Source organism: Topomyia yanbarensis, chromosome 3 (assembly GCF_030247195.1).
Source record: "Topomyia yanbarensis strain Yona2022 chromosome 3, ASM3024719v1, whole genome shotgun sequence".
Lineage (NCBI taxonomy): Eukaryota > Metazoa > Arthropoda > Insecta > Diptera > Culicidae > Topomyia > Topomyia yanbarensis.
In genome coordinates, this window is record NC_080672.1 from 55,576,909 (window position 1) to 56,730,341 (window position 1,153,433).

Sequence of the window (1,153,433 nt, forward strand, 5' to 3'; positions counted from 1 at the left end):
GTGAATGCGCGTTCAACTTAACCTGACGAAACGGGGGCAGGCCGTAGATGTTCTGTCCTGTTGACGGAAGTTGATGTATCGTCTAAATCGGGTAAAATATCTTTATTAACCATAAGTGTTATCTTTGAAAGTGACCTCAGAATGTGGAAGTGGTCTATTGAGGAGGTCGGGAGGGCCTATTTGACCTTTTTAATGCTTTATGTTCTTCATAACTGTCAGTCTGCAAATAAATACAAAATTTGATTATTCGTAATATTTCTTATTTGGACAAACGGTGTAGGTTTCGAGGTACTAATAAATATTTGCCGTGTGCTGTATTATATTATATAATTATAATTTTGCAGAAGGTAGGCACCGTTAGCCAACCTTGATATATATCAAGCACTATTTTTTTTTTGTATAAATCAGCGGTTGCCCCGAGCATTGATACAATTTGCTAACAAGCAATTGTATGGCAGTGAACTTATGTATCTCCGAAAGCGCAGTTTTGTTGTCCAGTTTCGACAGTTGAACGGACGAAAAAATACACTGGTTGAAATTGGTGTTATACCAAATTATAAGCTTCAATCACAACAGTTACACAAGATGTGTCTTCGCAGGAAGTAGCCCTTGGTTTAGATTCGCAAACACCTATCATCATATTTCCGAAGGAACGTTGGCATACCCCAAGGTTAGGTTCTCTGGTGCAAATACGCCCGCTATGATGACGATGAGGACGATAACCCTTGAAGCGAAAGTTGTGCAATGGGTGCCGGACGATGATTCGTGCTTTATGCTTTAATTCGGGCAGAACTCTAATATGTGTAGCAGTGACTAGCAGTAGAAGATAATTATTTAGGGGAACTGCCTGGCACTTGAAGAGTCGAATTACGTCCAGACCTTTTATGTGTGAGTGACTACAGTCTTCTAAAATTTGTGATGTTCCAGCCTGCATACTGATGAGTCCTTCATTGATGATGGTGGCAGGTCTTCTTCATCCTGATCTTCGACAATACTGAATACTGGAGTAACGTTGTGGTAGTATTTGCTGTTGCGCCCAATTAATGAGACGTGTTTTTCATTAGCACTACCGGCGGATTTGGGTTCGACTTGCTGAGAATTTCCTTTCCCGATCGCAGTAAGTGCACTTGTATGGTCTAAGGGTGGAAGAAGGAAGGAAATATTACTTGTAACACATCTTGTGATGAATCAGTTCTCACATGTCTCCGGTATGAGTCCTCATGTGTACAATGAGCTTGTGTGACCTCGTGAACCCTACGATAGAAAAAAAGGTAAATTTAAATTTCCCCGCCCTTTGCGACAATCTGATAAGACATGTGATTCGTGTACTAACCTGCTCCACAAACCTTACAAATATACGGCTTTTTACCAGTATGTGTCCTGTGATAATACTGCAAATCCAAGGAACGAGGAAAACTCTACAACAATAACTTTTAATAAAACATTGAACGAAAATGTATTCCGCGCCTCGAATGATTTCTTACTTTATCGCAAAAATCGCACTTGTGCAGCCGCTCTCCGGTGTGCCTTCGCATGTGCACCGTCAGATTCGAAGACTTGGAGAAAGCTCGCCCGCACAGGGTCCTGCTTCGGTATCGCATCCGCAGGATCGCGGTAGTGTATTTTCATGTGTGTCCGCAGATTGTCCTTTCGGTTGAACGCCTTACTGCACTCTGTGCACTTGAATTTCTTCTCATCCGGAATGTGAATGCTCATGTGGCGATCCAGGTGCTGCCGACGGAAAAAACTCTTGTTGCAAATTTGACAGATGACTTTTTTCTTCCGATTCGTCATCTGATCGCTGCAGCAAAGGCTTCTTGGGTTTTGCTGAGCGTGCTCATTCATGCTAGTTTGCCACATGAATCTTTCATTACAGAACGGGCAGATTTTCTTGTCTTGATTCTCGCATTGGTGCTTCAGGTGACGCATCAGCAGTTCCCTATTCGGGAAACCACTTGAACAGTGCGAATGATTTTAATGCTGGTAAAACTTTTCCGGCACACCTCACACGAATGTTCTCTTCGAATAATTCCTTCTATCGCCGGTTCTCCTTCCTCCTGTTCCGAATCTGAATCGCTCCACCGTCCGGTCCACTATCCTACTGCGATGTGATGACTATAGAGTGACAGCTGCTGCTAATCCAAGACCAAGATGGTTACAGGTGTGCACATTTTTTTCTGTGTGTGAGTGCGGTTGTCATTTTTCTTTGATTAAGCCGAAAAAACAAGAGGATATGAAGAAGAAAAGCACAAACAAATGACGTAGTGGGCCTTTCTGTTGCCATAAGTTTTCTTTCGGTTCGGTCATAGTTAATTTAATCGGTTTGTTCGAAGTAAAAAGTGTCCCTAAGTGTTCTAATAGGTAGATCCGAGGTGAAGCTCGGCTTTTTCTCACTTTTCATCGTGCGCCAAACAATCAGGATGTTCGTTCGTTCACTTCAAGGGCCCCGGCCGCCATGCTTAATTTTGCAAGTATTAAACTAATACACTCAAAAGTGTCAAATGTTCCCACCTTTCTCCCATCTTGATCCAAGACTATTCAGTTTGAGCACTGATGTTTTTGACAGTGTTGAATGAATTATTGTATCGCGGTTGCCAGATCGATTTATGCAATAGCATGCGTATGAAGCTGAAAAGTCTGCAAACTACTGCAAGATATTTGAGGGTGGGAAGTAGTGCAATGATTTTTTAAATAATACAAAATGTTAAATACTTGTTGAAATTTAATGATATAGGCTTTGTATTACGAAACATCTGAAGTCTACAAACAATCTGCAGCATAGTTGAAAAATCTGCAGATTTGCTGATAAATTTGGAAATCTGGCATCTTATTTTCATTCCCCACCTGAAATTCATCCAAATGGTGAAAAAATATGGGGAAATGAGGCAAGATAGATCATATGGGGTGAAATGAGCAGTTCGCAGATTTTTTGATTTTTTCAATAGTTAGAGGCTCTTAAACATCGCGGCAATATGAAATTTCGACTCAGGGATAAAAGAGGAAGCATTTCAGCAAATAAAATTTTTTGACAAGAAACCTCTATTTGCTCTGTTCGTACTCTTCAACCCGTAACTCCACAACCGGAAGTCCGATCAATAACAGAAATCAATACTATCTTCCTAGTCCCTTCGAAGCAGGGTAATGAGAAGTAGATTGGAGTGAAGAACACGCCAGTTTCCGTGACTCCAAAGAGAACAAGATCCTCGCCATGAGACGGACGGGCCCAAAAGGCAGACGCTCGAGGATGCTGTTGCTGTTGCCGAAGAAAAAGACGACACCCAACAGGGAGAAAACTGGAGTACCGTTGTAGGTCGAAAGGTGAAACAGAGAACAGACGTCCATCTTTAGCATTCAACTTGTGTCAAATCTCTGTTTCGAAGGTAGTTGGGATATCCAAACCAGGTGCGCTACTGTCGTCGTGTTTTTTGTGGCTGAGTTCGACAGAATTGACAGCGGTTATTCCTCTACCCAGTCAAACTAGTCCGGAACAGGTTCGGACTTCCAGCATGAATTCCAACTCAAATGCATCAACCGATAGAGTCGGAATCGGTTGTTTTCTTTGAGCAAGATTCCATACTGAATCCATTCAGGGTTGCGAACCGGTTCCGGAATGGATTTGACGGATAGTTGGGATAGGTTGGTGTGGCGGCGCTAGTGTTTGTCGTATTTTAATTCAAATGTTTACACACGTTTTGCCTTTCTCATATAAAGAAAGGCTATGCAATCACTGTAAAAATCGACTTTTTAACCGAGGCCCGGAGGGCCGAGTGTCATACACCATTCGATTCAGTTCTTCGAGATCGGCAAATGTCTGTGTGTGTATGTGTGTGTGTCATTTAAGCTCACAATTTTCTCAGAGATGGCTTAACCGATTTTCGCAAACTTAGTTTCATCTGAAAGGTATAACGCTCCCATAAGCTGCTATGGAATTTTTAGTTGATCCGGAGTTACGGGTTAAAGAGTGCGGTCACATAGCAAATTCCCATATAAACTGGTACCACCATGATGTTCAAATAATGTAAAACATATTAAAATTGATGTAACATTACTCTAGTTTGCGGGTCTGGATCACTAATGATCAATCAAAGCAGCTTTGACCACATTGGCCACCTATGACGGTTCATGACGCCCCCGGGGAACCCGCCAAGTTCCTAAGCTAATATCACACCTATTCCACAACGAATTCTCTACCGATTTTTACAAACTTAATTTCAAATGAAAGATACTGTAATGCCATTGACTGCTGCTTTATTTCATTCGGTTCTGACTCTTGCTTCCGGAGTTACAGGGGTGTTAGTAAGGATACACTGCAATTTCCCATATAAATCAGTACAATCGTAATACCTCAGAGGCTAAAAACTATTGAAATGGTCATCAAATTACTTCTAATCGCAGATCTAGATCACTGATTGCCAATCAAACATTCTTTGAATATATTGTCCACTATCGACGATTCCGGAAGTCCGGAATTCCGGGCATATTCCACAATTAAAGTCACATCGGTTCATCGGTGATGACTGAACCGATTTTCTCAAACCAAGTCTCAAATGGAAGACAAAATATGCAGTTGAGTATTGCGTCGCCCCCCCCCACCGCCTTGCCCTTACACCTCCCTCCTTCATCACTCCCCTTCTCATGGACCACCCTCACGCCCGCATTTCCTTCATCCACCCCGTATACCGAAATAAGATGAAGGATTTCTGACGCATCCTCCACTACCACTCTACTAACCCCCCATTCCCTCCACTTTTAAACCTATTCCACCAACATTTCAAAATATAATCACATAAGATAACATTGAACTCATGCTGATTAAGCTAATTAAATATTACTCTTTTGCCTTTCTCATATAGAAAGGTTATGCAATTGCTCCAAAAACCGACTTTCCAACCGAGGCCCGGAGGGCCGAGTCTCATATAACATTCGACTCAGTTCGCCGAGATCGCAAAATATCTGTGTGTATGTATGTGTGTGTATGTGCGGATTTGTTAACAAAATGTTCACATCGGTTTCTCGGAGATGGCTGAACCGATTTTTACAAACTAAGATTCAAATGAAAGGTATAATATTCCCATAGGTTGTAATTGAATTTCATTTTCAACCGACATCTTGTTCCGGATTACGAGTTGAAGAGTATGGTTACAAAACAAAATTTGTTGATTTGTCCACATCGGTTTCTCGGAATTTTCTGAACCGATTTTGACAAACTTGATTTTAAATGAAAGGTTCATCAGCTGCTGTTGAATTTTGTGTGGATCCGAGTTCCGGTTCCTGAATTATAGGGTGATACGTACGATCACGCAGCAAATCCCGATTCTAACGAATTCTGCGATGAATGTAAAAAGGTGATTTTTTTTCCAAAATGTAAACACAACTGTTGAATTTGTAGATCTAGGTCACCAACAGTCATTCAAAGTCTGTTTGGCCACACTGACCACCATCGACGGATCCGGAAGCATCCAAATTCAGAATAACGCTTATATTGGTTTCTCGAAAATGGCTAGACCGATTTGATCAACTTAGTCTCAAATGAAAGGTGTTGCGTCCCTGGAAACTGATATTAAATTCCATCTCCATCCGACTTCCAGCTCCGGAGTTACGGGTTGTGGAGTGCGATCACATAGAAAACTCCGATTCAAACCGATACCGCGATGAATGCAAAAAGGTGCTCTTATATATACTTACCAAGTGTAATAAGAATGAAAGACATTTCCATAATGTTATATTGTACGAACCAGCTATTAAATCATAGTTTGGAGAAATGAGAAAGGCACAATTGCACCTCTAGGTGGATTAAAACAGGTTTTTAAATATTTTTGTTCGATCATGGATGTCTGTTCTCTGTGACCCAAGTTTGAATGAGTGTAGCACCGACTACACCGTTGTAGTGAACTGTCAAAAACGAAAATGCCATAATATTTTAGTCAATGCGTTTTACAAATGGAACTTTATAAAACAAGGATGCAATAACAAAACAAATATAAAATATTCTTGATAGTATAAGCACAGCGTCAGCGTGGCAAGCAGAAAGCTAGCAAAAGTTGAGCAAAGCGAAATTGATGCTGGCAGAGTTTCTGCGAGCATTTTGCGCGATTTGTGCGATAATTCTGGCAACGAATTCGCTCAAATGCAACAACCGTTTCTGGCAGAAGCGGTTAAACCAACCGATGCTGCTCACTTTTATCCCGAATCCAGCCAGACATGTACGGCCAAGATCTCTGCACGCTTTCTGCCACATCTTTGTCAAATGTTTTGCTCGATTCGTGCTAAATTCTACCAGGTAGGAATTGCCAGGATCTTTGCACAGTTTATGTCCGAGTTATGCCAGGGTTTTGGTCGGTTCCTGTCTAAATTTGCCAGAAAACGCGAGCGAAACCGAGTTCGCCCTAGCTTAACTAACCCGACAGGATACGCGCAGAAATCTGACAGGGCTGCCAAGCCAAGACTTACAGAAATCTAGCAGAGCGGTCTCTGCCAGAAAATTTGCTCACTGGGTCTTGCACTCAAATGAATTCATTTAGAGCACAGCAACCCAGTAAACGAAATGGCGATTAGGCAAGTTTAAATGAACGCTGGCAAGCGGCGGGTTATTAAAACTTTGTTCTGGGCTACTTGCCGTAACTGACAGGAATTTTTTTTTATTCCCCACGAAAAATTCATCCAAATGGTGTAATAGTATGGGGAAACAAGGCAAGATAAGGCATGAGAATGCTGGGTGAAATGGACACTTCGACGATTTTTTGATTTTTTCAATAGTTAGAGGTATCAAATTATCACGAGAATACGCAGAATCGATTTAACGATGAAAAATGAAGCATTTCAGCTTATAAATTTTTTTGACGAGTAAGGTCCATTAGAATAGGTTGTGTTACTGGAGCCGGAATTCCAGCTCATTTTCCGGCTGAGCTTACTGTGCGTCAGTAGCGAATCTAGATAAGCATATCAAAAGGTCACAAGTGCAAGGGAGAGCTTCTGTTTATATTCTGCTAATAATATAGCTGTTTTTACGTTTGCTCTAAAACTCCTTTGCATAATATGGCAATCGAAATCAGACTCTATAGATATACACTGAAACAACATTGAAAAGTTTTATGATCGCGCCGTTCTATGTACTGAGTACAAATGCGAACCTCTCTTATTACTTATTACATTGTACTCGAAAGAGAAAGTAATAAGAGAGGTTCGCATTTGCGCTTTAGGACCACTTGACAATATTGCCTACGTGCAAAAGTAAAAAAAACCGACAGAATAAGTTCTTTTAACTTAAATTTAGGTAGTTTTGAGTTGTGCTTCGCTTTCGTAGTTATTAGTGTTGTCTAAAACAAAACGAGAGATTCGACTCAGTCGAGGTCTTCCGTGCAGTAAGTCACTTATGAGTTGTTTGGGGTATACTCAAAATTAGGTAAATTTAACTTAAATTTAAGTAAATTAAACTCTTGGTTGAGTTTTTGTCGCAGTTACATGGAAACTACACGCAACCATAAAATAACCTACAGAATAAGTTCTTTTAACTTAAATTTAGGTACTTTTGAGCTGTGCGTAGCTTTCGCACTTATAAGTGTTGTCAAAAACAAAACGAGAGATTCGACTCAGTCGAGGTCTTCCGTGCAGTAAGGTACTTTTGAGTTGTTTGGGGTATACTCAAAATTAGGTAAATTTAACTTAAATTTAAGTAAATTAAACTCATGGTTGAGTTATAATTTTTGCCGCAGTTAAATGGAAACTACCTTCAACACGGTTTATTTACCTAATTTTACCTTCCTGCACGATACCACGAGATTGAGTCAAAAGTACTCAATTTTAGGTAGTTTTTCGGTAGTTTGTAGACATGTCAAAATTTTCTCACAGACGCATATTAAATTTTCTCCTGAACGTTTCTCCAATGTCTATAGCTAATTTTTGTAAAGATAAACAACGTTACACAAATATAGTTTTATTCTGAACGTAGAGCACACCTGCATTGCCGGCTTTAGATAGCAAATTGTGAGGGTTCAATAAAGTCACCGTTTGAAGATTACAATAGATCTTAAATATTATATTCGAACACGTCTGGTGTAAAGGAAGATAGCTTACTAAATTCTGTTCAATATTTTAGGTGTCCAGATACAGCACGACCATGGAGCAACAAAATCCAAAAACTGAAGAGGAGATCAAACGAGAAGAGCCCATAGAATTCAAACCCTCTATCCCGTTAAAGGTAGAAGAAATCGAAATAATCAATACGCTGACTGAAAAAGAGTCCGGACAACCGATATCAGATGTCACTTGCCACTTCTGCGAGAGTTGTGGCAAAGAATTCCCATCTATCTTCCTGTTTAACCATCACCAATTGAATCATCCGTACATATGTGATATTTGTGTAAAAGAATTTCGCAAGCTGAGCCAGATCAGAGTCCATATGAAACTTCATCAAGAAAAATGTCATAAATGTGACGTGTGTGGGAAGGCATTTCCTACGGCCAGTTATCTCAATAAACATAAGAAATTTCACTCGAACGATAGACCACATATATGTAATTTGTGTGGAAAGGCATTTTATACACGAAGTGGGCTAATAAGACACACGGATGCACACTCGAGTGAGAAACAAATGAAATGTAAAGTTTGTGACAAACTATTTGCTGCGTCCTGGAATTTAGCGATCCACAATGGTATAGCCATCAATACGAATGAACTCTCTGAGTGTAGCAAACATGAACCCTTTCGCCTGATCAGTACAGTATGTGATATATGTGGAAAAGAATATCGTACGCTCAAAGATCTAAACGTACATAAGAAAACTCACAACGTAAGAGCTCACAAATGTGACGTGTGTGAGAAAGCATTCACAAGTATCGGGCAACTCAATGAACATAAGAAAACTCACTCGAATAAAAAACCATATGTATGTGAAGTGTGTGGAAAGGGATTTGGCATGCAAAGGCACCTCAAAGTTCACACGCTTATTCACACTAATGAGAAACCATACAAGTGTGAAGTTTGTGAAAAATCCTTTCATTTGGGCTACCAACTCAAATCACATGAGGTTGTGCACAAGGATCAACTGAAGTACACATGTGAAGTGTGTGGTAAGAAATATGTGTCTGCACGTGGCTTAAAAAACCATTGGACTATTCACACAGACGAAAAGCCGTACGCATGTGAATTGTGTGAACAAAAATTTCGCCTCAAATCTACCCTAAAAAATCATATGTATAGTCGTCACTCGAACGAAAAACCGCACAAATGTGAAGTGTGTGGAAAAGACTTCAGCTTCAGAAATGTCCTCAAAATTCATATGTATGTTCACACAAATCATAAACCACACAAATGTAAAGTTTGTGGCGCAGAATTTCGCCTGAAACTTGCCCTAAAGAGACATATGAATGTACACGCCTTTCCTAACCCGCACAAATGCGAAGTGTGTGGAAAAGAATTTCGTGAAAATAATGTTCTGCAAACCCATATGTATGTTCACATGAACGAAAAACCACACGAATGCGATATGTGTGGGAAACAATTTTGCGAAAAAAGTGCCCTGAAAAGGCATACAGTTGTTCACACCAACGAAAAACCGTACAAATGTGACGTTTGTGGAAAAAAGTTTCGTGACAAGTACCACCTCAAGATTCATATGTATGTTCACACAAATGAAGAACCGCACCAATGCGAGGTATGCGGAAAAAAGTTTTGTCACAAGTATCTCCTCAAATCCCATATGTATATTCACACAAACGAGAAACCGTTCAACTGTGATGTGTGTGGAAAAGGATATCGCGAAAAAAAGGGATTCAAGAAACACAATTGTTCTAACAATCGAAAAAATGAAGCAATGTGCAGTTAGTGATATAGATTTTCTACAAATGTACTACCTCAAAACCCATTTGGATGTTCACAAGGATGGCGAACCGAACAAATGTGAAGTGCAAGGATAAAAATCGTGAAAATTGTGTAGAATAAAGCCTAGCTATATGAGTGTAAAATGTTTGAATTATTTTATTATATTGTGGGTGAATGGAGAACAGTGAGTCTGGTTATGTAAGGTATACAAACTAGGGTGGATGGAACTATCCAAGTCAGTCTTGGATATCACATACATTTGGAGCAGCATCAGATGTTGCTTTAAGCTGTTCTCAACTCCTATTCGGCAGTTTTCACGCCGCTACCCGCGTTACGGCTTGGTAAGGCCAAACTGGTGTCGAAGGGGGTCAATTGAGGTTGTCTGACGTATTCTTGATGGTCACATCATTAGCGTTTTTGCGTTAGAATCGACAGACAGCCTTAGTTGAATATAAGCTTAGGGAATTATATTTAATGTGGTAAACAATGTCTTTTTCGCTTCAGATAGTTGATAGTCGAGCCAGTAGAACTCCTTGAGCGTCTGACATACGAGTTCCGACGGAAATTGAGGATCCACTAGAGATCCTTTCCATGAGACGGTCGACCGACGGCGTCAATATGCCGGAAGAGATGGGCAGTGGCAAGCGAGTTTAACACGAGAGAATGAAACTACCATTGAAATGAAATCTGTAAGTAGAACTAACAAAATTCTTAATTTCAGGAGCTGTACGAGATGGCGCTGGGCCTGTGGCCTTCGACTGGCATGGTCCATTCTCATTGATTCGGAAGTCTTCTTGGCTGGTTGGTAGATACATAGAAAACAGACGTCCATCTTCAGCATTCGACTTGTGTAAAATCTCTAACGGTTTCGAAGGTAGTTGTGATATCCAAACCAGATGCGCTACTGTCGTCATGTTTTTTTGTGGCTGAGTTCGACAGAATTTAAAGCGGTTATCCCTCTACCCAGTCAAACTAGTCCGGAACCGGTTCGGACTTCCAGCATGAGCTCCAGCTCAAATGCATCAACCGATTTTCTTTGAGAAAGTTTCCATACTGAATCCATTCAGGATTTTGAACCGGTTCCGGAATGGATTTGACGGATAGTTGGGATAGGTTGATGTGGCGGCGCTAGTGTTTATCGTATATTAATTCAAATGTTTACACGCGTTTTTTAAATATTTTTGTTCGATCATGGATGTCTGTTCTCTGTGCTTTAAGTACCACTAAGTACATTAAGTACCGCAAAGATTCCAAAAAGTACGTGTCAAATTCATTGCACTTGAATTACTGAAACGATTTTAAGTACAACACCTTCCTCACTTATTATTCTCAAAATATTTTAATTACCATCAACATTTATTTTAAATACTTTAAGTACGTACACATCTATATTAATTATATTAAGTACCGTATTAAGTACAACAGTAGAACTTTTAAATACTTTCATTATTTACTTTAATTATAATCAAAATACGCTGGTATTATCAATACGACTCAAACCAGCTAGTGCTTGCCCCTCGACTTCCAACGTCTTCTCAGTTGACTTGCTGTTACCTACTACACAGTCATGAATCTTTTGAAAAAAAATCACTACAACTATTCAAATACAGTTTGGTAAACGAAAGCAGTGATGGTCAATTTTCAAACAAAAATAAACAACACAAGAAGAAGAAAAATATCGAAAATATTAGGTTTGTTCCAGTACTAGGAGAAACTGTAAGTACTCCGGAGCAAACAGGGAGAAAATCGTTACTGTACTATCATCTTCTCTTTTTTCTTCTTCTGGTGGCAAACCGGAGCGAAAAGGAGTAAGAATTTTTTGCTCCGTAGCAACAGGGAGTAACTTCCATGTACTGGAACAAACCTATTTTCACCCACAGCTACTGTAAAAGTTTAAACTGATAACGTCATCGTGGATTGAGCTATATTGAGCTATCTGGTGTTTAAAATACGCACACTGAGATCTCGTATTTTTATACTACCGCCCTCCCCTGAAGCCCAGAAGCGGTTTGTTTTCCTCCCAAATCGCCGTGTAAACGATTTGTTTTCCTCGAATTTCAAACGTCGAAACGGCACAATACCAACGCATCTGGATAAGTCTATTCCCAGTAAAGTGCAGCCGGAAATGAACTGGAATTCTGGCTGGTTCCAGTTCGTATTCCGGCTCCAGTGACACAACCGATTCAACCGATTCTAACTAAACGAATTTCCGGCTAGGCTTAACTGGGTTCTGTCTGGCCCGGTCAAACTATTCGGAATTCGATTCGTAGTCCTGAATGGAGTCAGTATGGATTTCAAATAAATGCAACAACCGATTCTAAAACCGATTAAGTCGGAATCGGTTGTTGTATTTGATTCGGAATCCATAATGACTCCCCTCTAAGAACGGTTGGTTTCAAAATCGTCCAATGAAGGACGTTCGTTGGACCAATTTGGACAACGTCCAAATAACCGTTCAACGAACGTCCATCGTTGGACCCGTGTTGAACGATTTTGAAACAATTTTTTGGACGTCTCAGTGGGAATTCATTCAGAAATCCGAACCGGTTCCAGAATGAGTTTAACTGGGGGTTTGTTGTAGAATTCACAGTTTTCACTACTCGCCACCAGTGGTGCTGCAAACATTCAAGTTTTTCAAGTTAACTCGCTGATAGCCGAATTCACGCATCAATATCAAAACGAGGAAAATCTCCGAATCTTTCACGAACGATAAATTAATATTGTAAACAAAATATAGAGACGTCGAATCTTTACTGAGATATTCTCTTAGGAGATATTCAGCGTCGTTAGTCCATAAGAAGTTTGAAGTTTTTGTCAATCAGTAAACATTGAAATCAAAGGCTTAAATCGTTAGTATAAACTGCGATCGTAATCAGTAGACCTGTGCTGTACCTGGAAGTGCTGTTTTAAGAATCTGCCATAAGCGACGAAGTGTAGGATATCTAAATTTAAAGGTAAAATATTTTGTATGCTATGTGTATGTTATTTTTTGTTAATGAACTGCTTCAATTTAATATTAATTGTCAATTTATGTCAAACTATTGTACACGGTAACCCGGTCAAACCATTCGGAATTTGATTCGGAATCCTGAATGGAGTCAGTATGGATTCCAAATCAAATGCAACAACCGATTCTGAGTCGGAATCGGTTATTGCATTTGATTTGGAATCCATTGAGATATCTGACGTTCAAAATACGGCTAGCTCGTTAGAGTGTAAACATTTGACGAGAGCGCGTCATAGAAATCGTCGGCGAAAACAATTACATGAAATTCATATATTATTTGCTGCTAACGAATGATCGGCACCTGGTAAATCACAAGGAAGCTATGCGGATGTCCAAAACCTTTGCTATGATCAGAAAATTACGGTGGGATGTTTTCTACGGCATGCATCCAAATTCCCGATTTACGCTAATAATCACATAGATGCACTGATTATCCACTGTATCTAGTGTAATTATGGCGTAATTTATGTTAAAAATCCATTGCACACTATTTTTTCCACCGTAAGAGCTCAAATATTGTCAATTAACAACTTTCGAGAAATCCGTTTGTTTATCTCAACGATTTCTCTGACGTCACCGAAAACTGTCAATTCGCGGAATAGCAAGCCTCCTTTCTGTGAGCCGTGTAAAATACGCACACTGAGATTTCGCATTTTTATTAGGCTGTGCACGCTGACGAAGTCGACATAACTTGGACTTTTACTGTGAGCCGTGTTTACCAACACTGCCATTTAGCTGTGAAGCAATATTGGTAAACACGGCTCACAGTAAAATTCAAATTTATGTCAACTTTGTCAGCGTGCACAGCCTAATACTACCGCCCTCCCCTTAAGCCCACAAGCGGTTTGTTTTCCTCCCAATTCGCAGTGCAAATGATTTGTTTTCCTCCCAATTTAAACGTCAAAACGGCACAATACTAACGCAGCTGGATAAGTCTATAATGACTACATTCCAGGAGGGTGTCACTCCTGTCATCCGCTATGGAGATATACGGACTTTGACAGTAGTCAACATATGACGGGCCTAGCTGCATCTAGGCCCACGTCGCCCGTGCAATAGCATTGGGTTGTTTTGATTTTAACAAAGGCAGATGTTGGCTAGGACAAAATGGCTGCCTAGCAGGGGGCTGCTACATTCAGAAATCCGAACCGGTTCCGGAATGAGTTTAACTGGGAACCTGTTGTTATATTAACATTGATTCAGGTCAAGGAAAAATAAAGGATAATATGACAGTAATTCTTCAAAAGGGATAGACTTGTTCAAAATCCAGCTCATTATTCTACTACAGATAGGAATTTTATGATGCATAGTAATCCCATTTTTTGACGCGGCTGTCATCTACATAATTGTAATTGTAAATTTATTAGCTTACGATACCCTGTTGGTTACATTTGTATACCTTATGTCAGGTCAAGGAAGAAATATACATTTGTATTGAAGCCAAAAAATTTGGTTCCATTGGCTGCCAGAAAATGCATAGCTATGTTCATATCTAATTTTGTATTTACCACGGCTTACATATACAAGGTAGGTCCACGCAGAAAAAATAGCAAAGACAAGCAAATTTTGGTTTTAAATAATTTTCCCGTTTGATATAGTGACAAACAAGATTCAGGTTTGCTTCAATCAATACTGTTGGTTGAAATTACCAACTAATTCATTTGTTGGCTTTTCAGTAGTTTCAACAAATATTTCGTTTGAAATAACAAAATCATGATAGGTTTAACCGAATAAACAAGTTTGAAGAAGCAAAAACAAATCGTTTGTATTAACCAAAGGAGAGAACAACTTAAATTTAGTTGAAATTAGACAAAGATTCTGTTGGTTTTTAACAAAGCGATCAGTTAGATCTAACAAATTTTATTTTGAGTCAACAATGTTTCTATTTAAAATGTAAACAGAAGTATTTGTTGAACTAAACCAAATACATGCTTTCGAAAAAAGCCCATTTCAGTTTGAAACAGTCATTCGCCACGTTTTTGATTCAACTAAACGTTTTGTTGATTCAAAAAGGCCTGATTCTTCTGCGTGTTAAAGTGTAAACATTTGACGAGCGAGCGTCATAGAAATCGTCGGCGAAAACAATTAGATGAAATTCATATACTCTTTGCTGCTAATGGATAATCGGCACCTGGTAGATCACAAGGAAGCTATCCCGATGTCCAAAACCTTTGCTGGGAACAGAAAATTACGGTTAGATATATTTTTCTATGGCTGCAGCCAAATTCCCACTTTTCGCTAATAATCACACAGATGCGCTGAATACCTACTGTGTTCAGTGTAATTATGGCGTAATTTACATCAACAATCCATTACACACTATTTTTTCCACCGTAAGAGCTTAAATATTGTTAATTATCGACTTTCGAGAGATCCGTTTGTTTATCTCAACGATTTCTCTGACGTCACCAAAAGCTGTCAATTCGCGGAGTAGCAAGCCTCGTTTCTGTGAGCCGTGGGCAATACGACGTCGTCTCTGTGCGCAATAAATTCGGCAATCCATGAGACGTTTCTGATCAGCTGATTATTTCTTGTTTACCTCCTTTGACGTTACTCCGAGGGGTGCGACGTCCGACAATACCGTTGATTCGATCCAACATCAAACGAATCGGACTAACGAAAGATGTTTGTCGGACGAGTTTTTCTGTTCGCAGGAGTAGATTTCTGAATGGAGTCATTATAGATTCCAAATTAAATGCAACAACCGATTCCGACTCAGAATCGGTTGTTGCATTTGATTTGGAATCTATACTGACTCCATTCAGGATTTCGAATAAAACTCCGAATGGTTTGACCGGGACGAACCGCTGAATAGGGATCTTTAATTTGGAAAAATTGTGCCAGTTTTTCGTATTTATTGATAGCAGGTGTCCTTACGAGTGCACTCATATCATTCTTAAATCTTAATTATTCTATTCTAATTTTTAAATATAAAAAAAACAAATTAAATTAAACCAACAAACTGACAGTTGACCGACTAAATGACGTATCTGCAAATATTTCGTTCGCCTCATTGTTAACCGGGACAGCACCCCACACAGCATGATCTGGTACTTTGTCAATCCGCTAACAGCCTGCCATCCCATGTTTCATCTGCAAACTATGGTAGATCTGATAAGGCAACCTATACAGTCGTGAAAGTCGCACGGGTTTGAATGTGTTATTGTCCTAAAAGGAAACAAACTAAAAAATGTTTTTTTTTTCAATAGTTTCGGGCCTAAAAATTGGAAAAGGACTGAGATATTAACTCACGGTACTAATCTGCATCATACTATGCCTTAACCCGCACAACCCTAAAGATCCCTATTGTCAAACAAACGTCCAATGGATTGCCTAATATTTACTAAGGGACCATCCATAAATGACAGCATTATATGGGGGAGGGGTAGTTTTGTATTTTGTGATGATGTGTGACGACAGGGGGGTAGGGGGTCAAGTCATGCTACGTCCCAGTGAGTAAATTTTCTGGTAGAGACCGCTCTGCTAGATTTCTGTATGTCTTGGTTTGGCATCCCTGTCAGATTTCTGCGCGTATCCTGTCGGGTTAATTGAGCTAGGGCAAACTCGGTTTCGCTCGCGTTTTCTGGCAAATTTTGCTAGGAACCGAGCAAAGCCCTGGCATAACTCGGACATAAACTGTGCAAAGATCCTATCAATTCCTACCTGGTAGAATTTAGCACGAATCGAGCAAAACATCTGACAAAGATGTAGCAGGAAGCGTGCAGAGATCTTGGCCGTACATGTCTGGCTGGATTCGGGATAAAAGTGAGCAGCATCGGTTGGTTTAACCGCTTCTGCCAGAAACGGTTGTTGCATTTGAGCGAATTCGTTGCCAGAATTCTCGCACAAATCGCGCAAAATGCTCGCAGAAACTCTGCCAGCATCAATTTCGCTTTGCTCAACTTTTGCTAACTTTCTGCTTGCCACGATGACCGGGGTAGCTTTTGTAAAGGGGAATAGGGGATGACCTGATGTCACGACACCCGTTTTATATAACTAACATCGTTTTTTATTTTTTTTTATGGGAACAACGAGGGGGTGAGGATTACCGTCAAGCTATGTAATTACCAGGAGGTATATAGAAGTTTGCGACGAAATGCTACGATGAGGGAGGGGTGATAAAAATCGCTCAAAAAAATTTATGTCATTTATGGATCATCCCTAAACAATTATTTTATCCGTCATGCTAACTGAATATTGTTATTCATATAAACGTATAAAATTATTGCAGTTGGTAATAAAATCACGGAGCAACGACATTTGAAGAGTTAGTGAATTATTTTATTGTTCAGTTTCGTGTTTAAAATTTATTGGCTTTCCACGTAGCTTAACAACTTGTTGAAAAACAACCACTGCAAGCAAATCACCCGTTTCTTATATCATCTAAATTTTTAACTCAGTCTGTGTCGAAACAAATGCAATTTATTCAAATAACATTGCAAACCTTTTAATAGATTTTCATATCTCAGTTTGCATGTGCGCCATACGTAGGAACAGTATGAATGTAGCTTAATGATTTGTTGACAACAACGCCACCACAACAACAAACGGAGGTTTTAGGAAACTATCACCGTGCCACCGGCCCGGTCAGCGTGGCAAGCAGAAAGTTAGCAAAAGTTGAGCAAAGCGAAATTGATGCTGGCAGAGTTTCTGCGAGCATTTTGCGCGATTTGTGCTAAAATTCTGGCAACGAATTCGTTCAAATGCAACAACCGTTTCTGACAGAAGCGGTTAAACCAACCGATGCTGCTCACTTTTATCCAGAATCCAGTCAGAAATGTACGGCCAAGATCTCTGCACGCTTCCTGCCACATCTTTGTCAGATGTTTTGCTCGATTCGTGCTAAATTCTACCAGGTAGGAATTGCCAGGATCTTTGCACAGTTTACGTCCGAGTTATGTCAGGGTTTTGCTCGCTTCTTGTAAAAATTTGCCAGAAAACGGGAGCGAAACCGAGTTCGCCCTAGCTCAACAAACCCGACAGGATATGCGCAGAAATCTGACAGGGCTGCCAAACCAAGACTTACAGTAATCTAGCAGAGCGGTCTCTGCCAGAAAATTTTCTCACTGGGGGGGGGGGGGGGGGTGAGTAATCCACATTACACTTACTAGCAGCAATTGCAAATGTATTTGTGGTAATTGTTTACTTTAGGTACTTTTTGTAAACGGAAAGTATGTTTTTAGAAATATGCTAGTTTAATGTTTTAGATTCATAAAAAAGGGGCGGAAAGCGAACATTTTAATGACAATAATAAGCGTAAGAATAAGTTGTACCTACTACCCAGTTAAGTCCGGAAAATGAGCGGGAATGTTGGCTGGTTTTAGTTCGTATTCCGGCTCCAATGAGATAAACGATTCCGTTTGAATCGGTTGTGTCACGGGTCGGAATACTAAACCATTTAGTGTTCCGGTTCATTTCCGGTTGACCTTTACTGCACAGAGAACAGACATCCATGATCGAACAAATCTGTTAATAAAATTTGTTAAAATGCTAGCGCCGCCATACCAACTTATCCCAACTATCCGTCAAATCCATTCCGGAACCGGTTCGAAATCCTGAATGGATTCAGTATGGAATCTGGCTCAAAGGAAACAACCAATTCCGACTCAATCGGTTGATGAATTTGAGCTGGAATCAATATTGAATCAACTTAGAAGCACAGATTAACAGACAATCCACAAAAACAAATGTTCTGGGAAAATAGCCGGAACGGTATTTTTTGAGGGAAGACTGTTGTTAGTCTGTGTCAGAAGTCCGAACCGGTTCTGGAATTGTTTGTTTGGGCAGAGGTATGACCGCTGTCAATTCAGCCGAACTCAGCCACTAAAAACACGACAACAGTTGTGCACCTGGTGGAGATATCCCAACTACCTTCGAAAACGTTAGGGATTTTTACACAAGTTAAATGCTGAGGATGGACGTCTGTTCTCTGTGTTTACTGTGTAACCTTGCTCATAGGGTTATTGTGTTCCTTAAAGTAAGGTTTTGGGTGAAGTAACCCACTGAGACGTCCAAAAAATGTTTCAAAATCGTTCAACGCGGGTCCAACGGTGGACGTTTGTTGAACGGTTATTTGGACGTTGTCCAAATTGGTCCAACGAACGTCCTTCATTGGACGATTTTGAACCAACCGTTCTTAGAGGGAAGCTTAATGCGGGTATGCCGCATAGCCGAATAAAATGGATCAAACTTGGTTTTGAGTTGTATTTGAACACAGCTACAGCCACAGACAAACGGACATTACACTAAAATTAATCTTCGCTCATAGTTACTTTAATAAGATATTGGTGTGCAGGATTGCCACATTCAGTATGGGGGCGTTACTGTTCTTTAGAAGATTACGCGCAGCAGTCTGGTAAATAACTTTGGAAATTTGGCAAGAAATTTAGTCACCGGTGCGAGTTTGTGTTGTGTAAAAACAGAAGAGCAGCAACAATTGGAAAGTCCACGAGATCATCAAACATAATATTTATATACATAGTTTTAAGGATACTCAATAATATAAGAAGATTGTTTTCAACTGTACGCTTTGGGTACAATTTTGTACGTAAGAACCGCTGCTTAATCCTCCTCGCGTTAGTGGTTCCAAATGAGAAATCGCTGATGCTGGAAGAAAATTGCGCTTGCGTTTCTGAAATTCGGAAATTAATACAATGTCACAGGTACTGTAAGGTTAGAGGAAACAATTGGCCTTTCGGAAGCAATAGCTTTTCGTTTACAAATTCAAGCCACTGGATTCAAGAGCAAATGTGCCACTGGATTCAAAAGCAAAATGTGAACATGTTCAATGCTGCTGCTGCGAAGATTCAACATAAAAATTTCCGTAAACACTTTTCAATTGAACCCGCTGTGGTTGATAGGATTAGCGCGCTATATCTTTTATGTGGGACAAAAAGTGTAACCATGCTTTCGAGCACTCTATTGTAGAATCAAGTATTCATAATGCATAATCAAGGCTTGAAGATGTTTCTATATCAATAGTGACATAGCGTTAAAATGCGGTTAAAATAATATCTTAGTTACGATCAGTTTGATAAGTATGATCAGTGTATCGGTTTTGTTGGCTATTTTCGACAAATTTAAAACTAAGAGAAACGAAAGTAATGAAATTGAAAGACGGATATGTATTCTAGAGCGAATAAGTTACAAACTTAAAACGGACAACTAGGACTAGGCAGGCTCAATTGGACATGAAAATCATATCAGCAAAATGTTTTCTAATACACTCGTGATTCGCTGGTTGGACATTTTTAACTGGACCGCTTTTTAGTTGGACCTCCGCTAGTTGGACCATTGTCCAACTAAAAAGCATCTGAACGTTAAAATCTCGTGTCAAATTAACCTTGACAATCAATCTGACAATATTTAGAGATGTGAATAGATGCATTGACACTGCCAACATTTCCTTTGAAGAGTTTTTGACATTTGTCAGTCGGTCCAACTAGCGAATCACGACTGTAATGAGATTTTTCGGCTCTGTATGAAGAATAAACCATTATTTTTGTCCAAATGTTTAGACCAGCCATGGGTAGCAAATAACTACCAAAAAGAAGAAGAACTTTAATGGATTCAAAACAAAATTCTGAAGACAATTTTAGATAAAGTAAGTCAATGTTTAACGCTCAGGCTAGAATAGATCATAAATATTCATTATATTCAAAAACAACTAGCGTAGAGGAGAGAACTTATTGAACTTTGTTGAACATTTTAGGTGCCCAGCTACAGTCAAGTCATGGAGCAGCGAAAACTAGAAACAATAAAGCTGGAAGAAATCGAAATAATAGATAAACTGTTTGAAACAGAATCAGGACAACCGTTATCAGACGCCATTAGCCTCCGATGTGAGATTTGTGACGAGGAATTTCCTTCTATCGCTCTGCTTAACCATCATCGAGCGAATCATCCTTACATATGTGATTTGTGTGGAAGAGAATATCGTACGTTCGCTAATATCCGATATCATATGAAATATCACAGGCAAAAATCTCACAAATGTGACGTGTGTGAGGTGACGTTTCCCACAACTAGCCAGCTCAACGCACACAAGAAAATTCACGTTGGCAAACCTTACAATAGCCGCTCAGAACCATACATATGTGATTTGTGTGGAAACAAATATCGTAGACTCAGTCAGATCAGACTACATATGAGTTTTCACATGGAAAAATCTCACAAATGTGACGAGTGTAAGAAAGCATTTTTCACTGTCAGCAATCTCAATCAACATAAGAAATTTCACTCGAACGATAAACCATATATTTGTAATTTGTGTGGAAAGGCATTCCATCTGAGCAGTCTGCTAAAAAGGCACACGATTATTCACTCGAAAGGGAAACGGTTGAATTGTAAAGTGTGTGGAAAAGTATTTGCTGCGTCCTGGAACACGAACAAACTTACTGCGTGTAGCGAACATGAATCCCTTCGCCTAATGAGTATAGTGTGTGATGTATGTGGAAAAGAATTTTGTACTCTCAGGGAGCTCAAAGTACATAAATATGCTCACGATGTAAGATCTCACAAATGTGATATGTGTGAGAAAGCATTTAGAACAATTCGCCGACTAAATGAACATGAGAAAACTCACTCAAACGAAAGATCATATGTGTGTGGATCGTGTGGAAAGAGATTTCGTACGCAAAATCAGCTTAAAACACACACGCCTATTCACTCCAATGAGAAACCTTTCAGGTGTGAAGTGTGTGGAAAATGCTTTCATAAACGCTCTCTTCTCAAATCACACGAGCTTACGCACACAGAACATACAAAGTACAAATGTGATGTGTGTGGTATGGAATTTAAATACTCGAACTCCTGTAAACGCCACTGGACTATTCACACAAATGAAAAATCGTACACATGTGAAGTTTGCGGTAAAGCATTTCACTTCAGCAGTGACCTTAAAAAACATATGTATATTCACACAAATATAAAACCACACAAATGTGAAGTCTGTGGAAAAGCATTTGGCCCCAAAAATACCCTCAATAGACATATGCGTGTTCACGCAAATAAAAAATCGTACAAATGTGAAGTGTGTGGAATAGAATTTAGTGAAAACAACCTCTTCCAAAGCCACATGTATATTCACACAAACGAAAAACCTCACGAATGTGAAATATGCGGGAAAGAATTTCATCTAAAGTCTGTCCTCAAAAATCATATGTACTTGCACACTAAGGAAAAACCGTACTGCTGTGAAGTGTGCGGAAAAGAATTTCACCTCAAAAGTAACCTCAATAATCATATGAATGTTCACACAAACGAAAAACCGTACCAATGTGAAGTGTGTGGAAAAAGATTTCGTGAAAAAAGGGTCCTCGTGAAACATGCTGGTGTTCACACAAACACAAAACCGCATAAATGTGAAATATGTGGGAAAGAGTTTCGTGAAAAGTACTTCCTCAAAACTCATATGTTTGTTCACACGAACGATGAAACTCACAAGTGTGAGATATGCGGAAAAACGTTTCGTGAAAATTATTTCCTCAAAAACCATATGTATATCCACACCAACGAAAAGCCGTACAAATGTGAAGAGTGTGGAAAAGAATTTCGACATCAAAATTCCGCCAAACGTCACAAATCACTTCACTCGAAGTAAACTGGCATAAAATTGCACAATATCGAGTTCTACTAGATGACGACACGAATGAACTCATGATGAATAAAGATCCTGTTTGACAATTCTCGGTGGTTTGTTTACTTCGTCAGTTGTTTGAGTTCGAGTGCAACGGACGTTCATTTGTTCCATTGAATACTTTACGCTGACGTCACAAATGAACTGAGTGTTCATTTTTGACAGTTCGCTTGTACTGTTTACATGGACTTAGAAAAATTCTTTACGATTTTCTTCGAGCGAATCTAGCTGTCCACAAATTTTTCTAAGTCCATGTAAACAGTACAAGCGAACTGTCAAGAAAAGTGAGGTTAACTGTGCAAGTAAAGAACCTAATTCAAACTCAAGTAATTCCCATGCTAACAAACCACCGAGAATTATCAAACAAAGTTCATCCGGCTTATTTTGTGAAGTTATGTAGGTTGGTGTAAAACCTAATAGCTGTATTGAAGCGAGCCAGTTTTCTATGGCCAAACTAATCCAATCTCATTGCCAGTTAGCAGTCCGATTGTGACACACGCATCCCATACTTGCTAGGGCTTGTTTGCCGCGCTTTCCGAAATGATTTGTACTGGTGGTGTTCCATTCGACACTTGCAACTCAAACCTGTCGGAGAGTAGCAAACACCAACTCATACGACGAACCACCCTGTGGAACAGGCGACTATGCGAATCACTATGCCTCATCTGGCATCACTTTTTTGCTTGTTCGCATTAGGTTTTGTTACCGATCTAAGTTTTAGCTGTTTCGTAACAATATAATTCCATCCACCATTAATTCAATTACAGTATCTAAGTTATGATTTTGTTCTTTTTTGTTACTTTTTTTGTTATTGGCTCTCTATTATTATTGTTGTTAGTTTGTTAATTGAATTGAAAAAAATATATTTGTTGTTATTTTTGTTTAACATAGGATAAGTTTTGTACTAACCACTAACCCCGTTAAAATTCAAACCAATAATTACGCGTCGATAATTTGCGAAAAAAAAAAAACATTGTAAATGATAGCGGTTGGGGGAAATTTGGGAATTCTGCCTGTATTGTTCGAGGGCTGAAAAGAGGTCTTTCGTACCCACCCCGGAACGTCCAGACCAGGCGTTGGGGCCTAAGACGTGTTCCCCTCTGGACCAGTCATAACTCCTCAAGGCACCTATAATCCCGCAACCGTTACCAATCTGAAGCTATTGACTGTACCGGAAAAACCGCAACGGCAAAAGACGGCAAAATAGTCCGCACTAATCATAGGCAAACTGTATAATGCAAAATTTACTAACGCCGAATCTGTTGCTGCATGACTGATTGGCACCGCAGTGGAGTTGAGTCAGGTGCCAGTAATTTAGCCGCAGAACCACTGTTTCCGGAAAAGCTAAGGGAGAGAGAGATAAGAAGGACGAGAGAGAGAGAATAAGAGGAATTGGATATCGTAGGGTTCATGGGAAATGATAATGAGTGAGGTAGGTCAGTTTGGATGCAGGCCTAAGGCGAGTAAGTTCAGTGAAATTATAAAACGGTATAGTTCGCAAAGTATAAAATCCTGCGAGAAGTTTCCAACCTAGATGAGTACGGACCTGATATCACGAGTCCGCTCGAAGTGATTTTCCGGTCAAAATTCGGCTTGTGTCCCACCGTTGGCCGCTACGATTTTTCGGAAGTCCGTTTCCATTAAGACGGCAACCCGCCACTACATCGTGAAATTATCACGGTACGTCCGCCGAAGTCCGCCGCCGCACCCTAGCACGGCCGACGAGAATCGCTCCTGGGTTAGACAACGGTACGCCACTCCATTGTGGAGCAACGAAAGCACCAAGTGACGGTAACATCTCGGACGCGTGCGCAGTTTGCTAAAAGGCCACGCGCATCAGTTCTCCCCACGCTGGAAGCACCGGCGCGACGCTAGTATTGACGCCAAAACCACTGCCTCGTTCGCCAAGCAGCATCGACAGCAACGACGGCCCGCCAAACGGGCTCAGGTACGTTCAATTCCTCCTCTCTCCCACCCACGTGTCGGATCAGCGAAGGGCTCCAACGTTAATAATTAGGCGCCTAAAACTCCGTTCAAAAATAAATTGTAAAATTGTAAACCTTTTCTTTTTGTTCCTACGAGAGCCTTTTTCTTTGTTGGATGGTTTCTATATTGATTCGCCTGAGTTGAAAAATTGTTTAAAAGCGGTAAGTACAGTGAGTCCTCCCGAGAACGGTAGCCGACCCTGAGATCAAAAATAAAGGTGAGCTAGCCGCGTGGTGTTCTTCAAGAATACTTTCAATTGGCGATCCTCGTTAAACAAAAATATCCCAATCACCATTGGAATATTTTTGGCCGTATCTCGGGGAGACTCGTGTACAATTCGTCACGTGCTTGATATCGTGGCTGTTAACTTGCTCTCCTAAATGATTTGGCGCGCAGTAGAGTGTTAGAATCATTCCGGCATACACACAATAGGGATCAAATTGTCTTTTGGAAACCGTGTGATGCTTGTTAGTTTTTCAGAGTTTTTTGCATTTTTTATAGATTCAATTGTTTAGCTAAGGAAGCAATATACATTTCGTGTTTTCTTTCCATTCCTTTTACGCCACTAGTGATTGCAAATCCCCATCGCTTGAGGTTTAGGCAGTTGATAGCTGCTGTATAGAGACGAATACAAATGATTCACCAGAGAAAATATAAGAGGAAGATATTTAGATTTGAGAGTTGATTTTTTAGAGAGCTGGCTTTGCGCAAAGTGATAATTACGAGTGATAAGACAATGTGCCGACGCATGGTAGGAATTAGACTAAGTAGTTATATTCCAGTTATCGGTCATTACACGCGCTAACATCGCGTCGAAAGAATAAAGTTCACTGATTCACGTGGCCAATCGATTGACGCTGGTGATATATGTGAAGATAATTTTAGTACATTCTCAAGCCGAGGAAGTATTGGCGAGGGTGATAGAGTAGCATTTGGAATCTAAGGGATAAAGATAACAGGATACCGGCGACAGATAACTTAGAGAGTGCTGCCGAAACTCACTCCCCCCCAGGAAAGCAAACTGAGGAACCTTCTTGTTTTATAAAAGATAAAATGATCACCTCTTCCATCCTAATGAGCGCTGATTTTGCGAAGAATTTTCAATTTAGACAGACGCTAGTGACGGGGCTGTAGCTGGGGTACACTCACGAGACCCGGATAAACAGTAGAGTTATGGTCTTCTGCTCACATAAGCTAACAACCCAACGAAACTAATTCACTTAGCAGAAAGAAACTTTAGCTGCCCGGTGTTCCATCGAGGCCAGTTGGAGGTACATTCAGGGATCACACTTAACCTAAATTATCGATTTAGCCCAGATACACATAGTACAATACCAGAGTTGACGTCTTCACGGTGTAGTTGTTGGACTATGACACTACAGCATGACGATATAGCAACGGGGATGTAAGAAACCGTGATTCAGGAGGCGTCGCTTTGGGTTGGAGTTTTTTTGTTCATCTAGATCGATTTTGGTATATTGACTCTAAACAAATGGTTATCAAACAAATCAATGAGCACGTTCATTTTCAAATAATTGATGGCGCCCTAAACAAATTTGTTTCCACACTAAATCATCTTAATGATTACAGGTTTGGGTGGAAACAGGTAGTCCTACCAGAGAACAGAGGGACTAGCGTAAGCACAAACCATGATCTGTCTATACATGTAGGCATACGTTGGTGAGAATTCGACAAAAACATCATTGGACAGTTATAGCATGGGAGATATGAACAGCAAAAACAGCCAAAGTAGCAACAGTACCTTCTATAGACAATCCCTCAAAAACCCCTGATGAATCATTGTGAAAATTTCAGAAATTGTTTGAAGCCATTTACTTACTTTTGGTTTAAAGATTTTAATCTATTTAATCAGATTATACCCCATGGATCATTCCATGACTGATTTTACTCCTTTCTTTGGAGCAGCTTTCCTAAGACACGGATTATAAAAAGCTCCCTAGAGCGGATGGACAAACCCCCTGACGATTAAAAACCGGATATAACATACAACATAAATAATATGTAAAGTCGTTTAATGTTGGCCAACACCGACTGAAGCAAAATGAAACAATCCAGCGTCACAAAATGGTACGACGCAAAACACGGCCCTATGTACCCTCCTGCGAAAATCAAAACAAAACTAAGAAACTCTTTCTATGGCTTGGAGGAGATGAAAGATAAGAACCTGGGTAAGTGGCCTGCTGTCCACATCAAACCAGGGCAATATATTTACTCTATTTTTATTTTTTTGTTCCAAATTCACTTTAATATGTCATACAGCATTCCTTGTTGTTCTCTTCATTGACAGAGCACTAAGAATTCACTATTAATTTTGTTTTTGCACCGAGCGAAATCTCAAAAACGAACCTAGTTTACATTTATCTTCCCGTGAGGTAAATACTGCTGGCGGGAGGAATACCACCTGATGCGCAGAACTACCGTGCCCGATCCCCCTAGCGATGAACAAAAAGGACCGCTACAGCCCGTCTTGTCGCAGGTGTCCTGAAAAATCGTCGAAAATTTTATTTTCTTACTGCTACTTTTATCTTAAGAAAAATTACATGATAACATAAAAAACCATCTCACAGTGACAGTGACAAGACATGTCATCTGTTGACGTTATTAGTAATGCAATTTCCACCTAGCTAGTGAGCGGCTTACATCTCTATTGGTTAGGAGGTTTTTGCTATAAAAGTCGATACAGTAGGTCGACTATGCACTCATGATTCGAATTCGCGGTTCGAATTACATCGAGGTGATAGTTAACCCTAGTTTAATAAAGAGGCGTTATAAGTCTGAATGAACCTACTAGGACATTCACACCAGCACCTTTTTCAAATGAAAAAAGGCAGTTATCATTCTGTGCCTTTTTGATATACCGTGATGGACTTTGAGAGACAGTTATCCGTTTTTGTCTCTAAAAGTAATATTTATTAGGAGAATCAAGAATAGGAGCGAATGTAGAAGAATGAATGACAGTACGAATGAGAATGGAAGACGCGTCGGTTGATTGGAAGGGATGTATGTTTTAGAATGATTGAGGTAAAACGTTCTCGAAGTAGGTTTCATATAGTAAACTTACAGATAGGAATATAAATTCGGTGAGGAAGAAACACTCGTGTTCCCACTAAGAATAAGAAATGAAGAGGGAAAGTTAGAGATATGGTGTGGAAGTAGTTTGTGTTCCCACTAGTAAAAAGGAATGGAAAGGAGTAGTATAAAAAAAAATCTGAAATTATACGAAAGATGAAAAAATGAAAAGAATGCAACAATTCGAATTAGTAGCGGTCTGATCGGGGCGGCCAAAAGACAATTAAATTTATCTCTATTGAAGCAACTCTGCTGCGCACACAGGTCTGACACGGAGGACAATTTATACGCGATGGTTTCAGAATAGACGAAAAATTATTACATAATTTTTCTACCCTACCACGGGGAGAATTGTTACCGATCTAAGTTTTAGCTGTTTCGTAACAATATAATTCCATCCACCATTAATTCAATTACAGTATCTAAGTTATGATTTTGTTCTTTTTTGTTAGTTTTTTTGTTATTGGCTCTCTATTATTATTGTTGTTAGTTTGTTAATTGAATTGAAAAAAATATATTTGTTGTTATTTTTGTTTAACATAGGATAAGTTTTGTACTAACCACTAACCCCGTTAAAATTCAAACCAATAATTACGCGTCGATAATTTGCGAAAAAAAAAACATTGTAAATGATAGCGGTTGGGGGAAATTTGGGAATTCTGCCTGTATTGTTCGAGGGCTGAAAAGAGGTCTTTCGTACCCACCCCGGAACGTCCAGACCAGGCGTTGGGGCCTAAGACGTGTTCCCCTCTGGACCAGTCATAACTCCTCAAGGCACCTATAATCCCGCAACCGTTACCAATCTGAAGCTATTGACTGTACCGGAAAAACCGCAACGGCAAAAGACGGCAAAATAGTCCGCACTAATCATAGGCAAACTGTATAATGCAAAATTTACTAACGCCGAATCTGTTGCTGCATGACTGATTGGCACCGCAGTGGAGTTGAGTCAGGTGCCAGTAATTTAGCCGCAGAACCACTGTTTCCGGAAAAGCTAAGGGAGAGAGAGATAAGAAGGACGAGAGAGAGAGAATAAGAGGAATTGGATATCGTAGGGTTCATGGGAAATGATAATGAGTGAGGTAGGTCAGTTTGGATGCAGGCCTAAGGCGAGTAAGTTCAGTGAAATTATAAAACGGTATAGTTCGCAAAGTATAAAATCCTGCGAGAAGTTTCCAACCTAGATGAGTACGGACCTGATATCACGAGTCCGCTCGAAGTGATTTTCCGGTCAAAATTCGGCTTGTGTCCCACCGTTGGCCGCTACGATTTTTCGGAAGTCCGTTTCCATTAAGACGGCAACCCGCCACTACATCGTGAAATTATCACGGTACGTCCGCCGAAGTCCGCCGCCGCACCCTAGCACGGCCGACGAGAATCGCTCCTGGGTTAGACAACGGTACGCCACTCCATTGTGGAGCAACGAAAGCACCAAGTGACGGTAACATCTCGGACGCGTGCGCAGTTTGCTAAAAGGCCACGCGCATCAGTTCTCCCCACGCTGGAAGCACCGGCGCGACGCTAGTATTGACGCCAAAACCACTGCCTCGTTCGCCAAGCAGCATCGACAGCAACGACGGCCCGCCAAACGGGCTCAGGTACGTTCAATTCCTCCTCTCTCCCACCCACGTGTCGGATCAGCGAAGGGCTCCAACGTTAATAATTAGGCGCCTAAAACTCCGTTCAAAAATAAATTGTAAAATTGTAAACCTTTTCTTTTTGTTCCTACGAGAGCCTTTTTCTTTGTTGGATGGTTTCTATATTGATTCGCCTGAGTTGAAAAATTGTTTAAAAGCGGTAAGTACAGTGAGTCCTCCCGAGAACGGTAGCCGACCCTGAGATCAAAAATAAAGGTGAGCTAGCCGCGTGGTGTTCTTCAAGAATACTTTCAGTTTTAAGCGGCCCTTACACGTTCAATATTTTTGTCAATACCAGTATTGACGGTATTGTTACAATATTTCAGTCCCGTTTGAAATCCACATCGTCAATAAAAAATTTTCCATTACACGTACAATACTTTTGTCAATACTCTCTAGTATTGACAAAAATATTGAACGTGTAAGGGCCGCTTTACACCAACCGACGTAACCCCACAAAATGAGCCGGGTGAACTTCGTTTGACAATTCTCGGTGGTTTGTTTACATGGAAGTTACGTGAGTTCGAATGTAATTGATGAGCACTCGTTGCACTCGCACTCACACAACTGACAAGGTAAACAAACCACCGAGAATTGTCAAACATGAACTTTATTCACCATGAGTTCATTCGTGTCGTCATCTTGTAGAACTCAATACACATACAAGCACTGCCGACGATGCTAGAGAAACGTTACTCATTGAATACTTTACGATGACGTCACAAATGAACTGAGTGTTCATTTTTGACAGTTCGCTTGTACTGTTTACATGGACTTAGAAAAATTCTCTACGATTTGCTTCGAGCGAATCTAGTCGTCCACAAATTTTTCTAAGTCCATGTAAACAGTACAAGCGAACTGTCAAGAAAAGTGAGGTTAACTGTGTCAGTAAAGAACCTAATTCCTAATTCAACCGCATAACAATACAGTAAATAAAACTGATCCTTTGTGTTTCGCTGACAGTCAAAACCGCGTGTGTTATTCCCGAAAGAAAAAACTGTTGTCCCCCCTGTCGAAGCTCTCGTTTGCGCGGCTGAATAATGATAATTTCCAGTCGTGGAGTTTACGAATGCGTATGTTGCTAATTCGTGAAGAACTGTGGCGTCTGGTTAGTGGGGAGCAGCCGGATGACGTGGACGATTATCACTGGAATCGTGATGACCAGCGCGCTATCGCGACGATCGGATTATGTTTGGACGAATCGCTGTACAGCATCATCAAACAGAAGGAAAGTGCAAAAGAAGCGTGGGAATCATTGAAGACATACCACGAAAAACCGAATATGACGTCGCGAGTGTCACTATTGAAAAGATTGTGTTCGATTAATTTAACCGATAGTGGTGACATGGAAAAACATCTTGTTGAGCTAGATGAGCTGTTTGAGCGCCTTGAGAATGTAGGCCAGAAGATCGATGATACGCTCAAAGTGGCAATGATTTTGCGAAGCTTGCCAGATAGTTTCGATAGTCTTGTGATGGCTTTGGAAAGCCGGGCTGACGTGGATATTACGCTTGAACTAGTGAAATCAAAATTGCTTGATGCATACCAGCGTCGTGTTGATCGATCGGTCGGTGGTACGAAAGAAGAAAAAGCGATGAAATCGAATACAAAGCGTGACAAAGAGAAATTGTGTTTCTTCTGTAAGAAACCGGGGCATGTGAAGAAATTCTGTCGAAAGTTTTTGGCAACACGGAGTGTTTCGAAAACGATTGATAAGCAGCAGCCACAGAAAGCTAAACAAGTGCAAAAGTCGAGTGAACCGTTGTGGTTTATCGCGGGGCATGCTGTGAAAAATGCCTGGATTCTGGACAGTGGGGCGTCATGTCACATGACAAGTGATAAAGGTTTTTTCACCTCACTGGTTGAACGTACCGGAGAGGATGTTGTGTTGGCAGACGGCAATAAAACGAAAACAGCCGGCTGCGATGAAGGACTCATCCGCGGTATCGATAGTGATGGGAAGCCGATAAAAATTCGGACACTGATGTACTGTTTGTTCCGGAGCTGGACGGAAATCTGTTGTCTGTTGGTAACATGGCAACGAAAGCTTTTGTAGTGCGTTTTTCGGATGTCGGTTGCGATATTGTGAACAGTTCGGGTAGCCTCGTCGCAATGGGTGATCGTTGTGGTGCGCTGTATAAACTAAAAACTTTGGAACGAGCGATGCAGTCGGTCGGAGACTGTCACACGCAGATGTGCCGTCATCTGTGGCACCGAAGATTTGCAGGGATGTGGACGCAGTGAGTAAATTGATCAGAGAAAAACTGGGACGTGGTGTGATTGTGACGGCTTGTGAAAGATAAGAGGTGTGCGAAACCTGTATCGAAGGGAAATTGGCCCCGAAGCCGTTTCCTAGTGTAGTGAACAGAAAAGGAAAGCAGATTCTGGATCTTGTTCACACTGACCTTTGTGAGTCTCGCCAACGTAACACCAAGCGGTAATCGCTATCTGCTCAGCCTGATCGACGACAATAGCCGATTTGTCGTCATCCATTTGCTGAAAGGGAAATCGGAGGCAAAAGAGAAAGTGAAAGATTTTGTTTACTTTTGCCAACCGAAGGTTATCAGAGCCAACGGAGGCGGTGAGTATGTAAATAAAGACTTACATGAATGGTAGAATGGAAAAAAGGTACTGGGGCGAAGCCATTTGCACAGCAGCATTCTTGCAGAACAGACTGCCTTCTCGTGTGATCGAGGGGACACCGTATGAAAGGTGGTACGACACAAAGCCAGAGTTGGATCGTCTCCGTGTATTCGGTAGTGATGCATATGTCCACATACCAGACGCGAAACGGCGTAAGCTGGATCCCGGGTCCAGAAAGTTGACTTTTGTTGGATATGCAGAAGATCGGAAAGGATATCTGTTCCTGGATCGTGAAACGGATATGATCACAATTAGGAGAGATGCTACATTCATCGAATGGAACAACGGCTCGTCGCAGATAGAAATCATTACCGTCCAGAAGAAAAATGTTTCAATTCAGGATTGTGAGAAGAAGCGAGAAAAACCGGAAGAGGTTGGTACTTCAGATGATGAGTTTTAGGATGCCAATGAAAGCGGAAATTTTAATGGATTCGACGATGCTGCTGTTCAGGAGGAGCAACCTAGCGAGAATTTTAAGAAGCAGTTGCCATATCGGAAGACGAGAGATACGCAGCCTACCAGACTTTCAGACTACGTTATCGGAGTTGCTGTGTATTCCGTGGAAGAACCAATGACGTATAAAGAGGTCGTAAAGTCGCCAGAGCAACGTTTTTGGGTACCTGCCATGGAAGATGGAATTCAACCTCATTCTAAGAACGGAACGTGGAAACTTGTGGAGGCACCACCGAACCGGAAGGTAGTAGGGAGTCGTTGGGTCTACAAAATAAAACAGAACGGGCGTGGTGAAATCGTAAAGTACAAAGCGCGCGTTGTTGCGCAGGGCTCATCGTAGTCTAAGCCTAGCATAGACTACGATGAGGTCTACGCCCCAGTCGTAAGTTACACTACAATGCGAACTTTACTTGCCGTGGCTGGTAAGAACAACCTCATTCTCAGACATTCCCAAGTAACCATAAGCATTAAGCCATTGCACTATATTGGCTATACATTTGCACTAATGTTGCATTGAAACTCCATTACAGCATTAACAACGCAATAAAGCTCTTTATTAGCATCAATAATGCATAACTGCACAGCCGACATATAGCATTATAGCTTGCTCTATATGCGTATATAAAGCTGATATAACGCGTACATGCTTCAGGGATCTTTAAAGCATGTAAGCTTTACAAGTGCATTTAATGCCATTATAGAGCATATAAAAAGCTGATATAATGCTATTAGGATGCTGTGGGTTTATTTGTTATGCAACTCTTCTTGAAGATTATATTCGGCATATTTCATTTCAATCGAACATATGCAATATAGTCCAGGAAGCAAACGCAGCGCACTTACCGTGAAGGACGAGGCAAGGTACCTTAGTTCGAGACTTACTAAAGGTAATTTTCGTAAACATTTATATCATGTGAGAACGAAAACCCATTAAGGATATTCATTACAATGCATTAGAACAGAATCAATTACGGTTTTAAACAGAATATTTTATTTTAAAAGTTTTTCCTTTTTGCTCATCATACCGAAAGGAAACATAAGAAATGGTTTTAAAACCATGGCGGACAATGACAACCATCTGAAGCTTTTCAATAGCATTAGTAGTGCCAATATAAGGCTTTCAAATTTGACATTTGTACGCTTTTGCTATATAATAGCATTAGTACTGCAGAAACGAGCTGTCAATCTCCGCACAGTAATAGCACTACATTTCGCCTTTTCTGGCATATCAGCATTAAATAAGTATTTAGGGCTTCACGGCTTTTTAGGACAGCTTTATATGTGGATCTAAAGCAGATATTAGGCTACGTTATAATGCTTATTGGTTACTTGGGTTTTGACATCAAAACCGCATATTTGTACGCCAACCGCCAGGTTTCGAAGTACCAGGTAAAGAGAAACTCGTATGTAGACTCCGACGAAACATCTACGGATTGAAGCGCCCGTTGCTGGAGCGAGAAGCTTTCGGAGGTCTCGAAGAAACTAGGGTTCCAGCAAAGTTACACCGACCATTGTCTATTTTTCAAGTCAATGCCGAATGGTACAAAGATCTACATTCTTGTTTATGTGGACGACATGCTAGTTACGGCATTAAACTAGACAATTATCGATGAAGCCTACCGTGGTTTGAGCTTGAGGTTATGCGACCACCCCTGGCTGCTACTCCGTTATCGATCGGGACTAGCTGAAGTTGTTGCACAGGGAATCAGTAGATAATTATGCTTGGGAGTAGCGAAACATCTTTCAATGTGCAACTCCTGGTAATCCTAGTGTTTTTGATCAATACCGCGCCGGCCAGGCCCGAACGTAGATCGCGGAAGGAAAGGGAAGGAATGGTTAGTCCGATACTTGCTTTTGCTAGAGGCCGTATATACTACTGCGCACTCCACAAGTATCACAGGAGGAGATATTTTTGTTAGTAAGCGCACAGACTAACAGACATAACACTATGAGGGAATTCCCTCAAAAAACATCGATCCGAAAATTTTCCCAGAACACTAGCTCCACCTTTTATTCACAATCCCAAACACTCATTTACTGGTGGGTTACCCCTCAGGTTTGGGAACAATTTTTCACTAGTGGTCTATCCCCATATGCTTGTTCATATTTCAAATGTGGCCACAGTCCCAACTACAAATATATTTAAAATGACCGTTGAAGCGGGCGAAGCTTTGTTTTTGAGTGTTATGTCTGTTAGTCTGTGGTAAGAGTATAGAAGTTGGATATACTTCTTCTTTACCGACTTCAGAGAGGTGATTCCACTATCTGGACTAGATATCGATCTACCAATTTCATGGACCGGGGACCAACGGCTTTACTTCCGAAGACGTGACCAGATTTTGTTACCTCAGAAAAATCTCAACGACCTCGGCTGGAATTGAACCCAGGCCAACTGGAATGAGTGGCGGTCACGCTTACCACTCAACCACCGGCGCCGTCTGATCGATGAAGCCTACCGTGGTTTGCAGCAATTCTTTGAAATTGCCGATCTTGGAAGCGCCCGTTATTCCCTAGGTATGGAGATCAATTTGAACCGTGGAACCTACTCAATCAGCCTACGCAACTACATCAAGAAAACAGTGCAAAAGTGCGGGATGATTGATGCAAAGCCAAGTCGCACGCCAATGGGAGTTGGATACCCCCAAAATACGGAGACCAGCGACCTACTGCAGGACTAAGAAAGATACCGAAGCTTGGTAAGCGCACTTTTGTACATCGCTGTCACAGCTCGTCCTGATATAGCCAATACCGTTGGAATCCTCGGTAGGAAAGTGAGTTGCCATGTAGAGAGCGATTGGAAACTTGCTTTGGGACCGGTACAGTCAAGAGCATTCGACATTGATCTAATAGCATACTCTGATGCTGACTGGGCTGGGGACGTTCAATTGGATCAGCAGAAAGCAGAACTCCGTGACCTTATCCTCGATGGAAGCGGAATACTGCGCTCTGAGCGAAACCTGCCAAGAATTGGTTTGGACACGTAGGTTACTGAGTGATTTTCATGAGAAGCAAGATCGACCAACAACCGTGTATGAGGATAACCAGAGCTGTTTAAGCTTTGTAAACTCTGATCGGTTGAGTAAGCGCTCCAACCACGTGGAAACGAGTCAACACTTCGTGCGGGATTTATGCGATCGTCGAGAGGTAAGCTTGAACTATTGCCCAACAGAATCTATGATGGCTGATATTTTGACCAAGCCTCTTGCCGCAGCCAAGCATAATCGTTTTACCGAATTGCTGGAGCTTATGGAATAGTGAGTTGGAGCTTGAGGAGGAGCGTCGGAGAGTAGCAAACACCAACTCATACGAAGAACCACCCTGTGCAACAGGCGACTATGCGAATCACTATGCCTCTTCAGGCATCACTTTTTCGCTTGTTCGCATACACATACAAGCACCGCCGACGATGCTAGAGAAACGTTACTCATTCCTAATTCAACCGCGTAACAATACAGTAAATAAAACCGATCCTTTGTGTTTCGCTGACAGTTAAAACCGCTTGTGTTATTCCCGAAAGAAAAAATGTTATCCCACTGTCTTCCCTGTCCGCCCACAAAAACAATGTAAGAAAGACAGCAAAAGGGAAGTCTCGCTCATCAGTATTCCCTTAACATTTATTTAAGTGGCTCAGAAGCCTGATGCAATATAATACAGCACTGGAAAAATTAAGCGCATTATATTGGAATATGTTCGAAATTGTTATATTTCAGACAAGCTGCCTTATACGGGATGATTTTCATTTCTTGCGAGGTATCGCCCTTGACTAGGGGTTTGCTCAGGATCACAATTAGTTTCTCCGTTTTTGGATTTAGCGACAATCCGGCGCTAGCTTAGTCCTGTCACTAAGTTAGTGTCGGATTCTGATGAGACGAAGTCGAAACGCAAATTCCATAGCTAATTTAGTTATAGGTTTTATTGTTGTTATCGTTTATTAACGACATTCGAGGTGCATTCATGTCGGAAGGATTTTTGTTTTTTCGTATTTAACAAAGCGGTATAAATTAAGTTCAACTCACAATAGAATCAAAAAATTCTACAACATTTTATACAAATTTGTTTCCTTAAGAAAACTTACCATGTTCTTTTCGTTCTCTCCGTCGTTGCCTAGAACCACTCGCAAACACGTAACGATATTGTGCATCCTTCTATCTTCGTCGTACCTTCTGCAGTGGTGGATCATATGACGAACTTCAACGATTACCCTGAAGCAGTCGCAAACTGGTGGGGTTTCTTTCTTCAACAGAAAGTCATGTGTTAGCCGGGTATGCCCTATGCGTAGCCGGGTAAACACTCGTTGCTCTGTCAAACTCTCGCAGTCAGTTCACTTCACCGTGTCAAATTTTACTTCGCAAAGCTTTACTTCAGTGGACGCTGACCACCGCTGGTACCGTTGATTTCGGATGACTGTTTTGATATGGTTGACGGCGTCTGCACCCGGAACAGATATATCCAATGGAGCAATGCCCCTGGCTTCTCCAGCGAGTCGATCTACCTCTTCATTACCGCGGATGCCAGAGTGAGCCGGAATCCAGCACAGTTTGATTGGACGGTTTATAAGCATGTTCTCAAGCTCCTGGATCCACGGGTGCTGGGATGTGTCAGCCTCGATTGCTGATAGACAGCTAGCCGAATCTGACATTATTAGCGGGTCTCTGGACGTGGGGTACGTACACTGAAAAAAATCCAAACGTTAATTCCATTAGCTCCAAACCGCTTAAAATTCATATGAAGAAGAAATGCTATTGTTATCACGCGCACACATGCCTTCTATGTGTCAACTGTATAAACTATGTATGCACACACATAAGTTGTATGTGCATATTGTTATAGAACGGGGTTTTATGTGCCTAATAGTTATGAAATGTGAATGTAAGATTAATATTTCTTGTAAATACACACATAAGGTTTATGTGCCAGCAAATAGTGTCTATATGCCTCCGTTAATTGCAAAAATCTATGTGTCAAATCAATAGGCATAACGTTTACTTTTTTTTGAGTGTAGTTAACGCTGTTCTTATTGCGAAAGCCTCGGCGGAGATGACACTGCTTTGCAGCGGAAGGTCAACCGATTGTTGATAGTGTTCTCCAAATACTGCCGCGCCTACTGTGTTATCGTCTTTGGAACCATCGGTTTAGACGACAATTGAGCGATTGCAACGATCTGTCAGGATTTTCTGGACAACTGGACGAGCAATTTCCGAAGGGTCTCCAGCTTTCACGTGCTTCTTTACGTTCCACACGATCTGGAGTTTGGGTTCGTTCGTCATGTGGACACAAGTAGGTCGAGCAAAGTACCTGCTTCAGCCATAATGGCTAGGATTAGGCTCGTGACATATGCTCCGGAGGCGAATCTTTATGCAGGTGCGAGTTTGGATGACGAGCCCCATGTCGTAGAGCTAGACGTTCATGGTAGGCTTGATTATTTGTTTAACATTAACATATAAGTTAAAATCGGCTTTCAGTAATTTCAAGAACATAGCTTTATTCAGATTATTTTTATATTCAAAAATAGCAAATTGTTCTACGCCAAGACCAACGCAGGTAGGTTGTCCATTCCGCTTTTCAAAGTTGAGAAAATACCACCCGAAGAAGGTATAATTAGAATAAGCTGCGTATGAAACGGGTGATAAATAACATATGACAGACGGTAACAAAGCAGTTATCACAGGTTTCCTATCTAATTCAAAGGCCCCAAATCACCATGAAGACAGAACAACACACAGTCAATAGTAGTCAGAGAAGGCAAACATAAAAAGGAATTAGGCAATCCATTAGATGTTTGTTTGACAATTCAGCGGTGGGTTCTGTCAACAAGCCTACTCCTGCGAACAGAAAAACTCGTCCGACAAACGACTTTGTTAGTCCGATTCGTTTGATGTTGGATCGAATTAACGATATTGTAGGACGTCGCACCCCTCGGAGTGATGTCAGAATAAGTAAACGAGAAATAATCAGCTGATCAGAAACGTCTCATGGATTGCCTAATAGTCTACTCGACCAAAACACTAGACAGTAACGAACTCAGAAAATCAAAATACATGGTTATTAATGAAATGCAATTGTAAAACAACAGACAGTAGAAAACAGTAATCGATCGTCTCGGTTGTTTAGTTATGCTTCTAATCAAAAAAAAATGTTAGGAAATACTGCGATGAAATAAAAAACCGCGTGAAAAAGTCTTATTGTCCCTTACGTTTAATGCCTTTCGATATTGTATCTTTTCGACGTTTTCTCCCTTTCGACGTTTCATCCCTTTCGACGTTCTGTTCCTTTCGACCTTTTGTCCTTCGACCTTTTGTCTCTTTCGACCTATTGTCCTTTTCGCCCATTTGGCCTTTCGACCTTTTGTCTTTCGACCGTTTATCTTTTGACTTTTTGTCCAATCGACCTTGTGTCTTTCGACATTTTATCCCTAAACCAATCCGCACACCTCTAAAATCCCTAATGGTCGCCAACAGGGTGGGAATACTCCACTGCGCCATATTCTGTTGAAGAGCTCTAACATGGCAGTTTTCACCGACAATGGCAGTCGCTGAAGCATTGGATAACCGATGCAGTCCGGTCCTGAAGAACCACTTCGTCCTCTGTCGAGCGCCCGCACCAGCTCATTCAGAGTGAAGTCAGAATTGTTAATATCATCGGTATCTGGTGAAAAGTTTATGCGGTTAAGTTCGGCTTTTTACTTTTCCCTCTGGAAGAATGACGAATAGCTGCAGGTTGCGGATCTTTCGTTGTAGTGTTGTGCCAGTTCTTCAGCTATTTCTTCTGGCTTATCCGTGTAGGCACTGGACCGTTTAATGCCACATCTCCGACGTAGTTGAACTTCTTTGCGACGAAGTCTTCCCATGATCTTTCTTTGGCGTCATGGATAGACTTTCTCGCTGCTGCTCGTGATTCTTGAAACCGCTTCTCGTGGATCCTCTGCTGATATATGCTTCAGTGCTTTTCTACGTTTTGTATAGCTGCTTTCGCCTCCGGACACCACTTTTGGACCGATTCTGCGCGTATAGTTAGGGTATCGCGGTGTTTGCTGATTTGATTAAAGCAGTCAACGAAACAGTCGATTAAAATTTTGACGCCCGGGTCGAATAGTGTTGGAGGTCAATCGCTCGTAGGTTGTCCAATCCGCTGAGCGAAAATCCATTTGTCTTTTCATTGTAATAGTGGACAATTCGGGAGTGGAAACGAGAATGGGAAAGTGATAACTGCTGTGGGTGTCCGGAAGTGTTTGACAAACAAATTTCGAAGCCACCGATTCGGAGCAGATCAAGAGGTCAATAGCCGAAGTGATACCGGTAGCTGGATCAATCCGAGTGTGCGATCCGTCGTCTAAGATGAGTAATCTTTCCGATAGCGTGTTTTCGGCGATGAAGTGGCCTAGTGCGGTAGATTTTGTGGAACCCCAGCAGATATGGTGCGCTGTTCTTCACATTTTTGAGTATTGGAAGGGACGTACATCGACACCACCGTCAATGGTTGTGGAAGTTGGATCCGAACTGCGATTGCTTGTATACTGACATCGACATCGGTTTGCTCAAGTGGTCCACCATCCCGAATGGCAAGACCTACGCCGTGTTGCCAGTATCAACAGCTACCAGTTTTCAGCAGCAGAGTGTAGTTGTTGTCGATGAAATCTGCTGAAACTACCCGGATGTCCACTTTTGTTTCCTGTAGCGCTAGCAGGCTTGGTCCGCACTCACAGATCAGCTCTTTAAGCTCGCTGATGTTGGTACACGGGCCCCGGATGTTCCGTTGAAGTGCGAGGTATCTGCTGTCTCGATTGGTGAAAGTCGCTGACGAAGATGTTAATGGCGAAGGTCGGGATATCAGTGCTCTGATGCTTCTGCTTTTGTCTTCGCCGGCTGAAAGCCAGGATAAGAATTACGAGGACTCTATATCCGATTAAGGAACTTCATATCGTTCGATATGTAAGTGCCCTGCAGTAATACAATTACGAATCCGGATTTTTAGTCTTCCAGACACAGTCGAACCTATGAACAGGGAGCTACACCTCAAGAACACGTTATTGTTTATAACCCAACGTCATGAAAGAGCTGTAGGCTTTGTCAATATGGTTCATTATTCCTTCGGGAGCAAAGAATCCAGGCTGTTTACATTTTTATTTATTTCAGGTCATCGGCACCTTTGAGGCTGTTTCTATCTAATTGTTTCATTGGAATAATTTATGTTATTGATACTGATTTGAACTTCAATTTAAACTCATTGGGTGTAAGTTGAGAAATCAATTAAATAGTGTGGCAACTCTACGGTATAGAATGGAAGCTATTACCACAGAGAACAGACATCCATGATCGAACAAAAATATTTAAAAGACGTGTGTGAACATTTGAATTAATATACGATAAACACTAGCGCCGCCACACCAAGTGTGGCCAAGAGGCCATGACGTATCCAATCGAACATGAAATTTGACGTATACACAATAGAAATACGTCAGATTTTTGCTCGTTTGGATACGTCAAACGCGTCTTGGCCGCACTCTAACTAGAGTGCTCTAGTTTGACTGGGTAGAGGAATAACCGCTGTCAGTCGAACTCAGCCACAAAAAAACATGACAGTAGCGCACCTGGTTTGGATATCCCAACTACCTTCGAAACCGTTAGAGATTTTACACAAGTTGAATGCTGAAGATGGACGTCTGTTCTCTGTGCTATTACCCTATTCAGTTTTGGCTACTTTCCACGAGCACTCGTCACTGGGAGGCATAAAACAGAAAATTATTAGGACACTGATAAGACGCTGTTGGACGATCAGATTAGAATAGATCTTAAACAGCTTATAACAGCCAATGTCAAGGCCGAGAACTCACTGAACTTTGTTCAAAATTTTAGGTATCCAGCTACAGCATGGATCTGGAAGAGGATAATCCAAAACCTAATGAGGAGAGCAATCTAGAACAACCCATCGAACTCAAAACCTCTTTCCAGGTAAAGGTAGAAGAGATAGAAATAATAGATACACTACCTGAAAAAGAGTCCGGTCAACCTATATCAGAGGCCGCTAGCCACGGATGTGAGATTTGCGATTACGAATTCCCATCTATCTCCCTGCTTAACCATCATAGATTAAATCATCCCTATATATGTGACTTGTGTCGAAAAGAATATCTTAATCTCAGGCAGATTAGTAGACATATGAGGTATCACAGGCAAAAATCTCACCAATGTAACGTTTGCGAGATGGCATATCCCACAGTCGGTCAGCTCAATTTACATAAGAAAATTCACAATGATAAATCAAACAAACGTAAATTTCGTGTAAAGGGTTCTGAAATGCCCAACTCGCTGAGCCAGCACACGAATATTCACTCGGAAAAGAAACAATTCAGTTGTGATGTGTGTGGGAAAGGATTCTGTACGTCCTGGAACCTTGCAGTTCACAAGGGAAAACATGAATCTCTCGGCCTATGTAATACAGTGCAATGCGATATATGTGGGAAAGAATATAGTAGGCGCAGTTCTCTAAAAAAACATATGAGATCTCATATGTTATCTTACAAATGTGACGTCTGCGAGAAAGTATATAATGGACTTGACCAGCTCAGTGAACATAAGAAAACTCACTCGAATGAAAAGCCATATGAATGTGATTTGTGTGGAAAGAGGTTTTGTACGCGGAAACAGCTTATAAGTCACAGGTATATGCACACAAATGAGAAACGTTTCAAGTGTGGTGTGTGTGAAAAAAGCTTTCAGACCCCCTCTCAGCTCACGCTGCATGCATTTGCGCACACTGATCATAGAAATTTTGATTGCAAAGTTTGTGGTAAAGGATTTAAATTCCCGTATGGTTTGGAAACTCACATGACCATTCACACAAACAAAAAACCGCACAAATGTGAAGTGTGCGAAAAAGAATTTCGCCAAAAAAGTGTCCTCCAACAACATATGTTTGTACACAAAAATCTCAAACCGCACAAATGTGAAGTATGTGGGAAAGAGTTCCGTGTCCGCTTTTCCCTGAAATATCACATGCTGGGTCATTCGAAGTGAAAAAAATGTAAAAATGTGACGTGTGAACCGATGCACTAACCATAAAAGTATAATATGCCCATGTGTATTGTTAAAAATGAGTTATCCAGTAGATTATATTGAGAATCACCGTAAATTTACAATGTAGTTTTAATCAGCCTGTTTAGAACCTATCATGAATAATATCAAACTAGTTTGTTCCATCCCTAAGCCTTAATCACAGAGAACAAACGCCCATCTTCAGCATGCAACTTGTGTAAAATCAACGTTCTAACGATCGAAAATGCATTCAATTACCTTTAATTCAACATTATAATATTTCATATCGATGCATGGCAATTGGCATTTTGCTGTACAGCTCAATTACCTGCTGCGACATCTACAGATTAATAGCATAAACAAGATAAGGTGGATATTTGTGCGTTTTTCATATCTACGATAAGTAATTTGATGTAATTTTTTAATGTTTTTCCGTAACTACGCATCAATTAAAGTAAATAATGTACTCAGAGGGGGAAGAAAAACAATTTGGAAGTCAATGATAAAAGTTTTTAGTAGATACACTCAAGTTAAACACAAGAAATCTTCGAAAATGTGTATTTTGCGCTTCTAGGTTGGGGTTCACAACCGCCCGAGTTAAGAATATTTAAACAACCAATCAAAGCATAAACAGTATAAATTTACTTTTGGCGAGAATTAGCTCTCATTTTGAACCTTCACAACTTTGTACAAAGTGGTTTCATACCGGTTCAGAAAGAAAAAATTAGAAATATGCTGTATTATCCCTGTTTTGGATAATAAATCTATTACCATCTTGAAGTAAATTAGTTTTCTTCCACTTCACTTTCATTTTTTTTATACAACTAAGGCCAATAGGGATCTTTAGGGATGTGCGGGTAAGGGCATATTCAGATGCAGATTAGTACCGTGAGTTTATATCTCAGTCCTTTTCCAATTTTTTGGCCCGAAACTATTGAAAAAAAAACATTTTTTAGTTTGTTTCCTTTCAGGACAATAACACATCCAAACCCATGCGACTTGCACGACTCTATAGGTTGCCTTATCAGATCTACCATAGTTTGCAGATGAAACTTGGGATGGCAGGCAGTTAGCGGATTGACAAAGTACCAGATCATGCTGTGTGGGGTGCTGTCCCGGTTAACAATGAGGCGAACGAGATATTTGCAGATACGTCATTTAGTCGGACAACTGTCAGTTTGTTGGTTGAATTTAATTTGGTTTTTTTAATTTAAAAATCAGAAAAGAATAATTAAGGTTTAAGAATGATATGAGTGCACTCGTAAGGACACCTGCTATCAATAAATATGAAAAACTGGTACAATTTTTCCAAATTGGGTCATTAAGCTATATATAGTTTTCCGTTCCATTCGATAAATTTTAGGTCCAATATACATAATATAACATGATTTCAAAAAAAAATTCGTTGTAATACGTAAAAACGATTTTTTTGTTTTTTAAAATAAATCTAATGTAAACTTGGCAACCATACATAGGAAAACAGCGGTTGTTTACATCTGGCCTATCAGGACAACACCCAAAATGAAAAAAAACTATATGCAATGTATGGTGTTTATGTCAAATAAAAATAACCCTGTGGAAAAACCGAGAAAACTTGACTTATTTTTTTCTGACAGGGCATCATTTGTCGTGAAATTCGATATGTCAAACCCTTCCTATAGTGTCAAATCCAGACTGTCAACATATTTCTTTATTTTAAATTTTAATATTATTTTCACGTTTCCTGAGTTGGAAAAAAATATTGTTGCAATCACGAAAATCAGCTTTATCGATGTAAGTAATAAAAAACGACTTTTTTTTTCTCATTTAATGACCCAATTAAAGATCCCTATTTTTTAAAAATGCAAAAATTACGTAAACTTTCAAAGATTTGCTACTGATCTGACAGTTTATTCGCAAAACATCCACTCCAAGCATGTAGTGCCCCCTACATATGTTTGCTGCGTAAAGATGCCAATCGTTTGAGCTGTTTCCCCAATGATGAGCATTTCGAATCAAACAGTTGAAATAGTTCTACAGCTTGCTTTTAATAATCCATATCACCTAGAATGCACCTTTCAACCACGATTTGACTAAATTCTGACGAAAATTTAAGTTTCTTTTTTCATAGATGTACAATACTTAACTCACAGAGAACAGACGTCCACCTTCAGCATTCAACTTGTGTAAAATCTCTAACGGTTTCAATGGTAGTTGGGATTTCCAAACCAGGTGCGCTACTGTCATGTTTTTTTGTGGCTGAGTTCGACAGAATTGACAGCGGTTATTCCTCTACCCAGTCAAACTAGTCCGGAACCGGTTCGGACTTCCAGCATGAATTCCAGCTCAAATGCATGAACCGATAGAGTCGGAATCGGTTGTTTTCTTTAAGCAAGATTCCATACTGAATCCATTCAGGATTTCGAACCGGTTCCAGAATGGATTTGACGGATAGGTTGGTGTGGCAGCGCTAGTGTTTATCGTATATTAATTCAAATGTTTACACACGTTTTTTAAATATTTTTGTTCGATCATGGATGTCTGTTCTCTGTACTTAACTCCACCAACTCAGGATTTGGGGAAACCGAGGAGATTTGAAACAGAGGAGAGTTGAAATAGGCCTATTTAGTTTTTTAAATATTAAATCGGGCGGTTATGAACCTCAACCTAGACGTACAGTATTCACATTTTTGAAGATTTCTTATGTTTAATTTGAGTGTATCTGCCCAAAACTTATCATTAACTTCCAAAACGTCTTTCTTCCCCTCTGAGCCTATTATTCACCATAATTGATGCGTGTTTATGAAAAAATATAAAAAATGTATCAAATTACTTAGAGTAGATATAAAAAACACACAAACATCCACTATATCTTGTTTACGCTATTAATTTGTAATTTTATTGAGCACCATAATTTGTCGATGTAGCAGCAGGTAATTAAGCTTTACAGCATGAGAGATAATAAGGCCCATTAGTTTGACACATATTGCCCTGGGACACACATGTCAAAATAATGGGATACAATATGCTAGAGCGAGACCCCATGTTTCAGTCCGTGAATACATGGAGACAGTATCGCTTTGCTCCCTCAAGTAGTTATTTATCTCTTTTAGCAAAATGCCAAAACTTCCCGGTCAAACGTCTTAGGTCAAACCATTCGGAATCCTGAATCCCGGTCAAACCATTCGGAATTTGATTCGGAATCCTGAATGAAGTCAGTATGGATTCCAAATCAAATGCAACAACCGATTCTGAGTCGGAATCGGTTGTTGCATTTGATTTGGAATCCATAATGACTCCATTCAGAAATCCGAACCGGTTCCGGAATGAGTTTAACTGGGATGGAGTCAGTATGGATTCCAACCCTCTAAGAACGGTTGGTTTCAAAATCGTCCAATGACGGACGTTCGTTGGACCAATTTGGACAACGTCCAAATAACCGTTCAACGAACGTCCATCGTTGGACCCGTGTTGAACGATTTTGAAACAAATTTTTGGACGTCTCAGTGGGAACCCACTGAGACGTCCAAAAAATTGTTTCAATATCCCAGTAAAGTTCAGCCGGAAATGAACTGGAATTCTGGCTGGTTCCAGTTCGTCCACGGGCTCCAGTGACACAACCGATTCTAACTAGAATCGGTTGTGTCACTGGAGCCGGAATACGAACTGGAACCAGCCATAATTCCGGTTCATTTCCGGCTGAGCTTAACTGGGATCGTTCAACACGGGTCCAATGATGGACGTTCGTTGAACGGTTTTTTGGACGTTGTCCAAATTGGTCCAACGAACGTCCTTCATTGGACGATTTTGAAACCAACCGTTCTTAGAGGGAACCCACTGAGACGTCCAAAAAATTGTTTCAAAATCGTTCAACACGGGTCCATCGATGGACGTTCGTTGAACGGTTATTTGGACGTTGTCCAAATTGGTCCAACGAACGTCCTTCATTGGACGATTTTGAAACCAACCGTTCTTAGAGGGAAATCAAATGCAACAACCGATTCTGAAACCGATTGAGTCGGAATCGGTTGTTTCATTTGATTTGGAATCCATACTGACTCCATTCAGAGTTTAACTGCAGTTAAACTCTGAATGGAGTCAGTATGGATTCCAAATCAAATGAAACAACCGATTCCGACTCAATCGGTTTCAGAATCGGTTGTTGCATTTGATTTCCCTCTAAGAACGGTTGGTTTCAAAATCGTCCAATGAAGGACATTCGTTGGACCAATTTTGACATCGTCCAAATAACCGTTCAACGAACGTCCATCGTTGGACCCGTGTTGAACGATTTTGAAACAATTTTTTGGACGTCTCAGTGGGTGGGTTATTCATTCGACTGGTACCGATAATGAAATGTAGTTGGCGCGTCTAGCGGATGAGTTTCACGTATGAGAGCCAACCCAGTAAAGCTCAGCTGGAAACGAATCGGAATTCCGGCTGGTTCCAGTTACTATTCCGGCCCCATTGACTAACTAACTAGATTCGGTTGTGTCACTGGAGCCGGAATACTAACTGGAACCAGCCGGAACTCCGGCAAAACTTAACTGGGAATGGATAGTAATAATATCACGGTTATCACTACTCGCCACCACGGGCGCTGCAAGCAGACAGTTCTGAGATCATCGTTCGCGCAAGTACACGGAGAACAAAAAATATACTAAATAGCATAAATTTTATGCTAAATTCATATTCTGTCTATTCCCCCATTCACGCAGAAAAATTTAGCATATTTAAACCAAATTCAATTTATTGTTTATTGCTTCAATCGACTAACTTATTGGTCTGAAAATACCTTTTCATTACAATAACAATAAATTTAAAATTTCAATAATTTTTTTTATTCCAATAATATGGTTTTAATTTCAATAAAATAATTATTAAAAAAAGGATCGATGGAACTTTTTAATGAAACAATAAATAAATTTTATTGAATTCAATAAATAAATTACTTAATAAAAAGGTTACAACTTCTTGTTTTGAGACAAAACTGACGTTTTTCTTAAGCACAGATTTTTACATAAGCTGTGCACCTTGCGCACTGATTTCAAGAAATATGAACTGGCATCCCTGATCAATCCTACCGCAGTCGGTAAACATTGGAGTCAGTCAGAGAAGACGGTAAAGACGTGTGCCTGGATGTGCTGTACATAAAATAAATCTACTGAAAGCAACGAAGTGTTTGGTGCATTACGTAGTGTATACACTGATCTATCTGAATCTGATGGTAAATATTGCTTTGAATAATACGTGTGTGTGATTTGCTAAGGTCAATTTATTTAAGGCTTTATTTAGCGTGAAACGGAGTCCGATTCTCCCCGAGAAATGATATTGTAAAATCGCCGAAGAAGGTTCTTCGTTCGACCAACGAATCGTTCAACAGAGGCCCCTTTTAGGACCGGTAGTGGAAGATTTTGCACCATTTTTTGTGGGTTCTTGCATTAACGTGGCCCGGAGGTAGTCTTCTTCCATTTTTTGAATGACTCCAAAAGTGATTAATGCCATATTTCTCCATAAGGAGTCAAAATTGGGTAAACACCAAAATTTCTCCCCAGAGCGAAAATCCACTCTTTGTACGTTAAGGGCACACATCCTAACTTGATAAATTTATACTTTTTGACTTCGTCTCGTCAAAAACGGAATAATTCAACGCCGGCTTGACGCTAAATCCCCCAAAACGGAAACACAATTTGTGTTTCAAATCACAAGACTGGTCAAACTACTCCCGTTAAAAAGAAAGGGTGGCGAATTATTTCGTGAGGAAAACAAAAAAAATGCACTGCAAAAACCGGTTGAGGTTAGGTATTTAGTGAGGCAAACAAAGCAAACTCCTTTGGTTTGACTTTGCATCTGTGGTTGTAAATGAGCTGTCAGAAATCTTAATGCGAAAGCACACGCAGAAAAACATCAGTAAAAATAAACAAATTTTGGCTTAAATAATTTTCCCGTTTGATATAGTGACAAACAAGTTTCATGTTTGGTTCAATCAATGCTATTGCATGAAATTACCAATAAATTCATTTGTTGACTTTTCAATAGTTCCAACAAATATTTCGTTTGAAACAATAAAATCATGGTAAGTTTAACCGAACAAACAAGTTCGAAGAAACAAAAACAAAGATTTGGTATAAACCAAAGGAGAGAACATCTCAAATTTAGTTGAAATCAAACAAAGATTCTGTTGGTTTTAAACAAAGGGATCAGTTAACTCTAACAAATTTTATTTTGAATCAACAATGTTTCTATTCAAAATGCAAACAGACGTATTTGTTGAACTAAACCAAATACATGCTTTTGAGAAACGCCCATTTCAGTTTGAAACAGTCATTCGTCACATTTTAGATTCTACTAAACGTTTTGTTTATTCAAAAAGGCCTGATTCTTCTGCGTGCAGTATAGTGCTTTCGCATTGGCCTGCTGAGCCAAAACAAGTTTACCTCTAAGGAGAATAAATTGGGTAAACACCAAAATGTCTCCCTAGGGCGAAAATGTTTGGTGAAGCCAAACCAATATGGCCAATTTCTTCACTTAAATGAAAACCGGTTTTCGTTGAAAACAAGTTTTCGGCTAATTGGTCACCAGCAACCCGAAAACTGGTTTTCAGCGAAAACCGGTTTTCATTTAAGTGAAGAAATTACGGTGTAAAATAAAATATGTTTTCTGTGCCTGAAATCTCATGTAATCAAGTGTGCCGAGACACTTCTTGAAACCCAGGAACACTTTTTAAAACTAGCGGTATGAAATAAAAGTATATGAAAATCCAGCTTTATTAACAGGAATGCTAGGCTCCACCTAACAAATGAACTATTAATGAATAGGCAAATACCTAGACCGGCCATGCTATATGCAGTGTTAATTTGGGCTAATTGAGATCTACCATGAAAAAACACTTCAAAGAATTCAGAACCAAATTTTGAACATGATTTAGGCTAAATTCACTTACTGTTCAACGTTCAGATTAGATATTCGCAAACAACTAACGTACAAACAGAGAATGTATGAATGTTTGTTGCATATTTTAGGTGCCCAGCTACAGCATGATCATGGAGCAGCAAAATCCAAAATCTAACGATGAGAGCGAACTCGAAGATCCGGTCGAAAACAACACTTCTATTCCGTTAAAACGAGAAGAGATTGAAATAATAGATACCCTGCCTGAAATCGAGTTCGGACAGCCGTTATCAGATGCCGTCAGCTACCGATGTGAACTCTGTGGCAAAGAATTCCCATCTACCTCTCTGCTTAGTCGTCATCAATGGAATCATCCTTACATATGTGATTTCTGTGGAGGAGAGTATTTTAATTTCATTGAGCTTAAGGGACACATAAAATATCACATGAAAAAATCGCACAAATGTGACTTATGTGAAAAGGCATTTTTCACAATGACTCAACTCAGTAGCCATAAGAAATCTCACATTGATAAACCCTACGAGAACTGCATAGAGGCTTACATATGTGATTTTTGTGGTAAAAATTATAGTACGCGCAGACTGATCCGAGAGCATATGAAATATCACAAGGAAAAATCTCACAAATGTGACGTGTGTGAGAAGGCATTTTTCACAACCAGTGATCTCAAAAATCATAGAAAACTCCACGATAAACAATACATATGTAAATTATGTGGAAAGAAATGTAGTTTGGGTGATCAACTAAAAAGGCACATGAAAATTCACTCGAGTGAAAAACATTTCAATTGTATAGTGTGTGGGAAAGTATTTGCTATGTCCTGGGAATTCGCGGTCGACAATGGAATAGATATGAACACAAACGAACTTTCAGCGTGTAGCAAACATGAATCTCTTCGCCTTATTAGTATAGCATGTGGTGTATGTGGGGAAGAATATCATACAATCGAAGAGCTTAAAATACATAAAAAAGCTAACCATTCAAAAATGCACAAATGTGATGAATGTGAGAAAGCATATAGTAGAAAATGCCGGCTCGTTGAACATAAGAAAACTCACTCGAATGAAAAACCATATGTGTGTGAATTATGTGAAGAGGGATTCCACACACGTGAGCAGCTCAATACTCATATGTTTATTCACTGCGATTACAAACCTTTCAAGTGTGAAGAGTGTAAAAAATGCTTTCAGCAGCATCGCCAACTCATATTACATGAGCTTGAGCATACGAAGCTCGTAAAATACAAATGTGAAGTGTGTGGTAAGGGATTCGCATTTTCGCATGCTCTAGAACTCCACTGGACGGTTCACACAAACGAAAAACAGCATATATGTGACGTTTGTGGAAAAGAATTTCGTCACAAACACCACTTGAAAAAGCATATGTTTATTCACACTAATTATAAACCTCACAAATGTGAAGTGTGTGGCAAAGGATTTTGTGTAATATATTCCCTTCGAAAACATGAGCGTGTACACGCAAATCATAAAACGCACAAATGTGAAGTGTGTGGTAGAGAATTTAGAAAGGACAGCCTCCTTCGAAACCATATGAATGTTCACACAACCGAAAAACCGTACAAATGTGAAGTATGCGGAATAGAATTTCGCCTAAAGCGTGTCCTCGAAAATCATATGTACTTGCATACAAAAGAAAAACCGCAAACGTGTCAACTATGTGGGATAGAATTTCATCTTAAAAGTAGCATCGACAAGCATATGTGCGATCAGCCAAACGAAAAACCTCACAAATGTGAAGTGTGTGGAAAACAATTTCGCGAAACAAGGGTCCTAAAAAGGCATGAGCTTCTCCACACAACAAACGAAAAACCATACAAATGTGAAGTGTGTGGAAAAGCGTTCCATGAAAAGTACCGCCTCAAAAACCATATGTTTGTTCACACGAACGATAGACCCCACAAGTGCGAAGTGTGTGGAAAAAAATTTCGTATTAATTATCTCCTCCAAAATCATTTGTTTGTTCACACAAAAGGAAAACCGTACCAATGTGATGTCTGTGGAAAAGAATTTCAACATCAACATAACGTTAAGCGTCACAAGTCATCAGTTCACTCGAAGTAAACTGACAAAAAATGTCACAGTTGCTTTATCGAAGCAAGCCAAATCATCCATAAATTAGTTTTCTCTGCCGAAAGTGATGCTATCCTGCTAAAAGCCCGCGTTGTTATAATTCTGTTTGACGCAACTTCAGAAGCGATTTGTGCTGGCAGTGCTTCGGTCGAGGTATACATCTCAAACTCACTTCTCGCAGTGGTTCCTCATTCAATCAGTTTAGGAGCCATCAATGATTATGAGCCGGGATATCAGATACAATACCTAAATACAGTACTGGTTTAAATAAAGTGCATCATACGTGAACATGTTTGATACTTGTTATATTTTAGCTAAGCTGTCACAAGTGGCCCTAACACGTTCAAAGCTATTGTAATGACGATACTGCTTCTGTATGCCAATCCTATTTAATATGCATTGGTTCAATACTTTTGTCAAGTCAAGTGTCTCTAGTAGTGACAAAAATATTCAACTATATACACTACCAGTCAAAAGTTTAAGCTCACCCTACAATGTTAATGTTATATTCAAAAAGCTATGGTTTTCTTCATTTATTGTTATTAATTATTATTTTTCGATCCATTGTAGCATGTTCACCTTTTTCGTAATTTTTGTCATTATTCGTTCACTACGCTCACTATGCCAAAACGCATCACATCAAGAAATATTCAGACGCTTGTGTACAAATATTCCCTTGCATGCAATTTTAGCCTATTTCGGATGAACTTTCAAAAAATATTCCGTCTCACCGAAACCCAAATGCGCATTAGAATGAAATGGATAGATACGAATGTGTTAAGAGGAAAGAGTATTCTTAAAATTCAAGCGAGAGAAATGGTTGTCGAAAGAGTAGTATTTGTAAAAATACGTACTTCCGACTACGAATACTCGAATCACTTGACGCATATCTGAGGATCTACAGAACTGCAACTCGTCCATTTCGATCCTGATCGTGGAAGAGGCAGCAGTGTGAAGTTCTTTTTTAGTATCGCGGTGTGTTTTAAAAGGTAGTTTGTCAAAAATGTGAGAAGTTCTTTTAGGATTAAATTTATTAAAAAAGTTCCTTTCCGATAGGCATAGCTAGTGCGGTCAGTGAATTGTGCGGTCAGAAATACAAATTTGAATTCGCTACATTTCGTGCGAACTTGTGTGTGAAAAGAAGGTAAGATTAAATAATTGAGTTGTGTGATAAAAAGCTTCAAAGCGTCGAATAGCCGATCGACGGCTTCTTTTCTTTTATTGCAAAAGTTTGGAGATTTTCCGCCATCCGCGTTCTAGCGACGCATACGCTCGGCACGCCGCCCGTCTCGTTTACCACCCTGCTGACCCCACGTTCCGGCTTCGAAAGTTCCCGACGCTTTTGGCAAAAGGTCGGAAGGAAGCAGCAAAACCATCAACGCGCTTCGTTAGAGCGACGGCCATCTTCACCATTGAAAAGTCGGCCGAATTCAATACCCGGTAGGCAAAGGCCTAGATAGCGTCATCATTGCGACGCCATTGTAGACGCCGTTCGTCGCCATCGCTGAATAGGTTTGCGATAGGAAGTCGGTGCCGAAGCCGCAATACCAGTCGGCACCCAGCTGAGATGCAGCTCTACTAGATCGACGCTGTTCCTGAAATAACACATGTGAGTAAAAATAGATCATTGATCCGTGCACGTAGATCCATACACACACAACACTCAAACCTTCGAAAGCTTTCTTTGCCGCTCGAAAGCTAAAGCCGAGCGCGCATTTGTACTGCTCAGCGCTGCTTTATCCGCTAGCAGGAAATTTTGACCGCACATAGGTAGACAGGAAAGGGGAAAGCTAGAAAGGGAAGGAACACGAAAAATGTAAAGCTAAATGAATATATGAAACCTAGGTTAAGAATAAAATGCCGTATTTTAATCCGTCCAATAAAATGTTTTCCTGTTAGTTAGTGTTACCTGAAATGTTTGTATTTTTTATGTTGATTAGCTTTCCCATGTAGTGAATTTGGTTCGAGAAGATTTCTCACGTTTCGCGTCGTTTCCGTAGATTTGAATTTTCTTTGTGTTTGTTTTACTCCGATGGGCTATCGGGAATTAGTCCCCACTACTACTTACAAAGCGAGAGGGAAAGAGTGTTCGACTGAGTTCTGCCTGTGATGATAACTGATCGTTTTTTTAGTGCATGAGCTTTCGAGTTGGTATAACGATCATTTCTCTTGCGTCTTTGCTAAACATAGTAGTGGCTCCATCTATACGCGAAACGGAGTGCATCTTTTCACATTTTGTGTTTACCTACCGTTCCTTTGCGCCATTTCGGGATCAATTTCTATAACCTGCCCTGAGGTTAGGTTTCATGCTGGGCAATTCTAACCTGACGAGTGGTCCTCTTCGGGGGTGGCGCTAAAGCTACTCGTTTAAAACGTCCTGAGGAGCGTTTTGGTAGACGGAAACCGTAAACGGCCATTTGGCCCGCTACACCATTTCTCTACGATAGACACATACAATTTGTAGTTTTTTTTCACTTTTCAATAATGAGATAATCTTCGAATTAGGTCAATTTGAATAGATATTTTTTCGACAGCTTCAATTTTCAATAAGAAAATTTTTCTACTTACCTTTTAATAAAAATAAATATTAAAAAAATCAATTTTGAATACAATTGGAATATATTTGAAGTGAGCTCTCGTACACCCAAAAAAAATGTAAGCGTTATGCCTATTGATTTCACACATAGATTTTTACAATTGGCGGAGGCAAATAAACACTATTTGCTGGGGCACATAAACCTAATGTGTGTATTTTCAAGACATATTAATCTTACATTCACAATTCATAACTATAAGGCACATAAAACCCGATTCTATAACAATGCGGACATATAACTTATGTGTGCGCATTAGAGTGGCCCAAAGTTGTATTAAAAGAGTGCAATGTGCGAAATTTCAAACCTTGCCCCTGAAAATGATAGTTTGGGTGGCCAATAAGCTTCCCCAAAAATTTCAGCTTATTTGGTGCACTGGAAATGGCTCCGCAAACGGCTCAAAGTTTGTATGGGAAAAATTGACTAAATGTATGGAGAAAAGCATTAGTTTCACATTTTCAGCTCTAGGTGGCACTGCCATCGATGAATGTCTCTCGTGAGAAAAATTAAGAATCCTCTTGTAAAAACAAATCGACTCGTGAAGACTAGAAATTAATCGGATAAAAGTTATAGGCGCGCAAGGTTGAGAGTGTCATGTGCTGTAGTTGGGGTGGCTCTGTCGAATATGAAAAAAATTAAAGGGTTGTGTACAAGGCACGACCACGATGACATTAAAAATGCGACCATTTTTGTAAGCCAGCCATATTATTCGTGGATACATCCAGTAATGCCGACTTATTTAGGACTACACACAAAAGGTAACAAAACGTATCCTCTACGGAATCTACTACACAATTGTTTTGATTATTTCCCAACAAATCGCGCAAAAATCTGTTCTGTACAGCACCGCGCAAATAATTGACGTTGGAAAACAAATCGGCAACTTCAGTTGTCAAACAATTAGAAACGATCGAAGCATTTTTCCGTCAATGTCACTTTTCTGACTCAAATTTTTGTAGGTATTTTCTTGCTTCCGTCCAATTGGTCAGTTTATTTGTTTTTCCGTACATTTATCGGATATTATTATAGAAAATAACTAACCCGATAAGAGGGAAGTTATTTTCCAAAGCACGAAATGGAAATTTCAATTGTAATTTTCCTGAGAACGATTTTGTGGTCCTAATAAGAACCGTTTGTTGTGAATATTATTTCGACGTTTCCTTGCCAATAACAATGCGACTTCTGTACACGTCTAGTGATGGAGGCAATTTTGAGAGCGCCTTTGTTGCTGCTAACGGGGAGCGTTCCTTCCAGAAACTAACGAAGCGGGCGCAGGCGATAAACGAACTGATTTCAACGATGATCAAATGCAAACTGAAAACATTTTCCCTCAGACAATTCGTTTTACGTATCTCAGATGTGGTTCATCGCCAAAAAGGCGGTGCTAACAAGTAAACCACCAATCAACGCACGGCTAATTAATGCTTTTACAAAATCATTTCTATCAAAATTTACGGTAATCGTATCCTCTACGGAATCTGCTACACAATTGTTATGATTATTTCCCAAATCACGCAAGAATCTGTTTGTTTCGTACAGTACAGCGGCAATTATTGGCCGTTTGTTTATGAGAATCGTTTAGGTACGTACGTCCGTACACTACTCGTCGACTATCAAGTATCGAATGATAATGCAAAAAGGAAATTCAGCACATATATTTATAACTTTTCCTTCTTTGATTCACCTCTTAAATGTTCTGTATTGACGGCTCAGCTCGGAATAGCCGACTCCCCAGTTAAGCTTAGCCGGAAACGAACCGGAATTCTGGCTGGTTTCAGTTCGTATTGTGGCTCCAGTAACACAACCGATCCTAGTTAGAATCGGTTGTATCACTGGAGCCCGTGTATGAACTGGAACCAGCCAAAATTCCAGTTCATTTCCGGCTGAACTTTACTGGGTCGTGTATGCACATTTCCCCTTTTTTCGTGAAATTTTTCAATTTTAATTCAACCGATTTTCAACAGAATACTTATATAGTACATCAATCTAATGGCATATTCGTTTTTGACAGTGAACTACACCGGTGTAGTCGGTGCTACACTCATTCACACTTGGGTGTAATCAGTCTATCTCTTTCTTTGCACTACACCGGTGTAGCACCAAGAAAAAACGAAAACGCCATAATTAGCAATTATTTTCAAGTCAGGTATTTCTGAATCGATTGGTGTATAAATGATGGAAATCCATAAACTAATTGCGAAGTTATACTCGTACAAACCTTACATAGTTTCTTTACATAGGAGATTTTCAAAATTTAGAATGACACCCAGCCCCAGATAGTGGAGTAAGACATTTTGAATGTCAAAAAGCCGCTATTGATGAGTGCACGATTTGCATGAGGTAGGTAAACTCGACTACAGGAATTTCAACTTATAATAACACGAAATGCTGACCATTTGGAAGGATGATATCTTCGGCAAACATTTGACATACTGTTTTCCGCCATGTGGGGTATTGTTTTCAGCCGGATAACAATCTGGGGAATATGGCGTTAGGTTATGTTACAATACAAAAATGACGATTTTTTTCGAACATTTTTTTTCATGGTTATACATAGGGTTGCCACCTCTGGGTGGCCGCGGGGGGGGGGGGGGTGGATTTTTGAGTAAAACAAGACAGAAATTGAAATCAAAGCGATTGCTCGACATTTTAGACCACTTTAACTTTTCCCCGACTAAGTGCCAGGAATATAAAAGCACCAGCTACTCTCGCTGTGGAGGATAAGTCGAACGAGCATTGCTCTCCTTCATAACTACCTTTAGCAGGGCTGCGTCATTACATGGAAAGCACTATGTGGCGAAGGTTATTCATCACCAGAGGTCGCAACTAAGGGACAAAACTCACCTACCTAACCAACATTTAAGGGTCGCCGAAGGAGTGGCAACAACACCGGAAGAACTCGATTGATGTTGACCTAGTCAGTTGGATTAGAACAAATAAATGTCATAGCGTGGTGCAGCTGGTTATAAGCACCACCAACAGTGAATTGATTTGGTAAAATTGCTGCAAAATAACTTTTTCAGATTATTTTGAACGACTTAGTGGGATGCAACATTTCAATTGTAGCATATAGCGAAATATTACTTTCCTTGATTTGTATTTATTTTTCATTTTCATTGCTTTGTGGAAGAAATCAGCAATATTTGGTGAACTCATCTTCGCCACCTTGAAATGAAGGATTCCTCGGGAAAAATAAATCTGAACCAGAGTAATAGTTAACGTAGACTTTTTAAATATTTTCCAAAAAAAGTGTAAAGTGCAATTCAAAAAAAAAATAAAATTATGCTTCTTCCCAGCAAACCCGGAGAAATTGATGTAAAACCCGGAGCCCCGGAGATCGCTTCCGAAAACCGGAGTCTCCGGGCCAAACCCGGAGGGGTGGCAACCCTAGTTATACATGTACAATACCACAAATAGTCGCCTAGTTCCGACTATCTCCTATTTCTCGTATAGTTCAAATATAATTTTCTAACGAAATACTATACAAATAAAAACGTATAAATCAATGGTAGGATTTTGACGAACAATATTGGAAATAGCTATAGTATGTTTTTTGTTATTATACTGGCCATGTCCACCATAGGTTACTTTAATGCAACAATAGGACTAATTGTGAAAACAAATTTCGGTTAAAATGATCAATTTAGCAGAAGAGTGCAGAGACTACTTTATCGACGCTGTCAAAAGGATAGGCAAAAGTAAAGAACCTTACAATGTTGGTATTTTCCGCATAGTTTATCACATTTGTAACGCTCGCATAGTTTTAACTCTATCGATATTTAATAATCGAGATTTGACTACCTGCCATCTGGCAAGTGTTGACACCAGTGGTACTGCCGCTTTATCCAATTGAGCTATTTCCGCTATCGAGCAAAGAACACAATTTTCTTCATATTGTTGTGAGCTCATCCCACCATCTTGAACTGGGCAAATCGGAATTAGGTAGTACCGATAATTATGAGTGGCATAATGAATAACCATGACCATAGGAGAATATAAACATACCATATCGCATATGGTTGAAAATACCATACAGGATGTGATCTTGTTCAAATATATTTGAGAAATTGGAGTTGTTAATTTCTATGTCCAACAGAGACAACTTATCATCAGGTAGTACAGTAGTACCTTAGATTATACCCTTATTTTGCCTTATTAATTCATCAATTTTTTGTGCTTTTGCCATAACAAAAATTATGTGCTTAACATTATGATCATTTATTTTAGCAACCCCGCATAGCTAAAAACCATTTGACATAGTCCGAACAATAAACCTGTGTTGTGGGATATAGTAACCATTAGAGGTGTTGCTTCTATAATGTTCCTACAATATAAACTTAGATTTTATTCAATGAGTAAATAGACATAATGTGGGATTGTTGAAATATATTATAATGTACAATGACATCCTATCGTGTAAACATTTAGAACATAAAGCTTATTATTTCTATTGCTATCATTAGCATAAGGTTGGCCGAAATATTTTTGCAAATTGAGTGAATTCCGTATTACATGGGATTGAACTATTATCTGATATTGTAAATATTTAGAGTACTTATGCAAAAGGTTGCAATAGAAATAAATTTATGTCCTAAATATTTACAAGAGAAGAGTTCCTAACACATTACAATATATTGCAAGAATTTCACATAAGGTCTATTTACTGTATTGTTAATAAGCGAAACCAGATATTGTTTGTTTAACATTCGAACCATTAACATGACCATCAACATGTACAATATCACATATGGTTACAGTACTGGATATTGTTCTTTTATAATTTAATCACAGAGAACAGACATCCATGATCGAACAAAAGTATTTAAAAAACGTGTGTAAACATTTGAATTAATATACGATGAACACTAGCGCAGCCAAACCAACTTATCCCAACTATCCGTCAAATCCATTCCGGAACCGGTTCGAAATCCTGAATGGATTCAGTATAGAATCTTGCTCAAAGAAAACAACCGATTCCGACTCTATCGGTTGATGCTTTTGAGCTGGAATTCATGCTGGAAGTCCGAACCGGTTCCGGACTAGTTTGACTGGGTAGAGGAATAACCGCTGTCAATTCAGTCGAACTCAGCCTGTGATTTAACCATTCAATTCGTCGTTACTACAGACACTTTATACACAGACTAGCGAAGTGTCAAAAATTGCAGCCAAACGGGCTGTCAAAAAGTGCAGCCAAACGAGCATGAGGGTTTTGAGAGGGGAAGTACAAGAGGAAGCCATTGTAAAGCTTATGGGAGCTTCCGTGATGCCAGTTTACATTCATGGTTGATAGTTTTACTGTTTTTTCTCTCCGCTAGTCTGTTATATAAAGTGTCTGTAGTCGTTACTATTGGGGAGATTGTACAACTATTGTTATATTCATTGAATAAAATCAAAGTTCAAATTGTAGGAACAATACAAAAGTATCAGGTCTAATGGTTACTATATCACATAATATAGGTTTTTTGTTAGGACTATGTGACAAATGGTTTTTAACCCATTCATGCCCATGTTGTTTGTGGAGAATTTTATATGGATCGTGAAAAGAAGTTCACAGACCCACGCTCGCTAAAGTTTTGCTGCTAATGATTCTAAAAGACATATGTTCATCTAACTTACTCAAAATTTTTATGGTTGAATCAAAAGAGAAAATTAAGTTTGGCTACCAAACTAACTCTACTAATTAAGTGGATAAATATTCCTCTTTCTTAAAACAGCATGCAAAATAATTATGCTTACGATTCAGGGAATAGAAAAGCTTACCATATGACGAACCGCCTGAAAATAACTTGTGTGAATTAAATTTATATCTCTTGGGAATGGGGAAATAAAAATATTTTCTCGAATAAATTAATTTTGATATCAGTCAAAAAAAAATTAAACTTGATAGACTGTCTAACGCAAAACTATAAAGAGCCATGCGTCGCATGTCTCTCATGGCATGAACCAAGAAAATGATTTTTATTTTGACATGCACCGTACAACTCGCGAACAAAATCAATAGATACGCAGTAAAAACGTAATATTTCTTAACGAAATCTGAAGGCACGGGGAAGAAAGTTGATTTTCTTTAAATGCCAGTCTTATTTTTTGTAAATAAATAACATTTTTCAAATATCTTTAAATTACGATTAAAATTTTTCATTCGGTACAAAAACACTTTTCTAACCCTTTAACGATTGAATTTGGTTCGCAAATGATACTTTTAAAGAGAAATTAACGATTTTTATGACAAAAATTTTATTTTGCTTGTATTTTGACAGCTTCATTAGCAAACATGATCATTTTGGCTGCAGCGCAGCTCTATGTGTCGTTTTGTCGTTAGATAACGAATGTTACGTCGTACAATTACTGGTACAACGTAGACAAAAGAATGTAGACACCTGTACATCTCGCGACACGTCTATCGTTTGTTTACTATTTATCTATCAGTGTCATTCCAATCGGGCACGAGACCTGTCGATGGCCCTCGTTCCAGAAAGATTCGAAGCGATTTTCTTCGGATTGAGTGCTTTTGACAAGTCTCCTGCCCGATTGGAATGATACTGATAAAAATAATAAGAAAGAATAAGATGGACATTGAGTTCTCGTCGGTCGATCTCACGAACGCTAATGCAGGTTCTTGGTTGAAAACAATCCCATTTGCTTTTGCCGGCTTTGTGATTTTCCACCAGCTAGTGATGTTAGCATTTGTGTCATGTCACGTGTACGTATACACTTATCCAGCTGCGTTGGTATTGTGCCGTTTTGACGTTTAAATTGGGAGGAAAACAAATCATTTGCACTGCGAATTGGTAGGAAAACAAACCGCTTGTGGGCTTCAGGGGAGGGCGGTAGTATAAAATTCCGAGATCTCATGCTGTTTTCGGTTTTAGAATCGAGTTGCCCTAGGTTCGCTCTAATGTTTACAGTTTCCATACAAAAGTGACAGCTCCGAGCGAACCTGGAGCAACTCTGATTTAAAAACGAAATCAGCATCAGTGTGCGTATTTTAAACGTCATATATCTCAATGCATGAACCGTAGCAAAGCCTATGGTGAGTTTATCCAGAGGGATTCGGCGTCTTTAGCCAAAAGCAACCGTATTTTGGTGCATTACGTAGTGTATACACCGATCTATCTGAATCTCATGGTAAATATTGCGTTGAGCACTACGTGTGTGTAATTTGCTAAGGTAAGTTTCTTTAAAGCTTTATTCAACGTAAAACGGAGTCCGATTCCTTCCGGAAATGATGGCTCAAAATCGTCCCAAGAAGGTTCTTCGTTCGACCAGCGGTGTTCAAGACCCTTATTGAACCGGTGATGGTAGATTTTGCACCTATTTTCTGGGTTCTAGCACTAACGACCCCGAAGTGGCCCGGAGTCTTCTTCCGTTTTTTGTTTCGACTTCAAAAGTGATTATGCCATATTTTCCCCTAAGGTAAACACCAAAATTTCTCCCTAGGGCGAAAATTTTTGGTGAAACCATTCTTTGTACGTGAATGGCACAAACCCCAACCTAATAAAGTCATGGGTGCATTTCGACTTCCTCTTCCAAAATTGATAGACTTTTCGAGATAAAGCAGTATGCATGACATAAAGTGCAAAATAAAATATGTTTTTTTCTGTGCATATTGGGGTGAGCCAGTACCGTGTAATCTGATATAATCAAGCGTTCCGAGACACATCATTAAACTCAGCAGCACTTTTTAAAATTCTGGAGGCATGACAAAAGTTTATGAAAATTTAGCCGCATTAGAAATTATAGGCTCCGCCTAAAGAAGGTACTAAGTATTAATGTATAGGCAAATACCTTGGCCGGTCATGCTATATGCAGTGCCAATTTGGGCAAATTGTGCTACCACGAAGAAAAAATTTCAAAGCATTCAAAGCCTAATTCTGAAACTGATTTTGGCTAAATTAAGTCACTGTTCAACGACCAGATTAGATTGATCTTAAATATTAATTTTTTTTTTATTTTTTTTTTTCTTTTTTTTTAACTAGTTTTTTTTCCTTTTTTTTGTAACTTTATTTGTATCTTATGTATTTACCGCTATCCAAGTAACTTCCTTGACCTGATTCAAAGTCTGTACTAACAGGTTATCGTGCTCAATAAAATTACAAATTACAAATTAAAAATATTCGTAAACTAAGGTAATGACAGAGAACTTAATTAACTTTGTTGAATATTTTAGGGGCCCAGCTACAGCATGATCATGGAGCATCAAAATCCAAAATCTAACGAAGAGAACAAACTTGAAGAATCCGACGAAAACAATATTTCTATCCCGTTAAAGGTAGAAGAGATTGAAATAATAGACACACTGCCTGAAATTGAGTTCGGACAGCCGATATCAGATGCCGTCAGCCACCGATGTGAACTCTGTGGCAAAGAATTCCCATCTACCTCTCTGCTTAGTCGTCATCAATGGAATCATCCTTACGTATGTGATTTCTGTGGAGGAGAATATTTTAATTTCATTGAGCTTAAAGGACACCTATTATATCACATGAAAAAATCGCACAAATGCGACTTATGCGAGAAGGCATTTTTCACAATGACTCAGCTCAGTAGACATAGGAAATCTCACATCGATAAACCCTACGAGAACTGCACAGGTGCTTACATATGTGATTTTTGTGGTAAAAATTATAGTACTCGCAAACAGATTCGAGAGCATATGAGATTTCACAAGGAAAAATCTCACAAATGTGACGTGTGTGAGAAGGCATTTTTCACAGCCAGTGATCTCAAATATCATAGAAAACGTCACGATAAACAATATATATGTAAATTATGTGGAAAGAAATTTATTATGCGCGATCAACTTAAAAGGCACATGAAAATTCACTCGAGTGAGAAACATTTCAATTGTATAGTGTGTGGGAAAATATTTGCTATGTCCTGGAATTTCGCGGTCGATAATGGAATAGATATGAACACAAACGAACTTTCAGCGTGTAGCAAACATGAATCTCTTCGCCTTATTAGTATAGCATGTGGTATATGTGGGGAAGAATATCATACAATCGAAGAGCTAAAAGTACATAAAAAAGCTAACCATTCAAAAATGTACAAATGTGACGTATGTGAGAAAGCATACAGTCGAAAATATCGGCTCGATGGACATAAGAAAACTCACTCGAATGAAAAACCATATGTGTGTGAATTATGTGAAAAGGGATTCTACACACGTGACCATCTCAATACTCATATGTTTATTCACTGCGATTACAAACCTTTCAAGTGTGAAGAGTGTAAAAAATGCTTTCAGCAGCACCGTCAACTCATATTACATGAGCTTGAGCACACGAAGCTCGTAAAATACAAATGTGAAGTGTGTGGTAAGGGATTCGCATTTTTGTATGCTTTAGAACTCCACTGGACGGTTCACACAAACGAAAAACCGCATAAATGTGACGTTTGTGGAAAAGGTTTTCGTCGCAAAGACCATTTGAAAAAGCATATGTTTATTCACACTAATTATAAACCTCACAAATGTGAAGTGTGTGGCAAAGGATTTTGTGTAAAAGATGCCCTTCAAAGTCATAAACGTGTACACGCAAATCATAAAACGCACAAATGTGAAGTGTGTGGAAAAGAATTTAGAAATGACAGCCTCCTTCGAAACCATATGAATGTTCACACAAACGAAAAACCGTACAAATGCGAAGTATGCGGAATAGAATTTCGCCTAAAGCGTGTCCTCGAAAATCATATGTACTTGCACACAAAAGAAAAACCGCAAACATGTCAACTATGTGGGATAGAATTTCATCTTAAAAGTAGCATCGACAAGCATGTGTGCGATCACCCAAACGAAAAACCTCACAAATGTGAAGTGTGTGGAAAACAATTTCGCGAAAAAAAAGTCCTAAGAAGGCATGAGCTTATCCACACAACAAATGAAAAACCACACAAATGTGAAGTATGTGGAAAAACGTTCCGTGAAAAGTACCTCCTCAAAACCCATATGTTTGTTCACACGAATGAAAGACCCCACAAGTGCGAAGTGTGTGGAAAAAAATTTCGTCTTAATCATCTCCTCGAAAATCATTTGTTTGTTCACACAAAAGGAAAACCGTACCAATGTGACGTCTGTGGAAAAGAATTTCAACATCAACATCACGTTAACCGTCACAAGTCACAAGTTCACTCGAAGTAAACTGACAAAAAATTTCACTGGTTTTATCGAAGCAAGCCAAATCACTCATAAATAATTTTTTTCTGAAATAAAGTGCCTCACACGTGAATATGTTTGATATTTGTTTTAGCACAGAGAACAGACATCCATGATCGAACAAAAGTATTTAAAAAACGTGTGTAAACATTTGAATTAATATACGATGAACACTAGCGCAGCCAAACCAACTTATCCCAACTATCCGTCAAATCCATTCCGGAACCGGTTCGAAATCCTGAATGGATTCAGTATAGAATCTTGCTCAAAGAAAATAACCGATTCCGACTCTATCGGTTGATGCTTTTGAGCTGAAATTCATGCTGGAAGTCCGAACCGGTTCCGGACTAGTTTGACTGGGTAGAGGAATAACCGCTGTCAATTCAGTCGAACTCAGCCACAAAAAACATGACAACAGTAGCGCACCTGGTTTGGATATCCTAACTACCTTCGGAACCATTAGAGATTTTTACACAAGTTGATTGCTGAAGATGGACGTCTGTTCTCTGTGATAAAAGTGAGCAGCATCGGTTAATTTAACCGCTTCTGTCAGAAACGGTTGTTGCATTTGAGCGAATTCTTTGCCAGAATTCTTGCACAAATCGCGCAAAATTCTGGAGCCAGAAAGCGAGTTAGAACCAGCCAGAATTCCCGCTCATATCCGATTGAACTTTACTGGGAAATTATAATACATAGAAGTTTACTACTCGCCACCACTGGCGCTGCGAGTAGATAATTCTGATGCTTGAATTCAGTGGTAGTCGAATTCAAACTTTGTCCCCGGCGCCCAGCGATGCCAGATTTACAGACATGTCTGTATTTTACAGACTTTTTATGGTCTCCTACAGGGTGGCCAGACCTACCAATTTGTCGGTAGTCCTACCGATTTTGGTCTTCCCTACCGATTCCCAGACGAACAAGGCAAAACTATCGATATTTTGTTATTCCTACCGGAAACTACCGATTTTTATTGATTTTGGACACATCCTACTCAACATTCATTTTTTGAGTTGGATTTGGTCAGAGATCTGTTTTGTCAGTATTTTACAATTCTATGTCAATACTACGTTTTTGGGACAACAACCCGGCCTACCGATAAACTTTTAGTGACCCTACCGATATTAAGGAATTCTATCTGGCCACCCTGTCTCCTACAGACGTAATCAGAAATCTACAGACTTAGAAAAGAGTACCAGCGTTTAACAAAATTGCACTAGAATAATTTGATCCGAATACGAGTCATTCGGTCACAATAGTTTACTAATTTCAAACTACTTTTAAAGTAATAACCTAGTGTAAATAGGATTTACACAACCATCTACAGACTTTTACAGACATTTTAGTTATTCTTCTACAGATATTTCACAAAACATGCGGCATCGCTGCCGGTGCCTCAAGCGGAAATATTGATAATAAACCAATGATCGATCAATATGGTGATCGTGTAATTAAGAAAATTAGGCAATCCACCACGACGTTTGTTTGACAATTGAGCGGTGGGTTCTGTCAACAAGTCTACTCCTGCGAACAGAAAAACTCGTCCGACAAACATCTTTCGTTAGTCCGATTCGTTTGATGTTGGATCGAATCAACGATATTGTTGGACGTGGCACCCCTCGGAGTAACGACAGAAGAAGTAAACAAGAAATAATCAGCTCATGGATTGCCTAATATTGATTCTGTAGAATTCAAATGGCATTGACGTATTGAAGCAGTCTTGTCTTTATTTTTAGTGACAATATTCTCGTCTCGTGTAGGTTCCACTTTACGTTTCCTTCGGGTTTTTGTTGTTTGTTTTTATTTACGTGACTTCTTGCGGTAAACATTGCGGTCAGTGAAGGTGCCGGTGAAGACGCGTGGTTTACCTGTATATGCTGTGAATTAAATCTATCTACCAAAAACAACGAAGGACGGTGCAATACGTAGCGTATCTGAATTTAAAAGTAAATATCGTGCTGAATGATACGTGTATGTGATTTTTGTTAAGCTGGGTCGTTTTTGTTTGAGGCTTTGTCAGTTTTTCATCAATGTGAAACGGTGTATGGTTGCTCCCCTAGACTTATCTAGCAAGGTTGTGTATTGTGCCGCTTTAACATTTAAATTGGGATGCAAACAAAACTTAACGGCGAATTGGGTGGTAAACGAACTGCTTCTCTGCCTGAGGGGAGGGCGGTAGCAGGGATACCAGGTATCTTTTTCAAACGTCAATTTGTAGAAAATGTCTTCATTTGTCTTCAACGGCCAGGATTCTGAATCGGTTATTGATTTTGAGCCAGAAGTCAGTCAGACATCCGAATAAATTTGTCTTCAAAATAAAAAACGTCTTCACATTTGAAATTCATTCAAAATGAAGATAAATCTTTAAATCTGGTATCTCTGGCGGTAGTATAAAAAGCGAGATCTTACCCAGTTACTCACTCCGGAACCGGTTCGGATTTCTGAATGGAGTCAGTACGGTTTCCAACTCAAATGCAACAACCGATTCTGAAATCGATCCCAGTTAAACTCATTTAGGAACCGGTTCGGATTTCTTAATGGAGCAATGAATTCCAAATTTGGATGATTTTTGTTACCTCCCACTGAGACGTCCAAAAAATTGTTGCACAATCGTTCAACACGGGTCCAACGATGGCCTTTCGTTGAACGGTTATTTGGACGTTGTCCAAATTGGTCCAACGAACGTCCTTCATTGGACGATTTTGAAACTAACCGTTCTGAAACCGATTGAGTCGGAATCGGTTGTTGCATTTGATTTGGAATCCATACTGACTCCATTCAGAAATCCGAACCGGTTCCGGAATGAGTTTAACTGGGGAGTACTCGTTGGTTTTAGGCTGAGTCATCAGTAAAATAGTGTGACATCTATATTATTATAATAAGTTAGATGAATGAGATAATTGATTATGTCCGGTCGCAGCTTCTTAACCCTTTCATGCCCAACTTTTTTCTAGTGCATGTAGGGTTTCAAAACTATTTTTCCTTGAAAACGATTGGGTCAAGAAACACGAAAAGGTTATTTTCATAAAGTTAGGTGCTTCCATGGCAGTGCTACAAGCTGCTCAATTTTTACCTTCAAATGCTCAATACAATTCTCCTAGAATAATTACAATAGTCCAATTACGTGGAAAACGTAGCCAACGACAGTCTAATTTGATAGGTTTTATCAGTTTTTAACAATATTGCACCCTAACGAAGATATATGAAAAAAATCATTTTCCGTCGTCAACGTAAACTGTCCCTGGCAGCACTGCTCCATCGGAATCCAATCAGACTATTTGCAATAACTTCAGTTGTAGAGCCGATCCATGTAACTGTTAATACTCATATTAAAGGCAATAATCACATTAATGAGCCTTACTTGTTTTTGTGAGCAAATCTCACCTCAATCAAAAGTTATAGCTGTTTAAAAACGTTGTCCACAAACAACATGGGCATGAATGGGTTAATACATACATAAAATAGGAATGATGATGAGTCACTGTTTGACGACCAGATCACAATAGATCTTAAATACTACAAAAACGTCCAGCGGAGGACTCACTGAGCTTTGTTCAACATTTTAGGTGTTCAGCTACGGCTTGGTGATGGAGCAGCAAAATACAAATTCTAATGAGGAGAACAAGCTAGAAGAAGCCCTCGAATTCAACGCCTTTTTACAGATAAAGGAAGAAGAAATCGAAATAATAGATTCACTTCCTGGGGTAGAATCCGGATATCCGCTACCAGATGCCGTTAGCCATGGATGTGAGAAATGTGACAAAGAATTCCCATCGATCTGCCTGCTTGACCATCATCGATTGAATCATCCTTACATATGTGATTTGTGTGGAGGAGAATATCGTAAGCTTCGTAATATCAAAGATCATATGAAAAATCACAGGCAAAAAACGCATAGATGTGAGGTGTGCGAGAAGCTATTTTCCACCGTCGGTCAGCGCAATGCCCATCGAAAAATTCACATTGGTAAACCATACCCTAGGTGGTCAGGTCCTTACACATGTGATTTGTGTAGCAGAGAATATCCCACGCTCAGTCGAATCAGAATCCATATGAAATATCACAAGCAAAAATGTCACAAATGTGACTTGTGTGAGAAAGCATTTCCTACAGCCGGTCAACGCAATGAACATAGAAAATTTCACAATAATAAACCATACAAATGTGAATTCTGTGGAAAGGGATTTAATTTGCGTTATGATTTGAAAAGGCACGCGGCTATACATTTGAATGTGAAACCGTTCATCTGTGAAGTGTGTGGGAAAGAGTTTCACATAAAAATTACGCTTACAAAACATATGTATATTCACACAAACTATAAACCATTCAAATGTGAAGTGTGTCAAAAAGATTTTCGTGCTCGCCATACTCTCAATCGTCACATGTTAGTTCATTCCAAGTAATTAAAAAAAAAACAATCTGATGCGTGCATTTGTGTGTGATTTTAGATCACGTGGACGCCTGAAAAGATAATAGTCGGAGGAGGACGTGTATTACATATGATCGGGATGACATGAAATTGACAGCAGCTCACTTGAGAACAAAAATAAGCGCTGGTTATTGAGCTTGAAGACAACTAAAGTGATCAAAACTGGAGGCGCTTATTAGCGGTACATACACGTAAAAAAATGTTCCCCAATTTGTGAATAAAGTACGATGAATTCTGGAACAGTCACGTTTTGTCGTGACTAACGACTTACCTTTCAATATAGGGGCCCCTTTTCAAAATTTCGGAAGAAAAATGATGTAAGGGTTTGAACGCTTATATCTTTTGTTGTACTGAACGGATTTAATCAGTTTCTTCGGCATTTTGTCGAAAATATTTGTACCAATGTTGTATTAAATTTTGGAATACGTAGGACATTCATTATCAATGGAAAAAGTGTTTTGAAAAATCTTTCGAAAAAGACTTGGAAAAGTGAAAATTTTCAGCCCATCCCGCACAGAGCCGTCAATATGGCGCCTCAACCGAACAATAAAATCATGAAAAGTTTTAAATATAGATCCACTACATTTGATCCTATGATTATTCGTATTGGGTTGCTTGACGAGAGTAGTTGGTGGGGGAAAGCCGCCATATTCGTTTTGGTTATGCCATTAGAAGCCGGACGGAAAGGAAAGGCTCATGCACGGCACGAGAACGAGCGAGAAAGCGATAGTAGTGCATATTAACGAAAGCGTTACGTACGTTTTGAACCTTAATAACTTTCCTTCTACTAAGCGGATTGCTCGTCTTGTTTCATAAATCGGAAGGAAAACGTTCAACGCTTGCTACCGATACGTTGTTTGCTATATAAAATTCGTTTAAGTAGTTTGAAAACTACTTTAAATGAGAATCAACATTAATGATAAATGGAGCTGAAAAAGTGGGAGATCACAGCTATAAACAACAATTGGAGTACCATAACTGGACTGCGACAATCAAAGAAATTTATTTTACTTAACGATAAAAAAAGCCTGGAGTTGCTTAGATTAAATAAAAAAGAACTATGCATCATCACAGGACTACTTACAGGACACTTTCCGAGTAAATATCATCTTATGAAGATTGGTAAACTTACAAACGATATATGCCGCATCTGCGGATCAGAAAGTGAAACATCACAGCATTTGCTCTGCGAATGCAGTGCACTGATGCAACGCAGACTTAGAGTCCTCGGTAAAGGAACACTGGAGCCATTTGATATTTGGACTGCAAATCCCAAACAGGTAATAAACTTCATCCGAAATGTAGTGCCTAGTTGGGAAGAGTGTGTATTTCAATAAAGACAATCATTCATCAATAGTGATATCACAGAGAACAGACATCCATGATCGAACAAAAATATTTAAAAAACGTGTGTAAACATTTGAATTAATATACGAAAAACACTAGCGCCACCACACCAACCTATCCCAACTATCCGTCAAATCGATTCCGGAACCGGTTCGAAATCCTGGATGGATTCAGCATGGAATCTAGCTCAAAGAAAACAACCGATACCGACTCTATCGGTTGACGCATTTGAGCTGGAATTCATGCTGGAAGTCCGAATCGGTTCCGGACTAGTTTGACTGGGTATAGGAATAACCGCTGTCTATTCTGTCGCACTCAGCCACAAAAAAACATGACGACAGTAGCGCACCTGGTTTAGATATCCAAACTACCTTCGAAACCGTTAGAGATTTTACACAAGTTGAATGCTGAAGTTGGACGTCTGTTCTCTGTGGTGATATGTCATAGTTGATAGTACACTTAGATTAAGGAAGGGGCATACCACAACAGATCTAAATATTGGTTGCAGTGGTCCGTCTCCAACAAAAAAAAAAAATGATAAAACCTATAAATAGGGGTGTCGCCGCTTTTCTCAAAGCCAGATGTGTGTAAGACGCAGTGAATAACGGACGTGCGTGCTAGGTGTTAGGTCGTCCATTGAGAAGCTGCATCGGACGACCAATAAAGTCGGCTACCATCGGAGAGAAGAAGAAAAACGTTGGTGGAGGTGGTGGCGGTGAGAAGGCCAAAAAGCCAAAGGCTGCTGCTAAGAAACGGAGTCAATGGAAAGGCGGTAGCAACTGCGGTTTGAATCGTTTCAAAAGGTTCTCGTCTTGTATCACCATAGTTATCTACAAACCGTCCTTATTAGGACGAATGCATAACGGAAAAGATGGGTTGTGTTGAGGACAACCCTATCGCGGTGTATTAATTAGTACCCCGTTCAGCGCTAGGCTCTAACTCGGCAGCATAGCTGTCAATGTGTGATGCCTGATAAGCGCATCAATGAAATGTTTTTGTGGTTGTCAGTTTCAGTTTGTTTACGTCCTGTATAAAGTTGTACCGTGCTTTTAATGTGTTCGATAAAATATAGTTTGTTTTAATTGTTATCGTTCGCGTTTTATTCCCCTGATATAGAGACGATCCGTAAGCAAGTGTCGGGGACTTACACGGTACAAAAGTGGCGACGAGAATTCGCGAGTGTGGGTAGTTTTTATTCGCCGATAAACAAAACTAACCCAACATTCCGTCACCCGCGCGGAAGAAAAGAAAGTGGAGTGCGATGGCTGATGCCGGTAGTGAGTTGAACGGACAAAATGGTGTTGACCCCCCAGGACTGTTAAATCAACGGCAGCAGTTGAATCAGCAGATTAATCCCGCACCAGCTACCCACCAGCAGCAGCAATTTTTCGCTCCCGTTGTGACTACACACCAGCAACAGCAGCTGTTCATTCCCGTTTCTGCAGCTCAGCAGCAGCTGTTTACAAACATTCCGCCCCACCAATCGCAACCCCAGGTCAGTAATGATATGCTCATGCAAATAATGCAGATGATGCAACAGACGATTGCTCAAAGCCAACAGCAGTTTGCTCAAAGCCAGCTCCAACACCAACAGCTTATGGCTCAGCTGGTACAGCGGCAGCAACAGTCCGACGAGCAGCAACAACAGTTTTTTCGTACTATTGCATCGTCAATAAACGTGCAAGTACCACCGAACCCGGAACAGATCCTTGACTCCTTGGCAAGCAATATCAAGGAATTCCGGTATGAGATCGAGAGTAATACCACTTTCGCAGTGTGGTACTCTAGATACGACGATCTTTTCGAGAAGGATGCTGCTAGGCTGGATGACGAGGCAAAAGTTCGTCTCCTAATGCGAAAGTTGGGTTTAGCAGAGCATGAGAGGTACGTAAGCTTTACGTAACATTTTACCAAAGTTTCCCAAGCATTTTAGTTTCGCACAGACAGTTGACAAGCTCAAGAGCCTGTTTGGAGCGAAAGAGTCGGTTATCAGTCGTCGATACCGATGTCTGCAAATCGCGAAGAATCCTACTGAGGATCATGTGGCGTTCGCGTGTAGGGTAAACAAGGCTTGCGTAGAATTTGAACTGGGAAAGCTCACGGAAGAACAGTTCAAATGCTTAGTATACGTGTGTGGTCTGAAATCGGAGAATGACGTCGAGATTCGTACCCGTCTCCTTACAAAAATTGAGGACAATAACGACGTTACATTGGAGCAGCTCTCCGAGGAGTGTCAGCGTCTGTACAACCTCAAACACGACAGTGCGATGATTGAGTCTGCAGCACCATACAACCAAGTGCAAGCGATACAGAAGTTTGGTGGGAAGCGATTAGGCGAGCGTGACCGAGAGTCACCACAACTGTCTTCGAGTGCTACCGGAAGGAAGCCCAGTTATCCTTGTTGGCTTTGCGGTGCATTACATTTCGTCCGAGACTGTAGTTACGACAACCATAAGTGCTCCGATTGCGGCCAAGTCGGACATCGTGAAGGGTACTGCGACAGTGCAAAGTTTCGGAAACCTGGAAGCAGACGTAAGAAGCGAGACGTCTCAGCCAAAGTGGTGGTGGTCGACGTATGCAGCGTGGAGCAGCGACGCAGATTTGTATCTGTTGGCCTATCTGGAACGGATATTCGACTGCAACTTGACACTGCATCTGACATCACTGTCATCAGCAGGGAGAGTTGGCAGAAACTCGGTAGCCCTGCGCTTTTGCCAGCAACAGTCAAAGCGAAGACAGCATCTGGTAACATTTTGCCACTCGATGGGGAATTCGAGTGTGACGTTACAATCGGAGAAAGTACACGACGTGATCTGATCCGTGTTACCGAGAAACAACTACATCTACTCGGTTCCGATTTAGTCGAGAGTTTCAACCTTTGGTCCGTGCCCATGGACACCTTCTGCTGTCACGTGTCAGGCTCTCCTGCGGCACCCGCTGCACTGCAATCGATTTTTCCAAACGTGTTCACCGATCAGCTCGGTTTGTGCAGCAAAACTAAAGTGAAGTTGGAGCTGAAAAAAAGTGTTCGACCCGTCTTCTGCCCTAAGCGCCCGGTTGCGTACGCGATGTATGATGCCGTTGACCAGGAACTCGACCGACTGGAAAATTTGAATATCATCACCCCAGTCGAATATTCGGAGTGGGCTGCTCCGATCGTTGTCGTCCGTAAAGCCAATGGTTCCATTCGAATTTGTGGAGACTATTCCACGGGGCTTAACGCTGCGCTCCAACCAAATCAGTATCCACTTCCCCTACCGGACGATATCTTCGCCAAGCTGACTAACTGTAAGGTGTTCAGCCAGATCGATTTGTCCGACGCTTTCTTGCAGGTGGAAGTCGACGAACAGTACCGTAAGTTGCTAACCATCAATACGCATCGTGGCCTCTACTCCTACAACCGCCTCCCGCCAGGTGTGAAGATCGCACCTGGTGCCTTCCAGCAGCTCATCGATACAATGCTAGCCGGTCTGCAGTGCACGTGTGGCTACCTCGATGACGTCATCGTCGGCGGAAAAACTGAAGAAGACCACGATCGCAATTTGCGGGCTGTTCTAAAACGAATTCAGGATTTCGGGTTCACCATTCGAGTCGATAAATGCACCTTCCGCAAGCAGCAAGTGCAGTATGTGGGTCATATTGTCGACAGTCGCGGATTACGTCCAGATCCCGCCAAAATCGAAGTGATATCCAAGCTGCCGCCTCCAACCGATGTATCTGGTGTGCGATCATTTTTGGGGGCTATCAACTACTACGGCAAGTTTGTTCCCAATATGCGCAAGTTACGATATCCGCTGGACAACCTTCTCAAGGACGATGCGAAGTTCCAGTGGACTGATGAGTGCCAGAGAGCGTTCGAGCACTTCAAACAAAAACTCTCCTCGGATCTACTTCTCACACATTATGATCCGAAGCGGGAGATCATTGTCTCTGCCGACGCTTCTTCCGTTGGGCTCGGGGCAACGATTAGCCACAAGTTCCCCGACGGCACAATCAAAGTCGTCCAACATGCTTCCAGAGCACTCACAAAAGCTGAACAAGGCTACAGCCAACCGGATCGTGAAGGTTTAGCTATCGTCTTCGCCGTCACGAAGTTTCACAAAATGCTCTTCGGACGGCACTTTCGTTTGAAAACCGACCACCAGCCTTTGCTCCGTATCTTTGGTTCTAAAAAGGGAATACCGGTCTACACAGCCAACCGCCTCCAACGATTTGACCTCAATCTACTGCTCTACGATTTTGACATCGAGTACGTGCCCACCCACAAGTTCGGCGACGCAGACTTACTCTCGAGGTTGATCAACCAGCACGTCAAACCCGATAAAGACTATATCATCGCCAGCATCAACCTGGAAGAGGACCTCAGGTCGGTAGTATCTCATACAGTTAAAGCTTTGCCTCTCAATTTCAGAGCCGTCGCACAAAGCACCCAAGCAGATCCACTGCTCCGAAAAGTCTACCATCACATTCAGCACGGTTGGCCGCAATCTGAACATTCAGAATCCGACATCCAGCGATTCCATGCCAGACAGGAATCACTCTCCGTGGTAGATGGGTGCATCATGTTTGCCGAACGGCTCGTCATCCCGTCGCTCCATCGCAAGCGATGCCTCGAACAGCTCCATTGTGGCCATCCTGGTATGCAGCGTATGAAGGCCCTCGCTCGAAGCTACGTGTATTGGCCCAGTTTGGATGCTGACATCGTCAACTTCGTCAAGGCATGCCAACACTGTGCGGCCGTAGCCAGGTCACCTCCTCACTCTTCACCGGTGCCGTGGCCTAAGCAGACCGCTCCGTGGCAGCGCGTCCACGTGGATTACGCCGGTCCAATCGAAGGCGAATATTACCTGATCGCCGTCGACTCCTTCTCCAAGTGGCCAGAAATCATTCAAACGTCCCGTATAACCTCGGCGGCAACCATCAGCATTCTCGGTGGGTTGTTTGCTCGGTTGGGTATGCCTGTTACACTAGTCAGCGACAACGGAACCCAATTCACGAGCGCTGAATTCGCAGATTTCTGCGCCTCAAACGGCATCGAACACCTCACAACTGCTCCGTTTCATCCACAATCAAATGGCCAAGCTGAACGATTTGTTGACACGTTCAAAAGGGCTGTTACAAAAATTCGAGAGGGGAGAGGATCGATACAGCAAGCGTTAGACATATTCCTGTTAACGTACCGAAGTACACCCAACCGGGCACTGCCAGACCAAAAGTCGCCGTCCGAGGTCATGTTTGGTCGCAAAATACGCACCTGTCTCGAGCTACTACGTCCCCCAACGGTACGAACTCCAGTGGCACCGTCGGACGATCACACAAAACCGAGGTTCTTCAGCCGGAACGATCCGGTTTACGCTAAGCTTTATGGCCGTAACGGTTGGAAGTGGGCTCCTGGAACAATCATCGAAAAAATAGGAGACGTGATGTATAACGTATGGGTCGATGATCGCCGAATGCTGCGTTCCCATATCAACCAACTCCGGAGTCGCCTAGCTGTCGACTTGATACCAAAGCAACCTGCCATTCAAGCCACCTCTCGTCAGTATTCGTTACCGCTCGACATCCTGTTGGGTGCCTGGAATCTACCAAATCAATCTTCTGGCACGCCAGCACCGTCCCTTGTTGCGAGCGGATCTGAATTATCACCTGTCTCCAGTCCCGAACATACCTTGCTAGGTTCAGTGCCGGCGCTTGCGTCGTCTACACCACAGCAGGAAGTCTCGGCTTTCCCATCAACGTCATCGACATCAACAACATCAACATCAACTGAATTCGAATCCGCCATCGAAGTCGAATCCGTGGTAAATCTACCTAGACGTTCTTCACGAACCCGAAGACCGCCGAACAGGTTTGATCCGTACCACCTTTATTAAGAGGGGAGATGTTGAGGACAACCCTATCGCGGTGTATTAATTAGTACCCCGTTCAGCGCTAGGCTCTAACTCGGCAGCATAGCTGTCAATGTGTGATGCCTGATAAGCGCATCAATGAAATGTTTTTGTGGTTGTCAGTTTCAGTTTGTTTACGTCCTGTATAAAGTTGTACCGTGCTTTTAATGTGTTCGATAAAATATAGTTTGTTTTAATTGTTATCGTTCGCGTTTTATTCCCCTGATATAGAGACGATCCGTAAGCAAGTGTCGGGGACTTACACGGTACAAAAGGTTGGTAATGTATATGACATAACAGGGGTGTCATAGCATAAATTGACATAATTTCAACGATTGTTCCTATATGAATGAAATGACAAATTTTCAGGTTAACACGGCAATAACTTTGCAATTTATAGAACAATTTAATATTTTTAGTTATCATATAATAACTGTCATCTCTTCCAAACAACCCTCTGCTGTCAACCACGTGGTTTTGCTGCGTTAAGGAGAATCATTGTAAAATGTCCAATACACGATTTTATGTTGTTACCTCCACTAAAACCACTTTAAAACACTCCCACCTATCATACAAGTACATTGTCTGCTTGTTGAAATCGTATGAAATTATTGACCTGTATTCAATGCGGAGAACTCGGTAATAAAATTGTTTTACTGAATTGGCGAATCAAAGCGTGATTGACCCACATATGGCACGTATGTAAAAATGATGATGGGAAATTTGGCATCCGTCAAAATACAGGGAATTTTTTTAGTTTTTAAGAAAATTTCTCTAATATCTTCAAAACGGAACACAAAATGGCAAAACCACATTAGGTAAGTTACAGAAATCTATCAAAGATATAACTGCAAAAATCTTAGGTCACTTGAATAGTTTTAATCGCCGTGTGTTGTTCCCGCGTGTCTGAACTATTTTGGAGCATCCGGAAGTTCTACCACCTTTTTCAAAGTTCCCTCGTCTGGCTATCCAGTGTTTCATAAATGGAAGCAGTTCATGCATTTATCCGGCAAGCGCACCGAAATTATATGTGCGGCTCATTTTACTTCGACGAATATTATTGCAAGTAAGATAAGCTGCGAAAACCGCATTGACGGATGGACGGATTCTCCGACGTAATCTAGGACGTCCACAATAGAAATTTGCACATCATAGTCGGAATCCGGAAAAATTACATAACCTTTCAATTCCTTCATAAAAATTAAAGCACAGAGAACAGACATCCATGATCGAACAAAAATATTTAAAAAACGTGTGTAAACATTTGAATTAATATACGAAAAATACTAGCGCCGCCACACCAACTATCCGTCAAATCGATTCCGGAACCGGTTCGAAATCCTGTATGGATTCAGCATGGAATCTAGCTCAAAGAAAACAACCGATTCCGACTCTATCGGTTGACACATTTGAGCTGGAATTCATGCCGAAAGTCCGAATCGGTTCCGGACAAGTTTGACTGGGTAGAGGAATAACCGCTGTCAATTCTGTCGCACTCAGCTACAAAAAAACATGACGACAGTAGCGCACCTGGTTTAGATATCCAAACTACCTTCGAAACCGTTAGAGATTTTACACAAGTTGAATGCTGAAGATGGACGTCTGTTCTCTGTGATTAAAGTGTCATCCTTTTTTGTAATTGCAGGCCTGACAGACAGATGGCTCACAACACGTTTTAGTTTTGCTTTGATTCTTCAATAGATTAACGAACGGGATCTCCAGGAAAATTTCGCTGAGCCCGGTGAATCGAACTTAATGCGTAAAATTTAGTCATTTGAAAGAGATACAAGCAGAATTTTAAAAATATGATCATCGCGGTGATCCATTTCTGTACGCTTGGTAAAAGATTCCGATGGTTGTTTTGAAAGATTTTAACATTGATATTTCAAAGCAAGAAAATATGAAATTTGTTCATTTCATGAATGAATGTCTCAACGAGCTTAGAATCCAGCGCATCCCCTATCAACGCAGACGCCAACAACAAAGGTTCCTTTCAGAACCACCATAATTATTATAAAGAATAACTTGAAACATTCCCACAGTTTTCATTGAGTATCATTCGATTTGAATTACAAGTCAAACGAATACTCACGACACTTCGGTTATGTCCTAGACATTACCCACCCATCTTTTTTTAATCATTCAGTTACCGATGAATTGCTATTATAATGGATGTTTGCCATATGGTTAAACTAGTGCGCAACACGCTCGGTATGAAACGAGTATGGAAGCTAAATGATTTACAAAACACATGTGGGTACAGCTTTAGTAGACGTTCATTGAACCGTCATATACATTCTCAGAATGAAAAAAAACGTGTATATTTTGCTACCGAACTATTTAGTAATGAAGTTGGTGGCGCCATGATTGATCTCCGAAAGACAAATCCATACCTCGAAAAAGCTGAATGCACTGTTAACTTCACCAGAATCATGAATAATATATTCGACGTTTTTAACAGCAAAAATTTGCACCGAATAGGTTTTAAAGAACCAATGAGGTAAACAAACATGGAACGGAACGAAAAACTATTCAAAGCAACGAAAGAACTATTTACCACAATGAAGATCTTACAGAGAAGACAAGATCAGATGATGTGGAATTAAATATTGACATCGGTAAATAAAACAGGGTTTCCGTTGCCAACTGTAGTTTTAGAGACAGGCTTCACTTAGAAACATTCTTCTCCGCACTACGATCACGTGGAGATATTAACACAGACTAACAGACATAACACTATTAGTGAACACCCTCAAAAAACATCGATCTGGCAATTTGCACTGAACACTAGCTCCACCTTTTATTCACAGTCCCAAACACTCATTTGTTGGTGGGTTACCCCTCAGGTTTAAGAACAATTTTTCACTAGTGGTCTATTCCCCGTACGCTTGCTCATATGTCAATGGCGCCTTAATTGCAAATGTGGCCACAGTCTCAGCTACAAATATATTTAAAATGAGCATTAAAGCGGGCGAAGTATTGTTTTCGAGTGTTATGTCTGTTGGTCTGTGATACAAATCCATTCCAAACTATCCAATGCCAATCTTAACTAATCCCTTAAAAATTAAGAAATAATATGTTCATTTCATGAAGTGTCATTCCCCTCTGTTATTCCACTGTTATGGAAAATGGGCACTTTTCTACGCACTAATGGTTAGTTTCAATTATCAGTGTATAGGTAGTGACGTTGACAGTTCTATATGAAATGCTAACACTGGCCAATAAAAAGTAAACAAAACTTTGCGAGTCTTAAATTGTGATGATTGTTATATAGTAGTTTTAGCTTTCTAGTATAACTGTAAATCAGAGCAACGATTTTTTTGGAATAGTGGTAAATAGCTACATAAGGTAACTTCAAAAACTCAATGTCCCTAATTGATTGATATATGGACATGACCTGTTAAAAGGTATACAAATGTAACAACAACAGGATACTGTGAGCTAATAAATTATAATTACGTGCTCGGTGGGTTCCATAGTTGCATCTGATTAATATATATGTGAACAAAACTAAAAGTCGCAGGAATAAAACATGCTTCGTAAAACCCGCTTTAAATATAGGGGAATGGTACTGATACTATATGATTTTTAGAAGATTTCAAATTATTCTGCTCTTATCTAATACGCGAATTATCAGATATTTAAGCAAAACAATTTTTTTTTCTCAAGAGCACGCTAGCGGATTTAATTTTTTGACATCAGAAAATAACGATTTAAACCTGAAAGCTGTTGATCTCGGAAAATATTTTTAGGTTGACATGATGTACTAGCTACTTAGCACTTAAAAAACAGAACTTTTAATGAGGCGTTCATGATTCAGGAACATTTTTAAAATGGCATGGTGGGAAAAGATGGACACTAGGATGGACATATTCATTACGTGAATACAAACCAGAATGCCGTCAAATTGTATACCCTTGGACTATTTTCTTATTATCGCTAGATAGTGATGTACCGACAGAAAACAAAATTTATTGATCGATAAGCGTCTCATTCTTCCCTTGTCCTATGTTCATCGTTACCAATGCCGTATGTCCATATTACTCATGCCAGGTGTTCGTCTTTCCCATCCCAGTTTTGAAATACCTATTTAGTGCATCTTTTTCACAACCATTTTCTGTTTTAAATTTTATTAGTATAGGTTACTATATTGATAGAATATGATCTCAAATTGCGGTTTGCGTGCAAAGCATCAATCGATGAGTCGAATTCGCTATTTAACCTTAAGGTGTTCGTCTTGGGCACAGTTATCCTATTAGAACGTAAAAATCGGATGTACACTTAAAGTTCAAAAATTCTTCTATGTAAGAGTCGTTTAAAAAATCTCCAGTATAAAAAATGGAAAAATATATTCGGTGCATTTAATGTTTTCTTCAGTCAACTTTTATTTCAAATGTAACGGTATACGGATTTCCCTGTGAAATGATTTAATTTTTTATTTAATTTTGTGTTTTGTGTCTAATTACATATTATACATGATAAGTGATCAGCATCTTAGCTATCCATTTTTCTTCCCTTTTAATTTGTTACAATAGTTGCTATTTGGTAGTTTTTGTGACTTGTTCCTTGTTTTGCCTTTTAAGCATGATGGTAATTCAATTATTTAAAAAAATACTACCCAGCGATTCTTATGTTGTAGGATCCTAGTCTGAAATTTTTATCCCATTTTTGCATGCGAATATATATTTATTGTTGATTTTAGGAAGTACATACGCTTCTTGCGACTTATTCTCGATCGCAATATGCTAACTAAAATCCGCTGAGATGCTTCAAAAATGAAATAATGCATTGTCCGGCATCAAAATTGTTCAATGCCTAAATTTTAATTACCACCGCACTAATAGAACATCTAGCGTACAGGTATTCAACTCATTGAAATTTTCAGGCATCCAGCTACATCATCGCCATGGATCAACAAAAACAAAAATATGATGAGAGCGAAACAGGAGAACCTGCTAAATTCAATCCCTCTGTTCAGATAAAGATGGAAGAAATCGAAATAATAAATGTAAAGGTTAAAATAGAACCTGAACAGCAGACAGACATAAGGCTATTAAAAGGGAATTTTTGCAGCAAGTTGAATGAAAGTCCTTATAAATGTGAAACGTGTGGAAAACACTTTCCTAGGCGCAATCGGCTCAACGAACATATGAAAAGTCACAATGCTAGAACTCACAAATGTGACGTGTGTGAGAAAGCATTTCATAGACTCAGCCAGCTTAATGTACACAAAAAAACTCACTCGGATGAAAAACCATACAAATGTGAATTCTGTGGAAAGAGACTTCGTACGCGCAGCAAGCTGAAAATACACACGGATACTCACTCAGACAAGAAATACTACTGTGAAGTGTGTGGGAAAGCTTATTCTACACCCAGCAATCTCGTGACTCACAAGGAAATCCACATGAAGGAAATTTCCTACCACTGTGATGTATGTGGAAAAGAAGTTTCCTCACGCAGCAAACTTGTATACCATAGGCAAATTCACACAACCGGAAAACCCTACAAATGTGACATCTGTAGGAAAGACTTTCGTCTGCCCGGTCAGCTTAGAGCACATTCACTTTCTCACACAGATAATAAAAATCACAGCTGTGAAGTGTGTGGAAAGGAATTCAAATTTCGCGGTGGCTTAGAACGTCATTTGCGAATTCACACAAATGAAAAACCGTACAAATGTGAACTTTGTGGTAGACAATTTCGTCAAAGCAGCATCCTCAACATCCATATGTATATTCACACCGGTGAGAAGCCCTACGGCTGTGATGTGTGCGGAAAAGAATTTCGGTATCGCAATTTACTCGCTCTTCATAGGTCAGATCACACCACATCCCCGAATAGGTATGAATTGAAGGGTGATGAACTAGACGAGCACTAGACGAATAAATATATTTTTGTAAATCTAGGACTTGCGTTTAGACTTCGTCTTATTCGAGAGGAACGTCACATATTTGTTATATTCTCTTCAGTTTTGCCTGGAGTCTCGTTTTTCAGATGATTATAGGACATTTTTACAATTTTGTTTCAAATCGAGTTATTCCTTAGAGCTTTCGAAGCTGTTGGTAATGTTGGTTTTAATTTCATCGAGAACTGAAACTGCCGAAAGGTGCACAGAGAACGTGCATTACTTAGCAGTAAGTAATTTGAAATCTGTGCATTTTACTTCCTCCAACGCAAAACGAGAAAGAGAGAGAGAGAGAGAAGCCGATTTGATCCAAAAATAATGAAATATTCCCCAAAATCGATCAAACTTTTTTCCAATTAATTGAGTAAAAAATCATTCCCTCTATCTTGTCTTCCGGCAGCAAAATAAGAACAGCAGATTAAAATTACCTACTGATCGGTAATGAAATTTAAGTGTGTGACAGTTGGGAATGTAAACACAGACTAACAGACATAACACTATGAGGGAATTCCTCCAAAAAATATCGATCCGCCAATTTTCCCAGAACATTAGCTCAACTTTTTATACCGAAAATTCATTTGCTGGTTGGTTATCCCCCAGGTCTGGGAACAATTTTTCACTAGTGGTCTATCCCCCCGTATGCTTGTTCATATGTCAGTGGCGCCAACATTGCAAATGTGGTCACAATCCCAAATATATTTAAAATGACCGTTAAAGCAGGCAAAGCTTTGTTTTCGAGTGTTATGTATGTTAGGCTGTGATGCAAATTCATTCCAAACTATGCCAATCTTAACCAATCCATTCACAATTAAGAAATAACAATTCCGTTCTATCACAAAATCATTAAGTGTATATGTAAGCCATGCTCAAACGCCTCTTGGCGAAAAATACAGCCAACTCTATAAGTAGCGGTTTACCCTGACCCTGCACGGCAGGGCGGCGAAGGTGCTTCTATAAATAATTTCGGATTTTCGTTAACACAACAAAACAGAGAAAACGAAAAATTTTAAATTGACCAACATTTAGTCTCCTCTCTCGTCGTTGTGTTCTTCTACCTTTGCTGGATGCTGCTAATGGAGAAAATGTATCGTGATGTCTTGCCCTTTCCGACCGGACGTATTCCTCAACGGCTGTTACGGCAGTGATCCTTTGCGTTTAGCTAGGGAGCAAGGCTCTTTTGTTGTAGCCTTCCTAGTTTTTACCCGAGCTAATACTCAGTATAACAAGCTATGTATTCTTCAAGTCTTCACTCCATCCAGCCAGACAGCCATTCCACAGAGAAGTATTCCTATCAGAAAGCTGGCCAAAAGCATTAATATAATTTGTTCCATGAAAAAGATACGGCAATTAATGGAAACCAGTGTAATAAGATGTGCCAAGTAATTTTCATATGGAATTATATTGTAATTATGTTTGTATGCATCTTAAAGGGCGGTTTTAACTTCCTGTAACATTGCCCGAATGATTCGAGAGCGTCGTTCCAACAAAACGAGACCGTTTTGCTGCGCGTGATTCGTGTCCCGTCTGTTTCGTTCAAAACGCTGTACCGCTTACAATATTTGGAATAAAATGCTCAAATTTTGCACAAATATTCCCTAAAAGTAGATTAAATAAATTGAAAAAACAGTCAATTCTAAAATTGTGTGAATAAATGGTATGAAACTGAATAATACATCGTTTTGTAAAATTCCCATTAAACACAAAATGGCAGAAATTGGCAGCAGTTTTACTTTTGATTTGCTTACTGGGACACTGATTTATCAAATTATATTGACATTTAAGGTGAGAAATGGTGAGAACATAAATAAATATCACTTTTTAATACCAAAATATTTGAAAAATATCGTACAATATATTCAGCTGGATTATAACTGTCATATTCATTGAAATATGTGGTTAATTTCGATTTTCGAATATGCATACTAGACTGCCCAGAAAAATGATGAATTTTTGAAAACTCAATCGGCCCACCCCTGAGTCGATTCCTAGTCCCACCAGGAGTACTTGTACCAAATTTGAAGCAAATCGGACAAGTCTACCGGACCAACGGGCCTGAAGTTTATATGGGATTTTTCAACAATTTACATGGAGAAAACTCACTAGTTCGTATTCTCGCCGCTAGGTGGCACTGTATATATCGTATTATCACTGTAAGTTAAAATAAGAAAGATATTTTAATTGTCTACAACTTTGTCGAAGACTGCTAGTAAATTCGGCTATGTTAAAAGAAGTTATTAAGCTTTTAACGAAGTGATGTCTGCATCAGTTTTGCATGGGGCCTAGCAGTGCATGGTTGTGTATCAGTACTCGAGTCCCGCGAACTATATATTTTTGTGAAATAATGATTAGATTTAGCTGAATAGTATGTTTACAAGAATAGTGATCTTTAATTTGGAAAAATTGTGCCAGTTTTTCATATGTATTGGTAGCGGATGTCCTTACGAGTACACTCATATCATTCTTAAACCTTAATTATTCTTTTATGATTTTTAAATTTAAAAAAACCAAATGAAATTCAACCAGCAAACTGACAGTTGTCCTACTAAATGACGTATCTGCAAATATCTCGTGCGCCTCATTGTTAACCGGGACAGCACCCCACACAGCATGATCTGGTACTTTGTCAATCCGCTAGCAGCCTGCCATCCCAAGTTTCATCTGCAAACTACGGTAGATCTGATAAGACAACCTATAGAGTCGTGCAAGTTGCATGGGTTTGGATGTGTTATTGTCCCAAAAGGAAACAAACTAAAAAATGTTTTTTTCAATAGTGTCGGGCAAAAATATTGAAAAAGGACTGAGATATTAACTCACGGTACTAATCTGCATCAGAATATGCCTTAACCCGCACACCCCTAAAGATCCCTATTATAGTAAATAATACGAGTTATGTTTTGGTTAGAAAATTTTAGTTCCACCTTTTCATTTACAACAAGCTCTCTTATTTCTGAAATCGATATGAGTTTTGAGTCAAAAATAACCCGAACGTACTTAATTTGATCTGCGATAATAATTTCAGAGTATATGGTATAACAGATACTTGTAGTGCTGCGATCGAGAATACCCAACAAACAATTTGGCTGGATAATGGCTTAAACAGTTCTTGTTCAGCTTATTCTCGCTGGTTAAAGGCTTGTTCAGCTTTCGTTGTCTGTTGGGTGGTTAGAGTAGCACATATCAATCCTCAACATATTTGTGTTTGGTCTTAGGTAGCCCTTTTCCAGACACCTCAAAAACCCGTAGCAGGCCCATCTACCTAAAATGTACACAAGCAGGCCAAAGGCCACCAGAGCAATACATATGAGCTCTGGCACAAAAGTACAATGTATACTAATCTCCAACACAGGCTACACGGAATATATTGGAAATTGTAACTAAAATGGGTATGGTAGTAAAATAGTTGAATTTTGAAGCTGGAACATGTTAGTAGTATTATTATCCCAATATGGTATTATATGAATAGTTTGGAAATGGTTCCAAAGATTTGTGGAATGGTATTTATTCATACGTATACACGAATAGAAATATGCCGTAACAAAACCATGATTTTCACTGTGACAACACAGTAATTATACAATAATTTATGGTAAATTTTAGTGTTATGCTACAATACAAAAACAATAAACTTTAACGTTTCTACAGTAAATTTCAATGTAAAATCGACTTTTACAGTAAAAAAGAGGGGTGATTATGATTCTCGAAAACAGTAAAATTTAATATGAATTTACAGTATCAGTTTTTTTTCTAAACAGTAACATTGATTGTTGCATGAAATTTTGTTGTAAATCTACTGCAATAACTCAGCGTCGAACAATGTAAAAACAGTAATAACTATAATATTTATCGTTTTATGATTGTTTGTAGTGTAAATGCTATTGTAAGATTCTATTCGGGTAAGTAACCTCTAAAATCCAGTTTTCGAGTAAATTGGGTCATTAAATGAGAAAAAAATAAATCTTTACATACATCGATAAAGCTGATTTTCGTGATTACAACAATGTTTTTTTCCAACTCAGAAAACGTGAAAATAAAATTTAAATTTAAAATAAAGAAATATGTTCACGGTCTTGATTTGACACTATCAGAACCATTTGACATATCGAATTTCACGACAAATGATGCCCTTTCAGAAAAAATGAATACATGTTTTCCCGATTTTCCCGCAGGGTTATTTTTATTTAACATAAACTCCATTCAATGTATATAGTTTTTTTTATTTTGGCTGTTGTCTTGATAGACGACCGCAGTTTTCCTATCAATGGTTGTCTATATTTACATAAGATTTATTGAAACAAAAAAATAAAAAAAAATCGTTTTTACGTATTACGATTTTTTTTTAAAGTAATGTTATATTATGTATATTGGACCTAAAATTTATCGAATGGAACGGAAAACTATATATATTCTGGTTGCAGTTGAAAATCGAAATAGTGAACTTGCGCCTTTCTATTTTTCTCCTATTTTCAGCGTGCGGAATTAAAGCGCAACTGGTGTAGATAATGCGCAAGTTGATTCTCTAACATGTACACAAGATGCGCTTTAGTTGCCCACTCTGCAAATAGGGAAAAAACGAAAGGGGCGAGTCAATTCTTCGATTTTCAACTGCAACCAGAATAGCTTAATGACCCAATTAACAACCCTAATAAACGTCTTATGATCCAAGAGCCTAACGACCTGTTCAGGGTGTAATCCAAACAATATGTGGTCGGTGTTAAGTCAGACCGGACTAAGTCGCAAAACATCAAAAAATGAGATAATGATAGCACTGGATGAATAACTTCTTCATCTACATTAAACTTTTGCCAGATTTGAAATATGTGACAGTAAGCAGGAGTTATGGCGAAAATTAATTTCCGATTATAATGTAAAGGATGCTGCGATTCAAACTTTAAACTCGTTTTTCTCGAAATCAATAAATTGTTACTTAGTCCGGTCTGACTTAACACCGACCATGTGAAATCGTTGGATTATATGTGTTAAAGTTCGTGTATAATTTTTTTATTGGGGAATACAGATTGTCTTACGCCTGGTTAAAATGGTATTCTAGAAATGTTCCTACACACTTAAAATTCATTACCTACCAGTAGGTAATTTTAATTTGCTGTCCTTATTTCACTGCCGGAAAACAAGGGAGAGGGAATGATTTTTTTTACTCAAAATTAATGGGATGAAGTTTAGTCGGCTTTGGGGAATATCCAAGGGAATATCTCATTATTTTTGGGTAAATTTGGACTCCCTCTCTTTCGTTTTTCGTTGGAGGAAGTAGGATGCACAGATTTAAAATTACCTACTGCTAGGTAATGCAAGTTTTCTGTGTACCTTCCTATTGCCATCTTGTAATCAGACGTTTTGACATTTCAGGAAAACATCGCAATGCAAGGTAAACAATGCAGTTTGTTGTTTTTTTGTGTTGTCCTTAGACGGCTAAGACCGATCACGGTCCATCTCGCCAATTTGTTGTTTCATTCGTTTACGATATTCTGCATCGTTATCGTTTGTAATTGTAATTTATTAATTAATCGCACGGTAACCTGTTGGTTTTACCATTACTCAGGTCAAGGATAGTCTCGATATATTATTTTATGTTATAAATAGCCTACTAAATAACGACGTGAGTGTCGCAGTGTAATTTAAAAATTGCTTATGCGAAAATTTCAGGTGAATAAAAAAGTGCAAATTCAGGTTCTTAACACCTATAGTTGTAAAAATAAATCAGCAAGAATAAAGGCCTGGAACATACTAAAGTTTGGATGTTTTAGGTGTCCAACAGAAGCGTAAACATGGAGCTGCAAAATCCAAAATCTAATGAGGACAATGACGAAGGATGCATTGAATTCAACGCCTCTTTGCAGATAAAGGCTGAAGAAATTGAAATAATAGATGCACCGCTTGAAATGGAATCTGGACCTCCGACTGAAAATGATGTCAGCTGTTTATCATTTCACTGTGACATTTGTGGCAACACTTTCGGTTTGAAATCCACGCTAAAAGAGCACCGCTTGATTCACATGAAAGGGAATTCTCTCAAATGCGAATCTTCTGAGACAAAATTTTCTACGTTCGCATCGCACTGGAATGAACAACCTTCCAACAGTGATCTGTGTGAAAAAGAAAATTCTTCAAATAGCGAACTTGAATCTCAGGAGCTAATTAGCAACGTTGAAAAACCTTATAAATGTAACATATGCGGAAAAGGCTATACTACGTTCGGTCGCCTTAATGCACACCTTAAAACTCACAATGAAAAATCTCACAAATGTGCAATGTGTGAGAAAGTATTTTCCACAATGACCCAACTCAAAGCACATATGAGGATTCACACGGATGAAAAACAATACCAATGTGAATTGTGTGCAAAAAGATTTCGTTTGCCCGCCCAGCTCAAGGTACACACGTATATTCACTCCGATGCTCAACGATTCAGCTGTGATGTGTGTGGGAAAGGATTTTCTATGCCCAGCAAACTTGAAACTCATAAGCTAAACCACACCAACGAAAGGCCCTTTAAATGCGATATTTGTTCGAAAGGCTTTCGCCTGCGTTGTCAGCTCACAATACATGCATTTGTTCACACAGATATTCAAAAATGCAACTCGGTTGGGAAACTTTACAAATGTGATGTGTGTGAGAAAGCATTTCGTAGAATCGGTTATCTCAATGTACATAAGAAAATCCACTCGGATGAAAAACCACACATGTGTGAAGTGTGTGGAAAAGGATTTCGTACGCGCTGTGGGATGCAAACACACATGTATTCTCACTCAGCCACGAAATTGTACGGCTGTGATGTGTGCGGGAAACGATATACTACGCCCAGCAACCTCAAATGGCACAAGAAAAAACATAAAAGCAAGAACGCACGAACTCTCAACAGTGATTTAAGTGGAAAGGACGATTCTTCGTGCAACAAACTTGAATCGCGCAAGCTAAATCGCAATGTAAAACCTCACAAATGTGACATCTGTTCAAAACACTTCCGCCTACACAATCAGCTCAGAGCACACGCATTGGTTCATACAGAGCAGAAAAATTACAGCTGTGAAATATGTGCGAAAGAATTCAAATTTCCCGGTAGCCTGAACCGCCATTTTAGAATTCACACAAAGGAAACGCCGTTCAAATGTGAAATATGTGGTAACGAATTTCGAGAAAACGACATGCTACAAAAGCATATGTTTGTGCACACCGATGCGAAACCATACAGTTGTGAGGTGTGTGGGAAAAGATTCCGTTTTCGCTATATCCTCGCCAATCACATGTTGTCAATTCACTCAAACGAAAAAATAAAAAAATGTGACACGTGTGATCAACGATTTATGTATCAAAAACCCTTCAATAGACACAAATTAAAGTGTGGAGTACAAGATAGAACTGAAGTGATGTAGAATACGTAATACTAATAAATTAACTAATTTGTGTAAATCAGATGTATTCAAAACTTCCTTTTACCAAATACAAAGATTAGATCGCGAAAAATTTATAATTTGGCAAGATAACTGTTCCTGTAGCAAGAAAACCAGCGTTTTTCGTGACAGATAACACTACTGTTGGGGCGACTTACGTGGGGTTCCGTATTCAGAGGATTTTCTTCCGTCTATCTCTTGGGACGGCCCAGGGTGATCATCGGTGAGCACCGAATTCTTCCGCAATCACTACACTACCAAGGTCCCCTTTTTAACTGTTCATCGATTGGGTATGCCGACTTGCAACCCTTTCTTTGCTTCACTGGGGCTTGCCTTATTTTACTTGACTTGCTACTGCTCGAGATTTATCGTTTACATACGGCTCACAAAACGTATAAACTGTACTACACTTCAAGTTTCCCGGGAATCGGTAGGTTTGTTCCAGTATACGGAAGTCACTCCGGAGTAAACAGGAGCAAAAAATCTTTGCTCCTTTTTACTCCGGTTTGCTACCAGAAGAAGAAAGAGAAGAAGAGAGTGCAGGAACGATATTCTCCGGAGTACTTCCAGTTTCTCCTGGTACTGGAACAGACCTGGTGTAATAAATATACCATACATAACTAGACTCACTGTTCTCCATTCACCCACAGGACCAGCTAAGTAGCAGCTCATGTAAACAAAAATATAATCCTGTTAAAAATAAGTGTAGCTTAGAAATGAGACGATGTTTGATGGTCATATTCGAAGCAAAAACAAATTTTTATTTGAAAAACTTTTCAAAACGGCAAACCCGCTTCAAGTTACAATTGCACCTTACTGTACACTCCAAAGGAACCGGTTCCACTTTTACAAAGCTGCCCCAACATCAATCGCGATGAGGGTGAATCCAAATGATCATCGTTACTTTTGAGTGCGGCCGCCCGTAAGAACTGTATCGATGATTCGAACGAAATCTGCTGCAACGGGGATACACTGTTCTCCATTCCCTTTCGGCTCATCGATTTAAACGTACCGTCGGCGGTCATGTAGTCGGCCACCAGCAGCAAGTGACGCGGATTAATTGTGATTCCGTACACTTTGAACACATTTTGGACCTCTTTGACGATAACGCGGGAAGCCGCCTCAATGCCGTACGTTTGCGCGATAGCGTAAATGTCGTTCGAGTAGAGACGATTTAGATCCAGGATTTTGTTGTACTTTGTCATCGCAAAAATGTTAATTCCATCCGTTTTGAGGTACATTTGGTCATTCTGGACGTACGTGATGGCACGACGAATGTTGGGAACCTGCGCATATAATAAAGTTAGTCTCATTACAAATCATTTGAAGTTGTAAATTTACCTCCCAAACAACAGTCCTTTCAGCGATTTCCCGTAGGATTTTGGTGAAGTCGGTATCCTTATACTTCATTCGCATATGGAAAGTCACGATACACCACCTATGGTCTTTCTTATCGTACACATAATCACTGATCAGTTCGCTCTGTCTCGTTACCAGCATCTTTTCCGTTTCCTCCACCAGCTTAGTATCGGACACATTCAGCGCTTCCCCGTCAATCATCTCTTCGCCGTTGTCGTCGAGCTTCTTCTCCACTGCACTATCATTTTCCGGTTTGTCCTCGGCCGTATTTAGCAATTCATCATCGTCATCGCCGTCCTCCTCCCCTACCTCATCGTCAGTATCGTAACCCACATCGTCACTTTTCTTTCCCTTCAATCGTGATTCCGTGGCATCGGCATCCCCTTCGTTTACACCAGCTTCTTCGTCTGAGCTGACTCCACCGTCGTCCTCCAATCGAGACATATCCGGTACCCGACTGTCCGCCAGCTCGTCGTTTTCGTTGGGTGAAACGCTCTTTTTAGCTGATGAATCTTGTTCGATGTCGATTCTAAAGAGAAAAGGTAATGCAGCAGAAACAACATTAATTGTGGCAGCCGAATTTTGAGTAGTTGTTGATATACTAAGTTCTATTTTAGATGAGATTACGTCTTTTCTATAGCGGAGTAGATAGGGTAGACGTGCCCTTATTCATCTCATTAGTCACGATGTCACACTATTTCGCTGATAACTCAGCCCTCATTGGTTGGATTGCTCTTAAATAGGCATCAACATCTTTGCTTCGTTCTTAAGAAGCAGATCAGTAAAAAATCTGGCTTGGAAAATGTAAAATACTCGCGTTACAGCGAAGCGAAAAGTCGAGTACAACGCACCTTTTTTCATCCTACCATTTGAGCTAATGCGTTGAATAGAGATAGCAGACACTGCTCTAACTAATGTGTTCAAATGGGTGGGATGAATAGAGGTGCTAAGATGAATTGGGGCACAGTAACCCTATTTAACAGGTCGAGTTACGAATTCGATCCACAAGTACGCCGATACCCAGTGATCTGTACGAGACTTTGTATTCACGAACCTCATACGTGATTGATACGATACACTACGCCACCCCCATTCCCATCGCGCTCACCAACCGAGCTGAATAGTAGGTATTCTGCCGAACAGTTCCTTTACCCCTTAACGAACGACCTTCGCAAACCAATCCGTTCAACAAATGTAATGCTTCGACCCCAAGCTGGAGCAACCCACAGGCGGCCAAAAGAGAGGTCATCCTTCACCCAATACTCAGTAGGATACATAGGATCATCTGCAGTTCTGAAGAAACAAAACTATTAGAAGAGTTAGACACGTGCTCATTTTACCACTAATTTCCTTATACAGCTGGACCGTGTGGGGCTTACATGTTTTGGATTTTCAATGTTTTTTGGATTCATTCTGATTACGATGTACTCAGATAGTCCCCGGCGGCGAACTCACCCTACTCCGACTGAGAGCTCCATGACGGAGGAATTTCTCCCGATATCGAGACCCGCTTTCTTGAGCTATTAAGCTTTATCGAGATCTACTCGGATACTATCCGGCGGTGAAACTACCCTACTCCGACTGAGAGTTCTCAGACGAAGGAATTTCACTCGACACCGGTGTCTATGTCGTGAGCCAATTAGCTCCCAGCCAATTAGAATCTACCCTACTGTGAATCCCTCGGTGGTAGATTTCTCCTGATACCGATGTTCGTTTCCGTGAGCCATTTAGCTCCCACTTCGACCCGATCTACTGGATCTAGTCCCCGGCGGTGGACCTAGCCTACTGAACGGGCCAGCCAGTAGGTGCTGAGGTCTGTCCAGCGATTCCGGATGGAGCGTAGCTTCCGGTTCACTGGTGCCCCAAGACCCATTGTTAGCTATTCGACGCGTTTTACTCGCTCTAATCCTCGGCCGTGGATCTAGGTCACTCACGAGCTACCCAGTAGGATGCCGAGTTCGGTCTGACGATACCGGCGAAGCCTGACGTCCAGTTCACTGGCGCCCCGATGACCCGAACCCGGTGCTATCTCACGCACTACTTAATTGGTCCCCGACGGTGGACCGTATCTAGGGCCCTATTCTCACAGTCACCTCGCCTAGTGACTAGAGAAAAATTTCCTTCTAGTCACCAAGTGACGTGAGGATAGCGCCCCTATACTAACGGTGCAATTTCTCCCGAGACCAGATTTGTAGTTTAACGGTGGATTTCTAGCCGGTAGTGCTACTTTGTTGGTCCCTTCGCCACTTACTCTGCAGGTCAGAGAGTACACTCGTAACTACTCTGTTGACGTCATCTCAAATATGCTCGTGGTGTCATATCTCTTCGATGATAGTTTCAACTATCACACCAGAACTTCATTGAACTTAGGCCATTCGAAGACGACATTCCCCGGTGTCTCTTGCACGTCCATGTCCGGGCAAAGGGGCGACGAAGCTTCTCCAAACCGATGCAGGTACTTCTGGGACGATCCATGACAGGAAAAAACTGCATCAAATGGAAGTTCACCTCTCCATGCTTCCTATGCACCCCAGAAGACACATTTGTCTCACTCTTGGTGCTACTTAGCCAACGAATCAGCTCGCACCAGTCTCCTTGTAATACGTGCATTTCTCCGCTGGTAGCATTCCACGTCCTCAGCCAGGGTAATGCAGATGGGAATCATCTCAGCATTGTGATTAGGCGAAATGTGCTTGTCTGGTTCCACTTTGAGTTCAGTGCAGCAGCCCAAACCAGTACTCCATACCTCAGTCTTGGGGATGACACACGCCTGGAGACGTTTCGTGCTTCTCCGTTATTCAGCATGATCCTTGCCAGTCCGTTAGACGTCCTCGCAGCCTTCTAACATACATAGTCGGCATGGCTGTTGTAATTTAACCGATCGTTGAACATCACACTCAGTTGCTTCAGCACACGCAGCGATGAGTTGGATTGTCCCCTGACGCTGACCACGACACGCTGAATTCTGTTACGGTTGCTGACCAGCACTATCTCCGTTTTGCGGTGAGCTAGCTGTAACTTGACGTCATCCATCCAGGTTTCAACTCTGCCTATTGTCTCTGCCGTCAACAACTCCATTTACTCGAGGGTCTCGCCGGTTATCGCCAGGAAAACATTATCTGCAAAGCCGACGATCCCAACTGCCCCTGTCCAGTTCCAGTATTAACGCTCCGTCGTACAATACATTCCAGAGCGTTGGGCTCAGTATGGAGATCTGAGATATTCCCGCCGTGATCCTAAACTACCTCTCCCCCTGTTCGTTTCGTAGACCAGTACTCGGTTCTGAAAGTAACTTTTCAGAACTTTGCAAAGATACTCCGGAACCTGCATTCTGTGCAGCGCAATGGCGATCACCACCCAGCTAGCACTGTTGAACGCGTTCTTCACGTCGATCGTTACCACGGTGCAGTAGCGATTACCCCTTCTCTTTCGCTTTGATGCTTTCTCCGCGCTCGCGATGACTGTGCGGATGGCGTCCACCGTCGAGATCACTTTCCGGAATCCGAGCTGCTGGTGCAATAGCCCGTTCTCACTTTTAGCGTGGGTCGTCAGCCTATTGAGCATGGTCCTTTCCAGGAGCTTACTAAGAGTATCCAGAAGGCATATAGGCCGATACGATGCTGGATCTCCTGGTGGTTTCCCTGATTTTGGAAGTAATACGAGCTTCTGGATCTTCCGGGAAGTAGCATTCATCCAGGCATTTCTGTAGAACTGTCTCGAACATGCCCGGAAACGTCAGGATCACGGTCTTCAGTGCCACGTCCACTTCTCTGCACAGCTCCTTGTACCATGTGGACTTACTAAGCACTATCTCGTGTTTAAAAGCGGTTCTAGCCGGCCGGAATGTCACCTTACACTCTCCTCCGACTGCTTCAGATCTTGCCCCCCGAACGCGTCTTCCGGCTTTCAGGCAGGCAGTACGGAGGATGCCGAGCCTTTCGTTCCACCAATACGCCAGACGCCGGCAGTTCCTCGGCTCCATTTCCTTCGGCATTGATACGTCACACACCCTCTCTAATGTTTCCGACAGCTCATCGGCATTCGAAATTGGAGAGAGGCTGTCAGCAAGTAGTGCTTCCACGAAAAAGTCCTGGTAGAACCCCTTGATTTTCCTCTTCCGCTCGCGAGTCCTAACTCTCCGCCTAACAATGTAATTCCACCGACCAATGGTATAGTGGATCGCCTGGTAATCGTCATGTACTGCTCACTAACTCTACTGGATTCCCAGTCATCTTTACGGGATGTGGTAGCGGAACCTTCATTGCACAGCTTTATATTCAGCTTCGCCAGGGTTTTTAACAGGCTGTAACCTCTTGTGTTGGTCAGCTTGCTACCCCACTCCACGGCTCAATCGTTAAAGTGTCCTATAACAACTGGCCTTCATCCGACTAACAAGTCGGTTAGTGCGTCCAGTTTTCACGCCTTCGTGTGTGCTATCCACCACTTCTTAGACAGGGAAACTGCCCATCACTTGGATTACCGCCATCCCTGCACTATCCACCACCTAGTTACCGTTATCGGGAGGAATACGATACGGTTTTGCAATAATTGCAACGTCGCGTTTCTGTTGTTGACTGCCGCAACAGTTGCTGTGCAATGTCGCAATGATTGAGATTATGCTGGCTTATCTCCATCATCATTGGTCTGCCTTCGCCTTTTTGTATTTTGGGTATAAGATGCCTCCCGACATGTGGTCTTTTCCGCCCTAATTTGTGCAGAGCAAGCACTTCGGTTGCTTTGTGCAGTCTCTCGTAACATTTTCTGCACAGATCGGAGCTGTCCGGGCCTCTATAGTTTCTTGCCTGACGGCCGAACCCCAGGACCATGAAACACCTCTCCGTTTGTTTAGTGATTTTGATCTTATCGGTCGACATAAGCTGGTTGACTGTGTGCTACTGTACGCCTATACCTCTTCGGCCGCACAGTGGCTGGAGGCTGGCCAAAACCTCAAAAATTTATTTCTGAAATATTGTTATTTTATATTTTTCCTGAATTTCTCATGTATTGAATGACGTATATTCAAAATTTTATGATCATTTGGATAAGAACACAATTTTTAACATGAGTGTTAACGTAGCAAAGTCCAGACTTTTTAATGATTTTCATTTCCGAAACCACCATTGCTCTGCTCACTTTGGTCCGATTTTAGCACAACTAGTTTCATTGTGTAGAGGAACGAAAGAACTTGATTAGTTGATAAATTAAGTTTGGTAAATTTGCTTGGAACTATGACTTTTTAGTTCAAACAAATACAAATTAAATACGCCAAGGTCTCATACAAACGGGTCATCATTTTTTGGCACACCGAAAAAACAAATTATAGTACCCAATTGCTCGGTTTCGTAGTGACAGGTTAGAAATGTCGAAATAAATTGAAACTGGCAACGCTACATGATCGAAGTATGCTGTTTTTTCATCATAACAAACTCTGACAAGATGAAACCAAAAAGTTTCACCATTTACTGCAGTTCTCGCCATTTTCTTGCAACCGTGCCGAATTATAAAAGGATAGCATTACGTGAACTGGAAAACTTTTTATATATCAAGTAGGTGTTTAGTTGCCAAAATGTACCTAAATGCTTTTAATTCATAAATTCTAAGTCGACAGTGTAGCAAAAATACAGATGCCGGAATTATAACAATCACTAAAGATAAACAAAAAATGATCACATCTCGTTGAGAACTATGGTTCACAAGGCTGGTAAGTCGTCTCATGGAAGTGTGTGGAGATGCAATAGATTTGTTCCCAGGTTTGTCCTAGTATACACTTCTTGATCCTAGTTTCTTCGGAGTAAACAAGAGCGAAACGAATACTCCTTTTCATTCCAGTTTGCTGCCGTTTACCCAAAGAACTCGTACCATGTTCAGCCAACGGACCAACAACATGCTCAATGAAAATATACGCCTCAAGTTACCTTAGTTGTGAATGACCCATTACTCTATGCGTATGAATTTAACAGGAATTCGTGTTGAGCACACAAAAAAATACAAAAAACACCTTGAATTCTGTGTGAAGATAAGCACAGAGCGTAAGGAAAATCCAGAGTGAAAGTTGATTCCTGGAATATCAACGTGTTTCCGATCGATGATTACGCACAGTGAAACTTAAGTATATGCCGAATTTATCTGTTTGTATTATTTCAAAGAGGTAGGTGCGTTGGCTCAATGTTTCATCAACTAACAAGTTTTTTTTGTAGCTTTAAATTCAAAACAGATGTAAACTGCGTTGACACCAGATGGCATGCGAAGGTGTAGAAGAACTGCTTAGGCATGGCTCTTGGTCACTAGCAGCAACATTTTAGACTAACATCAATTAGAAATGAATTGAAGACAAATGGCCAATTGAGGTATTAAGGCTTCGGATCTGATCAGCAAACGGGTGACGTTTCCGTGATTCGCCTGATCCCGGAGATTGTGTGTGTACATACTGTGTTGCTACATACGACTATTGATTCTGTACCTTGCTGGAAGAAGCTCAACCTCGTGTTGAAGTAAAAGGCATTAGGTTTGTTCTAGTACACGGATGTTGTCCCGGGAAGAAAAAATGAACCCCATCGGCATAAAATACGGTATACGGGCAATCTGGAATCATTATCAAAATTTTCGTCGTTTTAATATTATACAAAGCAATGTTCTTGCTAAATATTACAAAAATGGTACACCAGTCTAGCTGACACCCTTGACAGTCCCATCCGATGTACACATAAACTCAGTAATCGTGATGAGAAGCGTTTTAACCCGTACAAACGAATAGTCATACACTCAACAGCAGAACTTGTGCTGCGTTGACGTTTAGTGTGAAGAAACATCCACGACTTTTATAGAGTTCCAGCACAATTACACCAACGAGAAGCCCGAACGAACGATTCCGAGTAGCATCCACAGCTAGTACTGTAACCTTCCTCCAGTGGGCAAATCACAAACAGTACAATGCACAGTGGTCCAGATCGCTAATTTAGGAGGAATTTTTACTTTCTGACAAACCTGTATAATTTAGCCGTATCATGTCTTAGGATGAATTTGTGTACTTTAGAAGATGCTTCTTTTTATTGGAATAGTTATTAGGGTGGTTCTAATTTATCTAAAATACGAAAATAAACTTTTTACTGATGAAAGATAGAGCTCCACAGTCTTCCACAAAGTTGTAAAGTAACTTATTTTGAATAAATTTGTTGAACATATTAAAGCTCTATCTCTTTTAGTTTTTGTTATACAAGAAATTTAAAAAAAAAGATTAGGGTGTTCCTGAAAAAAACGTTTTTTTAGTATAACTTTCGTATCTTTTACTTTTTGTTAACACAACCTTTGAACAGCTTATTGAAAACTTCAAGCCGAGTATTTTTCTCCAAGACACCGAAGGTCTAACTTTTTTCTTTAAAAAGTTATGGACACTTTTCGTTAAAAAAATAGCCTATTTCAAGGCTCAATATCGCTGATGCGGGCACCTAAAATTGAATTCTGTTTCCACCACATGAAAGACCATACTTATTAGTATATTTGAGCAAAAATTGGCGAATACGATATTTTTTTAAAATTTGCAATTTAGATTTAAAGTTTGTAGTTTTGCAGGTTCAACGCATTAAAGCATTTACACACATATCGTTGTATTATGAAAAAAGCCACTTTCAAATATCATTCTCTCATCGCAGCAAACTTTGCATAAGTGAAACGACTGTCAAAAAAGGTTTCTGATTTTATTCGTTTTAAATAAAACTAGTAAATATGGATATTAGTCGAAGAGAGTTGGCGAATTTGCTTATTGCTGGTAAAAAGACAGATGAACTGCTTAAGTTCATTACAAGTAGTAATCCAAATGTAAAATTGAGACTTGTTAATGTTCGAAAGAAATTTTATATTTTGTTAAAACAACCTTTGAACAGCTTTTAGAAAACTTCAATCCACGTTTTTTCATAACTCTGAAAGTCTAACTTTATACTTTCAAAAGTTATGGAAACTTTTCGCTCATAAATAGCCCTTTTTCAAATGTCATTATCTCTGATTGGGGCAAATAAAAGTAAGTTCGGATTGAACCATAGAAAAGAACATACTTTTAAGTATATTTGAGCAAAAATTGGAAAATATTATTTTTTTAAGCATGTAATTTTAAATTTACTAACCAAAGTTTTAAATTTTATCGCATAGCGACATAAAAGAAATTGCCTAAAGCCTTTGTATTTCCTTTTCTGTTTTGCTTACATATCAACAATACAGAATGTGTTCATTAAAAATAATTTGGCTATGACAACAATTTATGATTTATATAAGGAGAATTTATTCAATGCCAATTAATTCAAAAGTAGATGCATTGCATTTTCAGGTATATCCAGCGGTGCTCGTTGAATTCGACGTTTACATTTAAGAGAAATTATAGGATCTGATGAAACAAGAAGTCTCTTGAAAACGTTATCAAGATTGACGAGTCGATCGAATTTGCGTGCGTGGAATTCTCGGAATCTGCGAATACTTTTATTCCTGGTTTCTTGAACTTCTTCACTGCACATACCTACTGGCAGCATATTATGTTGAATAATGCTTGTAATTGTTGTCATAGCCAAATTATTTTTAATGAACACATTCAGTATTGTTGATATGTAAGCAAAACAGAAAAGGAAATACAAAGGCTTTAGGCAATTTCTTTTATGTCGCTATGCGATAAAATTTAAAACTTTGGTTAGTAAATTTAAAATTACATGCTTAAAAAAAATAATATTTTCCAATTTTTGCTCAAATATACTTAAAAGTATGTTCTTTTCTATGGTTCAATCCGAACTTACTTTTATTTGCCCCAATCAGAGATAATGACATTTGAAAAAGGGCTATTTATGAGCGAAAAGTTTCCATAACTTTTGAAAGTATAAAGTTAGACTTTCAGAGTTATGAAAAAACGTGGATTGAAGTTTTCTAAAAGCTGTTCAAAGGTTGTTTTAACAAAATATAAAATTTCTTTCGAACATTAACAAGTCTCAATTTTACATTTGGATTACTACTTGTAATGAACTTAAGCAGTTCATCTGTCTTTTTACCAGCAATAAGCAAATTCGCCAACTCTCTTCGACTAATATCCATATTTACTAGTTTTATTTAAAACGAATAAAATCAGAAACCTTTTTTGACAGTCGTTTCACTTATGCAAAGTTTGCTGCGATGAGAGAATGATATTTGAAAGTGGCTTTTTTCATAATACAACGATATGTGTGTAAATGCTTTAATGCGTTGAACCTGCAAAACTACAAACTTTAAATCTAAATTGCAAATTTTAAAAAAATATCGCATTCGCCAATTTTTGCTCAAATATACTAATAAGTATGGTCTTTCATGTGGTGGAAACAGAATTCAATTTTAGGTGCCCGCATCAGCGATATTGAGCCTTGAAATAGGCTATTTTTTTAACGAAAAGTGTCCATAACTTTTTAAAGAAAAAAGTTAGACCTTCGGTGTCTTGGAGAAAAATACTCGGCTTGAAGTTTTCAATAAGCTGTTCAAAGGTTGTGTTAACAAAAAGTAAAAGATACGAAAGTTATACTAAAAAAACGTTTTTTTCAGGAACACCCTAATCTTTTTTTTTAAATTTCTTGTATAACAAAAACTAAAAGAGATAGAGCTTTAATATGTTCAACAAATTTATTCAAAATAAGTTACTTTACAACTTTGTGGAAGACTGTGGAGCTCTATCTTTCATCAGTAAAAAGTTTATTTTCGTATTTTAGATAAATTAGAACCACCCTAATAACTATTCCAATAAAAAGAAGCATCTTCTAAAGTACACAAATTCATCCTAAGACATGATACGGCTAAATTATACAGGTTTGTCAGAAAGTAAAAATTCCTCCTAAATTAGCGATCTGGACCACTGTGCAATGTGATACCATCGTCGACGAACTAGCACTAGAATAGTGAACTCGCCAGAATCTTGTCGTTTTTCATTGAAATACACTGGGGCGGTGAATTGCACTGGTTTTGCACATTCTAGCAGAAGTGGGAATGAAACACGTCTATTGGCCTGCTCTTCAGCTAGAAAAAGCAACATCAGTGCAATCCACTGCTCCGGGGTTTTTCATTGAAAAATCCCATTAGCATCATTAACCCTCCGGCACTCGCGCGAATGGCTCCCCGAATGAGCAGCCGCTGGTGCTGAAAGAAGATTTCGCTAGTTTTGGAAGGTATTGCACAAAATACAACGGCGCGAGTGCCGGAGGGTTAAGGCTAGTATTGTAGCGAATAATTCGAAAGCAGCAGCACTGCTAACAGAACACAAGAAAAACCATTTAATTGATTAGAATCAGAAAATTTTGTTTATTACGATCATTTCTCACTTTCTAGCAAAACCCCCATTCAACAAAAAGAAAAAATATCAATAAAGCAGCTATATTTTCTAATAGCATTTTCGATTGATGTCTACCGGTGTAGTGGAGTGCACTGATTTTGCACTTTCTAGCGGAACGCCAATAGAACATACCCAATTTTCTAAACTTCTGCTAGAAAGTGAAAAAATTGTGCAAAACCAGTGCACTCCACTACATTAGTGTCAATCAACCCATAAATGATTTCTGGCGCTATAGGTTCTAGGACGAAATTCTGCCGGCATCGGTTGTTGCACTTGAGCCGGTATGCTGGCTGGAACTAGCCGGAATTCTAATTCGAATTCTGGCAGATTTTTTTTTCATTTAGTCGGAATCCGATTCCATTCTAGCCGGATTGATTTGATTGAGGAATTAGTTGCGTAAACTATTATTTGGCATGATTTTCTTATCCCCACACATATTGCTTTCGTTATACATAACTACGCTGAATCCCTCTGAATATTCAGTAATTCAGCGTCTTTAGTTATACATACTGAGATTAATCCTAGTTTCAATGATGTGTAATTTAAGCAGGTCTGATTGACAGTTAAAACTGAAGCGGAGGAGTTATTTTGCTAAATAAACCGTTTTGAATATACCCAGGTAACCAATAAGCATGCTGAATGCATCTTAACGGCTGCTTGATAAGCGCTTAAGTCATATTAAATGCTATTTAAAAGTCGTTTTTGGTAAAATATACGGCCAAGTTACTGCTGTGCCATCAAAATGCTTTTTTACTACTGTTGTGCATTCAGAATGCTGCTTACTGGCAGTTGGGTAATTTTCATTATTTACTAACACTTTATACTGTTATTACAATCAATGAGTATCTTTTTGGAAGTTCTAGTAATGATTGGTAAGATGCACAATCCTTTTCGATATCTTTCAAATTGGATTTTGTAGTCCTTGTTTCGGTACTAGGCAGAATGTTTTCGCCCGTTATTACCTGGGGATACTACCCACATTGATTAACCCTCCGGAAGTCGCGCATATGGCCCACTGAACGAACAGCAGCTGATGCCCTAAGACGATTTCGTTAGTTGTACAGAGCAGCGTGCACTCAGTGTACTAGCGCGACTGCCGGAAGATTAAATAATTATGCGTAGCTTTTAATCAAGACTTGCTGACAGTGCTCGCGAGCAATACCAATGCATCGTTGTCGTCAGCCCTATATGACCGCGACGTATAGCAAGCCTTCTATTAGACCGACCGGAGTTTGGTCTATAATTGATTTGAAAATTTTATACCCTCACCAAGCCGGTTGAACACCCGACCTAATGGTGAAATGTTTTCGCATTCTTAGGGCAAAATTGATACAGTATAGGCCTCCAAATTATCCGTGCGAAGGCCATGATATCCAGACCCGTGGGGGCAGCAATGTTTTGGATACAATTTCCTCTCAAAAACAAATTGAATATCCTTCTTCTGTCGATGATTGTATATGGAAGCGGATCCGTCCTTTGCTGCATTGTCTAATTATTTTTCACAAAAAGTACCTAAGCAAAGCGAAGTTAGACATTTCCGCAACGCAGTCCAGGCCTTATTACTTGGAGCAAATGTAAGTTATTAGTTATTGTCACATTTTCGCTCGGATTCGGTTTATTTAGGATAAAATACACCGTTTTGGCAAAAAACCGTATTAAAATTGTACTTCTATCACTAAAGTCTCTAAACTAGACAATTACCGACCGTACAACTGGTATCCAAAATATTAATTCCTGGTCCGACGATTTAGACGAAATCAAAAACGCAATCGAAATTAAATGTCATTAATTTTCAAACATAACAACAAAGCAAAAGCTGTGTTGCTAGTTTGGCACTATTTCATCAAAGTATGCTGTCAATTTGACAGTGTACCTTTATCGATGTACCTGGGTTATAAAATGTGTCCATGAAAAATCATCAGAGCATTCCGTATTAACATATTTGTATTTGGTTCAAATATGTTTGAGGTGGTCAGATCACAAATACTTTTTTCACTAATGTATTCTGTACAAATTTCGGAATCATTTCAGAACGGTCACATAGAATACATTCTATGGGAAATAACCTCTACTTTTCGAATATCATGGTCTCGTTCTGCGCCTAGGTGCGTAAAAAGGTTTAAGGAGATTTTGAAACTTTGTTGCTGATATGGAGGTGCATGGTGTTTTGTGTAAAATAGTTAAACAATCTACAGTAAACCAACATGTTATACAATGGGTTTAAATTAGTGTTCTTCATTTTTTATGATATTGTTGTCACTGGTGAACAGTAACGGAAAATCTATCATGAAAACGGGATCATAGTTATAAGAAAGGTTCAATGACACTGTATGGAAAAATACATTTAATATTTTTCGACTTTTGGCATCAAAAATGAGCTCAGCACCTCAAAATTAGCTTAAATTGTGATTTTCAGCCAAATTAGGTAACATTTGAGGTTTTGTCCGACTTTTGTTTGAAGACCCGCCACTGTGGGCCGCGGCAGAAGGTCCACTTCTTTACGTCCTTTTGTTTCTGTTTTTCCTCCTCTTTTCTACGGTTCGCCATCTCCATTGGCCGGCTGTTTCGTTGTCTTCTTCGACCTTCTTGGGCTTGTTCGGTTCCTCCTCCTCTCCTTGTGTTTCTCTTACTAGAGATGGTCGGTTTCAATTTTTTCGAACCCGACCCGAACCCGAGAGCATGAAAATTTAACAACCCGAACCCGACTCGAGCCCGAAATTATAAAATTTGAAAAGCCCGAACCCGACCCGAGCCCGAAAATTTTAAAACTTAAAAACCCGAACCCAACCCGTACCCGAAAATGAAAATTTTGTAAATCCCGAACCCGACCCGAACCCGAAAATTTAAAATTTGAGAAGCCCGATCCGAATCCAACTTGCTAATATGGAAAATCAACCAAAGATCTCGAAGATTTTTAATTCCAGGCACCCGAGCTGGACCCTAGGCTCATCTAAGAATAGTAGAATCATTCGAATCTGAAGTAGCACCATACATATTGAGTTATATCTGCATATGACAAAACAAATCACTGCCGAGTAGAATCCGGTTTTATATTTACTATTATTGAACGTCGAATTTGTAATGTTCTGAGAAACTTATAAATTGTCGATATCTTGACCGGAAATAAAGTTAAATCGGCGGCTAACTCATGGAGAAACAGAAGGCTTAATGGTCACAGTTTCCAACAACCTTGCCCGTCGTAATTAACCGAAATTTCTATCAGAAACCATTCCTGCAAGGCAGTTTCATATAATTTGTTACATGTATTAAATTAAGCTATGGCAATTGGCAATTCGTATCCGACAGTTTACATGACGACACCCACGTTACTGGTTGGAACGATCAAACCTGTATCGAAGGGTATCAATCAAGATTTTCTGAAGTGTTCTTGATGTCCCATCATCATCGTTGGGACGATCTATGATTGGGTATCTAAGTTATTTTATTACACGGTAAGCGCGCCAATAGAGATGCTTCGACATCTTTAATGGAGCTCTCGGAACGACTTCAAACTTTTAAAAATTCGTTAATGGCTTCAACAGAACACACAAAATTTTTGCAATCAATTCCTTAAGTTTGTGGAAATTCATGTATTTTCATGAAGGAATCCGGATCATGCAACATCTCAGCTCGGGAAAAATCTGACTGAAAGTGCTTGTTTCATATATGTACCACTGATTTGATAACGGTGCTATTATACCATCACCATATGAGTGTCATGAACAACGAAACCTGGCGGAAATGAAGCTAGGTTTAGGTCTGATGGAACAAAAACAATCTATAGAGAATAAATTTGTCCTAAACTACCTGTTTAAAAAAAAAAAATAATGTGCCCTTTTTAAATTTGAGCCGCCATAATGACACCAAAGTACCACCAAATTTGTGAGTTCAAATCCTTGTTTTCCGTTACAGTTTATTTTAATTGCAAGCAATCTTTATCATAAACCAATTTGATTATTAAACTTCCGTTAAAGAAGGTACAACCTATTTGTTTCATTTGACCAACTTAACAGTGCTCACTTAAAGTTTGTTTGGGGTATAAATGTACCCCAAAAAACCGTTTGCGTTAGTCTTTTGTCATGTGTACATAATTTAAAAAATTTTTTTTTCTTTTTTTAAAGCAAAATATCGATACATAGTAAGCGAGAAACTTGTGTAAAATTGTATTAGTACAATGCACCGGCTCTACCTGTTCCTTCGACGCCTTCCTGTTTCATCTCCGTTACTGCATATTGCTGTATTTTTGACGTTTGTATTGGCGTTTGGTTTTCAAAAAAGCATTGGAATAAATATACTTTTTGACCGGTTTTTGGAAAAAAAATGTTCAAAAGGTAATTTAATAAGCTTTACAACGACGTATAAATGGTCAAAATCGATTTGAAACTACCGGAGTTATAACAATATGAAGAAAAAAAAATATTGACGTATTTTAAAGGCTTGTTGTATAAAAAATGAAATATTACATAATTAAATAGTAAAAATACGAATATTTTTAAACAGGTTACTTTTCGAATGATTTTAGAATAAAACTATCTAATTTACTTATAAATTTAATAAAAATTAGACATATTAGAGCGATTTTAGTTCTGGGGTACGAATGTACCCCATAAATCCGTTTACGTAGAGAAAAAGTCGCCGCGGCCTAAGTATCGGTTTTAAAGTACCTGTCGAAATTTATATTCCATTATAGAAAGTTGAACCGATATTTTCCGATAAATTCCTCTTGACTTGGTTTATTACTAATTATCATGAAAAATAAATCGCAAAGAGATTTTAGATGTGAAACACGTGTTGTTGAATGCTCTCTCATGAATGTTCCTTTAATAAATTAAATAATTCAGGCAGCTTGCGAATCTGAAGAAACGAAATTTTATGCAAGAATGAAAAAATACAATATTTGAGCACCAGAAAATACGACGAATTCTAGCAATTCAGAGGTGCTAACATTTTGTACGGTTATATGTGTCATCCATTCGTATCATGAAGTATAATTCACTACTACAAAAATGTTTTGTGTATAGACGCAAACAGTGTCGTGAAATGGCTGGGTTTTGTTCAAAACCCGACACTGACCCGACCCCAATAATTTGAAATTTAAAAAACCCGAACCCGACCCGAGCCCGAAAGTTCAAAATTTCAAAAACCCGGACCCGACCCGAACCCGAGAATTTCAAATTTGAAAACCCGGAACCCAAACCGAACCCGAGAAACTTAAATTTACAGAACCCGAACCCGACCCGAAACCCGTCGGGTTCGAGTCGGGTCCGGGTTTCGGGCCCAAAAACCCGAACCCCGGGAATTCCAGTGTCTTTTCGACGTTTGCAGCTCTCGCCACTAACACCAGCTATTCTATTTTTTGCCTCAGCTTCGTCACTTTAGAGCAGCTCAGACTGCTAGGCTTCTTTGGTAATGTTTGGTTGGGCGTGCCCACTGAAACCCTAGGTTTTCCATTGTTTTGTCGCCATTCGTGCTCACAATGGCTTCCTTCGGTTGCTTTCACTGCTGCTGCTGTTGTGGTTGCATTTGCTGTTGCTTTTGGTTGTTTTGCTGATCGGGGACTTCGCTGTCCCACCTTTGGCGATCGGGTTCACCACACTTGCTCCGTTAGAATTTTTGTTTATTGTTGTCTTTTTCCGTACTTTTAGGATCCTAACTTCAAGCTAACGTAATAAGTAGTCGCCTCTATATGATCCCATGGTAACCTTTGCAACCATTGAGGTAGCATGCGAGGGTTGACGAGGGCCTCTATGGGGTACCGTGCTCCGAGCCGTATCGGCGCTAGTCTGCCTCTTGTTGTAGTATGGTCATGACAGCTCGCAACCATATTTTCTTCCACTCAAATCAATAAGATCACTCAATGGATTGCTTCGTTTAGTTGCTTACTCTCGATCTTTAGAGAAATTCGACCAAATTCCATCCTTTCCAACTGACTTGCAGTTGTTCAGCCTTTCGTACTTCGTCTAGCGCCGGTGGTCTACAGCTTGTTTATCAAAGTCCATGTCGCTAGCCCTAAACAAGAAACACTACTTGTGAACACACTAAACGACTCCCAACTTACGATGTCTCATAAGGGAAGAAGTTCAGTTTGCTGATGAGACATCGATCGAAATTCGTTTTAAATTACATTAAAATTACGTAAGTCCAGGAGTTTGATCAATCAATTTCACTATTTATACTATGATTTTAACGGAAAAAAGTAATACTTACAGCACGTTCATGCTCTTAGCCGATCGGAAGATATATTGAAACATCTTTTTGAAAAATTGTCTCGACATGCAGTGCAGAATTTCCTTCGGACTAACCCGATAATCGTGCGAGTAGGCGTCCTGGGATAGAAAGTTGAACCGCACCACGTGTTGCATTCCACGAGAAGGTTTCAACACCAGACGGGATTTAACTTTGATATCTGCGGAAAAAGCAATTTCAGTTAGACTTTATTTTAGGTAGACTCGCAAACAGAAAGTAGTTACCTTCCAGCACGTCCGCCACCGTTACCCGATTCAGCGTCTGCCGCATCCTCTCGGCGATAGCTTCCAGCTTCCGGGCACTTCGATGCGGCCGGAACGGGATCTCCATCGAAGGGGTCTTGATGCGTTGTGATGCAAGCATAAGAATCTCGCGAAGACGAGGAATACCAAGTGTGACGTTCATTTCACCTCGACCGGCAAAATGAAACGTGTTCAGTGTCATCTGCGTCGAAGGTTCACCGATGGATTGTGCCGCCAGGATACCGACCGGTTCACCGGGGGCAGCGAGAGCGTTACTGTTTTTTATTTTAACCAGTTCGCTCATGTCGTGAATGGGTTTCTGGGATGTGGCGTACGCTTTGACTAGATCTTCCAGGTGTTCGGTAAGGGCCCCGAAACAACTGTCCGGTCGGAAGACAGAGTATGTTGGATCTGGACAGGGAGCATAGCTGCGGTGGTATTTTGATTTCTCTTCCGGATCGGTTTTTGTCCATTTTTTGATGATTTTTTCGGTGAGTCGAAGACGACCAGTTTTGGGCTTCAGTTGGTCAGGGTTGGACGTTTTAGCATATACCGCTTCCTTGACATCCGAAGAAAATTTGCTGAATGCGGACACTCGTCGTTTCTGAAGCTTGGGTCCATTCCTTTTGCACCAAGTTTTCATCCTTTTGACGTGAGCTTTGATCCGGTCGTTCAACTCGTCATCATTTGCCAACATTTCCACCAGTTCCGGTTGGACGATGACATCCCGATTGAGGTCCAAGAAATTAAGTTGCTTGGAATTTTCAATAAACTGAGCCTTGGAAATGTCCATCCCGTCCTCACCGTACATGAACTGCACCACACTGTTGTCACTGTCCCGAACGGTCATGTCGTAATTCACATTGAGTCCCTCCAAATGTTTCACCAGGCAGCGCTGAAGATAACCGGAGCGACTGGTTTTGACAGCCGTATCGATGAGACCTTCACGTCCGGCCATACAGTGGAAGAAAAAATCCTGTGGCTGAATTCCCGTCATGAACCGTCCATCGATGAAGCCGCCTGATTTGGGAGAAGTTTCAAAACTAGCAAAACTTGGCAATGACTTCCCGGAGATCATCAATGGAGGTCGCTTTCCTTCCAGTTCGATCTGTCCAAGCAAGCAGGAAATCTGCATGGTGTTGACCGTGGAACCTTTCGCTCCCGACTGAACCATCAATTGTAGGTTATTATCGGGGAATTTGGTGATCAATCCTCCGGGCACACAAGCCTCATTGATCTGGTTGGTGTAGGTGTCCAGTGCAGATTTGTACTTGCGATCGAGAATCGCACGAAACTTGGGATTTCTGGCGTATGCTTCGGTCATTTTGGCATTTAGTTCTTCTTCGGATACATCCGGTGGAAGATCTAGAGCGGAAGCAGCGGTAGCGTGCCCAACAGTTCGACAGTTTTTAATGATTTTGGCTCTCTTCTTGTCCGCCTGTTTCTGAACTAGAATATCTTGAACGCCTAGGGTGAAACCTTCCCACTGAAGATAGTATGTGAATAATCGGGACAGCGAGGAGAGAAGCAAGGTAGAGCAGTTCCCTCCATACAGTTCATACATGCAGTGAATTAAACCGTATGGCGTTGCACCGAAGTGGTTCTTATCCAGGATTCCAACCAGTAGTTCCCCGTTACGGATAAAAACCTCCGTCTCAGACATCTCGTTCCCAACGATAGGACTTCCACCGGCAAGCCATTCCCGTGCTGGTTGTGTCTGCCAATGTTTGCAACCGAGTTTGGCCGTTCCTATCATATTGATATGGGGCATATTTTTCGGTATGATGTTCTTAACGATAGTGGAAATAATCTGCTTTCCAGACCAGAGAATCGCTGGCTTCAGGATTGTTGGCGGAAGTAAATCAATATCGCCCCGGTGACTACTCAATGCCTGGAACACCAACTGTTGGTAATCGTATCGGTTGAAAAACTTTCCTCTAATGAACAATTTCACGGCAGAAACAATATGATCCTGGATCAACCCTCCAAGTGGAGTACCATCCTTTGGAACCAGATATTGGTGCGGTACGGCTACAATGTTGTATGCCTCGCTGCGCGATAATTCATCCTGTGGAAAATGGGCGTTCATTTCATCACCATCGAAATCAGCGTTGTAGGATTTACAGTTCGAATAATGCAGTCGAAAGATCTTCTCGCCACTCAAGATTTTAGCTTTATGTGCCATGATACTCGGACGATGCAGTGTTGGTTGCCGGTTCAGCAACAAAACATCTCCATTCAGCAAGTGACGATGGACTATCTTAACACCCTGCTGGTTTGAGCTGTGCGGTGTCAGCAAAGTCTTCGCCATCGACTGTCTCTGAGTGACGTTGATCGAGGAGATTTTACTAATTTGACCGTTTGAATCTTCGATCATGTTTGCCCCCGGATATACATCCGGCCCATTCAGTACCATCTTCCGCAGTTCGGTTACGTTCCACGATGTCACCGGCACCGGATAGGTTAGCTTCTGCGCAAAAGTTACCGGGATTCCAAGCTCATCAACACCAATATTCGGATCTGGTGTAATGACCGTTCGTGCTGCATAATTTACTCGTTTACCCATCATATGCATCCGCACGAGACCTTCCTTCTTTTCGATAATTTGCTTCAAACCACAACCACGAGCTTTTCCCTTTTCCTGTGCCATGTTGATATCCAAAGATTGGTCTACAAATCCTTGGAGTTCAATCCAAGCATGGTACAACTTATCGAACGCACTATCGCCTTTAGCCGCATCGTAAACCTTCTTCATCTCAACTTCGATCGCGGTTTTGCCTACCTCATCACTATCTTCCTGTTTGGTTAGAACCAGAATCGCCCTAAGCGCAGAGTTTGCCATCAGAATATTCCTTAGGATCGAGGTCTGCGGGTGTTCCAGGATTTCCATACCTTCGACCCGTCTTACCGGTCTTACCAAGGGCGGCTGCACCGGAATCACATCCATAAAGAACAAATCGACCGGATGTTTCATCGAGTGGGAACCATTAGCGAGAATCGGAAACAGAAGCTTCAGTAGCGGGCCGTCGTTTTGGTACAGCTGGTAGAAGTACTTCTGGCACTCTTCAGCGAAGATGATTCGATTGGTGGCACGCAGTTTTGCGTCACTGATGTCGCGGATGCCCTGTTTTTCGCTGAAAAAGACATGAATGTTAGAACGATGATTGTCCATTTTTTCGGTTATATTCCGTACTAGAATGCTTTCATTTCGACCCTGTTCATACTGAACACCAGTCGCTTGTTCGACACACGAACTTTCCGAACAGCTTGCTTGCAGTGAATACAAATTTGTTTTACTGATTCCTTCAAGGTCGAGTTAACGATGGCATTTCGAATGGCTTCCGAGTTTTTTGTATTTCCCAACTTACTGTAAGGTTCTAAAAAATAAAAAAAGGCGTCAATAAATTAATGACACTTAGCATCACCCTACTACTGATACGTACGATTCATCAGCAACTCCATGTAGTAGCCTACCCCTTCCGGGAGCCCTCTGGATGGATCCGCAGCAACTTTTTGCTTGAACATCTCTATCTCCTCTGCCTCGACAATGTAGCCAGCATCCGCGAGCTGCAGTTGCAGTTCCAGTAAACTTTTCATTGAATCGTGTAACTGCAACCGGAAGCAGCTAGTGCAGCAAAGTCTCAGCAAATTGTAAACCGTTTTAACGAAGAATGGATTGAACACCGGTAGACAGATTTCAATATGTCCGAAATGTCCCTCGCACTGAGCAATATCCTTGACACAGGTGGCACATACTTCACCCCTTCCGGTGGGACCTTAAATCAAATGAGTTGTAAAAAATCCGTCATATCACAGTACGGCACAAACTCACCCATCGCCGCATCGTACAGCCCACCGGGGATTGCATGACCTAATTCATCGAACGACCTCGGCGTAACGATTTTCGTCACACTAATTCGTTTAATGTCCTCCGAACTGAAGACGGAAAACTGCAGGTTGGTTGGATCCAAGTTGACATCCAAGTTCTGGTCGATAGTCATCTTATCGGTTTGGTTTCACGCGTATGCCGGTGCGGTAAAGGTTAAGCTGCAGCAATAAACGGACTGAATCGAAAACTTGAAAATGCGGACACAAATTGTTCACTTATTATACTAACAAATTGAAGAAAAAATCGGGCTTCACAATTCAAAAACGTCTAACCTAATTTTTACTGTAATTTAAACGAAAACTTGAACCAGAAAGCTGAACAAAATTTAATAACACCAGTAAATCAGCACATGTTCCAATCACAACTGCTGTCAAAAAAAAGTTCATCGCCAGAATGAATACATCGAATGCATCTACTTGACCGCGTGATGTATGTGCGATGTTGTGCACCGTGTACTGGTGTGCATGTTTTGTTTTGACGGCGGCTGCTTTGCACGCTTTGCATATGGCAAATGGTCATGGAGTGTGTAAGAAAATGCATCGAAGAGTATTCATTAACTGCATTCGCACTATGTTCATCTAGATTCATCTGATTGCTACACGCAGAGAAAATTCCACAACTTAGTTATGTACGTTTTATTTGAAACGCGTTCTCCAAGCTTTTTCCCAAAATGCACAACAGTATTACAGCATTTTTTATTGTTACATTTCAACGAAAAACAATGTCATTCTGGAAAATTTACAATGGAAATATTTGTTGTTTCTACATCCAATTTCATTGTAAACCCGATTTTTACATGGAAAAGAGGGGTTGTTAAGGGATGTAACAATGAAAAAATGGATTTTTTCCCATACATTCTGAAATCAAAAACATCGATTTACATTGTTTTTGCGTTGTAGATTTTGGAAGCATGAAGGATTGCAGCATAAGTGCATTGATGTTACAAGAAAAGTGGTTGTTAACAAATAAAACTGTTGTAAATTCAACATTTCTACGATCAATTTCGATATTACTTTCTGTTCGGGTTGGTACAATGCAGGGATGCCATGTGCGCAGTTTAGGGCCGATTTCTTTACCCTCGCTTAGCGCTTAAGGGCATGTTCAGGAGCGTTTTATTTTATATAGGAGTTTCAAAATAGAACTGGAACTGAAACATTCACATCCCCAGCAGAGCGTTTTGTTTTATAATTTCGAACAGTTTTGTTTTAAAATTTAAAGCTGTTAGGGCATGTTCAGGAGTGTTTCAGTTCTAGGTTCATAATTTTGACAGTTCTATAATATGAAACTGAAAATTTTAAAACTAGAACTTGCCGTCTCCAGCAGCAGTTTTAGCGGGTGTTCTATTTAGTTTAAAATTCATGTCTCGCCATGCCTTCAGCGTTAATGCATTCAAATTTATTTTTCCCCTATCTATCGGATCTAAATGTCTGTGCTGAAAACTTTGCATGTATTTAAAACACAGTTCAAAACATGTTTTGAATTTTTAAATTTTGAAACAAAACTGTTCGAAATTATAAAACAAAACGCTCTGCTGGGGATGTGAATGTTTTAGTTCCAGTTCTGCTTTGAAACTCCTATACAAAATAAAACGCTCCTGAACATGCCCTTAGAGCATGTTCAGGAGAGTTTCAGTTTTAGATTTATAATTTTGACAGTTCTATAATATAAAACTGAAAATTTTAAAACTGGAACTTTCTGTCCCCAGCAGCAGTGTTGGCGGGTGCTCTATTTAGTTTAAAATTCATTTCTCGCCATGCCTTCAGCGTTACTGCATTCAAATTTATTTTTCCCAAGTCTTTCTGTTCTAAGCGTGACTGCTGAAAACTGCATGTATTTAAAACACAGTTCTAAACGTGTTTTAAAATCAGCAACAAATAGAACGGCGTCGTATAACAGTTTTAAATTTTGAAACAAAACTGTACGAAATAATAAAACAAAACGCTCTGCTGGGGATGTGAATGTTTCAGTTCCACTTCTACTTTGAAACTCCTATATGAAATAAAACGCTCCTGAACATGCCCTTATACGACGGCGTTCTATTTGTTGCTGATTTTAAAACACATTTAGAACTGCGTTTTAAATACATGGAGAGTACTCAGCACAGACGTTTAGACCCAATAGACCGGGGAAAAATAAATTTGAATGCAGCAACGCTAAAGGCATCGCGAGACATAAATTTTAAAATGAATAGAACACCCGCAAAAACTGCTTCTGAGGACAGCAAGTTCTAGTTTTAAAATTTTTAGTATTATATTATAGAACTGTCAAAATTATGAATCTAGAAATGGAACACTCCTGAACTTTCGTCTGCTGTAAATTTTATGCATTGGACATATTTGGTCATTGAAGGCTTACTAGAATGCTAGAAAATGCATAAAAATCACAGCAGAATAAAAGAGACGGGAAAAGAAAGCATGCTAACTATGCATATTTTTGTTTCTCAGTGTGGGTAACGTTAGAGACATGACCGCTAGGTTGACTCGTTGGAGCACTAAACCGTTGGCTTCGTTCATATGGGGCACAACACATAATTTGTGACGGTTAGTGTTTCTTACACTACAATCGCAACTGACTAGTCGAATTTAGTGCATATCTATTCTTGGGCAGGTGAAGGTATTTATGAAAATTGATTAACAATCGTCATTTCCAGTAGCAATCAGGAATCTTCGAATTTTGCCAAAGATGTGTTGAAAACATGTTAATAATAACAAGCACACAATCTTAATGTAGAATACATTTAAGCTTTCAATATAGGGATCTGTGGAAACTCAATTCATATTTTACAGGGTCCCATTTCAAAACATGGACTGTGGTAGCCGCTCCAGTTTTTGAACGTAAATAACTTCCATCATACTTAACAGAATGATTTCAGCAATGTTGTATTAAAATTTGGAGTATGTATAACATGCACTAATAACGAAAAAACTGTGTTTTGAAAAATCTTTCGAAAACTACTCGGAAATGGTGGCCATTTTCAGCACATCTCGGCCAGAGCCTTCAATATGGTGCACCAACCGAACACTTAAATGACAAAAAGTTTTAAGTATAGGTCCGCTACAGATTTATTTCTAGTATCATTTGTGTTTGGTTGCTTGTGAGCTGTATACGGCTGGTGGATGAATCAGTTTGTGTCGTTACGTGCCATTAGCAGAGACTATAATTTTCATTTCCGATTGGTGCAAGGTAGCATACACACACGTTCAAAAAAACCGATTTTAAATCATCTGACCGAAGCTTGTTCATGATTGGTTCCCAGTTATTTCTTTTACAGAACGAATTGAAAGTGATTTTGGTCGGTTTCTATTAGTTAGCCTTGTTGAATGGCCGGAAACAAGATCGGGAGAGAAGGTGATTCAGCCGACTCCGTGGACTGACTGTAATAATCAGTTTGTACAGCTCCGTGCTAGTAACGAGGGCTATCTTTTCCTTTGTTAACTATTATTTTTAGTTTCGACGGGTCGAAATTAGCATACACCTATGAACAAAAACACTGATTTTAAATCATCTGACTGAAGCTCATTCCAGCTTGATCCCAGCTAATTACATACACCGAGTTGCAAATGTTGAACAGTATTTGTTCGAAGCTCATTCTCTTTGACGATGGAAGTAAACTGATTTCAATCGATGACCAGACCATTTGGCTTTGAACGCAAACTGAACCAAGTACAGAACCAGGGGTCGTATGCGAGAGCTGCAACACTGGCTGTACCACACATACGCTCGCTATGTCTGGGTGCGGTAAAGGAGAAAAGCCGAAGGAAAATCCAAAATCCTGCTCGTTTCGTGCCGGTCTCCAGTTTCCTGTCGATCGAATCTACTGTCTGCTGAGAAAGGGCTGCATCCGTCTAGTTTGCGGCCGTAATGGAAATGGAGCATTGGTTTGTTTGATGTCTTTCGGCATGATGGTTAGAGTAGAGTGGGGTCAAGTTGGGCCAGTTTTTGAAGTTGGGTGGATTTTGGCATACATTTTAAGCTGTTAATACGAATGCTGTAATTTTACTAATTTCTGAAAGGTTTTTTTTTAAAAATAAGTTATTTTGGTGTTTCTAATGGAAATAGCGCCAAATGAACTGTTTCACTCTCATTAAATGCTCTTTTCAGGGTTACCATATGAGGATAAATATGTTCAAATATTTTTGGTTTCTATGTACGTGTACCGATATTTCGGTATTTCCATTAGAAATAACGAAATAGCTGGTTTTAATACAACCTATCAGACGATAGTCAAATTTATAGTATTCGTATTAGCAGCCTAAAGTGTATCCTACTTCACTCCGGTTATGTCTCTGACATTACCCACCCATCTTTTTTTAATTTGATAACCTAATAAATTGAAAACCTAAGCAAAAAGTTCACGTATGAGCTGGTATTCGGACGAGTTTGCTGACTGTCGAAAATGGTTAGTGATTTCGAGGATTCTATCTGAAACTTTGGTATTATTTGCCTGGTGGTGAACGTCTGTGGTGTTTGTCCGCATGGAAAGTTTCAGGATCATTTTAAGATACTTATTTTGGAGTACCTGTACCTTCCGCAGATGCGTCACAGCACAATCCTTCCATATTGTGGCCGTGTTGTGTTGTGTTAAAATTGGGAAGCACTCTGAAGGGCAACCCTTTGCAAACTGCTATAGCCACACCTCCCCTCCAGAAGAAGTGCGGTCCAGACGAATGATGACGTGATCGGGAAGACAAAAACAAATGTTTGGTTTGAGATATGTCTCTGTGATTGTTACTATATCGATGTTAGCGGATTCTACGAACTCAGCGAATTCCAGTTTCTTGGATGCCACTGAGTGGGCTTTTCAACTAAGGGGGGGGGGGGGGGGCAGTAACGGTTTCAGCGTGAAAAAACACACTTTTGACGTAGGACTACGTCTTTGTTTTCGATATAGGGGTGTACGTTGCAAATTCTTCAAAAATGATATGTAACGAAAAGTGGGCCAATTTTAAACGCATATAATTCAGCCATCTCACGATAAACTTTAAATTTTTTTTGCACATATTGCCCCGAAATACTTCTAAGAATAGATTCCAATAGATAAACCTAAAGATTTTTGATATCATGGTATTGAAAATTAAAATAATGTATAACCTAGTCAAAATATCGCGCATTTACACACAGAATATAGCGCTTCCCAAGTCCAGTACGACAGATTTGTGTATCTAGCGTGCTACGCTTTTATGAATGACGTCATCATCGACTATTTAAAGAACGGATTTGGCCGGACAAGCTCAGTTGCCTGTTGAACGGAAGGCGGGGCAGATCACTGCGCTGTGTGTTTTCACAGCCAGTGTAGCTGAGTTAGAAGTTCGTTACACTGGCTGTGGAGGTACGCTACCCTGTGCCGTCCATTCAAACACAATGCTTTCTTTTGTGTTGTGCTCGTTTCCAGCATACTTTTGTGTTACAATATCGAACACAATTGTTCGTACACAAAATCGCTTGTACGCTCGAGCCCTAGGGGCAGATCACTTGTGATGCATTTTCAAAAATCAGCGAAATTAAATGGATTTATTTCCATCAAAATAGAAATTCATAATGTATTTTGCGTTGCGTGCAATGTTTTTGCGTTGAATGCAATGTTGTTTGCGTTGCGTGTAAGACGTCAAAATCCTACAGAAAAACTAGCCCTACATTTAACAAAACGTCGAACAAAGTGGATCAGCGTAGGACGTTTGTTAAACTTTTCTGCGAGGGAGTGCAAAGCTGATGCAAAAATGGAAATTAAATGCATTTTTTCTAATTTGATGCAAATTTGTTATACATTCTTAGAGTGATCTGCCCCTAGTTCGAGCCCCATTTGCAAACACGGTTAACATAGTGTCGTGGTACTAGTTGTCTCTTTCGCTCTACCCATTATCATCAACTTTGACTCATTTTGCTTTGAACGCTTGGGTTCAATGTTTGAGGCGAATGTGTAGGTAGGTAAAGCTAATTTGTTACTAAATTGCACAACGAAAGTTTATTATTTACGTTCGATCAATTCATTGATTCATTTCCCCTTCACGTGATTCATTTCCACTCAGCCTATAGTATTTTGATTCTACTAATAGGTACATACTACAAAGCCTATTTATGAATGAATACACTGCCACTTTGTTACACCGTTGCAAAAACACATGTCCATATATAAAATTGTTTTCGATTCTTTTATATTTATATTTATTTTTACATTTATATTTATATTTATATTTATATTTATATTTATATTTATATTTATATTTATATTTATATTTATATTTATATTTATATTTATATTTATATTTATATTTATATTTATATTTATATTTATATTTATATTTATATTTATATTTATATTTATATTTATATTTATATTTATATTTATATTTATATTTATATTTATATTTATATTTATATTTATATTTATATTTATATTTATATTTATATTTATATTTATATTTATATTTATATTTATAGTTCGGTCACAGTTTTCTGTCTTCTTTCTCCAGTTCTTCTCAAATAAGTTTAATCAGGCGTGTGTTTGCTTGTCCAATTCGATTAATAGGAAGGAGAGCTGATCCATCGTGTACAATTCCCCGGATGGGGGGCCGTTTGTTACTTGTGCGTACGTGCGAAAGCCTGGAGGGGAAAGCTTGAAGGACGTCGATGTGCTCGGGCGCTGGTTTGCTGACGAGAAAGCGAAAAAGAACTCTTGTCTTATTGCTAAGGTGCCAAACGCCCGGCATTATGCAATCTTAATTCCCAAACACAAAAAATCAACATTTAATTTAAGTTTGGTTTTGTGCCCTTAATGCGCAAATTAGTTTAATCCAATTTTCCCTTTTGGGAATTAAGATTGCATAATGCCGGGCGTTTGGTACCTTAGCCATAAGACAAGAGTTCGTTTTCGCTTTCTCGTCAGCAAACCAGAGGTTCTGTTTTGCTTCCCGGGACATCACCCAGGATAAGTCAGTTGCTTAGACGTTCACATATGTAGTGTGAACTGTTTGTTTGTGTCTAACTAGTGCTAATTTGGGTACGAGTTTAGACAGGGGCGGCGAAAAACTACCCGAGTGGGTAGAAAGCATAGGGTGAGGGGTCCATTAGTAACGATTTTTCCCTTTTCGCAATGCACACGCTTACATTAGATTCACATTAAATCACGTTCGTTTATGCAAATGGAATTGTGGTACATCGATGTTTTCAAACGTGTGTAGTGCGAGATACATGCGTTGCGCATCTAAATTTTTTGAAATGGTTCAAAATTTCGAGTGGGTAATTACCCACTCGGTTATTTTCGGTATGGGTAGTACTACCCATACTACCCACGCTTTCCGCCGGCCCTGAGTTTAGATACATCGTCTAACTAGACACCCATATGGTGCTAGTTACTGACGAGATGAATTCGAAACACAAAAAAAATTATTCATCATTTTACAACAAAAAAGTAAGCCCCGGGCTATCGAACGAGTTTCATCGTCGATCGATATCATCGATTTTCGTCAGTTTTATGGTTTCATCGTCGAATATACAGACCACACCTGACCAGATTTGCATATAATAAGAAAATCAGCCCAACCTCCCCTATCGAACTCGATCGCACACATTTGCCCAAGAGATATGTAGTTTTGGCGACATGGCCACCACCATCACCCGCGGATCACATTATGAATGTAGGCGCTTCGTATGTAGATATCGCGTGTTTTGCTTTGTAGCTTCCTCCGAGCACCCGCTCGGGGAGTAGCCGTTTAGTAGCCAACCAAAGCTGAAGCCACCGAAGCCAGAGCCGATCGAGTTAACGCACAAGTACACTAGTTGAAGCCAATAAAAACAGGTTGAAACAAGTAAGAAAAAAAAATAATAACAATGTTGGTTGCTTGTTTTTGTTTGTACCGTTTATATGTGGGAGCACTGATCATTGGGTCATTTGTCCTCTCAATAATGATACGGCTGTTTCAGCATGATTTACCCTTTTTGCACAGGGTTAGGGTTATGCAGAATCTGCTGTTGGTTCGTAACAAGGAAAGCAGTCTCGCAGCATGTGAGATGAGCAAACCGATCGTTTACGGAAGCCATTATTGAACAGATCTCCACAGCAGCGAATGTCCATACATACATATTTAATGCGTTCCAACCAACTCAGACCCAACAGGTTCTTTGTTATCAATTTTAATAGCTCATGAGTATCATGAAACGCGCACTTGTTCAATTTTTTGCAATATCTTTGATATGCATATTAACGAAGTTCCTCTTTCCTCGCCCGTCCTGCAGTTCTGGCTGAGTTTGTCCTCAAAACAGAATACTTCTTCAAATGGATGATTGAGTAAAAAAGTCAAGCAAAACACTTGTCTCTCAGTTTGAATTTGATGCTACATGGCCTATCGCTGCCTGACGGCGTATTACGTCCCCTATGCTATTATCACAAATTATTATATAGATTTACCCACATAGATTGCATTACAATGAGCCACGTGACATAAAACTATTCTTGGCAGTGCTCACGTGTATCACCACGTAGGAGGACATTTTCAAATTTCAATTAGTGGAATGGTTTCATACGGAACACTTGATTCCGATTATCGTTTTGCTTAGTTGGAGCGAATCTTCGAAGGCTAATCAACTGGAACTCGGCTGGGTTCAAAAACCTACACTTGCGCAATTTTCCTCTACAGTTGTGTTATTTTTATTAGGCCGAGAACTTGTATTGATACCTACGTTCATCTCTCGCTCTTTCTCTCACCTCGTCAATGGTTCTGCAGAAAAAAAACTCGTCATCCGCGTTGGTTATCGGGTAACGGTGCCATTCGAGGACTGGGCAAAATTGTATAAAACTAAGATTTATTAAATTGCAATAAATAATACAAAATAATAAAAAATATAAGCACTATGCTATTAACCACCCTAAGGAGGAAAATTGGGTAAACACCAAAATTTCTCACCAGGGCGAAAATGTTTGGTAAAACCAGTCTTTGCACTTGAAGGGCACAAATCCTTATTTGTTACACGGGTGCGTCTCGGCTTCGCCTCATCAGAAACCGACACTAACTTTTTTGTTGGAATAGATTAGCGCCGGCTTGACGCAAATTCCTTAAAACTAAAATACACTTTGTGTTTCAATCGCACGACTGATCAAACGTGATGTCCCGTCCGAGCAGAAGTTCTGTTTATGCCGATGAGACACAGTGAAGCCGAAACTTGTCATGGCTTAGAAGGCCTATGCGAAAGCATAGGCCTTTTAGGTAAATAGATGTGAACAAATTTACTGGTCAAAGGTCCTAATTGTTAGTTTGAAACCTCAGCTACATTTTTGGTGCCATAAAAGGTTCATTTGCACCACTCCATGGCAGCGCTATGCGACGATTTGCAAACCTCTACGTTTTTATATCCTTTACATTGTAGGGGTAATTCGGACCTCCCTACGGGGAATTTCAGACCGCTATTTTTCTTTATTTTTTACAATGGAATTAAATTTACCTATGAAATATTTAAAAGAGAAACTTACGAAGCAACAAAAAAATTGCGTTACAAAAACTTCATCTGGTTAGTCACAAATCTCGATTGGTGCATCATGTATTTTCTTTGCTGTGGCGTGTACAAGGGTGTGCGCAGCTGCAAGCCGCTAAACGGTGGTTGATGGAATAGGGTATCCGAATAGCCCCGTACACTCATTTCGCACAAAAGTGATGAGCGTCTTGAAAATATCTGTGTTTTCACCCAAACAAAAATCATTCCATTAAATAGAAGCCTCAATCTTTCCAAAACACTTACCTTTTATTTTTTTCACTTTTATTTGTTGCTTTATTCACGGTTTTACCATTATAATGATTTTTGTTTAGAGGATGGCACAAAAAACACGTGGTATCTTCTTTCTACAAAAAACAACGAATTAAATTCAGCTCTCAAAATTAATGTTTTAGAATAGCGGTTCCACGAATATTTACGACAATAAAAAAGTCTATACAAAATAAAGTTTTCAAAATAAAAAAGTGGAATCTTCTTAAACTTGCGCAAAGATTTAGCATGATTTTGACCGTTTATATGACAAAACAGAGCTAGACAACCGCAATTAAAATAACATGTGATTGACGTTGTTTTCCATGGTTGTGAAAAAGGTGGGGTTCGAATTGCCCAATATCCTTTTAGTCTTTGGGGATGGTCGCCATCTGGAATTTTAAAATAGTTACATTCAACCACGATTCAATGTATTAATCAACTAAGAAAGCGGCCCAGAATTTAATGAAGAAAATTGTCCACAAATCAAAAGAAAACTAATTAACACTGATTACTACTATCTACTAATTTACGGAAAAATTGTTAAATGTATCATTGATGATACCATCAAAATAACTAGCAACTATAAAATATATGAATAAGCTCAATAATTTCAGCATCTCTTGCTTCCGACACATGGAAGGGAATGTTGCGCCCTTTCCAGATGTTACGCTAGGCCTTTGTGCGCGCCCGGCCAAAAAGTGCGGACGAACATGGTCAGGCGATTTAAACAGTTTGACGTTTGACTCAACTCGCCTGTGCTAATTGCCCCTAGGAACAAATGCAATTTGCGAATGCGATTTAAAGACAATTTATATACTTTGACAATTTTTCTGGCGGCTGAAATGGACTTGGTTGTTTTTCTCGTTTTTCCAACATGTTTGGCTTTAGCTTAAAATTGTTTTTTTTAACAATTGGCATGTTCTCGCTTGAATTTTGTTTGTTTTGTGTACTTCATGAAGCCAACGAATGTGGGAAATTGTGGAATCGCGTGTAAGTATAGTAGAACAAGATCTCTGACCCAAAATCTTAATGAACGTCAGATTGTGGTAAGTTTTGGTGTGCAATATCAATTTCACCATTGATTCTTCTAGTTTGGTGGTGTTTATGTGAGTAGATAATGAATCCGAAAATAAGTATTATTTGTAATTTTCATATTAGGCAACTGAGGGCGATTAAATGGCGCGTTCCGTGGGCGTTTTGGGGGCGATTTAAAGGCGGGTAGGCCAGCAAAAAATGATCCCTAATTGCCAGCAATTTGCTGGCAAACTGAAGGACAATTAGCGCATCTGAGTTGGCGAATTGTCCCCCGTTAGCCAGCAACTTGCCCTTTTTGACTGGGCGAATACACCCAGTAAAAAAAGCATGTTGCTGGCTACCTAATACAAGCGAGAACATGCGAATTGTTTAAAAAAAAAACAATTTTAAGCTGAAGCCAAACATGAATCGCCATGTTTGAAAAACGCAAATACTACCAAGTCCATTTCAGCCGCCAGAAAATTTGTCTAGGTGTTGAAATTGCCTTTAAATCGTTTTCGCAAATTGCATTTGTTCCTAGGGGCAATTAGCACAGGCGAGTTGAGTCAAACGTCAAACTGTTTAAATCGCCTGACCATGTTCGTCCGCATTTTTTTGACCGGGCACCCCGCCTGCAGAGAAAACATAAATATGTTGTTCTTGTTGAAGCAAAGAAAGACGAAGCAACACGATTTAGTATGTCATGATTACAATATATATAGAGAAATACACATTCATAGTTTATACGTTGACTAGGTTGGTCGTAAAATCCTTTTTATTCCAAGTGGTTATGGGCCCAGGAATACACCAAATAGCCTAGCAACGACGAAAATAAAATTTTCTCAAGCTCAATTGCGATGGAGAAAATTCAAGTCCAGAAGCTAAATGGTGCCAACTATAGTACCTGGAAATTCAGCACGGAACTTCTTTTGATTCGAGAAGATCTCTGGAAGTTTGTGACGAAGGAGATGCCAGCCGAGCGTGCGGCATCGGAACAAGGTCCAGGCAATGCAGCGGCAATTGAAATTTGGGAGTCTGGCGACCAGCGGGCACGAGCCACAATCGGGCTTTTGATGGAAGTAAATCAGCACGGACTCATCAAGCACACGAAAACAGCTCGTGAAGCGTGGGACACGCTAAAGGACCATTTTGAGAAGCCAACCTTGACATCCAAAGTGTCCTACGAAACCTGATAGCGAAGAGGTACAGTGAAGGCGAGGACATGGAGAGACACCTACACGACATGGAGGAAGTCTTCGAGCGTCTCTCTGTCGCAGGGCTTAAATTGGACGAGAAACTGCAGGTAGCACTGGTATTAAGCAGCTTACCGAAATCGTTCAATACACTCACCACGGCACTGGAAAGCAGGGCCGACGACGAGCTAACACTGGGACTTGTAAAAACCAAGTTAATCGACGAAGTGATGAAGCAAGGCAACTTCAATCCGGAATCTGTTCTGAAAGCTGGCTCTAGTAAGAAAATAATTGTTTGTCATTACTGCCAGAAGCCAGGTCACAAACAAAGGGAATGCCGGAAACTAGTAAACGACCGAGATTGTGAAAATAGACATGAACAAAAAAGCCGGAAAACCGTATCTAAGGCGAAGACGATTCGTGAAAATTTGAATAACGAATACGTTTTCATAGCAACGGAGGCGAAAAAAGTGGCAAAATGGATTGTTGATTCCGGGGCGACATCACACATGTGCGCAGACAAGAATTTCTTTGTGGAACTGGATGAAGCCTTCGCCGAAAACGTTACCCTCGCTGATGGGAAAATGACAACCGCGATGGGGAAAGGAACCTGCCGCGTAGACTGTTGCGATTTGGAAGGTAAAAAACGCACTATTATACTTTCAAATGCGCTTTACGTACCGGATCTCGAGACAAACCTAATTTCGGTGCGAAAGCTAGTGTCGAAAACAGGAATGGTCATCTTCGATTCGGCGGGCTGCAGAATCATGAAGGGTCAACAGGTTGCAGCAGTTGCAGTCGTTTCCGGAGGATTATATGTGGTGAAGAATGCTCATAATGCTTTGAATATCGCAGAAGCTACACAGCACACAGAGAACTGTCAACACCAGTGGCATAGAAGGATGGGACATCGTGACAATGATGCCATGCAAAAGCTGCTGAAAGAAGATCTTGTTATCGGGATGAACATTGAAGACTGCGGTATACGAGTAGTGTGTGAATGCTGCCAAGAAGGGAAATTCGCAAGACTTCCATTCCCGAAACAGGCAAAGAAGAAAAGTGCGCAACCCCTTGACTTGGTCCACGCTGACGTTTGTGGCCCAATGAAGCATGTTACACCAGGTGGCTGTCGATATTACCTCACTGTAATTGACGATTTTTCGCGGTACACAACTGTTTATTTCCTGCGAGAGAAATCGGAAGTAGAGCAGAAACTGAAGGACTACGTGGCTGAGATGAAGACAACGTTTGGCAGACCGCCGAAAATCATTCGATCGGATAACGGCGGCGAGTTCAAAAATAAAACACTCACAGATTTTTGCAGAAAAGAAGGCATCCGTCAGCAATTCACAACCCCATATACACCGCAACAGAACGGCGTCGCAGAACGAAAAAATCGCTCCTTGAACGAAATGGCGAGATGCACCCAAGTAACCAATAAGCATTATACCCAAGTAACCAATAAGCATTATAACGTAGCCTAATATCTGCTTTAGATCCACATATAAAGCTGTGCTATAAAGCCGTGAAGCCCTAAATACTTATATAATGCTGATATTATGCCAGAAAAGGCGAAATATAGTGCTATTACTGTGCAGAGATTGACAGCTCGTTTCTGCAGTACTAATGCTATTATATAGCAAAAGCGTACAAATGTCAAATTTGAAAGCCTTATATTGGCACTATTAATGCTATTAAAAAGCTTCAGTTGGTTGTCATTGTCCGCCATGGTTTTGAAACCATTTCTTATGTTTCCTTTCGGTATAATGAGCAAAAAGGAAAAATTTTAAAATAAAATATTCTGTTTAAAACCGTAATTGACTCTGTTCTAATGCACTGTAATGAATATCCTTAATGGGTTTTCGTTCTCACATGATATGAATGTTTACGAAAATTACCTTTAGTAAGTCTCGAACTGAAGTACCTTGCCTCGTCCTTCACGGTAAGTGTGCTGCGTTTGCTTCCTGGACTATATTGCATATGTTTGATTGAAATGAAATATGCCGAATATAATCTTCAAGAAGAGTTGCATAACAAATAAACCCACAGCATTACAATGGCATTATATCAGCTTCTTATTTGCTCTATAATGGCATTAAATGCACTTGTAAAGCTTACAAGCTTTAAAGATCCTTGAAGCATGTACGCGTTATATCAGCTTTATATACGCATATAGAGCAAGCTATGATGCTATATGTCGGCTGTGCAGTTATGCATTATTGATGCTAATATAGAGCTTTGTTGCGTTGTTAATGCTGTAATAGAGTTTCAATGCAACATTAGTGCAAATGTATAGCCAATATAGTGCAATGGCTTAATGCTTATGGTTACTTGGGCATGCTGTTAGATGCAGGATTGCCAAAAAGGTATTGGGCCGAAGCAATTAGTACAGCAAATTACCTTCAAAACAGAGCACCTACCAGAGCGCTTATGGTCACACCGTACGAAGCTTGGTGGAATGAAAAACCTGATGTAAGTCATCTACAGATTTTTGGAACTGAAGCGTACGTATGGATCCCAAAGCAAAAACCATCTAAGCTTGATTCAACGGCAGAAAAAATGATTTTCGTGGGGTATTCAGTAATTCAGAAGGCATACCGTTTCCTGGATAGAACGACTGATCGCATTGTAAACAGTAGAGATGCACGGTTTATAACAAAAAACAATCAGGCTAACCAAGATGTCAATGGAAGTATCGAAGATGATTCTTATGATTTGGATAAACCACAAAATAGTATTTTGCCTTTCGATGCAAGGGACGTTCTAGATGAGCCAGCACAGTTTGAGGAAGAAGTTAAATCCGACACTGAAACGAATGAGGATCCTAATGACGAGACTCTCACTGAAGAGAACAACAATGAATGTCCCCGCAACGCAACGATTGAACCATATGTGACCCCGATGCGAGTTTCAAAACGAACAACTAAAGGTGTACCACCGCTTAAATATTCAGAAACTATCAAGATGGTTAATCAGGAAACCTACGAACCACGGACTGCTGAAGAGGCGCTGGCTGGTTCGGAACGTGTCCATTGGAAGCGCGCAATGGACGAGGAATTCGCCTCACTTCAAGAACACCACACCTGGGATATCGTAAATCTACCACTAAATTGTAAACCTGTGGGCTGTCGGTGGATTTTCAAGAAGAAACTCAATGAGCAAGGAAACATCTCAAGGTATAAAGCGCGTCTGGTGGCTCAGGGCTTCAGTCAGAAGTATGGTACTAACTATGACGAAGTATACGCACCAGTGGCTAAACATACCACGTTTCGAGCACTTCTGGCAGTAGCGGGTCGACGGAACTTACAGGTAAAGCATGTTGATATTAAAACAGCTTACCTGTATGGCGAAATCAGTGAAACTATTTTTATGCGACAACCCCCTGGCTACGAAAGCGGAAACTCTAATGAAGTATGCAGTTTGAAGAGGAGTCTGTATGGTCTCAAGCAAGCTGGTATGATCTGGAACAAGACAATCACCGATGTCTTATTCAAGCTCGGCTACAAGCCTGCTGAAGCTGATAGTTGTCTTTTTATAAGGAACAATGATGGCAAACCATCATTTATATTATTATACGTAGACGACATGCTGATAGTCACCGATGGCGATGGTGAATACAAACGGTGCTGCGATTTTCTTGAACAGAAGTTCAAAATTTCTTGTCTTGGAGATGTTAAAAACTATCTAGGCATCCAAGTTGAACGGTCGACGGAGGGATTATTTTTCCTGTCTCAAGAAAATTATATACAAAAGATCGTAGCTCGGTTCGGGTTGCAGCAAGCAAAGTCATCCCCAATGCCGATGGACCCCGGTTATCCCAGCACACCGCAAAAAGAGGAGGATATCATGCCAGAAAGTGAAAAGTACCAAAGTCTTGTCGGTGCTTTGCTGTATGCAGCGGTATGTACGAGACCAGACATAGCGATCACCGCATCCATACTCGGACGAAAGGTCAGCAAGCCAACGGAGACTGACTGGACTGAAGCGAAACGAGCACTACGATATCTGAAGGGCACCGCGCAGCTTAGGCTGTGTCTCGGAGGACCAGGTCCTCTAGAAGGATATGCTGACGCCGACTGGGCGGGTGATTGTTCGGATAGAAAATCGAATTCGGGATTTTTATTCAAGCTAGGTATTGGACCGATTTGCTGGACTTCGAGAAAACAATCGTGTGTGACTCTCTCATCGACTGAAGCAGAGTTCGTTGCACTAGCAGAAGCAACAAAGGAGTACCTATGGCTATCCAAGCTGATGCGTGACTTTGGCGAAGATGTTCGACAGCCTGTAGTGATCCACGAGGACAACCAGAGTTGCATCAGCATGCTGCATAACAAAAGCGATACTCGGCGCACGAAACACATCGACACACGGTATAATCTAGTTCGAGATTTAATCAGCTCAGGTGTTCTAAATGTACAATACTGTCCCACTCAATTCATGTTGGCTGATGCATTAACCAAACCTTTAACAAGGATTAAGTTGGATCTTCTGAGAAAAGAAATTGGTTTGCAATAGATCGTGCTTGAAGAGGAGTGTTGAAGCAAAGAAAGACGAAGCAACACGATTTAGTATGTCATGATTACAATATATATAGAGAAATACACATTCATAGTTTATACGTTGACTAGGTTGGTCGTAAAATCCTTTTTATTCCAAGTGTTCTATTTTGACGTTTGTGAGTTGCGCTAGGCAGGGTGGCCAGACCTACCGATTTATCGGTAGTCCTACCGATTTTGGTCTTCCCTACCGATTCACAGACGACCAAGGCAAAACTACCGATATTTTGTTATCCCTACCGAAAACTGGATTTGGTCTGAGATCTGTGTTTTCAGTATTGTACAATTCTATGTCAACACTACGTTTTGGGGACAACATCCCGGCCTACCGATAAACTTTTAGTGACCCTACCGATATTAAGGAATTCTATCTGGCCACCCTGGCGCTAGGTTCATAGTAAAAAACACGTTGTTCAAAGTGCGCGATCGTGTATATCTTTATTTCGTCCGGATTATTCGTGTTTTCGTAGGTCTGGTTCCGTCGATCGATTTTCTGTCCAAAAGGTTATGGGCCCAGACTAGTTTGTGATAGTAGAAATCGGGTTCGCGCGAGAAAAGTCACTGAAAGGTTCGTTTGATCGCTCCTTTGCTTGCGGCGTCGAGCTCCGGCCGAATTCCTGCAAGCGGCAAAATGGCTGATTCGCAGAGGTTTGCATTCGTGGAAGTTTGAGATGGAGATGTTGCTGATCCGGGAGAATATATGGTACATCATCTTCGAACCCCAAGTGAACCCAGTAACAGATGTGTGGACGAAGGCGGATGCAAAAGCTCGGTCGACAATCTGGCTCTGCATTGAAGACGACCAGGCAAGTTTGGTGTGCAATTGTGCGAATGCGAAGGACGCATGGGATGCGTTGCAGAGCTACGACGACAAGGGGTCGGAGGTCTACCTCCTGAAGAAGCCGAAGCATCTGGAGCTTAAGGAGGGCGCGATATGGAGCAACATTTGCAGACTTTTTCCGATCTGCTGCAACGGATCGCCGATGTTGGTGACAAAATTCCGAAAAAGCTGCAAGTCGCAATGTTGTGTTCGCTGCCAGACTCCTTTGACTATCTTGCGACGGCGTTGGAGCAACGGCTACGGGACGAATTGACGACACAACTGGTGAAGTCTAATAGCGTTTTTGTTATTACCTGGTGCTACACCGGTGTAATGCAAAAAAAGAGACAGACTGATTACACCCAAGTTTGAATGAGTGTAGCACCGACAACACCGGGGTAGTGTACTGTCAAAAACGCAAAGGACATAAGGTGCTGGAGGAAGCAGAAAAACGCCGGGAGCGCAGCGAGGGTCTAGGGACTAGTGGACACGCGTTGTGAGTGGATCAACGCCGCCGATGTGGAAGAAGGTAGTAGCAAGCTAAGTAAACAAGCGGAGACGCGACCCTGTTTCCAGTGTAAACAACCGGGACATATGAAGAAAGATTGCCTAAATGTTGCAACTCACGAATCAGCGCCGAAGCCGATGAAGAAGAAGTCAGATGAACCGAAAGCCAAGCAGGCGCAAGCCGTTTCCGAGAGACCGCTTGCGTGGCTGGCGGGACAAGCTGAACCGTCGAGCTGGTTTATCGGCAGTTGTGCTTCACGGCACATGATGGGGAATCGGAAGTTCTTCACCGCGTTGGACCAAACCGGTAGTAAGAGCGTGATGTTGGCCGAAGTAGCTGGCACGGGCCATGGAATCATCGTTGGCGTGACCGCCACCGGAAAACCAATAGACATCGAGTTGAGCGAGGTGTTGTATGTGCCGAAACCTACCAGTGGACCTGTGTGGTGTTCACTGAGAATCGGTTGTAAATTTGAAGCCGCACCGGACAAGTGTGCGCGGTATACGAGCGACACCGAAGCATGTACCGTTTATGTGTTCCGGGGCAGACTATGATTAGCGTTCAGATGCCGTATACGGCGCCCTGCTTTACGTGGCACGGACGCCTGAGACACCGGGATCCTGAAGCAGTCCAGTCAATTCACGTAAACAGGCAAGCTGATGGTATAAAGCTCATGGACTGCGGAGTGCGTACTGTGTTCCAATGTTGCCTAGAGGGCAAGATGGCACGGGCACCGTTTCCGAAAAGTGGATAGGTTCCAAGGAAAAGCTGGACAAGCTGATCTCAGTGATCCGATGAAGAGCTTGCCGAGTGGAAACCAATACTTCGTTTGGTCGATGACCATACACGAATGGCGTTCGTGTACCTTCTGAGGAAGAACTAGGACGTTGTAGAGAAAATCAAGGACTTCATTTGCTTCTGCTGGGCGCAGATGGTCAAGGTTCCCAGAATGCTACAAACAGACGGTAAAGGAGAGTTTACTAGCAAGGATTGCCAGAACTTTCTCCGAGCGGAAAGTATTGTGAGCCAGTTCAGCGCGTCCTACTCACCGCAGCAAAACGGTGTGGTAGTAAGGCGAAACCGATACCTGAAAGAGATGGCGCTTTGTATGCCTACATTCAGAATCGAGTACCTTTCAAATCCATCGGAATGAGTCTTTACGAGAAGTGGTATGGAAGACTTCCGTCGAACGAGCACTTCCGGATTTTCGGCTGAGAAGCTTGGGTACACGTTCGAGCCGAGATGCGCAGGAAAATGGAGCCTAAAGCGCGTAAGCTGGTATTTGTAAGCTACTCCAACGAGCAAAATGCCTAAAGGCTGCTGGATACGATTTCGGGACGAATCACCATCAGCCGTGATGTAATGTTCCTATAAGCTTGAATAAATATAATTGAATCGACGGTTGAGTTGGAGCCACTATCGTTTCCGGTAATCATTCGAGAGCCGGCACCCGTGCCTGCATTCGAAGAAGATCCTGAGGATGAAGACGACTTGATTGAATATAAATCGGCTGAAGAAGTGTATCACGGTTAAGATGCGCCTGTTTCGGAGAATGAAAACCAGCGGGAGAATCCTCGTCGTTCCACCCGGGGAGTGTTGCCGGCGCGATTTGGAAACTATTTTGTTGGTATGGCAACGGTGGACCAGGATGAGCCGACTACGTACGAGCAAGCAATCAGCGGATCTGACAAGGAGTTGGTGCCGAACGATATATGGGAGCTTGTGGACCTGCCGCTTGTTTGCAGCATTGTCGGTAGCAAGTGGGTGTACAAGAGGAAGTTGGATGCGGACAGCAAGGTCGAGAGAATGAAGGCCATACTCGTGGCGCATGGATACAGCCAGTGCACTGTGGAAGAAATCCGACCAAAAAGGCAATTAATTAGAAGCCGCTGAAAAAGTATGACAATATATACACCAAAAGTTGCGGAATTTTTTAGGAAATTGAACGCAATCAAATTTGTTCACCGCACGCACTTGTGACCGGAGATATGGGGCTTTGAAGATCCGGAACATTACCGGTTTTCATCAAATCAGAGGCCTAATTCAAAATCCGCTGAAAAAGTACAAAGAATTATACCTTTAAAGTTGCGAAAAACTTTAGCTATTAAGATGCAATCAAATTTGTTCACCGCACGTACTTGTGACCGGAGATATGGGGCTTTGAAGATCCGGAACATTACCGGTTTTCATCAAATCAGAGGCCTAATTCAGAATCCGCTGAAAAAGTACAAAGGATTATACCCCTAAAGTTGCGAAAACTTTAGCGATCAAGATGCAATCAAATTTGTTCACCGCACGTACTTGTGACCGGAGATATGGGGCTTTGAAGATCCGGAACATTACCGGTTTTCATCAAATCAGAGGCCTAATTCAAAATCCGCTGAAAAAGTACAAAGAATTATACCTTTAAAGTTGCGAAAAACTTTAGCAATTAAGATGCAATCAAATTTGTTCACCGCACGTACTTGTGACCGGAGATATGGGGCTTTGAAGATCCGGAACATTACCGGTTTTCATCAAATCAGAGGCCTAATTCAGAATCCGCTGAAAAAGTACAAAGAATTATACCTTTAAAGTTGCGAAAAACTTTAGCGATCAAGATGCAATCAAATTTGTTCACCGCACGTACTTGTGACCGGAGATATGGGGCTTTGAAGATCCGGAACATTACCGGTTTTCATCAAATTAGAGGCCTAATTCAGAATCCGCTGAAAAAGTACAAAGAATTATACCCTTAAAGTTGCGAAAAACTTAAGCGATCAAGATGCAATCAAATTTGTTCACCGCACGCACTTGTGACCGGAGATATGGGGCTTTGAAGATCCGGAACATTACCGGTTTTCATCAAATCAGAGGCCCTATTCAGAATCCGCTGAAAAAGTACAAAGGATTATACCCTTAAAGTTGCGAAAAACTTTAGCGATCAAGATGCAATCAAATTTGTTCACCGCACGTACTTGTAACCGAAGATATGGGGCTTTGAATACCATGGCAACTGCTCAATGACGTGAATAATCAAATTGAAATGCAAGTTGTGTAGTATACAAAATGATTACGAACAAAGTTTTGTGCGAAAAATTTATAAATTTCAACCAAAATGAAAGCAAGCTTGAAGAGTGGATTCGAATCGAAAACGTATACATAAATATGAGAACCTGGACAAAACAGTTCAAGAGAAGGTGGGATCGACAGCAATCAACGTCAAGGTTTTACGAACGAAATCGTTGCTGGCTTGAATCTGAGGTGGAGGTACTATAATATATTATAATCTATATCAATTAAAGAATTTAAATTCATGCTCGTTTTCAAATTAATTATTGAACAGACTCAATGGTTAATTAGAAATAATATTTTAAATAGCTTGATTCCAGATGCGATTCAACCACAAAAAAAGTTAGTGAAAATGAATCAACTCCAAATAAAAAAAGGACGACTAAGGTGGGTCGAAAGCGAAAACCATTTTCCGCATTGAGGCATCGTGTAAAACGTCTGCATGCTCGTAAGCTTCTCGCAAACGAAGAAGGAAACTTGGAAAAACTTTTAATGGCCGCCGAAAAACAAGCGATATTGGAGAGTTCCGAAAACATATCCCACATTTTAAAGAAATTGAGAATGGGCGGAGAGCAATATGCGAAACAGCTACTCATAAACAAAATAGAACCGGCTTCAGTGGAGAGTAGTTTGATGCTGAAGAGCGAGCTGGCGTTAAGTAGGAGAAAATACAATACGATCGCGATGTTTTTCAAAAAAGAACTTGGGATGGTTGTTTTAAGATCGTGGGACTCGGTAAGTTAACTGCATGAGAATATTTTTTTAGGATTAAGTGATTTCTTTTCTAATAGATTATTGAATTTCGGAACAAAATAATTCCCCGTTTTGAAAAACCGAACTGGGATTGGGGTTTTCTTTCAGTGGAGGTCCCACTTCGATATTTATTCGAGGCACACCTGAACCGGCTTTTTGAATGCTACCCTAGCATAATTGAATCGATAAAGGGACGCAATTCCGGTGAAGTAAGTTGTGTGTTGCGCATTGCTGGAGGATTTGACTCTGCCACAGCCTTCAACCATTATAATCAAGAAGGAATAACGGGCCAAGACGGCTCGCTTGTGGTGGCCAATGCGATGTTGCTGTCAGTTGAAATTGAAGGTGGTCAAATGTTGTGGAAAAATCCCGCCCCACAATCGAACGTAATGGTGCGACCTACCTTCATGGGATGGGCTAAAGAGTCGACCGAACTAACGTTGAAAATTTTTCAAAAATTTTTCGACGATATAGACGATTTGAACAAATACGTAATAATAAAACACATCGAAGACCTACGAATAAAATTTAAAATCGAAGCCGTTTATACATTAATCGACGGTAAAGTAGCGAACGCCATTATTGGTAATGGCAACACCCACAAGTGCCCCTTGTGCTTATCAAAAAACAGCGTGATCGGTCCATCATACATGCACTCGATGATCAATAGTGTAGAGTGGCTGATAAAACACGCCGCCAAGGAAGTTTGTGGAGAGTTTCCTTTGACGCATCCTATTGTGAAGGACAAAATTAAAACTATATCAGGAGAATTGGAGAGAGAGTTCTCTGTCAGAGTGAACAGAGCACAACCAGGAGGATCAGGAAACTCGAATACTGGTAATTTGCTTTTTATCCCTCTACTACTCTACATTGTTCGTCGAGAAATATTGCAACATGTTGAGTTTCCTTTCAGTTTCAATCCGATATCCAATTTTAGTGCAGTAGAGCATTAATTATATTTTAAAAATTTAACATTGTCGTTAACTTCATTGCTCTATCAGGTAATATGTCAAGACGATTATTAGCCGAACCATCTAAATTCGCAAAATGTTTAAAAATTAAGAATGGCGAAGAAATTATAAAGGGGATACGATTGCTTAGCTTCCTTAGTAGCTCGTCCCAGATTCTGGATGGCGAAAAAGTAGAAGTATTATACAATCATACCATAAAAATACTTCGGGAATCACTTTCACATTTACGCGATATACCCCCTTGTATTGAAAAATACAGCCATCTTAGGTATATATCAGAATCCATGGTAAGTTTCTAAAGAACAAATATATATATATATATATATATATATATATATATATATATATATATATATATATATATATATATATATATATATATATATATATATATATATATATATATATATATATATATATATATATATAACATCTTTTCAGCCCTTACCTTTAGCATATTATTCTGAAGAGGCGGGAGAATCGGCGCATCGTAGGCACAAGATGAACCGGCTATATGGATCACGAAAAGTTAGTTTACAGTGACAAGACAATTGCTTTGTTGATCTAATAATATCTAATCGTGATAGGTATCTCCTGAAGCAAACATTCAGGATATGTTGGTGGCTGCACTTTCTTGGAGCGATCCATTTATAGCGGCAAATATAATTAAAAAATCTAAGAAACCAAAACGAGATTCCGAGTTCGAAGAGGTGATTCGGGGTTACATGAAATCCGCCAATGTAACTCAATGTAGCATGAACGAGTGTTCAGACATGTCTGACGAAGAATGGGATGCTGAATCAGAGTTTGATTCAGAGTAAAATTTATTTTTATTTATTTATTTTTTTAATATTTTTACGACCATATTACAATTCCTTTGTTTTATGTCCAATTGATTAGAAATAAGTTCATATGAATTAATATTGATATATAATAGTTTTTGTTTTTGTTTATATGTCCAATTAGTTAGAAATAAGTTCATATGAATTAATATTGTTATATAATTTTTGCGATTAGTTCCTTTATTTTAAGCTCCTGTGAAACATTGTAAACTGATTTGAAAAAAATGCTCGCATATTTTCCAAAATCTCATTTTGTTCTCATTTCGAAATCTTTCTCTTTTGATACTGGTTAGGTTCGTTTTTTACCATATACAAGAATTACTCGAACGTGCCGTAGTGTTACCAGTTTAACAGACGCATTTTTATTAGATACCAGTAGCACTTTCTTTCAACACTATGCAATAAGAGTTTGCCATGCGTTAAAAACTGCGTTTTGATCGTGACAATTCCCAAAGTAAATTAACAGTAAAATACACTTCAAACGCTTACAGTAAAATGTGCTCCAGCTTCGAATGCTTATTGCGCTTTGATTGCTGGAGTTTTTCGCAACTTTCGATATTTAGATTTAGGTCTTTTTGCTGCGGCTTCTGATTGGGAGCCTGATTTGATGAAAACCGGTAATGTTCCGGATCTTCAAAGCCCCATATCTTCGGTTACAAGTACGTGCGGTGAACAAATTTGATTGCATCTTGATTGCTAAAGTTTTTCGCAACTTTAAGGGTATAATCCTTTGTACTTTTTCAGCGGATTCTGAATAGGGCCTCTGATTTGATGAAAACCGGTAATGTTCCGGATCTTCAAAGCCCCATATCTCCGGTCACAAGTACGTGCGGTGAACAAATTTGATTGCATCTTGATCGCTAAAGTTTTTCGCAACTTTAGAGGTATAATCCTTTGTACTTTTTCAGCGGATTCTGAATTAGGCCTCTGATTTGATGAAAACCGGTAATGTTCCGGATCTTCAAAGCCCCATATCTCCGGTCACAAGTGCGTGCGGTGAACAAATTTGATTGCATCTTGATCGCTTAAGTTTTTCGCAACTTTAAGGGTATAATTCTTTGTACTTTTTCAGCGGATTCTGAATTAGGCCTCTAATTTGATGAAAACCGGTAATGTTCCGGATCTTCAAAGCCCCATATCTCCGGTCACAAGTACGTGCGGTGAACAAATTTGATTGCATCTTGATCGCTAAAGTTTTTCGCAACTTTAAAGGTATAATTCTTTGTACTTTTTCAGCGGATTCTGAATTAGGCCTCTGATTTGATGAAAACCGGTAATGTTCCGGATCTTCAAAGCCCCATATCTCCGGTCACAAGTACGTGCGGTGAACAAATTTGATTGCATCTTAATTGCTAAAGTTTTTCGCAACTTTAAAGGTATAATAATAGAGGTACGGAGATTTAATGTTTCACGTACATTTACCGATGGCCCGCAACAATCACACACGGAAGGTAGAGCACATCGCCACTGGGACAAATATTTCCTCGAAATCAGATCCAAAACACTGCAGTGTTTTGGATCTGATTTCGAGGAAATATTTGTCCCAGTGGCGATGTGCTCTACCTTCCGTGTGTGATTGTTGCGGGCCATCGGTAAATGTACGTGAAACATTAAATCTCCGTACCTCTACGGAAAGCTGGATAAGGTGGTGTATAAGCGCTAGCCTCCGGGGTACGTAACGATTGGAAGTGAGAAGAAAGTGTACAGACTAAAATGAAGCATTTATTGCTCGAAACAAGTGGCAAGAGTTTGGCACAAGACACTAACGGATATACTGAAGCAGCTTGGATTCGAACAGTGTAGTTCCGCTTCGTGTTTATATCGAAAACAGATTGGGAAGAATGGGTGGATGTATCTGCTCATATATGTGGATGATTTGCTGTTGGTCTGTGCACAGGAGGAGGACATCGACCAGGTACTGAAGAGCACAAGGCTAGGTGACAACCGAAGTTTCTTAGGCATTTGTGCACGGAGAATTTCGGACAAATTCTTCATGATTTGTCCCAGCGCTTTCATCAAAAGAGTGGTGGCATGATTTGGATTGGGCAACGCTAAAGAATCGAAGTACCCAATGGATACTACAAGGTGACCGAGCATAGCCCGAAGATAGAGAGTGGCGAGGAATACCACAAGTTGATCAGTTGCCTGCTGTACTTGTCCGTCAACAGCCGGCCAGATGTCGTAGCGGCGGTCGGAATCTTGAGTCGGAAAGTTGTCCGTCGGTGACCGACTGGACCGAGGCGAAGCGCATAGTGTGTTAGTTAGACACTATATCAAAACAGTCACACGACGTACATAACACCAGGCGTTTGGCTTCATAGCCAAAAGAAAAGCGTTCGTTTTCGTTTTCTCGTCAGCAAACCAGAGCTTTTGCTTCCCGGGATATCACTCGGGACTTACCAGTTGCTTTAGGCGTCGTGTATATCGTGGGACTGTTTGAATATAGTGTCCAAGTGGTGCTAATTTAGGTACTAGTCTAGAAACATCGTCAAGCTTGGCCTCAAGTTGGTGCTAGTTAATGACGCGATGAATTCCAAACACAAAAATCCAACTTAATTTTACGTTAGGTCTTGTGCCCTTAACACACAAAATGGTCTACTCCAATTTTCCCTTTTGGGAATAAACAGTTCATTGTGCACGGAAGTTTCAATCGAATTGTAAGGTAGATTCTATCTATTTTTGTACATGTACCAATAGACTCAAGTATTTTAAGTAATTGTTTATTTAAACATACCACTCAATTTCATGAGATCCAAAATCAGGCAGTTCATGCAAATAAAGCGTAATGATAGCTGGGCTAAATTCTACGTCAAATGAGTATATTATTGACAGTACAATGTGCCGGTGGCGGCCCTTCCTAAGGACTGCCGGCCTTACGGCGTGCCGCGTGCACCAAACGATGTGCAAAGGTCCATTACTGGGAAACCGCTCAATCACCGTCCGTCGGCCCCATAACCGTCTGCAGTAATGGCAGTAAATTAAAGAGACGACTGTTTACGTGAGATTGTCTCCGCAGTATGCATGTTACCTGACGATATAATGATGATGGCACGGCAAGAAAGAGAGCCCATCTCGAACAGGTATTTTAATTCGATCGCGAACGATCGTGGGAGATACCGACCAATGTTTCTCTATTTCTCTGTATGAATAAGATCGACGCAGAAAGGTAGAGAGAAAAAACAATCCCAGAGCACACGAGAGAGAAAGAGAATGTTTTGGCCTGGAGACCTCAGCACAGGTCTCTGGCCAAGCAGCGGCGCTAGTATTGAATGGACAGGTAACCGGTGAACTCGCAATATTGGATTAGTCTCGATCGTGTCCGTCGATCCGTGTGAATCATTGGGATTTCAGAAGAAGAAAAATAACGACAAACGAGAAAGCAGAGAAATCTAGTGAGACCTCTAAAGTTCTCCAAAGTGCGTTCTTGCTGTGGTGCTTTGAACCTGTGCATTAGTGTCCCTGTGTTAGTGATCACGTCGTTGAAGAAAAGTGATCTTCGGACCCCTGTTTGTGTATAGGTAATAAAATTGTGACTGCCCTTGGCTTTGATTTGATTTGTTTGATCGGAGAGAAAAGTGTGTGTCAATATTATTACCAAATAAGTTGGTAGATCTAGGACCTCTCAAGGTTGATTGGAGTTTGTTTACCGACGTCAAGGTGAGTTAATAGAACCGGATATGTACCCCTATAATTTTCAAACCAGCCGAATGGAAATAACCCAAACATGCTTAGTTCTGATGATGTTCCTAGTCGCTTGTGATAAGCTTTGTAGTTGATTGAAATGATGCATTTTACGACTTGATTGATACAATCTGATTTGTCAATTGTGTTATCAGTGGCGGCGGTGGGTGGGTCGATAATTGTGCCTTCGTTCGCTTGTAATGATAGCATATGGATGCGGAATTTGGTGGTATCTTATCGTTGGTGAATCGCCGTTGAAAATAATAGCATTTTTAGGTGTTTTGCAATGATCACTTTACCGCCGACCGACAACAGACGGACTGTACCTGATGGTTTCCTCAGGCTGCTCGATTCACATGTTTTGAAGCTCAAGTGTACATACATGTTGCAGTGCAGAGGATAGCGGTCGGGTCGAACGCAGTAGGCGGGGAAGTTGAAATACGCGTCTTGTTTGATTACGCAGCGTATGTGTGGAACCTTAAATTTAAAAGTTATATCATTCGGAAAGTGGAAAAAAAACAAAATCTACAGTACCCATCACAAACAATGTATTGTTTTCAGGAGTTTATGTTTGGTCGTGAATGGGAACATAATCCCATGAAAGCGTGGTTTTTGCGTCAATTATAATAGTTTTGAAATAAAATTATTGCCGTGTCAGTGTCGATAAAAACCACTATTTTCCTAGAAAATAGTTCCGTTTCCGGCATCTTATTATAAATTAAATAAAAATTACGATTTGCTACGAGGGAATTACAAGCAGATTCCAAAGATGAATACAACAATGCACTCGACCCCTAAGAGACCTTAGCAACTCAGCAGCTAAATTTGGGTAAAGTTAATGTAGGAGGACTGCTTCGTGAAGAATTAGTCGCTTCACAAAACCAGAGGGGGAAGGTTGGCGCTCTCAAGTTTTTTTTTTTGAGTGTCGAAACAAACAAAAATTCCGCGGAAACAGGTAACTGGTTGATCTGAAATATTTTGACTACGTCATTTCGTTGCCTAATCGACCAAGAAGATTTAAGCAACATGTATCAGGTATATAAAAAGCGTGACGATGATGATGTATTGGAAGTTATAGCAAATTTTTTGTACACCGCAAGTCTGTCGAAGTTTGCATCTGGTTATTTTTTAATATAAAAAATAACAAAATTTTATCGGATTGAAAAAAAAATGGTTTGGTTTATAGAGGAGGGTAAGGCCACTTGGTCCTTTGGGATATATTGCAGGCCAAATAAAAAAATCTAAACTAAACATTAAAGAAAAAAACACTCTTGAACGTTTAAGACTCAAAACCAAATATATTACACTATCCTTTAAATATTTGTTCTTGAGGAGCAAATTGAACAAAAAAATTTTGTATTTCATTTCATATATAAATACTGTTTGTAATTGTTGGGTTTACGTTTCGACTCCATCTCATCAGTATTTGGTAGACCAACTTGGCCACACAGATAGTCGCTAAATCAAAAACGGGGCACTACTTGTGTACAAAACTATAATTAGTCCCGGATGATGTTCCGCATGCACAAATATTCTGATTACTGATGAAATGACAGCGAAACACGATCTGGCTAGCAAGTCAATGTATTGCACTTTACTAAGCAAAAACACAATAGAATTAAAACCATTTTGTGCATGACAATACCCATAACTTTAGTCAGTCTTGGGTTTGTGTTTCGACCTCATTACATCAGTATCTGGCTAATGAACATTTTACCACTGAATAAACCATCTTTTCGTAAAGAAATACTACCATTTTTGCTATATGCGCTGCAACATTTTAAAGGAAGCGGCAAAATTCCAGATGATCCAGATTTACAACCGAGGGTTACCTATGTCGCTGTTCAGCTCACATTTATTCAATAATGTTTGTTTTCGAGTTTAGAATCATTTTTGAACAGAAATCGTCTATGTCGTGCTCATAACAAATACCTTGTTGGGGTAAACTGAGTAATTATGCTTTGTTACTTGTATGAAAAATCTCTACAAAGTGTCATTTTAATAATTGGAAATTGTGAGTTCAAATTACTGTATCTTTAGATCGGCTCAATTTAAATTGAAGATTTATGTTCTTATGTGTACAAATGTCTGAGGAAGACAATGCCATAAACAATTTTAAGCTTAAAATAGTGTATTTTTAGAAAAATAAGATTTAGTTTTAAATTCAAATATTGCATATTTGGCAACACTGTAACGAAAAATTACTATTTGTTTTAGATTTAGGCTGGGGCCAGATGTGAAACTAAAATTTGAAATTCAACTAGCGCCATGAAAATCTGGCTTAACTTTAAACGACTGTAGCGATACTAATTGTTGATGGAATTGAGTCTTTTAATTAATCGATCAATCGATTTTGAAAAGTTCAACTTCCAAATTGATCGCAACTTTATTTTGGTATTTCAAATGGACACCATTGAAAAATCCGTAATATTGTAAAATTATTGTGAAAATGTTAGAAAACACACAAACTTTTGGCTTACGTTTTGTTAATTATTAATGCAACCACTAATCAATTCAGTCAATTTCCAGTACAAAATGGTTATCAACTTTGTTTGTGTGCTTTAATAGTACACTATTGAAAAATCCGCAAATCTCAATTTTCACAAACTTCCGCAAGACTTTCCCTAAAGCAGACTTCATCTCCACACTCACAAGCGTCCTACACATTGCATAACTTGATATAAAAGGAATATTTCTGACCGAAATCCTTTGTTGCAATGCTGCTCTTTTGGCAGAACGAGTCGGATTATCGCTGCTGTTGCAGCTGACAGGATAGCGCAGTGGTCGGAAACGCCAAAAACGTGAACTTAATTCACTAGAGGCCACCCCATCGAAAATATTCACAAGGTGTCTATGGAGGAATTGTTCGTATGAATATTCCCCACAATCTGATAGTAATTGAAATTAGGCATGGCTTACTATGATCGAACTAAAAAAATAACTTTTTATACTGACGAGATAGAAAGTTGGTGTCTTCGACAAAGTTTTAGAAATGGTCATAGTGAAGAAGTTCCTTGAAGAACTTGAGCTTATAGGGCTAAAGGTTATCGATTTGTAAGGCGTTTTCTATGGCACTCCCCTTAAATCTAGTTTTTTTTAATATAACTTTTTTCATTGTCACTTTTCACTGTCTAAACTATGCACAATAAAGGTAAGAAGGTTTGGTTCATGGCAATCTAGAATCCTATGAATAGGGTAAGCTTACTCTATCATGTTTTTTGATCTTTTCCATACCAGAGTCCATCTAGCGGAGGTCCAACTAAAAAGCGGTCCAGTTAAAAAGTGCCCAACCAGCGAATCACGACTGTAGACAGAAGATGACCAGATCGTCGACTATGATGAAGGCATGTTGGCAGTTTGCGGTGACAATGGCTGTGTAGGACGGCAGTTATGGCTGGGACTTTAGTCTAACGGTTAGCGATCGGAGCGTGCTGGGGGATTCTCAAAGCTGTGTGTGGCGTGCGTCCCTCGACCGAGCGATGGCATTTTCTGCTATCGTGTGTACTTTCGACCTACGGATTGTGGTGTTTTTTTTATTTTTACAATGGAGAAGACGTTTACGTACTATCCCAGTACACGTGCTATTAGTAGGTGTCCAAGCTACCACACAGGGTGTACTGGGGGCGAGTCGGGCTCGAATGGTGACGCTGCCATTAATACCGACTAAACTCCATTGGGCTCCGCCATTGTTCCCCCCAGGGACTACCTCTCGGTATTGCTTCTGGGGGGATGGCTGTACTTGATGTACTCATTCACTCTCGCTCACGCATTCATACGTCCTGTATGATGCTTACTTGGGTGCTCTCTCTATCGCACCTTGATTCACTCTCTAACACTCCACATGAGGCTGACTTTTGTGCTCACCTTTTTCATTCCTTGCTAGGCTTACTTTTGTGCTCGCCTCTACCATACCATGTGAGGCTGACTTGCTGCTCACCCTAACACCTGGTTCACTCTCGATCGTGCCACTCTATTATACCCCTGTAACTCCCCCTGGCATCCCATGTGGGACATTTTTCTTACGCCCCACTTCTGACATACCATGCGAGGCTGACTTGTGTGCTCACCTTTCTCATTCCTTGCTAGGCTTAATTTTGTGCTAGCCTTTACCATACCATGTGAGGCTGACTTTTGTGCTCACCCTTAACATACCGTGTGAGACTGACTTGGATGCTCACCCTTTCACTCCTCTGCCACGCCACGAGGCATCGATAGCTAAGTCCCAACATACTACGCTACGACCCTCCCATCTTGGCATGAGGCAGTCCACATATACGCCTATACACTCACTCTTCTGTCTTGCTTCGGGGTGGCTGGGTTTACCCCTTACGTGGTTGCCAGTTGCTGCGCCAAACCTGCCTCAGCATGGACAGACCATTCACTCACTTTTTTGCGCTCGGCCTTTTCCGCTCCAACTAACCAAGTCGTAGTTAGTCGTGCCCGTCGTCTGTTGCTCGGTTCGCCAAATTACCTGTAGCCTACAGGCAATCTGGGTGGTAGCAGCCGAGACTGCGTTCCACTTCTCCATCGATTGACACATCCGCTGAAGAAGGGTATTAGGGGTTGTGTCCCAGCCACAGACGTCAGGCATTGCTCTTCTTTCGACGTCGAACCGAGGACATACGAACAGTATGTGTTCGGCAGTTTCGTCTACACCTGGGCAGTCCGGGCAGACTGGGACCTCCGCGTGCCCGAACCTGTGGAGGTACTGTCGGAAACAGCCATGGCCTGACAGGAATTGTGTCAGATGGAAGTGAACTTCCCCATGGGGTCTACCCACCCTGCTCGATAAGTTAGGTATCAGCCGGTGGGTCCACCTACCTTTCGAGGAGTTATCCCACTCACGCTGCCATCTGGCGACCGAGGTCACCCTGGTGCGCTCGCGGGCTCCTCTATTTCCACGTAGCTCGAAGCACTCCTCATCTTCCCGAATGACCGGCCCGACTGGCATCATGCTCGCTATCACGCAGGATGCATCGTGTGATACCGTGCGGTAGGCAGATATCACTCTGAGGCACATCACGCGGTAGGTGCTCTACAGTTTCTGTAGGTAACTGGTTACCCTCAGTGCTCTTGACCATGACGGGCCGCCGTACCTGAGAATAGATACGGCAACGCCTGCCAGTAACCTACGTCTACTGGCGCACACCTTTGAGCGGTTTGACATCGTCCTCGATAGAGCCGTAACAGCAGTCGACGCTCTCTTGCATGTATAGTCGACGTGGCTGCCGAAGGTCAGCTTGTCGTCTATAATGACTCCGAGAGACTTCAGACTCCGCTGTGAGGTGATCACGACTTCTCCCACATAGATAACTGCATTTTGTGCCGAATTGCGGTTGTTGACGATAACTACCTCCTTTTTATGATGAGCGAGCTCCAGGCCTCTCGCGCTCATCCATTCCTCCACCGTGTTGATCGCGTGTTCTGCGGTTAGTTCTACCTCAGGGATTGACTCCTCGTAGACTTCCAAGGTTACGTCGTCGCCAAAGCCGACGATCTTGACCCCCGGAGGAAACTTCAGTCTCAGAACCCCGTCATACGCGAGGTTCCATAGCACCGGGCCTAGGATCGAGCCCTGCGGGACTCCGGCGGTAATCGGAACCCTTTTCTGACCGGCATCGGTCTCGTATAGCAGTACGCGGTTCTGGAAGTAACTTTCCAAGATCCGGTACAGACCCACCGGTAGGCTAAGCCGGTGTAACGAGAGCGCGATGGCATCCCAGCTTGCACTGTTGAATGCGTTTTTCACGTCAAGTTTCACTAACGCACAGTATCGAATGCCTCGCCTTTTCCGTTTGATCGCTATCTCGGCAGTATTTATCACTGAGTTGAGAGCGTCCACTGTGGACTTACCCTTCCGAAAGCCAAATTGGTTGCTTGACAGGCCGTCCGTACCTTCCGCGTACGGGGTTAGCCTGTTGAGGATGATCCTCTCAAGCAGTTTGCCAGTCGTGTCGATCAGACAGATTGGTCTGTACGCCCATGGGTCGCCTGGCGGCTTCCCGGGCTTCGGCAACAGCACCAATTTTTGGCTTTTTTCATCTATCGGGGAAACGGCACTCGTCAAGGCATCTCTGCATAACTAGCCTGAATATGTTCGGGTTCGCTATGATCGCTGCCTTGAGAGCGTTGTTTGGAACTCCATCCGGCCCTGGAGCTTTGTTCATTGCTAGGGATTTAGCCACTGCGAGTAGTTCTTCATTCGTCACTGGAGCCACCATTTCGGCCGTGCCCGCACTGTCTCGTAGTGCAGGTGGCTAGGGGCTTGTGGCTCGAGACGGGAAGAGTACTTCGATAATCGTTGCCAACCGGTCCGGAGACCGTTCTGGGGGTGAAGAGCCCCCTTTGGTCTTGGCCATCACTATCCTGTAGGCGTCACCCCACGAATTCGCGTTGGCACTCTCACACAGGTTGTCGAAACACGCTCTCTTGCTGCTTTTAATGGCCTTGTTAAGGGCCAATTTCGCAGCTCGAAACACTTCACGGCGGTTCTCTCTTGCATCCTCGGTGCGAGCTCTTTGCATCCTACGTCTAGCTCTGAGGCAGGCTGATCGTAGAGCTGCAATCTCGGCACTCCACCAGTATACCGGGCATCTGCCGTTTCTTGGCAGGGTTTTTCTCGGCATAGTGGCGTCGCACGCGCGTGATAGAACAGCTACCAGCGCATCCCCGCTTAGACTGTCGGTGTTGGCCTCCAGTCCCAGGGCCGCGGTGAAAGCTTCGCTGTCGAAGTGATTGGACTTCCACCCGCGTACCTGACAGGGATCTCCCGCCCTCGGATGCTGCACACCATAGTTGATCCTAAAACGGATTGCTAAATGATCGCTATGGGTGTAGCCTTCGTCTACCCTCCATTCCATGCCTGGAGCCAGACTCGGGCTGGCAAATATTAGGTCAATCCACGCCTCCACTCCGTTTCTACGGAATGTACTAGCGGAGCCATTATTAGCTAGCACAGTATCGAGTTTCGCAAGCGCCTCCATTAGCGCTAGACCCCTGCTATTTGTACAGCGGCTGCCCCACTCCACTGCCCAAGCGTTAAAGTCTCCCGCTATGACTACCGGTTTTCGGCCCACTAGGTCCGACGAGAGCCTGTCGATCATCTGGTTGAACTGTTCTATTGGCCACCTTGGTGGAGCGTAGCAGCTGCAATAGAACACACCATTGATCTTGGCAATCGCAACACCCTCGGCGGAGGAGTGTATTACCTCTTGAACCGGGAACCGTCCCGTTGTACAGATTGCCACCATTCCAGGCCCGTCCGACACCCAATTGCCATTTCCGGCAGGGATGCGGTACGGGTCTGATAAGAGGGCGACATCTGTCCTCGACTACGAGACCGACTGCCACAGCAGCTGTTGGGCTGCTGCACAATGGTTAAGATTTAGCTGTGTGACGTTCACGGCTTTTTCTTATGTGCCTCACCGAAGGGACACGAAGGTCCGCCCATAGCATGTTTATGGGCTTGCTTCTTAGCGGTGCAGATAAGGCACTTGTACGCCTTAGTGCAGCCCCGCTCCTTATGCCCCTCCTCGCCGCAGCGACGACATAGTTTCCTCCTGTTCTTGCACTCGTAGGCTTTGTGGCCGGACTCAAGGCACCGATAGCACCTATCCACTGAAGGCGGCTGGGGTATGCTAATAGGGCATACCGACCAGCCGATCTCCAGCTTCCCTTTCTCGGTTACCTTTTTGGCATCCGCCTTCAGTAGCCTGAGTTAGGCTACTTGGGTGCCAGAGGGTCTGTCTCTAAATCGCACAGAGGCCCGCTCGATTATAACGTCGCATTGTTCCTTAACGGCTGCGACGACATCTGCGGTCGTGAACTCGTCCAGATGCTTGCACTGGAGAGTCATTTCCGCCCCTAGCGACCTGACTTGGGCGCCTTCACCAAGGACCTCTTGGGCCAAGGCCTTGTATACGGCACTAGATTGTGCGCCTCGCTTCAGCACCAGAAGCATTTCTCCCGTGTTGGTGCGTCTCACGCTACGCACATCTTGCCCAAGGGCCGAAAGGCTTTCGGCCGCCTTCATCTCTCTTGACTTTAGGACGTCGACGTATTTGTCCTTGTCGGTTTTTAACCACAAGGCCTCGCCTCTGTCCTTGGCCTTCTTCGCGGGTCGCGGTACCTCCGGTGTCGGTGCCGGCTTCTTCCTGGTGACCAGCGTCCAGGGGTTAACGCCCCCCTGCCCCGCTCGCGCCGGGTTGCTGGTACCAACGCTCTGCTCAGCGAGGTCACTCTCGCCCTCACTTACCTCGGCCAGACGGCGTTTGGCCTTCCTCGTCTGGCGACTTCCTAGGGCGCTTCGCGTTCGACGCCGTCTTACGATTGCCCTTGCCCTTGCCTTTTCCCTTCGAGGGGAACTCGGCCGCCGCTTCGAGCGACGTGGCTGCTCCATAGAAGGTGAAGACCACTGTCTGAGTGCCTGTATCGACTTTCTCTCTTCCCTCCCTCTTGGAGGCCACTGTCTGGGTTTCTCTGTCGGACTTCTCCCGACATTCCACCCTCTTGGCATAAGCCTGCTGTTTCTGTCTTGCGACACGAACAGTTTTCCGGAGCTCCAGGAGACTCTGCTTTAACTCCTTGCTTATGTTTTGCATTGCGCTAGTGAACTCGATTATTGAATCGAGCTGCTCCACCACTTTGCGCATCGCGGATAGTTGCCCGTCCAGTGCGTTGGTAGGGCTATTTCCTACCACTACTGGGGGGTCACTGGTGCTATCAGATGCAGTACTCGTCGCTCCACTACTCTCCCCACGGGGGGGGGGAGACCTCGCCAAACCTCCTCTAGCAAAGAGGTTTGGCACCTCCGTTTGTTTGTTTTTGTTCTTAGTTGACTCCATGTTTGATCCCACGAGTAGCGCGAGAATAAATGTCCGCCACGCCAGAGCTCCGCATTAACGTGATAAGGGACGCTTACTGTGGGGGTTGCCCAGGTACCCCACAGGCTCCGTTAACGATCGAGCATCTTTTTCACCCCCTTCCATCACTCTTCCCTCGGCACGGGTCGCTTCACGCCTTGAAATTGGGGTTATCCAATTTCGGACTCAGCCAAGTGCCGTGGTTCTGAAGAGACGAAGTCGAAACGCAAACACCTGGACTAATAAAAGTTAGGCTTTGTGCCCTTCATGCATAAAAACGGTTTTAAATCAATTTTCTCCTTGTGTTGGGGCGGAATGGAAATAAAACACCGGTTAATAGCAGCACTTTTCGTCTGTGTAGAGCAGTGCAGCTTTATACTGCAAATATATTATATTTAGTTAGGTTATACAATTTCTCTTATGTATTAGCTTACTCTTTCTTTTCACCGGTTATGGTTCCTCTAGTGTAATCCAACACCCCACACGATCAGTTTAATTTTAGGCTAGGTTAATCAATTTCAGTTTTTAGGTTATACCGCAGCATATATCGAATCTTCTAGTTCCGAAACTCTAGTAAATATTTGATTTTAATTTGGATAACAAATTCAGTTGATTACTCACGATTTTAATTAGGATAACTAATCCAGCTAACTACTCACGATTTTGTTCTTCCTCGAAATATTGCTCACTCACGTTTGACATTTCTCCTCCGGCCTACACGCCAAACGAGGATCGCCCAGGTTGTAGGCAGTGCACCCAGCAGCAACATTCTAACAATTATCAAGCATGTAAAATGTGGCAAAACAATCAATGCAATCATTTGGGGAAATTTAATATCCTTTGGGGTTTTCAGCATAATCATTAAAAAGCCGCAGCTTCTTCTGTACTCCAGGACAACATTTGCATAGTGGTACGAAGCTAGATCCGGCCAAAAGATCGTAGGGCACCCTCGCTGCTTCAACAGAGGAAGCAGACGCTTTTGTAGACACTTCTTAAGGTAGATCTTCCCTTTAGAGTCCCGGTAGTAACTTATTGAGGTAGATCTTCCCGTTTAGAGTCCCGGTAGTACCAAACGGCGCACTCCGTTTGCCTCGTGAGTAGATCGCTTGCCAAATCATGTATTTAATGGCAAAGTTTCTACTTCCTTTCGTCCTCTGGAACATCAAACTTGTGTTGGGTTGTGAAGAACAGTAACCCCGGACACTGCCGGAAGTCCGCTCGACGTAAATCTCATCATCCACGATGAGACAATGAGGATTCGTCAGTGTCTGGGTGTACGGTGTCTTTCCCATCGTATTTTGCCGTTCGACACAATTTGGAGCCTTCTGCACTTTGTACGATTGCAGTCCCTCCCTCTCCTTAGATCCCTGAACGAAGCGGACGAGTTGGGCAGATTCATCTTTTTCGCCACATCCCTAATCGAACATTGGGATCCCGCTTAAACGCTTTCACTACATGCTTATGATCCTGATCACTAATCGAACATCCATTCTGACCGCATTTTCCTTCCGTTGATGCTCAGGGTTTTGTAGTAACGTTTAATCACATGACTCATCGTAGACCGCACGATTCCGAGTTGCTTTCGGATGCCATGATGAGAGAGTTCAGGTTTTTCCAGGTGCTTGCGCAAAATAAATTCACAACGTTGCTTTTCGGGTGACGCCATTTTTCCCAATTTTCAAAAAACTGACAGCGATAAAAATGCAGTGTAAACAATACACTCTAAGCTACTTCTACCCCACTTTCAAGAGAAAATACATAATAGGGTCACAGTCTATAGAGAACAGTTGCGCAAAGAGTGAAGTCAAAAAAGGCTACCTATCGAGCACAATTGGAATCCATCTCTGATACCTCTGCAGCAAAGCTGGGTTCTAATTTTGCTCGATAGGTAGACTTTTTTCGACTTCACTTTTTGCACACTCTTTGCGTACCTTTATACTAAGGCCTTTGAATAGGGTGTTTTTTACAGCGATTTTTCCGTGATTGCAATTTGATGTGGGACATCCTTTAACAATACATCCATCCAGATCAAAACGTTGCGATTATTTTCTGGAACTAGTGACGCAACAGTAATTAAAACGAATGGGTCGTATTCTGAATAGATTAAATGTCACTGGCTTCAAAATTTAATGTACGAGTAGTGCAATATTTTCCACCAAATAGTACAGAAATTATATACGTCCAATTTAATTGCAGTCATTACGTTGAACTTCTCACGCAACCATGCTGCCGAAATTTTGAATCGATGCCTCTATATTGTTTGACGAGGCGCCAATAATCTTCCACCTTATCGTGAATCACTCTACCGTCTTCCTGCTTAACCTATTATGGGCAAATCCAGCAAGCAAGTGCATCGTGAAAAAACTCCCCTATTCCCAATAAGACGCATCGCAAATTTGTCATAATTAAGAGCGTCTCTAAAACCCCATGACCAACCGAGGCTAATACTCATCTTAGTAGTCGATTCGGTCATGCCAAGGTACTCACTAACAGGATAAGTGCTGAGTGTATCTAATCTAACAGTGCCCTCGCAAGTTCCCGTTGAATTAGTATTGGTGCTTTGCGTCACATTCAACATTCTTCACCGATTAGCGCACTGGTGACGAAGTTCATCCATCCGTCGACGGCCGAACGCACGCGCCCCGATAGTCGATAGAACAGAAATCGAAACGTTTGAAACATTCCACTATAACCATCGAAATGACGGTCTACGGCCGTAAACATGTTTGTCGGGCTCGGGGTGATGAAACGTGTATGGAATTTTTGCTCAGAACACGTGATGATTGCACCGAGGTGCCCTTTACCATCACGGCAAACCGATACTGATGATGGTCATCCCAAACGACAGAAAAACGATAATTTGTCTGCTTTACTCTCTTCCTCCTCCACCGAACAGTTGGCATCAGGAATTTCGACGTCGCGTCGAACTAAAACCCGCTCACCTTCGCTGTCGTTCTGCACTGTTCCCTGCTGTCAGTTTGAGGGTTATAACGCGACCGGAATGCCATCGCATATACTGTTCGTGCTAGCAATTATTAGATATTTTCGTGAATGATAGGACCATCTCATGAAGAATAAATATGTTATTTTATTTTATACTTCGTTAGAGATTAGACCTTTCTTGACAACGGTTTTTACCACCTGGGTTACCTACTTTGACAGTTCAATCGGTAAATTGATGGGAATCAAACAATTTAATTATTCGTATTTTTAACATCAACTGCACCGCAGAAGCCCAAAAACAACGCCTAGCCTAATGACCATTATTGTCGTCGAATACCGTGGTGAGTTCAACTGAAAGCACGACAACAAACAATTGTGTCCAAATATTTGCCGAAAAATGCAATTCGGGTGAGGGAAAAAAGATTTGCATGAATAACAATGACGCTACAGTGTTAGGTGCAAAATGCGCAATAATAATTGTTTTGGAATTTTTCGTGTGTCTCCTTCGCACCGCGACGACCTTGACTTATAATGGACTAAGCCATTCGAAATTATGGCAGGATTATCATTCGATTGCTGTGAGTTGTAATATTCCAATCACGCCAAATTTTCACATCGGTTTTGTATGGGCTTAACCACGATGCAACCGATTCGTTTTAACCGAGTAGGGTAGGGCAAACGGCCGTCATCGGACGTAACGAGCAGCAGGCAGATATGTCCAACAGTGGCCGTTCAAAAATTCAATCTGCGCGCACTGATTGCGTATCGGGAAAAGTAATTCCTGCAAATAATGTATGCACAATGTAAGTGCCTAAGAGTTGGTAAAGTAGGACTAAAATTGAAACATTTGCATCGAAATCTTCGCGACGTGTCCGAGGCGCAAGTATGTCTGTCTATCGCCTAGTTAGTTTATAGTGGCCATTTAACCGGCTCCGTCTACCGAGGGGTCTATTAGCTAATTTGTTTCAAATTACGGTGCGGCGTACACCTTGAATACGCACCCAGGTGATGGTGTCTGGGCAAGTTATTGCTTATTATATGTGGGCCCAATTTCACTTTCTTCATTTCTTCACCGGCATAATAACATTGGATTCCAGTTGAGGTGCACACGGCCGTGGATAATTCTAGGATTATCGAGAGTCTGAACGAACGCGAAACGCATATCGCGTTACTATCTTGTGCTTATCTGCGTAAAGGTCATTTTCTTGTGGATACGGTTTATAGCCTTCACAAGGCCAACCCGGTGGACTTTACTGATAAGCCACGGATGTAAACAACATAATTTCGCCAGTGTCGTCTTTCTTTCACGTAAACAAATAAACTCACCACAGAAGTTTTAATGCGACAGATCCTCGAGCGCTTGGTGAATTTTTAAATTTACCATGATAAAATTTGTTTATTGGGGCTTTAACCTCGATAGGTCATTCGCCCTCTCTAATCATATGTCGGAATCTAACTCAAGTCGTCTGTATATCAACCGAGTGTCTTACCCATTACATTACGCTTGCCCCCTCTCTTTTTTTTTCGAAATTCCGGACATAAACTTTCCGTGCTTGACCCAAACTGACACAGTTAGCATAATTACCATAATTCTTTGGTTCCCCCAACGGAAAACTAGTTCTGCTGCGCGATTAGATTACGCGCTCTCCAAAGTTGGTAATCAATTAATTTCAGCACCCTTCCCTTCTCGTCGGCAATCATTCTTATAGAGCAGAACCGGAGACCACGGAGATTACATAAAACCCGTTTCGATCAGCTAGAGGCCCCCTCATATGAGTGAAACAAGTGGCATGTTGTCGTTTGTGTGGTTTCTAGTTTGTTCAAGGGGTGATTTGCGTATTCTATGTTCAATTACTAAAATATCAAAAAATTGCAAAAAACCCAATCTTCCCGCGAAAAAACCGTTTTAACCGGGAAAAAACCTTGGGTTTTTTCCCCAAAATTATAAAAACCCGATTTGGTACATCACTGGTTGTAGCTGCTTCAGCAGGTATCTTCATCGGTTCGGTCACGCACCTTCACCCTACTGCCTGGAATGCGAAGATGTGGAGGACACATCGGAGCATATGATTTTCGACTGCTCCAATTTCAAAGAAGTGCGAAGCGATTTGCCCGCTCTGAAAGCGCAGAGAATGTTGTACAAGATATGTGTGAAGAAGAAAGATCCTGGAATACTATCAGTACACCGTAATCAGTGCTCGTAAGTAGGCTAGATCCACCATCGGGGACTAGAGCGAGTAGGAATAGCTAGCGGCGCGTCGTTGAAATGCCAGTAAGCCTCCACCGGAATAGCCAAATAGACCTCGGTACGTTCTAGTTGGCCCTTTGAGAAGGCTAGATGCACCGCTGGAGTAGGGTGACCATATCAGACGAGTAAAAAACCAGGACAGTCGAAAGGGTACTGATTCCCCCGTTACCTCTCAATCGACATTGCCTTTTCCGCATGTTTTCGGCAGTTAAAAAGTTCTGGGGTCTGGCAGGCAGAGCTTGAACAGTAAAAAAGTTATGGGAGTCTGGGAGGAAGAGCTCTGCCAGAAAGTCTTTCATCGGAATTTCACAGTGGCAGTTCTTGCTACACCACCATAAGCAAACGTTTAATGCTGACATGGTCTATGCAGTACCGGCGAGCAGTTTTCAGTACTAAAAACACGACATGGACGTAAATCAGAAACATCAGTGATCCCAAGTAGCTTCCCTGCGCTATGCCTGGCAATCTCCATTGACAACCATTGTCTCTCGACTTGAGAGCTGCAAAACCTACCGTTGTTACCAAAAATTTCTCCGTTTAATCGATTGTTATATGAAAACTGGCGGATAGCTTGGTGTAAATAATATCAGTTTGAGCCCGAGCTTGAAAAAATTGACATCCCTGCGTGAATTTGAAAGAAAATAAAATTCAATTCATGCACGTCGCGATGAAAGAAATGTTTGGTTCGTTTCCCTCGTTTTCGTTCATGCTATTCTCGCTGTTAATGTTGTATGGGCTTTCACAATTACCTGGTTTGAGTTGCTTGTGGGGCCTACGGGTCACGATGGCGTATCCGTGTTCTTTGTTATTTACTTTAATATCGGTGGTGCTGGCAGTTGTTTGGGAAGTAGTAGGCACATCACAATGATCGTTCACGCTGTGCGTACGATCTGTTGTTCCAGTAATCGTTGGTGCCTGAGCTGCAAATCCGATGGTTTGTGATTTAGTTGATGTTGATGAAGGGCTGTGTGAAGGGTATGCTTGCAGTTGATATTGCTTCGTTAGAGGTTTGTGTACATGGTTTCTCGTAGTGTGTCTTCTTGTATAACAACGTAGGACACGCAGGAGTCTGTCCTTCATACGTGCACAGCGTGATTTGAGATTTGGTCACGCGTTTTGCTTTGAATTGAAAGTTCAGATATGAAGGAATAGGTCACTCGCATTCTCACGAAATAAAAACCGTTGGAAATACCTAAATTTTCTCCGGGTTTCAAACTTAAAGGATTCCACCATTACGTATTCCGACATGATGATTGTAATAAATTTATTAATAGTACCCAGGTGTTGATCGTGCAGACGCATATCAATCTTATCATTGTCGATATAAATGGGTATCTTGGTCCTATCATGCTCAACGACGTATTGCATGTTGTCTTCCATTGCGTAGCTTTCCGTTGTAGCCAAAGTTTTAAATGTTATCAGTAATGAGTGTAGTGAGCTTGTATAACGACGACTTCCGATAGTCTAAACTGCATTTGCAAATTTGCTGTTGAATTTTGCTGTTGAGTTTCAAACATCTTGAAATGAATGATCGATATCGTATCGATGAAATAAACGGTGCTTTATTGTTCACAATGGCTTTGGAAGATATTTATTATTCGATTGTTTTGCTTGTTTATAGTACTGGCACGGTACATATAGACAGCAGACTTTAGGTAGAAAAGTTCGTTTGATTCACTGCACTGTTGACAAGAAGAGCGACTGATTAGGTGCTATTTTTCTTTTTATGGAATGGATTTCCAGTAAGACGAAAAAAACCACTAGCAAGAGAACTCAAGTAGAAGCAGAAGCACCAAAATGCCGATGTGTCTTTTCAGAGGTACCAAAGGGAATTCTTCGAGTCCCGGATTGAATGACGATTTAAGCCAAGGAGAAGCGCTGGTAACCATTGTTTCATCGATATTGACGAGGTACTCTTGGGAGATTTAAAGAACCATCGAAAGGTACAATTGCGAGATTCGACTATATTAAGTTTTGTTTGACACATTCCGATTGAGGATGAGTATACGTTGCAGTTATGGTTGCGGTCCGTCGTTACTGCGATCTAGAGCATAGTGAAAATCGAAGACTGAATAGATAGAAATATACACGAGAAAAACCAGGACAAATCAAGCATTTTCCTCGACTTCCCAGGACACCAGGACAGACAATGCAAAACCAGGACATGTCCTGGGAAACCAGGACGTATGGTCACCCTACGCTGGAGACGACGACGCGACGAAGCGGGTAGATAGTTGGCTCACGGAAACAGGAGCTGGGTAATTCGCAGTTAAAGTAGGGTAGATCCACTGCCGACGTTACGCTCTGTTGAATTGGGTAATTTCACCACCGGGAGCTATCCGAGGAGATCGTGATAAAGCTGGAAACTAAATGGTTTATGCAAACCGGATGGTTTATGGAATCAGGAGCTAAATGGTTTGCGGTTTTTTACCGTCGGGGGATATCGGTTTGGAGTTCGGGGCTAAATGGCTCAAGTACGCAGAGGATCTATACGGCGTAATAGATGGAGAGAATGCGGAGAGCAAGAGGAAAATTGGGAGCTAAATGGATCAAAGGTCGAGCTACTTCATGGTTCATGCGAGGTTCCGAGTTAACTGCTGAAAACTCATGAGCAAATGGAAGAGGTGTGATGAAAACATAACAAGTCTCCCAAGAAGTAATATTTTGATGTAGTTTCGTGGGAGAAACAACAGAAGAAGATTAAGGAGTGTTGTAGTGGTAATGCATGAAAGTGAGTTCCACACAATACCAACATACTACAGGTCAGACTTTTGAAGCCTTTTAAACCTTACATTAAATATACTGCAAAGAGAGTAGTAGTTGTAGTAGTTTAGTAGAATAAACTGCACTCTTTCCAAAATATATTCAGTCACATTCAGTGCGTCCAATATATGCTTGGAACACTGTCCAAAGTAGGGTCCGAAATGTGAAAAATTCATGCTGTAAAGATATGTCATTTTCGAGTTTATGTCAAGGACCCATATTATTGGCTCGAATCAAAACTCGTCGAAATGTCAATTGACGATAGGTTCATCCGAAGTGTTCAATTCAATTTTGTTTCCACCACCCAATGTGGTTACGCAACATCGCTTTAGAGCGTGCTGTCCGACTTCGCTACCGCTCAGTCGGACGTAAACTAGGGATAGCCTCTATGTTTGAGTAAGCCGGGCAACCAAGTGGATCACAGGTTCGCTTGCTTTCGACGGCGGGTCGGCGACCACCTCACCCGCCGGATCCTCAGTGGCTTTGCGCCTAAACCGCATCGAAATGGTACCCCTTCAACAGAGGTTCCTGAAGGGTATCGGATAGTTACCGGAACCAAGTAAAGTTCAACCAGAAATGAGCCGAAATTCTGGTTGGTTCTAATTAGTATTCCGGCTCCAGTGATACAACCGCTTTTAACTAGAATCGGTTTTGTCACTGGAGCCGGAATACGAATTAGAACCAGCCAGCATTCCGGGAAGTTTCCTAAAATTTAATCTGGAAATAAAAATTTTCTGGCAACGCTCCATCACGCACCACATACTTGTAGTTAGAATTGACAGAAGTGAAAAGCACGTTCCAAGAGGGCCAGCTCTGGCGATTTGTTATTTTTATAGCCTAATTTATACTCTCTGTGGAAAGTGAACGTGAACATGTGTTGAATTCCTTCCGATGTTCATGGTGGACGATGTCGTGCACAACTGCTGCAGCACCAAACAACTATTTCTCGGGGAACATTCAATCTGCACTTTTGTCAGAATGCTATCTGGTATTCAGAGGCGCTCATTCATTGTGAACGGTGTTGACATTTATATTCACTTCACATAGATCGTATCTAGCGTCGCGTTTAGATTCATTTAACCGCGAAATATATTAAAACAAAGGAGATTTTCAATATTTTCACAGTTTAAAGATTGGTTCGATTTTTTAAATGGAATTTATAGGTTCACTAATATGCTTAAATTTTATTTCAGTGGTATCAAATGATTTGCTATGGCAAGAAAGATTTTTAATTAAACATGTTTATGCAAGTGGGGGTCTAAATAGATCTGATGAACGGTATAGAATGTTAATAATTTAAATCAATAAGTTTGAATATAAGGGCTCGTAGACCCCTAGGGGGACGTGAAGTAGTTTCTGGAGGCATGAGTATCTTTTCCGAATATTGGAATTTCAACTATTTTTCGTCACATAATAAAAATAATATCTTGATTATATTGCTTGTGGCACTAAAAACTGGATGCTAGCCACACTGCGCACTTACTATTCTTCTATTAAATTCTTCTCATAGACTGGATAGTTCGACTGGTCTGTCTATGAAAGTACCATCTCTATAATTTGAAATACATGTGTTTTGACAGCTCGCAATTTTCAGTAGCAGTTTGATCACTCGCACTTTGAAAGTGCGAGGTCCAGGTTGGTGGGAAGTGCGCAATATTCATCTGGACATTAAACCATTGGAAACCGTATACGAAAACGCGTTGAGAGCAGCTGATCTAGAGAGAGAGTGAAATTTGCACTGATCTTTCGAGAGCCAGAACAGTTCGACCGCCGAACAGTTTGACTCACCACGATCACTTCTAAAATGGTGAAACTGCGCCAATCAATTGCTCTGAACAGTCAATGTTTACCAATGTTTGCACTTCTTCAAGTGTGTCAAAGCAATTAACGCATCAAAAAAAAGTTCCACGAACAGCAAACAACGCATCTCTCGCCAGCGACACAGCAATCTTTGTAAACATATAGTACGGACCGTCACCACCTCTGCGCGGGTACCGAAATTGCCCGCGCTTCTACCGAGTGGTGATGGAGAGGAGTGGGTAGTTACCTAGTACAATCAGTTAATTAGCTGCTTAGCTTCCAATCTCCATTGTTTTCCCAGAACAAACTTCCAAGTGCAAACGATGCCGTGGACTGGCACAGGCATAGACGCGGCAAAATGTGGGCAACGAGGTCTGTGGAACACCTGCTCCACCTTAGCTATCTTGGAGTATATTGCGTTTGTTCTGGAACAGACCGAGGCTGCTTGTACTGCAGGTATATGCTATCTGGCCGGCAATCTCGTTCGGTGCAATATTGTTTCACATTTTTGTTTCGTTTTAGATGCAATAACAAACTGCCGCAGAGAGTCTTGAGTTGACACGACAGCTCATTTGGTACGCGTGTCGCCACCACGCCGCCTACCACATCGGGGGTCGGGAAACTAAGTTGTTATTCCGTCGCAGTATGTCGCGGGTACTTTAGGTTCAGTTAACCACGGTGAAATGAGATTCAAAGATTGATATCTTTTGCACCTGATCCACTCGGCAAGTTAACAACACGTTAGTCATCAACGCTTGCTGCGCTCCTTGATTGTTCACCTCCGGTTGTGGTTAAAATCGCTAATAAGATCCATAAATGCCACTCGCAGCTTGTTGAAGCCTTCATCGCGAGCGAAAATCTCTCTCGCGAGAGCCGTAGTTCAGTGGCCCGGCTCAAGTTTATCGATTCAACTCGTTTGTTTATAAACTTCGATTCTGGTGTCTATTTGCTGGTGTGGGGATGATTAATTCACCAAACATGACTTCTACAGAGTTGCACAAACGCACACGACCTCAAAGTATTGCTGATGGTTTTACCAGAAAACGCGTTACTTCAATCGCGAAGCATGAAAAATTCGACATAAACAAGCTATCGTTAAACTAAGGGAAAACAAAGGGGATTTTGTTAATTCTCCCGTGTCTGAGTTGTTTATAATTATTACCATTTTTAGTCAATTCATTTAGTCGACACAGATACGGTGCTTCATGAAAACATCACTAGTATCACGGAATTTCCCGTATCGTTAAGATAATTCTTTAGGTTTTTTATCTGAATTTCAATGCAATTGACCAATCCATGGGCAGTTGTGTTAGTGGGAGATTGAGGTTAAATCGGGTGGAATTTTTGCCAAATTAGGCTGTCTGATGGAGAATCGTTAAAATCGCGTATACATATATGTCTATTAGAGTGACAGTAAAAAAATTACCCCTATCGGTCCATGCCTGAGTCGATTCCTAGTCCCACCAGGAGTACTTGCTCCAAATTTGAAGCAAATCGGACAAGTCTAGTCTAGATGTTCGGAAGAATTTAAAAATGCTTGTTCTACAACTTTGTGGAAGAGACCTAATCTCTATCTCTTTCCGTTGAAAAGTTAGTATTGGTGCCATCTATGCGGTAAAATGTGGAATTAAAATTTTCTAACCAAAACATGACTCGTATTACTTACTATAAATCTTCTGAACATACTATTGACCTAAACCTAACCATTATCTCACAGAAATGTATAGTTGGTGGGAATCGAGTACCGATACACAACCATGCACTGCTAGGCCCCATGCAAAACTGACTCAGATATCTTTTTGTTAAAAGTTTAATAACTTCTTTTAACAAAGCCGAATTCACTGGCAGTCTTCGACAAAGTTGTAGGTAATTAAATGATCTTTCTTATTTTCACTTACAGTGATAATACGATGCATACAGTGCCACCTAGCGGCAAAAAATGTTAGTGGGTTTTCTCCATGTAAATTGTCGAAAAATCCCGTACAAACTGTAGGCACGTTGGTCCGGGTGCTAGACTAGTCCGATTTGCTTCAAATTTGGAACAAGTACTCCTGGTGAGACTAGGAATCGACTCAGGGGTGGGCTGATTGAGTTTTCAAAAATTCATCATTTTTCTGGTCACTCTAATGTCTATACATATTGCAACTGTGTTGGTTTTCTAGAAGTCAAATAAGTCACTATGCATTGTTGTTAATGTAATACGCTGACATCTACATGGCAGTGTTCTTTTTTTTTATATTTGTAGTTTTTAAGCGTTAATCAAAGTGTATGTAAGAAGAATTACCATCACTGTCGTAAATAATTATCTGCTATCTAATTGCAAGCGAACAAACGAAATTTTAAATCCATGGATTTGAAAGGTCGTTTGTTCGTTTGGAAGACACTAACAAATAATCATTGTACATTTTTGACAGTTATAGTCACTGTCTTAAATCACATTTTTTTTCATCTAGAGTGTATTCAAACAAAGATTCAAACGTGAACGCGTTTGTTTTAACTTTGCATTCGTTTTAGACTCGTGGTGATCATTGACGCAACAGGGGAGTCGTGGTAAACGGCACAAAGTTGTGTTTCGGGCGATAAAATCTTTCTGCTATACTGTATTGCAAAACGATCAACATGAGTCCAATTCAACGCTCTAGGAAGAATCAACATAATACTACATTGGAGTATTAGCCACAAATGTTTCGAATTCAATTTTGTCGTCACCAGTAAAAATCAGATTTTTTGTACCAACCGGGGACATGAGTTCCGATCAGTTGTTCCAGCCATACATGCAAGTTGTGTGCGTATGTCAATGTACGGTTCAGTGGTCCCGGAACGAACTGTGGCAAATAATGCTTGAACATGGCTTCCTGACAAGACTGATTAGCTAGAGAGACATCCGATTTTTTGTGTCGGATTGAAGCAGAGCGATACGCTTTCAAGGAAACAAAGGAACGGAACTGTCATCACGAGAACTCATTTGTTTCTTGGCGTTGATCGCAGAGTAGTAGAAGAGGCGTTTGAGTCTTTTAAAAGGGAAGCTAACTTAGACCTGCCACTCCTTAGTGACCCAATCTTACACACAGAAAAAAAATGTTGGTAAAAATAAGAGTTTTTCCCTCTTAGCAAAAAACAACCAACGCATACTCTTTGTTTAAAAATAAAACTTTTGTTTTGAGTACTATTCTTCATTTGCTTAAAAGGAAAACTTTTACTTTGATTATTATTCTTGATTAATTGAAAAGTTTTACTTTCAACCTAATATTTGGCGTTGGTTGTTTTTTGCTAAGAGCGGAACACTCTTACTTTTACCGATATTTTTTTCTGTGTGTAGTTCTTACCCAATTCTATCTCCACTATATTGCATAGTGCATCTTCCATTGGCTTGCTAAGCCAAAGCAATTGTTTCGATTTCACTAGTTCCCGTCAGCTTAAAAATGAACTCCTTTTCTTGTGGGACATCGCGATTGACTAGGGGCTCAGGAACACAATTAGTAAAACAAGGGTAATATTTATACCAAAAGCGGGAAGCGCGATAAATCACTTCCAAAATCTGTTAGACCAATCAGCTTGACCTCCATATTCCTAAAAATAATGGAGAAAATGATGGACCTACATATTAAATCAGAGTATTTGAAACAATCTCCACTGAGCAAGTTTCAATTCGCATAAAAATAAATCAACAGTAGATTCGTTACACATGCTGGTCGGAAAACTGGAGAATTGTATCGTAACAAAAGAAATTTTACTGGCTGCCTTTCTAGATATAGAGGGAACTTTCGACAATGCATCTCATAGCTCAATGCGGAATGCTATGACGAAACATGGGTTCGATATCTACACAATAAATTGGATCAACTCGATGCTTATAGAGCGTGAAGTAACTAGCACGCTTGGAAACACGACACTGACTATGAAAACAAATAAGGGATGCCCTCAAGGCGGACTTTTATCGCCCTTATTGTGGTCATTGGGTGTAGACGCACTATTGAAATTGGATTTGCGGATGATGTTGTAATCCTCGTGAGGGGAAAATTTGACACTGTTATCTCCAATAGTATGCAATCTGCATTGAACTTCTTTTTGAAGTGGTGTAAAAAGGAGGGCTGAATATAAATCTCTCCAAAACAATCATAATCCCATTTACTCGCAAAAAGGAAATATTCTTTATCAACACTATTGCTCAACGGAACAGTAATTGAATTGTCCTCTGAGGTAAAATATCTAGGATTGTTACTACATAAAAAACTAAACTGGAATGCACACATTGAGCTGGTTATAAGCAAGGCAACAAGTGCTCTTTGGGTGTGCAGTGGAACGTTCGGTAAAAAATGGGGTCTCAGACCTAGTATGGTTTACTGGTTATACTCCACAATTGTCAAACCAACAATAACATATGTCATACTATGTTGCGTGCCCTCCTGTACAAAGACTGGTTTTTACCAACAAATTTTGACCCTAGTGAGAAATTTTGGTTTTTACCAAATTTTCCTCCTTAGGGTGAAATATAGCATAATAACATATGCCTTGCTAGTTTGGTTGCCTAAAACAAAAGAGACATCAACTCAAAAAAGCTCGGTAAACTTCAAAGGCTTGCTTGTGGAGCGATAACCGGTGCCATGCGAAGTACTCCATCGAAAGCATTAGATGCAATGCTGCACCTCCTTCCGCTCCATCAGACGATAAAATTAGAAGCAGTAAGAAGCGCATTGAAAATAACTCGTCATAAACAATTATTATCTGGGGACTTAACAGGACACCTTGCGGTTCTGAAGGATTTTCCTATAAATAACCTCGTCATTGCAAACGAAGATTGGCTAAAGCTAATGCCGAACTTTGAAACTCCCTATAAAATTAATGAGTCTGAACGGTCAACCTGGGAACAAGGTGGCCCTATTCTCCGTCCAGGCTCGGTAATTTTCTACACAGATGAGTCCAAAATGAACCATTTGACGGGATATGGTATTACAGAACCAGAAATAAACGCTAGTATTCCCATGGGATACTGGCCGGCAGTTTTTCAAGCAGGAATATATGCCATTCTAGATTGCACCTATGTATGCCTGAAGAGAAGATACCGGTATGCAAAATATCTGCATTTTCTCAGACAGTCAAGCAGCACTAAATGCCCTAAGGGCTCCTACATGTAGCTCAAACTAGCATGGGAGTGCATCCTTGCACTCCGACAATTGGCGGAGAAAAATCAGGTCAATTTGTACTGGGTCCCAGGACATTGTGGAGTTGCAGGGAATGAAAAAGCCGATGAGTTAGCAAGAAGAGGGTCTTCCACTAATTTCATCGGACCAGAACCATTCTGTGGAGTCTCATCGTGTGTCCTCAAAATGGAACTGAAAAAGTGGGAGATTACAGCTATAAACAACAATTGGAGTACCATAACTGGACTGCGACAATCAAAGAAATTTATTTCACCTAACGATAAAAAAAGCCTGGAGTTGCTTAGATTAAATAAAAAAGAACTATGCATCATGACAGGATTACTTACCGGACACTGTCCGAGTAGATATCATCTTATGAAGATTAGTAAACTTACAAACGATACATGCCGCATCTGCGGATCGGAAAGTGAAACATCACAGCATTTGCTCTGCGAATGCAGCGCACTGATTCAACGCAGACTTAGAGTCCTCGGTAAAACAACTCTGGAGCCTTTTGATATTTGGACTGCAAATCCCAAACAGGTAATAAACTTCATCCGAAGTGTAGTGCCTGGCTGGGAAGAGTGTGTATCTCAATAAAGACAATCACTCATCAATAGCGATATGTCATAGTTGATAGTGCACTTAGATTAAGGAAGGGGCATACCACAATAGATCTAAATGTTGGTCGCAGCGATCCGTCTCAAAAAAAAAAAACGCAATTGGTACTTCGTGTTTGGAGCTAGCGTCAATCCGGTGCTAGCTTAGTCCTGTCACTAAGTTAATGTTAGATTCTAATGAGACGGAGTCGAAAACATAATACCATAACTATTGCACAGTTCACACCAAATCGAACTGCACAGTTTGAAAGTGTGATGAATCAATACAGTGATCAAAAATTGCAACTCCTTTGACTTGACAGATTTTTGAGATTGGAAAGTGTCAGAAACAGACTTCTTCTTACTTTTGCTATCTGGAAGGTTAGCATGGTTGCCAGTCTCCCTTTTTTTTATAATATACTAGCTAATAAACATCGCACGTTGCTGCGACTTTCAACGAAGTATGAGGAAAACAAAATTTGTTCCGAAGCGCCATCTGGTGAGTAGATAATCCCCAACCAATAGCACACAAACACGCTTCATAACAAATGCATACTATGTAAATTTTTTTACGGCAATCGGTTCAGCGGTTTGGGAATCCATAAATCATTTGCATACAAACATTGACTTTTATATATAGAAAGATTTGATGGAAAAAGTTATTTTTTTTGTAGATTTCCCATCATTTCATTTGGCAACAGTGATAAAAGTGTGATAGCGAAGTGCTTTTTATAAAATGATTGATAACAATGCTATTATTCGAATTTACTTATATTAATTTGTTTACTGTCTTCATTTCATTGCAGGTAAGAGAACAATCAAAATAAACTTATGGGTAACGCTGACTTTACCGCGCTTTAAGGTTTGTAGAAGTTATTAACATATTTCGATGAGATACAATGTTTTACGTTTAGGTACTAAATTTACGATTACCGATTAGTAAGTTCATTTGACACGGCTTATTGCGTTTGCCCAACTGAGCCGTGGAGCTTTCGGTTTTTACAATAGGTAAAAATAAAATAAAGCACTAAAAATCTCGATAACGCAGCTTGCTGCTGTGTGTTGGGATCCTCTCCTTTGCGATGAAGTATTAGTTGCCTTATCCGCCGCAGAATTGGTGGTCATTCGATTTCGTCGCTGTTGTGCTATCTTATGACAAACGCCATTTTGGGGTAAACTGAGTTAAATATGCCATATTGTTGGTCTAAAAAATCTCTACAAAATGGCGTTTTCGGAATTTTGACATATTACTTGGTTACTGAGATATAGCGAGAAACGTGCTGAGAAATTCTGTGATATTTGCTTAAAATGGCTGTGTCTGGGCATTGGCACAAGTTATCTTGATGGATTAGATGTTTTTCTATGTAAAAATGTCTGAGAAACACAATGGAAAAATCATTTTCAAAATAAAAATACACGAAATGTGAGAAAAAAGTAATTTTAGTTTTAAACTGGAAATATAGCATACTTGGCAACACTGTATCCAAAAATCATTATTTTTTCTAGTTTCCCTGACTTATTTCCTTTAAAATGCATCTCACCGATTGTTTATATACCAAATAAAGCCAAAGATATAATTAAAAGTTAATAATTGATGATTTTTTTCTATGGAAAATTTTCCAAGCACGATTATGACACGCCATACAAATTTTGTCATCAATACACACCTATGACACGTATGAGTGCGTCTTTTGTTTACATGTTTAGCAAAAACTCGCAATGTAGTTTACCGATCTTCATAATATTTGGAAGATTATTACAGAATTGATAGAAGCATCAATTGTACTCTCTGAATTGTTCCTACTATTTACCAATTGCAAGATATTCAATCACAAACTTTAAAAATCGTTTTTCTCGAAATGTGCAAAATGGCGCTTGTTATAAGATAGCACAACAGCGACGATTTGCCTTCTCTCGCGTTATCGTTAACGTCCATGTTATCATCTGCTTTTTTACTGTTCGCGGACAGATGTTCTTATTGGTTTTCTGTTCTTACGGATCACTGTTGTAAAACCGTCTTCATCAGCATTTGGTGACAATTCGGAAGCGCTTGTCTTAGACGTTGTCCCGTCGCTATTGGTTGATTAGGTGGCTGATTGTGGTCTACTTGCAGGTGTTGGTGACTGATTGTTGCATTTGTCTGTAGTAGCAGGGATGTAATGCACTTCAGAGCAAATAAAGAGAAGAATAAAAAACGCTCTTTGCACTTTTCAACCTCTTCACTCCGATATGTGTTGCTCCCATACGTGCATTCTCCTCCATGGCTGCACACAACAAAGAGTAGAAATAAAGAGGCACTTTAGTGTGCATCTTGGTCCCCCGCACACGGAACCAGAGAAGGCAACAAAAAACATTTTAAAAACGTTCTTCCGATCAAACTTTATCTGAATTGTAGTTTGATTCGCCTTCCTAGCTGCTTTCGAGTGAGGGGAGGCACAAAAAAGTGGCTCTTCAAGGTGACTCTTTGAATGAAATTGTGCAGCTCTTGGTGCACAGATCTTACTCTTTTTCGTTTTCAAGCTTCTCTTTGTGCGGTCGTTCTGCACATCGCAGTGTTTTTGTGCTGCTCTATTTCTAATCGGTGTATTTCGCTCTTTGTGGCACATTGTGTGAGCAAATAACAAGCCTGTGTAGTAGATGAGTTGAGACCAGTTACTTCGGCGTATATTCTTCCGCAGTGCCATGTAGGGGTCTGCCCGGAGTATGTGATCAGTGTTGTTTGTTCACAGGTTACGCCATCCATCGGTAATTTTCATACGAGAAAGAATAGGTTCAGTCATCCGCATTCTTACAACATGAACACCGTTCAGGTATACTGGTGAAAAATTTTCTCCAAGTGTCATTCGTAACTGATTTCGCTATCTGGTTTAGTGCGCGGTGCTAGATCGCGTATGCGAACATCCGTCTTATCATCCTTCATGTACACTGGGGTCTTGGTTCTAATGTCATTGTATCCAACCCCCAACGTCATGTTGCATATTGTTCTTTGCTATGAAGTTTTCTACACCCAAAAAAAAATCGCAATGCAAAAAAGGCATTACTTCTTTTCGTGCATATTCCGAATTAGAATCATGCCTTCTTTGCATTGGAAACCAAACAGAGCTACGGCAGTATACCAACACAACTTGATTCATGATTATATAAATTGATTGAGAATACACGCTACCATATGATCTGCCCGCATGTAAAAGTATTAGTTGGTTTTGCTTGCTGAGTCTGCCAAAAAGGTGATGTATTCTACACATGAATACCTCTGTGCTGTTTGTAAGAACTTCTGTCTTTATACACAGTTACGCTTTTTTGTCTGCGAACAGCTCAATTCCAACCACACTAAACGCGTGAACAGTTTACGTACACGAGAGTGTGTGATATACGCGTTATTTTCCCATAGCGAATGGTTTTTGCAGTAAAATCATCGCTCTCTCATTCCATGCTTCAGAGAAGAGTGAGAAGATTTGTGCTCAGGTTGATTTGCGATGATCGTTGACCAGGGGGGGGGGGTGGATAATACAAACTAACAATTTCATTTAATGAGTAACTGCCACTGCTACTCAAAAGCGCAAAACCATGTGATCACTGCCCTTATAGTCTACGATACTTTAAATTTAGATACTATTACTGCGAAATACTGATATGATATCACCTGAAAGTACTGTTGATATGAGGAATGCCAGAAATGATACGCGGGCGGCTTCTATCAGACAAATATTGAATTACTTGTTAGCCCAATGTTCACATATAGGTAACTTTCTTCTGCGTATAGTGCGCTTGAATAATCATTTAACATTTATGTGCATATCCAGTGGCTAGAACTCGCATATCGCTGGTATTGAGTGGGTTGAAAGAATGCCGAAAGCTCAACATATCCCAAGTAACCAATAAGCATTATAACGTAGCCTAATATCTGCTTTAGATCCACATATAAAGCTGTCCCAAAAAGCCGTGAAGCCCTAAATACTTATTTAATGCCGATATTATGCCAGAAAAGGCGAAATATAGTGCTATTACTGTGCGGAGATTGACATCTCGTTTCTGCAGTACTAACGCTATTATATAGCAAAAGCGTACAAATGTCAAATTTGAAAGCCTTATATTGGCACTACTAATGCTATTAAAAAGCTTCAGTTGGTTGTCATTGTCCGCCATGGTTTTAAAACCATTTCTTATGTTTCCTTTCGGTATGATGAGCAGAAAGGAAAAATTTTAAAATAAAATATTCTGTTTAAAACCGTAATTGACTCTGTTCTAATGCATTGTAATGAATATCCTTAATGGGTTTTCGTTCTCACATGATATGAATGTTTACGAAAATTACCTTTAATAAGTCTCGAACTGAAGTACGTAGCCTCGTCCTTCACGATAAGTGCGCTGCGAATATAATATTCAAAAAGAGTTGCATAACAGATAAACCCACAGCATTACAATAGCATTATATCAGCTTTTTATATGCTTTATAATGGCATTAAATGCACTTGTATAGCTTACATGCTTTAAAGATCCTTGAAGCATGTACGCGTTATATCAGCTTTACATACACATATAGAGCAAGCGATAATGCTATATGTCGGCTGTGCAGTTATGCATTATTGATGCTAATATAGAGCTGTATTGCGTTGTTAATGCTGTAATGGAGTTTCAATGCAACATTAGTGCAAATGTATAGCCAATATAGTGCAATGGCTTAATGCTTACGGTTACTTGGGTAATATCAACGCATAATTATCACCCACACCCCACCAATTTGATGATACTATAAACTGTTCTCTCAAATATGCAGCATGTAATCAGTAGAAAGGCGAAGTGGAAACGCAAGGCGACGATTTGCAAAACTCTATGTATTTCCATCCTTTTACAATGTAGGGATAATTCGGACCTCCGGGGCAATTCTGATCGTCAATATTTTTCAGTTCTTTTTACAATGGATTTGCGTTTACCTATGAAATCTTTATCTCCTGAAGATGCAAAAAAAATTGGGTTAAAAAAATTAATCTGAGTAGTCACAATTATCGATTGGCGCATCATGTATTTTCTTTCCTGTGCTGTGTGCAATCGTAAGCACAGCCGCAAGCCGCAGAACGGTGGTTGATAGAATAGAAAATCCGAATAGCCCCGTACGCTCATTACGCACAAAAGTGGTGAGCGTCTTAAAAATATTATTATCACCCAAACAAAAATCATTCCATAAAATAGGGGCCTCAAGCTTTCCAAAACACTTACCTGTTATTTTTTCACTTTTATTTGTTGCTTTAATCACGGTTTTACTATTATAATGGTATTTGTGTTGAGGATTGCGAAAAAATGAAACACGTTGTATCTCCTTTCTAAAGAAACTGCAGAATGAGATTCATCTGTCAAAATTAATGTTTTAGAACAGCGGTCCACGAATATGTACGACAGTCTGATTGCGTCTTACGATTTTCAGAGAAATCAAGGGGTGTCCGAATAACTCCCGCAGTCTTAATAGCCCTGGGTTCCCCTATACATTACAATACATTAGAGGAGAGTCAATTACGGTTTTAAACAGAACATTTAATTTTAATTTTTTTTTCCTTTTTGTTCATCACAACGAAAGAAATGGTTTCAAAACGTAGTGCCAATATAAGGTTTTCAAATCTGACATTAATACGCTTACCTCATCCAAGTCACTAGGAGATTCAATCTTTGAAAGATACCCAAGAAACCTAGTCGCAAAGACCTGTTCGTAGGGATCCCAGTTTGTAGATTTGGAATTACGATATGTGACGATATCCAGCGAGACGTTTAAATGATCAACGACAATGTACTTACGATCAGATAACGACAGTTCGAGTTCGTTGGGTAACTCATGCGTAATACCGTTGGAGCAAAAAGTTACATCAAACACCTTTTCTCTACTAGATCGTGCAAATGTTGGGCGATTTTCTACATTAAGTCGAGCCCAGTAGTACACGTTTCATCATCAGCACTTATTTTGCAGCAAACACGTTGGCTTATAATCGCTTATAGCGAGCCCCGAAATAGGTATTAGGAACGTAACCATCATTTGAATCAGAGATTCTCTCAACACAGTAAGAGTACAACCCTCGACACTCTGTGCGCTTCTGGCATATTTTAGACCTTAAAACATCTTGACTTGAAAGGGTCATACATCTGAATGTCATTAGACCGAATGGGTCATTTGAACGAACGCCATTCGGCCGCACGGGACATTAGACCGTAGATTAGATTAAAAGCATCGTTACAGACATCATCATAGTGGAATTAAAACGGAAGACAACGCTAAAAGTGTTTAAACCGTTACAGAGACTAATTGCGACGACGGACTCACGAGTTTTCCATGACTCAAGAGATACTAACTCATGTTGTACTAGAGGGTCCCTAGAAATGTCAGACACGTTGATAATCGAAGGTGCTTTGCTTTTCTTTGAAGAGTGCTGTATACTCCTTAACATCGGTTGTGAAGGGTTTATTTATATGTATTTTATTCAGAAACAATTTTTAAAAAAAAATGCTGATTGCGGATGCCATTACGTATTCATTAGCATTGCATGCAACATCCGGAGCATTAAGATGCACAAGCTGTGTGTCACAAGATCAAAAATTGGGTGTGTGTCATAAGATCCGAAAAAATTAAAGTATCAACCCAAATTTGTTTTCGATTTTTAAAACGTACCCCTAGTCCATCATAAGTGATTAAGCGTGTCGCTGTTATTTGTTTATTTCATTACAGCGGCAAATTTGCACACTCAAAAAAAAGTAAACGTTATGCCTATTGATTTTACACATAGATTTTTGCAATTAACGGAGGCATATAGACACTATTTGCTGGCACATAAACCTAATGTGTGTATTTACAAAAAATATTAATCTTACATTCACATTTCATAACTATTAGGCACATAAAACCCCATTCTATAACAATATACACATATAACTTATGTGTGTGCACACATAGTTTATACAGTTGACACATAGAAGGTATGTGTGCGCGTGATAACAATAGTATTTCTTCTTCATATGAATTTTAAGCGGTTTGAAGCAAATAGAATTAACGTTTGGATTTTTTTCAGTGCAGGTATTGTGAATATTCCAAACATTATTATTGTAAGTTATATGAAATCATAAAAAATAAAAGTTCGGCCTAATGACCCATTCGGCCTAACGACCCGTTCGCCCCAAATGACCCATTCGGCCTAATGACCCCTTCGGCTTAATGGCAGTCGGCCTAACGGCATTCGGCCGAACGTCATTCGGCCTACCGGCTTTCGGCCTAATGAACCAGCACCAAGAATAACAACCTAACACTGAAAAAACTACACACTTTGCTTCCAAGTGTTTCACACTTCTATTTGCACTTAGTGGGAATCATATCATATTCGAATGGAAAAACACATCGTTTTTGCCAATGCAATACACCATATTTCCAAAACATAGTAGTGCAAACTCATGTGATATACACATTCATTTCAAATTTCAAAGTTATCAAAATCAAAAGTGAAAAGAATTAAAATTAAATTGTTTCGACTTTAAAATAAAATGTATGACACATAGTGGTCAAATGTTTTACTTATTTGAATCGAAGAAAGCAAATTCAAAATGTCATTTGTATTATACTGACAATTTATTTTAGCATGCATAAATAAAAATAATTTAATATTTCAAATAACCTTCAAAGTACGATTTAGATGTCGCATTGTAGGTCGCTCGTACATTCCCAAAAAGATGCAAACAAGACTTTGTGGATCTTGGTCTCAACTTTCTCGTGTCCGCTCATTTACGGTCAATTGCGGACATGCTTAACATCTGTTTGATCCAATGATACCGGAATGACGAAAGTTTCGGTTATCGTGACGGCCAAGATGCTACCGGGAGCATTGCATGCTAATTTTTCCAACAACTGAACCATTGCATTGGTACGTGGTATGTAAATGGTTAAAAGTTTGGCGGAATGGTTTATGAATGCTGCAAATCGAACCGCACTTGACATAGGTACCGTATGCTATTTGATAGCCACCAATCTGTTACTCGGTCACCGTTAAGTAACAAGGTTATTAGGAAGGATCAATGCCTGCCACTTAATGCCAATGGAATCGGCGTTAGAATCCGTGTCATTGGATCCGAGTAGTTTTCCTCTTCTACCGAGTTGCTGTTTTGTCAAGGGTCTCTGCAGGGTTGATTGCTTCAATTTGTACCGTATGATATTGTTGGTTTAGTAATACTCTGCCTCAATGTTTTAGAGCATCGTTCTAAATCAACTGTCTATTCCTAGCTGTTGCAGTTCACAATCCAAGCCTGAAAACAGTTGAAACACATTAAATCCCACAGAAAAATCCTCTCTTCCAACATCGACTAGTACTTTTACTTCTTCAGTTTGGTTGAGTGGAGCTCTGCCTTCCTTCCACACCGTCGGCATTAGTAATAGTTTTATATCTCCGCATGATACGCCGACCGAAGCCCAATCTGGATTATCTGCGTCGTTTTATCATTCTGTCGCGTAGTCTTCGTCTAGATTATTTGGATTCGATCAAATCTCCTTGGTGTACTCTACAACAAGTAATAGGTCCTTGATAACTTTGGCTGGAAATGATCCGTTAGTGCGATAAATGCTACTGAGTGTTTTTGCTTCAAGTTGCTTTTTGCAGTAATTTCGGCTCTGACTTCGCGTACTACTAAAATAAACAAAAGACTGTAATTACCGTAATAAGAAACGAAACGTATTAATTCTAATACCCGCTTATTCTTGGCTGCGTTCCTCGGATGGTTTGATTTTCATATTCTCAAAACTTGTTTCCGCTTGATCCGGGAAAATCTTTGACCAGCAGTATTCTTTTGGTGTCCAGATTCACCTTTTTTTTTCCTATACAGTTGAATAATGGTCAGTTCCTGTTTGAATCAGTTGTATCCACGTTGTCTTTAAAAAATCGACAGACATTTTTTACAGCAACTTTTGATCGAAACGTTTGTAAGGTAACTTTCGAGTGTCAATCATTTGAAATACACTGTTAGAAAACAGTGGTGCGAAATGGAAAGCAAATCACAAGAATTTCAACTTAAATGATAATGGAATCATAAGAAAAACACTTGAAATCTTTATGCGCTACAGTTTACTACGTTAAAATTATAAAACATTTGAATGTAAAGTGTAGAATTTTTGGAAGTTGAAACGATACGCAATGAAATAATGGGGTAGATTGTTGCTAAAATATCATGTGTGGGAACACTTGAATGAAGCGGTTCGTTTTTTATCAGTGAATGAATTAATTCTTGACTGAGATGCCGCTCGATGCCACACGGCCTCTAGACTGATTTTTTTCAAAGAAAGACAATAGACTGTTCCAACGTACTAGTGCAGCACAACCAGATCTGTTGTTAGTGGCCTATTATGACAAGGGAACAGAAACCCAGTGGGTCAGAGATCACCCCGCCTAATACCAAACGGCTCAGCCAAAAATCGATCCTCTGAAAAAGAGTTATATTAATAAAAACAGAATGGAAACCGATTACTTGAACTTGAGGATTGATTGCACTCGTTCTCGGTACATAAATATAAAAGCAGTACTTTGAGTCGCTGAGTGCCTATCACTTTTCAAAAATATGGTGATCGAGATGATAAACATTGAAGGACACTTCAGTGGTCTGCACATCTAATTATGCTGCTCATTAGAATTCAGGTACAAAGAAAAATTGCAATCATAACTTCTCTGCGCAATTATCGTCCATTTTTCCACTCGTCTGCATTGTGGTTCTGTTTTCAACTGAGCGTGGCCATATTCAGCTGAAGCGCCTCTAATGTCTTGAAGACTATGACATACCTACTGATCCGTGCGAGTTAAACAAACATTTTTGATTCGGTATAGGCAAACCCATCCGCAGGCATGAATATGATGCTTTCAAGGGAAGATGAAATTGGACCCGTCAACATTTCATCCCATTCCCATATCTTTCAACTTTCGCCAGGTACCCACTGTGATCTGTGGAAATCACTCATGAAGCTCCTCATTGACAGACGGAGAAGAAGTTGCTGCTCTGTCCGGTGTACCCGTGATGGCCAATGTCAGACACATGCAAACGTCAAACTCAAAGCACAAGTCAGCAGCCAAATGTACCGAACCGCAACCCGGCTGCGGTCATACTCCGAGTTTCCACGCCAAGTTGGAGAGTGTTTGGCATTGGTGTAATTTTCTTCAGGTTCTCGTTTCATATTCTGCCATACTTAACTATGTAGGTATACATATCTAACTTGCTGCAGGCGGGCAGGCAGGTTGGCAGATGGAAAAAACCGGTTCACACGCGATGTACATGTGGTTGGTACCTATACCTACTGTTTGACCCATTCCGTGCATTCACATCCGAGGCAATGCATGCAGTTGCACGCGCGCGCTTGATCAGAACCGCAGTTCTGGTCAATTTGGATGATCATAACAAATCTTTCAAAATCGGGAGGGCGTATTTTCTAGTTCACAACAAAAATTATCACGGTTAGTGGGTGTTTTACTGTCAAGAGCCACAAGGTGATAAAATCGTTTGACACCTGTTCAACACACTTAATAGCACTACATGTGCAAATTGCCTTCGAATAAGTTGATATAAAAGTGTGGTGCCAGGTATGCGGCAACTGTCGCTGGGGGAGAGATTTTTTTTTGCTTCGTTATCTGTGCAACAACTGCCTTGCTAGTCGAAAGAAAGAACTATCTACCAGGCCAAGGTGGTAGAACTGTGCTACAGGTCGGAATCTAACCTGTAAGGCTGAACTGATGGTGGAAGCAGCATTAAAGTTGCAGATCGCTGAGTATTGATAGTAATGCAAATCGCATTTGGAACGTTAATTATACGAAACAACGAAGGATGAGCTGTGGAGGAAAAAATGTACAGGTTATCACGTCAACAAGGGATCGGTCAAACGTTGTTGGATCGTCAGAGAAGTTCCTTTAATATGTATGTCATTTGACATAGTTTGGAAATGTAATGCTCATTTCAGACCCATTAATAGGCAATCTTTAATATCTATATGTAAATGTTATAGGCTTCAGTCAGTAGGTCTAGCGCCGTGCCACAAATCACCTTTATGGCTTTATTGACACATGACTAAATGACGATTTAGTCATGTGTCAATAAAGCCATAAATCAACAAACCAACGAACGCCATGCGTCACACCTAACATCTTATTCGTAACTTTCTGTGGAAGTTATATTGCTAAAGGGGTGTTTTGTACAAATCTAGCTCTGCTCTCGTCGTCTAGTTTCGGCCGGAGTCAGCTACCGATGTTGATGGGGCATTACATCACTCGAACTCAACACTTGCAATAGCACTACACGATTTATTCGCACAACAGCTAGGTACTGCTATTCGGAAGAGAAAAGACGTGGAGAGAAAAACAACTAAATCCAAAAGCCACCATTTTTCCTCCTTCCATAATAATCTGCATACAGTATGCATATTGTCGGTAGGGGATAGCGGGGTAGGGCAGGTCGGGCTGTCTTGGAACCACTCGAAACCCCTGGGCACCATTGAACTGAGGCGTCTTTAAAATTGAGCGGGTGTAAACAGATGTCTATAGTGTACACATTCGATGAAAGTGGTAAGGAATCAACAAAGATGAATTATTCCAGTACACCTTGTTTAACCAATACCCGATCAGAACGACATAACAGAAATCTATCAAAATTATCTCATGTTGATGTTTATTACTCGCTGTGTTATCTTTATGATATCCCAAACAGCAAGGCAAGCAATCAAGACTGTATCTTCTGGTGACATCATTGGACTTTTAATATGATATTAATGAACGCATATAACGATGATTTTATAGTTAATAATATATTATTTGACAATTATCTTTGAACGCAAACGGTAAACTTTGAATGATCGTTACATTACTCAAAGGATTTGCTTATTTGCTAATACACTGAAGCCTTTTATAGTTTTTTTTCTGATTTCGGACGAACTCGGACTTAAGTCCATAAAAAATTCTAAAATAAATTCAGCTTACCATAATTACTATTGAAAAAATCATAAAAGACAAAATACTTACTTTTTAGCCACCTTAATAAGTAATAAAGTTAATTTCTATTTTTATAACCAAAATAGGAATTCGGCGGGTAAAAATTTCTTGAAATTTTGTTTAACCTTCGCAACAATTTTTTTTACTAAAATTATCACAAAAAGATTTGGCACACGAAAGTTAATGTACAAAAATTTAAAAAAAATCGAAGGGATATATATTTTTGAGACACCCTAATGAATAGTAAATGTTTATTTTAATGTTTTAATATCACAACGAATTCAGAGTATCGAAATTACATAAAACCGTCCTATTTGAACCGATACGGCAATGTTTTGACTTTAGTCCACCCTTAATCTAAGTCGTGGCACCGTGCATGGGTATTAAAAGTTCCACGGCTTTGAGTATAGATAAGTTTTAGATGCAAGTGGTCGGAAACATTGTCAGTAAGGTGTTTGTTTGAATTCCGTGCTAAATTCCTCTCGAAATTCCGCGCGAAATTTCGTGCGATATTCCGCGCGAATTTCCTTGCGAAATTCCATGCGAAATTCCGTGCGAAATTTCGTATGAAATTCCGAGCGAAACTCCGCCCGAAATTTCGCGCGATATTTAATTCGAAATACCGTGCGAAATTCCATGCAAAATTCCGCGCGTAATTTGGTGCGAAATGCCGCTCGAAACTCCGTGTGAAATTCCGCCCGAAATTCCGTGTGTAATACCGTGCGAAATTCCGCGCGAAGTTCCGTGCGAAATTTCACGCGAAATGCCGCGCGATATTCTGTTCGAAATTGCGTGCGATATTTCGTGCGAAATTCTGCTCGAATTTTCCTTCGAAATTCGGTGCGAAATTTTGGGCGGAATTCCTTACGAAATTTCTTGTAAAACTCCGTGAGAAATTTCGTGCGAAATTTCCTTTGAAATTCCGTGCGGAATTTCCTTCGAATCCCGTGCCAAATTCCGTGCGAAATTTCCTTCGAAACTCCGTGCAGAATTCCGTATGAAATTGCGTGCAGAATTCCGTGAGAAAATTAGTTCGAAATTTCGTCTGAAATTTCGTGCGAAACTCCGAGCGAAATTCCGCGCGGAATTACGTGCGACATTCCGTGCGAAATTTCGGGCGAAATTCCGTGCGAAATTTCGTGTCTAATTTCATGTGAAATTCCATGCGAAATTTCGAGAGAAATTCCGTGCGAAATGCCGATTGAAATTCCGTGGGCAATCCGAGCGAAAAGTCGCGCTAAATTCCGGAATTTCGCATGAAATTTCGCAATGAACTTCGCAGAGAATTCCGTGCGGAATTTCGCGCGAGATTTCAAACGGAATTCGCCCAAAATTTCGCACGGAATTTCGCAACGAATTTCGCACGGAATTTCGTACGGAATCTTGCGCGGAATTTCAAACGGAATTCCACACGGGATTTCGAACGGAATTTCACACAAAATTTCGGACGGATTTCCACGCGGAATTTCGCGCAGAATTTTACACGAAATTTCGCACTTTATTTTGCACGGATTTTCCCACGGAATTTCGCACGAAATTTCTCGTCGAATTTCGAACGGAATTTTGCACGAAATTTCGCTCGAAATTTCGGAGTTTCCGAATTTTGTACTGAATTTTGCGCGGAATTTCTCACGGAATTTCACACGAAATTTCAGACGGGGTTTCGGACGGAATTTCACGCGGAATTTCAAACGGAATTCCACGCGGGATTTCGAACTAAATTTCACACGAAATTTTGCACGGTATTTCGCGCAGAATTTTACAGGAAATTTCGAACGGATTTTCCCACAGAATTTCGCACGAAATTTCTCAACGAATTTCGAACAGAATTTCAGACGAAGTTTCGGACGGAATTTCGCTCGGGATTTCGCACGCAATTTCGTGCGGAATTTCGCACGGAATTTCGCGCAGAATTTCACACGAAATTTCGCACTTTATTTCGCACGGATTTTTCCGCGGAATTTCGCATGAAATTTCTCATCGAATTTCAAACGGATTTTTGCGCGGAATTTCATACGAAATTTCAGATAGAGTTTCGGACGGAATTTCGCTCGGGATTTCGCACGGAATTTCGTGCGTAATTTCGCACGGAATTTCGCGCAGAGTTTTACACGAAATTTCGCACTTTATTTCGCACGGATTTTCCCACGGAATTTCGCACGAAATTTCTCACCGAACTTTGAACGGAATTTTGCACGAAATTTCCCAAGGAATTTCGCTCAAAATTTCGCACGGAATTTCGCGCGGAATTTCGCACGGAATTTTGCACTGAATTTTGCGCGGAATTTTTCACGGAATTTCACACGAAATTTCGATGGAATTTCGCGCGGAATCGCGCTCGGGATTTCGCATGGAATTTCGTGCGAGATTTCGCACGGAATTTTGCACAGAATTTTGCGCGGAATTTCGAACGGAATTTTGCACGAAATTTCAGACAGTGTTTCGGACGAAATTTCGCGTGGAATTTAGCTCGGGATTTCGCACGGAATTTCGTGCGGAATTTCGCTCGGAATTTCGCGCAGAATTTTACACGAAATTTCGCACTTTATTTCGCACGGATTTTCCCACAGAATTTCGCACGAAATTTCTCACCGAATTTGGAACGGAATTTTGCGCGAAATTTCGCACGAAATTTCGCACGGAGTTTCGCACTGAATTTTGCGCGGAATTTGCTTACGAAATTTTGCACAGAATTTTGCACAGAATTTCGAACGAAATTTCACAAAAAATTCTTTCAGTTGCCAAAAATGGAACCTTATTTTAAAAGTTTGAATTTTCAATTTACGACTTCAAAAATGCATTAAGGATTTTTAAACATACGTGAAGTGGAATGAGAGGGAAGAAAAAATAAGCAAATTTAATTTTAATCATGTTTTTATCAAATTCAGTCGTCGTCCAGTAGAATTCTCACAATCTTCGCGCACTTCTCGAGTGCAATGCCTCTCATTAAAGAGGTGTAACATATCATTTGATTCGAATCTTTTTTCTTTGGCCCACTGGACGTCTAAACTCAAACAATTCACTGCATGGTAGTTTTGATTTCGCCTTTGGGGCTGTTATCTCTTCTTTCTGAAAATTTACGGACAATTTTGTTTAAAAAAAAGCTCTTGTAAACAATAAATAAATTTATTAATTCTCCATAATTATCCAATCGTTGATCTTTCAACTGTCCAAACAAAAAGGATTGAAACATCAGTGCTACGGTAAAAATGTGCTCCAATTAAAGTTCCAAAAATCTCTGAACATTTGCAAGAAATTAACACATCAAAAGATAATACACCCGGAGCGTACCCGGTAAGAGTCGCTTACACTAATGCAATAAATACGAGCGAAAATTATGAGCGTTCTGGTAATGAGCAAAAATTCTTTCATGTAATGCAAGAAACAAAAAAAAACGAAGTTTGCCACATATTAGCTATGTATGTGTATTGGTGATCAATATGCGTTAGATAAAAAAGATTGCTGATATTGAAAAATGATTGCTAATCAATACTCTATCCATCTAACCATGCTATTAGATAGTTATGAGTGGATAAAAGTCATATATAAACACATGGACGATTTCACGATTAATGAAAAAAGTACATGACACACCCAGATTTTAACTCATACCGTTGCGTATCGTAGCACAGACCATAAGCACTGTTCCATTCTTGCACATAAGAACAGAGCGTTAAAACTCGTACAATCAGCACGTCCGAAAATCGACGCTGTCTCGTGTGCAATGAATAAGTCACATTGGTGAGGAATGAATAGAAAGCAGACGGTAAATAAAAACTCGGCGTACGTTGCTATAACACCCAGTGTAGGTACGTGGTAGTAATCCTTTGACAGTGTGCTGAAGAAACGTATGTACGTATAGCAAGAGATGAAGTGATTTTATATGTTTGCAAAAATTGCAAGCGGCTTTGATTGCAAAATTGCAAGCGATGCTAACATTATTTGCAAGTGATTGTGGCTTGCAATTATTGCAATAGATTTATGTTTTAGGTGCATAAGCAACCCGATTTTTCAAGGGCCACCCTACCTCAAATCTTAAAAAAAATATGACAAATCAACCATTAGAGATAAGCTTGTTTATTCAGCAAACTTGCTTCAATTTATTTGTATTATTATATTGTATGGCATTGTGCAGGAAAACTTCACACATCTAATCAGTCGATACTTTGAACACCCTAATCACAAGGACCACCCTAATTCCATTCATTTTAAAAAAAATCGCCAAATCAACTAACAAATTTGCCAAAGACATCATAAAGCTAAAACAAACTATTTGGGAGCCATCAGTTTTGTATTCCTAAATACGGATTTGGGACGCACTATGATCAGCTTTCGATATGTACTGAAAATCTGGTGCCAAGTTTTGTAGTGACGTCGTAATAATCGAAAGAGATCGCAATGTTACTAAGCATCTATTGAAAATTTTCTCCAGGACTAGTCTTATTATCCAGTGTAGTCCATTCCTCTGCACTTGACTCTGCACAGACTCTTGGCCTTACTATACAAATTGATTCCGTCAGACACTAGTTACACTGTTACCAGCTATATATACAGGGTGTTTGGTTCATGGTTAAGAATCTCTCGGGCTGTGATAGACAGCCATATTTGGAGAAAAAAATTGCTCTACACATACTATCAAATCTCAACCGTTACAGAGTTATTGAACTTTTTGTGTAAAAAACTTATTTGTCTTAAAATACCTCTAACTTTAAAAGTATACTTTGTATTTTAAATGTTTTAGTTCCATTCGAAAGGTGAGAAAATTTCGCATTGAGTGTTGCCCTCGCAAGTTTCAGCTAATGAGTTTAAGTAGACTTTTCAAAGTAATTAATTGAAAATTAAACAATTTTGAACGATTTTTCGTTCATTTCTTAAAAATCCTAATAGTTAACCTCATCCTTTTAATAATTCAGATTGTTAGTCTTGGTGTGCTGCTTAATTCGTTTTTTGACATGATACACTTACCTTTTCTTATTTTAATGATTTTGGGTTATTCAACATGGATATTTTTATCTCATTTCCACTAGTACCAGCTCTAATTGAAAAATTATGGCACTTGTTGTACTTTTTTTCATTTTTATTCGAAAGCCAGGAATATTTTACAGTGGAAAAAGTATTAATACCTTTCAGTTAAGTGAATTTAGTATTCTTTTAAAAGTAAATTAGTTTAAAACTAGTGCTATTATTAGCATTTTCGTTAATTTTCTTAAAATAGTAAATAATAAATATCACCATTATTATCATGGAAATAATGCATCTCAGCAAGTTCTACAGTTCTTTCTTTGACTCCATTCAATTATCTCTTTTGGTTTCGACGCAAAATCGTTTTTATCACATCGTTTCATATGCAAAAATAACGATTTCGAACCCACTACATTTGTGGCGGGGTTATGCTGTGTTAACTATTAAATAGCAGCAAAATTAAAAGAGATATAGACAAAGTGTCAAATAAAAAGTTATAGAGAACATTAAGGGGCATCAAATGAACAATTGTAACAACAAAATTTGGTTGAATAATAATTAGAATAATTAAAAAACTCTCCAAAAACACAAATTTTGAGTTATTTCGTTAGTAAAAAATCATTTAGTACACTTAACTAAAAGATACTTGTACATACACTGATAGGAAATTTTCTCAGCTTTCCAATGAAATCTTGTAAATAACGATATAAAGCATATTTTTTAGATTAGAGTCTTTTAAGCACTTGCAAGTCGGTTACAGGAAAAATATAGTAATGAAATTACAAAGAAATGAAAAGAGATAGAAATATGACGTCCAAGAACAAATTATGAATCGTCTAAAAATCCAACTTTTGGATAATAGATATTGCTATAATCATACTTCATTATTTCGAGAAAATTAGCAAAAACCTCCTCAAAAACACTAACTTTTAACTACTTTACAGCTAAAAGGTAATTAAAACTAATTACTTAAAAGATATGAGAACACCATTCAATAGGAAATTTTCTCACCTTTCGAATGAAACTGAAACATTTAAAATACAAAGTATACTTTTAAAGGTAGAGATATTTTAAGACAAATAAGTTTTTTACACAAAAAGTTCAATAACTTTGTAACGGTTGAGATTTGATGGTATGTGTAGAACAATTTTTTTCTCCAAATATGGCTGTCTATCACCCCCCGAGAGATTCTTAACCATGAACCAAACACCCTGTATATATATATATATATATATATATATATATATATATATATATATATATATATATATATATATATATATATATATATATATATATATATATATATATATATATATATATATATATATATATATATATATATATATATATATATATATATATATATATATATATATATATATATATATATATATATATATATATATATATATATATATATATATATATATATATATATATATATATATATATATATATATATATATATATATATATATATATATATATATATATATATATATATATATATATATATATATATATATATATATATATTTATTATATATTATATTTATATCTATCTATCTATATATATAAAAGGCAATGTTTGTATGTATATGATTTATAGACTCCAAAACGGCTTAACCAATTGCCGTAAAAATTTGTACATAGTAGGCATTTGTTATGGAGCGTGTTTGTGTGCTATTAGTTGGGGATTATCTGTCCGCCAGGTGGCGCTTCGGAACAAATGGTGTTTTCCTCCTATTTCGTTGAAAGTCGCAGCAACGCGCGATGGGTATTAGCTAGTTCTACATAAATAATACATTTCTATACTTATTGTAATCATTAAATACAACACGTATAGTGTAAGCTATAGTTAACGCTTAAGTGCATAACGCTGTTTAAAACAACATTGCGAAAAATATCACAAAATTATCACAGTAATGTATTGAAACTATGAGACAATTTTCACAAAATTAAAAAAAATAAAAGATTTGTGCCTTTGAGGGTGATTAACTCCCATGGTTGGAAATAAAGTCCAATTTGATATCAATTTATAGAAAAAATATTTATTGCGCATTTTTAAAAGACTTATTATGTACAACAAGAATCTTGCCAAAATTGGAACCTATTTGTTGCCAAAATCGGGATGTACCAAAAACGGAATCTTACTGTACCCGTTACCTCTCCCAAACGAGCAAAACTACCAACTATGTTCAATTTTAGACGAAGTTGTTGTTGCAGCACTCTATCAGAGCCCGTGTCACCAACATTTGGTCGATGAGGCGCATACCACTACGCCATTAGGGCAGCAACATAAACGTCAATCGTAGAGAGGGAGGAATCAGATTACTCTTTTTCATATAAAAGTGATTTATTAGAAAGTATTATTTATTTATTACGGTGCAGTGCAGGTAAAAAGTAAAACAAAGCAAAACACGAATTGAAATATTATATGAAGGAAACATGAATTTAAAAATTAGATATCTTGCGATTTAGATCCGACATTTTCTAAACGTCGTTACAAAGGTTTCATGTTATTGATCTAAAGTGAGTAAAATACATAAAATTACAATTAAAATCAATTAAAACTAAATGGCACAAAAATAGGTCTTTAATGGGGGTTACGGTAACACGGTACTAATTGAATTAGGCACAAAATCATGAAAGCTAAATGTAAGATTTGGATTGCTAAAACGTAAGATTATTTGTAACACTTCAATAAATATATTTCCAGTTTGATCTATTACACCAAAAGGCAGAATTCCAAAGAGTAAAACGGTGATTCCGAACAGTTGCATTTCAAAAATTCACTGTTTATTGATTTTTCGATTTAAAGCTATGAAAAAAAATATAATCCATGGAAACGAATTAGCCCATGACAAGCCTTTGCGTCTCCGAAGAGATAAAGCATCGTTTGGTGAACTAAAAAGTGTTGCACTAACTAAAATAAATTTTCAATAGAAATCGATCCAGTTCCGTTTACCAAACATCCGCTTTAGCTCAATTAAAATCAACTAATGTCCAGTACTGCATTTTTCACCCACTACAGGTGAACCAACAAATACTCTGACCCAACATCAATTAAAAAAACGCAGGATGCAATTATCGAATTTCGCAAAAATGTCCTAAAACCTAATAATCGTGAAGAATGAGTTTGAGATTGCTACTTATAGTTGCAGTTAAAGCCCCTACCCTGTTCAACCGGCCCAGCAGAGCGCCTTGTTAACCCCTAACTAATAAAATGAAAAAAAGAAAGACGCAGCTGAACATGGTGTACCGCGTGGTGCGCAGGCCACCAACTGCGGCTTACTAAGATACTATATTAGCGTATAATTTCGCAGGGCTTATCGCTGCCACTTTCCGGTTAATTTGTTTTTGTATGCCACCATCAATCCGCGCACCAAGTATTATGGGCAAGTGTCATGCTCCGGTCTGTCAGTAGTTGCTGCTATATGTCGGTACAAATGGATGCCGGTTGGAATGGGCCGGTCGGTCGGTGTGTGTGTCACGAGTTGCAATATTTTTTTTTTGTTTTCGATTGCACGCATGATTAATTTTTATTACAGCAGCTGTGAGCGCGCACGGCGAAGTGATCTATACCTTTGTTAAGTATAGAACACTTGCATCAAGTGGAAGGTTTGATGGATTGACGGCACGTGATTGGGGTGATCCGATTTTGTCACGCGGAGTTGTTTACATTCAGCTAAACCGTATTAGTGCAATTAATAATTTCAATACCATTTTAAACTAAGTGTTATTGTCAAATGAATAGAATTCCAACTTATTTCTGTGCTGGAAAATGCCATTGCAATGGATGAATCACAGGCTAATTGGTTGATCTGTTATTCTTGAGAAGCTTTGAGTGAACAGAAATTTTTGATTTCCATTACGCGATAGAAAATTCTTGTGATGGCAAGGGTGTTCGTCTAAAAATTGGCCAACTTGAAGCATGTTTTTCATCTTGCATTAAAAACTTGCATACCGCTCATTTTAAAGATGAATGTGTGTAGCATCATGTCTACTGTTTGATTGTGACATTTACTCTTCAGCTGTAAAAATGTCTTCGAAGCAAGCTGAGCAACGGAGCAAAATTTTGCTCGTGCATCGCGAAAATCCGAACTACTCTCTCGTTAAGTTGGGCAATTGTTGAATGTGGCCAAATCAAGTGTGACCAATGTGGAAGTGTCGTCTACAATCGTGTATCGAGCTAAAAAGCGAGCCGGGCTGTCGACTTACAAGAAGGTGGTGACAATTTGGCCACAGAATGTTCGCGATGAAGACGCTGACGAAGTTCGATTACGCGGTACAGTATGACGAAACCTACAACAAAGTACACGCCACCGAAAAACTACCTAAAATTGAGTACTTTTGACTCAATCTCGTGGTATCTTGCAGGAAGGTAAAATTAGGTAAACCGTGTTGAAGGTAGTTTTCATTTAACTACGGCAAAAATCATAACTCAACCTTGAGTTTAATTTATTTAAATTTAAATTGAATTTACCTAATTCTGAGTATATCCCAAACAACTCAAAAGTACCTTACTGCACGGAAGACCTCGACTGAGTCGAATCACTCGTTTTGTTTTTGACAACACTAATAAGTGCGAAAGCGACGAACTCAAAAGTACCTAAATTTAAGTTAAAAGAACTTATTCTGTGGGTTGTTTTATTTTTGCGTGTAGATTTTAAACACCTTCCTGGACAAAAATATTATACATTGACTGGAAGAAACTGGCAGAGATTTTCAAACGAGCTAAATTGTCCTAGTTCACAAAGAAGTAGCTCGTATGGCAGGCCAACTCTTCCCGTGGCTTGAATAGTGATTTTTTTTCTTTTTTCTTGCAAATAAACAGGATTTGATTTTTTAGTGAAAGTAAGACCGGTTTACACACATTCTTGTTAGTCCAATTTTTAACCGTAGCACACTTTACTTACAATACATTTCAAATGTAAAGTGGATAAAAGAACAAATAACGAACGTGTATGAGTAGCACGACCAACAAATTTCAACTGCAAAGACTTCAAATTATAAATAGCGTATATTATAGCGACCTGTATGGCTCTCTGGTTTTCTCAGTTTCGTAGAAACACTAGTGGGTAACTTGTGTGATCATGGGCAATAAAGCAGGCAAACATCGTGGAGTAAACTAGATCAATTATCATCGAGAGGACAACCCAATGCCGTACCTTGATAATTGAAGTTTCCTCTATGCCGGGAGCTGGTCCGCCATATCACAAAGATGCCGGGACCCAACCACCCGCGTACCCTTTCTAAATTTATAGCACACTAAAAGTTCATTATAAGTTTTAAGAAGGGCTTCAAAAGAGCCATAAAACCTCAATTGTTACTAGGGCAAGGCCCAACCAGTCCTGCACAAAATTGAATCACTGGTTGAAATATCGCATGAGAGTTTTGGAGTTTTTTTATCACAAATTTTTAAGACTTAAAACTGTTTACTTCGGCTGTTTGTCAGATCTTCCTCGAGCTGTTATATTTGGTTACCTCTCTAGAGAAAAACTTGAATATTTATATGGAATCTTATCTGTCTATAGTTTTAGGAGTAGTAAAAGATGTCATCACATGACGATCATGAGAACCCCACACTTCCGGAGCCTTAAGTGAGCACAATGGCTTGTCATGGTGATTGACGAAGCTCAGTTTAATTTTTCTGCAAAACAGTGCTTGAAGCGTCTTCTAAGGGAATGCCTCAGATTCCTCGGGTGCGATTTTCACGCGGAGCATGGTAGTAGATTGTATGTACTCTACCCAAAATAGACACATGTTTTAGTATTTAAAAAGCAAGAATCACCCTCATGAATCTCTGCGCAATTGTCACACCAAGGGTTATTGCTAAAATAGCTCATTTGTTTGCATTTAGTGTAATCCTGGAATGCATGGCGCGCGCTACAAACAACCAAACATACAGACGATCCTTGTCGAAGAAGACACAATAAAACGCAAAGTGATGCCGCTAAAGATCACCCGACACGAGATTGAAGGAACCCACCATCTCTTCCAGTGCGATTACCGTTCGAAATGTTCGCTCACTGGAGCAAGGGGTCCTGACACAGCCAATCCTGTGCTTCAGTAGATCCACAGAGAACAAAATCAAATCGGTGACCACACCGTCGATCTCAACTTTGCGGGTGGACACGTAGACGGGGTAGTCTTACAGAAAATACTTTTCGTCACTAATTTGTTTTTTACAGGATAACTCCATTGAATGGCTGTATAGTTCTGTGTCGGTTCTTTTGAAATCATTAGACTACTTAGCGCACCATGTTTGATCCAAATATATGATCAGATATGGTCCGACCGAGATGGTGATGATGATGATCCCACCTGATATCCCTACAAAAAGTGTGAACTAGCCGATTTATCTAGAAGATAATTAATATTTTAACTCATAACAAAACCTGTTAACAAAAAAACGGACTAGTTCAATTTGCATACATAGCCTTTCCTTCGAAAGAATGTAGCCAGATACATTTCTAATATTCAGCTAACAACCAAGATCCATCAAGCAAATTTCCATTCCAGGAAGATACTTGATAGAATTAGTAATTGAGCCCAATATCTTCCATTTCCGAGAATTCTCTGTAAGACTCCTCCCGTCTGATTAAGACGTCGGTACTACCACCTGCTAAGGTGAGAAGTGACGAGCCTAGTAGCAGTGAAGAGTCCGGTCGAGTTATATCATCCACATCAGACCCCGTTTCCTACCACTGACCACGGACTGGCAATCAAGGGATATTCCTATCCGAGAACATTCTAGATTGAATAGGAATTTAATTCGATATCTTGTTATATGAGAAGGAGTCATCAAGCTTCATATTCAACGAACTAACTACGTTATTGCCACTATCGCAGCAATAACTGAGATTAATTGTTTTGTCGAGCCGACATAACCCCATCATCAAATCAGACCCTGATCACAAACAAAGTCTAAAAGCTTAGATTCAGTCCGATAAGCTCTTAGTATTGGTCACCATGCTTGATTTCAAGTTAGTCTCTATCTGCTTAGCGCGTGAATTGAAAAAACTTATTCCTTTGTACAACAAGGAGTTCTGTGATCTACTGAATAAAAAAAATCGGTGTTCTTGCATCAGACGCGTTCCTAGTACTGTACATATGCACATCACTTCCTTTTTCAACTCGATCACACAAATATCGAGGCCATTCATAATTTTAAAAATGAACACAGTTCTCAAATAATACATCCTTTGCTTCACAGAGACCCATTGTAATGTGTCCAACATAAAATAAGAGGAAGTGTATCTGTTACATTTTAAAATTAATCGCATGATTCTATTTTACAATCGCTGTAACCTCAATATTTGTGTTTGGTTGGCAAGAAACAAAATGGAAGAGCAGAAGTCAATAAGTGGTGAAACGATAGATTTATATAATAACATTTTACTACTAATTGTTAATTCATTTTTCAGACGACGCAATTAGGGTTGTGGTACCGGTAATACCGGTACCGAAAACCCCGGGAATACCAACTCATTATTGGTACCATAATACCGGTACTGAACAAAAGTCAGTACCAGTATTTTCGGTACCATACAATTTTTTTATGAAAAATATTTAAACTCTATAGCGGGACCTGTTTCCAAATATCCGTCCGCAAGGTGGCTTTTAATTGTATTAATTTTCTTTTAGATGAATCGTTTAGCTTACGGAAATGAGGTGGGCCATCATCATAATAATTCATATCAGTTGAATATTACTAACTCCCGTTATACTGAACGATATGTTTGGATATGTTTGGTTATACTGAACGATACTATTTGGTCGAAAAAAAATTTCAACTATCTTCTAATAAATTTCAAAGTAGCATAACAGTAAAAATTTGTTTTGATTTTTTTATTAGCGACATTATGATTGGTTCAAATTATTCACTGTATGGCGCGTAATAAGTCTGTGGCCTAAGTCATGTCTATATTTGGTTTGCGGTTAAATCTGTATCTCTAAAAGAACGAACATCGATTTAGTAGCTTACAATTTTAGAGTTGCTGAACTGCTTCGAATGAAGCGTTTTGTAATTTTTGGTGATCGGAAAAGTCAGCAAAACTCCTTAGTTTACAGGAAATTAGGAGCCTTGGTATGCATAAAAGTCGAAACCAAAGTGCAAAGTGATAATGCGGAGAGAAAATGCGACTAACGTACACATATTTACATTATCGCTTCGATTTACTGTTGATAATAGGGTATCTTACATTTACCATCTGTTGAAGTCGACGAAAGTCGCACCGCTTAGCAGTTATTGAATTCAAAGTGGCCTAGAAGAAGAAATAAAACAAGATGCCGCATTCGAAAAATACCTTATGCTGCAATGAGACATTAGTTTGAGCATTCAGTTTCACTTTGAAGCGTTTCTCGAATCTTTTGAAAAAAATATTCGAGTACCGGTACTACCGGCTTCAGTACCGCAGTACCGGTTCTCGCCAAAATGGGTCGGTACTGCGAACCCTAGACGCAATACACATGTATGTTATCAGGAATCAGAAATCAGAATATGTTGGCTCAAACGGCGCGTTACCCGTATGTAGTCGGAGAATTGTGCCTTGCCGTGTCTTTTCATCATTTCCTGAACGAAAGGAAAGGATAAGTAGGAGGGATGAAGTAGAATTGGAAGGATGGGAAAAAATAAAAACAAACAGCAGGTAAGTTACACTCACAAGTAGCTCAACTCGACGTAGCTCGTTACCACATTGGATAAGGAACTTTAGTATGCTTCGGAGTTTCAGTCGTCCAAACATGGCGTCATCTATGTAAGGACGGCCGAAAAACTCAAAATCGCAATTGCACTACTGCTGGGCAGTTACATATTAGATGATATGAGGTTCCGTAGTCGGATTCCCAAAGATCACATGAAAAAGCGCGTTGCGGATAGTTGCCATGTGATAATTGAGTTTACAGCGGCCGGTTAAAGCCCTGGTCAGCATGCCGCAGTGGAGCTTCGAAAAATGTAGGAGATTTTTCGAAATCACTGGGCACGGTTGTTCTAGAAACGCTTTTGTTTGTAAATTTCTTCAATAATTGCGGTGGTCGGACGAGGTCCACGACTGTATTTTTTCTCTTATCCAACTTGCCGAAATTGGCAGGGCGGGCTCAGGACCAACGAAGTCAATCGCTGAACCTGTTCGTCAGTCCATTCATTTCCAGTAATACCGGAATGCCCGGGCACCCAGACAAGGTAAATAGTGTTGACAATGCTTAGTTCTTCGATTTGGTTTCGGCACGCGATCGCTAGCTTGGACCGCGATTTGTCTGAGCTAAGGGCCTTGATTGCAGCCTGACTATCTCAGCAGAAGTTTATAACTTTGCCGGCAAACTCAGTTTAAGGGCCGATGCGAGGTGCAGCACATAATCGCAAAGATTTCTGCTTGGAATACAGTACAGTATCGACCTAGTGAGTGAGATCGTTCCAATCTCATTTCACGACAGTAGACAGTCGCGAATTTCGTGATGTTTATTTTTGTTCTTGACTTCAGGATCTTAGCCACGATTTCCGTAATTTCTGTTCACGTTATCGTGATATTTAATTCAAGAGCTTACTTTCGAATTTGACACGTGGTGTAATGTAACTTACGTTCAAAATATCAGCAGTTTTATTATGTGAACAATATCACGAACACGATTTGAGGTGTTAAACGCAGCTTTCGCTTTCTGTCAAGACATCACACTGAACCTTATCAAATGAATAGCGATGTTCATGGGTCCTAATATCTACTGCTCGTACCTATTACTGGTCGCTAGCAGCTTAATATTTCAAATTTTGTGAAAGAGTTCACCTGAAAATCTCATTACCATGTTGCATTAAAATGAAAATAGGACTATATTCTAAATATCATAAACACAAAAAAGATCGTAAATCATGTACTAGGAATCATGAACTAGTTCACGAATCTATGAATATTTCATGATTTTGTGAACTATTCAACAAGCACGACTGGCCAGACGTGACTATTGAACCAGTTCACGAATACATGAACAATATTTTATGATTTCATGAACTATTTCACGATCACCAATGATAAGTCGTGACAATTATACTAAGTGTCATGAACCAGTTCGCGGACACATGACAAATATTTCATGATTTTGTGAATTATTTCACGAGCACTGATATTATATCGTGAATATATTAGGAATCATGAACCTGTTCACAAATACACGAATAATAGCTGATAATTTTGTGAACTGTTCCACGAGCATGAATGGTAAGTCGTGACTAATATACTAGGATTCATGAAGCAGTTCCCGTATACATGAATAATATTTTATAATTTTGTGATTTATTTCACGAGCACGCATGGTCGTGCCTATATTAGGAATCATGAACCAGTTCATGAATACATGAATAATATGTCATGATTTTGTGAACTATTTCACAAGCACGAATATTGGATCGTAACTAATATATTAGGAATCATGAATTAGTTCACGAGGATTGAATGGATTCATGAGTAAAATTCCGAGTTTCGTGAAATAGTTCACGAGAAAATATGCAAAATGTTTTAATTTTGTGAACTAATGTTTCTAAATATATGGATAACATCATGAGTCAGCCATTGGTTTTATGAATTATGTTCATAAAGTTGTGAACTAATGCGCGTATAGAAAATCGTTGTGGTAATGGCATGGCAGAAACCGTGACTGTAGTTCACATAACAAAAGCTAATATTTACATTAATACAAGCGTTATGCGGGCGTTACTGAAGGGAATTTAAACAAAACACATGATTTTTGTTCATGGTCTGATTTCGTATCGTAGAAACATGATTGTTCGAGAATTCATGGCACTTTATTTACGATTTCGGGAACAATTTTTTTTCGTGTACTTTTGAAATTCAAATATCTCAAGAACTACACGGCCGATAGGATTAATTTTGGGTTCATTGGAAATAAGAACAATTTTGGAAGGTAAGCTATAAATTTCAGCCTTTTGTGTAGAATCCATTAACCTTTGTTTTGCATCAAGAAGAAGCAGTTGAGAAATTAAATATAATATCAGTGATTTATATTTAGACGTCTTATCACTTTTGAGATGGTCTCTCCTACGATCACTTGCTATGAAGCTGACTCAGAAGTTAGTGTAGTTTCAAGATATATAGACCTCACCTTGAACATTTTTGCCCCAAAGAATTTATGTCCTTGAAAATATCAATAAGGAGACGCCGTGTACCTCATAAATTTTCTTACAAATTAGTTACTTAAACAACTTTAAATTGTTGATAATATAGTTATTTCTATTTGTTCTTAGTTATGCTATTTCTTAGGGTCTACTTAGAAATAAAAAACGAATTATGGGATTTTTAAACTGTGAGCTGGAGTGGATATAGTGATCCAAAATCAATTTATAATTTTGTCATAACTTTGTGTGTGTGTCGATCTGTGCGGTCTAGATCCTAATATTCGAAACCAAATTAACCCGAAATTGCGAAAACCATCTTAAAATTATCAGAGTAGCGTATTAATGTTGAGAGACAATTTTCAGAAAATTTGAAAAAAATTGCTTTGCGCCTTTAATGGTTAAGTGACCAACACGCAGTATGAACGATGATTTTTCTATCATTTAAAATCGTCTAGTATTTAACTCGGCGAATTACTGGGTTCTCGCGTGATTCATCGGCGCTCAGCATAAAAGGAAGCATGTCATTGTGATATCCAAATAAATTTTCCTTTCACTGTAAATAATTATAATAACACAACTTGCGATACCAGTTCTCTAACCGCTCTTTCTCTCTTTCCTTGCATTCCAGATATCTGCAGCACTCTCGCAGCTGGGCACCGTACACGCCTCACAGGCACAGCACCCATTCTGGAATCCAGTAGTACCGCCTGGCAGCAGCTGCTGATAAGACGTTAGAGTGTGAGTCTGCGCGCATCGATCAAGCGCCACAACTGTGAGTGGAAAAAAAGCAGAAACATAAAGAATGTCTAGCACAAACAGTACAGCCTCCAATGGTGGCACTGTCAAGTACGAGGCCCGCCTGTGTCACGTAGTCAAACGGCCCGACTTCGATGGCTATGGGTTTAATCTGCATGCGGAGAAGGGACGTCCCGGCCAGTACATCGGTAAAGTGGACGATGGATCTCCAGCGGAAGCTGCGGGTTTGCGTCAAGGTGATCGCATCATCGAGGTCAACGGGACAAACATCACCAACGAAACGCACAAGAAGGTCGTGGAGCTGATCAAGAGCATCTCGAATGAAACTAAACTGCTTGTGATCGATCCTCGGGCCGATGCGAGCGAGTTGAAGGCCGCAGCTGCTGCTGCCAAGAGCAAGAACGGCGGTGTTGATGTAAATGATAACAGCAAACAGATGTCAACCAATCGGAAGGATAGCTTGAACGAAAAATCTAGCCCGCAATCGAATCGGAATAAACATGACGTCAACGGTAGCAGTGCTAATGAAGATGCCAACAACAAGAAGAACACAAGCGCAAACAACAACCACGACACGAGTGCTAATAAAATGATGTTGACAAATGGAGACACGAAGAAGCAGCCTGTCGAACAGATTATCGAGGACACCAAGACCTTGTCGGTGGCAGCGAAGGTAGAATCGAGCGGCAAACCGATGGCAACCGCAAACGGAAGCAATGGTACCTCAGAAAACGTCACCAAGGATGGCCCCAAACTGAACCTCAATATGACCGCCGCCGAGCTACGTGCCCAGCTCGCTGCCCGGAAGAAGTACGACCCAAAGAACGATGTGTGTGATTTGCGCAAAAAGTACGAAATTATTCAGAAAATGTGATAAGTTACTTATGTGGTATGAATGGCGCGAGTGCGGGCGTGATAGAGACTCGATTGATACACAAGACACGCTTCACCTTGTTCGGTTAGTTACTTAAAGACGATACTTCCTTCCTCAGAGGATGAGTGAGGATTAGTACTCAAGAACTTCGAGAACCACCCTACTGTGCATATGCGTTGCAGTGGGACCTGCACTGCTTAATTGTACAGAATAAAAAATATGCACCCAATAACATTCCTCCCCTCGTTGATGCAGCAGTAGGACATATCACGACGATTGTAGAAATATCAGAAAATCTTAGTTTTTAACCAGTTTACGGTTGCGACACCATTGCATTACACCATGCATTGATTCCCGAAAGCAGGTCGCGCTAATCTCTTACGCACACACACACAAGTATAAATATCGGAATCCGTTATCATCGTAGGCCCCCACATCTGATAAAGCCCTCCGCGAAAGATAGTGACATGTTGGAATTTAAAGTTCGGCGGAAACAAAGGCAAGCAGAAAACATGTACACACAGTAAAGTAATTAGCAATTGGGACACGATCTGGCCGACCGACCGAATCTTACTCTGAAGATTTATATTGGGCAAACAACAGAACGTGCCCGTATGGAAACGAAAACATTTTCTGGTCGTCGGGAAAGAAGTTTTATATGACACTGTGGTGCCGCCTTGCGAAAGTTATATTTTATTTTATATTTTCCGATATCTGATTATTCGAACGAACGAAGGCGAAGATGGCTTTCAATTAGAGAAGTGTTGATAATGATGTTTGAAATGAAAAAAAAGACGACAGCAGAAGAAGGATGAATCACGAATGAAACTGTATGTGCGGTGACGAAAGTGTGGTGAAGACAGAACACACATAAGAAGAAGAAAATGTGCCAAAATTTAAAAAAAGACATTACCACATCTGAAAGCTTTGTTCTACTGACGAAATTTGAGTGAAATTTATCAAAAGTTGCATGAAATGAAGAAAAATGTGAACACTGATATGTATTACACATGATTAATAAAATATATTTATAGCCTATGAACTATCCGCGCTAATTCATTCATATTATCCAGTGAACATCATCAACGTTTTTTTCTCGATACTTCCCTCACTCAGTTACCTACAGCACTAGTTGCAACCTTGTTATTTTTAATCTTATTGAGTTGTGGTTTTGTAATAATGAGTCGAGTCGAGACTATAATTTGATCATCATGTTAAGATGATGTAATAGTTTAAATTAAAAACAAAAGATCACAAAAAATATTTATAATCACTGCAATCAGATGTGCGAGTAAGTCTGAATATTACGCATCAAAGAAATAACGGACGTGGTAACAGCAAGCCAATGACAATCTTCGAATTTGCACGCTTTTCTTGGTAGTTTCATTACACGTAGGGGAAGATGGGGTAAAACGCACCCCCTAAGGAGATATGACCATAACTCAGCTATTGCACATCAATTGGGAGAATTTAATTAATGATATCGTATAGCCAACATTTTCCTCTGTGATCACAATCATAAAACTTTGCAAAATATTAAAAAACTTGAAAAATATTAAATTTTTCAAAATCATTAAAAATCACTCTTTGAAAAATAAGCGGGGCAAAATGGACCTGTGCGGGGGTAAAATGCACCACAACACAGGGGCATAATGCACTCCAACAACGGGGCAGAATGCACCGCAACAACGGGGCATAAAGCTCGACGAACAAGCAAGTAGTTTTGTTTTCTGACGGGATTTCACAAAAGTGTGCCATTAAATAGCCTTAGGTTATGCAATTAGTAGGTTTTCAGAACGATTTTTCTGCTTTCGATTAAGGTTGCACAGAGAATGCCCAAAATTCGCAAACGAAAAAAGCAGTTTTTTCCACACCGTATGTCAGATCTTCATAAAAATCAATCAGCGTATGTAGAATGTTGTTACAGTACTGCTGATTGATTTTTATGAAGATCTGACATACGGTGTGGAAAAAACTGCTTTTTTCGTTTGCGAATTTTGCGCATTCTCTGTGCAACCTTAAAAAACTGTAACTTAAGGTTTACCCGACAAGCTTCAGCAGCACGTGACTCGGACCTAGTCGCAGGGTCGGCGCGCTACTGGGCAAACTGGAGGGATTTCGCGGATCTTTTGCTATGAAAACACTCAACCTTCTTAACGCCTGTCTTTTATTGTGGGATGTTCGTGTAGTGTTATGGGTTTCACTGGTGTGTTCACTGGTACATACCGTACTCTATGGTTCGTCGGCAGCTAGATGAACCGGCGAGCGCTCGCTGATCGTCTTCGGATCCAGAATTGTTGCGAGGATGACCTCGTGCAAGATGGCGACGGCTGGTTCTTAGAGTGTATGGTTCGATGCTGGGGTGGTGGGTAAAATGGCGGTCTCAAAAGGCGTTCTAGGCGAGGTGTTCAACAGGCGCTCCCTTCGTTGGCGGGATCGGTTAGCAACGGACGAGACCGACTTTTGTCCGACCGAGAAGGGTTGCTCTCCTTGGTGTTTAGGGCCTTTGCCCGTGAGTCTTTGTCGTTGGCGACCAGAGGACTGAAGAATGGTCTTTTACGGTTAGACGTAGGTGACCGTCAAGTCACCTAGGCCGACGCGTGACACCCCGTCTCTGGAAGTTCGCGACTTCCATGAATGCCAAATTATGGTAAGTACCAAAAGGTCCTGTGGTGAAGTGAAGAATAATTCCTTGATTGGAGCGAAGTAGCTTGATGGTTTAATTAGGCACCAAGATGGCCTCTCAATGTAGTTACCTGAATGGCTGGTGCACTTTCACTTCACCTTTATATTTTATAAAACTGTCTTAAAACTTCAGACACATCCTACGCACTCGCTCGCCTGTATTGAAGTGACCAACGGCGACTAATTGATGGCGGTTCTTGCCCTGTTTCCGAGTGTTCGACCTTGATAGGCCTACTGACGATCCCCTTTCCAATCGGGCCTTTCAGCAGCAAGTCCCACCGGTGTTTTTTTTTATGTATTCGATATGTACGGTGTGCTTGTTTTGTATATTTTTTGGATATAAATTAAGCACCTTGATTCTTTATAAATAACAATAAAAATGTCGTTTGATTCCTGTAACGTTCGGTTACAAACCAACAAAATCAAAGAAGAGGGCATTTTGCCTCCGATGGAGCAGAGATATTAATTTAGCAAAAAGTGAATTATTTAGTAGATTTTTCATATGTAGATCACAGAATAACGAACAACGGTACCTATAAATAGAACTGGACTGCTCTGATATAATAGTAAAACAGCATTTATAAGAGCTGAAAATTTTTGTTCCATGAGCCACAATAATTACATGAGAAGAGCACGTTATTGTTTTTTGTTTATTTCTCGAACTGCCATTGATGTACGGTTATCAAACTTTGGCAGTGTATGTTTACCATGGTGGACTTCCGGCTGGTGTTACCCTTTTTTAGAAATTTTCAGCTATTTTCGATATAAGCAAGGGGTGCATTTTGCCCCGGGGGTGCGTTTTACCTCACCTTTCTCTACGTTTATTTTTCCGATATTAAAGGCAGGGACGACGGAACAATGTTTTTCCGTGTGGATAGTATGATTCGGAATAATTACTACCCGTACTGACGAAGGATCTGACATGGCGTGTGTAGGGGAATTGTGGGTAAAACCGAAGATGTTCAGAGTGATTGCATAACCTTTCTATAGGAGAAAGGCATGTGAATTTGCTGTGTGTCCGTACTCTTAAACCCGTAACTCCGGAACCGGAACTCGGAATTTAATAAAATTCAATAGCAGCCTATTGGAACGTTGTACCTTTCATTTGAGACTAAGTTTGATGAAATTGGTTCAGCCATTCCTGAGTAACCGATGTGCATACACACGCACACACATATGCACATTTCCCGAAGCACGACATAACCGTATGGCCGCCTACACCGTACGTCAATGCAGACGGTGGAAATGCTGCTGACAATCAAGTTTCCAACGACGAGCTCCTTATTGCGGCAAAAGGGCTGAAAGCGAAGAAAGCTCCCGGGCCGGATGGTATCCCCAACGTGGCACTGAAGACTGCGATCCTGACGTTTCCGGACATGTTCAGGGTAGTCGTACAGAAATGCCTGGACGAAGGTTTTACTTTCCGGATAGATGGAAGATCCAGAAGCTGGTGTTGCTGCCAAAACCAGGGAAACCACCAGGAGATCCAGCATCGTATCGGCCTATATGCCTGCTGGATACTCTTGGTAAACTTCTGGAAAGGGTCATCCTCAACAGGCTGACGACCTACGCTAAAAATGAGTGAGAACGGACTATCGCAAAGGGCAGTTCGGGTTCCGGAAAGGGATATCAAAACCGCTACTGCGTGGTCACGATCGACGTGAAGAACGCGTTCAACAGTGCTAGCTGGGGGGCCGTCGCCGCAGCGCTGCACAGAATGCGGGTTCCGGACTATCTGTGCAAGATTCTGGAAAGTTACTTAAGTTACTTAAGTTAAGTACTAGTCTACGAAACGAACATCGGAAAGAGGTCGATTAGGGTCACGGCGGCAGTACCTCAGGGGTCCACACTCGGCCGAACGCTCTAGAATATAATGTACAACGGAGTGTTAACACTGGAACTGCCCAGAGGAGTTGAGATCGTCGGTTTTGCAGATGATGTTGTCCTGACGATAACCGGAGAGACCCTTGAGGAGGTGGAGATGTTGACGGAAGAGACAATAGATATCGTGGAAACCTGGATGGCTGAAGTCAAGTTGCAGCTGGCTCATCACAAGACTGTGGTAGTGCTGGTCAGCAACTGTAAAAAAATCCAACGCGGCAAGATCAGCGTCGGGGGACAGTCCATCCCATCGATGCGTGCGCTGAAGCAGCTGGGTGTGTTGGTCGACGATCGGTTAAATTACAACAGCCATGTCGACTATGTATGTGAGAAGGCTGCGAGGACAACTAACGCATTGGCAAGGATCATGCCGAATCACGGAGGAGCAAGAGGCAGCACGAGACGTCTCCTGGCGGGTGTCTCATCCTCAATAATGAGGTATGGAGTACCGGCCTGTACTGCTGCGCTGAACTCAAAGCGGAACCGGACGAAGTTGACAAGCACGTTCCGCCTAATGGCTGTTCGTGTCGCGAGTGCGTATAGAACGATATTGTCGGAGGCGGTATGTGTAATTGCCGGGATGATTCCTATCTGCATCACTCTGGCTGAGGACGTGGAATGCTACCAGCGGAGAAATGAACGTAATGCAAGGAGATTGGTCCGAGTGGACTCGTTGGCTAAGTGGCAGCAAGAGTGGGACAACGCGGAAAAGGAGGGTGGACCCACCGACTCATCCCAAATGTGTCTACTTGGGTACATAGGAAGCATGGAGAGGTGAACTTCCATTTGACGCAGTTTTTGTCAGGGCACGGATGCTTCCGGAAGTACCTGCATCGGTTTGGACACGCTTCGTCACCCCTTTGCCCGGGGTGTGTGAACGTGCAAGAGACTCCGGAACATGTAGTCTTCGAATGCCCTAGATTCGAGAAGTCCGAAGGAGTATGCCTGGTGTGACAGTGGACAATATCGTCGAAGAGATGTGCCGCGACGAGCGTATCTGGCACGCTGTCAATAGAGTGGTTACGAGTATACTCTCCGAGCTGCAGAGGAAGTGGCGAAGGGACCAGCAAAGTAACACCACTAGCTAGAACGCCGCCGGGAAACCACAAATCGGGTTTCGGGAGAAATTCCACCGCCGAGGAACTCTCCGACGGTGTAGACTAGGTCCATCGCCGGGGACCAGTTGAGTAGTACACGATATAGCACTAGGTTAGGGTCGTCGTGGCGCCAGTGAACCAGACGTCAGGCTTCACCGGAATCGCCGGACCGACCTCGACACCTTACCGGGTAGCTCGTGAGTAGGCTAGATCCACCGTCGGGGATTAGACCGAGTAGACCGTGTCGAATAGCTAGCAACGGGTCGTTGGGGCGCCAGTGAACCAGAAGCTACGCTCCACCCGGAATCGCTGGATGGACCTCAGTACCTACTGGCTGGCCCGTTGAGTAGGCTAACTCCACCGCCGGGGACTAGACCGAGTCGACGAAGCGGGAAGCTAAATGGCTCACAGAAAGGTACATCGGGTCGGGCGCAATCTACCGCCGGGGAATTCACGGTAGGGGGCCGTGGATTACCCGACAGAATCGTGACGAAAAGGGGAGCTAATTGGCTCACGAGACAAACACCGGTACAGAGAGAAATTCCGTTGCCGGAGAACTCTCAGTCGGAGTAAGATAATATCCGAGCTCATCTCGATAAAGCTGGGAGCTAAATGGCTCAAGGAAGCTGGTATCGGTGTCGGGGGAAATTCCTCCGTCGGGGAACTATCGGTCGGAGGAGTGTGACTTCATCGTTGGGGACTATCCAAGTAGATCGTGATAAGGTCGGAACTGAATGATTCACGGAAACACGAGCTAAATGGCTCAATGAATCAGCACCTAAACCGCTCACGGGGACGAGAGCTAAACGGCGACGTAGATAGATGGAGACAACAAGCAAGAGAAGAGTCGAGAGTTAAAGCAAAGCTTATAGGTCGAGCCACTCCATGAACCAAGCGAGGCTCTGAGATAGAGCAGAAGAAAGAGGTGCGGCGGAAGCACAACGAACCCCCCCCCCCCCCACGAAGTAATACGATGATGTAGTTCCGTGGGGAAGAAGGGCGTAAAAAGTAAGGAATGTTTTTAGTGGTTAGGCACCAACGTGAGTCGTGAGTTCCACAGTGCAAATACACTACAGGCCAGGCTTTAGAAGCTTTTTTAACTTTACTAAAAAAAACATACGCACAGACATTTGGCGAATTCGACGAACTGAGTCGAACGGTATATGACAGACGGCCCTCCGGGCCGGGATTGAGTTGATGATTTTCAGAGTGATTGCATAACCTATAGGAGAAAGACAAAAAACTATATTTAAGGGGGTTGCCATTGAAAACGCCTTATAAATCAATAGCCTTTAGTCCTACAATCTCAGGTTCTACAAAATTCTTCACTACGAACATTTCTAAAACTGTCGAAGACACCATCTTTCGATTCGACCTCGTCAGCACAATAAGTTAATTTTTTGAGTTCGATCATAGTAAGCCATGCCTTATTTTAATTTTGTATCAGATTGTGGGGAATATTCATACGAGCAATTCCTCCACCATGTGAATAAATTCGATGGTTTGGTCTCTAGTGAATTAAGTTCCCGTTTTTTTGCGTTTCTGACCACTTTGTAATGAACTATAGCTTTTTCAAATAAAATTTGCATAAAACAGTTTTAAAAAATCACAAACTTAGCTCACTTTTTGGCCACAACTTTGTATATAACCCCTTAAGACGGGATATACAATTTGTAATTTTTAACAAGAACTTTTATTTGATTAAAAATTGAAACAAGGGGATACATTAGTACACTTTTTATAAGAACCATATCAGGGAATGTGAGTAGGGGGAGGACAACAATGACATTTAACCAAGGTTTTGGATTCCTAAATTTCATTTTCCCACGAAATTTTCGATCGTCCTCTGACAAGAAACATTGAAAACTCGCTGAAGCTACGCGATTTTTCATAAATATCACCTTCTAATGCCTAAGTGTGCGCCCTCTCATTACCATTCTAATCCTAGTGTCCCTTTATTATTACTCGGAATGGAGCAATGCGAAAGAACTCAAACTAATAGTTGTATCTGGTAATCTGAGGTGATTTTTCAGATAAAGCGCTCAGGAACTCCCATATTTTCCCTAGGAAAAACAAGGAATGCTTTCCATTCTCCATCAAACGGAGAGACTCCTTGGAACTGTAATGATGTGGGCATGGTCGTTGATAAATAAATATAAAACCATACGTTTTGTGGGGAGAATGTTTGCAGCACAGCAACCTTTATTTTTATGATCGCCCTCACATTTACTGTCACAATAATTAGCATCGAAGCTATGCATAGCTCTCATCATCTGACGAATGTTACGATGATATGCGCACTACAATGCTTAGCGCGAACATCTTTGCTGTCAAATAAATGACCTTAAGTGTGATCAATTCTCAAAATTATGCCATATGACCATTATGCCAAATGACCGTTATGTCAAATGTCTGTTATGCCAAATGACCTTAAGTGTGATCAATTCTCAAAATTATGCCAAATGACCATTATGCCAAATGACCGTTATGGCAAATGTCTGTTAGGCCAAATAACCTTCAGTGTGATCAATTCTCCAAATTATGCCAAAATACCCTTATGCCAAATAACCGTTATGCCAAATGTTCATTATGCCAAATGACCTTATGCCAAATGACTATGCCAAATGGCCCGCTCCCTTTAAAGTAATAAACAATAAATGATAGGATTCAATAACACATATTTTTGGTTTAGACATGCTTAATTTTTTGCGTGTATTGATGGTGCGAGGCCATGCGATGGTGTTGCGAAAATATTGATTCTAGAGCGCTGAAATGGCATACACGGATACGAAAAACTACCAAAAGTTGAGCTCCTTTGATTCAATCTCGGGGTATCGTGGAATAAGGTAAAATTAGGTAAACCGTGTTGAAGGTAGTTTTCCTTTAACCATGGCAAAAACCACAACTTATTGACAGGTTTTTTATACTCAGCCTTGACTTTAATATGCCTAAATTTAAGTTGAATCTACCTAATTTTGAGTATACCTCAAACACAAAAGTACCTTATTCCATGGAAGGCCTCGACTGAGTTGAATCTCTCTGGTCAAGGCTTCTGTCTGTCACGTTAGAATTTTACGCATATTTCATAAGAAAAGTCAGCAAAAACGAAAAAAAACCAGATTCTATCACAACTGCACATTATTAAGGTCACTAAACCGCACGTTTTTTTCTACAGAAAGTTTTTTTCTATCATGAACCGTTTTCACTTTATTGTCATTTTGATACGTCTGTCACGTTACACAATTTTCGCAGTTAGTTTGGAGGTTGCCCGACTAAATTGTCTGTTCCGTTGGTCCCCAAATTTGAATGAACACAGTTTTAAGTTGAAACTTGGACAATAAGAAAGAGTTTGAAATATAGTTTTCCGGAAGAAAAACTTTGTTTTCGATTTTATGGAGTATCTGTCACGTTACTACCAGAATCTGGATATCAAGACAGTCGTACACAAATCATCCTTGATCTAAGAACTAAGTATTAACGGGAAATTTCATATTTATTTTGAAAAACATATTGGTTTTGATGAACAAACGTAAATAACTTTTGAAAAGGTCGTAATTTCACGAAATGACACATTGTCGAAAGAAAATCCAAAATTTGAAGGACAATTTTTCACGACCATTTTGAATTGAAAAACTATTTTGAAATACATTCTAAACTAAATTATATAAAGAAAAAGAAAATAAACAAAATTAAAAATTAAAAGAATTTTTGAAATATGTTAAAACTTTTTATTGTTATTTTCTTTACGATGCAATTATATTTTAAACTTTGCAATTAAATTTTAAACGTGTGATGTTTTTTTGCGTTTGGTATGTGTGATTAATTTATTAAAAGGGCGTATTTTCACTACTAGATATTTTTGTTGAAAAAAAAAATCAAAATATTTCGGTAAATTTTTCTTAAGAACATTTTGCTTCGAAATGATATTTAGTATTAATATTGTATAAGAAAATTATATTTATGACTGGCAAATACTAAGAAATTTTGAAGAATACTTGAAGTTAATAATGCTTTCTTACTAATAGCATCCTAATAGTGTAATTACATTTTCTTCAGTTTTTAGGCTTTCGTTAACAAAAAAAATATTGTTTTTCTGTAATTGTATTTTTATTTTTCTGGTTTTTTAACAATGTATTTATTTTTTTTTTAAACATTTTTGTAGTAGCTTTGAACAGTTTTTTTTAAATTTCAACAAAAAATATTAACACAGAAGAATTAATTCCCTAGAACTCGCTTCCATATAGTGACGATTTTCGAACAATATATTTTGAAAGTAGTGCATTCAAGATATCACCCGCCCTTTTTAAATATTACTCTTGAATAAAAATTGTTTGTTCAATATTGCAAAATACTTAGTCTCTCTTATAGATGAAACGTAAAAGGTTTCATCGGAATCAAAGATGGTCGCCACTCTTGACGTAATTGAATCAGAATTATTGCAATTGCTTTACAGCAGAAAACATCTGTCACGTTACAAAAGATCAACTGTGTTTTTTAAAAAATGAATAAAATTTTAAGGTTTTCGCAATTAGGCAATCCATGAGACGTTTCTGATCAGCTGATTATTTCTTGTTTACGTATTCTGACGTTACTCCGAGGAGTGCGACGTCCGACAATATCGTTGATTCGATCAAACATCAAACGAATCGGACGAACAAAGTTGTTTGTCGGACGAGTTTTTCTGTTCGCAGGAATAGACTTGTTGACAGAACCCACCGCTGAATTGTCAAACAAACGTCTAATGGATTGCCTAATACAGTTTTAAAAAGTAGACTCAAAATAGTAAGAAAAAATGCAGGTTAGACATTGTATGCATGCTGTTGGTGTGGTCCACAAAACTTTTTCGAATTTTTGATCTGTCATTTTACAAGTTATTTGGTTTCCAATACTTCACAACTGAAAATAAGTAATAATCCATATTCATCTCAATTTTTCAAGCAATATCATCAAATTTAAATTAGACTATCTTGGAAAAATGTGGTTCCAGGCAAAAAGTTGAAAATATGGATTTTGTTAACCTTTTTATCTCATTGCGGTCTTTTAGTCATTTTCAGGTCATGCAAGTAGCATCAATAAACTTTTATAAATGACAGACATGAATTTTTTTTTCTGGGATCACCATTCATGTTTTTTTAATATTAGAGGTTATATACATACGGAAAACAAACAGTTTGACGCAAAATTTGATAAACATAAATTTCACCTGTGGCTGCCATTTTCGGAGCCTTGACCCTCTATTTCTTTTTGACAACACTAATAAGTGCGAAAGCAACGCAAGACTCAAAACTACCTAAATTTAAGTTAAAAGAACTTATTCCGCGGGTTGTTTTATATTTCCGTGTAGAGAAACAGAATAATAAATCTGGCGTGAAATGTAGTTGAGCATCGCTGTTCCTCGAAATAAACCAACCCGTTACTTTGCTAACATAGAATAATTCTCCTGTGTCGCTTTTGGCAAAAAATTACTACACATTTAGAGCTTAACGGGTGTTCAATAAAAAAGAATGATTTCAATACCTTACTGTAATTAAAGTAAAGAGCGTAATTTGTTTCTCTCTCTCCAAGAGAATTGCTCCCTAAACTCCCTAGAAATGGGTGAAGAGTTTTTTTAACCTTTGCGTGAATTTCCGATGGGAAATTGAAACTATTTTTCGTTCAATTTTAGTGGTATTTCCAGTCAAAGCTTATTTAACGCGTCATTGATCTTAAAATACTTCGAAATGAATACCTTGTCCCAGTGACTCCAATTACCTTTGGCGTTGCTCATTCGCCACATCTTCAATCATTCCACATGCAATGGTCAGCAAACATCGCTCTGTCAATGTCACGCTTGGCTGAAGTTTGTCTCCCTGTCGACCTTGATCGCGAACTTCACTCGGTAGCTCCGATGATAGACCAGAAGGTACAAACAATAACAACAATAGCAGCTGTAAACATTTCGAACATTCCACAAAACAGGTTTACGATCAACTCAACTCAACAGACATATGTAAAAATGCACAAACGATAAGAGCACATTTTATCGCCGCCCTTCGCCGGACCGCTTCTGATCTCTGGAAAGCGCGTGTGTACGAGAGATGAAGTGTTGAATTCCCAGCGCTTGACCCAATGACAAAATCGAGAAGCTGGCTTAGCGCAGCGCTTAGTCAATGCAAACGATGTTCCACAATGTAAAACGTTTCCTCACGTTTATGCTTCCTCATCCGCGGTTATCGAGGCAATCCTATTATAATCCCATTTCCATTGTGTTCAAGTTACCCATCTCCGGACCGGGCAGCCCGGCCATTCATCTGGTTCGCATGGAAGGTCGGGTGTAGGAGCGGTGCGACGTAATGTGACAATTGAAGAGTGGCTGGACAACACGAGGGGATTTTAATCAACCGGAGACCACCACCGCCGCACCCTCAATCCCTCAACCTCCTCAAATGTCCGAATAGTATAGTGATCGTGTAGCCATTAGTAATCTGTAGTGCACCAAGCAAAATTATATGTCACACGCTAGACCATCCCCATTAGTGGGTTCAGAGTAGCCAGTTCGTTACGAATATGTGCGTTTTAACTAAGTAGATATACAAAACGAAATGTTTAAGTCTGTTGGTGGCATTACTTAGATTAGAAATCTCGTTTCAGTTCCCTTCCTGTATTTCGCACTATAATTCTGAAGTTTAAAAATGTGGTCAAGTCATGCCAGTCACCTCTGGCACCACTTCTCACTCAATTCATTCATAAAACGTGCGACTCTTAGGACTTTTTATTGCCATCACGAGCACTCATGGATTTTTTTCGAATACCTACTCTAACTATACTACTCAGTATTTTTCATACAAACGATTATCTAGCATTACTGTTATTTTTAAACTTCCCGTTCTTCACTATAGTTTGGGCCGTTTTGTGCACGGTCGGCTAAACGTTCGCATCCCATTTCAATTGTTGTTTCGCTTTGAGTGTTTTTTGTTTGATCGGTCAACGATGTCAAATCGAAATCATGATACAAAGTTTAAAAGTCGTTGTCTTGCGTTACGTGCGCGGATGGCCCCTCAAAGCAATCTGATGAAGCGAAATAATAACATTTTATATCCTACCTATGTATATACCAGACACCTATCTACTATCGAGAAGAGATGCGATCGGTAATTAATTGTTTTCAGTTAACCGTGTGAAGGTGACGAAGCTAGAGGGTCTCAGGGGTAACCGAAATAGTAATAGAGCACTTCACCGTCGCAACCCAGTATGGTGGTGGGTAAAAACTTTTGGAGAAAAATTCGGTCACCACTTTAGGTCTTCACGAGGTCAACGATCAACCTGTAGCGATGAAACATTGCATTGGTAGCTCTAACTGAGCAGAGACTGATTGAAAAAGTAAATCAAAAACGTATACTAAGCGCGGGAAAGGAGATTGCATTCATTGTCGTTTGTTTCATCAAAGTGGTGTGATGCCGCAATGCACTTGATTTTTATTTTGATAAATGCTCGCCATGGGCAATCAAACCAAAAATCTAAGCCGTATCAAAACCAAAACAAAGTAATGTTATTACGATCCCATTGCGAACTTGATGTTAAGTTTTGATAAATTTCGCAACCGATCCTTAGCGCACACTAAAAAATAAAACAACACACAGATAGGTTACTCAAAACATAAATTAGGGTTCGTTTGGGCTATGCCTTTCACTAGCACAGATATCTCTAGGACACGGAAGATACAAAGGTGTTTAGTAAACAAGCTTTTATCTACAACAATCCGTATTCTTAAGGTGTTTATTTAGTACAATGCAACCGTTATTGAACCAATGACACAAATGCTACATCACAAGCTGGTGGAAAATAATAAACAAAGACGGCAAAAGCAAATGGGATTGCCACAATAGATCAAAACACTGGTCGCAGTGGAATATGTACCCAACAAAAAAATGGGATTGTTTTCAACCAGGAAATTGCATTAGTGTTCGTGAGACCGGTCGTCAAGAACCCAATACCATTCATTAATATTACAGCAAAAAAAATCATGTAACTTTATGTCTTGCCAGATGCACATAAAAGGAGCGTCCCAATTCACATAAATTTACATTTTATTACATGTAAAAATGTAAGATGTTCGGCTTTTTCTAGGTCACTCAGTCTGAGTTTTACATCAAAAGAGTCACAATAATAATATCATAGCATGTAAAATTCTATTTTCGGACAGAAAAATACGGCGCTGCTTTGATTACGTCAAATGCAATTTTCATTTTTTCTAAGAGTGTACAAATACCAGCGACACTCGGTGGCTTTCATGAGAAACTGAACCAGTTTTGACGTAGGACTACGTCTTTGTTTTCGGGGTATGGAGGTGCACTTTGCAAATTCTACAAAAATGATATGTCGACATAGATCTTTCATTAGGGCTTAAATCACAAATGTAAACAAACAGCGTTTTCGCTATTATGACATTATGCGACAAAAATACTACAAGATTGAGGTGAAAATTAGTTAAAATGGTTTTTAGTTCGTTTTATAATTAAAGAAAACAAAACGGCGAAACATGCATTTTCTTCGAGTTTTCGACTTAGGCCCTTATTCTCGTATGGAATATAAAGGCTAAACTTAGATTTTTGACAGAACCGGGCATACGGCTATTATTCACAAAATTATTCTTTAAACGGCGGTTCTATTATATAAATGATAAGCAATATCTACTATGATCATGTCTACTCGCTAGTTGTTGCACATAAACATTCGAATATTTCGATATTTTCATGTAATTCGAAGAAAAGATGCACGCGCCCTTTCAATTACATTCGGTTTCTATGCGCCCATTTGCTGAGCCCTATTAAAAAGTATACTGTCAAGCTCGCCCATTTACCCAGCCCTGCCCAGCAAGACAGAGTCAGTTTAGCCCATTTACCGCGCCCTTCTGAAAATTATGTACACAGTTTAGCCCTTCCGCAAATGGTGGTTGCTGAAGGGCGAAATCACGACTGGGATGCAAATTGGGCGTAAGCATTTTTTAGTTTCTACCCACTAAAAGCACATAGGAATTAAATTCTTTGTTATATTGTCATAAGGTTTAACCAAAGATGCTTCCGGAAAAACATAGTCATAAAGTAATTTATACCTACAATAAAAACTACATTTAGAAAAGCATCGCCGAATATTGAAACTGATTTTTCTCCATTTGAGTACAATTTTTAACGCATATAATTCAGCCATTTAACGATAAATTTTCAAATTTTGTGCACATATCGCCCCGAAATACTTCTAAGAATAGATTCCAATAGATAAACCCAAAGATTTTTGATATCATGGCATTGAAAATTTAAATAATATACAACCTAGTCAAAATATCGTGCATTTACACACAGAAGATAGCGTTTCCCAAGTCCGGCACGACACATTTGTGTACCTAGCGCGTTACACTTCTATGAATGACGTCATCGTCGAAAGAACGGATTTGGCCGAACAAGCTCAGTTGCCTGCTGACCGGCAGACGGAGCAGATCACTGCGCTGTGTGTTTTCACAGCCAGTGTAGCTGAGTTAGAAGTCCGTTACACTGCACAGTGGTCCAGATCGCTAATTTAGGAGGAATTTTTACTTTCTGACAAACCTGTATAATTTAGCCGTATCATGTCTTAGGATGAATTTGTGTACTTTAGAAGATGCTTCTTTTTATTGGAATAGTTATTAGGGTGGTTCTAATTTATCTAAAATACGATAATAAACTTTTTACTGATGAAAGATAGAGCTCCACAGTCTTCCACAAAGTTGTAAAGTAACTTATTTTGAATAAATTTGTTGAATATATTAAAGCTCTATCTCTTTTAGTTTTTGTTATACAAGAAATTAAAAAAAAAGATTAGGGTGTTCCTGAAAAAACGTTTTTTTAGTATAACTTTCGTATCTTTTACTTTTTGTTAACACAACCTTTGAACAGCTTATTGAAAACTTCAAGCCGAGTATTTTTCTCCAAGACACCGAAGGTCTAACTTTTTTCTTTAAAAAGTTATGGACACTTTTCGTTAAAAAATAGCCTATTTCAAGGCTCAATATCGCTGATGCGGGCACCTAAAATTAAATTCTGTTTCCACCACATGAAAGACCATACTTATTAGTATATTTGAGCAAAAATTGGCGAATACGATATTTTTTTAAAATTTGCAATTTAGATTTAAAGTTTGTAGTTTTGCAGGTTCAACGCATTAAAGCATTTACACACATATCGTTGTATTATGAAAAAAGCCACTTTCAAATATCATTCTCTCATCGCAGCAAGCTTTGCATAAGTGAAACGACTGTCAAAAAAGGTTTCTGATTTTATTCGTTTTAAATAAAACTAGTAAATATGGATATTAGTCGAAGAGAGTTGGCGAATTTGCTTATTCCTGGTAAAAAGACAGATGAACTGCTTAAGTTCATTACAAGTAGTAATCCAAATGTAAAATTGAGACTTGTTAGTGCTCGGAAGAAAATAAAAATCTTCATGTTGGAATTTAGAAGGTTGTGGATTCGGAGTAAGCGCACGCAAATTCGGTTTGAGCTGGAAAATTTTGTGTGGCTTGAAGGAAAGCTAAGATTCGAAGTCGAAGGTAAAGGTAAAGGCCGAAAGAGGAAACCATTTTCCGAAATATGTCGCAGAGCCAAAATAAAAAGATTAGGAAAGTTGCGCGATAAGTATTCCACGGAAGAACTTGGTTTAGCGTCAGCCGTCAACGCTAATTCTACTGGTTTCCGTTTAGTTGGCAGACAAATCGAACGATTGTCGAAAAGTCCCGTCAGATCTACCGTAGAGAATTTAGGATCTATGGCTGTCCCGATTGCAGAAGCGTTTACTGCGGAGGAGGCACTTAGATTTATTTGTGAAAATGATTTTTCTAAGGCGCAGTACCAAAACATACGCAGCTCAGTTATGCAGAAGGGTTTGGACATTTATCCCGCGTATAATAAAATAGTAGAAGAAAAGAAACTATGCTATCCGATCGGTATGTACTATTCTCAAAGATTCGTCCCTGAATCAACAATTTTTTTCAGGAATTTCTGTTCAGCCTTCTTGTGCGTATGTTCCCCTTCAAGCTCTTGTGAACCATACCGTGGAACGACTCATCTCGTTTCTGAATATTGGAGTTCTACCACTGCATCCTGAGGATAATACGTTTGTTATCTTTAAGTGGGGCTGCGATGGAAGCAGCAACCATTCCCGGTAGGCAACATTATTTTTCTTCTAAACTTTGACTGACAGTCTCTTTTCCACTTGAACATAGATACAAGCAAATGTGCGTTGACGAAGATGAAAATGGAGAACTATTCGAGTATAACGATTCGCATATATTTGCTCTATCTATAGTACCTTTACGTGTAGTTAGTCGCCGGAAAGATGAGTCAAGAGATTGCATTCTTTGGAATAATGATTTTCCATCTTCAGTATCCCTGTGCCGACCAGTAAAATTAATTTTCAAGAAGGAAAATCCTGAACTAACAAAGGATGAAGTTGCCGCGATGAATAAGCAAATCGATGAATTAGTCCCGACTATAGTAAATGTTAATATGCGCAAGATTCCGATTAGTTCAAGCTTCATATTTTCCATGGTTGATACGAAGGTAGTGAATGACGTAACAGGCACACCGTCTCAAGCGTGTTATATATGCAAACGCTCCGGAAAGCGATTGAATGATCCTTTACTGGAAGCCAGCGATCCACCGGATAGTTTATATGTTTTTTCACCTTTACATGCATTAATACGAGCAATGGAGTTACTATTGAATATTGCTTACCGTTTAGCTCTAGCAAAACCGCGTTGGCGCGTAGGCAAAAATACCAGCGAGCTTAAGGAACGACAAATAAAAATTCGACAAGCGTTACGTGACCGTTTAGGTCTTCGTATTAGCGAACCTTTGCCAGGTGGCGGAAATTCTAACGATGGTAACACAGCTCGAAAATTTTTCAGAAACCGAGATGTCGTTGCAGAAGAAACCGGGTTGGACGAAATGTTGCTAGAACGTATGTATGTGCTATTAACAATCATCAACAGCAAATTGGGAATTAACGCGGATGCTTACCGGAGTTACGCCGAAGATACACGATTGCTTTATGTACGCCTGTATGGTTGGTACGCTCTCTCACCAACCGTGCATAAACTCCTGGTCCATGGAGGAAGCATTATTCAACATAACATGCTGCCAGTAGGTATGTGCAGTGAAGAAGTTCAAGAAACCAGGAATAAAAGTATTCGCAGATTCCGAGAATTCCACGCACGCAAATTCGATCGACTCGTCAATCTTGATGACGTTTTCAAGAGACTTCTTGTTTCATCAGATCTTATAATTTCTCTTAAATGTAAACGTCGAATTCAACGAGCACCGCTGGATATACCTGAAAATGCAATGCATCTACTTTTGAATTAATTGGCATTGAATAAATTCTCCTTATATAAATCATAAATTGTTGTCATAGCCAAATTATTTTTAATGAACACATTCTGTATTGTTGATATGTAAGCAAAACAGAAAAGGAAATACAAAGGCTTTAGGCAATTTCTTTTATGTCGCTATGCGATAAAATTTAAAACTTTGGTTAGTAAATTTAAAATTACATGCTTAAAAAAAATAATATTTTCCAATTTTTGCTCAAATATACTTAAAAGTATGTTCTTTTCTATGGTTCAATCCGAACTTACTTTTATTTGCCCCAATCAGAGATAATGACATTTGAAAAAGGGCTATTTATGAGCGAAAAGTTTCCATAACTTTTGAAAGTATAAAGTTAGACTTTCAGAGTTATGAAAAAACGTGGATTGAAGTTTTCTAAAAGCTGTTCAAAGGTTGTTTTAACAAAATATAAAATTTCTTTCGAACATTAACAAGTCTCAATTTTACATTTGGATTACTACTTGTAATGAACTTAAGCAGTTCATCTGTCTTTTTACCAGGAATAAGCAAATTCGCCAACTCTCTTCGACTAATATCCATATTTACTAGTTTTATTTAAAACGAATAAAATCAGAAACCTTTTTTGACAGTCGTTTCACTTATGCAAAGCTTGCTGCGATGAGAGAATGATATTTGAAAGTGGCTTTTTTCATAATACAACGATATGTGTGTAAATGCTTTAATGCGTTGAACCTGCAAAACTACAAACTTTAAATCTAAATTGCAAATTTTAAAAAAATATCGTATTCGCCAATTTTTGCTCAAATATACTAATAAGTATGGTCTTTCATGTGGTGGAAACAGAATTTAATTTTAGGTGCCCGCATCAGCGATATTGAGCCTTGAAATAGGCTATTTTTTTTAACGAAAAGTGTCCATAACTTTTTAAAGAAAAAAGTTAGACCTTCGGTGTCTTGGAGAAAAATACTCGGCTTGAAGTTTTCAATAAGCTGTTCAAAGGTTGTGTGAACAAAAAGTAAAAGATACGAAAGTTATACTAAAAAAACGTTTTTTTCAGGAACACCCTAATCTTTTTTTTAAATTTCTTGTATAACAAAAACTAAAAGAGATAGAGCTTTAATATGTTCAACAAATTTATTCAAAATAAGTTACTTTACAACTTTGTGGAAGACTGTGGAGCTCTATCTTTCATCAGTAAAAAGTTTATTTTCGTATTTTAGATAAATTAGAACCACCCTAATAACTATTCCAATAAAAAGAAGCATCTTCTAAAGTACACAAATTCATCCTAAGACATGATACGGCTAAATTATACAGGTTTGTCAGAAAGTAAAAATTCCTCCTAAATTAGCGATCTGGACCACTGTGCACTGGCTGTGGAGGTACGCTTCCCAATGTCGTCTAACACGCGACTGAGCTTGTCCGTTCAAACACTGTTTTCTTTTGTGTTGTACTCATTTCTAGCACACTTTTATGTACAATCTCGAGCGCAATTCCATATCAACTTTTGAATAGGGCTAATAAGATAATTATGTTTTGCTGATTTCTCATAATTTGCTATAATTTCAACACAGAAAACATTTGAAATTGATTCTACCAAGGGTAAAGATGTTGATTCGTGGGTATCTTTTATGAAATTTAACTCGGTCGCGGAATAATAAGCGAAATAAGTTTGTTTACAAACATCTCATTAGCCGTTTTGAAGAATTAATATTGAATTATTCGTACACAAAATCGCTTGTACATTCAAGCTCTATTTGCAAACACGGTTAACATAGTGTCGTGGTACTAGTTGTCACTTTCGCTCTACCCATCATCATCAGCGTTGATTCATTTTACTTTGTGTGCTTGGGTTCAATATTTGAGGCGAACGTGTAAGTAGGTATACTTATTTGTCAGCAGGATTAACATATTTATAGATTTTTCTGTAATGTCACAGATTTTTTCACATTTTTTTTACAGATGGCAGATTTTTGCCATTTTGATGAAAATTTCACAGATTTTCATAGATTTTTGGAAATATAGCGAATTTTCACATATTTTTCGGAAATTCATCGCAGATTTTTACAGATTTTTTATCTGGTTCAGTTATTACAGATGGTAAAAATGTGGCATCCCTGTTTGTTAGCGGTCGCATGCGTAACCTCCATGATAGCAATCTGTGCTTTCGTTGCGCAAAGACGAAAACATTCTTATCAACAAATTTACGCGGATCGATGGAAAGCACAGCGAAAGTTTATTACAAAAGTTCGATCAATTCATTTCCCCTTCACGCGATTCATTTCCACTCAGCCTATCCTATTTTGATTCTGCTAATAGGTCCATAGTACAAAGCCTATTTATGAATGAATACACTGCCAACCCGAAAAACCGTTGCAAAAACGCATCGAAGTCCATATATAATTTTTTTTTGATTCTTGTATATTTACAGTTTCGATATATCATTAAGACCACTGCATTCGCTATATTTGTATGCGTTCTTTAGGAAAGTTACAATAATGGCAAACTATAACTAGAAATCTTGGTCTATATATGAAATGTGATTATATATTGTACAAAATTTGATTTTTCTTCGCCGGTCCGGGTTTTTTACCACACACAGTCGAAAAGTTTTTACAATTTTTAAATGCTGATATTGAGCTATAAAGATTTAAAACAGTTCTAGATATTAGTTCGGTCACGGTTTTCTGTCTTTCTTCAGATCTTCTCAAATAAGTTTAATCGGATTCGATCACCTACTACAAATGAAATAACCTGAAAACCAAGAAGGTTTGGTTCAATATGTAACATTCGATGTTAATTGATTGTGCCTAAACTATACGTAAGCAATATATTTGATTTATTACTACTCTAAATGTACTAAGAAAATAAATATTTTACATTAAGTAGTATCCCAGTCAAAAAGGGCAAGTTGCTGGTTAACGGGGGCTATTTGCAAACTCGGATGCGCTAATTGCCTTTCAATTTGCCAGTAAATGGCTGGCAATTAGGGGGCTATCTCAAATGCAACATTTGAGCGATTTTCCGCCGTCATTTTTTGCCGCCCTACCTGCCATAAAATCGCCCACGGAACGCGCCATTTAATCGCCATTAATTGCCTAATATGAAAATTACAAATAATACTTATTTTCGGATTCATTATCTAATCACATAAACTTATCAATATACTAGGTAATCACCAGCAAACTATAAGAAGAATCAATTGTGAAATTAGTATTGCACAACAAAACTTACCACAATTTGCCGTTCATTAAGACTTTAAGTCAGAGGTGTTGTTCTCTATACTTACACACAGTTTCCCACATTTGTTGCCTAAATGAAGTGCACTAGACAAACAAAGTACAAGCGAGAACACGCCAATTGTTTCAAAAAACAATTTTAAGCTTAAGCCAAACATGAACCGCTATGTTAAAAAAACGCGAAAGACAACAAGTCCATTTCAGCTGCCAGAACATTTTTCTAAGTATTGAAATTGCCTTTAAATCATATTCGCAAATTGCATTTGTTCCTAGGGGCAATTAGCACAGGCGAGTTGAGTCAAACTGTTTTAATCGCCTGACCATGTTCGTCCGCATCTTTTTTATTGGGATAGTCCTACGTCTACAGTTCATACAACCCCATAGGGCTGCCCCTTGTAGTTTTTCATAATTTTTTACCACTCGGTCTTATTGATGTACTCCGATTTTGATGAAAATTTCAGCGTTTTTGTGCATATGTGGAATGGAGCCTAGGGGCAGATCACTTGTGACGCATTTTGAAAAATCAGCGAAATAGAAATTCAAAATGTATTTTGCGTTACGTGTAAGACGTCAAACGTGATGCAAATTTGTTATACATTCCTAGAGTGATCTGCCCCTAGGATGGACCTCGGTCAAATGGTCAAATCTAGGGCAGGATCCGCCAGTTCTGTCCCCTGTTTCTGTACCAATCCTCTAAAAAAACTCAAAAAATTAAAAATACTTCTACTTGGCACATTGACGACTCCTTATACATTGAAAATATCCAACAGTATTCATTATCAAACACCATAACCAAATACCTGTCAATAAAAAAAATCTTTTCTGATTTTTTTGGACTGAGAAAATGAGAAGCAAAGGTGAGTTTAGTATCTTTTAGAGGTGGAAAGCCGGAAACCGACAGAGGTTGCCCACTTGAAGATGGCGTTGACTGTGGTTTGTGTTGAACTGTATTGATTGAGTAGTGTACACTGTATACACTTTGTTGTTAGTTTAACTTTAGTATGTACGAGCCGGAGCGTAAACTACTTGTCAGTGTGAATTAAATAATACGCAATAATAAACGTGTTCTCAATTCGTCTGCGTGTTCTAATTTTCTTTCGACATCACGCGATTTCCGACAATCCCGGTGTTACCCCATTAGTCGGGATATCCGCTGCATAACCTGTTTGCCGTTTCCAACAGTTTGTAGCTTGATACGGGTTCGGTCCTTGGTCCTTCCCGCCACAACCACTACTATGTAGACGAAGATGGATATACCCTTGGGGAGGGTGGGAAATATGGAGTTCCTGCTGATGAGGAAAAGGGTAACCGCCAGGACAGATTCCTGGGGTACTCCGTTTTCCTTAGTGTAAGTTCTGGATTCGCCGCCGACTCCGACCCGCGATTTGCGATTTTATATTGGGTTTTACAGCTTATCCCAACTATCCGTGAAATCCATTCCGGAACCGGTTCGAAATCCTGAATGGATTCAGTATGGAATCTTGCTCAAAGAAAACCGTTTCCGACTCTATCGGTTCATGCATTTGAGCTGGAATTCATACTGGAAGTCTGAACCGGTTCCGGACTAGTTTGACTGGGTAGAGGAATAACCGCTGTCAATTCTGTCGAACTCAGCCACAAAACAACATGACGACAGTAGCGTACCTGGTTTGGATATCCCAACTACCTTCGAAACCGTTAGAAATTTTACACAAGTTGAATGCTGAAGATGGACGTCTGTTCTCTGTGCCCCTTATTTCTAGTATGAGTAAAGCACATTCAAAAGCAGTAAGAGCGTTATTTCGTCCGTGGAATTCCCCAAACCATCGGAAAATAAATTCTCGGGAACGAGGATAAACATCAAATCCGCCACCGGTAATGTCTTCTCTACCCGTGAACCGTTTTCCAATGGTTTAAATTGGAACGCCTCGTTCCGAGAACCGTGGCTTAGAGCGAGTGATTCGGTCCGGTGCGAAACAGCGGTTGACAGAGATAGGCCGAAGCAAATAGGTGCGCACTCTTAGGTATAGTCGAAGGTAAGTCGCATGCCTGTTCTCGCCCAGTAACGGTCGTTGTTACAACTTCTACATGACCTAAAACATCTTACGGAGTTCAGAATAAATCACACCGAATTTTGATTAGCAGCACTTCTATGTATTTGGAAAATCCAACTTCACACATACCCTCTCTTTATCCTCAAGAACAGAAGATACTTAGTTAAAATTTCATCATTTGCATTGGATAGCGAACCAGTAAACCTCCAATATCCAACTGCTAACACATCCGGTATCCAGTCCCCGTTGGGAGCAAGGTTGCGTACCCAGTAACGTCCCTTCGGCAAGGGACATACCCGCTCTTCTCCAACACGTGGAAAATTAGTAGTTTCCATTAAATACGACTGGTAATCCTTGTACGGTCCGTTAAGAAAATTGCACATCGTGTCCTTGGAGATCTTTAGGGGATACTCGTTCCACTGGTTGTTACCGAGAGAGCTGTGTGCCATGGTAAGCGAATATTGGTATTCATCAGTGAGATCTACAAAGAGTTCCCCTTCTCCATCCAGTATCCAGGTGGTTCGATTGAATTTGCGTACCCGAAGTCCGGAAAAGTTTGATACATGAAAGCCTAACTGCTGCTCGAACCGTTCAAACTGGACCTCCGTGAGAGAGCAGTCGGCAAAGTTGTTCGGTTCCAGTACCAGTAGGGTCAAAATTATTAACACAAGGTAGAACATTGTAAGTAAACTGAGGCTGCAGTTCAAAATCGATTGGGTTTTATGTGTTATGTCGGGCCCATACAATAATAATAGTCATGTTTGCGCTTGTAAACTATTATCCAGATATTGATCACATAACTATGATAGAATATAATGTGGAAACAGGCTAAACAAACATCCATGAAGCGCCAAATGGTCGCTAAACTGTTAAACTGGATACATAGAATACACCTGGGCTTAAAAACGTCCGTCACGAAATCGACATGTAATGATTATAGGGTTACCGATAGCTTGATGCATGCTAATGTTTGTGGCACAGTGAACAGACATTCATGATCGAGCAAAAATATTTAAAAACGTGTGTAAACATTTGAATTAATATACGATAAACACTAGCGCCACCAAACCAACTTATCCCAACTATCCGTCAAATCCATTTCGGAACCAGTTCGAAATCCTGAATGGATTCAGTATGGAATCTTGCTCAAAGAAAACAACCGATTCCGACTCTATCGGTTCATGCATTTGAGCTGGAATTCATACTGGAAGTCCGAACCGGTTCCGAACTAGTTTGACTACCCTCTAAGAACGGTTGGTTTCAAAATTGTCCAATGAAGGACGTTCGTTGGACCAATTTGGACAACGTCCAAATAACCGTTCAACAAACGTCCATAGTTGGACCCGTGTTGAACGATTTTGAACAATTTTTTGGACGTCTTAGTGGGTAGGTAGAGGAATAACCGCTGTCAATTCTGTCGAACTCAGCCACAAAAAAAACATGACAGTAGTGCACCTGGTTTGGATATCCCAACTACCTTCGAAATCATTAGAGATTTTACACAAGTTGAATGCTGAAGATGGACGTCTGTTCTCTGTGTTTGTGGTATTGCTTGTAGTTCGTCTTTTAGACAATAAGTCGCAGGATGATGCGTTTTTTCCTAAAAACTAAATACACATAATCAAAGCTTACTGCTTTCTGTACATATATTCATTGCAACATAAAGCACGTTTACTCGAAAATGAGTAAAATCTGTTTGATACATAGTTTAATACGATGTCTGATCGAAGTGGGCTATCTTCATCCGATATCGGTTATCACTCTCTACTCATGACTATCTTAAGACTATCCGAGGCCCCTGGGCTCTATTGAACGAAGGGGCCCCGTATTTTACTTCAAGGGTTGCAAATGAAACAGTTTGTGATGGCAAATAAAATGATAGGGAAACAATTGGGTCATTAAATGAGAAAAAATCTTTTTGCCTTTCTCATATAGAAAGGTTATGCAATCACTCTGAAAAACGTCAACCTAATCCGGGCCCGAAGGGCCGAGTGTCATATCCCATTCGACTCAGTTCGTCGAGATCGGAAAAAGTCTGTATGTGTGTGTGTATGTGTGTATGTATGTGTGTGTGTGTATGTATGTGCGTATGTGTCAAATAATGTCACTCATTTTTCTCAGAGATGGCTGGACCGATTTGCCCAAACTTAGTCTCAAATGAAAGGTGCAACCTTCCCATCGGCTGCTATTGAATTTTGGATCGATCGGAATTCTGGTTCCGGAATTACGGGTTTCAGAGTGCGGCCACACAGAAATTTCTCATAAAAACTATAGGAAAAATTAAAAATAGAATTTTTATTTTTGATGCTAAATGTATTCAAGGTGCATAAAACGTCGAGATTTGATGCAAACACGAAAAAAATTTGACGAAGGTTCACTTTTTTGGATTTTGCACATTTTTGCCTTTCTCATATAGAAAGGTTATGCAATCACTCTGAAAAACGTCAACCTAATCCCGGCCCGAAGGGCCGAGTGTCAGATCCCATTCGACTCAGTTCGTCGAGATCGGAAAAAGTCTGTATGTGTGTGTATGTGTGTATGTCTGTGTGTGTATGTATGCGTGTGTGTATGTGTGTGTGTGTATGTGTGTGTGTGTGTCATTTAAACTCACACAATTTTCTCAGAGATGGCTGAACCGATTTTCGCAAACTTAGTTTCATCTGAAAGGTATAACGCTCCCATAAGCTGCTATTGAATTTTTAGTTGATCCGACTTCCGGTTCCGGAGTTACGGGTTGAAGAGTGCGGTCACACAGCAAATTCCCATATAAACTGGTACCACCATGATGTTCAAATGATGTAAAACATATTAATATTGATGTAACATTACTCTAGTTTGCGGGTCTGGATCACTAATGATCAATCAAAGCAGCTTTGACCACATTGGCCACCTATGACAGGTCATGACGCCCCCGGGGAACTCGCCAAGTTCCTAAGCTAATGTCACACCCATTCCCCAACGAATTCTCTACCGATTTTTACAAACTTGATTTCAAATGAAAGATACAGTAATGCCATTGACTGCTGCTGAATTTCATTCGGTTCTGACTCTTGCTTCCGGAGTTACAGGGGTGTTAGTAAGGATACACTGGAATTTCCCATATAAATCGGTACAATCGTAATACCTCAGAGGCTAAAAACTATTGAAATTGTCACCAAATTACTTCTAATCGCAGATCTAGATCACTGAATGCCAATCAAACATTCTTTGAATATATTGCCTACTATCGACGATTCCGGAAGTCCGGAATTCCGGGCATATTCCACAATTAAAGTCAAATCGGTTCTTCGGTGATGACTGAACCGATTTTCTCAAAGTCAAGTCTCAAATGGAAGACAAAATATGCAGTTGAGTATTGCGTCGCCGCCCCCCTCCCTCCCTCCGTCTTGCCCATACACCTCCATCCTTCATCACTCCCCTCCCCTTGGACCACCCTCACGCCCGCATTTCCTGCATCCATCCCGTATACCGAAATAAGATGAAGGATTTCTGACACATCCTCCACTCCCACTCTACTAACCCCCCATTCCCTCCACTTTCAAACCCATTCCACCATCATTTCAAAATATAATCACATGAAAATACTATTGAACTCATGCTGATTAAGCTAAATATTATTCTTTTGCCTTTCTCATATAGAAAGGTTATGCAATTGCTCCAAAAACCGACTTTCTAACCGACTCATAACATTCGACTCAGTTCGCCGAGATCGCAAAATATCTGTGTGTATGTATGTGTGTATGTATGTGTGTATGTATGTATGTATGTATGTATGTATGTATGTATGTATGTATGTATGTGTGTATGTGCGGATTTGTTAACAAAATGTCCACATCGGTTTCTCGGAGATGACTGAACCGATTTTTACAAACTAAGATTCAAATGAAAGGTATAATATTCCCATAGGTTGCTATTGAATTTCATTTTCAACCGACATCTTGTTCCGGATTACGAGTTGAAGAGTATGGTTACAAAACAAAATTTGTTGATTTGTCCACATCGGTTTCTCGGAATTTTCTGAACCGATTTTGACAAACTTGATTTTAAATGAAAGGTCCATCAGCTGCTGTTGAATTTTGTGTGGATACGAGTTCTGGTTCCTGAATTACAGGGTGATACGTACGATCACGCAGCAAATCCCGATTCTAACGAATTCTGCGATGAATGTAAAAAGGTGAATTTTTTTCCAAAATGTAAACACATTTGTTGAATTTGTAGATCTAGGTCACCAACAGTCATTCAAAGTCTCTTTGGCCACACTGGCCACCATCGACGGATCCGGAAGCATCCAAATTCAGAATAACGGTTATATTGGTTTCTCGAAAATGGCTAGACCGATTTGATCAACTTAGTCTCAAATGAAAGGTGTTGCGTCCCCGGAAACCGATATTAAATTCCATCTCCATCCGACTTCCGGTTCCGGAGTTACGGGTTGTGGAGTGCGATCACATAGAAAACTCCGATTCAAACCGATACCGCGATGAATGCAAAAAGGTGCTCTTATATATACTTACCAAGTGTAATAAGAATGAAAAACATTACCATAATGTTATATTGTACGAACCAGCTACTAAATCATAGTTTGGAGAAATGAGAAAGGCACAATTGCACCTCTAGGTGGATTAAAACAGGTTTTTTATTTCATACATCGGTAAAGCTGCTTTTCGTGATTGCAACAATGTTTTTTCCCAAATCAGGAAACGTGAAAATAATATTAAAATTTAAAATAAAGAAATATGTTGACAGTCTGGATTTGACACTATCAGAAGCATTTGACATTATCGAATTTCACGACAAATGATGCCCTGTCAGAAAAAAATAGTACATGTTTTCCTGGTTTTCCAGCAGGGTTATTTTTATTTGACATAAACACCATCCAATGCATATAGTTTTTTTTCATTTTGGGTGTTGTCTTGATAGGCCAGATGTAAACAACCGCTGTTTTCCTATGTATGGTTGCCAAGTTTACATAAGATTTATTTTAAAAAACAAAAAAAATCTTTTTTACGTATTACAACGAAATGTTTTTTTAAACAATGTTATATTATATTGGACCTAAAATTTATCGAATGGAACGGAAAACTATATATAGCTTAATTACCCAATTGAAGGCTAGGAGTATGCGTTGCGTTTCTCTTAATAACAGCCGAATAATTCAATGCGCAGTCAGCAGTATACTGATAGAATTCAAAATAGTAATTTGACCTCCTTAGTTACATTGCGTTGTTTGAGGTTGAAGAGTTTCTTGACCAAGAAGGAGGAATAATGGAGTAGGACAGACATATCGTAAATTCACCGTTCGAACTCCCTTGTCCAGGCCTAGGACAGGAACCGTCAGCTCTGTCCCCAGTTTTTGAACCAATTCTGAACCAGCTCATGATTGGACGAAAGTGACATCAACAGACGTTCGGCTTGGAAACTAAATGTTCTGAAGGGATACTTGGAAGCAGTCTTCCCATGAACATCGATAAGTTTGCACCCGTGTACAAAATTTCGTGCACGCATTCAACCTCAAACTTACTTTGCCATTGTGTACAGGTTCGCCTCGAACACCGAACCCAAGTGAACGATGTGCAAACTTAGGTTTAAACACTGTGTACGTACACCGTGTGCGTACACAAGTATGGCACATACAAAACAGAATGAGTCAACACTAGTGATGATGAGTGATAGAAAGAGAAAACTAGTGTCAAGAACCTGTGTGTACGAACACCGCGTACGTACATGGGGTTCGGTTGTGCAGACGAACATGTGTACGTGTTTTGGTACGCATTAGCGCGCTCGAGTTTGCACACGAAATGTGGGTTTAAGATGAGCACAGAACTAGAGCGAACATGGCGTTCGATGTTCATTTGGGAAGTCTGGTTGTGAGAACTGTTTGGATTTTTTGGTGTCTAACTAGTGCTAATTTGGGTTCTAGTTTAGATACATCGAAACACATGAATTCGAAACACAAAAATCAAACTTAATTCAAAAAAAATTAGCCAATTGAGTACAACAGCAAAACTGGATTCTAATTTTGCCCGATGGGTAGACTTTTTTTAACTTCACTCTATGGATCACTCTTTGCATACCTTTATTATAACGCCTTTAATGGGAAGCATACGCGTCTATAAGAAAAGATAGTTTTTATAGTTTTCATTTCAGTTTGCAAAAATAATTGAACACCGATTTAATTTTTGATGTGAGATCAAATTCTTTCAGCAGTTTTTCCAAATCAAGTTAAAATCCCTGAAAATCGTGATTTCGTGATTGGGTCAATCAAGGAGTAGTAACTACGAAACCTATGCTCATCATGCTAATGTTAAAAATAGATTTATTTTAGGGACCGAGCCTGGAATAATGCGCAAAGCAATTCCAACGGTAAACTACTTTTTAATGATGGCTCTGCTGATTATTATTCAATTTTGATCCCGAATGGTCCTACGCGCTATTCGTCTGTAAGGAATCCATCAACAATTGATTTGGTTTTGACAGATCAAATTTGTAGCGAATTGATTACACATGCTGACTTTGATTCTGATCATCTTCCAGTAACTTTTTCACTTTCTCAAGAAGCTGTTTCCAATCCCATTAGCTCAGTGTTCAATTATCACAAAGCGAATTGGGAACGGTACAAAACTTATATTGAGAATAATTTTAATCGTAACCTTGATTTACAATATAAAGCTGACATTGACACGGCATTACAAAATTTAAGTAATTCTATAGTTAATGCTAGAAATTTATTAGTACCAACAACACAGCAAAAAATTTAATACTCCTATTATTGACGACGATCTTCAACTTCTGATTTGCTTGAAGAATGTTCGAAGACGTCAATATCAACGTTCTCGTGATCCTGCTATGAAATGTATCTATTAGGATCTACAAAAAGAAATTAAGCATAGATTCACACTCTTAAGAAATGAAAATTTCGCGAAAGAGGTTGAACAAATCAAGCCAAATTCTAAACCTTTCTGGAAACTTTCTAAGGTTCTTAAGAAACCTCAGAAACCAATTCCAGCTTTGAAGGTAGGTGACCACATACTTCTTACAAACGAAGAAAAAGCTCAAAAACTTGCTCAGCAGTTTGAGAACGTCCATAATTTTAACCTTAACGTTGTGAGTCCTATTGAAACCGAAGTCTTACAAAAATATTAAAACGTTTCAAATCAAGTATTGTATCTAGACGATACTATGATGAGATCAAATCCACCATGAAAAAGTTAAAAAAATATGAAGGCTCCAGGTTATGGTGGAATTTTCAACATTCTTCTTAAAAACCTTCCCGAAATCACCATGAGATACTTGGTCAAAATATTCAACAAATGTTTTGAATTAGCATACTTCCCTGAAAGATGGAAAAATGCCAAGGTTATTCCTATTTTGAAGCCAGATAAAAACCCAGCAGAAGCAGACCAATTAGTTTACTCTCTTCTATTAGTAAATTATTTGAAAAAAACCATCCCAACTAGAATGATGTCATAAATCAATGAGAATTCTATTTTTCTTCCTGAGCAGTTTGGTATTGGACATTCAACTACTCATCAACTTGTGAGACTAACTAACATGATAAAGGCAAATATTTCAGAGGGCTATTCCACTGGAGTTGCTCTTTTAGACATCGAAAAATCTTTCGACAGTGCTTGGCAAAAAGGTTTAATTGCCAAAATGTGGGATTTCAATTTTCCAATTTACATAATAAAGATAATTAAAAATTATCTTACTAACCGTACCCTACAGGTTTCTTATCACAATTGTAAATCTAATAAGCTACCCGTTAAAGCAGGCGTCCCTCAAGGATCAAGCGTCGCACCAATCCTATACAATATTTTTACCTCTGATCTTCCAAATCTACCTACAGGCTTCAAAAAGTCACTTTTCTGTGATGATACTAGCATCTCAGCCACTGGTAGGAGTCTTCGTATTATCCGCAGTCGACTGCAACGAAGCTTGAATATTTTCAATGATTACCTGAAAAAATGGAAAATTTCCACCAATGCGGAAAAACACAATTGATTGTGTTTCCGCATAAGCCAAGAGCTTCTTTTCTTAAACCAAATAATAACCATATTATTAAATTTACTGGTTTGAATTTAACGTGGTCGGATCAAGTTAAATACTTGGGTTTGATTTACGATAAAAAACTCACTTTTAAGGATCACATTGACAGAATCCAAACAAAATGCAACAATTATATAAAATGTTTATACCCTCTTATAAATAGAAATTCTAGGCTCTGCCTAAAGAACAAACTATTAATTTATAAACAAATATTTAGACCGGCAATGCTATATGCAGTGCCAATCTGGGCAAGCTGTTGTGCTACTAGGAAGAAAACGCTTCAAAGGATTCAGAATAAAATTCTGAAAATGATTGTCAAGCGTCCTAACTGGTTTAGCACAAATAAATTGCACAGACTCGCAAACATAGAAACATCAGAAATTATGACGAACAGTATTATAAGTAACTTCCGACAAAAATCGTTGCAATCTTCATAGTTTATAAGTTAGTTTATAAGATTTGTTTAGCTCCTTATTCACAAGACAAGTAGGTTTAAAATATCCTACCGAAAAAAAAAAATACTTATCTTAATAATAATTAACTGAATCATGTAAACAATAGGGATGAAAAGTCACCAATTGTGGCTGAACCCCCAATATACTAAAACTTCTATTTTAGTATATTAGCCACAATGCAAACAAAACAATATAATCAAATAGAAAATAATATATCAAAAAAAAAGATTTATCTTAGATTTTATTGTAATATGGCTAATGCTCCAACACATTATGTACTCAAATCATTGTACGAACAACGGTTCAAAATGTTGATAATACCGTAAGAAAACACGAAGTATTTCTGTAGGTAGGTTTGAGATAACTTTATTTGATTCTTGTTCGTCAAGTTATATAATGCTAACATAGTTCGATATCGATTGATATTTCATGCACTGTTTATCACAGTCCCTTATTGACTGCCATACCCTGTCATACCCTCTGCCTATAGTAAACAACACATCCATGCGCGGCGTCCATATGCAAAAGCTCAAGTTACCCACTTGAAGCTTTTGTCACATGACGTTCTGTCAGATGACATCTCAGAGCTTTTTATAGCACGTTCCGTATGACAGTTCTTACTGTCAACTGCCGTCCCGTGAATGGCAAATTGTTTATATACAAAGAATATTTCGTACGTATATCACTGCGAAATATTCTTTTTCAACACTTCCCCACAATTTGCACATTCAATACACCGAATAACTTTCTGTGTATATTTTTAGGTAACCCCTTAGTGAAGGCATCTGCAGGTTGATCGACGCTTGGGATGAACTGTAGTTTTACTCTACCATTTTTGATGAGATCCCGGATGAAAAGGTATTTGATATCCAAGTGTTTCATCCGTTGATGTGATCTTGGCTCCTGTGCTATGTTGATACATGGGATGCTATCTTCCATTGTGATGAATGGTGTTATGTTTACATCCAATTCATTGAGAAGTTGTGTTAACCACACTCCTTCTTTCGTAGCAGCGCAAAGTGCTATCAGTTCTGCTTCACTTGTTGATAAGCTTACAGTCGGTTGTCGTTTCGTTGACCACGAAATAAGATTACCGTATAGTAGAAATGCGTATCCTGAAACTGATTTCCTATCATCAGGATCATTTGCAAAATCTGCATCGGCAAATCCTACCAAAGCTGGATATTCGCTATTTGATGAATAAATTATTTTTGTGTTGCTCGTTCCCCTCAAATATCGCAATATTCGTTTTAATCCTGACCAGTGCCAATCGGTGGCGCAGTTAGCATATTTGCTTAGGGTGTTTACCGCAGAGCAAATATCAGGTCTAGAAGTTAGTGAAAGATATTGTAGGCATCCCAGCAGTTCTCTGTATGGCTCTTCAGTGATTTTTGTCTCAGATTTTGACCATTTCGTGTTGATATCCAATGGTGTCCCCACTGGTTTACAATCAGCCATCCCAAATCTACTAAGAAGTTTCTCCACGTATATTGTTTGAGAAATTTCAATAGTCTGGCTTTCCAAATCACGATTTATCTCCATTCCCAGGAAGTGCTTAATCTCTAACATGTCTTTCATTTGGAATAACCTTCCAAGTTTCTTTTTAATCCACGTAATTGCTTCGATGTTTTTGGCAAGTAGTAAAATGTCGTCTACATATAGTATTACTATGATGCCTCTAGATTTTGACTTATAGATGCAGTTGTCATTTTTGAGAGGGACAAAACCTAGTGTTTCCATTGCATCATCAAAATGTTTATTCCAAGATCTGCTTGCCTGTTTCAATCCATACAAACATTTGTGTAGACGAACAGTTTGTCTTTGCCCATTTACGTTTGGTGGAAGTTTCATGTATATTTCTTCTTCTAACTTCCCATGTAGAAATGCAGTTTTGACATCCATTTGATGTACTAACAATTTACGCTCGTTAGCAAGGGCTAGTGCTAACCGAACACTCTCTAGTTTGGCGACTGGTGCAAATGTTTCACAGTAATCGAATCCAGGACGCTGTGAACACCCTTTTGCCACTAATCGTGCTTTATATCTTCCATCTTCTTTCATTGAGAAAACCCATTTTGAGTTAATTGGTTTAACTCCTTTTGGCAAACAGTTAACCACTGTCCAAGTGCCATTTTGATGTAATGCATCAAACTCTTCTTGAATAGCATGCTTCCATTCTTGCCAATCAGAAACTTTCCTCAATTCCTCAATAGTTTGCGGAATCTCTTCGTTGAAAATCATTGCTGTTTTTGCTGTATAATCGGAATACCAACCCGGTATCTTTCTCTCCCTCTTGCTTCGACGCAATGATTGACCATCATCGACGTCCTCTCTTTCGTCTGTTGGATTTTCATTTGTACTTTCATAGTCAGTTTCGCCAACTGATTCTTCAAGTGAATCTAGATTATCTTGCTCTGTTTCGATGAGTGTGCATTCTTCATGCTGTTCTTCATCAGAAGGAAGGATAGCATCATCCTCGTCTTCGTTCTGTTCTCCTTGGTTTAAGCGTGTACATCTAATTAAATCTTGACCAGATGATTCTACGAAATCCATGTTTGTGTGGTCAATATCTTGATTGGCTCTGGTAGATTCATTGAATACTACATTTCTGCCAATTTCTATTGAACGCGTATCCTTGTTCCATAATCTAAAACCATTATTTGCGTACCCCACAAATATCAAAGGTTTTGTTTTGAAATCTAATTTCTGACGCCTCTCTTTAGGTATTTGTTTAAATGCTTTACACCCAAAAACTCTTAAATGATTCAAGTTTGGTCGCTTTTTGAACCATTTTTCATACGGAGTTTTGTCCTCTTCTATCCCACTTGTTGGAGATCTATTGATTAGATATGTTGCTGCATATAATGCTTCTCCCCACATATCTTTCGCTAATCCACTTTCGTAAAGCAAAGCTCTGACCTTTTCCATTAAAGATCTGTTCATACGTTCACTTACACCATTTTGCTGCGGTGTGTATGGAACAGTGAACGTCATTCTAACACCATTTCTTTTGCAATGAGCTTGAAATTCGTTACTTGTATATTCCCCTCCATTATCACACCTTAGCATCGAAATACGTCTTTCGAAGAATGCTGTCGCCATTGCTTCGAATTCTTTAAATTTCTCGAAAACCTCCGATTTCTGTTTCATGAGGTAAACCACGAGAAAGTGCGTATAATCATCTATAAAGGTTACAAAGTAACGATAGCCATCATAGGTTTCCTGCTCCATGCTTCCACAAACATCCGAATGTATGAGTTCCAGTGGTCGTTTTGATCTTGGCAGCTGCAAGTGTTTAAATTTGGATGCAGCCTGCTTCCCCGCCATACAACCATCACATACATTTGTTTCACTAATATTTCCAGAAGTTAGATTGATACCCTCAACCATTCCCTTCTTAATTAGTTTCTCCAAACTCGTATCACTGATATGGCCAAGTCTTTTATGCCACGTTTCCAAACTCACCTTCTTTCCGAACAATGCTAAGTTTGTTCCATCTTCCGCCGACTTTTCTTCCCGAAATAGATCAAGGTGGAATAAACCATCAACGAAGATTCCTGAAGCAATTACTTCATCTTCAAATTCAAAGATAACCTCTTCATCCGTAAAAGTAACCCTTTTACCATTTTTGCTAACCCTTCTAACCGAAAGGAGATTTTCTTCAAGACCCGGAGTAAAAAGAACGTTGTACAATTTCAATTCTTTTATTGTATTGTTACCCACAACACTCTTTAATCGCATTTTTCCAACTTTTGTTGCCCGTAAATTCTGGCCCGCTTTCGCCGTCGAAATGGTGATTGGCTTCTCTAATTCTTGGACATCTTCCAGCAGCTTCTCGTCATTAACCATATGGTCGCTTGCTCCTGAGTCAATTACGAATCTGACTCTCCTACCACGATCCGCTTTGGTCATCATTGCAAAGCTCTTTTTAGGCTCCATCTTTTGCTGCTTCTTGAACTTATCTTTCTCCTTCGCGTTAAACTTTTTCATTAGTGGGCATTTATTTTTAAAATGCCCAGTTTCGTTGCAACCGAAGCATCGGGTTACCTCTCTCCTTGGCTTGTACTTTGAAGACAGCGCAACGTTTTTCGTTTCTGTCTGCTTCTCTTCCCCAGCTTCAGCATCAATAAACATTCGTTTGATCTCCATGATCGGCTTGGCACACAGTTCTTCTTTCGTCAGTACCATCAGAGCGCCTTTGACGTGTCGGTACTTGTCTGGCATGGAGATCAGTAGAGCATGAACTTTTTCCGATGCTGTCATTTTTGAACCCATACGATCTAGCTCGCGAATAATCAGATCGTACTCATCAAAAATCATGGACAATTTGTCGTGATGTCTTTGTTTGATGGTATACAACCGGTCCCGCATATTAACCATAGCGGCTGTACCGCCCTTTTGGTACGTTCTGACCAGAGTATCCATGGCTTCTTTCGCATAGTTGAGCCCAATTAGTTTATTCAAAACATCATTGTTGACCATCATGACAATCTCGTCCAATGCTTCGACGTCGTCATCAAGCCGTTTTCTGAGCTTAGCCTTCCTGGCTGTTTCTAGCTCTTCCGAGGCACCTACTACTGGTTCGTAGAAGTCCTCTTCTTCGGGCGTTCGTAGCAACGTGTGCTGGAGTTTCATCTTTATAAGATGATGTTCCATTCGCCATTTCCAGGCTGGGAACCGCAACTCCGAACCGTCGAATATCGATTCGCGGTTGACGCTACCGAAGTATGCCGTCGTCGGCACGGTGCGCTCGAGAGTTCCCCTCTCGTAGCCACCACCTCTTCTGTCCTCGAGAGTAACCCTCTCGGCAGATCCTCCAGCTTGCTGCTGGGTTGCCATCCTCTCGGCAGATCCTCCAGCTTGCTGCTGGGTCGCCATCCTCTGCTTGCTCCCGAAACGCTGGTGCTCGCTGGATGCCGTTTCTTCCCGAAACGCTGGTCCTCGCCGGATGTCGCTTCTGTCCGAAACGATGGTTCTCGCTGGCCGTTTCTACCCGAAACGCTGGTCCTCGCCGGATGCCGTTTCTGCCCGAAACGCTGGTCGTCGCTGGATGCCGCTGCTACCGGAACGTTGGTTCTCGCCGGCCGTTTCTACCCGAAACGTGTATCTTCCAAAACAACTATTTTACAATAGTCCAGGTGGCTAGTTCCAGTTAACTACTGGGCCCATAACCTGTTGATAATACCGTAAGAAAACACGAAGTATTTCTGTAGCAAGGTTTGAGATAACTTTATTTGATTCTTGTTCGTCAAGTTATATAATGCTAACATAGTTCGATATCGATTGATATTTCATGCACTGTTTATCACAGTCCCTTATTGACTGCCATACCCTGTCATACCCTCTGCCTATAGTAAACAACACATCCATGCGCGGCGTCCATATGCAAAAGCTCAAGTTACCCACTTGAAGCTTTTGTCACATGACGTTCTGTCAGATGACATCTCAGAGCTTTTTATAGCACGTTCCGTATGACAGTTCTTACTGTCAACTGCCGTCCCGTGAATGGCAAATTGTTTATATACAAAGAATATTTCGTACGTATATCACTGCGAAATATTCTTTTTCAACACAAAAAACTAGCTACCGCCACACATTCCTTGCTTCCATTGGGGGTTGGACAGGACTGAAAATAAATTTGGCATCAATGTTTACATTATTATAGGACAAATCTCCAAACATACCAGAAAAAAATGTTTACTCATACAATCAGCAACTGTCAGTAGATCCACTTCGCAAATATCAGTTGATGTCCCTTCAGTAACTACTGCCATGGAGAAATAATGCTCCCAATAATCTTCGGTGAAAGTACACACATTCAATGACTTGATGTACAGCAACAACCATTCCACCCAAACTCCAATCGATCCGAGGACTATGTCGGTGAAAAATTTCGATGCGTCCTTCGTTTGAGCACTGCGCATCATGATATTGGATAGTGGTTCATTACTGAAGAATTCGTACCTATGCATCTAATATACCAACCATATTCGGGAGGCTTCTGTTAGAGACCCATTTCGAATGTGCGGCACGGCATTTCGCAAGAACATCCGCTCCGAAAGGAATCGGAGCCTTACAACAGGTAGTCACATTCACTGTTTGCGGTGGGTTCCGACAGGTCTCAACGAATGTTGGGTAGGAGCTGTTTGATACGGATGCTACGTCCCTGGCCGTAACGAGACAAAACATAGCCATCAGCCAACTATAGTTGAACATTGTTAGGAGTTCGAGAATTACTAACTGCTTACTTTTCGATTTGCTAACTATTTATTATCTATTCAGAATGGGAATGTAATTTAAATTACATTATCGTTAATTTGGGTTCCTCAACGACACAACGAGCGATAACGTCACCTAGCATGCGGTTAGTGTTACGAATTATAGCCGGTCAGCTTAGATGTTATACCGATGTGGATTCAAAGGTGATTAAAACTTGAAAATGAGTGTTGGTTGCCTCTGCCGAAGAAAATTCTTCTGAAAATTAATCGATGGCACTAGCGTGGAAGAGATGGCGAACCCTTCTTTTTCTGTTTCGATTATAGAGCTTTTAGCCTTAGAATCATTCGCCTCTTTTTCACGTTAGAGAAATTTCTTTACAAATATCTCTAACCCTATGAGCGGGACTGGGAATTGAATCCAGGTGAGTTGCGCACAAGGCCATCGATTTGCCTGCCCCGCGAATTTTACTGGCGACAAATTGGGCCATTAAACCATTTGCTGTTTTTGATGTTTAGAGATAGAGCTAGTGTTAGAGATACGTAATCGAATTTTTTTTTCACTACGCAAAATAACAAAAAAAAAATTATTTTTTAAAGTTGAATTATCACGACCACACCTTCCATTGAACTACCTTGATCTCTATCCTTTTACTGGGATAACTGTCAAAAATGCTAACCCACGTGGCTAAATTCACTGTCAAAAACGAACGCTAGTGTCAAACGAGTACGTGCTTGCATTTTTTTTAGAAAATCGATTACAAATTATTCTGAAGCTTCAAGGGATGAACATATTTATTGCTATATTTAGAAAAATGAGCTCTATCAGTTTATATATAATAAAAGACGCAGTTTACTCTTCGTGGAATAATAAAATATTCCATTCCACATATTATTTTCTTTCGTATAAAAACGTTCAGGACTATAACAAACAATAAAGAAAAAAATTAAATATTTCTTATCCATGACAGCAATAACCTAATCTCGCAGTTCCTATTGATATCTTGCTGCTCAAACGTATAGTGACTAGCTGAAATTTATAAAAATCTGTGATTTTTTTGAATAATATGTTGATGTTGATAATCTTTCGGAGAAATAATCCTTAAATCATTAATATTATAGAAAATTTGAAAATGTGGCAACCCTGTCAAGTAGCGAAAGCTGCACCAAAAAGGATGAGCAAATATATTTTCTTTATTCTGCGTGAAGGTTGTCCTAGGGGCAGATCACTTGTGATGCATTTTTTATAATCAACAAAATTAAATGCATTTTATTTTTTCAAATAAAATTGAAATTTGCAATATATTTTGCGTTGCATGTAAGGCGTCAAAGCCCTGCAAGAAACTAGCCTACATCCAAACACAAACCTACCAGACATGAAACTCGAGGTCACCAATGTGTTGCAAAAATTTAACAGTCATTTGAAAAGTTTATTTATCATGCCCGTTACTTTCCGTGCTAACCGCAACTGTTTGACATATTCGACAAGAGTGTCCAAGCACACTTAATTCTCCTTGTTTAATTGTACCTTACCGTTCTATTAGATCTATCTAGATATTTTGTTAACTTTATGCGCAAAAAGCCACTAAAAATATGCTATAGCAACCGGCGAGAGCAGACGAAAAATAAACGAAAAACCGGTTGATTTGTCGGGAAATGACAACCATTTGGAAACGTCACCCTGGCAGCCGTCTCCCAGTGAGCAAATTTTCTGGCAGAGACCGCTCTGCTAGATTTCTGTAAGTCTTGGTTTGGCAGCCCTGTCAGATCTCTGCGCGTATCCTGTCGGGTTAGTTGAGCAAGGGCGAACTTGGTTTCGCTCGCGTTTAATGGCAAATTTTGACAGGAACCGAGTCAAACCCTGGCATAACTCGGACATAAACTGTGCAAAGATCCTATCAATTCCTACCGGGTAGAATTTAGCACGAATCGAGCAAAACATCTGACAAAGATGTGGCAGGAAGCGTACAGAGATCTTGGCCGTACATTTCTGGCTGGATTGTGGATAAAAGTGAGCAGCATCGGTTGGTTTAACCGCTTCTGTCAGAAACGGTTGTTGCATTTGAGCGAATTCGTTGCCAGAATTCTCGCACAAATCGCGCAAAATGCTTGCAGAAACTCTGCCAGCATCAATTTCGCTTTGCTCAACTTTGCTAACTTTCTGCTTGCCACGCTTGCCTGGGTAAACTGGAGCGATGGCAACTCTGCCCTGCCATCCGTCACTTTGTACTAGGCTCTCTAGTGAAAGTCTTGTTGTCACTCCGAGATGCAGCCATCAGAGGAAACCACTTTTTAGTCAGTCATCAATCAGTCCGTTGACCACATGCTCTTTATTTTAACTATCGTTATTAAAATTAAAAGTATGTTATGTAGTCTGTATGCGAGTGTCCCTTTTAATTTGTTCAAGAAGACTCCCGGCCTGCCCGCGCACAGGGCTACAACATATAATAAGCTAGAATCGTGACAAAAATTAATTTCGAATTATAACGCAAAGGATGCTGCGATCCGAATTTCAAACTCGTTTTTCTCGAAATCAATACTGTGTCACTCATTTTGGTCTGACTTAACATCGACCAAATATGATAAATGCTATCATTCGTAAGATTCGCGGTATCATTGGTTTATGACAGGTTTCTACGATAGCGGTAATAGGGTAACCAACGTAATTAGGGCCTCTACATATTTTGGACCCTGTTAATGCATTTGCATGCATGCACTGCTAAGTTTCTCTGCATTTGTTTGGTTTGCTGCAGAAATTACATTCCTTGGGTTGTCTATTAAGTTTCAATATCATTAGTTCATCTCTAATTGTTTAAAATTAAACAGGATCCACAGTTTTCAAAAATATCACCGAAAACGTTTCATGTTTTAACGATAGCCAAGAGGAACCGGTTGAAATGGTACATTTTCAATTTGAATTTAAATGTACAATTATAATATTTTTTTTATCGATTTAATTAGTTTGTCTGATTTGGTATTATGCATGTTACGTGTTTGAAAAGGTTTCTTCGTAATGTTTTATCTAAAAAATCTTAAATAAATGGTGTCCACAATATGTCTTACAAAATTGATATCGACTTATTTTCGACACCCTTCGATTTTCTTTCTTGACAGCTATTTGTTTATCGAGTTAGAATAATCAAAAAGTGAAAAATTTCGTAACGGTAGGTCGCCTGATCTTTTTGGTCAAATTATTTAAAAATGTTCAAATCAATGGATGTCGAAAATCAAACGATTGAGGAACATTTCATTGAAGATCATAATATGACCAAAGAGGAGACTTCTGAAATCCATGTTGAAGAACATTTGTAGTTCGAATTTGTTGAATTCGACGAGCTATATGTTGACAAATCTGAGAGACATATCACAGCTAAATAATGATAATAAGAGTGTGCTTGCTGAATTCCTAGAATCGCCTGAAACACTCACACGAACAGGAATATCACGATTCAAGCGACGTGGTCCTGCTGTTTTAACATAGCGCCGAACAGTTGAATACCACAAGGCGAAAACTGAAGAAAAAAGGAAAGTGAAGGAAGAGAAACAAAGAAAAACTGAGCTTAGAAAGAATAACAAGAAACCACCTCGTAAACAAAAGAATTAAAAATTAATATTTAGTACAAGAAGATTCCTGACGAACTTTGAACTTTGATTTATCATCCGCTTGAGGATGTTTCCCCATAATACTGCTATAAGCGGACCCTACACGGGACAAGAATATTGTCAATAAAAATATTGTCAAGACTGCTTCAATACGTCAATCCCATTTTAATTGTACAGAATCAATATTTTCAAAATGTCCTTACACGATCAATATATTGATCAATAAATGACTTATTGTCAATATTTGTGCTCGTGTAGGGTCCGCTATAGACGAATTGTTATACGAAATATATTATCGTTAACTCTATTGCATAACATTTAATGCTGCTTTGTTAAGTCTGCAGTAACCTAATTGTACCAAAAGTTTTTCTATTTCTCAAAATGATAGATCTAAAAAAATACTTCATGCAGTCAGCCTTCCATATAAAGATTAATGTACCATTTTTGATTGGCAGTCACTTATTTGCTTATGTTCTTCTTTCATGCATTAAATATACTGCAAAGAGAACGTAGGTCAGTTTAGTAGAAAAATCTTCACTGATTCCAAAATATATTCAGTCACATTCAGTGCGTCCGAAATATGCTTGGAACACTGTCCAAATTAGTGTGGAAGGGTCCGAAATGTTAAAAATTCATGCTGTGAAGAAATGTCATTTTCGAGTTTATGTCAATGTATAAAACATTCATTGACAGTTTTCTTTAAAGAACAGTAATTATGGAGCAGACTCATGCATGTATTGCATTAAAAAACATAGGCAAGCAAATATTTTTTGACGTTCACGTAATTTCACTTCCTCTAGGGTCCAAAATTGGTTGGTTACCCTAATCAATGAAAAGATCTTAATAATAACAAAAATGGTAACTTTATTGTATGATACCATTCTTTTCGTGAAGTGTGTAATGTCTAAGTTTCTTCAGTTACCACCCTTTCTATAGCAATATCTTGGCTTTTGTCAATGATGCTTTTGCTGCAAAGGCGTCGCGTCTGCCACCATTAACATTAAGATTTTTTTCAGTGTAACTAACTGTCAAAAAGCATACGTTCTGTTCAAAGAGAATAGGAAAAGAGACGAATAGTGTGAAGCCAAAAATACCTTATTGAGCAGACCAATCGTGCAATGTAAATAAACATTACTCATGCCTGAGTTGGAGGAGATAAGTATTGTAAATCTATCAAAAAAAAAATTTGAATTTTCGTCAGAATTTAGTGCAATCGTGATTGTAAGGTGCATTCTAGAGTCTATGTATGAGTAAAAACAAGTTTTAGAATTATTTCATCTCTTTGTTTCGAAATGCACATCGTTTGATATACAAATTCAACGATCGACAAAAGGTTTGTTTTCAAAATATAATAGGAGTCATTTAAAGTGCTGCCTTTGGAAACGGTTGCCAAATTCTAGTGTTGAAATCATCGTAAAGGGAGTGTTGCCGTTTTGACTGATTTTCACTCTGCGTCTCTCACTATTCTCTTTGGTTCTGTTTACAAACGAAGAATTTTAGTATTGTGAATCAAAATATCTGTCAGAAAGACAAATCCAATGAATCAAAATATCTTTTTTAGGTTTTAAATGCAATATTTGTCAATATAAAAAAGAATGAGTAACGCTCAAGAATATATAGTGTACGGATACTCACTTGGAAATCCAGTTTTCGAAATAAAGCCTGACATAGGTCAGCCAAATTCCACTTTTGTCCCTAACATAATTCAAGTAATACCGGGTAAGACAACCAGTAAAATGTTGATAACCCTGATTAAATAATCGCAATATTAAACAAAAATTACAGCTAGAACAACACCAGCTATTCGTATTATCGAAAATATTCAGATCTGCAATCCCGCTCAGCAGCTTCAAGTTGCGTGCGATGTTTCCCCGTCCTGCTTCGTAACACAGTCAGACTCAATCCCATCAGTTAGCGAACAAGTAACGCCAAACGCAGATTCTATCAGTACCACAAGTGATGCACCCGTCGCCATTGAAATAATCTCATCACTGGTTGAAACCAAATCTGATTCAACCGATCATGACCCGAAAACAATTTCTCATGATAAATTAAATGTTGATAAGAAAACACGCCCAAAATCCAAATTGAAAAAACCAGTGGCAAAATCTCAACAAATTACTAAACTAAAACCTCCAACGCCTCCACCTGCCACCGTCACCACAGGCAAAACCATATTATTCAAACCGAGGAAAGACTTCCTTTACGAATGCGACATCTGTGACAGTCAGTTTCTATCGCCTGTCTCGCTGAGGCTTCACAAAACTGGCCATCGCTATGGTGCTCCCGAAGAGAAGAAAACCTACAGCTGTCGTTTCTGTGGCCGTCAGTTTTCCCACCTACAGACGCTGGGGGACCACGAGAAAGTACACATCGACGATCCATACGATTGTGGCACCTGCGGTGCACGGTACAGTTCGAAAAGTGGCCTCCGGAACCACTTGTCCAAGAATAGCAAGTGTAATGTTGCCTTCCAGAGCGCGAAACTGCAGAAGAAAAAGCAGGATGAAGAACAGAAGGACCATGGTTGTGATATCTGCGGGAAAACGTACCGACATCGGAAGTCGATGCTCGAGCATCGCAGTTTGCATTTCAGAAACAAACAACACCGATGTGACCGGTGTGGGGTGATGTTCGAGACTACTGGCGGTTGGCGGAAACATAGGGCAAATCAAAGGTGTGAGTTTTCGAAGCGGAAATTCAAGGATCCAGGCGGAGGCGATGAATTGTTCATCCCCGAAGAAAGAAAGAAATTTTTGGAACAGGTAAAGCAACTGGAGGGAGAAAGTGGTGCTGGGGTAAGTTGATTAGATGATAATGTAACAATTCAAAATATTAGAGAATGCCTTGTTTAGTTTTCAGCTGGTCGAAAGACGGAACAAAAACGAAAATCGAGAGAACGTAGCAGAAGTAATAGCAGTGAAAATAGCCAATTCAGTAATATCAGTAACGGTCACAGCGAAAACACATCATTTGAAATAGAAGACGAATCGAAAGCATCACAAGATAGAAAATTAGAAATTTCCCCACAGCCATTAATTGAATTGGTGACCATACCGGATACCTCGACAGGCTCGAAAGATATCAATGCTATTGACGAACCAGAAATTTCCCTTGAGTCAATTAAGCAACCGGAAGAAATTAAGTACGAAATTACTAGCGACCAAGAAACGGAGAAAATTGACACCAAAGAAAGTCTCAAAGATGATGAGGGAAACAATGATAATAAAATTAGGCAGGAAGTGGATGTTGATCAATCAGAAGATGATCTCGTTATACCTTTACCTGCCAAAAAAGCAGTCGGGAGAAACGATCCCAAAGAACCTGTCCCTAGAAAACCTCGGAAACCCAAAGAACACAAATGTCCAACCTGTGACAAAACATTCGCTCGGGGATTCATCCTTAAGAATCACCTGCGGAAACACACCGGAGAGCGACCCTTTTTATGTGACAGCTGTCCGAAGTCGTTCGGGGATGCGGCTTCGCTGAAAATGCACTCCGTCATACACACGGGCGAAAAGCCATTCCCCTGTTCCGAGTGTCCTGCGAGATTTGCTCGCAAAAGTGGTCTGCGCAACCACATCACCATACATTTTAATCTTCCCTGTGATGAATGCGACCAGAAGTTTCCTTCTCGGAAAACTCTAGTGCGGCACAAAATCAAACATCAAGGTGTGCGACCTTTCCTGTGCGAAATATGTTCCAAAGATTTTCGAACGAAAGCGGACATGACAGCGCACATGCGAATTCATTCGAACGAAAAGCGATACGTTTGCAAAATATGCTCTGCTCGGTTCAACTGCCCATCGACACTGCGTAGGCATCGCAACGTTCATGCTCCACCGGAAACCCGACCGGTTTGCGAGAGCTGTGGAAAATCATTTTCATCGCGGCAAGCTCTTCAGAAGCACGAGAACATTCACAAGAATCTGAAACCCTTCCAGTGCGAAATATGTTCCAAGTGTTTCCGAGTGAACGATCATCTGAAGGTTCATCTGCGGTCACACTATGGCGAAAAACCTTTCTCGTGTGATTTGTGCCAAAAAAGGTACCTGCAACCATCATCGGTAGGCTGGAGAAAATTGCTTATTTCTATCTATCAATCGTTTCAGATTTGTGACGAACGGGGATCTGCGAGTTCATTACCGGCGGCATACCGGTGAAAAGCCTTATACTTGTGATGAGTGTGGTCAAGGATTCGTAGTGACGGCCGGACTCTACCGGCATCAGAATGAAACGGGTCACGAAAATAGCAAACCTACGGCCATTATTGTGCCGGAATACACGAGAGCTACGTAGGGTTGGCTGTCAGGCCTCCACACGAAACAACTACGAATTATAGGAATTGTCTCATATAAAGTTTTGATAGCGGAAGTATCCAACGGCTGGATGTATAAACCATACCGAATGCCACCGCATGATCCACGTGAAATTCCGTGCGAAATTTATTGTGAAATTCCTCACGAAACTCCGTGTGAAACTCCGCGCGAAATAACGTTCGAAATTTCGTGACAAAATCCGTGCGAAATTCAGTGCAAAATTGCACGCGAAATTTTGTGCAAAATTTCATGCGAAATTTCGTGTGAAACACCGCGCGAAATTCGGTACGAAATTTCTTGTAAAATTCGAAGCGAATTTCCATGCTAAATTCCAAGCGAAATACCGTGCAAAATTCCGAGCGAAATTCCGCACGAGGTTCCGTGCGAAATCCCTTGCCAAATTCCGTGCGAAGTTTCGAGCGAAATTCGCGAAATCCCGTGTAAAATTCCGTGCGAAATTCCCAGTGAAGTTCCACGCAAGATTTCATGTTAAACTCTGTGCGAAATTCCACGCAAAATTCCGCTCGAAATTTCGTGTAAAATTCCAAGCGAACTTTCAAGCGAAATTCGGTGTGGATTTCCGCGCCAAATTTCATGCGAAATTCCGCACGCAATTCCGTGCGAAATTTCATGAGAAATACTTGGTGAAATCCCGTGTAAAATTCCGTGCGAAATCGTATGCGATATTCCAACCGAAATTCTGTGCGAAATTCCTTTCAAAATTCCGAGCGAAAGTCCGTGCGAGATTCCGTGCGAAATCACTTGCAAAATTTTGCGCGAGATTTAATGCCAAACCCAGCGTGAAATACAGTGCGAAATTCCGCGCGAAATTCCGTGTGAAATTCCAAGTGAAATTTCGCACATAATGCCGCGCGAAACTCCGCTCAAAATTTCGTGCGAAATTCTCGCGAAATTTCGTGCAAAATTCCGAGCGAAATTCGGTGTAAAATTCAGCTCTAAATTCCGTGTGAAATTCCTGGAAATTTCGCGCGAAAATCCGCGCGAGGTTCCGTGTGAAATTCCGAGCAAAATTACGCACTACATTCGGTGCGGAATTCCGTGCGAAATTTCGAGTGAAAATTCACGCAAGTATTCATATTAAACACTGTGCGAAATTTCATGTGGAATTCCGTGTGAAATTCTAAGAGAAATTCCGCACATAATGCCTCGCAATATTCCGCTCGAAATTTCGTGTAAAATTCCGAGCGAAGTTCGGTGTGGAATTCCGCGCCGAATTTCGCGTGAAATTCCGCGCAAAATTTCGTGCGAAATTCCGCGCGTAATTCCATGCGAAATTTTGTGTGCGAAATCCTGTGTAAAATTCCGTGCGAAGTTCCGCGTGAAATTCCGTGCGAAATTTTGCACGAAATTCCGAGTGAAATTCCAAGCGAAATACTGTGCGAAATTCCGAGCGAAATTTCGTGCGAAATCCCTTGCAACATTACAAGCGAGATTTCATGCCAAACTCCGCGTGATATTCTGTGCGAAATTTTATGCGAAAATTCGTGTGAAATTCCAAGCGAAATTCCGCACATAACGCCGCGCGAAATTTCGCTCAAAACTCCTTGCGAAATTCTCACGAAATTTCGTGCAAAATTCCGTGCGAAACTCTGTGTGGAATAAAATAAAAAAAATTTCGTGCGAAATTTGTCTTCGGCGGTATATCGAGTCTACTTCAGCGAAGAGTTTCCCGGTGGTGATTGCTCTTCCGAAACCGTTGTTCGCTGAAATTGGATGTAGCTGAGAGCTTAGAATTTTTTAAATAACCCCCTTCGTCTTTACTCAATCGAGATCAAGGTACCGGATATACATGGCTTTTCCAAACATTACCCGTACGCAAATGATCATCTTCACACACCTAAGTTACCTAATTCTACCTGTCCTTTTGGTACGTAAAGCGGTACAGAGGGTATTTTCTTCATTCTGATACAATACACTGATGAAGGCTGCAAGTCGTAGCCGAAATACGTTTCTGTAACAGTAAAGTGCATTTTTGCATTTTGTTCATCATAGTGGAATTAAAACGGAAGACAACGGTAAAAGTGTCTAATCATAATCATCTACACACCGAACCAGAGAAGACGTGTTTCCGTATCCCTACATTTGGCGACGAGGATAAAATGGAGCTGTGAAGAGATGGCTTGGCCGACGGTTTGTATTATTGAATATAAAGTCACAAATCCAAAGGTTTACCGTGAAAAGAAAGATATTGTGGGACCTGACGAATTAAACTTTGCAGCCTTTGCTGTGGAACTCCGCTAGCGAATGACGGATCTCAATAGTAGCATGTCTGTAATAACCTACGTAGTTGGAACTATTGAGAACCAGAGCTACAGGTCCAAAGCCCTGGTAAAGGAGGATGGTTGTGATGATCTGGGCCGCGGTCACCACGTAAAGCAAAATAGGTCATAACCCCAAGTCCAAGGCGCGAAGCGACCCGTGCCGAGGGATGAGTGATCGAGGGGGTGAAAAAGATGCTCGATCGTTAACGGAGCCTGTGGGGTACCTGGGCAACCACCACAGTAAGCGTCCCTTACCACGTTACTGCGGAGCTCTGGCGTGGCAGGCCTTTCTTTCTCGCGCAACTCGTGGGAACAAATATGAGTGAAGTGAACAAAAACCAAAAAACGGAGGTGCCGAACCCCTGTGCCAAAGGTGGTTTGACGAGGACTCCCCCCAGTGGGGGGGGGTTAGTGGAGCGACGGGGGCTGCATCCGACAGCACCAGTGACCCCCCAGCGGTGATTGGAAATAGCCCTACCAACGCGCTGGAAGGGCTACTACCCGCGATGTTTAAAATTGTGGAACAACTCGATAGCATCATCGAGTTCGCAAATGCGAAACAAAACATCAGTAAGGATCTGAAGCAGAACCTGCTGGTGCTCCGCAAAGCTGTTCGAGCCGCAAGACAGTAACAGCAGGCATACATCAAGATGGTGGAGGGAAGAGAAGGCCGACAGAGGAACCCAGACAGGGGCCTTCCCCTTCTATGGAGCAGACAAGTCGCTCCAAGCAGTGGCTGAGCTCCCGTCGAAGGTCAGGGTCAAGCGCAAGACGGCGCCGAATTTGAAGCGACCTAGGAAGTCACAAGGCGAGGGTGCAAAAAGCAACGCCAAACGGCGTGTAACCGTGACGGCCAAACGCCGTTTGGGCGATGTAAACCGGGGTGCAACTGACCCCGCCGGGCAGAAAATAGGTACCAGCAACCCGGCGCAACCGGGACAGGGGGCGAAAACCCCTGGAAGTTGGTCAGTACGAGGAAGCCAACGCAGAACGCACCTCGACCCGCAAAGAAGGCCAAGGACAGAGGCGAGGCCTTGTGGGTAAAGACAGACAAGGACAAATATGCTGACGTCCTAAAGTCAATGCGGGCGGCCGAAAGCGTGAGACGCACCAATGCAGGCGAAATGCTCTTGGTGCTGAAGCGAGACGCACAATCTAGTGCGGTGTACAAAGCCATTGCCCAAGAGGTCCTGGGTAAAGGCGCCCAGGAGAGATCTGTAAGGGCGGAAATGACTCTCCAGTGTAAGCAACTATAGTCGTCGGGTAAAAGCTGCAGAGTACCAGAATTTACAGAAAAACGGAATAATAGTTTTCTCCTAGTGGAGCGGCGAGGCGGCTGCTGTTTGGAAACAGAGTTGCCACTTTGAAAGCATCGACCAGATTGAGTTGAAAACCAAAAGAGTCGATTTTAAACGTTTTAAAAGTGCGCAAAGCAGTTGAGTCTTTCAGAAGATTATAAACAAGGGGGGAAAAATATGGATAACAGTAACATTAAAGCATTCGACATCAGTGAAATTTCGTCAATCGGTACTCGTTGGACCAAATGGAAGAGATCTTTGGAGCTATTCATGGAAGTAAGCAACGTCGTTCTTTCAACTCGGAAGAAGGTTTATCTGCTTCATTTCGCTTGTCCTGATGTACAAGATATGTATTATAGCCTCCCTGGGACATGATGCTGTACTTGCACCAGGAACGAATGCCTACAATCATGCTGCTAGATGCACATTTTACCCCTTTAACATCTATTCCATACCAGCGTTATTCGTTCCGTCAAATTCGGCAGCATGAAACCGAAACGTTCGATAAATTTCTTTCTCGTCTGTGGGAGCAAGGCAGAATGTGCGATTACGGAGAGTGCACAGATCTACGTATAACGGAACAAAAAATTGATAATTGTGCACTCGAAAGCCTTCGCAAGTCAATGCTCAAAAAGAAACTGCTAACATTAAATGAAATTATTGACGAAGCACGACTACTAGAAACATTAAGCAAAAACCGCGAGAGCATTCGACGCAATCAGTCGGATGTTAACCGTGTTAAAGAAAGTACAAGCAGTAACGGTGTTTGTTGTAGATGCGGCAAAGAGGGACAAAGCAACCCGAAATGTCCAGTGAAAAATAAACTATGTGAGAGGTGCAACATCGTTGGACATTTCCGAAAGATGTGCCGAACAAAGAAGGTGCAGCGTAACAAAAACAATAAACCTGAAAAGATTAGACACCTAAACGATACAGTCCTCGGATAACAGTGATTCCACGGCACGAGCGGACCAATTAACAATGATTCCAAAGCACATTTTTGCCATAAACTCAGGCAAAAGTGTGAAAATCAAATGTGCCATAGGTGGAATAAAACTTTCAATGATAATCGACTCTGGCTATTCTGCTAGAAAAGTAACAATAGTAAAAGTGCATGGAAAACGTGGTTGAAGACAGTCTAAGTTGATAAGTTTTATCAGTTGTCAATAATATAAAATAATAAAGGTGTGACTAACGTACATTAACTTAGATTAGCTCTTACATACAGAAATGGTGCAAAACCAATGAAAAAAATTTGTGCCTTGAAGAACAGCTCATGAAAGAAAGAATGATTCATTTTATTATTCAATAAACCAATATACGAATATTACAACTTCTATATTGATTATCTCCCATATTGTTCAGATCTTAAGTTCTTGAAGCCATCAAAGAACACAAAATAGATTTCTTCGTCACGGACCGTTTTCGGATAATCACTAAACCACCACGTACGTGAGTCAGAGTACGCAAAAAATAGCTGAATGTGACTATTGCACCAATATACGAAGGTGTGCTTGACGATAACACGGTAACTAGCTTAATTCCTTGAAAAAGGCGCAATATATGCCCCCGAAACGTTTGTTAAATACTTCAAAGACTGGAAGCCGAACCACAGACTAACAGACATAACACTATGAGGGAATTCCCTCAAAAAACATCGATACGACAATTTTCCCTCCACCTTTTCTTCACGGTCCCAAACACTCATTTACTGGTAGGTTATCCCTCAGGTTTGGGAGCAATTTTTCACTAGTGGTCTATCCCCCGTATGCTTGTTCATATGACAGTGGGGCCATAATTTCAAATGTGGCCACAGTCCGAACTACAAATATATTTAAAATGACCGTTAAAGCGGGCGAAGCTTTGTTTTTAAGTGTTATGGCTGTTAGTCTGTGGCCGAACCAACAGTCGTTAGTTTTTCTTACAATTTCATTATTGGGATACAATTGTATATCCTTTTTTATTTCGACTAATATGTAGTCACATTTTCATTTTTAATTTTTAACGACCTTCAATTAGCTAGAGATTACTGAGTAGGGAGAGTTATGAAAATTTGGAGCCATAGTACTCAAGTGAGGGCAAGGATGTGAAATATACAGATCGGAAAACTAGAAGTGGCTTACAATCTTACGGACTAATCTTTTGTCTTCTGCTGGCAGGAGTCGAGCTTAGGCAGCATTATTACGAATCGCTCAAGTCTACCAACATGTCTCAAAGCAAATTCAGACCTGTCCCTCTTTAGCATGAGAACCGACGGTATTTTGCTGTCTCTCAATACAGATATGGCATAGCAAGAGTACAGTCGTGATTCGCTGGTTGGGCCACAGACTCCGTCCAACTAACGAATTTGATTCGCTATAGTTGGACCGACTGACAAATATCAAAAACTCTTCAAAGAGTTAGTAGTGTAAAAGATTGTTAAATAGATTGTCAAAGTAAATTTGACATGACATTTTGGCATTCAGATGCTTTTTAGTTTGACAATGGTCCAACTAGCGGAGGTCCAACTAAAAAGCGGCCCAGTTAAAGAGCGTCCAACCAGCGAATCACTACAGTAGTGTTTTCTAAGCCGAAAAAACGAGTTTAAAGTTGATATCTCTACAATAATAAGAGGTTTGCGATTACTCTTATATTTTTGTGAATTATGCCTTTCTTCCATTATGCCTAACGTATATTATGCCAATCGTCCATTATGCCTAACCTATTTATGCCTAACGCGCACCCGTCGAGCTGTTAATCGTAGGATTCTCCTTCCACTCGAAGAGAATCTCTCCGGGTTCTCCGTGGCCTTCTTAAGCAGCGCAGCATACGTCGTCGCGTTGTTCGCTTTGACGAGCACGGCTTCTCCTTTTAGCGTTCTTAGGCGAGCCCGAGGTTTTTCGTCCCTTTTTCGGTCCATTTTTTCTATCCTCCCTCTGCTTTTACTGTTTCCTTTCCAATCTCCTTCCAAGCTACAACGGTGTACCAAATTTCGTGCGAAACACCGCTCGAAGTTCCGTGAAAAATTCCGCGTGGAATTCCGTGCGAAATTCCGCACGAAATTCCACGAAAACTTCCGTGCTGTGCCAAATTTCGCAAAAATTCCCAGCGAAATTCCGTGAAAAATTCCGTGCGAAATTCTGCGTGAAATTCCGTGCGAAGTTTCGTCGAAATTCCAAGCGAAATCCCGCCTGAAATTCCATGCAAAACTCCGTCCGAAATAAATCACGAAATTCCGCGCTAAATTCCGTGCGAAAAAAACGCGAACATCCGTGGGAAATTCCGTGCGAAATGCTGTGCCAAATTCCGCACGAAATTTCATGCAAAATTCCGCGCAAAATTTCGTTCGAAATTCCGTGTGATGATCCGTGCGAAATGCAACGCAAAATGCCGTGTGGAATTTCGCGTGAAATTATGTGCGAAATTCCGCCTTAAGTCCCTTACTCTGGAACTTCGTGCGGAGTTTCGCACGAAATTTCGCGCAGAATTTCGCACGAAATTTCGCGCAGAGTCTCGCACGAAATTTCGCGCAGAGTCTCGCACGAAATTTCGCGCAGATTTTCGCATGAAATTTCGTGTGAAATTTCGCATGAAATTTCGCGCAGAATTTCGGACGAACTTTCGTGTGGAATTTCGCACGGAGTTTCGCGTGGAATTTCACATGGAATGGAATGGAATTTCGGAAAGAATTTCGCACGAAATTTCACACGGTATTCCGCGCACGAAATTTTGCACGGAATTTCGTGCAGAAATTCGTTCGGAATTTTGCACGAATTTCGCACGGAATTTCGCTTGGAACTTAACACGTAATTTAGTATGGAATATCGCGCGAAATTTCGCACGGAACATCACACGGAATTTCGAATGAAATATTGCGCGGAATTTTGCATGAAATTTCGCACAAAATTTCGCGCGGAATTTGACACAGAATTTCGCATGGAATTTCCCACGGAATTTCACGTTTTATTTCGCGCGGAATTTAGCGTGGAATTTCGTGTTTTGGGACGGAATTTTGCATGGAATTTCAGGCGGGATTTCGAGTGGAATTTCGAACGAAACTTCGCACGGAATTTCACGAGGAATTTCGCACGGAATATCATACGGAATTTCACACGAACAGAATTTCGTACGGGACTTCACACGGAATTTCGCGTTTAATTTCGCACGGAATTTTTCATGGAATTTTGTGCCGAATTTCACACGGAGCTTCGTGCGGAATTTTTCACGGAGTTTCGCACATAATTTCACGCAGAATTCCGCACGGAACTTATCACGGAATTACGCGCAGAATTTTACACGGAATTAGGCACAGAATTTCCTACGGAACATCACACGGAATATCGCACGGAATTTCGTACGAAAATTTGCGCGTAATATCGTACGAAATTTCGTGCGGAATTTGGCACAGAATTTCGCACGGAACTTCACACGGAATTTAGCGCGGCATTTCGTGTTTTATTTCGCACGGAAATTTTGCATAGAATTTTAGGCGGGATTTCGCATAGAATTTCGCACGGAATTGAACGCGAAATTTCGCGCGAATTCCCCACAGAGTTTCGCACGGAATTTCACGTAGAATTTCGCGCGGAATTTTTCACAGAATCTCGCACGGAATTTTTGACGGAATTTCGCGCGGAATACTACTCGGAATTTCGCACAGAGCATCGAAAGGAATTTCGTGCGGAATTTCCCACGGGATTTCACGCAGGATTTCGCACGTAATTTTTCATGGAATTTCGCGCAGAATTTCACACGGAATTTCGCGCGGAATTTTCCACGGAGTTTCGCACATAATTTCACGTAGAATATCGCACGGAATTTTTCACGTAATTTCGCGCGGAATTTTACTCGGAATTTAGCACAGAACTTCCTACGGAACATCCCACGGAATTTCGCACGGAATTTTGCATAGAATTTTGCGCGGGATTTCGCATGGAATTTCTGACGGAATTTCGCATGGAATTTCGCGCGAGATTTCGTACGAAAATTTGCGCGTAATATCGAACGAAATTTCGCGCGGAATTTGCCACAGAATTTCGCACGGAACTTCACACGGAATTTAGCGCGGAATTTCGCACGGAAATTTTGCATAGAATTTTAGGCGGGATTTCGCATAGAATTTCGCACGGAATTGAACGCTAAATTTCGCGCGAATTCCCCACAGAGTTTCGCACGGAATTTCACGTAGAATTTCGCGCGGAATTTTTCACGGAATCTCGCACGGAATTTTTGACGGAATTTCGCGCGGAATACTACTCGGAATTTCGCACAGAGCATCACAAGGAATTCCGTGCGGAATTTCCCACGGAATTTCACGAAGGATTTCGCACGTAATTTTTCATGGAATTTCGCGCAGAATTTCACACGGAATTTCGCGCGGAATTTTCCACGGAGTTTCGCACATAATTTCACGTAGAATATCGCTCGGAATTTTTCACGTAATTTCGCGCGGAATTTTACTCGGAATTTGGCACAGAGTTTCCTACGAAACATCCCACGGAATTTCGCACGGAATATTGCATAGAATTTTGCGCGGGATTTCGCATGGAATTTCGGACGGAATTTCACATGGAATTTCGCGCGAGATTTCGTACGAAAATTTTGCGCGTAATATCGAGCGAAATTTCGCGCGGAATTTGCCACAGAATTTCGCACGGAACTTCACACGGAATTTAACGCGGAATTACATGTTTTATTTCGCACGGAAATTTTGCAAGGAATTTTAGGCGGGATTTCGTGCGGAATTTTGCATAGAATTTTGCGTGGAATTGAACGCGAAATTTCGCGCGAATTCCCCACAGAGTTTCGCACGGAATTCCACGCAGAATTTCGCGCGGAATTTTTCACGGAATCTCGCACAGAATTTTTGACGGAATTTCGCGCGGAATTTTACTCGGAATTTCGCACAGAGCATCACAAGGAATTTCGTGCGGAATTTCCCACGGATTTTCGCACGGAATTTCCCACAGAGTTTCATACGGAATTTCACGCAGGATTTCGCACGTAGTTTTTCATGGAATTTCGCGCAGAATTTTACACGAAATTTCACGCGGAATTTTCCACGGAGTTTCGCACATAATTTCACGCAGAATTTCGCACGGATTTTTTCGCGGAATTTCGCGCTAAATTTTACTCGGAATTTAGCACAGAACTTCCTACGGAACATCCCGCGGAATTTTGCATGGAATTTTGCGCGGGATTTCGCACGGAATTTCAGACGGAATTTTACATGGAATTTCGCACTAAATTTCATGCGGAATATCGTACGAAATTTCGCGAGGAATTTGGCACAGAATTTCGCACGGAACTTCACACGGAATTGCCGTGCGGAATTTCGTGTTTTATTTCGCACGGAAATTTTGCATGGAATTTTTCACGGAATTTCGCGCGGAATTTTACACGGATTTTCGAGCGGAATTCCCCACGCAATTTCACACAGGATTTCGCCCGGAATTTAGCGTGGAATTTTGCGTTTTATTATGCACGGAAAAACACGCGGAATTTCCCACAGATTTTCACACGGAATTTCACGCAGGATTTCGCATGGAATTTCGCGCAGAATTTCACGCATAATTTCGCGCGGAATTTTTCACAGAAATTCGAGGGGATTTTTACACGGAATTTGGCACAGAATTTCCTTCGGAACATCACATGGAATTCCGCACGGAATTTTGAATGCAATTTTGCGCGGAATTTCGCACGGAATTTTGAAAGGAAATGAAATTTCAGTTGGGATTTGCAGAAGGTGTATGTAGACACTTTTGTGCATGTGCACGCTGTTTGTAACTCTTTCGTACTCGGGTGTCCCAGCTGGTAGAAAAATTTTGCTGAGAAATGCATTATTTTTCCCGTTAGATAATAAGAGTTGAACACTTTGCAATATAAGCCAACAGTGACAGGAAAGTCCACGTTGTAGTTTATCGCTATTTACCTATAATGGTTTATTTTCATTGGTATTTTTGAAGTTCTGTTTTCTAACATTCACATAAATTAAGCTGAATGAGAAGCAATAAAATCGTAGTTCGATACTTGACGGCGTACTAAAAACGTACCTAAATTAAAATGCTAGTAGGAAAGATGAGATGGCCCAACCAGCGAAATGCGATTCTCGAGATACTTGATTATTGGGCTACACTTAAACAAGTTTAGCGTTGAAATTTTTAACAAGTAGCTCCCTTGAACTAATAAATGTGGGGACAAGTAATATGAAAAGTTCGCAATGTGTACGGATCAAGCACAGATAACAGCTGAATAGTGATAACAATCGCACCTAGTGGTTTATTATTTGTTTTGACTTTCACGTAATGCCGCATTATTCTCTAGAAGACGTTTCGACAGATTCCCACAAGTATTTATGCAACTTTGATTTAATTTACAATTTGATAACGATTGTTTGTATTTATTATATAATCATAAGGCACTGAAATCCGTTTCTACATGTAATTTATTGTCATTTTACAAGCAACATTTTAGATTCCTAATGTACTGTCAAATTCCTAACGTTTTGTACTATTGTTCAAACTGGCGTGAACTTTCTGCAAATGTTGATTGAGCAAGTAGCCGACGATAAAAGCCTTTCCACACTGATCGCACTGAAACGGCCTTTCCTTGCTGTGCTTTGCGCGCCCATGAACCTTGAGATCGTGTCCGGTTAGGAAACGTTTCTCGCAGATATCACAACCGTAAGGTTTACTCCCGGAATGGGACAGTTTGTGCGTTTTCAGGTGACCGGATTGTTTGAACCGAGCCGAACACTGGTCGCATGCGTGAGGGCGATCCTTCTGATAATGGACGTCTTTTTGGTGCTTTTTAAGCTCTTCCCGTTTCCGGAATGGCAGACTGCATCTCTCGCAGTCGTGTGGTCCGAATTTTTTCGATGCGTGACTTTGCTTCTCGTGGATTTTCAGCTGGCGAGTGTAGATGAATGCTTCCGCACACTGGGAGCATTTGTAGCGTTTTTCCAAAGTGTGAACACGAGTCACGTGCTTCTGGCAGTTTCCGGCGGATGAGAATTGTTTATCACAGTGCTTACAGCGATAGCCTTGATCTGCTACGAAATGAGTCCTCCGATGGAAATGTAGATGACTTGAATTTCTGCACTGTTTACTGCATACATCACAGACAAACGGATTCGCACCACCATGATACGTTCGGTGGCGCTCAAGCTGACCGGCGTGGTTGAACAATCGTAAGCATATATCGCAAAAAAGTGTAGTCACGTGTTCCTTCTTGAGGTGCTGCTCCAATTCTATGGTAGTGTTAAAAAGCTCGTTGCATCGGCGACAGCGACCGTAAATTTTTTCGGCCCTGTGAACACTAATCTGGCTATGTTTTAACAGCATATGTCTAATCAAATGTGCTTTAATTTTAAACACCAACAAACAAACGCCACACTTGAATGCCACTGGCGCACCTGCCGAATAAAAGTCATCTTTTCGAACGAAAATATCACTCCCACCCGGCGGCGACCCATTATCGCTGATGGTGGTGGGTGGTTTCTTTTCCTCTCCATTATATAATGCGTCCTCTTTGCCGTCATCGCTAGGGGAATCGATTTCGTCGGCTGTCTGTTCAAATAGTGGCTCTTCACCTGTTATCAAATCCAGCACGGAATCGCCCGCACAGTGCACAAAGTCCACAAACTGATCGTCATCTTCCAGCGAACCGAGCAGATCGTTATCAACCAGAATCTCCTTCCAAACAGCACTATCCCGGTCGCAGTTTGCCAGCAATGTCGTAATGTCGTCTTCCTCATCGTGAGTTACTACATTGTTGGTGGTGAACACTGAAGCACTAGACATGCTAACGCGAGCGCCTGCCAGGATGCACTGAATTGAGCACTTCATCAGCGGTAAAGCAGGGCTGCCCTACCGGCCGGTGCGATATGATATGCGAAGCGAGAATACAACAAGAACGCAAGTGCACAAAACGTGATTCATTGCATCGCGTGTTTCTGCTCACGCGAGATTGCATTAAATTGTTGTCGCGAATCATCGAACGTTTCTTCCTGGCAAGGGCTATTTTGGGGACAGATTCAGATGATTTTTGCATGGAAGCTGCGCCTCTTTCGTACTTTCTAACATGTAGCTAAAGGGTGGGCTCGATAAGGTTTATACATATTCTTGCAAACATTCTAGCTTGTTTTGCTATATTCTTGGCATAATCGTTGTCGAGAAAAGAGGTCAGGAAGTCCATTCGGGGGTTCGCAGAAACCATAAATAATTCTCAACTTTTGCTTTCAATATCAAATATTTCTCTATATTTTGCAGATAATATTTTGCGTGTAACACAATCAAAACCTTTTAAGCTAAACTTAGACTAATCATTCCGAATCCAAATGGAAAGCGATCAATTACCCGCGCTTGTATAGTGGCCCAATATTATTCTAGCGAACGATGCGGGTGACTGCTTCTAGTCAATCGGAGCACGTGTGACATACATACAGGCTCCGGCAATTGAAGTGCTTGATTCTATTCTATTCAAACCCTTATGCAGCCAGCGTGCTTCAAAACAAAAAAAAATCGGTTTGGGTTCGAAGATGATTCTACATTATACGGCAGTCATTAAATGAGGCATTTTACCAACGAATCATTTTGAACATTGAAGGATGAAGAAACGAGGACAACCGTACTGATCGTTTAAGTTTAAAGGCCTATTCACACCCTCGATGAAAATGAACGTGAACTCGATGCGCACCAAATTTTTTCCCAATATCTCACTTATTAGTGCATAGAAATTGATGAAAATGGAACTAAACGATAGAAAATTTATATATTCGATATAATTGAATCAATGCAATAATATTCATATTCCCCGATCATTTTAAACGTTCCACGGTGAAATATGTTCGCAATGGATATTAGCGCATTTGCCCAAAGTTCCATGCGGCCTTTCTCGATTGCAAGGAACGGCCGCGCTTCATGAAACACCGTGCTTAGCCAATCTGTCATAAGGTCGCAAAGTTGCATAACAAAAGGCTGAATTGGCCAAAAATCAGCCATGCGTTATGCAACGTTTTGTGCAGATTGTGTAAACCAGATGCAACTGGTGCCAAATTCACCACGTTCAGTTACATTCAAAAATTATTTTTAGATTACAGAATTGATAAAATTTGTATAATGATCTATACTTATCAATCAAATTCTGTTTTAAAAATTGTCCTTGCATTCAAACCAAAATTGGAGGCTTACTACTACCGCAAATAGCAAATACAAGTACTAGTTACACCAAAAACTTGCTGGCAATCTTAGAGCAGCCTTTAGCAAGCAGTTAATGCGGCGTGTATGTTTCGGTAAATGTCTCAATATTTCACTTGTTCACCGGGAGTGTAAACGCGACGATGGACGGAATTGATGCGGAGTGGTGAATATAAATGTCATTGCTGTTCACGGTGAACGTTCGACTTCGAATATAGCACTATTTAGACTCTCGGTGAAAATGAACGTGAACATGTGTTGAATACCTTCCATTGTTCACAGTGGACGACGTCGTGAACAGTTTCATCAGCGAACAACGATTTCACGCTCACCTGGTAGTTTACAGTTTGCCAGAATGCAATCTGTTATTCGAAGGCGAACGTTCACCGTGAACAGAGATGACATTTATATTCACCACTGCGCATCAATTCCGCCCATCGTCGCGTTTACACTCCCGGTGAACAAATGAATTATCCACTGCGAACATATTTCACCGTGAAATATTTAAAATGATCGGGGAATATGAATATTATTGCATTGATTCAATTATATCGAATAATTGTGCATGGATTCGCTAAGTATATTAATGTACTATCGTTTAATTCCAGTTTCATCAATTTCTATGCACTAATATGTGAGATATTGGAAAAAACAATTTGGTCCGCATCGAGTTCACGTTCATTTTCACCGAGGGTGTAAATAGGCCTTTAGAACTTCAAGCAAATTAGACGTGTATAGTTTAAGTATAGTGTATAAGGGAATAAAGTGTATGTTTTTTAAAAATTACATGGTGAATTAAATTTATTAACTTACATTAATATATTTAGCGAATCCATGCACAATTATTCGATATAATTGAATCAATGCAATAATATTCATATTCCCCGATCATTTTAAATATTTCACGGTCAAATAGGTATGTTCACAGAGTATATTGTGCTTTTCACCGAAGATTAGCACGCGACGGAACCAAAAGAAAGGGAGCCAAGCGCTACTGTCTCCATGTATTTACGGACTGAAACATGAGGTCTCGTTCTAGCATGTTGTATCCCATTACTTTGACATGTGTGTACCCCGCGCAATAGGTGTCAACCTAATGGGCCTAGCATATGTGAGAGTGAGATGATAAATTCTCAGTGTTAGCTGCAACATGCGACCTCTAGTAGTTATAATCTCTTTTCTCCTACCGCAAAGTTTAGAACCTGTTGGTCAGAAATCAGACGGTCATGAATTGACAGTTCATGGATTTATTCACCTCTTCACTACCTGCTGATCGAAAATTGGAAAGTATTTATTACTATTTATTTAGTACTCATGTAACTTATTGATACCCTATTCTTCATCTTTTTCTATTCCCCACACGATTCCTTATTGCATTCTCTTACGCTTTTCTCTTTGTTCAAGACCAATAGTCGTTCGAAAACTGTTCATATATTTTGTGCTTTGTAACATTGCGGAATTGAAAAGGTGAAATCATAAAAATGGCCGTTTCGCAATCTTATCGCGATCTTGTCGCTATCTTGTTTTTTCGCAATTTTTGCTAATTTCCAGTGATAACCACAATATTTCACTTGTTCACCGGGAGTGTAAACGAATTGATGTGGAGTGGTGAATATAAATGACATCCCTGTTCACGGTGAACGTTCGCCTTCGAATACCAGATTGCATTCTGACAAACTGTAAACTGCCAGTTGAGCGTGAAATCATTGTTCGCTAATGAAACTGTTCACGGCGTCGTCCACCGTGAACAATGGAAGGTATTCAACACTTGTTCACGTTCATTTGCACGGAAAGTCTAAATAGTACTCAACCCTTTATAAAGGATAGTTTACAGTTCGGGAAATGGGTCAAGGGATTTTGCACGGGATTTGTGTCGGGATTTGATCAGGGAAAATTTCCCGCCGAGATCTCTTCAAACTATCAAAACAAAAGTTCTACTGCTTTTAAAAAACACCAACAGTATAAAAAAACACTGAATTTTAAACCTGAAAAAAGTACAATTTTCCCCGTAGAAAACAATTTGTGTTGAATTTTTTTTTTTTATTCATTTAGTTTATTTGATAGGCACAAATGCGTTAGCTTGGCGGTGCCAAATGCTTATGTTTTTACATTTTGGATATCTTAAAACTAGGAGGTTACAATGTTGAAATATTTTTTTTACAAAGGAAAAAAAAAGTTTACAGCTAGCTTAAGACTAGAAATAAGATTCAATATACAAGAGAGGGCCAAAAGATTTTTTTATGAAAAAATTTAAAACAAGGGATTCACTTTGATATACAAGAGATGGAGTAATAGTATTTTACGAAATATTTTACGGTTATCTTAAAACTAACAATATAGTTTAGTACACAAAAGGGGGAACAAATATTTATGAGAAGTTTCACAGAAATTTTAAAACTAGGGATTCAATTCTATTTACAAAATGGAGGACAAGAGTTTCAATAAAGAGTAAAAATTATAGCTATCTTAAAACTAGGAATACAGAATACTAATTTGAATTTTTTAACTAAAATTTATGCTTGGTCAAGATATTCAGAGGGTGGCTTATTTCCGCATCAGTGTAGCAGCAGTTGTATCAAGGACAGGGGAGAGACAGGGAAAGAAGAGCAAAACTTGCAACTTTCGCTCGAAGGGGGGGGGGGGGGATCAGCGAAATAAATTTGCGCCTCAGTCTAGTAAGTCGTCGAGTACCGGATTGGCGGATGGTATTCTTCGGACCCGCGGGGAATCCTTCAAAAGTCATCGGACCTCGAGTCGCTCTCGCTTCAGTTTCCTTCTATGCAGGCGTAGTGGTAAGGGCGACGGCGGTTACATAGTGGCACTCTGGAGCTGATCGGTTCCACAAGGCAGGAGGAAACTCTAAAAACGAGAAATAAAAGAGAGGGGCTAAATTGGGATATTTATCGTTTTTATGAAGGTATAAATAAGGGACATATAGGGGAAATCACGAGTTGCCAGCATATCTCGGACTGGTACATTGCGTGGTCTACCTCGGGCCCGAAGGGATTCCTTTAACTGAGACCTGGCGTCACAATACCCGGCGCATACCCAGACAACGTGTTCGATGTCGTGATAGCCCTCGTCACAAGAGCACAGACTACTCTCCGCAAGCCCAATACGCCGCAAATGCGCATCCATGGTGCAGTGATTGGACATAAGTCGGGACATTACGCGAATAAAATCCCGACCCACATCCATCCCCCCGAACCAAGGCTTCGTTGATACCTTTGGGATAATCGAATGTAGCCCTCGTCCAAGTTCCCCGTTGCTCCACGAGGTTTGCCAACTGTTGAGCGTCCTCTGACGACAAATACTAAAAAATTCGTTGAAGCAGATTGGTCTTTCGTATATGTCACCATTTAAGGCGCCCGCCTTTGCTAATGAGTCGGCCTTTTCATTGCCCGGGATAGAACAATGAGAGGGGACCCAAACAAAGGTAATCTGATAAGATTTTTCAGATAACGTACACAAGGACTCCTGTATCATCCCCAGAAAATACGGGAGTTGCTTTTTAGGCTTCACCGCACGAAGAGCCTCGATAGAGCTGAGGCTGTCCGAAACGATGAAGTAGTGATCTGTGGGCAGAGTGTCGATGATCCCAAGGGTGTACTGAATTGCAGCTAACTCTGCGACGTAAACTGAAGCGGGATCATTGAGCTTGAATGAAGCGGTGATAGTATTGTTGAAGATACCGAAGCCAGTGGACCCATCGAGATTTGATCCGTCAGTGTAAAACATTTTGTCGCAGTCGACTTCTCGGAATTTATTATAAAATATATTGGGGATCACCTGCGGGCGTATATGGTCCGCGATTCCACGAATCTCTTCCTTCATGGATGTGTCGAAGAATACAGTAGAATCAGAAGTATCTAGGAAACGGACACGGTTGGGATTGTACGAAGAAGGATTGATGCTCTGTGCCATGTAGTCGAAGTACAAGGACATAAAACGGGTTTGAGAATTAAGCTCGACGAGCCTCTCGAAATTTTGAATTACCAACGGGTTCAGAATGTCGCATCGGATGAGCAATCGATATGAGAGTTCCCAAAATCGATTTTTTAGCGGAAGAACGCCCGCCAGCACTTCGAGACTCATCGTATGGGTCGAGTGCATGCAACCCAAGGCAATGCGCAAGCAACGATACTGGATTCTCTCCAGTTTGATGAAGTGTATGTTCGCAGCGGAGCGGAAACAGAAACACCCGTACTCCATCACCGACAATATCGTTGTTTGGTACAACCTGATCAGGTCTCCTGGGTGAGCACCCCACCATGTTCCAGTTATTGTTCGGAGAAAATTGATCCTTTGTTGGCATTTCTGTTTCAGATACCTAATGTGTCATCCCCAGGTACCTTTAGAGTCGAACCAGACCCCGAGATATTTAAATGTGAAAACCTGGTTGATCGTTGCACCCATTAATAAAAGCTGGAGTTGCGCCGGCTCACGCTTCCTAGAAAAAACAACCAACTCAGTTTTCTCCGTGGAGAACTCAATACCCAGCTGAAGAGCCCAAGCAGACAAATTGTCCAAGGTATTTTGTAATGGTCCTTGCAAGTCGGCAGCTTTGGGCCCTGTAACAGAGACCACCCCGTCGTCTGCAAGTTGCCTTAGCGGGCATGAATTGGCAAGACAATCGTCAATGTCATTCACGTAGAAATTGTAGAGCAGGGGACTTAGACATGAGCCCTGGGGAAGACCCATGTAGCTAAATCGCGATGTTGTTAAATCGCCATGCGAAAAGTGCATGTGCTTTTCAGACAACAGGTTTAGCAAAAAGTTATTTAAAATTGGCGAAAGACCATGCTGGTGCAGCTTCTCTGACAGAATGTTGATAGAAACTGAGTCAAAAGCCCCCTTAATATCCAAGAAGACTGATGCCATCTGCTCTTTGTTAGCATAGGCCATTTGGATTTCTGTAGAAAGCAACGCAAGGTAATCGTTCGTCCCTTTGCCTTTGCGGAAGCCAAATTGTGTATCTGACAGTAAGCCATTTGCTTCAACCCAATTGTCGAGGCGAAACAAGATCATTTTCTCGAATAACTTCCGAATACAGGACAGCATTGCAATCGGCCGATACGAGTTGTGGTCGGAGGCTGGTTTTGCTGGTTTTTGGATGGCGATGACCTTCACTTGCCTCCGTTCATAAGGGACAATGTTACCCTCAAGAAACTTGTTAAATAAATTCAACAAGCGCCTTTTTGCAGTGTCAGGCAGATTCTTCAGCAAGTTGAATTTGATTCTGTCTAACCCTGGGGCGTTATTGTTGCACGATAAGAGAGCAAGTGAGAACTCCACCATCGAAAACGGTGTTTCGTTCGCGGTATCGTGAGGAGACGCGGCGCGGCACGTTTTCTGTACCGGGACAGAGTCCGGACAGATCTTCTTGGCGAAAGCGAATATCCAACGGTTTGAATATTCCACATTCTCGTTGGTACTATTACGGTTACGCATACGTCGAGCCGTACCCCAAAGAGTGCTCATCGCTGTTTCTCTCGTTAACCCGTCGACGAAACGGCGCCAATAACTGCGTTTTTTGGCTTTCATTAGACCCTTCATTCGCCTTTCTAACGACGCGTACTGTTGATAGCTAGCGGGTAACCCGTTTTCCCGGAAGACCTTATATGCAGTGGACTTTTCCGCGTACAGCTCTGAGCACTCTTTATCCCAGCACAGGGTGGGAGACCGTCCATGGGTATTCGCGCTGGGTACTGGTTTAGTCTGAGCTTGATTCGCACTGTCGAGAATCAAGCCAGCCAAAAACCTGTACTCTTCCTCCGGAGGAAGTTCTTGAGTGGATTCGATTTTAACGGATATCGCGGTCGCGTAACTCTTCCAATCAATGTTCCGTGTGAGGTCATACGAGACATTGATTGTTTTCGATGGTCTTGAACCGTTAGCAATTGAAATCACGATAGGCAAATGATCGCTACCGTGGGGATCAGGGATCACCTTCCACATGCAATCTAACTGTAGCGATGTCGAGCAAAGCGACAAATCCAACGCGCTTGCGCGTGCTGGTGGTGTAGGAATCCGCGTCATTTCTCCCGTGTTTAAGATGGTCATGTTGAAATTATCGCAAAGATCTTGGATTAATGTTGATCTATTATCATCATGAAGACAGCCCCATACCGTACCGTGCGAGTTAAAGTCTCCCAGAACTAGCCGCGGTGCCGGTAAGGTTGAAAGAATAGCACTTTTTGATCCCCAAAAGTACTCCTCCATAGGGGTTTTCTCGATCCAGACGAATTATATTAAAGTCGTGGAAGTTGAGATTTATATCGGAAGTTAACCAAGTTTCACATAATGCGAAAGCATCACATTTTAAACTATTTAGTAAAAATTTAAAGGAATCGATTTTCGGTAGGATACTTCTGCTGTTCCACTGTAGAACAGTGATCGAATCGGTGACCTCGTTCGATGACTTAGCCATCGAAGGATACGATCGCTGCAAGGAGGGGCCATTTAGTAGTCAACTGCTTCAAAAATGTTTGCACTATAGGGAGAAAACGTATCAGAAGGCTTTTAAGAGGATCAGTAACATTGAAAGCTGTGAAAATTAAGTCCACTATGTCAGAAAATTTCATTAGTCCGCTACTGGACTGAGTATCTGTTTGAAAAAAGGGGACACTTGGGGTTTTGGATGTCCCTGGAAGTGGTGGGTACTCCTTGTTAGAATTAATATTTCCAAGTCCTGGAGCAAATTGCTTCGGATTTTGTGCATCACTTCCGTTGGATTTATTGGTTGTAGATGGCGCACTCTGAGTGGACGACACCTTGGCACCCTTACGAGGCAATGTAGGGGAGGCTGGATTTCTCCTCTTCCTGGATTCTCCTGGGTTAACCAAAGATGTTCCCTCTCGTGGGTCGTCAGATTCTTGCTCAACGTTAGCCAAACCAGCATAGGGATTTTCGGACAGGACAGATGGCGAAGCATTCTTTAGCATTTCTGCATAAGAACGCCTTGAGCGTTCCTTAAGGGAGCGCTTAATTTTATCCCCGCGCTGCTTGTACGCAGGACATGATTTAAGAGCATGTGAAGGGCCCCCGCAGCAAATACACTTTTCAGTTTCTTTGTCGCAAGAGTCATCCTCATGCTCTCCTTCGCATTTGCCGCATCGTTTCTTATTTCCACAATATGTCGCTGTGTGGCCCAACTGCTTGCAATTGCTGCAGTTCATGACCCGCGGTACGAACAGGCGAACTGGTAGGCGAACCTTGTCAAGGAGGATGTAGTTGGGAAGAGAGGACCCGGCGAATGTCACCCGAATCGAGCCTGATAGAGAGTAGGTAGTCTTACCTCCCTCGGTGTTTGCGGTATACAATTGTTTGCATTCCAAGATCTTAATCTGTTCAAGTGAGGGGTCCTTAAAGCAGCCAACCCCGTGCTCCAACAGTTCTTCGCATTTCAGGCCCGGTTCGGACACTACCCCATCGATTTCACAGGCCACACAAGGCACGTACGCTTTAAATTCCCGCGTAAAGCGCTCACAGCAAGCAATCGCGTTTGCCTGGCCGAGATCACTCACTAGAACACGTATCTTGTTTGCCCGAACACGTGTTATCTGAGTTACGGCCGGGTAATTAGCAGTCAGATCTCGAGAAAGTTTTAATATATTAACCGGTTTCTCTCCGGTCCGAAAATATACCACCCATGGCCCAGAGGAACCTTCTGGGTACTGCTTTATACGGGGAGCAATGCGAGTATTAGGGGGATTAGGGACTTCCATGATTACATCAGATGGTATTTCGCCCTCGGCCATTTAAGCACGAGAGCAGAGCGTTATATAAACGGGAATGTGTCTTATTATTTGATTACAAGGTAGAGTAAAAGTAGGGAAAAGGAAAGAAAGCAAACGAGGAAAAAAATAAAGCAAAACTTATCTGCAAACAACGTCGATTGTTCCGCACCAGCGAAAACAATGTACTGGATTTACTGCCGGCACCAGCAGAATGGCAGCTAACGAACGAACAAAGGATGACCTTGAATCACTGAAATTTACACACCGAACACCACTGTGAAATATAACGATCCGTTCCGTTCAAAGGTTGGGAGACGTATGAATTTGTGTTGAATTGTTCCCGGCCGGATTTCTGTGTGGAGACTTTTAAAATCCCGTGATGTTTCCCGCGATTGGGTTTATACTTCATGAAAACTGCTATTTCTGTGTAGACTCATTTCCCGTCACGGGATTTAAATTCCCTAGCTCCATTTAAAATACACAGGGACCCAAATCCCGTGACACGTTTTCCGAACTGTAAACTAGCCTTAAAGACGTGGCAACTATATTGCCACCTTTTCGTTCATAACGGAGGAATATGAAGTGAGTTCTAACAGCAAATACCTTCAGTTTTGCCAAGCCTTCATTATCAGTTAAACTTTTGCTCGAGGTTTCGATACCAAAACAGTTATTTCACTTATTTTTCCTATTTTATGTTCCATTGGCCTCTATTCGCACTGAGTGCCTATCACCGACGCCAGCGAGGTAACTTCACCATCTGGACCCTAGATATCGACCCGTCAATACATGGACCGGGACCAACGGATTTACTTCCCTTCCGTAGGAAGACGTGACCACAGATTTTTCCAGTCAAAAAATCTCAACGACCTCAGTTAGGATTGAACCCAGACCCACTGGGATGAGAAGCGGTCACACTTGCCTTTGAACCACCGGCGTCGTTGAAATTCGAACGATAGACAGTTTCAGCTGTTGTTATCAAGATCCGCATAGACTTAGCTTAGACTCGACTTAGCTCGCAAACTGGTTAGTCGAAACCAAAGTGAAGGTCCAAGATGGAATTTTGAAAAAATCAGTTATTCTAACTTTTCTGAATATGAAATTTTTCAAGAATATTCGCTCGTTCCAGGCAAATCATACTATTATTCATGGAAATAAACATTGAACTGAACCGATTTCAATCTGCAAGCAATCGTATACCAAACTTTACATGCGTAACCATGTCTTAGTCCCATGAACATCTCAAGAACCGTTCAAGTTCTCCCCTTTCGTTTTTTGTTTCAAAACTTAATAAATTATCTAGTTTTTGGCCGCGAAATTTGACTTTTTTTATTTATTTCGATTATAGAGGTTCTAACCTTAAGATCATTGACCTCTTCGGGTTAGAAAAATCCCTTAAGAAAAATCTCTAACCCTATGTGTGGGATTGGGATTCGAACCCAGGTGAGTTGCGTGCAAGGCAATCGATTTACCAGCTACGCTATGCCCGCCCCTAAAATTTGACTTATTAATATTTTTGTGTATACGGGAATATACCGTTTCGATTTACTCATGTTAGACCAGCAGTCGACGAGGTAGCACAGTTGCTAAAAGCGAGTTGAAACAGTTACTGGAGCTTAATCTTAAGCATACAAGCAGCTACACCACGTCCGTAATTGCATACTGGTCATGTTGCGAAGTTTAGTCCAAGCAGAAAACTTCATCGCAAAGAACAACATCTAACACTAAGTCGAACATGAAAACGTTAAAATCCATATCCCTCTTGAAATCGATGACGTTGAAATAGAAGTACCTTCACACGACCTAGCACCGCGCACCAAATCAGACCATATTAAACATTCATGTTGGAGTATGCAGAAGTGGCACCCGTTTCGAACGATGCTCGGAGAAACCTCTTCACCGACGTTCACAACGGCGTTTGTGTGAATGGTATGTGACTTCCTATCTGTCTTTTCAGCCAACATTAACATTAACTATAAGCAAATAACGCCGGGCCCCTACTCTAGCTAGATTCCTACGTTCCAGTTTTGTAGCCAGATTGCACATTACGGAAAGCCATGCGCTGAAGCCAAAATGAAAAATCAACCTACCACAAACAACACAAAAAAACAGCCTACGACATACGCTGCTAAAACACAGTCAAAAGGCTACCCAATAACTGATGCATTTTATCTCGAAACTTACTGCCAGTACCAACTGAGCGGAAACAACGAGTGTACCCGGTGCCACCAAACCAAGAACCAGCAAACCAATAAAGAAGCAAATCATCGGCGAAAAGCAGCTTCCCGCATTAGAATGAAGACGAACACATCATTCACGAACAATGAAAGTAGTAGCGGCCCTAGTGCACTACCTTGAGAAACTTCGGAATTTTCAGGAAAAGATTCAGACACGTTGTCACCAATTTAAACAACGACCTCGCGGTGTACAAGGTAGGATCAAAGTCAGTGGTAGAATCTCCTGGTACATCCTAGCTTTTCAAACTTAGCTAGCAGTATCTCGTGGCTAACTGTGTGGAAAGCGGTCTTAAGATCTGTGTAGAACGTTGGCATCTGGAGTTAACGGGACATTTTTCCTGTGCAAAACGATGTGAAGCTAACTAGTTTTGTCTCAACCGAATAATAATAATAGGCTCAACATAAAATCATTGAGCGTTTTTTATATATCGGTAAAAGTAGAATCAGTTGTTATACAAACATGCTTTCCTTCAACAAAATGAGATATACAGTAAGTGAATTATGTGCACATGTTTCTTGTATGTCCACAACATTACAATCATAAAAATAAAATAAATTTTTTTCAAAATGTTCAGAACATTAGGAGGGGCTTTAGCCCCCCCCCCCTTGCCCCCACCAATGGCTTCCTATCTTCGTATGTTTCATTGCTCATGTACTATTGCGATTTCTGTTCAGCGTATAGCAATTCGGGAAATTCTTCTCAAAGAATATCACGGCTTGGCTAGGGCTTTGACGCCTTTTGCCTAGATTATGTGAAATTTTTTTGAAGCCAAAGCGTAATTTAAGTACATAAAAAAAAAACCTTGCAGCTGTATCGTTCGATGAAGTCCTTGAATTTATCCAAAAAGTTAACAAACTTGAATCAACGACTTCAACTGAATCCACTCAGAAGTCCGAAACGGTTACGGAATGGTTTGACTGGGTACAGTCGTGATTCGCTGGTTGGTCCACGAATTTGATTCGCTAGTTGGACCGACTGACAAATGTCAAAAACTCTCCAAAGAAGACATTAGTAGTGTAAAAGATTGTTAGATAGATTGTCAAAGTAAATTTGACATGAGAATTTGACGTTCAGATGCTTTTTAGTTGGACAATGGTCGAATTAGCGGAAGTCCAACTAAAAAGCGGTCCAGTTAAAAAGTGTCCAAGCAGCGAATCACGACCCCACGCAACCAAAAGTTCGTATAAGGGAGCTGCATAAGCTTATCGTTTTAAGTAATTTTTCAGTACGTTTTATGTTCTATTAGCGGCTTAAGCAGCTTTCAAGTTCCATTAAAGCTTAAGCAGCTTGAAAGTTCGCTAAGAACTTTATGTGAACTTTAAAGTGTGCTTTTTAAGTATTATCCGAACTTCTGGTTGCTTAGGACTGTAGAGGTATGACCGCTGTCAATTCAGTCGAACTCAGCCACTAAAAGCATTACGACAGTAGCGTACCTGGTTGAGGTATTCCAACTACCTTCGGAAACGTAAGGGATTTTTACACAAGTTAAATGCTGAAGATGGACGTCTGTTCTCTGTGCTGTTAGAGTGTATCTTTTTGAGAATAGCTGTTTTATCATCTGGTTAGAATTATGCCTGGTTTCTATCAAAATACTGGATCAAGTTCAATAGCCGAATACGATTAAACCCAAACATTCTACTATAGGGTAACGACCCTAATTTGTACCCCTATATATTTTGGTCCCTGTTGCCTCCTGCACTGCCAGGTTTCTCTGCATTTTTTGGTTTGATGCAACAACTACATTCCTCGGGTTGCCTATTAAGTTTCAATATAATTAGTTCATCTCTAGGGTAACCAAGCAATTTTGGACCCCTAGAGGAAGCGAAATTACGATAACGTCAATAACATTTGCTTGCCTATGTTTTTTAATGCAATACATACACGAGTCTGCTTCAAAATTACTGTTCTTCAAGGAAAACTGTCAATGGATGTTTTATAAATTGACATAAACTCGAAAATGACATTTCTTTCCAGCATGAATTTGTCACATTTCGAACTCTTCTACAATAAAACATTGCAAAGAAATCTTTTCAAACACGTAACATGCATAATACCAAATAAGACAAACTAAATGAATCAATAAAAAATATTACAATTCAATATTAAATCTTCAAAAGAGCTAATGAGCTAATGAGGAGGAAGATTTTTGTAAACAAATTTATTTCGCTCATTATTCCGCTGCCGAGCTGAATTTCATGAAAAATACGCAAGAATCAATGTCTTTACCCTCGGTAGAGTCAATTTCAAATGTTTTCTGTGTTGAAATTATAACAAATTAAGAGAAATCAACATAATAAAAGTTTGTTTACAAATCTTATTGGCCCTATTCAAAAGTTGATATGTAATTGTATATTTAAATCCAATTTAAAAATGTCCACCGGTTCCTCTTTGCTATCGTTGAAATTTGAAACGTTTTCGGTGATATTTAAGCTATGGATTCAGTTTAGTTTTAAAAAATTAGAGATGAACTAATTACATTGAAACTTCATAGACAACCCAAGGAATGTAATTGTTGCATCAATCCAAAAAATTCAGAGAAACCTGGCAATGCAGGAGGCAAATACATTAACAGAATCCAAAATATGTAGGGGTCTAAAATTGGTTGGTTACCCTACACGTTCAAAAATAACTATAATATGACATTGGTTTACAAGAATATAAAACTCATTCCGATAAATACCGATTTTCTATTCAAAGTGATACAACTATTATATGAAACCATCTGACAACGCTGGCTGCAACACTTTTTGAACGCTTCCCAAAACATTCAAATGCGAGAAATTATATTTCTACCCATAAAATGTGTATTCCATTCTTTCCGTTTATACGCTTATTTCCCTCACACCGTATACCTCCATCTCATTCTACCATCCACTCGCAGTGTATCGTGTTTACCAGCTGGGTCGCGTTCATCACTTTTCGCCCATCCGTCGAGGCAAGCGGACGTAAAAAAGTGAAGTTCTTTCTTGCGCGTCGCAACATCTGCTGCTGTTCGCTTGTGTGAGGCGATCATCAATCGTCATCGTCATTAACATCTTTTACCCAAAGGCACACCAGGAGACTACTACGACCGGGGGAGCGCGCGCTTGGACTTTGTTTTTCGTGTATGCGTGCGTTTTGTTGTGATGTTTCCTTGCTCGTATAAACAGTCGCGAGGTTTGAAGTGTTGATATCAGTCCCTACTAGTTAAGTGTTGTACCGCAGTAGCACACACAGCTCAACTCAATCAAGCCGATTAAATGAAAAATTCAAGATCCGCCTGCCTCTCGTCTTGCTGCTATAGAAGTGAAGAAATTAAGTGAAAATCTGTGCACCGGCTCTTCTTGCCTGGGATAAATCGCAACCATGATAAGTCTGCCGAAGAACATCGAGAATATTTGTCGCCTCTGTCTGACGGAGTCGGATGGAACTGATATGCTACCTCTGTTTCCGGTGCGCGGCGGAAACCCATTCGCCCCGCATACGGTCGTATCAAAGATCCTGAACTGCACCACGGTAAAGGTAGGTACCTGAACAGTAGTACGAACAAGCAGAAACAATTTCTGCGAATGTTAGTAGGGTTCAAAAATCGATATTCCAAGGGTTAACGGAGTTACCCCTGTACAGTGCGGGGGGTGAGGTGGGGTTTGATAAATTGGAGAACCCAACTTGGATGCCATGGGTTTCCAGTTATGGTTTGAGGGCTAGCGGGTGGATGTAGGGGTAGTAACCCATGGGTCGAACCCTGCTAGACAGGGCCAGCATTAGAATAGCTTTTTGTGGGAGGAAGCACAGCAGCCGCCAATTTGGTTCAGCACTGCGAAGAGCTCTTATTTTTGATGAGGGTCGTTCAGTTCGTCGGTGGGTTTTATTGGTGTTGGTTACTCACTCGCTGTTCGACGATGGGCGATTATATTTAGTTCAGCCTCTGTATCACATTTGGTATTCGTTCCAAGGGTAAAAAGAGCTCGTATGCGCGGACCATGTGGGATATATGGGGTCGTATCAGTTGAATGGTTGTTGGCCGGGTAGGTAGATCGGTGTGTCATATAATCTTATATCGTTCTTGTACACAGCGGAGATACGAGGGTAAAAAGGGTCTGGCAAATGCTATGCACTTGGGATATAAGAGGAATATGTTTAGCCGGCCGGGTAGGGGACCGACAAAACCTTTTTGCTTTTTCTTCTTCGTGCCTGTGATGTTTACTTGCACTGCTGAACCGTGGGTTGTTTGTCTCGTTCGGTCTCTCATTCGTTCGTTCGTTTGATAGTTAGATCTGCCGTTGGATGGGTCGGTTTAATCCCAACTCGGGTTTCAATAATAGTTTGAACAAGTAGGGATGCTCAAAAAATTTATGTTAGCGGCAAGTGTTGAGCTGCGTGGGAGCTAAATGGCAGTAGGAAGGAAAGACTTTGGTTGGAAAGGGGATAGTAGAATTTAATGTTGAAGCTCATTTTAAACCGCTATTAAACGAGTAGGTCTGCAATAGGACTGAACATACACCAATTCTTTCAAACATAAAATGGTGCTTAGAATCTTGCTAAAAGATGAATCTCTTTTTGACTTAAGAAAATGAACCATGCTGAGAGACATTCTGAATGAAACAATATTATCGTCTATGTAACCCATCCAATCTAACGTCATATATTACTATGAATCCCGTAAACTATATAATAGTCAATAGTTTCCGTCGATTTTATGAATGGTCACAATCTCCAGGTAATTTGGAGAATTATGATACCTAGTAATTTGCCCAATAAAAAAAAATATCAAAACGGAAAGACCAAAAAACACTTGCACTCGTACTGGTCGTAGGTTTTGTATCAGAGGTCAATTACTACATAGTGGACACGATAATACAGCTTTATCATCCAATGCACAATTTAGGAGGATAAAATTGTGTGTAGCCAAACCTTATATTTTAGAGATACGATGTCCAATAATCATCAAATAGGCCATATTCAGATGTACATGGTATCAGAGCGACTTTTATTGTCATGGAGTTCCAATATTTATTTTCTGAATGTGGGAAGATAGAATGTGGCAGTCTTCAGCAACATTGTTTAGGAACTTGTACCAAGTAACTTTACCGCAGACGTCATAGTTGTATTTCCAAGGGTTTTTATTTTATAGCTACTTTAGACGGCGCCGGTGGTTTAGTGGTAAGCGTGACCGAATGGCGGTCCTGGGTTCAATTCCAGCCGAGGTCGTTGAGATTTTTCTGATGTGAAAAAATCTGTGGTCACGTCTTCCTTCGGAAGGGAAGTAAAGCCGTTGGTCCCCGGTCCATGAGTTGATGAATCCAGATAGTGGAGTTACCTCTCTGGCGTCGGTAAAGAAGAAGTAGAATCCAACTTCTATACTTACTAACAAATATCCTCCTCCCGTGATACTTGTGGAGTGCGCAGTAGTATATACGGCCTCTAGCAAAAGCAACTTTTGAACTAACAATTCCTTCCCTTTCCTTCCGCGATCTACGTTCGGGTCTGGGCGCCAATATTGATCAATAAACACTTTAGGATTACCAGGAGTTGCACATTGAAAGATGTTTCGCTACTCCTAAGCATAATTATCTACTGATTCCCTGTGCAACTTCTGCTAGTCCAGATCGATAACGGAGTAGCAGCCAGGGGTGGTCGCACAAGCTCAAGGTTTTTGTTTTATAGCTACTTTAATTGAGCAACTTAGGGTGTTCCTAACAAAAACTGACTACGCCGGCTAATGATCAACGCGGTCTTGTTTTGTTTGAGTGGGAGGTAATGCGAATTATCTCAAGTTCAAAGTAAGACAGAACGTGGAGACCGCGTATGAGACACAAATTTTCCATGCATAAATGACGTAGCATTTTGGGGGGTGGGGAGGGTGTACCAAATTTGTGACGAAGTCTGACGAGGGGAAGGGTAGGGTCAGAAGTTGTGCGACGTAGCATTAAGTTTAAAACCCATTGTTTAGAGAAAACAATTTAATGATCCTCCATTATTCCCAAGAGAAGTAAATTTAAATTCAAACAAGTTACTTTTGATGCGGTCTTTCATGAGGTAAATTTTACGATTCGCGGAATTACAAGTTCACAGAAATGCGAAAAGATTTTGTATGCGAATTTAACTTGCTACATTAGTTAGTTAATGTTGCTAACTATTAGACTTAGTTTGGAAGCTGAATTAAATTTTCACCTCGGATTCAATCAAACAAAATTTAGTAATTTAGATGAACGTATGCTTTTTAGAATCATTGGCAGCTGTAGGATTGTGAACTGAGAGAACTTCTCTTTATGCTCTCCTTGGCATATAAAATTCCAAACAAAACTATCAACACTATATTTGTGATGAAATGGGCTTAATTTACTGTTATAATGAAAATGTTGTTTAAAGTCGTCAAACATTCTGAAAGGACATTTATTTAAAATAATTTAAAAACATGTAATTTTTTTTTTCATCACCCGGGCGCTTTGCATGGGACGAGGGGGAGGGGGTAGGTAAGTGCTACGTTATTTACGAGGGGGAGGTTAGAATTTTGTGACCAAATGCTACGAGGGGGGAGGGAGGGGTCAAAAATCGCCGAAAAAAGCTACGTCATTTGTGTACGGCCCCAAAGAACCATGCGTTGAACACCCAGTGCGAATTTATCGATTACAGGGACCTGAAATTTTGATTGTAATGCAATGAAGACCCGATTATATCATCCCTCGACTTTAAAAAAAATATATGTCACGGTTTTATCAGCCTAAAATTCGCCAAGAGGCTGATAAAAACGTGTCCTTACTGTATTGGATGGCAAACCCAGTAAAATAGTTGCTGTGATTGACTCTCTGGTAGGTGCGAGAACATATCGGACGCAGCGGAACGACGAAGTCTGTGTGATCTATATGCTATCTCCACGTTCTGGCTTACTCTGAACTTGTGATGATTTGCAATACCTTTCGCTTAAACGAATCAAAAGCGCGTTGGTCATTAACCAGCGCTGTCATGATGTCGTGGAAATAAAGGAAATGAGGAGCAAAAAGTATTTTGAAGATCGTCCGCGCGATCATCCTACAACGTACGCGAATATGCGAAGTGACACATGGCTATAAATTCGAATTTATACACGCGAAGTTACGTACACGCTATAGCACAGGCAACATACAAACGCTCACACGATCAAGCACGTTAACTTACAAACGCCCGATTCTTTCGCGATGATACACAACGACGAACATGCAATCGCGATCATCCACGCACAACGATCTCTCAAACACAACGGTATTGCACTGATGCGCCGCATCTGAACCGTGCACTTAATCTCACCATCAGAATCAAGACCTGGCGCAATTGGCATTAAGTAGTGTTTTAGTGAGCAACATTTCCCGTCTCGTCTGCAATTGTAGAGAGTGTGATTCTGACAATGAGCTCTTCTGAGAAACAAGCTGTACGGCTCCAGTAAAGCATATCAAATAGATCTTCTGCTTCAGGTTCGTCCAGAAATTTTCAATTGGCCGGACCTAGAAGAATTGGCGTTCTTGGGAACGACTGGGATCTTCAAACGACTTTTTTCTTCCAGTAAACGTTTCGCGTAATGTGCCGACGTCAGATCAACTCAGAACATGCCACCATCCTTCGGGTAGTATTAATGAGCCTTAACCGCAAGTTGCAAAGAACGGTTTTGACATTCCTTTCTCACTAATTGTCAACTACAAAAACGCCATCTTTGGGAACTTCGTTTGGGAGATGCACTTTACGTCGCTGTTCACCTTCATCATGGCGGACGTGAAATAACCGATTCTCGTCGAGTGTCAGGTTCATGATTACAACCACGCTGCCCTTCGCAAGGAAGACATCCTTCACGAGAACCTTCAGCCGCTGCTTTTAGTTGACTGCTTGCTCTTTCGACGATGACTTCCTCATGCCGATGCCCATGTTGGCAGAACATGTGCTAAACATTTGAACACTCCACAAATTCATTCTGTCAGAAAATGTAGGGTCATCGGAGGCTAAACTTCGTAAAATCACACTCCTGGTAATTTCTTCAAAATCATCCAGTGCCGTATTCTGCGTCACTCTTTCGAATTCGAACCGTTTATATGGTAGTCAGTTTTTGTCAGTACTGCTCTTCTCCCATCCATTCTTCTTCTGTCGTTTGCAATTTGGCATTTAACCCAATTATGGAATCGTGTCCGATAGGGAGAGTGAAGATGCCAACTTGTCAACATTTCGCAGTGGTTTTTCACATTCATTTGGAATATCTTTATACTTTTTGTACGCTTGCTTTATACTGCAATCTTTGGAAATAATCATTGAAGTGTTAATAAGAAGCAATACTACCGATGGTCGGCTGTTCGAAGTTTAAATTGCTCGTTTCGAATTATCGAAAATTGATCGCGAGCGACTTTCGTACATATTGCTAAGATCATATTGCCTATAGATGAAAAGATACCTCTATTATATTCCACGCGGCTTTACCCTGTTATGTGACGCCCCGTGGAATAATAATAAGAAGAAGAATTATAACTCTTAAAATGCCTATTCGGCATTCATATTTCTACTGGAGTTCAAATCCCTGAAAACATTGATCTAAAATGAAAAGACAAAGCGCGTGAGTACTTAGCTAAACCACAATATTCACGAAGATATATCCTGATTCATTTCCCTACCTACTAACACCAATTCTATCCCGCGACACGTGTGGATGATGCAGAGAATTTCTCGGTCATAATAGTCACAAGTGTTGAACTAATAGTCCATCCCATCCCAAAATTGACCTGCATGGGCGTGGCCATCTACGTTATTGATCATACCATGATCTTAGTCTCTTTAGGTTGTACGTTGAGTATGATGTACTACTCCCATGTATCATACAATTGGTACAATATACAATTTCAACAGGTTTTGATCAATCACGGGAAACTCACGGGCGATCAACTAAGCTAAGCTAAGCCGAACATTTATAAGTTTATTAGTGTTGAATATTTACTTAATCACCGGGGTGTTTTCATTTTTGCAAGACCGCGGGCGTCGGTGTGCGTGGATGATCGTAAAAGTCTTAAGCGTTTGTATGTTAACGTGCTGAACACTAGAAGAGAGTGAACGCCTTGCAAGAACGGTGCGAGAAAATCACAACATTTAGATTTCGAAGCAGGTGATGCGGCAACTGTTTTGTCTTGGATCCATTCGGTGCAGCGCAGATATAAACACTTTGTCGGTTTTCGGATCGGCGAGATCTTAAGTACTACGAAGCTGTCAGATTGTCGTTGATTGCCAACAAGGTTCAACTTGGCGGACCAGATCACGAAGGGGCAAGGACCCAGATATACGTTCCGGAAGTCTTTTGGTACAGGGGCTTCAATTCATGCATCAAGAGGGAGAAAGTTCAAGTTAACGCCGCTGATCGACGAGCATGGGTTAATAAGGATGGAGGGCAGAAGCGAGCGGGCGGAATTTCTTCCGTTTGATCTAAGGGTTCCGGCGATATTACCTGTTGATCACGCGATCACGAAGTTGGTAGTCAAATAGTACCACGAAAAGTTTGGACACGGATATCGAGAAACGGTAAAAAATGAGCTAAAGCAGCATTTTTATATTCCTGGAATCCATGCGGTGGTTCGAAAAAGGTGCACCGAAATCGTCCTCCACTTCCTGTACAACGGATCACTCCGAACCTTCGCCCATTTAGTCACGTTGGGGTCGATTATTTGGGGCCTTTTGATGTGGCCATCGGACGTCGTACGAAGAAGCGGTGGATTGCACTGTTTACGTGCCTTTTCACTCGCGCAGTGCATTAGGAGGTGATACACGGATTAACGACACAAGCGTGATCCGACGATTTAGCTGCCGTCGAGGACCGCCGGCTGAATTTTTCTCGGACAATGGAACGATTCTGCGAGGAGCATAGTGGAGACAATTCGTAGCATAGATGAAGACTGCGCTGAGGAAAACAGAACGGCCCGGACCAAGTGGACATTCAACCCTCCCGCATCAATCCACATGGGAGGGTTTTGGGAACGATTGGTTCGCTCAGTGAAGGAAGTGTTGGTAGCACTCGACGACGGAAAGCGGCTGTCGGATGAAGTTCTTCAGACTGCTATCGTTGAAGCTGAGGACATAATTCAATCTTGTCCACTGACGTACGCAGAGGAACTCACTCCGAACCATTTTCTTCGGGGAGTGTCACCTAACGAACCGAACGCAGTACTGCCGCCACCGCATCCTGTAGAAGCTTTAAGGGATGCTTACAAGCAGTCGCAGCAACTGGCTAACGAGATGTGGAAACGCTGGATTAAGGAGTACGTTCCAACGGTCAACCGGAGAACAAAGTGGTTCAGTGAATCGAGTCCACTGAAAACAGGGGATTTGGTGTATGTCACTGAAGGCACGATCCGGAAATACTGGATCCGTGGTGTAGTTGAGAAACCAATCGTGTCTGATGATGGCCTTCCACGGCATGGGTTCGAACCAGGACTGGAAGGTTTAAACGAGCGACAGCGCGACTAGCTGCGTTAGAAGTCAAGGGTAAATCTGGGCCAGATTTGAATCCTGAACCAGGTTTAGGGATCGAAGAAAACGTTGGGCCCACCGTCTCACTGCCGCGTGAGTATGCTGATTTGTTGACATCTCATCGAGATGAGCATCAATAATGCTGATAGGGCATGTAAAACAGAGAAGGTGAGAAGAAATGAAGTGTGATGAAAAGGTGATAGCGATTGAAGTGGGTAGAGGAATTTTGGAAAAAGGAGGCAAGATAGAAAGTTAGTAAAAAGTGTTTAAGGTTGTGAGATAGTTTCATTAACAGTGAAGACGATTTACTCGAGTGAACGAATTTGCTGGGAGATAGAACGGCACAGGACTTTTATAGTGAAGTAAATTATTCCGCTTTACGTGGAGGAAGAAACAGAATTTAGAAAAGGGCGATAGGTACAAATAGCAACAATACGAGAATTAATCGTGCCTGACGTTATACGGATTAAAAGCAATACAGATCCAATACAACACAGATCAGTTGTAGGTGCTAAAACCATCACCCCGATGGTGTTTTAATATTGGTGAGATCGCGGGCGTAAGTATGTGTGGATGATTGCAATTGCATGTTCGCGTTTGTTATCGGGAAGGCCACGAGCGTTTGTACGTTTGGAATGGTAGAGATTGTAAGTGTATATGAGAGAATATGCAATTGATTGTGTTTATAAGTCTTCGTATGAATCTAATTTAAGCTATAGTTATAAAAGGAAACATACCATGGCGAATAAAGAAAAAAAGATGCAAGGAGATTAATTTGAAGTGTATAAACTCACCTATGCATATTTTTGGTATACATGAGTAGTGGAAAAGCAAATTAATAGAAATACAATAAAACAGGCAAATGCAGTAGAAGAAAAACACGTGTAACATGCAATCAAACTACTTGAACTCGTCTAAATGCCAGTGTCGGTAAAATAATCGTACCTTAATTTATCCAGTCCGATCTTTCCAAATGAATCGAAGCAAATGCACGAATTGAACACCGGAAAGTGACTTTTGCGGCAGAACACAATTTCTAGACGTCCCTTGCCCTCGCCACTACTTCATGCCTAACAATTGAAATAGAATCTGTGCTATAGTCAAAGTGTTTCGTACTGCGTTTAAATTCGCTTGAGTTTTGTGTGCCGAAAGTTTGATGGCAGGAAATGGGTCCTACTGCTGAGAACGAACAGTGACCACCGAATTCTACGAAGGGTTACCCATTATTCTATCGTATACACCTGTATCCATTCCCTGACCCAGCTGTCACAAATACCCAGACGAACCCTAACACAGACTAGCACATAATAATAGTGCACTAGTACTAAAAACTACAACAAAACAACCACTAATAGGCTTCTACTTTTATGTATATTTAATTAGACTGTGCACGATAACAAAGTCGGCCGATAAATCGACACAGAATAACCCCAACTGCGAGCCGCTTCCACTAACACTGCCATTAAACTGTGGAACAATGTTTGCAAACACGGCCCACAGCAAATTCATCCCATCAGTCTATCATCTGACCTCTCACAAAGCAGAAGCAAAAAAATCACAACGCTATAGCAGGCTATAGGCACCAGTGAATCAAGCCAGCTTTTGTTCTATATCAGTGAACAAACAAATTGTGTCGTTGCCCCGGCTGCGGAGTGAAATGAGTTTGCGAAATGAAATAAAAGTGCCCGTGCTACGGGATAACACGATTTCGATCGACTTTAATAAAACTCGTGTTAGACCCACAGTTCAGGAAGTGGAACAATTAGTTAAAGTGGAAATGGAGCTTGATGGAGCTGAAGTTTCGTACATTCAGCTACATCACGTAAAAAAACTGTGTTTTGATCACGTTTAGAAGCTTAGCACAGGCCAAAAACTTCATTGCAAAGAACAACATGCAATACGAGGTCGAATTTAATAACACCAGAATCAAGATCCCCGTGCATATGGAAAACGATATGGAAACGTGCGTATCCATGATTTGGCCCCGCGCACTAGGTAAGATTACATCAAACGAATCATGTCGCAATATGGAGAAGTAGAATTTATTATGAATGACACCTGGAGAAATCACCGGCATTTCCAACGGCGTTCGTATTGTGAGGATGCGAGTGACTAAACCAATACCTTCTTACATGACTATCGAATGCAAATCACCGAAGAATGGCGTGACCTACAAGCAAACAACGCTAATCACATATCCCGTGCAGACCCCAACATGCCAATTCTGTAACCATATAGCCCACTACGGAAAAATATGCGCCGAAACAACTAGTCAAAACTCATCTACTACAGCCAACTCTAACAAGCAGCCACAGACACCATCAGATAAACCAAAAACAACGATCCAATTAACCAATAATACAGGTACAACGACCACGACAACCGTTCCCAAACAAACAACTAGCATCTCCAATAAAGAAGCAAATACCGATGAAGACGGATTTACAACAGCGACCCGTAAGAACAAGAAACAAATAAGAACCTCTGATCGTGAACAGCAAGAAATCAGTACCGATGATGACATGGACGGGAACGATAACGCGAGAGAAGGCAGACTGAACGACCCCCAAGCGGCTTCACCGCCAAGGAAAAGGATCTCAACACGCAGCAGCAAACTACGTCAACAAGATCTGGCATACCGACATTGTTAGCATTTTTTTTATTTTAACTTTTTGTAAAAAAAATTAAAAGACCCACGGCTCAGTTGTGCTAACGCATTGAGCCGTTTCAAATAAATCTTTAGATTAAAAAAAATTACTTGGCTGAAGACTCTAAATCTCTAAATAATGTTTTTTAAAGTTTATTCTATACTCTATTATTCACCAAAATATTTTTTGAATTTTTTATTTTTGCGCTGGGTTATGCCGAAAAAATTAAAAAATAGTTGACGGTTTCGTAATTACGTGGTCTTGACCGTGAATAGTTGTTATTTTAGTATTTTTAGTGTTTAAAAATGCATAACTTGAGAACGAGACCTTTCCTTGCACTTTCGAGCAGTGTAGGTTTGGCACTTTCGAGCAGAAGTAGGAAAGGAACTCGTCGACTGGCCTGCTCTTCTGTTCGAAAACGCAAGACTAGTGCAATCCACTCCCCGAGGGTTTTTCAATGAAACCTTAGATCAGCTAAAACATGTACCTGTAACATCAAAAGTGAATTGAATTGGAAGGCAAATAAGGGGCCATCCATATATCACGTGGACAATTTAGGGAAGGGTAGGAGTCACGAGAAAGTCAACGCTAGTCCATGGGCAGATGGTGGGGGTATCGGAAATGTCCACGTGGACTTTTCATTATATTTTTGTCTATTATAAGAAAATGAAATAAATTTGTGTCGTCATTGGCGTTATTTTGAAGATTTTATAATAGTCAAAGTGCTTATAAAAGCATAGTGTGTAATGGTATCATCTATCATAAAAAAAACCAGAGGAAATCGTGCGAAATAAAATCTGAGAACAAAAATTCTGTCTGACTCATTTGATTCAACCTTCTGTGACTAATTTTGGATTGCTTGAATCTTTAAAACGTAAATATAAAAGATCATAATGTCGTTCAGAAATGAAATATATCCATGAAAATGTCATAAATATCTAAAAAAGTGTATGATATTCTGTGGTTGAAGTTTGAAGTGGTTGAAGAACGATTTTCATTAAGTACTTCTTCGCCATAATAGTCTAACACATAGGAAAATTATTGTGAAAACCCAGTTTTTATGAAATTACCCAAAAAAAATTGGAAATTCCACGTGGACATCGTAGGGAAGAGGTACAGCAATTGTCCACGCTTGTCCACGGAGGAGGAGGAGGGGTTAAAAACGAAGAAGGCCCCCAAATCTCTATATCCATACAAACATTAAAAAACACGAACAATAATTAGATACAGAATACTTCGCTGATAATTTGTTTGTTTTTTGAAGAGTGAAGCTCCACGCTGTATCTCATATCCTAGATCCAAATGGAGAACATCATATTTGTCAGCTTCAAGACGTATCTAGATTCTTGATAAGCATGTCTCATTTTGGAAAGTTCGGAATTGTTGGCCTTGATTATTAAATTAACATCCAAATAATAATTCTTATATTTGCAATAACAATTACCTCTCGACCTACTTTTAGCGGGTTTTTTTTATTTATTTGTGTCATCTACCAATATGCCCATTTATATTTCATAGGCAGAGTACAAAATTCAAAATCTTACTTTTAAACAAGTACTAATGTACATCCCAAGTTTTTCGGATACGAATATAGACAGAACATGTTTCCAAGCATCTGCGGTTTCATTTAATTACATCAGTACTTTTCCAATATGTTGTATAAACTACAGCTGAGACCGCCGACAGCACACAATCTACAAGCGAAGTTGCTGTACGTTATCTTCTTCAGTCCGTTTTTGGTCGGTTAATGGCATCATATGGGTATGCTATCAACTAAACCTACCCAATCCAATTGCCCATCCCTAGTCTCTCAACTCAACGTTTCCAGGGGTATCCAGAAATGGCAATCACAGCCAGCTCTGATGGTGGTAGTCATTCCGTTCCCTCCATTAGCTCCTCTACGTGTATGTGTGCGTTGAACGAAAAGGAACGAAAAATGCGCAGTTGGTACGTTCTAGAACAGCTACAGTAACCCAATGGTACTTTTCCATGGCACAATACAACCAGAAAAAGTTGGTATTCTGTTCCGTTGTATTCGTCCGTTCAAACCAAAAATGGAACGCCGCTGCCTGCTGCCTGCCTGTTGTACAGCAAATTATTTGTCTGGCCTGCGGGTCATCATCGGCTTCGACTTGGTTGAGAATGCGCAAAAGCAGGGAAGTGCGTCCAGGCAAACGTGCACGTCACGTCGCTGTTTGGGACGCATGGCCCAGAGCTATCGACTCGACAGCTGAAACCTTAGGGGGTTCTAAGAGCATTATCTTGACCGACCCTTTTTCATCGTCGTCGTCGTCCCCTTGGGTACGGGCATCCGTTGTTGCCGATGTTATTATCCTCATCGTCATTATCAGCATCATCATCATCATCACCACCGTCATCGAAGAGTTCATTTTAGACATAGCAGCCCATCTCATGTACCTACCCTACTTGCTTACACATCCTTTGGTTACAATCGACTCCACACCAGTTATTTTGTTCGAATCCCCAGCGGGCCTTGCTTTGTTTCGTTTGCTTTATAGCAGAGAGTCATGTTACTTCGGAGGCGTTGTTTTACCAACCTACCTGAATCGAATTTTGAGAATCGAGCGACCGTTGGATTTTTGTTTTTCGGGTCGCGTTGATGATGGATCATGGGTCGTAGTTGTGGAGATTGTCGGATTTATGTACAGAACTTTTCCTTCTGATAACAACCACCAAGTTGAGTTGCCATAATGGCATTCCATATAGAGAACAAATTGCATTCGATTTGATCAATATTGTTTCTCGAAATTACCAACAAAGTTATCTGTTTTTTTTCATATAGGAATTTCAACAAAATGCGCTGTTCATTTTTGGCATACTCGATGGCAATAAATAATGCAATATATGTAGGTATCGTCGAAATTTTAATGAGATCTGTAAAATTAAATGATCTTTTGAGTAACCCTACAACGATTTCGTGGGATGCATTCGTAGCTAAGGGCAACTTGCAAGTTCCGGTTTATTTTAACTACTGCTTTAAAACTGCACATACCATCGCTAGGATACGGGTATTGAACCTAATAAAAAATGGAAAATAAATCTCTTTGCAATTTTGTCTCAAAACCCTGGAAAACTGTTCGATTTTTTTTTTATTCTGAATAGATAACATGCTAGTGAGTGTCTTTATCGGTATGCAGTTGGTGTGAAGCGCACTACCTGTTTTGGCTCGTAGTACAAATATCAAATGGCTCCAGTGTTTCTTCATCGACGACTCGTTATGTGCTTATTACTTGAGGCAAACCTGAGTCAGAATCTAACCCCAACTGCTCTCAAAATGTATGACCTAACAGCGGTTGGGGTGGGAACCTGATTTAGTTTCGGGGTCAAGCAAAAACAACATTAGTTGTATCAACGCACAGTGGGACGAGCCCGGACTTAAGTCCATAGATGAATGTTAGGCGATATTCTCGCTAGTATTTTTCTCCTATCAGCTGAGCCATCAGAGACATTTTTGCGAGATTTTAAGTGATTTGAACGTAAGATGAATTTTTGGCAGCTTTTTTAAGGGCATAATTCAAGTGTTTTTTGTATAATTTGACCATAGGAACTACATCCGGTTATTTTCGTTTTTCAAAGAAATGGTTGGTTTTATGCATTGCATTACTTCACCAAAATTATCCGTGTGATAAATTTACATCGTAAAATCGCCAAAAATAAGTCACTAGTTGGTTTAGTTGGTGTTTAGATAACTGTTTGTTATGAATTTTTATTGAATTCGAACTTCTAATGCGATGACAACAACGACATCCGTGAATGCCCGCGATCACACTATATTCATTCGAAAGCTTTTAATTTTCTCTTTAAAATGAGTATGTGCTAGTTTTGCGAAAACTTGCGATAAGCAGTAAAAATTAAAAAAAACTATGAATTATTACTAATATTGAATTTGAATACATGCACATCTTTCAAATAGCACTGAGAGCATGATCTACAAGGGTTTTACCAGTATTCAAGAGTAAGGAGCCGAGTGGGAAGTATTTTTTTTTAGATGGTAGAGGTATTAAGAATGTTTGAAAATCAGTAAATATTTTCAACCATCCGAAATAAGTTATAAAATGTTTCTGGAACTTATACCGGCTTGAACCTTCGTTCGAACCGGTCACAAATCTTGAAGCTCCTGGTTTACCTAGAGTTTTTCAACAGCAACAGTCTTTCTCAAGGCTACCTATATTTTCGCTCGATCAGTCTTTCCCAAGACTACCTACTTTTTCTACTCAATCAGTCTTTTTCAAGACTAAAACATTTTTCAAGAACAATTCAGCCTAAAGAAATATTTAATTCTTTCAACATGCCTGGGTCCTCCCAGAAAGGCCGCGTGCCAAAAATTAAACCTAAACGGAAAAGGGTATCTTCTCCACCCGAAAATTCAATTGACTGCAGCAACTCATTCGATGTTTTATTCGAATGTGAAGCTGATGAAATTTCTAAATTTCCTCGCATTGTGCATAATGGCAATGAGAAGAAAACGCAATCACCTCCGCCTATAACAGTGATGATCTCCGACTTCAAACCCTTTCAAACTGAGCTTTCGACGTTCCTTCCGGACGTGAAAGTCTCTTTTCAGATTGGCCGAAGAGGAGAATGTCGAGTTACAGCGGAGGAATTGATTGGCCACAAACGACTACTCCAGTGGAGAATTTCGCAAAAGAGGTTGAACAAATCAAGCCAAATTGAGTAAAGCCATGTCAAGTGATCCTCGAATTTTTCGCAAAATCACCGATTTTCATGAGATATATTTTATTGTATAGGGATTATGGTAAATAGCTTTTGGTATAAATATTTCGTTAAAACTCCTTTTTTCCTTTGAGATATTAACCCTTAAACTTTATTGCATGATAAAATCTTAAAATTTATATCTCAAAACCTACTGAAGATAATTGAATGAATTTTTGTACACTTATGGAATGATATTTACACTATCTCATAAAAATAATTTTACAATATAACTATGTGAATAACGGTACTTTGCATCTACTTAAAAATTCCAATTGTATTTTTTCTTGTGTTCTTCACGCTAAAAAATTTCAAAAGGTATGTCAAATTACGCGTCAATCTCTCACCTTCAATAATCTGTATCGATAATTTTTCATTTTTGTTTCTATCGAGAGTTATGGATGATTTTGTAACGGTGCGTACCTTCAACGCACGGCCCACTTTGATGCAGCCTGGTGGAACTTACACATTGGCAACGCTGCATGTCCCAACGTCCTACTGCGCATCGCGTAGGAAACGTGCATCGCATGACTAAATGAAACCACATCTCTAGATTGGTGCAAAAGAACAAACTTTTATATACGGATTATCAAAGGGTAATGTTTTCTGGATATTTTGAGATACGTTTAGATTTTTTTTGACCGAAGTGCACAACAAAAACAATTTTGTTTAATGAATACTTTTTTATTATAATTTAACGTTACTAGGAATTAAACTGTATCGCAAAGAACCGATACATAACGATACATAACATACATCTATATAATACGCTTATGTTATTGCCATCTTCGAAGACACTTTTGTTATGGCATTTTCGTTTTTGACAGTGTACACCAGTATTGTCGGGGCTATACTCATTCAAACTTCAGTCTATCTCTTTTTTTCACTATACCGGTGTATACCAGGTTAAAAACGAAAACGTTATTAGTCGATGTTTCATCCAAATTCATTACTAGTCTACAACGTTATACAGGAAAATGGAACATTTTATGAAAACAGCATTTTACTTCGCTTGTTTATGTCCACTGAGTGATCTTACTTATAAACAACAAAGTGTCTTGCGAAAAAAAAAATTACTTTGAATCTGTTTTTCAATCGCAGTGGCGTGTTTTCTTTATCGCTATTGCTTCTGTCAATTCTGTTAATTAGTGGTTCTCCAAGTTCTAGTAAGATATTATTTACTTCATCAAATTTCAGTAAATCATCAACGATTTATAATTCAAAATCTTCATTACTTTTTTAACGAAATACAGTATTCGGTTGGTCGAACCATATTTATAACATAAAAACAAACGAATGTTTTTTTGAGCAAATATACTGTGCTAACACCTAGACAGAACCAACTGACGATAAAAAGTGGTAAAATATGTCAATTTGCAAAAAAAGTCATATACATGCAGATTCAAAAATGCCCATTGCTCAAGTTTGCACAGCAACTGCCAACATCCGAGCGCGCCGGCTTGAGAGTTTGAATGACAGAAAGATAAATAATTCCTGAAAAATATAACACTAAAAACCATTCAAATTACTCGGAATATGTTCACCTTTAAACATCCACACAGAAAAGCTTATCTTTTTGCTCTAATATCGAAGATGGCAATTTTGGACATAAAATACGCTCTGCCAAAGCGATACGCAGTAGGACGTTGCTACATGCGGCGTTGCCAATATGAAAGTTCTCGCGGGCTGCATCAAAGTGGGCCGTGCGTTGAAGGTACGCACCGTTACAAAATCATCCATAATTCTCGATAGAAACAAAAATGAAAAATTATCAATATAGATTATTGAAGGTGATAGATTGACGCGTAGTTTGACATACCTTTTGAAATTTTTTAGCGTGAAGAACACAAGAAAAAATACAATTGAAATTTTTAAGTAGATGCAAAGTACGGTTATTCACATAATTATATTGTAAAATTATGTTTATGCGATAGTGTAAATATCATTCCATAAGTGTACAAAAATTCATTCAATTATCTTCAGTAAGTTTTGAGATATAAAATTCACAATTTTATCATGCAATAAAGTTTAAGAGTTAATATCTGAAAGGAAAAAAGGAGTTTTAACGAAATATTTATACCAAAAGATATTTACCATAATCCCTATACAATAAAACATATCTCATGAAAATCGGTGATTTTGCGAAAAATTCGAGGATCACTTGACATGGCTTTACTCAATTCTAAACCTTTCTGGAAACTTTCTAAGGTTCTTAAGAAACCTTAGAAACCAATTCCAGCTTTGAAGGAAGGTGACCACGTACTTCTTACAAACGAAGAAAAAGCTCAAAAACTTGCTCAGCAGTTTGAATGCGTCCATAATTTTAATCTCAACGTTGTGAGTCCTATTGAAACCGAAGTCTTACAAAAATATGAATACGTTTCAAATCAAGTATTGTCTCTAGACGATATTGTTGAAACAAACTATGATGAGATCAAATCTATCATGAAAAAGTTAAAAATATGAAAGCTCCAGGTTATGATGGAATTTTCAACATTCTTCTTAAAAACCTTCCCGAAATCACCATGAGATACTTGGTCAAAATATTCAACAAATGTTTTGAATTAGCATACTTCCCTTAAAGATGGAAAAATGCCAAGGTTATTCCTATTTTGAAGCCAGATACAAACCTAGCAGAAGCATCTAGCTATCGACCACTTAGTTTACTCTCTTCTATTAGTAAATTATTTGAAAAAATTATCCTAAGTAGAACAATGTCACATATCAATGAGAATTCTATTTTTCTTCCTGAGCAGTTTGGATTTCGTATTGGACATTCAACAACTCATAAACTTGTGAGAGTAACTAACATGATAAAGGCAAATATCTCAGAGGGCTATTCCACTGGAGTTGCTCTTCTAGACATCGAAAAAGCTTTCGACAGTGTTTAGCACAAAGGATTAATTGCCAAAATGTTGGAAGTGAACACAGTTGCGTTCCAGTCATTCGGTGAGACTATTTTGATCCGAATTTGCATAGCACTGATATAGCTCAAGGGTATGCGATATTATCCAAATAAAATAAGACCATTTTTATTTAAATGAACCATGCACACGAAAACAGGGTTTTGGATTTATTTTCATTTAAGATATGAAATAAGCAATCTAAGTATGTTAATGTTAATTAGTGAATGTAATTAAACATTCCACTAAGACGCTCAAAATGTTTGTTTTGAAAATAATAGAAAATGTACACTTTAACAAAAGCACTGTTTTTGAGCGACTTATTGGAATGTTATTTTAAACATTTTTACCGTTGTCTTCCGTTTTTATTCCACTATGATGAACAAAATGCTAAAATGCACTTTTCTGTTACAGAATTCTGATACAATACATTGAAGAAGGCTGCAAGTTGTAGCCGAAATACGTATCTGTAACAGAAAAGTGCATTTTGTTCATCATAGTGGAATTAAAACGGAAGGCAACGGTAAAAGTGTTTAATAGAAAATGTAGCTTTCATATCAAGTAACCCACTAATGAATTAAATGTTCCAAAATTAGTCGAATACATCTTATTTAATATGTAAACACAAAATAGTCATTTCTGAAACCCCTTCATAAGATGTCAATAAATTCGTTTCAATATGGAAAATAAATTCCAAAATAACTATTGAAGAAAAAGCAATATAAAAGACAGCCACAGCTTTTGAGCCACTGTAATAAGTAGTAAAGTTAAAAAAACACAAAAACTTCTTTAAAAAAATTTTGAACCTTCACAACAAAGTAATTTTTTCTGAGCCACCCTAACGTATGATTTTTTTTACTTGTGTTAATATCAAGAACGATTTAGCACACGAAAATTAATATAAACAAATTTTAAGAACGAAAAAAATATTTTTGAGACACCCTAATGAACAGTAAACGCTTATTTTTTAAATGTTCTAATGTCAAAAACGAAATCAGCGTGCCAAAATTACATAAAATCGTCCTATTTGAACCGATACGGCAAAGTTTGGACTTTAGTCCATCTTTTGTTCTAAGTCGTGCCACTGTGCAACGGTCTGCTATGATATTTTGTTTTGATATTTCACTTTTAGATCCACAGATGCGGCATGTAGGGTGATGAGCCTATTTTGGCACCATTAGGGAGAGGGTCGCACTATTTTTTGAACAACTTTAAAAGAAGCCATATTATCTATAACCTTTCTCAGAATAAAGTATCAGTGTACTGTTTCTTAAACATCTATACAATGCTTATTTAGCAGAATTGCCTCAATTTTCAGCATAAATGAAAATAAATGTTCCATTCTGTGCATCTATTCCCACCTCAACGATCCAATTATCGCCTCATGGGTGTGCCAATTTCCACCTCATCGAAAAACAATCTAGTTGAAACGCAATGCCTCATATTCCATTTGCGTCGATTCTAACTAGGTATCCAGATCATGGACGCCAACGTGTGATTTGTAAAACGAATCATTCTGCTTTTTTCAGCTGATCAAAACAAACGTAAACATCACGCACATCAATGAAACTCATCAGCTGTTAGTAGCAGAGCGCCCAGAATTGCGCACGCAGAAAAAAACCATTCGAAGGTTAGCAACTGGAATAACAAGTTTCAAATCACACATTGCTTTCTCCCGATCCGAATTGTATGTGCAGATGAAAATAAAATATCTGCAATCAACAATTAGTTGAATAACTTGAAGTAATTGATTACTTATACCTGAAATTGCAGTACATTATATTTACAAATTCATGTTTTGGTTTGGCCGCACTGGTGATTCTTTTCTGTATGATGGATACAAAAAGTTGGTTTTGATTGTGGTAGTGTATCAGCAAAACATGCCAATAATAGGAACCCCCGTATTTAGTTTTATCCTATTATAACACTAGGCCTATTCCAGTGTTTGACGAGTGATTTTAAAGTGAAATTATCGTAAAAAGGTTCTCCAGCTAAAATAAAGGTATGTATCAGTGCAATATTTAGTATATTTGTGCTGGAACAACGAGATATGAGGCGGTAAATGCTGGCTCGTAAAAGTTTATTTTGCTAAGCGCCGTTGCATCCAGTTTCGGTTCACTACGTGAGTGAGGCGGATTAGTAGATATTTCAATAAGGTGGTTTTGTTTTAATTAAAAGTTGGATTTAGAGGATAGTTCTAAATACATATGTGCACAACAAATAAAGAATAAAACTTGAGTTTATTTTTTCTCACCTGTTTTAGCCAAATCGATAGTGTCATTATCGCATATGCTTGGTTCGAAACCAAGGGGTACGAAATAGGGTCACAATAGGCTCTACTGCCATAATAGGCACATCACCCTATAACTTGTAAATATACCAATCTTCATAAGATTATATTTGCTCGAACAATGACTGGAAGGTAATCCTGTCATAATGCGTATAGCTCTTTTTTGTTTAATCTAAGCAGATCGTCTTCTTTTTAATTTCATCAATGTTCGTCGCAGGGCACTCAATAAAACCTCAATCAATAGCTCTAGGACAATAAATTTATCACTGATCGTTTTCTTGCTAACGCATAGGTTCGTTTTTCACAATGTAATGAGACCCAGTATAAATTGACCTGAATTTTCTCCGCTAATTGTTGTAGAGCCAGAATATACTCCAATTCTAGGTTTGAGCGACATGTAGGACCCCTTAATACATGAAGTTCAGTCTGATTACCTGAGAAAATGCAGATGTTTGCATGCCGGTATCTTATATTCAGACATACGTAAGTGCATTCTAGAATTGTTTATATTTTTGCTTGACACTGTCGACCAGTATCCCATGGGAATGATACTAGTGTTCATTCCTGTGTAATTAATTCCAGATCTTGTCAAGTGGGTTCGTTTCAGAGCCATATGTGGAGAAAATTACTGATTCTGAACAGAGAATCGGGTCACTAGAGTGAACAACAAAAAAATCTCGCTATAATGCTTCGAGATTTTGAAAATATATGCAAGCAAAAAACATATTTAAGGGTTACACCACTGTAGATTTAAAAAAAATAAATTTTCTATTTATTAGTCTAAAATGTGCTTTAGGATGTTAAAAATGGTATGCCAAAACGTGGGAGACGAAAACAATACATAAATGTTCAAATTTTCAATTCTGCCGCAACCCCCTCCCCTAGGTTGAATGGTTTGACGGTATTGCAAACATCATCAAGCATATTGCATGCATAAGTGCTACAGAACCTCTGACAGACAATTGCTTTAAGATGGTTATTGCATTACGCCTCGATAGTGGCGCTTCGAGGAGACCGAGAACCCAAGTAACAATTGAAATTTTATAGCACACTACAAGTGTAATCTAGGTTTTAAGAAAGCCTTGCAGAGTGTCATAAAACTACAATTGTTATTAGGGAGGGCTTATGGGTCTTTTTTGTTTTATGTTTTTTCGCACTCTGCGCCAACCCATACTAACGCTCAACCGTTGGTCTGTGCGCGCTGACGTGACCGGCTGGCGGGTCGACGTGCATTGACTTTTGCTGTGGGCTGTGTTTGATGGCATTATTCCTCAGTTAAATGGCAGTATTGGTGGAGGGGCTCACAGTAGGGGTCATTGTGTGTCCATTTATCGGTCGACTTCGTCATCGTGCACAGGCTGATTAAATTAATTGAATTATTAAATTAATTTAATAAATACATCAATAAAAATCTTAGTTGTCGTTTTGTAGTAATTGTAGCTTTCAATACTAGTGTACAATTGTTATGTGCTAGTCGTATGTCTATCTGTGTATGTGTTCGTCTGAATATGTGTGACAGTTGGCTCAGGGAATGGATGCAGAACTGGCGTATATGATAGAATAGTGGGTAATCTTTCCGGTTGTGCATTCGATTCTATTTATTCGGGAGGGATGGATTGGATAAATTAAGGTACAATTAATTTACCGACGCACGTGAATCATCCATTCCCGGTCAGCATAGCATGATGAAAGTCTAGCAGAATCCAATTGTCGTTAATAGCAAATAAACAACATTTGCACGAGTTAAAGTAGATTGATTTTATGTTACATGTGTTTTATATTCAACTTCATTAATCTGTTCTTTTGTACATCTATTAGTTTGCTTTTCCATTACTCATGTATACTCATGTATACTAATAGTATCGGTCAATTTATGCACTTCTAATCATACTCTTTGCATCTTTTTTTCTTTATTAGGCATGCTATGATTCCTTTTATTAGTACACTCTATACTATACTATACTCTATATATTCATATAGGAACAACCGTACAAACGCTCGTGTCCTTCGCGATAACACAAACCTGGTCACAAACGCGACCATGCAATTGCAATTCTCTACACAGGCCGCGATTTTGCCAACATTAGAACACCCCGGTAGTTAAGTAAAAAAGAAATCCAACCGCGATCCTAGCAGCCTAGACTAATGCCTCCAGTTGAACCAACCAACAATGACGCTCATGTTCACTAGACAAATCGTACCATGGCAACATGACCTGGAAATCTAGTGATATGAGTAAACTGATTCTCTTCTACCATCTGCACCATACACAAAAAATAAGCATCAGATTAACGGTCCGCGCGCGATGATTAAAAAAATACACGCAACATGATTATAAAATCGAAATTATACACGCAAAGTCACATACACGTGACAAACACGTTAACATACAAATACTTAATCCCTTCGCGACCATACACGGCACCTACACCCGCAAACACGATAACATCCCGGTAATAACGTCTCAGCGCTTATAAATTTTCAAACACGGTCTCAAGCATGAACCCAAAAACTCCCGCGCTCGCACGATAATGTATCGGTCATTTCCGGAAGTTTTTATCCTTGATATCAGCAGACTAGGTCCATGCCTTCAATTGGACCAATTAAAAAAATAAAACTCCTATCCACTGGACCACACGTTCCATGGCGTTATGACCGTGATCTCTAGTGATATGGGCTAACTCACACCCTGTCAGAATGTGATTCGTACACCGAAAACTAAATATCAGAATGACGGTTCGCGTGCCATCTAAGAACACACGCGAATATGTGAATGGCCGCTGGGTAACAAAATCGAATTTATACACGCAAGGTCACATACACGCGAGCACACTCGACAAACACATCAACATACGAAGGCTTAAGCCCTCCGCAATCATCTACGCACACCTACGCCCACGATCGCGCAAACTTGATAACACTCCGGGTCACGTCCGGAAATCTTTACTCTTCATTCTAGCAACTTAGGTCCATACATTCAGACAAATCAAAAAATAAAGCTCATATCCACTAGACCACACGTTCTACGGCGACATGACTGCAGGAGCAGTAGAGATGGTCGAGTTTCAGTTTAAAAATTGAAAAACCCGAACCCGACATGAGCTTGAAACATTAAAATTTGAAAAATCCAAACCCGACCCGAGTCCGAACATTTTAAAATTGCAAAACCCGAACCCGACTAGAACCCGAAAATGAAAAAAGTAGTTTTGTATAATTTATTACATGTATTAAATATGCCACTGTCAATTGGCAAATCGTATTCGACAGTTTACACGACGCCACCCGCGTTACTGATTGGTACGGTCGAACTTAAACTTGTGTCGAAGGGTATCAATCAAGATTCTCTGACGCGTTCTTGATGTCACATCATTAGCTAGTACGGTATGCGCGCCAGTAGAGATACTTCGACATCTCCAATGGAGTTCTCAGAACGACTCCAAACTTCTACAAATCCGCCCATGGCTTGAACAGAACATTCAATATTTTTACGATAAATTCATCAAAATAGTGGAAATTCATGTATTTTCATGAAGGAATCCGAATCATGCAACGGCCTAGCCCAGGGACGATCTGACTGAAAGTGCTTGTTTCATATATGTACCACTGAATTGATAGTGGCGCTAGTATACCATTACCATATGAGTGCCATCGCATCGTTGATAGATTGTCTCTACTTTCCGTAGACTTCTACTTGCTTGAACCAATATATTTTCCGACAAATTTACTTTGATTTGTTTTATTGATGATTATTATGCAAAATAAATCGCATAGAGATTTTAGACGCGAAACACTTATAATATCGCCTTGATGTCAAAGAGAAAGTTGCACGAAAGTTTACGGGCCTTTTGAAAAACCTATTATTGTTGATGGAGAAACGCGACTAGCTTATGAAAAGGTCGTAATAAAACAAAATAATTGTGTTGTTAAAACAAAAGTTAAAATATCTCGAGAACTACTACATTTTAGAAAAGTTTTGTTAAGAGCATTTCGATTTAAAATGGCGTTTAGAATCATATTCAAAAAGAAAATTGTATTTTTGACTGCAAATAGTAAGAATTATAAAAAAAAATGTCAAAAGTTGTTGTTAGGAAAACTTTTTTATTGAAAGCTTCTCCAGGATCCAAATACACTAAAAAAGTTGCTTTTACGTCTTTAAAACGATAAACATTAAATTTTTCACATTTTTGATGGGGTAACGCGAATAACTTTTAAAAAGAGCATAATTACACGAATTAATTGTTTTTGAAGTAGCAAAATTTCAAATATCTCGAAAACTATCGCATTTTGGAAGATTTTTGTTAAATGCATTTTGATTTTAAATGGTGCTTAGAATTATATTCTGTAATAAAATTACAATTTTGTATGTCAATTAGTATGAAATTTAAAAACATGTACGAAGTTATTGTTAGAAAAACTTTTTTACCGATTTTTTCTCCATCATGCAATCACAATCAAAATGTTTCTTTTCTCTTTAGGTTTTTGGTAACAAAATATAAAAAATTTAAAAAAATGGGTTTTTTCGCAATTTAAATTTTTATCATAATTTTTTTTTTTTTTTTTTGAAAAATGACAACATTTTTTTCAGTGTATATTTTTTTCGGACAGAAGTATTCATTCCCTGTAACTTGTTCTCAGATAGTTTTGCTGTATAAAATACAGTAATCGAACAAAAAAATTTTGAAATTCATGCACGTAGAAACGTTTACGCCCTTTTGAAAAATTACTCTTGTATCAAAATATTCCAATTGCCAGAGAATATCATGGAGATTCATACAGCGAACACACCTGCAAAGTTTCGTTCGAATCGACGATGGTCATATTTTGCGGTCGGCCGTTTTCTCATGGAATCCCTAAGAGGGTGTTGTGTATAGACGAAAACAGCGTCAAGAAATGGTTGGGTGTGATCTGTTCAAAACCCAAACCCGAAGTCCGAAAATTACAAATTAGAAAAGCCCGAACCCGAAAGTTCAAAATTTCGAAAACCCGGCCCGAATCCGAGAAATTCAAATTTGAAAATCCGGAACCCGACCCCAACCCGAGAAGTTTAAATTTACAAAACCCGAACCTGACCCGAAACCCGTCGGATCCGGGTTTCAAGTTCAAAAACCCGAACCCGACCATCTCTAAGGAGCAGCCAACGATACCAGCAGGAGAACACGGCCATTTGGGTCCCGGCCGGTCGAAAAAAAAACATCGCCCTCCCGCCGTTGTCAGCAGCAGCGGACTACAAGGAACGACCAGCAGAGGAGAGTTTCGGGAGAATACACGGTTACCTTTTGTTGTGTTACGAAAATCCGAAGTTCTTGTAGAGGCACCTAGGCCGCCCTGACAAAGGGTCTACCGGGCAAATCAGAACACGAGTAGTGGCAAACCCCTACTTACATATTATATTCGTAAAATTAGGGGGACCGGTCATTTTGTGTATTCTTTGTATAGTAATGCACTTTGTGATTTTTAAAAGGGAGATTGTTGGAGCAATTAATTATTAACTAAGTGGAACATTTTACAAGCTTACTAACTAGAAATAACTAGAGGGAGTGGTTAAATTTTATTAAGATTAGGGGGGGAATTAATCAGGGCTATTTTGAAGTAGTGGTACTGTTGGGCATTTCTTAACGAGATTAAATATTGATCAACTAAAACTAGAAGATGGGGGGCACTTAAGTTTTGGGAAGATATTCAGGGGAAGACGGGGGGAGGGGTGAAGTCCTGTATATGTGTATCAGAGACATGAGAGAGAGGGTGGGCAAGGCTGACAGGGGAGGGGGGGGGGGGGGGTGATGGGTTGATTCCCGATGCCGGAACTTTCAGTTTCCGGAATCGGAAATCAACGGTAACGATTACAGATTCGGACGGATGCATCATGTATTGGGATGCTGGGCGGTATTCCGGCAGGGGTGCCTCCAGACGGTTTCGTAGTACGGCTCAGATGCGGATAGGCAACACACCGCGTTGCGCGTGTGATGTTGTTCTGTAGGGCTCGTGTTTGTTGGTTCATTCGACAGAGATGTTTAGTGTCGTCTTGGAGTCGCATCAGACCATCGTTGGGGTACGGTAGGCGGAAGAGGACACTTTTGGGAATGATAAGAGAAATGATAGGGACAGTTAAATCGGGATATTGATGGTTTTTAGGAACGTGTATATGAGGGACAAGTAAAGGAGATCGCGGTTTGCCAGTACACCTCGAACCGGACCCGATCAGAAATTCACATCAAAATTATATCAAAATAAGATATTATATCACGGCAAAATATATATATCTCTGTTTGATATAAAATGTAGCTGGATAGTTGTTAAAATATCAAGTTTTTATACCAAGAAAATGTATCGGTTATATTTTATTATATCTCAGTCTTTTTTAGTATAATGTATCCTGGTTGTATCTTGGTTTGATAAAATATTTATATCACACAAACGGATATTTAAGATATTTTATATCTAATTGAGCGCAGTAAATATATCTGAAAATATCAGAATTTTATCACAAAAATCATTTTTTTATTATTTTTAATTAATGCAATTAAATTTAATTAATTTTTTTTTGTGAAAGATAATTCATTATTATCTTTAGTACAAGTGTCTCTCAAAAAATGTGCATTTAATTTCCCTGTGCTACTAATTTTATAATTTTTATTACCTACGCAGCTACTTGAACTCGCAGTTAGTTCAGCATATAATTTTAAAATCAGTTCATTTATTTTTTTGAGGTCGTTCCTGTTTTTCACTTCACATCCTTCATAGTTTTAAGGGACCATCCATAAATGACGTAGCATTTGGAGTGATTTTTAACACCCCCTCCCCCATCGTAGCATTTCGTCACAAACCTCTAAATACCCCCTGGTAATTACGTAGCTTGACGTTAACTCTCCCCCTCTTGACCCCGTAAAAAATAAAAAAACGATGTTGGATGAAACAGGTAAGATTGTCGTAATATCAGGCCAACCCCTATTCCCCCTTTAAAAAGCTACGTAGCATGACATGACCCCCTACCTCCCTGTCGTCACACAACATCACAAAATACCCCCTCCCCCATTATAATGCTACGTCATTTATGGATGATCCCTTAAAATGCATGTTCCTATTCTTTCGTATGTTCTTCTCTCTTTTACTCTTCTTTAATAGTTTACCTGCACTTGTTACAGGTTTTGCTTCCATTCCTCTTCAAGGCAGACCAAGTGTTGCTCTTTCAGCTTATCGTATGCCGAAACCCATCTAATCAAATCTTTAAAACTACTTGCTGCTTCGTGGTACTACAGCGGAACATTTTCTCTGTTGTGATCTGTAATCATCGAGTAGCTTTACAAAGCGTACATTATCTTATGTATTTATCTCTGGTGATATCGTTATAACTTTGCCAAACTGTCTTGGAAAGATAATATTTTGTTGTACATACTATGTTGAAAAGATACGATATGGTTGATATAAATATGATATATTATTTGATATCATTATTGACAAATCAAAACATGATATAATTTTAATTTAGTCTTAATTCGTTCCAAACGACATATATCAAAATTATATGGTTATATGATATAAATATCAAATCAAGAAATAATTTTGATATTTTCTTGATATGATTTTCTGATCGGGGAACATTGGGTGATCTTCCTCGGGCCCGAAGGGAATCGAATAGTTGAGATCTGGCAGAACAGTACTCGGCGCATGCCCACACAATATTTTCGATATCGTGATAACCGTTGCCACTAGCGCAGATACCGCTATCCGCGAGCCCAATACGTCGGAGATGAGCATCCAGTGTGTAGTGATTGGATATGTGCCTAGACATCACGCGAATGAAATCCCGATCCACATCCATCCCTTTGAACCAAGGTTTCGTCGATACCTTATGGATTATCGAATGTAGCCACCTTCCCAGTTCACCATTGCTCCATGAAGTTTGCCAACTTTCGAGGGTTCTCTGATGAGTAATACTGAAAAATTCGCTGAAGCTAATTGGTCTTTCATATATGTCACCTTGTAAAGCGCACGCCTTAGCTAAAGAGTTCGCTTCTTCATTACCTGGAATGCAGCAATGCGAGGGAACCCAAACTAAGGTAGTCTTGTACGATCTTACAGACAAAGCACGCAGGAGCTCGTAGATTTTCCCCAGAAAATATGGAATGTGCTTTCTAGGTTTGATTGAACAGAGAGCCTCAATTGAGATGAGGCTATCCGAGACAATAAAGTAATGATCGGTGGGCAAAGTGTCAATGATCCCAAGGGTATACATAATAGCAGCAAGTTCTGCGACGTAAACTGAAGCAGGATTATTGAGTTTGAATGAGGCGGTGAGGTTTTTATTGAATATACCGAAGCCAGTAGAGCCGTCGAAGCTTGACCCGTCGGTGTAAAACAAAAATTGAAAAATTGGTTTCTACCAAAACCTAACGTGCTTAATTGCATTGGTTTGCTAAGCCACACCAAGTTTCGACTTCATTTATTCTCACGATCGATTAGGTGTTTGCTTAGGAAGGCAATCGTTTTTGGAGCTAGCGTCAATCCGGCGCTGGCTTATTTCCATCACTAAGTTAGTGTCGGATTCTGATGAGACTTAGTCAAAACGCAAATTCCATAAATAATAAATAAAATTTGCCAACTTCTACTTCAAGGAAATCTTGATTTTCTCTCAGAAACAGCGCGGAGTCGCGACAACAGGAAGATCATATTTCTTCGCAACCGACATTCGAGCTCAAAATGCAATGTGCCTTAAATTTATATTGAAAATGCACTTTTAAACGTTTAAAACACCTGTGTTCCACAAAAATTAATAGAGTATATGTGCCGAAAACAATGATATGTCCGCACTCACTTCGCAGGAACTGTTTAACTTAGATTCCTCTTGGTTTGGATCATTTGTATGTGGAAATGGTAATTAATTTCTGACTCCGGACTAGAATTGTCAACAATTATACACAACTGCAAAACAGTTACCTATGCAGAGTTTCGACCGGTTAGAATTACAATATTTGGTTGATTAAAGTGTTCAATGATTGGTTCAATGGCACTACCCCATTTAATTAGCAAGAGCAACATTTCCTTAAAATTGCTTCTGATGAAGCCCCAACCCGAGCCGCTATCGATTTTCCATCTTCACCCGAGATATGCTAGCACAAAAGTTTTCCAAGTACCCCAGCCAGTTCTGTCAGAAGGTAAGGTGAAGATAGCAGAGAAATTACTCCGTTTCATCTCACAACCGTACAATCAATCTTCTTGGGAGGGTACTAATGCCGCCCCACACAACCATTACCGTTTCCAATCCCCGGTAAGAAAATCGATAAAAGGGGACACGGAAACCCTACTCGAACACACAAGACCAGACCGAAGAACGTATCCGGTTGTAGTAAGTAGGTTGGTTGGGTTGGGTAGGGTCGACACAAAACTCTTTCAAAATGCCAAACATACACATAAAGCCAATGGCCTCAAATCCTCTAAATACCTCGGTTCAAAGTATGAAAACGGTTTCGAGAATATCGCTTGGCAGCATACACGGCACATCCCATGCTCGAGTCGAAGCAAGCCGAGAGGGATCCGTCGCCCGAGATGCTAAATCAAGATATTCTTCTCTGCTCTTCACAAACCTCTTCCCAATTGCGACGATGATGATGATGATGTTGATGACGATGACGATGCCGATGATGGCATTTATTCCCCCGATTCTTCCTTTGCCTGTGTGATGCTTCCAACTATGAACGCAAGCAGGGTGATTCAACTAGCAGCTGCTGCTCTGCTCATCCAAAACCGATGTTTTCAAGAGGGTTCTCCGGGTTGCTTCGATGAAAACGATCGATGAGCACGACGATGGTTGCGAGCGCACACCAAATGGTCGTTCCACTTCGTCATTGGGCACGGTTGGTGGTGTGCTTCGAATCGTATTCTGTTGATGTTATACCTATTGCCCGTTGGATCCCCAAGGGTACGAAAACCAGTTCGACTGTTCACCCAACCAAACCAGCTCGGATGGCAGCCGTTGGTATTGCTGCCCACAAGGGAACCCGAGACGTATTCGGCGCTGTTGGTCGTTCTCTACGTATACGGGCTGGCTGGCTGGGTGGTACGGAATGGGCATTGGTATGATGATATGAAACACCATTTCTACCAAGGCACCAAATGCGGGGACGGTATCCAAGTTTTAGTAGGTATGTATATATTTAGCACACAGTCGCCTCAGGCGTGAAGTTTTGTATGTGAAGGCGACCGGTAGGGATGGTCATTTCGGTATCAGGTTTGATATTTTTGGTACCACTTATGGACCTGAATCAGTGTGTAAGCTCCCAAGTTGATCATTTATTTATCCAATATATACTTGAAATAAAATGAATATCTCAATTAAGTTCATTTATTTCGCGATAACTGTTGTCGAGATTTCTTTTAGAAATTTTATAAATTCTACTCTTCCTGACCTATCAAATGAAATTCTTTAGCGTTTGGAATGTGTCTTTCAATCTTACTCATGTAAATGTGATTAAATGTGGCGATTGTGCCGGTACTAGGGGGCGCAAAGCGTAATACATATGTCAAGTATTAGTTCAACTATAACCTCATTCTGTTGCTGTTGTAAAGTGTGCTCTTATAGTTAACCTGTTTGTTACCATTCTGCGAATCAGAAGGCACAAAACTACAGGAAAATTGCATAACCTAACGTCCTTAAGGGGCCGTTCATAAACCACGTAGACTCATAGGGGGAAGGGGGGGGGGGGTCTATCCAAAGTCTACGTTTGTCTACGAGGGGGGGGTCTTTGAAAAAGTCTACGTAGGCTTTTATTTTTTGTTACGAGGTATTACTAATTATAAATGGCATTTAAAGAGAGTTGTATTCAAAATATTGGTCTATTCTGCTAGGTGTATTTATGCAGACACTTCAAAGCTAGTACACTATTGCGGTAACTAGTCATTAAGCGACCACTCAACCCAGAACCCACGATTTTTTTTGGACAACCTCACACGTTGTTGTTACTTGCGTATATTTTGATATAGTTTTGATCTGGGAATAATACAAAATGACAGTTCTAAAGATGATCGCCCAAAATTCCTCTCGACGGCAGATTTTGACTGTAAAATCATCTGAGACACCACTAGTTAGCAGACATGCATAGACCATTAAATGCATGAACCATAAAAAGTTAAAAAATGGTCAAAGTTAAGCAAATAAAACCACCATTATAACAACAAAACACTCGATTTTTAACAATAAGTGGATTGATTTTTTTTTATTTATTGATTTCGCTGGTTAAATCAGTGGTGTAGTTAAACCTCTACAACAAAGTGTTTACTCGAGTTAATCATTTTCTTTTGCAATTATTTACACTGATTTTAAAATCTTTAAACACACGTTAAATTTTACGTCTTGACCCTCCGCAACTCGTGCAAACCGGTTCTACTATATTTATCTTCGAAAATATTCGGAGTTAAGCATTGATACTTTGCGATAATACTCTCAAGTGATGGCTATTAATTACATAACAAAAATAAATATTTTTGAGAAGATTTAAATAGCTTCGTTCTTATTATCTTAGAAATATTGAAATTTGTTCACGAAAAGTGAAATTGGTGTGCATGTTTGATTTATTATTTTAGTCTAGATGATAGTACACATCGACAGTATTATTTTGTAATTGTTTCTTATAATTTAACAATTTTGAATGCACCAGTAAGGCTCATTAAGTGTTAATCTTATGCATTGTTGGTGTAGGTCTCACTTCGGCCAAAATTTGAACTAGTTGCAGCAATAGGGGAACTGGTGGTAAAATGAACACGTTAAGCAAAGTCATTATTTTCTAACTAATAAGTGAGATACTACAATCACCTCATACGTTACTTGTTAGACATGTTTTGTACATATTTGGTGAAAATATTTCGACATAAACACAAGTTTTCAAACATTATTCTTGATTTCAAAACATGTCCAAAAAAGAGACATGTTTATAGCGTGTGGGTAAAATGAACATGTGCTGGTGGTAAAATGAACACTAGGGCATTGCAAAAAAAAATTTTTTTGAATTCTCAAAGGCATCATATTGTGACAAATGTCAAAGTAAGCTCAAATGCCAAATTTCACATCATTTGGACAATTTTAGACCCCCGCCCACTTCGCTTGAAATTTTTTGAAATTGGTTCTATGGGAAAATATGGAGGAAAAATACATTAAATGCTATAACTTTTGAAGTATCAATCAGAAAATTACAGTTTATATCTTTTTGGGAAGGAAATAATCTTAGTATTTGAATGGAGATATTTTTGTTTCTAGGAAAATACGGAAAAGTGCGGTACTGGGTCATTTTGGCCCCAAAATCCCCTATTTTTAATGATTTCTCTGCTCCGTGATGCAAATCATACATATTTTATAGTTTTTCTAATGTGAAAAAATCTCAAAAATCGATCGGAGCCTTTTTGACCTTTGTCCAAATACGAGAAGTTGGGGTTATATGGCCTTTTTACATTCATATTAAACTTCATCATTTTCTCGTTAATATATCTCTATTATTCTTCACTCAATTTTCATATACTATACCTTGTTGAACGTGTAAAATCCTTAGGATCATAACAAAAATAGATTCGTTACCGGTAAAATTCAGGAACATCAAATTATCTGACATTTAGTGTCGATTTCACATTTGTATCATAAAATCGCACATATTAACTCCATTTAACAACAAAATTCTTATTTAATTTACTACTTTTAGTGTAAAATATGATTAGGGATCACATGAGAAAAGTTTCATTTCTGAAAAATAGGGAAAGTTGAGGTATTAGGACAAATAATGAAAAAAATGAGATTTGTAGAGTAAATATCAAAAAGTTTGATGTTTCTGAATTTTACCTTTAACGTTTTTATTTTTGTTTTATTCCTCAGAATTTTACATGTTCAACAAGTTACATTTTATGAAAACTGATTGAAGAATAATAGAGATATATGCATGAGAAAACGATAAAATTTATTATGAATGACAAAAAGCCCTGTAACCCCAGCTTCTCGTATTCGGACTAAGGTCAAAAGGGTTCCGATCGATTTCTGAGATTTTTTCACGTTAGAAAAACTATAAAATATGTATGATTTGCATCACGGAGCAGAAAAATCATCAAAAATATGAGATTTTGGGTTCAAAATGACCCAGTACCACACTTTCCCGTATTTTCTTAGATACAAAAATATCTCCATTCAAATACTAAGATTATTTCCTTTCAAAGGAGATATAAATGGTAATTTTCTGATTGCTACTTCAAAAGTTATAGCATTTAATGTATTTTTCCTCCATATTTTCCCATAGTAACAATTTCAAAAAATTTCAAGCGAAGTGGGCGGGGGTCTAAAATTCTCCAAATGATGTGGAATTTGGCATCTGACCTTACTTTGACATTTGTCACAATATGAGAGGGGGGGCCTTTGAGAATTCAAAAAAAAATTTTTTGCAATGCTCTAATGAACACCTTCTAGTGACCTACAAAATGTTCTGTATGTATGCAATGCTTAGCGTTGAAAAGCAATTTCCGAGCAATGCTGATGTCCCAGCGGCTCATGAGCATTGCATATACACAGGGCATTTTGTAGGCAAAAAAACTTGTCACGGAAAAATTAAATTTCCATGTAATACTAACCAATTTACAATTCTGTGACATGGAAACACATCTACAAACTTGACGTTATTCCTAGATGTTTAAAATTTAAGGATCTTTTGGAGAACAGTGAAGATATAGCAACTTGAACTTAGCAATTGATTTTGAGGCTTGGTACTTGGAGCAGCAAGATGGTTCATATTACCCCCACTACAACCTGTTCATTTTACCCCCTAAGACATTTTATTTTCTAACAGCCGTTCCGATTGAGCCGATTTGTCCTGATCCCTACTTATTGCTGTGAAATATCTGCAAGAGGTTCAACTACTGTCATGTAAAACCATTTTCACAATAAAATTAAAATTTCACCACAAAAGACCTTATATTCTACATGCCGAATTTAACATCAGCGACAAACATGAATGCCGATTTTGGTTTTCATCGTATTTATTTCACATTAGACAGCTTTTTATCAAAAGAAATTATTTCAATATCCTTTGAATACTTGGCAGGTCACGTTTCTGTGAAGTTTGTTCTAAATTTAACTAACATTGACTTGATTTGGCTACCTGTTCATTTTACCCCCCTGTTCATTTTACCCACAAGTCGCCTATATCTTTTTACATATACTTGAGTGACCAACCTTGAAAAGAAGTATTCCGTTACACAAACGTTGGAAAGCACCTTGAATTGGTATTAATTGATTTGATCAGTCGTAGACAAGAATCCAATGTGAAAAACCTTTCTTTAATATTTAAAAAAATTGAAATTAATCTGAACGCTAATTTTTAATTGCACATTATAATGTGCTTCTTGCTGATTTAACATTTCCCGCGAATGAAAAAAAAATAAATAAAAGTCTACGTAGACTTTTGGTGTGGGGGGATTGGTAAAAGTCTACTAAGGTCTACTAGGGGAGAGGGGGGGGGGAGTTAAAAATTCTCAAATTTCGGTCTACGTGGTTTATCAACGGTCCCTAATAAGTTAGCGAAACAAAGTCTTTGCGGTGTTTTAACTCTTTGTTCTGCCGGACGATGCGGTCGATTCTTGATGTACAGGACAGTTAATGGTTTCTGCAGCGATCCGAACCTTTTTATCGGAATCAGTTAACTATCGTTAATTTTCGCGGGTTTGACCGCGTTTTGTTTGATGCAGCTGTGGTATGACTTTCATTAGACATTAGAAATTTATTTCAACCGGATTTCTCCTAACATGGTTTACCTAAGGGATACACCTTTTTGCGGGACAAATTGAAAAAAAAAGCTTGAGTTATTTTAAAGGCATGTAGCAATGATTTTATTACATCAAAGTTATAGCGTTTTGATAGTACATTTTTCAGTGAAAAAAACAAGCATTGGTTCATAAAAAAATATTGATAATTGGCAGAGCTGCGGTTTTTTCCCGAAACCCCTTCTTTATGAAGAGGTTTGCGGTGATCATGATGAAAGCCCAGCAGATCAACTAAAATCCTAAAACTCAAAAACAAATCATTTATACATACAGGAGTATTTCTCGTGCCTTACGAATTAGTTAAATAAATTAGATTTTTTCTGCATTTATGTATAATAGGGGAGTCCGGGGCTATTTTCTCCCCAAGGTTTAGGGGTTTGACGGTATTGCAAATGCCTGTGTGTGTATGTATGTGTGTATGTATGTATGTGTGTGTATGTGCGTCTGTGTGTATGTGACCAAAAATGTCACTCATTTTTTTCAGAGATGGCTGAACCGATTTTGACAAACTTAGTCTCAAATGAAAGGTGCAACGTTCCCATAGGCTGCTATTGAATTTCTGATGGATCCGACTTCCGGTTCCGGAATTACAGGATGATGAGTACGAACACGCAGAAAATGTCGATTTTAATAAATTCTGCAATGAATGTATAAAGGTGAAAATTTTTCCAAAATATGACCAAAACTGCTCCGATTTGTAGTATTAGGTCACTAACATCCATTCAAAGTCTATTTGGCCACATTGGCCACCATCATCGGTTCCGGAAGCCCCGGCGGAAGCATCCAAATTCAGAATAACAGTCACATCGGTTTCTCGGAGATGGCTAGACCGATTCAACTATTTATTGGCTTTCAAATTAAAGGTATTGCGTCCCCGTAAATGGCTATTTAATTTCATCCCGATCCGACTTCCGGTTCCGGAGTTACAGGTTGTGGCGTGCGATCACGTAGCAAATTGTGATTCAAACCGATACTCCGATGAAAGCAAAAAAGGTAAAAATTTCGCTAAAATGTCTCTCGAACAACTTCAATTTGCTGTTCTAGGTCACCGACGGCCAACCAAACTTTCGTTGACTACATTGACCACCATAGACGGTTCCGGAAGTGCCCGGGAAAAGCGGCCCTCTTTCAAAATTGACGAACTCACATCAGTTTCCCGGAAATGGTTGGGCCGATTTTCACAAACTTAGTCCCAAATGATAGCTATAATATCCCCACAGATGTCTATAAAATTTCGTACGGATCGCTTATATGGGTCCGGAAATATAGACTAAACCGTCCGGTCACATATGAAATTCCCATACAAGCCGGAACTCAATTTTTTTTTTCAAAGGGGGGACCTCATGAAATTTCAGAAATCGAATTCGTATTTTTGATGCCAAACATCTTTAAAATGCATGAAACGTCGAGATTTTATGTTATCTCGAAAAAATTTTTTTTGTAAAAATCGACTTTTTGGGACTTTGCCGATTTCGCACCTTTTTGCCTTTCTCATATAAAGAAAGGCTATGCAATCACTGTAAAAATCGACTTTTTAACGGAGGGCCGAGTGTCATACACCATTCGATTCAGTTCGTCGAGATCGGCAAATGTCTGTGTGTGTATGTGTGTGTGTGTCATTTAAACTCACACAATTTTCTCAGAGATGGCTGAACTGATTTTCGCAAACTAAGTTTCATATGAAAGGTATAACGCTCCCATAAGCTGCTATTGAATTTTTAGTTGATCCGACTTCCGGATCCGGAGTTACGGGTTGAAGAGTGCGGTCACACAGCAAATTCCCGTATAAATTGGTACCACCATGATGTTCAAATGATGTAAAACATATTAAAATTGATGTAACATTACTCTAGTTTGCGGGTCTGGATCACTAATGATCAATCATGGCAGCTTTGACCACATTGGCCACCTATGACAGTTCATGACGCCCCCGGGGAACCCGCCAAGTTCCTAAGCTAATATCACACCCATTCCCCAACGAATTCTCTACCAATTTTTACAAACTTGATTTCAAATAAAAGATACAGTAATACCATTGACTGCTGCTGAATTCCATTCTGTTCTGACTCTTGCTTCCGGAGTTACAGGGGTGTTAGTAAGGATACACTGGAATTTCCCATATAAATCGGTACAATCGTAATACCTTAGAGGCTAAAAACTATTGAAATGGTCACCAAATTACTTCTAATCGCAGATCTAGATCACTGATTGCCAATCAAACATTCTTTGAATATATTGTCCACTATCGACGATTCCGGAATTCCGGGCATATTACACAAATAAAGTCACATCGGTTCTTCGGTGATGACTGAACCGATTTTCTCAAACTAAGTCTCAAATGGAAGGCAAAATATGCAGCTGAGTATTGCGTCGCCGCCACTCCCCCCGCCTTGCCCTTACACCTCCCTCCTTCATCACTCCCCTCCACTTGGACCACCCTCACGCCCGCATTTCCTTCATCCACTCCGTATACCGATTTCTGACGCATCCTCCACTCCCACTCTACTAACCCATTCCCTCCACTTTCAAACCCATTCCACCAACATTTCAAAATATAATCACATGAAGATAACATTGAACTCATGCTGATTAAGCTAATTAAATATTATTCTTTTGCTTTTCTCATATAGAAAGGTTATGCAATTGCTCCAAAAACCGACTTTCTAACCGAGGCCCGGCGGGCCGAGTCTCATATAACATTCGACTCAGTTCGCCGAGATCGCAAAATATCTGTGTGTATGTATGTGTGTATGTATGTATGTATGTATGTATGTATGTATGTATGTATGTATGTATGTATGTATGTATATATGTATGTGTGTGTATGTGCGGATTTGTTAACAAAATGTCCACATCGGTTTCTCGGAGATGGCTGAACCGATTTTTACAAACTAAGAATCAAATGAAAGGTATACTATTCTCATAGGTTGCTATTGAATTTCATTTTCAACCGACATCTTGTTTCGGATTACGAGTTGAAGAGTATGGTTACAAAAAAAAATTATTGATTTGTCGACATCGGTTTCTCGGAATTTTCTGAACCGATTTTGACAAAGTTGATTTTAAATGAAAGGTCCATCAGCTGCTGTGGAATTTTGTGTGGATCCGAGTTCTGGTTCCTGAATTACAGGGTTATACGTACGATCACGCAGCAAATCCCGATTCTAACGAATTCTGCGATGAATGTAAAAAGGTGAATTTTTTTCCAAAATGTGAACACAACCGTTGAATTTGTAGATCTAGGCCACCAACAGTCATTCAAAGTCTCTTTGGCCACACTGGCCACCATCGACGGATCCGGAAGCATCCAAATTCAGAATAACGGTTATATTGGCTTCTCGAAAATGTCAAGACCGATTTGATCAACTTAGTCTCATACGAAAGGTGTTGCGTCCCCGGAAACTGATATTAAATTCCATCTCCATCCAACTTCCGGCTCCGGAGTTACGGGTTGTGGAGTGCGATCACATAGAAAACTCTGATTCAAACCGATACCGCGATGAATGCAAAAAGGTGCTCTTATATATACTTACTAAGTGTAATAAGAATGAAAGACATTTCCATAATGTTATATTGTACGAATCAGCTATTAAATCATAGTTTGGAGAAATGAGAAAGGCACAATTGCACCGCTAGGTGGATTAAAACAGGTTTTTATGTTATATGATGCATACTCTGCACCTGCGCATACCAACGCTAAACCACTGGTCTAGGCGCGGTGGCGTGATCGACTGGCGGATCGACGTAGATTGACTTTTGCTGTGTGCCGTGTTTGCAAATATTGTTCTATTGGTGGTATTCATTGTGTGTCCATTTATCGGTCGACTTCGTCTTCGTGCATATATCAATTAAATTAATTTAATAATTAAATTAATTTAATAAAGTAGAATAAGTAGAAAACTATTAGTTGTAACTTTGTGATAATCGTAGTTTTTCGTACTAGTGTACAACTATTATGTGCTAGTCGTATGTCTATCTATGTATGTATTCGTCTGAGTATGTGTGACAGTTGGGTCAGGGAATGGATGCAGAACTGACGTATATGATAGAATAGTGGCTAATACTTCTGGTGATCAATCTGAGCATTTGGTTCTATTCATTCGAAAAAATCTGGTTGGATAAATTAGGGTAAAATAAATTTATCGACGCACGTGAGTCATCCATTCCCGGCCAGCATGTCATGATGAAAGTCTAACAGCATGCAATTGTCGTTAATGATAAATATACAACATTTGCCGCATTTAGACGAGTTTGATTGCACGTTACAGATGTTTTTCTATTCTACTTCTTTAGTCTGTTTCTTTTGTACATCTATTAGTTTGATTTTCCATTATTTATGTACACCAAAATGGTATTGTTCAATTTATACACTTCTAGTCAAGCTCTTTGCATCTTTTTTTTCTTTATTCGGCATGTTATGATTCCTTTTATTAGTATATCTCTACTATACGCTATCTATACTCATATAGGTACAAACGCTCGTGGCCTTCGCGATAACACAAACCTGGCCACAAACACGACCATGCAATTGCAAAAATCCACATATACTTACGCCCGTGATTTCTCCTACATGAAAACATCCCGGTAGTTAAGTGAACGTGGCATGTTTAAACTTCCAAACGCGGTCTCAAACATTAACCCACCACTCGCGCATTCATTAAACTGTCACGTCCGAAAGTTTTACCAGTCTGGACTAATGCCTTCAGTTGAACCAATCAAAAAACTGACGCTCATATTCATTAAACAACACGTACTATGGTGATATGACCTGGAGCTCAAGTGATATGGGGAAACGGACTACCGTCTGTACCATACACTAAAAATTAAGCATCAGATTCACGGCCCGCGCGCGATCAAATAAGAATACACGCTACATCATTACAAAATCGAAATTATACACGCGATGTAACATACACCTGACAAACACGTTAATATACAAATGCTTGAGCCCTTTGCGACCATCCACCTACACCTACACCCGCGATTTTGTAAACATGATAAAATACCGGTTATAAAAAGAATGTCTCAACTCCTATAAATTTTCAAACGCGGTCTCAAGCGTGAACCTAAAAACTCCCGCGGTCGCACGATCATGATGTTTCTATCCTTGATATCAGCAGACTAGGTCCATGCCTTCAATTGGATCAATTAAAAAAGAAAGCTCTCATATCCACTGGGGACACCACGTTACATGGCGACATGACCGAGGACTCTAGTGATATGGAGTAACTTACTCCCTGTCAGAATGTGAATTTTACACTAAAAACTAACTATCAGAATGAATGTCCGCGTAACCATCCAAGAACGCACAAGACTGGATTTTGTAACCGTGTGGCTTTTCCTATATACGCATATAGGTATCGGTATCTCACCCGCAACAATACGATCTAGAATAGCCTGGTCTTTGTAATCGCCATAGTTGCTAAATTCCGCTTGCAGTCGCAAGGATAAAGCAAAATCTTGTAAAGTTTCGTCAGGCTGTTGAACGCGACTGTTAAAACGCAATCATTGGATTAAATCCGATTCCGATCTATCCAAACGAATCTTTAATTTGCTAATAAGATCCTCGTATGGAACATTTTCAAAATTACCCGTAGGGTAGAGCAATTTCAGTTGAGAAAAAACAACTGGACCACCCATGGTGATAAAATATGCTCTTTTGTCAAAATCGTTGTCAATTTTATTCACAATGAAAAAGTATTTTAATCGCGTCGCCCAATCTCAGAACGACGTTCCGTTCCGGAAAGGCTCGATAGAGGCTGCTATTGTATGCGCCATATCGACAAAACTATAATTTAACACAGATTAAAAATTACAAAATATTCACCAATATAGTAAAAAAAATAATAAATATATTAAAAAAATCACTCACCACAGTGCCGACTATCGATCACTTGCTTATTATCGGAAGGCCCACTATAACTTGCTACCACACCGTCGGATTCGATGCTCGCCTCTCCAGCAGTCCACTGGGACAAACAGCGACCTTTGCAACAAAGATCACAAGAAAAAATTAGAATTTTTTATAAAAAAAATTGTTTTGTTTTTTTATGTGTTTTAATTAAAACACATAAAACAATTTTTATTTTGTAAAAATCTGTATAAAATTTTTTTGGTGTAAAACTGGCACCACTGCCGCTACCGAACGGTCCTTCCCTCGCGTATGGAGAAAAAATAACGCGATGCTAAAATTAAACAAAATGGCTTTGCACAGAATAAAAAACTGATTAGCGCCACTAATTACTAAGCACAAAAGCATTTCACTGTTTCTTTTGTTCTATTCCTGGCTACTTACATTTTTTTGCGCTCCGGATGACCGGGAAACCGTTCTTCGAGCCACGGGAATCTGTCCGTCGAGCCGCGTTCCGGATTGTCCTCGTCGCCAGTTGTTATCTTCCCGACCGTCCGGGAGGTGGACAGCAGAAAGGCGCAGTTACCGAAGAAAAGACGAACTCCAGAAGCAACCAGCACTTTCTTAATCTAGGTTAAACACTGGGAAAAAGGGAACTCTTCTTTAGATTAAAGAAACACTTCTATCACTTATACACGGTGTTCCTAAACTTAAAAATGATCCATCCAAAGATTCGAGAGAAATTGCAATTTGAAGTTTTATGACACGTTTCATAAGGCTACCAGCAAACACCCACGGGTTTGGTGCTATCTCTATAAACAAAAAATATTTGTCTACTTATTTAGTACATGTCATTCGAAAGATATACTAATCAAGTATATCCCCTGCAAGTTTGAAAATATTTCATTGACGGAATCGAAATTTATAACGGTTTGGATGTGGTATGCGGTCATAGATGGGTTTTCTACCAGACTTCAGGCGTGAATCCATGTTTGTTCATTGACTATTTAGAACTTTTATACGTGTCGCGGTTTTTAAAGGACAACCTTAACATTTAATTACATAAATATAATCGACAAAAGGTGTTATTTATATGGTGCGCTGAAAAAATATGAAAATAGGGTTGTCTACCAAACGTTAAATATAATGCGCAAATTAAAAAAATGGATAAAAGTTGGAATGTTTACTTCAAAAGGCCATATCTCAATGGTTCGTTGACCAATTCTAATTATTTTTTCAAAATTTATGTCTCAATTGTTAGTTTGAAACCTCAGCTACCTTTTGGTGCCATAAAAGTTCATTTGCACCATTCCATAGCAGCGCTAGGCGACGATTTGCAAAACTCTACGTTTTTCCATCTTTTTACAATAATAAATATAATTCGGATCTCCCTTCGGGGCAATTCAGACCGTCAACTTTATTTTTTTTTGCAATGGAATTATAGTTACATATGAAAAATTTATTGGGGGCACTCCTTAAGAAGCAAAAAATAAATAAATTGCGTTAAAAAACCTAATCTGGTTAGTCACAGCTGGCGAATCATGTATTTTCTTTGCTGTGGCGCGTGTAATCGAGTGCGTAGCTGCAAGCCGCTGAACGGTGGTTGATGGAATAGGGGGTCTGAATAACCCCGTACGCTCACTTCGCACAAAATGAGTGTCTTGAAAATATCTGTGTTTTCTCAAAAAAAACATTCCATAAAATAAGAGCCGCAAGCGTTCCAAAACACTTACCTGTTACTTTTTCCACTTTTATTTGTTATTTTACTCACGGTTTCACCATTACGCGGTGAGACGAGCCCGGACTTAAGTCCATATATGAATGTTATGCGATATACTCGCTAGTATTTTTCTTCTATCAGCTGAGCCATCAGAGACATTTTTGCGAGATTTTAAGTGATTTGAACGTAAAATGAATTTTTGGCAGCTTTTTAAGGGCGTAATTCAAGTGTTTTTTTTTGCATAATTTGACCATAGGAACTACATCCGATTATTTTCGTTTTTCAAAGAAATGGTTGATTTTATGCATTGCATTACTTCACCAAAATTATCGGTGTGATAAAATTACATCATAAAATTGCCAAAAATAAGTCACTAGTTACTTTTGTTAGTGTTTAGATAACAGTTTGTCATTAATTTTTATTGAATTCAAACTTCAAATGCGATAACAACAACGACGCCCGTGAATGCCCGCGATCACACTATACTCATTCGAAAGCTTTTAATTTTCTCTTTCAAATGAGTATATGCTAGTTTTGCGAAAACTTGCGAAGCAGTCAAAATTTAAAAAAAAACTGTGAATGGAGACGCATGGTTATTACTGATATTGAATTTGGATAATCACTTTATAGCTAGAATAATGACACGAATAAATGCACAACTTTCAAATAGCATTGAGAGGGTTTTACTAGTGATCAAGACTAAGGAGCTGAGTGGGAAGTATGTTTTTAGATGGTAGAGGTATTAAGACTGATTGAAAATCAGCAAATATTTTCAACCATCTGAAATATGGTATAAAATGTTTCTGGAACTATTTCTTGCTAACTTGCGCAATAACTGTCAAATAGAGTGAACACAGTTGAGTTTTAGTCATTTGGTGAGTATTTTGATCCGAATTTGCATAGCACCGATATAGCTTAAGGGTATGCGATATTATCCAAATAAAATAAGACCATTGTTAAATGAACCATATACACGAAAAAAGGGTTTTGGATTTATTTTCATTTATGATATGAAATAAGTAATCTAAGTAACTTAAAACACACCTACGAAAAAAATCGTTAATAATCTTGTTGATTAGTGAATGTAATTAAGCATTCTACTAAGATGCTCAAAATGCTTGTTTTAAAAATGATAGAAAATGTAGCTTTCATATCAAGTAACCCACTAACGAAATAAATATTCCAAAATTAGTCGAACTCATCTTATTTGATTCGTAAAAACAAAATAGTCATTTCTGAAGCCCCATAATGAGTTGTCAATTAATTCATTTCAATATGGAAAATAAATTCCAAAATTACTATTGAAAAAAATCATTATCAAAGACAAAATACTTTTGAGCCACTCTAATAAGTAATAAAGCTAATTTCTGATTTTATAATTAAAATAAAAATTTAGCGCACAAAACTTTTTTAAATTTTTTTTTGTATCTTCACTACAAAATAATTCTTTGAGCCACCCTAACGCATATTGATTTTTTTTTTAATGTTTAAATATCAAAAACGATTTAGTACACGAAAATTAATATACACAAATTTTAGGAACGACTTCGAAAAAAAAATTTTTTGAGACGCCCTAATGAATAGTAAACGCTTATTTTTGAAATGTTTTAATGTCAAAAACGAATTCAGCGTACCAAAATTACATAAAATCGTCCTATTTAAACCGATACTGCAAAGTTTGGACTTTAGTCCACCTTTTGTTCTAAGTTGTCCCACTGTGCATTATAATGATTTTTGTTTTGAAGATGGCATAAAATAAAGCATGTTGTATCTCCTTTCTAAAAAAAAAGCAAAGAAATAGATTCAGTTGTGAAAAATAATGTTTTGGAATAGCGGTTCCACGAATATGTCAGAAAGTCTTACGATTTCCTGAGAAACTCGAGGGGTCCGAATTAATAGCTCCGGGTCCCCCGAACATTTTTCCAAAAAAACTTTGGTATCTTTTGCTCTAAAGATCTTGAAAAAACTCATCCTTGATATAAAACTTTACACATACAAAAGAAATCGATAAGGAACGAGAAAAATTAATTAGAAACAATTCAGAAACGAACGAAGAATTAGAATAGTTTTTCGGTTATTGTGATCACTGAAAAGCCATTTGTTTTTGGAAAATCGGTCTTAAAGTTTCACTACTTTTGGTGGGTTTAACTTTCAATCTCTTGCTCGGATCTCTATGAAAATTTGACGAAAAAAATTCTCACGAATTTGTACTTTCGGATAGAGCGATTTTTTGAAAATAAAAATTTAAAATAAAAAAAAACAAAAAAAAAGTTCCAATAATATCTAAATGCTAGAATTTTCAATTCTGCTTCAAGGCCTCTTATGCAAACCCTGACTTTGAACGCATTTTTCGCGAAGCTGACCGTAAATGTAACTCGAACAAATCTCGATCGGGTTTATTTTTTGTTGCATTTTTTTAAATGAACAATTATATGTCGATTTTTCCTAAGAGCGATAGTGCCCTCTTGCAGGTTGATGGGATTGACGGTATTGTAAACATCATCAAGCCACAATATATTCAATAGAGTTATCTAAATATAAGGACCTTCGCTCTTTTTAGTTTTTGTTTGCACCAAGTTCTACTACTAGAGGTTAATTAGTTCTCATGTTAAACCAAACATTATGACTACTGAGGATTTGATTTATATAAGAAGCCCGCTTCAAGATGTTGATTACAATACGCCTCGATAGTGGTGTGTCGAGGAGGCCGGGAGGGCTGATATGAGCCTTTTGTCTGTTCTATACCTTTCCTCTATTCACCAGCTCATAACCAACAATCAACCAGTAACAAATAGATAATTGAGAAAGGATGTGCTATGTGTGGTGATTGGCTATTCAAGTATTAGTAGTGTTTGAAGTACTAATGTATGTCTCATGTGATGATCATAACTTCAGCTGTATCTTGTACCTATCTAATCTATTACGTCTCTCATATATAGTCTTTTATTTCTCCTTTTCGAGTCCTATACTGCCATTCTACACTCGCCTTCAGCTGGGTCAACAAAGATGGTGATAGTGAACGTCTTAACACTCACTCATTCTCAAACGCGGTCTCAGCGGGAACCTACAAAAATGCCATCGTGCACGCGATTACGAATCGGTCATGTCCGAAAGTCTATCCTTGTTCCTAGAAGCCTAGGTCCATGTCTTCAGCTGGACCAATTAAGAAAATACGCCCATACCTATTAGACAACACGTCTCATGGCGACATGACCGGGAACCCTATCGATATAAACGATCTCACTCTCTGCCAGAATTCAAACCGCGCACTGAAAATTTAATATCAGACTCACGGTTCGCGCAACCATTCAAGAACACACGTTACAAAATCACGTCAGCGCACAAACGAGCCCCTCGCGATTTTCCAAGCAACCTACGCCCACGAACTCGCAAACATGATTACACCCCGGTGCTAAGGTGAAAATCTAAGCACTCATAAACTTACCAACACGATCTCAAGTGTCAACCTACAAACTCCCGCGCTCGCGCCATCATGAATCGGGATCGTCCGGAAGTATCTATCCTCGGTACAAACAATCTAGGTCCTTGTTAATTATTAAAAAAATAATAAAATTGAAAAATAACTACCATATCCACTAGACAAAACGTTCCATGGCGACATGACCGGAAACTCTAGTGATATGGGGTAACTCTCTCCCTGTCAGAATGTGATCCGTACACCGAAAACTAAAGATCAGAATGACGGTCCGCGAATATATGAATCGCCGCAGGATTTCAAAATCGAATTTATACACGCGAAGTCACATACACGCGAGCACACGCGACAAACACGTCAACATACGAACGCTTAAGCCCTTCGCGATCATCTACGCACACCTATGCCCGCGATCGCGTAAACTTGATAACACTGCGGCAATTGTGTGAACGTTTTAGTACTTACGAAGTTACAAACGCGATCTCAAACGCCAACCCGCAAATGCGCGATCATGAATCGGTCACGTCCGGAAATCTTTAACCTTCATTCTAGCAATTTAGGTCCATACATTCAGTTGGACCAATCAAAAAAAAAAATAAAGCTCATATCCACTAGACCACGCGTTCTACGACGACATGATTGGGAACTCTAATGATATGGAAGAACCCACTTCCTTCTGGAATCTGAACCGTACACAAAAAATTAAGTATCAGATTCACGGTCCGCGCGCGATTATTCTAGAACACACGCGAATATGCGAAAGGCACACGGTTATGAAATAGAATTTATGCACGCGAAGTTACACGTTAGCACACGCGACATACAAACGCACACGCGATCGAGCACATTAACGCACAAATGTTCGAGCCCTTCGCGATGCTACACGCGATTCCGAGTCCCTACGCCCGCACATGCCTGAACCGTACAATGAATATCACATTCAGAATCACGGCCCGCTACAATTGGCCTATTGCAGTGTTTTATTGGGCGACATTGCCTGTCTCGTCTGCAAATTGTAGTATGTGATTCTGACGGGGAGCCCTTCCGAGAACCTAGCTCTACAGCTCCAGTAGGACAACTCTCGAAAAAAAAAAAAAAAAAAAATTATATGTCGATTTTTCCTAAGAGCGATAGTGTATCTTGTTGTGGTGCAAGGGCTTTTCCGCCACAGTAGTATCGCAGTGTGAGTATCACATAAAAAATTATCGATCGCGGATCGCGCGCTTTCGGAAACTTCAAACCTTGATACCTACCATCATTTGCACAACCCTCGAAATATACTGGGCACCCTAATGTCGCAGCATACAAACTTATTTGCCATTAATGACAATCGCATGCTGTTAGACTTTCATCATGCTATGCTGACCGGGAATGGATGATTCACGTGCGTCGGTAAATTCATTGTACCCTAATTCATCCAATCCGACTTTCCCGAATGAATAGAACCAAATGCACAAATTGATCACCACAAGTATTAGCCACTATTCTATCATATACACCAGTTCTGCATCCATTCCCTGACCCAACTGTCACAAATACTCAGACTAACAGATAGACATACGGCTAGCACATAACAATTGTACACTAGTACGAAAAACTACGATTATTACAAAGCGACAGCTAATAGGTTTCTACTTATGTATTTATTAAATTGATTTAATTATTAAATTAATTTAATTAGTGTATGCACAATGACGAATTCGACCAATAAATGGACACACAATGACTCCCCGTCCACGAATACCACCATCAAATTGTGGAACAATATTTGCAAACACGGCACATCCAAAGTAACATTTCTAGTTTTATAGGTTTTAAGAAGGGCTTCACCACAATTAGAGTTACGGTGCACCGGAATGGGCCTCAAACCTTCCCTTAGTAGTGGACATTTCCCGTCCCGTCTGCAATTGTCGTGAGTGATTCTAACAAGGAGCCCAGAGCTGAGAACCCAGCTCCACAAGTCCAGTAGGACAACTCTACAAAAATCAACAATTGTATGCCGATTTTAATCACATTTTCAACTATTTCTATTCTATTCTAACCCCTACACAGCCAGTATTGAAAAGTATCCTGGAAAACACAGCAGTTAGTCTGTAGTGTTTTTCTTGTCAATATTAATATTTGAAGCATATTTTCACATGACGCAAATATTAAAACGGTCAGGCCTATTTTTTTTACAATGGAGAATACATTTACGTACTAGCCCAGTACACGTACTATTAGTAGATGCCAAGCTACCACACGGGGTGTACTGGGGGTGTGTCGGGCTCTAATGGTGACGCAGCCATTAATACCGGCTAAACTCCATTGGGCTCCGCCATTGTTCCGCCCAGGGACTACCTCTCGGTATTACTTCTGGGGGAGGCCTACTGTGCAGAGTTGGGTTTGAAGATGTTTCAAAATTAGACGGCAATTAAATTATTAATTTAATGAATAATTTAATTAACGAATTCTTTTGAAACTTAAAAGAGGAAGAAACGAGGACAACCGTACCGACCGTTTCAGTTCGAAGGGGATATAATAAATCGTTGAGAATGACTTGGCTAAGAAGGTTAATGGCACCCCTTTGGTCCTTTCGGATGGGACAGAGGTATTTACACCTTGCCCTGGCTAATAAGCCTAGGTTAAAGCGCCTTTATTCGCTCTTAGCGGAATATTTTCACATATATTCGGAATATGTTTATACCTAGCATGGATCTCTCCTGTAACACTTCTCGACTCCACCATCACTTGCATCCGCAACACGCGTACCCTTCTATACCACCCCTGTGCTTCATTGGTGCCATATAACACTTAAGATGCACACAAGTAGTCTGTCGCACATGCAAGCGATAGTGGAACTAAAAGTGTCACAAAAAACCCTTACAGGGTATGTGATTTATATGATATGTATGTAGTATTCAATTTAGATGAAAAAATAAAAATGAGAAAATCCAGCAAGTGCAGCAGATTTATCTCTATTAAAACTAAAACATTAACGATAAAATTAACTTTTCTAGAATTTTGAAATGAACAACGTTAAAAAAGTGGACACTCACGACGGAAATCATACATCGTCGTTGTCGTGCTATCTTATCACAAACTCCATTTTAGGGTAAAAAGATTCAGATATGTCATATCTACTAAGTTGCGTTTTCGGAATTTTGAAATTTTGCTTGGTTACCGAGATATAGTAAAAAACTTGATGAGAAATTGTGAGTTTTTTGGTTCGAATCTCTGAATCTTGGGATTGGCTCGTCAAAAGATTGGAGGAATACAAAGGCACAAATATTTTCTAAATAAAAATACAAGTATTGCGGTAAAAAAGCAATTTTAGTAACTGGAAATATTGTAACTACAAATTATTATTTTTGATGCCTTGTCCAATTTCCTTCATAATGCATCTCACCGAATGTATCTAGACCAAACTAATCCGAATATATGAATGAATGTTAATAATTGAAGCATTATTTGTATAGAAAATTTTCCATGCACTATTATGACACGTCTAAAAGATTCTGTCCACAATACGCGCTTATGGCTTGTGTGAGTGCTACTCTCGTTTAGCAAAAACTCACAATTTGGACAAGCGATCTTCGAAATGATTTAGAAATTAATTTAGAATAGTTAGAAGCATCAACTGCCTTCTCCGAATTGAAAGGTAGCACAACGTGACGAGATAAATTAAGCTAATATTTACGAAAATAAATTGAATAATCTAACCAGATGATCTGTATTTTGGCTAATGCAGGTGAAACCAAAAATTCAAATTTGGTTATAGCATTTAAAGGTAACATTTTAGGTAGTTAAAATTGTGAAACGATCTCACCGGTGTCTAGTAAGAAGAATCCGTCCAATATCCTGGTTTGATCTTCGTGAATTCAGACCGATTCGAGACACTACTTACATGATGTCGCTGTACTAAAGCCTGTAGTTGTCCCTTGGGGCAATAATGCTTGGGATCTAAGCGCTGTGAACGTGGTTAGTTATTTGTTGTGCCTCGACATCAGGTAGATGGCCTCCAGTTTGAGTTGGTGAATTTTCATTTTTTTCTTCATATGATCCACGTTAATAGCGGGAACGGCCGCTAGGACCACCTAACTGACATCTTGAGGTACATATTCACTGATTGCAACTGCGATAGAACTTCTTGCTGGCAGTTTGTAATTTTGTCTCAATTTTTCCATTATTCCGATGTCCTCGGGTAACGCAACATCGTCTCGTCCTTCGAAGATTTACTTCGACCCATTCCTATGTGTTCAGCGTACAAACTGAGCTATTCTGGACCGTCACTGTAATTCGATACAAATCCACGATTAATCACTCCATGAATTGGGAGCTTTTTTTGAAATCCATTGCCGCAATCAAGAAAAAACACCTTCTTCGTCAAAGGTTGCTGCGATCTCCCGATTTTAATCACATTTTCAACGTCTTTTTATTGAAATCTGTGTTATTTCGCGTAAAATATCTGAAATTCCTACGTTTACTTTGGTTTTTGGCTCGAGGTCAAAAATTAATATATTTTGTGCTTCACAATAATTATTATAAATCCCCTTTTAGTGTAGTCAAAACATCCCGAAATATGACTAATTTTTCCCGCTCTACACCAGCTGCTAGAAATGCTGAGTAACCTTTTCGGGTGGGTGCGATCTGTTCGAGTCGAACCAGATCAGAGATTCGACAGCATGACATGATTGGTGTATGTGTAGGTTGTTAACCGATTATGCTTTTTACCATATGTTGTGTATTGTAGATTTCTAATTAAACCGCTGGATCAATCAAATGAAGTATTAGTCTGGGATATAAAAATTTCAGAATATATCTTCTACTTTCTACAGTGACGTATTTCTTCACCAAGCAAAATAACCCTTATCAGTGCAAAAATTGTTAAAATGTCCGAAGTGTAATCACGAGCTCCGGTTATGTGGATGGCCTTTCTATATAGGTGTTCTAAGAAAGATAAAGAGATTTCCACAATCATATTGAACATAACCAGCCATGTAATCAAAGCTTGACGAAATGAGAAAGGCACAATTGCACCACTAGGCGGATCAAAACAGATTTGAATTTTCGAACATCGTGCGCTGCATCGCACACTTAATTTTTTCTGCCGAATCTCAGCCATTTTCGCATCTTTTGCCGATATCTCAACAGCTGAGATTTCAGTAAAAGTGACGTTTGATAACTGAGACTGGCAAAATATTTCACCGAAAATCAGCAAACAAATCTCACTTTACTGAGATATCAGTTTCTAAATTTGCTGACTACACCGGCTGTTGGGAAATTACCGCGCCGAATTGAGTGTGCAGAATTAATTGTCATTTAGTACTCTCAAATTAAAAACATGCAAGTAACAGTGAGCATAGATTTGGTCTTGTTGCGCCACTGTGTACTGATTATGTATTATTCGATAGAAATCTATTTCATAGTTTACTCTCTGTTGTAATGCACAACTGCTATAAATTCAGTGACTATTTTTTGAATAAAAATAACTGATAATTTTAACTATCAAGGTGTATTCTATTCTGTCGAGAAAAATTCAACAACCATACCTGAACAGACATTCCTTTAACCACCCAACTTTTTTCCTTTCTTTCTAGATCGAACACTACGATGGCGCTCCGGTCACAATCTGCGAATTTTGCAACACTCGCCTCGAGGATTGGCATACCTTTCGGGAGCAGTGCATCGGTACGGACGAGTACCTGAAGGTTAAATATCGGCACATTTTCTTCCCCGGTGCACCGGTTCATCCATCACAAACCGTGGAAACGACACCACAACAGAAATCATCCTTTTCGACATCGCCGCAGAACGGCGGAGATGACAGCCAAAGTTATCTGATCGGGGAAGAAGTTCCACTGGAGGATATGATGCAGCAGAATGATCACTACTACGACAACAGCTACGAAGACGTGGACGATGCTCAAGAATCGGACTCGGTAGCTCCACAGATAAGCGTCCAAAACGGTATAAGAGTTCCTAAATGGTCCAAGGAGTTTGGTGCCAAATTGAACACGTTGCTGCACGTGGTGGGTGGTGAAAGACCTCATCAGTGCAAAATTTGTCGCAAACGTTTTCTGAGACGCCCGCATTGTCGACGTCACGTGGCTCAAGCACATCCGGCTGAGATCGATGAGGTTAGATTGCCCAAAAACTGGGTGGCGATGGTCCGACGTAGATTCGTCTTCTCAAAGGCACCCGTTCAACGGGTGCTGGAACCCGTCCCACCGCCACCCGCTGTGCGGGAAGATCAGTACGAACCAACTCCGAACAGACCGCACCAATGTGAAGTGTGCAAGAAATGTTTCAAACGAATGCAACATCTAAGACGACACAAGACCTCCCATCTGCAAATTGAGATTGACCGTTCGGAGATTATGCGTGGAATTCAGGAGCAACAGAAAGCACAACAGCAGCTTAAACAACTGATCAGTCCTACTGCTGCTACAAATGGAGCTGTCATAAACGGATCAGCAGACGACGACATTATAGCCCTATCGGACGAAGAGGACATGGGTGAAGAGATTTCCCCGGAAGAATTCAATGGTTTGGGTGACTTTGCCGACGAGGAGGAAAACTCTATCTCTAACGAACAGCCGGAAAAGCCACCGCGCCTCTCGGATATTCCTCATCTTTACTACAGCGATGATGACAACAGCAACAGTTTTAACGGTACTTCGGCCTTCACAAAGTACGGAACAATTCGCCAGCGGGCACCGCCAATGGAAAAAATGCCGGGCGAACGACCGTACCAGTGCAAACTGTGCCATAAAACATTCAAGCGCACCGATCACCTCAAATCGCACATGCGAATACATAGCAAGGATACGCCCTTCAACTGTGACTGGTGCCAGAAGGGATTCCGCTACCGGCAGAATTATTTGATTCATATGAAAAACAAAACCTGCATCAGCGAACGGGGAAAGTTCCAGGGACATCCGATGCCACGGTTGCTGCCAAAACCGGGCATCGAGACGGTGGCGAATGGCAACGAAATGGTCCTGGGCGATTAAAGACGATGTGCCATGCCTGTAGTCTGTAGTGTAAATAAGTGTACGTCTAGATTTAAGCCAAATCAAAGTGAGGGCATGTTAAGTGGAACTCAAGGGCAAAGATGTGTTTGTACTCGCCAAACGAAGTAAACAAAAAAAACGGTAGATTTAGTTATGCATCTCGAATACAAAGATTTTACTATCGGTTTAAGATTACTTTAAATGTATCAACATTTTTACTCAGATATTGACGAATGCAAATAAAATGCCAATCAGGTTTAGATAATGTATATATTTATTATTTGAAGAAGTTTAACTATTGTAGTTATTCAACGCCAGAATTCAAACATTGGCACAGAGTATCTCAAAATATAATTCTGAGGATCTTATCACTTTAGGGCAAAAGGAGGTATGCCGATACGATGATACGGGAGATACGATGACCTTTTCGAAAAACACGTTTAGATAACCAAACGAAGGTTAGGTTGCTACTCAGGAAAGGGCATCGCGGAGCACGACCGCTATATTAGTTATATACCGTCGCAGGAGCCTAAGCATCTTAATTTTACTGAGACGATCCCTATACTGAAAAGCGTTTTTAGTAAGGAGTCCATCGTAAGAAGACAGTACAAATGTCTACGGTACTCAAGACTCCGATAGAGGATTGCTTGGCATATGCGTACAGATGGCAGAAGAATTCAAATGTCTTATGTATGTTTGTGGCTTGAAATATCTAGGCTGAGGGCAAGGATGTTATGCTGGAGCAGGTAAACTAGCTACTGTTTAACCTCAAACACGATAATGCCATGATAGAAGCAATAAGACCACATTAAAACATTGAAAAGATTGTTAAAAAACCAAAATTTTATTCACTGGCCTAATCAGCTACAGCTTATAATTTACGTCTGATTAACCTGATTGCCGGACTAGGACTGACTGAGGTGTTCCTCTGCCTCAACAGCCGTTTTGTTTTGCGCTGACCGGCTTCTCAGGAAAACTCAGGAAATCTGTTGGCTGGTACGATTATCGCGAACAACTTATGGCATGTAAACAATTTTCTAGGTACAGTATCGCCGATCAATATTCTAATGAAATAGGTTATGCACTAACTAATATACTCCTTTTAGCAGGTTCGCGTGGTCAAAGAAATGCAGATTAAGGCAAAGAAATTTCAGTGGAGCATTCGAATGCCATATAAACCTACCGCTAGCAACACGAAGATGTCACAATCACCGAGTTGGTTCTGCGATGCAAGTCTGGAATCGCGAAAGATCCTGTAGCAGCGCTAAACTGTCTCGAAATGTACAAAAAGGAAGGTAGCAAACAATTAACAGCAATATTGTGGTGATCAACGAGTGCACCGAGCATCGCGAAGCAGATTTGAAGCCCAAACCTAGCACTTGAAATAGCGAAGCCAACAGCAGTTTCCGGTAACGCGATGCAGCTTGTAAGCTTGAGTTTTCTTGCGACACTTGTGGACAGCTTTAGCTTGTGTTGCTTGCCCATGGACACATTTTACTATCACATTGCCAGTTTGCCAGTATCACTGCACTCAGAAGCTATTTTTGGGTGTTTTAAGCCAGCGGTTATATCTGTGTACAACTTGGAGTTAAATCAGCAGTAAAAACTAGTTGTTTTGGCCTAGGGCGGTCGGTAGTGAACGCTATGGATGACTCGGTCGACGATGGCGTACCCTTGCCACGAAACTTGCAGCACGGAACGATAAGTCTAGGGACAGAGAGGCATGAACTGGCAATCAGAAATAAATAGTCGGTTATTCTCGTTTCTGGAAATCTTCTGTCCGAAACATATTGATCTCACAATTGGTGGCTCCTACAGTCCTTGGCGAATCATAATTCGACCCGTAAACGCTGTGTAACGAAAAACTGCAATTATGATGCAGAACGAGCAAGCAAGAGCCGGCTGCAAATCCTGCGGCGGCTGCTGTCGCAGACAAGTAGAACGATTTTTGGAAATCGAATCCAAGTATGTGGTTTGCCCATGCCGAATCTCAGCTTGCCCTTACCGGAGTTGACAAAATTCCATCACATTGCCGCTAAACTCGATCAGATGGTAATTTGCCACGTTGCTGACTTGATCAAAGCTTTATAACCGCACCAGCAGAGGATAATTATGGTGCGGTTATAAAGCGTCTTACGATTCGAGTTGACTACACAGTCGAAACTGGAAAAATTACTGGCTTCGTGCGATCTAGACGATCTCTGAACTACACACCTTGCAAAAATGCAAGAACTATCTTCCGGACTCCACGTCGACGAAGAACTGCTGAAAATGCTCTTCTTGCAAAATCTCCCGGCAAGCATTGGACCAGTTCTCAGCATTAACGGAAGCAGCCTCCCAAAACTAGCACAAATGGGTGACAAGATAATGGATCTCGTTCCACATGCCGCCGCAGTAGAAGCACCCGAAAACGGGCACTCAATACCTTACTGATCAGATTGCCGCATTGACTGCCGAAATCCGTCGACTGAAGGCACGTCAAGAGGAAAATCGTTCGCGGTCAGCGTCTCGCAACCGGAACAACGTAGCCAGTTCTGAAAATCAAAGAACTAGTTTCTCGCTCATCCGGACCCGGCGAGGTGAGCGCAACACATAGCCGCCGGTTATAGATTTTCGACAGCACTTCCAGCAAACGATTTCTCATCTATACAGGCTCCGATGTGTCATTCATACCAGCCTCGAGAAACGATAGAAGTCGATAGAACCATCTCCCCTCCAGCTTCACGAAACTGACCTCGGATTACATCGTAGATTCTCCTGGAACTTTTTGCTGGCCGACGTTACTTCGGCGATGATAGGTGCCGGTTTTCTCGCACACTTCGGACGGCAACAATCGCCTTATCGATGGAGGTACGAAATTGTATGCTATTGGGAGCTGAATGACACCCACTATCTTTGGTGTTACGACAGAAGCGTCCGATCATCCATACCGTAATTTACTTTTAGAATTTCGTGAAATCACTACTTCACCTTCACCATGCGCATGAAAATTTATCACATACAGACAACCGTTCCATCCGTTGCCTACAAAGCCCGTACAATGTCTCTGGACAAATTAAAAGCAGCAAAGCTGGAATTCGAATCACTGGTAGAGCTTGGGATTTGTCGTCCTTCCAAGAGTAGCTGGGCCAGCACTCGCCATTGTGTCTCCAAGAAAAATAGAGATTGGTGGTTCTTCGGCGACTACAGCAATCTAAATTGTGTGACCGTACCAGATCGCTACCATGTACATCACATACACAACCTTTTAAACAACTTTCTAGGCAAAGTGATTATTACAAATCTCGGTATGGTTCGTGCTTATTGTTATGTTCCCGTCGAAGAAAGCGATGTGCCGAAGACGGCTAGCGTCACTCCGTTCGACCTGGTCGAGTTTACTATAGGATGCAATTTGGCCTGTGTAGTGCCAGTCAGACATTCCAACGTTTCATGCACCGTTTCTTCAGCAATTTGGACTTTGTCGGACGGAAATATTGGTTTCGAGAAAAACATTATTAAAGTGTTCACAAGAGTTTAAATCAAAATTTATTTCTCCAACTTCAGGAGGTAGCAATAGTAAGGGCGATTTTAGAAATTTTTTCCTAAAGTAGTATTAATTCAATGTATGTAAAAAAAAACAAAAATTGATTTTTTTTGGAAGGAAAACTAATAAAAGGCTCTTGAAAAATCGGGTTTCCTGTGTTATCTTTCCATGTGTTAATTTCTCGCAAATGGTTTGTTCAAGAGATTTTTAGATCTTTCTTTGACACACATTTTTGCCGAAGGTATGATGGGACACACCGTATATTGATCCGCTGGTTTGGCATATGCCGGCTGCGAACGCCTGTTGGATCTCGTTCTCGCAAATGATATCGCTCTACCGGTCACTGCAGTATCGGTACCCATCGAGCCCCTGATTGATCTTGATGCTGACCACCCTGCTCTTAGTGTTGCATTCAATTTTGCCTACACAAATTGTCTATAAAGAGCTCGATTTCTCTGGACTTTCGTCGAGCCGATTTTACCGCAGTGAAAGATACGCTCCTAATCTCCAATTGGGATTTTATTGAATCGGCCACCACTATTGATGAAGCTGTGGAATATATCAGCGCCGCTAGGCAGGATGCTGTTTCCCGCGTTGTTCCGCCTAAGCTGCCTCCACAAAAACCACCATGGTCGAATCCAAGATTACGCTCTCTCAAGCGAGTGCGATCTGCTGCTCTTCGAAAGTATTGCAGTTCCCGGTCGCCATATTTTAAACGACAATTTAGCATCACAAGCAACCGGTATCGTCACTACAATCACTTCTGTACTATCGTCATGTCAAGCGCACCGGTGAGAATCTTCGTCGAAACCTAAAACTGTTTTTGTCGTTTGTCAACTCAAAAAGAAACGAAACTGGTTTACCATGCTCTGTTTTTAGAAAGTTCAACTGTCTGCACTGAAAGCGAGAAGTGTAATTTGTTTGCGATGCACTTTAAGCAAGTATTCCTCGATTGTTCCGCCACTTCGATCCAGATAGAGGAGTAGTATTTTTTCTTGTAGTACTTGTCACTGTCTTTCTCATGGAATCGAAATGTCTTCCACATATTTCCACATCTCTTAGTAATTGACGTTCAAAATGGCGGTATTTTTAACCCACTTTATTTAATAATTCTTAAGTTTTAAAATAAAAAAGTTGACGTCTTCGACAAATATCTGTAATTTCTTAATTTCAACAACATCATAGAACATTTGAAGAATTACAAATATCTCAGAAAAAAGTTTTTTTTTTTTTTTTTTTATCCCTTTATGGGCAGCTAGGGCCGAGGGTGGTGGCTAGCGGGTTTCATACATCCTTGACCTGACGGACAAAGCTATGGTGCCTTGAACACAGGCAACGCAGATCCAAGGCCATCATTGAAATGATAAGTTCTGCGTTTGAGATGTACTTCCCCCGGTTGCCAGACGAATACCTGCAATTATTACTTGTTGCTTTATGTGTATGAATCTAATGTTCAGTCCTGGGTGGTGTATGCGTGGAAGGTGTGGTTTTTAGCGTTCGAGTCCAGGAGTTAACGTGGGCGTTTACTAATTGTGTAATAGTGTGATCGCCAAAGGCTCGAGCATTTGAATGCTAGCGTGTCTCTAACTTTGCGTGCATAAATTCGATTTTAGATTCGTGTGGCCATTCGAATATTCACGTGTATTCTTGAACGATCGCGCGCGGACCGTGAATATGATAATTAATTTTTAGTGTATGGTAGAGGAACGTGTTGTTTGGTGAATATGCATCATTCATTGCATCATTCGTGATTGGTCCAACTGAAGGCATGAGTGGAGAGTAGAAAATTCCGAACGTAGCTGGTCTATGATCGCGCGAGTGGTAAGTTAATGCTTGAGACCGCGGTTGTAAATTTATAGGTGCTGAAAAGTTCACTTAAGTAAGGGGGTGTTTTAATGTTGGCGAAATTGCGAGCGTAGGTGTGTGTTGATGATTGAAATTGTAATGTAAATTCGCGTTTTTGACCAGGTTTGTGTTATCGCGAAAGTTAGGGGCGTTTGTGCGCTTTGGATGTGAGTGTATATGGGAGAATATGCTATTGATTGTGTTAGTGAGTATGAGTATGAACCTAACTTAAGATATAGTAATAAAAGGAAAAATAACATGCCGAATGTTTCTTTTATTAGGTCACTAACCGTGCATTGCAAAATGCCCGAAAACTCTGAACTAGGCCTCGTCGAGTCCAGTCTGTCAGTCTCGTCGTGTCGTGTCTGGGGTTTCCAGGTTACATGCATTCACCAAATGAGACTAGCTTATGTCAGCTTACTTGTGCACTGGTTTCGTAGAATCGAGGCGATCATCGAAATGATAGATCCTACGAGTGAATGCATTTGGCCTAGTCACCTGTCAAGCATTTGTGTATTTGTGTATGTTGAGATATGTGTGGAGCCTGTAAATAATATTCTAATACGAATAATAATTTATACGTCAAAATAAGAAATTCGTTATATACTACTTGCAGTTTGTTGATCGTTCCTACTTATCTGATTCCATCAAGTATTATTCTCATACTCATCTCCATTGTTCTAAAACCTGGCGACGTCTGATGGCAGAGAAGAATCATTGTTGGCAGCAATGTTGCTCTTCTTGGATGTATGAGCTCGAGAAGGTCATCACAAGAATAAAACGCATGAGACCGAAAATAAATAAAAATAAAATAAAGAGAAGAGTTAGTATTGTTATTGAGTATTAATAATATTACGATTTTTTTTCGAGAGTTGTCCTACTGGAGCTGTGGAGTTATTTGATTCAATTAAGGCGTGGACCTAGACTTCTGGGATGGAGGATAGAGACTTCCGGACGTGAACGATTCATGAATGCGCGAGTGTGGGGGACTGTAGGTTCACGCTTGAGACTGCGTTTGAGTGATTACAAGTGCTGAGACGTTCATATTATCACCGGGATGTTATAATGTCTGGAAGAGTGCGAGTATAGGTTGCGTGGATGGTCGCGAAGGGCTCAAGCATTTTTATATTTGTTTGTCGCGTGTATGTGACTTTGTGTGTATACATTCGATTTTATGTAGTTTAGTGGATATGAGCATTATATTTTTGATTGGTCCACCTGAAAGCATTGGACTTATGGTACTAGGGCCGAGAATAGGGGATTCCGGATGAAACCGATTCATGATCGCGTGAACACAGGCATTTGGAGGTTCACTCTCGAGACCGGGATTGTTAATTTATAAGTGCTAAACCATTCACTTAATCACCGGGGTGTTATACTTTTTATGAGATCGTGGGTGTGTTCGTGCGTGGATGATCGCGAAGGACTCGAGCGTTTGTATGTGGACGTCGCGTGTGCTAGTATGTATGTAACTTCTCGTGGACACATTATTTTTATAATCGTGTGGCCATTCGCATGTTCGCGTATTCTTCAATGATCGCGCGTGGACGTCTTGTCTAGTTTTATTTCTATTGGTCCAACTAAAGGCATGAATTTGGGCTGCTAGGATCAAGGGCGGAGACTTCCGGAGGTGACCGATTCATGATTGCGTGAGCTTAGGTTCTTAGGTTCAAACGTTCACCTAATCAATCGGGGTGTTTGAATATTGGCGAGATCGCGGGCGTTCGTATTTGTGACCAGGTTTGTGTTATCGCTTAGGCCACATTTGTACGTTTGGAATGAGAGATTGTTAGTGTATATGAGAGAATAAGCAATTTGTGTTAGTGAGTGTTAGCATGGATCTAATTGAAAATATAGCAAGAAAAGAAGGGTGCCTGCAGAGAGAATTGGGCCCTAAACCCACATTGTATATTATTTGACCATGGCAGTGGATAATAAAGGTCGCCAAGTTAAGTACTAAAATTGATCACAATGTAGCTTAACTAAAAAGAAATTAATCGTATCCCAAGTTTCTGTGATATAATCACTGTAATACTGCTTTGGTGGAAAAGCCCCCGGACCACATCAAGGTACAGTATCATGCCGAGGGAATTACAAAAATCTCAGAAAAAAGTTATAATGAAAAAATGATTTTTTGGGTGCCTCCCGCAAACAACGCGCTTTATCTCAACACCATTACATTTTGGAGAGTTTGCATGTTCAACAAGTTTTCTCCCAGTATGCCTCTATCTCGAAAGTTAGTGGAAATAAATTTTCTATCTTACTTTTAGGTGGATTAATCACAATTCAGTATACACCAAAAGAAGGGGACTTCCATTCTGAAAAAGTGTTCGTAACACACCAAATCGCTAAAATCAACTCCTAGAGCACCATTAATTAAACGCACGTTTTGGTACCACTGCACAGTGGAAGAAATCCAACCAAAAAGGCAATTAATTGGAAGCCGCTGAAAAAGTATCACAATATACACACCAAAAGTTGCGGAATTTTTTAGGTAATAAAATGCAATCAAATTTGTTCACCGCACGCAACTGTGACCGGAGATGTGGGGCTTTGAAAATCCGGAACATTACCGGTATTCATTAAATCAGAGGCCTAATTCAGAAGCCTCTGAAAAAGTTTAAAGAATTATACCCTTAAAGTTGTGGAAAATTCTAGCGATCAAAATGCAATCAAATTTGTTCACCGCACGTACCTGTGACCGGAGATATGGGGATATGAAGATCCGGAACATTACCGGTATTCATCAAATCTGATGCCTAATACAGAAGCCGCTGAAAAAGTTTAAAGAATTATACCCTTAAAGTTGTGGAAAATTCTAGCGATTAAATCATGATCGCTAAAGTTTTCCGCAGCTTTAAGGATATAATTTTTTGTACTTTTACTGCGGCTTCTTAATTAGACCTAAGATTTGATGAAAACCGGTAATGTTCCGGATCTTCAAAGCCCCATATCTCCGGTCACAAGTGCGTGCGGTAAACAATTGAATTTTCGGATTTTTTTACTGCAACTTCAATTCATTTCACATATTTTTAATGTTATTGAAAATCCTTTTAACAAGTCAGAACTCAGAAATTGAAAATAAAAACTTCAAAAACAAGATTCCATTTTTGGCACGGTTCCGGTTTTGGCAAGTGAAATAAAAAAATATTGTTGCCAAAAACGGAATCCTACTGTTCTCCCTTGCTCATGATGTTTGATTTGAGTGTTTAAAATTCACTATGGCCCAGTACTTCACATATAAAAACCAATTTTCGACTTACATACGTTACAGTATCTTATTATCATCCTATTTAAATAAGGCTTAAAAATTAACATTAAACATTTTCAACTTCCTCGAAAAACATTCCTCGTGGTCTTTGTGCAAAACAATCTTCATGTTTTTTTGCAATATGATTTGTGTGATGTTTATAAAATTGACCATTTTCCAATCCCAGATAAATCTTGAACTATTGATGCATGGTAATTTTTTTTACGAATAACCGGAATCTTCATTATATAGGTTATATTCTAGGACAAATAACCCAGCAAATATCATGATTTATCGCTTTTTCAGTAAATCACACTCAAATAAAAATATAGCAAATTATTCTATTCTATTATATTCTAAACCTCACACAGCCAGTATTGAAAAGCATCCTGGAAAACACTGCAGTTATTCTTCAGTGTTTTTCTTGTCAACATTCATATTTAGGGGAACTGGTGGTAAAATGAACACGTTAAGCAAAGTCATTATTTTCTAACTAATAAGTGATTGAGAAACTACAATCACCTTATATGTTTCTTGTTAGACATGTTTTGTACATATTTGATGAAAATACTTCGGCATAAACACAAGTTTTTAAACTTTTTTCTTGATTTCAAAACATGTCCAAAAAAAGACATGTTTATAGTGTGTGGGTAAAATGAACATGTGCTGGTGGTAAAATGGACACCTTCTAGTGACCTGCAAAATGTTCTGTATGTATGCAATGCTTAGCGTTGAAAAGCATTTTCCGAGCAATGCTGATGTCCCAGCGGCTCATGAGCGTTGCATACACACAGGGCATTTTGTAGGCAAAAAAACTTGCCACGGAAAAATTAAATTTTCATGTAATACTAACCAATTTACAATTTTGTGACATCAAAACACATCTACAAACTTGGGGTTATGCATAGGTGTTTAAACTTTAAGGATCTGTTGGAGAACAGTGAAGATATAGCATCTTGAACTTAGCGATTAATTTTGAGGCTTGGTACTTGGAGCAGCAAGATGGTTCATATTGCCCCCACTATAGCTTTTTCATTTTACCCCCTAAGACATTTTATTTTCAAACTGCCGTTCCGATTGAGCCAGTTTGTCCTGATCCCTACTTATTGCTGGGAAAGATCTGCAAGAGGTTCAAATACTGTGATGTAACACCATTTTCATAATAAAATTAAAATTTCACCACAAAAGACCTTATATTCTACATGCCGAATTTAACATCAGCGACAAACATGAGTGCCGATTTTGGTTTTCATCATATTTATTTCACATTTGACAGCTTTTTATCAAAAGTAATGATTTCAATATCCTTTGAATACTTGGCAGGTCACGTTTCTGTGAGGTTTGTTCTAAATTTAACTAACATTGACTTGATTTGGCTACCTGTTCATTTTACCCCCCCTGTTCATTTTACCCACAATTCCCCTAAGCATATTATGTGTAATATGTCGCAAATATTAAAACGGCCAGGCCTACTGTGCAGAGTTTGGTTTGAAGATGTTTCAAAATTAGACGGAATCAAATTATTCAGTTAATGAATAATCTAATTAACAAATTCTTTTGAATCTTGAAGGAGGAAGAAACGAGGACAACCGTTCCGACCGTTTCAGATTAGAGGGGATATGATAAATCATTGGGAGTGACTTGGCTAAGAAGGTTAATGTCACTCCTTTGGTCCTTTGGGATGGGACAGAGGTATTTACACCTTGCCCTGCCTAATGCGTTAAAGCGTCTTTACTCGCTCTAATACAGACCGAAAATATAATGTTGATAAATACATAAAGTTACATATAGTAGTATCATTTTAAAAATGGAAAGAAAATATTAGAAACGATCTTACCAGTGTCCAGAATGTAAAGGCTTAAAGGCTTCTAATGCCACTTCTTTAGAAGGAACGTTGTCGATTCTTCATAAATTCCGGCCGCTTGAGACAATAGTTTCTATATGTAAGACGATCCTTTCCACAAATGATGGTCACAGCACTTAGTGAACGTTCGGAAATGGCGTAAGCACCCGCACACCTCAAACATCTTAACTGATGGAAATGGGTTGAGTATTCATCCGTGCCTCAGATACTTTTCTAATTAATCCGCACGCGAAATTCGCTTACGATCTGCTATCGAGTAGCATCGACACGTCCTTTTCTCGTACAGTAGATGTATTCCGCTTTATTTCCACTTTTGACACCATAAACACTTGCGAGTTATTACGCGACACTGTCAACAGCTTTTCGACATTTCCTCTTCGATTTCACTGTATAAGGGACCGCGATTTTCACGTTCATGCCAGCGGTGAACGGTTCTCGGAGATTATGTTGTGGCTTGACTTCCTCACTTTTAATTAACACCAAGCTTGGAAACAGGACTTCTAAACCAGTTGAGTAGCTCTCCGTGCCGCAATTTAATCGGTCTTCACGAATTGCAACTTTTTAAATTCATTCTAATGTAACTTACTTATTAATTTCAAAAAAATATGACGGGAGCGGAAAAGTTTGCTTCCGTCGTCTAAGGTTGCTGAGATCGATTCCTGCCAACATTAGTTCGAGTTGGCACGAAATTCCGATGCAAAAAAAAAACAAATAAACATATAGCAAATTAATATAAAAGCTATAAACTTTTTTTAAAGATGCATCTCAAAAACCTATTTTCTTATTTCTCATTCGTACAATGAAGAGTGCTTGCACATTTTCTTTTTTCCTTTTAACAACATTAAATTAGCTAGAGATTACTTAGCAGGGAAAGTTATAAGAATTTAAAGCCATAGTACTCACGTCAGAGTAAGAATTTAAAATATTCATTATTAGGAATTAGGAACATTAGGGGGGCTATAGCCCCCACGTGCGCTCGCAAATGTTTGTGGTTTCCCCACTTTATGAGCACAACAATGATCACAATCAGATGCTCAACCACGACAAAGGTTGGACAGGTAGGAAAGCCTTTGAAATCGATCACGGCTCCACAGTCACAGGTTTTTGTTCCTTTAATTCGTTCAACACTAGCAACAGATCCAACATCTTTCGATTTGAACCGTTTGATGCATATAATTCTTCTAATCAAGGTTCAAACAGGTTTGGAAGGTCCTGTCAGTAATACCAGGCTTTGGGCCCGAAGCGACTATCGACGGTCCTGCAAGCAAAAGAGCTAGATTGAAAGAATTACCTACCCTAAATACAGCAAATACTTACGCATAAAATTCTAAAAGAAAGTCCCAAGATATCAATGGTGAAGTCTTTTGCTCTATCAAATATAAAAAAATCGTTCAGTCTATAGCTGTTCGCTACCATCTTATTAGTTCCATTAGTTAGTTAAAATTTATGAAAAAAGTTTCAGATATGAAAAATATCCTTCGTACATACCTTTATGACAGCTTCATCAACGCCTACTATTATTTTCATTTGTAGATACTGTATACTAAACCGGAATAGAAGTCTCTTGGTCAAGCCTAATTGATAAAGACTCTAATGTCGTTTTTGCTTGACCCCAGTTTATGCATTTTCACAGCAGTTGGAATTCGATCCTGACTCAGTTTCACCACAAGCAAAAACGGCATTATTAGTTATCAAGGTCGCTACACTTGCCCCCGCACTTATAAACAAGACTTCTTTTTGCACTCTTCGGGTCTGTTATTGCCGGACTTAGTCTGGCTCATCCGTGCAATAATTTTACGGAGATCTGTACTGCGGAAATTCGGATTGCATTAGAAGCAACAAACCAGTGGGGATCGTGATTTGGTTCTTTTCTGTTTAATTAATTTAAATATATTCTCTCGGTAGTTGATGATAACGATATTCCTTTGATCTTGTGACTAAACGTGTCGTGAGGAGATGCAACAACAAATTAGAAACATTAATAATTATGCAATAATAATAATAATAATCATCTTTACAAATAATGAACAGGGTTGCTTCGTTTAAACAGTAAAGTTCTTTTTAATTATTTGTTTTGTTGATTTTTTTTTGCTATTCACTTGGATATTTCGAACACTAGTGTTGACATGTGTGCAACCTATATTTGTGGGTGTGTATGTGTGTTTGTGGGAAAATAATAAAAAAATCTCCTGTTTAATTCATATATCATTAATCAATAAATCACTGTGATTATGAAGAATGTAATTTGAATTTCTATCGTGTTTGATGGTTTTCAGTAATTGCTGTAAATATAATTGATCGAATTTACTTTCTTACTTTGAGTAATAGTACAATTATACCAATATTTACATTCTACTAAGTAGCCTACACTGCTATTGACATTTCTTTCCGTGTACTTCACTCTTTCATTCGCGATTAGCCTTATTTTCACTGTTAAGTACGTTTTCGTTTATACATACTAACGAATACATGACTATTTCATTGTGATGATTGAGATGTTTTTAAAAATCGTTTTTAATTATTAGTTTCTTCCACGAAAACTACACAGAATTGAGTTATTGCTTATTTTCATTTCTTTTCTACGTTTTCCTCTGGTACCGACATATGCAATCCCTACCGGATATAGTCGGTATATAGAATTTCCAAGACCAATAGTTGAAGAAGAACTCGACGAAGCGTTTAGTAGAAAATTAGCAACGATTTAATTCATTCTCACTTTTGTTTTCGTGTCTGCTGGGGCTGATAATTGCTTACGTATGATAGGCGGGACGGGAGATTGGCACACCGCGGTAACAAATTCATAGAGAATGAGGTGAGAAAAAAAAACTGAGGTGTAGCCGGGAAGGTGAATCGAATACGATTGGACGGGTGTAAACTTACATTCACAAGTGGGTATTTGCTGAAGCGCGAAAGTCACGAAAGTTCTTGGGTTTTCAGGTGCACTTTTTTGTTTGAAGTATGGTTTCGCGATATGAAAGGTTAAAATCAATGCCAATGCTAAATAGAGTTAAGGAACTGAAGATTGTTTTTGTTACATTGGAAGCTAATCAGAATAGAATGTTAGGGTCATTGAAAGATACGATGTATCGGAAATGGCCCTTTCAATGGATATTCTTGAAAATTCGCGCTCTGGTGACCATAGTTGGTTATGCTGAACGGAGCTCGCAGATGAGAGTTATTGCGTAGAGCTCGAACGAGGGCTTGAAGATCCAGACGTCCGGGGATTGTACCCTGGTAGACAGTAAGTCCGAGACGAACAGGGCTCGAGAACAGTTCCCCCGGATGCCTAGGTTGTCGAGCTGTATTAAGTGACAGCGGTTTTTGTAGCTCGGCAGCTCAAATCGTATGAACCGGCGTTGGACGGCCTCGATTCTGCGAACGCCGTTCTGGTAGTACGTATTCCAAACAGCAGAACAATACTCTAGTGTTGAGCGAACGAGCGATAGATCCTTGACGTGAGAGTGTCTTGGAATGCTCGAGTCGAATAAATGGTAATTAAATTGAATCGGATTTGAAACCATTCTGTTTAGATCACATCACTTACTAAAGCTCTCCAGTTCACTCTGAAGAAAAACGGCATCGGTTTCATCCCATATTTGTCGAAACATTTTCATGTCGTCGGCGAAAAAAAGGTCTTTGTTATTTGATATTAACGTCATTAAAGTAGAGGATGAATATTACTGGACCGAGATGGCTTCCTTGTGGGATATCGGATGTAGCGAAGAATGGTGTTGATAGACAATCCTTAATACTGATTTGGAGTTACCTTTCATCCAGGTAGGAACGAAACCAGCGCAGGAGTTTTCCATGAATACCTAGTTTGTCCAGCTTTGCTATTGCCAGGTAGGATGTGGATTGGTACTGATTGTTCGTTTTGGCACATGGTGGTCGATTAGATAGTTAAAAATATTAGAAAACGTCACCGCTGGTTCGTACGCGTCGTCGTTGTTAAGATTTTCACCCCAGTTTATATCCAACAGCGTACTGTCGATGCTGTCGTAGTCAGCGTTTTTAAAATCGTAGGCGATGGAGCTTGGAATAAAACAGTGAAAAAAACAACAACAATGAAGGAATCAACCGAAATTAGCGGATCCGTTGAATGTTCTGGAAAAACGTAGACGTAGAGTTGGGCGAGACAAATTAAAGCTGACGCGACTTGGTTGAAAATTCTTTGTAGGCCAGTAATGGCCCCGTGCATGCTATAATTAGTGCGTCGAAATAGCAATCGGAGCATGATCGGTTGTTACGCGTTGTTCGAGGTGCGACATTTATGTTAATTTGCTCCAAGATGTCTGGGCAATCCAGATGACCTCGCAAGGTATCAGCAATGAACAAAGCCCTTGCTGTATTCCTTCGAACAAGCAGGGGTTCCAAATCAATCAGCTGGCACCAGCTTTCGTAACTTGGCAGACGGACGGGATCTCTCCACGGCAACCTACGAAGCGCAAAATGTAAAAACGGACGGACTCGATTCTCTTAACACCGTTGTTATAGTGTAGGCTCCAAACTTCGCAGCAGTACTCCAGAATTGACCGCGAAAAAGAGCAGTACAGCGCTTTAAGATAATAAATGCCGGTAAATTTTTTTTGCTATCCTGAAGATGCATCCCAGCATTCGAGATGCTTTGCTAACTGTATAGGACACGTGCTGTTTAAACGTAAGCTGCGAGTCTAGTATCACTCCTAGATCCTTCACCTGACTAACGCGTTCAATTTCAGTATCCAGTAGACGGTAGTTAAAACAAACCGGTTCTTTTTTGTGAGAACGATATCACCGAGCACTTCTTTGGATTTACACACATACGGTTCGTGTTACACCAGTCAGCGAAGTTTTTAATCTGTCGTTGGAGTAATCTGCAATCTTAAGTAGAGCGGATGAGAAGAAACATCTTGAGATCGTCTGCGAAGGACAGGCGTGGAATCTTCAGAACTAGATGAACGTTGTTGAAGTAAAGCAGAAACATCAACGGTCCCAAGTGACTTCCCTGGGGTACTCCTGACGTAGAAGTAAATGTGGGTGCCTGACAATCTCCTATAACAACCACTATTTCTCGACCTGAAATGTAGGATCGAAACAACTGCAACAGACTACCGTTAATTCCAAATCTCTCCATTTTAGCGATTGTTATGTCATGGTTCACTTTGTCAAAAGCGGCAGATAGGTCTGTATAGATAACATCGGTTTGAGCGCGACGTTCCATACTCTCTGTTATGTAGGATGTTAGGCAAAGCAGGTTAGTCGTTGTCGAACGCCCAGACGTTAAACCATGTTGATCGTCACTCAGGTACTGCTTGCAGTGAGCCTGAAGAGTATCCATAATCACCAGCTCGAACAACTTCGTGACAGCACACAATGCAGTAATTCCCCGGTGATTATTGACGTCTCGCTTATTACCTTTTTTATGGACTGGGAACATATTCGCGGACTTCCAACAGGATGGAAAGATGCCACTTGCAATAGATGCTCTAAAGATGCGAAGAAATGGAGTCGCTAAAACGTCGATGTGCCTTTTCAAAAGTACTGAAGGGAAGCCAGCGGGTCCCGGATTGAAAGACGATCTTAACCGAGAACAAGCTCTGGTAAATGCTCGTTTCATTGACATCTATAGCGCTTAGAGTTTGGCTCACAACCGGAACTTGACTAACAGCGACTTCAATTTGATGCACTGTTAAGGCCCCATCTGTGAACACATTCGCGAATTTCTCCGAAAAAAGTCTGCACATATCTTGGGATGTGGTGGCTGTGCGGCCGTTGAAAGTCATAGATGACGGCAGTCCGGATTCCTTGCGCTGTTGATATTACTGATTTGCCGAAGAGTTGCGCTGCTGTGCTGTCCAGAATACAACTGGCATTGATGGTAAGCGCAGATTTTTCGATATCTAATCGTAGAAATCCATTATTTGCCTGGCACTACGTCGTCAAGCGAGGTAAGTTGAAGTCGCCCAGTATAACAATATCATCAGACGGAGCAGCGATCGAAGTGATGAAAGAAACGGAGGAAAGATGTACATTGATCAGGCTGAAATCACGAATTCTGTCAGGTGGAAAATATACGACACACGGGAACAGATTGCTATTGGTAAGTTTCATTGATGTCCACACTTGCTCAAAGCTCGCCAACCGGTCATCGTTGATCACTCAGGCCATGGCGAACGGCGATAAGCACACCACCACCTGATGTCTTGTAGCTATTGAGGGCGTTGCGTACACATCGGTACACATCGAATGTTGAACCAAATACCTGGCGAGACAGAGTACGGTTGTCGAGTTACGTCTCGATCATTCTGGTAGTAAACCTCGATGTTGTTGGAGGACGGTTCAAGACCATGTTGCCGTTTAGAGCGTGTAGGAAGATCCTTTCGTTAATCCCACGAACAGTATTGGAATGGCTTACGCTCGCTCGGTCGACTGTGCTGGGGTGTTCGAGGTATCCCGAATCAAATGCGTCGTACCACAGCATACGACGATCGTTATCGGCGAGAGAAATGATTAACACCACAAGATGACGGAGCAACAGGCAAATTGCTGGAAGTGAAGAATACATCAGTGCTTCAAGTGTTTGGATCAGATGTATACTTTCTATTTGTGGTGGGTTGGAAGACCCTTTCACCCATCACACACACGGGACGACTGATTATCCCTAACTGCAATTGCTCAGCTGTGGCGGAAGGATCGAGGGCTTCTATAGTGCCAACTGCAGTGCTTCCCAGTATGCGTTGAACCCCGATGGAACCATGGTTTAGAAATCCCTCTCTCGGAAATGGCAATGTGCAACATCACTTTCTGTTCAAAACTTTCGTTTAAACTCAGATTTTAAGTTTGGAGATGCAGTAGAACTATCGTTGGAATAGTATCGATGGTTTCCGGGAATGCACGTCTTCGAAAGAGGGAAGTAACTTTCGTCGTCCAACACAAAATATTTACCCCGCTTTGAGATTGCAGCTTTGAAAACTGTTGCTCAGTTTATTCCTGGGCTCTGGTCTTCTGTCTGCACTTTATTCCAATCCAACTTTTTTCAATGTTTTGCAGATGTACTGGTGAGAACAGTCGAACTTTTTACGGCATCCCGTTGGCTCCGTCAATCCTTGTTGTTAAAGACACAAGAAAGACAACGAAGTCCTTTTGCGTTCATAATTTTGGCTATTCTTCCAAACCTTTTTTGCGAGTAGTTGGTGGGGATCTTATGGGACTTTCGATTGATTGACACCGGTGGAGTGGGGTGCACTGGAACTGCACCATTTTTGCACTTTCTAGCAGAAGTGCAAAACCAGTGGACTCCACTACACCGGTGCACATCAATCGAAAATCCCATAAGTATATGGTAAATAGTCGATGAAGCAAAATTTTCGCTTTTAAAATGTTGTACCGGATACTTTTTGCCGAGATTTCTGGGCAGTTCTTGTTTCGACTTTTTGAGCAAAACTGAGCAACAGACTGGTTCAATTTTTGACTTTTAGCTCCACCAGGCTCTACTTATTCCTTTTATGGTCTTTAGCAATTGTGCAAATTTTGGTACCGATCGGTTGTGCCAACGGACCCTCCAAAAATATCCAAAAGTTTATATGGAAGTTTGTATGGAAAATCGGTTAACATTGAAAATAAATTCTTAAAAAAATCACATCATCAATCAATTAATCAGAACACCATATATTTCTAAAGGTATTCTTCTACTGAACACATTCGTGGAACATTGTAAGTTTATGAAAATTCGCTGAGAAAAGTTTATTAATAATATGATTAATAATAAAATTTACTTGTTTTGAAGTCATGCTGCTTCTTTAGTTAATAACTTTTCTCAGCGAATTTTCATAAACTTACAATGTTCCACGAATGTGTTCAGTAGAAGAATACCTTTAGAAATATATGGTGTTCTGATTAATTGATTGATGATGTGATTTTTTAAGAATTTATTTTCAATGGTAAACAATTTTCCATACAAACTTCCATATAAACTTTGAAATTTTTGGTGGGTCCGTAGACACAACCGATCGGTACCAAAATTTGCACAATTACTAAGGGCCATAAAAGGAATCAGTAGAGCCTGGTGGAGCTAAAAGTCAAAAATTGAACCAGTCTACTGAGCAAGCATAAATAAAACAAAAAATACTATCAGAGAGAGACTAACATATACACACTCTCATTTCTCTCAGAGCTGTTGTTGTTTTGTTGATCAGGAAGGATACCGATCTCACGAAACTCAATTTCGTCGCCTTCCGAATTTAGCTTCCGAGCCAACTAAAGGACACTGCACTCGAAGCGTTTACTTGGCCGACTAGAGTAATCGTTCATGAATTCAATTTCGACCTGGATAGATTTCACTAATGGAATACTGGAATGTTCCGCCGATTACATTATGGAATTACCCACCATCGTTCAGCCCCTGCAGCCAACATTCACTAGTAGTCCAGATCCTACTCCAGTTTCCAGTTCACAATTAATTGCTCCACATCATGTCACAGATGTCGTTTTTCCTGCCAGCTACACGCTGCTTTTTACAAGAGGCCCCTAGTCCAGCTACATTGCTACATACTCCATGAAACCGCGTCTCTTCGGTCACCGGCAGGGCCATCACTTCCGCAAACCGGATCACTTCCGGGGTCTTCCGCAAACCTATCACAGGTAAGTAGAATGCATCTGTAAGCTCTTCCTTGCCTCAAAGATCTCCGATTTCCAGCTTTTTGGTTCACGACGGGCAAGCTGCTGCTATACTACCAAAATGTTGGTGGTATCAACTCAACCTTTGAGCAATGACGCATTGCAGTCTCCGATCAGAGTTTTGACATCATTATCTTCATCGAAATGTGGTTGAACGATGACACGCTCTCCAGTAATGTGTTCGGTACTGCATACGAGGTGTTTCGTTGTAACCGGAGCTCGAGCAACAGCCGAAAATCCACCGAAGGGTGCGTATTAGTAGCAGTTAATTCCAGCTTGAAAGCAAGAATTGTTGAGATCATTTCTTGGGTAACCCACGGCGCCGTAAATCTACCGCATAGAGTCCTGTTAAGAAAAATGTGACATGGATGATGCACAAACCTGGTCGAAAAGCAGTGGTGAATATGAGTAAAAATCGTGTTTATTGAGATGCGAATTCATTTAACAGCTAATTTTATAGATATTCGTGACTGCATAATCTTTGCTGATATGAAGTGATGTATACAGTAGCAATAATAAAAAAAACTGTCCAAGTTCGATCACGCCCTTTAGTGCTTCTGTTCACTTCCAGTTGCAACCAGTAGCAACATTTTAGTCGCTTCTGATGGATCTCGCAAAATACCGCAACACCCTGATCTAAATTGTTACCATCCAGCGTTTCTCGCCGATTGACTGCACCAATGGCAGTTTAAACTTCATCGGGATTTTATCAAGCAAAATCAAAGTTCAGGTCATCGATAGTTGCCACAAAATGCCGCCATCATCAGAACACGTGTCAAAAATTTAAAACCCAGCCTTTGATGAGGGCCTACGTTGAGTGTACAAGTCGGAGTCTCGATCAGTTCGAACACATCCGTGTCGCTGACGAAAGCTAAATTGAGGGTCCGTCCATTCACAAACCACCAGTGACCAACGTTTCTGTGATGGCCAGCTCCTTTTCCGATGATACATTATCGGGAAGGTAGCACAATAAATCGTTGTCGAGAATCCACCGAAGTTGAGGACTATTGTAATTATCTAAAATAAGTACAATGGTCTCATCTGTTGGCTTTATCAAGTGTACGTTGCACAAGTCAGGATTGACTGTTTGGCCTCAAATGTATGTTGCGTATATACAACGATTGACCTGACACTGCAAGGTGTAGGGCTGCCTGTTCCAAACATTCACATCGATACATTTTTAGCACTGTCCCAGTAACATTTTCCTTAATACCGATAAGAACACCACCTCCGCGACGTAGTATGACTATTACAAATGTTGCGATCACAGCTTAAAATAGCATAATTCTTCGTTAGGTCGGAGCGGCGTAGCCAAGTTGCAGTTAGAACAATAATGTCATAGTGGATAGGAAGTGAGGACAAGCAAGAAGATTCAGAGTTTTTGTTCACATTCCACGAACGTTCCGGAAGTAGACGGACATGACATCTTCAGAGATCAAGTTGGCGAAAATCGTCAAGGTGGTTGAAAATCGGAGCTAACTTAGCGGCATCTCCACAGTGATCGGAGGAAGAAAACGAGGTCGGAGCGGCGTAGCCAAGTTGCAGTTAGAACAATAATGTCATAGTGGATAGGAAGTGAGGACAAGCAAGAAGATTCAGAGTTTTTGTTCACATTCCACGAACGTTCCGGAAGTAGACGGACATGACATCTTCAGAGATCAAGTTGGCGAAAATCGTCAAGGTGGTTGAAAATCGGAGCTAACTTAGCGGCATCTCCACAGTGATCGGAGGAAGAAAACGAGGTGTGCGGAGCTCTCCAAAAAATCCTGACATTTATAGTATCGAAATCCGGTAGATCGATTTGTAGCTGACGGAACAGAGAGAACGTGATTTCCAATCTGATAGTACTTTTATTTTCTCTATGGCGAATACACGCGTATTCATCGAGAGGCACAACGAATGAATAGCATTCTCTTGGTGAGGTTTCTCTAGCATGGGAGCGTCAAAAATTACGTCCCATAGGCTTGCCCTCACTTACACCAAGAACCGGACAGGTAGCGGTCTACGTGTCCGGTACGATCAGATAACCAAGGTGTGACTTTCTTCCTCTGGATATGGTATCTGCCGGCTATGAATGCCAGCTTGAGCCGGTCGTTGTAAATTTTCTGATTCTCGGCGGATATTATTATTTCGAAAAGTTTCTCATTGCGATCTACCACTTGGTACGGTCCTTCATATCTCCTATGTATGAAAACTGCTGGTTTCGAGGAATGATTAGTACCTGAAGGGTGCAGCCTGCTGAATGACTGTAGGTGTAGATGTGCAAAATCCGTTTTATCGACGACTTTCGCCGGTGTATTGAAAACTCTTCTGGGAGACGCAACGGTTGTCCATTCACAAGATTTGTTGTAGAACACTTATGGTGCGGAGGAAGCGTGCAGCCATTCCATTCGATGGTGGATGATATGCTGTTGTGTGAATGTGAAAAACTCCAAAGATTACCCAATCTCACGAAAGAGGTTAGAATCAAATTGACAGCTTTCGTGTCAGAAGTGACCGATTCTGGGGTTGCAAATCGTGAGATTCAACTCGAAGTGAGCGCTTTCGCGACAGTAGGGATTGTCATATCCGACAATGGAACAGCGTCTGGTCACCGAGTAAATACATCGATTATTGTTAACACGTAGCGATTTGCATGCGATGGAAGTAGTCGATCGATGTGTATGTATATGCCGAAATCTAGACTTGAGCATCAACCCATTGAGTCGGAATCGGTTGGGGACAATCCAAGCTTGTTCTAGCAAATTAATTGATGGACACCTGTGTTCATTTTAGGGCACACGAATCTTTCCAAAATTGTCCTTCTCGTACCACGTGCTCAAACATGAGCTACACCATGGAATTGCTTCAAGATAGACTATCTCGGTGACATTACTCTTGCATGGGAGCGTCATAAATTATGCTCCATGACTTCCTTGATCTGGTCCTTTCGATCCGGAACTTTCCCGTTCAGTATGTAGACAAATACTACTGTTACAGAGAGAGGAAGGTCACGATATTCGAACAACAACGATGAGCAGGTCTTTGCTGAGTGGAGTGATAGTAAAATGGAGTTCCACCGCAATCCCGAGATCTACTGAATACACTTCGTTCTGGAAATCTAGCGGAGCACCAAGGGCTGTTCGTTCAGTAAGCCAATGAGTCAACAGTAAGATATTGATAGACCCCATCAAAGTTTCATTGTATATAAGCCCGATTTGCAGTCTATATCCGGTTGAGATGAAGAAGCTGTCGTCATGCATTGCTTTTCTTGCGATCGGGTGCTGTATTTCGACCCCAACGAACCTGGAATATAATCTCACCGAACGAAAAACCGGATTTTATGTGGAGGATCTATAATTCAGCGTCGGTTGCTTCCGGCAAGCAGCGGTTCGCTGCAATAAGGCTGTCGATAGTATGACCGAAAACGGATTCCTCTCGAAACAGTTTTGAAGTTCTGCAGAGCTTCGTCAGGGCTAATACATTTGAAGTGACTCGTTCATGACAGAAGTGCAGAAACTAGATTTAAAGTTTAACTCTGGCGGATAAAAGGGAACATTCTTTCACATCCCTTTTCTAGAAGTCTCAGAGTAACAGGTGTTTTTCACTGAGCTGGTATGACTTTTACGCCCACACTTTCGGTATCTCGACAGACCTGTGATCTTCCTATGTCTGATGGAGAATGAGATATCACAACCCTGTTTGTCCCATTGGTATTGAAGACTTGCGAATATCGATAACGGGGGTTATTTTCCAGTTTTAGTAGAGACGCATTGACATGGTCCTGATTACATAGTCTCTGCCTTTTGTTGTTCTGCTTCTGATTGGTTTTGTTCGTTCAGCAAGCCATGGTTAAGGAGGTATTCCGTGTGTTGCCAATCCCGTTGAGTAAGGCCCGATATGAAGTTGAATGAATTGCTGCGCCTTAGGTCTAGATCAACAGTGAGATATTGACAGAATCCATAAAAAAAAAATTCCATTGTATATGAGTTCCGATTTGGGGCCTATATGCGGCTGCGATGAAGGAACTGCCGCTATCCCGAGCAAACGAAAAGCCCATAATATCCGCAAGGTCATGATCCAATTTCGCCCACACTACATGGTTACGGGTTATTGAGGACATTTTATGGTTTTTTAATTGTTTTGAAACTCGGTGCAGACCATATTTATGGTCTGTTTTAAGGGCTTGTATGGTGTCTGAACCCATGACAATTTGCTCGGGATGCATTAGATTTCTTGTAATCGGGTGCAGTATTTCGACCCGAACGAACCGAATCAAAAACCGGATTTTGTGGGGCGGATCTATAGTTCAGCGTCGGTTGCTTCCAGTCCTAGAGGTGGTAAGCAGCGGTTGGTTGCAATAAAGACTGGCGATGAAATAGCCGATTGCAAACCGATTCTTCTCGAAACAGTGTTGAAGTTCCGGAGAGCTTTGTCGGGGTAAACACATTTGAAGTAGTTCGTTCGATACAGAGACGCAGAATCTAGAGCTGATCTTACCCCGCGTCGCTCTCCTCCGGCAGATAAATGCGAACATTCTTTCACATTCCATCTTGAGAAATTTCAGGGTTGCAAGTGTTGTTCGCTGGGCCGGTATGGCTTTCACGTCTACATCGTCTGTATCTCGACAGAACTGTGATCTTCCTATGTATGATGGGGACAGAGATATCACATATCTGCGCGTCCCATTGGCATTGATGACTTGTGATTGTCGATGGCGGGGGATATTCTCCAACTCCAGTAGAGACGTAACCACCGCAATGACGTGGTCCTGATTACATAGAGCCTTTGTATTTTATTGTTCTGATTGATTTTCTTTGCTGGCTAGTTGTTTGATATTAGTTCAGTCAAGAATCAACATCAGACAAAAATCCCCGATTACACACGGCGAACGTACCATTTGAGATAAGTTAGTTTGATTCTAGATCACACAACTAGGGTGGATGTACCAATAGTCGCATGCTTAAGGAAATTTTTTGATAAAAAATCGATTAATAGACCTATGGGCAATGTTAATACATTGAACGAAAGCTTTCAGTCCCTACTTCATAGGAAAAATATAAAAATGGCTTAATAACCAATATATGTATTCAAAACCGCTTGTACCACTATAGGAACACATGTACCAATAGTGGTGCAATCGCTAATTTCGGTTCCTATTGTTGCAAATCCCATTGCTTTCTTATGGGACTTGCAACTATAGGTACACTACATCAACTATAGGTGCAAGGGAGCTCAAAATTCTAAGAAAATCATTTTTTTCAATAGTTATTTGAGCAAATTTCAAGGATAACAGTTTTATTGTCGCATAATTTTAGTGCGATGAATCGATAAAAAAAATATTTGTTGATGGTTGGTACCTTAGTTAGGCGTATAACCCACTACTGCAACTATTGGTACACCTCAACTATAGAAGCACCCACCCTATCGCTGTTTTTCTGCCAAAATTGTTATTGAGATAGTTGATAGATTTTAAGAAAACACGTGTTCGTCTACAAAGACTGTTTCATTTCTGTTACAGTCCGTTGTAGGGTGGCTCCTCGTTGTAGGACTAGAGGCGTTGATCCCTATTGAGGTGGCAGTCAATGTTGACTTCACTTCATGATTTTATCATGCCTTTCTGTTTTTTCCATGATGACTTCATCTACAATCGACAAATTCTGCAGAATTAATATGATAACATTCTAGCTAAAAGATTATGGTTGCACTCGTCAAATAACTAAACCTTATATGTCTCTTTTGCTGAAAAAAAAAGAATTCTTAGTGCCAATAGACTCGCTGCACAAGCGCAGTAATAGAAAGCTATCTAAATAGAAAATCAAAATTACACCATAGATTTATTGTTGTTTACCTACCGCATAAAGCTTGAAATGAATTGCAGTTTTTTTGATCGCTTGATTAAATGAATTATTTATAATTAAACAACCAATGGTCTGAAAACCTAGAACCGCTATATCGGGTCTTGCCTTCGGAAAACATCCACATCCACAGTGTCGGTCTACGATTGCTCATAGTGTATATAGTAAATATATTTCTTTTCTTCGTATAATAAGTGATGCCTGTGTAGGTATTTGGCTAAGAAAGTAGGTCACGAATTGGCAATAAGGCATGCTATTGCGCGTGTATCGCTGATTGCAGCGAAATAGTAAAGGGTATTTTTTCCTGGCTAAGTACTATCAGAATACTGAATAAGTGATGAATTTTGTTATCCTTTCTTTGAATTGAATACAATAATACTAACGAAAATAATAGCGCATCGCATTTCAAAAACCGGAAGGAAAATATTTGGACAGTCGCTTATATGCAATATTTACAGAACAAAACTGACAAGACTCCTAACCTACTAAACTCAGAATATCACAACAATCAGTTGCCTTTCAGTTGCCTAAAAATGAAAAAAAAAATTCTTCTGATGCTTCGTTCCCTCTTTCTTCAATCGAAGAAAAATACCATCACCTGACAACTTACCACCCCCCGGCGGTGTCATCGGATCCGTTCCCTCTCCTTACATCACCACACAGCATCGCCGCGATCGGGTGCTATCGCTAACCACCTCACTGGTATTACCGCTGAACTTGTTCAGTGTCCCACTGTTTGTTCCGTCGACACCACCAGCGCCAGCCATCGCCAGCGTACCGTTCCCAGTTGCATTGCTCAGCGTGGAAATGGCCGACTTTTCGCCACCGTTGCCGTGATGCTGTTGTTGCTGCTGCTGCTGCGAGAAATGATGATCGGACGAGGAAACCAGCGACAGTTCGAGCGGTTGTCCGCCGGTTCCGTTTCCGGTCAGACTGCCCAAACTCTGAGCACTCAGCAGGGAACCGTTCTCCGGACTGACGCTGGATCGATTCTGCGAACGGTGCTTCTTCAGGTCGGCCAGCGTTCCTGCGACAGATGGATCTTGTGATTGGTGAGATGATATTATGCGTTTGAAACAGAAATGTGTTTGTGATCGTGTTGGGGTACATATGTTCGTGAAAAGAGTGGAAGGGTAGAGAAGAACAGAGAGAAAAACATTGTTTTTGCTTGTTGCTTTTTGTACAGAATCGTTCACATTTTGACATTTATTTGTTGAGATAGACTACACAGTTTTAAGCAGAAAAGCATGCAAATTATACATCCTATGTGTATAGTAATAGAAATACGAAATAACACAAAACAAAAATAGGTACTTATCTGAATAGTTTGTAATGCAGTGGTAGACGAAACTCCTTAACTGTGGTTGAATCTTAAAAACCCATTTATCGATTTTTCGCTATTTCCATTCTGAGATAATAACCGAGATATTTACGGTACCAGTTGAAGTATAAACAATCCAAGTAAAGATTAAATATATAGTTATACAGTGAAGACCCGATTGTATTAGCCCCGATTTTGTCTACTAATTTATTTTATCAGTTTATTGATCCGACAATTTTATCAGCTTTTTGACCCGATTTTGTCAGCCTTATATGAAAATCGATAGTTGGTAGTTTAATGGGCTCTAGCAGACGAATTTTTCTTATCTTAGAGATTCGAAATATGCAAACATATTTTTTTAATTAAATTTTGCACTGTCAGACCCCCTTAATTGAATTTTTAATAATCAGAAAGGGTTATGCAAGGAGTTTTTATTCTCAGGTGATACAGTCCTCAAAAACGCCAATCAGCCATGTTGGTTTTAGAAACGACAGCTAACAACATTGTTTACTATTTCTCTCCATATGTTTGCTTAGATTTCCGGCGGTAAACAAAGTTGTTCGCTGTCATTTTGCTTCCCCGCAGTATGCTGCACGCTTACCTCACTCCTCACCTAGTTACTGCCAAAGACGAATCACCTTATAACTCAAAGCACCTTGGGGTTATGAACCTATAGGCTAGGGACTAAAGAAGAATATTTTACGAGCTTCGGTTTCATAACATAGGGTGACCATATCAGACGAGTAAAAAACCAGGACAGTCGAAAGGGTACTGCTTCCCCCCGTTACCTCTCAATCGACATTGCCTTTTCCGCATGTTTTCGGCAGTTAAAAAGTTCTGGGGTCTGGCAGGCGGAGCTTGGACAGTAAAAAAGTTATGGGAGTCTGGGAGGAAGAGCCCTTCCAGAAAGTCCTTCATCGGAATTCCACAGGGGCAGTTTTTGCTACACCACCATAAGCAAACGTTTCATGCTGAGATGGTCTGTGCAGGACCGGCGAGGTGTTTTTAGTACTAAAACACGACATGGACGTAAATCAGAAACATCAGTGATCCCAAGTAGCTTCCCTGCGCTATACCTGGCAATCTCCATTGACAACCATTATCTCTCGATTTGAGAGCTGCAAAACCTATCGTTATTACCAAAAATTTCTCCGTTAATCGATTGTTATATGAAAACTGGCGGATAGCTCGGTATAAATAATATCAGTTTGAGTCCGAGCTTGAAAAAATTGACATCCCTGCGTGAACTTGAAAGAAAACAAAATTCAATTCATGCCCGTCGCAATGAATGAAATGTTTGGTTCGTTTCCTCTTCATTCGTTCTCCCGACACAGCGCATTCAGGATCCATTCTACCTATGAGAGGGATTATTGAACAAAGGTGCACCAGATATAGATCATGCAGTTCACTTATGCTCGAAAATGTAGAAGATGCCAGCTTCTGCCTTCAAACTGTCCACATAAAAACAAATAAATGAAGTTTTATTTTTTGTGTTTCGAATTCATCTCGTCAGTAACTAGCACCATCTGGTTGTCTAGCTAGACGATGTATCTAAACTAGTACCCAAACTAGCACTAATAGGGCCGATTTCTTCACCCTCGCTTAACTTTTAAACCAGGTGTACCAGTGCATTTAAACCTAGCTTAAGCGTTAAACGAGGGTGAAGAAATCGGCCCTTAGACGCAAAAAAAATCCAAACAGTTCGCACGACACATGTTAACGTTCAAAAGAACTGATTTGTCCCGAGTGATGTCCCGAGAAGCAAATACAGAAGCTCAGGTTTGCTGACGAGAAAGCGAAAACGAACTCTTGCCTTTTGGCTCGGGAGCCAAACGCCTGGCATTATGCAATCTTAAATTCCCACAAGGGAAAATTGTACTGAATCACTTTGTGCATTAAGGGCACAAAACCTAACTTGAATTAAGTTTTATTTTTTGTGTTTCGAATTCATCTCGTCAGTAACTAGCACCGTCTGGGTGTCTAGTTGGACGATGTATCTAAACTAGTATCCAAATTAGCACTAGTTAGCAGAGCTGCAAATTTTCAACAGGTAGTTTTGGTCTTGAAGCAAAGACAAATCTCAAATCATGCCCTACTATGTTCAATTTGCAGTCTTTAGTTGGCATCATTCATTCAAACAGCCGAGCTGCTCAATCATTTTCCAATCATTTTCAATTTCATCAACCCTGTGAATATCACTCTACTGGGGTATCGACTAGGTTTTTCAAGCAAAACTACTCTGAACATACTTCTTGCTGTTCATGTAAGCTTGAAAACGCATAACATTCCAACATTTGACCTAAACTGGCATCTATAGAGCACATGACAACTTTGGTTAGTGAATGAAAAAGCATCAATTTGAAATGAAGACGTACGGTTTGGTCATGAAAATCCCGCCAACTTGAAAGTGAATGATTAAGGGAGGCTTTGATTTTGAATCACAGTTGGGGTTGAATTGAACTAGAAGTTGGCATTTGAAAATGAAAATTTGCACCACTGCTAGTTAGACACAAGAAAATCCAAACGGTTCGCACGACACATGTGACCGTTCAAAGCAACTGACTTGTCCCGAGTTATGTCCCGAGAAGCAAATACAGAAGCTCAGGTTTGTTGACGAGAAAGCGAAAACGAACTCTTGTCTTTTGATTTTTATAGGAAATTTGTCAAGGAAACAAAGTCTAGAAGACTGCAAAACGATCTGATGCTTGTGGAAAAAGTTATTAAGCAAAAACCGATAGATGCCCTGAAGATTGATGAAAATTTCACTTTTCATAGCATCACTGCTTCTGACGGTCTTATTATAAACAAATTTTTGAACTTTCTCTTATTATGTACAAAAGAAGCCTCAATTTATCCCTCAAAACCTGGCGTAGTGGCCAAATTGTATAGATAAACGGTTTAGACACATTAAGAGAAGATTAAAACAAAATTGCGTATAATTGGACAACCAACAGCAGTGGCGCTAGAAAAAATGAATATTTTATTCAATCGTCAGAGCATCAATCGGTTTCTGCGTAATAACTTTTTTTTCTCAAGCGTCAGATCGTTTTGTAGTTTTCGAGACTTTGTTTCTTTGTTAAATTTCCTACAAAAGCCACATAACGGTTTATTTTTAGGGAGCAATGGGCGACTCCTGGAGGAATTATTTTGTGAAAGTTAATTTTCCCATGCAAAATCCCATGTAAACTTTAAACAGTTGGCGCAAAAATATAGTTTCAGGGATCAAGCTAAGAATTTGCACAGATGTTCTAGGACCCAAATGGTACCCAAAAAGCTGTTCGGAGCTGGAATCTATTTTTGTCCCACCCAAATGAGTATACGTTGCAGTTATGATTGTGGTCGGTCGTTACTGCGATCTGGAGCATAGTGAAAATCGAAGACTGAATAAATAGAAATATATTAGGCTTACAGGAGAAAAACCAGGACAAATAAAGCGAAGGACTAACGAGGAGTCTTCAGCACAAATACACGTCATTGAAGTAAAGCCAAAACAGCAACGATCCGTAAGTAGCTTCTCTGAGCTTTTTATGATAAAATTTGAACAAAGGTGAATCGATGCAGCGAATCCGCCCGCCAGACCTAGCAGAATTATAACAACGCCAGATTTTCATTCATATGACTCTACTTAGAAAATGTTTAGCAAAAGTTTCCGAAAACGATGGGGAAAAATATAACGAAATCGTTATTTCGTTCATCTTAGGAAAGTTTTCGTATTCATTAGCATATTAATTTTTCAGTCCATAAGTTAAGATCGATATTTAACAACGGCGATTTTTTTTAACTAACTAAAAGGATCGATCTGGCAAAATCGATTTTATTTCAACCTGCTCACCTCTATTGGGGACTAGAAAGATTGTGGTATGAAGTAATAGCCGCATGATGAACGAAAGTTTTCGTAAATTTTACTTACTTAGTTTACATTGCACGAATGTAATCTTTGACAACGACATTATTTTTCGTGAATGAAACGAAATGTTTGGTTTATTTTAATGAACGTTTATGTATATTACGAACGATTTCGTTGGTCGCAATCGATCTTTTAGGATCGATGTTTGGCAGCACCGATTTTTTTTTAATTAAAGGGATCGATCTGGCAAATCCAATTCTATTTCAACCTGCTCATCATTGTTGAGGACTAGAAAGATTGTGGTGTGAAGAAATGGCCGCATGATGAACGAAAGATTTCGTAAATTTAACTTATTTAGTGTACTTTGCACAAATGTCGTCGTTGAAAACGACATTATTTTTCGTGGATGAAATGAAATGTTTTGTTTATTTTAATAAATTTTCGTGTATATTACGAATAATATCGTTGGTCGCACGAAATCATTTCGTTTATCTAAAAGGATTCTTCGTATTTAATAGCATATTATTTTGACATTGCTCCTGCAGCGAAAAACTCAAACTTATTCATACAAAACCAACGAGCAGTTCGCGATGGCTCAACTGAATCCGTACTGCTCCGGATTCTGGATCAAATAGAAGCGAATGAGGTTCAGGAAATCTTTCTGAATCCGGCTGACACGGATACGGCTACTACATAGTCAGACCGAGACCGTCGTGATGATCAACAATTATCTGACGTATAGCGACAATGACTCCATATTCTACCTCTATTGAAGCTCCTTTGACGTTGACGGTTTGACGAATGGTGCTCGTAAATATTATAAAGACTTTCGTATATACCAGCGAACAATTCGTTTGCCTAATGAAGTCATTTCGTAATAAGCCAACTGTGGTATCGTATCAAATAAGCTAGCCATGACTTTAGTGGCAGAGTAGTGCAATACTTGTTACAAGATAGACGTAAAATATATTGTGCTTACACAGAAGCTAATAGATCAAGTGCTAGTAATCTTCAGTTCCGAAATACTGTTAAAACGTGCGAACAATGAAGTTAGAGCAGAAGCAGCACCAAAACGTATTCGAGCTATTCATGAGGATGTTGAACAGGAAAATGATGAAAAATACATTTTCTATGCGATGGGAAAGAACACATTTTTGTTCAAAGTCGGTGGCATAAATATACCGATGATCATTGATTCGGGAGCAGCAGCCAACATCATTAGTCAGAAAACGTGGAATCATATGAAACAAATGAAAGATTCTGTTTGGGATATGTCTACTGAGGCGGACAGAAACTTCACGTGCTATGCATCAAACGTACCCATGGAGATAACGGGAACCTTTATGGCAACAGTAGAAGGCGGAGGAAAAAAAAAAAATTGATGCCAAGTTCTACGTCGCCAAGGATGGCCAACGGTGCCTTTTAGAAGAACAGACGGCTAAATCGCTGCAGGTTTTGAAGGTTGGATTCGACGTTGGAAATGTTTCCCAAACATCTCATGAGTTTCCGAAAATTAAAGGAGTCACTGTAGAAATTCCTATTAATGAATCTATCCAGCCTGTTCAACGAGCATTCCGACGTGCTCCATACGCTCTAGAAGACAAAGTAAATGAGAAACTTGAAACATTGCTTGTACAAGGAATCATAGAACGGGTTTCTGGACCATCACCTTGGGTTTCACCAATGGTTCCGGTTTTAAAGGAGTCAGGCGATATTCGACTGTGCATTGACATGCGTCGAGCAAATCAGGCTGTAATACGGGAGACACATCCACTTCCTTTAGTAGACGAATTACTCGGATCGGTAAATGGTGCTACGACTTTTTCTAAAGTGGACATCAAAGATGCGTATCACCAATTGGAAATTTCGGAAAGATCTCGTCCCATTACCACATTCATTACAAAAAGCGGCTTGTTCAGGTAATTCAGAGGAATGATTTTTAACATTTGCATTTAATTAAATATTAAGCATTTAGATGGAAAACTGAATTCAAATAAAATACAGAGAATAAAATATATATATATATATATATATATATATATATATATATATATATATATATATATATATATATATATATATATATATATATATATATATATATATATATATATATATATATATATATATATATATATATATATATATATATATATATATATATATATATATATATATATATATATATATATATATATATATATATATATATTTCAAATATTTTTATTTTCATGACACGATTGTACTCAGATATAAAAGGCTAATGTTTGGTGTGAGCTGTGCCCCAGAGATTTTCCAGAAAACGATGGAGACGATTCTGGCGGGTCTAGAAGAGTGTATCTGGATGACATAGTTGTGTTTGGATCTTCAAAACAGGAATACGAGATTTTCCAGAAAACGATGGAGACGATTCTGGCGGGTCTAGAAGAGTGTATCTGGATGACATAGTTGTGTTTGGATCTTCAAAACAGGAATACGATAATCGATTACAAACCCTCCTCAAGCGTTTGGAGGAATACGGAGTTTTATTGAATCATCAGAAATGCATATATGGAGTAAGCGAGTTGGAATTTTTGGGTCACGTTTTGAGTAAAAAAGGAGTAAGTCCCACAGAAAGTCGCATGAAAGCTATACAAAGTTTTAGGGAACCGAGGACAGTCGCTGAATTAAGAAGTTTTCTTGGCCTTATTACCTACGTCGGTCGCTTCATTCCACATCTCGCTTCGAAAACGGCACCTCTACGATCTCTTCTTCGAACTGGTTCGGTGTTTAAATGACAAAATCAACAACATAGGGCTTTTGAATCGATCAAGGAGGCAGTTAGCGATATTAGCTATTTAGGATTTTTGATAAGAAAGATAAAACTAAGCTGATTGTTGATGCAAGTCCTGAAGGGTTGGGTTCTATTCTGCTACAAGTAAATGAGGACGGACAACACAGAATTATAGCTTTTGCAAGTAAAGCACTTACTTCTTATTCAATGCTCGATCTAGACCGTGCCCAAGGATTGAACGTTGGATATTGCGAATTCAATCATTCAATTATGAAATTATTTACGAACCTGGAGCAACGAATCTGGCAGATGCGCTATCCCGGCTATCTGTCGCAACAGCTAAACCATTCGACAAATCAATGGAATCCTACATTTATCAACTAGTTGATTTTGCAGTTCCTGAAGCTGTGACTCTGGACAAAGTTACCGCAGAAACAAAGGAGGACGCGACGATGCAAGATGTAATAGGAGCCTTACAGACTAGCTGCTGGACAGAGACGACTAAAGGTTTCAACTGTTTCAAAACAGAATTACACGCAGCCAAAGAGGTGTTAATGAGAGACGATCGCCTAGTTATTCCCGAGAAACTACGTCAACAAGTGCTAACCTGTGCTCATGAAGGCCATCCGAGAATGAGTGTTATGAAACGTCGTCTTAGACAAAAAGTTTGGTGGCCAAAGATGGACGAACAGGTGGAAAAGTTCGTAAAGAGCTGCGGTTCATGTACGCTAGTTTCCGCTATCAGTCCTCCTGAACCAATGGTCAGGACCAAGATGCCAGACAAGCCCTGGTCAGATGTAGCGATTGATTTCTTGGGACCATTACCATCAGGACATTATCTTCTTGTTTTAGTAGACTATTTTAGTCGATTCACTGAAGTAATCATAATGAAACAAACAACTACAGACCTTACTGTGCAAGCTCTGTTCGAGACATTTAGTCGTTTTGGGGTGCCCGAAACCTTACGATCTGATAATGGACCACAGTTCATAAGTGAACCATTCAAAGCATTTTGCCAGGAGTTCGGTATAGAGCAGCAGAAGACAATACCATATTGGCAACAGGCCAATGGTGAAGTGGAACGCATGAATAACACCATTCTAAAACGTCTCCGTATAAGCCAGGAGGAGAATCGTTCAAAGTGGAAATGGGATTTACGAAGCTTCTTGCTGATGTACAACTCGACGCCATATTCGACATCAGGTATTGCGCCATCGGCTCTTATGTTTGGCAGAGTATTGCGAGATAAATTGCCAAGTGTCCACAGTCGATTAGGACGTTTAACGGAAGCTATCCAAGATCAAGATTGAGAAAGAAAAATTAGAACAGCTGGAGTGACAGACATCCGAAGGCAGGCAAGATCAAGCGATCTTGTAGAAGGTGATATTGTGGTGGCTAAACGCATTGTTAAGGAGAACAAGCTATCCAGCAATTACGCGCCTGAGAAGTTTGAAATCGTGAAAAGGAATAGTTCAGATGTGGAAATTCGCTCAAAAGTCACGGGGAAAATATATCGTAGAAACGTTTGTCACCTTAAACGTATACATCTAGATACGAAACTACCTACAGAAGAATCATCAACGGATACTTCACAAATCAATAAATCAGATGTAGTACAGTATAACCCTATTACGGACAACCAAACCTCAAGACCATCTTTAGGCGGGAGCATCGGTGATAATATTGAAATTCGAAAAAGTCGACGAGAAGTGAAACGACCAGAGCATCTAAAGAATTATGTTTCAAGTATTTTAAAATAGATACTAAGTAAGGGAGGAGTGTGATATCGTACCAAATAAGCTAGCCATGACTTTAGTGGCAGAGTAGTGTAATACTTGTTACGAGATAGACGTAAAATATATTGTGCTTACACAGAAGCTAATAGATCAAGTGCTAGTAATCTTCAGTTCCGAAATCCTGTTACTACACCAACGACAGTTGTTTCGTGGTTTTCACGAAAAACTCGTAATAAGAAATAAAAGTGTTTCAATAAAACTACGAATGATTCATTATATGTACGAAAAATTCGTATATTTTATGAAAATTTTCTGTACGAAACTAATTCCTAGCGATTTACGAATATATTTTATCAGTGTACGGGAAAGTTATTTAAATAGGTCACGCGTGCTTATTTTATATCAGCTGATTCTACCTCTACTATGGGACTTCGGCAGCGGTGGCATTGACTCGTACACAGTTGGGCCGTGTGTGGCTTGCATGTTTTTGATTTGCAATGTTTTTTTTTGATTGGGCTCAAAACTTCACGGTGCGACGTGTGTGTGTGTTGCTTGTGAGTTGCGTTGGGTTAAATTTTTCTGCTTGTGTGTGTTGGGATAATTGAATTTATTTATCTGCTTGTGTGTGCGTTGTGTTGATACATGTTTTCGGTGGTTTGTGGGTGATGAACCTATTGACACTCACGTTTCATTTTTCGAATAAGCGTAATGCGTTTTATCACTAAGGCATCTATCTGACAACATGTTTCTGAAAAAGCTTCAAGATTATACTTCACCTTCCAGTCCCTTGCTAATTAAATGCTGTTAAAACAGTTTACAAATTGACTCAATAGGTCGTTAACAAAAAAAATGGGAAAAAAGAATGTACCATGATGGGGATCCACCGTCGCAGCTTTGGGTGAAAGCTGCCGGCACCGTGTGAATCAGCAACATTTGCCACAGATGCTGATGCAGTCACAATAGTCGATAAAATAAAACACTCAGGCAGGCAATTGGTGAGGTACAAAAAACAACAAAATTAGCTCATTAAAGAGTTCTAACGTCACAAAGGCTTAGTGTGCATGTTTTCCGTGACTTAAGTTTTTGTCGGTTCCGGCAGCATGAAGTACAAAGTTACTTTACGCTCGTCCGGACATGCCGCAGACTCAGGTGATTCGCATTTTTAATGCCAAAAGATCCTGACTCCTGCGGTAACAGACAAAGGGTTAAGTCGCCGGGAAACTTTAAGCTTGCTCATATGACCCTTTCCTTGCTCTTCCTTGAGAACTATGGCTCCTAATATTGAAAAATATACTTCACCTTCCAGTCCCTTGCCGTTGCCGTTAAAACAGTTTTCAAGATTGATGTAAACATACATCAAATGGATTAGGACTCGACCACTATGATCGATCAGCGTACATGACTACCAATTGCGAAGTCATGAGTTCAAGTCTCATAGTTTTTTTTAAATAATTTTTGGTAGTTATATAAACTACAAGAGTATTAAAAATAATGCTTTTTCATTTCTTTGCGGCATTACACTGGAATTAAAAATAAAACAAAGGTCATTAATTGTGGAGCTAATGAAGCCAATAAATGCAATTGAAATGAAAACGTAAATCATAGCAGTCACACTTAAAGCGTATGACAATTTTGAAAATGTATAAATCGAACCAAATGCTGTTGGCATTTGTTGAAAAACGTTTCCAAGGGGTCAGTTTCCTACAATAAAAAACCTGTTTTATTCCACCTAGCGTGCAATTGTACCTTTCACAATCATGAACACGAGAATTTCTGCGTTGTTTATATTCATTAAAAACTTTCAAATGTATGTTACATTTTTATTATACACGACATGATAACTAAATATACAAGAAAAGAAATCATTGTTCGAGTTCTAAAATTTTGTAAAAGAAAAAACAGCCACGGTAATATTAAACTGAAAAACTGTTTTAATCCACCTAGTGCTGCAATTGCGCCTTTCTCATTTATCCAAACTATGATTCATTAGTTGGTTTTGTTCAAGAAATAGCCGAAAAGATCATCAACGTAACACACAAGCATAAACATAAATATTTTTTTCAATCGCAAACTCACAAGCAGCGCACACACGTCGTACCCTGCAGTATTGAACTCAATATAAAACCTCACTACTAACTCATGTTGCAAGTCATCGTGTGTACACCATGCTGGGACCCGAAAAATTCGATCACAGTTTAGCCAAAGATATACTCAGGATTACTTTGTCCCATATAAAGCAGCGATAACGCACTGTGAACCGTTGAACAAATTAATAGTATGCTTCCCGCAATTTTAGCGTCTTTACGCCTACCTAGAAACGCCATGGAAACTGGGCAAAAATAATAAACATTGCCGCTACTAGACAGAATTCGGAACATGTACCCGTTTGGCAGCTTACTTAACTGTGTAAAATTATTAGGACATATATGTTTTACAGGGAAACGTATCCGTAATGTTGTTTTACAATCGTAAGTCTACTCAATTTGATAGTACACCGCGTAAAATGGTTCCGAACGTGGAGACACTGCACAGTGATGCAGAATTCAAATTTAGCAGGAATTTTAAGATTATATTAAAACTAAAAACTTAGCCTTATTATGCCTTGGGAAAAGTTTCCGTGGTTTGTGAGCCCGTTCGTTTTGTTTAACCAACACCATTTTTACCAAGGTCAAAAAATAATCTTTTTAGCCATTCTAGATAGAGCCATAACTACTTTCAGTGAAGTTGTAGTACAACCAATTTTAGAAAAGTTTGCTAAAGACAAATTAATTTTGCAAAAAAATAAAATCAAAGGTTTGGGTGTTTCTTAGAAAAATTGTCTTGTTTAAATAACTTTTGTGATATTGATTCAAAACTAAAATTATCTTCGGACAACTATAAGATTGTTTTAAGGTAATTTTTTTTTTATGGCACCACATATCTCACTATTATCGTTAAAAAGTTATGAGCCGAAAATGGGGTTCTTTGGAATACATCACTCATTGGGGCAAACAAAAGTTATTTATAGTCCTTGTTTTGACGTGACTCATGTTTTTTCCCTTTTTTCACGGTTTTTAAGAACGTGTTCAATAGAAAATAGACAGAGAAAGTATGAGCGGAACGGTGACAATTCACCTTTTCTTGGACACACTGAGAAAAGATATGTCCCTCAAGTAGTCCCAGTCTCTAGTTGGGTGCGTTAACCGCTCCGCCATCGAGGAACTGTGATACTGTCATCGTAGATCGTAGTATCGTGACCGTCACAGTCACAATACCTACCAATGGACCCATCTAACCCCCAATGCCTCTTATGAGTAAATCGTTACCGCCCCTTTTCAGGCACAATTCATAAAAGTTATTTCTTTGTTCAACTACAGATATATTAGGGTGGGGCATTGTTATATGGAAAAACGTAATCATAACCTAATCAACCGAGCACAGCACTTTTTTGGTTCCATTTGGGGCCCCTAACAACTGTGCAAAATTTGGGGTCGATTGGATTTGACCCGGCGTAGCGCATTGCGTTTGAAATTTGTATGGTAATTAGTATGGGAAAACCTACTTTTTTGCATTTTCAATTTTACACACTACAATTCTTCCTGCAGTATACCAACAATTAGATAGAAGTGTAGTCCAGGATATGCTGAACAACTTTGCCAAAGGGTGCATGGTACTAGAATGTCTCTACAACAAGTTATAACTGTTCAAAGTTCGATACGTCGAATTAATTGCCAAAAATCATTTGTTTTGCCAACACTGGAATGTTTGGAATACGCACTATGATTTGATAGAATGCTAGGATAGGATTCGATGTTGTTCGATCACCTGAAGTAAAAATTGCTGTTGAACTGGGGCTCTTGTGGATTGTGTTAAAGTTGTAAAATAATTCATCTGAACATTTTAACTCAACAAGATTTCAGTTATTTCAGTTAGAATTTCTATATGCTGAAGCCTCCCCCCTCCCTCTCCCCTCACTACGCCCTATTGCGAAACTACCTAGGCCCATGAAATTGAGCTAAGGCTTTTGAATAATTCATCCAAACATACCAATGTGGTAAATCTAAAGTACATGATGTTATTTTGGTATGCTATATGAAATATCATTGGTACACCCACAGTGTTGGCAAAAAAATGATTTTTGGCAATTAATTCGATCTATCGAACTTTGAACAGCTATAACTTGTTGTAGAGACATTCCAGCACCATGCATCCTTCGGCAAAGTTGTTCAGCATATCCTGGACTACACTTCTAATTGTTGGTATACTGCAGGAAGAATTGTAGTCTGCAAAATTGAAAATGCAAAAAAGTAGGTTTTCCCATACTAATTTCCATACAAATTTCAAACGCAATGCGCTACGCCGGGTCAAATCCAATCGACCCTTAATTGGAAAATCCGCGTAAAAAAACCGCGTGAATTCGAAAATGCGCGTAAAAAAACTCAGCAAAAGGCTTAGAATATTTTTGGAAGTTTTTTTTTTGTACGGATTTCGCAATTAATGCGGTTTTTGCAAGTTGAATGCAAAAGATTTACTTTTTACTGAAAAAAAATTCTAATTCCTTTTAAATGCAAAGAACTTAGAAGAATTTTGTCAGTTTTGGCTTTCGCAATTAACACGGTTTTTGCAAAAAATATTCCTTTAGGGTGATTTAGATGATTGCCCAGATTTTTCATGCGGGAGTTTCGGCAAACCGGAAGTCGCCATCTTTGATTTCAAAATGGCGCCAAAAATCAATTTCTGGCACCTACTCCTCAAGACCATTCCAAAAATATCCATATTGATTGAGTTCTAGCGAATTTCGCTAAACCGGAAGTCCACATTTTTTATTTCAAAATGGCGTCAAAAATCAATTTCTGGTACCTACTCTTCAAGACCATTCCGAAAGTACCCATATAGATTGGGTTATAGCGAATTTCGCTAAACCGGAAGTCGCCATGTTTGATTTCAAAATTGCGTCAAAAATTAATTTCTGGCACCTACTTTTCAAGACCATTCCGAAAATACCCATATTAATTGGGTTATAGCGAATTTAGCTAAACCAGAAGTCGCCATCTTTGATTCCAAAATGGTGTCGAAAATTGATTTCTGGAACCTGCTCTTCAAGACCATTCCGAAAATACCCATATTAATTGGTTTATAGCGATTTCACTAAACCGGAAGTCGCCATCTTTGATTTCAAAATGGCGTCAAAAATCAATTTCTGGAACCTACTCTTCAAGACCATTTTGAAAATACCCATATTGTTGAGGTGCGGCCCATAAGGAATCTTCCAGACCCGTCTTTTCCATCTTTCCGAAAATCTTCTAAGTCTTTTGCATTCAAAAGGACTTAGAATATGTTTTGCCAAAACCGTGTTAATTGCGAAATCCGCGCAAAATAAAAACTGACAAAATTCTTCTAAGTTCTTTGCATTTAAAAGGACTTAGAATTTTTTTTCCCAAAAAGGTCTAACTCTTTTGCATTCAAAAGGACTTAGAATACTTTTGCAAAAACCGCGTTAATTGGAAAATCCGCGTAAAAAAAACGCGTTAGTTGGAAAATCCGCGTAAAAAAAACGCGTTAGTTGGAAAATCCGCGTAAAACACCGCGTTAATTAGAAAATCCGCGTAAAAAACCGCGCAAAAAAAAGCGTTAAAAAAAACCGGGGTGTAATCATGATGTTGATCGTTTGGCAAGCGAACATCGAATGATTCAAACAGACACGCTGCGCCTCTATCTATAACTTCGCCGTATTTAATTGAGCGGTGCTTCCCATATCTGCCTCGTGGAAATTTTCCCTTCTTTCATGAACTTTTCAATTTTACCGATTTTTAATAGAATACTTTTATCTCACCGATATTAAATTATTACTATCACTCAAGTTGGCACTACTGAATCGGCTGGTGTATAAATTACTAAAAATTAAATTCATCTAGTAACTAGTCTAACGAGCTCAAATCCCCACGGTTGTTGATGAATAAATAGAACTAGCGCAACGTGTTCAGATGAAAATTCTGGAATCGACGTAACAACGATGTCCAACTAAATACTCTCCTCCCTTTTCACACTATCACATCACACCGAAGACGGGATTCTTTCTGTTCAGAAATTGGACGAATTTCTGAGTGCGTGAGGATGTTAGAAAGTATAATTAGCCACCCTAAACAACAACTCTGTAACTGTATCATACCAGCATGCGAGTATGGCGAGTAGGTGGTTGCCATCAAGTGCAGCAGTGTGACAAGTACAAATTGGAGAGCACGCCGCCACAAGATAGTTTCGACCTGCACCGAAAGTACTCGTAATAAGGGCAATTAATCATCAGGGAGGTAACATGAGTTTCATTGATGTGTGCGGCTTAATAGAGTTTATATGTGCTTCGCGGATCTTTATACCCCAAAAGACACGTAATTGGCCCAACTCCTCACAATATCTTTGTACAGATTACTTTAAATGCGAAGATGTATTATCAAAGTATGACATTAAAAATTTGACAAAATAATTAAATGAAAGATGTGATAATTTGATATATTTACGACCTGGACTATGACAGAAATGGAGACGCACGATAATTTTCTTTGCATCATGTAAATGACAACTACCAAGCGTTTCCATTGTTTTGTTACATTTTCAGATTGTTACTATAATTTCCACTGAAATTCACGATAGAAACTAACGAAACCTTTAACGTTGAGCAAAACCCGAAAATGTTTAATGTAAATAAATATGCTGATTTTACGATTATTAAACCTTTCGGTTTACTCTGAAGGACGATTATTATTCACATAGTGATTTTACCTCACCTCAATAGACAAGATTTTCAGTAGAACTTTGTGCATACATCATTATATTTTTAAGCTTGGTTTTTTGCAGTCGCAAAATTTGAGTGCTATTATCAAAAATAATAGCTGTATTTTATTTTGCGAAATCCAGTAATTGATGACACAAGCAAAACTGGAAAACAGTGAACGAACGACGACAACCTCCTGCCGCGACCGTTCCTGTCCTTTTCCGTGAGGGGAGAGGACGGGTCAATATTCAATGCGAGTCGAACGATGCTGGGATTCGTTCATGAATACTTCAACAGCGTCGTATGTGAGTGGGTGGTTTGAATCCTTTCGTTTTTAATCCCAGTAAAATGCTCAGATTAAAATTTATGAGAACCGTCATCACAAACATAGCACCACCGAGAGAAGCAGAGTAGCTGCGCAAAAAAAGGCGAACGGCAAAGCAGCATAAAGACACAAAGGAGGTTATTGTCAATGTCCATAAATTTGCAACAGGAAGATAACAAATGACAACAGAACGGGTGAAAAACCATGCAAAAAGCAACAGCAATAACATACACACATACACTAGAGAAGGTTTTAGCTTTAAAATGATAAAACGAAGCAAAAGTGCTTTTGTCGGGCGAAATTCCTAGAGCAGAGCAGATGTACTTGGCGCTAGCAAAAATTCATTAGAAGTGAATAAACTACGTAATAACCGAACTGTTTCAATTTTTTCCCTATCCATAAGTTTCGACTTTCTTGACATCAGCCATTCGTTTCTGCTCCCGGAATTTCACCCGCCACATTATGAGGGTAGAGTGCAGTAGGAAGAAAGCACAGCTAGCGAAGCCGAAGTACTCACTAGCAAATAATCGTACTTACCGACTAGAACCGTAACCTGGACGTTGATCTTGCCGTTCTCGTTATTGGAGGTCGAGTACACTTCCGTCGTGGCAGTGGCCGTCGTCGTTGGCGTCGCTGCCGCCACGGCTGCCACCGCCGTCGTTGTTGCATTTGGAATGTTTGTTTGCTGATTACTACTACTATTACTACTGACTAGATTGCCATTGACTGAGGAGGATGAGATGGAGGGAAGCGGTGATGAGGGTTTGCTACTGATGCTGTTATTGTTGTTGTTGTTGCTAATGAGCGTCTTACCGCCGCTGCTTTCACTCATGAAGGAATCATTATCCTTGCCTTCCGGCGATCGGCGGTCATACTGGATCAGCGAGTTGTGCTGCGAAGAGGATGTCGAGTAGGCAGATGAAGTTGATGAGGTAGTGGTCGCTCCGTGCCCGTAGTTGTGATCTTTGCTGTTGCTGTTGTTGTTGTTGTTCAGGTGATTATTGTAGCGAGTATTGCTCAGTCCATGGTTTGGCGTCACATTCGTGCTGTTATTACTGTTGATGCTATTGTTATTGACGGAGTTCAAATGACCATTGCTATTCTTGCTATTATTGACGACAGTGGAGTTGTTGGTAGATGTGGAAGCATGCGAGCTGTTAGAACGTGATGACCACGATGATCGATTATTGTTATCACCGTTTGGCGTCGCACTGTTGGCGTTCGGCACCGTTGCTCCGTCCGGTGTTGTGTAGCCCTGGAAGATATAGAAGAAGGAAACTGGTTTTATTGAGGACATAAGGAAGATTTTCTATGAGATGGTTCTTGAGCTCATTTCGAAATCAATGCTGTTATTATGAGAAATAATCAGGCATCGTAGTTGAATCAAAATTTCTCAAGCAAGCCATCCAAATTAGGTGAAATTACAATTTTGATGGAAGATCCATTTTTTTGGTAATTTTTGGCATTGCAAAATCAAATCCAGATGGGTTTAGAGAAAAAAAAATTTGATCATTATTTTGGCATTTGAAGTATTAAGCTCGTTTAATTAAAAAAAATACTACGGGCGACCCAATGGGCAGATTGTAACGAACTAATAAGCAATAAAATTGTCATTAGACACGAAGTATTTGTGATTTTTTTCCAATCCGAAAAGTTACCATTTTGTGTATTTTTGAACAATTGTTTATAACAAAATGGGCTGTTTTGGTCGAAAAAAACACATACTATTTTTAGTACTTAACAAAATGCCGCCGAGAAACAAATTACCCAATATTTGTAGTTAAGCTATTCCACGCCGAACGTCCCCGCACACGGATTTCGAACAATGGATTGAAGGCGTAAACAGCTAGCGTTGCCGTGACCCCGCATATACCAATATGTCTGTAGCAGCTTTTGTCGCGTTATCAAAACGCACGGTCACATGGTGCGATAAAAAGAACGCACACTGTATTACATCGCCCATTTATCGCTTTTTCAAACAAATATTTGTGGGATGTGCTATAGTATGAAGTTTCAATCCAAATATTAAGTCTTTCGAGGGGAGTTTGGTAAAAAATGCTTAACTATGTAAATTACCGACTGATAGCAGACCAGCAGTTAACCCAGTAATTGAAGTGACTAGCTTTAGTCGGATGTTTTATCAGTCGTTTTTTTACAATACACTATCAATGCTCTAAAATATTGGCAATAGTATTGATTGTGTAACGGCAACTAGGTTTCCATTGCCAGCAGTCACGACGCATTGGTTATGTTCCTGCCATTTTTCCCCTAGTTTTCATGGCGCGCACTTTTATTTAATGTGTATTATCGCTGAATAATTTCCTGCACAAGTGTTTTACATAGAACCAGCATTTTAAATTGCAAACGGAAGTTGTGCATACAATTTTTTTGGTTTTTATGGGTTTCTCTCCTTTTGTAATCATTGTTTGGCTTAACTTAATTATCGAGAGCTGAGGTAATTATTTATTTACTAGGCATTCATCGATTTCCATAAAATAAAATCAGAACAATTCTGATCGTAGTAACCTTCCGCGTATTCCCGTCATTTTTCCAACAAAATTGGAACGAATTTTTCAGTTTTCCTTTTGTCCTTTTGTTATCTACCCACAGTGATGAACTTTCAAGTAACACGTGTGTATGTCGCCGGAAAATGGTTGGTAGCTATTGGAAGGCGCCTGTTATATGCCTAAAATAACCATGTGTCCGTCTTACCCTCTGTGTTCGTCTTACCCTCCCTGACCGTCTTACCCACACCACAGCTCTCCTACGACCGACGACTCAGCGATGACGTGTTGCTACACGTTTTCCATAGCTGAGTGCTAGTTTTCCATTCTTTTTCTTTTTGTTTCAAGTATTTCCTGTTTCGTCTGAAAATCATTTCTGGCGGGAAGCCATCTTCAAAGACTGATACCACTTCAGCCTCAATAGAGGTCGATTCGAACATTGCCCCGAATAACCAACTTTATGGCAGATGACGATACCGATAAGTTTTTTCTTCGAAACAAATTATATCCCTTTAATTTACTCGGTCCCTGGAAGGTCATAATTCATATAACTCAAGGAAGTGCTGTCATAAAATCGAAGCAAGTGACCCCAGGTATCGGAAACCTTAGAAAAAAGTATGAGTTTCCAGCGCTTTCTAATACACATACAACCTAGTGCTGGACGAATGAGATTCTCTGACATTATGAGCCGGATATTAACATCATCGATATTTGCCTAAACATTACTCGGCCATAACCGATATCGCCAACATCCGGCCAGTTAAACTTAGGGTATCTGTTAGCGACCTTGAACAGGAAAATCAGATTGCTCACTGCAAGCTTTTAAAGAAAAAGTATCGTGCCTACGTACCCTCCAGGGAAGTAGAGATTGATGGGGTGGTAACCAAAATTGGGCGAAATTGCGAAAACCAGCTTAAGTATGGGGTTAGCTCCTTTACCAACCCTTTCCTTAAGTCGGTGAAAATTCTAGATTGCAAGCAATTGCGTTCAGCCACAATAATCTATTTTGGGTCACGTTCGCCGGGTATACTCTTTCGAATATTGTCCTTTTGGACCGGGTCCGGCTACCTGTTCGCAGTTTTGTACCGATGATTGTGATGAACTGCCGCCTTCGTTGAAAGCAATTGTACCTTAAAGCTATCCATTATAGCAACAAGCCCGAAGAGAATCATGAGGATGCTTTTTGCATTAGGGATGCTGAAACGTGTCCATGTACACATACCCTCAAATCCCAACCGTTACAGAGTTATTGAACTTTTTCTGCAAATAACTTGTTTGTCTTTAAATACCTATCAGTCTAAAAGTATACTTTGTATTTTAAGTCGTTTTTCTATTCAATTGTGTTCTTGCATGCTTCAGTTCACCCTCAAAAAAGCAATCTAAAATTGTGACTTCAAGAAGTATCGCTGCTAAGATCCAATGAAATCAAAAGCCTCCTTTTTGTCGTTTTTTTAGTGAGAGAATCGAAAGCCCGAAAACGCTCGATCATTTATATTTCAAATTACAAGTTCATTTAAACTAGAGAACTGTAACTAGCCGGGCCTCTGAGACCCTTTTGCCTTTTTGAGAGTAAATGAGTTTAAGTAACCTTTTAGAATTGGTCGGTGTTAAGTCAGACCGGACCAAGTTGCAAAACATCAAAAAATGAGTTAAAATTTCATCATCTACATTCCACGTTTACCATATTTTTTTTATTTCGATTATAGAGGTTTTAACCTTAAGGACATTCGCCTCTTCGGGTTAGAAAAATCTCTTATGGAAAATTTCTAACCCTATGTGCGGGGTCGGGACTCGAACCCAGGTGCGCCACGTACAAGGTAATCGATTTACCAACTACGCTACGCCCACCCCCATTTTACCATATTTGAAATATGAAACAATAAACAAGAATTATGGTAAATATTATTTTCCAATTATAATGTGAAGGATCGGAGTTTTTCTCGAAATCAATGCACTGTCACTTAGTCCGGTCTGACCTAACACCGACCAACTAATTATTGCAAAAGTTAGCGTTTCTTATAGATTTTTCGTTCAGTTTTCAAAAAACTAAATAGTTAATATCATCATTTTAATAATTAAGTTATTAAGCCATATACTGATTTTGATTTTTTTTTTTCGATGCAGCTGACGTAACCGAGCGAGTTAAAGTGTTAAAAACCACTTGTAGAGAATGTAAAGGAACATGAAATGAACAATCGCTATGATAAATTTTGTTAATTACGCTAGTTTACAAATTTTGGGTTAATTGCATGAAGTTAAGAAAAAATGTGTTTTCTAAGTCAATTTTGGGTAGCTGAGCACGAAAATCATATCCATTTTCTTTTTCAAAGAACCGTTCTTGTGATTTTTTAAAAATGGTGTTTTGAGCACTTTTTGCAGTTTTTGGCCAATATCTCAGGAACAAATCTTCCGATTAACACAAACGACACACCATTCGAAAGGTATAGATGTGCCCATTCCAAAAATGCATAACATGTTAGGATAAAATATCATGAATTTAGGGTTAAGAGCAACCAAAGTCAAAAAAGTAGTGTTTGGTAAAATTACTAATTTTTGGTAGATTTTTTTATAAAAAAATAGATCAGCAAAAAAAATCTTTTAAAATCTTATGTGACATATTAACTTCTCATGTGAATTTTAAGCCTAAGATCACGAAAATTCGACAAAAAACTGGTGATGTTATTAGGCACCGAGTGAAAATTGCTCTGTTTTTCACATATCTCTTTTGGTGTTAAATAAGATTACACTAGTTTACAAGAAAAATGAAGTTACGAGAAAAAGTGTTTTCTAGATTAATTTTGGGTCGTTGAATACGAAAATAATTCTCTATTTCTCTTTCAAAGAAGTTCGAGTTTTAAAAAACACGTTTTTCTTTTGCTTCCGCTTTTTTGTTTTTGCTCTATTTTTTATTACTGAAAAATAATTTTTCATATTATTATTCATTCATAGAATCTAACGTGACAGATTTTAACAATTTTAAGGTAATCTCGATAACCTTAGAAAAAAGGTGCTCCTTCAGTTAATTGTGGATCGCTGAATACGAAAACCAAGTCCATTTTTTCAAAGAAGCATTTTCATGATTTCTTTGAAATAGGTGTTTTGGGCACTATTTTAGTTATTGGTCAATATCTTGTTCAAATAGGATCCGATCGAAACAGTTCGAAATGTATTGATGTGCCCTTTCCGAAAATGTATAATATGCGTAGATCAAATATCGACAAACATATGATTACGGCTTAAAAGCCAACTGTCACAATTATCTTTGAAATGAAATTTCAGGCAAACTGTTACCCGCCAATCACAGATGTTTTTAGTAAACAAAAGAAAAAAGTTTTTTCTTGCATTAACTACTAGGAACTACGTTTAGCCAGTAACGGTGTGTCCGGAATTTCCTTTCAAAGAGAATTTTAGCAGTTGGCTTTTAAGCCGTAATCGTATGTTTGTCGAGAAATGTACATTTATTATGATTACAATCGACCAAAGTAAAAAAAGTCTAATGTTCGACCTTTTTTAAAAAAATGCATTTTTCTAGTAAATTTTTTATAATAAATCAAGGACAGAAGAAAATTCTTTTAGAATCTAATGAGATAAACAATCTTTTTGCATAAATTTTAATCCAATGGTCACAAAAGTCGCATGAAAAATGTAGATGGTATGAAGCACTGAGTGAAAATTGTAACTTTTTATTTTTCGCATAATCATACTTTCGGCTGAAATAATCTTTTATACTTGATAGTTAGTGTTTGCGTTGGGTACTGTCTTCTCGAGCTTTCATCCATTCATCCTGCGGCATTTGAATGGTTTTGGATATTTCATTGTACAACTAAGTGCTCTTTTTAAAATGTGGAAATATCGTTGGAAAAGTTTTGTTTTGTCTGTGGTGAGTACATATTTACGAATTAAAGGAATTTTAGCCTTCTGCTTCAACAGGCTTCACAGCAGATTCTCAGTTCACAGAATATTACGTGGCTAGTGCTATGATCCCACTAAGACTCCTTCCCGATAGGGACTAGAAGATTTGACGACTGGCTTATGAGACCAGTGCTACACCCTCTAAACCGCCGCAGCAGGGCAGGGTCCGCCAAAATCATAAAATTTCCATTTTGCTCAATGTGCCATAGCATCAACATTTTCCATCCGATGTTAGTGATACTAGGCTTAAAATCAACGTAAACATATTATTTGTCATCTTAGATTCTAAAAGGTCCGAAAAAAATTGTTTTCGGTAAAAAAATCATTTAAAAATGAGTAGCTTTTAGAAATGGTCAAAAATGCACTTTTTTGAAACTTTGGTCGCTTGCAGCACTAAAAATTCTACATATGATCGACACATATTATAAGTTTTTGGAAAAGGCATCTCGGCACCTTTCAACCTGCATATTGACTAAATTAATTGAATGATTTTGACATGAAATATTGACTAAAAACTTCAAAAAGTGCTCAAAAACGAGTTTTTTGAGAAAATCACAAAATCGCTTCTTTGAACAAAAAAATGAATATTGTTTTCGTGTTCAGCGAAATCCCAAAAAAAATTAGCAAAATTAGTCTAAAAAATACTTTTTCTTGAAGCTTCTTTTTTCTTGTAAACTAATGATATTAATTAGAAACAGTACGAAACTCCTCTGAAACACTAATTTTCATCTATGTTACTAGTGAGAAGTGACCTGATACTCCTAACTAAATTATATTTGTACTTAATTCGGTAGGAAATTTTCTCAGCTTCCAAACAAACTTTAGGAATAAGAACATTATTAGACTAAAGACTATGATGCTGAAGAGTCTTCAGTATCATATTCCTATCTCTTCTCATTTCTGAAGACAAATTATGATCGTCTTGAAATGCAACTTGTAGATAATAGATATTGGTATGTTCATAATTCATTATTTTGGGAAAATTAATTGAAAATCTCCTCAATAATAAAATGCTATTTTAGCTCTAAAAGGTTACTTAGTCCCATAAATTGACATATATATATATATATATATATATATATATATATATATATATATATATATATATATATATATATATATATATATATATATATATATATATATATATATATATATATATATATATATATATATATATATATATATATATATATATATATATATATATATATATATATATATATATATATAATCTAACTCGAATTAAAGTTTCAAACCCCACCTTACCATGGATAAAGGAACTTCCTAAAATTCATAAATCTTTCAATGAAATCAGAGAAATTATTATAGAAGTAGGTGCCCCAACCCAAAAACTTGCAAAATGGCTCGTAAATGAATTTCAAATTATGCCTTAAAGTTAAAGTCAGGTGCACACAAGAATTCGCATTTCAACTGCATAATTCAGGTGTAATCGAAGAGGTCGAAATAATGGTATCTTTTGATGAAACCGCGTGGACGATCTTCTCAATGATCTGACTGAAATGGGTTTCAAGATTGTTGGACATGCAGATGACATTGTCTTAATTGTGAGGGGAAAACATGAACCTTGTACTAAACGATCGGATTTAATTAGCCCTGAACTTCAGGGACTCAACCCTGCAAAAAGGTTATTGTACCGTTTTCCAATAGGAAAAAAACTGAAGTTGGTTCCCTCAACTCTCAGTGGAACTACAATGGACTACAACAACAGAAACTTGGGGTCTTGAACCGAGGTTGGCGTACTGGTCCAAAACAAAAGACCGCCCAAACTAAACTAACTAAAGTCCAGAGGAAAGCCTGCCTTTCTACCACAGGCGCTATGAAATCAACACCCACTACAGCTATGGTAGCCATGCTTCATTTACCTTCATTGCACAAACATGTTATGGTGGAGGCGAGACTTGGCTCTCTGAGAGTAGCTTACCCCTATTTGATGGGAATTTGAATGGCCACCTGAGTATAATAAAAGAACTCAAGCTAAACCCTGTCTTGACTATAGTTCAAGATAAAACTTCGATTTCTCATATGATGTCCACATAGTAGATCGTCAGATATGGGATGTAGGGGTGGTACTCCTTCAAACTACAATATCATTCTATACGGATGGATCTAAAATGGGTAAGCAGACTGGCTCAGGGGTCTGTGGACCAAGAATTACGGCTTATCCACTTAGAACAAAATTAAAAAAAGTACTCGAAACTACCAACTAAAATCAATACTAGGATCCACAAAGGATACGATAGAAACACTGAGCAAATCGGGGATATACAAAATATCATATTCACATTGCGATAAAGTTTATATAAGACAAACGAAACGAACATTAGAAATTCGGTTCAAGGAGCGTATTGCAGAAATAGCAAAAGCTTTTAGGGAATCTGATAAATATTTACCATTTCACTTCAAATCCAAGGTAGCAGAACACGCTTTTTCAGAAAAAAACTTAACATAACTATAAGATATTAAAATTCAACGTCAAATCTCTAATGCTTGGAAATTAGACGTAGCTGAAAGCCTAGAAATTTTCAAACATTGCTCTCCTTCCTTACTAAATCGAGACCAAGGTAACGGATATTCGTGGCTCTTCGAAATATTACCTACGTGCAAAAAACGATCAGCTTCACGCACCTAGGTACCTGCCAACCACAGCCTACCCATTTTCCTAGATAAAAGACTTAGCAATCCCGTAATTTCTTATAGACTAATACAAACACTGAAGAAGACAAGTAGTAATCGAAATCTGTTAAATAGTGAAGTGCAAGTGCATATAACTATAAACAAACATAGTGGAACTAAATGGTAGGAAAACATATGTAGAGTACGTTCATTGTAGCTCAGTATTGTTTATTATTTCAAGTAGGAAAATTTGTGAATTGGCGTAAGATGAAGTTACACAAAAAGTGTGCCAAGTGATCTGTAGATGTGTCAAAATAATCCAGTTTTTTTTATTAAATCTGGAACCGTCTACCGACAAATCTACATGGACGAATACCTATAAAAGACTTGTTCTCATGAAGGTCTGACACTAGCTTTGTACTATTTTTGCTTTCCTAAACAGTGATGACAATTTGAACATTCCAGAACTTCACGCTGCCAGAAAATATAGGCCCATCGGAAGCTAGAACTTCGTAAAATCGCACTCCTTGTTGTTTCTTCAAAATCATCCAGTGTAGTTCTCTGGATAACTCTTTCGAATTTGCCCATATGGTAGTCGGTCTTTGCCAGTATTGCGCTTCTCCCATCCATTCTTCTTATGGACCGCAAATGGATCAAAAGCACTTGTCGTTGTGTTTATTATATTTATTACGCATGTCGTTTGCAATTTGGCGTTTAAGTGGTTATATACAAAGTTGTGGCGTAAAAGTGAGCTAAGTTCGTGAATTTTTTAAAGCGTTTTATGCAAATTGTTTTTGAAAAAAGCAAAAGATAGCTCGTTGGTAAAGCTATCGAAGTTCGAAAAAACAAATTGAATTAAAAAAAATATTGAAGGTTGGCGGAGTTATGGCCCATCCCCCGTAGCGAGTTTTTTTCGCAGAGGTTTGCGGTGAACGCTCTCCAAGCCGAACTGCTCAACTGAAATCACAAAAGTAAAAAGATTATTGAAGAAAAATGTATTGTTCAAGTACACTTGAACGGATCGGTTTCCCAAAAAAAATTTTCCTGCAAAAAAAAACGAGTTACCCAAAAAAATTTAAACAAAAATTCATGGCAAAGAATCAAAAAATTTTGGATAAAAAAGGAATCGTTCAAGTACACGAGAATGTAAATACAACCAATTCAAAAAAATTATGAAAATCGGATGAATAGTTTTTGCGATATCACGTTCACCGCAACGGTACTTTTCAAACAACTTAGTTCCGAAATAATCGCGTTTAAAGTTTTGTGTTAACTTCATACGCGGAAGAACCAGCGCGCTGCGAACGGCTGTAGTTTGAAATCTAGTGCTCCGATCTGGATGAAATTTCGCACAGATATTTTCAAAAGTATGTACTTTCAGAATATCCAATAAAATTTTGTTCGATTTTTTGAATTCCAACTTTGTATATAACCCCTTAACCCAATTATGGAAACGTGTCTGATAGAGAGAGTGGAGATGCCAGCTTGCCATTAACATTTCGCAGTGAATTTTCACATTCATTTGGGATATCTTTTGTACTTTTTGTACGCTTGCTTTGTACTGCAAAGTTTGGAAATAATCATTGAAGTGTTAATAAGAAGCAATACCAAAGATAAACTAAAGATAGAATGATCACGACTATTTCATGTACCATTCAGATGAGACCCCTCGATGATTTTGGTTCACTGTCAAATTGGTAGTCTGATGCTCGAACCGCCGACGGCTGTTAAAGCGTATTATGCATGACAACTATCATTTGTTGACACAAATATTGGACCAAATTTATTGGCTACACTTTTCCATTTGGGATATTTCTATAAGCAGAATCGATTCCCCGAGAATGTGTTCATAGAATATAAATTTCGGTTTGATATTGTTTAGTCAGAAAGAATACTATTATGCCCCAGTATTGTTTATTATTTTCAATGGTGCACTAGTTTCCATTCTATTTGTAAGGCAAACCGACGCTACAATCCAAGGGGTAAACCAAGGCTTACCGTAACTTGGTTCATCGCTTCACGGTGTGCGAACCATACATTATCACTGCTTTGTGTGGAACCTAGTAATCTTGATTTCATCTTTAGCAATACTCCCAATGGCCGGCTGTCATATTGTCTATAGATGAATGGATACCTCTATTATATTCCACGCGGCTTTATCCTGTTATGTAACGCCCCGTGGAATAATAATTCTCAAAATGCCTAATCGGCATTTATATTTCTACTGGAGGTCGCACTCCTGAAAACTTTGATCTAAAATGAAAAGCTCAATCACAATATCTACCAAGATATATCCTGATTCATTTCCCTACCTACTAACACCAATCATATCCTACGACACTTGTGGATGATGCAGAGAATTCCTTAGTCATAATAGTCACAAGTGTTGAACTAACATTCCTTCCCATCCGAAAATTGACCTGCATGGGCGTGGTCATCTACGTTATACTAAAATCTTAGTCGTTTTAGGTTGCACGTTGAGTATGATGTACTACTCCCAAGTATCATACAATTGGTTCAATATGCAATTTCAACAGGCTTTGATCAATCACGGGAAACTTACGGGCGCTCAAGTAAGCTAAGCTAAGCTAAGCTGTAGAGCAAACAGGGGCAGCCATAACAGACCTGAACCTGAACCTGATTATTGGTCGCAGTGGCACATTTTCCTATAACAAAAAAAAATTAACCCGCAAAAGATTCAAGTCCCCGTAAAAGATTCAAGTGTCCCCGTAAAAGATTCAATGAACCTTCTAGAGGTTTGGTTACTCCAACATAACGGCAATAATCTGTGAAAAAGCGAAGTAAAAGCTAATATGTAATTTACATGCCTTACATGCACACTGATAGAATATATTCGTAAATCGCTGCGAATTAGATTCGTACAGACAATTTTCATAAAATATACGAATTTTTCGTACATATTATGAATCATTCGTAGTTCAATTGAAACTCTTATATTTTTTTCTTACGAGTTTTTCTTGAAAACCACGAAACGACTTTCGTTGGCTTATTACGAAACGGCTTCATTAGGCAAACGAATTGTTCACTGCTATATACGAAAGTCTTCGTAATATTTACGAGCATCATTCGTCAAACCGTCAACGTCAAAAGAGAGGTAGAATATGGGTCAATAATTGTTGATCATCACGACGATCTCGGTCTGACTATTTAGTAACCGTATCCGTGTCCTCCGGTTTCAGGAAAATTTCCTGAACCTTTTTCGCTTCCAGTTGATCCATAATCCGGCGCAGTACGGATCCAATGGAGCCATCGCGAACTGCTCGTTGGTTTTGTATGAAGAAGTTTGCGTTTTTCTCTGCGTTTATTAAAATAAACGAAACATTTCGTTTCATTCCGGAAAAATATTGCCGTTTTCAACAATAACATTCGTGCAATGTACACTAAATATGTAAAATTTACAAAAACTTTCGTTCATCAAGCGGCCATTACTTCACACCACAAACTTTCTAGTCCTCTATAGAGGCGAGCAGGTTGAAATAAAATTGATTTTGCCAGTTCGATCCTTTTAGTTTAAAAAATCGTTGTTGTCATAGATCGATTGAAAAAAATAATATTCCAATGAATACGAAAACTTTTCTAAGATGAACGAAATGAATTCGTGTGACCAACGAAATCGTTCGTAATATACATAAACGAAACTATTCGCTTCATTCACGAAAAATAATGTCGCTATCAACGATAACATTCGTTCAATGTACACCAAAATAGTAACATTAACGAAAAGTTTCGTTCTTCAAACGACCATTTCCTCATACCACAATAAAATCGATTTGGCCAGATCGATTTTTTTAAATTAAAAAAAATCGGTGTTGTCAAACATCGATCCCAAAAGATCGAATGAAAAAAATAATATGCTAATAAACACGAAAACTTTTCTATGATGAACGAAATGAATTCGTGAAACCAACGAAATAGTTCGTAATATACACAAACGTTTATTAAAATAAACAAAAAAATCGTTTCATTCACGAAAAATAATGGCGATATCGATAATAACATTCGTGCAGTGTATACCAAATATGTAAAATTTACAAAAGTTTTCGTTCACCAAGCGGCCATTCTTGTTCATGAAATGAACGAAACCTACTATTTACAATGCACGAAAATACTTCGTTGCAGAAAACGACAAATGAATTCGTGTATTTCATGATCAATTTCATAATATTTACGAATTTATATTATCAGTGCAGTATGAATATATCATCAACTTTTAGAAGTAATTTTGATTACCATAATAATTAATCATAGGAACTTTCATTTCAACATTGACATTTTCAATGTTAAATAGACTGGATTTATGGTGATCTTCCATCAAATCTGCCTTGAAAAATTCCATTTAGTCTTATTCAAGTCCGACAGCTCTTCTTCAAGTGTATCAAAAATAAAAATGAATTTATTACGATCTTGAAAAACTCCTATTACTCTTGAGCAAGAATAATTAGCTTTAATACGATCTCATGGCGGTTTCAGTTAAATGCAATGGCGTCGTGGATATTTTTGACCACTTTTTAAATGGTAGCCATTAGCATAAAAATTAAAATAATAACCTTTTTTCATATACTGAACTGATTCTCACTGATTAAATTTTTTTTTTCAGCACTAGAAAAATGTTTATTCACGCGTTTATTCCAAAATATGTTTATTAAGAACATTTACATATATTATTGAATTTTCGAAACGATTTAATATCTATCTATCTATCTATCTATATATATATATAAAAGTCAAAGTTTGTATGTATATGATTTATGGACTCCCAAACGGCTTGACCGATTGCCGTCAAAATTTACACATAGTAGGAATTTGTTCTGGAGCGTGTTTGTGTGTGATTGGTTAGATATTATCTGCCCGCTAGATGGCGCTTCGGAACAAATTGTGTTTCCTCACATTTCGTTGAGAGTCGCAGCAACGCGCGATGGGTATTAGCTAGTTTCCTATAAAGATCAATATTTTACAAATTGTCTCACGGTGCATTGCATTTTTCGGTTTTATGAAACTAATCATGCAGATATCTTCAAGTTTACCATAAGACTAAATTTGTTACTTGGGAGTCCATATATAATATTTTAAAACGCCATGTGAACAACTTTCCTATTTGTGAACAAATTCTGCTCATATTTGACATAAATAATGCGTACACGTTGACGATAAATCTGTGCTGACATGATACCAATCTATCCATTATCAAAGGAGTTATAATTTGTCAAAATAGAAAAATTGATAAAAAGTGCATAAAGAAAAAAAAATTTATTTTTGCGCAAGCGAGTTTGAAAGCTAAAGTTTTTCACCTTACTTTTTTCATTGTGCATTGTACAGAAATAGCAGCCGTTTCCACTCACCAATTGATTTTAATGGATAGCATGAATAGCGTAGATGATATGAGATGAAACAGGGGACCTCTACCCTAGACTCTTAAACAATTTCAGATTAAAAATTAAATTAATCTTCCTTGCCTGGTTATAATGGTATTTTCGTTTTTTGACAGTGCACAGGTGTAGTCGGTGCTACACTCATTCCAACTTGGGAGTAATCAGTCTATCTCTTTTTTGCACTACGCCGGTGTAGCACAACAAAAACTCTATGAGATAGATTAAAATTTGTTCATTAAATATTCCGAACTACTTTTAAAAAATAACCTCAAACTAGAAACCCTTAGTTTGAAGCATTTAAAAGTGTAAAAAGATGGTGACTTTCAAGCTAACGCAATGTGCCATGTCAAATAACCCGTGTTAATAAAAAGAAAAGATCCCGAGACAATTCAGAATACAACTTTTATTATCATTTTTGTTCTTTTATGTAGCTAGTTTTGAAAAGAATCTTCTTTTTCTGCACACCATAATCATCCCACCCATTAACCTTCCAGCAGTCGCGCTAGTGCACTGAGTAAACCACGTTCCGAAACTCTTGCGTAATCATCTTTGAACATCAGCAGCTGCTCGTTTAGGAAGCCATTAACGCGATTTCAGTAAGGTTAATCAGTAGTTTTTTAGTTGAGTTCGAATTAAATTACCCGATAGCGTAGTCCAACGATGGCATCCTTCTCCAGTTTGTCTTTCTTTTTCTCCCGTGCCTTTTCCAGATGGAACACTCGTTTCATTTTCTTGGACTGAATTTTGAAGCCGTGATCAGGACACTTCACACGCGAGACAATTTCACTTTTCGATTAGAATCGTTGCACCGCCTGCTTGAAAAAAAACCTTTTTGAGCACACTTTGAGACGTAACGCACTTTTGAGAGTTATTCCGTGCCTACTGTCTCAAACACTAAGAACAGAACGAATTGAAACTATCCGGTCGACACCCAGCAGGTCACTGAAGAACCAACTTAAAGTTTACCATCTACAGACAGGCAGGCGACGGCGGTTGCTTCCGTCTCGACTCGAACACGGGTCACAGCTCGTTGAACACCACCCGTCGCTCGATCGTTAGATAGGCGTCGCATTCCCTCGGTAGAACGGACTTTTTGTTCTGTTTTGGCGCTAAAGGTCACACTTAACGACGCACGATCCAACCACCTAATCGTATGCCGGGTCAAAACAAAGTTAATTTGGACTTAATTTTTGTTCGTGTATCCATAAATTTTTTACATATCCAATTAGAGGAGCGGGAGAACAATCGATGTTCGACAGCGTGTAAACAATTTGCCGAGCGGGATCCCATCGAATGTCGTGTTAACAACGGATTGATCCCACCTGAGTAAATTGATATTTCCAACTAAAGGACTCCCTACCCTCGACCTACACGTAACATGTTATGCGCGCAAAAACGTGGTACAGTTCGCCGCAAAAGGGTCGAGCCTGCCCAACGGTACTCGAACGTAAACAGGAAAAATGAACTTGCAGCAGGTGCAAATGCCAATTTTGCGTGCACGAGTCCTAACGGCGTTGTAAAAAAAAAAGTGTGTTTACTGTGGCGTAGCCGCCGATGGGGCACTCCGGTCAATTCCGTAGCTGCTTGTACGCGGCAGAAATGATGCAACCGAAAAATATAAACTTAATAATTTGCTGCAGTCGATTTGAAATATTAATCGCACAAGTCTAGAGCCTCTCCAGTACATGTGTATAACAATTTCGATGGAGGTTGGCGCAACCACTGGAATGTGTTATCGAGGGATGGTACAAAAGGCGTTGGAGGGGAATTAGTTTCTGTTGTTATGAAGTTTTAGTGCATTATTCTGTACTCGCAAACCGTGCGCTTTGTTGCTTCAATATCGAAAGAAATTTTGGTTGCCGATGGGAAAAGAAATTTGCGGATACAAGTTATTTAACTATATTCTCCTATTTAGTAATTATCGGACATTCCTGAAGGCTTAAAAATAAAATGTTCGTTGGTCATATTAAAATCAGTTTTAAGAAATATTTTTTAGTTAAATCTAAACGTTTTGGCAAGCAAATTGTTAATTAGAGTTCCAATTATGATTTTATTGATTACACGGTACTACAAAATAGAAAAAAGTGCTTTTCAAGTGATCTAATAAAGTTTGTAGGTCAGCTCAAATACAACACAAAACCTAGTTTGGATTTAACATAACTGAAGCTTGATTTGTGTTGTTCGAATTCATCTCGTCAGTAACTAGCACCAACTTAGGGCCAAGCTAGACGACGTATCTAAACTAAACAGAAGTTCGTTTCAGCTTTGTGCTTACTATCGAGACATCACTTGATAAAACAACCAAAATATGATCGAACTATTTAGTTTAATCATAAGACCCTATGGTTGAATAGCATTTTGATTGTTTTCGTATAGCTTTCAAATGGTTTACAATAGCACCTTCAGGAATCAGGAATCAGTAGCGTCTGGCTCAAATGGCACGTTCCCCATGTTGATCGGAGATTTGTGCCTTGCCAAGAATCGTCTTTTCATCATTTTCCTGATGGGAAGGATTGGGGAAGTGGTAAGGTTAGGGGTAAGGAAAACAACGACACAGAACAACTAAAACAGAGCATTCTGCACTCCCGAAGTGATGCTGAACGATCTGCAGGTGCTACAACAGCAGGAATAAAACTTCCAACCCCCGGAAGAATTTAGAACCCCTACTCAAACAGTAAGCGGATATATCAACACCCCCGAGGGGATATTGAGATAACAGAACGACAACACCCCCGAAGAGATATTGTCATTCAAATACGGCTAAAAAATTATAGCTCTTTACCACACTGGGTTAGGAAGAATAGCATATCCTTAAATTTCAGCTCTCTGTACATAGGTTCATCTATGTATGGAGAACCAAAAATCCGGATGCACAATTGCATTAATACAGGGCAATTGCATATCAAATGATATGATGTTCCGTAATCGGATTCACAAAGATCACATGAATAATACTCAGCGCGCTGAATAGTAGCCATGTGATAATTGAGTTTGCAATGTCCAGTCAGTGCTCTGACCAGAATACTGCAGTTGTGCTTGGAAAAATGCAACAAATTTCTTGACATTTTCGGATTCACATCCGGCAGAAAAGCCTTTGTTTGAACGCAAGTTTACAAGCTACGCCAATGGTTGGCATGTTCGAATGCAGCCCAAGAGCGAATCTTGTGCTTTATCCAACTTATTGACAGTGGTAGAACTGGTTCTGGACCAACGAAATCAGTCGCAGCGCCAGCTCTAGCCAATTCGTCCGCCCATTCATTTACAGTAATACCGGAATGACCGGGTACCCATAGAAGGTAGATAGCATTTGAAATGCTAAGTTCTTCGATTTGAGTTCGACATGCGATTACTAATTTCGATCTCGAATCTGCCGAACTAAGTGCTTTCAGGGCAGCCTGACTGTCAGAGCAAAAATAGATTCTTTTACCGCAAATTCCCTGTTGAAGTGCGGATTGTACGCCACACAGAATCGCAAAGATTTCTGCTTGGAATACGGTACAGTATCTACCAAGCGAGTGAGATTGGTTTAATCTCATCTCATGACAATAGACACCAGCACCGGCTCGGCCCTCCAACAAAGAACAGTCCGTATAGCAAACTTCGTATTCTTCAAGTTGTCGCTTCATCCAGCCAGACAGCCATTCCTCACGAAGAGGAATTCTCACATTGAAAGTTTTAGAAGGAAAACTACATGTGAGTGTAAGGTCACTGGGAGCAAGTGTATATTCATCCCAAGTAACCATTTGGGGCCACAGTCTTGTGTGGCTAGTTACACGATCTATTGGGTTATTGTTCCAGAGCCCAGTAACCTTAAGACGGTATGCACAAGAAAGTGCTTCTTGTTTCAGAAACACATGTAGTGGTTTTATGTTCACGAGTGCCTCGAGAGCAGGCAGTAGGTGTTGTCGAGAACGCACCAGTCATCGCCATCAAGACCATCCTCTGAAGATGGCTTAACTTTGATTGGATTGTCTTGACTTCTCCCTTCTGCCACCAAACAAGGCATCCGTATGCCAGTATTGGTCTAACAATTGTTGTGTAGATCCACTGAATGTACTTGGGTTTGAGTCCCCAAGATTTGCCGAAAGCCCGTCTACACGGCCATGCAAGCTTTCTTGATCCTGAAATCGATGTGAGCTGTCCAATTAAGTTTTGAGTCGAGAATTACCCCAACGTACTTAACTTGATCTTCGATTCTCCGGTTGTAATCCTTCGTTGCGTGAAAAGCACCATTGAGGTTTTATTTGGATTAACTGATAGTCCAACATGAAGACACCACCGCTCAACAACACATAAGGCTTGTTGCATCAAATCAAAAAGTGTGTTAATGCAAATACCGGTGATCATTATATGTTAATCATCGGCGAAACCATACGTCGGAAACCCAAGCTCATTTAGTTTTCTCAACAAGCTATCGGCGACAAGGTTCCATAGAAGTGGTGACAGCAAACCACCTTGAGGACATCCGCAGACACTCAGTTTCCGCATCTCTACTTGTCTTAACGATGAGCACAGATGTCGGTTGCTAAGCATTGCGTGTATCCAGTTCGTGATATATGAAGGTACTCCATGATCTCGTGCTGCTTCCAAAATGGATTCGAAAGACACGTTGTCAAAAGCACTTTCAATATCGAGAAAAAACTCCTAAACTTGATTGCTTTTGTGAAAAAGTTTTTTCAATGTTGTAGACAACATTGTGTAACAGGGTGGTAGTAGACTTCCCCCGCTGATATGCATGTTGCATTGCATGCAGCGGGTGCTCGCCCAAGCTACCATCCCGAATGTAGTGGTCGATTAAACGTTCCACTGATTTGAGAAGGAAGGAGGTCAGACTGATCGGTCTAAAGCTCTTGGCCTCCTCATAAGTGACGCGGCCACCTTTGGGAATGAATTTGACAGTTATTTCCCGCCACGCTAATGGAATGTATCCTGTTGCAGACTGCAAGTAAGAACCTTTTTCAAAATATACTTGAAGTGTTCATATCATTTTTGTAGTAGAACTGGAATAATTCCGTCCTTTCCCGGAGACTTATACGGAGCAAAACTTTCAATCGCCCATTTGATCGATACGGTTGTCACAATTCTACGAGCAAATGCCCAAGAATCAGAACTGCCTGAAAAGAACTCAGGGGCAGTCGTCAGTGATGGCTCCGTACAACCTGGAAAGTGTGTGTCAAAAAGACAGTTGAGTACTACATCTTCGTCAGACGAGTATTCACCATTAGCAGTTCTAATGGAACTGACATGAAAGTCTTTCGATTTCGAAAGTAACTTATTTAATCTACTAGTCTCGTTGAGACTTGAGACATTTGTGCAGAGGTTTTCCAACCACTTCGCTCAGAGGATCGAAGGGCATTTCTGTATGCTTTGCGAGCCAACTTAAATGCCTCCGACCCGTCCCTGCGTCTGCGATTCCAAGCTCTCCTACATAACTTTTTGAGTCGAACAAGTTCGGTATTCCACCAAGGTGTTCCTCTAGAAGCACGCATAACTCGAAGCGGACAAGCCTCTTGGTATGCTGCTACTATGAGTGAGCTTGTTTTATCCACGACCTCATCCAAATCACTTGGAGATTCAATCGTCGGAAGATACCCATGAAACCTAGTCGCCAAGCCCTCTTCGTAGAGGTCCCAGTTCGTAGATTTGGGATTACGATAGGTGACGATATCTAGCGAGACGTTTAAATGATCAAAGACGATGTACTTATGATCAGATAACGACGGTTCGAGCTCGTTTGGTACGAGCCAGTTTGTCAACTCATGCGTAATACTGTCAGAGCAGAGAGTTACATCTAACACCTCTTCTCTGCCAGCTCGTGCAAAAGTTGGGCGGTTTCCTGCATTAAGAATGTGCAGATTTGTACTACTTAAGTATTCCATCAATTCGGTGCCTCTCAAATTGATATCAGAGCTGCCCCAAATTATGTGGTGGGAATTTTCATCACTGCCGATTATGAGAGGAAACCCATTTCTGCCATAGTATGATACAACCCTTTTGAAATCATCAGAAGGTGATGGTTCATTGTGCCGAACAATAGACGTATTTCTTGTTTATGTTGTCAACAGTCATATTTACCATGACAGTACAAATATCACGAGTTGTGAGGTCCGATATAAGACAAGCGTCAATAGCACTATTCGCAAGTATACATGCACGAGGCATTTCACGTGGATTTGTCATGCCATTTTTGTTGAAAGCTACGAAGACGGGGTTAAGTAGCTTTCCAACATAGAAGTTTCCTTTATGGAAATACGGTTCTTGAACCAAAGCTATGGAAGCTTTCCCTTCCTGCACAGGGCGAGATAGATTCATAGTTGCTGTACGTTTATGCTGAAGATTAATTTGTGCTACTCTAACCATATTCGATTACAGCACTACACATTACATCATCAGCACTTGTTTCACAGCAACTAGAAGATACCAAACACGTTGGCTTATAATCGCATATAGCGAACCCCGAAATGGGTATTAGAGACATGAATATCATTTGAATCCCACGATTTGCGAAGAAACGAACGTCCACTGTGTCAGAGATTCGCATAACACAGCAAGGGTAAGACCCACGACACTCCGTGCGCGACTGGCATATTTTAGTCCTGCAGCCATTCAGTCCTAGGCACGGAGTAACACCTTGACTTGAGGACTCCTGTTTTCAGTCGCCTCCTACGACATGGGAACAGGAACTCAGTGGATCAATTCATGGTTGACATACTTCAACCCGCCGGATGCCACACGGCCTCTAGGCTGGTTTTGTCCTGAGAAAGATAATAGAATTATCAACCTCCTAGTGGACCACAGCCAGTTATTGGGGAGTTCGCCCGGCTCTTCCCAGGCTCCGTTCGCCATTGAGAATATTTTAAACCCCCTCAACAATTTTACCCATAGCACGGGTCGCATGACACTATGGAATTGGGGTTCCCTGTTTGGTGTTACCACCGGGACAGGTAGTCCGTAGTATAATTCTTAGCCGGTTGAAACAACCACTACCGACACTACACAGCTTATCTAGGCTGTTCGGAGAGAGAAGCTGACATTGATGGACAGCTCCCATAGATGGCCGAACAGCCGACAAATAGCATTTTGATTGTTTTCGTATAGCTTTCAAATGGTTTACAATATCACCTTGGTGTCAAAGAGAAAGTTACAAGAAATATTATGGGCCTTTTGAAAAAATTATTATTGTTCATGGAGAAACGCGAATAACTTCTAAAAAAGGTCGTAATAAAACAAAAGAATTATGTTGTTAAAACAAAATTTGAAATATCTCAAGAACTACCACATTTCAGAAAATTTTTGTTCCTAGCATTTTTATTTAAAATAGCGTTTAGAATGATATTCAAAAAGAAAATTGTATTTTTGTTTGCAAATAGTAAGAATTATAAAAATATATCAAAAGTTGTTGTTAGGATTTTTTTATTGAAAGCTTGTCCATGATCCACATACACTGAAAAAGTTTCTTTTACGTCTTCAAAACGATAAAAATTAGATTTTTGACATTTTATAATTGGGTAACGTGAATAGATTTTAAAAAGAGCATAATCACACGAATTAACTGTTTTTGTTGGAACAAAATTCCAAATATCTCGAAAACTATCGCATTTCGCAAGATTTTTATTAAATACATTTTAATTTAAAATGAGAGTTAGAATTATATTCTCTAATAAAATTACAGTTTTGTATGTCAATTAGCATGAAATTTAAAAACATGTATAAAGTTATTGTTAGAAAAACTTTTTTACCGTTAAGTTCTCCATCACATTCAAAATGTTTTTTTTATAAAATAGAAAAAAAAATTTCAGTGCATATAATATTCATTCTCTCAAACTCGTCCTCAGAAAGTTTTGCAGTATTAAATGCAGTAATCGATCAAAAAAAATTGAAATTAATGCACGTAGAAATGTTTATGCCCTTTTAAAAAATTGCTCTTGAGTCAAAATAATCTTACTGATTGTGGAAAATGTTTAGTCTGCCATGCCGATGAAATGTGTAAAGTTTCATAGGAATCCAAGATGATCGGTCAGGATTTTAATTATTTTCGGACGGATTTTCGTGGAATTCCTCACTAGCGTTAAGTTGGTGCTAGTTACTGATGAGGAGAATCCGAAACACTGAAAAAACATACTTTATTAGGTCTTGTGTCCTTATACACAAAAAAATTGGCCTTGCCCAAAATTTTTCCGTTTGGGAATTTTGCACGAATAGACCTTTCAAGCGGACTATGTTGCGCTTTTCCCAGAAATAGTATGCGGGATTCAGACAAAAATAAGAAACCAACCATTATTTTGCGATTTTTAAAATGAAAATTATGTAAAGTTCCAAACAATTTTATAAAAAAGCGTCTTTGTTTTAAAAAAAAAATTAAGAGAACATTTAATTCCCCTCCTAACTATCTGTTATTTGCCAAAATCGATTAAAAAAGGCCAGAGATATTCAATTATTCCAAATTAAAAGCTTGCTCGAGAGTGAGGTGGGCGTAGCGTGTCGCACATCAAATTACATCACGGAGAAAATTCCGTACAAAATAACCCATTGGGTATATTCTCTTGAAAAATTGAGTAGAAGTAGTTTAGAGTGTATTTTCAAAAACTGGAAAAAAATGGTATCACCCGAAGAGCAACGTCGCGTATTGATTTTGTGCAAATACAACTCGAGTCTTCCATTCTTCCAGTCTTCCGGTTTTCCAGTCTTCCAGTCTTGCAGCCGTCCAGTCTAACAGTCTTTCAATCTTCCAATCTTGCAATTCTCCAATCTTACAGTCTTTATTCAAGTTTGTTATGAATATATACCGAATTCATTACTGATACTTTTTGCATGTATCAAGCAACTAGCAGTTGGGAAAACGGATTCTGAGATGATTATGATTTTCATTGGTTAAGTTTTCGATAAAAAAAACACAGAAAAAATAATTCAATTTGGACAAGGAAAAGTTTTTTTCAAATAACTTTTTTTCCGTGAATGTGTCCAACTTTTGACGGTAGGTAGGGAACATAATTATCTATCTGGGAACAAAATTTCATCCAAATCCAAAATGGGTTTTTTTTTGTAAATCGACATCAAATTTTTTAAATCGATTTTTTTTCAGTGTACGAGTCGATAATGAATTTTCTCAATTTTTTTATTAAAAAATTTGACTTGAAAATCACTACTTCAACAATTAACTTCCTTCACGGAAGAACCAGCACGCTGCAAACGACTGTAATTTAAAATCTGGCGCTCCGATTTAGATGAAATTTCGCACAGATATTTTCCAAAGTATGTACTTCCAGAATATTCGATAATTTTTTTTCGATTTTTTGAGTTCCAACATTGATTATAACCCCTTAAACTATGGTTTTTCATAAATTGAGCCTTGGTAGTTTGTTTAAATTACTTTTACGGTAGACAATAGAAAAGATATAGTTTCATATAAAACTATTCAAATCAGGAAATCAGTCCGATAATCATAGGAAATACCCATCAAAATGGGACAAATCTGCCATCATGGACAATAAAGTAATTTCCATATAAGTTTTTCCATGTTTTAACGTTTGATTTTTTGTTCATTATTATTCGTAATTTCTGTTCACGTTATTGTGATATTTTAGTCATGAGGAGAGTGATTTATGTTCAAGATTGCAGAATCTTAGTCACGATCTTTGATATTTTATTCACAGGTAATGTGATTTAAGTTCATTGTTTTAGAAATGTTGTCATGATTATCATAATTCCTATTCACGTTGTCATGATACTTTAATTGCGAGTGGAGATTTATGTTTGTTTATGTTCATGATCTTAGGATCTCCTTCTCTCTTCGCCTTATCGCGATCTGATATTCTTTGGTTACGATCGGTTTTTTTTACTTCGAGTAACGTAACAATATGAACTGGATCATAAAAGAGTGATTGATTTGCGGTATTCTGTTATGTTAACTATATCACGACCACGATATGTGGGGTTCAGTAAACTTTTCGTTTTCTGTCCAGACATCACACTGAATCTTATAAAATGAATAACGATGTTCGAGGTCTTAGCAGTTTTCTTAAATCTACTGCTCGTACCTATTACTGATCGCTAGCAGCTGGACATTTTATGAAAAAGATCATGACACAAAAATGATTTCACGAATAAGACTCCAAATTTTGTTGAAAAGTACACGTAAAAATTATTGTATGAAATTGAAATTGGTTAGGGATATCTTCTAAATATCACAAGCACGCAAAATAGATCGTGAAACATGTACTATAAATCATGAACCAGTTCACGAATACATGAATAATATTTCATGATTTTGTGAACTATTTCACGAGCACGGATATTGGATCGTGACTATTATATTAGGAATCATGAATCAGTTCACGAATACATGAATAATAATTGATGATTTTGTGAGAGTAGAATAGGGTCAAATGGGTATGGGGGTACAATAGGTATAGCGCATTATCTTTGCTATGTTATTGCAGATGTCGCTCATGTTGCGTAAATTAGATACACGGTAGATAGCATCGTTGACGACTGTCATTTCGGCTGTTACCGTGGATTGTTACGACATCGTGTATGTTTCCGTGTGTTGTTCTGCGAAAACGCATTATCCTTTATCCTCAGTAAAGTACATTTAATTAATGTAAAAAAATGTTAAATGATTTATTTCTTACGTAAAAATTAATGCTGAACACGAGTTTTGTGTTGTTTTTTCGATATTTTTGCTTTTGAAATAAATACGGACATCCATATGAAACATACGCTTGGGTGTACGATAGGTCAGTCGTTTGGAGACACTATAGATCACTACTGTAATGTAAATTACAATTATTCTGATAGCAAAACTGTCCGTAATTTCGTGCAAAAAAACGCCAAAACGAAGTGAAGAGGACAAAAACAATACAATTCAATCTGTTCAAGATGGCGCCAGTATTCGATCAGCCTCTAAACAATTCAAGGTCCCGTTTAAAACATTACGTGCTCTTTTGAAAGGAAAGTGCTCGTCAGTAACGAAAGCGCGTCAGATATTTCGCGTGAGTAAAATTATAATAATGCAAGGTGTTGTTGAAGTAAATAATCTAAAAAATATGATCGAAAAGGAGAAGAAAAAGGAATCCAAAAAAATGCTCCGAAGCGCAAACGTGATCGTTGCACAGCTAAGCAACCACGTGAGCCGGAATGCACAACTTCAATTCCACTCTCTGGCAACGACGAGGACACCGAAGAAGTCAATCGCAAGTACACGGATATACACAGCTGCCGAAAAACATGCATTCTCATTTTTTTTGAAAATATGTCCATCTGCGGTTTTATGATTTTTCATAGCATATGCAACTTCCTCATTTTATTACCGCAATGACGTCAATCGATTGCATGTTTTATTTGTGTAATCAATTTTTAAATAATCTGCAGTATTCATGCTCTTCATATATAAATTGAACCGCGGATTTTAGAGGCGTGTACATTGTTTTATTTAAACTCGAATATAGTGACCTATCGTACCTTCAGATTTTAAAAACTTCGAAAAAAGTACCTTTGCCTTATTGGATTTAGCTTGAAAAATATTTAACCAGGCATAAAATCATTATTGCCAAAACGTTGCCAGATGTCCAACGAATGCTTGTTTGTTAAAATCAGTGCAAAAATATCATCGTACGAGCTCATCAAAAAAACTGACCTACTTGACCCCACTCTACTATACGAATAGTAAGTCGTGACTATTATACTTGAATTTAAGAACCAGTTCACAAAGACATAAATACTTTATAAATTTGTGAATTATTTCACGGGCACGCTTGGTCAGTCGTGACTAGGAATCATATAACGAATGCATGAATAGTGTTCTATGATTTGGTGAACTATTTCACGAGCACGAATGGTAAGTCGTAAATATTACACTACGTATCACGAACCAGTTCACGAATTCTTGAATAACATTTATGATTTTGGTAACTATTTCACGAGCACAGATATTGGATAGTGACTAATATATTGGCAATGGAAGAGAAAAATTGTATGGATTCATGAATAAAATTCCGTTCCGAGTTTCGCGAAAGAGTTCACGAGAAAATATCCAGAATGTTTGGATTTTGTGAACTAATGTTCCTAAATCTATGGATTACATCACGAATCAACCTTTGGTTTTATGAATAATGTTCGTACAGTTGTAAATTTTTACCACAATTATGAAATACATGATTTTTGTTCATAGTCCTGTTTTGCGTGACTGGTTGTTCCGGAATTTTGGCACTTTATTCACGATTTTGGGAACAATTTTTTTCGTGTATGTACTATAGTTAATTTCTATTCGAGAATAGTTACCGTCTTTAACTCTTTCATGTCCAATTTTTTTTCCGGTGCATGTGTGGTTCTTTGAAAATGTTGTGATCAAGAAACACAAACGACCGATTTCAAAATAGACGCTTCAACAAGCTTCTCAATAAAATTCTCGTAGAATATTTATATTAGTTCTATTAGGTAGAATAGGTAATCTATGACAGGTTGAATTGTCTGAATTTATCACGATAACAAAGATTTATAAAAAATATCCTGTGTATACTGAAAGCATTCCTGGCAGCACTGCTCCAACTGAATCGGACAATATTAATAATTGTTTGTGCTTAAATGTTTTGCTTAAATTGCCGCACCTATCAGCCAAAATGTGGTGTGCCGCGTATCTGTAAGAAGTGGTTTTGATTGCATTTGAGCTTTTATGTCTGAAATCATCGCTGATCTATTAGAACATCATGCATTTTATTGCTGCATAAAATACGGCTTCTGTTGGATTGTTTACTAATACTGCTATATAGCAATTTCATGAATCCTCTCAGCTATGAGCAATTTGGAATAGACATGAACATTTTATGCTTCAATAAATATAGAGTTCAACACCGCTGTACAATAAAATTTTACAGGTCTCATAAAATTATAGGTACAATGCACACTGTTGATTACTATCATCCGCAGTGTAACAGTTGGTCCCATCCTCGCCATATTATTCATGCTAAATTAAAACAGAGTAATTCCGGTACCGTGTCCCCCCGGTTTACACCCTCAACCAAATTCAATTTGATTAAATCATCAAGCTCTTCTCATAAATTCAACTGAATCATACTACACCAACTGTTATCACATCTAACAACTTTTGTCATTTTCTTTCGCTTCTCCCCTGCTAAACTGTTCGTAATGTAGAAGAATTATGACCCCGACCTCGCCCAACTTCGCTCTCTTAGGAGGTGGTAAATTTAACTTTCTAGACATCCTTTCTCTGCCAGTGAAAGATGTCTCGACGTTGGTTTTTTTGTCTTTTCACCCGGTGTGACCATCGCCGTTGATTAGAATCCGACCAGCTGGGTGCCGCCGTTCGGTTGGATTCATGAAAAGGACACCCCCCCCCCCCCCGCTGAGAGATTCAAATCTGATCCAGCAATTCAGTGTCTCCTGTTTGCCTGTTTCATTTCCACTTCTGAGCAGAAACAGCACTAGATTTATCACTTTCGTCCTTTTTTTCCAACGGTTGGTTGCGATTTAACTACCACTAAATTGCGCCTTCCCGTGACACCAATTTATCACCTCGAAACAACCTAATATGCGCAGTCTAATTGGCTTATTAACATTCGAAGATATCCTTCACTTTCGATCTCGTTAGTGCAGTATCCTCGTTTTTTTATTCCGTTCGTTTCCGTCTGGAACTAGTACACAGTCGCACGCGCGCACGCAAGAACCCACGAATTTTCTCGAAACCGAAACCGACGTTGGCCAATTGTGCCACACTCAAGCTACTACTAACTAAGCGGGCAGCTTGGAACTAAGCTAACGGCTAACTAACCAACTAACTAACTGACTAACCGAACCACGCAATCGAACCGCCATCGACAGGTTGGTTGGTTGGTCGAACACAGGTGGAACAGGGCGCGCGCCAGCGCTTCTCTCCAATTGGGTTCGAATAGCCATTGTTATTGTTTTGTTACATATCGGCGGTGGTGTGTGTGTATGTGCTGCTCCCTCGTAAACGGTGTACGCGAATATCCGTTGACCATCGCCCCACCGCATACCGACCGGTACGGCGGGTCCCATCCACGGTTGGATGGGTGAACTGATTGTGCAGCCACAAGCGAATACGCTCGGAGTCAGTGAATTGATTGAAAATTGAAAACCAAGGCAGGAAAACTTGAAATTCTATTTCAATTGTCGGGGGTGCAGCAGCAGCTGTGACATGATAGTATCAATGATGAACATAAAATTTTCTGATACGTTGTTTAATGAAGGTTGTGTTGAAATTTTTACAGTTATTGGTCGTCCATTCGGTTTAGTATTATTTCCCACAACGAATACGTCAAAATATTGCTTCATTCGTCTGTTATAGCAGTATTGTTCTGGTGAACGCCAAAAAACACGAAGCACTGGAAGAAAATTAACAAAATTCCGGAACAAATTGAGGTTCTCGTAGTCTGGGGTCTTAATATGCGAAAGAAATACGCATTGCTATGCCGCAGTGGACTGGCCTCTTTGCTTCATTTTTGCAATTTTATCTATTATGGTAGGGTATCTATTCGCCCGTTCCTTCAAAGAATTAGTCGATAATTATTGCGACATTTTGACACTTGCGTAAATATATTCATACTTCACTGAAAGTAACCAAATCGGGATCATTTTCTCTTTACAATGTATTATTTACATCCGTGTTCTCCGTGAGATTCCGGTCAAGGTGGATAAACATCACCAAATCGTTCGCGAATCCACATGCTAAATGCAACGCGCCTTTTGGGAAACTGTTGATCAAACATCATTCGACCGTGTCAAAGGACCTCCGGCCAGCTCCAAGTAAGAGTGATAGCCTGATATGTGAGGAGCTGGACTAAAACCGAAAACGTGCGAAAAACCGCGAGAGAGCGAATTGATTATTTTAACCGAAATCCGAGCATTTCGACGCAGGACATAACTAAAAAACTATGTTTCGCAAAATTAAATCTAGAGGGCCAAGAAACGATCCGAATTGAATACGTACAAGGTGCAAAACATCCCAAATCGGAACAAACACCAGCAGAATATTGCTAAAATGCGTGCCCGGACACTCCACACGGCGCGGGTAACGAAATGCCGGGGCGGCGTCATTGATGATGAGACATACATTGGAGCAGATTTTAAGTAATTGCTGGAACTAGAATATTTCACGGGTAAAGATAAGTTTGTTGTGGATGACCATTTCAAATAGAAGAAACCGTCAAAATTCACTTAAAAGTACCTGATTTGGCAGGCTATTTGCACTTGTGGCAAACGTAGTGAACAATTCGTGATTAAAGGCATCATAAACTGTGAGATATACAGAACTGAGTGCCTCCGAATTGGCTTACGCCATATTTGAAACTTTACGAACAAAAACCTTTTTTCCCGATTTTGATTCAAACAACTACTCCAACTGTGCAGGAGTGGTACTCGGATAATTCAGTAGATGTTATGCCCAAAGCCATTAACTCACCAAACTGTCCTGTCCAGTTGAAACCTATTGGGCCTAGGGTTCCTAGTACAGGCACGTAGCCAGAGGGGGGGCTAGGGGGCTAAAGCCCCCCCCGAAAATTTTCAAAAATAAATTTAAGAAACAACATGTTTTCGGTGACTCTTAAAAAAATTGAATCTTGTTTGGTTTCAACAAATTAATGCGAGAATTGTGAGGAAGATTGCTATTTCGAACCACCGAAGACAGCGGTCAGGATATCTACTCAGTATGCTGAGTGTGATAAAACAGTTCCCTTCATATTGTGTGACTCGTCGGAAGACAAATGAAACTGTTACTTTAATTCTTGCTGTGGGGATCTGTCGAATGATTGAGTCGCAGAAGCAAGAAGTAGTGCTCCAGCCAAATACGGAGGCTATTGACTTCAGGTCTTTTCGCATAAGATCGATCTTATGCGAAAAGACCTGAAGTCAATAGCCTCCGTATTTGTCTGGAGCAACATTAATGATGTGAAATATTTGCTGAAGGTGATTATGGAGGTTATGCTTACGAACATCGCCTTTAACGAGTTTAACCATGTCAGGCGTTCAGTGCTGATGCCATTTAACAAATTAGCCCAGGCGAAACCAGTCATTTTGCATAACAACTTGTAACATGTGGTTGATCCTCATATATATGGACGATGAGAAAATCAATGCTCGGCTACAAGATCTGATACCACTTACTTGCACCGTGGCTATTAAAAGATTCCTGTCACATTTGGAAAAAATGGTATTCATTATAAAGGACACATCTAGGAAGTATATTAAATGGTGTTTTTGTGGTGAAAATCTAGGTGAACAGACATATTTCCTCCAACCTGACCCTGCACGTAAAAACTGAATGCGATAGTCTCCAAAACCATTTCCTGAAAAACAAACATTTGCCAAATTTTGGCTGCTGTTCGGATAATATTGACGACAAAAACTGCGTCTAGTATCTCAAAATCAACGGTCGGCACCATCATTGAGGAAGTCGACACTCGTGACCCGTCAGAAATTCGCGAACATGGACATTAGAGTGGGACATGGTTATATGAAAAAAATAAAATTTGGCTCCGAGTAACTTTTTGGGTCCCATTTAGCTCCCAGAACAACTCTGCAAATTTTTAACTCGATCGGTGAAACTATATTTTCGCGCCCATGGTTTAAAGTTTACATGGGATTTCGTATGGGAAAATTGTCTTTTGCAAATTAATTCTTCCAAGAGTCGCCCGTTATCTCCTAAAAATAAACAGATGTCTGATTTTTATAGGAAATTTGTCAAGGAAACAAAGTCTAGAAGACTGCAAAACGATCTGATGCTTGTGGAAAAAGTTACTAAACAAAAACCGATTGATGCCCTGAAGATTGATGAAAATTTCACTTTTCATAGCATCACTGCTTCTGACGGTTTTATTATATACAAAATTTTTAACTTTCTCTTATTATGTACAAAAGAAGCCTCAATTTATCCCTCAAAACCTTGCGAAGTGGCCAAATAGTATAGATAAACGATTTAGATACGTAACAGAGAATTAAAACAAAATTGCGTATAATTGGATGACCACCAGCAGTGGTGTTAGAAAAAATGAATATTTTATCAATCGCCAGAGCATCAATCGGTTTCTGCTTAATAACTATTTTCGCAAGCATCAGATCGTTTCGTGGTTTTCGAGACTTTTTTTCTTTGTTAAATTTCCTTTACAAGCCACATAACGATTTATTTTTAGGAAGTAATGGGCGACTCCTGGAGGAATTATTTTGTAAAAATTAACTTTCCCATACAAAATCCCATGTAAACTTCAAATAGTGGGCGCAAAAATATAGTTTCACCGATCGAGCTAAGAATTTGCACAGTTGTTCTAGGACCCAAATGGTACCTAAAAAGTTGCTCGGAGCTGGAATCTATTTTTTGTCCCACCCTAATGGACATGGCAGTAACCACTATGATGATAAGGAAGTGTACGAGATAGAAATGAACACCACCGCGACACTGTTGGTTAGGAAAAATATTTCTCAGCCTAGTAAATAGTTCTCCACATGCAATCGCTAGTTGTTCGCACGAGATCTGTAGGACAACCATTTACGTTTTATCACTTTCATTGTTCACATCATGGAAATATATTGAAGACACAAGGCTTCATTTAGCTAATGCATTGAACCGAATAAAATAAACGAAATATATAATAAAATTGCAGAAGTTTTATAGAAAAGTGAGCTCAAAAACTGTCCCAAAATGAGAACTTTATCGCTAGTGGTTGTGTCTAACAAAACTCAGATATTATGTTATATATTAGCCAGAATGAAGTTAGTTAAAGCATAAGCAGATTGAATTTCTGTAATAGGTTAGTGCACTGTACGCTTAGTAGAAACATCAGGCATCTCACTCAAGCGTGCTAGACAAAAACATTTCCGTTAGTTGATGACAATATAGTCGAGAAGACAGTTTTTGTTTTCGCGTCATTTTAATGCAATAGTATTTCTGTTGACACTCAATTTCATTTTATGCGGAGAATGCGGTCCGTATTTAAACATTATTAGTCCGCAAAGTAGTGATATTTTAAACAATCGAACAATAAGCAAGAAAAATGCCAAAAAATAAACAAGCCAAAAAGTGGTAAAACAGCGGTTTTCTGAGGTGTTCATCAACCCAAGAATTGTATACCGTCGTATATTACTAATGTTGTTCACATACAGAAACGTACATAGTAGCGGTAGGACTATCTGTTGTGATTTTATCCTTACTTTTCAACGGATGTCAATAGATGCTAAACCACATATTAGTCAATCAATCATAATAAACTTAATGCTGTAAGCAGCAGCATTTCTGCCTCTTTCGATGGTTTCCAATTAATGTCCATGTAAGTCTAAAAACGACGTGACGATACAGTGAACAAACATCAGTAGCCTATCACGGAGAGCGACTAAAATGTTGTAACTAGTTGAGTCTACAGTCAATAAATTGGGATTAATGTTTCGATTTCATGTTTTCGTTTTATTTGTGTTCGTTATGGAATAAAATGAGAGAGATGAGCAGAGATCACGAAGAAAAAGAGAGAAAAAATAATAAATAAATTGAAATCGACCCAAGAGCAGCTGTTCTATATTTTCTGGGCACTCAACTACAGAACAACAGAAATCATCAAAGAAAGTTGGCCTTACATCTACGTTACTCTTCGACAGAGGTGAAGTAAGTGCGATGTATACCCGTCCATATGTCGGAATAAAGAGATGCTGAAATTATTGAGCTTGTTCATATTTATAATATTTCTTTTTTTTTCAATCTAAAATTTTATTTGAAACGGCTCAATGCGTTAGCACAACTGATCCGTGGGTCTTTTAATTTTTTTTACAATAAGTAAAAATAAAAAAAATTCTAAGAATGTCGGTCTGCCAGATCTTGTTGACGCAGTTTGCTGCTGCGTGTTGAGATCTTTTTCCTTGGCGGTGAGGCCGCTTGGTGGTGATTCAGTCTGCCTTCTCTCACGTTATCGTTCCCGTCCATGTCGTCATCGGTACTGCTTTCTTCCTGTTCACGATCAGAGGTTCTTATTTGTTTCTCGTTCTTATGGGTCGCTGTTGTATATCCGTCTTCATCGGTATTTGCTTCTTTATTGGCGATGCTAGTTGCTGGTTTGGGAGCGGTTGTCGTGGTCGTTGTACCTGCATTATTGGGTAATTGGATCGTTGTTTTAGGTTTATCTGAAGGTATCGGTGGCTGCGTGTTAGAGTTGGCTGTAGTAGATGAGTTTTGACTAGTTGCTTCGGCGCATGTTTTTCCGTAGTAGGCTGTATAGTTACAGAATTGGCATGTTGGGGTCTGCCCGGGATATGTAATTAGCGTTGTTTGCTTATAGGTCACGCCATCCTTCAGTGATTTGCATTCGATAGTCATGTAAGAAGGTATTGGTTTAGTCACTCGCATTCTCACAATACGAACGCCATTGGGAATGCCGGAGAAAAAATTTCTCCAGGTGTCATTCGTAATAGATTCTACTTCTCCATATTGCGACATGATTTGTTTGATGAAATCCTCCTTCGTGCGCGGGGCCAAATCATGGATACGCACGTCCACCATGTCGTTTTCCATATGCACGGGGATCTTGATTCTGGTGTTATTAAATTCGACCTCGTGTTGCATGTTGTTCTTTGCAATAAAGTTTTCGGCCTGTGCTAAGCTTCTAAACGTGATCAAAACACAGTTTTTACGTGATGTAGCTGAATGTAGGTAACTTCAGCGAGATTAAGCTCCATTTTCACTTTAACTAATTGTTCCACTTCCTTAACTGTTCGTGTTATCCCGTAGCACAGGCACTTTTGCTTCATTTGGCAAACTCATTTTACTCCGCAGCCGGGGGCAACGATACAATTTGTATGTGCACTGATATAGAACAATAGCTAGCTTGATTCACTGGTGCCTGTAGCCTGCTATAGCGTAGCAATTTTTTTTGCTTCTGCTTTTTGCGACATCAGAAGGTAGACCTTCTAGTTTCTTTTGGTAATACATTTAACAAATTTCACGTACCGTCAAGTCCCCAGTTACCGTGCGTTTAGGTGGATTTGACGTGACTTCAAATCCTGTTTTTTTTAATCAAAATGAAAACCGCCCTCATAGTCACCGTAAAAATACCTATCTAAATACGTCACAATTTAGAAATAATATAAAACTATTACCAACAAAACGAGAATAAGTAGTTGAGGACATTTGTTTGGCACCAGTGCACGTTATATGATCAACTTACGGTGTATTTAAAATTTTGATTCAACTTTAGTTGGAATGTTTCAATAAAACGATGAAACGAAAGGATTTGGGATCTCTCCGATGGATTTAGGGAGCTAGTTCTTTAAATTTCGTGATTTTGAAACTGCACGGTGAACGACACATGCACGGCGACTGGCGATTTGAAGGAAAATTAGAAGATATTAGTAATCAGTGTTTTCATTCGATTTGTAGACAATTTTCTTTAATCAATTAAATTGTGGGCAGTTTCCTTCAGTTGATTTAATCATTTAAATTTATGGTAAGGTAGGGCAAATCCGACCGTTGGGTAAACCCGACCCCCCACTGTTATCGAAAATCAGAAGCACTACGCGAACTAATATCAATGGTGTCGTGTAGAGCATCGAAAATAATCATACTGGTGGTATGACAGCATTTCATTAGTCTACATTGAGATGCTGAAACGACAAAAAGTGTGTTTTTACAACTTTTGATTTGACTTTTGTGCATCATTGACTACAGGATATTTCTGATTGTTAAAGTGATTGCATAATAAATGTAAGTGGATTTAAATTCTTTGATTAAAATCCTACAAAGTGCGTAGAAGAATTTAGTTCAATCTTTTTCATATTTTTTTTTAATTGCATCGTAATGAAAAATGACGCGGTGGGGCAAATCCGACCACTAAATATTGGGGTAAATCCGACCGCTTTTTTGCTAAGAAAATTTTTATTTTTGAAATTGAAATATATTTTTATTGTTATTATTTATTATTTTTATGCAAAATGGTTCATAATTACAAACGAAAGACACAAAAACGTAATGATTATAGTATTCATCGAGCAATTACTCAGATGCAAATGGGAATATAATTACGTGCTACTGCTCGTGATTTTAGCATTCCAAGGTTGACATTTAACTCCATTTTCTTCATGTTACAATTCAATGACACAACATTCATTGATTTAGCATTGAAAAACCATAAAATTTGGATAATATCTGCACTAAATCAACCAAAAACATAGGGGGTCGGGTTTACCCCACCATTTTTGAAAACAGCAAAGATGAACATTTTTGTAAAACGCTTGTATCACAAGATATTCCAAGGATCCAAATAAAATTCTATATATAGAAAGTTGCCCAAGAGTCTCATCTTTAATTTGGTATATAAAATGACTTGATCCGATGTAAAATGAGCATTTAACAGCCAAAACCATTTACTAGGTCGGATTTGCCCCACCTTACCCTATATTTTGATCCTATTGATTACCAAAAATCCTTCCTAACTGGGGTTGTAATCTACCCGACCAAGGCTAGTCTTGAAAATAGTTTCATTTAAATAGAATATATCAAAAAATTGTGTTAGCATGATGCCTTGGAACTGGTAATACTCGCAGAACACCAGACAAAGAAAATAGAAGTTGAACCATCTCTGCGCATCTACAAATCGCTTGCTAAATCAGAAGATTTTGTACGAATTTCGACATTCTCTTCGTTCGAACATTTTATGGATATTTTTCTACTCATTTCGGTTTAGCATCTTCTACGCCTTTTAAAGGTGTAGCTTGGAACACCTAGTGTTTTCCAGCACCGTCAAGCATTGTCATATTCGGTTAGCGCATAAATACTGTGAACTCTAGAGTATACTTTGTTGTAACGAGAGTAAGTACTATAACCTTTCTTGTGACAATGAACATATTTTTAGGATTGTCTTTGATTTGGAATTGATTTCATTATGAACTTTTCAAAATTTAATTTAGTTTCTAGTGACTATATCAAATTGTCAGAATTAAAAGCTTTATGCAAATTTTTTTAAGCCCCTCCCGAAACAAAATCCTGGCTACGGGCCTGTCCTAGTACCGACCTTTTGGGCGAGAACCGGTTCCCCGGCACTGTATCTCTCAGTACCGGTAAAATATCGGTACTGCAATGTTTTTATAAAAAAAAGTGAAAAACGCTAGAACAACATTAAATGTTAAAAAATATACTTTAATTAGTAAGCTTTTATATGATTCAGTCTACCTTCTAATTTCGCCCAGAGCAGACGAATAAAATTACTCCGTTATAACCATCAATAAACCAAGCAATCAATTTCTGCTGCTTTGTTGCTTATCCACTGCACAAACAGTACAGTGTCGTTACTCCGGCTGACCAATGAAATCAGAAAGCAACAAAATTAAACGAAAATAACCATTGCAACTGACTTTAAACAAATTCGTAGTAGACCAAATATGCACTGGGTGGAAGATAATAAGGGTGATAATTCCCACGGAAGTGGCTACATCATGGGCGTAATGTGGCACTGCCAACGTCCACAGAAGTTTAACTGAGGCTAGAAGCGTCATTATGAAGAATTTCAAGCAACACAACATCGAAAACAACAACGCTTGAGCCAATATTTTCGTGTATATGCATGATGATGACATAAAGATACGTCAATTTACACCGCGCACTAACTTGAAGTTCCTTAAAGAAAGCATATCGAAATAAGAATTGAAATACATTATTTGAAGAAACTTTTTTCTAACCATTTCCAACAACGCTGATCACTAGCTCAGGTCAGATCCTTACGTGCCCTGTTCGGATGGAGGTTAGGTACTAAGTCGGTGTTCGTTCTTTTATAGATTAATATTAAACAGCAAAATATATATCAGCGTAAATTATGCTCGGAGCTTATCATTTGAGCATACATTGAATAATAGGAAACAATAATGTCGCTTATGGAATAATAAAAAAACAACTGTTATTTTATTCATGCTAGTACAAAATACAGGAATAAACATCGTTGTATTTATTTTTGTATTTATTCGTAAAAATATCTAGTTACCTAAAATGGGAGTTATATTCGTTAATCTTCTAATGTCACCTTGCTGGTCGACATTTGAAACAGGTACCCATTTTTGCTGAAAGGTTAGGTTAATTATATTGCTTATCAAAAGCTTTGCATGGTATCGAAAATACCGGTACTTATGTTTATTCAGTACCAATATTTTGGTACCAAGAATGGGTCGGTATTTACGGGATCTTTGGTACCGGTACCACCGGTACCACAGCCTTAATTGGGCCATGATGAAGCGCGAACTTCGGAAGGTCAAAACAGAGGTAAAGGATGAAAAGAAAATGATTAGGAACTGGAAAAAATGGAAAAAGTGCTGGAAACGACGGCATCGCAAAAAAAATCTTTTTTTTTGTATTCTCAAAGAGGGACTCTCATATTGTGACAAATGTTATAGTAAACTCAGATGCCAAATTTCACATCATTTGGACAATTACAGACACCGCGGTAGAAGAGCCTTGTCAAAGAGGAGGTAGTTGAGTAGAGCAGACCCGACCAAGATGACCCGATAAGAGTATGAGTTGACATATGTTCTCTTTCCGTCAGCTGCGACTGATGCTGAATACAATTTTCTGCACTGCAATATCTTCACTGGTTGGTGCATGGGGTTTTAAAAATAGCCAACCCTATGTGTCAGCCGATTCTACGGATCTGATGACAGATTCGAATCGGAGACGACCCCGCCACATTCAACCCGATTTGATGGTACATATACTCTACACTCCTTATTAAAAGGTACATAGACAACATACGTCTCCCAACCTTTGAACGGAACGGATCGTTATATTTCACAGTGGTGTTCGTTGTGTAAATTTCAGTGATTGAAGGTCATCCTTTGTTCGTTCGTTAGCTGCCATTCTGCTGGTGCCGGCAGTAAATCCAGTACATTGTTTTCGCTGGTGCGGAACAATCGACGTTGTTTGCAGATAAGTTTTGCTTTATTTTTTTTTCCTCGTTTGCTTTCTTTCCTTTTCCCTACTTTTACTCTACCTTGTAATCAAATAATAAGACACATTCCCGTTTATATAACGCTCTGCCCTCGTGCTTAAATGGCCGAGGGCGAAATACCATCTGATGTAATCATGGAAGTCCCTGATCCCCCTAATACTCGCATTGCTCCCCGTATAAAGCAGTACCCAGAAGGTTCCTCTGGGCCATGGGTGGTATATTTTCGGACCGGAGAGAAACCGGTTAATATATTAAAACTTTCTCGAGATCTGACTGCTAATTACCCGGCCGTAACTCAGATAACACGTGTTCGGGCAAACAAGATACGTGTTCTAGTGAATGATCTCGGCCAGGCAAACGCGATTGCTTGCTGTGAGCGCTTTATGCGGGAATTTAAAGTGTACGTGCCTTGTGTGGCCTGTGAAATCGATGGGGTAGTGTCCGAACCGGGCCTGAAATGCGAAGAACTGTTGGAGCACGGGGTTGGCTGCTTTAAGGACCCCGCACTTGAACAGATTAAGATCTTGGAATGCAAACAATTGTATACCGCAAACACCGAGGGAGGTAAGACTACCTACTCTCTATCAGGCTCGATTCGGGTGACATTCGCCGGGTCCTCTCTTCCCAACTACATCCTCCTTGACAAGGTTCGCCTACCAGTTCGCCTGTTCGTACCGCGGGTCATGAACTGCAGCAATTGCAAGCAGTTGGGCCACACAGCCACATATTGTGGAAATAAGAAACGATGCGGCAAATGCGAAGGAGAGCATGAGGATGACTCTTGCGACAAAGAAACTGAAAAGTGTATTTGCTGCGGGGGCCCTTCACATGCTCTTAAATCATGTCCTGCGTACAAGCAGCGCGGGGATAAAATTAAGCGCTCCCTTAAGGAACGCTCAAGGCGTTCTTATGCAGAAATGCTAAAGAATGCTTCGCCATCTGTCCTGTCCGAAAATCCCTATGCTGGTTTGGCTAACGTTGAGCAAGAATCTGACGACCCACGAGAGGGAACATCTTTGGTTAACCCAGGGGAATCCAGGAAGAGGAGAAATCCAGCCTCCCCTACATTGCCTCGTAAGGGTGCCAAGGTGTCGTCCACTCAGAGTGCGCCATCTACAACCAATAAATCCAACGGAAGTGATGCACAAAAGCCGAAGCAATTTGCTCCAGGACTTGGAAATATTAATTCTAACAAGGAGTACCCACCACTTCCAGGGACATCCAAAACCCCAAGTGTCCCCTTTTTTCAAACAGATACTCAGTCCAGTAGCGGACTAATGAAATTTTCTGACATAGTGGACTTAATTTTCACAGCTTTCAATGTTACTGATCCTCTTAAAAGCCTTCTGATACGTTTTCTCCCTATAGTGCAAACATTTTTGAAGCAGTTGACTACTAAATGGCCCCTCCTTGCAGCGATCGTATCCTTCGATGGCTAAGTCATCGAACGAGGTCACCGATTCGATCACTGTTCTACAGTGGAACAGCAGAAGTATCCTCCCGAAAATCGATTCCTTTAAATTTTTACTAAATAGTTTAAAATGTGATGCTTTCGCATTATGTGAAACTTGGTTAACTTCCGATATAAATCTCAACTTCCACGACTTTAATATAATTCGTCTGGATCGAGAAAACCCCTATGGAGGAGTACTTTTGGGGATCAAAAAGTGCTATTCTTTCAACCGAATTAACCTCCCTTCGACACCAGGCATTGAAATTGTCGCTTGTCAAGTTTTAATCAAAGGTAAAGACCTTTGCATTGCTTCCATCTACATTCCTCCTAGAGCCTCGGTAGGGCACCGAACGCTTTGTAATATCACGGAATCCTTACCGGCACCGCGGCTAGTTCTGGGAGACTTTAACTCGCACGGTACGGTATGGGGCTGTCTTCATGATGATAATAGATCAACATTAATCCAAGATCTTTGCGATAATTTCAACATGACCATCTTAAACACGGGAGAAATGACGCGGATTCCTACACCACCAGCACGCGCAAGTGCGTTGGATTTGTCGCTTTGCTCGACATCGCTACAGTTAGATTGCAGGTGGAAGGTGATCCCTGATCCCCACGGTAGCGATCATTTGCCTATCGTAATTTCAATTGCTAACGGTTCAAGACCATCGGAAACAATCAATGTCTCATATGACCTCACACGGAACATTGATTGGAAGAGTTACGCGACCGCGATATCCGTTAAAATCGAATCCACTCAAGAACTTCCTCCGGAGGAAGAGTACAGGTTTTTGGCTGGCTTGATTCTCGACAGTGCGAATCAAGCTCAGACTAAACCAGTACCCAGCGCGAATACCCATGGACGGTCTCCCACCCTGTGGTGGGATAAAGAGTGCTCAGAGCTGTACGCGGAAAAAGTCCACTGCATATAAGGCCTTCCGGGAAGACGGGTTACTCGCTAGCTATGAACAGTACGCGTCGTTAGAAAAGCGAATGAAGAGTCTAATGAAAGCCAAAAAACGCAGTTATTGGCGCCGGTTCGTCGGCGGGTTAACGAGAGAAACAGCGATGAGCACTCTTTGGGGTACGGCTCGACGTATGCGTAACCGTAATAGTACCAACGAGAACGTGGAATATTCAAACCGTTGGATATTCGCTTTCGCCAAGAAGATCTGTCCGGACTCTGTCCCGGTACAGAAAACGTGCCGCGCCGCGTCTCCTCACGATACCGCGAACGAAACACCGTTTTCAATGGTGGAGTTCTCACTTGCTCTCTTATCGTGCAACAATAACGCCCCAGGGTTAGACAGAATCAAATTCAACTTGCTGAAGAATCTGCCTGACACTGCAAAAAGGCGCTTGTTGAATTTATTTAACAAGTTTCTTGAGGGTAACATTGTCCCTTATGAATGGAGGCAAGTGAAGGTCATCGCCATCCAAAAACCAGCAAAACCAGCCTCCGACCACAACTCGTATCGGCCGATTGCAATGCTGTCCTGTATTCGGAAGTTATTCGAGAAAATGATCTTGTTTCGCCTCGACAATTGGGTTGAAGCAAATGGCTTACTGTCAGATACACAATTTGGCTTCCGCAAAGGCAAAGGGACGAACGATTGCCTTGCGTTGCTTTCTACAGAAATCCAAATGGCCTATGCTAACAAAGAGCAGATGGCATCAGTCTTCTTGGATATTAAGGGGGCTTTTGACTCAGTTTCTATCAACATTCTGTCAGAGAAGCTGCACCAGCATGGTCTTTCGCCAATTTTAAATAACTTTTTGCTAAACCTGTTGTCTGAAAAGCACATGCACTTTTCGCATGGCGATTTAACAACATCGCGATTTAGCTACATGGGTCTTCCCCAGGGCTCATGTCTAAGTCCCCTGCTCTACAATTTCTACGTGAATGACATTGACGATTGTCTTGCCAATTCATGCACGCTAAGGCAACTTGCAGACGACGGCGTGGTCTCTGTTACAGGGCCCAAAGCTGCCGACTTGCAAGGACCATTACAAAATACCTTGGACAATTTGTCTGCTTGGGCTCTTCAGCTGGGTATTGAGTTCTCCACGGAGAAAACTGAGTTGGTTGTTTTTTCTAGGAAGCGTGAGCCGGCGCAACTCCAGCTTCTATTAATGGGTGCAACGATCAACCAGGTTTTCACATTTAAATATCTCGGGGTCTGGTTCGACTCTAAAGGTACCTGGGGATGTCACATTAGGTATCTGAAACAGAAATGCCAACAAAGGATCAATTTTCTCCGAACAATAACTGGAACATGGTGGGGTGCTCACCCAGGAGACCTGATCAGGTTGTACCAAACAACGATATTGTCGGTGATGGAGTACGGGTGTTTCTGTTTCCGCTCCGCTGCGAACATACACTTCATCAAACTGGAGAGAATCCAGTATCGTTGCTTGCGCATTGCCTTGGGTTGCATGCACTCGACCCATACGATGAGTCTCGAAGTGCTGGCGGGCGTTCTTCCGCTAAAAAATCGATTTTGGGAACTCTCATATCGATTGCTCATCCGATGCGACATTCTGAACCCGTTGGTAATTGAAAACTTCGAGAGGCTCGTCGAGCTTAATTCTCAAACCCGTTTTATGTCCTTGTACTTCGACTACATGGCACAGAGCATCAATCCTTCTTCGTACAATCCCAATCGTGTCCGTTTCCTAGATACTTCTGATTCTACTGTATTCTTCGACACATCCATGAAGGAAGAGATTCGTGGAATCCCGGACCATATACACCCGCGGGTGATCCCCAATATATTTTATAATAAATTCCGAGAAGTCGACTGCGACAAAATGTTTTACACTGACGGATCAAATCTCGATGGGTCCACTGGCTTCGGTATCTTCAACAATACTATCACCGCTTCATTCAAGCTCAATGATCCCGCTTCAGTTTACGTCGCAGAGTTAGCTGCAATTCAGTACACCCTTGGGATCATCGACACTCTGCCCACAGATCACTACTTCATCGTTTCGGACAGCCTCAGCTCTATCGAGGCTCTTCGTGCGGTGAAGCCTAAAAAGCCGTATTTTCTGGGGATGATACAGGAGTCCTTGTGTACGTTATCTGAAAAATCTTATCAGATTACCTTTGTTTAGGTGCGCTCTCATTGTTCTATCCCGGGCAATGAAAAGGCCGACTCATTAGCAAAGGTGGGCGCATTAAATGGTGACATATACGAAAGACCAATCTGCTTCAACGAATTTTTTAGTATTTGTCGTCAGAGGACGCTCAACAGTTGGCAAACCTCGTGGAGCAACGGGGAACTTGGACGATGGCTACATTCGATTATCCCAAAGGTATCAACGAAGCCTTGGTTCGGGGGGATGGATGTGGGTCGGGATTTTACTCGCGTAATGTCCCGACTTATGTCCAATCACTACACCATGGATGCGCATTTGCGGCGTATTGGGCTTGCGGAGAGTAGTCTGTGCTCTTGTGACGAGGGCTATCACGACATCGAACACGTTGTCTGGGTATGCGCCGGGTATTGTGACGCCAGGTCTCAGTTAAAGGAATCCCTTCGGGCCCGAGGTAGACCACCCAATGTACCAGTCCGAGATATGCTGGCAACTCGTGATTTCCCCTATATGTCCCTTATTTATACCTTCATAAAAACGATAAATATCCCAATTTAGCCCCTCTCTTTTATTTCTCGTTTTTAGAGTTTCCTCCTGCCTTGTGGAACCGATCAGCTCCAGAGTGCCACTATGTAACCGCCGTCGCCCTTACCACTACGCCTGCATAGAAGGAAACTGAAGCGAGAGCGACTCGAGGTCCGATGACTTTTGAAGGATTCCCCGCGGGTCCGAAGAATACCATCCGCCAATCCGGTACTCGACGACTTACTAGACTGAGGCGCAAATTTGTTTCGCTGATCCCCCTTCCCCCCCCCCCCCCCCGTTCGAGCGAAAGTCGCAAGTTTTGCTCTTCTTTCCCTGTCTCTCCCCTGTCCTTGATACAACTGCTGCTACACTGATGCGGAAATAAGCCACCCTCTGAATATCTTGACCAAGCATAAGTTTTAGTTAAAAAATTCAAATTAGTATTCTGTATTCCTAGTTTTAAGATAGCTATAATTTTTACTCTTTATTGAAACTCATTTCTCATAAATATTTGTTCCCCTTTTGTGTACTAAACTATATTGTTAGTTTTAAGATAACCGTAAAATATTTCGTAAAATATTATTACTCCCCCTCTTGTATATCAAAGTGAATCCCTTGTTTTAAATTTTTTCATGAAAAAATCTTTTGGCCCTCTCTTGTATATTGAATCTTATTTCTAGTCTTAAGATAGCTGTAAACTTTTTTTTTCCTTTGTAAAAAAAATATTTCAACATTGTAACCTCCTAGTTTTAAGATATCCAAAATGTAAAAACATAAGCATTTGGGACCGCCAAGCTAACGCATTTGTGCCTATCAAATAAACGAAATGAAAAAAAAAAAGGTACATAGCCAGCGATATAATTTGTCTGCGTCAAAATATTTTCCATCACCCGAAGGTTATCAGGGCGAATTTTCGATATTTATGTCATAGCCGAATAAAGGGTGTCCCACATCAAATTGCATCACGAAAGAAACGCTGTAGAACATTACCTAGTGGACCTTTCCAAACTTTCTGACAAGAAAATATAACCCATTAGTAAGCTTTTGGCTTATGTATTTCAATCAACTTCCATACCATAACCGTACGCTCGCACCTTACGCGTAACCCCACTCATTAGGTTCTGTACAACAACAGGCTGCAACTTCTTCTGTACCGAAACTAATTTTTTCCTAATGTCTTCCTCAGATTTGACCTCCTTGAATTCCGTAGTGTCTGCTTCATAATTGCCCAATATTTTTCGATGGCACTTAGCTCCAGTGCGTTGGATTGGAGCGGGTTCCTGTTATTGGACACGAAAATGGCCACGTTGGCTTCATAGCACTCCAGAACAATATTAGAATAGTGGCACGAAGCTAGATCCGGCCAGAAGATCTGCTTCAACAGATGAAGCATACGCTTCTGTAGACACTCCTTGAGATAGATCTTCCCGTTTACAGTCCTGGTAATCACAAACCGCGCAAACCGTTTGCCACATGAGCAGATCGCTTACCAAATCGTGTATTAATTGGAAAACTTTGACAATTTCTGCTTTCCTACCTCCTCCGGAACAACAAACTTGTGCTGGGCGGTGAAGAATAGTAGCCGTAAGCCACCGGAAGTCCACCTTGACGTAAGTCTCATCATCGCGTTAACGTGTTCGATCGTGTGTGCGTTTGTATGTCGCGTGTGTTACCGTGTATGTAACTTCGCGTGTATAAATTCTATTTTAAAACCGTGTGCCTTTCGCATATTCGCGTGTGTTCTTGGATAATCGCGCGCGGACCGTGAATTTAATACTTTATTTTTGGTGTACGGCTCAGATGTTGTAAGAAAGTGAGATCTTCCATATGACTAGAGTTCCCGGACAGTTCGCCATGGAACGTGTTGTCTAGTGGATATGAGCTTTATTTTTTGATTGGTCCTACTGAATGTGTGGACCTAAGTTATTAGGACAGAGAGTAATGGTTTCCATACGTGACAGATTCGTGAGCGCGCGAAAACGGACGTTTGTAGGCTCGCGTTTGAAACTTCGTAAGTGCTCAGACGTTCTCCTTATTACCGGGGTGTTAGTAAGTTTGCGCGATCGCGAACGTAGGTGTGCGTTGTTAATCGCGAAGGGGTTAAGCGTTCGTATGTTAACGCGTTTGTCACGTGTGCCTGTACAAAACTGGATTTTGTCCTCGGTCATGTCACCATGTAACGTGGTGTCCAGTGGATATGAGAGCTTTCTTTTTTTAATTGATCCAATTAAAGGCATGGACCTAGTCTGCTGATATCAAGGATAGAAACATCCGGACGTGACCGATTCATAATCGTGCGACCGCGGGAGTTTTTAGGTTCATGTTTGAGACCGCGTTTGAAAATTTATAGGAGCTGAGACATTCACTTTATCGCCGGGATGTTATCATATTTACGAGATTGCAGGTGTAGGTGCCGCGGATGGTTGCGAAGGGCTCAAGCATTCGTATATTAACGTGTTTGTCACGTGTATGTGACTTCGCGTGTATAATTTCAATTTTATAATGATGTAGCGTGTATTCTTGCTTGATCGCGCGCGAACCGTGAATTTCATACTTAATTTTTAGTGTATGTTACAGATGGTAGAAGAGAGTCCGTTTCCCATATCACTAGTGTTCTAGGTCATGTCACCATGAAACGTGTTGTTTAGTGAATATGAGCGTCAATTTTTTGATTGGTTCAACTGAAGACATTAGTCCAGACTACTAGGACCGAGGTACGACTTCCGGACGTGACCGTTTCATGATCGCGTGAGTGGTGGGTTAAAGTTTGAGACCGCGTTTGGAAGTTTAAAGATGCTACGTTTACTTAACTACCGGGGTTTTTTTTCATATAGGCGAAATCGCGGGCGTAAGTATGTGTGGATTATTGCGATTACATGGTCGCGTTTGTGGCCAGGTTTGTGTTATCGCGAAGGCCACGAGCGTTTGTACCTATATGAGTATAGATAGCGCATAGTAGAGATATACCAATAAAAGGAATCAGAACATGCCGAATAAAGAAAAAAGATGCAAAGAGCTTGATTAGAAGTGTATAAATTGACCGATACTATTTTGGTATACATCAGTAATGGAAAAGCAAACTAATAGATGTGCAAAAATACTGACTAATGAAGTAGAATAGAAAAACACATGTTACATGCAATCAAACTCGTCAAAATGCAGCAAATGTTGTATATTTACCATTAACAACAATTGCATGCTGTTGGACATTCATTATGCTATGCTGACCGGGAATGGATGACTCATGTGCGTCGGTAAATTCATTGTACCGTAATTTATCCAATCCGACTTTCCCGAATGAACCAAAAGTATTAGCCACTATTCTATCATATACGCCAGTTCTGCACCCAACTGTCACAAATACTCAGACGAACACATACATAGGTAGACATACGACTAATAGATTTCTATTGATGTATTTATTAAACTAATTTAATAATTAAATTAATTTAATCAGCCTGTGCACGATGACGAAGTCGACCGATAAATGGACACACAATGGCCCCCACTGTGAGCCCCTCCACCAATACTGCCATTTGGCTGTGGAATAATGCCATCAAACGCAGCCCACAGCAAAAGTCAATGCACGTCGACCCGCCAGCCGGTCACGTCAGCGCGCACAGGCTAGTGGTTGAGCGTTAGTATGGGTTTGGCGCAGAGTGTGAAAAAAACATAAAACATGAAAAAGACCCATAAGCCCTCTTGGTCTCCTCGATGCGCCACTATCGAGGCGTAATGCAATAACCATCTTAAAGCAATTGTATGTCAGAGATTCTGTAGCACTTATGCATGCAGTATGCTTGATGATGTTTGCAATACCGTCAAACCCCTCAACCTAGGGGAGGGGATAACATTTTTATTCGTCATTAATACAATATGTTTATTAGTTCCGACACTAACTTAATGACAGGAGAGCACCCCACTAAGAACCAAATAGTTTTTACCTAAATTTTTCTCCACTATGAAAAAATAAAGCATAGTGCATATTGTATTGGCTTGCTAAGCCAAACCAAGTTTCGATTTCATTAATTCTCATCAGCTTAATCAGAACTCCTTTACTTGGCAGACATCACGCAGGACTAAAAGTTTGATCAAAACCACAGATAGTGCTAGCGTCAATCCGGCTCTACCTTAGCTCTGTCACTGCGTTAGTGTCGGAGACGAACTCGAAACGCAAATTCCACAACTAATTTAGTTATAGCTTGTATGCCATCACGCAGAAAAATTAAGCATATTTAAACCAAAAATATGTGCTATTGAATCCTACCATTTATTGTTTATTACTTCGAACAACAAACTTATTGGTCTGAAAATATTTCTTTATTGCAATTACAATAAATCTGTGCTTTCAATAAAGCATTTTTAATTTCAGTTATTTTGTTTTAATTTCAATAAAATATTTATTAAAAAATGGAACAATAACTTTTTTTATTGAAACAATAAATACATTTTATTGGATTCAATAAATAAATTTATTGTCTCCCGACCAATAACTTTATTTATTGAATTTAATTCATATTTTTATTGAACCTACAAATCTTTTTTCTGCGTGATCACACCCAAAGGGTGTTTTAAACAATTTCCTCCTTAGTGGCGAAAAACATTTGTTACTAAATTTTTCTTATCTAGGAACAAATATTGCTATGTGAAATATGTTTATGATTTTAAGAACCTAGCTAGACTGATTACAGCCAAACTACAAGCAAACTTGTTTGTAGTTATGCAGTATATAACGCATCGCTTTTCTTTTTTTAATTACCGCGCGACCCGCTTGATTGAACTTTTCGCGTAGGCTTGCTGTTCGTTCGTGAGCTTGTCAAGAGAAGGGTATTCAAGTTCACTTCATAATAATGGGCACCTTTGTTCGAATGTGATTTAAATTCGAAGTTCGACCGGTTCAATTCAAATACTGTGTGTGTGCTATCGGCTATTGTATGTCCAACAAAAGCATCGAAACATAAACTAAATTTATGTGGGAAGCAGGCTCGGGTCAGTTCTCCGCACTTCTCGGCAATTAAGCGTACACACATGAACGAGTGCACAAAGTTGCATTGCGATACCGGGGCACGGAAGTGAAGCTTTCTATTAAAGTTTACAAACGAGCCTCTCGGCGGAAATTATGGTCGAAGCATGAAACATGCAATTTTACATACAAACATACTAACATGCTCGGTCCACGTGCAGGAATGTTATGCGAAGCGTGTGTGCAGTACTACCGAAGACCCATCGATTTGGTATGACAAATTGGCCGCCGCTTGCTTAGCGTGAAAATGGAAAATGTGTGAAATTGACGGTATTTGGCAACAGTTTTGTTTAAGTATATGTTTATGCATTTTCTACTGCTTGAGCGGAGGTCGATTCGCATGGTCGTGTCGTTGAACTTGACGTGTCTCTTATGAAATATCAACTCAACTATCTATAAAGTTTTAGTTTTGTGCCGTTAAGCTAGAAGCCTATCAATTGTGTCTTAAAATTTAGGATGACACAAATGCGAATAATCCGACAGACTTTAGTTCGAACGTTGATTTTTTTTTCATGAAGCGTTTATTTGACACGGCATTTGCAAAAGCTTTTTTACGCCGGGGTTTGAGCGTTGATTGTGACAACAATAATACTAAATTAAGCCGATCGAAAACCTGAAAACATCCCCGAAAAAAGGTATCGTCAGCGACAGTCACTAAATTGGAATAATTCCCAACTTTTGGCATCGTTAAGCCGTGTCGTAAGCATCGCTGAAAAATGAAAACAATTATAATTGCACTGAACTTTATCCCGGTCCGGTACGATGTAGTGTTCGGCAACGGGTCGAGACTGGTGGAAGATACTGATGGGATTAGCGTCACTGGCGGCATTCGCTTCGATTCGGATTGTATCGAGCGATGGATTCACCCGAGAGTTAATCCAATTTGCCGCCGACCAACTACGTATATGTAGATAGTATCAAACTCTGAACTTTGCCGTAGATTGGTTTTTATACATATGAAACATAACTCACTCATCTATCTATCCATCTATCTATATTCAATTAACGGTTGGCCGATCGCGTGAAAAATAGCTTCGAATTCTATTTTTTGTTCTGCTCCACGGTTCGCTAGCGGCCGGAGTGTTTCGGTTGTGAAGCCATGTAAAACAGTGAAGTGCGTTTCATGACCTTGCCCGACGGGAAGGTGGTTTGTGGAAACTTTTTAGCCCGTTCTGCGTTGCTCAATTTATTGAAGTTGATGGAATTTAATAGAACGCATTAGCTGGAATGCTTTGGACTGTACAGAACCTTTAAAGATAGCATGTACTGATAGGAAGGACCATGGTAAATCAAAAATGGCAGATATGGGCACAAACGTCTCGCTTTGAATATTTTTTTTTGTTTGTTTTTCATTGGCTTCTGTCTGCACTGCGTGCCTATCACCGACACCTGAGAGGTGACTCCACAATCTGGACCGTAGATATCAGTCCATCAACACATGGAGCGGGACCAACGGCTTCACTTCCCTTCCGAAGGAAGACGTGACCACAGATTGTTCACCTCCGAAAATCTCAACGACCTCGGCTGGGGTTGAATCTAGACCCACTGGGGTGAGTGGGGATTAAGCTTACCACTCGACCATCGACGCCGTCAATATCATTTGTATATCGACTGGATATTGTAGGAATCTTGATAATTGCATTATCTTCCTCGTGTGTTCAGAATTAGAATCGACGTTTTTGACGGGCGAATATTTTTACCACTTAAACCAACCTTTCACATTTATTTTTCACGGTTGATTTGAAAGCATCCTCTATTTGCTTCGTTTACAAGCGCCAGCACAAACCCAGTCGATGTGACTCTGAGCAGCTCACATGTAGCCGGAAGGATATTTTAGTACGAGTCGCAAAAGTAGGATATTTGTACGAACAAGTAAATATTTGGTCAAAAAGTTCCTCCGAAAAATCCAACAGGCTTCCGAGTGTAATAAGCATGAAAATAAATTCCAGTGACAATGCACACACTAAGCGTTGGACGTCACGTTCCCCAGTTTGCTTGTTTGAGTTATGAAGTTTCGAATTCACACTGAAACCCCATAAATCACGAACGTGAGCTTGTTTGCGCTTTGCTTCATTCTGAATCATACTAACGGGTTGAAGAATATTGAAATGATTTGATTTGTTTTGCCCACTCATAATATCTCACGATTAATTTATCATATACAACCACTTTCGGAACCCATGTGTTTTCAAACTATTATTTATTTTGTTATGTTATCCTGTTCAAATGCTCTGATTCGCATTTCTATCGGGTCGGAGGCCTTTTGGCGAAACTTCCATATACCGGTCGAATAAATCATCAATCATGAGTAAACAAAAATGAAACAGACACTGCCAAGCTGAAGATTGCCTTTCATCTCACTCCGCCTGTGAATCACGTGACGACATTCGAATTTACGAGTGTGATGGGTTAAATGTTGTCTCGATCCACAATTTTGGCGAGGCAGAGAACGAAGCGGCCTATCACCTGTCACAGAACACTTTCATTATACGGGCCCACATCATATCGTAAGATGAATTCATTCATCTGACGCAAGGCCATATATCCTTCAAATTAGCTTCAGCCATCCAACATGAAATAGTCAAAAATATGGCCAACACTTCTCTGTTAAAATATTGAAGAATGAAAAGCGAAAAAGCGCTCTATCAGTTATATTTCAAGTTTTTTATTCAATTTGTTTATTTGATAAGGCACGGTTGCGTTAGCTTAAAGGTGCCAATTTTGTTTAGTTTTACATTTTAAATTACTTAAAACTAGTTGATTACATATTGATTTTTTTTAATGAAGCTAAGGAGATTTTATAGCTATCTTATACATCTACACAAGGTGGTAATATAATTTTCGTCAGAATAGGGGGGTTATTTAGTTTTTATGGCAATATGATTTGACATTTTCAGCGGGGAGATTATTGGAGCAAATAATTTTTAATTAAGGGGGACAATTTTTATAACTATCTTAGAAGTATAAATATAAAAAACTAGGAATAATTCGAGAGCGTAAATGAATTTTGTAAAGATTCTGGGAGATTAATTACAGTTATTTTTATATGGTAGTAGAGTTGGGCATTTTCATCGAGATTATGTAATATAATAGTTAAAACTAGAAGAGACAGGAAGAGCTAAATGCTTCGGGAAGATAATGGCGGGGTGGGTAGGTAAGGTTGTGATACTTCTGTGTATAAGAGTCAGGGGAGGGAGGGTGGACAAAGATGGCAGGAGGGAGAATGTTATTAACTTTCAGTTCCAGGCGTCAAGAGATCAACGGCATAGGTTACAGACTCGGATGGGGAAGAATTATGTATTGGGACGCCGGGTGGAGGACCACGGGTCGGCAAGGGTTTCTCCAGACGATTTCGTAGTAGGGCTCAGATGCGGATCGGAAAGCCTTCGAGTTGCGCGTGTGATGTTTGTGTTGTATGTCCCGTGCTTGTTGGCTCATTCGCCAGAGATGTTTGGTGTCGCCTTGGAGTCGCATCAATCCTTGGTGGGTATGTGGTACAGGCGGAAGAAGACACTCATGAGAATGAGAAAAATAAAAGGAGCAGTTGAACCTGTATATTGATGGTTTTAAGGAAAGTGTATACGAGGGACGTATAGAGAAGATCGCGGCTTGCAATAACATCGCGAACCGGGACGTTGGGTGGTCTTCCTCGGGCCCGGAGGGTATCCATTAGCCGAGACCTGGCAGAACTGTACTCGGAGCACGCCCAGACAATTTGCTCGATATCGTGATAGCCGTCGCCACAAGCGCAGATACCACTATCCACGAGCCCAATTCGCCGGAGATGTGCATCCCGCGTGTAATGGTTTGCCATGAATCCGAGTCGGGACATCACTCGAATGAAGTCACGAGCCACCTTGAACCAAGGTTTCGTCGATACCTTAGGAACTATCGAATGTAGCCCCCTTCCTGGTTCCATATTGCTCAATGAAGTTTGTCAACTTTCGAGGGTTCTCTGATGAGTAATACTGAAAAATTCGCTGAAGCAAATTGGTCTTTCATAAACGTCACCTTCTATGGCACCCACCTTTATTTACCTTTATTTATTTATCGCACACATCAACAGGCCGCACTCGACCCCAATGATGGAAACTTAAACTAATTACATCTAAAAAACTGCAGAAATCGCTTTCTTAAAGATATCCGAGAAAAATGAAAGTCGAACAGGTGCGACATACGATTGAAGAGGCGTTGTACTCCCGTGATAGCGGCATTAGCTGTTTGAATAGTTCGTCGAAACGGCACTCTCAGAAGAACGTTTCCGCGTAACGTTCTGGACCTTGCTTGGATGTTGGCTCGCTCTAGTAAATCTGGGGAATCGAGGCGTCCTGACAGAAGATCAGAGATGAATAAGGCTCTTGCAGTTTCTCTACGACGCTGAAGGGTATCGAGCTGGATGAGTTGACACCGACTCACGTAGCTTGGTAGACGAACAGGATCGCGCCAAGGCAGGCGTCGAAGAGCATACCGTATAAATTTTCGTTGCACGCCTTCAATTCGATCGCAGCTGTTCATGTAATTCGGGTTCCAGACTGCCGAACAATACTCCAGCGTGGAGCGCACTAAAGAGCAGTAGAGGCTTTTGAGACAATAAATGTCTGTGAAGGATTTAGCCGTACGGAAAATGAAGCCCAGGCTTCACGATGCTTTACCAACAACATACGAAATGTGATTCTTAAATGTAAGTTTTGAATATAACAGCACTCCAAGATCCTTAACGCAGCTCACCCGGGAAACAAGAGCTCCAGACAAGTTATATTCAAACTCAATGGGATCTTTTTTCTGGAGAACATTTCTCCGGATTCAGAATCATTCGGTTGTTTTCACACCATTTGCTGAAAGTGTCAAATTGCTGCTGCAAATAAAGTGCGTCCGTTCGGCTCTTAATTCTGTTGAAAATTTTTAGGTCATCTGCATACGACAACCGTGGTCCTTTCAGCCGATAGTTTACATCGTTGAAATAGAGAGTGAATATCAATGGTCCGAGATGACTACCTTGCGGAGAACAGTTTGGAGTATGCATCACCTATGTTCACACTAAGTTGACGGCCAACGAGATAGGATTGGAACCATCGCAGGAGTGATCCACTGAAGCCAAGTTTTTCCAATTTAGCGATTGCGATATCGTGATTGATTTTGTCGAAAGCTGCAGATAAGTCAGTATATATAACATCAGTTTGTTGATTCGCATCGAACCCTTCGGACACAAAAGAGGTTAGAGATAGTAGATTCGTCGACGTCGATCGATTCGGCATGAATCCGTGTTGGTCTTTAGAAATATATTCCTTACAGTGAAAAAACACTGACTCTACCACGACTAACTCAAAGAGCTTGGAAATGGCACAGAGCGTAGAAATTCCTCTATAATTGTCAATGTTCCTCTGATCACCTTTTTTGTGGACAGCAAAGATGAAAGCTGCTTTCCACAATTGAGGAAAAATCGCGGTTGTCAGTGACATTTTGAATAGTTGACAGAGTGGATCCACCAAACCAGATATACACTTTTTCAAAAACACAGCAGGGACACCATCTAGCCCGGGAGATGACGATGCTTTAAACTTGGATGCTGCTGATACAATATCCGAGTGCTCCACACGAATCTCACTCACTGAGCGTTCGAGTTGGGCCACGCCGCTAGCTGCAACGTCAATCTGCTGCGAGGACAGTGTCTCACTGACGAACACACTCGCAAATTTAGAGGCGAACAATTTGCATATGGCTTGTGAATCATGACCAGCTTCACCATTCAAAAACATTGTAGAAGGCAAGCCGGTTTCTTTCTGCTGCTCATTGACGTACCTCCAAAACGATTTAGGATCCAACTTAAGCTTACGTTGCATTTTTCGGTGATAGTCGAAGTCGTGTTTTTCGATTCAACGAAAATGGAGGTGAACCAACGCGAGTCGAGAGAACAAATTCTTTCCAAACACCTGGAATTTCCTGACCTATCGCACCGGCAGTTGGGAAAAATGTTGAACATTCACCATTCAACCGTCTCCAGAGTGTTGAAGCGGTTGACGTTGGGCCTCGGCAAAGGAGTTGGAAGAAAACCGGGACCGGAGAACAAAAAGACTAAGGGAAAAGTGAAGCGGATGATTAAAGCAAATCCCGACGTCTCAAGCCGTGATTTGGCTAAAAAGATCGGCATGTCGCAGAGCTACGTCCAGAATGCAAAGAAGAGAGCTGGACTACATACATACAAGGTACAGAACTTCCCAAACCGCGATGAGCGACAACAATCGACGGCTAAAACTCGGGCACGGAAGCTCTACGAGAAGATGCTGACAAAATATGACTGCTGTGTGATGGACGCCGAAACGTATATCAAAGCCGATTTTAAGCAAATTCCGGGGTTGGAGTTTTTCACCGGCAAGAGCAAGTTCGATATGGACGACAAATTTAAGAAGAAGAAAATGTCGAAGTTCGCCTCCAAATATCTCATTTGGCAGGCCATCTGCTCTTGCGGACTGAGGAGTGAGCCTTTCGTGACAAAGGGCACAGTAAATGGCGAGATCTACAAATCTGAGTGCCTCGAGAAGCGCCTTTTGCCGTTCTTGCAGCAGCACGACGAAGCTCCACTATTTTGACCAGATTTGGCATCATGCCACTATTCTAAAAGTGTCCTGGAGTGGTATGAGGCCAATTCCGTCCATTTTGTTCCAAAGGACATGAATTCGCCAAACTGTCCGGAGCTGCGCCCGGTGGAGCAGTACTTGGCAATGATGAAGCGGGAACTTCGGAAGGGCAAGAAGACAATCAAAGACGAGAAGGACATGTTAAGAAAATGGAAAAAAACTGAGAAACTGGTACCGGATGACACTGTAAAGACTTTGATGAAGGGCATCAAGCGAAAATGCGTTCAATTTTACACTCAAGGCTCCATCGATTAACTTTTCTTTTGATTTTTGAAGTAAATATATGTATAAAACTACCCTGAAATTTTGGTTTGATTTTAAACATTATAAGAAAATTGGCATGACATTTTCGGTGTCGCAATAATTTCGTGTTCGCCCTTTAACTATCTTAGAAGTATAAATAAAAATACCTTGGAATAATTCGAGAGCGTAAATGAATTTTGTAAAGATTCTGGGAGATTAATTACAGTTATTTTTATATGGTAGTAGAGTTGGGCATTTTCAACGAGATTATGTAATATAATAGTTAAAACTAGAAGAGACAGAAAGAGCGAAATGCTTCGGGAAGATAATGGGGGGGGGGTAGGTAAGGTTGTGATACTTCTGTGTATAAGTGTATAAGAGTCAGGGGAGGGAGGGTGGACAAAGATGACAGGGGGAGAAAGTTATTAACTTACAGTTTCAGGCGTCAAGAGATCAACGGCATAGGTTACAGACTGGGATGGGGAAGAATTATGTACTGGGACGCCGGGTGGAGGACCACGAGTCGGCAGGGGTTCCTCCAGACGATTTCGTAATACGGCTCAGATGCGGCTCGGAAAGCCTTCGAGTTGCGCGTGTGATGTTTGTGTTGTATGTCCCGTGTTTGTTGGCTCATTGGACAGAGATGTTTGGTGTCGGCTTGGAGTCGCATCAACCCTTCGTGGGTATGTGGTACAGGCGGAAGAAGACACTCATGAGAATGAGAAAAATAAAAGGGGCAGTTAAATCTGTATATTGATGGTTTCAAGGAAAGTGTATGCGAGGGACATATAGAGAAGATCGCGGCTTGCAATAACATCTCGAACCTGGACGTTGGGTGCTCTTCCTCGGAGGGAGTCCATTAGCCGAGACCTGGCAGCACTGTACTCGGAGCAAGCCCAGACAATTTGCTCGATATCATGATAGCCGTCACCACAAGCCCAATTCCCCTGGAGATGTGCATCCCGCGTGTAATGGTTTGCCATGAATCCGAGTCGGGACATCACTCGAATGAAGTCACGAGTCACCTTGAACCAAAGTTTTGTCGATACCTTAGGATCTATCGAATGTAGCCACCTTCCTAGTTCACCATTGCTCCATGAAGTTTGCCAACTTTCGAGGGTTCTCTGGTAAGTAATACTGAAAAATTTGCTGAAGCAAATTGGTCTTTCAAAAACGTCACCTTCTAGGGCACCCCCCTTAGCTAAGGAGTCCGCCTTCTCATTGCCCGGAATGGAACAATGAGAAGGGACCCACACCAAGGTACTCAGTAGCTCCCGTATTTTCCCCAAAAAATACGAGGAGTGCTTTCCATGTTTCATCGGGCGAATAGCGTCAATAGAACTCAGACTATCCGAGACGATGAAGTAATGGTCTGCGGGTAATGTGTCAATGCCTCCAAGGGTATACTGAATAGCAGCTAATTCTGCGGCGTAAACTGAAGCGGGGTCACTGAGTTTGTAGAAGGCGGTGAATTTTTGATTGAAAATACCGAAGCCAGTGGACCCTTCGAGGTTTGAGCTGTCAGTATAAAACATCTTAGAACAGACTTGGACTTCTCGGAATTTATTATAAAAAAATGTTTGGAGCCACTTGTGGGCGTATGTGGTGCGGAATTCCACAAAACTCGTCTTTCATGGATATGTCGAAGAAAACAGTAGATTCAGAAGTACTTATGAAATGCACACGGTTGGGATTGTAAGAAGGATTAATATTCTGCGCCATGAAGTCAAAGTACAGGAACACGAAACGGGTCTGAGAATCGAGCTCCACAAGCCTTTCGAAATTTTCAATCACCTCCGGGTTCAAGATATCGCATCGAATGAGCAATCGATATGAGAGTTTCCAAAATTGATTTTTCGACTGCATGCACCCTAAGGCGATACGCAAACAACGATACTGAATTCTTTCGAGTTTGATGAAATGTATGTTCGCGGCGGAGCGAAAGCAGAAGCATCCGTATTCCATTACCGACAGTATCGTTGTTTGATACAACCTAATTAGGTCTCCTGGGCGGGCACCCCACCATGTTCCGGTTATTGTACGAAGAAAGTTGATCCTTTGCTGGCATTTCTGTTTCAGATACCGAATATGGCATCCCCAAGTGCCTTTCGAGTCGAACCAGACCCCTAGATATTTTACTGTGAAGACCTGAGCGATAGTTTGACCCATTAATAGAAGCTGTAATTGTGCTGGTTCACGCCTCCTAGAAAATACAACTAGATCAGTTTTTTTTTGCGTGGAGAATTCGATACCCAGCTTAATAGCCCAAGCAGACAAATTGTCCAAGGTATTCTGTAATGGTCCTTGTAGATCGACAGCTTTGGGTCCCGTAACAGACACCACGCCATCGTCTGCAAGTTGCCTTAACATGTAGGAATTGTCAGGACATTCATCAATGTCGTTGACGTAGAAATTGTATAACAGAGGGCTTAGACATGAGCCCTGGGGAAGGCCCATGTAACTAAATCGTGATGCCGATAGGCCACCATGCGAAAATGCATGTGGCAAGTTTAGTAGAATGTTGTTTAAAGTTGCTGAAGGACCATGCTCGCGCAGCTTCTCTGGAAGAATGGAAGAAACTGAAACAAAGGCCCCCTTAATATCCCTTAATACTGATGCCATCTGCTCTTTGCTACCATAGGCCATTTGAATTTCGGTTGAGAGCAACGTAAGACAATCATTCGTCGCTTTGCCTATGCGAAAGCCAAATTGTGTATCTGAGAGTAAAGAATTTGCTTCAACCCAACTGTCGAGGCGGGATACGATCATTTTCTCGAACAACTTCCGGATACAGGATAGCATTGCGATCGGTCGATACAAATTGTGGTCCGAGGCTGGTTTTCCTGGTTTTTGGATGGCGTCGACCTTCACTTGCCTCCAATCGTGTGGGACAATGTTAGCCTCATGAAACTTATTAAATAAGTTCAACAAGCGTCTCTTGGCAGAGTCTGACAGATTCTTCAACAAGTTGAATTTGATTCTGTCTGGCCCTGGAGCTTTATTGTTACACGACAAGATGGCAAGTGAGAACTCCACCATCGAAAAAGGTGTTTCGTTCGCGTTATCGTGAGGGGACGCGGCGCGGTATATCTTCTGTGCCGGGGCGGAATCCGGACAAACCTTCTTGGCGAAATCGAATATCGAACGGTTTGATTATTCCACGCTCTCATTAGTACTGTTTCGGTTTCGCATACGTCGGGCTATTTCCCAAAGAGTGCTCGTCGATGTTTCCCTCGTTAATCCGTCGACGAACTTGCACCAATAACCACGTTTCTTGTCTTTCATCAAACTCTTCATTCGCTTGTCTAACGTCGCATACTGTCGAAAACTAGCGGGTAACCCGTCGTTCCGGAAGGTCTTAAACGCGGCGGCCTTCTCCGCGTACACGTCTGAGCGCTCTTTATCCCACCAGGGATTGGGAGAACGTTTTTGTATGTTCGCGCCGGGTGCTGGCTTGGTCTGAGCTTGATTCGCACTGTCGAGAATCAAACCAGCCAAAAAGCTGTACTCTTCCTCCGGAGGAAGTTCTTGGGTAGATTCGATGTTGTCGGATATCGCGGCCGCATAGCTCTTCCAATCGATATATCGTGTGAGGTCATACGAAGTATTGATTGATTCCAATGGTCTTAAGCTGTTGGTGATCGAGACAACGATCGGCAGATGGTCGCTGCCGTGGGGATTAGGGATTACCTTACACGCGCATTCTAACTGTAGCGAGGTCGAGCAAAGGGATGAATCTAATGCGCTTGGGCGTGCTGGTGGGGATGAATCCGTGTCATTTCACCCGTGTTTAGAACTGTCATATTGAAGTTGTCGCAAATATTGTGAATTAAAGAGGAACGGTTATCATCATAAAGGCAACCCCATTCCATACCGTGAGAGTTAAAGTTTCCTAAAACTAGTCGCGGTACAGGCAGAGATTCTATGATGTAATGTAGCCGGCGATGCCCAATCGCGGTGTTGGGGGGGGGGCGGGGGGGGGGGGTAAATTTATAGAAGCTATGCAAAGATCTTTGCCTTTGGTTGTTACTTGACAAGTGACAACATGAATACCTGTTATCGAGGGAAGGTTAATTCTGTAGAAGGAATATCACTTTTTGATCCCCAAAAGCACTCCTGCATAGGGGGTGTTTCGATCCAGGCGAATAATATTAAAATCGTGGAAGTTGAGATCTATATCTGAAGTTAACCAAGTTTCACATAATGCAAATGCATCGCAACTCAAACTATTTATTAAAATTTTGAAGGAATCAATTTTCGGGATGATACTTCTGCAATTCCACTGTACAACAGTGATCAAATCCGTGACCTCGTTCGATGAGTTAGCCATCGAAGGATACAATCGCTGAAAGGAGGGGCCATTTAGCAGTCAATTGCTTCAAAAATGTGCTTACTGTAGGGAGAAAAGCTAACATAAGACTTTTATTAGGATCAGTTATATTGAAAGTTTTTATTATCCAGTCCACTATATCCGAGAGTTTGATAATTCCAGTGCTGTGATTATTTTCGACCTGAAACAACACGTGGGAAGTGTTGGGAACTCCTTCTCTGACTTAATCCTCCGAGACCAGGAGCTACTTGCTTCGGTTTGGTTGCAACACTTCCAATAGATGTGACTTTCGAAGCCCGTCAAGGGATACCTTCTGGCCTATACAAGGAACTTTAGGAGAGGAAATGTTCTTCCTCTTCCTATAACTTCTAAGCGCTCTAGTAGATGTTCCCTCTTGTGGGTCATCAGTCTCGCCCTCGTCAGGAGGCAAGTGAGCATAGATGTCTGTTGAGGATGGTAGCGTAGCTTTCTTTAGCATTTCTGTGATAGTACGTTCGGATCGTCCCGCAAGGGAACGTTTTAGTTTATCCCCGCGTAGTTTGTACGCGGGACATGCCGAGATATCATGCAGATTCTCTGCACGGTAAGGACACTTCTCAGAATTCTTACTGCACAAATCATCCACATGATTCTCACCGTATTTTCCACACCGGGCCTTATTGCTACAATGGGTGGCTGTGTGACCCAATTGTTTACACTTTGTGCAATTCATGACCCGCGGTACAAGCAGACGCACAGGCAGACGAACCTTGCGCAAGAGGACTTAATTTGGCAAAGCGGTACCAGCGAAAGTCATCCGATAAGAGTTTCATTGGGGGTACGTTTTTGAACCATCCTCCGCAATTACTACTGAGAGCAAACGCTTGCACTCCAGTATTTTCACTGGCTGAAGTAAGCGGTCTCTAAAACGGTCAAGCCCGTACTGCAGCAGATCCTCGCATGTCAAACTCTCGTCGGTGACAACGCCTTCAGACTGTACTTTTACAGCTGGAATATACACGTAATAGTCCTTCGTAAAGTGCTCGCAGCAAGCAATATTGTTTGCCTGCTTTGAGTTAGTCAACACGACCCGGAGCCTGTCTGAGCGGACCTTTTTTATTTCGGTCACAGTCGAGAATCGTTCCGTCAAGTCTTTCGCAATCTGTAATAGATTCAGCGATTTTATTTTGGGCCGAAAGAAGACCACAAAGGGACCGGTCGAGAGCTCTAGATATTGTTTGGGTCGGGGGAGAGCCTTAGAAGTCGACTCGATCTCAATTTGGCCATCCGGGGAAGGAGCCATCGACACCGTCGACGCACGGGGTTAGCACCCGAGCAGACGGGAATAAGCCGTAAATGTATCAAAAAGGTAGATTTAACTTATCTGTATATTCGTTTCCCACGACGCACCAATCCAGCTTATATAGCTGGTTACTGTTCAATCCTCACTTTGCGAACAAAAGGCTGAGGAATGCGGTCTAACGGTTAACACACGCACAAGAGAAGAGAAAAGTCCGAAACCTCGAAAAGGCAGAGAATGCGCAAGATAACCTTGAACGCGGATTAGTACTGTTCTTTTTAGCACGGACTGGAAACAAAACTCTTGTATCTCGATCGAGCGATGCGCAGAGACTGATGACTTAGTAATTATTTTTAGTTCGACTTTCGAACAATGATTTCCTGTGTACATGGAAATGGCTTCGCTCTCCCAAGGCGGTGGTCGCAAAGGTATTTGCAGTATTATCAGCGAATATGCCGCGGTGAACATGAATCACCCTGAGGAAAGACTTCAGATGTAAATGTTTAAAAAAAATCACATAATAAATAAACCCGGGCATAAATAAACTCTCCTAAAAAACCCCAAATTCCGATTTCCCATTTAAAAACATCGATTGAACTCGGTTGGACCATGTTTGAGCTTCTTTCGGACCAAAGATAATCCGCTGAGTATTGTAAAGATTTTGAAAGAACTAACGCAGACATATTCAACAGTGACAGATATCCCGAAAGGTTGTCCAGATAAGTTCAGAATTGTGATATTCTGTCTAAAGCAAGCAAATGACGTTAGTGTCGGTAAGGCTTGTGTGAAGGACTACCGCATCTAAATGCCCGCTTATGAAGTTGAGATCGACGGTGCGGTCACCGACTCGAAATTGTGCGTGGATCTACTGAAGCACGGGGTTGGGTGGGTCTGGGTCCTTTTGTTCTGTAATTACCCACTCAAAAGTTTGAACAAACAGATATTTTGAAAACTGTCACGCATCTCGCGCACATAAAGGGTGTACAGAATCCAATTGTATCACTTTCAAAATGCTATAAATGTATTTTCTGTAGAAACTTTGGATGTAATTAGTTCAATGGCGAAGTCTGAACGCATCGTATCGGAGAAGGTTCCTCCATTCAAGGAATCTTTGCGAAAGGATACACTGGGCTAGGGCCAGAGGTCCCGTGACCACGCTCAGGATAGACAAAAATAATCGAAAATGGATTACTTTGCAAGGAGCCAACACAATATCATTTCTTTTCAAGTGAGTTTTCAGTTTCTTCACACACATCAAGTACATTGTACTGCTCATGTTTATGATCAGAATAATACTATTGTAAGTTCGGTTGTCATAAAAATTGAGAACGATTTTTTTTTGAAATACAATCGATTTAGGACGTCCAACAGTTTAATTTTATTAAAATATATTTACTTGATTTTCTAAAATTCTCACTCCAAAATTCAGTGTATGCACACTTGTTTGCTGTGGCTGTGCCCCCACTTATTTGCCATTAATCCGATTGGGACATGTGGCAAAAAAACGGCAAACAGATATATAAACCTTGTGAACGAGAAGATGGTTAGGTACAGCAGACCCAGGGACGGTCGTCCGGTGTGAGTTTGAGCTGACAGGTCTTTAATCCGTTAGCTGTGACTGACGTTAAATACGATCGTTTACAGTCTTCACTGGCTGAAGTATGGGGTTCTTGAAACAGACAACCTCATACTTCAGCAAATTCGCGCAAACCGAACTCGTCTCGGTGACTACGCCGTCGATCTCAACTTCTTTTGTAGGTACTTACACGCGCATTGCCGTCGAGAAAGGGTCGTCGATCCGTTTAAATATATTTTGAACCAAATTAAATTAAATCCGATATTTTATTTGTGGTTACTTGTCCAGTATCCACTAGCACTGAGTGCCAGAGCGGCGACTCCACCATCTGTACCCAAAAAATAGGCCCATGAACAGCAAGGACTGACATTAGCAAATGTTTCACCTCAGAAAATCGCAACGACCTGGGATAGAACCCAGACTCACTGGGGCGAGAAGTACTCACACTTACGACTCCGACACCGGTGGTCCAAAAAGATGGTACTGGATTTCGATGGCGTTTTCGTGTATATAAGTAGAGTTTCATGAAACATGATAACTTATGTAAGTCGGTTAGCACCTCAAATTTCCTTAAGGGACAACAATAAAAAATGTCTTTTCTTCTGCAACCCCTCACTACTCATATTCCAGTAGGGAAACTAATTTTTCTGCAATAGCATTTTTTCCGGAATAAGTTTGCAACGATAAGGCATGCTGATAGGGGTGTACGACCTCACATTGCATCACTTTCAAATCGATAAACAACAGAATACTATGGGGAAATCACGTGTGCGGTAGCTGTACCCTAAACTGTATCATCTCGTCATGGATGACGAGATTTATGTGGACGCAGATTTCCGGATGCTTCCTTTTCTTTACAGCTTGTCATAAGATCGACATTCCTGAGGAAGCTAGAAAGCAGAAGACGTCTAATTTTGCAAAAAAAAAACAAAAATAAATACTTGATTTGGCAGGCAATGTGCTCGGGTGGAAAGCGGAGCACACCTTTTATGATAACCGGTACGTAAGTATATAAAAAATGCCCCCAAAGCGTCTACTTCCACTTCTGAGATCTCACGATGGCTCTGCGCTTTTCTGGCCTAATTTAACCTCGCCCCATTACTCGAAAGATGTTCTGGAGTGGTACAAGGTTTGGTAGGTCAATTTCATGCCTAACGATCTTGCTGTCAATTAAAAAATACTGGGCCATCATGAAGCCAAGGAAGGAAGTGAAAGCAAAAGTAGAATGAGGAAAAATGGATCTCCAATCAAAAACTAGTTGGTCCAAATGTTGTACAAGACCTTATGAGCAGTGTTAAGAGAAAGGAACGTGCATTTGGATATTCCTAGGAAATCGACTAAAACGAACACGGAAAATAATCGATAATATTTTATTCCCTAAAAGTTTGAAAACGATGGTGAATTTAAATGACCGTTATCTGTGGTACCATTTGATTCCTTACACCCTTTAATGCGCACGTTTGCAATTCTCTATGTACGAGGATTTCATTTGCACAAACGCAGTGATTTAAAGTGATTGTTTTGTAAGCTTATGAAAAGGCGACAAATCTCTAGTAAAAGCTCCCACCCTATGCTCCATCTTACTACCCACTCGGGCTAAAAGGGTAACGCCGGTCCTGATCAATAATCTTTCCAAAAAAGTTTGGCGAGACCATCCTGATGGTTTCAATGACTATGAAAGGTACCGGAACCAACGTATTAAGTTGCACTTCGAAATAGAAAAAAACAACCAGCATTAGAAGAATTTGTTTCACGCCAACGAAAAAGTTTCTGATAAGATTTGAGTTATTCAAACCAAACTGTATTGACATACATAGGCTCGAGTAGCAGTTGCTTTTGAAGATGGAATGCGTTTTAAATTTCAACGATTACCAAATATCAGCAGTTTAATTACATTTCCAGTTCAAGATTGATTAATAACCCTACTAGTGGACTTACCTCTTGCACTTGTAATCGAAACCGGGCTTCCTCGACTGCGTCCTTCTTCGTGGTGAGACCCTTGTCTCGCAGTGAAGTTCGCCGCACGGATTGGGCCCTACGGCAAGCGAAAAGGTGTCGATTATTATTCCAACTAGTGCTAATCAAATGCATATATTAAAGCACATCCTTCGCTCCCACGCGGATGATATGCTAATGAAAGCCGGCCACTTACCTGGTGTTATTGCTCTGGGATCGCCGCACCCGCTTGCGCTGAGCTTCGGCCAGTCGTTTGCTCTCCTGTTCCGACTTGAGCTGCTCTATTCGTTCCCGAATCTCCGGATCTTCGCAGATATCTACGATACAGTAGAATATTAAAACGTCTGCTAGAATTGTTATCACGTAAAAAACTCACCGGAAGGCGTTTCGTCATTCTTGTTTTTGGCATTCAGATCGGCGCCGCTTTGCGCTAGCATCTCTAGTACTTCCAGCTGAAAAGTAATAGGAGAAATGCAGTTAGGTTGAGAATATTATTACCGTTGTATGGGGGATTAACTCACGTGACCCCAGCAGGCAGCCGCATGCACCGGTGTCCAGAGATCGTGATCTACGGCGTCCGTCGACACGTGCTGCTCTAATAGGAACTCAACCGCTCTCGTGTATCCATTAGCGGACGCTATGTGCAACTAAAAGAAAATTACAATATATGTTATTGATTATCACTGACAATTTTAATATCTCAAAACCAACTCACCGGCGTCGCGCCATGGCTGTCAGGTACTTCCATATCCCCGCCCTTCTCGGTGAGATCCTGCAGATCGCGCAACATCTGCGTTTCCGTTGCCGCCCGCGTCTCATCGATCAGTTCCTGCGTCACACCTCGCTTCGACATTTCCGCTTCGATGTAATCCAGTGCCTCCTCATCGTCGCAGATGTCGTACGGCATATTCCCGTCGGCATTCACCGACAGTAGGTTAGCGCCTCGGCCAATCAGAATCTTGACCAGATTCAGATGCCCGCAGGTGGCAGCCGCATGTAGCGGCGTCCATCGTTCGCTATCCTGTGCATTCACGTTGGCACCGTAGTCCAGCAGCAAGTTGAGCATTTCGGCATTGTCGTCGATGCAGCACTGATGCAGTGCCGTCAGTCCGTCCATGTTGGTCGCGTCCGGTGTGACGCCTTTCTGCAGCAGTTTGGCCACCTGGGGGGAGGATGAAAAAACAATGGAAGGAATTATAAATATGAGATACTATTGGAAGCATCTTCAGTTTGGCTCAGGAGGTTTAATTCCAATAGTGATCAATTAAAATTCTTTGAACTGTGACAATTAATAGGTCTCATATACGTATATTCCGTCATATTTATCCTTAAGGAAAAATTAAAAATAAAAACCATTTCGGGCACTAATCCTATAACACATTTAACTTTAACTTTCGACTTCGTCTCATCAGTATCTGAAAAACTGTCTTGGTCACCAGTTATATGCTAAATCCAGGGATTGCATTTATCGCTCATATGAGTAAATGTGTCCAGATAATTTACTACTGCGACAATAAAAACTCACATTTTCACACGAAAAGTTATTAGCACTCGCAAAACTTCTTCGGATAAATACATGTTATTTCTCCGGATAAATAAAACCGCCGGAGAATGAGCGAATGAGTTTATCACGGTATCCTTTTTGCGCTCTCTGCATTGATCCCGCTAATCCAAAACACGAAAAAACAAGTCTATCGTACTCCTTTGCCGCTTTTCTTTGAAATTAAGTGTATATTTTGACGCTTTTATTGATTTTCACGAAATTAAAATATTATCATCTTCTCCGGTGAGAAGGAAAAAAACAAATAAATTTTATCCGAAAAATTATTCTCACGCTACTTATGGAGATGGAGAATTTTGTGACTCGTCTTATCTCGGAAAACTTGGACATCGGATAAGCTTCTTCTCGCGTGAGTGAGAGAGAATTACAATGCCTGGTTAAATCCAATACGGAGCACTATTTTTCACAAAGCTCTGATTAAAGATGCGATCATACCGAAATCGAAACATGCTGCGACCACAAGCAAACGCATTACACTTTGCACTATATGCTATATTTCTCCTTAGTGGAGAAAATTTTTGGTAAAACTATATTTTCTCCGCTAAAGAGAAAATTGTTAAAAAAAACACCTTTGCGCGTGAAGGTCACAAAACCTATAATTAGTTCTGCAATTTCCCTTTCGACTTTGTCTCATCAGAATGCAGCACTAACTTAGTGACAGGACTAAGCCAACGCCAGATTTCTTACGGGATATCATGTAGGACTAGAGGTTTGCTCAGAAACACAAATAGTGCTTTCCTTTCTTGGAGCTAGCGTCAACGTGGCGCTAGCTTAGTCATGTCACTAAGTTACTGTCGGATTCTAACTATCCAAACTATTCCCTGATAGAAAAATGGATTAAAACCATTTTGTACATGATCAGTTGGGACATCATCCGTCATCAGTTGTTCCCTTTCCCACTTTTTGGCTCAACTGGTTCCTTGTGTGGCCAAATCGGGCTACCAGGTACTGATGAGGCGAAGTTAAAAAGCAAATCCATTACCAGATAGTACCAGTACCAGATAGGTGGGGCGGGGATGTGAGATACGACTTCAATCAATTCACATAATTCGAAGCTAAACTAAGTCGTTTATCTTTTACAAATAGTACTGTGTGATCGATGCAATCGAAAGCTAAAATAGGGTTTGCTCAGAAACACAAATTGTGTCTCCTTTTTGATCTAGCGTCAATCCGACGCAAGATCAGTCCTGTCACTAAATTAGTGCCGGATTCTGATGAGACGGAATCGAAACGTAAATTTCATAACTAATTTAATCGAAAGTTGCTTTGAGATCCGTATAAATGGTGTCAATTTGGAAACCGTTCCCCATATTCTTAATGCTGAATGAAGTGAACTGAACCAAGCTCGTGTTCGCTATGCCCCCAAAGCCAAACGAAAAATCAAGTCGACCCTAGAAAATCCTTTTCGGAACAACCCTGAACAATCTTCGGTTTCCGCTTTTGTTGCTAGCATCTTCCAGATTTGTCGTGGGACGCACGAGATGAAAGCACCACAACTCGTTGAAATTGAAACTGTATTGAATGGGAGGATGTGGTGGCACTTTTGCCAACTCTATCGATCCATAATCCATTATTGTTTTCAAGGGGGGGGGGGGGGGGGGTAGGGACGTGCGGTGCACCAGAAGGTGGTACTGTAACTGTATGAATAGCTGCAAAGCATGCTGCTGGGAAGGAAATTGAACAGTTGAGCTGCCTGACGGTCGGTTTCGATGATGAAGAACCGGGCTCCAATCGAGCGCATCATTATAGAAAGGAAATGGTATTATATGGTGTACCGGACTGCTTTCAGCATTGGTTATAGGGAGGGCAACCCGATTTGGGAAGATAACGATTGGGTTGAAATATGGAGTGGAACTCGAAAGCAAGTTGGTATTGCGAAAAGGATTTGTACGTCTATTCAAAAGCGAGAAAGCATTTAAAACTTTGACATAATAAGGAAATATATTATACGAAAGCGACGCCTGGAACACGTTCTCTTTGTAAAACCAGGCGAAATCTTTTCTCTAGTGTTTTTCATAGTGTGATAATATTCCTCCTCCTATTGAACTAGAAGACACCAAATGAAAAATAGTTTGAATTTGGCAACTTTCTTTGTGATCACTGGATTTCTGGATTAATTCAACTATCTGGAAATGTTCCATAAGAGGTTATTTTTTACATTGCATTAGCGCTTTAAGTTTCAGGCTGAAGCCTAAGTAATATTTGTAAAGTACTATTTCCTTTATAAATTATTAATTCGAAAATTCACAGTTCAGAATAAAACATACGACTGTCTCATCTGTTTCATGCTTTAGGCTTACTATGACTTGTTCCATGAGATTTTTTCCATTTATAACAATATTAACAATATTGTATTTAATTTTCAAGTACCCAGGGCCAAAATAGATTCTTGGTTTAGGACGTTTTCCAAACCAGCAATAGCTATTTCATTGCGAACGTTACTCGCAAGGCCGAATTATTTTTTCAAAAAGTTTTTCTTCATTTTTTCCATTCCACTTCGATAATGTTCCTGACACTGCTCACCTACCTTACTTTATTTAAATTTGTTTATTTGTTATAGCTTTCTGTTGGGTACGGATGGCTGACAGAAATGGCACGCTGCAATTTGATCTTCGTACATACATCGAGTCTTTTGAGCATTAGGGCTATCATGTTCCAGTACGACGGAAGTAGGAATAGTTGTAGTCAAACGTATCAAAAACACATAAGTAGGTACTGTTATTAAAGACAATTTGACAGAATATTTTGACATTTAGTTGTTTTTAGTTAGAAAAGGTCCAACTAGCAGTTCAGTTAAAAAAGTGGCCAATGAGACTGCGCACCATGACTGAATTTAAAGCAAGCCGTATATTTATTGCGTTGTATTTGAGTACACAGGAAGCGCGTATGTCAAACTTTTGTGTTCAATGTTGTTTCTTTCAGCGAGAACTCCCGCGCTATTACCACTATTGAGATCCGTCATTCGCTAGCGGAGTTAACTCCCGCGCTGGGTATATCATTGGAACCGAATAGTACATCACATGTATAGTATAGTCGATTGGGGTCAAGTAGGTCAGTTTTATTTGGCGACCACTCGTTTGATGGTATTTTGCACTGTTTTTGACAAACAAGCATTCGTTGGAAAGGTTATACATCTGGGAAAGATTTGGCAATAATGATTTTATGCCTGGCTAAACATTTTTCAAGCTAAATCCAATAAGGCGAATGTACTTTTTCTATGCTTTTAAAATCAGGGGGTGCAATAGAACACTATATTCGAGGTCAAATAAAACAATGGACACGCCTAGAAAATCAGCGGTTCAACTTTTATTTTAAGAGTATGGATACTGCAGAATATTTAAAAATTAATAACACAAATAATAAACGCAATCCATTGACGTCATTTAGGTAAGAAAATAACAAATGATGCGAAAAATCATGAAACCGTGGAAAGAAATGTTGAAAAACAGCAGCTGCGTCCGATTTTGATTGTCAATGTCTTCTTCGGTGTCCTCGTCGTCGCCAGAGTGTGTAATGGAAGTTGTGTATTCCGACTCCCGTGGTTGCTTAGCCGTGGGATGATTAGCGTTTTTATTCCTTTTTTCCTCTTTGTGGATCTTACATTTTTCGATTATCTACTTCAACAACACCTTAAAATATTATATTGTTAACCCCCGCGAAATATCTGACGCGCTTGCATTGATGACGAGCACTTTCCTTCAACACGAGCTCTTGAACAGATGCAATTGCGTTCTTTATGTCCTTTACACTTCGTTTTGGCGGTTTTCGCGCGAAAGTACGCACAATTTTACTCAACTTTCCATTATAGTGATGAACTATAGTGCCCCCAAACGGCTGACCTATCGTGCCCCCAAGCGTATGTTTCATGTTGATGTTCGTATTTTCTTTTCAAGAACAAAAATATCGAAAAACCACACAAAACTCGTGTTCAGCATTAAATATACGTTAGAAAAAACTCACTTGACATTTTTTTTACATTGATTAAATGTGCCGTACTGAGGACGAAACACAATGCGATTTCGCAGAACAATACGCGATAACAGAAACGTCGCCATAACCAATACAACGGATCCACGGCAACAGTCGAAATGGCAGTCGTCAGCGATGTTCTCTACCATGTATCTAGGTCACGCAACACGATCGACCTCTGCAATAACATAGCAAAGATAATGCAATATACCTATTGTACCCCCATACCTATTTGATCCCATTTTACTCTATATATCTTGTAATTTTACGAATATTTCGGTAACTAAAACGCTTCTATTACTTCAGAATATTTAGACAAACAGTGAAGTTTAAAGTCAAAACGCATTACAAACAAAAAGTAGACTAGGGGAGAGGGGGTAACAATGAAACACATTTTTTATACGATTTCATTTTGATGATAATACATGTTATTTGTGTAGCTAAAAGTGATACATAGTTTCACTCTGTTGTTAACTAATGCATATATTTTTTCCAGCTGGTAAAATTCACGGGAAATAACTTTTTTTGGGTAATCAACAGTTGGTGGTAAAATGTACCAGTGAGCCCCATGGGTAGGAACTATGAAACACGACGTCGTCTACAGTGAAATATTCTACTTACGAATTTCATTCTTTTGTTTTGACGAATAAAGATAATAAAGCTTCCTATTAAAGTTATTTTGAGACGCAAATTGTTTGTTTCCGCAAGATATCACTATATCATCGCGTAATATCGGAGCACCATATATGCATATACGATGCAATCCTGAAAGAGGCGATAATTTCTACAAAATTTGCCCAAACTTTCCATTTAATGAAATGTATTTATCGTGGAAAATCGGAACCCATTCACATTTTAAAATAGATCACAAAGACAAGAAATTTTCACTGTTCCCCATATATCATCGTTTCACAGCTACCCAATGGGTCTATTTATGAAGATTGTCAAATTGCACAGAACCATGACAAGTTACCAAAAAACTTTGTTCGCGGCAAATGTTGAGCATAAAATTTGCTACAAATAACAGTAGAATAAACATTTTTCTGGTGAACGGTAACTCATAAAAATGAAATAATGATTTTTATGGCAAATTTACTCTGACTGTTATAAAACAAACAAATATCCATTAAAAGAGATAGAGTTATCAGATATCTTCCAAAATATAGCAACACGTGTAAAGAATTAGAAACCATGAAATATGAGGGAATGAGACGATTATGTTCATGCATTATGATTTTATTGCGATTGTTTCATAGTTCCTGCTGATCCACCGTTACCCTCTCTCCCCTATATTAGCAGAGTGAGACACGAGATCAACATAAGCTTTACCCGCTGACAAGTTAGACTGTGACAATAGACTTTATGCGCCACAAAAAAGCCTCTCCCGTTCGTAAATGCGAATATTTGTTGAAAACAGATCTGACTCACGGGTATGATTCCCACCTGTTTACAGTTTCATCATGTTCTGTATGTTGTAGGCGAGAGAGGGTTACGGTGGAACAGTAGGACCCATATTCGCAATAAAATCATAACGCATGAATAGAACCGTCTCATTCTCGCATATTTCATGATTTACACGAGTTGTTTTATTTTAGAAGACTTCTGTTATCGCCATCTCTTTTAATTGATATTTGCTTGTTGTGTAATAGAAAAAGAAATTTTGCAACGAAAAACATTATTAGATTTTTTGAGTCAGCTAACTTCTTATGCTTCAACGGTGACTTGTGGGATACAATAAACATGTTTAGTTTATGTGAGTCGTTTTAAAATGTAAACTAGTGAAAAATATGCCAAATTTTGTAAAAACTACCGGATTACACGCGAGAAATATTTCAAGAAAGCAACGATTTTATTACATCAAAGTTCTAGTATTTCGGTAGTACATCTTTCAGTGAAGAAAAACAAGCATAAGTTTATAAAAAATATATTTATAATTGGCGGAGTTGTGGCCTTTTCCCCGAAACACTTTTTTATTTAACAGGCTTGCGGTGATCATAATTGAAAACCAATAGATCAACTGAAATCCTAAAACTCATAAAATTCCATTAGTATTGGAGTAATTCTTGTACATTAACGATTAGTCGAATAAATAATAATTTGTTCCTGCATTCGGGAACGTTTTCCCTAAAAAATCGAAGTTTTAAACTCTAAAAATCGTAATAATAAATTTTTATCTCTAAAACAAAAAATATGCATAAAAAAGAAATCGTTAAGATACGAGAAAAATTAATTACGATCAATTGAAAAAAATGAAGAAAAACGGTTGAGTGGTTTTTCGGAAATCGTGATCACGGAAAAACTTTTTTCGAAAAAACGACCATTCGAGATAATGGATAAGTTTAAAATTTTAAATGCTCTTAGTAGATAAAGCGCGCCTCGAAGCGCTGTAACTTTCAATCTCTATGAAATTGTTTTTTCGAGATTTGTCTGGAGCTGTAGAGCTAGGGTTTCGGTAGCGTTCTTCGCTAGAATCACTCACTACAATTGCAGACGAGACGGATAATGTGCGCCACTAAAACGCTGCTTAACCCTTGTGAAGGCAAGCTAAAATCCTAACATTAAAGGGCAAGCCGGGCCTCTCAGGCCCGTCTAAATTCAAGCTCCTTTTTGCCGTTCTCATATAGAAAGGTTATGCAATCGGTTGAAATTTCGACTTTTTAACCGAGACCCGCAGGGCCAAATCTCTTGTACCATTCGACTCAGTTCGTCGAGATTGTAAAATATCTGTATGTGTGTATGTATGTATGGATGTATGTATGTGGCAAACAATCTCACCGATTTTTCTCTGAGCTGGCTGGACCGATTTGTACAAATTTAGTCTCAAATGAAAGGTGCAGCCTTCCCATCGGTCGCTATTGATTTTTTTATTGATCCGACTTTCGGTTCTGGAGTTACGTGTTGAAGAGTACAATCACACAGCAAATTTCCATAGAAACTGATACCACCATGATGTCCAAATGATGCAATATATATTAAAATATGTTCAACATTACTTGGCTTTGCATGTCTTGATCATTAATGATCCACCGAAGGCACTTCGACCACATTGGCCAGCTATGGCGGTTCTTAATGCCCCGGGGGAACTTACCAAGTTCCTAAGATAATGTCATACCTATTTCTCAGCGAATTCTTTACCGATTTTTACAAACTTGGTTTCAAATGAAAGGTACAGCGTTCCTATTGTCTTCTGTTGAATTTCTAATTAATCCGATTTCCGGTTCCGGAATTACAGGATGATGAGTACGAACACGCAACAAATCCCGATTTCAGCGTATAAGGCGATGGATGTAAAAAGGTCAATTTTTTTTCCAAAAGGTACTCGGAAGATCACGTCGACTGTCGATTGGTTCTGAGCTCCATTTCGTTTGAAAACGACCAATAAATGTTTCTGGGTTGCTATTAATTTCTTCTGATGCATAACCGGAGTACATATTCATATTTTTCTGCATCAGATTCATCGTCGGAAGCAATATCATTCACATCTTCTTCCTCGCTTTGCAAATCAGTTTCGGAATCGTCTGCTGTTGAATTTGGTCGAATTTCTTCCATTATTTCAGATTCTTTGAGACGATTGCAAACATGGGCATATCGTCTTATAGCCATTTCAATTTTTTGTTGCTTTTAGATCTTACAATTTGAATAATTACGACAACTATATCACAAAGAATAGACAACAAAAATAGACAATAACGACAGAGTTAGGTTATGTTGTATCCAAATAATTGTCAAGTAGACCACAGTGGATGAAATAAAAGTATTTACCTAAAAAAATATGACACACGCCATTATCGTATGCTATTTTTACATTTCTTATAAAAGAAATGTATAGAATTCGCTCAAACTTTCAAGATTTTTTTCTTATATGAAAAGGTAAAAAGATAAAATCAATCAAAACATAAAAAAATGCCTGCTACTATGAAGATGAACTCATCAAAATGTTTTTTTTTTCAGATAAATATTATTGTATAAAACCCGTGGTATTCCTAGTAAATATTGCATGTACACCGGGCCTGCCAGGCCCGGCTTGCCTTTTTGTGCATGTAAAAAATTCAAACATAGCTGCGCATCACTCCATAGATGAAAATTTAACAATTCATTATTTTTGTTATAGATTTCAAAGCTACTTATCAAAATTTCCATGCCCAAGCTTATACTGCATACACATTTTTTTGTAACTAAAAAATTGTAACGTGCCGGGCCTCTGAGACCCGGTTGCCTTTTTGAGGGTTAATAACAATTGCAGCGGGCCGTGACCCTGAATGTATTCATTGCACGGTTCAGATATGTGCGGGTGTAGGGACTTCGCGATCGTGTGAATAATCGCGAGGGACACGAGCATTTGTACGTTAACGAGTTCGAAGGCGTGTGTGTTTGTATGTCGCATGTGCTAACGTGTATGTAACTTCGCGTGTATAAATTCTATTTTATGATCGTGTGTCCATTCGCATATTCGTATGTGTTCTTGGATGATCGCACGCGGACCGTGATGCTTATACTGAATTTTCGGTGTACGGTTCAGATGCTAGAAGAAAATGAGTTCTTCCATATATATCTATAGTTCCCGGTCATGTCGCATGTCTAGTGGATATAAGCGTTATTTTTCTATTGTTTCAACTGAATTTATGGACCTACGTTGCTAGGACGGAAGGTAAAGATTGGACCGATGCATGGTCGAGGTACAGCGGGTTATGCTTGAGACTGCGTTTATAAGTTTATAGGTGCAACAACGTTCACTCAATTACTTGGATGTTTTAATGTAGGTGAGATAGCGAGCGATGGTATGTGTAGCTGATTGTAGTTACAGGTTCGCGTTTGCGACCAGGTTTGTGTTATCGCGAACGCCACGAGCGTTTGTACGTTTGTACGTATATGAGAGAATATGCGATTAATTGTGTTAGTGAGTGTTAGAATGATTTTTTTAGGATATAGTAATAAAAGGAATCATAATATGCCGAAAAAAAGAAAAAAAAAGGAAATAGAAAAATTAGAAGTTTATAAATTGACCGATGTTATTTTTGGTATACATGAGTAATGAAATAGCAAACTAATAGACAACAAAAACAGACTAATAAAGTAGAAGAACAGAACAGATGTAACATGCAATCAAACTACTTTGGTGTGGTTAAATTCCAACAAATGATGTTTATTTACCATAAAATTTGAATTTAATCGTGCTATACTGACTGACTGGGAAAGGATGATTTACGTGCGTCGTTAAATTAGTTGTAGCCCACTTTATCCAATTCGATCTTCTTGAATGAATAGAATCGAATGCACACATTGAGCACCGGAGGGATTACCCACTATTCTATCATATACGCAGAGGCGACGCGTGGTTCCGCCGTCAACCTGTTCAATACCACAAAATCCCTCAAATTCGACGATTCTAACATCGAACGAATAGTACCAACGAAAGATGTTCGGCGGACGGGTTTTTCTGATCGCAGGAGTTGAGCAAAACAAATTTGTTGTCGAAACCCATCGGTGAATTATAAAACAAACAAACAAGAGTCCCACAGAAAAAAGCAAAAAAGATATATTACATCCGTATAGGGAACCACTTACTTCGTATTGAAAATGATTTCTCACTTTAATTTCAACACATGGTATTATTGAATACTCATAAGTCATGTTACGATTCGAATTAACCTCCAATGTAGAATCTTATTTTCTACACCGAGAATTATTCCTTCTTCTGTATAAGATAGGTTGAAACATTTATTAATCTGTTTGAAATCATCTATTAATTCTACCAAACAGGAGAGAAATTTAAATGTTCCATATACAATTCCAAAAAAATCATTTTCCTCGCAAAGTGTCGTAAGAAAGAGACTTTTAACATTTTTGCAATAGAACGCGAAACGATTCGAATGGAATCCATTATGTTCATTTACATTTTCAGTAGACATGTTATCAATGTGTAAATGCAAAGAACAAACAATTTCTACGAAGCAGAAAGATGGTTCATTACTTTCGTTGAACCAACCAAATCCATACGTGCTTATAACTAATATGCCCCAAGGGCAGAAACATCTGGTTGGACTACCCAAGAAAATAAGCGTTCGACCGACGCCTGTGAACGTATGGCACAACTGCGAAGCGTGTTGGAAAATTAAAAAGCGCGCTCGTTTCGCACACAGACCTCTAACGAGCAAATGGACATCGCTACAATGCACGCTGGTTCAATATTTGATTTGAACCGGTGCAAAAGAGAATAGAAAAAAACCGTCGCCCATGGCTCTCAGGCTGCTGTTGCAGCCATCACCCATGCTGCTGCTGCTGCTCCATCCAAAGCGTGCGGTGAGAGTACGAGATGCGTGCATGTTTGAGGATGAACTGGTAAAACCATTTTCTGAAATTTTACTGGAGACCGGTTGGTTTTTCGTTCAAATCTGAATAACTTTAGTGTTTTACTTTTCCCTTCATTGAAAATATTTTGCAGGGTTCTACAGTTAATTTAAACTTGAAATGGGTTTCGGTTTGTCTGATTTGGCTTTCCTGTTCAATGAACAGGTTGAACGTACCGACGCGTCGCCTCTGCATATACGCCAGTTCTGTATCCATTCCCTTACCCAGCTGTCACAAATACTCAGATGAATAGACATGCGATTATCACATAACAATTGCGCACTAGTACTAAAAACTACAATTATTACAAAAGACCACTAATAGGTTTCAATTTACACATTTATTTTATTAATTTATTTAGCCTGTGCACGATGACGAATTCGACCAATACTATGGACACACAATGACACTGCCATTAAGCTATGGAACAAGGTCTGAAAATACGGCTCACAGCAAAAGTCAATCCACGTCAAGCCGCCAGGCTAATGGTTCAACGTTAGTTAGGGCTGGTGCAGAGTATGAAAAAAAACACAAAACACAAAAGAGGCCCAAAACTCTCCAGCACTCGCGCGAATGGCTCCCCGAATGAGCAGCCGCTGGTGCTGAAAGAAGATTTCGCTAGAGTTTCTAAAGTTGTTGCACTAAATACAACGGCGTGAGTGCCGGAGGGATAAACCTCTCTCGGTCTCCTCATGATAAATTGACATGCGCATGATTCAATGGTAATACATTAAATGTATGATGTATATTATGTATGTGTTGCAAATATATGAATACATGCTCTCGTTTTAAGCAGTGTCAACAAATGAATTTAAAAAATGAACATGAAAGAAAAGCAAAAAAAGGAAAAACGGATGACAAAAAAATACAAAAGGAAACAGAAAAAAGGAAAAGGAAATGACAAAAGACAAATAACAAACGAAAAAGGGTAAAGAAAAAGAATATTAACATGAAAAGTTGAAGGAGAAAAAATCGAACAAAAAAGTTAAATGTGAGTAAAAGTAAAAAAAGAAAAACTGTGGGAAAAGGTGAAAGAATGAAAAAAACAAATACAGAGAAAGAATAAGGAAGGAATGAGTAATTTAAATAAAATTGTACTAAAACAATGTGCACATGAGAAAAAGGTAAGTCAGAAAAGTTAAAGTGACAGAAGATAAAAGGCAGAAGGAAAGGGCAAACATGAAAAAACAAACAATTTCTAAATGAATGGAGGAAAATAACAGAGAGAAGGTAAGAGAAAAAGGTAAAAATAAAAGAAAATAGAAAAATCAAAAGACAATAAAACTATGAAAATCAGGAAAAATGAAAAAAAAATTAAAAAATAAGGAAGGAAAATGGCAAATAGTCAAACTGAAAAGGAAAACAATGAATGAAGTAAAAGAGCTTCAGGGAAATGAAAGAATGTGAAATGGAATAAAAATGTATCTGGAAAAAGAAAATAAAAGCAAAAAGAAGAAAAATAAAGTAAAAGAGAACCGATCCGGACGAAAACTGGAAGGTCTTGAGAAGCGATTATAAAGAAGAGGAAAAGAGAACAACAACACAGAATAAAAAAAACAATGACAAAGAAAACTAAACGCTAAAAGGAAAAAATAAAAAAAGAGAAAATTGGAATTAGATACAAAATGAAGCAATAAAAATATATGAAGTATAAAGGAATGCAGAAAAAATGAAGCGAAACAGAATGCAGAAAAATGTAAAAAAAACCCAAAAAGAAAAATGTGTGAAAGGGAAAAGAAATAAGAATAAGAGAAAAACAAAAAAGCAGAAATAAGAACACATTAGCTCAAAACAGGATAATTGAAAAAAGAAAGAAGAAAAAACAACGGAACACAATTGAAGAAAAAAAAACGAAAATTTGAGCAAAATTAGAAAAGGGAAAAAGGAAGAAAAGATGAACAGCGTAACCAGTTGTTTGCTTGCAAATACAAAGAGGGTCTTCCATTTTTTGGATTTAATGCCCATCTAGCGCCCAAATCTGTCTGCCACGATCTTGAGGAAATGAAGTCGAGTATAGTGCCCTTCATTCACAAAATTCGAAAGAAAAATAGCATAGTAACTTCGCAAAAGGCTTTAAGTTTGCCTGAGTTAATTTGGAATTGAATTAAATATGTTTTGAAATCACAAAAAAAAACCATGTTCATAGACAGCGTTGGCTAAGGCTCCACATTCTGTTTTCTTGACCCTCTTTTCTTGGCATTCAAATCGAAATCGTAGATTTATTCAGTCGTAAGCGAAAATTTCAATTCGTTTTAAAACGATGGAATCAACTATAGATATTTACCGGTGCAAAACATAACTTGAACTATGCTGTTATACACCACCAACTATCGCCCCGTATTCGTACACCCAGAAAACTGATTCATGATACAACTGCTTTTTCTGCATTGAAGCCATGGAAATAGATTTTGTATCGTTCGCTAGACACATTTTTGAGGACGTTTTTGGACAACTCATGTACCATGAGCATATTTTTCAAAAAAAAAATGAACTAATATCGTTCATGAACCGAACCACATTTCGGTTTCGCTAGGATCTCTTCATCACTCTGAACTTCTGTGCTTTCGGGACATCATCCGAGATCAGTTGTTCAGTTTGCTTGTGAACACGAGTATTGTTTCCGCTGTGAAACTACCTTTTATCTGGTGACCCAAGTTGTTTTACCATGATACTAATGAGAAACGCTACGCAACGAAGAACGCAAATCCCCCAATTTAGCTATGTATATAAGTGTAATTCAGTGCGTTTTAATTTTACTTAATACACGTTTAGCATATGTACAATGCGTGGGATGAAATTCCATAACTTGATGTTTGATTTGGGTGTACGCTTGCAACCAAGCGTCGCATTCACCTTTTTATCGAGCTCCGACAGAATGTCCGGTCAGTTGAATACTGATGAAGGCAGAGGAAGCTGAACTAAGCTTCCAGGTATCTTCCTAGAACGACCAATGGCTAACCATCGCATTGCATTGGCACAAAAGGTCCACTTGGTGATATCTCGGTCTCTCGAACAAGGACGAGGTAAAAAAAATATCCGGGATCACACTGCATATGATTCGAAATCACTACTACTGCGAATGAAACTCTCATCAGGAGCATTTAGCAAGAAATAACTAGAACAAAAAACAATGCACTATTTACACGTGAGGGAACGATTGGTTGAACAGCTGCAGAAGCTTTTATCTGCATCACTAGACTGTAACTGCCCCCCCCCCACACACACACCTAGCGATTGTCGACTCGGAAGAGCATTGATTTCGAACTAGCAGCTTTTATCCAAAGACAAATACGAATCGATAGAAATGTGGGACCTCATACACCTAGCTCAATCAACACAATTGCGTTAGACATGTGGTTTATAAATCGGATTAAACGCCAGGGGGAATTTATTTTGCAGGGGTTTTATGATTCGTTGAATGGAGTAAAAAGCGGATGGTAGGAAGTTGTCAAGCATAAATTCGTTTCCAATGAACAGTGTTTCAAAAGGATTTATTACGATCGATTTTATTTGTTTTTGATTATAAAAGTTTTCGTGTCCTTTTTCGGGTTAGAAAAAAGGCGGGTAGGGTAAGGGACCGAACCCAGACGAGCTGCGTACAAGGCCATCGCTTTACCAACTGTAATGCACACTACTCGATCAAAATTGAATAGCTTATCAAGCATTGATTCATATCAGCTGAAATATTCGAAGAAATTTCGTGTTATAATATGACGTACTAGCTAATACCGGTCGCGCGTTGCTGCGACTTTCAACGATATACAGAATAAAACACAATTTGCTCCGAAGCGCCATCTGGCAAGCAGATAATCCCCAACCAATTGCACACAAACACACTCCATAACAAACGCCTACTACGTATAAATTTTTACGGCAATCGGTTAAGCCGTTTGGGAGTCTATAAATCATATACATACAAACATTGACTTTTATATATACAGGGTGTTTGGTTCATGGTTAAGAACCTCTCGAGGGGTGATTGACTGTCATATTTGGAGAAAAAAATCGTTCTACACATACCATCAAATTTCAACCATTACAAAGTTATTGAACTTTTTGTGTTGAAAACTTATTTGTTTTAAAATACCTCTAACTCAAAAAGTATACTTTGTATTTCAAATATTTTAGGTCCACTGGGAAGGTGAGAAAATTTCGCATTGAGTGATGCCCTCACATGTTTCAGCTAATGAGTTTAAGTAGCCTTTTCAAAGTAATTTATTGATAATTAAACAATTATAATCGATTTTTCGTTCATTTCTTGAAAATCCTGATAGTTAACCTCATCATTTTAATAAACCAGATTGTTAGTCTTGAAGAGCTGCTCAATTCGTTCTTTGACATGATACACTTACCTTTTCTTATTTGCATGAGTTTGGGTTATTCAACTTGGATATTTTTATCTCATTTTCACTAATACCAGCTCTATATGAAAAAGTATGACACTTATTGTACTTTTTTTCTTTTTATTCGAAAGCCAAGAAAATTATACAGAAAAAAAATGTATGAATACCTTTCAGTTAAGTGAATTTAGTATTCTTTTAGAAGTAAATTAGTTTAAAGTTAGTGCTATTATTAGCATTTTCGTTAATTTTCTTAAAATAGTAAATAATAAACATCATCATTATTATCATGGAAATAATGCATCTCAGCAAGTTCTACAGTTCTTTCTTTGGCTCCATTCAATTATCTCTTTTGGCTTCGACGCAAAATCGTTTTTATCACATCGTTTCATATCCAAAAATAACGATTTCGAACCCACTACATTTGTGGCGAGGTCATGCTGTGTTAACTATTAATGAGCAGCAAAATGAAAAGAGATATAGACAAAGTGTCAAATAAAAAGTTATAGAGAACATTAAGGGGCATCAAATGAACAATAGTAACGATTAATTTTGTTGATTAATAATTAGAATAATTAAAAAACAAAAAACAAAGTTATTTCGTTAGTAAAAAATCATTTAGTACACTAAACTAACAGATATTTGTACATACACTGGTAGGACATTTTCTCAGCTTTCCAATGAAATCTTGTAAATAACGATATAAAGCATGTTTTTTTAGATTAGTCTTTTAAGCACTTGCAAGTCGGTTACAGGAAAAGTATAGTAATGCAATTACAAAGAAATGAGAAGAGATAGGAATATGACGTCCAAGAACAAATTATCAATCGTCCTAAAACCCAGCTTTTGGACAATGGATATTGCTATAATCATACTTCATTATTTCGAGAAAATTAGCAAAAACCTCCTCAAAAACACTAACTTTTGACTACTTTATAGCTAAAAGGTAATAGAAACTAATTAACTAAAAGATATGAGAACACCATTCAATAGGAAATTTTCTCACCTTTCGAATGGAACTAAAAGATTTAAAATACAAAGTATACTTTTAAAGTTAGAGGTATTTTAAGACAAATAAGTTTTTTACACAAAAAGTTCAATAACTTTGTAACGGTTGAGAACAATTCTGTTCTCCAAATATGACAGTCTATCACCCCCCGAGAGGTTCTTAACCATAAACCAAACACCCTGTATATAGATAGATAGATATAGATTGGCGGGCAGCAGGGACAGGAAGGACAGGAGTCTAGGAGCTTAACAAACTCCCCCTCCCCCTGGCCTTACTGCGAGTTGGGTAGTCATGCTAGGAAATGGTGGGCTCTTCTAAAGCTCTAAAAATACCCATAACTCCGAAAGCAGCTCCGACGAAGCGAGTCTGTGCCGCTTCTGCCAAGATCCTAACATTCCAATAATCTAAGATCTTATCAATAAAAGCACTCTAGCCCAACCGGAGTGCCAACCGGTACATCAGGATCGACGCCAGTAACATCCTGTTTATGGCATACTGGACATGGCAAAGGTCAACGGACAGCACCCGGATCACGCATTGGACGGCGACTTTGGGCTGACAGGTGTGCTGTTCTACTCCCTGAGTAAGGAAGGATGGCGAGTGGGCTAACAGCATGGCTGCCTCCGTCCCAACAAAACCCTGGCAGGTTTCCGGGTACGTTCGAAGCTCGTCATCATTTAATTGGTGGTACTAGGTTCCGTTGGAGCATTCCCGATGTTTCGCTACACTGCTCCCCATAAGGGACTCTAGTATGACCTCCCTGCTGCTAAGATTATAGTAGCATAGATAATCATGGGATCACAAGAGGCGACTATGTGTAACGAGTGGAGATAGCGGCCCGGTGTTAGGACCCAATAAAATAGAGCAAAACAAAGAAACCAAAACGGAGTAGGCGCGGCGAATCCGTACGCCAGAGGTGGTTTGGTGAGGTAACTAGTAGCTGAAGTCATTCAGCAAGAGCAGGAGTAGGAGGGGAAGTAACAGCAGCAGCAGCGGCAAGCAGAGCCAGAGCAGAGCGGGATGAGCTACACCCCAATGACGTCCAAAGTAGTGGCAGCGAAGTGCTTGGTGGAGGAACACCACAAGTTTGCGTACGCGAGAAACAATGTCCATAAGGACATTAAGGAGATGGTCATTAAAATCTGGAAGGCGCTCTGTCGTGAAAGAGTATGACACGACAACGCGAAGGGCTGATGTAGCTGAGCGAGCATTGGTGTCAGCTAGGGCTACTATCTTCCTAGCCCCTCCGAAACCGGGTAAGGAGAAGCAGATTGAAGTGGAGAACACGCCAGTTCTCATAACTCCAAAGAGGACAAAATCCTCGCCAGGAGACGAAAGACCAGGCGGGCCAAAGAAGCAGACACTCGGGGACATTGTTGTCGCCGAGGGAAAGGACACCACCCGATAGAGAGCAAGCTGGAGTACCGTTGTAGGTCGGAAACGCGTGAAACAGCAAAAAAGAAGGTGGGGCGAAAAGGGGAACAGAAGAGGAAAGGAAAACCCTCGGCTCGTCAGACGGCGTCAAAGGGAGAATCCGTGCTCGTCAAAGCCAATGACGGGACGACGTATGCAGCGCTGCTCAAGAAGGTCAGAGAGGACCCAGAGCTGAACGACTCGGGGAAAAACGTGGTAAGAGTCGGGCGTACCCAAAAAGGTGAAATGCTTCTCGAGCTGAAGAAGAATTCCACGACTAGCAGCTCGGCCTTGCAGGAGACTATTACCAAATCAATTGGAGAAAAGGCAGAAGTTATTAGATGTGCTGGAAATGTAGGAAGACGGGCCATTTTGCGAGAGACTGCACGCAGAGGTCGAAGTGCTTGCTTTGCACCCCAGCGGACGGAAACGACCACCAGACGGGTGGCTTTAAATGCCCAGCCTACAAGAAGGCGTCTGCAGGTCAACGGTAATGGAGATAACTCCGATAAACCTGAATCACCGTGACACTGCACAGCAACTGCTGTGACAGTCTACGACAGAAACAATGTGTGATGTCACATTGATCGCAGAGCCTTATGAAGTTCCCCCTGACAACGGTAACTGGGTGGCGGATATATCAGAAACGGCTGTGATACAAATTATGGGCAGTTTCCCTATTTAAGCAATGGTAGAATGCTCATATGAGGGCTTCGTGATCGCAAAAAACAACAGCGTCTTCGTGAGAGCAGTACAGCCTAATGCTGGAGCATTTAACCGAACAGTTGATCGGTCAAAAACCGGTACTCATTGGTGGTGACTTCAACGCCTGGTCTGTGGAATGGGGCAGTAGAGTAACCAATACAAGAGGGTGAATCCTTCAGGAAGCTCTAGCGAAGTTATACGTACGATTGTGCAATGAAGGTTCTGTTAGCACGTTTCGAAGAGACGGGAGGGAATCTATCATCGACGTCACATTCTGTAGTCCTACACTGACGGCGGACATGGATTGGAGAGTATTGGAGAGGATTGGAAACGTATACGCATAGTGATCACCAAGCGATTCGCTACCGTATCGGTCAACGGAACCCTACTGTAGTCAGGAGAAAGAAGTCCGGTGAACAAAAGTGGAAGACGAAAGCCTTCAACAAAGACCTCTTCGTTGAGGCACTTCGGCCAAACGGCGAGACCGAGAACGTGGATGCGGCTGACTTAACAAGAAGGATTGTTGCGGCTTGTGACGCCACAATGGCGCGAAAGCTGCCCCGAGCAAGCTGAAGATAAACGTCGAGGATCTTTTCCCGAATCACGAACCAACTGTCTGGCCACCAACACCGTACGGCGAAGAAGAAGGAACAAACACGGATCAGCAAATGACTAACGACGAGCTCGCAGGAGCATCGAAGCACCTGAAATACAAGGAAGGACCCCGATCCGGATGGATTACCAAACATGGTGCTGAAAGCTGCGATCCTGGCATATCCGGACATGTTCAGGACAGTGCTGCAGAAGTGCCTAAATGAAGGCAACTTCCCCGAAATGCGGAAGGTCCAGTGAGGAGACTTGACCAAAAAAAAACGAACACAGGAAAAAATTTTGTAACTTTTCAAAAATTAAATTAAAAATGCTGCAAAAAAACAGGAATACGCACAATAACTTTGCACATTATATCTCAATGACTTTTGAGGGATTGAAGGCTTTTTTAGAGATTTATGCAGTTTTAGCTGAAAAACTGGTCAAGTCTCCCCATGTTCCCCTAATTATAATATGTACTATAATGTTATTATAATTTTGTGGAATGTGAAAATAACTTTATTGTAGTGTGTAACTCTAATGTTGTATACGTTTGCGAACCAAGTGTGAAAAAATGACTCGCGCATTAGAAGATTGAGCATGATGACCGTACAACTCGTAGCTCCGTGATTGACCAAAACAAGCGAAATCGTACAGAGATCAAAGAATTGGGCCTAGGAGTAGCTAAATATCCATTCCCAATGTGCACGTTTCGAGGGTTCTATGCTTTAAAATGCCAATAACGGCGCCGGCCGCAAGGAATGTTAGTGTAATAAACGTTGTTATGGACACCGTGTGTACCTCTGCATCTCCACGTTACCCATGGGAAGGAGTTTTTGTTCGTGGGTTGAGGTAATCACAAATCTGAATTCACCTTGATAAGAGATATGATCTATGCAAACTTTTAAAAGGAATATTCATGTATTTATTGCTCTGGGCAGCCGACTGCCGAGAATTTACGATAGATTTAGCGTTTGCTGAGTTAATTTGAGAATGCTCGGAACTTCAGCTCCAGGGTTTTCACGCGCATTTCAAGATTGCTTCAAAAGTTAATCTTCACGTGGGCTTTCCCCCAAGTCGACTGCCACATACTGAAGAGATGAAATCGTAACGTTGAACCACAGCCAGTACATAGCAACTTTTAACCCATTCACGCCCATGTTGTTTGTAGACAACAACGTTTTTAAAGAGCTATAACTTTTGATTGAGGCGAGATTTGCTCACAAAAACAAGTAAGGCTCATTAATGTGATTATTGCCTTTAATTTGAGTATTAACAGTTACAAGGATCGGATCTAGAACTGAAGTTATTGCAATTAGTCTGATTGGATTCCGATGGAGCAATGCTGCCAGAGATAGTTTGCGTTGACGACGGATTTGGCTATGTTTTCCACGTAATTGGACTATTGTAATTATTCTAGGAGAATTGTATTGAGCATTAGAAGGTAAAAATTGACCAGCTTCTAGCACTGCCATGGAAGCACCTATCTTTATGAAAATAGGCTTTTCGTGTTTCTTGACCCCACCGCTTTCAAGGAAAAATAGTTTTGAAACCCTACATACACTAGAAAAAAATTTGGGCATGAAAGGGTTAAACTAATCCATATCCGGAAAATTTGCCCTACAAAAAATGTAAAACTTTAATAAACATGTTTTTACCCAACATGTAGAAGACAGACTCATGCTAAATAAAGTCAGTTATCATGTTTCGAAAAATTCCAATAATGTTATGACATTGTAAATTTCAACAACTTACAACTCTATAAAAATTAAACCATCCCACAAGCAACATTGTCTGTTCCCAAGTATGATCCAATAAAAACCCGTTTACTGTTTACAGCAGACATCTCGTTCCAGCACAAACTTAGTCTCACCTCGCCCGAGTTTCCAGAGTACCGTGTCTACGACACAACTAGCACGTCTTGAACTTGAAAGTAGTACCATCTCGAGTGTTATTGATTTTCTGCTTTGCACAAGCAGACGCAGAGGACGTGCTTCTTGCGACATCTTATCGAATTGCTGTGCCATAGCTAGCTCCGAATCTGTTGACCAGATCCTTAATGATTTACGGTCGAACTTTCCAAGGGGGGAGTTGAAAACTCCGCTTCGCTACGGAACAGACAAACACAGGTTTTGCTACTTTCGCAATTGGATCCCGTTTGGATGGATGCAAACAGTGAAATGTTCTAAAAAAGTTTAAATTAAATTAAATTGTAAGCATCGTACCAACATCCCAGAACAGTATGAAAAGACCGTTCGGTGGCTCGCTGACCCATTTCCCACCAGAGCGGTCAGAGCCATATTTAATTCTGGAAATGTTTTGGCACACACAGGAGTACCCGAGCTGTTGCTGCTTTACGATCTCGTTAAATTTTGAACAGACCGCGTAGTTTTCCGTGGGGGTTTCCAACTCCCGTACTGTACGCGCCAGAATCGCCACCCGCTTTCGGTTTACTTCAATGAATTCTGCATTATTTCAATTGCATGCGTTGTGTTTCCATGCTTGATGCAATTCCACTTACTGGGAACGAACACGAACGGTTATGGGTCATATATGTCGTTCTCTCTGCTTACTACATAAAAGGTAGGTAGGTACTTACGGGTAACTGGTTACTGGTCTCTGCTGCAGTGGTGGTAGGATTCGAACAGATCGGGCAGTCGGTCGGTGGAGCATCGCTCGTAAAAATGAAAATTTACGCTCGTTTCAAAACAAACAACTCAATCAGACCCGGCACATGGCATACGGCGGTGCCGGGTGCTCGTCTGGATCTGGTTGCCACACAGAAAGTTTTTGTTTGGTTTGTGGAAGTTTGTTTTGTGAGTATTGTTTACCTTCTTCTTGCACGCAATTCTCTCGGGAATGACTGTGCGGTCAGGTTTTTCTTTTGGCTTTTCGTACCGAAGGCCCTTGACAAACTATGTTGGGATTTACATTTCATGGCTGCTTTGATATGTTTCCCAGGCAGATATTGATCCACCAAATGTGACACGTGGCATAATAATGATGGAACTGTTCACAGTTTTTTGCTAGAAGCCGGACTGTCATCAAACGTCAACGTTCTACGTGAATTATGCGCAGAGCACATTTTATCGCCCATATTATGGTTGGCATAAAACGAAATGCAGTCGTTTATTTGAGTTTTTTTTGCTTATTTATGCCAGTATAGTGTTTGAAAAGGATAAAATATTTACCATGTTTCGATCCTTGAAATATACCACTAGTAAATCCATCACTAGTTTGTTGATTTCAAGTCTACGTATGAACCAGTAAAGCGCATCGTACCTTCTCAATTCCTTCCAAATGACAAATTATAACGGTGACTGGCAATAAATGTAAACTGTCCACTTCCGAGACAGTATACCATCTTCCAAACAGATTTTCCCAATCCAGTCCGTAACGAGCTGGTTTCATCATAGCGACAAAACACGGCAATATCCTGCATTGCATTCATAACTGAGACGACCGTATCTTCTATCTCGGCAGCAATAAAACGCAATGATGGGTCCAATTACCAACCGCAATACACAAATGCACGCCTTCCATTTTCATTCATGCCTCTGTCCTGCACAACTCGGACAGCGGAATCACAGAACGAAACGGATTCGATGCGCTACAGGAGGCTAAGAAGTGTTCGACTGATGATGACCGGCAAACAACTTCTGCCCCGTACCGTACCGTACCGTGGCGCGCCGTACAAAAGCGAAATGTTCTCTTGTTTCTTCACCAGGGATGGAGACAGCGAGGATACTAGAGCAAATAGTATGCCCCACTATTATATATCTACAAAAGTACGGTCCATGATGTAGAAGGTAAATATTTACATCCACAGTACGGTGTTTATTTAGCGTGTATGGAACTTGTGTAAACAGCAACACTGCTGCTGATGATGATGATCATGAGCCGGAGAGAGAAGCTAATGCGGATTTGTACGGTATAGCTGTGGACGGTAGAGATATGCGTCCAGAAAAGAGCCCCGTTACTGATTAGAAAAATTTGGTAATATACGAACCACGTAAAAAATAGGTGGCCTTTGTTTACCCTTTCTGATATTAAACATTTTAAATAGAAATACTTTATCAAAATAATTTAAAAATAGTTTCGGGATATTTCACAATGATGTCAAAGCTAATTTCTCACATCTTGCTGCTGAGTATCTCTAATGCGAACATGTGTAAGTAGTCTTCTCCGGTGAACCTACAACTTGTCTGAGATTGACTTTCAGGAAGCAAGGAAACGTTTTCCTTTTTGTGTACGGTACAGGCGGTTTCTTGTTAGCAACAAAGTAATGTGAAAGGACCCTTCTCTTCTTGAACGCCAATTGTTGCACATATGAATAGGAATGGCTTACTAAACATATTGGTTTAGGTTTTATTTGCGGGTAGAGTAATCCATTGGAATTTCTACGGTATTGATCGTTTTCTCAGGGAAAACTTCTTTCAATAAAAGTTATTATAAACAAAATCCACTCGAGAGCAGACCATTTCGAATCAATTCAAATTGTAAAAAGGAACACATATGTTTTCGTATGCACTTTTTCCGAAATAAATAAGGTTCGAAAATCGTTCGATAAACAACAGAGAAAATTGAGAATAAATTGGAGGTTTCTGTGAACGAAGCAAACTAAGGCTTGTATTCCAATAATAAATAATTAAATTGAAATCTCAAAAAAAATTGCTTTATTTTAAAGGTGTATTTATAATTGAAAAAAAAATTCAATGATTTTTTTTTCGAGGATGTTCTACTGGAGCTGAAGAGCAAAGATCTCGGTAGGGCTCCCAGTCAGTCTCTCTCACTACAATTACAGACGAGACGGAAAATGTTACCCACTAAAACACTGCTTGAGGCCAATTGCAGCGAGCCGTGATTCTGAATGTGATATTCACCGCACGGTTCAGTTATGTGCGGGCGTAGGGACTTCACAATCGCGTGTATCATCGCGAAGGACTCGAGCGTTTGTACGTTAACGTGATTAGTAAGTTCTGCGTCCTTTCGCATATTCGCGTGTGTTCTTGGATTATATCGCGCGAACCGTGTATCTAATACAGTGAAGACCCGTTTTTATTTATTTCCTTATCTTCGGTATACACCGTACAGACACATTTTAAAACTATATATTTCTTATTAATATCTTATATCTATGCTTGGAAATGTTAAAATCATACACTGAAGAAGCTTCGTTAAATCTGCGGCAACATCTTTCCAGTGGATTATTTTGTCCATATGAAGTACGATGTCTAGGGATCCACAACAGAGTGGGGTTACGGAGAACACGAGGAGGCGCATACAAATTAACGCCCGAGAGAAGATCGGGACTATCGATATTACCTGACAGCAAGTCGAAAACAAAAACTCTTTGCAGGAAGATACGGCGAGTCGCCAGAGTCTGCAGACCGAGTAGCATACATCTATCGGCATAAGGAGGCAACACAACTGGATCATTCCATGGAAGTTTCCTGAGGGCGAATCGCACAAAACATCTTTGTATACGCTCTAGTCGGTCAATTTGAACGGCATGGTATGGTGCCCACACTTGCACAGCATACTCCAGAACACTTCTGATCAGGGCACAGTAGAGTGCTTTTAGTGCGTAGAAATCATCGAAGTCCGCCGTGTTCCGCTTTAAGAAGCCCAGCATTCCGAAAGCCTTAGCAGTTGTCGCGGTGATATGGTCGGAAAAGCTCAACTTCCTATCGAAGAGCACTCCCAAGTCACGGATCGAGTCGACGCTTTCAATTGTTCTACCTTTTAGGCTGTATTCATAACGTCCTGGAGTAAGCAAGCGTCCGAAACTGATTACTTTGCATTTATTAACGTTGACTTCCATTCCGTTAAGCGTGCACCATTCTTGAATAGTACAGATATCTTCTTGAAGCACTACGGCGTCAAGTGCAGAAGCGATAGTTCGGAAGATTTTGAGATCGTCCGCGTACAGCAATTTCCCAGACTTGATCCGACTACAGATATCGTTAATAAACAGAATAAAAATAAGCGGGCCCAGATGACTTCCTTGCGGGACACCTGTGGGTGTTCTGAATGTGCTTGAACGCGTGTTTTTTATACTCACGAATGCCGAGCGATCGGAAAGATACGACTGCAACCAGTTAGTCAACCAGGTGGGAAATCCCAAACGCTTTAATTTCAAGATTGTGATGTTGTGCGGTACTTTGTCAAAAGCTTTTGAGAAATCGACGTAAATTGCGTCCACCTGATGACGCTTCTCGACGGCGGGAAACAACTTAGAAGTGTAGGCTATCAGGTTAGAAGTTGTTGATCGTTTTGTGACAAACCCGTGTTGATACTCCGAGATAATGTGGGATGCAGCTGCATACGCGACGTTGTAGACCAGCTTTTCGAGAACTTTGGAGAGACAGTTTAATAATGAGATACCTCTGTAATTTTCGACGTTGTGAATATTTCCAGCCTTGTGAATGGGAACGATAGCAGCTTCTTTCCAGGCGATAGGAAAAATGCCTTCAGCGAGAGAGCGATTGAAAATGATACACACCGTAAGAGACAGCACGTGGGCGCAGCTTTTTATAAATTGGGGCGAGAGATGATCGGGGCCAGGCCCTTTCGACGAATCAACAGCAGTCAGAGCCTTCAAGACGTCAGCTCGGCTTACAGTGGGACGGGGGAGATTTATGTTGTACGATGATAATGTTTCCAGCCCCTAGGTGAATTTTAGGCTGATAAAATAGGGACATTGACATATATATTTTTTTCTTTTTAAGAAACCGAAGCTCTTAAAATATTGTTCTTTAGACGAATTTCGCGCCAAATCGTATTCAGAGTTGGCAGCACCCTCTCAGATTTTAATCAAACTTTCTGCACATGAAGACTTTGTCACAAAGAGCCACTTTGCACACTTTATTTTTCAAAAAATGATCTAGACTGTTTTTTGAAAATGGTCAAACTTTTTTTACCATTTTTTTTTCTTCAAATGGTTATAGTCTAAAAATAACAAATCCTACAAAAAAATGTTGTAGGAGTGATTTTTTACAAAATTAGTCTAATTTTTTAATAAAAATATTGAAAAAATTCTTTATTTACTCCTACACTGAAAAAAATCGATTTTTTAAAATTTAAAGTAGATTTACAAAAAAAACCATTTTTGATTTGGATGAAATTTTGTTCAAAGATAGACAATTATGTTCCCTGCCTACCGTCAAAATTTCAAGTTGGGCCCTTTCAAGGAAAAAAAGTTATTTGAAAAAAACTTTTCCTTGTCCAAACTGAATTTTTTTTCAGTTTATTTTTATCGAAAACTAAACCAATGAAAGTCATAATCATCTCAGAATCCAATTTTCCAACTGCTAGTTGCCTGATACATACGAAAAGTATCAGTAACGAATTTGGTATTCGTTTGGCATATTTCACTGGTTACCTGTACCTTACCTACATCAATACTCATTTTACCAAATAACAGTACTAAAGAACTAAGGCCTTAAAGCAGTCTAGTAACAACAGTTGAGAAGAGCAGTTCTAGTAAAATTATCATTATGGATCAATTGTATAAATCAAAGTTAAACAGTATCGAATGATGTGCAAAGATAAACAAATCCGAAGTGTAATCGTAATAATTTACGTCCGGAAGTCGCCATCTTGGATTTAAACATGGCGTCAGACATAAATTTCTGGCACCTACTCATCAAGACCATTCCGAAAATACCCAGTCAGTCTAGATTCTAGACTGTGAACTCTGCACTCATCACACTGGAATCTGGTCTCGTTATTCTGTGCTATGGACTCTGGACTCTGTACTATGGTCTCTGGGGTCTTAATTCTGGACTCTGGAATCCGAACTCTAGACTCTAGACTCTGGATTCCGGATTCTTGGCTCTCCCCTTTGTGGACTCTGGGTTCTGTTCTCTGGACTATGGATACTGAACTTTAGATTCTGGACTCCTCACTCTCATCGCTGGATGATGAACTCTAGGCGCTGGCATCGAATTTTTGTGCTATGCACTCTGGACTCTGGTATCTAGGGTCCTGATCCTTCACTCTGGAATCTGAACTCTAGACTATTGACTCTGAACTTTAGGCTCTGCACTCGGGTCTCTGGATTCTGGACTGTGGGCTCTCTCCTCGGGACTCTGAACTCTGGATTCTGGTCTCTGGGCTCTGGACTCTGGGCTCTGCACTAGACTGCCCAGAAAAATGAAGAATTTTTGAAAACACAATCGACCCACCCCTGATTTGATTCCTAGTCCCACCAGGAGTACTTGTACCAAATTTGAAGCAAATCGAACAAGTCTAGCTACCGGACCAACGTGCCTGAAGTTTGTATGGGATATTTCAACAATTTACACGGAGAAAACCTACTAACTCGCATTTTTGTCGCTAGGTGGCACTGCATGTATCGTATTATCACTGTAAGTGAAAATAAGAAAGATTATTTAATTGTCTACAACTTTGTCGAAGACTGCTAGTGAATCTGGCTTTTCTAAAAGAAGTTATCAAACTTTTAACGAAGTGATGTCTGAGTCAGTTTTGCATGGGGCCTAGCAGTGCATGGTTGTGTATCAGTACTCGATTCCCACGAACTATAAATTTTTGTGAAATAATCGATAGGTTTAGCCAAATAGTATATTCAGAAGAATTGTAAGACATAATACGAGTTATGTTTTGGTTGGAAAATTTTAGTTTCAAATGTCACCGCATAGAGGGCGCCATCACTAACTGTTCATAAAAGAGAGATAGAATATCACGATGTTCGGAAGAATTATTGCAAAATGTCTGTTCTACAACTTTGTAGAAGACACCTAATTTCTATCACTTTCCGTTGAAAAGTTATCGTTAGCGCCCTCTATGTGGTAAAATGTGGAACTAAAATGATCTAACCAAAACATGGCCCGTATTATTTATTACAATTCTTCTGAGCATACGATAGAGCTAAATCTTATGATTATTTCACAAAAATGTTTAGTTCGCGCGGATCGAGTACTGGTACACAACCATGCACTGCTAGGCCCCATGCAAAACTGACTCAAACATCACTTCACTAAAAGTTTAATAACTTCTTTTAACAAAGCCGAATTCACTAGCAGTCTTCGGCAAAGTTGTAGACAATTAAATTATCTTTCTTATTTTTGCTTACAGTGATAATACGATATATACAATGCCACCTAGCGGCAAAAATGCGAGTTAGTGGGTTTTCTCCATGTAAATTGTCGAAAAATCCCATGCAAATCTCAGGCACGTTCAAATTTGGTGCAAGTACTCCTGGTGATACTAGGAATCTAATCAGGGGTGGGCCGATAGGGGTCATTTTTTCCTGTCACTCTACTCCGCACTCTGGGGTCTGAGCTCGGGACACTGGGGGGCGTATTTTGGGTTGAGCTCTCTGGGTTCTGGGCTTTGTGCTCTGAAATCTGAATTCTTGTCTCAGTATTTTGGGTTAAGGGCTCTGGACTCTGGTCTCAGCGCTCTGGACTCTGGCAACAGTAATTTGGGTTGAGGACTCTGGACCCAGAATTCTCGACTCTGTTCTCTGCACACTGGACTCTGCATTCTTATCTCTGAATTCTGAGCTCTCGCATCGAGATTCTGTGCTATGGACTCTGGACTGTAGACTGTGGTTTCTGAGCCATGGTCTCTGGGTCTTGATTCTGGACTTTGGACTCTGAACTGTGGACTCTGGACTATGTACTCTGCACTTGGGACTCTGGATTCTGGACTCCGGACTCTGGGATCTCTCCTCGGGACTCTGTGTTCTGGTCGCTTGGCTATGGAATTTAAACTCTGGATTATCGAATCTGGACTCTGGATTCTGGACTCTGAGCTCTGTAATCTGGACTCTAAACTCTGGTCTCACTATTTTGGGTTAGGCGCTCTGGATTATGTGCTAAGGACTCTGGGCTCCGTATTTTGGCATAAGAACTCTAGACTCTTGTTTCTGGTCTCTGGACTCTAGGTTTTGGACTTTGCGCTCTGGACTCTGAACTCGAAACTCTGGATTCTGGACTCTGAGCTCTGTCTTCGGAATTCTGTATTCTCATCGCTGCGCTATGGACTCTGGACTCTGCATTCTCGAAACTGAACTCTGGATTCTGGACTCTAGACTCGCCTCAGCATTTTCGGTTAAGGACTCACGACTCTGGATTCTGGTCTCTCTCCTCGGGACTCTGGGCTATGGATTCTGGAGTCTGGGTTCTCTCCTCGAGATTCTAGGTTCTAGTCTCTGGGATATGGACCATGAATAAAAATACACTGAAAAAAAAAACAGTTTGGAGAAGGAACAGTATTTTTCAAATTACTAATTTTGTCAAAATCACTCCTACATTTTTTATAGGGTTTGCCCTTTTTTGACTATAGCCATTTGAAAAAAATTGGTGAAAAAGTTTGACCCGTTTCAAAAGACAGTCTAGATCATTTTTGGAAAATCATAGTATGAAAAGTGGTTTTTTTGTGAAAAAGTCTTCATACAGAAAGTTTCATTAAAATCTGAGAGCGTGCTGCCAACTCTGAATACGATTTAGCGCGAAATTCGTCTATACCTTCCTTATATAAGGAACGAAAAAATCAAATAGGAATTTTTCTGCGCGCGGGCCTGGCTGATACAGATAGCAGAATAAATCCACAATCAATAAAAACTTTGTACACCCTTAGGAAAGGTAGTATCGACAAGAGCTGCAGAATTGGTATAAAAATGATATATTAAAGAGGGGTAGGCATAGTATAGTTGGTAAATCGATTGCCTTGTAAGCAGCACACCTGGGTCTAAGTCCCAACCCCGCATATAGTGTTAGATTTTTTTTAAACCGAAAAAAGACAAATGACACTAAGGTTAAAACCTCTCTATAATCGAAAAAAAAACGTTTAGAAAATCCTATCCAATGCCACAAAAGGGTAGCTAAAATGGATGTCCTTAATACTTCTTATTTTTTGTTTATTTTTAAATTTTAATATCCAGACATTGGATGTTCACGCAAAAAATCGCTTGTAACTTTGATGTTCTACCTCAAATCGATTAACAATTGTGTAGACATGCTAGCGCTAGCGAACAAATATGGTTTTGTGGTATAATGATTAGTTGCGAAACTGTATCTATTTTTATTTTTCAAAACATACAAGATAAGTGATCGGAAATACCATCAGCTGCTTACTACAAGATAAGTTTGTGTGCGTAGTATCGCCTACTGCTATATTACTTTTAAGTCACACAAAAATGCGACTGAGGCTTTGTTGTTATCCAACAATTGCTTCAACTTAATTATATGTTACTAAATATTATGGAGAAACTATCAGTAAATATTGGTGCACGACTGGTTGGTCTCTCATCACGATGAACTTAAAATTACGGTACGTCTCTAAAACTAAATAGAACCCATAAAAAACATCGTTCTGCATGCTCAAATACCACAAAATGGTTTTATCGCCAAATAAAAACTCACCTCAACAATATCGTTCCTGGCTGCAGCCTCCAGCAGGACCACACTATCCTCGAACGTGATGTGGCGCTTGTAGTGCGACTGGTTCGCCACCATCCGATCCTTGCTCCGCTGGGCCTTGAGCCATTCCTTCTCGCGCTGTTTGGCCACCTTCAGCTGTTGCGCCCGGCGCCTGTCAGGTACAAAAGCGGGATGATTGATTAGTGAAAAATTTGATCCGACAGGTTTGTATGTGACCGACCGACGGTGGTACACATGATGGTTAGAGTTTGTTTTCAGCAGAAAGGTCTAACAGTTTCGTAATTCAGTGGGATATAACCCAAGGTCGTTCTGGCGAGTGTGGAAAGTGCTCGACCGCTCCGATGACATTTATTCATGATGATTATCAGGGTCAACACCTCGACTATCATGTAAATCCACACTGCACTTTCACAGCGATCCATGAAAATGAAGAAAAAGTCCATTTGGAATGAAGCCAAAAACCAGACACAAAAAGGCGTCCTCTGCATTCTTTCTGGGAGGGGGGTTTTGAACACGAGAAGAGTTGGTAGGGTACAGGCAAACCCCCGCAGATCGTAATTATGTTTTATGGTTGCCTGCATCACAGCAGCAATAGTGCTTACAGCAAAGGGCAGTCCAAGGATGAAAAATTCGGTCTTGTTCGGTTCGAGAGAGAGAGAGAGAGAGAGAGAGAGAGAGAGAGAGAGAGAGATAAAAAGCACAAATGGGAGTCAGTGTAGTGGGTGAAAATGTACATCAACACAAGCGATACCAATATTAGTTGATAATGCTTAAAGACAGCTTGTTTCGACATCAGATATTTATGAGATCAGAAAAAACGAAGCTTTAGTTTGAACGTGTAGTGCTCCAAATTGAAACGTAAATCAGTGCTCCGGATGATGGCATGCCAAGCTTGTAAAGGTTATGCAAACTGGCAATAATTCTAGGTGAGTGCAAGTAGGAGGGAAAACTAGCAATGAAACGTTCTGCTGTCGGTACGAGAAACTTTTTATTTCGAGAGAGAATATGAAATGAAACATACAGAAGCCAAGCACAGGATCGCTGCTTCATCAATTATGTAATTATGCAAGCGAGGGCGGCAAGAGTAGCAGACAAAAAAGAGAAGTAGGTACACCAACGAGCGAAATAAATCCAAAATTAATAATTAAATGGCTTCACTGGCAACTTTTTGGCATTTTATGAAAATGCATTTCGAAAGCGAGATCTTGGAAGCCGTGGGTGGCGTTTGTCTCCCTAGTTGCAGAGTGCGAGGAATTGATTTGAAGAACTAGGAACTCAAATCCTAATGATGGGTCCTAATTCTTTATGCGACCGATTAATGAACTTCAGCCTCAATCCCTACATTATCCAAGAACATAGATGCCATCTATTTTTCGCTAGTATAGGCTATTGGAATCTCTGTTAAAAGCACCGCAAGGCGGGTAACTGACAATAATCCAATTATTTTAACCCATTTGTCGAGGCAGAACAGGATTATTTTCTCGAAAAATTTCCGGAGGAAGAAGAACATTCTAATCGGCCAATACAAGTTGTGATCGGAGACTGGTTTTGCTGCTATTTGGATCGCGATAACCTTCACTTGTCACCGTTCATTAGGAACAATGTTACCCTCAAGGAACTTGTTAAATAAATTCGACAAACGGAATTTCTTTTAACAAGTAGAATTTGATTAGTTTAACCCCTGGGCATTGTTGTTGCAAGATAATAAACTAAATGAGAACACCACCATCGAAAACGGCGATTCGTTCGCATTATCATTGAGGAGTCCGGGCAGACTTTCGTTAGTGCTGTTCCGGTTTCAAATATGTCGGATGGGGCATAGCAAAAAAAAATTTTTTTTCAGTTCACGGAGCCCTTATACTTAGGCAAATGTCAAGTAAACCCCTGTTTTAATTACCATACCGCTCTATGCTGCAAATCATACATATTTTGCAGCTCGTCTAATGTGAAAAAATCGCAGCAATCTTTGCGACCATTGTCCGAATACGCGAAGTTGGGGTTCTTGAGCATTTTGGCATTCATATCAATTTTGCCAGTTTGTCGTGCATATATCTCAATTTTTCTTCAATCAATTTTCATAAAATGTACCTTGTTGGACATAAAAAATTCTCAGGAACAAAATAGAAATACGGAATGTACCGGTAAAATTCAGCAGCATTAGATTTTTTGGACATTGTGTGAAAGTGTCAAATACGCAGTTTCATTTCTGCAAAAATACGAGAAGTTGGGGTATTAGGGCATTCATGGGAAAAATTGTGCTTTCTATAGTAAATGTCAAAAAAACTGATGACTGAATTTCACCGGTAACTAATCTGTTTTTATTTTGCTTCAGAGAATTTTACACGTTCAACAAGGTACATTTTATAAAAACTGATTGAAGAATAACAGAGATGTATGTTCGAGGAAATGATCAAATTTAATATGAATAACAAAAGGCCCTATAACCCCAACTTCACGAATGCGGACAAAAATCGCAAACGTTCCATTGGAGTTCTGAGATCTTGGGATCAAAATGTCCCAGTGGCACACTTTACCGTTTTTTCCGGAAAACGGAAATACCTCCATTGAAATACTAAGCTTATTTTCTAAAAAAAGGTATGAATTGTAATTTTCCGAGTGCTACTGAAAAAGTTGTAGCATTTAATATTTTTCTCTTTCATATTTTCCCATAATAACAATGTCAACAGTTTCAACCAAAGTGCCCGAGCAAATTCTTATGGGGTTAAACACCATACAACCCCTTAAAAAGACCATGAATATAGTCCGTTTAAAATTTCACATCCATTAAATCACCATAAAATGGTATCAATAAAATCAATAAACCGGACCATGGTGATGGTGTTTTCATGGGTTGATCCCATTACAAACACTACCATAACACCATATAGTGGGGGTAAATCAGGACCATGAGTATAGGGGTGTGATGGGCTTCTCGTTTTCTCGGTTGGGCGGGGGTCTGAAATTATCCAGATAATGTGAAATTCGGCATTTTAATCAGGCTAACATTTGAAAGGGGGAACTTTGAAAATTCATAACTAAGCGTTTTTGCAGTGCCCTAATGTCGGACAGTGCCCCAAAGAGTACCCGTCGATGTTTTTCTCGATAACTCGACGACGAACCGGCGTCAATAAATGCATTTTTGATTTTCATCAAGCTTCGATTTTGTTTCCAACTTCGCGTACCTTCGGAAGTAGTCAGGCGTTATGTCCTCCAGTAAGTCTTCTCCGCGTACACGTTTGAGCACTATACCAGATCCGGACCAGTGCCCGGATCTGGACCAGTACCCGGATCCGGAACAGTTCCCAAATCCGGACCTCCCGGATCCGGACCAGTCCCAGGATCCGGACCAGTACCCGGATCTAACCCATTCCTTTACCAGGTTCGGACCTGAGCCAGGCCCAGGCGTTTACCCTTGACCCTCGGTTCGGATATGTGGATCCAAACCGTAGGTCTTGCTTCCCGTACATGACGGGAAGCAAGACCTGTTTTGTGCAGTCGCTACCTTGCTGTTGACGTCCGTGATAGAAAAGAAGTTTCAATTTAATACCGACCGTAATATCTCACCACTATCCCGAGTCGTTTTTTCAGACTGTACTTTGAAGCTAGCCGAGTGTGAGCCGATCTTCAAATAGGGAATGTGTCGTGTAGAGAAAATCTAAACTAGTCCTTATCCACATTGTGTTCGCTTCGCTTGATGCGCAATATAATGACAAGCGACGTCCTACACACTTCCAGATAATCCGACGCGTTAATATTTATTGTATAAGAAATGATGAAACATGAGTGCGACGCAGAGACGATTTGAGTGTGTTGATTGCCATTTGGGGGAAAAAAAGGCAGCCCTAAGTTCGCGCCGCTAAAACAACAAAAATCATCCATAAAAAATTGAAAAACGATCCATAAAAAAGTTGTCCATGTCTCATAAAACAAAAATGAAAATCCATAAAAGAGTGTGAATGATCCATAAAAAGGGTGATTTGATCCATAGATTATGTAAAATTTAACCATAAAATGGTCGCAAAAGAGCACTAAAATAGTAATAAAAGAGCAATTAAAATCAACCAATGCCCTATAAAAATATTGGAAATGTTCCATAAAATGATACATTTTGCGCCATAAATTAACTGACATCGATCCATAGAATATTAACAATGTACATTAAAACACGTCGATATGTTCCATAATATCGACAAAAATGTTCCACGGTATTACAAACTGGAGCAATAAAATGTTAGAAAAAGTTCCATAAATTTGATGAAAATGTTTGCTAAATAATTTTTCTTGGTCCATAGAAGATGTAAAAATGAACATTAGAAATGATTCATATATCGATCGTTAAATTATGGTTCATGGATATTTACAAAACGATCCATAAGAAAAGAAAATGTAAACGATCCATTAATATGTGTGATAAATTTAATGAATTCATGCGAAATTACTACTTAAAGCCAATTGTACCATGCCGTGATTTTGATTGCGATTTTGAGTGTACGGTTGAAACTTTACTTTACGTCGTTCACTAAATCGTCAGAGCGTTATTGTGTTTGCGAAATCTTTGACGTAGTTGTGAGTTGGATGATCGCGATTGCATGTCCTTTGGATATCTTTGGGCATAATCGCGAAGGCTCGAGCGTTAGTATGTTAACGTGTTCAATATCGTGGGTGCTTGTTAGTCGCGTGTGCTAGCGTGTATGTTACTTCGCGTCTATGAACTCGAATTTATAACTGTGTTGTCATAAGCATATTCGCGTGTGTTCTTGAATGATTGCGTGGACCGTGGCTTACTAGAACTCCTAGTCGTATCGTCATGGAACGTTTTGTGTAGTATATACAAGCGTCATCAATTATATTTTTTAATAGATTGGGCCAACTGAAAGCATGTACCTAACGCTGTTAGGACCGAGACTAGGCACTTCCGGCCGTGACCGATTCATGATCGAGCGAACACGGGCGTTTGCAGGCTCACACTTGAAACCCCGATTATCGTGTGCGCTAGCATGTAGATAACCATTTGAATATTCACGAGAATTCTTGAATACTCTCCTGGACCGCGAATTTGATGTATAGCTCAGATATTAGAACTGAAGGCATGTTCGAGTTTGTGAACAGGGCTGTACGATCGCGCAGGACTGGCGCGTTTATATGTTAACTGGTTTGATAGCGTGAGCATGTGTGTCGCGTGTAACTTCGCGTGTATAACTTCGTAGGTATACCCGTGTAACCGCTTACATATTCGCGTTGAATGTTCGCGCGAACCGCGAATTTGAGTATACGGTTTAGATATAGAAAGGAGTGAGTTCTCCATATCCCATAGTATCCGGCATTGGCAGCCTGAATAGAGACTTCCGGGCGTGACCGATTCATGTTCACGTGGGAACGAACGTTTGTATAATCACACATGAGACGGCGTTTATGTATTGGTATACGCTAGCACATTGAATTGATCACCGAGGGGTTTCCATGTATGCAAAATCGCGGGCGTAGGTGTGCATAGATGATTGCGATTACATGATTGCATGCGTGACCAGATTTGTACTGTCGCGAAAGGGACGAGCGTTTCTATGTTAACGTGTTTGTTACGTATGCCAGTGCGTTTCAAACTTCGCGGGTATGAATTCATTTAAGGAGTACCCCACATCAAATTGCATCACGGAAAAAAACGCTGTAGAGCATAACTCGTTAGGTATTTTCGGTGTCAGTTTTTCGAAAATTGTAAAAAATGGCGTCACTCGAAAATCCTCCTCGGGACATCGGAAAACAAGTCGGAGAATCGTGCAGTCAACGGTGAATCATGTGATTAAACGTTACTACCAGACTCTGAGCATTGAACGGAAGGAGAAATGCGGTCAGAATGGATGTTCTATTAGTGATCAGGATCACAAGTGTGTAGTGCAAGCGTTTAAGCGGAATCTCAATGCTTCGGTCAAGGATGTGGCCAAAAAGTTGAATATGTCCAAGCTCTGCGTTCAGACAGCCAAGGACCGGGAAGAACTGCTTACGTACAAATTGCAGAAGGCTCCAAACCGTGATGAATATGCAGTAGAAAAGTCACGGGTCCAGAAACTGTACACTCAGATGCTGACGAAGTCTCATTGTCTCATCATGGATGATGAGACTTACGTCATGGCTGACTTCCAGCAGCTTCCGAGGATACTGTTCTTCACCGCCCAGCACAAGATTACTAAGGGGTTATATTGGATTTACTGAAAGTCCGAAAAGGACAATTTTCTACAGCGGTTTTTTCCGCGATGCAATTCGATGTGGGACACCCTTTATATTACCGTGAAGCCGCTTGTATATACGCGAGGGGGCATTTTAATGTTAGCGCGAGTCGTCAATCTGATGTTTTGTTTTGAGTGTACGATTCAAATGAAGAAGAAAGTCAGCACTTTTAACTCACTGGGGTCTATATAAGCTCCCGGGCAAGTGAGTTTCATGATCGCGCAAGAGCGGGCCTTTGTATATTGGCACATGAGACCGCGTTTATAGAGTGCTAATAAGATGACTTAATCGCCAGCATGTTTATATGATTGGGCGTAGGTATACATGACCGTTCGCGTTCTCGACCAGGTTTGTATTATCGTGAAATGCTCGAGCGTTTGTATGTTATTGTGCGCGTTCTTTGAATATCGTGTGCAAATATTGTATCTCATTTGCATTTTGAGTGTCGCCGAAAAGGAAAACAACAAACGACGAAAAAACACTGTAATTATATGTTCATTGAGTAGAGGTTAAATGGGCTCATCCCAAGTAACAATTAAAGCTTTATAGCACGCTAAAAGTGCAATCTAAACCTTATAAGTGGCTTTAAAAATACGATAAAGCCTGTTACTAGGGATGACACGTATACTACAATATATTAGAGAGAGACATTAGATATTGTGACAATTATATACCGAAGTCCAGAAAAAAAAAACTGAAATAAAAAGTAAGATAGGAAAAAAAACAAACAGCACATGGAAAAGAGAACATAAGTATTCCGAATAGTTCACATACAGTTGGAACAGTAACTAATGACTGAGCTTTGGTTGGAACAGGTGAAAGTAGAAAAAAGCATGCAACATAAAAAAGGCCCAATAAGTCCTACTGGCCTCTTCGACGAATCACTATCGAGGCGTATTGCAAGCAACATCTTCAAGCAACTTTCTTTTAGTGGTCAATATGAAAAGCTACAATTCCGTTTTATAGAAAAAGCATGGCTATTTTCTTAGCTGACACTTTAAATGGAGATTTACTAGTATTGATTGGTGATCATTGTTAACAACTGCATGTAATATTGCTTGAAGATGTTACTAACACCGTCAATCCAATCAGTCTAGGGCAAGAACTTCTGTCATCCAACATAATGCACCAGAACCACAAGGAAGTAGATTTAATCCCGATGTTAAATTTCTTTAACAGGTTTCTCTAGTAGAAAATTACCCCGCGTGACCGGAGGACCGATAACAGTTATCGACATTTGAAAGCAAGGAAAACCAACCTCGATCATAACTCACATCGACCGATTGAAATGTTATCTTGTATCACCATGTTTATAGTTTTACAAAAGTATCTATGGATGGTTGTTTTAATTAGAGTGACCATTAGAGTGACAGAAAAAAAATGACCCCCATCGGCCCACCCCTGAGTCGATTCCTAGTCCCACCAGGAGTGTCTGCTCCAAATTTGAGCCAAATCGAACAAGTCTAGCTACCGGACCAACGTGCTTGAAGTTTGTATGGGATTTTTCGACAATTTACATGGAGAAAACCCTCTTGCTCACATTTTCGCCGCTAGGTGGCACTGTATACATCAGATTATCACCAAAAGTGAAACTTAAGAAGATAATTTTATTATCTACAACTTTGTTGAAGACTGCAAAGCGATGCGACTCCAATAGGTAAAGTTATTAAACTTTTAACGATGTGATGTCTGAGTCAGTTTTGCATGGGGCCTAGCAGTGCATGATAGTGTATCAGTACTAGGTTCTAACAAACTAAACATTTTTATGGAATAATGGTTAGATTTAGCTGAATAGTATGTTCGGAAGAATTGTAGTACATAATACGAGTTATGTTTTGGTTAGAAAATTGCAGTTCCACATCTGGCCGCATAGATGGCGCCAACACTAACTTTTCAACGAAGAGAGATAGAAATTAGGTGTCTTCTACAAAGTTGTAGAACAAGAAAATTGCAGTAATTCTTCCAAACATCTCGATATTCTATCTCTCTCCGTTGAAAAGTTAGTGTTGGCGCCATCTATGCGGTCACAGATTGAACTAATATTTTCTAACCAAAACATAACTCGTATTATGTACTGCAATTCTTCCGAACATACTATTCAGCTAACTCTAACCATTAATCCACAAAAATGTTTAGTTTGTTTGAACCTTGTACTGATACACTATCATGCACTGCTAGGCCCCATGCAAAACTGACTCAGACATCACTTCGTTAAAAGTTTAATAACTTTTCCTATTGGAGTCGCATCGCTTTGCAGTCTTCAACAAAGTTGTAGACAATCAAATTATCTTCTTAAGTTTCACTTTTGGTGATAATCTGATGTATACAGTGCCACCTAGCGGTGAAAATGTGAGCAAGAGGGTTTTCTCCATGTAAATTGTCGAAAAATCCCATACAAACTTCAAGCACGTTGGTCCGGTAGCTAGACTTGTCCGATTTGCTTCAAATTTGGAGCAAGTACTCCTGGTGGGACTAGGAATCGACTCAGGGGTGGGCCGATTGAGTTTTCAAAAATTCATTATTTTTCTGGGCAGTCTAGTGACCATACGACCAGTTTTCCCAGTACATGGCCCGGTTTTTAACTAACTGTCCTGGTGTCCTAGGATGCCAAGCAAAACTTGTTTTTAACTCTTGTCCAGGTCGCAGTTACAGTTTCGTCCGCAACCATATCTGCCACGTAATCTCATTTTTAAACAGATTCCGAGAAAAAATACCTAAAACATTCGATTATCGCAGTTGTACTATCCAATGTCTCTTTTTAATCTCTCAACAATGGGTTGTTATTTCTCTTTTTAATTTCGTTTTCCTACAGGGAAATTTCAAAGAGAAACAACGTCTTCGTGAGAATTCCTAATTCAAACCCAAACTCAAGCTATTGTTGTAGAAATCAGTAATTCTCAATTGCTGAGATGAGAGGAAATATTTTGAAATCGTCTGTGAAGGACTGGCTAGCAGTCTTCAGCACAATTACACGTCGTTGAAGTAAAGCAAAAACATTAACGGTCTTAAGTGGCTTCCCTGAGTTATTCATGGCGAAATTCAAATAAAGAGAAAAAAAGGTGAATCGGTGCGGCGAATTTACCAGCTAGACCTATGGCAGCGCACAGATATTCTTCCAAGCGGACTACAGTACACTCATGTGTACGTACGTTAACAAACTCTACCCAGACGATGGATTCCCAAAGAAATGAGTAATGGAGTAGATATTTTTCGATTTTGAGCATATTTTAGTGCTACATATTGTACCCAAAAATGGATAAAACCCATGACGACCCTCCCCCTCCTCATTGTCATTCTTTCAATATTTAACATGTTGATAGAAGAAAATCTGGCACTGTTACAATTATGCGGGGTCTGACGCGCAGATTCGCTGCACCGGTTCAGCTTTGCTTATCTATTTCTATGACTTTTGCCATGAATAGCCCAGGGAAGCAATTTGGGACCATTGATCTTTCTGCTTTTCTTCAATGGCGTATATTTGCGCCGAAGACTCTTCGCTGGTATTTCGCAGACGAATTCAAAATCTTTCATCTCATCTGCTCAATTGAGGATTGCTGATTTCTCAGCTTGAACAGCTTGAAAGCTACGCTGATTGTGGTGTAGCAAACCAAACTGCGATCGATTTCTCTCACGACAAACAGAGCTCTGTTTGCCAGACACTCATCAATGTTTTATGACTGAGTAGAGGTCCACGATCGACTGTCGTGGATTTTTACTCAACTTATTTGGTAACCCTATTTTAATACGATACAGTTCAAGGTTACCCGAATGATCCGAATCCGTACGGGGATTTTACTGATTACCTCCGCAGCAAAAAACACATTAGACGCCGTCGGAGCTCGGCTATGGATTTAATGGCGTCCCATAACAAACGGGCGTCCCACCGACCGACCGTGAGTATCAGCTGTTAAAACCCGCAAACAAGAAGCCACCATATTTACAGCCAGCGAATTTCGGTGACGATGACATCATAAATTAAAAAGCAAAATCTCCCAGTCTGTTGTATCGTGTGCGGGTGTTATCTTTCTTGCTTGCAGGTGCAGGAGCGAACCGAGTGCCGCGATCCCAAAAAACGTTAAAGTACATATACAGCTTGTGCTGGTGTTAACCTCCAGCGAAACGTGGCATAAGTTCTCGTGTATCTGCCGGACTGTCGGAATCAGGATATTTTTTTTCTGCCAAGTTCACACCGCAAATGGCTGTAGCCTTCCCGCCCCTTGGGGTTAGGGATACCGTGATAAGTGATGGTTTTCAGCAGCATGCCATAAAAAATTCATTTTTGCTCCATATTTCATGACCGTTGTTTGTGCGTGCGAAGGTTGCAATCATGTACGAGCGGGTTTTTAAAATTGATTAGGCGAAGGCGTTTTTTCCCTTTGCCGACCACTTAGCTACAGATAAAATTGCTTCTCGGTAATGAAACCGAAAACGAGGTACACCATTACGGATTGCCAATAGTCATTGAAAGAAATTATGGCTAGGCTACCACCTCCCGAACGGTCCAAAGACACAATTAATTATCAATTCCATCCGACTCGCCGAATGTTAGTTTGTTGCAAAACCAACAGCGAAAACGACACACATACATTTAATAATCTGCACAAATTAGATTCGTAACTAGGTGAGTTGAATATGCAATTTTGTTGTTCCGCAAAGCTGGCTGGGCTTTCAGGTGGTTGGTACAGCAGCAAGACAAATTAAAAGCAATCGAAAATGTTGCAGCTGGGCAATGAAATTTGCTACAATTGTGTAGTTAACAGAAATTTCATTTCCTACTGACGTGCATCGGAGATTGCTCTGTATAAATCGCTGATACTCCCTGTTGCGACGTTTCATTAGCTTGCAATTTTCAGCACAATGAAATAGTAACATTTAATCTCCGCATCAGGATGATTTATAGTAGAAAAAAGAAAAAACGATCATAAAATTTCATACTACCATGACATACATGATAATTTTGAATTTTTTCTGGACTCAAATGCCAATCGTTATCAGCTCACAAATTTTCCGAATGTATTAGCGATCTTTTTTAGCAACTTTCATAATGTAGACAAATTATAAATAACACATTCGGTTAATTGGATTTTTTTGCTATTAGCTATGTGGATCAATTTTCGAACTTCGGAGCTTCTCCGCAGGATGTTCGAATTCCCTCCTCAGGGGTACACTAAATCACAGTCTGTCACATTCGCGCTCGACGCAATCCGTTCGGTACGGCAATGATGGAAACAAAATTTAATTATTTAAAGCGCTATAATAAATCATCACGTTCATTCGTTCGTTCGTGTGTTTGGTTGGGACGCTTGTGCGCGATCCATTTGGCTACATCGAATGTTGAACCTCTTTGTGACGTGTAGTGTAGCGCGGAAAACAGTGCCGTCGTCTGTGAGTGGAACGGTTGCTGTTTTAACACATAGCCGTCATTCGGGTGTTGTCTTGTTCCAAAGCACGTTCCACTGAGGTCGGTTGTTTGAAATATGGATCGTTCGTTTGACATTTCGAAAATTGCCAATCACCAGAAATTCTTGTGGGTCGAGGTAGTGTACTACCGGCGATTCGGTTATGTAGGTGACAACAAAAAACAACTCGAGAAGCAATCTAAGTTTCTGCGAAAAAGTTTACTACATTTCTCATCGGTTACAATGTTTGTGTGGTTTTGCTTTTTGGTTCCCAAAAACAAGTTGTTTAAGTCAACGAACGAACTCGTTGAAGATGAATTCAAGTATGTCATCATCGTGTTCCGAAATATAAATGCGGCATTGCGACGCAATCTGCTAAGTAACCACCAATTGAATATGACCTCCAAAGGATAAACTTTTCTTCCTTCCGTCGTAATCATCCGCCATCAACAATCAAAGTAAAAAAAAATGCTCATAATCTATAGAGCGAAGAATGCCGTCAGCCTCGCCATTCATTCATAGAATGAAGGATAAATCTCACAACGCTTCCCCATGCAGCTCATGCTGACTGGCCGAGAAGCGCGCGCGATGCGATAGACATATACAGGTACAGCTAGGTACGCTTTAGAAATCACATGCGACAGATTCTAATCCACTACTCGTTAGCCGCATTTTAATACCCCATGCATCAAATTCCGTCAAAGCCAATCCCGGGACGACCTCGTGGTGTACTGATCCGATTCAAGGCAAATCCTTGACACATTTCTGCATATCGTTATGCACAAAGTACGCATAAGTAATAAGCGGTACGGTGAAGTATACTGTGTCGTTGCAGGTTGCACATACGCACATACATATGGATAAGGATGGGGAAATTAGAATTTCAATCTGGTGGCATTAAATCAAGCCAGCAGGTTGCTAGCTCTATTCACTACGAAAGTAACAGGGACTGGTCGTGTTTACCTGCTAATCTCTCACGACTGCACGGTGTGATTTCAAACAGATTCGAGATATATACAGATATACCTCGATAGTACGCAAGTAGAAAAGGCGCAATCGATTTAAATACTTTGAAAGTGTAAGATTTTGAAGGTTAGTAACAGCATTAATCAGTTGGAAAAGTGTTTCAGTACAAATTTTATATTATATTTCGAAGTATGACTTCTATAGGCAACGCAAAAACTGATTTTCAGAAAATGTTTCAGAAATGAAGTGGAACAAGAAGCAGCCCTATGAGGTTGCACGAACTGTAGACGTAGGACTATACTACTAAATGTAAAATATTTATTTTCTTAGTACATTTAGAGTAATAATAAATCAAATATATTTTTTACGTATAGTTTAAGCACAACCAATCAGCATCGAATGTTACATATTGAACCTAACCTTCTTGGTTATCAGGTCATTTCGTTTGTAGTAGGTGATCGAATACGATTAAACATATTTGAGAAGATCTGAAGAAGGAAGACAGAAAACCGTGACCGAACTAATATCTGGAAGTGAAAATTTATAGCACAAGATCAGTTTTTTTTTAAATTGTAAAAACTATTCGATTGTGTGTTGTAAAAAACCCGAACCGGTGAAGAAAAATCAAATTTTAGAGAATATAATCAAATTTCATGCTTTCCAGTTATATTTTGCCATTATTGAGGAATTCCACGAAGATCCGTCCGAAAATCTTTAAAATCGTGACCGACCATCTTAGATTCCAATGAAACTTTACACGTTTCACCGTCATGCAAGACTAAATATTTAACACAGGTAATAAGATTATTTTGACTCAAGAGCAACTTTTCAAAAGGGCGTAAACGCTTCTACGTGTATGAATTTCAATTTTTTTTTGTTCGATTACTGTATTTTACACAGCAAAACTATCTGAGAACGAGTTACAGAGAATGAATACTTCTGTCTAAAGAAAATATACACTGAAAAAATGTTGTGTCATTTTTCAAAAAAAAAAAATTTATGATAAAAATTTAAATTGCGAAAAAACCCATTTTTTTTAATTTTTTATATTTTGTTACCAAAAACCTAAAGAGAAAAGAAACATTTTGAATGCGATTACAAGATGGAGAAAAAATCGTTAAAAAAGTTTTCCTAACAATAACTTCGCACATGTTTTTAAATTTCATACTAATAGGCATACAAAATTGTAATTCTATTACAGAATATAATTCTAAGCACCATTTAAAATCAAAATGCATTTAACAAAAATATTCCAAAATGCGATAGTTTTCGAGATATTTGAAATTTTGCTACTTCAAAAACAATTAATTCGTGTAATTATGCTCTTTTTAAAAGTTATTCGCGTTACCCCATCAAAAATGTCAAAAATTTAATGTTTATCGTTTTAAAGACGTAAAAGCAACTTTTAGTGTATTTGGATCCTGGAGAAGCTTTCAATAAAAAAGTTTTCCTAACAACAACTTTTGACATTTTTTTATAATTCTTACTATTTGCAGTCAAAAATACAATTTTCTTTTTGAATATGATTCTAAACGTCATTTTAAATCGAAATGCTCTCAACAAAAATTTTCTAAAATGTCGTAGTTCTCGAGATATTTTAACTTTTGTTTTAACAACACAATTATTTTGTTTTATTACGACCTTTTCATAAGTTAGTCGCGTTTCTCCATCAACAATAATAGGATTTTCAAAAGGCCCGTAAACTTTCGTGCAACTTTCTCTTTGACATCAAGGCGATATTGTAAACCATTTGAAAGTTACATGAAAACAACCAACATATGTTTCAGTTATATAGTTTAATCAACAGACCCTATGGTTGAAATATATTTTGGTTGCTTTCATGTAACTTTCAAATGGTTTACAATATCGCCTTGATGTCAAAGAGAAAGTTGCACGAAAGTTTACGGGCCTTTTGAAAAACCTATTATTGTTGATGGAGAAACGCGACTAACTTATGAAAAGGTCGTAATAAAACAAAATAATTGTGTTGTTAAAACAAAAGTTAAAATATCTCGAGAACTACTACGTTTTAGAAAATTTTTGTTAAGAGCATTTCGATTTAGAATGGTGTTTAGAATCATATTCAAAAAGAAAATTGTATTTTTGACTGCAAATAGTAAGAATTATAAAAAATGTCAAAAGTTGTGGTTAGGAAAACTTTTTTATTGAAAGCTTCTCCATGATCCAAATACACTAAAAAGGTTGCTTTTACGTTTTTAAAACGATAAACATTAAATTTTTGACATTTTTTGATGGGGTAACGCGAATAACTTTTAAAAAGAGCATAATTACACGAATTAATTGTTCTTGAAGTAGCAAAATTTCAAATATCTCGAAAACTATCGCATTTTGGAAGATTTTTGTTAAATGCATTTTGATTTTAAATGGTGCTTAGAATTATATTCTGTAATAAAATTACAATTTTGTATGTCAATTAGCATGAAATTTAAAAACAGGTGCGAAGTTATTGTTAGAAAAACTTTTTAGCGATTTTTTCTCCATCATGCAATCACAATCAAAATGTTTCTTTTCTCTTTAGGTTTTTGGTAACAAAATATAAAAAATTTAAAAAAATGGGTTTTATCGCAATTTAAATTTTTATCATGAATTTTTGTTTTTTTTTTGAAAAATGACACAACATTTTTTCAGTGTATATTTTTGTTCGGACAGAAGTATTCATTCCCTGTACCTTGTTCTCAGATAGTTTTGCTGTATAAAATACAGTAATCGACCAAAAAAATTTTAAAATTCATACACGTAGAAACGTTTACGCCCTTTTGAAAAATTACTCTTGTATCAAAATATTCCAATTGCCATAGAATATCATGGAGATTCATACAGCGAACACACCTGCAAAGTTTCGTTCGAATCGACGATGGACATATTTTGCGGTCGGCCGGTTTCTCATGGAATCCCTCTATTGTAACTTTTCTAAAGTACGCATACAAATGTAGCGAAGGTAGTGGTCTTAATCATATATCGAATCTATAGGTATACAAGAATCGAAAACAATTTTATATATAGACTTAGATGCGTTTTTGCACCGGTTTTTGAGTGGCAGTATTTTCATTCATAAATCGGCTTTGTAGTATGCACCTATTAGCAGAATCAAAATAAGTTTCGGCCAAAAATATCTTTTTACTATCTGTGATAACTAAAACAGGAAAAAAATGTGATAAATTTCCAAAAAATCACAATAAATCTGTGAAATTTTCATCAAAATGCCAAAAATCTACCATCTGTGAAAAAGAATCTGTGATAAAAAATTGTGAAAAAAAATCTGTGTAACTCTGCTAACAAATTAGATATACCACCTTACACATTCGCCTCATTCATTAAACCCAAGCACATAAAACAAAATGAGTCAACGCTGACGATGATGGGTAGAGCGAAAGAGACAACTAGTACCACGACACTATGTTAACCGTGTTTACAAATGGAGCTCGAATGTACAAGCGACTTTGTGTACGAATAATTGTGTTCGATATTGTAACACAAAAGTATGCTGGAAACGAGCACAACACAAAAGAAAGCATAGTGTTTGAACGTACAAGCTTAGTCGCATATTGGACGGAACCGGGTAGCGTCCCTCCACAGCCAGTAACGTAACGGACTTCTAATTCAGCTACACTGGCTGTGAAAAAACAGCGCAGTAATCTGCTCCGCCTGCCGTTCAACAGGCAACTGAACTTGTCCGGCCAAATCCGTTCTTTAAATAGTCGATGATGACGTCATTCATAGAAGCGTAGCGCGCTAGGTACACAAATCTGTCGTGCCGGACTTGGCAAGCGCTATCTTCTGTGGAAATGCGAGATATTTTGACTAGGTTGTACATTATTTAAATTTTTAGTGTCATGATATAAAAAATCTTCGGGTTTATCTATTGGAATCTATTCTTAGAAGTAATTCGGGGCGATATGTGCAAAAAATTTGAATATTTATCGTGAGATGACTGGATTACATGCGTTTAAAATTGGACCACTTTTCGTTACATACCATTTTGGTAGAATTTGCAAAGTGCACCCCCATATCGAAAACAAAGACGTAGTCCTACGTCAAAACCGAAATCACCCAGTCTGCTCCAGGCACAGATCGATCCATCAATATGGAGCACCCAAAAGCTAATCGAGTATTGGGAAGTTACATATGTTCCGCATATACATTTTCATGCCCCATGCTCGTTAGTCGAACGAGACACATGCTTCTCGTGCGATTAGCGAGCGACGAATGAGGCATGAAAGGTAAGTTCAGACGGTGCAGGAACATGGCACTCCTGATATAATCCAGCATGTAACTTTTGTTAATATTTGCAGAATGCGCTATATTATGATAATCGAATATCAATATTTAGTGTTTCGCGGAAATTTCGGTGTTCAAAATCCCAGCAAATCCAGCACTAACAACCAACTTAATCTACCTAGCAGTGAGATGAGATATTTCTTACCCATATCACTGGTTGATCATTATTAATTTGCAGAACTCATGCGGAATAGGCACACAACAGTTTCCAGTCCTGCACGAGAAAAACTTTAATAAACTGAATAAATTATATAAAAATCAATAAAATGAACAAAATAAAAAAATGAAGCGAAAAATGAAAATAAGGGTTTCAAATACAAAAAATGAAAAGAATGATCATGAAAAAAAATCAAATGAATAAAATACATAAATATAATTAGATTAGATCATTAAATGAAAAATTAGGCGATATTTAAAAATAATTATAAAATTGACAAAATAAATTGAATTGAATAATGTAAATATATAAATAAAAGGAATGATTGACCATAAAATGAATAAAATTAAAAAAGTGAACAAAATGAATCAAATGAATCGAATGAATTGAATGAATCGAATGAACCGAATGAATCGAGTGACATAATTAATTGAATGAATCGAACGAATCCAATGAATCCAATAAACCCAATGAATTAAATGAATCCAGTAAATTAAATTAATCCAATGAATCCAATGAATATAATGAATCCAACGAATACAATGAATTCAATAAATCCAATGAATCCAATGAATCCAATGAATCCAATGAATCCAATGAATTCAATGAATTCAATGAATCCAATCAATCCAATCAATCCAATGAATCCAATGAATCCAATGAATCAAATGAATCAAATGAATCAAATGAATCCAATGAATCGAATTAATCCAATGAATCCAATAAACCCGATGAAACCAATGAATCCAATGAATCCAATGAATCAAGTGAATCAAGCGAATCAATTGAATCAAGTGAATCAAGGGAATAAAATCAAATGAATCAAATGGATAAAACGAATCAAATGATTGGAATGAATGAAATGAATAAAATTAATAAAATACAAAAAAAGACTTGAATAAAATGAATAAATAAAACAATAGATAAAATCAAATAAACAAAACGAATAGAATTGATTAAATGAATAAAAAGAAGAAAATGAGCAGAACAAAATGAATTGATAAAAATAAAAATTAGGCGATGAATAAATCTTCAAAAATAGTCAGATTGTTAAATAATATGTATGAGTTGAAAAAACCGAATAGAATGCATAGAATTGAAGCAGTGAATAAAATGATTTAAATGAGTGTGAAGAAAATGTACGAAAAAAATAAACTGTTCGGAGTGAATCCAAGGAATGAAACGAATAAAATAGATAAAATGAACCCGAATGAATAAAAAGAATGCCGAATGAAATAAATTATTAAAATGCAATGAACACATTATTAAAATAAGTCATATATTCAAAATTGGTCCATCCATAAATGACGTGGGGAATGGGGAGTTTTGTATTTTGTGATGATGTGTGACTACGGGAGTAGGGGTCATGTCATGCTACGTAGCTTTTCGAAGGGGTAATAAGAGTTGACCCAGATGTCACGACAATCTTATTTATTTCATCTATCTGCTACGAACCACCAGTTAAGGGGTTACATACGTTTTTATTATTCTAAAAGTCGAAACTATTTTATTGCTTCATCTGAAAGTACAACTCCTTGAGAATATTATCCCAAATTTTTATAGAGATCCGAGAAATAGATCGAAAGTTACAGCGTTTCCACGTTCGCTTGGTCTACTAAGCGCAAAGGCAACTTTAAATTTTAAACTCGATTATCTCGAAAATTTTTTTTTTTTCAAAAATTTCAAAAATGATTGTTCCGTGATCACGATTGCCGAAAAACCACTCAACCGATTTCCTTCACGTGTTTTTTCAATTGATCGTAATTAATTTTTCTCGTACCTTAACGATTCCTTTTTTATGCATATTTTTTTGTTTTGTAGATGAAATTTTTTAATACAACTTTTAGAGCCTAAAACAGCGATTTTATAGGAAAAAAGCTTCCGAATGGAAGAAAAGAAATTATTACGTCAACTAATCGATAAGGTACGATGAATATTCATATACTAATGGAATTTTTTAAATTTTAGGATTTTAGTTGATCTATTGGTCTTCAATCGTGTTCACCGCAAACCTCTTAAATAAAAAAGGTTTTCGGTGAAAAAGCTATAACTCCGCCAATTATCAATATATTTTTATAAACTTGTTTATTTCACTGAAAAATGTACTACTAAAATACTATAAGTTTGATGTGATGAAATCATTGCTTTATGTCTTAACATAAATTCAAACTTTCTTGACATTTTTCGCACAAAAAGGTATGTAACCCCCTAACGGATAATTGATTATTTGCCAAAATCAGACATCACTAATTGTGTCTACGATTTTTGGAGCTAGCGTCAATCCGGAGGACTAGCTTAGTTCTGTCATTAAGTTAGTGTCGGATTCTGATGAGACGAAGTTGAAACGCAAATTCCATAACTAATTTAAATTTAAAAATGCAAGATATAGATAAAAAAATTCTTTTTTAGGATTATATTTCCAAAATTCGGTCGGAGAGTTATCAGACGAAAAGTTTTCTTTTTTGCCCCAGTCTAGTGGTGATTCAGAAATGTGCATACTAATTTCCATGCAAACTGTAAACGTAAAGCGCAAATCCGAGAAGCAACTAATCGTATCAAAGTTTGTACAGTAATTTGAAACTACAGAAGAAATTCAAAAAGAGCTGTGTGTGCCAGTCCAGTACACGTTTCAAAATAAAACACAAAAACTTGCGGAGAATTGTTGTAGTTTAAAATCGTATCTTTTTTTCATAGGGCATTTCTTAGTTAGAGAAGAGAGCTTCAAAAATAATTGGTAGTTTAAATAGACAACGGTGATGGCAGCAAAGAATTATTTTTTTTGGGTTTTAACGTAAATGCCATTGTAAATTTATGATTTTTGGTGCTATCCAACAGGGAATTCAGATCGAAATTGTGAGTTAAGCGAAAGCAATTATGTGATAACCCCAGAGCCAGGATCACTGTCGTCAATGCGATAGTCAAGTGGAACGTCATCATATCCTAGGGTTGGCATCAGGGTTTGTGCATAGAGCCGGAGTCCCAAGGTGTTTCCGCGCGAAGGAAACGGAAACACAACGATTGGCAGCTGGCACCTAGAGACGTCCTTTCGTGGAATTGGTTCTTTTACTGAGATAAACTTCTTCAGACTTTAGGCTAGTGCTCTACGATATGAGAGCCGGCGCTTCTAAAGTGGAATTGTTTTACATCAATATAAGAACATTTCTTTTAGCGCTGAGATAGACGTTGAAATCAAAATAGACTAGTATCTCACTGCAAGTGGAGACCTATATTACTATTACGGATTTCAGAACGGTTTTCGCAGCGAAAGAACCTTTAAAACCCTATAGGGGAGAATTTCGGTGTGTACAGCACGACACATCGATTAAGACTAACCGAAAAATTCTAACTTTATTAACAATCTTTGGCCTTATATACTAGTTCCTAGCCTAACCAAATAGACCTCTTGCATTGATTACATTATTTGATAGGCAAACATTTCCCGTATGCATCTCATGCTCTGGTTCTATTTTTAATTCTGTTTTCTTCACCCACGCATGGCTGAGGGCTAGCGCATGGTTTGTTTTTGTTTATACATTTATTTGAGACGTTGCACATTGCAACGTTTGACTCGTCGCGCGGTAACACAAGGGTTGCAGGTTCGAAACATATCTCTGAGGGAATTTTTTTTTCACATAATTGCTTTCGCTTAACTCACCATTTCGAACTGTTTTCCCCGTCGAATAGTCTTTAATAATTGTTTCCAATTCTTTTTCCACAGCTATACTTCAGTAATAGACATCTAAAGTAGCAATGTTCGCCCATCTGCAGACGAGATTTATTGTCTACTGGCATATACTATCTCGATACAAAAAAGCAGAATTAATATGTCAAGTAGAAAGATATTTTTAGGAAACTAAATATAGCCGAGTGCTCCGCTTACGAAAACAACTTTTAACATATGATGAAGAATGAAGATTTTTTGTTGATCTGAATAGCCGAGTTCGAATGATGAATATGTGTGCAAAGTGGGCAATTATTACTACGCAGCCTCGAAATATGGACAAATTGCACAAAATTTTGCTATTTTCTGTCCAGTGAAAAAATAAAATTAACTGGTTGTAAGTACTGCCAAAAATTCATGTTGGCCTTTAATCAAACAGCAATACTAAATTATCCGTGGGATTTAAGGTTTACTTATACACTTACTGCTCGTTACAGAACTTCAAAATATACAACCAACTGAATCGAATGTAGTATCTCTCAAGAGGAGCATTGAAAAAAAATTCCCTGTTGTAAACATTACCAACACTCACACTCCAGATCACTCACTCGATGTCGGTCAGTAGAGTAAACAAATCGCGGGACGTATACCAATAGATCGGCCATAAAATAAAACCAGACGGAAGAAAAACACGGAATCCCCGGCCCGTAAAGAAGGCGGCGGCATCCACCTGGACTGACCTGGCCTAGCCTGACCGCTTACCATCTACATCATCATCATCACCGCCATCATAAGGCCAAACGGATAAACAAGTTCGAGATTTGCCAAAAGTCGTGAAATATTTTGTTTATGATACGCCGGTTGCCGGGTAGAGTATCGGCCCTCTAAATACGTGTGTAAAGATCTCTGGTCCCGCGCGGCCGGTGCTTGGGGGTAGTTTGTAAATAAAATATAAATCACTTAGCGCTTAGATGGCCATTAGTCCCTCATTCCCCGACCAGCGTGGGGTTGTTGTTGCTTTTGTTCTTTCGTGGGAAGTGAGCGACCTGCTTTTCGCGACAGACAAAAGACATTCCCAAAGCGTTTATCGAAAATAATTCCAGTTCCGTACCACATTCAGTTTGTGATCGTCAGCTGTTGTCGCTGGTAATTATTGCGCTTAGTGCGTTTGGATGGGTGGATGTAAATAACTCGTTACATTCGGTTAGAGTAATGGAAACAAAAGAAGAACAATGCAAAATGATAATTGCGCTGTCATCTTGTCCGGTTTGTTTGTTTGTTTTCTCCGACTTCCTCAATTTCTTTCCCCAAGTTCATCTTGAGATTATACATTAAGTATGCGACGACGGAATCTTCAACTTTCTTTATTTTGTTGTTCAGCGGTTGCCAACCCTTGACTGAAGTTGTTGACACTTAATTACTGGTGTGAATTATTAACTGCGCTTACATAGATACTAGCTACTGGCGCTGATTTGATGCTACCGAGGCAAGGGGCTGGCTTCGCAAGGCAGCCCTCTTATGTTCGTCTAACAAACCAGGGAGAATTCTTAGTGTCAGTAGGATTGTAGCATCTGCCTTCCTTGCATTTCTTAATGAGATTGTAGTACCTCGGCATTTTTTTTATTTTAATACATAAGTACACTAGAGCAGCTACGCGAATTCATTCGCTTGCAGACGAAGGCTAAACTAAAGCTGTAGCGTGAATACGCAAGTAACTTTATAACTTTTGTCATGGGTTTGAAGCAGTTCTCGTGTAATATGTAGAGTCTCTTTAACCCTTTAACTATAACATGACAGGAAAGGCCCATACATGAAATATGAGCTATATTTACATACCGAGACCATCCGACATAGTTTTCGACATCGAGATAAATGTTGAACAGGAGCCATCTGGCAGCTTTTCAACATACATGTTTCCAGAAAGAAAAGTGACAATTTAAAAATTACTTCAAAGATAAAAGAGAAACTGTTGCAAACTGTCAAGCAAACATGAGCAAACCGCCGGCGGTGATAAAATAGCGGACTTAGAACTTGTTTTTCTAGCAATCAAAAACTTTTGTTCGTGAGTCTACCGTCCAACGAATGCCGGTAGGTATCCTGCCGTTGCGTTGTTGGTGGAAACCTGAAAAATACATTCTCGAAAAAGCTGTAAGTGCAGCCGGACGTTTACCATGGGACAAAAGAAAACGTACCGACATAAAGGAAGTTGCTGGATACAAGTTCCAGAAAGCTTACGAATCGAAATGAGCGATCAAAGGAGGTGCCATTTTGGTTGCGGAATTACCGATGTGGTGTCAGCTCATTGTGCTAGCTTTGGGCTGTATGCTGTACGTGTTTCTTCACTCATCGTAAGACATTTAGTTACGGAGGAACCTTTCGCAGGAAGTGTTGTCGCGTGTGTCTATCTCACACGTATGGAAACCATGATTGCATGTATGGGAACAACAGTACGTTAAATATGGATGGCTTCTGCGGTATCTGGTATGAGAGCACGTGGAATAACACTTCTGCATCCTTTCGGTACACTAATGCACAAGTAACTTTTCTGTGATGTGCTCATGTAAGCGGAAAGCGAGTTATATGGAAATGATTTTCATCACTTCACTTTGTGTTTAGGGATGTAAAACTTAGACGTTGGATGTTCTACTACGCAGATTTGAATGCTAATAAAACTTTTAGAGATTGGTTAAGTTTGTAAGTTGGTAGGCAAACCAAAAGATAAGTTTGGTTCAGCTTCCTAGTTCCGCCGTAAAACGATCGTTCATTTTCAGACGTGACTAAATGCGTCTTTTGATTTCTATGTTTTTCTATTGTACGCATTGGCGGCTCAAGGAAGAGGATGCCCACCTCACCTCAGCCAGAAACTGTTTTGGTTAAAAGAAGTTTCCTTCAATAGCTTTTTCCCTAGCCGTATAAATAATCAATGAAATTATGAAGTCTTCTTCTTAATAGGACAAAAATAGGCTCTTCACTCTACCCCTTTAAAATTACGCGCATTGTTTACCTTTCTTTTGCTCATATCAGCACACATTTACATGCAGCAAAGTTATACAGTACGCTGAAAGTAGTTCGACTTCGTTGCATGTGGTGTGCGCAGGTTACATATCCCGAAAGAATTTAAATTTGAACATTCCTGCAAATAAATACAATTCTATGATGATCATTTTTGGATCACAAATTTAAGATGACAAGTTATATTTCTAGGATAGCTCTATAAAAAATGTAAATTATAAATTTTTACATTAAATTTTCCAGCAAGAAAAATGTATAGAATTCGCTCAAACTTTGAAAACTTTTTCCGAGGCTCGGAGGGCCAAGACTCATATACTAATCGACTCAGCTCGACAAATTGGGACAATGTATGCATGTGTGTATTAGGGTGGGGCAAAATGATCGTTTTTTCAGCACAGCACTTTTTTGGATCCATTTGGGGTCCCAAACAACTGTGCAAAATTTGGGGTCGATTGGATTTAACCCGGCGTAACGCATTGCGTTTGCAATTTGTATGGAAATTAGTATGGGAAAACCTACTTTTTTGCATTTTCAATTTTACAGACTACAATTCTTCCTGCAGTATACCAACAATTCGATAGAAGTGTAGTCCAGGATATGCTGAACAACTTTGCCGAAGGATGCATGGTACTAAAATGTCTCTACAACAAGTTATAGCTGTTCAAAGTTCGATAGATCGAATTAATTGCCAAAAATCATTTGTTTTGCCAACACTGCGGCTGTACCAATGATATTTCATATAGCATACCAAAATAACATCATATACTTTAGATTTACCACATTGGTATGTTTGGATGAATTATTCCAAAGCCTTAGCTCAATTTCATGGGCATAGATAGTTTCGCAATAGGTCGTAGTGAGGGGAGAGGGGGGAGGGGAGACTTTTAAATACGGAAACTTGAACTGAAATAACTGAAATCTTATCGAGTTGGAATGTCCAGATGAACTATTTTAAAACATTTACGCAATCCCTAAGAGCGCCAGTTCAACGGGAATACTTCAGGTGATCGAACAACATCGAAAAGAGCATCCTATCAAATCATAGTGCGTATTAAACTGAAATATAATCAATTCATTCCTCTGACATATCAACTCGACATCAGTTGATTCAGTCTGCAACTTTACTTCCATTGATATAAAGTCAATGCAGAGAGATACAATATGATTCGTTTCATCGTTACTATTATGCATAGGACATTGCGCAAATGTTTTAAAAAAATTCATCTGGACATTCCAACTCGATAAGATTTCAGTTATTTCAGTTCAAGTTTCCATATTTAAAAGTCTCCCCTCCCCCTCTCCCCTCACTACGACCTATTGCGAAACTACCTATGCCCATGAAATTGAGCTAAGGCTTTTGAATAATTCATCCCAACATATCAATGTAGTAAATCTAAAGTATATGATGTTATTTTGATATGCTATATGAAATATCATTGGTACACCCGCAGTGTTGGCAAAACAAATGATTTTTGGCAATTAATTCGATCTATCGAATTTTGAACAGCTATAACTTGTTGTAGAGACATTCTAGTACCCTGCATCCTTCAGCAAAGTTGTTCAGCATATTCTGGACTACACTTCTATCTAATTGTTGGTATACTGCAGGAAGAATTGTAGTCTGTAAAATTGAAAATGCAAAAAAGTAGGTTTTCCCATACTAATTTCCATAGAAATTTCAAACGCAATGCACTACGCCGGGCCAAATCCAATCGACCTCAAATTTTGCACAGATGTTTGGGACCCCAAATGGAACCAAAAAAGTGCTGTGCTCGGTTGATTAGGTTATGATTACGTTTTTCCATATAACAATGCCCCACCCTAGTGTGTATGTATGTTAGACTGCCCTAGAAAATGATGAATTTTTGAAAACTTAATCGGCCCACCCCTGAGTCGATTCCTAGTCCCACCAGGAGTACTTGCTCCAAATTTGAAGCAAATCGGACAAGTCTAGCTACCGGACCAACATGCCCGAAGTTTGTATGGGAGTTTTCGACAGTTTACATGGAGAAAAACCACTAGCGCGCATTTTCGCCGCTAGGTGACACTGTATGCATCGCATTATCATTGAAAATGAAAACAAGGAAGATAATTTAATTTTCTACAACTTTGTCGAAGACTGCTAGTCAATCCGGCTTTGTTAAAAAAAGTTATTAAACTTTTAACGAAGTGACGTCTGAGTCAGTTTTGCATGGGGCCTAGCAGTGCATGGTTGTTAGGGTTCGCAGTACCGACCCTTTTTGGCGAGAACCGGTACTACGGTACTGAAGCTCTCAGTACCGGTAGTACCGGTAAAGTACCAGTACTCGAGTATTTTTTTTTAAATTTGAAAAAAGTGTCAAAGTGAAATTGAATGTTCAAACCGAAAACCTTATTCTCAGATGATTAATTTGTGCTGATCAAAAAAGCATGTTTATTGTTTTTAATTGCTTCGGAATGGCATGACTCATTTCACAGAAGATATTTTTCGTATGCGGCACCTGCTTTTATTTCGAAATCTAGGCCACTTTGAAATCAATACCTGCTACGCGGTGCGACTTTCGTCGACTTCAACAGATGGTATATGTAAGAAACCCTATTAACAATAGTAAATCAAAGCGAGAATGGCAGTGAATCTGTGCAGATTGCTCGCCTTTCCTCTCTTGCTTTTCTGTAAATTGGTTTCGACCTTTATGTCGTTTGCCTACTATTCTCTAATGCATACCAAGGCTCCTTGCTTTCCTGTAAACTATGGAGTTTTGCTGAATTTTCCGATCACAAGAAATAACAAATTGCCACATTTGAAGCAGTTCACCAAGTCTAAAATTGTTAGCTTCTAAATCGCTGTTCGTTCTTTTATAGATAAAGGTTTAAGAGCAAACCAAATACAGACATGACATAGACCATAGTCTTATTACGCGCCACTCAGTGAATAATGGAAAACAATCAGAATGTTGCTGTAGATGTGAATATTTTGAAATTTAGTACAAGATCGTTAAAATTTAATTTCGACAAAATAGTGCTGGAATTTAAACAAACCGTTCAGTACAACGGGTAATGTTTAACTTTTAGAACTATTATGATGATGGCCCCACCTGATTTCCCCACAAATGTGTTCGCTCAACGATTTATTTAGAAGATATTTAATATAACTAAGTCATCTTGCAGTCATTTTTTAACAGGTCCACCTAGAGAGTCCACAGATTTTTCATGAAAATATTGTATGGTACCGAAAATACCGACACTGGCTTTTGTTCAGTACCGGTATTACGGTACCAAAAATGGGTCAGTATTCCCGGGATTTTCGGTACCGGTATTACCGGTACCACAACCCTAATGGTTGTGTATCGGTACTCGATTCCCACCAACTATTAATTTTTGTGAGTTAATGGTTAGATTTAGCTGAATAGTATGTTCAGAAGAATTGCAGTACATAATACGAGTTATATTTTGATTAGAAGATTTTAGTTCCACCTGTGACCGCATAGAGGGCGCCAACACTAACTTGTCAAAGAAGAAAGATAGAATATCGAGATGTTCGGAAGAATTACTGAAAAATGTCTGTTCTACAACTTTGTAGAAGACATCTTTTCCTATCTCTCTCCGTTGACAAGTTAGTGTTGGCCCCTCTATGCGGTCACAGGTGGAACTAAAATTTTCTAACTAGAACATAACTCGTATCACATACTACAATTCTTCTGAACATGCTATTCAGCTAAATCTAACCATTAGCTCACAAAAATTAATAGTTGGTGGGAATCGAGTACCGATACACAACCATGCACTGCTAGGCCCCATGCAAAACTGACTCAGACATCACTTCGTTAAAAGTTTAATAACTTCTTTTAACAAAGCCGGATTGACTAGCACTCTTCGGCAAAGTTGGAGACAATTAAATTATCTTTCTTATTTTCACTTACAGTGATAATGGGATGCATACAGTGCCACCTAGCGGCGAAAATGCGCGCTAGTGGTTTTTCTCCATGTAAATTGTCGAAAAATTCCATGCAAACTTCGAGCACGTTGGTCCGGTAGCTAGACTTGTCCGATTTGCTTCAAATTTGGAGCAAGTACTTCTGGTGGGACTAGGAATCGACTCAGGGGTGGGCCGATAGGGGTCATTTTTTTCTTGTCACTCTAATGTATATATGTATGTGCACTAATGTCAAGTAATTATCTTAGCAACGGCTAAACCGATTTTAACCAATCTAGTTTCAAATGAAAGGCCGAACGTGACAATTTGACACTATTATTTTTGCTTTTGGATATGCTGTTTACTTTCTGAAATATGGGAGAAATTTGGCAAAAGACATTTTTTAGGCAAATAATTTTCGAAAAAAGTAATTAAGCGCGTATAAATAGAAAACCTTAAAAAATACCTTTCTAACAAGCCATAGATCATCTAAATCTGTTCACGAACGGCGGAAATAATAAACATTTTATATTTTTATTCCTCACTTACAAATTTTCAACACCTAAAAATGATGATTCGTTTCCGAGTGCTCGGTCAAGACACAAGTGTTTTGTTGCCAGTCTGCGCAGTGTATAACGACAAAGAATAGTGCTAATCCGTGTTCAAGGTTATCTTGCGCGCTCTCCGCCTAGTCAAGGTTTCAGTATTTCCCCTTCTTTTGTGTTTCTGTTTCTGAGTACCGTTAGCCGGCCAGTGACCAGTGAAGCAATGTTCTTCTAGTAAGCCGTCTGGATATCGTTACATACATAAGTTAAGTGTTATTTTACGTTTCCCCTTCTTGGTTCTCATACTAACGTGCACTGGGCAATAGGCCCGTGCAAAAATGACTTCCCCGGACGACGGCCCATCTCAAGGTGAGATGGACGTCGAAACAAAATCGGCTCCTCGGCCCAAAGTATATCCAAGCTTGACCACCGGGCCCTTCGTGATCTTCCTCCGGACCAATGACAAAAAGTGTTTGAATCTATTGCAGATTTCTCGAGTTCTGACGGATCGGTATTCGGCCGTGATAGAAATATCGAAAATTCGCCCTGATAAGCTTCGGGTGGTGGTAAACAGTTTAAATCAGGCAAATGATATTGCTGGCTACGGGCCCTTTACGAAGGAGTACAGGGTGTATATTCCAGCTAACAGGGTTGAAGTCAATGGGATCGTTTCCGATTCGAGTCTTAATTGCGAGGACCTGCTAAAATATGGGACTGGCTGCAGGGCCGTCGAGAGCCGCGCTGGGCCCCAGGGTTTGAAGTACTGACGGGTCCTACCATATATGACTTCTTATTTTAATACCGATTAGAGAAATTATGCGGATGCAACCGTTTCAATTAAACTATTTTTTATGAAAATTGTTTATTTGACACGATTCAATGCGTTAGCTTAACAGTCGTCAGTATTTTAAATATGTAATAGATGAAAAAACAAAAATTAATAAAGGAATATTTGTGGCTGGCCATCAGAATGACTTACGTCCGACTTGCCATTGCAATTGGAATCCTTTTTGCGGCGTTTCCATACAGTCCATATTCCCATCGTTCATGCTCCCTTGACGCACGTTAATGCTACCATCGTTAATGCTGCCCAGAATCTGAGCTTAGAAAAATTGACATCCCTGCGTGAGCTTGAAAGAGAAACAAAATTCAATTCATGCCCGCCACGATGAATCGAATGTTTGATTTGTTTACTTCGTCCTTCGATTTTTCGGTACAACGCATTCATGTTCGCATATGTTCGGTTTCAGGAGCAAACTGAATCTTGTTTCTATGAGGGATTATCAAGCAAAAGTGCACCAGATATAGATTACGCAGTTCAGTTATGCTCGAAAATGTAAAAGAACTTCTGCCTTGAAACTGTCCACATGATAACAAATAAATGCTTTGGTTGGTGAATGAATTTATATTTCCTCTGCACTCAACCATTCGATTCTTCATAAAATTTCAGTTAGTTTGGAAGTGAATGAATGAGGGAAGCGTTGGAACTGAATATTATTTCAGCAAATTTATCAGAAATAAGCAACTAAATGTGCAATTTCGCACCACTGATGCTGCCTTGTTTCTTGTTGTTAGTACATGCTGTTGATTTTGAGGTACTGGATTCAGCTATTGCAGTTGTCACTATGACCTGAACGAATTTTCTTTATCGGTTTCTGAACATGGTAAAATCGGTTTTGGAATCAGTTGTTACACTTGCGCTAACATTCAGAGAAAAACCATTACGAAGGCGATGACTGGGATCCAGCAGCAAAGTCTGCTGTGAGACAGAGAGTTGTGAAAGAAAGAGTTTCAACTTTTGGTGAATACTAATGGGTAGAATAAGTATCTAGTTAAATTCCCATATTTTTCTTCATCAAATGTGTACACTGGAACCTCCATTTACGAACCAAGCCAAGGGTTCGATTGAATTAGTTCGTAAAAAAAAGTGTTAGTTTTTTGGGATTTAGATCGTAAAAAAAGTTCGCTTTACATTCTAACTAAAACGCATTGGTTGAGCGACATTATCGATAACCCTAACAATATTGGTATTTCCGAAACGGGCTTGACAAGTACATGATGAAAATGGATATTTGGTATCTTTTTGAAATCCAGGATGGAGACGTCCGATTGAACAATAATCTCAATAACCCTAAAAATTTGGGAATTTTTAAAACGGGCTTGACGAGTAGATGATAGAAATGGTAGCTTGGAGCTATTTCCAACAATTTCTGTACAAACTATGAGGGTATTTTTAGGCGGGTTTGACGAATAAATGAGCGATGTCCTTTTGGAGGCCTTCTGGTTGAGAAAATTTTCTATAATCATATCATCCGCATCACAACAAATCACTATATCTATATCTATTCTATGATTATTTTACTTCGAAAATGTCAATATTTTAGGTTACACAGATATCTTAACTGGAATTCGCCATCTTAGTTTTTAAAAAGGCTTCATACATTGATTTTCGTCATCTACTCGTCAATCCCATTCCGAGAATATCCAACTTTTATTAGTAACAGTTAGCTAAGAATATGTTAAATTGTATACAACTTCATACTGTACGGTGCGTATTCAACCTTTTTTTACGAACACTTTTAAAAACACTTGCGATAAATGAAACAAGAATGGTTCAATTGCACTGTTAAATGAATCTAATTGGGTTACGTTCACGTGGTTCAGAAAACCGTTGGAACGACTGGAACGTAGTTGATTGTGGTTTATTTACAGTGCCAACAGAAACAATAAACTTCAACAATTATATTAAAATAAATTAAATTCAGTTAAAAATGCGGGCCCACAAAACGGACCCGGGCCCAGGGTAGTTGCCCCCCCCCCCTGACCCCCCCTCTTGTCGGGCCTGACTGGCTGTTTCAAAGACCCCATGCTTAAGCCAGTGAATATCCTGGAGTGCAAACGTTTGCATTCAGCATCAGTAAAGGCCAGAAGGTGTCTCCTCAGGGTCCCCCATAATAACTTCACGGGGAAGTACTGGTGCAAAACCGAAGCAAGTCTCTCCCGCTTTCAAAAATCTTCGTGTACGGCTCAGATGTTAGAAGAAAGTGAGATCTTCCATATCACTAGAGTGTCCAGTCATGTCGCCGTAGAACGTGTGGTCTAGTGGATATGAGCTTTATTTTTTTGATTGGTCAAACTGAATGTATGGACCTAAGTTGCTAGAATGAAGAGTAAAGATTTCCGGACGTAACCGATTCATGATCTCGCGCGTTTACGGGTTCGCGTTTGAGACCGCGTTTGTAACTTCGTAAGTACTAAAACGTTCACATTATTAGCGTAGTGTTATCAAGTTTGCGCGATCGCGTGCGTAGGTGTACGTAGATGATCGCGAAGGGCTTAAGCATTCGTATGTTGACGTGTTTGTCGCGTGTGCTCGCGTGTATGTGACTTCGCGTGTATAAATTCGATTTTGAAACCCTGCGCCTATTCACATATTCGCGGACCGTCATACTGAAATTTAGTTTTCGGTATACGGATCACATTCTGACAGGGACATGGAATGAGTTCCCGCTCATGTCGCCATGGAACGTTTTGTCTAGAGGATATGGGAGTTATTTTTTCTTAATTTTTCAATTTTATTTTATTTTTTATTAATTAACATGGACCTAGACTGTTGGTACCGAGGATAGAGACTTCCGGACGATCCCGACTCACGATGGCGCGAGCGCGGGAGTTTGTAGGTTGACGCTTGAGATCGCGTTTATGAGTTTATGATTGCTGAGACGTTCACCTTATCACCGGGGTGTAATCATGTTTGCGAGTTCGTCGGCGTAGAGTGCTTGGAAAATCGCGAGGGGCTCTAGCGTTTGTATGCTAACGTGATTTTGTAACATATTTGCGTGTGTTCTTGAATGGTCACGCGAACCGTGTGTCCAAATTTTCGGCGCGCGGTTCAGATTCTGGCAGAGACTGGGTTCCTTTATTTATTTATTTATTTATGTATTTATTTATTTATTTATTTATTTATTTATTTGTTTAGTTATTTATTTATTTATTCATTTATTTATTTATTTATTTATTTTATCGCTAGGGTTGCCGGTCATGTCGCCATGAGACGTGTTGTCTAATAGGTATGAGCGTATTTTCTTAATTGGTCCAGCTGAGGGCATGGACCTAGGCTTCTAAGATCAAGGATAGACTTCGGATGTAATCGATTCGTAATCGCGTACGCGAGGGCATTTTTGTAGGTTCCCACTTGAGAACGCGTTTGAGAATGTGTGAGTGCTAAGACGTTTACTATCACCTTCTTTACTGACCCAGCTGGTGTAGAATGGAAGTACAGGCTAGATTCGATTATTCGTAGGGTGCAGAAAAATTTCGCTTCGGATAATCGAATCAAAAAAAAAGTTTTTTTCTTCATGAAATATATTTGTTATATGTTAAAAAACAGTATCTAAGGTACATGCATCAATGTTTGACTTATGGTACATGCACTAATGTTTGACTTATGCACGAATATCGATCACTTTATATTCTATAAAGTGAAAGTATGACATGTAATATTTAGCCAACTTATTTTATTTTAAAGTATTGTGTTCGATTAATTTGGATTAATATACTTATGTTTGGTCTAATAATCAAGACGCATAAAACTAAATTCTCTGCATGAAACTTCAGTCAACTTAATACTGGTTTCGGTAAATTCAGACAGAAATAACAACTGAATTTGAGATTACGCACCACTGGTTTGTATACAACAACAAAACTTTAGGAAGAGAGTAACATGCGAGATTCCACTGAAAAGGCCAAAAATTTGTTTCAAAACCATCCAACACAAGTCCAGTAATGGACGCCTGCTGAACGGTCTGCTGTGCGTCGCCCAATGTTCGTCCAACAAAGAACCAGCATTGGACGATTTTGAAACATGGATTTCTTAGCGGGATGAATTTTGCACATTTTACGAATATCAAAAATGCACACATTTTTATGCGCACGACACCAAGAAGCGTGCGTTGTTCAATCAGCAGCAGTATCATCATCTTCATCATGCGCTCTAGAGATATTGTTTAGCGAGCCAATCAGAAACTAGCTGAATGTTGGTTCTTGGATATTTTTGGCAATAAATATGCTTGTTCAAACGCATTAAATGATTCAGTTTGTTATACATCGTCGCACAGTAAACTTTTTTCTCTTATTTGCTTGGTGGAAACATCATCCAGGATCTTCATTTGGCCATTTTTCGGCGTTCTACCGAGTCGCTTAAAGGCTGGTCCCCGTGTTTGTCCGCTTCCGACTTTTTTTTACAACACAGTTTGTCAGCTTTTAGACCCGATTTTGTCAGCCACATTTAAGACAAAATTTTCTGATTTGATTCCGCTATGTTACACGATGGAATTGAAGCGAAAGCCTTTGCGTAAGTGTGTTAAGAATTCAAAATGTCAATGTACTTAAAGTATTTTAAAAGTTTCAATTTTTTCAAACTGGTGCGATAATAGACTCCGAAGAGTACTTTAAGGTTTTCTTTCATACCTTAGATAGTCCCAAACAATCTGAAACCAATATGTTGAGATTTCGTCAGTCCTAAATACATAACGGGGCTAACAAAATCGGTCATTGTATTCAATCTAAAAATTACAGAGAAAATCATAGGCATCTACAGGAAAATGTAGTTTGCAGGTGCATAAAATTTTATAGTACACCGCATTGAATTGAAATATTTATTGATTAAATGAAATCACTTTTTCCCAAATTATTGTAATTTTCAATAGTTTAAAATTTTGTGCTTCCAGGAAATGTAGCTGATAACAATTTCTATTGATTTTTGTTCTTAAATATTGGCATAGAAAAAAAGTTTTTTTTGTAAAAAATGCAAAATTTCTATATTTCCACGAATTTTTGTGAATATTTTGTGTGAACATAAAGTTTTGGTTTTCCAAAAACTGTAGTTAGTATCAATTGTAATCGATTGGTGTACGAAAATATGTAAGTCATAGCATCGAATTCAAAATTATATGTTAATTGTAAAATTTCTGTATTTCTATGAAGATTTCATAATTTTTTAGAAAATATTTATTCTTTCAAAAACTGTAGTTGGTATCAATTACAATTATAGATGTGCAATGTAGCTTCGGAAAAAGATAATATGCGGACAATTGAAACAATTTCTTCGGACTACGGATAATCGAGTCATTTTCTACGGATAATCGAGACTACGGATAATCGAATATGGCCTGTACTCGAAAAGGACTCGAAAAGAAGAAAAGACAATATATGAGAGACGTAATAGATTAGACAAGTACAAGATGCAGCTGAAGTTATAATCATCACATGAAAGACATACATTAGTACTTTAAACACTACTAATACTTGAATAGCCAACCACCACACATAGCACTTCCTCAATTATCTATGTGTTACTGGTTGATTGTTGGTTATGAGCAGGTAAATCGAGGAAAGGTATATAACAGAAAAAGGCTCATATCAGCCCTCTCGGCCTCCTCGATACACCACTATCGAGGTGTATTGTAATCATCATCCGCTTCAAGGCTTCTTATATAAATCAAATCCTGAGTAGTAATTTTGATTGGTGGATTATTAACATGAGAACTAATTAACCTAAAGTAAAAGAACTTGAAGCAAATAGAAACTAAAAAGAGCGATTTAGATAACTCTATTGAATCTATTGTGGCTTTATGATGTTTACAATACCGTGCCTTAAATTAAAATTATGATGTTCAAAGTGGCAGTACTTTTTGCCTTTCTCCTATAGAAAGGCTATGCAATCACTCTGAAAACCGAGTTTTTAACCGAGGCCCGGAGGGCTGAGTCTCTTATACCATTCGACTCAGTTCGTTGAGTTACTGTATGTGTGTGAGTATGTATGTGACCAAAAATATGCACATCGGTTACGCAGAGATGGCTGAACCGATTTTTTTTTTTTCAAATTTAGTCTCAAATTAAAGGTACAACGTTCCCATTCATTCATTCTGCTATTGAGTTTCATTTAATTCCGACTTCCGGTTCCGGAGTTACAGGTTGAAGAGTGGGGTCACGCATGAAATTCCCATATAAATCGGAATCAGCATGGTATCTAAAAGATGCAAAAATTCATAAAATGTGTTCGAAAATGTTTGGATTTATAGTTTCAGCTTACTGCCCAATCAAATCCACATTGACCAATTTCGGCGGAACCGGAAGGTCCAGGAAAGTGGTTATGTTCCTGAGTTGAATTCACATCTGCTTCTCAAAAATGTCTGACACGATTTTCACAAAATTAGTCTCAAATGAAAGCTAGAACATACTTATTGATTGCTATTAAATTTCCTTTGAATCGGAGCTCTAGTTCCTGTGTTACGGGTTGGAGAATGTGGCTACATGCGAAATTCCCATATAAACCGTGCATCAATATATGTATAAATGGGTTACAAATTGCTTGAAATTGTTGGCCGCAACTCTTATACCATTCGGCTCACTCCGTTGAGTTCGAAAAACGTGTGTATTCGTATGAGCGTATGTTTGTGTGTGACCAACAATTGCGCGTCTGTTAGTCGGAGATGGCCGAACCGATTTTCTCAAAACAAGTCTCAAATGGAAGGTATAATATGCAGTTGGGTGTAGTATCAACCCCCCCCCCCCACTTACCCTAACACCTCCATCTTTCATCAACCCCCCCCCCCCCCTTGGCAACCCTTGCACCCGCATTAGGGCATTGGGTGACAAATAGCAAAGTAAGCTCAGATACCAATTTCATGTCATTTGGATAATTTTAGACCTCCACCCACTCTGCTTGAAGTTTTCGACATTGGTTCCATGGAAAAATACAGTGTGTTCCACATTTATACGGTCACCCTAATTTTTCAGAATAACTTTTTTCTATTCAAACAAACTGCACCAAATATTTAGCGTTTGTTTTGAAGCTTAATCAACCATGTTTCTCGAAATTAAAAGCCCTGGTGCGTTTTGTTCGTTTGTTATGGTAGTTTAAGTGAAAAAATGATGTCTCATATTTATAAGTTCACCTTATTTTTTGCCTTTCTCATATAGAAAGGTCACTCTGAACATCGTCAAACTAATTCCGGCCAAATTTAATGACTAATATAGGTTTTCTGCATTTTAACAAAGGCGTAGTTAGGTGCCTACTGTGAGGGGCTACCAACCCCGTCCCCCCATCTCAGACCACCCTTCCCTGAACCCACCTCTCATAAAATTCCGATTTAAATCGTCCGATTTTGGTCGCATGTTTCAAAATGCGATTTTAAATCGTTCTAATATAATTTAAAACTATTCTTGCGATTTGGGTACGATTTAAATCGCACGACTTAAATCGTACGATTCTGGTCGCACGTTTCAAAATGCGATTTTAAGTCTCACGATCTAAATCGTACGATTTAGATCGTACGATTTTGGTCGCGCGATTTAAATCGTGCGATTTTGGACGCACGTTTCAAAATGCGATTTTAAATCGTACGAATATAATTTAAAATTATTCTTGCGATTTGGGTACGATTCGATTAGGCCGATATAAATCGCACGACTTAAATCATACGATTTAAATCACACGACTTAAACCTACGATTTAAATCACACGACTTAAATCGTACGATTTTGGTCGCGCGTTTCAAAATGCGATTTTAAATCGAACGAATATAATTTAAAATTATTCTTGCGATTTGGGTACGATTTAAATCGTGCGATTTATATCGACCGATTCGAATCGTACCCAAATCGCAAGAATAATTTTAAATTATATTCGCACGATTTAAAATCGCATTTGGATTGAAACTGTTTGGAAAAATCGTTTGTAGTTATTGACGCTTAAAACTTTGTGTACTTTCCGAAAATGAATGCCTTGTTTTGTCCATTTCTGCTCCGAGGTCGTTTTTCGTCATATGTCTGGAAGAGACGCATGGTAGTGTTTGATTACCAGGGGTTCGTAATACAAAATTATAAGTCTCTCAGCGTTATCAACTATTGAAAACATGTGTATTCTGCTAGAAATTCACCACACCAAATTTTGGAAAATGAATTTTCAGATATAGTGTACTTTATAGTCGTAAATGTTGAATTTTCGAACTACTAAATTTACATCAAATTTGAATTCAGTGCCACAAAACTACCTCAATATAAAGTTTTCATCAAATTCGGGCCGCTTTTGCGATTTTGTCCGACTTTTGTATGAAAGATGATCACTGTGAGACGGCAAGCCGGTGAGCAATCGATAAACTCGTATTAAGGTTCAACTGAGAAAGATATCGAGAAGCTGCCCGCTTTGAAAACGAAAAAACCTGATTTTTCTATACCACAGGAAAAGCGAAAATGGCGGATTCCTGTATGAATTAACTTTTCTGCTACAATGGTTTTGAGATTCAATTAAAGTTGATTTTGTCTAATGTTAGTTATCTAGAAGACATTTTCACTCACATGTTTCGGAGTTATGTTGTGTCCTAATGAACCAAATTAAATCAGTCATACATCCTTCGACGAAGAGAAAGACAAACTAAATCATTAAAAATGATAGGATCTGAATACTAATTGATGAAAGACAGCATCGTCGAGCGTCCTTTAATCAGAGAAATTAAAAGAGGACATCCTTACGGTTGAAGATGAAAATCGGACGCCCTGCCGAACGCTCTCCCTGTTCGTTTCCCACCCAGTAGAAACGTGATGGATCACCAATCTGAAAATCTCTCTAATTTTACTGTCGACAGTTTCAGCTGTCAAGAAAGAGTTATAAAACTTTAAATTTTGGATCTCATTTAAATTCCTATGCACGTCCTCTTCATTCCGGGTACCATCGCTGCTGTTGCAGTGACACTAGTGCAACGAGTCTACAATTCAGTTACAAGTTACAAGATGGAAAATTAAAAATTCATAGCACAAAAGTTGGCTTCCCACCCACCTGACTCGGATTCGAACTAGGACTGGTTCACCGTAACGCACCTCTGCTGATTGTTTGTCAAGCGGTGGCGGTGCACTGGCCGTTGAACACAACTTTGGTATGCATAATTGCAGAGCGGACTCGTCAGTCATTTGATGGGAAAATTTGCAAATGTACTTGCAGACTGTCCGGCGGCACCGGACAGGTTACTGTGAGCTGATCCATTCTGGAATAAAAGGAAAATGTTTGCACGGACGAACGCTGGTAGTCGGACTCGTTGCGAAACAACGAGTTAGTTGTTAAAAAGTCATCACATTTCACAATGCGGGAAAACTCACATTCTGCTAATGCAATACGGTTGGTCGGTCGTTCACTTTGACCACGAGGAGAAGTTCGAGGAAAAAAAAAAGAAAGTTGATGCTTAGTTTACACCCATCGCTACCAATTTGCCGATGTGCAATCTAGCAACAATCAAAATTGATTGCCGTTTGGCCTAGTTGTACACGGGTGTTGTAAGTTTTGTAAATTGTCGGCTCGAGAGCGAGAGATAGAGAAAGAGAGAGAGAGAGTTTGGCTTTGGCTTGGCGCGATATGAATCGAATCGTGGAAATCGGCTGGGAAATCTAGGAAATCTAGCCAATGTACACGCCAGTTGCCAATGTCGGTTACCGGAAATTTATCGCATTGGTACCGCAGACGCACACACCGTCGTTATTCACACCCGCACACATGTGGTGGCCAACAATTACCGAGCTGGATTGAATAAGCGTTGATTACATGGGCCAGTGTTTATGGACAATCAAACGTTGCGCGGTAATTGCGATGGAAATCGATGCAAACATTGGAGAGGATTTTTCTTTGGTCGGTGCGCTGATATGCGTTTATGCGTTCATCAGATTTAAAGCCATTGAAATTGATGCGATGTAGAATATTTAGGGAGTGTGCAACATCGCCGATTTTAGAAATCAAACTGTGGACAGTGACGGCGACGTCGACTAAAATTTTCTATGATCCCTTGTGAAATCAAGCAAAAACTGCCATTGCTATTTAGTGGGGGCGATATTTTAAAACAATTGCACATGAAACATACGTGCATTACACGCAACTGAAGCTAAAATAAGTTCTACTGTTCATATTTATAGATTCGAGTAATTTTGACATCACCCATTGAAAGCAATTATGGGATCATTAAACTAACTACACCGGCAAGATGGCGTTGGACATTTATTCTTTGGATTGGCGCAAAATGTTAATTTGTTGAATCTTTGTAGACCCGATGTTGTCTACATCCGATTTAATAAGCTTTTACCTTAATGTTGTCAGCTTGCTAAATTCCGACCAAATTAGATGATCTCAGCTTAGTGAAATATCTCAATTTATTGGTGTGGCCATAAACTGCTACTTGGGTACTGAAGAGTCGTTTTGGGAAAAACGGTAAGACCGGAGTGACCAGCTGTACGAAGCAATCAACAGCGTGATCGGTATGATCACGGTAGAAGAAACTACTTCGATTTATTTAAATGCAGTGGCGTAGCCAGAAATTTGGCGGGGGGAGTTGATGAAAATCGTTAATTTTACGAAAATGCTTCAATATAATGTAAATTTGATAAAATATTGAAAATACAGAAACAAAAACAGTTCATCAGTTCAAATTATAAAGAATACCTTTCATAATTTAATAGACAACTTTCTTTTATTAAATGTTATAAAATCAAAGAATATACACTTTTAAAGTGGAATCTATGTTCGACAACTTTTCTTACGGTCACATAATTTCGAAACCAACTTCGAAGGTTGGTCGTCAAATGGTGAATACTTCCCAGTGTTCAAAAGCTCCTATCTTATGCTTCCCTGTGCGTCTATTGATGACATTTAATCTGCAGGCCGGCATCGACTGAGTACTACCGCCTTCTGCAGTAGAAGCGAAATGATAAGGTGCGAGTGAGTATGGGCGCTATTACCTCACCGTAGAAAAAACTAAATACGTGATGTGGCAAAGAAACACTGCCCGGCTGTCCTTCGACGATACAGGAGGTTGGGTGAAACCCAACAAGCCGCCCAGAAAACACCACGTTACGAAGAGTCAGGAAGAAAAGGCGGATCGGAACAATCGGTCAAAGCATACGTAACGAAACAAGGACTATGATTGAAAAGTTGACACATCGAACTGCAAGTCACTTTTCTTCCCTGGGTCCGAACGAATCCTACACGATGAACTGAAAACTCGCATCTTGAAAGCAGTAGCATTGTAGGAACTTTGCTTGGCGGAACAGAATATGTGGAAAAGCGGGCATCGAGCGGTTACATTTTATTGGAGCGACGGCACAACTAACGAGTTGGGAATCCGCTTTGTGGTACTGAGCAAGATGCGCCAACGTGTAATCAAGTAGCAGACGATCAGCAAAAGGATGTGTGTGGATCAACGGCCATATCTACAACTACAGAATCGTCAACGTGCACTGCCCTCACTAAGCGTGATCCGAGAATGAGAAAGGAGGATTTTACGCGCATTTGGAGCCCACGGCAGAATGTAAAGCTCCTCATCAGCGACATGAACGCCACCTTTGAGATCACCTGGTTAACAAACTGAGAACTACGTTCTAATGAACAGAAGTTTCTTCTTCGACATCACAAATATCCGTACCTTCCGCAGTGCGAATATAAATTTAGAATCCCTTCAGCAAGATCGGAATACCAAAACGATGGAGCATCTGTAGAAAATTCTACGAGTAGGTAAATCGCTCAAGCAAAGGCTATGTGCTACAGGCCGACATATGAAGAGATACTAATGGAGACCTTCTCACGACCGAGTGTGAGTTGATCGATAACTGTATTACGACGAACATCGAAATAGCAGTAGACGACGAGAGTACCGCAAGAATCAGCCTGGGGACATGCGTAGCCGACGACCAGATTCTCAGCGCCGGATCTACCAAAGATTTACAAGGAGATCGGACGGTTGAGGACTGATAAAGCCCCTGGCAATGATCAACTACCATGTGAGCTGCTGAAACACGATAAAGAGGCGTTGTTTAGAGCATTCCACTGGGTGGTTTTGAAGATCTGGAAGAAACAGATTTTACCGGAGGATTGGATGGAGGAAGTAGTATGTCCCATCTATAAAAAGGGTGAGGGATTCCATGAGAAACCGAACGACCACAAAATATGACCATCGTCGATTCGAACGAAACTTTGAAGTTAAGTTCGGTTTATGAATCTTCAATATTTTCTCTGACAATTGAAATATTTTGATACAAGAGCAATTTTTCAAAAGGGCGTAAACATTTGTACGTGCATTAATTTTATTTTTTTTTTGTTCGATTACTGTATTTTATACAGCAAAGCTTTCTGAGAACGACTTTCAGAGAATGAATATTTATGTGCGAAAAATATACACTGAAGAAAATGTTGTGTCATATTTCACAAGGACACAAATTTGCGTTAAAATATAAATTGCAAAAAAACCCATTTTTTCTATTTTTTATATTTTAGAAACAAAAACCTCAAGAGAAAAGAAATATTTTGAATGTGATTGTATGATGGAGAACTTATCGGTAAAAAAGTTTTCCTAACAATAACTTTATACATGTTTTTAAATTTCATATTAATTGACATACAAAACTGTAATTTTATTACGGAATATAATTCTTAGTCTTATTTTAAATCAAAATGTATTTAACAAAAATCTTCCAAAATGCGATAGTTTTCGAGATATTTGGAATTTTGTTCCAACAAAAACAGTTAATTCGTGTGATTATGTCCTTTTTAAAAGTTATTCGCGTTACACCATCATAAAATGTCAAAAATCTAATGTTCATCGTATTAAAGACGTAAAAGAAACTTTTTCAGTGTATTTAGATCATGGAGAAGCTTTCAATAAAAAAGTTTTCCTAACAACAACTTTAAACATATTTTTATAATTCATACTATTTGCAGTAAAAAATACAATTTTCTTTTTGAATATGATTTTAAACGCTATTTTAAATCAAAATGCCAATAAAATTTTTTTTTCTGAAATGTAGTAGTTCTCGAGATATTTCAAATTTCGTTTTAACAACACAATTATTTGGTTTTCTTACGACCTTTCCAGGAGTCATTCGCGTTTCTCCATCAACAATAAAAAGTTTTTCAAAAGGCCCATGACATTTGCTGTAACTTTCTCTTTGACATCAAGGTGATATTGTAAACCATTTGAAAGCTATACGAAAACAACCAAAATATGATCGAACTATTTAGTTTAATCATAAGACCCTATGGTTGAATAGTATTTCGATTGTTTTCGTATAGCTTTCAAATGGTTTACAATATTACCTTGATGTCAAAGAGAAAGTTACAGGAAATGTTATGGGCCTTTTGGAAAACACATTATTGTTGATGGAGAAACGCGAATAACTTCTGAAAAGGTCGTAATGAAACAAAAGAAAAATCTGAAATATCTCGAGAACATTTCAAAAAAATTTTGTTATGAGCATTTTGATTTGAAATAGTGTTTAGAATGATATTCAAAAAGAAAATTGTATTTTTGACTGCAAATAGTAAGAAATATAAAAAAAGCCAAAAGTTGTTTTTATTGAAAGTTTCTCCATGATCCAAATACACTGAAAAAAATTTCTTTTGCGTCTTTAAAACGATAAACATTAGATTTTTGACATTTTATAATTGGGTAACACGAATAACTTTCAAAAAGGTCATAATCACACGAATTAACTTTTTTTGTTGGAACAAAATTCCAAATATCTCGAAAACAATCGCATTTTGGAAGATTTTTGTTAAATACGTTTTGATTTAAAATGAGAGTTAGAATTATATTCCGTAATAAAATTACAGTTTTGTATGTCAATTAATATGAAATTTAAAAACATGTATAAAGTTATTGTTAGAAAAACTTTTTTTCGATAAGTTCTCCATCATACAATCACATTCAAAATGTTTTTTTCTCTTGAGATTTTTTACTGACAAAATATAAAACATTAGAAAAATGGTTTTTTTTACATTTTAAATTTTTAACACTAATTTTTGTTTTCGCGAAAAATGACACAAATTTTTTTTCAGTGCATATTTTTTTCGCACATAAATATTCATTCTCTCAAACTTGTCCTCAGAAAGTTTTGCTGCATAAAATACAGTAATCGAACAAAAAAATTGAAATTAATGCACGTAGAAATGTTCACGCCCTTCTAAAAAATTGCTCTTGAGTCAAAATAATCTTACTGATTGTGGAAAATGTTTAGTCTTCCATGCCGATGAAATGTGTAAAGTTTTATAGAAATCTGATCAGGATTTTAATTATTTTCGGACGGATCTTCGTGGAATTCCTCGGGTGTAAAGCGGGTACCCTGCGAGGAGACAAACAGCCATGAACCGAATGAACTGGAGACATCTTCTTGATACAGCAAAGGACAATGCGGTCATATATTGATTGGTAACTAAATTATTTAAGTGAAAGTTTAGCAACAAGTTTTCGAGTATAAAATAATACTATGCTCACACTACAGAGTTAAAACATGTTATAATAATTGGCAACAAGAAAAACGTCATCAAGATAGCGTTAAAACACGTTTTAACTCGTAGTGTGAACGTAGTATAACACATCTTCAGATATAATCATTTTAGTGATAAAAATTCCTAGAAATAATCATGGAAAATCAACACTTCAAAAAAGTAGTTAAAGGATTGATGTCTTCAGCAAAGTTTTTGCGAATTTCATTTAAAGCATCTTTAATGAAGATATGAACGCGCTATGCAGGTAGCATATCGAGATATAAATCGATATTTACAAAATTATTCATAAATCCAGTTTTCTTCAATGTTGCTGTAAGCCTCAGAGACACATGGCTTGAAAAAAATATTTATTTTGTTGTTTATTAACAACAGCAGAGATTAATATCAGAATTATTGATTTTGAAAGTTCACTTTCGCAAATAGCAAATATATTTCGATACCCTGAATATATGGAGTATTCATATCTTCAGCCACGTTATTTATAATGAAATTCTCGAAAACTTTACTGAAGTTTTTCGAGACTAAACTTGTTTGAAGAAATAATGCATCCATCTGGAAGGATTATTCACCAAAATTATTTTACCAGAAGATGTTTTACGTTGCAAAATTACGAAAATACTAAACCTCTAAAGCTGACTGTTTCGAAGCTATTGAGCGTGAAAACTGTTTTCGAGCATTTATTTTACTTTTCTTCGCTATTAAAGTTCATAAAATAAGAACGGAGTCCTGGTATACGAAATTGTATTACCCCATTTAATTCAGTACTCAAATGTACATTATAAATAGTCACTAACTCGATTTTTTTTTAAATTTTCTTCATTTCCAATCCTACTTAATGGCTATTTAAATAATTGATAGCAAAAAAAATTAAATACTCATAAAAGCTGATCCTGGCCTACTAGAGTCCAACGGACAATTCCTTTTTGTATCAGTTTCTATGTGGATGTTTCCATGCAGATATTTTTTTTTAATATTGACATGATTATGAGCTCCTCACTAAGAGATCAGTTAAAAAATTCCATTCCCACAATTTACCAAAGTCCCAACGGTGTTTAAAATATTAAGTTCTCACTGTGCTGATCAGATAGTGAACTTCTAAAACTCTTACTTAAATATTGAATATTTTTTAATTAAACTGGTCGTCAGCAATTTTTTTCCAATTGAATTAATTTTGGTTTGCGGGGGGGGGGGGGGGGTTATATACCCTATCTTCTACAAAAAAGGCCAGAGACTGGAGTATAATAACTACCGAGGCATAACTATCCAACAAAGTACTCTTCTACGTTCTGTTTAGCAAACTGAGCCCATTGGATTAGTCCTTTGTCGGCGAATACCAACGCGCTTCGAGAAGGACGATCAACAAATATTTACCCGTCGACACATCCTGGATAAATTTAGAGATTTTTATAAGTTTCGATGTGAAGTCTTGAAGATCAAAAAAGACACACTAATTTGTCTTTATCCGACGTTTCGATCCATTTGGGACATTTTTTAAGGATTCGATGAAATGTGTTTTCCTGTCCGGTGTAGTGTTGTGCAATAAGCCAGTTTGACCTGTTTCGATTGCGCTAATAGCCATTTTCGGATCCAAATGATCGCCTTTTTATTTCTCTGAATTCGATGCAAACATTGGAGAGGAATTATTCGGGTCAACGCGCTGAAACGCATGCGTTCAAGGCAAAGGAATAGAAAAAATACTCTGAAGCGCAAACGTGGTCGTCCCACGCGTGAGCTGGAATGCACAACTTCCATTCCACACTCTGGCGACGAAGGGGATATCAAACAAGTCATTCACAAGTGCAAAATCAGACGCAGCTGCTGAAAAAAACATTTTTTTTTTAACATTCCCTTTCGCAATTTCATGATTTTTCACATCATTGGCTACTACTTAATTTTTTTACCTGAATGACGGCAATGGATTGCATTTATTTGTGTTATTAATTTTTAAATAATCTGCAGTATTCATATTCTTCAAAGCAAGTTTTATAGGTGTGCACCTATCGTACGCCCAGATTATGAAAACTTCGAAAAAAGTACCTTCGTCTTATTGGATTTAGTTTCAAAAATATTTAGCCAGACATAAAATCATTACTGTCAAAATTCTGCCAGATGTATAACCTTTCCAACGAGTGCTTATTTGTCAGAATCAGCGCCAAAAAAGTTGACCTACCTGACCCCGCTCTGCTCTAATGAGAGGAATTTAAGCCTTTACAAGGGTTCTCATCTGCGTCTAGTTTTTAGGAGCAGAAAAAGATGTCTCCATATGGGGATAATCAGAATCAGCATCGTGGTGAAACTTTTTTTTTTTAATATTTTTGCAAAAGAGTACTTAGAGTATAGTGTAAAAGAGCACTTTAGATTCCTCGGGCGTTGTCTGTACGCGTGACATGGTAATAGATCTTGTGAAGCCTACTACAGCAACACATTACGTACCATACAAACAACCAAACAGGCAGATGATCCTTGTCGAAGAAGACAAAATTAAACGTAAAACAGTTTCGTCAAAGGTCAACTGACGCGCTCACTGGCATAAGCGGCTTCGATCACTGACGTAAGCGGCTCTTGAAACAGCTAACCCCGAGCTTCAGTACATCCACAAATGACAAATTCAATTCGATGACTACACCATCGATCTCAATCTGGTGAGCGGGTATGTAGACGCGGTATTTATTCATAAAACACTTATCGCCAGTTATGTTATTTGCTTGCTTTAGACAGAATATCACAATTCAAAGATTATCTGGGCGATCACCACTGTGTCCTATACATGCCATTTGCACCTTAAATACAGTCTCCTGAATAGATGTTCCTTCGGTCGCTTTGAAACCGTGACTGAAATTTATATGAAATGAACGTCAAACACGATTGAACTCAGGTCGGGGTTTTCGATATTTTTACATGTTGCCAATCATCTTAAATAAACATAACAGCTGGTGAAGGAATAAATCAAATCAAATAAATCTTTCGTATTGTTGATGTGTGTTGATTGCACACGTGGAAAAATGCTCTGTAAGTCGCTTTGAAACACCTGACTTCGAAGGATGTGACAGACAAATCGGTAACGAGTTTATATGTATTTAAAATTTCACAAAATTTTTGTGTTCTGAAAAATTTCGGTTTTCCTCGTCATATTTGAAACATTATCTGAAAATTAGTTTCCGCATTTTTTATAAAAATCATACTTTTAATAAGCCACATCCGTAGTGTGGTAAGTTGCGAAGCTGCGCTCTAATATGCAATGAAACGGAACTATCATCACGAAATCTGACATGTCTATTAACTTCGCGAACGACATCGACATCAATAGCGTTGATTGCAGAGTAGTGAAAGAGGCGTTTGAGTTTTTTAAATGGGAGACAGCGACAAACGAACTGAATATAAATTCTGACAAAACAAAGTGCATGATAGCTGGTAGAGAGCGAAAAGCAATTGACAACGAATTCATACATCGTGAACCACTAATTGTGTGTTACAACAATGTTAGCCGAAAGGTGAATAGACGTGCTTCGACAGCGAATGTAACTATCAATAGTTCACGTAGTCAGTTAAAGTCTCCTAGCCTACTGAGTTATGTCGCTCAACTAGTTCATATTTTCACCAATGAAAAAAGTAGTGAATGCTTTTTTCCTGTGTAAGGTTTCTTTCAAATTGCTTTATTGTTAAATTACTCGAATCTAGAAATATGAGCGACACAACTAATCGCAATGCTAATGCTGTGCTACAGACAGAATAGAAAAGATGTTGAATGCGTATCGCCAAACTTCGTGCATTGCCTTTGTCGTTTGTCCGAATACTGAGGATTTAAATCAAACAAAAATTTAAACAAGTACCTAAGTACAAAAATGTTCTGCTTGTGTTCGGCACATTTCAACTGTTACTGTTCTCCAAATCCAAGAATGGCCATAAAAATATTCTTCGTTGCAAAAAGAATGTGCAGACATCAGAGAAGATTTGGTATTAGTTTGGACACAGATAACAGACATTTGGGCTAGAACAAAATTTCCTTAAAAATCTGTGTAAACTTTCAAATTAATAAACGTTAAAAAAATAGCGCTTCACTATTGCCATCTACGCAACTGTTTGCTACACGTGTTTGACAGCCGCACTCTAACTGCATTGCATCGATCACTGCGTCACCTACAAACATTTGCCAATCGTGTTTCAGACGTCTAATTTATTAAGAACTTCAGTAGCGGGTATTTACACATGTTTCGAATCGAGCCAAAACGTCTGTTATCTGTGGTTTGGATATATCATCTAGCTGGCAGCAAGTTGGTGTCAATTACTGACGAGTGGAACAGGAAACATTCAAATCTAACTTTTCTAAGCTAGGTCTTGTCCTCATGCGCAAATTGGTTTATCCAGCTGTTTTGCTTTGGGTAAAGACTGGTTGTATAGATGTAGGGAGTATCAGGGTGGCTCTTATTGTTAGGGTGCTTTAACAATTATTTTCTGAATGGGAGCAGATAGAATATTGTAATCTTCAGCAACATTGTAGAGGAACTTACACCAAGCAACTTTGCCGAAGACGTCATAGTTGTATCTCTAAAGGTTTTTATTTTATAGCTATTTTAATTGAGCAACTTAGGGTGTTCTGAAGGTGATATTTCTAAAAAAATTAAATCGTCTTCGAAAATTTTGATTTTACTTAGGGTGTTCTGAAGGTGATATTTCTAAAAAAATTAAATCGTCTTCGAAAATTTTGATTTTACTACTTTAAAATATAGGGTTGTGCAACAAACACTTATGTTTTCCTAAATTGTGAATTTGGACCACTCTGCATTGTACTCAAGGAAGAGTGAGACCGTGAAGAAAGAAAGTTTAGAAAAGCGTGGAGTAGACAATGGGTTAAGTCATCATGAAACTGCAAGCTGGCTCATAGGACCATATTCCATGTTTTTCTAAACTTTCTTCCTTCACCATCTCGCTGTCCCTTCAGTTTTTAAATCTTAACATCAAAAATACTTCATGTCTTCCAGTCGCTTGATAATTGAATGTCATTATGAACATGAAAAGAAAAAGTTCGACTGCCTTACAAAACAAGACAAAACGATTCATTCCTACTGGAGTTGGGTTTTCGGAAGTGTTCCCTGCCAGAATCACACACTACAATCGCAGACGAGACGTGAAATATTACCCACCAAAACACTGCTTAAGGCCAATTGCAGCGGGTCGTGATTCTGATTGTGATATATAAAGAGCACGGTTACGATGTGTTGGCGTAGATACTTTACGATCGCGTGGGAATGAGCGTGTATTTGTCGTTGTTGTCTGTCGATGGTCGCTATTGAATGTTCGCTTTTGTGTATCATGACGAGAGGCTCGAGCGTTTGTATGTGTTAACGTGTTCGATCAGGTGGGGTTTTGTATGTCGCGTGTGATGCAACTTCCCCTGTACATTTTCGACTTTGTAACCGGGTAGAGACATCCGGACTTGGCCGATTAATGATCGCGCGAACACGAGTGTCTATGGGTTCACGTTTGAAAATTTAGTACTGCTAAAACGTTCACTTTATCACCGAGATGTTATCAAGTTTTCAAGATCGCGAGCGCAGGTGTGCGTGGATGATCGCGAAGGGCGCAGGCGTTTGTATGTTTGTGTATAAATTCGATTTTGTAACCGTGTAACCATTTGCATATTCGTGTATGTTCTGAAATGATCGCGGAGACTGTGAATATGATACTTAATTTTTAGTGTGCGGTTCAGATGCTAGAAGAGAGTGAGTTTCCCTATTTCACTAGAGTTCCCGGGCATGTCACCATAGAACGTGTTGTCTAGTGGTTATGATCGTTATTTTATTATTGGTCGAACTGATTGCATGGAGCTAGGTTGCTAGGAATAAGGGTTGAGATTTCCGGACGTGGCCGTTTCATAACCGCGCGAACACGGGCGTTTGTAGGTTCACGATTGAGACTGTGTTTGTAAATTTGGAAGTGCTGAACGGTTCATTTTAAAATGGGGTTGTTATTATTGAGTTTCTTTTCATGCGGGACATCACGTTTGACTAGAGGTTTGCATAGGAACACAAATGATTGTCTCCGTTCTTAGAGCTAGCGTCAATCCGGCGCTAGCTTAGTCCTGTCACTAAGTTAGTGTCGGATTCAGATGAGACGAAGTCGAAACGCAAATTAGACAACTAATTTAGTTGTAGGTTTTGTGTTTTCAAGCGTAAAGATGGATTCATGAATTTTCTTCTTAAAATAGAAAACATAATTTTTACCTAAAATTTCCCCACTAAGGAGAAATATAACATAGTGCATCTTGTAATGGCTTGCTAAACGTAACCAAATACTTCGATTTCATTAGTTCTCCTCAGCTTTAAATTAGCTTCTTTTCTTGACGGACATCACGCTTGACTAGGGGTTTGCTCAGGAACACAACTTGTGTCTCCGTTTTGTGGAGATAGCACCAAACCAGCGCTAGCTTAGTTCTGTCACCAAATTAGTGTCGAATTCTGATGAGACAAAGACGAAACGCAAATTTTATAACTAATTCAGTTATCCTTGTTTTTCCTTGATCCAGGGAGTAGACATACTGCAACATACTGTGTGTTTTATACCATAGAGTTTGAATACTAGTTTTACTCACGAAGTTTAGTCGACCCTGTACTAGAATTGAAAAGGTTTTACCAAGCATGGCCTGCTTGTGGATTCATGGAGCAATTTGTAATGTCTTTTTATCCGTTGAAGTCGTTCATTCGGTGAAAATTCTGGACAAACCCGAATAGGTTTCGTTTTGTGAGACGCGTTCAAAACTTTATAGAGATCTTCCGAATTCGGAAAGATTGTTATACCCTAACTATGAGATTTAATATTTGCGTGTAGCACTCCTTTCAGAACACGATGGTATGTTCGACGCTTTTGATTTCCTGTGAATACCTGATGTCATTCCGTTTGCCGGAGCAGCGCCGGTTTGCCTTTATCATTGTTTTTTTTTTCGCAGCTCACTAATCACCAGATCTAGTTTTGATTAATCTAATAAATGCAAAATAATATATTTTTTCGTGTTCGCACTATTAATTCTAAGGACTGTTTTGGCTTTCGGCTTTGTCTTTTCCTGAAACCTTCGCCACGCACCGATGATTGATGAAAACGATTCAACAGTGAATTCCAAACAATGTTTGACGTAAATGTAAAATCCCAATCGTCGGACGCTGACTGCTGGCACTTGCATAATAGACGAACATAGGGTCAACCGGAGCAACTTTAAGCATCTTTTAGCAACACTTCACATGACGTTCAGAACAGGTGCGACAAACTACTAATCTGTTACTGGAGTTGTAGCTTATTCACTAATCGAATTATAAACTGATCACGCTTTTATTTATCCGTATCCTGACACCACATAAATAATAGATCAAGCTCAAATTTGAGCAAATCACAACCCTTTTAATCACACCGACGTTTCCCCCTCAAAACTGCCGCACTTGAACTGCGAAACTGCACCAAACGATCGACGAATCCAAGGAACAATCGACCTTCGTCAACGGTAGCGGAATGAGCACTTTCCACAACTCAAAACGCGCACCCACACTAGAGACAAAAATCGAACAACACCCTAGTTGACCGACTCCTGACCCATTCGGGTAGGGCAAAAAAAAAACTTTCCAACTTTAGGAAGAAACACTTTACACCGAACGGTAAACCGTCGTCAGACCGGAACGAATAATCAAGAGAAAAAAACGAAACAAGAAAACAAACAAACACTAGTACAATAAAATAATCAAAGCTGAACTTACATCCGCGCGAGATGCAGCCGATCCTGCGTAGAAAGATGCTCGACCTGAGCCATCTCGGAAACTAAATCCGAGTGCTCCATATTGCTTATATCGAAGCTCAACTTTCGGCCACTGCTGCGTCGTGCTCGCCGTCGTTGTTGTTGTTGTTGCTGCTGCTGCTGTTGCTGCGGCTCTTTCCGATGATGATGATGATGGTGAAGATCGTGATGATTTTGTTCGTTGGCCTCACCGCCGGCAATCGCGCTGGAAGCCGTCGCCGTTGCTAATGATTGTGATGACGACGATAGCGATGATGATGATGCGATCGCTGTAGTTTACAGCAGGTCGTTCAATACCTCTGAGCGATCGGTTCGTCGGCTGAAGGGGTGTGTTTGTTGGCAGCTATGGAGTGGCAGCGGAGATAGGTAGCTTATACTCGGAAGTCACGCTTCAGATAGCTACCGCTTGCTGGTGGTTTGGATGAACATTTACTAATTACATTAGCACTTCGTGCTGCTCTGCTTCTGCTGAATTTGTTCAAATCGTGGTTTGGCTGTTTTGTTACAAGATTTTTGGGGACCTTTGTCACGTCCCGCGATAGATGGATGGGTGACGGAACCAACCAACATAAAAAATAAACGTTCGTCGTTCGGTAAGGGAGCTATCCGGTTTGGGGCGGACGACGTCGCGGGGTGCAACTCTTCTCCGTCGGACGATGCATCTTAATTGGTGGCGGCGATCGGATTGGATCGGACCGTCTACGTACTTGTCGCCGGCGTCGTAGTCGTCGTTACCTTTTCACGCCCGGACTGTGAATTGATGAACTCTTCCTTCAATTTAAACGCGTCGAAGCGATCTGCGGAGGGAACAGATAGAAAAAAGAGAGAGCAAATTAATTAACATGCTGGAAAATTTGAGCTTGATTGGGTACGCGCACACATTCACACATACACAAACCACCTACATATTTACAGAGATGCGGGCAGACAACGATGGAGTCGAGAAAACAAAATGTTAAAACCAGTGGAATCAATCAGTTCGGGTTTGATGGATGATTTGTTTTCCTTCGCGTTAAACTGGTGTGCATTTCATTGAGTTTTATCGGTCTCGGTCGTGAGTATGCCATAACATCATTAATTGAGTACGAATAATATTTTCGGTTGAAAAAAATATATTGCGACATAGGACGAGTACAAAAATGAAATAAAAAATAGGTCTAATTCGTTTAGATGATTAGCACCGTAAGCGACAATCACACACAGAGAAGCATTAAGGAGGTCCTCTTCTAAATTTTTTTCAATGAATCGATTTTTTTTTAATTTTTTGAATCGAAGGCTGAAAGTGTCTAGAATATGTTGGTAAAATGTTTTTTTTGATACATGAATTAGTTTCTTCGCAACACGGCTTTGAACGGACCCGTGTCCTGATCGTGAACGGAAGCTCAGAAACAAATCCGCCGCGCGCTCTAAAACAAGTTACTGCACAGATCGTAGGTAGCTCTGGTAGTCCACATTAATTCTATAAATCACTTTTTGGCCGCCGTATTGAATCTGACATTTAAAATTTTTCGAATCTCCCCTAAAGTTCGTGTTCAGCGACCTAAAATATTCTTATACTCAAAGTCATTGATATTAATTAATATTAAACTTTTTAGTCCGCCATATTGGATCCGTCATTTTGAATTAATTAAATTTGGTTTCAAATTCGTGTTTAGCGACCCCAAAAATTCATACAAACAAAGTTTCATTCAAATTGATAATTATTTTTATTTTTCACATTTTAACGACATTCAATTAGCTAGAGATTACTGGGTAGGGAAAGTTATGAAAATTAGAGCCATAGTACTCAAGCGAGAGCAAGGATGTGAAATAAACAGATCGGAAAACTAGAAGTGGTAGGGTCATTAGAACAGGCCTAATATCGTAAGGGCTTAATCTTTGTCTTCTGTTAATGAGGGTCGAGCTTAGGCAGTATAACTATGAATCACCCGAGTTCACTAACATGTGTCCTGATAAAGGTAGACGTGTCTATCTTTACCGTGACAAACGTTTGCCAAATTTTAAATTTTCCAAACCTACCCTAATTTGTGACCGTAGAAACCTATACACCCAAGTTTTTTTACGCGAGGGATACGCACTGCGTAAAAAAACGCGTTAATTGGAAAATCCGCATACAAAACCGCGGTCATTAGAAAATCCGCATAAAAAAGACGCGTTAATTAAAAAATCCGCGTAAAAAAAACTTTCAGCAAAAGATTAAAGACAATATTTTTGAAAGCTTTTTTTTTGCAAAAATAAGTCCTTTTGAAAACAAAAAACTTATACTTTTTCCTTGAAAAAAATTCTAAGTACTTTTAAATGCAAATAACTTAGAAGAATTTTGGCATTTTTTGCGTGGATTTCACAATTAACACGGTTTTTGCCAAAAACATTCCTTATTTGGCCTTAAGTCCTTTTGAATGCAAAAGACATAGAAGATATTCGGAAAGATGGAAGCGACGGATTTGGAAGACGCCCGCACCTCAAGAATATGGGTATTTTCGGAATGGACTTGACGGGTAAGTGCCAGAAATTGATTTTTAACGCCATTTTGAAATCCAAGACGGCGACTTCCGGTTTAGCGAAGGTTCTGGTTCGATGCTTGCATACCAAAGAGCGGACGGACAATAAAATCCAGGCCAGAAGCCGAATGCTTGCAGCGGCTACACGCCAGAATAGGTTACGTTATGGTAAGCGGAGGGTACCACAAGCACCCCGGCGCAGTTGTCGGAAACGCCAAAAAACGTAAACTTACTTCACTAGAGGCTAAACCATCGAACATATTATCACAGGGTACCTTTGGAAGAAATGTTCGAATGAACATTCCCCGCAATTTGACAAAAATATAAAATTAGCATTAACCCTACGGAAGTCGTGCCCGTGACCCACTGAACGAGCAGCCGCTGGTGCCCTAAGACGATTTCGCTGGATTTTCAGAGCAGCGTGCACTTGGTGCACTAGCGCGACTGCCGAAAGGTTAAAGGCAGCATTAAAACCACATAATATCGTTGAAGACTGTACCTAAATATACTCATTCATTTTAAAGTTACTGAGCATTATTATTTTTTTAAGCAAAATTTAGTTGATTCATTTGAATCATTCGATTGGTTTGATTCATTTGATTTATATGATTCATTTGATTCATCTGATTCGTCTGATTCATCTGATTCGTCTGATATTCATCCGATTCTTCTGATATTCATCTGATTCTTCTGATATTCATCTGATTCATCTGATCGTCATCTAATTCATCTGATTCATCTGATATTGACAGTTCTCAACACTGTCGGCAATGGAGAGTAGACCGAATATTTCTACATCCAGTTTTTTAAACCCAAAACTTCTAAAGAGGGACAAATTTTCGAAAACTTTCTCAACAGTCAAGATCGCATAATTTCGAAATCATCACCTTTGAAGGTTTAACAACTTCGATGAAGTTGTCCAACAATAAAACAGCGCATCCTGTGATATGAAAAATTCTAGTGATTAATTCTCCTTAAAGTAACTGTGGAAAATTAACTCTTCAAAAATGGTAAGTGACTTGGTGCCTTCAGCAAAGTTGTTGATAATATCATTTTAAACAATTTTGTTGAAAATATTGAGACTACATGAATGCAGCATATCGAGATATAAAACAATATTCAGGAAAAAAATTAAAGCTAATTATCTTCAATACAACTTTTTTGTAAGCTTCAGAGACCTACACCTTTGTAAGCTACACTAGGGCATTGCAAAAAAAACTTTTTTTTGAATTCTCAAAGGCCCCCCCTCTTATATTGTGACAGATGTCAAAGTAAGCTCAGATGCCAAATTTCACATCATTTGGACAATTTTAGACCCCCGCCCACTTCGCTTGAAATTTTTTGAAATTGGTACTATGGGAAAATATGAAGGAAAAATACATTAAATGCTATAACTTTTGAAGTAGCAATCAGAAAATTACAATTTATACCTCTTTTGAAAGGAAATAATCTAAGTATTTGAATGAAGACATATTTGTTTCTTGAAAAATACGGGAAAGTGGGGTACAGGGTCTTTTTGGCCCCAAAATCCCCTATTTTTAATGATTTTTCTGCTCCGTGATGCAAATCATACATATTTTGTAGTTTTTCTAATGTGAAAAAATCTCAGAAATCGAACGGAACCCTTTTGACCTTAGTTCGAATACGAGAAGTTGGGGTTATAGGGCTTTTTGTCTGTCATATTAAATTTTATCATTTTCTCATGCATATATCTCTATTATTCTTCAATCAATTTTCATAAAATGTAACTTATTGAACGTGTAAAATTCTGAGGAATAAAACAAAAATAAAAACGTTAAAGGTAAAATTCAGAAACATCAAACTTTTTGATATTTACTCTACAAATCTCATTTTTTTCATTATTTGTCATAATACCTCAACTTTCCCTATTTTTCCAGGAATAAAACTTTTCTCATGTGATCCCTTAGCATATTTTACACTAAAAAAAGTAAATTAAATAAAAATTTTGTTGTTAAATGGAGTTAATATGTGCGATTTTATGATAAAAATGTGAAATCGACACTATATGTCAGATAATTTGATGTTCCTGAATTTTACCGGTAACGAGTCTATTTTTGTTATAATCCTAAGGATTTTCCACGTACAACAAGGTATAGTTTATGAAAATTGAGTGAAGAACAATAGAGATATATTCACGAGAAAATGATGAAGTTTAATATGAATGTCAAAAGGCCATTTAACCCCAACTTCTCGTATTCGGACTAAGGTCAAAAGGGTTCCGTTCGATTTCTGTGATTTTTTTACATTAGAAAAACTACAAAATATGTATGATTTGCATCACGGAGCAGAAAAATCATTAAAAATAGGGGATTTTGGGGCCAAAATGACCCAGTACCCCACTTTCCCGTATTTTTCTAGAAACAAATATATCTCCATTCAAATACTAAGATTATTTCCTTCCAAAAGAGGTATAAGTTGTAATTTTCTGATTGCTACTTCAAAAGTTATAGCATTTAATGTATTTTTCCTCCATATTTTCCCATAGTACCAATTTCAAAAAATTTCAAGCGAAGTGGGCGGGGGTCTAAAATTGTCCAAATGATGTGAAATTTGGCATCTGAGCTTACTTTGACATTTGTCACAATATGAGAGGGGGGGCCTTTGAGAATTCAAAAAAAAATTTTTTTTGCAATGCCCTAAGCTACACCTTGAATGCAATGTGAATTTTATTGTTTTCGAAAACTTTGCTGAACACATTAAGTCTCGAATTAATCTACTTCTAGAAGGATTAACCACCAAAATTATTCTATCAGAAGATGTGCTATTTTACGTTTTAAAATTCTTCAATGATACTTAACATCGAAATTTGACAATTCCGATTCAATGTGATCGTTAAAAAGCTACCGAACATTTATTGTACTTTTCTTCGCTATTCAAGTTCACAACTTGACAACGAGTACCCAGTACCTAGTGCACACAGTTTTATTACGCCATTCAATTCAGCACTCAAATTTACTCCATTAATAGCTTGAATTATTGAGACATCTGCCTAAAAGTAAACGGCGCACCAACTGCTTACTAAAGACTTACTCTAAGGTTGCCAGTAAGTTTTCTTTGTGTAACTAGTACATTTGCGGTAGTAATAAGCCCCTTATTTCGGTGTAAACGCAAGGACAACTTTTAAAACAAAATTTAATTGATAAGTATAGCTCATTAAACCAATTTTATCAATTCTGTGATCTAAAAAGAATTTTTGAATTTTACTGAATTTGATGAATCTGGCACCACTTGCATCTGGTATACTCTACCTGCACAAAACGTTGCATAACGCAGGGCTGATTTTTGGAACAACTTGTGTTCTCAGTCAGCTCTTCGTTATGCAAATTTGCGATATTATGACAGATCTGCCATGGAATTTTGGGAAAATGTGCTAATATATTGAAATTTTTATTAACTCCAATCCTGCTTAGCGGCTATTCATATAATTGTTAATAAAATATACATAAATAAAATGCTCATAAAAACCGATTCTAACCTGTTAGAGACAAACTGTAAACGTCATTTTTCATCATCTTTCATCTACTTTCCGAAATATTTTTTTTCTTTTCTAAATTATATTCAGTTTTTGTCTCAAAAAAATTCATTTTCAGCAAATGTTGTGTATGCACGTTTTTTAATGAGCAAGTTTATGTTTTATAGACAATCAACCTATTCAAACTTAGCTTCCCATTCGAAAAATTGTCCCTAATCCATATTTGGGAACATCTCTCCAAAAAAAGCTCATAATAATTCAGACAATTATTTTATTTCATACTGATTCAATTTGACAATTATGGGATCTCGGCTAAGAGATTTCCTTCCCACAATTTTCCAAGATTCGTCGTGATGCTTAAAGTGATCAGACAATATTATTCCAAAAATATTTTGTAGGGGAATTGTGGGAAAAACCGACACTGTGGGTAAAACCGACACCCCACAACTTTTCCTAGAAATCAAGTTTTTATTCATTTCATAATGATACAATATTATTAGTACGTTTATTTAGAGCATTTGAAGAAAAATTGGATTTACGTTAGTGCGCCGAATGTCATAAAAATTAACAAAACATTCGACAGCAGCGTTCATACTCGTCTGGATGTAAAATTTCGTTGGTAGATTTTAAGGTTTTAATCGAACAAAAGCTTTTCAAATCACCACATTTTTCAGTACCTATTATTATCGGCCTGTCCTATGATCAACTAGGTGCATTGAAGACGAATTTGAAAAATTCAATATTTTTAATTGCTTTTATAAAAAAAATGTGCGCTGTTGGGGTAAAACCGACACCCTGTGGTTAGGGTAAAACCGACACCCTGTTAAGATGGTTGTGTATAGTTGCGATTCATTTCAAAATACTGGGGATCTTTGTGACACTTCAATTAGCCTATTAGAACACTATAGTATTAGCAGAAATACACAGAAATACTTTTATTGTGTTTATTTCTTGTAAGTCTCTTTAAAAATCAAAAATTGGAATTTTTGCTTATCTGATTCTAACGAAGCTTTTGCTATTTCTGCAAAAAGGTCATCAAACCGAATTTCTAGTGTTCTCTTGGTTTGTCATAGACGAATTTTATCACAATGAGACAATGATATTATGTATACTCCAATAGATCGTTGATGATCAGAGTCCGAAAAATCAAATCTGAAAAAGATAGTTTTACTAAGAAGTGTGTGTGTGTCACTTATAAGTGAATGAATCCAATTAGCAGAACTTAGAGCGCTTGAAAATCTTCTCTTATGAAATAAAATGACACTGGAGGTTGCAATGATGTGCGCAAGGATTATTTGGAAATACTCATATCAATAAATAATCCTATAGCATAAAATACTCTTATTTATAGTACTACGCTTTCGAACTTTCTTCCCCTCACTACATGATGAAGCAATAAAAAGCACATATTTGCATCATACATACTCACACTTCATTAATCACGCATATATCTCATTTTTAATAAAGATAAAGATTTTAATAAAGTGGAGAGAAAATAAATTAAAGGGGGTGTCGATCTTACCCCTATGGGGTGTCGGTTTTACCCGCAGTGCTTACAAAAAGTCACTTTGTTTTCCAAGTTTTACAACCAATATTTTTTAATGAAATTAATTTTTTGAAGAGCTGAAAAAATTAAGTCTCGTTAAGAATTTTCTGAAGAAGAATTCTGCATAAAAATTATAATTTTATTGGTTTTGTGGCAACTTAGAAAAAGTGTTAAGCATAAGGTGTCGGTTTTAACCATAATTCCCCTACAATATGAAATTAAATTGGTCAGCATCAATTTTTTTCAATCCGATTAATTTTGGCTTGGGGGTTCGTTCAACCCCCAAATCCCCCCTGGTTACGCCACTGAACAACTACGCGACTTCTGTAAGGTTAATAAAACTGCTTTTTTTGCGATTTCATTGCAAATTTTAGTGTATCATACTGTGGATAAAAATATCTACTTCGTTGTTCTACATTTGCTACATTTGGTTAAACACATTTAACAGTGCTTCGTATACAGAATTATTATTAATTTGTTTTGACGAGTTTTTTTCGCAAAATTGCTTAATATATGTCAATGTGTTGCCTACATTAGGTTTTCTTGTCTTGAAAAACGTTGTTTGTAACAGCATTCGTAACAAATTTGCTGATGACATCACCTTTCTAACAAAATTTATTTAAAAGATTAATTCTCGATAATCGCGTTGCTGGGAAATTTCTCTGAAGAAACTAAACTTCACTTGCGGTTTCAAAATCATGACCGTAAAAAAAATTTTTTTCGAACATTTATATAACAATTTTTCACTCTAAAACTAAATTGGGAAAGAGTCTGTATACATAATATCGAATTATGCCATTCCACTCCAGCTTGGTGGGTATTTTGTAATTGATAAACTAAAAAATCTTTTATTGCTCTCAAAAATCTATTTTTACCTATGCTATTTTTCTCCTTAGTGAAGAACAATTTTGGTAAAAAATATTTTTCTCCATTAAGGAGAACATTGTATGTGAAGAAAACCATCTTTGCATGTGAAAAGAACAAAGCCTCTAACAAAATTAGTTTTGGAATTTGCGTTTTGACTTCGTCTCATCAGAATCCGACACTAACTTAGTGACAGAACTAAGCTAGCGCCGGATTGACGCTAGCTCCAAGAAACGGAGACAACCCCTAGACAAGCGTGATGTCCCTCAGGAAGAGCAGTATTGTGTCTCCGTTTTGCCTTTCTCATAAAGAAAGGATATGCAATCACTCTGAAAACCGACTTTTTAACCGAGGCCCGGAGGGCCGAGTCTCATATACCATTCGACACAGTTCGTCGAAATTGACAAATGTCTGTATGTGTGTGTGTGTGTTTTCAAAACTCATTTTCTCAGAGATAGCTGAACCGAACCGCTCAAACTTGATTTCAAATGAAAGGTATAACGCTCCCATAAGCTGCTATTGATTTTTTTGTCGATCGGACTTCCCGTTCCGGAGTTACGGGTTGAAGAGTGCGTTTACCCAGCTAATCCCCATATAAAATGGTAACACCATTATGTCCAAATGGTGTAATATATATTAAAAAGGGTGCAACATAACTCGAATTTGCGGGTCTAGGTCACTAATGATCTTTCTAAGCAGCTTTGACCACCTATTACGGTTTTTGATAACCCCGGGTACTTTCCAAGTTCATGAGTTAATTTCACACATTTTTGTCAGGGAATTATTGACCGATTTTTATAAACTTAGTTTCAAATAAAAGATACACTACTCCTATGAACTGCAATTGAATTTCATTCATATCTGACATTTGGTTCCGGAGTTACAGGTTGGTTTTTGCTGCCACATAGGAATTTCCCATATAAACCGGTACAATCGTAATACTTCAAAGGTTAAAAATCCATTTCTAATTGAAAGTCTATATCACATCATTCCTATTTTCAAGTCTAGATCACTGATGGCCAATTAAAGATTCTTTGAATATAATGTCCACTATCGACAGTTCCGGAATTTTCGGGGTCTGGACGTATTTCAAAATTAGTCACATGGAATACTCGGTGATTACTGAACCGATTTTCATAAACCAAATCTCAAATGGAGGGAATAATATGCGGTTGGGTGTTGCATACTCCATCTACCTCTCAACTTCCCCTCACACCATCTCTTTCTACATCACTCCCCCTCCCTTCCCTTTGACCTATATTCTCTTCATCCGCCAATACAATTTTTAGAGTATTTCGTGCCATACCCATATATTATAAGTGAATTTGGATTCACTGAGCTCAAAATATACAAAATATACAAAAAGATCGGATCAATTCATCTTATAGTGATAAATTGATTTTGTCGCACATTTTATGATATAAGTTTTGCCAATAGTTGGTGATGAATACGAATGAAAACATAAATAAACTATCCGATTTCATTATCGTTAATTCGGTTCTTGCGGATTAGATTTCAATGTACTTTAGTGAACTGTAACTTTTTCTTACTACAAATTTTATATTAGATGATAGAATCTATCGACATTTTTACTGTGACTTTCAGCTATTAACTCGGTATCGGTAACCAATAATCAACGATTTTATTAATTGTGTGTTTAGGCTAGCCTCAATTCGGTTGATTTCATAGCTGTGTTATCGATTTAGGTATAACACTTATCTTTGGAAAAAGTGCTTCTTTTTTAATCTAGCCAAATATTAAAAGACGCCTTTCTGCTACTTATTCACAATTTAATAAGTGTTGATGCCTTTTTAGCTTTGTGTCGACTTTCAGAGATACTACTTTATCAGCATTTAATTTCGCAAATTCTGTAGCATAAGCACTCAAGTTAACTAGCAGAATTTTCATAATTGCTTGCATCAACTTTAGACAATTCTAATACAGTGAAGTTCCGTTTTTAAGGTGAATTTTGGGCTGTTAAAACGAGGATATTGACAAAGTCGGGGCATATATTTTTCTTTCTTTTTAGTAAACCGAAGCTCTTAAAATATTCTTCTTTAGTCTCTAGATATAGCTTCATAACCCTTTCTGATTATTTAGTTTAAATTCCGCTTAATAGGATCAGACAGCGCAAAATTTAAAATAAAATTAAAATTTGGATTTTTGCCTTTCTCATATAAAGAAATTTTCGAATTTTTCAACCGAGGCCCGGAGGGCCGACTGTGATATAAGAGTGTGGTCACACAAATTGCCATATAAACTGGTAATCCTATGATGTCTGAATGATGTAATACATATTCAAATACGTTCAACATTACTTGGATTTGCGGGTCTAGATCACTAATGACCAATTAAAGTACTATGCTATATTTCACCCCAAGGAGGAAAATTTGGTAAAAGCCAAAATTTCTCACTAGAGTGAAAATTTGTTGATAAAACCAGTCTTTGTACAGAAGGGCACAAATCCTTATTTCATACTCAGTTGCGTTTCGGCTTCGCCTCATCAGAAACCGACACTAACTTACTGTCGGAATAGATTAGCGCCGGCTTGACGCAAATCCCTTAAAACTAAAACACACTTTGTGTTTCTAATCGAACGACTGATCAAACGTGATGTCCCGTTCGAGCAGAAGTTCGCTTAAGACTGAAAACAAGGTTTGATTTCAGTGCCGTCTCATCAGCAAAGAGAACTTTTTCACTTTCGTGACATCGAAGGATACAAGATTTTTAGGTGTGTTCACAAATAGTGTTACCAAGTGTGAACTAGCCTGCTGCATTAGTCAAGTTTCATGGTTCTGAAGAGACGAAGTTGAAACGCAAGCCATTAACAAATTTAGTATCTTTCGATTATAACAGATAGTTGAACGTTTGATATAATTCGTAATTCGAATGAAAAAAAAATGACTGACGATACGTCTGATGGGTAAAATCAAACATTTATCATTGATTAGTGACAATTGGCACCTTTTCGAATCGTAACCACGAGTTGTGGAATCGAAAACTTTTCAACGTAAAATCTCTAAATATAGTGCGCAGATTGTTTTTAATTATACCTATCGAAATTAGAGCATTTTACTGCGCATGAAAAAATAGGTGAAATCTTTTCAGAATAGCAACTACCCACTTTCGACAGCGAAGAAAAGCTGAAAACGATCAATCGCGCAGCTAGACACATTGGGCCATGATAGTAATTGGCACTCCACTTATGATTTTCACTAATCGCTAGTTGGTTGGTTAGTTGGAGCTGTGCTCGCAAAAACGTCCTATCCGTTACTAATATTTTTTAACGAACATTTGTACAAATGTCGAATCCTCGTGAGATTTCAGGATGTAGACTCATATTCTAGGAGAAAATAAGTAAAGAGTCTTTAAGACATTCTCGCCAACGCCTAATTAGTTGTGGCAGAAAAAGGCGAACATTTTCTTGCTCGCATCAAATCTGCCCTCCCCTAACACCAAACAGAAAACACCGCGCGCCAATAACCATCATCAGTTCAGCGAGAGTGTGAAAGATGAAAGCACTTAGGTAAGTGAACCCTCCACAGATTGATACTGTGGGGCATTGGGGTTAGCTGGGCAGCGATCGTTACGTGTGTGTGTCTTCTCACATCAGAGTGGAAATCGAACGAACCGGGTTTAGCTGGGCGGACCCGATTCGCTGTGGTGTGCCGGCGGAAATAGAAAAGCTTAGCACTAATAAATTGTGCCTGTTTAGTTATCGTTTTTCATCCTAAGCGTTCGTGAGGAAAGTCGGAGAAAAAAGACTTGTGGTGTGGTAGCGGCGTCGAGGTGAAGCGAATCTGAGCATGGGCGCGAAACAAATACGGCTTAATGAGCGATGGTGTTGCTTTGGCAGTGCCGATTTGGTCCGCGCTGCCGTTCGGTCGGTCCGAAGGCAAAGTCTTCACAGTTGGGTGCGAAAACTGGTCCTAAGGTGACGGTAAATTACGGACCTGTCATAATTAGAAGCTGTGATTGCTGCCACCGTGCAACCGCTTGCCGGGGCAGTTTTGGTTGGACCGGAGACGATAGTCGTCATTTAAATAGGGTAATTATTTGCTTGCGATTAATAAAGTAAGAACAGTCAAGGTTCAGCTGATATCTGTAAATCAAAGCAACAATGTAGATACAAATTCTAGTAGTAGGTGGAATCAAACACGATACTTATATCTGACATGTTTAAAACCCATTCGTAAAACCCTCGTACAGTTCGTCCTCTGAAAAACTCTCCTTTCTCAGATTACAAAGCCAATTTCAGTTCGTAATCCAATGTCAGAGATTTCCCAAGATCAAATCAATTAACATTGCTATTTGATTCCGTCTGCGGGGACAACCAATCCCTACCCAGCCGAGTGTAATAAAGTGACGTTGTTTCGTTCCCCTGGTTGCCACTTCGGGTTTCTCGAAGAGGTAAACACAAATAAATCCGACGATAATGCGATTTTCCTACATTTTCCCATTTACAGCGACCGACCGTCCCACCGACCAACCCGCTGCCGGTTCGCATCATGTTCCTGGCCAAACTTTGGTTCGTTTGCCGTGCGCGACTTGACGCGTCAGGGTCTCCCGGGGAATGAAATTAATATTTTTCAAATTATTTATTTCGTAAACAGTGAGAAAAAAGTACGTCAAGGTTAATCATAATTATTAATACCCGAGGAGACGTATTTATAGCGGAAGGCTGACGAGTGTTTGCCCAATTGAGCACAGCACTTGTCCGTTCGTATGGGACGTTTGGGACGAATTTATCACTGCTGGCGGAAGAAATTAGCACCCATCAGCATCATCTTTTGACGAATAAGATGCTCCAGTTGGTAAGTAGGGGATACCTGTTTGTCTCGCTACACAAAGGAAGCTATTTTGAGATTGACAGTTTACTTAACTGAAAGGTACGCTGTTTATCTGTTTTGGCGATTTCTGGACAATCATATGACATGATAACAGGGTTAGACATTCGAAGATGGAGAGAAAGATCAAGTGATGCTTGTTCATGGCTGTTTGAGCAGCTGATGGTAATTTCGCACCTTGCAGAGAAACTGGCGCGATTTTTCAGTTTGTTCGGAAATTTTCCACAAGTGATGTAATCAATCAAATCTTTCTTATCGATAACCGTTTCGAACGCGACGAATTTAAATTCTTTTCTTCCTCGGGTAACCTTCAGTCAAATCATGCCATTCTTAGAAAGAATGGTGCCAGTAGCGATGATTGATTTCTCCTAACGTTTATGTCAATTTGGATTTTGAAAAATCTTCTTATTCCCACATCATTGATTGGATGCCAACCATACTTCGTAAAACATGTAATGTACAAGTAAATGTAACAGTCGACTATAAACTTTAAGTGTAAAGCTCGAGCTATGGTGTTTCGACGTAGGATTCGCCTAAGTAGTTCTTCCCCAATAAAGTTGGCAAGGACGAAACTTTTCTATAAAAATCGAATGAATTCAAGTAATTCATAGGCTGTAAAATCCGTAATTCAACGTAGAAACTTAGGTGAAAATAACTCTTGCGCTGAAGATTCTTTGCAGCCGACACTTACATCGACGAACACCAGTTCAATTGTACGCTTGATGTTTATAACCGATTTTTCTATTTCAACCTTCGTGTTCGTGTACAAAGTGCACGCTCTTTTGTTCTTTATCTAAAACTATTACTAACATAGATATAATCGCATTACCAATCACGAATATATGAATTCCAGCAGGAATCATTAATTTCAGTAAACACTTCTTCTGGTAGATCGCGTTGAGTGTTCCAAAAATGGGTGTACCCCATTAGGCATAAATACGTTAGGCATACGGACGTTTGGCATACGTACGTTAGGCATAATGGACGTTAGGTATAATAGACGTTAGGCATAACATACGTTAGGCATAATGGACGATTGGTGTAATGGACGTTAGGCATAAATTATCACTTCAATAAAATAAATTTTTGGCGGTGATGGCCTAGAATGATAAGAGCGTAAGTGTTCAAATAAAAGAAGCAGACCGAATGCGTGGTATGCGGAAACGTAGCTTGCGTTAATACGTACAACCTATAAATTACAAATGACTAACATAGCAATTTTTATCAGACTGATATGAACACTGAAGAAGACTACTAGTAATAGTTGAAATACTAGTATCTGATTGATGGTGAAAAACAATTGTTTTTCATTATTATTAATATAGTGGAATTAAACGGTAGACATCTGTCTTAAGAAGATTAATTGTGAGATTTCGCGAATTCGCTCAAAAAGTTTGGAATTTTGTAAAAAAAATTGTAATTCAATTTGTTTTGCTATCTTTGATAGTACTCCTAGCGAACTGTTTTTCGCTTTTTCAAATAAAATTTACAGAATACCCTCTAAAAAGCGCGAACTTAGCTCATTTTATCACCACAACTTTGTATATAACACCTTACACGGTGTCGTTTTTTAACAACTTTATGCAAAAAAAATCAGCATCTCTGAAACTTCAGGATATGAAAGAATGGGCTTTCCCCTTTCATTTGAAACCAAAATCAAAATAATCCGTCGGGGGGTCTAGAGCAACTTTTTTTTTTGAAGTTTTTTTTCGTGAAAACATAGATTTCACAATGGAACTAGTTCATATTTCTGCCTCTAGATGGTGCTTTAGACATTCGGACAACACTAAAAGTAAGAATCTGATAGATTATTTAATTGTCTACAACTTTGTTACCAACTAAAAACCGATTTTAAATTATCCCGAAAAGTAGTTTAATATTTTAACGAATTCTAAGTCTAAGTTAGTTTTACAGAAGACCTAGTGGTTTGTCAATTCATAAGCACTTTTTTATTTGACAAATAGGGTGACGAGCCCATTTTCGCCATGTTTCTATTATCACGCTACCCATTTGAAGCCGTTGGTTAGAGCAGAATCTGACATCTTTGTTCAACACATTGAGTCAAATGGTAGCACAACAATAGGGGCACTCGATTCGAGTTTTCGTTGCGCTCAAACACGAGTATTTCACTGTTTTCAGCGCATTTGTGTAATTATCTTGGTTCTTAACAACGAAGCAAAGTAGTTGATGTCAATTTTTACGCATTCCATTGATTGTAGGACAAGAAATTAATGAAATAGTGAGACACCCTGCTTAGTATGGTGAAAATAGGCACTTTACCCTAGTTGTGTTTAGTTCAATAGTGAATTCAGCGGAATTTGAGAGCTTGGAAAGTCTCATCTTTTAGCTGAAAATTATAATTCCCTGATACAGGGCACCATTCATATTTTTAGGATGAGAAGTTTTAGATAAGTGTTGACCAAACTAGTATGATATTAATATTCTTTTTCATGATGCTAAGTGATTCCTCCCGCAGAAACAGCTTTTTCAATTATATATGCCTTCTTTTTCATTTTTTCGATTGTTCTCAGGGATGACTGATAACTATTCTTACATGAATTTCCTACTCTGTTAGCATCTTCGTATAAAATTGACTTGTCCTGAACTTCAACCTTTATATTTGAACAAACTCAATGAAACTTTTAACGCACCATTGCAATATTTCGCGGATTTCATTGCAACGCTTGGTTAAAAACGCAGATTATCCGTTTTCGAAATTAACTCAATGTGACAAACAGTGAACAAAAAACTTTGAGTTTTTGGATTAAGATAATTTTTTTGGGATATATTCGAGGACTTCCATGTACATAAGGTTATTGTTGTACTCAAATCATATTTTGTTTTCAAAAGTAATACATATCGCATAATCTAGGATTAATTTAGTAACGATATCTCGCATAATTGATAGGAAATGGCCGTAAAATCCAACTGCCACAATATGCTCTGTGGAGAAAATTTGAATAAATCGTTTCACGCTAACCACTAATTTGGACAGTTGCTGCTGTGGTTTGCGTTAAATTAGAAACGGTGTCTCCCAACATTTCGTCTTGAACGGAATTATAATAGCTGACTTAAGCGATCATAACCTAAATTATACGACGTATGGTCCTTTCTAAAATATAAATGTAAGCAAACCCTTGTAACCAAGCAATACCTTCCGATGAATGGTAGTCTCTTCGAACCTATCGGGAAAGATTACAAACCAAAAGCACAAATAGTTTTCTGACTCTGCCAAACATCCTTATTTTCAGAAGTTCAATTAGAATTGTCAACGTTATGAATCCTGTCTAATATTTTCATGCCACTAAACCCAATTATTTTTTTGGTATTGTAATAAGTGCGAGAAAACATATTTCCAAACCACTAGGCCTCGTGTGAAACTATCTTAGATATAACTTTGTTAAAATCTTAAACAACTTTTCCGGATGATTTCAGATCAATTTTTAGTGGTCAACGAACTTGTAGGCAATTAAATTTTCTATCAAATTCTCACTTTTAGTGTTTTTCGAATGTATAAAGCGCCATCTAGGGACAGAAATATGAACTATCTCCAGTAGTAAAATGATTATGAAAAAAACTTCAAAAAAAAAAGTTGCTCTGGACCCCCCGACGGATTATTTTGATCTTAGTTTCAAATGAAAGGGGAAAGCCCATTCTTTCATATTCCGAAGTTTCAGAGATGCTGAATTTTTTTGCATAAAATTGTTCTAATAAATACACCGTGCCTTAAGGTATGAATAACGTACATCAACTTAGATTAGCTCTTACATACATGTATGGTGCATACATACATGTCCAAGAAGATAATATGTGCTCTTGAAGAACAGCTCATGAAAGAAAGAATGATGCATTTTATTATTTTTTTTTCAATATTAATTATCTCCTATATTATTTATTTATGTACTGTGACGAGGTGTCGAAACGAAAAAGGTATCGTCACAAACGTAAAATCTGTAGCCTAAGGCTGATGCTGTACATAACAATGCAAGTTTCCATAAGCTCTAAAACCTATTGTTTGTTCATTATTTGGCTTTTTTAAATATTTGGATGCAACTGTATTGGTTATACATATAATAGGCTTGAAATGTGCTTGTACCAAACTGTTGACTTAAATCAAGGGATGCTTTCTTCATCTCGTCCGCGGAAAAAAAAGAAAAAACCCTACAGTTGCAAGGGATAAATATGCCGCATGGTATTTTTCATTTTAAAGTCTCTCGTTAAACCCGAAAAACAAGTATAGGATTGATATCTCTACAATAACGAAAGCCTTGTGATTATTTTTATATTTTTGTGAATTAAGCCTATCGTTTATTATGCCTAACATACATTATGCCAACCGTCCATTATGCCTAACGTATATTATGACAATCGTCCATTATGCTTAACATACATTATGCCTAATGTACTTATGCCTAACGTATGTATGCCTAACGTACTTATGCCTAACGTATTTATGCCAAACGTCGCACACCTCCAAAAAGGGTGTACCCCATTAGGCATAAATACGTTAGGCATACGGACGTTTGGCATACGTACGTTAGACATAAAGACGTTAGGCATAATGGACGTTAGGTATAATATACGTTAGGCATAATGGACGTTAGGCATAATGGACGATTGGCATAAACTATGATATTGAAGTATAATTGTAAAAAAATCACGTTTGGCGTTGACGGCCTCGGGTCGTAATTTCACAAATGTTTGAAATTTTTGATGTTGTAGAATTACTTTGGAAGCTGATCAAATTCGATCAACATTTTATTCTATTTTATATACTTCAAGAAATCTTCACTCATATAAAAGATGCGTAACGAATGCTTGGCATGCGGAAAATAAGCTAAACACTCTTGTTTAAAATCAGTTTCATTCGTATTAGGGTATAAATTACGCACATTAACCCTTTCATTCCCATGTTGTTTATAAACAACGTTTTACATTTCTTATAAAAGAAATGTATAGAATTCGCTCAAACTTTCAAGATTTTTTCCGAGGCCCGGAGGGCCGAGTCTTATATACCAATCGACTCAGCTCGACGATTTGGGACAATGTCTGTGTGTGTGTGTGTGTCTGTGTGTGTGTGTATGTAACGGACAAATTCTCATTCGTGTTTCTCAGCAATGGCTGAACCGATCTTATCCAAACCAATTTTAAATTAAAGAACTAAAAAACAGTATGAACGCTATTACATTGTTTTTGATTCTGATGTTCAGTTTTTAAGATATGAATGTTTGAATGCGTAAAAATGGCGTTTTTTGCAGTTTTTTAAAATTATCTGCCGGAATTGACAATATAGATTAACAATTTATATGTTTTTAGACAGCTTTAACGAACACCTTTCGAACAAGCTATAGATTGTTGAAATCGGACTATTATCAAAAGAGATATTTAACATTAAATGCGGACGAAAGATTTTTATCATTTCCCATTGCCAGAAATATGACCAAAAACATGTAATCTATTATTAACGCCAAAACGGCTTATTTTAGGTCAATAGTATCTTCGGAGAATTTAATGGAGGAAATATGCTCTTTCTTTTGGTATTGTGCTTTTGCTGATTAATCCCCCTATGAGTGAGATATTTTCACAAATTTTCTTGGAAGTGATTATAACGAAATGATGCCTTCAGCAAATTTGTAGCTCTTACTTTTGCGAATAACTTTACTGAAGACTTCAAATATCTATTTTGAATACTTTAAAAGTTATGGCTTGTTGTTTGTGGATTACTCTTCGTCGCCTATTTATTGTTCAATATAGTAATAATCTATTGAAATAAGCCAAACATTATTTCGATAAATCGAATTTTGTATTTCATTTTTCTATCTACAACCGCTAGAAATAATCACCGAACATTTCCAAGTTGTCTGGAAGGAACTTGATAACTTATCAGTGCAAAAATGTTCATTTGTGCGAACCTTCTGACTGCAATTTTTCTAACTTATGACCATCGGATCGATCTGAAACCTTTCGGAAAATGAAAAGCGAAATAAAAAACTCCAAGCAACGGCGTAGCCAAGAGAAGGTTTTGGGGTTTAACACCATACAGCCCCCTCCCCCCACCACACCAAAAAAAAATTGGATTGGAGTTGAAAATTTATTGATGCAAACTGATTTAATTCAATATTACTTTTTTACGTTTTAACGACATTCAATTAGCTAGAGATTACTGGGTAGGGAAAGTTATGAAACTTAGAGCCATAGTACTCAAGTGAGAGCAAGGATGTGAAGTAAACAGATCGGAAAACTAGAAGTGGCAGGGTCATTAGAACAGGCTTAATATCGTGCGGGCTTAATTTTTGCCTTCTGATAATGAGGGTCGAGCTTAGGCAGAATAACTACGAATCACCCGAGTTCACTATCATGTGTCCGTAAAAAATCTTTTAACGAAGTGATGTCTGAGTCAGTTTTGCATGGGGCCTAGCAGTGCATGGTTGTGTATCAGTACTCGAGTCCCGCGAACTAGGGTAAACGAGCCCTTATTCATCTCATTAGTCAGGATGTCACACTATTTCGTTAATAACTCGGCCTACTGTAACTGGATTGCACTTAAATATGTTTCAACATCTTTGCTTCGTTCCTAAGAAGTAATACATTGAAGAATCGGACCTGGAAAATGTAAAATACTCACGTTTGAGTGAAGTGAAAAGTCGAGTACAACGCACCCTTATTCATCCTACCATTTAAGCTAATGCGTTGAACGGAGATAGCAGACACTGCTCTAACTAATGTGTTCAAATGGGTTGGATGAATAGAGGTGCTAAGATGAATTAGGGAGCTGTTACCCTATATATTTTTGTGAAATAATCGTTAAGTTTAGCTCAATGGTATGTTCAGAAGAAGTTGTAGACAATTCAATTATCCTTCTTATTTTCACTTACAGTGATAATACGATGCATACAGTGCCACCTAGCGGCGAAAATGCGTGCTGGTGGGTTTTCTCCATGTAAATTGTTGAAAATTCCCATACAAACTTCAGGCCCGTTGGTCCGGTAGTTAGACTTGTCCGATTTGTTTCAAATTTGGTGCAAGTACTCCTGGTGGGACTAGGATTCGACGCAGAGGTGGGCCGATAGGGGTCATTTTTTCCTGTCACTCTACTGTGCACCCAGTGCATTAACGCAAGTGACGGAAGGTTATCGAAAAGTTTCGTGAAAATGAAAGTTCCAGTAATGATGATGATTTTCCCAAACGGTTCGTTTTCGTGAGGTTTTTATTTGTTCTTTGGCATTAGGATTAGCGATAATAATTCAAATCAAGAATACTACTGGGAAGTCATCTTTAGAAAAAGTCGATGTCGAAGTAAAATTTGAAACTATGCACGCATGTACTTCAGAGATAGCGTGATATCAGGAGCTGCGATTTCATTTCAACGCTTTTTTTGTGAAAAGGGCGATACTTACAAATGTAAACATAGGGCTTTTTTCTTACATGCGAATGAGGGCTTCGAAACGCAACAAATTAACCTAAAAATTTTGATTCTACGATATTTCTTTCTTAAACTACAGCAAAAAATACAACGGGCGAAACTGTATTTTTGTTTGTTTATTTAAAGTTTCGCCCTCCACGCTCCATGCAAACAAACAGGGCGATACTTTTTTTGCTAGCAGTTTAGAGGCGAAACTGTTATTTTCGTATTTTTTTAGGATTATCAAACTGATACCAGCTGTAAATAGTAACAATGATCTCTATTGAAAAAACCCGGACGAAATCGGTGGTGTAAAACGGTAGTTATTGTAAAAAAACGTAAGGGCGATACTTCAATGCTGATAGGTGGGACCGAAAAAGCCAAAAGGACGATACTAACATTTTGTCAATTTCAATAGCGAAAACAAATTTTAATTTAATAATTTCAAATACTTTATGAAGTTTTGGGTTTCGATCACTGAATCATGCAATCTAGGATGTCAAAAACACAATAGTTCTTAAATAGGAAATAAAACCAAGTCTGGAAATATTCATTGTTGATTTTCTTTGAACGGTATCACTGCTAGTAACGCCCTTTTCAAGAAAAAGCGTCGATTTCTTAGTTCTCAGTCGCGTTGGAAATTTGACTTCAAATCGATTAAAAAAAATTCGTTTTTTTTGTTTCAGTACAATATATAACCCCTTTAGGAAAATTCAGTTTTCCCACCACAATATAGATATTTTATTAACAGAGCATTAACAATAATTCGTTGGTATGTCTATTTTATGGGCCATTTTTTCGCTTTCCCATTGATTTGGTTTGAGATTTCTAGCACTGATGTTGTCCTATGCTGATTTGAGCGATTCTCTGAGTCCTGCCACTATCCCATGTAGTATGAGTTATCAAAAACATTGCAAAGCATCAAGTTCTAAATGCTCTCAAACGATATAATATCCGAAGAGTGATAAGAGTTATAAGAAATGTCTCATCACACTATTAGGTGGATTAAACACGTTTTTAAACAGCTATAACTTTTGATTTAGGCAGAATTAACTCACAAAAACAAGTAAGACTAGTAACTGGGACGATTACCTTTCATTTCAGCGCTAAAAGTCCATATAACTGAAGTTATTGCTATTAGCCTGGTAGAGCTCCGCTAGAGCAGTGCTACCAGAGATATTGTCAGTTAGCGTTGATAAATGGAATTTTGATATATCTTCGTTATTTCGCATTGTTATTGAAAACTGCTAAAACGTATCAATTTGGACCGGACTATCTTTTCGTAGCATATTTCGTTTCGGTAACTCGTCACAGTACACAGAAAAACCCTCCATATTGAAAATTTCGGGTTTTCCTTTTTCTCTCAAACCCCATGAACGCTAGAAACAATTTGGGTATGAAAGGGTTAACTTAGATTAGATCCTACATGCATGCATGGTGTAAGTGTCCAAGAAGAAAATATATAACCTTGAAGAACAACTCATGAAAGAAAGAATGATGCATTTTATTGTTCAATCAACGAATATACGAATATTGCTGCTTTTATATTGATTATCTCGCATATTAATAAGGTCAATGATTATATTCTCGAGGCCATCAAAAATAGAACTACGGAAACTGTCTGCTATGAGGGAGAGTTTTTTCGTGTACTGTGACAAGTTACCGAAACGAAAAAGGTATCGTCATTCTACACAAACATAAATCCGTACCCTAATGCTGATGCTGTACATAACACTGCAAGTTTCCATTGATGCCAAAACTTAATGTTTGTTCATTATTTTGCTTTTTAAAATATTTGGTTACAACTGTATTGGTAATACATCTAAGAGGCTTGAAATGTGCTTGTACCAAATTTGTTCACTTAAATGAATGAATACTTTCTTCATCTCATCCACGGAAAAAATAGAGAAAAACTCTACACTTACAAGGAATAAATATCTCGCTTGCTATTTTTCATTTTGGAGTCTCTTTTTGACATTAAAAATGTCTTACTGCACTATCTGGGGCTGGGTGTCATTCTAAAATCTAAAATCAAACGATGTCACGTTTTTGCGTCACTATTTTGAACGCTAATAACTCTGTTATTTATGGACGGATTCCCGTCTTTTTACCATTACACAATTCGGAAACAACTCAAATTTAGTTTTATTACAATATGGTTTTTGTATTTCAATAGTACACTATTGAAAAATCCGTAAAAATGAACATACCTCGAAAAACGTGAAAACTCCCATACAATATTCAATCTATCCCGGACAAAGCCGTCAATAGATCGTACCAACGTGACTATCAAATATCAGAAGGTTATATATACAAGTGCCGCTTGCTCGATTCATACTATTTGTTGTTGGCATTTCGAACCAATAACGTCTTGGCAGTAACGTCCGGATGGTGTGATAAGCGGGAGACGCTATAAATTTTCCGCAGTGTTGGCATAAACCCTCATATTGTTGAACCAAATGAAAATTTTTCGGGAGTCAGTACTGGAGTAAGTTATTGCTGCAGTGAAACTAATCGATGGATCCTTTGCATTAAATTGCATATTTTCTTGCAACTAAAAGCCCTTTTAAGGGCTGTAACAAATAATGAATCAATTTGAATACTTTCTATCATTGACAGCGATAACCTGATTCCGCTATTTATATTCATTACTTACTGCTTGTGCGTACATTGACAATCTGAAATTTGCAACAATCTGTAATTTGTTTAAAATTAGAACATAATACCAAAATGTGCAATATTATCGAATAACTTGCTACTCAAACGTACATCAATAATCTGGAATTTGTGAAAATCTGCAATTTATTTAAAATTGTCGGAAACAATCTGCAATTATGGAAAATCAGAGGATGTGGCTACTCTGTCAACTAGCGAAAGTCGCACCAAAAAGAATCTGCAAATATTTTTTCGTTATTCTGCAAGAAGGCAGTCCTTCCATCAACAGTGCGAAAGTGATAAAAGCCGAAGTCACGTTTCAAACTATCAGTATTTCAAAATTAGCTGTTGCAGGGGAACGTTGTTTCTTTCCACTTCTAAGTATTTATTCAATGTAAATAGCGCGCGGCTAGAAGAGTTGAAAAACCTCAGTTGAAGCTGACCAATTGTTCCATTCCATTCTGCATGTTATTATTGTTTAATTAAAAGCCCTTTTAAGGGCTATAACATTAACAACAAAGATCAAATTTGAATATTTCCAATCATTAACAGCGATAATCCAATTGCGCAGTTTATATTCGTTATTTGTTGCTTGCGCGTATATTGACAATCTGAAATCAGCAACAATCTGATATTTGTTTAAATTCATCCTTCCGAAACAGTACAAAAATATGCTGCTACTTAAAGGTACATTTCTAGGCTGCAATTAGTGAAAACCTGTAATCTTTCGGAAACATCTAAAATTCTGCAACATTGTAGAAATCGGAGGATGTGGCAACACTGTCAACTAGCGAAAGCAGTACCAAAAAGAATCCGCAAATATTTTTTCGTTATTCTGCCAGAAGGCAGTCCTTCCATCAACAGTGCGAAAGTGATAAAAGCCGATGTCACGTTTCAAACTATCAGTATTTCAAAATTAGCTGCTGCAGGGGAAGGTTGTTTCTTTGCACTTCTAAGTATTTATTCAATGTAAATAGCGCGCGGCTAGAAGAGTTGAAAAACCTCAGTTGAAGCTGACTAATTGTTCCATTCCATTCTGCATGTTATTATTGTTTAATTAAAAGCCCTTTTAAGGGCTATAACATTAACAACAATAAAGAGCAAATTTGAATATTTTTCTAACCCGAAAAAACAAGCGTAAGGTTGAAATCTCTATAATAGCGAAAGCATTGCGGTTTTTTACTTTTGTGAATTGTGCCTAACGTACATTATGCCAATCGTCCATTATGCCTAACGTCCATTATGCCTAATATACTTATCCCCAACATATTTATGCCAAACGTCGCGCACCCGTCTCAGCCTGTGTACGATGAGTTCACCTCGAGGTGTTGATTCACAGCGATCATTGACATCGGGGGAAGTGGAACGTTTGTGTATTGGCAGATATGATGTTAGACTCGTTCAATTTCATCATATTCGCAATGTGGTATTGGTGCAGTTCAGTGCTCGTGCTTCACTAGATCAATTTGTCTACAGCAACAACATGTGTCATTTAATTGAACTTGATAATGTTAAGGTCAAGGTCCCAGTCTATATGGAGGATAATGTAGTCAACGTTATGCTAGGCATAATCCATAAATGACGTAGCATTATATGGGGGAGGGGGAGTTTTTCGTTTTGTGATAATGTGTGACAACGGCTTGGGGGGGGGGGGGTCATATCATGCTATCTAGCTTTTTAAAGGGGAATAACTAACATCGTTTTTCATTTTTTTTCAAAAATATTACGAGGACAGGGGGGAGGTTACCGTCAAGCTACGTATTTATCAGGGGGGGTATTTGAAGGTTTGTGACGAAATGTTTGGAGAATTTTTTACCCGGGTGGTAAGACGCCCTATATCATCCTTTGTGACCCTGGAACCTGGCACCCTCTATGCACAGACCACACTGTGCACATATGACCAACAAACTGCCACGTGACAGTTCTGTGAACAATCGGCACATTGTGGAAAACCGTGCGTGGAAACCCTTAAGAAAAAACGTCACCTACAACCAACAAAACCATCTCGACTTCAACACCCACAACTAAAGCACAAACAATTGTCCAACCAGTAGCGACGGCTCCACTGCCTAGGAAAAGAATCTCCGCTCGCAAATGGAAATTGCGTGCGAAGGATTCAATGGAAACACATTAAAATATTATTTTTAATATTAATTTTCATGTAAATATATAAAAAAGACCCACGGCTCTATTAAGCTCAAGCAGCGAGCCGTGTCAAATACACGAATTAATAAACAAACTAATTTTGGATTTGATGAACCTTTAAAATAATATAAATATAAATATAAAAGATTATAATGTCGTGCAGAAATGCGATATTTTCATGGAAATTTCTCGAACGACCAAAAAAGTGTGGTTGAAGTTTTAACGATTTTCATAAAGTTCTTCTTCGCCATAGTAGTCTAACAGATAGGAAAATTTTCTTAAAACCCAGTTTTTATGAATCAAACCGAAATTTTTTTTGGATAGTCCACGTGGACATCGTAGGGAGGGGGTAGGGGTACACCAATTGTCAACGCTTGTCCACGGAGGGGGTTTCAAACGAAGTTTTTTTTGTCCACGTGGTATAAGAACGGTCCCCAACTAGATTTCGAGCGGAAAGTAACTTTCGTCCTCCAGCACGAACGACGCCCTGCAGTAGTTCTCCGTCATCCACCGGTACTGCAATTTCACGATCACTATTTGCTCGTCCGTGTACTCGGGGGACCGAAGCTTCTTCCGACAGATAATGTCCTCCATCTTGAGGGTTCGATGAATCATGAAAGTAGCGATATTTTCGGCCCGCGTCACCCAAACTCGTTCCGTCCTTGTTGTCGAACAGCTTTTTCAACGCTTCCTTCTTCGTCATTATGTTCGCAGGACGGCCTCTAACGGTCTTCCGTTCCAGGTGCAGGGATGCCAGGATCCGGTACACTGTACTCACGGGCAAGTTTTTGTCTCGAAAGTGGTCTACCGTTAACATTTTTTCACGATGACCGTGCGTTTCGTAAAACCGTACAACACGATCGCGGAGCTGTTTCGACGATATCTTCGATTGAACTTACGGTAGCCGAGCAAAAAGAAACATGCCACCCATTTCTAGGGAGTCCAGAGAGCAATTCTCTTGGAGAGAAAAATTTACGCTCTTTACTTTAATTACACAAAGGTATTGAAATCATTCTCATTTTTTATTGAACACACGTTAACCATGTGTTCATGCGCATATTCGCGTGTGTTCATGGATAATATCGCGATACTTAATTTTTGGTGTTCGGTTCAGATCATAGAAGAGAGTGAGTTCTCCCATGTCATTAGAGTTCCCCGTCATGTTACCATGGAACGTGTTATCCAGTGGACATGAGCGTCTTTTTTTTCTGATTGGTCCAACTGAAGGCAACGAAAGTTCCGAGCGCAAGCAATTCATGATCGCGCGAACACGGGTATTTGTAGATTCACTCTCGAGACCGCGTTTGTAAGTTTATGAGTGTTTAAACGTTCATTTAAACGTGAGTCATCGGGGTGTTATCCTGTTTGCGAAGTCTCGTGCGTGGATGATCGCGATGTGCTCGAGCGTTTATATGCTAACGTGTTCGATTGCGTGTGCTAGCGTGTATGTAACTTCGCGTGCATAATTCGAGTTCATAATGATGTGGCCATTCGCATATTCGCGTGTGCTCCAGTATGATCGCGTGGGTCGCGACCCTGATGCTTTATTTTTAGCATACGGTTCAGATACTAAAAGGGAGTTGCTCCATCTCAGGCTATGACACCTCGTGTTATCAAGTTGAAGTTGAAATCAGAGTTCAAAATAATCGAAGCTTTTTTTTGACGCCTGAAAATGAACCTGACACCACTCGCGGTGAAAAAATATTCAATCAAATATCCATCCTTATTCATTCAGTTGAATATCGTACAATATATTCATTTCACTGATTATCTAGGAAAATGTTTTCAAATGCAGATAAAGCATATGAAACAACAATCATCATCGCTTACATTATGCCAGGGCCTACTTTGATGCGTTTGATTCGTTGCTGCACGGTCGCTTCGTGTAATAATCGGAGACGAATGAAAATCTGCATGGATGAATGGGCGGTTTGTTCGTTTGACGTTTTCAGCTGCGTCACTGAATATTGAAAATGAATGCGGCTGAATATGATCAATTTTCATTCAATGAATTTGAATATTTTTAACTCTGGTTGAAATTGAATATGAGCGTCCAACTGAAGGCACGAGGCTAGGCTGCTAGGACCGAGACTAATAAAGCAAAAGAAAAGAGCACATGTAATTTAAACTCGTCTAAATGCCAGCAAATGATATTTTTTACCAATAACAACAATGGCTATTTTTACCATTATTTTGTTAACCATTTTTGTTAACGACCTATTGAGTCAATTTGTCAACAGTTTTTACGGCATTTAATTAGCAAGGGACTGGAAGGTGAAGTATATTTTTTCAATATTTAGAGCCATAGTACTCAAGGGAGAGCAAGGTGTTGAAGGGAGAAAGTTTAGAAAAGCGTAGAAGGATCATATATGCAAGCTTAGAGCTCACCGGCGACTTAACCTTTTGTCTGCTACCGTAGGAGTCAGGGTCTTTTGGCATTAGAAATGCGAATCACCTGAGTCTACGGCATGTCCGGACAAGCGCAACGGCATTTTGTTAGAATTTTGTCATGCTATGCTGACCGGGAATGGATTATTCAGGTGCGTCGGTAAATTCATCAAATGCGATCTTCCCGAATGAATCGAGTCGAATGCACGAATTGAACACCGGAAAAAAGTGACGAACAAATCCTAGGAAGGATTACTCACTATTCTATCATATACGCCAGGCCTGCATATATTCCCTGACCCAGCTATCACAAATAGTCAGACGAACACATACGCAGACAGACATATGACTAGCACATTATAATTGTACACTTGTGCTAAAAACTACAATTTTTACTACACTAACACTAACAGGCTTCTACTTTTTCATCCTTAGTTAGCCTGCGCACGATGACGAAGCCGACCGACAAATCGACACACCATGATTTCTACTACGAGCCACGACTGGATAATAAAAGGTGGACTAAGGTCAAAACTTCGCCGTATCGGTTCAAGTGGGACGGTTTTATGTAATTTTGGTATGCTGTATTCGGTTTTGATGTTAAAACGTACTAAAAATAAACATTTACTATTCATTAGGGTGTCTCAAAAATATACATTTTATCGAAACTTCTTAAATTGCTGAATATTCATTTTCATCTGCTAAATCGCTTTTGATATTATCACTTGCTAAACAATCTCCATTATACATTAGGTTGGCTTAAAAATAATAATTTTGTTACGAAAGTTCATAGTTTTTGTTAAAGAAATGTTTGCGCGCTGATTTTTTTGTTATAAAATATATTAGAAATTAACTTTTCTTCTTATTAGGGTGGCTCAAAAGTAAGTATTTTGTCTTTACGAGTGCAATGATTTTTTTAGTAGTAATTATGGTATTTTCAATGTTGAAACGAATTGATTTACATCTCATTGTGGCGCTTCAGATATGATTATTTTGTTTTTACGAATCAAATAAGACTTGTTCGAATAATTTTGGGACGTTAAATTCATCATTGGGTTTATAGATATGAAAACTACATTTTCTTTAATTTTTAAAACAAAACTTTTCAGCGTCTTAGTGAAATGTTTGACTGCATTCACTAATCAACAGGATAGTTAACCTTCCGGTAATTGCGCTAGTGCACTGAGTACACGCTGCTCTAAAAATCTAGCGAAATCGTCTTAGGGCACCAGCGGATTCACATTCAGTGGGCCATAAGCGCGACTTCCAGAGGGTTAACGAAATATTTGCCAATAATGAGCCAGTCTAGTGCTAGTTGTCCATTCTAAGTTTGTAACTGATAACGTTCTAGAGTTTAAAAAGACGGTTCAGCAATCATATCATTCGTTTCTCTAAGTAATCAATTTGTCGAAAATAACCAACAAAATAGATGAAGCTATTAAAACATATCAACTAAATAACATATTTCAAAATTATTATCAAAAGGAGAAACTGCTTGCGAACCAGGAACACTTTCAATGTATAATTTACCACTGCTATTGCAGGTTTGCCAAACTCATCCACAACTATCTTTTCAAACTACGGCATTCCTTCAACTGTAACCCCCCTTTCCACCCTAAATCTCTGCATTAAGCAGGATCGCGCATTAACAACGGCTTAGATCCTGCCCTACCTAAGCAAGCTCAGCAGCGGTCGCTACATAATTTATATGCCTCTCATGTAGCAATCCGACTATATTAGCATAAACATGTGTAGTACTAGTAGGTGGGTACCCGGCCTCGCCGCCAGCCGGAAATTATACGCAGTCTACCTTGCTCATGTGATGGTGGTCATACATATTAAGCGGCAAAACCTGCACTCAGTTCGTACGTGTCGCGGGTGAGGGTTAGTACCGGCGCGGCGTCGCGTTACCGAAGAAAGTAAAAGTTCAACCTATCTCGACGATGGTGTACGTCAACACCCGCGGAACATATTGGATTTTGTTCCACCTGCTTTGAATTGTAAACACCACGCGATAAGGTTTTATGCAGTGCCGCACGTTCTTGAAGCGGTTGGATCGCCGCGTCGTCGTGAGCGTAGCTAATGAAACTTTGGCCTGCTGGCGGTAATCTTACGGAAATTCGCTTTCGCACGAAACGCACCTGCAGTTTGGCACTTATGGAGTCTGGTGGTGTGCGTTATCATTGCCGATTAGATTGTGATTTGTTTGCCGCCCTTCCTGAGTGAGGAACGTACAAGATTAATTACAGCATTGCTTCCTCACGGTAGGGAGTTATTTTGAAATCGACAAGCTAAAAATATCTGCAACGTAGCTTGTGATTAATTGCTAATGACGAGAGGGAAGTGTTATTGGCGGAAGAATTGCTATTCCAAGAGAATTAACACTATCTATAAATATCAACGGTGCTCTGAAGGTGCTATAAATCGGACATCACTATGCTATATAGCTCCCGGATGTGAACAATTTAGGTGAATACTGTTTTTCTCCATTACGGTGGGAATTCGGTAAAAGCACTTTTGCGCGTGAAGCGTAGAAAACTTACCTAAAATTAGACATAGAATTTACGTTTCCACTAGTGGTTTGCTCGGGAACACAAATTGTGTCTTCGTTTTTGAAGCTTGCGTCATGACGTCGCTATCTTAGTGCTGGCACTACGTTGTTGCCGGATTCTGATGAAACGAAGTCGAAACGCAAATTCCATTACTAAAATAATCGATCATCATTTTAGGAAAGTGGGATGTTAGCCAAAACCCATGTAATACATGCATGTATCTTTTTCAAATGTTGAAGTAATTAGGAAAAAAAATAGAATATAGCTATTTTATAATTTATTTGTTTAGAAGCCTCAACATTGCATAAGTTGCATAAGATTATTGAACCGAAAAAAAAAATCAATTCATAAAAGATAAATCGGTGTATCGTGATTGTACTTAGAATTGGCAATTGGATACTAATAGTTGTACGTGCACGATCAATAGTATTGTCAATATTCAGAGTATAATGCAAAAAATCGATTGATAAAACACCCAGCACATAGAACACACAGTTTTAATTGGTAGGTTTATTGGCGTTTTAAACAGCAAACTGTTCGGTAATGTATCTAGTAAAACAATACTTAAGGCTAAGCGGGCCGTGATTCTGAATGTGATATTCATTGTACGCTTCAGATATGTACGGACGATCGCGTAGTTCATCGCGAGGGGCTCGAGCGTTTGTACGTTAACGGGTTCGTTCGCGTGTTCAATTTTATGTCGCGTATGCTAACGTGTACGTAACTTCGTATGTATAGTTGTACTTTATAATCGTGTGTCCTTTCGCATAATCGCGGGTGTTCTTGGATGACGGCGTGGACCGTAAATCTGATACTTAATTTTTAGTGTATGGTTCAGATAGTAGAAGAAAGTGTGGATTTGCGTTTGAGACCGCGTTTGTAACTTCTTAAGTGCTAAAACGTTCACCTTATTACCGACATGTTATCAAGTTTGTACGATCGTGGGCGTGGATGATCGCGAAGGGCTTAAGCGTTCGTATGTTTACGTGTTTGTCGCGTGTACTCCCGTATATGTGGTTTCGCGCATTTTAATTCAATTTTGAAACTGTGTGGCCATGCACATATTCTCGTGTGTTCTTGGACGGTCGCGCGGACCGTCATCCTGATAGTTAGTTTCCGGTGTGCGTTTCAGATTCTGACAGGGAGTGAGTTACCCCAAATCACTAGAGTTCTCGGATATGTCGTCATCCACGGTGTGTCCAGTGGATGAGTTTTCCTTTTTTATTTGGTCCAATTGAAAGCATGGACCTAGACTACTGGTACCAAATATATAGACTTCGGGAAGTGCGCGATTCATGATTGCGCGAGCGCGGAAGATTGTAGGTTCACACTTCAGACCGTGATGATACGTTCACCTTATCACTGGGGTGTTATCATGTTTGCGAGATCGGGGGTATATGATTGCGAAGGGCTCAAGCATTTTTATGTTAACGTATTTGTCGCGTGTCTGTGACTTCGCGAGCAAAAATTCTTTGTCCAATGCATATGAACGTCATTTTTATTATTGGTTCATCAGAAGGCATGAGGCTGGGCTGCTAGGATAGAGGGAAGAGATTTCCGGGCGTGGTCGATTCACGATCGCGTGAGCGGTAGGTTAATGCTTGAGATCGCGTTTGTAAATTTACAGGTGCTACAACGTTAATATAATTTCTGGGGTGTTGAAGAGATCACGGGAGTAAGTATGTATGGATTGATTGCCATTGCATGTTCGCGTTTGTGACCAGGTTTGAGTTATCGCGGAAGTCACGAGCGTTGTACGTTTGGAATAAAAGAGATTGTGAGATATGAGAGAATATGCAATTTATTCTGTTACTGAGTGTTAGTATGAATCTAATTAGATACAGTAATAAAAGGAAAAATAACATTCTGTATAAAGAAAAACAGGAAAGAAATTAAGTAGAAGCGATTTTTGGGTCATTAAGTCGAGGATCGTACGGCTGAAGGGCATTAGGTCGAATGGACATTAGGCCGAATGGGCATTAGGAAGATGGCCAAAAGCCCGAATATTTGATAGTGATGAGGAATATCCTTCTTTTTATCATGAGCTATTCTTTTGACTTATATATAATGTTAAACATTATTCCCAACCAGCCCTACTAGATAGTTACCAGCTTTATTATCTCGGGATGTAACGTAAGTTTCAAAAGCAACAATTTATTCAATATATGTACGCGAACTGTACCATCGGTTTCTACACTGCTCAAATTCTTGCAGTGAAGCTATTGTAATGCGGTTTTGCCGTATAACCGAGATCAAGGATCAGCAGCCGTGCAATACCGTTGATTACTCAAACATAGGGACTATAAATTAGTTTGAATCCGGCGGAGCGGCAGCGATGTCGAACAGCGCACGACTTAAAGCCATATATGGCGACAACTTTATTTATATATTCCAAATTTCACCCTTTATTTAAAACTGATCATTGTTTCCGAATCTTGTGTTCAGTTTTAACTACTCTATTTGGTTCTCTCTTTGGTTGAACCTAATGTCCATTCGGCCTAATGTCCATACGAACGGATGTCCTTCCATCAAACGGCCTTCAGTCTTATGATCGGTCACCGTTTTCTTACCATCTCTCGCGACTAATACTGAATGCAAACGCTTGCAATAAAGTATTTTTACCGGCTGGAGTAAGCGGTCTCTAAAGCAACCAACCCCGTACTACAGCATATCCTCGCATGTCAAACTCTCATCGTTGGCGATGCCTTCAATCTGTACCCTTACTGCTGGAATATACACATAATAGTCCCGTGTATGCAGCAAGCAATATCGTTTACCTGCGTTTGAATTAGTCAACACGACCCTGACCTTGTCTAAGCCGACCATTGTTATTTCCGACACAGCCGAGAAACCGTTCTGTTAGGTTTTTCGAAATCTGTGAGAGATTCACCGATTGTTTTTGGACTGAAAGAAGACCACAAAGGTACCGGTCAAGAGCTCTGGATATTATTTGGGAGTCGATTCGACCTCCATTTTGCCGTCAGTCAGAGGAGGGACCCATCGACACCGTCAGCGCAGCGGGATCAGCACCCGTGCAGACGGGAAAAAGCAGTGAATGTGTCAATAATGGTAGAGATCACTTATCTTTAAATTTGTATCCCACGATGCATCATTCCAGCTTATATAACTGGCTGGCTATTGTTTAATTCGCAACGCGCAAAAAAGGCTGAGGAATGTGACCCTGAAAAAAAACACGAAACGAAACCGAGACAAAGCGTTTAATAGCGCACCGCACCGATATTGAAAAAAACACCCGAACCGTCTGAGAGTCACGATACGAATAACTAACCTTAGGCGACCAACCCCACACAAATTGCAAAGGAGTTGGAATTGATTTCAAATTGGTATCTTGTCGAAATACATTTCGAATGCAGCAACCGACATCGATATGTTTAAAGTGGAATCGATTCCAAAATCAAAGCTAATATTCCTCTGTTCGAGATTAACTGTAGGAAATTTGTGTAAAACAGGTTAATAGGTAAAGGTTGAAAAATTACAGTTCTACAAACTATTTAAATTTTCCTCCTTTTCGTTCATTATACCGAAAGAGAAAAAAAAAGCATGACAGCCTCATAAAAGCTTTATAATAGCCAGGGTAGTGCCGATAACAGGCTTTTAAATTAATTAAATTTACATTGGTACTATATAATGGTATTAGTAAATCAGAAAACGGTATGTTAATCTCCGTACAGTAATAACAACATTGCGCCTTTTCTAGCATTATATTAGATGTAAGACTTAACAGCTCTATAAGACTGCTCTTAATGCGGATCTAAAGCAGATATTAAGCTACAGTATAATGCTCATTGGTTACTTGGGTAATTAGATATGCAAAAAAATAAAAAAGGGGAAAGGTTAGAATACCGCAACCGCGAAATTCGCTATTCTGTTGACCGCTAATTAGCTGGTTTGTGATTTCTTCAGAATAAATTTTGGGCAATTTTGCATTACCTAATTTATGAATGGTGTTTGCGGTTCTGGAATTATTCGGAATCCCCGTGGAGTATATACTGCATGAATTTTAAAGAAGCATCTCATAAATATAAGATTTTGGTGAATTTTAAAGAAGCATCTCATAAATATAAGATTTTTTTGAATTATCTAACATATGATTATTTTCCATCGATCATTCAAAATGCACATGAATTGAGCCAATCTTAGCCACCGGAAAACTATTCCGGAGGAACCTTAGAGAATGTATATACTTTTCTATCATTTCAGCTTTTTGGATTCTTAGGTGTTTATGTGAAATTCTTCGAGTCATACTCTCCCACAGTTCCCTCAACATCGGTATGGCCATTTCGGCACCGGTTCCGGAAGGAATCAAACAAAGGACAATTGACGCCATTTTTAAAATCAAGATGGCTGTTTTCAGTTTCCACAATACAGTGAAAATCATCATCAAGATGTGTGTCATTTGAAAAGGGGTGGTCAGTACAAGATGAAAATTAATGATTGACGCCATTTTGAAAACCAAAACGAAGGTTAGGACAAAACTATAAAAACCATCATCAATATGGGTGTCAATTAAAAGAGGATGGTCAGTAGAAAGCAGTAATGCCGGTAACCACAAAACAGTGAAAACCATCATCAATATAGGTGTCAATTGAAAGGGAGTGATTAGTAGAAAACAGCAATTGATACTATAGCATAGTGCTTTCGCATTGACCTGCTTAGCCAAGATAAGTTTCGGCTTCGCTGCGTTTCATCGACATAAATAGAACTTCAGCTTGGGTGGGACATCACGTTTAACCAGTCGTTCGATTGAAACACGTGTGTTTCCGTTTTAGGGCTTTAGCGTCAAGCCGGCGCTAATCTAACCCGACAATAAGTTAGTGTCGGTTTCTGATGAGACGAAGTAGAAACGTACCCGTGATTTTGTTGAGCAATTGATCGTTGACGCACCCCATTTTGAAAACCAAGATGGCGGCTTACGGAAACCACAAAACAGTGGAAATAATCATCAATATGGATGTCATTTGAAGTGATTGGTGAATAGAAGGCCCAAATTGATTTTTGATGCAATTTCGAAATCAAAAATGGCGGTTTCTGGTAATCGTAAAACAGTGAAAATCCTTATCAATTATGGTGTCAGTGTGAAAATTAGTGTTTGACGCCATTTTGAAAACTAACATGGCGCCATACGATTACCTCAAAACAGTGAAAACCATAATTAATAGTAGTGTCATTGTAAAGCGGATGGTCAGCAGAAGTCGAAAATTAGTGATTGACGCCATTTTGAAAACCAAAATTGCGGCTTACGGTTACCACAAAACAGTAACAACCCTCATCAATTGAAAGGGAGTGATCAGTAGAAAACAGCTATTGATGATTGACGCAATTTAGAAAAACAAGATACCGGCTTATGGTTATCACAAAACAGTGAAAATTATCATAAATATGGATGTGATATGAAAGCGTAGTGAGTAGAAGACCGAAATTGATGATTGATGCAATTTTGAAAACCGGTTCCCACAAAACAGTGAAAATAATTATTAATAATAGTGTCACTGTAAAGCGGATTGTCAGTAGAAGAAGGAAATTGGTGATTGACATTTCGAAAACGAAGATGGCAGCTTACGGATACCACAAAACACTGGTGTCATTATAAAACAAATGGTCAGCAGAAGACGAAAATTGGTGATTGACGCCATACCGTCTTTATGTTAATATATTTTGAATAACAGGGTGGTAGGCGGTGGCGGGATAATTAGTGGAAGCGGGAAGGATACGTCGGGAACCATCCAACTTATTTTGGTATACGGGGTGGATGATGCGAATGCGGTTGTGAGGTTGATCTAAGAGAGGAGGGGAGATGACAGAGTCGGGTGGACAGGAGAAGAAGAGGGATAAGGTGGATGGAAGGTGCAAAACCCAACTGCATATTAGACCAGGTTAGTGAAAATTGATTTAGTCACCATTGAAGTGTCTTTAGTTCTGGAATGTATCCGGAACCCGAAACTTCCGGAATTATAGATAGTTGATTCCACGAATCTTTGATGCGCCATCAGTGATCGATGCCTACGAATCGAAATGGTTTGCTGTTCATTTCAATAGATTTTTGATGAAATTCAATATCAGTCAATGGGAGTAGTATATCTTTAATTTTAAATCAAGTTTGTAAAAATCGGTTAAGAGTTCGCCGGAAAATAGGTTTAACTTCGCTTAGGAACTTGGCGAGCTTCCCTGAGGTATCAAGAACCGTCATAGGTGGCTAATGTGGTCATAGCTACTTTAATTGGTCATTAGTGATCTAGACCCATATAATCAAGTAATGTTTAACCCATTTGAATATGTTTTACATCATTCGGACATCATAGTGTTATAGGTTTAAATGCGAATTTGCTGTGCGAACGAACTCTTCAACCCATAACTCCGGAACCGGAATTTTGATCTACTAAAAATTAAATAGAAGCTTATGGGAGCATTATACAATTTGAAACAAAGTTTGTGCAAATCGGTTCAGCCAACTCTGAGAAAATTGAGTGAAACATTCACACAGACATTGTGGGACCCCGACGAACTGAATGGAATGGTATATGACACTCGGTTCGCCAGGCCTTGGCTGGGAAGTCGTTTTTGGCAGCCATTGTATAGCCCTTCTTCGTATGCGAAAGGAAAAAAAATCCCCCCCCCCTCATTTTTGTAGCGAATTTCACATAAATATTTGTTGATTATTAAAAGTACCAACAATACAACAGATGAAAATGTACTAACATGTAATATATTTTCATTGCAATGAAATTATCGGACTATCTTAAACAAACTTCCAAGCACCCCACAAGCACGTGATTAACGATCCTTCCAGGCAATGCTTCAGGGTATTATCAAACTGTTTGAATATTAATGGGGTACAGCAATCATTACGTCCGCGCCGAAGAGAAACAAATCGAAGCAAATCATAATATTGGATATAGATCCTGGATGGAAGAAAGCACAATAAGTACATACATACTAATTTGTTTCGTTATCGAGACTTCATGGAAAAAAAACGCAAAGCAGTGGATGATAAATGTTATTCAAATCAACCAACACCGGGCCGTAATTCACAATGTTTGACTCATTCAGTAACCTTGTTTGTTCCGCCTTCGAATGGCCATCACGCCTTGGTGCCGCGTGATGGGTGTTTTTGACCTAAATCACACCGCAAAGGAGCAATTTCTTCGTTCGACTGTTTCAACAGTCGAAACCCGGAAGCCTCATTAGCATACATACTATTCAGCAGGCGGCTCCTGTGCAGGAGCGAAAGTCCGATGAACTGGAACCGTTTCACCGTTCTCGTCCAGTCGGAGTGCTGCACTGCCACAGGAACGACACATATTTATGCATACACTTTAACCCAGTTTTTCTTTCATCAAATCCCATCCGGAGACTACTGGTCCCCGTGAGCCAGCAAGTTTCTTCACCTTTCACCTACATATAGGCAAAATGCGAAACCGACACAATATCCGACGCTAAATGGACGGACTCGTCGGTGAGAGGGATGGTGGCAATAGGCTGAGCCCTTGAGCAGTGCAAAAAGAAAATTAAAGGATATCCTTTCATCGGGGTTTGCAGAACACACTCGAAGCACAGCGTGAATGATGACAAATTCTCACACGACGCTCCGTCGGGTCCCGGACGCGCTGACTGAGGACGATTCGACATGTATGTGTGAAATACAATTCAACAAACTGACTTGAATGAAAAGTTGCTTTCAGATGGCTTCCATAGTCCTGGTGAAAGATTATAGCAGACCATAAGTGAATTGGTTGATTGCAAAAGATCGACATATCGCAGAAATGCCATCACGAGTTGACAAATTGGCTTTTCCACTAGTTAATTCATTGTACTGTTTTCTTTAACGCACGTAATCATCATCGAGCCTTTCGCTATCGCTAGTCGACAATATGTACAACAACGACGTCGATGATAAGGCGAAATCAGCCTGACATCACTACATTTTGTTATCGCGGTTTTTTATCGTGTGCATCTTCCGATCGAACGTGTTGGTGGGCTGTGACACGTGCTGCAAGTATCGCACCTGGCTCCGCCCACCGCGGAGCCATTCAGACTTCAAGAAGTGTAATTATAGTGCTCCGACGACATCATCACTTCGTCAGACAAAATTGCAGTAACGTGTTCCGGAGTCGGGGCCTGGGAAACAAAGCAGCGTTTCTAACTGGCAGCCGTTGCATGTAGCATATTATGTTTAGCGGCGAATTGTTGCCACGGGGATCGCCGCCGGGTTGCGTAGGATGGCGCGGCTGCACAGTCACATGAAGAAACAAATTAAATGCTCCGGGGAATGTTGATTCCGAATCAACAGAAGGAAAATTCTGCCAGTTCCTGGTAAGCAATTATTCCGCAGCAAAAGAATCGCTCTGCTTTCAATAGGCTCGAGCGGGTTTGAATACCCACACGTGGATGGGAACTAATGGTAACGGGAAATAATTAATGAGCTTTTCCGCAGTAAAAGAAAATGATGTTGCTGCACACGCTTGAGATGCTATGAGAGACCAAATTTTTGAATGAGTAGCCGTACTAAGTACGGCTAATGGATACTAATGGACGATTTCGGTAGGTTTCCAGAATGGCGTGCACTCAGTGCACAGGACGCACAGCAGTAGACCTAAATTACTTCTTTGAGGGGGACACCTGGATGGTTTTAAACGCAATTATGCAGACACGATTCGCATCAATAAATAAAATCTATGGAAACTCCCATTGTCTTAAACGTTTCAAAAGTATTACATGGTCAATAGAATGGCTCGTGGTTGTATGGGAAAACTTCAAAATGATTTAAACTAGCGGGCACAGCACTTTTTGAGTTCCTTTTGTGGTCCCAAATACCTGTGCAAAATTTGGTAGCGATTGGTTGCGTCCCGGGTTTGCGCATTGTGTTCAAAGTTTGTATGGGATTTTATATGGGGAAATCAATTATTTTGCATTTACGCTACTAAAGATCGCAATTTTACTCAATATGAAAAACCAGCTATATAAAACGATAATTCAAACCTTGGTTAACAACTTTGTCAAAGACCGTAACTAGCTACGAGTTTTCAAAAAATAGTTATAATGATTTTAAAACTTAGGGTAAAATCCAAAAGCAGAAATTGATTACTTTTTTGAACACTGCCGGTGCACCACCGACATCGACATTAAAAACTTTCATTTTCTGACTACGTCTATGATATTCAGAAATTCATTCTGAGCATTTCATTCAAAGGTACCAAGTCTCTGTGAAGAATATATTCTCATTTATTTAAGTTTTAAGTATCGGTGTCGTTGTGTACTGACAGTGTTGGAAGAAATAATGAAGCATTTGGATTGAACCATAAGTTTTAAAATCTTTATAACTATTTTTTAAAAACTCGTAGCTAGTTACCGTCTTTGACAAAGTTGTTAACCAAGGTCTGAATTATCGTTTTATATAGCTGGTTTTTCATATTGAGTGAAATAGCTATCTTTATCAGCGTAAATACAAAATAATTGATTTCCCCACATAAAATCCCATACAAACTTTGAACACAATGCGCAAACCCGGGAAGCAACCGATCGCTCCCAAACTTTGCACAGGCATTTGGGACCACAAAGGGAACTCAAAAAGTGCTGTGCTGAAAAATGTCATTTTCGAGCCACTCTAATGGTCAATCTACGGCCTTCTTCGGCAAAAAAAACGTCACTCTACCTAGATGACAATTTCTCCCGGTCCACCCCACCCGGAAAGGCGACATTCGTTGCACATTTAATTAAAAATCGCATGCAACCACGCAGAGAAAATCTCATTAACAACTGCAGACAAAGTTTTATGCTTTATCTGCATTCAAAATCACGTCTACTGCCCTGCATCCTGGTTCCGTGCCGCTTGCGGAATGGTGTCAAATAAAGATAAGGTTCGTTAAAATGATAACGGTGGTTGAGAACCAATTACAGGTTAGTGCAATAAAAAAAACACGAAGATCTTTTTCGTTACTTAAACTTTTAACAGGCGCTCGGTAAAGAAAACCGTCCCACCGATGCACACTGCATTGCACTGTGGTGCAGAATGAAAATTTAGCAGGAATTTGAACTTTTTTCTTAAACAAAATATGTTAACCCTTTGCGATGCAGTGGGACGTATTTTTTTGCAAGTATCTCAAACATTGAACTAAATAATAGATTTTTAGCAGAATTTTTCATGGGTCAGTTTTTTTCGAAAACAATTATCAAAATATGCTAAAAAGGTAGTTTATCATTATGTTGGTCTGTAAAAGATTCTGAGAGACAGGAATAACTTCTCAACTAGCATAAAATAGATTATGTGCTTTTTAAGGTCGCTGATTACGATTCTGATAACAGAACTTGAAAATTCAAAATTGCGGCAACACAATGGCAACCATTTTTTACGAAAATGCGAATTTTGTTACAATGCGCATAAAACTCAATTTACGAGAGTTTTTGGGGTCGCTGGTTACGATTATGAATTTGAAAATTCCATATGGCGCCTACAAAATGGCAGGGGGAGCACAATGTACTATGATCGTATAAAGGAATGACACCAAATGTAGTTACCATATTAGATCCGTCATTTTCAATTTTGCAGTACTGACGTCATAACCGTGACCCCAAAAACCGCCTTAGAAGACATTTTATGCCAATATAAAAAATATGAAATTTTGGCTAATAAAATCGCCATATTGGATCCGCTATCACGAAATTTGCGGTTGTAACGTCACCATCGTGATCAGCGACTCCAAAAAACCCATAGAAAAAGACGTTATAGGTCAATATTTTTAAAAAAACATGAAATTTAGCGAAACCCAGTCGCCATATTAGATGCGCCATTTGACAATTATAACGTCAGAATAAAAATCAGCGACCCCGAAAAGCTCCTCGTAAGACGCTTTAGGCCAATATATAGAAAACAATTTAGCCAAGTACAGTCGCCATATTGGATCCGCCATTCTTAATTTTACATTTTTGACGTCAGAATCAGAATCATCGACCCCGAAAACCTATATAAAGCAAAAAAAAAATCGCGTCGCAAAGGGTTAAGGAAAGTTGTTGTACTTTGCAATGCTCTTATTTCGGTTTGAACTGAAGCTAGGGTGGTTCTAATCAGTGCTGCATTCGGTAACCGTAAACAGAAAACCTTCCTACACAGGTGCAAGTACTCATATTCGACTCTCTTTCCGTATAAGTTCTCACACTGTGACAGCAACATATAGTGTCAGTCATACTACGTGAGTGCCTTTGCGAAAAAATGTTCTGTCTTTTCGCTCTTTGGTTCACTCAGTTTGACTGAAGCCTCTCGATGACAGTCAGTTTTGATAATTATTGTCATTAAGCCTCGCAAAGGAAATTTTAAATTCTGCACGATGCAAGTCTTGAATTCAATAGTTTTTTATTTCGTTTATAAAGGTTTTAACCTTTCGCCTCTTCGGGTTAGAAAAATCTCTTATGAAGAATTTCTAACCCTATGTGCGGGGTCGTGACTCGAACCCAGATGCGCTGCGTACAAGGCAATCGATTTACCAACTACGCTACGCCCACCCCCGACTGGCTAGTGAGTGAATCGTATATGGTGATTATTTACACTGAAGTCTTTTTATGCGGTTTTTTATGCGACTTTTTTATGCGGATTTTCAAAGTTATACGGTTTTTTTATGTGGATTTTCAAAGTTATGGGGTTTTTTTATGCGGATTTTCAAAGTTATGCGGTTTTTTTTAATGCGGATTTTCAAAGTTATGCGGTTTTTTATGCGAATTTTCAAAGTTATGCGATTCTTTTTATGCAGCTTCCTTTTAATTTCAAGGGCATCACCTGAAGCGACTTTTATCGAAAGATAGATCCTCGTGAATGCACATGCTTAAACAAAAGACATAAAATATTCATATTTTTATTTTAGGTTATAAATTACTAGTCTTTGGGTTAAGGATATGAGAAGCATTCTTGATGCAGTTGAAAATAAAAATAGAAAATGACTGAGTACCTTTTTACCTTTCTCATAATAAAACTTATGCAATCGGTCGGAATTTCGACTTTTTAACCGAGGCCCGCAGAGCCCAATCTCTTATACCATTCGACTCAGTTCGGCGAGATCGGAAAAAAATCTCTGAGCATGTATTTTTTTTACTTGGTGAAAAAAGCTTTTACGCCGACACGGCACACGTTCAGTAGTTAGACCATACTACCGATTTCGTCCATCGTGTGCCAGAGTGAGGGACTCTGAACAGAGAAGATAACTCTGAACCCTATTCCTCTAAAATCCACCAAGAAGTCCGACATTTGCCTGATCCCCCGGATTCCATTTGAAATGACTACTTTGGGGGGAGGCGTGCTAATACACTCAACTTGATTCCAGGTCTAGCTGGTCTTGCTAGATTTCGCTTGTCTCGTAACCGCCATATCAGTCCTGCACGGCATGATATTCTACATGCCTTCCTCTCTACGTTGACCAGTTGGATGCCGTGATCGATCTGGCGATTCCAGTTGGAGGGTGGCTTCCGGTTCACTGGTGCCCCAACGACCAGGGTCTGTCGCGTTCAGTGCTACTCGGCGTAGTTCCCGACGGTGGAGCTAGCCTACCATGGCGGAGAGTTCCCCGTTATTCTTCCTTAGATGCAGTCCGGCAGAATGCCGAGGTCAGTTCAGCGATTCCCGGTGGAGGATTGCGTCCGGTTCACTGGCGCCCCGATGATTCAAGCCGGCGATTCGCTACGGACATTAACATTGAAAAATATTTCACACCTTATGTGATTTTTATGAGGATTTTCAAAGTTATGCGGTTCTTTTATGCGGATTTTCAAAGTTATGCGGTTTTTTTTATACGGATTTTCAAAGTTATGCGGTTTTCTTTATGCGGATTTTCAAAGTTATGCGGTTTTTATGCGGATTTTTTTATGCGGTACGTATCCCCCGCATAAAAAAACTTCAGTGTAGTTAATATAAACTACCCTCGTTGAATTTACGTGGTAGACAAAAAGGAAAGAGAAATAATCATTGTGTTGTCACTTGACTCGGCTGTCTGCGTCCCGTAAATTTTTTTCTCACTCTCCCTCGTCACTGGCCTGGACTACCTCAAGTTTCACAGGGAATCAGTAGATGATTATGCTTGGGAATAGCGAAACATCTTTCAATGTGCAACTCCTGGTAATCCTAAAGTGTTTATTGATCAATATCGGCGCCGGCCAGGCCCGAACGTAGATCGCGGAGGGAAAGGGAAGGAACGTTAGTCAGATAGATCAGTTTTGCTAGCGGCCGTATTTACTACTGCGCACTCCACAAGTATCACGAGAGTAGGAGATATTTGTTAGTAAGTATAGAAGTTGGATTTTACATCTTCTTTCCACTATCTGGACTAGATATCGATCCATCAACTCATGGACCGAGGACCAACAGCTTTACTTTCCTTCCACGTGACCACCGATTGCTTCACCTCAGAAAAATTTCAATGACCTCGGTTGGAATTGAACCCGGTCCAACTGGAATGAGTGACGGTCACGCTTACCACTCAACCACCGGCACACAGTGGTCAGAAATGCCAAAAACGTGAACCTAATTCACTAGAGGCGAAACCATCGAATATATTCACAGGGTGTCTTTGGAGTAATTGTTCGTATAAATATTCCCCACAATCTGATAACAATTGAAAATAGGCATGGCTTACTATGATCGAACTGAAAAAATTAACTTTTTATACTGGCGAGATAGAAAGTTGGTGTCTTCGACAAAGTTTCAGTAATGTTCATAGTGAAGAATTTTGTTGAAGAACTTGAGCTTGTATGAGTAAAAGTTATCGATTTATAAGACGTTTTCTATGACAACCCCCTTGAATCTAGTTTTTTTTTAATATAACTTTTTTCATTGTGACTTTTCGTGCAAACTATGTATAACACAAATGTGTAGGTATCAAAACTACATAATATTATCGAAGACTGTATGTAAAAATACTCATTTGTTTCAATGTTATTGAAGATTTTTACATTTTTTTTACACCAACTTCAACCACGTATAAGAAAGAAAGGTGCAAAGCAAAATGCACGAACAGGCACTTTTTTAACTCTATAAACTATGCACAATAAAGCTAAGAAGGTTTGGTGCGTGGCACTCTAGAACCCTATGAATAGGGTAAGCTTACTTTATCATGTTTTTTTTACTTTATCCATACAAAAATCAGCAAAAAATTTTTTTTTCATTTTTTCAGTAAAATTTTATAAATAATGGTATGACATTCTTTTGTAAGCATTCAATTCATTATGACATGTCTATTTGAGTATATATTGGTTTGGAATCCGCAATGATATTAAAAACTTTACATTTTTGCTCCCACGTTTATAAAATCTGAAATATTCAGGTATAAGAGAAAATAATACTTGTAATTGAACATTGAACCAAGAATTTCAAAAATTGGGGCGAAAAAACTTTAAAAAATTTTTTTTGCTTATTTTTGTATGGAAAAAGTCAAAAACCATGATAAAGTAATATAACGCTATTCATAGGGTTCTAGAATGCCACGCACCAAACCTTCTTAGCTTTATTGTGCATAGTTTAGAGAGTTGAAAAAGTGCCTGTTCGTGAATTTTGGTTTGCAACTTTCTCTCTTATACGTAATTGAAGTTGGTGTGAAAAAACGTAAAAATCTTCAATAACTTTGAAACAAATGAGTATTTTTACATATAGTCTTCGACAATATTATGTAGTTTTGATACCTACACATTTGTGTTATACATAGTTTGCACGAAGTCACAATGAAAAAAGTTATATTAAGAAAACTAGATTCAAGGGGGTTGTCATAGAAAACGCCTTATAAATCGATAACATTTACTCCTACAAGCTCAAGTTCTTCAACAAAATTCTTCACTATAGGCATTCCTAAAACTTTGTCGAAGACACCAACTTTCTATCTTGTCAGCATAAAAAGTTATTTTTTTTAGTTAGCCATGCCTAATTTCAATTGGTTTCAGATTGTGGGAAATATTCATACAAACAATTCCTCCAAAGACACCCTGTGAATATATTCGATGGTTTGGCCTCTAGTGAATTAAGTTCACGTTTTTCGCGTTCCCGACCACTGTGCGGCTCTGCCTCGAATATTTAGATTGTTTCTATTTTACATTAAAGTAACCTTTGGAAAACGTTCGATTTGCAAGATTATTTCAGGTCTCATAAGTTGTTTTAAACAAGAATTACTAAAAGATTTCCGTATGGGAAATTTTACAAAAAAAAAAAAAAACTTTCAAATATAGGAGTACTTAACACTAAGTACCGTTGTTGCCATATCATGCTTTGTAATATAGAACACCAAAAAATAGCAAATTCGAAATTTTAATATCTCTTGCAATATTTTTTTCAAGAGTTGTCCTACTGGGGCTGTAGAGCTACGGACTCGGAAGGACTTCCCGTCAGAATCACGCACTACGATTACAGACGAGACGGGAAATGTAACCCACTAAAACACTGCTTAAGGCCCATTGCAGCGGTTTGTGATTCTGAATGTGATATTCATTGTACGGTTCAGATATGTGCGGGTGTAGGGACTTCACGATTGCGTGTATCATCGCGAAGTTCTCGAGCATTTGTGTGTTTACGTGTTCGATAGCGTGAGCGTATGTAGCGTGTGCTAGCATGTATGAAACATTGCGTGTATAAATTCGATTTTATAACCTGTGTTCTTGGATGGTCTCACGTGGACCGTGAATCTGATACTTAATTGTCAGTGCACGGTTCAAATTCTAGAAGAGAGTGAGTTCATCCACATCACTACAGTTCCCGGTCGTGTCGCCAGTGGATATGTCGTGTTGTCTAGCGGATATGAGCATCATTTTTTATTGGTCCAACTGAAGCCATGGATCTAGACTGCAAGAGCCGAGAGTAGGGACTTCTGGACGTAACCGATGCATTATCGCGCGAACACGGGCATTTGTTGGCTCGCTCTTGAGACCGCGTTTGTGAATTTATAAGCACTAAAAACTTTCACTTAGCCACCGGCGTGTTATCAAGTTTGCGAATTCGCACGAGGATGATTGCGAATGGCTCGAGCATTTGTATGTTAACGTTTTTGTCACGTCTGCTAGCGTGTACGAAACTTCGCGTGTATAAATTCGAATTTATAACCGTGTGTCCACTCTCATATTCGTTCGTGTTCTTGGATGATCGCGCGCGGACCGTGAATCTGATACTTAATTTTCGGTGTACGGTTCCGATACAAGCAAACAGTGAGCTCTACCATATCACTAGAGTCCCGGTCATATCGCCATGGAACGTGTTGTCTAGTGAATATTAACGTCATTTATTTGATTGATTGGTCCAGCTGAAGGCATGAGTTTGGGCTGCTAGGATCGAGGGTAGAGATTTCCGATCGTAACCGATTCATGATCGCCCGTGCGGTGGGTTAACGGGCGCATCTGGTGGAAAGCGCTCAAACCAAACATTTTTTTGTTTTATGATTTTGAAGGCAGGGGTATAATGGATCGTTTGTGTAATGTTAAGATCTATTTATACATTAATTGTTTACCAAAAAATAGTTTCAGTCCCGCAGAGCTACAAGTGCGAGAGTTCCAAGACGTCCAACCATTCCTACGTCGAGGAGCGCCGCGGCGAACACGATTACTTTTGATAAAATTGTCTGACACAGGAAATCCAATAAGATCTGTAAAGCTTAGACTCAAAGTTAGTCGGTGAACCAAAAAATAGAAAAAAAAAGTTCGAGTTTCGGAAAATGGCTTCATGTAAACCAAAAAATCTCATATTTTACTGTAAAATTCACTGCCTTTTCTTCAAAATAGTAGGGAGAAATTTTTTTTTTAGTTTTCTGTGGTTCATCGACAGGCTACACATATTGTGCATTCTCTTTTTTTCGAGAGTTGTCCTAGTGGAGCCGTAGAGCTAGGTTCTCGGAAGGGCTCCCCGTCAGAATCATATACTACAATTTGCAGACGAGACAGGCAATGTCGCTCACTAAAAAACTGCTTTAGGCCAATTGTAGCGGGCCGTGATTCTGAATGTGATATTCATTGTACGGTTTAGGTATGTGTGGGCGTAGGGACTCGCGATCGCGTGTATCATCGCGAAGGGCTCGAACATTTGTACGTTAACGTGCTCGATCGCGTGTGCGTTTGTATGTCGCGTGTGTTAACGTGTATGTAACTTCGCGTGTATAAATTCTATTTTATAACCGTGTGCCTTTCGCATATTCGCGTGTGTTCTTGGATAATCGCGCGCGGACCGTGAATCTAATACTTTATTTTTGGTGTACGGCTAAGATGCTAAAAGTGAGATCTTCCATATCACTGGAGTTCCCGGTGATGTCGCCATGGAACGTGTTGTCTAGTGGATATGAGCTTTATTTTTTGATTGTCCTACTGAATGTATGGACCAAAGTTATTAGAACAGAGAGTAATGGTTTCAGGACGTGACCGATTCATGAGCGCGCGAAAACGATCGTTTGTAGGTTCGCGTTTGAGACAGCGTTTGGAACTTCGTAAGTGCTAAAACGTTCTCCTTATTACCGGGGTGTTATGAAGCTTGCGCGATCGCGAACGTAGACGTGCGTTGTTAATCGCGAAGGGCTTAAGCGTTCGTAGGTTAACGCGTTTGTCACGTGTGCTCGCTTTCATGTGACTTCGCGTGTATAAGACTGGATTTTGTAACCGTGTGCCCATTCCTATACACGCGTGCGTTCTTGGATGGCCAAAAGTCAGAACGGAATGAAATTCAATAGCAATCATTGGAAGTATTATATCTTTCATTTGAAATCAAGTTTGTAAAAATCGGTTAAGAGTTTGCTGGAAAATAGGTGTGACATTAGCTCGGGAACTTGACGCGTTGCCCGGGGCATCGAGATCCGTCATAGGTGACCAATGTGGTCAAAACTCTTTTGATTGGCCATCAGTGATTTAGACCCGCAAAATCAAGTACTATTGAACGTATTTGAATATGTATTACATCATACGGACATCATAGGGTTATCAGTTTATATGCGAATTTGCTGTGTGACCGCACTCTTCAGCCCGTAACTCCGGAACCGAAAATCCGATCAACTAAAAATTCAATAGTTGAAAAATCTATTTTTGGAGTGATTGCATTATTTGCTTAATAAAGTCGACATATTGGATCCGCAATCACGAAATTTGCAGTTATAACCAGAGCCGTAGCGTGCGGTTGGCCAGGTTGGCCCTCGCCAAGGGCGCCAACCTTAGGGGGCGCCAAAATCTTGATTTGCTTTTTAAAATAAGCGAGGTTAGGTCATGAAATCAGACAGTAAAGGAGTATCATTCCCAGGTACACATAAAATTATTGTTTGAAAGTTGAAGTTGGAACCAGAAGACTACGCTACGGGTCCTGTCAGTCCAGAATAAACAACAAACAAAACAAAGAGTTCAAATTTCAACAAAAATAGCGAACAATATTGCAAAGTTTTTCCACTCGTTTTCTCAGTTTCATATAAGGTACCGGTACTTCAAATACCGACCCATTATTGGTTCCGTAATACCGGTACTGAACAAAAGCCAGTATCGGTATTTTCGGTACCATACCATTTTTTATGAAAAATATGTAGACTCTATAGCGGGACCCGTTTCCAAATATCGGTCTGCAAGGTGGCTTTTAATTATATTGAATTATCTTCCAGATAAATCGTTCAGCTTACGCCTTTGTGGGAAACTGAGGCGGGGCCATCATCATAATAATTCTGGAAGTTGTTAACTATTATTAACTCCCGTTGTACTGAACGATATGTTTAAATTCCTGCACTATTTGGTCGAAATAAAATAGTATAAGCATAAGAGTAATAATTTGTTGATTTTTTTTATTGGCGACTTGTTCCAATTACTCGCTGGGTGGCGCGTAATAAGGCCGGGGCCTAAGTTATATTTGTTGGCATGTGCGTAAATCTTTATCTATAAAAGAACAAACAGCGATTTAGTAGCTTACAATTTTAGAGTTGGTGAACTGATTCATATGGAGCGATCCATAATGTTTGGTGGTCGGAAAAGTCACCAAAACTCTATAGTTTGGAGGAAACTAGGAGCCTTGGTATGCATAAAAGTCGAAACCAATTTACAGAAAAGTAAAATGCGGAGAGGAACTGCGACCAACGTACACGTATTTACATATACGCATCGATTTACTGTTGATGATAGTTTCCTACATTTACCATCTGTTGAAATCGACGAAAGTCGCTTACCAGTTATTAAATTCAAAATTGCCTAGATTTCGAAATAAAAGAAGGTGCCGCATTAGAAAAATTCCCACCTGCTGCAATGAGACATTGGTTTGAGCATTCAATTTTCCTTTGAAGCGTTTCTCGAATATTTTGAAAAAAATATTCGAGTACCGGTACTTTAACGGTACTACCGGTACTGGAGGTTTGAGTACCGCAGTACTGGTTCTAGCCAAAATGGGTCAATGCTGCGAACCCAGGAACAAGGGGAACGGAAATGTGGTCATGGACAATAAAGCAGGCCACCTTTTTAAAGCTGTAGCAAAGATCATCGAGTAAGCTAGATCAATTATTATCGGGAAGATAACCCTATGCGTACCATGAAAATTTAAATCTCATCGATGCCGGGTGGAGTTCCGTAATATCACAATGTGGCCGGTTCCCAACCTAGGTCTAACAAATCCTGCACTAAGTTGAATCTCTAGTTGAAATGTCACATGGTTCTTGGTGTTCCTAGAATCATTGTAAACTCTTTGTTGCTTCTGAATCGACCAGGTGCTGTTTGCTGCGGATTTGTGGCAGAGCTGTTTCTTGCTGGTATATTTAGCGGTCTTTCAAAAGGGAAAAAATATTGTTACGAAAACTCAGTTGCTTGTAAATAGTGCATTACTGCATGCATGATGTGCGGCACAAGCCGCCGATCATGTAGATGATCCTTGTCGAAGAAAACGCAAAGCAAAGGTCCAGTGCGATTGTCATTGTCTTCGCTCACTGGATCAAGAGGTCATGGAAACAGACCATAGGCGTGCGCAGCCTTTTCCATTAGGGGGGGCTAACGGTAGATTTCTGGTAAAGGTTCGATTGTAAAACAGTTATTTTATTTTGTTATTGAAATTGAAGTTGTTTCATTTATTTCTTAAATGTAGAAACGGGTTTCTCAAAAAAGGTAATCAAAGTATTTCTCTATCTAATTACCATCCCATTTTAAGTAGGCTTAAAAATTAGCATTAAACATTTTCAACTTCCTCGAAAAAAATTTCTCGTGGTCTTTGACGCAAAACAATTCTCACGTTTTTATATGATTTTTTTGAAGTTAGTAAAATTGACCATTTTTCAGTCCCACATAACTCATAAACTATTGATGCATGGAATTTTTAAGAATATTTAAAGTTGTAATTTCGTATGAATTGAATTTTTTTTAACATATGCTTTATGTATCCTGCAATAAGCAAAGCCAACTTGATGCTTGGAATTGGAAGCATGCTTTAGCATAAAACGTTATTAGAAGAAAATGATGCGTATTTATTGTAGTTTAAAGATACATTGCACAGTGGTCCCCCTATAGTCCATTAAATTAAAAAAAATTATTGGCAAGAGCGTGTTTTTATCTCGTGATTATATGGTTATGGATATATGTTCTATTGTTTTAAACTTGATTTTGACAATAATGAACTGATTTTTTAGTATAGAGATGAATTCTTATGGTGGTTTTGGCTTTAACTAACTTTTTCCGTCGATATCCCTCGCAAATTTTTCTTTAAAATGATCTTCAGACTATTCAGTTCCTTTTAAACTAGGTTTCAGCTGCGCATGTCTGCACCCAGAATGCCTGGAGAATCTAAGATGTTGTATGTTTGACGAGTTAGCAAAAGACGAAAAAATTCATTTCACATTTTAAAACTATATTATTTATTAATATTTCATATCTTGAAATTAAATAGCTTAATTATTATTTTCAAACAATTCAAATTTAATTATTATTTTCAAAAGATTGGTCTGTGATTTGGTTCACGAGATATCATGTTCACTGGAAACGATATTAAAATATTGGCGTTCAAGCACAAAAGCTGCAGTTTCAAGAATTTTCAATAAAAAGTCGTGTTTTTATTGCAAGCACATCAAAAAATGTACTATTTGATACTCTAAAAAATGTTAGAGCAAAAAATAATGTTTATTAAATATGAACGATTAGTCTAATAAGAAAAGCCATATCACACTGTTATGTGGATACATTTTTTTTTAATGTGAAATTCGGATTCAGCGACCCAAAATTTACTAAAGAAATGTAGTTTAGTAGCGATATTTGCATTGCACACATTTATGACCCCTCTCTTAAGGAATGGAACCACTGTGCATTGTGGATTTTTGCGGTTTTTATTCGACTCGAAAGAAAATTTGAACTTTGGACGTGATACCTGCATTTAATTTCTGCACAAGCTGCTGGTCAACATCTCTTGCTGCTTTTTTCAGTATCTGGTCATTGAATTATCATCTTTAGCCATGTTTTAATTTTATATATTTATATAATGTAGTATAGATTTGGATTGGTTGGAATTCCGGGCAGTTTGGGAAGTTCATCCTATTCTCAAGGACGTTGACGTCATTATCCCGGAACTGCTATTGCGTATTCTTACTGTAGTAGCTACTCGCCAAATCTGGCAAAAATTTGGAAGGGACCTAATTAATTACTAGCTGTCTTTAAGACTATCGTAGATGTATAACTCGGTTCATATTGTAGGTTGTGATGAAAATCGGAGTCTTATGGCCATAACTGCAAATTTACTGCCAGATCATACACTTTTTCGGCAAACTTGTCTACAACAACAATTTTATACTTCTTGGAAATTTGTGATCTTTGGCAACATAAAGCTTCTGTCCCGGAAGCTGTTTAAATTCAAATTTTCATAACCCTTTCAGGTGCATTTATTGAATTTGTTCAGATCCTGACCATACATCTTTCAGACCCGCAATTTTGGCCATAATGTTTTGCTTTACGGTCCAACTCGATTGATTGATAGCCCTGTACGAAAACGATGACATCGCTTCGACAACACAATGGCACCTTCAGGACAGCAGACCAACATTACATAAAATCTGTTTGTACAGCACATATAAAGGTTTGGCCATTGTGATCATCATACTCGGGTTGTCATTTCTTTTGTGCAGAATTAATTCCCTATTTTCCTTCGTGTGACAATTTTGCATTTCATTGCAAGCAAATTGCAGTCAAAAATTTACAGAACCGGTCACAAAGAGCACTATACCGGAAAAGAAAACTCATAACGATTCTACATTCACATGAGTTCCAAATATTTCTAATTTGGAATTTTATTTCTAAGTTTTTAGAATCATTTTGGAAAAATTTCGTTAAAAATCAGAGTGGATCTCAACATACGAGCTATTTCAATTTTAATAGGCCGCCTTCTATAAAGCTACCTTGTTTTAATACCAATTAAATTTTTCTTGAGCATCCAAAACTCAAGAATGTTTCAATGAAAAGTTTTACAACTGAACAAAATGCAAAGCATAAATAAAATCAATAAAAAAGTACTATGAACTGAGCTCGAAAGGTGGAAAAATCCATAAAAAATTCATAATGAGATATACAAAACAAAAATACCAAAAAAAAACAAAAATTGTATTTGAATAATCAGATCAAAATATTTACGAAATGTATTATTTCTCTTTCTATTTGGTAATGGATTATGGCCCACTGATTTTTTTTTCACTATAGGTTTTTAAGTTTGAAATATAATTTTTATTTTACTTTAAAACTTTGTTAACTTCAATTTAAGATATCAATTTTTTCAGTATGTGAATTCTGACCTAGATTTTCACCTAAAATTACTTTTTCAATTTAAAAAAAATTCTATTTAAGGTATTGGGTGAATCTTTAATGGATTTATAAGAAAAATTATGACAAACAAAAACTTCTGAACAACTCCGAGAATCAAGTAGAAAGTAGAAAACTTCCTTTCTGTAGGAAAATATATAATAACACTTTTCGAGGTTTTTTGAGTGGTCCAAAATGCATTTAGAAAACAAACTATGAAATCAATGTTTTTCGTAAACCTGTGCTATTTATAGCGACTGGGTATTTGATGCGAACCATGGTTAAATGCATTAGACATTTCCTGGGAGCCACTTTCCAGTCACGCTCCACACACATATTTTCCTCGATTGCATATTTCCAGTGACAGCAACGCTTTCCCCAAAAGTCGACGACGCCTTACAGGTTGTCTACTGATCACTTTAACGAGTCTCCTACCCCTCTCATGCCCAAAACTGAATATCATTTTAACCCTACGGAAGTCGCGCTTATGGCCCACTGAACGAACATCCGCTGGTGCCTTAAGACGATTTCGCTAGATTTCCAAAGCATCGTGCACTCAGTGCACTAGCGCGACTGCCGGAAGGTTACACTGTCTCTAACATGCTAGTCCATAATTATCAAGCCTTATGCGCATCTGTCGTGATCGTCCTTTTCAGCGGCTTTCAGCTCACTACACTGTTCTAATATATAACAATGGCGAGCAATAAGGTCCTAGTCTGATTTTTCTCATCTGTTGCTCGTTGGCACTCCACATCAAACAAGTTTCCTCGTGTGTTATCCGATAGTCATGTGACTGCTGAACTGATCACCTTATAAACTTGCTGCTACTCTTGTTGATCGCTCCCCAAAACCTCTTGTCCTAAAAGGGGAATTATACATCTCATGCTTTCCATGAAATAAGATATTTAAACATATATTTTTTGGTATTCTCTATTAAACTATTGCTCTTGTAGCGTGCTATAAAACTTCAATTGTTACAGGAACAGGCTTAGAAGCTTCCGGACTATTTTTTATCTTTTGCTGGTAGGAGTCGTGCTTAGACAAAGTTACTACGAATTGCTTAAATCTACTATGTTTCACGGCAACAGCAGAGTCGTCCCTCTTTACCATGCTTTAGCTTTCCTATCTGTATATTCCAAATCCTTTCATAACTAATTTTTTAAAACTTTTCCTACTTTTCCTAATTTCTAGGTAATTTAATGTCGTTAAAATGAAAAGAAGATAGAAGTAGAATAAGTTGTTATCCAAATAAATAGCATCTATATAGTTCTTCTAAGATTATATTACTGTTAAGTTTTAGAAAAATGTTGAAAGTTTCTCTTGTTCTCGCTTTCCATGTAATACCTCCTGAAATCACCATATATGCCTTTACCGACTGCATTAATCATTTGCAATGAAAAGTTTATAATTTTTAGTCAAAGCAAAAAATTAAATTGATCACAAACACTCTTGTATTTTTAAGCCGGTAACCGAATCTTTGCTGCAGTTACCGCTTCCTCTCAGCAACCTTATCTTGTTTTTTTTATTCATATGGTTTATTTGATAGGGGCAAAACATTTTTTTTATGAAAAATTTTAAAACAAAGAATTCAATAGCAATAGTTTTTAGGAAATATTTACAGTTATCTTAAAACTAACAATATAGTTTGGTACACAAAAGGGAGAACAAAAATTTATAAAAAATTTCACAGGTGTTTTAAAACTAGGGATACAATTCTATTTACAAGATGGGGGACAATAATTTTAACAAAGAGGTAAAATTACAACTATCTTAAAACTAGGAATACGAAATACAAATTTAAACTTTTTTACCGGAGACTTATGCTTGGTCAAGATATTCAGAGGGGGGCTTATTTCCAAAATCGGTGTAGAAGCAGTTTTTTTTTTATTCATTTCGTTTATTTGATAGGCACAAATGCGTTAGCTTGGCGGTGCCAAATTCTTTTGTTTTTACATTTTGTATATTTTAAAACTAGGAGGTTACAATGTTGAAATATTTTTTTAAAAAAGAAAAATTTTACAGCTATCTTAAGACTAGAAATAAGATTCTATATACAAGAGAGGGGGCGAAAGATTTTTTTTATGAAAAAAATTTAAAACAAGGAATTCAATAGTAATAATTTTTAGGAAATATTTACAGTTATCTTAAAACTAACAATATAGTTTGGTACACAAAAGTGGGAACAAATATTTATGAGAAAATTCGCAGGTGTTTTAAGACTAGGGATACAATTCTGTTTACAAGATGGGGGACAATAGTTTTAACAAAGAGGTAAAATTACAACTATCTTAAAACTAGGAATACAGAATACAAATTTGAACTTTTTTAGCGGAGACTTATGCTTGGTCAAGATATTCAGAGGGGGGCTGTAGAAGCAGTTGTATCAAGGACAGGGGAGAGAAAGCGTAGATGGTGACCGGGAGAGAAGAGCAAAACTTGCAACTTTCGCTCAAACGGGAGATCAGCGAAAGATTACCGCCTCAGTCTAGTAGGTCGGATTGGCGGATGGTATTCTTCGGACCCGCGGGGAATCCTTCAAAAGTCATCGGACCTTGAGTCGCTCTCGCTTCAGTTTCCGTAGTGGTAAGTGCGACGGCGGTTACATAGTTGCAGTCTGGAGCTGATCGGTCCCACAAGGCAAGAGAAAGCTTCTAAAACGAGAAATAAAAAGAGAGGGGCTAAATTGGGATATTTGTCGTTTTTATGAAAGTATAAATAAGGGACATATAGGGGAAATCACGATTTGCCAGTATATCTCGGACTGGGACATTGGGTGGTCTACCTCGGGCCCGAAGGGAATCCTTTAACTGAGACCTGGCGTCCAAGTACCCGGCGCATACCCAGACAACGTGCTCGATGTCGTGATAGCCCTCGTCACAAGCGCACAGACTACTCTCCGCAAGCCCAATACGCCGCAGATGCGCATCCAAGGTGTAGTGGTTGGACATAAGTCGGGACATTACACGAATAAAATCCCGACCCACATCCATCCCCCTGAACCAAGGCTTCGTTGATACCTTTGGGATAATGGAATGTAGCCATCGTCCAAGTTCACCATTGCTCCACGAGGTTTGCCAACTGTTGAGTGTCCTCTGACGACAAATACTAAAAAATTCGTTGAAGCAGATTGGTCTTTCGTATATGTCACCATTTAATGCGCCCACCTTTGCTAATGAGTCGGCCTTTTCATTGCCCGGGATAGAGCAATGAGAGGGGACCCAAACAAAGGTAATTTGATAAGATTTTTCAGATAACGTACACAAGGACTCCCGTATCTTCCCCAGGAAATATGGGAATTGCTTTTTGGGCTTCATCGCACGAACAGCCTCGATGGAGCTGAGGCTGTCCGAAATGATGAAGTAGTGATCTGTGGGCAGAGTGTCGATGATCCCAAGGGTGTACTGAATTGCAGCTAACTCTGCGACGTAAACTGAAGCGGGATCATTGAGCTTGAATGAAGCGGTGATAGTATTGTTGAAGATACCGAAGCCAGTGGACCCATCGAGATTTGATCCGTCAGTGTAGAACATTTTGTCACAGTCGACTTCTCGGAATTTATTATAAAATATATTGGGGATCACTTGCGGGCGTATATGGTCCGGGATTCCACGAATCTCTTCCTTCATGGATGTGTCGAAGAATACAGTAGAATCAGAAGTATCTAGGAAACGAACACGGCTGGGAGTATATGAAGAAGGATTAATGCTCTGTGCCATGTAGTCGAAGTACAAGGCCATAAATCGGGTTTGAGAATTAAGCTCGACGAGCCTCTCAAAGTTTTCAATCACCAACGGGTTCAGAATGTCGCATCGGATGAGCAATCGATATGAGAGTTCCCAAAATCGATTTTTTAGCGGAAGAACGCCCGCCAGCACTTCGAGACTCATCGTATGGGTCGAGTGCATGCAACCCAAGGCAATGCGCAAGCAACGATACTGGATTCTCTCCAGTTTGATGAAGTGTATGTTCGCAGCGGAGCGGAAACAGAAACACCCGTACTCCATCACCGACAATATCGTTGTTTGGTATAACCTGATCAGGTCTCCTGGGTGAGCACCCCACCATGTTCCAGTTATTGTTCGGAGAAAATTGATCCTTTGTTGGCATTTCTGTTTCAGATACCTAATGTGACATCCCCAGGTACCTTTAGAGTCGAACCAGACCCCGAGATATTTAAATGTGAAAACCTGGTTGATCGTTGCACCCATTAATAGAAGCTGGAGTTGCGCCGGCTCACGCTTCCTAGAAAAAACAACCAACTCAGTTTTCTCCGTGGAGAACTCAATACCCAGCTGAAGAGCCCAAGCAGACAAATTGTCCAAGGTATTTTGTAATGGTCCTTGCAAGTCGGCAGCTTTGGGCCCTGTAACAGAGACCACCCCGTCGTCTGCAAGTTGCCTTAGCGTGCATGAATTGGCAAGACAATCGTCAATGTCATTCACGTAAAAATTGTAGAGCAGGGGACTTAGACATGAGCCCTGGGGAAGACCCATGTAGCTAAATCGCGATGTTGTTAAATCGCCATGCGAAAAACGCATGTGCTTTTCAGACAACAGATTTAGCAAAAAGTTATTTAAAATTGGTGAAAGACCATGCTGGTGCAGCTTCTCTGACAGAATGTTGATAGAAACTGAGTCAAAAGCCCCCTTAATATCCAAGAAGACTGATGCCATCTGCTCTTTGTTAGCATAGGCCATTTGGATTTCTGTAGAAAGCAACGCAAGGCAATCGTTCGTCCCTTTGCCTTTGCGGAAGCCAAATTGTGTATCTGACAGTAAGCCATTTGCTTCAACCCAATTGTCGAGGCGAAACAAGATCATTTTCTCGAACAACTTCCGAATACAGGACAGCATTGCAATCGGCCGATATGAGTTGTGGTCGGAGGCTGGTTTTCCTGGTTTTTGGATGGCGATGACCTTCACTTGCCTCCAGTCATGAGGGACAATGTTACCCTCAAGAAACTTGTTAAATAAATTCAACAAGCGCCTTTTTGCAGTGTCAGGTAGATTCTTCAGCAAGTTGAATTTGATTCTGTCTAACCCTGGGGCGTTATTGTTGCATGATAAGAGAGCAAGTGAGAACTCCACCATCGAAAACGGTGTTTCGTTCGCGGTATCGTGAGGAGACGCGGCGCGGTACGTTTTCTGTACCGGGACAGAGTCCGGACAGATCTTCTTGGCGAAAGCAAATATCCAACGGTTTGAATATTCCACGTTCTCGTTGGTACTATTACGGTTACGCATACGTCGAGCCGTACCCCAAAGAGTGCTCATCGCTGTTTCTCTCGTTAACCCGTCGACGAACCGGCGCCAATAACTACGTTTTTTGGCTTTCATTAGACTCTTCATTCGCCTTTCTAACGACGCGTACTGTAGATAGCTAGCGGGTAACCCGTCTTCCCGGAAGGCCTTATATGCAGTGGACTTTTCCGCGTACAGCTCTGAGCACTCTTTATCCCACCACAGGGTGGGAGACCGTCCATGGGTATTCGCGCTGGGTACTGGTTTAGTCTGAGCTTGATTCGCACTGTCGAGAATCAAGCCAGCCAAAAACCTGTACTCTTCCTCCGGAGGAAGTTCTTGAGTGGATTCGATTTTAACGGATATCGCGGTCGCGTAACTCTTCCAATCAATGTTCCGTGTGAGGTCATACGATACATTGATTGTTTCCGATTGTCTTGAACCGTTAGCAATTGAAATCACGATAGGCAAATGGTCGCTACCGTGGGGATCAGGGATCACCTTCCACATGCAATCTAACTGTAGCGAAGTCGAGCATAGAGATAAATCCAACGCGCTTGCGCGTGCTGGTGGTGTAGGAATCCGCGTCATTTCTCCCGTGTTTAAGATGGTCATGTTGAAATTATCGCAAAGATCTTGGATTAATGTTGATCTATTATCATCATGAAGACAACCCCATACCGTACCGTGCGAGTTAAAGTCTCCCAGAACTAGCCGCGGTGCCGGTAAGGATTCCGTGATATTACAAAGCGTTCGGTGCCCTACCGAGGCTCTAGGAGGAATGTAGATGGAAGCAATGCAAAGGTCTTTACCTTTGATTAAAACTTGACAAGCGACAATTTCAATGCCTGGTGTCGAAGGGAGGTCAATTCGGTTGAAAGAATAGCACTTTTTGATCCCCAAAAGTACTCCTCCATAGGGGTTTTCTCGATCCAGACGAATTATATTAAAGTCGTGGAAGTTGAGATTTATATCGGAAGTTAACCAAGTTTCACATAATGCGAAAGCATCACATTTTAAACTATTTAGTAAAAATTTAAAGGAATCGATTTTCGGGAGGATACTTCTGCTGTTCCACTGTAGAACAGTGATCGAATCGGTGACCTCGTTCGATGACTTAGCCATCGAAGGATACGATCGCTGTAAGGAGGGGCCATTTAGTAGTCAACTGCTTCAAAAATGTTTGCACTATAGGGAGAAAACGTATCAGAAGGCTTTTAAGAGGATCAGTAACATTGAAAGCTGTGAAAATTAAGTCCACTATGTCAGAAAATTTCATTAGTCCGCTACTGGACTGAGTATCTGTTTGAAAAAAGGGGACACTTGGGGTTTTTGGTGTCCCTGGAAGTGGTGGGTACTCCTTGTTAGAATTAATATTTCCAAGTCCTGGAGCAAATTGCTTCGGCTTTTGTGCATCACTTCCGTTGGATTTATTGATTGCGGTTGGCGCACTCTGAGTGGACGACACCTTGGCACCCTTACGAGGCAATGTAGGGGAGGCTAGATTTCTCCTCTTCCTGGATTCCCCTGGGTTAACCAATGATGTTCCCTCTTGTGGGTCGTCAGATTCTTGCTCAACGCCAGCCAAAAGAGCAAAGGAATTTTCGGAAGGGACAGATGGCGAAGCATTCTTTAGCATTTCTGCATAAGAGTGCCTCGAGCGATCCTTAAGGGAGCGCTTAATTTTATCCCCGCGCTGCTTGTACGCCGGGCATGACTTAAGAGCATGCGGAGGGCCCCCGCAGTAAATACACTTCTCAGTTTCTCCACCGCAAGCGTCATCCTCATGCTCTCCCTCGCATTTGCCGCACCGTTTTTTATTGCCACAATAAGTGGCTGTGTGGCCCAGTTGCTTGCAATTGCTGCAGTTCATTACCCGCGGTACAAACAGGCGAACGGGTAAGCGAACCCTATCCAGGAGGACATAGTTGGGAAGAGCAGACCCGGAGAAAGTCACCCGAATCGAGTCTGACGGAGAATAAGTTGTCTTATCATTTTCTGTTTTTGCGGAATACAATTGCTTGCATTCCAGAATTTTCACCTTTTGAAGTGAAGGGTCCTTAAAGCAGCCAACCCCGTACTTCAACAGGTCTTCGCACTTTAGACCCGGTTCGGCGACGACCCCATCGATCTCCACAACTCTACAAGGCACATACACCTTGAATTGCTTCGTAAAACGCTCGCTGCGAGCAATCTGGTTTGCCTGGTCGAGGTCATTTACTATAACGCGTATCTTATTAGCTCGAACACGTGTTATCTGAGCCACGGACGGGTAGTTGGCAGTCAGCTCCCGTGAGATTTCTAGAATATTGGGCGATTTCGTGTTGGGCCGGAAATACACCACCCAGGGTCCAGTCGAACTGGCTGGGTATGTTTTAATACGGGGAGGACTGGGGGAATCAGGGGAGGGAGTAATTTCGGGTTTATCCGGTATATCCATGGGAATATCATTCCCATCCAATGTTACTTCGCCCTCGGCCATTTAGGCACGAGGATAACACGTGGTGTAAACGAGAGATGAAACTTATATTCAGGGGAAAGGGCAGAAGTAGAGATCGATCGGGGAAAGGGAAATGAAAGAAAAAAAAATACTTAGCTTATATAGCGGCGATTCCGGCTATTCTGGTATTCACTTCACCAGCCTGGGCACCGGCGAACAAAGACTGCCTCGAACAATGGTTGACCTTCACTGACAATTTATTCTTGTTCACTTTATGCACAGCACCAGAAAACGAACTGCTTCGATCGAGAGCTCGGAGAGTTATGGAGTGTAGAAGCAGTTGTATCAAGGACAGGGAAGAGAAGGCGTAGATGGTGACCGGGAGAGAAGACCAAAACTTGCAACTTTCGTACAAACGGGAGATCAGCGAAACAAATTAGCGCAGTCTAGTAGGTCGGATTGGCGGATGGTATTCTTCGGACCCGCGGGGAATCCTTCAAAAGTCATCGGACCTTGAGTCGCTCTCGGTTCAGTTTCCGTTGTGGTAAGGGCGACGGCGGTCACATAGTGGCAGTCTGGAGCTGATCGGTTCCACACGGCAGGAGGAAGCTTCTAAAAACGAGAAACCTTATCTTGTTATCGATAGAGATTCCTGATTTAAACGAACTTGCGCCAACTAAGATAACATGGCTTGCTTAAACAAAATGAGATATGCAATAAGTTTGACATGTCTTTCCAACATTATAATAATACTTAATATTTTTTTAAATTCCAGAGCATTAGGGGGGGCTATAGCCCCTCCTAGCCCCCCCTTGCGCACGCCAATGAAACAGACAATCCTGTCTTTCAGTAGATCCACGCATGCCAAGTTCGAATCGATAACTACACTATCGATCTCAACTTTGTGAGCGGGTATGTAAACGCGTTAGTTATTCGTGAAAGTCTTGTCGCCATTAACGTCATTTGTTTGCTTTGAACAAAATATTACAATCCTGAGCTTATCTAGGCGAACTTTCGAGATATCTGGCACAGTTGAATATTTCTGCGTCTTGCGGAATATTAGAATACTTCGCGCACTATTTTTTATCCGAAGGAAGATTGGATACGGCCGAGCCCAGTTCGATATGTTTAATTTTAAATGGAAGCTCGGATCTTTGGCGACGAATCTTGTTCGACACCCATTTTAGGAACATTTGGGTCAATTAAGGAGTACACTTAATATACGGTAGAGTGCCAATATTAATGGTCTTGCTAAAATTTCAAATCGGACGCACTTCAAAAGTATTAGTACCTCGAAAGGAATACAAGGATTATTTTTGAATTGAGATAGGAATTGAGTTTGGAAATGCAGTTTTTATTTCGTCTAAATGTTTTAGAAATCAACGAAATGTCGAAATCTGGTGTCAATTCGAAAAAAAAAAATTTAATTTTTAAACTGAGATTTTTTTTGAGAATCTCAGTTTAAAAATTAAAAGTACCAGTGAGGAAACTTTTAGCAAAACAATTTTTTTTTGAGAAGATACAAAATCCGTTGTTTCATGCAGTTTTAAGACATTTGGCATAGAAAATAAATTAAAAGCAGCCTTTTCAAACCCCAGTATCAACTCAATTCCAGAATTTTATAAAGGCTATCTTAAAACAAAATTCAGGGTGGCAGTAGATCTCGACGTGTCATTACATCCTAAGTCATTTAGCATAAAAATTCGAATTCAATTTTTGAATATTCTAAGGAACCTTTTGGGTTTTTTTCACGGGTGAACATTTTTGCACTTTTGCCGTTTTGCGCAACCTCTTAATCGCGTCCGATTAAGCTAAACTTTTTATTGTTGAGGTGCGTCCGGTTATTAAATTCGATGATCACCATACATGCCATTGGCACTCTAATATACAGTTGTCTGAATAGATGCTCCCTCCGTCGCCTTTAAACACCTAGCGTCAACTGATTTCCTAAATATACAGTAAAAGATTTGTGGCTGGAATTTACTTGAAATGAACGACAGTCAAACATGAATCAAACATTTCTGAACTGAAAAAGAAAGCCAAATTAAACACCAAAGCGGTGAGAGTCCAGAAGACCACGCTACGGCTCTGATTATAACCATGGAAGCAGCAAGTATTTACCTTCGTTGAATGCAAACTCACACAATATTTCATTCTTTATTTCATGAGCTGTTTTTCTAGGCAAACATTTTCTGCTTCTACAATGGCAACATGTAGACATGTACGATCATATCAAAACAAATGCTGAGCTAATTCGGCACGATGCTAGACTATGAGAAACCATATTTACAGCAAATCGAAGCGAGAATAACAATACAAGCTAAGCGGATTACTCGGATTTACTTTGAGACGCGATTTTTTTTCCATAGTTGATACTGTTACTTTTAGGTTTTCGGGGTCGCTGATTCTGATTCTGACGTCAAAAATGAAAACTTCAAAATGGCGAATCCAATATGGCGACTGTGCTTGGCTAAATTTCATGTTTTTATGCTGGTCTTAAACGTCTTAGAAGGGGATTTTCGGGGTCGCTGATTCTGATAATGACATCAGCATTGTAATCAGCGACTCCAAAAACTCTCGTAAATCGAGTTTTATGCACATTGTAACAAAATTCGCAAATTTCGTAAAAAATAGCTGCTACTGCGTAGCCGCCAAATTTTCTAATTCCGTTACCAGAATCGCAATCAGCGACCTCAAAAACCACACAATCTATTCCTCGAAAAATTCTGAAAAAAAATCTATTATTTAGTTCAATGTTTGAGATACTTGCAACAAAAATTTTAGAGCTCTAGGACTTTTAGTTCAGACACAGCTGAATTTATTGTAAAAAATTTACATTTCGAGTTTTAATTATTTATGACTGATAAGTAATTAACAAATTCACATAATTTGTTGTGCTAGTTGTACTCCTGACATCCCTAAGAGTTGATTAAAAGCAAGAATTTGTATACGTCCCACTGCGTCGCAAAGGACTAAAGAGATAATGACGTACGAAAAGTGGAGTAACATATTTACAACTATTACATAAGATAAAAGTAATTCTGATGTTTTGATACTTATACATTTATTTCATCTTGGCTAAAGGAACGTACACTTTTTTTCCAAATTATTGAATAAACAATTCTTCGTCTTGTAAAATATCAGAAATGTAAGTTAACTGGTTAAGACCGGTGACTCTTCATATCAAAAACTCTTTTATGTGTATTTTTTCATTTTTCTTGGGAACTAGTAACGTTTTTGGACAGGATGAGTATTGGGATACGGATGTCATGTTTCAGTAATTTGTCCCAGTTTACGGAAAAAATCTTCCTCGAATTGGTAGGTAGTTCTGCTTGCTATGACCTTACATGACAAGAAAAGCATAATAGTTGTTCTGTAAAATATGGAAGGAGATCATTGAAGAATTTACATTCGTTGAATGCAAACTCTCACAACATTCATTCTTTACTTCATGAGCTGTTCTTTAACGCAAACCATTTCTACTTCTATAAAGAAAACGTGTAGGAATGACATATTCTATCAAAATAAATGTGATATCCGTAACTTTTAAACACAATTAACATCGATTTGGAACCAAAAGACCAACCTGTTTTAATTAACCCCAGCTGTGACGCTACCTGTTAGAAAAGAGTCAGGTATCTCTTTTCAGGGCGGGAAAGTGCCTAAAAGCGACCTTACTCAATAGCTTGATAGAAGGCTGTGGTGTGGCTCTCCAAAACGAGTGCTCCTTTTGTAAAAATATCCAGAAAATTGATTACCCGATTAAATGCTCGTTTGCTCTAATTTCCTATTTTACTTATAACCTGGGGTTTCAGTATAACTTGACTCGTATGCAGAATTTTTCAAGACCGCCAAAAGCAGACAACAGATGAGAACATCGCACTTCACTCGGGCACAGATTGCTTCTCCAAGCTTGCTTCGGAATGCTAGCTCTGTATATAGTGTAGGTATTTTCCTAGCAGTCCAATGAGCAACCAAACAATGCGGTGTTATTCTGACAGACAAGGGCGAAACAAGCTTGCCAGATCGGAAAACTTTCTCGACGTTAAATACCATTGGGTTGTGATCCGCTTGTCCAGAATTATTACTACCACTATAGTGGTAGCAGTCACTTGATGGAAAAGTGCATGAACGAAAGAATACTCGTGAAAAGTTGATTGGTACAATGGACTCAACCGAGCAAGGAACAATTTATATTTATTTAAAATCCGCTTAGTTGGTTCGAATGTAAGAACTGTGCATAAACTGTTGGTGTTTTTTTTTCTTCCAGCTGAGTTCGCTTCTTGTGAGAAGCCAAATACTTTCGGTTGCGATCGATTTCAGACTGGTGTTCAGTAAATTGGGGAGGTGTCATCATTACGTTTTACAACAATGTTTGAAAGTAACATCGTTTTCGGTGCAAAACATGGTTAATCCTCCACACAATTTATCTTTAAGAATGGCCACCATTCCGACCAAGGAAGCTACTGTTGAGCTTCAAACTTATCAAATTACTAAACTGCCTGAGTCTGGTCCCGATCAGCATATAAAGAAACCACAAATCCGCCAGAGACAGAGAACACGCTCTGTTGACTCTCACTCAATTTACTTTGTAAACCACTGAGCACTGAACTGTGGCATCAATTAGTTCCCAAACAAAAACAAAACATTTACTTTTCGACCATTTCTTAACCCCCTAGTGGATTAAATAATCTACCGCAAGCTAACAGAACGAAATTGCCGTTCAACCAACACGTAAGCCCATGCCAAACCCGGACCTGCCTTACCCCCCACCGAGAATGGTTGCGGTTTCTAGCGCAAAGGCCACGGCAAACAAACACTGATCAGTGCAACAACATGGACACTAGACTGGCCCAAAATGGCATAATTCTCGAAATCAAAACCTTACCCCCCAAAATGATAGTTTGGGTCCCCAACAAGCTTTTCTGAAAATTTCAGCTCATTTGGTTCACTGCAAGGGGTTCCGCAAACTGCTCAAAGTTTGTATGGAAAAAAGAGACCAAATGTATGGAGAAATGCATCAGTTTCACATTTTCAGCTCTAGGTGGCGCCGTAATCGATGAAAGTCTTTCGTGTGAAAAAATAAGAATCTTCATGTAACAATGAATGGACTCGTGAAAACCGGAGGTCAATCTGATAACAGCAGACAAAGTTATAAGCGCGCTAAGTTGAGGGTGTCATGTGCTGCAGTTGGGGTGGCTCTGTCGAAAGTACAAAAAATCCCTTGCTTATGAACGCACGAATTACATGAGGTAGAAACACTCGATTACATGGATTACAACTTCTAATAACTCAAAATGCGGGCTATTTGGAAGAGTGGTATCTTCGGCAAACTGGACAAGTATGTCAAGGGCTTTCCGGTAAAAACATGAATAATTCAGAATTCTCTCACTAGGTGGCGCTAGGGCGACGGAAAATGCCCTATAGTTTTTTTTTTAAATAATGCTATAGCTCGTGATCGGGAACACTTGGCTGACCGTAGTCTTCTGCAAAGTAGATCATAAGGTCAAGGGCTTTTCGACAGAAAACAGTTTAATTCAAAATTCTTCCTCTGGGCGGAGTTAGAGTGCCTGGAAAATTTTAACACTCTTTCAATTTATATTAGGCTATATCTCGTGATGGGAATCATTTAACACTCGGAATACCAAGGGGGTAAAAAATGGGAACGCTCACTTTGACCGGTCATATCTCAGCCGTTACATAATCGATTTTAAATCTGTCTTCACCAATAGAAAGGTATGTCTTTTGTGAACACGTCGAATTAAAAAAAATAGAAGAATAGAGTTGTCTACCGTAAGTTACAGTAAAAAGAGTATAACAAAGTCAGTGAGAAAAAAATGGGAACGCTTCTTTGACTTGCCATATCTTAGCTGTTTGCTCACCAATTTTATTTCTCTCTTCACCATTGGATAGGTAAATCTTTTATAAATCAGTGAATAAAGAATGATGGAAAACAAATTTGTATAACCGAAGTAATTGTAAAAACAGTAATTGAGAGTCAGTACAGACGAAGTGAGTTTTCCTGTTCAAACAATCGTATCTCGACCGTTTGTCAACCAATTTCAATTTTCCTTACACCAATGCAATCCATAGAGCTTCTAGACTTGTAATAATTGCAATAAAAAGTAGATTTTTAAGAATTACTATACTTTTCGAATTTTTAGGAGATAGGATTTTTACAATGTTGATTGAAATTCTTTGCGGCTTGTTAGTTTTACGGTTTGAAAATTACCTGTTTACTCAATAGTTCTACATATTATACTTGGATATTATTATACCAAAATGTTTGCACAAACGTGGAGAAACACAATATTGTATGTAAGTTACTAAATAATAGAGTGTGTTAGGACGATTCAGTAAATACGAAGAAGTTCAGAATTTTAAAATATCCGTCATATAACTTTAAATTTGAAGCGATGACCTATACATTTTAATACACCAATCGGTTGTAATTTATGGCGGCTACAATTTCTGAAAAAACACATTTTTATATTTTCTCAAAAAATAGCCAAAAGTACGTAGAAATACAGAAATTTCATTTAGTTGGCAAATAACGTCGAATTCAAAGCGATAGCCTATACCTTTTTATATACCAATCGATTATAATTGATTTTGGTTACAATTTCTGGAAGAACAATTCCTATATTTTTTCAAAAAATAGACAAAAGTACGTAGAACTACAGTAATTTCATTTAGTTGACAAATAACTTCAAGTAATTAAAACTATCACCTATGCAATTTATACACCAATCGATTGTAATTGATTTTGGCAACAATTTCTGAAAGAATAAATTTTTATATTTTCTCAAAAAATAGCCAAAAATACGTACAAGTACAGAAATTTCATTTAGTGGGTAAATTACGTCGATTTCTAAGGGTTGATTTATACTTTTTATATACCAATCGATTGTAATTTATGGCGGCTACAATTTTTTTGAAAGAACACATTTGTATATTTTCTCAAAAAATAGACAAAATACGTAGAAGTACGGAAATTTGATGTAGATGGCAAATAAGGTCAAATTCAAAGTGATGACCTACACTTTTATATATACCAATCGATTGTACTTGATTTCGGCTACAATTGTTGCAAGATAAACTTTTTATATTTTCTTAAAAAACGACAAAAATACGTAGAAGTACAGAAATTTGATTTGATTGGCAAATAACTGCAAATTAAAAGGGATGACCTACACTATTTATACACCAATCTATTGTAATTGATGGCGGCTACAATTTCTGAAAAAACAATTGTTTATATTTTCTCAAAAATTTGCCAAAAATACGCAGAAGTACGGAAATTTTATTTATTTATTTGGATAAAATATAAAAATTGTTTTCTCACAAATTGTAGCCGCCATCAATTACAATCGATTGGTGTACAAAACAGTATGAATCAGCCCTTAGAATTCTTCGTTATTTACCCACTAAATGATATTTCTGTGCTTATACGTATTTTTGGCTATTTTTTGAGAAAACACAAAAAATTGTTCTTCTAGAAATTGTAGCCAAAATCAATTACCATAGATTGGTGTATAAATTGCATAGGCGATAGCTTTGAATACTTGAAGTTATTTGTCAACTAAATGAAATTACTGTAGTTGTACGTACTTTTGTCTATTTTTGGAGAAAATATAAAAATCGTTCTTCCAGAAATTGAAACCAAAATCAATTATAATCGATTGGTATATAAAAAGGTGTAGTTCATCACTTTGAATTTGACGTTATTTGCCAACTAAATGAAATTTCCGTACTTCTACGTACTTTTGGCTATTTTTTAAGAAAATATAAAAATGTGTTTTTTCAGAAATTGTAGCCGCCATCAATTACAATAGGTTGGTGTATAAAAAAGTGTAGGTCATCCCTTTGAATTTGCAGTTTTGTGCCAATCAGATCAAATTTCTGTACTTCTACGTATTTTTGTCGTTTTTTAAGAAAATATAAAAAGTTTATCTTGCAACAATTGTAGCCGAAATCAATTACAATCGATTGGTATATATAAAAGTGTAGGTCATCACATTAAATTTGACCTTATTTGCCTTCTACATCAAATTTCCGTACTTCTACGTATTTTGTCTATTTTTTGAGAAAATATACAAATGTGTTCTTTCAAAAAAATTGTAGCCGCCATAAATTACAATCGGTTGGTATATAAAAAGCATAAATCAACCCTTAGAAATCGACGTAATTTACCCACTAAATGAAATTTCTGTACTTGTACGTATTTTTGGCTATTTTTTGAGAAAATATAAAAATTTATTCTTTCAGAAATTGTTGCCAAAATCAATTACAATCGATTGGTGTATAAATTGCATAGGTGATAGTTTTAATTACTTGAAGTTATTTGTCAACTAAATGAAATTACTGTAGTTCTATGTACTTTTGTCTATTTTTTGAAAAAATATAAAAATGTGTTTTTTCAGAAATTGTAGCCGCCATAAATTACAACCGATTGGTGTATTAAAATGTATAGGTCATCGCTTCAAATTTAAAGTTATATGACGGATATTTTAAAATTCTGAACTTCTTCGTATTTACTGAATCGTCCTAACACACTCTATTATTTAGTAACTTACATACAATATTGTGTTTCTCCACGTTTGTGCAAACATTTTGGTATAATAATATCCAAGTATAATATGTAGAACTATTGAGTAAACAGGTAATTTTCAAACCGTAAAACTAACAAGCCGCAAAGAATTTCAATCAACATTGTAAAAATCCTATCTCCTAAAAATTCGAAAAGTATAGTAATTCTTAAAAATCTACTTTTTATTGCAATTATTACAAGTCTAGAAGCTCTATGGATTGCATTGGTGTAAGGAAAATTGAAATTGGTTGACAAACGGTCGAGATACGATTGTTTGAACAGGAAAACTCACTTCGTCTGTACTGACTCTCAATTACTGTTTTTACAATTACTTCGGTTATACAAATTTGTTTTCCATCATTCTTTATTCACTGATTTATAAAAGATTTACCTATCCAATGGTGAAGAGAGAAATAAAATTGGTGAGCAAACAGCTAAGATATGGCAAGTCAAAGAAGCGTTCCCATTTTTTTTCTCACTGACTTTGTTATACTCTTTTTACTGTAACTTACGGTAGACAACTCTATTCTTCTCTTTTTTTTAATTCGACGTGTTCACAAAAGACATACCTTTCTATTGGTGAAGACAGATTTAAAATCGATTATGTAACGGCTGAGATATGACCGGTCAAAGTGAGCGTTCCCATTTTTTACCCCCTTGGTATTCCGAGTGTTAAATGATTCCCATCACGAGATATAGCCTAATATAAATTGAAAGAGTGTTAAAATTTTCCAGGCACTCTAACTCCGCCCAGAGGAAGAATTTTGAATTAAACTGTTTTCTGTCGAAAAGCCCTTGACCTTATGATCTACTTTGCAGAAGACTACGGTCAGCCAAGTGTTCCCGATCACGAGCTATAGCATTATTTAAAAAAAAAACTATAGGGCATTTTCCGTCGCCCTAGCGCCACCTAGTGAGAGAATTCTGAATTATTCATGTTTTTACCGGAAAGCCCTTGACATACTTGTCCAGTTTGCCGAAGATACCACTCTTCCAAATAGCCCGCATTTTGAGTTATTAGAAGTTGTAATCCATGTAATCGAGTGTTTCTACCTCATGTAATTCGTGCGTTCATAAGCAAGGGATTTTTTGTACTTTCGACAGAGCCACCCCAACTGCAGCACATGACACCCTCAACTTAGCGCGCTTATAACTTTGTCTGCTGTTATCAGATTGACCTCCGGTTTTCACGAGTCCATTCATTGTTACATGAAGATTCTTATTTTTTCACACGAAAGACTTTCATCGATTACGGCGCCACCTAGAGCTGAAAATGTGAAACTGATGCATTTCTCCATACATTTGGTCTCTTTTTTCCATACAAACTTTGAGCAGTTTGCGGAACCCCTTGCAGTGAACCAAATGAGCTGAAATTTTCAGAAAAGCTTGTTGGGGACCCAAACTATCATTTTGGGGGGTAAGGTTTGAAATTCCAAACTTTGCACTTTTTTCATACAACCTTGGGCCACTCTAATGGACACCGACAAACACACTTTGCAATTGGTATCTTTCTAACACCCTCTGATTTCCTTCCGGACCGAAAGGACAATCGAAATCTATCGCTTTTGATTCTTTACCGAACCAACAGAAGCTGAATTCACCGGAATCGAACCAGAACCGGTGCTGCTTGACTTTTACTTGTGATACTGCTTTATTTTTTTTTCTCGTTTTCTTTCATTGATACGATTGCCACCTTGCCGTTCTGTGAATGGAGTAACCGGATACTTTACCACCAAGTTGGTGGGGGGGAGGGGAGGACGCGGGCGATGTGATGTGATGCGGTGTAAATTAATTTTTATCGGTTTGTGTTTAAGTTGTCACGTTGCCGCACCGGTCGGTTTTAATTGAAGCGCCATCCACCGGCCGGTACAGCAGTTTCATGTTTATTTGTTGATGGAGAAAAGAGAAAAATCTGTGTAGGTGTGCTTTCTTTTTGAAATATCTCAATTGGAAGCGCGGTCATCGTCATTTACTGCAATTGAAGCGATTATTTATCATTATTACGATTTTAACATTGGAAATAGCTGTGGCCTTTGTCAAAATTAATCAACAAGAAGTGACAGTGAAGATCTCCATTTTTAGTTAACTTTATCCTTACACCCAACATCCGACGGGTATGTTTCTATTACTTTTGGGTAAGATTCTATTGTCTTTTCGGTAACATACCACGCAATTGCGCATCGCGGTATTAAACTCATATTCCCGCAAAGGTAGTAAACGGTGGCATGACAAATTTCGGTTACTGTTCATGTATGCGTATCACACAACCAAACATTTTGAGAATGTGTCATCCTCGGCTCTGTTCGTATAATTCGGTCGATTTTTATGGTAGTGTTAGTATCGGGTCAAACCAACCGGAAGTCTGGCAGATTTCGTCCCAAATTCAGGCTGTAATCTGCCCCAATATTTGCAGAAACCAGCCGGAATCGCGGATTTTTTTTGTACTGGGTAGGTTGGATAGTTAAATAAAAATTTTAGGCAGTTTCCGGATCCGACACAGTTCCCGATCCGGACCAGTTCTCGGATCCAAACCAGTTCCTAAACCCAGTCCTCCCGGATCCCGTCTTGTTCCTGGATTCGGACCAGTTCCCGGATCTGGACCAGCATCCGGATCCGGACCGGTCTCCGGATCCAGCCCAACCCCTTTTCCCCTTACCAGGTGCGGACCTAAACCAGGCCCAGACTTGGTGCTTAGATCCAGACAAGTGTCTGGATCTGGACCCTCGTTTCGGATGCGTGGATCCAAACCGTAGGTCTTGCTTCCCGTACATGACGGGAAGGACTGTGCATGATTTGTGCAGTCGCTACCTTGCTGTTGACGCCCGTGATAGAAAAGAAATTTCAATTTAACACTGACCGAAATACCCCACCACTATTCCGAGTCGGTTTTTTCTGACTGTGCTTTAAAGCTAGCCGAGTGGGAGCCGATCTTCAAATACGGAATGGGTCGTGTAGAGAAAATCGAAACTCGTCGTTATCCATATTGGGTTTGCTTCGCTTGATGCGCAATACAATGACAAGCGAAGTGCTATACATTTCCAGACAATCCGACGCGTTAATATTTATTGTATAAGAATTGATGAAACATGAGTGCGACGCAGAAAAGATTTGAATGTGTTAGTATTGCCGTCTGGGGAATTTTTTGTGGCGACCGTTTTAGTATTAAACGTCTTGCTATTAGAGCATTTTTTTCTTATTACCGTAAAAGTATTACGGCCGAGTTTTGGGTGTAGACACCGGGTAGTCTTCTTGGACCGTTTATATTTCTACTCTCACTTAACGACTGAAATCTTTTGTCGAACCATTCGCTCGTCTTTAATTTATTCCATCTATTGAAATAAACCAAAGACACTCCATTCGCACAATCACATTTGATTGGCTGTGCAAATTTTTGCTAAGTTAACCTTCTTTAGGCGTTAACTTTTTGTAACGAATAAGGTGCTAGCGGGTCATATTGACCCCGATTTCGAACTCAGTTTTAAGCCACATTTTTGGACAAATCTATATGAACCTGTACCCATATTGTGTGTTAGAGATTCATTTTTCAGTTAGTGGTAAATATTACCGTTTTTGACTAGGTTGGCTAGTGGGAATCGGTGCCGATTGGGGTCATGTTTGGCCTACGTAGATGTTTGCAGAACAGTCATCATAAATCACAGGTTTATTGACAAAATACTAATAATAAACACAAAAAAAAACAAAAATAAGAATGTATATATCAAATTTGTACATAATACGACCGATCTTGGGCGTTCCGGGCTTTGATTCCGATGCCGATTCCAGCGGAATAATTATATATCTCATAATGTTCAACAAGTGACAAGGTGGTCAATCAATGAAACTGATCCCAAAAATTTATAATAGGCTTGGTAGCTTATATAAAATATCGTATAAAATTATATTAACGCTACGACTCAACTATTGACCCTGGATTCTACGTGAAAAGCATCCGGACGATCCGGAACATCCGTAGAATTGGTCAATTCATGAATTTAGTTCTAGAGCTCTGAAGTTTTTTCGAAAATATTTGTTGCATTGGCATAAATTCGTAGTTATAACTGGAAAATTGGCCTCATAATGATTTTCCGGTAGGTCAGGAACATTCGCGCAGCTGGTCATTTAATGAATCTTGTCCTAGAGCTCTGGGATATTTTCGAAAAGATGTAAGGGTATACCATGCGCATAAATTCGTACTTGTGACTGGGACATTGACCCTTCGAATGGTCCAGCGTAGAATTTGCCAGTTTACCAATAGGATCTTTGTTCCGGTCACAAATACAATTTCTTTGCAACAATATCTCTAAAAAACTTTCGAGGAAACCATAGACTTTCAGAGCCAGTTCCGGATCTACCGGAACGATTCGAATAGAGTCCATATCCCAGTCACAAGTACGAATTTGTGCGAATGATATTCCAGAAATTCTTAGAACTCTAGGACAAGGTTCATGAATTTGCCAGTTCCACTTGTGTTCCAGATCTTCCGAAAGGTTATTATGTATAAAAAAACATGTGTAGGTCATAAGTACGAATTCGTTCAAATGAGAATTCAAGAAACACTAAAGATCCATGGTTCTAAGACCAGCTTTATGAATTGAACAATTCAGCGAATGTTCTAGATTTTCCGGATGGTCATTACGTAACGAATACGGTCAATTTTTCTCTCGGAACTAGAAATGTATGCCAATGCAACGTGAATAAATGTTTTCGAAAAAACTTCAGGATTCTAGAAGTAGATTCATGAATTAGACAGTTCTACTGATGTTGTGTTTATTATAATTATTAGTATTTTGTCAATGAACTTGTGATTTATGATGACGGCTCTGCATTAGACTGCCCAGAAAAATAATGAATTTTTGAAAACTCAATCGGCCCACCCCTGAGTCGATTCCTAGTCCCATCAGGAGTACTTGCTCCAAATTTAAAGCAAATCGGACAAGTCTAGCTACCGGACCAACGCTCCTGAAGTTTGTATGGGATTTTTCGACATTTCACATGGAGAAAACCCTCTTGCTCACATTTTCGCCGCTAGGTGGCACTGTATATATCAGATTATCACCAAAAGTGAAACTTAAGAAGATAATTCTATTGTCTACAACTTTGTTGAAGACTGCAAAGCTATCCGACTCGAATAGAAAAAGTTATTAAACTTTTAACGAAGTGATGTCTGAGTCTGTTTTGCATGGGGCCTAGCAGTGCATGATAGTTTATCAGTACTAGGTTTTAACAAACTAAACATTTTTGTGGATTAATGGTTAGATTTAGCTAAATAGTATGTTCGGAAGAATTGCAGTACATAATACGAGTTATGTTTTGGTTAGAAAATTATAGTTCAATCTGTGACCGCATAGATGGCGCCAACACTAACTTTTCAACGGAGACAGATAGAATATCGAGATGTTTGGAAGAATTACTGCAATATTCTTGTTCTACAACTTTGTAGAAGACACCTAATTTCTATCTCTCTTCGTTGAAAAGTTAGTGTTGGCGCCATCTATGCGGTCAGATGTGGAACTACAATTTTCTAACCAAAATATAACTCGTATTATGTACTACAATTCTTCCGAACATACTATTCAGCTAAATCTAACCATTATTCCATAAAAATGTTTAGTTTGTTAGAACCTAGTACTGATACACTATCATGCACTGCTAGGCCCCATGCAAAACTGACTCAGACATCACTTCATTAAAAGTTTAATAACTTTTCCTGTTGGAGTCGGATCGTTTTGCAGTCTTCAACAAAGTTGTAGATAATAAAATTATCTTCTTAAGTTTCACATTTGGTGATAATCTGATGTATACAGTGCCACCTAGCGGCGAAAATGTGAGCAAGAGAGTTTTCTCCGTGTAAATTGTCGAAAAATCCCATACAAACTTCAAGCTCGTTGGTCCGGTAGCTAGACTTGTTCGATTTGGCTCAAATTTGGAGCAGACACTCCTGGTGGGACTAGGAATCGACTCAGGGGTGGGCCGATGGGGGTCATTTTTTTCTGTCACTCTATTCAGCATACATCTATGCATGCCAAACATGACCCCATTCGGCACCGACTCCCGCTGAAAAAAACCTGGTCAAAAACGGTAATATTAACCAGAAACTGAAAATTGAAATTCTAACAAACAATTTGAGTACAAGTTCATATAGTTTTGGCTGAAAATTTGTCTTAAAAATGAGTTCGAAACCGGGGTCAATATGACCCGCTAATACCTTGTTCGTAACTTTTTGTACTGTCCTTCAGGAATGTCCAAATATTTTAAACTCGATTGAAAATCGTTGCTCTCAATGAAAGAGAAAAAATCAAGAAATTCCAAACTTCTAGGTGCAAAACCTTTTTTTTCGAGAGTTGGTCTACTGGAGTTGTAGAGCCTGGGCTCCCCGTCAGAATCACATACTACAATTTGCAGACGAGACAGGCAATGTCGCCCACTAAAACACTGCATTAGGGCAATTGTAGCGGGCCGTGATTCTGAATGTGATATTCATTGTACGGTTCAGGTATGTGCGGACGTAGGGACTCGCGATCGCGTGTATCATCGCGATGGGCTCGAGCATTTGTACGTTAACGTGTACGATCGCGTGTGCGCTTGTATGTCGCGCGTGCTAACGTGTATGTAACTTCGCGTGTATGAATTTTATTTTATAACCGTGTGCCTTTCGTATGTGTTCTTGGATAATCGCGCGCGGACCGTGAATCTAATACTTTATTTTTTGGTGTACTGCTAAGATGCTAGAAGAGTGTGAGATCTTCCATATCTCTAGAGTGCCTGGTGATGTTCCATGGAACGTGTTGTCTAGTGGATATGTGCTTTATTTTTTGATTGGTCCTACTGAATGTATGGACCTAAGTTATTAGGACAGAAACTTCGTGAGTGCTAAAACGTTCTCCTTATTACCGGGGTGTTATTAAGTTTGCGCGATCGCGAACGTAAGTGTGCGTTGTTAATCGCGAAGGGCTTAAGCGTTCGTATGTTAACGTGTTTGTCACGTGTGCTCGCGTGCATGTGACTTCGCGTGTACAAGACTGGATTTTGTAACCGCGTGGCATTTCCTTTATACGCGTGCGTTCTTGGATGGTCACGCGGACCTTCATACTGATAGTTAGTTTTTGGTGTACAATTCACATTCTGGCAGGGATTAAGTTACCCCATATCACTAAAGTCCTCAGTCATGTCGCCATGTAATGTGGTGTCCAGTGGATATGTGAGCTTTGCTTTCAATTGAAGGAATGGACCGAGTCTGCTGATATCAAAGATAGAAACATCCGGAAGTCACCGATTCATGATCGTGCGAGTGCGGGAGTTTTTAGGTTCACGCTTGAGACCGCGTTTGAAAATTTATAGGAGCTGACACATTCACTTTATCACCGGGACTTTATCATGTTTACTAGATCCCGGGTGTAGGTGCCGGGGATGGTCGCGAATAGGGTTCGCAGTACCGACTCATTTTTGCGAGAACTGATACTGCGGTACTATAGCCCCCAGTACCGGTAGTACCGGTACTCGAATATTTTTTTCAAAAGATTTGAGAAACGCTTCAAAGTGAAATTGTATGCTCAAACTGATATCTCATTGCAGCAGAAGGTATTTTTCGAATGCGATACCTTCTTTTATTTCGAGATCTAGGGCACGTTGAATTCAAGATCTGCTAAGCGGTGCGACTTTCGTCGACTTCAACTGATGGTAAATGTAAGAAATCATATTATAAACAGTAAAAGGAAACGAGAATGTTAATCCGTGTACGTTGGTCATATTTCGTCTCGGCATTGACACTTTGCTGTAAATTGGTTTCGACTTTTATGCATACCAAGGCTCCTAATTTCCTGTAAACTAAGGAGTTTTGCTGACTTTTCCAATCACCACAAATTACAAATCGCTCCATTCGAAGCAGTGCACACACTCCAAAATTGTACGCTACTAAATCGCGGTTCGTTCTTTTATAGATAAAGATTTTTAGCGCAAACCAAATACACTCAAGTTTTTTTTACGCGGGGGATACAGGCCGCGTAAATGAAAACCGCGTAAATTTCAAATTCCGCGTAAATGAAGACCACTTAAATTTAAGAATCCGCCTTAAAGGGAACCTCTTTAATGGATACCGCGTAAATTCAAAAATCTGCGTAATTGAAAACCGCGTAAATTTCAAAATCCGAGTAAATGAAAACCGCGTAAACTTCAAAATCCGCTTAAAAACCGCGTAAAATATCGCGCGAATAAAACCGCGTAAAAAACTGGCCTATTACGCGCAACCCAGTGAATAATTGGAACCAATCAGAATGTCGCTAATAAAAAAAATCAAATCAAATTTTTACTCTAATGCTGGATGTGATACTTTGATATTTAGTAGGAGATTTTTAACGATGACGAAGTCGACCGATAAATGGACACACAATGACTCCCTCTGTGAGCCCCGTCCACGAATACCACCAATAGAACAATATTTGCAAACACGGAACACTGCAAAAGTCAATGCACGTCGATCCGCCAGTCGGCCACGTCACCGCGCATAGACCAATGATTTAGCGTTGGTATGCGCAGATGCAGAGTATGAAAAAACATATAACATAAAAAAGGCGCATAAGCCTTTTCGGTCTCCTCGATGCACCACTATCGAGGCGTAATGCAATAACCATCTTCAAGCAATTGTCTGTCAAAGTTTCTGTAGGACTGATGCACGCAATATGCTTGATGTTTGCAATACCGTCAAACCCCTAAACCTTGGGGAGGGAAACTTCTAGGTGCAAAACTTAAAAGTTTATCGCATTGTGAAAGTTAATTTTCATACATATTGATCCCAACACCCAAGAAGATTAATGGGATGGTATTAAAGCCCTCAAAATCTTCAGTTATCCTGCATTAACCCGCAAATATTCGACTAAACCAAGAGTTTTGCGATTCGGCTTCGTCTCTTCAGAATTTGGCACTTGACTAGGAGACCAGAGTGACACCAGTCAAAAATTTGAAACTCTACTTGTGAATACATTAAACGACTACTAACTTACGACGTCCCGTGCGTGAAAAAGTTCTGCTTACAGATGAGACATCTTGAAATCAACCCTTTTTCCCTCAATTTTTGATCTATTCACAATAAATAATTTTTTTTCGTAATTATTGTGAGGCCATCGAATTATTCGCACGCAATATACACGGAAAAAATTTGTTTCCAAAACTGTGAATAAAGTGCAATGAATCATGGGACAGTCACGCTTTTACGTTACGGTAACAGGATCATGAACAAAAATCATGTGTATTGTGTTCAATTTCCCTTCAGTAACACCCGCACCACGCTTTTATTAGTGGAATTATGTGTTTTTGTTTTGTGAACTGCACTCACGGTTTCCGCTATATCGCAACTAATAACGATTTTCGGAAAGTGAACTAGGTCATAGCTTTATGAACATTATTCATAAAAATCAAAGGTTTACTCATGATGTAATTCATAGATTTTAGAACATTAGTTCAAAAAAATCAAAACATTCTCGATAGTTTCTCGTGAACTATTTCACGAAACTCGGAATTTCATTTATGAACCCATTCAATTCTTGTGAAATTATGCATGATTCCTAATATATTAGTCACGATGAAATAGTTTACAAAATCATAAAATATTATTCTGATACTCGTGAACTGGTTAATGATTCCTAGTACAATAGACACCACTGTCCATTCGTGCTAGCGAAACAATTCACATAACCGTGAACTGATTCATAATTCCTAGTATAATAGTCACGAATGACCGTGTGTATCCGTGAAGTCACAAAATTATAAATCACAAAATTATAAAATATTATTCATGTATTCGTAAATTGATTCATGATTCCTAGTACAATAGTTCACAAAAGCATCAAATATTAATCATGAATTAGTTTATGATTCTTAATATATTAGTTACGATCCAATATCCGTACTTGTGAAAGAGTTTACAAAATCATAATATGCTATTCATGTATTCGTGAACTGATTCATGATACCTAGTATAATGGTCACGAATTACCATTCGTGCTAGTGCAATAATTTACGAAATCATAAAATATTCTTCATGTCTTCGTAAACTAGTTCATGATTCCAAGTACATGATTAACGATCAATTTTACGAGCTGGTAATATTTAGAAGATATTTCTAATCATTTCCAATTTTTTTGTGAGATGGTAATTAAATTTTCACGTGAACTATTTCAAAAAAATTGTAGTATTATTTGAGAAATCATTTCTGTTCCTTGCACTTTTTCATGAAAGAGCCAGCTACTAGCGACTAGTAATAGGTGCGAACAGTAGATATAAGCAAACTATTAGGCCATGGACCATCGTTATTTATTTGATAAGGTTCAGTGTGATGCACAGAAACAAACACTGCGCTGAGTAGAGTAGAGTGAGGTCAAGTAGGTCAGTTCTCTTTGGCGAGCTCGTGCAATGGTATTTTTGCACTGATTTTGATAAACAAGCACTCGTTGGAAAGGTTGGCAACGTTTCGGCAATAATGGTTTTATGCCTAGCTAAATATTTTTCAAGCTAAATCCAACAAGGCGAAGGTACTTTATTTCGATGTTTTTAAAATCTGGGGGTGCGATAGATCACTATATTCGAGGTTAAATTAAGCAATGTACACGCCCAGAAAATCACAGGTTCAACTTTCATTTGAAGAGTATAATTACTGCAGATTATTTAAAAATTAAATTGACGTCATTCAGGTAAGAAAATGATAAGTGGCAAATGATGCGAACTGTCACGAAACAGCGAAAGGAAATGTTGAAAAAACATGTTGTTTTGGTAGCTGCGTCTGGTTTTGTACTTGCGAATGAATTCTTTGGTATGCTCGTCGTCACCAGAGTGTGGAATTGAAGTTGTTCATTCCGGTTCACGTGGTTGATTAGCTGTGAGACGATCAGTAGTGACCTATAGTGCCCCCAAACGGCTGACCTGTCGTGCCCCAAGCGAATGTTTCATGTTGATGTCCGTATTTTTTCAAAAACAAGAATATCGAGAAACCAACACATTAATTTTCACGTAAGAAAAAACTCACTTGACATTTTTTACATTGAGTAAATGTACTGTACAGAGGACGAAAGACAATGAGTTTTCGCAGAACAACAAGCGAAAACATAAATGACGCCGTAACTAATACAGCTTATCCACGGTAACAGCCGAAATGACTATGTTCTCTACCGTGTATATTATTCACACAAGATGAGCGACCTCTGCAATAACATAGCAAAAATAATGCCCTATAGCTATTGTACCCCCATACCTATTTGACCCCATTCTGCTCTACCACAAATCGTGTTCGTGGTACAGGTTACAGAACACGATACCGCGAATCAGTCACACTTTTATGATCCACTTCATATTGTCACGTTACTCCGGGTAAAAAAAAACGATAGTCAAATTCGAAAGTAAGCTCTAGAATAAAATAACACCATAACTTGTATAAAAATTTGACTAAAATATCATGATAAGGTGAATAGCAATTACAAGAAATTCCAATAGTACAACAGAAAAATCCGATTGTAAACACATGAATAAAAATGAGTTTACAATCGGATTTTACAATCAGACTAGCGGGATTTATGTTCATGATTTCAGGATCTTAGTCGCGATATTTCGGAGCGGAGCGTTCCTACGATTGTGATATCGTTGGTATGGGTATGTGTGAATGTGTTCGTTCGTTTGCATGATCGCGTTTGCGATAAAACGGTGTGTATTATCGTGAAGGTTTCGAACATCTGTATGTGTACACGTTCATCAAACTTGAGCCATTAATTTCCGAACATCTATTCGGAAAGTCCCCCTGACGATGAATCTACTCTACTAATACTGAGAGTTCCCCAACGACGGTTTTTTATGGTTTCTCCCGGTGCACAGTGGAACGGAATAATAGAAAAAACTCGGATATTGATATTTATGATGAAACTATTATATCACTTCGATGTCTTCGGAAAGGTTTCTTTATTTCTTGAATACTTTGATATATTGGAGGGAAATTTTAAGTTAAGGAGGTATACACTAAGATACCAAAGGCTTGTTCATTTGTTGTTTAAATGGTACGGTGTCTATGGAACTGTAGTGGAACTTATTTTGAGAAACTTTGTCAAAGATGTAAAATATCTAGCGCTTAAGGGAATGAAGTTATAAAGTAAAGCAGATGTATATATCGATATACTCCCTTAAGAATTTTTCGCTATAACTTCTTCATTCGACTGTTGACATTTTTGCAATGCTTTGGAAAGTTTTAGAAGCCTTAAAAACACATTTTTTGGCGGAACAGTTCAGCTCACTATCTTTTCGGTTTAAGGATTTCTGACCGCTTGCAATATTTTTTGGTCTAACTTGAAGGTGCTACAGTTAGCAGATTAGCAAGTAGTAGCAGCTAAACTTGTTATCTTTTTGTTCAATAATAAATACCCAATCGATAAATATGAAATTCATAGTGGGATCTAAAGGAATATTTACAAAAACTTCGAGCAAAGTATTTATAGCTAAAAACTCGGGTAAAATCCCAGGCGAATATTTTAAAACGGGGATCCTACATTAAAATGTTACAAGTATTCCGCTGCAAAGATTAAATGGTTGTGTACAAGACACGACAACGGTGACATTAAAATGTAGCCATTTTTATGAACAATCAATATTATTTATGGCTAAATTTAACCCCGTTAGTGCCATCGACTCTCCCAGAACGCATAATATTGCTCACCCGAGATAATTGCTGAGTTTTCAAATTAACATCAATCATCTGTAATATGACAAATTTATAGATCAATTTTTAATAATTTATATTAAAATCCCCATCCTAGGCTCATGAAGACATGTCATGCTGTTTTACATTTTAACGACATTCAATTAGATAGAGATTACTGGCTAGGGAAAGGTATGAAAATTTAGAACCACAGTACTCAAGCGAGAGCGATGATGTGAAATATACAGATCGGAAAACTAAAAATGACAGGGTCATTAGAAACAGGCTTAAAATCTTACATGCTAATCTTTTGTCTTCTGTTGGCAGGAGTCGAGCTTAAGCAGCATAACTACGAATCACTCAAGTCTACTAACATGTCTCCTGGTACAGATAGACTTGCCCCTCTTTACCTCCGTCGCGATTGAACATGAGATGTACAATACACTCAGGTTTTTTTTACGCGGGGGATACGAGCCGCGTAAATGAAAACCGCGTAAATTTCAAAATCCGCGTAAATGAAAACCGCGTAAATTTCAAAATCCGCGTAAATGAAAACCGCGTAAATTTCAAAATCCGCGTAAATGAAAACCGCGTAAATTTCAAAATCCGCGTAAATGAAGACCACTTAAATTTAAGAATCCGCGATAAAGGGAACCTCATTGATGGATACCGCGTAAATTCCAAAATCCGCGTAAATGAAAACCGCGTAAATTTCAAAAACCGCGTAAATGAAAACCGCGTAAATTTCAAAATCCGCGTAAATGAAAACCGCGTAAATTTCAAAATCCGCGTAAATGAAAACCGCGTAAATTTCAAAATCCGCGTAAAAAAAACCGCGTAAAAAAATACCGCGCAAAAAAAAACCGCGTAAAAAAAAACTTGAGTGTATGTTATTTTTTGCTTTAATTTTTATTTACCTATAAAAAGAACTAACTACTTCATTAGATAGTACCGTTAGACTTTTATTGAATTCGAATGGAACAAACAATATCTATGAAATTTTACCGTTTTTTTGTAAATACATATTTTTTGGGAATATTTTTCAAAGTGTTTTCTCTTTCTTTTCCAATCTGCAACATTCGTCGAAAATATGTGTGGCAAAAATTGGTCACTGGATGAAAGGTGGGGGAAAACGCATATTCGTTTGGTTATACCTGATTATACTAGTATTAGTAGTAGCAAAGGAATGGAACGGTACAAAGCACGACAATCACAGAGAGAGAGAGATAGTAGTGCGTATTCGCGCGACTATACAACGATCGGTCGGTTTTTCTCATCATTCTTTTGACAGTCGTTGTGCTATCGGCCAGGCAGTAGCAGAGCAGAATTTTTCGTGCCATGGCCCGTACGAAACAGTCCGCAAGTGCACCCATGGCAAGCTTCCCGAAAGCAGTGACCAGGACATGTCGCCCTGTGAGAAATTTGCCGCTAACAGAAGTCATCGGAGCTACTTATCCGGTAACTGCTCGTCCAACGTTTGGTCTGGTCAACTATTGCTAAATAAAATCCCACAGGAGTTGTTTAATCAAAGCCGAAACAATCCCTGTCGGTCATATTTGATGTATGCAGCTTAGGATAGGATTGGCGCATATGAGACAAAGCTTTTCGCGGATAAACATTTCAACCGATTGTTTTATTACTTACTGTAGTGTAGAATATAATTGCTTGCAGACAGGTACCTGAAATATAGAAAAAAAACTTAATTAGATAAGTTCCAACTGGCATTAGATTGCTGAGAAATTCCCGGACCAAAATATTCCCAAAATTGGCTGCTTGGGAGTAAAAAAAAATTAAATCAATTGAATGTTGGTCATTCACGGTAGCCGGCTACCAAGTGGTCGCATCGAAATTTCTCTAATCTTTTATTTTTTTTCCATGTAGCCGTTTGTGCGATGACTAAGCAAACCGCTAGAGTTACAGATATACAAGATGTTCTCAGCATGGAAAAAAATCAGAAAAATAAAGATTGTCTGAAATAAACCGTCATTCGTAACCCAGCGTTGTACCGTAGTAACAGGTCGTCGTGACCGAGATTTTAATGGTTCAGTTAGATAAACTACGCGTAGTAGTTACTGACCGCAAACAGGCCAATGATATTGCTAGCAATAGCCCCTTCTCAAAGGAGTATCGCATCTACATTCCTACTCGCGATGTGAAGATTGACGGTGTTGTAAGTGATGCGGGTTTAACTGTCGCTGTTCTGATAAAGGACGGGGTTGACCGCTTTAAGAACCACAACCTTCGATCAGTTAAGATTGTTCAGTGCGAGCAATTGCACTCAATGTCCATCGAAGATGGGAAGTACTACCCATCAGGTTCGTTTTGCATGACTTTCATCGGATCTGCACATCCGAGATACGTTGAAGAAGGAGGAGCTCGTCCACGTGGGTATCTATTCTATCCAATTGCAAGCAGCTACACACCAAAAAAATCTGAATTTTATCGTTGACGTAAATCCAAGCTTGCTACAATTTAACAAACCGTAATTGACGAAATGACGAAATATAACCGTGTTCTATTTAATTTTACATGAAAAGTGTACTTTCCATGCGCAATGCCATAAATTTACAGCCTTCAACATTTTAAACAAACGCCGTATTTGGAGTAAAATTACGTTAATGGCAAAATTCAACGACATGTAAAATTAAAATCGAACGTAAAACTGTGTCATTTTTTATGCTCGTATATGTCATGGTCAGGAGACGTAAATTTACACGATTTTTTCTATGTGCATAGGTCATACGGCCACCTACTGTAGCAATAGGCAGTGGTGCGGCAAATGCCGGGAACTACATGCGGATAATGCTTGTAGGAGGGCGCGCTGAGAAGTGTGTTTACTGCGGGGAGAATCCGCATGCACTTTTGACATGCCCAACGTACAAACTTCGCGCGGATAAACTGAAGTGATCCGTCAAAGATCGCTCCAGGCGCTTTTACGCAGAAACGCTTAACTAATCTGTTTGACTTAACTCCGAAAACCCATACGCTCTATGGCCAACTGACGATAGCGCCTCTAACGACTCTTGCGAGGGGGCAGTCAGAAACTCAGCCTAAAAAAAGGATTCCAGTGCAAGCAAGAGCACTGTACACATTTCCATGCTTGACATCACTACGATTAGATTGCAAGTGGAAGGTAGTATCTGATCCTAAGGTAGTGATCACAATGAAACGTAGTCACTGGCACCGGTTTGTCGACGGGTTAACAAGAGAAACATCGATGAGCCCTCTTTGGGGCATTGCGAAACTAAAACAGTACTAACGAGTTCGTTGGATATTCGGTTTCGTCAAGAAGATTTGTTCGGATTCCGCCTCGGTACAGATTTACCACGCCGCGTCACCTCACGGTACCGCGAACAAAATACCTTTTTCTATGGTGGAGTTCTCACTTACTCTCTTATCATGTAACGATAAAGCCCCAGAGACGCTTGTTGAATTTATTTATTAAGTTTTTGAGGGTAACATTGTCCTTTATGAATGGAGGCAAGTGAAGATCATCACCATCCAAAAACCAGGAAAACCAGCCTCCGACCACAACTCGTATCGACCGCTCACAATACCGTTCTGTATCCGGAAATTGTTCGATGATGAATTTCAATTCCGCCTCGACAATTGGGTCGAAGCAATTGGCTTATATAAACAATTTTGCTTCGGAAAAGGTGAAAGGTCGAGCAGTTATCTTGCGTTGCTCTCAACAGAAATTTAAATGGCCTATGCTAGCAAAGAGCAGATGGCATCAGTTTTCTTAGATATTCTGCTTCTATTACCATTCTCTCTGAGAAGCTGCACCAATATGGTTTTTCAACGAATTTAAACAACTTTTTGTTGAACTTGTTGTCTGAAATGCATTTTTCGCATGGTGATTTAACGACATTACGAGCCGTGACTTTATCTCTACGATGTCAACGCTTATGTCCAACCATTACACGTTTGATGCGCAACTCCGTTGTCGAGGACTTGCTGAGAGTAATCATTGCGTTTGAGAGAAAGGCTATCACGACATCAAGCATGTTGTTTGGCTGTGCGCAAAGTACTGTGTTGCCAGGTCCCAACTAATAGATTCCCTTCGTCGGGTCCGCGGTAGACCACCCTATGTGCCAATTCGGGATGTGGTGGCAAACTCTTCATTCTTCTTGAGAATAAATTATTGAAAACTATTAACTATATCTGAGTTTAGAACGTTTTTCTTTGTCTTATTCACAGTAGAAAACTTTAAACCTCGCATTCATGACCCTAGATACTTCCGCTTTAAAGCCAAAAGGTCGGCCCATTCGGAAATCGCTCATTTATCAGTAATCAGCAACCAAACCATGAAAAAAGTAAACAACCATAACGAAATCTAGCAAATCAGCTGAAATGAATTTCTCCCGATTTCTTTCTAACTACCACAATGAACCATCTTGCCTAACTAGCCCGACCCAGTACCCTATCGTTGCCGCCGAACCCAGCAAAGTCCAAGGAATTTTTCTATCAGCATCATCCAATCGCCGCAGATCAGTGCGAAAAGCGAACCAATTTTCATCTTACCACCTCCATCTTCGCAATGACGACGACGACGACCACGGAGAGCCAGTGAAATAAGTGCGCTCGCCCGCGGGGTCAGCAGTAGTTGTCGGTCCAGGCTTTTCGTTTTTTGCTTCTTCCGTATTTTTTTTTGCGCGCCTAGGCGCTCCACGTCATGCCGCCGAAATCCAATTAAATTTTCGCCGCTAAAATGCTTCACTGAGCACCGAGCTAAAATCGATACATAAAACGCGCGCCTGGTCGGTCACCGTCCGTCGGAACGAGGTGCGAAATTACGCCTACTACTATCCCAAGGGTAGATAGAAATCAAATAACTAATTCTGCGAAAGTCAATAATGCATTCAAAGAGAGTGAGAAAAAAAAGATACGCGGCATGGAACATGAAAATGCCACCGACGATAGATTTATGAGTGGTTCTCTCTACTGAACACTGGATGGTGGAGGTGAGTGAAACGAGAAAATTGCAATAGTGTCTACAGCTGAACTTCAAATCATGCAGAATACGACGAATAAAAAAGTTCATTTTTCGCTTGATTGTTAGCGGACTCCAACCGACTTTTTGCGATTTGCTCTAGCTAGGCAAGCGTACAATCTTCCTGTTAGCGCACTTCTGGTGCTTAGTTAGCTTTCTAGCACCGGTCAGTAAACAGTGCTGTAAGTTATTTTTGTGATGCTGGAATTTTATCCATCGCCGGTCACAAATCAATTAAGGAATTAAAAATAAATATGTTGGAAATTTTTCTGGAATTGATTTACACATAAACACATAACACAAACAGTGTTTTCATTTTTTGGAGCTAGCGTCAACTTTGTCCTGAATTTTCGTCATCAACTTAAAATCTCCTCTCAAATGACATCCATATTGATGATGATTCATCGTGATTTGTGGTCAGTGCCATCTTAAATTTCAGAATGGTGTCAATCATCCATTTTCGTCATATACTGACCACCCACTATCAAACTTTTTACACCCATATTGATGATTGGTTTTCAGAGTTGTCCTACTGGAGCAGTAGATATAAAGTCTCGGCAGGGCTTCCCTCCAGAATGACTCACTACAGTTGCAGACGAGACGGAAAATGTCGCCCGCTAAAACAATGCGTAAGGCCAATTGTAGCGGGCCGTGATTCAGAATGTGACATTCATTGTACGGTTCAAAAATATGTGGGTGTAGGGACTTCACGATCGAGTGTATTATCGCAAAGGACTTGAGCGTTTGTACGTTAACGTGTTCGATCGCGTAGCCGTTTGCATGTCGCGTGTGCTAACGCGTATGTAACTTCGCGTGTATAAATTCGGTTTTACAACCATGTACCCATTCGCATATTCGCGTGTGTTCTTGGATGATCGCGCGCGGACCGATACGAAATTTTCCATGTACGGCTCAGATGCTAGATGAGAAAGAATTCTTCCACATCACTGGAGTTCCCGATCATGTTATCATGGAACATGTTTTTTTAAATCTAAAGTTTTATTTGAAACGGCTCAATGCGTTAGCACAACTGAGCCGTGGGTCTTTTAATTTTTTTTACAATAAGTAAAAATAAAAAAAAAATTAAGAATGTCGGTCTGCCAGATCTTGTTGAAGCAGTTTGCTGCTGCGTGTTGAGATCCTTTTCCTTGGCGATGAAACCGATTGGGGGACATTCAGTCTGCTTTTTCTCGCGATATCGTTCCCGTCCATGTCGTCATCGGTACTTTCTTGCTGTTCACGATCAGAGGTTCTTATTTGTTTCTTGTTCTTGCGGGTCGCTGTTGTAAATCCGTCCTCATCGGTATTTGCTTCTTTATTGGCGATGCTAGTTGTTGGTTTGGGAGCGGTCGGCGTGGTCGTTGTACATGCATTATTGGTTATTTGGATCGTTGTTTTTGGTTTATCTGAAGGTGTTGGTGACTGCTTGTTAGAGTTGGCTGTAGTAGATGAGTTTTGACTAGTTGCTTCGGCGCATCTTTTTCCGTAGTGGGCTGTATGGTTACAGAATTGGCATGTTGGGGTCTGCCCGGGATATGTGATTAGCGTTGTTTGCTTATAGGTCACGCCTTCCTTCGGAGATTTGCATTCAATAGTCATGTAAGAACTTATTGGTTTAGTCACTCGCATCCTCACAATACGAACGCCGTTGGGAACGCCGGTGAAAAAATTTCTCCAGGTGTCATTCGTAATAGATTCTACTTCTCCATATTGCGACATCATTCGTTTGATGTAATCTTCCTTCGTGCGCTGGGCCAAATCATGGATACGCACGTCCACCATGTCGTTTTCCATATGCACGGGGATCTTGATTCTGGTGTTATTAAATTCGACCTCGTGTTGCATGTTGTTTTTTGCAATGAAGTTTTCTGCCTGTGCTAAGCTTCTATATGTGATCAAAACACAGTTTTTTACGTGATGTAGCTGAATGTACGTAACTTCAGCGAGATTAAGCTCTATTTTCACTTTAACTAATTGTTCCACTTCCTGAACTGTGGGTCTAACACGAGTTTTATTAAAGTTCGTGTAATCGTGTTATCCCGTAGCACGGGCACTTTTGGAGCAACGATACAATTTGTAAGTGCACTGATATAGAACAATAGCTAGCTTGATTCACTGGTGCCTATAGCCTGCTATAGCGGAGCGATTTTTTTTTTTTTGCTTCTGCTTTGTGCGATGTCAGAAGATAGACTGATGGAACATGTTGCCTAGTGGATATGAGCATCATTTTTCATTGGTCCAACTAAAGGCATAGGTATAAGCTACTTGGGTCGAACGTAGGGCCTTTCGGGCGTAACCGGTTCATGATGGCGCAAACACAGGCGTTTGTAGGTTAACTTTTGACAGCACGTTTGTAAATTTATAAGTGCTAAAAAGTTCTCTTAGTCATTGGAGCGTTATTTTATTTGTGAGATCGCGGGCGCAGGTATGCGCGGATGATCGCGAAGGGCTCGAGCGTTTGTATGCTAACGTGTTTGTCGTGTGCGCTAGTGTGTATGTAACTTCGTGTGCATATTTTCGATTTTATAACCTTGTGTCATTTCGCATATTCGCGTGCATTCTTGAATGATCGCGCGCGGACCGTGAATCTAGAATGCTAGAACAGAATAAGTTTCCCCATATTACTAGAATTCCCGGTCATGTCGCCGCAGCGCGTGTTGTCTAGTGAATATGAGCGTCATTTTTGGTCCAACTGAAGGCTTGAGCCTAGGCTGCTCTAACCGATGGCAGAGATTTCTAAACGTTACTGACGTATTATCGCGCGTACATGGGCGTTTGTTTGTTTACGCTTGAGACCACGTTTATAAGTTTATTAGTACTAAAACATTCACTTAATCAGCTGAGTGTTTTTATGATGGCAAGGATCGCGGGCATTGGTGTGCGTGTTAGATCGCGAAGGTCTTAAGCGTTTGTATGTTAACGAACTGAGTGCTAGAAGAGAACGAGATTCCGCATATCACTAGAGTTTCCAGTCATGTCGCCATGTTGCTTAGTAATTATGAGCGTCATTTTTTTTCGATTGGTCCAACTGAAGGCATGGACCTATGTTTGTAAGGCTACTTTTGGACGTGATTGATTAATGATCGCGTGTGTCAAGGTCCGCGCTTGGGAGCGCGTTTATGAGTTCTAAATCGCTAGATGGCAAACCCAGAACTCGTAGATGACAAACCCAGAACTCGTTTCATTGCAAGTTGCATGTAGTTTATTAATATCGATCCAGACAATCTTTTTGAATCGTTTATTTGATATGTTTTGTCACATCACGAATAGATTCATACAGGGCGGCTAAAATGTTGCGACTGGCTGCATCTTCGAGTTATTCATTCAAACATAGCCTTAGAGAGTAGGACTATGTTCGAATAATGGAACACGTAGTGTAGAATCGTTTCTGAAGAGAAATAGATTTTCCAGTTGTGGGTTTGTGACAAAAAAAAAATAGGAACGAATTATGTTCATACAAAAAGCGAAGCAATTACAGTGCGAGCTTGTATCATTAAAATTTAATGTCTAGTTCTTGTTAAGCTTATTCCAACATTTGTTGTTCTCAATTTTAATGTGGCTTTACAGTCTAATTTTTAAGCAAAAACAAACTATTTTATCTTCATTCGACGTTTCGGTCCGTTTTGGGACCTTTTCACCTTTTTTTTTCGTTTGGACTGCAAGCCTATACACCTAGCCTAAAAATTGGAAACTGTCGACTCCAGTTCTAAATTTTGATGGTACAAAAAATTTCCATATCAGATTAATTTTTTCGTAACGTTATAAAAGTTTAAAATGTCTTTCTTCAGTCATTCCACGATATTTTTTAACGATCCCTATCACTAAATATTATTGAATATTCAGAAGAAAAAAACACTAAAGGATATTTTAATATTAATTGATGAAAATGATTGAAAGAGAAGAGCGATAATGTAAAATGGTGCGATAACGCTAATTCGCATAAAATATTTTCCTCAATTTCTCCTTTATTCCTAATACTCGCTCTTTTCTTTTCTTCTACTATACATCTACATCTATTAAGTGCTGAATAAACATTTTTTTCCATTTTTTGTGATAATTGGCCAATCTTCTCTCAATTCAGGCCCACTTTCAGTAATTTTAGGATGCATACAAAGTGCTATTTTATAATAGCCCAAAGTAAAGCTACGATAAATTTGATGAATCCTTCTCTTTCGGTAGAACATTCACGCTGTTACAGGTGTTGAGCATGGAAAAAGGCAAGTTCAGGCCTAAACAGAGTTGAACCGTTGTGTTTGCTTATAAATGATGAGAGTAGTTTCTAAAAACATTTTGTATATCGCACTGTTTATTGTTCCAGATGTCAGTATTTTCCAGATCCACAAATCGCTTGCCAAATCAGTAATTTTCTGGCAATTTTTATTCTTTCTAACAAAGGGGTTTAATATTTTTCCTGAGTAACTAAATAATCGTTCGGGAAACACACTAGCCTTCTTCTAAAACCTGCATATTTCTGATGAAAATAATATATAATAGTAGACAATAAAACTGATTCATTTTGCTCGGGTTTTTTGTGAACATGGTACGGTTTCTCAATGGCATGATTTTACCTTTCAGTATTCGTATAGTTGTACTGAGTACAACACTTGTCAGCATTCTAGCGAAATCGTCTTTGAGCATCAGTGGCCGCTTATTTGGGGAGCCATTGACGCGAGTTCCAGAAGGTTAAAAAGCGACAAGCTTCCAACAGTTTATTCCAGTACGCATCCTGGGTGCAAAATGTATTTTCAATAATCTGAAGATATGCTCTGTAAGTCTACGACTATTTTACTATCTAGTTGCAGCCGGTGGCACATGCTGCTTTTGCTAATAATCTAGCAAAGTTCTTCTGTCTTACGATCACATACATCACAGAACAAAATTCCATACAGCAAAACCACCAGAGTAATGGAAAATCAAGGTTTCTCCTTCCACCCGCCAGTCACAATCTCGACTGTATCCAAACTGTGTACCGCGTGGTCTGTGCTGTCACACGGAGTGTGAGAAAAGAATTCGTATGCCATCGCTGTCGGGATGAAAGGGTATCGATTTTAGGGGCGACCGAATTCGCAACAAAAAAACCCCGAAGCCGGATGCCAGGCCAGCCTGTGCGCTGTGCTGTACGACGGCACAAAAGGTCACGTTAATCTGGTTGATATTTCAAATGCTTCACGGATGAAAAAATTCAAATTGCTCTCCACCGCAGTCCGGTGCCTGTGGGGGTGCATAGCAGCGCACTGCTGCTACTAGGTGGAATTAGGAAATGTTTGGGAGTTTTCGTGGGCTTTTTTTGCGCCTTCGATCGGTTACGTGCCAGCTAAGCAACTTGCACAAAAAAAAACCTAAAACCACCGCAGCGTGATGGTGGACCAACGTTTGAGGCGGGGGGACGCTGGACCTAATAATTAGTTGGTATCGTTGATGGATTCGTCCTTTTTATCTACGCAAAGCAAAGATTTCTTTAAAAAAGAAATTTTATGTTAATCTGAAATCTACCGTTGACCCAGTTAAATTTAATTTAACCTGCTGTACAGATTATTACTCGGTAATTAGATCATAGAAACTACGATGCGGTATCTGTATGGCTTTGGGTATGAAAAACGGATTATAATTACATTAGTATTACGGCGGTAATGTTTATCAACGACATCATCATTATCATTATACGGGAAAAACATGGGGAGGAAAAAAGGGTTTTCAATTTCATGGATGACATTCGCTGCTCTGGGGCTATTTATACTTCAATATGGGTTATCGTGGGTGACATCGGAAAAAAATAATCGAATGCCTTATTGTATTTCTAAATTCAATTGATGCAAACAATACATTGAGGTGGGGCAGGTAGATGGAGTAATGGCTTTGGAACACGATTTCTTCTGTATACAAAGTAGGAAATCGAACTATAAAATGGCGGCGCCAGTGGTTGAGTGGTAACCGTGACTGTTTCTCGCGCCAGTGCATCTGGGTTCTGTACCGAGAGAAATACCGCTGCCAGGGAACTCTCAGTCGGAGTAGGGTAGGTCACCGCCAGAATTGCAATTTAAATTTTGATCAAAGCTAGATTTTCCTAGCATTGAAATATGGTTTCTTGGATAAGTCTTTTTTGAAACCATTCTAATATTCTAATGAAAATTAAATTCTTCGATACCATACAAACAGTTTCGTGGAAAACGTAGACGGCGTGTCGAGTCAATGCATAGACGCACCAATCCGAGAATTCCTCAGAACGAAAACAACAATCTCGATTTATACATAGCCTCATACGGTTACTGATAATTATCATCACTTGAAATTAATCGGAATAAACCACCTGATGACGACATCCCATCATTCCCCCTGGGTACCAATTCACTTATCTACCATCGACAAAACCACTAGACCAAATCGATTTACGCAAATGAAGGATAAATCAATTCCAACTTTTCGAATCAAAACGAGATTCCGATAGAGCGAAGCGATAGTCTAATCGTTTATCGTGGAACCAGCACCGCATCCGTGGTGGGGAGCAAATGATTGGAAATCAAATGCATGGATCAGATGTCAGTCACTCTATCGCAATCCATAATTAGGAATGTGTACGAGAAGTACTGTAGCGGGGTGGTGAAGCACTACTAAAATTCAATATTCACTTCAACGGCATGTGATTGAGTTAAAGTGCAAATTAGCGAATGTTGGTGCATTTTGTGTTGTGCAAGCAGGGGAACATTTATTCAGCTAAAATGTTCACAGAGAGATGATTTCTTCTACACATCTGCAGAATTTTCTACAGAATTATGCAGAACGTGCGATGAAAAGTCTGACAAAATTAGGAAAATTATTTATGGAATTTGTGTTTCGACTACGTCTCATCAGAATGCGACACTATCAGGGTCCCGAGTTCTCTAATCACGAAATTGGCGAATCAAAGCACTACAATTACCAATTAACTTTTTGACGTAATTTGGAAACGAGCTGTCGAAAACCGCACAAAAGACTTTTTTTACTTTTTCAAGACATTAAATTAACTAGAGATTACTGAGTAGGGAAAGTAATGAAAATTTAGAGCCACAGTACTTCAGTGGTGATCTTACGTGCATTCTCTTTTGTCGGTTCTGATGGTAAAGAGGGACAAGTCTGTCTTTGCCGGGAGTCATGTTGGTAGACTTGAGCGATTCGTAGTAATGCTGCCTGAGCTCGACTCCTACCAGTAGAAGACAAAAGATTAGTCAGTAAGATTTTAAGCCAGTTTCTAATGACCCTGCCACTTCTAGTTCTCCGATCTGTTTATTTAACATCCTTTCTCTCGCTTGAGTACTATGGTTCTGAATTTTTATATCTTTCCCTACTCAGTAATCTCTAGCTAATTGAATATCGTTAAAAAGTAAAAAAAAAGAAAATGTGACTACATGTTAGTCGAAATAAAAAAGGAAAAAAGAACTTGTTTGGGTGATCAAATTTTTGAATAAAAGCTAAACTCTACCGGTCCTTAGAAGAAAAATTCGTATGCCAATCTAATGTTACTGATTTTTACTGATAACAAACCTACTTCCACTTCCGTTTCCGAGGATATTCCACGTTCAAAAAGGTACGTTTAATAAAACTTAAATGAAGACGTATTTGCACGAGAAAATGATTACATTAGATATGAATGAAAAAATACCCCAGAACCCCAACGTCCCGTATTCCGACCCAGATCACAAAGATTCCATTTGATTTTTGAGATTTTTCCACGTTAGGAAAACGGCAAAAATGTATAATTTAGACAGATAGCACAAATATTATTAAAGAGATTTTGGAGATGATCGCATTTGCATGTTCGATTTGTACAATGGCGTAGGAAACGAGCGTTTGTATGTTAACAAGTTGGATCGTGCGGGCCTGTATGTTATGTGTGCATATAAATTTGTTTGAACGAAGATTAATATTTACGAAGGCTTAAGAATGTTCGCCCGAACCGTGATTTTGAAGAAAGTGAATCGCACCGTATCATTGGAGTATCCGCCCATTGCGCCCTAAGTCTTAGTGTTGTTGAAAGCATGTTCCTGGGCTACTAGAATTAAAGGTAGGAGATTCCTGACATGACTAATTCACGTTCGAGTAGGCACCGGCGTGGTATAATCGCACTTGAGATCGCGTTTTTAAACTCGGTAACATATTGACATGAGTGGCGGTAAGTGTTTGCGGATGACAACGACTATATGTTGCCATACGTCAACATATTTGTATTATCGTGAAGCACACGAGCGTTTGTACCTCGCGTTCTTTTTATCGCAAGGACGTTCATATGTCGCGTATGCTAGCGCGTAGACTAATGTGTATCTAGAACCGTGTGGTCGCTTGCATATTTCCGTGTGCTTTAGAGTGTCGCCGAAAAAGAAACAACATATTACTTAGTTATTCATTTAGAAAATGTTAGATGAATGTACGACTCGAATTCGTACTCCCGGTCTCCTCGATTAACTACTATCAAAGTGTATTGCAATCAACATCTTGAAGCATCTTTCTGTTAGAAATCAATATAAAGAGCTACAATTATGTTGAATAGAATATGAAGTACTATTTTTCTAACTAACACATTGAATGAAAATTTACGATCAAATTAATATTAACTGTTGATAAATAATGCTTAGCTTTTTCAAACTGACAGATGATAATATTGCTTGAAGATGTTTGCAATAACGTCAATCCATTCAGCCTATGGGTGGGTACTAGGGCATCGCCAAAAAAATTTTTTTTTGAATTCTCAAAGCCCCCCCCCTCTCATATTGTGACAAATGTCAAAGTAAGCTCAGATGCCAAATTTTACATCATTTGTACAATTTTAGACCCCCGCCCACTTCGCTTGAAATTTTTTGAAATTGATGCTATGGGAAAATATGGAGGAAAAATACATTAAATGCTATAACTTTTGAAGTAGCAATCAGAAAATTATAATTTATACCTCTTTTGAAAGGAAATAATCTTAGTATTTGAATGGAGATTTTTTCGTTTCTAGAAAAATACGGGAAAGTGGGGTACTGGGTCATTTTGGTCCCAAAATCCCCTATTTTTAATGATTTTTCTGCTCCGTGATGCAAATTATACATATTTTGTAGTTTTTCTAATGTGAAAAAATCTCAAAAATCGATCGGAGCCTTCTTGACCTTTGTCCGAATACGAGAAGTTGGGGTTAAATGGCCTTTTGTCATTCATATTAAACTTAATCTTTTTCTCGTTAATATATCTCTATTATTCTTCACTCAATTTTCAATCGTTCTATGGGATTCCCTATATACATGGGAAAATTGTGCGTAGAACGGCAGCCTACTTCCACTCCGTTCCCGAAGATATTCCACGTTCAACAAGATACATTTAATCAAATTTAAATGAAGATGTATATGCACGAAAAAATGATTACCTTAAACAAAATGACAAAATACCCCAACGTCCCGTATTCCGACCCAGATCACAAAGATTCCATTTGATTCTTAAGATTTGTCCACGTTAGGAAAACGGAAAAAATATATAATTTAGACATATAGGGTGGGTGCTCCTATAGTTGAGGTGTACCAATAGTTGCAGTAGTGGGTTATACGCCTAACTAAGATACCAACCATCAACAAATATTTTTTTATCGATTCATCGCACTAAAATTATGCGACAATAAAACTGTTATCCTTGAAATTTGCTCAAATAACTATTGAAAAAAATTATTTTCTTAGAATTTTGAGCTCCCTTGCACCTATAGTTGATGTAGTGTACCTATAGTTGCAAGTCCCATAAGAAAGCAATGGGATTTGCAACAATAGGAACCGAAATTAGCGATTGCACCACTATTGGTACATGTGTTCCTATAGTGGTACAAGCGGTTTTGAATACATAAATTGGTTACTAAGCCATCTTTATATTTTTCCTATGAAGTAGGGACTGAAAGCTTTCGTTTAATGTATTAACATTGGCCATAGGTCTATTAATCGATTTATCAAAAGTTTTCCTTAAGCATGCGACTATTGGTACATCCACCCTAGCAGAATTATGATTAAAGGGATTTTGGGGATGATCGTATTTACATGTTCGATTTGTACAATGACGTAGAGAACGAGCGTTTGTATGTTAACAAGTTATATCGTGCGGGCCTGTATGTCTTGTATGCATGTAAATTTGTTTGAACAAACGATTAAGCTTTTGAATATTCACGTAGGCTTAAGAATGATCGCACGGGGTTACCACATATACAGATTATTCTGTATTTTACAGATTTTTCTAGATAATTTACGACCAAGATTCTGTATATACAGATTACAGATTTTTGACTAAAATACAGATTTTACAGATTTTTACTGTAGATATGTAGTACTCAGCCTATCAGAATTATAAATAACACTTAAAAAGCATCCTGTACAGTTCAGATTTTAAGAAACCACTAAGCCGTGAACATAAGTGCCAAATTTTGATATCATTTGTTCTCCAGACAAAGATTAATTAATTTTTCATTGTCAAAATATTATTTTTTGGGAAGCTTGTAGTTAATTTTTGAATACAGATTTTCGATACAGAACTTTATTCCCGCGATGCAGATTTCCAGATTTTTTTCACGAAAAATTACAGATTTTAATGTGGCAGCCCTGCGCACGAACCGTGATTTTGAAGAGAGTGAAACGCACCGTATCAATGGAGTAAGTGTTCGCAGATGACAACGACTATATGTTGCCATGCGTCAACATGTTTGTATTATCGTGAAAGACACGAGCGTTTGACCCTCGCGTTCTTTTTATAGCATGGACGTTTATATGTCTCGTATGCTAGCGCGTAGACTGATGTGTATCTAGAACCGTGTGGTCACTTGCATATTTCCGTGTGCTTTAGAGTGTCGCCGAAAAAGAAATAACACATTACTTAGTTATTCATTCAGTGAAGGTTAGATGAACGCAGGACTCGAATTCGTAATCCCAGCCTCCTCAATTAACTACTATCAAAGTGTTTTGCAATTAACATTAATTCTGTTAGAAATCAATATAAAGAGCTATAATTATGTTGAATAGAATATGAAGTACGATTTTGTCTAGCTAACACATTGAATGGAAATTTACGATCAAACTAGTATAACTGATGATAATTGGTGCATGGCTTCCTCAAACTGATAGATGATAAAATTGCTTGAAGATGTTTGCAATAACGTCAATCCGTACAGCCTATGGAAGGGTACTATACCAGGACCACAGTGCAGCGATGTCAGATCCACGGACTCGTAGTTACCTCTACACAAATCTACGGATTTATCTCCAGCATATTCTACGAGTACGTTGCCACGGATATACTTTCTATACGAACATTTTAATTAAACATAATTCTAAAAAGGAGAATCTTCAAAATCACGTAGAGCGATAATACATACGAGCGACCGAGAATACAAGTCGGTAGCGTAGACGCAGCTTTGTAAAACGCCTTTCCTAATGCTTTATTTAAGTTAAAGAACGGCAAACTCCACTAAATCCTACAAAAATTACATACCAAAAATAATTCGAATAAAATTTATGCACTTGTAGTGTGCTGTAAAACTTCAAAACCTATAACTAAATTAGTTATGAAATTTGCATTTCGACTTCGTCTCATCAGAATCCGACACTAACTTAGTGAAAGTGCTAAGCTAGCGCCGACCATGAGCTACGTGTGAAAGCTTTACAAAACGATCAACAACACGAGAAGGATAAGCGTTTACTAGTTCCAGACACCAACGACACTGGTCGCGTTACCCATCGAGCACAGTTCGTGCGCGCTGAGCTATAGACATCCTATACAATTAAAGTTACAATGATCATTATGTGCATTTTGAGGGTCGAGGTGTATCAGCTTGAGTACAATAAATTCATCTTGAGCTGTTGTCTTTTTTGTTCATTGACTTCAAAGCGTGCGCTTTTCAAAAGAGAGCATAGCTTCAGGTTCAACATGTTAAAAATGTGGTAGTGGTGCTGTTTAACATGATAACGTTAGGGTTAAGTAATCTAGGGTGAGTCTCGGCAGGGTAGTCAAGGTTCCAAATTGCGTCGATTATTTTGCTACCTACACCAACGTTTCGGTCTGTGGTTTGGGCCTTCTTCAGGGCCTATTTATTAGGAAGACAATTATAGGGAACCATATAAACATAAACATTACAATATAGAAACCAATATCACTGGAGTATGAAACATATAGATAGAGAGGTAGTGCGGTAGATCGAATTATTGTAGAGGTGGTTTTCACTTACTGGTGGTGGTTCCTCATCGAGATCATTAAATAAGTAAAAAAAAAAAATTAAAAATGGTATATTCTAAAGTGACCAGACATTTTGGATTAGGCGGGACACTCTCGGATTTTAAGGTAAACCGTCCCGGAAAGTGTCCCGCATTTACCAAAATGCTGATTTTTATCCAAAAATACTAATATTGTACATTCATATTGTACAAAAAAATTGAGGCATGCCGCAATATGATATGTAGGGAACGTGCTATTTGAGCTATAGTCGCTCAATAAAAACGTATTTTCTGTGGAACGCGCCCTAGGACACGTTTTAAAATAGTTTTCCAGCTAGTTGTCTTAGCGGGGTCTTATGTTTGAAGAACGATGTAAGTTGAGTTATTTCAAGCTCTCAAATCTTTGATTGATGCAAGAATGTTAGAGTAGGCACTGTTAAGATTGCCGGCTATCTGTCTGGCGGTTTACAATGTGAGAGGTGGTGGCGATATGGCACATCTCACAGGTGTTGTCTTTTGTCGACTATCTCTAGTGTTAACAGAGCGAACCGGTGTTGATGCGAGATGCAATGTGCGACTAGAGCTGTTTGTTTTGAGATCATGCTATCACCAGTTCGTACGATCCAGTTGTTTGACAAGAGTTAAGTTAAGAGTTATAAATTACAGGGGAATTTCAATCCTGAGCTACCTTCCAAAAGTTTTTGAAAGTATGCTGTTAGATATTCTCTACCCTGCAGTAAAACTCATCATCACTACAGACCAGCATGGGTTTGTTAAAAAGCGCTCAACAACGACGAACCTAATGAGCTATGTGTCAACGCTGATTGATAAATTAGATAAACGACAACAAATTGATGCAGTGTATGTAGATTTCTCAAAATCCTTCGATCGTCTTCCTCATCAGCTCGCTGTTGAAAAGCTGAGACGTATCGGATTTTCGGACTGGTTGACCAATTGGATCTCCTCGTACCTTACAAGCTGCAGTGCATCTGTGAGACTTGGAACTGTACTTTCAGACCCTTTCGACATCACATCGGGTGTACCTCACGGGAGCCACCTTGGACCTCTTCTCTTCGTACTCTTTATGAATGACATTTGCAGCGAACTGACATCGTGTAAGGTGATGTACGCAGACGATCTGAAATTTTTTCGCATCATAACAACTCGGGTAGATTGTTGTGCACTTCAGATGGACATAGATAGGATAATAGATATAGATATAGAGATAGATAATAGGAAACGGAATGACTATAAACATTCAGAAATGCTTATCTGCAGCAACTTTTTATGTTCGATCTTCTCGGTGATAACATTGACTGCCCCCTGATTCTCGCTAAGGTGGACTTCAACATTTTCGGTAGGTCTCTGCGGAAAATAGACTTCGTTCGGCGCTGTACTCATCGCACGTAGTATGGCCAGAATAACTCGATAGATGTTTGGTGTCAGCTCATCAATAGCGTTTTTCGCCATTTTGATTTTAATTTAAGTAGAGAAATGTTAAAATTGAAAATAGGTTCAAGTTAGTATAGTGCTTTAGTCTCAACGAAAATTACTTATTTGAAGGCAATATATATCACACAAGTCCAACAGATGAATCAAAATCTCAAAATCACAAAAAAAAAATTTAGTACAGGAGTATTCTTCGTACTTTAACGATTAATTGAATGAATATTTTTTACGATATACGGGAACGTTTTTCCCAAAAAAATCGATGTTTTGGGCTCTAAAAATTGTATTAAAAAATCTTATCTAAAAATATATTTTTTTAGAGTTGTCCTACAGGAGTTGTAGAGCTAGGGTCTCGGAAGGGCTCCTCGTTAGAATCACACACTAGAGTTGCAGATGGGACAGGCAATGTCGCTCACTAAAACACTGCAAAGGGCCAATTGCAGCGGGCCGTGATTTTGAATTACAAATTACAATTCATTGTACGGCTCAGATATATGCGGTCGAAGGGACTTCGCGATCGCGTGTATCATCGCGAAGGACTCGAGCGTTTGTACGTTAACGTGTTCAATCGCGTGTGCATTTGTATGTCGCGTGTATACTAACGTGTGTGCAACTTCGCGTGCATAAATTCTATTTTATGACCGTGTGCCCTTTCGCACACAAGCGTGTGTTCTTGGATGATCGCGCGTGGATCGTGAATCTGATACTTAATAGTCGGTGTACGGTTCAGATGCTAGAAGCAAGTAAGTTCTTCCATATCACTAGAATTACCGGTCATGTCGCCATGGAGCTTGTTGCTTAGTGGATATGAGAGATTTCTTTTTCCAATTGGTCCAATTGAAGGCATGGCCCTATTCTTCTGGCACCGAGGATAGAGACTTCCGGAAGTAAGTTATTCATAGTCGCGCGAGCGCGGAAGTTTGTAGGTTCACGCTTGAGACCGATTTGTAACAATATATAAGTGCTGAGACTTTCACCTTATCACCGGGATGTTGTCATGTTTGCGGATGTAAGTTACGTGCATGATCGCGAAGAGCTCAAGCATTTGTATGCTAACATGTTTGTCGCGTGTGCAACTTCCCGTGTATAAATTCGATTTTATGTCGCCAAGGAACGTGTTGTTTAGTGGATATGAGCATTATTTTTTTTAGTCATGGATGCGTTTCGACTTCGTCTCATCAGAAACCGACACTAACTTTTTGTCGGAATAGATTAGCACCGGTTTGACGCTAAATTCTAAAACTGGAAACACACTTTGTGTTTCAATCGAGAAACTGGTCCAACGTGATGTTTCGTCCGAGCAAAATCTATTTATGCCGATAAGACACAGTGAAGCCGAAACTTGTCTTGGCTTAGCAGGCCTATGCGAAAGCACTATGCTATATTTCATTATTTTTTTGTTTGGCCCACCTGAAGGCATTGGACCTATGCTACTATGATAGAACTTCCGGACGTAGCAGATTCATGATCACGCGAACACGGGCGTTCCTAGGTTCCTTCTTGGAACCGCGTTTATAAATTTATAAGCGCCAAATCGTTCATTTAGTCACCGGGGTGTTTTGTTGTTGGCGTGATCGCGGACGTAGGCATGTGTGGACGATCGCAATTGCATTTTCGTGATCAGATCTGTGCCATCGCGAAGGCCATGAACGTTTGTACGTAATGCGCTAATACACGAATATTTCACAATTTTCCGGCCTAATTTCATTATACTTATACATTATACATACGAAGATATTGATTTCAAGAAAGATGGTCGAGCAATTAATGATATATTGCGAAATCTTAACGAATAGATCCAAAATAGCGTCATTACCCTGTCCGCAAAACAAAAACTCTGTAAATGGCGAACCTGTATATGAACCTTGAAAACATTGGTGGCAAGACTTCACAGAACCTGAGAAAGGCAAAAAATCGTTTTTCTATTTTTGGATATGTTGTAGACAAAAATTCCTAATGCAATTAAGAAGGTCCTCTTATACAATTGTGCACAAAGTACTTAATATTTGATATTTTTTTCTGAGGAAGTAAAATGACTTAGACATGTACGCTATTCTACAAAATGTTTATTAGGGATACATCTATGAAATCAAAAGTTTCGAGTGTAAGGTATCAAAAATGACATCCAAAATGGCGACTCCAGCAAAAGTTGTTTTGAAAACCGAGTCACATCTCTAAGTTATTTTACTTCTTAAAAAAATATCAAACACTAATTAATACCCGTCGCGCGTTGCTGCGGCTTTCAATAAAATATGAGTAAAATACAATTTGTTCCGAAGCGCCATCTGGCGGACAGATAATCCTCAACTAATAGCACACAAACACGCTCCATAAGAAATGCCTACTATGTATAAATTTTTACGGCAATTGGTTAAGCCGTGTACTCAATGTATTCAAATGGGTGGCTAAGATGAATTACGGACCCCCCCCCCCCCGGATATGCCATTGCCAGTGGTCCAGATTGCAAATTTAGCAGGAATTTTGACATTTTACTAAAACTAAACAACTTAGTCTGATTAAGTCTTTGGAGAAGTTTTCGTAGTTTATGGCCCCCTCTTTTTGTTAAAACAACAGTTTACCAAGATCAAAAAATTAACTTTGTAATCATTCTAGCTAGAGCCAAACGACCTTCAGCGAAGTTGTAGAACGACAAATTTTGGAAAAGTTTGCTGAAGACATGTAAGCTCTATCTGTCATACTTTTTATTTTACAACAAATTTAAAGTCGGAGCTTAGGGTGTTTCTTCGAAATACAGTTTTATTCCAATAACTTTTGCTGCATTCATTTAAAACTAAAGTAGTCTTCAGACAACTTTAAGATTGTTTCAAGGCGAACAATTTGTTTAATGGCACCATATATCTAGCTAGTTCCGTTGAAAAGTTCTGAGCACTTTTTCGCCAAAAATGGGGTTGGTTAGATTAAAAATATCACTCATTTGGGGCAAATAAAAGATAATTCTTTTTGAACTATAAATGAGGTCATGATAAGAGTTATAATTGAGCAAAAAATGGCGAATATGATATTTTATAAAATTTCATAAAATTGATTTTAAAAAATTTACTTTTGAAATATTAAGCGCGTATATCTTCTGAACAATAAAAGCTAAAGTTTTGATATATTAGACGAAAATGTTCGTCTTCAAAAACTCTGAAAAACATCTGAAAGATAGGTTGTAAAAAAATGAAAACTGAAAAAGGTATATTAAAAATTGGTTTTTCATGAATTGACTCTTTGTAATATGTTTAAATTACTTCCACGGCGAACAATTTAAAAGTGTAGTTTCGTTTTCATGATAAAATATTGCACTTTAAAATACTTTTCCATAATTTTAAATAATGGGTAGGGTGGATCTAATTTTTTTTTAAATAAAAAAAATGACTTTTTAATGGTTCGAGATTGAGTTTCGCTGCCTTCCAGAAAATTGAAATTTTAAAAAACTTTGTCGAAGACACTGAAACTCTATGTCGTGTACTTTTCATTTTACAAGAAATTTACCAAAAAAATTTAGGGTGTTTCTTAAAAAATAGTTTTCTTTGTATAACTTTTGCAGTTTTGATTTTTCATTAAGATCACTTTAGAAATATTTTCAGATATTTTAAAGGAGAACAATTTGTCTTAATATATTGAACCTCTAGCTTCGCTCGTTAGAAAGTTATATATACTTTTTACTAAAAATAAACAATTTTTATAGTAAAGTAGCTAATACCCATCGCGCTGCTGCGAAATAGGAGGAAAACACAATTTATTCCAAAGCGCCATCTAGCGGGCAGATAATCTCCAACTAATAGCACACAAACACGCCCCATACCAAATACCTACTGTGTGCAAATTTTTACGGAAATCGGTTAAGCCGTTTGGGAGTCTATGAATCATATACATACAAACTTTGACTTTTATATATATAGATAGATAGATATTGCAAGATATAACAAAAAATCGCATTTGCCATTTTTTGGTGATCTATACTACGAAGCATGCTATTTCATATGAAAGCAACAGTATTTAATGTTCAGTGCCCGAATCGAAGATAATTCTATTTGAAAAAGTTATATTTTTTATATAAAAGTTGTCATAACTTTAAAACAAAAAAGTTGTTAGTAGTTGGTGTTTTAAAGCAAATTATGCGCCTTAAAATAATCTTCAAGTTTTCAAAAGGGTACTTTAGCGTAAAATAAAAACTTCAAAAGTTATAAAAATAAAACCGTTTTTAAGGAACACCCTAAAGCTTACATTTAAATTTCTCGTGCAATAGAAAATATAAAAGCTAGAGCTTGCATGTCTTCAGTAAATTTGTCTAAAATGTGTTGCTCTATAACTTCATCGAAGGCAGTAAAGCTCTATCTCACACCGTTAAAAAGTTCTATTTTAAATATTGCTAAATTTAGAACCACCCCAGCATCGGTTTAAACAAAAAGAAGGGCCTTGCAAAGTACAACAACTTTGCCAAACATATTGTAAGGCTAAGTCATATAATTTTAGCAAAAAGTTAAAATTCCTGCTAAATTCGCATTCTGGACCACTGTGCATTGGTCGCGTTAATTATAATCTTTTACTCACTATACATTACACGTAACAGTTCACCGCTAGGATCTGTGTCGGTGCATACCGACCCGTAAGCAACGACCAGCTGGGCAGCTTACATGAAAGCGCGGCAAATTTCCGATTATCATCACTTACATGATGGATTATTTCCTGCTGTTGTTACTGGCCTTCTGTTACCTGCGAGCGTCATCGTCAACCTTTACACATGTTCCATCCGGCGCTTGTCTTGTGTGCTTTTTCCTCGGTTTTCCTGAATTTCGCATTACGAAAAAAAAGCACGTGAATGTTAATCAGCTGGATCGATGGACGGAAAGCGCCGCAAGTTATTTCCGCGCGATGAGAAAAGCTCTTATTTGGCACGGTTTTTTCCTACACCCCTGCAAGTAGACTACCTTCGGACCGGATCAACGGATCCTAACGAATGAACGGATTGATTGTGGAGCAGCTTTTTGTGATAACAGAGTTTGAGAGATAGAGCAACTGAAGTAATCTCACTTCTCCTCGCTGGATTGAAGCAATCAATCACATTCGTAGCACCTCACGACGGCACGGACGAGCGGGGGGTCGGTCGATTGTGTTAAAAGGATCAGTAAATGATGATGCCTGGCGGGTGGTGCCAATCACTGCACCATTACAGCTCAATGCTGATGTCTCTCGCTCCATCGTCCAATAGATTAGAGACTTGCGGACTGGTGGCGTATATGCTAATTTTTGCCAGGATTACCATTTTATCGTTCCCCGCGAATGACCAGCCATAATGAAACCATTAGTAGATGTAAATTGCGGTGGATTTAGACAAGAGTCTTTGAATGCTAATGGACGGACGCGATTCATTGTAATGAGAGGAGTGTCATTGTTTGCGGAACAAAAACATTGCGCCCTGATTGTGATGGTCGATGATAGGGAAATGCGTTTGAAAACAGAAATCGGAAAACAATCGACATATGCAGTCACTACACTGGGGCAGAATAAAATAGAAAACTATTTTTATTAGTGTGAAGAATAATCTAAGCAAGTTCAAAAGTCCATAAACTTGTTCATACTGAATTGAATTATGCTCCCATCCCAAGTATACAAGCCCCTTCCATCCTTTTAACTTTGCCAATGAAGTAACAAAAAGTTCAAAAGTGTCATGATGCTAACTACAAACATCCTTTGGTGCGAGAGGAAAATAGAGTGAGTTCACAGTTTGTGCTGATGACAAGCACATAAACGAACGAGCATTGCCTTCGCAAACAAACTTGGCTACGGTTCATTTAGCCCATCGAAATGTTAAGCTTGTCGTTTTGAACATTCAACAGGATTCTGGAGAGGAAGACAAAAAAAAACTTCTCTGCGATAATGTCTTTCATGCTACTGCGAGTATTTTAGACGTACCATTTTACGCGCAGCGCGGGAACGAAAAGGCTCTCTGAAAACAGAAAGCGAACACGAGAGTTCATTGTGTAGCTCCAAATTAATGGTAATTAACTTAACGGCGAATAAAAGCGGAAAGTTGCGGCACAGAAAACTCATCCTGTCGAAAGGTGTACGTACGTACCTACCTGTCCTATCGTTCTTGCAGCAGAGCTTCGTGCTGTCTAAAAGGTGGCAGGTGAATTTGAATATACGATGTTGCCTTTGCTGCTGCTGGAGGTGGTGGTGGAAAAACACTTTTTCCCCCCCTGGGCTAATTATGATCATAGTAGTTTAATTATATATTTTAATCAGGTCTACTGCAAGCAGCGCCGTTGTCTTGCAAATTGGCAACGATTTTTATCACTAATTGGCATCGAAAGGCTGCATAATCAACTTTTGATTTAAATCAATTTAGCAACAGAAGCAATAGCACAAAATTGATCTGATTTGAAAATAATATCGTTACGCTTGCTTTCCGAAACTGAGAATCCGAGCGCAAAATGTATTGATCAGAGACCGGTGTTTAAAGCTCTAGAGACCATAGAATAGAAAAGAGGGAAGCTAATGGAAGAAGCATCAATCAACGACAGAGCCTAGAAACCAACAAGCAGAGCCTAGAGAAATGACAGACACAACACCAAAATCAGATAGTTGAGCCGCATATCACAGTTTAAAGATCAGGGACTGAAGTGGAGAGAGCAAAGATCATAGATTATTGTCCAAAGATTAGAAATCTGAAACCAGAGATTAATGGCAGAAATTAGAAGTCAGAAAAAAACTAAAAAAATATAATTAACGTTTCATCAGTACATGGCAACCGATAAGACAAAACCACACAGGAGTTGAAACCAAAATGGAACACTACTTGTGTTTAGACGATTGAACACATGTTTTAAGCTTAGGCGGGGCAATTGAAAATTGACAATTGAAAATTGAGGATTGAAAATTAAAAACTGAAAATTGAGAATTGAGAATTGAAAATCGAAAAATTGAAATTAAAAATTGAAAGTTGAAAATTCAAAATTCAAATTTCGAAATTCAAAATCAAAATTCAAAAATCAAAATTCAAGATTCAAGCTTCAAGATTCCAAATTCAAGATTCAAAATTTAAAATTTAAGATTCAAAATTCAAAATTCACAATTCAAAATTCAAAATTCAAAATTCAAAATTCAAAATTCAAAATTCAAAATTCAAAATTCAAAATTCAAAATTCAAAATTCAAAATTCAAAATTCAAAATTCAAAATTCAAAATTCAAAATTCAAAATTCAAAATTCAAAATTCAAAATTCAAAATTCAAAATTCAAAATTCAAAATTCAAAATTCAAAATTCAAAATTCAAAATTCAAAATTCAAAATTCAAAATTCAAAATTCAAAATTCAAAATTCAAAATTCAAAATTCAAAATTCAAAATTCAAAATTCAAAATTCAAAATTCAAAATTCAAAATTCAAAATTCAAAATTCAAAATTCAAAATTCAAAATTCAAAATTCAAAATTCAAAATTCAAAATTCAAAATTCAAAATTCAAAATTCAAAATTCAAAATTCAAAATTCAAAATTCAAAATTCAAAATTCAAAATTCAAAATTCAAAATTCAAAATTCAAAATTCAAAATTCAAAATTCAAGATTCAAGATTCAAAATTCAAGATTCAAGCTTCAAGATTCCAAATTCAAGATTCAAAATTTAAAATTTAAGATTCAAAATTCAAAATTCACAATTCAAAATTCAAAATTCAAAATTCAAAATTCAAAATTCAAAATTCAAAATTCAAAATTCAAAATTCAAAATTCAAAATTCAAAATTCAAAATTCAAAATTCAAAATTCAAAATTCAAAATTCAAAATTCAAAATTCAAAATTCAAAATTCAAAATTCAAAATTCAAAATTCAAAATTCAAAATTCAAAATTCAAAATTCAAAATTCAAAATTCAAAATTCAAAATTCAAAATTCAAAATTCAAAATTCAAAATTCAAAATTCAAAATTCAAAATTCAAAATTCAAAATTCAAAATTCAAAATTCAAAATTCAAAATTCAAAATTCAAAATTCAAAATTCAAAATTCAAAATTCAAAATTCAAAATTCAAAATTCAAAATTCAAAATTCAAAATTCAAAATTCAAAATTCAAAATTCAAAATTCAAAATTCAAAATTCAAAATTCAAAATTCAAAATTCAAAATTCAAAATTCAAAATTCAAAATTCAAAATTCAAAATTCAAAATTCAAAATTCAAAATTCAAAATTCAAAATTCAAAATTCAAAATTCAAAATTCAAAATTCAAAATTCAAAATTCAAAATTCAAAATTCAAAATTCAAAATTCAAAATTCAAAATTCAAAATTCAAAATTCAAAATTCAAAATTCAAAATTCAAAATTCAAAATTCAAAATTCAAAATCCAAATTCAAAAGTCAAAATTCAAAATTCAAAATTCAAAATTCAAGATTCAAAATTCAAAATTCAAAATTCAAAATTCAAAATTCAAAATTCAAAATCCAAATTCAAAAGTCAAAATTCAAAATTCAAAATCCAAAATCCAAAATCCAAAAGTCAAAAGTCAAAATTCAAAATTCAAAATTCAAAATTCAGAATTCAAAATTCAAAATTCAAAATTCAAAATTCAAAATTCGAAATTCGAAATTCAAAATTCAAAATTCAAAATTCAAAATTCGAAATTCAAAATTCAAAATTCAAAATTCAAAATTCAAAATTCAAAATTCAAAATTCAAAATTCAAAATTCAAAATTCAAAATTCAAAATTCAAAATTCAAAATTCAAAATTCAAAATTCAAAATTCAAAATTCAAAATTCAAAATTCAAAATTCAAAATTCAAAATTCAAAATTCAAAATTCAAAATTCAAAATTCAAAATTCAAAATTCAAAATTCAAAATTCAAAATTCAAAATTCAAAATTCAAAATTCAAAATTCAAAATTCAAAATTCAACATTCAAAATTCAAAATTCAAAATTCAAAATTCAAAATTCAAAATTCAAAATTCAAAATTCAAAATTCAAAATTCAAAATTCAAAATTCAAAATTCAAAATTCAAAATTCAAAATTCAAAATTCAAAATTCAAAATTCAAAATTCAAAATTCAAAATTCAAAATTCAAAATTCAAAATTCAAAATTCAAAATTCAAAATTCAAAATTCAAAATTCAAAATTCAAAATTCAAAATTCAAAATTCAAAATTCAAAATTCAAAATTCAAAATTCAAAATTCAAAATTCAAAATTCAAAATTCAAAATTCAAAATTCAAAATTCAAAATTCAAAATTCAAAATTCAAAATTCAAAATTCAAAATTCAAAATTCAAAATTCAAAATTCAAAATTCAAAATTCAAAATTCAAAATTCAAAATTCAAAATTCAAAATTCAAAATTCAAAATTCAAAATTCAAAATTCAAAATTCAAAATTCAAAATTCAAAATTCAAAATTCAAAATTCAAAATTCAAAATTCAAAATTCAAAATTCAAAATTCAAAATTCAAAATTCAAAATTCAAAATTCAAAATTCAAAATTCAAAATTCAAAATTCAAAATTCAAAATTCAAAATTCAAAATTCAAAATTCAAAATTCAAAATTCAAAATTCAAAATTCAAAATTCAAAATTCAAAATTCAAAATTCAAAATTCAAAATTCAAAATTCAAAATTCAAAATTCAAAATTCAAAATTCAAAATTCAAAATTCAAAATTCAAAATTCAAAATTCAAAATTCAAAATTCAAAATTCAAAATTCAAAATTCAAAATTCAAAATTCAAAATTCAAAATTCAAAATTCAAAATTCAAAATTCAAAATTCAAAATTCAAAATTCAAAATTCAAAATTCAAAATTCAAAATTCAAAATTCAAAATTCAAAATTCAAAATTCAAAATTCAAAATTCAAAATTCAAAATTCAAAATTCAAAATTCAAAATTCAAAATTCAAAATTCAAAATTCAAAATTCAAAATTCAAAATTCAAAATTCAAAATTCAAAATTCAAAATTCAAAATTCAAAATTCAAAATTCAAAATTCAAAATTCAAAATTCAAAATTCAAAATTCAAAATTCAAAATTCAAAATTCAAAATTCAAAATTCAAAATTCAAAATTCAAAATTCAAAATTCAAAATTCAAAATTCAAAATTCAAAATTCAAAATTCAAAATTCAAAATTCAAAATTCAAAATTCAAAATTCAAAATTCAAATTGAAAATTAGAAATTTAAAATAAAAAATTGAAAATTGAAAATGGAAAATGGAAAATGGAAAATTGAAAATTGAAAATTGAAAATTGAAAATTGAAAATTGAAAATTGAAAGTTGAAAGTTGAAAGTTGAAAGTTGAAAATTGAAAATTGAAAGTTTGAAAATTGAAAATTGAAGATTGAAAGTTGAGAATTGAGAATTGAAAATTGAGAATTGAAAATCAAATTGAAAAATAAAAATTGAAAATTGAAGCTTGAAAATGAAAATTGAAAATTTCAAAATATCAAAATCCAAAATTCAAGATTCAAAACTCAACATTCAAAATTCAAGATACAAAATTCAAAAATCCAAATTCAAGATTCAAAACTCAAAATTCAAAACTCGAAATTCAAAATTCAAATAGTAAACGAACGCAAATAAGTGTTCCTTAACTTGATATGTTAATGGTAAGTTATCTAAAAATGAAGTTCACCATGAAAAATACTAGAAAAAATTATGGCGCTTTGTTCGGTTCGGTTGAAACACCTCCTTTCCTCTGTCGTAATCCTACAATCTGGATCTAACCAGTAATATCTGATACGGGAAATAAGGATGATGGTTTCTCGACTGTAATCGGCAAACTTAGGAAACAAGTCAAAGTAATCAGCAATATTCAAGACACCAGCAGTGGCGCTAGTATGGATGAAAGTGACAACCACGTACGCACTAATAAATTGCGTGCAAAGAATTCGGTGGACATAGGGTAATGAGCCCATTTTCGCCATGTTTCTATTATTATTTGAAACTTTGTTCAACGCATTGAGTCAAATGGTAGCGCAACAATAGGGGCACTCGATTCGAGTTTTCGTTGCGCTCAAACGCGAGAATTTTACTGTTTTCAGCGCATTTGTGTTATTATATTGGTTCTTAACAACGAAGCAAAGCTGCTGATATCAATTTCTACGCATTCCATTGATTGTAGGCCAAGAAATTCATGAATTAGTGAGACACCCTGCTTAGTATGGTGAAAATAGGCACTACATGTAAATCCATAGAGTCAAATGATTTATTTCTTTTTAATAAAATAATCAATAAAAAACCAATCATCAAAAAATAGAAATTTGGCTTACAAAATGAACACTTTTTGATCAAATCCAAATAAAAAGGTAGTTGCAGTTAAAAATCGAAAAACTAAAACTAATATTCAAGAAGAACTAATAATCAAAAAAACAATACTAGTCAATCACTAAAAACCTGAAATTGAAAGCAGAAGATAAATCGTAAAGCAAAAATCGGAAATCTAACACAAAAAAACAAAGCTCCAAAAATGATCAATAGTCCATAATCAGTAATAAAAAATAATCAATAACAATTACTAATCAAATGGAAACTATACAAACGAAAATAAATATAAAAAAAAAAATTCTGAAGCTGAATTTTTGATTACATATAATTGATTTTTGATTACTGGTCATAGTTTATTGCTCTCTTTTAAACCCTTGATTTTCTATGTTGAATTTTCGATTCTTTTGCTACATTTCTTCCTAAGGATGAAATTGAATTGAAACCATTTTCTACATAAGAGGTTAAACACCTAAGTAACTTTAGTAAGTCATAAATTTGCGTTCTGATTTCGTCTCATCAGTGTCTGGCAGATTTGCTTGGCCACACAAATAGACCCTCATTTTGAAACGGAGCACAGCTCGTGTTTACACACAAACATCATTCGTGACCATGGATCAATATGATACGGATGAGTTTGATGAATTCATGCCCCATTGCACAAAACGGAGATGGTTGTATTCCGGTTATTTCGAAGACATGAATCAGGTTGGGCTTTTCCATTTGTAAAACTTTCCGATTCGAGCCAAATTTGGACTCCACGTTTTCATAATTTTTGGACTTGCTTTGAAGCTTCAACTAGTTTTGAAGTTCGGCTAACGTATCGAAATGAATAATGGTGCTATAGAAGATGATTCAATTAATTTAATCTATAATTTATTTAATCTATAATTTACTCGATTAAACTAACTTATTTCGCCACATTAGCAGCTCGCCAATCAGTTAAGATATTTTTATCGAGTTTCGATATTTTCTACAAGCGATATGCTTGGCATCAGCAAACTTCAAAAGGATTGTGAAATATTTTCGTTCTGCCATTTGATGGAAGTTTGCATTAGTTTCATTCATAACTAACCATAACAATTTCGACATGTTTCGCACATAGTACGGCAGAGAAGCATAATTGACCGACTGGACAAATCAGAGGTTGTTAGCTTAATCATCACTCAGTTTGGCCATCAAACGCATAAAAGGCACTAGGCCCGATTTGCTAGTGACCCCGTTTTGCTGCCTGTCCTGGACCGGTGCCGCATCATGTTCTTCGAGAAAATGTCAAGAAATGTGCGGCACAATTATCTAAGCAATCGGTCGTAATTAATAACATCCTAAATAAATATATTTAATTAGACTTTGAATTTGATTACGTTTTGTTGTGAAACAAGTCTACCTTCGCAGTCATCATCAACGACGCCGGTGGTTGTGTGGAAAGGATGACTGCATCTCACTCCAGTGGGTTCCGCTTCAGCTTCAGCCGAAATCATTGGGATGAAAATATGAATAAAAAATCTCATTCTGCTTGATAACCAGACGTCATCTGAAGATTTCCCATCAAATGAGCCTGGTTGTGTCTTATATCTTCTAAGGTACAAATACTGAATGATGTAATTTAACATATGTAAATATTAAATATTGCAATAGCTTTTGAAGTTCCAGGAAACTAAAGATGTATGTATTTAGACCTTTAACAATCATCTTACCACACTAAATCTCTTTTTTATGTTCGGGATCCTCAAGTGCAAAAACAGATTAATTCAAATTCAAAATAACGCAGAAACGAAGGAACTATCTATTGTCACCAGATACAAATCACGAAAACGTAACCGACTACTAAGCAAATACTAAAACTACCGTTTGTCACACTTCAACTAGCGGCTATTCCACGCCTTTCCACGCTCATAGAAAACTGATAAGGTAACCTGGTCAGTTACCAATCCCCCATCCCGGCTGGTGCCAGGAATGTAGAATTTCTTCACCACCACCACCACCATTCGGGACTGGTTTGTTGATGAATCGAAGGAACGGAATGCTGCGCTTGGAGTGTGTTGATTTGCGATATCAGCTGAAAAGCTAAAAGTCGATATACCTATTGATCCGAAACGAAACTCTGAAATTACGCTGAAAGCAGATAACGAAGCTCGGTATCGGTAGGTCGGGGGAACGTTGGAAATCAGTCAGAGTGTTTCATTTATTTTTTTGATTTTGCGGAATTCAATATCGAAAGCGTTAGAGCTCACAGACGATGACAGAGTTGCCAAACAGAATCGTGTCTTATACTACGAGTTAAAACGTGTTTTAACGCTATCTTGATGGCGTTTTTCTTGTTGCTAATTATTATAACGTGTTTTAACTCTGTGGTGTGAACATGGTATTACGTATATTTGTTTCCAATATATACTTACTAAATCAAAAGAAGTGTTCTAGGTATGGAATATTTCGGAGTTTCGACAGTTTAATGATAAGATGCCACACGATAATGTGACTGCCAGCACTGTTTCATACGGTAACTCACCTGTAAATTAAAAAAAAAAAAACAAAAAATTAATTCAACAGCCATGATATATTAAAATTGATTATTATTAAAATACAAATCACAAAAGGTAGAATCGCCACAATGAACATTAACTTTAACTTATTGTATGGAATACTCGATCGTCTGGCAGAGGAATCAATTAGCTCTAATAACGAGTTATAACAAAAATCAAAGATATTTCCAAGCTTTCTAAGATTTTTACAATCTTTAAAAGAAGTAAATTCGACTGCTAATTTTGTTATTGTAATCCATTATTGATCCTACGATTTCCTATGCCTAACAGAACTAAGTAATAAATCAGTCGTAATTTCATCAGAAGCGCTGCACAGTTTTCAAAATGTTCTTACCAGTATTGTTCGATTTTCTTAAACCAATCCAAAAACAGACTCAACAAATACATGCAGTTTTTGATTGTTCATCAGAGGGCCGAATGTAACATTCTGTTTGGTTTAGTTCAGTTGGCCTGTAGGCACTGGAAGGGCCTACCTTCATGCCTAACCACTTAAAACACCCCTTACACTTCCTCCTACCTTTTCCCCGTGGAGCTGCATTAAGTGGTTATACCACTGTAGAACACGAAAACATAGGCATATTTCAGAAATTTTCTAGATGCAGCAAAGAGGTGAATCGAGATTTTGTCGAATGGCATGTATAATACTAGTTGTGAAGTACAAAAAATATTTCGAGCCTAACCACTAAAAACATCCCTTACTTTTCCTCTTGCCTTTTCCCCATTACGGTACTTCTTGGGGTGGCTTTAGCTTTTCGCACCTTTCTTTTGCTCAAGAATTTTCCGCAGTTAACTTTATTTAGCGTTTTTTTACTGCATAAACAAGCACTTGTCACACCTAATTGTACTGCTACTGCATAGTAAGCCTACAATTGCATAGTTCTTTAAACAATATATGTCATGCAAGCATAACTATCTTTGGCGCTTTGAAAAATTTTTGTGGAGGAAAAAGGCGAGATATAAAGAATAAACCTCTCCCCAAAGCTAAGCATCAGAACAAAGAAAATGTGCTTTTGAGTGCTAAAATTAACACGCAGGACAATTTGGTATTTCAGGCTGTACTTTGAAGAAGCATAACGTAATTTTCCACAAGCGAGCACCAAAATATACAGCGAAACACTTCGATACAAATATCAATTTGCTGCCGTACACTTCACAGTAAACACTGCGAATGGAAAATTCATCACGTTACATTTCGGCACTATAAATTAAGTGGAAACGATGGCTATTATGCTGACAACATTCAAGTAACAACAAATGATGCTAAATAAGTTGGCAAATCGAAATTCGAGCCGAAGGTGTTGGTGGAATCAGACATTTTCGAGATGGATTTTCCAGTGTCTCTTATTGACACAAACTAAAGCCAACGCGGTCGATGCCTATGTTTATGTCTTATATCTTGTCAAAATTGAAGTAATTGAGCGAAAAATATCAAGTTCGCGAAAAAGTATGGTTTTGACCGGACCTTTTATGCTGTCATTTTGCGAAAAATCGATCGATATTTTTTTGGGCTGGGCGACTCCAAACGAGCAGGAATTGATTGCTCGAATCAAATGAAGGCTAGAAAAAATCGACATCATCACCGTCCAAAATCAAGATGTTCTTCGCACACTGTGTAAATACGAGAACGACGACCTATTAAGTGCATTGTAAATGTATTTTTCGACAGTTCATAACTATAAATTAATACCATTAAGAGGAATTTTCAATTAGATGTTTTGTTTTACACTGGAATACAGTCTAAAGTTATCTTAGACCGTTTAGATCCTCTGTGTACTTGAGCGTGTTTACTCCGAGCATCTAATCGGATAGTCCTTATGTGAGTAATTTTGCTCCTGTTTCCGTGAGCCATTTGGCTCCTATTTTGGTCGCGATCTACTTACTCGGATAGTCGCGGCGAACCAAACCTACTCCGACTGAGAGTTCCCTGGCAGCAGAATTTCTCCCGATACTTATTGCGGGAACCATTCCGCTCCCAGTTTTGTCGGAATCTATCCGGATAATTCCAGGCGGTGGACTTATCCAACTCAACTTGTCCATCAGTATGTGCCGATTCGGCGATTTTGGATGGTTCGTAGATACTGGATCGCTGGCAACCCGACATCCCGCCGCTCGAACAACTCGAGCTAGTGCCCGTCGATGAATTTACGCTCCATTCATCCACTCGCTTGATCATACCGCCATTTTCGCTACAGAGTCGGTATAATTTTGCACAATTGCTCCGTTGATGGCATTCCACGTATTTTCATCGCGAACAATGTTATCTGGACTAGTGTCTGCCCCGCTGATATCATGCATTACGCTTCGCTTTGAACCGAACCTTAGGCACTCGAAAAACCGCGTGCTCCGGTGTGTCTTCAAAGTCTGCACACTCCGGACAGAGAGGGGACTCCGCGTGCCCGAATCTGTACAGGTACTTCCTGTAACAGCCAATGTCCTGATGGAAATGCTGTCAGATGGAAGATGATTTCTCCGTGCATGCTACTCATCCACGTGGCCACATTCGGGATTAATTTGTGTGTCCATCTTGCATTTGCCGCATCTTTATCTATTGTCTCCGTAGTAAGTACCTCCACCTCATCTAGTGATTCCCAATTACTTGGAGCACCACATCCTCCGCTAAACCGGTAATTTGACCCGCCCCTGGAACATCTATCCAAGGATAGAGCTCTGATGAATGCCCACCGTAATTGTCTCGTAGATCAGTGTTCGGTTCTGAGAGTAGCTCTTCAATATCCTGCCGAGGTACTCAGGAATCTTCATGCTGCGCAGCGAATGGGCGGTTGCTTAACAGCTGTTAAAGGTATTCTTCACGTCTAAGGTAACCACTGTGCAATAGCGATTTCCCGTTCGCTGTTTTTGTGCTGTCTCCGCCACTTCCACAACCGTGGCATCCACTGTAGACCTGCCTTTCCGGAAACCAAACTGTATTTTGGACAAGCCATTCTCCCTCTCTATGTATTTGGTAAGCCTGTTCTCTCTCGAATAGTTTTCCGACAGTATCTAATAGACATATTAGCCTAGACGCTTACGGGTCTCCGGGAGGTTTTCCGAAATTCGGCAGCAACTCTTTCGCCTCCAATTATCAGGGAAGCTACTTCATCTATGCCTTTCTACAACGTAGTCCTAAACATTTTTCCTGAATCGCTATGTTTAGAACCAGGTTTGGAATTCCGTCTGGTTTAGGGGCCTTATGCACTTACAAGCATTTCGCCATCTCATTCAACTCTTCGTTGGTAATTCGCATCCTCCTCACTATACGGTGGAAGCGGCCAGATTGCTGATTCATACTGCGGGAAAAGCCCTTGGATAATCTTCATCTACTCCTTTGAAATGATCCAGCTGCAGCTTCCTTGATTGTCATGGCCACTTGTCCACGATCGGAGCGTCCACTTCCGCCCATTAATCTGCCTCACTCGTTTTTCAAACTGTGTCCTGTTCCTCGATTCGATTATCATTGGCTGCTCCTTAAACTGTTAGCTAGAGATGTGAGCTCTGCAAATTAGCGGACTCTTTACTCTCCACAAAGAATCCCCAAACATAGCATAGTGTGCTTTCCTGGCGAGACCACTACCCCGCCGTTTTCACTCTCCTTGACAGGTAGCTGTGGAGAGCAGTGTTTGTTCGGTTTATTCTCCACAGCGAGAGTGGCTGGTGCTTTAAAATTCGGCTATTCGGGGATGGACCCAACTAAATCGGCAAACGCAAAAACAGTCTGGGTTTCCTCTTACCCAGTTCAGAAGCTAAAAATCGCTCCGCTGCTCCAGCAGGGCACGCAATCAAATCTACCCGTGTGCAGCTTTGTCTAGTAATCAACGTAAAATTTCGTTCCTTCTATCTAGTGCGTGAAACGTGAACAAACAGTGAATGACAATGCAAAGCTAGTTTATTCCCCGATGCAGGCAATCTATGTTGCTGTTGACTTTTCGAAATATCCAGTAAGACTATCGATTCGAGAAGTGAAGCAATTGTTGAAGATAAACATAAAGCTCAACGTAGCAGAAGTTAATACTGTGCAATTCCACCATCTACGTCATGCAGTACTGATTATGTTCAAAACCATTTTTCAAGTAGAATCATTTGCTTCGCAAAACAACTTGAAGCACGCTGTCTAATATAATGACGTTTTATACAGCATCTCAGCATATATAGACGATGACACTATTGAAGTAAAGCTATATGACCTTGTACCGCGTACTAATGCTAGCGGTATCAAACACATGTCAAAATACGGAAAAGTGAATACCGTCGAGTCTATCTTCTGACCTCGCACAAAGCAGTAGCAAAAAAATCTCTACTCTATAGTCACCAGTGGAGCAAGCCAGTGCTTTGTTCGGGTGTACTCCATTAGGCATAAATACGTTAGGCATACGGACGTTTGGCATACGTACGTTAGGCATAATGGACCATTGGAATAATATACGTTAGGCATAATGGACGATTGGCATAATGGATGTTAGACATAAATTATCATGTTGAAGTATCCTATACTTCAAATAACTTTTTGGTGGTGACAGCATCGGGTGGTAAGAGCGCAAATGTTTGAAATTTTTTGATGTTGTAGAATTACTCTGGAAGCTTTTATTCTATTGTAAATACCTCAAAAAAACTTAACTCAAAGATGTAGAACGAATGCACATCGAATAAACGAATAAACAAATTGCACACATTTAAAATAGGCTAATACTCTTGTTTAAAATCGGTCTATTTTGTACTAAGGTATGAATAACGCACATCAGCCCCTTCATGCCCATGATTTTTGTAAACAACATTTCTAAACTGCTAAAACTTTTGATTTAGGCAGAATTCTCTCAAAAACCAAGTAAGACCAGTAACTGGTACTATTAGAATTTAGAGCTGAAGTTATTTCTATTAGTCTGATATAACTTTACTGGAGCAGTACTACCACAGATATCTACAGTTAGCGTTGATAAATAAAATTTTGATATATCTTCATTATTTTCCATTATTGTTGAAAACTGATAAAACGCATCAATTTGGACCGTCTTCGACTATCTTTTCCTAGCATATAGAATATTGAAAATTTTATTGGAGAATTGTGTTGATCACCGGACGGTAAATATTGAGCAGCTTCCAGCACTGCGAAAGAATAATCTTTCAAAGTGTGTTTCTTGAACTATATGAACACTACAAAAAGTTGGGCATGTAAAGGTTAACTTAGATTAGTTTTTCATGCATGCACGATGAAATTGCCCAAGAAGAAAATATATAACCTTGAAGAACAGCTCATGAAAGAAAGAATGATGTATTTTATTATTCACTCTACGAATATACGAATATTGCTGGTTCTATATTAATTGTCTCCCATATTCTTAAGCACAATGATTGTATTCTTGAGGCCATCACGAATAGAACTACGGAATCTCTTTGGTATGAGAGAAAGTTTAATCCTGTACTGTGACGAGTTACCGAAACGAAAAAGGTATCATCACAAACGTAGAATCCGTAGCCTAGTGTTGATCCTGTACATGACACTGTTTTTTAAATATTTGGATGCAACTGTATTAGTAATAAATCTAAGAGGCTTGAAATGTGCTTATACCAAAACTGTTCAATTAAATGAAGGGATATTTTCTTCACCAAAAAAACTTCACTTGCAAGGGTTAAATATCTCGCATGGTATTTTTCATTTAGGAGTCTCTCGCTAAAGTTATGCGAAGGTATGGTATAGCAAAGCACTGAAAACTGACATACAAGTGAAGTTTTCAACTTGTGTAAGAAATAAAACTGTCGCTTTGAAATGACATCAGCGAGTAGCAACTTGCCACTGGTCGGCGCATCGATCGGCAAACAATCGCTATACGGCACTTGTGTGCAAACTTGGATACAATGGTGACTCACGCATGCAAACCTGTATGCGATGGTGATTTCTATAGACAATGCAAAAATAGTACTTTATCGTTGCCCCCGACTATGCAGTGAAATGATTTCGATCGGCTTTAATAAAACTCTTGTTAGACCTACGGTTCAGTTCGAAATGTACTGAAAAATTTGGGAAGTGTCATAGTGATGTCGTAATAATCGAAAAAGAAAGTAAATAAAGGGAGGCTCTCAATGTAACTTAGGTCCTATTGAAAATTTTCTCTAGATTTCCTATTTTTCGTTTTTTTATCTGAATGTTGCTGTATCATAAACAAACAAAAAATTGACTCACTCATAGTCGTTAATAAGTATAAAAAGCGAACAAAACGAAAAACCAAACTGAATCCATCTGTCCCATTCACACGAGCTTAAACTGTGACAATCACCGGACTCACTATAAACTCTGAGAAGACGAAGTACATGGTAGCGGATAGAGATTGAGGCAGTCCAAACGGTGTTTGTTCTTTGGTGGAAATGGATGGGCTACGTTAAGAAATTGTCGATGAGTTTATATACCTTGGAACGCTAGTGGCCTGTGATAATGATGTTAGCCGTGAGAGAGAAAACCGTTGTGTGACTGCGCATAAAACTATCTACGGCTTGGGTTGTTAGCTAGTCTACAGAAGACGCGAAGAAAACTTGCTCTGCACATATTGCTGATACTCCCTGTTGTTTCGTACGATCTAGCGGCATGAACTTTGAAAGAAACAGTTTGTCGAGTGCTCAGTGTGTGTTTGAAAGAAGAATGCGCTCAATACTCGATGTCACAATGGAGAATATGGCGCACGGTAAACTACAGTGGACTTGGCATGTAGCACGAATGCCGGACGATTATTTAGCAAAGCGTCTGGAAGAAAACGTCTACTTCGGAGCAGACTCCGCCCACGCTGACTGTATGCAATCGAGGAAGATACAAGGGTGGCAGGCGTATAAGAAAACTGAGGATTTGGCGGCCGAAGTTTGAGCAATTCGGCCATGATCAGCTTTTAAAATTTTAAATGCGATCAATTCATCATCCAGTCCTATCTCAACATCATTTTAAATACGCTTCCCCAAATAGATTTAGAAATTATATAGAAGTCGCTTATAATGGTTCATCTATCTTCATATCTCGATTTTGGCTTCAATAGAGATATTTTGGTTTTCATATTCTACAACCAATTTTTCTCGTCATTTTTTCACTTTATTTTATAAATATTTTTGACAACCCTGATCAAAGCAAAGCAGGGAAAACATTCAGCGAGAAATATTGAATCATTTGTATCGATTTTGGAACAAGTTTTGCGTAGCCCTGTTAGTTCTGCAACGAAAAAAACTATTATGAATGTATTTTTAATGACTGTTTTCCATGCACTGTCCAAACCCGGGGAATGAAAAGCAGAGAAAGAGAGAGGATCGTGGAAAAAGCTCGAACAGAAGGTAATTAAACAAAAACTTTTCGCTGAAACTGAACCAACCCAGTAAACAACTGGCAGCTGTTTGTTGGTTAGTTGGTTGTTTGTTTTAACATACCTACGGCGCAGACTTCTGTTTGGAATTTTTTTCTTCTTCTTTTCAGTCGATTGTGTGAGCGGGTGGAATGGAAATGCGAATAAAAAGAAACATCCACCACTCATTAAAAGAGGGGGAAATTGAGCGAAAGCCCTATTTGCCGACGTACTTTGGATGAGGAAGCAAAACTACTGTGATGTAATGTCCGCGAGTTTTTTTTTTCATTTTACCATTGCGCCACCCTTTTCCCACCGTGCAGAGCCACCGCTAGGGTCGTGAACTCAACTCGAACGCCGCATTCGACTGTGCAGCCAGTAGCGACGATGGGAAAGAAGTAAAACGATCTAATCCATTCGGTAATAATACTGAGCGTCAGACGAAGGAAAACTGCCAAGTTGCTGCCGCTATTCGATAATCCAGGGGGAAGTTCTCAGCAATAAATGGCTGGGAGGGGCACTGTATTGCAATTTGATTGGGTTTGATTTTGGGGATGCGATAGCCCCCAGGCAGATTTTGCATTTCGCAACGAACCGGTTCGGGTTAGTCGGTCGAAAGAAAAATGAGTTTTTGTGTTTATGTTTGGGGTGAGTTTTGGTTTTTCCTCTAGATTAAAGGTTGCGCAAAAGGTAATAACAGAAGTCTTGCGGATGGATACTAATGGCAGAGTTAGGGGAAAATTGTAGCCTTGACCACATTTGGTACATTTTCGATGGTAGCACAAGACGAATGTGTAATAATAGATCAAATTCCGTTTACCATAATTTAGGTGGTCTTCAATTACTTCGACTTTAATATATAATGACGAAGTCACTGTGGCTGAAGTTTTAGCCCATATATTGACCCAAGAAATACCTAATCCTGAAATTATTGTAATTAGATTGTTGTAGTACCTCAATTTATAAATAATGTATGTTTCCTTGGTAAAGTCACACTCCACCAAACGGTGACCTAGACCTTGACGACAAAGAAGAGAAAAAAGCAATCTCAAGTGACACACAATGGCTGTAATTCTGTTGTGAGTTTTGGACACGTGTTGGATCGAAGCAAAGCGACATTATTTATGAGCCACATTCACACGTACTGTCCTTCCGGTCGCAGGTGTATCTTATTCTAATTAGGGTTATTCAAGTGCTAGATTAGGTTTATGTACAAGTTTCCGACAAGGTCGAATATTGAATTCAACTCAATAACAATTCTGATTTCGTAAAACCAGATTATTTTTTCTTCGAAACCAGATGGAACAGTTATAGTTAAGTCAGTCCTGGTACGGGCCAGGTGGATAGTTTGGGTAATGGCTGAGCTGGTCCATGCGGACGACATGCACTCCATAGGAGAAGAAGGGATGATGGACGGGGAAGGGTATGAAAGGTTTGTTAAGCGTAATGTTCTCATTTAGTATGTCCGTCCATAAGTCAGTATAGTGCTTATCTGTGGGCGTGGGCGTTTACTAATTGTGTAATAGTGTGATCGCTAATGGCTCGAGCATTTGAATACTAGCGTGTCTCTAACTTTGCGTGCATAAATTCTGTTTTAGATTCGTGTGGCCATTCGCATATTCACGTGTATTCTTGAACAATCGCGCGCGGACCGTGAATCTGATAATTAATTTTTAGTGTATGGTAGAGGGACGTGCTGTCTGGTGACTATGAGCATCATTCTTGATTGGTCCAACTGAAGGCATGAGTCCAGGCTGATCGAGAGTAGAGAATTCCGAACGTAGCCGGTCTATGATCACGCGAGTGGCGGGTTAAGTCTTGAGACCGCGGTTGTAAAGTTATAGGTGCTGAAAAGTTCACTTAAGTAGGGGGGGTTTTAATGTTAGCGAAATTGTGAGTGTATATGGGAGAATGTACAATTGATTGTGTTAGTGAGTATTAGTATTATCCTAACTTAAGATATAGTAATAAAAGGAAAAATAACATGCCGAATGTTTCTTTTTTTTAGGTCACTAACTGTGCATTGAAGAATGCCCAAAAACTCTGAACTAGGCCCCGTCGACTAGTCTGTCGGGCATTTGGAGGTTCACTCTCGAGATCGGGATTGTTAATTTATAAGTGCTAAACCATCCACTTAGTCACCGGGGTGTTATGTTTTTAACGAGATCGTGGGTGTGGTCGTGCGTGGATGATCGCGAAGGACTCGAGCGTTTATATGTGGACTTTTTTGTCGCGTGTGCTAGTATGAAACATCGCGTGGAAACATTATTTTTATAAGCGTGTGGACATTCGCATGTTCGCGTATTCTTCAATGATCGCTCGTGGACGTCTTGTCTAGGAGCCTTTCGGACGTGACCGATTCATGATTGCGCGAGCTTAGGTTCTTAGGTTCCAACGTGCACTTAATCAATCGGGGTGTTTAAATATTGGCGAGATCGCGGGCGTTCGTATTTGTGACCAGGTTTGTGTTATCGCGTAAGCCACGTTTGTACGTTATGAATGAGAGATTATTAGTGTAAATGAGAGAATAAGCAATTTATGTTAGTGAGTGTTATCATGGATCTAATTGAAAATATAGCAACAAAATAAGGGTACCTGCAGAGAAAATTGGGCCCTAAACCCACATTGTATATTATTTGACCATGGCAGTGGATAATAAAGGTCGTCAAGTACTAAAATTGATCACAATGTAGCTTAACTAAAAAAAATAATTGTATCCCAAGTTTCTGTGATATAATCACTGTAATACTGCTTTAGTGGAAAAGCCCCCGGACCATCCAAGGTACAGTATAATGCCGAGGGATTTCGTAAAACCAGAAATTAGAAATTAAAAGTGTTGCCTAATGTAAACTCATTAAAGGCCATCTCCCAATATAAAACGTATTAAACTATTGATATTTGATCTTTACATTCCAATATATATATATATATATATATATATATATATATATATATATATATATATATATATATATATATATATATATATATATATATATATATATATATATATATATATATATATATATATATATATATATATATATATATATATATATATATATATATATATATATATATATATATATATATATATATATATATATATATATATATATATATATATATATATATATATATATATATATATATATATATATATATATATATATATATATATATATATATATATATATATATATATATATATATATATATATATATATATATATATGTATATATATATATATATATATATATATATATATATATATATATATATATATATATATATGTATATATATATATATATATATATATATATATATATATATATATATATATATATATATATATATATATATATATATATATATATATATATATATATATATATATATATATATATATATATATATATATATATATATATATATATATATATATATATATATATATTTCCCACTCACTCAAAGTCACCGAGAAAAAGAACTCGATATGTCTCTATCATCCCGAAATCGGTCATTGAAAAATCGGTGGAGCTAACATCTACTACGTCCCGATACTTAGTGATTTGCGTTGGCCTATTAGACTTCATGTAGAATATTTTTTTCCGCAAAGCTAATGTCAACCAGTGGAATTTAGAAGTAGGTTAATACAGACACACACACTCCCACAAACACAAAATATCTGCACAATGATATAAAACAACCTTCAGTTAACTAAACCAGAGCTGCCATAATATTATTCTTTAGTTTCTAGACTCCAACACCTTTGCTTATTGCTCCACCTTAAAGGGGAAATATATGAAAGACGCATTTTTGCGTGAATTGACTTGATTCCGTCGCATTATGTCACGTGATTATTTGATTCCAATCACAAATTTTAATATATATTCCTAAAAATTCTCTTATATAAAAAACGCAATTAATGAAGGAACCATGGCATTCCGTAAACACTACCTTGTAACCAATAACGAACAACTAACCAAAAGCGAAAAATTGGCTAGTCCTTTGGCTCCTGCTATCTCACAAAATGTACATACATACATTGTGCGAGATAGTTTTTCAATGGTTTGGCTTGTTTCCTTAGGAGATCTATGATATAAAGTCTCGCGATAGGACTGCTATTTTGGATATAGCTGACGAGGGATTGCATTTCTTCTTTAGCAGCTTCGAGCCATTTCTAACATGGAGATAAAAACACACACGACTAAAAATTCTACTGTGGTTGGTTGCCCGATCTTCACTAAAGTTAGTCATGCAGTAGACTAACGGGTATGAAAGGTTTAGGAGATAGGTATCAGATATGGATGATCACAAAGGGAAGTCACAAGTTTCACATGGTACGGTTTTGGTAATCAGAGAGACACCGAAATCCAACCTAGGAGCCGAATGCTTGCAGCGGTTTAATGTCCGCACAGGGATGGGTCAAACAGATAAGTACAGCTGAGAAAAAAATATCGTAACATAGAACGTGGGTACGATGAATTCACGGGGCCAAGGGAAAGCTTTGTCATAATGATTAATAACGGTAGAAGAAAGCCCCGGCATCGGATATAAGCATAATTGGAATCTGCTGACAGACCGTATAAGAGTGGCTTCCATTTAGAAGGAATGGCGATAACTATTCCAGAGCTGGAAAGCAGGCGAATGACATTGAAGGTTAAAGCCCCAAATAAACCAACAAACAGAGTTGGAAAGGGCAGAATCTCAGTTGGAAATACCCTAATGTACCGCGTAATTGGATTGGTCTGGGTAAAGAAGCAAAGCTCTCGAATTGGTTGAAGGACACCCTGTGCTCTACCTAAAAGAAAGGCCATGGACTTCAATGTAATAACTATCGTACCTACAGAGTAGTTATTGGAGAAACGTTTCAGGTTCGTCTCATCAGAATCCTTAGTGGCAGAACTAAGCTAGTGCCGGCTTGACGCTAGATCCAAAAATTAAACACTATTTGTGTTTCTGAATCTTCTAGTCATTGCGTGATGTCCCACAAGAAAAGGAACTCTGATTAAGCTGATGAGAATTGTTGGAACCGAAACTTGGTTTGGTTTATCTACTCGAAACGCTTCCGCAATAACTAATTTGAAGGGTTTTTCCACATCAACGCTGAAGAAAACAACCCATTGGGTATTTTCTCCTGAAGTTTTGGCTAGAAGTAGTTTAGAGTATGTTGTTTACACTGTATTTTTATCGCTGTTAGGTTTTTCGAAATTTGGAAAATGGCGTCACCCGAAAAGTAACGTGGCGAAATGATTTTACGCAATCAGCTGGAAAATCATCAACTCTCTCATCGGGACATCGGAAAACAACTCGGAATCGTGCAGCCAGCAGTGAGTCGTTACTAGCAAACTCTTAGCATCGAACGGAAGGAGAAATGCGGTCAGAATGGATGTTTTATTAGTGATCATGATCACAATCGTGTAGTGAAAGCATTTACGCCCTTCAGTCAGGGATGTGGCCAAAAAGCCGAATTTGTCCAAGTCGTGCGTTCAGAGAGCCAACGACCGGGAGGGACTAAATACGTACAAAAGGCTCCAAATCGGGCCCGGAAACTGTACAACCAGATGCTGACGAAGCTTCATTGTCTCATCATAGATGATGAGACTTATGCCAAGGCGGACTTCCAGCCGCTTCCGGGACTACTGTTCTACACCGCCCAGCACAAGTTTGATGTTCCGGAGGAAGTAAGGAAGCCGAAACTTTCAAAATTTGCCAATGAATACATGATGTGGCAAGCGATCTGCTCATGTGGCAAACGGAGTGCACCGTTCGTACCGACCGGGACAGTAAACGAGGAGATCTACCTCAAGGAGTGTCTACAGAAACGTTTGATTTCTCTGTTGAAGCAACACGACGGCCCTGCGCTTTTCTGACTTGATCTAGCTTTGTGCCAATATTCACATATTATCCTGGAGCGGTACGAAGCCTACGGGGTCACACCGGAACTAAGACCCATCGAAAAACACTGACGAATTATGAAGCAGGCACTACGGAAGCATCCAAGGAGGGCAATTCTGAGAAAGATTTGAAGAAAAAATACAAAAGGTGCAGCCAGATGTTGTACAGAACCTAATCAGTGGAGTTGAGCGTACGGTGTGAGGGTATGGTTATGGTATTGAAAAAAAAGCTTACTACTGGGTCATATTAAATTGACTGAAAGTTTTAAAAGGATCGGTCCACTAGGTAATTTTCTACAGATCACGGTTCAGTTAACAAAATTGTGATTTTTTACATGAATTTATGAACGGATTTTTTTCCGTAAGTACCGATCAGAGTCCGTCATTTCGAAATGGGTCATTGAAAAATCGATGGAGCTAACGTCTACTACGTTCCGAGACTAAGTCATTTGCTCGATATGTCGCGTGTGCTAGAGTGTATGTAACTTCGTAGGTAAAAATTTGATTTTATAACCATGTGTCTATTCAATCAATCAATCAAATGTTGGTTATTACCTTCACCAACAGGCCCCTTGGCCCCAATGGTGGTTGCTTAAACTAATTACATTTTAGTATTGACAACATTTTCACTTTTATCGCTCTCCGCGTCCTGTTGAAGTTAAAGGCCGTCGCCACACTGTTAAAAATTCGTTGGAGTCCGGTAACAGCGCTCTGGCAACCATAGTTGGTTCTCCTGAACGGAACTCGCAGAAGGGAGTTATTGCGTAGAGCTCGAACGCGGGCTTGAAGATCCAGACGTCCGAGGATTGTAGGGCAATCCACTCTGGCAGAGAGTAAGTCCGAGACGAACAGGGCTCGCGTGTGTTGTTGAAAGATTACGCGTGAATCTAAGTGAAACTAAATTTTCAGTTTACGGTTCAGATGCTGGAAAAGAGTGAATTCTAAACCAAATCAATGGAGTTCGCGGTCATATTGCTATGGAACGTGTCGTCTAGTGGATAAGTGTCATTTTTCTGATTGGCCTAACTAAAGGCATGGACCTAGACTGCTAGGACGTAACCGGCTCAAGATCGCGTGAACACGGCCGCCAAAACGTTCACTTAGTCAGTGTGCGTGGATGATCGCGAAGGGCTCGAGTGTGTGTATGTTAACGTGTTTGTCGCGTGTACTAGCGTGTATGTAACTTCGCGTGCATAAATTCGATTTTATAACCGTGTGGTCCTTCACATATTGTAGTTTTGTATTTTTGAATCATCGCGTGCGGACCGCGAACCCATATCACGTCGTTGTCAGAAATAAGCAACTGTAGGCGTGGACCCAGGCTGCTATGCTATCGGAGGTAGAGATTTCCGGATGGATTCATTATCACGCAAACATGAGCGTTTTCAGACCGCGTTTATAAGTTTATTAGTGCTAACTCATTCACTTAATCATCGGGGTATTTTCATGTTTGCGAGCTTTGGTGCGCGTGGATGATCGCGAAAGTCTTAAGCGTTTGTATGTTAACCTTCACAGTGCCATGTCCTAATTTTTCTGAAAATTTGATTTTTGTTCTACCCTCATTTCGTCAATTTTTGACCGGTTTAGGTGGAACCGACTTTAAAAGATTTAAAATTTAGTCCAGTTTCTGTGTTTCTACTGGCGTTCGTTGACCGATTCCGAAATTAATGGGATTACCCGCGGAGTATACCCGGCATGTGGAACGAGTTTTGAAGAAACATTTCAAAAATATGAGTGATTTTTTTTAAATTTGCCTGCATATGACTATTTTCCGTTGATTCTTTACAATGTAGGGGAATTGTGGGAAAAACCGACACTGTGGGTAAAACCGACACTTCACAACTTTTCCTAGAAATAAATTTTTTATTCATTTCATAATGATGCATTATTATTAGTACGTTTATGTAGAGCAGTTTAAGAAAAATTGGATTTACGTTAGTGCGCCGAATGTCATAAAAATAAACAAAACATACGACAGCAGCGTTCATACTCGTATGGATGTAAAATTTCGTTGGTAGATTTTAAGGTTTTAACCGAATAAAAGCTTTTCAAATCACCACAAATTTCAGTACCTATTATTATCGGCCTTTCCTATGATCAACTGGGTGCATTGAAGATGAGTTTGAGAAATTCAATATTTTTAATAGCTTTTATAAAAAAAATGTACGCTGTTGGGGTAAAACCGACACCCTTTGGTTAGGGTAAAACTGACACACTGTTAAGATGGTTGTGTTTACTTGCGATTCATTACAAAAGGCTGTGGATCTTTGTGACACTTCAATTAAACTATTAGCAGACTATAGTAATAGCTGAAATTGTGTTTATTTCTTATAAGTCTCTTTAAAAATCAAAAATTGGAATTTTTGCTTATCTGATTCTATCGAAGCTTTTGCTATTTCTGCAAAAAGGTCATCAAACCGAATTTCTAGTGTTCTCTTGGTTTGTCATAGACGAACTTTATCACAATGAGACAATGATAGTATGTATACCCCAATAGATCGTTGATGGTCAGAGTCCGAAAAATCAAATCTGAAAAAGATAGTTTTACTAAGAAGTGTGTGTGTGTCACTTATAAGTGAATGAATCAAATTAGCAGAATGTAGAACGCTTGTAAATCTTCTCTTACGAAATAAAATGACACTGGAGGTTGCAATGATGTGCGCAAGGATTATTTGGAAATACTCATATCAATAAATAATCCTATAGCATAAAATACTCTTATTTATAGTACTACGCTTTCGAACTTTCTTCCCCTCACTACATGATGAAGCAATAAAAAGCACATATTTGCATCATACATACGCACACTTTATTAATCACGCATATATCTAATTTTTAATAAAGATAAAGATTTTAATACAGTGGAGAGAAAATAAATTAAAGGGGGTGTCGATCTTACCCCTATAGGGTGTCGGTTTTACCCGCAGTGCATACAAAAAGTCACTTTGTTTTCCAAGTTTTACAACCAATAATTTCTAATGAAATTAATTTTTCGAAGCGCTGAAAAAATTAGGTCTTGTGAAGAATTTTCTGAAGAAGAATTGTGCATTAAAATTATAATTTTATTGGTTTGGTGTCAACTTAGAAAAAGTGTTAAGCTTAAGGTGTCGGTTTTAACCATAATTCTCCTAGATGAATTGGTCCAATCTTGAGCATCAGGAAACTGTCCCGGGAGAACCATAGAAAATGTATATAGTGTATTATCATTCCAACTTCATGGATGCACAGATTTATACGGAATGCAAAGTTTTTCAAATCATACACTCCATCAGCTCCCTCAACCTTGGTATAGCCATTCCGGAACTGGTTTTGGATAAAATCAACTAAGGATATTTGACACCACTATGAAAACCAAGATGGTAGCTTCCGGAAAACACAAAACAATGAAAACCATAATTAATAATGGTGTTATTGCAAAGCGGATGATCAACAGAAGACGGAAATTAGTGATTGATGCCATTTCATAAACTGAAATTGAATAATTTGAAAGGGGATGGTCAGTGTAAAAAAGTTATTAATTTTAAACGCCACTTTGAAAACCAATATGGTGGCTTCCGGAAACCACAAAACAATGAAAAGCATCATCAAATAAAGATGTAATTTGAAAGCGACTAGTGAGCAGAAGACCTAAACTGATTTTTGATGCAATTTTGAAAATCAGGGTGGCGGCTTATGCCACAAAACAGCGACAACTATCATCAATAATGGTGTCGTTGTAAAACGGGTTGTCAGCAGAAGACGGAAATTGGTGATTGACGCCATTTTGAACACCAAGCTGGCGATTTCCATTTACCATAAAACATTGACAATCATTATCCTTACGGAATTACTTAAATTTGAAAGGATGGCAAATAAATAATTAAACACGTTGTATTGTCATAATTAATGTTTTAGAATGATGCTTCCACGAATATGTAAGAAAGTCAGAATGTCAGAAGTTAGGCGATTTTCTAGGAAATCGAGAGGATTTGAATTACCCCCACGGTTTTAATAACTCCGGGTTCCCCTACTCATAGCGATAAACTCAAAGCATTGGTTATAGAATATAATTGTCTTTGGAAAATACGCAACAAGTTTGAAGGCAACTAACTTTATTTAAGGAAAATATAGGCGATCCCAGGGCTATTAGGACCCCGTGGGGGTGTCCGAATACCTCTAAAAATGCCTCAGAGAACCGTAGAGCTTTCTGACTGTCATGTATACTTGAGGAAGTGCCAGTCTAAAACATTAAATTAGACAGATGAATCAGATTCTGCAGGTTTTAGGAAGGAGATACAACGTGTTTTATTTTTTTGCCATTTCAATGGCAAAACCGTGATTAAAGTAACATTAACTTTTCAAAATACTTATTTACGTCTTCGGAGGAATTTGTCGATACTATAAGCACTTTCATATGGTGTTGATATTGTAATGATTATTCCCCCTAAAGGTGAGATATATTTACCAACTTTCTTGCAAGCGCATATATTAAAACTATGTCTTCGGCAAAGTTGTAGAACAAGCTTTTGCCAACAACTTTGCTGAAGGCACAAAGCATTTATCTTTAATATCTTCCACATTATTGCTGGCTGTTTGTGGATGACCCGTTTAAAGCCAAAACATTAATATAATTTTTGAAATATTATTCTGACTATGTTCGTTATGTTCAGTAGAAAGCTTTGAATTAACAGAATGAAAAACTTTCTACAACACAACAATGGCTTATCTCGTGTATTTTCAAAGTAACTTGGTAATTTTTGAAAAATAAAGTGTTTCAAAACAAAGCCGTTCAAATGGAGTTAACTGAGAAACGACTGAGATTACGTCAATTGTGTATTCGGACTACTCATCGAAAATAGCAAGATTTGTCATTCGCTGTTATGAATTTCGTGATTAATCTTCCTATAAGTGAGATTTTTCAACTGATTTATTTTTGATGAAAGAAATGATCTAGCGCCTTTGGGAAAGTTGTAGAGATTGCTTTCACGAATATCTTTGCTGAATACACGAAATCTTTCCTTTAAGAGGGTTCTCTTATATAATTGCATAAAAAGTACCTAATGTTTGATATTTTTTTGAAGAAGTAAAATGACTTGTCGTCTACAAGTAGCAAACCAGCACGATTTTGAAGATTACATTCCGTTGAGGCGCCCCAACCTAAAAAACATGAAAAAATTCAACATAGAAACAAAATGGAGGCCACTTGAAAATAAAGTATCGTTTTTTGAGCGATTTTTCCACTTTGGCCGGCTGTAAAAAATCGTTAATGATCAAAATATTGCGATTTTGTGGGTTATAGTGCCCAAGAATGTCGGGCAAATCCCGAAGTTGATTGGTTGCATGGTTCAAAAACGAGAATGGGGGCAGATTGGAAAAAAACTTATTCCCAAAAAGCCGCCATTTTGGACGCCATTTTTGACACCTTACACTCGAAAATTTTGATTTTAAGACGAACCCTTAATCACAGAGAACAGACGTCCATCTTCAGCATTCAACTTGTGTAAAAATCTCTAACGGTTTCGAAGGTAGTTAGAATATCCAAACCAGGTGCGCTACTGTCGTCATGTTCTTTTGTGGCTGAGTTCGACTGAATTGACAGCGGTTATTTTCTACCCAGCCAAACTAGTCCGGAACCGGTTCGGACTTCCAGTATGAATTTCAGCTCAAATGCATGAACCGATAGAGTCGGAATCGGTTGTTTTCTTTAAGCAGGATTCCATACTGAATCTATTCAGGATTTGGAACCGGGTCCGGAATGGATTTGACGGATAGTTGGGATAAGTTGGTTTGGCGGCGCTAGTGTTTATCGTATATTAATTAAAATGTTTGCACACGTTTTTTTAAAATATTTTTGTTCGATAATGGATGTCTGTTCTCTGTGCTTTAATAAACATTTTGCTGAATAGCGCACATGTCTAAGTCATTTTACGGCTTCAAAAAAAAAATAGGTACCGTAAACCGGGGTGACTTTGATCATCGGGGTGACTTTGATCACTCGAAACTTTTTTCGTAGATCGCTTATTAAACCAGAATAGTCTACCGAATCATTTTAATTTGAAATGATTTTTACTCTAAACTTATAAAATACTGATTTGTTATACTTTTTGAGTATATTGTTCGGTTTTTGGGTACAAAAACTACAAAAAACCGAAATTCGACTTTACCTGATTTTTACGAAGCTTCGTAAAGTGTCTATATTTTATAAAACAAATAAATCTCAGATTTGAGCAAGAGTAATAAATTACAAGCGAGTTTTTATTTTCCTTTAGATTGGGATATGTTAAATTTAGTTTTAAGAGTTTGTTTATTTTTAATACATTTTTTGTGAAACTAGTTGGCAATTATATCAAATTGTTTTAAGTTAAAATTCGTAACATTTTTTATTGTTCAATATTCCAACGTGTTAAAATGGATGACACTTTTTGTACATTGATAAAACACTGAAACAAAACAATTTTAGAAGTTTTAAAGGTTTTCAGAATGTTTTATTCAAGTTGAAAAAAATTATGCGAATTTTGGTTACTCGAATTTCGCAGTACATTGAAATACTTTGTATAATACTAATTAACATCTATATAACAATAAGTATCCTTCCAGAATTAGTTTAAACAATCACTGGAATGAAAAACATTGACATCAATAACTTAATGTGGGTGAACATGCAGGTTATCAAAGTCACCCCGGAACGCGAAAACGGACTTCAACTTGAAATCATTTTTGAAAAAATAGCTGTAAACGGACAATTTTAGGCAAAACCATCCAGTCTTGTTCTCCATACATCAGTACATGGTTTGAAAATATTAAACTTGAAAAAAATGTGTTGCGTCTAAAAATATGTAATGATTACTTCGAAAAGTGATCAATGTCACCCCGGTTTACGGTACTTTTCGCCACAATTATATAAGAAGACCTCCTGAAATGCTTAAGAAGTTATAGTTCGTTATGTTTGAATAACCCCTAAAATTATGTTTCTATGAATATCTTCTCAATTATCATTCCTACGGGTTTCATATATTCTACGAAGATATTTCGTTAAAATACACAATTTTTATTTACGCATATTTTTTCTTATCTCAGCTATTTTCGAAGATATTTGAAACACAAGTTTTTTTTCAAATCGTCTATAACTGGAGACAACAAGAGACAAGTGAGCTCTATTGAATTTTGTAGTGTTGACGTAGTATTTCTAATTGCAATTGATGCGGACTACCCGTTTTTGCCCTATCAAAAGTTATTGCTTTTAACACTTTTGCTAATTTTACCAAAAATTACCCAATAACTTCTAGGTCGCAAAAGATTGACCGGTGGTCTGTTCTGGAAAGATACGTATCTTGATAAGACGAACAACTTTCTGGAACATGCTGAATAAAAGTTTTTAAGGGCTCAGTCACAAACAACGATCTATAATTTCGAGTGTACTATAGAGATTTTTGGACTTCAGTAAAGATGTTCGATAAAACAAGTTCTCTGGCATTTTCAAAGAATTCATCTTATTTTTCATACTTTGAAAAAAATTGTAGCAAATATCTCACTTCACTACCTATATCATCAAAATAAAGGTCTTGGATCATCAGAAAACATCCCAGAAGACATCATTGCTTCGCACATTTTTAGCGAAAAAAACACTGTGTCTTTGTGCGAAATAAGCTTACGGGGTCATTCGGACCCCCTATTGAATCAACCACCGTTAAGCGGCGTGCGGCTGCTCGAACGATTGCACACACCCATGATACATGATGCGCCAATGGACAGCTGTGACTACCCAGATTAATTTTTTAAGGCAAGTTTTTTTTGCAGGAGTTTCTCCAATAAAGATTTCATAGGTAACAATTGCATTTTAAAAAAAAACTAAAAAAATGGTCCGAATTATCCCTACATTGTAAAAGGATGGAAAAACGTAGTTTTACGAATCGTTGTCTAGCGTTGCCCTGGGGTGGTGCAAATGGATTTTCACGACTTCAAAATGTAGCTGAGGTTTCAAACTCACAATTAGAACCTTTGGCCGATAAATTATTTCACATCCATCCACTTAAAAGGGCGATTTACTTAGGTGTGTGTTAACCATCCTAACTCCCACTAGCTGCTAGTGATTTACAAAAAAAGATGTTTGCATGTATTTTAACATATCCATGCAAATAACTTGGTTCAAGGATTTAGGTAGGTGTTAGCTCAATTAACTTTCCGATGACCCATTTCGTGTACAGCGCCAGACATGTTCCGAGGTCATCGTTCCATCAACCAGCCCCGCCTTACTGTAATGTTTGTATCAAATGGATTATAACATTACAATAAGACTTTCGATTCCTTATATGAGGTAAGAAATCGACGCGTATTTAGTGTATTTATTTGATTTTTGTATATATAAATTAGAATATGTCTGTAGAAAAATATACCAGTTTTTCTATTTCCTTCTTCATCTCCTACTTACTCGAGTGACTGATACTTGCTTATCCATTTTTCGTCCCATTCCAAACCTTCTCCAGATATCCTCAAAATCTCCAGCTTCTTTCTCACGCAACAAACAGCCCGAGCAATCCTTTCTCTTTCACACATTTGCAGGTACAGCGCAATCCCTCCTTCAGCTTCCGCTGGTTTCTTCAAAACCAGTTCCCGTATGGTATATTCCTGTGGGGTGGGTTGGCTATCGACACCCGTCCATCTCCCTAGAAGCTACCTGTTCCTTTTATTTCGCTGTCGGCTGAGACTGTTGCTTTATATGGGTAGGATGATAAGGAGAAACAGGGTGAAAATAGGCTTACTACTCTATACACCCAAAAATCAAATAAAACGATTGATTCGGAATCGGTTGTTGCATCTGAGCTGGAATCCACTCCGACTCCATTCAGAAATCCGAACCGGTTCCGGAATGTTTAACTGGGATGCCTTTCCTTTGCGAAATTTTCTCCTCTATTATCGATCAACCAAAGCGATGAACCTTAAAGTCAGGTTTAGATGGCGCTGCAGGCACTGAGTAGAACGAACGGGAGTGTATTTTAGTGGCTAGAATCACACCCGTACTTGGTAAAATAACGATTTTTTTTGTTGAACTGCACTATTCTCGCGACATATTCACCAACTACTACACAGCTTAATGGTAGACACGACCTAGTGAATGGTTGGTTTCGTTTTTCGATAAATTACACTGTATTTCACTCAAAAACTTTAAAAAAATTTTGGACAAAAACAAAAACACCTTCTAAAGAGAGATAAAAACCAAAGTTTAAAAAAGGAGAAATGTACCGGAGATACTTTTTCGAATCCTGTAAACCGCCAAGATGCATACCCGTGGCACTAGACGTTCTGTTCGTCGAGACTAGTTTCCAGCTCAAGATCGAGGAACCTGGAAGCCGAATACGATGTTAAATGTATTCAGATTGCGGGATACATTCTATCGTCACCTTCAAGTTTGCATTACTCGTAAAAATTAAAACTCGCAAAAAACATTACTGATTTAGCAAGCAATTTGTGGAAGTGGTAAATTGAGTAAGTATCATAGCAGATAATATAAACGTATAAATTCACACACAAGAAAGCGCCATCCACGTATTCTAAAAGCTTAGCCCGCTGTCAATTAGCTCATATTGATGACAATTCTAGTTAAAAGGTCATTCCCGAAAGCAGATTTCAGGAAAGGAAAAATATCGATTGTTTCTGGGTATAGGGCCAGAAAATCTCTTGAATATGCCTGATAAGGGAAAGAATAATATTAGTATTCCACGAAGAAACAAACACCTAGCTTGCCCAAGTGCTGCACTATATAAATAACCACCCTTTACATCGTTTTCTCCTTAATTCAATGGCACCAGATTGAATTTCGCACCACTCAACTCAGTGCCATGTAACCCTTCCGAGAAGTAAACCACAATCGATCGTTGATTTCGCCAAACAATCGAAATAAGCCTAATTGCATATAGTATTTATTCACTGAAGTGGCAAGCGGGACACCGAAAGGAAACTCAACCGGCTGTATATGTAGGTATGTATATCTCTACATAGATAAGCAATGCATAGCATATTATGAGCCTCAGGTAGGTGGTGGCGGCGTCGTTTGAAACACATACATACTGACATATAGACAGACAGATATGCCGGTAGTTGGTGGATATCAGAGCATAAAACCTAGATTGCGTGTATATGCGAGAGCGGAGTTCATTCATGCGAAAGAAGACTGCCGCATTTGCCTATAGAGTATGCCGTGCCAACCATCCACACCACCCTTCCACCACCGGCAGACGTTTGAATTGCTTCGACTTAGAAATGTTTCGAAATTTTGATCGTTGGATATTTTCTGTTCTTGAATCGCACTGTAGGACTTACGCAAAGACTGTCGGTAGAGATTCAGATAACAAGTGCTTCGAATATTCAATAAAGATAATGAACAACTAGCAGATAAAACGAACGGATGGAAAAGTTGCTCTTGATGGCGGCCCTGAAAGGGTTAAATCGAAATCGAACCATTCGAGTAGAGACTGCATAATACCGAGGAAAGGCGAAACGATCAACTGTAGTACGTACCTACGCGTAAGTATAAAATGCCACAACGCAACGGGAAATCGTATGATTCAGTGAGTTTAGACTATGTGTGGCAATAACAATCAGTGTTATGATTGCGGTTCCGATGACTATGTGTTGGTGTGACTGGGATCGGATCGTGCTGGGAAATTGTAGCTCTGACCTGGATTCGTTGTGCTGCTCTGCGTACTGTTGTCTGCTGATGAGAAACAGACAGCAGGAGCAATGCGATGTCAATTCTTTATTAACGTCAGCGAATGTGGGAGTTTGTCAAATTTTGGGCTATTGTCATCGACGTAATTTTTGAGGATATTTGACCTAATTTTAAAACGAGGGAAAGGTTGCAATCGAAAAGAAGGTTGATAAATTCAAATCAAGACATCATTGATAGAGAGTAAGAATAGAATCGATACCATATTGCTACCCTGTGGGAAACCAGAAGATATTTTAAATTGTAATAAATGCTAATCTTGAAACTTTTTTTAAATAAAATATATCATAAAGCTAAACTTGAAAATAGAAGGCAGTGGAATAGACTCTTAATCTGTTGTGCGCATTTAAAATGCTGTTAATAATTTAAATGATTTTTAAGGAACAGTGTCCGTCTTTTGATATTCCATGTCGGCAATGTTGAATTCCCTCACCGATGGAAGAAGAGTGACCGCCTGAATTTTAGGTATTGATGTTTTCCTTTCACCTTAACCGCATCCAATTTTGTGCCATGAAATTCAGATCACATAACCTCAACCCCGCAACCACTTCCGTTTGATGGAGAGGCATGATTGCCGAACCGAAGTGTAAAAACGTTTTTAATCCACCTAACAGTGTGATGAGACATTTCTTATAACTCTTATCACTCCTCGGATATTATATCGTTTGAGAACATTTAGAACTTGATGCTTCGCGATGTTTTTGATAACACATACTAGATGGGATAGTGGCAGGACTCAGAAAATCGCTCAAATCAGCATAGGACAACATCAGTGCTAGAAATCTCAAACCAAATCAATGGGAAAGCGAAAAATTGGCCCATAAAATAGACATACCAACGAATTATTGTTAATGCTCTGTTAATAGAATATCTATATTGTGGTGGGAAAACTGAATTTTCCTGAAGGGGTTATATATTGTACTTAGCCAAAAAAATCGAAATTTTTTTTGAATCGATTTGAAGTTTATACTTTATACTTACATTTCCAACGCGACTGAGAACTAAGAAATCAACGCTTTTTCTTGAAAAGGGCGATACTAGCAGTGATTCCATTCAAAGAAAATCAACAGTGAATATTTCCACACTTGGTTTTATTTCCTATTTAAGAACTATTGTGTTTTTTGACATACTAGATTGCATGATTCAGTGATGGAAACCCAAAACTTCATAAAGTATTTGAAATTATTAAATTAAAATGTGTTTTTGCTATTGAAATTGACAAAATGATAGTATCGCTCCTTTGGCGATTGTTTATTTTTTCGGTCCCACCTGTCAGCATTGAAGTATCGCCCGTACGTTTTTTTACAATAACTACCGTTCTGCACCACCGATTTCGTCCGTGTTTTTTTCAATAGAGATCATTGTTACTATTTACAGCTGGTATCAGCTTGATAATCCTAAAAAAATACGAAAATAACAGTTTCGCCTCTAAACTGCTAGCAAAAAAAAGTATCGCCCTGTTTGTTTGCATGGAGCGTGAAGGGCGAAACTTTAAATAAACAAACAAAAATACAGTTTCGCCAGTTGTATTTTTGCTGTAGTTTAAGAAAGCAATATCAAATTTTCAAATTTCAAAATTTTCAGGTTAATTTTATTGCGTTTCAAAGCCCTCATTCGCATGTATGAAAAAGCCCTATATTTACATTTGTAAGTATCGCCCTTTTCACAAAAAAGCGTTGAAATGAAATCACAGCTCCTGATATCACGCTATCTCTGAAGTGCATGCGTGCATAGTTTCAAATTTTACTTCGGCATCGACTTTTTCTAAAGGTGACTTCCCAGTAGTATCCTTGATTTGAATTATTATCGCTAATCCTAATGCCAAAGAACAAATAAAAACCTCACGAAAACGAACCGTTTGGGAAAATCATCATCATTACTGGAATTTTCATTTTCACGAAACTTTTCGATAACCTTCCGTCACTTGCGTTAATGCACTGGGTACATAGTGCTCTGAAAATCTAGTGAAATCGTCTTAGGGCACCAGCGGGTTCGTAAAGAATACTAAAAATTAATTTCTATTCCATAATTTTCAGTTCAGCAATTCGAGAGATCGTGCTCACAGCAAGCCATGAAAAATAGACTACGTTGTGAAGCGATGGTCACTATTTATTAAAAAATCATGGTTAAATAAAAAATAAAACCATTAAAAAATTTCAAATATATTATAATTTACTCAAACTTATTAGGAAAAATTGTTTAATAAGCTTTCGTAATATTGTGTAGGAAAAAAGCTGAAAATTTCAGTATTTTCTCTATCTGCAACATATAAACCCATAAGTATACCAATTAATTGGTATACGAATTGGAATAGGTTCACCAAATTTTGGAAGAAGTCTATAAAATAACCCCTTCAAAACTACCTAAAAATTGTTGTAGTTCGATGCAATAAAAAAATCTCCAAAAAAGAAATGTACCTATTAATGTGAGACACAGCGAATAATACATACAATAAAGACCCATTTTTATCAGTCTCATGGTGTATTTTAGACTGACAAAATGGGGACATTGACTAAATCGGGCAATTTTTTTTCTTTATAATAAACTGAAGCTGTTAAAATATTCTTCTCGTCCCTTGATGTAGTCTGATAACTATTTCTGATTATGATGAACTTTTTATTTTCGCATATTTCGCATATCTTCATGACAAGGAAAACATGCTCAAGAAAAGATTTTCTCGAATTCAGTCTTGTTCGTCTGCTAGAGCCCATCAAACATATGTTCATATTTGGCTGATAAAATCGGGGTTTCAATGTGTTATAATATTCAGCATTCGAAGAAGTTTCTTTTGAACGAGTGTAGAACGACTTTGTTTCTACTTACTTGAAATCAGCGGCCAGAAATTCGGTTTGGTGAAAATCGATCATACTGTCCAAACGGCATAATTCCGAAATCGTAATTTTTGAAGTTTTAAAATTATGCAGAATTAATTTTTCGGAAAATAATAACAGAGTTCGTGTCTTTAGCGAATTTGTTGAGACTTTATTGTAGTCATGTATATTAACCTGAGAAAATTCACCATAAATACTTCTTGGACGATATACCGTCAAAATTATTTTATCAAATGATGCGCTGTTTAACGTTTGTAAAACTCATCGAAGATACTAAACCTCCGAAATTGGCGGTTTCAAAATGATGCTATCTTGACCGTAAATTACTGTTTTTAAACATTTGACCTATACATATAATTGGTCATACAACAAATATCAAATGCTCATCAAAATCGATCAGAACCTGCTAGAATCGAATCGTCATTTTTCATAAATTTCTCTCTACATTCGGAAAGTGTTATCCTCGTTATTAATCATATTACGTTTTCGTCTCAACTCGACGCATTCCCAAAATAAAAACCTGTTTTAATGCTAGTGGTGCAATTATGCTTGTCTCATTTGTCCAGACTACGATTCCATGGCTGGTTATGTTCAATACAATGGTGGAAGTGAATATTACATGTTCAGTACGATTTGCACATACATACAATGGATCGACAGCCACGATCTTGAGATACTATGTGATACTGAAGCATCGCTTGAAACCAGCGGCGGATCATGGGGAAAGATCCGGGAGGTCCAGGTCCTGCCGAAAATTTTCAACTTGTTAGGAAATTTTAAACTAGTTTTAATTTTAAAGTAGCAACCCCTCACTGCATACTCCCTCCGGGCCGGTATGATTGACGATTTTTGGAGTGATTGCATAACCTTTCTATATGAGAAAAGCAAAAATGTACCAAAGTCCAAAAAAATCAATTTTTGTCAAACATCTCAATGTTTCATGCATTTTAAAGTCATTTGGCATCAAAAATACAAATTTGATTTTAAAAATTTTCCATTTCAGTTTATATGGGAATTTGCTGTGTGATTGCACTCTTCAACTCGTAACTCCGGAACCGGAAGTCCAATCAATAAAAAAATTCAATAGCAGCCGATGGAAAGGTTGTACGTGAGACTAACTTTGTGCAAATCGGTTCAGCCATCTTTGAGAAACAGAGGTCTCATTTTTTTCCACATACACACATACATACACACACAGACATTTTCCAATCTCGAGGAACTCAGTCGATTGGCATATGACACTCGGCTCTCCGGGTCGGGATTTGATTGACGAATTTTAGAGTGAATGAGAAAGGCAAAAACATTTTTAGCAAATGTTGAAAGTTATGCATTTTTTGGGGAGCAGTTCTATGTTTCATAGACATTAAATCAATTTTAACTTCGCTTTCTATTAAATAAAGACCCTCATTACAGTACATCTCTACAAAAGCGAGCTCAATTTGAAAAGAAATCTGAGGATTATGATTGATTACAGAACTCTGGAATTTTCTATTGGAATGTTTTAAGGCAGGAATTTGATATTTCTGCTATTAGACAACTGTGAAATCAAACCAATAGATCAGTTACATATCAGGACCCCATTCCGACAATTTATCAAAAGTCCTCATGATGTTTACAACAATAGGTTATCAATCTACGGATCAGATAATTGTTATTGTAATGTTGAATTAAATCAGTCTGCATCAATAAATTTTCAACTTCAATTCCATTTTTTTTGGTGTTGTTGGTGGGGGGGGGGGGGGGGGTTGTATGGTGTTAAACCCCAAAACCTTCTCTTGGCTACGCCGTTGCTTGGAGTTATTTATTTCGCTTTTCATTTTCCGATATGTTTCCGATCGATCCGATGGTTATAAGTTAGAAAAATTGCAGTCAGAAGGTTCGCACAAATGAACATTTTTGTACTGCTAAGTTATCAAGTTCCTTCTAGACAACTTGGAAGTGTTCAGTGATTATTTCTAGCGGTTGTAGATAGTAAAATGAAATACAAAATTCGTTTTATCGAAATAATGTTTGGCTTATTTCAATGGATTATTACTATATTGAACAATAAATAGGCGACAAAGAGTAATCAATAAATAACAAGCCATAACTTTTAAAGTATTCAAAATAGATATTTAAAGTCTTTAGTAAAGTTATTTGCAAAAGTAAGAGCTACAAATTTGCTGAAGACATCATTTCGATATAATCACTTCCAAGAAAATTTGTGAAAATATCTCACTCATATGGTGATTAATCAGCAAAAGCACAATACCAAAAGAAAGGGCATATTGCCTCCATTAAATTCTCCGAAGATACTATTGACCTAAAATAAGCCGTTTTGGCGTTAATAATAGATTACATGTTTTTGGTCATATTTCTGGCAATGGGAAATGATAAAAATCTTTCGTCCGCATTTAATGTTAAATATCTCTTTTGATAATAGTCCGATTTCAACAATCTATAGCTTGTTCGAAAGGTATTCGTTAAAGCTGTCTAAAAACATATAAATTGTTAATCTACATTGTCAATTTCGGCAGATAATTTAAAAAAACTGCAAAAAACGCCATTTTTGCGCATTCAAACATTCATATCTTGGAAACTAAACATCAGAATCAAAAACAAATTAATAGCGTTCATACTGTTTTTTAGTTCTTTCATTTAAAATTGGTTTGGATAAGATCGGTTCAGCCATTGCTGAGAAACACGAATGAGAATTTGTCCGTTACATACACACACACACACAGACACACACACACACACACACAGACATTGTCCCAAATCGTCGAGCTGAGTCGATTGGTATATAAGACTCGGCCCTCCGGGCCTCGCAAAAAATCTTGAAAGTTTGAGCGAATTCTATACATTTCTTTTATAAGAAATGTAAAACATTGCTCATTCAAATTTTATTCCCTTATTTATTATCGAATTTAGTGCAATCTGGTTTCTCTTCTAAAAATGAGTGAAGCTCCTAAAAGATACTGACAGAATCGATTTTTTGATTGGCTTCCGTGGCATTTATTCAATACGACGATTCATGCAGCGCGTCATTCGTTTCAAGCGTTCAAGCACAGATTTTCATCGGTTTCCCTTCGCATTTCGTTGGTGTCCACATTCGCTTACGCAATAAAAAAAACAGACAGGAAAACAACTGATCCCTTCTTTTCAAACAAGCGGAGGAGAAAGTATACACCGATGACGACGATCAGAATCGTAAAAAAATGCCAAAGCAAGCTTATCCCTGCTGAAGGCCATTCCGCGTACTACAGTGATCCGTGCCGCGCCGGTTGGAGAAGGTCACAAGCCGTCTGCTGAATTTCAATTGAATCAAAACATTCCAACCTGAAGACCTATTAGTCCACGCGAAGGTAGCAGCACGCGTCAGCCGATAGACCGACCATTCCCGGGGGCCAATCAGAGAAATGTTTGGTAATCGTTTTCCCGTACGAAACAGTGTGCGCGACTAATTAGTCCCACTCTAGTTTTATATTCTTCAAATCGGTGGTTTTGTCGCTGAAGTTGAGAATAGGTAATGAAAGGTATCAACTAGCAGCAAAATTAGTCGCGTGCCGCAGCCAACGTAATTATTCGTCGCGGTGTATAGTGATTATTTATTAGAGTGTTGCAACTAATATAATATTGTTTGAGCCTTGAGGTACGCTAGAATTTTTATTATGCAGGCGTTTACCTGAAAATCAGAAATAGGAATCAAGTTTGGAAAAGCCTACAATTTTTTCGTCAATGAAACAAATGACTGCTACAAAATTGTATGCGTTTTCATTTAAAAATGCACAAAAAATTAAGATTTAGAATGTACTGACACAAAAGTGGTTCTTGGAAAAACTCTTTTAGCCTTGGATATGATTATTCTTAGATGATCTGCATGTTGCGATTTTTTTTATAGGGGAAGCAGTTTAAAATATTAGGTATATGTGAATTCATATTTGAAAAACTTAAATTGATTGGTTGCTGTATCATGTATACCATTATATGATCTTTAAAGTGACAAGATACAAATGACCCCCTGAGTCGATTGTTAGTCCCACCTGGAGTCTCTGCTCCAAATTTGAGTCAAATAGGACAAGTCTAGCTACCATACCAACGTGTTCGAAGTTTGTATGGAAATTTTCGAATTTACATGGAGAGAGCCCACAAAGTTGCATATTCACCGCTAGGTGGCACTGTATGAATAAGTTTATCACTGTAAGTAAAAATAAGGAAGACAATTTCATTGCTTACACCTTTGTCGAAGGTTACAAATTAATTCAACTTCCTTGTGAAAAGTCATTTCTTTTCGCGTTTTGTCCTACTGGAGCTGTAGTCAGAATCACTCACTACAATTGCAGACGAGACGAGAAATGTCATTCACTAGCACACTGCTTAAAACCAATTGAAGCGGGCCATGATTCTGAATATGATATTTATTGTATGGTTTCGATATGTGGGACGTAGGTACTTCACGATCGCTTGTATTATCGCGAAGATCTGGAGCATTTGTACGTTAACGTACCCGATCGCGTCTGCGTTTGTATGACGCGTGTGCTAACATGTATGTAACTTCGCGTGTATAAATTCAATTTTATAACCGTTTGCCTTTCGTATATTCGCGAGTGTTCTTGGATGATTGCGTGGACCGTGAATCTGATACTTTATTTTCAGTGTACGGATCAGATACTAGAAGAGAGAGAGAGAGTGCTTCCATACCACTAAATTTCATGGTCATATCGTCATGGAACGTGTTGTCTAGTGGATATGAGCGTCATTTTTTATTGGTCCAACTGAAGGCATGACTGCTAGGGTCGAGAGTAGGGACTTCGGGAAGTAACCAATTCATGATCGCGCGAATAAGGGCGTTTTTAGGCTCAATCTGGAGACCGCTTTTGCAAATTTTTAAGTGCTAAAACGTTCACTGAGTCACCGAGGTGCTATCCTGTTTAAGAGATCGCAGGCGTAGGTGTATGTGGATGATCGCGAAGGACACGAGCGTTTGTATATTAACGTGCTTGTCGCTTGCACTGGCGTGTATGACACTTCGCGTGGATGCATTCGATTTTATGACCGTGAACCGCGCGAACCGTGAATCTGATGCACAAGTTGGGGGAGAATAAGTTTCCCTATGTCACTAGAGTTCCCGGTCATATCGCCATGAATATGAGCATCATTTTCTTATTAGTTTAGCTGAAAACATGAACTTAGGCTGCTCAGACCGAAGGAAGAGATTTCCAGACGTGATCGATAAATTATCGCGCGAACATGCGTTTTGTAGGTTACCGCTTGATGCTGCATTTATAAGTTTATTAGTGCTAAGACATTCACTTAATATCACCGTGGTGTTTTCGTGTTTGCGAGATCTCGGGCGTAGATGTGCGTGGATGATCGTGATGGCTATTCGCATAATCACGGGTATACTTGAATGCTCGCGTGCGGATCGTGATTCGGATGCTTGATTTTTAGTATATGGTACAGATACTAGAAAAGAGTAAGTTACCCCATAGCACCAGAGCTCCCGGTCATGTCGCCATGCAATGTGTTGTGTAGTGAATATAAGTGTCATTTTTTGTCGGTTCCCGCTTGAGACAACGGTTATAAATATATTAAGGCTAAGACGTCCACTTAATGAGCGTAGTGTTTTTGTATTTGCGATACCGCGGGCGCTGGTGTGCGTGGACAATCGCGAAGACCTTAAGCGTTTGTATGTTTACGTGCTGATTCCCCACATCACCAAAGTTCAAGGTAATGTCGCCTGTCTGTCTAGTGAATATAAGTGTCATTTTTTATTGATCCAACTGAAGCTATGGGGCCCATATCATTGGCTCGAATCAAACGTCGAAATGTCAATTGACGATAGGTTCATCCGGAGTGTTCATTTGTGTTTAATTTTGCTAGCGTTGCCAATTTTATTTTGTTTCCACCACCTAATGTGGCTACGCCACATCGCTTTTGCGCGTACTGTCTTCAACTAAGGATAGCCCCTATGTTTGAGGAAGCCGAGTGGATCAAAGTTTCGCTTACTTCCGACGGCGGGATTTGCGCCGTAAACAGAGGTTCCTGAAGGGTATCGGATGGTTACCGGAACGCAGTAAGTTTCAACCGGAAAAGAGCCGGAATTCTGATGTTTTATTTGGATTAACTGATAGTCTAACATAAAAACACCCTTGCTCAAGAGCACATGAGGCTTGCTGCATCAAGTCAACAAGTGCGTTGATGCAAATTATGGATAATCATAGGCGAAACCGTATGTCGGAAACCCAAGCACATTATGTTTCCTCAACAAGCCATCGGTAACAATCCACTTTCCATAAAAGTGGTGACAACACACTTCGTTTTCTTATCTCTACTTGATTTAACGAAGAGCACAGATATCGGTTACTAAGCATTACGTGTATTCAGTTTGTGGTATATAAAGATACTCCATGAACTCGCGCTGCTTCCAAAATGAATTCGACACGTTGTCACCATCAATCATAAAAGAAAAACTCCTGAGCTTGATTATTTTTGCGAAAAAGTTTTTTCAGTGTTGTAGACAACATTGTGTAACAGTGTGGCAGGGCGGTGACTTCCCTCGCTAATATGCAGGTAGCATTGCATGCAGCTGACGCTCGACCAAACTATCATCCCGAATATAGTGTCGGATTAAACGTTCCATTGATTTACGAGCAACAATAGTGAAGATCGGGTAACCAACCCCGGGAGGATCTTGGGCCATATGCTGACAGGGGGCTGCTCCAAATAACGTCTATCCCTGAACGGGCGGCTTAAGAAGTGCGGCTCATCGCCAACTATATCCAAGATGGCAGCCCCATCTCGAGGCTAGATGTCGCTGTCGTGGTAAGGTGGCATACCAAATAAACAACCTAACAGTACCGAAAATGTAACAATAGATACGGGATGGAACAATCGGCAAAGGCAATGTTTAAGGGAATCTGATTGAAAACTCGGTACTGGGAACGTGTAGAATAGAGTGACAGGAAAAAAATGACCCCTATCGGCCCACCCCTGAGTCGATTTGTAGTCCCACCAGGAGTACTTGTTTCAAATTTGAAGCAAATCGGACAAGTCTAGCTACCGGACCAACGTACCTGAAGTTTGTATTAGATTTTTCGACAATTTACATGGAGAAAAGCCACTAGCTCACATTTTCGCCGCTAGGTGGCACTGTTCGCATCGTATTATCACTGTAAGTGCAAATAAGAAAGATAATTCAATTGTCTACAACTTTGTCGAAGACTGCTAGTGTATCCGGCTTTGTTAAAAGAAGTTATTAAACTTTTAGCGAAGTGATGTCTGAGTCAGTTTTCCATAGGGCCTAGCAGTGCATGGTTGTGCATCAGTACTCAATTCGCACGAACTAATCATTTTTGTGAAAGAACCGTTACATTTAGCTCAATAGTATGTTCAGAAGAATTGTAGTAAATAATAGGAGTCATGTTTTGGTTAGAACATTTTAGTGCCACATTGTACCGCATAGAGGACGCCAACACTAACTTTTCAACGGAGAGAGGTAGAAATTAGGTGTCTTCCACAAAGTTGTAGAACAGGCATTTTGCAATAATTCTCCTGAACATCTCGATATTCTATCTCCCTTCTATGAAAAGTTAGAGTTGGCGCCCTCTATGCGGTCACAGTTGGAACTAAAATTTTCCAACCAAAACATAACTTGTATTATGTGGTGTAACTCTTCTAAACATCTTATTGAGCTAAATCTAACGGTTATTTCACAAAAATGTATAGTTCGTGGGAATCGAGTACTGATACACAACCATGCACTGCTAGGCCCCATGCAAAACTGACTCAGACATCACTTCGTTAAAATTTTAATAACTTCTTTTAACAAAGCCGGATTGACTAGCAGTCTTCGACAAAGTTGTAGACAATTAAATTATCTACCTTATTTTTACTTACAGTGATAATACGATGCATACAGTGTCACCTAGCGGCAAAATTGCGAGTTAGTGGGTTTTCTCCATACAAATTGTCGAAAAATCTCATACAAACTTCAGGCACGTTGGTCCGGTAGCTAGACTTGTCCGATTTGCTTCAAATTTTGTGCAAGAGCTCCTGGTGGGACTAGGAATCGACTCAGGGGTAGGCCGATTGAGTTTTCAAAAATTCATTAATTTTCTGGGCAGTCTAGTGCAGAACCCCGTAGGAACCTGCGAAAGCCGCCCTACTTGCTTAGGAGTTGCCAAAAGTAAACGTGAAGTTCGCAGCCCTTCAGAAAGTTTAATGACGCGACACAGAACGGCAGAAAACGAAGTGCTAGGTAAGCAACATCGACAGGTCGGTAGATGGAGGCCGGTGAGTGGTCTATCTGCTTGTTGAGGTTTAAGGGTAAGTTCTTCACCTAAATATACTACAATCCCGTTGAGCTTGAGCTTGAGCGAACGCCACTGGCTGCTACTCCGTTGTCTATCTGAACTAGCTGAAGTTACACAAGGAATCAGTAGAAAATTATGATTGGGAGTAGCGAAACATCTTTCAAAGTTCAACTCCTGGTAATCCTAAAGTGTTTATTGATTAGTACCGGTGCCGACCATGCCCGAACGTAGATCGCAGAAGGAAAGGGAAGGACTGTTAGTCTTGTTAGTTTGCTAGAGGCCCTATATACTACTGCGCACTCCACAAGTATCATGACCTCGACCGGTCTCGTGACCATAGAGGACCCCCGGTCTAATTAGCGTCTTGTAGAACTTCGCGCGGCGGCGAATTTTGCTCGATCGGAGCGTCCTCCGGTGGCAAAATTTCCCGCCGAGATTCATCTCTGAATTTCTCTGCTGGTATCATTGCCGGCGGTTACCAGTGAGCCCAAATACACGAATTCGTCGACCATCTCTATTTCGTCACTGTCAATCTAAACTCAAGATGGGTGGATCACATTGTCGTCTCTAGAACCTCTTCCGCTCATGTATTTTGTCTTCGAAACGTTGATGGCAAGTCCAATCTTGCTGGCTTCAGCTTTCAGTCTGATGTACGTTACCGATACCACCTCAAAGTTCCATGCCATTATGTCAATGTCGTCGGCGAAGCCAAGAAGCTGGACGGACTTCCTGAAGATCGTACCACTCGTGCCTATCCCCGCTCTCCTTATTACGCCTTCTAACGCAACGTTGAACAGCAAGCACGATAGACCTTCACCTTGCCGTAACCCTCTTCGAGATTCAAAGCGACTCGAGAGTGTCCCTGATACTCGAACAACGCACAACACCCGATCCATCATCGCTTTGACTAACCGTGTTAGCTTATCCGGAAAACCGTACTCGTGCATTATCTGCCATAGCTGATTTCGATCGATTGTGTCATATGCCGATTTGAAATCGATTAACAAATGATGTGTGGGCAAACCCTTATGCTATCCTTGAAATATGATGACGTCCCAGAATGAACACATGATTATCAGTGTATCTAGCGGAAAAATTAAATAGATCAAATGTGTGTTGGATGGTAGCTGCGGTTCTGTGTGATCTCGCTTTTGAGTCAGGGTACGATCACTGTCGTCAATGCGATAATCTTGTGCTCATTCTGGGACATCATCATATACCAGAGATAGCAGCAGCGTTTATACATTGAGCCGGAGTCCCAAGGGTTTCAGGTTCGAATACTGCCTCTGGGGAAATTTTTTAAATATAATTGCTTTCGTTTTACTCACCACTTTGATCTGTTTTCTTCGTTGGATACCACCAAAAAGTCTTAAATAAGGTATTGGCACTTACGTTAAAAACCTAAAATAAAATTATTTGTTTTATTTAATTGTTTTAGTCGCATCATTTTAATTATTTTATTTCCTTCATTCGTGCGTAAATTACTAGAGAACTTTTCAGCAGCTCGCACTTGTCAGAATTATTTAAAAATGGCTATAGAATCTCTATGTAAAATTGCACTATTTTTATAATATTTCTACTAACCTACAAGCAACATAACAGAAGAAAAGACCTAGTTAACAATTAGTTTGTTTTTCCAGTCATTTACACTCTGCCACAAAAAAAACTTTAAACAAATCTGGCACGAACGATTCGGCAGTAAATTAGTTATGGAATTTGGGATTCGACTTCGGTTCATTAGAATCCGATACTGACTTACTGACTGGACTAAGCTGGAGCCGGATTGACGCTAGCTCCAAGATGTGTCATTGCCGCATCTCTAATAATTTTTTATTTGGTGTATACTTAATCGACTTGATTAATTGTCGTATTTTGAATGATTCTATTCAATTCAATTCAATATTCTATTCAATTTATTTATTATATTATATTAATGTTAATGTCAATTTATTTATTATATTAATGTTATTCATTTATTGGTATTATTCAAGAACTATTACAATGGCAACGAGCATAGCGTAGTTGGTAAATCGATTACCTTGTACGCAGCTCACCTAGGTTCGAGTCCCAACCTCACACATAGAGTTAGAGATTTTTCCAAAAGAGATTTCTCTAACCCGAAAAGAGGCGAATGGCCGTAAGGTTAAAACCTCTATAATCGAAACAAAAAAAAAGAACTATCACAAAATTTATGTCTCCAATAAATATTTGCATTCATTTGACCAATTGAAAGTTTTTAGAATCAAGCGATCTCATGGACGCTAATTTCGTAATCAATGGGATTATATTTGAAGATCAGAATATTTATCTTTTCAAAACTGATTGGAATTAAACGCTCACGATGCGATCCGGAGATTTGTCAGGGCCTAATTTTTTTTAGGTCTGGTTCAACTGGAGCGATAGAGCATGGTTCTCGGAAGGGCTCCCTGTCTGGCTCACTTACTACAATTGCAGACAAGACGGGAAATATCACCCACAAACACACTGCTAAGGGCAGATTGTGCTATTGTATGAACGCTTCAGATGTGCTTCACGCGCGGGGGGGGGGGGGGTGAGCGTTTATTTTGTACAAGCTTGGGACCGCGTTGATCATATTATAAGTTCTGCAAAGTTCACTTAATCATCAGGACGGTTTCGTGTATGCGAAATCTTGGGCGTAGTTGTGTGTGGATGATCGCGATTGCATGTTCGCCTTTGTGTACCATCGCGAAAAAATCGAGCATTTGTATGTTAACGTGTGCGAACGCGTGGGTGTTTGTATGTCGCATGTGCTAGTGTGTATGTAACGTCCCATATATAAATTCGAACTTATAACTGTGTGGCATGCAATTCGCACATTCGCGTGTGATCTTCAATGATCGCGCGGACCGTAAATCTGATGGCTCAATTTTCTGTGAAGTGTTCAGAAGATAGAAGAGAGTAAGTTTCCAACATCACTACAGTTTCCTGTTAGGTCGCCATGGAATGTATTGTCTAGTGGATATGAGCGTCATTTTTTGATTGGAGCAAACGATGGAATGGACCTAGGCCACTAGGACCGAGGGTAGGGACATCCGGACGTAACCGATTCATGATCTCACAAACACGGGCCTTTGTAGGTCTACGCATAAGAATCGTGTTTGTAAATTTATAAATGCTAAAACGTTCACTTAATCACCGGGGCGTTTTAATATTAGCGAGATCACTAGCCTAAGTATGCGAGAATGATTGCGGAGGATTCGAGCGATTGTATATTAACGTTTTTGATCGCATGGGCTTTTGCAGATGGTGTGTGCTAGTGTGTAAGTAACTTCGCGTATAAATTCGATTGTATAACCGTGTTGTCATTTGTATATTCGCGTGGTTTCTTGAATACCCGAGTAGCAATTTTTGTTGCCGCAACTACCATTACCAGTTTGCAACAAAACTTTCATACAATTCTTGTTGCAAACTGGTTATGAAGTGGTGGCCGAAACATAAATTGCTACTCGGATATTCGCGCGGACCGCAAGTCTGACATTTAGTTTTGAGTGTACGGGTCAGATGTTAGAACTGAAAGCCTGGTCCTGGCTTCCGAATATGACCGATTCATGATTGCCTGGGAAGGCGTGTTTGAATAGTTGCACTTGAGACAGCCTATATAATTGTTGTGTTACACTGAGGTTTTTGGAAGTTGCGCTTATGGCCCACTGAACGAGCAGATGATTATATGCATGCCTTTATTTGTATTATCGCAAAGGCCCGAGCGTTCCTATGCTAACGAATTTGATCGCATGAACGTTTTATGTACCGTATATTCGCGTGCTTGTTACTTCGCGGATTTGAGTTTTTTATATAGCAGTGTTTTTGAATGCGGGCCGTCATTCGGATGCTAAATTTTAAGCGCAATTATTATTGAGAACAAAACTGTGACATAAAAGCACAAAAATTACTAATCAAATAATAAAGCAAACTAGATTATTTCGATCCAAATTTCAAGAATTTTTACCACTCTAAAAGCACTGTGAAGATCAACACAAAACAAAATCCAAACATGATTGTGAGATATGAAGTTTAGTTTACGTGTTATTAACTGGCACCAACATAGAGTTAGAGTTAAAGCCAAGTTTAACGATGTATTTTAACTAGTACCCAAATTACCACACAATAATCCAAACAGTCACACGAGACATACAAAGCAACTGGCTTGTACCGAATCATGTCCCGGGAAGCAAAAACAGAAGCAGTGGTTTGCCGACTAGGAAGGACAACGACTAGGCTAGGAAACCAAACGCCTGGCGCTATGCAATATTAATTTCCAAAAGGAAAAAATGGAATAAACCAATTCACGGGACAAACCAGTTGCTTTAGGCGTTAACATCTGTCGTGCTACAGTTTGGATTATTGTGTCTAACTAATGCTAATTTGGGTACTAGTTTAAAGACATCGACCCCAAGTTGGTGCTAGTTACTGATGAGATGAATTCGAAACACAAAAATCAAACTTAATTTAGATATTAAATCCTTTTTGTCCGGACGGCGTATTTGTATTCGTGATTTATCTAAACAGAAGATGAATGAGAACTGACGGACCATCAAAACCACTATCCTGTGACTATCTGCTTAACTTTTCCAAAACACGTTCAAGATGTATACGAATGATAATAACTTACTTGATACACTTGCAATTAAATACTTAGATGAACCAACCTGGAAAGAAAGAGAAGTATATTTTTTTTATTTCGATTATAGAGGTTTTAACCTTAAGGTCATTCGCCTCTTCGGGTTAGAAAAATCTCTTATGAAAAATTTCTAACCCTATGTGCGGGGTCGGAACTTGAACCCAGGTGCGCTGCGTACAAGGCAATCGATTTACCAACTACGCTACGCCCACCCCAAAGAGAAGTAATGATAAGTTAAAGTTTAGTGTTAAAATGGACGTGCAATATCTGCACATCAATACTAACAAATGTTTCAGTTGTCCCACAACATGTATTAATTCTGTCTATTAACAGTTCCTTCCATACTCGAAAAGTTTTTTCGATTTTGCGATTAAAAAATCAAAATTGTTTCCCCTAGGAAAGCATTGACATTTTAATCTATGGACTTGAAAAGTATTTGAATTCTACATGTAATAAGGCGATGCATAAAAAGTAGTCAACCAAGTCGATGAAGTATGATAGGATTGAATCAAACGCAAACAGTCCTATTGCATGGAACAATTTGCGTCTGATTGAAATAAAAAAACCGAAACACCGGATGTACACGAGCTGCCTGAACCGGATACCGGTCTGATTGGCACTATTGATCAGCCGATGGTCGATCCGCGAAGGCTAAATTACAAGCTTATTCCATTCGCCTGTTTTCATTCTCAGAAGGGAAACTAGAAAATCCAACTAATTCGAACTTGTTTACACCATCATCGTCATCATCAAGCCCAGGGTGGAACTGAAGCACTAGTAGTTTGTGACATTGAACCGTAGAAGTCGTAGAACTAGAAGTTCTAAAACTGATTTGCTTTTTCAAGCGGTAAAATATTTTCAAAGTAAAGGTGGCGTCAATGAACCGAAGGAAAGTCCGGTACGGGAATATGAAGTTTTGACTTCATTTCTTCAGTACCATGGAAGCTGACCAAGCGGTTAGATAGAAGCTTTATCCAAACATGGAAATACTACTCGTGTTTGCAATCTAACTACAGGTCACAAATGGCATCCCGCAAGAACAGACTTTGCTAGCCGAAACTACGGTTTCGATTTCACCGTGAATCAGCATCAGCACATACAACTTCTGTACATGCGGGATGTCACTCGTGGCCAGTAGTTTGGTCGTAAGCAAGAGTAATACTTCCATTTTTGGATGTATCTGACGACCAAGTCGGTCCACCATGATACTGAGGAGACGAAGGCGAAACGCATATTAGACGACTTACCCAAATTCGGTATTGTGTCCTTCTTTAATGGTATTAAAGATATATTTTTAAACGACGTTGTGACAATCCAATAAGAAAATCGTCTGTATTCGTTTTGTCTGGTTCATTTCGCCCAAATGGCGTATAGTTTGAGTCTTGTATATGACTGTTGATTCAAACTTATTAAACATTTATTCTGTTATGTGTTATATTTCTCTCTAAACAGAAAATTTGGTCAAATCATTTTATGTATTAAATTAATACATAAAATGATTTGACTCAATTTTCTGTTTAGAGAGAAATATAACACATAACAGAATAAATGTTAAATAAGTTTGAATCAACAGTCATATACAAGACTCAAACTATACGCCATTTGGGCGAAATGAACCAGACAAAGCAAAAACAGACGATTTTCTTATTGGATTGTCACAACGTCGTTTAAAAATATATCTACCCAGATGTGATGCAATCTCTTAGCTCAACGAAAGCAAAGCGTTAAAAACTTTGATTGACACTGGGACAACACCTGGTCCCGTGACGAACGAAGTAAAGTGTCATCTCACCACCACCACCAAGTGGCATCCGAAGCGACGATCGGCCATTTATCGATTTATTTACACTTTCAATTACGGCCAATTTAATGTCTTCGCTTGTGTTCCCCCCCTATCGTCGGCTCGGCTTCGATGATCGAAATCGCAATCGGGCATCTGCACAGAAAGGTGCAACGCTGCACGAACTAGTGTATGACGGGTTTGCAACGTGATGCCGAAAGAAGTAAAATATCAAAATTGTATTAGATTTTACTGTATTGTAAGGAATGGTTGGATTCGACGATTTTAAAGCAGCGTACGATTCAGTGAATCGTGAATAAGAAGTTCTAATGTGGCTACTTAGATTTTATTTGTATCTATTCAACACAAACCGAAATTGAGCATCCTTATGCAAGACATTGTATGTGACAGATCGACGCTTGATGGGAAAATAAATTGAGATGCCAGCGTTCATTTTATCACCTCTTTTAAATCGGAACGTGTCCCATTTTTCCCACCGGGCTATTCTCAGACGAGAGACCTGATGGCATACACTCACCCCATACAGCTCTTCTGGTGAAACTTTTCCCTCGCATTTCAGATTCTGTATGGAGTCGGTCACAACGGATGCAGTTGCACTTTACTTGTCCGTGACCAGCATCAACACCAGCAACAACAACAACAACGACGACGATGACAGAATAAATCTACTGGCTGGCGGTGGAAGATGGCACGGTTTCAAACCAGAGATTTGTGCAAAGTGAACGAGAGACCACCAAACCAAACACCACAAACGGCAGCCACAATGACGTGGTGAGCTAAATGAGGAAAGAATGGCGCGCGCGGACAGGATGTCGGTCGAAAATAATTCAGATTGATTTTTCACTCTCCTTTCCGTAGGGCGGGCCGAGATGGAATCTCTAACGGCGGGAGGGGGTGGGGAGTGTTGAAAGCAGTAGCAGCAGCAGGGTTCAATAGAGACGTCAGTCGAAGCTTGTCTTAAAATAGATAGAGTAAAATCGATCCATTAATTATCAAACAAGACGGGTTTGTTTAAGTATATTGTTTATAATTTGAGAGGAGATCGATTCGGAGTGATTTGTTTGTTTCTGCTGGTATACAATTTTTGATATCTGAGTTTCGTAGAGATGAACACTTTAAAATACAAATTCCATTTAAAGATTGCACGCGAAAACTTGAATAGTAGCGACATGTCGATATCTTGTACGTTGTAGGTTGAATTTCAACCTATGAACACACAGAGCGTAAGAATAAAAAAAACTAAATCTAAATTATTTTGGCACATCAAGGCCCCAGACAAAAGGCTCGTAACCATCAAAACAAAGAACCGCTTAGGATCCACACGTTAGAGGTTTGTATTTTAAAGTTGCAAGGATCGCCTCTCTCTCTTCGTAACGTGAAACAATCTTTGGAAGAAGAAAAATTAAGTTCTGGTAAAAAAACCTGTTTTAATCCACCTAGTGGTGCAATTGTGCCTTTCTCATTTCTCCAAACAATGGCTCGGTGTCTGGTTATGTTCAATAGAATTGTGGAAATATCTATTACATTCTTAGTACACAATGGCTCGCCAGCCACGAACAACAACACTTGAAAAAAAAAATATCATACTTAATTAGCCTAATCAGCATTAGTTCAATGTTATCTTGTTGCTAACTAATTTTGTGATGCAAGGGTGGGTGTATGAGGGAGGCGAAAACCCACGAACGAACGACCCCAGCTTAATTTGGTATGCCTTGTGATATAGTGGTAATTTGAAGATGATGGGGTTGAGAGTGGTTGGGGGTATGAGGGATGGATGAGGTGGTGATCTGAGGGGTGATTTAAGGGGGGTTAAATGGGTGGGGAAGGTAAACAGGGCAGGGGTTGAAGAAGTAGCCTGCGCCCCTGTTAAAATCCAGAAATGCCAGTCAAAAAAATAGGTTGACGATTTTCAGAGTGATTGCATAACCTTTCTATATGAAAAAGGCAAAAATGTGCCAAAATCCAAAAAAGTGAACATGCGTCAATTTTTTTTCAAATTTGCATCAAATCTCGACGTTTCATGCACCTTAAAGACATTTGGCATCAAAAATAATTTTTTTTTTTTAAATTTTCCTATAGTTTATATGGGAAATTTCTGTGCAGCCGCATTCTTAAACCCGTAACTCCGGAACCGGAATTCCGATCGACACAACATTCAATAGCAATGCCAATGGGAATGTTGTACCTTTCATTTGAGACTAAGTTAGGCCAAATAGCCATCTCTGAGGAAAATGAGTGGCATTTTTGACACATACGCACATACATACACACATACATTCACCCACATACACACAGCCACACACACATACAGACTTTTTCCAATCTCGATGAATTGAGTCGAATGGTTAACCGAAACCTCCGGGTCGGGATTAGGTTGACGATATTCAGAGTGAAGTTTTGAAGGGTAATTGGTAATCCTCGGTTGCACACAGCCAACGAATGCAGAATTTATTCCAAAGTCGACGACCACTACCAGATTCTCTCTTGAGCATAACTATAGCTGGTCAGCCTACCGGCATTCGCACTACATGTCCAGCCCACTGTAGTCTTTCGTGTTTTAATAGCCATGCGATATCAGTATGTTCCGGCATTCGCACTACATGTCCAATAGGGTGGGACAAAAATAGATTTTTGCTCCAAGCAAAATCACGGGTATCATTTGTGCCCAAGAACAACTGTGCAAATTTTTGACTCGATCGGTAAAACTATATTTTTGCACCCATGGTTGTAAAGTTTACATGGGATTTCTAAAGGGAAAATTTCCCGAGCAAATACTCATGGGTTCAAACACCACATAGCTTCTTCAAAAGGCCTTTAACATGGTTCGTGCCAAAATTCACAACCATCAAGACACCATAAAATGGTCTCAATAACCCATAAATACACCAACATATGGTATTTTATATGAGATCTACCGGACCATTGTGATGGTGTTTTCATGGGTTGAACCCATTTCAAACACCCATGTGAAACCCCATGAGCATGGGAGTATTATGGGCTTTTCGTTTGCTCGGGTTGCCTTTACAAAATAATTCTTGCAAAAGATTTTTGCTTCAAGCAAAATCACGGGTATCATTTGTGCCCAAGAACAACTGTGCAAATTTTTGACTCGATCGGTAAAACTATATTTTTGCACCCATGGTTGTAAAGTTTACATGGGATTTCTAAAGGGAAAATTTGCCTTTACAAAATAATTCTTGCAAGAGTCTCCCATCGCCTTCTACAAATTTAGTTAGGATTAGTTCCCCAATTGGTAATTGGTAAACAGTAACCGAAGTTAGTTTGCTCAGTTCAAAGTTATGTCAGCTTGATTTGCATCAACAAATGAATACCTGTTCTCCTAGAATGCCGTCCATTTTTTATTTCGTATATTTAACACGGCTCAATGCTTTAGCTTAACTGAGCCGTGGACTTTTAATATTTACAATGTGCAAATAAAAATGAATAAATCGAATTTAATTCGACGCTTCGTGGGCTAGCATGAATATAACTTCGCGTTTATAAATTCGATTTTATAACTGTGTGACCATTCACCTATTCGCGTGTGTTCTTGAATGATTGCGTGGACCGTGAATCCGATACTTTTTTCAGTGAATGGTACAGAAGCTAGAAGAGGGTGAGTTCCCCATATCATTAGAGGTTCCGTTCACGTCGTCATGGAACGTGTAGTATAGTATTTTTTTATTGGATTGGGTCAACTGAAGACCTGTACTTAGGCTGGTAGTAGTAGTTCAATCTGTTTAATATTTTTAATCACAAACGACGACCTTGAATGCGGTTCATTTACGCCACGACCGTCATCAACGCTTTCGTGCGTGGGCCTTTCCCTTTGACTACACAGAGAAAAGTGTACAAAGCGAGAGGGCAAACTTTACTGCGCCACACTCTCACCGAGCAGTGGGAGTACAGCAGCAAATAAAAATGTATTTTACTGCTGTACGGAAAAATGTACTCTGTTTGGCTACCGTTCGGGGAAGAGCAGTAGTGATGCATCGCTGTAGCGGTATGGCTTGTGCAAATGTAAATATACCGGAAAAGATGTAGCTTACTGGTACCGTTCACATCTCTGGTTGTGAGTATAAATTCTTTGTATAACCGTGCTGTCATTTGAAAATTCACGCGGACCGCGGGTCTGATGTTTAATTCTGAGTGTACGACTTAGACAGGAACGAATCTAGACGGTGCTATCCCCAAGGGTAAGGGCTCCCGGACGTGACCGATTCATGATCACGCGGGCGCGCGAGTTTTTATAATCGTAGTTTAGACCGCGTTTATAAATTGTAACGTTCATTTTATCACAAAGGCGTTTTATGTTTGCCAGATAGTGGGCATAGTTTTGTGTAGAATATTGCAATTGCATGTTCGGATTTGTGACCAAGGCTGTATTATCGATAAAAGCTCGAGCGATTGTATGAATGGACTTAATTTCAAGGGTGTGTATTGCGTGTATGTTACCTCGCGTATAACCACTTGCAAATTCGCGTTGAATGTTCGCGCGAACGACGAATGTACGATTCAGATCAAAAAGGGAGTGAGCTCCTCCATATCCAAGGATTCGAGGTGCACAGATTAATCTGTGTTTCACAGATTTTCAATAGAATGCACAGATTTCCAGTTTTCTGTTATAAAACATAGACTAGAACAGATTTCTTAATTATTGACTTCAATTTTTGCCACGCGCAAAATCTTAAAAAAGGTCGCCACTTTTTGTTGTGAGACAACTTGGTACATGTTTCTTAATACAGATTTTTACATAGCCTGCGCACAGATTTCACAAAATACTACCTGGCAACCCTATATCAATAGAGTATCCGGCGTTCGCGCTCTAAGACTTTCAGTGTGATTTTTTTGATATCATGACAGAAGGCTGCTAGGAGCAAATGTAGAGGATTCCGGATACGACGGATTTATGTTCGCGTAGAAATGTGCGCTGGTAGTATCGCACTTCAAACAGCGTTTTTAAATGCGTATGTACGAACATAGTGATTTGGTCACCGAGGTGTTTCTATGCATACGAGATTACGGATTACAAGATTACATGCGTGACGGGATTTGCACTATCGTGAAGAACACGAGCGTTTTTATGTTAACGTATTTGATTGCATGGACGATTTTATATCGCATAAGCAAGCGTGCTAATAACATCGTTTATAAAACCGTGTAATTTGTCTATTCGTGTGGCGTTTTGAATTTTTGCGCGAGTCGTCTTTTTGATGCTTAATGTTGAGTGTATGGTTCAAATGAAGCCAAAAGTGAGCTACCCCATCTCACTAGGATGTACAATGAATTGCTCAGAAACTAGATAAATTTTTCGAAAACTCAACCGGTCCACCTCTTACCACCAGGAGTCTCCGCTTCAAATTTGAACTAAATCGGACGAATCTAACGAACTGGACCAACGTCTTCGCAGTTTGTATGGAATTTTTCGATATTTTACAAGAAGAAAGCGCACTAAGTTGTATTTTCACTGCTAGGAGGCACTGTATGCATCAGTTTATCACTGAAAGTGAAAATAAGAAAGATAATTTTATTGTCTACACCTTTGTCGTAGACTGCAATTGAATCCAACTTCCTTTGAATAGAATTATATCTGACTCAGTTTTGTATGGGGCCTAACAGTCCATGATGGTGAATCAATAGTCGCTTCCCAAGATTATTTTGCGAACTAATGGTTGGATTAAACTGGATTGTATGTTTGGAACTATTTTCGTACAAGATGACCTTTTGAGTACAAAATTTTTAGTACAAAATTTTAGTTCCATATTTCACCGCATAGAGAGCGCCAACACTAACTTTTAAAGGAAGACGGATAGAATGAGGACATGTGCACAACAAATTTTTGGAAGTCTACAACGTTGTAGAAAACACCTAATTTCTATCTCTTTCCGTTGAAAAATTAGTATTGAGGCCCTCTATGCGGTGAAATGTAGAACTAAAATTATAATGTTCGTGGGAATCGACTACTGATTCTCCACCGTGTGCTGTTAGGCTTCATACAAAGCTAACTTAGACATCACTTCATTAAAAGTTTACTAACTTCTCCCAAGGAAGTTGGATTGATTTGCAGTCTTCGACAAAGTTATAGTCAATAAAATTATCTTTCTTATTTTTTCTTGCAGTAACAGAATGATTCATTCAATGCTACCTAGCGGTGAAAATGAAAATCAGTGAGTTTTCCTCGTGTAAATTGGGGTAAAATCTCATACAAACTTCGAATATGTTGGTTCGATAGCTAGGCTTGTCCGGTTTGACATAAATTTGAAGCAGACACTCCTGGTGGGACTAGGAATCGATTAAGGGTGGCCCGAAGGGGGCCCTTTTTTATTGTAACTCTAGTGTACAACTATGACATCCAGAGACTTGTCTAGTGTATATACACACCTAGAAAAAATCGTGTAAATTTGCGTCTCCTGACCACGGCATAGGAGAGACTGGGGCCAAAGGGTTGGGGTAAGTTGGCGGATTCCCTTTTTCTCCGTTTCTATTAGACATAAAGCGCTGCCGCTGTGTTTTTCATGCAAAGCATTTTGTTTTGTAGAAGTTGTAGGCGATACTATGTTTTCGAGCATTGCAAGTAAATTTTCTAAATTTTAAACACTTTGTGTTACTTGTGGTGATTTCCAATCTATATCCCAAATGATTTTTTTAGTGCGCGAAAAGAGCATTCAGTATCCGTACAGATATAACATTTATTCACGATCAAGTTATTTTTTAAATAGTTTTTTTTTAAATATGCGGTTGGGGTAAGTTGGCGGCGATGCACCCGGGGCAAGTTGGCGGTACTATTTATGGTGCAAAAGTAAAAAAAATTCTGGAATTCACTCCAAAGTAAGGTCTATTTCTTGTATATTTCGTCAATGCAGGAGACATTTATTTCGTCCAATCGCATGAAAAAATTCAAATATTTGCGTGTGAATATGGAGTGCGCGTCTAAGTCAAAATGCCTGGGTATTAAGATTGAAATATAATAGCAAATGTCGGTTAATATACAGTTTTCTTGAAAAGACATTCAGCACGTTCCAAAAAGATCCCTGAAGTAATTGAATCACCATTTGATTGCTTATTTTTTGGCGTATCCATACATACCGCCAACTTACCCCAGGGTACATATTTTTATCACTAAAAATAAAAAAAATACATCAAACATTTTAGTAAAAGTCAGAGATGTTGCCAACTGTCTGTCCTTCCATACCACGCGTTCTATTTTGCAAGATCTACCTTAGAGTGACAGGAAAAAAATGACCCCTATCGGACCACCCCTGAGTCGATTCCCAGTCCCACCAGGAGGACTTGCACCAAATTTGAAGCAAATCGGACAAGTCTAACTACCGGACCATCGTGCCTGAAGTTTGTATGGGAATTTTCCACAATTTACATGGAGAAAACCCACCAGCTCGCATTTTTGCCGCTAGGTGGCACTGTATGCATCGTATTATCACTGTAAGTGAAAATAAGAAAGATAATTTAATTGTCTACAACTTTGTCGAAGACTGCTAGTCAATCCGGCTTTGTTAAAAGAAGTTATTAAACTTTTAACGAAGTGATGTCTGAGTCAGTTTTGCATGGGGCCTAACAGTGCATGGTTGTGTGTCAGTACTCGATTCACACGAACTAAACCTTTTTGCGAAATAATCGTTAGGTTTAGCTCAATGGTATGTTTACAAGAATTATAGTAAATAATACGAGTCATACTTTGGTTAGAAAATTTTAGTTCCTCCTGTTACCGCATAGAGGGCGCCAACACTAACTTTTCAACGGAGAGAGATAGAAATTTGGCGTCTTCTACAAAGTTATAGAGCAGGCATTTTTCAGTATTTCATCTGAACATTTTGATACTCTATCTCTCTTCTATGAAAAGTTAGTGGTGGCGTCCTCTATGCGGTCACAGGTGAACCTAAAATTTTCTTACCAAAACATAGCTCGAATTATTTACTACAATTCTTGTAAACATACTATTCAGCTAAATCTAACCATTATTTCACAAAAATTTATAGTTCGCGGGACTCGAGTACTGATACACAACCATGCACTGCTAGGCCCCATGCAAAATTGACTCAGACATCACTTCGTTAAAAGTTTAATAACTTCCTTTAACAAAGCCGAATTTACTAGCAGTCTTCGACAAAGTTGTAGACAATTAAATTATCTTTCTTATTTTCACTTACAGTGATAATACGATGCATACAGTGCCACCTAGCGGCAAAAATGCGAGTTGGTGGGTTTTCTCCATGTAAATTGTGGAAAATTCCCATACAAACTTCAGGCACGATGGTCCGGTAGTTAGACTTGTCCGATTTGCTTCAAATTTGGTGCAAGTCCTCCTGGTGGGACTGGGAATCGACTCAGGGGTGGGCCGATTGAGTTTTCAAAAATTCATCATTTTTCTGGGCAGTCTAATCTACCTACATCAAAGTGATAAAAAATGAAAACTGAAAACACCGCCAACTAGCCCCGGTCTCCCCTATACGAGCGTCAAAAAGGACACAGTTTCACACTTGATTTTAATTTCACATGTCGTTGAATTTCGCGAGTCACGTAGTTTTACTCCATATATGGCGTTTGTTTAAAATGTTGAGGAGCGTAATTTTAAGGCACTGCGCATGGAAAGTACATCTTTCGTGAAAAATAAAACAGAACATGGTTATATTTCGGCATTCCCATCAATTACGGTTGGTTAGATTTTGGCTTTGGAAGTACATCAACTATAAAATTCAGACTTTTTTGGTGTGAAAGTTCCATATTTTAGATTGGGAGCTCCCGGACGAGTATGAGCCTTGATTGCGCAAAAGTGGGCATTTGTATAAGAGATCATGTTTATGAATTCGTAAGTGCTACTACGTTGACTTAATGGTCGAGGCGTTGATATGATACGAATGAATGATTACATTTGCCACCAGGTTTGTATCATCGCAAAAGGCTTGAGTGTTTGTATGTTACTGTGAGAGTTCTTTTAATCGCTATTTACTAATGTTTACAACCGTGTGGTCGTTTGTATATTCCCGTGTGTTTTTAAGTGTTCCCAAGATTAACAACACATTAATTAGACACTTATTCAGCAAGGGTTAGCTGGACGTACGACTCGTATGCTACAATATATTAGAGACAGACGTTAGATATTGTGACAAGCATGCTAAGAGCGACAAAAAATATTGAAATCAAAGGTGAGAAAAGCAAAACCACACCACATTAAAATTGTCGTGTACAAGTCGGATTGTCGTGGTACAGATCCTTTTTAGTGAAAACTGGTTTTTAGGTACTGAAGTTCTCAGTACCGGTAAAATACCTATACTGAAATATTTTCGTTAAAAAAAACTAAAAAAAAAACCAGAGCGAAATAACTTACTCTAAAAGATACTTTTATTGGTAAGCTTTAATATGGTTCAATCTTCCTTCTAACCCGCCCAGAGTAGAAGCAAAATATTACACTATTATAGCTTATATGTCAAGGTAAGCACTCAATTGCTACTGCTTTGTTGCTTATCCACTGCACAGACAGTATAGTATCGTTCCCTCAGCTGCGCAGTGAAATGAGACAGCCACAGAAGTGAAAAGGACCTCCAATACGAGAAAAGCCCTTGCGACTAACTTTAAACAAACTCATATTAGACCAATCGTGCGCTAGGTGGAACAGTTACTAAAGTTGAAAACGGAGCGGAAATAATTACATTATGGGCTTAGAGTGGTGCTGATAGCGTTCAGAATTTTAGCCGAGGTTGGAAGCATCATTTTGAAGAACATCATGCAACACAACATCGAATACAACAACGATTGAGCCAAGATTCCCGTATATATTAATGAACTCGATCGATTTGCACCAAACACTAGCTCAGAGTTCCTTAAAATACTGAGAAGTGGATTCCATCATTTCAAGAAACTTTTTTCAATGTATTTCCAACCATTCGTGTTGGGAGAATTCAGATAACGAAACATATACCTTCTTACCTGACTTTGAATGTACATATGTTATCAATCAAACAACGCGAATCACAAAACCAGTTCAGATCCCTACGTGCCCTACCATTCCAATCCAATTAAAACAATGGAACCAGAATAGTCTCAATAGTCGGCTAAAACCTTACATCATTCGACCGAACCATGCGGAATCGTATCAATCTGTAGTTGATGCATTGGAGAACAATATTTTAATGGGTTTCCAACGAAATTTCTGCGGAATTCCAGCTACCGCAAATGGTAGAAGGTATCCTAGAAATCAGTTTCTTTTTTTCTGAAGCAATACCGAGCCAGTATGCTAGAGCTTATGAAATCCTGGTAGATTCTTTGAAGTGTTTAGCTCAGATAGTAATAGCTTTGGGGTACCATGTATTAGCAATTGTAGAGCGGAGTTTTATCAAAAAGTTGGAATATCTAATGTAATTCTGATGGGTTTAGAAATATATTTAACCTGTTACTTCGTGTCGAATTTGGAATTCAACTGAAGTTATTAATACAACCCCAAAAGCATCCTTAAATGGTGCCAAATTTGATTTGCTTAACTTATTCCACCAACTTTTCAATTTGTCGTACTAGCATTTCAATAAGCGCCTTATTTTTGCCTTGGTATTGTTCTTCTGGAATATCTATTCCGTCTGGTAAGGAATGCAAGTAATCCATCAATTCCAACCGTTTGCCTTTGGTTGCTCAGAAGTGATGCAAAACTTACATTCGTACTAGAGCTATGACAAAGTGTTACACACGTCCGCAAGACAAAATAAGTGCATTTCGCCGTGAGAGCGCAAAAAATTACACGTGCTGGGTACGATTTCAACTACAATTCATTCATAATATACACAACACCTTAGAATGAAATTCCGTTTTCGCCAATGCCAGACAATTGATTAGGTATCAGCGAAGTCGAAAACATATGTCCCCACCATTGACTGGTTATCAAGCTTATCACTCGAATGGCATCGGTCGGTCGAAAATCGATTGACGAGCAACCCCTCTCGGGGCCCACGCGGAAGCTCGTTCGGCACCGGAGGGGAGCATTATTATCTATACTTTGCCATCAGCTAGTGAATCGATAGTGACCGCTGCTGTCAGCAGTGCCTGTTCGGTCACCAACATAGTTATCTTCTTATCACACTTGCGCTGGTCGGGTTTTTTGTAGCTTCAGAAGTGCTTATGCCTTCAGATACCTACATATATACATACATACATACATACGAGCATGCACAGTTTTCGCATTCTGAGATAATAGGATTACGGTGGATTCGCTAAGGGCACATTTTTGTTCGATAATTAACCAGGAAAAAAGAATCTGCCTCCGTATCAGATCAAACAAGTTGCCCTTCGGCATTCCAACCATAAATTATTATTACTGGCTATTAATAGAATCCAACTGATAGACACTTATCAGATGTTCGTTTATATTTGGGACGTTTGCTCTTTGTCACGCCAGAGCTGCTCAGAACCGCATCCCAATCAATACAATAAAATATGACAGCAAAAAATATCCATTAACTTCCAGTTTCAAAATGTCTAACTTCCAGCCAGCAAAAAGTACCTCCAATTGCTAGCATAATATTCCATTCTGACATTGAAGGATCCACATGTCAGCCGGCAAGGTCCGTAAAATCTTGACCTGTCGCAGTCCTTCACATAAACAAGTGCGGCAATGGACATCCAGCTCTGCACTACTTAATGAACACTTCCCGTATGAGCCGTATGGGAGGACAGGACAAATTATTGCCCAAAACTGGTAGGGCGCAAATATACATAAATTCTATAGCAAGCAAGCAAGCAAGCCAGCAGGCACAACAGTCATTGTTGAGGAAATTGTACCGCTATAAAAACCACCCGCCAAATGGACTCACATTCCACTCAGCCAGCAGCACTCCCAAACAGCAGCAGCAGCAGTAATTGTCCTCTGCAGTTGCTTTTCGGAATGCTGAAAGCCTTCACTCCGGGACTGACATTAGACATGCGATGAAGGCATTGAGAATGTGAGGAAAACTGGTGATTTGTTCAATCACTTGGTGGGTAGATGGTAAGGATAGGGTGTTGTTTTGTTTAGTTTTTTTTTGTGCGGCAGCGATTCTGAACATGCAATGGAGTGATAGTCTGCACAACATTGTTACGTTACTGGTTTAGAGGAAAACGTTTTCAGGGGCGGTTTCTGTCGATCGTAGGATTTCATCGGTGTAATTAGGGCAGTGCGGTAAACTGAGCAAAGTTGTTTTAAATTGCAGGTTATTTGCATTATTTCAACTTTGAATTGAGTCATAGTTATGAACTGGTCTTTCTATCTTGAGCTCGGGTTAGAATTGCATATTTTTATAAACCACTATAACAATTGTTTTTTTCGAGAGTCGTCCTACTGGAGCTGTAGAGCTAGGTTTTCGTCAGAATAACTCACTACAATTGCAGACGAGATAGGCAATGTCGCCCACTAAAACACTGCTTAAGACGAATTGTAGCGGGCCCTGATTCTGAATGTGATATGCATTGTGCAGTTCAGATATGTGCGGGCGTAGAGACTACGCAATCGCGTGTATCATCGCGAAGGGCTTGAGCATTTGTCAAGAATCAGGAATCAGTAGCATCTGGCTCAAATGGCACATTCCCCATGTTGATCGGAGATTTTTGCCTTGCCAAGACTCGTCTTTTCATCATTTCCTGATGGGAAGGATTGGGGAAGTGGCAAGGTTAGGGGTAAGGAAAATAACGACACAGAAGAATTAGACACCCCGGAGGGATATTTTCAGATATTTTGAAAGGTGCTACAATATCAGTAATAAACGAATTTTTATTTAAGCAGTGAGCGGATATATCAACACCCCCGAGGGGATGTTGGAATAACAGAACGAAAACACCCCCGAAGAAATATTATCATTCAAATACGGCTAAAACTATAGCGCTTTACCACACTGGGTTAGGAACAATAGCATATCCTTCAGTTTCAGCTCTCTGTACATAGGTTCATCTATGTATGGAGAACCAAAAATCCGATTCATACATAATTTTTTTTTCGACAGTTGTCCTACTGGAGCTGTAGAGCTAGATTCTCGGAAGGGCTCCCCGTCAGAATCACATACTACAATTGCAGACGAAACAGGCAATGTCGCCCACTAAAACACTGCATTAGGCCATTTGTGGCGGGCCGTGATTCTGAATGTGATATTCATTGTACGGTTTAGGTATGTGCGGGCGTAGGGACTCGCGATCACGTGTATCATCGCGAAGAGCTCGAGCATTTGTAGTTAACGTCTTCGATCGCGTGTGCGTTTGTATGTCTCGTGTGCTAACGTGTATGTAACTTCGCGTGTATGAATTCTATTTTATAACCGTATGCCTTTCGCATATTCGCATGTGTTCTTGGATAATCGCGCACAGACCGTGAGTCTAATACTTTATTTTTTGGTGTACTTCTAAGATGCTAAAATAGTGTGAGATCTTTTATATCACTAGAGTGCCCGCTGATGTCGCCATGGAACGTGTTGTCTAGTGAATATGTGCTTTATTTTTTTTTTTGGTCCTACTGAATGTATGGACCTAAGTTATTAGTACAGAGAGTAATGGTTTCCGGACGTGACCGATTCATGAGCGCACGAAAACAAACGTTTGTAGGTTCGTGTTTGAGACAGCGTTTGAAACTTCGCGAGCGCTAAAACGTTCTCCTTATTACCAGAGTGTTATTAAGTTTGCACGATCGCGAACGTAGGTGTGCGTTGTTAATCGCGAAGGCTTAAGCGTTCGTACGTTAACAAGTCTGTCACGTGTGCTCGCGTTCATGTGACTTCGCGTGTACAAGACTGGATTTTGTAACCGTGTGGCATTTTCTATATACGCGTGCGTTCTTGGATGGTCACGCGGACCTTCATTCTGACAGTTAGTTTTCGGTGTTCAATTCACGTTCTGACAGGGAGTAAGTTACCCCATATCACTAGAATCCTCGGTCATGTCGCCATGTAACGTGGTGTCCAGTGGATATGAGAGCTTTCTTTTTTAATTGATCCAATTGAAGGCATGGACATAGTCTGCTGATATCAAGGATAGAAACATCCGGAAGTGACCGATTCATGATCGCGCGAGTGCGGGAGTTTTTAGGTTCACGCTTGAGACCGCGTTTGAAAATTTATGGGAGCTGAGACATTCACTTTATCACTGGGATGCGAACATGTTTACTAGATCGCCGATGTAGATGCCGGGGATGATAGCGAAGGGCTCAAGCATTTGTATATTAACGTGTTTGTCACGTGTATGTGACTTCACGTGTATAACTTCGATTTTATAATGACGGATTGTGTATTTTTGTTTGATCGCGCGCGGACCGTGAATCTGAAGCTTAATTTTTAGTGTATGATACAGATAGTAGTCCGTTTCCCCATATCACTTGAGTTCTAGGTCATGTCACCATGGAACATGTTGTTTAGTGAATATGAGTGTCACTTTTTTAATTGGTTCAACTGAAGGCATTAGTCCAGGCTGGTAAAACTTTCGGACGTGACCGTTTCATGATCGCGCGAGTGGTGGGTTAATGTTTGAGACCGCGTATGGAAGTTTAAAGATGCCACGTTTACTCAATTACCGGGCTGTTTTCATGTAGGCGAAATCGCGGGCGTAAGTATATGTGGATTATTGCAATTGCATGGTCGTGTTTGTGGCCAGTTTTGTGTTATCGCGAAGGCCACGAGCGTTTGTACCTATATGAGTATAGATAGCGTATAGCAGAGATATACTAATAAAAGGAATCATAACATGCTGAATAAAGAAAAAAAGATGCAAAGAGCTTGACTAGAAGTGTATAAATTGAACAATACTATTTTGTTATACATAAATAATGGAAAAGCAAACTAATAGATGCACAGAAGAAACAGACCAATGAAGTAGAATAGAAAAACACATGTAACATGCAACCAAACTCGTCTAAATGCAGCAAATGTTGTATATTTATCATTACCGACAATTGCATGCGGTTAGACTTTCATCATGCTATGCTGGCCGGGAATGGATGACTCACGTGCGTCGGTAAATTTATTTTACCCTAATTTATCCAGACCGACTTTCCCCAATGAATAGAACTAAATGCTCAGATTGATCACCAGAAGTATTAGCCACTATTCTATCATATACGTCAGTTCTGCATCCATTCCCTGACCCAACTGTCACAAATACTCAGACGAATACATACATAGATACACATACGACTAGCACATAACAGTTGTACACTAGTACGAAAAACAACGATTATCACAAAGCTACAACTAATAGGTTTCTACTTATTCTACTTTATTAAATTCATTTAATTATTAAATTAATTTAATTGGTATATGCACGATGACGAAGTCGACCGATAAATGGACACACAATGACTCCCTCCGTGAGCCCCGTCCACGAATACCACCAATAGAACAATATTTGCAAACATGGCACACAGCAAAAGTCAATCTACGTCGATCCGCCAGTCGGCCACGCCACCGCCCATAGACCAGTGGTTTAGCGTTGGTATGCGCTGGTGCGGAGTATGAAAAGACATATAACATAAAAAAGGCGCATAAGCCCTCTCGGTCTCCTCGATGCACCACCATCGAGGCGTAATGCAGTACCCATCTTAAAGCAATTGATGCTTGATGATATTTGCAATACCGTCAAACCCCTAAACCTTGGGGAGGGAGAACCAAAAATCCAGATACATAATTGCATTATTACAGGGCAGTTACATATCAAATGATACGATGTTCCGTAATCAAATTCACCAAGATCACATGAATAATACTCAGCACGCTGAATAGTAGCCATGTGGTAATTGAGTTTGCAATGTCCAGTCAGCGCTCTGTTTAGAATACTGCAGTTGTGCTTGGAAAAAGGCAACAAATTCTTTGACATTTTCGGACTCACATCCGGCAGAAAAGTCTTTGTCTGAACGCAAGTTTGCAAGGTACGCCAATGCACAGTGGTCCAGAATGCGAATTTAGCAGGAATTTTAACTTTTTGCTAAAATTAAATGACTTAGCCTTACAATATATTTGGCAAAGTTGTTGTACTTTGCAAGGCCCTTCTTTTTGTTTAAACCGATGCTAGGGTAGTTCTTAATTTAGCAATATTTAAGATAGAACTTTTTAACGGTTTGAGATAGAGCTTTACTGTCTTCGATGAAGTTGTAGAGCAATACACTTTAGACAAATTTGCTGAAGACATGCAAGCTCTAGCTTTCAGAAGTTTTTATTTTACGCTAAAGTACCCTTTGGACAACTTGAAGATTATTTTAGGGCGCATAATTTGCTTTAAAACACCAACTTTTATATAAAAAATATAACTTTTTAAAATAGAATTATCATTGATTCGGGCACTGTACATTAAATACCGTTGCTTTCATATGAAATAGCATGCTTTGTAGCATAGATCACCAAAAAATGGCAAAAACGATATTTTTTTATATCTTGCAATATTTATTCAAAAAATAGTTAATTTTTAGTGAAAAGTATATATAACTTTCTAACGAGTGAAGCTAGAGGTTCAATATATTAAGACACATTGTTCTCCTTCAAAATATCTAGTATTTCTAAAGTGATCTTAATGAAAAATCAAAACTGCAAAAGTTATACCAAGAAAACCATTTTTTAAGAAACACCCTAAATTTTTTTGGTAAATTTTTTGTAAAATGAAAAGTACACGACATAGAGTTTCAGTGTCTTCGACAAAGTTTTTTAAGGTTCAAACAACTTTCGGTGAGTGTCTACACGAATTGAACGCATGATAGTATGCGTTGGAATAAATGCGTTCAATTTTGTCACCGGTTTATCCATATAAAGCATTTATTACACGCTAAAAGAAGAATATCAGTCGATTTATTAGATTATCACGATTCAAATCATGCAAAATAGTTGGTGTAAAAACAATTGACCGGGTGGAATAGCGCTTTTGAAAAAGTGGCGGTGATCTTTTGGTCACACCACCACACTGTCCCGGGGCACGCAACACAACTGCGTAGTGAAAAAAACCAAAGTCACTTTTTCAAAAGCACCATCCCGCCCGGTCAATTATTTTTCCACCAACTATTTTGCATGATTTGAATCCTGATAATCTAATAAATCGACTGATTTTCTTCTTTTAGAGTTTAATGAATGCTTTATAAGGATAAATCGGCGGCAAAACTGAACACATTTTTTACTACGCATACTACCAAGCGTTCAATTCTAACACATGCTCAAAAAAGGTAACTTGAGCCTTAAAAAAATATTTTCTTCAATTTTCTGGAAGACAGCAAAACTCTATCTCGAACCATTAAAAAGTTAATTTTCTGATTTAAAAAAAAATAGAACCACCCGACCCACTATTTAAAATAATAGAAAAGTATTGTAAAGTGCAATATTTTATCATGAAAATGAAACTACATTTTTATATTGTTCACCGTGAGAGTAATTTGAACATATTACAAAGAGTCAATTCCTGAAAAACTAATTTTTTAATATAACTTTTTCAGTTTTCATTTTTTTTTTCAACCTATCCTTCAGATGTTTTTCAGAGTTTTTGAAGACGAACATTTCCTTCTAATACATCAAAACTCTAGCTTTTATTGTAATATCGTATTCGCCATTTTTTGCTCAATTATAACTCTAATCATGACCTTATTTATAGTTCAAAAAGAATTATATTTTATTTGCCCCAAATGAGTGATATTGTTATTCCAAACAACCCCATTTTTGACGAAAAAGTGCTCATAACTTTTCAACGGAAATAGTTAGATATATGGTGCCATGAAACGAATTATACACCTTGAAACAATCTTGAAGTTGTCTGAAGACTATCTCAGTTTTAAATGAATACAGCAAAAATTATTTGAATAAAACTGTATTTCTAAGAAACATCCTATGCTCTGACTTTAAATTTGTTGTAAAATAAAAAGTATGACAGATAGAGCTTACATGTCTTCAGCAAACTTTTCCAAAATTTGTCATTCTAAAACTTCGCTGAAGGTCGTTTGGCTCTAGCTAGAATGATTAAAAAGTTAATTTTTTGATCTTGGTAAAATTAAAACCACCCTAACTGTTGTTTTAACAAAAAGAGGGGGCTCATAAACTACGAAAACTTCTCCATAGACTTCATAAGGCTAAGTTGTTTAGTTTTAGTAAAATCTGAAAATTCCTGCTAAATTTGCATTCTGGACCACTGTGCAATTGTTAGCATGTTCGGATGCAGCCCAAGAGCGAATCTTGTGCTTTATCCAACTTATCGACAGTGGTAGAACTGGTCCTGGACCAACGAAGTCAGTCGCAGCGCCAGCTCTAGCCAGTTCGTTCGCCCATTCATTTCCAGTAATACCGGAATGACCGGGTACCCATAGAAGGTAGATAGTATTTGAAAGGCTAAGTTCTTCGATTTGAGTTTGACATGCGATTACTAATTTTGATCTCGAATCTGCCGAACTAAGTGTTTTCAGCGACGCCTGACTGTCACAGCAAAAATAGATTCTTTTACCGTAAATTCTCTGTTGAAGTGAATCACAAAGATTTCTGCTTGGAATACGATACAGTATCTACCAAGCGAATGAGATTGGTTTAATCTCATTTCAAAACAATAGACACCAGCACCGGCTCGGTCCTCCAAGAAAAGAACCGTCAGTATAACAAACTACGTATTCTTCAAGTTGTCGCTCCATCCAGCCAGATAGCCATTCCTCGCGAAGAGGAATTTTCACATTGAAAGCTCTGAAAGGAAAACTAGATGTGAATGTAAGGTCACTGGGAGTAAGTGTATACTCATTCCAAGTAATCTTTTGGGGTCACAGTCTTGTGTGGATAGTTGCACGATCTATTGGGTTACTGTTCCCGAGCCCAGTAGACGGTATGCACAAGAAAGTACTTCTTGTTTCAGAAATACATGTAGCGGTTTTATATTCAAGAGTGCCTCTAGTGCCGCAGTAGGTGTTGTCGAGAAAGCACCAGTCATCGCAATCAAGACCATCCCCTGAAGACGGTTTAGCTGTGATTGGATTGTCATGACTTCTCCCTTCTGCCACCAAACAAGGCACCAGTATTGGTCTATCAATTGTTGTGTAGATCCATGGGTTTGAGTCCCCAAGGTTTGCCGAAGCCCGTGTAAACTTTCTTGATCCTGAAATCGATGTGAGCTGTTCAATTAAGTTTTGAGTCAAGAATTACCCCAACGTACTTAACTTGATCTGCGATAATAATTTCAGAGTCAAAGAACTGCAATGGCCAAGCTCCGGCTGTAATCCTTCGTTGCGTTATTTGGATTAACTGATAGTCCCACATGAAGACATCATTGCTCAACAAGGCTTGTTGCATCAAATCAAAAAGTGTGCTAATGCAAATACCGGCGATCATCATCGGCGAAACCATACGTCGGAAGCCCAAGCTCATTAAGTTTCCTCAACAAGCCATCGGCGACAAGGTTCCATAGAAGTGGTGATAGCATACCACCTTGAGGACATCCGCAGACATTCAGTTTCCTTATCTCTACTTGTCGTAACGATGAGCACTGATGTCGATTGCCAAGCATTGCGTGTATCCAGTTCGTGATATATGAAGGTATTCCAGGACCCCGTGCTACTTCCAAAATGGATTCGAAAGACACGTTTTCAAAAACACCTTCAATATCGAGAAAAAATCATAAACTTGATTGCTTTTGAGAAAATTAAATGTTCCACTGATTTGAGATGGAAGAAGGTCAGACGGATCGGTCTAAAGTTCTTTGCCTCCTCATAAGTGACGCGGCCACCTTTGGGAATTAATTTGGCAGTTATTTCCCGCCACGCTAATGGAATGTATCTTGTCGCAAGACTACAAGTATGCAACCTTTTTAAAAATATGCTTGAGGTGTTTAAATCCTTTTTGTAGTAGAACTGGAATGATTCCATCCTTTCCCTCTTATACTTATACGGAGCAAAACTTTTAATCGCCCATTTGATCGATTCCGTTGTCACAATTTTACGAACAAATGCCCAAGAATCAGAACTACCTGAAAAAAATGTGTCAAAAACACAGTTGAGTACTACATCTCCGTCAGACGAGTGTTCACCATTCACTGTTCCAATTGACAGGAAAGTCTTTTGATTTCGAAAGTAACTTATTTAATTTATTAGTCTTGTTGAGACTTGAGACATTTGAGCAGAGGCTTTGCCAAACACTTCGCTCAGAGGATCCAAGGGCATTTCTGTATGCTTTGCAAGCCAACTTAAATGCCTCCGACCCGTCCATGCGTCTGCGATTCCAAGCTCTTCTACATAAGCTTTTGAGTCGAACAAGTCCGGTATTCAACCAAGGTGTTCCTCTAGAAGCACGCATAACTCGAAGCGGACAAGCCTCTTGATATGCTGCTACTATGAGTGAGCTTGTTTCAAACACGACCGCATCCAAGTCATTTTGGAGATTTAATGGAGATACCCATTACACCCCTAGTCGCCAAGCCCTCTTCGTAGACGTCCCAGTTCGTAGATTTGGGATTGCGATTTCTAGTGAGACGTTTAAATGATCAGATAACGACGATTCGAGCTCGTTTGGTACGAGCCAGTTTGCCAACTCATGCGTAATACCGTCAGAGCAGAGAGTTATATCTAACATCTTTTCTCAGACAGAGCTGACGTCTAATTTCACGTGGATTTGTCATGCCATTTTTTTAAAGCTGCGAGGACGGGACTAAGTACTTTCTAACATAGAAGTTTCCTTTATGGAAATACGGTACTTGAACCAAAGCTATGGAAGTTTTTTCTTCCTGCACAAGGCGGGATAGATTCATAGTTGCTGTACGTTTATGCTGAAGATTAATTTGTGCTACTCTAACCATACTCGATTACAGCACTACACATTTCATCATCAGCGCTTGTTGTACAGCAACTAGAACAACGTGTTGTACGTTAGCTTATAATTGAGGGATTCCATGAGAAACCGGCCGACCGCAAAATATGACCATCGTCGAAACTTTGCAGGTGTGTTCGCTGTATGAATCTCCATGATATTCTCTGACAATTGGAATATTTTGATACAAGAGTAATTTTTCAAAAGGGCGTAAACGTTTCTACGTGTATGAATTTCAAATTTTTTTTTGTTCGATTACTGTATTTTATACAGCAAAACTATCTGAGAACAAGTTACAGGGAATGAATACTTCTGTCCGAAAAAAAATATACACTGAAAAACATGTTGTCATTTTTCAAAAAAACAAAAATTTATGATAAAAATTTAAATTGCGAAAAAACCCATTTTTTTAAATTTTTTATATTTTGTTACCAAAAACCTAAAGAGAAAAGAAACATTTTGATTGTGATTGCATGATGGAGAAAAAATCGGTAAAAAAGTTTTTCTAACAATAACTTCGTACATGTTTTTAAATTTCATACTAATTGACATACAAAATTGTAATTTTATTACAGAATATAATTCTAAGCACCATTTAAAATCAAAATGCATTTAACAAAAATCTTACAAAATGCGATAGTTTTCGAGATATTTGAAATTTTGCTACTCTAAAAACAATTAATTCGTGTAATTATGCTCTTTTTAAAAGTTATTCGCGTTACCCCATAAAAAAATGTCAAAAATTTAATGTTTATCGTTTTAAAGACGTAAAAGCAACCTTTTTAGTGTATTTGGATCATGGAGAAGCTTTCAATAAAAAAGTTTTCCTAACAACAACTTTTGACATTTTTTATAATTCTTACTATTTGCAGTCAAAAATATAATTTTCTTTTTGAATATGATTCTAAACGCCATTTTAAATCGAAATGCTCTTAACAAAAAATTTCTAAAATTTAGTTCTCGAGATATTTTAACTTTTGTTTTAACAACACAATTATTTTGTTTTATTACGACCTTTTCATAAGTTAGTCGCGTTTCTCTATCAACAATAATAGGTTTTTCAAAAGGCCCGTAAACTTTCCTGCAACTTTCTCTTTGACATCAAGGCGATATTGTAAACCATTTGTAAGTTACATGAGAGCAACCAAAATATATTTCAACCTGTTGTTGATTAAACTATTTAGCTGAATCATATGTTGGTTGTTTTCATGTAACTTCAAAATGTTTCACAATACCGCCTTGATGTCAAAGAGAAAGTTGCAGGAAAGTTTATGGGCCTTTTGAAAAACCTATGATTGTTGATGGAGAAACGCGACTAACTTATGAAAAGGTCGTAATAAAAGAAAATAATTGTGTTGTTAAAACAAAAGTTAAAATATCTCGAGAACTACTAAATTTTAGAAAATTTTTGTTAAGAGCATTTCGATTTAAAATGGCGTTTAGAATCATATTCAAAAAAAAAATTGTATTTTTGACTGCAAATAGTAAGAATTATAAAAAAATGTCAAAAGTTGTTGTTAGGAAAACTTTTTTATTGAAAGCTTCTCCAGGATCCAAATACACTAAAAAAGTTGATTTTACGTCTTTAAAACGATAAACATTAAATTTTTGACATTTTTTGATGGTGTAACGCGAATAACTTTTAAAAAGAGCATAATTACACGAATTAATTGTTTTTGAAGGAGCAAAATTTCAAATATCTCGAAAACTATCGCATTTTGGAAGATTTTTGTTAAATGCATTTTGATTTTAAATGGTGCTTAGAATTATATTCTGTAATAGAATTACAATTTTGTATATGTCTATTAGTATGAAATTTAAAAACATGTACGAAGTTATTGTTAGGAAAACTTTTTTACCGATTTTTTCTCCATCATGCAATCACATTCAAAATAGCCGCGTCCTTAAATCCACCAGCAACTCATCGGTATTTTGATGACTTTTTGTTGCGGGAGAGTAAAGCGACGCGCTGTGACACCAGTGTGCAACATAAACAAACCTTGATTATGTTGCGCGAGAGAGAGATCATCACATCAGACAGCTCAACAATCCATCGTACGGTGAGGGCCGATGATTTGGTCAACAAACGGCATCGAGAGGAAAGAGACTTTTAAAGTACACATACCAATACACCAGTTATTTGGCATGCGCTAGTATTGAATTGCTGGTGAATAAGTTTCACTTCTGCGTGTCAGTCGAGTGAGCAGTTTAGAAACTGATTGGACTTGCGCCTGTCGTTTTTTCCTATTTTCGGCCTGGGCAACTTATGCGCATCTTATGTACATTTTAGTTAATAAATTGCTTATCCTAAACACTAGTTGCGCACTCTGAAAATAAGACAATAAACAAAGAACAAGTTCACTATCTCGCTTTTCAATTGCAATCAGAATACTTTTCCTTTATGGACTATTCTTTAAATGCATTTTTTTAGCTTCCTACAGTTAATTATATAGCTATTTGAGTGTTTTTCGTGTTGGGTCTACTAAAAAGGTCTATATGTACTCGTCTCAATGCTTCAGGCATTAATTGAGATGAAACCAAAACTGTTATTAGCATTTATAATTTAAGTTTGATTCGGTGGTAAGTAGTTTCTTCAAAATTGTTCGCGCTTTTGAAGATTCAAAATTTGAATATCTCATCTTCAGTTCAGTGTTTTCCGCACAGCTGAACGGTCAGTTAATTTTTTCAATTAATAGTTCAGCAACGTGGCTTCAATTTACTGATTTTCAGTAATATATTTTCCGAGTTTCAGCAAAACAAACGTCACTTGTACTGAGATCTTGGTTAGCTCGGCTGCATAAAACTTGGTAAAAAGTTGCGGAAAAAGTGAGAGTCGGTAGAACAAAATTAGTGGTGTAGCTTCCAATCTGCTTATTTCGTTGACGTTGGAAAATGCCTGTATATTTTTATGAAAATATAAGGTAATGAGCAGATTTTCTCCTTGTTTCTATTATCACCCTACCTGTTAGATCAGAAAAGCACCTAAGCCTAAACAAACAGTATATTTACTGTTGGAAAATAATTCAAACAATAATACGTTCAATGTTGCTGATGTATACCAATCACTTAAGGGACCATAGATGTTTTTCTACGTTTTCTGATCCGTCTTAAAAAAAATCATCGAACACGAGAATGTCAAATATATTGAGGTCTCTTGCGTAGTTAAAAACACACTTCAGTGTTTAAATACAATATTTGGCGACATGCAAAAACTGTTTTACTGCCCCTCTTCGGTACCTTGAAATTGTTTAGGCAAAACAGATAAAAAGCGCAATAGTTGCAATGCTATTTTGAAAATACTTTCGAGAGTCCACAGAGTTCCAGAACAAAGAATAAGCCAGCGGTCACTGCTTGATGAATGTAAAATTTACAAATTTTACATTAAATGCGGTGTTGTTTTTGTCGAAAGGAATTTTTTAACTTTAATTGGAACTAATTGGAATTTGAATTCGAGTTTGTGTAAAATTGGTCAATTCATATTCTAGAACTTATATGGACCTTAATTCAGTCACCAGTATATATTAATATCAGTAAATCTACTAAAAATGCTTCCGAAAAAAAAAACTCTGAGTTGAAATGAGAAATTCATGAAGTTTCAATCTTATTTTAGTTGAGATTTTCTACATGCTTTAAAAATTATTATAAAGGTTTTGAATCAGTTTTATCGATTGACCACATTATCTTTGTACAGTATTATTGAGGCCACACATGATCCATTTCGGCACCGATTCGTGTTGGCCAACCGCATCAAAGACATTATTTACCAAACTCTGAATTTCTAACAAACAATTTGGTTTCAAAAACATTTAAATATGGCTTTAAATAATTTTGAATTATTTGTTACAAAAATGTTACACCTAACGAATGGCTAACATTTTTCTCGTTGTTTCACTTCATATAGTTTCGTAGTAGGTAGGGGAAACTGGTCGGTTGCCGTCACTGGTCGGTTGTCGACAATTGATTCGTAGGTTCTGTACTACAACCAAAATATTTGTTGAACAAGTGAAAACCTGCTTAAAATTTTTTTGATCATTTGCTGAGTGTTATAGAAAGAAGCAGATCGATCGAAAAAGTATGCACATAGAATATTTACGAAGTGAATTAATTTTATATTGTGGTTCAAAAATTGAATGCCAATTCGCCACAATTGTTATTATTTATTTTACCCCATTTTTGTGGCAAATGCTTAATTCTCTCTAACCTAATCAATATGGGTATTTTCGGAACAGGCTTTACGAGTAGATACCAGAGATCGATTTTGGACGCAATTCTGAAAACCAAGATGGCAACTTCTGGTGAACCGTTTTTGATAATTTACATGGGAAAAGCCCATGGGTCGTGTTTTCACCGCTGGGTAGCACTGTATACACCAAATTGTCACGACCAGAGAGACAAGGGGCCATTCATAAACCACGTAGACCAAAATTTGAGAATTTGATTGCATTGCTTAAAAATATCCCATCACGGTATTACACTTAAATGAAAGCAACAGGAGCATGTCTTACCTGTGAGGCGATCGTAAGCAAAAAGATGGCCGGTCGAGGTCGCTGCGATCAATGAGCCCTTTGGCTCGTCGTTGCTAACGCTGGTGTGCGTATACGAGCAATGCATTAATGGCTCAAAAAAATCGTGCTCAAGGCATTTAGCTGAATACAATGCGATCGTCCCGATCTGCCATGCCAAGCTTTGCAGCGGTAATATTTTATGCGGGCGGCCATTTTGTTTTAGTCTTACGATTGATTATATGCAATTATGCGATGTTATTATGTTAGAACAAAAGGAAAACTATTTGTTTTGTGATTTGAATATAAAGTGGTTGTCCCGAACCGTCATGCCTAGTTTTCATTGCGGCAAGGTATTTTTGCTGATATTTATGCGCGAGCTTTTTTATTCAATTGCGATGTGGCGTACTGTAAGGGGCCGTTTATTTACCACGTGGACAAAAAACCCCTCTTTTCTGACCCCCTCGTGGACAAGTGTGGACGATTCATAAACCCCTACCCCTCCCTACGGTGTCCATGTGGACTTTCAAAAAAATGGGTAGTTTCATAAAAATGGGATCTAGAAAATTTTCCCATGTGGAAGACTAATATGAAGCAAACCTTATGAAAATCGTTCAAATCTCAACGACTTATGATATTTTATATTTACATTTCAAAGATTCATCACAAATAACCTTTGAATTCTTGAATTGGTTCGTAATTTCAACCTCTAGCTATGAAATCCAAAATTGATGTGATTAGACCATGTTACAGGTAGAGGAGCCCGTATTCATCTCATTAGTCAGGATATCACACTCTTTCGTTGATAACTCGACTTAGAGTTAGTGGATTGCGCTTAAATAGGTATCATCATCTTCGCTTCGTTCCTAAGAAGCAGCACAGTTTAAAAAATTTTCCTGGGAATTGTAAAATACTCGCGTTTGAGCGAAGCGAAAAGTCGAGCACAACGTACCCTTATTCATCCTACCATTTGAGCTAATGCGTTGAATAGAGATAGCAGATACTGCTCTAACTAATGTGTTCAAATGGGTGAGATGAATATAGGTGTTAAGATGAATTAGGGAGCCCTAGTTAAAAAATTCTGATTCTTTTTCGTGCGAGTTCTTATGATTTTTTCGATCATAGTCTTCATAGATGTTTTCAATTTTCACACGTGATGCACACGCATATACTATGCTGTTATAAGCACTTGGACTATTTAAAAATCTTGAAAAAATTGAATATAACCGCTCACACCAATGACAATACAAATTTGTTTCATTTTTATATAAAAAACAAAAATATGACGACGTGGACATTACCCATACCCCCATCCCAATGGACAAGCATGGACTTTCTCGTGACCTCTACCCTTTCCTAAATGGTTCACGTGGTATATGGATGGCCCTTAAGGCGATTTTTGCGAAATATAATATATGCATGCGGCTGCTGAGTTTTTTCTTTGCAGGCTACAAAGCAGCCATTTTTCATGACAGGCGACCAAGCAGCAATTTTGCTAGTATGAAAAGGCACGTGGTTTACACGCTTTCACAATTCTTTTTCTTTCGAGTCGCCATATTGTTTTGGGAAGCCTTTCAGTTTACACGCTTTCACTCTTTCCTTACTTGATTTAACCGCATGGGGGATTCTAACTGGATTCTTTTTACAATAACCGGCAGGATCGCCAATGAAAGAATTTGATTTTACCAATGCTCATTCTACTATTAAATTTATTCTATATCATTTTCACATCAATTTGAAAACACGCTTGTTTGGAATTATTATTTTTTTTATTTGTGATCATTTATCATTATTCCCGAAAATGTGGTGGGGGAGCAGAGTTACTCTTTAGACTCCCCCTCCTTCCTTCTGGCTACGTGCCAGCGTGGACTTAAGTCTGATTTGTCCTAATCTTTAGTTAAAATATAGGTTGCCTGAAACTCACTCAATTGCAATGAATGCGATCCGCCAGTGCAATAGTAGTACGTAATACTCGCACCAGTTTTTCACATAGGTACATATATCGTGCATCTAATGAAGAATGATGTTGAAAATGCCTTTGATGGTAGTTGAAATGAATAAATTTCCTTTTTTTAATGTTTCTCTGAAAAAAAAATCTGTCCATTGAAATGCAAAGAACTTTTTTAGCAGTTTATTTTTTGCGTGGATTTCGAAATTAACACGGTTTTTTTCAAAAAAATATTCTGAGTCCTTTTGAATGCAAAAGACTTAGAAGATTTTCAGAAACCTGAAAGACGCGGGTCTGGAAGATTCCTTATGGCCCGCACCTCAACAATATGGATATTTTCGGAATGGTCTTGAAGTAGGTACCAGAAATTGATATTGACGCCATTTTTAAATCTAAGATAGCGACTTCCGGTTTAGCGAAATTCGCTATAACATAATCAGTATGGGATGTACAAATAGCTTTAATTAGGCAGTTGAATTTACTTGAATTTTAGCAATATGTTTAATTTGAATCAATTAAAACCCCCAACTCACATTACATACATCTCTTTCTTCTCTCATTTCCATTCTCACCGCACTCTTCAGGATGCACACATAAAAATATTTTACATTTCGCTGGTTTATGATTAGATCTTTTATTCGAGGATGTTTTGGATGATCGCCCAGATTTTCCATTCAGGAATTTCGGTTAACCGGAAGTCGCCATCTAGAATTTCAAAATGTCGTCAAACTCGACATTTGTCTCCTGCTCGTCAAAAACCATTCCGAAAATATTCATATTGGTTAAGTTGTAGAGAATCTCGCTAAGCCGGAAATCACCATCTTGGATTTCAAAATGGCTTCCAAAATCAATTTTTCATGGACAACCTTGGGCTGAAGAAGCTGATTTATTTATTTATTTATTCCTGGCACCTACTCGTTAACACCATTCCGAAAATACCTATATTGATTGGGTTACAGCGAATTTCGCTAAACCGGAAGTTGCCATCTTGGATTTCAAAATAGCGTCAAATATCAATTTCTGGCACCTACTCTTCAAGACCATTCCGAAAATACACATATTTATTGGGTTATAACGAATTTCGCCAAACCGGAAGTCGCCATTTTGGATTTCAAAATGCCGTCAAACACACATTTCTGGCACCTATTCGTCAAGACTATTCCGACAATACCCATATTGCATGGGTTGTAGAGAATTTCGCTAAACCGGAAGTCGCCATCTTGGATTTCAAAATGACACCAAAAATCAATTTCTGGCACCTACTCGTCAAGACCATTCAGAAAAGACCCATATTGTTGAGGTGCGGGACATAAGGAGTCCAGACCCGTCTCTTCCATCTTTCCGAAAATCTTCTAAGTCTGTTGCATTCAAAAGGACTAGGCATATTTTTGTAAAAAACGAGATAATTGCGAAATCCGTGCAAAAAAAAACTTTTAAAAATATTCTAAGTCTAAATATATTCTAATATTCTAAGAATTAACGCGGTTTTTTACGAGGATTTTCGAATTAACGCGGTACGTAACCCCCGCGTAAAAAAACCCTGAGTGTAATACATTTTCGTTATACATGACATGACAACTATATACAAGAAATCAATATTCGAGTTCTAAAATTTTGTAAAAGAAAAGACCGATCAAATCGATAACTTGAACCAGTAATCAGCGGTTTGAGTTTGGTCGTCTTGATCAGCTGGTAGGAGAAACAGGATAATGTTCGCATAATGTATAGGAAGGATGCCCATATGATCTAAACACCAAAAATGGTTTGGTTAAAATCTCGATGTTTCATGCATTTTAAAGATATTTGTCATCCCAAATTCAAATTCGATTTCTTAGAATTTTTTAGTTCCTTCTTCTATGGGAATTTCATGTGACCGGACGATTAACAGTTTATATTTCCGGAACCATACAACGGATCCGTACGAAATTTTGTAGCAGGAAAACATGCCTTTAATTTGAGGCATTTGTGATAATCGGCCAAACCATCACCGAGAAACTGATAATAGCAAAAATAACCCGAGAATAGTGAAAAACTGTATTTGAGCGCAATGAAAACTTGAATGCTCTATTTATCATACAACTGCGCGCATCAATTAACAACCATCCTACCAGATGCGAGCCCAAGAGCACACTGACGACAAAACTTCGTTGACGGTGGTATACGCATTCTTGAAAGAAGCTTATACAACAGGTAAAAGAAGCGAAAGAGATAGCATCCTGGGTGCCGACCACATGTTGTGAGAATGGGAATTTATTTCGGCCGACTGCATGCCCCCACCATCATTTCAAGAACGAATGAGAAGCGCGATTGACAGATCTGTATGCGTACTGCGCAGTGCTACCAAAAGTACAGATGTTTCTATAAAGCTGCAGATTCTTTGAATTGTATAGGTACAGATTAAAATGATGTCTAAGGAAACTACAGCATGGTACATATTTTTGGAGATAAAATGGTAAAGCAATAGTTTTATTTGACATTTCTAATACCTAGTAATATTAAGAATGTTTATATAGGATATATAAATTTACGGAAACTGTTTTTCTTTGGTGTGTAATACAAATATATTTTGTAATTTGACTACTCCAAACAAATGATTTGCTGGCGAATGAACTTATTATTGAAACCTTAACAATAGAACAAATGATTTTTGCACTAAGAACTCAGTGTTTTTTTATTTATTATTGACGGAAAAATAAAGCGAGATTGGAAAGGTTGATGTATAAAACACCCAAATTAACCAAATATTATTCAACTAGCAAAACGTTTGCATTAACTTATTGCTGTAAATTTCGGTACAAATTTTCTGAAAAAGTAGTGCGATTTTTTTATTCCCGGTAAATAATATAAAATGTGGCATCACTGGTACCAGCTTATTTTAGTTTCTCTTTGCTGCTCAGCAGCGAGAGGGGAATGGGTGTCGCAGCTCTCCAACGTGCAATGTTGCATCCGAAGTTTTGTATCACAACAGAGCAAAACTTTCTCTTTTGCTCACCGAAAAAAATCGCGGCAGCCATGTTTAACTCAACAATTTGGTCATCGATGACCAATTGTTGAGCAATGTTGAATTTCGAAACACGCCTAATGTTTCTTTTCTCTTTAGGTTTTTGGTAACAAAATATAAAAAAATTTAAAAAATGGGTTTTTTCGCAATTTAAATTTTTATCATAAATTTTTGTTTTTTTTTTGAAAAATGACACATTTTTTTCAGTGTATATTTTTTTCGGACAGAAGTATTCATTCCCTGTAACTCGTTCTCAGATAGTTTTGCTGTATAAAATGCAGTAATCTAACAAAAAAAATTTGAAATCCATACACGTAGAAACGTTTACGCCCTTTTGAAAAGTTGCTCTTGAGTCAAAATAATCTTATTACCTGTGGAAAATATTTAGTCTTGCATGGCGGTGAAACGTGTAAAGTTTCATTGGAATCTAAGATGGTCGGTCACGATTTTAAAGATTTTCGGACGGATCTTCGTGGAATTCCTCAATTGCGAAATGGGTATTAGGGACATGGCCATCATTTGAATCCCACGATTTGCGAACGACCACTGTGTCAGAGATTCGCGTAACACAGCCTTACCCTTGCCACGACACTCCGTGTGCGACTGGCAGCCATTCAGTCCTCAGCACGGAGAAACACCTTGACTTGAGCGTTCCTGTTTTCAGTCGCCTCTTACGACATGGGAACAGGAATGTGGATGTATTGGTTGAGATACTTCAACCCGCCGGATGCCACACGGCCTCTAGGGTGGTTTTGTCCTGTTATCAACCTCCTATTGGATCACAGCCACATCTGTTGTTAGTGGGCTCTTACGACAGGCGAACAGAAACCAGTGGGTAAATTCTTGGCTGAAATACTTCGAGAGATTTCAGCCCGCCGCGGATACCACACGGCAACATTTTGCGATTTTGTGAACTATTTCACGAGCATGGGTACTAAATCGTGACTATTATATTAGGAAACAAGAACTAGTTCACTATGATTGAAAGGATTCATGAATAATATTCCGGATTTCGTGAAATAGTTCACAAGCAAATATGTTTTACAAAAGCTATGAATAAAATCACGATTCAACGTACAGAAAATCGATTTAGTAATGGTATGATGGAGAACGTGATTTTTTTTTTCACAAAATAAAAGCAAATATCTCTACTAATAAAAGCGCTATATACGCGTTACTGACTGAAAATGGAACAAAATTATAAAACCCACGATTTTCGTTCAACGTAAACGTAACGTAAAAATGTGATTTTTTTCAGAATTCATGGTATTTTAGTCACGTTTTTGGAAACCGTTTTATTTTCGTGCAGTGAAAAATCACAATCTGTGCATTTTGCATAATTTCGGACGGCACCCTGTATGCTTACTTACTTACACGAGGCGGATATACGACGATAGCGTTGCTATCATTGAGTGTTTATATGCACACCCGTGTTGTGAACTAATCACAGAAGATGGCATACACGCAGCGTTTATATCCACACCCGAGTGGTTGCCGTCGCTCAGCGTTTTGTTAGTTCCCGGGTAAGGTATCTGGCTGGAACTCAAACATATGACGAATGACCTATTGCTAATTAAAAAGTTGTGCCCTAATTGAAATTTGTAACAAGATTAGTACATTAAATTCCTAATTTTTTTCGATCTACCCTAACTATACAGTCATTAAATATTAATCATCTTTCTAGAGACTGCCTCTTCCGCGTCCATTGTCATCAACAGGCAACACTCTTCATCACACAACCGAAAGGAAATTGCAGCCAAATTGAATTACCATGACGCCGACAATCATCGCCTCATTGTCGCACTTTTTAACCCGTTTCCCAGTGCCCCATCAGATAACGACCACCCACCCTCACATGATGGGGCAGATGCCTTATTCCTTAATAGCTTCATTCCAGAGTATATTGCCACCAAAATATCGCTATTCAATTAAAAAACAACAACAACAACCCATCGTTAGCGTGGGAATACATTCTGCAACTTCAGTACGGAGCGAACCGGACCGGACGGTAACTTTTTTTTATTTGCTGTTAAAACCAACTTTACCGATCCGGTGGGAGTGAGTGTGTGTGTGGAATGAGGAGCGCTGCGAAAATGTACCAATGGAAAATGAACGTGGGTGAGAAATGATGAAAATTCGTTTAATGAGCGTGCCACAGCGGCAGTCGATGAGACCCCGTGACCTAATGTAATAATAACGACATAAAAATAAAAGGTGTTAAACTGGAGTTTAATGAGTATAATCCTTTCTCGTATAGTATTTCAGAAAATTATTTGTGTTTGGTGGATGGTTGTCGTTTTCTCAGCAGCGGGTGTTTCAGTAATTAAATAGTTTCAAAGACTAAATACTACGTTGCTTATTGGTAGATTATTTTAAATTATTTTTTTTATTATTCTAATTAACTTTGATTTTAGTACCAAAACCAGTATCTGTTAGAGCAGTTTTGTTTAGGTCCATAATAAAATTATTGCCCTACAAAGGCATTGGCCATTATTTAGAAGAGAAGAGTGAAAGGTGAGAACACTTTCAAATGAAAAATTATTTACTTTACGGTCTTATTCCGTAAAATCACACTTCACTCGACTTCGCGGTGTACTGCATTTTAGTTGATTAATATACACAACTTAATGAATCATCATAGCATCATCCCCCTTCTTTCATTTCAACCATCATTTTAACGGATAATCCTATCAAAGATACATTCGAGAGCGTATCACGGTTAGCTGCTGCGATACTGACTGTCACTGTCACTCGGGATATCTGCCATCTCGGCTGCACGATGACGACAACGACGGCGGATGAACTGGAGTGAATTGAGCGTGACAAAAAAAAACGGTGCAGTGAGTTTGTTCCGAAGCGTTTTATCATGATGGAGTACACCTTTCCTCCTGATGGTTTTTCGCACAACGCGGGTGTTGGTTGGTGGATGGCGCGCAGTTGGTGTAGGCACAAAGAAGATTACCACATATACTCTCGGTACAAAATTAAATTTGTGTAAATTAATAACACTACACTTCACCGCAGCACCCGCCAGCAGCAATGGATGCACAACCCAAGAGCAGAGGGAAGTGACATTCAACCAGGCCGGCATCACCGAACGTGAGCGGACACCATTCTGATAGCACACAGTTGGAACAAACACCGACGACGGCTGATATTATTCGACCAGAGCTTGCGCTCGATGATGATGATGATGGGCAGAATAACTAGCTAGGAGGACAGCAGATTGCACCGGAGCCAACATGTTTACACGTTTAGAAGGCCGCAATGCACCACGCGACAATGATCAAAAAGTCAATATTTGGACGCTATTATGAAGCGTTATAAATTGCAATGATAACGTAGGCTCCTGCTTGTCGAGCGCGTTTTCATGGTAGAATTTCGTGGATCAAACAGTATCAATTATGGCGGTTATTTGCCCAATAATTGTTTTAAATGATGGCACTACTACACTCTACTATAGGTTGGACACCAGATAACACATACTCCAGGCCCGAGTTTTTGGTGCACTCGAACATGAGTATCCCACTTTTTTCAGTCCATATTTTGATAGTATACTTGTGGTTCTTTTTGAGCTAGCGCTTTTATTAGTGGACACATTTTTTTTTTTTTTTTCAATTCGTTTATTTGATAAGGCAGGTTTGCGTTAGCTTAAAGGTGCCAATTTTGTTTTGTTTTACATTTTAAATTACTTAAAACTAGGGACTTACATATTGATTTTTGAAATTAAACTAAGGCTAATTTATAGCTATACATATACACAAGGGGGTAGTATAATTTTCGTAAGATTAGAGGGGTCATTTAGTTTTTATGGCAATACGGTTTGACATTTTTAGCAATGAGATTATTGGAGCAAATAATGTTTAACTAAGGGGGAAAATTTTTACGACTATCTTAAAAGTAGAAATAATTAGAGGGCGTGATTAAATTTTGTAAAGATTCGGAGACATTAATTAGAGTTATTTTATGTGGTAGTAGAGTTGGGCATTTTCAACGAGATCATATAATATAATAGTTAAAACTAGAAAAGGCAAGAAGAGCTAAATGCTTCATGAAGATATTTGGGGGGGGGGGGGAAGGGGTGTTACTTCTGTGTATAAGAGTCAGGGGAAGTAGGGTGGACAAACATGGCAAGGGGAGAACATTATTTCAGTTTCAGACTTCGGGAGATCAACGGATGGATTACAGAATTAGGGTGGTCTTCATCAGGAAGAATCATGTACTGGGACGCCGGGTGGTCGTTCTCGAGATGGCAGGGGTTTCTCCAGACGATTTCGTAGTGCGGCTCAGATGTTGATCGGCTACATTTCGAGTTGTGCGTGTGATGTTCGTGCTTTAGGTCCCGTGTTTGTTGGCTCATTCGACAGGGATGTTTTGTGTCGCCTTGGAGTCGCATCAAACCATCGTGGGTGTATGGTACAGGTGGAAAAGAGCGCTTCTGAGAATGATAAGGAAAAAGGGGCAGTTAAAGTTGGATATTGATGGTTTTTATGAAGGTGTATATAAGGGACATATAGAGGACATCGCGGCTTGCCAACACATCTCGAACCGGGACGTTGGGTGGTCTTCCTCGGGCCCGGAGGGTGTCCATAAGCCGAGACCTGGCGGAACTGTACTCGGTGCACGCCCAGACTATGTGCTCTATATCGTGATAACCGTCGCCACAAGCGCAGATACCACTCTCCACGAGCCCAATACGTCGGAGATGTGCATCCAGCGTGTAATGGTTCGCCATGAGTCGGGACATCACACGAATGAAGTCACGACCCACATCCATCCCCTTGAACCAAGGTTTCGTCGATACCTTAGGGACTATCGAATGTAGCCACCTTCCTAGCTCCCCATTGCTCCACGAGGTTTGCCAACTTTCGAGGGTTCTCTGATGAGTAATACTGAAAAATTCGTGGAAGCAAATTGGTCTTTCAAAAACGTCACCTTCAATGGCACCCACCTTAGCTAAGGAGTCCGCCTTCTCATTGCCCGGAATGGAGCAATGAGAAGGGACCCACACCAAGGTAATCTGGAAAGATTTGTCAGATAAAGCACTCAGTAGCTCCCGTATTTTCCCCAAAAAATACGAGGAATGCTTTCCATGTTTCATCGAGCGAATAGCGTCAATAGAACTCAGACTATCCGAGACGATGAAGTAATGGTCTGCGGGTAATGTGTCAATGACTCCAAGGGTATACTGAATAGCAGCTAGTTCTGCGGCGTAAACTGAAGCAGGGTCACTGAGTTTGTAGGAGGCGGTGAACTTTTGATTGAAAATACCGAAGCCAGTGGACCCTTCGAGGTTTGATCCGTCAGTATAAAACATCTTAGAACAGTCGACTTCTCGGAATTTATTATAAAAAATATTTGGAACCACTTGTGGGCGTATATGGTCCGGAATTCCAATAATCTCATCTTTCATGGATGTGTCGAAGAAAACAGTAGATTCAGAAGTATTTATGAAATGCACACGGTTGGGATTGTAAGAAGAAGGATTAATATTTTGCGCCATGTAGTCAAAGTACAGGGACATAAAACGGGTCTGAGAATTGAGCTCAACAAGCCTTTCGAAATTTTCAATCACCAACGGGTTCAAGATATCGCATCGAATGAGCAATCGATATGAGAGTTCCCAAAATCGATTTTTCAGCGGGAGAACGCCCGACAGGACTTCGAGACTCATCGTATGGGTCGACTGCATGCACCCTAAGGCGATACGCAAACAACGATACTGAATTCTTTCGAGTTTGATGAAATGTATGTTCGCGGCGGATCGAAAGCAGAAGCATCCGTATTCCAGTACCGACAGTATCGTTGTTTGATACAACCTAATTAGGTCTCCTGGGTGGGCACCCCACCACGTTCCGGTTATTGTACGAAGAAAGTTGATCCTTTGCTGGCATTTCTGTTTCAGATACCGAATATGGCATCCCCAAGTACCTTTCGAGTCGAACCAGACCCCTAGATATTTTACTGTGAAGACCTGAGCTATAGTTTGACCCATTAATAGAAGCTGTAGTTGTGCTGGTTCACGCTTCCTAGAAAATACAACTAGCTCAGTTTTCTCCGTGGAGAATTCGATACCCAGCTTAATAGCCCATGCAGACAAATTGTCCAAGGTATTCTGTAATGGTCCTTGTAGATCGACAGCTTTGGGTCCCGTAACAGACACCACGCCATCGTCTGCAAGTTGTCTTAACGTGCAGGAATTGTCAAGACATTCATCAATGTCGTTGACGTAGAAATTGTATAACAGGGGGCTTAGACATGAGCCCTAGGGAAGGCCCATGTAGCTAAATCGTGATGTCGATAAGTCACCATGCGAAAAATGCATGTGCTTTTCCGACAACAAGTTTAGTAAAAAGTTGTTTAAAGTCGCTGAAAGACCATGCTGGTGCAGCTTCTCTGAAAGAATGTTGATAGAAACTGAATCAAAAGCCCCCTTTATATCTAGGAACACTGATGCCATCTGCTCTTTACTAGCATAGGCCATTTGAATTTCGGTTGAGAGCAACGCAAGACAATCATTCGTCCCTTTGCCTTTGCGAAAGCCAAATTGTGTATCTGACAGTAAGCCATTTGCTTCGACCCAATTGTCGAGGCGGGATAGGATCATTTTCTCGAACAACTTCCGGATACAAGATAGCATTGCGATCGGTCGATACGAATTGTGGTCGGAGGCTGGTTTTCCTGGTTTTTGGATGGCGATGACCTTCACTTGCCTCCAATCGTGTGGGACAATGTTAGCCTCAAGAAACTTATTAAATAAGTTCAACAAGCGTCTCTTGGCAGAGTCTGGCAGATTCTTCAACAAGTTGAATTTGATTCTGTCTGGCCCTGGAGCTTTATTGTTACACGACAAGAGAGCAAGTGAGAACTCCACCATCGAAAAAGGTGTTTCGTTCGCGTTATCGTGACGGGACGCGGCGCGGTAGATCTTCTGTGCCGGGGCGGAATCCGGACAAACCTTCTTGGCGAAATCGAATATCCAACGGTTTGAATATTCCACGCTCTCATTAGTATTGTTTCGATTTCGCATACGTCGGGCTGTTCCCCAAAGAGTGCTCATCGATGTTTCTCTCGTTAATCCGTCGACGAACCGGCGCCAATAACCGCGTTTTTTGGCTTTCATCAAACTCTTCATTCGCTTGTCTAACGTCGCGTACTGTCGAAAACTAGCGGGTAACCCGTCGTTCCGGAAGGTCTTAAACGCGGCGGCCTTCTCTGCGTACACGTCTGAGCACTCTTTATCCCACCAGGGATTGGGAGAACGTTTTTGTATGTTCGCGCCGGGTACTGGCTTAGTCTGAGCTTGATTCGCGCTGTCGAGAATCAAGCCAGCCAAAAAGCTGTACTCTTCCTCCGGAGGAAGTTCTTGAGTAGATTCGATGTTGTCGGATATCGCGGCAGCATAGCTCTTCCAATCGATATTTCGTGTGAGGTCATACGAAATATTGATTGTTTCCAATGGCATTGAGCCGTTATTGATTGAGACTATGATCGGCAGATGGTCGCTACCGTGGGGATCAGGGATTACCTTCCACGCGCATTCTAACTTTAGCGAGGTCGAGCAAAGGGATAAATCTAATGCGCTTGGGCGCGCTGGTGGGGGAGGAATCCGTGTCATTTCACCCGTGTTTAGAATTGTCATGTTGAAGTTGTCGCAAATATTGTGAATTAAAGAGGAACGGTTATCATCATAAAGGCAACCCCATTCCGTACCGTGAGAGTTAAAGTCGCCTAAAACTAGTCGCGGTGCAGGCAGGGATTCTATGATGTCATGTAGCCGGCGATGCCCAATCGCGGTGTTGGGGGGAATATATATGGAAGCTATGCAAAGATCTTTGCCTTTGGTTGTTACTTGACAAGCGACAACTTCAATACCTGTTATCGAGGGAAGGTTAATTCTGTAGAGGGGAATAGCGCTTTTTGATCCCCAAAAGCACTCCTCCATAGGGGGTGTCTCGATCCAGGCGAATAATATTAAAGTCGTGGAAGTTGAGATCTATGTCGGAAGTTAACCAAGTTTCACATAATGCAAATGCATCGCAACTCAAATTATTTATTAAAATTTTGAAGGAATCGATTTTCGGGATGATACTTCTGCAATTCCACTGTAGAACAGTGATCAAATCCGTGACCTCGTTCGATGAGTTAGCCATCGAAGGATACAATCGCTGAAAGGAGGGGCCATTTAGCAGTCAACTGCTTCAAAAATGTTCTTACTGTAGGGAGAAAAGCTAACATAAGACTTTTAATAGGATCAGTTATATTGAAAGTTTTTATTATCCAGTCCACAATGTCCGAAAGTTTGATAATTCCAGTGCCGCGATTATTCTCGAACTGAAACAGAGGAACACTTGGGATTTTTGATGTTCCGGGAAGTGCTGGGAACTCCTTCTCTGAGTTTAATCCTCCGAGACCAGGAGCTAATTGCTTCGGTTTGGTTGCAACACTTCCAATAGATGTGACTTTCTGAGTCCCGTCAAGGGATACCTTCTGGCCTTTACAACGAACTTTAGGAGAGGAAATGTTCCTCCTCTTCCTATAACTTCTAGGCGCCCTAGTAGATGTTCCCTCTTGTGGGTCATCAGCCTCGCCCTCGTTAGGAGGCAAGTGAGCATAGATGTTTGTTGAGGTTAGTGGTGTAGCTTTCTTTAGCATTTCTGCAAAAGAACGTTCGGATCGTCCAGCAAGGGAACGTTTTAGTTTATCCCCGCGTAGTTTGTACGCGGGACATGCCGAGATATCATGCAGATTCTCTGCACAGTAAGGACACTTCTCAGCATTCTTACTGCACGAATCATCTAGATGATTCTCCCCGCATTTTCCACAGCGGGCCTTATTGCTACAATGGGTGGCTGTGTGACCCAATTGTTTACACTTTGTGCAATTCATGACCCGCGGCACAAACAGACGCACAGGCAGACGAACCCTGTGCAAGAGGACGTAATTTGGCAAAGCGGTACCAGCGAAGGTCAACCGATAAGAGTTTGATTGGGGGTACGTTTTTGAACCATCCCCCGCAACTACTACTGAGTGCAAACTCTTGCACTCGAGTATTTTCACTGGCTGAAGTAAGCGGTCTCTGAAACGGCCAACCCCGTACTGCAGCAGATCCTCGCATGTCAAACTGTCATCGGTGACAACGCCTTCAGACTGTACTTTCACAGCTGGAATATACACGTGATAGTCCTTCGTAAAGTGCTCGCAGCAAGCAATATCGTTTGCCTGCTTTGAGTTAGTCAGCACGACCCTCAGCCTGTCTGAGCGGACCTTTTTTATTTCGATCACAGCCGAGAACCGTTCCGTCAGGTCTTTTGAAATCTGTAATAGATTCAGCGATTTTGTTTTGGGCCGAAAGAAGACCACAAAGGGACCGGTCGAGAGCTCTGGATATTGTTTGGGTCGGGGGAGAGCCTTAGGAGTCGACTCGATCTCCATTTGGCCATCCGGGGAGGAAGCCATCGACACCGTCAATGCACGGGGTCAGCACCCGCGCAGACGGGAAAAAGCCGTAAATGTATCAAAAAGGTAGATTTCACTTATCTGTATACTCGTTTCCCACGACGCACCAGTCCAGCTTAAATAGCTGGTTATTGTTCAATCCTCGCTTTACGAACAAAAGGTTGAGGAATGTGGCCTAACGGTTAACACACGCACAAAAGAATAAAAGTCCAAACCTCGAAGAGGCAGAGAATGGCAAAATAACCTTGAACGCGGATTACTGCACTGTTCTTTTTCCAACAGACCGAAAACAAAACACCTCTATCTCGATCGAGCGATGCGTAGAGACTCTTGAGTGGACACATTTGTATTTGTTTTGTGAAATTTAGTCACGGATTGCGCCATGTCATTACCAAATAGATTTTCTGTACGTGAGCTAGTTCACAACTACCCAGCCAAAAAGGGCAAGTGGCTGGCTAACGGGGGAAAATTTGCCAACTCGGATGCGCTAATTGCCCTTCAATTTGCCAGCAAATTGCTGGCAATTAGGGGGCTATTTCAAATGCAACATTTGGGCGATTTGCCGCCATGTAATCGCCCTTAGTTGCCTAATATGAAAATTACAAATAATACTTATTTTTGGATTCATTATCTACTCGCATAAACACCACCCAACTATTCGAAGAATCAATGGTGAAATTGATATTGCACACCAAAGCTTACCACACTCTGACGTTCATTAAGATTTTGGGACAGAGATCTTGTTCTACTATACTTACACACGATTCCACAATTTCCCACATTCGTACACGAAACAAACAAAATTCAAGCGAGAACATGCCAATTGTTCAAAAAACAATTTTAAGCTTACGCCAAACATGAACCGCTATGTTGGAAAACGAGAAAAACAACCAAGTCCATTTCAGCCGCCAGAAAAATTGTCTAGGTATCGAAATTGCCTTTAAATCGTATTCGCAAATTGCATTTGATCCTAGGGGCAATTAGCACAGGCGAGTTGAGTCAAACGTCAAACTGTTTAAATCGCCTGACCATGTTCGTCCGCATTTTTTTTTTGACCGGGTAACATGAACATTACTCATAAAGCTGTAAGCACACGAGGCGACAGGACACACGCCACAAAAAATATTCACTATGGATTTTGTTCTAACTATTCCAACGTGGTAACAGCAACAGCGTTGAAATAGTTACAATGAAATCCATAGTGAATATTTTTTGTGGCGTGTATACTGTCGCCTCGTGAGCGAACAGCTTAAAACCAAAGGTTGACTCATGATGTTATTCATAGATTTGGGAGCATTAGTTTTATGTGGATGTTTTTTCATGAACTATTGGGCGAAATTCGGAATTTTATTCATAATTCCTTTCAATCCTCGTGAACTAATCCATGAACCCTAATAAATTAGTTACGATCCAATATCCGTGAAAGTGAAATAATTCAGAAAATCATGAAAGAGTATTCATATATTCGTGAACTTCTTCCTGATTTTTAGTACTTGATTTAGTATCTATTTTGCGAGCTTGTGGTATTTAGAAGATATCCCTAAGCATTTTCAATTTCATGCAACATGATAATGAAATTTTAACGTGAACTATTTCGCAAAATTTGGAGTATTATTCCTGGAATCATTTTTCTTACATGTACACGGAAAAAAATTGTTCCCAAAATCGTGAATAAAGTGCCATGAATTCTGGAACAATCACGTTTTTACGTTACGAAAATAGGACCATGACCAAAAATCATGGCTTTTATAATTATGTTCAATTTCCCTTCAGTAACGAACGCATAACGCTTTCATTAGTGAAAATATTTGATTTTGTTTTGTGAACTTCAGTCACGGTTTCCGCCGAAAAACTAGTTCACAACTTTGTGAACATTAGTCATAAAACCAAAGGTTGACTCATGATTTTTTCCATAGTTATAGGAACAATAGTTCACAATCAAAATATTCTGGCTATTTTTTCGTGAACTATTTCACGAAATTCGGAATTTTATTCATGAATCCGTTCAATCCTCGTAAATTAATTCATGATTCTTAATATATTAATCACGATCCAATATCCCTGCTCGTGAAATGGTTCATCAAAATCATCAAATATTATTCATGCACTCGTGAACTGGTTCATGATTCCTAATATATTAGTTACGATCCAATATCCATGCTCGTAAAACAGTTCCCGACATCATGAAATATTATTCATGTATTCGTGAACCGGTTCATGATACCTAGTATAATAGTCACAACTTACCATTCTTTTTCGTGATAGTTCACGAAATCATAGAATATTATTCATGTATTCGTGAACTTATTCATGATTCCTAACATACTAGGCACGATCCAATATCCGTACTCGTGAAATAGTTCACGAAATCATGAAATATTGTTCACGTATTCGTGAGCTGGTTCATGATTCTTAATATATTAGTTACGATCCAATATCCGCGCTCGGGCAAAAGTTCACGAAATCATGAAATATCCATGTATTTGTGAACTGGTTGAAGATACCAAGTTTAATAGTCACAACTTATCATTCTTTTTCGTGAAAAAGTTCACAAAATCATAAAATATTATTCATGTATTCGTGAACTGGTTCATGATTCCTAGTACATGATTTACGATCTACCTAGTATCTATTCGCGTGCTTGTGATATTTAGAAGATTATCCCTAATCATTTACAATTCCATGCAGCATGGTAATGAAATTTGTACGTGAACTCTATCACAAAAGTTGGAGTATTGTTTGTGAAATCATTTTTGTTCCATGCACTTTTTTATGAAATACCCAATAATAGATATGCTAGCGACCAGTAATAGGTACGAGCAGTAGATATAAAAAAGATATTAGAACCTTGAACATCGGTATTTATTTGAAAAGGTTCATTGTGATGTCCGGACAGAAAACGAAAAGTACACTGACAACCCAAAATAGTGTGCGTGATATAGTTCACAGAACCAGATATCGCGAATGAGTCTTATTATAATGATCCAGTTCATATTGTCACGTTATTCCGAGTAAAAAACCCATTAGTAACCAAAAAGTAAAAGATTACGTTAAGGCGAAGAGAATTTACAAATACCATGATAAAACTGCTGATATCAGGAACATTAGTTACATTACTCTTTAAAAGTAAGCTCTAAAATAAAATATCATGATAACATGAACAGAAATTACGAAAATCGTGACGAAGATCCTAAAATCATGAACACAAATCACACAACTAGTGACAAAAATATCTAAAATCGTGACCAAGATCCTGAAATCATGAACATGAATTGATCTATTCATGACTAAAATATCAGGATCACATGAACAGAAGTTACAAAAATCGCGACTAAGATCCTGAAATCATGAACTTAAATCACACAACTCGTGACAAAAATATTTAAAATCGTGACAAAGATCCTGAAATCGTGAACATGAAGCACTCTACTCATGACTAAAATATCACGATAATGTGAATGGAAATTACGAACATCGCGACTAAGATCTTGAAATCATGAACTTTAATCCTGCTAACTTCATAAGAATTCACAAGAATTGCGAATAAGCTCTTGAAATCATGAACAACGTTTGGCTGTCTACTGTATATTCCCAAATCATGAACAAGAATCACAACAAATACTAAACATGTCCAGGGAACAACACCAAACCCAACCAAACATTCTAATGTAACACCATGTATATATTCAGGGCGAACTGGTTTTTAGAAAACACAAATAGTTTCATGAATACGAGGTTTATTATTCATAATTTCAGGAACTTGGTCACAGTTTTCGTAAATCATTCAGTTCACAAAATCGTGGCTTTTGTTCATGAATTTATGAACTGATTTTTTTCCGTGATGCCTTTTCGCCACATGTGCAGCTGCTAGCGATCAGTAGTATGTACGAGTAGTAGATATACGAAAACTATGAGAACCTCGAACAGTGTTATTCATTTGATAAGGTTTAGTGTGATGTCTGGACAGAAAATGACAACTGCGGTGAGCACCAAAAATCGTAGTTCATAGAACAAGATACCACGAATAACTCACACTTTTATGATTTAGTTCATATTGCTACGTTACTTCGAGTACAAAAAACAGATTGTAACCACAAGATAACAGATCGCGATAAGGCGAAGACAAATTACGAAAACCATGATAAATATCATGAATATGAGTTACTTTACTCCACGTGCCAAATTCGAAAGTAAGCTCTAAAATGAAATATAACAACAATGTGAACAGATTTTACAAAAATCGTGACTAAACTTTTGAACATAAATCACACAACTCTCGACAAGAATATCAAAAATCCTGAAATCATGAACATAAATCAACTTTTTTTCTCTTTTTTATTAACGACTTAGAGTGGGTCAATTTTTTTCCTTTTATTATATTGTAACGATATATAATTAGCAAGGAACTGGAAGGTGAAGTATTTGGCAAATATTAAGAGCCATAGTACTCAAGGAAGAGCAAGGATTTGAAGTAAGAAAGTTTAGAAAAGCGTGGAGTAGGGTCAATGAACAAGCTTAGAGTTTCCCGGCTACTTAACTCTTTGTCTTCTGCAATGCAGGAGTCAGGATCTTTTGGCATTGAATGCGAATCACCTGAGTCTGCGGCATGTCCGGACAAGCGTAAAGTCAATTTAATGATGTCGGAACCGCGTTGCAGAAGGCAAAGAGTTAAGTAACCGGGAAACTCTAAGCTTGTTTATTGACCCTACTCCACGCTTTTCTAAACTTTCTTACTTCAAATCCTTGCTCTTCCTTGAGTACCATGGCTTTTAATATTTGAAAAATACTTCACCTTCTAGTCTATTGCTAATTATATGTCGTTACAATATTAAAAATAAAAAATAAAATAAATCAACATAAATCTCAATCCGTATATCACAACGTAAATAGAAATTATAAAAATTATGGCAAAGTTCCTGAAATCATGAACATAATTCTCATTTCTCGTGATTAAAATATCAAAAATCGTGACTAAGATCCTGAAATCACGAACATAAATCCTGCTGGTCTGACAGAAAAACCCGATGTAAACTCATGAATAAAATAGCATGGTAACGTGACGAGAAATCACAAAAAAAAACACGAATAATCTCCTGAAGTCATGAACACCGTTTAACTGTCGGCTGTGAATTCTCAAATTAGTAAGAAGAATCATAACAAATATTAAACATGTCCAGGAAACAACAACAGTAACCCAACCAAACATTCGAATGTAACGCCATGTATGTATATATTCGGGGAGAACTAGTTTATTGGGAACACAAATAGTTTCACGAATACGAGATTTATTATTCATAATTTGAGGAACTTGGTTTTCGTGAATCGTTCAGTTCACGAGATCGTGATTTTTCGTTAATAAACTTATGAACGGATTTTTTTTCCGTGCATGCCCTTGAGAATATTTTTTGCGATATAGAGAATATATTCAATTATTTTTAGTGTTGTGCTATAAAACTGATTTCTCGGAAGGAATCACTCACTACAATTACAGAGGAAACGGGAAATGTCACCTACTAAAACGCGTTTTACGACCAATTACTGCAGGACGTGATTCTGACTGTGATATTGAGTGTATGGGAAAGGGTGAACTTCATGAACGCATAGGAACGAGAGTTTGAATGTTCGCACTTGATATTGCGTCGTTTAGTAATTAGTCCTTTGCCCAAGCTGAAAGTTTTGGTTTGATGATACAGGTAGACATGGCTAGAAATGGTTCGCGAGTAGAAATCACTTCCGAATAATAGCAGGAAATAGAACAAAACAAAAATTGAATCTTATAACATGGTTTTGAAGATTTCATTAGAACAAGCGCATTGCGAGTGATTTAGTGTTTGTAATGCAAGCGCAGCGTTGGGAAAATCTAGATCAATGAAAATTAAATCCTGGTTCATTCGCGAAACAATTTTTCCCAGAACATGTCCAAGCAAAAATCTGTGAAACCAAATATCGCATTCGAATGTATCTTTCTTGAGGCGAATGTTCAATGGTTCTGAGCATCGGTGAAATTTTTAGAAGAATGTTCGCACAAAGCTTCATCGCAAACATTTGCACATTACATCGAAAATATTTTTGTATATAAACTTAGCCGACTGCGTTGGTATTGGTTTGTGTTGATCTTTGTAAAGGATCATCCATCCATAAATGACGTAGCATTATATGGGGGAGGGGGAGTTTTGTAATTTGTGATGATGTGTAACGACAGGGGGTAGGGGGTCATATCATGCTACGTAGCTTTTTTAAAGGGAATAGGGGTTGACCTGATGTCACGACAATCTTACCAGTTTCATCTAACTGACATCGTTTTTATTTATTTTTTACGGGGACAAGGGGAGGGGTAGGATTAGTAATTATCAGGGAGGGGGGGGGGGTATTAAGAGGTTTGTGACGAAATGCTACGATGGGGGAGGGTGTGTTAAAAATCACTCAAAAATGCGACGTCGTTTATGAATGATCCCTAAGTGGAGGAAAACAAACTAATTTTTATAGTTTATTTAGAGTATTCTGCCGATACAAATTCGAATGAGCTTGACGCTTTGATGGGAATTTCACCAATCAATACCATCCTGCTTCAGGTACAGCAATATAAAAACAATCAGCAGCATTCTTCTTTTTTTACTCTTCCTCATTCGCTGACCGAACACATTGAAAGGTATCATCTTGATTACCTCCGAGAATTGCAAACCACTTTATACCGTTTTCGCTTGCCCCTATGGCTGTGTCGGGTTGTTGTTTCAACCGCTGTCAGTTCATAGATTTTGATAGGGAAGGGGAACAAACGACGCGCACGTGGAACTGTTAATGTATCCGTCAAAGTAAAGCTTTCGGTATAGTTAAAGCTCATTTTGGGCCGCTCAAAATTATTTCATATTCTAACTTATTTATTTAACAAATTGACTTGAAAAGTTATAGAAAAGCGCGTAATAATTTAAGATCACAATGGCATCGAAGATCCAAAATTTTAGGCAAATTAAAAACAAAAAAACAACCTAATTCGCCTAGCTGTGAGATGAGACTTTTCGTACATATATCACTGTTGGATCATTTATTAGTTTGCAGAACTCATGTGATGCAGGCACCCAGCAGTTTCTAGGCCTGCACGAATAAAACCTTGAATTAATTGAATCAATTACAGAAAATCAATAAAACGAACGAAACAAAAAAAATAAAGTAAAGCACAAAAAGTATTTAAATTTATAAAACGAATAGAATGATTAATATAAAACATATTAATAAAATACACAAATTAAATTAGATTAGCACATTAAATGAAAAATTGGGCAATATTTAAAATTAGTTATAAAATTAATACGATAAATTAAATTAACTCAAACTAACAGATTGAATGAAATAAATAAGCAAATGAAACAAATAAATCAAATGAAACGAATAAGTTTAATGAGTTTAATCAATTCAGTGAATCCAATGAATCAAATGCATGAAATGGATAAAATGAATAAAATGATTGGAATGAATGAATGAAATGAATAAAATTATTTAAAAAAATAGTAATGAATTGAATAAAATAAATAAATAAAACAAACGAATCCAATACACAAAGCGAATAGAATTGATAAAATGAACAAAAAAAGAAAATGACCAGATTAAAATCAATTGATTAAAATAAAAAATTAAACGATGTTAAGAAGTTATGATGAAATATGAATAAAATGCACGCAAAAAAAACTGATCAGAGTAAATCCAAAGAATGAAACGAATGAAATAGATAAAATTAACCCAACTGAACAAAATAAATCAAATGAATGCCGAATGAAATAAATAATTAAAATGCAATGATCATATAACTAAAATTAGTCAAATATTCTTGAATAAAAAATCTTGATTTTCTTACCAATTCGCCTTTAAACTGCATCTTACCAATCGTTTTTAGACCAAATTAAGCCCTAGATATAAATAAAGGTTAATAATTGATGTTTTATTTGTATAGAAAATTTTCCATGCACGATTGCGATTATTTGCGAGTGCGACATTTGTTTACATATTTGGCGAAAACTCTGAATATAGTCAACCGGTTTTCGTAATAATTGAATACAGAATTGATAGAAGCATCAATTGTCTGAGGGACCATCCATGAATGACGTAGCATTATATGGGGGAGGGGGGAGTATTTGTATTTTGTGATGATGTGTGACGACAGGGGGGTAGGAGGTCATGTCATGCTACGTAGCTTTTGTAAAGGTAAATAACCAACGTTTTTTATTTAAAAAAATTACGGGGACAAGGGCGGGGGGGGAGAGTTACCATCAAGCTACGTAATTACCACAGGGGTATTTAGAGTTTTGTGACGAAATGCTACGATAGGGGGGGGTGTAAAAAATCACTTAAAAAGGCTACGTCATTTATGGATGGCCCCTGATTTGTTTCTACCACTTATAAATTACAAGATAATCAATCTCAAACTTCCAAACTTTCCTCAAAAAATGCTAAATGGTAGTTGTCATCAAATAGCACACCAGTTTCGAACTGTCATCTGGGGTTTAAAGAAAAACAACGTAATTTGTCGAGAACGTAAACTGGCATCATGTATGCAGCGAAATAACTCGAAGAAGTACCAATTTGCTGCCGTACACTACACCGTAAACACATAAATTAAGAGGAAACGATAGCTATAGCACTGATAACATAGTAGCAATATCAGACAGTGTTAAATATGTCGGCAAAACGAAATTCGAGTTTAAGGTGTTCGTGTGGGTAGCCATTTCTGAGCAGGAGGTGTTTCAGTGCGTCTGATCCGTCGAAACAGAACTGAAGTGGTCGATGTAGATTTTTATATCAGTAAATGCTTGCCGAACTATAGCAATTTAAAACTGAAAAAATAAAGTTCGTGAAGAAATCATGTATTGGTCGGATCTTTCATGTTGTTATTTCGTAAAAAATCAACGAATTAAATTGAATAAATGAATCAAATTGAATAGACAAGAAAAGACCATTTGTGCCGAAAAAGGACAATCTACCAAATGTACCACAAACACGCTAAATCGAATTTTGGACTGTTATCAAACGTCTGGTGTACGACAAGGGCTGGCAGGCTGCGCCAATTAATTTCTCGAATCATGCGAAGGTTAAACGAAACCGACATCAATACCGTCCAAAACCTAATCCGATGATGATCGTCGCACATTGCGTAAAATCGAATACAACGTTCCATGAAAAGCACTGTAAACGTATTTTTCGACAGTTTAGAAATCAAATGAAAAACCATTAGGAGGAATTTTCAATTCAATGTTTTGTATTCAAATGATGTTCACTTTCCAAACATATGTTATGAGACAGAATTCCATAGATAGCAAGTCTTTGAGCGGCCCTTACCTTCAGAGATTGCTCGGGCCGAATTTTCAATGTACAGCGCAATTCCACTTAAAACCATTTATATATCGAGTTTCTCGTCATATAAGTTACAACCGTTAGATGGTGACTTTATGAACTACTTTTTTCTAAAAATGAATGATAAATCTCGAGTTTCCATAAGACGCCTTGTGGATGGGTGTCAGGTCATTGGGCCGAATGGGTCACATGGCCAAAAGCCATTAGGCCGAATGAGTCATTGAACCAACGGGCCAGTAGGCCGAATGGTTATTAGACATAATGCCATGAGATTACAAAATTTCTGAGCTAGTTCGACTTCAAGAACAAAATTAATATTTTGCTCTCATCATACCTAACATTAGGCTTCTGATATAGCGGCCAGTAGCAATTAGTAACATCAGTAGAAACCATGTTGTGCCATGCCGTATTGTAATGCTTATCACACGACTGATGTGTTTATTGAGAGTCTGCAAGAATGTAGTTTTTTCCTTCTTTAGCTCATGAGCTGTTCTTTTCGATTTTCACAAAACTGAGATAGCAGCATTTGCCCGGTTTATTCACAGCACAGAAAGAGGCCAGAGAAGCGGTTGCGAGGCCAGCAAGGTGTACAGCCGAAGGTGACTAGGACAATAGGCCGAATGGACACTAGGCCGCAAGTAATGAAGCCGAATGTTTAACAAAGAAGCTAAAGTTATTCTTATCTCCTTCGAACGATACCAAAAACAATCGTTCGCCCTAAAATTTCTTCACTGGCTAACGGTCGGAGTCCTTGAAGCGACCAACTCCGCTGTCCATCTCGATTATGCAACCGTACACATTTCATTTGAATCAATTTGAGTAAATCGATTCAGTCATCACCACGAAACCGATTTTGATATCTTATCGTTTCATTATGATAAATCAAATTCTTTGAGTAGGTATCTATTAGTTTCAATAACATATGATTCACCATGCAATATTTTTCTAAAAATTTTTTTGTTGGCTTCGCTGTGCCTCATCGGCATATCAGAACTTCTGCTCAAACGGGACATCACGTTTGACCGTCGTTTGATTCGAAACAAGAATTGTGTTACCGTTTTGAGATTTAGCGTCAAGTTGGCGCTGTTCCACCGTCAAGTTGGTGTCGGTTTTTGATGAGACGAAGTCTAAACGCACCCGTGACTTTATTAATATGATTCACTCTTAAAGATCGTCCATTCCATCTGAAATTTACAATAAAAAAGTTCATTTTTAACTTCGAAGAACCGGTTCGTTTAATTTGAAATCGCTTCAGTGACCTTGACCTTGAAACAGTGTGTCATCTCCTCCCACGCCAAATGTGGAACGACTTCATCAGCACGTAGCTAAACCCCGTTGCACAGTTATATCAGTAGATTGTATCCACTGTTCCCATCCACTACTGCCAGAAGCTGTTCTGACAAGTACACTTTTCTGAGAAACTCGGCAACAGCAGCAGCAGCACCAGTCGTTTATGTTTACTCATATTTCCCACATATGTGTACATTCACACGTTCCGGGGCCTGTACAGGGCAATAAACGAGCAGTCAAGTGCAGAAAGCTTCAACCCAACTTCAAGTTCAACAGCTGGATTAACAGTACTTCCTTGCTAAGTTACTCCGCCGTCAGGCTGGAATCGGGGCACACTGTATGTAGCTATAATCGGCGAGGGTTTTTTCTCTTTCTTGTTTCCTGCTGCACCTAAGATGATGATAATGAGTACTTGAGGCAATTAAACAGATTGCATCACCTGGGTAAGGTGCAAAAAAGCTACAACTTCCAGAAGACTCAAAATAATGATGTCGCTTACGTATCGGAAATGAAAAATGGTAATTTAATTAGTACCTGCTTTTCGAACGAGATGAAGAACAAAGGCTTACCCTGCAGTCTTCGGCAAAGACTTTGTGTAGTTCGTACATACTTTACTATTCAGAAAGCGTACAGTTCATTTCCTCGTCCCAGCGGTGTTGTTTCCCTTTTCTTTGCTCTGAGACTTTTGTATCATTTCACTTACATTTCTACTGATTCATTTATTCTTTAATTTGTAGCTTTTGTGGCTGAGTTTCAATAGAAAAAAAACATTTGGTTCGCCTAAAATAACCATCCATTTAAAATAACTGCACCCATCATAACTGGTCCGATACGATCCGTGTTGGGTTTGAACATCAAAACTCGACCAAATTACTACTTGGAAAAAGACCGCAACCCCACAATTCTCCGAACCATATATTTAGAGGCGTTCCCGGCCAGTTTCGAGTTGAAGCTTCCATTCCTAAACCGGTACCTCCGGTCTCGGATTGGCCTAGAAAATCCAAAAAAACCGACCTTCAATTGGCATTTGGCCGCCGGCTCAAAATCTCGCCTCAATTACCATCCAGGCAGGTGTGTACGTGCGCGCCTTGGGTCAAAAATTTATTCGAGGCCACAAGAGGAAAAGATCCGTTACTCCGTTACAAGCTCGAGCACAGCTTGCAGATGCCGGCAGGCAGGGCGGGTAGAGTTCAGCAACCAACGGCAGCAGCAGCAGCAGTTTGTTTATGTTTCTTGCAACCGGCTTAATTATACCATAACCAATATTTTCCCTTAATATTTTCTGATTTTCATTTCACATTGATGCTGACTATTTCGGAGCATAGCGGTTACTGTATTCTGTTTTCAAAGCGTTTTCCCGCCGGGTCTCGTGGCATAGCTTTGCGTTTCGACGGAACTTCCACCTATTGTTTGCAAATGGATATTATAAAGATTTTGCGTGGAGATAATGGCTCGGTATTTGATTGTGATCGTGGGCTGCGTCGCAAACTGGTTAGTTAACATTCTTTGCTTTATCTATGCCGATTGGTGATTCAGATTTTTATCAAATGAATGGCAGATTTCAGGGGGTATTGTAGTTTCTTTTAAATTCGTTTATATGACATGAATCGAAACGTTAGCTTAACTGAGTAGTGTGTTTTTTACATTCATTATAAATAAAATGTATAGGATTCGCTCAAATTTTGATTTTTTTTCGAGGCCCGGAGGGCTGAGTTTCATATATACCAAACGACTCAGCTCGATTGATTAGGACAATTCCTGTATTTATGTCTGAGTTTATTTTTAACTTTCGACTCTTTCCATCTATCGCTATTTAGCTATCATTTTAGTGAGATGTTTACTCCTCCTGTCACCGTGAATCATTCCGCTTCCACCCTTATCACGATCTACTCGGATAGTTCTTGACAGGGGAATCACCCTACTCCGGCTGAATGTTCCCTGACGGAGAAATTTCTCCCGACACCGATATCCGCTTTCCTGAGCCATTTAGCTGCCAGTTTTATCGAGATCTACTCGGACATCATCCGGCGGTGAAATTACCCTACTCCCTCCGACTGAGAACTCCCCGGTGGCGGAATTTCACTCGATACCGATGTCTATTTCGGGAGTCAATCAGCTCCTATCTTTGTCACGATATAATCGGATAGTCCAGGGCGATGAATCGAACCTTCTGTGAACTCCCCGACGACAGATTTTTTCTGATACCGATGTTCGTTTCCGTGAGTCATTTAGCTCCTCGCTTCGTCCCGATCTAGTCCCCGGCGGTGGACATAAGCTACTCAACGGGCCAGCCGGTAGGTGCTGAGATCTGTCACTCAGGCTCACTAGCGCCTGTATGAGTGTGAGTGTATGTATATACACTAATTTTATTCAATTATCTCAATAGTGGCTGAGCCGATCTTAGCGAAAAAAGTATCAAATGTAAGACCTAACGCGACAATTTAACACATCAATTTTTCAGATAATGTCTTTTAAGTTTCTGATAACGAGTGTTTAATAAAAAAAAAATGAGAATTATTTCCATAAATTTCTGTAATTAAACTAAAAAGCTTTTTTCTCTCCAAAAGAATTGCTCTCTGGACTCCCTAGAAATGGGTGGCATCTTTTTTTTTGGCTCGTGTGCTGTCAGTTCAATCGACGATGTCGTAGAAACAAACAAGCACTCCGCGAGCGTGTTGTACGGTTTTACGAAACGCATGGTCATCGTGGAAAAAGTTGACGGTAGACCACCTTTGAGACGAAAACGTGCCCGTGAGTACAGTTTACCGGATCCTGGCATCCCTGAGCGTTGAGCGGAAGCCCGGTAGCGGTGAGCATTTTGTCGGCTCCCGCAGTGCCCTTATGTACGAAAATAAGCCAAGGATACGAAGTAGTTGACCACCAGGATCCGGAATTGTATCCGGAAGATGGACGTCAGTGCCGTCCAGCGCTCTTGTGAGAGCATCGCGACAAAGTTGCGTCGTACGGCTGACCCCTTCTCCAATTGACTTTTTTTGAAGAATAAACATTATGTTTTTAATAAAAAGGTGGTCGGGTAATATCAGAGACATAACCGGAGTCAAGTAGAATACACTTTAATACGAATGGTACAATTTTGACTATCTTTTGATCGGTTGTATTAAAACCAGTTATTTCTAATGGAATCGCACATCGTACATACATCGAAATCTAAAATATTCGAGCATAAGTATCCTCAATGGTTCAATTTTTGACTTTTAGCTCCACCAGGCTTTATTGATTCCTTTTATGACCCTTAGTAATTGTGCAAATTTTGGTACCGATCGGTTGTGTCTACGGACCCTTCAAAAAAATTCAAAGTTTATATGGAAATTAGTATGGAAAATCGGTTAAAATTGAAAATAAATTCTTAAAGAAATCACCTCATCAATCAATTCATGAGAACACTATATATTTCTAAAGGTATTCTTCTACTGAACACATTCGTGGAACATTTAAAGTTTGTGAAAATTCGCTGAGAAAAGTTATTAACTAAAGAAGTAGCATGACTTCAAAACAAGTGGATTTTATTATTGATCATAGCAACCCTGTTTTAATAGGTGTCTGACATTACCTACCCATCTTTTTAATCTAAAACAGAAAATCGCTTCTGAAAACCTAATAATTGCATAATCTAAGGCGATTTTAAGCTACACTTTTGTGAAATCCCGACAGAAAACAATAGTACGTGTTTGTCCAACGAATTTTCTGTCCCGTAGTATAGTTAAGTTTACCCCCGCACAAGTGCGTTTTGCCCTGTCCATTTTCAAAATGTAATTTATGATGATTTTGAAACATTGCATATTTTACATGTTTTTTTTTAAATTAGCAACGCTTTTGATTGCGATTACAGGGGAAAATATTGGTTAAATGATATTAATTAAATTCTCCCCATTAATGTTCTATATCTGAGCTATAATAATATTTCCTTAGGGCCCATTTTAACCCATTTTTCCCTAAATAATAAAATGTTCAAACCCTAAACAAGTAGGTTTCTGGGAGTGGAATTTTTGCAATAACCCTGCAATTGTCACGTATTTTAAGGGAGTGTGTCACTTGTTGTTCACTTGTATTTTTAATGGAGTTTTTCACTTGGAGTTTGGCCCCGAGGACCGAGTTTTGAAGAGTCCCCGAGTAGTGTAAAAATGCTTTATAAACTCGTAACTAAGCTTTATGAAGTAACTCGTATCAAATCATCAACATAAAATCATAATATCACCATCCAATAAGCCACCACTATCTCTTTTACGCAACGAAACAACCAGTGCTTATCTAATCGTCAATCGCACCCGCACTACCGCTTGCCAGAGAAAAACGAACCAAAGAGCGCACGCCGGTTCACACTTCAATGTATACACCGCAGTGCACTCTGGAACGCGCATCGTGGTGAATTTATCTGTACACGCTGACGCGACATATAATTTAAAGAGCAAGCAAGCGCAAACCCCCCCCCCCCCACCACCAATCCATTTATTCAGCTCCGAAAGAAAGAGTTTTCTGCTTTTTCTGTGATGTATCATCATTGTGATCTTTTGTGTATGCTCATGACACACCAGTGCATCCTTGGAATAAACAGCTATCAGCGTCTGGCGGTAGTGATGGGATGTATTACCTACCACCGAAGAATGCGAGCTGACATGAAACGCAGCAGCTGCTTGGCCTACAACATCAGAACACAAACTAACGCATTTTTCTTATGTTCCATTTTTTATACGTGTCGCAGTTCATTGGATGACAAAGGGGCAGTTCTATTAACGCTCACTGCTTGGCCGAAGTGTACCGACCAATCATGGATCAGATAATTACTACTTTCATATAATCTATTTTTTCCGTTATTTTTAGTAATTATACATTCTGCGGAATTGGATACAAAATTGTTGAACATATTTCCAATCAGATAACACAATAATCTTATTTTTTCATTCGGTACAACGGCAGATAGTCACTTTTAAAAAATCGGGTAAAATTCCGACAAAAAATTATGAAACGGAACCCCTATATTGAAACTTTAGAAGTATTCTATTTCAAAAATACTGAATTCGATGATTTTTTTTGTTTTTTAACTAAATGTCTGAAGATAAAGGGCGAACACAAAATTATTGCGACACATTCAACAGGGCATAACTTTTTTACCATTGGGTAAAAATCAACCAAATTTTGCACACTTTCTCATTGATGTGTATTGTTTACATGCTGTCAAACTCGAAGTCGTGTTTTTCGATTCAACGAAAATGAAGGTGAAACAACGCGAGTCGAGAGAACAAATTCTTTCCAAACACCTGGAATTTCCTGACCTGTCGCACCGGCAGTTGGGAAAAATGTTGAACATTCACCATTCAACCGTCTCCAGAGTGTTGAAGCGGTTCCAGGAGCGGTTGACGTTGGACCACGGCAAATGATCTGGAAGAAAAGCGGGACCGAAGAACAAAAAGACGAAGGGGAAGGTGAAGCGGATGATTAAAGCAAATCCCAACGTCTCAAGCCGTGATTTGGCTAAAAAGATCGGTATGTCGCAGAGCTACGTCCAGAATGCAAAGAAGAGAGCTGGACTACATACATACAAGGTACAGAACTTCCCAAACCGCGATGAGCGGCAACAATCGACGGCTAAAACTCGGGCACGGAAGCTCTACGAGAAGATGCTGACAAAACATGGCTGCTGTGTGATGGAGGACGAAACGTATATAAACGCTGATTTTAAGCAAATTCCGGGGTTGGAGTTTTTCACCGGCAAGAGCAAGTTCTATGTGGACGACAAATTTAAGAAGAAGAAAATGTCGAAGTTCGCCTACAAATATCTCATTTGGCAGGCCATCTGCTCTTGCGGACTGAGGAGTGAGCCTTTCGTGACAAAGGGCACAGTAAATGGCGAGATCTACAAATCTGAGTGCCTCGAGAAGCGCCTTTTACCGTTTTTGCAACAGCACGACAAAGCTCCGCTATTTTGGCCGGATTTGGCATCATGCCACTATTCTAAAAATTTCCTGGAGTGTTATGAGGCCAATTCTGTCCATTTTGTTCCAAAGGACATGAATCCGCCAAACTGTCCGGAGCTGCGCCCGGTGGAGCAGTACTGGGCAATAATGAAGCGGGAACTTCGGAAGAGCAAGAAGACAGTCAAAGATGAGAAGGACATGTTAAGAAAATGGAAAAAACTGAGAAACTGGTACCGGATGACACTGTAAAGACATTGATGGAGGGCATCAAGCGAAAACGCGTTAAATTTTACACTCAAGGCTCCTTCGATTAACTTTTCTTTTGATTTTTGAAGTAAATATATGTATAAAACTACCCTAAAATTTTGGTTTGATTTTAAACATTATAAGAAAATTGGCATGACATTTTCGGTGTCGCAATAATTTCGTGTTCGCCCTTTATTCTCATTTTTTACTGACACCCGTTATATGGATATTGGAAAACTCGGCCACAAATGGCGTTAGACATTTTATATTTTTATTCCTTGCTTACTATTTTTCTATAGCTAAAAAGATCGTTACGTGAAGGGTGATACTTTACTGGTGCTTTAGGGCACATCTAAACCGGTTCAAAATATCGTGATATGAAGATACATCGACGTGATTGAAGGAGTCCGATTGCATGAATATTTTGCGAATTTATGCAGTGAAGATAGAGATATTTCGCAAAAAGTAATTTGCACTTTAAAGATTAAGAGTAATTTTTAACCTAACCGGTGGCATTTGCCCCTTGCCTTAAGCGTTGCGCTCAACCGTGAATTCGATGTTTCATCGTATATGAATATCTACACAGATTACTATGAAATCCGCCTAATATAATGAGGAAATAAATTTCTCATATAGTTCGTATTCAAATTGAACTCCTGGCATTACTGAGCAACTGTACTTTTGAATCTCATGATGCAAATAAGGCCAGTTGCATTGAACATAATATAAAGTCAGCAATACAAAGCCCTAGTTCTACATTCCATTGTGACTTGACATTCTTTTTCGACAGACTTTAAAACCGATTTTTATTGTACAGGATAATTGTAGGGCTAGTGCACGATCCTACTTACCACTAAGAATCCCTCCTAGTCTCTGATATAGGTCCGTTCCAAGCAACCCGGTGACAACTTGACAGATAGTGCTTGTTTCATATATGTACCACCGTTTTGATGGTGGCGCTAGTATGCCTTCTCTGTACGAGTACCATGAACAACGAAACGAAAAAGTTTCAAGAGAAAAGCGTGTTTCGTTACGTGTGTTATGAACGCCGTCAATGCGGCTAGAACAACATTTAGAAAAAGCGTATTCCAAAATGTGGATAAAGAAAACTATTATTAGAGAATAAATTTATCTCTACTTGGAAACCGTCAGCAATGTTACATAAATCTTATTATAAATTTGGCTGGAATTCGTTGTTTTTTGCAAGCGGCTCACCTCCTTCCTAACAATGTTTTAGTTTTCTTGTTGTGTGAAGTTTGTAGTTGGTAAATCACTGGTGCTTTTTTTCTCGAGAAATATAAATGAAAAACATTTTGGCCAATGAAAGCACATCACCAAGCTTAACAATTCGCGAACCTACGACACCTTGTTTCAAATTCATTAAGAACGTCAAGAATTCTAGTATTTTGATCGGGAAAATAAACAATATATGTAGGATTTTCTAACTATTTAGCAAAATTAGTTTTAAATAGAATTTGTGTGCATTTTTCAGAATTCTGGTAGCAAACCGGTAGTGCTCGGTTTCAGCAAGAATGCTGCCGGGAATGTACAATTTTATTCGACTCCTGCCAGAGTTTTGTTCGACTTTTGCAATTATTCTGTCCGGTAGAGATTGCGATGGTTTTGGTACGGATCCCTTATTCTGGCAATTTACTCCAGTCTGAAAGAAACTTAACGGAACGGCATCTACTGGAGGATTTCATGCCTGGGGAAATGTTGATTCGATCCGGAAGATTTTCGGGAATTCCAATATAAGTGGAAGTGGCTTGATTTTGAATGTCATTTTCTTGTATTTCCGAAAATCGAAGTTATTTTATTTTGAATTTTTTAAATTCAAAATGGAATCTGTGTTTCTGTATAAGTATAACGGAATAAGAACACCTTCTAATTTGAACAGCAAAATAAATTTGATGATAGAAATGCTTAAATTGTTTATTTTTTATAAATATGGAAAATAATATATGGGTTGCGTCTTTTTCAAATTTTTCTCCATTCGAGCCGCCATGACATCACCAAATCACCACAAAATTTGCTTATGAGTTCAATATATGGGAGCTGTCAAGTTGTCCCAGGGCTGGTTCCAAGCCATGTAACGACGAAACTAATTCGTGGATAAAAAAAAACAATTAACCAACACATTCTAGACACTTTCAGCCTTCGATTCATAAAATAAAAAAAATCGATTCCTTGAAAAAAATGTAGAAGAGAGCTCCCTTAAGGAAGAAAAAAATTGTTTGGAAAGCAGAGGTTGTTTTTATAACAAATCGCCAATCCATATTTAAAGTTCTTTTTTCAATTCGTAAATAATAAAAATAGTACTTTAACGTGTTTCCATTGAGTCTTTCACACGCAATTTACCGTTGCGAGCGAAAATTCATTCACTCTGCTTAGATGATCATCACTTTCGGCCATAGTATCGTCCCAGTTAAACAGGTGTCACATAAGTATGACCAACAAAAATCGTATAAACATACAATTTTTATCGCAATCGCGTAATGGTACACCGTATGTAAGCGCGTTATACAACATTTTTCCTAACCAGTGCGTTGTGATGACTCCTTCACGATTCTCTTATATTATTACAAACTAAGTCATATAATGTATAAAAAGGATCGTTATTAGTGCAGTAATGTGACACAATTTAGACTACGCAAATGTGTGTCAGTAATAGCCAAATTAGTCCAAGTATTGTACGTCAAGAATCGTAAAGCAAAGGGTGGTAGGGCTAATTTCGAATGAAATGCTACCGACTTCAATTCAACCGACTTCAATTGATACCGACTTCAATTCAATCCTCAAAATTATTTTTTTTAATCGAAGGGTCTTTGTTATATGTTGATATTGCCTTCAATTCGTTCCCATACTAGCATGGTTGCATCGTACCATAAATAGGAATTTAAAACTATGGAAATATGGACAAGACTTTGAGGTAAGAGTTAAAATTATGAGTTTTTTCTGTGTGGGTCATTCCACGTCAGATTTACAACCAAAATTTTGATTCCTTCCAAAAAAATTTCTTGCATTCTTTAGCTAAAAATTATTGACACGTGTTTTTTGTTTTGGCTGAATATGATATTTTTTCAAGTTATTAGTTTCTGAACTTTCAATAACTGATAACTCGGAAACGATCCGACATATGAAAAAAATAAATAAAAAAGTTGCATTTTCAAATGAGCTTATTGACAAAAATTCACAAAGCATTATTTTTTGTTATATAACTTATGAAGTTTGCAATTATTTGAAACAAATTGATTTTTTTGAAGTTGAACCAATTTTGTTTGCTTATTATTTTCTTTAAATATTAAGAATCATGATAAAAAGATTGTGTAAAAATTTGGGAGTGGATATCAAAATACTTTGCGAGATATTACAATTATTAACTTAAAACAAGGCAATTTTATACTAAACGCCCAGTGATATGCCTGTTATAATTGAAATATCTCGTAAAATACTTCGAGTTCCATTCTGAAATTTTCACACAATCTTCTCGATATAATTAAAAATTATGTGAAAAAGATAAAAAAAAAATTCGGCGCCTTCCTAAAAAAATTATTTGCTTCTAACATTTGCAGAATACATAAATTACGTAACAAAAACAAATATTTAAAAAAAAATCCGGTGAGGTCATGCAAAAATGCAACTTTTATTATTTAATTTTTTGTTCCACTGATCTAATAGTTTCTAAGTTTTCAGGGATTGGAAAATGTTCAATTTTATTAAATTTATGAAATTAAAAAAAAATTATAAAGCTCCAAAACTCAGAACTTGAAAAACATATCATATTCAGCCAAAGCTTAAAATTCGTGTCAATAATTTTAAGCTAAAGAATGCAAAAAAATGGAGGGAGCCAAAATTGTAGTTGTAAATTTGCATTTTGCAAATTTAAGACTTTTTGGTGGTATCAAGGCGTTAGAAGCAATTTTTTTAAAGTCGCACTGAAAACATTTTTTTTGATAACATAAGTATATTAAGAAGATTATGTGAAAATTTCAGAAAAGAACTCGAAGTATTTTACGAGATATTTCAATTATAACAGGTTTATTAATGGGCGTTTAGTGTAAAATTGCTTTGTTTTAAGTTTATAATTGTAATATCACGCAAAGTATTTTGATTTCCACTCCCAAATTTTTACACAAACTTTTTAACATGATTCTTAATATTTAAAAAAAAATAAGTAAAAAAATTATCCAACTTAAAAAAAAGCAATTTGTTTCAAATAATTGCAAATTTCATAAGTTATATAACCAAAAAGCATTTTTTGTGAATTTTTTTCGGTAAGCTCATTTGAAAACGCAACTTTTTTTATTTAATATTTTTTCCATATATGGGATCGTTTCCGAGTTATCAGTGATTCAAAAATGTTCAATTTATTAAACTTCAAAAGTTCAAAAACTAATAACTTGAAAAAAATCATATCCAGCCAAAACAAAAAATACGTGTCAATAATTTTTAGCTAAAGAATGCAAGAAAATTTTTTGGAAGGAATAAAAATTTTGGTTATAAATCTGACGTGGAATGACCTGTATGTTGTTTATAAACAGCTTATATTAATTTCAACACTGGAGCAGGTATTTATGTAAACAGAACAAAAAATATAAAAAACGTGGATAGAATTCACAGAACTCGAAACACGCTAAAGTGTATCCTAAAGTAACTTTTGAAAAATTTAAAATGATTGATTCAGACATTCTTTTGGTTATTTCTATGATTTGAAAGTTTTGAAAACAATTTTATTGGGTATCTATTGCTGATTAAGAAATAAAAAAGGCCAGTAGGATTTTTACGACAACTTATATACAAAAGTTTCGTAGAAGCGAAGCAAAAATTTATAATTTATTTACATGATTACAATTTATTTAAAGTATAATGTGGGTATTCTTCTCGATGTTTTTGGCGAAGATTTCTAGTTTCTTCACTATAATTAAGGAAATGAATGAAAGACCTCGAAGAATTTATACAAATTTGATATTAATTGGATTGTTATATGTACATATGGTCATATATGCACATTTTCATCAATGAAAGGAAGGTGTTATAAAATATGAATTGATTACAATACATTTCGGATATCATTAAAAGTATGGTATGATAGGTGAGTTAGTTATCCCACGTTCACATAAACAAAGTCGTATATCAGAGTGGTATAATAATGAGCGTTTTCCCCAGAGCTAATGAGCTTGGTCCGAACTAATCACACCTAGCAGATGGTGTGTAGGAAATGTTGCAGGCTAGTAAGCTGATGCTTCAACGTTCGAGGCTGAGTGAACCCATCGGTAGTCACAAAAATGCTAGTAATGTTTTAAGAAGCGAAAATTCCAAAGTAATTCTTGTTCATGAAAAAACAGGCGACCGCAAGAAGTGTCTCATTCTTCACTATATTTTTTATAAATATTTTCCGAAAGCCTGATATAATCGTATATAGTACTGTTTTCAGTCGTAAGAGTGTATACAAGGTGTCGGTTTCTTGCCACGTGGAATCAGACTAAGCACCGACAACAGTCGCATTGAGTACAGTTTATATCGTATATTGAAATCTTCTCTAGAATTTATAACTTCTGGTTGATCAAGTTCGTTTCATTAAATATTAAAACTGCCGGTCCTTCTGACTATTAAACCGAAAACGAGTTTCGTTGAACAAAAAAACATGATACCCTTCAATCGCCTAGAAGCAAAGAGCGCAGCTGTATTCGCAAAGTGAATCACCGCTTGTCCTAGAAATTTGAATATCCGTCTAGACCATGCGAAATGGCCTAATAATTCCCCCTTCGAAGGGGCTGCTCACTGGCGTTATGCTACGGCTAAAACCCCACCGGTACAAAAAACAGCGACAGTCTTACCTTTTTTATTTGCGTTCGGTTTTTTTAGCAGTAACCAGCTTCACGATACGATATTTGCAAAAAACCAGTTCTGTGCAAATCACCGTAAGCACGTGTTGTCGATATTCGGACTTGAGCAGCGGACCCCGAGAGGCAACCGTCAGGGGCGACAGGAAACTAGTTTGCAATCAACAACAGCACACACTCACAAGGCCCACTTTGGCGGCTTCAACGAGGTCAATCTCCGCGCGCTCGGCAAATCGATCTGTATTAGACTCCAGCAAGTAGGCACTCCTTCACTTTTGTGCTGGATTGTTGATTCGGCCAAATAAGCGCGAAAAACTTTCGTTTTTTAATGCAAAGGAAATTACACACTGCCTGCCGCGTTGTAAGGTAACGGTCGACGCGAATCTCACACTTGGACGAACACCGAAAAAAAAACCTTTTACACACTCACGGCAGAGGCGGAAAACATGATCTCAATACAATTGCACTCCTTTTCCGTTTAGCCCTTTTTTCACTAGCATTTCTTTGCCAACAGCACGCTTTTCTGTATTACCTCACACTTTGCGCTTCGACAAATGTACGTTATTTTGCTTTGCGAACAATCACTTTTGCACTTTATGTTGCCCACCTTTCTGTGTTACAATACCGACAACAACAACAACAACAACAACATCCAAACCATCAACAACAGCCAAACCTAACATGGCCAAGAGAGCACAACACCCCGCTGCAGGTTGTGTTTTGCTATTTACTTTTCTCCCGGATGCATGCAACAGCTCCCAGCTGCCCACACGTCCCGTTCGTTGCCTAGACGCGAGAAATGTACAACACTGTCCGAATGACTTGTTCTTTTCCGATTGCGTTTCTGCTGCCTGCCGTGTATTGGTTGTATTGGCCCGGTTAGTAGTGGTCGCTTAATGTTGCGCGAATCGATCGGAACCGGAAGCACTCTGGAAGGGAAGGGTGAAAAGAAAATAAATATTAATGTACGTAATTAAGAATCTCAAAATTGGACACAGTGGCGAATTGAAGAATTTGTCTTGAGGTGGGGGGAAGGGGTAGTGAAGTGTTTAAATTTAATGATATATAATAAAAGTTCAGTTCCACCGGTCATCATCCAAGTGGAAAATAATCCGCGAATCTAAAATAACCGTTTAGAACAGAGCTTTACGGCCTATAATCGCATATTTGCTCCATCTTTTATGTGATTCCCTATCCACACAGCTGCTGTTCAGCCAATAATGACAACTGCACCAGTACCTCAAAATTAACAGCCAGCGCTATCAGAAAAAAAACTAATACCAATACGGTGAGTTCACACTCGTGAACTGTAGTGTAGGAAGTGCACATCCCTTATGGGGGAGAGGTAACGGTTTCGATTTTTACATTTCTTACGAAAGAAATATATAGAATTCGCTCAAACCTTGAAAACTAGTTCCGAGGCCCGGAGGGCCGAGTCTCATACACCAATCGATTCAACTCGACAAGTTGGAACAATGTCTGTATGTGTGTATGTATGTATGTACACTAATGTCATGTAAATATCTCAGCAATGGCTGAACCGATTTTAGTGAAACTAATTTCAAATGAAAGGCCTAACGTGATAGTTTGACACTATTTTTTTTTTGATTTTTGATATGTTGTTGACTTTCTTAGATATGGGTGATTTTATCAAAACACAAAATGTTTTAAGCAAAAAACTTTCGAGCAAAGCAATCATATCACGCAAACTACATGTAAATAGAAAGCTATATAAATACGTTTCTAACAAGCTATAGATTGTCAAAATCCGGTCACGTGCGGCGGAGTTATTAAACTTTTCTTTTTCGAGGGTTGTCCTACTGGAGCTGTAGAGCTAGGTTCTCGGAAGGGCTCCCCGTCAGAATCACATACTACAATTTGCAGACGAGACAGGTTCAGGTATGTGCGGGCGTAGGGACTCGCGATCGCGTGTATCATCGCGAAGAGCTCGAGCATTTGTACGTTAACGTGTTCGATCGCGTGTATAAATTCTATATTATAACCGTGTGCCTTTCGCATATTCGCATGTGTTTTTGGATAATCGCGCGCGGACCGTGAATCCAATACTTTATTTTTGGTGTACGGCGAAGATGCTAAAAGAGAGTAAGATCTTCCATATCACTAGAGTGCCCGGTGATGTCGCCATGGAACGTGTTGTCTAGTGGATATGAGCTTTCTTTTTTAATTGGTGTATGGACCTAAGTTCTTAGGACAGAGAGTAATGGTTTCCGGACGTAACCGATTCATGAGCGCGCGAAAACGGACGTCTGTAGGTTCGCGTTTGAGACAGCGTTTAAAACTTCGTAAGTGTTAAAACGTTCTCCTTATTACCGAGGTGTTATTAAGTTTGCGGGATCGCGAACGTAGGTGTGCGTTGTTAATCGCGAAGGGCTTAAGCGTTCGTATGTTAACGTGTTTGTCACGTGTGCTCGCGTTCATGTGACTTCACGTGTACAAAACGGGATTTTTTAATCGTGTGGCCATTCCTATATACGCGTGCGTTCTTGGATGATCACGCGGACCTTCATTCTGATAGTTAGTTTTCGGTGTTCAATTCACATTCTGACAGGGAGTAAGTTACCCCATATCACTAGAGTCCTCGGTCATGTCGCCATGTAACGTGGTGTCCAGTGGATATGAGAGCTTTCTTTTTTTTAATTGGCCCAATTGAAGGCATGGACCTAGTCTGCTGATATCAAGGATAGAAATATCCGGAAGTGACAGTTTTATGATCGTTCGAGTACGGGAGTTTTTAGGTTCACGCTTGAGACCGCGTTTGAAAATTTATAGGAGCTGAGACATTCACTTTATCACCGGGATGTTATCATGATTACGAGATCGCGGGTGTAGGTGCCGTGGATGGTCGCGAAGGGCTCAAGCATTTGTATATTAACGTGTTTGTCACGTGTATGTGACTTCGCGTGTATAATTTCGATTTTATAATGATGTAGCGCGAACCGTGAATCTGATGCTTAATTTTAGTGTATGGTACAGATGGTAGAAGCGAGTTCGTTTCCCCATATCACTAGAGTTTCAGGTCATGTCATCATGGAACATGTGTTTTGGGAATATGAGCGTCAATTTTTTGATTGGTTCAACTGAAGACATTAGTCAAGACTGCTAAGACCGAGGCAAGACTTCCGGACGTGACCGTTTCATGATCGCGCGAGTGGTGGGTTAATGTTTCAGACCGCGTTAGGGAGTTTAAAGATGCTACGTTTACTTAACTACCGGGGTTTTTTTTTCATGCAGGCAAAATCGCGGACGTAAGTATGTGTGGATTATTGCAATTGCATGGTCGCGTTCGTGGCCTGGTTTGCGTTATCGCGAAGGCCACGAGCGTTTGTACCTATGTGAGTATAGAGAGCGAATAGTGGAGATATAGCAATAAAAGGAATCATAACATGCCGAATAAAGAAAAAAAGATGCAAATAGCTTGATTAGAAGTGTATAAATTGACGATACTATTTTGGTATACATTAATAATAGAAAAGCAAAATAATAAATGTGCAAAAATACAGACTAATGAAATAGAATAGAAAAACACATGTAACATGCAATCAAACTCGTCTAAATGCAGCAAATGTAGTGTATTTACCATTAACGACTTTCATCATGCTATGCTGGCCGGGAATGGATGACTCACCTGCGTCGGTGAATTCATTGTACCCTAATTTATCTAATCCGACTTTCCCGAATGAATACAACCAAATGCACAAATTGATCACCAGTAGTATTAGCAACTATTCTAACATATACGCCAGTTCTGCATCCATTCCCCGACCCAATTGCCACAAATACTCAGACGAACACATACATAGATAGACATACGACTAGCACAAAACAATTGTACACTAGTGCGAAAAACTACGATTATTACAAAGCGACAACTAATAGGTTTCTACTTATGTATTTATTAAATTAATATAATTAGTATATGCACGATGACGAATTCGACCGTTAAATGGACACACAATGACTCCCACTGTGAGCCCCGTCCACGAATACCGCCATCAAATTGTGGAACAATATTTGCAAACACGGCACACAGCAAATGTCAATGCACGACGACCCGCCAGTCGGCGCACAGACCAGTGGTTGAGCGTTTGTATGTGCTGGTGCAGAGTACGAAGAAACTCGATGCACCACTATCGAGGTGTAATGCAATAACCATCTTAAGGGAGTACCGGAGTGGGAAATGAGCATAAAAAGTAATAAAATAAACCAGCATCACTTGACACGTTGCGCAACATACTAAATGTTGTAGAGTATGTCGTGAGTAAAAAGAGCAAGAATGCAACAAGTATACACCTTTTTATCAGTGATATAGAGACTCATGAATAGTCTTCTTTCGTAAATGCAATATGCTCGATAACATAGTTTCATTCATCTGATCTGATTAGCGTTATTTTATAATGTTTCTATACAACAAATCAGTCAAATACTACTCACCTATTGCAAAGTTTCAACTATTTAGAAATACTTCAGCATGCTTCTGCTTTTATGAAATATGAATTGAATTGCTTGCAAAAAGTATGTCGTTATGTTATTTAGGAATCAATACTGTGATGATGGCGCCCCATCAGTGCTAGCTCCTAGGTAAACCACTGGTTATACAAACCGAGTATTATATGTATGCAACGACCAGGCTGGATTCATCGATTTAGTAAAGTCGCTTCATTATACATACAAGGTTATAATATACTATGTAGCAGATGTACAAGGTTCATCTGCTACATAGTATATTATAACAGAACCCAAATAATCCGTCAATGTATGAACTACTCCAGTAGCGATTCTAAGTAAATCATGATTGCTAGCAGGAAAAACAATTAGGTATGGTGTATCGGTCAGATAAATAGTTGATCTACCAAATTTGGAACAGTCACAGAGATAAAGCAAAGGTTTGATTCACCACTTTCATTGTGGAACTCCAATCTTCTCCTGACAATCCTATTGGTACTAAACCACATACCGATTTCGCCTCGTGGCAATATTAGACCATTTTTGCTTGATACCATCAGACCAGGAAGCGTACACTCTTCGTTTTAGCACCCAAATGTCTTCTAAGTGTCCTAGTAAGTATATTGATACACTGCCTATAATCGCAAGTCAGTCCCATGTAGATAGGGGATCTCGTAAAACATGGGAATGTCTTGCGATTATAGGCAGTGTATCGATGTATGTACACTGCCTATAAATAACTCATCGAATATAGACGATTTCATTTCCCACTTTTCAGCTTGCTTAGGTTAGCTTAGGTATACTGCCCGTAGTTTCACTTCGTGATTGACCGAATGAGTAAACATGCTCAATGAACCAACAGTCATATGCCCACTTTTCAGTTTGACCCAAAAAATTGCAACGAAGAGGAGATGCATTTGTGTAAAAAGAAAAAAAACTTTGGAAAACTTTGCATTCATCATGAATGATTTATGTTCATATTGATTTGAAGCTATCAAATCTCCATAATTCTTCAGAGATTTTACATACTCAGATTGCTAGGAATATACTAATATAGAACAATCTTCAAACAAAATGTTGTTGACAATAAACGCCTAAATGTATATTCAGCACATGTTGCGCTAATGTTGCGTACGCAGTGAGAAATACAATAAGCTTGCACTTAGTTTGGCCAAAGATTGTACGGAAATATGCAAATGTTTCGTACCTGTACAAAAATATCAAAATGCAATCTGAATATTTTTTACGAAAGCTCGCAACACAATATAAAATATATTATATACCTCACAGAAAGATAGCCTTTGGTCAGAAATTTGTGGCACTCCATAGTCCATTGACCCAACTTAGTATGGAATGACTTAGTATAGAACGACTGTAAGAGACAAACTAGTTTCTCTGCACAAGCACATCGTTGAGAAATCATTTCTAAACGGTCTTTTCAAATTTATTGCATGCCTGTCTTGTACTACAACGGCTATGCAATCAATACAAAACTCAATTTTATAACCCAATTCTTGCAGGAATATATTACATAGGTACTTTAGCGCGTATTTCCATTCAACAAAATATTTCCACAAATGATTATTGTAGCAACCCCGAAAGCCTAAGGCCTAATTACATGAATAAGGATTTATAATTGCGGTCACGTATAAAACATGAACCGGAACTACCTACAGATACTGTTTAAAAAAATAAATTGGAATGTTTAGTGAATATTGGAATGTTCTTTTATCCTTTATCAATAAGTCTGAGGAACATAGGACCAATCCGAACTTACACGTGAGATTGCACGGAATCATGCCTTTGTCTTGGTGAGTCAACCATCAAATAGTCCTTGGAACCGGTGTTGCTGGACAGTCATGCGCGAATGTTACACCACAATCAGAAAAGAGTCAAGTTGTCAAACTATCGTAAGATCCCAAATATCGCAGGTTACTGCAGATTTCCTTATGAAAATATTCTTGAACCGAAAATCTGTAAGCTTCGCCTTCCTCCAGAATATTCATTACTTGGCATGGAGCAATACAAGGGAACCCAAACTAAGGTAATTTTGTACGATCTTACAGACAAAGCACGCAGAAGCTCCCACAATTTTCCAGAAAATATGGAATGTGCTTTCAAGGTTTCATCGAACAGGGAGTCTCTATTGAGTTGAGGCTGTCCTAAACAATAAAATAATAATCTGTGGGCAAAGTATCAATAATCCTGAGGATATACTGCATAGCAGCGAGTTATGCGCCGTAAGCTGAAAAAGGATCATTGAGTTTGAATGAGGCGGTGAGGTTTTGATTGAATATACTGGAGCTAATGGAGCCGTCGAAACCTGACTCGTCGGTGTAAAACATATCGTTGCAGTCGACTCCTCGAAATTTACTATGAAAGATATTTGGGTTCACTTACGGACGTATGTGATCTGGGATTCCACGAATCTTATCTTTCATGGATGTGTCGAAATATACAGTTGAATCAAAAGCATGAGAGAGATTGACACGTTTGGGAATTGATATTTTGTGGCATGTAATCGAAGTATAAGAACATAAATCGGGTGTAGGAATTGAACTCGACAAGCGTCTCAAAATTTACAATTACTAACGGGTTCAAGATATCGCATCGAATGAGCATTCGATATGAGAGGTCCCAAAATTGATTTTTTAGCGGAAGGACGCCCACCAACACTTCTAGACTCATCGTATGGGTCGAATGCATGCAACCCAAAGCAATGCGCAACCAACAATACTGAATTCACTGCAGTTTGGTGAAGTGTATGTTCGCAGTGGCACGAAAACAGAAACACCCGTAATCTATCACCGACAATATTGTAGTTTTGTACAGCCTGATCAGGTCTCCTAAATGGGCACTCCGCCATGTAACGGTTATTGTACGGAGAAAGTTGATCCTTTGTTGGCACATCTGTTACAAATCCTAAACACAAGAACGTTACACTTACTTTTTCTACCTTAGAACATTGCACTGGAGTACAAACGTACCCCACGCGTTTGATTGCAATTTTCGCAGGTAAAAATGCAAACAAAAGAAATATATATATTTTATTATGTATGGAATTTATTGAATCAATGGTACATAGATTAGGTTGAACAAAAAAAGTGAAAAAATCGCGGTTTTGACTTTTTTCACAAAAATTACTATAAATTTGCGAATTTTCAACCGATTTGAAAAAAATCAAATGATTCTAGTATAACGGTATACAATGGAATTTCAATATTTCTGAAAAAGTGCAATTATTTGGAAGAGTGAAAGTTGAAAAATCGGGTTTTGGAAAATACCATGAAATGGAGCGGAAATTGAAATGAAAAAAAAATGTTTCTGACCAGTAATACATTGATAACACACAACGCTACTGCTACAGCAGTTACTGTGCGCAAATTATACTTGCGAACCATTGTTTTGTAAAACTATAAAAAATAAAAATTGAAACAATAATAAACAGCGTAAATGAGAACGAATTTTTTTCTACTTCTAAACAAATTGACAAATTGTCCAAGATATCTTGCAATAGTCCTTCCAAATCGACAGCTTAGGGACCTGAAATAGAGACCACCATTCGTGAATATCATTCACGTAAAAGTTGCAGAGTAGGGAGCTTAGACATGAGCCCTGTGAAAGAGCCATGTAACTAATTCGGGACCACGCGAGAAATGCATGAGTTTATCAGACGACAAGTTTGGCAAAAAGTTGTTTAAAATCGATGAAGGACCATGATGGTGCAGCTTCTCAGAAAAAAATCTTAATAGAAATTGAATCAAAAGTCCCCTAATATCCAAGAAAACTGATGCCATCTGCTCTTTGCTAGCATAGGCCATATGAATTTCCGTTGAGAGCAACGCAAGACAATCATTCGTCATTCGTCGTCCGAAGCCAAATTGTGTATCTGATAGTAAGCCATTTGCTTCCCAATTGTCAAGGCGGAGTAAGATCATTTTCTCGAACAACTTTCGGATGCTGGACAGTAGCAATCGGTCGATACGAGTTGTGGTCGGAGACTGGTTTTCCTGGTTTTTGGATGGTGATGACCTTCACTTGCCTCCAGTCATGTCCAGTATCGAGAATCAAGCCAACCACTAGGTTCCTGTTCCTATGTCGTAAGAGGAGACTGAAAACAGGAGTCGTCAAGTCAAGGTGTTTCTTTGTGCCTAGGACTGAATGGCTGGCAGTACTAAAATGTGCCAGTCGCGCACGGAGTGTCGTTGGTCTTACCCTTGCTGTGTTAAGCAAATCTCTGACACAGTCGACGTTTTTTTCTTCGCAAATTTTTGCTGTCACGGTAAATACGACTGTTGACAACATAAAAAAGAAATACGTTTATTATTCGGCATATTTGCCGCATAATGAACCATCGCACAGTGTTTCCAATTAGGCAAAATCGTGATCGAAATTGTTTTGACCACTAAAAAACGATTTTCGAGCTATAGTGTCTTCAGAAAAGTTTGTCTATAAAATATCCCCCGTCTTATTGAAGTATTGGTTTGGTGATTAATCCCCCCAAAGCTGAGAAGCAAATTTTTGTTTGGTCATTTATGAAAATAATAAAAAACTGTATTCAGCAAAGTTGTAGGGAATATGATAAGAAACAACTTTGCTGAAGAGACTATGTATCTATCTTTTGATTTTAATACACACTTGTCGAGTTTTCTATGATACACCCCTGACAAATCACTTCTTTTAACATAACTTTTCTGGGTGATTTTTTAGAATTTCAAAAAGTTCTAAGATTTTGTTTGGCATAAGAAAATACACAATTTTTGTTATACAAGTTTATTTCTATCTCTTATACCTGTAGAGTTATCGAAATTTTTAGTGCCAAAAAAAGCAACATTTTCGTATGAAATAATACTTCAATCCGCAAATTTCCGGTGACAAAGCCATATTCATTCGAATCTGTAAAGCAAACGCTATCGAATCCAGGGATAACTATTTGTCGCATGCTGTCTCTTGCATGCAAAATCATATATTCAAAAAACGACTATAAAACCCTTTTATAAGGCTGTTTAAAAATTACATCACACATTTAAGGGTAAAAGAGGGTGTATGAAGCATGTTGTTACATGGCGGAGAGGTGGGAGGGGTAATTTTTAAACGTCCTTGTAAAAGGGTTTTATAGTCGTTTTTTGAATATATGATTTTGCATGTAAGAGACAGCATACGACAAATGGTTATCCCTGGATTCGATAGCGTTTGCTTTATAGATTCGAATGAATATGGCTTTGTCTCCGGAAATTTGCGGATTGAAGTGTTATTTCATACCAAAATGTAGCACTAAAAATATCGATAACTCTACAGATATAAGAGATAAAAATAAACTTGCATAACAAAAATTTTGTGTTTTCTTGTGCCAAACAAAATCTTAGAACATTTCCGAAATTCTAAAAAATCACCCAGAAAAGTTATGTTGGAAAAAGTGATTTGTCAGGGGTGTATCATAGAAAACTATACAAATGTGTATTAAAATCGAAAGATAGATACATAGTCTCTTCAGCAAAGTTGTTTCTTATTATATTCCCTATAACTTTGCTAAACACAGTTTTTTATTATTTTCATAAATGACTAAACAAAAGTTTGCTTCCCAGCTTTGGGGGGATTAATCACCAAACCAATACTTTAAAAAGATGGGGAGTATTTTATAGACAAACTTTGCTGAAGACACTTTTTTCGTGGTCAAAACAATTTCGATCACGTTTTTGCCTATTTGGAAACACCGTACATCGCCTACTGATGATTTCAAAAGGGTTGCATCATATTGTGGCAGAAATGGGTTTCCGTTCATAATCACCCACCACATAATTTGAGGCAGCTCAGATATCAATTTGAGAGGCACCGACTTAGTGGGATACTTAAGTAGCACAAATCTGCACATACTTAATGCATGAAACCGCCAAACCTTTGCACGAGCTGTCAGAGAAGAGGTGTTAGATGTAACTCTCTGCTCTGACGGTATTACGCATGAGTTGGCAAACTGACTCGTACCAAACGAGCTCAAACCGTCGTTATCTCCAAGTGACTTGGATGAGGTCGTGCATAAAACAAGCTCACTCATAGTAGCATAAATAAGTTACTTTCGAAAGAGTTTGATATCAGTTCGATTAGAATTGCTAATGGTGAATACTCGTCTGACGAAGATGTAATGTTAAGCTGTCTTTTTGACACACACTTTCTAGGCTATTCAGAGCCATCAATGACGACTGTCTCTGAGTTCTTTTCAGCTAGTTCTGATTCTTGGTTATTTGCTCGACAACCAACCGTGACAACCGAATCGACCAAATGGGAGATTGAAAGTTTGCTCCGTATAAGTCTCCGGGAAAAGATGGAATCATTCCAGTTCTACTACAAAGAGCATATGAACGCTTCAAGCATATTTTGAAAAAGATTCTTACTTATAGTCTTGCAACAGGATACATTTCATTAGCGTGGCGGGAAATAACTGTCAAATTCATTCCCAAAGGTGGCCGCGTCACGTATGAGGAGGCAAAGAGCTTTAGACCGATCAGTCTGACCTTCTTCCTTCTCAAATCAGTGGAGCGTTTAGTCGACCACTATATTCGAGTTGTTAGTTTGGGCGAGCACCCGTTGCATGCAATTCAACATGCATATCAGCGGGGGAAAGTCTACTACCATCCTATTACACAATATTGTCTACAACATTGAAAAAGCTTTTTCAAAAAGGTAATCAAGTTTAGGAGTTTTTCTCGATATTGAAACTGCTTTTGATAACGTGTCTTTTGAATCCATTTCGGAAGCGGCACGAGGTCATGGAGTACCTTCATGTATCTCGAACTGGATACACGCAATGCTTAGGAACCGACATCTGTCCTCATCGTTAAGACAAGTAGAGATAAGGAAACTGAGTGTCTGCGGATGTCCTCAGAGCGGTGTGCTGTCACCACTTCTATGGAACCTTGTCGCCGATGGCTTGTTCAAGAAACTTAATGAGCTTGGGTTTCCAACGTATAGTTTCGCCAATAATTATCATATAGGGGAAACCGAGGAGATTTGAAAAAGAGGAGAGTTGAAACAGTGCCTATTACTAGCGAAACAGTACCGTTAGGGATAAAACAATAATGCATTTGTTTTATTTATATCGTACCTGTAAACCCTCCAATACAAGCCAACTACGTTAAATAAGTGGTTGAGTATTTACGGTAAACACTCTACAAAAAATGAGCAAAAGTAAGTTTTCGTTATTTTATTAAGATAATAAGTAATGTTCGATCATGAAAATCTCACTATTATATAGTCTAGGAGTTAACATTTATGATACGTATTCTTTCTATCTTTGCGAGGTATAAATTATAAATTGTGGATCAAGACTTACTTCTTGACCTAGGAGAGTTGAAACACCTTGTTTCAACTCTCCTCGATGATGAACTTCTAGTCTAATGGTAATGTTAAAATCACGTTAAAGTTCCTGAACAAATAATAATAATCAAGATTCTTCTTTCCTGAATTGACAACAGTGATCAACGTTGTCAATTTATTATATCTTGGTCATTTATAACCACGGAATATGTATTTGTTCTAATTGTTTACTACTATCAGCTCCTGAAGCTTGGAGTGAAGTGACCATAATTCAAAATGAATCAAATACTACCGACATGGACATTGGACCAATTTACCTGTTTTCATAAACCCGTATCACTTGTAGTCATAAATAGTATCACTGGTCATATCAACCATTTTAATGAATGCAGAATGTTCTAGGGGAAGCGGTTGGAAAATAAATGTATGAAAAATGGGTAGCAAATTTCTTAATTTTACGGTTATAGTTAATTAGTGGTTAGGTAAAGTATCTTACTGTTAATACTGTTGGGATAATTGCAGAAATTTCTGCATTTGTAACCAAAACCACAGTTGTAACATTTGATGCTTTAGAAAACGTTTTGATAATATTTAAAATTATTGTTCCAACTCACATTAATTGCTATTTCAACTTACCTCGGTATGAGGAGAGTTGATACAAAGAGAACACTGTTACAAAAATCAATATATTGATACTATGTTATTGATTTGTGCCAGTTATTTTGATGTAATTTGATTAAGCATAAACAGAAGTAAGAAATTTAAAAATAAACAATCATCGAACGACAGTTTTTGTCGAATTATCTAGCAAAAACAAAAAAAAAATGTTTCAACCCTCCTCGGTCTCCTTTAACGATCACCGGTATTTGCATTAATACACTTACTGATGTGATGCAATAAGCCTTATGTGTTTTTGAGCAATGGTGTCTTCATGTTGGGCTATAAGTTAATCCAAATAAAACATCAATGGTGCTTTTCACGCAACGAATGATTACAACCGGAGCTCGTCCATTGCAGTTCTTTGACCCTGAAGTTATTATTGCAGTTCAAGTGAAGTAGGTTGGGGTAATTCTTGACTCAAAACTTAATTGGACAGCTCACATCGATTTCAGGATCAAGATAGCTTGCATGGCCTTTGAAGGCTGGCTTTCGGCAAATCTTGGGGACTCCAAGTACATTCAATGTTAAACCATCTTCAGAGGATGGTCTTTATGGCATTGACTGGTGCGTTCTTGACAACACCTACTGCTGCTCTAGAGGCACTCTTGAACATAAAACCACTACATGTGTTTCTGCAACATGAAGCACTTTTTTCTGGAGTAAACCGTTCCAAGGTTACTGTGCTCTGGAACAGTAACTCAATAGATCGTGCAACTAACCAAATGGTTAAATGGGATGCATAAACTAGCTCCCAGTGACCTTACACTCACATGTAGTTTTCTTTTTGAAACTTTCAATATGAGAATTCCTCTTCGCGAGGAATGGCTGTCTGGCTGTATGGAGCAACAACTTGAAGAATACGTAGTTTGTTATTCTGACGATTCTTTATTGGAGGGCCGAGCCGGTGCTGGTGTCTATTGTCATAAAAGGAGATTAAACTAATGTCATTCACTTGGTAGATACTGTACCGTATTCCAAGCAGAAATCTTTGCGATTCTGTGTGGCGTACAATTAACACTTCAACAAGGAATTTGCGGTAAAAAATCTATTTTTGCTCTGACAGTCAGGCTGCCCTGAAAGCACTTAGTTCGGCAGATTCGAGATCAAAATTAGTAATCGCATGTCGAACTCTAGCCTTTCAAATGCTATCAACCTTCTATGGGTACCCGGTCATTCCATTATTACTGGAAATGAGTGGGCTGACGAATTAGCTGGAACTGGCGCTGTGACTGACTTCGTTGGTCCAGAACCAGTTCTACGACTGTCGATAAGTTGGATAAAGCACAAAATTCGTTCTTGGGCTGCATCCGAACATGCCAACCATTGGCGTAGCTTGCAAACTTGTGTTCAAACAAAGACTTTTCTACCAGATGTGAGTCCGAAAATGTCAAAGAATTTGTTGCATTTTTCCAAGTACAACTGCAATATTCTAATCAGGGCACTGACTGGACATTGCAAACTCAATGGCTACTATTCAGGGCGCTGAGTATTATTCATGTGATCTTTGTGAATCCGATTACGGTACATCATATCATTTGATATGCAACTACCCTGTAGTAATGCAATTACGTATCCGGATTTTTGGTTCTCCATACATTGATGAACCTATGCACAGAGAGCTGAAACTGAGAGACATGCTATTGTTCGTAACCCACACTGGGTTACGAACAACAAAGAGCTATAGTTTTAACCGTATTTGAATGACAATATCTCTTCGAGGGTGTTATCGTTCTGTTATCCCTCCGGGGGTTGGAAGTTTCATTCCCGCTATTGTAGCACCTGCAGATCGTTCAGCATTCCTCCCCGATCAGAATGAAATAACAAGATTATAACAGAACACAATTTTTGTAACCTATAAATTAGGTGTTATAAATTAGGTCTCGTTAGTAGTTAAAATAACTGAAATTTATAACAAATAGCAATGCGAGATATAGTTTTGAAATATTTCTGTTATGTGTTTCTGATCGGGTCCGGGAGTGCAGAATGTTCTATTTTTATTGTTTTGTGTCATTATTTTCCTTACCCCTAACCTTACCAATTCCCCAATCCTTCCCATCAGGAAAATGATGAAAAGACGATTCTTGGCAAGGCACAAATCTCCGGTCAGCATGGGGAACGTAACATTTGAGCCAGTGGCTACTGATTCCTGATAGTATAGATGTTCGTAGAGACCGGTGGCGTAGCTATCTTTAGCATATTTGCTAAAGATCGCTTAGAGCGTCCCTGAAGGAATCCACCTCGCGCTGTTTGTACGTGGAACATGTCGGGATATCAAGTGAATTTCCCCCACATTAGAGACACTTTTCCTCTATAGGAATTATCCACATGATTCCCATCGCATTTTCAACAACAAGCCTTTTTGTTAAAATGGAAGGCTGTGTGTCCGAATTGTTTGCAAACAGTACAGTTCATGACCCGCGGCACAAAAAGGTGAAAAGGTAGACGAACCTTAATAAAGAGGAGGTAGTTAGGGGGCAGACCCACGAAGATCACCCGATAAGAGTCTTCACTGGCTGAAGCAAGGCTGAAGTCTTTGGCCCGGAAGAAGATCACGATTCGGCATTCATCCCACCTCACCATTGTCAGGAGAAGCTATTTGCCCAGTGTACGTTAGTAGTCGAACCAAGAAATAGGAATGTAAATTAATAGCGGTATATATCTTGGTTTTACATTTCTTAGAATAGAAATGTATAGAATTCGCTCAAACTTTCAAGTTTTTCTTATATACCAATCGACTCAGCTCGACGATTTGGGACAATGTCTGTGTGTGTGTAACGGACGAATTCTCATTCGTGTTTCTCAGCAATGACTGAACCAATCTTATCCGAACCAATTTTAAATGAAAGACCTATCAGCCAGACAGAACGCTATTACATTGTTTTTGATTCTGATGTTTAGTTTTCAAGATACGCATGTTTGAATGCGTAAAAATGGAGTTTTTTGTGGTTTTTCGAAATTATCTGCCAAAATTGACAACATAGATTAACACTTTATATATTTTTAGACAGCTTTAACGAATACCTTTCGAATAAGCTATAGATGCAAGCTGAAATCGGACTATTATCAAAAGATAAATACGGACAAAAAAATTTATCATTTCCCATTGCCAGAAATATGACCAAATACATGTAATCTAGTATTAACGCCAAAACGGCTAATTTTAGGTCTATAGTATCTTCGGAGAATTTAATGAAGGTAATATGCCCTTTCTTTTGGTATTGTGCTTTTGCTGATTAATCCCCCTACGAGTGAGATATTTTCATAAATTTTCTTGTAAGTGATTGTATTGAAATGATGCTTTCAGCAAATTTGTAGCTTTTACTTTTGCGAATAATTTTACTGAAGACATGAAATACCTTTTTTGAAATCTTTAACAGTTGTGGCTTGTTGTTTGTGGATTACCCTTTGTCGACTATTTATTATTCAATATAGTAATAATCCATTTAAATAAGCCAAACATTATTTCGATAAAACGAATTTTGTATTTCATTCTTCTATCTACAACCGCTAGAAATAATCACCGAACAGTTCCAAGCTGTCTGGAAGGAACTTGATAACTTATCAGTGTAAAAAAGTTCATTTGCGCGAATCTTCTGACTGCAATTTTTCTAACTTAGAACCATCGGATCGATCTGAAACATATCGGAAAATAAAAAGCGAAATAAATAACTCCAAGCAACGGCGTAGCCAAGAGAAGGCTTTGGGGTTTAACACCATACACCCCCTCCCACTCAAAAAAAAATTATTGGATTGAAGTTAAAAATTTATTGATGCTGACTGATTTAATGCAATATTACAATAAGAATTATTTGATCCGTACATTGATAACCTGTTGTTGTAAACATCATGATGACTTTTGAAAAATTGTCGGAATGGGATCCTGATAAGTAACTGATCTATTGGTCCTGATTTCACAGTTGTCTAACAACATCAATACCAAATACCTGCCTGAAATCATTCCAATAAAAAATTCCAGAGTTCTGAAATCAATCATAATCCTCAGATTACCTTTCATATTGAGCTCGCTTTTGAAGAGATGTACCGTAATAAGGGTCTTTATTTAATAGGAAACGAAGTTTGCTAAAAATGTTTTTGTCTTTCTCATTCAGTCTAACAATCGTCAATTTAACCCCGGCCCTGAAGTGTCATATACCATTCGACTCAGTTCGTCGAAATCGGAAAGTGTCTGTGTGTATACGTGTGTATGTGGAAAAAATGTCACCTTTTTTTCTTAGAGATGGTTGGATCGATTTGCGCAAACTCAGTCTCAAATGAAAGGTACAACCTTTCCGTCGGCTGCTATTGAATTTTTTATTGATTGGATTTCCGGTTCCGGAGTTACGGGTTGAAGAGTGCGACCACACAGAAAATTCCAACATAAACTGAAATGAAAAATTCTCAAAGGGGGGAGTAACGAAAAATTTCAAAATCAAATTTGTATTTTTGATGCCAAGTGAGTTTAAAATGCATGAAACGTTGAGATTTGATGCAACATCAAAAAAAAAAAATTTTTGGCGAAAATTGACTATGGCACATTTTTGCTTTTCTCATATAGAAAGGTTATGCAATCACTCTAAAAATCGTCAATCATCCCGGCCCGGAGGGAGAATACAGTGAGGGGTTGATACTTCAAGATTAAAACTAGTTTAAAATTTCTTAACAAGTTGAAAATTTTCGGCAGGACCCGGACCTCCCGAATACTCTTTCTTGATCCGCCGCTGCTTTCAAGCGATGTTTTAGTATGGACACATAGTATCTCAAGATCGTGGCTGTCAATCCTTTGTATGTATGTGCAAATCGTACTGAAAATTGAGCGACCGAAAATACAAGTCGCAAGGCCATAACGTGCTTCGTAAAACCCGTTTCAAATATATTAGATAATAAAAACCGGATATAAACTTCAAGCATAAAAATCGCACTGGGAAATTTCTTTGTAAGAGTCGGATAAAAAAATCTTCAGTAAAAAAACCGGAAAGAAATATATCCGATTGTTACAAAGTAGTTAGCCGACTTTTAATCTTGAACATCAAGATATATGGATGTATTTATTTTAAAACGATTGTTATACTGGAGGTTCATCTTTGCCGAGTTTTATGGGTGAAGCAAATCAAAGCCGACGTCGGCGGTAAAACATGATGATGAGTTATGTTCTACCATAGACCATGCGGTAGATTTGGGTGCAACGCCCAACTCCTACTTAGCAGAAGGCAAAGAATTCTTCACATTTCCTTTCGATCATGTCCATATGAGCCTGCCTAGTACTAGTTTTTCGTTCGATATTGTAAACCATTTGAAAGCTATATAAAAACAATATAAAGTATTATTCAACCATAGGATCTGATGATTAAACTATATAGTTGAATTATATTGTGGTTGTTTTCATGTAGCTTTCAAATGGTTTACAATATCGCCTTGATGTCAATGGGAAAGTTACAAGAAATGTTATGAGCCTTACGAAAAACTAATTGCTGTGGATGGAGAAACGCGAATGGCGTTTGTAATCATATTCAAAAATAAAATTCTAGTTTTGACCGCAAATAGTATGAATTATGAAAATTTGTCAAAAGTTTTTGTTAGGAAAACTTTTTTATTTAAAGTTTTTCCATGATCCAAATACACTAAAAAGCTTCTTTTATGTCTGTAAAACGATAAACAATAGACTTTTGACAATTTATGATGGGGTAACGCGAATAACTTTTAAATGGACTTAATTATATGAATTAATTGTTCTTGTTGGAGCAAAATTGCAAATATCTGGAAAACTATCGCATTTTGCAAGATATTTGTAAAATGCATTTTGATACAAAATTATATTTAGAATTATGTTCTGTAATAAAATTACATTAATAAAATCAATTATAATGAAATTTAAAAACATGTATAAAGTTATTGTTATAAAAACTTTTTTGATGATAGTTTCTCCATCATGAAAAATGTTTCTTTTCTCTTTAGATTTTTGTTGACAAAATATAAAAAAAAAAGAAAAAATGGGTTGTTTGCAATTTGAAATTTTATCATGAATTTTTGTTTTTGTGAAAACTGACACAAATTTTTTTTCAGCGTATATTTTTTTCGTGCAGAAGTATTCATTCTTTGTAACTCGTTCTCAGATAGTTTTACTATATAAAATAGTGTAATCGAACAAAACTTTTTGGAAATTATTGCTCGTAGAAACGTCTACGCCCTTTTAAAAATTGCGCTTGAGTCAAAATAATCTTATTGGCTGTGAAAAATGGTTAGTCTTCCATGCCGGTTAAACCTGTAAAGTTTTATCGAAATTTAAGATGGTCGGTCACGATTTTAGAGATTTTCGGACGGATCTTCGTGGAATTCCTCTATCGCAGGACAGGCAATCAAATTTTACCCGTGCGCTGCATTGTCTAGTTGCAAAAACAAAATTCGATATCTACTACCTAGTGTGTGAAACGTGAACAAACAATGAGTGACAATGCCAAGCCAGTTTATAGCACGGTTCGGCCGAACTATGTTGCTGTTGATTTTTCGAAATGTCCAGTAAGACCAGGGATCCGTGACGTGGAGCAATTGTTGAAGGTGAATATGAAGCTCAACATAGCAAAAGTCAATGCTGTGCAATTCCATCATCTACGCCATGAGGTACTGATTACGTTCTAAAACATAAAACAAGCAGAATCATTTGCTACGCAGAACAACTTGAAGCACGTTGTCGAATGTAATGACATTTTATACAGCATCCCAACATACGTAGACCGTGACACTATTGAAGTTAAAATGCATGACTTGGCTCCGCGTACTAATCTTGCTGTTATCAAACAACATATGCCAAAATACGGTGAATTGGAAACCATTTCGGAAGACACATGGAGGAACTTCTTCCCAGGTCTCCGGAATGGAGTGCTTGTGGTGAGAATGCGGCCGACATAACCTATCCCCTCATATCTGACCATTTATGGCAAAACACAAGGTGTTACATTTAATCAGCGAACTTTGGTCACGTACCCAGGGCTGATTCCTACGTACCGGTTCTGTGATCAACCGCTACACCACGAAAAACCTTGCTTGGAGGCTGCTAAAGAAAGTCCATATGCTACGACCAAGATCAGTACACAGTCGTCGTATGCTAAACCACAACCGGTTGATAAACCAACGACTGCGGACCGCAAAAGGCAAAGGCAAAGATACTGTAGAGTGTGCCATGGTGCTCCACTGGTTGCGTGCTCGACTGAGTTTGATGTAAGCGTTGGAGTGTTGAAGCTTCCTACCATTCATTCCTGAACTCACTGTCTCCAGCAGGTCGCGTGTGCAAGCAGGAATGCAGGGAGTGGTGGTACAAGACCTGGAAATGCGCAATGCATTCGAGCATTGTTCGAAAAAATCCAGACTTTTTGACTAGTATAAGTTATACTAAGGACTAATGTTTTCAATAAGTGTAAGAAATATAACTGTCGTTTTGAAATAATAGCAACAAGTAGCAATCTAAAATTAGCTAGCGTTACGAACGGCGGACATGTAGTTTGATGATGATTTATAGCACATTTTCGGTGAAATGTATACATAGCATAAATCTAATGGCAGTTTCGTTATTGACAGTGCACTGCACCGGTGTAGTCGATCTTACACTGACTCAAACCAGGGTGTAATCTGTCTATCTCTTTTTTGCATCTATGCCTATGTATCGCCAGGTGGAAACGAAAGCGCCATAATAAAACTGGCGTAAAAATGTAAGATATTTAATCGTGTTTGATTCAAAAATTTGTTCCGCGTTGAACCGAACTGCTCTAACAAATGTCATCAAATAGGTAAGGTGAATAAATGGCTATGAGCAATAGGATACAATCATCTTATTTCTATATGAAACCAGAAATGAAAAATAGTCTGATTTGCAATGAAAAAATAAAACCATTACGAAGGACCAACATTCGCACTTCGGCCGACCAACCTACTACTGCCATGCCGCTTTGGATTGCGTAAGCATGATGAATGCACAGCCCTCCGGCTTTTCTCGATGTTCTTGCCGTAAGTCAATGTAATAGGCAGTAGGAGCATGCGGGTATGTAATCGATAGAGCCGATTGGGTTGATGTCTGTCAGATCGATTCATAACTTTCCTTATCAAAAATTTACGAAGCAATGCGTCATCAACACACTGCATCAATAAATTTAATAAATTTCTAAAATAAGTCAAAAAAATTGCAGTCAGTTACCATTTCTACTTCCTGGAAATCTCTAAAAAAATATTCAACATTAGCTATCAGCTAATTATTCCCTAGCTACTTCAGGTCATTTCAAAATGCTTGACGGAAGTGGCCAAATCTAATACAATGTATGTGCTAGTGATAATAGATATATAATATTATAAATAGTTTTGTTTTGTTCCTGCTTTTTTATTTTTACTTATTTCACCGCACTGTAGTTTTAGCATAACGAATTCATTATAATCACCTCGAATTTTTGAAATAGTTCTTGAATGAATGTCCTTAGCAATGACAGCTATCATTTAAGATTTACTGATATGTACAACATAAAGTACAATAACAACCTTGCTTACTCATAAAACTATTCTATGTAAACGCAGATAAAATCCTAAATGACTTCATATTTATCATTCATGCCGAGAAATTACTCCTAAAGTTAGTCATATGCACAGCAACTACATAACAATGCGACATAAACAAATGCGCAATGTTACTCTGCAATGTAGCACGCATGAAATCTGACATAATATGCACACCAAAATTAATTCCGTGCAATTGGCCAAACCAAAATGTTTTCTGTTTCTTTATTTTATCAATGTTTCTCAAGTCAGTGATGGATGCCATATCCCACCTTCTACTAGTTGCATACAATCAAAAATACATGTGCATTGTTATGACTAAAATAAGCGATAAAAAGCATGACTTGCTCTGGTTGATTACTTCTTTGACCAATTTATCGCAATTCACGCATGGTGCTCGCAACAAAATATGTTGAAATAATGGTTGCCAATGACCGCAGAGATTTTTACTTTTGATTACAAAATTTCGCGACAACAAATCTTGAATTCAGAACAATATATCAATGTGATATTCACTCAATCGGATTCCCCAATGTCTCAATTAGGGAATGAAGCATTTTGGTGTAGATCTGAGCTGCCGTTTACTAGCTAGGGCGTTCGGAACACAGCGCTGTCTTGTTTTGCCATACAAAATCAGAATTTTGGATTTTGACTATTGATGTTCAAATTTCGCGACAACACGCCGGGACTTATACTGAACCAATCTATGCGGAAAAGATCTCAAAAATTGCGCAATATACTAACTTAGGGAATGAGTCATTCTGGAGAAGAATTTTGCTATAGTTTTTGTGAAAAATGAGTTTAACCAGCACAAGGTCGCCATCCGATTTTTTTCGCTCCGGTACTGCCTTAAAGCAGTTGTTCTTTAGCGCTGATGCACGTAATATGCCTGATGCTGCTTGCAATACCGTCAAACCCCTCAACCTTTGGGAGGGATTTTCTGAAATGATAAATATTAAAAAAAATTGGCGAAATTTCCCCATACAAATATATAGTTGGATGCTAAAATTCACACCGTTCTTCAGATTGAATCTGCTATCTATCATTAGTGCTTTCATCGATTGTCAGATAAATACGATAAAAATAATACCAATCAGTAAACAAGTGAAACTTTACACACAATGCTCACAGAGAACGATGATTTGTTGATTAGGTTGCGGGTACAAAATCTTCGGCCCCCCATTCACCTGCTAGGGTGATGTGCCTATTATGGCAGTAGAGCCTATTGTGACCCTATTTCGTACCCCTTGGTTTCGAACCAAGCATATGAGATAATGATAATATCGATTTGGCTAAAACAGGTGTGCAAAAAAAGCTCAAGTTATATTCTTTATTTGTTGTGCACATACGTATTCAGAACTATCCACTAAATCCAACTTTTAATTAAAACAAAATCACCTTATTGAAATATCTGCTGATCCGCCTCACTCGCGTAGTGAACCGAAACAGGACGCAACGGCGCTTAGCAAAATAAACACTTTCGAGCCAGCATTTACCGCCTCATATCTCGTTATTCCGGCACAAATATATTAAATATTGCACTGATACATACCTTTATTTTAGCTGGAGAACCTTTTTACGATTATTTCACTTTAAAAGCACTCGTCACACTAGAATAGGCCTAGTGTTATAATAGGATAAAACTAAATACGGGGGTTCCTATTATTGGCATGTTTTGCTGATACACTACCACAATCAAAACCAACTTTTTGCATCCATCATACAGAAAAGAATCACCAGTGCGGCCAAACCAAAACATGAACTTGAAAACATAATGTTATGCAATTTCAGGTATAAGTAATCAATTATTTCAAGTTATTCAACTAATTGTTGATCGCAGATATTTTATTTTCATCTGCACATACAATTTGGATCGGGAGGAAGTAATGTGTGATGTGAACTTTATATTCCAGTTGTTAACTTTCGCATGGTTATTTCCTGCATGCACAGTTCTGGGCGCTCTTCTACTAACAGCTGATGAGTTTCTTTCGTGTGCGTAATGTTTACGTTTGTTTTGATCGGCTGAAAAAAGCAGAATAATTCGTTTTACAAATCACGCGTTGGCGTCCATGATCTGGATACCTAGTTAGAATCGACGCAAATGAAATATGAGGCATTGCGTTTCAACTAGATTGTTTTTCGATGAGGTGGAAATCGGCACACCCATGACGCGATAATTGGAACGTTCAGGTGGGAATAGATGCACAGAATAGAACATTTATTTTCATTTATGCTGAAAATTGAGACAATTCTGCCAAATAAGCATTATACAGATGTTTAAGAAACAGTACACTGATACTTTATTCTGAAAAAGGTTATAGGTAATATGGCTTCTTTTTAAGTTATTCAAAAAATAGTGCGACCCTCTCCATAATGGTGCCAAAATAGGCTCATCACCCTACAAAAAAATAAAGCAAACGACAAATAACAATCGCCTCGATCTAATGAGATAAAGTATTGTTACTTCTGTTCTTGGGATGGTGATTGTATTTCTGTTCGTTGTCTGTTTATCGAGACAAAAGATCCAACAATGCCATGATACTTCGGTTTGACATAGCGGATGTTGATTTTAAATATCACCGTGTGTGTCCTTTTGTTCCTCATGTGCAACAATTTTTGAAAGTTCCGTTTCAGCTTTTGAAAGTCACCTTTCTACAGCCTTATCACACTCCAAATTATGTACTATCGAATACGTTCAACAGTTTAGCGGACGAAGCTTTATTGTGCTTAAAAACCAGCAATATGTTGTACAACTACACGTTCTGGCAACGGATATTTCCCATAAGTTCGTTGTGAGAATAATGGCAAAATATCGTTTCGAAACTAGGTTTGTTCGTTTAGATGCGTGTGGCTCTATTCCTTCGTATATGATGCAACACTACCAAATACGGGACTGTTTAGATCTTAGACCACATTATGTACATATCAAGGCTAGATTCCCATGTGCCAATTTGAACAATGACTACGAAAAATTTAACACAGGAGCCATCTGGCGAATTCTGCTGCGGACTGACATTTGATGCGAGGGAAACTCAGTTGCGATGGGAAGCAGACGCTTCTGTAGACACTCTTTGAGGTAGATCGCACTCGATTTGGCACATGAGCAGATCGCTTGCTAAATCATGTATTTATTGGCAAACTTTGAAAGTTTCTGCTTTCTTACTTCCTCCAGAACATCAAACTTGTGCTTGGCGGTGAAGAACAGTAGCCTCAGAAGCTGCCGGAAGTTCGCTTTAACGTAAGTCTCTTCATCCATGATGAGACAATGAGGTTCCATCGGAATCTGGGTGTGCAGTTCCCGTGCCAGTGACATTCCCAGCGTATTTAGCCGTTCTTCACGATTCGGAGCTTTCCGCACTTTGTGCGTATACAGTCCCTCCCGGTCCTTTGCTCTCTGAACGAAAGATTTGGACAGATTCAACTTTTTGGTCCCATTACAGACCGAAGCATTGGGATTTCATAAAGAAGCCAAAGTGTACGGTATGTAAAATAATTTAAGACACCCTCGTTCTTTTCTATTTAATCCCATAACTACTACTAGACTGCCACACTTTATTACGATGACTAACATATTTAGTTTTTTATTTGTTGGCTTTGAAACGGTAAAACAAAATTTTTAAAAATATGCTCATCGCACACTACAGCAAAGCTTTCCTATGAACAAAAATATTGTAACGAAAAAGGGGTGTCTTATTTTTTTACATACTGTATATAAGAATTGTTGTATTCGCGCCATTCTCTGTTTTCATCTTCGTCGATGAAACTTTGATCATACCTATTAATTTTTGTAGTAGTACTGGATTAGTTTGATGATTTAAAAACCACAATAAGCGCGTCTTTTAAAGATGACTGCTAGTGTGTGTAATACTGGAAATCGTTACCACACATCTTAGCTGCAATAAGTCGAACTCTCATCAGTTCCCCATTTGATAATCAAAATCATGCTTTGTTTCTGGGTTTCAGTATTGCACTTGATGTATTCAATTAAGCGCTTTGCAGAGTGGTCTACCAAATCTACGACAATCGTTTTAGGCTACTTGAATGATTCTCTTATTTCATTTAACCCTAGAACGTTGCACCGGGGTACAAATGTACCCCACGCCTTCTTTGGAGCCGTGTGACGACGAGAATTTGGCATTTACTGAACTTGGACTCTAACCATAATTCAATTTAGAGTTCCTAGTAAGAGTAGGAAACGGGGGTATAGCCAGTTTGCTTATAGCAACTGCAGGTGTCAAAGTTGGCGTGGAAGCAGGTGTCAAAGTTGGCGTGGGGTACATTTGTACCCCAGTGTACGGTTGCCGTTAGTGTTTCGTCAGGTTTCGTGCTGTCAGTGGAAATGTGGCAATACCAGTTTAAATATTGGTTGTTTTACTACGTTGGTAACAATTAGTATTATAAAATCGTTTTTAATCATTTATTAAATTTAATTTAATTTGGAAGTAGAAAAAAAATCGTTCTGATTTTTGCTGATTTTTATTGTCGTATTTTTCATTTTTTATAGTTTTTCAAAACAATGGCTCGCAAATATAATTCGCGCACAGTAACTGATGTAACAGTAACGTGTTACCAATGAATTACTGGTCAGAAATATTTTTTTCATTTCAATTCCCACCCAATTTCGTGGTATTTTTCAATCCCGATTTTTAAACTATCACTCTTACAAATAATTGTAAAAATACTCCAAAAATATCAAAATTCAATTTTATACCGTTTCTAGACCATTCTTTCAACTTTTAGAATCATTTTTTTCAAATCGGTTGAAAATTCGTAAAGTTATAGTAATTTTTGTGAAAAAAGTCAAAATCGCGATTTTTTCACTTTGTTTTTTGTTCTAACCAATTTATGTATCATTGATTCAATAAATTCCGTACTTTCACTTAAACAACTGTTTTCGCAATTAAAAAATGAAGAAAATGACGTACCACACATTTGTTTAGTTTGCATTTTTACCTGCGAAAATTGCGATCAAAGCGTGGGGTACATTTATACCCCAGTGCAACGTTCTAGGGTGCAAAACTCAAGTGCAACGTTCTAGGTTTAAAACTATTAGAAACTATGTTGAATTATTTGTTGCGTTTGTATAACAGAAGGATATCAGAGTTTTTTTCTTAAACAATACTGTTATATGAAGATCAAATTTGTTTTTTGGTTTGAGATTAGTAGATTGCAGATCTTGATACTGCTACCTGCTGAAACCGTTTCTGCAAATGAACGAAATCGCTTGTAAATGTATGTAGATTTTGGGAAATCTTGGCAATAATTGTAAGAAAATTATAGGTCAAGTCATTGGTGATTGGTGGTCATTACCCTATCTGCAATATGAAAAACCGACAAATGCATGTGATCCTTGAAAAATCTTTACAATAATTCACAGAATCCGCGTAAAACAAATATTTTTTAATATGAGCGCTGTAGGATTTTTTTTTCGAGAGTTGTCCTACTGGAGCTGTAGAGCTAGGTTCTCGGAAGGGCTCCCCGTCAGAATCACATACTACAATTTGCAGACGAGACAGGCAATGTCGCCCAATAAAACACTGCATTAGGCCAATTGTAGCGGGCCGTGATGCTGAATGTGATATTCATTGTACGGTTCAGGTATGTGCGGGCGCAGCGACTCGCGATCGCGTGTATCATCGCGAAGGGCTCGAACATTTGTACGTTAACGTGCTCGATCGCGTGTGCGTTTGTATGTCGCGTGTGCTAGCGTGTATGTAACTTCGCGTGTATAAATTCTATTTCATAATCGTGTGCCTTTCGCACATTCGCGTGTGTTCCAGAATGATCGCGCGCGGGCCGTGAATCTAATACTTAATTTTTTTGTGTACGGTTCAGATTCCAGAAGAAAGTGGGTTCTTCCATATCATTAGAGTTCCCAATCATGTCGCCGTAGAACGAGTGGTCTAGTGGATATGAGCTTAATTTTTTTTTATTGGTCCAACTGAATGTATGGACCTAAATTGCTAGAATGAAGGCTAAAGATTTCCAAACGTGACCGATTCATGATCGCGCGCGTTTGCGGGTTCGCGTTTGAGACCGCGTTTGTAACTTCGTAAGCACTAAAACGTTTACACAATTGCCGGAGTGCATTCAAGTTTACGCGATCGCGGGCATAGGTGTACGTAGATGATCGCGAAGGGCTTAAGCGTTCGTATGTTGACGTGTTTGTCGCGTGTGCTCGCGTGTATGTGACTTCGCGTGCATAAATTCGATTTTGAAACCCTGGGGCCATTCATATATTCGCGGACCGTCATTCTGATCTTTAGTTTTCGGTGTACGGATCACATTCTGACAAGGAGAGAGTTACCCCATATCACTAGAGTTTCCGGTCATGTCGCCATGGAACGTTTTGTCTAGTGGATATGAGAGTTATTCTTAAATTTTATAATTTTTTTAATAATTAACAAGGACCTATATTGTTGGTACCGAGGATAGAGACTTCCGGACGATCCCGATTCATGATGGCGCGAGCGCGGGAGTTTGTAGGTTGACGCTTGAGATCGCGTTGGTAAGTTTATGAGTGCTGAGATTTTCACCTTATCACCGGGGTGTAATCATGTTTGCGAGTTCGTGGCCGTGCGCTAACGTGATTTTATAACGTGTGTTCTTGAATGGTCGCGCGAACCGTGAGTCTGATATTAAATTTTCGGTGCGCGGTTAGAATTCTGGCAGAGAGTGGGATCGTTTATATCGATAGGGTTCCCGGTCATGTCGCCATGAGACGTGTTGTCTAATAGGTATGAGCGTATTTTCTTAATTGGTCCAGCTGAAGGCATGGACCTAGGCTTCTAGGATCAAGGATAGACTTCCGGACGTGATTGATTCGTAATCGCGTGCGCGAGGGCATTTTTGTAGGTTCCCGCTTGAGACCGCGTTTGAGAATGTGTGTGTGTTAAGACGTTCATTTCCACCATCTTTGCTGACCCAGCTGAAGGCGGGTGTAGAATGGCAGTATAGGACTCGAAAAGAAGAAATAAAGGACAACATATGAGAGACGTAATAGATTAGATAGGTACAGGATATAGCTGAATTCATGATCATCACATGAAAGACATACATTAGTACTTCAAACTCTACCAATACGTGAATAGCCCACCACCACACATAGCACATCCTTTCTCAATTATCTATTTGCTACTGGTTGTTTGTCGGCTATGAGAGGGTAAATAGAGGAAAGGTATAGAACAGAAAAAAGGCTCATATCAGCCCTCCCGGCCTCCTCGATACACCGCTATCGAGGCGTATTGTAATCAACATCTTGAAGCGGATTTCTTATATTTTTTTTGAGGTCGCTAGCCGTGTATTGAAAAATGCCTAAAACTCTGTAAATAATATGTTAATACAAATATGCATGATGTTAAAATAAGACATGTGTAATATTCTACTTGCAGTTTGTTGTTCGTTCCTACTTATCTGATTCAATTGAGTATGAAAGTACATCTCAATTCTTCTAAAACCTGGCGACGTCTGATGGCAGCGAATAGTCATTGTTGACAGCAATGTTGCCCTTTTATGTTAAATTAACTCGGAGAAGTCATCAGAGGAATATGACGCATGAAACCGAAAATAAATAAAATAAAATGAAATAAAGCGTAGAGTTAGTACTGTTATTGAATATTAATTGAACCACACACATGTACCATGCAATTAAACTACTTGGAATCGTCTAAATGCCAGAAAATGTTATATATTTATCATTAACGACAATTGCATTCCGTTAGAAGTTTCTCATGCTATGCTGGACAGGAATGGATGATTGACGTGCGTCGGTAAATTAATCGTACCTTCATTTATCCAATCCGAATGAATCGAATCAAATGCACGAATTGAACACCAGTAAAAAGTGACCAACGAATCCCAAGAAGGATCATCCACTATTCCATCATATAAGCCAGTTCTGCATCCATTCCCTGGTCCATATATCACAAATACTCAGACGCCCACATACACAGATAGACACACGACTAGCACACAATTGTACACTAGTACCAAAAACTACAATTATTACAACACAACACAACTAATAGGGTTCTACTGTTATTTTTTTTTAATGCGCCTGTGCACGTTGCCGAGGTCGACCGATAAATCGACACACAATGACTTCCACTGCGAGCCGTGCTCACAAAGACTGCCGTTAAGCTGTTGAACAATGTCTGCAAACACAGCCCACAGAAAAAAGTCAATCCACGGCGACCCGCAAATCGGCCACGCCAGTGTGTACAGGCTCTTAGTTGACTGTTAGTTTGGGCTGGTGCAGAGTATGAAAAAACACAAAACATGAAAAAAGCCCATAAGCCCTCTCGGTCTCCTCGATGCACCACTATCGAGGCGTAATGCAATGACCATCTTAAAGCAGGTGTCTGATCAAATATGCTTGAAGATGTTTGCGATACCGTCAAACCCGTCAACCTAGGAGAGGGATTTTGGGAAATCTTGGCAATAATTGTAAGAAAATTATAGGTCAAGTCATTGGTGATTGGTAGTCATTACCATATCTGCAATATGAAATGCCGACAAATGAATGTGATCTTTGAAAAATCTTTACAATAATTCACAGAATCCGCGTAAAACAAATATTTTTTAATATGAGCGCTGTAGGATTATGCGCAAAAATGCTTTTTACTTAAATTTGATTTATTTGAGAAAGACAAAAAAGCGTTCTCCAATTTTTCAATATATTATTGACCAAAGTACAGCCTTTCAGATTCAATCAAAATTATCAAATTTCGTTTGTCCCCTTTTGAGATATCGACATTTGAAAAGGGCGTATTTTTAAGTGAAAATTATGTATAACTTTTGAACTAGACAAGAGAAAATTTTTCTTCTTTCAGCAAAAGTTGCCTCTAATCATGCTCTAAAAGCACACTGAAGAGTACATTTGTGAGAAAAATCACATTAAAAAACCTGTTTTAATCCACCTAGCGGTGCAATTGTGCCTTTCTCATGTCTCTAAACTATGGTACGGAGGTTTTTTATGTTCAACATAATTGTGGAAATGTCCATTACATTCTTAGTACACTTTGCACTTGTACACAATGGCATGCTAGCCACGAACTTGATGAGCTACGTGTCGACGGTGAAACACTTGAAACAAAAAAATATCATACTCCATTAGCCTAATCAGCATTAGATCAATATTATCTGCTTGCTAACTCATTTTGTCATGCGGGGGTGGGTATGTGAGGAGGGCGAAAGTCCCATGAACGAACGACTCCCCAGCTTAAATTGGTATGCTTTGTGATATAGTGGTGGTTTAAAGATGATGGGGTTGAAAGGGAGGGGTATGAGGGCTGGATGGGGTGGTGGTCTGAGGGGTGATTTAAGGAGATTTTTAAAGGAGGGGAGTGAACAGTAGAGGGGGTGTAACCCCTCTCCGTAAACCATCTCGACGTTTTACCTTGAACACATTTAGCATCAAAAATAAAAATTCTATATTTCATTTTTCCTATAGTTTATATGAGAAATTTCTGTTTGGCCGCACTCTGAAACCCGTAATTTCGGAACCAGAATTCCGGTCGATCCAAAATTCAATAGCAGCCGATGGGAAGGTTGCAGTTTTTATTTGAGGCTAAGTTTGGGAAAATCGGTCCAGCCATCTGAGAAAAATGAGTGACGTTATTTGACACATACGCACATACATACACACACACATACAGACTTTTTCCGATCTCGACGAACTGAGTCGAATGGGATATGACACTCGGCCCTCCGGTCCGGGATTAGGTTGACGTTTTTCAGAGTGATTGCACCTTTCAATATGAGAAAGGCAAAAACTGCTTTTTTGAGAGACACCCTGGAGTTATGATATGGAACTCACTATAAAATGAAAACGGTTTGAGATATAAAGTTAGCATCTTCAACAAAGTTGCTCAGAATTTATTGTTTTAGTATATTGAAGAAGAAAGTATCATTCTCTCTGAACTAGAAATTGAAATCATGTCTACAACTTTGACATTTCAAGGACCGTTTCAGCCAAAAGATGCAGTTTGTCACGCACAATAAATGTTCCTAAGACATCAAATTTCTAAACCTAAAGATGAGTGCGTGAACAATTGTTTCTCGCTAATTTCGCTTCCTGGACCACTGTGCATCGCTTTTCGGTTGACATTTTTTCCAATTTGCAAAAAAACTGACACCGATAAAAATGTAAACAATATTCTCTAAACTACTTCTACCCAAATTTGCAAGAGAAAATACCCAATACCTAATGTGGCACAAACTTCAATCCAACAATTCAATTTCCAAAGATATCTCCTCCCGCTTAATTTATAAAATATATTTAAAAATAGGCTTGATTTTTTCCCTAATTTTAATTATGATTCCTTGATAGTTTCACGTTATTCCAGGTCCAAATAAATTCCCTGATTAATCAGGCTTTTCCCTGAATAAGAAGGAATACGACCAATACGAACACCGTTACGAATACCGGTGAAAAAATTTCACTAATTGGCGTTTATAATAAATTCCACTTCTCCGTATTGCGACATGATTCTTTGGATGAAATCTGGTTCAGTGCGTGGTGTTAGGTCGTGTATACCTATACACAGGAAGATTCTGGTTCTATGGGGAATAAATTTTGTTCAACCCAAATTTGTGCATATATAGAACACATGTCTAACTTGAAACATGTTGGACAGACTGGATGTTTCACAATTCGTCAAAGGGGGGTGCTGCAATCGATACAAAAATTGTGTTTATTATAAGTTGGCTGTTGAGGATTTCAGTATGAGATTTAACGTCTGTCTGGTGCCAAGTCTGTGCCAGGTACCGATGAGACGAAGTCGAAATGCGAATTCATTGACTTTCCAGAGGATGTTTTTTGGCGAAACTCAACCCATTTGAGACGATTCATGCAAAAGCTTGAACCATTGAAATCTAACATTGGACAACAGGGGAGCCTAGACAGTAGCTAAGATATACTTTAACCACCTTGTGCGGTCGAACACGATCCTCACAAGGGTGCACTTTTGTTTGATTCTAGTTTACATCATCATCATCATCAGGCTTCGAACGCAATACACACTCACCTTCCCCTTCATATCCGCATTCGTAAAACGTGGTTAATTGAAACACGACGCAAAGTTCGAACTCCCCAACCGCAACCACAGGTTCGCAGTATTAAACATGCAGCTGGAAAATTCCTTACGGCCAATTGCTTATGTAATTACCGGTGGTGCACTCGATGTTTCAGCTAAAAAGTTAAGCAGTTTTTTTTGCATTTTTTTTTATTTTCTCCACCAACCACTGAACTACCTATACCGTATGTATATATCCAAATATTTTCACAACACATTCAATTAAAATTCGAATGTAAACATATCTGTTACAAAATCGCATTAATTAATTCACATTTTCTTCGAGCTAAATGGTCAATTTTAGCGAAAAACTAAACCACTTAAGCGCTTTGGTGCGAAACGCTTTCGTCACCCCTCACAAGATGTGTCGAAACAAAACAACCAAAACATAGCAACCTCGCAACGCACACACAGTTTTGTATCGGCCGAGGGTTCTTCTGCAAAATCAAAACAAACATCAATCAACGTAAGCAAACCGCACACTCTTAAAACATAAATCTCATCGAACGAATCACAACGACGACGACGGCTGGTAGACGATTGTCATAAACCGAATCCGATTGACAAAGAGACAGAAAAAATCTTCGCCACGCGTGGCCCACATCATCGGCGGTCTACACTGTTCGCGCGTTGTGTCAAGGGTAAACCGGTACCGGATGTTACTAGTCCATCCGTTTGAAGTGAACCCCTTTCAACAACAATGCACTCACCACCGCAGATGACCGACCGGTTCCGCTTTAGCCTTCGTTCCGAAGAATGCACCGACCGACCCGGACACGGTCCACTAGATCCGGTTCGAGTTCCTCACTCACAGTTCACGGACAACACGACAACCCACGGCCGGAATTTGTCTAGTTTAGAACTAACTTTTCGTAGCGGTGGTGCGAGCCAGCATATCAAAAACCGGTAAACCACATCCGAACGGTATGGAATCTCATTCACAACTGAACCGTCACTGCTATGCTACAGCGGCGGGCGGTGAGTGCTGCTAGCTGCGCCAAACGGAGCACAACAGCAGCAGCAGCAGACAGAGACAACGCGTACAACCTAACCTACCTACATATATAGGATAGGAACGTGCGAGTTTGAGTTTCGCTCCACCAGTCGGCAGACCAGCGCGGTGCACTTGATGTCAGCAGGAACCGGCTCTGCCGTGTGTGATGCATACTGTAGGAATTCTGATTTTTTGAATATATGTAGGTAGGTACGACAGAACGAACTGCCAGGGGAACAAAATGCCTGCGACAGTTCAACCACGAGAATGAACCGGTTTGATTTTGTGTCTCTTGTCGCTCCCGATGATGAAATCGTGATCGTGTTAAAGCCCGGCGTTGACTCTGTTCAACTGCCATGCCGCGCCACGACGGACGGCCGACCGGGTGGCCCCGCTTGAACGGGCATCGGCATAGCGCGCTGGGGAACGGAAACCGTTTGTTCCCATTTTGTGCAGGTATATGCGAGGTCCGGTGCCGGAGTTTTGAATTATGCTCGTTCGGTTTATGCCAAAGGGTAGAGGGTCTTATTTTTACCGGTTATTAAATATTAAACGCCTATCTCATTCTGCTGAAAAGTACAAAGTGCTCTAGCATACGAACCAAGTTGAATTCGAGTGAACCCTTTCTTAAGCATATTTTCCTTACCTTAGAGATCCGAAATATGCAAACATATACTTTTTTTTTTAATTTTGCGCTGTCTCTTAAGAGAAGAGTTATGATGCTATATCTAGGGACTAAAGAAGAATATTGTCAAGAGCTTCGGTTTCTTACGAACAAAGAAAAATATATGTCCCGATTTTGTCAATGTCCCCGTTTTATCAGCCTAAAATTCACCAAGGGGCTGATAAAATCGGGTCTTCACTGTAGTCGATATTTTGCGTAACAAGATGTCTCAGGCGGGCTTGACTTTAAAACTTAGAATTCGCCTGCTGGTGCCGCAAATAGAGAGCTGGTTGGACAAGAAAATGTTCATAGCCAATTACAAAATTACCCCTATTCAGCTCCAACATGTTTGAAATGTGGTACTGGTACAATCCCAAACTCGACATACAATAGATGAATTTATTTTTATATACAAGAAAAACTTGAAACACTTTGTTCAACATGATAACATAAAGGTTAAAATCCCCGAATATATGGAGGACGATGCATTCGAGGTAAGACTACACGATATGTCTCCGGGTACACTTGATAAAGGGCGAACACGAAATTATTGCGACACCGAAAATGTCATGCCAATTTTCTTATAATGTTTAAAATCAAACCAAAATTTTAGGGTAGTTTTATACATATATTTACTTCAAAAATCAAAAGAAAAGTTAATCGATGGAGCCTTGAGTGTAAAATTGAACGCATTTTCGCTTGATGCCCTCCATCAAAGTCTTTACAGTGTCATCCGGTACCAGTTTCTCAGTTTTTTTCCATTTTCTTAACATGTCCTTCTCGTCTTTGACTGTCTTCTTGCTCTTCCGAAGTTCCCGCTTCATCATTGCCCAGTACTGCTCCACCGGGCGCAGCTCCGGACAGTTTGGCGGATTCATGTCCTTTGGAACAAAATGGACAGGACACTTTTAGAATAGTGGCATGATGCCAAATCTGGCCCAAATTGCGGAGCTTCGTCGTGCTGCTGCAAGAACGACAAAAGGCGCTTCTCGAGGCACTCAGATTTGTAGATCTCGCCATTGACTGTGCCCTTTGTCACGAAAGGCTCACTCCTCAGTCCGCAAGAGCAGATGGCCTGCCAAATGAGATATTTGGAGGCGAACTTCGACATTTTCTTCTTCTTAAATTTGTCGTCCACATAGAACTTGCTCTTGCCGGTGAAAAACTCCAACCCCGGAATTTGCTTAACATCGGTTTTTATATACGCTTCGTCGTCCATCACACAGCAGCCATATTTTGTCAGCATCTTCTCGTAGAGCTTCCGTGCCCGAGTTTTAACCGTCGATTGTTGCCGCTCATCGCGGTTTGAGAAGTTCTGTACCTTGTATGTATGTAGTCCAGCTCTCTTCTTTGCATTCTGGACGTAGCTCTGCGACATGCCGATCTTTTTAGCCAAATCACGGCTTGAGACGTTGGGATTTGCTTTAATCATCCGCTTCAACTTTCCCTCCGTCTTTTTGTTCTCCGGTCCCGGTTTTCTTCCAGCTCCTTTGCCGTGGTCCAACGTCAACCGCTCCTGGAACCGCTTCAACACTCTGGAGACGGTTGAATGATGAATGTTCAACATTTTTCCCAACTGCCGGTGCGACAGGTCAGGAAATTCCAGGTGTTTGGAAAGAATTTGTTCTCTCGACTTGGTCCACCTCCATTTTCGTTGAATCGAAAAACACGCCTTCGAGTTTGGCAGCATGTAAACAATACACATCAATGAGAAAGTGTGCAAAATTTGGTTGATTTTTACCCAATGGTAAAAAAATTATGCCCTGTTGAATGTGTCGCAATAATTTCGTTATGCTATATTTCACTTTAAGGAGGAAAATTTGGTAAGAACCCAAAATTTCTCACTAGGGTGAAAACCGGCGTTAATCTATTCCGACAATAAGTTAGTGTCGGTTTCTGATGCGGCGAAGCCGAAACGCAACATAGTATGAAGTAAGGATTTGTGCCCTCCTGTACAAAGACTGGTTTTTACCAACAAAATTTTCACCCTGGTGAGAAATTTTGGGTTTTACCAAATTTTCCTCCTTAAGGTGAAATATAGCGTAGTGCTTTCGCATAGGCCTGCTAAGCCAAGACAAGTTTCGCCTTCACTGCGTCTCATCGGCATAAACAGAACTTCTGCTCGAACGGGACATCACGTTTGATCAGTCGTTCGATTGAAACACATAGTGTGTTTTAGTTTTAAGGGATTAGCGTCAAGCCGGCGCTAATCTATTCCGACAATAAGTTAGTGTCGGTTTCTGATGAGGCGAAGCTGAAACGCAACATAGTATGAAATAATTTCGTGTTCGCCCTTTAGCGCAATCTGCAGTTTTGTGTCACAATACGGTGGTCTCCGTTAAATAAGACTCTTGGATGAATTTCTTCTCTGGCAGTGCCAATGCTGTTGAGGTGGTAATAACGCAAATAAATCACTCTATTCATTCTTTCCTGGCCCCCTGAAGGCTTGGCAGCCCCCATGCACAGACCACACTGTGTACCTATAACAAACAAATTACCACGTGTCAGTTCCGTTAAGAACCTGTTCACTATGAAAAACTATTCGCTGAAAGGGAAAAAACATCAACTACAATTGGATGGTGTTAAATCAGTCTCAATATCTTCAAAAGTGAGAAAACTGGATTCCCGATTTTAAATATGTTATAATAAACATAAATTATGGCAAAAGCTAGTTTCGAATTATAGCGTACAGGATGCTGCGATCCAATTTTTAAACTAGTTTTCTCGAAATCAATTCAATAATACTCCGGAGCGGTGGTAAGCTATTTTCGTCCGCGTCCCTTATCACTTATTTCTATAAAGTGATTCATCAGCAGTGCTACCTTTGAACATGAGCCCCATCAGTTATGTAACTAATTTTTCCGATCTTATTTTAATGCAAATAATTAATTATATTTTGTATTGTACATATTATGTCGTATGTAATTTTAAATGTTCTTTGGTTTAATGGCATTGTAAGGGAACACGGATCCGCCGGTTGATGCCAATCGAGCTGACATTTTTTTGGACTGAGCAAACTAAGTTCTTTGTCTGTTTAGTGTTGCGCGTGGGTAATACGCATGGTCTTGTCTGAGTGAATAATGGCTTTTGAATTATGTGTGTAGGGTGAGATCTGACAATTCGCAAGAAGAATTTCAAACCAGTTACCAATTTTCGGCAGACATATCAGCACGATGAACAAATGTTTCTTCATGAGTACAAAAATATTGGAGCTTGATTATCGACGCAAACGGTGATAAGCTAGTCTCTTTGCGTACTTAAGCGTAAACAAACTCGCACATGTCATCGGTTGCATATCCGACATACAAAGTTACTCGCTTCAGGTATTTTGGTAGGAATTATTTTATACCGTTTAAAATGTGCCTTAGATAACATAATAACGTGCGTGAATAATTATAACATAAAAATTAATCGCACGTGGAGAAAGAAGCCAATACTTAATAGCCATTAATAATAATACCAAAATTCATACACGATAAATAACGCATGTATTATGAAACCTTTAATATTTTTTTTTCGAGAGTTGTCCTACCGGAGCTGTAGAGCTAGGTTCTCGGAAGGGCTCCCCATCAGAATCACACATTACAGTTGCAGACGAGATAGACTACGTCGCCCACTACAACAATGCTTAAGGCCAATTGCAGCGGGCCGTGATTCTGAATGTAATACTCATTGGACGGTTCAGATATGAGACTTCACAAACGCGTGTGTCATCGCGAAGGGCTCGGGTATTTGTACGTTGACGTGTTCGATCGCATGTTCGTTTGTATATCGCGTGTGCTAACGTGTATGTAACTTCGCGTGTATAAATTCTGTTTTATAACCGTGTGCCTTTCCCGTGTGTTCTTGGATTATCGCGCGCGGACCGTAAATCTAATACTTAATTTCTGATGAACGGCTCAGATGCTAGAAGAAAGCGAGATCTTCCATATCACTAGTGTTTCCGGTCATGTCGTCATGGAAGGTGTTGTCTAGTGGATAAAAGCTTTATGTTTTTATTGGTCCAACTGGATATAAGGACCTAAGTTGCTAGAACGGAGGGAACTGATTTCCGGACCTGACCGATGAATGATCGCGCGAACACGGACATTTGTAGGTTCGCTTTTGAGACCGCGTTTGAAACTTTTTTAAGTGCTAAACGTTCACCTCATTACCTGGGTGTTATGAAGTTTGCGCGATCGCAGGCGTAGGTATGCGTTGTTGATCGCGAGCGACTTAAGCATTCGTATGTTAAGGGGTTTGTCGCGTGCATGTGACTTCGCGTGTACAAAACTCGATTTTGCAATCGTGTGGCCATTCACATATTCGCGTGTGTTTGTGGATGGTCACGCGGACCGCCATTCTGATATTTAGTTTTCGGTGTATTCCATTCTGACAGAGAATGAGTTACCCCATATCATCGATCATGTCGCCATGAAACATGTTAGTCAGTAAGCTCTCATAACTTTTTTTAATTGTTCCAATTGAAGGCATGGACCTAATCTGCTAATACCACGGATAGAAACTTCCGGAAGTGACCGATTCATGATCGTGCGAGCGCGGGAGTTTTTGGGTTCACGCTTGATACCGTGTTTGAAAATTTATAAGACCTGAGAAATTCACCTTATCATCGGGATGTTATCATGTTTGTGAGATCGCGTGTATAGGTGCCGTGGATGGTCGCGAAGGGCTCGAGCATTTGTATCTTAACATGTTTATCACGTGTATGTGACTTCGCGTGTATAAATTCGTTTTTATAATCATGTGGCGTGTATCTTTGAATGATCGCGCGTGGGCCGTGAATCTGATGCTTAATTTTTAGTTTATGGTACGTAGAAGAGGTAACGTAGGTAACCTGTTGTCTAGTGAATATGAGCGTCATACTTTATTGATTTGTCCAACTGATGGCATGAGTCAAGGCTGCTAGGACTGAGGATAGATTTCCGGACGTGACAGTTTCATTATCGCTCGAGTGGTGGGATGATGCTTGAGACCGCGTTTGTAAGTTTAGAGGTGCTACAACGTTTACTTAACTACCAGGGTGTTTTAATGTTGGCGAAATCGCGGGCGTATGTATGTGTAGATGATTGCAATTGCATGGTCGCCTTTGTGACCAGGTTTGTGTTATCGCGAAGGCCACGAGCGTTTGTACCTATAAGAGTATAGATATAGTATAGTATAGATATAATAATAAAAGCAATAACAACCGAATAGAGAAAAAAGATGCACATATTGATTGGAAGTGTATATATTGGCCGATACTATTTTGGTATCCATGAGTAATGAAAAAGAAAACTAATAGAAGTGCAAAAGAAACCGATTAATGTAGTACAATAGAAAAACATATGTAACATGCAATCAAACTACTTAACCTCGTTTAAATGCAACAAATGTTGTTTATTTACCATTAACGACAATTACATTCTGTTTAGAGTTTTATCGTGCTATGCTAACCGGGATTGGATGATTCACATGCATCAGTAAATTAATTGTACCTTAATTTATCCACTCCGGCAAAAAAAGGTTTTGGGTTGGTTTCATCCAAAAATGTTAGAGCATCAACAAAGAACTTTCACTGAACAATTTCAAGGCTAACTTATTGTTGAATTAGAATGTAATGTGAATTTTATTACTACCTAAACTGTTTACATAAGGAGAAAAATAGGAGCACTGGTGGAAAATAGCACAAAAAATAATGAAAATAAAGTAAAGTTTCCGTTCTTGATTTAAATATAATAATATGGTCATCCCAAAACAAGTCATTGAATGAAAGAGCGATTGAATCGAGATCTCCATATATATGAACGAGGAGAAAATCGAGGTACAATTACACAATTTGGCACAGCATACTTGCAATGCTGCCTCTTAAAAAAATTAAGGTTGCATCTCGGAGAAGTAGAATTCGTCACGGAGGATACATGAAGAAAATATTGATCAGGTATCCTCAAGAGTGATTTGTGGTGAGAGGCGATTGAATTTGCCAAATCCTTCGTAATTGACCCTGGAATACAACATACAATACGGTACAACTACACAGATAACTGGCGTCTGGTATAAAGTGCTCAAACCGAAAGTTTTTTTGCTTTGATCCTTTGTGTAATGTTAAGATTTATTTATACATTCGTTGTACACCACACATACGAGCGTTCCAAGAGTAGACATCCATCCATTTCCACGTCGAAAAGTGCCGCGGCGAACACGATAACTCTTGATAATTTGGTCTGACGCAGGAAATTCAATAAGATTTGTATAGCTTAGACTTGTACTTACTTGGTGAACCAAAACAAAACAAAAAAGGAGTCTTGGAAAATGGCTTCATGTAAACCGAAAGATCTCATTTACAGTAAAATTCGTTCACCTTTCTTCAAAATAACAGGGAAAAAAATTCAGTTTTCTGTGGATCATCGACAGGCTACACCTACTACCTCTGTCCCATCCAAAAGGACCAAAGGAGTGACACTTACCTTCTAAGCCAAGTCACTCCCAACGATTTAACCCAACCCCCTCTAATTTGAAACGGTCGGTACGGTTGTCCTCGTGTCATCCGCATTCAAGTTTCAAAAAGATTCGTTGGTTAAATTGTTCATTAAATGAATAATTCAATTGCTGGATAATATTGAAACATCTTCAAACCCAACTGTGCACAGTAGGGTTGGCCGTTTTAATATTTGTGACATATTATAATATGCTTCGAATATTAATGTAGACAAGAAAACACTAAAGTATAACTGCGGTGTTCTCCAGAATGCTTTTCAATACTGGCTGTGTAAGGGTTAGAATAGAATAGAATAGATCATCGAAAGGCTACACCTATTGTGCTTTCTCATAAAAAAATCAAGTCAATTTGTTAATTAGTTTTCTAATTACCGAGTTGGAAAATTTCATAAAACGCAGTTTCGAGAAAAAAAACGCTATTAAAGTTGCCGATTGATTGAAATCTGCGTGTGTTACAGCAAATACGCGCGAGGAATGCATGGCTGTTTAAAACAAAAGAAGTTCAGCGTAGCCATCGAAATTGCGAAAGACTATTCTAGAGATTCAATGCTAACAATGAAGTGAATAAAAAAGAATCAATTTTTTACCCACTACACCAAACGCCCCCTTTAATACATGCCTGTTCTATTATCAGACAGCACATTACGGGAATCCACTGCCAATGAAGACTGCAAATGAAATAAAACACGCGGTCCACATCACCATCACTTGAATCACAAACTGGTGTGGTTGTTTTTCAGGTCATAATGACACACTGCGAAAGCTGCGTCCAGTGCCTCAAAATCTACAGCCAGTACCATTAACAAGGAAGCAACTGCCAAAGACGAACGTATCACACTTGAGGATCGTAGGTGCAAGAAACAAGGAAGAACATATGATCGCGAGAATCTAGGTAGCATTAGCGATGACGAACTAGACGAGATATTAATGACCCCCTAAAATTCAGTTGACGAGGAAACGAATATTTTTCCCAACGAAAACTGGCATCAGTACGTTACAGCAAATAACGCGCACGGTACCGACAGACAATTACTAATATTGTTTTTTACTTTGAAGTAGTTTCAATACTGGGGGCCCGTTTCAAAATTTCTGCTTCGTTCTACTACACTAAATAGCAATATTTTTGCATTATCTGATTAGAAGCATGGGCACGCGTTTTCTATTCAATTTCGCAAAATGTAATACTACTATAAATAAAGCAAAAAAGGGTTTTCAGAAAACCTTTCGATAACGACGAGGTAAATGCAAAATGTGCAAGCCTATTTCGTGCAGAGCCGTAAAAAGGGAGCATCTAAGCGATTCATCGCTTACGGGAATGTTACTTATCCAGGTCCCGCGTGTTCGTTTTGTATCAGCCGATGCTCAATTGCCAAACGAGCAACATGTTGACAGTGTTATCCAACGCATGCAATAAACGGAAGACACTATGGATTTTCGGCAACGTTGGCATATGTACACAACAAACTTGCACATATGCGACTCAATCAGATACGGGGAGTTTACAAATGAAGGTGCCACGTGTCGCTCGAATATTAAATGAACAACATCATGACTATATCATCCGGACGGTGCAATTGTTTGTGTACATTCAGGGTTTCGGGTTTCACACGACGGAGGGGGGGGGGAGCACACGCAAAGAAACGGGTGCAAGTTCTACACGGTTAACCTGTGTGCGAGGTGATGCCGCCACTGCCGAAAATCCGCAGCGTCTACCTCTACTATAGTGTTTCGGCAGTGGTGGCATTCACTCGTACACAGTTGGACTAAAAAGTTTGGGTGGAATTATCTAATCACCTAAAAAATAGAACGTCTTGGTCGAAATATAGAACGTTCACCCTACCGGTTACGTTCGTGCTCTTTCGCAGCCTCCTGTCTGATGTTACTGCGAGATTAAGTTAGAGACGGAGAGTAAGAGAGAACCCGCGCTGTTCTCAATTCCGAATCGGCGTGATGTTTTGCTTTTCTCACTTTGCGAATTGCGACCGCCACCGCTCGGTTAGGAAAGCGAAATAAGTGCATCGTTAGTAGCTACATCTAGAAGCGGATGTGCGGGAAACACGGGTACGGGGCTAAATCAAGCATAAAGCAAATATGGAAAAAGGGTAATGGTACTCACGAAAGACAAGACGCATAGTTGGTGTGAGAAAGTTGCCCCATGTTTGCTCTGGCTGAAAACGGAATGGTTCTTAAAAATGTAACTGGAAGCACTATGCTATAGTTCTCCTTAGTGGAGAACAATTTTGGTAAAAATTATGTTTTCTCCATTGAGGAGAAAATTGTTTAAACAAAGATTGTGCGTGAAGAGCACAAAACCTATAACTAAACTAGTTATAGAATTGGCGTTTCGACTTCGTCTCATCAGAATCCGGCACTAACTTAGTTCTCATCAGCTTAAAATAAGCTTCTTTCTTGCGAGACATCACAGTTGGCTAGGGGTTTGCTCAGGAACACAAAGTGTGTCTCCGTTTTTTTGGAGCTAGCGTCAATCTGAAGTTTGATTTTAGTGTTTCGAATTCATCTCTTCAGTAACTACCACCAACTGGATGTATAGCTAGACGATGTGTCTAAACTAGTACCAAAATTAGCACAATAATAATGTGCAAATTGGTTTAATACTTTGGGGGAATTAATGTTGTATAATGCCAGGCGTTTGGTTCTTCAATCAAAAGACGAGTATTCGTTTTCGCTTTTTCGTCAGCAAACCTACTTGCTTCCCGGGACATCACTCGATACAAGTCAGCTGCTTTAGGTGTTCACATATGTCGTGTGAACTGTTTGGATTTTTTGTGTGTCTGACTAGTGCTAATTTGGGGTACTAGCTTAGATACATCGCGTAACTATACACTCACTTGGAGCTAGTTACTGACGAGACGAATTCGAAACACAAAAAGCCAACAACTCTCTGTATCGCCAAAGAAACAATTTTTTGAACGATATTTTTATCATCGAATATAAGGAAAAGATTAACGTCAGACACAAAATCGTCCATAAAAGACATCTGCACAAACTACTATTTGCGACTTTGCTTAAGTATCGCCTCCCTGTCGATGATGACAACACAAATGAACCAACGAGAAATCAACCCATCGCAAACAACATGAATGGGAGGGTTCGCAGCTCTGCAAAAAAATAGAAACTTTTCTATAATGGCAAATCTTCCGGCTGATCAGATCATTTGACTCTGACCTATCTCTATGTAGGTCCCCCTCGAGTCTTCGCCCTCGGCGCTACAAACTCTACTATTACGAGCCTGTGCAGTGGACCGTAGACATCGGTGGCCGGTTTTTTTGTTCTCTCTATTTCTCTCTCGCTCTTCATTAGGTCGTCCACCATTAGGCAGCCATCCGTGAGAAGTGTAAGAATGCACCGAGCGTGTAAGAAGGGAAACAGGTAGTGCTGCTTTGAGCTGGATTGGTATGGAACAGAAGACCTACCTACTTGCATTCCTCTGTATAGTACACAAATTACACATACTTTGCGCGCCGCTATAGCGAGACAGCCTGCTAGGACCATTATTGCAGTAACGCGCCAGAGCGATCAGTGGCAGCATAGTTGGCTGTTGGTAGGTAGGTATGGGATGAGAACGATGGGCGCACTAAAGGGAATGTATTTTTGCACGTGTGCATTCCTACCTATATAGGGCTAGGAGCGATAGGCGAAGACTTGCAGTTTGAGAAGACACATGCCAACAAACCAGTGCTGAAGTCGTACCAGCGGAATGAATGAAAGTTTTTCGGGGGGTGCATTGGACAACCGGAAAGAGCAAATATAAACACCAAAGACCAACAGGTCTATAAAACATCAATCTTTCGAGAGGGATGCACAGTGGTCGGAGGCTGGACAAAATCTCAAAATTAACTTCTCATGTATTGAATGATACATATTAAAAATTTTATGTTCATTGGATAAGAACAAGATTTTTAAAAGTGGTTTCTGTCGGCATTTTTTGATTTTCATTTCCGGTACCACAATTCCTATGCTCACTTCAAAATTGGTCCGATTTTAGTACAACTAGTTTCCTTTTGTAGGTAAACGAAATAACTTGGTTTGTAATTATAATATATTCGCAAAGTTTGCTTGAAACTTTCTTTTTTCGAGAGTTGTCCTACTGGAAGGGCTCCCCGTCAGAATCACATACTACAATTTGCAGACGAGACAGGCGAATGGCGCCCACTAAAACACTGCTTTAGGCCAGCTGTAGTGGGCCGTGATTTTGAATATGATATTCATTGTAAGGTTCAGGAATGTGCGTGCGTAGGGGCTTTGCGATCGCGTGTATCATCGCGAAGGACTCGAGCATTTGTACGTTAACGTGTTCGACCGCGTGTGCGTTTGTATGTCGCGTATGCTAACGTATATGTAACTTCGCGGGTATAAATTCTATTTTGAACCCGTGTGCCTTTCGCATATTCGCCTGTGTTCTTGGATAATCGCGCGCGGACCGTGAATCTAATACTTTATTTTTGGTGTACGGGCTAAGATGCCAAAAGAGAGTGAGATCTTCCATATCACTAGAGTTCCCGGTGATGTCGCCATGGAACGTGTTGTCTAGTGGATATGAGCTTTATTTTTTATTGTTCCTACTGAATGTATGGACCTAAGTTATTAGGACAGAGAGTAATGGATTTCGGACGTAACCGATTCATGAGCGCGCGAAAAACGGACGTTTGTAGGTTCGCGTTTGAGCAGAGCTTTCACCATTCATTCAAATTCAATCCGAACGAACCACAATACAGTTCAGTAAAACGCTTGCCTTCACCCTACCGAATAAATTGCCGCTATGGATACCGAAGCAACAACACGAGGAAACAGAAACAGGAACGAATATATCCACACACGCTTGCATAAGCACGTATCATTATAATGATGAACAGTTGTGAGTATCATTGAGAGAGAGGATATCAGTATTCTCTTCTCTCTTGAATAGTGGTTCCTCTTTGCTTGGTTGATTATTTAGTGAAATTGGTTCAAGAACATACAAGCTGTTGAACCATTCAGATTCATTGTGTAATGCTGAATCTGAATATAAAATTCTTCTGGCCATATTAGCGGTTTTCAGCGTCTGGTTAATAAAAACTTGACACAATTTAACAAATTGTATTCATTGACATTTAAATCAAACATGATTTACGAAATTCATAGTCATGTGAAATTAAAATTAAATCTAAAACATTTTTGATGCTCGTATATGTCAGGAGCAGAACACGTAAATTTTTACGATTTTTCTAGTTCTGTGTAATACTAAAAAAAAACCCTGAGTTGAACTTGAACAACGACTGGCTTATGAATATTTGAAAATATATTGTATTCCATAAGACAAATTGTTTTTGGTTTAATAATTGAATGTCTTCCAAAACTCGTTGAAATGTAATATGCAAAAGTATTCTGCGCATTAATGATTTTTTCAGAATTGATAATTTACTTTTTCAAAAGTTACAAAAAATTTTCTATGATCGTTTTTTCTGGTCAAGTCTACCCACCGCGGGAGCCTTGACCAAAGCTTGGGGAGCTTGACCAAGAGAATTTTAAAATATCAGAACAAAAAACAATGGCATATAACATGCTGTTATCTTTTCTTCCCATATTGTTGAGGTTCTTAGTACTAGTTAAAAATATAAAACGATTGTATTTCATGAGCTTTGATTTTTTTTAATGCATTGCTTTTTTGGATTAACTGTACTGATTACATTGCAGGTTCACGTGTCACAAAATCAGCCATAAAAATCATTAGTGTATCTATCTGTGCACAGTGGTTTTTTTTGCCAAAAACACGCGATTAATTATTTACACAAAAACGGTCAAGTTTAGATCAATAATGTCTTCTGAAAGTTTTATCAGTATTTCAAGACCTTTCTTCTGGTTTAGTACATTGAGTGATTAATCTCCCTAAAAGTGAGATATTTTTCTCATTTTTTTAAAATGTATAGATAATGAGATCATATGTTCTGCAATGTTGTAGAGCTACTTTTTGCGAACAACTTTGCTTAAGAGTCCAAAATTGTATATTCAATACTTGTGAAGTTATAGTGCCTTGTTTGTGGATGGCCCCTTAAAATCATTTTTTTAATATAACTTTTTTGGTATCGTACCTATGAATTTAGAATGTTCTACAAAGTTATTTGCGTCAATGTCATCCGCAACTCTTTAGAAGAACGTTTTGTTCTAGCTCTTCTATCTTCGAAGTTATTTAGCAATTTTTGAAAAAAATAGTGCTATTTCCAATAGCAATAACTTTTGAACGGGCAAAAACGGGCAACCAGCTATAGTTATAAACATTAGTGCAACAAATGAACTACAAAATCCAATGCATTCCATTTGTCTACTATTGTCTCCGGTGCTGTTATGGACGGTTTAGGAAGTGCTTTCCGCTGCTTAGTATGCATTTTTCATTAAGTGGAATTGTTCATCTGTTCCTCGCTGGATTCTCTTTTTACGTATGCGTGTGCAGGAAAGAAATTAAGAGAGAGAAAGAGAAAGAGAGAGAAAGAAAGAGAGAGAGAGAAAAAGAGAGAGATTGGAGAGGACCGCTAAGCGCATAACTTCTACGAAATCGCCTTTAAGAAAATCAGTGTTACACAGCTCCGAGATGTAGCAATCCTTGACTGTTACTAAGGGTAATGCTCAAAACTAGAAGATTCCCGAACTTCGACGCGGTCACGTGTGCGGGAGAGTGTCTGTACACGTTTTTTCGTACATTCAATGATACGAAACGTTTTAAGCGATACTAATTTAAAGGGATTTTCATCAAAATGTGTACAGTTGGAATGTAAGGTAATTGATTGAAACATAATTTCTTTATATACTTAGTATTCTTGTTTATTGAAAAGTACACTCATTATACTATTTAGGTACCCTTGATAAACGTCACTTGTTTTCCCTTTGGGTTTCCGCGAGAGAAAGTATGAAAATTGGTTCAGTAGTTCAACAAGTCTTTCAATATTATAACGTTGACGGACATAATATGCCCGATTTTGCCGCTGGAATAATGCAAATAGTCAAGAAGTCTTGTATTTATTTCAAAAGACTGTGGATCAAGCATAATCGCACAGTAACTAATGTTTTTAGACTCTTAAGACTTTGGGTGCTCATAACTCAAGTACACAGAATTTTCTTGAAGGCGATTTTTGCGCGATTTCGCAGAAGTTATACGCTTAGCGGTCCTCTACAATCTTTCTTTTTCTCTCTCTCTCACCCTCTCTCTCTTTCTTTCTCTCTCTTTCTTTCTCTCTCTTTCTTTCTCTCTCTTGTTCTCTCTCTCTTTCTCTCTCTCTCTTAATTTCTTTCCTGCACACGCATACGTAAAAAGAGAATCCAGCGAGGAACAGATGAACAATTCCACTTAATGAAAAATGCATACTAAGCAGCGGAAAGCACTTCCTAAACCGTCCATAACAGCACCGGAGACAACAGTAGACGAATGGAATACATTGGATTTTGTAGTTCATTTGTTGTACTAAGGTTTATAACTATAGCTGGTTGCCCGTTTTTGCCCGTTCAAAAGTTATTGCTATTGGAAATAGCACTATTTTTTTCAAAAATTGCTAAATAACTTCGAAGATAGAAGAGCTAGAACAAAACGTTCTTCTAAAGAGTTGCGGATGACATTGACACAAATAACTTTGTAGAACATTCTAAATTCATAGGTACGATACCAAAAAAGTTATATTAAAAAAATGATTTTAAGGGGCCATCCACAAACAAGGCACTATAACTTCACAAGTATTGAATATACAATTTTGGACTCTTAAGCAAAGTTGTTCGCAAAAAGTAGCTCTACAACATTGCAGAACATATGATCTCATTATCTATACATTTTAAAAAATGAGAAAAATATCTCACTTTTAGGAGGATTAATCACTCAATGTACTAAACCAGAAGAAAGGTCTTGAAATACTGATAAAACTTTCAGAAGACATTATTGATCTAAACTTGACCGTTTTTGTGTAAATAATTAATCGCGTGTTTTTGGCAAAAAAAAACCACTGTGCTGTGGTGTCCTTGAACGATTGATTGAAAAAAATTAGCTGATGGGATCGAAACAAATATAAAATATAAAAAAAATTAAGTACCACATGGAACACGTTATTAATAATTGTTGAATTTCGTGCTTGGTAAAGTCTCCCCATGTTCCCTTAACCATATTTGTATTTTCACAATTCGACAGATTCAATAGGTTGAAGACAAAACTAAAAAATATTGCATATGAAAAGCGCACAGAACATGTACCTATCTCGAATAAAACTAATAAAAGACAACAAACACATTCTCGTTATGAGCGCTGTTCTCCGGGGCAGCGGGGCGGCATCATTTTTCGTACCTACATTCGCACCCAACAAGCAAAGAGAATCTGGGTGCCTATGTACAGCTTGCTATGGAGAACGAATGATGCATAGCAGTTGATATCTCTCCGAATGGGAGAGAGAATGAGCAACGGGTACTATTACGCTATGCTCATATACCTACACTAAAGAACAGCAATGATTCACCAGCATCAGTGGTGGTGAACCAAAGCCGTCAACTCCGCAGCTCAGTGGTGAATGGTTCAATAGGGTGTATGTTCGTGAAGCGAAGAACGAATGAAGAGTGTTCGTTCTTTTTCAGCTGATTCGTTTTCTAAGCTCTGCGTTTGAGACACTGTTTGAAACTTCTAAAAGTGCTAAAACGTTCTCCTTATTACCGGGGTGTTATTGAGTTTGTGCGATCGCGAACGTAGGTGTACGTTGTTAATCGCGAAGGCCTTAAGCGTTTGTATGTTAACGTGTTTGTCACGTGTGCTCGCGTTCATGTGACTTCGCGTGTACAAAACTGGATTTTGTAACCGTTGTAATTTTTCGTGCTAGTTGAAATCCTTAAGAGTTGATTGAAAGAAAGAATTCGTATTTATATGACAACGCAAACTAGAAATTTATTTATTCATTTTGAAAATTTTTGAAAATGTTTTTTTTTTTTCTAATTTCTAGATTCTTGAATTTTTAAAGCGTTAAATTTTTAACTTTTTAAATCTTTGAGTTCCTCAATTTTCAAAACATTAACTTTTCAAAACTTTTGAATCATAAATCGTTGATTCTTAAAATTTTTGAATTTGGTCCAATTGAAGGCATGGCCCTACACAGTGGGACGAGCCCGGACTTAAGTCCATATATGAAGGTTATGCGATATTCTCACTAGTATTTTTCTCGCATCAGCTGAGCCATCAGAGACATTTTCGCGAGATTTTAGGTGATTTGAATGCAAAATGAATTTTTGACAGCTTTTTGAAAGGCATAACTCAAGTGTTTTTTTGCATTATTTGACCATAGGAACTACATACGGTTATTCTCGTTTTTCAAAGAAACGGTTGATTTTATGAATTGAATTACTTCACCAAAATTATCCGTGTGATAAAATTACATCGTAAAATCGCCAAAAATAAGTCACTAGTTGGTTTAGTTAGTGTTTGATAACTGTTTGTCGTGAATTTTTATTGGATTCGAACTTCTAAAGCGATAACAACAACGACGCCCGTGAATGCCCGCGATCACACTATGCTCATTCGAAAGTTTTTCATTTTCTCTTTAAAATGAGCCTATGCTAGTTTTGCGAAAACTTGCGATAAGCAGTCAAAATTTGAAAAAAACTGTGAATGGAGACGCATGGTTATTACTTATGTTTAATTTGAATATTCACTTTATGACTAGAATAATGACACTAATTTACAACTTTCAAATAGCATTTAGAGCATGATCTACAAGGGTTTTACTAGTGATCAAGAGTAAGGAGCCGAATGGGAAGTATGGTTTTTAAGTGGTAAAGCAATTAAGAATGTTTAAAATTTCAGTAAATATTTTCACTCATCTGAAATGTGTCATAAAATGTTTCATGAACTATTTTTGCTAACTTACGCAATAACTGTCAAATTGAGTGAACACAGTTGAGTTCTAGTCATTTGGTGAGACTATTTTTTACGAGTTTGCATAGCGCTGATATAGTTTCAGGGTATGGGATATTATCCTAATAAAATAAGACCATTTTTAAATGAACCATATACGCGAAAAAAGGATTTTGGATTTATTTTAATTTAAGGTATGAAATAAGCAATCTAAGCAACTTAAAACACACCTGCGAAAACAAAATCGTTAACCATCTTGTTGATTAGTGAATGTAAATCAATATTCCACTAAGACGCTCAAAATGTTTGTTTTGAAAATGAAAAAAAATGTAGTTTTCATGCCAAGTAACCCACTAATGAATTAAACTTTCCAAAATTAGTCAATCACATCTTATTTGATCCTTAAAAATAATATAGTCATTTCTAAAGCCACATAATGAGAATCAATTCGTTTCAATACGGAAAATAAATTTCAAAATTACAATTGAAAGAAATTTTTATAAAAGACAAAATATTTACTTTTGAGCCACTCTAATAAGTAGTAAAATTAATTTCTAATTTCTATAACCAACATAGGAATTCAGCGCACGAAAATGTCCAAAAAAATTTTGAACCTTCACAGCAAAATAATTTTTTTTGAGCCACCCTAATGTATAATGAATTTTTTTTTTGCAAATGTTATCAAAAACGATTTAGCACACGAAAATTAATATACACAAATTTTAAGAACGATTTAGAAAAAAAAATTGAGACACCCTAATGAATAGTAAATGTTCATTTTTGAAATGTTTTAATGTCGAAAACGAATTCAGCGTACCAAAATTACATAAAAACGTCCTATATGAACCGATACGGAAAAGTTTGGACTTTAGTCCACCTTTTGTTCTAAGTCATGCCACTGTGCCCTAGTCTGCTGATATCAAGGATAGAAACATCCGGAAGTGAGCGATTCATGATTGTGCAAGTGCGGGAGTTTTTAGGGTCACGCTTGAGACCGCGTCTGAAAATTTATAGGAGCTGATACATTCACTTTATCACCGGGATGTTATCATGTCTACGAGATCGCGGGTGTGTGTGCCGTAGATGTTCGCGAAGGGCTCAAGCATTTGTATATTAACGTGTATGTGACTTCGCGTGTATAATTTCGATTTTATAATGATGTAGCGTGTATTCTTGTTTGCTCGCACGCGAACCGTGAATCTGATGCTTAACTTTTAGTGCATGGTACAGATGGTGGCGGAGAGTCCGTTTCCCATATCACTAGAGTTCCAGGTCATGTCACCATGGAACGTGTTGTTTAGTGAATATGAGCGTCATTTTTTTGATTGGTTCAACTGAAGACATTAGTCCAGACTGCTAGGACCGAGGTAAGACTTCCGGACGCGACCGTTTCATGATAGCGCGAGTGGTGGGTTTATGTTTGAGATCGCGTTTGGAAGTTTAAAGATGCTACGTTTACTTAACTACCGGTTTTTTTCATGTAGGCGATATCGCGGGCGTAAGTATGTGTGGATTATTGCCATTGCATGGTTGCGTTTGTGCCCAGGTTTGTGCTATCGCGAAGGCAACGAGCGTTTGTACCTATATGAGTATAGATAGCGTATAGTAGATATACTAATAAAAGGAACCATAACATGCAGAATAAAGAAAAAAGATGGAAAGAGTTTGACTAGAATTATTTTTGGACACATTAGTAATGGAAAAGCAAACTAATATATGTGCAAAAGTACAGACTAATGAAGTAGAATAGAAAAACACATATAACATGCAATCAAACTCGTCTAAATGCAGCAAATGTTGTATATTTACCATTAACGCCAATTGCATGCCGTTAGACTTTCATCATACTATGCTGGCCGGGAATGGATGACTCACGTGCGTCGGTAAATTCATTGTACCCTTATTTATCCAATCCGACTTTCCCGAATGAATAGAACCAAATGCACAAATTGAACACCGGAAGTATTAGCCACTATTCTATCATATACGCCAGTTCTGCATCCACTATCTGACCCAACTGTCACAAATACTCAGACGAACACATACACAAATAGGCATATGGCTAGGACATTACAATTGTACACTGGTACGAAAAACTAATATTATTACAATACGACAACTAATAGGTTTCTATTTATGCATTTATTAAATTAACTTAATAAGCGTTTGCACGATGACGAATTCGACCGAAAAATGGGCACACAATGACTCCCACTGTGAGCCCCGTCCACGAATACCGCCAGCAAATTTGGAACAATATTTGCAATCACGGCACACAGCAAGTCAGTCCACGTCGACCCGCCAGTTGGCCACGTCACAGCGCATAGACCAGTGGTTGAGCGTTTGTATGCGCTGGTGCAGAGTATGAAGAAACATAGAAAATAAAAAAAACGCATAAGCTCTCTCGGTCTCCTCGATGCACCACTATCGAGGCGTAATGCAAAAACCATCTTAAAGCAATTGTCTGTCAGTGATTCCGTAGCACCGATGCACGCAATATGCTTGAGGATGTTGGCAATACCGTCAAACTTTGGGGAGGGATCAGTTTGTTTTTTTTTCTGACCCAAAAACAAAATTAAGTCAATGAATTCAGAAAAGATTTCAAAGGAACTAGCAAAACATATTACACATCCGGTCAAATATTTTCGATAGCAAGCTCAAAGTAGGCAGATGATATTGCTTGGTTCTGAGCTCTTCTCGAAGGTCTATCGTGTTTACGTCCCCGGTCATGAAGTCGAGATCGACGGTGAGAACCACAAGATACTTTTTGTCCATTCAGGAAAAAAATGTTTTAAACATCTTTGCGCGTGAACAGCATAAAATCTATAACTAAATTAGCTGATTTTTTCCGTCGAATGAAACCTGTTTGTCGTACCAGACGTCTTCAGCAGGAATTTTTCTGGCTGTAGCATATCGCGTAGTAGATTTTCAGAATAGAGTAACAAGCTCGGTCGAATTTCCCCATTTGCTGCATCAGCGTTGTTTGATGACTCTGGTCATCCAGAATATGTTCCCCAAAGAAATTGAACCAGTGACCATTTCCATCGAGGTCAACCACTGTCATTTCGTGGCTTCATCGGCTACGTTTAATTTCCCAGGTAGCCATCTCCGCTCTGTGATATCGGTGGTTCTACAAATTTCTCCAACACGGAAGGCGATGAACTGTGAATATCGACAATGATCGGAGTGAAGCCAGCACATGACATCGCGTTCATCGGTCCAAAAGAAACGACGGGTAATTTCAAAGGTGGATGTTCTGAGCCAAACGCACTGCGATAACCGCTGCCTGGAGTTCAATACGAGGGATTGAGGCTCGACCTGTGGCAACTTTATATCGAAACTCATCGCTAACAAAGCTAACTTCACAAACGGTCATGGATGAGACAGTGTCTCACCCATGACCGTTAGTGACAAGTTATCCGCGAAACCCGCGATTTTCACTTTCCTATGCAGCCGAAGTGTCAAGACCCCATCGTACATTCCAAAGATTTGGATCAAGAATCGAGGAGCCCTGTGGAACACCCACTGTCACTCGCATTGACTTATACCCTTCGTTCGTCTCGTACAGGAGCACTCTGCTATGGAAGTAGCTCTTTAGGATCCGGCATAGATAGTCATTCTGTGCAGCGCTGCGGCTGGCGTTATTAAATGCATTCTTCACATCTATCGTGACCCCAGCGCAACATCGATCTTCTCTTCGCTTCTGTTTAGATGCCTGCTCAGCACTCTCGAGCACTGTCCAATACTCCTTTGACTCACCCTCCGTGCATTTCGTCAGCCTCCTAAGGATGATTCTTTCCAGGAGTTTTCCGAATGTATCCAGCAAACTTATACGAGGGCGGATCGCCCAGTGGCTTCTGTACCTTCCACATTTCGGGGAAGTTGCCTTCCGCTAGATGCTTCTGCAGCGCTATCCCGAACAATTCCGGGTATGCCAGGATCACAGCTTTCAGCACCACGTTTGGCATTCCATCATGACAGGAAGCTTTCTTCTACAAGCTCATCGTTAGCCACTTTCTGATCATCCGTGTTTGCTCCGTCGTCTTCACCGTACGGTTGTCGGTGGACAGGTAGTTGGTTCTTGCTTCGGGAAGAGACCCTCAACGTTTATTTTCAGCTTACCCATGCACATTTCGGCTGGCGTCGACGGACCCTTTCATTTCCGCCACTTCTCGGTGCAGCTCCTTGTTGTAATCTGACTCATTAAGCTTGGTCTACCGTTCTTAAGTGGTCCTAGCTTCCCGAAACGCTGCCTTGCGCTCCTCTCTCACTGGTTCCGATACTGTTCTCTGAGTTCGCCTTCTGGCTTCGAGACATGTAGCGCGTAGCGTACTGAGCGTTTTGTTCCAGCAGTAAGCTGGACGCCGTCTAATGCGTTGTTACAGTTCTCGCGGCATTGTGGTGTCACTAGTCGTCGCACCCATTCATTTATTTAGTTCAACATCAATTTCATGATAACACTGAATCAACAATTTGCCTTCACAATACTCGATTCGTAGCTGCAGCTCTCCAACGCCGGTTACGCTCAACACTCGCCAAATCAAGTTCCACCTGGTCCGCCCATCGTGCTCTCTGTGCTTCTCGCCTTCTTGTACCAACCGGATCATTAGCGAACACCATTTTTGCAGGATTGTTGTCCGGCATTCTTGCAACATGCCCTGCCCACGGTAACCTTCCAGCTTTGGCCACCTTTTGGATACTGGGTTCGCCAGAGGGCAGCGAGCTCGTCGAAGGATAAAGCCGCCACACACCGTTCTCCTGCACACCGCCGAAGATCATCCTTAGCACCCGTCGCTTGAAAACTCCTAGCGCTTGCAGGTCCTCCTCGAGCATGGTCCAAGTCTTGTGCCCGTAGAGAACCACCGGTCTTATAAGCGTTTTGTACATGGTGCACTGATGATGCGTCTTCAGATTTCACGTCTCACGTTATCGTCAGCCGTTAATAAGGATCCTAGGTAGACAAAATCCTCCACTACCTCGATGGTATCCCCGTCGATCGTAACGCTGTTTCCTAGCCGGATCCTGACGTATTCGGTTCCGCCTACCAGCATATACTTTGTTTTGGACGCATTTACCACCAGTCCGACCTTCGCAGCTTCGCGATTCAGGCGGGTGTACAGGTCTGCCACCGTTCCAAATGTTCGGGAGATAATGTCCATGTCGTCCGCAGAGCATACAAATTGGCCGGATTTCGTGAAGATCGTGTCCCGGCTGTTGAGCCCGGCTCGTCGCATCACAACTTCCAGAGTGATGTTGAATAGTAACCACCAGAGTCCATCACCTTGTCTCAGTTCCCGTAGAGATTCGAATGGACTGGAAATTTCATCCGAATCGTCCATCGTTGCTTTGATCAGTCGAGTCAGCTTCCCGGGAAAGCTGTTTTCGTCCATGATTATCCATAGCTGTACGCGGTCGTTACTGTCGTATTGCGCCTTGAAGTCGATGAACAGGTGATGCGTTGGGACCTGGTATTCACGGCATTTCTGGAGGATTTGCCGTACGGTGAAGATCTGGTCCGTTGTCCACCGGCCATCGATGAAACCGGCTTGATAACTTCCCACGAACTCATTTACTTTAGGTGATAGACGACGGAAGATGATCTGGGATAGCACTTTGTAGGCGGCATTCAAAATGGTGATCGCTCGGAAGTTCTCACACTCCAAATGGGCGCCTTTCTTGTGAATGGGGCAGATCACCCCTTCTTTCCACTCCTCCGGTAGCTGTTCGGTTTCCCAGATCCTGACTGCTAACCGGTGCAGACAAGTGGCCAACTTTTCCGGGCCCAACTTGATGAGTTCTGCTGCGATACCATCTTTGCCAGCTGCTTTATTGTTCTTGAACTGTTGGATGGCATCCTTAACTTCCCTCAACGTGGGAGTTGGTTCATTCCCGTCCTCAACAACACTGACGTAGTCAAATCCTCCGTTGCCTTGGTCATCTGTACCTACATTCTCCTCGCCGTTCCGATGCTCGTCGAAGTGCTGCTTCCACCTTTCGATCACCTCACGGTTGTCCGTCAGCAGGCTCCCGTCCTTATCCCTACATATTGGCTTGCGGCACGAAGCCTTTGCGGGATGTGTTGAGCTTCTGGTAGAACTTCCGTGTATCTTGTACCATAGTAGTACCATTTCCTCGCACTCCGCTTCTTCAAGGCGGCGTTTTTTTAAGAGGCGTGTATGCTGCCTCCGCTTCTGTTTGTATCGTTCCACATTCTTTCGGGTCCCATGCTGCAGCATGACCGCTCGCGCTGCATTCTTCTCCTCCAAAACCGCTCTGCATTCCTCGTCGAACCAATCATTCCATCGTCTCCGTTCCTCATACCCGACAATGTCCTCAGCTACGTTGTTGATGGCTGCTTTTACTGTTCTCCAGCAGTCCTCTAGAGGGGCAACGTCGAGCTCTCCCTCGTCCGGCAACGCTGCCTCGAGGTGCTGCGCGTATGCAGTGGCGACATCTGGTTGCTTCAGTCGCTCCAGATCGTATCGAGGCGGCCGTTGGTACCGTACATGATTAATGACGGATAGTTTTGGGCGCAATTTAACCATCACCAGGTAGTGGTCAGAGTCGATGTTAGCGCCACAATAGGTCCTGACGGCGATAATGTCGGAGAAGTGCCGTCCATCGATCAGGACGTAGTCGATTTGCGATTTCGTCTGTAGTGGTGATCTCCAGGTGTAACGATAAGGGAGGCTGTGCTGGAAGAAGGTGCTACGAATGGCTATGTTCTTGGAGGCGGCGAAATCATTGTATCGAAGGCCGTTCTCGTTCGTTAGCTGGTGAGCGCTGAACTTTCCAATCGTCGGTCTGAATTCCTGCTCCTGGCCTACCTGAGCGTTAAAGTCCTCAATGATGAGTCGTCGCACCCTTTCTTGTTAAATCAGCCGCATTCAGGTTCCCGGTCTTGCCGTCCGGCCAAAATGCCTCAACGAAGAGGTCTTTGTGGGAAACTTTCATATTTCACTTTCGCTCGCCAGTCATCCTTCTCCGTGCTGCAACAGGATTCTGTTGACCAATCCGGTAGCGAGTCGCCTGGTGGCCGCTATGCCTAAACTTCTCGCATACTCTCCAATTCACGTTCGCCGCCAATGAAGTACTACAGAATGTGACATCGATGATAAACTTCCTTCCGTCTCTCCGAAATGTGCCAACGGAACCTTCATTGCCCAATCGTCTAACTGCACTAGAGCTTCCTGCAGGATATACCCTCTTGTGCTGGTCACTCTACTGCTCCACTCCACAGCCCAGGCGTTGAAAGCGCCACCAAGGACTACCGGCCGTCGAGCGATCAACTGCTCTGTTAACTGCTCCAGCGAAGACGCCGTTGATTTTGGCGATCACAAAGCCTTTGTATTAGCGTTCTACCACTTCTTGAATGGGGAATCTACCCATAACTTGTATCGCAGCCGCTCCCGATCTATCCGTCACCTATTTACCGTTATCGCCCTCTTGTAGGCAAGAAATTCGATGACACCCGTCTGATGATCGTTTCCGTCCTCTGGAGTGCAAAACGTCTTCCCGCATTTCGAAGCATCCTAGATCTATCCGGGACTTTGTAAACCCCTGCCAAATGTCCACATCCCAAACACTTGTAGCATTTCTCCGCTTGTTTATTGACTCGTTAGGCGGCTCTCAATGGGTATCTCGATCATCCAACCATAACTTTGCCTACCTCCAGCGCCTTATCGACCGCGGTTACCGGTGAACGAATCATAGCTGTCTGAGGTCCTCCGTACCCATTTTTTAACCGGATCGTCATGTGCACATCGCCCAGGTCACACTGCTGCTTTGGTCCACCTCTCAGCTTGTTTTCTGTCGTGATCTCATCCATGTCCTTGCACACAATCACCGTCTCCGGGATCAAAGCTTTGACTTCTGCCCCACTAGTCAGTGATTTGGTAAAGTGGAGCTGTTAATCGTGAGATCTTCCTTCAACTCGAAGAGCATCTCACCTTTTTGGGTACGTCTGGTTGTCCCCCAAATCACTCAGCTCCAGATTCTCTCCGACCTTCTTGAGGAGCGCTGCATTCGTCGTCGTATAATTAGCTTTGACGAGTACGGCTACTTGCTTTGGTGCCCTCTGATGATTCGGAGGTTTTCATTTCCTCTTCTACTCCACTATTCTCTTTTCCTTCATCTTTTGCGGTCTCCCGTGTTTCTCCTTCCGACCTACAATGGTATTCCAACCTTCTCCCGGTTGTGGCGCCCTTTTTCTCGGCGGTAAGAGCGTTTTCGCGCGTCTGCCTTTTGGACCCGCCTGGTCTTTCGACTCCTGGCTATATCCGCTTTGGATTCACGGAAACAGTCCTCAGCGTTACCGAGGTGTCATACTCCTTCGCGGCTGACAGTAGCGCATTTCGGATTCCGAGAATCATTCCCTTCATGTCCTTATGGCCATTGTTTCTCGCGTCCACAAACTTGTAGAGCTCCTCCACCAAAGTATTTCGCTACCACTACTTTTAGTTTCGGTGGAGTTTTACTCAACCCGCTGTGCTCTGGCTGTTGTTGCTTCCGCTTCTACTCCTCCTGCTCTTGCTGCATAACATCAGCTACGGCCTCGTCTGGCGAACGGATTCAGCGCGTCTGCTCCGTATGTATGAGTTTCGTGTTTATTCTCCATTTTATTGGATCTCAACTCCGGGTCGCTATCAGTCGAACAAAACACTACAACACGCCCATTAAACTGGTTGTCCTCGATGGCCTTCGCGTTTTCGAACGGAAGATGTTCCGAACTATTTACGGGGGCATTCAGATGGAAGACGCAACGTTGAGGCGGCGTATAAACCATGAATAGCAGCAGCTGTTTGGAGAGCCACCAAAGATCACGCGGCTGCGGTGTGACCTGACGTTAGAGTCGCGAAGAACCCGGTGAAAATGGTTCACGAAGCAATGTAGATCGACCAAGTTGAGTAGTTTTCATGCCCTGCGATGAACAGCCATGGACAGAGTGAACTGGAGATGACTTCCTAATACCGAGAAGGGCATCACGGCCTTAAAACTGATTGATGAGGGTAAGTAACCAGGAAACCAGAGCTTTTGTGATCGTTTTTCCATAAAGAAACTGTTTATATTTTTCTTTTTGAAGTTCAATTAGTATACTCTACAGCTACGATATGCAGCTTCCGGTTGACCGCATCCGAATTACCGGGGCTTTTGATTTTGCAATCCCTGTGGCCTCCAGTTTTCGATTCCCACAAATCGACACTCCTTTCTTTTCAGCAACTCTGTTATAATAAAGAAGGGTCGATTCCCCATTGCGCTGACCCTTCGATTCCATCAAATGTCATTTTGATTCAGAAGGAATATTCGATGAGCACATCAAGGTTACCCATTGAATCAACATAGTTGAATAGGTTAACCAGTTGCAATAATCCCTGCTTCTTGCCATATTACGACTCATTCACGTCCGACAGTGCAATATGCGCTGAATTGCACAACTCAATCCGCACATCTTTGTAATCACTTTCGCATACTAACTGTAACAAAGGCCACCATCGAGAGAGCCGACGCCATTCCAAAGTGTTGATCTACGTTTTGCAGAATTCAATTTGCACACTGCTAAGAACCACTTCGACGAGCGCGCTTCGCCAGTAACCCCTTACATACCTAGCCCCATTCAATCGATCGTGAACAAGGCAACGGAACTTCGATCATCGCATGGTTGAGATGGGATCCAGATGGAATGGACCTGCGGGGGTGAAGGGATTACAACCTTTCTGTCTCACCTAGTAACAACCGTTTCTGGTACCTTTCTGTGCTGGAGCAGTGCATCCTCCGTTCGCCAGCTAGACGCTGTACGGTTTTTAGCACACCTTCGCCAACCGGTTAGGCCTGTGAGAGCCGCGCTCGTTGATCCGGGTCGTGCAAAATGCCTTGTGGCAAAAGCGCTAAAATGTTGTTTGTATTTTATAAAACCATGCACTGCGATTGTGGTTTCATTTCAGGTGTGGTTGCAGACTTGCTACCATTAGTATTGAGATCAAATATAGATCGATTCACGGCATTTGATGAAGGTTTCTAATAATCATTTTGGACTACATAGTTCAAACTTCAAATAATATGTCACTGTACAGCATTTTTTGCCTTTGCTGAAATGCAGAATTCGGGTCGATGGAACAAATTGAGTGATAAAAATCAGTTGAAAAAACATTCTTGATAAAATTAATAAGTTGCTCTAATATGTAAAGCAAACTTACTAACTTTTAAACCACCAACTCGTGTCCTAGCTACGCTAATGAAATTCGCAATTTTTTTCCAACAACTTCCCATGGCATGCTTGCGCAGATGGAGTGCTTCATCATCTTAGCATCAGCTTATTTAATCACTTTCCAAAATAAGTGCTTTCGCTGTCCCTTTCTCGCATTAGGTCTCTTTCGTAGCTCAGAACCAGGCTGCGATAGCACCTGTTTGTTTTCCACTCCCCGTAGGAAGACCCCCCTGAGATTTTAATTATAAAATCAACAAGCACATGACTTATCTTATCGTTGATATTCTCTCTTCATTGTTTTATTATTACGAAAAGATCTCATTTATCTCACCTTTTCGCTTACTTGTACTTCCACAGTTCACTTGACTTTGGAATTTTTGAAACACTTCACATATTTCATTTGAATTACAATTTCCGGGATAATGTCCACAGTTTCATCTAATGGTTGTATCGAGTGATGTGCACTTGAACCTCTAACTGCTGACTGCCTTCAAAACATCCAAAAGTATGCCAAACGACACTATACTTATCCAGCACACCTTGATCGATCCACTTTGATAAATACCTATTCCGCCCAACACTTATTTACCTTCCCCACATTCACTTTGCTTTACCGAACGAACGAAGAAAGTAGGCTGATACAAATTAGCTCTAGAATACACTCACACTGACATATGCGACTGATAAAAACCTGTTTATGCAACGGTTTCGCTAATGCGCGAAAAATCCTTTTGTTTCTTCTCGAACTGAACCGGCTCAACAGCGATAGTAGATAGTGCGGCGATAAGCACACGCACAGGAACGAGGCATTATTTTCATCCTCCAGCAGCCAACACTACCGTACGTATAGAGCGCCTACGGCTACGCACGGATGCGTTTCTGCGACAGTGTGCGTGCCCCCACAAAAGGTAAGTTGCGCTTGCGTGGTACCAGTATTTTTCTTTTTCTCGGCCAGACAGGTAACTTTGAATGATTATGCCGACCGAGATAAGGTCACTTGTACATTTCGGTACAGGTAATTGTTCTTATTTTTATGAAGCTTATCAACGATTTCAGAAAGAAAAAAATCACACAAAATACCGTAACTTTTTCTTGACAACGCTCAAACAAAAACTATCAACGAAACACTAGATCACAACGAAGAGAAAACTTTCAATCCACGACCGATCTGCACGAAGATGGGACAAACACTGGCAAATGGTTTACAGGCGCTGTACAAGAATCCAATGCACTTGTATGGGAGTGGGATTCTTATTGGATAACAGAGATGCCAGGTACTTTCTTCAAATGTCTGCAATAATAATTTTAAAAGTCTGGGAAGAACAAAAAATGTCAGGAAAGCTAGTGTAACCAACAGCCTTTATATTCAAAAATCTGCAAATATCTGCAACAAAACTAAAAAATCTGCAAATATCTGCAACCAAACTAGAAAATCTGCAAATATCTGCGTCATCGAAAAAATCTGCAGCTTAAATTAAAAGTCTGCGAATTTGCAGACTTGTCTGCAAATCTGGTATCCCTGTTGGATAAAGCGCAAGGTTACTGACACTGACTTTACTAGGTGTGCACCATTTTGTGGGTTAGGTGGGTGTAGTGAGTGACAGAAATATCGGCACACACTGAGAAACAAAAATATGCATTGTTAGCATACTGTATATTCCCGTCTCTTTTATTCTGCTGTAATTTTTATGCATTTTAATGCATATACTTCTAGTAAGCATTCAATGAGTGGATAGACCGAATTTGTCCAATGCATAAAATTTACAGCAGAAGAAACGAGAGGCTGATAAAAACGTATGCTATCGATGCATAAACAAAATTCTACGCATATATTGAATATACGAGACCGACAAATGTTAATACACGGGACAAATTAATAGTCACCATATTTTAATTCAGAACCCAGGATAGGATCCGCCCAGTTAAACTCATTCCGGTTCGGATTTCTGAATGGACCCACTTAGGCGTCCAAAAAATTGTTTCAAAATCGTTCAACACGGGTCCAACGATAGACGTTCGTTCAACGGTTATTTGGACGTTGTCCAAATTGGTCCAACGAACGTCCTTCATTGGACAATTCTGAAACCAACCGTTCTTAGAGGGAAGTCATTATGGTTTCCAACTCAAATGCAACAACCGATTCCGAATCAATCGGTTTCAGAATCGGTTGTACCGTTTGAGCTGGAACCCTCTAAGAACGGTTGGTTTCAAAATCGTCCAATGAAGGACGTTCGTTGGACCAATTTGGACAACGTCCAAATAACCGTTCAACGAACGTCCATCGTTGGACCCGTGTTGAACGATTTTGAAACAATTTTTTGGACGTCTCAGTGGGAATCCATAATGACTCCATTCAGGATTCCGAATCAAATTCCGAATGGTTTGACCGGGCGTTAGCTCTGTCCCCTGTTTCTGAACCAATCCTGACCCAACAAACATTTCGTGGTTTTTTAAATGTTTTAACAGTTGCTTTATTCAGCTCTAGCTGAACATGAGAAGTATAGGCGTAATCATATATCCACAGGGAACAGACATCCATGATCGAACAAAAATATTTAAAAAACGTGTGTAAACATTTAAATTAATATACGATAAACACTAGCGCCGCCACACCAACCTATCCCAACTATCCATCAAATCCATTCCGGAACCGGTTCGAAATCCTGAATGGATTCAGTATGGAATCTTGCTCAAAGAAAACAACCGATTCCGACTCTATCGGTTGATGCATTTGAGCTGGAATTCATGCTGGAACCGGTTCCGGACTAGTTTGACTGGGTAGAGAAATAACCGTTGTCAATTCCGTCGAACTCAGCCACAAAAAAAACATGACGACAGTAGTGCATCTGGTTTTGATATTCCAACTACCTTCGAAACCGTTAGAGATTTTACACATGTTGAATGCTGAAGATGGACGTCTGTTCTCTGTGGTATAGGCGTAATCATATATCGTTTATTCCACCCTTACGCATCTGGATTTGGAGAATTTATTCAGCTTGTCTGATTAAGACACATTAAAGAACAATTCTTCAGCATGTATACAGCCTGAAGAAAACCCCACAGTTCAGCTTTATCAATAAACCTTTTCGTTACTGCTATTCAGCTGAGAGAATTTTCATAGGAAAATATTAAAAAATATATTTAATTTCAAGCTACACACACGCCATCATCAATCTCTTTGGAAGCTATCTTTTTTTTATTAATGTTACGTTACAGTTAGAGGAAAATTGCATTACCTTGTTGAACTCGAACCCGCAACCTGTTGAATACTAAGCACTTATCTTACTGTCTGCAGCAATCTTGCACACATCGAATGCTTAAGATTTCACCGATGTACCGAAAAGTCTAGGCTGCTGAATAGAGTCTGCACAAAGGCTACGGTAGCCTTTTATAGATTTGAGTGAACCTAGTTGGCTTGGGTTCGAATCCCAACCTACGACAATTTTTTTTATTCGATGATTTTTTTTAATTTGATAACTTTTAGAACATTCAGGAATTTTACTAGTTTCGAAAACTGATGATTGTAGACGTTTTTGTATTCAACATGAGGACTTACGGTTGTCCGAAGACTGCATATCAAGAAGACTGGCAACTCTGTCCAGAATCTGGAGACACCAACAGCAACGCCACTTGCGGGTAAAGGTGGCACTTTCCATAGTGATGCACACAAACATATACACTTTTACATTAAGCTTCCTACCTTCATACGATAGAGGTGCTGTAATCTCTGTCGCTTCTCGTTTGTATGGGGAAAGGAAAGAGATATCAGTCTTCTTAATGTGTAGTCTTCGGGTTGTCACAAGCAAGAGGTGGTAACTGAATGATGGAACCATTTATAATTCTAAGGTGGCAATCTCCTCGATCTATTTACCACTCCCTGCCAAATGATTTTCTTTTCAATGGGATTTTTTGGTAAGCGGAAGTCGCTAATCGAACTCAATAGTTTATATATTTATATCAATTATTATTTATTGGAATGAAAATACGATTAAACTCATTGTACCTTTGTCTGCGAGTCGATAAGTAAAAAAATCCATGGCAACAATGCTAGTGTCAAAAATTTACAGCAACGTTCGAACAAATAGTTTCTCTTGTGATTCATATGAGAATATTCATGTTTTACAAGTAATTTAAATTTCAATTAAAAAGTAAATTTACATACACAAGGGCACGTGTGATTTGGTAAGCTTGTACATTGAAAAATTTATTTATTAATTTATTAATTAATTTATTAATTTATTAATAGAATGATTTTTTTTTGGTTTGCTAATGCATCGAACCAACTTGATAACTTCTTTTTGTTAGCAATGACCTTTTTTCAGGACGAAATTGAAATGGTAAATAAACTATACATGAAATTATAAAAAACTGTATAAATGTTATATGAGCAAACCGTTGAAGCAACAAATAGAATAAGAAAAGGTTTCTAATAGCGGTAAGCTTGAAGCTAGTTGCTACCGCCGCACGGTACTATCTTTGATTTTAGTCCTCAGTTTAGTCCGGTCTAAGACGTTAGTACCTGTCATCGCAGAAATCAAACCGCCAAATGAAAACAGTGTAAAGGGGCGCCATATTCCTCTTGCATACATCTCAATAATTTGAATCAACTTTTCGACCTTTATGTGCAATATTATGGCCCATGTTGCACACAAACCATATGAGGGCAAGTAAGCAAGGTTTATCCCGTACGAAAAACAGGTATAATCGAGTTTTAAATGTCATTTTTTTTATATTCTTTATCGTCCTATCCATAAGGTGCTGCACGCTCATTTGAAAATGCCATGTCGAAGAGTTATATTGCAGGTTAGCAGAAGTCGAATCATTTTGAAACAAACCGTAGAACGAAAATTTAAAATTGGATGCAAAGCTGCATTAAATAAAAATTGTTTTCGTTTGTTAGTTTACTTATGGCTATCAAAATGAGTGAAGCTGTTTAATATACCCACAATTTTTTAGTTAGTTTATCTAGAGGAAAAGAAAAGAATATATAATCAATAACACAATAAGCAAGTGGAAGTTTTCTTATAATTTACTGCTTTCGAAAGAATCCAAACTAAGATTAAATAAAAGATTGTAAATAAAGCCATGCCATACAACCTAAGTAACACTATGACGGCAAACAATCTGCTACAAATATTCTCATTTTGATCGTTATTTAAATAACATCGAAGATTGCTTATATTGTTTCACTATTTATAATTTTCCATCAGATCTTGGACGATTTGCATTTCCACTGTAGAACAATTTGTCGTTTAATTCTTAGTGATAGAACAGAAATGCAAAGGGTTTGAAATTATTTGTGAAAGCTGAGACTGGACAAATGACTTGGAAAAATGACACAAAAAGTTGAATGCGGAAGAATCGCCTAAATCGTGTCGAAGCTTAAGGGGGTTGTGTAAAGTATTATCGGCAAAAAATTGGATTCCTTAATTTTTTTTCGATGCAAAGATTGTCTATTCAGTCAGGTGGCACGTCGAAAACTGGTTTTGCGATGTACACCTTAACTCAAAATCTGCAGGACCAATCGTTGATACATTTGCATAGTTGTTTTTAACATCACTCCACAAGTAACTAATGGAGCTTTTATTTCTTGGTCGATTTTCGAAATTTTCGTAGCACTTTGAAGCCAAAGTCCGATTATTGCTAAAACACGATGAAAATGCTAATGGAAAAATAATAATATCAAGCATTTTGCAAAAAGGTTTTATAGTTACCTGGGCAATGATGTGAAGAATAAAAACTGTGCAAAATTCAGTACGATTGGACCAGGAAATTTTGAGTTACGGTTTACACCGCATTTTGTCGAGGTGCCTCCTGAAGATTCACTGTCTGCATCAAGTATCAGGTTCAATTTGTTAAGTTATATCTGTCAATTGATTATCAGACAGATTGTAGGCTATAGGAAGTAATTAATTGTAATTTATTATACAAGATGTTGAAAGCTCAGCAATTTGGATTTAACCCATATGACAGATTTACGTCGTTGAAAATCAGCTTTTGAAGTTGTCAAATTCTCAGCTCAATTACTGAACTTTTGGTATTTCAGGATCGATTAGGTAATCGTGCTAATAATTTGAATTACTTCATTTTCAGCAAAGTAGGTCTGCCAAATTCTATATGCATGGTTAGTGGAGTAGTTGGGTAGGATGGTATAATAAACCCCACCAGTATAAAATGTCAGATTTCTTTTCCAATGACCACATAATTATCAAATTATGTGCAAATAAATAATTGTTTTTGGCTTTTTCATGTGCTGCAGAACAGCAACTAATACAAACAATTCTAAAAAAGGCAAGCTTCCATTATTGTTCTGTAAGCATTTGATTTAATTTGAAATAGTCAGATTTGGCTGAACTGTCTGACTACTAAATTTAATGTTAGAGAAGCTTTTTCAATCCTTGGAGTGGCTAGAGACTACCAATACAATTCTGTAACGTTCACGATAGTATACACCATTATTAGCAAAATAGCGAAATAACGTTGTATACCATGTTCACACTACAGAGTTAAAACATGTTTTAATAATTAGCAACAATAAAAATGTCATCGAGATAGCGTTAAAACACGTTTTTACTTGTTGTGTGAACGTAGTATTAGCCATTTGAATCTTAAATAATTATGTAAATAATGTTACTTTGTTTAAGCTTAATTGAGGATTCCAAAATTATTTAAAAAATATAAATACATCAGACTATTAAATAGCATAAACAGTGAATTTTCTATTAACCTCATTGTACGGTTTTTAACATTGCCGTGTATTGCCGACCAGAACGCAGTAATGCAAATGGCAGCATCATGTTACCGGAAAAAGACAAAAATATGACATGCTCCTCTTGCGCATACTTCGTTATTTTCAATCCTCTCTTCGGCTTTCTTCTGGATCAATATGGCTCTCTTTGCTCGCAATAAAGCCAGTTTTAACAGGTAGGAAAGACTAGCACCGTCGAACTATATTTACCTAGAGCACTCTATTCAGAGTGTGGCCAAGAGGCCATGACGTATCCAAACGAACATGAAATTTGACGTATTCACAATAGAAATACGTCAGATTTCTGCTCGTTTGGATACGTCAAACGCGTCTTGGGCGCACTCTAACTAGAGTGCTCTATATTTACCTGTATTTTTTATTTCTCTCTTCTTTCCTTCTCTCTACACGCTTGATTCCAATTGCTCATCGAAGAGTTACAGGAGAGCATTTGGATAAATCGAATCCATTATTGCATATTCAGATCAAAGTTGTTTTTGCGAATTAGAATCAAAACTGCAATAAGAATTGCTTTGATTATTTTCTTTTACATATCGCTGTGAGAATAAGTGGGATCATTTTATTCCGTAATATAAATCAATAACATGTTATCACGAATTATTGCACATATATCTGACATTCACACATCAAAGAAAGTGAATAACGAAAAAAATTAGTTTTTCTTTATTGGATAGATCCAAATAAATGACAATCGGATGTAGATCGTAAAATGCACTATTTTATAAATTTTCTTATTTTCACTATCAGTTCTCAAATTGAATCAGAATGTCAACTGCTTACAAAGTAACTCCATAAATACCAGCAAAGATTAAATAAAAGATTTTAATTATACGCATTTTTCCTAAATGAATAAACTCACATAAAACATCCAAATAAAAATATTTTAAAATTGATTGCGAACGCAACGGCGACCAATATATTTGTTCGTAAAAATATATTGCTAGGATGCTCAAAACTTTCATTACTGTTTATTTATAAAATCGTAGAAATTTTTTTAGCAAATAAAATCGTTCCAATCTGCATTGGTGCATTATACAAATAGGCAATCAACAATATGAAATATAACACTTGTGAATTTAAAATGATCATTCTGTCAATTTTTTGTTTGACCTTTGTTTACTTTTTATTGAAGCTTCGCTGAAAAAAAACGTGTACAATTTTAATTCGCAGAGTGTGATCTAACCTTTATTTATAATTGATATTTATTCCAAACTTGTGAAAATTAGCTCGAAGTGAATATAAATATTCTCCCCCCCCGTGTCGACAGGTATCGTGTTCAATTAGAATGTTATTCACAGTTCATTTTGAATTCAAATTGAAATATTTCACGATGGTTCAACCACTTCAAACTTATTTTCTTTTGTGCATTAAATATTATGTCACTACAAAATGCTGTACATCATCGGCCAACTATAAACTATCCACCAAGTTAAAGTTCTAAGTTTAGAAACATATCAGTTACATGTTGACAAAATTGTTCTCACACGCTATGGAACGAGACATATGACGAAGAAAAGCTATTTTACTGCAAGAAAATATCGGCATGAAAAACAATTCTCCATGTTGTCTAATTTACTCATTTTCTTTAACATGAATTTGTTGTTTTTTAACATTGTCGTGTATCGCAGATCAGAACGCAGCCATATAAATGACAGCATCGTTGGGTTAAAGCTTACCAAATAGTTTAGGCCGGTTTAAAAGTTAGTCCGGTTTAAAAATAGTTAGTACGCGTTTGAGCTTACGGCTATAAATGTGCTAACTTGAGAAGTTCTTCACTTAAAAGTAGGAAAAAAATGTGCGTGTATTGGGACTCTAACCCAGGTCGGTTACCAATAGTCATGCAAACCATGACTTATCATGTCACTTTTAGAGTAGGAACAATTACCTTTATTAAACACATAATTCAGCTAAAAGTCTAAGGTGGTATAAAGGCAAATGTATAAGTAGAAACAACCTTTTGAAGACATGTAGTACAGCTTAATGAATGAAGGTAATAGTATTGGCAACAGGATCATTTATTCAACTCGTAATTCAGCCTAATTGGGATGGTTGAATAAAAGCATTAATATTACTGCTGCTACATTTGTTAGTAGTATAGTTCAGCTTAGTTTGAACTGGCGACTACTGGAGTTTATATAAGCTGAATAAACTGTTAATGTTTAAATAGTTCAGCGAAAGTTTTATTCAGTTTTCACGGCCTTTAATCTGCTTTTAATCAGACAAGTAGTCTTATAGTTCAGCTCCTAATGTTTGTTGGGATGAGAGAGATTGTGAGTGTAATATGTAATGTGTATGTGTATAATATGTAATAAAATAATATGCTGTTTAATTTGTTAGTGAGTGTTAGTATGAACACAGAGAACAGACGTCCATCTTCAGCATTCAACATGTGTAAAATCTCTAACGGTTTCGAAGGTAGCTGGAATATCAAAACCAGATGCGCTACTGTCGTCATGTTTTTTTGTGGCTGAGTTCGACAGAATTGGCAGCGGTTATTCCTCTACCCAGTCAAACTAGTCCGGAACCGTTGCGGACTTCCAGCATGAATTCCAGCTCAAATGCATCAACCGATCCCGGTCAAACCATTCGGAATTCGATTCGGAATCCTGAACGGAGTCAGAATGGATTCCAAATCAAATGCAACAACCGATTCTGAGTCGGAATCGGTTGTTGCATTTGATTTGGAATCCATAATGACCCCATTCAGAAATCCGAACCGGTTCCGGAATGAATTTAACTGGGAAGTCGGAATCGGTTGTTTTCTTTGAGCTAGATTCCATGCTGAATCCATACAGAATTTCGAATCGGTTCCGGAATCGATTTGACGTATAGTTGGGATAGGTTGGTGTGGCGGCGCTAGTGTTTTTCGTATATTAATTCAAATGTTTACACACGTTTTTTAAATATTTTTGTTCGATCGTGGATGTCTGTTCTCTGTGGATTCAGTATGGAATCTTGCTCAAACAAAACAATTGATTCCGTCTCTATCGGTTGATGCATTTGAGCTGGAATTCATGCTGGAAGTCCGAACCGGTTCCGGACTAGTTTGACTGGGTAGAGGAATCACCGCTGTCAATTCTGTCGAACTCCAGCCACAAAAAAACATGCCGACAGTAGCGCACCTGGTTTGGATATCCCAACTACCTCCGAAACCGTTAGAGATTTTACACAAGTTGAATGCTGGAGATGGACGTCTGTTCTCTGTGACCGTACATTATTGGCTCGATTCTGGATAAAAGTGAGCAGCATCAGTTGGTTTAACCGCTTTTGTCAGAAACGGTTGTTGCATTTGAGCGAATTCGTTGCCAGAATTCTCGCATAAATCGCGCAAAATGCTCGCAGAAACTCTGCCAGCATCAATTTCGCTTTGCTCAACTTTTGCTCACTTTCTGCTTGCTACGCTGACCGGGAGCCCGTATACGAGCTGGAACCTGGTCAAACCATTCGGAATTTGATTCGGAGTCCTGAATGCAGTCATTATGGATTACAAATCAAATGCAACAACCGATTCTGAAACCGATTGAGTCGGAATCGGCTGTTGTATTTGATTTGGAATCCATAATGATTCCATTCAGAAATCCGAACCGGTTTCGGAATGAGCTGGGAACCAGCCAGAATTCCAGTTCATTTCCGGCTGAGCTTAACTTATTTCGAAAAATCACCTGGCATCCCTCTAAGAACGATTGGTTTCAAAAGCGTCCAATGAAGGACGTTCGTTGGACCAATTTGGACAACGTCCAAATAACCGTTCAACAAACGTCCATCGTTGGACCCGTGTTAAACGATTTTGAAACAATTTTTTGGACGTCTCAGTTCTGTGGCGTTCTACCGATTGACACAGCTCTGTTTCATCTTTCAAATGCCCAGAGTAAAGTTCAGTCGGAATTCTGGCTGAGTCTAGTTGCTACTCCGGCTCACGTGCTCACAACCCCGAACAAATCATTCGGAATCCTGAATGGAGTCAGTATGGATTCCAAATCAAATGCAACAACCGATTCTGAGTCGGAATCGGTTGTTGCATTTGATTTGGAATCCATACTGACTCCATTCAGGATTCTGAATCAAATTCCGAATGGTTTGACCATGCCTTTCGGCTGATTTTGCGGCTGAACTTTACTGGGTGGAACGCACATGATTTTGACAATTCTATTTTAATATAAACAATCTTCATCGGTTTTTGGTTATCGTAGATGTTCTCTGAACACTCATCAAACATAAGTTTTGCAACTAAATTGACAACGAAAGTTAAGAATGACAGAAAACGCTGAAATTTACCGCTTTCTTCGTTCTGCCAGCTGCTGCCGGACTTGCTGTTTGCGCTTTTTTAAAGGCCCAGCAGATGATTATTTCATGTCCGTGGAGGATGCTCTGCAGAAGGTTAGTTTTAATTTATTCCTTGACATAACTCAATTTCGTTTCGATTATAGTATGGAATAGCCGTTGATGATTCCCCCACGGATGACGAAAACCCATCGAAGAAAGTTCGACCAAACACATGCGTAGCCTGTTTGGGTTTACTGGAATCCCATCGAATGGAAGCGCTGGTGGAACAGATCTGCACCAACGACGAATTTCGAAAGTACGACTGTCAGGGGTTCAACACGTCAGTATCGTTACCCATTGCGGTACAGGTTCGACAGCTGTCGCTTTGGTTGAGTCTTCTGGAACGCTTTCCCACCCGATTCGACAGCTGCAAAGCGCCAGACATCACGGTGAGGGATGCCTTCAAGAGGATTTTGACCCGAAAGCTGCAGGAACGGCTGGGAAGGAAGTTTTCGACCAGTGGAGCCGTGGTCAATTTTTCCTTTAGCTATGTGAATGAAGAAGCGGAGTTGCAGCTACTGCAGAAGGTTAAGCCGGAAGTGTTTGTCGGTCGAAAGGTAGACAAGCAGTGCCGGAATGTGTTTATAACCAGAAATGCTTTCGAGAGGAATTTTACTCCGGAAAACGTGAGTTTGGATCAGTTCCGACAGCACATTGAGGTTCCGCCTGCCATTCAGGGCGAAAGTATTTCGCTGGAGAATGTTAGCTTTACAGGGCCAACTATTTTTCTGGCCGGGAGGTACAACAAGATATCCCGGGAGCTGAGTCAAACACCGTGGTTGATTGATGGGAAGCGAATGAGGGAAAACAGTGTTCAGGAAATCATGACTTTGGTGGTGGGACCATATTTCGGTGTACCGCCAGATAGTTTGATATTTTCATCGAGTGGCCGGGAGGATGTTGACGTACGTTGTCTTGGCGAAGGACGGCCGTTCGTGCTGGAGATTCCGAATGCTAAGAAGGATTATCTGGAGGAAACCGTGGCGGTGAAGTTTGAGAAGGTTATCGATGAATCGAAACAGGTTGGTTGTTAGGGTTGCAAAAAATAATGTATTACTTGATCCATTTTTTAAGATCTCAGTAAGGGACCTCCAGTTGGTCGATCGAGAAGAACTGGTCCACATAAAACATGGCGAAGAGGACAAACATAAAGTTTATAGGGCACTTTGCTTCCTGCAAAATCCAGTTACGCTAGAGGTTGTGAAGGCTCTCAACATTGAAGAACCGTTCGTTGTCGATCAATGGACTCCGCTAAGGGTTCTTCACAGGCGACCGTTGCTAGCACGTCCAAGGACGATTTACAGTGTGAAAGCGTACGCCTGCAAGCGAAATGATCGTGCCTTGATTGTGGATATTGTTACGCAGGCGGGGACATACGTCAAAGAATTGGTGCATGGTGATTTCGGACGAACGAAGCCTAACTTCAGTAGTATCATCGGACAGCCAATCGACATCCATTCGTTGGATGTAATGGCCATCGCTTTGGATTGGCCCAAGAAGTTGTCACGATAATTTGAATAAAACTAGCGAGACTACTTTTCTAAATAATTTACTTTCGCAACAAATCACGTCACACAGACTTTACACAACGTGTCATCCATCAACCATTTAAACTACCAAAAGTCCGGACTTAACATTCCTTCCGGTCGCTCAATCCGCCCTTCGGAGGTAATCTTGGCAATCAGTCCTTCCAGTCGTGCCTTCGGTCCTCCCTCGTCAACTTTGTTCAACGCTGGTAAATACTGGCCCTGTATTATCAGCAACAGTTTCGTAAACTGCTTCCCATAGTGGGCCCACAGTAAAGCACCGGCCGTCTGCAGAAACTCCGTAATTAAAGTAGCACAGATATCCGGCAACGGTTGCAGGTTCAAAATATTACACAACCATCTCCAGCCGCAGTCCAAACTGTGCGGATGAGGAGTTGCTTCACCACGTCGGGGACTCGATACGACCACCGCGGAGTACAGTCTAGCCAGTCCGGTCATTCGCTTGAGGTATTGGTCCTGCTTCTCAAGCGCTCCATCGGCGGAGTAACGGTAACCAATGCTCTTGAAGTAGTCCTCATGTGATTGACCCTCCAGCTGTGGCAAGAAATACGGTACTAGGTAGGGACACTCCTTGTGTAGGTAGGCAAGGAAGAACCTTCCGAAATCCGGATACTTTTGCCATAGTCCAACGACGATGGCTGCGATTGGGAAGGCTGCTGGGGCATTACTCGAGATCATCGTGTCCGCTTGGCTCTGTAGATGCAAAGAAGCATTGTTAGCACAAAAATAACAAAACAATAACACACGAAACTCACCACAAACTTCTTCGCCAGTAGCATAGTACAGTAGGTCCTTCCGAGCGGATGGCCATTAATCGAAACAGTCGCTTCGCCACTCTTGACCGGCTGTCCGGCAAGCAGTGCATCCAGCCGGTTAAACTTATCTACGAAATGTTCCCGGCTAACGGCGGAAATCGCATTCACCGGAGTGTTGATCACCTTTTGACAGTTGAAACGGTAAGTTTTCATGCTGGCATCATCCAGCAAGGCCTTGACGGCCGCTTGATGCTGCTCGTAGAAGGACCTGATCTCCGCGTAAAAGGCGAAACTTTCCTGTGATACGAACCCAGCCAGCGGATGGGGTTGATTCGGCGTTGGCTGCGGAGCCACCTTCACCGTTGTGTCCGTGGTATCTGAAGCAGCAGGAGCTGCCACCGGTGTAACTTCAGCAACTTGTTGCTGTTCCTGTTTCTGCACCTGTTCCTCCTCTTTCTTCACTCGATCGGCAATTTCCTTCTGAATTCGATTCATAATATCAAACACCTCCGCATTGTTCTGTTCCATCGATTTACAGTATTCGATCGCTTTATCAATATCCTGCTGGGTAACTTCCCGGCTGGCATGAATGCCGTGAAGCAACTGTTCGAAAGATTTCACCAAAACTTGCACCATTTTTTTCTGGTTGGAAAAATTAGCCGAAAACTCTTTATCGATGTTGATCAGCGCCTTGGTAAAAACTTCGGTCATTTTCCGGAAGCTGGCATGTTGTTCCCGAATAGCGTCAAACATCTCATGTTTCCGTTTGATTTCTTCCTGCTTCATTTTCAGCTGCTGCGAAATCTTTTCCAATCTTTTATTTTCTTCGTCAATTTCCGCCTTCTGCCGTTCCTCGAACTCCTTAGCCTTTCGGTCGTGTTCACGAATCGCTTCCAGCAGCTTCTGTTCCTCCTCCTGTGCTTTTTTCGCCGCCTCTTCCTTAGCCTTATTGATTCGCTCCTGGTGGTCAATATCCCGCAAACGGTCGGATTCCCGAATCCGTGCATGTCGCCGCTCGAGTTCTTTCCTCACAGTCTCGACCCGTTTGCGTTCCTGTTCTTGCTCGAACATTTTAAACGAAATCGCTCGACAATCGCTGATGTCCACATGTCGCGATGCGGTCAAACCTTCCCCACTCCACCTTTCCTTTCGATTGCTGACCGTTACCGTCAGGTCCGGAACAAATGCCAACCCTTTTTCCGATGTTCCATTGCTCAAGTTGCGCTTGTTTTCGTCTGCCTCGTCCCCGTTACAGTCCGGGCCGATTGTGCGTCCCTTGACTATGGGTGATACACTGGCGGCATGGCTGAGCGCGGAAATCCTTAGTGATGGAATGTCCGCCAGTAGGTCGTCGATGTCAAACTGCATCGGGGAGAATATCGAAGCATGATCTTCTCGAAGTGAACAAAAATCATTCCGTAACTTACCGAAAGTCGTGCCGGTCGTGTCATTTTCTGCCGCACTTCACAATTCATTCATGGAGGAAAACGTTAAAGAGATTTATTATAATAATTTCTAACAAAATGATTTACGCTAGAAGAAAATCTAACATAAAATGCAGAAAACACCGCAGCGATTGAACTTGTTTGTTTGGTTTGTTCGGTTGTCTGTCAAATTTTCAATATCTCCCAGTCGAAAAATGAGCCGGAATATAGGCTGGCTTCCCACTGAAAAGCCCAAAAAAAGTTTCAAAATCGTTCAGCACGGGTCCAACGATGCCCCCAGTTAAGTTCAGGCGAAAAATGACCCGGAATGCTGGCTGGTTCTAGTTCGTATTCCAGCCAGGGTTGCCACTATTTTTCAAAGAAAATCTGGCAGTTCAAACAGCCTACTGGCAACCCTATACTATCATATGGAGTTTGACAGCGACCGACATATATGGGGCGTTATAGCTATAAAGCCCCAAACAAAGAATTATGTTCGGCACTATGCTCGATATTCAAGCATTCCACACGACGTTTTGCATCTTGTGGGATGATTTAATATCATATCATTCAGAAAATCGACATTTTGTAACTAAATACAGCGTCTAATCATTCGGTTCAAAATCAATGTTTTGCTTTCATGGCAGTGATGCTGGCTGTACAGAGACGTCGTCCTTGACAGGGAGCTGAGTTCAACCAAATACAAATATGGTTTCAGCTCAAATTCAAAAACCGACCGAGTCGGAATCGGTTATTGCATTTGAGTTGGAATCCAACCCAGTTAAGCTCAGCCGGAAATGAACCGGAATGCTAGCTGGTTCCAATTCGTATTCCGGTTCCAGTCACAGAACCGATTCTAGTTAGAATCGGTCGTGTCGCTTGAGCCAGAATACGAATTAGAACCAGCCCGAGTTCGGGTTCATTTCCGGTTGAATTTTACTGGGAATAATGTAAACTTTCCAATTAGCTAGAACGAGCACCAGTTAGAATGCCGGCTCATCTCTGGCTGAACTTTACTGGGTTATCTTGACCAGGGATGCCAAGTGTTTTTTTCCAAGAAGTCTGCAATAATTTTCAAAAATGTCTGGAATTGTCTGGATTGCCTATTTTTTTTAAAAAAAGCTTGAGGATTGAACAAAGCAACAAAATTTATTTGCTCTTCAGCGAAATTTTTTTGCCAGTTTGTGTTTCTAGCTATTCTAAAAATCTTTGTTTTCAAAATCGTAGCTCAAAAAGATGGTTTAAAAATCAACAATCAACATTCAATAACAACTCATTTTGTTATTTTTCAAATTGTCTGGATAAATTCGCTGAAATCTGGATAAGACAAACATAAATGTGTATGTCTGGACAACGCTTAAAAATCTGAAAGAATCCACATAAATCTGGAAGGTTGGCACCCCTGATCTTGGCTTTGTAAGTTTTTTTTTCCAAGATGGAGAGAAAGAAAGGTGGGAACATTTGACATTTTTGAGTGTATTAGTATTATACTTGCAAAATTAAGCATGGCGGCCGGGGCCCTTGAAGTAAACATCAACATCCGAACGAGCATCCTGATTCTTTGGCGCACGATGAAAAGTGAGAAAAGGCCGAGCGTCACTTCGGATCTATCGATTAGAACACTTTTGGACACTTTTTACCTCGAAAAAAACCGATTAAATTAACTATGACCGAACCGAAACAAAACTTATGGCAACAGAAGGGCCCGCTACGTCAACTGTTTGTGCTTTTCTTTTTCATATCCTCTTGTTTTTTTGTCCTTTTTTCGGCTTCATCAAAGAAAAATGACAACCGCACTCACACACAGAAAAAATGTGCACACCTGTATCCGTCTTGTTTTTTTTTCTGCGCTTCATCGTTACAGGCGGCACAGCAAGCAGAGGAATCGTTAAGCTCGAGGAAACGGCACATTTGTTGAGGTAATGGTCATAACATTGTACATTATCATGCAATTATTGATTAAAGTAATATAATTTAGGTAGGTCCAGCGGCTACGACATAGTTAAACGATTGAGTATAGAAATCAGCGATTTGGCAAGATAGACCGTGAACGGTCTTAGCCGTCTGTCAATTCAGACACGCCAAGCAAAAAAAAAAATTCGATTCTAAATTAAACTCGTAATCATCTAAACGCTCATAAACAAAACCACGAGAACCCGACAAATCTGAAGTGTACTTGGCGTTAGAAGAAAAAATGGCAGAGGTAAATAATATAGTTACAATATTTCAATTAATATTGATTTCAATGGTAATGGGGCAATGGAGCAAAGCACGCTGTGTTACATGGCGTTACTTTCCGAGTCCCCAGTTTGAACCGAATGACATTTGCTGCTCTTTTTGTTTACTGTTGCTGATCAGTTCAATATTAATTCGTCAAAAGGGCGAGTGTTTTTTGTAAGCGGAATTTCATGAAAAATATGCGTTAATGTAAATTTTTACCCATCGTAGAAATAATTTCAATTGTTTTATACTTTGAAATTATAGTAAATTAAGAGAAACCATCAAAACAAAAGTTTGTTAACATATCTTATTCGCCCTTTTGCAAATTTAATATGGAGTTATTCACAGATTTTTTTTTAAATAACAGCTGATTAGCACCAGCAAGCAAAGAGGGCAGGAAATGTTTAGCTCAATTTCGGTCGAGCTTGGCACTTGCAAAGCTGTGACTAGTTTTACTCAGTGTTAACGTTGCGTGGTTGCCTGAAGAATATGCGTTCCGTACTTACCGTGACACACTCAACAACTCTTGTTTATTTTAGACAACTAGCGAAGACATGGAGCAGCAAAACTTGAATTTGAACAGAGAGAGTAAACCGGAAAATTCGGGTGAATTTGACGGTTCTTTAAAGGAAAAGATGGACGAAATATTACGTGAATCGCTTCAAAAAAAATCCGAAAATTCGTTCCAAAAGGGCGATCTAACAAAACCTTTCCAATGTAGCGTGTGTAACAAAGGACTTAATCGGTACCTTAATCTCGTAGCCCACGTGTCGATTCACACAGATCACGCTCCCTTCATCTGCCAAGCGTGCGGATTTGAATTCCGTAAGCGGCTCCTTCTCACGCGACACGTTAAGAGATGCCGAGGAAAAAAAAACTAACAATTACACACGAGAACATGGCAATACAAACTAATAATGTACAATATTTATTGTATACTTCATAAACTTTAGTGTTCTTCATGAGGTAGCTTCTCAAACTCAGTACAGTTAGGTAAGTTACACATTTTAATTTAATTCTTCGTATTTATCTCTTCCATCTACAGGTTCCGGATTCTGTATTACAGTGATTCTCAACCTGGGGTCCGCGGACCCTTAGGGGGTCGCGAAGTCATTGCTGGGGGTTTGCGAGGAAAAATATATTTTCCGAGTGCAGATAGAAGTTTCAAGTCTTGTTTCCTAACAAACTGAAAATAACATTATATACAAAATCGATGTTTATCCGTGGGTGTCCGCAGCAACCCAGGGCAATTTCTAAGGGGTCCGTGGTACGAAAAGGATTGAGAACCGCTGAAGTCACTGTATTAGATTCACCAAAAGAAGAGTTCGCTACCATGGATATGTACTAACATCAAATATTTCATTTTATATTATCTGATTATTTGGATTCTTGCTACTACATCATTAAAAACGAATTGGAATTTTGATTGAAATAAACTTGAATTATTTTCATTTGGAAATCGATTGTAGTTTCATTGGATAAAAAATATTTGTAGTTTGCGAGCAGTGTGGGTGTTTCTGAATAAATCTCGACAAACATATGATTACGGCCTAAAAGTCAAAATCTACTTTGAATGGAAATTTCCGACAAACCGTTAGTAACCGAACACAGTTCACAACAGTTTATGAAAGAGAAAACTTTTCTCTTTCGTTTACTACCAACATCTGTGATTGGCGCGTAACGGTTTGTCAGGAATTTCCATTCAAAGTGGATTTCGACAATTAGCTTTTAGGCCGCAATCATATGTTTGTCGAGAAATGTAGGGCCCTATTCTCACTGTCTCGTCACTGTTCTTCTAGTCACTAGGTGACGTGACTGTGAGAATAGGTCCCGTATTGTAGATTTTTTTTTCTTTTTCCTTTGTATTGTCATCTCCATGACAGGCTAAGGCCAGGGTTGGCCCATTTCGCCGGCGTTTGGTGTGTTGGCTATTATTGATTTCGCGTTTTTTAATGTTTTGTTTCCTTCTTTAAATGTGTAGATTGCTTTCTTTTAGGAATATGACAATTTGTTTCATTTCATCCTCACATCCTTCCTTGAATATTGCTTCCAATGGTTTCATACATTCTAGTACTGGGAATTGGCTCCTACTACGATTGTATCGTGGGTAGTCATACAGAATATGCTTCAAGTCCTCCGTGACCTCGCACAGGCTTTCCTCTTCCCAGCCCCACTTTGCTTTGGTTTCCTTCGTTAGGCAGTGACCACTTCTTACTCTGTTTAGAGTTTTCACTTCATCAGGCGTTAAGTTTAGGTTCTTGCTTCAAATCTTTTTTTCTGCTTATTCCATGAACTGATAGTGCCATTTTCCTGTTTCTCTCGATGTCTCTTTATACTTTCGATTCCAGTCTTCCCATATTTCCAGGTTACTCAGGTTTAGCGCATCTCCCGTCGTAATTCCTTGATGGTATGTTGGTTTTTCATACAACTTCGGCAAGAATTCGGTGCACATATCTGCCGCTTCTTCCACCGATTCCGCTCTAATGATGACCGCAAAGTCGTCTGCGAACTGAACCAACTCACACCTGCTATCCGACAAAGAGTGAAGGCTCGCAGTATACAAGTTGAACAGTATCGGGGAGAGTGGGCATCCTTGCGGTAGTCCTTCCGAAACCTTGAGTTCTACCTTCCCGTCTACCGTCTGAACTATCATTCTTCTATGCCTCAAAGATTCGAAAAGCCATATGAGACAATTTTTCCGGGGACTCCCAAACTGGCTAATATTTCCAAAAGAGTTTACGCGTTCACAGAATCGTACGCCTTTTTTACATCTAGAAATACCACAAAAACTTCTTGACTGGATTGACCACATAGTTGATGCACGAAGATGCTGAAACGTGTTTCCGGAGTCCGAAAGAAAGCTCAGGGATCAGTTTTTTTAATGTAGCGATTTCCGACAGCCTGGTTTTGATTGCCGAGTTTATAAGTTTCATCTCGACATTTATTAGTGATATTGGTCTTATAAGGTGTCGGGCTGATCAGCTATCCATTTCTTCTTCGGGATCGGCTTCATTTCCGTATATCTCCACTGCTCTGGGATTTTTTCCGTGACAAACACTCTGCTAAACATTTCACAGATTTTTGCCTTCATATCCAGGTTCAACAGCTTCAGTACCACGTACGACATTTTATTCGGACCTGGTCCTCTCCTGCAAAACATTAAGGATTTCCTCGTCCGTAATCGCCATTTCGTAGCCTTGCAGAATTGGTTCAGTTGTTGTAATCGGCCGGGGGATCTCGCAAAATTTATCCTTGAAGTAGTAGTCCATGAAGTTGGCTCCTTCTTCCGGGCTGAGTTCAATCCCTTTTTTGTAGTTCCCTGTTAGGGCGTTGTCGACGCCTTTGGCAATGTTCCAAAGTTGTCTCGAGTGTGTTAATTCGTCAATTTTTTCCGTTATCTCCCTCACGTATCTTCTTTTGGTTCTTCTTACCTCCTTTTTGAAATGTGCTCGTTCCTTCTTAAGCAGTGTGTAGTTAGATAGGGTTTGCTGTTTATTATAATCCCGGAGTGCCTCCCACTTACTTTCATATCGATTGGCTATTTCATCCGTCAACCATGTTTTTAACCAGTTGGCCTTTTTTTCTCAATAGCTTCCCCAAAGACAGTCACCATCTCATCTGGCGAATAGATGTATTGTGGCCTGATTGTATTGAGCTGATTTACTAGTTTTTTTCGATTAGTCCTGGTTACAGTCCGTTCTACAATCGGCGATTCACTGCTTAATTTCAGTACGATGCTCATATGAGCGCTTCCAAACTCTTCTTCTTGTACCACCCACGATATCTTCCGGGCCAAACCAGGCGTCGCCAGTGAGATTGCTGAGTTTCTGCCTCCAGGGATCGTAATCATTGTCTTGGAGCCATCGTTCAGCAATAGTAACTGTGAATCATCGATTAGCTCCTTCAAAATTCTGCCTCGACTGCATGCTTCGAAGTCCGGACTCCAACTTTCATGATGCGCATTGAAATCTGTTACAACGATTGTTTCACCGTTCAGTCCATTGAGCAAAGGGAAGAGCTTAGTCAAATCAACTCGAGCTTCGCCGCTTGCAGACCTCGAGGGGAGGAGGGGGTAGATAAACAGAGAAAAGGTTTATTAGGTCGAATCCCTTGGTTATTTTTATACCCACTACTTCCAGTGTCGCAAACTTCGGGAGATCCAATAGTTTGCCTTCCATTGTGTTCGAAAGTAGGATCCCTACTACCCCATAGCCTTCGGTTCGCCTTTTCGAAAACAGTTGGTGTCCTTTGAAACTAAAGTTTTCATACACGCATAGAGTTCTTCACATACTTTGTATATTGTGTTGGATCAATTTCAGTTTTTTAGTCCCCATTAGGAGGGCTTTCCGGTTTATTCTGTGGCACCTGGCCAGATGTCGTTCCTTCATGTATTAATTTTCCTAACTCCATGCTGATCTCAATCAATAGTTGATCAGTTTCGATCTCTGTTCGTTCCTCTTGCAGCCGGTTGACGAGTCTGCTTCGTAGATTCTCTATTGCGACTAGCCAGTGATTTCCGGAGCAGAAACTCATTAGGTCTGTTCCAGTACCAGGAGAAACTGGAAGTACTCCGGAGAAAATCGTTCCTGTACTCTCTTCTTCTCTTTTTTCTTCTTCTGGTAGCAAACCGGAGTAAAAAGGAGCAAAGATTTTTTGCTCCTGTTTACTCCGGAGTGACTTCCGTGTACTGGAACAGACCTATTATTTGCCTTCTCAGGTGTGCCATGAACCTTTCAAAATCTGTTGCTCTGTGTCGATTTCTTTAATACGCAGCGGGGCTCCTCTCCGATCTTACTCGGATTTGCCCGGCTGCATTCTGTCTGCTGTTATTTCGACTAGACTCCTTTTTCTTCGCATTGCTCACTGCTTCGGCCTCGATCTCGATGGGGTCACCTGCTTGCTTTTGGTCGTTTTGGTACTGTTCCTATGTATGGCAAGTTAGTTTACTCGGTCTGGGTCAGTTCGGGGAACTCTTCCTCATGCTCCAGTTCTGCAAAGCGGTTTTGTGTTCTTGGGAAGGCTTTTTCTGCTTCAGCGTACGGGACTCGTTCCTTCTGCATCGTCCGTAGTATTTTAGTTCGTCTTTCGCGTTCCGGGCAGTTTTTATTGTCGGCAGCATGATTTCGTTGGCAGTTGATGCAACGGGCGGGTTTAGTGCATGCTTCTTCTGGGGTATGACCCTTTCCATAATTTCCACATTGTGGCTTTCCCCTGCAATTGAGTTTTGTGTGACCAAATCTCCAACACGCGAGGAATTGTTTCACCGGAAAAACATACAGCTTTGCTCTGAAATTTACTGCAAAGATTTGCACCGTCCCAGGTACCTCTTTGCCTTCCACCGTTACTTTTACGTTTGTCGTGTTGACCAGATTTCCTGCTTTATTCTTCTTTTCAATTCGCTCGACACTTTTCACAGGAACGTTGGTCGTTATGCCCTCCTTCAGGTCGTCCTCCGTGAAGTCTAGTGGGACGTTCGGTACGAACACTTTCGTTTCGTTGTGCATCTTGGGAACGTAGAGCTTCAGGTTCTTTGGAGCCAAGTTAATTTTTTTGAAATTTGTACCGAAATCTTCAATTTTCTGGATTTTCCTGCACTTACGGAAATCTCCCCCGTGCAAAATCTTTCCCACTCCCGCTGGATGATTTGGTATCGGGATGTTTAAATTTATTGGCTCCAGATACACTATGTCAGATGGTACTGACTCCGGCTGTTTGGAGGATCCTGTGTTTTTGGTCTGAGTTTTGTTATGGGCTCCACCCAGTGAGCAAATTTTCTGGCAGAGACCGCTCTGCTAGATTTCTGTAAGTCTTGGTTTGGCAGCCCTGTCAGATTTCTGCGCGTATCCTGTCGGGTTAGTTGAGCTAGGGCGAACTCGGTTTCGCTCGCGTTTTCTGGCAAATTTTGACAGGAACCGAACAAAACCCTGGCATAACTCGGACATAAACTGTGCAAAGATCCTGGCAATTCCTACCTGGTAGAATTTAGCACGAATCTAGAAAAACATCTGACAAAGATGTGGCAGGAAGCGTACAGAGATCTTGGCCGTACATTCCTGACTGGATTCTGGACAAAAGTGAGCAGCATCGGTTGGTTTAACCGCTTCTGTCAGAAACGGTTGTTGCATTTGAGCGAATTCGTTGCCAGAATTATCGCACAAGTCGCGCAAAATGCTCGCAGAAACTCTGCCAGCATCAATTTCGCTTTGCTTAACTTTTGCTAACTTTCTGCTTGCCACGCTGAACGGGCACTTGCTGTCTTGTTTTTTTCCTTCGCTAATTTTTCCTCTTTGCGATTTTGTAACTTTTGGACTTGCTTGCGGCATTTTTAGGTTACACTTTTCTTTCACTCTGTTTCTGAATTTATTTCCTGCCTGTCCTTTTTCTTCTTCCTTAGATTTTCCCCCACTTTCTCTTCTTCTGTAGCTCAAAGGTTATGGTACCACAATCTTCGGGCACGTTTTAGCTCACGTCGATTTTGTTATGCTTTTTCTTTGCAAACTTTAATTTTCCTGTTTGGCTGCACTTTTTATATTTTTCCGTACGTTTCTTTTGGGTTTTTCCGCGCTTTTACTTATTCTTTAGGCGTTTTTCCACTTTCTCATATTCTGTCGCTCGATGATTGAGGTTATGGCATCGTAATCTTCGGGCACGTTTTGGCTCGCGTCAATTTTATAATTTTTCTTCCCAAACCTTTGCATCTTCACTTTTTTCTGTTTTACTATACTTTTCTTCTAATTTTCTCGTTCTCAGCGCAATTTTTCCCGTCGTTACACAATTTAATGACCGCGAAAACACGTTTTCCCCGTATTCATGACCGTATTGTAGTTTATTAAACGAATTGATGTTGGGACCAACCATCCGACGGCGTATTTTCATTAAAATGCAGAAAAATATAAGACTGAATAGTTCACGTTCGTTTATTTTAGATATGTTCAATGAGATAAAGAAACAGTTGGGTAGCTCAATTTTTACACTCTAAACGTTTTGTTATCATTTGTAAGGTATATTGACTTGCTATACCCCGGTCAAACCATTCGGAATTTGATTCGGAATCCTGAATGGAGTCAGTATGGATTCCAAATCAAATGCAACAACCGATTCTGAGTCGGAATCGGTTGTTGCATTTGATTTGGAATCCATAATGACTCCATTAAGAAATCCGAACCGGTTCCGAAATGAGTTTAACTGGGACCTATCTCGGCATTACATCATCTACACCAACTAATCCTAATCCCGCTCGATGACGTAAAAATAGTATCTTGCCTAGAGCTTTAGTTAGAGTATCTGCTACTAGGGGCAGATCACTTGTGATGCATGTTTAAAAATCAGCTAAATCAAATGCATTTCTTTCCATCAAAATAGAAATTCGTAATGTATTTTGCGTTGCGTGCAATGTATTTTGCGTTGCGTGTAAGACGTCAAAATCCTACAAAAAATCAGCCCTACATTCAACTAAACGCCGAACAAAGTGAATCAGCGTAGGACGTTAGTTAAACAAATTTTTCTGCGAGGGAGTGCAAAGTTGATGCAAAAATGGAAATTACATGCATTTTTTCTAATTTGATGCAAATTTGTTATACATTTCTAGAGTGATCTGCCCCTAGATCTGTTACCTGTTTTTGCGAAGCAATCTTCTGTAGTTTTAGAATGTTGTCCCTAACCTTCTCGCGTAGGAAATGATATCGAACATCATAATGCTTCGATCGTCGTGTCTCAGGGTTCTTCGAGATGCTAATGCAACCTGAATTATCTTCAAGTATTGTCACCGGTAGTTGTACCTGAAGGTTGAAGTCATTCATGGCTTTTAGAAGACACAAAACTTTTTTGCAGCTTCGCAAGCTGCTTCGTATTCAGCTTCACAACTGGAAAGCGCCACTGTGGAACCCACGAAATAATACCACTTGTTTGATAGAGGATTATACTTATATTTTCTTCGGTGACTACCTTTACTCTCTAGTATACTATAATGAATACCGTTGCTGTCGTTCTCAGGTTCCTCAAGGGATCCCCCACTCGCCTTCGCTATCCAAGGGGTTAGTCGTTAGCATTACTTTCCGCGTTGTCAAGGGGTAGCTCGATGGTGCTACCACATCGTCCTTTTTGTCGCAGACGCGAAGTGTCAGCATCCAAAACGTAATCTGCACACTTAATTTAAATTACTGGGTACAGTAAAATTTTGCTGGGGTTTTGAACAGCAAACCGTTCGGTAATCAATTCAGTAAAACAATTTGGTGCCGAACTCTCCGCAATCCGTTCTATCCAATTGTCAAAAAACACTGGCCAGTCAGCAGTTTCCTCTGAAAATGGCGACTTGACAGATGATTTGCTGTACCTGTTTTGTAAGTTTTTGACGAGGTTCGGTAACGTTGGTACAATTTTGCCGAACAATCAGTCAGTATTTTACTGGATAATGTTTATGTACCGAAAAAAACAGAAGAGCTGATAAATTCAGTGAAAAATATTGCGGGTTTCAGTAAATTATTCGAAAAATTACTGAAAATCGCTAATAAATGAAAACTATTCCGCAAATTTTTAAACAATTTGCTGACAGCTCCTTAAAAATATCACTTTACTGAGCAAGTCGTCAAAAGAAATTACTGAACAAGTTTGGGCTGAGTTAGTGTGTGCGTAGCGTTGAGGGCGATGAGTGTTTCGCCGTGATCTGGTACTTACGTCCTCTTGGTTGGTAAGCAGTGTATCCTCCGAATTATCCAATTCATGCTCACGATCTTCGATACGTTCCTGTTGTTCCTCCGAAATGTCAACTGGAATTCTCTTCAGATGGGCTGAGCTGCGTACGTATACTTTGTTATTTTCTTCATTCTTCTTTGTAACGCGGCCACCGGATTTATCCAAAACCAAATGTTCTACTGGGTCGAATGTCGCAGTAAGTTTGTTACTTGGAAGCAAATTCTTCAGTAACACCGTGTCTCCTGTTTGAATATTCGATGGATTGGCTCTTCTAACTTTGTCTCCCTGTATCTTTACTTTTTGTTTTGCGATTAGGTCCCGGTCAAATACTTCATCATTTCTGGATATTGCTTCTACGTCTTGAAGAAATGGAAGTTTCGATCTGATGGTCCGACCAAAACACATTCCTGTGGGTTTATTTCCAGTAACCGTGTGGGGAGTGGTGTAGTACATCATGAGATATTCATTTAAATCAGATTTCCAATCTCGTTTCAAAGCTTGACTTATCTGCAGGCGTTTCAAAACAGAGCGATTCTGCCTTTCGGCAAGGCCGTTTTCTTGCGGCCAGTATGGCGTAGTGTTATTCAGATGGATTCCACGTGTCGTGCAGAACGTTTAAAATTCTGTACTAATGAATTGACGAGCATTGTCGAGCATGATTGTCACTGGGTAACCTAGTCTTGTAAAGATACGATCCGAATGACTTATTGTATCCCTCGCAGTAATTCTGGTCATTACCTCGATTTCCTTATACTGGCTGAAGTAGTCTATGATAACCAACAAATACTCGCCGGTTGGTAACGGTCCGGGAAAATCCAAAGCGACATCTATCCATGGTTTAGTCGGGAGAGTACGTCGCTGCAACGGTTCAGGGTGCGATGGCAGACCCACGAGCCTGCATCCTTCACAGGTCGCAACAATTTTGGTAACATCTCTGTCCATTCCTGGCCACCATACCCTATCACGTAGTCGTCTCTTCATGACTGATTCCCCCGGGTGTCCTTCATGTGCCAGAGTCAGCATACGAGGCCGAAGTTTCATTGGTATTATCAACTTGTTACCTCTAACCAAAATATCCCCAATTATCCTCGAAAAACTTCAAAGGGTTTCGCTTCTGGCTTGTCTCTGAATCGTTTAATGACACCGCCTCGATTTCGCTAGTATCAACGGATACTGATTCTAAAATAGCAAGAACCAAAAATTTGCTACCTTTATTGAAGTCAGCATTATCACTGGACGTTGTTAATCTTGAAAATGGATCGGCGATATTGGTGCTACCTTTCCGGAATTTCACCACAAACTTGAACGATTGCAAACGAAGGACCCAGCGGTCAATTCTGGCACATGGCTTCGAGGTGGAGGAGAAAATGGTACCGGGTACACGGATACGAAACAACTACCAAAAGTTGAGCTCTTTTGGCTCAATCTCGCGGTATCGTGGAATAAGGCAAAATTAGGCAAACCGTGTTGAAGGTATACCTACTATAGTTTCCATTTAACCACGGCAAAAACCACAACTCATTGGCAGGTTTTTTATACTCAACCTTGAGTTAAATATGCCTAAATTTAAGTTGAATCTACCTAATTTTGAGTATACCTCAAACAACTCAAAAGTACCTTATTCTATGGAAGGCCTCAACTGAGTCGAACCTTTCTCTTTGTTTTTGATAACACTAATAAGTGCGAAAGCGACGCAAGACTCAAAACTATCTAAATTTAAGTTAAAAGAAATTATTCTGCGGGTTGTTTTATTTTTCCGTGTACAGACCGTTTACGTCCATTGGAAACACGCCGTTTGCTTAAAGTTGTATTGAAGATTTCTGGGAGCTAGACATTAGGTGCTTGCCATTGCATAATAAATAAATATTATGCGTAAATAATGAAAATTTAATAAGAAAAATGCATCCTCCCGCGCCTGGTTAGTTTCTAAGTTTTCGTTTCAGTGTAGATTGTTCATTGGTTCACCCCTCGCAGATGCATGTGAAAAATACACCAAAAAGAAAGAAAAACCACGCGTGATTTTGACATTTCTTTATCCATCTCTTCCGTCTGTCCTGTCCTGTCAACTCTTTGCTAGTTAAAGAGTCATTAAATTACATCGCGTAATTTTTCCACTAATTTAATGGTGAAATCTCTGCTGGTTTCCGTAGGTAACGAAACGAATCGCTTCTGCAGTGGGGCTCCGTGCACTTTTCCTGATTGTTTATTTTGGGTTCGCATCTGAACTCCTGCTAACCGGGCTTCACCGTGGTTAACCACAACATCAATAGTACGGCAGCTAGCTTCTAGCTCAGCACGTAATAGAAAACGTATCGCGTGGTGGAAAGTGCATCCGCAGTCGATTGAATACCGGAAGCGATGGCAGCCTGTACTGAAGTGTTGAAACGGGAGTTCCCAACGATAGACGGGGAGTTGTTGACCTACGTCAAAGGTGAGTTGGTTTGTTAGTTGATTATACCGTTAGCTGAGTGTTATTGCGATTTTTAGACGTGTTGCAGAGCGGTGCGGATGAGTTCGAGAACGGAGAGGAGGTGTACGAAGCGATCGGTGCCATTCTGCACGAAGTTTCTCAGGAGAAGAGCGAGGATGACATCAAACAGGTCTGTGATATTTTCCTCGATTTGCTGAAACCGAGGAATGCCGATTCGGGTGGTGATGGAGGGGGTGGCTTAAGGGGATCTGCCAAAATTTTGGGCGCCCCGATTCATCTGAAAGAGATTGCCGCCTCACAGGAGGTGTCCGGTGACGACATTCAGAGTATCTGGGTTGTTCAACGGGATGACAGTTTAAAGGTGGATTCCAAGAAGCTGGAGAAAGCGGAAGCCAAACGTCAGCAAAAGCTTGAAAAGCGGGAGCTGACTAAAACGACAACACCGGCTGCGCCGGTATTGCAGATGGCTACAGCTTCCCAGGTTATAAGCAAAAAAGATAACAAGATGGAATCGAAGGGAACCAACCGATCGATGGACATTCGGATCGAGAACTTTGACGTTTCGTTTGGTGATAAAGTTTTACTGCAGAATGCAGATCTGCTGCTGGCATTCGGCCGTCGATACGGATTCGTTGGTCGGAACGGTCTTGGGAAAACTACTCTGTTGAAGATGATTTCCGGTAAGCAGCTTCAAATTCCAAGCCACATAACGATACTGCACGTGGAGCAGGAAGTGGTCGGAGATGAAACACTAGCAATAGACAGCGTCCTAGAAGTCGACACAGTGCGACTGGATTTGCTGCAGAAGGAACGCGATCTGAACGCCCAAATTAATGCCGGATCGAGTGAACCGGAGCTCAGTCACGAACTCTCGGAAGTCTATTCCCAACTGTTACTGATCGAAGCGGACAAAGCGCCAGCACGTGCCTCAATTATCCTGAACGGTCTCGGTTTTAGCAAAGAGATGCAAGCTCGACCAACACGAACCTTTTCCGGTGGATGGCGAATGCGTCTCGCATTGGCTCGGGCACTGTTTTCCAAACCGGATCTGCTGTTACTCGATGAACCGACGAACATGTTGGACATCAAAGCCATTATTTGGCTGGAGAACTATTTGCAGACGTGGCCAACGACGCTGCTGGTGGTGTCTCACGACCGGAACTTCCTCGATACCGTTCCCACGGATATTCTGTACCTGCACTCGCAGCGCATTGAAACGTACAAGGGAAACTACGAGCAGTTCGACAAGACTCGAACGGAGAAGCATAAGGCCCAGCGAAGAGAGTACGAGGCACAGTTGGCCCACCGGAATCACGTGCAGGAGTTCATCGATCGTTTCCGGTACAATGCTAACCGAGCCGCCAGTGTTCAGTCCAAGATCAAAATGCTGGAGAAATTGTAGGTGTTGCTATTCATTTATAGTAATGGTAGCTGATAATTTTGCTCTTTTTATTTTGCAGACCTGAGCTGAAACCGGTGGAAAAAGAGATTGAAGTTACCATAAAATTCCCTGAGGTCGAACCTCTGAATCCGCCGGTGCTACAATTGAACGAAGTACAATTCAAGTATTCTGCTGATAAGGTGATATTTACTTTGGTCAATCTGAGTGCGAATCTCGATTCGAGGATTTGTATTGTAAGTTATTAGGCGCTCTTCAAAAAAAATCCGTCATAAAATCCATCCCTTGTCTTTCAGGTTGGTGAAAATGGTGCCGGTAAAACCACGCTGCTCAAAATCGTCATGGGCATCCTGCAACCGACGGGTGGCTTAGTGCACCCACATCGTGGCCTCCGGTTGGGATACTTTTCCCAGCATCATGTCGACCAGTTGGATATGTCGGTGAGCTGCGTGGAGCTACTGCAGAATGCGTACCCCGGCAAGCCAATCGAAGAGTACCGTCGACAGTTGGGTAGTTTCGGAGTGACGGGTGATTTGGCCCTGCAGGTGGTAGCTTCGTTGTCCGGAGGTCAGAAATCTCGCGTCGCCCTGGCGAAAATGTGCATGGGAAGGCCTAACTTTTTGGTACTGGACGAACCGACCAATCACTTGGATATCGAGACGATAGAAGCGCTGGGGAAGGCCATTAATAAGTATAATGTGAGTGGTTCTTTGATCTGGTTCCCTGGTTGAACAGAATTAAACTGAATAATTTCTCAATTCGCAGGGTGGAGTGATTCTTGTTTCTCACGACGAACGGCTGATCCGGATGATTTGCAAGGAACTGTGGGTTTGTGGTGAGGGTACGGTGAAAAGTATCGAGGGAGGTTTCGACGAGTACCGGAAGATTGTTGAACGGGAACTGGAAGCTGCTGCAGCGTAAGGCTTTGCGATCAACAGGAATGGTACTGGGTTTCGCGAGAACGGAGTCAGAAATTATTGCTGGTGACGCTTTATACAATATGATACTATACAAGAAAGAAAGCATACATTCAACATCAAAGCCGCTCATATTTATTATTATTATTACTATTATTATTATTGTTACCCATATGCGATAGGAGGCACATTTTTGACTAACATAAGCAACAAGCGAAAAGCAATTGTTGTAAGATGACAAGTTCTTTGTCTGGTAGGAACAAACAAATAAATCCAAGAGCAACCCAATTGTAGTATAGTGCTGTTGGCCAAAATAAACTCAGTATAACGAAACACATTTTTCTTGTGTATTAGTACACGGAACATTATTCTGGCAAGTAGCTCGTGTTCTACAAGCAAAGTCTGTCACGTGATCGGGATGAGTTACACATGATAAGATATGCTTTCTAACGTCTCCTGTGTCCATAATTGTTGATTTCTTCAGTGGCTAGTGAAGTCAGTCATTGCTTTCACTTTGAATTAAGAGACGGTAGGACTAATTTGATCAGCAGGTCACAAGTGTGCTTAATAGCCTGATTCTTTTGGGAGAGAAATAACGTGTTGCTCGGTTGAGGTTTGAACTATCAGTGAGGCACGAGTCTCGTATACCAATCGACTTAGCTCGACAAATTGTATGTATGTCTCTTCGACACACCACCAGTTCTCGGCAGGCTCCACACAGGCTGGCAATTTTTGCATGGCAGTCGGAAAGCTAACAGTGGATCAAGACTTAGTGCTCTTACTTACGAAGATAATCCAGTCGACAAACTTCGGATTGTCTAATTTCCCGAGCCCTTCCTTGTGCCATTCAGAACCACGACTCGGTTCCTTTGTGTCATTCAGCATCGCAACTCCCTTCTCGTACCACTCAGCCCCACTTACTCGTTGAGCTCCCGACTTGTTCGCTACTCGATCTAGTCCCCGACGGTGGGCCTAGCCTACTCCGACGGAGAATTCTCCCGGAACCGAGCCATCAAGCCAGCTGTCGAGGTCAGTCCGGAGATTCCGGTGGATCAGGACGTCCGGTTCGCTGGTGCCCCGACGACCCGCGACTGGTGGTGTTTAGTCCCAGTTTAGGCGGTGAATCTAGGTTGCGCCGACGGAGAGTTTCCCAGCGAAGGAAGTTCTCCCGATACCGATTCTTCTATGGTTTTAGCACTACAACTTCTTGAGCCCTTTGGTTCCCTGTCCGGTGCCATTTAGTCATTTGATTCTCTTCTCGTTCCATTTCACCCCACTTCCCCGATGAGCCATTCAGTTCCCGACTTAATTAAAATCTTGTTTGTAAACTTTCCCTACAATGAATCTAGCCTACTCCGACGGACAATTCCCCGGCGAGAGATGTTCTCCCGAAACCGAGCGGTAGATTTCTCGATCTTGACCTCTGGGGGTAGACCTAGCCTATCCAGTTGGTGCTGATGTACACCGATCGATTCCAGGTGGAGCGTAGCTTCCGATTCACTGACGCCACAACGACCTACTGCTAGCTATTCGACGCGATCTACTCGGTCTAATCTCCGGTGGTGGATCCAGGTCTGTTCACGAGCTACCCGGTAGGGTGTCGAGGTCGGTCCAGCGATTCCGGTAAAGGCTGCCCGGTGCTACGTCTCGTACTACTCAATTGCCCAGTCTTCTAGCATCACGTGCATTTCTCCGCTGGTAGCATTCCACGTCCCCAGCCAGAGTGATACAGATAGGGATCATCCCGGCGGTAACGCATACTGCCTCCGACGATAGTATTCTGCACGCACTTGCGACTCGTGCGGCTATTAGCTGGAGTGCACTGTTCAGCTTTTCACGGCTCTTCAGTGCTACACTCCTAGAAGGAAGTATCCATAACGAAACAGTAGATAACAAACGCCCCGCTGCTGTTTGTCAGACCGCTGACGTTTGGCATGATTCTCGCTATCGCTTTCGTTGGCTTCGCCCACTTTTCGCAGGCGTAGTCGACGTGATTATTGAAGCCCTACCGGTCGTCGATTATCACTCTCAATTGCTTCAGGGCACGCTTCGATGCAATCCCTAACCCTCCGAAGTCGATTGATTTGCATCCACTGAACCGCTTTGCAGTTGCTAACCAACAACGCCTCCGTCTTGTGGTAAGCTATTTGCAGCTTGACCCCGTTTATCGAGCTCTCGATCGTCTCTATTCTCTCCATTAGTGACACGTCGTCCGCGAAACCCACGATTTTCCTGGGCAGCCGCAATGTTAAGGCCCTATCGTACATCCCGTTCCGAAGAGTTGGACCGGGAATGGATCCCTTAGGGACATCTGCTGCTAACCGCATTGACTTCTGCCCTTCGTTCGTCTCGTACAGCAGTGCTCTACTCTGAAAGCAGCTCTTCAGGATCTGGCATAGATAGTCAGGAACCCTCATTCTTGCAGCGCTGCAGCCAACGCTGCAGCGATAGCTTCCCAGCGCTTTTAAAAGCATTCTTGACATCTATCGTGACCACAGCACAGTATCGATCTCCTTTTCGCTTCTGTCGAGATGCCTTCTAAGCACTTTCAAGCACTGTTCGTATCGAATCTATTATCGATGCTCCGTGCCTACACCGAAAAAAATCCAAACGTTAATTCTATTTGCTTCAAACCACTTAAAATCTATATGAAGAAGAAATGCTAATGTTATCACTCGCACACATACCTTCTATGTGTCAACTGTATAAACTATGTATGCATACACCTAAGTTATATGTGCGTATTGTTATAGAATTGAGTTTTATGTGTCTTATAGTTATGAAATGTGAATATAAGATTAATATTTCCTGTAAATACACACATTAGGTTTATGTGCCAGCAAATAGTGTCTATCTGCCCCCGCTAATTGCAAAAATCTATGTGTAAAATCAATAGGCATAACGTTTACATTTTTTTGAGTGTAGGGGCAGATCACTCTAGGAATGTATAACAAATTTGCATCAACTTAGAAAAATCCCTCGCAGAAAAGATTACTTAACAATCCTCCTACGCTGATCCACTTCGTTCGATGTTTTGTTGAATGTAGGGCTGTTTTTTGTAGCGTTTTGACGTCTTACACGGAACGCAAAATGCATTACGAATTTGTATTTTGATAGAAAGAAATGTATTTAACTTCGTTGATTCTTAAAAATGCATCACAAGTGATCTGCCCCTTGGTCCGTGCTCACCCACTGTACATTTCATTAGCCTATTAAGGATGATTCTTTCTTTAAAGAAGTTTTCCGAGTGCATCCAGCAGACACATAGGCCTATACGTGGCCGGATCGCCCGGTGGCTTCTCTGGCTTTTGGCAGCAACACAAGCTTCTGTACCTTCCCTCATTTAGGAGAAGTTTCTTTCATTTAAACACTTGTGCAGCACCTTCCTCAACATGTCCAGATATACCAAGATCACAGCTTCCAGCACCACATTTGGTAATCCATCCGGATCGGGGGCCTTCTTTGATTGCAGGCGCTTTGATGCTTCTGCGAGCTCATCGTTAGTCACTTGCCGATCGTCCGTGTTTGCCCCTTCTTCTTCGCCGTACGTTGCTGGTGACCAGATAGTTGGATCGTGCTTCATGAAAAGACCCTCAACGATTATTTCCAGCTTACCCCGGCACATTTCGGCTGGCGTCACGTTTCGTCAGATAATTTACCAAGTAATCTGCACAACTCCTCCATTGAGGTCCATGCAGCCATTTTCAGTACTCTCAACCGTGATAAGAAATATGTTCATGTGAACATCGCCGTTTAAGAAACCATGGACACACCGCGGTATAGTGATCAAGAAAACCAAAAGATATCTTCTGTGCCCCCCCCCCCCCCCCCGCAACCTCCATACCAGCCTAACATCTGCAACATAACACGGCGTGGCATGCACCCTTCGTCACCACCATACGAGAGATTCGACGCACGTCCCTTGCCGTTTTGGGAACAGCGGTTCTACGGACCGGACTCAACTATCGAAGGCGTAGCTGACCAACACCAGCTACCGGCCGGTAATTCGTCACTTCTGCAAAGTAGTCAGGTATGCTCTTCTCCCCTTTCCTCTCTGCCTTACATCAATGGGCCCCAACGTTCTACGGACAGCAGATGATAACAGACCTCTCGATGAATCCGCGTCGTAAGAGGGTAAGTTTCGGGTTGATGACGTGTGTAATTGTATCGTAACGTAATGGCTTGCTTGAACATATTCTAACTTGTTTTTGCACTTAATGAACAAAGCATAGATTTAGCTGTTTTTGATGTATAAAACAGCACATTTCGATCAATTACCATGGCATAATCCTTTTCCTTGACCTGAAAAACAGTTTCCACTACAAGGTTCTCGTTAACACTAATAAAATTACAAAATTAAAAAAAATGATCATAAAAATTCTGACTAAAAACCATGCTTTTTTGTGTCTCTCGCGATGAATGTGGATAATGCGTATTAGTTTTTGGAACCAGCAAAAAATAGTTTCCCTCAAACCGTGTCCATAAGCATGATGTAAAAACACTCGTATGTTGTATTCTTAAGAAATTATACGTAGTCAGAAGCCTGGCAAGCCCGTTTTTCAGTATTATTTTTTAAAGACATTCACATGCTGTTTTGCTCACCTCCGAGCCAAATGTCTTAAAAATACATGGTTAACTTACGATTGGCCAATAAACATCTGGTTTAATGTCATTCAGATTACCAAACTGCCCAGGATCAAATGTAGCGTACGGTGAAGAATACCTCAGGAATCGAAAATAACTCACATGTATCGAGATCAACCGTTTAAATTTCCGTCAGTTGGAGGATGATTCATTCTGCAAAAAAGTTTATATGATTGTTTATATTTATTCGCGAAATCCAGGCTTGCCTCGACCAAAATTTGGTTTTTAATGGATTTTCAAAATGACATTAAAAAATGAGTGCGTTCCAAGTTGCGTTCAACCAAATACAAATTAGGTTTGTTCCAGTACATGGAAGTTACTCCCTGTTGCTCCGGAGCAAAAAATTCTCGCTCCTTTTCACTCCGGTTTGCCACCAGAAGAAGAAAAAAGAGAAGATGATAGTACAGGAACGATTTTCTCCCTGTTTGCTCCGGAGTACTTCCAGTTTCTCCTGGTACTGGAACAAACCAAAGAGAATAGTGAAAGAGACGAAGAGTGAAAATCAGTCAAAACGGCAACACTCCCTTTATGATGATTTCAACACTAGAATTTTGGCAACCGCTTCTACAGGCAGCACTTTAAATGACTCCTATTATATTTTGAAAACAAACCGTATGTCGATCGATGGATTTGTTTATCAAACGATGTGCATTTCGAAACAAAGAGATGAAATAATTCTAAAGCTTATTTTTACTCACATATACTCTAGAATGCACCTTACTATCACGATTGAACTAAATTCTGACGAAAATTTAAATTTCTTTTTTGATAGAAGCACAATACTTATCTCCTCCAACTCAGGCATGAGTAATATTTATTTACATTGCACGATTGGTCTGCTCAATAAGGTATTTTTGGCTTCACACTATTCGTCTCTTTCCCTATTCTCTTTGGAACAAACCTATTATTTGTATTTGGTTCAACAATGCCGTTACCTGTGTTGCCAGTCACTACTTTTAACAATTTGACTTTATTTCGTTCGTCATATCCCGGATATCAAGCAATAATGATGATATTCTGGTTGCAGTTGAAAACTGGAAAATTCATCCAGCGACAATCGGTTTTTCTCCTGTTTAGTGCTAACCCATCAAACATTAGGAACTGAACTATAAGGCTACTTGTCTGATTAAAAGCAGATTAAAGGCTATGAAAACTGAATAAAACTTTCGCTGAACTATTTGAACATTAACAGTTTATTCAGCTTATTTAAACTCCAGTATTCGCCAGTTCAAACTAGGCTGAACTATACTTCTAATAAATGTAGCAACATCAATATTAATGCTTTTATTCAACCATCTCAATTAGACTGAATTACGAGTTGAATAAATGATTCTGTTGCCAATACTATTACCTTTATTCGTTAAGCTGCAGTACATGTCTTTAAAAGGTTGTTTCTACTTATACATTTGCCTTTATACCACCTTTGACTGTGTTTAATAAAGGTAATTGTCCCTACTCTAAAAATTGCCACGATAAGCAATCCATGACTATTGGTAACCGACCTGGGTTCGAGTCCCAATACACGCACATTATTCTTTTTTTACTTTTAAGTGAAGAATTTTTCAAATTAGCACATTTAGAACCCTTTTCTTATTCTATTTGTTGCTTCAACGGTTTGCTCTTACAACATTTATACAGTTTTTTTATAATTTCATGTAGTTGAATTACAATTTCAATTTCGTCCTGAAAAAAATGTCATTGCTAACAAAAAGAAGTTATCAAGTTGGTTCGATGCATTAGCAAACCTAAAAAAATTAATTCCAATTACTTGCAAATACATACACACTTAGTTGAACTCAGTTAAATCCCCGCACAGCCGAGTAATAAGTACATTTTTCAATGTACAAGTTTACCATACCACACGCGCCTTTGTGTATGTAAATTTACTTTTTAATCGAAAAAAAGACCATTTTACTTGTAAAACATGAATATTCTTATATGGATCACAAGAGAAACTATTTGTTCGAACGTTGCTGTAAATTTTTGACACTAGTATTGTTACCAGGGATTTTTTTTTACTTATCGACTTGCAGACAGAGTTTAAACGTATTTTCAATCCAATAAAAAATAATTGATATAAATATATAAACTATTGAATTCGAACAGCGACTTCCGCTTACCAAAAAAAAAAAAAACACATTGAAAAGAAAATCATTTGGCAGGGAGTGGAAAATAAATCGAGGAGATTGCCACCTTAGAATTATAAATGGCTTCAATCCATCATTCAGTAACCACCTCTTTCATATGACACCCATTTTTACTTATCTGAATCTTTTGTGACAACTGTAAGTCCTCAAGTTGAATACAAAAACGTCTACAATCATCAGTTTTCGAAACTAGTAAATTGTCTAATTTAATGTTCTAAAAAATATCAAATAAAAAAAATTATCGTAGGTTTGGATTCGAACCCAAGCCAACTAGGGTCACTCAAATCTATAAAAGGCTACCATAGCCTTTGTACAGACTCTATTCAGCAGCCTATACTTTTCGGTACATCGGTGAAATCTTAAGCATTTGATGTATGCAACATTGGTGCAGACAGTAAGGTAAGTGCTTAGTATTCATCAGTTTGCGGGGTCCTCGAATCCAGGTACGTGATATGAATCCAACAAGGTAATGCAATTTTTCTCTAACTGTAACGTTAACATTAATAAAAAAGATAGCTTCCAAAGAGATTGATGGCGTGTGTGACTTGAAATTAAATATCTTTTTTAAATATTTTCCTATGATAATTCTCTCAGCTGAATAGCAGTAACGAAAAAGTTTATTGATAAAGCTGAACTGTGGTTTTCTTCATGCTGTATACATGCTGAAGAATTGTTTTTTAATGTGTCTTAGTCAGACAAGCTGAATAAATTCTCCAAATCCAGATGCTTAAGGGTGGAATAAACGAAATATGATTACGCGTATACTTCCCATGTTCAGCTAGAGCTGAATAAAGCTACTGTTAAAACGTTTATAAAACCACGAAGTGTTTGTTGGGAATCCGTGATATCGGAAGTAGTGCGCTGGATAGCGCATCATTGTACGAAAACTGCGCACCACTTCCGACGTGATTCCATTGTTTAGAACCAGAGCAAATACACTCAAAAAAAAATATCACTTATTAATCATGTGAAATAACATATAAATATTTTCCATCATACTTTTCACATAAATGTTACGTGCTTCACACATAGAAAATGATGTTGTCAATCTAATTAAAATCAGCGTCGACTACATGTATATGTCAAGTGAAGTTCATTTACTTTTCATCGGAATGTCACATAATTTCTATATTAAATCCATATATATTTTATATGAATTTCATGCGATTATTAGCTGCATTTAAAAGAGCATTCAAATGTTTTTATAATGTATTTAAAGGGTAGGGAAGACGGTGAATAAATATGTAAGCATTGAATTGAATTGTAATGCATCTTATATTTACATGATTTAATTATATTTAATAGCACAACTATTCCCAAATAGAATTGTTTCTCCTACCGCGCACCCTTTGTGTTGAGAAAATCAGCAAACTATGTGGCAATTCTCGTTGGTTCCTGTAATGCCTACCGTTTGTTTTCATTTCGGCATTCTGAAATGTAATTAATTAATGATATTGCTCTTCACGTATATAATTGAGTTTACATTTTAATACCTTTATAAAATTGTTAGAGTATCTCCAGTTGTAATTCATTCGCCTTGTGCTGTTAGTACGTGAAGCCATATTGAAATTGTAAACTTTTTTCACATCGTATATTCACGTAATATTTAAGTTCTTTACACATAACACTTAAGTATATGACAATCACATAGAATGTATGTATTGCATACTTGAAAGTCATTGGTATCTTATTTGAAATTGGGTCATTAAATGAGAAAAAAAAGTCGTTTTTTATTACTTACATCGATAAAGCTGATTTTCGTGATTGCAACAATATTTTTTTCCAACTCAGGAAACGTGAAAATAATATTAAAATTTAAAATAAAGAAATATGTTGACAGTCTGGATTTGACACTATAGGAAGGGTTTGACATATCGAATTTCACGACAAATGATGCCCTGTCAGAAAAAAATAAGTCAAGTTTTCTCGGTTTTTCCACAGGGTTATTTTTATTTGACATAAACACCATACATTGCATATAGTTTTTTTTCATTTTGGGTGTTGTCCTGATAGGCCAGATGTAAACAACCGCTGTTTTCCTATGTATGGTTGCCAAGTTTACATTAGATTTATTTTAAAAAACAAAAAAATCGTTTTTACGTATTACAACGAATTTTTTTTTGAAATCATGTTATATTATGTATATTGGACCTAAAATTTATCGAATGGAACGGAAAACTATATATAGCTTAATGACCCAATTCATCAATGTAGGTATGAATGTTATTTGATGCACATGAATCAAATGTGATTGATTAGTTTTAATATTTAAGTGTTTTTTCACTTAACATTTATATGACTTTTTGGCTCAGATGTTGGTCGAATTTGGTTTGGAATGATTTTGAGGGGGAAGCCCATTTGGCATAAAGTCATTTGGCATAAAATCATTTGGCATAACGTCATTCAGCATAAAGTCGTTTGGCATAAAGCCACTTGGCATAACCACAGCGAGAGTCGAGGGGTCGTTTGGCATAAAGCCATTTAGCATAAAGGTCATTTAGCATAATCGACTAAAACAAAACTGAAGATAGATTGCCATTTGGCATAATGCCCATTTGGCATAATGATCATTTGGCGTAATGACCATTTGGCATAAAGCCATTTGGCATAATAACCATTTGGCGTAAAGCTATTTGGCATAATGGTAATTAAACCTAATTACTCAGGTGTAGACTTGTAGGTCAATAACTGAAATAATAGGTTACCAAATCGGCAATATTCAGGGATGCAGTTTCCCGAAATATCATTGCCCGAAATGAACTATACCAATTATCCGAATTTTCCATAAATTCAATAAAACTACACTGTCCATGATCGCAAATCAGTCCCATAAAGATAGGAAATCTCATAGAAATGAACAAATATGCGATCATGGGCAGTATTGCCATTGCACATTGAACTTTTAGATAAGACCTATTATGCAGCCAACATTTTTGTAGTTTTTCTTTTTTCTTTGAACATGAACATTTTTTTGAATTTCATTGATTTTAAATGCAACTAAGAATTTCTAGGCGCTTACATTCTCCTGAATATTGTCAATTCTTCGAAAATATTTTTGATTTCGATTATAACTTGAAGCGTCTGACATTTTGCCTTCTTTCATACATATATAGTAAATTTCCATTAGCTTTTGATTATTTCGCTTTGAGGTTTTTTTTTCTTTTAAATATGAACTATGCTTGAAATTTTTCCTTCTTTTTAATTTAGGCTGCAAACAAAAGTAAGGCATCGAAAGAACAAAAATTTGGAAAGCAAGATACCAATTCCGTTGAAGATACTTTATATCACGATATTTCATATTACAAAAATAGTAGTTTAGTTTAAAATGGTAGCAATCCAAATATTCGTAAATTCGACGTACAATAAATATTTCGTTTTCGCAGATCCCTCCAATTTTCTTGGCCTGATCTGTAGTTTGAAACTAACAGACTATCATATGAATGATAGATTACAATTACAGGTTCCTTGTTGAATAACATTTTACGAATATAGGGAGCGGACATAGTGTAGCTGGTAAATCGATTGCCTTGTACGCAGTTCATCTAGGTTCTAGTCCCAACCCCACACATAGGGTTAGAGATTTTTCTAACCCGAAGAGGCGAATGGCCTTAAGGTTAAAACCTCTATAATCAAAATAAAAAAATCACGATTATGTTAACTTTTATATAAGATGACCAACATTGTTCTAAATACAAAAGTTCTCAAAGCACTCAAAGCAATTTCATGCTTACTCTAGTTTTCTATGTAATCAATCTGACACTGAAATATTATTTCTGTCACTGAAGTTGATTCCTTATTTCAAACATGAGCAGTTCTTGGAATCGAACTAAGTGCCCATTATGTCGAAGGTTGATATCAACATTGCATTTAAACCAACGCAAGCAACCAGCAGCTCGGAGAATACTTAAAAAGTACACATGTTCCTAGCGAATTTTTAAGCTTTACTGGAACTTGAAACTATCGGATAGGGAATCGGGTTATTTGGCATAACAGAAATTCGGCGTAATTAATTTTAACTACGGAAAACGGTCATTTGGCATAAATTGACAAAGTGATAACACTGAAAATCATTTAACATAGCGGACATTTGGCATAATTATATGCATCTTCAGGTAATGGTCATCCGGCTCGTTCCCATCGTATACAAACGTATCATTTCTCCACATCATAAAAACTCCTTTCTTTATAAGCCCGTTTATAAGTTGCTTTTCAAAAGTGTTTCAATATCTGAAATAATTAGCTTATTATCCTTAACATGTAAAAATTACTACACAGCCAGCCCTATTACGGTACTCTGACCCAGACGATAATTAATAACATGATCATTACCGGGTTTTACCAAATTTAAGAAATGACAATCTATTGATGTATTTACACTTACCACTATCAATTTCTTCACTGCTCTAGTGTTTAAGGCGTACCTAGAGCAATGCGACTTTGCCGCATAACCGAGTCCGACGATCCAAGCGGTGCAAAGTCGCAGAGGATACGCTGGGCGAGGTGGCCGTCGACCAGCCGTCGGAGGCGGCGGCCCCTCGTAAGCAAATCGGTGATCCGCTCGTTTGACCGGGTTACTCAAACGTAGGGGCTATTAATTAGTTGTTTAATTAGTTTGGGTTTACGACAAGTTTAATTATAAATATATACTATTGGCAAACAAACTCCTCTGTTTCATTTAAATATGCAGCGAAAAAATCCGAAGCGGCACAAAGCCTCTGAGAATCCGCCGGTTTACGTTAAAAACCTCTCACTAGCAAACCTGTGATCAACACGATTGTCTGGCATACTCAATCATAGGTGCAGGTTCAGCGCTCACAGATTTCTGGAAGTTTGAATGACAGATAACCATTTTGCCGAATCAAAGTCTATTTTATTTATTGTCATGCCAAACGAACTATTATCAAACATAGGCCAAACATAACGGGTGCTTCTTCCATTGGTGTCAAAACCTCTGGAAGAATGTACAACGTACAATGTCGGACTGACAAATAGTAGTACTCTATTTTTCGAGTATTTTAAACGGGTGCAGTCTCTTGCCTTTTTGCCAGCGGCAAAAATCGTAAGAGCTTTTGATGAATTGAAAGCATCAGCACTCAGAGAGTCAAATTCTTTTTTTCCGATACGTAGAAGAAAACCACGTGAAAGGCAGAGTTCGGCGTGTTACATTTGAGGGACGCGAAATTCGAACGGAACCACTTTATCCGCCTCAGTTGTGGTCGATATATGACAATATTCTCAGCAACATTCCCCGTACCACCAATCAAATTGAAAGTTGGCATAGCCGATGGAATACTGCTGTTGGGCGTCGTATTGGTATATACCATATAATACAAGAATTGCGTGTAGAGGAGAAATATACACCAGGACAGATTAGTAGCTACCTGCAACACTAGTAAAAAACGCAAAGTTACTAGTCAGAAAATCGACGAGAACATCAAAAAGATAGTGGACAATATGGATTCCTACAATAATGTGCTAGACTATCTAGAATCAATTGCGGCGAACTTGGGATCGAGAGTTCAGTGATGATAATATCGATAAACTATTATTGTCTATCTCGAGATAATCTAGCATTTCGTCGAATTCTTGCTATATGGGATACACACGAGTGCGATCGAAACAAAAACAAACGTCAAAACGTTTTCTCACTCGCACTGATGCAAACTAGATGGGCGCGTAACTCAACGCACGGCCCGGTGGCGCATGGCTGAAAAGTCGCAATGTGGATTTAAGAAAAGATTCGCAATAAATTATTAAACATTAAATTGATGAACATTAAAATATTTTTTAATGATAATTTTATTAACATGTTATTTCACTGAATCAAAACCCCTAAAAATTTGAACGAGTATTTTCATGCTTTATGCGGAATAGCTCTTATGCTGAACGACCATTATGCCAAAAGACCATTATGCCAAACGGCATTAATAGCATTCAATGTCCTGTACATTTTATGCCAAATGGCCATTATGCCAAATGACCATTATGCCAAATGACCACTATCAAATTAGTTCTTATGCCATATGGGCATTATGCCAAACGACGTTATGCCAAGTGACGTTAGGCCAAGTGACTTTATGCCAAACAGGGTAGCCCCGATTTTGAGTTTTAAACTAATATTAAATTTAAACTAATTTAAAATTTTCTAGTAAGTGAAATAAAAATCGGAGGGAGTGCGGACCCTAGGACCCTCCCCCTTGATCCGCCACTTGGTACTTAATATCGTCGGATATCAAGGTAATCCGCATATCACTTGATATCAGCGCTAATGTGAACAAGAAAATTTGCATGAATAGCATAGGGGTTTAGTAGGCCGTGTATTGAATTTTGACTTGGTCTCACCAGAATCTGGATTTTATTTGGCACGTAGAGCTTCCTAATATGGCGAGAGTGTGAATTATTTTCCCGAACCAATAAAACTAATGATGATCGCGCCTCTCATTGGAGAACGTGATGTTTTTTTTTTTTCTAATTTTCGTAGGAATAAACAAAGGTGTCAAAAAATGAACTAAATTGGTAAGAACCAACCGAAACCACAGTACGATATACTTACATGGTTTTGTTATGTTAGCGATAAGCGCCAGCAAGGCAAACAGCACAAAAAGAACTCATTTGGACTTTACGTCTGCGTCGAAAAATATGTATTTGTCTATTTTTCTTATGCCAATATACACACGGCCTGTTCTGACCTGGGAGGAAGAAGCAAACACTACGCGTGAAATGTATATAATAGCGCTTGTTATGATTTTCCAACAATAATTCCACAACAATAAAATAAAGCTAATACAACCCGTGAATAAAAACAAAAGGAAATTCGACAACAGAAGCATGTTTAACTGAAGGTCTAAAAAAGTTGGATGTCAGAATTTTTTTCGGCGATTGTTTGAAAAATAAACATTTGCGCTCCTTTGGATTCAAAACGTGAAATTTTATGTTAAATCAGAATCTTCAATCAAACATTTTAAATATGCATGCATGTCTACAAATCGCCTGGCAGATCCGATTTTTTATTGGTAAATTGAAACAATTCATTTTTTTGTCAACATCCTCTGGATGCTAAATTCGGAATGGATCGCCGAAATATTTCGGTTCGGGGAGTAAACGGAACTCCTTTTAATGATTTCTGCAGCATGTAAATATGAGTACAAAATGTTTTTCGTTTTATGTACTGGCAGACAATTTATTTTTTATTTTTCTTTAATTCGGATTTGTTTCCAATTTCAGTGCTTATTTGATCGGTCATCTCGTCATTAAAGTAACATTACACAATAAATTTTCAAATCCCTCCTGAAGCTTTTCTAGCAACGGGCCTTGATTCCGTAAATTCCGTAAATGGTAACAAGTAATTTGATTCGTTAGTTGGACCGACTGATAGATGTCTAAAATTCTCCAAAGGAGACGTTAGTAGTGTAATTGCATCTATTCACATCTCTAATAATTGTCAGATTGATTGTCAAAGTAAATTTGACATAAGATTTTGACATTCAGATGCTTTTTAGTTGGACAATGGTCCAACCAGCATAGGACCAACTGAAAAGCGTTCCAGTTAAAAAGTGTCCAACCAGCGAATCACGACTGTATGAAGAATAAGAAATACTTTTCCATTATCACTTCGCGCTCTCATAACTTTTTATTAATACTACGTGTTAGCTGACTGTAGCCAGCTCATTAAATATATCTTAAAGTAGAAATAACAAAATGATTCTATGTGCTGCATAAACACTCTCATAAACACTGGTAGCCGGCTGCTCACAGTTTGAAAAAATCAAAAACTTAACAAAATATTCCCATTTTTAAGTGCCGCATAATCTGAGACTATCCAAAAAATTAGATAACAAAATATATGGTACTCAGAGCAAATCCTAGACACTTCAAAACATTCAAATCAGCGGCATTTATGGAAGAGTCTGATGAATCGTCTACCATCCATTGGCTATAGGTGAAGCATCAATACTTTCTCTCTACGAAGTTATATGAACTATCTAATGTAAATTCACATTATATTTGAAAAATACGGCCATAATCTTCGTAATAGCCTCCCTAAAACAATAAAATTCAATACCACCCTGTCGTGTCGAAATAATGAACTACTCACCTTTTATAATTTAGTAAAGGGATGAGCGTAATTTCAAAGCGTCACTATAGAAGTGATTAACTTCTAAAGTGACGCTTTGAAATTACACTCATCCGTTAAAATTACACGTTGATAAAAGATGAGCAGTTCATTATTTCGACACGTTAAATTGATAGGTAAATCGGCCACAGTTATCGAAATGAAATCATAATTTTACGGTAGTTCAGTATTCAATTCAGCTTGCATAGTTTGAGTACAATGCTCGACGTTTGCGATTGACGCCCTCCATCAGTGCTTGTACAGTCGTTTTCGACACAAAATCCGCCGAATTAGCCACATACCATTCCTGAATGGTTTTGAAATAGTGGCATAAGGCCAAATCAGGTCAAAACAACGGTTTTTGAGGCGGTTTTATAATTCTTCTCGTTCATGGTACCTTTGATCACGAATGTTCACTACGTTTGTCATAAGTGCATATTGCTTGCCAAATCAAGTACTTTGAAGCGAATTTCCGTTTGAACCGGCCATCACCAGCAAATTTATCTGCGAAATTTGGTTAATTTCGGTACATAAAAAAGTTATGCAAGCTTAAAATATACCTGTACGGTGGACATTCAAGAATATTGCCCAGCACACGGCACCTATTATAAGTTAAAATCAACACCTGGCATTATTTAAAAAAAACGTTTACGTACATAGGCTCGCTTTGCACAATCTTCTCAACAATTAATCAGCAAATCACATTGGACACTTCGCTTGGTATGTACTCAGCTGCAATTCCGACTGAAATCCGTCAATAAAAGATGAACGTAGATCACTGTTATTGTGTACAAGCAAGAAAATTCATTCCGTCCCGCCGGCTACTTGTCCGAAGGAGGACCCCGTATCCTGTGCAAATAGAACCGAACAATAACTCCGGAACGACTTTTATCACCCGCCCCTCCCCAATGCCTATAATGCGATGACCAGATCATAAGAATAAACGTGCATTCCTTCAAACTTGCATCTTGACTTGGCCGTCGATTCCAACTCAGCTGATTCCCTCTCTGTTTTGTAGCTACACACAAAACCGACAGTGTTCCCTCCCCTTTTCTTGACGCGACCAAGCTTTAGCCGAAAATTTTCTTCCAATGGGCTTTTGAATTAAATCTGATGTAATTGATGTGACCGGATATAGGAATACAAACGTGCAACATGGGCTGAGATGGGCTATCCGTTTCAGGCGTAAGTGTCCTATACCGACGAGAACGACTCCTCACCGCCAGTCCGCAGGCCGAGCGATGTTTGAACAAACTTTTCACCCTCGTCCTTTGTCTGGTTGGCAATAATAGAAGTTTCAGGAGGAACTATTCCGGTTCACTTTTGGAGAAGGGCAGAGTAGAGACAGATAAAGGACAACAACAAAAAAAAAACAGTATGATGAACTAGCATTTCTCGGTTTGGTTTTTTTTGGTCTATTTGCCGCCCTAATGTGATTCGTACACAATAACTGCAAGTAATCAATTTCGGAAGTAATTTTTGTAAATTGACTGCAGAGGACTGCCAAAAAAAGTGGAATTGATTCCTAATGGGATGAAGGTAAACGAGGCGTAGATTTATGATGTTTGTCGTATAAAAATTACAATTTATACGATAGTCCTCGTAGCAATGCATCTGCAATCAGTATTTGAAGTTTCGAAAATCTTTATGAGTGGTAGATTTGTGAATGAAACAATTTCTCGAGATACTTTTCCTTATTTTACGTAGCGGAGAGCGAGTGTACTTTATCTTTGCTTTGCATGAGAAAGGAAAAACTACAAGTGAGATCAAGTACACTCGAAAGGCTATGCAATCACTCTAAAAATCGGCTTTTTAACCCGGAAGGCCGAGTGTCACATACCATTCGATTCAGTTCGTCGAGATCGGAAAATGTCTGTGTGTGTCATTTAAACAAACACAATTTTCTCAGAAATTACTGAACCGATTTTCAGAAACTTAGACTTAGAGACTTAGCTGCTATTGATTTTTTAGCTGATCCGACTGCTGGTTCCGGAGTTACGGGTTGAAAAGTGCGGTCACACAGCAACTTTCCATATAAACCGGTACCACCATGAGATCTAAGTTATGTAACACATATTAAACTGCACCATTACTTGGATTTGCAGGTCTAGATCACTTATGACCAATTAAAGTGGATTTGACCACATTTGCCACCTACGACAGTTCTTGATGCCCCCGGGTACTTTTGAAGTTCCTAAATTAATTTCATTCCTTTTTCTCAGGGAATTTTTGACCGATTTTTACAAACTTGATTTCAAATGAAAGATAAGGTTAAAAATCCATTGAAATTACTTCTATTTGCAGGTCTAGATGACTGATGGCCAATCAAAGATTCTTTGAATATATTGTTCACTATTGACAGTTCTGGAACTGTCTAGTTCTGGGCGTATTCCAAAATTCAAGTCACATCGGTTCTTCGATGGTGACTGAACCGTTTTTCATAAACCAAGTCTCAAATGGAGGGTATAAAATGCGGTTAGGTGTTGCATCCTCCATCAACCTCTCCTCCCACCGAGTTATCCTTGCACCACCGCTCCCTACATCAACCCCCCTCCCTTTATCCTGCGTCCCATTCATTCGTCATATACATTTTAGGGAATTTCATCCTAGGCTATATATTTTGGGTCGCTGAGCTCAAATTTGATCTCGAAAACATTAAATTAGCTTGGGCACTAACAAATATTTCAGATTAGTTGAAGATCTTATGACACATCTTAGAAATGGATATGGAACTAGCAGGATAAATGTGAGTCGTGACAACTGCCACGAACACGACGAAGGAGCGTTTGATGTTTCCCTTTAAATCATTCCAAAACTGTGGAACACTTAAAGAGCCCCTAACAGCATAGCATATATGCATATCGTCTCAAAATCAGTGGAAAGCAACACTGCCCAGCAAACCACTAAGCACTAAAGTAAGCATCATATTGACTATATAAGAGCTGTCCAATGTTTATAAGCTTTATATGGGCTTCACAAATGTTTATAAGCTGTATATCAGCTTTGCACATGTTTATAAGATTTATACAAGCTTTGCGAATGTTTATAAGCATTACGAACATTAAGCATTAAAATAGTTCGTATATGCACGGTTAAAATAAAGTACCCATTAATGAGTATCAGAAGTATCTATTTTCTAATTCCAATCCAGCTGTCATAAATTGGGTACTTTTTTGAATTAGAAACTGATTAAAATATTACCCACCTTAATTATGCTACCCTACAAGAAAAATGGGTAATCTACTACCCATAAATGGTTGAAAAAGACTTTGCAATTTTTAAACCGAACTGATTTATTGTAACCGGATCGGAATCCAGTAGGAAAAGCCAGGTTGACATGAGCTGGTAAATATTGATAGTGCCAAAAGAAATGAGCCTCCGTACTTAATAAATTGTTCGTTCTTCCAAAGGTCCATTGTTAGGGGCCACACACAAATTACGTAAGGGCATATGGGGGGAGGGGGAGTTTCACAATATCTTATGGCGATTTCGCTTGAACCTGAAACTGAGTCAGGTTCTAACGCCAACCGCTGTCAGTTCATACATTTTGACAGCAGTTGGGGTTAGGAACTGACTCAGTTTCGCCTCAAACGAAAACCACTTTACAAATTCTTATCTGAGGGGGAGGGAAGGTTCCTCCCTTCTTACGTAATATCATAAAACATGCATGAAAAATGAAATCAATAAGAAAAATATTCTTTTCATAAGAAAAGAAACTATTTCTTATTTGTGCCATGCACATTTTGTATATCAAACAATATAAGCACATATTGAACATCATGGTCAAGGAAAGGCGGACCTCGAATTGAAGTGTTTTGCAGTGACAGAATAAGATAGTTAAATTAGTTATGGAATTTTGTTGGTTGTTGCCAACGTGAGGAGTGGCTTAATTGTCGATGGTTTTGGAGCAGTTACAGCAATTTCTTGACTCTTGGTGGTACATTGTTCTGATCAAAAACTGGAGTCACAATCTGTCTTACAAGTTAAGAAGTGTTGATACCCTTATAGTGTGAATAAATTCACACCAGAAGAGGTTATAAATTCTTTTGAGTTCTACATCACAAGGAAATAGACTCAAAGAAAGTGGAATATAGCGAAGCAAATAATGTTGACCAAATCAAAGTTGCTGAATATCTACAAAAAATTAATCTGAAATTTCTACTGGGCGAGGATGCAAATAAAATTACTGCAGATGATTATAGTTAAATTTTGTCCAGAATTTTCTTTTAATAGTTCTATAAGTATCGTTTTCGTATATGATATTTTAATTACACAAATCATGATAAGGTCTTATGTAGGGGGGAGGGGGAGTTCACCAAAATCTTACGAACTCTTCTCTGGGGGAAAGGGGGAGGTTGAAAAGTTCTAAAAAAGCCTTACGTAATTAGTGTACGTTTCCTTAGGAATGTTCAATCCCGTCTACGACCAGCTTCGAATAGCTCCGGAAATCCCTAGAATGACCAACCACAAGCAGAAACTTCTGCTGGCGAACGTTACTGATATGTGTCCGTATACAACACCCCGTCGGAATACCTGTCATTGGTTGTGTTGATACTGAGGAATATTGTGGCCATCTGAATGCGGACGAATGACTAACGATGAACGAAAGATTTAAGAAGCTCAATGAATAAAGAGTGATAATATTCGATAAACTATATGTATAGTTTGCTCATTGTTTGAATTCTAATGATTTGTAACAAAATTTCTTCCGTTCTATAAGTACTTAACGATGGGTAAATTTCAACTCATTTTCAGTTCCAACCCAGTTAAACTCATTCCGGAACCAGTTCGGAATCCTGAATGGAGTCAGTATGGATCCCAAATCAAATGCAACAACCGATTCTGAGGCGGAAACGGTTGTTGCATTTGATTTGGAATCCATACTGACTCCATTCAGGATTCCGAATCAAATTCCGAATGGTTTGACCGGGAAGTAGTAGATAAATATGGGTAGAAAAATACCCATTTTCTGACGTATACTGAAAATACCCAATAGTGGGTATATGATGTTTATCCAGTAAATGAGTTTTTCCAGTTTTGTCGGAGATGGGTAGTATAAAACTCATTAATGGGTACTTTATTTCAACCGTGATGGGTATATGAAGCTATACCACAGACTCACAGACATAATACTCGAAAACAATGTTTCGCTCGCTTTAACGGTCATTTTAAACATATTTGTAGTTGGGACTGTGGCCACATTTGCAATTATGGCGCCACTGACATATGAACAAGCATATGGGGGATAGACCACTAGTGAAAATTTGTTCCCAAACCTGAGGGGCAACCCACCAGCAAATGAGTGTTTAGACCGGTGGAGCTAGTGTTCTGGGAAAATTGTCAGATTGATGTTTTTTAGGAAATTTCCTCATAGTGTTATGTCTGTTAGTCTGTGGCTATACTTTAGAGCCTTAAAACCCTGTAGTTGTAAGCCGTAAGCGGTAGTCCGCGATGCCGTTATAATGCCGTTGATGGTTGACATTTCTATTAATCTAAAACAATGAAGTCCAAATCAAAACAAATATGATATGGCGCACTTTGTAAGCACAAGAAAAAGCTTATAGGCTTCGGAGAGTTGTCACAAACCAATTAAAATCTTTGAGACATAAAACGATAGGAAACTGCGATGAATAAAGTTTAGTGTAGGAAGGGAGGTAATTTGAAAAATAAAATATTCCCAAAACCATGCTTCTGTTCGTCAGTGAGTGAAATCAACTTCTAATCAAAACAAAAATCGTTCAATTTAAGGACGACAAATATCATTCATATAACCAAATGCCCAAGTGGATCAAACAGCAAGCGCACTGGAACAACTTAATTCCCATAGCTTCTAGAAGCATAAGTTTGAGCCTGGATCAAACGCTGTATTGAAAAAAGTCAAACACATGTGGCAGATAGATCATGTAACCAGTGGGTTCCACCTACACGGCTACGAAAAACTACCAAAAGTTGAGCGCTTTTAACTCAATATCGGGGTATCGTGGAATAAGGTAAAATTAGGTAAACCGTGTTGAAGGTAGTTTCCCTTCAACGACTGCAAAAATCACAAATCATTGATAGGTTTTTTATACTCAACCTTGAGTAAAATATACTTAATTTTAAGTTGAATCTACCTAATTTTGAGTATACCTCAAACAACTCAAAAGTACCTTATTCCATGGAAGACCTCGACTGAGTCGAATCTCTCGCTTTGTTTTTGACAACACTAATAAGTGCGAAAGCGATGCAAAACTCAAAAACTCAACCTAAATTTAAGAAAGGTTATGCAATCACTCTGAAAATGATCAAGTTAATCCCGGAGGGCCAAATTTTTTGACTTATATATGTTTTCTGCATTTTAACAGGGGCGTCAAAAAACATAATAAAGTAAGCTTACCCTATTCATAGGGTTCTAAAGTACCGCGCACCAAACCTTCTTAGCTTTATTGTGCATAGTTTAGACAAGTAAAAAAGTGCCTGTTCGTGTATTTTGGTTTGCACCTTTCTTTCTTATAAGTAGTTGAAGCTGGTGTAAATAAAATGTAAAATTCTTCAATAACTTTGAAACGAATGAGTATTTTTACATACAGTCTTCGACAATATTATATAGTTTTGAAACCATTTTATCTTGAACATAATTGGCCCGAAAAGTCACAATGAAAAAAGTTATATTAAAAAAACTAGATTTAAAGGGGTTGCCATAGAAAACGCCTTATAAATCGATAACGCTTAGTCCTACAAGCTCAAGTTCTTCAACAAAATTATTCACTATAAGCATTTCTAAAACTTTGTCGAAGATACCAACTTTCTATCTCGTCTGTATAAAAAGTTATTTTTTTTAGTAGGTCATAGTAAGCCATGTCTAATTTAAATTATTATCAGATTGTGGGGAATATTCATACGAACAATTCCTCCAAAGACACTCTGTGAATATATTCGATGGTTTGACCTCTAGTGAATTAAGTTCACGTTTTTGGCGTTTCCGACCACTGTGGGGTGGTTCCTCTGTCGGGTTTTTACAATAGAAGCATTCTAGTGGTGAGCAATTTGAAATGATTCAGTCTACTTTCTACTTCTGCCGCAGTCAGACGTACAATCGAGCCAAGTGAACAACAGGCCTCTCGATCTAGTGTGTATTGTCTCGAGAACAAAGGAAATATCGGATTATTCTTGTCATCATGAGTAAAGTTGACGAATAAGCTCTACTCCGACCCAACGCAGCGGTCGTTGATTTTAAATTTTGTTTAAAACGACCGAGTTTTAGTGAAGTGGAATACCTTCTGAAGGCAAAAATGCAACTTAGGCTTGTGGAAGTCTTGTACCTTCAGTATCATCATCTTCGCAATGTAGTGTTAATATCATTCAACACGTTAGCACAAGCCGAGCGTTTCGTTTTGAAGAACAACTTAAAACACGTGGTTGAAAGTGACAACGTTGGAATTAAGATTCCCGTATACATTGAGAGTGACTATAAAGATGTAAGGTTATATGACCTATCTCCTCGTACCCCTCCTGAGCCAATTGCAAAATGCATGTCGCAATACGGAGAAGTAGAATCCGTTACACCTGATACTTGGAGAAACTTCTTCCCGGGTACTCCTAACGGCGTTTTTGTAGTGAGGATGCGGGTTGAAAGGCCTATACCCTCCTACTGGGAAATAAAACTCAATACTCACGGAACTACAATTATGCAAACTACACTATGCACCCATGAGGGGCAAACTCCTACTTGCAAGTATTGTAATCAGACAGCTCATCATGGACAACCTTGCGCGGAAGATGCAGAGCAAAATGCATCTCAAGCGATTGCCAACTCATCTACGGCAAACCAATCTAAAACAGAGTGTTCAATACCAATGCCTGAACCACAAACGGTGGCCAAATTTGTGGCAGCTGTTCAGACCATAATGACAACCGCAAAAGAATCATCCAGCACCCCAAAAGCAACTGTAAGCAACTTCGGCAACGAATGCAGTAACAATGACGACGGATTTACACTGATCAACAATAAGTGCAAGAAGCAAGGGAGAACATCTGATCCCGGACACCGAGCCAGCTTTGACCGGGACGTGAAAAACAAGAGAGAATTAAATGACCCCCCGACGCTGTTTGCCAACAGACCTCGCGAAAAAAGGTCTCCGCTCGCAATAAAAAGTTGCGCGCACGAGATCCAATTAATTAATTCTTGTTTGTATTTTTATTTTTACATGTATTGTAAACATATAAAAGATCCACGGCTCCGTTAAGCTACCGCTATGAGCCGTGCCAAATAAACGAATTAAAAAAAATTGAAATGAAATCGAGTTTTGTAGATCGATCTTTTTTTTTTTATTAAAAAATCGATATTCTCAAATATCGGATGAACAAATATTATCTAAAACCTTGAAAACTTTTGCTCGATGAACCAAAATAAAATAGTGCGACTAACGAAATAGTTCAGTGCATGAAAAATAAAGTCGCTTTTTTCAAAAATATTCGTACTATGTATATAAAAACATTTAGTAAAATAATGAAACATTTCTAGCCAAAAATGTTAAATGGTCCTAAGTGAAAATGACAGTTTCTCTTTCGCTAATAACTCGTCCGTTTATACGTTTGGTCATTAACTCTTAGCATAATATGCTAGTCGAAATCAACGTTTTTCGATATATCCTGAAACAATATTGAAAAAGTTTTATGCTGACACCGTAATAATCGAAAGAGAAAGTAAACAAAGAGAGGCTCTCATTTGCACTTTGGAGCATTTGACATGTTTGTTAAGATTTCGTTTCATTCGCGAAGAATAGTTCCGTCATGTACGATAACTTTCGTGCAACGTACACTAAATATGTAAAATTTTGAAAATTTTCGTTCGTCAAGTCGCATTTTTTCAATTCGTGAAATGAACGAAATCGACTCTTTAAAAAGCTATAAAATGTTTCGTTACAGAAAACGACGAGTGAGTTGTTTTTTTCAGTTTATAGGATCTCTGTGCGTAGGCGAATGATTTTGCAAAAACAACTTGTTTTGATGCGCTGCTCGATTCAAACTACGAACGGGTTACATGGGATACAATAATTTCGGCAATCCATTATGATGACAGCAATGATTTACGAAATCACGGTTGCATTAATCTGCCGGGCACTCTGAAAAAAAGAACGCACTTTTCATGGCTGACTGCGAGTCGTGCACAAAAAAGGGGTAAAATCAACGAAATGGAAGGGGTCCCTAGACAGGCCTCTCGCAGTATCTTGTCGTTTAGGGTAGACAAGTTAGGTAGTTTGAAAAACAGATTCAAACAATTTGGATACGGGAGTGTTTTCCCACTTACGTGAATTGTTTTTTCTTCGTCGGCTCGCCGGAAAGTGGAGAATACATACATCATTAGCCAGAGTGGGACGGGAGATAGAGATTACTTAAGCAGTTTATTTTCTATTTGCTTTGGCTCATTAACGATTGGTCGAACCATTGTTCGACTGGATAAATCTGGGGAATTTCGATAAATTCTGGAGGATTTCGTTTGCACTGGGAATTTGTATGCAACTGTTTCCGAGCGAAAAGAAAGTGATTAGCGTCCGAAAAGGTACAATGTGGGTTTTACGTGTATTATAGTGCTGATTTGTATACGCAGGATGGGGGACGTGTGCCAACGAACCTGCTGATGGTTTTAGCAAAATGCAAATTTGTTTAATGATTTGTGGGTTTAAGAAAATGCTTTGGCGGTTTGTTAAAAATAAAATACCGATTTATGTAAATGAAGAAATGACATTACTGACATAAATTACAGAGTTGAACATAGTCGAATCAGGGAGGATCAAGCACACAACAAGCTGTTAAGAGAATGTAAGGTTTTCTTTATTTCGACTTAAAGATATCATAAAAATGTTAAATTGACACTGTAGTTCACCCAACTATCTATAAAACAGAAACCCACTATTGTTTATTCACCTTTCAAATGAAATGTTCTCTTTGCATTGCCGCTTTTTAGTTGTTCTTAATGATGTGCAACACTTTGACCAAATTTTCTGACGGTTTTGCAGAGCGAATTCGTCGCGCCAGCGATTCGAAGTCAACCATCTCCAGCTGTGAAAATAGATAGAATGGAAGCTAATTAACGTTCAACGTACTAGGTTCTTTACTGACACAGTTAACCTCACTTTTCTTGACAGTTCACTAGTACTGTTTACATGGACTTTGTGGACGACTAGATTCACTCGAAGCAAATTGCAAATGTCCATGCGAACAGTGCAAGCGAACTGTCAAAATGAACACTAGAGTTCTTTTGTGACGTCAGCGTATTGAATACATTACGCTGACGTCACAAATGAACTGAGTGTTCATTTTTGACAGTTCACTTGTACTGTTTACATGGTCTTAGAAAAATTCTTTGCGATTTTCTTCGAGCGAATCTAGTCGTCCACAATTTTTTCTAAGTCCATGTAAACAGTACAAGCGCACTGTCAAGAAAAGTGAGGTTAACTGTGCCAGTAAAGAACATAATAATGTTCAACTGACCATTAGGTTCTTTACTCACCCAGTCAACCTCATTTATCTTGACAGTTCACTGGAACTGTTTACATGGATTTAGAGAAATTTTGTGGATGACTAGATTTGCTCGAAGTAAATCACAAAAACAAATTCTAAGACCATGTAAACAGTACAAGCGAACTGTCAAAAATGCACATTCGTGTTCATTTGTGACGTCACCATAAAGTTCAATTGAATTGGTCAAACGTGAATCCGTTGGTTTCTCAAAACCCGCCATGATCCCAATTTTAAATTTGAACCCCCTGAACCCGACAATCTCTGAATCCTACCTCATTGCACGGATCCGTTTTGCGATCCTGCGTGATGATGTACCGCTCGGCGAATGCAACGATCCCGCACCAGGACCGGAAGTCGATCGGAATCTCCTGGTAGTACTCGTAGTTCAACTCCAGCAGATCCCGGATCTCGAAAATCTTCTCCGGCGTGCCGTGAAACCCGAGAGCTTCGTGCATCGCTTTGTCAAAGTTTGCCATCGGAATGATTCGGGTGACATCGGCAAGCAGATTGCGCAAGCTCTCGACCTGCACAGGCGCCTCGTTTTCCGGTAGGGATTCGTTATCGAACGATTCATGTGCCGTTTTAACGTCGTCTGTCGGTAGGTTTCGTACAAAAATTCTATGATATAACTTCTTCCGGTCGTCGCTGAGCACCACGTGGTGCTTGAGGTACTCGATCGGGGTCATTACTGGAAGTTGGAGTTTAAAATGTTTATCAGTTTAAGGTAATGATGAAAAAGATACTTGAAAGTGTCCTGGTGTCCATTGGCAACTCAAAACGAGCTGAAGATCTGGAGTATTTTCGGGGCAGATCAATCCACTTGTCGTGATCTATGTCGTGGATATCCATGGTGTCATGTAGTTGCCGTACGGCTTTTGATTGGAAGTTCAGTTTATCGATAGTAGCCGTACGAAATGCTTCCCTCATGGCGCGGGATTTCTACGAAAAAGATCAAGTATTGAGTGAACGGTTTTTTAGGAAGATAGGTCAAAATCTCTCACGTATCTGTCGAAAACTGCCTCCACAATATCGATGTTCAGGCCACGTCTCAGCAAACAAAGTGCCTCGTCATCCAGGAAGCACTCGACGTACTCGACTGGTTCCGCAACGCTTGCCCTCGGAGGCGTCTCCGCCGAGCTCAGTAGGCTACGACCGGTCGGTATCAGCGAGGGACGAGCCGAGTAATTCGGCGAGTCCGGATCGATCGTAGCAACCTGAGTCTCCGGATCCTGATTCGGCGTGAAGCTGATGGTCTGCGTTAATTGCTTGGACTTTTTTCTTCGCTTGCCCCGCCTTCTCGGAGGATCTTCTTCACCATCCTCCATCGCATTGATACAGGTCATCGGAGTGGGTTTGGCCCCTTCCTTGTCTGATTCCGCCTCGTCCCCGAGAACACGCTCTTCGTCAACCGTTTGTGGAATTTGGCTGTGATGCTGCATCCAGGAAGGATCCTGTAGCTGACTAGGCGATAGTTCCGATGAAGCATTCCAGTACAGAGTTTCCTGACTGTGACTTCGCCGCAAGTCCAGAATTAGTTGCTTCCGTTCCTGCAAGTTCTGTGTCTGGGGCTCCGGCGTAACACAACGCCGTGTCATGTGGGATCCACCGACGCTCGCTCGGGTACGTCCACTAGCTACGGTAGGAGTGGGAGTCAGTGGTCGCGAATCGGTATCCGTGTATCGGCGGAAAAACTCCTCCGGTACGTGTTCCGGTAGATCGGAATCCTTGGACAACGTACGACCTGGGCCGTCAATTTTCCGAATCAATTTCTCACTGTGCACCGTTCTAACTTCATTGATCCAGGCATCCTTAGCCAGTCGAACGACATGTTTAACGTCCTGAGCCGCCGGATGATTGCACAGAACGGAGCAACCCTTGGAGTACGGATTGTACAGTCCACCGAAGGGGCGCAGTGCCAGGGGGACTTGACGGGTAATCGCACACGGTGCCAAGATGGCTGGATCGAATTCCTGCTTCGGGCGGATGATTCGCTTCCGAGGGCTCGCGATCAGTCCGGTTTTGGAGGATATATTCATGATTCTGGAATTTCGGCTCTGATGGAGGTTGAAAAAAATGGAAAACTGTGTTTGGGTTTATATAACAAAGTTGGCGTTGGACACCGGTCGTCATGGATCGACGGGAAACGGTTGCCAAGGAAGTAAATTGGAATGTTTAATGATAGAAAACAAATTTGTAGAACATCTGTTGATTGTTTATTCACTATGCCCACTTGTTGCATTATAGAATCCAAACAAGCAATATCAACAAGTCTGTAGCCAATAATAGAATGTCTCTCGAGCAACAGACAAAATTAAAATATTAAAAGTTCGATTGCTCATATTCTCGCATGCATTTCCCCACACCCAATTGACGTATCATTTCACACCAGGAGGCATTTTAATATCGAGCCCAATTTATCTTCATTAGCACTGATCAAAGGATTTTAGTCACACCCACCCCTCGGTCGGTTGGTCGCGCACGGCCTGGGCAGCGAGAAAGGATTACACACTAAATTCCCCCTTTTAGAGCGTGAGCACGTGGCCAGGGTTGAGATTTTCTGGTTTACCGAGCTATTTTCTAATGCAGCATACACCGCGTAAAATTCCGCCTACTTGAAGACGGCTCAATCATCCGTCATGTCCCAACTTCCGTCCGGTAGTAAAACACAAACAAAGCCATTCCCAACGCTTTCCGATTCCTCACCATCAGGAAGGAAATGAGCGAGCGAAAACTCATTGGCACTATTCCCCCTAGATTGGGCTCGCTTCGCTACATTGCGGTGTTGATTTTTCGAGGTTAATTTTCAATTTCATTGGATTAGGCGCGGAAAAGCAGGCGTTGCTAAATGGGGTTCTAGAGTTTATTGTTTCTGATGTAGCAGGCTGGTTGAGAAATGGAGAGGGAGCGTTGGATGGGGCGATGAAAAGTCAATATTTGAACTGTTGCCATAGGGAAGCTGTCTCCGCGGGTTACTTCGGTGTGTATGCCAAAGTGCCAAAAACGAGGGTTGTTATCACAATCAATGCGATAAGTTACTTTTAAATGAGCCTTTTAACACCGCGTGAGGGTGTGTTCCTGATGCTGGTCGATACGGGATCGTGTTTTGTTTGGCAATAACGGCGATGGATGATGTTTATGATGCTTATGGGATTACGATTTTATGATATTGAAGCAAATAGGTTCGGAACAAATTTGTTTTCTCTATATTTATGACTGTTATCTCTTGAAAGGAGAAAGAAACAATATGTATTGCTGGACGATCAACGAAAATCAGGAAAAAATCAATTTGTCACCTTTCTTTGTCAACCTGTGCAAATAGGAAACAGAATCGGTTCGTTTGATAATTTCCGACACAAATCGTCTTTCAACAATTCTAAATCCGTCGCTCGACATAAAAAGGCTTTCGAAAAGAATGGATATCGTAAGACGGAGCACAAAAAATGACTACCATTTTTCATTGTTATGATCTTCCGATTGTTCGTCAGTTTGGCCAGTTGCGTACTTCCGACTTGAATGAGTACTTCCGTTTTTTTTGGTAGCAGAAAGGTTCGTAAGAGCTGCGGAATGTTTCTTCTTTTGATGGAGGTTTATGCGGGAGCGTTATGCATCGTTGTTAGCAGGTACGTAGCTAAAACCATCCTCCAAGATTGTAATGAATAACAAACTGCATTTTGGCGGAAAAGCATCGACCCGTCCTACAGAAACTGTCATGTTGACCATCAAGAAAATTTTGTTTCGTGGATAATGATGGTTCAATCCAATTAATATTACAGAAGTAATTTATTAAAAGACTGTATAATAAAACTACGAAAAGCAATATTATTTCCTAAAAGGGAAAATTGGATTAAATCAATTTTCGCTTTTAGGGCACAGGACCTAACATAAATTAAGTTCGATTTTTGTGTTTCGAATTAATCTCGTCAGTAACTAGCACCAACTGGGGGCTACTTTACGCCAAATAGTTGTTTCGCAAAATCATGCAGCTCTCTGGGAGCATTAAGGACAATATTTTGGATCTTCTCAATCATCTAAATACAAGTATTTCGGATAACGATGGCGATTCCGATTCAGGTGATTTATGTTGAATGCATGTTTCGTCAATTAATAAGATTAATAGTCCATATTTAATGAAGGTAAACATTGATGGTAAAGGGATGCAAATGGAGGTCGACTGTGATGCTTCCGTATCTGTCATGAATAAGCTGACCAACTCTGACGAAAAAATCCGTACACCATACCGCATCGAAGCGGAATCGTTCACCACGATCAGGCAAACAGTCCGCACAGTGTACTAATTTTTTCGTAAAAGTTGGTTAGCTTAGTTATGAGAAAAAGAGTAGGCGAGATCTGGTTTGAAACAGTTCATTTTTTTCTGTCGATAATTTTTCTCGCGATATTTTCTACTATTTTGGAAGTTTTTTCATAGTAGCACCGGTTTGGTGGTTTAAATTTCGTTTGTGTTTGGCTGTTAATACGCGGAGGAAGTGAAGGCGACTTTCCGGAAGAGGTGAACGGTCGACTTACGACAGGCGATCCGAACCAGAAAAGGAAGATACAAGGAAGATTCCAGGATAGTTGAGTGAAGAAGAGTATGAAGCTATCTGGTTTGAAGAGCATTGAACCCCAAATCTGTTCCCGGTGATCCTGTTCCGGTTATATTTTATATTTCATATATTTTATATTTTGTATATTTTTTTGTTGGTTGATCGAGATTTGCTGTTTTTATTTAATTGAAGGCTGCACTAGTGTGTTGATAACGCCTCTTTTTTCCGGGTGGAGTCATCTTAAACGATATAAAATATCGGACGGCTGCAATCAGTTGATCCACTAAATTCTTTTCTTCCATGTAATAGGAGGTGATGGGAACATTCATTTCTTACTTCATCTGAATTTTCTTTGGGTCAAAGCTACAGTAATGTTTACTGCTGCTCTTCTGAAAATGGAGGGACGTGCACGAAATGATGTTTGTGGAGTGTGACGGGACGGGACGGGACGAGATGTGTAGTTGAAATGAAGAAGCCGTTTTCATGTATCATTTTCGATGATCGTGCACCGATGCGGTGGAGTACTTTAGTTTTGCACTTTCGACCAGTATCAATGAAACAATCCATTTTTCCCTTTGCTCAGAAGTGACAAATCTGTGTGCGAAACTACTCCGGCGCACATCAATCGAAAACTCTAATATAGTAGGACGAAGATATTCTCTTGAGTGCTACCGTAGATAGGTAACCCGATGTTGTCATAACAAGAGCTAGTCGGGTATAGTGGTTGATATGGTAACCAGGCCCGATGAGCGGGGGAGGCAGCCAGTGCAATTGGCCTGGGGCCCGGGTCATATTTGGGGGCCCGCGTTTTTACCCGGAAGATGGGCGAAACGTCCGGTATTCATAGAAGAGTAAAAATAGCAATAGTAATTTCTTGGTAATCATTCGCCTTATTAAATTATTAGATGATGAAAGTGTAAAAAAATGAAAACTTTATTTGATAGTTGACATTTGTTAAACCAAATGTTCTTAAGGGAATTGTCTACTTAGTGTACAAGTTTAAAATACGAGTTTTATTGCTTTACAACAGAAATGCGAGCCGACTGACAAACGCATCCGTCCTCTTCTACGTTCGCTTTTTTGCTGATGGTGCCGGTTGTTGGCTTGGAGTCACTGGGCGTGATTGTTGTTGAGAGAATATTTGTTCCTGTCAGACCCGAAGGTATTTGTTTTGTAGCCGTTTGTGGTTTAGCATAAGATAACGGTGTGCTGTTTACGGTTATAGTACGTGGGCTTTTCTTAGCTGTTTTTGCACAAAGTTTTCCGTGGTGCAGTGTCTTTTGTAGAATACGCGCATAGGAATCTACCATGGTTGCATAAACAGTATTGTTTGATGAAACGTCCCATTTTCGGTTGATTTACATAAAATGGTTACATATGAAAAAGTTGGAAGCATTTTCACTACAAAAACAACGTTAGGGACACCCGGGAAAATTCGAAGTTACAGCTCTTCTGGATGTATCTTGACATAAATTTGTTAATCACGACGTCAGGTGAGTGTGTAGATAATTCGTGTAAGCACATCTCTCTTGAGCCCTTGCTTATAATATATGGGGAGGATGCTAACGTGGGCGAGATGAGAAGGTAGACCGACCTTAATTTATCGGTGATTAAAATGGATAATTTTTGTATTTTTATAGTAAGCTCAAGGAGTTTTTCTTCTAAAAGTGCATTGTGTTGAGATAAAACGGAGATTTCGGGCCTCGCCAAAAATGCGTGTGATGTCTATAAGCACCTAATTATAATTTGCGAAAAAAAGATATCAAATCAGTACAGTTCATCCAAAAGTAGCAGTACTCGGTAGCCCACTGTACTCGCAGTTGTTTAATTTAAATTTTATTATTGCGTACTGTGTCTATATTGTTGTCAAGTCCTACATATTGTCACAGCATATCAAAACCGGCTCCTGCGTTAGACATATCACAATGTTTATTAATTAAAACTGCATAAAATCTACGATTAGAAATGGTTTTTCTGGATTCAATATGAGATAAACTTATGTAAATTTGAAATCTTTTTGATTTAATAATTTTAAACGAGAATTTCGAATTGATTCTTCTACCCTCTCATTTTGCTTACAACAAAAGCTAGAAACTGCTCAATTGCTACCAGCAAATAAATCAATCCGTGTGTCGCTTTGTCTGTACTGTAGAAGCAAAATATTGTGTTCCAACCCACTATGTCGAAAAATATGAGTGACGATTACAAGCTGAAAGTGGCCTATTGTGGTCAAACTGTATTCCTGTTTACTTTTAGAGACGGTCTTTCAGATCTATTGTTAAAAGTGCAAAGGGAGCTAAATATGGCCAATGTTTACACCCTACAATTTCATCATGTTAGACATAACGTGCTGATTATGTTCCAGGCTAACAATTTAGCAGAAGTGTTTGTTTCGCGAAACGAAACATTTCCGCTCGCTGTTAAAATAAAAATGCTGAATCCCTCCGGAAGTTGGAAGTATTATTCCTGCTATTGCAGCATTGGCAGATCGTTCAGCATCCTTCCGGGGGTGTAGAATACTCTGTTTTAATTGCCTTGTATCGTTACCCAAGTAACCATAAGCACTAATTTAAATCTCTAGACAAGCTATAAGTTAGCGATTGCTAACTATACAAGTATTTTTATTGCTTCAATGCACCTAAAATGTAAAGAATTAAATCTAGCACTATATCGATATACAGAACATAGACATCGTGCTAAAAAGCTTTTGAAGATAAATGCCATGAAGTTTTTATAGAAAACCCTAAGTGTAAATTTTGGGATGTTATCGGTTAAAAAAGTGTTTAAATCGTCAATTTAAACAGTCGGCATTTCAAACGTGAGAAGCGAGGAAGGGTGGGTACGTTATCGAAAGTTATTTTTTTCTTTTGCTGTGTCGATAAAGACGGGAAGAGTTACTTTTAAAAACACGTCTCTATGTCAACATTGCTGACAGCCATTAAGGTGCTTCTGAACTAACTCTATTATGATACATTTTGCCTTTTCCGACACTAAGTGTACTTTAATGATCTCTATAGAATTATGAAGCCGTAAAGAATATGTTTTGTATGCGAATTTAGAACATATCCAAAGCCATTAAATAATGGTTCTTGGTCTCTTGGGTATATACCTTACCCCTAACCTAACCACTTCCCCAATCCTTCCCCTCAGGGAAATCATGAAAGACACAAATCTTCGATCAACATGGAGAACGTACCATTTAAGCTAGAAGCTACTGATTCCTGAGTATCCGCAAATTGAAAAACTCGTAGCTATGGCAGTTTTACCCGATTTGGATACCGTGGAATAAGAAGCTGTCTGGCACGCTATCTGTGGATGTGGCAATATGAGTCAACCGGAGACTAATAGAAACCACGGACTCACGAGTTTTTGCATGGCTGAAGTATGTGAAACAGCCTTCATCTACTTTTGGTTCGTAATTGAGAATTTAATTTCACAGACAAATAATAACAATTCAAATCACAAATTTGGACGTAGCAACTCATATCAAAAGTCAACTCTTTACCCAAGGAAGGGTACTAGAAAATTCAATTTCTTATGCCCACCAACAAAACCCAACAAGGGTAAGTTTACCGAACTAATATCTGTAGTCGGAGCTCCTGTGTGCCCGTCCACCACCCGGAGCTCAGAAGATTCTACTGTCAGAAAGAAGAGCACTTTGGGGAAAGCGACACCGACAAATCCAGAATTCGCAACTCTAAAACCACTCCCGATATCACACTGTTTAGTTCCGACACTGACCCTACCATTTTATCGACAACGGCACCCAATTTACAAGCGCGAAATTTGCTGAGTTTTGCACTATCAACGGTATCGGGCACATCACAATCCAACGGCCAAGCTGAGCGTTTTGTAAATACCTACAAAATGGCCGTCATGAAAATTCGAGGGGGGAGAGGATCAATTACTGATGCGTCAGATACTTTCTTGCTCGCTTATAGAGGCACACCTAACCGTACGGCTCCTGAAGGCAAATCTCCATCCGAAGTGTTGTTCGGTCGCAACATCCGAACTTGTCTCGAACTAATTCGGCCGTACATATTAACTCATACTGAACTAGAAGGCTTACGTTTAAAAGAGCCCGGCAGTAATACAAGCCTTGGGGCCCGGCGCAGCTCTCGACGGCCCTGATGGTAACACAAGTTTCTGCGTCCTCCAGTAGTCGTGGTTACATTGTGCTTTAGGGTTGCCAAAATGACTACGACATTAAATTTCAAAACACTTTAATTTTAGTATGTCCTTAATTTACATCTAATTACAATATTTAATATGAAGTTGGAGATGAATGGTAGTAGCCATATGCGTCGGATGCTAACGATTTTTTCGCTCTTGTCAATTTAACCCTCCGGCACTCGCGCGAATGGCTCCCCGAATGAGCAGCCGCTGGTGCTGAAAGAAGATTTCGCTAGATTTTCGGAAGGTGTTGCACAAAATACAACGGAGCGAGTGCCGGAGGGTTAAAAAAAAGTTTTTCACAGCGAATGTGTACGTAATATGTGTGTACTTAATTTGTGAATGATTATTGCAATTTTCGTGACTGGTTATGGTTTCTTATCGTTTTTATATTTCGTGTTTGTTTGAGGAATCACTATTGTTGTTTTGAGCCAAATAGAAATAGCAATGACTTCTTAGTCGATTTTTAGTATCGGTTTGACCTATTGTGAAATATACGGTACAGTTATTTGTGTTTTCCGTCAACGCTCAACGAACGCGGAAGGTTTCTGTTTTCTAGTTCCTGTACTGCCTATTGGGACATAGAAGTCCTGTATAGATTTTTGTCGAAGGTGAGTTGTTCGTTGGTTTATACTTTTATGCGTTTTTTGTTTATATTACTACTAATTAACCGATTTCGCTAATTTTCTCTATTGTTTCAGAGAGCGAGTAAGGGCGCTATAACTCTGGTTCATTATAGCCAGGGCAGGGCTAATACTTCTGTCCCATCCCAGGAACCTAGGACCAAAGGAGTGATATTAATCGTCTTAGCAAAGTCACTCCCAACGATTTATCAAACCCCCATCAAATAGAAACGGTTGTGTACGGTTGTCCACGTTTCTCCCTTATTCAAGGTTCAAAATAACCCGTTGATTATATTATTCATTGAATGAATAATTTGATTGCCGCTTAATTTTAAATCATCTTTATTTTGTACGCTGCACAGTTGGCCTGGCCGCTTTAATGCTTGTGTCATATTCAATATGTGCCACAAACATTAATAATGACAAGAAAAATTGGGGACGAACGTCTGCAATTTTCCAGGATCCCTACATGTATTGGCTGTGTATGTGTAGACTAGACTAGACTAGACTAGAGTTGATTAGCTTAGTTATGAATAACAGTCTTTATCCCTTGAAAAATCTTCTACTAATTTTTTGCTGCAAATGGTTATGAATTGCAACTTCTAGGATAATATATAAAAAAATCGTAAAAAATATGCTAAGATTTTCATTAAAAAATTTAGTTCACATATAAAAAGTTTTAAAGCTGAGCTTATTCTGAAAACTGATACCTATATTTAGGAAGGCATGTGACGTACCTTATAGATTGAGGGAAAAAGTGAATTATCTTGATAAATTAGGAGAGGAAAAAGTATTACACCCATCAAATATTTATTTTTCAAATTTAAGCCAAATCATTCAACCGTGTGAAAGTATTTAAAACACTATAGATAAATATACGGAGAAAAAAATTTTGATTTCCGTCAATATAGGTGGCATTGTAAATGTACAGGTACCGTCGAAAAACGAAAGATGATTTTGATAGATCTTAAAAAAAATATTTTAGCATTTCTGACCAATCTGACCGAACGTGGCAAAGAGCCTACCCAAGTAACCAGTAAGCATTATAACGTAGCCTAATATCTGCTTTAGATCCACATATAATGCAGTCTTATAGAGCTGTGAAGCCCTTAATACTTATATAATGCTGGTATTATGCCAGAAAAGGCGAAATATAGTGCTATTACTGTGCAGAGATTGACAACTCGTTTCTGCAGTACTAATGCTATTATATAGCACCAGCGCACAAATGTCAAATTTTAAAGCCTTATATTAGCATTACTAATGCTATTAAAAAGCTTCAGCTAGCTGTCATCGTCCGCCATGGTTTTAATACCATTTCTTATATTTCCTTTCGGTATGATGAGCAAAAAGGAAAAAAATTAAAATAAAATGTTCTGTTTAAAACCGTAATTGTCTCTCTTCTAATTGCTTTGTAATGAATATCCTTAATGGGTTTTCGTTCTGACATGATATGACAATTTTACGAAAATTACCTTTAGTAAGTCTCCAACTGAGGTACCTTGCCTCGTCCTTCACGGTAAGTGCGCTGCGTTTGCTCTCAGGACTATATTGCATATGTTCGATTGAAATGAAATATGCCGAATATAATCTTCAAGAAGAGTTGCATAACAAATAAACCCACAGCATTCCAATAGCATTATATCAGCTTTTTATATGCTCTATAATGGCATTAAATGCACTTGTAAAGCTTACATGCTTTAAAGATCCTTGAAGCATGTACGCGTTATATCAGCTTTATATACGCATATAGAGCAAGCTATAATGCTATATGTCGGCTGTGCAGTTATGCATTATTGATGCTAATAAAGAGCTTTATTGCGTTGTTAATGCTGTAATGGAGTTTCAATGCAACATTAGTGCAAATGTATAGCCAATATAGTGCAATGGCTTAATGCTTATGGTTACTTGGGTAATACACTATATTCGGCTGTGGGAGTTCGAACACAAATGAGCTGCGTACAATGTAATGGGCTTACCAGCTGAGCTATTGTACTTGGAGGATCAGATTAATTCCTTTTTATTCGATTCCAAATTAACTTTTGAAAAGGCCCAATGAGATTTGTAAATATCAGGCATTGTAATTCTCTCTCACTCACGCGAGAAGAAGCTTATCCAATGTCCAACTTTTCCGAGATAAGATGAGTCGCAAAATTCTCCGTTACAAAGTTACTTTGCGCTCATCCGGACATGCCGCATCCCGACAGATCCTGACTCCTGCGGTAGCAGACGGGATTAAGTCGCCGGGAAACTCTAAGTTTGCTCATATGCCTTATTCTACACTTTTCTAAGCTTCCTTCCTGCAACTCCTTGCTCTTTCTTGAGTACTATGGCTCTTAATATTGAAAAATATACTTCACCTTCCAGTTTCTTGCTAACTAAATGTCGTTAAAAACATAAAAAAGGAAAATTGACTCACTCTTAATCGTAAATAAATAAAATAAAATAAAAAAGGATAAAAAAGTATACGTTAAAGCACCTATAAACTTACAAACGCGGTCTCAAGCATTAACCCACCTATTGCGCGATTATGAAACGGTCACGTCCGGAAGCCTAACCTCGGTCCTAGCAGTCTAGACTCATGCCTTCAGTTGGACCAATAAAAAGATGACGCTCATATTCACTGGACAACAGGTTCCATGGCGACATGACCGGGGGGATATGATATGGGGAAACTGATCATCTGTACCATACATTAAAAATTAAGCGTCAGATTTACTGTCCGCGCGCGATCGAGAATACACGCCACATGATTATAAAATCGAAATTATACACGCGAAGTCGCATACACGTGACAAACACGTTAACATATAAATGCTTGAGCCCTTCGCGACCATCCACGGCAGCTACACCCGCGATCTCGCAAACATGATAACACCGCGGTGATAAAGTGAACGTCTCAGCGCTTATAAATTTTCAAAAGCGGGCTCAAGCGTGAGCCTGAAAACTCCCGCACTTGCACGATCATGAATCAGTCACTTTCGGAAGTTTGCAAATACTGTGTCAAATGAACGTTTTATGGAGAAAAAAGTACAACAGGTCATCCACTAGCTTACAAAGTACTCTACCAACATCGATTAACTGCTACGGGCCATCATGGCATCCCTTTAGAGTCGTCCTTGGACGTGGTGTTGAACAATTGAATTTTCATAACCGTGAAGGTATAGTCGAATAATATGAAAAATCATGCCTGTCAAATGTGAACTGACGCAGAAGTAACAGACCCAATCGTTCGTGACTATTGTTTCATCATCGCGCGTGGTTCGATGAAACAATGGTCACGAACGATAAAAACGACTTCAAATGCCTAATCTCAACTACTCAATCGAGCTCGTTATTTCACCCTTCCAATCCTCCCAGTCTGGCTCAGTGATGTGTAATCGAAAATGTTAATAAATTTCCTCTTTCCTCGCCCTACTATGCTACGAACGAACGTTAATGGAGTCCCACGTCCGTCGGTGAAGTCCTTCGCTGGTATGTCATGTTTTTTTTTTCTACGTGATTTGCTCCAAATCCAAACCGGTTGAACACACGAAGGAAGGACCAAAAAAGGTTTTATTTTGTTTGAGAGACCGACGACAGCGACGGCGACGACGCGGGAAGGTGATTATCGTAAATGGAATCAAAAGTGGGTATGTACACAGAGACAGGGAATAATATCAAGTCGCTACTTACTGATCCGTAAGAAAATCGTTCACAACATTGTTGTAGGTAAGGCATAAAATCCACGAAACGGAAAGAAATAACAAATGATACAAGAAGGGTGGGAAACGATTTCCTCTGCCTCCTATGTTTCCGACTCGAATACTTCGAATATTGATATATACACCAATACCAACACAGCAGTCTATGGCTATGCTGCTGGGAGAGTGCTTTTGTGTATGAATTACAGCTAGGACGAAATAGAATCAAGTGCTCTCACATTCACGCTTGAGTGCCGAGCGAACACGTGAGAGAGTGCTCGTTCTTGAGAACCATGTGCGCATTATGTATGTATACAATCATCGCTTGCTTGTTTGATGCTTCACAGTGATTAGGAACAATGAGATTTCAGTGGCCAAAATCACCGCAGAAATGGTAAATCTGAGTGGGTTGAGAAACCATTTTAATTTCCAATTATTGATCTATTTAATTTTTTAGCAACGTTCATTTCAGCTTTGATTAATCGATTTCAATTGTCGAAAGAATATTTATTTTGTTTTCTGGGAAAAAGTTAGTATTTTTGCCTTGATAGGGAGAATGCCATAGTATTTCATTAATTACTCGTCCTATAACCGATGGAATGCATATAAATTAGCATTGAATATTTTACGCTGACGTCACAAATGAATTCGATGTTTATTTTTAGCAGTTGGCTTGTACTGTTTACATGGACTTAGAAAAATCTTTGCGCTTTGGTTCGAGCGAATTTAGTCGTCCACCATTTTTCTAAGTCCATGTAAACAGTACTAGAACTGTGAAGTGCCAGTAAAGAACCTAATTAACATCTTCGCTTCGTTACTAAGAACTAATAAAAACCATTAACATATACAATTTCATACATCAATCGATTGATTGAACTATCTGCACAATTTCCAAAGAAATGACGTTCTTGCCGAAAGTGATGACTTTAACTGTTACCTTTTCTCAGCGAATTTTCACAAACTTGCAATGTTCCACCTATGTGTTCAGTAAAAGAATACCTTTAGAAATGTATAGTGTTCTCATGAATTGGTTGATGAGGTGATTTTTCAAGAATTTATTTTCAATTTTAACCGATTCTCCATACAAATTTCCATATAAACTTTGAAATTGTTGGAGTGTCCGTAGACACAACCGATCGATACCAAAATTTGCACAATTACTAAGGGCCATAAAAGGAATCAGTAGGGCCTAGTGGAGCTAAAAGTCAAAAATTGAACCAGTCTAGTAAACAGTGCTATTAAAGAGGCCGCTGCAAATGTTTTTTTGCATTTTCATCATGTTAATTGTTAGAAATTCCAGAAAAAAGCAAAATTTATTAAAATAAATAAAACGCCGTAAAACGTGTGGGATATAAATATGTATACAAAGCGAACACTTATATACAAAAGAAAAAAATTAACATCAAATTTATTTTTAATTACAGCAATTAGAACCTGTTTTTTTCTGGTTCCTTATTTGTAAGACATAAACTGAACTTTTACCTTTTTTTTCTTTTGTTAACTTCCGTAAAGAGGCCATTACAGAATTTTAACTGAAAAATAATTAAGTTATTAATAAACGAAGATTAACTCCAGGAATTTTTTCTGTTTCCATTTGCTAAGATCGTTACATTTGAGGTTCAGGCTCAGATATATTGTGTTGCTCCGTCACATCAGTCGTTCTGATCGTTAACACTCTTCGACCCCCCCCCCCCCCCCTTAGCGCCACCACTGGTGTCTTGTACACAATCCTTCAATTTTTTACACTATACCGGTGTAACACAACGTTAATACAAAAATTCAATAACTTAAGTTTAACAACAAAATTATCGCTGGTATATAATCGAGTGTCCAGTCGTAGTTTGGCTTCCTTCAGAGTCGGTTCTGTTTTTCGAGCACAGCTATCGAGTGTTTACGTTGAAAGACGCCTTTATCTCTACAAGGCACAGTGTGATAAGCTAAGTTAAATTGTTTTCTTCATTTGTTGTTCATACAAAGCAATAACCGATCCGATTGTGTTCCAACAAAGAGTGTTTATAAGCTGCTGTCGCTGGGTCAGCGACAATGGCAGACAACAATCCAGATCCACCTAATATGGACGAGTCTAGTTCCGAAGAGTCTAGTGACCAGGCAGATAGTTGCAAAGTGAACACCAGAGCCAGAGTATATCCTAGCAACGCCAAGGCACCATTTGTAGTGTACTTTAGACAACTTGAAAAGCCTCTTAGTTTACTGCAAATTTCGGGAGATTTACATAAGCTGTACAAGTCTGTCAAAGAAATCCGCAAGGTGTCACTAAAAAAACTTAGGGTTACTCTTTCAGACCGGTCAAAAGCAAATTCTATTGTTCAGAACAAGCAGTTTGACCAATACAGGGTGTACATACTAAGTGAACAGGTTGAAATTGATGGTGTAGTGACAGACTCTAATCTAAGTACTCAGTATATTCGCGAAAACTCAGTTGGTCTCTTTCGGAACCCGAACGCCCCTTCCTTGAAAATCTTAAAGGTTAATCAGTTGGTTACATTACAAACACAGAATGACTCCCAGTCATATGTGCCATGCTTCTCATTTCGAATCATATTTGAGGGTACTGCTCTTCCAGATTATATTGAGATCGATAGAGTTTTACTCCCTGTCCGGTTTTATTCTCCGAAAGTGATGTTTTGCGACAAATGTAAGAGGTTTGGGCATACAGCTAAACTATGTGACAATAAGGAGCGATGTGGGAAGTGTGGTGAGCTGCACCCTGAATCAGATTGTTCCACTGACGGTAATGCGTGTTTCCATTGCCAATCAGTCCACACTGATGTAAAGCATTGTCCTAGTTATCTAGAACGACTTCAAACCACGCGTAAAAAACTGATGACAAAATCCCGGCTATCCTTTGTCGAATTGTTAAGTATTTCAGAACCACAGTCAATTGCTTCAGAAAACCCTTTTGATATTCTGGCGAATGCACCCGAACAACCAAGTTTTGACTCACTAGGGCAGTGCAGTTACACCACTCCTGCGAAGAGAATGAGAACCTTTACTTCCTCAGCTGGGATAAACCACAATAGAAAAAAGCTATCCGGGAGAACAATGGCCGAGCCTCTATCCGAAACAAAAAAAATACTTAACCTCCAAGATACAAATCATACAGATACAAATTTCCGCCGCTCCCCCGCAACAACGACACGATTCCTACAGCAACAGGGGATCACTCGGTAGGTATGACACTTTCTGATCTGATTAAACTAATTTGCAACATGTTTAGTATAAGTTCTCCTTGGCTCGAAATGATCGATAACCTGATGCCTCTCCTCAAAATGATCTGGAAAAAAATCTTTGAGTGCTGGCCCATTCTAGCTTTTATATCAATTGCTGATGAATAGTACAACCGTTGCCAGTGTCCAGATACTTCAATGGAACTGCAGAAGCATCTTGCCAAAATTAGCTAATTTTAGAGCGTTACTCAATGCGAACCAGATTCAGATGTTCGCGTTATCGGAAACGTGGCTTACGGAAGCTAATAAAATGTATATCCCCAACTTCAACATATTAAGAAATGATCGCGATACGCCGTATGGTGGAGTAATGTTAGGCTTTAGAAAAAACATTGAGTATAAGAAAATGCATTTGAGGTCGTCATACCCTATTGAAGTGTTGGCCGCTCTGATAATAATTGAAGAATTCAAGTTTACCGTCGTGTCGTTTTATGTCCCCCCCCCCCCCCAATGCAACCATGAGATATGCCGATTTGAAGAAAATTATTGATCAGTTACCAAAGTCAACGATGATTTTAGGAGATTTTAATTCTCGCGGGTGTGCGTGGGGCGAAGCAGTAGACGATTGTAGAGCAAGGGTGTTGAATGAATTAACAGATGAATTCGAATTGTCCATTTTAAACACTGGAGAGATAACTAGAATAGCCTGTCCACCAAGGCCTAATAGCCGACTGGATATCTCCATGTGTTCAACGAGTCTCGCCCAGAACTGTGGCTGGAGAGTTATTCAAGACCCTTCTGGAAGTGATCATCTTCCAATTGTAGTCTCCATTAAATCTAACGTGCAAGATCTATCATCCGTTGAAAACTATGATTTGACTAAACACATAAACTGGTCCGTATACTCTCAAAACCTAAGCTCAATTGTTGAAAGTCTCGAGCAGCACGAAGACCCTATAATACTCTAGCAAACATTCTGCAGGCAGCTAGAGATGCTCAAACAAAACCTATCCCGACACATACAATAATCCCGCGAAATCATACAATTTGGTGGGATAGCGCTTGCTCTATGTTAATAGAACGTTCAGAATCTTTTAAAAAATTCAGATTCACAAATACCATGGAAGATTATCTTGCCTATCGAAAAACCGAAATCAAAACGAAAAGATTTTTCAAACAAAAAAAGAAAAACTACTGGCGAAACTGTATAGAATCTTTTGATAAAGACACCGCTTTAGGTACGCTCTTGTCGACCGCCAGGAAAATGCGAAACTGTAATGTCGTGAACGCTAACGAAGATCAGTATTCGGAAGAATGGTTGGAGAATTTTTCACGAAAAATTTGTCCAAATTTCGTACCTACGGAGCGAGTTAGTATTAGGTCCCATGACACAGAATACAACACCCTCACGACCAAATTTTCTATCGGGGAGCTCAAGTCGGCGCTTATGTTAAGTGAAAACAAAGCACCAGGTATCGATCGGATCAAATTCGCTCTTTTGAAAAATCTTCCCCAAAATGCAAAGCAGCTATTATTGTACCTTTATAATGAGTTTTTCATTAAGAATGTATGTCCCCCAACATGGTATGAGATAAAAGTTGTAGCACTTTTGAAACCTGGTAAAAGTGTTTTAGATGCTAATTCGTATCGACCGATTTCACTTATCGCATATGATAGAGAGACGTTTGAAAGGATGCTACTGACTCGGTTAGACCGATGGGCAGAACAAAACTATTATCCCCTTCTCAATATGGGTTCAGAAAAGGTATGGGCACTCGGGACTGCATTGCCAAATTAACTACTGCTATACATCTTGCGTTCGAGAAAAAAGAAGCACTAGCTGCTGTGTTTTTAGATATTTCAAGCGCATACACGCAGAAAAATTGAGCATATTTAAATCAAAAATATGTGTTATTGAATACTATCATTTATTGTTTATTACTTCAAACAACAAACGTATTGGTCTGACAACATTTTTTTATTGCAACAACAATAAATTTTTACTTTCAATAAAAACTGTTTTTAATTTCAGTAATTTTGTTTTAATTTCAATAAAATATTTATTAAAAAATGGAACAATAACTTTTGTTTATTGAAACAATAAATAAATTTTATTGAATTCAATAAATAAATTTATTGTCTCCCGACCAATAATTTTCTTTATTGAATTTAATCCATATTTTTATTGAACCTACAAATCTTTTTTCTGCGTGTATGACTCTGTGTTGGTAGATCGACTCTGTTTTAAATTTAACCGGTTAGGATTGCCACCTGGTATAACAAACTTTTTGTACACTTTACTTGCACACAAAAACCTGCACTTCTTTGCAAATAACAAAATCAAAGATACTAGAACAGCTTACATTGGAATAGCTCAAGGATCATTCTCCGTTTTTGTACAACGTGTATGTCAGCGATATCGATAACTGCATAGACGAGGAATGTGAACTAGTGTAGTTCGCCGATGATGCAGTAGTATGGGTGCGTTTTAGAGAAGAACGATTGGCTCAAACGCATTTGCAACATTCATTGGATAGATTAGAAAGCTGGTCGAACGAAAATGGACTAAACTTGTCACCAAGAAAAACTTCGTTAGTGATTTTCTCGAGAAAACATAAGCAACCTACACTACACCTGTCACTTAATAAACAAATTATTCAAGAAAATGATACCCACAGGTACTTGGGAATTTGGTTTGACGTAAAGTGCCTTTGGGGTGTGAGATTTCTAATACAACACTCCTACCGAGACTCCAATTTGTTGCCATCATTGAATATGCTGGTAAACATGGGCTCAAAATACCATCTAGTGAAGATATACAACATTATGTATTCATTAGATATCACAGGTCTGACTTGCTCACCAAAAGCCGACCATAATATTGAAACATATGTATATGTTCCTCGCATTGATCTATCAGTTTATACAGAGTTACAAAATATCCCAGCAATACATTGGACTAGAACGGCACCACTCTGGTGTGCGAACAAAGTTCGTCGTGTCCCAGAACAAAACGTTTTTTATACAGATGGATCTAAGCAAGGAGGAAACGTCGGCTTTGGAATATATTCAACGAGACATCAAGAAAAATTTAAATTAGATTCATTGGCATCTGTATTCACTGCGGAAGCATCGGCTTTGTATCGAACATGCACAATAATACAATCGCTACCTTGCGCATCGTATATGAGCTATCAGTGCAAGCTATAGCTCTCTACAGGCTCTGCAATCCCGAAATATATCTTGAAAGATAAATCCTATTATTCTAAAAATAAAGCATATCTTAAAAGATTTAGAAACTAGACAATACAAAATAAGTTTACTCTGGGTTCCTGCACATTGCCAAATACAAGGTAATGAACTCGCAGATGAGCTCGCTAAAAAAGGGGCGGCAGAAGGAGTGGCATTTGAAAGAGAAATAAGTCACGCTGATTTTTATCCGAAAATAAAAGACTTTATTATGAAAAAATGGCAAAAGAAGTGGAATGAGGATCAGCTTGGTAGATATTGCTATTCAATAAGACCAGTGGTAGAAAGCACGCCCTGGTTCCACAAAATAAAACTCACTAGATCTGAAATTAGACATATGAGTAGACTTATGTCGAATCACTTTATATTAAACGCCCATCTGTTTAGAATAAACATGGTTCCGTCTAATATCTGCACATGCGGAGAAGGATATGCCGACTTTGACCACGTGTTATGGAGATGCTCCAGTTATCCGGAATCTAGGACACAACTGTTAAACGCCTTGCATGAACAGGGATTCAGTAAAAATACACCGATACGAGACGTTTTGGGAACGATGAATATATATATTTTATGAAAGCTGTCCACAAATTTATTATGAACACCAAAATTCTCTTGTAATTTCAGACAACCATATGGCCCCGGCAACCACAGGCAACAAGCTGAACAAGAAAAATGGTTGTGAAAATCAGAAATATCTTACTAACGGTCGGCATTCTATGGCTTTTCCTTTTCCCCAAATCCCTCCCAACCCTTACTGTTAAGATAGTGTAGGGAACCCCCATTTTATTTTATATTAAAATTGCGATAGATACACGGCATCGTTATACTGTATTTTCGGTTTTGTGCTCAATAAAAAAATATAATCGAGTGTGTTCCATTAAGCTTATCGATGTAAATAATGTGTACTCTGCAACACCGATGCGTATTAACCTAAAAAGTAATTGATAGGAATGGAGTTGGTAGGAAACCTGACCACAATGATCTCATGGTGCAAAACGATAATATGTATACAGCATATATACATATTTTGTTCAGTTTTTACCAAGAGGGTGACGTGACGTCACATTTTCGTAGCCAACATAAGAACTTTGCTTGTAACAAAATGAACGAAATTAATTTCAAATGCGAACGAGGAGCACTTTAGTTTACATCAAATCAGTTAAAGTGTTCATTGTTTTCTTTTGTTTACTGCTACTATTGTTTGTTGATGACATTTTAAGCAATTTTGACATTGTCAAACTGACCCCCATCGATCGGTGGAAAAACGATGTTGCCTATTGTCAAACCCTGTATGTAGAGATAGGGATGCCAGTTACCTGGTTTTTACTCTAAATGAAACCACTGTGCGTTCACGAGAGGAATTTTGGTGTGCACAACATGGTCCGTACAGTCGAGAGTGCCGCTGTTATCCGGCTGACGACAAGGCACTCCACTCGAAAAGGTGAGCATTTCCCTGCAGCACTCAGCACACACGCCAAGCCGAGCAGATGTTGGCGATCCATCGCCTACTTGCGTGCGCTCTTGAGTTCGCTGCTGGTAGTAGTGGTGATAAAGACGGAAATCCCACTTGTCTATCGTTGTGTGCGAAAGAAAATGGATGTATGACGAACCGATGTCGGGGGTGATGAAGACCACGCCTCCTTGCTCTCAATTTCAATGGGCTCTTCCGATTGGCCTTCTCATCATCGTCAACTGCTGCGTGAAGAGTGTCCTTTTTGGATTTGCTTTTCAGCGACCGGTCCGGTGCATGCTGGTACGTTGTAAATTGTATGGCGATGAGAGCCACTCGTCCGCTCGTCATACATTCTCATCATAAACAGCCATCTGCCTTCTGTGCTGCGACTGGCTGGTTGGAGGGTGAGCTTTATGTTGTAAACGTTGAGCATTATGCTGGAAGAGGATGGCAATGTGCGATGGTGCTGGTTAGTCAGAGTGAGATGCCGCTAGGGGTGCGCTGCTGCTGGTCGAGGAAAAGGATACAAGCATAAGAACTCAGCTCTCGTCGAGTCGAGTGGCTCGAGGCCCGGTGGAGTGCCCACTTACCTTCAAGTGAAAACATAATTTAGTTACAGTCAAGAACTAGCTATCAACGGCTGAAGAGTGTGAATATGCGCTTAGTGCTCGATAATAATAACATTATTGTTTGATTTGGTCTACTTGTGAATCGCGCCATCCGGAAAGTGATCCTCGTGAACGCGTTGTGTGATGCAGTTTGTGGAACTGATTGTTGGCGAATAGTAAGTGATCGTGATTGAATAAAAAATCTAAAAATTGGTGACGAATTTTATTGTGTTTTTCGTGGGTCCGGAAATCGTTTCAAAGTGGCCGCGGAAAAGAAGGATGCTGGCGGCGAATCCCGCGCCAGCCCTCACCAGAAAGCGCGTAGAACGTCGATTTCTCCACCGCCCCGGCAACTGACACCGTCCTCGGACCGGGTACCACCGCCGACCAGTGGCGCAGGTGGCCAGCAGATACACGGCGAGGCAATGACACCGACGGCCGCTACTGCGGCCAGCACACCCCCGATGCTAAACTGGGCTCCCATTCTGTTTCCCTCCGCCTGGAATCCGGCCCTGCTGCCGGCATTCTATCCGGCGGCACTGCGATCACTGCCCGGGTAAGTGAACTTCCGGTGATAATTAATCATTATTAGTTTGGTAAAAAAGTGGAATTGGTAGCGTAAAAGTGGATGGAAAGAATGATCCGTCGATGAAAAGACCATAAATAACTGGATTATGAATCTCGGTCCGGCTGGGGAGGGCCCGGACAGTGCAGTGGTGACTTGAACGCGCGACAATCCGGAAGAGTGCGGATGCGTTTTGATGGGATTATTCGTACGTTGCATTGTACGATGCCGGGGAATCGATCGGACGAGTCGATGTTTTTTATTGCTTCCTGATGGCCGGGGGAGCGCAATCTGTTGGTTCGGTAGGGTGCAATAGTTTTTTTCTTTGTCCGTTCGGAAGGAAGATCAAGTAATTGTCCATTTTTCCGCTGTTTGGTGATTATTATTCGTTTTGGAAAAAAATATGGGAGGCTTCATTCAAGAGGGCTGGACGATAAAGATGCCGGAAGCATTACGTATTAGCTGACTTTATTGGCCCAGTAGGTGGCCACTGTAGTTGCTACTGGCGAGGATCGGTTTGAATAGAACAGGAAGTTTTTAACGTTATATGGATTGGAAGGCACAGAGAATAAAACTTATAGGGGGAAGTAGTTAACGACGGACATCTTAAGATGAAATTGCCGATTCTACTCGTCCTGTATTGCATTTCTCATAAATTACACTCAAAGTCTGTTTCAAACAGGATTAAATTTGCGTTGGTTGTGAAAAAGGCTACTCAGAATTTCCGTGGAGAAAACCCACTACCTCGCATTTCCACCACTAGGTGGCACTGTACGCATCACATTATCACTGTAAGTGAAAATAAGACAGGCAATTTAGTTGTCTACAACTTTGTTGAAAACTGCAAGTCAATACGACTTTGTTAGAAGAGGTTAGTCAGTTTTGCATGGGACCTAGCACCAGAGTTAAAAATAATCGAAGCTCTTTTTTGACGGCTGAAAATGAACCTGATGCGACTCGCGGTGAATAGAAAAAAAATTCATTCAAATATCCATGTTATTCATTCATTTGAATACCGTACAATATATTCATTTCACTAATTATATAGGAAAATGTTTTCAAATGCCGGTAAAGCATATGTAACAACAATCATCATCGCTTACATTGTGCCAGGGCCTACTTTGATGCGTTTGATTCGTTGCTGTACGGCCGCTTCGTGTAATAATCGGAGACGAATGAAAATCTACATGGATGAATGGGCGGTTTGTTCGTTTAACGTTGTCAGCTGCGTCACTGAATATTGAAAATGAATGCGGCTGAATATGATCAATTTTCATTCAATGAATTTGAATATTTTTAACTTTTTTTTATTTTTAAGCACCGCATGATTGTGTATCAGTACCCAATTCTCACGAACTATACATTTTTGTGAAAAAAACGGTTAGGTCTAGCTTAATAGTATATTTAGAAGAATTATGGTAAATAATGCGAGTATATTTTAAAAAAAATTAGTTCCACTTGTTACCGCATAGAGGGTGCCAACACTAATTATGTAATGGACAGAGATAGCCATTAGGTGTCTTGTACGAAGTTGTGGTACAGGTATTTTTCAGTAATTCTTCTGAACATATCGATATCCTATCTCGCTTCTTTGAAAAGTTAGAGTTGGTGCCCTCTAGGCGGGAACAGGTTGAACTAAAATTTTCTAACCAAAACATGACTCTTATTATTTACTAAAATTCTTCTAAACATACTATTAAGCTAGACCTAACCATTATTTGACAAAGCTAGAACTAACCATTTTTTCACAAAAATATATAGTTTGTGGGAATCGAGTACTGATACACAACCATGCGCTGTTAGGTCCTATGCAAAACGGACTCAGATATCACTACTTTAAAAGTTTAATAACTTCTTCTTTCTTTCTGATGCATAAAGTGCCACCTAATGATGAAAATGCAAGCTAGTGGTTTTTCTCCAAGTAAATGATCGAAAATTCCCATACAAACTTCAGGTATGGGCCAGGGTCGTCTTAAGCCCATTCGGAGCCCCTGGGCATAATTTATTTATTTATTTATTTATTATGTCCATCGGACTTTAGAGTCTACATGGACAGTCAGGATGGGAAAAAGCCCATCTGAGTTGGACACCTTTCATGTCATTCTCAGACGGGTGCAAATACCACCATCTTTTAAAATCACAAACAAATACAATAATTATAACTACAATTCATCTTAAGTCCTAGTACACACAAATCTTCACATTAAAAAGAAATATCAAAGCACAGCAGATCGTCTAATTTTGTCGGCAAAGCGGCTGGATGGCTCACCAAATTCGAAGAGCTCTTCCACGGCGGTAAATGCGCGAATACATGCAGCAATCGGTTCGTTGTATCGAAATACGGTTCTATGGAATCTGTGTTGAAGTAGGGTTCCGTTTTGCAGTGATCGATTTGGTATACGAAAATCTACTTCCGCAAGTATCTCTGGAGCGTCAATCTCTCGTTTTGCGATAAATACCGACTGTAGATTTTTTTGTAATGTTTCAAGTCCCAGCAATTGACATCTACCCGGATATAGTGGCAGATTAACTGGGTCTCGCCATGGCAGACTTCTTAGTGCCATGCGAACGAAGCGTTTCTGCACTCGTTCGATTCTAATGCACCACGAAACTTGATGTGGAAACCAGATCACTGAGGTGTTTTCAAGAATCGGGCGAACGAGTGAACAGTAAGAGCTTTCATGCAAAGCGGATCCTTGAATTCTTTAGCAATTTTGAAGATAAAACACAATTGACGCGAAGCTTTTGAGATGATCATCGAGCATTGTGAATCGAACACTCCCAAATCGCACACCTGATCGACTCTCGTCGAAACGATGCCAATAATGCTGTAATCGAACAAAAAGGGCCGTGGAATTCGATGAAACGTTATCAGTTGGCATTTGGCCACGTTAATGACAAGCTTATTCTTGCAGCACCAATCAACAAACAGTTGCAGTAGACCTTGTAAGCGCCAACAATCCTCTACCGTGCGAACTAGGAGGTACAGTTTCAAATCATCTGCATAAACTAATTTACAACCAGCTCCCAAAAGCAATGCGATATCGTTAAAAAATGTTGCAAATAGCAAGGGTCCTAAGTTACTGCCTAGCGGAACACCTGATTTATTTGAGAACTGCGATGATATGCTATCATTCAATTTTACTTGTAAAACTCGTCCAGAAAGATACGATACAAACCAGGCCACGATTTGAGAAGACATTCCCTGTCGAGATAACTTGCAAAGAAGTATCCTGTGATCAATTTTGTCGAACGCTGATTTTAGATCTGTATATATGACATCCATCTGTGCTTTGGCCTCTATGCCCGCGATGCACTTTTACGGGAAACTCAGCAAGTTTGTTGCGACTGATCTTCCTGGCATCCATGCTGATAGAACGAGATGTAATTCTTTGCACAATCTAACATGGCAGCACTCACAATTATATCACAAAGTTTCGAGGATGCAGAAAGACTGGTTATTCCACGATAATTTGCAGCGTTCAGCCGATCGCCATTCTTAAAAATAGGACACATGTATGACTGCTTCCATATGCGAGGGAATTTAGCTTGCTCAAATAATCGATTGAAAATCCTACTCAATGGACCTGCCAAAGCAGGAATGGAACTAAGGGGTCCCAATCATTGAAAAAGTGTAAATAGATGTATATTAAGATGGTTTTTCACGCCACTCTAAGACTCAAAATAAGCCTAGAATTAAATTTATATGGAAAAAATCATCAAAATCAATCAAAAGAAAACATGTGCAAGATTCCTATAAACATCAAACTCCCGGGTACCCTTAGCATGCCTTTAGGGTACCTAAAGCATCATATCACAGAGAAGATTCGCGTTTCAGATTTCCAAAAAGAGAAATATTGTAGTGACAATTGGAAAGATAACAGTACTTTTGAAGGCTAGAAACAAAGATATGACGAGGCGTTTGCATAATGTGTAGGGTACTGTCACAGTTAACATATTGTTATCTGATATTCATAGTTGCATGGCGTTGTTTGAAGATGAAGAGTGCCATAACCATGGAGGAATGATGAAGTATGGCGGCTTTACCGTCCACCATTCACACGTTGTTTAGAATCTTCGTACTACGTGATGTGTCTAGGTGGTTTTCATAAGCTAACCGTGACGTTTCCTATGTCTTAAAGATTTTTATTAGTACGATTTTCTCATGTTCAAACTGCACTTGTTGACATTGAGCCATTCTTTGTCAATAGTTCTTGCAATAGTTGCTATTTTAGAGGACTATCAGATAAGTATCACACATTTTAATTCTTACACACTCAATTTTTTTACCGAATCCCAACATTATGTGTAACTTTTGCCGAGATTTCTATTTAAAGCGCTCGGCAAATTCATTTTTCGCTTAAATCTCATGTAAAAGCTACAATTGTTTGCTCAAATTAGGGAAATATTTCGCTGAAGATCAGCAAACAAATGACACTTTTCCGAGATATCATTATAATCATTTGCTGATTGCTCGGCTGGCCGGGAAATTGCCTAGCTCAACTAAGTGTGTACTATGCGGACAAAATATAGAAACAATTATTTGTGATGTTTCAAAGATTTTCTTCCATTTAATTCCACTATGTTTTTATAGTTAGATGCACTTGCACTTCACTATTCGATTACTACTTGGAATCTTCTTCAGTGTTTGTATCAGTCTATAGACTACATAGACTGATACAAACACTGAAGAAGATTACAAGTAGTAATCGAAATACCGGTATCTGTTAAATAGTGAAGTGCAAGTGCATCTAACTATAAAAACATAGTGGAATTAAATGGAAGAAAATCTTTGAAACATTACGTACATTCCACTAAGACCTCCGTTCGCGTATATATTGGGAATTATTTGTGGTTTTATTTGACTGTTGTTCGTACCATTACATTTTAAATATTCCTGATGTGATAAAACTAGAGAGAATCGACATCCATCTTCAGAAAAAGCTACACATTCTCTTCTAATGAACATTCCGCTTCACCGAATATAGCCACCCTTGAAAATCAATAGAGGTAATGCTGATTCTAAGCATGTAAATCGCCTTGAGGTTCACTCATGTTACTGTAGGAATAAAAATACCGGCTCTTTGTAATATTTCCCATTTTAGGACGAATTTTTTGTTGGAGTAGTTTTTTTTGTCATAGAATTTAATAGACGTTTTGTGCTAGCCAGCACGGGAAAATGTAGAAAATGAACTAACTACTACATATTAAATAATAATGATAATAATCTCCCCACTCACATTTTGTGACAAGTGAGCCAACCTGCTCTTTACCGTAGCAGTTTAATCCCAGTCGAGGTCATCAGATTTGACTAAGATAACTAGTCTTTGCGTTTAACGTTTGGCCGTAAACTAAAGTTTTAAATTTAACATATGTAAACTGAATTCTAAAATTTGAACTATTTTTGTTTTGTATTACAAGATTTCTCCACTGTAAAATTAGGCTCATAAAAATTTTATTAGTGACAAAATAAAAGGGGTCACTCTTGTTTGCAGTTTTATGCTGCTCAAGTTTGTTTTTAAACACGTTTGTTAGTTTATGTAGGTTTGGCTTCGAGACCATTCAAATTTTCTCGCAACATTATAGGTTCCGTACCAGTTTAAAACTATCCGACCATACTAGAGGATGCTAAATCCGACCAAAGCAATGCCAGGCTTTCGTGAGCCCTCAAAACAGTAGAAATCGAATGGGTTTATTTTTGTCGGTTTGTCTGTTGACGGTCCCAAATGTAATGAAGAGCTGCATAATTTTGCCACAATTGCAGAACGCTTGCCAGACACGTTTTTTGTTTCTCGCTACGGTGCGGTTCCTTCCAAGCTTGTTATACATGTAGTCCGAAACATATTGCTGAATATACTCAAAATTATTTGAAACTTGAATCGAAATGTTGGAGCGACGCCGATTCATCAATAAGAGGCATATTAATGAAATATTTCCGCAAAAAAATTGGAACTATAAACGACTTTCATTTCAAATTTTGGCCATTCTTAGCATCACACTAAGGAGTTATAAATAATCGAGTGTAAGTTTTTTTTGAATACATGCTTTAGGATGGATTTATATCCACTCTCGAAACGGGGCACTCAAAATCCCTGGGCTCCTGGCCCATGCGAAAAGACGGCACTGCCGGTAGCTAGGCTTATCCAATTTGCTTCAAATTTGGAGCAAGTAACCCTTTCTTGTCACTCTAGTTAGCACTATAAAAAATACAACTGCTTTCATTCTGTACAAACCAACTTATAGCTAGCATTTAAATTTTTATAAAAAATATTTAAAGGTTATAGAGATTAATATTACAGGTTACGATGATAATTTTACTAAAATTGAATTCGTTTGAAGTTGTCAATGGTTCAAAATATTTAAATTTTTTCACAGTAAAGTAGTGGAAATATCTTGAGCAGAAACTGAATCGTGAAAATAATGGAAAATTTGCATATTTTTTATATTATTTCGATATTTGTTTAATGATAACGAATATTCTTTTTAAACGAGTTACCAGTTCACGCGAGTTCTTTTATCGATTCTGAAATTAACCCGTTCAAGTATTCACATTTCGCTAAATTCAGTAGACTAATCAATTGCAGCCTAACAAAATCCCCTTGACTAGAGTACATAACCTGAACCAACATTCACCGCAAGCAAAATTCTCAAGTGCGTAATAACAGCCTCTTTCGGTCTGCGATCTACCTGCCAGCCACCACCTCCTGTTTGTGTTGGCAGGAAATTCCCAGATTTCCGAATTCCCCAAAATAAAATCTCTCCACACACACACACACCTTCTTTCTCTTCGCCCGACAAATTTCTTAACGCCAATCAATCTTCTACCCGTTTGTGCTATACAAATAGTAGGCTGTTTCGTTCGCACTCGAGACAGACCGAGAAAGGTAATGAGCGAGAGCGAGGGAGATAGAAACCACCAGGCCACCTGGTTTTGGAAAGGTGTCATTTGATGCCAATCACCTCCACACCCAATTTATGATCCCATCGCCCCTTATGCTAATGACATTTGCAAATACAACAATTTGAGCCGACCGTTTGGGTGCTCGAGAAAAATTAGCATATTATGTTGAAACTACTAGAGACTTGAGACCTCTGGTAGCTGTATAGTACGGGCACCGGCAGCACAATCCGATTCAATAGTTTGCTGCTTTTTGACAGGTACCTTATTTGCCGGTGTAGAAGCAAGTTCCCCCCGCTGCAGCAATGGATGAGCCTGTGCGGGGTTGGGGAAATACGTGTTGAAGGTGGATTAGTGAACAAATGGATTTTAGCACGTATTTCCCAGCAATTTTGAAGTGTGAAGCTTTGGCGGTTATTGTTGTAGTAAAGTGACCTGTTTCACCGGGAGTTGAAGAACCAGGTGAATAATTCATTGGTTAAAGATTTGAGTTCACTTTTATTAGCAATTCTGTAAAAGTGTGGTGTTAAAGGTTGAGCATGAAGTACGATGTAGGCATTGTCTGAGCGTTACTGCGTTACATATGTCGTATAATTTTACAAAATGGCACAACCGCACAAGTAAAAATGCAAACAAGCGATTTTTATGAATAGAGATCTTTATCGACATAGGAAATCTCAAATAGCTAACACTTCTTAAATACTATTTGAATAGTCTTAAAAAAATGATTTTTTAAGGCACACATACGCGAAATTTGTTTGCATGTTAATAATAAATGCAGTTTTTGTTTGAGGCGAAACTAAACAGGTTCTAATCTTAACTGCTGTCAAAATATATAAACTGACAGCGGTTGGTTTTGAAACAATATTTTATACACAAACTAATGAATAATAAATAAAAATAGCTCGTTTTGATATTAGGTTTTACCCCAACCGACATAACCCTACAAAATGAGCTGGATGAACTTTGTTTGTCAATTCTCGGCGGTTTGTGTTCATGGGAGTCACGTGAGTTTGAATGTAACAGATGAGCACCCGCTGCACTCGAACTCACGCAACTGACAAAGTAAACAAACCACCGAGAATTGTCAAACATGAACTTCATTCGTCATGAATTTGTTCGTGTCTTCACCTTGCAGAACTCAATTGAATTGAGTTCTATAAGATGACGACACGAATGAACACAAGATGAATGAAGTTCATGTTTGACAATTCTCGGTGGTTTGTTTACCTTGTCTGTTGCGTGAGTGCGAGTGCAATGGGTGCTCATCTATTACATTCCAACTCACGTAACTTCCATGTAAACAAACCACTGAGAATTGTCAAACGAAATTCATCCGGCTCATTTTGTGGTGTTATGTCGGCTGGTGTAAAACCTAATACTTTACGCTGACGTCACAAATTGAACTCGAGTGTTAATTTTTGATTGTTCGCTTGTATTGTTTATGTGGACTTAGAAAAATTATTTGCGATTTCCTTCGACCGAATCTAGTCGTCCACAAAGTCCATGTAAACAGTACTATTGAACTGTCAAGAAAAGTGAGGTTAACTGTGTTAGTAAAGAACCTAATTGTAACGTTGTTTGGGTACACCCTCTGATAAAACTGTGATCAGCGTTTCTGCCCTGGCCAAATATGCGTGCCCCATCAACCCAAATTTAAACTAGGACGAATTAATTAATTTTTAATATGAATAAATTTATTTTGTATCATTTGTAACTATTCCAATATACCGATCAATGTTAAATCATTTTTTGTGAAACTTCACCCCAAATATATACATAGCGTTACATTCGAATGTTTAGTTGAGTTACTGTAGACATGTTTAGTTTTTGTTATTATTCAGGTTAATATTTTTGGAATATACAGTCGACAGTTAAACGATGTTCATGATTTCAGAAACTTCTTCGCGATATTCGTAATTTCTAATCACATTACCGTCATGAGTTTACTGTCGCATTTGTCTGTCAGAATTGCGTAATTTATCTTCATGATTTCAGTATCTTAGTCCTCCATTTTCGTAATTTCGATTCACGTCATCGTGATATTTTAGTCATAAGTAGAGCGGTTCATGTTCACAATTTCAGGATCAGTCACGATTTTTGATATTTTAATCACAGATAAAGTGATTTATGTTCATGATTTCAGGATCTTAGTCAGGATTTTTGTAATTTCTATTCACGGTTTTGTGATATTTTAGTCACGAGTAGAGTGATTTATGTTCATGATTTTGAGGTTCTTAGCCACGATTTTTGATATTTCTATCAAGAGTAGTGTAATTTACATGCACGTTATCGTGATATTTTATTCTTGAGCTAACTTTCGAATTTGACACGCGTAGTGATGTGACTCATGTTAATGACATCAGAAGTTGTATCATGATATTTGTAATTTTTCTTCGTCTTATCGCGATGTTTTGGTTACTATCGGATTTTTTACTTGGAGTAATGTAACAATATTAACAGGATCAAAAAAGTGTGATTGATTTGCGGTATCTTGCTCAGGAAACTACATATCACGAACACGATTTGTAACTCTATAATGCATTTTGGAGCTCAGCGCAGCTTCCGTTTCCTGTCCAGACATCACACTGAACGTTATAAAATGAATATCGATGTGCGCGGTTCTAATAGTTGTCTTGTATTTGCTCATACCTATTATTGGTTGCTAGAAGCAGGACAAATAGGACATTTCATGAAATAGTGCAAGGACCAAAAATAATTCCACGAACAGCACGCGAATTTTTTTTGCAATAGTTCACGTGAAAATTTCATGACCATGTTACATTAAATTGAAAATTATTAGGGACATCTTCTAAATATTACAAGTACGCAAGATAGATCGTAAATCATGTTCTAGGAATCATGAACCAGTTCACAGATCCATGAATAATATTTCATGTTTTTGTGAACTTTTTCACGAGTCGTGACTATTGTACTAAGCCATCATGAACCAGGTCACGAATACATGAATATTGTATGATTTCATGAATTATTTCACGAGCACGAATGGTAAGTCGTACCAGTTAGACTAGGAATCATAACCCAGTTCACGAATGCTTGAAAAATATATTATGATATTGTGAAATATTTCACGAGCATGGATATTGGATCTTGAATAACATATTAGGAATCATGAATTAGTTCGCGAGTATGAAATAGATTCATGAATAAAATTCCGAGTTTCGGGAAAAAGTCCACGTGAAAATATACGGACAGTTTTGATTTTGTGATCTAACGTTCCTAAATGTATACATAAAATCATGAATCAACCTTTGGTTTTATGAATAATGTTCATAAAGTGGTGAACCTGGGGCGGTGATCAGCTATTTTTGTTCGCGTCCTTTATCACTTATTTTTATGATATGATTCATCAGCAGTGCTATCTTGAAAATGAACCACCTTGGTTATGCAACTATTTTTTTCCGATCTTATTTTACTACAAATAATTAGGCATTAAATCTTCCTTTCGTTACATTCTGAATTGCACATATTTTGTCGTATGTATGTAAATTTTTTTGATTTGATGGCTTTGTAAGGGAACTCGTCTCCGCCGGTTGATGCCAATCGATCTGACATTTCTTTAGACTGAGCAAACCAATTTCTTTGTCTGTTTAGTGTTTATTTGACCAACTAGGAAACTAATCCACTGGTTATTTAATGCGCTTGGGGAATACGCATGGTCTTGTCTGAGTGAATGGTGACTAGTGAATTATGTATGAGGGTTGAGAGCAGACTGTTCGCAAGAACCAACCAAAACCAGTTACCAACCAATTTTCGGAAGTCATATCAGCACGAACAACAAATGTTTTGTAGTCATATTCATTGGTTTACTTTCAGTCCATTAAATCATCAATAAATTATATTATTTTTTCTCATTGTATTTATTTATTTATTTATTTATTTACACTGGTCTTCGATTTTCTCGTACAGACAGTTCCTTAATTAATAATAATTCTATGTTTAAAGGTAGTCTTAGTAATGTTAAAATCATACTTGTCAGCTACATCATTAAAATTACGACAGCATACATTGAACGGATTGTTTTGTGAAAAAAGAGTACGATACATCGGTAACCGAAAGAAATCAGTTCGTCTGGTGGGTCTAGGTGGTACGTTGAATCGGAGCTGGCTCAGCAACTCCGGGCTATCTATATTGTTTTCCAGAAGATCGAACACGAAGAGCCGTTGCAGCATTATCCTCCGACTTGCAAGAGTTTGCAAACGTAGAAGATTGCATCGATGTTCATAGGGCGGTAGACGAATAGGATCAGTCCAAGGTAGTAACCGCAGAGCGTAACGAACAAAGTGACGCTGAATTCGTTCGATGCGATTAATTTGAACAGCATGATAGGGTGCCCACACAAGCACGCCGTACTCCAGGATGCTACGCACGAGTGCACAAAATAGCGTTTTTAGGCAATAAATATCGCTGAATTGCTGCGTGTTTCGTTTAATGAACCCCAGCACGGCATAGGCCTTGGCTGTAGTCATTGCAATGTGCTGCGCGAAATTTAGTTTGTTATCGATGAGAATGCCTAGGTCCTTTATCTTATTAACTCGGTTGATACTGCTTTCTGCCATTCTATAATCAAATGTCAGGACGTGCCTGTTTCGACAGAACGATATCACATTGCACTTTTGCACATTTACTTCCATCCCGTTATGAGTACACCAATTTAGCAGCATATCAATATCAGCTTGAATAGCACAGCAATCGACTGCCGACGTAATTACACGGAAAAATTTCAGATCATCAGCAAACATATACTTAGGAGACTGTATAGCGGAGCACAAATCGTTTACGAATAAAATAAACAGTAGCGGGCCCAAATGACTACCCTGAGGCACACCCGACTCTATCACAAACGGAGATGATCTCGTTTCATCTATGCGCACAAATGCACTACGCTCGGTGAGGTATGACATTATCCACCGTGTCAACCACTCAGGAAGTCCCATGCGCTCAAATTTGGCCACGATTAACAAATGAGGCACCCTATCGAACGCTTTTGCTTTTTATTGAGTACTTGCATATTCTTTGGAATAGTATATGTACTATATTACTGTCACGTTAAACATTTTTCTTCATGATTCTAATAATTTTTGACGTATAAGGTGACCATTTAGTTCTTATTGCTTTCATTCATCTTCTAGTAATTAACGTAAAAAACGGAGCACATGTCATCGGTCGTATATCCGACAGTTATTTGTTTCAGGTATTTCGGTAGGGCTTATTTTATACCGTTTAAAATGTGCCTTAGATAGCAAAACAACGCGCGAAAAAATAAAACATGGGAATAAATCGTTCGCGAAGAATGAAGCAAATACATAATTGTCATTAATAATAATATCAAAATTTATACACGATAAATGATGCGTGTATTACAAAACCTTTAATTACATAGATATATCGACAAATGTCTCGAGATACTAAAAGTAATCGCTTTTCATTACATTTCCCTATTTTTATAGGGCCGTGCTTCGCCGGACTAAAGGAGCAATGAATAATAAAATCGTTCATCTGCCGTTTGATTCAAGTATACATATACAACACTCCCGACTGACGGCTGTCTGGAGCTTAAGTTGTTTTTTTTACAAACCGATAATTTCAAAATTAATTCAATAAACGATAAATCTATCGTAAATCGTCGGCTGCCCAGAGCATTGAACACATAATAACACTACAAAGAATTGTATAGAAGGGATCATTCATTAAGGTGAATCCAGATTTTTGTAACCCATCCTACTAACAACTCTTTCCCGCGGCAAACGAGGTATACACGGTCTCCCTAACAACGTTTGTTACACTAACATTCATTTCCTTCCCCGATGACTATAAGGACGTGGCCGGCGCCGTTATTGTCATTTCAATGTATAGAACTCTCGAAACATGCACAAAATGGATAGCTATTCCCAGGTCCAATTCGTTCATTCTGTGTGCAATTTCGCTTGTTCTGATCAATCACGTAGTAGCAATTACGAATTGTACGGTCATCATGCTCATGCTCAATGTTCACAAAATCGTGAACTAGTTCATGTACAGAAAATAGATTTAGTGATAGCATGGTGGAGACCGTGAATGAAGTTCACAAAACAAAAACATATTTTTCCACTAAAATGCGTTATGAGGGCGTTACTAAAAGGAAATTTACCCTGTTTACGTAACGTAAAAACGTAATCGTTTCAGAATTCGTGGCACTTTATTAACGATTTTGGGAACAATTTTTTTCCGTGTATGCTACAAAATAAGCGTGGAATCAATTCAATACCCGATAAGAAGATCCTAACAATATGTTAGAAAAACTAACAACAACAAAAATTTTCGCTATTTTGTTATTCCTTTCTGATCTCGTGTGTCATTTCATCGGTCGCGAGTTTCTTCATCGACCACAAGTTTCACAACCTGGTTTCGAGACAAGGTGCTTGTTTGCAGGGCCGGCGGAAAGTGTGGGTAGTATGGGTAGTACTACCCACTCGAAAATAACCGAGGGGGTAATTACCCACTCGAAATTTTGAACCATTTTCAAAAAATTTAGATGCGCAACGCATGTATCTCGTACTACACATACTTGAAAACATCGATGTACCACAATTCCATTTGCATAAACGAACGTGATTTAATGTGAATGTAATGTAAGCGTGTGCATTGTGAAAAGGGAAAACAATCCTTACTAATGAACCCCTCCCCTATGCTTTCTACCCACCCGGGCGTAAAGTGTTTCGCCGCTCCTGCTTGTTTGGACTGTGTCTCCTCAAGTGTAAAGAATTCAGTGCTCAACTTTTGTACACATATTTTTTTAAAATAGTTCTATCGATCAATAAAAATTTGCTTTATCATCGCTCTAAACAGTAAATGTCTTTTGAAATTTGGACAACTTCACTAAAGTTATCAGATTTTCTTGAGTTTTCTGGAACGTAAGTGACATGCCGTTCCTATACCTTGCAGAAGCTTCAAATAGTATTTTTTCAATTCGTTTATTTGACACGGCTCATGGCGATAGCTTAGCGGAGCCGTGGATCTTTGATGTGTTTACAATGGAAACAAATGTTATTGATCTCGTGCACGCAACTTTCAGATGTTCTTCCCTACTTCTTGTACTTACGACTACGGGACCAGTTTAAGCCCGTCGGTATTCTTACTAACTTGCTCTCCAGTGTTACTTTCAGTTGGTTTTGGGGTGCTGGATTGTTCATTTACGGCAGTTATTATGGCCTGGAGTAAGACGCATTCTCCTCTGCATCTTCCGCGCAAGGTTGTCTGATTACAATACTTGCACGCAGTAGTTTGCTTCTCATGGCTGCATAGCGTAGTTTGTTTAAAAGTAGTTCCGTAAGTTTTGAGTTTGATAGTCAAGCAGGAGGGAATAGGTTCTTTCGACCCGCATCCTCACCACAAGTACACAGTTAGGAATACTGGGGAAGACGTTTCTCCAAGTATCAGGTTTAAGTATTCTACGTATTGCAATATAATATATATATATATATATATATATATATATATATATATATATATATATATATATATATATATATATATATATATATATATATATATATATATATATATATATATATATATATATATATATATATATATATATATATATATATATATATATATATATATATATATATATATATATATATATATATATATATATATATATATATATATATATATATATATATATATATATATATATATATATATATATATATATATATATATATATATATATATATATATATATATATATATATATATATATATACACACCAAAAAAATCTGAGTTTTATCGTTGACGTAATTGCAAACATGACACAATTCAACAAACCGTAATTTACCAAATGACGGAATATTATCGTGTTCCGTTTAATTTTACATGAAACATATACTTTACATGCGCAATGACATAAAATTACACTTCCTACCATTCAGAACAAACGCTGTATGTGGAGTAAAATTACATGATTTACGAAATTAAACGTCATGTAAAATTAAAATCAAACGTAAAACTAAGTCATTTTTGATGCTCGTATATGTCAGGGTCAGGAGACGTAAATTTACACTATTTTTTCTAGGTGTATATATATATATATATATATATATATATATATATATATATATATATATATATATATATATATATATATATATATATATATATATATATATATATATATATATATATATATATATATATATATATATATATATATATATATATATATATATATATATATATATATATATATATATATATATATATATATACAATTAACTAAAGAGCGGTACGTGGTGAAAGGTGCATATAGTTTACCTCTATTTAGTCATTTTCTTTATAAACGGAAATCTTAATTCCAACGTTGTCATCTTCAACCACGTGTTTTAAGTTGTTCCGCAAAATGAAACGCTCGGATTTGGCTAACATGTTGTTAACGCTGCATTGCGTAGATGATGATACTGAAGGTACGCAGCTTCTGTTAGCCTAAGCTGCATTGTTACCTGCAGCAGGTATTTCACTTCACAAAAACTCGGTCGCGTTGAAAAAATTGTAAATCCAACGACCGCGTCGTTGGGTCGAAGCAGAGCTTTTTCGTCAACTTTACTCATGGTGGCAGAAACAAATACAATGTTTACTTTGTTCTCGAGACAATGCACACTAGATCGAAAGGCTGCCAGTTGGCTCGATTGTAGGTCTGGCTCCGTCAAAGGTAGAAAGTAGGATCATAAAGTACTTCACTGGAGTTTGTATAAGAACTTCATAAAGGATTGAAGAAATATTGTAAAATATATAGACGTCCCCTAAAGTTTGAAGGGTTTCCCAAAATTCTATAGGATATTCTGAAAGCTTTCTGGACTTCCCTGAGATTATTAACAATTTACTCCAATGCGGATCTTCTGTACATTTGAAGTAGTCAGCAAATTTGCCTGCATTTTTAGGCATCAAAAATGTTCCTAACAACTGAAAGAGACTTTGATGTTAACTTGAATATTATTGTTTTCTACATAATACGAACTTAGTTTGGCATATTTCGACTCTACCTCTAAAGATCGAAGTCCTAAACGAACATTGCCAACATTATAATCCAGTTTTTGGCTCAGAATCATGTTCCGACAATTGATAGCTCTTCTCATCCACCCAGCGCTGCTAAGGCAAATTAGCGAACAATCGGTGATTAATGGCCACTTCAAAACCAAAATCCATTCCGGAACAATTGCTCAGCGAATGTGTCGGCGGCCACTTTTCAAGGATTACAACTTCGCCACTTACATAAAAGCATTCTCCGATGGGGCATAAAACGTGCCTCAGCTGTAAAACATCTTAATTTCTCGAGATCGACTTTTATGGTTGCTCGGAATCACTTGAACATGATGAACATGGCTAACTGATGGCACCACATCGCTACTCGAAGTCTCAATTCCGAGGAATTGTTCGTCGCACCTCCTGTTCTTTTATTTTTTTTTCGTTATAGGTGTGAACAATTATGCTAATTCTGATCGGCCGGTAGGTTTCGCTCTTTACGCACCGATAATACGTGACCCAACAAAGGACTTCAGCAAGCAGATCGGGCCACGGGATGGGTTTGGAATTCCCGATAGTAAACGCACGATATTCCCGTACTTGTTTTCTAGAGCTTGTCGTGTACTTGTCCAAGACTCACCGAACCGAGCATCATTTGCATTTATTATTGTTTTTAGTCGGAATAAATTATCCCTTCGTATTTCGGGAATAGCGTGCAGGTTGCTGTGGTGTGTAGGTGGATCGCTTAGAATGGACAGGTGTGTTTGTGTCTGTGTCGAAATACTCCAGCAATTGCATTTTTAATAAGTTTTACTACTTGCTTCCTCGCTCTTCCCTGCGGGTCCCAGCAATAGGAGGCTCCTTTGTTCGGAGGTGTTAAAAAAGGAACTACGGGAAATTCCGATCTTCCCGTTTGCTTTGATCGGACGTTTCAAGGTTGCAGGCAGCAAACTTTTACCCGAACGTCGACTGCCTGGTCGGTTGTGTCCTCTTTTCAGTATTTGCTCTATGGGTTCTTGCTCTGACTGATTCCGCCCGAAGAAAGAGAAAATCCGATCCGGACCTGTGAAAGTCGGGTTAAAATGATGGAATTAACCTCCGGATAACGAAAATCCGATGAGCGGGCTATCATATCGATCTGCCGATTAATGGGCCGGGATTATGCTAATTTAAAGAAAAACATTGCAGACTTTCACACCTGGGACAAGCGCAGAGATGGCACACGATGTTGTGTACCATCAGTGCTGGACAGGAACAAGCATGATCCGAACGGCGAGTTGTGGTAATCTTATCGGGTAACGATGGTTAAATCAACATTTGAATATTTGTACTACTCATTAGCATTATCCAGGATCAGTAGGCTGGAGACACATACCGGATAAGCGGCTTGTGGTTGGCGAGCGAAACTGGCCATGCTCTGGGTAATTGGTCAGTTGAGAAGTCATCTTGTTTGGCGATTTAGGGATGCAATACTGATGAACCAAGCCAATATTATTTTAACACACCAGAAAAAGTCTATCGATTGAACTGCGCTAAGCTAAACAAACAAGCTCGCGAAAGAATCTAATCTCAACGTGAAACATTCAATTTAGATTAAAACATAATTAAATCATTACCTCACAAACTCACCCCCGCATGTCAACCGTTCATCTTTTGTCGAAAAATCTTACCTTTTTTCTTCTCTGGCTCAACGGCCAATCAGGCTTCTGTTTATTAGGCCACATTTTTAATAACAATTAATCCCACCCACCTCCCGGCGAACGATGACAGCCAAACAAAGCGCTGCCAAGGCGTGAATCGGATTAGCCCGGGAGGTGTGGACCGGTTGGTAGCGTTGAAAGTTTTATAGAAAAGACGAAAGAAACAGAAGGGAAAAAACTATATTCCAAGGATAGGAGAATTAAACCTCCAATCTTCGGCGTAACAGCGAAGCACACCGAAAAAAGGGGAAACAAGGTGAAAACTGTACAACCTAAATCACGTTGTAATCCGATGAAAATGGGAGTAAAGCAAAAGTTTTGTCCCCCACAAATACACTCTTTGTTCGAACCTCACAAATTGATTGACGTTAATCTAATCCAATCGCTTGATTATTTGTTTCGGCCCAGGGACGAACGCGCAATCCCCCGGCTGTCAAATGCAGCCATCCAAACTTAGATTATTATAGAAGCATTTCTTTCCGGCTGAAGCAATGTCTAATCCAACGGTTTCATTTAAATTCTTCCATTTCAGGTTTTTGGACAACATGAAGCTCCCGCGCTCGCAACGAACAACAACCACCCACAGCGGATCCGGTTTCCACATCAGTGACATTCTTGGCCACAAGGACAAAAAACAACCCCGGCAGGCCACGGACGACGAAAATACAAGTGACGAAGGAATCATTCCAACCACGGTACGGCATCACAACCGCAGTGCCGCAGCCGATAACGACAGCAACCATGGCAACATAACACCGGCCAACAGCGACGACGATAGTCACAGTAGTCACAGTCAACTGACGGCCGGTGATCGTCAACGTCTGACAACGCGATCTAGTGATCCGAAAGTAGAGCTGCTATCCTCGCCCGAACTGGCGGACAGTAAGCTACGGATACGGGCCAGTCTGGCGGAAGATTTGCACGCTCGATTTACGGCTCTACCGGCGTACGCACATCATCCACATCACCCGCTCTTTCCGGCCGCCGCAAGCCCCTGGCTGTATGAGACGTGCAGTAACCTTAATGGTAAGTGTTGAAACATTATTTAACTCATTCGATAGGAACTGGAAGAACTGGTCGCGAAGGGTCGCTGCGGTTAAGACTTAATATTCTCAAATTAGCATTCATTAGTTGGTATCTCTCTGCCAAATGTCGATGATAAGACTAAGGGTTACCCAACTACTTCGGCATGTGTGAAAATCCTCCTCCCATCACGCACAGAGAGAAATGATCTGGGAAATCAGATTATCACCCCGACAGATAGACTATGGTGGTAGAGAGAAAACCGTTGATTTCTGTTCCCTTACGCCAGGGAGAAAAGTGCCGTGGCAGATCTATTACCGATACATAAATCTGTGCCTGATGCTTTATTGACGGTTTTATTACGCTTGTTCGCTTCTCAATGGAGTACCCGGTGCGGAGATTGAATCACTCGCAGCTCAACGGTTCCGACTCGGAAGGATGTTTATTTTCCCTCATACAAGGGGATTATTACAAGCGTTCGACATACAAACGCACAATTGAAACGAAAACACGCCGAGTTGCATACGGAACACAAAGCCAATCTACGAAGGGGAACTACATTTTATTCAAATTAACTGAAATTGATGGCGAATCGGGCAACCGATTGGATGCAGCTATTAGAGCACCCTCTATTGTAGCTATGTCACTTTGACAGCTGGCTACATTCATTGCACATCTTATCGTAATGAATGGTCACTCTCCGGTCAGGTAGTAGTAGGCGGCACGTTTCCAGCTGCAGTCCATCAGCACAATGAACAATGACATAAAAGCCCAGAAATTACACGAAAATTAACCAAAAATCAGAAATCAATTTACTGCCCTAGGGACGGCATTTACGACTTCCTCGTGTTGCTTCTTCTATATACGTTTCAAACCCCTCTCATTCTAAATTCGATTACAATCGAATCGCTGCTCGCACCGCCATACACAAAGGCTCCTTACATAACCTCGAAATTGAGCCTACGTCACCGGAAGGATGACACCTCAGCCCCGTCAATAATAATAATGGCGTACTGGCAGCTGCTGCTGCACATCCGAGTCGGGCTTCACTAACAGCTTTTGTATGATGATATGGTGGTGTGGAACCATTTTTGTTACGCTTGATTCCGGCAATCTGGAACTCTTAGCTCGAAAAAAAGGAAACCAAAACGAAAAAAAAAACTAAACAAAATAGAATGGATAGGTGTGATGGTAATAAATTGTTTGAAAAATGGATGATGCGTTCGTTCCTGTCGGAGCCGAAAAAACTGCATCTGCTCGCACGACTGTTTCGAATGTACATACAAATGGTGAAAGGAGTACGTATAATCCATTAGGGGAACAGTTTCTCTGTTTTTTCCTCTATCGTATCAAAACTACATAATTTAAATTTTTTAAGAGGGTACTTCTTTTTCGATAGTTTAATCCGCAAGCCAGGCTTTCGAGGTACTTCCAACGTGTCATGATGCGTGTGCTTGATAGCGAAATAGGCTTGTTTGTTTAGCGGCAAAAAATAAACACAGTTGGCGCTGACAAATCGGCCATCTTGCGACGCAGTTTTACGGGTGAATATTTTTCAGTGTGAAAAATCGAACGTTGATTAGAATTAATGGAATACTTTGAATTGGGAAAGCCATTCATGGTTGGTTAAGAGATTGCTTAATTCGAGGAAACTTCAAGTTTCACATTTGATTTAATAAAATATCGAAATTGAATGGAGGAATAAGTTTGTTATGTTTGAAATGTGCACTGAAGCAACATAGTAACACTTTTTATATTTTTGAGGAAAATTAATTAAAAGTTGTTCTAATGTTTGAAGGATTGGAATTATGTACCGTTAATTTAGAAAGGGGAGCTTTATCGATGTGTGCAATAAAAGAATAATTGTTTTCTTTGTTTCATGACCCAATTTTATATACGAAGAAGCGTATGAAATAAAACGTCTTATCGAACTTCAATGTTTTTTGTTTGTTTGTTTTTATTTACGTGAAGGTTCTTACTGACAACGTCAACAATGAAACTAGAGTTTCAACATTTGCTTGGGATGCCAGTTTTTTCTTCCTAAAATAAGAGCTGCCAGTTTTCCGGTTTTTGTGTCCGCCTAACTATGAATATAGTAACTATAGGTCTTACTTGACAAAAGTTTCGACCACAGGGGATCTTTGACAGTTTAGGGAAGGCCACCGTATAACTTTAGAATAATAAAATCCATCTTGGGGTCAGTAAAAATCTTCCAGCTGTCGTCGTTGCATATTTTGTTGAATATCTTTTTACAAATCGGGTGGACCAACCAATACCGGCAATCGTAATAGATTGCTTTCCCTTTGAGAGGATAAATATTTTGCTACATGTATATTTAATCAAAGCGTTCTCCATCTTTTTTGAACAATTTAATAGAAAATTTTAATTATTTTTCGATCTAATGCTTACCATTTCTCACAAAACCAATATTTTCTCCTACTTGCTCCACTAGATAATAAAAGAAATCCCCGTAAACAAACGAAACCAATCGGTAAATATTTGTAGCCGCTATCGGTTCGCCTGATATGAAATTCCCGAGAAACTGACCGTAGAAACTGAATGTTGAAAAGGCAATTAGTGACCTCTGGAGGATTTCAACAATTTAATTTATTACGTTCAACCGTCGGTCGGTGAAACAACACGTCAATCGAAATTAGTCATCATTTTTAATGTTATATTTAACGATGAACTAGTTTAAATCAACAGTGAGATCAGTTGAATTACAGTTGTTTGTGTAACGACGTATGCGATTTTAAAAGTTAGATTTGAATGTTTCGTCTCCCACTCGTCAGTAACTGACACCCTCATGTGCATGCGATTATGTCCAGGCTGAAACAGATGTTGCGTTCCTAACTTTGTTCCAGGCAAACGATTCAAGTTCTGTGCTCAAACTGAGACTAGGTCAGGCGGAGGCTAGCAGCATCAAAAAAACAGCACTATATTCTTGCTTTCAATAAAAATTTCGCCCAAATATGAACTAGTAGAAATCAAACACACTTTTTTGTTGTAATTGCGGTGTAGCGGCTTTCCGTGCACCAACATTTACGTATCAATCTTTACTTAGACTGACGTTATTAGCTCAATTGTCCCATGTTCTATGGGATTTCTATATAAATGGGACAATTATGCGTAGAACGTCAGTAGAACACATTCATAACCCTGACTTAGCATGTTTAAAACAAAATCGAAATAATTATCTGAATCACATTAATCAATTTCTACCCTTCAATCTTAAATTTTTTGTAAGATATAATACAAAAGCTACTGTTTTTGGCTAAGTCATTAACCACTTACTAAACTACATACTCTGCTGCATCTCAGATTATTTTGCATCTTTTGCCAAGAACTCAACAGTCTCATCTCAATCTCAAGAATCTCAGTAAAAGTGACGTTTGATAGCTGAGACTCAGTAAATATTTCTCTGAAAATCAGTAAACAAATGACACCTTGCTATAATGTCTAAGTTTCTAAATTTGCTGAACATACAGCTGTTTCGAAATTGCAGAACTGAATTTAGTTTGTATGCTTTTATTGCATTGGTTTGCCAATTCGAGTGAAAGAGCTTGTTTACTTGGGGTTGGCAAAGGTGTATTATTGTGCAACGTGAGGCCAAACTGTGTCGCCATTCACCTCTGATACAGAACTCATATCTCTTATCTCACCGCGGTGTCAACCGGGCTACGAGCTAACTTATGCCGTTTTTTGCTTGAACCTGGGGCTGGGTCGTGTTCTAGCCTCCGCTGCCAGCTCGTACATTTTGACAGCGGTTGGGGTTGGAGCCTGACTCAGTTTCACGTCTTTTTAAACATTTTTAAACACTTCATATCTTTATTGAATTTATATTATTTATTTTACACATTTTATTCATTTTACTTATTTCATTTTTTAATAATTTCGCATGAGTTCTGCATACTAATGCATGATGCAGCAGAGTCCTGTGTAAGAAATGTCACATCTCATTGCTAGGTGGATTAATTTATTATTCATTTATTTACAGTTCATGTATTTTATCTAGTTTCTCATTTGAATAATCTGACTTTTTTTCAGTCATTTATTATATTCATTTCATCCCAATTATTAATCTGACGTAATTTATTTTTTTCTATAAATTTGTAACTTTTGACATCGTTTCATTTAATTCATTTTGTTCTGCTTACTTATTTTTTATTTATTCATTTCATCAATTCTATGCGTTTGTTTATTTGCTTCGTTTGTTTTGTTTATTAATTTTATTCATTTCGTTTTTTTATTTCATTCATTTTGTTTATTTGATTTATTGTATTCATTGAATTTATTTGATTCATTTGATTCATTTGATACATGTAATTCATTCGATTCATTCGAATCATTCGAATCATTCGAATCATTCGATTCATTCGATTCATTCGATTCATTCGATTCATTTGATTCATTCGATTCATTCGATTCTTTCGATTCTTTCGATTCATTCGATTCATTCGATTGATTCGATTGATTCGATTGATTCGATTGATTCGATTGATTCGATTGATTCGATTGATTCGATTGATTCGATTGATTCGATTGATTCGATTGATTCGATTGATTCGATTGATTCGATTGATTCGATTGATTCGGTTGATTCGGTTGATTCGATTGATTCGATTGATTCGATTGATTCGATTGATTCGATTGATTCGATTGATTCGATTGATTCGATTGATTCGATTGATTCGATTGATTCGATTGATTCGATTGATTCGATTGATTCGATTGATGCGTTTGATTCGATTGATGCGTTTGATTCGATTGATGCGTTTGATTCGATTGATTCGATTGATTCGATTGATTCGATTGATTCGATTGATTCGATTGATTCGATCGATTCGATTGATTCGATTGATTCGATTGATTCGATTGATTCGATTGATTCGATTGATTCGATTGATTCGATTGATTCGATTGATTCGATTGATTCGATTGATTCGATTGATTCGATTGATTCGATTGATTCGATTGATTCGATTGATTTGATTCATTCGATTCATTCGATTCATTTGATTCATTCGATTCATTTCTTTTATTTTATTCATTCCGTATTTAGTCATTCTCCTTTCATTTATTTCATCCAGTTTGAGTCAATTAAATTTATTATATTCATTTTGCAAATATTTTTAAATTTTTCATTCTATTCATTTTATGCATTTTGCAACTTTTTTTGCTTCATATTTTTATTTTTTTGTGCTATTGATTTTCTACAATTTTTACAGTTTACTCGTGATTTTATTCGCTCAGGGCTCCAAACTGTGTTCATCCCATCTCTAGTTGGGTGCCCACTTCGCATGAGTTCTGCAAATTAATTAATGCTGCAAAAGTGATATGTGTAAGAAATGTCCCATCTCACTGATAGGCAGGTTTTCCCTTCTTTCTCCAACTTTTTCGAAAAAAACAAACAAAACATTGTTTAAGCAAAGAAAATTGTTTAAAGATGAATAATTTAATGCAAAAAAGAACACTATACGCATCCTCTCAAAATGTATACATGCTGCCCAAGAATACTTCTCCATTTTAACACCGAAATCAGACCTTAACGACCTCTGAGAAAAAGATTTAAAAATTGTTATGTAGAAATATTGTAATATTGGTGCAAAAAGAACAGCTCATGCTAAAAAGAATAAAAATATAAACATATAATTTTGATTAATAATTACAAATAATGTGAACATACGAATTTACACAATTGAAGAGAGCAAAAAATAGACATATTTTGGGATTTTTTACTTGACTTTTTTACTTTAGAGATTGATCCGAGATCATGTAAAACGAGATTTATCATACAAATTGTGAAGCACAAAAAGCATTTTGTTTTCAAGTGATTGTGTCACATGATAGCAGCTGGGCAACATTTTCCCGCAGGCACATATTTTGGCAAAGCGTCCGCGACAAGATATCTATTTCCCTTCATTTTTTTTATCTAGGACTTTAAACGAAAGTGTTTTTGCTTTCTTAGAATGACATATTGCTTCGATATTTCGATTTTTTACGATAAGGCACACCTTTAAATCGAAAACCGCTAAAAATGTCAAAAAAATCGACTCAAAATTATTTATTAAAAATTGTGCAATAAAAAAATAAAAACCAGCTATACTTATTAAAAATTATGCAATAAAAAAATTTCCGGCCAGCTCAAAAAAGGTGATTTTTCTATTCTATTCTATTCTATTATATTCTAACCCTTACACAGCCAGTATTGAAAAACATCCTGGACAACACTGTAGTTATTCTTTAGTATTTTTCTTGCCAACATTAATATTTGAAGCATATTATTTGTAATATGTCGCAAACATTAAAACGGCTAGGCCTACTGTGCAGAGTTGGGTTAAAAGGTGTTTCAAAACGGCAATTCATTTATTCATTTAACGAATAATTTAACTAACGAATCATTCTGAATCTTGAATGAGGAAGAAACGAGGACAACCGTACCGACCGTTTCAGTTTATAGGGGATTGGGACATATCGTTGGGAGTGACTTGGCTAAGAAGGTTAATGTCACTCCTTTGGTCCTTAGGGATGGGGCAGAGGTATTTACTCCTTGCCCTGGCTAATAAGCCTAGGTTAAAGCGCCTTTACTCGCACTACCGGTCCATTTTATTTCTTTTCAATCAAACACAAATATTGAGGCTAGAGCGACTATAAAATAGAATAATGCTAATCGCTTTATTCTATTCTCCAGTCGCTGCAACCTCAACATCAGCGTTTGATTGGAAAAAAAACAAAATGTAACAGATACACTTCATCTAATTTCATGCTATATGAACCACAGTGGCTGTCTGTGAAGCAAAGGTTAGTGGTAGGCAACTTTCACTAAAGGGGTCTGATGTCGATGACACAACTCGACCGGATTCACTGCCAGTAGGTACGCCACTTCTCACTCTAGCAGGTGGTAGTACCGATGGCTTGGTCAGGCGGGAGGAATCCTACCGAATATCATCGGAAACGGAAGCCATCATATTCAACTCCCTATTCCATCAAGTATGCTCCCGGAATGGAAACATTCTTGATGGACCCAGGTTGTTGGAGTAATATTCGATATGCATCTGGTTACGCTCCATTGAAGGAAAGGTCATGTCTGCAAACAAAACCAGTCCGTTGTTTTGTTATCTTGTATCACCCTTCTTCTCTACAAACTCCTCCCATGAACGCCGCTTCATATTCAGAAAAGTACCAGCAAACCTCACTGCAGCACTGACATGAAACCCCTGTTTCTGATTACCACTATGGCTATGAACCCAATAGAACCATCCAAGACAATAAACAATAACAAAAACGAAAGTCCAGAAAGCCTCCCACGGCATGAGAGCAGGAATCCAATGGATCGATCCCTGGTTCCAGTCGCTTGATGCCACACGTTATCTAGGCTGATTTGATCCAGAACAAAAGTGTTATCAACCTACCAGTGGCCTCTATTCCCTCGCCAAGTTTTTAATTAAGTAATTGAATAATATAATTTCAAGAACAGTCGCTAAAAAAGATAGAAGATATAACTAAAACTGGCTCACCAGTAATAAATGTCCAAAAGAATTTCATTCCGCTACCATCACTTGGGACTGTACTATTCCAGTAGCGAAGACCCCTTCTCTTCTTACTCCTAGTTTCCTCAGTTGTCACCGAAAGGTATTTTTACTTTTACCACAAATCATTTTTCCCGATATTTAAAATTTTCACCGAAAAACAAATTGACGACAATGATAAATTTTCGCATCCGACGCACATGGTTACTATGATCAATCCGGCCAGCTCAAAAAAGGTGATTTCGAGAAAACTACGGCTAAAGTTTCAGTTCACTCAAGGTATATAGGAAGTATTGCGTCAGTTTTAAGTTTTCAACATTGTAAATTCAGTAGTAAGTTCTGATAAAATCATTTCATATGAACTCAAAAATCCGTTTTCCCTCCCTGGAAAAAACGCATTACAACGTTCCCGTTATTCCACGTCAGTTATCAATTTAGGTCACAAACCGAGTCCTTCAGCTAGAAATATCCTAAAAGAGCCTTCAGCAGCACAAAAAACGAGACCCTTTTCCATTAGCAAAGCTTTCATTGTAACATTCATTGTAATCAATTTTCATTAACCTCGATCACAACGCCCATGCACGCTCCAATGAATCCTTTCAGACATTACATAAGGACCTCTCAGTCCTCTCGTCCGCCGACAGGCGACAACAGCCAAGCCCACTCTCGACCTTTTCGCTCAACGAGTACCCACTCAAGCGGCAGCCACTCACTCATACACATGCAGGCACTACTCCAGCGGTAACCTTTTCCATGATTATCCACTTATATGAAGGGCGCACGAAAAAGGGCGGAGCTACGAAAGCTTGACACACTCATACAGCTTCACTTCTCTGTATGAATTTAATCACACTCTGACTGAGTTGGTTGGCACTCTAAATAGACGCCGAGCCGACTCTGTACTTCATCAACCCTCACTTCCCTTCGCGGTTGCCTGCTTTGATCCACACGAATGTAAGCGCTAGTTTCTAGGGACACCATATACCCACAACCAAGTCGACCGATAACCGGTGGGGAAACCCAGCGAACATCAATAATAACTCGATGTCATTTATCAATTTCCGTCTCCGGCGGTCGAAACACCTTTCGTCCGAACATACCACTAACCCACGAGGACAGATAAAAGCGGAACAGAATCAATTGTCCGTAGCAATAAATTATCTCGCCTAAGAGCGTCCATTTCCGTTCTTCCGGTTCGAAACAGATGCAGCCTGATGCTGTGCAGAGTTCAAATTGCGACGTCCCACTGCGGATTCCTGTGGTGGTCTCCCGTGGCGTTGAAATTAGCCTTTTCTTGCTGTCAAACCGTTTCTAAATACTAATGAGGTATCATTTTTTCTCTTTTTCCTTCATTCCACAGCATCGCATCAACAGCAACAGCAGCGGCTTGCCCAGCAGGTCAGTCCGGACAGTACCTCTCCGGTGCATTCGGAGCAGTCCTACCAGGGGCTGACAAGCTCCGGCGGAAGTGGTGGCCTCAATGGCCAGTGTCCACGAACGCCCAGCCCGACGGATAGTGAGCGACATCACATGAACACCGATGGCAACACGGAACATTCGGACGATGTGGACATTGAGGAAGGTTGCGACGAGGAGATCGATATGATCGAAGACAATGACGACAATCCCACGGATCGATTGACGAATGGAATCGGACATAAAAAGCGAAAGCGGCGGGTTCTATTTTCCAAGGCTCAAACCTACGAGCTGGAGCGTCGATTCCGCCAGCAGAGATACCTTTCCGCCCCGGAACGGGAACATCTGGCTTCGTTGATCCGGTTGACACCAACGCAGGTTAAAATATGGTTCCAAAACCATCGCTACAAGACGAAACGGGCGGCACACGAGAAAGGGTCCATGGATCCGGGTTCACATCAATCAGGCGGTCTTCCGTCACCCCGTCGGGTAGCGGTTCCGGTGCTGGTTCGCGATGGTAAACCATGTCTCGGTGGAAGCAAACAGCACGATATGATGGCAGCCGTACAGGCGGCTCATCTGCAACTTCCGCCTGGCTTCCAGCATGCCAGTTTGCTACACCATGCTGCTGCAGCCCGGTGGTGGCCGTAAACAGTGATTCTGGTCCCACCACTGTAAATAGTCAACCTCTCTACTCCCCCAAGGCTTCACAATTCGTATCGTGCATACATAGTCGAATCCACCGCCGTTGTAGACATCGTCGTCGTCATCGTTGTCACCGTTGCAGCCAGTCAGTGGCGCATTTAGTGTTGTAGATGTAAATCAAAATCTCAGATTCTAGCGAATATATACCGAAGGCAGTTTTTAGATCAAGTAGTAAGAGTCTATTTAATTATATTTAGTTAATTTTTAAGGGTTCATGAAATACCTTCAATTCACACATCTGCAATACAGAAATCACTTCTTTGTTTAATGAATATTCAAACTGTGATTGAAGTTTAATGCGATAACTAATAGAGTTTTCGAAACAATCATCTTCTAGCAATTTGGAACACACATTATTTAAAGACAGTCATATTTATACTTAAATTGAGTTCAACACAAAAATCACAACCACAAAGCTGCCACCTCTGCAAACAGTTACTAAGTTAAATGCTATGAGAACAATATGTAGTACCGTAAAGAAGCTGGATCATTCTATTCCTATCCATACAAGTATGTGATACAATAATGTACGGAAATCATAAATAAAATTCTTTGATGAAAATAAAAAAAAACAACTTGACTTTCTATTTCGGCGTTATCTCACTGTCACTCTCCACCGTACCAAGTGCCTGTGAAGAGGCCGCCAATAGTCTCTAAATCCTTCCTTAAAACTTCCGCCGTGATTCTACCTCGCTATAGAGCTGATGCACAAAGCACAGAGTCAAAAAGTCGATAAACCGGATGTCATTTCAGTTCGATTGAAAAGCCGTGTCCAAATGACTCTTCCTCTCTCAACGTTGCTGGCGGATAATACAGAAGAAAAAAAAATGTTTGGGAAAAAATAACCCGCCAACAATATTATCGATTCGGTTCGGTCGTTCGTTTTTTTTTGTAAGGAAATGCACCCAAAGGCCAATTCATCACACAATCAATACAAACTGGACGAGCATCCGAATGCCTAACCTATAGAGGGTAAAAAACGACCATACAATATCAAACAACTTCAAAAGCAATCGGACAACAAAAAAGCAACAATCGTTCTCCGGCAGAAAGTGTCCTTCGTCTATTTGTGTGTAAGCGATCTGAAGAGGAAGTGGTCCATAGACAGACAGACGACGAGCCAGCAGCATCAATCGGGTAGTCACAAATTGGATAATATGCGAGAACGGTGTAGGTGTACATTGACCAGGGTTGTGTGGAAAGGAGGAATAGCCAACAATGGTGTTTTATTGTTGTAGCTCTCCTTGAGGGTGGGAATTGGAATCCTACTGCGACGAGCGGAACTGGTATCAATTTTTTTGTCATTGTTTGCTTTCAAAAGCCTTTTTTGAGACTCTCTCGAGAGGATCGTCATGTGCGTTTTCGCTAGGAATTCAAGCTGCGTCATCGATAGCTGGCCTGAGACTTACAGGAAGTGTTGGTATTAGCACGTATTAGTTTTGGAGACAGACTTTTCTCTACGAATTCGGTGATTTTCCATTGTCAGATAGAAATGGATTTGGATCATTGGATCAGATATGAAAATCGGGATGAAATCATAAAATCAAAAAAAAATCAAGCAAGCATTAATGACACGATTCTGCGGGCTTGAGCATCAGAAGGATATGTTTGTTTATTTTTTGTTTTATTACGATTTGCAGTGTCTACAGATATGATCAAGTAGGCTAAGAAATGGATTGCCAATAAATCATCATTAACACTTGGTCATATCTGACGTCTTATGTTAGTGCTATTACATTAGCGACGAGCGGGAGCTTGAAGAATGCGCTGAGTTCTCAAGAACTTCCTCGCAGTGCAGTTTTTCCATTACTAATTGGGAAGAAAAATACTTTGACAGAATATCTCTAGTAAGTCTGTACAATATTTAATATTTTGTGTAAAGTCATTTCGTGAGTTAAATCAAAGATAAACTAAAAATTACTAGGTCCCATACAAACCATTGAAAAATTATGGTTCAACAGCCGTGAACCGGTGAATTCGACAATTAGGTTTTTTACAGACACAGTTAACCTCACTTTTCTTGACAGTTCACTTGTACTGTTTACATGGACTTAGAAAAATTTGTGGACGACTAGATTCGCTCGAAGAAAATCGTAAAGAATTTTTCTAAGTCCATGTAAACAGTACAAGCGAACTGTCAAAAATGAACACTCAGTTCATTTGTGACGTCAGCGTAAAGTATTCAATTAGGTTCTTTACTGGCACAGTTAACCTCACTTTTCTTGACAGTTCGCTTGTACTGTTTACATGGACTTAGAAAAATTTGTGGACGACTAGATTCGCTCGAAGAAAATCGTAAAGAAAGTCCATGTAAACAGTACAAGCGAACTGTCAAAAATGAACACTTAGTTCATTTGTGACGTCAGCGTAAAGTATTGAATACTTTACGCTGGCGTCACAAATGAACTGAGTGTTCATTTTTGATAGTTCCTTGTACTGTTTACATGGACTTAGAAAAAATCTTTGCGATTTTCTTCGAGCGAATCTAGTTGTCCACAAATTTTTCTAAGTCCATCTAAACAGTACAAGCGAACTGCCAAGAAAAGTGAGGTTAGCTGTGCCAGTAAAGAACCTAATTCAATAGTATGTTTTTGTTATCCCCTCGTTAAGGACATTATATATGCGAGCCACAGCATAGCTCCTACGCCAAACACACCCCTCTCCCCTGCCAAACCATGTATCTGACATGAGCAAATATAATAATACGTTTTTCAACACACTAACCTTGCTGGTGTGCCACGAAACTGCTATTTAAGGAAGCTAGAATATTTTCCTATACAATCAATCCGAGTTTTTAACGGAATGCCATCTGTAGCTCCTATTTTGTGCGAAAATATCACCCCTCTTCACTTGGGGTTCCTTTCGAAACACTCTTTTTCTCGTTTTCATTGCACTTTTTCAAATGCACTTTTTTCACACACCACTGAAAAAACACTCGCGAAACTTTAATCGTTTACTAACAAAACTTCAAATTCTCTGCCAATGTACAGATGACCAAAGGAAAATGTTCGGAAACTCCCATTTGTGCGTTTGAATTTTCACTTCAGATTTCAGTTTTTCCTAATGTAGACAAGCGAGTTGGTGCCTAGCAACGTGGCTTCCACATATCTTCACCTTAATAGGTGTCGATCGTATCATATAAAACGGGACAAATATGCGAACATGAGCAGTATAGTGGTTACAATAATCATGGTAGTAAAAACGACGCGTATGACGACGCCGTTTGATGTTTGTAACACAGTTCAACCGTCACTACGACAGTGGACCATTTTCATGGGGGGGTCACATTTGGTTGGTACATGGAGAATCGTGGACCACTCTATCTTGAGTTTATCTTTGAGTTACACCGTAATCAAATCGTTCCGATCGTTTGATTGGACAGTTCCTGATGGGACCTACGTCCCCGTAATCAGAATGATCCGTTCGTTTGATTGATCCTACCATATTGGTCCATTGGTAATCCAAACACGATCCGTTCGTTTGATTAGATTTTCTTCACGCTGATTAAAAGAAATTTTGAAAAAAACCACGCCCTTGACAATCGTTGCTAAGAAACATAAAACATAACAATTATGTGATGGTTAGTATGTCATGTAGGGTAGGCTGTCCCAAAAAAATCGATGTTCGAAAAGTCATGGTGTTCAACCCTATAATGAAAAATAAGCATATTTTAAGCACTTTCGTAGAGCAAATCAAGTTTCTAAAAAATCATCTAGAGGTTCCGCAAATGCGATTTATGAAAAATGGTCATTTTTGAGCAAAATTGTCGTATATAGGTTTTCGCAACTTTTTCAAAGCCCAATTCTTTTTAAAATATTTTTTTTATTTTTCTGTGGACCTTAAAGAACAAATTCCATTTAAAAGTTGTTTGCAAAAAGTTGCAAATCAATGATAGAATCTCTTAATCATGGCAAAAAAAACTATTTTTTTAGTCAATTTTGAAGAAAATTCACGCAAAACAAATTTTATTTTTTTTTCATTGAACCAAAGACATGTATTGAAAAGTACGATTCATTACAAAATTTTCGTGAACAGATATTGCGAAAATTCGGTCGGAGGACTGAGATTTACTATTTTTTAGTAAAAGCTTTCAAACCATAAAACTTTGTTACATTTTTTTAACCCTTTACTGCCCAAATTTTTGCTTCCCTTCAAAAAACTAGTCTGTTCTTATGATGAGAAAACCGAAAAACATATTATCGGGTTACGAATGTTTCGGGTTTTTCAGTTAATGCTCAAAACATGTAACCTGCCAAAAGGCGGGGCTGGGCAGCTGGGCCAACAAAAATCTCATTTTGAAGATCCTTATACAATAGAAACATTATATATTGCATATGTTGGGTCGATATTGGAATATTTCAGTATTATTTGGTGCCCTTGTTGCCTTTCGTAAACTAGAATGGACAGCATTCCCTCTGCCATCTTATGAAGCACGCAGCTTGCCTTTCAATGTTCAAACATTAAAGGAGCGTCGCGAATTTGCAATGTTTTCGTTCATTAATAATATTGTTTCGCATCGTATCGATTCAGCTGAAATTTTATCTTAATTGAGCTTGTATGCACCCTCACGACAGCTACGAAATCGAAGTATATTTTCAATAACTCCTTTTCGCACAAACTATGCAAAATATAGCCCCATAAATCGAATGATGTCTATTTATAATCACTATTGCGACTCAATTGATTTTACAATGTCTAAACTAAAACTAAAACAATATTTTATACATAAAAGAAATTCTAACGCGTACGAGGATGAATCTTGTTAAAGCCGAAATTGCTTCATTTATACTAAATTTACGGAATGTACAAATTATTAATTAAGGAAAAACTGTAGTTTACATCGATTGACGAAAATAAATAAATTCATAAACTTTAAAGTCATAAGTACTTGGAAAACGCAATTTTTTTTCGCCCAGATGCCCAACACCGCCTTTTGGCGGGGTAAGTTCTTTAGCTTATGTAGTTTCAAGTTAGTACAAGACCAAATTTCAATTCTACAGCAAAGTACTACTGTAAAGTAACTTACCAATAATTTTTATTTTTTGAAAACTCCAAAATGTAAGATAATTTTCCAATTGAATTATACTACCACCTGTAAAATAGTTTTTTTTTCGTTTCCCTCAAATTTCCAACTTTCAACTCAAATATCATTTTACATCATGATTTCAACAAGCACATAACGTATTTGTATGATAGGTGGGAAAGTTTTGAAAAGGTTTTAGAGGGGTTCACAACACAAAATCGTGTATTGTAGATTTTACAGCAATTCTGCCGAACCCCACCAAAAGATGGGGTTGGGCAGCAGAGGGTTAACCGTTGTGTGTCCGACGCGGTACCCGGGTACCTTTTTAAGCTTCAATTAATTAAATTCCTATGTTTTATCCATAGCTGGAAATTGAAACTTAGTGACATCTTAGAACTTCACTAAGTCAAGCTTTTGGGTTAATAATATTGTTGATATAGTAAGGGTGGGAGTGAGGAGGGGCTCCTGAATTTTTTTACTACGTAACAGGCCAACGTGGGTACCCGGGTACCCATAAAACTAAAATGCCCGTAACTAAGATAATACCCTACCGTTTTCCATACTTTTGGCCGTTTTGGATTCAGGAACTCATCCACTTTTGGACTTGGTAAAAATGAATCGGGTTACTTCATTCGGTTCCCGGGAATCCGGGTTTCCGGAAGCAGGTTCCAGTGCTGGGGTACTATTTGCGAACTTCAATGGAATACTAGTAATATGGGTATCAAAATTCTTGGAATTGCATCAGTAGGCTGTATCTCGTGGTTTTGGAACCATTTGGTGATTTGACCCCGGAACGGACATTCCGGAGCAGGTTCCCGTGGGGCCGTGAGTGGCCATTCCATTCCAATTCCATTTTTCAAGTTGCCATAGGGTCCCGTAACAATAAAAAACAGACTTGCGAGACAATTTGAAGAGTTTTGTACAAGAACCATACTCATATTGCTAGTACATTATTAAAATTTACAAATCATATCCTAGTACTGGAACATTACTCCGAAAAATCCGGATTACCAAAAACCAGATCCATTATTCCGGTTCTGTTGTACAGAATCAAAAAGTGAACGAGTTCCTGAATCCAAAATATCTAAAAGTGTCCAAATCGGTTAAAGGAAGCCATAGTTATGAGCATTTCAATTTGTGGGTACCCGGGTACCCTCGTTGGCCTGTTAAAGGTGTTTTTTTTTGTTGGACACATAACTGTTAAATAGGTATCGTTTTGCAAAACTGTAACTAATCTGTTAACATAATTCTTTTTCATATATTTATTTTCAAGCCAAAATTTTCAGTGATTTTCATTAAATTCAGATCCCATTTCTCCCATTTTTTCATGGATCTGCCCCTGCAAACAAATCAAGAGTTATGTGTGACTATTGACAATATGGCTCATAAATAACAAGAGATAGGTATGATTATTTCAAGAAATAAAAAATGAGTTTTTCGTACGCGCGAAAAATCCGATAGTAAATAAAATATCACGATAGCGCGAAAAAAATTACGAAAATTGTGGCAAACTTGCTGAAATCTTGAACATGCACTACATAGATAGCAAACTAACGAATAAAATAACACGATAACGTACATAAAAATAACGAACATGGTGACTAACCTCCTGTAATAATGAACATCGTTTATTTCTTGGATCATGTTTGTCGATATAGTTAATATAAATCAGTGTGTTTCCAAATTATGAACAATATTCATAAAAAATCACACATATTTAGGAAACAACCACACGTTCGCATGTAAAGCATGTATTTTTGGAATTGACCAGTTTTGCGAAAACATAAATAATTTCATGAATATTACGACTGTTTGTAATAATTTCAGTAGCTTCGTCACGGTTTTCGTAAACGGATTTACTTTACGAGATCATGATTTTTTAAATGAATTTCTGAACCGATTTTCTCCTGTATGTAGTTAAAATTTCATCAAATTAGATCTTTTCAAACACGAAAATGATGCGTCACTGTTTTTCAGGATGAATCTGTTTCGTTTCGTTGATCAAACTCGAAAAACTCTGAAATAAAGAATGTAATCACAATAAACGATTTGTACAAACACATTTCAACATGCCAATTCTCAAATTCCCCAACACAACCTCAACTTCCCTTATCTAATAACGTTTATCCTTCATGTCAAAAACAATCTCGGTTGCTTCGTAACAAACTTTTCCAATTGACTGCCAAGTGAATCTACCAGGGGAAATCCTTCTGTCATAAAGTTTTTCACTTTACCATCACTTAACTGAGAGAAGTTTGCTATCCCCCATTCTCCTTCTGCTGTTTTAAGCGAGGTGGCGTAGGTAAAAACTAAAAGATTCCGATCCCTTTCATCAGATCCTATCCTCGTCTATACTGGCAGCGGTTTTCAACTTTAACACTGTTTAGATTTGTGTCACTCGGTTATTTATAAGATTTCAATTTCTTATGAATTGAGCGACCGAAAATAAGGGACGCAAGAACGGAACATGCTTTTAGCGTAATAGTCGGTTTGGAAAACCTTCAGCATAAAATTGAACAAAAATATATCTGGTTCTCGTAAAAATCTTTTAGCCGAATTTAAATCTTGAATGCTGATTTTCCGGTGAATGAATTGTTTATGCTTAACACATTTCATACTAATATTTCATCCTTGCGACTTTTTCGGTGGAGAATTTTTAAAGCGTTTCTTATGCTTAAGGACCTCAGTCGATTTTGGCGCTTGATGTGCATATCCGACTTTTACATTCTATTATAAGTAGTTTTAATGTTACGAAGAATTTTCTGTCATTGTGACTTATATTTCCGGTCACTCAATTGTACTTGCTTTAATATAAATAATAATAACCTACATTCATCTCATGAACTGCATCCTCAGCTAGATAAGCAGCCGTTTGGCTACTGTATGTAGGTCAGTTGAGAACCACTGCTAAATCAATCCAACTCGCCATGTGGAAGCATACAAGAATCCATATAGGGGAAGATGGGGTAAAACGCACCCCCGAGGCAAAATGCACCCCTTACTTATATCGAAAACAGCTGAAAATTTCTAGAAATCGGTAACACCAGTCGGAAGTCCGCTATGGTAAACATACACTATCAACATTTGATAACCGTACATCAATAGCAGCTCGAGAAATAAATAGAAAACTATAACGTGCTCTTCTCATGTAATTATTGTGGCTCGTGCAACAAGGATTTTCCGCTCTTATAAAGACTGTTTAACTATTATATTTGATCATTCCAGTTCTATTTATACCGTTGTGCATTATTCTGTCGCACTACATATGAAAAATCTACTAAATAATTCACTTTTTGCTAAATTTATATCTCTGCTCCATCAGGGGCAAAATGCCCTCTTCTCTGATTTTGCTGATTTTTAATCGAAAGCAGAAAAATCGTTCGGAAAACCTAAGGCTATTTAATGGCACACTTTTGTGAAATCTCGTCAGAAAACAAAACTACTTGCTTGTTCGCCGAGCATTATGTCCGTTGTTGCGGTGCATTCTACCCCGTTGTTGTGGTGCATTTTGTCCCCGTACAGGTGCGTTTTGCCCCGCTTATTTTTCAAAAGGTGATTTTTAATGATTTTGAAGAATTGAATTATTTTCATGTTTTTGAATATTTTTCAAAGCGTTATGATTTTGATTACAGAGGAAAATGTTGGCTAAACGATATCATTAATTAAATTCTACCAATTGATGTTCTATAGCTTAGTTATGATCATATTACCTTAGGGGGTGCGTTTTACCCCATATTCCCCTAGTACTTCGGTGGGGGAGGTGTGAAGGGACAGACAAAATAACAATATGTGCTAACATAAATGAAGTCGCTTCAACCAGTCTCTTTTTGTTTTACATCGTTTATTCGGTCTATTTGGAAGACTACGTAGTCGGGCTGATATAAAAGAACAGAGAGGGGGAATTGTTCCTTAGTTGCGATGGGAAACGATGACGAGATTGATTATAGTGCAGTACTTTTTTATGCGGAAATGGGACCTTTTTGATACATGCTATAGCATCAAAAAACTAATTGACCGCCTCTAGCCCTACAGAAATGACGAATATAAAGGGTTTTTCAAATGTCACACCTTGATTGATCAATTTCCCATTAGTTTATTTCATGAAAATGGTACTTTTTTGCCAAATTCGTTCTTTTTAATTGGTATTTTGCTAAATTTGCTCTTGTTAATTAGTATTGTTAAAAGTAATTTCCAAATAATAAGAATAATAAGAAAATATGCTTGTCTACTTTATTTTTTCCAGTACAGTGTAACGATGCTACCTCGAACACACATAACATGCTTGAAGAGTCTCTATGGAAACAATGGGGGAAGAGGAAAATAATGTGAGAGAATATAATGGGATGAAAAATTGTAACGAAATTAAAATAAATTTCAAACATTTACACGCTCGTTTGTCGCTTAATAACAATAACCAGCAGAGGGGGACGCAACCTAGAGTTGTGGGTGGAAAATCTCAGTGCGTTTATCTTGTGTACATCCCAGTTCACTGTGCGGTTGCTAGGGGACACATAGAACGGAGGGAGGACAGGAAACATATTGTTCACATTGTGTCAGCTCATGGCACAAGAATGATCACACGCAGCTCGCCCTCCTAAACAATAATATGTGGTTCTGTTGGGGGATGCCAGTCAAGGAAGGGGCTGAACCTTGACGTCGTTCTATGTGTTTTATTATGAGGTTCCTTTCGCGACACACCACACCGAACTCTGCCAGTCGGTTTAGGTTGGTGTGAATTTGTTGTAATGGGGTTTGTGCCTTTCGCGGAACAGGGGAAGGTTGGTTAGCGGGGTTTATTGTCTGGTAGCGGAAACAAGACAAGAAGGTGTTATGAATTTTCGATTCGCTTCGGTGGGTTTTAATAAAGTGATTCTGGAAACATGGGCGGTGGTGGTTGTCGATTTGCACTGCATTGCAATGTGAGAAAAAGGGAGCAGTTAGTTCCTACTGGCCATTTCAGTCGTAATCCCCATAAGCTATAACCGGCACCCAAGTGGGGTGACGGACGAATTTTGAAACATCTCATAGATTTAAGTATGATTTTTTTTATTTAGGCTACATATCACTATCTTCCAATGATCCTTCACAATGGACACGAATTGGATCCACCGGGGTAACCACAAAACAGGGAAAGTAATGGTGTCATTGTAAAGCGGGTGGTCAGCAGATGACGGAATTTGATGATTGACGCCATTTTGAAAACAATCATGGTTACTTCCGATTAGATGTGTGCTCCATCGCACCACGCCGCCGCCGATATTTTCAGCAAGCGCCGACGTCGAACGATAGGCCTGCGACGCGCTGTGCCGACCACACCGATTACATGAGCATGACCATGACCATGACCATGATGACCGTACAATTCGTAGTTACTACTCCGTGATTGTCCAGAACAATCGAATCAACGAATGGGGCCTGGGAGTAGTAGGTGTTAGGGAGGGGTTATCCATTCTCAATGTGCACGTTTCGAGAGTTCTATACTTTGTAATGTCAATAACGACGCCGCCCACGCCCTTACCGTCATCGGGGAAGGAATGGAATGTTAGTGTAACAAACGTTGTCACGGAGACTTATATACCTCTGCATCTCTACGTTTGCCACGGAGAGGAGTTTTTGTTAATTGGATGGGGTAAAGAGTTACACAAATTTGGATTCACCTTGATAAGTAATACGATTTATCAGAGCTACAAATATTCAAATTCATTGAATGAAAAATGAGCATATTCAGCCGTATTCAGTTTTAATATTCAGCGACGCAACTGTAAACGTCAAACGAAGAAACTGTGCATTCATTCCATGCAGGTTTTCGTTCGTCTCCGGTTATTTCACGAAGTGAACGTAGAGCAACGTATTCAGCGTATCCAAATAGGCCTTGGCGTAATGTAAGCGATGGTAATTATTATTTTATATACTTTACCAACATTTGCCAAGATAATTAGTGAAATTAATATTATTGCACAATATTCAACAATGATGTTTTGAATGAATATTATTTCTATTCACCACGAGTCGCATTAGGTGCAGTTTAAGTTGTCACAACAGAGCTAAGATTATGTTTAACTCTGCGGTCTACGCAACTTTCAGAAGTGTTATCATGTGTTTATTGCTTTGGGCAGCCGGCGGCCGAGAATTTACGATAGATTTTTCGTTTGTTGATTTTATTTGGGAGGTTTGTAAAAAAAGCAACTGAACTGCTAACTGAAGCGCATTTTAAGTGAAATAGTGTGTCTTACTCCTATGGATGTCTGTCGTATACGGCATTCCCTTCATTGCTGTTGTTCGGTTCGCGGGATTTCTTGAAGAAATAAAACACTATCCTTTAGCAGTTCCAATGAGAGACAGCTTTTAAGCTGAAATTTATTCATAGTTAGAAGTAAATTAACAAATGTGCCTTAGAGACTTACATTCAGTGCTCACTTATTCTGAACCGCGAACGAACAAGTTACGATTTCTTCTCGACAGTGAATTATTTTCGTGAACTATAAACAGGCAATTCAAATTAGAAATATAAGTAGTGCATGCTTATCAAATTTAGGTAATTTAAGATATTCAATTTAGGTTTTACTTCTTAGGATATACAATTTAGGTTTAAAATTATAGGATTTCAATTTTGGGAAACAAATAATTTATGACTCACGATTTTGTCTGGTGGCCTCGATGTGATTCTGGAATTGGATCACGTCGATGCTTTCCTGCTCATCAGATCAATTTCTGGTTGGTTAACCGGCGGCTTTTGTGTCTCCTATGGTTGATTACATAGTATATTTAATTCAGTGAATATCTCATGTTAGTAATTCGTGTTTCGATCTGCTGGTCAGAATCTTCACACACGATCACGAATTCATGCTGATTTCCTCACCGTAATCGCCAGATGATAATATCGTCAAGCACCAGTAAAGAGAGAACAAACAATGTTGTACTTCACTGATTACCACAGGGCAAATCACTTCAACTAATCCCTCCTTTTGGCGTGATTATTTGCAGAACTGTACTTTCACTGTCACAAACTGTATATTATATTTGTTCTTTCTCCTCTTCCTTTTATGCGGCGTTTCCGTGGATATTGAGTTGGTGGCAGTTCTCGATCGGGGAGCGTTCGGAACTCACGCTACGGTTTTTAACAGTTGTTGTTGTTATTGTTGTTGTTGTTGCTGGTTGTTGGCTGAGAGATACTAGATACAGCGTAGCGACCTTTATTTGTGCGAAGTTTTGTCGCTTTAAATTCCTGCATGTGCATATAAATTTAAGTGTATAGCATGTTTAGGTTATGTTTATACAAATTAAGAATCTTACGTTTTAGTGCATACGCGTGTCCTTCGTTCACTCCGGCACTATTTGCTGTACTCTGCTCACTAAATCCTAGTCATATTATAATTTGCATGAATATTACGTTTTTTAATGGGTAGAATAGTTTATCACCTTACGTAATCCAACCGTACTAGTTAATTTCACCCTTTCCGTACTAATAGGTTTAAATTTGTAGAAATAGTATCTGAACTGAATGCATGATTAGTTTTAGACAATTCTAGTTAAAATTATATACGTACTACCTTAGATTTTATATAATTTCCAATATTGTAAGAAAATCCGTTATCAGTATATAGAAATTAATCTTATTCACCTAAGCACGTTTTCCTAATCATCATCGAAGCCTTCTTGTGACTCGCTATTGTTTTATAAATGTATTGGTTACTTTGCTATGGTTCGCTGTCCGATATCGATCGACCGGTTTATCGACTCAGAGTGTAGCTGTTACTGAGATGCGATTGATGCCGAGGGGCTTCGGCGACAAACACCGTTGGAAATGCCCGTGAAACAGTTCCGCCATATTTGTAACGGAATCTACTTTTTTAATAACGAACAACTTTGTTAACAGCTGCATAATGATCGGAGATTACCGTACAAAGTTATTGAACTTCGAAGATCAGAAGATTTTTTGCAAGTGTCTTATTGTAAGCATGTGCAAGATAGAGAGGCAGCATATACAATTGTATTCGAATATAATTTTACCATAAAGTCGTATCATTTTGCAGTCTTCTACAATGCATTTGAGTATTTTTGTGTGCATTAGATGATGCTGGCATTTTTAATTAATTTTGTTCTTTCCATTGCCTATATTTCATATAATTTTACATACTAACTTGAAAATTCTTGTGAATAAACCAGAAGTGTCCGAACAAGATTGTATTTGGAATGGGGTTTCTGGAGCCAATTACCATTCGATTGTGTGGTGTTCCGAAAAAAAGTCAATTTTGGTGCCGGTCTACTTTATCAGTTTTCAACAAAATTGCATGACAATAAGGTTAAATCAAAGCTTAATTTTTCACCTTCAACGAAACTGCCCTTGGCTTCAACGGAATTCAATCAATGAAGTTGCAATAACTGCTTTTCTGCTGATAATACCAACAATTTTGCTGAAATGAGAGGTGATCTCCAGTTATCAAACTTACTTGTTTTTGCAAACAAATCTTCAATCTCCAGTTGAAAAACATTGCTTTAAACCAAATAAGGATTCGTTCCTTCGCTTCCGGTCTACTCACAAGAATGTTCAAATTCGTCCTCGAAAATATAATAAAATATATCGGCTAAGTTACCAAAAATCAGTAAAGAATACCTGTTGAATCTTATGCATCTCAAAATTCTGTAAGGTATGAATCAACATTACCGAAAACTACAAAGTGATCCGATGCTGTTAGAATAGGTTATTCACGAGCGATAGGAACATTTCGAAGACTTGCATTAAATCATATCCACCCAATTCTTGTTTCAACACAATACATTAAAAAATTATTATAAAAATAAATTACCATGACTAGGTGGTTAGATTTTCCTACAAATCACCTATAAAATCAGTCGCATATTCGGTGGTTCAGATTCACTATCAATTTGTTCTTCGTAATTAATTCGACCGGTAATTTTTTCTTCACTCACATCGTCTTCCGGTCGATGTTTCGATGCTAGTACTTCATCCGGAAACAACTGGCACAGTTGTCCCAGTATTTGTTCCTTAAGTTGACTCTGATTTGCTGATGGTGCTTTGCGATCATCTACCGTTACGTCAGAAACACCGTTGCTCCTACTTAACACAATGGTAGCCGTTAAAAAAACCGATTTACCAATTAAAATACATACATGATCTCCTTCATCTTTCGGTTTTCCTTTTTCAGTTGCTTCACCATTTCCCAAAGTTTAGATCGAACGGCCTTACACTTGTGGTTGTTTTGCTTAATTTCACTGATAATTTGCTGCATCTCGAACCCTTCGATCGGCTGTGGAGGTCCACCGTCATCCTACACGTCAGAACAAGGTCTACAATGAATCACTGTAGACCACAAACACCAAAAAGAAAGAATGTTCTCAATTGCCTACCTCATCTTCACCTTCATACTTCGCCAGTGCTTCACAACGGGCCCGGAACGTTTCCTTACTAGATTCTAAACTTTCCAGCAGCTTTGAACGAATCTGCAGCAGTACATCGTCCTGTTTTTTCGCCTTCTGTAGAGTGTTGTAATCGTTACGCAATGTTTTCAGTTCCAGCTGTAGAGCCTCCACCAGCTTGATACGCTGCGCTTCCGGAGAATCTTTCAGTAAATCTTTGGGCAGCTCAACTGCACCGGATGCTTTGAGGCTGACGATTTGAGCATCCTTATCGGCGATTTCACGACTCATGGTGGAAACCTGCTGTTGCAGTTTTTCCTATCGACGAAACAAAGCAAAAATTAATATATGAAGTACTTACTGAAGCTTATAGTGATGTTTAGTACAATTGTTGATTTCCTTTCCTGATTACGTCGGGAAAGTCGCTTTTTTTCGTCCAACGCTGCCTCGAGAGCCGTTTCTGTAAAAAAAATGTAAGAAATGTAAAAATTAACTCGTGACTGATAGGTAGTGAAATCTTGTCATATTTACCTTTCTCGGCTAACTTCTGGGCAATCTCGAAGCTGCAATTTTCCTCTTTCTCACGAGCATGGTTGGCTTCGAACAGCTCCGCCTTCAGCTTATCAAGACGCGTGCTTAGAGTAGCGACCAGTTCATTGTTTTGGATAAGTTCGGTGCTTTTTTGAGCTAGGTCAGTTCGCAAGTCGGCTATCAGTTTATCCCGTTCCCGTATGCTTTCGCGCGACACGTTCACCCGAGAGGTAGCACTCGTATGCAGATTTTCCTTGAGCTGAGGTAGGTAATGATTGATACCTAGTGTTAGTAACGATTGGCCGATGAACGTAAATAGTTGAATTCCTGAGCAAATATATTTATATCTTATATACAGTTATGGGAGTCATCTCATCAGTCAGCTTAAAAAAATCGATTTTTTTGCTTCATTCGTTAGTATTATTATCAGAGAATATTCTTGCAAAGTTGCAGAGTATCACTGATTAACATTTCACGCCTGTATGTTTCCTTTCAAAGTGAATTAAAATTATATATTACTTTTGCCCTGAGAGGAGTAATATTCCATTTTATCCAGAGAATGGTTTCAGAAATTATTTATCACAAATCAATGAAAACCATCATCAATATAGTTGTGATTGGAAAGGGGTCGATAGTAGACAATGTAAATTGATGATTAGGGCCATTCTGAAATTCATGATGGAGATTTCCAGTTACTCCAAAATAGAGAGAATCACCATCAATATGTATGTCATTTGAAAGGGGGTGGTTAGTCGACAACAAAAATTGATGATTACAGCCGTTTTTTAATCCAAAATAGCGACATTCGGTTATTACTAAATAGTGAAAGTCACCATCAATGGTGGTCAACCATTATCAATATGGATGTCATTTGGGAGGGGGTGGTTAGTAGACATCGGAAATTGATAATTGGCAGCATCTTGAAATCCAAGATGGCGACTTCTAGTTATTAAAAAATAGTGAAAATCATCAGTATGAGCGTCATTTGAAAAGGGGTGCTGAGGAGACATCAGAAATTGATGACAAGATGGCAACCCTGTTTGAATAGCTCCATCGTTATACAAAATGTAAACTAGGCTTACCACCCACCGCTCCCGTATGGCAGATACTGCTATTCATAGAGGTTTGCTATGATTAATAATAAAATCCACTTGTTTTGAAGTCATGCTGCTTCTTTAGTTAATAACTTTTCTCAGCGAATTTTCACAAACTTACAATGTTCCACGAATGTGTTCAGTAGAAGAATACATTTAGAAATATGTAGTGTTCTCATGAATCGACCGATGAGGTGATTTTTTATGAATTTATTTTCAATTTTAACCGATTTTTCATACTAATTTCCATTAAAAAATTTTAAAATTTTTGGATATTAGAAAATATTAGATCATCATGAAATAGAAAAAAACTATAAAAAAAGTAAACATTGAAGTGATGATAATTATTACAGTGTTAGTTTTAGACAAATTACTATTATGATAACAGTTAAAATGAGTCTTAAGAATTTTCGAAACTTCGGCTTAAAAAGCTGTTGCAAATGCCGTGTTAAATAAAAGTATTGAAAAAGAAAACAGAATTTTCGATTGGCCATCAGTGATCGAGACCTGCGATTTAAAATGATTTCATGTCCATTTCAAAATATTTTTATTATCTGAAGTATTGGAATTGTACCGATTTATATGAGAAATTCGATAACCAACCTGTAAGTCTGGAACCAAAAGTCAGAACTGAATGAAATTCAATAGCAATCAATAAGGTTACTGTATTTCTCATTTGAAATCAAGTATGTAAAAATCAGTCAAGAATTCGCCGAGAAATAGGTTGGACATTAACTTAGGAGCTGGACAAATTCCCCGGCGGTATCAAGAACCGCCGTAAATGGCCAATGTTATTGAAGCTAGTTTGATTGGTCATTAGTAATCTAGACCTGCGAATCCAAGTAATGTTGCATCCATTTTGATATGTATAGCATCATTTGGATGGTGGTGTCAGTTTATATAGGAATTTGCTGTGTGACCCCACACTTCAATCTGTAATAGGGCATCGCAAAAATTTTTTTTATTGGATTCTCGAAGGCCCCCCTCTCATATTGTGACAAATGTCAAAGTAAGCTCAGATGCCAAATTTCACATCATTTGAACAATTTTAGACCCCCGCCCACTTCGCTTGAATTTTTTTGAAATTGGTACTATGGGAAAATATGGAGGAAAAATACATTAAATGCTATAACTTTTGAAGTAGCAGTCAGAAAATTGAAATTTATACCCCTTTTGGAAGAAAATAATCTTAGTATTTGAATTTATATATATTTGTTTTTAGAAAAATACGGGAAAGTGGGGTACTGGGTCATTTTGGCCCCAAAATCCCCTATTTTTAATGATTTTTCTGCTCCGTGATGCAAATCATACATATTTCGTAGTTTTTCTAATGTAAAAAAATATCAGAAATCGAACGGAACCCTTTTGACCTTAGTCCGAATACGAGAAGTTGGGGTTAAATGGCCTTTTGTCATTCATATTAAACTTCATCATTTTCCCGTGAATATATCTCTATTATTCTTTACTCAATTTTCATAAACTATACCTTGTTGAACGTGGAAAATCCTTAGGATTATAACAAAAATAGATTCGTTACCGGTAAAATTCAGAAACATCATTCAAATACTAAGATTATTTCCTTTCAAAAGAGGTATAAATTGTAATTTTCTTATTGCTACTTCAAAAGTTAAAGCATTTAATGTATTTTTCCTCCATATTTTCCCATAGTATCAATTTCAAAAAAATTCAAGCGAAGTGGGCGGGGGTCTAAAATTGTCCAAATGATGTGAAATTTGGCATCTGAGCTTACTTTAACATTTGTCACAATATGAGAGAGGGGGCCTTTGAGAATTCAAAAAAAAAATTTTTTTGCAATGCCCTAATCTGTAACTCCGGAACTGGAAGTCCGATCAACTAAAAATTCAATAGTAGCTTATGGAAACGCCATAGCGTTGATTCTAATCCAAGTTTGTGCAAATTAGTTCAGCCATCTCTGAGAAATTTGTGAGTTTTAATGACACACACATATTCAAATGCACACACACGCAGGGAGGCAGCAGGGACAGGAAGGACAGGAGTATAGGGGTTTAAAAAACGGACCCCCACCCTCCCCGCCGGTCCTACTGCGAGTTTTGGAGTCTTGCTACGATTTGGTGGGGTTTGTATTTGGGTCTGGTAAACCTCTAAAAAAGTAATAACTCCGAAAGCAGCTCCGACGAAGCGAATCTGTGCCGCTTTTGCTAAGAGCCAAAGATTCCAATAATCTAAGATCTCTAGCCCAACCGGCACATCAGGATCGATGCCAGTAACTTCGTGATTATGGCATACTGGCCATGTCGAACGTCAACGGACAGGACATGGATTACGAATTGTACGGCGACTTTGGGTTGACAGGCGTGCTGTTCTACTCTCTGAGTAAGAAAGGATGACACCGACTTGAAATGGCGAGTGGGCTAACAGCGCGGCTGCCTCCGTCACAACAAAACCCTACAGGTCTCCGGGAACGTTCAAAACTCGTCACCATTGGTACCAGGTGGTACTAGGTTCGGTTGGAGCATTCCCGATTTTACGCCGATCCGGCTCTGAAGGATAGTGCTCCCCATGAAGGATAGTGCCAAGCCTGGCATGATCTCTCTGCTTGCATAGAAAATCATGGGATCACGAGAGGTCACTATGTACAACGAGTGGAGGTAGCGACCCGTAGTTGGGACCCAACAAAATGGAGACATCCAATAAAACAAACTAGGAGAACGCGATTGCGTTTGCAAGGAACGGTAAACTGCAAAGATCACCACAGCGAGTACCGGCAGCGGATTGATACAGAGTGAACCACGTGAGATGGGGTTACCGAATCGAGTGTTCACCTCGAGATCAGATGGCGACATCACACAGTGGCACGACGAGTGACAAAACCCCAAAAATCAATGTCTTGTAATTCTTTCGTAAATATTTATTTTGTTTTTCTCTCAGCTTGAATAAAAGTATCCCAAAATTTTACGATAATAGGATTAAAAATGAATTTTTAATATGTCATTGAAGCAAGTGATGTCGGGGATTTCTGTTCAATTCAATTCATAAGAATTGTTAGTACCTTAGAATTTTAAACGACGATATCTCAAGAACTACACAGCCGATTGGAGCAATTTTAAGTTTATTGAAAAGAAGAATGAATATGCTAAACTATAGCTGTGAGATTTTTGTGCAAAACTGATTAATGTTTGTTCTGCATCAAAAAAACCCCAATTGAAAATTTTTATGTCATATCAGTAATTTATCTTTATACGTCTTGCAATTTTTGAGATGGTTTCCCATAGGTTACTTATCATGAAACTGACTCAAAATTTACTGTAGTTTCAAGATATATAGGCCTCATCTTGCGCATTTTTGCGCCGTTGTTGGTATATCTATGTTTTTGAAAATACCCATTTGGAGACGCCCTGTAGCTAATAAATCTCCTGACAAAATGGTTGCCTAAACAGCTTCATATTCCTGAAATATTAGTGATTTTTACTAGTTTTTTCAACCATTTCTGATATCCGATGTGATTGGCTACTATGATTAACGTGTATATTAACCCTTTAACGACCAACGCATTTAAATGGGTTTACATAAAAGTAGTCGAAAAAATGAAATAAGGAATTTCAAAACTGATATCAGAAATGGATTCAGCGACCCAAAATTAGTTAAAACCCCAAGTTTTAGCCACATAAACCAATTTTTATAATTTTGCCACAACTTTGTATGAAGAGGTGCCACTGTGCTCGCCCAGAATTGCTCACATCTTAGGAAGTCGTACTTGACGGAGGTGAGGAAAAAGTTTGACGAGCTCTATGAGTTCGTGAAGGACAAGCACAGTGTGCACAAAAATATGAAGCAGCTAGTTAAGAGTATCAAATCGGCCGTAACAGCTGTTGAACGCAAGCCGAAGGCGCTCTTGATGAGAGCTGAATCAGCTCTGACGGACGCCGCGAAACACGTGACGACAGAAACTGAGGTGACAACAAAAAGTCACCAAAATACTCGCTCGGAGAAAAAAGCCAAGCTGGGAGAGCAAGAAAACCTGAAAAAGCAGAAAGACCGTGGCTGGTGCCTCGTGAAAAGCCAGCAGGTGAAGCGTCTACTCGGTACGAGAGGTACAACGGCGATGCACTTATCATCGAAGCGAAGATTAAAACGTCCTGTGCGGCTCTTCTCAACAGAGTGAGGGAGGACCCAGAGCTGAAGGAGTTGGGTGTATTTGTCGTTAAAACAAGACAATTCATAAGGGCGAGATGATCTACGAGGTGACGAAGGATTCTTCCGCCAAGAGCTTGACCTACCGCGAGCTCAATGCTAAATTCTTGGGCAGCGAAGCGAATGTGAGAGCCCTGTCGCAGGAAGCCGTAGTCGAGTGTAAGGGTCTAGACGAGATAAAGAGCGTAGAAAAACTGAAAGGGGAACTGATCGAGCAGTGCAAACTAAATGTACCGGCGACTATCCGGATTTGGAAATCGTATGCAGGCAATCAAACGGCAGCGATTCGACTACCGGTGGCCGTTGCCACCAAGCTGGCGGACACTGGCAAGATAAAAGTCGGATGGACGATATGCTCGCTGAAAATCCGCGAGTTACCAAGCAGATGGAACAATGCTTCAGGTGCTTGGACCTCGGACATCAAACGAGGAACTGCAAGGGCCCGGACTGCACGAAGCAATCAAGGTGAATGATCTGCAAACCGGAGGACGGAAACGACCACACGGCTGGCGTCTTCAAATGCCCTGCGCACAAAAAACGATAAAGGTGGGCCGATGATGATGGAGATAGCCCAGCTTAATCTCAATCATTGCGACAAGGCACAGCAGCAGTTGTGGCAGTCGACAACAAAAATGAAGTGCGAGGTTGCAATTATTCAAGAGCCATATCATGTTTCTCACAATAACGGTAACTGAGTGGTGGATAGTGCAGGGATGGCGGCAATCCATGTGACGACCGGTTTCCCGGTGGAAATGATGTTGACAATCCAGTCTCCAACGACAAGCTCCTTATAGTGGCGAAAGAGCTGAAGGCGAAGAAAGCTCCCAGTCCGGACAGTAGCCCCTACGTGGCACTGAACCCTGGCGTTTACGGACGTATTTAGAATAGTTGTATAGAAATGCCTGAATGAAGATTTCACGGATAGGTAGAAGATCCAGAAGCTGGTGTTGATGCCAGAACCATAGGGAAGCCACCAGGAGATCCAGCATCGTACCGGCCTATATGCCTGCTGGATACTCTTGGTAAACTTCTGGAAGGGTCATCCTCAATAGGCTGACGAGCTACGCTAAAAGTGATAACGGACTATCGGAGAGGCAGTTAGGATTCCGGAAAGCGATCTCGACGGTGGTCTTCGCGAGCGCGAAGAAACTTCGAAGTAAAGAAGGGGTAATCGCTACTGCGCCGTGGTAACAAGCGATGCGAAGAATGCGTTTCACAGCGCTAGCTGGATGGCTATGACCGTAGCGCTGCGCGGAATGCTGTTCCCGGACTATTTGCGCAAGATTCTGAAAATTCAGTTTCAGAAGCAAGTTCTGGTCTCCGAGACGAACATGGGACAAAGGTGGAAGTGGAGATGTTGAGTTGGCTCACCACAAGACGAAGGTAGGGCTGGTAAGCAGCCGTAAAAACCCTGAATCTCACCGAAGGGTGCGCTGAGGCATTGGGGTTTGATAGTCGGCGATCGCTTAAATTACAACAGCTATATCGATTATATGTGTGAGAAGCCTACGAGGACAACTAACGCATTGGTAACGATAATGCCGAATATCGGAGGAGCAAGAGGCAGCACGATCATCTTTAATACTGAGGTATGACGTACCTGGCCTGGGCTGCTGAGCTGAACTCAAAGCGGAACCGAAAGAAGTTCACAAACACTTGGTTGTTCGTGTCGCGGGTGCATACAGGACGGTATGCATAATTGCCGAGATGATTGCTATCTGCATCACTCTGGCTGAGGACGTGGAATACTGTTAGTGGAGAAATGCACGTAATGCAAGGAGACTGGTCCGAGTGGACTTTTTGGCTAAGGCCGATGACAAGCTGAAGCGGAAAGCGAAGCGTTTGCGGACGCGTCATAGTGTTTTGCCGCGTTCGCCCCGCTTTTACTATGACAGTATTACGCGTTCTACATACACACACCAAAGAGATAGGTCAAACGCATTCGCTTCGCTTACCGCTACCGCATCGCAAATCGCGTAAGCATGTCATCGGCCTAAGTTGCAGCAAGAGTGGGTCAACGCGTAGAAACGAAGGAGGACCCATTGACTCATCCCAAATGTATCGGCTTGGGTACATAGGAAGCATGGAGAGGTGAACTTCCATTTGACGCAGTTTTTGTCCGGGCACAAACTGGTTCGACCATTGAGTAGGCTAGATTCACCGCCGGGGACTCCATCGAGTAGATCGGGACGAAGCGAGGAGCTTAATGGCTCACGGAAACGAACATCGGTATCGAGAGAAATCTACCACCGGGGATTTCACAGTAGGGTAGAATCGCCGCCGTGGACTATCCAACTATTTCGTGACAAAAGTGGAAACTTATTGACTTACAAAACAAATACCGGTACCAAGAGAAATTCCATTGTCAGGGAACTCTAAGTCGGAGTAGGGTAGTTCATCGCCGGATAATATCCGAGTCGATCTCGATAAGGCCGGGAGCTGAATGACTCACGGAATCAGGAGCTAAATGGCTCATAGAATCAGCATCTGAATGGCTCATTGGGACGAGAGCTGAGTGGTGACGTAATAGATGAAGACAAGAAGCAAGAGAAGAGTCGAGAGTTAAATCAAAACTCAAAGGTCGAACCATTTCATGACTCAAGTGAGGCTCCGTGATAAAGTAGAAGAAAGAAGTGCGATGAGTGCACAACGAGCCACCCCTCCCCCAACGAAGTAATACCTTGATGTATTTCCGTGGGGAAGAAGGGCGAAAAAAAGAGTAAGGAGTGTTTTAGTGGTTAGGCACGAACGTGAGTCGTGAGTCCCACACAGTGCCAATACACTGCAGGCCAGGCTTTTGAAGCATTTTGAACCTTACTATAAAAAAACTAAAAAACACAGACATTTGTCGAACTCGATGAATTGAGTCGAATGGTATTTATAAGAGACTCAGCCATCCGGTTCCTCGGTTGAACAATCAGCTTTCAGAGGGATTGAATAGCCTTTCTATAACCGAAAGGTAAAAATTTAGCAATATTCTGTGAAAACGTCCCAATTTTATAAAATTGTTCCTCAGATGTTCGAAAAATCGTTTACATACTGATTGTAAAATCCGAAGAATAGAAGACGAAAAATTGTTATGAACCCGACATTTTTAACGAAAATCACTTTTAAAACATACCATTCAATTACCTTATCAATTTCCGCTTCCCGTTCCTGCAGCAGCGCTGTCTTCGCCTTCAGCTGACAGTCCAAGTCCAGCGCCCGCTCGATTTGAGTCCTACAATCCGTCTCAAGGCATCTGCATTTTTCCTCCAGCTGTTCCATTTTCCCATTCAACTTCGTGAGCTCCGTTTCTCGGATATGGAGCAGTGCCTGCACCTGTTGGATATCACCAGTGCCCTCGCATGGTGGACCCTCGGTGGCCACTATCTGATCAGGTTCAGTACAAAAATGAGCAACTGCCTGATCCAGGGCTCCTTCAACCGCTGGGACCAGCGATTGCTCGCTTTGGGTTCGGGAAATTTTTGCAAGTGCTTCCTTTGAGTTCGAATAGTTCTGGTACTTTTCTCCGATATTAGTTTTGAATTTATCAAATCGTTCTTTCTCTTGTGCGAGTAACTTCTGGGAATTATCGTGGCTCTCGTCGTTTTTCGTTTTTGGTGCATCCGTCGGTTTGAGACAGTTGTGCACCGTTACCGGTCGCTTGGAACGCAGGTATTTGGGGAGTGTTCCCGGCTTATGCAAGCCCTGTTGAATTTTGTCATCCGGAATGCCTATCTTGGATGTAGTGGATACCACAGAGGAAGATTTTCTGATTCCCGGACGTGACAAGCTCGTTGCCCTACTCTCGGTGATGTCCAAGGTGCTTTTCCTGCTGCTTGCACGCGATGTTTGGCGAGACGCGCTAGTCGTTGGCGTTGTGGCTCTTCTCGACACTCCCGAGTTGATTTTGGACGTTATGTCTTTCGTCGTTTTGAGCCCTGTCGAAGATCGAATCTCCCGGTAAGGTTTGATGCAATTCGATAGGCCATGATGATACCTACCCCCAGAAAGCTTCGATTTGACGTCGCTCATTTTGTCTTCAAATTTGAGCTTTTGATTGTACAAAATGGGCCGGAACGAGAATTGACAAACATGCGAAGGGTTCGAATACAAAAAAAAATATCCGCTTGCTGCGATCACAACCTGTATATAGTGATGCGCTTTCAAGTGTTCTCACCAGGTATCTGCTACGCCGCCATGATTTTCAAGCCAACATCTAAAACGTCGCGTTAGGGTCGATCCACAATAAACACAATCAATTTCATTCGACACAATTTTGTGATAGTCGAGTTCGTTTAATTTGTTGGTGCACCGTAGTGTAAAGTTTTTTATTATTCACCAACATGTCCAAAACAACACATTTCTTCAACTAGCTTTCCAATATTTTCGCTTTTTAACATATGTTTAAAAATTGAATCAGGCCGTACGGTGTTTGACTAGTGAAAATCGAGCTTCGAGCAAAACGAACAGAACAATTTGAACTGTCAGTGGGGCCCATAATTTCTGTGCCCGCTGAGATGTTGACTTACGTCAGTTCAATATAAATGGGATATGGGTGCCATATACGTGGTTCTCACGGTGTCTTTGTCGAACAAATTTATTCAAAAAAATTCGGCATCTGTAAAACTTCGGGATATGAAAGAATGGACTTTTCCGTTTCATTTGAAAGTAAAGTGATTAAATTTTAATAACTTTCTCGGGTAATTTTATATTGATTTATAGCATTCTACGAAGTTGTAGACAATGGGATTGTCCATCAGATTCTCATTTTTAGTATTTTTTGAATGTCTATAGTACCAATTAGTAGCAAAAATGCGAATTTTTAATTTCATTAAAAAGCTTAAGTTTTCAAACAAAAAAACTTTAAAATAAAAAGTTGTTCTGGAGCCCCCGATAGAATATTTTAATTTTACTTTCAAATGAAAGGGAAAAGCGCATTTTATCACGTGCTGAAGTTTCAGCGATGCCGATTTTTTTCGAATAAAATTGTTCTACCAAACACACCGTGAGAACCGGACATATGATCAAAATAAAATCAAGGGTTTTGGCACTTTGTTTCATAGCTCGAGGGGTGATTCAATCGACACCAAAACTTGGGTTTTTATATACTGGCCCTAGATGAACAATTCTTCCAATTTTGGTTCAAATCCGTGAAGGTCGATTACACGTGCCTTGATCACTTCGCTGGCCCATGACCCATACACTTTTTGTCTACGTTACCGACAGTCAACGTACCTGTGAGTGCACACATATCGCGAGTTGTAAGCTCCGATATGAGATTCGCATTATTAGCCTTATATCGAAGACTACATATTAAGAAGACTGACATCTTTTTCCTTCCACCATACAAACGAGAAGCGAGAGAGGTTACTGCGCCTCTAATGGAGGAAGTACTACCTTTACCCGCAAGTGGCGTATCTGTTACTGTCTCCAGATTCTGGACAGAGGTGCCAGTCTTTTTGATATGCAGTCTTCGCTGATATGCAAGAATGCAAGCAGGAAGCATTTCTCGTAGGCTAATATTGCCTATCTTGTTGTATGCAATGAAGTTTAGATATAGATTCGTAGTTGCTGTACGTTTATGCTGGAAATCGATTTGTGCTATTCCAACCATTGTTGATAAAAAAAAAACTGTACAATTCATTTCTAATATATATTGTACAACATTTAGAGGAAACCAAGTAAGTTGGGATGTAAACGTATGCAGCACGCCATATCAGGTTTAAATGGGACACAATCATTTGAATACCATGCTTTGCGAAAAAAATAACGGTCCACTGGGTCAGATATTCACATAATACAGTAAGGTCAAAACCCAAAATGATCCGTGATCAACTGTCATATTTTGGACCCTCCAACCATCAAGTCCTCGACACGGAACTACACCTTGACTTAGGGACTCCTGCTTGCACTCGGAAAAAAAAAATCCGTTCATGAATTCATGAACAAAAGTTCACGATTTCGTGAACTAAACAATTTACGAAAACCGTGACCAAGTTCCTGAAATGATGAACAATAAACCTAGTATTCATGTAACTATTTGTGTTTTCTAAGAACCAGTTCGCCCCGAATATATACATGGCGTTACATTAGAATGTTTGTTTGGGTTACTATTGTTGTTCCTTGGATATGTTTAGTTTTTGTTGGGAATCTTGTTTATGATTTGGGAATACACAGTCGACAGTCAAACGTTGTTCATGATTTCAAGATCTTAGTCGCGATGTTCGTAATTTCCATTCACGTTATCGTGATATTTTAGTCATTAATAGAGCAATTCATGTTCATGATTTCAGGGTCTTAGTCACGATTTTAGATATTTTTGTCACTAGTTGTGTGATTTGTGTTCATGATTTCGGGATCTTAGTCACGATTTTCGTAATTTCTGTTCATGTTATCATGATATTTTATTTTTAAGCTTACTTTCAAAGAGTGCAACTAATGTTCATCATATCTGCAGTTGTATCATGGTATTCGTAAATTCTCTTCGCCTTATCGTGATCGATTATTTTTGGTCACTAATGGTTTTTTTACTAGGAATAACGTGACAAAATGAACTGGATCATTAAAATAATTAAATTAAAATTCTCGAGATATCTGGTTCTGTGAACTATATCACGCACACTATATGGGGTTCTCAGTGCAGTTTTCGTTTTCTGTCCGGACATCACAATGAACCTTATCAAATGAATAACGATGTTCGAGGTTCTAATAGTTTTTTTTATATCTACTGCTCGTAGCTATTACTGGTCGCTAGCAGCTGGGTATTTTATAAAAAAGTGCCTGGAACAAAAATGATTCCACGAATAATACTCCAACTTTTGTGATAGAGTTCACGTAAAAATTTCATTACAATGTTGCATGAAATTGTAAAGGATTAGGGATATCTTCTAAATATAACAAGCACGCAAATAGATACTAGATAGTTCGTAAATCATGTACTAGGAATCATGAACCAGTTCACGAGTACATGAATAATATTTCATGATTTCGTGAACTATTTCACGAGCACGGATATTGGATCGTGACTAATATTTTAGGGATCATGAATTAGTGCACGAGTATTGAATGGATTCGTGAATAAAATTCCGAATTTCGTTAAATAGTTCACGAAAAAATAGCCAGAATATTTTGATTTTGTGAACTATTATTCCTATAACTATGAAAAAAATCATGAGTCAACCTTTGGTTTGATGAATAATGTTCATAAAGTTGTGAACTAGTTCTTGGCGGAAACCGTGACTGAAGTTCACAAAACAAAATCAAATATTTCCTCTAATAAAAGCGTTATGCGGGCGTTACGAAAGGGAAATTGAACATAATTATAAAAGCCATGGTTTTTGGTCATGGTCTTGTTTTCGTAACGTAAAAACGTGATTGTTCCAGAATTCATGGCACTTTGTTCATGATCTTGGGAAAAAAAATCCGTGCAGTCGCCTTCTGTGAGACCCATCGCAGGAAAAGAGACAGAAACTTGATTCTTTCGGCACAAATGTGATATAACAAAAGTTCTAAATAGCTCCTGAATAAAGCTTTCGCGAAAATTTTACACGTAAAAAGATACTATAAGTAAACCAACTTCCAAGTGTTGCCCTGTCCTTGATTAATGACAAGAATCATAACACATGAACCAGTCTCTACGCATCGCTCGATCGAGATAGAAGTGTTTTGTTTTCGGTCTGTTGGAAAAAGAACAGTGCAGTAATCCGCGTTCAAGGTTATTTTGCCATTCTCTGCCTCTTCGGTTTGGACTTTTATTTTCTTTTGTGCGTGTGTTAACCGTTAGGCCACATTCCTCAACCTTTTGTTCGTAAAGCGAGGATTGAACAATAACCAGCTATTTAAGCTGGACTGGTGCGTCGTGGGAAACGAGTATACAGATAAGTGAAATCTACCTTTTTGATACATTTACGGCTTTTTCCCGTCTGCGCGGGTGCTGACCCCGTGCGTTGACGGTGTCGATGGCTTCCTCCCCGGATGGCCAAATGGAGATCGAGTCGACTCCTAAGGCTCTCCCCCGACCCAAACAATAATTCTTTCGGCCCAAAACAAAATCGCTGAATCTATTACAGATTTCAAAAGACCTAACGGAACGGTTCTCGGCTGTGATCGAAATAAAAAAGGTCCGCTCAGACAGGCTGAGGGTCGTGCTGACTAACTCAAAGCAGGCAAACGATATTGCTTGCTGCGAGCACTTTACGAAGGACTATCACGTGTATATTCCAGCTGTGAAAGTACAGTCTGAAGGCGTTGTCACCGATGACAGTTTGACATGCGAGGATCTGCTGCAGTACGGGGTTGGCCGTTTCAGAGACCGCTTACTTCAGCCAGTGAAAATACTCGAGTGCAAGCGTTTGCACTCAGTAGTAGTTGCGGGGGATGGTTCAAAAACGTACCCCCAATCAAACTCTTATCGGTTGACCTTCGCTGGTACCGCTTTGCCAAATTACGTCCTCTTGCACAAGGTTCGTCTGCCTGTGCGTCTGTTTGTGCCGCGGGTCATGAATTGCACAAAGTGTAAACAATTGGGTCACACAGCCACCCATTGTAGCAATAAGGCCCGCTGTGGAAAATGCGGGGAGAATCATCTAGATGATTCGTGCAGTAAGAATGCTGAGAAGTGTCCTTACTGTGCAGAGAATCTGCATGATATCTCGGCATGTCCCGCGTACAAACTACGCGGGGATAAACTAAAACGTTCCCTTGCTGGACGATCCGAACGTTCTTTTGCAGAAATGCTAAAGAAAGCTACACCACCAACCTCAACAACATCTATGCTCACTTGCCTCCTAACGAGGGCGAGGCTGATGACCCACAAGAGGGAACATCTACTAGGGCGCCTAGAAGTTATAGGAAGAGGAGGAACATTTCCTCTCCTAAAGTTCGTTGTAAAGGCCAGAAGGTATCCCTTGACGGGACTCAGAAAGTCACATCTATTGGAAGTGTTGCAACCAAACCGAAGCAATTAGCTCCTGGTCTCGGAGGATTAAACTCAGAGAAGGAGTTCCCAGCACTTCCCGGAACATCAAAAATCCCAAGTTCCTCTGTTTCAGTTCGAGAATAATCGCGGCACTGGAATTATCAAACTTTCGGACATTGTGGACTGGATAATAAAAACTTTCAATATAACTGATCCTATTAAAAGTCTTATGTTAGCTTTTCTCCCTACAGTAAGAACATTTTTGAAGCAGTTGACTGCTAAATGGCCCCTCCTTTCAGCGATTGTATCCTTCGATGGCTAACTCATCGAACGAGGTCACGGATTTGATCACTGTTCTACAGTGCAATTGCAGAAGTATCATCCCGAAAATCGATTCCTTCAAAATTTTAATAAATAATTTGAGTTGCGATGCATTTGCATTATGTGAAACTTGGTTAACTTCCGACATAGATCTCAACTTCCACGACTTTAATATTATTCGCCTGGATCGAGACACCCCCTATGGAGGAGTGCTTTTGGGGATCAAAAAGCGCTATTCCTTCTACAGAATTAACCTTCCCTCGATAACAGGTATTGAAGTTGTCGCTTGTCAAGTAACAACCAAAGGCAAAGATCTTTGCATAGCTTCCATATATATTCCCCCCAACACCGCGATTGGGCATCGCCGGCTACATGACATCATAGAATCCCTGCCTGCACCGCGACTAGTTTTAGGCGACTTTAACTCTCACGGTACGGAATGGTTGCCTTTATGATGATAACCGTTCCTCTTTAATTCACAATATTTGCGACAACTTCAACATGACAATTCTAAACACGGGTGAAATGACACGGATTCCTCCCCCACCAGCGCGCCCAAGCGCATTAGATTTATCCCTTTGCTCGACCTCGCTAAAGTTAGAATGCGCGTGGAAGGTAATCCCTGATCCCCACGGTAGCGACCATCTGCCGATCGTAGTCTCAATCAATAACGGCTCAAGGCCATTGGAAACAATCAATATTTCGTATGACCTCACACGAAATATCGATTGGAAGAGCTATGCTGCCGCGATATCCGACAACATCGAATCTACTCAAGAACTTCCTCCGGAGGAAGAGTACAGCTTTTTGGCTGGCTTGATTCTCGACAGCGCGAATCAAGCTCAGACTAAGCCAGTACCCGGCGCGAACATACAAAAACGTTCTCCCAATCCCTGGTGGGATAAAGAGTGCTCAGACGTGTACGCAGAGAAGGCCGCCGCGTTTAAGACCTTCCGGAACGACGGGTTACCCGCTAGTTTTCAACAGTACGCGACGTTAGACAAGCGAATGAAGAGTTTGATGAAAGCCAAAAAACGCGGTTATTGGCGCCGGTTCGTCGACGGATTAACGAGAGAAACATCGATGAGCACTCTTTGGGGAACAGCCCGACGTATGCGAAATCGAAACAGTACTAATGAGAGCGTGGAATATTCAAACCGTTGGATATTCGATTTCGCCAAGAAGGTTTGTCCGGATTCCGCCCCGGCACAGAGGATCTACCGCGCCGCGTCCCGTCACGATAACACGAACGAAACACCTTTTTCGATGGTGGAGTTCTCACTTGCTCTCTTGTCGTGTAACAATAAAGCTCCAGGGCCAGACAGAATCAAATTCAACTTGTTGAAGAATCTGCCAGACTCTGCCAAGAGACGCTTGTTGAACTTATTTAATAAGTTTCTTGAGGCTAACATTGTCCCACATGATTGGAGGCAAGTGAAGGTCATCGCCATCCAAAAACCAGGAAAACCAGCCTCCGACCAGAATTCGTATCGACCGATCGCAATGCTATCTTGTATCCGGAAGTTGTTCGAGAAAATGATCCTATCCCGCCTCGACAATTGGGTCGAAGCAAATGGCTTACTGTCAGATACACAATTTGGCTTTCGCAAAGGCAAAGGGACGAATGATTGTCTTGCGTTGCTCTCAACCGAAATTCAAATGGCCTATGCTAGTAAAGAGCAGATGGCATCAGTGTTCCTAGATATAAAGGGGGCTTTTGATTCAGTTTCTATCAACATTCTTTCAGAGAAGCTGCACCAGCATGGTCTTTCAGCGACTTTAAACAACTTTTTACTAAACTTGTTGTCGGAAAAGCACATGCATTTTTCGCATGGTGACTTATCGACATCACGATTTAGCTACATGGGCCTTCCCCAGGGCTCATGTCTAAGCCCCCTGTTATACAATTTCTACGTCAACGACATTAATGAATGTCTTGACAATTCCTGCACGTTAAGACAACTTGCAGACGATGGCGTGGTGTCTGTTACGGGACCCAAAGCTGTCGATCTACAAGGACCATTACAGAATACCTTGGACAATTTGTCTGCATGGGCTATTAAGCTGGGTATCGAATTCTCCACGGAGAAAACTGAGCTAGTTGTATTTTCTAGGAAGCGTGAACCAGCACAACTACAGCTTCTATTAATGGGTCAAACTATAGCTCAGGTCTTCACAGTAAAATATCTAGGGGTCTGGTTCGACTCGAAAGGTACTTGGGGATGCCATATTCGGTATCTGAAACAGAAATGCCAGCAAAGGATCAACTTTCTTCGTACAATAACCGGAACGTGGTGGGGTGCCCACCCAGGAGACCTAATTAGGTTGTATCAAACAACGATACTGTCGGTACTGGAATACGGATGCTTCTGCTTTCGATCCGCCGCGAACATACATTTCATCAAACTCGAAAGAATTCAGTATCGTTGTTTGCGTATCGCCTTGGGGTGCATGCAGTCGACCCATACGATGAGTCTCGAAGTCCTGTCGGGCGTTCTCCCGCTGAAAAATCGATTTTGGGAACTCTCATATCGATTGCTCATTCGATGCGATATCTTGAACCCGTTGGTGATTGAAAATTTCGAAAGGCTTGTTGAGCTCAATTCTCAGACCCGTTTTATGTCCCTGTACTTTGACTACATGGCGCAAAATATTAATCCTTCTTCTTACAATCCCAACCGTGTGCATTTCATAAATACTTCTGAATCTACTGTTTTCTTCGACACATCCATGAAAGATGAGATTATTGCAATTCCGGACCATATACGCCCACAAGTGGTTCCAAATATTTTTTATAATAAATTCCGAGAAGTCGACTGTTCTAAGATGTTTTATACTGACGGATCAAACCTCGAAGGGTCCACTGGCTTCGGTATTTTCAATCAAAAGTTCACCGCCTCCTACAAACTCAGTGACCCTGCTTCAGTTTACGCCGCAGAACTAGCTGCTATTCAGTATACCCTTGGAGTCATTGACACATTACCCGCAGACCATTACTTCATCGTCTCGGATAGTCTGAGTTCTATTGACGCTATTCGCTCGATGAAACATGGAAAGCATTCCTCGTATTTTTTGGGGAAAATACGGGAGCTACTGAGTGCTTTATCTGACAAATCTTTCCGGATTACCTTGGTGTGGGTCCCTTCTCATTGCTCCATTCCGGGCAATGAGAAGGCGGACTCCTTAGCTAAGGTGGGTGCCATTGAAGGTGACGTTTTTGAAAGACCAATTTGCTTCCACGAATTTTTCAGTATTACTCATCAGAGAACCCTCGAAAGTTGGCAAACCTCGTGGAGCAATGGGGAGCTAGGAAGGTGGCTACATTCGATAGTCCCTAAGGTATCGACGAAACCTTGGTTCAAGGGGATGGATGTGGGTCGTGACTTCATTCGTGTGATGTCCCGACTCATGGCGAACCATTACACGCTGGATGCACATCTCCGACGTATTGGGCTCGTGGAGAGTGGTATCTGCGCTTGTGGCGACGGTTATCACGATATAGAGCACATAGTCTGGGCGTGCACCGAGTACAGTTCCGCCAGGTCTCGGCTTATGGACACCCTCCGGGCCCGAGGAAGACCACCCAACGTCCCGGTTCGAGATGTGTTGGCAAGCCGCGATGTCCTCTATATGTCCCTTATATACACCTTCATAAAAACCATCAATATCCAACTTTAACTGCCCCTTTTTCCTTATCATTCTCAGAAGCGCTCTCTTCCACCTGTACCATACACCCACGATGGTTTGATGCGACTCCAAGGCGACACAAAACATCCCTGTCGAATGAGCCAACAAACACGGGACCTAAAGCACGAACATCACACGCACAACTCGAAATGTAGCCGATCAACATCTGAGCCGCACTACGAAATCGTCTGGAGAAACCCCTGCCATCTCGAGAACGACCACCCGGCGTCCCAGTACATGATTCTTCCTGATGAAGACCACCCTGATTCTGTAATCCATCCGTTGATCTCCCGAAGTCTGAAACTGAAATAATGTTCTCCCCCTGCCATGTTTGTCCACCCTACTTCCCCTGACTCTTATACACAGAAGTAACACCCCTCCCCCCCCCCCCCCCCCCAATTTTCTTCATGAAGCATTTAGCTCTTCTTGCCTTTTCTAGTTTTAACTATTATATTATATGATCTCGTTGAAAATGCCCAACTCTACTACCACATAAAATAACTCTAATTAATGTCTCCGAATCTTTACAAAATTTAATCACGCCCTCTAATTATTTCTACTTTTAAGATAGTCGTAAAAATTTTCCCCCTTAGTTAAACATTATTTGCTCCAATAATCTCATTGCTAAAAATGTCAAACCGTATTGCCATAAAAACTAAATGACCCCTCTAATCTTACGAAAATTATACTACCCCCTTGTGTATATGTATAGCTATAAATTAGCCTTAGTTTAATTTCAAAAATCAATATGTAAGCCCCTAGTTTTAAATAATTTAAAATGTAAAACAAAACAAAATTGGCACCTTTAAGCTAACGCAAACCTGCCTTATCAAATAAACGAATTGAAAAAAAACACATGAACCATTGGAGATATCTATATAATTCACTCAGTAAAGCTGTTTCGATTTGATTGTTTTGCAATTTTGTAAAACATTATGCAGCTTAATTTTAAATATGTAGAAAGTTAACACCCCAACTATAAAGACCACCCTAATTTAACTAATATGATAAAATCGACAATTACTAACAAAGTTTGCCGAAGAAACTATATATCCAAAATTAACTGTTTTTAGCGTAAATAGTTTTGTCATCGTAAATACGGCTTTATGTACAGGGGCGGATCCAGAAAAAAATTTCGGAGGGGGTCCGTAATTTAGATTTTTAAATGTTCATTGCACTGTAAGTAATATGTAATAACCTCATTTACTTAATTTTGGTGGTCGATCTGGTTTGGAAAGATTTCGAATTTAGAAAGAATTAAAATAGAAACTATTTGAAAATTTATCAACAAGTTAAAAAATCCGCGGATCTGCCACTGCTTTAGGACCATAGTGCAGCGTCACCACAATAATAACATTATGAAATAGTGTCTTTCGGGATCGGATTCCAAGACCAGAAAAATCATCCCAAATCGAAAACACAATCCTCTCAAAGCTGACGACTAAATTAATATTTACTTAACACATTGTTAGCTTCCAAATTGGATATGCAAATTAGTGCGGTAAATCCTCCGCTGCTTAGCCCAGCTTTTCTCGGCTTCGTTCTGGATTTCGCTATTGAAGCTGCGTGTAAAAAATTTCCAGAGCATGGCACGCAAAACAAATAACGTTTCCTTTTTCGGAAACCGAACCGAGCTACCTACGACGACGACGATTGCTGAATGTGATCAATACCAGAAGCCAGAGGATTAAGTTAATTTGATTTCTTTTTCTCGGCCAAACTCACAGAAACTCTTGCTGCCGAATTTGGCATTTTACGTTCGCTCGAGTCTCACTCCTCCGGCCTCAGGTTCTGTTGTTTGCTGAATTTGTATAGACACACCAGTAGACCCCTGACGGTCATCAATCAGACGGTAAGTAGCGAAACTATACGTGCCACATCGGTTGCTCGCAGGCCAACAGACAAAAGTGCGGCTCAGAAAGGGGACCTCATTTTCTGGGGTTTATCGTACTTTTCTCTTGTTTCCTCAATTTTGTGCATCGATCGAGGATAAAAGGTACCGGAATCGATCGTCAATAGAGGAAAAATCGAACCCATTATACTATTAATATATTGCTGTTTTGTATTCGGATGAAAATTGTCGCCCTCCGGTGGGTTCTAAGTTCGCATAATTGTGAAACGATTAGGAGCTACTGATATATTGAGATGGCTTTGTGTGTGCTGTTCGATTAGCCCCGAGGCCTTGTGCTGTTCGGAGGACAGTCACAATGAGCGGCAATAAAAGAAATCTGTAGATTCATTGGTATGTAAAATTGCTTGAGATTTTAGTCAACGCCTGCGGACATCGGAGGTCAAATCTTGAGGTCATGTGAAACCGAAATCTCGAGCACGCCCAATTCTGCCAAGATTATACTACCATCTGTAAAGTCATATTGATTGATAGATTCTTATTCATATCCATTCTGAATTTGTGTTTGGGACGTACCTATAGAATAAGATTTTAGGATTGCATCAAATTTCTTCAAAAGAAAGTTTATAATATTTTTGCCTTTCTCGTGTAGAAAGGTTATGAAATTGCTCCAAAAACCAACTTTCTAACCGAGGCCTGTGATATCCCATTCGACTCAATTCGTCGAGATCGGAAAATGTCTGTGTGTATGTATATATGCATGTATGTGTGTATGCATGTGTATGTATGTGCGGATATATTAACAAAATGTCCACATCGTTTTCTCGGAGATGGCTGAACCGATTTTCACAAACTTACTCGCGAATGGAAGGCACAAGGTTCCCATCGGCTGCTATTGAATTTCGTTTAATTCTGATATCTGGTTCCGGAGCTACGAGTTGTGGAGTATGGTTACATAAAAAATCTTGTTATAATTTGTCCACATCGGTTTCTCGGAATTTTCTAAACCGATTATCACAAACTTGGTCTTAAATTCAAGGTACAACGTTGCCATCGGCTGCAATCGTTTTTTGTGAGGATTGGATTTCTAGTTCCTGAATTACAGGATGATGAGTACGATCACGCAAAAAATCCCGATTTTAACGGATACTGCGAGTAATGTATAAAGGTGAATTTTTTTTCAAAAATGTAACAACAACTGCTTGGATTTGTAGTTCTAGGTCACTAACAGTCATTCAAAGTCTCTTTGACCACATTGACCACCATCGACGGATCGGGAAGCTCAGGCGGGAGGAATCCAAGAATAATAATTACATCGGTTTCTCGCAGATGGCTAGACCGATTGGACCAAACTTAAATGAAAGCTTTTACAACCCCGTAAACTTGTATTAAATTTAATTCTGATCCGACTTACAGTTCCGATATTACGGGTCATGGCTTGTGGTCACATAGAAAATTCCGATTCAAACGGATATCGCGATGAATGCAAAAAGGTAAACATTTCGCTAAAATGTGTATGTGTATCAAACAACTTACATTTGCAGTTCTAGGTCACTGACTGCCAACCAAAGTCTCGTCGACCACATTGCCCATCATAGACAATTCCGGAAGTGCCCCGGTAAAGTCGCCACCTATCAAAATTAATCAAAACTCACATCAGTTTATCGGAGATGGTTGTGACGATTTTCACAAACTTATTACCAAATGAAAGGTTATAATCGCCATAGATATTTATAAAATTTCATATGGATCGGTTATATGCAGTGATGTACCGCTGGGAAAAATTCCAACTCCCAGGGTTTTTATTTTTGGTCTTTAACCGGGTTTTTCCCAAATCATTTTAACTCAAGCGAAACATGGGTTTTTTTTCGTTTTATCGATTTTATGAGGTTCATTCACCTTTTTTAAAAACCTAGCATTTGTATTCGAACGACCGAAAATAAAAGTCACAAGGATGCTTTGCAAAACCCATTGAAATTATGTTAGAATGTAAAAATCGAATATAAAAAACAAGCGTAAAAATCGGACAGGGGTCTTTCAGCACAAGAGTCGCTTAGAAAAATCCCAACCGAAAAAGTAGTCAAGGATGAACCTCCAGTATAATTAACTCGCAGGAAAATTCGTATAATGTTACCTTCACGATTAAAAGTCGAATAAACGAAAGTCCTTTGTAAGAATCGGATATATTTTTGCCTTTCTCATATAGAAAGGTTATGCAATTGCTCCAAAAACCGACTTTCTAACCGAGGCCCGGAGGGCCGACTGTCATATTCCATTCGACTCAGTTCATCAAGATTGGAAAATGTCTGTGTGTGTATGTATGTGTATATGTATGTGTGTGTATGTCCAGATACAAAATGTCCACATCGTTTTCTCGGAGATAGCTGTACCGATTTTTACAATCTTGAACGTACAAGGTTCCCATCGGCTGCTATTGAATTTCATTTAATTCCGATTTTCGATTCCGGAGTTACGAATTGAAACGTACAGTCACATAGATAATCTAGTTATAGTTTGTCCACATCAGTTTCTCAAAATTGTCTGAACTGATTTTCACAAACTTAGTCTTCATTGAGAGGCGCAACGTTCCCATTGGCTGCTATTGATTTTTTTGTGTATCCGACTTCAAGTTAGAGATTTATAGGGTGATGAGTACGATCATACCGAAAATCCCTTTCAACGCATTCAGCAATTAATGTAAAAAGGTAAACAATATCCAAACTTGTAAGCCCAATTGCTTAAATTTGTAGTTCTAGTTTACTAACGGCCATTCAATGCCTCTTTGGCAACATTGACCCTCATACACGGTTCTGTCATTCCCCAGAAAAATGGTCATTTTTCAAAATTAACAAATTCTCATCGATTTCTCGGAGATCGATAAATCAATTTTAATCAACTTAGTCTCAAATGAAAGGTATACTATCCTCAAAGACTGCTGTAAAATTTTCTACGGATCGGTTATATTGTTTCGCAAATATAGACTGAATTGTTCTGCCACACATTAAATGCTCATATACAAGCCGAAACTGGAAAATTTTCAAAGCAGGCAGTACACTAAAGCTCAAAAATAGAATTTATATTTTTGATGCCAAATACCTTTGAAACATACACTATGAGCTGAAAACTCGCAATTTCAAAGCCGTAGCATTGTAGGAACTTTGCTTGGCGGGACAGAATGTGTCGAAAAGTGGGCATCAAGCGGTTACATTTTACTAGAACGATGGCACAACAAACGAGTTGGGAATCTGCTTCGTAGTAATGAGCAAGATGCACCAACGCGTAATCAAGTAGTAGACGATCAGTGAAAGGATTTGTGTGGATCAAAGGTTATTTCTACAACTACAGCGTCGTCAACGTGCACTGTCCTCTCAAAGCGAGACCCAAGAAGATGCATTTAACGCGCATTTGGAGCCCGCGGCAGAATGTGAAGCTTCTCATCAGCGGCATGAACGTCATCCTTGAGATCACCTGATTAACAAACTGAGAACCAAATCGACCATGTTCTAATGAACGGAAATTTCTTCTCCGATATCACAAATGTTCGCACCTACCGCAGTGCGAAGGTAGATGCGGAATCGCCTACAGGAAGATCGGGATACCGAGGCAGAGTTACGAATGACACCAAGGTCCTTGACGGATACAACTCGTTCTACGGGAACAGAACACATTGAGTATTCGAACTTAATTGGAGTATGTACTCGTGTAAAAGTGATTGTACTGCATTGTTGAATATTCACACTCATTCCATTTCTGTCACTCCAGTCAATGATCCTATCGACGTCCATTTGCAATGCACAACAGTCTACCATAGTTGTTATGACACGGTAAATTTTCAGATCATCAGCATACATGACTGTAGAAGACGATAATTCACTGCAGAGGTCGTTCACAAAGAGCACAAATAGAAGAGGTCCGAGATGACTCCCTTGAGGAACGCCCGATGAAATGTGGAAAGGATCCGAGAGTGTAGTTTCAAGTCGCACCGAGGCGCTACGGGTCGCAAGATACGAGGAGATCCAATTAGTCAGCCAGTCCGGCAGTCCAGTCCGCCTTAGCTTTTCCACAGCAAGCTGATGAGGAACACGGTCAAAAGCTTTCGAGAAGTCGATGTACACCGCATCGATCTGTTGTCGTTTTTCCAATTTATCAATCAGCGTCGAAACGTAGCTCATCAGATTTGTAGTTGTCGAGCGTTTTTACGTTTTTAATATTTTAACGCGGGGTAGATAACATCTAACAACATACTCTCGAAGATTTTAGGGAGACAGCTTAAGATTGAAATTCCTCTATAATTGGTGACGTACATGATACGTTGCCTGTTTTGTGGATTGGAGTTATCAAAGCTTCCTCCCACTTCGTGGGGAAAATATTTTCAGCAAGAGAGCGATTGAATAATAGAGATGCTGGTAGTGCCAAAGATGAAGAGCAGTTCTTGATGAACGATGGTTGTAGCCTGTCGGACCCCGGGCCCTTGGAACTGTCAATCCCCCGAAGATTGAGATGTACCTGATGTTCGATGAATGATGTTGAAGGCAAATTCAGAGTGAACATTGGCAAACTATTCAAGTACGATTCAGACAAAGGTGGTGAGTTATTACTTAGCACGTTTTGAAAGAATGACGAGAATAGATTTGCTGACTCCGCTGGTGACTTTGATGTCCTGTCTCGATAGTTGACGCTTTCCGGGATTCCACCGGAGCACGTTTTGCTCCGCAGGTAAGACCAAAACTGCTTTGGGGTGTCCTTCATGCTGCATTCAATTCGGGAAACATATGAGCGAAAGTATGTTGCATTCACGAGCTCGAATTGGCGTTCTAATTCCCGCACGGACGTTTTGTCGGTTTCGCCTCTTGTTCTAAAAAATCGTTTTCGAGCCTTCCTGAGACGATTTCGAAGATTTCGTAACTCAGCATTCCACCAAGGTTGTTTGTTATCCGGCCGGCGCGTGCTTTTCCTGCTAGGTACAAGTTGTTGAAATATTGATTCAAGTTCGTGATAAAATCTATTCACAGATTCATCCAGAGTACCCAGCGTTAATATCTCAACCCAATTTATTCGTGAAATTTCAGTGTTTAATGCATCATAATCGCATTGATTGAAATCGTAGAATAAATCAACATCGTCATTTATAGACACGGGAAACACAGCGTCAACTTTCAACACAAACGGATTGTGGTGACGTTCTAATTTCATTAACTCCAATACTTTGCATCCGCCAGTGTTACTAACTAGCGCTAAAGCAAGCAACCTGTCATTCTCGTTCGTCAAATAGTTCACTTGTTGTAGGCCAGAAGCAATGATGGACTTGTTTTTTCTTGTATATATTTGTCATGCCATGTATAATAAAAATGTAATATATACAATAAACAATTTATAATGAGCACGACCAACCATGAAATCCTAGTGTTCATGATTGAGAAAGGCACAATTGCACCGCTAGGTGGATTAAAACAGATTCATTCTGAATGTAATCTGTATGGGGAAAAGACAATTGTCTTTTTCACGATAAGAACTATAATGCATCGCAATACATACTCTGTACTATATCCGATCCCTACATTCACAAAACCATGCTTTTCCTGATCCCAAAAACCACCCACCAAACACAGGACGGACACTTCCGATTATGACGCATCACTTATGATTCATAAGCAATTTGCTTGACGCATATCACTAAAGCCATTATCAAAGAGATACAGAGCGAAAAAAGGACGTGCATAATATCGTACAATCGAACTGGTATCATCACCACACCATTATTAAGCCATGTAGCGCGACTAGCAACCGGCTATATGAAAATGACTTTCTGAAGTACCAGCCACGTGCCGTGTGTGGCGGGCGTTGATGCGCATCGTGCCAGTGCCTTGCATGCCTGTATGCTGCTGTCAGGTTCCCCCTAGATATCAAAAAAACGTGGAAAAAAGAGAAATATCATCGACGGACGGCCAACGATGGTCGAGGTCGGGTCAGTTCACTGCCTATCTCGATAGATTTCCATAAATATATGAATACATAGATGTTCCTTTGCGAACAAACGACCGCCAGCGAGCCGATGATGGTGATTATTATGAAGAGCAGCGATAAAATTAAAGAGAAAAAAAAAACGATATCGAAACCAGCTGAAAGTAACCCCATTTCAGATAGTCGCTATTCGAAAGAATTAGAGCAGCTCGATGAAAGCCCTTGTTTGGTATCAAGCGGCTGAAAACGAATGATGACTTGCGTGATTTTATTGATTCACTTCCGGGAAAGAAGGGTTTGGTGCGATAAAAATTCAGCTGTTTTGTTTTATTTTATCCGTATTAGTTCTAATAAAGTTCACGAACAATTCCAATGATTAGTGTATTCTTTTAATTCTTTCTTAAAAGCTGTGATGTAACTACAAATTTCAAACGAAATCACAAACATACCTACCACAACCGAAAATCACTGCTCCCACACCCAGAAAGGATGGAAAAGTCAATAAAGTCATATCCTTCTCGCGTCGAAGGGGATCGTGGCACGTGCCGGAAGCGCTCGGATCAATTAAAATATCAACTTTAAAACTCAATTAGCCGTGCCTTTAAATTACCACTACGCGTTGTAGATTTACTCCCTCGCTTGTATGCTAGAAAGCGCATTCGGCTGCGCTAGATTGATTGTGCTACTTCCGGTGCTGCTGTTTGCCGTAATCAGCGGGTGGTCCAATTAAACGGCCTGAATAGTATAGTGTATGATATGAATAAATCTGACTTGGGCTTGATTGCAAGGATACCGATTGGAGCCGACGGCCGTTCGGATGACCTAGAGTTCGAAATGACGTACGCTTCTGATGCAGTAATGTATATGGGATAGAGAGTCTCATGTGAATTTTATAAATATGATATAGACCACTATCAGCAGCTTGCCTAATTTGTAATTTTGACGCTGGACTGCTTTTATGTTTTCTATATAGGGGAATGCTATTAAAGAAAATTGTTGATGAAAATTGAGGAATTGATATGGTCAAGGCTTCTGTCTGTCATGTTACAATTTTACGCATATTTCATAAGATAAGTCTGCGAAAACGGTAAAATCAGATTGTATCACAATTGCACATTATTAAAGTCACAAACCAGCACATTTTTTCTACAGAAAGTTATTTTCTATCATAAACGGTTTTCGCTTTATTGTCATTTTGATACGTCTGTCACGTTACACTATTTTCGCAGTGAGTTTGGAGGTTGCCCGAAAAAGCCTGTTCCGTTAGTCCCCGAATTTGCGTGAACACAGTTTTAAGTGGAAGCTTGGAAAACAAGAAGAGTATAAAATATAGTTTTCCTGAAAAAAACTTTTTTTTTTGGTTTTATGGAGTATTCTACATGATCTGTCACGTTACAGTTCTGTATTTTTATTGAAGCAAGGGTATTGAGACAGTCGTACACATAGCATCCTTGATCTGGAAACTGAGTATTATCATGTTTATTTTGAAAAACATATTGGCTTTGATGAACAAACGTGAATAACTTAAGAAAAGGTCGTAATTTCACGAAGTAAAACATTATGGCGAAAGAAAATCAAAAATAACTTGAAAACATCTACATTTTGAAGGATAATTTTTCATGAGCATTTTGAATTGACAAAAAGAAATTGAAATACATTCTTTAACTAAATTGTTTAAAGAAAAAAAATTGAAATTGAAAATTTCCAAAGTTTTTGATATATGTTTCAAGTTTTTGTTATAAAATCTTTTATGTTCTCCACAATACCCTCCCCTAGGTTGCAAACATCAGCAAGCATACTGCATGCATTAGTGCTACAGAACCTCTGACAGACAATTGCTTTAAGATGGTTATTGCATTACGTCTCGATAGTGGCGCATCGAGGAGACCGAGAGGGCTTATGAGTCTTTTTTATGTTTTATGTTTTTTTTACACTTTGCGCCAACCCATACTAACGCTCAACCACTAGCAGGTGCGCGCTGACGTGACCGGCTGGCGGGTCGACGTGTATTGACTTTTGCTGTGGGCTGTGTTTGATGGCATTATTCCACAGCTAAATGGCAGTATTGGTGGAGGGGCTCACAGTGGGGGCAATTGTGTGTCCATTTATCGGCCGACTTCGTCATCATGCACAGGCTGATTAAATTAATTTAATTATAAAATTAATTTAATAAATACTTCAATAGAAATCTATTAGTTGTCGTTTTGTAGTAATTGTATTTTTTAGTACTAGTGTACAATTGTTATGTGCTAGTCGTATGTCTATCTGTGTACGTGGTCGTCTGAATATTTATGACAGTTGGCTCAGGGAATGGATGCAGAACTGGCGTATATGATAGAATAGTGGGTAATCTTTCCGGTATTCAATTTGTGCATTCGATTCTATTCATTCGGGAAGGTTGGATTGGATAAATTAAGGTACAATTAATTTACCAACGCACGTGAATCATCCATTCCCGGTCAGCATAGCATGATGAAAGTCTAAGAGAATGCAATTGTCGTTAATAGCAAATAAACAACATTTGCCTGAGTTAAAGTAGTTTGATTTTATGTTACAAGTGTTTTTATATTCAACTTCATTAATCTGTTGTTTTGAACATCTATTAGTTTGATTTTCCATTACTCATGTATACCAAAATAGTGTCGGTCAATTTATGCATTTCTAATCATACTTTTTGCATCTTTTTTGTTTCTTTTATTAGTATACTCTATACCATACTATACTCTATATATTCATATAGTCACAACCGTACAAACGCTCGTGTCCTTCGCGATCACACAAACCTGGTCACAAACGCGACCATGCAATTGCAATCCTCTACACATACGGCCGCGATGTTTCCAACATTAGAACACCCCGGTGGTTAAGTAAACGTAACACCTATAAACTTACAAACGCGGTCTCAAACATTAACCCACCACTCGCGCGATCTTGAAACGGCCACGTCCGGAAGTCCAACCGCGGTCCTAGCAGCCTAGACCAATGCCTCCAGTTGAACCAACCAAAAATGACACTCATGTTCACTAGACAACACGTTCCATGGCGACATGACTTGGAACGCTAGTAATATGGGGAAACTGATTCTCTTCTACCATCTATAACATACACTAAAAATTAAGCATTAGGTTAACGGTCCGCGCGCGATCATTAAAAAATACACGCAACATGATTATACAATCGAAATTATACACGCAAAGTTACATACACGTGACAAACACGTTAATATACAAATGCTTGAGCCCTTCGCGACCATCCACGGCACCTACACCCGCAATCTCGTAAACATGATAACATCCCGGTTATAAAGTGAATGTCTAGGTCCATGCCTTCAATTGAATCAATTAAAAAAGAAAGCTCTCATATCCACTGGACACCACGTTACATGGCGATATGACCGAGGACTCTAGTGATATGGGGTAACTTACTCCCTGTCAGAATGTGAATTGTACACCGAAAACTAATTATCAGAATGAAGGTCCGCGTGACCATCCAAGAACGCACGCGTATATAGGAATGGCCACACGGTTATAAAATCCAGTCTTGCACACTTGAAGTCACATGAACGCGAGCACACGTGACAAACACGTTAACATACGAACGCTTAAGTCCTTCGCGATGAACAATGCACACTTACGTTCGCCATCGCGCAAACTTTATAACACCACAGTAATACGGAGAACGTTTTAGCACTTACGAAGCTTCAAACGTGCGTTTCCGCGTGCTCAGGAATAGGTCACGTCCGGAAACCATTACTCTCTGTCCTAATAACTTAGGTCCATACATTCAGTAGGACCAATCAAAAAATAAAGCTCATATCCACTAGACAATACGTTCCATAGCGACATCACCGGAAACTCCAGTGATATGGATGATCTCACTCTTTTTTAGCATCTTAGCCATACACAAAAAATAAAATATTAAATTCACGGTCCGCGCGATCATCCAAGAACACACGCGTATGTGCGAAAGGCACACGGTTATAAAATATAATTTATACACGCGAAGTTACATACACGTTAGCACATGCGACATACAAACGCACACGCGATCGAACACGTTAACGTACAAATGCTCGAGCCCTTCGCGATGATACACGCGATCGCGAGTCACGGCCCGCTACAATTGGCCTAAAGCAGTGATTTAGTGGGCGACATTGCCTGTCTCGTCTGCAAATTGTAGTATGTGATTCTGACGGGGAGCCCTCTCGAGAACCTAGCTCTGCAGCTCCAGTAGGACAACTCTCGAAGAAAAAAAAAATCTTTTATTTTCTCCACAAACGTGCTACGTTTTTTTGCGTTTGATTTTTGTGAGTAACTTATTAGAAGGGCGTATTTTCACTATTAGATATTTTTTTCGAAACAAAAAAATATTTCGAAAAAAATTCTTAAGAGCATTTTGCTTCGAAATGATATTTAGTATTAATATTGAATAAGAAAATTATATTTATGACTCGCAAATACTAAGAAACTTAGAAGCATACTTAAAGTCTTTGTTAAAAATACTTTCTTACCAATAACTTCCTATTAATTGAAGGTCGTCAAACGGTGAGATAACATAGTCTTCACTAAAGGGATTAGAATGACAAGGAGACACCATGTTCCGTTTGAAGTTTCAATTCAGCTGTAGAAGCCTTTAGCTGAGTTCGGATTCAGGACGGATCATGTCGTTTGTTTGTTTTTTTTTAATCTCTTTAGTTGACACAAGTCTCCTATCTCATGCCTCCACGCGAGTCTAAGTCTATTGACGACATTTGGTTCTTACTCTTAGACCGGCGACGACTGGGTGCTATCAGCCTTTTGCCGATAGTAGCAGAATGAGAGGGCGCGAACAGATCTAATCACGGAAACACAACCTTAAAAATGAATATCTGATCGGAAATCAGCCGCAACAAGACTTTAATCTGACTAGTATCGATGATCGCGGGTCAATACGTACTGAAAATTCGCCGCGTCTGTTTTTATGAATCTAATTTCAAGTTCCGTTATTGCTAACCAACCCGTGTATCAGAATAACAATTCTTTGTCTTCAATGGTCGTTATTATCGCTTTTATACGTATATTTTACAAATCATCCGATACGTAAAATAGGAAATACATACCTTGATTTATAATATCTCGCGCTATCATAACTCTTTGTCTGTATAACGTGTTATCACTCGGTAGTTTTCAACCAAATAAATATACCGTAGAGAAGAAGTAGCGAATTCTGTCTAAATACTGTTACACTAGATAGTGATCCGGCCCATTACGCAGGTAAGGTTAGCTTTTCTAGGCAATACTCCCACGATCGGCTGTGTGGAGTTCAAATTGCTTTTGTTTAGGAAACATAGGATACTCTCGGTAGCCGGCTGCCCAGAGTGTAAAAAGAACCAAAAATTAAACAAGATCTTTTCTTTTTCGAGTGATCGTGTACTCGAAGACTAACTAAACAAATACCTAATAAAATATGCTTTACAGGTCGCATCGCTCTCGAGTCTGATGAATCGTCGTCCTTCCGTTAAGTAGGGGGAGCATCAACACTTCCCGTCTACCTTATCCTTTATCCTTCCCCGTGAACGATGGAGACGGGGGCGGCCAGCAATTATGGCTATCATGTGTTGAGGTTTTAATATGGGTCGGATTGGTATGAATTCCTACTAACCACTACCTAAGCAACTCTTATTAGGTAATCAACAGTCATACATTATGAAGTCAGTGTGCAATCCGCCAAAATCATCGTCACAACGCAACGCAACGCAATAACTTCCTATTAATGCAATTACAGTTTCTTCTATTTTTAGGCTTGCGTTAACAAAAATGCAATAGAATAGAAAATAATTCATTAGGTTTCTAAAAACATTAAACAATATTAAAAGTTCCTGTAGTTTGCACGAACTTCTCGTGGTGTCCAGCTTGAATTTGAATTGTAAAACAGTACTCAAATTTCCGATTGCTAATTTATTCTATTTCCCACGCTCAATTTGCTCCCAGGCAGAGATGATTTTATCAATTACTCACCCTCCTGGAAATGCTAGATTTTTATTTATATTTATTTATTCATTTCACTTAAGGGGTAGTCAATTTTATTGTTTTACGTTCGCACAAACGACTTTTTGCTGCGCTCAATTTAACGTCCTGCAATCGAACAAAAAACGAATATACCAACAACGATAAATATTTACCATTTGCCGACATCCATCGGTCGTGCATTTTATCGCAATTTGATCGACAAACAGGACAACAATGTAAGCAAATGCCGTTGTTGGATCGAAGCAATTTGCCTAATGTAAAGAAAAATCCACCCCCGCCTGCATGGGCTGTGTGCATCAAAGTAAATAAATAATCTGATGACGAAGTGGAAAATGAATAAAAAAACTAAAAGGACGATTGGCATAAAGCAAAAGGACAGTCAGTTTTTTTTTGTTCACCGGACTTGTTAGAAGGGGAAACAAACGGTGCAGGGCACGTGATTGACTTCTAGTTCGGCACCCACGCACCCCATTGGCAAACATGTTCAATTTGTTGGTGGCATCACCGCAATGTTGATCTTTCCCGCATAGAGTTGAATGTTGTCAACAGTTTTTTTTTGCTTCGGCCGTTTAATGGGAAAAAGCGTCCTCTCGATAAGTTTGACCTTTTCCGGCTGTTGGCCAGACGGATGATTTGGGCGGATCGTGGCCAGCGTTATCGTCACAACAAATCTTTACCAAACAAAAAAGTACCCGACAACCGATGGTCTAGTTACTCCGGGAGGAAGGAAGGTCCTGCGACCGATTGACAACAGTGAATGAATGTTGTAGCATCATTGTGATGATTAGCCTTTATGTGGCGCTCTCTACGTATGGGTGCGATAAAAAGAACCTCGCATACAATGTGCATATAAAGATAAAATTTATGACCAATGTGTGGCAATTCAGTGGACCAGAATTTATGGTCCAGCCAACGACAAACTAGTATGGGCGGTAGGGGTAAAACGTACATTTTTCAATCCCATGCCGAACTTCTCAGAGTTTCTTCTTTTAGATCTTGGTCGGAACCTCGATGTTTTTTTTTTATTTGTAAGTGTATGTTTAATGAAGCTAATTTAAATCAATCCAATTTAACGTTATGATATTCATCTAACCCCTTACTCCCCCATGCCATGCCCATATGGTAGTCCGATGACGAGAAGAAACGCTTTTTTATGTGATGATAGTAGGTATCTTCTTTTTTCTTGACTTCGATGGGCTAGTGGAAATTTATGTTTGCATCCGATTTTCTCTTGACTCGACGGTTCTGCTCTTTGCTGGATGAGTGAATAAATGAAGAGAAATCACTTTTTCCGGTCTATTAGCTTTATACTAATCCATTGTTGGAGTGACTTTTTCTGGCTATCATCGGGATAAATGTCCCTCTGGGTAAGTATGTTTTTTATTCAGGGAGAGTTTTTTGAGAGCATTGTGAGCAACCGAGCTGACTAGACATCTTGTTTCTGCCACGGGTATAGTGATAATAATACCTTCCAAGCCGATACCAGCATATGTTAATAAAAGCTTTATAATAATTCAGTTCGCATTTTTCAATCTCATTTTCAGCCACCCATCACATTCATCTAGAACACCGCAAATTCTTTTTAATAAACTTTAAAATTAAATCACCCATCACATTAGCTCATCAATCTTCCATTCAATTTTCGGAAGCTCTAAATCACCCACCCCTCGGCTGTGGTTCATACCAGACAGTACCGCATGGAAAAATGAAGATAAACAATTTTAAGTTTGGTTCATGCTCAATGGAAAAAAAGGAAAATTCTAAAATATTCCTCCCTCCTGTTGCAGCGCCCTCGGTTAACGTACTGAGTTAGCCATCGTACACCCTCCTCTCCGCTGGTTGAAACTCAGAGTAAGTAATTTAGGCATAGTATGGAATATGTTTCTGCTTTTTCTTTTGCCATTTGGGCGGGAGACTTTGGTTAATGTGATAAAAATGTAAAATGGCACAATTCGACAATAAAACCTGAGTGTGTTGAGACCGCATCTTGTTTTACGGAAGGTAGTAAAATAATACAAAATGGGGTTTTCGTTCGCCTAAAGCGGGTTGGTATTGTTTGTTATGAATATTTAAAGATCTGTTCTTTTAGTTTCAGTTTTTTTTATGAATATTTAAAGTTGTTTTATATTAGTATTATACTTTGGTGTTGAAATGAATGGCGAAATTTTATTATGAATACAAGATACGTTCTAAAGTTATACACTTTTAAGGTGAAGAAGAGTGTAATACAGTAGTATCCAGTAAAATTGTAGAGAATACTTATGCACACAATTTTGTCGAAGATTTTTACAATATGTAATACAGAAAAAAAATCACAAAAGGAACTCAAAAAGAGATCTGTGCTGGAAAAATGCGTATATCGTGTCCACTTCTACAGATCGTGCGATAATTCGTTTGATATAATCGGTTTCAGTGTGCGTTAGCTCGTATATACAAACATCTACCATATCATTGTCCATACATCTTGGTTCTTATGTTATTGTATTCGGCGTCGTGTAGCTTCTGCTTTGTGCGAGATGAGAAGATAGACTGAAAAGTTTCGTTATTTCTATTTCTGCAGCATGGGCCGCGAGAATCGAGGGTAAGTTTATCCCGAGGGAATTCACTCGCTTTTTATCAATACAATATTGATTGATTTCAAAAGCTGCAAGATTCTGCCATCTGATATCGAAGTAATAGATTTATTGCATGAAAACATGTAACTTGTTCCGTTGTTGCCAGTCGACTGTATCAAGTTGCAGTACATCAAGATCATTGCACAAAGGAGTATTTGACCCAAAAAGCTGGCCAAAAGCGAAAACTTCAAGCTCGTGCAATAGCTTCTAATCAAACATGACTGGTTTCCTGGATAGCTACTAGTTTGATTTATTTATTTCATTTGCATCCAGCAGTAGCTGTCAGAGTTAAAATAAAATAAAAGCGATAAATTCTCGTCAAATAAGTCAAGATATTCACTTTCATTTATCCAAGAATCAGTATTATCTATCGGCTTGTCCTAAAGTATCTGCTAAATCCATTGGTATGTACATTCGAAAATCGAAAGTCACCGCATATATCAATGATTATGACAGTTATAAATGAGCTGATATATATTTCCCAAATATGTTGGTATTATAATTTATTTATGTTCTCACCATTTCTCACCTCAAATTTCAATACCATTAAATAAATCAATGTCCCAGTAAGTGAATCAAGAGCAAAATTGCTGCTACTTTCTGCCGTTTTGTGTTTAATAGGCATTTTACAAAACGATATATTATTCAGTTTCATACCACTTATTTATGCAATTTTAGAATTGACTGTTTTTTCAATATTTTCAAACAATTAGTCTACTTTCAGAGAATATCTGTGCAAAATTTGAGTGGTTTATTCCAAATATTGTAAAAGATACAACGTTTTGAACTAAATAGACGCAACACAAGCCACGCGCAGCATAACGGTCTCCTTTGCACGAAACAACGCTTTCGAATCATTGTTACAGAAAGTTGGAACCGCACTTTAAGATGCATACAAACATAATTACAATATAATTTCATATGAAAACTTCTTAGCACATCTTATTACACTGGTTTCCGTTCATTACCGGATCGTTTACGTAGAACAAATTATATGAATACTTTTGGCCAGCTTTTTGATACGAATACTCTTCTGTGCATTGTACTGCTGACATTTAAGAATGTTTATTGTTTATTGATTTATTGTTTATTTATTCATATGGGTTGTTCCCCGGAAATGTATTTCTAATCAATACAATTCAAGGTGAAACAAAACGAAAATTATTACTGCCGTCAATCCTTAACGCACTGCTTACCTCTGCGTTCGATCTTCTTTCTCGGTGTGGAATCATTATTTCCATTACTTACTACCTCGCCTTCTTGGATGTTCTGCCTTTCTCATATGATGAAAGACTATGCAATCACTGTAAAAACGACTATCCAACCAAGATCCGGAGCGTCGCAATTCAGTAACCATTCGATTCAGTTCGTCGAGACCGGAAACTGTCTGTGTGTATGTATGTGTGAGTGTCATTGAAGCTCACACAAATTTCTCAGAGATGGCTAAACAGATTTCCACAAACTTACTTTCAAATGAACGGTACAACGCTCCCGATTGAATTTTTAGTGCATCCGACATCCGGTTCCAGAGTTGTGGGTTAAGAGTTCGGTCACATAGCAAATTTCCACATAATCTAGTAACATCATGATGTCCGATGGATGTAATACATATTCAAATAAGTGCAACATCATTTGGATTTGCGGGTCTAGATCACTAATGACCAACCAGTTCTTTAGCAGATTTGGCGCATGGATTGCCGGAGTGTGCCGCCTGGTTGCAGAACTGTCATGTAGGCGTCTGCCGATCAAAGTCTCATTCTGGTGATTCGGACTCGTAGGCGTTAGCACGCACATAGGTTACCACTGCTCCATACAAATCGCCTGAAAAAGATGGAATTTTTTTCTGTGCTACTGCAAAAGGGATTTGATATTCTCAAACATTTCTTGAAAAAGATTATGCTTTTCAGTCTTGCTACCGGCTATATCCCGAAAGCACTTACTTTGTAACCCGTCAGGGTAACAATTTAGCACTGGGTGGAAATATTTGTGCGTACTCTCTCCGTAGAGTGTATTGTTATTGCAACATAACTCACTGCTGTTCATTATGCTCGTTCATCTTTTTGATGTAAATTTCATTTAAATAATAGTCCATGAACGTTGTCATTAGTCCAGATAGGTGTAGTAATTTTTGTTGTGTATTTGTAAATAAATAGCATAGGATTTAGTTAGGTTACCGCTCTCCTCTCCTTTCGCTGCAAAAGTAATCTGACTATGCTGTGCTATAGCGATGACAGCTATGCGGCGGTGCGTTTTTTGGTGTTTGTTTAGGGTCGAGTGAAGAAGGCGGCCATCGAGTTTGGAGAAAGTGATGAACCACGGTTGAAGACAGACGTCGATTATTTTTCGGAAAAGTTTACCGCCACAATAGCTTGTGAGCGAAGTGCGCGTGTGTGACGCAAGAGATTCCCGTCGAAAGTGCCGGCCCGTGGTTCGGGCACAGTGAAAATTACGGTGTCAGTTCGCCAACAGGGGTAAGCTAACAGTTAAGGAGTGTATTCGCTACCCCGGCTAAACAATAAGGAACCGTGACATCGACCGTTCTCGCTATAGAGGATAAGTCGAACGAGCTTAGCTCTCCTCTATAGCTAATAGCCAAGGAGAACGAAGCAGGGCAGACAAAGGTTCCCCCTGGGAAGTACACTGCGGTGACTTCCGGGATCGTTTACGGCGAGTAAACGGTCCGGCGATTTATCGCCAACGTCGCTAGGGAAGTTCCAACAAAGGAGCCAAGCTCACCTCCCTAGCTAAACGACAAGGACCGCTGCCGGAGCAGCCAACGGAAAACGGGAGAACTCGGCCGTTGTAGTCCCGGCCGGTCGGATGAAACCGTCGCCTTCCTGCCAGCATCAGCAGTATCGGATCAGTTGTGACCACGAACAGCCACAAGGGAGAGTAGGTGAATAAAATCGGTAAATATAGTAATTTATTTGTTTGTTTACTTTTTTTTGTTATACGAACATCCGAAATTCCGGTAGGATCACCTAGGCCGCCCTGAAAAGAAGGGTACGCCGGGCAAACAAGAACCCGAGTAGTGGGCTAACCCCTACTTACAACTTACATCAACACCTTGTAGAAGTAGATAGCGTAGCTCTCCTCACGACGTTGATTTCGTTTCTTTTTCTCTACTTCTTTCACGATATTCTTCTGCGCCTTGCCGCAGCCGCCGGTTTTTTGACGGCTTTACCGTTAGCTTTCGGTGCCATACCCTAGTGACAATTGAGGTTTTATGACGCTCTTTAAGCCTTTCTTAAAACATAGAATGCACTTGTAGTGTGCTATAAAACTAGAAACGCTACTTGGGTAGTGACGATAATGACTGATCAAACTAATTTTTTTGTGCATTTATTCTTTATTTTGACCAACTACGAAACTAATCCACTGGGCATTTAATGGGCGTGGGGAATACGAATGGTCTTGTCTGAGTAAAATAATGACTGTTGAATCATGTACGAGTGTTGAGAATTGACAGTTCGCGAGAAGAATCAGAAGCCAGTTACTAATTTGCAACAGTCACATCAGCACTAAGAACATATGTTTCTTTGTCATGTTCATTGGCTTACTTTTACTCCAATAAATTAATTAAATCAAAACAATTAAATTTATTATTCTCATTGAATTGAATATTTTCTTTTGCTTTGATTTGTGCATGCACGATATTATTGATTGTATATTTCTTCATGAATATTCTAGCTTGATTACTGACGTAAAAAGTAACAAGTTACTTTTTTTCGTTCTTATTGTCTCCAATCTTGTTCTCGTGAATGGGTGTAAAAATTTGCGCCATTGATTGTACATTCGACATAAAAAGCTAGTCGTTTCAGGTATTTCGGTAGTGCTGATTTATACAGTTTAAAGCGCGCTTCAGTTAGCTTAACAACACATGCGAATAATGATAACATAACAATCGGCACCTTATTCAATTGTTCACGGAGAAAAAAAGGTTAGACAGATGAATAATACTTGTATTACGAAATCTTCAAATATATAGGTATTACCATATCGCTAATCGCTTTTCATGATATTGTATTGTTTTTTGAATGTCGTGTTTCGTCGGAATAAAAAAAACAAGGGGTAATAAAATCCTTCACATACCGTTCGATTCAATTAAACATAAGCCTCCCGACTGTCGACAGTCCGGAGCTGAAGTTACTTTTTATTTACAAACCGAGCATATCCAAATGAATTCAACAAACAATAAATCTATTCTGAGAATTGCATAGATCGTACCACTTATCAAGGTGAATCCAGATTTGTGTAACTTGTTATCCCATCCTACTAACAAAAACTCCTTCCCGTGACAAACGTGGAGATGCACAGGTATACACGGTCACCATAATAGCGTTTGTTACACTAACATTCCTTTCCTTCCCCGATGACCATAAGGACGTGTCCGGCGCCGTTATTGGCATTTCAAAGCATAGAACTCTAGAAACGTGCACTTTGAGGATGGATAGCTACTCCCAGGCCCCATTCGTTGATTCTCTGTGCAATTTCGCTTGTTCTGGTCAATCACGCAATAGAAACAACGAATTGTATGGTTACCATGCTCATGCTCAATAATGGATTTTGTGAAAGCAGTAACTATCTGCGCCATCATTGGTCCGCACTATTCGAACAAGCGAACGAACGCTGCTAGGGCCACCCATTTTTCATCGAATCAACTGTCACACGCATAAAGATCCTCATAAAATCGTCAGTTTGCGTTCTAACGTCGAAGCAACTGCTGCGTTTTATGTCAGCTCAAATTCCGTGACAACCGCAACGCAGTGATAGCATTTCATTCCAATAATTCCAATAATGCTCGCCAGTTTCCTGCTTCCCCAGAGGCTTCAATAATCACAAATCAGTGTGACAGCACAGATAAAGTAGAGCTTTCCTTCGTTCGGAGCTGAATAAACGGATTTCAAGTGTGCGCTGGCGTTGGGGTCGTTTGATGTGAGAGATAAATTCACCAAGGTGCGCGTTTTATAGTGCACTACAGTGTATACACTGGAATGTATATTGGAGTGCGTACTTAAATGTGCACTGGCGTGTGCTCTTTTGTTCATTTTCTTCTGGCAAACGGCAGTGCGGGTGCGATAGACGGTTTGATTGGCAGTGGTTGTTGCGTTGTGTAAAGGAAATGTGTTGGCTTATTGGATGGTGATATCATGATTTTCTGAAGATAAAGCTTAGGGAAACTTGAAGTATTCGGTCCTTGTGGCAAACAGTTTATCCATAGAACCAAGTTAATTATATAACAGATAGATGTGTCACGGGATTTGTACATCTAGCAAAGCTTATTTTATGTTCGACTAAATGATTCAATGATCATAATACATATTTTGTTTGTGAATTTCGCTGCTAAAAAGTAAAGCTCGCCATTAAAAGTAATGTCCCGGTACCACATTCATTGACGGTTATCATCATACGTGACAATTGCAGAGTTATTGCGACAATTGTGTCATTGATCCATACGCTGTTTTTGATTTTTTTTTCGATGCAGCTGACGTTAGAAATACGTAATATAATTTTTTTCACTTTTTAATACGCAAAATAGCAAATAAAAATTATTTATAATTGAATTATCACGACCACACCTTCCATTGAACAACCCTGATCCCTGTCCTGTTGCTGGGATAACTATAAAAAATGCCAACCCACGTGGCTAAACTCACTGTCAAAAACAAACGATAGTGTCAAATATTTCTTTGCGAATTGTTTTAGAACGTTGCGTAAAGCACATTGATCAAAACTTTGGTACATTATAGTGTATCGTTTCAATAACATTCTGTAATTTTTTCATGCAAAAATATTGTCAAACGACTCGGTGACGAAGCTTTTTGTAGAACGCCTCTGGAAAAAAAACATGATTTGCGGTGTTACCTACCATTCAAACACTACTTAACCGGTTTCTTTCAAACATTGCATACACATTCTATGTAAAAAATACCTAGCCCATACGTTGAGTTTTTGAGATAAATTTTCAATTAAGGGGGTTTTTTACTCATTTTTAATAAAAAAAATATTTTTCACAAAAAATTCCGCCTTTTTATAGCTAAAAGCCATTGTACATTATATAATGTATCACTTCAATAACATTATGTAATTTGTATATGAGTCATTCCATGCGAAGTGATCAAGGCACGTGTAATCGACCTTCACGGATTTTAACCAAATTTGGAGGAATAGTTCGTCTAGGGCCAATATATAAAAACCCAATTTTTTGTGTCAATTGAACCACCCCTCGGGTCATGGGAGCACCCCCCGTTTTGACAATCTGCCAAAACCCTTGATTTTCTTTTGATCGTTTCTCCGGTAATATTTACTCTAGAATCAAACCGCAAGATGGTTTTTGAAGAAAATTGTTCAAGGAATCTAGAAAAATATTAATTTTTGGCGGCATGCGATTTTTTCAGTTAAATATTAAAAGGTTATTTTTCTCTCAATACATATATTTTAATTTTGAAAATTCTAATGCCATCGTGTTCCTCAGACATTTTTACATAAAAAACACTTATAATCTCAATATAATTTGAGCGCATCCTGAGATACACCGTTTTGAAGAGAAAAAACCGCAATTTCCCATATAAAATCGAACTACACAACATCAAAAAAACCAACTTGAGTATTCTGAGTTCAAACATAATTTTTCGTGAAGTAGACAAGAAATGATGACAAACTACGTTTTTGGTTTGCTTCTAGCAGATCAGGGTCGATTTTTATGACCGTTTGATGATTTTCTCAATTTTGGCCAATAAAAATGGATTTTTATATGAGAAAATGGGAGTTTTTTCCTTCGGCTCACGTTCAATTTTTAAAAAATGCGAAAGGTTCCAGAATGATTGCTACTATTTTCAAGACTTTAATTATACGTCGTTGATCTGTACTTAAAAAGATTTTAAGATCAAAGTTTGTTTTATTATGATAAAAGTTGTTGTTGCGAATTTCTGAAATTTATGAAAACCAGTACATGTTATGCGCGATGAAAAGCATCAGTTTTAGTGATAGGCAACTTGAATTTTTCCATCGACCATGTTTTATTTGTGTCGAGGAATGTAAGAGACGAGAGTGTAAAGCAAGTATGATTGTCCAAAATTTTAAATCGAAACAAAAGTTTTACGATTCGTGGTGGAGAAATCCCAACGAAGGATACGTGCTCACATACAGTATTTTGCTGGAGATCAGTCTCACATGAAACGTAAAAGTGAAAATATGTGTACTGTTTTCAAGAATAAATGCTGATGCTGATCATCAAACGTAGCTGTTGGGAATCAAAAAAGTTTTAATGTGCTTTTAAATCAATTATCTGGTGGGATCAATCCAATTCATATTTAATTTTCATCTGTCAATTATATAGTTCTAGCAACTAATGTATTTTTGTGTAATTGTCATGTCATCTTCAAAATGAAATTATATGAAACGTTTTAAAGTAATTGTGCAATCGATATTGGTTTCCGAATGACGTGTTAGTGATTTGTACATGGTCTTGCCAATGCGCCGTTGTACGGAGGAGTTCGATTTTGAATGGGTTATTGGTTTGCATGAATCTATTCGCTTCATTTTTTGATAAATCTCTGCTCGTTATCATATAGTTGGATTTTTTGTATGACTATTCCGATCCCGTCAAATTGAAAAAATACAACTTCCAGTGCTGGAGAATTCTTTCACCCACTGATGCTTCCTTGAGTCCTATCAGTCAAAACTGTATATCTCAGGATGCGCTCATATTATATTGGGATGATAAGCGTTTTTATGTAAAAATGTCTGAGGAACGCGATGGCATTAGAATTTTCGAAATTAAAATATATGTATTGAGAGAAAAATTAACTTTTAATATTTAACTGAAAAAATCGCATAGTTGGCAGCACTGCCGCCAAAAATTAATATTTTTTCTAGACTCCTTGAACAATTTTCTTCAAAAGCCATCTTGCGGTTTGATTCTAGAAAAATAGAACCGGAGATATAATCAAAAGAAAATCAAGGGATTTGGCAATTTGCCAAAACGGGGGGTGCTCCCATGACCCGAGGGGTGGTTCAATTGACACAAAAATTTGGGTTTTTATATATTGGCCCTAGATGAACAATTTCTCCAAATTTTGTTTAAATCCGTGAAGGTCGATTTCAAGTTTGCATCTTTTTTTGATCACTTCGCGTGGGATGACCCATATGCAAAAATATCGACAAGCGACTCTGTGACGAAACTTTGTGTAGAATGTGCGGTATTCAAAAACTATTTAGCCGATTTATTTCAAACTTTGCATACACATTCTATGTATGAGATACCTAATCCCCACGTTTCGAGATAATTTTTCAATAACTCCCTTAACTCATTTGAAATAAAAATTGCTATTTTTCACGAAAAATTCCGCCATTTAAAAGATTAATTTCTCCCTTGAAATTACAACTATTATTAAATTTAATTTTTTTATTAGTTGATATTTTATTCCGTGTAGACAAACAGAGCTCATATGTTCATCGTGTTTGTTTATTTTTGAGTAATTCATAAACATGGCAAACTCATTCGGTTCTTTTTGGTTCTCGTTGAGTTTATAATAAATTGTCACTCCTTCAGTGAATCGCAGCTCTTTAAAAAAAGAATCGCGATTCATTCGCTCTTTTTGAAGAATCGATTTTTTTGATCGATTCGTGATTCATTCGCCCGTCTCTAAATTGAAAGCAGAAGATAGTTTAAAGTTGACGCATTCGAATTAATTGCCCACACACCAAAAAAATCTGAATTTTATCGTTGACGTAATTGCAAACATGACACAATTCAACAAACCGTAATTTACGAAATGACAGAACATTACCGTGTTCCATTTAATTTTACATGAAACATATACTTTACATGCACAATGACTTAAAATTACACTTCCTACCATTCAGAACAAACGCTGTATGTGGAGTAAAATTACATGAATAACGAAATTAAACGTCATGTAAAATTAAAATCAAGCGTAAAACTAAGTCATTTTTGATGCTCGTATATGTCATGGTCAAGAGACGTAAATTTACACTAATTTTTCTAGGTGTGCAAGTGTATTCTACTTCACTTTGGTTATTCTTTGACATTACCCACTCATCTTTTTAATATAATTAATAATAAGCTTCCCCAGTTTGAAGAATTCAGAAGTAAAGGAAAAAGACAAAAAATAATCTGTTCCTTCCTATTTTGGATACTTGTCGCAATTGAGAAAAATGGTTACATTAAATAATGTATGATTTACTTTGATGCAGGATTCACTTTTAGAAATGTGCGTAATTTCTCCCGAAATTACCCTATGCTTTGAAGGGCCCATCGGTAATACCAACCTTGAGGCCCGACACGGCTCTCGGCGGCCCCGGGAACTTCTTTGAACCTTTCATAGTTTGAAGAATATAACGGTAACGGAAAAAGACAAAAATAAACTGTTCTATCCTTCCCGTTTATTCTCTGTTAATCATAACATTTAACTATACCAAAATTTCACCAGCGGCCGACGTTCCCACAGAGAAAAAACTAATATCGTTCCCATAAAACCGCAAGCGTAAATTTTCATTATCCGCCGGTGGCGATATAAATCATCACCACGAGCTAGTTCCGCAGTTATCTTCACGGGCTCAAAATGAAACCGATATGTATCACAAAGATCACCTCGGGTTAGTGCAAACACTGATTTATCGTTGGTCCCTTTATCACTTAATTAACACATTAACACGTGTAAATGATCTGCTTGTTGATAATTAATTGACACAACCGCCGCAGCAACCAACCAACCATCGCACCGTACGATAGACCACGCGTTCCCTTCAACCAACGAAGACCGACAAATCCACACCCTTGTTTGGGTCGGCCGACCGACGCCGATGTTCCTCCTATTCTTGAGCAGCGACCAACCCTGCAATGCGTTGGTGTTCTGTATATATATAGTAAGGTATAGAAAGGAGCGAAGCTTATTAAAAGTATAGCAAATCCCTGCTCGGCTAAGGCTACGGGTAGTGATGTCTTCATTACAATCTGTTTTCCCCTGTTCCTCACTATCTGATTCTATTTTCCCGCTGCTGGCTTAAAAGCGTGTTTGGAGATGGTGAGATTTTTACCACTCCCTCGCCGTAAAAATGTTGTTGGTCTGAACTGAACCACATTGGTTTGCCAGAGTTACATTAGAAGCTAGAGAGGGAATAATCAGAACCGATTCGTTCAGTCCGAACTACTTTTGCAGGTACGGGTTTGGCGAGTAGAGACACTAATGTCAGTTTTATTCTTGATTGTGAAATGTTAAAGATTAAAGATGATATCGGAAAAATAACCGTAAGGGTGTAGAGACTACTCGATATGCACAAAAAAGTTTTGAAAGTTTTAAAATGAAACTAAACTAAATCTTTCTTTGGAGAATCAGTAAATTTGAAGATATTGAGCGTGAAGTTATTTCAAAGGGAAACCCACCCATCGCACCGAATAGGTCAACATCACCTCTTACTGACCCAATCAGTTCACGCTGTGATAACTCTATTTTCACTCCAATCTAGGATTGGCTCATATCCGCTTCCGGTCGACGATTCCGACCGTATATCCGATATGTATCAAAAAATTATTCAACAACATCATCATCATCATCATCGGTACCCCACCCACCCACGACCCATATCCCTGCGACTTTGGCCTCTATCGCCTATTGTGTTACATACCAGCTAAGGAACTTATGGCATCTGTTCGTTGCGATGTTTTCCCCTTGTCAGAACGCTTATAATAAAATATGTTCCGAGCGAGACGGTCCACCCCAACCGCTTATCAACTTCCGGGTTGGTGGGCGATCATCCCCTACAGGACTTTTGTTGTATTCCGTACAGTCGCAGTAAGATCGGCGGACTGTCAGATAAAGGGTGTACTCGACAGTGGCGTAGCCAAGGGGGGGTTTTGGGGGTTAAAACCCCCTCCAAACCAAAATATTTCAATTGCAGAAAAAAAAGTTTGATGCTGACTAGTTTACTAAATATTTAAATAATAATTTAAAGTTTATTATCTGTTCATTACATTGAGAACCTAATGTTTTAAACGTTATGGGGACTTTTTGTAAATTGTGAGAATGGGATCTTGTAAATAATATTTTAGTGAGGATCCTATAGTTGATAAATCATGTAAATATCAAGCAAAATAGCTCAATGAAAACGCCTATATAGAAACTAACGAAAAATGGCATTTTACGCTTGTCTCTAACAGGTCAGAATCGGTTTTTATGCGCATTTGATTTTTTTTTGGGTTATCACTTATATAAAGTTCCACTAGCCAGGATTGGCAATAAATTTTTCACGTTTTTCGCTATTTATGGTGTACATTTGGGAATCGAATTCAATGGCCCCAAGATTCCATAATTTGGAAACCATCAGCTTTTGGAGGTTTAGTATTTAGCAGCATAATTTTGTTGATTAATTTTTCCAGTTGGATACATTACTAATTCCAATCAAATTTAGTTCAAGACTTAGTGTCTTCAGCAAAGTTTTCAAGAATGTTATTGCAAATAGCTTGCTTGAAGATAGGCGGCAACAAAGAATTGTAGATGACGTTTACTATTCTAGTATGCAAAAGTGACTTCAACGCCACTTTGGTAAAATTTAACTTTTTCGTATTTTTAAGTTCACTATGAAAATTCGCATCTTTCAGTGCAAACGACTTCAAATGAAAATTAAAAATAACCTGTTGAAATACGAAAATCAAAGTGGAGAAAGCATGCTTTTACCCGCACCATGCAAGATTTGAAAATTGATTTCCTCAAAAATATACTCATTGGCATTTACGTCACCTTTGCATACAAGGGCAGTTCAGTAATGTGATTAATCGGTAATTAGTTCCCGCTTAACACCATTTTCATAGATGGGACATACTACTCCCTATATCATATACTTCGGTAAAATCTCCTCCTTCCAGATCTTCAAAAGCACCCAGTGGAGTGCTCTAGCCAATTCCTCTACTCTGTGTTTGAGTAGCTCACATGACAGTTGATCATTGCCAGTGATTCAACCGTCCTATTTTTTCATGAATCTTAGGTAGATCCGGAATCTGTCGTCGACTGCACGCGTGTCCAAGCTGATTCTTGCAATACTCTTGTCGTCTACTGCTTCGCTATTTAGGTGTTCGTCATAATATACTTATCAATCATGAGAATTTCTGCACATTATTTATAAGGTTTACAGACTATCCTGTGCGATAACCGGTTTATACAATGACCCGGCCTATCAGAATGTTTATGTCAACGATGACGAGCTTAACATTCCGCTATACGCAGCTATCATAGACATGCTCCAGCTGCGCATATAATGCACCTTTCTCGGTTTCGTGAGGTCAGTGTACATTGATAATGCTCTAGTCGAAGAAATGGCCTTTGATCCACACTACACACATCCTTTCGCTGATCGCCTGCCACTTGATCACGCGTTAGCACATTTTGCCCAGCTCTTGTGCCGTCGCTCGATCCCCGCATTTCCACACCTTCTGCCCCGTCTATCAAAGCTCTTCCAATGCTACGGTTTCGAAGTTGCGAATTTTCAACTCATCCTTTTCTGCTTGATTGTTAGTAAAGTGGTGTTTTTGAACTACTCGTTGAACTTGACCTAACCTGTCTCGTAGTCCGGCACCCAACATAACTGACACCTGCGACAGGTATTTAGTTCTGCCTACGGTAGGGTTATAGCGCTCATGCCCGCTCACACCATCCCATTTCGCTATTAGTGCAGAACACAGTAGTACCTAGTCGATCGCGGCCTACAGATTAAATGTCATCAATAGACCCGCCAACATTTTTGAAAAATCGAAGATTTTCGTCAAAACCCCCTCCAAACCAAATTTCTGGCTACGCCACTGGTACTCGATAAAAGTTGAACATTACGTAGCGCTAAAATTTCCTAAAATTGACTCTCTCCTCCACCCTTATCACAAATTATAACAAATTTCTTTATCTACCCATCTTCTAGTACCGTAGGAATTGTAATTAAAAATATTCGGTAAAAACATGTTAAAGTGATACGTAATTTATGAATGTCCCTTTTAAGCGTTTAGAATTTTTTCTTAAATTTTCTTCACTATATGCACACTCAAATTAGATTTCGCAGTTCGGTAAATCTTTTGAAGAAAGTTTCGGTAAAGATCAAAAGATAACCGGTTTTCGGTAAACTTGATTTATTTGACAGAAAATACGTCAAATTTTACCGAACAGTTTGTTATATACAAACGGTTTTATCAAAATCTGTTATTGAAAATACAATTCATTCAGTAATATCGCATTATCCCCTATCAGGTATAACAATACCGAACGTAGGGTAAAATTATCTCTTCATTACCGAATTTTGGTACATTCGGTTATTCATGAAAATTAACTGTCAGATCGCGGCCATTTGTAACTTTGTGAAATGTTTGGCAGAAAGTTTTTTGTTTATTCTTTTGTGGTCGTGCCCGTGAATAAAAGATTATCTTTTAAGGAAATTTACGGTAAACATTTCTTTAGCTCAAACGCAATGCATTGGAACGCCAGCTATAGCAACCGTTGAAATCCATCCATTATACATCCGCTACCGCTGCCATTCCGATGCATTGCGGCGCATAGATTTTCATTGATCGCAGTTAAAAATTTTCCAGGTTCTTTCTACTATCGAATAGCTGGTTTCCATTTTTTCGATTGAAGTGTCATTCAAGCTACAATAAAAGTATAAAAGTTATACATTGTTTTTATAAATAAATCCGAACCATTTTTTAATAATTGAGTTGAATTCAAAACAATGAATGTACCGAAAACGTCCGGTAACATTTCTAATAAAATTACCGAACTATTCGGTAGTTTTTGACATCCAAAAAAATCTTAATTACCCAACGCTCTGTAACTAGTTAAATTACCGAACTGATTACCGAACGTTCAGCTGTTGAAAGTTCGGTAAAAAATTACCGAATACTGCGAATATTTCTAAGTGTGTGCCTTTCTATTCCCGTTAAATAAGAAAGGCGGTGATTATTTCGTGTTTCAAACAAAATATTTCGCGATGCACAAAACGGTTAAATTAGGAATTTTGTGATAAAAACAAATCAAACTCCTTTGGTTTGACTTTTCATCTGTGGTTGTAAATGAACTGTGAGTAATCTTAGGTTTATTCCAGTACCAGGAGAAACTGGCAGTACTCCGGAGCAAACAGAGAGAAAATCGTTCCTGTACTATCTTCTTCTCTTTTTTCTTCTTCTGGTGGCAAACCGTAGTGAAAAGGAGCAAGAATATTTTGCTTCGGAGCAACAGGGAGCAACTTCCATGTACTGGAACAAACCTCTTAATTCCCTCATAATCTCATCTATTAAATTCCGCGCAACACCCACTTCAATTTGTGCGGCCACATGTAACGCTATGAAACATTGCTGGTCCAGGATCTGACAGAAATCGACAGCTTTCATGTTTCTATGGTTTTTGGACAATCGTTCCAAGTAGCTCTGAAATGATTTGCCTCAATTTTCCTTTGTGCATCCCGATCCAGTAACCATCTTTTTCGTCCATGCTTTGGAGCAACCTTAGAAAAACTTTCTGATTACGGCATTTGCTCTTGATTAAGGGACACCAAACCCCCATGTTCTACACGCTCATTCAAAACTACTCAAAATTTGAGTTGCTTCCACTCAATTTCAAAAGCAGAAGCAATATGTCAAAAAATGAGTTTCGATTTGAGTAGAAGTAACTCAACTCATGTGTAGTCATTAAATTTTTAAGCTGTTGGGTGAAAAAAATCTTTGTATAGGTGCATGAACGGGACGTTAACCAAAAATTAAAAAAGACCTAGCAGTACAAAGAAACGGCGAGAAAACATTCTGAAACTGAAAGGTAAGTTTCTATAAGCTTAGTTGATGTACTGAAATGATATTCTTTCATTTTTATTTGTAGCTCCTGCCGTTACTACGAGCTCCGGTTCAGAACGAAAGAAGGTGGAGAAAAGATCTCGAAATAGATTTTTGGACATAGCCATAACGCCAATGGATTCAGGTTAGTGAAGTTTTCTGTTAGTATTATTAGATTTACGGAATGGTAATTTCCCGTATATTACCTTTGAGTAAAAAGTACTCAAAGTTGACATCTTCATCCCGAACTCAAAACTGAGTAAACAACAAAAACTCATCTTTTGACTATGTGCACTTTTTATGAAATTGAGTGGCTGGCTACTCACTTTTGAGTTATTATTAATGAGCGTGTAATTCACGTGAGATTGTGTTAGTGCGGCGATTAATGGCGATTTCGATTAAACCTGAAACTGAGTCAGGTTCTAACCCCAATCGCTGTCAGTTCATACATTTTGACAACAGTTGGGGTTAGGAACTGACTCAGTTTCGCCTCAAACAAAAACCACATAAGGTTTTGATGTTACATCGGGTGGAACTTATGGAAAGTGAGGCTAAATCTACACGCCACCGTAAAATTACCTAAAATTGAGTACTTTTGACCCAATCTCGGGGTTTTGTGCAGGAAGGTAAAATCACAGATAACAGACGTTTAGGCTCGATTTGAATCGTGTGTAAATACCCGCTACTGAAATTTCGAATAAATCAGATGTCCGAAACACGTTTGGCAAACGTTTGTAGATGGCGCAGTGATCAATACAATGCAGTTAGAGTGCAGCTGTCAAACAAGTGTAGCAAACAGTTGCGCAGATGGCAATAGTGAAACACGGATTTTCAACGTTTATCAATTTGAAAGTTTACACAGGTTTTTGAAGAATTTTTGTTCTAGCCTAAACGTCTGTTATCTGTGGTAAAATTAAGTAAACCGCGTTGAAGGTAGTTTCCATTTAATTACGGCAAAAATAATAACTCAACCTTGAGTTTAATTTACCTAAATTTAAGTTGAATTTACCTAATTTTTAGTATATCCCAAATATCTCTAAAGTACCCTACTGCACGGAAGACCTCGACTGAGTCGAATCTCTCGTTTTGTTTTTGACAACACTAATAAGTGCGAAAGCGACGCACAACTCAAAAGTACCTAAATTTAAGTTAAAAGAGCTTCGTGGGGATAGTGTGGGAACAGCAAACTCAATTTTTGTATAATCAGCTTTAAGCTATAATTAGAGTTTATTAATAATGATTGCATGTGACATATAGTATAAAGCATGCTTACAAATTTGGTGACCGTAAGAATCCAGTGGAAGGAATAGGTCGTTACTGTCCCACACGTGTGGATTGGATCTGGATATTTTATTAATAAATTGTGATGAAGAACTGAACCGATAAAACCTAGATTAATATTAGTATAAGTTTTTTTTTCTTTCTGATAAATTATACTTCACCATGTGGTAGTCCTTCTTCGAATGACTGTACAGATTTTTCACCTTCACGTTGTCTCAAATGACGTTCTCGTACGTCAGTGCCACCATCCGGTGCTGCGCCGCGTCGAGCAGCGTGACTGCGATCGGCAGCGTTGCCAATACGAGGGGTTCTGTCGGCACAAACTTATTCTGTAGGTTGTTTTTATTTAGCGTGTAGTAAAAAATTTCATGCTCCCACTCTCATTTGGAACACATATACACATTGCAACTGTGGTCGTTTAATAGCCGTCAAATAACCCAATGGCCTCAATAAGGCAAGTCTGACAGAAAACTAATGGTATAATGAGTATTTCACACAAATTAGGACAGAATTACGGTTGTTAAACTTTCGGTTGTTTATTAATTCTGATTTTTTTACGTTTCTTATAGAAGAAAAATATTGAAACCCTCAAGATGTGGAAATTTTTGCTGAGGCCTGAAAGGCCGAGTCTTGTGTACTATTCGACTCAGCTCGACAGATTGAGTTAATGTCTGTTATTGAGAAGAAATCTCCAACAGACACCTCTGCCTGCTGACTCGTGGTGGTGACGGATTGGTTTGTAGGAGTTAAGTCTACCGACTAAATCTAAACCTCTTATATCTCGCAATTCTCATCCATTTTGGTTAGGTACCGTAAAATGGGGGAACATTGATCAATTTTTCAAAAGTTTTGTGAAAATGTTCAAATTATTATGTATTTTATTTCGTTTTACTATGAAAATAAAATTACTTTGTTGTAAATTTTCATTCTTTGTTTTCGGAGTAACTTTGATCAGCAAAATTTGTGTATCAAAATGAGAGATAACGCTCGAAACGTTGTCTAAATTGCATATCTGTAGGCGATTTCATGGCCCGATATTGTGACGTTTCGAAAGAAAACAAAATTGCCTAGAAGGATACAGCTAACTTTTATCGAACTTTTCCTGGAAAATAGTCGAAATTAAATAGTTAAGAACAAAAATGTTGGATTTTTATAATAAACTAGCTAATACCCGTCGCGCGTTGCTTCGACTTTCAATGAAATTGGAGGAAAACACAATTTGTTCCGAAGCGCCATCTGGCGGGCAAATAATCCACAACCAATAGCACACAAACACGCTCCATAACAAATGCCAACTAAGTATAAATTTTTACGGCAATCGGTTAAGCCGTTTGGGAGTCCATAAATCATATACATACAAACATTGACTTTCATATATATAAAAGATAGATATAGATAGATAGATTATTGGACAAAAATATGTACGGTTTCTAAAAAAGTGATCAGCTCACTTGAAGTTGATTGATTTAATTAATATACAAGGGATTGTTTGAACGGATTGGAACGATGTATGAGAGTTGTATAATTTTCAATTTGAATTTGTGTTCATAAACAGTCCTTTACATGACGAAATAATCGTTATCGATAGATGCAGAACATGTTTAGAATATGGTTTGTTCTTTGTTTCGATGATTTTATTGGAGGTAATCATCTTATCGTACGTTACTGAAAAAAGTCTCTTTTGATCAATGTTACCCCAGTGATCAAAAATACCCCGTTTTACGGTACGACTTTGGTAGATTGTGCTCTTGTTCTTTTTATTATGTGTAAATCGTTTGGCTTTTTTTCCATCGCTGCTTTTTATTGCTTGTTCTCGGTATATCTGACCTGCTCAGGTCTGCTGCTTCCCTAATAAAAAAAATACTCGAACTTTAACCCATATAATCCAACGATTCCACATATTGTTCGGATTATACCCTGAATAGGTCGTTAGGCTCTTGGATCATAAGATGTTTATTAGGGTTGTCACCTGTTGAGACACGAACCGATCCGGAGGTATCGACTATGATGTACATCTCTTTACAACCACTTTCGCAGGGTTTATTATACTTCTTGGCTCTACTCTTTCCTATTTATCTGCTAGCTGGTGCTGAGAGTTCCTCGCAGGCGGTAATTCTCCCGATACCGAAGGTCATTTTTGCAAGCATATTCCGATTTTCTCCGACTTCATGGTTTTTCTCCTTAGCTCCGCTGACCAAATTTGCTGTGCACCTAGTTTCTTCCTTGGTTTCTACAAATTTGTTCTAGAAGGACCGAACTCAAATGATATTTTATGTTTCTAAACGGATCGCAGTATTCTTTCTGAACAGGTGGTTAATTAATTTTTAAAATTGTTTCATAACTTCATTCCTTTACCTTAGTATTTCAGTGTACGTTTTTAATAATGGCGGTGGTCAGCTATTTTCGTCCGTGTCCATTATCACCTATTGTTATACGTTATTCATCAACAGTGCTATCTTTGAAAATGAACCATCATGGTTATGCAACTATTTGTTTTTGATCTCATTTTAATGCATATAATTAAGCAGTCTTCATTTTAATATATTCAGAATTGTACATATTTTGTCGCATGTAATTTTAAATGTTCTTTGATTTGATGGCATTGTAAGGGGACACGTATTAGCCGGTTGATGCCAATTGAGCTGACATTTCTTTGGTCTGAGCAAACTAATTTCTTTGTTTGTTTAGTATTTATTTGACCAAATAAGAAACTAATCCACTGGGCATTTCATGCGCGTTGGGAATACGCATGGTCTTGTCTGAGTGAATGATGGCGTTTGAATTATGGATGAGGGTTGAGCATTGACAGTTCGCGAGTAGAATTCAAAATTAGTTACCAATTTGCGGAAGTCATATCAGCACGAAGACCAAGTGTTTTATTGCCGTTACCTTCTAATCCATTAAATCATTAATCAATTATATTAATTGTTCTCATTGTATTGAGGAATTTCATATGTTATACTATATTATTGTCATGTTAACCATATTTCTTCATGGGTATAAACATAGTAATGCTTGATTATTGAAGCAAAAGGTGACAATTTAGTTTCTTTCGTTATTATTGCCTATCAGGGGGATGGTTCAATCATCATTACAATCTATCTAAAAGTGTAATTTAAACAATAGTTGTATAAACTTGTCTCGCCAAAAAAAATGTTTTAGTTGGATAGACCAACAAACAGCCATAGACGAGTAAACTGAATATAACTGATTAAACTGATTGCTCAGGTAAGTAAAATGGATAGAAAAATCTTTAAATTAAAAAGCAGAGTAACTTAAAGTGTACTCAGAAAATGAAAACAAAAACTGCTAAATTCGTCTCGTATATTATCCAAGCTGATTCTAGCGAGAAAAATATGGGATATGGGATTGCTTGTTTCTTCTCACAGAGCTTTTCCTGGGCGGCTAGCTGCCGTTTGATATTGTTTGTCATTCAAGGTTTTAATTGAATTTTAAGCTTCCAGTTTCACACAATCCAAGGATTAACAACACACACACAACGGAGTCGGAAGAATATTGCTATTTACCTTGCAATTTTTCTTACAGAATCACTAACCAAAAATGAAAAATGACACAATACCCACAAGGAAGCTATTCAAATTTGTGGGAGCGTTGCCGATTATCTTTCTTCCCGACTGCCTGCAATTTACCTGTTCTGTTTTCTTTGCGTGGGATTAGTTGCGAAACCAATAATTTAACAGGATTTACCACAGGATTATCACACTGTTTGTTACGCTTGGCCATGTTTTTGGGTTTCTCCGGATTTTTTTAGGAGGAAACCGCAATGAGATTTTTTGTTGTTTTCGATATTAGAGGGGAAATGAAATGATATTTTTATTACAAATTCGCTTTTGATTTATGCGTTTTATGAATTGCTGCGTATACGAATTGTTTACTTTACTTGATTTGAAACGTTGTTGAATTTAAGCTCTTATTAATGTTGGGTTACCCTGAAGTCTTTTTCATGTTATTTTTCATGGCGAATTTTTCGAATAACGAAACGAACATTCAAAACAGATTTTCATGTATTGCAAAAATTGCGCCCACAGAGAACAGACATCCATGATCGTACAAAAATATTTAAAAAACGTGTGTAAACATTTGAACTAATATACGATAAACACTAGCGCCGCTACACCAACCCATCCCAACTATCCGTCAAATCCATTCCGAAACCGGTTCGAAATCCTGAATGGATTCAGTATGGGTCCATATTATTGGCTCGAATCAAAACTCCTGACGATAGGTTCATCCGGAGTGTTCATTTCTGTTTACATTTTGCTAGCGTTGCCAATTTTATTTTGTGTCCAGCACCCAATGTGGCTACGCCACATCGCTTTGGCGCGTGCTGTTCGACTTCACTACCGCTCAGTCGGACTTAAACTAGGGATAGCCCCTATGTTTGAGTAAGCCGGGCAAACGAGTGGATCACAGGTTCGCTTGCTTCCGACGGCGGGTCGGTGGCTACCTCGCCCGGCGGATCCTCAGCGGCTTTGCGCCGCTTCGGTTATGCGGCTAAGCCGCATCGACATGGTACCCCTTAAACATTCTAACTTGAATCGGTTGTTTCACCGGAGCCGGAATACGAATTAGAACCAGCCAGCATTCCGGCTGAGCTTAACTGGGAAGTTTAGTAAAATTTAATCTGGAAATTAAAATTTTCTGGCAACGCTCCAGCACCCCGTTAAATTCTAACGATTTCACCACCTGGGCGCCAGGTTGACGATATGAAATGAACTTTGTTTACTTTCGACAAGTTCGACACAGATCTTTCATTAGGGCCTAAGTCGCAATGTACTCAAATGGAGAAAAATCAGTTTCAATATTCGGCGAAGGTTTTCTAAATGTAGTTCTCATTGTAGGTATAAATTACTTTATGACCGTGTTTTTCCGGAAGCATTTTTCGTTAAACCTTATGATAATATAACAAAGAATTCAATTCCTATGTGCTTTTAGTGGGTAGAAACTAAAAAAATGCTTACGCCCAATTTGCATCCCAGTCGTGATTTCGCCCTTCAGTAACCACCATTTGCGGAAGGGCTAAACCGTGTACATAATTTTCAGAAGGGCGCGGTAAATGGGCTAAACTGACTCTGTCTTGCTGGGTAGGGCTGGGTAAATGGGCGAGCTTGACAGTATACTTTTTAATAGGGCTCAGCAAATGGGCGCATAGAAACCCAATGTAAAAGAAAGGGCGCGTGAATCTTTTCTTCAAATTTCATGTAAATATCGAAATATTCGAATGTTTATGTGCAACAACTATCGAGTAGACATGATCATAGTAGATATTGCTTATCATTTATATAACAGAACCGCCGTTTATTCTTTTATTTGTGAATAATAACCGTACGCCAGCTTCTGTCTAAAAATGTAAGTTTGGCCTTTATATTCCATATGAGAAGAAGGGCCTAAGTCGAAATCTCGAAGAAAATGCATGTTTCGCCGTTTTGTTTTCTTTAATTATACATCGAACTAAAAACCATTTTAACTAATTTTCACCTCAATCTTGTAGTATTTTTGTTGCATAATGTCGTAATAGCGAAAACGTAGTTTGTTTACATTTGCGATTTAAGCCCTAATGAAAAATCTATGTCGAGTTTTGATTCGAGCCAACCAAGACGGATACAGGTGTGCACATTTTTTTCTATGTGTGAGTTCGGTTGTCATTTTTCCTCGATGAAGCCGAAAAAATAAGAGCAAGAAGAAGAAAAGCACAAACAACTGACGTAGGGGGCCTTTCCGTTGCCATAAGTTTTGTTTCAGTTCGGTCATAATTATTTTAATCGGTATTTTCGAGGTAAAAAGTGTCCCTAAGTGTTCTAATCGGTAGATCCGAAGTGAAGCTCGGCCGTTTCTCAACTTTCATCGTGCGCCAAAGAATCAGGATGCTCTGTCGGATGTTTATGTTTACTTCAAGAATTAGACCCGGACGCCATGCTTAATGTTGCAAGTATAAAACTAATACACTCAAAAGCGTCAAATGTTCCCACCTTTCTTTCTCTTTATCTTGCGAGCCAACAACATCCAGCCCAATAACATAAAACATAAAACATAAAACATAAAACATAAAACATAAAACATAAAACATAAAACATAAAACATAAAACATAAAACATAAAACATAAAACATAAAACATAAAACATAAAACATAAAACATAAAACATAAAACATAAAACATAAAACATAAAACATAAAACATAAAACATAAAACATAAAACATAAAACATAAAACATAAAACATAAAACATAAAACATAAAACATAAAACAAAAACATAAAACATAAAACATAAAACATAAAACATAAAACATAAAACATAAAACATAAAACATAAAACATAAAACATAAAACATAAAACATAAAACATAAAACATAAAACATAAAACATAAAACATAAAACATAAAACATAAAACATAAAACATAAAACATAAAACATAAAACATAAAACATAAAACATAAAACATAAAACATAAAACATAAAACATAAAACATAAAACATAAAACATAAAACATAAAACATAAAACATAAAACATAAAACATAAAACATAAAACATAAAACATAAAACATAAAACATAAAACATAAAACATAAAACATAAAACATAAAACATAAAACATAAAACATAAAACATAAAACATAAAACATAAAACATAAAACATAAAACATAAAACATAAAACATAAAACATAAAACATAAAACATAAAACATAAAACATAAAACATAAAACATAAAACATAAAACATAAAACATAAAACATAAAACATAAAACATAAAACATAAAACATAAAACATAAAACATAAAACATAAAACATAAAACATAAAACATAAAACATAAAACATAAAACATAAAACATAAAACATAAAACATAAAACATAAAACATAAAACATAAAACATAAAACATAAAACATAAAACATAAAACATAAAACATAAAACATAAAACATAAAACATAAAACATAAAACATAAAACATAAAACATAAAACATAAAACATAAAACATAAAACATAAAACATAAAACATAAAACATAAAACATAAAACATAAAACATAAAACATAAAACATAAAACATAAAACATAAAACATAAAACATAAAACATAAAACATAAAACATAAAACATAAAACATAAAACATAAAACATAAAACATAAAACATAAAACATAAAACATAAAACATAAAACATAAAACATAAAACATAAAACATAAAACATAAAACATAAAACATAAAACATAAAACATAAAACATAAAACATAAAACATAAAACATAAAACATAAAACATAAAACATAAAACATAAAACATAAAACATAAAACATAAAACATAAAACATAAAACATAAAACATAAAACATAAAACATAAAACATAAAACATAAAACATAAAACATAAAACATAAAACATAAAACATAAAACATAAAACATAAAACATAAAACATAAAACATAAAACATAAAACATAAAACATAAAACATAAAACATAAAACATAAAACATAAAACATAAAACATAAAACATAAAACATAAAACATAAAACATAAAACATAAAACATAAAACATAAAACATAAAACATAAAACATAAAACATAAAACATAAAACATAAAACATAAAACATAAAACATAAAACATAAAACATAAAACATAAAACATAAAACATAAAACATAAAACATAAAACATAAAACATAAAACATAAAACATAAAACATAAAACATAAAACATAAAACATAAAACATAAAACATAAAACATAAAACATAAAACATAAAACATAAAACATAAAACATAAAACATAAAACATAAAACATAAAACATAAAACATAAAACATAAAACATAAAACATAAAACATAAAACATAAAACATAAAACATAAAACATAAAACATAAAACATAAAACATAAAACATAAAACATAAAACATAAAACATAAAACATAAAACATAAAACATAAAACATAAAACATAAAACATAAAACATAAAACATAAAACATAAAACATAAAACATAAAACATAAAACATAAAACATAAAACATAAAACATAAAACATAAAACATAAAACATAAAACATAAAACATAAAACATAAAACATAAAACATAAAACATAAAACATAAAACATAAAACATAAAACATAAAACATAAAACATAAAACATAAAACATAAAACATAAAACATAAAACATAAAACATAAAACATAAAACATAAAACATAAAACATAAAACATAAAACATAAAACATAAAACATAAAACATAAAACATAAAACATAAAACATAAAACATAAAACATAAAACATAAAACATAAAACATAAAACATAAAACATAAAACATAAAACATAAAACATAAAACATAAAACATAAAACATAAAACATAAAACATAAAACATAAAACATAAAACATAAAACATAAAACATAAAACATAAAACATAAAACATAAAACATAAAACATAAAACATAAAACATAAAACATAAAACATAAAACATAAAACATAAAACATGAAACATGAAACATGAAACATGAAACATGAAACATGAAACATGAAACATGAAACATGAAACATAAAACAATATGGGCCCCTTGTAAGTAGATCATATTCACGGAAAAATAAAACAACCCACAGAATTAGTTCCTTTAACTTAAATTTAGGTAGTATAAGTTTTGCGTCGCTTTCGCACTTATTAGGGTTGTCAAAAACAAAGAGAGAGATTCGACTCAGTCCGGATCTTCCATAGGTACTTTTGAGTTGTTTGAAGTTTACTCAAAATTAGGTAGTTTCAACTTAAATTTAAGTATATTTAACTCAAGGTTGAGTATAAAAAACCTATCAATGAGTTGATTTTTGCCGTTGTTAAAGGGAAACTACCTTCAACACGGTTTACCTAATTTTACCTTCTTCCACGATACCCCGGGATTGATTCAAAAGAGCTCAACTTTTGATAGTTTCTCATATCCGTGTAGATTTTTATTCACCGCAGCTGCGACTCGCTGGAGGTGTATGGTGAACTACTATGCGGTTTCATCGTTTCCATGCATGTGGGGTGCATACAAAGATTTTTTTTTACTCCAAATGAATTCGGAGGAATTACCAGTAAAGGAGACAATGTATGAAAGGGTCGGAATCTGGTTGGTTACCCTAGACACACAGAACATCCCAGTTAAGCTCAGCCGGAATTGAACTGGAATTCTGGCTGGTTCCAGTTCGTACTCCGGCTCCAGTGACACAACCGATTCTAGTTAGAATCGGTTGTGTCACTGGAGCCCGTGTACGAACTGGAACCAGCCAGAATTCCAGTTCAATTCCGGCTGAGCTTTACTGGGATAATTTACCAAATGCCAGTTGAACCGCCCCTCATCAGTTATGAATGACGCTTGAGCTCTCATGCGAAAAATACTATAGCTATTCGGTGACAGTCGTAATCGTAAACATCAGCTGCTTTTGAATTTAATGAATGAGAATTGTAGTGAAATTATCGTTAATAATATTGGCGACTACAGATTATAATAGTTCTTAAATAAACAAATAAGGTAGCCTGTAGGTGAGTTTTAAGTTTTAAACATTTTAACACATCAAGCAATCATCTCCATTATTGCAGCATGAGTGCGACCGAAGTTGCTAATAAGCCGTCGGATGCTCCCGAGCACTGTCCGGGCACACAGAGCAACGATGCCGGAAAGGCTTCCGCTTGTGCCGGTTGTCCCAACCAGCAAATTTGCGCATCCGGGCCAAAAGGACCTGATCCTTCGTTAGCACTAGTGAAGGAGAAGCTACAAGAAGTGCGAAACAAGATATTGGTGCTGTCCGGAAAGGGTGGCGTAGGTAAGAGTACTGTAACGGCTCTGTTGAGCCGTGCCATGGCACAATCACACCCGGAGAAGAATTACGGCGTGCTGGACATTGATATTTGCGGACCATCACAACCCCGCGTTCTGGGTGTACTTGGAGAACAGGTTCATCAGTCCGGTTCGGGTTGGTCGCCGGTGTTTATCGAGGACAATCTCAGCCTGATGTCTATCGGTTTTCTTCTGGGCAGCCCCGATGATGCCATCATTTGGAGGGGACCGAAAAAGAATGGAATGATTCGGCAGTTTATGACGGAGGTGGACTGGGGCCAGCTGGACTATTTGGTACTGGATACACCGCCAGGTACGTCGGATGAGCACCTGTCGGCAGCAACCTATCTGAAAGAAACCGACGGGAGCTGGGGAGCGGTTCTAGTGACGACACCACAGGAAGTGGCACTGTTGGACGTGCGAAAGGAGATTACTTTTTGCAAGAAGATGGGCATTCCAGTGATCGGAGTGGTGGAGAATATGTCCGTTTTCGTTTGTCCTAAATGTACGACGGAGTCTGATATTTTCCCAGCTAAAACGGGTGGAGCGGAAAAGATGTGCCAGGAGATGGAGGTGACGTATTTGGGCAAACTACCGTTGGATCCACGTTTGACCAAATGCTGTGATGAGGGAAAGGATTTTATCACGGAGTATGCTAAGAGTCCGACGGTGATTGCTTTAAGACAAATCGTGGAGAAGGTACAGGATTTTTTCGAGAAATAAGATATTTTGTTATGTTCTGGTACTTTAATAAACAGTGAAAACGTCGGAGGTACGCATGTGTTCCTTGCTACTCAAAAGTGTTAAAACCTTCCGAAATAATGGTAGAATGTTAAAATTATTTCCACAAATACTCAAGTCAATTTAAGCGCAGATATTGATGACCGTAGTATTTCACTTCGATATTTTTAAACTTTTTTAAATTACAGCGGCATGAATTTCCGTTTAAATCAGATCTGCGGCTGCGGGACTTGACTCGAGAACAGTTGTTTACTTTACTAATACAAATAGTGTTACGTCTTTGTATTTAGCGCATATCTGAATTCAAATTCGGCGCAAGATACTACTGATCAAAATCTTCGACAGTTTGATTGTAATATTTCGTGTTCCACTAGTTAGTAAGTGAAACCAACTTGCGGTCAGTTCGACGATGTATCAGAACTAACACCAAATTGGCGCCAGTAAGATACTAAATCCGAACAGTTCACACAACATGGGGCCCTATTCTCACAGTCACGTCACCTAGTGACTAGAAGACGCCTAAAGCAACTGGCTGGTACCGAGTGATGTCCCGGTTAGTCGAGCACAGAAGTTCTGGTCGCTAACGAGCATAGGGAAACGAACAATCTTTTGGCATGAGATCCAAACGTTTGCGAGTATGCAATCTGGCTTTTGTCCAAAGGAAAAAATGGATTAACCAATTTGGGCATAAAGGCACAAGACCTAACTTTGAAAAGTTGAATTTTAATGTTTCGTGTTCCACTCGCAGGCGCTTGGTTCTCATGCCAAATGACAGTTCGTTTTCCTTGATACATCGTACAACTGACAGTGATAGTTTGGATACATCGTCTAACTGACAGCAAGTTGGTGTCAGTTACTGATCCAACTTTTCAAGGTTATGTCGTGCCCTTTTGCGCAAATTGGTTAATCCAATTTTTTCCGCACATTCTATTTTTTTTTCACTGCAAGTACCTACTACATCGCAGAAGACAAAATACGGTTTTAGGGCTAAACGGTCATCCTGCATGCCCCTCGATGGATTTGCTAACGCCGAAGTTATGTACATGAATCTATTGGCAGTCTTCGGCAAATGGGGCCGAACTCACGTTACCTAGTCACAAGAAGGAAATTTCCCTCTAGTCATTAGGTGAGACTGTGGGAGTAGGGCCCATGGTATCGCAAAAGCGAATCTAGCCAAGCTCGAAAGCAATGCACAACTTCATCGTTGGTTTCGAAGACAAATTCACGTCAACATTGTGGCACCATTTCTCACTACATCCGGCATCCCGCAAGGAAACCACCTCGACCAAGTTATATTTATCCTTTATTTTAATAACGGGTTTGGTTAAATTACAAAGATCTCTTTTCATCTTCGATGACAAATTTTTTTCGACGGATACGGGATTCAAGCGTCGCCGAATTTCTTCAGAACGAATTGAACAGTTTTAGTACGTGGTTGTTGTTGTTTTTTATTTACGACACTTTACACCGCAAAGTGGTGCATTCGTGTCAGAGGAAAAAATATTCAAATTACAATTCAATCTAAGCTAAATTTCAAAAGGTATGCATTCTAGATCAGTTCGAGCAAATTTGCTTCTTTGAGAAAGCTTAGCATTTTCTGCTCGTCTTAATGCCGTACTTTTTCCTGGTTTCGTCATACTATTTGCAGTGAAGAATCACGTGACGGACATCATCCGCAGCAGTCGTACACTGGTTGAGATCTGGGACGGGACATGCGAAGACGGTCTTCTTTTTTACTCCCGATATTGATGTTATTTTGCAGGGAAAAATCCGTTTGCAAAATAATTTCAAGCAAATGCCGCTGATAGTGTTGTACCGATGCGGTATAGATTTCTGCCGATGAGGTATTGATTTGTGCCGAAAATAAAAGAGCTCGAACATGACATGAATTATGTTATCATTTGTCTGTACTGTGTAAAACAACATTAACCAAAATTGTTGAGTAGAATTACATTGCACGTGCCTTCGGTGCATTTTGTATACTTGTTTGTGTGCATCTACATGCATCTAAGCAACATGTAAAATATGTTTTCTAAATACACCTTGTATACAGCCAGGATATTACGATACTACCCAGGCATTGTCCATTCCAAGAAAATGAAAATCGTCAAGAAAGGTCCGGTTCGCAATGACAGGCCATTGCCGGTTCGCGGTGACAGTTACTTTTTTCACTTTGCACGTCCCGTCCCAGGTTGAGATGTTCTCTTGAGCAAGAACTCCTGCTTGATTTCGGATATTTTGTTTGATTTGGTTGCCAGCGTCTGCTCCCGGAACGGGTATTTCTAGTGGAACATTGCCCCTGGCATCTCCTGCGAGTCGGTCTGCTTCTTCATTGCCGCGAATACCAGCGTGCCCTGAAATCCAGCAAAGATTGATTGGACGGTTTCGAAGCATGTTTTCAACCTGCTGAATTCACGAGTGTTGCGAAATGCCAGCTTCTAATGCCGATAAGCAACTGGCCGAGTCGGACATGATTACCAAATTGCTGACCGTGTTGTATGCTATTAGCACTGTTTTGATTGCGAACGCTTCTGCCGAGAAGATGCTGCAATGCGATGGAAGGCCAACCAATTGTTGAAGATGTTCTCCACTCTCGCACCTACTGTGTTGTCGTCTTTCGAGCCATCCGTGTAGACAATTGTTGAATGGCTGAAGTGACGTGCCAGGAGCTCCTGAAAAGCAGGCCGAACAATGGCAAAGAACCTGCTTCAGCCATAATGACTAAGATTGGGCTCGTGACGTATGCTCCGGATGCGAACCTTATCATCCTGTTGTATGCAGGTGCGTGAGTTTGGACGACAGCATCTCCTCCTCTGCTTACAAACCCCACGCCGTAAAGCAGTCGAGAGGTAACAATTGCTGATCCGATTTGCAGTAGCGACGCACGATGACCAAGGGGTAAGATGGCACCGATCATCAACAGGATACGCAGCCTGGATTCGCACGCCTTCTTTGCCATTTTACGGTGCGCGTTAAAGTTGAGCGATCGGTCGAGAGTAACACCGAGGGTTCTCAGCAGCGTTTGTGTCGGAACGGCTACACCGTCCACCTTTGTGGTCTGCATGGGATCACGGCTAGCGTAAGGGCTGCATTAGAAGATGCTGGATTTCGTTGCAGATATCGTAAATCAAATACTTCTCGACTATTTATCGACGGCTTTTACTGCGGACTGGAGTTTTCGGTAGAGCGGTTAGTCTACCTTCACCCATATTAGGAGCAGAATGTCGTCAGCGTACAGCAAAATCTGTACGGAATTCAGAACCACGCGAAAGATTGGTTAAATAGCCACGAGAAACAGCGTAACCGAGAACACTGAGCTCTTATGCACACCATTTTCCAGCGGATGTGCTGGCGACAAACGCCCCTCCACGTTGACCTGAAACGTTCCTTCGGCCAGAAAACTGTTAAGAATGTTTATCATTCTTCCACGTGTCTGCCATTTACGTAGTGTTCGTAGGATGCCATATGGCTTTTACAAGTCAAGGGAAGCTATCAAATAGTGTTCCGCGAAGTATCTATCAGTACCCCGACCAGACCTGACGGCGTGTTGTCGTTTGTCGAGACGCCCGCTCGACGCTAGTTCTGTAGTCAACTGTCGATTCACCATCCGCTCGAATACCTTCGCCATACAGCTCGTTAACGTGATTGGTCGGAAAGCAGATGGACCTGTCTCGTTTGAATTTGGCTTTGGGATTGGCACTATAATTCCAGTTCGCGAACGCCACTGCTCCATATCCTGTTGAAGAGCTCTAACATGGCAATTTTCACTGGCAATGGCAGTCGCTGAAGCATTGGATAACCGATAGAGTCCGGTCCTGAACACCCACTTCGCAACTCATTCAGAGTGGAATCGGAGTTGTGCAACTCATTCAGAATGAAATCGTCGGTGTTTTCGTTCGGCCTTTTTCTTCTTCCGTTGGAACAGTTGGGAATAGCTGGAGGTTGCGGATATTTTACTGTAGTGTTGTGCCAGTTCATCAGCTAATTCTTCCGGCTTGTCAGTGTATCCACGAGACCGTTCAATGACAGTTGAGCTATGCTTACATTTCCCTCTTAACGTGTTCACTGTCTGCCCCATCTCTGACGTAGTGGAACTTGTGGATAACTTCGCGACAAAGTCTTCCCATGATCGCTGCTTGGCGTCCTGGATTGACTATCTCGCTGCCGCCCGCGATTCTTGAAAGCTTTTAGCTTAGGTCTTCTGCCTGGACACGCTTAAGTGCTCTTGGTGTTTTCCTACGTTTTTTTTGATGGCAGCTTTCACCTCCGAACACCACCATGGAACAGCTTTAGGCCTTACCAGACCTTACCAGTAGTGCGTGGTATTGCAGTGTTTGCAGCAGTAATCAACTGCTCGACGGAACGATCTATTGCGATACCGACGCCCGGTCGTTCGTAAGCTGTCCAGTCCGCTTGGTTGTACAGCGATTGCTGCCCTTTGTTGGAACCTGAGACAATCCGGGAATTGAGACGACTAGGGGGAAGTGATTACTGTTGGTTCGGAAGTGTTCGCCAAATGAATTTCGATGCCACACTTTCGGAGCAGATTGTGAGGTCGATAGCTGATGTGGTACCGGAAGCTGGTATGTGACCCGTCGTTGAGAATGACTAACTGTTCCGTCAAAGTTTTTTTCTGCGATGAAGTGGCCTAGTGCGGTTGATTTGTTGGAACCCCAGCAAATATGGTGTATGTTGAAGTCGCCCAGTACCAGCACCGGATGTGGAAGCTGTTCGAGGGAATCGCCCAGCTGTTCTTCACATTTTTGAGTGCTATGAGGGACATAAACTGATACCACCTTCGTGTGTTGTGGAAGTTGCATCCGAACTGCGATTGCCTATATATTGTCGTCGACATCGATTCGCTCGAAGGGTACACCGTTTCGAATTGCAGTACTACTTCTTGTTGCCAGTATCAAAAACTGCCAGTTTTCAGCAACAGAGTGTAGTTGTTGCCGATGAAATCTGCTGGGACTACTCGGTTATCCACTCTAGTTTCCAGGAGTGCTATCAGCAGTGGCGGATCCAGGGGGAGGGTCTTTGGGGTCCGGACCCCCTCCGAAATGTTTTTACTTGTTGAGAAATTTGAAATTAGTTTCAATTTTATATAAGTTTCTATTTCAAAATCATTGCAAACCAAATTTGTCCAACATAACTGATATTCATTAAATATTGTTATTACGTATTTATAATTGTGCAATGTTCATTTTAAAATCGAAATTTCGGACCCCTCCCGAAACTTTTTTTCTGGATCCGCCCCTGGCTATCAGGCTCGGTCCGTACTCACAGATTGCGTGACGAATAAATTTTTTTTAAAGCCTCGTAAATAAAAAAAAATAAAAAAAAGTACTCACAAATCAGCGGCCTTATTCTGCGCGGCGCGTGACGTGAAACGACTAAACTCACCTCACTTCATGTGACTTTTCTCACCCGATTCTGAGAGTCTTCAGAATCGGGTGAGAAGTCACGTAGAGTGAGGTGAGATTAGTCGTCTCACGTCACACGCCGCGCAGAATAGGGCCGCAGCTGTTTAAGCTCGCTGATGCTGGTTCGCAGTCCCCGAATGTTCCATTGGAGTGCGAAACATCCGCTGTCTTGACAAGTCACTGGTTCCATCTAAACAGAAAGGTTCAAAATCCAAGCAATTGATCAACGGCCACGTTCACGTGCGCTCCCTATCTCAAACGAGTCATGGAGGGATGTTCTTTCAAACAACAATTTCAAAATGAGATACAATGAGAGACAATTCTTCGAGGAGAATTTACTTGGGAAATATTATTTTCGAATAATGATAATAATAATATAATGATACCTAACTAAAGAGAAAGCAAAATTCTAAAATAAACCAACTTAAAAGCTAACCTGCAATTATAGCACTTACCAACTACTCGCTAAATTACTTATACTGATTTGTATGACAAACTTAAACGCGACAGGGCATTCTACAACTCACACCAATGGAAAGCGACGAGTTCAAATAAATAAACGAAAGCAAGCGGAAATCACTAGCAGAGAAAGTTGTATTTTTATTCTCGATTGCCAAGCTCTACTCGATGCAGAAAAAAGTTGCAGACAAAAAATAAATCACAGATTTTCTCATATTTTAAATATTTTTTAAGCCAATTGAACAACCGTTTATTTTTAATTTTTCGATTATAGTTTATTATTCTGTCCTTGATGCTCTTCCAGTGTTTCAGCTTATAATGTTACTTAGCAATAATTATTACAAGAGGGTTTTCTAGCTCAGTTTGCAAATCAGTTTTGCTGTTTTTTTTTTCATTTGCTTAACACTAAGCAGTATCATATTTTCAGCTCATTTCTCATTCTTCCAAAGGTGTATGTCGGAAACGAATTAGAACAACCTAACATCTATGAAGCGTTGCGATCTTTTCACTCGCATTGCTTGAGCTCATCGTCACACATTCAACACATTCGCGCTCAACAAAGTGAAAAAAACACATACACGCATATCTCATCAAACAGTCGGTCGAAACGCGCGGTGCCATCAGGACCCTAAAAGTAGTATTCACAGTTCGGATTGCTCCTTCTTCCTAACAAAGCCACAAAAAATTCAAAGTATAAACGCGAGACCACAAGACGTGTACATATTGTCGAAAACGAAAGTCGAATCCCTACATACTAGAATGAGTCTTTGCACAGGCTTTATGGTTAGTGTTTCTTTGTGTGTGTGTACGTGTATGCGTGTGTGAGAGTGTATTTGTTTGTTATTGTGTGAAAATTCGGTGGCAGACTTAACGTTTTTTTATTCATTCATCCTTATCATTTCAAGCCTATGATAGTAGATGTTAAGATTGAATAACAATAGGAGATTGGTGCTCCTAACATTCTCTTATCGTATGACACAGGACACGCACAGCTTTGAAGCACCGATGCAGTCGTCGTGGCAGAAGGCCCCACACTGCTGACAGATGACCATTGCGTTCAGAGAGCACGAGCAAGAGGATGCTGCTCCATGCTGCTGGTGGGGATGATGGCCATTTCCATTGTTGCTACTACTGCTACTATTGCTACTGCTGTTGCTACTAGTGCTATTGTTATTATTGATAATACCGATAGTGCTGTTATTATTGTTATTGTTGTTACTGTTGCTGCTGCTGCTACTGCTGCTAATGATGATGCTACTGTTACTATTACCATTACTACTGCTGCCAGGCGGAAGGGGTGACGGTGCCGAAGTCGATGTAATGCTGTAACCAGCAACAGGCGATGTAGCGGCCATCGCAGGACCATTAGTAGACGTTACAATGGAGTGAATGGGGGAGGTGGTGGTGTCCAACACGGATGAAGTAGCGGCCGCTTGGCTGATGTGCTGACTGTTGGCTGCATCGGTGCCGATGTCACCGTAGGAGATTACTGCAAAGAGAAAATTGGGTGTTAGTGTTTGTGGAGGAACAAATTTCGACGTTTTTACTTTTTGATAGTTTTCGAGACAGTACTTTCATCACTGAAGAAAAAATTGAAGGATTATATACAACACTGGACCACGCTTACATTAAAAGTGTAGCAATTCTACTGAGTAATTGAATGAATGTTGATCCTTTAAACCCCTTTTAGAACTTAAATAAAAGCCTACCCAGAATAATACCGAAGCTACCTATTGAACATGTTGGGGACTACCTATTAAGACAAATGAACGAACAACCTCACTTAGGTCTTATTTAGGCGCACCTAGTTTAAACAATAGTTTGAATCAATTGGAAAGAGTATGTTGATATTATAATGGTTTTTTTTCAATGATCAACGGGTCGATTGAAGAATATGCTACAATACAAAACCAATATATTTTTGTATGAATCCGTGTAAATGCATTTTGTAACATGGTCGAAGTCAAAAAGATTGGGAAGAGAGGTACCACTTTAAATGAAAATCCGAGTCCATTGAGTCTGGGTGTTTGTGTTGAATATTTTTTGAAGTAGAATACTTCTAACGTTTCAATATAGGGGCCCCGTTTCAAAATTTTCTGCCGAAATTTTACCCGATTTTTTAAACGTGAATATCTGCCGTTGTACTGAATGAAAAATTAAGATTTTTCCTCTATCTGATTGGAAATATGTACAACATTTCTGTATCCAATTCCGTAGGATGTACAACTACTAGAAATAAGGGGAATGATGGATTTTATGAAAGCAGTAATTATCTGGTCCATTATTGGTCAGTACAATTCAATCAAGTAGCGAGCGTTGTTAGGACTGCCTCTTTGTCATCGAGTGCACAGCGACTGGTATAAAAAGGGAACATCAGAAAAAATCGTTAGTTTGTATTCTGGCGTTGTAAGCGTAGCAGTTGCTGTGTTTCATACCAGCTCAGCTCGCATTCTTCGGTGATAGGCAATACATCCCATGACTGCCGCCAGGCGCTGAGTTTCATGCATACCCAGAAGATACAATAGCGTGCTTTACACGTTCAATATTTTTGTCAATACTAGACAGTATTGACTACAGTATTTTACGTATTTTGTCTAGTGCACTTCATTTAGCCAACGAATGTAGAAAATTGTGGAATCGTAAGTATAGTAGAACAAGATCTATGACCTAAAGTCTCAATGAACGTCAGATTGTGATAAGTGATAATAAAAAAAAAGTTTTGATGTGCAATGCCAATTTCACCTTTGATTCTTCCTATAAGTTGGTGGTGATTATCTAGTTTACTGGTAAGTATATGTGAGTAGATAATGAATCCGAAAATAAGTATTATTTTTAATTTTAATATTAGGCAATTAAGGTCGATTAAATGGCGCGTTCCGTGGGCGATTTAGGGGCGGGTTGGGCGGCAAAAAAATGACGGCGGCAAATCGCCCAAATGTAGCATTTGAAATAGTCCCCTAATTGCCAGCAATTTGCTGGCAAATTGAAGGGCAATTAGCGCATCCGAGTTGGCAAATAGCCCCCCGTTAGCCAGCAACTTGCCCTTTTTGACTGGGAATGGATTGGTGGTGGGGTGGTTTGGTGCGAGAGAATAGCACTCTCTTGCTCTTTCAAATGTATGCGGCATCAGGTGCGTGTGCAGATAAATTCACCACTGCGCGGCGCTCGTTCCAGAGTGCACTGCGCACTGAGAAATAAAAAATATGCATAGTTAGCATACTTTCTATTCACGTCTCTTTTCTTCTGCTGTGCTTTGATGCATTTTTAGTATATAATTCTAGTAAGCATTCAATGAGTGGATAGACCGAATATGTCCAAAGCATAAAATTTACAGCAGAAGAAACGAGAGGCAGATAGAAAAGTATGCTATCTAGGCATAAATAAAATTCTGCATGAAGTTTATAGACTTATCCCAGCCTCCTGGCAACCCTATACCATCATATGGAGTTTGACAGCGACCAACATATATGGGGCGTTATAGCTATAAAGCCCCAAACAAAGAATTATGTTCGGCACTATACACGATATTCAAGCATTCCACACGACGTTTTGCATCTTGTGTGATGATATAATACCATCTTATTCAGAAAATCAACATTTACTGTAACTAATTACAGCTTTTAAACATTCGATTCAAAATTTATGTTTTGATTTTCATGGCAGTGATGCTGGCTGTACAGAGACGTCGTCCTTGACAGAGGGCTGACTTATCCAGCCGCGTTGGTATTGTGCCGTTTTGACGTTTGAGCTGGGAGGAAAACAAATCGCTTACACGGCGAATTGGGAGGAAAACAAACCGCTTCTGGGCTTAAGGGGAGGGTGGTAGTATAAAAATGCGAGATCTCAGTGTGCGTATTTTAAACGTCAGATATCTCAATGCATTGCAGTGTGACCTGGCGTGTGCTTTTTGGTTCGTTTTCCTCTGGCAAGCAGTAGTGCGGATGTGATTGATGTTGTGTAAAGAAGATGATGTTGGCTTAATTGATGCTGATATTATGATTTTCAGTTGATGATTTGATACGAGTTACTTCCTAAAGCTTATTTACGAGTTTATAGGGCTTTTGTACACTACCCGGGGAAACTTTAAATGCTCGGCTCTCGGGGAAAACTGGGAAAAAGTTTCACGTATCATGAATGTTCAAGCCATAATCATAGCGTATGAAATTTCATACGCAGAACCAAGTGTTGCATACAACATTTAGTACAACTAAATTAACCCAAATATGAGTTACGCACATTTAGTGTGTAAGCTAAATTTAAGTAAATAAAACTTTTGGCAGCTGAGAAATCAGCCTCTAAAAAGTTAAAGCCAAGAGGGTGACATGACGTCATACTATCGTAGTCAATATAAGAGCATTGATTGTAACGAAATTTATTCTAAATACGAACGAGGAGCACTTTTGTTTGCAACAAATCGAAGAAAGTGTGCATTGTTTTCCATTGTTTACTGCAACAGCTGTGTCTTAATGACATTTCAACCGATTTTGACGTCAAACTAACCCCCATCGATCGGTGGAAAATCGATGTTGCATATTGTCAAACTCTGTATGTAGAGATAGGGACGTCAGTTACCTGGTTAAAGCCAAAGCCTCTAAAAAGTTAAAGCCAGTAAAGTTCGATCTTTAACTTCTCTCCTGACTTAAAAGAACCCCTTTCGGATAGTTTACTGTGGTGTTCCCCTGTGGTCCCTTCAGTGCCGTAGCAGATATTTGTTAGTGGCGACGAGGCGAACTGGTGGTGTGGATCGGTCACCAGGATCAAGATACGGCGGAAGGTAATAGACGGGCGACTCTAGCTGCAGTAATACGCGGCAAAACGGACAATTCCCGCTGCGCAGATAGATACGGACGGTATCAACTGCAAACCTCCACGGCAAAACGGACTGTTTCCGCTTTGGAATTTCGGACGGATTTCAAGTAAGGAAAGGACAATTAAAATCGCAATTATAAAACTAAATAGAATAAAGGCAAACCGTGATTTTCTCCCAGTTTGTGTTTGAAAGGACGCTTGATTTCTGTCGGCAAGCCATTTTGTTTTTGCATCATTCTTATATTCGGTTTTTCTTTCTTTTTTCCTGATGAGAAGTTTTCGTAGGGCAGTGCAACCAGTTTTTTTTTCGATATTTTTTCCGGCAAACTCGCAGGCCGTTCAACGTGTCGATTTAATTCATGCAACTTTCCAACGAGTTGGTGGACCCGGAGACCGATAAGCTGTCGGTGAATACGGTAATTGTAGGAAGGATTTCTGAGGTGAGTCGTTTACCTTGTTTTTAAATTTTTCATTGCTGTGAAAATTTGTCATTTTTATTCCACATTAAGATTTTTTATTGATTAAATAAAATGGCTAACGTTTTCGCTACCATAGAGCCGTATCGCACTGGTACGTCCTTTGCTGATATTTCTTTATTGTGAATAAAATTAGATATTCTTTATTGTGAATAAAATTGATAATGGTGATAATAAAAAGGCCCATTTTATTATTAAGTTTTTGGGAGGGCCAGTGATTTTTTCTCATCTAAAATTATTGTACCTTGCGGGGAATTTTGACAATATTCCGTATGAGGAATTAATTTCCAAGTGAAGTGTTAGACTAGACAGGAATGAATCGGATATGATCCAGCGTCTTAGATTCAATACTCGTAACCAGCAGCAGAGTGAATCTTTAAAAGATTACACCTTATCACTCCGACTGCAAGCAGAATTTTGTGGTTTTGGTGAACACAAGGACCAGGCCATTTTGGACAGGATTGTGGCTGGTATAAGGGACAATGACTTGAGAAAAAAAATTGCTGAGTGAAGATAAATTGTCTCTCTCTTAAGCGGAAATTTTTTTAGAAGCTTGGGAGATGGTAACTGTCAATTCCAAACTCAAACTGCTTTTGCAATGAAATCTATACCTGCTTTTGGCAGAGGGAAAGTATCAAGATATTTAACTGATGATTACGATTATAATTATGCTAAATACAAAGACAAAACACGCTTCCCAGTCAATAGTAGATATGACTATAAAACATTTAATGAACGTCGTTTCAAAACAGCATATTTTGGTAAAGCTAGAGAAATTCAAGGTCATATGCCTGTAGAATATACTATAACATTTAGAGGACAACCAATGTTAGACAAACGTAACTGCTATTTTTGTGGACTAGAAGGCCATGTAGCAAGAAAATGTTACAATCGACGGGACTACAAACCACAAGCGGTTAATAATATGGATGTTCATAGTAGCAACAAGGTTGATATATCTGATATATATTCTAGTGATTCAGGTGACTTATGGTAGAACAATGTTGGACGTTTTTTATTCCCAACTGGAGAATTTTTTATCTTGTGTTTCCAGTTAATCACACTCATGAAAAAAAATAATGTTATGGCAGATATCAAACAAAAATTCGCTAAGATTGACGTTAAAGATTTTGTTTCACCTATAAATGGTTTAGAAGCTAAATTATTTCTTAAAACTGACGATGATACATTTAGAAATGCAAACGACGTATCTTCTAAATTGAAGGAAATAGTACCAAATATTTTTGGAACAATAGGAATTGAAAAAATTATTACACCTGTCCAATCTAATGACATTGACTGTAAGTTGTCAATACAGCAACTATTAATATCAAATCAACGCTTTTCTTCTAAATGGAACGAATTTACAAAACAGTTTCACCACACCTGGCATACTATTCTACTGTTGGTAGAAAATTTCTCAAAGGGGGTGGAAATAGGATGGATAGTAAATGGAATAGATTGTAGTGAAGTTTTAAAATATTTAGTTGTTTTTATGACAAAATTTGGACAAACAGACCTTTTAGTTTTTGACGCAGGTCCTCTTTTCAATTCCTTGAAACTATTTTTGGAAAAACAAAGAATAAAAATTTGTAATTGTCCTCCATATAATACGGCTAGTATTGGCCAGACGGAGGGACGCTTAAAAACGGTAAAAGAAATGGTAAAAAGATTTTTGCTGAATTCGGGTAATTTGGAATTACTTTTGGAGGACCAAATTAACCTACTGTTATATAATTGTGTAAATTGCATGGCGAAAGATGGTAAATTTCCATCTGAAAAAGTGTTTGTGTATAATCCAAAGTTATTATTCGACATGTTTAATCACAAAAATAGACAAAATAACCAGCTAATACCTCAGATATCTAAACATTATGCACAAGCTCCAAGTTCATGTCCGGTAAATTCTGGAACGATCTTGGATAATCTGGTTGCAGGAAACGAGTTATGTTATAATAACCACAATACTAACAACCATTCCTGATTAAAATTCCAAATTAAAATTGGAAGCATTCCCGTTTTCGAGCACCGTACACAGCTCAGAGTCCCTAAACATCTGGACCAAATGGTTCGGCCGAACGTGCTGATCAATGTCAGTCGACAGAATCAACATAAACAACTCAATACGACTAATACGACTCAAGCAGGGGAAGGTAAGCGAGAAGAAATCGGGGTTACCCGAGTTCGAACAGAAGATACGATTCCGCGACTAAACTGACCAGTGGACCCCAGGAGTTCCAGCGATTTCGAGGAAGATTTTCGGGGTTTCCCGGAAGAAACAACAAGAAAAAGTTTGCTGGTCAAACGAAAAGCCGATAGGACGGCGATCGAACCTCTTCGGCGGTTGAAGAGAATTAGGAAAGCAAAAGTGTTCGGAGATTTTATTAAAACCCGAATAAGGAAAAAAATACTAATTATTCTAAATTGTTCAAGTATTGAGTTCAGTCGAGCTATATTACATAAAGAATTTTTATAGTATTGTACAAAATAGTGATAGATTTAAACATTTTGAATTGTATAATGAAAGTATGTTTTTCTCTTAAGTGGGAGGGACTGTTGCATACAACATTTAGTACAACGAAATTAACCCAAATATGAGTTACGCACATTTAGTGGGTAAGCTAAATTAAAGTAAATAAAACATTTGACAGCTGAGAAATCAGCCTCTTATGTGGTTTTTGTTTGAGGCGAAACTAAGTCAGTTCTTAACCCCAACTGCTGTCAAAATGTATGAACTGACAGCGGTTGGGGTTAGAACCTGACTCAGGTTCAAGCGAATTCGCCATTAGTCTGCCCACGAGTCCAACAGTAAAGCTCGTTCTTTAACTTCTCTCCTGACTTAAAAGAAACCCTTTCGGATAGTTTACTGTGGTGTTCCCCTGTGGTCCCTTCTGTGCCGTAGCACATATTTGTTATCCTCCAGTGCATTTGAGTTTTGTAGATCTAATCTTATATAAAATTTTATTTTCTGAATCTGTAATTGATTTGATGAAGGATTTATAGAATAAAGATTCGTCAAATCGTTGTAACATCACGAAAGAATGTGTCGATGGTATATAACCCCTTAAGCACTATGTTGTAATTCACTCTAAGGAGAAAAATTGGAACAGAGGAAGTGACGAAGGGATCAATAAAGTAACGCCGCCGGCTAGAAAGTCACCATGGAACAACATAATAGGAGCGAGAGAAATTTTGCTGCCAAGGAACTCTCCGTCGGAGAAGATTAGGTCCACCGACTGGGAGCAGTTGGGTTGTACGCCACTTAGCACCGGGTTCAGGTAGTCGAGGGGCTAATGAATTGGGCACCAGAAATCGCCAATCCGACCATGGCATTCTACCTGTTGGCCGGTAGAAGAAATGGGAAAGCAGCAGAACAATCGGTTTCCGGATAACGTTCACCGTCGGGAAACTATTCGTAAATGTAATCTAAGTCAATCGCCGGGAACTAGCAGAGTAGTGTGAGATGAAATACTGGTTTCCGACAGTCGGGTGGGGCTCTACTTGGAATCGTCAGACCGACCATGTCATTCTATCGGTTCGTCCGCCGAAGACACCTGACATCATGATGCAATGATTAATGCGCTTGAGTAGCAGCAGGGCCTCGGCGAACACTGTCTCCAAGCGGCATGCCGTTGGGATACTTTCTCTATCGAAACGAGTACAGTGAACGAGCTGCAACAGCTAGAGACAGAGAGTTTTCGGTTCGTCCACGCACCTTCAGCCTACTATCTGGAATGCGATGGTTGTGAAGGAAACACAGTGTTCGTGATCATCGACTGCCTCAGATACGAGTAAGTGCGAAAGCGAATTGCCGGTTTTAAGCCCGTACAAGAGATGTGTAAAGAAGAGATCACGTGGAATATCGTCAGTAAAGTAGTTGCCCAGATACTAGTGGAACTGCAAAGGGAATTGGAGAAGAAATCCACGAACTAGTGATCAGAGCTGACAGTTGGAATAAGCGCACCTTACCGGTCACGTGAATCCACCGCAAGGGACTAACTCGAGTAGTTCGCGTCGATGCACCGGTTGTGGGTTGTCGAGGCTCCGGTGTGCCAGACGCCACACTCCACCTGAAATTGCCAGACTGAACTCAAACTTGGGTAGTTCGTCAATAGGCTATATCCACCACCGGGGACTAGGGCGAGTAGTTCGCGTCGAACAGCCAACGGCGGGTAGTTGGAGCGCCAGTGAACCGGAAGTCATGCTCTATCCGGAATTGGTGGACAGACCTTGACACCTACCAGTTGGCTCTTTGAGTAGGCTGGTCCATCGCCGGGGACTAGATTGAGTAGATCACGACAAAACGGGGTCATTTAGCTGAATAGCTCACGAAAACGAACATCGGTATCACGGTTCACGGAAATCGGAGCTAAACGGCTTGCGGTAATTTACCGCTGGGGAATATCTGAGTCGAGTTCGAGACTGAATGGCTCGAGTACGCAGAGGATATAGACGGTGTAGTAGATGGAGAGAATGGCAGGTTGAAAGTCGTTTTTTCATAGATCAAGTGAGGCTTCGAGTTAACGGATAACTCCTGAACAAAAAAAGGTGTGCAATGAAAGCACAACCAGCCACTACGAAGTAATAATGTGATGTAGTACCGTGAAGAAGAAGGGTAGAAGAGTAAGGAGTATTTTTAACGGTTAGGTACGAAACCTTACTATAAAAAAGTGCACACCCAGACATTTTACGATATCAACGAACTGTATCGAATGGCAAATGATACCTGGTGCTCCGGGTATCGGTTGGGGGGCCGATTTATAAAATTATGACGAAGCCGTTCTTTATATGAGAAATGCAAAAAGCAAAATAACCTTAGTACTATAGTCCGTTGCAGAAATGAACCTTCTGTTGCGACAGACTTCGCAGTCGATTCATAGCATACAGAACAAATGGAGGGCTAGTGCTACCACTAAAAATCCTTCTAATCTGGCACTCGAACATACGACAAGTGTCGAATGATACTAGTGCCTTACCCTCCGAACCGCTAGACCAGGGTTTCTAAATTGAGGTCTATTATGATTACCGAGCAAATCTTTTCGTTACATAAAATAAAATTCTAAAATAACCTGCTGAAATAATGCTAAAAACCAAACGCCATGGAAAAAACTCACCATGCGTGGTGGGACCTCTTCGGGTCACCGCTTGGATGCCGGGATTGGGTCCAACGATTTGCTGTTGTTGCTGCTGCGATGGATGATGAATGATTTGCACCTGTTGTTGCTGCGTCTGCTGCTGTTGCTGTTGAGAATCAGGAAGGGAGACAGGTGTATCAATATCTACCGAAGCTGGCCGTCCACGACCCGCTAGCGTTATTGGAACACCAGTTACTGAATTAACCTGCTGTTTATGTTTGTATGCGTAATGTTAATGAGTTAGTTTACGGTTATTAGTTATGATTGGATCGATTCGGATGTTAGTTGGGATGAAATGATTTTGTATATGTGTGTGTATCAAAAAGAAAAATAGAACGGGATTGAAAAAGAGAAAGGAGATTCTGTTCAGCAAAGGAATCTAGCTACGGTACTTTGAGAGAATTTAACAAACTGGTCTACGGTAAAAGTACCTGATTCTGAGTCGGTGGTGCACTGGCCGCCCGCGGCGTTACAATATCACCGATGTGAGCCCGTTGCACAAGTACGTATTTGCCGCCGAAGCTTCCATTACCGGAACCAGCAGTACCAGAAACGGATAGATTTCCCATGCCACCTGGACCGGACATGCTGATGATCTGAGCGTGCTGAAGCTCTGCAGCTTCCGCCGCAGTTATTATTCGCTGCTGGGATTGTTGAGTCTGCTGTGATTGCTGCTGCTGCTGCTGTTGTTGTTGGGATGTTGAGATAATACTAATTGTACCGGGATTCGATTGCCCTGCTGTTGTGTACACGTGCCGAACTAGGATGGATGAGGGTTGCCGACCAACGGTCGTAATTCTCTTCGGGTTCACTAACCGTGGTCCAACCTACAAGGAAAATCGTTCATCAATTTCTAAAGTTTTAAATATGGAATTTACACTAAAAACATACCTTATTCCCTATGACGGTCCCCCCAAAACTCGTCGGTTCGTCTTTCGCAGCACCAGCGCTACTGCTGCTGCTACTGTTGCTGCTATTACTATTGCTACTATTGCTCGAGTTCGAATTGGAACTGGTCAGGAACGCCTGTGGAGGCTTCAGTTGAGCCCGCAACTGATGTCGATTGGGACTGTTTTGTATGACAGCCTGGCAGATCTGGTAGCTACGCTCAAGATTTACGGCACCGGGTGGTAAACGAGAACTACTAGTTCGGCCACCTCGTCGTCCGCTGCTCACCACCCCTCCAGGACCAACAACGACGGTTCCTCCACCCCCACTGATTTCCAACCGTTTTCTCGGGGTTGGCCCTATAACAACATTTGCTCCGACGGTGGCAGCCGCTTGCTGGGCTTGCTGATTGGCTAGTGCTTGAGCTTGTTGCTGTTGTTGTTGCTGCTGTTGCTGTTGTTGTTGTTGTTGCTGCTGCTGTTGTTGCTGTTGCAACTGAACCGTGTTAATAATGGCAGCGTTCTGGCCGCGAATCAATTGATTGGTTACAAACTTTTGCTGGAATCGCTGCTGGGATTGAGTTTGCGGCTGGACCAATTGAGTCCTTTGCAGAGGTAGTCGAGCTCGTTGTTGTTGCTGCTGTAAACTCGACGTGGACATGATGATCTTTTGCAGCTGGATCGGCTTCTGTTGGTTCGAAGTTACAGTTCCTCCCGTACCGATTGATTGCTGCTGAAGTATTTGTCCCGGAGGGCCACTAGTCACCGTAATTGGAATTTTATTTCCAATCTGTCGCGAAGTAATGATATACTTCGGTTGTCCCCCTTGCTGGACAATTTGCTGATGGCCATTATCCATCTCCAACTTTACGTGTTGGTTTTGCTGAACCTGCTGAAACAACTGCTGCTGTTGTTGGTGCTGCTGCTGCTGCTGCTGTTGGTGCAAAAGCTGCTGAGCTTGAGTTGTCACGCTGCTGTAGTTACCGGCAACGCTTTCGATAACCCTCGTCATGTTATCACCTCCCGCTGACGACACTACGTGCAACTTTTGACCGTCCTCACCACTTTCAATCTTTATCCTCGTGATTAGCTGACCGGTAGCTGGACGGCCCTGGAAGGTTACCCCGGATATGCCCGGTTCGGTTTTTATCACCGCACGGACATCTTTAACCTGGGAAGGGAGGAACGATAAGTTTAATTTTTATTTTTCAGTGTTAGTTAGGAATCTCTGGTTCCCACCACTGCTGCACCGAATCGGGGCCTAAAAACGGTTGGCTTATTAGCCACAAATCGATTTTTTCGAACATTTGGAAGATCTGGAACTTCACACATAGTATATCACGTCATTGCAACTGATCATCTGGGCTGACCTGGGTTCGATTCCCAACCTCGCACATAGGGCTGGAATTTTCTAACCCGAAATGTAGACCATTGTTGGACCAACGTCCGGTCAATATCGGGACCAATACCGGACGGGTTGTTTAATCAGTTTTAATAAGAGTAGTTGATGCTATAAAGCAATGATTTGAAATATCAGCTCGTGGGTAGTCAATATCTGTCACTGATACATTCTATTGAAAGTTCAGTATGTTTTTTTTACGTAGGACTACGTCTTTGTTTTCGATATGGGGGTGCACTCTGCAAATTCTACAAAAATAGTATGTAACGAAAAGTGGTCCAATTTTTAATGCATATAATTCAGCCATCTCATGATAAATTTTCAAATTTTTTGAGCAAATCGCCCCGAAATACTTCTAAGAATAGATTCCAATAGATAAACCCAAAGATTTTTGATATCATAGCATCAAAAAATTAAATAATATGCAACCTTGTCAAAATATCGCGCATTTACACACAGAAGATAGCGCTTCCCAAGCCCTGTACGACGGATTGGTGTACCTAGCGCTCAACGCTTCTATGAATGACGTCATCATCGACTATTTAAAGAACGGACTTGGCCAGACACGCTCAGTTCACTGTTGAACGACTGGCGAAGCAGATCACTGCGCTGAGTTTTTTACAGCCAGTGTAGCTGAGCTAGAAGTCCGTTACACTGGCTGTGGAGGGACGCTACCCTGTGTCGTCCAACAGGCGACCGCTCCAACTGCTTCCTAAATGCCGCTGTAATGTTGCCAGTAAATTTTTGGTTTAATTAGCACATGTATTTGCTATTTGCGCTTGAAATTAAGTAATGTAATTACGGAAATTGGTGAATTTGGCCCCACTTGCAACTGGTATAATCAACCTGCACAAAGTGTTGCATAACGCAGGGCTGTTTTTTGGAACAAAATGTGTTATCATTCAGCCCTTCGCTATACAAAATCACGATATTATGACAGATGGGCTAAGCGCGACCGTTCCTTTCAATCGGGAAAGGCCGCGTGGAATTTTGGTGAAATGCGCTAATAGTGTCGTGGTGGTACTAGTTGTCTCTTTCGCTCTACCCATCATCATCAGCGTTGACTCATTTTGCATTGTGCGCTTGGGTTCAATGTTTTGGGGAGAATGTGTTGGTAGGTAGGGGAACTGGCGGTAAAATGAACACGTTAAGCAAAGTCATTATTTTCTAACTAATAAGTGAATGAGATATTACAATCACCTTATGTTTATTGTTAGACATGTTTTGTACATATCTGGTAAAAATACTTCGTCATAAACACATTTTTTCAAACATGATTCTTGATTTCTAAACATGTCCAAAAATGAGACATGTTTATAGCGAGTGGGTAAAATGAACATATGGCGGTGGTAAAATGAACAGCTTCTGGTGACCTGAAAAATGTCCTGTATGTATGCAATGCGAAGCGTTGGAAAGCATTTTCCGATCAATGCTAATATCCCAACAAATCATGAGCTTTGCATACACACATTGCATTTTGCAGGCAAAAAAAATTGTCACGGAAGAAGTGAATATTCATGACCATTTTACAATCCTTTGGTAACGAAACACATCTACAAACTTGGGGTTATCAATGGGTGTTTGAACTTTTAGGATCTGTTCGAGAGCAACTAGGAAGCTTGTTCTATACATGAGATGTGATTATATTGTCTAAAATTTGATTTTTCTTCACCGGTCCGGGAGTTTTTTCCCACACACTAAGTACTAAGAAAATAAATATGTAAAAACATTAAGTAGTGTAGTCCTACGTCTACAGTTCGTGCAACCCCATAGGGCTACCCCTTGTAGTTTTTTTTTTTAATTTTGATTATGGAGGTTTTAACCTTAGGGTCATTCGCCTCTTTTCGGGTTAAAGAAATCTCTTTTGAAAAAATCTTGGGGTTGGGAATCGAACCCAGGTGAGCTGCGTACAAAGCAATCAATTTACCAACTACGCTATGCCCGTCCCCCTTGTATAATGAGTGATGGTTCAGTTTGGGCATCTATCACTTTCACGTGTTTTGATACACCTATACTGAAATTATGCAACTTCAAACCAATTCTTTTTTTGAATTAGTAGGTTTGTTCCAATACACGCCTCTTTCATTGCTTCGGATCCAAAAAAATCTGGTTCCTTTTTATTCCAGTTTACTACCGAAAGAAAATAGGAGAAGAGAATACAGGAATACGGTTTACAGTTTACAGAATACAGGAATACGGTTTACAGTTTACTCTGGAGTACTGCTAGTTTCTCCTGGTTTTTGAGCAAACCTAGTGTAACATTGATCAGTCGTAAGACAGGTATGTGTTTCAGCTGAAGATCATCTGGCATAACGATTCTTTGGCAAAACCATTTTTATCTTCAGGAAAACCATTTTTATCTTCAGGAAAACCATAGTTGGGTTCAATGGACATTTGGCATAATTTTAAACTGTGTGAGAATTACGGGTGATTTGGCATAATAATAAGCAGTACTGATGGAGGAAGGTCATTTGGCATATAGTCGAATATTTTGCTTTACATGACAGTTCACTTTCTGAAGCCCACTCGGTTTCTAGCGTGCCATCGGATACAGCACGTTCGTGCAATCCGCCGTTACTTGAACGAAGCATAATTTCCATTCTATCTCTAAGACCATCACCATCATGTTATACAGTACTACGTAAGCGCTCGAGCGCTTCGACGCAGTCGCGCTACCAGCCAGCGACCAGCTTAGTCGGGGTCTTCAGAACTCCCTTCTCAGGCCAGCATTTTGCTTTAAATGATAATCTGATCCCTGAAAACATTTTTGTTCGTAGCACACCGTCGCGTACAACGCCTGATTTCCTATCCGTCTACTACCAGAACATTCGTGGAATGAGAACAAAAACGCAGACCTTCTTGCTTGCTCTCACTTTCTGCGACTACGACATTATCGTTCTCATCGAAACCTGGCTATGTCTGATATATTAAACGATCAGCTAACGACGAACTACGCAATCTACCGATGCAATCGCAACTCCTTTTCTACTGATCTACGACGCGGAGGTGGTGTTCTTATAGCGATAAAGAAACATCTAACTGGGACTGCACTAAAAATGCCTGGATGTGAACGTTTGAAGCAAGTGCCAGGTAGATCGTTATATATTTGCTGCATGTTTCTGAGGCCGAACAGTGATCCTGACTTGTACAACGTTCACTGCTCTGCTTTCCAAAGCATTCTGGACAAAGCTAATAGGCACAACAATGTACTTGATGTAATTGATTACAATCTCCGTCATCTCCGGTGGATTTTTGATGACGATTATAAGTGCTACCTTCCTGAAAATGCAACATCGGAACAAGAGACGGCCATCACAGAAACGTTGGTCACTAATATCAAATCTGCTCTCTTGGCAACGTGAAGGGACGGACCCTCGATCTAGCTTTCGTTAACGACACGGATGTGTTCGAACTGATTGAGCTTCCGACATATATACTGAAGGTAGACCCTCACCATAAACCCTTCGTTTTGAGATTTGATATGCATTCTGATGATGGTGAAGCTTTTGATACAATTAACGACGACCTCAACTTTGACTTTAAACGATGCAACTTCGATGAAGACTCAATAACCATTGGTGCACTCAATTGGCGCTGGTTGGAAACGATTTCGATCAGGCAGTTGCAGCATTCTCTGACGTCTTATATAAGATTCTTCGCCGTAATGTTCCTAAAAACGTGTTTGCAAAAAAGTGTATGGAAAGTAGCTGCTACAATTCCTATTCATAAGGCTGGAAACACGCACAATGTTGAAAACTACAGAGGAATCTTGCTGCTGAACTTCCTAGCTATAGTTCTGGAAAAGTTTGCCTACAATGTGATGTACGCTGCTTGTTCCGACATAACTGACAAACGTCAACACGGCTTTATAAAAAAACGTTCCGTCACTTCGAACTTGATGACGTACACAACCTTTCTAGTTCCAGCTGTAGAGAAACGTCAACCAATATTCGACAAGATGCCAGTATTGAAACTAGAGCGACTAGGTTTTCCTGGATGGGTAACCTGCATTCTTACCTCTAACAACCCGCCTTCGTTGGAATTGGCTCCACACGTCCAAGTGGATTCAAAACGCCAACCAGTGTGCCTCAAGGAAGTCACATTGGGCCTTCGATCATTCTCTTATTCATCAACGACCTCTGCATCCGCATCAAGTCAGAAAAAAACTACTTTATTTCTGAAAATCTTACGTTCAACTGCCTCAGATCTCGACTCTGCTGTGCTCCCAGATGATATAACCAAAATAGAGGAATGGTGCTTGTCTGTGCTGCTTCTGCTAAGATCTTAAGATTTCAGTAACACAGATCGTAGCAATAAAAGCACGCTAGCCCAACCGGAGTGCCAACCGGCATACCAGGTTTGATGCCAGTAACAGCTTGATTATGGCGAACGTCAACGGACGGCGACTTTGGATTGACAGGCGTGCTGTTCTACTCCCTGAGTAAGGCCGCTTACAGAGTGGCGACGAGAAGCTGAGCAGGGGCTGCTACTGAGAAACCTGTTTGCAGCATATCAGATCCGCACGGCTTTCACTCTGACACTATCCATTTGGTTTGCAGTAAGCAGGTTTCTCGCATCTCGCATTCTAATGTCAGTTCCAGCCAGTGATGTACCGATGGGAAAAATTCCATCTTCCTGGGTTTTTATTTTTGGGTTTTAACCGGGTTTTTTTCCCAAATCATTTTAACCCGGATGAAATATGGGTTTTTTTCGTTTTATCGAATGTATGATGTTCATTTAATGTTTTTAACCTTTCGGCAGTCGCGCTTGTGCACTGAGTACACGCTGCTCTGAAAATCGGAAGGTTAAAATTTACATTTGAGAGACCGAAAATAAAAGTCGCAGGGATAAAACATACTTTGTAGAACCCACTCCAGATATCTTAGCATATAAAAATCGAATATAAACATCAAGCGTAAAAATCGGACAGAGATCCTTGAATCGCTTAGAATATTCTCACGCGAAAAAGTCGGCAAGGATGAACATCCAGTATAATTCGCTCACGAGAAATTCCGTACACGTTACATTCAAGATTAAAAGTTGTATAACGAAAAGTCCTTTTTAAGAACCGGATATACTTTTTTTCGTTTTCAATTCTGTGGGACATAATCGAAAAGCTCCTGGCCGATTTTTAAACTTGAAGTTTAAATCCAATTTTCTAATATATTTATAACGGGTTTTACGAAGCATTTTCTGTTCCTGCTACTTTAATTTCGGACCATTCCATATTTCAAGTTGTTTCGTATAATACTGGAAACAATAGTCATTGTAACTCAAACTAGTGAAAATTAGAATAATCATGTGATGCCCAAACTACTTTTATTCTGCTTGTTACTCATTTTAGGGGTTGCTATACTTTTAGCGAAATGAGGTAGGTATTCATACAAAATTTAGAAAATACCTATTTAGTTCGGTGAAAAGTAAAAGTGAGTAATATGCAGAAAGCGAGTGGCCTTGACATTCGTCATTAGTATTAACCGTAATCAGAACTCTTACAAATCGTAATCCGAATTCTTTCGGCATCAACTACATCAGCAACAGTAGAAAAAATGTTTAGTACGTTTAGGTGAATTCACAGTAAGAAACGCAATCGACAATACTTGGAAAGAAATTTTGGATCACCGCTACAGCCGCTAGATTCAATCGAGGAAAACCATTCAGAATTCATATACATGCAAAACTTTATGACAACAATGCTCATAAATCAAATAAAAGTGTTTGGATAACAATACATTAATGTTCAATTACTAATATATCACAAAATTGCAAAAAACCCAATCTTCCCGCGAAAAAACCGTTTTAACCGGGAAAAAACCTTGGGATTTTTCCCCAAAATTATAAAAACCCGATTTGGTACATCACTGGTTCCAGCCCTAACTCAGCTTCTCGCCGCCCCAGTCTGTAAGCACCTTAAGGAAGGATGACACCGACTTGAAATGGCGAGCGGACTAACAGTACGGCTGCCTTCGTCCCGACAAAACCTTGGTAGGTGTCCGGGTACGTTCAAAACTCATTACAATTTAGTTGGTGGTACTAGGTTCGGATGAACCAATCCCGATTTTACGCCGATCCGGCTCTGAACACTACTCCCTATGAAGGATAGTGTCAACCCTAGCAAACCCCCCCCCCCCCCCCTGCGCGCATAGATCACCATGGGATCACAAGAGGCGACTATGTACAACGAGTGAAGATAGTGGTCTAGAGGTTGAACCCACCGCATGGACACATCTAAAAAAATGAATGAAATTGGAGAGGCAAGTGGAGCAAAGGAGGACGCGATTGCCTTTGCAATGAGCGGTAAGCTGCAAAGATCACCGGTTACGCAGCAGCGGCTTGGTACAGAGTGAGCGTCCCGAGATCAAGTAGCGACACCACCCAGAATGACTCACATTTTGGGAAATCGTACTTGACGGATGTGAGGAAACAGATCGACGAGCTCTATGGGTTCGTGAGGACTAGGACTAGCACACCAAGGTGAAGCAGCTAGTGACGAGTATTATATCGGCCGTAACAGCTGCTGAACGACGCGACAGAAGGGGTTCTTGATGAGAGCAGAATCCGCTGAAAGAGCTTCTATGGAAGCTGCGGAACACAGAACTCAGAAACTGAGGTAATACCGAAGAGTCACCACAATATTCGTTCGGAGAAAAGAGTGAGGGACACGTTGGGGGAGCAAGAGGACCCGAAAAGGCAGAAGAGCGAGCAGGAGGGCACCGGCGACCTGCAGAACGTTGGGAAAGACCGTGGTTGGTGCTCGTGGGAAGCCAGCAGTCAAAGCGGAGGTACAAGGGTAATGCACTGATCAGCAAAGCGAACTATACGACTTTCTAAGCCGCTCTTCTCAAGAAATCAGGACCCAGAGTTCAAGGAGTCGGGAAAACATGTTGTTAAAAGGAAGCGCACTCAAAAATGCGAAATGATCTTCGAGTTGAAGAAGGATCTTTCCGTCAAAAGCTTGATCTACGGCGAGCTAACGTAGAAAACTGAAGGATGCACAGATCGAGCAATGCAAACTAGATGTACCGGCGACTATCCGGATTTGGAAATCGTATGGAGGCACTCAAACGGAAGCGATTGGTCTAGCGGTGGTCGTTGCCAATAAACTGTCGGAGATCCGCAAGATAAAAGTTGGATGGTCGGTGAGATTCGCTCCGTGAGTTACCAGGCAGTTGAAGCGATGCTTCAGGTGCTTGGACCTCGGACATCAAACTAGAAACTACAAGAGCTCGGACAGGTCAGCACTGTGTAGAAAATGCGGAGGAAAGGGACATGTTGCTAGAGACGGAAACGACCACAGGACGGGCGACTTCAAATGCCCTGCGTACAAAAAAGCAAAGGCAGAGCAACAATGATGCAGATAACCCAGGTTAATCTCAATCATTGCGACATTGAACAGCAACCGGTTTGGTAGTTGGTAACAGAAACGAAGTGCCATGTTGCAATTATTGCAGAGCCTCCCGATAACGGTAACTGGGTGGTAGATAGTGCAGGGATGGCGATAATTCAAGTGTTGGGCGGTTTCCCTATCCAAGAGGTGGTGGATAGCACACACGAAGGCTTTGTGATAGTCAGGATCAACGGTGTATTCATATGTAGCTATTAGGCTCCCCCACGATGGACACCAGAGCAGCACAATCGGATGGTGGACGAACCGACTGATTAGTCGGAAGAACACCGGTTGTTATAGGAGGAGATTTTAACACTTGGGACGTGGACTGGAGTAGCAGGTTGACCAACGCAATAGGTTACAGCTTGTTGGAAGCCTTAGCGAAGTTGGATGTAAGACTGCGACGAAGGTTCCGCTAGCACATTCCGTAAAGACGGTCGGGAATCCGTCATCGACATAACATTCTGGAGTCCTTCGCTGATGGATAACATGAATTGACGAGTTAGTGAGCAATGCACACATAGCGACCACCAGGCGATCCACTACACCACTGGTCGGTGGAATTGTATTGTAACACGGAGAGTGAGGACTGGCGAGCGGAAGTGGAAAATAAAGGACGTCGACAAGAATCTTTTCGTGGCAGCCCTTCGTGCTTACAGCCTAACTTCAATTCCGACTGCCTGTCGGAACCAGTAACGAAGGCATGTAATGTAACAGTCGAAATGTGCGTTGAGAGTTTGACAGATAATTGTCCCGAAGCAGGAACCAACCGCATGGCCACCTACACCGTACGTCGATGTAGACGGTAGAAATGCTGGTAACAATCGAGTCTCGAATGACGAGCTGCTTATAGTGCGCGAGAAAAGCTCCCGGACCGAACGGTATCCCCAACGTGGCACTGAAGACCACGATTCTGGTGTTTCCGGACATGTTCAGGATAGCCCTACAGAAATGCCTGGACGATGGCTACGTCCCGGATAGGCGGAAGATCCAGAAACTTATGTTGCTGCCAAAACAAGGGAATCCACCAGGAGATTCAGCATCGTTCGGCCTATATGCCTGCTGGATTCGCTTGGTTTCTGGAAAGGGTCATCCTCAACAGGTAGACGACATACACTGAAAGTGGGAACGGGTTCCGGAAAGGGATATCGACGGTGGACGCCAACTGCACAGTCATCGCGAGATCGAAACAAAAGAGAAGGAATAATCGCTACTGCGCCGTTGTAATGATCGACGTGAAGAATGCTTCATCAGCGCCAACTGCACAGAATCCGGGTTCCGGACTATCTGTACAAGGGACTGAAACGTTACTTTCAGAACCGAGTACTGGGCTACGAAACGACCATGGGGCAGAGGTCGATTAGGGTCACGGCGGGAGTACCTCAGGGCTCCATACTTGACCCAACGCTCTGTAATATAATGTACAACGGAGTCTTAACACTGGAACTGTCCAGAGGAGTCGAGATCGTCGGCTTGACGTTGTCCTGACCTGACAATAACCGGCGAGACCCTCGAGGCAGTGGAGATGTTGACGGCAGATACAATATATATCGCAGAAACCTGGATGGCTGATATCCGGCTTTATTCTGCGCGGCGTGTGACGTGAGGTGACTAAACTCACCTCACTTTACGTGACTTTTTTCACTCGATTCTTAGAGTCGACTCGGGTGAGGTGAGATTCGCCATTGCGGTTAAATGGGCGTCTCACGTCACCCGAAGTGACTCTTCAGAATTGGGTGTGAAAAGTCACGTAGAGTGAGGTCTCATTTCACACGCCGCGCAGAATAGCGCCGATCAAGTTGCAGTTGGCTCACCACAAATGAACGAAGTGCTCGTCCGTAACCGTAAAAAAATCCAGGAGTCGTGATCAGCGTTAGCGGACACGCAATTCCATCAATGCATGCGCTGAAGCCTCTGGGTGTGATCATCGACGATCGGTTAAATTACAACACCCCTGTCGACTACGTATGTGAGAAGGCTGCGAGCAGAGCTCACGTATTGGTAGGAATCATGCCGAACAACGGAGGCTAAAGATGCAGCACGAGACGTTTCCTGGCGGGTGTCTCATACTCAATACTGAGATATGACGTACCGGCCTAGGCTGCTGCGCTGAACGCTGAACAGGACGAAGCTGACAAGCACGTTTCGCCTGATGGCTGCCTGTGTCGCGAGCGCGTATAAAACGATATTGTCGGAGGCAATGTGCGTCATTGCTGAGATAATTTCCATCTGCACGTGGAATGTTACCAGCGGAGAAATGTACGTAAAGCAAGGAGACTGGTTCAAGCGGACTCGTTGCCTAAGTGGCAGCAAGAGTGTGACAACACTGAGAACGGAAGGTGGACCCATCAACTCATCCCAAATGTGTCGAAATGGATGCATAGGAAGCAAGGAGAGATGAAGTTCTATTTGACACAATTTTTGTCCGGGTACGGATGCTTGCATCGGTTTGGACATGCTTTGTCACCCTTTTACCCGAAGTGTGCGATCGTGCAAGAGACACCAGAACCCGTGGTCTTCGAATGCCCTAGGCTCAAAGAAGTTCGACGTTGGCATGACAGTTAGCAATATCGTCGAAGAGATGTGCCACGACGAGCATACCTGGGACGCTGTCAACACAGTGATTACGAGTATAGTCTCCGAGCTGCAGAGAAAGTGGCGAAGGGACCAACAAATAAGCGCCATTGGCTAGAAAGCCGCTGTGAAGCCACAAATCGGGTTTCGAGAGAAATTCCGCCGTCGGGAAACTCTCCGTCGGTGTAGACTAGGTCTACCGCCGGGGACCAGTTGAGGAGTACGCGACGTAGCAGCGGGTTTGGGTCGTCGGGGTGCCAGTGAAGCGGACGTTGGGCTTCACCATTATCGCCGAACCGACCTCCACACCCTACCGAGTAGTTCCGAGACTGAGTAGACAAATAGCTAGCAGTGGGTCGTTGGGGTGCCAGTGAACCGGAACCCAGGCAACACTGGCAACATGTAATGGCCGCGGTTTGTTGCATAGCCATTAACTTTTGCTGGTGCGCTTTTTTGGTTGCTAAATCAGTTGAATAATGGTTGATGTACATTTCTTTTCAACTAATTATGTTGCAGAAAATGCTAGTCAACAAACGGTGCTGCTCGGGAAGCTACGCTCCACCCTGAATCGCTGGATGGACCTCAGCACCTACTGGCTGGCCCGTTGAGTAGGCTAGGTTTACCGCCGGGGACTAGATCGAGTAGAACGGGACGAAGCGGGGAGCTACATGGCTCACGGAAACGAACATCGGTATAGAGAGAAATCTGCCGCCGGGGAAGTCACAGTGGGGTAGATACACCGCCGTGGACTATCCGACTATATCGTCACGAAACCGACATCGGTACCGAGAGAAACTGCGCTGTTGGGGAACTTTCAGTAGGAGTACGGTAGTTCAACGCCAGATAATATCCGAGTTGATCTTGATAAAACTGGGAGCTAAATAGCTTAAGGAAACAGGTATCGTTTTCGGGAGAAATTCTTCCGCTGGAGAACAATCAGTCGGAGTAGGGTGAGTTCACCGCTGGGGACTATCTGAGTAGATCGCGAGCAGGCTGGGAGCTGAATGACTCCCGGAAACAGGAGCTAAATGGCTCATGGAATCAGTATCAGAAAACGTCTCATTGGGATGTGAGCTAAATGGCGACGTAAAAGATGGTGACAAGAAGCAAGAGAAGAGTCGGAAGGTAAATGGCTCAAAGGTTGAGCCATTTCATGGACCAAGTAAGACGTCGAGATAGAGCAGAAGAAAGAAGTACGACTCTACACCCTCCACCCCGCGAAGTTATACAAGGGGAAGAAGGACGAAAAAGAGTAAGGAGTGTTTTAAATGGTTGGGTACGAAAGTGAGTTTCACAGTGCAAATACACTACAGACCAGGATTTTGAAGCCTTTTAAACATTACTATAAAAAAACATGTCCCAAGCGTTCGTCGACAATCTCGTACTGTACCTCATCGATTTTCACCTCGGAATCAACACCGTTCGGACTACCTCGCTCTCTACCAGCTACCGTGTACTTTGTCTTGTCAGAGTTTGTAGTCATTTCGCTTCTCGCAGCCTCCCTTTTAAAAGGCAAAAATACCTCTTCCACTATTCTGCGATCAACACCAATGATGATGATGTCGACCGGAAAGCCAAAAAGCATGTGAGTTCTGTTCAAAATCTTCAAAAAAGGAACTCAACAAGGGCTTTCAAGAATAAAATAAAATAAGAAACCCTGCGAAAATCTTTATTTTTTAAAAAGATGCGGTTATGCGAAATACCAGCAACTCTTTCGATATTAAACACACATTCCAGTGTTACGCTCTCAAATCATGTAAACGCAGCTGGTAATGATCAAATTAATTTCAAGCAACACTACATTTGAATAAAAAAAATGCGTAAAACTATAGTCTGTTCGATGCAAGCACAATCGACTTTTGCTCAAGGTTGTTTTAAAAATAAAAATAAAGGATCCTATTCTCACAGTCGCGTCACCCAGTGATTAGAAGAAAATTCTCTTCTAGGCCCTATGCGCCGTAAGTGTGAGAATCGGGCACAAAAATACTGCGAATAGACCTTCACTTTCAGCACTTTTAAAAGTATTATTCCAAATGACCTTTTACGCACAGATAAAAATGGTTCATAATCTTCACCATAATCACTTCCAAAATTATGCCAAATGTTACTATTAACTGAAATTGTCCAATTAGTCAAATGACATTGCACCAAATGACCGTATGCCAAATAACCCACTCCACTACTCATATGTTAATGCAAAAGACCTAGTTTATAGAAACCAATGCATCAATCCGTTCAATGGAGCAAGACGAGGGCACAGAAACTTTGCTGAAAACAAAAGGCAACATAATAGGAACGAGAGATTTTGTTTAATACTAGTCAATAATGTAATATCAAATCCGGACTCGCCTCTGATGAAAGAATATTGCCAGATACGGTCGTCATTGCCTGCGGAACTAACACTTGCTGCTGCTGCTGGTGCTGATGTTGCTGGAACTGCTGCAATTGCAACACATTCAATTGTTGTTGCTGCTGTTGTTGCTGTTGAGCCTGTTGTATAAGCACCTGCTGGTTTAATAATTGTTGCTGCTGGGCAGCTTGAATGGAATGAATTTGTTGCTGTTGGTGCTGCTGATGTTGCGGCTGTTGAAACTGCAGCTGATGTTGTACACTACTGCTGCTAACGGCTATCTGGTGCCCACTGGCCGTCGTCGATGGAGTCAGAATAATACTGCTCGGGTCCAACTGATCCACCAGCATCATCTTCGGGTCCAGCTTTACCTTAAAGGGCCAATCTGAAAATACAACCACAAGTTTGAAAAACAATGTTAATACCATATCATGAATCGCTGTATAATTACTACTTGCAACGGAAGGATTCCCGGAACCATTACTTACAACAATCCAACCACGATCGTTTCACCCGTTCGCAAGCAGCGATTTTGCTGGTGATAAATCGGGATGCGACTGTTGTTGAGTATGCACTCATTTCTAGGAACTAAAATATATACATTTCTTCGGTTGAACTGAGCGAATGAAAACAAAATAACAGCAACAACAAGGGGACTCATTCGTAGAGCCTATAATAAGAATTGCATAACACAAATCAGGTCATTGAAACGAAAAATATCATCTTTCCCGCACAAACAAACTTAGTAGCCGGTAGTAGCTTCCAGTAAACAACAAGTAAACGGGGCAAAACGAAACGAGAAGCAAATAAACGAACAGAACGACTGATCCCAACGTACGACTTACCGCCACTACCGAATATGTTATCAGTCTCCATCTTGATTGCATTGATCCCGTCGAACCCGTCCAGATCGTTCAAGCAGAGCGATTCTTCAACGGTCGCATGCCGCACATCGGCCATCGCTTGCTGTTCCACCTCGCTACCCATTTCCTGGTCCGGTTCATCATCCTGATCATCATCCTCCTCGTCATCTTCGTTATCATCATCCTCGACTTGCCCTTCGTCTTCGTTATTATTATTCTCATCGTCGTCGTCGTTGTCATTGTCATTCTCTTCCTCGTCCTCATCCTCCTTAATGTCCAGCAGTTCGTGCAAAATGATTAGATTGTCCTCGTGAGTGCTGGGCCCGGATTCGGCTAGGCCCGCAATGCCGAGATCCACTCCCACCTCCTCGGCGGTATCGGTGAGAATGTCGATTGCATCGACTGCCGCGTGTTAGGATTAGGGTGTTTGTTAGTAGGAAGCTCAAAGTTGGGTAATGTGGTAAATCGATGCAGTTTCACGTTTAGGGGAACTAGGGGTAAGACGGGCACGCTAAGAAATTTAGCAGTTTTTTTACAAAAAAAAGTACACACCTCATTACAGTACTATATAATGTTTTTGAGATCCATTTTATAAACCTATTTTACGAAAATTATTATTCCTGAATGTTTGAAATGATCATAATACTACGCTTCCTTCTTCATACTGTGGGTGAAACGGCCGGGAGTAAGACTAAACGTTCAATATACCCAAAGTTCTAGTTTTAAAATGGACAAGTTTCAAGGGATTCGGTCGCTATTTAACCCTCTACTGCCCAAACTTTTGTTCAACTAAAAAAACTTTTGTAGTTTGTTTTTGTAATAAAAAAGATGGGTGGGTAATGTCTGCGACATAACCGGAGAGATGTAGAATACATAAGGAACACGTTCTTCAAATATGTTGATACTCATTGGAATTTTCGGACAAAAGGTGATTTGGGCGAGGAATATTTCAAATTATTCTTTACAAAAATGATGGTGGTCCTAAAAAGGACCGGTTTTGTTGGCGTTGTTGGCCTTGGTGAGGGAGATGGCTAACGATGAAATTAATTGTTAGCATGAGGAAGTCGCGTAGTACTGGCCAATGGAAGAACAGATAATAATTGATTCCTGAAAATCAATTTTTCTTTATTCATGTAAATTATACATACTTACAAATCTAATAGAAGATTCCTGGTCATATTTCTGAATCATTAGTGCGAACATTGTGTAATTTGGTTAAGTACAATGAAAGTTACAAACTTTCCAAACTCGACCTTCTGTTCCTTCAGAAATATTGAAATGGGGTGTCTATATTAAACCGTTAGTCGTGGTCACAATAAAAAAGATGGGTGGGTAATGTCTGTCACATAACCGGAGCGTCGTGATTTCAATTCGAGACGTTAATTTAAATCTAATATTCAACAGAACCACGTTTGAATGGGAAATTTTCAAATAATTCTCTATGGTAATAATGGTGGTTCTGAAAAGAACCTTTGGTATCGGCGTTGGTGTTGATGGTGATGCGCTGGATCGTTGGATATTTTTGGCATGATAGTTACGTGCCTGGCGAACTGTTTTGTAGCCTCGAACAAAACGACAAGACTGGCTTCTTCGGGTACCATTACGGCCGAACTTTATAAGCTTAGCTCGACTTTGAAATCCTGCACAATCTCACGAATCAGACACTGGTAGGGCCATTTTGTTTGCTACTAGCACGGAGCTGCACAAAAAAATTATTTAATGCAGTTAGTTCACAGAGGCTGCTAAAAAGCTCGAATAGAAGCATGCGACTTCAACATTTGTCTTAAACACATGCAACAACACATTCGTTTTGGTAATACAGATAATAACAGTAGAAAGAAATGGAAAAACAGTGCACGAAACGAGCGAGAGGATAATTTAATTTTTTGTTCCGTGTGCAAGCTGCTTCTTTCCACACAACGTATTATGTTGATTGTTGAAAATTTGTTACACACCTTAAAATGAAAGTTTCAGTTTAACTCTCACTAGAACACAATTGATTGGTCCTGAAAAGAACCGTTGCTTTTATTATAATTTACGCCCACTCCCAGCGGACACTGTGAGCCAGTTTGATTTCTTTTGCGAGAAAGTTACGTACTTGGCGCACTATTTTGTATCCTCAAACAAACCGACCAAGTAGGCATCACTGGCTTCATCACGGCTGAGTTTTGTAAGCGTAGCTCGACTTTGAAGTAATACACAACCTTACGAACCAGACGCTGGAATGTTAGCCAGCGGATTAGTTTCTTTGTTGCCCTTTATTTGGGGCGAAATACTGGCATGGCGACAGTTCCTGATCGGTAATTGGTTGCGATGGGCCACCAGTAGCTGGGGCACTTTTGCGGACCGTCATCATTGCCAACTGTTTTCCTCCGGTGGACTGGCTGCTTGCTAGCGCTTGAACGAATACGAATGATGAGAAAAACCGACCGACCAATATTCATATATGAAAACACGAGAAAGCACTACTATCACTCTCTCGCTCGTTTTCGTGCCATTCCTGTGCCTTTCCTTTCCGTTCGGCTACCAATACTAGCATAACCAAAACGAATATTCTGTCTTTCCATCGCCTTCAATCTAGTGGCCAGTGCTAGCAAACTTGTATGTTCAGTTTTTCAATAACAACATTCCAACAATATTTTCAAAGAATGTTGCAGATTTGAAAAGAAGGAAGGAAAAGATTTTCACAAATTTAAATTCTTTTGTCTTATTTGTTAGCGGTGATACTGGCCATGGGATGGTGGGGGAACACCCACATTCGTTTGTTATGATAGTATTAGCAGCAGAAAGGAATGGAAAAGCAGTGCACGAAAACGAGCGAGAGAGGATAATTTAAATTCTCTTTCTTTCTTTCCACACATCGTATTTCTTATATAGCTTTCTGAAAATTATTTATTATACACCATAAAATGTAAATTTCAGTTTAACTCTTATTAGAACACAATTAATTGGTCCTGTAAAGAACCGTTTATTGTTTTATTGCGGGAGCATAATTCAGACGCACTCCCCGCGGACACGGTGAGCCAGTTTAACTCTTATTAGAACGCAGATTAGTTTCTCTGTTGCCCTTTAGTTGGGGCGAAATTCTTGCAGGGCGACAGTTCCTGATCGGGTTGCGATGAGTCACCAGTAGCTGGGGCACTTTTTCCGACCGTCGTCATCGCCAACTGCTTTCCTTCGGTGGACTGGCTGCTTGCTAGCGCTTGAACGAATACGAATGATGCGAAAAACCGACCGACCAATATTCATATATGAACACACGAGAAAGCACTACTATCGCTCTCTCGCTCGTTTTCGTGCCATTCTTGTGCCTTTCCTTTCCGTTCGGCTACCAATACTAGCATAACCAAAACGAATATTCTGTCTTTCCATCGCATTCAATCTAGTGGCCAGTGCTAGCAAACTTGCATGTTCAGTTTTTCAATAACAACATTCCAACAATATTTTCAAAGAATGTTGCAGATTTGAAAAGAAGGAAGGAAAAGATTTTCACAAATTTAAATTCTTTTGTGTTATTTGTTAGCGCTGATAAAGGATATTTAGTTTGCTACTAGCAAGGAGCTGCACAAACAAATCGATTTATGTAGTTAATCAACGGAAGCTGCCAAATAGTTCAATAAAATAATTCAAATTGTAATAGCGACATGCAATTGTGGCAACACTGGCCATGGCGGGAGAATACGCACATTCGTTTTCGTTATGATGGTATTAGCAGCAGAAAGGAATGGAAATGCAGTGCACGAAAACGAGCGAGAGAGGATAATTTAAATTCTCTTTCTTTCTTTCCACACATCGTATTTCTTATATAGCTTTCTGAAAATTATTTGTTATACACCATAAAATGTAAATTTCAGTTTAACACTTATTAGAACACAATTAATTGGTCCTGTAAAGAACCGTTTATTGTTTTACTGCGGGAGCATAATTCAGACGCACTCCCCGCGGACACGGTGAGCCAGTTTAACTCTTATTAGAACACAGATTAGTTTCTCTGTTGCCCTTTAGTTGGGGCGAAATTCTTGCAGGGCGACAGTTCCTGATCGGGTTGTGATGAGTCACCAGTAGCTGGGGCACTTTTTCCGACCGTCGTCATCGCCAACTGCTTTCCTTCGGTGGACTGGCTGCTTGCTAGTGCTTGAACCTGAACGAATACGAATGATGAGAAAAACCGACCGACAGATATTTTTATAATCGCGCTAATATGCACTACTATCGCTTTCTCGCTCGTTCTCGTGCCGTGCATGAGCCTTTCCTTTCCGTCCGGCTTCTAATGGCCTAACCAAAGGAATATGCCGTCTTTCCCCCACCAACTGCTCTCGTCAAGCAACCCAATGCGAATAATCATAGGAACAAACATGTAGTGGACCTATATATAAACTTTTCATTATTTTATTGTTCGGTTGGTCTACCAAAGTGACGGCTGTGTGCGGGATGGGCTGAAAATTTTCACTTTTCCGAGTCGCTTTCGAAAGATTTTTCAAAACACATTTTTTTGTTATTAGTGCATGTTATACATACTTCAAATTTTAATACAGCATAGAGGAACGTATTTTCAACAAATTGGCCTAAAAATCAAATCATTCTGTTAAGTATGATAAAAGTTATTAACGTTCAAAATCTGACGCGGCGCCGCAGCCGATATTTTGAAACGGGACCCCTATATTGAAAGCTTAAATGTATTCTACATTAAAAAATTGATAAGTTCATGAAAGTTGCGGATTTTTCAGTTAAACTTGAAAACTAGTAGCCCACCAAAGGGCCGGCTGGGTTGAGCAACTGGGCGGACGAAATCGAGAACATTTCTCGCCAAACATATGATTAGGGCTCAAAAGCCAACTGTCAAAACTCAATTCGAGGGGAAATTCCGGACGAACTGTTAATCGCGCAGCACAGCCGGCGATAACAAACATTGTCATTGTCATTTCTCAGCCCACACCCTGGCAGACGTTCATCCGCCCATCTAGACTCTGTCAAGTTGAGGACCTATAAAGCCTAACTGTTTGTATGTGCTAGTACGTATAGCACACCAGTTTCTTCCACAAGCAGGCGCCGGCTGTTAACCAGTCCCACAAACAAAAGAGAAAAGTTTTCTCTTTCGTTGACTACTATGCATCGGGCTTACTGCCTGTAATCGCAAGTCAGTCCCATGTAAATAGGGAATCCCATAGAACATGGGATTGATTTGCGATTATGGGTAATAACAGATTCTTCAGAATTTCTCCTCAAAGTGAATTTTTCCATATGACTTTTGAGCCCTAATCACACGTTTGTCAATATTTTATTCCCGCTATCAAGTTCGTTACGTTGCCTGAAACGGATGACGTAGAAATTGACCTAGGTTGTTTGCACAGGAGCAGGTCATTTGGCATAAAGCCATTTAGCAAAAGGTCATTTGGCATAATGGACTTTTAGCATAACGAACATTTGGCATTTATCCTGCAGGGCATTTGGCATAATTTTGAGAAGTGATCATTCTTTAGGTTATCCGGTATAACCGACACTGGGCATCATTATTTTGAGCTTCTGGAAAATAGTGTTTTGGCATAACGGACATTTGGCATAATTTTGCTAAGTGATCTCATCTCATTTGGCATAACCGAAGAATGTGTAGTTCATCAGCGATTGAGCCATGGTTAAAGCTGCTCTAATAAAAATGTTCAGTCTTGTCTCTAAGTTAGTGTCGAATTCAGATGAGAGGTACTCGAAACGCCTCTCTAACAGCAAATTTAATAATAGTAATGTGTTGTTTTCCATTACCAGATATTGATTATATTTGGAGTGAAAACATTTTAAAACTGATTTTTCCTTCTTTTAAATATGAGCAGCTCTTTTGAGTTTCGTTTTTGAAATTCTTGTGTTTGCTCATTTTTGCAATTATGGATTGTTTGTCTATGACTTACGTTGTAGTATAGTGTAGATTTTACAGGTTTTTGTTGATGCAGCACATGGAACTGCAATCCATTTGACGTATGTTTTGTTTTGGTTATCATTATTCTGATCGCCAGTAAGTTTTAGCTTCCCATACATCGTTTCAACAACTAAAATAATTCTTATTATCCTTCTTTATCTCATGAGCTGTTCTTTCGAATGATATACCGTTCGATTCAGACGATAATTAACTTTATCATTTCTGACTATCGCCAAGTTATTCAAACGATGATTTGTTGAATAAATTTACATATATTGAATCATCGGTTGTCCCTCCGCGAAGCCAGTGTAATGCGACATAACCGAGACTGAGGCGAGGTGTTCACTGAGCCTAAATTCGAAGCGGTGGCCCCTCGCAAGCAAACCTTTGATCCACTCGTTTGCCCGAATTACTTCAGCATAAGAATCAGTGTCCGATGGAGGCGACAGTGATGTCGGACAGTACATGACTTGAAACGATGTGGTGTAGCCACATTTGACGTTAATGTTTTTTATTATTTTGTAAAGAAGAATAAATTTATTAGCAGTGCTCAAAATTATGCCGCAGACCTTATTTCTCGCAGTCTGAAATTATGTCTATTTTCATTTAGATTAAAAAAGCAAACAACCTTCAGTGTGACCACTTCTCAAAATTATACCAAATGACTGTTATGCCAAATGACCCTCACTTGCGCTCAAAATTGAAAATCATGTCAAATGTTGGTTATGCCAAATGACCGGAGATAAAATAATTTATGCCAAATGACCTTCAGTGTGATCCATTCTCAAAATTATGCCAATTGACCATTATGCCAAATAACCGTTATGCCAAATGTCTGTTATGCTAAATGACCTTTTGCCAAATGACTTTATGTTAAATGACCCAGAACCTGTTTGCACGGACACCTTAAGAAGTTTACAAAGTTTGGGTCCATTTGATCAATCTCAATGTTCGTTTCCATTGAAAAGGTATAATTTCCTTTTGAGAATCCCTATAGATTTTTTTTAGGCGGATCAACATCGGAATATCGCGGATCAACATTGGAATATCGCCGTCAATAATAAGAGTATAAATTATGTGTGTATTGCTGAAACTGACAGAGGATACTATACTTTCGTACTACATATAATTGTTGTACATAGGGAATTCCAATGAACATGGCACAATTATGCGTGTACGAGAAGTATTCACCACCGTATAATGCAGGAATACGAAGCGAATTGAACTGATCGTGTGTGAAAGACCAAATAAGCAAAAGGTGACCAAAGGTTCGAAAGAAAAAACAGCACACCTCCGCCCGATTGATGACGACGATATCTAGGTGGTTGAATAGTTCGTGTAGGAATTCAAAGGTGGGTTCTAGCAGGCACTCGTGCTTACTTTGGGCTTCGAAAAACCCTTAGATCGAACAAAGTACGCTACCGCACAAAGCTAACCATCTACAAAGCGCACATTACATCAGTTGTCCCGCTCTCTACGGCCACGAAACCTGGACTATGCTGACGGAGGACCTACGCGCTCTTAGTGTTTTCGAACAGAAGGTGCTGCGAACGATCATTACTCTACGACGTGAACGCATGCTGAGAACATTCTCATATTATTTCATTTTCATTTTACAGCGTTTGGTTGAGCAAGAAAAGGCCGACGATAGCAGGGGTAATGACTGAATGGTTCATGCAGAGCACAAATACGCTATGGGAGAGGATCAGGGTGTGGGTTGAGGTAGGGTTAATGAATTGATGTATGCTTGGCGAATAATTACGTCGCAGAATGTGATGAAAAGCTGCATTGAACAGGCTACTGTTGGCTGTTTCGAAATAAAAATGTTTCTCCATAAGGTTTGATATCTATTTATAAGGGTTAAATGTTCACTGTGGTGCTATCAAGTTTGCGAAATCGCGAGTGTAGGTGCACGTGGATGGTCGCGAAGCACTCAAGCGTTTGTATGTTCACGTGTTTGTCGCGTGTGCCAGCCAGAGCTCAAAAAATTGACATCCCTGCGTGAACTTGAAAGAAAACGAAATTCAATTCATGCCCGGCGCGATGAATGAAATGTTTGGTTCGTTTCCCTCGTCATTCGTTTTCCCAACATAGCGCATTAAGATTCGGATATGTTTGGTTTCAGAAGCAAAATGAATTTTATTTTTATGCTAGCTCTGAGGGGGATAATTGAGCAAAACTGCATCAGATATAGATAACGCAGTTCACTTATGCTCGAAAATGTAGAAGATGCCAATTTCTGCCCTCGAACTGTTCACATAATAACAAATGAATGCTTTGTTTGATGAAGAAATTAATGTTTCCTCTGCACTCGAGCATTCCATTCCGCATGAAATTTCTGTCAGTTGGAAAGTTAATGAATGAGGGAGGTGGTGAATCTAAATGTAGGCTTTGGTAAATACAAGCAGAAATAGGTAACTGATTTTGAATTTTCACAGCACTCGTGCCAGCACGCCTATGACTTCGCGTGTATAATGTCAATTTTGGTAGAAAAGAGTGAATTCTAGTGCTTACTAGTATTATTTTTTGCAACTGAATTCGTGGACCTAGGTTGCTAAGATCGAGAGTAGAGGCTTCCGGACGTGACCAATTTTTGATCGCACCAACACGGGCGTTTGTTGGTTCACGTTTGAGACAAAGACCATCTGGTATGTTGTCATCTTCGGGAGTCCTGGAATTGGACACTTCAAGTTCAAAAGAGTCCTAAAACCATGGCCAAACCTACGGGCACCTCACAAAGAGAACTTGGCCCTAAACTCACTTTGTGCGTTATTTCGACCATGGCATGAGTGGGTGCTCGCGCTGCAAAATGAACGTGGATACTGGAATTTCCTTGACGGCATGGTGAGTGGAGCAAATCGTCCCTTTCTTATTAATTCTGGCTTTGAACAGAACGCTTTTGCCGTGACCATGCTCCAACTCGGGGAATGAGTAATTCTTCTCTATTTTGTGTACTACTGCTACTGTTAATTGCATCATGTTTGAAAATTAACTAACTGGTATCTTTTTGTTTATTTTTATTTACGTGACTTTGAATGTTCTTCATTCGTCACGTTTACTAACTGGCAGCACTGATCTAGCACTGCCCTTATACCTACTACTAATGGGAGTCGTGCTGTTGGAGACGGGGCTTCGATTGAGTTTATCAGTGTTAAACCGAACAAAGGGAAATAAAGGTCAATAAGGCCATTACAAATCTTTTTTAAAAATTATGTCCAAGCACAATTTTTTTCTGAAGGGGGAGGGGCAAACAAAAAATAAATATTTATTTTGATTTAAGCATTTTTTTTCTTTTTACATTTTCTTTCGATTGTTCTCGTGGACGTTTACGCAGGGTGATTTCGTAAAGCGGGGTTGAGTTATTTGTTTTACTTGAAAAATTCAAGCAAACATTGCTGAATCGATCAAAAGTTCATATAAGAAAGGGATGCTAAAGTAGGATCGAGCCCTGTGGGACTCCGGCGGTAATCGGAACCCTTTTCTGACCGGCATCGGTCTCGTATAGCAGTACGCGGTTCTGGAAGTAACTTTCCAGGAGCCGGTACAGACCCACCGGTAGGCTAAGCCGGTGTAACGAGAGCGCGATGGCATCCCAGCTTGCGCTGTTGAATGCGTTCTTCACGTCAAGTGTCACTAACGCACAGTATCGAATGACTCGCCTTTTTCGTCGAATCGCTCTCTCGGCTGTCTTTATTACTGAGTTGAGAGCGTTCACTGTGGACTTACCGTTCCGAAAGCCAAACTGGTTGCTTGACAGGCCGTCCGTACCTTCTGCGTACGGGGTTAGCCTGTTGAGGATAATCCTCTCAAGCAGTTTGCCAGTCGTGTCGATCAGACAGATTGGTCTGTACGCCGATGGGTCGCCTGGCGGCTCCCCGGGCTTCGGCAACAGCACCAGTTTCTGCCTTTTCCATCTATCGGGGAAACGGCACTCGTCAAGGCACCTCTGCATAGCTAGCCTGAACATGTTCGTGTTCGCTATAATCGCTGCCTTCAGAGCGCTGTTTGGAACTCCATCCGGCCCTGGAACTTTGTTCATTGCTAGGGATGTAGCCACTGCGAGTAGTTCTTCATTCGTCACCGGAGCCACCGTTTCGGCCGTGCCCGCACTGTCTCGTAGTGCAGGTGGCCAGGGGTTTGTGGCTTGAGACGGGAAGAGTACTTCGATAATCGTCGCCAACCGGTCCGGAGACCGTTCTGAAGAGCCCCCTTTGGTCTTGGCCATCACAATCCTGTAGGCGTCACCCCACGGATTCGCGTTGGCACTCTCACACAGGTTGTCGAAACACGCTCTCTTGCTGCTTTTAATGGCCTTGTTAAGGGCCAATTTCACGGCTCGAAACACTTCACGGCGGTTCTCTCTTGCATCCTCGGTGCGAGCTCTTTGCATCCTACGTCTAGCTCTGAGGCAGGCTGACCGTAGAGCTGCAATCTCGGCACTCCACCAGTATACCGGACATCTGCCGTTTCTTGGCAGTGTTTTTCTCGGCATAGTGGCGTCGCACGCGCGTGATAGAACAGCTACCAGCGCATCCCCGCTTAGACTGTCGGTGTTGGCCTCCAGTCCCAGGGCCGCGGTGAAAGCTTCGCTGTCGAAGTGATTGGACTTCCACCCGCGTACCTGACAGGGATCTCCCGTCCTCGGATGCTGCACACCATAGTTGATCCTAAAGCGGATTGCTAAATGATCGCTATGGGTGTAGCCTTGGTCTACAACCATTTGGATGGAATTCACTGTAGACCTGCCTATAAGGAAGCCGAATTGTATGACATGCCGTTCTCACGGTCCGCGTACTTCGTTAACTTGTTCAAAATTACTCTTTCTCTCTCTAACATTACCAAGGAATACATTGACTACGCTGAAAGATCTCCATGTTTTCCCGGCATCGGAAGCAACATCAGCTTTTGTCGCTTCCAGTTATCGGATCGTTCTGACCATATCCGGGCTGTCATGTATCGCTTCACTTTTATGGCTTTCGCCATCTCGATCAGCTGTTTGTCGGTAAATCGATCTTCATCTTTGTGATCATCCTCCTCACTGTACGGCGAAAATAGATTCATGTTGTGGGGAAAACCTTTCGATGGTGACCTCCATCTTCTCCGGGCACCCTTCAGGTGGTGCAGCTGAGCCTTTTATCTTTGTCATGTCAACTTTGCAGGTGTCTCCTAAGGAAATTCGCGTTGGCTTTGTGGCAAGGCTTTCTTGTTCAGCTTGACTGCTTTGTTGAGAGCGGTTCTTGCAACTCGCTTCCCTCGAGCCCTCTGACTTCTTTTTTATTTTAAACTAGCTAATATCCATCGCGCGTTGCTGCGACTTTCAAAGAAATAGGAGGAAAACACAATTTGTTCTGAAGCGCCATCTGGTAGGCAGATAATTCCCAACCAATAGCACACAAACACGCTCCATAACAAATGCCTACTATGTATAAATTTTGACGGCAATCGGTTAAGCCGTTTGGGAGTCTATAAATCATATACATACAAACATTGACTTTTATATATATAGATAGAAGATAGAAGATAGATAGATAGATAGATATATTTGACACAGCTCAACGCGTTAGCATAACTGAGCCGTGGAGCGCACCTTGGGGGTCATTTGGTCCGTCTTCTCTCGTGTTTTCGTTTATGTCCATGTCGTCAACGGTACTGCATTCATGTTGCTCATGGTCGGATGTTCTTATTTGTTGTTTGCGCTTAGATTTCTTATTGGTGGTGTTGGTTGTTGGTTTAGAAACATTTGCTGTAATCGTTGTTACTTCGATGTTGGTAACGGCAGTTGGTTTAGTGGTATTGGGGCCGATCGTTGTTGAGCTGGTATTTGTGAATGCCCGGTCTGCAGTTACCAACTGGTTGTGGTTTAACAGTTTAACGTGACTAGTGTTCGTTGAAAATATTCAACACCATGAGGTGATTTGCATGTGAAAGTCAAGTAAGAGGGAATAGGTTTTGTCGGACGCATTCTCACCACACGAACGCCAACTATCTTCCTTAACACTATTCCCCTCCCCCTATTTTGACATGATTTGTTTGATAGCGGAGGAGCTAGTACGTGGTGCCAGGTCATGTATCTTTATTTCAATACTGTCAACATCTATATACGTTGGGATACTGTATAAAATGTCATTACATTCGATGACGTGTTTCATGTCGTTTTGGGAAGCGAATGATTCTGCATGACTAATGTTTTTTAACATAATCAGTACCGCATGACGTAAATGGTGGAATTGCACCGCATTAAGTACAGCAAGCTACGTTGAGCTTCACGAATTTATGGTTTTACCGGACATTTCGAGTAGTCAACAGCAACACAGTTTGCCCGCAACGGGATATACTTTTGCTTTGCATTGTCACTCATTGTTGGTTCACGTTTCACACACTAGGTAGAAAGGAATCAATGTTTGCCTTTGCAAATAGACCAAGCGTCGCGCGGATAAATTTGACTACTTGCCCTGCTATAGCAGCGGAGCGATTTCTAGCTTCTGAACTGAGCGAGATGAGAAACCGAACTGAGCTCCGACTTCTTCTCCAAGCTCGGAGGCAACTTATACATAGATTGATAATCGTCGTATTGCACCCGGCGACCGTTTCTCGGTTTCCCATCCCTTCGTATGGTCGCATAACACGCCCTTGTTAGTAGTGCCGTGAACTCGTTCGCATTTAGGTTGAAGAGGATACCCTCAAATTTAAGTTCTTCGACGGACACGTTCTTGTGAAAGATCTTGTGAAGTTTTCGTTTATATATCTCCCACATATTCAAACCGTGTCCTGTTATCAATGCTGTACTAGATCGCTTGGTGGTCGCTGTGGTTATGTCCTCGCACGGTTTTCAGTCCATTTTTCCTGTTACTCCAAGGCTACAAAAATTGACATCGATAATGGATTCCCGGATCTGCTAACTGCCGGTAACTGCCGATGATACCATTTGCTTTGCTAGAGCATTCTTGATCGCTAATGGCCAGACAAAGTCAGCCAGCGTCTATCTCGAAAATTTCGCATGTTCTTGGAATATTTCAGAATTAAAGTCTCTTCGGCTCCTTGGAAAACGGATTATTCGATTTTTACAAGCTTAGTCTTAAATGAAAGGTTTAGTAGCAGATTTTGATCTGGTCAAGTTCAGACGAATCGCACATATGGCTGCGCAAATATTGTATTAACACTACGATCCCATAAGAAATCTTTAAATGTCAAAAACCTTTCGGTAAACCTCATGTATATTTAATATTGAACCACATACAAATCGCCAGGAGTCTGATGTGAATTCAGATTGTTTCCTTATCGAAATTATTTTCGTATGCAACAATCGATTCTGTCTCAATCGACTGTTGCGTTTAAAATGGTATCGATTGAGAAGTCGGTCTATATTAGCCTTTCCATGAGATGTTTGTTTGATAATACACAGGCGGGTCCTTCTTTCCGCGACCAGTAAACGTTTCATTTGATGTTGGACTGGATCGACGATTTCATTTGGACGTCAAAATAAAAATTATCATGGTATGGTAATTTCTAAAACTACCATAATAGTTTTCAATGACGAAAAGCAAAACTCTATGAAAGCTATTGTTGTTCTATAAAACGTGACATTTTTTTTTAATTTTGTTTTTTTTTCCTTTTTTATTTCGACTATGTTAGTCACATTTTCTTTTTTACGTTTTAACGACATTCAATTAGCTAGAGATTACTGGGTAGGGAAAGTTATGAAACTTAGAGCCATAGTACTCAAGTGAGAGCAAGGATGTGAAGTAAACAGATCGGAAAACTAGAAGTGGCAGGGTCATTAGAACAGGCTTAATATCGTGCGGGCTTAATTTTTGCCTTCTGATAATGAGGGTCGAGCTTAGGCAGGATAACTACGAATCACCCGAGTTCACTATCATGTGTCCTGATAAAGGTAGACGTATCTATCTTTACCGTGACAACCGGCTAATTTTTTAATTTTGGTTATAAAAAAAAATATTTGCATCCTGATTTATTTCAGCGATTTTGAAGAGGGGGGTGACATAATTTTTAAAAAAGATTTGTAATTGCCTAAGTTAAGTACTAAATTTGATCACAATGTAGCTTAATAGAAATGAGGGGGCGGTAGTTAGCTATTCTCGCCCGCGTTTCTTAACACCTATTTTTATAAGATGATTCATGATCACTGCTATTTTTTAAAATGAGCCACCTTTATTATGCGACTATTTTCACTGCCTTTCTTATTTTATTGCAAATAGGTAGTATTTTTAATTTTACACTTTTTAAAATTGCACATATTTTCTCGCATGTAATTTTTAAAGTTCGTTGATTTGATGGTATTGTAAGAGAACACGTATCCGCCGGGTGATGCCAGTTGAGCTGACATTTCTTTGGACTTAGCAAACTAATTTCTTTGTTTGTTTAGTGTTTATTCGCCCAACGTGGGAACTAATCCACAGGACATCAATGTACGTAGGGAATACGCATGGTCTTGTCTGAGTGGAATTATGATTGTCGAATCATGTATGATAATTGACAGCAACTTTTTTCGGGACAAATCTATCTTTTGGAGTTTCCAGATAAGTAGAACGACATTTTTGCACTGCCGTAAATCTAGTAGTACTTCCTCAACCTCTTTGACTTCTTCCGGATTTTTCATAAAAACCATCTATTATACATTCTACGTCTTCCAAATCGTCGCAGAATATCATTCTAATTTTCTTTAAATTTTTCACATTGATCCTTGGCTCAATTCCCAATCGACATAGGGTAGACGAGCCCTTATTCACCTCATTACTCAGGAAGTCACACTATTTCGCTGATAACTCGACTTACAGTGACTGGATTGCGCTTAACCCTTACATACTCAACTTTTTTCTACGCATGTAAGGTACCAATACTATTTCTCCTTGAAAATGGTTGGGTCAAGAAACCCGAAAAACCTTTTTTTCATATAGATAGCTTCCCTTGCAGGGTTAGAAGCTGCTCAATTGTTACCTTCCAACGCTCAATACAATTCTTATTGAATATTTACAATTGCCCAATTGCGTGGAAATGGAAAATTTCAATAATATTGCAAAATAACGAAGACATCTCAAAATTTCATTTTTCGTTGTCAATGTAAACTGTCCCTGGCAGAACTGCTGCTCCGTCAGAATCCAATCAGAATAATTGAAATAACTTCAGTTCTTGAGCTGATACTTGTAACTATTCGTGCTCAAAAGAAAAGCAATATTTATTTACCATACTTGTTTGTGTGAGCCAATGATGCGTAATCCAAAAGTTATAGCTGTTTGAAAACTTTGTTGTCTCTAACCAACATGGGCAAGGAGGGGGTAAAAGCGTATCATCATATTTACTTCGTTCCTAAGAAGCAGTACAATTAAAAATCTTGCCTGGAAAATGTATAATTCTCGTGTTGGAGCGAAGCGAAAAGTCAAATGCAACGCTTCTTTATTCATCCTACCATTCGAGCTAATGCGTTGACTAGAGATAGCAGACACTGCTCTCACTAATGTGTTGAAATAGGTGGGATGAATAGAAGTAATGAGATGAATTAGAGCACAGTAACCCTATCAGGTTAGGTCAATGTTTTAGCAATACTCCTTCGACCTACTGTTTGGAGTTCAAATTGATGTAGTGTAGAGGACAAGTAAATCACGCTCTGCGCCGACTATCCAGAGTTCAAACACAAGAAGAACTTAACTAAATATTATCTTACTTTGAATATTCGCCTACACAGAGACTAACCAATCCACCACATAAAAACATATTCATTTCGTGGCCGCATTGCCTACTTGAGGTGAATCATAGACCAATACCTGGTCCTTCAATCCAACTCCGTGATACTTATGGAAGCGTCACTGAGTCGGTGGCCTTCCTTTAAGTAGGTATCACTTCAACATTTCCTATCCTATCCTAAGTACCGGTGAAAATGGTCGTGGACGGCAATGACGATTCTTGTACTATTGGTTTATTGGACTCGAAAGATATAATGTGCATTCTCGAACGTTGATCTTACAAGCAAGATGAGTAAGATATAGATACCTATAGGCAAACTGATAATCGTTAGTATGCAATCTACAAACCAGACCGTGCTGCTGTATTGCTTTAGTGTAAAAGCCCCCGGACCACGTCAAGATACAATATCATGCAATCGAGAGAATCAAAAGTTTAGTTGCAAGACAGTTAAAACTGCGCTGGTTTTAAAGTAGGAAAAATACGCTAAAAGTTAGTACAATAACAAACGCGATAAATCGGCGGGCATCCCGAGCAAACGAAAAGCTCATAATTCCCACAAGTCTTGAAATCAGATATGAATCTAATCCTGAAGTTCAATACCATCAACAAATTAGAACATTTGATTTGTGATAGAGTAGAGTGTGGTCAAGTAGGTCAGTTTCAGTACCGAATTCTGTGATAAAAGCCTCAACATGAGGTAAATATTGTATTCACATCGAAAAATAAGTATCAATGAAAAATTAGTTTCATGCTTTTAAGGGTTAAAAATTAAATTGACGTCATTCAGGTCAGACAGTGAGAACTGGTAAATGAAACCGCGAAATGAAGTGTTGTAAAGACATGTTTTTTCGGCAGCTGCGCCTGTCTATGTACTTGCGAATGACTTCTTCGGTGTTTTCGTCGTCGCCAGAGTGTGGAATTGAAGTTTTTCATTCCGGCTCGCGTGGTTCAATAGCTGTGAGACAATCAGTAGTGACCTATAGTACCCCCAAGCGTATGTTTCATGTTGATGTCCGTATTTTTTTCAAAAGCAAAAATATCGAAAAACCAACACAAAACTCGTCTTCAGCATTAATTTTTACGTAAGAAAAAACTCATTTGACATTTTTTACATTGATTAAATGTACTGTACAGAGGACGAAAGACAACAACAGAACAACATGCGAAAATATAAATGACGCCGTAACTAATACAGCTGATCCACGGTAACAGCCGAAATGACAGTCGTCAACGATGTATCTAATTCACACAACATGAGCGACCTCTGCAATAACATAGCAAATATAATTCCCTATACCTATACCCCCATACCTATTTGACCCCATTCTACAATACATTCTGAATTTTCGGCTTTATGTGATCGGTCTTTTTGGGGTTTGGCCTTTTGGGATAGGCTTTTTGCGTTTTGACTTTTGTAATTCGATCTTTTGTACCGCTCCCTTTGTAACTTCGCTTGTTTAAATTCGTGTGGGCATTTTTAATGTGAATTGTGCAATTATGATCGCGCTTGAGACAGCTTTTAAAAAATAGTAATAGCTCTTTCACTGCCCATAAAAGCATAAGAGTCCCATATGGATGTGTGCATAAGTAAAGTTCAGTAGGGTACCAATTCCTTAGGGCGACCCCACACGGGTAGAAGCTCTCAAAAACCGACAATAGGGAAGATGAAAAATAAACGGGAAACCTATCTACAAGTGATAGATAATATATTCCAAAGTCGAGGAATCCTAATTTGATGCAAATTAAAACGCTTAGGAAACGATTGGCGTTATAGGTTAGGTTGTTCAGAGGACAGATGACACAGAATCCTGTAGACAACCAGTGCAAGTAAAAAGTTAACCCGGAAGCTTCATTGCAAATATAGATTCACGTCACGATCCAACTGAAAATTACTTTCCGATCTCTCCAACCCATCATTTTACCTTTTATCTTATCCCCATTTTCAACAAACAATCGATTTAATTCTACAGAAGATTTACATTATCAAACTATACATGAATGTCATAAAAAAACAAGTACTCACTTTCCGCGCTAATCTCGCCGCTCTCCAGTACGTAGTTCTCCGCATCGATAAACTTCTCATCCATTTGGTCTTCTTCATCGCCGGAATCCGACGAACCCAGCGATTGCTGCTGCACCGCCGTAATCAATTGCAGTCCATGCAGTTCCTCCTCCTGCAGTTCACCGGTGCCGTCCAGACCCGCTATCACCGAACCGGCCATCAACTGACCATCGTCCTCGTCGTCGACGTCCTCGTTGTTGGAATCATTATTGTTATCACAGTTCTCCTCGTCGTCGTCGTCGTCCTCCTCATCATCAACTTCATCCTCATCCTCACCATCACCCCGATCATCCCCACCACCCCCCAGCATCATTCCACTGCTGACACTCTGATGCAACAGCTCATGATCATGATGGTACGCAGTCAGGTTCATATTGACCTCCGCACTGACCGTGCGCTGACTGCTACTGGCCTCTGAACTGCCATTACTATCGCCACTCTGCAGAGTACCATTCGACGGATCTGGATCCGGGTCCCGTTGCATTATAACCAGCTCTTCATTATTTTGCAACACATTCTCGAAACTACTCAGCGCATTCGGCGGCACCTGATCGCTGGAGGACATCAACGCCGTTGTCGAAGTGCTGCTACTATTGCTGTCGTGACAAAACTGTTGCTGACGCAGATGTATTTCAGAGTCAGCTTCAGCAACTGCTGCTGCTCCTATGCTATTACTACTGCTCGCAGATGGAGTATCAGTCGATAAGAGATTCGTACTTCCGAGCATATGATTTGATGGCGTCGGAGAAGCAACACACACAATATTAAATACCTGTCCGGAATGCTGATCGTACACGGTTTGCTGCTGCCGATGTTGGGAAACAATTGGTGGCAGATGCGATCGGTCGTTGAGATTCGAGTTGGAGTTGGAACTTTCGTACTCATCGACGTATTTCAGTTCGACATTTTCCCCGCTAGGCTCCGGAGAGGGCGTGTACGTATGCTCCATGATTACTTCTGTAACGTCCGGATCATCATCGGGTATATCCTCGATAACAGCCTCCAGGCAAACATCCACCTCGTCCAGTGCATTCGGTTCCGGTAGACCACTGGCGGTAATATCACATTGTTTCGAATCCTCTGGCGGTTGACACCCACGTTCCTGGGATAAGCTACTGTCGTTCGAGTCCGAGGATTTCGATATCTTACTATTGCTTAGTTCTGGCGTTAGTGATCGATTGTGTACTCGCTTCAGACTACCACTAATGATACTGAGAGGGCTGGAGGAATCTACGACGTCCTCCGTAACAGCGAGTAATAGCGGCGCAGATGATGTGGAAGGTTTCGGTGAATCTTCTCGGCGGATCAACCGACTAGGCGAAACACATACCACCGCAGAAGTACTGGGTTGATCCTGATGGTAAACCGTCTGTTGTTGAGTGGCCGCAGCCAGGCGTGTCACAGCTCCAATCGTTCGGACTCGCTTCGGCGAAGAAGTTGCCGAAGTTGGAGAGAGCGAACTTTGAGCTACACTTGGACGAGTGTTGGATGCGCTGGCGGAAGGACTTGTAGTGATCACTATGCTAGTACCACTACTGCAACTGCTACTATTACTGCTGCTGCTGTTGCTGCTACAGCTAGCTATCGCTGAGTCGGCTGATGCAGTTGTGCTCGTTGCTATCGTCGTTGTCGGTCGCAACTTGATGGTGGTTTTAAGGGCAGGTCTCGATGTTGTTGGGGTGCTTGTCTTTGGCGGCTCGGGAGTAAGCTGAAATTAAAAACATTTTAATTAGTAATTATCAATATTCGTATTTGTGGGTGACAACTCACCACTTTCTCCTTAGTAGGGGTCGTCGGTGGTGACGGATTCGGAAGCGTCCCCGCCGCTCCTACACTGGCGGACGCCAGTCTTTTGTCACCCCACATCGGTTCAAAGTGTTTAAGCTTCCAGGGGTCCAGTTTGCTCTTCTCCTTTTCCGCTTCCGTTTTAAGCTTCAGCTGATTCTCGGGGGTGAATTCGCCTTCCGCTAACCGATCGCGCCACTCTAGGCAAGCTCTGGCAAAGAATTCATTGTTCAAACTGGACGGATTCAGCCAGATCCCGTTACGTTCGCAGTCCAACGAATCAGGCACCGAGGGACGATCCACGGATGGTAGAAGCTGGACCAGTTTGTACTGAAACAGGGGCGGCAGCATCTGGAACGTTTGCTTGTTCAGCAAGGATCGCAGATTTGTGTTGACCAGAATAGAATCCGGTGTCTCGAGATCGATGCAGCCCTCCTTGGTTTGTTCAATTTGCGCCGCCGTTGACATTTTCTTGTTGGACCTCCGCCGAGGCTTTACACTGAATCCCGGGATGGAGGCCAGCACCTCCCGCATCGTCGAAACTGGACCAGTGGATCGTTTGTCGCCACGTGAGCTCTGCGCTTGCTGCTGTGTTTTGGGAATTTGTTTTACTACTATTCTAGGAACATTTCGCCGCAGGTGGTGATTGTGTTTGGGAGTCTTGTCATGACTTGTCATCGGAGATGACAGCAGTTCCATCGAGCTACCGGACACGTTTAGTGGATCCACTGGAAGGGAGAAGACAAAGTGATTACATTGGTGTCTGACAAACTAAAAACTTCTGTAAGTTACCTTCTTTCAGTGGATTGGAATCGTAGTCATCCGATAGGTTGAAGCTCGATTCAGGCGTACAGGACACCACCTCCGGGAACGCGACAGTGATCTCCTCATGGTGGACATGATGCTGCGTCTGCTGCTGATAATGATGCTGATGCGAATGTGCATGATGGTTATGGTGGTGGTGGTGATTGTGGTTGTGGTGGTGGTGATGGTGGTGGGATGACGAAGAGGTTGCGGCCATAGTTGTAGCTGTCGCCGGCGAATCGGACCGGAAGCTGCTGCTGGTGCTAATGTTTAAGAGATTCCTACCACTATTACCGCTAATGTTTAGATTACTGCTACTGCCACTGGTGCTACTACTGCTGCTGATGCTAGTACTATTATGCTGAACTGGTTTAGACTGGCGTCTTTGCTGGGCGGTACTGTTTCCGTGATGACCACCACCGCTGCTACTATCCGGTGGCGACACGTCGCACTCCATTTCCGGACAAGTGGCTCTGGAAGGAGAAATTTAGACATAGATTTTTGTTTAGTATATATTACAGAATTATACTCAATAGTTTTCAGAACTGCATCCCGACAATGGTTTGTAATATTTTAAAAAGAATTAACTCCCACCAACAGAAGACAAAAGACTAGCCTGCCTGTAGGATATTAAGCCTGTTTCTAATAATCCTCACCATTTCTAGTTTTCCGATCTGTATACTTCACATTCTTGCTCTCACTATGGCTCTAAATTTTCATAACTTCCCCATCCAGTAATCTCTAGCTAATTGAATGTCGTTAAAAATGTAAAAAGGATTAATTTTCTCCACTAAGGAGAGATATTGGCTTGCTAAGCCAAACCAAGTTTCGGTTCCATTAATTCTCATTAGCTTCATTTCAACACCTTTTCTTGCAGGACATCACGCAGGCATCAGGACTATGGGTTTGCTCAGAAACACAAATACTGTTTTCGTTTTTTATTTGGAACTAGCGGCAATCCAGCGCTAGCTTAGTCCTGTCACTAGGGTATTGTCGGATTCTGATGAGACGAAGTCTAAACGCAAATTTTTATTACTTTTTTAAGAATAACTTCTCAAATGATGAGATTATATTTATTGTAAGGATTCAACTGTGAAAACCACAAAAAGCAACCATCTTTGAAAACGAAAAAATCAGCTATATCAATACCCTTTACACAAACTTTTTGAAAATCGATCAATGTTTTCGGGGCCTTGATAGAATACTATTTATTGATTCGCATGAAAATTTTGCCAACGATTTACAAAAAAAGGTTCTTTTCGCTTATTAAAAATAGCTTCTTTTTGAAGGTTTCTCAGTTCAACCTCAACTATTCCGCTTTTTCTTGGAATTTTTCACTTCACACTAGCCCCTTCAAAATAGTGTTTTCAAACCAGTCCACTCCCAAAAATACAACAATGAATCCCTACAATTGACCTAATCGGTTCGATCCAAAAAACCATCGGAACTAGCTGAACATTCGCCTCGAACAAATCACACCGACCTGAGGAAGCGATAGGGCATTTCCAGGAGCCAGTGTGATTGGTTGAGCGAAACATTCAATTACGCCCAACAACAGGTTTGAATGCCGAACGGGAATGGTCTATTACAGTCGAAGCCCACAGGCCAAGAACTAATTAGCAACTTTAACTATTGCAAATATACAACATTTTTCTTCCAAAGAAAAAAATTGACTCCAATTTGCGCATGAATGCACAAGACCTAACTTAGAAAAGTTAGATTTGAATGTTTCGTGTTCCACTCTTCAGTAACTGACACCAACTTTCTACAAGTTAGACGACCAAAATTGGCGCCAGTTAGACGCTAAATACAAACAGTTCGCACAACATATGTGAACGCCTAAAGCAAATGTGATGTCTCGGTTAGTCGGTTGGGGTTAGTTTGGATATATTGTCTAACTGGCTACAAGTTGGTGTCAGTTACTGACGAGTGAATCATGATACATTCAAATCCAACTTTTCTATTGCGAATATACTAATTTAATAAAAATTTCCTATTCCTGTTCATAACTGTTCAAATGTCCCATTTAATCAACAGATCATAAATTGGCCAAAACATGAAATATCAGCTATCATCCTGCTGAGATCAAACAATGTCTATTTTAACTTCCAAGTTTTCAGACTCCCCCCGATCATATCAGCACTGAATAAATGATTTCGAAAAAAATATACTGTAAATGGACATTCGTTTAGCGGCACTCAAAAATGTTCGGAAAATAAGAGATGTTTTTTACTGAGAATCATTTTTGTCATAGTTGGAAATCACAGAAGTTATTTAATAGTAAGTATAAGTGTCTTACTAACACAGATGCTGAAGCAACCCCAGACTGATTTTTTTTTTCGAGAGTTGTCCTACTGGAGCTGTAGAGCTAGGTTCTCGGAAGGGCTCCCCGTCAGAATCACATACTGCAATTTGCAGACGAGATAGGCAATGTCGCCCACTAAAACACTGCTTTGGGCCAATTGTAGCGGGCCGTGATTCTGAATGTGATATTCATTGTACGATTCAGGTATGTGCGGGCGTAGGAACTCGCGATCGCGTGTATCATCGCGAAGAGCTCGAGCATTTGTAGTTAACGTGTTCGATCACGCGTGCGTTTGTATGTCGCGTGTGTTAACGTGTATGTAACTTCGCGTGTATAAATTCTATTTTATAATCGTGTGCCTTTCGCATATTCGCGTGTATTCTTGGATAATCGCGGGCGGACCGTGAGTCTAATACTTTATTTTTTGGTGTACTGCTAAGATGCTAAAAGAGTGTGAGATCTTCCATATCACTAGAGTGCCCGGTGATGTCGCCATGGAACGTGTTGTCTAATGGATATGGGCTTTATTTTTTTGTCCTACTGAATGTATGGCCCTAAGTTATTAGGACAGAGAGTAATGGTTTCTGGACTTGACCGATTCATGAGCGCGCAAAAACGGATGTTTCTAGGTTCGTGTTTGAGACAGCGAAACTTCGTGAGTGCTAAAACGTTCTCCTTATTACCGGGGTGTTATTAAGTTTGTGCGATCGCGAACGTAGATGTGCGTTGTTAATCGTGAAGGGCTTAAGCGTTCGTACGTTAACGTGTTTGTCACGTGTGCTCTCGTTCATGTAACTTCGCGTGTACAAGACAGGATTTTGTAACCGTGTGGCATTTCCTATATACGCGTGCGTTCTTGGATGGTCACGCGGACCTGCATTCTGATAGTTAGTTTTTGGTGTACAATTCACATTCTGACAGGGAGTAAGTTACCCCATATCACGGTCATGTCGCCATGTATAACGCGTGTATAACTTCAATTTTATAATGACGAGTGTGTATTTTTGTTTGATCGCGCGCGGACCGTGAATCTGGTGATTAATTTTTAGTGTGTGGTACAGATGGTAGTCCGTTTCCCTATGGGGAAACTTCAGTTCCAGGTCATGTCACCATGGAACGTGTTATTTAGTGAATATGAGCGTCACTTTTTTAATTGGTTCAACTGAAGGCGTTAGTCCAGACTGGTAAAACTTTTGGACGCGGCCGTTTCATGATCGCGCGAGTGGTGGGTTAATGTTTGAGACCGCGTTTGGAAGCTTACTTTACTTAACTACCGGGGTGTTTTCATGTAGGCGAAATCGCGGGCGTAAGTGTATGTGGATTATTGCAATTGCATGGTCGCCTTTGTGGCCAGGTTTGTGTTATCGCGAAGGCCACGAGCGTTTGTACCTATATGAGTATAGATAGCGTATAGTAGATATACTAATAAAATGAATCAAAACATGCCAAATAAAGAAAAAAAGATGCAAAGCGCTTGATTAGAAGTAAATAAATTGAACAATATAATTTTGGTATACATAAATAATGGAAAAGCAAACTAATAGATGTACAAAAGAAAAAGACTAATGAAGTAGAATAGAAAAACACATGTAACATGCAATCAAACTCGTCTAAATGCAGCAAGTGTTGTATATTTATCATTAACGACAACATAGTAACACATTAACGACAATTGCATGCTGTTAGACTTTCATCATGCTATGCTGGCCGGGAATGGATGACTCACGTGCGTCGGTAAATTTATTTTACCCTAATTTATCCAACTCGACTTTCCCGAATGAATAGAACCAAATGCTCAGATTGATCACCAGAAGTATTAGCCACTATTCTATGATATACGCCAGTTTTGCATCCATTCCCTGATCCAACTGTCACAAATACTAAGACGAATACATATATAGATAGACATACGACTAGCACATAACAGTTGCACACTAGTACGGTTTCTATTTATTCTACTTCATTAAATTAATTTAATTATTAAATTAATTTAATTAGTATATGCATGATGGCGAAGTCGACCGATAAATAGACACACAATGACTCCCTCCGTGAGCCCCGTCCACGAATACCACCAATAGAGAAATATTTGCAAACATGGCACACAGCAAAAGTCAATCTACATCGATCCGCCAGTCGGCCACGACACCGCGCTCAGACCAGTGGTTTAGCGTTGGTATGCGCTGATGCAGAGTATGAAAAAACATATAACATAAAAAAGGCGCATAAGCCCTCTCGGTCTCCTCGATGCACCACTATCGAGGCGTAATGTAATACCCATCTTAAAGCAATTGATGCTTGATGATGTTTGCAATACCGTCAAACCCTTAAATCTTGGAGAGGAAAAAAAAGTTGATTCCGAGATTTTATGAATTAAATGCCAAACCGGTTTCAGAGTCTTTGGCGTGGGCCCCTTCAATCCTGAAATTTTTCCTCCTGAGGAGTTTCTGGCAGGATTTGTCCCAGATCGACCCAACCCCGAACAAAACTGGTCCATTAGCATAGAATCTGCTGCAGATGTAAGCCTATCTGAAGACGTCAGACCTCTTCCCAAGGCGAGTGCACGATCTGATTCGAAGAAGTGGCAAGTCCGTAAACGCCGATCGTCTCAAATTTTGACCGATTCCCCAATAAAAGCAGTATTGGAGGAGCAGAAAAATGAAATCAAACGTATGCGTACGCTGGCGGAGAAAAAAATCAGCGAGAGCTGGCAAAAAGTTCACTAAAGCTGTCAAAATTAAGTCCAAAAAGGTTAAAAAGACTAAAAAGTGAAGAGTGGATTTTATTTTCCGTACCTATATACAAAAAAACGATGTTAATGTTAATAAAAAGTTTTCCACTGTTACATTTAACGTGTTTAACTTAGTTTACTAAACTCGGCCAACCCAACCCAGCCCTGGGGTTGGTTGGTCGATTTTTCTTTCCGCATTTGTTTGCTAATAACTTTTTCCCTGATTTATTTCATGAATGAAAAAAATTACATATGTTCTCAAGGGTTATATCTTCATGACAGCGCAAACCGGTTTTCAAATAGTCTAACCAGAATGAGTACAGAAATTACCAAAGCAAAACTCGCCCAACCAGCCCCGGTCTCCCCTACTTTGCGATCCAACGTAAATGCTTCCGACCCGTCCCTGCGTCTGCGATTCCAAGCTCTTCTACATAACCTTTTGAGTCGAACAAGTTCGGTATTCCACCAAGGTGTTTCTCTAGAAGCACGCATAACTCTCGAAGCGGACAAGCCTCTTGGTATGCTGCTACTATGTGTGAGATTGTTTTAATCACAACCTAATCCAAGTCATTTGGAGATTCAATCATCGGAAAATACCCATGAAACCTAGTCGTCAAGTCCTTTTCGTAGAGGTCCCAGTTTGTAGATTTGGGATTACGATATGTGACGATATCTAACGAGATGTTTAAATGATCAAAAACAATATACTTATGATCAGATAACAGGGATCTTTAGGGGTGTGCGGGTTAAGGCATATTCTGATGCAGATTAGTACCGTGAGTTAATATCTCAGTCCTTTTTTAATTTTTAGGCCCGAAACTATTGAAAAAAAAAAAACATTTTTAGTTTGTTTCCTTTTAGGACAATAACACATCCAAACCCATGCGACTTGCACGACTCTATAGGTTGCCTCATCAGATCTACCATAGTTTGCAGATGAAACTTGGGATGGCAGGCTGCTAGTGGATTGACAAAGTACCAGATCATACTGCGTGGGGTGCTGTCCCGGTTAACAATGAGGCGAACGAGATATTTGCTGATACGTCATTTAGTGGGACAACTGTCAGTTTGTTGGTTGAATTTAATTTGGTTTTTTTAATTTAAAAATCAGAAAAGAATAATTAAGGTTTAAGAATGATATGAGTGCACTCGTAAGGACACCCGCTGTCAATGCATATGAAAAACTGGCACAATTTTTCCAAATTAAAGATCCCTACTACGGTTCGAGCTTGTTTAGTACTAGCCGGTTTGCTAACTCATGTGTAATACCGTCAGAGCAGAGAGTTACATTTAACACTTATTCTCTACCAGATCGTGCAAATGTTGGACAATTTCCTACATTAAGTTTCCATCAATTCGGTGCATCTCGAACTGATATGCCCCAAAATATGTTGTGGATCCTTGCATCACCGCCGATTATGAGGGGAAACCCATTTCTGCCACAGTATGATACAACCCTTTTGAAATCATCAGAAGGTGATGGAATATGCCGAACAATAGATGTATTTCTTGTTTTGTTGAAAATGCAAAACATGTGAACATTTATCCTGACACGACAGCCATTCGATATTGTTTCTCACTTATAACTTAGTTATTGCAAACATAATTTTAAAGGATATTCACATGCAGTTGATGTTACTCGCTCGGTGGAACGGCTACATTTAAAAATGTCACCGAGATCGTATTTTGTACAGAACCCTTCACTAAAACGTTTCGTTGATTTTTGTCCAAATCATTTCGTCAGTAAAATATTACCATTCTTAGTCAAACTTAAACTCACTTCTCCAAACCCTCACTGAAACTTACTTGCATTTGACCATACTGTCCGTGAACACTTCATTTATGCAGTTCTTCTAACGCCACAAGTTTCCAATCGTTCGAGCTCAGACTTTTCGACACTTTTCCCCGGGATCAGCTTCCCTGACTAATCTGTCCTAATTTCGTCATTTTGCTCTCCTACCCCTTGTGTCTTCGTTGTACGTAGTTAGTTATTTCGTTTGCCAACTTTTTGCCAATCGTCGTCTCGCATCGCAAATCGACCAGACATTGAACATCTTTAGCTATTTTGCACTCTCTGTCTTAATATATTCCGCTTCACTCCGTCGACCGACTGGGGGAACCCACTGCTGGGTTGATTTATTTGGATATTCAATCGCTGCCAGTTGCTGGTATTATTTGACTTGACCGACGATGACGGTGGACGGAACGAATAATAATTCTCCGCGTTCACTTTTTGACGGTATGTACATTGGGACTGCCGTTGTCGTCGTCGTCGTTGTGTCGTGGGCACTTTTACTTCGCGAACCGTCAGAACCCGTGGGGTGAACCAGCAGGGATAGCGTACAGAGAAACAGCTCGCGGAGAGAGGGACAGAGACATACCGTGGTACACCGAGACAAGAGAATGAATGTTCGAAGGTGACGGATGGGCGTTGTCCATTTTGCTTGTACAAATTTGCACTATTTTCGGAATACTAGCCTTATTGCTGTGATGAGTCGCCGACCAAATAAAATCAGAAACTTCATTAGACCTTGGTAGGGTTGCAAATTAAGTGCAGGTTGCTGGTAAAAAAATTAATAATTTTAATTTCATAGTTCATCAACTGCGGCGGATCATTTTGTAGTTTTACGCTGACGCAATTTTGGGGTAGTACGGATAGTTAATTGTTTGATTTGAATTTAATGTTTTCGATGTTAATGTCACATCGACACCCTTGTGAGTAATCCGTAGTAACGAAATGTGCTCGTAGTTGGCACGAGATTTATGAAAAACGCTACCTATAATTGGTGCTCCAAAAAAAGTGCCAATTTGCACCAGTCTCATTGAGATTTATTTCGAACTATTTGTTCATAAACCAGAAAAGTTACAATACTAATCGGATTAAAGAGAAACCATTGTTTAGACCCACGAAATTGTACTAAACCGAATATATTTTCTTAGTCCAGAAAATTGAAAAATCCATTTAATATTACATTTTAATAAAAGCCATTTCTCAGCAAAACTGTCAACACCTTTTTCCCGAAAAGTCTACCGATCTTGCATCGGTGAACCGCAGCAGAAAAAGACAGGACAGGATAGACAGACGGACAGAGTTCAAGAATTCAGCCACGGATGCGATGGTGTGCGTTACATTCTTACGTTACGCTCTTATTGTGGACCGTTCCAGAGAGTGGTGTGGTGTTTTTGTTGTACAATTTTATTTGCATTACAAATGGTATGGTATTGGTGTACTGTCATGCTCCGTTGAATGGAATCTGTGCTGGTACCAGGTCGAACGAAAGAAGGATGCAGAATAATGAATGAACATCGAGGGGCGCTCCAATGGGAAACTCGAGTGAATGCTTGAACTATTATTAAAACATTCGGCAAGTGAATTTTATCCTCCCTACTGCTGCAGGAAGGTTTATTTCACCCGAGCATTTACTAGAGCTTGAGACCGGAATTTGACTTTTCTTAAGGGGTAGTAAGGGTTTTAGCGTGAAAAAACCACTTGACGATTTTTTTTACGAAGTTTGGGTGAAGCGAATTGATTAAAACTTTTGTATATTATAATATCTCATTTCAATAACATTCTGTAATTTTGCAATGCAAAAATATCGACGAGTGACGGTCTCGAAGCTTTTTGTAGAACGTCTCTGAAAAATACACGATTTGCGAACCGTTGTTCAAAAACTGCTTAACTGATTCATTTCAAGCTTTGCATACACAACCACGGACAAACAGAGATAACAGCTTAAATAAATGATAAATAAAAGGTGGGAGCATTTTTGCGGGTGTCAAATTTGAAAAGCGAAAATCTAGACCTTTTATTCAAAACGACATATCTACAATGAGTGACTCTCTGTGTTTACTTTCTCTTCTGTTAATAATTCGGTCGCTTTGACATTTATCCCTCAACTCTTTGCATAATATTCTAGTCAAAACCACCGTCTTTCGATCTGTACTGTAAAATAAGTGAAAAGTGCTATAGTGACGCCGTAAAAATCGAAAGAGAAAGTAAACAAAGAGAGTCACTCATTGTAGATATGTCTTTTTGAAAAAAACGCTCAAGAAATGAAAAATAACCTATGTGGCGTACTTCAATTTTTCAAGAGATAATTTGGATGCAATTGGCAAATTTAAAGAATGCAAAGCAACGACTGAATCATTTATTTTTACGGAAAATAAATCAACTCTAAAATTCCCTATTTTTTAAATAGAATAATTATAACGTTTCAATACGGGGTCCCGTTTCAAAAATTTCAGCTGAGAATTTTTTTCAGTTTTTAAATGCGAATAACTTCCATTATACTGAACGACATCTTGTTTTTTTTTGAGGTCGCTAGCCGTGCATTGAAGAATGCCTAAAACTCTGAACTAGGCCCCGTCGAGTCCAGTCCGTCATCTGTCCGTCTCGTCCTGTCGTGTCTGGGGCTTCCTCAATCTCAAATCTCAATTTTTCTAAAACCTGGCGACGTCTATGGCAGCGAATAGTCATTCTTGACAGCAATGTTGCCCTTTTATGTTAAATTAACTCGGAGAGGTCATCAGAGAAATATGCCGCATGAGACCGAAAATAAATAAAATAAAATGAAATAAAGAGTAGAGTTAGTACTGTTATTGAGTATTAATTGAACAACACACATGTACCATGCAATAAAAATACTTGGAATCGTCTAAATGCCAGAAAGTGATATATATTTACCATTAACGACAATGGCATTCCGTTAGAACTTTCTCATGCTATGCAGGCCGGGAATGGATGATTGACGTGCGTCGGTAAATTAATCGTACCTCCATGTATCCTATCCGAATGAATCGAATCGAATGCACGAATTGAACACCGGTAAAAAGTGACCAACGAATCCCAAGGATTACCCACTATGCCATCATATAAGGCAGTTCTGCATCCATTCCCTGACCCATATGTCACAAATACTCAGACGCAGATAGACAGTGGTGCAGAGTATGAAAAAACACAAAACATAAAAAACGGCCCATAAGCCCTCTCGGTCTCCTCAATGCACCACTATCGAGGCGTAATGCAATAACCATCTTAAAGCAGTTGTCTGCCAGGGCTTCTTTAAAACTGACGCTGAAATATGCTTGAAGATGTTTGCAATACGGTCAACCTAGGGGAGGGAACTTCCATTCTACTGAACGACATCGCAACATTTTTGCACTGTCTGATCGAAAATATGTGCAGGTATTTTGTATTAAATTTCGGAATAAGTGCGAATACTACAAATAAAGCACAAAAAGATTTTCAGAAAATCTTTCGAAAACAGCGAGGAAAATGCGAAAGTTTTGTATCACTTGCCAAACGAGCAACATGTTGACTGTATTGTCCAGACGGTACAATAAGCGGTGTCATGTATGCGTTACCGGTACTTAGCTAGGATAGGATCCGCCAGCTTTGTCCCCTGTTTTTGAATCAATCCTGAACCAGCTCGTGATTGGACGAACGTGACATTAGCAGACGTTCGGTTTGGAAGCTAAATGTACTAAAAGGCTGCTTGGAAGTGTTGTCAGATATTGTGCTGTTTTTTTGTTTTCTCCGGATTTTGCTTTCATTCTATAACGTCTATCTGTAATTATGAAGTCCAAGGATTTATTTTGCGGACCAAATAAAACATTTAAAACTCAAGTTCTACAGGTTCCCGAGAGATTCGGTAGCGCGGTTATCGTGGGTTCAGTTCTGTGCGCGGAAATTTCTCTTTTCAAAAACAAACCGAGTAACAGATTGTGTAGGGTAAGTATGAAAAGATTATGATCTTCGTGTAAAATTTGTTTTTGTTCCAGTACCGAGTAAATTGGATGGACGTTTCGTTGTGAATTTTCCAATTTTCAACTGCATCAATAATATCAAATCAATACGTGCGCTACTCTTCCACGGCGTTAAAATAAAGCTATAAATTTTTCATGTTTGAGAACGGTTTTGTCGGTTTAATTAGGTGTAGTATCTCGTTTTCCCAGCTAAGTGCCAAGAATACAAAAGCTCCAGCTACTCTTGCTGTGTAGGATAAGTCGAACGAGCATTGCTCTTCTCCACAACTAACAAAAAAGCAATGCAAAGGATGCGGGTCAGCGGCATCACGTGGTAAGTGGTGTCGGTTATTCATCACCAGAGGTCCCAACAAAGGGGCGAAACTCACTTCTTTTGCCAGCAGTTAAGGATCGCTGCAGGAGTAGCAACAACACCGGAAAAAATCGTTTCATGTTGACCTAGCCAGTTAAATTAGAACAAACCTGCCATACCTTAGGGCAGCTGCAGATACGCACCACCAACAGTGAAGTGATTTGGTAAACATGCAACAAAATAACTTGTTACACAATTTTGAGCGACTTAGTGGGATGCAAAATTTTAATCGTAGCATATAGCGAAATATTACTTTCATGAATTTGTAGTATATTTGATTTGTTTTTCATTTTCATTATTTTGCGAACGAGATCAGCAATATTTATTGAAGTCATCTTCGCCGCCTTGAAACGAAGGGTTAGTCAGGCAAAATAAATCTGAACCAAAGAATCAATTAATTTCAAAAAAATTGGAAATTATGCTTCTTCCCAGCAAACCCGGAGAAATTGATGTAAAACCCGGAGGTCCGGAGATCGCTCCTGAAAACCGGAGTCTCCGGGTCAAAGCAGGAGGGTGGCAAACGTACGGCTGTGATATTGAAAACTATGGTGTCGGTCATTTCATATTTATAACGGATATTTACAGTGATAACTGAAAAATAAGTTCAATTGATTGGCACTCAGCAGAAATACAGCATTGCAAGGCGTAGGGAAAGTTTTATCAACCTCGCGCATCTAATTTTTCATAAGCGTGCCATATGCGGTCCGACCAGCTCACTTAGATTTTTTCCAGAAACGTGAAATTGGTTCCTATAGAGAATTTTAATCTGAACAAATTAAGTTTTAAGCATAACCGAAACAAAACTAATATTTTGGCATCATTGCGTCAATTTCAATAGAGGGTAGCAAAATTTAATAGGAGGTGAAAAAAGAAGCCAGGTGGCGGATCCTATCGTAGGTACTAAGCGGCATCGCAATGTTCTTCGTGATAACATCCAGAGAATCACCATGCCCGCTATTCGGCGTCTGGCTCACCGCGGTGGTGTAAAACACATCTACGTTTTGATCTGCGAAAAGTGCTGATGGTGTTCCTGGAAATTGTCATCCGAGATACCGTGACCTACACTGAACACGCCAAGCGGCGCAAAACCGTCACCGTAATGGATGTCGTCTATGTTCTAAAGCGGCAGAGACTCACTTTATCAGAGGCGACGCGTGGTTCCACCGTCAACCTGTTCAATATACCACCAAGACCCTTAAAACGTCACAATCGTCTCTATGAGAAGTTTCTGTTCAGCTGATTCTTTCGTCGTCGATTTCATCCAACATCTAACCAATAGGACCAATGAAAAATGTTCTTTGACAGAAAATTTCGCTGGAACTGACCAAAACAAATTCGTTGTCAAATCCCACCAGTGAAAAAGAACAAAAAATGTAAAACATATCCGAGAAGGTTGCCCTTAATTAGAATTGAAAAAGATTTCTTGTCAGAAACATAAGCAATACAACCATGTATAACCTTCCGACAGTGCCGCTAGTGCACTAAGTGCACGCTGCTCTGAAAATCTAGCGAAATCGTCTTAGAGCAGCTGCGGCTGCTCGTTCAGTGAGCCGTTTGCGCGACATCCGGAGGGATAAAGAGATTAAAACTTATATATCGTTATATGATTTGAATTAACGTGCAATGTAGAATCTTATTTTCTGTACACCGAGAATTATTCGTCCTTCTGTTTAAGATAGATTGAAACATTTGTCAACCGGTTTAAGAAAATACCTTAATTCCTTCAAATTTGATAGAAATTTGAATGTTGTATTTTCCTCACAAATTATCGTAGCAAACAAGCATTTAACATCTACGCGTTCATGATTAGAACAACCCCTGATTTGAGTTTGTCTGTTTTACACATTCAGTAAATATATTTTTAGCATGTGAATGCAAAGATCAAGCGATTTTTTGACGCAAAAGTTGACGGTTCATTCTTATAGTTGAACCAACCAAATGCATACGCGCTTGTAACTAGTATGTCCTAGGGGCAGAGACATCTTCTTAGGCTACCCAAGAAAAAAAGCGTTCGACCAATAGCTATGAACGTACGGCGCAAGATGTTCGAAATTTATAAAGCGCTCTCGTTTTGCACACAGCTCCAACGCCCATATGTACATCGCAGCAATGCACGCTGATTCAATATTTGATTTGAACCGGAGCAAAAGAGAATAGAAAGAACCTCGCCCAGGACACTCACGCTGCTATTCCAGCCGTCGCTCATGCAACTGCTCCCTCTAGAGCATGCGGTGAGAGTACGGGATGCGTGCATGTTTTTGGTTGAACCGGTCATAGGAAAGCACTGCTGGAGACGCTAGGTTGATTTATCGTTCAGATCAAATTATCGAACGTCAAGGTTCGGAGAAAATTACTTTCATAAAAAATAGTTTACGTGCTACTGCTTTAATGTTAACGCAAAATTGGTTTTGGGTCGTCTGAATGTTCCTACCTGCTCAGTAAACAGGTTGAACGTACCTTGTTAAAAATCACTCAAAAAATGCTACGTCATTTATGGTCCCTATGTTGATTTTCCTTAACGATTTTTGAAGTAGAATATTTCTATCGTATCAATAAGGAGCCCTGCTTCAAAATTTTTGGTCGAAATTTTACTCGATTTTATGGATTTTGTGAAAACAATTGACAGACTGATTTTCGTTCGAAGTTCTACCTTTTTGACAATGAAAGTAAAGTATTTTTGTTCGATGGCTGGCCCCTTTGGCTTTGAATGTAAACTGAACAAAGTACAAAATCGGGGGTCATATGCGAGTGCTGTATCATACGTGTGTTACACTCGTGCTGGTTACACGAGCATGCTCTGTCAAACGAATCCATCGTTTGCTGAGAAAGGGTCACTACGCCGAGCGTGACGGTGCCAGAGAACCCGACTGCCTGGTAGCCGTAATGGAATATCTCGCCGACGAACTATTGTAGCTGGCAGTACACGATGCCCGTGATAGCAAAACTCATCCCTCGTAATCTCCAATTCGAAATGACGCAGAACTGAACAAATTGCTCCCTGGTGTGACCAGTTAAATTCGGAAATGGAGAGCAGAAATCAGCAGCATCCAACGAGGATTAAATCCATTGCATTATTCGCTAAAGCGACCATAAACGGTACTTTTAGGACCACCACTATTTTAATGAAGAATTAATTTGATGTCCTTTTTCCGAAAAATTTCGTTGATTGCCTACATAGAGCTATTCTAGGTCTCGGAAAGGCTCCCCGTCAGAATCACACACAGAAAAAACATTGGTAAAAGTAAGAGTGTTCCGCTTTTAGCAAAAAACAACCAACGCCTACAATCAGGTTGAAAGGAAAACTTTTAATATAATCAAGAATAATAATCAAAATAAGTTTTCCTTTCAAGCTAATGAAGAATAGTAATCAAAATAAAAGTTTTATTTTCAATCTTAGAGTATGCGTTGGTTGTCATGATCGCTTGCGAACGGACGTTTTTATGTTTGCTCTGGAGACGGCGTTTATTAATTTATACGTGCCACCACGTCGGTGTATTTGGCCAGATTAAAGCGTGTGTATTAACGGTTAAACGGTTGAACTTTGATTAAAATTGCAATGATTGACGCTTGATGAGAAACTTGAACCTAATACACTCTGGGACCTCTTCGAAATACCTGGAGGGAGAAAACCCTTTCATGTAGGTTTTGGACATTGGATTGAATAGGTAGTTAAAAAATATCGAAGCAATACGATAATCTAATGCTTCTTTTTTAACAAGAACATTAAACGCTTTAAACGTTGAAGTGTTGAGTCTTGATTCGGTACTTTACCTGGCGGTACTCAATTGTTCTAGATAATACATACTTTCAAATTATGTTGACTGAAGCTGTATATGTTAAGTGCCGAGATACGTTGATTTTGGAAATTTCACCCGGATAGAATTTTACAATAGCATTTACCCTACAAACAATCATAAAACAATAAATATTATAGTTATTACTGTTTCAACATTGTTCGATGTAAAGTTTTCACAGCAGATTTACAAAAAAATTTCATGTAACAATAAATTTTACTGTTAAGCAAAAAACTGATACGGTAAATTCACATTGAATTTTACTGTTCTCGAGAAAAAAATGAATGGAGAAAAATCGATTTTTTTAATGTTAAGATACATAACCACCCCCTTTTTTACTGTAAAAGTCTATTTTACATTGTAATTTACTGTAAAAACGTTAAAGTTTATTGTTTTTGTATTGTAGCATAACACTAAAACTCACTATTGTGTTTATTGTAAAATTACTGTACTGTCACAGTGAAAATTATGGTTTTGTTACTGTACATTTCTATTCGGGCAGTTCCTCCTTTGAAATTTTTGTTAAATTTTTTATATTTTTATAAGCATAGACCAATTCACAAAGTTCTTAGTGCTTAGAAATAATTACGTAGACTTATAATTGAAATCAGCAACTTGTCTAGAAATTTAAAACTTTTGTGAACAATTTTACGTTGACATCAACGCACCCCTCGGTAACGCCTGCTGTCTGCAAATTTAACGCACACATATGCCTGTGAAATGAACCCAAAATGCAAATGACAGCTTCGTGAGCACGTTTGTGTTTGTGCAACACTAAAGTACAACAAAAACAAACGAATGACACAAAGCCAAACTGCTGCTTTTGCATGAAATGATTAATTTGGTATAAAGTTTCTTTCTCGTATCTTTCTGCTGTCTTTCTTTCGTTTACTTTCTAAGTAGTCTCTTTCCTCCTATTATATCCATTCTTAAATTCTGCAACGGTATGCTATATGTAAAGGTTCAGAATGGGTTACTTTTGGAACTTCCGAAAATGCATGAACTTAAATTCTGCAGACTTAGTTATTAATCATTTATTGCTTTTAAAAATATGAAAACTTCATTGGAAAAAGGAACGTCTTACCAATACTAATATAATTCTCCACGGCGCATCGCTTGGTTCCAGCAGGAATACTGATGCAGCAGCTAGCCGAAAACTCCTTTCCAATTAATATGCAAATTTATCTCGCTTGCTTTTTCTGTATCAAAAACCGTTCACATGTTTCACAATCGCAATATAATGGTATTCTTTGCACTGAAAACCTTCCATACTAACACCGCCAGGGAGCAAAACAAAAACACCGTCACAAATTTTGAAGAGTCGAAATTAACAAAAAAAAAAAGACAATCGCGACTCCGTTAAAGAAAAAAGAACACCTTCGAAATTACTCAATCTCACACACACACTCACCGTAAAAATCGTCGATCGTCCGCGTAATTTCCGACTATCCCATTCACAAACGGTCAACCGAACACAACACTGGCGCACCTACACACAGAGACGCCAACCTTCTTTCCGCCTTGTACAATTTTCCGTCTCGTTCTTCTTTGTTCTTCCACGCGAGTTCATTCTCGCACACACAAATGAACAGCGCGACGGCAGCACACAGGGAAAAAGATGATCCTTCCTGCGAAAAATGCCCCTTCAAACAAACGCAATTTTCTCACTCGAATCGCGACCGAACTGGGAATCCTTTACGGGAAATCCACAACCATGCACTCCGGGATCAGTTTTCAACTATTTTCAACCGCTTTCCACCGATGGAAAAGTACTTGTGCGAGCGAAAAATGCGCACCGACATTTGCACTACATACGCGAACTTTGCTTGCTGGCTCAATCTTGCTGCGTTCATCGTTCATCCATCACCGCGGGCAGCAGTCGCCAGAGCAGGCGAGCGAATCGACCGAAACCGAGAGCCCGCGGAGTGCGCAACTTCTTCATGAAAAGGTGATGTTTTGTTTTTGGTTCGGCGCCATTCGCCGGTTGGCAGAACTGCGTGCGGTTGCGAAGACCGATGGGGTGCGTTCGCTAAGTGAGTACACCGAAAACATTTTATTTTGATGTTTTACGTCCCTGTTCACGCGTCATTTTGTTCGTCGAATCAATGCAAATGCAAACATTTTTAAATTTTCAAATTGAACAAAAATATTTCTTTAAATTTAATATTTTTAAATTTTGCGCAGTTCATGCAAAAATGGCAGAACTATAAGGGTAAATCCCACACTGTTGCCCTTACTATTCTCGTTCAATGGCACCTGAGAGAATTGTAGATCGATTTGATTGCTCGCGATTATGTTCTCGTAACCACCCGATGTAACCGAAGGAACCATGTTAGCTACACTAGTTTCAGCGATGTAAGCAATTATATTTTAAAGGATGTGCGGAATCACATTGCATCACAAGAAAAAAAATCGTGATGCGCTTTCAGTACGACCAAATTGTCCGCAAAGACATCTATTTTTAACAAATTTAGAAATCTGCTTTCTAACTCCCTCAGGGACATCGAACTTATGACGAGCAGTGAGGAAAGGGAGCTAGCAGAAATCTGCTTTCACAAAAGTATTTACTGAATTGATATGGAATGTTTGTTTTGACTTTTTTACAGATTGAAATATTTATGCGACGATTTGTCAATTTTAAATTTTTTTTGTTATTTTTTGACATATTAGACTATTAAAATGGAACAAAGAAAAACTGCAAATCGTACTCGTGAAAACATAGCGGTACGTTTACTGGATATTTCAACATCAATGTAATCAATGACATTTCAAGTTCGCCCATGCTTTTTTGGTCTTTAACATTGAAATTTAAAAATCGAAAACTTCTCAGTAGATACTTGGCAATTCATTCCCCAAAAAAATAGCTCAATTTCAGGCCTCGAGAGTAGAGGATCCTCTAAAACGCAGTTTTTTTTGAAACGTTCCTCATAAAAATGGATTCCTCTTGAAAGCTCCAACTATCCTCTTCTGATTCGTCATACTATACGGAGATCCATTTTGGTCACTCTGTTTCTTCCATACGCTCGTTGTACCGTTTCAAAACACGACTTACCATCGATCGGGCCATTCCTACCTCCTTTCTAATGACACCAATGACATAGCTAAGCTAGCACAAAAATTAAATTAAATTACAACATAGTAACTCGTGAATTAGTAAAATATGAGAAAGGCAAAAAGCTAAAAATCGATTTCTGCTAGCTTAGCTGTGTCATTGGTTGCTCTGGACCATCCGTGCGCGGAACGAAAAAATCAATAAGTAGCTCAATTACAATAATATCGGCCCGGTGTTGATATAGCTTGACGTCGAATGAATGCATACACACACGGCTTGATACATATGGAAATAATGATCGCGTGATCGTTTATAGGCGAAGAATTTTGCGTGGATGACAAAATATCATGATTTAGATTTGGATGGAACGCCCGACTCCTACCAGCAGAAGGCAAAAAACTTTAAATTTTCTTTGGATCATGTCTACATGAGTCCTATAGGACTCACAGCTCTACCGGCTTTCTAATAACTTTCTAAATCCTTCGACGCACCATAGTGAATGATCAGTCTAACATCCGGTTTGTCGATTCCCATTCCGAAAGTTATCGTTGCTACAATAATCTGAATGCGGTCTCGAACAAAGCCGATTTTTAAATTTTTGTTAAGCACTTGATTTCAACAATGTAAACAACAAAAGTGACAACTCATACACATTCACCGCACACTGAGAATAAGTTCGAAAACAAGTTCGAAAGTTGTATAAATATAAGCTGTCTATAAAACTATAACTAAACTATAATTTTATAATCGTCTATAAATCTACAAAAACAGTATAATTGTATAATAATTTATAAGTTATTAGAAGTGTCACGGCCCTTGACTCACAGTCCTACGTTCTAACTAATTCGCTCTAGAATATTTATCCAGGTCGTTAAACGGTGAGTCTCCTAACTCAGGCCTCGACGACAATTGGTCCTACTGAAAATGCGCCGCGTTTGCATTTATGTATCTAATTTTAAATTATGTTATTGCTAACATGCCCTGTTCATTAGGTTATCAATACCTTGCATTTCTCTTCTATTGTCGTTAGCATCTCACGTATACTGCCTATGATCGCAAATCAGTCCCATAAAGATAGAAAATCCCTTAGAAAATGGGGCAAATATGCGATTATGGGTAGTATACGCGTATTTCACTTTATCATAACTATTCGTCCATATAACGCGATATCGTCCGGTAGATCCCAGGCCAATAATATATTAATATATCGTAGAGTTATAATCTGTCTGAATACTCAATTACGCAGATAAGATTAGCTTTTCTGAGCAATACTCCCACGACCGGCTGTTTGGAGTTCAAATTGCTTTTGTTTAGAAAACAAGCCGGCTGCTTTAAAAAAAAACTCAAAAACTAAACAAGATATTTTCTTTTTCGAGTGATTGTGTACTCGGAAACTTATTAAACAACTAGAGAATAAACTATACTTAACCCTTCTAAATCTCAAACTCCGCTACATCTAGGGTTGCCATTTTGAGTGACTTAGTGGGATGCACCATTTCATTTGTAGCATATAGCGAAATATTACTTTCCTTTATTTGTAGTAAATTTGATTTGTTTTTAATTTTCATTTCTTTGTGAAAGATATCAGAAATATTTGGTGAACTTATCTTCACCATCTTGAAAAAAAGGGTTAGTAGGGCAAAATAAATCTGAACCAGAGTAATAATTAACTTAGACTTTTTAAATATTTTGTAAAGAATAAAAATTGAAATTATGCTTCTTCCCACTATGCCCGGAGAAATTGGTGTGAAACACGGAGGCCCGAAGATCGCTCCCGAAAACCGGAGTCTCCGGGTCAAACCCGGAGGGGTGGCAACCCTATTCCGGCTGAACCTACTGGGTTCCTTTGTCGACATTTTTGTCAGTAAAGGAAGTTCAAGATACTGGATTCATATTATGAAAACTACATAATGAAAAGGCTGGATTGCATAGAAAAAAGTTTATTTACACATAGTCAAAAGAATTTTCTAATGAAAATAATCTACATCTAGTCCTTTAGTTTTAATTAGTTTTCTGTACTTACAGACGTTAATAGCGTAAAACAACGGGCTTAAATCCAATCCTGCAATTGTGGATTGGTGTCTTTTTCTGTGAAGGAATTTGGAATCAAGTACAAAAGGTATTTATCTTAAAACATATTTTAGACACTCACCTACGATATTATCCGGATCGGACTTATTCTTTGCACAAACACGAGTTAATTTTCTCAAACAAACAAACACTTTAATTGCATCATAATGGTGCATGTCAATCTTCCTTGGTATTGAAATTTACTATATTTGTTGTAAATTTCAACGGAAACGTGGTCAGCTGAAATTTGTCGGTACATGACGTTTGAGTTGACTATATACATAGTAAATTCAGAATTGAACAGAAGTAAATGGTGAAATAACACCAACATATATAGTAAATGTTACCGCAACTATAGTATTTCAATACCTAAAATCATAGTTAACTGAACTATAGAAAATAGTCATTGCCACCATTAGAATGTTTAAAAACGCATAGTATATTTTGCCATAAACTGGTTAAGTTGAATATATTTTCCATTATTTTGAACATTTTGAGCTATAGTAAATATGAACATAGTTTTTTTGTATTGTTTACTGGAATATTATTCTCTGTGTAGGGGGAATTAGCACAGGCGAGTTGAGTCAAACGTCAAACTTTTTAAATCGCCTGACGATGTTCGTCAGCATTTTTTTTGATAGGGCTATCACAAAAACTTATCAGTACACTACACTGAACAAAAATTGTTGCAATATATCATATGATTTGTCATACGAACTAACTATAGTTTATAAACACTCGATGTTGACGATTTCGAATGGCTATCATCCGAAAAAGGAATGAGCTCAAAATCGGATGACTTCATATCTGTATTGGAATGAACAGGTTTATGATTTTCAGATGATAAGCACAACGCCAAATGAGTCGCTTGTACTCGAATACAGTCGTAATTCGCTGGTTGGGCCACACCTATGTCCAACTAACGAATTTGATTCGTTAGTTGGACCGACTGACAGATGTCAAAAACTCTCCAAAGTAGACGTTAGTAGTGTAGTTGCATCTATTCACATCTCTAATAATTGTCAGATTGATTGTCAAAGTAAATTTGACATCAGATTTTGACATTCAGATGCTTCTTCGTTGGACAATGGTCCAACTAGCGGAGGTCCAACTAAAAATCGGTCCAGTTAAAAAGTGTCCAACCAGCGAATCACGACTTACAGTAAACGATGGCACATATGATTATCATTACCACTTACAGCATTACACCATTCGTGTTTCATCTGTTTTCAGTGTTCGGAATGAATCAAATAACAATCGTTTTAAGCGCTTCATGCGATAGCGAGAAAAGCTTTCTTTATTATTTTTTTGTTTTCTTTTCTATGGTAACAGTGCAGTCACAAAAACCGCATCCGTTCTGCAAAAATGTTGCAACTCAACTCTTGGCAGAATAATCTGGTCGAAATCAGAGTTTTTCGATATATCCTGAAACAATATTGAAAAGTTTTATGATGACGCCGTAATAATCGAAAGAGAAAGCAAACATTTGACTATTTGACATGTTTGTCGAGATTTACCCGGCGCCACAACGCTGCATCCAGTGAAAAGAAAAGAAAAATGCTAGCAAAACAAACGGAATTCCGAGCTGAATTCCGTCAGTCGGTAAAGCGGACCGTACACAACAGACTAACAGACATAACACCTAGGGGCAGATCATTCTAGGAATGTATAACAAATTTGCATCAAAATAAAAAATGCATTTAATTTCCATTTTTGCATCAACTTTGCACTCCCTCGCAGAAAAGATTGTTTAACAATCGTCCTACGCTGATCCACTTTGTTCAATGTTTTGTTGAATGTAGGGCTGTTTTTTGTAGGGTTTTGACGTCTTACACGCAACGCAAAATACATTGCACGCAACGCAAAATGCATTACGATTTTATATTTTGATGGAAATAACGTCAAAACTTTTTCTCACTCGCACTGATGCAAACCAGACGGGCGCGTAACTCAACGCACGGCCCGGTGGCGCATGCCTGAAAAGTCGCAATGTGGATTTAAGAAAAGATTCACAATATTTCCATTACGAAAAATGGCAATGGAGAGGTATACCGCGAAGCGAACAACGATCAGGTGGTGCCCAAGGACTTGCACCCTCCCAACACGCCAGAGCTTCGGTCACTAGAAAAAAATATTGGACCTTCGTCTCGCGGAACCTGTAGAAGACGCGAAAGATACTGTCAGCGAGATGCGGTTCAAGGCAAACTGTCATTCAGCGGCGAGGAAAGTGACCAAGGTGGCTGTGCAAAACTTGGACGGAGTCATGCGAAAGGACCGCCAAATCGTATTCGCTGAAAAGGAAGCTTGAGTGCATGTTTTTTTTTCTTTATTCTCTGTGAATAGAACTTGCAAAAGAAACTTTTTCAAACTCATCTAAAGATCTCCCGGGACCGTTGTTTGTTCTGGGTCCCTATTCTCACAGTCACACACCTAGTGACTGGAAGAAAATTTCCTTTTAGTCACCAAGTGACGTGACTGCGAGAATAGAGCTCCTGTTATTACCTTGAGCTTGACTGGTTGGCTGCGGAAGACATGTAGTCAGAATGCAGGATGGTGGTATACTGCCGCTAGAAGCATAACTGTCCCATGTGCTATGGGAATCCCTATACACATGGGACAATTATGCTTCTAGCGGCAGTATAGCACTTGACTCATCCAGACAGATCATCCACACAGCGCTTTCCAAGATAGGTATAAGGTGGTACTCTAATAAGTAAGACACTATTATAAGTTTCAATATTTATTTGGTTATCCAAGTTTTTCTTATTACAATGCTGGGTCTTCGCGATTTGCTCATGTGTATAATATTTTTTTCCTGTAGGATGGTTCAATCCATGTTTTGTATGCTTTACTCTAAATGACATCAATAGTTCTCTTTTACTTTACTGCACTTGGTTCGCCTGTTCTCCATCATCCAATATATTGTTTGCAAATTGTGTGTGTGTCTCATAATAATAGTTTCAAAAGCCGAACAAACTTGCATTTTTCGATTTTTCAATACATAACTAAACCTACATAAAATACGGATTTTCACCTTTTTCAATATTAGCTACTATTTTAGGTTTAAACTGAAATTGTTCTGCCTAATCAGTATACAAACAAAAGAGATGATAGTCACCGATTATTTTGTTTAAGGATACAGGCATGTACGGATAATCGTTTTGATTTCTGTCGTTAGAGTTGGAATTTGCAACGCAAGAAAATCGATGAAGGTACGATTAAAACTAATTCAACGTTGGTCTAGCATTAATCAACTAAAGAAGGAAATAATAACTATTATACTGAATAAGTTCAAAAATGATCCAACTTTGTGACATTTTCGAAACGAGAAATTAATATACAAAAAGAAACAGCCGTTGGAAACTATCTTTTTTCTCATAACATTTACTAACATAGTTTTACAATCCATCGCTTGTCTCCTCGAGATGGAACCAAACGTTCGAACATATTTGGTAGAGAAATACATAATTTTCCGATAAAAATAAAAAAAAGAATTGATCGACGTAAGCACAAATCAATGCCGATTTCGTGTCCTGCTTTGAGCTGTTACAGCAGGATACACATTTCATCACTCTGCGTCAAACTTCCCTCGCAAAACAGAAGAAAAACTAAAAACAGCACAAACTAAGCCAACTAAACAAATCCGATAACTCAAACTACAGACTAAATCGCGCTGAAGCGCGCTCCAAGACCCAAATCTCGAAAGCTGTTTGTTTATTTTTCTTCTGCTACCTACTCCATTTCGTTCGCTTCTTCTTCTTCTTCTTCCTAGACAGTCGAGATCAGCGATCCACTGGGTATTGCAGCACCGGTCGCGGGAACGGCGGTTGCTGACGCGGACGACGAAGTGGAGGCACCAAAGACCTCCGCCGAGCCGACAGCAGCAGCGGACGCAGAAGAAGCTGACAACAACGACGACGATGTGGACAGGGATGACGCAGATGGCAAAGTTTGTGCTTTTAATTGTCACTTTTCCGTCGGGACCGCCTGATAGCGGGGCTTACTGTGGGTGAACGGTAGGTACCGGTACTTGATCATGTGCTGGAAGGAAATGAAATGGAAATGATTGAAACATAGAAACGAGAAAATAGATTTTTAAATCATCAATATCAATCAATCGCCCAAGCCAATTCATCGATGACTCACGACCTTGCAAATCAGCGGACAATCCGTTTAATATTTTTTTAAATCTTGTCAAAGTATAATATTTAGTAGCATCCCTAGTAATAGTTCAGTTTAAAAATCGCACAACTGGCATCCCTGCAGTATCAGTACCGTAAACGCTGTCATTCCCTAATGATCTCTCATTAAATAAACATTTGTTCGCACTTACCCTAATCTGTCGCTTCATGGTGATGCAGAACAGCGTGATAAAGTACATGACCAGAATAGGCCAGAACACGGGCACGTTGAACACCTCGAAGAAGGTGCAAATGATCCCGATCACGGTGCTTTTGCTGACGGCGTACCAAAATTTAAACTCCGGTAACCGCCTGATAAACGGTCGGAATTCCTCGTTGGACTTGGTGGGCAACTCGGGGCCTTGATCATCTGCAAGGAAAGAAAATCAGTAACATACGATTGTTTTGGTAGGTTCCCTTCTGCAACTGTACCGTCCAGATCCAGAGCCGGATCGATTTTAGGGGTAAGGAACGCTATAAACAGATTAAGGTGATAGATTCCTAGGGCGTAGGTCACAATGTACCAGCCCTGATTCGTGAATACTCGTAGAAGGAAGAGTAATACTAGCACGATTACGGCCGCCCATCGAAGTTTGGTGTGCGGTGTCCATCGGTCCAATTGAAGTTGGTAAAGCTTTTTCCGAAAATAAGACCAAATAATTTAACTCCACCGTCAATGCTTGAAAGAAGCCCAGTCAATCACAAACCTGCGAGATCCGTTTGAAAAATTGTGCCACCACATTCCTACTCGGAGTGACCTCCTCGTTCATCATGCTGCTTCCAGGATGCCTGACACCAACCAAGGCCTAATCCAATTAGCAATCGCTTATCAATTCCTTTCTCATATCCATCAACATACGATACTCACTTCTTAAGTTCCTCTCCTCCAGAATCAAAGCAAAGCGTACCAGAACTTATTTCGAAAATAAATTTCAAAACCATGCACTCGCGAAGAACACTGAAAATTACACTTTCAGCTCGTCTTCCTAGATAATCTGCCTTGGTTGATTTTATTGCACCATCTTTCCGCTACTGCCGCTGGTTCTTACTTCCTTTCCCGCAGGTTCCTTCCTTCTTCGACACACTCACCCTTCGCGTAACGATAGATTGATGAATAATTGAGCCGCAAATAGTCGATACTTTTCCGATCCACGAAAACAAAACAGCTCGATTAATCCGCTTCGCAGGAAGCAGTCTTCCTGATGCAATGCCTCAATGGATGATTATTGGTGCCGTTTGGCTGGTAAAAGCGCTGATGTCCTCTCACAAGAGAAAAAAAATCTGAATCGTCCGTCGTCGATCCGCGAACCACGTCAATCTGTCAGAAGTGGTTCGATGATGACAGCTTTGGGGACAACTGGTATAAACTGGTAGAAAGCGGTTGTCAAATTGTGGTCTAATCGGAGGTGAGTGCGTTCGCTGATATGATTATGAAGATGAGGCTTTTCACGACATCGATTTCGAAAGGGGTCAGTGAAAAGTTGAATAGGTTTGTGTGATTGCCTGATATTTAGATTTTACGAATCGAACATCTCTACAGAATAATTGTTGTATTCCGTTAGATTTTGCATGAATTCGGATTTTTTCGGTAATTTTAGGAAATTTGAGCAATGTCCTATGAAATCGAGTATTACTAAAATTACAACAAATTTATCCAACCTCAACTCCAATTTGGCTCTCATTCCGACCAATTTGATGTAACTGGCAACACTGATATAATTCTGGCAACAAAATTTATGTTGTTGTTTAGATTTTGTTCTTGCAGATGATTTGTTTTTATTTAATCGAGCACTGAAATTGTCAAAATGGGTTTTTCATCGAAAAAATATGAAAATTGCTAAATATTTTTATTGAGAAGCATCTTCTTCAATAAAAATTTAGAGAGAACATGTAACCAACGACCTATTTTTCTTCAAAATAGGTTAAAAATTGGCAGAGCTATATTTTTTCCAAATTAGTAACGTGTCCGCTTGAACTTCTAAGGGGACGGACTCATATTTTTTTTCATTTTTTACATTTTAACGACATTCAATTAGCTAGAGATTACTGGGTAGGGAATGTGTCGAAATAAAAAAGGAAAAAATAAAATTTTCAAAAAATCGATTTTTTCATCGATTACGATCGATTATCGATTACGTATACATTCAAAATCATGCCCAGTCACTAAATTTTCTGGCAGAGGCCGTTCTGCTAAATTTCTGTCAGTCTTGGTTTGGCAGCCCTGTCAAATTTCTGTGCGCATCTTGTCGGGCAGGGATGCCAGATTTACAGACATATCTGTATTTTACAGACTTTTGATAGTCTCCTACAGATGTAATCAGACATCTACAGACTTTTAAAAAAGTAACAGTGTTTAACAAAATTATACTAGAATAATTTGATTCGAATGCGAGTGATTCCTTCACCATAGTTTACTAATTTCAAGCCACTTTTAAAGTAATAACCTAGTGTAAATAGGATTTACACAACCCTCTACAGACTTTTACAGACATTTTAATTATTCTTCTACAGACATTTCACAAAAACATGTGGCATCGCTGCTGTCGGGTTAATTGAACTAGGGCGAACTTGGTTTCGCTCGCGTTTTAATTCTGGCAAATTTTAACAGAAACCGAGCAAAACCCTTGCATAATTCGGAAATAAACCAGTGCAAAGATCTTGGCAATTCCTATCTGGTAGAATTTAGCATGAATCGAGAAAAAAAATCTGACAAAGATGTGGCACGTAAAGTACAGAAATCTTGGCCGTAAATTTCTGGTTGGATTCTGGCTAAAAGCAGGGATGCCAGATTTATCAGGCACAGCCAGAGGTTTTAGTAGCTCCCAGACAAAAAGACAAATCTATCGTTCTGTCAGATTTTTAAGTTTTAGAAGCTGCTACATAGACATTTTGAAAATTTGGATAACAATGTCCCAAGTTTTACAAAATTAGATTGATACATATTACATGAAAACTAAAATGTATGCCAATTTTTGATGACTTTGAGGTCGCCGTCAAGTGCCAGATTTTGTCAGACAATTTTAGTTGGACTGCCAGATTTTCGTTGAAAAATAGTGGCAACCCTGGCTAAAAGCGCGCAGCATCGGTTAGTTTAATCGCTTCCCTCTAAGAACGGTTGGTTTCAAAATCGTCCAATGAAGGACGTTCGTTGGACCAATTTGGACAACGTCCAAATAACTGTTCAACGAACGTCCATCGTTGGACCCGTGTTGAACGATTTTGAAACAATTTTTTGGACGTCTCAGTGGGTTCTGTCAGAAACGGTTGTTGCATTTGAGCTAATTCTTTGCCAGAATTCTCGCACAAATCGCGCAAAATGCTCGCAGATACTCTGCCAGCATCAATTTCGTTTTGCTCAACTTTTGCTAACTTTCTGCTTGTCACGGTGACTGGGTGTGTGTGAACTTTGAAGTTACAATCGGTGAAAATATAATTATGGAATGTGTTTGTGACAACGCCTCACTACCCTCTTAAGAGTTCATGCGAGCAAGTTTCTAATTTGGAAAAAAAATAATAACTCTGCAATTTTTCAATCGATTTTGATGATGCGAAATTTAATATTCTCTCTTAATTTTTATTAAAACAAAGACCTTTTATGGAAGAAGGTTGAGTAGGGTAAAAGAGGTATTTTGGCCCACTTTAGGATATAGTTTAAAAATTTGCGATTAAGACATATAACGACTGCAAAGGTTGGTAAATATACTCGTGTACAACATCGAATTACATCTGACTATCCATACAGATCTCTTAAAGACGTATCATTTACTATAAAATCAGCAAAAACGGTATTTTTTATGAAAAACTTTTTTTCCTATTTCCGCCACCCAAATTTTACTTTGGCCAGTGGCCGAAATATATTTTGGCCATGGTAACAATTTGGAAAACATATTATCGCCCACTTCATGTATACTCGCAGTAATTTGATATTGTTGGAATAAACTACCCTCATAAGAATAGAGAATTGTCAAATTCTATTTTACTTTTAGCTTTCTCTTTTGATTCATCCATGTTATTCCTATTAATAAGACTGAATATCTAAATAAAGACTTTACCATGTATCTGTCAAGTCATTCCAATCGAGTAATATACCATTGGGCCATTGGCGTGTCTCGTTGTCGATGTCGAATGACACTGACATGTAAATGGTAAACAAACAATTGAAATGACGAGTCATTATACTAGCGATTCAGTATCTTTAGTTCCTATGGACCATTGCAAGATGACGTGATCTGAATAGAAATGCTTGTGTCTAATATGAATGCTTATTTTTCTCGTAAGAGGCTACCCGGATAGAATTTTACAATAGCATTTACCCTACAAACAATCATAAAACAATAAATATTATAGTTATTACTGTTTCAACATTGTTCGATGTCAAGTTTTCACAGTAGATTTACAATAAAATTTCATGTAACAATAAATGTCACTGTTCAGCAAAAAACTGATACAGTGCATTCACATTAAATTTTACTGTTTTCGAGAAAAAAATGTATGGAGAAAAATTGATTTTTTTAATGTTAAGATACATAACCACCCCCCTTTTTCACTGTAAAAGTCTATTTTACATTGAAATTTACTGTAAAAACGTTAAAGTTTATTGTTTTTGTATTGTAGCATAACACTAAAACTTACTGTAAATTATTGTAAAATTACTGTACTGTCACAGTGAAAATCATGGTTTTGTTACTGTACATTTCTATTCGGGTAACCGATTTGCACAAATTTAGTCGATTTCTAAATCTTACGTCATTTTCATCCATAAATATCCACCTCGAGCTATTGAATTGTGTAAAATCAAATGGATTATTCAATGGTACTGCCGTTTGACTGAATTGACAGCTTATACTGCTAGTTTGGAATAAACTGGTATGGCAGCGAAAGTGTTCATTTTATTCAATTATTTACACAAGTTTTTATACATAGTTTTTCGAATAACAACAACAACAGTATTTATTCAAAGGGAAATCTGAGCTAAATAATGCCGCAGGCAGTAACAAACAGCAGATCAACAACAATCAGACCCAGTACCACTAAACCAACCGTCGTTACCAACAGCTAAGTAACAACGATTACACCAACGACGTTGATTACACCAAATGCCTCCAAACCAACAATCAACATCATCAATAAAGAATCAAATGCCGATGGAAATGGATTTACAACAGCGACTCGTATAAGAAACAAACATCCAACCGTGAGCAAAAACGCGAGACAAGACGGCCCGAATGACCCCCAAGGTCACAGCCTGGGACGGGACATGCGAAGATGGTCTTCTTTTTTACTCCCGATATTGATGTTATTTTGCAGGGAAAAATCCGTTTGCAAAATAATTTCAAGCAAATGCCGCTGATAGTGTTGTACCGATGCGGTATAGATTTCTGCCGATGAGGTATTGATTTGTGCCGAAAATAAAAGAGCTCGAACATGACATGAATTATGTTATCATTTGTCTGTACTGTGTAAAACAACATTAACCAAAATTGTTGAGTAGAATTACATTGCACGTGCCTTCGGTGCATTTTGTATACTTGTTTGTGTGCATCTACATGCATCTAAGCAACATGTAAAATATGTTTTTTAAATACACCTTGTATACAGCCAGGATATTACGATACTACCCAGGCATTGTCCATTCCAAGAAAATGAAAATCGTCAAGAAAGGTCCGGTTCGCAATGACAGGCCATTGCCGGTTCGCGGTGACAGTTACTTTTTTCACTTTGCACGTCCCGTCCCAGGTCACAGCTAATGTTTCACCGCCAAGGAAGAGTATCTCAACACGAAGCAGCAAGCTGCTATAAGAGACCCGATAAGCAGGCATTTTAAAAGTTAATTTTAATTTTTACATTGTGTAAAAATCATGAAAGTCCCACGGCTCAGTTAGTCAGCCAACACATTGGCTGTGTCAAATAAACAAGAAGGAACAAAATATAGGATGCGTCAAGCTTTGCCGCCTACACTCTTCATTGAATAGCAATTACGCCAAGAAACGGATGAGAGGGTTAATTATAGAAGCTATGGCAGAAATATGATTTTTCTCTTCATCGTACCTTATATTGTGGTCATAGCTTATTGTATGATCTGCGATGTAATTGTTCGTCTAATTTACGCTATTTTACTTTCGTCAATTAGTTATGATTACAGTAACATAATTTGTTCAACAAAAGATGACGTATGTTTTGAAAGTAGTTCGCAATATTGCTACTTCTTTCAGTTTTTTTTTTTCTTAATTTCTGTATACCACAATTTTGTGATTTATAATGATTATATGTATCTGCAACAATAATCTTGATATACAATAACTGCAATAAGAGTTTTTCAATAAAACTACTTCTAGATTTTCAAAATTTTATGTAAATTCGTTTAATAAACATAAAAAAGAGGTTGGGTGGCCCAAAATATGTGAGGTGGCCAAAATACCTCTGTTACCCTAATATATTATTTGTTGTTTCAAAAACAGTATATTGTTGAACTAATCGTACTCACGTTATTCGATCAATAAGATAGTGTCGAGTGTTTCAATAATCATATTGTTGATTCACCTGATAATGTTATTCAAATCTAGAAACGTCAAAAACAGAATTTATTGCATAAATAACAATATTATGGATTGAATCAATTCTTGAATATTATTAGTTCTGAGATAATAATAATTATTATGTCTTATATTTGAGCCAGTATATTGTTATATCTACAATACATTTTTCTGCGACAGCATAAAATGAAATTTGGTTGAAGTAAATATAATATTGTTACTTCAATAATTAAACAGTGTATACTCAACAGACAATGAGTTTTGAATGAATGAAATAGTGGGGATTTAAATCAAAAATAAATTTGTTGGCTTAAGCGTTTGAAATTTCGCTGCGTATAATAGATTCAACACTTTGAGGGAATCGAGGGAATTCCCTTTAAAAATATCGATCCGGCAATTTTCCCAGAACACTAGCTCTATCTTTTATTCACGGTACTAAACACCTTTTGCTGGCAGGTTACCCCTCAGGCTTGGGAACAATTTTTCACTAGTGGCCCATCCCCCATATGCTTGTTCATATATCAGCGGCGCCATAATTTCAAAAGCGGCCACAGTCCCAACTACAAATATATTCAAAATGACCGTTAAAGTGGGCGAATCATTATTTTCGAGTGCTATGTCTGTTCGTCTGCTGTGGTTCGACTTACCTTAAAAATGAACTTGTCTTGAGGGACATCACGCTTGATTAGGGGTTTGCTCAGGAACACAAATAGTGTCTCTTTTGGAGCTAGCGTCTATCTGGTGCTGGCTTAATCGTTGTACTAAGTTAGTGTCGGCTACTGATGAGACGAAGTCGAAACGCAAATACTATATTTCTCGCAAATTGATTGCAGGTACATATCAGCAAAGAGGGCAAATATATGAAAACGATGTAATATATTAAATAGAACATTCAAGCTGTACGAAACATTTTATTGCAAAAAAATCCACTCAATTTCTCAACTCCATCTCCCTTAAACACCCCGCCAACCGTTCCACAATTGTGTCCACCTCAGCCATCGCTCCCAGTCCCGTATCGCCGCACATGAGCGTCTTTGCCACGCAGGGAATCTCTCGCATCCCCCACGATTTCAACGTTTCAATTTGACTGCCCGTAATCGGATGATCCCACATGCGTGTGTTCATGGCAGGACAGAAGAACAACGGCTTGCTAAAGTCCCAGGCCCTCGCCGTGCACAGCAGTAGATTATCGCACAAACCTTGCGCAATCTTCGCCAGACTGTTAGCATCCATTGGGGCAATTATCATCACATCGGCCCATTTCCCCAGGTCGATGTGCAGAACGGGATCACCTCGTACCCGCCAGCTGGCCCATTCGTCTTCGTCTCGGTGGATTTCGACCTGGGTGGGGATGTCCTCGGGGGAGAAAAAATGCTCAGCGTGTTTCGTAACAATAATTTTGATTTCAGTTTCGCAATCGAGATCGCGAATTTTCTGAACCAGAATCGGTAACTTAATGGTAGCCACGCTACCGGTGCAGCCGATAAGAATGTTTTTTCTGCTGCTCATTGTTCGTTCGAATGCACTATTTCTGCCGTTCCTTTTCACTTGCACTGTCACTATCACTGAAACCTAGCTTTGAAAAATCTTCCTTGGCCATCAGATTGTTATCCATGCGGCACTGTAAATAAGCTCGCGATTCCTGGCGGCAGGCGGAGTTATCGTCGTTGTTGACACGCAGACAGCGCATGTAGTAGAGCATCAACTTTTTGCACTGCCCCTCGTGATCCAGCGGAAAGCTTCCCTTTTCCGGTGCGGTTGGAATGAATTTCTTCTGGCCAAAGGTCATAGACGTCATTGCAGGACCGGTTTAGGATTGTCTTGCGTCTGGTCTGGAAATATTGAGAACGATGTATACATAATCTTTTGAACAGTAGTGTGACATATTTGTTTTGGGAAATTTCTAGTTATGTAAACATTTAGCCATGGTATGCGAATTATTATTAAATTTTAACAAAGTATTTAATACTTTAATTTTAACTTACCACCAATGTACACTGACTGACGAATTCATATATTCGTTTGCTAGTTGGGATAAAAAGAACAATACACAAAATTAGCAAGAATACTTGTAAAACATGCAATGAAAAGCTCTTAGCGAAAAACACGGAACGGTATACCGTTTAACTTGATGAAGGGAAAGGAAATTTTAGATGTTAGCAACAGAGCTGCCAGATGATTTTGCTGAAAATCTGTATTACCCTAATAAAAAAATTTAACTTTTCTGCTTAATATGCATGCCATATTATGGCCTGTGTTAACCCTAATGAACATCTTATGATCCAAGAGCCTAACGACCTGTTCAGGCTATCATCCAAACAATGTGAGGAATCGTTGGACTATATGGGTTAAAGTTCGCGTATAATTTTTGTTATTAGGGAAGCCAAAGAGAACCAAGCGCCATTTCGAGATGCATGCTCTAAAAACCCTAAAAACGCTATCGCATCCAACATAGTGTAAGCAGCACCCTCATCTATTTATTTTTTGGAACACAAATAGCAAACGAATGCAAATAAGTGTTGAAAATGCCAACCCTATGTGCGAGGTTAGGCTTTGAACCCAGCTGAGCCGTATACAAGGCAATCGATTAACAAACTACGCTCAGTCCGTTCCGATCAAGAAACTCTTAACTCGTTCATTTTCCCATCTTTCTATATTAACCATCTTCATTTTGTATTGTATTGTCTTCGATTAAAAAACATCGCACAGACTTAGACTAAACACCAACTTAAACCTATTTTTAATTTAAACGATTCTTTACTAATATGAAAATCAAACAAATGATAGACACTGTTGAAGCGTCGACAGCAAACATCCAAAGGATTACTCTGGCCGTACTGCGTGCGATGTGTTGAGCGTCGGAAAAAACCAATTTTCCGGAAAGATTTTCCCGGAACGTTGAGGTCAAGTTTTGCTAGAAGCGCAGGAGAGTCTACGTTGTCTGTCAGAAGATCGAAAATGAAAAGTCGTTGCCGAAAGATCCGTCTGTTTTGCAGAATAGGGAGATTGATGAGGATACAGCGATCTTCATATGGAAGAAGCAGGAAACGATTTTGCCAGGGTAACCGACGAAGTGCAAACCTGACAAAGTTCTGTATCCTTTCGATACGATTAATGTGTATGGTGTGATACGGAGCCCAAATAGTAACGCCATATTCTAGAATACTGCGTACCAGTGTAATGTATAGTGTTTTTAGACAATACACATCATTGGAATCATGAGTGTTGCGTTTGATGAGTCCAAGTCTAGGGGCAGATCACTCTAGGAATGTATAACAAATTTGCATCAAATTAGAAAAAAATGCATTTAATTTCCATTTTTCATCAACTTTGCACTCCCTCGCACAAAAGTTTGTTTAACAATCGTCCTACGCTGATCCACTTTGTTCGACGTTGTGTTGAATATAGGGCTAGTTTTTCGTTGGGTTTTGACGTCTTACATGCAACGCAAAATACATTTAGAATTTCTATTTTGATGGAAAGAAATGCATTTAATTTCGCTGATTTTTCAAAATGCATCACAAGTGATCTGCCCCTAGGTCCAAGTACAGCGTAGGCTTTAGCTATAACGGAAGAGTAATGTGCGGTAAAGCGTAGCTTACAGTCGAGAATGACATCAAGGTTCTTGATGGATACGACTCGTTCTACAGGATCAGAACACAACTTAATTGGAGTATGTACTCGTGTAAAAGTGATTGTGCTGCATTTTTGAATATTCACACTCATTCCGTTTCTGTCGCTCCAGTCAATGATCCTATCGACGTCCATTTGCAATGCACAACAGTCTACCATAGTTGTTATCACACGGTAAATTTTCAGATCGTCAGCATACATTACTTTGGAAGACGATAATTCACTGCAGAGATCGTTCACGAAGAGCACAAATAAAAGAGGTCCGAGATGACTCCCTTGAGGAACGCCCGATGAAATGTGGAAAGGATCCGAGAGTGTAGTTCCAAGTCGCACCGAGGCGCTACGGTTCGCAAGGTACGAGGAGATCCAATTAGTCAGCCAGTCCAGCAGTAAAGTCTGCCTTTGCTTTTCCACAGCAAGCTGATGAGGAACACGGTCGAAAGCTTTCGAGAAGTAGATGTACACCGCATCGATCTGTTGTCGTTTTTTCAATTTATCAATCAGCGACGACACGTAGCTCATCAGATTTGTAGTTGTCGAGCGCTTTTTTACAAAACCATGCTGGTCCTAATTTTGACAACATAACGGCTTTATGTTTGTGAAACATGCATCATTGTAGCCACTAGTAATTGTTTTACTAGACAAAATTTTTGTAAGTGCGTTACTAATGTAAAATCAATGCTTTCTTCGGCATCTCTTACATCAGTCGCTTGGTCGCCGTCGGAATTATTTGGGAAATGCTTTCCAATTTTCGCCCAGCAGGTAGTAAAGGAAAAGACAGAGTCAATATTACTTGGTTCCATTCGAAATATTGAAAAGTAGTGGTTCAGTATCCGTGAGCCGGTGAGCTCAGTATAATAAGCTTTTGCTGTGCTACCCAGGTAACCAACAAGCATTAGTGTATGCAGTAAAGTAGCGTAAAATTTGCATTCCGGATGCTTCTTGCAGTATGCTGGCATTCGTTATGCATAACTGTTGTTAATCAGCATTTGAAAAACTGTTTAAAAACTTATTGCCAGTAAGCAGCATTCTGAATGCACAACAGTAGTAAAAAAGCATTTTCATAGCACAGCAGTAATGTAGCCGTATATTTTGCCAAAAGCGACTTTTAAATAGCATTTAAAACGACTTAAGTGCTTATCAAGTAGCCGTTAAGACGCATTCAGCATGCTTATTGGTTACCTGGGTAATAAACACTTGAATTTGTCGGCAAAATGTTATAGATACCAAAGTGTTTGTGACGAATGTTCGCATTGTATAAACGTGTGCACATTTTTTCAGCGCCTTATTGACTGAATTGCAGGTTTCTTTGGGTTTGTTCCAGTACACGGAAGTCACTCCGGAGTTAACAGGAGCAAAAAATACTTGCTCATTTTTACTCCGGTTTGCTACCAGAAGAAGAAAAAAGAGAACGAGAGAGTATAGGAACAGTACAGGAAGTTGGTTCATTATACCTATGATTATTTCGAAAAAGCTGTACGAAAACAATCTTAATTCGTATATAAATTATATTTATTTCACCAGTCGTTGAACTTGAATGGTACATGAAAAATCCCTGACTATTCTATCTTGAGTTTATCTTTGGTGAAGGGGTGAATAAATCCATGAACTGTCACTTGATAATCATCTTATTCCAAACCAACAGGGCATATATTTTACTTAATGTTTGTTTGTTAATGTTTGTGTTTCAATTCATTCGCTATTTGAATCGATTCCGTCGCATACTAATCTTCGACGAAAAACATAATACATCTGCAATCGCTCTACGTCACTTGTTGACTCGCTTTTGTTCACTCCTTTCTTGGACTAACACTGCTCCCAGGCCGGTCGGATGTGCATCGATGATCACTATGGTTTTGTAAAGAAGCGAGCAGTTTCCTAGGATTGCGTAGAACCCGAGGGCGTGACACTTCCAATAAATTATAAATTATTATGAAATTCTAGAATTTTTGTAAAATTATGGAGCAAAATGATAATTTTATTGCCATCGAATCTTGTGTCGAGAGCTTTGACCCCGAAGGTTGTGGTAGTTCGGCCGATTTAGACGTGGGCTTGTTCGGTTTTACTGTTTTTTTTTCTGCTGTGCGGACCCTTTCATCACGTTTATATACGATTCGACTGCTGAGAGTTTCTGCACAAGCAGTTTATTATTTTGCACACAGGGGATGTTCCTCTTCACCACCATGCGAGCAACACGAACACCGGTCTGCACGCCTTCGAAAGCGCTGTAACGATTATCCCGCAGGAGGTCTCTAACGTTGAGCACGTCACCCTATTTGGTGAGGAAGATATAAACTTGTTCCACAGAGAACAGACGTCCATCTTCAACATTCAATTTGTGTAAAAATCTCTAACGGTTTCGGAGGTAGTTGGGATATCCAATCCAGGAGCGCTACTGTCGTCATGTTTTTTTGTGGCTGAGTTCGACTGAATTGACAGTGATTATTCCTCTACCCGGTCAAACTAGTCCGGAACCGGTTCGGACTTCCAGTATGAATTCCAGCTCAAATCGGTCGTTTTCTTTGAGCAAGATTCCAAACAAGATTTCGAAGCGGTTCCGGAATGGATTTGACGGATAGTTGGGATAAGTTGGTTTGGCGGCGCTAGTGTTCATCGTATATTAATTCAAATGTTTACACACGTTTTTTAAATATTTTTGTTCGATCGTGGATATCTCTTCTCTGTGCTTGTTCGTTAGTGATGTCTTCGGGAAGGTTTAAAATTTGCACCTCATTCATCGTTATCCGTAACTTATATACTTTCCCTCCGAGGACCAACTCGTGTCGTATTCTTCTACGATCTTCTCTGCTAGGAAGAGGTTGTTGACCTTCACAAAGGTACATCCCAGCCTCCTGCTTGGTTGGATCTCGAGTGAAACCGAGTTCCTTCCTGACGAGTTTCAGAATCATATCGTGGAAGGGATGCATCTGAAATTGCGAGTAATCTACGCGAAATGTATTTTCTCGAATCGTGGAATAGCACTGTCGCGACAATCGGACAGTGCTTCGGGGCACCGATGATAAAAACCAAAATATGACGAAAATTGTGAACCGTTGGGTTTCAATTAATGTTCAGTTGGGTTTCAATTAATTTTCAGATATAATCTGTGTAAATCTGGTTCCAGTTTTAAATACCAATTGATCGATCGATATAATTAGTTGAAATAGATCGATTTCAATAGATTTCGTCGGACATATTTAATCAGTTGTCCGACCGACGAAACCCATTTAAATTCTTACAAAAGTCGGGGCAACGATCGCCCGATTAATCGATTGCCCAAGTAACCAGAAGTGCGGGGGGGTTGTTCTAATCCGACAATCTCGAGCCTCAGCAAGGCTCAGAAAAACATTGACACGTACCTCGAGAGATATGAGCCCGGACTACATTGTTCGAACCTGTCGTGTGTTTTGGAAACGATCGATGGTTAACAACCCAGAATGAAATTTACAATAGCATTTACCTTATAAACACTCATAAAGCAATATTATGGATATTTCTGGTTTCAACATTATTCGACGTAGAATTCTCGCAGCAAATCAATTGTCTATCGCGAGATAACATAGCATTTCGTCGAGTTGTTGCTATATGGAATACATACGAGTGCGATTGAAACAAAAACAAACGTCAAAATGTTTTCTCACTCGCACTGATGGAAACTAGATGGGCGCGTAATTCAACGCACGGCCCGGTGGCGCATGGCTGAAAAGTCGCAATGTGGATTAAAGAAAAGATTCGCAATACAATAAAACTTCACGTTACAATTAATTTTACTGTCTAGCGAAAAAATTACAATTTCACATTAAATTTTTTTTTACAAGAAAAATGTGTGGAAAAAATCGATTTTTTACATTGTTAAGGTACATAATCATTCGTATTTTATACTGTAAAAGTCAATTTTATATTGGAGTTTAGTGTAAAAATATTAAAGATACTCTACGGTCACAGTGAAAATGATGGTTTGGTCAATGTACATTTCTATTTTGGATAGCTTTAGAAATTTGAGAATCATATCCCTTTTGAAAAAACAGAGAATTTTTTAAAAATTTCTTTCAATTTGAAAAATGGTGCAAGCATTATCACACATACATACACCAAGACGAATTCACACAAAAGCGCATTTTTTAAATATATTGCATATATTTTTAATATACCGTGCAGAGCCCATCCACCGATAGGCCTCCATTTACCGATCAATTTGACGGCGAAATTGTTTTGACTCGAATATTGCACGGAATTTAGTAATTATAAATAAAGTGAAATATGGAAATAATACGTAGAACATCAATATAATATACACCTTCATTATTCATCTTTTCGTATTATTCCAAATAATTATATTTGAATGCTGTATTAAATCCCTTTGCCATTTTACCGCCATTTTCTCTTAACTCAAAGTCAACTGTTAATAAAACTGTGTAAGGACAATATTTCTAAGTGAATTCTACCGAAATCGAATGAACAAAGTCTGCAACACATGTTTGGACCTAATTTGTTGGCAATAAAAAATTATAAACCTAGAATTTTCGGCAAATGGATGTCTATTACTTGTAGTGATCGGTGAATGGCACTCTAGAATTGTTGGGCTTTTCAGCTATTTTGCACTGTCTGCCAATTCATTTACAAATTTGCGTATTTTTTCTTGATAGTTGATTAAATATTCTAGTTGAAAACAAAGATCGAATTGAAATGCCTTTCAACATTGTTTTTTAAAGAGCGTTGGGAGTAGAAATCGCTGTTAATTGATCGGTAGATGGGTCTTGTACGGTAATTGCAACACGCAAAATAATTGTCAATGTTTGATTCTAAAATTAGTTTATTTATTTTTAGTCGAGAAATTTCTTTATTTTGAACTAAGGAATTTATTGAACTAAACTGATTTTTTAGGTTGGATCAACTAAAATATCATTTGAAACAACTTTACAAGTTTTGTTATTTGTAATTTTCTAAACTCGACAAAATTATTGTTTGGATCAAACAAATCAGTAATTTAAATTAAAGCATGCTGTTTATTGAATCAAACTTCGACGACGTCAAGATCGTCCATCAGGATATTAAAGCGTATTCGTGCATCTACTGCGATCTTTCGTCTGGAAAAGCTGAGACTCTGAAACACCACGTTATGGCACATATCTACTGGAAAAGAAAACCAAACTACTGGAACCTGTACCGGGCAAATCATCCGTTCAATCAACGGTACTATTCGGCTGGATAAGTTATTTTTTTTATTTATTTATTTCTTCGTCTTTGACTGTTTGTGCCATACAGACTGTTTCTTAAACTAGTCTAACTCTACTTGATTACAAATAATAATAAAACAAATAAAGAAACAACACTACACAACATTAAGCAATATTTCATAATAAAATTTATAACAAAATTCAGCGTTGCGGCGGCTCCCATATTTCGAATTTCTCGTAAAATTCTCGGAAACAGATTCCTTTTGGTCACGTCGATGGAGATAAATGCAGCGTTTTTCAATCTCGCGTCGATTCCTATCTTGAATGAAATGTATGGCATCGATGACTGATCCTTCCATTCAGGTACTAGCTTTTTCACGATTGCATTATTTGTCCCAAGCGATTCGGCAACCAAGATTGAAATATCTCTTTCATTTGCTGTATTTTTTACGCGAGTGAAGAATAACCAGCAAAGATTGCTCGATTCCGAAGCATTAGTCGAGTAGACGACATCTGCGGTATTGATTGGGCCAGTGGTGAAATTTCTTCAGCGAATAAAAATCTATCATCGCGCGAACGGGTAATTTCGGCAATCGATTCTTGAATAGCAGTTATTGCATATTTCATATTTGACACTTCTTCGATAAAATCAGCACTGGGTTTTTCTGTTTGAGTGTCTACATTAACAGACACAGTAGCAGCACTAGCAGGGGTAAGCGAAGCGCCATCGGCGATCGTTTCACGTTTATCTCGAAAAGTTTGAATCTTGCGAACATCGACCAGGATCGTTAGACAGGGGCTACACATCCACCAGATATTTTTGTGCTTATTGCAGCTTCTTACCTCTGCTATTGTTAGTGTAGCACATTTGGTATGATATTGATCCGAGCAGAATCCATCGCAGGCAATCATCTCGTCACCGGCCGCAATAGGCAGAGCACATTTACAACAAAACATCTTCAGCTAGCACAACTTGTCCAATACTAGGCGGGTGGCGACTTACGTTCTGTAGCGTCTAATTGTATCACCGTATAGATGTAGTAGTGTCAAATGGCAGCAAATATCGATCGTTCGTTTTACAACGCAGAAAATCGACTTTTTATCATCAAATACTACCGATGGTGCAAATATTTGATCCGGAAAGAGTGCACTTCAACTGGAGTCAAGAAAAGATAACACTAAGTACAATGTAGAGAGCGATCACGCAATGATTTTAAACGATAATCGACAGCAGCTCAGATCACAAACAAGCAGGTCAGAGACACAACGCAAAAATTATAATTCATTGTCTTTATTGTTACATAATGTGTGCCAAGTAAGTGTAAGTAAGTTATTCGTATGCCCAGCAATAAATCAAATTTCATTCTCGCTAAAATAATACATTTTATGCGTTTTTTTTTTGAATTGGGCCAACATTTACTTTCAACGGAAGTTCCGGACAATCTGTTAATCGCTAAGTATGGATGTTACTAATTGAAAGACAAAAATCTTCTCTTCTACTGATGCGATCTATTATCGCTGAGTATAGGTTTGTCCGATTTTTTTTCCTCATAGTAGCTAACTTTTGAGCTCTATTTAAAAACACACGAGATTAATATAAACAATGCTCCAATATTCACAACGCATCCCAACAAACAATTTAGCTGGATAATTGCTTAAACAGCTCTTGTTCAGCTTATTCTCTCGGATGAAAGGCTTGTTCAGCTTTTGTTGTTTGTTGGGATTGTTTCAAATATTTATTACACTTAAAACAATAAAAAATACGATTTCAACTAACATAATTGTTTTTTGATTCAACATCCGGCGTCCATTCATTTAAATCTTATATGCGTTTAATACAACAAAAGAAATCAATGTTGTTATGATAAAATTAACAAAATATTTTTTGATTCAACTGTTTTCCACGTTTGATCCAATAAATGCTTTAGAGCTATTTCAACACTTTTTTAATTTATATCAACAAGTCAAAACAAATAATTTTGCTTTGATTTCAACACGAAAAATGTGTTGAATCAACTTTTCTTAGTTATAGACGTCTCGTCCTGTCAAAAATGCTAACAACATTAATTTGTTTTCTAACTAATGAAAATAATTGTTGTTTCAACAAGAAATCTGCATAAGCCCTAGAAAAAAATAATAAATTGTTGTTAATAATACACATTTTCTTTAAATTCACAGTAGTTTTTTCTGCGTGAATCTCACTTTTATGGAATGCAAATTCTAAATTTCATCATTGTGTGGAGAAAGAAAATTACGGCATTACTGGCACTACTGGCCATCGAACACGCATGAGTAAAATTTCCCTTTTTCTCTCATGCAAACTGTCAAAACACCATCAAATTCCAACACACTCGCACTTCTGTACGCCGCAGACATCAATCGCTGTTCGGTTTTCGCGTTTGTTCCGTCGCGGTGGTGTACTTATTTTTCAGTTCTCGAAATTTTGTGTCGCCTTTTTTTAATACCGTTCGCGAGTTTCGAAAATCCGTGACAAAGTGCTAAAATAGTTGCCCGGGAAGTGCATAATTTTTGCTTCGATACGGTACGGAATTTGCGCAAAGCTAGAGCTCCGCCGGCGGTTCCATTTGTTTTTGCTTCGAACGTGGCTTCGTGGATCGAGATTTTGAGAGTCGCGAAATTCCGAAAGTGTGTTCTTGTATTCGCTAGCATCTGCATTGTTTACCTTTTTTGTGAGGGGAGTGATAATTTAAAAGTGCCGCAAAAGTTGTGCTATCAATAGAAGCGATTGTGGTGATAACGGGGAAGAGTTTCTTTTTATTGTGGGCTTGCAGAAATCATAAAAGTGTGATTGTTTGGAAATGTAATTGTGTGCACTGGTAAGGAACGGAAGAAATAATAGAAAGAAGAATAGTGGAGCGGATGACGTTTACCACCACCTGTTAGTAGAAGTGAGTGAGAAGGAGAGAGAGCGAACGTATACGAGCGGCGGCAGTAAGTAATCAAAATATGTTTTGTTATGTTTTTGCCGTACATCCCGTTCTTTCGGCAAACGTCGATGTTTGGTTGGTTGCTCGGAAGCAGCCAGGGAACAGTTAGAATGTTTGCCGTGGTTGCGGCGGACAGCGCCGGATTCAATAGTCCGCCTTCTTCTGCTGTCTGTTTGTACCTACTTAATTCTAAATCAGTGATTCTCAACCCGGAGTCCGCGAACCCCTAGGGGGCCGTGAAGTGGCTGCTGGTGGTTCGCGAAGAAAAATATGTTTTCCGAGTGCATATTGAAATTTCAAGTCGCTTTTTTCCTAGCACACTGAAAATAACATATTGATAGCATACAGAATCGATGTTTATCCGTGGGGTTCGCAGCAGGTGATTTCTAAGGGGTCCGTAGTACGAAAAAGGTTGAGAACCGCTGTTATCAATCATTGCTGAATCACATGCCATGTTGGGTGGTGGTTCTTCATTGATCGTAGTTCGTGTAATTGCATTAGTCGGTATGCAGCAATGAGTCATTGCTGAGGAATGGCTGCTAGTTAGTATACGTAGTAGTATCATGATGGGAACATCACCATCTTATAGAATATCGCTTGTTAGAGTAGTACCGAAAGCGAAGTTTACTTGCAGTTGGCTTACATAGGGTAAATAGTTTTTCCCACGAGCTGAAATTGGTATTTAATAAATCTAGAACCTAAAGAAGAATATTTGACCAACCATTAAGACACTAAAGACTTGCTCGAAGAACTGAACAAACCGAGAATCTCCAAAGTAACTCCCCACTTTAACAAAATACGTGTGGGACGAACAAAAAGGAACTTAGAAATCATTAAAAGAACATCTTGCACAAACTAGGATGACCGGCGAAGCTTGTTAAAATAACACCAAGCCAAGTCAAAAATAGCGGTACAACATGGAGGAATTAAAAGAATGCTTTCTCTTTTTATATTCTATTTTATTTTTCAGAATTCCATCAAAACGCTCATGTGGCAGCATGTCCTAAAAACGCGCTAAAGTTCCTTTGTTTAATTGAATAATCTGCTCCACGGATATCACCAAACAATATGCTATAATGTATACACATAAGATTAATGATAGAGCAGTGGGTATAAGGCCAAGTTCTTCCTGGCTGATGAAAAACGGAGGACATCCTCTCAGGTCTCTATCGACAGAAATTTATCCAGGGACAACGGAAGTAAAGATATAGGCATCGTCATAGTTTAGAGAGCAACTGAGTGAAGGTCTAATTAACTAGTGATAACGGAAACCGCAAAAATAACACTAGACACAAACAGATCTGCACCCACCCGCTGGTTCAAACGATGTAGATCTTTTTTATTAATCAGCATTAGAAGAAAAGGGGAAGTGTCCGCAACGCCCAAGTACAACCGACTTGTGATGACAAAGTACAACACATCAAGTAAACATCACAGCGGCTGCTGATAGTCGGCGGGACTTAAAGCTATAGGCTCTAAGGAAACGCTTGTAAATAAAAAAAAAGATAAATTGAGAGCATATCAGATTTGTACGAAAAGGAGATAGATCCTAATGTGATGAGGGAAAAGTTCGGAATGGGAAAACAAAACTATTTCGGAAGAGGAGACCGAGAGCGGCAAAGCAGAAGAGAAAATAATGCCGAGGAGGAGGAAGATAGTTCCGAAGCGGAAGGAAGTGTCGAAGACAAGGAAGAGAATTTCGACGAAGAGGCGGATGAAACGGAAAAATCATCGTCATCAACGTACTAAGACCCATTTGTCCTTGCGCCAGTTCCTTTCCTTCTCTGGCAAGCTGGAGGAATGGCCAATATTCATAAGCAGTTATGAGACGCCGACCAAAGCGGGCGGGCTTCATGAATATCTAAGAGGAGAGGCATTGGAATCGGTCAGACACAAACCTCTGCTACTTAAAGCAGTTTTGAAGATCATCGAAACTTTGCGTAAGTTGTTAGGACGCCCTGGAAAACTTATCAACTTGCTGCTAAAATGGTTTGAAATGGAGGACCCCTGAAAGCTCACCGTCTATCGAGCTTCATTAGCTTCGGGACGCTAGAACAACAGCTAGCCGATCATCTCGAAGCTACAGGTCTCATCGCTCATTTAATGAACTCGATGCTGAAATAAGACCTGACAGAGAAGCTGCTAGCAGGAGCTCAGTTAGATGTGTTGGCGTACCCGATTCATCGAGCAAGGCTTGCAAAAGAAAAAATCGAAGCGATAGCACGAAGGATTTCTATACGCTCATAGCGTAGCGCAGAATAGAAGTCAAAGTCCACCGGCGGAAGCCGTGCCGGATTTGTGACAGAATCGACCACAGAATAAGAAACTACGAAGCGTGTCGTCGATTACGTCTAGCCGACCGTTGGGATGCAGCTTTGCCAGTTGTGCCTGAACGAACATGGAAACACTCGATGCAAACTAAACTTCCGTTGTACTGTCGACTCGTGTAAAGAGCGATACCTCCCGTTCACCTGAAACCTTCCATCATCTTCCGCATGATACCTGTCACGTTGTACAATAGAAATTGCACCGTGGACACGATCGCATTCTTGGATGAACGGTCATCGCTTATGAGCATTCTGGGAGCTCAGAGTGTGACTTTAGAACTTCGCGTGACATCGCGAAAAAAGATTCTCAAAGAGTAGACCTTTGCATCTCGGCACCAAGATCGAAGCAACGTTTTCCGCAGAAAGGTGCACACATGGTGGAAACTTAAAAGCTTGCATAACGCGCTAAATGTTTCCGGAGCTGGCAAAGGAGTACTTTCATTTCCGTGGCCTAGTAATTGCCAAAAATTCAGCAGGCATCTCCCAAGATTTTGATTGGGTTCGGGGATATACAGTACTTGCTATCGATCGAATCACAAATTGGTCGACCAGAAGAAACGATAGCGGGTAGGTCGAAGCTTGACTGGACAATCTACGGGCCGATGGGCATACACATACACCACTCTCGGACGCGGGATTAGCCGGACTCCGTGAATATAACGTCGTGTCGAAACAAGAGCTTCATGACACTTTGAAGAGCCACTATACGATGGAGGAGTCAGAGATGTCCGTAGTGTTCCCTGAGTTGGAAGGAGAGAGAAACGCGAACGATATCTTAAGTAGATCAACTGTTTCGAAATGGGTCTGCTGTGGAAGGAGGATACTTCCCTGTGGCACTGAAACGATTACAGTGTGCGGAGAAGAGCCTGAGTAGGAACCACGAACGATATGACAAAGTTCGTGGGATGATTGCCGAGTGTTAGAAGAAAGAATACGCACGAATTGAACGCATTCGACAGTAGTAAGGTTTGGTACGGGCCTTTGAACATCGTGCACAATCCGAGGAAGAAGAAGCATCGTTTGGTTCCGGACCCCAGAGCAAAATTAAAACTCGAAACTGCTGAAGAATCCGAATATGCTAACTGCGCTACCGACAGTAGTGGTCTGTAGATTCCTTGAGCGAGTTATCGTATTCGATGTAGATATAAAAGAAATCATCAGCTGAGGCGAATAAGTGCGTACTAAAATTCTTGTTCTGGAATAGTTCCGAAGCAATCTCAGAGGTCTACGTGATATCGTGGAACTGGTTGTTGAATCAGATCATGGGTAAGCAGCCAACAGACCATTCAGGGAGGTCAAGGAAACGGACCTTGAACAAGTACTAGGTATGGTCTGGGGACCCACCAGCGACGAGTTCTCGTTTTCCATCGAACTAAGTGACGATCTTTCGCCGTACATGTCAGGCAAGCGGCTGGCAACGATGAGAAGCGTGATGAGTTGCGTCATGAGTTTCTTCGATCGCGCTAGGACTACTGTTCGTTTTCATTTTTTTTCAGAAAACTTTTAATCCAGGAGCTGTGACGCAGTGGATGCAATTAGGATTAAACAAAAAGTAGAGAAACAGAGTCAGTGAATTGGAAGGCGGGTTCCGGAGGTCGAAAATGTTTGCATTGCTATGTGCTACTTTCGTGGCCAGCGTAACTCAGACTTCAGTAGCGTTCAACTTCACGTCTTCGTCGATGTCAGCAAAGGCTGTTGTGTATCTTGGAATTGAGACGGTTGACGGTCGCTAGTGATGGCAAAATAGAACGTCGCACCCCTGAAGTATCTCTTAATTCTTCGTCTGGAGCATTGCAAGCAGCAGTGTTGGGAGCCAGACTTGCAAGTTCTGTCGTCGAAATTTTCTTCTTTGAGGTAAAGCAGCGGTACTTCTGGAGTAATTCGAAGAATGTATTATCGTGGATTCATACGGACCACCGACGGCACAAGCAACTCGTTGCCTTCCGGATTGGAAAAATCCTTAGTCTAACAAAGCTAAGAGAGTGGCGATTGGTTCCGACTAAACCTAACACATGCAGGCGCTATGACGAAGTGGTACAAAAAGCACTCTATGTGTTCTGATGGGCCAGGGTGTCTTGTATTTTCCGAAAGAGAAGTGAAAATAACGTCGAACGACCAAGAAGAATTGCGGGCATGCTTACTTTTTCACGACATCAGAATATCGGAGTAAATCGTGGAAGTACTGCTGAATGTACTCGTTATAAGAAGGATCTAATCAATTCACACCCGTACAGATCGCTGAAGCCACAAGCGGAAGAAGCACTGACGCAGAATCACTTCGTTCCTGGGGTTGACGCAATTTCCGTAGAACATACCGTGGTCCCGTCGCGAAGGAAGCCGCAGCTTTGCGCGGCGACCGTTACAAGCGATTCCAATTGTTAGCGGACAGACTGTGGACTCGGTGGGTTTCCGAATACTTGCCGTTGATAAATCAGCGGACAAAGTTGTACCTATACGGGAACATTTCCACCAGCGAGTGGTGATCTGGTGTACATTGCAGACGAATCCATAAGGAAGAGCTGTGTTGGTGGTGTCGTCCTCGAAGCCTACAGCAGAGCGGACGGTAGAATCAGGCAAGCCCTGGTGAAGGCGTCGAGAGGTGAATTTAGCCAGTTACGAAGCTTGCGGTGCTTGAAGTACAGGATCGTAAATCTGGTTCGGCCAAGAAGACTTCGCCAGAGTTACGGGGAGGGGCCCAAGTACAACCGACTGCACGCACATCCCCTTGTGATGACGAAGTACAAGACGACGAGTAAACATCGCACCGGTTACTGACAGTCGATGGGACTTGAGACTATAGACGCTAATGGAACGTTTGTAGACAAAAAGCATAAATTGTGATCATTGCAGATTTGAATGAAAACCAACCACCTACGCTAACCAAGTCACATCAGACCAAGTCCAAAAACAACTTGATCAAAGAACTGAGAGCAGAACTAATCAAACTCTCGAAACAAGTGGATGAGTCGAAAATGATAAGGAAAGAGATGGACGCCATGAAGAAACAGTTTGAAGAAACCAAGGCTAAAGATGATGAATTCAAGCGAATGCACAATGAACTGCAAAAATCAAAGATGGATACCAGGCTTTAGTTAAAGAGCACGCCGCAGTGAAAGTCGAACTCGAAAATCGCAAAAAAATGTCAGAAATACAGACCACATCGAACAAGATTACAACCGGAAATCAATCAAAAAAGACTAAATACAGTAGTGCTATTCAAACTAGCGAGGAAAGCATGGAGGAAGAAGACACACCATTATCTTACAACAGCTCGACAGGCACTAGAGCTGAAGCACATGCCAGCCACAATAAAGACACATTCTTGACTCCAAACTCTATCAACTTAAAAGGAAAGTTCAACCCAATAAGTGCTACCAGACAAACCCGCGGACTCGCACAACGAACCAGACCAATGAGCCAACAACCAAATAATAGTGAGGACCCCAGTCCCTGCAGAACACCGGATGATGATCATCACACTACTATCTCGAAATAATGAACCCTATACCTTCAAACATACAAAGCAAGCACATGAACACAGTCCTGAGTCAACAACTTCACACAAGAGCCACACCACTCGATGAAACCATTGCCCCTCAATCTCCGGATATACTGATCTCAGCAGATCCTGGTGCGGTTGGGGCACCTATAACAACTCACCTCACCGCAGACACTGCTTCTGCCGGGGTGAGCACCCAAACGTCTCGACCAAAAAACACAAGCCGTCTCGCTACCCCGTACCTTCTGCAACGACAGTCTTACCACATTCTCGACCAATAATCGATCAATTCAAAAACGTTGAACCGGTAAGTGTTCAGGGAGCAACAAGAATCTCTAGGAGGATACGCAGCCCCGTCAGTGCGAACGTTACACCCCAATCGGACCTGGCGGACAACCTGCGTCCCTCCTCGAGCAAGGATATCGAGACGCACAAGGGTGAAAACACCTGTCCCTCAAAAGGATTACCACCGACCGGCCTCCGGGCTATGCAACAATCAAACAGGACCAGAGACTCAGGGGGCTCTACCGACACACAGTCTCTTTGCAGAACCATTCAACATGTTGCAGACGATTTTTCAACTGCGAATAAAAACCGAGGGAACGACGCGACTATGGCAAAAGGCCACCCTCCATTAGGAATCATTAATCTCAGTTCACAAACTGTAATCAAGGCGGTTATGGCAGAGGGCCAACCGCTACATGCTCGCATGTACCCAAAATCCGATGATCACGAAACAAAGGCTTTGCCATTAGCAAAAATCTCTTGGAGGAGACGCAGCCCCGTCAGTGCGGACGGTACACCCCAACCGGAACTGGTGGACAACCTGCGTATCTCCTCGAGCAAGGATATCGAGACGCACAAGGGTGAAAACACCTGTCCCTCGAATAGAATAACACCGACCGGCCTCCGGACTATACAACAATCAAACAGGACCAGAGACTCAGGGGCTTCTACTGACATACACTTTCTTTGCGGAACCATTATTACAGACAATTATTCAACTACGAATGGGAACCGAAGAAACGAGGCGGCCACAGCAAATGGTCAATCGCCTGCTGGAATCACCCACCCCAGTTCGCATTTTCAGAACAACGCGGCTATGGCAGAAAACCAACCACTCCGGGATTCGACGTACCAGACATGCGACAACTTTTCCTCTAGATCTTCTAGTACAACGGATATCACTGATAAAATTTAAAACAGACGCAAACTAGCAATCCAATGGAACATGAACGGACTACGCGGCCAATGGAATGACCTGCAACTACTCATCACATCAAGCTCACCAGTCTGCATTGCGATACAAGAAACACATGTCAGTACTAACCAGGATATCAACCAGTGGGCCGGAACTAATTACACATGGCTCCAGAAATCAGGTGAAAACGTATATCAAACTATCGCACTAGCAATCCGGAAAGACACCCCCTTCACACCGATAAGCATCGACAGCAAACTACTGCAAACGGACCATCTCCAATCACAATAGCATGTGTATATGTACCATCGGGAAGAATACCACGGATTTCGGAAAACTTCTTAAAGACCTTTTAAGTGAACTGCAGCGGCCATTCTTAATTATGGGCGATTTCAACAACGGATCCCGGGGAAACAGCATTCTTGAAGCAGTGGTAGATGCAAACGCCATCATTCTAAACGATGGATCTACGACATTCATGCGAGGACTACACGGAACATGCATCGACATAACAATCGTATTTAGGATCGTTTTATTTTGTGTATATTCAGTGATTTTTCAATTAGAATAGAGTTTGTGCCCTCGCCTAAGCTGCAGTTATTGATCAATTGACTGATAATTTGTGATTCTTGGTCGTGCGGTGACAATTGACAAACATTTTGTTCTCCCAAAGTGTCGTCGGTAGTGATAGAATCCTTGTGGTGAAACCGTGGATGCATATCGGAAAAGCTTATTCGCGAAGTAACTACTGTTGCCTACCTGTAGGCGATTCGCAATGGATTCGATCTGCCTGCAGTGCTCCGAGCCGGTAACCACTTTGAATCAGCTGAAATGCCAAGGATTCTGCGACAGAATCATGCATCTATCGTGTTCAACGCTTACTCGTCCGAAATTGGACATGATTAACGACTCAGCGAATATATTCTGGCTTTGCGACAGCTGTGTGGATTTGATGAAATCCTCCGCAGTGAATGCAGCTTTTACAGCATTGAGCGAAGCGTTCCGTTTGCTGACCGACGCACATAAAACAGCGCTTGAAGCATTAAAGACTGAAATGGAGAAAACCAGAAAATCAGTGGAATCAGCAACGACATTGCCTGCAACTCCCATAGCATGGCCCGTTCCAAAAAGATCTGGAGCCAAACGTGCTCGCGAGACGGAGGATGATAAATTTCTTTCTAAATCCGATGTCCCCAGCCTAACGTGTGGCAAGAAAAAGGGTGATGTAGCAAAGGTACCCACAATCACTGTTCAACCCGTTACTAGTAAATGCTGGATTTATTTGTCGCGAATTGCCACCACCGTTTCCGAAGACGAGGTTAGTGCTATGGTTAAGGAGTGCCTTTCAACGGACGATCCGGTCGAAGTGAAGAAGTTAGTGAAAAAAGACGCAAATTTGAGCGGGCTTAATTTCATTTCTTTCAAAATTGGTGTTGACCCTCAACTTCGTGAAATAGCGCTCAATGCCGAAACCTGGCCGGATTGGATGTATTTCCGCGAGTTCATCGACTTTCGGCAAGAACGTACTAATGACGGGAAGCATGGATTTCGGAAAACACCTCGACTGGGATAAATCCATCGCAAATAGCAGTTATTTTAGACCATGCACCGACAATTGGCCTGTTGATCAACGGCAACCGGGACGCACCGTAGAAAGCAATATGGAATCCCCTAATCCTCCCAGCCCAGTCGTGCCCCTTGCAGTCAGCAGTATCTTCAGTTGTCCCGGCCCTGTGTCTGGGAATGGAGAGGGGGACTTCCAAATTGCCCTCTTTGGCAAGTATTTTAAAAATTATGTTGATGAATCAACCGTTTTTCCTGATGGAACTGTTTGTTCTAGCTCGAATGCTTCCGACTGTCAATTAATAAGTCATCGTTGTCAGCCGTTAGCTGGAAACCTTCTGAGGAGTACTCCAACTTCCATCACGGGTGCTACCAATTCATGCAGTTCACCCGCGCATTCAGCTGTTAGCAGTCATTCCAGTCGCCCTGGTGTACATTCCAGACGAATGAATCGAGGAGTGCCGGTCAGCCTTCCATGCCTAAAATCGTCGCCCATCCACTTATACTATCAAAATGTGGGAGGCATGAATTCCTGTACAAATACCTATCGCCTAGCTACCTCGGACTGCTGTTACGACATCATCGCATTGACAGAAACATGGCTAAATGAGCAGACTCTTTCCAGCCAGGTGATTTTTTCTGACTACGAGGTTCTCAAATGTGATCGTAGCCCTCTCAATAGCAACAAATCCTCCGGTGGCGGTGTTTTGCTCGCTGCGCGTCGTGGATTAAAAGTTTACCAAACGCCGTACCTTGTCACTGAGAGCTTATTATGTAAGGCTCAATAACGATTTTAAAAAACTGAACAGTTTTTGTTTTTCAAACTATCAACGAAAAATGCAACATAAGCTTAAGTCGGATCCTAAATCGTTTTGGAGATACGTCAATGAACAGCGGAAAGAAACCGGCTTACCTTCTACAATGTTTTTGAATGGTGAAGTCGGGCATGATTCACAAGCAATATGCAAATTGTTCGCCTCTAAATTTGCGAGTGTGTTCGTCAGTGAGACTCTGTCCTCGCAGCAGATTGACGTTGCAGCTAGCGGCGTGGCTCAACTCGAACGGTCAGTGAGTGAGATTCGTGTGGAACACTCGGATATTGTATCAGCAGCATCCAAGCTTAAAGCATCGTCATCTCCTGGGCCAGATGGTGTCCCTGCCGTGTTATTGAAAAAGTGTATATCTGGTCTAATGGAACCACTCTGTCAACTATTCAAAATGTCACTGACAACCGCGATTTTTCCTCAATTGTGGAAAGCAGCTTTCATCTTTCCTGTCCACAAAAAAGGTGATAAGAGAAACATTGACAATTATCGAGGAATTTCTGCGCTCTGTGCCATTTCCAAGCTCTTTGAGTTAGTCGTGGTGGAGTCAGTGTTTTTTCACTGTAAGGAATACATTTCTAAAGACCAACACGGATTCATGCCGAATCGATCTACGTCGACGAATCTACTATCTCTAACCTCTTTTGTGTCCGAAGGGTTCGATGCGAATCAACAAACTGATGTTATATACACTGACTTATCTGCAGCTTTCGACAAAATCAATCACGATATCGCAGTCGCTAAATTGGAAAAACTTGGCTTCAGTGGATCACTCCTGCGATGGTTTCAATCCTATCTCGTTGGCCGTCAACTCAGTGTGAACATAGGTGATACATACTCCAAACTGTTCTTCGCAACGTCTGGTATTCCGCAAGGAAGTCATTTCGGACTATTTATATTCACTCTCTATTTCAACGATGTAAACTATCAGCTGAAAGGACCACGGTTGTCGTATGCAGATGATCTAAAAATTTTCAACAGAATTAGGAGCCAAAGGGACGCACAATATGTGCAGCAGCAATTCGACACTTTCAGCAGATGGTGTGAAAACAACCGAATGATTCTGAATCCGGCGAAATGTTCTGTGATATCGTTCTCCAGAAAAAAAGATCCCATTGAGTTTGAATATAACTTGTCTGGAGCTCTGGCTTCCCGGGTGAGCTGCGTTAAGGATCTTGGAGTGCTGTTAGATTCGAAACTTACATTTAAGAATCACATTTCGTATGTTGTTGGTAAAGCATCGCGAAGCCTATGCTTCATTTTCCGTACGGCTAAATGCTTTACAGACATTTATTGTCTCAAAAGCCTATACTGCTCTTTAGTGCGCTCCACGCTGGAGTATTGTTCGGCGGTCTGGAACCCGAATTACATGAACAGCAGCGATCGAATTGAAGGGGTTCAACGAAAATTTATACGGTATTCTCTTCGACGCCTGCCTTGGCGCGATCCTGTTCGTCTACCAAGCTACGAGAGTCGGTGTCAACTCATCCAGCTCGATACTCTCCAGCGTCGTAGAGAAACTGCAAGAGCCTTATTCATCTCTGATCTTCTGTCAGGACGCATCGATTCTCCAGATTTACTAGAGCGAGTTAACATCCAAGCAAGGCCCAGAACGTTACGCGGAAACGTTCTTCTGAAAGTGCCGTTTCCACGAACTATTCAAACAGCTAATGCCGCTATCACGGGACTACAACGCCTCTTCAATCGTGTGTCGCACCTGTTCGACTTTCATTTGTCTCGGATATCATTAGGAAATCGTTTCCTGCAATTTTTTAGATGTAATTAGTTTAAGTTTCTCGAGGGCGAACGAGGCGCGATATAAACAGGCACGGAACAGGCAGAACTCGGTTTTCCGGACCAAAAAGCGCCAGCAGGAAGACCGAGATCGCGAAGCGATGGAGCAGCTGTACCGCGCTAAAGACACACGGAAATTCTACGAGAAGTTGAACCGCTCGCGCAGGGGCCACGTACCACAGGCCGACATGTGCAGAGATACAAACGGGAATCTTCTCACGGACCAGTGTGAGGTGATCCAGAGGTGGCGGCAGCACTACGAAGAACACCTGAACGGCGATGCAGCAGACGACGAGGATGGCACGGTAACGCACCTGGGAGCACGCGCGGAAGACATTACACTACCGGCTCCGGATCTCCAAGAAATCCAGGAGGAGATTAGCCGGCTCAAAAATAATAAAGCCGCTGGGGTTGACCAAATACCAAGCGAGCTACTAAAACACGGTGGCGAGCCACTGGCTAAAGCGCTGCACTGGGTGATTACCAAGATTTGGGAGGAGGAGATTTTACCGGAGGAGTGGATGGAAGGTGTCGTGTGTCCTATCTACAAAAAGGGCGACAAGCTGGATTGCTGTAATTACCGAGCAATCACCCTGCTGAACGCCGCCTACAAGGTACTCTCCCAAATACTATGCCGTCGACTATCACCAATTGCAAGAGAGTTCCTGGGGCAGTACCAGGCGGGTTTTATGAGCGAACGATCTACCACGGACCAGGTGTTCGCTCTTCGTCAAGTACTGCAGAAATGCCGCGAGTACAATGTTTCCACACATCATTTGTTCATCGACTTCAAAGCCGCATACGACACTATCGATCGAGATCAGCTATGGCAGATTATGCACGAGTACGGATTCCCGGACAAACTGACGCGATTAGTGAAGGCGACGATGGATCGGGTGATGTGCGTAGTACGTGTCTCAGGGACGCTCTCGAGTCCCTTCGAATCACGCAGAGGGTTACGGCAAGGTGATGGTCTCTCGTGTCTGTTATTCAACATCGCGCTGGAAGGTGTAATAAGAAGAGCAGGGATCGACACGAGTGGTACGATTTTCACAAAGTCCGTTCAGCCACTTGGCTTCGCCGATGACGTTGATATTATTGCACGAAACTTTGAGAAGATGGAGGAAGCCTACATCAGACTGAAAAGAGAAGCCAAGCGCGTCGGACTTGCCATCAACACGTCGAAGACAAAGTACATGATAGGAAGAGGTTCACGAGAAGAGAATGAGAACCGCCCGCTTCGAGTTTGCATCGGTGGCGACGAAATCGAGGTGGTTGAAGAGTTCGTGTACTTGGGCTCACTGGTGACCGCCGACAATGATACCAGCAGAGAGATTCGTAGACGCATCGCGGCAGGAAATCGTGCTTACTTTGGCCTCCGCAAGACACTTCGGTCGAACAGAGTTCGCCGTCGTACGAAGTTGACCATCTACAAGACGCTGATTTGACCGGTAGTTCTCTACGGGCACGAGACCTGGACCATGCTCGTGGAGGATCAACGCGCACTTGGTGTCTTCGAACGGAAAGTGCTGCGTACCATCTACGGTGGAGTGCAGATGGAAAACGGCACATGGAGACGGCGAATGAACCATGAGTTGCATCAGTTGTTGGGGGAGCCGCCCATCTGTCATACCGCGAAAATCGGACGACTACGGTGGGCCGGGCACGTAGCCAGAATGTCGGACAATAGCCCGGTGAAAACGGTTCTCAATTGCAATCCGACCGGTACAAGAAGACGTGGCGCGCAGCGAGGACGATGGATCGACCAGGTGGAAGACGATTTGAGGACCCTTCGCAGACTGCGTGGCTGGCGACGCGCGGCCATGGACCGAGTGGAATGGAGGAATCTTTTGTATACGGCACAGGCCACTTCGGCCTTAATCTGTTAATAAATAAATAAATAGTTTAAGTTTCCATCATTGGGGCCGAGTACGGCCTGTTGATGTGCGCGATAAATAAATAAATCAAAACAATAGTCTCAGCCGCAATCGCGAATAAACTCCGATGGAAGATAGAAAAAGACAGAACCATCACAGAAAATGATGAACCGCCTATAACAACAAGGAGGCGAAGGTGGAAATTTGAGGAAGCCGACTGGCAACAATATACCGACCACATTGAACAAAATATATGTTCGGATACACCCTTATCGCTCGAACAACTAGGTGAAATAATGGTCGCAGCAGCAATGACAAGCATACCTCAAACCTCGATAAAACTTGGTAAAAAGCTGTACATTGGTGGAGTCCCACGGTCAGCGATTCTGTAAAAAAAAGTAGAAAAGCCCTCAGAAAATTTAAAAAAACCCCACAGAACCACCCCCTCGCAGAAGCACGAGCACAAAACTTCCATGACGCACGTAACGAATGCCGCCAGGAAATCCAAGAAGCGAAAAGAACCAGCTGGGAGAAGTTCCTAGACGAGATTGACAATAAAGCATCAGTACCAGATATGTGGAGGCGGGTTAACGCACTGGCTGGTAAAAGACGACATAATGGATTCATCCTACAAAATAGCAACGGATAAAGAACCGAACCGACCCTATCGAAATCGCGAATATCCTCGGTGAATACTTCTTTCAATTATCTGATACTTTGAACGGATCAAAGCCGAACGACGGCTGGTATAAGACGAACCCATATACCAGCTATCGGACTACAACACGGACTTTTCAATTGGAGTGTTGCTTTACGCTATCGCCAAATCAAATGGGAAGTCGACAGGACCTGACAATGTTGGATACCCAATGATAAGAAACTTCCCAGTGTCCGATAAAACATCCTTGTTGAAAGCAATCAACAAAATGTGGGCAGAAGGTGTACATCCAAATCAATGGACAAATAGCATCGTCGTACCTATTCCAAAGCCAGGGAAAATCAGCGATACACCAATGGGATACCGACCCATCAACCTAACCAGTTTCTTGGGAAAAGTTGTCGAGACAATGATCAACCGGAGACTCACTACAATCCTGGCAGAAAACGACCTGCTCGATATATTTATATTTAACAATTTACGTCCATCTGACAATGAGTCTTAATGAACTAAATTACAAATAATTAACCTAAAGTGATAACAAACGATTTCTAAACTGTGCAGAACTAATGACGAAGTCGAAGTTGTCGGTAAAATCTTTGAAGCGACGGACCATTGCTAGTATCGGGCTGTTGGCAGCGTAGTTAGTGTTACGCATTTCAGTCTGCAGCAGTGTTCGAGGACGAAGGACACGGGTTGGTGCGTAGAGGTTAATTTGTGATAGGAGATCGGGAACATCATATTCGGCGAGAAGAAGCTTAGATACGAAGGTAGCTTGCGACGCGTGTCTACGATCTTCTAAAGTGTGCAGTCCTAGTAATCGACAACGGTCTTCGTATGGCGGCAAGTTCAGCGGATCATTCCAAGGCAATTGACGTAACGCATATCTTATGAATCTGCGCTGGACGGCTTCAATTCTTTGGCTCCAAGTTGCATGGTAGGGGCACCAGACGACGTTTGCGAATTCCAACTGTGAGCGCACCAGCGAACAATACAACGCTTTGAAGCACAAAGGATCCCGGAATTCGTTGGATATTTTGAACATAAAACCTAGTAGACGATTAGCTTTGTCAATGATCGCTGAGAAGTGATGGGTGTACGCCTTTCATCAAGGATGACGCCCAAATCTTTTACATGATCAACGCGTTGCAGCTGAGTTGCAGCGATGTTGTAGTTGAAAGTAAACATGTTCCTCGTTCGATGAAAGCTGATAACAAAGCATTTAGCAACACTTTTACACCAACTATAAAAGGTATCAACGAGATACTGTAGCTCACGGCAATCGGCTTCTTTCCTTATAATTAGAAATATTTTCAAGTCATCGGCAAAGAACGGTTTCCCTCCACGCATTAAGACGAAAGCCACATCATTTATGAACAGTGAAAACAGCAGCGGACCAAATGTGCTACCTTGAGGAACTCCAGAATGGTTGGAAAAGCACTCAAATTCATTGTCACCAATTTGAACAACGACTTTACGGTGAACAAGGTATGATCGAAGCCAACGGCAGAATCGGGCAGTGCATCAAAGTTTATCAAGCTTCGTTAGCAGTATCTCATGGTTAACAGTGTCGAAAGCAGCCTTAAGATCTGTGTAGATCGTGTCCACCTGTAGTTGTTTGGACATTAGGATGTGAAGGAGACCAGGTTCAAAAGGATGTGAAGGAGACCAGGTTCGTCTCCACCGATCGACCGGGAAAGAATCCGTGCTGACAAGTGCTTATGTAATGTTTACTAGCAGAGAACAGCACCTCGTTAACAAGTGATTCGAAAATTTTTGACTCGACTCCCAGCGAAGTGATTCCCCGGTAGTTCTCGATGTTGCTTTTGTCACCTTTCTTGTGTACCGGAAACATGACTGAACACTTCCAATCATCGGGGAATTTTTGCTGCTGAAATGACACATTGAAAAGGTGCGTCAGTGGAATCGCTAAAATATCCGAACATTTTTTCAGAACAGCTGAAGGCATTGCACTTAGTCCTGGAGCATACGACGATTTCGTTTTTTGTATTGCAGAGAGAACCGATTGTTCTGAAATGGTGAATACATCCATATCCACCGCACCAACGGGAACATCACGGGACGCGTTTTCGAGCTCGATAGCAGTTGGCGCATCAGTAGTGAAGACACTCGAGAAGTAACTGGCAAATAGGGAACACTTTGTCGCCGTTGTAGTCGCTACTTCACCATTGTAAACCATCCTAGACGGAAGACCCGTTTCCTTCCTCTTCGTATTAACAAAAGTCCAGAAGCCCTTCGGATTTCGTCGTAAGTTTTGTTGGATGCGGTTCACATATCCTTTGTACAGCAATTTGTTATAACAGCGGTACTCATTACTGGCTATTGCGAAAAAGCGCTTGAGAATAGGGCATCGTCGATTTATGTACGCACGTAGAGCATTGGCACGGGTGCGTTTCAGATTCTGAAGCATTGCGTTTGACCAGGGAGGCTTCCTGGGAGGTTGATAATTTGGAACAGATTTTTCTACACAGTCAAGGAGTAACCGATTATAGAGATCAACTGCAACATCTACATCCACTTGATCAAGTAGTACACTCCAGTCAATCAGCAACAGTGAGCGGCGTAGAGCTACTAGATCAGTTTTGCGAAAATTACGACGATTCACAGCTAAAGCTTCTTCATATAGTGGTGAACTAATGGTGGAAATGGATATTTCTAAAGCGCGATGATAGTTATCCAAAGGAACGATCGCACTGGAAGCTTCACTCACAGAACACTCAGGCAAAGCATTCTCATTGACGAAGACAAGGTCAAGAAAACGAGATTGATGGTTGGAAACCGTGCTTACTTGACTTAGTCCGTGAAAAGCCATCCCGTCCAGCAGTAAGCGGCTGGCAGGATTTGCTGTCGAGGATAACGGGTCAGGGTAAGCGTACCCACGGCCAGAAGAAACCCACATGAGTCCTGGTTGGTTGAAATCGCGAAGGACTATCATCACATCGTTTGTATCTGCCTGAGAAGAGGCGCGCTCTTTGGAGTCTAGGTGGAACTGCGTCATAGAACAATCAAGTCGTTTTTCTGGAGGAATATAAACAGCTTCAATAAAGTAGTTCTTCGTTTGCGTAGTAATCTTCGTTCAAACTGCTTCAATACTTGATGAACTATCCACACCAAACTCACAGGAGGCAAGTGCGGAAGAAACAGCGATTAAAACTCCCCCGCCGCGACCATGGATACCAGGCTTCCTTACTGCTCTCGATATTAGCTCATTTTCTCTCTGCCAGCAGTTAAACGCAGTAGGGCTGTTTACTAGCTCCCACCGAAATCGAGAGAACACGCTCTTGAGAATCAAGAGATTTATTTTTTGAGTTCACACATATCTCTACCACGCCGCGGGGATGCGAAAGTATTAATTCTCACCCAATTCAAGAGGGAGTGTTCGTTATAAGATGCTCAGTTACAGAAAGAGCATGTTTGGAAAAAAACCTATAAAATAAGATGGTTTCGAAAACAACAGAATGGCGGTATTTTATATCAAATGAGTACTTTATTTATGCTTTGCTAATTTAAACCAGCAATTTATAAATACGCACTAAGCCACAAAGTTTTTCACTAATTTCATTTGACAATTTGCACAGTAAAATAACATTTTACGGAATTCCGCAATTCAATATCAATTCTTCAAAAGGGCTAATGAGATTTTTGTAAACAAACTTATTTCGCTCATTATTTCGCTGTCGAGTTGAATTTCACGAAAGATACACATGAATCAACATCTTTACCCTTGGTAGAATCAATTTCAAATGTCTTCTTCTGTATTGAAATTATAACAAATTAAGAGAAATCAGCAAAACAAAAGTTTGTTTACAAATCTTATTAGCCCTATTCAAATGTTGATATGGAATTGATTTAAAAAAATTCGAAAAAGTATTCATTATTCAGCAACTTCCGTAGTTTAAAGAATAATTTGCTGAAACCTGGAATATTTTTAATTGAATTAAATTAAATGGCCGAATCACTGAATAAGTCAGCAATTCTCAGCTGAAAATTTTCTGAGTATTTTTAACGCTTGGATAAAAAAGGAATGTTGCGGAGAGTTTGGTAACAGAATTGGTTTACTAAATACTGAACGGCTTGCTGTTTAAAACCCGATTAAAATTTTCCGGTACTCAATAATTCAAACTAAGTGTGTAATCTATGCACGTTCGATGGAGCAAATTAATAGACATTTGAGCACCAATATTAAGACACTTTTAAATAAACATGTCTGTGAGAATGTATTGCGGATAACGTTGATTTTATTTTTGCAAAGATTGAATTAAGGCGGAAAATGGTCGAATACTGGTGTTTAAACGCAACGAAAACTTAATTCGAGTGCCTTAATATTCACACTGCCATTTGAGGCAATGAAATGAAGAAAGATGGCAGACGTTTCTCTAACCAAATGCTTCAAATGAGTAGGGTTATAATATAATTAGGATGAAATAGTCTCAATATCCTTTATCAGTCTAATGGGCATTTAAGAGGTTACACCACCGTAGATTTTTTAAAAGGTCGACTTTTATTTATTAGTCTAAAATGTGCTTTAGGATGTTAAAAATAATATCCCAAAAAATGGAAAATGAAAACAAGATATAAATGTTCAAATTGTCAATTCTTCCGCAACGCCTCTTATGTAAACCTCGAGTGTACTGAAAACTTTAAACGCATTTTTCTCGAACCCTTTTTGAGTTGGCAGGAAATGCAACTTGAACAAAAATGGTTTTTGATTGCTTTGAAATTTTCACAGAATATTCGAAATTGATTTCTCCAGTGACGTACGTGGGATTTTAATTTCATATTGCTTAATTTTGGATAAACTAATTATTTGTGTCGTTTTTCGGCGTTTATTCGCTTAAACGCCATTTCGCGAAAAATCAACATATCGAAAAAATTCGTACGTCGCTTGCTACTGTCATAAGTCATAAAGTTTTTGGTTCTATGTCAAAAATTACGGGAGATAGTTGTCAGGCCGTGGACCCCTACCAAAAAAACTCATGGGGGAGGAAAATGCTGCACATCTGCTATCTTGTGATGAAATTACTCGAAAGAAATATTTTTGTGGTTCTATGCATATGTTACAAATCTCATTTAGCAATATTTCGATTCATCACTTTCTTGTGATAAGAAAAAATCCTTAAATATGCCCATTTTTGGGAACTCTATAATGGTGTATCCACTTAATGTTATTCTGATATTGAACTAGGATCTGCCCAATTCACATCTTTACATGCCCAGAAGGTGGATGGATTAATATTTATCATGAAAGCCGAGTGAAATATTCGAACACTGATTTGAAGTGAACTAAATTTGGTTCCCTTGCGGGTAAAGAGGAAGCTAGTTTATTCTCATCTGCCAACTGAGCAATTTAGCTCCGTTGCTCCACCAGACTGTGATGAGGTAACAACAGTGCATCTTATAAAGCTTTGCTCTGTCACAAGCAAGAGGATTCAACAATGAGAGAATGCGGTTTCTCTCTGCTCTCCTAGTTACTGGGCAAAAATTGTGCACCAAAACAAAACTCATGTTATTGGGGGGTAAAAATTTTCTCTATCTCTTCGTTGCAAAGATGAGTAAAATGAAGCCTGATGGATACTGTTACGAGCACCTCGATCCGCACGATAAACCGCGTAAGAATCCCCGAAGAGCTGCATCGATGTAATACGATCATCAAGCCAAGTTTCCGTTAGAACGAAAATATCGTAGTCGCCGTCAAGAGCAGCCAAGTACAAGTCCTCAATTTTCGTCCTGAGCCCTCTGACGTTTTGGTAATACAACCGCAAACCATCGACGCCAATTCACCTTCAGAAAAGGAAGAGGAACTGCTTCCTACCTAACGGCCCTCGGGGACATTATCGACCGTGCCCTAAACGCAGGAGAACATACAGACCTACCATTGATGGATATTTCGAAGGCATACAATCGGGTTTGGCGATACAACATCATAAAGCAGCTCCAAAAATGGGGGTTGACCGGAAGACTTTTGCAAATTCGTACAAGGCTTTCTTAATGACAGATCGTTCCAAGTGGCAGTCGAAAGTTCACTGTCCTCAGCATATAAAGAAGAAAACGGTGTACCTCGCAGTCACACTTTTTCTCATCGGTACGACGTGTTCCGACATCTTCCAAAAGGCGTATACATTTTGGTGTACGCTGACGATATCATTCTGTTGGCCACAGGTCCGATTGCCCGTAGGACGAAAACAAAACTACAAACAGCGATGAGAAGAGTAACCGAGTGGGCAGATAAAATCGGCTTCAGCATGACGCGCAGAGAAAAGCAGCACAACCCATGTATGCAAACAACGACACCACCCATGGCAGCAAAAAAAAAACGGTAGGTGGCGTCGTAGTGCCATTTAAAAAGACCGCAAAAATCATCGGTGTTACCATCGACCGGGAATTCCCGTTTCGACCTGATTTTACAATTTTACAATCCAGAAGCCGTCTCATAAAAACACACAAACGGAAACAGGCACTCGCTTCTGCAAGTCGGAAACAGCGTGGTAAGCAGTAAGTTGTTGTATGGCATCGAAATCACGGCAAGAGGATTCCACAATATGATAGCAACCCTTGGACCCATATATAACAAAATGGTGCGAAACTGCTCCGGTTTACTTCCCAGCACTCCCCCACTTAGCAGTTGCATTGAAGCAGGAGTTTTACCCTTCGACGCTATGGTAGCCTTAACAACAGTTCGTAAAATGGTGGGTTATTTAGAAAAAAAAAAACAGAAGGTAACTACGACCCCACGACGGCTGCCACCGAGAAAATTATCCAAGCCTTCCCATCAATGACCCATCCTCCTATTACCCAACACCACACAGTCTGGGATCGACGATGGAATCGCGTAGCACCATTAATTGACTGGTTAAAGCTGGAGATCCTGCCCATAAAGTCACTGCAATTTTCAACGAAGCTTTGAATAGGAAATACATAAACCACTCGGTGATCTACACAGACGGATCGAAATGCGACACAGCAATAGCAATCGGCATCTTCAGTAATAACGAGGAAAGTTTCTACAATCTACCTAGTACCTGCACTATCTTTTCGGCTGAAGCAATAGCCATCCACACAGCTATTGCACGACGAACTACAAATCCAAACAAACCGATAGTAATCTTTACAGACTCAGCTAGCGTTGTCTCTGCCCTGGAAAAAGGTTCTTCAAAACACCCATGGATCCAGGCGATAGAGAATGCTACCAATGAAAAAATAATGTTCTGTTGGATCCCAGGACATTGTGGGATCAAAGGTAACAACGAAGCAGACCACCTCGCAGCACTCGGCCGAAGAAGCACAATGCTAACCAACGAAGTTCCAGGACCGGACATCAAGCGCAACATAGCCAAGGAAAGAAGTAGAAGATAAATGGAGAACCGAGCGCGTCCTATTCCTCCGAAAGCTAAAAGGAAATTTTGAACAATGGAATGATCGTAACTCAAGAAGAGAGCAACAAGTTCTCTCAAGGCTTAGAACCGGGCACACGATGTTGGCCCAAAAGGGGTTATACCAGGGGGGGGGCAACCGGACCGATTGTCAAACCTGCAACGACCCGCTCACTGTCGAGCACCTTATTACAAGATGTCCCAATTATAATGAGTTGAGGGAAACATATCAAATCGGCGAATCCATCAGAGACGCGCTGAGCAACGACCCTGTGAAGGAAGAACAGCTTATATGTTTTCTGAAAGACGCAGAACTGTACAAACAAATATGAAATGTAAACCTAAACTTAGAAGTGACGAATGAATTCATAATTTAAAGTCACTTCCTAATAATTTAAACAATCAATCAATCAATCAAGAAATACTGGATCGTAAGGTGCTAAACGGTGACAGGACGTTTTTCGGAGCTAATGTCAATCCAGCACTAGCTTAGTCATGTCACTAAGCTGGTATCGGATTCTGATGACACGAAGTCGAAGCGCAGATTCCATAATTAATTTAGTTATAGATTTTGTGCTCTTCGCGCGCAAAGATGGTTTTTTAAACAATTTTCTCTTTAATGGAGCGAAAATAGTTTTTAGCAAAATTCTTCTCCACTAAAAGGAAATATAGCACAGTGCATCCTGCGTTGGCTTGTTAAGCCAAAACCAATTAATTTATTTTCATTACTTTCTCATCAGCTTAAAATGAGCTCCTTGTCTTGCAGGACATCAAACTTGACTAGGGGTTTGCTCAGGCACAAATTGTATCACCGTTTTTTTTTGAGCTAGCGTCAATCCGTCCTTAGTCCTGTCACTACGTTAGTATCGGATTCGGATGAGGCGAAGTCGAAACGCAGATTCCATAATTAATTTAGCTTTCTCAAGTTCTAACTAACAGTAAAATTTTAATTTATCGATCTTAAATTAAACCATTTCCCCTAACGATTTTTCAAATCATCCTCTTTTTCCAGCACCTGAAGCGAACCAATCTACAAACATTCCAATAGCGCCACCCCCGCAGATCGAGAGCAGAAACTTAATCTACTAACAACATTCCACTGATTGCCTTACCTAACCAAGCATCCCGGGCACCGTCAACATTCCATCGCGCCACACGGACACCGCCTGGAAACCTACCACCGATTCGGCTAATTGACAAAACCTCCCTCTTGACTCCAACCAGCTACTGCTAGTCCACCCACCAACAAACAGAGAGAGAGAGAGAGCAACAAAAAAAAAATGCCCATCCAAATTACGAACGACAGCAACAACAGCGGTGGGGGTGGCGGTGCCGGTTCCGAGATTAAAGTGAAAATTGCCTACAGCGGCGAGGTGATGATCACCTACATCGTGGAGAGCATCACCTACGAGGGAATCTGCCGGGAGATACGGGAGATATGCCACTTCGCACCGGAACAGGTCAGTACTGCATGGTTGCCGTTTCGTTGCACCGCAAAGATGGAACCGACAGAAAAAAAATCACGTTACTACGTCCATCGTCCGGTAGCAGCAACCGGCGCCGCCGGTTCGTACCCTAAAGAACCGGCCGTCGACGCTGATTGAGACAATCAATATTGTTCTGTTTTTTTTGCTGTTCCCTTCAGGTTTTCACCATGAAATGGGTCGACGAGGAGAACGATCCCTGCACGATCCAATCCGATTTGGAACTTGACGAGGCGATTCGGCTGTATGAGGTGAACCGGGACTCGGAGCTTGTCATACACGGTAAGTCATAAACTGTCGTCTCCGTCAAACTATTGGAATGCTAATCTTGGTCACAATGTAACAACATCGGGGTACCAGCGAAAACACACACACACACAGTCTGTCAAACTATCGCCATGAATAAATGACGATGGTGCCGACAAAAACACGCTAGCGGCAGCGATGCGATGGTCCGAATGACTAAAAAGCTTCTTCTGGCGGGCGGCATTAGCCTGAGTATCCTGAGTTGCGATGCTGAATCATGCATGATGGGAGGCTAGTGGCCGAAAACGAATGAGCGGTTGGATTCCCGAAACGAGATGATGATGGCCCCTCAGTGGTAACCGAAGTGGAGCCCCAAAGTAGAGAAGATAAAAGTTAGGCAAACAGCCCGGAGTCGGGGAAAAATGTAAAAGCAGTGCGCTACATTATGCTACTTGGTTTATGGAAAATATTTTTTAGTGCCAACTGTTGGAACTGCTGCAGCAGAACGGGGTGGTGCAATTTGCACATTTTTCATTTAGGAGTTGGGAAAATACGAACGAACGTTGGCGACAGCGGGCGGTTGCTTGATTAAAAGTAAATTCATGTGTTGCTGTGATGGCTAACAGGTTGGGTTTTGTCGTTCGAGTTGAAGCAAGTATGTTCTTCGCTCCAGAAATTTGTAGGGACCACAACCATTTTGTTGATAAACGTCTAGACGTTAAAAAGATAATGGAACCAAAAATTTGAATTCACATATCATAGAAACCTGCCAAACAAATTTGCGACCGACAATGACTCGCAAACCTTTTCCGGGCCCAGCCCATGGCGCGGACACGAACCTTTCAACTTTTGCTAGTCCTGGAAAAAGGACGATGGTTGCTTCGAACGGAACAGATTGTAAACTTTTTAAATACTTCCGGATAATGAAGCTAAAAACAGAATCCGATTCTGATCCTCCGACGGATCTGTGGCGTCCTATTTTTTTTGTTTTTGGTGACGTTTACGTCGCGACGACGATACGGAGATGATGATAAACGTCCCGGGTCAGGTCAGGCATGTTTTCACCTAGTTTCCCACCAACAAATGGTGATGGTTGGATGATTTCAAACAACCTAGGATCTCACGTTCCAACTGGCAGCGATGCGATAGAGTTAGAGATAACATGATACCCCGTCTGGTGGGATGGGCGCGTTGTTTGTGTGTGTTCACGTAGCGGATGCGGATTTGGATTGCGCTGGGAAAATTCACTTGCCGGGGATCCGGCTGCTGCGAATTACGAGTGGGGTAAAAAAGGCTTCGAAGCGACGCCGGTTGTGTAATCCTCTATATCGTTTTGCATTGTTCTCACTCGTTTGGGATCCCTTTTTACCTGCCCGAGAATGGGTGATGGTTGTGGGTGACTTCTGCTTTTTTGGGGGATGTTTTATGGCTGTTCAGTGCAGCAGCTCCCGGTTGTTGGGGGGCAGTTGACTGTTGTTTTAGTTTGTCGGAATAATAAATGAAGGGAAATGGTAATCCGATGAAATAAATGGGGGATGAGTAGTCCTTTTTCTGTCCGGAGTTTATAGCTCTTCTCGTTGATCCCTGCTGGATGATAGAAGGATGACACGTAGATTGTTATTCATGATCAGAATAAATGACTTGCCCAATTTACTGTTGATATTAGTATGGAAGTTTCATTTGGCTGGTTTTGAAATGAGCCCACCATTTTATGGCCTTCGCTTTAAGACGTGTATCGTAGTGGGTTTCCGCAGAATTTGCTGGTGTCTGATTCATCAACTCGTACAATTTTTTTTCTGTCTCGTAGGCAAAAATTTAGCTGTTATCGGCAAATAAAGCGGTCTCATTATCTTTTTATGGTTTATTCAGTGATGCAAGATTCAGATAAGGTACAAATTAACTTAATGCAGACTGTCGCTTCCTAGAAATAACCTGAAAAGACAGGGAATTTATTTTGACTTATAACAGCTTGCAAACCTTCAGAGAATTAGAATTCAAATCAGGGAAAAAATTTCAAATTGGTGTAAAATTATCATGGTTAAGAGAGACAAGTTTCCTTTCGCCTTGAAATATGTTGGTAGAATTGATGATTAAAGCATTTTGAAACTCGAGATGACGGAAATACGATTATCATTACAAAGCGAATGGTCAGTAGGAAATGCAAATCAATTGAGCCCATTTTGAAATGGTGGTTTCTAGTTACCACAAAGCAGTAAAAATAACCACCAATATGAGTGTCATTTGAAAGGGGATAGTCAGTGGATGACGAAAATTGATGATTGATGCCATTTTGAAAGTCAAGATGGCGTCTTCCCGAAACCATTAAACAATGAAAACTACTATCAATAAGGATGTCATTTGAGAGGGGTGATCAGCAGATGACGGAAATTGACGATTGAAGTTACTTTGAAATCGAAGATGGCTGCCTCAGGTTACCACAAACTAGTGAAAACAACTATCAATATGGGTACAATTTGAAATGAAGCGTCAGCAGATTCTGGAGATTGTTGATTTAGAGATCCAAGATGACGTATTCCGGTTATCACAAAACAATGAAAATACCATTAATATGGGTGTCATTTGAAAAGGGCAGGGCAGCAGATAATGGACATTACTGATTGAGGCCATTTTGAAATTCAAGATGTTGGTTTTCGGGTGCCACAAAACCGTGAACTCGCGATTTTACTTTCAATGTATATTGTCGTTTGAATGTGACACTTTACCGCACTGCCCACGACCTTTAGTCCAAGTTGTAACTTGAATAATACCTTAATGGTCCCTCCCCAGCCCAGTAGCATTACATGTTAATAAAATCAATAGGTACTGAATATAATGCAGAAAATAAATGTAATGAATATAAATCATAAAAAAAAATTAATAACAAAGTTACTAAATATAAAGTGAGAGCAAAAATTTGAAACAACATTGTGAAGAACATTACTCCACGCGAAAAATCCAAAAGTGATCTCTTGAATAAAATACCCCAATAATAAATTTTCAACCTGGTCTCATCAGTTTCCGATTTCAACGTGTCTCAGTAAATTCCGTGCCTACGATTTTTCAGATATTTGATTTGTTAATAACATCTGATATTTTTATGTGGATCTTCTTGAATTTTTTTTTCAGTTTTGTGTACGGCTTGGTTGTTAGAAATATAAGCGGCGGTCAGCTATTTCAGCGCGCGCCCCTATCACCGATTTTCATAAGGTGATTCATTAACATCTTTGAAAATTTTTGTAGCTGTTGTTTTTTTATTTAAATAAGTAGTTGCCTTACTATTACTTTCATAGTTACACATGTGAACACGTATCCGCCGGGTGGTGCCAATCGAGCGGTTAAACAGAGCAAATAATTTTTTTTGTTAACGTGTAGATTTGAACAATTAGGGAACTAATCAACAGGGCATTGAATGTTCGTGGGGAATACGCATGGTCTTGTCTGAGTGGGATGAGTGGAATTTGCGGCATGATTTTTTATTGTTTTCATTTCGATTATAGAGGTTTTAACCTTAAGGTCATTCGCCTTTGTTTTCGGGTTAGAACAATCTCTTCGGAATAACTTCTGCGGGGTTGGGAATCGAACTCAGGTGAGCTGCTTACAATGCAATCGATTTACCAGCTACGCTATTCCCGCCCGTTGCGGCTTGTTTCATCATGTTCATTATAATAATTTTCATCATTGTATTGAGTACTTTTATATACATTTGCGTTGTATATTCATTATATTATTAAACCAGTATTACTGGGAATCGAAACGGCAGACTACAATGAGGAAATCTACGATTCGCAAAAATGTGGATCTGAGGGTTTTCGGGGTCACTAATTATTATTAAAATATATCATCGATACAGCCTGCATATATAATTGTCACAGATGCTCTGATTCGATATGTGGAATAACTATGTTTTGGCTTGACTCGAGGGCGTTGAACGTATTCATATCTTGTTGTCATACAGCTCAGTTTTCAATCGATTATATATATCAGATTAGCTGACAGTTTTAGCAAGACTCCCTCGGCCGGCTGTTTGTAGTACACAGAACAGGTAAATAACTCTCGGTGGCCGGCTACCCAGAGTTCAAACACAAGAAAGTCTTAACTAAACATCTTTTTGCTTTGAGTATTCGTGTACTCGGAGACTAACCAATCCACCTCATAAAAGCGTATTCATTTTGTGGTCGCATTGCCTGCTTGTGACGAATCCTACACCAATACCAGTCCTTTAATCAAACTACGTGACCCTTATGGATAGACCGCTGAGTCCGTGGTCTTCCTTTAAGTAGGTATCACATCAACATTTGCTATCCTAACCAAAGTACCGGTGAAGATGGTCGTGGCCGGCAATGGCAATTCTCATTTCAAAGGCTTTAGAAAATCATGATTTTTTCATGAATTCATGAACAAATTTTTTTTCTGCGCGGCACCTAATTGTAGGACGATGGTGGAGACATACATCCGGCTGAAGATTGCAGCAAAGCGAATTTAACTGGCCATAAATACGTCAAAGACAACGTAAGGTTCAAATAAAAATTGACATCTCCCGCTGAGAATATCTATTAAAAGATTTGACCGAAAATTACACAAGGAAATAAAAGCACGTTCATGTATTCAAGAACAAAAAATCACGATTTCGTGAACTGAACAATTTACGAAAATCGTGACCAAGTTTCAATTATGGATTAAAAACCTCGTGTCCATAAAACTATTTGTTTTTTAAAAAAAAACTAGTTCGCACCAAAAATATTTGTAACACCTACACTCCAATGTTTAGTTGTTCCCTGAACATGTTTAGTTTTTGTTATGATTCTTGTTCATAGTTTGGGCATACATTGGTTTTGGTCATACATTGGTTAAAGTGTGTCAACTAAAAGAACCGACATTTAAACGATGTTGATGACTTCAGGAGCTCGGTTGCGATTTTCGTTATTTCTCATCCCGTTTTTGTGATATTTTTTATGAATATACCATTTTTTTTTTGGCAGAGTGGTGCGATTTATGTTTCTGATTTCAGAACCTTAGTCACGATTTTCGTAATTTATGTTATCATGATATTTTATTCACGAGTTTTGTACCGGACTATGACAAACTATTGTGATTTTTGTTTACGATTTCATGATCTTAGTCACGATTTACGTACTTTCTATTCACGTGAAATTTAAGTGTCAAGTAATTCATAATTTCAGGATCTTAGTCACGATTTTTGATATTTTAGGCACAAGTAATGTGATTTATGTTAATGATTTCAAGATCTTAGTCTGGTATTCGTAAATTTTATACATGCTATCGTGATATTTTACTCTTGAGCTCAATTCGACAATTTCATATTTAATTAAGGTCGGATTTTGTACCCGGAGTAACGTAACAACATGAACTGGATCATAAACGTGTGACTGATTTGCAATATTTATGAACTACATCACGAACGCGATTTGTGGCTTTGTAATTTATTTTTGGTGTTTAGCACAGTTTTCGTTTTCGGTCCGGACATCACATTGAACTTTATCAAATGGAAAACGATGCTCAAGGTCCTAATAATTTTATTATTTCTACTGCTCACACTTATAACTGGTCGCTGAAAGCTGGACATAATCATATATGATGACGAAAACACCCAAATTTTGTGAAATAGTTCACGTGAACCTTTCATGACCATGAGCATGAAATAGAAAGAAGATATCTCTAATCATGTTCGTGAAATAGTTCACAAAATCAAGAATATTATTCATGGATTCGTGCACAGGTTTATGATTCCTAGTAGATGATTCACGATCTATCTTGAGTGTGTGATATAACTATTTCAAACACTAAAGATTGATCGGAATCATTTACTAGGAATCATAAACCAGTTCACAAACCCATGAATAATATTTTTTGATTTTGTGAACTGTGTCACAAGCAGTCGTGATTATTATACTAGGAATCACGAACCAGTTCACGTTTCCATGAATAAGATTTCACGATTTTGTGAACTAATTCACGAGCACGACTAGTGAATTGTGACAAATATACTAGGAATCATGGACAAATTCACGAATACACGAATTATATTTTGTGATCTTTTGACCTATAGCACGAGCACGGATATTGAATTGTGACTAATATATTAGGAAACATAAGCTAGCTCACGATGATAGAAATGATTCATGAGTAATATTGCGAGTTTCGTGAAAAGGTTCACAAGAAAATTTATTTCGATTTTGTGAACTAATTCCCAACCACGAAAACCATATCCTGTTCAAGATGTAATAAATCATAAATGAGTTCACGTTGCACAATCGGACTTGTATAATATTTCTAAATACTTGAATAAAATCACAAGTTAACCTTTGGTTTTTTGAATAATGTTCATAAGATTGTGAATATAGACATCATATGTGAATTGCCTGTCGCAATCAATTACACAGAAACTAGTACTGAAATATCCAATAGTCCAATTTTTTTTCGTATGTACCAGACACAATCTGTTCGATAAGCTAGGGCTGAAACTCTTCAAGACCATTCCAAAAATACCCATATTGATTGTGTTATAGCGAATTTCGCTAAACCGGAAGTCGCCAGGTTTGATTTCAAAATGGTGTCAAAAGTCAATTTCTGGCACCTACTCTTCAAGACCATTCCGAAAATACCCATATTGATTGTGTTATAGCGATTTTCACTAAACTGGAAGTCGCCATCTTTGATTTCAAAATGGCGTCAAAAATCAATTTCTGGCACCTACTCTTCAAGACCATTCCGAAAATATCCATATTGATTGAGTTATAGCGAATTTCGCTAAACCGGAAATCACCAAATTGGATTTCAAAATGGAGTCAAACATTAATTTCTGGCACCTACTCTTCAAGACCATTCCGAAAATACCCATATTGTTGGGGTGCGGGCCATAAGGAGTCTTCCAGATCCATCTCTTCCATCTTTCCGAAAATCTTCTAAGTAGAGGTGTGCGCCGCGCCGCCGATTTCAGATATAGGTCGGCGGCGCGCCGACGTTACGCTGATGTGCTTACTATTTTTACATGCAATCATCGGCGCGGCGCGGCGGCGGCGTGGCGCACACCTCTACTTCTAAGTCTTTTGCATTCAAAAGGACTTAGAATATTTTTTGCAAAAACCGTGTTAATTGCGAAATCCGCACAAAATAAAAACTGCCAAAATTCTTCTAAGTTCTTTGCATTTAAAAGGACTTAGAAACTTTTTTCAGAAAAAAGTCTAAGTCTTTTGCATTCAAAAGGACTTAGAATATTTTTGCAAAAACCGCGTTAATTGGAAAATCCACGTAAAAAAAACCGCGTTAATTGGAAAATCTGCGTAAAAAAACCGCGTTAATTGGAAAATCCGCGTAAAAAACCTCGTAAAAAACCGCGTAAAGAAAAACCTGGGTGTATTTTTGGAATGGTTTTAACGAGTGGGTGCCAGAAATTGATTTTTGACGCCATTTTGAAATCCAAGATAACGACTTCCGGTTTAGCGAAATTTTCTATAACCCAATCAATATGGGTATTTTCTGATTGGTCTTGACGAGTAGGTGCCAGTACCAGCCAATTGAAATATTATTCAAGCATGGGGTCAGATCATTAAACTATTTTTATTTTGTTTGTTTTCGTATAACCTTCAAATGGCTTACAATATCGCCTTGTTGTCAAAGGGAAAGTTACAGGAAATATTATGGGCCTTTTGAAAAACCTATTGTTGCTGATGGAGAAACGCGAATAACTTATGAAAAGGTCGTAATGAAACAAAATAATTCTCTTGTTAAAACAAAGTTGAAAATATCTCGAGAACTGCGACATTTCAGAAATTTTTTGTTATGAGCATTTTGATTTAATATGGCGCTCAGAATCATATTTAAAAAAGAAATTGCATTTTTGACTGCAAATAGTATGCATTATAAAAATATATCAAACGTTGTTAGGAAAACTTTTTTATTGAAAGCTTCTCCTTGATTCAATTACACTGAAAGTTTCTTTTATGCTTACAAAACGATAAAAATCAGATTATTGACATTTAATGAAGGGGTAACGCGAATACCTTTTGAAAAGGACGAAATACAGTGTTGTATGTCAGTTCGTATGAAATTTAAAAATATGTATAATGTTATTGTTAGAAAAACTTTTTTACCAATAATTTTTCCATCAAAATGTTTCTTAAATATTTTGATTTTTGTTGACAAAATATAAAAACCAACTTAATCCACCTAGCAGTGAGATGAGACATTTCTTACAAATGCCACTGTTGGATCATTCATTAGTTTGCAGAACTCGTTCATTATTTTGCAGTTTCTAGCCCTGCACGAATAAAACCTAATAAAATATAGAAAATCAATAAAACGAACAAAATAAAAAAATAAAGCAAAAAAATAATAAAAAACTAAATGTTTTCAAATTCATTAGATGAGTACATTGAATAATATAAATCATATTAATAAAATACATAAATCATATTAGATTAGCTCATTAAATGAAAAATTAGGAAATATTTAAAAATAGTTATAAAATTAAATGAACAAATTAAATTGACTCAAATTAACAAATTGAATAAAATAAATAAGTGGAATGACTGATTATGAAATGAATAAACCTAAAGAAATGAACAAAATGAATCAAATTAATCAATTGAATCAAATGAATTAAACGAATTAAACGAATCAAATGAAACAAATGAGTGAAATGAATAGAATGAATTTAATGAATCCAGCGAATACAATGAATGAAATGAATAAAATAATCGGAATGAATGAAAAGGATAAAACTAATAAAAAATGAATTGAATAAAATGAATAAATAGAACAAACGATTCAAATAAACAAAACGAATAGAATTGATAAAATGAATAAAAAGAAAAGGAAAATGAATTGATTGAAATGAAAAAGCTAAGCAGTGGTGTTAAAAAGTTATAAAATAATAGAAAAAAAATAAATTGTGTGAAATAAATAAATTGGACGATATGAATAAATCTGAAAAATTGATCAAATTATTAAAATGAAGAAACTGAATATATTTATAAACTGGAAAAACCGAAAAGATTGCATGGAAGGAAAACAATGAATAAAATAAATTAAATGAATGATATGAATAAAATGTACGAAAAAAATAAACTGATCAGAGTGAATCCAAAGAAAGAAACGAATGAAATAGATTAAATGAATCCAAATGAACGAAACTAATAAAAGGAATGCTGAATGAAATAAATAATTAAAATGCAAAGATCACATACTTAAAATTAGTCAAATGTTCAAAATAAATAAAATAAACAAGACGAATAAAATTCATGAAATGAAACTGAAAAAAATGACTATTTAGAATGAAATTAAAAATCGTTTTTGAATGAAGTAAATGAATAAACCGGATTGTGAGAACTATTGTATCAGAAAGTTATGCATTGTTTTTAAAAATCTCATCATCTGAAAAATGGCTAATTAGTATGCAATGAACTTTCTAAAGTTTTCATTCTTTTTTGTTTTCACCTTTTCGTTTTCGTTGTTCTTTTCTTGGCGGCGTCGTTTAAGATTGTCTGGTGTTTCTACTTTATTAATGGACCTTAATTAGTTATAAGGAACTTGGAACGTTCATTTTGTTTTGGAATTCAATATTGGATAGTAAAGTAAGACAAGGCCACATGTGCTTTCAAACCCTTTAAACAGAAAGCGACAGACGGAGAATGCGATTTGTGAATGGGAAACGTAGACATTTCAATTTTTTTCATTTGCATGGACGTAAATAGTGTGAAGCTATGCTGTAGTCCCTTTCCAGTCATCCTTATAGCTTTCGTTCGGAATTTTCGTTCAGGAAATATGGATAAATGAGTGTTATACAAACTAATACTTCGAAAAAGAATTGTTTCTAATTTTCAGGATAAGTATTTAATTTTTTGGAAACGCAAGCAGCCAATGAAAGTGTTACTTGACATAATACTGCTTTTGATGGATAGACATACTTGACATTATAAGTCTTAATTTTCTGCGAATAAATATGTTTCTAATTACATTGTCATGTAAAGAGTACCTTCGGCTTCATTTGTTATTACACAGTAATGTGTATGGTAAAAATGTAGTCAGATCAAACGTTTCCGTACACAGTACATCCAAGGCTTCTCTACTAATTGTGACTGCCATTGAAACATCAATTGAATTGTCCTTAGTATAGAGCAAAAATGGACAACAATAAGTTAGAAGAAACATTGTATTTGGATCCCCCATCGAGAGTGGAGTCTTTGGGTGACTTATTTTCCCGGAGCTAATTCGTGGATATTTTTAGACTTTGATCCGTTATTCTTCATAATAGTTCATACCAATACAGTGAATATATATTGCCAATAATACATCACAAAAAAGATGTTCTTACTTTTCACATCGCATATTTGAGCATATGATTCATTTAAAATTCAATTCAGATACGAAAAGTTTAAATAACAGAATTTTCATCTTCAAACATCCGTATTACCCAGTTAAGTTAAATATTTTTCTAGATAGCTATGAATTTCCTTAATTATAGTATTTGTTGAAGCGCTGAATAGAACTGAATTAAATTTGAGTTGATGTAGTTTTGGATTTTTGGTCGCCTTTTTGGAAAGATACACCTTTCATCTTGATGGTGTGAACATTTCAAAATAGTTATAGTTTTCTCATAATACAAGCATTTTGCAAATTTTCTCAGGACTACAAATATTTTATTTACCAAGTAGAATGTAATATTAAACTTGTTTTCTTCTACACTGAAATGCAAAAAAAATATTTACAGAGTAACGGCAGACAAAAAATAGTATTGTCTTCTCAAACCTCAAGAATTACACCGTACACGTGATTGGACATTAATAAATATTTCAGATTATCAGAAGATCTTATCACACAACTTAGAAATGGATAGAGAGAAAGAGAGAGAGAGAGAGAAAGAGAGAGAGAGAGAGAAAGAGAGAGAGAGAGAGAGAGAGAGAGAAAGAAAACGAGAGAGAGAGATAGAAGCGAGGGAGAAAGAGAGAGATAGAAGAGAGGGAGGCAGAGAGAGAGATCGAAAAGAGGAAGAAAGAGAGAGAGAGAGAGAGCAGGCATGCACAAGAACGGTGCTGCTCCGTGTCCTATAGCTTTACACTGACTCATAATGTGTCAGCGTTAAATTCATTGAGCTAGTGCTTGCGCTGGTTTCCGATGAGCTAGAGTTAGCAAGTAGCACGAGCACCGATGAGCGAGAGCCCTCGCTAGCACGGTGATAGCTAGCACGCTGCACGGAGCTATAGCTCAGCTATAGCTCAGCTATAGCAAAGCAGAATAAAAAAACGCGTTAGTGTGAGTAATGATGCCTGCATCATTTTTTCAGCAACCTGTCGCACATTAACCAACGCATAGTTCTTGCTTTGTCCTATTCTTTCATTCCATAGCTTACACTACTGCACCGTTCTAGCTCATCGGACAAGCTTACCGTGCCAGCTCATTGAGTTAACTCGTGCTAGCTCACTGAGCTAGCTCACCGAGCTTGCTCGTGCCAGCTTACCGAGCTGGCTCATGGTGCTAGCTTATCGTGCTAACTCGTTGTGCTAGCTCTTCGAATCCTACAGCTCGAGCACGCAGGTTACCTAGCACGAGCGGTGTCAGTGCGTATTGCTTTTGGTTCGTTCAAAGCGGCCGCTCAGCTCATGTTAGGCTCTCGTGCTGTGCTTCATGCATCCCTGAGAGAGAGTAAGTGAGAGTGAGAAAGGGGCGGCGTGTGAGAAATGGCAAATGATGTTTAGTGCCGTGACCTTATACTTATAGGTATATTATGCGATATATTTATTTCTTCGTTTTATAAATAGCGTAACAAGTAATTTTTGCGCCATGACCTGTAAAACTAAAATCTTGCGAAAGAAGCCAAATTTTCGCTAGAATTTTGGGATTCAAAAATACAGTTGCTCTCGGCGATGCTACGACTATAATTATACGAGAAATCTTTTTCTTTTATCTCACTCCTAGGTTGATTACTTGGTGATCTATGAATTAATATACCCTCCAACATCTACCTTACGGGTGAACGCAACACCTTCGTTTATTTGATTTATTTGATAGGCACAAATGCGTTAGCTTGGCGGTGCCAAATTCTTTTGTTTTTACATTTTGAATATCTTAAAACTAGGAGGTTACAATGTTGAAATATTTTTTTATGAAAGAGAAAAATTTTACAGCTATCTTAAGACTAGAAAAAAGATGCTATATACAAGAGAGGGGCCGAAAGATTTTTTTAACGCAACACCTTATTCAAAGGATAAATTAAATACAAAAAAACTCTAGAAAAAATTTCACTATGAGGTCATTATTTTGTCTTTGAAGAAAACTTGCATATGATTTTTGTGAAATAATTTATATATTATTGAGGTAATTCGCAAAACGTTCTAAGAATTTTTTTTTCCTTGAATCACGTAGATGCGTTTCCATACCCCGATATTCAAAATCGGTTTAGTTAAGCCCCTAAAACACCAGTAAATCAATACTCTGTATTCAACGGTCTCATTTTTAGATAGTGAAAATTGATAAGCAGGGAATAAAAATACAAAATGTTTAATATCTCCACCGCTCGTGAACGGATTTTGACAATCTATAGCGGGTGGGTGGTGAGCTTGTTTGAAAGATATTCGCTTAAAACGCATTTTGTTTTGAAAAAATCACCCATATCTCAAAAAGTAAACAACACATCGAAAAACAAAAATAATAGTGTCAAATGGTCACGTTAGGCCTTTCATTTGAAGCTAGTTTCGTTAAGATCGGTTCAGCCATTGCTGAGATAATTACATGACATTTTGTACATACACATGCACACACATACAGACATTGTCTCAATTTGTCGAGCTGAGTCGATTGGTATATGAAACACGGCCCTCCGGGCCTCGGAACAAGTTTTCAATGTTTGAGCGAATCCTATACATTTCTTTTGTAAGAAATGTAAAAAATAAAAAAATAGATTTTTTTGTAATTTAATTTTTTAACGTAAATTTTCGTTTTTGTGAAAAATGACACATTGTTTCAGTGTGTATTTTTTCGTACAGAATTATTCATTTCCTGTGATTAATTCTCTTATAGCTTTCAAAATTGATCAAAACATATTGTTTATTAATGTTTTCAATATAGAGATAAAAGCTTAGGTTCAATCGCCTCTTTTCGGGCTAGAGAAATCTATTTTGGAAAAAAACTCTAACTCTATGTGTAGGGTTGGGATTCGAACCTAGGTGAGCTGCGTACAAGGCAATCGATTTACCAACTACGCTATGTCAGCTCAAAAAAAAAAAAATTAATGCATGTGGAAACGTCTACGCCCTTTTGAAAAATTGCTCTTGTATCAATATATTGCAATTGGCAGAGAAAATCATGGAGATTCATAAACCGAGCACAACTGCACAGCTTAGGTCCAATTGAAGATGGTCTCATTTTGCGGTCGGCCGGTTTCTCATGGAGTCCCTCTTTTGTCTTTTCGACCTTTTATCATAGATTCGAACAGATTATTTTAGAATTGTTCATGTACCATTTTTACGCCTCTCATAATTTAGTGCGCCATTTAACCTTCTCAAAAAAAAATGGCAAAAAAAAACAAAAAAGTTGATCGGTTTTGATTTTCACTCCCTCCTTGAAAAGCTCATTGGATTACGTCAAAACTGCGCTGGAAATAGCACGCCACGTGGCTCGATAAAAACAACAACCGGTGGCGGCGGCGGCGGCAGTCGTTCCTGTCACACGATGTGTCCACCACCCGGTGCTTTCGGTGACCGGCCATCATTCCGATTTCTTTTGAAAATTATCATTTCACTCATCCACCCACCGGCGGTGGATAGGCGTGTTTTTTTGTTTTGTTTTAGCCGCTGTATTTTTTTTCTTTGTTGCTCGCTCGTTCTGTGTTTGAAGACTATTTCTCTCCAGGGATTACCGGAAGCGATTGTTCTACTTTTTTTTCGTTGGTCCGTGCTTTTTGCCGGCACCGCCGACGTCGTTGGGTTTCGAATACTGTGGGTGGACAGAATTTGCGCCGGAAGAAAAAAAATAAAGAAAACAATTATTCGTGCTTAAGCTGTAATAGGGATGTGGGGGAAATTTAGCCGGGAAAGGAAAAAAATGGAACAATAAAAGAATATAGATTTGAGAATATAATGGAAGTGATAAATTAACGGTTGGTCAGATGTGCATTGTGTTTGTCTGCATGCTGGCTAAAAACGTGTTTATTCCTAAATGAAGTTCCTGTTCTGGTTGGCATTGTGCATATGAAATACGATCATTTCTTGGAGCGTTTTTTCGGAATGGAGAGAAGTTTGCGATAATAGCAAGATTATGGTTGACAGATGGTTGGTCCACCCGAAAGATTTTGGGAGATATGGTGTCTGGATTTCAGTTGGAAACAAATTTTTCCTAACTAATGATAAAATAGGATAAAACTATTTTTGCGTCTAAAAGGCACAAGTCTTATAACTAAATTAGTTGTGAAATTAGCGTTATAACTTCGTCTCATCCGTACCCGACACTAACTTAGTGCTCAAAAACACAAATAGTGACTTCGCTTCTGGAGGTAGTGTCAATCCGGCGTTAGCGTAGTCCTAGATAGTGCCGGATTCTGATGAGACGAAGGAGAAACACAAATTCCATAACTAATTTATTTTTTGTCTATCAAAATTATTCAAAAGACAACTTGTCTGAACTGTCACATAACATTTCCACGAACAAGTCATTCGGACAGCAACAAAGTCGACACGAATCATTGCCGTTCAATGAACATTTGAATTAAAAAAAAGCTTAAACCACACTCGTCTCCCAACTGACTATTCCCGTTGGAAAATACATCCATTCCCGCAAGAAGCGACTAAATTTGCATAGAAAACGAATTTTTCAGCCCCAGCGGTTGCTTAGTTCGGCATCGGGACAAAATGGCACCGAACACGGAGCAATGTTTATTTATTTGGATTTGATTGTAAATAAACTGTTGATGGAAAAAAACAGACTGCGCTTCGTCCCCGTCCGGGTCCGATACAACCAACATGAACCAGGATTTTTCGGTTCAGAAAATGACATAACATTTTGAGACAAGGTTCATATTATCGTCCTGTCGACTATCGGCAAAGCCAATAACGGACATAAATCCTATTCCGTCTTTGAAACGGAGAGGGATCAGGTGATAGAGCTACATATCATCCATTACATTACATCAGCCAAGACCAAGACCAACAGAGCTTTCGGAGTGCAATCCGCTAACGAGCATTCCCGCTGATAGGATTAGAATAATTGGCTTTCTTTCTTTTCTCCAACCATCCGTCCGACCGGTATGGAGGATGCTTATTTTTTGCAACCAACCACTGACTGTGTGTTGTTCTGGATCGACGCCAACAGTTCGGGGCTAATTTCAATTATGCTCCCGTCCACACCCCCACCTCCGACTTCGACGGGGGTGACATCGACACATCGCGTCGCGATTCTGGCATCAGGTAAGCCACTTGCACACACTTATTGCCTTGTGATTCCTGTTTCCGCCCTTTTCGGTATGATTGTTTCAACGGTTGTTGTTTTGGATCAGGGTGATTTCCGGTTCCATCCACGTTCGGAGCCGGTGTGGTTTCATTTGGCTGCCATTCTGTCTGCCAGATTGGTCGTTAAAGATGATATATATTGCTTTGACTTCCGTATTCCGCGAGTGGTTTTTTTTTATTCTGAAGCCGGGGCGGGCGGCTTAGGTTCGGATCGATACTTGTGTTCAACTGAACCGTATGTCTTTTCAATGGTTACATTATAGCATCATTCATACAGGGTGTTTGGTTCATGGTTAAGAACCTCTCGAGGGATGATTGGCTGTCATATTTGGAGAAAAAAATCGTTCTACACATACCTTCAAATCTCAACCATTACTAAGTTATTGAATTTTTTGTGTTAAAAACTTTGTTGTCTTAAAATAGCTCTAACTTAAAAAATATACTTTGTATTTCAAATCTTTTGGATCCATTGGATAGGTGAGAAAATTTTCCATAGAAAAATGTCCTCAAATGTTTCAGCTAATGAGGCTAAGTAACCTTTTCACAGTAACTTATTTAAAATTTAACAATTTCGATCGATTTTTCGTTCATTTCGCGAAAATCTTAATAGTTAACATCACCATTTAAATAATTCAAATTTTTAGTCTTGAAGAGTTGCATAATTTGTTCCTTGACATGATACACTTATCTTTTCTTGTTTTCATGTGTTTGGGTTATTGAACTTGGATATTTTAATCTCATATTCACTTATACTAGCTCTTATTGAAAAAGTATGGCACTTATTGTACCTTTTCTTATTTTTATTCGCCAGGAAAATTTTGCATAGAAAAGGTATAAATACCTTTCAGTTAAGTGAATTTAGTATTCTTTTAGAAGTTAATTAGTTTAAAGTTAGTGTTATTATCAGCATTTTCGTTATTTTCTTAACAGTTACGTGTGCAACAAAAAAAACACCTTTGACAGGCCAACGAGGGTACCCGGGTACCCACAAATTGAAATGCTCATAACTATGGTTTACTTTAACCGATTTGGACACTTTTCGATGTTTTGGATTCAGAAACTCGTCTACTTTTTGATTCTTTAAAGTAGAACCGGATGAGCGGATCTGGTTCTTGGTAATCCAAATTTTCCCGAGTAGTGTTCCAGTACTAGGGTATGATTTGTAAATTTTAATAATGTCCTAGCAATATGAGTATCAAAACTCTTCAAATTGTCTCGGAAGTCTGTTATTTATTGTTAAGGGACCCTATGGCAATTTGAAAAGTGGAATTGGAATGGAATGGCCACTCACGGCCCAACGGGAACCTGCTCCGGAATATCCGTTCCGGGGTCAAATCACCAAATGGTTCCAAAACCGCGAGATACAGCCTACTGATACAATTCCAAGAATTTTGATACCCATATTGCTAGTATTTCATTGAAATTCACAAAGAGTATCCCAACACCGGAACAAGCTTCCGGAAATCCGGATTGCCGGGAACCGAATCAAGTAACCATACTCATTTTCACCAAGTCTAAAAGTGGATAAGTTCCTGAATCCAAAACACTTAAAAGTATCAAAATCGGTTAAAAATTACCTTAGTTATTGGCATTTCACTTTTGTGGGTACCCGGGTACCCACGTCGGCCTGTTACGTAATAAAAAAAATCAGGAACCCCTCCTCACTCCCCCTCTTACTATATCAACAATATTATTAACCGAAAAGCTTAACTTAGTGAAGTTCTAAGATGTCACAAATTTCCAATTTCCAGCTATGGATAAAACATAAGTATTTCATTAATTGAAACCTAAAAAGGTACCCGGATACCGCGCCGGACACATAACGGTTAAAATAGTAAATAAGAAACAGCACTATTATTATCATGGTTTAAATGCATCTCAGCAAGTTCTACAATTCTTTCTTTGGCTCCATTCAACTATTTCTATTAGTTTCGAAGCAAAATCATTTTTATCACCTCGTTTCATATGCAAAAAAAACGAATTCGAATACACTACATTTGTGATGAGGTCATGCTGCGTTAACTATTAAATTGCAGCGAATTGAAAATCGATAGGGATAAAGTGTCAAATAACAAGTTGTAGAGAATATTAAGGGGCACCAAATGAACAATAGTGATGATAAATTTAGTTGATTAATAAGTAGAATAATTACAAAACTCAAAAAAATGCTAATTTTGAGTTATTTTACTAGTAAACAATCATTTAGTACACTTAACTAAAAGATATCTGTACATACATCGAAAGGAAATTTTCTCAACTTTCCAATGAAGCCCTGGTAATAACGATATAAAGCATATTTTTTAGATTAAAGTCTTTTAATCACTTGCAGGTCGATTACAGGAAAAATTAGAAGTGAAATAACAAGGAAACGAGAAGAGATAGGAATATCATGTTCAAGAACAAATTATAAATCGTCCTCAAACCCATCTTTTGGATAATAGATATTACTATAATCATAATTCATTATTTTGAGAAAATTAACAAAAACCTCACCAAAAACACCAACTTTGAACTACTTTGCAACTAAAAGGTAAATAAAACTAATTAACTGAAAGATATGAGAACACCATTCAATAGAAAATTTTCTCACCTTTCCAATGGAACTAAAAGATTTAAAATACGAGGTGTACTTTTTGAGTTAGAGGCATTTTAAGATAAATAAGTTTTTTTACACACAAAGTTCAATAACTCTGTAACGGTTGGGATTTGATGGTATGTGTAGAACGAGTTGTTGAAAACCACACTAATGCAAGAAGGGCACCTATACCTAAATTAGTTATGTAATTTGCATTTCGATTTCGTCTCATTAGACACTAATTTAATGACAAGACTAAGCTAGCGCCAGATTGTCCTGTCACTAAGTTAGTGTCGAGTTCTGATGAGCCGAAATCGAAACGCAAATTCCATAATTTCTCTTTTTTTTTATTTTCTTCACGCTAGTGGAGTGGCGACAAAGACCGAATCCATCCAATATTTCAAATTGCCTCGAATTTCCCGGCTGGGTGTCAGTTTCAAGGGCCACGATAATCATTGACTGCGTCGATCAACTTTAACGTAAAATGCGATAGAACACTTGTTGCACTGATGCACGCTACTCTTTGTCGCTAATCTGCGCGGGAAAAAAATTCCCAAATTGGTGAATAAATTGCCACCAGGACCGTGAACAAAAATCATGTATTTTATAATTGTTTCCATTTTTCTTTCGCAACGCGTGCATAACGCTTTTATTTGTGGCGAAATTTGTTGTTTTGGTGAACATCAGTCATGGGAAGGGAAAAAAAATTTAGGTGAAAACTTGAAAAGTTATGGAAATGAGTTCTTTCTCTTTCGGGACATCACGCTTGGGTAGGGGTTTGCTCAGGAACACAAGTTGTGTATCTGCTGTTTTGGAGCTAGCGCTAACTTAGTCTTGTCGCTAAGTTAGTGACGGATTTTGATGAGACGAAGTCGAAATGCACATTCCATGACTAATTATCAAATCGTGTTTCTTTCGGCTAACTAGTTCACAACTTCACAGTCATAAACTAAATGTTGGTTCGTAGTTTTGCTCATGGACTAATTCATGACTCATTACATATTGATCATAACCTGGTTTTTTAACTAATCCACAGTTCCAAAATAAAAACAGTCTTGATATTTTCTACAACATACAATATATTTCACAATCAAATAATTCATTTTTATTTGGTTTTGGCGTAAGGGCCAATACCTGGTTTAACCTTTTTAGTGGCATGCAACGATGGTGATCATATTCCAGGGATAGCACAAGGGTTTGAGCATTGGGCCGGAGTCTCAAAGGTTTCAGGTTCGAATTACGCCTCTAGGGGGAGATTTTTTTCACATATTTTTTTTTCGTTTCATCAAAGATAAACTTTTTTTCGCAAAGCTTCGCTTCAGTTTATTAGTGAGCTGTCACTCTGACGGTGAACCGGGTTTATCGAGGGGTCACATTTGGGTGGTACATGGGAAACATCTTGAGTTTATCTTTCACTCACCATTTCAAACCTATTTTCCCCGTTGGATACCTCCAAAATGGCTTATTTTTCACAGTTTTCAGATTATTATTCATTGATCCATTCCTACCTCGTTATAATATATTTATCACGCATCACTATTCATGCGCGTGGAATACTTCACAAAACCATGAAATAGCTTTCCCCTTTCATGAGTTCCATACCATACGCAATTTCGTGTATGATCTCAAAAATTTTCACGTAAACAGTTTGACAGAACTTATAATATTATTCATCGATCCATGTTTGATTTATGAACTGGTTTCTGATTCATAGTGTACTATTCCCGATTTAACTCGCGTGCTCGTGAATAAGTTCACAAATTTAAAAGATATCCTATCATGTTCACTTCCATGCACAGTGACACGATTTAGAATAAAAGATGGGGTAATGTCAAAACTTGGTCGGATCGGTTCAAAAAGGATGGTTTTATGAAAATATGGTACGCTGAATTTGTTTTTAATATTGAACACATATTAAAAATAAACATTTACTATTCATGAGGGTGTCTCAAAAATATCTATTTTATTGAAATTGTTCTTAAAATTTTAAGTATATCAATTTTAGAGTGCTAAATCGTTTTCGATATAAATACTTGTTAATAAAATACTGATATTAATACTTGTTAATAAAACTAAAATAGTGAAAAATGGTTTTTCAGAGAAAAAATTCGATCCGAAAAGTAAAAAATAGAAAATAAAAAAAATACCGCCATAAGAAAAATTGGCATATTCAAATAATTGGCGTGTCACCGGCGACTAGCGACTACCAGGTGTCGCCCCAAAATTCTTCGCCTGAAAAATAGGTGGCAAACCAGCCGGTCGGTGCTCAGCTATTTTCGTCCGCTTCCCTTGTCACCTATTTTTATAGGGGTGTTTCATTGGCGGTGCTATCTTTGAAAATGAACCGCCTTGGATATTCAACTGTTTTTTGCGATCTTATTTTATTGCAAATGAGTAGAGGTTTTGATTCTTTTATATTCGGGATTGCAGATATTTTGTCGCATGTAAATTTTGGGTGCATGTTGATGTGATGGCACTGTAAGGGAACACGTATCCGCCGGTCGGCCAACTTTTCTTTGGACCGAGCAAACTAATTTCTATTTTTATTTAGGGTTTGTTTTACCAACGGGGGAACTGATCCACAGAGCATTCAATGTGCATAGGGAAAACACATGGCCTTATTTGAGTGGGATGATCACTTCAATCATATATAAGGTTTGAGAATTGACAATTCGCGAGAGGGATCGGGGACCGCTTGGCAATTACCTTCAGTTATGTCAGCACGAAGAATAAGTGTTTTGCTGTCATGTTCATTGGTTAGCTTTCAATTCTATCTCATGCCTCCATGCGAGTCTAGGTCTATTGATGACATTTGGTCCTTAGCCGGCGACGACTGGGTGCTGTCGGCCTGCTGCCGATAGTGGCAGAATGAGAGGGTGCGAACGGATCTAGCCAAGAAGACAATACCGTAAAAATGAATAGTTGTTCGGAGGTCGGCTTCAATGGCACTTTGATTTGAACCATCAAGATCTTCTTTTTCGAGCGATCGTGTTCTCGAAAACTAACTAAACTACTGCCTAATAAACTTTGCTTTACAGGTCGCATCGCTTGCTTGGAGCGAATCCTAGACTCTATTCCCTTCCAAACCACCAACTTCGCGACACCTATGGAAGAGTCTGATGAATTGAAAAAAATCGTCGCGTGATTGAATGTTATTAAAAAAATATAATCAGTGCGCCTTATAACCGGCTATTCGGAATTCCAGTTGCTTATTTTGCTAATCGTATCAATACATCAAATGATAAATTTCTCAAATTCTTGGCAGCCGGCTGCCCAGAGCAATTATTACATGATAACGCTGATAACGCAATTGGCACACTTTCTAACAACTCTCCCCTTCCCTTGATACATGTGGAGATGCAGAGGATTCCTCGGTCTCTAGTAGCAACATGTATCGGACTAACATTCCTTCCTTTCCCAGAAGATCTGCATTCGGACATGGCCGGCGTCGGTATTGATCAGCATGCAGGGATCAATATAGATTGTACAATGTGGCTCGTCATGTTATTCCCAAGCATGTTGTTCCAATGAACGTTTTGCACCCTAATTTGTTTCTGGTCAATAACGGAGTAGCAACTATGGGCAATCTTTTATGCTTATGCTTATGCTTAATACTTGTTAATAATAAAAAAAAAATTATATATTAGGGTGGCTCAAAAATAATTATTTTGGATAATAATTTTTTTAAAGACTTTTTTGTACGCTGAGTTCCTTTTTTAATTATCAAAATATTAGAAATTAATTTTACTACTTAATATGGTGGCTCAAAAGTGAGTATTTTGTCTTTGATATTGATTTTTTAATAGTACATATTTATGGGAAGCTGAAGTTATTTTCCATATTGAAACGAATTGATTTACATGGTGCTTCAGACTTGATTATTTAGTTTTAACCGATCAAATAAGATGTTATTGACTAATTTTGGAACGTTAAATTCATCGTTGGGTGCCTTGATATAAAAACTACATGTTCTTTAATTTTTAAAACAATAATTTTGAGGATGGTTAACGATTTTTTTTTGCAGGTGTGTTTTTAAATTACTTATCTTACATTAAAAATGCATCAAAAATCCTTTTTACATTTATATGGTTCATTTTTAAGTGTTCTTATTTTATTTGGTTAATATCGCGTACCCTTAAGAAAAAATACAAGTGCAAATTCTGATCAAAATACCAAATGATTAAAACTCAACTGTGTTCACTCAATTTGACAGTTACTGCGTAAGTTATCAAGAAATAATTGGAGAAGCATTCAATGACATATTTTAATAGGTTGAAATTGTTTACTGAATTTTAAACATTCTAAATACCTTCACCATATAAAAAGCATACTTTCCACTCGGCTCCTCTCGCTTGATTACTAGTAAAACTCTCGTAGATCATGCTTTCAGTGCTATAAAGTTATTATTCAAATTTAATATCAGTAATAACCATGCGTCTCAATTCATATGTTTTTGAAATTTTGACAGTTTATCGAAAATTTTCGCAACACTAACAACACGCTCATTTTAAAGAGAAAATTAAAAGCTTTCCAATGAGTATAGTGTGATTGCGGCCATTCGCGGGCGTCGTTGTTGTTATCGCATTAGAAGTTCGAATTAAATAAAAATTCATGAAAAAACAATTATCTAAACAATAATTAAACCAACTAGTGAATTATTTCTGATGATTTTACGATGTAATTTCATCACATGGATAATTTTGGTGAAGTAATGCAATGCACAAAATCAACCGTTTCTTTGAAAAACGAAAATAACCAGATATAATTCCTATGATCAAATTACGCAACAAAAAACACTAGAGAAGCAGGAAAAAAACTTTGTCAGAGTAGCTGACAGATGGGAGTTTAGAAACCCGATTAAATTTTACGGGGCGGTCAGAAAACAAAACAAACGATCTGGTGTTTGTGTACAATGTTGCATACAGCTGGTGTTCACGTTGGTACAGGTACAAGTGCATCTAAGTTTGCGAATAAATTTTCTTATAAGCATGGATTTAAGGTTGCGTACAAGCTTCAGAATATATTGGCTCAAATGACACGTTCCCCAATATATTCTGAAGCTTGTACGCAACCTTAAATCCATGCTTGTAAGAAAATTTATTCGCAAACTTAAATTTGAATCTCCATTTGATTGCTTAGTTTTTGGCATATCCACACATACCGCCAACTTATCCCGGGGTCGCGGTAAGTTGGCGGGTTTTCTGCGTCACATATTTTTGTCTCTAAAAATGAAGACAATGCATCAAACGCTTTAATAAAATTCAGAGATGTTGCCAACAGCCTGCTCTTTCATGACACGGGTTCTATTTCGCAAGATCTATCTACATCAAATCGATAAAAAAAGAAAACTGAAAACACCGCCAACTAGCCCCGGTCTCCCCTACAATGCTCACATAAATTTGCATCTAAGTTTTCGTACAAACTTTGATACATGTTTGCGCGTCAGGTTTGCATACAAGATAGCGTACAACTGTCTGCATACCATTTTGCGTTTTATGTATAAAATCGTACGCAAGTTTCCATACAAGTTTTTACAAATCCCTGTAAGCATGCACATTAGAGTGCCAAAAAAAAAAAGAAATTACCTTTTTGCAACTCAATCGGCCCACTCCTGGGTCGATTTACAGAAGTTTCTGTTCCTAAATTTGAGCCAAATCGGACAAGTGTAGCTGCCGGATCAACGTACTTGAAGTTTGTATGGGATTTTTCAACAATTTATATGGAGAAAACCCACTAGTTCGCATTTTCACCGCTTGGAGGCACTTTATGCATCAGTTGATCACTACAAGTGCAAAAAAGAAAGATAATTTTATTGCCTGCAACTGTGTCCAAGAGTACGAGTAAGTGCAGCTTTAGTAGGAAAAGTTATTAAAATTTCAACGAAGTGATGTCTGAGTCAGTCAGAGTCAACAATAAAATCTAAGTTGCGCTGAATAAAATAAAACCATATACATGTACTTTAAAATTTGGAGCAAAATTAGAGATTATCTCTTCAGCTGCTTGAAAGAAAATTTCATATGTTAATTTGGCAGCTAGACCCGGTGGAAAATACACTGAGACAAAAATGTGCATTTCATTAGCGATATGTGCTTTTACCACTACATGTTCAAATTCAATTTTGCTGAAACAATAAGTTCAGAGTTAAATATAGATGAAACTGCGATTAGAACTCCTCCACCTGACATTCTTTGGGTTAGTCGTAAATCGCGATTACCCCTGAAAACATTATAGTCACTTCGAAAAACCTCTTAACTTTTTATGTCCTCATTCCAATTTGTTTCGGTACCTAGAAATATTGAAAATGGGGAGCTTAGTATGGGTTTCGTTTATCTGCGCTCTTGATTCTATCAAAATTTTGACAGTGAGTGAACCAAAATTTCAGTGGCTTTCGAAGAAGTCGGTTGTGATTCGTTATGTGTAACAGTATTATCTAAAACTTTTGTACTGTTACCAGCTGCGCCATGTTTGTCCTGATCCTGGAAAGGGCGTTAGAATTGACAAAAAACGTACGTTTACAGAAGCAAGATGAACAATAATGTCGATTGTTAAGGTGATTGTCGTTGAAGCCATTGCAGTGATAATAGCTGTTATTATTTTGTTCTGGTTGTTGTTTCTGTTGTAGTTGCTGTTTCTGTTGTTGTGACTACTCTTCTGTTGTAGCTGCTTCCATTGAAGTTGATGGTAGTGTAATTGAATTATACACGCGAAGTTATATACACGCTAACACACGCGACAAGTACATTAACTTGCGAACGCTCGAGTCCTTCGCGATCATCCACGCACTCCTACGCCCGTGATCTCGCAAACAGGAAAACACTCCGAGGACTACGTGAACGTTTTATCACTTATAAATTCACAAACGCGGTCTCAGGAGTGAACCTAGAAATACCCGTGTTCGCGCTACCATGAATCGGTTACGTTTAAAAGTCTAGTAGCGTAGGTACAATGCCTTCGATTGGACCAAACAAAAAATGATCCACTAATCCACTAAACAACACAAAAAAAAATCGAATTTATTCGTGGAAATTCACATACACGCGACAAGCACGTTAACATACAAATGCTTGAGTTCTTCGCGATCATCCACGCAACTTACATACTTACCCGCGCTCTCGCTAACATGGTAACATTTCAATAATAAGATGAGCATAATAATTTTTACATAAATTTTCAAACGCGGTCTTAAGCGTGAGCCTAAAAACTCCCACGCTCGCGTGATTATGAATTGGTCACTCCCGGAAGTCTCAAACTACACCAAAAACTAGATACCAGAATGACGGTCCGCTTGGTCATCCAAGATCACGCGCGAATATGTCAATGGCCACACGATTATAAAATCGACTTCATCCTCGCGATGTCACATACACACGAGCACATGAGACAAACACGTTAACATACGAACCTTCGCGATCAACGCAACGCAAACCTACACCCGCGATCGCGCGAACTTGATAACACTCCGGAAATAACGCGAACGTTTTAGAACTTAAGAAGCTACAAACGTTGTGTCAAACACGAACTTACAAACGCTCGTGTTCGCGCGATCACTAATCGGTCATATCCTGCAAACTTTAACCTTTATCCTGGCAACTTACATCCATACATTCAGTTGGACCAATAAAAAAACGCTGATATCACCTAGACAACACGACATGAGGATCCGGTCTAGTGATATGGTAGAACTCACTTTCTTCTAGCATCTGAAACGTTTGCCGAAAATTAAGTATTAGATTCACAGTCCCCGCGTGATCATCCGAGAATACACGCGAGTATGTGAAAGGATACACGGTCATAAATTTGAATTTATACACGTGAAGTTACATACACGTTAGCACACGTGACATACAAGCGCACACGCGATCGAACACGTTAACGTACAAATGATCGAGCCCTTCGCGATGATACACGCAATCGCGAAGTCCCTACGCCACATTCATAATCACGGTCCGCTGCAATTGGCCTTAAGCAGTGTTTTAGTGAGTGATATTTCCTGTCTCGTCTGCAATTGTAGTGAGTGATTCTGACGGGGAACCCTTCCGAGAATCTAGCTCTACAGCTCCAGTAGGACAACTCTCGGAAAGAAGAATCATTTTTTTGCGATCAAAATTTTATAATTCCGAAACCGTCAAGTATGGAGGATCAGCGTCTTCTAGGGAGTTTTTATTTGTTTTATTTGTTTTATTTTGTTTTTTTTACATGATACGGCTCATCTTTCGAAAAGAAATTGTTGGTGATTATCCTCCCGTAAAGTAATAATTAGTAATCGTGAATGATGTTAGAAACAACTTTCTTGAAGACATAACAACTCTATGTGTGTAGAATATCGATATATAAAACAATATTTACGTAATTTTATTAAATCCAATTTTCTTAAGTATAACTATAGTACGCTTTAGAGTCTAATAGTGATTTATTCTGCTGAACAACTTTGCAGAAGATCAAATATATATATATAAGAGGTATCGTAAATTAGATATTAGAACAACTTGTGTTAAAAGGGGTTTCTTGCAAATAAAATAATATATTTGACACCCTGAATATATAGACCATTCATATCTTCAACCAAGTTGTTTCTAGTATCACTCTCAACAACTTTGCTGAAGACACGAATTCTTTAAATAATGCTATTTATTGGTTAATGGAGAACCTTATTTCTTTTGGGGGGATTAATCACCAATTTTTTTTTCAATAATGTGCTGTACCATGGTATAGAATATCCTGGAAGACACTGATCCTCCAACGTTGACGATTTCGGAAATTTTGGAATCTTGACCGTAAAAAATTGATTCTGAGCATTTCTTTCTGGATTCTTGATTTTGAAAGTATATAGCTTGGGATGGCGACCTTGTATACAGAATAGGGCATAGCAAAATTTTTTTTTTTTGAATTCTCAAAGCCCTCTCATATTGTGATAAATGTCAAAGTAAGCTCAGATGCCAAATTTCACATCATTTGGACAATTTTAGAGGGCCCACTTCGCTTGAAATTTTTTGAAATTGGTACTATGGGAAAATATGGAGGAAAAATACATTAAATGCTATAACTTTTGAAGTAGCAATCAGAAAATTACAATTTATACCTCTTTTGGAAGGAAATAATCTTAGTATTTGACTGAAGATATTTTTGTTTCTAGGAAAATACGGGAAAGTGGGGTACTGGGTCATTTTGGCCCAAAAATCCCCTATTTTTAATGATTTTTCTGCTCCGTGATGCAAATCATATATATTTTGTAGCTTTTCTTATGTGAAAAAATCTCAAAAATCGATCGGGGCCTTTTTACCTTTATCCGAATACGAGAAGTTGGGGTTATATGGCCTTTTGTCATTCATATTAAACTTCATCATTTTCTCGTGAATATATCTCTATTATTCTTCACTCAATTTTCATAAACTATACCTTGTTGAACGTGAAAAATCCTTAGGATTATAACAAAAATAGATTCGTTACCGGTAAAATTCAGGAACATCAAATTATTTGACATATTGTGTCGATTTCACATTTTTATCATAAAATCGCACATATTAACTTCATTTAACAACAAAATTCTTATTTAATTTACTACTTTTAGTGTAAAATGAGCTTAGGGATCACATGACAAAAGTTTCATTCCTGGAAAAATAGGGGAAGTTGAGGTATTAGGACAAATAATGAAAAAAATGAGATTTGTAGAGTAAATATCAAAGTTTGATGTTTTTGAATTTTACCTTTAACGTTTTTATTTTTGTTTTATTCCTCAGAATTTTGCAGGTTCAACAAGTTACATTTTATGAAAATTGATTGAAGAATAATAGAGATATATGCATGAGAAAATGATAAAATTTAATATGAATGACAAAAATCCCTATAACCCCAACTTCTCGTATTCGGACTAAGGACAAAAGGGTTTCGATCGATTTCTGAGATTTTTTCACATTAGAAAAACTACAAAATATGTATGATTTGCATCACGGAGGAGAAAAATCATTAAAAAATATGGGATTTTGGGTTCAAAATGACCCAGTATCCCACTTTCCCGTATTTTTCGAGAATCAAAATATCTCCCTTCAAATACTACGATTATTTCCTTTCAAAAGAGATATAAATTGTAATTTTCTGATTGCTACTTCAAAAGTTATAGCATTTAATGCATTTTTCCTCCATATTTTCCCATAGCACCAATTTCAAAATATTTCAAGCGAAGTGGGCGGAGGTCTAAAATTGTCCAAATGATGTGAAATTTGGCATCTGACCTTACTTTGACATTTGTCACAATATGAAAGGGGGGGCCTTTGAGAATCCGAAAAAAAAATTTTTGCGATGCCCTAATACAATATCTAATTACGCCATTGAACTTAACAAACACTCAAAGGTACACCAAAAATAGTCACTAACGTCACTTTTTTAAGCTGCTTAATTTTAATTTGTGGCTATTTTTATAATACACCTAATATTAAAATGACCATATAAACCGATCTTGACGTACTAAAGCCAAACGGAAAATACTGTTTTCTTCATTTTCCTTCTTATTTCTGAAAAACAATATCTGGACAGCGCACTCAAGTTGTTTTTTTCACGAACAGTGCAATCTCTTAGTTGAAAGAGAAACAAACAATATTGTTTTATCGAATTCGACTGTTGCAACTGTTGCTTTGTGCAACCTTCCTATATTCTCAGTACGATATTTTATCCAAACCCCATATAAACACATTTTCAACAAACATTGCAAACCGGTCTCCTGTGAAGTAAAATATTTTTATTTTCAGGCAATCAATTGTATATAGTTGTTTCTACCCTCCTTGAAGGATGGTTTCCTAAGAAACCTGATATGAGAAATCATAACTCAGAAATCACAATTGAATCAAAGCAAAGCTGCCACACACATGCCACTATCTAATTTAATTCATATAAACAATGTCAGTTTCCCTTCCAGTTAGGTCAAAGGAGCACCCGTTGCACTTAAACCCTAATAATATACCCGTCGCAGTATGACCATAGTATGTAGTACAATCTTCACTGGGACATACGGTGACGACGACGACGCCGACCGTAGCAACAACCTTCATGGTCCTGTGTCCAACTCTAACGTTGTTGCGGTGTAGGTTTCTCTCTCTCGCTCTAGTTGCGGCATCGAAGCCACTGAAACCACCGCAGCGCACAGCATCGACCTTCCACCGGTCCACAGAATCTGGACCACTAGTTCAGTAGTGCAATGCAGTGCATATGATACATATGATACGATTATTATCACAGGGACCGTAAAGTGCATCGGCAAGCAGCAAGAAGCGGAGGCATTTATTAAGTTTAATTACAGTCAAATTTGCGGCAGTTTTCGTCCGTTTATATTTAAATAATAGTAATAACAGCAGTGTAGCACAGCCTGGCACCGGCGAATTATATTTTGAGTACAGCCGGGAAAGGTAAACTGGCGGTGGCGGCGGGCAGGTCGTCCGGAAAAGCACTTTCCACGTGGCCACTTATGAAGCAAGTAGCACAAGTCCTGGGGACGGCAGCTGCTGTAGTGGTAGGGGTAGTGCTGCGGTCTGTTGATTTATCTGCGAAGTGCCTTTTCGGTTTTTGTCAAGAACGATGAAGGGTAAAGGGAGCGACTTAGCGTGCCCAACTCTCGGTTCGGAGTGGATCGGGTGTAAAGCAAGACAACAAGCAAGCAAGCAAGAGGGCTGGGCACATCTACAACACGTTCGGTTCCGCCGTAACTCTGATGCAACTGATTTAAACCTATTAGACACGATATGCCATCCGGTTCCAGCACGAAAACCGTTTATCCCCTTTTTCGCTTATATGCAGATGTGGATGTGTGGAACAAGAGGCGGTTTTGGTTTCGAGAAGCTGAGTTGAAAGGTCGATACCGGCGGGGCATGCAGCGAATTTGATGGTGACGATGGCATCGATACTGATGTTGCTGCTACTACTGTTGATGATGGTGGTGATGATGCTGCACTTGGCCTAACACACTTGACACTACTGCAGCAGAGAGGAGGGTGTGGCATTTTGATCGGGATTCGGTAACAATATTGGATCATCTGATGCTGAAAGGATTAGGTATCCGCCATCGAATCGTTGGCTATACGTATACGTTTAATGCTCATGCTTTTCGGGATAACACAACTCAGACGACGAGTGGCTTTCAGAGGACTCCTACTTTGGATGAAGAGGATGATTTTAACGGGAGTGGCATTTGTGGGTTAAAATTTTGTTCATATGTGAGAGTTCGAGGATTGACTATTATCTAACGAAGGATAATTATGCGGTTTCCGATCTAATTTGGTTGCTTTTAATAACAGAAATAAATACTTTTTGTAGTGCAATATTCGCTTTTTCATACAAGTCAGTCAAAGATGATTGAATTCCAACGTTTTTATGTGGTTATTGAAATCGGATCACACACTATAATTGGCTCTCCAGCTAAAGTAATGATTTTCTGAAAACCTGAATTCTGAATGAAATACTTATTGCTGCTGAGATCATAGCGAAATAAAACATGGTTCGGCGATACCAGCTTGAACCTTCGTTCGAACCGGTCACAAATCTTGATAGCTCCTGGTTTACCTAGAGTTTTTCAAGAGCAACAGTCTCTCAAGACTACCTACATTTTCGCACGATCAGTCTTTCTCAAGACTACCTATATTTTTTCGACAATTAGTCTTTCTCAAGACTACCTACTTTTTCTACTCAATCAGTCTTTTTCAAGACTAAAGCATTTTTCAAGAACAATTCAGCCTAAAGAAATATTTAATTCTTCCAACATGCCTGGGTCCTCCTAGAAAGGCCGTGTGCCAAAAATTAAAGCTAAACGGAAAAGGGTATCTTCTCCACCCGAAAATTCTGCATTGACTGCAGCAACTCATTCGATGTTTTATCCGAATATGAAGCTGATGAAATTTCTAAATTTCCTCGCATTGTGCATAATGTTAATGTGAAAAAACGCAATCACCTCCGCCTATAACAGTGATGATCTCCGACTTCAAAGCCTTTTGAACTGAGCTTTCGACGTTTCTTCCGGACGTGAAAGTCTCTTTTCAGATTGGCCGAAGAGGAGAATGTCGAGTTACAGCGGAAGAATTGATTGGCCACAAACGACTACTCCAGTATCTTACGGAGAAGTTATATAAATTTTATTCATATGATTTCAAGACAGCTAGACCATTCAAGTCTGTCTTGAAAGGGCTACCACAAGGTCAAAGTTTGGATGAAATATCCAACGAATTGAAAAATTTACTTGGCTTTTCTCCTTCACAAGTTATTCTTATGAAGGAAAAGGCTAGCGGCGATAACACGCCAGTACGCTGTGGAATTATCCAGGACCTTTATTTAATTCATTTTAACCATAATGAGGTTAATAATATGAAAGTATTTGAAAAAGCACGTTTTATGTTCCACCTGCGAGTAAAGTGGGAACATTATAGACTACATGGGGGCAGAATTCAAAATCTGACCCAGTGTCGTAGATGCCAAGCCTCCGTGCACGGCACAAAAAATTGTCGTTTGGATTCCAAATGTATGATCTGTAGCGATAAATCGCACACGAAAGATACTTGTCTGGTAAAAAAAACCACAAAAAGTTTCAAATGCGATAATTGTAGCGAAAATCATAAATCAAATTTCTGGGGTTATAAATTATAAATTCTCGTTCCAGACAACAAAAACAACAAATAAAAAATATACCTACTTCTTCAGGTATACTTCTAGAAAACAACTTCTTCTACCTCCTTCACACCATCCTACAATGGTGTTTCATCTTATGCTTCAGTGGCGGGTAACAAGGCCAAAATAACGGCTACCGTTACCACGCCTACAAACTCGTTTGCACCCTACGCTTCCTTTAGTCCAATAGATCTAGGTAGCGTAACGGAAGAAAAATTAAAATACTTGCAAGACTCCATGCTACCTATGATGATTGCTATGTTAAATTCTACCTCCATGTTTGAAGCTTTTCAAGCGGGGTGGGATTTTGCTAACAAAATTGTAATAAAATTGAAGTTTACAATGACTTTCAATAACCATTTAAATTTATTAAATTGGAATGCTCGTTCATTAAAAACGCGCGAAGACGAATTTTTCAACTTCTTGAGGATACATAATATGCCTATAGCCGTTGTGACCGAAACTTTTTTAAAACCAAATATTAAATTGAAGAGTAACTCTAATTTTGTTATTCATCGATTTGATCGAATTGTTGGATTCGGCGGAGGAATCGCAATAGCGGTTAATCGCTGGATCAAACATTCCGTTACGCCGTCTCTTGACACCAAGGTGATCGATAGTTTGGGTATCGAAGTTGAAACTGATCTTGGTATCATTTTTATTGCTGCAGCCTATTTGCCTTTTCAGTGCAATTTCTTGAAAGGAGACTTACAAAAACTTACAAGAAATCGGTCGAAATTCTTCATAATCGGAGATTTTAACGCCAAACACCGAGCCTGGAATAATGCTCAAAGCAATTCCAACGGTACACTAGCAATCACTCTGCTGGTTATTATTCAATTTTGTTCCCGAATGGTCCTACATGCTATTCGTCTGTAAGGAATCCATCAACAATTGATTTGGTTTTGACAGACGAATTGATTACACATGCTGACTTTGATTCTGATCATCTTCCAGTAACTTTTTCACTTTCTAAAGAAGCTGTTTCCAATCCCATTAGCTCAGTGTTCAATTATCACAAAGCGAATTGGGAAAGGTACAAAACTTATATTGAGAATAATTTTAATCATGAACTTGATTTACAAAATAAAGCTGACATTGATACGGCATTACAAAATTTAAGTGATTCTATAGTTGAAGCTAGAAATTCATCAGTACCAACAACACAGAAAAAATTTAATACTCCTATTATTGACGACGATCTTCAACTTCTGATTCGCTTGAAGAATGTTCGAAGACGTCAATATCAATGTTCTCGTGATCCTGCTATGAAATGTATCTGGCAGGATCTACAAAAAGAAATTAAACATAGATTCACACTCTTAAGAAATTAAAATTTCGCGAAAGAGGTTGAACAAATCAAGCCAAATTCTAAACCTTTCTGGAAACTTTCTACGGTTCTTAAGAAACCTCAGAAACCAATTCCAGCTTTGAAGGAAGGTGACCACATACTTCTTACAAACGAAGAAAAAGCTCAAAAACTTGCTCAGCAGTTTGAAAGCGTCCATAATTTTAATCTCAACGTTGTCAGTCCTATTGAAACCGAAGTCTTACAAAAATATGAAAACGTTTCAAATCAGGTATTGTCTCTAGACGATATTGTTGAAACAAACTATGATGACATCAAATCCATCATGAAAAGTTAAAAAATATAAAAGCTCCAGGTTATGATGGAATTTTCAACATTCTTCATAAAAACCATCCCGAAATCACCATGAGATACTTGGTCAAAATATTCAACAAATGTTTTGAATTAGCATACTTTCCTGAAAGATGGAAAAATGCCAAGGTTATTCCTATTTTGAAGCCAGATAAAAACCCAGCAGAAGCATCTAGCTATCGACCAACTATCTATCGACTCATCAACTTGTGAGAGTAACTAACATGATAAAGGCAAATATCTCAGAGGGCTATTCCACTGGAGTTGTTCTTCTAAACATCGAAAAAGCTTTCGACAGTGTTTGGCACAAAGGATTAATTGCCAAAATGTGGCATTTCAATTTTCCAATTTACATAATAAAGATAATTAAAAATTATCTTACTAACCGTACCCTACAGGTTTCTTATCAGAATTGTAAATCTAATAAACTACCCGTTAAAGCAGGCGCCCCTCAAGGATCAAGCGTCGCACCAATGCTATACAATATTTTTACCTCTGATCTTCTAAATCTACCTACAGGCTGTAAAAAGTCACTTTTCTGCCGCTGGTAGGAGTCTTCGTATTAAAGCGTGAATATTTTCAATGATGGAAAAATGGAAAATTTCCACTAATGCGCCAAAAACACAATTGATTGTGTTTCCGCATAAGCCAAGAGCTTCTTCTCTTAAACCAAATCATAACCATATTATTGAATTTAATGGTTTGAATTTAACTTGGTCAGATCAAGTTAAATACTTGGGTTTGATTTACGACAAAAAACTCACTTTTAAGGATCACATTGAAGGAATCCAAACAAAATGGAACAAATATATATATATATGTTTATACCCTTTTATAAATAGAAATTCTAGGCTCTGCCTAAAGAACAAACTATTAATTTATAAACAAATATTTAGACCGGCAATGCTATATGTAGTGCCAATCTGGGCAAGTTGTTGTGCTACTAGGAAGAAAACGTTTCAAAGGATTCAGAATAAAACTCTGAAAATGATTTTGAAGCGTCCTCCCTGGTTTAGCACAAATGAGCCTCACAGACTCGCAAACACAGAAACGTTAGAAATTATGACGAACCCCGGGGGTACCTAGCGTCCAAAAGGGGCTATCCCACAAATCACAATCCTTTTCTTATCTTTCGTGTTAGACTAATGGACACTTGCATTGGAATTTGTGAAAAAATACACTCAATAATATACATTTGTGCAAGAAATATATATTAGATAGAAAATAGCGCCCATACATATCAAGTGTGTGAGCGGCCCTCACCCCCAGGAACGACTGTTTGGGCCGAAACGTCAACGTACAAGCAATCCAACTAAAAACAGTATTATATGAGAGGCTGAGAGCAAGAGTGGGTTGAAATTTTGTTCAGAGCAAAAGTGGGTTAAAATATTCTGTTAGATCAAAAATGGTATACTTATCACAACCTTAGGCAAAAGTGGGTCAAATTCAATTTAGCCCAAAAATGGCACGAGAAAATTTTCACAGCAAGAAAGGTATAGAATATTAACCTTCTTTTGGGCTAAGAAAATAATACATAGGTTCATAACAGGCGTTCAGAATATTTCTTATTCGGACGTGTGAGTAGAAATCATGAGATTTAGGATCCGTATAGGTCAGCAGACACCGAAAATTGACGATTACCGCCATTATGAAATCTAAGATGGCGACTTTCGGCTACCACAAAATAGTGAGAACCACCATCAATATGGGTGTCATTTGAAAGGGGATGGTCAGCAAACACCGAAAATTGACCAACAGCGCCATTTTGAAAGCCAAGATGGCAACTTGCGGTAACCACAAAATAGTGAGAACCACCATCAATGTGGGTGTCATTTGAAAAGGGGTGGTCAGCAGACACCGAAAATTGACGATTACCGCCATTTTGAAATCCAAGATGGTGACTTCCGGTTACCACAAAATAATGAGAACCGCCATCAATATGGATGTCATTTGAAAGGGGGTGGTCAGCAGACATCGAAAATTGTCGATTCCCGTTGCCAAAAAATAGTGAGAACCACCATCAATATGGGTGTCATTTGAAAGGGGTGGTCAGCAGACACCGAAAATTGACCAACAGCGCCATTTTGAAACCCAAGATGGCGACTTGCGGTAACCACAAATTGTGAGAACCACCATCAATATGGACGTCATTTGAAAGGTGGTGGTCAGCAGACACCAAAAATTGACGATTACCGCCATTTTTAAATCCAAGATCGCGACCTCCGGTTACCACAAAATAGTGAGAACCACCATCAATATGGGTGTCATTTGAAAAGGTGTGGTCAGCAGACACCGAAAATTGACCAACAGCACCATTTTGAAACCCAAGATGGCGACTTGCGGTAACCACAAAATAGTGAGAACCACCATCAATATGGGTGTCATTTGAAAAGGTGTGGTCAGCAGACACCGAAAATTAATTGACGATTACCGCCATTTTGAGATCCAACATGGCGACTTCCGGTTCCCACAAAATAGTGAGAACCATCATCAATATAATTGTCATTTAAAAGAGGGTGGTCAGCAGACATCGGAAATTGATGATTACCGCCATTTTGAAATCCAAGATTGTCGCTTCCGGTTACTACAAAATAATGAGAATTACCATTAATATGGATCTCTTGTGAAAGAAGGTGGAGCAGTCATTGGAAATTGATGATTAGCATCATTTTGAAATCCCAGATGGCGACTTCCGGTAATTACTAAATTGAGAACCACCACCAATATGGATGTCTTTTGAAAGGGAGTGATTGGCAAACATCGGCAGTTTACGATTAGCGCCATTTTGAAATCCAAGACGGAGACTTCCGGCTACCACAAAATAATGAGAACCACCATCAATTTGGATGTCCTGTGAAAGTAATTGAAAATTGATGAGTAGCGCCATTTTGTAATTCAAAATGGCGTCTCCCAGTTTCCACAAAATTGTGAGAACCATCATCAATATGGATGTCATTTGAAAGGGGTGGTCAGCAGACATCATGAATTGATGATTAGCGCCATTTTGAAATTCGAGATGGCGACTTCCGGTTACCACAAAACGAAAACGACATCATCAATGTGGATGTCATTTGAAAGAGGTGGTCATTTGAAAGTGGATTTATATCTTTAGGTTATTTGAATAACTATATGATACCGTGCTAATTGTTGATTTTTCTATTCTTTTAATAACATTTACATACGATACATTATATTTTTGGTACGGATTCATTGAAGCTTTTAAAATTTTTTTAAAGATATCCACAGAAGTTGCAGCCACGTATTCTGTCAATATTTTTGTATGTACTACCTAGGGTGATAAGTTTAACGTTCCATTTTTCAAATGTTGTTGTTGTTCAAATTTCATGCGTTTTTATCACTTTTAGACATCTGACAACATGCTTCAGTAGGTATTTCTAAAGACCGGGCAGACTCCACTGGGTTTGCGCCTACTGAACGGTGGGTGGTTAGTTGGCGATTTTGATGGGTGAGGAGGTTGAGTTTTGTTAGAGCAGTTGCAGTTTTGATTTGTTTTCAAAAAGTTGCGAAGCTAATCTGAAGCGTTTCTTGGTAGTCAAATAAAAAGTAATGCCATCTGACCAAATGAAGGTACTGATTGGTATTAATTTTATAGCAGGTTTACAAGCATTAATATTTTACATCTACCACAATGAGCTCACAAGCTCAAGCTCATTAATATTTTATATCTACCAAATTCCATGTTCAATAGCGTAGTATTTTGTATAAGAGTTTCAAAGTACACCGCAAATCATTTTTTTTCAGAAACGTTTTATAAAAAGCTTCGTCACCGAGTCGTTTGTCAATATTTTTGCATGGAAAAATTACCGAATGTTATTGAAATGATGCAGTATAATGTGCAAAAGTTTCGATCAGTTCGCTTCACCCAAATTTCTAAAAAAATTGCAATAAAGTGATTTTACGCAGAAACCCTTACTCCCCCCCCCCCCTTAACTCGATTTTAAAATTTTGTTTTTTTTTATTTTCCAAATTCTTTGCATTTTTAGAGGTTTTAACTTGTTTGATGCTTTTTACATTTTGATTCCTTAATTTTTCTACTCTTCTATTTTCCTACTTTTCAAGTTACAATGTTATTTTTATATCCTTGCATTCTTTTATTGTTTTTTTTTCTAGATATTTTATTTTAATATTTATCTTTCGATTATTTCCTTATCCTCTATTTCTATTTTCTTGCTCCTATTTTCCGATTCATTTATTCTTTAATATGTTAGTTTTTAATTAAGTTATTTTCACCTTTTTCAATATTAGTTATCGTTATTTTCAATATTTTTGTATTTTTATAACGTTTTTATTTATTTGAAATTTGTATCTCTTAGTATTTCAAATTTAATTCCATTTTTATATTTACCATGATTTTTATCTTCGTATTTTTTATTATTTTGGTTTTTTATTTATTATTCGTAAATGTTGCAATTTTTAATTTTCTTGTTTTAAATTTCTTTTTTGAAATATTTTAGAGTTTATATTTTTACGTTTTACATCTTCATTCTCTTATTTGTTAAATTTATTCTATTTCATTTTTTATTCACATTTTATTTGTTTAATTCCTTAATTTTCATTATCGTGACTAACGCCTTACCTTTGCGAAATTTCAGAAGAAAAATCTGGTAAGCTCTAGCAGGTGTTTTGTTGTACTGCATGGAAATTAAGAATTTCTTCTACATTTTGTCGACAATATATTCAGAAATGTTATATTAAATTGCAATGTATGTAAGACATGCATAAACAATGATAAAACTGTGTTTTGAAAAATCTGTTTAAAACTACTCGGATAAAGTTAAAATGTTCAATCCGAAAAAAAAGTTGGGCATGAAGAGGGTTAAGGAGAAAATTCTTTGAAACCACCTTTGCGCGTGAAGAGAACAAAACCTATAACTAACTTAGTTATGGAATCTGCTTTTCGGCTTTGTTTCATCAGAAACCGACACTTACTTAGTGACAGGACTAAGCTAGCACCGGATTGACGCTAGCTCTAAGAAACAGAGAGACAATTTGTGTTCCTTAATAATTTTCTAATCACCATTCATAATCATCCAATAGGACGGTGCCAACAATATAATAAAATACTCGTTCGCCGGACGAACAGTAGACAACCAGTCAGGTCATAAATAATGACTGTTTTTAACAAAATCAATGATTTTCGCTATTTATATTCGAAACGTTACAAATATTCTACCTCAAATCAATTAGGAAAATTACTTGAAACGAACTTTGGAATTTTCCAAAGTCAACTAATCGACCCCCTTCGAACACGCTTCGACCCCCTTTGAACTTTCTGAAAAGTAGTAGTAGTGACTGGAAAATTTCGGTAAACCAAAGTCAATCTCAAGAATCCATAGAATAAACACAAAGACAAAGTTTATTTCACTGTTAAACAACCGCATCTGCATGCTGGCAGTCGGTAAGCTTGCACAAAGTTCGCCTCCGCTTTTCATTCGCCCGTGAGCACATCTCTTGATTCAACCCACCGCTGGTTGACAGATCCGTTATTCCGATGCAAGCAGTGCAAAACCTTCATGTTAATACAAACAAGAACGTTTTAGTGCCTCCATTTACATTCATATTTGCAGTGAACTATCGTTGAATTTAGCAACACGACGTCCATCCCGATTCACCACGCCGCCCCTGCGGCAGACTAGGGCCGGGGCTGTGGCATCATAAAAGGAGAAGCTGTTGAAATCCACCCTCAACTCGAGTGCTCTCGAGATGCGCTACCGTTGTCTGCCTCACATTAATTTGATTAAGTTTTCCGAGTTTATACATGATTCTTGCTCGCCGACGGCAGCACAGAGTGCGAAGCCGGACCGAGAACGTCTTTCGTCTGTCTTACCTCTGGGTATGGATGCTTCGCTGGCAGGTACTTTCTAGGGCAACCAAAACAATTCTTCCCCGGTTGACAAGATAAACTTTTGTGTTTTGTTGATCCTCGTCCGACCTGCTCTTCACTGCTTTCCTATTGGCACGTTCTGTAAACACGAATGAACACAATGAGTACCGACAGCAGCCTGGGTTTCCCTCGGATCTCTTCCTCATCCCGCGGTAGCTCTACACAGGATGTCAAATTCTTAACTTATTCGTTCTACGCGTTCGGTAGGATTGCAAGATTTCTCCTGGAACGCCAGAGCAAAGTTAATTTGCTGAAATGAAGATAATGGGCCGGCACTTCCCAACGCCACACTCGGAGCATGTGTAATCAGGTAAAGTCAAGCTTTCGTGCAAAGGGGCTGAAAGGAAGCTTGACTCGCTCTTCACCGGTGATTGCATGTGTGCGAAAGCATTCGACGGAGTGGAAGAGAAAATTACCAAATGAATTATTTATCTACTCTAGTTCGGCAGATGGAAGCTGCTCGGGAAAAGGCAGGCTGAGAGTATCCTTTCTGTCGATTTTTCGTCGTTTGCCGCCGTCGACCGGGGATCGAAGTCTGATGGAGTCATTTGAATTCAATCTAGAATGTTCGTTGGAAGCTGCATCAATAGTAGTTTTACTTTCTTTGCTGGAGCTGATAGCACTATCAACGGTTTCGTCGTTTCAATCGAATCAGACCGTTCGGGGGGTCTTTTGCCGACGGTGAAAAATCAAGAAGAAGCAAAAGTATTCCGATATATGCTGGAGATAAGAAAATGAAATAAAGGCATATCAAACTTATCTGGTAGAAAAATACACTGTATGATCGTTTGGGTTGTTGTGAACTGGTGGGTAGAAGGGTGGACATAACGGGGATATCGGTCATCTTAAATGTGGAAGATTGGATTGATAACGTACATTCCTAGAAGCGGGTAATCGGATATCAAATAACGCTTTCTCCATTTTGCAGGTCATTCAGTTATTCATACGTTCGTCGTCTATGATACCAATCGGATAAATTCGTTTGAAAATAAAATTCTATGGAATTAATTTCGCTGTTGTTAGTCAAACATTAAGTAACCGCAAATTCAACATAAATCTTACTTTCGATAATGGAGTCTTAGTTATGAGGATTTTTCAACGGATTCAAAATATTTCTGGTATTTCCTGTTATTATAAATGCTTTGTTTTAATTCTTCAACTCATATTAATGAATGCTATTTCTTTAAAGAGATATTCATTTTTTCAAAGTGCACGATTTTATCAAAATCCTAAATTGTCAGTTTTTTTTTATTCTATCAATATCGACTATAATATGGTACATCTGGCTGTTTCGTTTGTCGCTCACAACCGGAGTATTTCTCGACCTCTGTAAATCTTCCTTAATGTTTCCAGTTCACAAAAAGGAGATAAAAATGAAGCTGACAATTGCCGGGATATTACTACGCTAAGTGCAGTTCCTATGCTGTTTGAAATGCTTGTGTTGGAACCCATCTTCAATCGCATCACCGAGACTTATGATGGTACTCCGTTGGATGCAATCGTATATCGTCGTCTGGTTATCTGGCAATAAAAATGGTTGAGTATGAGAAGAGTCCTTCGCTTCATCTGGTTTCCCGCAAGGCAGACATCTCTGCTCTTTGATTTTTCTCTTGTATTTCAATGACGTTAACTTTTACTTAGAAGGTCCACTGTTGTCATTCGCTGACCATCTTAAATTATATCACAGAATCCAGAATACTGACGATGACGCTTTTCTTCAACGGCAACTGGTAAATTTTGCGGATTGATACGAAATCAACCGTATTACACCTACGCGTCCTACAAAATGTACGATCATCAAGTTCTCGATGAAAAAATGCCAATTCGATTTTTTTCGATGAACAATTGACATTTAAGCAGTTTATTAGCTATATTGTCGCAAAAGCATTACGCTGTTTGGGGCTCATAATGAGGGTATCCAAGAACTTTTCCGATATTTACTGCTTGAAGTCTCCCCCAGTTAACCAGGTGTCGCATAAGGATGACCAACAAAAATCGTATAAGCATACATTTTTTGTCGGAATCGTATAATGGTACACCGTTTGTATACGCATTATACAAAATTTGTCTTAACTAGTACGTAGTGATGACTTCTTTACGATTCTCGTATATGAGGGCAGACAAAGTCACAAAATGTTTAAAAAGGATCGTTATTGGTGAAGTATTAGTAATCCAAGTATTGTACGCCAAGTATCGTAAAGCAAAGGGTGATGGGGCTAACTTCGTATGAAGAGCTGACTTGGTACCGACTTCAATTCAATCCCCAAAATAAAATATCAGTTCTGTTAGGTTTCCAAACAAAAAAATGAATCGATACTTTGAAAAAAGGGGTTCGTATATTGCCCTCAATTGTTTCCCTTACCAGCATGGTTGCATCGTACCATAAATTGTAATTTAGATCCATGCAAATATGGACAAAACTTTTAGGTGAAAATGATGAGTTTTTCTATATGTGGTTTATAAACAGCTTAAGTTAATTTCAAGACTGGAGCAGGTACTTATGTTACCAGAACAAAAATATTAAAAGCGTGGATAGTATTTACTGAACTTGAAACATGTTGAAGCTATAGTGCATCCTAGAGTAAATTTTTATAAAGTTAATATGATTAATATGATTTTATAAATTTTGCAAACAATTTTTTTGATGAAAATTGCTTATTCAAAACGAAAATAAATACCAATGGGGTTTCTTACGCCATTTTGTATATATGTTTTGTAGAAGCGAGGCAAAAGTTTATAATTTATTTATATAATTACAATTTGTTTCAAATATAATGTGGTATTAGTTTGACGAAGAGCTTCTTTACTACGATAGAGCAAATAATCGAAGACTGCGAAGAATTTATACAAATGTGACATTAATTAGATTATTACATGTACATATGGAAATAGGTGTACATTTTCATTAGTGCAAGAAAGATGTTATAATACAAGAGTTGATTACAACACATTTCGGATATCATTAATAGTATGTTATGATAGGCGAGTAGGATATCTGAAGTTTGCATATACAAAGTTGTATATCAGAGTGGTATAACAATAATCATTTACCCAAGAGTCAATGAATGTCGCCCGAACTAAGCACACCTATCAAATGGTACATGGGCTATGTTACAGGCACGTGAGCTGATGCTTCGGGGTTCGAGACCGAGTGAATCCATTTGGAGGAAAAAAATGATATAGAAACGGTTTGGGATGCGAAAATTTTAACGTAATTCAGGCGGTTGAGTGTGTCCTATTCTTAACTTTTATTTTATATTACTATTTTCAAAAAGCCTAATATAATCGTATATAGTACTGTTTTGAGTCGTAAGAGCATATAAAAGGTGTCTGTTTCTTGCCACATGGAATCGGACTAAGTACCGACCACAGTCGCATTTATGTACAGTTTACATCGTATATTGAAGCCCAATTTTATCTCAATGTTGATATATTGCCTCCACTTTTGTCAGCATCAGAGTTAAAAATATTCAAATTCATTGAATGAAAATTGATCATATTCAGCCGCATTCAGTTTCAATATTCAGTGACGCAGCTGAAAACGTCAAACGAACAAACCGCCCATTCATCCATGCAAATTTTCATTCGTCTCCGATTATTACACGAAGCGCCCGTGCAGCAACGAATCAAACGCATCAAAGTAGGCCCTGGCACAATGTAAGCGATGATGATTGTTGTTTCATATGCTTTACCGGCATTTGAAAACATTTTCCTAGATAAATAGCGAAATGAATATATTGTACGATATTTAACTGAATGAATAACATGGATGTTTGAATGAATATTTTTTCTATTCACCGCGAGTCGCATCAGGTTCATTTTCAGCCGTCAACAAAGAGCTTCGATTATTTTTAACTCTGGTCAGCATATAGCATATTTGCGCACTGTATACGATTTAGTTGTACTGCTCACTCATTCGATCAACACTGGGATATTGCTCGATTGTGTGGAATCCTCATTACCTCAACGGTGTCCACCGAATTGAGTCAGCACCACGCAGATGTGTTCGTCCTCGTGCTCTCCGCAATGATGTATTCCTCAGATTATCTCTTCGCCGGACTAAAGGGTGTCGCATATCAAATTGAATCACGCAAAAAAAAATCCGCAGAAAATTACCTAGTAAACCGATCTTTCTCAAACTTTCAAAATAAAATATAACCCATTAGTAAGCTTTTGGCATATTTATTTCACTCAACTTCAATACCATAACCGTACGCTTGCACCTTACGCTTAACTCCACTTAGTAGGAAACCAACTTTTTTCATGTCTTCCTCGGATTTGACCTCCTTGGTATGCCATTGTAGTGCCTGATTCGTAATTGCCCAGTATTCTTTGATGGGCCTTAGTTTCGGTGCCTGGTGGGGGGAGGGGTCAAGTCGTTGGGTACAAAAGTGACCCCGTTGGCTTCGTACCACTCCATGAAAGCATTTGAATAATGGCACGAAGCTAGATCCGGCCAGAAGATCGTAAGGCGCTCGTGTTGCTTCAACTTGATGATGAGATAATGAAGCTTCGTCAACATCTGGGTGTACAGTTTCCGGGCTCGTGGCTTTCTCACCGTATTTTGCCTGTCCCTCCCGGTCCTTGGTTTTCTGAACGAAACAATTGGATAGATTCAACTTTTTGGTCACATCCCGAAGCATTAGGATTCCGTTTAAACGCTTTCACTATACACCTGTGGTGCTGGACACTAATGGAGTACCCATTCTGACCGCATTTCTGCTTCCGTTGGATGTTCAGAGTTTGGTAGTAACCACTCACCGTTGACTGCACGATTCCGAGTTGTTTTCCGATGTCCCGATGAGAGAGTTGAGGATTTTTCAGGTGCTTGCGCAAAATCAATTCGCGACGTTGGTTTTCGGGTGACACCATTATTTTCAAATTTCGCGAAACTGACAGCGATTAAACTACAGTGTGAACAATACACTCTAAACTACTTCTGCCCAAATTTTCAAGAGAATATACCCAATGCACAGTGGCTCAAAACAGCGTTTTAAGGTACTTAATTCACTGGAGTCAAAACTGTCAATATTAGCGATTTCACATATTCTACAATGTTTGTGTGTGTAAAAAGCGCCATCTTTTGGCGATATTTTTTTTTACATTTATCATAGTAGGCTACAGAAAATTTAACTTTTGAACCGAAAGAGATAGCGCTTGGCTGTCTTCGACAAAGTTGTAGAGGAGAGTATTTTTATAAATTTTGTAGAAGACATGTTGTCTCTGTCACTCATAGTAATCGAGTTATGAGAAATTCTCTATGGTGAACTCCTTCATTTCCTATTTTTACTCATAACTTTTTTATTTCTAATTTTTCGCATTAACAATGTTCTAAGGTAGTTTTTATCATCATAAAACACACAACTTTTCTGAAGAGACCAGATAGCTGTGAATGCTGTGTAAAGACTTATAGCTGATTTTGATTTAATTTTGGCCTGTTTTTGAACCCGTGTGACCTCACTATCGGCAAAAATTGTAATTATACTATCAATTATTCTAATAGAACTAGGTTCTATTAGAATTTTTTCACCTACAAAACGAAGGTAAAATTGTTTGTCCATAAGCACCCGTTCAAAAGTTATACACTTTTGAAAACTTTATGTCTGGCCCTCCTGAAGTCGCGTGAATGGCTCACTGAACGAGTAGGCGCTGGTGTTCAAAGACGCTTTCGCTTGATTTCCTGAGTTACACACACAAACATTGTAGAATATGTGAAATCGCTAATATGGACAGTTTTGACTCCAGTGAATTAAGTACCTTAAAACGCTGTTTTGAGCCACTGTGCAATGGGTACTTTCATTCATCCGTTTCATCCGAATTTGGCTCTCACATTCCGCGTAGTAGAGTCAAAACTAATTCTTAACAATTTTAAGAAACTATCCTTAGGACCATACTGTGTTTGTTGATATTAACTTTAAACTTTTAATAAAGGTAGGGAGTATATCGAACTATAAAACGTATTTACGAACTGTTTAAAATTAGAAAAAATGCAATTCGACATTTTCTTAGTGTCAGGTAGACGCTAAATATAAAACTAAATTTATAACGTGTGTTAACCCTAAACTGGTCACAAGCGGCGTCCCGCAACTACATAAGTTCTGTTTGCTAATGAGAAACATAATGGAATTGAGCTCTAAGACAGTGATCGATACTGATGAGAAATAGTCACTACAGTAAATAAAAAACAGTTGAACACATTTGGATTTTATTTTGCAATGTCAAATACTACAAAAAAACTAGATCTTCCATCGGAATTGTTTTTTCATTAATTTTGGGTGGCACGTTTGAGAAATTCTAACTCAAATCTATCTATCCATCTATCCATCCATCCATATATATAAAAGTCAAAGTTTTTATGTATATGATTTATAGACTCCGAAACGGCTAAACCGATTTACGTAAAAAATTACACACGGTAGGCATTTGTTATGGAGCGTGTTTGTGTGTTATTGGTTGGGGATTATCTGCCTACCAGATGGCACTACAGAACAAATTGTGTTTTCCTCCTATTTCGTTGAAAGTCGCAGCAACGCGCGATGTGTATTAGCTAGTATTAAATAAAAGTTTTTTGACGTCCGAACTGGCTAACTTTTTTTTGTCAAAAAAATGTGCAACCCTGCATCTTTAGTCTCATAATTACCCCTTTTAGACTACAAACATAGTTTTGTGAATGTTTTAACATAAACTCATAGTTTTTACACCACGTCAAAAACTATTTTTTGATTATGTTTAGAATTTTAGCTCAGGCAGAAAATTACATATCCCGGGCTGACTAATATATGCCAATTCCGTAACCAGAGAGCCCACTACGGGAAAATATGTGCCGAAGCAACTACACAAAACTCATCCATTACAGTCAACTCTAACAAGCAGCCACCGACACTTACAGATAAACCAAAAACAACGACCCAATTAACCAATAAAGAAGCGACAACCACCACGACAACCGTTCCCAAACCAACAACTAGCATCACCAATAAAGAATCAAATACCGATGGAGACGGATTTACAACGGCGACCTGTAAGAACATGAGACAAATAAGAACATCTGCCCGTGAACAACAAGAAAGCAGTACCGATTATCACATGAACGTGAACGATAACGCGAGAATAGGCAGACTGCATGACCCCCTAGCTGCGACGGATAAGGCAACTATTGTCTCGCCGCCAAGGAAAAGGATCTCAACACGCAGTAACAAGATCTGGCAGCCAGACACTCTTAGTATTTTTTGGCAGCCAGACACGCTTAGTATTTATTGTAAAACTTAAAAGACCTACGGCTCAGTGGTAGTAACGCATTGAGCCGTGTCAAATAAATCCAAAGAAAAAAAACCTGTTTTAATCCACCTAGCGGTGCAATTGTGTCTTTCTCATTTCTCCAAACTATGACTTCATGGCTGGTTATGTTTCTGTGATTTCGACTAACTGAGTGTAATGGTCCTCTGGGCCGGGAGTAGGTTGACGATTTTTTATGTTTTCTTTCTATATGACAAAGGCAAAAGGTGCAAAGTTCCAAAAAATCGGTTTTCGTACCCATTTTTTTGAGATCATATCAAATCTCGACGTTTCATGCATTTTGAAGACATTTGGCATAGAAAATATGAATTCGATTTTTAAAATTTTATTTGAAGAAAATTGTTCTATCTTGGATGGGAATTTCATATGCGTCCGGACGATTCAATCTATATTTCCGGAACCATATAATCGATCCGTACGAAATTTCATAGTAATCTTTGGGGAAAATAATCTTTTCATTTTTTTGGGAGACGAACCACTGCGTCCAGTATTTAGATCTATTGTGGTAATCTTTTCATTTAAGACACTAATTTGTAACTGATTTAAGTTTGGTAATTTTGGCATCAAAAGGTGAAGAGAGGGAAGAGGGAGAGGAGTGCTGATGCGAGGTGCTACCAACCATATTTTATACCTTCTATTTGATACTTGGTTTATAAAAATTGGTTCAGTCATCATCGAATAACCGATGTGACGTTAATTATGGAATATTTCGGGCCCGGTATTTCCGGAATTGTCGAGAGTGGACAATAACTTCAAAGAATCTTTGATTGGACAACAGTGATCTGGATTTGCTAATTGAAGTAATCTGATGTCCATTTCAATAGATTTTGAACCTATTATTGCGATTACGGTTACACGAGTGTAACGTTTTATATGGGAAATTCCTTTGTAACAATACTAGCCAACCTATAACTCCGAAACCAAAAGTCATATCTGAATAAAATTCAATAGCAATTTCATTTGAAATCAAGTTTGTAAAAATCAGTGAAGAATTCGCTGAAAAATAGATAGGACATTAACTTCAGAATACGGCAAGTTTTTCGGTGCCATCAATAACCGCCACAGGCCGCCAATGTGGTCAAAGCTACTTCAATCTAGACCGGCAAATCCAAATATTTTTTCATACATTTTAAAATGCAAATACAACATTTGGCCATCATAGTAGTACCGGTTTATATGGGAATTTTTCTGTATGACGGCACTTTTGGACCTGTAACTCCGGAACCGGGAGTCCGATCAATAAAAAAAATAATAGTAGTCGATGGGAAGGTTTTCATTTGAGACTAATTTTGTGCGAAGCAGTGCAGCCATCTATGAGAAACATTATTTGCTACATGCACACATACATACACACACATGGCTAAAGACTGTTCGTGTAGCGTGTGTGTACAGAACGATATCATCTGAGGCGGTATGCGTAATGGCCGGGATGATACCTTTCTGCATCATTCTGGCTGAGGACGTGGAATGCCGATAACGGAGAAATACAAGGAGACTGGTCCGAGCGGATTTGTTGTTAAAGTGGCAGCAAGAGTGGGACAACGCGGATTAAGGGGTTACATACCTTTTTATTTAAAAAATCGAATTTTTTATTACTTTATCTGAAAGTAAAACTCCTTGAGATCTTCCCAAATTTTTATAGAGATCTGAAAAATAGATAGTAAGTTATAGCGCTTCCAGGCGCGCTTTGTTTATCGTAGTGGTAATTTGAAATTTTAAACTTATTATTTCGAAATGTCATTTTTTCAAAAAAAAACCACTCAACCGATTTTCTTCAATTTTTTTTCAATTGATCGTAATTTTTGTTGTCCCTTAAGGATTCCGTTTTTATACATAAATTTTTGTTCTATAGATGAGATTTTTTAATACAATTTTTAGAGCTTAAAGCAGTGATTTTTTAAGAACAAAGTTCCCGCATGCAGAAAAAAATTATGTATTCAACTAATCGCTAAGACACGAGGAATACTCGTATATTAATAGAATTTTTTGAGTTTTGGGATTTTCCTTGATCTATTGGTCTTCAATCGTGATCACCACAAACCTCCTAAATAAAAAAGGGTCTCGGGGAAAAAGCCACAACTCCGCCAATTATCAATACATTTTTTAAACTTATCCTTATTTATTTCATTGAAATAGGTTCGAAGAAGTTCGAAGGGGTATGTCTGGTGTGACAGTTGACAACATCGTCGAAAAGATGTGACACGACAAGCATATCTGGGACGCTGTCGACAGAGTGGTTACGATCATTCTCTCCGAGTTGCAGAGAAAGTGGCGAAGTGACCAACAAAGTAGTGTCATCGGGTTTCGGGAGAAATTCAGCCGCCGAGGAACTCTCCGACGGTGTAGACTAGATCCACCGCCGGAAACCAATTTAGCAGTACGCGACGTAGCACCGGGTTCGGGTCGTAGGGGCGACGGTGAACCAGACGTCAGGCTTAACCGGAATCGCCGGAACGACCTGAACACCTTACCTGGTAGCTTGCGAGCAGTCTAAATCCACCGCCGGTGGTTACACCGAGTAGACCGCGTCGAATAACTAGCAGTGGGTTGCTCGAGCGTCAGTGAACCGGAAACTACGCTCCACCCGGTATCGTTAGGCAGACCTCAGCATCTACTGGCTGGCCCGTTGAGTACGCTAGGTCTACCGCCGGGGTGAGCGGAACGAAGCAGGAGCTAAATGGCCCATGAAAACAAACATAGCAATCGGGAGAATTCTACTGCCGAGGAAGTCACAGTAGGGTAGATTCATCACCGTTGAATATCCGACTATTTCCTGACGAAAATGGGAGTTAATTGTCTCACGAAACAGACATCGGCACCGAGAGAAATTCCGCTACCAGGGAACTCTCAGTCGGACTAGGGTAGCTCACCTCCGGATGATATCCGAGTAGGTCTCGATAAAGCTAGGAGCTAAATGGCTCAAAGAAGCGGGTATCGGTATCGGGAGAAATTCCTTCGTTCGGGAACTCTCAGTCGGAGTAGGGTGAGTTCACTGTTATGGAACTATCCGAGTAGATCGTGATAAGGCTGGAAGCCGAATGACTCACGGGAATAGGAGAAAATAGCTCATGGAATCAGCATCTAAACGGCTCACTTACAAACATAGGAAGAGTTTAAAGTTGAATCAAAACTCAAAGGTCGAGCTCTTTCATGGACCAAGTGAGATAGAGCAGGCGACAGTTGAACGAGCCTCTTGATGTAATTCCGAGGGGAAGAAGGACGAAAAAAGAGTAAGGAGTGTTTAAGTGGTTAGGTACGAAACCAACACACTACAGGTCAGGCTTTTGAAGAATTTTAAACCTTACTATGAAAAACAACACACACACAGATATTTTCCGATCTCGACAAACTGAGTGGAATGGTTTATGAGACTCGGCCCTCCAGGCCTCCGTTACAAAGTCGATGCTTGAAGCGATTGCATAACCTTTCTATACAGGTAAAGCAAAAAGGCTGTAATTGAATTTAATTTGGATCGCAGTTTCTGTTCCGCAGATATGGTTTGATGATTGCGGTCGCGCATAAAATTCCCATGAAAACCAGTATTTTCAAGATATTTATATGATGCAAAACTTGTTGAAAGGAGATTCTAAATTACTGGAATTTGTAGGTTCAGCTGAACAATCAAACCGTCGTTGTCCGCTTTGGCCTCCATCTTTGACTACGGGGAAGTGGTTGAATTCCTGAAACAAACTTCCAACTCTTTCGCCGAGACACGATTTTCACAAACTTGGTCTCAAATGTAAGGTATGTTTGAATGTTGGATTGAATTTATTTTGGATTGATTTTTTCTATAATTTAGAGTTTTAAATGGGTTTTACCAGCCTTCAATACACGGGAGGGGTCTGAAACTTCGTTATTGAAATGAAGATTGTACAATACGTTATACGTAATACCTCATTTAATGAAAATCATTTTGGAGGTTAATTTTGTTTGAAATGATTTTGAGTTTGAAACCAATATAAAATGTATACTATCTTAAAACATTTCAACAAATTTGGGGGGTCCGGATCTCCAGTTCCAGAGCACTGCTTCAATATAACAAAATTTGTCACTTGATTATATACAATTAATGCAATCTATTCTTATAAAGACCGGTGAGCTGATTCAGACAGTTTTATTTTTGTAAAGTAGTCGATTTGAAACCAAAGCTCGAACAAGATTCACGAATAATGAAACAGTCGTTAAGAACATGAATTACGAACCGTAGTAATTGAACCGATAGTTGCTCTTAATTTAAATAATAAAATCTCATCATATCGTAATGTTCATCATAAGTCATAAGGTTGTTCTTTTCGTGTTAGTTATTGTTTATTAGCGTGACATAAAATCTTAGGGATCATCCATAAATGATGTTGCATTTTTGAGTGATTTTTAACGCCCATCGTAGCATTTCGTCACAAACCTGGTACCCCCTGGTAATTACGTAGCCTGACGATAATCCTGTCCCCGTAAAAAATAAACAAAAATAAAAACGATGGTAGTTAGATGAAACGGGTAAGGTTGTCGTGAAATCAGGTCAACCATTATTCGCTTTAAAAAAGCTACGTAGCATGACATGACCCCCTACCCCCCTGTCGTCACACATCATCACAAAATACAAAACTCCCCCATATTATGCTACGTCATTTATGGATGGTCCCTTACTTCTTCTTCACCATTCAATTTCGATTAGACGATGTCGTAATTTAAACTTCACAAATGTGCAATCGAAGTTTTGTTTTTATTCATCGCTTGTGTAAAATTTATCGTTGATCCAGGAAATGGCACTATATGGCACTATTGAAACTTGTTGTTGGTACGACAAACACCAGCACACGCTTTAAGTATCTGGTAGACATACATGTATGCAATGCAACGTATGTAGTGTAATGTCGTCTCTACCCAAGTCACCAAACGCAGTAAATAAGGAAGTTGTTTACTGTTAGCTCGAGTGAGACAGACAATGGGACACTTGAAAATCTAGGGTAATGGCTACAGATGCCATTCACGGGCGCTAGAAGTACACTTGGAAACATATTGTCGGTAGTGGGGGGAGAGAACGAGAGACGTTTAGCCCTGCCTGCACCAGCACGGATGGGGATTAGCTTAACGTCAGAAGGTACCAAATCTTACACCGGATAACGTTGAATTCCAGTAGGGGTGCACCACATCGTTCGTCTCGAAATTGCCGCAAAGTTGGATTATTCAACGAATCTCGACCGCCCCGTTGAAGCTAGGGTATCGTGTATCTTGCTCATACCAGCAAGGAGCATAGCTTTTCACGTCGAAATAAAAGTCTGAAAGATCGTGTGTCATACCTACTTGCTGCAATACCTTGCACCTACTTGTCTGTTCGGGGATGGAGCTATGGCTTTTCTTTTGCCTTGCGGAAAAAAACGATAGGAATCAGTGGCAATTGAGAGTTCCCGTTTTATGTTATATTCTACTTCATCCTAGTCCGTTCGTATCCTTAGCACCGTATAGAGTAGCGGGGAACGAGTAGGTCAGAAATAGAATCGGAACATTTTACTGCAGCGTGCAGACTCATTTTCTTTCTCCCAATTCATTTCCGCTTATCAGAAGCTGAGTGCTTTCGAGAATGTATCCGGGGCTATCGCATGTTCCATTTTTCTTCGCGCCGGGGGCATCTCGAAGTCCATGTACTAGTTCATGTTTCATTCAGAACAGAAGATCATAGCCCACTGGAGCGTCACAGTTCTCACCATCTATCGGGAAAACGATTTCGTTGGAAAAAGTGGTCCATTTAATAAAGGTATCACTACTTGATTGATGATGGCTTCGGGGTCCGAAGGGATGCTTCGGTGACATTGAAGAAATTTAGGTAATAACTTTTTTTTCTCCATAAGGGGAAAATTGTTTTAAACCACATTTGCTTGTTAAGGGTACAAAACTTATAACCAAATTAGTTATGGAATTTGCGCTTCGACTTCGTCTTATCAGAATCCGACACTAACTTAGTGACAAAACTGAGCTAGTGACAGATTGATGCTAGCTCCAAAAATACGACAATATTCTATGTGTTTCTGAGCAAGTCCCGCGTGATGTCCCGCAAGATAAGGAGTTCTGATTAAGTTTATGAGAATTAATAAAGGCGAAGCTTGGTTTGACTTAGAAATCCAGGGGTAGGGTAATAGTAGGATTATGGTACAAATAGATTAATTATCCTTTATGAATGTAGAGCTAGAAAGTCAAAATAAGCGTAGTCCTTCGGGAATTTGAAACATTCGTCAAAAAGAACTAAAAATTCTACTTCAGGTTCCTTTTATCTTGCGTGCACTGTCTTAAGAACAACGGAAACTATTGCTTTTATTCTTGCCGTGATGATATATCGAGAACAGTCAGTCTAAGCATCAGAATGTGGTGCTCCGGTCAAATTCGGTGGCTATTGATTTCCGGTATGTTCCTATCAGATCCAATACTCACGATGTTGAGCATTTATTGAAGTCGAACTGGGAGCTTAATCTTAACGAAGTCTAATTTATGCAGTTCCACGATGCTAGACATACAGTACTGATAGCGTTCAACAAATTGGTGCAGACGAAAAAGCGGTACGCATACGAGGCGACAGGACACACGCCACAAAAATTTTCACTATGGATTTTATTCTAGCTATTTCAACGCGGCAACAGCAACAGTGTTGGATTAGGTAGAACAAAATCTACAGTGAATATTTTTTATGGCCTGTGTTCTGCCACCTCGTGTGCAAACAGCTAAAGATTCATTTTTCAAAACATCCTGAAACGTTTGGTAGCGTGTGCCTGTGTTAGAAACCCCGTGTATACGAACGTAGAAAAAACGTAGTACTTCTACATGATCTGGCATCGCGTACTTGCACATCGAACAAAAAAAAATGTAAATCGCAATTCGGAAAAGGAGAATTCGTTAGGGCGAATGCGTGAAGAAACTGCTTCCCAGGTATTCCCAATCCCATTTTCGTAGTGTGGTTGAACAGACCCATTCCTTCCTATCTGACACTGCAATGCAAAGTACAAGGCAGTACATATACAACTCTTTGCACATTCAAAGGGCAAATTAATGCGTGTAAGTTCTGTGATCGGACGGTGCATCACGGGAACCCATGCTCAGAAACCGGTAAGAGAAACTCCTCTACGGTAATCAAATCTAACACACAGTCTAGATTACCTGATCTACATACAGTATAGCCACAGTTGTAAGTTACTTTTCAGCCGATATTGACAACTTTGTTTAGTACCTCAAAATTAGCAGCCAGCACTATCAGACAACTACGACGGAGGAATTACACTCATGACCCGGAAGTGCAAGAAACAAATATGATCATCTGATCGCAAGCAAGCTTATTGCTTGCTTGCGATCATATGTTCTTGTTTGTTTTACCTTTACCTGATTTTCGCAAGACTGCGTATCGTGTAAATAGACGATAGTCCGTAATGAATATCACAGCACCTCAAAGATAGAGCAGTGGGTGTAGGGCCAAGTTCCCCTTGATGTACCTTGTTTCAAGTTTTTTGAAGATCGTGCCATCGATTATTTATGCAAAAATCGTTCAATGACTACTTCGAAAGAATTTGTGGGCATTTTAAGTTATTTCATAGGATTCTGTGAATTTAATGATTAATCTTCCTATAGGTCATATTTACCAACTTTATTTTAAGCTAATATAATAAGATTATGTATTGAGCAATATTGTAGGGCTTTATTTAGCCATTGGCTCTCCGTTTTCAACACTTTTAACGCTTGTCGTTTGTGGTTAATCTCTTAAAAGTCAATTCTTTATTATAAATCTCAAATACGACCCTGCTAAGTTCGATATGTTCCGTGAAATAATTATCAAAATAAACGATTTTCTACACTACAGCATTGGCTTATATCGTGTATTTTCGAAGTAATTAAGCAAGTTTTTAAAACAATAACATTGCGAAGCAAAATAATAAAAATATTGGAAGCAGTACGAAAAAAATGGTGGAAGTTTGGGGTCCCAGGAAACCCGTGGCGAAGATTGGATTTTTTTAAAAGAAGATTGGAACGGGGCTTTGCATTCTAAAACCAAAATTTGTATGGAGAACTAGTGTGGTTCTATCGGGAAGATATCAATTCAAATGGTCATCTTAATTTTCGCCTCTCACATACAATGCTTATTACTTCGAAAAAGAAATCTATGCATTTGTTTGGTTCAAGCGGACCTCATTAAGGGGGTGCAGCGTTCAAATATTGATTTTTTAATATTCGAAAAAATCCAAAGAGGGGAAAGTACATAAAATGTCGGAAATCGAAATTAAAAATTCGGCAGAATAGGTCTAAATATAACATGAAACATCAATATCTACGAAAACCGCTGAGGGCTTAGACAACTTTTAAAATGCATGATTCGGCGAGGCCTGTTATCAAAGCAAAAACGTAAGTTCTGAAAAAGAAAAAAAAGGAGAAAAAGGTGAAAATAAAAGAACAAAAAAAAAATTGTTTGGGGGCATTCTTGTTGTGAAAAAGTCTTTCTTTGAAGTTGGAAAAAATTTGACCATCGAATTTTACGAACGAACTGAGCTTGGAAGCAAAAAAATACAAACAATGGCGGGGGCTTATGGTTCCAACTAAAACATTGTGAATAATTTTTTTCTCGAGTGTTATCGTACTGGAGGTGTAGAGCTAGGTTCTCGGAAGGGCTCCCCGTCAGAATCACTCATTACAATTGCAGACGAGACGGGAAATGTCACCCACTAAAACACTGCTTAAGGCCAACTGCAGCGGGCCGTGATTCTGAATGTGACATTCATTGTACGGTTCAGATATGTGCGGGCGCAGGGACTTCGCGATCGCATGTATCACCGCGAAAGGTTCGAGCGTTTGTGCGTTAATGTGTTTGATCGCGTATGGGTTTGTGTCTCGCGTATGCGTTTGTATCTCGCGTGTGCAAACGTATATGTAACTTCGAGTGTGTAGTATGTATTTTATAACTGTGTACCTTTCGCATATTCGCGTGTGTTCTAGAATGATTGCGCGTGGACCGTGAATCTGATACTTAATTTCCAGTGTACGGTTCAGATGCTAGAAGAAAGTTAATTCTTCCATGTCACTAGTGTTCCCGGCCAAAGGCGCTAAGGAACGTGTTGTCTAGTGGATATGAGCTTTATTTTTTGATTGGTCCAACTGAATGTATGTACATAAGTTGCTGGGACGGAGGATAAAGATTTCCGGACGTGACCGATCCAAGATCGCGCAAACCCGGACGTTTCGCGTTTGAAACCGCGTTTGTAACTACAGAAGTACTAATAAGTTCACTGTTTCACCGAGATGTTATCAAGTTTGCACAATCGCGGACGTAGGTGTGCGTGGATGATCGCGAAAGACTTAAGCGTTCATATGTTGATGTGACGGATGTGTCTATAAATTGGTCGGTATTAAGTCCGACCGGACTAAGTGAAAAAGTATTAGTTTCGGGAAAAACAAATTTAAGGCTTGAATTGCAGCATCCTTTATATTATGATTAGAAATTAATTTTTGCCATATTTCTTGTTTATTGTTACATATTTCAAATCAGGCAAAAGTCGAATGTAGCTGACGAAATTCTTTATCTAGTGCTATCATTATCTCATTTTTTTTTAATGTTTTGCGACCTAGTCCGGTCTGACTTAACACCGACCAATTGGAATTTAGAACCGCTAAAACGTTCATTTAATTGCCGAGGTAAGTGTTGGCGAGGTCGCGGGCGTAAGTATGTATGGATGATTGCAATTGAATGTTCGCGTTTGTAGCCAGGTTTGTGTTATCGCGAAGGCCACGAGCGTTTGTACGTATGGAGAGAGATTGTGAGTGTATATGAAAGAATATGCAATTTATTGTGTTCATGAGTATTAGTATGAACCTAATTTAAGATATAGTAATAAAAGGAGAAATAAAATGGTAAAAAAAAAGAAAACGGAACTAAATTAAATAGAAGCGTATAAATTGATCGATTTTATTTTTGGTACACATGAGTAGTGGAAAAGCAAACTACTAGAACTTGAACAAAAAAGACTAATGAAGTAGAAGAAAAGAATATATGTAACATGCAATCAAACTACTTGAACTCGTCTAAATGCCAGCAAATGATACTTTTTTACCAATAACGATAGTTGCATTATGTTAGAATTTTTTCATGCTATGCTGACCGGGAATGGATGATTGACATGCGATACAATCCGTACACTAGTACTAAACCTACCATTATTACAATACAACTCGTTATAGGCTTCCACTTTTACATTAATTAAATAGTCTGTGAACGATTGCGAGGTCGACCGATAATTCGACACACAATGACCCTCACTACGAGCCGTGTCCACCAACACTTTTATTAAGCTTTGGAACAATGTCTGCAAATACGGCCAACAGCAAAAGCCAATTAATGCCGACCCGCCAGTCGGCCACGCCAGTGTACACAGCCTAATGGCTGATAGTATGGGCAGGTGCAGAGTATGAAGAAACACAACTCATAAAAAGCCCTCTCGGTTTCCTCGATGCACCACTATCAAGGCGTAATGCAATAACCATATTAAAGCAATTGTCTGACAGAGGTTCTATAAAACTAAGGCACAAATACGCTTGTTTGCAGTACCGTCAAACCCATCAACCAAAGCATTCATTTATTATTATTTATTAAGGCTTTAACCTTGGGGGTCATTCGCCTTTTTGAAAATAATATATATTTCAAAGATACAACTGAATTTACAATTCTAAGTAGATAAAAGAATAAATTATCGAATATTATTTCTGTTGACTATCCTGGGCGCACTGCTTTCCGCTTCTTTTGTTATTTTTCTTTCTTGGTGTTGAGCAGTGGCCAGATTTACCCTCTGCCGCTTGCTAATCATTCCGTCTGCCTTCTCCTTCGCTTGTGTTCGTGTCCGTGTCGTCGTCGTCGCTAGAGTTTTGATTTTCGCTGTTACATGTTTGTTGCTTTTTTTTCGAGTGACTCTGGTATAGCCGTCTTCTTTCTTGTTTATTTCTTCCCTAGCTATGTACTTATGAAAATCAGCCTCCAGTGTGTCACCAGTGCAAACAAGCTGCACTTCATGGAAAACGCTGCGTAGGATTATCTAAAAATCTAAGTTTAGTATAAAGTAATAGGTTATTTTTAGAATGATTTTGTAATCAAAAATAGCGATGTCCGGTTACCAGAAAACCCTGAAATTTAGCATCAATTTCGATGTTGTTTGAAAGCGGGTGGTTAGTAATTAACGGAAATTGATGTTCGACGCAGTTTTAAAGTCCAATGTGGAAGTTTACCACAAAAACCTGAAAATTTTCTTCAATATGGGTGTCGTTTAAAAGGGGGTGGTCAGTACATAACGGAATCTTATGAATGACGCCATCAAGTGCATGATGGCGGCTTCTGGTTCTGGCATCTCTTAAAACTATTATCAATATGGGTCTCATGTGACAAGGGGTGACCTTTCAAACGACTAGATGAGTTGTATTAACTGTTAGGAACCTACATATTATTTTCTTACTGCAAAAATGGATAGTCTATAACGTTCTCGTCCCGAATACTTCGTCGCATCATTTTTGCACTAATTCTTATTCGATCCGTCTTTGTCCGAGATTGTGATAAACATATTATTGAGCTAGCAGAAAAATTGCTTGTAAAACTGATTAAATAAATTAAATAAGGTGTCGTGACAAATAAATAAATAAACACTCCATATCCCAAAAATTCCCAAAAAAAAGTTTTTTCTTTGATTTTAATTATAGAGACTTTAACCTGCATATTTTTCAGGTTGAAAAGATCTCCAATCTCATGTGCGGGGTTGGGAATTGAACCCAGGTGAGCTGTGTACAAGGTAATCGATTTGCCAACTACGCTATGTCCGCCCCTCTCTTAAGTTGTTTTGGCACATTGATTACCGTAGAACCACAACATAAATTTCGCCCATTACGGGAGAACAGAATCGCGATCAACTTTTCGCAGACCCGTCTTAGACGTACAGAGCGCAAGATGGAACAGTTGATCAAGGTGAAAGTGGAACTTGTTCTTACAGAACCTTCACTCATACAGCTACATCATACGAGGCGAATAGTACTAATAACATTCAACTCGTTAGCCGAGGCAGTGAGCTTCGTAGCGAAGAACAACATGCAGCACGTCGTCGAATATGAAAATGTCAAAACTAAGATCCCCGTGCATATGGACCGTGCTCTTATTGAAATCCGCCTACACGATCTAGCACCGCGCACTAGTATGAATTATATTAAAAGATTCCTGTCGAAGTATGGAGAAGTGTGATCCGTCTCACACGACACTCAGAGAAACTTTTTCCCTCTCAACGGTGTTCAGGTGGTGCGAAGGCAGGTGAACCAACCTATACCGTTGTGCTTAACTTTCGATGACGGATCATCCCAAGGTGTTAACTATATACAATGAACCATATGCACATACCCTGGATAGGCGCCAGTTTTGTGACCAGACGGCACACTACGGTAACCCATGCGCCAAAACAACTAAAGAAAATTCATCTACCATAACCATCACCATCAAACAACCCTCGACATCTGCTGCTACACCACAGACAGCCGACTAAAAAATGAATCCCAGACAAACAATATTCCACCGGGCCTCTGAGACCCTTGCTTTTTAAAGGGTTAAACACAAAAATCGTCCCACTACATCTGTGCACGATTAAACGACTTGTCGGGACTGACGTCCCGAAAGTACACAAGCTCTGGGATCACATTATGTAACCAGGTCGAACCGACTTTTTCATACAAGCTTGTATACAACAGACTTATCGTTTCGAAATGCTGAATTGCCACCCCTGGATTGCCGATCAGATCATAGCGACACTGAAACTTGCTTTTACACATTGCTTGCTATAGTCTTATCAATAATCCAGAATTTCTGCACTTTCGGGGCGTAACCCCGACCTTCCGTTGAACCATGGAGACACGTAGTGTGACATCATTTTTGGATACAGTGTCTAACTGACGGCCAAGTCGGTCTGTCAGTTACTGATGAGACGAAATCGGAACTCAAAAATCTAACATGATTGTATTTAACGCTCCTATTTTCGCAGTGATTGTATCGTAATAGAGAAGTTGTTCATTAGTTTAGTGATACATTTTTTCCGTGTAGAAGCACTTTTCTACACTGATTAAACCATATCAGAGGTTTTCGTAGATTCATTTCATTCAGTGTATTAGTCTGTTAATGCAAAGCACGTGTACGTGGTCTGTTCCTTAATCGTCGACGGTCAAACGGCATTCAGTGACCTTATCACAGGAGTATTTTTCGAGACAGTACTTCGGAACAAACACGACGGTTTAATCCGTCGCCTATTAGAGCGGCCATTATTGAAACTACACCGCCAAACGTCCTGCATAAAAAGATCATTTGGCAAGCACCACCACCGAGATGGAACCGAGACCGAACCGAAATAGCAGCTTATGACAGCATTTTCCCCAATAAATTATCCTTTATGGTCAGTACGTGCGCGATACGACCTTCACCTTGCCGCCGCCGGAGGGGATACTAGACCGATGTGGTAAATCTAATATAAACCCCAGCCCCGAGGGGGATAAAAATCTCGCTTCGTTTTTTTTCGGAAGCAGCAGCTACCAATTTTCTCTCTGTGACCTTGCCAGCTCGGGAAGACCAATCAACTTCCCCCATTGGATTGCTGTTGATCTGTGCGTGTGTCCGTGTGTGTGTGTGTGCGGGAGTTTCCGAAGAAAGTTGTTCACGTCTTTCTTTCTGCTGCGCACAGATAAAGGTTCTGAATAATGAAAAACATGACAAATTAGAAATACACTCCAGGTCCAGGTCCAGGAGCACCGATCCGAACTTGTTCGAAGCGGGGGCTGTAGTGTGGGCTGGCAGTGTTGGAAAAACGATGAAACCAATGTTCGGTGTCACGTTCGAATCTTCTCTGCTGCTGCTGCTGTTGCTAACAAGACGTCATTGTGTTCCAAAGTTTCACCGCCTTTTACAAGTTTGTCCAGTTTGGCGTGGTTTGAATTATGTGGCTGATACTGAAGGGGGGACGCTCAGCAGGGGACATTTGTCCGGAGTTGGTGTGGGAATTGGGTTACGGAAAAAAATTCAAGGAAATTCAAGGTCAGTTATCGTTATACTATTTGAGTGTCAACTGCCACACGTGCCATACGTTTTAGCTAGGTATGGCTAGGCCGTGAAGGTACGGGACTACTCGATGACAGTGGTGCAAAATCACATTTACGCAGGCAAATTTTAAGTTCCGCAATCAACACGCAAATTCGAAACCTTGAATCGTTCAATTTCGTTCGAATTTGTTTTTTTTTCGGACATACCGTTCAGCTACACTAAACTATTTTTTTCGCTAAGGTAATTTGTGGAAATTTTGCAAAACTTTCTGTTAGGAGTGTAACAATGTCTCCGAATGATTTTAGATCTATTAGCAATCTTCGACAATTTATTTGATGATAACATTGAAATGTCATTCTGACATTTCTAGTGATGTTTCAAGGCCTACAGTAACACCCAATTACAAATATGTGAACAAGTTTAAATTAAGTTTGATTTTTGTGTTTCGAATCCATCTCCTCAGTAACTAGCACCAACTGGGTGTCTAGTTAGACGATGTATTCATTCCCTACAAGCGTAATTTTTTTTATTTTTTCGTGGATGAGCTTCTTTCGTTTAAGTGAACAGTTTTGATTCACCTGGGGGCTTTGGGTTTGCAGAGACTCTCGGCTGATGGTAGTTCGGTGAAGTTTTGTTGGGTCTCGATTATCAAATTTCGATGTGTACAGATGAACCTGCCCAGAGGCCGTGTGGTATCCGGCCTAGAATTGAGCCACTGGAGTCCTGCTGCCATGTCGTAGGAGGCGACTGAAAGTAGGAGACCCTAAGTCAAGGTGTAGTTCCGTGCCGAGGACTTAATGATTGGAGGGTCTAAAATATGCCAGTCGCGCACGGAGCATTTTGGGTTTTGCCCTTGCTGTGTTATGCGAATCTCTGACACAGTGGACCATTATTTTCTTCGCAAATCGTGGGAATCAAATGATCATGTCCCATTTAAACCTGATATGGCTCGCTAAATGCGTTAACATCCCAACTCGCTTGGTGTCCTCTAGTTGTTGTGCAATTTGTGTTGGAGATGAAATGTACAGTTCTCTAATCAACAATGGTTAGAATAGCACAAGTCAATCTCCAACATAAACGTACAGCAACTATGAATTTATCTCGACTCATGCAGGAAGGTAAAGCTTCCATAGCATTGGTTCAAGAACCGTATTTCCATAAAGGAAACTTCTATTTTGGAAAGTTACTTAACACTGCCTTCATTGCTTACAACAAGACAGGCATGACTAACCCACGTGAAATGCCTCGTGCTTGCATTCTTGCAAATAAGGCTATTGACGCGTGTCTCATATCGGAGCTCACAACTCGCGATATCTGTGTTGTCACAGTTACATTGACTGTCAGAAACGTAGACAAAAAATATATATATTGTTCAGCATACCTACCGCATAACGAATCATCTCCTTCTGATGATTTCAAAAGCGTTGTATCATATTGTAGCAGAAATGGGCTTCCGCTCATTATCGGCAGTGATGCGAATGCTCATCACATCATTTGGGGCAGCTCAGACATCAATCTGAGAGGCTCTGAACTGATGGAGTACATAAGTAGTACAAATCTCCATATTCTAAATGTGGGAAACCGACCAACTTTTGCGAGGTCTGGGAGGGAGGAGGTGTTAGACATAACACTTTGCTCTGATAGAATTTTGCATGAACTGGGAAATTGGCAGGTTCCAAATGAAACTGAACCGTCTCTATCCGATCATAAATATATATTTTTCGAGCATTTTGATGTCACCTTCAATGTGGTGACATATCGTAATCCTAAATCTACAAACTGGGACCTCTTTTTGGAAAACTTGGCGACTAAATTTCATGGATATTTTCCAACAATTAGTCAATTAGACGACTTAGATGACGTCGTGGATACGACAAACTCATTCATATTAGCATCCTACGAAGAAGCTTGTCCACTTCGTACTGTTAAATCGACTAGGGGAACCCCTTGGTGGAGGGCTGAGCTTGATAGAATGAAGAAAGTTATGAGAAGAGCTTGGAACCGGCGTCAGCGTGATGACTCCAGGGCTTTCAGGTCAGCTCGTAGTGCATATAAGAAATGTCTTAGATCTGCAGAACGGGCTGGCTGGCAAAGCCTATGCACTAATGTCTCTAGTCTGAACGAGGCTAGCAGATTAAATAAAATTCTCTCCAAATCGAATGATTTTCAGATGAACTCCTTGAAAACCAGAGATGGTGTTTATGTGACAGACGAAAAAGATGTTCTTAATTGTCTCTTCGACACACACTTTCCAGGTTGTATCGATCCGGAGTTGATCAATGTTCACAGATCTCATTCTGGTGATTCGGACTCGTGGGCGTTAGCACGCACATTGGTTTCCACTGAATCGGTCAAGTGGGCAGTTGACAGCTTTGCTCCATACAAATCACCCGGAAAAGATGGAATACTTCCCGTGCTACTGCAAAAGGGATTTGATATTCTTAAACATGTCTTGAAAAAGATTTTGCTTTCCAGTCTTGCTACCGGGTATATCCCGAAAGCATGGCGAGAAATAACTGTTAGATTTATTCCCAAAGGGGGGCGCCCAAGCTATGAAGAAGCCAAGAGTTTTAGGCCTATCAGCTTAAGTTCTTTTCTTCTGAAAGCTTTGGAACGGATAATCGATCATCACATCAGGAACGTTAGTTTAGTTGAATATCCACTGCACAAAATGCAACATGCATATCAGTGTGGGAAATCCACGATCACTCTGCTTCACGATGTTGTTTACAACATTGAGAAAGCCTTCTCGCTCAAGCAATCTAGCTTGGGTGTATTCCTAGTAATTGAGGGTGCTTTTGACAATGTATCCTTCCAGTCTATTCTGGAAGCGACGCGCGGTCATGGGATACCTGCATGTATCTCAGGTTGGATAAACGCAATGCTTAGTAACCGCATACTTTGCTCGTCACTGCGACAGGCTGAGATACGGAAGTTGAGTATTTGCGGTTGTCCTCAGGGCGGCGTTCTGTCACCTTTGTTATGGAACTTAGTAGCTGACGGCTTGTTGAAGAAACTCAATGAGCTTGGATTTCCCACCTACGGGTTTGCTGACGATTACCAAATACTAATTACTGGATTTTGCATCGGAACAATCTTCGACTTGATGCAACAGGCATTAAGAGCTGTCGAACAGTGGTGTCGACAAGTTAAACTATCAGTTAACCCAAGCAAAACTTCAATGGTTCTTTTCACGAAGAAGCGAATAACAACCGGGGTTCGTCCCTTGCAGTTCTTTGATTCTGAGCTGCTGTGTACAGATCAAGTCAAATACGTTGGAGTCATATTGGTATCCAAACTGAATTGGTCTGCTCACATTGAGTTCAGAGTCAAGAAAGCGTGCATGGCCTTCGGGCAGTGCAGACGAACTTTTGGAAAGACCTGGGGTCTCAAACCTAAATACATCTATTGGATTTACACGACAATTGTACGTCCAATACTGTCATACGGATGCCTTGTGTGGTGGCAGAGGGGAGAGGTGGTGACAGTCCAGTCAAAGCTAAACCATCTGCAAAGAATGGCGCTCATGGCGTTGACTGGTGCTTTCACCACGACTCCGACTGCTGCTCTTGAGGCACTTCTAAATATCAAACCATTACACATACACTTAAAACAAGAAGCACTATCATGTGCATACAGACTACAGGTTACTGGGCTTTGGAACAGTAATCATGTTGATCTTGCTACCAGTCATACACGATTGTGGTCACAAATGGTTACATGGGGTGAAGATATTCTTGCTCCCAGCGATATTACACTCACTTGTAGTTTTCCTTACAGGACATTCCATGTTAAGATTCCCTCTCGAGAGGAGTGGTTGTCTGGCTTTATGGAAAGACAACAACAAACGCAAGTGGTTTGTTACACTGACGGTTCTCTGATGGAGGGACGTGCTGGTGCTGGTGTCTACTGTCGTGAAATGAGACTGGAACAATCTCACTCACTAGGTAGATACTGTACTGTATTCCAAGCAGAAATCTTTGCGATTATGTGCGGGGTGCAAACGGCCCTTCAACTGAGTTTGTCCGGCAGAGTTATAAACTTCTGCTTCGATAGTCAGGCTGCAATCAAGGCCCTTAGCTCAGACAAATCCCGGTCCAAGCTAGTGATCGCGTGCCGAACCCAAATCGAAGAACTAAGCATTGTCAACACTATCTACCTTGTCTGGGTGCCCGGACATTGCGGTATTACTGGAAATGAATGGGCTGACGAATTGGCCAGGGCAGGTTCAGCGATTGACTTCGTTGGTCCTGAGCCCGCGCTGCCAATTTCGACAAGTTGGATAAGGGAAAAAATACGGTCCTGGGCTTCGTCCGAGCACCGCAATTATTGGAGAAATCGCCAAACAAAGGCGTTTCTAGAACAACCATGCCCAGTGGTTTCGAAAAATCTCTTACATTTTTCGAAGCTCCACTGCGGCATGCTGACCAGGGCTTTAACCGGCCACTGCAAACTCAATTATCACATGGCAACTATTCAGCGCGCTGAGACTTTTTCATGTGATCTTTGTGAATCCGACTACGGAACCTCATATCATCTGATATGCAACTGCCCAGCGCTAGCGCAATTGCGATTACGAGTCTTCAGCCGTCCTTATATAGACGAAACCATGTTTGGTCGACTGAAACTCAGAGACATACTAAAGTTTCTTATCCAATGTGGTAAAGAGCTTTAGGCTTATTCGCAGGCAAGTTGAACTACTTGTGAGTTTAACTTACCTGTTGTTTATTTTTTGTTTTGTGCTGTTATTTTTCCCACCCTTCCAAGTCTACTTCCCCACACCTCCTTCTCCTTTCCTTCCGCTCAGGAAATGATGAAAACACACGGCAAGGCACAAATCCCCGCCTACATACGGGGAACGTGCCATTTGAGCCAATATATTCTGATTCCTGATTCCTGATTGTGGAAATTTTGCAAAACTTTCTGTTAGGAGTGTAACAATGTCTCCGAATGATTTTAGATCTATTAGCAATCTTCGACAATTTATTTGATGATAACATTGAAATGTCATTCTGACATTTCTAGTGATGTTTCAAGGCCTACAGTAACACCCAATTACAAATATGTGAACAAGTTTAAATTAAGTTTGATTTTTGTGTTTCGAATCCATCTCCTCAGTAACTAGCACCAACTGGGTGTCTAGTTAGACGATGTATTCATTCCCTACAAGCGTAATTTTTTTTATTTTTTCGTGGATGAGCTTTCTTTCGAGTGAACAGTTTTGATTCAAGCACATTTTAAGACTATTGGAAGTAGTACCAATTCAATTGTATCCAAATATTGAAAAATAAATCCTAATAATGAACAAACATCAAGCTTTGGAACCTATGGAAATTTGCATTGTTAAGACAGCATCAGCATTAGGGTACCAATATAACGTTTGGGCTTATACCTTTTTCGTTCGGGTAATTCGTCACAGTACACGAAAAAACGTTCCCTCATATCAGACAGTTTCCGTAGTTGCATCATTCTTTCTTTCATGAGCTGTTCTTCAAGACTTTCTTCTTGGGCAATTGCACCATACATGTAGGTAAGAACTAATCTGAAACTGAACAGAGCAAACGATTCATAACACCAGATAATAAAGTGGCTCAAAAATTTCTCAGCTTACCTAAGAAGGATTTCGGTAGTTATTCTGGGTTAATTACTGGACATTATGGTAGCTATCATCACATGAAGATAATTGGGAGGCTTCACGATGACACTTGTCGTTTTTTCAATAGTGATAGAGAATCTTTGGAACATTTATTGTGCAATTGTCCTGCACTATTCCTAAAAAAGAACAAATTCTTCGGATTGGGGCTAACTGTACCATCGAGAATCTTGTCAATCTCTCATAGAAAGGTTGTCAATTTCATACGATATATAATACCTGATTGAAAATGCTAAAAATTCAGTAACAGCGGTTACTCAAACTTGCAGTAACTAGCTGAGCTGGTAAGCATATATTAAACAGGGGATATATCACAATAGATCAAAACACTAGTCGCAGTGGTTAATGTACCCAATAAATGATAAAAAGAACTAATCTAAGTTAATGTGCGTTCTTCATACCTTATTTCAAATGGGAATGATTTTATTGTTTTAATTTATTTATTTGTTTCATTTGGAGCAGGGAAAAGCCCCTTAGGTTTCATTGAAACTCTCTCTCCAGCAGGCATAAAACCTCCTCGTCTTTTTTGTGCCAACAGATTAAACAAAAGTTTTGAAACATTTTCAGCTATGTGTAATTTATCGGTTGTACGTCGAGTAATTAACGCAAGCTGAGTTTTCGCAATTTATGTCTAACGTCAATTATGCCTGACGTCTTTAGGCCTAACGTCAATCACCAAAAATAAGCCACTAGTTGGTTGAATTATTGTTATAGTTTTGTCATGAACTTTTTTTAGAATTCGAAAGCTTTGAATTTTCTCTTTAAAACGAGTCTAACTAGTTTTGTGAAAACTTGCGATAAACAGTCAAAATTTAAAACAAAACTGAATGGAGACGCATGGTTATTACTGATTTTAAATTTGAACAGTCACTTTATTGCTAGAATAATGACACGAATACATGCACAACATTCAAATTGCATTGAGAGAACGATATATGAGTGTTTTACTGGTGATCATGAGGGAGTAGCCGAGAGGAAATAGTGGTTTCTTAGATGGTGAAGGTGTTTGGAATGTTTAAAATTCAGCAAATAATTTCAACCTATTGAAATATGCCATTAAATGTTTCTGGAACTATTTCTTTATAACTTACGCAATAACTGTTAAATTGATTGAACATAGTTGAGTTCTAGTCATTTGGTTAAACTATTTCGATCAGAATTTTTATAGTACTGATTTATCTTAAGGGTAAGCGATAATATCAAAATAAAATAAGATCATTTTAAATGAACCATATACGCGAAAAAATGGTTTTTAATTTATGTTCTAAGTCACTTAAAAATCCCTGAGAAAAAATTCGTTGACAATCATGTTGATTAGTGAATGTAATTAAACATTCCACTAAAACGCTCAAAAGTTTTGTTTCAAAAATTAAAGAAAATGTAGTTTTCATATCAACAAATTCCAGTGATGAATTTAACGTTCTAAAATAATTCGAACACATCTTATTTGATCTGTGAAAGCTAAATAATCGTTTTTGAAGCACCATAATGAGATGTAAATCAATTCGTTTCAACATTGAAACTAAATTCAGCTTACCATAATTACTGTTGAAAAAATCATTATACGCGTACAGACAAAATATTTATTTTGAGGCACACTAAAAAGTTTAAAAGTTCAATGTTTTATAACAAAAAAAAAGAAAATCAGCGTACAAAAATTTCATTAGAAAAAATTATGATACATAATTTTTTTGAGCCACCCTATTGTATAATAAAGGTTTTTTTTAACAATTGTTAATATCAAAAACGATTTAGTGCACAAAAAATAATATACAAAATTTTTAAGCACAGTTTCGATTAAATGAATATTTTTGAGACACCCCAATGAACAGTAAATGTTTATTTTTAATATGTTTTAATATCAAAAATGAATTCAGCGTCCAATTTGAACCGAAACGGAATAGATTTGACTTTAGTCCACCTTTTGTTCCAAAACATGCCACTGTGCTCTGGTGAGACTTTGACCCGGAGATCTTTACTGACTTAAAGGCAAACTTCCAGAGAAACAAGAGTATGCGCAGCAAGTCAAACAGAAGTTCGAAACAAAGCTCGATAAAATTTTGGAACTTTTTCGTCACTGTTTATTAGAGATAAGTATGCTCTCTGCAACCTTCTTACCACAGCGTTCAAACGTCTCAACTTCACTCACATTCGACGTAGAATTTTGCTTTGGCAGAGCGTAATGTTGACCACTTTTATGTCTCGTTCAAATTTAGCATAT

General features: G+C 39.3%; 26 protein-coding genes and 2 long non-coding RNA genes across 57 annotated transcripts in view; 16 read left to right on the top strand and 12 right to left on the bottom strand.

The window, feature by feature from the left end:
• Positions 1-238: 238 nt before the first annotated feature.
• Positions 239-2,144, bottom strand: LOC131693741 (early growth response protein 2-like). Its single transcript, XM_058981856.1, has 4 exons — positions 1,485-2,144; positions 1,334-1,418; positions 1,200-1,254; positions 239-1,136 (listed from the first exon to the last, which is right to left on the bottom strand). The coding sequence occupies exons 1-4, from the start codon at positions 1,599-1,601 to the stop codon at positions 1,067-1,069; spliced, it is 327 nt and encodes a 108-aa protein (XP_058837839.1). The 5' UTR covers positions 1,602-2,144; the 3' UTR covers positions 239-1,066.
• A 5,690-nt stretch (positions 2,145-7,834) lies between these two features.
• Positions 7,835-9,951, top strand: LOC131693736 (gastrula zinc finger protein XlCGF26.1-like). The gene is made up of 2 exons (XM_058981848.1): positions 7,835-7,983; positions 8,096-9,951. The coding sequence occupies exon 2, from the start codon at positions 8,117-8,119 to the stop codon at positions 9,821-9,823; it is 1,707 nt and encodes a 568-aa protein (XP_058837831.1). The 5' UTR covers positions 7,835-7,983; positions 8,096-8,116; the 3' UTR covers positions 9,824-9,951.
• A 2,551-nt stretch (positions 9,952-12,502) lies between these two features.
• LOC131694299 (zinc finger protein 62 homolog) lies at positions 12,503-43,222 on the top strand. 2 transcript variants are annotated; one of them, XM_058982923.1, is made up of 2 exons: positions 12,503-12,773; positions 41,125-43,222. In XM_058982923.1, the coding sequence occupies exon 2, from the start codon at positions 41,140-41,142 to the stop codon at positions 42,283-42,285; it is 1,146 nt and encodes a 381-aa protein (XP_058838906.1). In that variant the 5' UTR covers positions 12,503-12,773; positions 41,125-41,139; the 3' UTR covers positions 42,286-43,222. The 2 variants fall into 2 exon arrangements, with proteins under 2 accessions (XP_058838906.1, XP_058838905.1); XM_058982922.1 differs by lacking the exon at positions 41,125-43,222 and adding an exon at positions 20,538-23,239.
• A 4,153-nt stretch (positions 43,223-47,375) lies between these two features.
• On the top strand, positions 47,376-51,572 carry LOC131694298 (zinc finger protein 728-like). Of its 2 annotated transcripts, XM_058982921.1 has the most exons (3): positions 47,386-47,509; positions 47,567-47,739; positions 49,305-51,572. In XM_058982921.1, exon 3 carries the CDS (start codon positions 49,320-49,322, stop codon positions 51,273-51,275), a length of 1,956 nt encoding a protein of 651 aa, XP_058838904.1. In that variant the 5' UTR covers positions 47,386-47,509; positions 47,567-47,739; positions 49,305-49,319; the 3' UTR covers positions 51,276-51,572. The 2 variants fall into 2 exon arrangements, with proteins under 2 accessions (XP_058838903.1, XP_058838904.1); XM_058982920.1 differs by lacking the exon at positions 47,567-47,739 and having other exon boundaries at positions 47,376-47,509.
• A 632-nt stretch (positions 51,573-52,204) lies between these two features.
• LOC131694296 (zinc finger protein 728-like) lies at positions 52,205-64,107 on the top strand. Of its 6 annotated transcripts, XM_058982915.1 has the most exons (3): positions 60,918-61,006; positions 61,065-61,179; positions 62,049-64,107. In XM_058982915.1, exons 2-3 carry the CDS (start codon positions 61,177-61,179, stop codon positions 64,017-64,019), a joined length of 1,974 nt encoding a protein of 657 aa, XP_058838898.1. In that variant the 5' UTR covers positions 60,918-61,006; positions 61,065-61,176; the 3' UTR covers positions 64,020-64,107. The 6 variants fall into 6 exon arrangements, with proteins under 6 accessions (XP_058838902.1, XP_058838901.1, XP_058838897.1 ...); XM_058982919.1 differs by lacking the exons at positions 60,918-61,006; positions 61,065-61,179 and adding an exon at positions 52,205-52,893; XM_058982918.1 differs by lacking the exons at positions 60,918-61,006; positions 61,065-61,179 and adding an exon at positions 60,365-60,669.
• Positions 64,108-72,362: 8,255 nt separating this feature from the next.
• LOC131686944 (uncharacterized protein K02A2.6-like) lies at positions 72,363-75,680 on the top strand. Its single transcript, XM_058970974.1, has one exon. The coding sequence runs from the start codon at positions 72,699-72,701 to the stop codon at positions 75,678-75,680; it is 2,982 nt and encodes a 993-aa protein (XP_058826957.1). The 5' UTR covers positions 72,363-72,698.
• Positions 75,681-78,889: 3,209 nt separating this feature from the next.
• Positions 78,890-81,603, top strand: LOC131689732 (zinc finger protein 239-like). 3 transcript variants are annotated; one of them, XM_058975021.1, is made up of 2 exons: positions 78,890-79,043; positions 80,581-81,603. In XM_058975021.1, exon 2 carries the CDS (start codon positions 80,602-80,604, stop codon positions 81,574-81,576), a length of 975 nt encoding a protein of 324 aa, XP_058831004.1. In that variant the 5' UTR covers positions 78,890-79,043; positions 80,581-80,601; the 3' UTR covers positions 81,577-81,603. The 3 variants fall into 3 exon arrangements, with proteins under 3 accessions (XP_058831004.1, XP_058831006.1, XP_058831005.1); XM_058975023.1 differs by having other exon boundaries at positions 78,891-79,161; XM_058975022.1 differs by having other exon boundaries at positions 78,891-79,102.
• Positions 81,604-86,868: 5,265 nt separating this feature from the next.
• Positions 86,869-89,820, top strand: LOC131688524 (zinc finger protein 728-like). The gene is made up of 3 exons (XM_058972831.1): positions 86,869-86,900; positions 86,965-86,983; positions 87,363-89,820. Exon 3 carries the CDS (start codon positions 87,384-87,386, stop codon positions 88,986-88,988), a length of 1,605 nt encoding a protein of 534 aa, XP_058828814.1. The 5' UTR covers positions 86,869-86,900; positions 86,965-86,983; positions 87,363-87,383; the 3' UTR covers positions 88,989-89,820.
• On the bottom strand, positions 89,722-111,444 carry LOC131688523 (DNA-directed RNA polymerase I subunit RPA1). 3 transcript variants are annotated; one of them, XM_058972828.1, is made up of 8 exons: positions 111,295-111,443; positions 111,010-111,241; positions 110,621-110,953; positions 110,371-110,554; positions 107,160-110,311; positions 106,897-107,095; positions 90,348-90,894; positions 89,722-90,292 (listed from the first exon to the last, which is right to left on the bottom strand). In XM_058972828.1, exons 2-8 carry the CDS (start codon positions 111,176-111,178, stop codon positions 89,807-89,809), a joined length of 5,070 nt encoding a protein of 1,689 aa, XP_058828811.1. In that variant the 5' UTR covers positions 111,179-111,241; positions 111,295-111,443; the 3' UTR covers positions 89,722-89,806. The 3 variants fall into 3 exon arrangements, with proteins under 3 accessions (XP_058828811.1, XP_058828812.1, XP_058828813.1); XM_058972829.1 differs by having other exon boundaries at positions 111,010-111,224; positions 111,295-111,434; XM_058972830.1 differs by lacking the exons at positions 89,722-90,292; positions 90,348-90,894 and adding an exon at positions 106,612-106,698 and having other exon boundaries at positions 111,295-111,444.
• Positions 111,445-137,763: 26,319 nt separating this feature from the next.
• LOC131688671 (Na(+)/H(+) exchange regulatory cofactor NHE-RF1) lies at positions 137,764-193,291 on the top strand. The gene is made up of 2 exons (XM_058973103.1): positions 137,764-138,166; positions 191,248-193,291. The coding sequence occupies exon 2, from the start codon at positions 191,422-191,424 to the stop codon at positions 192,247-192,249; it is 828 nt and encodes a 275-aa protein (XP_058829086.1). The 5' UTR covers positions 137,764-138,166; positions 191,248-191,421; the 3' UTR covers positions 192,250-193,291.
• LOC131688672 (uncharacterized) lies at positions 170,164-171,356 on the bottom strand. Its single transcript, XR_009305278.1, has 3 exons — positions 171,255-171,356; positions 170,881-171,193; positions 170,164-170,816 (listed from the first exon to the last, which is right to left on the bottom strand). It is a non-coding gene; the product is annotated as an uncharacterized LOC131688672 (long non-coding RNA).
• Positions 193,292-235,391: 42,100 nt separating the features above from the next.
• LOC131691496 (zinc finger protein 665-like) lies at positions 235,392-238,235 on the top strand. Its single transcript, XM_058977943.1, has 4 exons — positions 235,392-235,580; positions 235,647-236,659; positions 236,717-237,909; positions 237,974-238,235. The coding sequence occupies exons 1-4, from the start codon at positions 235,457-235,459 to the stop codon at positions 238,158-238,160; spliced, it is 2,517 nt and encodes an 838-aa protein (XP_058833926.1). The 5' UTR covers positions 235,392-235,456; the 3' UTR covers positions 238,161-238,235.
• An 11,000-nt stretch (positions 238,236-249,235) lies between these two features.
• Positions 249,236-250,540, bottom strand: LOC131686945 (zinc finger protein 675-like). Its single transcript, XM_058970976.1, has one exon. It carries the CDS (start codon positions 250,538-250,540, stop codon positions 249,236-249,238), a length of 1,305 nt encoding a protein of 434 aa, XP_058826959.1.
• Positions 250,541-264,839: 14,299 nt separating this feature from the next.
• On the top strand, positions 264,840-317,988 carry LOC131689354 (spalt-like protein sem-4). The gene is made up of 2 exons (XM_058974384.1): positions 264,840-265,410; positions 316,304-317,988. The coding sequence occupies exons 1-2, from the start codon at positions 265,255-265,257 to the stop codon at positions 317,717-317,719; spliced, it is 1,572 nt and encodes a 523-aa protein (XP_058830367.1). The 5' UTR covers positions 264,840-265,254; the 3' UTR covers positions 317,720-317,988.
• An 18,397-nt stretch (positions 317,989-336,385) lies between these two features.
• On the bottom strand, positions 336,386-786,219 carry LOC131690643 (protein phosphatase 1 regulatory subunit 16A). Of its 9 annotated transcripts, none has more exons than XM_058976565.1 (12): positions 757,716-757,785; positions 756,801-757,285; positions 724,801-725,735; positions 506,500-507,334; positions 455,271-455,439; positions 424,660-425,106; positions 424,466-424,591; positions 424,321-424,396; positions 424,141-424,261; positions 423,927-424,023; positions 359,981-360,698; positions 336,386-343,735 (listed from the first exon to the last, which is right to left on the bottom strand). In XM_058976565.1, the coding sequence occupies exons 4-12, from the start codon at positions 506,577-506,579 to the stop codon at positions 343,341-343,343; spliced, it is 2,229 nt and encodes a 742-aa protein (XP_058832548.1). In that variant the 5' UTR covers positions 506,580-507,334; positions 724,801-725,735; positions 756,801-757,285; positions 757,716-757,785; the 3' UTR covers positions 336,386-343,340. The 9 variants fall into 9 exon arrangements, with proteins under 9 accessions (XP_058832548.1, XP_058832549.1, XP_058832554.1 ...); XM_058976566.1 differs by having other exon boundaries at positions 756,801-757,093; positions 757,559-757,780; XM_058976571.1 differs by having other exon boundaries at positions 360,257-360,698; positions 757,559-757,780.
• Positions 786,220-795,997: 9,778 nt separating this feature from the next.
• Positions 795,998-797,700, top strand: LOC131690729 (putative tRNA pseudouridine synthase Pus10). Its single transcript, XM_058976687.1, has 3 exons — positions 795,998-796,195; positions 796,246-797,163; positions 797,216-797,700. The coding sequence occupies exons 1-3, from the start codon at positions 796,070-796,072 to the stop codon at positions 797,651-797,653; spliced, it is 1,482 nt and encodes a 493-aa protein (XP_058832670.1). The 5' UTR covers positions 795,998-796,069; the 3' UTR covers positions 797,654-797,700.
• Positions 797,675-800,045, bottom strand: LOC131690728 (mRNA export factor Gle1). Its single transcript, XM_058976686.1, has 3 exons — positions 799,871-800,045; positions 798,444-799,805; positions 797,675-798,381 (listed from the first exon to the last, which is right to left on the bottom strand). Exons 1-3 carry the CDS (start codon positions 799,916-799,918, stop codon positions 797,755-797,757), a joined length of 2,037 nt encoding a protein of 678 aa, XP_058832669.1. The 5' UTR covers positions 799,919-800,045; the 3' UTR covers positions 797,675-797,754.
• Positions 800,046-801,651: 1,606 nt separating this feature from the next.
• On the top strand, positions 801,652-803,546 carry LOC131691925 (uncharacterized). The gene is made up of 4 exons (XR_009305882.1): positions 801,652-801,786; positions 801,846-802,070; positions 802,627-803,080; positions 803,133-803,546. It is a non-coding gene; the product is annotated as an uncharacterized LOC131691925 (long non-coding RNA).
• Positions 803,547-812,812: 9,266 nt separating this feature from the next.
• Positions 812,813-815,858, top strand: LOC131690555 (ATP-binding cassette sub-family F member 3). Its single transcript, XM_058976427.1, has 5 exons — positions 812,813-813,209; positions 813,266-814,607; positions 814,670-814,844; positions 814,905-815,306; positions 815,374-815,858. The coding sequence occupies exons 1-5, from the start codon at positions 813,137-813,139 to the stop codon at positions 815,527-815,529; spliced, it is 2,148 nt and encodes a 715-aa protein (XP_058832410.1). The 5' UTR covers positions 812,813-813,136; the 3' UTR covers positions 815,530-815,858.
• A 24,441-nt stretch (positions 815,859-840,299) lies between these two features.
• Positions 840,300-842,979, bottom strand: LOC131692667 (uncharacterized). Its single transcript, XM_058979831.1, has 4 exons — positions 841,934-842,979; positions 841,676-841,871; positions 841,205-841,620; positions 840,300-840,470 (listed from the first exon to the last, which is right to left on the bottom strand). The coding sequence occupies exons 1-4, from the start codon at positions 842,966-842,968 to the stop codon at positions 840,372-840,374; spliced, it is 1,746 nt and encodes a 581-aa protein (XP_058835814.1). The 5' UTR covers positions 842,969-842,979; the 3' UTR covers positions 840,300-840,371.
• Positions 842,980-862,615: 19,636 nt separating this feature from the next.
• On the top strand, positions 862,616-891,811 carry LOC131692684 (homeobox protein vnd-like). Its single transcript, XM_058979864.1, has 3 exons — positions 862,616-863,012; positions 881,177-881,670; positions 890,557-891,811. Exons 1-3 carry the CDS (start codon positions 862,882-862,884, stop codon positions 891,261-891,263), a joined length of 1,332 nt encoding a protein of 443 aa, XP_058835847.1. The 5' UTR covers positions 862,616-862,881; the 3' UTR covers positions 891,264-891,811.
• A 13,341-nt stretch (positions 891,812-905,152) lies between these two features.
• On the bottom strand, positions 905,153-915,602 carry LOC131691040 (uncharacterized). 2 transcript variants are annotated; one of them, XM_058977188.1, is made up of 7 exons: positions 915,503-915,602; positions 914,649-915,439; positions 906,250-906,508; positions 906,105-906,178; positions 905,710-906,036; positions 905,473-905,630; positions 905,153-905,416 (listed from the first exon to the last, which is right to left on the bottom strand). In XM_058977188.1, the coding sequence occupies exons 1-7, from the start codon at positions 915,531-915,533 to the stop codon at positions 905,182-905,184; spliced, it is 1,875 nt and encodes a 624-aa protein (XP_058833171.1). In that variant the 5' UTR covers positions 915,534-915,602; the 3' UTR covers positions 905,153-905,181. The 2 variants fall into 2 exon arrangements, with proteins under 2 accessions (XP_058833171.1, XP_058833170.1); XM_058977187.1 differs by having other exon boundaries at positions 905,153-905,419.
• A 50,763-nt stretch (positions 915,603-966,365) lies between these two features.
• LOC131692394 (cytosolic Fe-S cluster assembly factor NUBP1 homolog) lies at positions 966,366-967,561 on the top strand. Of its 2 annotated transcripts, none has more exons than XM_058979411.1 (2): positions 966,366-966,491; positions 966,549-967,561. In XM_058979411.1, exon 2 carries the CDS (start codon positions 966,550-966,552, stop codon positions 967,507-967,509), a length of 960 nt encoding a protein of 319 aa, XP_058835394.1. In that variant the 5' UTR covers positions 966,366-966,491; position 966,549; the 3' UTR covers positions 967,510-967,561. The 2 variants fall into 2 exon arrangements, with proteins under 2 accessions (XP_058835394.1, XP_058835395.1); XM_058979412.1 differs by having other exon boundaries at positions 966,384-966,487.
• A 6,707-nt stretch (positions 967,562-974,268) lies between these two features.
• Positions 974,269-1,036,374, bottom strand: LOC131693690 (polycomb protein Asx). Of its 7 annotated transcripts, XM_058981736.1 has the most exons (11): positions 1,035,907-1,036,373; positions 1,035,580-1,035,766; positions 1,019,536-1,020,020; positions 1,018,729-1,019,471; positions 1,016,920-1,018,666; positions 999,272-999,691; positions 998,426-998,811; positions 984,721-985,887; positions 984,261-984,656; positions 983,809-984,037; positions 974,269-974,898 (listed from the first exon to the last, which is right to left on the bottom strand). In XM_058981736.1, the coding sequence occupies exons 3-11, from the start codon at positions 1,020,002-1,020,004 to the stop codon at positions 974,375-974,377; spliced, it is 6,081 nt and encodes a 2,026-aa protein (XP_058837719.1). In that variant the 5' UTR covers positions 1,020,005-1,020,020; positions 1,035,580-1,035,766; positions 1,035,907-1,036,373; the 3' UTR covers positions 974,269-974,374. The 7 variants fall into 7 exon arrangements, with proteins under 7 accessions (XP_058837719.1, XP_058837720.1, XP_058837718.1 ...); XM_058981737.1 differs by lacking the exon at positions 1,035,580-1,035,766 and having other exon boundaries at positions 1,035,907-1,036,374; XM_058981735.1 differs by having other exon boundaries at positions 1,035,580-1,036,373.
• A 5,967-nt stretch (positions 1,036,375-1,042,341) lies between these two features.
• Positions 1,042,342-1,153,433, bottom strand: part of LOC131689679 (protein RER1) — a 291,551-nt gene continuing 180,459 nt past the window's right edge. The window contains exons 1-5 of one of the 2 annotated variants that reach the window (XM_058974930.1): positions 1,044,667-1,045,134; positions 1,044,506-1,044,604; positions 1,044,231-1,044,432; positions 1,043,951-1,044,168; positions 1,042,342-1,043,658 (exon numbers count right to left, since the gene is read on the bottom strand). In XM_058974930.1, the coding sequence (XP_058830913.1) occupies positions 1,043,584-1,043,658; positions 1,043,951-1,044,168; positions 1,044,231-1,044,432; positions 1,044,506-1,044,571 (561 nt within the window). In that variant the 5' untranslated portion in view covers positions 1,044,572-1,044,604; positions 1,044,667-1,045,134 and the 3' untranslated portion in view covers positions 1,042,342-1,043,583. Of the gene's footprint in view, positions 1,043,659-1,043,950; positions 1,044,169-1,044,230; positions 1,044,433-1,044,505; positions 1,044,605-1,044,666; positions 1,045,135-1,153,433 lie in introns of those variants that run through there. The other variant, XM_058974931.1, reaches the window with a different exon arrangement.
• LOC131689678 (phosphopantothenoylcysteine decarboxylase) lies at positions 1,051,223-1,051,840 on the bottom strand. Its single transcript, XM_058974929.1, has one exon. The coding sequence runs from the start codon at positions 1,051,838-1,051,840 to the stop codon at positions 1,051,262-1,051,264; it is 579 nt and encodes a 192-aa protein (XP_058830912.1). The 3' UTR covers positions 1,051,223-1,051,261.
• LOC131689680 (cytochrome c oxidase assembly protein COX19) lies at positions 1,051,857-1,052,470 on the bottom strand. 2 transcript variants are annotated; one of them, XM_058974933.1, is made up of 3 exons: positions 1,052,452-1,052,470; positions 1,052,317-1,052,356; positions 1,051,857-1,052,163 (listed from the first exon to the last, which is right to left on the bottom strand). In XM_058974933.1, the coding sequence occupies exon 3, from the start codon at positions 1,052,127-1,052,129 to the stop codon at positions 1,051,857-1,051,859; it is 273 nt and encodes a 90-aa protein (XP_058830916.1). In that variant the 5' UTR covers positions 1,052,130-1,052,163; positions 1,052,317-1,052,356; positions 1,052,452-1,052,470. The 2 variants fall into 2 exon arrangements, with proteins under 2 accessions (XP_058830916.1, XP_058830915.1); XM_058974932.1 differs by having other exon boundaries at positions 1,052,317-1,052,456.
• LOC131686946 (uncharacterized) lies at positions 1,069,892-1,070,689 on the top strand. The gene has a single exon (XM_058970977.1). It carries the CDS (start codon positions 1,069,892-1,069,894, stop codon positions 1,070,687-1,070,689), a length of 798 nt encoding a protein of 265 aa, XP_058826960.1.

Bases quoted from the DNA above. Each gene is read 5' to 3' on its own strand.
- LOC131693741 (XM_058981856.1), bottom strand. From the start codon at position 1,601: ATGCGATACCGAAGCAGGACCCTGTGCGGGCGAGCTTTCTCCAAGTCT. The intron at 1,419-1,484 runs GTAAGAAATCAT...TTATTGTTGTAG, and splicing joins AGTGCGATTTTTGCGATAAA to AGTTTTCCTCGTTCCTTGGA. The intron at 1,137-1,199 runs GTGAGAACTGAT...TTCCACCCTTAG, and splicing joins AGGACTCATACCGGAGACAT to ACCATACAAGTGCACTTACT.
- LOC131693736 (XM_058981848.1), top strand. From the start codon at position 8,117: ATGGAGCAACAAAATCCAAAAACTGAAGAGGAGATCAAACGAGAAGAG.
- LOC131694299 (XM_058982922.1), top strand. From the start codon at position 20,559: ATGGAGCAGCGAAAACTAGAAACAATAAAGCTGGAAGAAATCGAAATA.
- LOC131686944 (XM_058970974.1), top strand. From the start codon at position 72,699: ATGGACACCTTCTGCTGTCACGTGTCAGGCTCTCCTGCGGCACCCGCT.
- LOC131689732 (XM_058975021.1), top strand. From the start codon at position 80,602: ATGGATCAACAAAAACAAAAATATGATGAGAGCGAAACAGGAGAACCT.
- LOC131688524 (XM_058972831.1), top strand. From the start codon at position 87,384: ATGGAGCTGCAAAATCCAAAATCTAATGAGGACAATGACGAAGGATGC.
- LOC131688523 (XM_058972828.1), bottom strand. From the start codon at position 111,178: ATGACTATCGACCAGAACTTGGATGTCAACTTGGATCCAACCAACCTG. The intron at 110,555-110,620 runs GTACGTATCAGT...TTTATTTTTTAG, and splicing joins CATGGAGTTGCTGATGAATC to AACCTTACAGTAAGTTGGGA. The intron at 107,096-107,159 runs GTAACTACTTTC...CTTTTTCCGCAG, and splicing joins GGTGGCGGACGTGCTGGAAG to ATATCAAAGTTAAATCCCGT.
- LOC131688671 (XM_058973103.1), top strand. From the start codon at position 191,422: ATGTCTAGCACAAACAGTACAGCCTCCAATGGTGGCACTGTCAAGTAC.
- LOC131691496 (XM_058977943.1), top strand. From the start codon at position 235,457: ATGAGTAACGCTCAAGAATATATAGTGTACGGATACTCACTTGGAAAT. The intron at 236,660-236,716 runs GTAAGTTGATTA...TGCCTTGTTTAG, and splicing joins AGGGAGAAAGTGGTGCTGGG to TTTTCAGCTGGTCGAAAGAC. The intron at 237,910-237,973 runs GTACCTGCAACC...CAATCGTTTCAG, and splicing joins TGTGATTTGTGCCAAAAAAG to ATTTGTGACGAACGGGGATC.
- LOC131686945 (XM_058970976.1), bottom strand. From the start codon at position 250,540: ATGTCTAGTGCTTCAGTGTTCACCACCAACAATGTAGTAACTCACGAT.
- LOC131689354 (XM_058974384.1), top strand. From the start codon at position 265,255: ATGATAAGTCTGCCGAAGAACATCGAGAATATTTGTCGCCTCTGTCTG. The intron at 265,411-316,303 runs GTAGGTACCTGA...CTTTCTTTCTAG, and splicing joins TGAACTGCACCACGGTAAAG to ATCGAACACTACGATGGCGC.
- LOC131690643 (XM_058976564.1), bottom strand. From the start codon at position 506,579: ATGGAGCACTCGGATTTAGTTTCCGAGATGGCTCAGGTCGAGCATCTT. The intron at 424,262-424,320 runs GTGAGTTTTTTA...ACTGTATCGTAG, and splicing joins GAATGACGAAACGCCTTCCG to ATATCTGCGAAGATCCGGAG. The intron at 343,736-359,980 runs GTAAGTACGATT...ACCAATCACAAG, and splicing joins CCAGGTTACGGTTCTAGTCG to ATCCATCTGTCGCAGGAACG.
- LOC131690729 (XM_058976687.1), top strand. From the start codon at position 796,070: ATGACAGAAAACGCTGAAATTTACCGCTTTCTTCGTTCTGCCAGCTGC. The intron at 796,196-796,245 runs GTTAGTTTTAAT...TTTCGATTATAG, and splicing joins TGGAGGATGCTCTGCAGAAG to TATGGAATAGCCGTTGATGA. The intron at 797,164-797,215 runs GTTGGTTGTTAG...CCATTTTTTAAG, and splicing joins TTATCGATGAATCGAAACAG to ATCTCAGTAAGGGACCTCCA.
- LOC131690728 (XM_058976686.1), bottom strand. From the start codon at position 799,918: ATGAATTGTGAAGTGCGGCAGAAAATGACACGACCGGCACGACTTTCG. The intron at 799,806-799,870 runs GTAAGTTACGGA...TCCCCGATGCAG, and splicing joins CACGACCGGCACGACTTTCG to TTTGACATCGACGACCTACT. The intron at 798,382-798,443 runs GTGAGTTTCGTG...TTGCATCTACAG, and splicing joins TACTGGCGAAGAAGTTTGTG to AGCCAAGCGGACACGATGAT.
- LOC131690555 (XM_058976427.1), top strand. From the start codon at position 813,137: ATGGCAGCCTGTACTGAAGTGTTGAAACGGGAGTTCCCAACGATAGAC. The intron at 813,210-813,265 runs GTGAGTTGGTTT...TGCGATTTTTAG, and splicing joins GTTGTTGACCTACGTCAAAG to ACGTGTTGCAGAGCGGTGCG. The intron at 814,608-814,669 runs GTAGGTGTTGCT...TTTATTTTGCAG, and splicing joins ATCAAAATGCTGGAGAAATT to ACCTGAGCTGAAACCGGTGG.
- LOC131692667 (XM_058979831.1), bottom strand. From the start codon at position 842,968: ATGAATATATCCTCCAAAACCGGACTGATCGCGAGCCCTCGGAAGCGA. The intron at 841,621-841,675 runs GTATCTTTTTCA...TCCAACTTCCAG, and splicing joins GGACACCAGGACACTTTCAA to TAATGACCCCGATCGAGTAC. The intron at 840,471-841,204 runs GTAGGATTCAGA...CTATTTTCACAG, and splicing joins AAACGGATCCGTGCAATGAG to CTGGAGATGGTTGACTTCGA.
- LOC131692684 (XM_058979864.1), top strand. From the start codon at position 862,882: ATGACACCGACGGCCGCTACTGCGGCCAGCACACCCCCGATGCTAAAC. The intron at 863,013-881,176 runs GTAAGTGAACTT...CTTCCATTTCAG, and splicing joins GCACTGCGATCACTGCCCGG to GTTTTTGGACAACATGAAGC. The intron at 881,671-890,556 runs GTAAGTGTTGAA...TTCATTCCACAG, and splicing joins GACGTGCAGTAACCTTAATG to CATCGCATCAACAGCAACAG.
- LOC131691040 (XM_058977187.1), bottom strand. From the start codon at position 915,533: ATGAGCGACGTCAAATCGAAGCTTTCTGGGG. The intron at 906,509-914,648 runs GTAATTGAATGG...TACCTACCTCAG, and splicing joins GGGAAGCGGAAATTGATAAG to CTCAAGGAAAATCTGCATAC. The intron at 905,420-905,472 runs GTATGTATTTTA...CATTGTGTTAAG, and splicing joins CGAAAGATGAAGGAGATCAT to TAGGAGCAACGGTGTTTCTG.
- LOC131692394 (XM_058979411.1), top strand. From the start codon at position 966,550: ATGAGTGCGACCGAAGTTGCTAATAAGCCGTCGGATGCTCCCGAGCAC.
- LOC131693690 (XM_058981734.1), bottom strand. The intron at 1,018,667-1,018,728 runs GTGAGTTGTCAC...TTTTAATTTCAG, and splicing joins CCCCTACTAAGGAGAAAGTG to CTTACTCCCGAGCCGCCAAA. The intron at 998,812-999,271 runs GTAAGTCGTACG...TTGTATTTTCAG, and splicing joins TAACATATTCGGTAGTGGCG to ATTGGCCCTTTAAGGTAAAG.
- LOC131689678 (XM_058974929.1), bottom strand. From the start codon at position 1,051,840: ATGAGCAGCAGAAAAAACATTCTTATCGGCTGCACCGGTAGCGTGGCT.
- LOC131689680 (XM_058974933.1), bottom strand. From the start codon at position 1,052,129: ATGACGTCTATGACCTTTGGCCAGAAGAAATTCATTCCAACCGCACCG.
- LOC131686946 (XM_058970977.1), top strand. From the start codon at position 1,069,892: ATGGATTCGATCTGCCTGCAGTGCTCCGAGCCGGTAACCACTTTGAAT.